Source organism: Nycticebus coucang, chromosome 2 (assembly GCF_027406575.1).
Source record: "Nycticebus coucang isolate mNycCou1 chromosome 2, mNycCou1.pri, whole genome shotgun sequence".
Classification (NCBI taxonomy): domain Eukaryota; kingdom Metazoa; phylum Chordata; class Mammalia; order Primates; family Lorisidae; genus Nycticebus; species Nycticebus coucang.
This window is the reverse complement of record NC_069781.1, coordinates 158513376-159666808: the sequence shown is the minus strand read 5'-3', so window position 1 is coordinate 159666808 and position 1153433 is coordinate 158513376. Positions and strand designations below refer to the sequence as shown.

The window sequence follows — 1153433 nt, the reverse complement described above, 5'->3', positions numbered from 1 at the left end:
ATATTTGTCAACCAAACTTAGCCATTTTTTCCCCCATGAATCGGCCATAAGGTTCTCCACTGTGGTAGAGGCATAAGCCAATTAGCAGAGCCTGTAAGCAGAGACTGATAACGCAGGGTTCTTTTACCCTCTGGCCCCATGCTAAACATATTTCTTGGATTTACTATTTTTGACATAGGAAGTATTGTTGGTGTTACCTCTGACTGTATAACTTACTGGAACCCACAGAATCCACTTGGAATCCACACTGCAGTTGGCAGCTGGATGGCCATTTGAAAATTATAATGACCTATTACCAGAGACTGTACAAGAACATAATATCATCCTAGAATCTGCTTTTCACATTCTGTAAGATTTCTGCTGCACATAACATGGCCTGGATATTAAAGTTTCACATTTCGAGTCTACTAAATGGGCTTGCCAAAAATTCCTCATAGTAGCTTTATCCAGGAAATACTTCTATAGGCACAGAAAGTTCAGACAAATCTGGGGATTCTCTGATATTTTGAGAATCAACATGGATGTTCCCATCCTACATCTCTACGTCTCAGTTATTCTCAGTCAGCATTCTGACCTTGGCATAGCATGTTGTGGTTGTGAATTCAACATTTTCTGGGAGCCACTGTCTTTGAAACTTAATTTACAATTTGATCCTCAGCTTTTCCTGAGCTCAGGTTCTCAGAGATGAGACCTTTGTATTTGCTGCCATGGAAGGATTCTGGATTTAGAATGTAGCTTTTAATTGGTAAATTCATTTGTAATTTCTTTTCTTTTTTATTATTATTATTTTTTTATTGTTGGGGATTCATTGAGTAATTTCTTACATACTTGAATTGTCTTTCTCACATACCTGAATCATCTAATGCGTTTGATGACTTACAGAAAAAATGTTATCATGAGACTCCTAGAGCCTCCCTAAAGTCTTAGATATTGCACCTGCAGAGTATTTGTTTACTCCTAATCTCATCTCAGTTCACTCTAGTTACCCCTACTGCACGCCAAATGCTGTCAGGATGCTATCAATGATGTAGTTTATTTTGCCAGCTAGATAGCATGTAATCTAGCTCCAAAATCTCATTATAAATAAAGATTCTTATAATTCAACAACTAAAAGACAGTTAAGAATGGGTTACAAATGGTAAAAGAGAGCATGAGAAATGAAAATCAGAACTACCATAATGATACCATTTCACACCCTTATCATAAGAGTCATAATAAAATACAATGCAGAAAAATGTTGATGAGGCAGTAGAGAACCTGGAACTCTCTCCTACATTGCTTAATGGGGGTAGGCACTGTAGAAGATAGTTGGAAGTTCTTCGAATAGCTAAAGATAAAATTACTAAATGAGCCAGAAGCTCCTAGCTATTTAATCCAAAAGAAATGAAAACTGTGTTCAGGAATATTCATAACAGCACTATTCATAACAATCAAAAGGGAAAAGCACCCAGAAGTGCATTGATGAATAAATGGATTTTAAAGAATGGTATATAAATACAATGGAATATTATTGAGCCTTAAAAAGGAAATGAATTACTGATACAGGCTACAAAACATTATTGTAAGTCAAAGAGGCCAAACACAAAAGTCACATATTGAATGATTCAAGGAGAAAGAGGGAAATGGGAAGTTAGCACTTCCTAAATACATGTTTCCACTTAGATGATGGAAAAATTCTACCGCTGGATAAGTGACAATGTCTGCACAACATTATCAAGTTACTTAATCTCACTGAATTGTATGCTTTAAAATAGTTAAAATGGTACATTTTATGCTAGATATCTTTTTCCACTGTAAAAATCTCATTCTAGATTTTGCTTCCTGGTATCATTCTGACACCATACTCCTCAAAAAACAGACTCCGAGGCAGAGATAAACCTTGGGGGAGTTGATTGGAGAGAGCCACTGAGAACTACTACAAGGAAATGAGAGAAGCAGGATTGGGCAGAGGGAGAAGTTACACTGCAACAAAGGTGCAAAAGAAGACTTACCTAATTTTACAAGTAACTGTGGAGCTAGGATAGCTCTTTTATATTTCAAAATTAAGGCAAGAGTTCAGATCTTCACACTCAAAGTCTTTCAGAAGCAGGCTTTGCCCGCAGAGGAAGCCAGCCTTGGGTGAATCTGCACACTATCACCAAGGACAACTTTCTGGGGAAGGACTCAGCTGTGAAAGGTCGGCATTCAACCTTCTTAGCAGTGGAGAAAATATGTGACTCAACCCTGAAGTAGAAAGTCTTATTGATGCCCTACTGTATCCATTATAACATGTAAGGCAAACATCCTTTAACATCCCTAGATCTTCTACTATTAATATATTTGATAACAAATAAGTGAGGTGAGTGGTATGTTAACCAGTTTGACATTAGCCTTCTGAATTGTATATAAAATCAGCACATTGTACTCCATAAATGCAGTACTGGATACAGTTATGATCTAACAACAACAAAAACAAACAAAAAAACGCATCCCTAGATCTTAATTCACTGGCACAAAATAGATTAGCAACTGAATTCTGACAACTATTTCTAAGATCTTTCAATAAGAGTCCAACATTCCCTAGAATTGTTAATGAAAATAACGACCTGATTTTTTTTTTGTCATTTCAATAAATCAAATCCTTTGAAAGAATGATGCCTATAGTAGACTTAGATGGTCTGCATGTCATGAATTTTCAGGACAGCTCTGGGTACAGATCATCTTTCTCAAGGTATCCATTACTTTTCAGACTTTGTTGTATGTACCACTATCCAATTAAATCTCTGACCAAATGTACATAATGTCTTTGCTATAACCAAATTGGCTTGGAGCCTCTTATTTGTTAATTTACCATATTTATACCCTTCCAAGTTCCAAGACAATTTTTTCTTCCCCCAAAGTTTGGCATTTGGTTTTTTGTTTTTTTTTTTTCAGTGTAGCAATTTGAGATTACTAGAATCAGCATGTAGTATTCAAAGTGTTTTGGAATTTTGAACAAATAATTGAAACGTGTGAGAGTAGGAAGATTCAATGCTCTTGTTCTGATTTAGGACATACCGAGGCATAACTTAGCTTGGTGATCCCCAGACTGTCTAGCACCAGGGACCAGTTTCACGGAAGACAGTTTTTCCATGGGTTGGGGGCGGGGAAGAGATGGTTTGGGGATGATTCAAGAGCATGACATCTCTGCCTCATGTCATCAGACAGTAGATTCTTATAAGAGGCACACAACCTAGATCTCTTCCATGCACCATTCACAGTAGGGTTCACACTCCTATGAGAACCTAAAGTCACCGCTGGTCTGACAAGGGAGTCAGGGGATGATTCAAGCAGAGGGGAGCAGCCAAAAACACAGATGAAGCTTCACTTGCTCACCTGCCACTCACCTCCTACTGGGTGGCCCATTTCCTTTTTTTTTGTTTTTGTTTTGTTTTGTTTTTTGAAACAGAGTCTCTCTCTGTCCCCCTGAGTAGAGTGCTACAGCATCGTCATAGCGCACAGCAATCTCAAACTCTTGGGCTCAAGAGATCTTCTTATTTCGGCTTCCTGAGTAGCTGGGACCATAGGCATTTATCAACAAGCCAGGCTAGTTTTTCTATTTTCAGTAGAGATGGGGTCTTGTTCCTGCTCAGGCTGCTCTTAAACGCCAGAGCTCAAGCAATCCACCCATCTCAGCCTCCCAGAGTGCTGGGATTACAGGCATGAGCCACCACTCTCAGCAGTTCCTAATTGGCCATGAATCTGTCCCAATTTGCAGCCCAGGGGCTGGGGACCACAGACTTAGCCTACAGACCTCCCATGGCAGATTAGGCTGAAGCCACACACTGTAGAATTGAGAGCAGAGTAAAGGAAAGAAGTAGAACAGGAAATGGGAGAGAACTGAGAAAGGGCCTGGTCTTAGGCCGTCACCCCTGGGTCTTCCTTGATGCCTCAGCTGCACGTAGATCTCATTCCAGGTTCTTCAGCGGGAGACTTACCCTAAGACACCAAATGTGAAGAATTTTACATCATAGCTATAACTAATAACCTTAACTTTTATGAATATTTTCACATGGATATATCCCTGGACAAGGGAAAACAATCTTCAATCCAATTATCAACTCTTTGCAATGTGGTTAAAAACAGTTTAATTGCTGTTCTCTGCATAACAATAAGTGCCTTTCCTGATTTCTTCACAAAAAGGAAAGTATTTGACATGGCTTATGATTGGCTACACAATAAATACACTATAGTGAAGTGTGTGTGTGGGGGGGGTCTATTTCTTGCTTGAATCAATGACTTTTATGGCTCAAAATGACAGTTGTTTTATTTCTTCAAGTGCTTTAAGTCAGGATTTTGATTGTCTGTGTCCCATACTATCCCCAAGAGCACCTGCACACCAGTGTTCTGAGGCCAAGGTGGCTGGAGACCCTGGCCAGGGCTAAGTCTGCTGCATGTGATGGGTGAACTGTTCCTTTCTTTACCTTCCAGAAACAGAGGATGAAGGTGACTGGGTTGTCAGTGTGCAGAGTCAAACATCATCAGTTTATTTTGCTGAAACCCCAAAGGGTAGAAATTCAGCTTCTGGCTGTGTAAGTAAGGAAAATAAACAGAGACAATGGCATTTTCTTTCTCCTAAGCAGTTTATCCAGATCAATATGGGAAAGATGGCCGCTTCGCTGTGGCTGATCTGAGCCTTAATTAAGGATTTTGCTCCCTAAGGTTCACACGCTAGCCACCTTCATGAGTATTATTGAGTTTCTCTTTCAAAAATGTAGAGTTAAGACAGGATCAGCATGGCAAACACAACTGAGGATGATTTTTTTTTTTCAAATCCATAAACTAATTTTTGTTTAAGTTTTTCTAAAGTAGATTTAAGATCTCAGTAATAATCTCCCTATGGTTTTCTTTTGCCTTATGAATAAAGCCCCAATATTAATAGCATAGCAAAGAAGGTGCCTTTTAATCTTATTCTTCCTTTTTTATCTTTCAAACCACACTAAAATAATAGTATATATTCTAGTATCCAGCTATGTCAAGTAGGTCCTTTTGCACAACTCAGCATGACTTTCTGTCTGTGGACGTGGTGACCTTTCATCTTCTGATACGTTTCCCTGTTTCTCTAACTCAGCCTTCAAACCAAACTCAAGCATCACTTCCTGAAGAAGTCTTCCTTCACTTTGGTCTCTTTTCATATCTATGGTGGTGGTTTTCTAATTTATTCTATAGCAAAAATAAATGCTATTATATCAAATATTTCATCTCTTAAACTGCACTTACCATTGGTTGAAGAAAGAGAAAATTTTTTCTTCTCAGGATCCCCAACACTTAGCAACATCTTTAAACAAGGTAGGGGCTAAATAAATGTGGAATTATTGAATCACTGAATGCCTTTGATTATTCAAAATATACACTATTTTGAGCAGGTACATACTTTATCATGAAAAGGAAACAAAATAGTAAGATGTGGAAAATATGTTAGTGACTTTTGCAAATGCAAAAGATGAAATGTGATTTCCCGAGTGGGTATATCAAATAACCTGTTTGAGAAAGGTATTTCCTGGAAATAGATCCCTTGGAGCCAGTCTTTTGAAAATGAACATATAGATTCATTTCCTTTCTACAGAACAGCATGTCCATGATTAAAGGAAACCAATACTGCTGGAATATTCTTGTAGGTTTTTCATAATTATCAGTACTTGAAATTTTGTCTCAGTCTTTACAAAGATTGCATTAGCATAAAATGTTGTGTTCTTTTGATTTAATATATTCTTTGAACAGGGAAAATATTCACCAGAACTAAGAGTTGGGATAGGAAATTATTACCTGCCAGGTGACAAACAGTACTTTACACTGATGAGAAATACTTTTTTCTTTATAAAATGCAAATTACTCGATTTGAGTTGACATGCAACCCCTTTAGGAAAAAAAATTGGGAAAATTCAAATTGAATATCCACTATTAAAGTAATAGAGTTATTTAAATTTTAGCAAATTACAAATTCAAATTTAAAGTGTTCTTTTTATTGAATGTTACCTGCATTATTACATTTTGTGAAATCACATCTGTACCTGATTCAGCACAATTAGGGTTCCTTAAACTAGGAAAGGATGATTGTACTTACTACTGATGATGATTCCTTTGGAATAGAGAGCTGAGGGTTGAGGTAATTAAAATGGTTTTCCTGATTATAGAGATATAATATCTGTATCTATATAATACAGTTTACTAAGATATTTTTTCCTAAACTCTATCTGTAAGAGGAATCCCTGCCCAAATTTGTACAACTTATTCATTTCACAGTTCTTCACTGAATAAACCCATTCAACGTAAGTAGAAATATTATTTATCAGGAACCTTCACTAGGGCATGGACCCCCAAATGACCAACAGAGATGCTCAACCCCTTAAGATACCTGTCCTTGTTCTGAAGAAGGCAAGCTTTTGTTTATCGCATTAATTGAATTTGTTTACAATGTTACTTCTTCTGCTCAAAATACATTGGTGGATGTTTTGGAATGGCCAGACCCCTTACTATGACCTATTAAGTATCAGTACTCTAAAATCTACCCTCTGCCTCCTGTCCTACGTTCCTTGTGGACAATCTTCATCATCACACACCTGCTCCATCCTTCCTTCCTTCCTGCAGACATGCTAAACTCCACTTCAGTGCAGGGCCTTTGCTTGCTCATTCTTGTCTATGTTTCTCTCCACACATGACTAATCTAGCTGCTTCTCAGCTTCCTTATCCCAATGCCAATGTCATCTCCTCCATGCTGTATGGGTATGTTACCCCCCAAAATCTCTTTTCCTAATTAACCCCTGACATTGTTAGAATGTAAGTTCTCCAAGTCAGAACTGTATTAAAACTTCACATTTCCTGCCCCTGACTATATAGTTGATGTTTGAATGCATGGGTATATTTTATTCCTAAATCAATCTTTTATTTATCTATAGCTGTGTTGGAAGTCACCCCAAACTTGAGGGCTTAATACAATAATAAAGATTGATTGCTCATTATGGATTGCCTGAATTAGGGATAAGAGAGCTTAGCTAGGTGATTTTTTTCTTTTTTCTTTTTTTTTTTTTGTAGTTTTTGGCCGGGGCTGGGTTTAAACCTGCCACCCCTGGCATATGGGGCCGGAGCCCTACTCCTTTGAGCCACAGGAGCTGCCCACTATGTGATTTTTGCTTGGAATTTCTTATGAGGTTACAGGCAGATGAAGACTGGGGCTACAGTCATCTGAAAGTTTCTCTGAGACTGGAGATTGCACTTTCATTATAGCTCACTCACCAGCCTGGCAAGGCTGTTCTGGCTTATGGCCAGAGCTGCAGTTTCTGTCCATATAGAGCTGCTTGGATGGCCTCACGGCAAGGTGGCTGAATTCTTCCAGAAGGAATGATTTTCAAGAGACCAGGACAGAAGCTGTGATGGCTTCCATGACCTAGCTTAGGAAATCACACATCATCATTTCCATCATGTTGTTTGTCCTGAGGCCAGCCCTGATTTGGTGTGCGAGGATACGCCCCAAGGCATGTGGCCCAGGCAACAGGAATTACTGGGTAAATTTGGGGGGCTGATTAGCCCCCCAAATAGCATCAATAGCATCAATTTATTTCTGTTTGTGAAAGCTCTCTCTGAATAATAAATTGAAACTGTAATGATTTCTAGACTCACGTTCTCATTGAAGAACAAATGTTCCACATTTTCAATCATCTTTATAATCACAAAAACTAATCATCTGGGACTTCAATACCATTTGCTTATTGTCTCTCCCCACCTCCACCTTCTTCATGAACAATCCTGATGCTTTTTCATACCTTGCTTAACCTTCTTTATTGTATCACGCTACCATCAGAACAAGAGTCCAGCAAAGTCCAAAAAATTAGGTATTACAATGAAGGCCTATGCTCCTATTCTTCTTTTTATTATTATTATCGGGGATTCATTGAGGGTACACAGAACCAGGTTACACTGATTGCTTTTGTTAGATAAGGACCCTCTTATAATTGTGTCCCGCCCCCAAAAGGAGTACCACACACCTGGTCCCCTATCCCTCTGTCACCTTCTCATCTCTTTCTCCGTCCCCTTCCCCCCACAGCCCTAACTAGACTTATTTTAAGTAAGCAATTTCGGTATAGGTTTTAAATGTAACTCCAAGTAAGGGAGAAAAAATAGTGGCCCAGGATGATAGAATTCCTTAACAACATAAAGGAAATTACTCAGGTGCACATGGTCTAATAAGGATTTATTTTGTTTAACATACTGATTTCTTTCCATAAAGCTTTCCTTGATCTCTAGCTATTATTAAATGCTCACTCATAGGCTTATTAATGGCAAACTTTCTCATTTTCCATCAATCTCCTCAAAGGGTGAGGCAGTTTATTTTAGCCAAGTTTCAAATTCATTTAAGATTCATGTATGCTGAGTTCTAGACAAAACACTAACCTTTTGGTGTTTGGCCTTAACTTTGTCAAACATAACTTCCTGCCTTAAAAAAAAAAAAAAAAAGTTTTAAATGTTAATTAAAAACACTCAAAGAGTCTTAGTCAAAAAATAGTCCTGAACTTAGACCTGTTCTCGCCTACAAAATGATGAGTTACAGTAAGAAGCATATGGATTAAATGTCTCTGCAAATGTAACGTGAATTGAAAAATTAGTCAGTGTTTGGAAAACATATCTGAATTTTGTTAAATTAACCAGTAAAAACATTTGAGTGTAATCTAATATAAACTGCAGTTAGTTTTAATTCCTCAGATAAAAATTAAAAATATGTGCCCAGATTATACTCACAACTTTGCAGATTTTTCACCAGGAGTTTAAAAGTTTAATGGGAACCAAAGGAAACTTACAGTCAGATGAGACAGTTGGTGTCAGTGACAATGGATTTAATGTCATTTTTAATCTTCACCATCTGAGTAAGCGAATACTGAATACCATCTGAAGTCTCAGATTGTTAGTTTTTGGGATTGTAGAGGTGATTGAAAATTCAGAACATTTGGTCTTCCAAGAGAACATGAATCCAGAAATCATTATAGTTTTATTAATTTGTAATTTATACTCTTGCCTTCTTCCAAAAATGGGTTTTGAATTGGCTCATAACAAAAAATCTATGCAATTGGCCTCAGCAAAGCCAATGGAATTATTATAAGAATTCTTGTTTTTCTGAGATTTGCATAGGATCTCTTCAAGCATTAAACACACACTGATTGTGGTCTTGCCATGAGTACAACACCACGTCATGGGTTAGGGGTCATGAGGAATTATATATGTACGTAACAACACTCCAAACTTTATAAAACTTATACTTCATTGGTATAAACAACTGATATCCAGATTAAGTTTGTGCTATATGTCACTACTTTATATACCAAGATGCCATAAGTTTTAAATAAGGGAGGTAATAGAGTTTTAAGTAACTCCTGGTTGAGAAAAAAGAGAAAATAAAACCAATACATTGCCTCTGAGCTCGGTATAATTTGACTCCACACTCATTTTTCATCTGAAACAAATCATTAGAGTTCTACAGTGATTGGTACCTCTTTTGTGAATAAATATCATTTTTCCAAAGGATGCTCAAGAGAAATTAGAGATCAACATGGATTCGTTTTGTCTGTAATGGAAAAGACTGGCCTTAACACAGCTACCACATGCAGGACGGAATGAAGAGATCACAGACCCTGCCTATCTATCTGTAACTCTTGCTCTTTTTGGTACATGTAAATTTCAAGTCTTCCTCATTTTTCTGAGAGGTGCACTAAGGACTTGAATTATGTACACTATTTCTAATGTAAAATGGTATGCATTTAGTAACTGAGCCAAAGCTCTGTGCAGAGAAACCTGGCTTTAAAATACTAGAGCAGTACAGGATTAGTGAATCTCAGCAGAGGTATATGAACTAATCTCACTCAAGGTATTATTACTAGCATATGTAGGAGAAGGATAAGAAGTGAATTCACAGAAGTTAATTCTTCCACGACTGTCTTAAATTTCTTCTTTGCGTAGTTATCTTCCCTTCTTACTTGCCTTCTTTTTCCTTTTAACACCTGTTGTTATTTGTTGTGTAATGGCTGTAATTAGTGTAATATAGAATAACTCCTATTAGTTATTGGACTGCATCCACAGCATTCACAGTGGCGAAGTGTGTAAGCAGACATCCCACAAAAGACTTCACTCATGACCCCACTCAAACCTCTGCTTTCAGCCTTCCCCTTCTCTGAATCCCCTAACTCCATGTTTATGATTAATTTCCATTTTCAGCCTGTCTTTTAAATTGATATAGGGGTTTTTATCATGAATTTAAGAACATCATCTCCTTTAGAAGACAACAAACATGTCCTTTCTCCTACCCATGTCCTCCTTGATCCAAGCGAAAGCCTCTCACATTCTAACACTAACACCTTATTACAACAGACAAAATCACAGAATGTCCGAGGAAAAACTCATAGTTTACAGAACTCTAAGTAGAGGGAAATTGAGGACAATATCAGCTTGTTTTATTTAGGAAAAAAAATTGCTTTGGGTGGCAATTCGAGCTGCAAATAAGAATTTTGAAAAGTTTTCCCATCAGATTTGAGTTATAGTTGCAGTTTTCATGAACTATTCTTTATTTAAAAGCCAGTCTGATTTCATCTGATATAACGCCTAGTGGAGGATAATCTTCTAGAGATTCACCTATCTCTTGTCTACTATTTTAACTCTGTTCAAGTCATTTTATCTTTCTCAACAAGTAAAATGTAATTATTAAGGGAAACTATTGTGGTTTTTATTTGTTAAAAAAAGAATAAAACCCTCCCAAATAGAAATGACATGGGATCTGCCTTTATAAGGATCATATTTTAGCACATTGTACAGATATTTAGGTACAACTTTTGGATTTTGTGTTCTTAATATTTTAGATTTATTTTCCTATCTTACTGGACATTTTTGCTTTATTACAGAAACTTCAAAAGCAACATTATCAGAGAAAATTATAATTGCCAGTCTTTTCAACATGGAAATGTGTTATTTTCATTTAAATTCTTAACATGTCCTCCTGAAATTTCTAAATATGCAGACGTGAACAACTATTAATGAACACCACTACCACCAAATCTCCTAAGGGAATATCTTTTTATTTATTTATGTTTTGAGAAAGACTGTCACTATGTCACCCCTGGTAGAGTGCTGTGGCATCAGAACTCACAGCAACCTCAAACTCTTGGCCTTAAACGATTCTCTTGCCTCAGCCTCCCAAGTAGCTGGGACTACAGGTGCCACTACAATGCCTGGCTACTTTTTTGTTGCAGTTGCAATTGTTTAGTTGATCCAGGCTGGGTTCAAACCCGCCAGCCTGGGTGTACGTGGCCGGTGCCATACCTCTGTGTTTCAGGCGCCACCCTAATAACTTTTTAAAAGGTCTTAGTGCCTCGTATGTAATTCAGGTGTTTCATTCATATCTCAGAGAAGTGTCAAACAATATCCACTTACCCTTATGTGTATAGTACTATGTTACACATAATGTGAGGGAGCTACCCCAGAAGTGTAAGTTATTTGAAGGCAGCCACCAAAACCTCCTTCCCCTGCCTGAGTGTTCTGTTATTAGGAGCAGAAACCTATCATTGTCCGTCCCATGTGCCCCCACTGGAAAAGCCTCCATCAAGTCCTATTATAGGTGCTGGACTTTATTTGGATATTAATGAAAGTTTGTAGAGACAAAGGAGCTGGCTTGATTTCCCTGTGACCACATTCATTCTAATTTTAAGATGCCAGGTCATGTCTTCCCATCACACTCTTCCCTAATACTAAGTTGTAGAAAGCCACAGGGCCAAGATAATTATTAAAGACCAATTCTAGGACGTGTTCCCAGTTCATGTTCATCTCCACTCAGTACCCAGTAGCTGCCTGCATAACCTACTCACCATCTTCTACCTTGACTTACCATTACTGCTTGGTACTTTACCTTTTGAAACCCAGTTTTTCTTATAGTCTTTCATCTCTAATTAAATCTACTATATCCCTATTCCAGACAAACTTGGTAGAGCATTTCATTCTGTGTTCCCCACTTTGGCCCCAGCTATAGTTTTTAGCTTAGAAATGTTTTGTAATCACTGGTGAGTGCAGAGATACCTGCAGCTAATCATTTACTGTGTCCCATAGGTGCATGACAGCTTACACAAAGACCCCTGGGAGATTCCTGTTTGTTTTTTAATAAAATTTAATGTATAGTATATCCAGAAAAAAAATTGCCCTGCTTTATTTATGCAATCTGGACTTTCCTAATGATATTGTTGAATGTGAAGCTGTTGGCAGACCATCTTGTCCTCCTAGTCTGAATGATGAAGAGAGTTTACGAAGAGAGTTCTAAGACCATTTCCTCACTGTAGTTTGACAGTGATACCACATACCTGTACATCTAGTCCAGGAACAAGTGGTTATAATAGTAAGTTTTTATGATAAAAATATGACACATTGAAGAAAATTTCATTGATGGAAAGCATCACAACACTATAAAGTCAGGTTTTTTTATTTAAATGGGGTGTTTCTTTCACTGTGTTAACATCAGAAACTTTATTAAAGTGATTTTCTAAGGGTTCATCTGCAAACCAAGAAAAACAGGACCTGGTTTTTAAGGTTTCTGTGAATAATAAATGACATAATGGTATAAACCATAGAAGAAAAGAATCTGTCACATGACTGTCATATGTGAACATTTATAACCATATACCATGGCAGTAACTGCAGCTAAAACTCAGAAACCTCTAGGGGTCAGACACTGTCCTTAGTATTTTAATCCATACAACAATCCTACAAACTAAATACTGTTATTCTTGCTGGAGGAACTTGGGGCATTGACAGGTTAGGCAATGTTGCCTAAATCGACAGAGGCAGGATTCAGAGCCAGGCAGTGTGGCCCCTGAGCCCTTTTCTCCTTACAATGACTCAATACTCAGATAAATCCAAAGGAAAGAGTTTGTAACAGGTTCTGAAACTTGGCAGAATGATACAGGGACACCAAGTCTTGCTGAATTATAATTTGCTTTAATGGTTTTAGCAATTGTAAGTCAGTGATGATGCTGATCACTGAAGTACTGGATTTTCTGGGGACTGTGCACTGTACTGTGTCATAGGGATTTAAATGAGATAGATTAACTCCTATCTCAGCTCAATTAAATTCAAGAACCCCTCCTCCCTCATATTAAGCACACAATATTGATTTTAGTCTTATAGATTGAATAAACTGGAGCTGACTGAAATTTATGAAAAAGAATTAGTAATAAAGTGATTTAATTGAAAGTTTATTTAATGTAACTAAAATTAATGGCAGCTATTGGTAATGATGAGGATTAATTTAATTAATAGAAATAAATTACATTTAGTTGGAATTTAATTGGATATACTGAAACTGAATAAAATTCAATGGAATTGGATAGAATAGTGTCCAAATATACAGATGTATTAAAAAAATTGTTAAAAAAATAAACCATTACCCCACAGAGATAATCCCCACGCCTTCTAGATCAGCGGTTCTCAACCTGTGGGTCGCAACCCACGAGAACTGTATTAAAGGGCCACGGCATTAGGAAGGTTGAGAACCACTGTCCTAGAACCTTTAAAACATGTTTTCTATAAATTTATGTATAAGAGGAAAAGGGTGGCTTTCAACAGGGAAAAAATTTAAACCACAGGTGGCACCTGTGGCTCAAAGGAGTAGGGCGCCGGCCCCATATGCCGGAGGTGGCAGGTTCAAACCCAGCCCCAGCCAAAAACTGCAAAAAAATAAAAAATAAAAAAAAAGTTTAAACCACATTGAATAGACTCAAAGTGTATTTTAAGAGTCAATATTCTACAGAACTTGTGAAAAGTAATTGGAATAATTCATATTTATGAATATTTCTCCTGAAAGTATTCTACCCCCTTATAAAACCAAACTCTACAAGTAGGTCATATTTTATAATATTTTCACCTACTTCTCTTTTTCTTCCCAATTTTTTTTTTGTCATCAGAGATAAACTTTAACTTACAGATTTCTAGAATTTCCCTTATCCCATAAAATCTAAATATCCACCCATAGCTTTAATTTAACTGATATTTAATAAAAACAAGGAAACGTAAAATAATAATTAAATCTCATACATTGTTTCATATCTAGTGTCTATTACAAACCAGCTGTATGGCACTGGACCATTCCCATTTTGTATGTCCTTATTTATCATCTGAAATAAAGATATTCCTTCTCTCAGGCCAATAGTGAGGATTCAGAGAAACATTGTATAAATCCTAACCCAGTGCCTTTCACATAAGGGGCTATACTTTTGAATATTCCTTCCACTTCCTCTCCTGGAGATTGGAATGGAACCAGATTTGACCGTGTGTTTTCTATGGTGTCACTTACCTATCTACTCAAGTTGCCAGGACATTAGGAATGCTTTACCATCATGTTAAGAAAAAGTCAGGGTTTTGTTCTGGCTTGTGTTGTGAGGAAGACAGTAAATCAAACAATATATAGCTCCTCCTTGAAGAAATGCAATATGCAAGTTAGTAGCAAACTAGTCACATGACGTATTTTGACTTTCAGAATATTCTCTTTTAAGTAGCTATTGTCTTAGGAGCAATTCCATTGAAAGCAAAGCCTCAGACAGACAGGAATTTGAGTTCAGATAGTTTTATATTTTATTTTAGAAATGATCACAGGAACTCAGAGTGAGGGAACAGGCCAGGAGAGAGTGAAGGTTAATAAAATGTATGATGTGAAGCTTGTAGCCACTCTGAGCAACTGCATTCATTCTTTCTGGGTACCCTCTGTAGAAGCACGGAGGAGCAATCAGAATGTTCCCTTCAAATCTTCCATCAAAGTCTGGTTGAAACTAAAGCCCGGACTCCATTGCTTGAGGGATATCCCCGGGGAATTAAATTTCCTGTACATCCAGGCTTTGTCTGCTTGAGAACAGAGTAAGCTCTCCTGGCTTCAGATAAATTTCTAAGGCAGCAAAGATGACCCCTGGCAGGTGCTCAGGTGATACAGCATCCATGGGTACACAGGACTATCCACCTCAGCTTCAGATAACCACAGAGGTTTAGGACTTCGACATATAAAATCAGGGTATCTTATTAAGTTAAATTTATAGCTTTTCTTGAAAAAAGCAAAAGGTATGACAATATTATGCTTTCATTAATGAAAAAGAGGAGAATAGCAATAATAGTTATAGTTCTCTTTCATTATTCACTTGCTATAGGCCAGGTGATGTTTTAAGCACCTGACTTGCATTTTCAATCTACTTGTTATACAAATGAATTTATTTCCCACCCTGAAAATATGAATATTCCCCCAGTCTTCTCGATCTCAATGAATAACGATTATAATATTCACATGTATGTGGATCAAAAATCTTGGCTTCACTTTCTGCCCCATGTGGGTAAATCCTGTTGGCTCTAGATTTCATCTCTGTTCTGAAACTTACCCCTCCTCATCTACTTTACCATCACCACCTTGGCACAAGTAACCATGAACTATAGCCAGGTCTCCCTGCCTTCTCAGCGGCCCCCTCTGAACCACATCAGAATTTATCATCCCCCCAAAAAACACGGCACAGTAACTCATTGAAATCTCAATGAAATTCAATCTATTTCAGATGAAAGGATTTTTGATCCTTGCTATCACTTCAAAGGCACTGAATGATCTTTTAATTTCACCTATAACTCATCTTTCTCTAGGTGAGAAGCTCTGGATTCCATGCTGTTTTCAAACACACTAATTGCAGTCCAGTTTCAGAGGCTTAGCTGCGAATGCTGTTACCTACAATGCTCTTCCAGCCAGAGCTGCTCACAGCCTGATCATCATTTCAGATGCCTCCTTCACAGAGAGAAAAGCCAAAATAAATATAGCCTGTATAAAAATGCAAGCACTTATCTATTTCTAATGTAACCATCCATTAAAATAGTTACCCCCCCCTACATTTCTCCATCCTGGTAGTCTTTTTAATAACTCATATTAGCACTTGCAAAACAATATATTACATCTTAACAGATGTATTGATTATTTAAATCTCACTTGAATGTCAGTTGAAGAGAATTGGGATTTTGTCCTGTTGGATCACTGCTGTATCTGCAAACTTGAAAACAGAGTCCCTCAAAGAGTCAGATATTTACACAGATATTTTAAATGAATAAATCACAGTCATAGGAGGTGTTATTATTCTCATAATTTACAAATGTGGATAAGGAGACACAAAATAGATAAGTACCTTGCCTTGCTTTACCAAGGCCAGATACCCAGTAAGTGCAGAGAAGAGTTGGCTTCTAACTAGTGGTCAAGTTCATAAACCATATTGCTGCCCCCTTCAGAAGGAGTGTGCACTCTTCGATTTGGTATAACCTCAACCCGCATGCTGTATTATTTTATGTTGCCTGCTTGACCCTACCTGCTTTTGAGTTTGTAATTCCAAGCTGAAATTCTGGAGAACACAAGGAAACTGTGACTGATGGAATATAGGCTTGATTGGGCTAGAAGGAGTTAGAGAGGTATGTGTGTCAGGGGTCAAACAAGTGTTTTAGAGGAAATTTAGCCTCAAGCTCTAAATTAAACTGTGTGTGTGTGTGTGTGTGTGTGTGTGTGTGTGTGTGTGTGTGTGTGTGTTGATATGATTGATCTTGTTCTCAGAATTTAGAAAAGATACAACACTTTCAAATCCATATGCCACGGACTTACACATGGAACTATTTCTTTCCCAGAGAAGGCTAATTCATTACAGAAGACACTCACTGGATTCTCACGGAGCAGGGAGTTTTACATTTCTCAAATAGATCATAAATCCTTTGCAGACTGATGTATGACATTCGAAGGACTGCTGAAATTCCTTTAAATTTTATTACTCAATTGAAACCTTCTTATGAGACATTTTAGCTTTCATTGCCCTCTGCCTGTGAGATCACTGTTGTCTCACACCTGATAGCTTGCAAAAGGGTCTGAAATTTTAGTGGGTTTTATAACTGAAATGTCTTACTTGACACTCAATGTTACAAAACTATTTTCTTTTCAATTTTTTTTTTTTTTTTTGAGACAGTGTCACCATATAGCCCTTGGTAGAGTGTCATGGTGTCACAGCTCACAACCACCTCAAACTCTTGTGCTTAAGTGATTCTCTTGCCTCAGCCTCCCATTTAGCTGGGACTACAGGTGCCCATCACAACATCCGGCTATTTTTTGTTGTAGTTGTTAGTACTGTTTAGCTGGCCCAGTCTGGGTTTAAACCTTCCACCCTTGGTGTGTGTGGCTGGCTCTGTAACCACTGTGCTACAGGCACCGAGCCTACAAAACTATTTTTAAAATTACCATGAAAACCAAGCCGCAAATAGGTTACTTTTTAATCAAAATATAGTCTCTAAGAGAACATTTTATAATATTTTGTTCCACAGCTGTAAAGTTTATTTAAATATATATACATACACATATAATTGTGTGTTTGATTCTTCATCTTTAGTTCTATAAAATTTAAGGGGTACTTGTTTAATAAACAAAATGCAGAGTAGTATTTTATTTATCCAATATACCACAGTATGATATAGCCTGTACCAGGGTTGAATATATGTCATCATAATTTTTTTCTCCCTCTCTGAAGAGTTAAGATAATTGTAGTATCCTTGAGGAAAAAATAGGTAAGATAACTTTGTTCTTGGTGTGTGCTAAATTCTCTGTCTGGGGTGGCACCTACGCCGGTCCCATAAGCCAGAGGTGGCGGGTTCAAACCCAGCCCCAGCCAAAAAAAAAAAACAAAACAAACTAACTAAATTCTCTGTCTGCTATGAGAATAGAAGGAAAAACTAATAGATGCATCTGGGACTGTGCTTCATAATCATATATATTTAGAAATGAAAAAATATATATCCTTCCTTCTCTGTGCTGGAATCTATTGCGCAACACACGGTGACTTGTTTTCTCATTTTTGTCTTTCTCACTGTTAAGGGTTAGATGTCTACTTCTGAATCATAATTTCAGTTCTATTTGTACGTTCTCTTTATAAAACACTTAGGTTGGTGCGGCATAGAAACCACACGTGGTGGTTCCAACTTGTGTATTTCCCATAATTTACTGCCATTAGACCCAACTTCATGAATTGATACATTGAAGTTGTGTGTGAAAAATTTATTTGCTTGGTTCCCATCTTGTTAGTGTGCTCCAAACCTTACCGTAGTATTTTGAATATAATTGGAGCTCAATAAATAGGTATAAAATAAATTAATGAGCCAAGAAATGAACGCTGCCAGTGAGCAACTTGGCAAATCCCTGCTCTTCACGGTAGTACAACCCTACCCAGGGCCGTAAGTACTTAAGAAGAACCTAAATTGTAAGGCTGGTTGCTGTTAGTATGTGCAATAAATTTGGAGTTGCCTTTGTAAAGAAATGAGTCCACTAATTTTACTATTAATACAAATCAATTCTTCATGATATTAAAGTAGGTTCAGCTTACAAAAATCTTTTCATATGTTAAAACTATAGGCGTTCCATCCCAATCTTCTGTAATATACTCCCAATACTTCTTTCTTATCTTTTGTGAATTCTTTAAATGCTATCTGTCTTTTCTACATTTCCATGTCTTGAAAAAACAGCTTAATTCAACTACTGGCTAGTCTAAAAGCTCAGGGTGGATTTTTATGATAATCTGTGCTAGGAATTAAGCACGTTCCCTATGCCATTATACAATATTTCAGTTATTAAAAGGAACCAAAAACCTATAATTGTAGCATAACTATTATCATTCAAATAAAAACTTAATGTAAGTAAAGCAACACATATTTTTTGGAGGAAATTCAGATGATAATACACACAAGAAAAGATCAATCTCCTAGTGTGTAACAAATTCCTCCCTTTCTTTCTCTTTCTCTCTGTCACATACCACCACCACTACCTTGCACACTGTTTTTTTCTCTTTAGTTTTTCATATGCAACTTACTGCCAAACTGTGTAACCTTTAGCTATAGTAGTCACAGCTGTATAGAGCAGAGGGTGTTAGGATAATTAAATATGCTAACCCCCATAATATGCTTAGCAGAGGGCCTGACAAATAGTAAATGCTTAACAAAATATAAATATCATTAGCATCATTCATTATTATGTAGACTTTTTATACAGACTGGATATTTTGTATCCATCAAATTTTGTACCTAAACTACTCCATAACTATTTTTCTCTTTAAATACCTCTCCAGAATATAGTTTTAATAGTTAGTATTTAATGTTAAAATTTAGTGTTACCTCATAGGGATATATAATTTTAACAAAATATTTTTTGATGGGCCTTTATATTGTTTCCAATTTTTAGCTGTTGTATTTTTGCTGTGATGAATAATCTTAGATACAAATATTCTTTTTTCTTTTCTACTGGGAAACTTTTTGATCTGGTCTATAGAACCAACTAAGAAATATCGAGCTCAAAAAAGTCTAGAATACTCCTCCCACCAGGTATTATAATATGATATTATTTTGTTTTAAAATTGTTAATAGCTGAATATTAGTATCTTGCATACATGATTTGTTGTTAAAAATTGTAGTAAGTTTTTAAAAACGTTCTGTGAATATTTGTACCTGGCTATGCATAGGAAAGAGAGAAAAGATAATGAGGGAGGACTATGATGATGAGATTTTATTGAGCGCCCCCCCTTCTGTGTGATTACAGTTTTTGTCGTAATTACAACAATAATTTTAGTGGTAGAGATATCGGTGATGTCTGTCGCTGAGGGTACGATTAATAGCAATAGAGAACATGAGGTAACATTTACGCAGAGCTGACACAGTGTATTAACATCTTCACATACATGATTGCATTTAGCACCCACACAATCCTATGTGCTAAGTACTACTTTTATGCCAATTAATAAAAAACTAAAATGATTCCAAACTACACTTATTTAAATAACGCCCTTAAGGTGACATACTAATTAGATATTACAGACAAGGTTCTAACCTAGGTAATTTGAGTAAACTTTTCACTGTAATAAAGGAGTTGGATCAATTGTAGAGTTATTATCAACCTTGCCATTTGTTTGGAAGTCACGTTTCCTAATTGTGATTCCTTTGATTGTTTTAATATACAAAATTATTTTTTATTACCAAGTTTTAGCATCATGTTGCATTAAACAGAATTTCTTTCCCTGTTGATCAGTCCTTTCAGGAATTGGTTATTTGCCTTAAGTTTTTTTTTTTTTATATATATATTACTATTATTGGGGAATCATGCCTTTAGATTTTTAACACTTCTGATTTTTTTCCTAGGGTGAGGCAAGGAATAGCTATTTTCTGTGGACAATAGAAGCCTTTATAGTGTTGACCTTATTTCTGTATGGTCTACCTCACCCAGCGCTGTCCCTGTGATTCATTCTGGAAATGTCTTTATATATCTTCATAAGCTGTTGCCCAAGAACTTATCAGTGCCCGTTTTACTTCCACTTGATTTGGGGGTTTGATCACAATTGAATTTTAATCTTTGGGCCCTTGCTTATATTTCTTTTTTGGAGCATAGCTGATATTGTGAACCACAGTCAGAGTTCACCAATACTGCACACGCTCACTCAGTGACTCTGTTTGCAAGTATCAGTGGCTTATTGTGATGGGGCTCCTCTGACCCTCAGTAACTGCTCAGTGCATGTGCTCAGCAGGTGGGCAGCATAAGGGATCAGCCTTCAATGGATGACAGATAAGAGTCACTGCATAAATAACCCAGCTCCCCAGCTCCTGGATGAGATAAAGAGTTTATCTAGAGAGCTCTGCTTGCCACCAGCAATAAGCTAAAAAGAAAAGCACCCTTCATGGATTTTCTCTGGCTTCTTTTCTCCATTCTACCACAGGTGCTTCGAGGAACACCCTCCGAACAAATTCCTTACACTCAAGTCCTTATTTCACAGTCTGCTTCTGGGATAATCTAACCCCAGACAATCCTTATTCCAGGATTGAATCAACCACAAGTAAATGATTCTTGACACCTATTATATGCCTACCACAATGTAAGGCATTGAATGGATTACAAATGTTTCATGAGTAGGGGGTTTGGGTATTATTTATTGTAGCTTGGCATCAGCCTGACTGAAGACAAAAATGCATTACTAAAGTGTATAAGCTCTCAAGAGAGCAGTTCTTATTATTATTTGAAAAGAGATTAAAATCCTTAAGGAAAACTAAGTAAATGAATAAATTACAAAATGAAACGTCCAGAGATAAATTCTGCTAATACTCTGGTATGTGATGTATCTTTCCAGTAATGTTTTACTCTATGTGCATGTAATGATATATTCCATAATTCCACATCTGCTGCGTTATTCTACTTAATATGCTTTCCGAACATCACTAAATCACCTTTGAAAACATGCTACTTAATACCTACACAGTATTCTTTCTACTAAAAATTAATTAATTTGTTAAACTAATAATATATTTTTGGACATTTAAGATGTTCCCTATTTTTCCCTTACCGCAAAATAAAAATAAATTTTACCCTACTGATAAAATATCCCTGTAAAATACATAGATTTACACAGCTGTGATTAGTTTCGCAGAAGAGTTGTTCTTTTTTTGTGAGGGTTGACTGTGATAGTAATTTTTAACCTTGAATTATAAAAGCAATATGCCATGAAAATGTTAAGAAAACAACAATCATTCTAACAGTCATTAATTTTTCATATTATCTTCTAGGTTTTATAAGGGCCTTTTTATATGGCTATGTAAAAAACTATTTCTAACTTGACATTTTTCATTTAATGTTTTACATGTATCTCTGGTTTTGCTAGAAGCACAGCTAATCAAGCTGGTAGGGACATGACTAACAACCATTCCTCTACTGTAAGATATTTAGGTTGCTTTATAACTTTTCATTATTGTAAATGACCATGAAATTTATACAAAACTTCTTGAACAATTATTTTCCAGAATTAATAATAATTAATTTCTTTTCCAGAATTAATAATAATTTCTTTTCTGTTACTGGTGTTAAGAGATCATCATGAAAAATTCAACTCGTACAAGGAGTAACAAGGAATAAGAGGGTTACTCAGTCTTAGCTGTTATACCCAGTTTTTATTGGCATTCTGCTCAAATTCCTTCTAAAGACAGGTTACAGTAGCACTCTATTCCATCAATATTTCCGAACAAGTTGATTTCACTTTATATTGAATAGTGGACTAATATTGTCCAGGAAAATCATTTTTCCTACTTACTAGGAAGGGGCACAGACCAGTGAATGCATTTAATTTTTTAGCCTTTACCATATAGTGACATATCTTTGTTCAGTTGTGTGTTCAGAACTATTTTTTAAATTCACAGGAATAGCCAACAGAACAAGTAAAGTCTTTATCATTTATGTTGATGTAAAAGGGAAATGATACTTCCAGGACAGACTTGAACTGTCACCTTGGTTGTACTGTGCATAAAACAAAGGCAAACATTTTCCACAGTGTTCATTATGTAACAAAAACGTTATGATAGCTAAAAGTTATTGATGACCTAAATTTCCTTGATACTGTCATACAATTTATATAAAATAATCATAATACCTACCCTGTAAGGTATGTGTTATAAATGTCTTTTTCTAAGATAAAATCCTGGCTCTGAGATTTAAACTCCCAGCCACAGAGCTAGTAAATGCAGAATTAGAAGTCAAATTCATTTTCATTCATTCAATAAATTTTTAGTTCTAAATGTTCTGGGAAAATGTTCAGAACACTGTAAATTATAAATCTAAATGTTCTGAACACCATAAACATCACTGTGGGGATACTATAAAGATACTATAAACAGTGTCCTGTCCTTCTTAATGATTTTATAGTGTAAATTTCTCTACCTCATTGTTGCAAGACCGAAATGTTTCTGCAGTTTCTACATGCTTTTTTTTTTTTTTTTTTGGTATGGGTTTCCTTTTATTTTTTATTTTTCATGTGTGTGGTTTTTGTTTTCCAAATTGAACCCAGCATAATGTCTGGGAAGAATTGAAACTGCCTGAAATGACAACGGGTAGTATTTACTGACTGTGACTACGTAACAGGCACTGTGTATCTGCTGTACAAAGGCTATCACATGTAACGATTGATTGAGCAGTCAACAAAGAAAATGTAAGCCTTTTTTGCCTTCCTTAATTCAACCTGAGTATGTGGGAATAGATAATCACTGAGAGAAACCCAAATGGAATATTGGGTTCTTGGAAAAATAGCGTAGGTAAGTTCTCTTTTTTATTTCACCCTCCTTACCGACACCTGCCATACCCAGAAGTTCTATCACTCAGCCAAAGTCTGTATTCCATTTTAGGATGGGTATCTTTTGTGATTTGAGAATACATTCTTCAATCGAGATTATTTTTTAACTTCTACCTCTTTTGCATTTAGTCCTTACTTTCTCATGATGGCAGAAGAGTCCCTACTTTATCAGGCATCTGTCTGATCCCAACTTTGTGTCATGGTTCAGATTACACAGGGCTGAGGGATAGCTGTTAAATACATATTAGATGGCAGAAAAAGTTGAAAATATCTTCACAGAGACATGTATATTTGGCTTACTTATTTACATTAGATTGGGGGGGCAACTCACTAAACATTGCTTTTGAGTTTGTTTAAATGAATTTTTTAAAGGAAACAAAACAAAGAACATATTGGAAGATTCTGGGAAGATAAAGTAGGAGCACCAGGAATTGGCTTCCACAACAAGATGATAATTTCTCTGATAGAATCTATCCCATGTAACTACTGTGGAACTCTGAAGTCTAATGAAAGCTTTTGATCTCCAGAGGAAGAGCTGGAGAGTCAATTTCTGTGATTTTAAATCAATTTTAGATCTTGGTGTAGTGGCAACTCCCCATCCCCCAGCCCGGGACCATGGTAAATGGCCATGCTTGTGTTCCAGGAATACTTTGCATGAAGCTGGGAGGAAGTAGGGGGAGCAAAGATGTCACTGTTTTACAAATAAAATGATTTCTTCTCTAACTGCTGATTGCTTCTTCTGAACACCAGGTACTGACAAAAGCCAGGGGACCCTTGTTGCTGCACATCCTTCCACTGTTACAAGCTCCTCCCACTTCAGCTGAAGTGACCTCCCAGGAACTTAGAGGGGCAGCACCTTTTTTTACCATTTATTTTTTCTTTTTTTCCCCTTTATGGAGCGAGACACTAAGAACTAGGAGTTGAAACACGATATAAACAAAGAAATCATACAAAAATCATCAACAAACTACTGGTAGAATTCAGCAGAATATTACAATGATTATACACCATAAATAGGGATTTATTCCAGGACTGCAAAGAGTATTCAGCATATAAAAATTAATCAGTGTAATACACCATGTTAGCAGGATTAAAAAGACGATAAACAGATTATTTCAACTGATGCAGAAGAAGCATTTGACAAAATTCCATACCCTTCATGATAAAATCACTCAACACATAAGAAATAGAAGGAAATAATCTGAACACAACAAAAGCCATCCATAGCAAACATCTTAATGTGAAAAAAGGATGGCTTTTCCTCTAAGATCAGGAACAAAACAAGAAACCAAGGTACCATTTCTATTCAACGCAGTAGAAATTCTCTCCTAAATAATTAGGCAAGAAAAATAAATAAAAGCCATCTACATAGGGACAGAAGAAGCAAAATAAGTCCGTTCAGAGATACTATGTAAGTTCTTATGTCTAGAAAATGCCACAGATTTCATGAAAAAATATTTTAAACTAACAAGTAATTCTTCAAAGTGACAGGATTCAAGGTCAACACATAAAAATCAATTGCATTTCAATGCAATAATAATGAACAATCTTAAATATTACAAAAATAATTTACACTGTATCAAAATAATAAAATACTTAGGAATTAACCAAAGAGGTGAAAGATGTGAGCAATGAAAATTATAAAACAGTGCTGAAATAAGATATAGATGACATAAATAAATGGAACATACTCCATTTTTATAGATTAGAAGACTCAATATGGTTAAGATGCCAAGAAAGTAGTCTACAGATTCAACGCAAACCCCATCAAAAACTAAATGTGATTTTTTTTTTGTAGAAATAGAAAATCTGATCCTAAAATTCATATGAATTCTCAAGGGATGCCAGATAGCAAAAAAAAAAAAAAAAAACTTGCAAAAGAAGAATACATCTGGACACACTACTCTGTTCTAAACAGTACAATATTGGCATAAAGACAGGCGTACAAACCAATGGAATAAAATAGAGATCCCAGAAATAAACTCTTGCATATATGGCCAAATGGGTTTTTACAAGAGTGGCAAGCCCATTCAATGGAGAAATGATAGTATTTTCAAGATTTAGTGCTGGTGAAGCTCAATAACCACATGCCAGTGAATGAAATTGGATGCTTAGCTAACACTATATACAAACATTAACTGAAAATGCATCCCAACGTAAATGTTAGTCTAAAACAATAAAACTTGTAACGGAAAATAATGCAAAACCTTTGTGACAATGGATTTAGCAAAGATGTCTTGGATATGACACAAAAGACACAGGCCACACATAAAAATTTGGAGTTTATGAAAATGTTAAAAATAATGTTCATTAAAGGACATCATCAATAAAGTAAAAAGGTAACCCAGAGAATGGAGAAACTATTTATAAATCATGTACCTGATAAGACAATATATCTAGAATATATACAAAACCCCTAAAATTGAACGGCAGCAACAAAAAACTTTATCAAAAATTAGCTAAGGACTTGAATGGACATTCCCCCTCAGGAGAGATACAATTATCCAAAAAGCATATGAAAAGATGTTCAACATCTCTAATCATTAGGAAAATGCAAATAAAATCTACAATGAGATCCCACTAAAGAAAGAGGAAATAAATGTTGGTGAGAACATGAAGATACCGTTACCCTTGTACACTGCTAGTAGGAATAAAAAATGGTATAGCTGATGGAGAAAAGAGTATGGCAGTTTCTCAAAAATGTTAAAAATAGGGCGGCGCCTGTGGCTCAAAGGAGTAGGGCACTGGCCCCGTATACCGGAGGTGGTGGGTTCAAACCCTGCCCCAGCCAAAAACTGCAGGAAAAAAAAAAAAAAAAGAAGAAAAAAATATATATATATAAAATAGAACTACCATATGATCCAGCAATTTCATTTCTGAATATATACCCAGAAGAATTAAAAGCCATATATCAAAGAGATATAGTTATGGATCATATTAGGATGTTTTGGTCAATGATGGACTACAGATATGACAGTGGCCCCATACAAGATCTAAAATATTTTATTGCCTACTGACAGAATAGCTGTTGTAATGTTGCAATGCAATTGCTGTATTTTTAAAATAAATGTAGCATAGCATAAATGTACAGAGTCTATCAAGTCTGTAGTAGTGCACGGTAATGTCCTAGGGCTTTGCATTTACTCACTGACTCATGGAAAGCAATTTCCCATCCCACAATCTCCATGCGTGGTACATGCCTTAAATAAGTATACCACTTTTTATCTTTTATATTGTGTTTTTATTGTGCCTGTTCTATGTTTAGAGACACAAATACTTACCCTTGTATTAGAATTGCCTACAGTATTCAGTAACATGCTGTACGGATTTGTAGCCCAGGAGCAAAATGTGAAAGAATGTGCAGTAGTCTATGGCATCTACGTTTGTGTTATACTCCACAACATTCACACAACAACAAAATTCACTTGTAATGCAGTTCTCAGAATGTATCCCTGTGATTAAGTGATACATAGCTGTATTGGGACATCCATATTCCTGGTAGTATTATTCACTAGAGCCAAAATGTAGATGAGACCCAACTGTCCATGGATTGACAAACGGATGAGCGAAACGTATTATGTTCTGCTACCCACAATGGGACATCATATCACTCAGGCTTATGGACAAGGAATTGTAACATATTGTACCACATGGATGAACCTTGAGGACATTATTATACATAATATAAGACATTCACAAAAAGTCTGTATAATTCCATTTATATCAGATAATTAGAGTAGTCAAAATTATAAAGACAAAAAACAAAATGGTGGCTGCCAGGAGCTGAGGGGAAAGGGAAATGGGAACTTTTTGTTTAGTTTCAGTCTTACAAGATGAAAAGAGTTATGAAGGTGGATGGTGGTGATAGTACCGACACTATGAATGCATTCACATCCCTAACAGCGCACTTTAAAAATGGTTATGGAGGTAAATTTTTTGGCTTGGGTATTTACTATAATAAAAAAATTGCAAAAAAAAAAAACATAGGGCAGCGCCTGTGGCTCAGAGGAGTAGGCGCTAGCCCCATATGCCGGAGGTGGCGGGTTCAAACCCAGCCCCAGCCAAAAACTACAAAAAAAAAAAACATAAAGAGCAATTACAGCCTAAGAAAGAACACAAACTGAAATAAATGAGAGTGTGCCTGGAGCAGTGACTCACACTTGTAATCCCAGCACTCTGGGATGCTGAGGCAAGAGGATCTTTTGAGCCTAAGGGTTTGAGGTTGCTGTGAGCTATGATGCCACAGCACTCTACCCAGGGAGACAGAGTGAGCCTGTGTGTCAAAAAATAAAAAATAGAAGTGTGGGTGCCCTCTTCTTTAAAGGGCCCTGGAAACCCTAGGAGTATACTTCTTTGGAAGGTAGATCAATTATTACAGTGTATACATAAAGGGGACCTTTTTTAAATTGTGCGTTGATTAAAAAAAAAGCATATAACCAACTGAGAGAGAAAGTGGATTGTGGTTCTGGATGGATTCAAAAGATGAAAATGCTTCAACTGGTCTTAGACCAAATATTACTGCCACTGGACCCTGGGGAAGCGGTTCTGCTTGCTCAGTTACATAACTGAACTCACATATTCATTGAAAGCCAATGTGTGAGATATGCACTTAGAAATGACGGTATGTGATTCCTCTCGTTTAAAGCCAGAGCAGTTTGGTCAAAGCTGTGGACCAGCAAAGAAATATGACCACAATGAGTTGGATTCCTGCCAAATCAGAGTCCAGGGAAACGATACGTTTGGGGAAAAGAACAGTGTTCCTGGAATTGATAACACTACCTGAGGTGCAGCACAAGGAATGTGTCAATTATTTTTAAAGTAGGCAATTTGAAGAGGGACAGTGTGAGTACAGTCACTGGTCATTAGCTTGGGAGGCTACACTTGCTTTCAAACGATTCTTACTTTGTTCCAAATATTTCTGGAACTTCCCTCTGAGATGATTTTCATTACTTTTTACTTCAAATTTGTAGGACTCAGCTTGATCATTCATCAGTTCTACAGACACGGCACCCCATGGCTAGTTTTTATTTCCAAAAGTCATGTCTTCCTTAGGGAACTAAAACTATTTCTCCCCCAAACACTCAGAATAATATACTGCAGCCTCTGCAGTGAATTGGTCTTCATTTTACCCCTCACATGTAAAGCAATAGATGCTGAAATACAATCTACTGCAGAGAAATGCTAACTTGTAATAATTAGAATAAGGTTCTAATCATTTTAGGTTCTAAAATCTTGGATCTTTAAAAACAAACCTCTTGAAAATGGGGGTGGGTGAGAGCAATAATACATTTTGAAATCCTATTAGGTGTCAGTAACTCTGCTGCAACACTCACTTAGATCATCTTTTTATTCGTCTAAATTTTCCTACCCCTACCTAGCACAATTATAGAAATAAGTATTATCTACAGGTAAAGCAATTTATACAAGATCACATAGGACTGAAGGTAACATGGGACTGAGTCTTTCTTCTATTTTACTTTAAATCCCATTTTCTTTTCCCCATATTGCTTTGTTCTAATGATGATTATCATTTATGTCTAACAAAATATATATATTATTTTGCAGTTTTTGGCCGGGGCAGGGTTTGAACCCACCACCTCTGGCATGTGGGGCCTGCGCCCTACTCCTTTGAGCCACAGGCACCGCCCATGACAAATATTTTTACTTGTGCCATACTTGATAATTAACACAATGCTAATAGTATGAAACAAAGATATGTTTGAAATATCCACGTTTAATCTCAGCTTTCCTGAGGCAACCTTTTGGATGAATGGCCTTTTAGGCTATTTTTATGTTAGATATATTTCAAAAACTACCCAAAGAAAACATCTGTAAGTTTTGCAAATGAATAACTCTTATGTTTCCCAGGACATTTAAAGAGGGACTTTACCTAACAAACGCAAGTGTAACCTGGTTCTTTGTACCCTCAATGAATCCCCAACAATAAAAAAAAAAAAAATCCATTTTTCGAATCCATTTTTCAAAAACTGAAAATTTATTCTTAATTCTAAGATATAACATTAAAAATATTTTAAGTTTGGGTTCACATAGCACAAGGTATTTTGCTGGAGTCATTCCACGGACTACCAGTAAGCAGGCCACTCGTGTGAAGTTCAGAGTAAATGAATCGCTTGACATGGATCACAATGCTCTGTGCGTGTGTGTGCGCACATAGACACCTAAAAGGAAATACAACACGTGCTAAGGAAAGCTGTCTTATCTCTTCGCCAAATTCCCAGGAGGGAGACTTTTTACATTTCTCTGCCAGTTTCCAGAACTTAGTTGAGCAATCTGGGACAGAAGGTAAAGAGAAGATTGGCGGAATTTGTGAAGTATGTATTTGAGTATGAAACGGAGAAAGAATGAAGAGAATATTAAGAAAAGAAATAAAAGGAGGCAAAAAAGGGAGGGATATTAGCACCTGGAAGATTATGATACTCTTTCTTTGTTCCCTATAGGCTTGTCACTAAAAGAATTTATCATTAAAATCCACACTGATCTCTAAATGCCCTCAAATTTATTTTTTTTGTTACCCTGAGCTACTGAAAGATTTTAGGAAAGAGGAAAAGTTGCTTTTTAATTCAGAGTACAGGTTACCTCTAGGGAAATTCTCATACAGGCCTATGGATAGCCTTATCAAGTATACAGATAATTTAGTCCAGCTCACATATATAACAGACAAGGGTACGGAAATTCAATTATTTGTCTATAGGCACATGATATTTGCATGTTCTGGGACACAAATCCACATTTAGCATTAACTTCTGATTCAGTTCCACTAATGATACAGTTTCTTTTCAATGTTCCGCCACAGATAATCAATTCCACAGACTTGCTTTGGTAATGACACAGATGAAATTCAGTAGAGTCATAAAATAATAATAAAGTATCTTAGTCATCTTGGTAAAAGGACCATTTTTTTTTTAAGTGAAGTCAGTCAATTGTCACTGTTACATTGATTAAACTAGCCTTTAATTCCTATAGTGTCCAAGATGAACCCAACCAGATTGTCCTCTATATAAATGTATTGATGCTTTATATTAACGTATCCTTGAAATATCAAAAAGTAAACTGATGGATATATAAAAAGGGTACTCAAATATGAACATTAGATGCTTGAATTGTAATTCAGTCTCTGTTCCTATGTTTGTTCTATCCTTGTTCATATTCAGAGAAGGACTTCCAGAGACCAGAAAATTTCAAAGATGTGAAACAATGTTCATAGAGCATTCCATGAAACTGCGAATGACTCTGAAGAAAAATCTTCCAGAAAAATAATTTTCAGAAATGCATAATTTGAGAAAAGCTCAAATTTATAGCATTACTCTGAATTTTTATTGCTATTTTTATTTCATGTAAAATACATTAAATAAATGCTAGAAAATTCAAACTGGGGTCAAAAAAATCTTTCCCATGTATTTTTCAATAGAAAGAGAAATTAGAGCCCGACATTATATACAAAGTTATATTATCTTAAATGATTGCCTTTGTCAACTATTTACTTTGCTTACTATTTGTGGGATAGTAATATTAGGCATTGATTGAGTTTTTGTTGTTGTTGTTTATTTTTTTTGGTGTCACAGCTCACAGCAACCTCAAACTATTGGGCTTAAGCAATTCCCTTGCCTCAGCCTCTCAAGTAGCTGGGACTACAGGCACTCACCACAACCCCGGCTATTTTTTGGTTGTAGTTGTCATTGTTGTTTTAACTGGCCCGGGCCAGTTTCGAGCCCACCAGCCTTGGTGTATACAGCCGGTGCTCTACCCACTGAGCTACAGGCGCTGCCCTGCTTGAGCTCTTAAGATATCAAAAAGGATAAACACATAAATAGATATGATGGTTGCAAACACTGCAAATGATTGCACCTGTTATCATGTCAAGCGTGTGTGTGTGTGTGTAGGGGAGTACAGAGGAGGGTCACTTACATTGGGTGGTCATTGGAGGGTTCATGAACAGAGGTGACACTTGAGTCTTGAAAAATTTGTAAATGTTTGTTAGATCATTCAGGAACAGTCTTTTTGGGGGAAAAAAACAACATTTGCATAGGTTCATAATGATTATGCTCAGGGAAATAGATTTTGATATTTCTAGAGGAGGATATATGTCTAGGAGGAAACAGAGACTTAATATTCAGCAAAGCTAAGTAGGATGTAGTTGAGAACCTCACATAATGCTATTTTTGGAGCTCGGTTATTATTCGGCTGAACAATAAGTAGAGAAGTCCGGGCTCACATTTGTCGTACATACATTCCTGGAAACGTCTGCCATACCTCAGCTACATCTGATCTCTCTACAGTAAATAAAAAAGTCACTTTTAGAAAATTAGTTGGGCGCAAAGTGTTCTCTATTTGGTTCTATTTGGTGTCTTAGAAAAGTACAACCTATTCATGCTAGTTGTACAGCATCACTGCCAAATTCAAGACATTTGTGGTGGACAGCTCCTTGCATTCCAGCCGCCTTTGCCCTTAGAAGGTGTCTCTGGCTTCTGCAAGTGTTTCTGCTGCTTTGCGTTCCTTGAAACCATGGAAGCCTGTGGTGGAAGGTAATGCTCACACAATGGGGAGAGGAGTCCAAGGACATGCATTGCATTTTCCTATCCTCTGGGAGGACAACATCAACATACGTTCTGTACATCTACGTTAGGGAGGCTGTGGTGCGATTCACTGGGTTCCTAAAGTCCACTTCAGTACCCAGTTCAGTAACTCTCCCTTGGTTAGCTTTCTGTCCCTGTATCACTATTCCATCTCCCTCACTTAGCATTATCATGTGGTCTTTAAATAAACTACCTACATTGTGAGATTCCACGTTTGTGTTTCAGATGCTGCTTTCCTTAGGGAAACGCAAACTTCAAAAACAGAAAAAGCCCTTTGAGCACAGGGATCACAGAATGATATAATGCTGCCAAGTTTGCTGAGAAATAAATAGCTCTGCAGTATAAAATCATAGGGATTTTATGCATGTTTGCCCATTAATTAGCTACTGATGGTAAGCTACAGGTTCAGAATTAGGGATAAGTTATACATACACTTATTTTCAAATCAGTAAGAAAATGTTTTTATAACCCCAAAGGAATGTGTGCATATATTTACATAAGGCTGTTATTGAGATTATCATTTGTAAGCCTCACCTAACAGGCACAATGTGGGGGGTACATGGCATCCCTCTTGGGTAAAGGGCTCAACAATAACTTGGACTTTACCTGACAAATGTAAACAATATAATCTAATTGTTTATATCCATCTATTAGTCTGAAATAAAAATATAGAATTTTTTTCCAGGTGGAAATGGTAATACTCTATACAGGGGTGAGGAGGTAAGAGAATAGAATTTGTGTTTCTTCTCTTGATTCAGCATGCTGGGCAAGGGTAATTATTGGGTATCTATGACATGTTCAAATTTAACTACTTCCGTGGGTAAAATGTTTTAAAATGTTCTTTGAAGTTACTAGTGATGAGGCCTCTATTAATTATGAAATTGCCCTATTTCAGTTAGCTAAATGAGTAGGTGCTCCCCAAACTTCATTGTTAAGATGATTTTTTCAATAATTGCCAAGAATATAATTAAGTGTCCAGGACTACAGTAGCCTGGTAGACATTGCAAATGATGCATTAGAGGAAAAGATATGTTATAAGCGTATCAAAATCCAATGTAAACTTTACCTAGACTTAAAATTGATTGAAAAAGATAATGGCAATATTAACTTTGGAGACGCTATTTCCCTGACTAGAGAGCTTTCAATTCTGTCTCCTTTAATTAAAACTAACAGTCACACCTACAAAGAAGGAAAAAAATATTTTTTTCTGTTTCCCTCTAATGATGGAGTAATATCCATGGGATTTGTATTAACAAATGAAAAGTAAAGCACCATCATTTCCTTTCACCTAATTAGAAGAATATAACATTTTCTTTACTTTTTTTCTGTCATATCCAAGTGGGTTATTCTCTTTCACATGAGAAAGGTGATACTATAGAAAAAGGGCTTTTTAAAAATCAAAGTATATCTCAGTTGGATGCATGAATAAAGAGGGCTGTACAAATATTTCAGCACATGATAGGATTTTTTTTTTCCTTAAAACAAAAGGTACAGGTAGAGGGTAGATGAAACCTCTAAGGCCTGAGGAGTGAAAATTTATAATAGGGAGGTCTGTAATTAATCTTTGTTGTCCTAGTAACCCAGCGTGCCGCCATAGATAGTGAAAATAAATGTAGCATCTACGTGTTTTCCCAATGGTATGTGACATGTGATAATTCTATATAGCCATATGTAGACTGCATGTATGTATGTGTATATATACGTGTGGGTGTGTGTGTATATATATAAAGCTACATGTGCATTTGTATACACCCACACACATGAATTTATCTGAATACTAAATACATCTCAGTATGTTTAATTGTAATGTTTATTTTCTCTGAAACTTTTCACAACTTCTGGGTAGAACTAATCAGGATTGCCCTGATGCTCCCAGTAATACTTCTTTTCTCTTTTTCATAAGTTTAATTTTTTTTTTAGCTGTAGTATACCACTGTAGGCTGTTTACATATTCATCTTTCATCTCAATAGTATAGGCTCTTTAATAACAGAGGCTGTTCCTTAGTATTTCAGTGGCATGACAGAAGATACCTAGAACTCAATCATCTTGCATCGCTGAAACGTTACACCCACTGAACAGAAATTTACCATTAGATTTCCATAAGCAAAGCAAGGTGCTTATACTATGAGAGGCACATGGGTGTTAGAACTGACTGTGGAAACTGTGGGTTGAAACACCCTGTTTTTTTCTTTATTCCAGGGCCCAGGTGTTCTGAGAACAAATAATAGATGTATTACATTATTAATTTTTTTGTCCTTTTTTGAAATCTATTGGTGTTTAAATACATGTACTTGATTTATGTATAATTATGTAAATAATAAACTATCACATTACTAATCACAAAAATGATTAATGCCAATCATGTCACATTACTTATTTTTTTCTCACGTAGGATACCTGTTTTAAAATTGTATTATAATTTTTTTATTGCCAAAGAGCTAGAGTGGTACTGAGAATTTGTGTTCTTAATTCCAGGGAAGAGTTACAGGGCTTCATTTCATTCATTCATTCATTCAAGTAGTTGTTGAGCCCCTTCAAAGTCTCAGCCACCATTCTAAGATCAAAACAATGAGTAAAATGAGGAAGATTCCCAACTTTTGGAAACTATGATCTGGTGAGAGAGAATGCTGATCATAAATATATGATTATCATAAATATATGATTATATGCTGAGATAATACTATGAAGGAGAAGGAAACGATAGTATGACTTCATTTTAAATTTTAGCAATCACAAATAGATCCCAAGGGGTAGAAAGGTAATTTTATAGACTGAAAAGAGCCAAAAAGAATGCTGAGAAAGGGTGTGGGGAAGGCAGGGTGAGAAACAGTGAACTACAGTGTCAGTGTCAAGAGGACAGTGGTAAGGCTTTGGCAAATAGAAAGTGGAAGCTGTTACTCACTTGTCAGTTTTTGCCTTAGCAGAATACCAGCCAAGCAGTACTGGATCTCAGCATTTCTTCAAAAAGAAATATGAAATAGTGAAATTGCTCTGTCTTTTAATGATTAAAAACCCATCTTTGTTATTAATCACAGTATGAGTCAACATTTTGTGACTCTAAGAAAACAACTTTTCCTGGTAGGCCTGGTCCAAGGTCTTTTAATCTGTGGCCTCAACAGCAGTTCCAAGAAAAGATTAAAGTGGAGCAGAGGGGAAGGGGGAAGCTGAGCATGAGGTCTTCAACGCACTGTTATGGGACTTCAGGATGGGTGTGGAAGAGCACGGGTGATGCATACACGCCTGCACAAAATGGACACTGAGCACATTGACTTTTAGGGTGCTGTTGTCCTATAACCAGCCTGGCAAAGAGAAATGGGACACTTACTGCAGTCAAGTCCCTGGACAAGAATCAAGACTGATGACTGACTCGGTTTGCAGGTACAGCATAAGAATGGTAGAAACAAACAAACAAACACAAAGTCACGGTTAATTGAATTTCTTGCCAAGGTTGGCAAAGGGACACTTACAGTGAAATTTATTTAGAGGAATAAGGAGGGATTTCATCCAAGGTCCTGGAACAATTACCACCAATTACACATATTTTAGGCTATTGACACTTAAAACAAATAGGGGTACTATATGGTCCCAATACTAAAGGTGTGAAAATCAGATTAGGAGTTTACCATCCAGCATCACAAGGCCAGTAAGTGTCAATTAGACTTGAATTTGACTCTCAGATCTGATAGTAGTCAAGCTAACTTCATAGCTTTGATTTTAAATCTTGGATAATTTTATAGATAGTGGAACAGCATTCACTTTTAACAGAATTTTTTAAGACCCAAATCCACTATTAGCTTCTTCAGACTTGGGTAATTCAGATTATAGTCTCTAGACCTTAATATTTTGAAGTCTAAAATGGTATAATTTCAAAGTGTTTTTTTTTTGTTTGTTTTTGTTTTTGTTGTTATTGTTTTGAGATAGAGTCTCACTTTGTCACCGTTGGTGGAGTGCCGTGGCTTCATAGCTCACATTAACCTCAAACTCTTGGGCTCAAGTGATCCCCTTGCCTCAGCCTCCTGAGTAGCTGCGACTATAGGCACCTGCAACAACACCTGGCTATTTTTAGAGATGGGGTCTCATTCTGGCTTAGGCTGGTCTCAGACCTGTGAGTTCAGGCAATCCACCTGCCTTGGCCTCCCAGAGTGCTAGGATTACAGGTGTGAGCCACAGCACTGGGCAACATGAAAGTTTTAAGGAGCATTTAAGAATACATTTTAAACTGAAAGCATTAGGGAAATACTAGATATTCTTTATCATTAGTGATGGTAATAATAGTCACAGAATATAAAGGCTTTAAATAAAAGCAGTAAATTTATCAACAGTGAACAAAGAATCAGAAAGCTATGTATTTTGCAGGTACATTTCAATGACCCTGGTACGGTAATCCAGATGTACTCACAATAGCTAAGGAAGCTAAGTAGCATGGATATAACTATTGCATGTATGAGGGGAAAAGTCCTCAGAAATTTTCTTTCCTACACTAATTAACCCCACAGTAATTTACATCTAGTGAGAGTCTGACCTAGAGTTTACGTAGGAGTCCAGCCGATTCTAAAGTTCACATTTCTCTCCGAAGCTGAGTGGCCTCTTGTCCTTAACTTATACAGTGGTGGTAACTCCACTGTATCCTCAGACCCCTCAGCTCTGATGCAATGTTTTTCTAGGCTGAGGGGTGGCAACAGATATACTAAGTTTCTGTTACATTAACTTCACTCTGTATTTCAAGGTGCTAGTTCTACTACTGCATCTATAACTTTAACATATTAAACCCAACATACATAAAGAACAATAGTGTAACCTAAATATTAACGAAATGCAACAGCTTGGAAACGAGAACACAGCTCCTCTGTTAATTTCCATCCTAGGTAGTGCAGTGTCAGCAGGATTTAACCCAACTGTTCTTAGAGTCAGCGTTTAATTACAGAGTTAGTACTTGAGACAGTGATGTTATTTCAGTATCCTTACAATCGAGTAATGAGGAAAATTATCTAATACCTAGGTTTTAAGGTATTATTTAAATTTCCCTGTATATCTTGGGAATGACACATACTTTGATGAAAAGAGAATAACTTATGTTTATAAATGGGATGGGGGACATATAGATCTTATAGCACTGAATATAAAATAGATGCTAATATGTACCATTAGTAACACCTACTTGGAAACCAGGTATTTTTCTTTTTTTTTTCTTTTTTTGCAGTTTTTGTCCGGGGCTGGGCTTGAACCCGCCACCTCTGGCCTATGGGGCCAGCGCCCTACTCCTTTGAGCCACAGACGCCTCCTGCTTTCTTTCTTTGTTGTTGTTGTTTTTGTTTTTGGTCAATTTGTCATCCCGCTGCAGAGTCTAGGACTCTATTCCGTGGTTTGCCTTCTCAGGATTGAAATTAAATCAGCAAATGGTTTTGCTAAGACTAAAACCAAATATAAAGGCACCTCCTTTCTTACTGCTAACTTCTTTTACATTTGACTGGAATAAAAAAAAAAAAAGATAGAATTTTACATTGTGGCAAACAGGTCACATGGGGGTGAATCTCTGCTGCGATAGTATTGCCTTTCGATTTGATCCCCCTTTCAACTCTCCTTGCTGTTTTTTATCTGCTTTCCCTCCCTGCTGTTATTTAGCTATTTGCTATTGCTGAGAACTGCAGTGCCCAACTAGGAAATCAAGCCACCTATGGGTTGGTTCACCGTGTTCAAGTTGGTAAAGTAACTATTTCATCGACATAATGTAAATATAAATTGGAAAGAAATATTAAAAGCATAAAGGTTGTCCTAAAAGCTACTCCCAGATATATTGTGATGTAATATTTCCTATTGATTAAGGAAACTTCAAAAATACGTTTCTGTATTTGTTCATTCATGTGTTCCTTAAACATCGCTAAGTGCTCCCTATTCAAGGGTCTGACGCATGTTGCCAAAAATTGTGTTGTCTCAGATTCTGTCCATGTGCAGTAAGAGAAAGGATTAGAAGGACACAAGGCTCGTATCCACTGCCAGGAGAACTAAACACAAAAACCACACATTCGATTTCAACCATCCAGGTAACTGTCCTAAAAATACATACCGTACCTCTAGCAACAACATACGAAGTAAAAGACCTATTTCATTTATATGATGTGACCTTCTCCAAGTAGCTGCTTCTAAAAAGTCACACATTTTCAAGACTTTCTGTCACTGGTAAGTTTTCAAAAGAAAAGTTTCATTTTACTATCTAATATCTAAAAAGTTATAGCACTATAAGTAACTTGGAAGACTTCTGAATATTAAAATTAATAGCATAATAAATTCTAACATGAGATGGTTACAATTCTGAAAGCATAAAGAAAAAAAAATGTTTCCAAGAATGATTTTCACTATATCTCTTGGAGTAAAAAGAGCCCAAAATTTAAGGTCAGAAAGAACCAAGTGGTAATCCTGCCATTGTCTGTCACCATTTGAGTGTGGTCATACAAATGCCAATCGAGGAACAGAGACCTTTGTTTCTTTCCTTAATTGATAATTTATATAGAACAAACCACATTCATTTTTAGTACATTCATTTCCTATGATTCAGTAATTCTATATGCCGATGACACCAAATTAAAATCAAGACACAGAATAAGTTACAAAGTTACAAATTTGTTTCCCTTAGCAATCCCTTTTTTTCCTCTTCCTGAGTAACATTCATCTGTATTTTGCCATTATATTTGGTTTGTATTTCATATAAATGAGCTTTTCCTTGCCTATCTGCCTTCACTCAGCACAAAGATTTTAAAACCTATCTATATGGTGTGTGTGTGTCTCTAGATCTATTTTTGTTTTTTTACTTTCCCCTTTGTAATTTCCCCTAGATCTATTTTTGTTTTTTTACTTTCCCCTGAGTAATTTCCCTCTATATTGAAATATACTTCGGGCAGCACCTGTGGCGCAGTCAGTAAGGCGCCGGCCCCAAATACCGAGGGTGGTGGGTTCAAACCCAGCCCCGGCCAAACTGCAACCAAAAAATAGCCGGGCGTTGTGGCGGGCGCCTGTAGTCCCAGCTACTCGGGAGGCCGAGGGAAGAGAATTGCTTAAGCCCAGGAGTTGGAGGTTGCTGTGAGCTGTGTGAGGCCACGGCACTCTACCGAGGGCCATAAAGTGAGACTCTGTCTCTACAAAAAAAAAGAAAAAAAAGAAATATACTTCATCCATTTTCCTATTGAAAATGTTTCCTCTTCCTACCCACCCAGGTTCTAGCTATTATGAGTGAAGTTACTATGGAAATGTATGTGTAAATCTTCTGTAAACATGCTTTTATTTTACTTTGATAAACAACTAAGACTGGAGTGTTTGATTGTCTGCATTAATATTTTGAAATGCCTTTCAAAATTTCAAGTATTACTGAAACTAAAAAATGGCAACAGTTTCATGTAGTATCTGAAAAAAAAAATGGCAACAGTTTCATGTAGTATCTGACATTCTGTAGACACTGGGCAAATCAGATGTAGAATTTTATCATGATTACTTATAAAATACGTTCGAAAATTTCAGACCAAATGTGGTCTTGTAGACCAAATCACTGTACTGACTGGCTTATAATGATAAATCAGATTTCTCCTTATAAAACTTTGTAATTTGGGTGACATGCTTTAAGTTTGCATCTCTACATAAAGGTCTTATTTTGAATCATGGTTCAAAGCACCTCCAAATAGTCGTGTTCTGTCTCTCCCGTAATATTATGTCCTTCCCATTATGAGTTAGAACAGCTCATTTCTCTGGGCAGCTGTGACTCATTTTGAATTCTCCATGCTAAATTCAAATATGTTGGTCTTTGAAAGCAAGAATTCAGACTAGTAATTCATATATATGTAAAAAAGTTTCTTATTGGTTATAGGTGCTACCTTGTTACTACATGCAGTGATGCCAAACTTGAAATTTCTTTTATAAGATGATGAGGTTAAAAAATTCATTAGATGGATTTGTTCAAATCAAAAGAAAAAAAATCACTTCTAGTTCTTTGTTATCTTAGTTTATTATATTTGATGAGAATAAAAATATTAATCAGGAAGAACTGCCTTTCAAGGTAATTGAGACACTGTTCAGATAAATTTTTAGATTGATGCTCAGAGCCAATTTTAATTTTTGTGAGGCAACCAAATGCATGGAAACTCTTTTAGCCACACATGACCACTTTTGGCTCATAATTAATCATACAATCCCTAATTTGTATATATCCCTCCATCAATCCCAGGTTTTAGGAATCTGAGGATATGGCAAAATGGGATATGGCAAAATGGGAGATGGCGTGTGCATGGAGATGAAGATGGAATTATTACCACAGAGTACCTGTATATACGATTTCGACCTGACCATCTGGCACACAGATACTAGACAAAAATGTCTAGATTCATAGCAAGAACTGTTCCCACCCACAGCATTCTCATGACTGAGTGTCTTCTACATTCTGAAGTCTTTTCAAAAGTCACCACCTCTTCAATAAACCTTTCTTTGTCCACTCTAAATTAACCCTATCATTAGTTTCTCTCATATGATTCAGTTTTATTTTCTTCAGACACTTTATAACTATTGGATAGATAGCTAGGGACCCGGCTCTCCTAGGGTAAGAGGACAAGTGTGGGTCCCCCAGGCCCCCTCTCAGTACTGCTCACATTAATCCTGATTGTTCACACCTGAGGAGGAGGGACACCCTACCAATCTAGCAAGCAGAATTTTATATGCCAAGTGCAGGATGCAGAAGACTGTCTAGCCCATGGGCCAGGCCACTAGGTACAAACAGGGTCTGGAAGGTGACCTAGAACTATCTTAAAGCTAATTATCATGTCATTAGCTTAAATCTACTTTGGGGTCCACACCCATCCCATCACCATGTGTTTTCAGAAAGGCTCATGGGAGGTCCACCTGTGCAGAAAGGCTCTGTGGTTCCAAGGTGACCTCTGAACCATGAGGTGGTCCCAATCCTGGCAGTATAAAACAGAACCCCTAGCCATAGCCAAAGCCTTTTCTTGTCATGTCAGTGGAGATCCATCACTGTCTATGGTTATCTATCTTCCTGTGCAAATGTGTATCTTGCTCTTACTCTTTAAATTTACTTTTCTCTACCTTAATAAACTTTGTTTCACACTAGCCTTACTTTGGTGGGCCTGGTTATTCTTTGGCCAAAAGCACACAAAGAACAGAGGACGGCCAACAGCCGGGAACCCAACATATTGTTCTAACATTATTTGTTCATTTATTTACTGTCTCTGTCTTTTAAGAGGAAAAAGAACAGACCATGTTTATAGCTGTTGTTTTTAAAAGTGTCAAAAATTTTGTTTGTTTTCATTTGGGTAAGGTGAGGCCAACACTTCAGGAGGAGACAGCCATTGAGAAGACAGTCTGTTACTTAGAGTTCCCAGAAGGAGTGGGAACACCAAGCCACGGTGTCTACACAGGGAAGTTTTAGAGCAGGAGACAGAACAAAGGGAAAAAACAAGGGGAAAGAGGAAAGAGCAAAGGGCAAGTGTGGGGGCAAGTGTGGGGGGAAACCTAGGAAGGAATGAGCCAAGCCGGGTTTGCAGATTTAATATCAGATAGTTTGAATCATTTAGTAGGCCCTGAGCAGGCTCTGGCATGCTCTTTAGTGTCTAGTATCTGCTTAGAGGTAACTTATGGCAAAAGGATAGTGTCCCAGACTACAGTAGTTTAATCAAAGGAACCAGGTGGGTGCATAGACTCTGGAATGGTTAGATTGCATATGAAAGCCTAGCTCATAAGCAAGTTGTTTGCTCTAAGTGTCAGCTAACCCAGGAGGGGCAGTCCATTTCTTGTTTCACAATTCTCTCATATGTCAAAGCATTATCCTTTAGAAAATAAAAATCATGGCTGAGTTGTTAGCATAGTGCCTGGAAAATATCAATAAATATTTATTGAATGAATTCAGAACACTGTCATAATCAATGCATTGAATATAATAATTTGTTATTTTCACAATTTATTTTAAATTTCACTAAAAGGGCATGATACTTGCCCATTTTGACAGTTTCAGCAAAGGGAAAATAATGATTAATGCCTTTACCAGCTATTGGAGTCTTGTCCAATACCTTTATTTTAAGAAATAATTATTTTCATATATTGCTTTAGAATCATAAAAAGAAAACATACCTCTGTCCAGATATGGATTTCTAACCATGTAGAATATGTTGAAATTATACGTAGAGTCTAATTAATTGAAAAAGGAAATTATGTGTGTAGGGGGTCCCCAGTCTTAGATCTTGCCCAGTCGTCCACAATGTCTTTCTTTGACATAAATGTATCAAGATTCCACTTGGGAAAAAGTAGACTACTTTCCTTCAGACCAATCCATCCACTATGAGGATCCAGACCAGCAGTTCTCAACCTGTGGGTTGCGACCCACAGGAACTGTATTCAAGGGTCACGGTATTAGGAAGGTTGAGAACCACTGATCCAGACAAATTTAAAAAAAAATAAAATAAAAAAACAGAGAGTTACTAAGCAGTGAAACTTCGGAGAGCCAAATCTCCAAAAGGGAGGGGAAGAAAAAAGATAGATGAAACACACACACACACACACATCTATACACCACGTGGATCCTTATAAAAGTTTAGAAATACACAAAAATCAAGAAATGTAAAATCCACATAGATAGAAACAAATGAAACCCTCCCGGCAACACCAGTAAGCCAAGCCTGCAGAAACTTGCATGGGGGAACCAGAAAGGACCTGGAGACTGAGTTTCTTAAAAGTGAAATAATGGACCGTAACACAGTCTGTCTCAAAACTTAAATAGTAACCCACGCGTACACACACACACACACACACCAAATATAAACATGTGAAGTTTGTGTGGTATGTGTATATATGTAGATATCTCGCTATGTTCCCTCTCCAGGTAATTTCTAAATCCAAATGCAGGAGATAAGAGACATCTATGTATGCAAAAGATGCACACAACTAGAAAGAAAAACCACAATTGGAGATTAGGCACCAAAAATGAAGAAAGGTGCTTACGTTTTTTGTTGTCCATGAACGTTTTACATATGAAGGGTGTGAAATGTGGACCAGCTATCACGGAGGCTAACCCCCTGATTCTAATCATTGAAACAATAATTTAATTAAGGTTCTAGGATGACTTGTGTAGTGAAGCCTAGCTGCCTGCCAAAAGCAAATGTAAAACTTTTCTGGAAGAAAATAATAATAATACACAGACTCAGGGCAGTGCCTGTGGCTCAGTGAGTGGGGCACAGGGCCCCTTATACCAAGAGTGGAGGGTTTGAACCTGGCCCTGGCCAAACTGCAACAAAAAATATAGCTGGGTGTTGTGGTGGGTGGCTATAGTCTTAGCTACTCAGGTGGCTGAGGCAAGAGAATCACCTAAGCCCAAGAGCTGGAGGTTGCTATGAGCTGTGATGCCACAGCACTCTACCTAGGTTGACAAAGTGAAACTCTGGCTCTTAAAAAAATATATATATATATATCCATATATAGATAGATAGATATAGATAGATACACACACTCAACTTATCTCTATATTTTAAATAAGCAGTGTTAATTTCCCAATCAACAATAACCAGGCATATTAAAATGTATCACCAAATCTTAGAGAAAAAAATAGACAATAGAAATGGAACTCCATTTGGTTGAGGTAACAAAACAGTTTTGATTAATATATTCAAGAAATTAACAAATAAAAAGTAGAACTGTAGAAATTACACAAATTATAGTGAAATATGTCTTAGAAACAAAAATTAAATAAGTAACAGAAAGACTTTGAAAACATATCAGTAAGCCTGTAAAGAAAATTAGTGACACTAACAAATGTCAGAAAAAAAGTCCAAACTCAAGCATAAAATATCTGAATAACAGAAAATACAGGAAAGAACATAAGGGATTACAGCTAAGGGTTTTCCAAAATGTATAAAAGGCCTCCTCATCTACATTCAGGTACTCCTACCAATTCTAGGTCACCTCAATAAACTAAGACAGCACAGGATCTTCTGTAAGAGCAAAGGCAACGAAAAAATCTTAAAGGCAACCTTCAAAAGAACAACAGTAAAATTGATGTTTTTCTCCTCCTCTCAACCAAAATAAAGGGAATTGGAAACAGAATATCTTCAAAGTTATAACAAATTGATATTGATTTATAAAGCACCAAACATAGATGGTTGTATGTGTACCTACATGGTGCTGGTATAGAGATTCATTCTTTAAAAGCATCCGTAGAGAGAAGAAAAGAGGTAATAATGGAAGGTCTGTAGTGATGCTATCATGTTTTTATTGTTTATTGACCTGAATGACTGTGTTACATTTCTGATAATCCTTTGAAATCTAGAATCTTCAGCTTGCAATCCTCCAGATATATTGCGATAAAATTTATTTTAAAAAAGATATTTGAGGACTATCAGCTTTTTTATCTCTTCTTTGTCCTACTCTCTCCCCACTAGTCTTGATTTGATATGCCTTTTCCTCGTTTATATCAGCCTTATGCACGAAAAACATTTTTATCCCTTAATATATGGTTTTAATATATGATATATAGAAAATGTGAATTCATGTGAAATCATATTGCATAAAAATATTATAGAGAATTTTGAGACTCTTAGAAGACTCATAGGGATAAGACGCTAGAAGAAAATTAAACACAGAGAAGCCGCAGGAGATAGAAGATGGAGAAAATGGTAAAGGAAGAATATGACAATAAGGAAAAAATGAAACAACAGGTTGTATTTCCGGAGTGTGTGTGTGTGTGTGTATATTTAATGGACAGGCTTCTGAGTTTAATCTATGGGTCAAAAGAGCCTTGACTGGGCTCTCAATTCAAAGTCACGGAGACACATTTTGTTATAGGTGTGTTCTGCAGGTGGGAAGCAGAGCTCTCCCACCAGTGTCTCCCAGGAGGCTCCTACAGGCTGAGCTCAGTACAGAAACAAGGGGCAGGACTGAAGGAAGCTCTGAAACATTTTCATTTGAGAAATCTTTCATTTTCAACTCTCCCTCTGGAATAGTTGACTCATTTCACATACCTATAAGCTCAGTGCCCTGAGTAAAGCAAAATAAAAAGGAGTTTTGCTGTTTTGGGCATTGTGCACTGAGTTAATATCAGTGTAGGAATTCATTTAAAGTACTTAATAAATAATAAAAAAAAACACATATTGAAGAAATAAATGGTGCTTGTTTGAAAATCCCACCAATTAAGACATACAGAAATTAGAGAAATTGGTTGTGAAATAGTAGTGGTGTGGCGTTTACATGCAGTCCAATTTTTCAACATCTTTTTTCATAAGCACTTGGCGCCTGCCATGACCTCGCCAGTCTTCCTCCTCCTACCCTCAGCCTCTGTCACTGGGATTGGGATCAGATAGAAGAGAGTACTCTTCTATCTTTCAGGTACTTTTGCTTCTGTGATTAGACCCAGGCTTGTTCAGAGGGTTGTTCTATAACTCTTATAATCAATTTGCCCTCCCCATCCTCAGGAGTAAAACTGTGGGTGGAAATTTACATAATCACATTTCATCCCCGTGAAAAGCCGCTCTTAGCCAATGGCTGGTGTGGGTGTACTGATACCTACCTCCCTTTCTTATTGATAGGAGAATAATTTTAATTTCAGAATGTTACGGGTGTATAAGATGCAATTTTTACTCCCCAGATCTCCAGAAAGATCAGGCTGAGGCTGCCACTTTGCCTGAAACGTGTCCCTTCTTGGCCTCATCCTTCTGTACCCATTTCCTTACTTGTTTTTCTAAGGAGCATTTTCCCAGCAAGTATTTTGCATACTAATTCTCATTCCAGTGTCGTCTTCTGGAGAACCCTACCTAAGGCCCACCAAAAGGGTATACAATAAAAATAATTGTTTCCAAGCAGCAATTTTGGAAATAATAATGTATTTTATTTATCTCTTCCCTTTCCTGCCCCTATTTTCATTTTTCAGTATTTGAGTTTGAAATGTTTCTTCCAAAAGAGTCAGAGAGATGCTGATTTATTTGGACACATGTCATCACCCTCCCCTCCCCCAAACAGATGAAAAGAAATCATATAAATCTATACAATTAAAAACACATTGTTTTATGAAAAAATATTTAATTGAAGAATAACTATAGATGCACATTGTACTTGATTCTCAAATAAATACCAAAAGTAAGACTAATGAGAGCATAGGTCCTCTGTATGACTAAGGATAAATAAGTTACATTTCTAAACCCCTGAAAACCATTAGTATTCAAAAGAAAAAAAAATCTAAGAAAAGAAGCCTATCAGTAAGTATCTCCTTTGTAGTAATGTATCAAAGATAATTCTTAATTTCAATTGATGAAAGCCTGAGCCAAACCAGTATGAACGAAAATGAAATCAATTGATACACATAAACAATTTTGAATGTACCCTGTTTCCCTGAAAATAAGACAGTGTCTTATTTTAAGGTGTGCTCCCAAAGATGCGCTAGGTCTTATTTTCAGGGGACATCTTATCTTTCCTGTAAGTAGGTCTTATTTTCGGAGGATGTCTTATTTTGAGGGAAACAGGGTAGTTAGATTCAGGGTCTTATGTTTTAAAATTCAGCCTGTCTTTCTACATTTCTCCTTTCTGAGTTGGTTTCTGAAATAAACTTACATTATTTTTGTCAGTTTATTGCCCCCTTTCTCCTTTACCTGGAGAGGGCATCATTTTGACTTTAGGAAATTACTAGTCCTTATTCATGCACTTTAGGGGAGGTTAAACTCAAACTCCAAAATCAAGAGTAGGCATGTAATCTAAATACGGCTGATCTGTGTGCTATTCCAGCCCCACAGCCGCTGTGATTGCTTGTGGAATAAGAAATGTTTTCCAAGACAGGGCTTGGGATGCAATCCTGAGACCAAGTTGAAACTGTTAGGATAGATGCTATCTTTTCAGGGATGCTGAGAAAATAGGATAAAAATGTGAAACTGATGACAGTTATTTTGCAGTAAGGAGGAAGAGAGAGTTGCTTGACGATAGATCCAACATGAAGAAAAGCAGAGGTAAGAGATGAACGGTGCAAAATTGTGTTCGTGTATCATGTTCTGATCCACGTGCGAGCGTTATCTCTGTATGTTTGAAATAGTACCAGTTCTATCAACTTGCAACCGGTATGAATTCATCCTGCAGTTACTATGTTCTACTGGCAGCTTTATCTAGTTCTCAGAGCTTGTGATTTCTGATATAAAGACCTCTTTTGCAGCATTCCTACAATAAATGTGATGGAACCCTGAGAATGGTCCAATTAGAATCATGTGCTTATCTTTGACACAATCACTGTTGTCCGGGCATGAAATATTCTAATTGGTCAATGAGTTAATGACCTCAGTGTGGAGTAAAGTGGGACAGAAATTAAAACAAGATAATGAAACAAGGGCCATTTGGACGGCGATAATATATGAGTGAAAGAACAGCAAAAGGGAATGAAGGAGAGGCTGAGGATTTTTTTTTACCAGTCCAAAGAGGCAGGGATGCTTATTAGAAATACATATATGTCCTATTGTTCCAAACTCAAAGTTTTTGTGAAATATTTGTAATAGTGATTACTCTGCCTATTCCCTATAATATTTTGGGGAGTAAAATGAAAACAGAACTTAGCAGACAGTTGCCTTTGGCAGAACTTTTTGATGGGAATATCAACTGAGAAATTGGTTTTAGATTAATTTTGTGTATTTATGTCCATAGTCATGGCATATATTTTTTATAAACTTTTCACATTTTTTATTAGACAGCTCATCAAGTCATAGTGAAAAACAGCATCTCTTCTGGGGAATCAGCAAAAAGAAACAATGGTGCTTTAGAAACCCCTGTATAGGTAAATTTGTGTCATTATTTTCTGTAGGAAATAATTGCTTATAAATTCATAAGGCTGTTTTTTTTTTATCTGAAACATTTTTTTTTCGGGCCTATAGTTGAAGGTTATTTAGGAACATAAATAATTTGGGGGTATTAATTACACGAAGATCCCTTTGAAGCATCCAGCTGTGTTTCCCTAGCTCTTAGAACACTGTAGGTATTCAATAAATATTTGTGGATGTCAAATGAATGAGTCTAGAATCACAATTACCGTGGCTTTCCGTAAAAGATATGGTCAATTTGCATAGGCCATTTTCTCCAGAGTGGGGTCTCAACTCCACTCTTTATTTCTAAGTGCAAAATCTCTCTAAAGGAGATTCAGCACCCATTTAGAAATGCATAACCACCTCCTTTGAACTCTGTCACTTGAAATTGCTTCACTCCTCTCAACACTTACAGTCCTTCTCCAATCTCATTTTAAATTCAGTGGCAAAGAAATAAAATAGGGTTTAACATTCTTGCAGAGCTAAGCTTTTGTGCTCACTATAAAGCTCAGGTTTCTTTCTTCCTTCCTTCCTTTCTCATTTTATTTTATTTGGTTGATTTGTTTTTGTTTTCAGCAACATCAGGTTTTTATCCCCTGCATGCATGCACAAGCTTTTGCTGCCTTTCAATCAAGTATACAAATTAGCCACCAGCCTTTGGATGAAGATACAAAGAAATAATGGCTCTGCAGCATAATCTCGGCGCAAAAGATGCACAGGCTGATGGGGCTCTCATGTTGCTAATCCCCATCCTCCCCACAAGTGCTTAAGTAATATTAAAGAAAGAACTGGGACTTCATTTTCTGGACTCTCAATGTGCCCTATTCATTCCTTGGTCATGGCAGTCACTGTGTTTAATATGATTGACACGGTTGCACATCTGTTTCTCCACCATCCTCCAGGTCCTCCAGGAGTCCGAGTCACCACATTGCTCAGCAAACTATAGATACTCAATAAATAGTGTTTTGAGATAAAGGACCACAGAATATTAAGTGCAATAAAAATCTTAGACGAAGCATTTGTATGCTTCACAAAACTGCTGGTGAAAAGGTTAATTTGAAATGGACTCCAAGACTTGATTCTGATGAAGACTGGGACACATCCCTAAGGATGTTTTCCCCCTTTAGTATCTCTGATTTTTAAGAGCCAGTGGTGGGGGAGGGGGCAGAATATAGATTAGTTCTTAATTTAAGGTAGGCTATTTGTTTTATTTAGTTTTTGACAATGGAATGTTTTAATAAGTAAACTGTTTTATTAATTTCTTTCTCAATGTAATAACAAGAGTGGTCTTTTAGATAAGGGCCAAGTTACATAAGCAGACACATATCTGCTCTTAAAAATAATTCCTCTCTAACCTCTCTCCTTCCCTCCCCTCTGCTTTTCCTCTCCCTGTTTCTCCTCTTCCTCCCTGCTTTCTTTCTGAATTGGTCTTAATTGTTCTGATTTTTGGTATTTGGTAAAGGGTAGCTAATTGGCTTCATAAATGGAAATACATCCTGGTAAAAAGAGCCTGAACACATTAGCTCAAGATAATTCTTGGGTAACTTTCAATGTTTTACAAGAAGTTAACCAAGATGGGGTAGGGGAGGCAGGGAGAAAGAAAGAAAGAGAAGGCTTAAATTTAAATTCTGAAATCCTAAGTCAATAACTGGAAGGAGCTTGGAAAATACCCCGGCGAATTAAAAAGCTCTGTGGAAGGAGATTTCTTCATGGTGTCTGTGATACCAGGGTATTTTATTAGGTAACGTGACTCCCCATCATTTCTCCCATTTGCTGTAATGCAAATATGGAAAAGGTGGTTTCCATATTTGCATTACAGCACACGTCAACTCTGTGCCCATTTGGTGACCTTGGAGTCATACATGTAACTAACAACTGTACCTCTACCCTTAAATGGTATAGTCCTATAATTAAAAGAAAATAATAAAAATTCTGCTTGGAGTTTAAAGAGAGCAGTAGGCATTAAAACAGTATAATTTGGGGGCGGCGCCTGTGGCTCAAGGAGTAGGGCGCCGGTCCCATATGCTGGAGGTGGCAGGTTCAAACCTAGCCCTGGCCAAAAAAAAAAAAAAAAAAAAAAAAAAACAGTATAATTTTGACTTATATTTTTTAGTGAGGGGTTTTCTTGTGAATACATTGTATAATTATACGTGTTCATTACAGAAAATATATTTTTTAAAAAAAGGAAAAGCCATCAACAAGGGAAACATTGAACATTTTGGTAAAAATATTTCCTTTCTGAATATATATTAAGACATCAATGGAAAATATTCTTGGTTATCCAGTGGGTACAGTAAATATAGAAATCAAGGTTTGGAATTTTATAGTTGGGAGAATGCAGACTGTGAAATGAGGATATGCAAGAACCAAGTTTGGGAAAACTATTTACAAATATATATATATGTGCACAATAGCTGGCGTGCTGTAGCAACTGAAGATGCTTCATCTAGCAGTGGTTCTCAACCTTCTTAAAGCCAGGTTGTATTTTCATTGTTACAAAGGGGTCACAACCCACAGGTTGAGAACTACTGATCTACAGTCTCTCTTCAAAAGACTGTAAAGCAAGAGAACTGTTGGCAAAGGTTAGGAACTGGTAGGATTGCCCCTGAGAGCTGTGCAGATTATTACCTGAAGGCCCTTGGCAAGGAGACAACAGGGGTTAGACAGGGGTTACAGGTGGCGAGGTTCCCCTGGAGGGAAGGATGCCTGTTGTAAGTTGCACAAAGCTTGGACTTCTTGTGTTGTTTACAGACAGGGTAAGGAACTTTCACTGATTCTAGTGACCTGGAGGGATGCTGAGGACTGGAAAATGTAGATCAGGTGACAAGATCAAAAGACTAATTACAGAGGAGGGCAAACGTAACAATGGACATTGACAAGGAGAGGGCTGGGAAGCTAAGAATGTAAACAGAGAAAGCAGGATGATTTGCTGTCTTCTGCCCAAGAAAGTCATAGAGTGTCATGCCAGTGCAAAGCGTAGGCAAAAAAGAAGGTTCAAGGCTGGTTAACCACTCCCATCTTCACTTGGTCTTTGCCTTTACCGACCATATTTATTCAAGAGCCAGTCAGTATTGTGAAAATGCACACCATATTTTTTGATGTATGCAATATTTTTTCAATTGAATTATCCAAATTATATTTTCTTCCAGTTTATATTCTGTCATGATTTTTTCCTGAATAATAATAATGTAGGTGATGTCATTTAAATATTGCATTTTGTGACTTTTGTAACCAACGACCCAGATAGTAGAGGATCTGACAGATAACCACATAAGAGAAAAACTCGAATTAATTCAAGGTGGGGGGTGGGGGGTGGGGGAACAAGGGAGTAGGGAGAGGGAGAAAGGGAGAGGTAAGGTGCACTCCCACCTAATGGGCACAATGTTACGGTATATGGCTCACCTCTTGAGGGTGGGCTACAAACATAAGACAAATGCAAATGCAAACATTGTAAACTAATTCCTTGTACCCTCAAATTAACTTGAAATAATAATAATAATAATAAAAGATTATTGCCTTTCTAAACCACTTTTTTCTACTACAGATTTCATTAACAAAATGCTTACTGCGACTTTCAGGGAATGGAAAGACCAGATGATAAAGTATGTATACCACTTCCTACTTGGATTTCTGAAAAGCTGTCAAGATAAAAACAGGTAGCACCACCTTACTTTCTTCTTTTCAGTCACTTTACTCTTTGGTAAAATATCTCATTACCTTTTACTAGAAACATGTGAAAATAATATTTTTAATATATTATATTTGATAAATTATTTTGTTAAAAGCGATTTCACTAGCTTATTTCATTTGTTTGAATTATAACCATTAGAAATAGGGACTTTGGGTGGCACCTGTGGCTCAAAGGAGTAGGGCGCCGGCCCCATATGCCAGAGGTGGCGGGTTCAAGCTCAGCCCCTGCCAAAAACTGCCAAAAAAAAAAAAAAAGAAAAAGAAATAGGGACTTTACCTAACATCAGCATTCAGTGTAACAATTCTTTGTACCCTCAATGAATCCCAATTAAAAAAAAGAAACACATTTACATACTTAAGGTTGTTTAATATTTCTATGGACCATTACGGTTATGGACTTCTTTTTTTATTAGAAACATTTCAAAATTAAAACCTATAAAATAAAATTTAAATTCTGTTTTATACTTAGAATCTCTTTAATATGAAAAAAATATTTTATTACAAATGTTAGTGAAGACAAAAATCAAGCTATCTTTGCAAAATTATTGAATTCTATCTGTCTCCACTTTCCCGATGGATAGAGTAGATATATTCAAGAGATCTGGGGTGATAACAAATTTTTCCATTCTTTTTCTCTGCTTCAAAGAGAATGACTCAGAAACAGTGGCTGTAAGATATCATCTTTTGCTATTTTCTAGTAAAAGAAACCTGCTCATTAACTGGGTTTTTAATTACTTTCATTAAAAGATCTCCTTGACTTCCTCTGACCTTCTTGACACTCATTACTAACTTCTTTGAAGCCTGAAACCTAAGAGCTTTAACTTTGGGGCCAAATCATCCATGAGATAGTTTATAACTCCAGGAAATTACAATAGTTAGGATAATATGCATAAAGATAAGTTTCTATGATAACTCTTAAGAATTGTATTTATATTAACTTTTATGATCAGAATCATACAAATAAATTTTCCTCATTATGCCCTCAAGCTTAAAAATCCTAATTGAAAATTTTAATTTAATCAGCATTTAATTAACAAAATATACTTTCTTATTCATAAATGGAAATATTTACAAAACAGTTCTGCACTGAGGATATGAATAAAAAAAGAAAAAAGTCCATAATTCTATCATCCAAAGACATAATAATTAATGTTTTATAATATTTTTCAATTGAAGTATACCTATCTTTATTTTTTTATTTTATTTATTTTTTTTTTTTCGGCCGGGGCTGGGTTTGAACCTGCCACCTCCAGCATATGGGACCAGTGCCCTACTCCTTGAGCCACAGGCGCCGCCCCCTATCTTTATTTTTAATGTAATATTAACTTAGGGATTTTTAATAAACTACTACCATCAGAATAAATGGGCTTAACATATTAATTTGTATGTATACCATAATAGATGTAAGTACTCTTTTATTTAAAGTCTCTCATTTTGAGAGATAGAGAATGAGATAGAAAAGTTTAAATGATTTACACAAGGTTACCCAAATGTGTACCCCAAACTAAGGTTTTCTTATCCAATATAGTCACTTAACAATGGGGATACTGTAGAGACAATGCAGTGTTAGACAATTTCATCATTGTGCAGACATCACGTGATGTGCTTACACAGACCTAAACAGTCCAGCCTGCTATACACCTAGGCTATGTGGCATAGACTATTGCTCCTAGGACATAACCTGTACAGCATGGTACTGAATATTGTAGGCAACTATAAAACAATGGTAAGTATTTGTGTACATAAACATATCTGAGCGTAGAAAAAGAAAATAAAAATATGATATGAAATATTTATTTCAGCTCTACTTACAATCACCAAGATGTGGAAACAACCTAAACGCCCATCAACTCAGGAGTGGATTTACAAACTGGGATATATGGATACCAGGGAATACTATCCATCCATAAAAAAGATGGTGCTATCACATCATTTGTATTAACCTGGATGGAACTGAAACAAATTCTTCTCAGTAAAGTATCACAAGAATGGAAAAGCAAATATCCACCGTACTCAATATAAAGCCAGTAGATGATCTAATTCATGCTCACGTTAAGAGAAAAACTCATTTCAATTCAAGTTGGGATAGGGGGACTGAGGGAAGGGGAAAAGGGGTCTTGGGTCACTCCCACTGAATGAGCCCAATGTAGGGGTGTATGGCACACCTTTTAGGTGCGGGACACAATTGTGAGGGACTCTACCTAACAAATTCAAATATTGTGACCTGGTTGTTTGTGTCCTCACATTAAACCTGATTAAAAAAAAAAAAAAAAAAAAGATATACGTAGGGCACTTACCACTATGTTCTATTCAAGTTCTACCATGAACAGAACTTACATGAAAATTGCTTTAGATTGAGTGAAAGGTGAGTAAATGCGAAGGACTAGGATGTTAGCGTACACACCTATAGACTTTATAAACACCGTATACTTAACCTGCACTAAATTTATAAACAAATATTTTTCTTTCTTTAATAAAATTTAACATTAGCTCAGTGTGGCTTTTCACTTTAGCAACTTCTTAACTTTTTAATTGTTTGAAGCTTTTGTGATACCACAGCTTAAAACACAAACACTTTGGACAATTATACAAAAATATTCTTTCTTTATATCCTTGTTCTGCAAGATTTATATTTTTTACATTTTAAAAAAATTGTTTTACTTTTTAATTTTGTTGTTGTTGTTTTTAAAAGACACAAATACATGCATTAGCCGAGGTGTACAACCAGTCCAAATCATAAATATCACTCTCTTCCACCCTCTGCCTTGTTTCACTGGAAAGTCTTCAGTGAAACTTTTGTGAATTTCACTGAAGAAAGGGAGTTGACATCTCCTACCATAACAATGCCTTCTTCTGGAATTGCCTGAAGGACCTGCCCAAGGCTGTTTAACAGTCATTCTTTTTTAATCAGTAGAAGGACTACACTCTAAAGTAACATAGGCATTTATTATAAAGTTTTATGTATGGTACGCGGTTGTCTTCGCTATACTTTTGTACGACTGGCAGCTCTGCAGTTTGCTCACACTAGCACACGCCAGACAGGTGAGGGATGCACTACCCTAGGATGGTACAATAGCTACGATATCACTAGTTGATAGGAATTTTTTAGCTCCCTTAAACCTTATTGGGCCACCATATATGTGGTCCATCTTTGACCAAAATGCCCTTGTGCAGAACCTGACTATAATTTTAAAAGAAGCCCAATGTTCCTTTCTATCTAACACAAGAGACCGCAATTACATTTGATCCTAGTCATTTAGGCCTATAACAGAAAATTCACAAAAGTAGGTGAACAACCATCTACATTAATGGACATACACAGTAATATCAATGAAATTATGAGATACCTATCTTATGACATTAAAAGCACCCAACAGCTCATTGTAATTTACCTACAATTTATGTAATTAAATTGTAATTTACCTACAATTTATGTAAATAAAATATTCATACAGTGTATGATGGGCAAAGAAGTTATTAGTTTTTTCAACTGACCCTTGGTTGTTTTGAAGGGATATTTATTGTACTGCATCTGAACAACCACTCAAAATCTTGTTTACTTTGTGTGTGTGAGAGAGAGAAAGAATGAGGGAGAGGGAGAGAGAGAAAACAAGGGAGAGGGAGGGAGAGAGAGAAAGAATGAAAGAGAATGCTTTGTGCTTTGTGGAATGGGAGGAAGAGCGGTGCTTCCTGGGTCCATATCCATGGTCTACCACATCACTTTCAGACTTCATTAAACTAAGACTCAGATGCACAGCTGGAAATGGGGGTATAATTGCAAATTGCCAAAGGGTTGTAAAGAGCAGAGAAAAAAATGTAAGGTGTCTGCATAATCTAATGCAGATGATCAGGCTAGATTTTTTGTTACTGAAGCACTATTGTTTAATTATTGGGGAAGACTTTCTAAGCACCTTTCCCCACCAATGAGATGTAATATTATCCCACCTGATAGACCTAAAGATTGAGCAAAATACTTCCTGGCATATTTTCTTATGTTTCACATCAATTCATAAACGTTGGAAAGACACCAGATGTACTTTTGATTTTCTTTCCCATTTCCAGTCCCCCCCTCATTTGCAATAAAAAACAAGTTTTATTGATTTTAAAACAATTACGAGAAAGAAACATTTGTAACTTTATCATAGAGAGATGCTAAACCTTTATTGTCTTCAGGGACAAACATAAAGTCTGCTCCTAGGATAACAGACACCCTGTTTCACTATAATTCTGATAATGTCATCATGGTTAAAAAAAAAAAAAAAAAAGAGCAAGCAAGCTTCTTTTCAGGGATTCACTTATGTTTATAGAAATGCACAAATATAATTTATGAGCATATTTAGGAACTAAAAACTGAAAAAATATTTATCTCTTATTTTGTAATAACCTAATCTGAATTTGGTACAATATTCATTTCATTTAATATGCTAAATATCACTCAAATGTACAGACAAGTTACTATTTGTCCTAATACATTCTTTTTACAGGTTCAAGATTATATATACTGAGATATATATAAAGCATCTTTTTATCTCTAAAGCTAATAATTACCATTTTTACAACACATATTTTAAGATCCAGCTACATGTTCATGGCTATAATACATGTTCTAGATAAATTTGCTTGAAGACATGTTTCCTACCAAATGGCATTTGTATTGTAGTCTTCATGAGGAGAAATAAAAGAATAGGTAATCACCACAAAGAGAAATAAGGGCTGTGAATAAAAGTCAATGGAGAACTTGTAGGAACCTATGGAAAAGGACATGTAACCCAGTCTTAAACAAATGAATGGAAACACTCAAGAAAGATCCATCTAAACCAAAAGTTGAATGAAAGAGGGTAATATACAAGTGAGTGGAGAGTAAGAATCAGTCCTTCACAGTCAAAGAAATAGCAGTGTAAGGGCCTAGGGCAGTGGTTCTCAACCTTCCTAATGCTGAGACCCTTTAATACAGTTGAGAATCGCTGGCCTAGAGGAAAGAAAGAATGGTTCTTGGGGAAAACTAGATGTTTGATAGATACATAGACAGATAGGATCATAGAATTAGAATGAGGACACGTTGAAAAATAAGGCTGAGAGGTAGAAAAAATAGATCAAAGAAAGGACTACAGACATTGAGACACTGAGAGACTATAGAGATGTTCCTCAAGTCAGCGCTAGGAGATGTCAAAGGTTTGGAAAGTTGGGAAAGGAGTGTGGGATGAAAAATATTCTTTATACCAAACTGAGTACTCCGAAGAGGACATGAAAAAGGCTGTGAAAAGAGATGATCAGAAACGTGATGTGGTGGGTACCTGTAGTCCCAGCTACTCGGGAGGCTGAGGCATGAGAATCGCCTGAGCCCAAGAGCTGGAGGTTGCTGTGAGCTGTGACTCCATAGCACTCTACCAAGGGAGACAAAGTGAGACTCTGTCTCTTAAAAAAAAAAAAAGAAAGAAAGAAAAATTAAGAAACATGATTAAGAAATTGGCTTTAAGTGAATTGCGTAAGCCCAAGAGTTAGAGGTTGCTGTGAGCCATGTGACGTCATGGCACTCTACCTGAGGGCGGTACAGTGAGACCATCTCTACAAAAAAAAAAAAAAAAAAAAATTGGCTTTAATTCCAGTGATAATTATAATGAATTAAGCCACTAGTAGAGGAAAATGAAGGATGTGGAGAAATTTTTAAAATAACAAAGGCAATAGAACCGCCCAGAATTCTTGACTGATTAAATATACCCTTTAAGTCAAGTTTGATGCTCACATTTTTGAGTTAAAATAAGTTTGGTCAATTAACTAGGTCGATAATGGTGTTACCACTAAGATAGCAGCCAACATACAGGTATAGATGGGGATGGAGGCCAAAAGCTTGAGTTCACACCTGGTTAGTGGCAAACATGATACTATGTTTTTATCAACTAGTCACTGACTAGAATATGGAAGAAATACAAGCAGCTTCCTATCCAAGAAAATCTCAGGAATCATTTGTAATATTTCAAAAGTGTGTCACAGCTACAAATGAATAGAGGTTGTTAGAAAATGCATAATGCATTCAAGTTTGGAATAATTTGGCTTTATCACCTTGAATGATCTATTTTTATAACTTTCAAAGCCAACAAAGATGCCAACAAAGCACTGTATATAATGATCATGCAGAAAATCAAAAACACAAACACACACACAAAAATAAACAGTGGATTCTGGTTTTGATGCCTGCTTTATACTACTGGATAGCAGGTGTTCAATCAAAACTGTTAATGTACTTTCAGAGGATCTCATATCCTTTAAAAGCAGGTAATTAGAATTATACACAGATACTTGGAAAACATGAATAATTCATTCCCTTCACATCAATAAAATAATTATTGAATATTTTTGTTCTTCACCCTCTATGTCAATGAAATTGCTCAAGTTATGGCACAGTCACATGACTGAACTTTCTAAATATTTCAAATCAAATATTTTTCCCAGACGATGGAAAAAAGTTCAGTGGACCAGGAAACTTCTAGAAGCACCATTTGATTTTTATAAAGGTATTCTATTTGTTTTCATAATACCATTTTAGATAAAATTTAATATAAATTTAAAATATTTTTAAAATATATGCCTATATATGTACATACACACACATCATATGTGATACATTATCAATCTTAACTAGGTATTTTCAGCCCTAACTATATTTTCTTACACAAACCATTGTAAAAGTTCACATGCATACATAATCATATATATGTACGCTTGAAGATATGTAATGAAGTATTTAAAACATAAGAATGTTAAAGAAGATGACTGCTTAGCTATATTTGAAACAACTGACATTAGATATCATCATTTTAATACGTTAAAAACAAAGATTATAAAATACAGACGTTATACATAAGAACTGTATCTCATTGGATCATGGAGGTATAGAGTTCTATAAAATAAAATATGCTAGATGGTTATTCTCTGAATTGTAAAAATACTTTTTTTGTTAAATAATCCAAGAGATTCTTTGAGGATAGAAGAATGTATTTGAGTTGGAACACATTCGTTTTAGTAAAGCATCTCAGTAAAGGAGAAGCAAGAATCCAATGTACTCAATTCCAATATGAAGGCAGTAGATGATCTAATACAAGGTGGGATGTGGGAATGAGGGAGGGAGGGGGAAGAGGGGGGAGGGGGGGAGAGGGGAAGAAGGGAAGATGGGGGGGTCACTGTGTATGGCATACTTCTTGGGGTGGGATACAATTATAAGAGGGGCTTTACCCAACAAATGCAATCAGTGTAACCTAATTTTTTGAACCCACAATGAATCTCACACAATAAAATAAAATAATCCAAGAGATTACACCAACAATGAATCTCAGTGGAGTTATATAAAAACTAAATTTAAAAATTTCATTACAAAAATACAACCAAAGTTAGGCTTTTCTAATATATCTGCAGTAAATATATGCAAGTGTCCTATTTAAAAAGTGTTTGGTATATTTTGCAAAAGTAAGTCTTCAGAAATATAGGGGCAATAAAAACAGGTTATATTCCAGAAATAAAAATCTTACATGATATTTGGCAACAGTGATACTAATATTGTAAATTATTTCTATGAATTAAAAATACAAAATTTCAACAAAATTATCTTACATTTCCAGATGCATACTCTTTCATGCTCTCTCACACAGACATGCAAATACCTACCCAAATTGTGTGTACTATATTTCTTTGTATGTATATGTGCACGTGTACAGTATGTAAATTAACACACACACACATAGTCTCTCACAATCATATTTGTGTGTGTGGGAGAGCTGTAACAACTTTGGGAAAACTAATTTTCAAATGTCAAAATATATAAATATAAATGGAAGTTTTAGCCACTGTAATTAGGGGAAAAAAGGTGATCAAGGGTATCCATCTAGGGTAAGAAGAGATCAAACTTTCACTCTTTGTAGACAACATGATTGTATATCTGGAAAACTCCAGGGATTCAACTGCAAAACTCTTAGAAGTGATTAATACAGTAGCGTCTCAGGTTGCAAAATCAACACTCATAAATTGGCAGCCTTTATATATACCAACAATAGTCGAGCTGAAAAAATAGTTAAGGACTCCATTGTGTTCACAGTGGTGCCAAATAAGATGAAATATTTGGGAGTTTATCTAACAAAAGACGTGAGAGATCTCTATAAAGAGAACTATGAAACTCTAAGAAATAGCTGAAAATGTTAAATGGAAAAACATACCATGCTCATGGCTGGGAAGAAACAACATTGTTAAAATATCCATACTACCCAAAGCAATATACAATTTTAATGCAATCCCTATTAAAGTCCCACTGTCATACTTTAAAAATCTCAAAAAAATAATATTTTGTTTTATATGGAATCAGAAAAAACCTCAAATAGCCAAGACATTACTCAGCAATAAAAACAAAGCAGGAGGAATCACGCTACAAGACCTCAGACTACACTATAAATCAACAGTGATCAAAACAGCATGGTACTGGCACAAAAACAGAGAGGTAGATATATGGAACAGAATAGAGAACCAAGGGAAGAACCCAGCTACTTACTGTTACTTGATTTTTGACAAGCCAATTAAAAACATTCAGTGGGGAAAAGATTCTCTATTTAACAAATGGTGCTGGGTTAATTGGCTGGCAACCTGTAGAAGACTGAAACTGTACCCACATCTTTCACCATTAACTAAGATAGACTCTCACTGGATTAAAGATATAACTTAAGACATGAAACTATAAAAACACTAGAGGAAAGTGCAGGGAAAACTCTTGAAGAAATTGGCCTAGACGAATATTTTATGAAGAGGACCCCCTGGGTAATTGAAGCAGCATCAAAAATACACTACTGGGACCTGATCAAACTAAAAAGCTTCTGCACAGCCAAGAACACAGTAAGTAAAGCAAGCAAACAGCCCTCAGAATGGGAGAAGATATTTGCAGGTTATGTCTCAGACAAAGGTTTAATAACCAGAATCCACAGAGAACTCAAACGTATTAGCAAGAAAAGAACAAGTGATTCCAGCTCAGGCTGGGCAAGGGACTTGAAGAGAAACTTCTGTGAAGAAGACAGGCACATGGCCTACAGACACATGAAAAAATGCTTATCATCCTTAATCATCAGAGAAATGCAAATTAAAACTACTTTGAGGTTATCATCTAACTCCAGTAAGATTAGCCCATATCACAAAATCCCAAGACCAGAGATGCTGGCATGGATGTGGAGAAAAGGGAACATTCCTACACTGCTGGTGGGAATGCAAACTAATACTTTTCTTTTAGAACGATGTTTGGAGAACACTCAGAGATCTAAAAATAGACCTGCCATTCAATCCTACAATTGCTCTACTAGGTACATACCCAGAAGACCAAAAATCACATAACAAAGATATTTGTACCAGAATGTTTATTGCAGCCCAATTCATAATTGCTAAATCATGGAAGATGCCCAAGTGACCATTGACCCATGAATGGATTAAATTGTGGTATATGTACACACGGAATATTATGCAGCCTTAAAGAAAGATGGAGACTTTACCTCTTTCATGTTTACATGGATGGAGCTGGAACATATTCTTCTTAGTAAAGTATCTCAAGAATGGAAGAAAAAGTATCCAATGTACTCAGCCCTACTATGAAAACAATTTATGGCTTTCATATGAAAGCTATAACCCAATTATAGTCTAACAATATGGGAAAAGGGAGGGGAGGGGAGGGGAGGAAGGGTAATTGGTGGGACCACACCTATGGTTCATCTTACAAGGGTACACGTGAAACTTACTAAATGTAGAATGTAAATGTCTTAACACAATAACTAAGAAAATGCCAGGAAGACTATGTTAACCAGTGTGATGAAAATATCTCAGATTGTATATACAACCATCGCATGGTACCCCATGATTGCATTAATGTACACATCTATGACTTAATAAAAAATAAAATAAAAAATAATAAATGTATCTAGTTACAGCCATAGTAAAGTTATCCCAAGCAAGGGAGGTAAGTCTAAACGAAGAACCAAGCTTTTTTTTTTTTTTTAACATGCAAATGGAGTATCACAGCTCATTTCAGATTCATGTATGTGTCCTAATTCAAGCAATGTGCAGATTCAGTATTTAGAAGTTCTTAAAAGTAAAATTGACTTTAATGAGAACATTAACAATATTGACCGTCACTGCTGAAGTGAATAGATCCTCATGTGTTTTCAGCTTCAGTGGAGAGCAAAGCCGCCAGGATTTGTGATGCAAGAGCAACATTTATACAGCTAAATATTTTCACTTCACCAAGTGTGACATTTCTCCTATTATTTATGTATCAGTTTACATTAATTCTCTAACCATATAAAATAAGTCCTATTTGGGTTATAGGGTTATATTTGTAACAGATTTTTGAAAAACTAATGATTCACATCTGACTTCTTACTGGTGCATTAATTCATGAGCCTGTGTTTTCTCGGTTCATGGTTTGAGTCCAATTTTCATTTACACCGCCATTAATATTGCACAGGGAAGATTTGCTTCTTTTTGCCAATAAGTTAACTTTCTCACAGTGGGATTCTCTGGGTGAAGGTCACGTAACTTTATCACCCTCCAATACTCTGTCCTATTGTGCCACTCTGAGCAATGAGGAACTTCATTTTTCCATTTTTTTGTGGTATTTTTCTGATTGTAAACTACTTGAAAAACTCCTTTGTTTTTGATATTTAAAAATTATTGGGAATGATTGTTCCTTTTGCTGTAATGATGTTCTTACATATGAAACTCTCTGAGGCTTCAATCCATTGGGGCGGTCGAGGGGGGAAGTGATTGAAAACCTGAAAGAGCCCTATTGATGGAGCATGGGAGCAGACTGAGCAGCATGAAGCAGGCCAGTGGACTGGTTGCTTAGTGAAAGTTAAATACTTGGAAACATGTTGGCCAACAGCAACCATAAACTCAGAATTATAGCACCTAGTGAGCCATCCCAGTAAGTGATTAAAGAGGCGGTGGTAAATTTAATTTTCCAATAATGGCTTCAAAAATATTTTTAATACCGCATTTTTTGTGTGTCCATTAACAGGTGAAATCTGTGTCTCCACCTCTAGAACTTGATTATACTTTCGTTACTGTTTCAATGAACCAGATAACATGGAAATAAATGACATTATGTGACACCTTAGGCTAGGTTATGAAAGATATCACCTCCTGCATTCCTCCCTCCCTCTGCTTCTTCCTGTCCCTCTGTCTCTCCCAAGCTCATTTTTCTAATCTCATCACGTATGAGGAATCCGAGGGTACATAGGGAGGCTACATGCAGTTGCTCTGAATGACAAGGTCAGCTAAGTTCTCTGCTAACAACCAGTATGACATGCTAGTCATGGAAGCCAGTGAGGACATGGAGAACATGGAGATGCCCTACCCAGCCTTTGGGTCTTCCAGCTGAAGTTGCAGATGCAGGGAGACAGAACCTGATAATACCTGCTGTTCCCTACTAGAATCCACGTCTGCAGAATCTGAATGCAGGAAGGTAATTGTTGGCTGATCTACGCTACTAAGTTTTGGGGTTATTTGTTGTGTAGCTGTAGAAAATCAGACAAAAGGGAAAGAGGAGAATGAAAATATTCTCAGCTTAATATGAGTGGGGAAAATTTCAAATTTTTGTGAAGTCGGGCCAGTATGTCTTGGTATGTTTCAGCACGCTATGGAGTGAAGTTATCTTGAGGAGGACAGGTGCTGTGACACTGTGTGCCAGTGAAGTATTTGGAATGTTAGTCCTGAGTACACAAAAACATTTCTCAGCTCCTTTGAGCTCTATAGATTGGGAATAATCAATCAGAATTTTCCATAGATAAATCAAATAAATATCCATGACTTTACAGCAGTATAAACAAATAATTGAATAAATGCATATTTGGAGAACAGATATATCTTCCATGCAGAAGAACATAGGTAATTTATACAGATAATCAGCCCTCAAACAGATGAGGCTTAATTCTGCAGAGCTGAGAAAGTGGTGCACGCTTTTTTTTTTTTTTTTTTTTTTTTTTTTTGAGACAGTCTCACTATGTCACCCTCAGTAGGGTGCTGTAGTGTCACAGCTCACAGCAACCTCAGCTCTCAGCAACTTTTGGGCTCAAGCGATTCTCTTGCCTCCGCCTCCTGAGTAGCTGGGACTACAAGCACACATCACAATGCCCGGTTACTTTTTCTTTTGTTATAGTTGTCATTGTTGGTTAGCTGGCCTGGGCCAGATTCAAGCTCGCCAACTTCAGTGTATGTGGCTGGCACCATAACCGCTGTGCTACTGACCTTCTCAACAGAACAGTGTGAAAAGGGGAGAAAAAAGTAACTTTACATTTGAAAAACGGCCATTGTTAACAGCACAGTGCCTTCCTGCACCCTGCCTGTAATGTGATAAGAATGCACTTTGCCTCATGGCAAAAGCAAAGAATGAGTGAAATCTGAAGGAAGAGTAAGGGTTAGCTTGACGACGTGGGATAAGGTTTGGGATGGGAGTCACTCCAGGCAAATGACAGTTTGTGCAAAGGTGCTGTGGCAAGAAATAGCACGAAAGGGCAGTACGTGTGGCTTAAAGGAGTGGGGCTCCGGCCCTATATGCCAGAGGTGGTGGGTTCAAACCCAGCCCCCAGCAAAAAAAAAAAAAAAAAAGAAGTAGGACAAAAGGGAATGTGATTGTGCAGGAAAACAGAAAATGAAGCAGGCATCTGGAGCACAGAGCATCTAGACAGGCAGTCAGATTGGGCAGGGCCAGCAGTAATTTAAGAGCCTTTAGCTTGGGAAGTAAACAATTTCCCAAACACCCAGCTGCCAAGTGGTTGATCCAAGATTTAAAACCACATTTGTTGCCAAAGTCTGAGCTTTTTCTAACATGCTGTCTTGTCTTCCTATTAATGTCATTATCTGAATAAGACTGTCATTGTTCTATTAATAAAGCATGTGAGGGCATGTAAGTGCTGATAATAAACTGAAAAGAGGGGAAAAAAGGTTTTTGAGGTAAAAGTTATTAAAATTGCATTTTACTAAAATCGAAAAAAAAAAATCAGGGCCACTTTTCTCTTTTTGCCTGTGGCCCATCTGTTGAATGAAAGAAGCCCTCTCTGGGTTTTAAAGGCTGAGAAACGACATTTGCATGAATTCAGACTTTTTCAGGCAGAGCCTGACAGCTGCCAACTGGGTCTGTGTGATTTCTAGGGAGCTCCATGCGGAGGGGCACTGATGGCAAGGAGCTGCAGAGAATAATCAGAGCAGGAGGAGGGCGAGCGAAGGGCTGAACAAGCTCTGCAGTGCTCACGTCCTTGCCTCTGAGAGCTGAAACCTCCGCAGAAGGGAGTTCCGCATATTGATTTCCTCAGTCCTCTGCCTGGTGGCCTGGATCACTAATTACCACTTGTGTCCTAGTCTCAGGCCAGATAGGCAGGACATATGCTGAAAATCCAAGCAGCAGATTTCTCCTTACGCCATTCACCACATACACACACACAGGATATTCAGATCTTAAAGCACATTTTCATTTTAAATTTCAAATTATTCAGGAGGTATAAGTGTTCTTGTTATGTAGGTGAATTATATGATACTGAGATCGGAGACCTTAGTGTGTAGGTCACCAGAACAGTGTCCATTGCACCTGGTAGGTAAGTCTTTATCCCTCACCCCACATTCTCCCCTTGGTTTCTAATGTTCTTAACAACTCTACGTGCCTCTGGGTGCCCCTTTATTAATGAGAATGTGAGTTGTTTGTTTCTCAATTCTGGAGCTACTTCACCTAGGATAATGGTCTCCAGTTCCATCTGAGTTGCTGGAAATAGCATTATTCCATTTCATGTTATAGCTAAGTGTGCGTGTACATATGTGTGTGTATGTGCGTGTATTTCTTTTGTCTCTTATGTCTTCTGTTGATTTTACAATTTCCGTGTGTTCTAAAAGTAAAATGTGAATTACTGTTCTTTAGTATGTTATTATAAAAAATGCAATCACCTACAAATCTTTCCAGATTCACTTATTCAATAAAGTACCCTTCCTCCATCTGCATGTATTTATAGTCATCTATGCCTGTTAGATAGGGAGTCTGTCCATAGTTAAAACCAGGTGATAAGACTATCTTTAATCTACTTGTCTTTCTATTTAAATCATTGACTTCATAGCTATTTAACTGTGAGTAATCCATGCAATGTCTTTCAGTCCACGTTTCCTTATTAATGGAAGGGAGATAGAAGTATCTTCCTTCCCAGAGTCTTATGAGAACTAAAGACGATTTTTAAAATGTGCCTAACGTAAGGCAAATCCACATGATGCCGGTTCCTTTACTCTCACATTCTCATCATCCTCGTTTTACTTACGAGCCATGCTCAAGACCAAGGAGAAAAATAAATAAAAGTCAGATCCCTAACCTAAATCATCCACATTTTAATATGTTAAGCAGAAGACTTGAGGTCGCTGCCAGGATCTTTTGTATTTATGATTCTCAAATTATCATCCAAGAAGGAAGGAGACAGAGCCTCTGGATATAAGCACCTGTGCAGAAGAGAAAAGAGGCAAGATGGAGTGAGGTTTTCCAGGAAACCATCCTTTAACAGAGCACCTTGTGAATGGGGAAAAACATCCCATTTTGTTAGACGGTTTCAATATCCTGCTGAAATTTGCAAGCATGTGACATAAGGCCTGGCAGTCGTTTAATACTTTATTTACCAAATATTTCTTGAGCATCTTCTTTGTGCCAGGCATTTCTCTAGATGCTGGAAACACAGAAGTAAACAAAACCATTTGTTATCATAAATATAAAAGATAGTTTTTCACCTACTAATTGTCATCAAGTACACTCCTGCAGAAGGAAATCCCCGGGGCTTTTGTTGAGACAAGCACAACAGGCCCAATGTTAAACAGTACTTTGTTCTTGCTAAATCAGATAATACGCCAGTTTAGGCAACATCAGTAAGAGCATATGGTCTGTCTAAAGGCAAACTTTAACTCCTTGCGATCTTTCCTAGCCATATCACACGCAGAAGAGTACGTTACATTCTGGGCACTATATCTAGTCACATTTGAAAACAAGCTAGGGAATTCTTAGGATGGTAAGTGTTCTGATAGGGATGTAAGAATATTTCATGGAACAAGCTCAATTTATTCTGGATGAAAGTGGACTTAGCTGTTATATGAAAGCAATTTTCGAAATCATCAAGATGTGGTAAAGGAGGGATTAGAAATAATCTATACACTTCTGAAGAGCATAATTAAAATTAACATCTGGCAGTATCCATTACCTTCAAAATAAAATGCAAAATGTTGCCTTGCCATAGTGGTTCTCAAAGTGTTGTCCCTGGGCTGTAAGCAATAGCATCACTAGGGATTTGTTAAGAATATTAATTCTTTTCTTCCATTCTTGATTTACTTTGCTAAGAAGAGTATGTTCCAGCTCCAACCAGTTTGATGAAAGTATTTCTAATAGTATATAAAACCAGCACATTGCACTCCACAAATACATTAATGTACACAGCTATGATTTAATTAAAAACTGGCCAAAAAAAGAATATGAATTCTTAATTTGTTGAATCAGAATCTCTAGGAGCAAGGTCCAGTAATCTGTATTCTAACAACACCCTCCAGTTGTGTGTTAACCTTTGGGATCCACTGTCCCATCATATAAGATCACTGTCCCTCCAGGATGATCTTCTACAGACAGCACATGTGATTGTGATTTATCCTCACTGAACTTCTCCACAAACTTTCAAAAACCCAGCCCTTTATATATGCTGTTAACTCTAGTTTTTTTTTTTTTGTTTTGTTTTTTTGAGGTAAGTCTCACTCATTAGCTCTGGGTAGAATGTGACTGTTTCATAGTTCACAGTAGACTCAAACTCTTGGGCTCAAGCAAGCCTCTTGCTTCAGCCTCCCAAGTAGCTAGGACTATAAGCACCAGCCACAATGTCTGGCTAATTTTTCTATTTCTCATACAGATGGGTCTCACTCTCTCTTCAGCTGGTGTCAAACTCCTGAGCTCAAGCAATCCAGCCTCTTCAGCCCCCCAGAGTGCTAGAATTACAGGCGTGAACCACCATGCTCACATTTTCTTTATTTTTAATCTCCATTCTTAATCTTTCCTTTCTGGTGAACTCCCACTCAATCCTTGACTTTTCTTAGTTCCTTCAGTACCTGTAGGTTGGCATTAGTCATCCTTTCTGAACTCCCAGTATGTTGCTACTTATCAGCATTAGAGATTCACCTGTTTACCTGTTTAGACAAGTAAAATATTTCACTGATAACACCTGGATTTCTTGTCATTCACATTTCTGATTCTATGATTCTCATATGTGCTTTGACTGTATTTCTAGAGACACTCATTAAATGCATGTTTCAGGTAACACGAGTCTGTGTGAATGATTTTAGGAAATGTTTCTGCTCACCAAATATGGTAGACGTTCATGAAGACAGGCAAAGTATAGTCTGTATGGCTAAATGATCAGCCATCCTTCTGAAGAGTCTAGAGCAGTGGAAAACCTTGTCATGACCCACAGGAACTGTATTAAAGCTTTGCCATGGGTGTAAACTCGCTCCTGTGATTATTAAGTCAAGAAACAGACTACACGATATGAGATGGCATGTAGCGAAGATCTTTATTTAGGGGTATGATTTTATACCTTTTTAGTCACGTACATACTTTATTATCTATTAGTTTCACCATTACCTCAATTAACCTATCTGAAATCAACTAAAAAGGAGATATCCTGTCACCACATCAACATAATCACTTTTGTAGTAAACATCTTCTTCTAGACACTGACTAATCTCTGGGCAGGTGTGTAAACAAAATCATAAAGAAGAAAGTAACCACAGGGGAACAGAGTTAATGGAAGAATATCTTCAAGCTTTCACTCAGTTTACTCAGTATGAAGTAATGACTGTGTATTTTCCTCAGGGCAGAGCACCTATAGACCTCTGACAATATGTTGTTAACATACGTCAACCCTCTAGCCCGTATCTCTGAGGAAGGACAGCAGGCCCTTTGATCTCAGGCTTCACGGGGTACACAGCTTCAGAGAAATGGCTTATGGAATGTTTAACTCCAGGGAAGCCAACTCTGTGTGTGTCCCAGGGTGCCCCAGGTCCCTTAAGCCTCAGGAAGAAAAGCAAGTCATTTTAAACTCTCACTGAGTTCACTTTGTGTGCTTGATGTAGGATATAACATCTAAATATTTCTAAATATTATCCTACACATTAGCAAGGTTGAGAACCATTGATCTAGAGCCTTCTTTTGTGGACTCCTAGGCACAGACAAAAGGAAGATATAAGAAAAAGTTCCCTGGGATAGCATGAATTTAGCAGAACTACCTGGCTTGCCTTTGAATTATATCACAAAGTCCAATAAAGAATGAAGTCCATAATAGAGAATATTAAGAAAAAGTGGAAAATCCATAACACATTATCTCTCTTTGAATTGCAAAGGAAGAAGGGAAAAAAACATCAACACCCTTTCTGAGCAACAAATTTTCTACATGGTTACAATAACATAATTGAACAGGAATCAAATGTAACCCCACAGGGAATGATATGGTTAACATTTATTTATCAATGTCTTAATTTGGGTACTCACAGAATTGGATCCTGAGATAAGTAGTCCAAGTCCAAGTAGTTTATTTGGGAAATGACCTCAGGAAACACCAGCAAGGAGGTTTAAAAGTGAGTTGAGGGAGGACAGGACACCAATATAGGGTGTGTTAATGGGACAGTGACTATAGTCGCAACTGGGGTTCAGTCCCACTGGTAACTTCACTGAGAGACCTCATAGCATCTAACCTGAAGGAATAAGTAAATGGAGTATTTAACCACTAATTCCCATCAAGTCATTAGTAGACTATTGCTCGAATCAGCCATTCTCTGGGGACAGAGAAAGACCTTAGCAAAGAGTCCTGCATATAAGCTTGTTCAGGAACAGCAAGAACCAACTGTTTTTGACTGAGGTGTAGCGTTTGCTATGGAAATGAACTATCATAAGCATGTGTACATATTTTAAAAACATTATCTCATCTGTCCTTACTAACAACCTTATAAGTTAAGCACTTCTATAATGCTATTATTATTTCTACTTCACAGGTGAAGAAATTGAAGCAAAGAGAGGGTTAATGATTGTCCAAGAATTGACTTGATGTTCTGACCTTAGAGTTCATATGTCCAAAAAGTACCTGGCAATTGGTATCTGGTTGTAATCTAAGATCAATTAAGTCTCTTAAATATTGAATCTTCCCATCCCATGTAAGCATATTTATTTCCAATAACTTACTATATTTATTACCCAATTCAAACCTAATGATAACTGTTAACCTTTCATGCTCAACAAATACTCCCTTGGGAGTTGTCACGTAAGGTGCCTTCAAATATTCACTTTTGTGAATTGTTTTCTATTTTATAGTATTTTTTAATAATAATTACATTCATCCAATTATTATTTACATTATTTTCATCTTCTTTTGTCTCAGGCACCACTCATGGTGAACTCGTTTTCCCTAGTGAGAAACCAATATTCTCTTTGTTATTCCACAGCTAAAATAGACTTTGGGTAGAAAGCCTCAAAGCAGAATATCTGAGATCATCAAGGTGTCAGACAAAGGGTAAATTAAGCATGAAATTCATGAAAAGAAAAAATTTACTTCTGCTTAAATTTTGCTGTATTTTAAAGCCAATAATGAGTATTTTCAAAGTGTTTAATATCCCAATTTTTGATCCTCTCCTTGACTATGAAATAGTCTAATAGAGAAATACAAACTATAAATGGCCCAATAGTTCACTGATATGACACCTCAATATTATCAAACAATGGGTTGATTCAGTTAGTGACCAATCAAATCAACCAGTTAGAGAGGTTTGTAATCACAGGCACAGATAGGGCAGTGATTGATCTTGTTCTCCTGAAAAGATTCACCAATATTCTGAGGGTTCGGGCCACAGGGAACCATGGTACTGCTGTGTCCAATCCATGCTCTTGGTTTTCAATTTCTCAGGTATTGGCTTCAAAGGATGCTTCCTCCATTTTACCCATATTTACAGTCCTGAGAGAAGGATATAATTCTGGAATCTAAGATACTGTACTTCTCAAAGAAACTTGCTGTCAATATACCTGCTTCAAATATTTTTATTTCAAATCCCCCACTCTTTTATATCTCACTATCTAAAGAAATCTAACCTCTGGTTAGGCTGAAATCCATAAAACTAAATGGATTTAGTTTATTTAGTTAGTTATTATTTAGTTTATTTACTAAAAATAGTAAATCCATGTATTTACTATTCCTTTTTTTGCTTTAATCTATGTGATTACTGCATATACTTTTACCACATCCCCAAACAATGCACTGAACAAATATTTTTAATTCTCCATCAAAACATTTGGTACCAATATCAGCTAGAGTTATACCTGTGAAATAGATGCTATTTATGTTCTACTTTTTTAAAAGATATGAGTCAGAATATTTATAATACTGCAATCATACTAATAACAAGCCATAAAATGCCTTCATTACTTAACTCACTTTAAAAACTATTTATATACTTATTTCAACAAATATTTATTGATTGTCTATCACCTTATAAATATTTTGATAATTACTTTAATCGTGACAAAAGAAAAAATTGTCCTGACCTCACAGAACTTAGTCAATACAGTAATCACAAATTAAGTAACCAGAGAAACAAGTTTAAAGTTTTGAATATTATTAGAATTAGAATTAAATATTGAATTACAAGAAAAATCATGTAAGCATGAAAGTGATTAGAGAAAATCAAAGTAGAGGTAGGTGGGCCAGTTAGGAGATCATTGAAATATTTTATCAAACTGATAACCATCTGAGATAACAAAAATTTTAGCAAAATCCCAGGTGCATTGCAAATGATCAAGGTTATATGTTTCTATGGTTACTATAATATAAAAAGCAATGCATAATTTTGCCTATCTTTTTTAAAACCTAATTTCCATTTTTCTTAACGTGTGAACATATATATTTACATAAATATGTATATATATTTAATTTAAAATACCTACAGGTTGAACATCCTTAATCTGAAAATCCAAAATGCTCCAAATCCAACACTCAAGGAAACATGATGCTCAAAGGAAATGCTCATTGGACCATTTTAGGTTTTAGAGTTTCTGATTTGGGGCACTCTACCAGTAAAGATAATGCAAATATTCCAGAATTCAAAATCATCACAAAGCCGAAACATCTTTGGTCCTGAGCATTTCAGGTAAGGGATATTCAATCTATGTTTGAAACTTGGAAATACAAAAAATATATATACTTTTAACAAAATTAATTGCTACATCTGCAATTTTGTTAACATCTTACCTTCCTGTTGTTTTACTGAGCTTTTTCTTTGATTTTTCATCAACATTGGAGTCATATGCTCACATCTCATGGCAACTTTTTTTTTTTTTTTTTTTTCATTTAAAAAAGGTTAGGACCACTCATTCCCTATGACATCAAATAATCCTTTTTTATATTCTTTAGCACTGTTATTTTAGCTAAAATGTATAGTGGCTTTTTGAGTTTTATTCTTGAACTCGTAGCATAGGGCAGAAATGATATAATACCCTGAAGTTCTTTCAACAAGAGAGCAACTACACCTGGGGGGAAAAAGGGGGGAATTGAACACCTGGAGATATTCCAAATGTGCATTTTCTTAATTATTAGCACATCACACATCTAGTTAGCATCTCATAAATAATCATAGAGTATGTATTTAATGAATCATTTTGCTTTACACTGTCAAAGGTTAACAGGAAAGCAAAATGGTTTGCTTATTTAAAAATGAGATGCCGTTGTTCTTCTAGCACACTATGACTAAAAAATAATGAAATGCAGAAATAAGCATCCATCATACCAGTTGTAAAAACAGATAGGAAGAGGTATATCCGTATGCATATCAGTCACATCTGTCAAAACACCCTATATTTATATATGTTAGAAAATAGCTATCTATATACATTTATGTTATGGCAAGTATATGAATATGCATGTTCAGTGGAATTGTACATTTCCTTTTAAATCCATCCTTTTCTGCAAAATCTGATCCCAAGTTTTATATATATATATATTTTTTTTTTTTTTTTTGAGACAGAGTCTCACTGTGTCACCTTGGTAGAGTGTCATGGCTTCACAGCAACCTCAAACTCCTAGGCTTAAGCGATTCTCTTGCCTCAGCCTCCCAAGTAGCTGGTACCACAGTCACCTGCCACAATGCCTGGCTATTTTTTGTTGCAATTGTCATTGTTGTTTAGCTGGCCTGGGCCGGACTCGAACCCGCCAGCCTCAGTGTACGTGGCTGGGTGCTATAACCACTGTGCTACGAGCACCGAGTCCCAAGTTATATTTTGATGATGTACCTTAATTTTCTAGTCTTTAGGAAACAGGACTTGTGAAAACAGAAATCATCAAGAGGAAAATAAAAACATTCTTTTAAATTTCCTATCTAATACAAGTTTTAAAATATTTATTTAGTTAATGAGGTTAATTTTGAAAATAATGTTCAGTTATCTATTTGCTCTGTGAGTTACAACCCAAACTTGTTTTAACCCAAACTTAGTGGGTTAAAATTCCATAATTTATGGGATTTCCTCATTCTGGAAGTCAATTGTGCTGTTCCTTTGCTGGGCTCACCTGGGCTCAATCATGCATATTCAGCCAGCTGGTGGCTCAGCTGGGGGAGGAGGGTCTGAGCTGGCCTTTCTCAGGGGTCTGGGATCTCAGCTGGGACAGACAGAATGCCTGGGATTACTGAGTCTCCCTCTCCACCTGGTCTTTCATCTCAGTTTTATTCACAGGAGGGTGGTCATGGTTTGACAAAAAGAAAAAACTACAGCTGCAAGGATCTTAAGGTCTAGCTTTAAAAGTTGAACCATATTATTTCTACCTCATTCCGCTGGTCAAAACAAGTTCTGAGTGCAATTCACAATCAAGTCCATTCTACCTCTTGACAGATAAGCTACGAAATATCATGAGTGTGTGTTTATTCTATCTACCATAATATTCCTTGGAATAATAAATCAATAATCAAAGTTACAGTTTTGCTAAACAGAGTTTGTATTATTAGCCCCCCCACACCCCTACTTGTCCTGGATCTGAGATCTATAGTCACAGAAATGCTTCACGAAAAAAAAAAATGTAACAGAATATTCACCTGCAGCAAAGAGACAAGAATCTCAATTTTCCTCTCAAATTCAGCACCATAAAGTTCTAGCTCTCTCTAGAATAACCTTATCTTTGTGTTAAAACATTTGAGAGTTTGTAGATTAAGCCCTGGTTTTTGAGACTCAAAGTGGATATAAATATTCTGGCACTTTCCTATAAAACTCCTTCAACTCCACCACTTTTTCCTCCCTAAAAACATCATGAAATATAATCCCAAAGATGAGGATTTTGTTTTCTAAGTTATTTTGTTTTGTTCTCACACATGACAGTGCTGCAGTAACACTTTGGGTGTGTCATCTTCCCACTTAACTTTAACACCATCTTCCTGCTTTTTTCTTTTAAACCATTGTGCTCTGATCTGCGCATGATAATTTCTTTATTGCCTGCTATATTCCTCTGACTTACAGTTATTTAAAAAGACATTTCATTCCCTGTGATAATTATGTTTATTCAGTTAGTTTTGTGGAATAGAGCAAAGCATTTGTTGTATCCTCACTTTATTGCTAATACCTGTGGCCTCCTGATTCCAGAGATTCCTGTCTGGGAGACATTGTCTTCAATATTTCAAGTTCTGGGTAAGTGGAGCATACTCTTCCTTGCAAAACTGTGGCTTGTAGCTATAAAGAAAAAAGAGGGGGGCTGGAGAGATTCCATTAAATATTTAAGAAGGAAAAGCATTGGAGCAGGGAGTGAGACAAATGACAGTGCTGACATATCAAAGGTAGTATTGGCAACCAGTGTCAGAAACTGACCACTCTAAGTGCCGAGGGAAATATTTTGTTTCACTTTCCTGAACACTGGGAGAAGTATTCCCATAGGATGGCTCTTAGAATTACTGAGAGAAAATACATTTTTAGACATGCTAACTATGTTTAAATAATTTCTTTAAGTAATAGGACTTCTCAGAAGGCTGAAATAATACTGAATATTCATTCACAGAGGCGAGTTTTCTCTGGTACTCAGTGCCACTCAGAGAGAACAAGGGACTCTCAGCAGGTGAGAGTCCAGTGTCACAGAGATGTCATGACTAGGATTTATTTGGTAGAGAAAGGGTTTTACAAGCACCCGAGGGCATTAACAGTGTATATTCACACACAGGAGAGTTACTATATGGCTTGTTGCTGAAAGCCACAGTAAATCTTGAAAAATGTATGATGTCACTTCTGTTGGTCCATTCATGAAAGATGTGCCAGCCACTGAGGTTGGGGGCTACCCTGAAACTAGTCACCTTCACCTCTAGGTCCGGGCTGGCTTTGATCTACATCAGAGCCACCCTGTAACTAGTGACCCTCACCTCTAGGTCCGTGGTGGCTTTGATCTGTATGTACATCACAGCCACCCTGAAACTAGCGACCCTCACCCCAGGGCTGTGCTGGCCTTGATCTGTACATCAGGGGGCATGCTGACCTGGAAGGGGGACTGAATACATAGCTTCTCCCTCCTTCAGACTCTAAGGAAATTGTGCTCAGCACTTTATGTGTCTATCTCCACAGTCTTTGTCTCATCTACTTCTCCATATCCTTATTATTTCCAACGTAAACTCAATTTACCCTCAAAGTCTTTGCTGAGGCTTGGAAGAGGAATAATCTGGTTCTTTTGTCCCTTTTGAACTAATTTTTTAAAGATTTTTTTAAGTAAATTACAACTGTGTACGTTAATGCATTTATGGGGTACAATGTGCTTATTTTATATACAATTTGGAATGCTTACATCAAACTGGTTAATAGAGCCTTCCCCTCACTTAATTGTTGTTAAGATATTTATACTCTACTTTTAACAGATTTGACATGTACCCTTGCAATAGGCACCATACATGAGGTCCCACCAATTACCCTCCCTCCAGCCAGCCTCCCCCTTCCCTCAACTCCATATCATAATGACATTTAGGGTATTCCATTTTGTTTATCAAAAGCCTAATTTGAAGAACAAGAAATTTTAATATGGCATGATTTTTTTTTCTCTTTCACTGGTGCCTAACCAGGTAAAGGGCTGCCCAGTACAAAACAAAGACAATAGAGAGAAATTTTTAATTTCAAGATGTTTTCTTTCTGTGTACCACTAAGAGTGCATTCTTATTATGCAAAAAGAGGATTTTTTTTCTCTATATTTGTTGGACCATATTTTTTTTTTAAATAGTGATTTTCTTGTAATAGTGTTTCATGACAGAATTTTGAGAAAAATCCCAGAATTAACAGAGTAAAAGACTATAGAATGTTAGATGGGAAATTCTAAAGATGACCTAACCATTTCTCTGTGCTTTATGACCCTCATCTGTAATTTGAGAAGTTTGCAGTGTCTTGCTAGACAGTAGAACAGCCAATATTTCTATGCATTTGACAGTTAATAGTAAATATTTATATCCACTTTGAGTCTCAAAAACCAGGGCTTAATCTACAAACTCTCAAATGTAAAAACTGAATTTAAGAGGCTATGAAATTTTCCTTCAATTATGAAATTATCACAGATCTAAACTGAATTGGATTTCAAGTTACCAGGAAGCCCTGGCTAAGGTCATTTTCATACTATCTACACGTTTAAACTATAGTTATGGTTGATTCATTAATCTCCCTCTGGTCTTCATTCCTCATCTTCTTTACCCCTCAAATTCTTTCCTTCATTTATTCTATGATTCCCATAATTTAATATATCATTGATTTACCAAAACTCTAATTCAGCAAAAAATTTATTAGGTACCTGCTATGACATAGACAAGGTGCCAGATATAAGAGGTGAAATATTGACCAAAAATGAGCATGACCCCTATGTTGTTGGCACTTATAGTTCAATGGGAGAGAAGCTAAAATCAAATATTGAGTCATACAGGATATTAGGTACAGCTATGTTTCTATAAAAATAACTACATGGGGCCTTGTAACTCATGTCCTGAAGAAAAATGAAGATCATCTTAATGATTATAATGAAATATGGAGGCTAAACGCCTAAAGCATGTGCCAAATACTCTGTTTTCTTTTTAATTTCAAAATACTATGTACATCAATCAAACAGCACAAATATTTTTGTTGTGTGTCTTAAATCGGGGCTATAAATGCGCCTTTACCTAAGAGGGTTCATTGTCCCTTCCCTCCTTCCTCCTCCCCTGCTTGATTTCCAGGGACTTTTATTTCCTTCTGTGCGCTGCTGTGCCCTTGAGTTGGTTCCAATTCATTAGAGAATACACATGCTGTTTCTGTTTCCATTCTTGAGATACTTTAGGATAATGGTCTCAATTCCTTCCAAACTGCTTTAAAAGACATTAATCATTCTTCTTATGCCTGAGTAGTCCTCCATGGTATAAGTATCCCACATTTAATCCACTCATGACTTTACGGGCATTTGGGTTGATTCTAGATCTTTTTAATTGTGAATGGTGCCTCAATAAACATTAGACTTCAAGTTTCTTTTTGATAAAATTTCTTCTTTTCTGTTGAGTAGATACTCAGTAGTAGGATTGCTGGATCAAGTAATAGATCTACTTTCAATTCTTTGGGGAATCTCCATACTGTTTTCCACAGGGGTTTTACTAATTTGCAGTGCTATCAAGAACTGTATAAGCCCTCCTTTCTCTCTGCATCTGTGCCAGCATCTATTGCTTTTGGACTTTTTAAGAAAAGCCATTCTAATAGGAGTCAGGTAATATTTCATTGTGGTTTTTTTAATTTTCATTTCCCTGACGATTAAAGATGTTTGGTATTTTTTTAATATGTTTGTTTGCCATTTGTCTATCTTCCTTTGAAAAACTTCTCATGTCTTTTTCCCACACTTTTGATGTTCTGTCTTTTTTTTTTTTTTTTTGAGTTCTTTGAAGGTTCTGGGTATTGGCCCCTTGTCAGCTGTATAGATTGTGAATGTGTTCCCCCATTCTGTAAGTTGTCTATTTGCTCTGTTAATTATAGCTGTGAAGAAGCTTCTTAACTTTAATCAAAGACACATTTAATTTTGTTGTTGCTATAATTGCCATTGGGTCTTAATCATAGATTCTCTGTCTAGACTAATATCTAGAAAAGTTTTTTCTCCTACATTTCTAGATATTTATAGTTTCACGCCTTACATTTAAGTCTTTTATCCATCTTGAATCAGTTTTGGTGAGTAGTGAGAGAGGAGGGTCCTCTTTCGTTCTTAAGCATGTGCCCATCCAATTTTCCCAGTACCATTTATTGAATAGAGCTACTTTTCCCTGGTGAGCATTCTTGTCTGCTTTTCCAAAGTTCAGTTGGCTATAGAGAGATGGAGTTATATCTAGCTTCTCTATTTTGCTCCCTTGGTCTATGTCTCTGGTTTTGTACCAATGCCATTTTATTTTGGTTAAAATAGCCTTGTGGTATAGTTAGGTCTAGTGATGTGATAGCTCCAAATTTGTTATTTTTGCTTAGGATTTCTTTGGCTATCCATCCTCTTTTATGTTCCCAAATAAAACACAGACTTATTTATTTTTCAAGATCTGTGAAATATGCTGATGGAATTTTTATGGGAAAAGCACTGCTTCTGTAATCACTTCAGTGGTAGTACAGGCATTTTAATAATGTTGATTCTACAGATCTATGAGGATAATATGTTTTTCCATTTGGTTTTGTCATCTGAAATTTCTTTCCTCTGTGTTTAGTAGTTCTTTTTGTAGAGATCTTCTACCTCCCTGGTTAAATATATACCTAGAAATTGTATTTCTTTTATTATTATTAATGGTATTGGGTCTTTGATTTTTATCATTTAAACTTCACTAAAACCACTTAGCACTGGAGTACATATTCACACACGTCCATGCACGTGAAAACACATTCACATACACACAACACACCCACAAGAGCAAGGCAACAGATAACTTAAAATAAAACTTGCCAAATATCATATAGCCACTGACAATTCCTTACTTCAGAAACCACATTTTTCATTGACACCACAAGTCCTTTTTGGGGAGTGGAAAGTTGAAGTAAAAGAACCAGATTTCTCAGTGTTGGTTCCATTGATGTTCTGAGTTGGATAATTACGTGTGGGATATTTAGCAACAACTTTAGCTTTTGCTAATAGGGGCCAGTAACACATTCCCCAGTTATGATGATCACAACTATCTCTAGACATCATAAAGCATCTTGTGGGGGTTGAGACCACCAACATAGAAAGCTGAAGACCACCAACATAGAAAGACATAAAATATTGTTATTAGATGGAGACTTTACATCTTTTATATTAACCTGATAGAGTTGAAACATATTCTTCTTAATAAAGTACCACAAGGATGGAGAAGAATCCAACATATTCAATTCTAATACAAAGCCAGTAGATGATCTAATACATTCTCATATAAGATAAAAACTCAAATCAATTCAAGGTGGAGAGTGAGGAAACAAGGGAGTAGGGAGTAGGGAGTAGGGAGAAGGGAGGAGGGAGGCCAATGCATAGTTATGGTATATGGCACACCTCTTGGGGGCAGGATGCAATTTTACCTAACAAATGCAAACGGTGTAACCTAATTCTTTGTACCTTCAATGAACTTGAACCAATAAAAAAAAATAAAAAATAAGAAAAATTTTGTTATCGTTTTTGTTGTTCTAAAGAACATGGCTAAACCACGTTTAATGTTAGGTAAATCAATGTACATGCTAGGTCTCCTTATGAAAAGAAATAACACTGCCACTTGTTCTGTCTTTGTCCTCTCATTTCTCTTATCCAAAGCATGGTGCGAATGTGGAATCATAGGTCAGGTTTTATGTCCTGTGAACAGTCATGTCATTATTTCCATAATTAATGACTATGTACCCTTTAGCTAAAACTTAACATTGGAAATCTGGGCATTTATGTTCAGTAATGCCTTGTTAGTCATTTTTCTTGCCACAAATCAGAACACAACCTGCAAAGGCTAAAAAAGCTGAAAAACATCAGAAGAAGCCAAAAACACAGAAATCCAATAAGTTTGCTAAGATAAATGTAATCAAATGACTTAAAATAAATCATCAGAATTGTAGAGAGTATTAAAGGTTATTTGTATTAATATTTTGAACAAATAATTATATTTCACCTATGTAACACCACTGACAATGAAGACTGATTTATAATTATGTTGCTAAGAAGTTTATGTTTCCATTGTATGTTCTGAAGTGCTGAAGAATGTAGTATACTGCTGTAAGTACTATATTCCACTTATCAGAAGAAAATCAGAAAGCTGGTACCTAGCAAACACACAAGGTTGTCATCTAGTGGTGGCAAGCAAGCTGAAGGTTTGTGATCCTAAAGTAATATTTATGTTGTGATTTATGCTCTTCTCTCTCTTCTTCATGAATCTGAAACATTTTTTTATATAACAACTTAATACTTCTTTTGAAGAAAAAAAATGTCTTGTTAGTCTCGGGGTATTGCCTCCTACAATCCTACAAAACAATACTCACATTTTTTTAAAAAAATGGAGTTGAAGAATATTAATTTCAAGATTGTTTATGTGTAATGAAAACTTGAACATTTGTCATTCGTATTTAGATAATAGAGAGTAATCGCATGCCTTCTTAAAAACAGAAGTTTCAACATAATCGCATTACATTAGTGAGAGATCATAGAAGATAAATCGTAGCATTTGTCAGTGTCGCATACCACCCAGGCATATTTCATTAGATGCTGTCAAAGGCACAGAATACTGCCAATCATATTAACAACTAACTTCTTTTAAAAACCATTCAACTGAGTTTAATTATGACTAAGTATATTTGAACTGAAGGAGCATTAAATACACAAATGCCTCTTGGCAGTCTTTTCAGAGTCTGTGGTGGGCAACAGTGCCTGCTCAATAGGAAGAAACCGTTTAATGTATACCCCCCAAAATAAAATAAATCAATATGCAAATTTGATTGCATTCAATAAAGAGAATTTTTAATTTTCTTGGCAGAAAAATAACAAAAGGAAAGACCCGTCTTTCATAGTCCAAGGCAGTAGGTTAATAACACTACCATCTGCCTCAAGACAGGAACTTCAAAGATAGCTTAGATTTTTCCATTTAATGTTTGTTCACCATTGCAAAAAACTAAACTAAAACAACAACAACAAAAAACAAATCCCATACATGTTACCTACGATCTACCTCCTTCTTTGTACCCTTGACACTAGGGGTTTTATGGTTAAGGTTATTGTTAACCTGGGGTTCTCTCATAAAATAACTAGATTTACTTTCCTCCAATTTATCTATTTTCCTTACTAAATCCATTCTCCTGATGTAAAAATGTAAATCTGGTCCCTCTGTAGGGTATGTCTGACACTGTTCCCAGAAGAAATCCGAGACTGGAGACACATCTGGGACAGGCAAAGGGGGGTTGGGTATAGTGGTGATATTGGGATGGGAAAGAAATGAAAGACTTTCAGAGAAAAGCTGTAACAGTCCCTATCCATCATCAAAAACACCCCCCACACACTATTTTATTTACCCAGGATGAATTCCATTATGCAAATGGCTCTATAGCAAACAATGGCAATCATCAACATCAGTAATCTAAAGAAACAAAGCCCATAGTTTATACTGCCTTGATTTCCTAACTGATTTCTAGGTTCTCTCTTTTTTGGTGGCATCATAATCCTTCTTAAAACAAACACTCTACAATGCTCTGCATGATGTCCATTTGAACATGACAACATTGTCTACTTAGAATTACTAGAACCCAAGTTGATGTTTCTTACATCTGTCCCTTGGAACCTACTATTCCTGTTACCAACAGATAGTAAATGTCCTTATCTTCTAAAGTTATGTACACTCAGGACTTCCATGTATACTTCAGAACTTAGCTAAAAATGGAATTGTCACTTCAGGTTGACTTTCCCTCTCCATGTCAACAAGGTGAATCACTCTTTCCATTTCCTTGATATTTTTGTTTTTAATTCCAATGTACTTGGCATATGGCTTAGCATTCATTCATTTTTTTCTTTATGATTAACATACTTTAGAGATATTATATTAAGCCTTTACCTAACTTATTGTTTGGCTAGTTTGGCTCAATTTGTAAACTGAAGAGTAAGAATTTCTTACGTTCTTTAATAATTATTGCTTCAGATTTTACTGACCAAATATTCACCTTTATTCTTGACCATCAAACAACTCTCAAGGGTAGAAAGAAAGACCAGTCCAGCAGTGTTTCAATCAATGTCCTACTCCCTGGTCCCAAATGATGGCACTGAATCAGAGCACTGCTTTGGTGCCAGAAGCTTGGGGGATGACTGTTGGATACCAGCTACTTAAAACCTGGCAGTTTTATCCAAGACTATATTGAATTTACCTTGATAACTGCTTAATGTCACCATATTCTCAAGAAGTTGAAATAACATGTTGCAATACAATTGTAATATATAGTTTAACATACTATAGCTTATGTTAGAGGGAAACAACCATTTTCTAGCTTGTCAATCACACTATATGAGTTGTCCTACAACCAGTGTTTTTTAACCTCATGGCATAGAGCAGGCGTCCTCAAACTTTTTAAACAGGGGGCCAATTCACTGTCCCTCATATTGTTGGAGGGCCGGACTATAGTTTAAAAAAAAACAAAAAAAAACTATGAACAAATTCCTATGCACACTGCACATATCTTATTTTGAAGTAAACAACAAAATGGGAACAAATACAATTCACACTGCTTTATGTGGCCTGCGGGCCGCAGTTTGAGGATGCCTGGTAGAGGGTAGGGTTTTTTCACAGTCTTCTGAAGTATTTGTTCCCCTATTCTCACTCCCTTTCCACAGTTTTGGTATCCACAATTTTGGAAGCATGTATCTCCTGGATTATGGAAATGCTTGTTTTAGATTTATGTCATACAAGGGGTCATTATTAGCAAAAAACTTTTCTTACAAAGAAATAATGTTGGAGAGAACTTGAGAGATTAGAGACCTTTCTTTGCAACTTCATCAAAAAGAAAACCAGATGGAATCAACTGACTGAAAATAAAAACACATGGCAGAGGGCACAAAAGAAGGAAAACCAAGAGCCATGTGGTAGGTGGAACAGATGACTGGGAAGAATCAAGAGAAGGAGCCCTGGCACAAGGAAGTCCATAATGTTCACGTAAGCTGGAGTCTAGATGGTCCCATTCTGGATCCAATGAGAGAGTAAAGAACTTCCCTACGTTACATTTTGAATTGTGTGTCTTTGCATTACTTTCCAATAATTCCATTCTCCTCCCAACTATAGGATTTGGCTTCTAACTATTGCATAACTAAGCAGTTTTATTTTTTTATTTTTTTTTCACTAATGAACCCTTTTATTTCAGTTACTTTCAAGATTCATGAAACATTGTCAGACAATTAATGAGGATTCACAAATTGTTATAGTTGAGTGAGATAAAGCATCGTAGAGTTTCCTGGCCCCTTCTCTTTTTATTTATTTATTTATTTATTTTTATTAAACCATAGCTGTGTACATTAGTATGATCGTGGGGCACCATACACTTGGTTCATATGTGAATCCTAGTAAATGTGGAATGTAAAGGTCTTAGCAAAATAACTAAGAAAATGCTACAAAAGCTATGTTAACTAATGTGATGAAAATGTGTCAAATGATCTATGAACTAAGCAGTTTTAGAGAGCATGTTATTGGTAAAGATAATCGTAACAGACCAAATATAAAATCTATGAATGCATCTTTCCAAAGAACATATTCAGACTTAAGTGATTATGTAATTCAATACATAGTTCATAAATTTATACAATGTCTTTACATATTTTTATTTGTAAAAATTATACAAATTTTTAGTTAAAAATATAAACTATCCAAAATAACAGGTTGGATAATTGTCCAGTGACTTACTCCATAGGGATGGGCAAACTTATTAACTCAAATTGTTTTTTTCTATTATCTTCCTTTTTAAGAAAAAGAATATAACTCTCCACTTTCTGCAAATGATGGCCTCCAGGAAATTTTATACCCAATGGCAGTGAATGTAATCTTTTTTTTCCTTGTCTTTAAAACACAGGAGGGAATTCCAGGAATCACTGATTCACTGATTAGTACAAGCAATGGACCTCCATTATACCCCAAATTAGTTCTCTGAAGGGCTTTTACTGGTGGTCATTATTTGAGGACAAATGAATTTCTTAGCTATTTGGTGGTTGTTAGCCACCATAAACTAGAACAGACATGCAGTCATGGATAAATCCACCCCCAAAGTGGAAATAAGGAAAGTTATGTGGTCTGGGAACAATGCTCTCCAATCCCCCCAGTGAGACTATTCATAAGCAGACAAATCCTTCTTATAAGCTACATACACAGACATCATTCACCTTCTCCAAAATGCACAACTCAGAGATGTCAACTTGACACTCACTAGACACAGTATTTATTTAGAAGTCAGAATTTGAATTGACATCATTACCATCTAGAGACGTACTAAAGTTTTAAATGGCATGAACGTAGTCCTGACGTAAAGGAGGCAGCCTGTCAGCTGAACATATCTTCATTTTCGTAGGTGGTCCTTTACTACTATAATGTTATGGAAATTCTATGATCTTCCCACTGGTCTATGGAAGAAAGATTCTATTATACAGCATGGACGTAAAGTTTGGGTGCAATTTAAAATAGTTTAACATAGTAAATTTCACACAAACTTTATGTCTACCCTGTATATAGTCAGAAAGTCAATTGATATTGGAAATGTCTCATATCTACAAAACTTTGAGACTTCTCACTTTGCAGGTGATGGAGAATGTCTAAGATGCTACCGTGTATGAACAATAGGTTTCAGGGATAGGTAGGAATAAGATTGGTGGGATTACACCTGCAGTACATCTTACAAGGGTATATGTAAAACTTAGTAAATGTAGAATGTAAATGTCTTAACACAATAACTAAGAAAATACCAGGAAGGCTATGTTAACCAGTGTGATGAAAATGTGTCAAATGGTCTATAAAACCAGTATATGTTGCCCCATGATCGCATTAATGTACACAGCTATGATTTAATAAAAATAAAAAATAGAAAAAAAAAAAAACAAAACACCCACTGAGCACCAAGCACGCCCCACCTGGCTCCCCTAAAGGGAGCACCTCCACAGTGAATAACAAAATAAAAATCGCAAAGATGTGTCTGTCCTAAAAAAAAAAAAAACTTCAGAAAGATTAGTTGATTAAATATTGATCAAACAATAATTTAATCAACCACATGCTTTGATCAAACAAAAAATGGTGTCTGGCTAACTATGGAAAATATCTTTAAATATAATTATATACAATACATAGTAAGTATTCAATACATGTTTATTATTTTTAGAAATTGTAGCAATTTTAGCCCTTGCTTGGGCCTTTTATGATGGATTGATTGTCCTGTCTTGAGTTCTAAATTTTGAAGAAAATGCGTGTCCTGACTTGGTAGAAATCTGCTGGATAGGTTAGTGATGGGAAAAGAATGAGAATGGTAAAAAATAGTATTGGCTGACACTCAACTATGATCTGATGAGTGTACAAACAGGCAGTTTATTCACAGAGTGTGTGATACTTTCTATGATGGACATGATGAATGTAGACGAAACACAGCCCTATCATCCTCAGACACAGTGTAATGCCATCTCTGCTGTATGGGAAATTAATACAAGTTGTCTTCAGCTATGGAACAGAAGTCTGCATATCTCTTGAAGGAGTCTAATAAAGGCTTCACACCAGAGGGAACTTTCGAATGACTTTGGGAGGCAGACACAAAGTAAAGGTCATGAATTGGAATCAGGGAACAGAATGTGGAAAATCACAAAAATCAGGAAAATAATACACATTTGGGAAGCTTTACATAGACCTGTTTTCCTGCAGCATACAAGGTAAGGAGGGTTCAGTTAGAATAAATTCTGGACAGGTAGACTGTGGCTGGATATAAAATACACCATCAACAATTCTGAAGGATTAAGATCACATTCTGCAGTTGGTACTCTACCAGTTAAATGCAGGCTTGAAAGAGCACTATAACAGTTGGCCTTTCTGCAGAATTTGTCAGACTAGTCATATTTGTGCCTCCCCTATTCCAGGCTCACATTTTCCATTGATATTCAGTTCCTATTTCCCAGGGTCTCTTTCTGATTAGGGCTTCTCATGGCCGTGTGGGACTTGGTTACCCATAACACAGGTTTAAGAGCACAGAAGATAATCTACCTCTTCACCTTAGTCCATTATTCTGGCTCTGTATACATGGACCCATCTAGTTCTCTTACCAGGCTGAGACCACCACCATTCGATGTGTTCATCCCTCCGTACTTTTTCCCCCTAGGTTTGATCTTGAGACACATTGTTATGAATTGAGTAGATCTTTACTGGAAGTGCCATCTTTGTCACGGCACATTCCGCAAAGCTTTCTATGCAAGGCAGACCGTGAAAAACAAGAGTGGACAGAACAATTAATGGAGGGAACCCACAGTCTGAACTGCCTGAATCAATTTTGTGCTTCCATTTCTTTCCCATGTGTCTTCATTTATATTTCAATATCCTGCCTCTACTTAATTTTAGAAAATTTATTTTCATGTCAAAATCCTTTGAGATGGACCTAAATAAAAGTAAATTAAAATGAAGATTGCTGTTGCCATGCAGCTTTCCATATAGATTTTAAACTTGATGGGTAAAGGCATTTCTTCCTTATTTTTAATGGAACCAAGAATTGTTACCCAGCAAAGCTTCAGTTTGTTGTATTCTGCAGTTTTCACTTAGCTCTTTTTCTTCTTGAGCTCAGAGCAGCATAAATTTAAGAGGTATCGGCCAGGCACACCTTGATTTAGCAACTCTGTGAATTTGGGTAGGTTAATTGACTTCTCTCAGACTAATTTTCCCTGCTCTGCTCTGAAACTCTAAAATATGATTAATCATAACTACCTCCTTTGAATATTGTGTGGTTTGAGTAAGAATATATGTGATAAAATGAAGACAGTGACAGTTATTGCATTTATATTCAATGGCTATGTTTTAGACATTCTAAAGACAAAATAGCCATTTAATAATCTCAGAAGATTTCTAAAATCTAGAAGAAATAGTTAAATTATTGAGACAAGCATGAGAAGAAACTAGTGGAAATGGAACTTGCTATGTCATGAACTCAGAGGTCCATGTTATGATGGGAGTAAGAGATTGTGATGTGAAAAAAGCCTACTTTAGCTCATTTTTATACAAATATCTACTCAAACATTGAGGTGCTCAATTAGTGGATGAAAAACCTTTATCAACAGAATGAGATAAAGCAAAAAACAAACAAACAAAAAAAAAACAAGAACAGTGAGGCAAGATTTGACTGGAATTTAAAATTGGCTCAGCTATTTTCTGCAACTTACTTTAGGAAACAGAATTCAGATTTCTCTCTGAACTGAGTGAGCAGCTGAGTCTACCTGTGTCTGAATTTGCCCATCTCACAATATGGTTATATTCTGAAAGCACCAAAGGACTAGATTGTATTTATTTCAGGAAAGCATTTTAGAGACGTTTTCTCTGATATCTTCAGGAGGAAATTCACATTTTTTATTTCATTTTAGCAACATATAGAACCTTCCCAGGTCAGGTGAGTCCCCTGGGGAAATGCAGTGGTAATGGAAATGCTCTTGTGCATTGGTCTTCGGAAATATTTGTTTTTATGCTTTATGATGTGTTTAGTGTTCCCAGGCTATCTGAAGTCATCCTATAATTTGAAATGTATTTCCAAAAAATAAAAATTTGTCCCTAAGTTATCATAAATTATTAGAAACTTGCTTATGTGAAAATCCAATTTTCTCTACTTCCATGTATAATTAGACATTGATTTATATTTCCCTGTTCAACGAGGATAAGGTAGAAGGAGAAAAACATGTACCATGTGCCTAGTCCGGAATTGATGTTTCACTAGACATTCCTCACACGTTAATTACTTTATATAATCCTCACAAAGAAGCGTTGAGACCAACTTCTATCACTATTTTATAAAAAAGAAAAAAGATTCAGAAAGTTAAGGCATGTAAGTTCCTAAATAGCTGTGTTTGACATTCAAAATTAGGCATGTCTAAATTGAAGAATTCTTATATAGGTCATATACAGACACAACTAGCAAAAACAAATCCTTGAGAAACAGAGGAATAAAATATGACTTATAAAGAATATGACTTCAGGCATCGCCTGTGGCTCAGTTGGTAGGGCGCCGGCCCCATATACCGAGGGTGGCGGGTTCAAACCCGGCCCCGGCTGAACTGCAACCAAAAAATAGCTGGGCGTTGTGGCGGGCGCCTGTAGTTCCAGCTGCTCGGGAGGCTGAGGCAAGAAAATCACTTAAGCCCAGGAGTTGGAGGTTGCTGTGAGCTGTGTGATGCCACGGCACTCTACCGAGGGCCATAAAGTGAGACTCTGTCTCCACAAAAAATAAATAAAAGAAATTGCATAATAAATTAAAAAATATAGTCTTCTTTATGATAGTTATTAATCTACGTATAATATAAAATGTCCTTTCTACATATATTCTAGTGACATATTTTCATTTCATTATGTTTGAAAAAGTAAAATAAAAATATGTATACATGTATTCATATACAGAGTGTAAAATATATATACATATTTTAAGAAAAAAGCTGTAATTAAAATTGTAATACTTAATATAGGCCAATAATGAAAGATGAATACAAGTCACATTTGACTTCTGTAATTACAAGAGATGCTCAAAGTATATACATAATATATGATACCTATCTCTCTCTCAAAATGTGTGTACATTTTTGTACCTTCTTTATAAACACACATATATACATGAGTATGTTCATAAAAATATAAGACTTCAGGTTTATATGAAATCAGCTAGTGAAGTCTTTCTCATGTAAGTGTTCCTTACGTGAACACTTCTACCAGCAGTCAACAAAGATGCCAGGAATGAGAAATAGCTATAGCATCATATGCCCTCTGCGATTGCAACAGATCTGTTCTTTCTGTAAAAGTGGAAGAAGAACTGGGAGTAACACCGTCCACTCTCCAGTGAGCAGCTTAGCTGACCCACTCAACCTGACACCAGGCTCATCACTGTCTTCTCATGGCCAATTTTTTCTCCTGCTCCCTTAATATCATTATTGACACTTATTTTCAACCTCATATATGCTTAGAGAAACATTGCATGCATTACAAAGAACAGAAAAATCTCCATCAAGTAACCCTTTGCCACTAAAGTTCTCTGCCAACCCAGGCACACTCACACTGCAACAGGTGTTTGCTATATTCCAGGTGATGTGCGATTATTGTAACTCCTATGTCCTATGACTAGTGATAGCAAAAAATGGTCTAAAAAAAGTGAAATCAAGGTGAATTAAAAGATAAAAAAAAAAGAAACAATGTTAAATGAACTTATTGAGTGTAAGATGTATTTTGAGGTGTGGCACCTGTGGCTCAGTGAGTAGAGCGCTGGCCCCATATAGCGAGGGTGGCGGGTTCAACCTGGCCCCAGCTGAACTGCAACAAAAAAATAGCCAGGACTTGTGGCAGGCACCTGCTACTCAGGAGGCTGAAGCAAGAGAATCGCTTAAACCCAGAAGTTGGGAGGTTGCTGTGAACAGTGATGCCACAGCACTCTACCAAGGGCAATAAAGTGAGACTCTGTTTCTACAAAAAAAAAAAAAAAAAAAAAAGAATTCTTTTCTGGACGCCATTATCCTTAAGGGAAGCAACCCAGGGACAAAAAAATCTAAATATTACATGTTTTCACTTATAAGTAGGAACTGAGCAGTGGGTATGAATAGTCATACAGAGTGACATAATGAAAATTGGAGACTCTGAGAGGGGAGATTTGGAGGAGGTTACAGGATGAAAAATTGGGTACAATGCACATTATTCAGGTGACAGGAACATGAAAAACCTAGATTTTATGCAATTCATCCATTAACAAAAAAATTTGTACCGCCTAAAACTATCAAAATAAAAATTAAATGCTAATTGCTAATATTAGAATCAAGAAAACATCGTTCAGTTCCCAAATTGACCCTGTGCTTTGCACTTTGCTTTTATGTTCCTCCTCTTAAATTACATGTATCCTCATCTGGATCTGCTTTTCCAGCTCCACCTATATTAGGAGCCCAAGGCTCCTTGTTAATAATTTTTCTTTAGCCAGAATCAAATGAAATCGTATTATTAATAATTGATTCTGTTGTAGACCTGTTATGTGTTAGACACTATGCTATGTGCAATACAGATGCCTATTTATCTTAACTTAATTTAGGTGGCAATTTATTACAAAGGATGTAGGATGCTCCCCCATGTTATAGGTAAGGAAATGGAGGCCTAGATGTGATGCTATGGGCTGAAGTGTCTCAGCTTAGAATTCAGATGTTAAAATGGTAACTCCTATTACATCAGAATGCTACTGTACTTGAAGATATGGTCTTTAATGAGCTAATTAAGTTAAAATAAGGTAACTAAGGTGGAGTCTCGTCCAATAGATTATGATTTCCTTATAAGAACAGGAAATTCAGACACAAAAATCACAAACAGAAGGCACAGGGCCAAGGTGAATGTCTACAAGCCAAGAAGAGAGAACTGACCCTGTTGACACCTTGATCTTGAACTTCAGCTTCTAAAGTGGTAGAAAAACAAATTTCTCTTGTTTTGTTATGGCAGCCATTGAAAATGAATGGAGATGGCATAACTTTTCTAATATCACACATTGGTACATTGATAATAGCCACATTTAAAAATTAAATATTCCATTTTCTGATTCCATTGTAAGGTCCTGTCTGCACACTACCTTTGAAATCTATCACCTACTTTTTCTTTACCATTTTATTGGTGGTTGCACACTATAAAATAAGATGAACTTGCATTTGATGATACAACTAAAAAAGGTTATGTTCTTATAGGGAGAAAATAATGAAGATTTTGCACCTCATTTGATCTAGCCCTGTGCCTCATACACGTATGAGAAGCAGGTAAAATAATGATTGAATGAATAATAACCCATACTCATACAGAAAATGAAGTTGAACTCTGTGTTTTTTATTGCCCTCTAATACAAGATTATATGAGCACATTTCCTTCCCCCCTCTGATATTCTGATACTTGTATACCAATAGATCTTAACCAAGAGCAACTAGTGGCTATTTAGCAGTGTTTGGAGACATTTATAATGGTCACAGCTGGTATAATGGGTATTATTGGCATCTAGTGGAGAGAGACCAGGAGTGTTGAAAACATGCTATAATTCACGGGACAGACCCTCACAATGAATAATTATCCAGTCCCAAATACCAATATCTCCAAGTATAAAAAAATAAAAATAGAAAAACTACTTTGCATTGTATGTATATATGATACATACTATTATTTTTTTTTTGAGACAGAGTCTATGTTGCTCTCAGTAGAGTGCTGTGACATCACAGCTCACAGCAACCTCAAACTCTTGGACTTAAATGATTCTCTTGCCTCAGCCTCCCAAGTAGCTGGGACTATAGGCGCCCGCCACAACACCAGGCTATTTTTTGTTGCATTTGTCATTGTTGTTCAGCTGGCCTGGGCCAGGTTTGAGCCTGCCAGCCTGGTTGTATGTGGCCAGTGCCCTACCCACTGAGCTATGGGTCTGCCCCATACATACTATATTTTGCTGTAGAGTATTTACTGAGAACAAATTATATTCAGTCACTCTGTATACCACTACACTTTTACTGGGGCGTATCCACGTTGAAGGGTTTGGATGAATGTACTGCTTCCTCTTTCTTTGGGAGTCCATTCTGTTGATAGTGCATTTTCTATATGCATATATACATCAGGGGAGAAAGGTGAGGTACAGATTCCAACGGAAAGGGACTCACACACGCTTCTCTGAACAATCAGGCCTACTTCTATAATGGTGTCCAAAATCTGTGGGAGGTAAAAATTCCCTCCCCTAGGGAAGCCATCTGTTTTCCCTTATGAGATGACTAATGATCTGAAGTTCCTGGATGTTCTGATCATATTCTCAGTTCAACTAAGCAATCTGTGAAATTCACATGGGGATTGGCTTGGTCACAGTCTTCATAGCATTACTTATACCTCCAGAAAAAAAGGGTCAATGTCATGGGCGTTTAGACACCTTGAACACAAATATATCAAGAACAACGTAACCAAGGTGGCTTGCTTTTTGATTCAGTTTCTTACAACTTTAATTAGCAGTTGTAGTGATTCTAGAGATTTCAAAGTCAGTATGTAACATTAAGACAAACTGATGACAAGAGAGATGACCTCTACTGCTAAGAATATTTTGAAAGTATTATCTCTGTTTTATTGAATAGAAAATAGAAATTACGGAGGTTAAGTAATACATAATAACACCACCAGGATTTTAGACCCAATCGCTGACTTCATACATTAGGTAAATAGCAGAATTTTCACTATAGGTGTATCAGAAATCATTCCTTAGGGAATGTGTCCCTTCCTCTTGAAAGAGACCTGAGGGTGAATAGGTTGGTGAGACCCAAATGCTCATGTGCTATATGGTCATCAGTTAATTGTTCCCCACAGCAATTTGAAGAGATGGACATTGTTATCCTTTTAGAATGAAAAGGCCATAAATGACAGGCTATGTTCTTGGTCTCCACTCTAGAAACTTAACTGGATATCTGTTAAAAGAATGAATGAGTGAAGGCTCACAGGAATTAAAGAAACTTGTCAAAGGTAAACAGACAGCAAAGGTGTGTAAGATTTCAGAACCATGTTCCTTGAAATCCTAAGCTTCGTGAGGGAAAAAATATTCAGTGGAAAATAAAGGTTGCAACAGTTAACAATTGTGACATACACAATGATACTAAAGCTTTGTGACATAACAATTTATTTAGCTTTCATTTTTGTAAATGGGCAATTTAAACTGTGCTCAGCCATGCTGTTCTTTTCACGTAAAGCTTCTACAAGCGAGTATGGTCAATGGTAGCTCTCAGGCGGGTAGCTCTGCTCATCTTGGGATAACTCACTCAAGTTTTGAGAAGAGGAGTGGAAATATGCAAGTCTATTAGGCTCAATGCTGTCAAGATATACCTTTCCTTATACTCTATTGGTCCAAACAAGTCAAGAACAAATGTAAGGAGTGAAGAAACACACTCTATTTCTTAATGAAAGATGTTTCAAATTTACATGAACAAAAATACAGGCAGGAGGCTGATTGGGCCACTTTTGCCAAGAAACTACTATAGAAGGAAACAAGAAACTCAATCCATTGTCCTTTTTCTCTCGTTAATGGTTTAGTAAATCAAGCACAGTTTTATCTGTTTGATTATTTGAAACAGAAGACTGAACACACCATATTCTGAAGGAGTATGAAGACATTTTTACAAAAAATTTCATTCTTGGATTAACCATATTCAAAAGCTTCGTGTAAATAGTCCTTGGTCAAGAGCCAAAAATGGAAACCATAATTGGAAAAGCTGCAAGAAGCAGGTCAGATTTCAGAAGCACTGACTGCAAAAGCTCAATTATTTAAATCAAAACCCAGTGCAGACGATCTGATAAGTAGTTGATGGTATTTGATCTGCAGCACAGAGAACCACCTGCTCTTCTGTAAGCTAAAGCTTTCTAATAAATGCAGGGAGCCACGTGCATATTTAAAATTTAAATGCACATCACATTATTTGGTCTTAATTCTAATGCAATTCAGACTTTAAATTTCTATAGAACACTGTGGATTATGCGTATGGGGAAAAAAAAAACCTCATAAAGAAGATTTTCATTAATTTTTTCCCCAGATATCTAAGTCTTACCTTTTCTTATAGGAAAAAAAAAAAAAAACAGTTGCCCCAAATCCAACTAAAAGGGGCAACAGTGAATCTTAGTGCTTTCTTATTACCTTTTTTTTTTTTTTTAATTGTTACCTCTTTTAAAAAGATGAGAAATATCTTCCTTGGCTGAAAGAAGAAAGATACCTCCCTCTCCCTGCCTCACTGCTTTCTCCAGTTTACTTTCTATGTTTCCCTTCCCCTAGCATCTTCCTCTGCTCGCAAATAAAGAAATCTATTTTGTTACAATATTTACTTAGTTAGAAAAGTAACAATAATTTCCTTATTTCCCCCAAAGAATTAAGGAATATACCATTATTCACTTAGAGAAGTAAAAAGAAATACTTACAGAATTTGTTCCCTTTGTACCAATCTCCACAAATATTTACATATACAGAATTAGGGTTTATTGACAAGTCTTGACAAAAGGTTTTTTGGGTTCTATGCCTTTGAAAGAAAAATACCTAGAGATGAATATATATCTAATTTCAAAAATATTTGCATGAAGTACCTTTGCTGATGGTTACATCAAAGTAGTAAAATTTTAATTTTTGAAAATTTTGGGATAAAAATATTTGAAATTAGAGGAAATAAAAGAAATTATACCAAGGGCAGTGCCTGTGACTCAGTGAGAAGGGCGCTGGCCTTATATACCAAGGGTGGCGGGTTCAAACCTGACCGCAGCCAAACTGCCACAAAAAAAAATAGCCGGGCATTGTGGCAGATGCCAGTAGTCCCAGCTACTCAGGAGGTTGAGGCAAGAGAATCGCCTAAGCCCAAGAGCTGGAGGTTGCTGTGAGCTGTAATGCCACACCTTACTGAGGGCCACAAAGTGAGACTCTGTCTCTAAAAAAAAAATAGAAAAAAAGAAATTATACCAAGATAAAATGACTTTAAAATTAAGGGTAAGAGAATTATGTAAATATTTTTAAATAAAAAGGTCCCCAGGTTTTATTTTTTGCTGGGGCTGGGTTTGAACCTGCCACCTCTGTTATGTGGGGTCAGTGCCCTACCCGTTTGAACCACAGGCACTGTCCACATATTATCTACTTTTTATAATCTGAGTTAAATGAAGTATAAAATTTTTATAGGACAATTGTTCCTATAAATCAAATTACATAATTTTTTGGTCAAAAGAAATTGACTATTCCTCTATTCCAATATTATTTTATTTATTTTATATTTTATTTTATTTTATTTTAGTTTTGAAACAGAGCCTCACTCTGTTGTCCTGGGTAGAGTGCCATGGCATCCTACCTCACAGCAACCTCAAACTCTTGGGCTCAAGCAATCCACCTGACTCAGTCTCCTGGACAGCTGGGACTACTAGCACCCACAACGTGTGGCTAACTTTACTTTTTTTTTTTTTTTTCCTGTTAGTAGAGATGGGTCCTGTTGTTGCTCAGACTAATTTCAAACTCCTAAACTCAAATAACCCACCTGCCTTGGCCTCCTAAAGTGCCAGAATTATAGGCATGAGCCACTGCACCCAGCCTCCCATATTTTAATAGGTGGTTAATGGTAAGATTATATGGGAATAAAATGTACAGATATTTCCAGACAACAGTAAGTCATGTATCTAAGTTTAATGAATGTAAGACATTCCCCATGAAACATAAATTAAGATCTCCAGGTATGGCTCTGTGGATTAATAGTAGCATTTGTGAACTAAAAATCTTAAGGCTCTACCACTCCTCAGCAACTAACTTGACTTCCTCTTCACCAAGAAGATCCCTGAAACTGAGCTGCTAGCCTTGAGAAAGGAGATCAGACTTGTCTCTTCAATCATAGAGATGTCCATTGTGACTAACAGGCCTAAGGCCATGGGAGACCTTCCTGCAGGTTCTCCATATACACAACAAACCACTTTAGTATGCCCAATAGATACCTTGTCTCTAAGTAACAGACCCTTTATCTTAAGCATTCCTTTTCACCCACTCCTGGTCTTTTAGATGGAGCCTGACTCTTTCAGCCGAACTGCCAGCTAAAGAATCTTAAAACCCATCTATAAATGGTAAGGTCAGGCTTCCCGATGTCCCACCTTTTTAGGCAAAACTAATCCATGTTTTCTGCTTATTCATTTTTGACCTCACCTGCAATCCCTGTCTCTCTAAAATGTACAATACCAAACTGTAACCCCATCCCCTCGTGTCCACTTGTTTAATACTTCTTGGGTGTGGCTCTGGTCCATGGTCCTCAAATTTGGTTCAGAATAAACCCTCTTCAATTATTTTTACAGAATATAGCTTCTTTTCCATTGACATATTGATAAGCTAGTCTAAAACTTCCCATTTCAGAGTGACTGTGACCTGCAGGGATGATATTAAGGTTCGCTTGCGGTGACTGCACTATTATAGCCTGCTGTAACAGAGAAAAGCCAATATAGGGAGACAGTCGGGTTGCAGGAGAGAAAGAATTTAATATCACAGAGCACCAATCAAGGAGATAGGAGAAATGTCTCATTTATTTTCTCAAGAATTTGGGAGAAAGGGTTTTTAAAAATTGTTTGGTGGGCAAAGTGTTAAGCAATTGGGTCTGTTATTTGGCTGGGTTCAAGGTGAAATGGTTGTGGTGTAGAAATTATCTTCTTGTGTTGAATGGGGGTCCTGATAACAGTTGGGTAAGTTCCTTGGTGTGGGCCACTGTTCTGAGTTGGTCAGCCAGTCCATTGGAATGCAGGGCCTGGAGGATATCTGAATAACTAGCCTCAGGTTTCACAAGGGTAATGCCATCTATGGGAGAATTAAGAACTTCTATGACCATCAGCTATGTGACTCCTGGGCAGCAATTATAAGAATGCAAACTAGGTACAAGGGTCGGTTATCATTATCATCATCATCATCATCATCATCTATGCCTGAGTCTTTGCAGAGTGTAGGCCCTTACCACAGTTTTCACTTTGTAGCCCTTTATTCATTTGTAAAGGGTGGTTTCACACCAAGGACATCTACTCATAAAATCTTTTTACACACAGTCATTGGTTTCACACACACAGAGCAAGTTTTATTGGCACTTTCCATTCAGATATTTTTTTAAACAACATAAAAGTCATCTGAATGGATAAAAATAACCCCAAATACAAAGGAGAGCTCGTGTTCATGTGTTTCTTTTTAAGTAACTTAAGGGAAATTCAGTAAGAGTCCAACTTCTTCAAAAATTTACTTTAATAACGTTTGCAAAAGAGTATGGTTTGAAATTATTAGAAAACTATGTTTAGAAAAAATATTAGATGTTTTTCCAATAATGCAGTGATTATCTGGAAGGTATGCACACATGAAAAGGGGCCCCTTTGCCTGCATCTCAGTTCAGATTCGATCCCTAAGGTTCTAGGAGCAACTGAGAATTTTGGTGCTCTTTTGATTATTATTCCAGATAAGAGGTTTCCTCTTTATTCCCCTGTATCTTTCCCATCAAATTTGACTGTAAAGAAAATAATAGTGACAACGGCGATGATGAGAATCGTTAACGTCAATGAACAATGTCATTCATTCATTCTCCACCTGTCCCAGATTGGTGAAAAGATTTCCTCCTGGGAAATCAGACTTAACTACACCACTGAAATTCTTACAATGACTGATTTCTTGGGAAGAATTCATTCAAGTAAACTCAAGTAAACATTGTTTTAGTCTTAGCTTAGATTACATTTCCAACCCTTTGATAGCCTGATGCTGTCGGGACCTTAATTAAATTGTAAATTGAATATTGCTTGAATCAGGTTTATTCCTGTGACAGTTTTATATCATAAATTCAGGGTTAATGGAATAAATGCCTGGGGATTGTTCAAAAGTTTTGTTTTTATGGGCACAAGTCATTGCATGACATATTTACTATTGGAACTTTTTTAATATTTATCTTAAAAATACTTAAAACATGAAAAATAACAAGATAATAATAAACGTTATGAGACATAACTCACCTTTAGCTAAAAGGAGACAGAAGCTAAACAGGAAAAATGTGGGGGGGGGGAATGAGGAGGAGGAAGAGGAAAGAATGTGACATGTACTATGCACTTTGCATGCCAATTTTATTTTGGCTTTTTATTTTTCCGACCCTAATTTTCTTCCTTTTAAATCTTCAGTTTTGCTTTTCATGCTATTTTAATTTTGGATCATCCATAAATTTATATAATCACCTTAGCTGGAGGTTATAAATCAGTAAGATATTCGGTATCTCTCAAATTGGATATAATATTGTACAATTGCTGAGTGAGATGCATATTCAGTTGTAATGTTTAAAAACTTTACTATTGGGCGGTGCCTGTGGCTCAAAGGAGTAGGGGGCTGGCCCCATATACTGGAGGTGGTGGATTCAAACCTGGCCCTGACCAAAAACTGCAAAAAACAAACAAACAAACAAACAAGAAAAAAAACTTTACGGCACTAGCATATACCGTTTCCCTGAAAATAAGACAGTGTTTTATTTTAAGGTGTGCTCCCAAAGATGCACTAGGTCTTCTTTTCAGGGGACGTCTTATCTTTCCTCTAAATAGGTCTTATTTTCAGAGGATGTCTTATTTTGGGGGAAACAGGGTACACGTTGTAGAATTAATTATGAGCAGATCTGATTTCATAGGGAGCAGCAGGTAAATGATGGAGGATGGGTATGAGAGACCCAAACTTCTATGTACTCATGTGAAGTATCAGTGAGGGACATGGCCCTGGCATTGTGAACAAACAAACCCCGACTCTCATTGTACATACAATTGTATGCACACATCTAAGTCAGTATTCCTGTTATTGCATTTGTACACATTTAGTTAGAGCCCATAAGTAGATCACAGTTTCTGGATCTAAACAAGATAGGCACAGTGCAGAAAAAATTACTGTATTTGAACACTTTCAAAGAAAAAAAAATTAGAGATAAAGCTCATATCACACACTTTTCTTCTTATGTAGGGGTTAAGCTGCAGTGGTTTACTGCATAAACCTCACACTTGAATAACTCGTTCACTCAATGCCAGACTGTTTCTTGGTCTAGCTACGGCTTTTGGAGCCAATTCCACATGGGCTTCAACAAGATTTATACAAATACAATCTGCAAACTGGTCCCATGGACCTACCATCCCATATCCTGAGGTTTGTTAATGCTGATGTGTGGGGTACAGGGAAGTGAATTTTGCTCTCACATATGGAAAAAACCCACAGAGGTTAACGTCCTGCAGTTGAACTACTGACAGATAGGAAATAGGGCAGAAAATTTCATTCTTCCCATTCCTCCTCCTTTCCTAGTAGACTAACCCATGAGATTCAGTAGTCAGCCATACTCAGGGGAACAGCTTTGTTAGATGGACTCCTGTTGGCTTTTCTTCCCATGGTTATTAGCCTTGCCTCAGTTTCCTACTATGCACTTGTGTTCATTTTGAAAATATCACAACTTAGCCTTGAAGAAATCAGAATCTGAGGCAGAAATATTTCCCTCTCTGAAGTAGGCATGTGCCTTTAATCAAATACTACATGTATTTGATCAGACTGTAACTAACATGATGTGTTGGTCCTTTAAGAAGTTTATAGGGGCGGCGCCTGTGGCTCGTCGGTAAGGTGCCAGCCCCATATACAGAGGGTGGCGGGTTCAAACCTAGCCCCGGCTGAACTGCAAACCAAAAAATAGCCGGGCATTGTGGCGGGCGCCTGTAGTCCCAGCTACTTGGGAGGCTGAGGCAAAAGAATCGCTTCAGCCCAGGAGTTGGAGGTTGCTGTGAGCTGTGTGATGCCACGGAACTCTACCGAGGGCCATAAAGTGAGACTCTGTCTCTACAAAAAAAAAAAAAAAAAAAGTTTATAACTTAGGTGCTAAAAAAGAGATGGCCCCTAGTTAAATAAAGCATGATAGTGCATGTGAAAACCATTTACCATCAGAATTTGAAAGTCGTAGGTCATATTATTTGGATTAAGATTCCAGATAATATTTTATATTTTGTATCAGTTTTTTATGATCTGTTTATTTTTTTGGTTAAGAATTCTGTTTGCAGTTAAAAACAAAACACCTATGAAATTTATGGAAGACTTGGGAAACAATGGAATTCATGACTTGGAGATGACTTTTATTAGGGATAATTGAAATGATGAAAGTCAAAAAAAGGAGAAATTACTCCACGGCAGCACCTTACATGCCAAAAATAATCCAGAATTCTAAAGATGAATAACCCATTATCATTTTTCCCTATTTCCTCCAAAAGCATAATATACATTTCATCCTAGGGCTGAAACCAAACATTGTATTTTTCATGCTAGGCAAAACTATAAATATTCATAGCCACACATCTGTCAAAAAAAAAAAATATATATATATATATATCACTGAAAGTGTTCAAGCCACAAAGGAGGAAAAATTCCTTGAGTGGTCCTTGAAGAAATCACACTACACGTTCCATCCAATTGTTCTAGCACTTAAGCTAAAATTCCTGACCTTCGATAAATAAATAGCTTCTACCTAATGAAGATTATTCAAAAGGAACAGAAATATTCATTTTTGAAAAAATAAAAATATTATTTTGCATTCTCTCTTAGAAACTGGTTCTGGCTGCACAGTCATTTTGATCTGGCTTTTCTATAATTCAGATCTTTGTTTGGTTTTCAAATCACTTTTAAATGTCAAGTTTTTTGTTGTTGGGTGCTTTCCTTCCCTTGTTTCTCTTTTTTTCACCCTACATTCAGCAAAATCTTTTTTTTTTTTTTTTTTTTTTAATTTTTTTATTAAATCATAACTGTATACAATGATATGATTATGGGGCATCATACACTCACTTCGTAAACCATTTGACACATTTTTATCCCAGTGGTTAACATAGCCTTTCCGGCGTTATCTCAGTTACTGTGCCAAAACATTTACATTCTACATTTACCAAGTTTCACAAATACCCCTGTAATATGTTTCTTGTAAAAGCTTTCCCACCTCGTCAAAGGATCCTGAAGATTTAGAGTTGTCACAGAATAAAGGTCCTGTTCTTACTCCACCCTCAGCACAAGGACACATGACCTACATTTTGAAGTTTCGCGTCTGTGGTACATCGGTATGAAGGTAGCAGAAATCGTCAAAGTAGAGTGAGAAAACATGGCCTCCCAACAAAATTGTGTTATGAGCACCTTCTTTTTAAAGAAATATTTTTAAAAATAATACTTCAAAGTTTCTCACCTAACCTTATTCTGAGACCTTTTGTTTTATGACTTATGCTTCCAGATTTATCATACATGGACAATTTTTGTGTTGTGTCACAGCTGATTTACCCCCTGGAAATTAACTGACCTAAATAAAGCATCTACGGCCTTGAGAGGTAAAGCAAACTGTACATGAGCACACAGCTAGTTAGGCAAGATTGTCTTTTGTGGCTTCATTCTTAAATATAAGAAATGCTTCCCCTGAAACATCTGGAGCATCCTTTAATGGTATTTAAATTATACGTCTGCAACCAGGAGTCTCAAATCACAATCTTGAAACCAAACATGATTTGTAAAGAGCTCATGATTACAAGATCAAAAAGACTACATTAATATGACATCAGCTCATTAATTTGTACCTTCATTCCTGCCCTCCTGCAATTTAAAAATAGCTTCCCTGATTATGGCAAGGTTTTCCTCCTTTTGGGGGGGGGAAAAAAAGGTAGCATAATTGAATTTTTCAATGTTATCTTTGAGGAACATTTAGAAGCTTAAAACCAAATCTTATCTGAGAAAATTCTAAATTCATCTATATAAAACTGGAGAACAACATGGATCCGAGGAGGCATGTGGCTTGAACGAGCTGCCACACATTTCAGAAGTTACTGTCCACGAGTTATCTCAGGGCAAGCATGAGCAGACACAGGATGCTTTACTTTTTCTTTCAACCTCTTTGTGTTTCTCAAAGGTTTCTGAGAACTCAGCATTATTCTAAACAAATAAATCTGAATATTTAAAATTCTAGGTATCTATAAGTGACTGTTTTTCACGGTATGTGGATGGAGCACTCACTCTCTCGGTAATCTGACCAGCCCATTTTACAAGTGTTGGAGGAAAATTTCCAGGAGTTATATAGATGACTTTTGTTTGCTGTTGTTTTAAGGTAAAGGGAATTGTTTTCTTTGCATTTACAGAGTATCTCAAGAGAACTGTCCTACGTGGGTCAGGGAACTCAGAAGGATTATTAATGTTTTCTCATTATCTGGTTAACGTTTGTTTTTTTCCTGACAAAAACACATTTTTTCCTATCCCAGCACCATTGCAGTTGCTTTCTCTCCCTAGGAAGTCCTTTACCCTGGCCCTTCTCGGGATCGGCTTTGACAAGCAAGGGCTTTGCTCACATGCTTCTTGTTTCTGGAGCACTCCCATGCCCAACCTAGTCACTCTCTCAAATGGAAAAGGGATGGGGATAAAAGTCTTTCCTGGTATCTTATGTATTATGATTGTCCTAGACTTTGCCTGCCTTGTTTACTGATGTACTTTTAGTGCCTAGATCTATGTCTTATACACAATTATGTTTTGAGTAAATGCAAGCATCTACTAGACCAAATGCTCCAGTAGGTTCTGCTGTGGAAGCAGGGCAGACGGATATATGCCATGCTGTCACCTGTCAGGGCATGGAAAGAAGAAGAAAGCTTTTCTTAGCTCTACTCTCAAGAATAAAAACTGACAACACTCAATAGAAAATAAAATCAAAAGCAGTAACTCATTGAGTACATACTATTGGAATATTTTAGATGTTAACTCAATCTTAAGAAAAACAGATTATGAAATCTGTATTATTATCCCTATTTTATACATGGAAATACTGATGCACAGAGTACTCAAGTAACTCAGACTGCCCTGAGCATAATACTGTTATGTGACAAAGCTCTGGAACCCATATACTTATCTGCTTTGCTACTATTTAATCTCTTTCTTTCTATATATAAATATATATGTATGCATACTTATATATAATTTTAATAGATTTAGATATATATATAATTTTAATAGATTTGGAAAGTACAAGTTGAATTTTGGTACATGTATATATTGTATGGTGATGACATCTGTGCTTTTAGGATATATCCACCCATCACCCTAATAGTGTTTATTTTACCCAATAGGTAATTCTTCAAGAAGACTTTGTAGATAACAGTCAATGGTTATACCCTGTTGCCCCGAAAATAAGACATCCTCTGAAAATAAGACCTACTTATAGGAAAGATAAGACGTCCCCTGAAAATAAGACCTAGCGCATCTTTGGGAGCACACCTTAAAATAAGACACTGTCTTATTTTCAGAGAAACAGGGTAGTACCAAGGCTCTGCTACAGTTTAAATTTTTTTTAATGAATTTTCAACTGGCATATTGTGGGCTTGAGGCAAAGAAGTCATAAAGGATAATGTTTTATTCCAAAACTTGCATTAACAGAGTTGTTACCGCCATCAGTTCCCCAGGATAAATTAGGAGAAGTTAATACACCCAGAAGAGAGTTAGAAAATTTGACTGCCTTGGCAGGAGCAGTAAATATTTTATTTATTCATTTTTGAGACAAGAGTCTCACTTTTTTATTTATTCTTAAGACAAGAACCCTCCATAGAGTGCTATGATATAACAGTTCAAAGCAACCTCTAACTCTTGGGCTTAAGTGATTCTCTTGCCTCAGCCTCCCAAATACAGGGGCAGTAAATACCGATCAAGGGACCAGCAGCATTTTGTAATCCCTGGGGAAGAAGACAGCAGGATAAATACTCTCTCTACAAATGGGTCACCAAAAGTAGGCTTTGAAACTACAATTGACTTATAAGTGATTTGTTAACAAAATACTCCCAGGTGCAGGTAATCAGAGAGGGAGAAAAAAGTCAGGCAAAGGCACAATTTCGGCCAAATTCTCAGCCTCAGCCTGCACTTTCTATGGATTCTGTCTTAGAATTTGAACTGTCTCAAGACAAAAAAAACTGGACTTTCATACTGCTGTACCAGTTATTAATTCATGGTCAATGCTTACTCATATGTTTAAGCATTCCTTACTTTTCTGCACATATAGTTATGCTAGATTTCTAAGGATGTCACAACAAGAACAAAATAGCAAAGACTGGGTAGTTTAAGCAACAGAAAACCATTTTCTCATTATTTGGAGGCTAAAAATTCCAGATAAAGGTCTGGAAAGATTTGCTTTCTTCTGAGGCCACCTACTTGCTGTGTACTCACATGGTCAGCCTCGAGGCCAGTGTTCCCTGTGCTCTTACCTCCTCTTCCCTTCAGGGCACGAGTCAGATAAAGATGACCCTAAAGACCCCATTTTAACCTGATCCCTTGTTCAAAGGTCCTATCACCGTATGTACTCACCTAAACTACAGTTTAGGACTTTAAAACATAAATTTTGGGAGGACATAATTGAGCCTATAATACTGGTGAGTTTGTTAGCTCTAAGACAGTCCTCCAAAGATAGTCATGGACATGGGCCCTTAATAGCAAAAGTCCATAAAAATTGAGGATAGACTCACAAATATGATACACACGTTTGTATATTTGGGCGGTGTTGAACGCTTATGTATCTATAACACCATGACACAATTCTAACTCTAATCAGAGTTAAGGCAGATTCTGAAGGTTAACATAGTCCCCAACAAGGCTGCCCTCACTTCAGCCCCCAGCTGCAGTTTGAGTTTCCAGGCCACTTGTTTTTTGACCAACTGCATACTAACTCATAGATCCTCAGGTTTGTTAATAAGCTAAAATGACTATGGGAACTCGAGGAAGCTCTGAGCTAATAACTGCAGTGTTTTTATATTGGGTACAACTCAGAACCAGCCAAAAGATATGTACAGTGTGGGGTCCAGGAAGGCACGAAATACAGAGCTTCCGTGTTTTGTCCCCATGAGATCAACACTCATTACCCCTCAGGAATGGTCCATGTGTTTACCATTCAGAAAGCTCACCTGAGCTTCAGGTATCCAGTTTTTATTGAGGGTTTATTATATAGGTACAACTGATTGAGTTACTGGCTATGAGATTGAACTCAATGTCCAGCTTCCCCTTTCTCCCTCCAGAAGTTGAGTGGCTCGGGTGATACTGAGAGAGAATAGAAAGGCATTGCTTTAGGGACTGCTCTGGGCATTGCTGTGGGCAGTGCTGCAGCACAACTGAGTCAGAAAGTCTCGCAATAAAGTTTCCCTGATCAAAGCAGGTTGGAGGCAGGGCAAGTCCCAAATTGTTAGAACCAAGAGAGTAGAGAAACAAAGGATATTACCCTGATTCCAGGAAAACACCACTCCTTCCATGAATATTCTTCCCCTTTTTTAGCCTATTATTAAGTTTTACAGAAAGGCAACAAGAACCAGGGGCCAATTCTCTTCTGCAGGAAGAACTTGCATCTCCTGTCTGTGGAGCAGACTTTCTATAGCTTCTGTTTAAATCTCACTCTCACCTTATACTGACAACTCACTCCTGAATTCTTTCTTGGGCAAAGCCAAGGATCCACATGGACTTGAAGTGACTCCCCATGCCTTCTATGGCAATTTCACTTGGCTCAAACACTCAACCCTGTGATTACATGCCTGGTCTTTGTAGAATGGCTATCTTCCATCTATCTAGGGGACCTCCCTGAGTCACCTTGTTAGCATGAACTCCCAGGATCTCAGGATGAATAACGAAAGTCCTAACCCTAGGAAAATTCTATGGCTTTAATAAACTTTAGAAGATCCCTCCCAGGAACTTGGGATAAAGACCAGCGTATTTTTTTTTACATCATACAACAATATCCCAATCTCATTCCTCTGCCTGCTTCTGATTTTCTGCCAAGGCAGTGCAATGGACCAAACTAGGAGGCAACCAAATGTATATAGTCTTGAGGAGACAAAAATGAGGGAGAGGAGAAGCAGTGAATTTTTATTTGAAGCTTTTTTTTTTTGAAACAGTCTCACTCTTTTGCTCTGGGTAGAGTACCATGGTGTCCTAATGCACAGAAACCTCAAACGTTTCAATTCAAGAGATTCAGCCTCCCTATTAGCTGGGACTACAGGTGTGTACCATCACACTCAGCTAGTATTTTATTTTATTTTTACTAGATACCGGGGTGTCTCTCCCTCTCATTCAGGCTGGTCTTAAACTCCTGAGTTCAAGCATCCCCCTGCCTCATCCTCCCACAGTGCAGGTATTACAGGCATGGGCCACTGAAAGTGGCCTGCGGTAAACTATTTTTTGTTTAAAGAACAAAGAGGCAGCCCGGCACACAAAGCACTTAGTAAGAATAGATAAGAGACTGGAGAAGTGAAGACAGAAGGTGAGGCCCTTAATGTCCCCATGGATCATCCAGGAGTTCTTAGATATATCATTTCGCTAATCCTTGTCCCCAGTTTTCAGGAAATGACATTCCAAGATCTATAATGCCTTTGACTTAATTTCAGGAGCATGAAGTCTATGATTTACATTCTGACACTGTTATTAATAAGCACCACTTACACATGTAAAACCCCGGGTACTGACATTATTGTGATTACTCAGCTATGCAGTTGGGACTGCAAGAGCCTGAAGGGAAAATTTAGAGTTTGTTATGGTAGTTGCAATTTAAAGGAATTATGTATGCTACCCTAACAGCTCCCAATGCAAACCTCCAAAGTCAAATCGCCTCAGAAAAAATTTCAATGTAATGCTCAGCTAATGCCATCAGCTTTTTCCTGTAAACCTCAGCAGCATTCACCTGAGCAGAATACAGGGGAAGAAAATGGCAGGCATGTCTCAATTAAGTGTCACTGAAATGGCAATTGTTACAAGTAGTTCTGAAAAACAGACACATAACTAAAGTAATTATGAAATAATTTGAATGAAATTTCTATGTCTTCAACAAGACTGTACGTTCTTAGTTGTCAGAGACCTCTTTTAGCATCATAACAAAGTGCCTGGTACTTGGTTGGTGGTAAATATGTGCTAGTTAAGTAAAAGTTTTCTTATCATGAGTCTAGACAGTGAGATTTAATTCTCTGAGCATCAGGATTTTTTCATATTAATTTGAGAATCATAATACTTTTTTAGAGGTTTGTCTCTATTAAAATTCTTTCCAAATTGTAGAGTTATAGCAAAAGGAAGATTATTAGCCTTCTACTCAAAATATATTGCTGAGAAATGACAGTTGAGATTTGAGTGCCCTTTGCTGCCTCTTATCCTCATTACCTCTTCCGCCCCCACTTTTATTATTCTGTTCTTCCATCAAATTATCCTCCTCAAGGAACCAGATGCAAGAACAGTATCCCAGTATCCCACTCAGCAGGCACACCCCCAAACTTATATTCCCTTCTACCTCTGTACATTTGCTTATTTTTATTCCAGAAAGTTTTCCCCTGGAAGGAAAACCTAAGAAAGAGCTGATCACCTTTTTTGCAATTATTTCATTGCCCAGCATATTATACTAGGTGTGGTCTTGTGGTCATTAAGACTGTGAACTCTAAAGTCAAGCCAGTTAGCTGCCAGGTGTTAGCCAAGTCATTTAGTATCTCCTGCAGGTAGTTTCCTTATTGTAAATGGAAACTATATAAATCTGGTGAAGAATAAAATGAGATGTTGCAATGAAGCATTTACACATAGAGGTAACTGGAATGTAGCACTAAAAATAGTAACAGTGGCAGTGTAGACAGCTGTGTCATTTACATTTGTATTTTATCTTTACTTGGACTATGAGCTCCTTCAGGAGGGAACAGAGAATGATGCCACCCAGAGAAAGGGGGATTGTTACTGTTTTGTTCGTTTGTGTTCTTGTTGTGTTTTGCTGTGGCAACATGTACTCTGTTGAATAAAGAAAAATGTGAATTGCAAAGTTATAATAATATATCTCAATAATACAAAATTATTGAAAATAAAGGTATATGAAGTTGTTTCATAATGTATTGCTAGGCATTTTGCTTTTTCTACACCTTTGCAATTTTCAAAGCCCCCAAAATGGACTCATTACTTTTATTATTTAAAAGAGGTTCACATATATATTGTAAAAATGATTCTTTTATAATTTACAAATAAATTAAAATGTGCTCGTGGCACATTTTATGATTTTAATCACAAACATCACCAATAAGATGTTTTGAGGCCCTGAGAAGTAGATGTTGGAGAGGGGAAAGAGCTTAATTGAAGAAACTATTCCTGCATGTTTTTCCTTATGAGTTTCTTTCATCCCAACTGTCAGCAGAAGCTATTAGAAAGGACAAAAAGCCACAATATAACTTGCACATAATCAAAAGTCCCCATACAGGATGCAAAACTTAGTTTGCTAAATTCTGGGTGTGTGTGGGCAGACTTTAGAGACTGTCTGCAGGTAGCTTTCTATGTGGCCGTCTATTTAGAAGTCCAAGTTAATGGTGCATACCATTTCAATTAGTAAATTAAAATGTATGTAAAATAAATGGCCCCTCAAATCAGAAAAACAGAATGCACATTAACAGGTATTAATGCATCTTTAGTTTTGGATGAAGACAGCCTATATATATTCTTACAGTTTCTTAGAAGTTCTCACAGCTGATATTCTTCCATCATTCATTTTAACCCCTCTATAGTGAAAATCCATCATCATGAAAGCAAGAATTTGAAAAGACTACAATAACTTCTCATGAAGCCTAGCCTGTCATCCATTTAAATGATAAAATTTGATATTGCTGATGATAGAATTTAAAAGAATTAAGGGGAAATAAATTTAAATTTGCTACATGGTTAGTTTAAAAATCTCCTATATATTGACAGTTGAATTGAAGCAAACTGAATGAAATAGTACTTTTTATCATGTGTATATATAAATTATAAATCTCAAACCAGGTCTGCAAAATCAATATAATTATCCCCATTTATAATTAAAAACATCAAGACTTAAAAGGAATGCCAGAATTGGCTAATGTCACACAGAAAAAGTGTGGTTAATCTGGTATTTCAATTTGAACCTACATATGTTGGACTCCTAATATTTATGTTTTCATTATATAACTGTAAATGAGAAAATCTTTACCAATTTCTTTCATTATAAAAATAACTTAGCTCACGATGAGCCATGCTTGATGTTAAAGATTTTACATGGATTTAATGATCATTCATTTTCTCATAGCTACCTTTATAGCAGATGACATGGCATAATGTATTCTCAAAGGATATGAGGAATTTAATGTGTCAGATTATTTTAACATCCTTAATAATCTGAAAAATGAAAGGATGAAAGAATTAATGAATAAATGATAGAGTTTAAGCCATTGAGTCTACTTAATTTAACTATATGTAGATTCAATTCAAAACTTCAATGCAACCTAAGTTGTTTTATAATGTGTATAATTATTCTTATATACTATTATATAATTGACTTTTGCAGCCCAGAATTGAGACCTACAAAAAAACTAGGCCGTATTTTAGTGGAACCTTTATGTTGACTAGTAAGATTACTTAGTAAGTGTATATTTTGCAAAATAATGCTTCTAAACTTTAGTCCTAACACTATCTTAACCTTAATCTGCTTCTTCACATTTACTGACCACTTCTTCCCTGGTCATGCAATTTCTGCACTGAATATTCATCTCTAGTGGAAGAAACCCATCAGTCTCTTTTGCCTTTCATGTTTCACAAACATTCTTCACTCTACCTGGGATATCCTTTCCCTTCCTTTACCTAACATTGCTTTCTAAGGAAACATATTCCTGTGTTTGTTCTATTTTCTTGACATGTGTTCCTCTCACATTTTTCTTACCCTAGTAGAGTCTCTATCTTATTGTATAATTGTCTTCATGTAATTGTTTATACTCCTCTCTACAGTAGGAACCAACTGATGGCAGTGATCATAGCTAATTAACCATTCCATCTTGAATCATTGCAAATAATAAGAATTAAATTATATTAAATGTCTTGTCATCTGAACAGCAAACAATCCAGTGGTAGCTATATTAAAACTCCATACATAATTTCTGCCCAATATTCCTAAGGTTATTTTGTGAGACAAAAAGAAGACATAATTTCATTGTGATATATTATCATATTCTTCCCTAGAGCCTCTAGAACAGAGGTTCTCAACCTTCCTAATGCCATGACCCTTTAATATAGTTCCTCATGTTGTGGTGAACCCCAACCATAAAATTATTTTCGTTGCTACTTCATAACTGTAATTTTGCTACTGTTATGAATCATAATGTAAATATCTGATATGAGGATGTATTTAGGTGACCCCTGTGAAAGGGCTCTTCGACCCCCAAAGAGATCACAACCCACAGGTTGAGAACTGCTGCTCTAGAAACAAATCCAACCCTGTCATGATCTTGATTTTAACCAGTGAGATCCATGCCACACTTCTGATATACCAAGGCATAAAATAGTAAACTTGTTTATATAGCCCCACAAATAATTTGTTATGGCACCAATAGAAAACTAATGCACTCCCACAATTTTTATTGTATCCAGTCTTTTTGTTTATATCACTAACAGCCTGTTAGCTCCATAAAAGCAAATGTGGGAAACCAGCCTTGCTTCTGTAGTAACTGTCAGTGAGTGTTAATGCTTGATTGTAAAGTAGAACAAAACTTCCATGTTGGGAAGAGCTGAGCCAGGACTCCCAGTTGGCACCCTCCTGGACCTCCGAAAGAGCTGCGCCGAGACCCATGATATGCACCCTCCAACCTCCAAAAGAGCGATGCCAGGACCTACCATCCGCACCCTCCAGGAACTCCAGAAGCGCTGCACTGGGACCCATGGTTGGTACACTCCCAGACCTCCAGAACAGCTGCTCTGGGACCCGCCATTGGCACCCTCTTGGACCTCCAGAACAGCTGCACAGGCCTGGACCAGTAAGAGCTGTGCTGGACCTGCTACCCCACCCGCCAGGCTTCCCCATGCCCAGACCAGGAACTCCGGGAGCCATGCAACCCCATGTCCTCCCTCCTGTAACCTCCCTGCCTCCACACCCTCCGCTTAACTGGCTAGGGAATCTGATAGCCAGGTGCCCTCTGGAGCCCTCCCTGCCTCTGCACAGAGCCCTTCTCCTGGCCAGAGACTGCTGGATCCATGAGCCCTCTGTGCCAAAGTCACTGGGCACCAGGAACTCCTAGAACCATGTGCACCACCCCCCACCCTGTTGCTGGATACAAGGGTGTCACACTCTGGAGCTGCTTCCACAACCAGAACTCCCTGGCTGGGGCAGCCCCAGAGGAACTACACAGGGTCACTCCCTACAAAGATCCAGCAACAATGGAGTGATCCCGCTTGGGTTTAATCTTGGAGAGACACCTCCCCAACTCTGAGGACAGCCAGAGGCAATGGTGAAAAACAATCATGAGGCGAAATCAAGGGAAAAACTCAGGCAATATGAATAATCAGAGTAGATCAACTCCCCCAAAGAACAATGGGGAAGACACAGCACAAGATCCCATGCACAAACAAATAGCTGAGATGTCAGAAATCAAATTTAGAATCTGGAAAGCAAATAAGATCAAATTAGAATTCTAAGCAGTAACCCAAAAGATGTCTCAAGAATTCAACAAATTCAAAGACCAAATAACCAAAGATTTTGACACATTAAGACAAGAAGTTGGAGCCCTCAAAGATCTGAGAAACACAGTAGAATCCCTTAGTAACAGAATGGACCAAGCAGAAGAAAGGATTTCTGACATTGAAGACAAAGATTTCAAACACTCCCAACTCTCAAAGAGGAAGAGAAATGGATGGCAGAAACAGATCACTCTTTCAGAGAGCTCTGGGATAATTAGAAGAAAACCAATATTCGTCTTACAGGGATCCCCAAAAGCAACGAAGTGGCTTCACAAGGCACAGAGTCTCTTCTCCATGAGATCATGAAGGAGAACTTTCCAGACATGCCCAGAGATTCTGAAATTCAGATAGCAGACAATTTCAGAACTCCAGCATGACTCAACCCAAATAAGACATCCCCCAGACACATCACAATTTCACTAAAGTTAATATGAAGGAGAAAATCCTGAAAGCAGCCAGTTGAAAGAAAACAATCACCTACAAGGGCAAGAATATTAGAATAACTGAAGATCTCTCTGCTGAAACCTTTCAAGCTAGAAGGGGATGGTCATTGACTTTTAATCTCCTAAAACAAAATAACTTGCAACCCAGGATCCTGTACCCAGCTAAACTGAGTTTCATTTATGATGGAGAAATTAAATTATTTAATGACATTCACATGTTGAAGAAATTTGCCACCAGCAAATAAACCAGCTCTCCAGGATATTCTTAGACCTATCCTCCATAAAGACCAACATAATCCTCCACCACAAAAGTAAACCTACCCAGAAAACTTTGATTAAATTCCAACTTCCACAGTCACAAAAGGATTAAAAATGTCTACCAGACTCTCCAAAGGCTTATCGATATTCTCAATTAACGTGAATGGTTTAAATTGTCCTCTAAAGAGGCACAGGTCAGCTGACTAGATACAAAAACTCAAGCCAGATATTTGCTGTATACAAGAATCTCATCTTACATTAAAAGACAAATATAGACTCAAGGTGAAGGGATGGTCATCTATATTCTGGGCAAATGGAAAAAAGAAAAAAGCAGGCTTTGCAATCCTATTTGCAGATGCAATAGGTTTCAACCAACCAAAATAAGGAAAGATAAGGATGGACACTTCATATTTGTTAAAGGTAATACTCAATATGATGAGATTTCAATTATTATTTATGCACCCAACCAGAATGCACCTCAATTTATAGGAGAAACTCTAACAGACATGAGCAACTTGATTTCTTCCAGTTCCATAATAGTTGGAAATTTTAACACCCCTTTAGCAGTACTAGATAGATCCTCCAAAAAGAAGCTAAGCAAAGAAATCTTAGATTTAAACATAACCATTCAACATCTGGAATTAAAGACATCTACAGAACATTTCATCCCAACAAAACTGAATACATAATCTTCTCATCAGCCCACGGGACATACTCCAAAATTGACCACATCCTAGGCCACAAATCTAACCTCAGAAAATTTAAGAAAATAGAAATTCTTCCTTGCATCTTCTCAGACCATCATGGAATAAAAGTTGAACTCAGTAACAACAGGAACCTGCATACCCATACAAAAACATGGAAGCTAAATAACCTTATGCTGAAGGATAGATGGGTTATAGACAAGATTAAGAAGGAAATCACCAAATTTTTGGAACAAAACAACAATGAAGACACAAATTATCAGAATCTCTGGAATACTGCAAAGGCAGTCCTAAGAGGGAAATTTATAGCACTGCAAGCCTTCCTCAAGAAAACAGAAAGAAAGGAAGTTAATAACTTAATGAGACATCTCAAGCAACTGGAGAAGGAAGAACATTCCAACCCCAAACCCAGCAGAAGAAAAGAAATAACCAAAATCAGAGCAGAATTAAATGAAATTGAAAACAAAAAAATTATACAACAGATCAATAAATCCAAAAGTTGTTTTTTTGAAAAGGGAAATAAAATAGATAAACCTTTCAACCTAACCAGGAAAAAAAGAGTAAAATCTCTAATTTCATCAATCAGAAAAGGTAAAGATTAAATAACAACAGACCACTCAGAAATTCAAAAAATCCTTAACGAATATTATAAGAAACTTTACTCTCAGAAATATGAAAATTTGAAAGAAATCGACCAATACTTGGAAGTATACCACCTACCAAGACTTAGCCAGAACAAAGTGGAAATGTTGAACAGGCCTATATCAAGTTCTGAAATAGTGTCAACTATAGAAAATCTCTCTAAAAAGAAAAGCCCAGGACCAGAGGGCTTTACGCCAGAATTTTACCAAACCTTTAAACAGGAACTAGTACCTGTATTACTAAACCTCTTCCAAAATATAGAAAAAGAAGGAATACAACCCAACACATTCTATGAAGCAAGCATCACCTTGATCCCTTGGTCATGATGTATAATTTGTTTGATGTGTTGCTGGATTCTGTTTGTTAGGATCTTGTTCAATATTTTTGCATCTATATTCATTAGTGATATCGGTCTATAATTTTCTTTTCTTGTTGTGTCTTTTCCTGGTTTGGGGATCAGGGTGATGTTTGCTTCATAGAACGTGTTGGGTAGTCTTCCTTCTTTTTCTACCTTTTGGAACAGGTTGAGTAATACAGGTACTAATTCCTCTTTAAAGGTTTGGTAGAATTCAGACATGAAACCATCTGGTCCCAGGCTTTTCTTTTTAGGGAGGTTTTGTATAGATTTAAACCTAACCATCCAACATTTGGATTTAGCAGACATCTACAGAACATTTCATCCCAACAAAACTGAATACACATACTTCTCATCAGCCCATGGAACTTACTCCAAAATTGATCACATTTTAGGTCACAAGTCTAACCTCAGTAAATTTAAAGGAATAGAAATTATTCCATGCATCTTCTTGTACCACCATGGAATAAAACTTGAGCTGAGTAACAACAGGAATCTGTATACTCATACAAAAACATGGAAGTTAAATAACCTTATGCTGAATGATAGCTGGGTCAGAGATGAGATTAAGAAAGAAATTGCCAATTTTTTAGAACAAAACAATAATGAAGACACGAACTATCAGAACCTCTGGGACACTGCAAAGGCAGTTCTAAGAGGGAAATTTATAGCACTGCAAGCCTTCCTCAAGAGAATGGAAAGAGAGGAAGTTAACAACTTAATGGGACATCTCAAGCAACTGCAAAAGGAAGAATATTCCAACCCCAAACCCAGTAGAAGAAAAGAAATAACCAAAATTAGAGCAGAATTAAATGAAATTGAAAACAAAAGAATAATACAACAGATCAATAAATCAAAAAGCTGGTTTTTCGAAAAGGTCAATAAAATAGATAAACCTTTGGCCAATCTAATCAGAAAAAAAAGAGTAAAATCTCTAATCTCATCAATCAGAAACAACAAAGACGAAATAACAACAGACTCCTCGGAAATCCAAAAAATCCTTAATGAATATTACAAATGATTTAAAATTTTAAAAGAGCTAATAAATAACAGGGTACTTGGAGGGAGAAGTAGTAGGTGATATTTTTTTCTTGTAAATTGAAGAAATTATAACTCATTTTGCATGCCATTGAGAATTATCCAGTAAATAGGAAATGAATCGATAATGGTGAGAGTTAGAAGGCAATTGCCAGAATGACACGTTTTTACGTGAATAATGAGAGGGAACGGAAACTTGCATATAAGTAAAGCAGTTATTCTTAAGACAATGAAGATATCATTCACATTTACAGAAAGAAAATAAAAACAGGGTATACTCATAAAAATACAGAAAATTACCATATATAGAAATGCCAATTTGTGGAAATTCTCTTTATAGTGCTTGAAATTTCTCAGTGAAATAAGAACCCAGGTAATATATTGAGAGTAAGGACTAAATTTTGAATTAAAAGGAGAAGATGTAAAATAGTTATCTAGGACAGTGAAAGAATGAATCATTCAGGGAAAGGACTGCTAGGTAACCCACTTGAGGGTGAAATCTGGGATTTAAAGAGCAATTAACATGTCATCTTTAATTATGAACTTTGCAGATGTGGAATGTGTGAAGTGTGGGATTTGACCACAGGTCTAAGTATGTCAAGAGACGGCGAAGAAGGGAAATGCAAGAAGGCAATTTCGGGTAGTTTGAACTGTGCCAAAACTACCTGCCAAATAGGCCACACGGATGTCAGCCACAGCCCTGTTCTTGTTTTCTTCACAATGCTGTCATCATTGTCAGCACTTTCTCAGTTGATTCATCTGTATTGTTTTACTGATTGGCATTTATAGATGCAAAGTTGAGTCATAAATCACAATCACAATTACTGATCCCCTAGGCCCAGTTTACTTCTTTAATATATTTTATTTTAAAATAGATTTTATGCATGTAATGCAAAATTAAAAATTACAATGATAGCAAAGAGAGAAAATAGCTGATCTCTTATCCAACTTGGAAATGTTTATACTATGTAATATCACACATTCTAATTTGATGGTTGCTTTTTGGTTTTATTTCCATGAAACTTTACATATATTTATGCAGAATCTGATGCTAAAATGAAATGAAAATCATTGTTCTTGCATTACTCAGTCTTCAATCCTACTTAGCTAAAGACCACCCTTTCTGAAACCGTTTCTTCCTTTTTGGCCATTTACTGCATATATGCAACAAAAAAGTTGTATGTATATTTTTATACATTTATATATATGTATATGAAATGAGCAAGGTAAAAAAGAAACTTCATTTACTAATTTTCTTTATTTGATTCACCTTATTTCAGTCAAAATGTTCCATACACTATTTTATATTTTGAGGAATACTGGTGCTTCAATATTAGTGTGTCTGGTTTTATTACCCTAAATTGAGAAATTCTTCGAGGTGGTATTCACATGTCTCTAGACAGGGAAGGCTTATTCTGAGAAAGCATTCAGTGAATCTTAACAGCAAATGTTGATCTGCATTTTATGCCACTTTTTAATGTGATGAAATTTTTATCTAAGCCATTTATTTATGAAATTGTTTGCTATCATTTGATTTTGGCTCTGTAGGCAAAACTAACATGGAATTATTTTTTTAATTCTACAATCATTCATTCTCTCTTTTTTATTGAGGGGAAACTCATAACACAAAATTAACCACTTCAAAAAGAACAATTCACTGTAATCATACTTTCTTATTTTGCACTTGCTAAAGCTAAGCTGTTTACAGGGAACTTTAAAAAGGGTATATTTGGAATGCAAAACATATGGTGCAATCAGTTACCACAGAGTACTTTATTTGGACGTATTGGCTGTTTCTATTGCCCCCTCACTCCTGATCCATCCTATTCTACAGTCCAAAAAGACTTTGTTCATTGTGTTAAGATGCCATCTTAACAGGGGATCGTGTTCATCAGTTTCTGCCCTGAAATGGACCCCGTATATGACAGTCTACTATTCATGTTTCTCTTCCTAGATCCGACAGAATTGATGTTCAGTAAAGGGTTTTTTGAATTTAAATTTGGAACTCCTACAGCGAGACCAGTGACATTAAAGAGAGAGCACTACAATATGACTTCAAAGTTTCTGAGCTCAAACGCCAGTAGGTACAATTCAAGTACCGTAGACAACAGAGGACATTGGAGCAGAGATAATCAAGTTTGGTGCAGAAATCAGTGCCTGTCCTCTGTTCATTACCAATATGAGAAGTATAAAACCTAGGGATACACATCTATAAACTTTTACACATTTTTGACACAGTAATATTATATAGGTTGAATCAAATAGTGAAAAAGGTAAAATTTATTTTATGCTTTTTAAATTCATTTATTTAATCTTCTATCTTATTATAGATCAACAAAAGATTGCATGCCAAAAAAATACTCATGTAGGTGGTTTTAGAAGCACTGTCATAGAGGGCACGTGGTGGTTGTAGAACCAATGAATACAGCGAGGAGGTGGGGAGAACATGACTATTCATGACACAGAAGGAGCTGAAGGTAAGGGGCAAAGATAGGGTGACTCCTTTCAATTGAAGGGGCTTCAATGGCAATCAACAGATTTATGTTCTGCTCTATCAGTGTGAACTATTAACAGAAAATGCTTAGAGGATGAAATGAGAAAACTCCTAGAAGTGATGAAGGAATACAGCAGCGTCTCAGGTTACAAAATCAACATTCATAAATCGGTAGCCTTTATATACACCAACAACAGTCAAATTGAAAAAGCAGTTAAGGACTCTATCCCATTCACAGTAGTGCCAAAGAAGATGAAATATTTGGGAATTTACCTAACAAAAGACGTGAAAGATCTCTATAAAGAGAACTATGAAACTCTAAGAAAAGAAATAGCTGAAAATGTTAACAAATGGAAAAACATACCATGCTCATGGCTAGGAAGAATCAACATTATCAAAATGTCCATACTACCCAAAGCAATATATAATTTCAACGCACTCCCTATTAAAGCTCCACTGTCATATTTTAAAGATCTTGAAAAAACATTACTTCGTTTTATATGGAATCAGAAAAAACCTCGAATAGCCAAGACATTACTCAGAAATAAAAACAAAACAGGAGGAATCACACTACCAGACCTCAGACTTTACTACAAATCGATAGTGATCAAAACAGCATGGTATTGGCACAAAAACAGAGAAGTAGGTATCTGGAATAGAATAGAGAACCAAGAGATGAATCCAGCTACGTACCGCTATTTGATTTTTGACAAGCCAATTAAAAACATTCAGTGGGGAAAAGATTCCCTATTTAACAAATGGTGCTGGGTGAACTGGCTGGCAACCTGCAGAAGACTGAAATTGGACCCACACCTTTCACCATTAACTAAGATAGACTCTCATTGGATTAAAGATTTAAACTTAAGACATGAAACTATAAAAATACTAGAGGAGAATGCAGGGAAAACCCTTGAAGAAATTGGCCTGGGTGAGTATTTCATGAGGAGAACCCCCCGGGCAATTGAAGCAGCTTCAAAAATACACTACTGGGACTTGATCAAACTAAAAAGCTTCTGCACAGCTAAGAACACAGTAAGCAGAGCAAGCAGACAGCCCTCAGAATGGGAGAAGATATTTGCAGGGTATAACTCTGACAAAGGTTTAATAACCAGAATCCACAGAGAACTCAAACGCATCAGCAAGAAAAAAACAAGGGATCCCATCGCAGACTGGGCAAGGGATTTGAAGAGAAACTTCTCTGAAGAAGACAGGCGCACGGCCTTCAGACATATGAAAAAATGCTCATCATCTTTAATCATCAGAGAAATGCAAATCAAAACTACTTTCAGATATCATCTAACTCCAATGAGACTAGCCTATATCACAAAATCTCAAGACCAGAGCTGTTGGCGTGGATGCGGAGAAAAGGGAACACTTCTGCACTGCTGGTGGGAATGCAAATTAATACATTCCTTTTGGAAAGATATATGGAGAACACTCAGAGATCTAAAAATAGATCTGCCATTCAATCCTGTAATTCCTCTGCTGGGCATATACCCAGAAGACCAAAAATCACAACATAACAAAGATATTTGTACCAGAATGTTTATTGCAGCCCAATTCATAACAGCTAAGTCATGGAAAAAGCCCAAGTGCCCATCGATCCACGAATGGATTAATAAATTGTGGTATATGTATACCATGGAATACTATGCAGCCTTAAAGAAAGATGGAGACTTTACCTCTTTCATGTTTACATGGATGGAGCTGGAACATATTCTTCTCAGTAAAGTATCCCCAGAATGGAAGAAAAAATACCCAATGTACACAGCCCTACTATGAAACTAATTTGGGACTCTCACATGAAAGCTATAACCCAGCTACAACTTAACAATAGGGGGAAGTGGGAAAGTGGGGGGGTGGGTAGAGGGAGGGGAATCGGTAGGATCACACCTGTGGTGCATATTACAGGGGTATTTGCGAAACTTGGTAAATGTAGAATGTAAATGTTTTGGCACAGTAACTGAGATAACGCCGGAAAGGCTATGTTAACCACTGTGATAAAAATGTGTCAAATGGTTTATGAAGTGAGTGTATGATGCCCCATAATCATATCATTGTATACAGTTATGATTTAATAAAAAAATTTAAAAAAAATAAAAAAAAATTATAATTAAAAAAATTCCCATTGATTATGAAAAAGGAATGACTAGATACAAGAAGTATATATACTGCATAGATTTTAATTTTTGTTTCTATCTAAAAACTGTACCCCTATGGTGAATATGTGATAATTTGATGCATGCATACCAACAATGTGCAATGATCAAATCACTGTAATCACGGCATCCATCACCTCTAACACTATCTCTTTATGTTGGGACATTTCAAATCTTCTTAGAAGATACCCTTTACAGTAGCTTCAAAGAAAATGAAATACAAAGCCTATGAAGGATCTTTACAGAGAGAATTATAAAACTCTAGGTGGGTGGGTGGAAGCAGAAGATGTTAACAAATTGAAGAATACACCATGCTTTTGGCTGGGAAGAATCAACATTGTTAAAATGTCCATACTACCCAAAGCGATCTAAAGATTTAATGCAATCCCCCTCAAGTACCAACATCATACTTTGAAGAACTTGAAAAAAATAGTACTTCATTTCATATGGAAGTAGGAAAAAACCCTGAATAGCCATTGCAATTGTAAGAAATAAAAACAAATGTGGAGACATCATGTGCCAGTCTCCAGGTTATACTCACAAAAATAGAGATCATATCTGTGGAATAGAAGAGAGAACCTAGAGATGAATCCAGCCACCTCTTGTCATCTTGTCTTTGATAAACCAAACAAATGCATGCACTGGGGAAACAAATCCCTATTTAATAAATTGTGCTGGGAGAACTGGTTAGCCACACGTAGAAGACTGAGATTAAAACTGGACCTGACCTCTCACCACTTACAAAAATTGACTGTGGATAAAAGATTTAAACTTAAGACACAAAACAATAAAAAATTGAGAAGAAAGTGTGAGGAAACTTTTAACAACATTGGCCTGGGTAAAGCGTTTATAGGCTATTATAAAGAAGACTCCCTTGGCAATTGCAGCAACAGCAAAAAGAAATGAACAGGATAGATCTAAACAAAAAGCTTCTGCACAGGTAATGGTACAACAACTAAACCATACAGGCAACCTTCGAGGTGGAAGAAGATATTTGCATGTTACAAATATGACTAAGGGCTGATAAGTAGAATCTACAGACTAATCAACAAAAGAACAAACAATGCCATTTGTAAGTGGGTGTGAGACATGAACAGAACCTTCTCTGAAGATGATAGATAAATGAGTAAACACATGAAAAAATACTCATTATACTTAATCAGAGAAATGGGAATCAAAACCACCCTAAGATATCACCTAACCCCAGTGAGAATAGCCCACATCACAATATCCCAAAGCTGCAGAAGCTGGTGTAGACGTGGGGAGAAGGAAACACTTTTACACTGCTCATGGGACTGCAAAATAATACAGCCTGTGTGAAAAGAAGTATGTAGAATCCTCAAAGAGCTGAAAGTAAACCTTTCTTTTGATCCTGCAATCCCATTACTAGCTACACTACACAAAAGGGAAAAAAAAAACTCATTTCACCCAAAGGACATTTGCATTAGAATGTTCACTGCAGCTAAATTTGTAACTGCCAAGACATGGAATCAAGCCAAGTGTCTACCAACTCATGAATGGATTAATAAACTGTGGTATGGGTATATTATTCAGCCATAAGAAAATGGAAATTTTACATGTTTTGTATTTACCTAAATGGAGGTGAAGAACATTCTTTGTTTTGGTGGTGTTGTTGGGGATTCATTGAGAGTACAATAAACCAGATTACACTGATTGCATTTGTTAGGCAAAGTCCCTCTTGCAATCATGTCTTACCCCCAAAAGGTGTGGCACACACCAAGGCCCCACCCCCTCCCTCCTTCCCTCTCTCTGCTCTTCCTTTCTCCACCCTGCCCTCCTTCTTTCTCTCTCTGCTCTCCCCTTCCCCCACCCCCACTGTGACCTTAATTGTCATATCATTGTCCTCATATCAAAATTGAGTACATAGGATTCAGGATTCATGCTTCTCCATTCTTGTGATGCTTTACTAAGAATAATGTCTTCCACTTCCATCCAGGTTAATACAAGGGATGTAAAGTCTCCATTTTTTTAATGGCTGAATAGTATTCCATGGTGTACATATACCATAGCTTGTTAATCCATTCCTGGGTTGGTAGGCATTTAGGCTGTTTCCACATTCTGGAGATTATAAATTGAGCTGCAATAAACAGTCTAGTGCAAGTGTCCTTAGGATAGAAGGATTTTTTTCCTTCTGGGTAGATGCTCAGTAATGGGATTGCAGGATCAAATGGGAGGTCCACCTTGAGTGCTTTGAGGGTTCTCCATACTTCCTTCCAAAAAGGTTGTATTAATTTGCAGTCCCACCAGCAGTGTAAAAGTGTTCCTTCTCTCCACATCCATGCCAGAATCTGCAGTTTTGAGATTTTGTGATGACGGTCATTCTCACTGGAGTTAGATGGTATCTCAGGGTGGTTTTGATTTGCATTTCTCTAATAGATAGGCATGATGAACATTTTTTCATATGTTAATCATTCGTCTGTCTTCTTCAGAGAATGTTCTATCCATGTCTCTTGCCCACTGATATATGGGATTGTTGGCTTTTTTCATGCATCCTTTTCTAACTAGAACACTGAAGAGTATAGGCATAGGTGGCATATTTCTGAAATTGACTGAAGCTATCTATGACAAACCCACAGCTAATATTTTACTGAATGGAGTAAAACTGAAAGCTTTTCCTCTTAGAACTGGAACCAGACAAGGTTGTCCTCTGTCACCTTTACTATTCAACATAGTGCTGGAAGTTCTAGCCAATACAATTAGGCAAGACAAGGAAATAAAGGGAATCCAAATGGGAGCAGAGGAGGTCAAACTCTCCCTCTCTGCTGATGACATGATCTTATACTTAGAGAATCCCAAAGACTCAACCACAAGATTCTGGAAGTCATCAAAAAATACAGTAATGTCTCAGGATACAAAAGCAATGTCCACAAGTCAGTAGCCTTTGTATACACCAATAACAGTCAAGATGAGAAGCTAATTAAGGACACAACTCCCTTCACCAAAGTTTCAAAGAAAATTAAATACCTAGGAATATACCTAACAAAGGAGGGGAAGAACATTCTTTTTAGTAAAATATCACAAGGATGGAAAAGTATTAAATGTATGCAATAATAATATGAAACCAATAGATAAACAAACTACATGCCCACATGAGAGAAAAATGCAATTACATTCAAGTGGGGGTGAAGGGGGAGGAGAAAAAGCAGAGACAGAAGGAAGGGAATCGGTAAACTCTCATGTTCTGAGCACAATGTAAGGGTGTACCGCACATCCCCTGGGTGAAGGGCTCAACTACAACTTGAACTTTACCTAAGAAATGCAAACAATGTAATATAGTTATTTGTACCCTCACATTAATCTGAAACTAAAAGCAAAAAAAGATGACATCTATTAGTCATTGTCATTCTCCTTTAAGAGATTAATTTTCCATCTGGATCTAGAGATCTATAATTTTTCTTCAATCCATTTCTGTACAAATCCTTCCTACTCTTTCCCACCCCAGTCCTACTCCTCTTCCAATGACTCAGTTCCTCAAATGGTACATATGAAAGAACATTCTACACCTGGCTTATGAATTTTTTTGTCTTTTTTGAATGGCCATTGAGTCATATATCTGTGAATTATAATCCTAACTCTGACTTCAACTGTGTGAACTTGGATATTTAATCTCTCAGCTTTTATTTCCTCATCTGCACATTTTTAAAATCCATTTTGATGGGTTTCATTTCTGTTGTTAGTTTTTACTTCCCAGCTTACTATCTTGGCAGGTAAACTCATATTGCTTATCAGTAAAGAGTCTAAGTGCATCCCCATTTATTCCTCTTCCAAAAGTCTAAAACATTTTGGATAATATTTACTGCAACAATTTTACATACACACACACAGCAAAGAATGTGATATTTTCCCCAAGGCAGAATGAAATCTCTACAGGGAGGAATCTTCAGTCATTCATTTTTATATTGTAAGATTTATGACACACACTAAAAGTAAAATTTGGATTTACAGAGTGAAAGAGAAATGAAAAAAAAGAAAAGGAGATCACAAAATCCTGAAACTTTAAAATTAGTTATGGAACCTGGGCTCAAATACATGTGCCTATGTAGCAAATACTTTGGGAAGATAATATTACCATGTCTTGAGGCACTCATCATTAAAAGTAGAATGTTAATGTGATCATATGCAGGTGTACGGTTGTGTACATGAATATACAGATATACAGAGGGTAGCAAAAATCATGAACTTTTTTTATTTTTTTTGTTAAATCATAGCTGTGTACATTGATATAATCATGGGACATCATTCACTAGCTTCACAGACCGTTTACCAAGTTTCACATATACCCTTGTAAGATGCACCTTCTAAGAGATGTTATCTATGTATTACTTTTCAAAGTTGAATTGAAGTTATCATTGTTACTGGTCAAGCATGCCTGGGCATGCTACATACATCCATTTTACCCGCAATTCAGACACTTTTTGAGAATGATTGATTTTACTTCCAACAATGTCTCTTAAAATGTGTGTACATTTTTGGCACCCTCTGTATATATGTCTATATGTGTAACAGAAATGGAGAGGGGGAGAGAATGCATTTTGTATTAAGTAACATCTTCAGACACTCTGAAGTGGCCCCTGGAGAGCCAAGTCATCACCAGTTAATACCCACTTTTGTAGTTCTAGTGGTTCTCAAACTTTAGCTGCATCAAAGTCATCTGAGAAGCTTGTTAAAGCACAGGTTTTCAGAACCACCCCAGATTTTCTGATTCAGAAGGTCTTAAGTGAGTTGCAAGAATTTTATTTAGGTCTGAAGTATGTTTTAAGAATTTGTATTTCTAACAAGTTCCCAGTGATGCTAATGCTGCAGTTCTGGGCTATACTTTGAAGACACCTCCTATAGATTGTCACCTTAGAGTCCATCTCCAGGTTCATCTAGGAGCATCCTTACTTCCTGTCCTCGTGGGCACATAGCTAAGGCATTTCTTCCTTGGATATTTTATTTGGAGGACCATGATCCCTCAGAAGTAAAGAAGAGGAGACCTTTGCTTCCATAATTATCTTTCTTCCTCCAGTTAAGTTTTACTTCCCTTGGCAGGTGACCCTCTGGTATAGGATGCAAACTGTAGCACCTCTTGACTAAATCCTGAGATAAATCACCTTCTTTTTGCCAGGGGGGCTTCTTAGAGTGCAAATATATTATATTACATCCTTGCTAAAAGACCATCATTGATGTTCACCTATCAGAAAGTGTTTGACTTTTTTCCATAGTAATTGCCCTGGCCTCACCGCTCTGCTACAGTTTTGCCATATCTTCCTTTGCATTGCTCCAGATGTACAATACTCTCTGTGACCTACAGAGAAATCATAAAAATATACATAGAGCAGAAGTAAAAAATCCCAGAGTAGAACTCACCATTATTAACATATTAGGGATGTGACTTTGCATAAGCCTTTTGTCCCCATTTGACTAAGAAACGGAGTCATCTGGATGTTAATGACACCAATCTTGTCACATGAGAAAATGCAAATAGACCTTCACACTCATTATCTCACTTGATCTACATATACCATATATATGGATAAGGTGATTAACTATCACATTTCTTTTCCATTTTTAATTGTCTTCTTTCTATTGGTACCGTATACATGAGCATTAGAAGATGAATATTTAAAATAATGCTGAGGACCAAAATATTGCTCTCTTCATCAAAACTTTTGCAAAAACCTGCCTTGCAGGTTAATTCTTTATTTGAATGGATTGACCTTTTTTTTCAAATTTTTTTTTTTTTTTTATTGTTGGGGATTCATTGAGGGTACAATAAGCCAGGTTACACTGATTGCAACTGTTAGGCAAAGTCCCTCTTGCAATCATGTCTTGCCCCCATAAAGTGTGACACACACCAAGGCCCCACCCCCCCTCCTTCCTCCGTCCCTCTTTCTGCTTTTCCTCCCCTCCCCATAACTTTGTCATTAATTGTCCTCATATCAAAATTGAGTACATAGGATTCATGCTTCTCCATTCTTGTGATGCTTTACTAAGAATAATGTCTTCCACTTCCATCCAGGTTAATACAAAGGATGTAAAGTCTCCATTTTTTTTAATAGCTGAATTAATTTTTACTGTGCTTTCCCATAGACTGGGGAAAGAATGTCTTCATGAAATTTCTGTGATTTTTTTTCAAAGTCTTGACATTATTGCTTCTCAGCACTCTCTGAGTGCTTGAGTCTTTGAAGGAAGGAGAGCAATGTTATGAAACAAGAAAGGAGTACCAAGCAGGTGGAAACCCTCATTATTTGTATCTTCTTTAGCAAAGAAATAAAGAGGTGTTTCTTCATCTTCACCTTGCTAAGCTCAGGTGAGAAGAGACTTTTTGCCCCGCATTCATCCCAAAGTCCCTAGGAATATGTGGACTATATGAAAATGATGTAAAAGAAAGGTCAATCCACAGGGACCTTTTACATCATTTTCATATAGTCCACATATTCCTAGGGACTTTGGAATGAAAATGATGTAAAAGAAAGGTCAATCCACAGGGACCTTTTACATCATTTTCATATAGTCCACATATTCCTAGGGACTTTGGAATGAAAATGATGTAAAAGAAAGGTCAATCCACAGGGACCTTTTACATCATTTTCATATAGTCCACATATTCCTACGGACTTTGGGGCTGAATGCGGGCAAAAAGTCTCTTCTCACCTGAGCTTAGCAAGGTGAAGATGAAGAAACACCTCTTTATTTCTTTGCTAAAGAAGATACAAATAATGAGGGTTTCCACCTGCTTGGTACTCCTTTCTTGTTTCATAACATTGCTCTCCTTCCTTCAAAGACTCAAGCACTCAGAGAGTGCTGAGAAGCAATAATGTCAAGACTTTGAAAAAAAAAATCACAGAAATTTCATGCATGAAGACATTCTTTCCCCAGTCTATGGGAAAGCACAGTAAAAATTAATTCTCATTCAAGACAGCTCAGAAATGGAATAGTTAGAAATCAAGAGATAGATGAGAGAAACAAATGGCTATGGCTTATTTATTTTCAGCATCAAAGTATAATCAAAACCGATAGAATGTTTGGACAGGGAAACAATTGTGCACTCTATGGCCTCACTTTTCATTCTTGAGACAATTTCAGAATAGACAGTAAAATGTAAAGAACAAAAATCAAATCAATGAAGGCAACCAGCTCAATGTTTTTCCTTTGTGCCATCATTAAATATCCAGCGGGCATGTAGTCAAACTGACTTCAGTTAACACACTCCCTTCTGCAACACATTTAATCACAAAACTTTACCATATTCTGTTTCCTAAGTATTATTTACATACTTTTAATCCTGTTGTGAACTCCAACTAAATTGTGCTTGATTCTCTGCATCCTGATCTGCAGCTATTGAACCTGACTCTAGACTTCTTAGAACTCTGTTCTATTTTAATTGTGAGATTCCAGAATGTTCTGTCTTTGGATTGGGTCCTTGGATTTTAAGGTTTTGTTTTACACAGCTTCTACACGATATTCTGAGTCTTATAATTGACCTTGTATTATTTAATGACTACCAGCCAGCTGACTTTGAGGGCTGATTTCTTACCCACATTTGATCTTATAAATTGGCTCTAATACCATTCATAGGTATAGACACCTTAGATTTAGTAGCCTCATAGCAAGAAATAACTCCATATATAAAAAAAAAAAAAAAATTAAACAATAGAGTAACACACAGACACAGGTGCACACATATCACATTCTTGCTTACCAAAAGGATACTTTATCCCCACCCCAGCATCAGAAGGGCTTTGACTTTCAGGTTTTCTCTAATAAAAAATGCATTGACTCATTTATTGGCGGGAGGTTGTGAAGAGAAAGATTAATGTGGGCTGAAAGCTTACCTGGATGGAGCTGGAACATATTCTTCTTAGTAATGTATCCCATGAATGGTAAAAAAAAAAGCATCCATTGTATTCAATACTACTATGAAATCAGTATATAATCACCTACACATTCATACAAATGGTAAAACATAACTATAGTCCAGAAAGTAGAAGGGAAGAGGAGAGACAGGGGAGGGGGTAGTGGGAGGGGGATGCAGAAAGAGGGAGTGTATTGGGGGGACCTTACCCAATGTGCATTATGAAGTGGTACATTTCAAAACTATTAAGAATATAATAATGTATGTGCTAATCAGTTCATTGTAAGCATTTCACATTGTATTTCAAATCACTATACTAAATCCCATAAATGCATCAAGGCATACAGTATGACTTAATAAAAACAAAAAGAAACAAGAAAGATTAATGTGTAGTTTGAGCCATATGAGCTTTCAATGAAAAAATATAAACATTTTTGTTTGGATTAAGCAACACTGAAAAGCTGCAAATTCTGCTTGTTTTCCCTGGCATTTTCTATAATGAGACTTTAGAAATTATAAATTTATTAAGGATGTAGGTACCCAGATATATAAAGCAGATAAGAAAGTTATTTCATACAGGCTAGCTGTAATCTGATGCGGAATTATTTAATTTTGATCAGAATGGTTGAGTAAGCACCATTTATATTAACATAAATGCATTTGGCAACACTTTTCAATGGAAATCCCACTTCAAATCTCTCATATTTATAGAACTTTCCCAACTGTATGTAAGTAGATACACAAAAATGACTTTTTGTAAAAAAAAAAAAAAAAAATAGGTTTCTACCTCATTAGTTTAATTATGAAATGACTTTCTTATCTGCTTTATATATCTGGGTACCTACATCCTTAATAAATTTATAATTTCTAAAGAAGTCTCAGGGAGAAATACATCTTTCAACTCTTAGATCTTCTCTAGTCTTCTGTTTTTCCTTGGGTAGTGGTCTAATTCTCTGTTTTGTTTTTTTTTTTTTTTTTTGCAAAAAGTCTACAGATGATGAAGACCAGGATATGAGAGCTGCAATTTAGAAATCCCAGCAATACAGAAAATTGTCTCCTTGCATCCACATATTGATGCCACAAAAGGATGCTCATTATTCATGCTTGGATGACGTGCCCACCTCTGGGCAGATAATTGCTGCCAGCAATACAGTATGTGATGATTACCCAGGACTCTGTCACCTGCCTGAACTTTGCCTGGTGATCAGGGCCTGATACCAAAATATAAAACTTTTCAAGAAAGCCTAACTAGACTGACTAACACAAATCACAGCATCCATTTCATATTCCTGGGAAAATTACCAAAGCATGAATGCCTTGGTGCTCTTATAAAGAAATGTTTAAAATATGTCACAATGAATATCAAAAGTCTACTATATCTGGTGGTACTTAGGGTTCACCAAATTCTGAAAGAAAACATGATTTTATTCATGTAATGTGTTTATAATTAACACCTTACACATTCTATGAACTCCTATAGCATATCATAGTTAGAATTACTCCTGATCCAAATGTCTCCCTCCTGAATACATGAATTCCAGTTATTCTAGCTCATTCTGGCTCGAATCCATGTTAACAAATTTGTTACTATCATATTTCTTGAAAATCAAACTTGTAAATGTTACTTTAAAAAACTTTAATAGTTAAAAATACTATTATTATGGAACACTAATAAGAATTAAGAGATTCAGGGGCGGAGACAAGATGGCTGACTGAAGCCAGATTTCCACAGAGGCTTCCATCCAGAAGGAGAGTTATAGGACAGAAATTAAGCATGTTAACAAATTTGTTACTATCATATTTCTTGAAAATCAAACTTGTAAATGTTACTTTAAAAAACTTTAATAGTTAAATATACTATTACTATGGAACACTAATAAGAATTAAGAGATTCAGGGGCGGAGACAAGATGGCTGACTGAAGCCAGATTTCCACGGAGGCTTCCATCCAGAAGGAGAGTTATAGGACAGAAATTAAGCAAGTAACCTGGTGGATTAGAGATGCTCCAAGAGAGAAGGTTGAAGAATGCACATCAACCCCGCTGAGGCAAGCTACGAGCACAAGGATACAAACAAAAGGTACAAAATACATCACCAAGTGGATGGGAGTCCCCTCCCCCATGAGAACAGATCAGAGTGCCCCACAAACAAATGATCAGAGTTCAAAGGTCCTCCCGGGGAGGAGACAAGATGGCTGACTGAAGCCAGCTTTCCACAGAGGCTCCCGTTCAGAAGGAGAGTTAGAGGACAAAAATTCAGCAAGTAACCTGGTGAATTTGAGCTGCACTAAGACAGAAGGTTGTAGGACGCACGTCAACCCTGCTGAGGTGAGCTGCGACCACAAGGATACAAACAAAAGGTACAAAATCCATCACCAAGCAGACGGGAGTCCCCTCCCCCATGAGAACGGCTCAGAGTGCCCCACAAACAACTGGGCAGAGTTCAAAGGTCCTCCCACTACACTCCACTGGAGAGACCCTCTAAAAACTGGACCTACCTCCCCTACTAGGGTGCCACGGCATCCTCCTGCCAGGCATAAAACTGTATAAACTGTATATAGTCTCTACCTGGAATTCTGAGCTCGCAGCGCTCCCCTTCACTCACACTGGGGTCTGGAGGCCAGTCCCGGTCGGTCAGTGGAGAGAGGACTGCACCAGAGTGGCAGTTCCCTGATTCACAGTGCAACAGCCGTCTTTTGGTGACAATGCAGCCAGGCATAAAACTGTGTAAAACTGTGTGTGTTTTCTGCCCGCAGCCCCAGGCTTCCAGCATCCCCTGTGCTCCCCTCTGCTCTCACTCCAAGGTCTGGAGGCCTGTCCCCCAGGAATCCAGACTCTTGGGCGATTGCTCAAGGGGTGTAGACAGTGCTGGGCTGCAGCCGGTTGGTGCAGACTCTGGGATACAGGAGCGGAGAGAGGACGGTTTGCTGGAGGGGAGCTACACTGGAGCAACGGTTGCCTGAGCCATCGGGCAAAAGCCCTCTTTTGCTAGCAATACGGCTCACTACAGAATATTCAGAAGCCACACCCCCTGTCTCCCTGGGCAACCAGAGACTCTGAGTTTGCCTGAGGCAACTCCAACTTGCAAACCAGGGAAACTCCCAGGGCGGAGCTGACCCAGAGGTCCACTTTACTAAACCTAAGACACACCTGGCCCTCAGGGGATCATCAGCCTATAGACAATACAAGAGCAAAGACAAGCTGATTTGGAACTCAACTCAGCTTCTCTTCTGCAGGGGAAACGCAGAGTTGTTCTGTTCTGTTCTGTCAGTAACATTAATCAGGGGCGAGACTGGACCTGAGTGAAAACCCCTCAATCTTCATCTAGCACTCGAGGTTGTCAGGCCTCACCTCCTCCTGCTGGAGAGAGGCAGAGTACAGCGGCCTGGCAGACTTCTTTGTGATTCAGGCAGGTACAAACTCCTGGAGTACCGATTCACTACAGGCAACTGGGTCAGCCAACTGCAGGGCTATCAGTGACTGGGTGTGAAGTGGTGCAAGGTTGGGAAGGAGGCAGCAACCTTCCCAGACTGATTTATAGGCTAGGTGGCTTCTCCTGACTCCACGCAGCACTGGAGCAAGCCACACCAGAGTAGTCACCAGACCCCTGTGATCCAGTTCCCAGAGACCTCTTAAACTCTCTCACCCGAGACAGGTGCAGACTGAGACAATTGATTTGGACATTTTTGAACTGAACCAATCACCTGACGACAAATCAGGTGGTGTCCTAGGTGCACAGTGGTAGAAAGGTTTGATTTTTCTTTTCCAATTATTTGCCAGTGGGGGGCGGGGTGACTTAATTGCTGATATTTCTCCACAGCTGAGACTTCAATCCAGAGTATCTGTTTCACTAGGGTGGAACAGAAACCAGCTGAAAACAAGACAGAACCACTTAGCCCCCCCACACCAGACAGGGCCCCAGTTTCTCAGGCCACAACACTGTACAGGCACTCGACAAAGCCACAGGGGAAAGTAAAACAACCATGGGGCGGAATCAGCGGAAAAACTCTGGTAACATGAATAACTAGAATAGATCAACCCCCCCAAGGAAAGATATTGCAGATGTAATTGAAGATCCCATTCATAAACAACTGCCTCAGATGTCAGAAATCTAATTCAGAATTTGGATTGCAGACCAGATTAACAAAGTGGAATTAGGAATTTGAGGAGAAATTCAAAAGCTGTCTCAAGAATTTAACGAATTTAAAGACAAAACCACCAAAGACTTAGACACACTGAAGCAAGAATTTGCAGCGCTCAAAGATATGAAAAATACAGTAGAATCCCTCAGTAACAGAATGGAGCAAGCAGAAGAAAGGATTTCTGACATCAAAGATAAAGCCTTTGAACGCTCCCAAACTCTCAAAGAGGAAGAGAAATGGAGAGCAAAAACGGATCACTCTCTCAGAGAGCTCTGGGATAATTCGAAGAAGGTGAATATTCGAATCATAGGAGTTCTAGAAACAGATGAAGTGGCCTCGCTGGGCACAGAGGCCCTTCTGCATAAAATTATGAAGAGAATTTTCCAGACATGCTTAGAGATTCTGAAATTCAGATAGCGGACAGCTTCAGAACCCCAGCACGACTCAACCCCAATAAGACATCCACAAGGCATATCATAATTAGCTTCATAAAGTTAATATGAAGGAGAAAATCCTCAAAGCTGCCAGGAGAAAGAAAACCATTACCTTCAAAGGCAAGAATATTAGAATGACTGCAGATCTCTCTGCTGAAACTTTTCAAGCCAGAAGAGGGTGGTCACCGACTTTTAATCTCCTAAAGCAAAATAACTTTCAACCCAGGATCTTGTATCCAGCTAAACTGAGTTTCATTTATGATGGAGAAATTAAATACTTTAATGACATTCATATGTTGAAGAAATTTGCCATAACCAAACCAGCTCTTCAGGATATTCTCAGACCTATCCTCCATAATGACCAACCCAATCCTATGCCACAAAAGTAAACTCACTCAGAAACTTCAGATCAAACTCCAATTTCCACACTGGCGAAAGGATTAAAAATGCCCACTGGACTTTTGAAAAACTCGATACCCAAAACTTCACCAGACTTATCAATATTCTCCATTAATGTGAACGGCTTAAACTGTCCTCTAAAGAGGCATAGGTTAGCTGACTGGATACAAAAATTCAGGCCAGATATTTGTTGCGTACAAAAGTCACATCTTAACCTCAAAGACAAATACAGACTCAGGGTGAAAGGATGGTCATCCATATTTCAGGCAAATGGTAATCAGAAAAAAGCAGGTGTTGCAATTTTATTTGCAGATACAATAGGCTTTAAACCAACAAAAGTAAGGAAGGACAAGAATGGTCACTTCATATTTGTTAAGGGTAATACTCACTATGATGAGATGTTAATTATTAATATCTATGCACCCAACCAGAATGCACATAAATTTATAAAAGAAACTCTAACAGACATGAGCAATTTGATTTCCTCCAGCTCCATAATCGTCGGAGATTTCAACACTCCTTTGGCAGTGTTGGATCCATCCTCCAACAAGAAGCTGAGCAAAGAAATCTTAGATTTAAACCTAACCATCAACATTTGGATTTAGCAGACATCTACAGAACATTTCATCCCAACAAAACTGAATACCCATACTTCTCATCAGCCCATGGAACTTACTCCAAAATCGATCACTTCTTAGGTCACAAGTCTAACCTCAGTAGATTTAAAGGAATAAAAATTATTCCATGCATCTTCTCAGACCACCATGGAATAAAACTTGAGCTGAGTAACAACACGAATCTGCATACTCATACAAAAACATGGAAGTTAAATACCTTATGCTGAATGATAGCTGGGTCAGAGATGAGATTAAGAAAGAAATCGCCAATTTTTTGGAACAAAAAAACAATGAAGACATGAACTATCAGAACCTCTGGGACACTGCAAAGGCAGTTCTAAGAGGGAAATTTATAGCACTGCAAGCCTTCCTCAAGAGAACAGAAAGAGAGGAAGTTAACAACTTAATGGGACATCTCAAGCAACTGGAAAAGGAATATTCCAACCCCAAACCCAGTAGAAGAAAAGAAATAAACAAAATTAGAGCAGAATAAAATGAAATTGAAAACAAAAGAATAATACAACAGATCAATAAATCAAAAAGCCTGGTTTTTCGAAAAGGTCAATAAAATAGATAAACCTTTGGCCAACCCAACAAGGAAAAAAAGAGTAAAATCTCTAATCTCATCAATCAAAAACAACAAAGACGAAATAACAACAGACTTCTCAGAAATCCAAAAAATCCTTAATGAATATTACAAGAAACTTTATTCTCAGAAATATGAAAATCTGAAGGAAACTGACCGATACTTGGAAGCATGTCACCTTCCAAGACTTAGCCAGAATCAAGTGGAAATGTTGAACAGGCCCATATCAAGTTCGGAAATAGCATCAACCATACAAAACCTCCCTAAAAGGAAAAGCCTGGTACCTGATGGTTTCACGTCTGAATTCTACCAAACCTTTAAAGAGGAATTAGTACCTATGTTACTCAACCTGTTCCAAAAGGTAGAAAAAGAAGGAAGACTACCCAACACGTTCTATGAAGCAAACATCACCCTGATCCCCAAACCACGGAAAGACCCAACAAGAAAAGAAAATTATAGACCAATATCACTAATGAATATAGATGCAAAAATATTCAACAAGATCCTAACAAACAGACTCCAGCTACACATCAAACCACTTATACATCATGACCAAGTCGGTTTTATCGCAGGATCTCAAGGCTGGTTCAATATACGTAAATCTATAAATGTAATCCAGCACATAAACAAATTAAAAAACAAAGACCATATGATTCTCTCAATCAATGCAGAAAAAGTTTTTGATAATATCCAGCATCCTTCATGATCAGTACACTTAAGAAAATCGGTATAGAAGGGACATTTCTAAAACCGATACAGACCATCTACAGCAATCCCACAGCCAATATCATATTGAATGTAGTTAAATTGGAATCATTTCCACTCAGATCAGGACCCAGACAAGGCTGCCCATTGTTTCCATTGGAAGTTTTAGCCACTGCAATTAGGGAAGAACAGGCGATCAAGGGTATCCATATAGGATCAGAAGAGATCAAACTTTCACTCTTCGCAGATGATATGATAGTATATCTGGAAAACACTAGGGACTCTACTACAAAACTCTTAGAAGTGATCAAGGAATACAGCAGGGTCTCAGGTTACAAAATTAACATTCATAAATCGGTAGCCTTTATATATACCAACAACAGTCAAGTTGAAAAAACAGTTAAGGACTCTATCCCATTCACAGTAGTGCCAAAGAAGATGAAATATTTGGGAATTTATCTAACAAAGGACATGAAAGATCTCTATAAAGAGAACTATGAAACTCTAAGAAAAGAAATAGCTGAAAATATTAACAAATGGAAAAACATACCATGCTCATGGCTGGAAGAATCAACATAGTTAAAATGTCTATACTACCCAAAGCAATATATAATTTCAATGCAATCCCTATTAAAGCTCCACTGTCACACTTTAATGATCTGGAAAAAACAATACTTTGTTTTATATGGAATCAGAAAAAACCTTGAATAGCCAAGACATTACTCAGAAATAAAAACAAAGCAGGAGGAATTATGCTACCAGACCTCAGACTATACTACAAATCAATAGTGATCAAAACAGCATGGTATTGGCACAAAAACAGAGAGGTAGATGTCTGGAATAGAATAGAGAATCAAGAGATGAATCCAGCTACTTACCATTATTTAATCTTTGACAAGCCAATTAAAAACATTCAGTGGGGAAAAGATTCCCTATTTAACAAATGGTGCTGGGTGAACTGGCTGGCAACCTGTAAAAGACTGAAAGTGGACCCACACCTTTCACCATTAACTAAGATAGACTCTCACTGGATCAAAGATTTAAACTTAAGACACGAAACTATAAAAATACTAGAGGAGAGTGCAGGGAAAACACTTGAAGAGATTGGGATGGGTTAGTATTTTATGAGGAGGACCCCCCGGGCAATCGAAGCAGCTTCAAACATACACTACTGGGATTTGATCAAACTAAAAAGCTTCTGCACAGCCAAGAACACAGTAAGTAAAGCAAGCAAACAGCCCTCAGAATGGGAGAAGATATTTTCAGGCTATGTCTCCGACAAAGGTTTAATAACCAGAATCCACAGAGAACTCAAACGCATTAGGAAGAATAGAACAAGGGATCCTATGACAGGCTGGGCAAGGGATTTGAAGAGAAACTTCTCTGAAGAAGACAGGAGTGCAGCCTTCAGACATATGAAAAAATGCTCATCATCTTTTATCATCAGAGAAATGCAAATCAAAACTACTTTGAGATATCACCTAACTCCAGTGAGACTAGCCTATATCACAAAATCCCAAGACCAGAGATGTTGGCCGCGGATGTGGAGAAAATGGAACACTTTCGCACTGCTGGTGGGAATGCAAATTAATACATTCCTTTTGGAAAGAGATATGGAGAACACTTAGAGATCTAAAAATAGATCTGCCATTCAATCCTGTCATTCCTCTACTGGGCATATACCCGGAAGACCAGAAATCACATCATAACAAAGATATTTGTACCAGAATGTTTATTGCAGCCCAATTCATAATTGCTAAGTCATGGAAAAAGCCCAAGTGCCCATCAATCCACGAATGGATTAATAAATTGTGGTACATGTACACCATGGAATATTATGCAGCTTTAAAGAAAGATGGAGACTTTACCTCTTTCATGTTTACATGGATGGAGCTGGAACATATTCTTCTTAGTAAAGTATCTCAAGAATGGAAGAGAAAGTACCCAATGTACTCAGCCCTACTATGAGACTAATTTAGGGTTTTCACATGAAAGCTATAACCCAGTTACAACCTAAGAATAGTGGGAAGGGGGAAAGGGAAGGGAGGGAGGTGGGAGGTGGGTAGAGGGAAGGGGATTGGTGGGATTACACCAGCGGCGCATCTTACAAGGGTATATGTGAAACTTGTTAAATGGTCTGTGAAGCTAGTGAATGATGCCCCATGATCATATCAATTACACAGCTATGATTTAATAAAAAAAAAAAGAAAAAAAAAAAGAAAATTATAATACTTACAATGAAAAAAACAAAAAAAAAAAAAAAAAAAGGTCCTCCCACAACACTCCACGGGAGAGACCCACTAAAAACTGGACCTACCTCCTGTACTAGGATGCCACAGCATTCTCATGCCAGGCATAAAACTGTATAAAACTGTAAATATTCTCTACCTGCAATTCTGAGCTCCAAGCACTACTCTCCACTCTCACTCTGAGGTCTGGAGTCCTGTCCCCCAGGAGTCCAGAATCATGGGTGATTTCTCAAGGGGTGTGGACAGGCCTTAACTGCAGCTGGTCAGTGCTGACTCTATGGCACGGGAGTGAGGAGAGGACCATGGGCTGAGAGGGAACCACACCGGACCAGCAATGCACTGAGGCGCAGAGCAGCAGCTGTCTTTTGGCAACAATAGTGCTCACTCCCGGGTATTCTGAAGCCACACCCCCATCTCCCTGGGCAACCAGAGGAGGCCGGGCATTTACTCAGGCGGCAACCACCACAGAACAGATCTGGGACGGAAACGCAGGCACTGTGAGTAAAGGGCTTGCCTAAGGCAGTACTGGCCTGGGTGGAACACAAAGCCGGGAAGTTCCCAGGGAAGTTCCCATGACCCAGAGAACAGTTTTACTGAGCCTAAGATACACCCAACCATCAGTGGATCATCAGGCTATAGACAAAGGAAAACAGGAGGCTAGAACTGACAGGTAACCGAATACAAACCTTCAAGAGCAAACACAGGGCCTGAGGTGCAGGATCTGGGAACTCAAAACAGCTTCTCTTCTGCAGGGGAATTTAGCAGAGACAGAAACAAATTCCCACAAAGTTGTTCTGTTCTGTTCTGTCAGTAACTGCAATTAGGGGCAGGCTGGAACTGAGTGAACACCCCCTTCCCCCAATCAAGCACCTGAAGTTGTCAGGCCTCACCTCCCCCTGCTAGACAGAGGCAGAGCACAGCGGCCTGGCTGAGCAGAAATAGATTTCCTTGTGATTCAGGCAGGTGAAAACACCTGGAGTATCTGTTCACTACAGGCAACTGAGTCACGGCCCTGCTGGGCTATCAGTGACTGGGTAAGACAGAGGTGAAAGGTGGGGAAGGAGGCATCAACATTCCCAGACTGATCTACTTCCTGGGTAGGTCTTCCTAACTCCGTGGAGCACCAGAGGAAGCCATATCTGAGTAGTCACCTGACCCCTTTGATCCAGTAGCCAGAGACCTTTTAAACTCTCCCACCTTAGACAGGTGCTGACTGAAACAATTGATTTGGACCTTCTGAACAGAGCCAATCACCTAAGGACTATTCAGGTGGTGCCTTGGGTGTGTGGTTGTAGTAAGGTTTGATTTTCCTATTCCAATTGTTGCCCGTGGGGGATGGGGTGACATAATTGCTGGCATTTCTCCACAGCTGACACTTCAACCCAGAGTAACTGTTTCACTAGGGTCGAACAGAGACCAGCTGAAAACAAGACAGAACCACTTAGCCCCACCACACCAAACCGGTCCTCAGTTTCTCAGGCCATATAACTTTATGAGTCCTTGACCAAGCTCCAGGGGAAAAATCAAACGGTGTAAAACAATCATGGGGCAGAATCAGCAGAAAAACTCTGGTAACATGAATAACCAGAATAGAACCACCCCCCCGCCCCAAGGAAAGATATGGCAGACATAACTGAAGCACCTATTCATAAACAGCTGGCCGAGATGTCAGAAATCGAATTCAGAATTTGGATCGCAAACAAGATTAATAGAATGGAGGAAAATTTGGAATTAGAAATTCGAGGAGCAATTCAAAAGTCGGAATTAGAAATTTGAGGAGAAATTCAAAAGTTGTCTCAAGAATTTAATGAATTTAAAGACAAAACCACCAAAGATTTTCATGCACTGAAGCAAGAATTTGTAGTCCTCAAAGATCTGAAAAATACAGTAGAATCCCTCAATAACAGAGTGGAGCAAGCAGAAGAAAGGATTTCTGACATTGAAGACAAAGCCTTTGAATGCTCCCAAACTCTCAAAGAGGAAGAAAAATGGAGAGCAAAAACAGATCATTCTCTCGGAGAGCTCTGGGATAATTTGAAGAAGGCTAATATCTGCTTCTTTGGAATCCCTGAAGGTGATGAAGTGGCCTCCCAAGGCACAGAGGCCCTTCTCCATGAAATTATGAAAGACAATTTTCCAGACATGCCTAGAGATTCTGAAATTCAGATAGCAGTTTCAGAAGCCCAGCACGACTCAATCCCAATAAGACATCCCCCATGCATATAATAATTCACTTCACTAAAGTTAATATGAAGGAGAAAGTTTGGAAAGCAGCCAGACTTAAGAAATCCATTACCTACAAAGGGAAGAATATCAGAATGACTACAGATCTCTCTGCTGAAACTTTTCAAGCCAGAAGAGGGTGGTCATCAATTTTTAATCTCCTAAAGCAAAATAACTTTCAACCCCGGATCCTGTATCCAGCTAAACTGAGTTTCATTTATGATGGAGAAATTAAATACTTTAATGACATTCATATGTTGAAGAAATTTGCCATAACCAAACTAGCTCTTCAGGATATTCTCAGACCTATACTCCATAATGAACAGACCAATCCTCTACCACAAAAGTAAACTCACTTAGAAAATTTGATCAAACTCCAACTTCCACAGTGGCGAAAGGATTAAAAATGTCCACTGAACATTCGAAAAACTCGATACCCAAAATCTTACCAGACTTATCAATATTCTCAATTAAGGTGAATGGCTTAAACTTCCTCTAAAGAGGCACAGGTTGGCTGAATGGATACAAAAACTCAGGCCAGATATTTGCTGCATACAAGAGTCACATCTTACCTGAAGAGATAAATATAGGCTCAGGGTGAAAGGATGGTCATCCATATTTCAGGCAAATGGTAACCAGAAAAAAGCAGGTGTTGCAATTCTATTTGCAGATACAATAGCCTTTAAACCAACCAAAGTAAGGAAGAATAAGAATAGTCACTTCATATTTGTTAAGGGTAATACTCAATATAGTAAGATTTCAATTATTATCTATGCACCCAACCAGAATGCACCTCAATTTATAAGAGAAAGTCTAGCAGACATGAGCAACTTGATTTCCTTCAGCTCCATTATAGTCAGAGATTTCAACATTCCTTTGGCAGTGTTGCATAGATCCTCCAATAAGAAGCTGAGCAAAGAAATTTTAGATTTAAACCTAACCATCCAACATTTGGATTTAGCAGACATCTACAGAACATTTCATCCCAACAAAAGTGAATACACATACTTCTCATCAGCCAACGGAACATATTCCAAAATTGGTCACATCTTAAGTCACAAGTCTAAACTCAGTAAATTTAAAGGAATAGAAATTATTCCTTGCATCTTCTCAGACCATCATGGAATAAAAGTTAAACTCAGTAACAACAGGAATCTGCATACTCATACAAAAACTTGGAAGTTAAATCACCTTATGCTGAATGATAGCTGGGTCAGAGATGAGATCAAGAAGGAAATTGCCAAATTTTTGAAACAAAATGACAATGAAGACACGAATTATCAGAACCTCTGGGATACTGCAAAGGCAGTCTTAAGAGGGAAATTTATAGAATTGCAAGCCTTCCTTAAGAGAACAGAAAGAGAGGAAGTTAACAACTTAATGGGACATCTCAAACAACTGGAAAAGGAAGAACATTTCAACCCCAAACCCAGTAGAATAAAAGAAATAACCAAAATTAGAGCAGAATTAAATGAAATTGAAAAAAGAGTTATACAACAGATAAATAAATCAAAATAGATAAACCTTTGGCTAACCTAACCAGGAAAAAAGAGAGTAAAATCTCTAATCTCATCAATCAGAAATGACAAAGATGAAACAACACACTCCTCAGAAATCCAAAAAATCCTTAATATTACAAGAAACTTTATTCTCAGAAATATGAAAATCTGAAGGAAATTGACTGATATTTGGAAGCACGTCACCTTCCAAGACTTAGCCAGAATCAAGTGGAAATTTTGAACAGGCCCATATCAAGTTCTTAAATAGCATCAGCCATACAAAATCTCCCTAAAAAGAAAAGCCCGGGACCAGAAGGCTTTACGTCAGAATTCTACCAAACCTTTAAAGAAGAACTAGTACCTATATTACTAAACCTCTTCCAAATACAGAAAAAGAAGGAATACTACCCAACATGTTCTATGAAGCAAACATCACCCTGATCACCAAACCAGGAAAAGACACAACAAGAAAAGAAAATTACAGACCAATATCACTAATGAATATAGATGCAAAAATATTCAACAAGATCCTAACAAACAGAATCCAGCTACACATCAAACCACTTATACATCATGACCAAGTCGGTTTTATCCCAGGGTCTCAAGGCTGGTTCAATATATGTAAATCTATAAGTATAATTTAGCACATAAACAAATTAAAAAACCAAAACCGTATGATTCTCTCAATTGATGCAGAAAAAGCTTTTGATAATATCCAGCATCCCTTCATGATCAGAACACTTAAGAAAATTGGTATAGAAGGGACATTTCTTAAACTGATAGACGCCATCTACAGCAAACCCACAGCCAATATCATATTGAATGGAGTTAAACTGAAATCATTTCCACTCAGATCAGGAACCAGACAAGGCTGCCCATTGTCTCCACTGCTCTTTAACAGTGTAATAAAAGTTTAAGCCATCACAATTAAGGAAGAAAAGGCGATCAAGGGTGTCCATATAGGGTCAGAAAAGATCAAACTTTCACTCTTCACAGATGATATGATTGCATATCTGGAAAACACCAGGGATTCTACTACAAAACTCTTAGAAGTGATCAAGGAATATAGCAGCGTCTCAGGTTACAAAATCAAAATTCATAAATCGGTAGCCTTTATATATACCAACAATAGTCAAGCTGAAAAAACAGTTAAGGACTCTATTCTATTCACAGTAGTGCCAAAGAAGATGAAATATTTGGGAGTTTACCTAACAAAGGATGTGAAAGATCTCTATAAAGAGAACTATGAAACTCTAAGAAAACAAATAGCTGAAAATGTTAACAAATGGAAAAACATACCATGCTCATGGCTGGGAAGAATCAACATCATTAAAATGTCCATACTACCCAAATCAATATACAATTTTAATGCATTCTCTATTAAAGTTCCACTGTTATACTTTAAAGATCTTGAAAAAATAATACTTTGTTTTATACGGAATCAGAAAAAATCTCGAATAGCCATTACTCAGAAATAAAAGCAAAGCAGAAGGAATCATGCTACCAGCCCCCAGACTATACTATAAATCGATAGTGATCAAAACAGCATGGCACTGGCACAAAAACAGAGAAGTAGATGTCTCAAACAGAATAGGTACCAAGAGATGAATCCAGCTACTTACCGTTATTTGATCTTTGACAAGCCAGATAAAAACATCCAATGGGGAAAAGATTCCGTATTTAACAAATGGTGCTGGGTAAACTGGCTGGCAACGTGTAGAAGACTGAAAATGGACACACACCTTTCACCATTAACTAAGATAGACTCTCATTGGATTAAAGACTTAAACTTAAGACATAAAATTATAAAAATACTAGAAGAGAGGGCAGGGAAAACCCTTGAAGAAATCAGTCTGGGCGAGTATTTTATGAGGAGGACCCCCCAGGCAATTGAAGCAGTGTCAAAAATACACTACTGGGACCTCATCAAACTAAAAAGCTCCTGCATAGCCAAGAACACAGTAAGTAAAGCAAGCAAACAGCCCTCAGAATGGGAGAAGATATTTGCAGGCTTTGTCTCCGACAAAGGTTTAATAACCAGAATCCACAGAGAATTCAAACGTATAAGCAAGAAAAGAACAAGTGATCCCATCACAGGCTGGGCAAGGGTCTTGAAGAGAAACTTCTCTGAAGAAGACAGGTGCACGGCCTACAGACATATGAAAAAATGCTCATCATCTTTAATCATCATAGAAATGCAAATCAAAACTACTTTGAGATATCATCTAACTCCAGTAAGATTAGTCCATATCACAAAATCCCAAGACCAGAGATGTTGGCATGGATGTGGAGAAAAGGGAATACTTCTACACTGCTAGTGGGAATGCAAGTTAATACATTCCTTTTGGAAAGATGTTTGGAGAACACTTAGAGATCTAAAAAAGATCTGCCATTTAATCCTATAATTCCTCTACTAGGCATATACCCAGAAGACCAAAAATCACATCACAACAAAGATATTTGTACCAGAATTTTTATTTGCAGCCCAATTCATAATAGCTAAGTCATGGAAGAAGCCCAGTGCCCATCGATCCACGAATGGATTAATAAATTGTGGTATATGTACACCATGGAATATTATGCAACCTTAAAGAAAGATGAAGACTTTACCTCTTTCATGTTTACATGGATAGAGCTGGAACATAGTCTTCTTTGTAAAGTATCTCAAGAATGGAAGAAAAAGTATCCAATGTACTCAGCCCTACTATGAAACTAATTTATAGCTTTCACATGAAAGCTATAACCCAGTCATAACCTAAGCATATGGCGAAGGGAGTGAGGGGGAGGGAGAGGGGGGAGGGAGAGGGAGAGGGGGAGGGAGAGGGAGAAGAGAGGGGGGAGGGGGAGGGGGGAGGGGGGAGGGGGAGGGGGGAGGGGGAAGGGGAAGAGGGGAGGGGAAGGGGAAGAGGGGAGGGGAGGGGGAAGGGGAAGAGGGGAGGGGAAGGGGAAGAGGGGAGGGGAGGGGGGAGGGGAAGGGGAGGGGGGAGGGGAAGGGGAAGAGGGGAGGGGAGGGGGGAGGGGAAGGGGAGGGGGGAGGGGAAGGGGAAGAGGGGAGGGGAGGGGGGAGGGGGAAGGGGAAGAGGGGAGGGGAGGGGGGAGGGGGAAGGGGAAGAGGGGAGGGGAGGGGGAAGGGGAAGAGGGGAGGGGAGGGGGAAGGGGAAGAGGGGAGGGGAGGGGGAAGGGGAAGAGGGGAGGGGAGGGGGAAGGGGAAGAGGGGAGGGGAGGGGAGGGGGAAGGGGAAGAGGGGAGGGGAGGGGGAAGGGGAAGAGGGGAGGGGAGGGAGGAGGGGGAAGAGGGGAAGAGGAGGGGGAAGAGGGGAAGAGGAGGGGGAAGAGGGGAAGAGGAGGGGGAAGGGGAAGAGGGGAGGGAGAGGGGGGAGGGAGAGGGGGGAGGGAGAGGGAGAGGGGGGAGGGAGAGGGAGGGGGAGGGAGAGGGAGAGGGGGGAGGGAGAGGGAGGGGGGAGGGAGAGGGAGGGGAGGGAGGGGAGGGGGAGGGGAGGGAGGGGAGGGAGGGGAGGGGGAGGGGAGGGAGGGGGAGGGGAGGGGAGGGGGAGGGGAGGGAGGGGGAGGGGAGGGGAGGGAGGGGGAGGGGAGGGGAGGGAGGGGGAGGGGAGGGAGGGGAGGGGGAGGGGAGGGAGGGGGAGGGGAGGGAGGGGAGGGGGAGGAGGGAGGAGGGGGAGGGGGGAGGGGGGAGAGGGAGGAGGGGGAGAGGAGAGGAAGGGAGCGGGTGATTGGTGGGATTACGCTTGCGGTGCATCTTACAAGGGTATATGTGAAACTTAGTAAATGTAGAATGTCTTAACACAACAACTAAGAAAATGCCAGGAAGGCTATGTTAACCAGTGTGATGAAAATGTGTCAAACTGTTCATAAAACCAGTGTATGGTGCCCCATGATTGCATTAGTGTACACAGCTATGATTTAATAATAATGAAAAAAGAAATAAGAGATTAAAAGTTTCGTAAGTATGGGTTTTTAATAAATCATGTATTTAATCTTGTAACATTAGAAACAAATAACATCCTTTTGATTATTACTAGTTACCAGGAACTTATTTATATTTAGTTGCCAGGAATAATTGAGAAATATTTTTATGTTGAATTTTATTAGTGTTTTTACTTCATTTACTGGTGGTTTAACAATAAAACGGCTTCAGTTTTTTTTTTTTTTCATTTTCTTTATAATTCAAGTACTTTTAATGTGAGAATGCAGATACAAGTTTCTTCAATTTAAAGTCATCCTATGTTAAATAACAAAGATTTCATTGGTATATTAAATATGTATGTTAACTGCCTAGTGAATATGAACATGTATCATCCTGGCCTCTCTGAATATGAGTATTTATGTGCATCTATTAAAGTCATTTAATAAATAATTCACTTCTATTCGAGTTACTAGTTTTTTATTTTTGATAAGGAGATAATAAAAATAATTAAAGGAAAGTATCAAGTGACTTGAGGTAAGAGATCACGTCTACATTAACATCAACATCACTTGTTTATTTTCTATTAAATTATAGTGAAGTATGTCAACTACATTATTCATTTCTTAACCTACAAGTGTGAAAAAAAATGAGATACTCATATTTATGAGATACTCATACTCAACTATTCAGAAGCCCTATATTCAAAATGCGTCTCTTTCTAACCAAGTTTCCAAACTAGTGATTTTTGGTTCTTTAAGGACTATCTGTATCTTAAACAAAACAAATACGCTGTTTAGTACTCTCCCTCAATTTTCCAATTCATGGAACTATGGTAATTTTTCAGTCTTGACTTTCTTCACACTAGTAGACTCAGTTTATATAACTTCAAGTTAGATAATAATATGAAACAGAAAGTGGATAATATGGTAATATTTTTATCATAAAAAATTACAATCTCTTTTAAAAAAGATCACTGATATTTTGCTAACCTTTAATATTGCCAAAAAGATTGCTGATTTTTCATCAGTCTTAAAATAATATTCACTACATAATTTCATGAATGCATGCAAACTAGTTTGTACCAATACACCAAAAAAATTTAACAATAGGCAAAATGTGATAGTATCATTTGGAAAGCTGGGCAGAGGGAGATGAGAGTATACCTCTATATAGTTTACAAAGTTCAGTATAAAGTATTTTGTAATTTGAAAATATCACTCTTCATATAGCATTAGTGAAGGCAAAAAAAATTCAATAAGCAATATACATTCCTGGCAAAGCATTATCAGTATTCCACCAACATGATTTAAAAACTGGTTCCAAGTCTGTACCAGGCTGTTTCAAAGCTGCAGAACTAATATCCTATTGCAAGGATTATGTTTTGTTTACTTACTGATGTGTACTGAGAGGTTGGCAATTGAATCGAACTGAGCAAATATCTTTGAACACCTCTCACGTGTCCTAGTGTATGTCAATCCATGAGCTATGAAGCTTCAGAACCATATACTGAGTGTAACAGCAAGGTTCTTGTCTTTTTGCAGCTTTGGGCTATGAGGGATATCCAGAAGACAGATATTAAATCATTAATTGCAAGTATGTACTGAAAGAGAAGATATGGAAGTCTACATAAACATGTAGAAAAGGGATTTTAATCTTATCTAGAGGTTTCAGAATGCTTCTTGACTGCTTAAACTATGCCTTAAAGACGAATTTCTGATAGCCAGATGGATTGAGGAGCAAGCACATTTCATTTAGAAGAATACTAGTGGATTCTTAAAACAAAAATATTGTGTTTAGTAAACCAAAAGACTTCCCTAGCCTGATGTGCAGGCAGTAGCCTCGGTCTTCTGAAAAAGGAGGATGGAGCCAGGTCTGGGAGAGGAATGTGAATCTTGGTAAGAATTTCAGCCTTGAGAAAAATGAAAGCAAGAAAATAATTGCCAGTAGGGGCAGTACTTATCAAATTGCACTTTTTAAAAGATAATTTAAAGCAGGAAGCATGTTCTTACTTCTCTATTTCCACTGTATGCATAATATCTGGCATATGTCAACTGTTCAATTAATTGGGTTGTACATACATCGGCTTTAATACAAAGAAGTATAAATATTGAAAACATCTCAAACAAGGTCTTGTCAGACCTAGAAAGGTTAAAACTTTGAAGATGTCAAATCTTTCAAAGAACACACGTGAAATTCTCAAGACAATTTTATCTAATTAAACATAGTTTAAATGTAGGTTCAAAATTGCTCTTTATCTTCAATTTTATTTTATATCTTGTACTTCCTGATATTCTTTTGAAACTATTATTACAGACCCAGGAGAAGCAAACTAAGATTGTAGCACAGATCTGGTCTAATTGCCATCTTAGTCCATGAACTAAGAATGGCTTTTACCTTTTTAACTAAAACAGTTCAGACGAAAATTACTTGGTGGTAAATTAAAACTGTATGAAATTTGAAATTTTTTTCCAGAAATATGGTTTTATTGGAAGACAGCCAAACACATTGCTTTGCATGTGATCTGTGGCTCCTTTCTTGCTATAAACATCAGTGTCAAATAATGAGAACAGAATCTGTTTGGCCCCTAAAGCTAAAATATTTTCTGACTCTTTAAAGGAAATGTTTGCTAACCTCTGTCATAGATGGCATTAAAATTAAGTATGTAAGGGAACACGGTTTGATTCTTTTAGCTATGTATCCCTAAAATCATTTTCAATTTCCATTTTTTATTTATTTAATCATCTTTCAATGAGGAGACATCTTATCCAGACTTTCTTCCAATGACCTTTAATGCAGAATTTTTACATTTAACTAAAGTAATACATCATTTTAAGAGTCCTATTTTTCTTCAATTTCTTCCTGAGAGCCTCCTTCAGTCTCAGGTAGAGAATATAACTGCCCATCCCAAAGACCACCAGACTGTATAAATGTTAGTCTTCATGAAATACTGAGCTGTTAAATTTAGGATATTTTTCCTCTTCTGGTTATGTCAAGACCTTAAAATCCAAGGCCGAGGTGGGTGGATCACCTGATTCAGGAGTTTGCACCAGCCTGAGCAAGGGTGAGACCCTGTCTCTAAATAAAATAAATGAACTGCTGGGTATTATGATATATACCTGTAGTCCCAGCTACAAGGGAGGCTGAGGCAAGAGGATCCCTTGAGCCCAAGAGTGAGCTATGATGCCATCACACTCTACCCAGGGCAACAGAGTAAGACTCTTGTCTTTAAAAACAACAACTAAAACAAGCTTAAAATTAGACATGTTAGAGATGTTAGTTCAGGAAAGTATGAATGAAATAGGCAGCAGAAATCCAAAAGCTCCTTGAAAGAAACACCTTAGAAGGATCATCTGTGCTAATAAAACCACCCCAGCCACTGCCATCCAAATGCAATGGCCCACCTGTGAAGAAGCTGTGCATTGAACATATTAAGACTTCAAATCAAACACTTGTAAAAGCAATCTAATGAGATGAAAGGAGAGTAGCCAAAATTCACCCTCTCCTTCACTAAGTGTTTTCAATGCATTCATTCATTATTCAACTACATTTTCCTTCTTAAAGTTACATTTGAAAAGTCAAAGATGACGAACAAACAAAATCATTGAACACTGGATAAGCCATTTGTTTCCTTACTAGAATGCAATCTCATCGTGTGCGCTGGTGAAATAGATGTTGTGAGTCCTACTAAAGTTTACTCAATGATATTTGGAATCCTGCAGCTAAGTTAAAGGAGGCTTTTCCCCATCTTCATTATCTTTAGAGAAAAGAGACCTTGTCCAGCCGTTCCAGGAACAGCCTCTACAAGGAACTTATCCGTGGTCCTACTGGACAGCAGGCCCCTTACAAAAGGCTGGGAAGAATGTGTTAGTATCAGGGACAGGGAGGAACAGACATTCCTTAGCCCACAACCCAATTGTACAGAATCACTTAAGTGATTACTCAGCCCCTAGAATCATTTTTCAATAAGAAATAAGTTTCTTTTGTTGATTTCACTGAAATGTTTTTTTTTAATCACACTGTGTATGTTAACAATGTTTATACCTCACATGACAGAACACAGATTTTGAATTTTGACAGAGAATAAATAAGGTCAGTGGTTTGTTGATACCTTATGCTACAGATACCAACACATGCATACAGAGTGTGAGAATATTAAGCACAAAATAATTTGTCTTTTCAATGAGCAGTTGTTGCTGTTTAAGCTCAGGGACACCAAGCCATTTTTTCCAATTTTTTTTTCTTTTTACTGCAAAATCAAATAACTCTGCTTATAATGGGGAGGGAGAATGCTTTAAATCCATTGAATGCAAATATATATTTATGACTTAGTTTATGTCCTTTGCCACCTAATTTTCCAAATGTAATAGAGATTACAACTTGCAGTTTTTATATCATCCAAAACAAAGTATCAAAAGCTATCATTGTATTATTACTATTAATACTATGCATTTGTTTAGACTTTATATTTACATTTGTCATACCTTGTTCAGATAATGTTTTTATGTTACCATATATAGGTACTAGAAACTTACATCAAATCTAAGTTTGTTGTTGATAAGAGCATTTCTGATTCTTTTTCACTAAACCCTGTATTGTTAGCGTACTATTACTTGTTATTTGGAAGTCCTTTTCTGATGTCCTATGATCTGAATTATGAGAATTTCAAAATTGACATTCCAGAACTACCTATAAAATGTACCTCCTGAATATAACAAAGAGAAAATAACCTGAGGTATTGCCATATTCTGATAATGTCTTCCACCATTAGAAACTTCTACCCCCATATCCTTAGGACCCCAAGACACTGTAGAAAATAAAAAGGTCATCAGATCACTGCCATCTTCAATTTTAATCTATGCATTTATTTTGGTATCTCTTATTAAATGAATGTTTTTGTAGCATTTATTATGATGTATTGACACCACCAAGCTAATGACTTGCCCCTCCATATGACTACCATGAACAAGCCAAATAAATATAATTCTGCATAAATACTATACATATACTAAAGGAAAGAAGAAAAAAAGATGAAAAGAGCACAAACTAGGGCCGTGCCTGCGGCTCAAAGGAGTAGGGCAACAGCCCCATATGCTGGAGGTGGCCGGTTCAAACCCAGCCCCAGCCAAAAACTACGAAATAAATTTAAAAAAGCACAAACTATTGCAAGATATTCTGTGCAATAAAATAGAGCACATATGATGTTACAAGTTTAATTACGGCATTGCTGAATGTGGGAGAAAGAAGCTGACTGGATCAACTTTAGGGAAGTGCTATATTAACCTTAAAAAATGTCTGATAATCGGGAGATGCCTGTGGCTCAGTCGGTAAGGCGCCGGCCCCATATACCGAGGGTGGCACGTTCAAACCCAGCCCCGGCCGAACTGCAACCAAAAAATAGCTGGGCGTTGTGGCGGGCGCCTGTAGTCCCAGCTACTCGGGAGGCTGAGGCAAGAGAATCGCTTAAGCCCAGGAGTTGGAGGTTGCTGTGAGCTGTGTGAGGCCACGGCACTCTACCGAGGGCCATAAAAGTGAGACTCTGTCTCTACAAAAAAAAAAAAAAGTATGATAATCATGTTGAAATGATATTTTATTTTGTTAAACAAAATGTTATTAAAATTAAAAAAAATGCATGATAGAATCCTTGTTGTTTTACATATATATGTGTGTGTATTTATGTATTATTATTATTTTTTTTACCCAGGGTACATTTTTACCCAAGGACCAGTCTTACTCCATAAATTGAGTATGGAAATATAAAATTTGCATCTTTTGACTATGGCCCATATGAAGTCTGCAAAGGATTTTAAACCCAAATTATACAAATTGCTTGAACCTCCACTCGGAGTTACTACAGAAACAGTTCCTAGGCACTGCTTTAAAACCACTAGTCAGTAAGTGCTCAGTATTCTCTGTTGCAGACGCCCGGTTTTCAATGGCTTCAGGAAAAATGAAAGGATGTCCTCAGGCATGTTAATGTGGCTTATTTTGTGTGATGTCAGAAATGGAATGAGACCCCACAAGGCAGATATCTCCAAGTAAGTTTAAAATATCTGGAGTTCAACAAGAAAGATTTCTGTTAGAGAAACCCATTTTATTACATTCTGACTTACCCTTTAACCTGTAGTCTGCTACCCTTCCCAATTTCTTCCCTCTGACTGAACTAAAATACACATAATGAGTAACAAACACTGGAATATCCTAGTAGTCTTCCCTATGAACGTATGCAGGTTTTTATGCCTTCCAGTTTATATGCCCACCAGGCTAAAAAATTACTTAACAGTTTAACAAGAAGTTAAATATATTTAATGAGAGACATTAATAATATTGACAGAAAAATGTCTTAACAACCTCATATAAGCAGAGAGCTCACCATCCCAAACCAACTCTCAGGAAATCTGTGCTTGCCTCACATCCATTCTGAAACTGAAATATAGAACACATAAACATGTCAACTTTTAAAATCCCTTAATATTTTCATCTTGCATGAAAACAAGATGTAATTATCTTCCTCCATGAATAAACTTAAAATGTAATTAAACCATTTGGCTAATATCATCTCTATAGGATGAGCATTGGAAAGAATTGTGGGTTTTGAATTTAGGTTTGTATTATTCTTTTGGATGTGCTTTTTAATTTGTGGTAATTTATACAGCATAGATAGTATATTTAACCTCTCAGATTCCTTCCTCTCTAAAACAAAGAAAATGTATCTTATAGAGAAGCTATGATAATTGAGACATTAACATCAATTGTTTGGCAATATAGGTGTTCACTTCGTGGTCTCTCCCTTGAACATTACAAATCACTCACTCATACACACACACCACACACATCAAGACTATGTAGTTATAAAACTTGTTGTAAAATTCAAATAGACGTCAGTGCTGAGAACACTCAAGAAGAAACTGTATATGCAAGTTCAGAATTTAGGAAATTTAGAATTTTGTCCTTTTTTAAAAAATGTGTCATTATATACATAAAGTGGGGAACTCCAGTGTATGTATTGATGGAGTTCATATCTATATACACACACGTGCGTGTACAATTTACCCTTTATAGTCAAGACTTTTGAAACCTAATTCCATTATTTCAAGAAGCTCCATTCCACTTTCTTCCACTAACTATATTACTTCTTTCCCTTGCACAGATAACTAGTATTTTGACTTACATCATCATCCAGTTAGTCTTGCCTATAAAAAAAAAAAATCATATCAATGGAATCAAAGGATAGGTGTCTATATGTGTCTGACTCTTTGCTAAGCCTAATGGCTATGGAAACTATGTTGTATATATTAATGTTTATTCTCTTTTTCTTTCATCGATGGATAGTGAAATTACTATTTTGATTTAAATACATATTTGAATATGTAGGGGAGTAACTGAAAATGTGGTTAGCTTTTCTACAAGCTAACTTTCTATACTTCCTCCTGGCACTCATGGAAATCTGTTTCTTTTTGATCCTGTTATTCTGTAAGTCAGCATGAGGCTTTATTTTATTTTGCATTGTCCCTATTACCAGAAAATACTTCTCTCTGTGCATGTTTTAGCACCTCAAGCTCCACCGGTTTCCAAATGAAAGCATATTTTTATTCTTTTGATTAGCTAACTCAATTCCTCTCCCACTCTACTTTTATTATTTATCACAACAACTTTATTGCCTGACATCACAGAGCAATTCTCAATTAAGTTTGAAGTACAGACATCGTACAAAACAAATCTGTTTTATTATGATCTATCATAAAATCACACTTATGCCAAGGCTAGGAAGAAAATGGCAGTTGATAATAGATGGGACAAAATCTGTAAACTTAACGGGGAGGTATTACAGCACAACTCACCAGTAATAAGCCTGTTCTTAAAACCCATTCCTTCACATTCAACTTGAGAATGCCAGAAGCTCCTTGCTGCTGGGTAATTTTTTTTTTACTGTTTTGGATTAACTCTCTAAATACTTATTTTAATTGGAGGATCTTACCTTTAGGAACATTTAAACCACATTGGGAAGCTTTAGTTTCTGAACATTCAGTTTGCTGCAGAAGTTGCAATTAATTCATTTCCCTCCTGGAGGCACTGCTTAACATGTCAAGGAAGCAAATCTCTTACCAAGATAAAGGGTAAACGAGAAGACACTGACCATCTGAACCCTCTACTGAACTTTTTTGTTCAATTCTTTTTATTCTTCATTCTGGACACATCTCTCAATTTAATGAGAAATATCAGGTTAATAGATTTCAATAGCTGTCTTGCTCCACCACAATGTATTAATGAGCAAGAGAAAGACTACATGCAACGAATGAACAGATTGATTTTATGTCACTAAGGAGCTGTACGAACCTAAAGTCATTATATTCTTCTCCAGTCACTGACATTAACCTGCAGATAGTGTAACAAAGGGAAATTTGCAAAACATCAAAAATATTTTCACTAGGCATTTTCTACCGTTGTTGTTCTCAAAATGTGCTCCCTGGACTAGCAGCACCCAGCATTGCTGGAGGATTTGTTTAAAAAGCAAATTCCCAACCCCACTTATGCCTTCTGCATCAGAAAATCGGGGAGTGAAGCAGGCCAATTTATGTTTTAAAAAGTCTTTCAGGGGGGCAGACACAAGATGGCTGACTGAAGCCAGCTTTCCATAAAAGCTCTTGTCCAGAAAGAGAGATAAAGGACAGAAATTTAGCAAGTAACCTGGTGGACTGGAGCTGCACCAAGAGAGAACACTGAAGAACACACATCAACCCCACTGAGGCAAGCTGCGACCCCAAGGATACAAACAAAATGTACAAAATCCATCACCAAGTGACAGGAGTCCCCTCTTCCACAAGAACGGCCCAGAGTGCTCCACAAACAAATGAGCAGAGTTCAGAGGTCCTCACACTGCACTCCACAGGAGAGACTCTCTAAAAACTGGACCTACCTCCCCTACTAGGGTGCCACGGCATTCTCCTGCCAGGCATAAAACTGTATAAAACTGTATATATTCTCTACCTGCAATTCTGAGCTCCCAGCAATCCCCTCCACTCTCACTCTGAGGTCTGGAGGCCTGTCCCCAGGAGTCCAGATTGTTGGGTGATTTCTCGAGGGGTGTGGACAGGGCCTAGACTGCAGCTAGTCAGTGCTGATTCTGTGGTATGGGAGCAAGGAGAGGACAGTTGTCTGAGAGGGAACCACACGAGAGCGGAGGTGCCCCGAGGCGCAGAGCAGCAGCCATTTTTGACAATATGGCTCACTCCTGGATATTCCAAAGCCACACCCCGTCTCCCTGGGCAACCAGAGGAGGGCGGGCATCTACTCAGGTGGCAACCAACATGGAACAGATCTGGGATGGAAATGCAAGCCCCGTGAGTAAAGGGTTTGCCTCAGGTGGTACTGGCCTGGGTGGAGCGGGGACTAGAAAATGCACGCTTAGAGCCGGGAAATTCCCAGGGCGAGGTTGACCAAAAGGACCTCTGTACTGAACCTAAGATGCACCTGGTCCTCAGGGGATTGTCAGCCTATAGACAAAGGAAGGCAGTAGGCTAGAACTGACAGCTAATCAAATATAAACCTGAAAGAGCAAAGATAGGGCCTGAGATGCAGGCTAGGGGAACTCAAAACAGCTTTTCTTCTGCAGGGGAATTTAGCAGGGACAGAAACAAATTCCTGCAAAGTTGTTCAGTTCCATTCTGTCAGTAACAGCAATCAGAGGCAGGGCTAGAACTGACTGAACACCCTCCAGCCTCCATCAAGGGCCTGAGGTTGTCAGGCCTCACCTCCCCCTGATGGATAGAGGCAGAGCACAGTGGCCTGGCTGAGCAGATACAGATTCCCTTGTGATTCAGGCAGGTGCAAACCCCTGGAGTATCTGTTCACCAGAGGCAACTGGGTCACAGCCCTGCGGGGCTATCAGTGACTGGATGGGACAGAGGTGAAAGGTGGGGAAGGAGGCATTAACCTTCCCAGACTAATCTATTTGCTGAGTGGGTCCTCCTGACTTCACTGGAGCAAGTCATATCTGAGTTGTCACCAGACCCCTGCGATCCAGTTTCCAGAGACCTTTTAAATTCTCCCAACTGAGATAGGTACTGACTGAGACAATTGATTTGGACCTTTTGAACTGAGCCAATTGCCTGAGGACTATTCAAGTAGTGCCCTGGGTGTGTGGTTGTAGAAAGGTTTGATTTTCCTTTTCCAATTGTTGCCTCTGGTGGGCGGGTGACTTAATTGCTGGTATTTCTCCACAATGGAGACATCAACCCAGAGTAACTGTTTCACTAGGGTCGTACAGAGACCAGCTGAAAATAAGACAGAACCACTTAACCACACCACACCGCACCACACCAAACATGTCCCCAGTTTCTCAGGCCATAGCACTGTACGGGTCCTTGACAAAGCTCCAAAGGAAAAATCAAACAGTGTAAAATAATCATGGGGCAGAATCAGAGGACAAACTCTGGTAACATGAATAACCAGAATAGATCAACCCCCAACCCCCAAGGAAAGATATGGCAAATGTAACTGAAGATCTCACTCATAAACAGCTGGCTGAGATATTAGAAATTGAATTCAGAATTTGGATTGCAAACAAGATTAATATAATGGAGGAAAATTTGGAATTAGAAATTTGAGGAGCAATTCAAAAGTCAGAATTAGAAATTTGAGGAGAAATTCAAAAAGTTGTCTCTAGAATTTAATGAATTTACAGACAAAACCACCAAAGATTTTGATGCACTGAAGCAAGAATTTGTAACCCTCAAAGATCTGAAAAATACAGTAGAATCCCTCAGTAATAGAATGGAGCAAACAGAAGAAAGAATTTCTGACATTGAAGACAAAGCCTTTGAATGCTCCCAAACTCTCAAAGAGGAAGAGAAATGGAGAGCAAAAACAGATTATTCTCTCAGAGAGCTCTGAGATAATTTGAAGAAGGCTAATATCCACCTCATTGGAATCCCTGAAGGTGATTATCTGGGCCTCGCAAGGCCCAGAGGCCCTTCTCCATGAAATTATGAAAGAGAAATTTCCAGACATGCCTAGAGATTCTGAAATTCAGATAGCAGACAGTTTCAGAAGCCCAGCACAAATCAATCCCAATAAGACATCCCCCAGGCATATCATAATAAAGTTAATATGAAGGAGAAAATTCTGAAAGTAGCCAGACATAAGAAATCCATTATCTACAAAGGGAAGAATATCAGAAAGTCTGCAGAACTCTCTGCTGAAACTTTTCAAGCCAGAAGAGGGTGGTCGACTTTTAATCTCCTAAAGCAAAATAACTTTCAACCCCAGATCCTGTATCCAGCTAAACGGAGTTTCATTTATGATGGAGAAATTAAATACTTTAATGACATTCATATGTTGAAGAAATTTGCCATAACCAAACCAGCTCTTCAGGATAGTCTCAGACTATCCTCCATAATGACCAGCCCAATCCTTTACCACAAAAGTAAACTCGCTCAGAAACTTTTGATCAAACTCCAACTTCCACAGTGGTGAAATGATTAAAAATGTCCACTGGACATTGGAAAAACTAGACACCCCAAATTTTACCAGACTTATCAATATTCTCCATTAATGAGAATGGCTTAAACTGTCCACTAAAGAGACACAGGTTAGCTTACTTGATACAAAAACTCAGGCCAGATATTTGTTGCATACAAGAGTCACATCTTACCTTAAAAGATAAATATAACCTCAGGGTTAAAGGATGGTCATCCATATTTCAGGCAAATGGTACTCAGAAAAAAGCAGGTGTTGCAACTGTATTTGCAGACACAATAGGCTTTAAACCAACAAAAGGAAGGAAGTATAAGGGAGAATCAAGGAATACAGCAGCATCTCAGGTTACAAAATCAACATTCATCAATCAGTAGCCTTTATATATACCAACAACAGTCAAGCTGAAAAAACAGTTAAGGACTCTATTCCATTCACAGTAGTGCCAAAGATGATGAAATATTTGGGAGTTTATCTAACATATAACGTGAAAGATATCTATAAAGAGAACTATGAAACTCCAAGAAAAGAAATAGCTGAAAATGTGAACAAATGGAAAAACATACCATGCTCATGGCTGGGAAGAATCAACATCATTAAAATGTCCATACTACCCAAAGCAATATAAAATTTTAATGCAATCCTTATTAAGGTTCCACTGTCATACTTTAAAGATCTTGTAAAAATGATACTTCATTTTATATGGAATCAGAAAAAACCTCGAATAGCCAAGACATTACTCAGAAATAAAAACAAAACAGGAGGAATCACGCTACCAGACCTCAGACTATACTACAAATCGATAGTGATCAAAACAGCATGGCACTGGCACAAAAACAGAGAAGTAGATGTCTGGAACAGAATAGAGAACCAAGAGATGAATCCACCTACTTCATGTTATTTGATCTTTGACAAGCCAATTAAAAACATTCAGTTGGGCAAAGATTCCCTATTTAACAAGTGGTGCTGGGTAGACTGGCTGGTGACCTGTAGAAGACTGAAACTACACACACCTTTCACCATTAACTAAGATAGACTCTCACTGGATTAAAGATCTAAACTTAAGACATGAAACTATAAAGATACTAGAAGAGTGTGCAAGGAAAACCCTTGAAGAAATCGGTCTGGGTGAGTATTTTATGAGGAGGACCCCCCTGGGCAATTGAAGCAGCTTCAAAAATACACTACTGGGACCTGATCTAACTAAAAAGCTTCTGCACAGCCAAGAACACTGTAAATAAAGCAAGCAAACAGCCCTCAGAATGGGAGAAGATATTTGCAGGTTATGTCTCCGACAAAGGTTTAATAACCAGAATCCACAGAGAACTCAAACGTATAAGCAAGAAAAGAACAAGTGATCCCATCACAGGCTGGGCAAGGAACTTGAAGAGAAACTTCTCTGAAGAAGACAGGTGCACAGCCTACAGACATATGAAAAAATGCTCATCATCTTTAATCATCAGAGAATTGCAAAGCAAAACTACTTTGAGATATCATCTAACTACAGTAAGATTAGCCCATATCACAAAATCCCAGGACCAGAGATGTTGTCGTGGATGTGGAGAAAAGGGAACATTTCTACACTGCTGGTGGGAATGCAAATTAATACATTCCTTTTGGAAAGAGATATGGAGAACACTTAGAAATCTAAAAATAGATCTGCCATTCAATACTATAATTCCTCTACTAGGTATATACCCATTAGACCAAAAATTACATTATAACAAAGATATTTGCACCAGAATGTTTACTGCAGCCCAATTCATAATTGCTATGTCATGGAAAAAGTCCAAGTGCCCATCGATCCATGAATGGATTAATAAATGTTATACGTACACCATGGAATAGTATGCAGCCTTAAAGAAAGATGGAGACTTTACCTCTTTCATGTTTATGTGGATGGAGCTGGAATATAGTCTTCTTAGTAAAGTATCTCCAGAATGGAAGAAAAAGTATCCAATGTACTCAGCCCTACTATGAAACTAATTTCTGGCTTTCACATGAAAGCTATAACCCAATTATAACCCAAGAATAGGGGAAAGGGGGAAAGGGGGAAAGGGAGAAGGGGGAAGGGGGAGAGGGAGGAGTGAGGAGGGGGGAGAGGGGGAGGGGAAGGGGGGAGAGGGGGAGGGGAAGGGGGGAGAGGGGGAGGGGAGGGGAAGAGGGGGAGGGGAGGGGAAGGGGGGAGGGGAGGGGAAGGGGGGAGGGGAGGGGAAGGGGGGAGGGGAGGGGAAGAGGGGAGAGGGGGAGGGGAAGAGGGGAGAGGGGGAGGGGAAGAGGGGAGAGGGGGAGGGGAGAGGGGAGAGGGGAGAGGGGGAGGGGAGAGGGGGAGGGGAGGGGAAGAGGGGGAGGGGAGGGGAAGAGGGGAGAGGGGGAGGGGAGGGGAAGAGGGGAGAGGGGGAGGGGAGAGGGGGAGGGGAGGGGAAGAGGGGGAGGGGAGGGGAAGAGGGGAGAGGGGGAGGGGAGGGGAAGAGGGGAGAGGGGGAGGGGAGAGGGGGAGGGGAGGGGAAGAGGGGAGAGTGGGAGGGGAGAGGGGAGGGGAAGAGGGGGGAGGGGAAGAGGGGGAAGGGGAGAGGGGAAGAGGGGGAAGGGAAGAGGGGGAAGGGGAGAGGGGAAGGGGAGAGGGGGAGGGGAAGAGGGGGAAGGGGAGGGGGGAAGGGGAGGGGGGAAGGGGAGGGGGGAAGGGGAGAGGGGGAAGGGGAGAGGGGGAAGGGGAGAGGGGGAAGGGGAGAGGGGAAGAGGGGAGAGGGGAAGAGGGGAGAGGGGAAGAGGGGGGAGGGGAGGGGGAGGGGAGGGGGAGGGGAGGGGGGAGGGGAGGGGGAGGGGAGGGGGGAGGGGAGGGGAAGAGGGGGGAGGAGAGGGGAAGAGGGGAGGGGAGGGGGAGGGGAAGAGAGGGGAGGGGGAGGGGAAGAGAGGGGAGGGGAGGGGAAGAGAGGGGAGGGGAAGAGGGGGAAGGGGAAGAGGGGAGGGGAGGGGAGAGAGGAGGGGAGAGGGGAGGGGAGAGGGGAGGGGAGAGGGGAGGGGAGAGGGGAGAGGGGAGGGGAGAGGGGAGAGGGGAGGGGAGAGGGGAGGGGAGAGGGGAGGGGAGAGGGGAGGGGAGGGGGAGGGAGGGGGGATGGGAGGGGGGAGGGGGAGGGAGACAGGGGAGGGAGACAGGGGAGGGAGACAGGGGAGGGAGACAGGGGAGGGAGACAGGGGAGGGGAGGGGGGAGGAGGGAGCAGTGTAGAAGTGTTCCCTTTGCTCCACATTCATGACAACATCTCTGGTCCTGGGATTTTGTGATATGGGCTAATCTTACAAGGGTACATGTGAAACTTTGTAAATGTAGAATATAAATGTCTTAACACATTAACTAAGAAAATGCCATTAAGGCTATATTAACCAGTGTGATGAACTGTGTCAAACAGTCTATAAAACCAGTGTGTGGTTCCCCATGATTACATTAATGTACACAGCTATGATTTAATAATAAAAAAATCTTTCAGGTAATGCTGATGCACTTTAAATTGTGAAAACCAATGTGCATAAAATCCTTTATGAAAATCCTGTGAGCCCAATTCTCAGGACACAAAAATCTTCCAAATAGCAAAACCTTCTTATGCAGGAAACATTCTTTTTTTATCTGAGCTGTTCTAACTCTAGAGATTTATCTGATTTCTTTAATAAAACAAGTCACCAAATCTTAAAAATATATATATATATTTTCACTAAAATGATTCTTGAGAAGGGAAATAATTTTATTACATTTCCTGAAATGTAGTTCTGGCCTATAAACATTTCACCAGATAAGTCTTCCTGAAAAAAAAAAAAAAAAAAAAAAAAAAAAAACAATAGCCTAATTAAATGATGATAGTGGCTATTTAATGAGCAATTATTATAAGCCTGGGACTATGCTCCATACTTTGTAAATATCAATATATTTAATTACTCTTAAGGGTTAGAAATAGCAAGCACCACATATAATACTGCAAGTTTATGCATGTAGTGAATGTGAGGGAAGGGACATGAACTCTTGTCCTGTTCTGTTTTCCAATGTTCTAATATCACTCAGTTTAACTGTAATTATATCTTCACTGCCTTTTTTAGGTAGGTCAGAGAGAATGAACAGTGTTTTCTAATTAAAATATCTCTGTGGATGAATTAAGATTCTAGCCAATAACGCACTGGAAATTAATGCTCTCCTTTCATATCATCAATGCACAGAAATTATAATAGTCTTAACATATCAATGAATTTTTTAAAGAGTAATTTGTTCTTGCTTCCTTAGGGCTAATGTCTACTTCACTTGATTCATGTCTCATGCAAAATTAACCACAAATTAAGGTGACAAGATATATTTATACATAGAAACAAGAAAGCAGTTTTTGAGAGATTTAGAACAAAGGTGTCAGAAATCCTGAGCACCATTAAAACATACAGGAAAGAAAATGAAAACAACAAAAGAAAAGAGAAGAAAAGAGAAAAGGAAGGAACAGAAAATGGAAGGAAAGAAAAAAAAAAAAAAGATGAAACAGGAGAATTTCCCTTTTCTCTGCCTGCCAGCTAAGCTTTCCTTTTGTTATTTTTTACCATGTTTCTTCTTTTCGGTTGTTATTTGTTTTTGGTCTATGTTTGAGAATTGTCCACTTTTCCTGTGAGCTCTCACACTTGGTTTCTCCAATTTCTAATCTCCTTTATTTTTTTCCATTGAATTTCAGTTTACAAACATTATTTTGCTAGTTCTGTGCACAGTTCTACTGTTTCCGATTTAAAGCTCTCACTGGGTTTCACCTCTACCTTGATTTCCAATCTTTAATATACCCTTTCTCTGAGACTCTGCTTTACATTTATTATAGCTATGTGGAAATTGTGACACATTTATTGTCTAACCAGTTAAATTTGAATTACAGTCTGTTTTTCCAAGTTTTTAAGATCATGAACTGTAATGGTTAATTTTTCAGATGAGAACAGTAAAGTGTTACAAAGGTTAAGACATTTAATTCTAAATTGGTCCAATGACAGGTGGCATAGCTAGGATTTGTATCTAGACCTCACTGTCCCAAAACATAAAAAGGAAAAACAGGTCCTCTAGTTCCATATACCTTAGATATTCTGCTTCCAGCCTAATCCTCAAAACTAAGTTATAAAAAAATCAGAAATAGGTCACATTCTGTTGGTTTGGAGGTATGACTAGATTCTCTTCACTAATGGAACAGGGCCATCCAATTTTATTGGCATTGTTCAAGAAGAAAACATATGCATGGTGACATCTTTCAAGTACACCTCTACTATAGCCCTGGCTACACCACACTGTACCATAATTTGTGTATTTTCAATATTTGAAATACAATGAGATCTTTCAAACACGGTCCTTGGAATCATTTCCACATCCACCATCTTTAGCACAGGTCCCAAAACATAAGCCTTCATTAAATGTTGAGTCAATTGAAGACTAAATAAACAAATGAATGTATGATGAACAGAATTAATTTTTCAAAACTCAGTATGTCATGATGTGATTGTAGACAAAAAGGGTCACATTCACACTTATTGTGATCGTCACTCTCACCCTGTAAGAATCATGCATATTTTTTCTTCCTTTAGGAATCCTGGTAGGGCCAAGTACTTTTCCAGACCTTCTGAAGACACTAAAATCCTTCTATAACCTTTTTGTCATTCTAGCCCATTATCTTCTCTGAAACTGTAATTAGTTTTCTGAAGCACACTGAGATTGAGTTACCCACTTTTAAGGGCTCACGGCACTCAGGGTAAAGTGAAGCTCTTTAACAAGGCCTTCCAGCTCCTTAGCAATCCCCATCTTGCTTTTTTCTCTAGTGTTACTTCTTGTGAGTTTTATTACTTATTTTGTTCTAATCTAAATTTTAGGTTCTAATTTACATGAACTGCTGACTACTCCTTGCACAATTTGTCCTGCCTTTGGCTGCTAGACAAGCTGCTCCATTGGTCTGAAAGGGGCTTCATGCCCCATCTTCACCTGAGCTATTCCTGCACTGCTTTTAAATCACAATGAAGTTTTTTCTTACCTTGAATGGACCTTTCTCCTACCATAAATGGACCTCAAGTTTCTCTTTGTGGCCCTTCTGCCACATATTATTCTCAGATGATTTATCTCCCACCATATTATAAACTAGTTTTTATTTATATATCCCTACTCAATCCCACATGCCCAGGCATATACCTCCAGGCAGGAAACATTTACATTTTTGTTTAGCTTTTCTATTCCCACTTTGGAAGACTGAAACTAACACATAGTGAATTGTCTTAGTCCAATTATTATGAACTAAGACAATAATGGCCCAATTATGGGCTATTATTAGAAAATACCACAGACCAGGCAGCTTGTCAATAAAGGAAATGCATTTCTCACAGTTCTGGAAGCTGGAAATTCCAAGGTCAAGGTAGCATCAGATGCTGTGTCTGGTGAGGGTCTATTCCTGCTTCACAAATCATGCCTTCTCACTGCAGCCTCATGTGGTGGAAGGAGCGGCTCAGCACTCTGAGCTCTCTTTTCTGAGATCACTAATCTGATTCACAAGGGCAGAGCTATCATGAACTGATCACCTTTTGAAGACCCCACCTTCTAATACCATCGCTCTGGTGATTAGGTTTCCACATACAAGTTTGAGGGTCAGGCATAGATATTCAGACCATAGAATAGGTATTCAAAACACACTGATGCTGTGGCACAGAACAAAACAACACGCCAAAGCTAAAAAGCCTGAACAGCTCATCAAGAGTTCAGTCTCATTCTCTTGTCTCTAATTCCTGACTCCCTCCTGAGAAAGTAACTGAAAGCTCGGTTGGAAATTTGCTCTCTGCTTTGATTCTTGAATGTCCAGTTCACTGACTGTTTCCACTCCTTCCACTACCCCTCCCTGGAGCCTTTATAAAAATGCCTGCTGTGTTCTATCCTCTCCTCAGTCACACATGGACAGAAATCCTAGGAGTGAAGCAATAGATCGCCTGCCACATAAATCAGGGCAACACTTGTTTTGCGCTCTCCGTTAGAGTCACTTATTTCCTAGAATCTCTGCCCAGGCAAGAATGAGGTTTGCAGACAATGCCTCTGCATACCTAGCTACATGTATACTGGACAGGTAAGAAGAATATCTCACGTCTTAGATTATAAAGAGATATTCAATTAGAACTTTACTGGTTACTTACTTTGATGGGTGTGTGAAAGATATACTTGCAACTCCTTTGTAAAAATACTTATCATTTATTGGGTATCTATTATGCCTCAGCCTTCAATCAAAGAGTTTTCCCCCTGGTGACTCATTGTCAGTCCACGCCTTTGAAGACGGCATTATGTAAACATTGTAAGCAAGAGTAGTACAGTTCTGAGAGGTTAAGAAACTTGCCTAATGTCCCATAACTAAAAGAGCCAGAAATGCAGTTTGAATACAGGTTGTCTGACTCCAGAACCTTACTCTGATTACTATGCACTGCTCTCATGCCGAAGAAAGTGCAAAGAGCCTGCCAGATAAACTGTTTCTCTGCTTTGACCTGTGCCTTTTTAGACTGACAAGCATTTGCTCAAAATCATTCAACTGATAGGAGCAGCTGAGAAAGCTTATAACCAGGAACACAGTGCAAGTGAAAGAAAGGCGTCATTCTTATTTTCTAGCACACGGTGATGGATTGTTAGAAACTAGTAACTATATTTAGATGCGTTAACATCAAATGTTAAGGGTAAATAGCGTTAAATGACTTAATGGTCTTCAAATTGTTTTGCAATTTTATATGTATAATTCACATGAAAAAGGGAAAACAAATGTGCTGCAGAATAGTAGTAAGATAAACAATCAAAAGGAATGTCCTTGCCACCTGGCGGATATTTCTGCACATTTCAAATAATGCAAAATGACAGATAAGGCCCACTATTATTTGAGGTAACATCAAGTACTAGACATAGCTTCTCTTCATCGGAGGTACCCTGCCCTCCATTTCCACAATAAATGCCTGCCCCTCTGAAAATATGGGGGAAAACATTCCATGGAAATTTCCCATTGCTTTAAATTTCGAGGACATCCTGTAAATAAATTTCTCTTTTATCCAATGCTATGAAAATGATTATTGCCAGAGATAAAATATTACGATGTCATTTATGATTTTAATAGAACACAGAAAAGTAGATAAAATGGGAATAAATCATTTTTCTATCAATGGATAATAGGACTTGATTCACTACTGTCTTTTTTAATTTTTGCATCAAAAGGAAAATATGTTGCGGTTCTTTTTTTTTTTTTTAGACAGAGTCTCACTTTGTTGCCCTTGGTAGAGCACTGTGGCATCATAGCTCACAGCAACCTCAAACTCCTAGGCTCAAGCAATTCTCTTGCCTCAGCCTCCAGAGTACCCTGTTTCCCTGAAAATAAGACATCCTCCAAAAATAAGACCTACTTATAGGAAAGATAAGACATGCCCTGAAAATAAGACCTAGCGCATCTTTGGGAGCACACCTTAAAATAAGACACTGTCTTATTTTTGGGAAACAGGGTAGCTGGGACTACAGGCAACCACCCAACGTCCAGCTATTTTTTTAGAGCAGAGTCTTTCTCTTGCTCAGGCTGGTCTGGAACAGGTAAATTCAGGCAATCCACCCACCTCAGCCTTCTGGAGTGCTCGGATTGCAGGCGTGAGCCACCATGCCACCATGCCTGGCCTGTGGGATACTCTTAATCATCTGTTTGCTTAGGATCCCGTTGTCTGTCATTTTGCTTAACATCACAAAGACCAAGGTAGCTTCCCTGCCTTTGCACCTACTTTTAACCCTGAGGCACTGTCTCCTGGGTAGGCAGCTACTGAAGGCAGAGACAAAAGGTTATATAATGGCCACAGGTCACACAGGTCATGATAAGCAGGAGAAGATCAAGGGGATCCATCCCCAAGTTTAGGCCCAGTCAGAAGCCACAGAGGAAGAGAAGCCCTTGCAGCCTTGTGGCAGGAGGTAGTTGCGAACACAGGCGTTAGACTAGGGAGAGGACCCTCCTCAATGTACCCCACGTATCTGCACCTTGTGAGACATACTTCTAGGGTAAGCCCCACTCCTCACACCACCCTCAGTCCCTTAGGGGTCTCTCCCCGACCTTCCAGTGGATCAGGGAAATGCAGAAAGCCCTGTGAGCTATGGCAAGGGTGGGGTGGCAGAGCCAGGAGGAGCTGTCTTCATAACAGACGTGAGCAGCAAATCAGTTCTCTCATTACACAGTCTGATGAAGGTGTGCAGTGAGCGCGTTTAACGGCTCCGTGAGGAAAGTGCAGGGACAATTGTACAAGGGAGTATCTTATAATTCAAGTGTACACTGATGTTTGAGAACAACTTTAACCAGATCAGCAGAGATGTGGCCCATGTGCAGGGCCAAGTTCACGTGGTGACTGTGAGCATTGTGTCCTATTATCTCCACCACCCTTTGCACAACTGGATGTCAGGTTGCTGGATCGACTCCCTGAAAGCTGTGATGGACACTCCACAGGTGACTGTGATATACAAACAAGAGGCCCTGAGCTTAGTAACACCTTACAGCTAACCAGGTTGTCCCTACTGAAATTAATAAAGATAATCTCCCATGATACTGAAAAACAGCAGTTCTTCCAGAAATTTGCTCTACTTCTCATCTGTGTGCAAAAGATCAAAAAAATCATTTTGTTTATTGGAAAAGCCTCTGTTACTTCTTGATACCATTAGAGTATTACAGCAACACCATGGCATCCCAGCTGCAGACATGGATATGCCTGTGTTTGAGACAGAGGATAAGAGCCCAGCAATAATTCTCTGCAGACTCTCAAGATGGGTCAGGTAACTTTGGGAGAACAAAATTGAGTATATAGGATTCATGCTTCTCCATTCTTGTGATGCTTTACTAAGAATAATGTCTCCTATTTAATGTTATTATTAAAGAGACTGAAGGCATTCAGAGGATTAGAACCTTGGGAAGAGGAGGGGAGGAGGGGGGAAGGGGGAAGGAGGAGGGGGGAGGGGAGGAGTGAGGGGGGAGGGGAGGAGTAAGGGGGGAGGGAAGGAAAGAGAGGGAAGGGGGAAGGAAGGAGAGGGGGGAAGGAAGGGGGAAGAGGGAGGAGAAGAGGGAGGAGGAGGGGGAGGGGAGGAGGGGGAGGGGAAGAGGGAAGGGGAGGGGAAGAGGGAAGGGGAGGGGGGAGGAGGGAAGGGGAGGGAGGAAGGGGGAGGAGGGAAGGGGAGGGAGGAGGGAAGGGGAGGGAGGAAGGGGGAGGAGGGAAGGGGAGGGAGGAAGAGGGGGGAGGGAGGAGGGGGGAGGGAGGAGGAGGGAAGAGGAGGAGGGAAGGGGAGGAGGGGAGGGGGGAGGAGGGGAGGGGGGAGGAGGGGAGGGAGGAGGAGGGAAGGGGAGGAGGGAGAGGAGGGGGAAGAGGAAATCGGGGATGAGGGGGGAGAAGGAAAGGGGAGGGGGAGAGGAAGAGAAAGGGGAGGGGGAGAGGAAGAGGAAGGGGAGGGGGATGAGGGGGGAGAGGAAGAGGAAGAGGAAGTGGAGGGAGATGAAGCGGAGGGAGACCAAGTAGAGGGAGAGGAAGGGGGTGAGACCAAGTGGAGGGAGAGGAAGGGGGTGAGACCAAGGGGAGGGAGAGGAAGGGGGCAAGACCAAGGGGAGGGAGAGGAAGGGGGCGGGACAAGGGGGGCGGGACAAGGGAGGCGAGACAAGGGGAGGGACAGGAAGGGGAGGGACAGGAAGGGGAGGGAGAGGAAGGGGGCAGGACAAGGGGGGCGAGACGAAGGGGAGGGAGAGGAAGGGGGCAGGACAAGGGGGGCGAGACGAAGGGGAGGGAGAGGAAGGGGGTGAGACGAAGGGGGCAGAGAGGGAGAGGAGGGAGAGGAGGAAGAGGAAGAGGAAGAGTACCCAATGAGTAGAAGACACAGACTTGTTCCCCATTACAGAAACACCAGCCTCAGTTCTACTGCAGAACAGTCTCAATTATCTCCTATGTTTGGGGGGAAAACTTATCTCCAGCTAATTCAGAGTTCTCAATAAGAGCCCCGACAGGATTTATTCTTTTTTGATGAACCTCACAGGCCATCCTAGTCCTAGAATCTACAAGGATGTGTTCCAGGAAGATTGGGTTTTTCATGAAGAAGCTCAAAACTCTATCAACTACATAAATGAAAGTCTCAGATCCTGAAAATAGAGCCTCATAAGAATTTGATCCCTATTTAAGTACTTCAAAGTCCATTTCATTTCCTGTGGTGCACCAGAGGTGGACGTGATGTCTATGGCTAGGGGAGGAGCAACACAGAGAATATTCTGGAGCCAGTAGAGTATGGTGAGGGATGACATCATGGGGACCATGATATCTGAGGCCAAAGAGACAGTCAAGTTTGAATCCACCCAAAAGTGGAGCCAGAATGTGGGGCCCAGGGTGTTCCCAATTTATATTCTTTTAACTGTAAATAAATATGGACAGATTCAAGAGTACAGTCTCAAGAAAATACTAATTTGACATTGCTGTATGCTGTTCCCCATTCCCATCCACCCCAAAATTATTTTGGTGTTAGGAATAAAACTGTAAAACTTAAACCCATCTTGCCCACTGAGTTTACAGAAGTACTCAAATTAATTGTTCATACTTGGTTAATTTCCTATTCTTCGACCTTATTTCCTTACCACTCAGCTGCAGCAGCTGAGTGGTGAATGTTAGAAGTAACATTTAGAAAGGTTAAATATCTGAAGCTGTTTCAATTAATCAGGAGTATTTTGATTTTTTGATTTCTAGGTTGATTCGAAACTATACTGAATGATTATAGTCATAAAACAGGATTACTAACAAGGGATTAAAATGAAAATTCTATTTAGGTTGCTACCGAAATAGGTTTTTTGCACTAATTAGAGTATTTTAGAAAGTGTTAATTTCTATTCTCTGTAGGTATTTCTCTGATACTGCATTTGCAAGAGGTGGATGCTTCAGTGATACAATTTCAAGACTTCACACAAAACTTCCATTTCATCAGATTCACAACAAATGAAACACTGGTACCGCACAGGAACACATTCACAGGCACACATGTGTGCACATAGACAGTCCCCAAAAGCACATGCCTCTGTTATTCAATTTCATTATATATATTTTTTCTAACAGGGAAATGTGTTATGTGGTGGGTGACAAAAGTCAGAAATTGCGAGCTTCATGATATGAAGGGAAGACAATGAACTTTGGAATCAGAGAGACCTGGGTTTGAATCCTCAATCCACTCACTGGGAAATCCTTGAGTAGGGAACACACTATAGTTCTGATTCCTTAGTTGTTGTGATAATTAAATCAGGTAATGTATCTAATGAACATTAAGTACTGCTGAGCCATACATAGAGTGGAACATCAAAAGATTAGGTTCCTCTTTTCTATTCGATTGCTTACATTCATGCGGCTGTTGTATTAGATGGGGTGATAACAAGATCATGGATTGTCTGGAAAAAAGGGGCTAAGTAACCCCAGTAGAAGCTGACAAATCAGAAACAGATTCTTCTGATCATACGTATTTTCTATATATATATATTTTTTTTTTTTTTTTTTTTTGAGGCAGAGTTTCACTTTGTCACCCTAGGTAGAGTGCTATGGCATAATAGCTCACATCAACCTCAAACTCTTGGGCTCAAGAGATCCTCTTGCCTCAGCCTCCCAAGTACCTGGGACTTCTGTAGTTGCACATGTTAAATTTAGAGTTAAGAGATTACTGAAATACTTAAACCTGAAGTATTCACTCTTCTGTTTGGGGTGAGTGAAAGACCACTTTAAAAAACTGTGGTAGAATCATGCCAACTCCATCAAGGGAATCTCAAAGCCATCCTATCCATTGCCATTACCAGGGTGTACTATTGTGATATTGCAATAGTACATATAAGAGATTATGCTAATGATCTCTCTCTGTGCCCGATTTCTCCCACTATCCCTAGCTAAAATGTTCTTTACATAATTGTTAAAATGTATTTTAAAACAATTTACTTTACCATTTCTCTTGTTTACAAAATGCCTCCTAACATTTTTTACATCAAAATACATATGGAAATGATATGGGTATGTATGGCACAGAAAACTGAAGGGTGAAATTGCTACAGGTGCTGTTAGCTGATGTGGACAATCTCAAGGGCTGAGTTTGGGCATGTGTATATGTGTGTTGGGGGGGGGGGGGGTAATGGGACTAGCCATCTTCCTGAGGACTTTTTTTAAGAATCTTGTCTTGTCCCTAACTTCTAACTTCCTTTGACAAGTAATAATTATAATGAAAAGATAAAAAGAATAGGAGCTAATTTTCACTGACTGCCTGAAAAGTGTTAGGCCATACACTGAAGGCATCATATGTGCTGATTTGTTTCATCCAACAAACATTCTCTGGAGAATGTAACATACTCATTATATAGATGAAAAAATTAGGCACGTAGGTTATTTGAAGCACCAAGATGATTATATATTCAGATATGGCACTAGATCAAAATATCTAAAATTATGATCTGGGAATTCAACTTGGGCAATATAACTGTCAGGCCCCTTCTGTATAATAATATGTAACTCCAGAAAGGCTAGTATAGTTATCAAGTGCCTTCACTTTTCTATGCCCTTCTTTTTCCAATGTTTTGCCTTATCAGGTTATCTCTTAAGAACGATTCCTATAGCCAGGCGTTGTGGCTGGTGCCTATAGTCCCAGCTACTTGGGAGGCTGAGGCAAGACAATCGCTGAAGCCCAGGAGTTGGAGGTTGCTGTGAGCTGTATGAGGCCACGGAACTCTGCTGAGGGCCATAAAGTGAGACTCTGTCTCTACAAAAAAAAAAAAAAAAAAAAAAAAAGAACGATTCCTAGAGATGAACACGATATTCTAAGTATGCAGTATTCTGCATCCCAATCAGAAGCAACTATCTAAAAAAGGCAGAGACTCTTTCCATTTCCATACTAGCCACATCAAATCACTAACATAACCACCTCTCCTTCTTCAAACGTTCACCTCATAGACAGTTTGTCCCCTACCCTGTACATTTGCCTTGACTTTACTGCACTTCTCCTGCTTTAAATAATTAAAATATAATTAATATAGGTTTGTCTCATGATTTCAAATTATAATGAAGGATTGGAATCCTATTTCCATTATTTAGCTAAAGTCATTTCTCTCATTTCCTGGTTATCTAAAAAGACATGTACAATCACCGTACAAAATGGTATTATGCATGTTATCTGCAAATAAGCTAAGTATGTCAAAACCAATAACATAGCCGCTCAGATCCAGCGGACCTCTTTCATTTCATATGATGTGTTCATGCATGCGTACGCATGTGAATATGTTTGGTAAACCACAACTGTAATCCAGTGCCTTCCCTTACCACCTGTGGAACAAACCAGTAATCTTAAATACTATGTGATTAACAGGGAAAAAGCAACATAATTAACCTACTTCTCATGCAGTGGGTTGATAGAAAATGGAAACAATTTCAAAACAGAAGGAAAGGAAGGTAAACTGAGAGACAAATCATACAATTTTTATCCTACTTATTTCTGAGCTAGGTTAGCAAAAGTTATGAAAATAGTAATTAAGGTCATTCTCCTTAATAATAAGTAATACTAATTTAAAAACAATGTCTAAAGGGTCAATCTTTGAAAAATATCGCATAACAACCTATTAATTAATATAACAAAAACTTCATTTATGGGCGGTGCCTGTGGCTCAAAGGAGTAGGGCGCCAGCCCCATATGCTGGAGGTGGTGGGTTCAAACCCAGCGCCGGCCAAACAAAAAAAATATAAAATTTATATATATATATATATATATAAAACAAAAACTTCATTTGTAATTTTAATTCTTGATCCATAGATATAATTTTTCTCATGCTTATTTTATTCACATTGTGCATTTTCAGATAGAAGTGTTTTTAAATATCTTAGTTTTCAAAAACAGTACAGCAAAGAGATAAAAGAACGTTAAAAACCATCCTTGAAAAGACTTAAAGAACATTATAATTTAAAAAGAGAAGGAATTAAGAATGTGTATGAATGAAAATTGGGGATTTTAAAAAAAAAATTATGAAAAGAAGGCTCATTTTCTTTTCTTTTTTTCCTCCTCCAGATTATGTGGCTCTACTTTTCTACAGAAGAACTCAGTTAGTGGTTACAGTGAGAGACACTGCCCAGGGTGTCCAACCTGCAGCCCTTGGGCAGCAGGTGGATTACGTGAGAACTTTGTGCTCATCTGTAGTGGCAGATATGGCACAAATTATTCACAGACTTGTTTTTTTAATCATCAGTTTTCATTACTGTTTGTGTATTTAATGTGTAGGCCAAGACAATTCCTCTTCTTTCAATGTGGCAGAGAAGCCAAAAGGTTGGACACCACCGAAAACAGTCCAAAGGAAAAGGGCATTTTAATCATATGGACTTTCTCATGAATCCTGTTTCAGGCAGTGAGTTTCCACTCACTGTAGGCACTTCTGAGTTTTAATTTTTCTCATCCTTAAAATGGGTGAGAATATTATATGCAGCACAGTGTTCTTGTGATATTTAAAAATATGTATCTCTCCATATTCAACCCTCTAATAGTTCCACATAGTTGACCACAAACCCTTGGCATGGCTTAATAATCAGTCGCATACCAATGATTGGTGCAGGGGGTCAGAGATAGTTTGTTTTCAAATATCCCTGAACCCCTTCCTCCCATTTATTTGTGACTACTGAGAAACAACATACCTGTCCCCCAAGTTAATCTCTCTTATCTTTCCCTGACTTTATCCTGGTTTAGCCACACTATCCTTTGAAGTGTCTTTCACACTGAGTTTGCTTCTCTCTAGCACCTTTGTTTCCCACTGCTCGGGACCCTCTTTCTGGAAATCTCCGCATGTCTGGCCTCTTTGTATGATTCATTTCAGATCACCTCTTGAGATACAACTTCTGATCTACAATGTTGAGTTAGTGATCTCTGCATCATTTTCCTAGCTTAATGCCCTAATTTTTTTTCAAAATGATTACCAAAATATTTAGATTAAAAACTTCGAGAGAAGGGGCCTTTCTGTATCATTCACTGTCCTTAGTGTTGGCATATAATAAAGGTGTAAGATATTTTGGTCAAATGAGTCATATGAAAAGCTAGCACACGGATTAGAACGCCGTAGGCATAGAACAAATACTGGAACCCTCCCTTCCATGAGCATTTTCTAACTGCATAATAGTGGCTCTGTATTTATGCTATTGAAATGTGGATATTTACAATGAGGAATAACAAAATCAAAAACAGGTAGACACCCCTACCTAACAGAGCTGGGAGTAGAGGCCAAGGTTCTAATCCTCTGAGTGCCTTCAGTCTCTTTAATAATAACATTAAATAGGAGACATTATTCTTAGTAAAGCATCACAAGAATGGAGAAGCATGAATCCTATGTACTCAATTTTGATATGAGGACAATTAATGACAATTAAGGTCGTGGGGGGGGAGGAAAAGCAGAGAGAGGGAAGGAGGGATGGGGTGGGGGCTTGGTGCATGCCACACCTTCTGGGGTCAAGACATGATTGCAAGAGGGACTTCACCTAACATGTGTAATCAGTGTAACCTGGTTTATTGTACCCTCAATGAATCCCCAACAATAAAAAAAAAAAAAAGAAATTGGAAAGACAATTATACAAAAAAAGTTAAAACAAAAATTAGTAACCCTTAAATACATACACCAAAAAAATAACATTAAATATTTGAACGAAATGATCTAATATATTTATATAATTTTCTTTAGTAAAACCTATTCTACCTTTGCACAAGGAGATTAAGAAAAATAAGGCAATTTAAATATAGGTCAAGATCATCAATAGCTCTTTCCTATATTCTGCAGATTCTGTAGTTAGAAGAGACAGCCCTCTTGATTTTTTTCTGGTATCTTCTGTAAGTTCTTCATTTTTCCTAGTTTTCCATAAAAGTTGGTGAATCTTGGGTTATTTCGTTGGCATGGGAGCATTTTGTTGTTGTTGTTGTTTTATATCTGACTATAATTTCTTCCTTCTGAGAATTTTTCCTTTTCACTCCAGGTAAGTTTAGGGGCTATCTGAGATGAGATTCTATTTCCTTGCTCATGATACAGTAGCATAAAGGGCCTCATGACCCTAGATAAAACACGAATGGTCTGGCACTGGGCACATGACTGAAACCAGAAGACAGTCCTGGATCAAGGTCCATTCATTACATGAACCATTACACTTTAAATAATTTACTAAAATTTTCTATGAAATGATTATTCTCCATTTTCAGAGGAATCATTACATTATCTAACCGAGTTAATTTCCCCAAACAGACTGCACTATTATTTCCAAAGACAAGAGAGATTCATTTTCCTACTGCTACCCAAGCCATATACTCACATCTGGAGATGACTACACAAGAGAGCATCCTGCCTTTTCTTTGATAAAATGAACTCTAAGGGTGGTAGCCTGGCGCTACCGTATAAAGAGAACTGGCTGAGCATAAAATCAGCCCACAGGAAAGGAGGACTGAACGGCAGAAGGAAGAGTTTCCTGGATAAATTATTTGAGCACATGGGTTCTTCCACTGTAAAGACAAACACAAATCTGTATTTTTAAATTCCATAATCCAGTAAATTCACACCTACCCCAATTTCTTTCAAGTCAATCTATTTTGAGTTGGTTTTCTATAGCCCACCTTGCTTTCATGCTACAGAATTACTCTGGCCTCATTCACCAGAGTGAATTATAATAGTGGATCTTGAGATATCGGGTAACTTGAATAACTTTTATACAGGGTGTTTTGGGTAATGAATAACAGAGAAAATGTTATTTTTTATTAATTTTTTGAGACAGAGTCTCACTTTGTCACCCTTGGTAGAGTGCCATGGCATCATAGCAATCTCAATCTCTTGGGCTAAAGCAATCCTCTTGCCTCAGCCTCCCCACTGGTTGGGACTACATGTGCCTGTCACAGTCCTGGATGTTTTTTAGAGACAAGATTTTGCTCCTGCTAAGGCTGGTCTCAAACTCCTGAGCTCAGGAGATGCACCTGCCTCAGCCTCCCGGAGCGCTAGGATTACAGGTGTGAGCCACCACACCTGGCCTACAGAGAAAATTTTACGTATCTCCAATCATAGGCCCTGACTTTTTTACCTAAATGTCTTTAAAACCTTAAAACAAAACAAAAATAACAAAACACAACAACAACAAATTGACCTGGTTTGGAACACTGATTATCTTTCTTCTGCAAATTCTCAGATTTTTTTATTAATAAAGCCTCTGATGTAAAAGAAATTTCTATCTTGTAAGTATTTTACTTTTCTATAAAATTTTTATTAATCAAACTATATTTTATATTTATTCATCCATTCATCTTGTTAAAAGTATTTTTTGAATATCAGCTATGAACCAGGCAAGATGTTCACGTTAGGTGGAAAATTTCTGAAAAATATGATAATGCATATTTTTAAAAAGCTAGTTATTCAGGTTACTATAGATGATTCAGGAATGGAGTTCAATTTCCTAATTCCTCTCATAATACTCCTTTTACAATAAAAACGTGTTTTCATTTTGTGACACTTTTCTTCCATAGGTTAAATGGGAAGAATCTGTATTTTTTGCCTAGGAGAAGCAAAATTGCTTAATCATCAGCCTACTCTGAGAAAGGGCAGGGGATCCCTTCCCATGGGTAGACTATCTCAAGAATATACAAAAATATCACACTCATTTACTACAACTCAGTTATGGAAACACATTTACTTCATCAAAGAAAGCATTTAAAAATTAAGCTTCTTTTAAAAAATATCCATTTTACTAATTGAGAAGAGAATTGCCAACAACATTTGACAGTAACAACATTGCAGTCTTTAATCAAATTTTAAGGAAAGTGCTAAGATGGTTTCATTTTTATTGGTGATACTTAGATATAAAATTGAGAAAGAAACAGGCCAAAAATAAAGAGACCTTGATCCTTGCCTCAGTTCTTCACCTAATGTATTATGTGACTTTTGGGAAATCTTTAACTTCTGGGCCTCAAGATTCAGCTAGTCTAAAATGTCATTTTTATATACGTGAGGGATAATACTTCACATTTTGCTAAATGGAGAAGTGTGCTCACTTGGATCCCAGTATCACATTGTCTAGTAGGGAGTTGTACACAAAGCTATAATCACCATCCATGTAATTCATTAATTCCTTCATTCATTCATTGTTTTTCAGTCTGTTCACATGTTCCATTCAAACTGGATTAAAAAAATACAAGCTTTTGCTATAAAGGATAGTCAATATTTTAGCCTTTTCAGGGAACATGGTCCTCCAAAATGATCTCAATTCCATCATTGTAACAAGAAATATACCATTGGCGATACACAAATAAATGGTGTGGCTGTGTTGGAATAACATTATTTATAAAAGCAGGTGGGGAGATAGCTATTCCCGTGGACTATAATGCTTCCCCCTGCTTTAAACCAGGAAATACATTATAGATGAAATTTAAATTGAAAAACAAGTACCATGATAATAGTTTTACATGATTATTCTGTTTAGCACACACATGAACACACACGCACATAGAAATCTATTCATCTAACACATAGCAGAAAACAAATAACAAGTTTCATATTCTCACAGATTTCAAATTTTTGTGTGAGAAGAAATTTGGCAAACTGTCTGAAAATAAATAAGTGAAATAAAGAAAAAATAAAGCGAAGGTATAGAAAGTGACAGGTGCTTTTAAAAATAGGTTAGTCCTGAAGTTCTCTCTGATACGGTGACATTTGAACAGAGCCCTGAATGAAGTGAGGGCATGCCCCTTACAGATAACTGGAGAGAAATGTTCCAGGAAGAAGAAAGAGAAAGCTTAAAAGCTCTGAGATGGCAGTGTGCATGGCATGTTAACAGAAAGATCAGGAAGGTAATTTGACGCAGGCCACGAGGCAAGCGTATATGGTGATGGAGCTGAGGTCGCAAGGGCAGCACTTCCCCAAGACAGATAGGGCCCTACAGGTCATGGGAAGGAGTCTGTGTTCTATTGTGAGTGAGCTGGGAGGCCAACAGAAGGATGAGCAGAGGGATTTCATGATCTCACTTATGTACATATTTACAACATCACTCTGGCAGCTGTAATGGGTATCAGAAGGAGGCAGGATGACAACTTAAATGTTGATTTATGCAGAGTTCAGGCAAGAGATTAGAGTAACAGGAACTAGAATGATAGTGGGGAAAAGGATGACAAAAATCTGGATAAATGTTCAAGCTAGATAATATGAACAGAGACCAAAAATGAATTCAGTGGTGTTAAGAATCTTAGTTAAAACCAGCGAGGAAGTATCAGGATCCATAACAGCTTTAGCCCCAAAATGTCATTGACAAGAATGTTTTCAATCAAATGTAGGTAAGTGGTAAGAAGGGGTAGGGAAATGCATTGTTCTCAAATCAACCTGTCCCCCAAACTTACTCCCCCTAGCCATGAATCAATTTATCTGTTTTCTGAAAGATTTTTTCCTACTACTTTTTGGAGAACACGGTATTTTAGAAAATGGGAGATTTGTTGTACAGAGGAGAGTACAAAGATTTTAAGTAAGCTATCTCTCTCTCTCTCACACACACACACACACACACACACACACTCCACCTATTGGTCCAATATACTCCCCTTGAGGTCATAATCCAGTCTGAGAATACTCTCGTGGAATACCAGGGATATTAGAGGTCTATCTACTACCACCCTTCCTAACATAGCCAGTTCACCTAGAGTCCCCCAGAACGTTGTTTTAGGAAGAATTAGGGTGGAATATAACTAATTATACAGCCGGTAGTTGGAAACAGTTGAAACAAAAATACAGACCAGAGCCCTGAAGCCAGAACTAATCCCAGCACCAAGCTCAGTAAAACAGAGCATCAGCTGGCTGAGAGGAGTAACAGATCTTAATTCTGGTTAACTTATTAATTTGGTCAACGTTTAAGCATTCCTCAAACAAATCAAAACACTTAAGTATCTCTAAGTGATCTTTCAGAGTCTTCTACATTTCTGATTTCTAAAATCTCAGCGCTAGAAAAGAAAAAGAGCTCTAAAACAATGTACTTACTTCAGTTACTCAAAAGAACCTTCTAAACCATTAATTCATGGTTAACATCCAGTCATCAGTAAGGGAGTATGCATTCATGTCTTCACTATTTTTGCAAGTCTCTTTCAAAGAATACTACACATAATCAAACAAGGTTTGTTTTTATGTATTTCATGTATTTTCCATGAAAAAATAAACATTATCTATGTGAATAGTCCTGCCTATTGGCCAGGCACAGTGGCTCATGTCTGTAATCCCAGCATTCTGGGAAGCTGGGGTGGGTGGATTGTGAGCTCAGGAGTTCGAGACCAGATTGAGCAAGAGCAAGACCCTGTCTCTACTAAAAATAGAAAAATTAGCCAGACATAGGGGCACATGACTATAGTCCCAGCTACTTGGGAGGCTGAGGCAAGAAGATTGCTCAAGCCCAAGAGTTTGAGGTTGCTGTGAGCTATGACTCCAGGGCACTCTACCCAGCATGACAGAGTGACACTCTGTCTCATAAAAAAAATAAAAATAATCCCATTTCCAAGGTTAGTTAAGTTTTTAACTATCTAAGGGTTTTTAAAAAGCTACAAAAATATTTATTTCTTAATTTCTATGAAACCTTCATTCAAATTCAGAACTAAATGGCAAACTCATGTTGATACTGAATAATATTCCCCCAAGGAACATAAGTATAATTAAATTGGACACATATGCCTTTTTGTGTTTTTTTTTTTTTTTTTTTTTTTTTTTACTATATATTGAAACATTATGTCTTACATATCACCATGTGATGGATTGTGTTGACAAAACTATGCATAATTTAGGTGCCATAAAAAAAAATAAGCCCCCAAATTTATCATCTGAATTACAGTTTCTTCTACAGTGCAACAATTCTTTTTGAATCTAAATGATGAGCAAAATATATTAGGCATAATATATTTAAATGAAAATGTATTATTCTCAACCAAAGTTTCCAAAGACACTAATTCAAGGTTCTATAAAGAAGAGAAAAGTGTTGCAATAGAGATGCATGTTTATTATGGTAAATTACACTTGAAATTTCAGCACTGGACTTTAGAAGTATTTTGATTTTAATTTTTTAAGTTAAAACAATATATTTGATCTGTTCTTTTTCATGGGATATTTCAATTCCAGTGCTACTTCCAGTAGACATGTGAAACTTTTAAGATATAACAAAAACCCCAAAGAAAAAGGCTTATCATGTTGTAAGCACAACTTTTAAAGACATTAAAAAATTTTTGGAATCATTCAAAAGTTCAAATTTTTGTATTTGACTTTAACTGTCACGTGCAATTATCTTTGGTTATAAGATATCATATGTGTCCCTTAAGCAAGAAGTCATATAGAATAAGTATGGACATGGAAAGGTTAAATATTTTAAGGAGGCGAGCTGGTCCTTTTTCTAAATGTACCATACAGAGATTTTTAAATGATATTCAAATTTCCATCATCATTAGAGTCCGTTCACATTTTTCTTAATATTCCATTTTAAGGAAAGGAGCCATCACTTTATACATTTTCATGACATTGACCATGTAACTATTTACCTACTACGTACTAGATTTGTCAGGAAAATAATGGAAACAGCAAATATTTTCAGCTTGGGAACTGAATAAATCGTTCAGACTTTCTTTTCTTTCTTCCCCCTTTCTCACCTTTAGTCAGACTTTGGTCTGTGTTGAAAGAGGGGAAGCAGGTGAGGGTATTTCCCAGTACTGTTATCTTCCTGAAACCTCCCTGTGTGGGGATGTACTGCATACTAAAATACTCTGAGGACACTTCCCAGGGGAAAATGACATTTAATCCCCCGCTAGTTTTATGAGCAAAGGCTGTCACGGCAGCATTCACAGGAATACGAGTCTATTTCTTCTCAAAAGATCCTCCGCTAATACATACCAAGCACATCTTGACACTCTCTCTTTGAGAAATACTCTTTTGCTAAAATACTCAGAAGGTGGCCCAGTGGGTGATCTTTTCTGAGTTGCACTGATGGTTAAGAAAATAATCAGAAAATCACCCCTAGAGTTTCTGCTGCTTGGGAGTCCATTCATGTGAGTACAGAGGGTCTCAGCTGTGTGTTACATTATAATACTAACAGAAATTTGATAAATTGAAAGGACATTGTTTCAGTTTTTTTTTCCCTGTCTCTCCTCTATTTGTTCAAATACTTCTCAAAATAGTTCAGCATGCTTTCTGAAAACTAATGGATTAACCTAATTTACCTTTGATTTTAAAAACCACTGAATAGTTTAGGTTGTGCTTATGGCTGCCCAGATTTTAGAAAGGTGATAGCTTATTTCATACCTAGGTGTATCTTACTGCTACCATAACCTGGGTTTGTTATCCTGTCTGGTTTTTTATTTTGTTGTACTTTTGTTTGGGGTCTTTGTTTGACAAGGTCTCACTCTTGTGAAGTTGCTCACTGCCATCTCCTGGGCTTAGGTGACCTCCTGCCTCAGTCTCCCAAAGTGCTAGTGCTGGAATTACAGGTCTGAGCCACCCTACTCCAACAACTTTGGGTTTTCAAAAGTAGCTCCTGCATCTATCTGAAGCATCTATTTCTGTCCTTGCCCTTACGGAAACAAAAATCACAGTCTTTTATTTCCTCTTAAGAATTTTTTTATTAAATCATAACTGTGTACATTAATGAATTTATAGGGTACAATGTGCTGATTTTATATACATTTTGGAATGCTTACATCAAACTGGTTAACATACCTTCGCCTCATTTACTTAATTATTGTGTTAAGACATTTATACTCTGCTCTTAATCGATTTGACACGTACCCTTGCAATATGCACCATAGGTGAGGTCCCACATGATTACCTGCCCTCCACCTGGCCTCTCCCCCCTCCCCTCCCACCTCCTCTTCCCTCTTTCATCCTGGGCTATAATTGTGATCTTCTGTATTGAAAGTGTGGGCAATTATATATTGGTTTCATAACAGTACTGAGTATATTGGATACTTTTTCTTCCATTCTTGATATACTTTACTAAGAAGAATATGTTATCTTTAATCATCAGAGAAAAGTAAATAAAAACCACTTTGAGATATCCTCTAATTCCAGTAAGAGTAACCCACATCATAAAATCTCCAAACTAGAGATTTTGGTGCGGGTGCGGATGCGGAGAAAAGGGAGCACCTGTGCACTGCTGGTGGGAATGCAAGTTAATATGTTCCTTTTGGAGAACACTTAGGGAACTAAAAATCAGTCTTTGACAGGGATGTGGGTCCTGTAAATATAAAGTCTTTCACTGACTAGGCTAATGTTTATTATTATGTTTTAATTTTTCCTCATAGGGTTAATACATTAAGTTACCGATAACTCTGGGGTAAAGCAAGAAGGGAAAACTGTTTTTCTCTCTGAAAATTTTGATCCACTGGTAAGAGGACCTGATCTATGAAAAGCACGCTAAATCTGTGACAGGATTTTTTTTTTAAATCTATTTCTAAAAAATGATACAAGTGGTATGTTGGGGATGGCTTGTATAGACTTCCAAGAGACAATTGTTATATAATTAGGAATCAGGCTACTGTTGTTAAACACAGACATCATATAAAAATTAAATTGTGTGAAATGTAATCATATTTCATAATGCAATTAAATTATATATCAAAGTAACAAAATGATATATAGTAACATTTAATTAAAGTATATTAAAAATAGAGGCTAAAAAGGATCAAATTGATCACATTATGATTTTTCCTTACATTTTACTCATAGCTATGCTCTTGGGGTTATCACTGTGCCATTCTTTCCAACACCACATGTAGTGATGTTGCCCTGGAGCCTGCAGTTGGCTATGGCAGGAATATGTACACAAGGGAGATCAGCAAATACTGCAAATCAAAGACCCTCCCCATCCTGCTTTCCCAGCCCGAGTGTTAAACATTTATTAGCAAACCATTGTGAAATGGTTATTGTGTGACAGACTTATATTTTTGCCATATCAAACCCTTTAATTGAATCCTTATAACTAGCCTCTGGATTAGATGCTGTTATTATTACTCCATTTTACAGATGAGGAACCTAAGGGAAGTTGTTTGGCGTCTCAATGCCTATGAAGCCCCACCTTTGTAAGGGGCAGACCCAGCACCCGCATCTGGGCAAAGATTGCTTCATAGAGCGCTCCGAAACAACTCACTGCGTCCTCTACAGTGTGGCTGGTGACTATCTGCCTGGAGAGGAGCTGTGACGAGCAGCCAGAGGCACGTTACTGCACGTCTTAGCCCGCGTGAGTGACTTTCCCAGGACTGGGCAGAACATAGTCTGACATGATGCCCACGCTGATCTGTGCTTCTGTTTCCTCACTTGAAAGCATAGACAGTAATAATCTCTACTTCAGTCTAAGTGACACTATACTGAGATATGCAAGTAAGGCATTTAGCACAGTATCTGAAACATAGTAAATCCCCAAATCACTGTTATTTTCTTATTACTTTGTTATATGTACTATTATATTGTCATTTTATACACATTTAATATAGCAATTTTAGAGATGCAATAATTTTCTTGTAAATTAAGGTAACAAGACTGAGTGAAAAGAAAAATGCTACAGGACAAGAAATAAAGAAAGGTTAGAGAAAAGAGATGAGAAAAGAATGACTGTTGGGAACAGAAGGGAGAAAATAAATGACAGTGAGGAAACAGAGGATGCAAAATTGAACAAAGTGAAAAATGAAGGAGCAATGGGCGGCACCTGTGGCTCAAAGGAGTAGGGTGCCAGTCCCATATGCCGAAGGTGGCAGGTTCAAACCCAGCCCCGGCCAAAAAAAAAAAAAAAAGAAGGACCATAGGGCAATTTATAAAATATCTGAAAAATCTTAATACTGATAGCATTATTAACACATTGCAAGACTATCTATAACCAGGGTGAATAATTCAGTCTTCCTAATGCACACTAGTGTTACGTTTCCAGATGCTTTTGTAATGTAATTACATGTTTGTCAAAATAGTTTGTGAAATCTTTGAAACCAAGAACCTATTTCTCCTCACATTTTTATCACTTAGTAGTTTCTGTGACAGAAACAGAACTCAATGAAAATTGAAATTAAATGTTGAAGTTTAAAACATTGAGATAAAGCTAATACGTGACTTGTAAATTTTCCATAAAATGGATTTTGTTAAAGAAATATATTCTTCAAATCCACTCTATGATGATTTAGACATTGATGGCTGTTCTACAAAATAGGAAAAAATAATCTTCATTTTATAGTACATGACTGAAAATTAATTTTTGGTAAGTCTTTGCCCTAAGTGATGATCTTCCAGAACTGAGAAGGATGGATAGCAGAAATGCTTGCTATGCTTCCAAGTTAGCAGTTGCCTGCAGATCAATTCTACACAAATCAATTTAAGCCCTTTGGCACATTTTTTATTAAACATCACATTATTTAAAATTTAAAATATGTTGATTCAGCCATAGAAAGGAAAGTATTTTGGGCGGTGCCTGTGGCTAAGTCGGTAAGGCGCCGGCCCCATATACTGAGGGTGGCGGGTTCAAACCCGGCCCCAGCTGAACTGCAACCAAAAAATAGCTCGGCGTTGTGGCAGGCGCCTGTAGTCCCAGCTACTCGGGAGGCTGAGGCAAGAGAATCCCTTAAACCCGGGAGTTGGAGGTTGCTGTGAGCTGTGTGAGGCCACTGCACTCTACCAAGGGCCATAAAATGAGACTCTGTCTCTACAAAAAAAAAAAAAATGAAAGGAAAGTATTTTGGTGTGAGCTTCACTTATTTTATTGATGCAAAATTAAAAAATACATGATAAATGAAAAAAATAAATATAAGCATTGCATGGAATTTTCAGCAGAAAAATGAGATTATTTTATAAGTCTGGAGTAGGCTGGGTGCAGTGGCTCATGCTTGTAATGCTAGCACTCTCGGATGCCAAGGTGGGTGGATCTCTTGAGCAAGAGTGAGACTCTCGTCTCTACTAAAAATAGAAAAACTAGATAGGCATTATTGTGGGCACCTGTAGTCCTAACTACTTAGAAGTTTGAGGCAAGAGGATCTCTTGAGCCCAAAAGTTTAAGGTGAGCTATGATGTCATGGCACTCTACTCAGCATGACAGAGTAAGACTCTGCTCCCCACCCCCCCAAAAAATACATATATACAAGTCAAGGGTAGAATTTTGTAATTATTAATTCGTGAGATACATGACACAGTGATAGTTCAAATGGAAGGAAACCATTAGCTTGTGCTTCAGAAGGCCCTACGCTCCCGGTCATGGTTCTCCCATGGACCAAGGTTCTGCTTGAAACTTCCATCTGACACAAAGGGTGAAGAAGCATGTGTTGAAAGGAAGAAAACTGGGTCAGAATTGGAATTTTTTGGATAAGTCCTGTCATATTACTTCCTACCATGCCTTTACAATTTGTGTTCTTAGTTAAGAACTTATTTTCACTATACCTAAAATTCCAGGGCCTAGTTATTCATACTTTAAGATGTATAAGACCTTATGTCAAAATGGATTAAAAGGTACATTTAGTTACTTATCCATTCAACCGCAAAAGAATAAAGAATATATATATTTTAAAAAGTGCATAGTTCCTAGCACAGTTGCAGGTTGTGGGAATCTACCAGTCATAGGACACAGCCCCCTTCCTTTTAAAATTTACCTAGAAGATGATGCTTCCACTTGTAGAAGGCAGTGATTCAGAGAAAAGGATACAGCCTATGCAATGAGACGGATCTATCTTTCCCCACTCAATCCTTCTACCTACTTCATTTGTGATATCAATCTGTTAAACTTACCAGAAATATTTCTTCCTCTTTAAAATTGATATAATACCCAACTCAAAGGATGGATGTGAGAATCAAACAAGACCCTAGCACAATGTCTTGTACATAACCATGTTATTACTGATCATAGTCTTATCATAGTGCAGTAGCCTTCATACCAGTGTTGTTATAAATATATTTGTAGAGAAGTATAAAAATGCTGCTTATGGCTTCCCATATTAGGCATCATTTAATCTCTGAAAAGCTTTTCTTTTAAATATTAAAATCATGTTTGCCATCCACCTTTAGCTACATGTAAGAGTCTCTTAAACTTAAGATTCAGGAAAATATAGGAATATATGATTGATATTACATTTCTGAATGGAAAAATGTCATTTTAATATTCTGACATTCTATAATTAAATGACAAGAAGTATAGATGATTAACCCATTTAGTAACTATAAACAGATACCGTTGCTGGGGAAAGAAGAGTATTAACTATTAAGAAGAAAAAGGTATTGTAATTTGAAGATGCCATAAATAAACTGAACCTAGTCTACGGACCTATATTGACTTATTTTTAGACATTAAATTGGATAAGGAAGGGATAGAAAAGATTATTGAAAACATTTTATGTGTTAGGCATGATGTAAACACTGATAAATTAGATACAAGATACATTGTCAAATCAGGCTAGGAGAAATAGAAGGTAAATTTTTCTCTTATTTTCCTTGATAAAGAAGAAAAAGATGAAGAAGGTAGGTAACTAAGAGTGAGTAATTAGAGACGCACATGACATTTGACCCAAGCCACATGGTTAGAAACTAGTGGAACCACATTTTAAACCCAAGTCTGTAAGTCTAGAACCTTTTCTTTGAGAAGATTGCAGTTTTAGAGCCAGGTGCCTGGTTTTGGGTAGAACAAGCTAACAACAAAGTTAATGTTGCTATGAAACGAATGTATATTCCACGGCTGCCTCAAATATAATCTGAAGTTTTAATAATCATAGATGCATCTTCCACTCCAAAGATGAAAAAATGAATTAAATTCTAAACTTTATATCTGGAAAGTGATTTTCTTACTTGGCAGTGTACTGAATCACTACCTTTTTCCCCATGTAATTCAATTTGTGAAATTTTGTTTTCATTTGTTTTTAGAAATCAATTACAGATAAACTAATGTCTATTTACCTTCTGAGATTTCCCTTTTCTCTGTGGTTTCTAGCACTCATATCAAATTTTATACTCAGGCTGATTTGAGTCATTGTTTTAATGAGGTAGAGTGACTTAAAAGGGGCACAACCTTAACTGGAGAGGTGAGGAGCTTTGGATGCTCTGCTTGGTATTGTTCAATATTTCTGAATGACTGAAAAAGCTGGGAAAGCTTATCTGTTCGCAGTCTTCAGAAAGCTGGTCTTAGACTCAATCCCTCTCCCTCCAATTCTAATTGTTAATTCATGTGTAAATACTAATCCACCTCAAGAAATGGCAATGAATGTTATCCGATATAATGTGCGTGATGTGTGGTGAACTAAAGCTCTGTAATATGTTCAGAGATCAACTACAGCTTGCTCTGAATTAGTGCATTTTCCTCCTCTATTGAAAGAAAAACAGCTAAAGCTGGGTGTACGGTACATTGGCTTCTTATAATTAGTGCTGATATTTGTCAGCATTATTTCCTTAGGTTTATAATTTGTGGCAAACACTTTAGTAAACACTATTAGCTAGAATCTAGAAACTATAATCGCATTATCTTTGACCAGAGAAATAGCCATGCAAGACATCATTTACTATTAACAGGATCTGAGAGTTTTGCTGAAGAGAAAACCTCGGGTATACCTGCTGAGGGAAGGTGTACCAAGAGGGTCAAAAATCGATTTCCAAGAGGCAGTGTTATCTGTTCATAACTACGCAAAGTTTCTTTGTAGGAAACCAATTTGATTTTCAGTATTTGGAAAACAGTGGTGTCCCAGCCTAATAAACAAAAGCTCGGATTCGTAGTTGGTGGTTGGAGAAAGTGGTAAGGATCATGTAGTAAGGCCAAGGTCAAGTGTGGATATGTGTGCTCTGGAGTATCACAGAGTCAGCCAGCTCTTTATAACTGACTTCCAAGATGTAAAATGATCCAAGACTTTCTTCATATTCATGCTCCAAAGAACAAATGTTCCATTTATCAGATACATTTTTTAAAAGAAACTTTTTCCCTCAACTTCAAAATGTATTACTAAGAATTCAGGATCTCCTAAACATTACATGCTTTCAAATGGAATCTCTTCAAAAATCTATTGCTCTGTAAGTTTTTAAACAGAAACTAGACCATGGGGAAGACATTTTGATTTATGTTCTAGCAAATAGCATTTTCATTAAATAGTTGAGTGTAAATTTCTTATAGATGTGGGGCTAAATTAAGATCAAACAACACAAAAGGCACAATTGGGGTTTTGAGTTAAGTGGTAAACCATTAATAGTTTTAGATCTGATATTTAATTACATGCTTTCAGTTTGAAAGTTGGTGTCTTATTATGTAATGTTTTATTAAGTGTAATTTTTTTCAACGCCTGATAATGCTCGTTGTTTATATAGAATGAAGGCCCTTTTGAATTGAGCCCAATTATTAGCCTTTCAGGCTTCAGGGATAAAATTAAAGCTTTCTAACAACTTCATATTTTCCTCAAACTAAAGGCCTGAAGGTTTTTCACATTCAAAATAGAAAACTCATTTTATTCTAATTTGATGAGGATATGTTCATTCTAACATTACTGTTGAGATAATAATTCAAAAAGATTATACTTCTTAGACTGAGAGAAATTACTTGGTAAATCAATTAACAGGAATTTGAATGGAAGTTTGATACAAGAGGAAAGATTGACCTTTGTTAATCCTTTATGTTGACAATTATTGGCAAGGGGAGAGGTAAAAAAACGTGTATTATCTTAATATCTCTTTTTGTCATCAGGTTGTCTAGATAATACTCAAAATAGCACACTAATTCTGAAAAATCTCCTAATCTGCTTCACCTGAGTTGCCAAAATCTCAGGCATAGCAAACAATAAGCAGTTTCTATCTAACATTTATTGAGTTTAGGACTAAAGAAAAAAATGTGTATATTACTTTGTGATGAGAAAGCTTGCCAAATATCCCAACTTCCATTTCATTTCTTAGCTCTGAGCAACACAGACACAATCAGCCAATAGATATAAAATCTCAGATAATTACACTTAATTGTTTCTTAAAGTTTGTGTCCAAATAATTTAGGTTGCTAAGAGTATCACAGGCCCAAGCTAAACCCAAACTCTCAATGTCTCAATAGTTGAAAGATCTTCATTTCATAAGCCTCCTTAGGTGATGTATACAGTCTAATAGGTTTGAGTGCCACTGGAATAGACAACTGAAATTTGGACTTCGCTAAAACTAATTTCTTCTCTTCTTGGAAGCCCTTCCCACTTTTTCTGATCATTCTCAAAAAGAGAGTTATACATTATCAATGCTCCAGCCAGCTGCATGTGGTAGTGGGCATTTGTTTCTACTCTTTCTTGTTTTTTGACAATTGTTTTCATAAATTCAACATTTTTTTTTTTTTGCAAAAACTACTTCACCGCCTTACATAGATTTCGAGGTGGAGTGCTTTCATTGTTATTAGATTTGAAGTAATGTGCAATGCTTCTGAAGGCTTCTAGATATGTACTATGTCATTCAAAGAGCTGTTTCTAAGAAAAACTATTTTCAAATAGCAGTTAGAAATAACCGAAATAATGCTATTGCTGTAGTACCGCAAGTATATTGAAGTTTAAATAAGGTTTCAGCTGCTGTCTGCATTCCAAAACACTAATCCACTCATGATTTTTATGGAACAATGAAATAAAATTTGAAAAAAAAAAAAAAGAAGTATTTTGAAAATGAAGTCTTAGAATACACAAACATTTTAAAGTTGATGTCTGCCTGTATTGGTAATAACTATCTTTATTGGGAAAAACCATATTGTCTTACAGTTTCAAGAAGACATAAGTTGGTAATTTGAGTCCTGTCTGTATTTTCCTTATATAGCTATTGTACCACATGATATGTTCAAAAGTCCCTTGTGCCAAACTCTCAAAGCATAATACCATTTCTCGTTTCCATGCTCTTGACTTGCTAAACCAACATAATAATTCACAAAATAAAAAGGAACGTAATTGTCATTCTGTGGAATTAACCCATTTGGTACGTTTTTAAGTTTGAGGCAGACTTGTAAGTGGTAGGAGAAAATATTTTTGAGCTAACACCCTGCTCTCTCAATACTGGAAATATCCCAGTATTTGAGATTCTTTTTTTTTTTTTTTTTTTTTTTGAGACAGAGTCTTACTGTGTCAACCTTGGTAGAGTGCCATGGCATCACAGCTCACAACCACCTCAAACTCCTGGGCTTAAGTATTCTCTTGCCTCAGCCTCCCAAGTAGCTGGGACTACAGGTGCCCGCCACAATGCCTGGCTATTTTTTGGTTGCAGTTGTCGTTGTTTAGCAGGCCTGGGCCAGGTTCCAACTCACCAGCCTCGGTGCATGTATCACCCATGAAATGTATGATAGGTTGAGGTAGGAGACACAACCAATCTGTGTATAAACCTTAGTCCTTCATATTAAGTATTTTATGTTTACCCAGGCACATGGTTACATCGTGAACATGTGCATGGTTTCTGGGAAGAACAATAATGACCTATAAATGACTGGAAGAGAAACTTAAAACTTCCGTTGGAGAGAGTGTCTGTTTTTCATAATCATTCATAGGCTACTACTATGATGCTTACATGCATCACAATCAGGTAGGTCATAGTATGGCTATTAGTATTTGCACATACATGTATAATCCTACATGACTAGTTATACAAAAATAAATTCAGGAATACAAGACAAAGAATATCCAGAGTCTTTTAGAAACTTAGAATAATGCTTTTAGAATCACACAGAAGAACTTGAAAATCTGAATCTGATTTTACAGGAAAATAATAGAACGCATTAGCAAACTATAGCTGGTAGTTTTGTATCTTCATTTCTTATGGATAAATACTTAATTCTATAATATATCTAAATCTATTAATACTACATTCCTCAGTAGTAGCAATGAGATTGCTGAGGCATATGTTTAATTTTTAAGACACCACCAAGCTTTTGTCCAAAGCAGCTGTATCATATTGTATTGCAACCAGACTATATAAGGGCCACATTTGCTCCCCATTCTCACCAGCACTTGGTATGATATGTCAGTATATATATTTTTAGTTTTAGGTTTAGCCATTTAAATTGGTTGGTAGTATTATCCCATTGAGGTTTAAATCTGCATTTCTTTAATGACTGATGAGGTAGAACATCTTTCTGCTCGTATACCATCTGTATGCCTTCCTTGGTGAAATATAGATTTAAAATTTTTGCCTATCTTTCAAATAATGTTTTCATACTAAGTTTTAAAAATTCATTATGTATATTGAAATACAGAACTTTATGTATTTATTTCCAAATATTTTATCCAAGTCTTTAGCTTTTTATTTCTTAGTGAAATCTTTCACACAGTGTTTTAATTTTGATGAAATATAGTAGATCAGAATTTTTAAGAATTATACTTTTGGTGGTCATATTTAAGAATACTTTGCCTAATTTAATTGTGTAATGATTTTTGTATATAATTTTTATAATTTTAGATTTTATCTTAAGTCACTGATACATTTTGGGTTAGTTTTTTGGGGAAAGATGCAAGGAACAAGTCTATGCGGTTATTTTTTTTTTCTCTTTTAAATTGTGTATGAATATCTAGTTGCCCCAGCAAGATTTGGTTAAAAGACATCAATTTATCTATTGAATTGCTCTAGCACATTTATGAAATTATCAACTAATCACATATGAATCTGTTTTTGTTCATTATTCTATTCATTATTTCGTATTGCCAGAAGTGTGCCATAGTTATTGTAGTTTTACAGGAAGTATTATAATCAGATAGTACAAATCCTGGAACTTTATTTTTTTTCAAATCATTTTAACTCTTCTATTTATTTTGCATTTCTATAAACATCTTGAATCAGCTTGTCAATGGTTACAAAAATAATCTGCCAATTTTTTTACTGGGATTGCATTGACTATCAATTGAAGAGATTTGACAATTTCTCATTATGGGCTTTTCTAATTCATGGACATGGTTTACTTCTTTAGTATACCTTGATTGCATTTTCATTATTGCTTTCTTTTTCATTTACAGTATAGATTGTGCACAAATTTTGTTAGATTCAGACCTAAGTATATCATATTTCCTTGGTTCTATTTTAAGTGTTATCTCCAATTGTTCTTTGCCAAGTCATAAAAATTAAACTCATTGTGTCTATTGACTTGCACCTTGGAAGCTTATTAATCTTACTATGTGTAAGAAATTTTTATAAATTCCTTGAGACTTTTTAACAAAAATACGATGTTATTCAAGTTCAGAGTTTTACTTTCCTTTTTTTATTTTTGTTTATGGAATCTCACTTGTCACCCTCAGTAGAGTGCTGTAGAGTCGTAGTTCACAGCAACCACAAACTCCTGGGCTCAAGAAATTCTCTTGCCTCAGTCTCCCAAGCAGCTGGGATTACATGTGCCTGCCACATGCTCAGCTATTTTTAGAGATGGAGGTCTTGCTCTTGCTTAGGTTGGTCTCGAACTCCTGAGCTCAGGCAATCCACCTGCCTTGGCCTCCCAAGTGCTAAGATTACAGGCCTGAGTCACTGCACCCAGCTATTTTCCAATCTTTATGACTTCTACTTTAATGCATTGGCTATGATTTTTCATACTATGTACTCCTGTTGTATTTGTAATTTGACAAAAAGGGCTCATATTCACATCAATTCTATGAACAGAAAAAAGAGATAAAAAGATTTTTAAAAAGAGAGAGAGAAGAAAAGGAGAATTCTTTGAATCAGGGAGCCCATTTTCCTGGTCCTCTGCCCAGAAAGATGGAAATTTCTTCCAGAAATGTTGATGCCATGTTGTCTAACAGCACTATGCTTGCTTCTCAAACTCTGGTCAGGGCTTTAGGAGAAATGTGTAAAAAAAAATAACTTGGATATGCTCTCTATATGTGCTCCTCCTCCCAATTTTTACTTTGTCCAAAATCTGCCCATTTCAGAATCCTTAACTAGTTGCCATTTGTCTTTTGTCCAGAAAGTTCAATTTTTATTAGTAGAAGGAATAGGCAATAATGAGCATACTCCATTTTGCCAGAAGAGTCAGAGATTTTATAGAAGAATTTATACAAGTATTTTAGGAAAAATATGCAAATCATATACAGATTCTTCAAGGGAACATAAAGAAAACATTATTCAATTTATTGTATGGATCAAATATACCTTTGAATAAAAAAATCAGAAATAAAAGAAAAATTTCAGTTTAAACCAATTCATGGACTGAAGAGTGGACAGATCAGTGCAGATATTAAAATAAATATGATAATACAGACTAAATTATAAAAACTTTTAAAGGAATACAGTACAAAGTTTTAAAACATAGTATTTCAATTAATCTAGTATGTGTATCTATATTTAAAATATGATAGGATTGATCAAAAAAGAAAATATTAAGAATTAGAGCTGGGTGGAGAAATTTTGGTTCATTTTTTCTCTTGTCAGTAATTTTTAAAATTTCTCTTAATGTACCCAGATTTATGGTATAAAATAAATATAACTAAATGTAACATATTTGTAACAAAATATGTTCTGAAATATTTTATGGCATATTAACAGTTTTCTAAAATAGAGAAGGAACAGAATGTTCTTCCATGTTTTTGAATTTTAAATACAGCACTATTTATACTAAGGACTTTATTCCAAAATACTAGATTTTGAATTAATAATAAAACAAATATTTTGTTTTAGGATTCATTTTTCTCTTTGTAGAAAAGCAAATGCTTAAATAATAATAAAGGGAAAATAATAGTGTCAGTTGGGGTCTTGAGGGGGGAAAAATAAAAAAATAAAACAAAAAAATTTTAGAATAATTATGTATCTTTTGAATATTTTTTAGTTAAGGCCTTCCTTCATTTCATATCTTGTAAATTAAGCTAAAATTGTTAAAAATGACCATACCACTCAAAATAATCAACAGCTTCAATGTAATCCCTATCAAAATTCCAATGGCATTGGTTTTATAGAAATAAAAAATTCTATAATTCATATGGAAACCCCAAAGGTTCTCAAAGCAATATTGAGCAAAAGGAAGAAAACTGTAGGGCTCACATTTCCTGATTTTAAACTATATTATCCAGCTATAGTAATCAAAACAGTATGGTACTGAATTTTTAAAACATGCCTAGAACAATGGAACAGAATGCAGTTCCAGAAATGAACAAATTCTGATAAGTGTGTCAAGAATATACAAAGAGAAAAAGAGAGACTTTTCAATAAATATCCACACAAAAAAATAATGAAATTGGATTCCTATGTTATACTATATATAAGATTAACTCAAAATGGCTTAGAGGTTTAAATGTAAGATCAGAAACCATAAAAATACTAGAAATGAACATAGAAAGACAACTCTAGGACACTGATGAACAAGAACAAAAATAGGCGAATGAAATTATATCACTAAACAGGTCTTACACAGCAAAGGAAGCAATTCACAGTGTGAAGAGACAACCCAAGATTGAGAGGAAATATTTATGCCATCCATCCAATAAAGAAGTCAATATCCAAAATACATAAGGAGCTCAAACAACTCAATTGCAAAAAACAAGTCTCAATTATAAAAAGGACAACGGATCCGAATAGACATCTCAAAATAAAACATTTAAATGGCCAACAGATATAAGAAAAAAATACTCAACACTGTTAATGAGAAAATGCAGATTTAAACCATAATGAAATATTATCTCACACCTGTCAGATAGCTATTAGCCAAAAGATGAAAGATAAGTTTTCACAAGGACATGAAAAAAAATGTCCTGCACATTACTTTGTGAGTGCAAATTAGTGCAGCTGTTATGGAAAACTATATGGGGGATATTAAAAAACAAGAATTGCCATCTGATCCAGCAATGCCATTACTGGATATTTGCCAAAAAGAGCTGATATCAGTTTGTCAAAGAGATGTCTGCACTCCTGTGTTCATTGCAGCCATAGTCACAGTAGCTACGTCATGGAATTCACTTAAGTACCTGTCACCAGATGAATAGATAAAGTGTGATACATTTTATCACACATTCTGTTGAACACAACAGAATACTATTCATCTTTAAGAAAAAGGGAAGTTCTGTCATTTGCAGCATCATGGATAGAATTGAAGAACTTCATGCTAAGTGAAATAAGCCAGTCTCTGAAAGATAAATACCACATGTTCTCACTTATAGAATTTCAAAAAGTCTGAATTCACAGTAACAGAAAGTGGTATGGTGGTCACCAAAGCTGGGAGACAGAATGGTGAGATGATGATCAAATAGTACAAAAGCTTAAACAAGAGTAATATGGACTTTCCAAATTCTATTGTGTGGCATGGTGTATACAGCTATAAATAGAGTGTTACACATTTCAAAATTGCTAGGAGTAAGTTTCAAATGTTCTCACTATAAAAAATGTTAAGTATTTGGGGTGATGGAAATGTTAAATTGCTTGAATTATTCTATATTATATTCCTAAATCATAACATCATTTGTACCCCATAGATTTATTCAATGTTAAATTGTCAGTCTACATACAATAAAAGTAGTAATTCCCGCTATATGCATTTTTTTTTAAATAATGAATTAGACAGAGGGCCAGTGGTGATAGCAGTGCACAAATTTAGAGAGACTTGAATTTAAATAGTGGTTCTGTTACTTCTTTATGTGATCTAGGCTCACTTCAAATTGTCTTCTTGATTATTGCTATAAATCCTCATCCAAATAGTTACTCTTATTCCATTTAATAACCACATACCAGTGTTTGAGGAACTGGTGTTTGAGTTAGGTGTGAGATGGGAATTTACTTTTCCTTGCATACCCTTAAATCTTTGGAAAAAAAATTTTTTTTTGAGACAGTCTCACTATGTCGCCTTTGGTAGAATGCCATGGTGTCACAGCTCACAGCAATCTCAAACTCTTGAGCTTATGCGATTCTCTTGCTTCAGCCTCCCAAGTAGCTGGGACTATAGGCACCTGCCACAATGCCTGGCTATTTTTTGGTTGTAGCTGTCATTGTTGTTTGGCAGGCCTCGGCTGTGTTCAAACTTGCCAGCTCCGGTGCATGTGGCTGGTGCCCTAGGCACTTGAGCTACAGGCACCAAGCCTTTTGAATCTTATGTAGTGTATTTTTCTATTTATTAATAAAATTAAATTTATGCTAACAAAAAAAAAACACTAATGGACATTGAGAATGAGTTCAATATTGGGAAAGGGAGAGAAAGGAGAAGGGAGAGAAAGGAGAAGGGAGAGAAAGGAGAAGGGAGAGAACACTTTGTAGCAAGCATGATTCCTTTAGCTTCTAGTCAAGAACAGCAGCAATGTACAGGTTCATTATTATGTAACAAATGAACATCAGCAAAGAAGTACAACTTATTCGATTTTTCTTCAAAATATGCTATTGTGATTTGAATTATGCATCTCAATGGCTCGTTTTCTGATGCTGTGTCCCATGGGCATCATTTAAAGTGACAAGCCTAAAAGTTATGGCTCTCCTTCTGTCTATCCCAATAATAGCCAAAGAATCCTACATCTGTTTCCCAGTTTTGTTTGATTAATAAAGATGTGCAAAATAGGAATTATCTTCTCCTCAATTGGAAAAGAAAAACAGGACTCAGAAATACTAAACAAATAATTGATGAAAGAATATTTTCTACCAGCTCAGTGTCAAGGGGAATGAGACCATTGTTATCACATGGATAGCCTCCAATTTTGATGGTGTATCATTTTGTGTGCATCTCTTCATTTATGGAGTTGAAAATATTTTCTTAAAGTAACACTAATAGAAATGGGTCTTAGACCTGTGTTTGCCAGAAATCTGCAATAAAGTGATTGCGTTTTAAATTGCAATTATTTGCTACACAAAAAGCACTCATTTTCTTCTTCTATTGTGTGTGTGTATATATATATATTAATGATTCTGAACTTAAGTAGCACTTAGTATGGTGCAGAGAAAGAAACAAGGATAATTCAAATGGAAACTTTTTTCTATTAATTCAAATTATAACTCAAATTATTGAGTTCAAATGGAGTATTAATTCAAAGTAACTCAAAGTATTGAGTACTTCTGTGTGCCGGATATTGCATCAATTAATACAGAATTACATGAAGAAAGAAGCAATGCAAGTATTATTTGACTGATTTTGTATAATATTAGATTTTAGGGATGTCTCAGAATTTATTTAAATAATACCATGTATCTAGGCCATTTGGCTATGGCTATTTTAAATATTTTTATTTTCCTGATTACAGAATGGTTGTATATATTTGTAAATACATAATAGTTGTACATGTGATATTTTGATACAAATCTATAATATGCAATAATAAAGTCAAGGTAATTGAGATATCTATTATCTTACACATTTATTATTTGCTGTGGCATATTTTGGCTGGAGGTCATAACTATAAGAGGGACTCTACCTAACAAATGGTAGAGTCCCTACTCTACTACTCAATACTGTGACCTGGTTATGTGTATTCTCACATTAACTCAAAATTAAAACAAAATAGATAGTAAAAAAATTAGAAATGTTTACCCTCTGCCCCCAAAGAAACATCCCAATCCCACTCTTCTAGTTATTTTGAAATAGTCATTAAATTGTTAACTATAGTCAACTTATTGTGCTACCAACACTAGATATTTTCCCTTTTAAGTATGTTTTTGTCACCATTAACCCTTTTTTATCCTCCCTTCCACACTATATTCCTAAGCCCCTGGTAAATATTACTCTACTTCCTATCTCAATGATAGCAAAAGACAGACAGAGGTGTTTGTCTTCCTGTGCCAGGCTTATTTCACATACCATATTCTCCAGTCTTATCCATACAGTTGTTGCACATATTTCATTCTTTTTTATGGCTGAATAATATTCCACTTTGTACATATACCACATTTTCTTTATCTACTATTCTTTTAATGGAAATGCAAGCTGATTCCATATGTTTTATATTAATAGTGCTAAAATAAATATAAGTTACACATATCTCTTCAATATACTGATTTCCTTTGGGGGGGATATAGACACAGAAGTGGGCAAGCCAAATCATACAGTAGTTCTATTTCTAGCTTTTCAAGCTTTTCTCCGTGTTTCTCATAATGCCTGCACTAAATAATATTCCCACTTATAGTGTATAAGCACTTCCCTTTCTCCACATCCTTATCAGCATTCATTATTGTACATTTAATAAACTCCACTTTAATTGTGGTGAGATAGTATCTAATTTTTGACTTGCATTTCTCTGATGAGTGATGTTGACGCATATTTCATAAACTTTCATCTATTTGTACATTTTGAGAAATTTCCATTCTTTTCGTCTATTTTTATGTTGCATTATTTTTTTCTTTGCCATTGAGTTGTTTTGAGTCTTAATATACTGGGGTTCTTAATCTCTTGACTGCTGAATATTTTGTGAATATTTTCTTTGTATGTTGTATGTCATTTCTTCACTTTTTTCTTCTAACTTTTTTTGAGACAGAGTCTCACTCGGTTGCCCTGGGTAGAGTGGTGTTACATCAGCCTCACTCAAAGCAATCTCAAATTCCTGGGTTCAAGTGATCCTCCTGCCTCAGCCTCCCATGTAGCTGAGATTACAGGTGCCTGCCTCAACACCCAGCTCATTTTTCTATTTTTAGTAGAGACAGGGTCTCCCTCTTGATCAGGCTAGTCTCGAACTCCTGAGCTCAAGCAATCCACCTGCTTTGGCCTCCCAGAGTCCTAGGATTACAGGCATGAGCTGCCACAACTGTCCTTCACTTTGTTTTAGTTGTGCAGAAGTATTTTTGATTTGATATGATTCCATTATTTCTATTTTTGCTTTTGTTTCCTGAGCTTTTGAGGTTTTACTCAAGAACTCTTTGCACAGATCAGTAGCATTTTCCCCGATGTTGTCTCTTAGGTATTTCACAGTTTCAGATATTTAAGTGTTCAACTCAAATATACTTGATTTTTGTGTATGGTGAGAGGTAGGGTCTAGTTTCATTATTCCACATCTGTATATTCAGTTTCCCCAGTAACAATTATTAAAGATACTGTTCTTTTCCAGCATAGGCTGTTGATGCCTTTGTAAAAAATGAATTGACTGTCAATGTGTGGATTTATTTCTGGGTTTTCTTTTCAGTTGAATTGATCTATTTTTATGCCAAGACTATTCTCTTTCAGATACCATAGCTTTGTAATACAATTTGAAGTCAAGTAATATGATGTCCATAGCTTTGTTTTATTTATTTTTTTTAAATCATAGCTGTGTACATTAGTATGATCATGGGGCACCATACACTTGGTTCATAGATCGTTTGACACATTTTCATCACAATAGTTAACATAGCTTTCGTAGCATTTTCTTAGTTATTTTGCTAAGACCTTTACATTCCACATTTACTAGGATTCACATATACCCTTGTAAGATGCACCGCAGATGTAGTCCCATTAATCCCCAAGACCAGAGATGTTGGCGTGGATGTGGAGAAAAGGGAACCCTTTGCTCTTTTTGCTCAGAACTTTTTTGGCTGTTCTGAGTCTTACGTGTTTCCAGATAATTTTGGGACATTTTCCTATTTCTATAAAGAATGTCATTGGAATTTAAATAGGGATTGCACTGAAACCATACATTGCTTTAGATAGTATGAATATTTTGACATTCTTTTAATCCATGGAAATGTGAAAGTATTTTTTGTGTCTTCTTGAATTTTTTATTGATGTTTTATAGTTTTCGTTGTAGAGATCTTTTACTTTGGTTAAGAGTATTATGAGTTATGCTATTTATAATATAAATGGAATTATTTTTTTTTGGTTTATTTTTTAGATTTACTCACTCTTGGAATATAAAAATGCCACTGATTGTTGTATATTGATTCTGTATCCTGCAACTTTACTGGATTCATTTTAAGCTCCAATAGACTTTTTTTGGTAGAGTCTAGTTTTTTCCAAACATAAGATCACACTGTCTGCAAATAAAGACAACTTGACTTCCTCCTTTTCAGTTTGGTTATTTTCATTTCTTTATCCTACCTACATTCTTTTTACATTCTTTGGCTAGGACTTCCAGTATTATGTTGAATGAAAGTGGTGAAAATGGGCATCCTTGTCTTCTTTCAGATCTTAGAGGAAAGGCTTTCAGATTTTTCTCATAGTACTACCTATGAAATTATCATATATGACCTTTATTGGTTGAGGTATGTTACAGCTATACCAATTTGATGAGAGTTTTATTATGAAGTGACATTGAATTTTATCAAATGCTTTTTGAGCATCTTAAAATTACATGGTTTATTGTTTTTTGTTGATATGATGAATTATGTTTATTGCTTTGCATATGTGAATCATTCTTACGTCCCTAGAGTGAAGCCTACTTGATCATGATGAATGATCTTTCTAATGTGTGGTTTAATTTTGTTTACAAGTATTTGATTGATGATTTTAACATTCATGTTCATTAGAGATAGTGGCCTGTAGTTTGTTAATAGTTGTGGCTTTGTATGGTTTTAGTGTTATGGTGGTATTAGCCCTGTAGAATAAATTTGGAAGTACTCCCTTCTGTTTTGGAGGAGGACTCTCTGAGTAGGACTCATCATTAGTTCTTTCTTAAATGTTAGAATTCAGCGACGAAGCTGTGGGCTTTGATTTCATTGATTACCTTTTTTTTACTGCTTGTCTCTTGTTATTTGGTCTATTGAGGTTTTGGATATCTTCACAGTTTAATTTTAATTTCTTCACAATTTTAGTAGGTTGTATGTGTCTAAGAATTGATCATTTATTCTATGTTTTTCAATTTGATATATACTTGTTCATAATTTTCTCTAATTATTCTTTGGTTTTCTAAGTTATCAGTTGTAATGACTTCTTTTTATCTGGTTCTTTTTAAAAGATGATCTGGCTTAAAGTTTATCAATTTTATTTACTTTTCAAAATACCAACTTTCAAAAAAATACATTTAGCATTGTTTTAATGGTATCGTTTTTATATATTTATGCTCTGATCTTTATTTTATTCTATTGATTTGGGGGTTGATTTGCTCTTATTTTTCTAGAGCAAATTTATTGCTATATACATTCTTAGTACTGCTTTTTCTGTATCCCAAGGGTTTTGGTATTTTGTGTTTCCATTTTCACTTGTTTCAAAATATATTTCTATTTCCTTCTTAATTCCTTTATTGACCCAAAGTCATTCAAGAGTGTATTATTTACTTTTCCTGTATTTATATAGTAAATCTTATTAAACATGATTTCCAGTTTTAATCTGTTTTCTGAAAGAAACTTGATATAGTTTCATCTGGGGTGAATTTATTCCATTTATATTAAATATTATTATAAAGAGTTAAGGATTACTATTTGCATTTTGTTGTTTGTTTTCTCTTTTAATTTTTGTTGCTTATATTCATTTTTTTCTTTCTTCCTATCTTCCTTTATAATTTTTTTCTGGTAAATTGTTTTAATTTCTTTTTTTTTATATTTAGTATAGATTTTTGCTTTTTGGATATCATCAGGCTTGTAAACAACATCTGATAACCAAATACTTTAAACTGATGACAACTTGGCTCTGATTACAAACAATCCAAAAGAAAAAAAAAAAAAAACTACACTTTAACTTCATCCCTCTGCTTTGTGATTTTTTTATTATCTCTGTATTTTTTAATATTTTCTTTCTCTTTACAAATTGTAGCTATAATTTTAATATGTAATATTTCTACTGAGAAGTCTTATATAAGATATATTGATACTCCTTTATATGTTATGTGTTTTTCTTCTCTTGCTCCTTTTTGGATTCTTTGTCCTTGACCTTTAGGAATTATTAAATGCCTTGAGATAGTCTTATTTGTGTTTAATCTATCTTCTGTACCTGGATAATTTTCTCTGGGTTTAGAAAGTGTTCCGGTATTATTTCCTTGAATAAACTATCTACCTGAGACTCTTCTTTTACATCCTATTTAAGTACATAACACTTATTGGGTAACTGTGAGAAGCATAGCAGACCAAGTAAACACTAATAGAGAAACAGGAAAGTAAAAATTTTGACACTCTACTCATGGCTCTTGCATCACAACAATGCACCAACTCTCATGGCACTGTCTGTGAAAAAGTTTTTAGCCCATAAACAAATAACTATATTGGGAAAACCTCCTGTGAAAAAGTTTTTAGCCCATAAACAAATAACTATACTGGGAAAACCTCCCTACTCACCTGATCTGGCTACATATTTTTTGTCTCTACCCAAACATAAAAGAAAGATTGAAAGGAAGATATTTTGATGACATTCAAAGATAATATGACAACAGTTTTAATGGTTATTCCAGAAAAAGAGTTTTGATGTTGCTTTGAAGTGTAGACTAGGCACTGGTGTCAGTGCCCAACTTCCCAAAAGGAGTACTTTGAAGGTAACCAAAGTGGAATTCTACAATGAGGTATGTAGCACTTTTATGATGGGTTCTCAAACTTAGTTGTCAGACTTTGTATTGTTTAAATATACTTTCATTTCTGATATACTGTATTTTTGTTTTATTTTTATTATTGTATTGCTATTTTTATCTGTTTGATGGTCAATGAAAGCCCACCAAAATCCCAGCATATTATTTTGTGGATATTGAAAAACTGGTTCTAAATTTTATATAAATAGGCAAAATGACCCAACACAATACAAAGGACTGATAGTACCCAACTTTTAGACTTACCATAAAATACAGTAATCAAGACAGGATGATACTGTTAAAGGCACAGATAGGGATCATTGGAACAAAAACAAAAGTGTAAAATAAACCTACATAAATATCGGAATCTGATCTTTGACAACGAGAAGCAAAAATGAAATAGAGAAAAGATAATCTTTTTAACAAATTGTGCCAGCATTTGTTAAATTCCACTCTCAAAAATATGAATCTATCTACAAGATCTTTAAAATGGGTCATAGGCCTAAATGTAAAATTTGTAATTATAAAACTTTTGGATGATAACAAAAGAAAAATCAAGATGTTCTTGGGTTCTTTGATCACTTAAGTATAACACCAAGATGTGATTGGTAAATGATAATCTGGATGTCACTAAAATTTAAAACTTCTGGTCTACAATAGATATTGTGGAGATAATAAGACAAGTCACAAACTGAGACAGAATATTTGCAAAATTCATGTTTGATAATGGACTGTTTTCCAGACTCTTAAAAGTCACCAAAAAGGAAATGAACTGGATTTTTAAAATGGGCAAAAGACTGGAATATTCACTTTACTAAACAATATATACAGATGGCCAGCAAGTATATGAAAAGACGTTCCACACAGTATGTCATTAGAGAAGTGCTGATTAAAACAACAAGATACCAGTCCACTCTAGAGTATCCAAAATCCAAAACACTGACACTAAATCCTGATGATAAGGAGCAACAGAAACTTTCATTATTACTGGTGGGGATAAAAATAAATGTTACTCTAGAAACAATTTGGTAGTTTCTAACAAAACTAAATATACTCATACCGTATGATCCAACACATGTATTCCCTGGGGTTCACTTTAATGAGTTAAAAACATAGGTTTACACAAAAACTGCAAATAGATGTTTATAATTGCTTTATTTATAAATGCCAAAATATCAGGGCTGGGCTTTTCTGTGGCTCACATTTGTAATCCTAGCATTCTGGGAAGCCAACGTAGAAGGATTATGAATCCTAGTAAATGTGGAATGTAAAGGTCTTAGAAAAATAACTAAGAAAATGCTACAAAAGCTATGTTAACTAATGTGATTAAAATGTGTCAAACGATCTATGAACCAAGTGTATGGTGCCCCACGATCATACTAATGTACACAGCTATGGTTTAATAAAAATAAATAAATAAATAAAGAAGTTTGAGAACAGACTGAGGAAGAGTGAGACACTAACTCTACTAAAAATAGAAGAATTTGCCAAGCATAGTGGTGCAGACTTGTAGTCCCAGCTACTTGGTAGTCTGAGGCAGGAGGATTACTTGGGGTCAGGAGTTTATATAATACTATAATGGTTTATATATGTCATTATACAATTGCTATGAGCAGGCCTGTGGCCATGGCACTCTAGCTGGGGCAACAGAGAAAGACTGTCTTGGGGAAAGAAAAAAAATAGAGAAAAGTGAAGTAAATTATGTCCTTCAGTAAATGAATAAATAAGCAATCTGTGGTATATCCAGAGAATGTGATATCCTGTTTCCCCGAAAATAAGACAGTGTCTTATTTTAAGGTGTGCTCCCAAAGATGTGCTAGGTCTTATTTTCAGGGGACATCTTATCGTTCCTGTAAGTAGGTCTTATTTTCAGAGGATGTCTTATTTTCAGGGAAACAGGGTATTATTCAGCAATAAAAAAGACATGAGATATTCAAGTTGGGAAAAGACATGAAGCAACATGCCTATTACCCATGATAGAAGCCAATCTGGAAATGTACATTCTACATGGTCCCAACCCTATGCAATTCTGCAAAAGGAAAAAGAATGGAGAGAGTAAAAAAAGATGAGTGGCTGCAAAAAGTTGGAGGAAAGGTGGGATGAATAGGAAAAACAGAAACATATTAGGGCAGTGAAACTATTTTGTACAATACTTATAATGCTGTATAATTGTTTAAGTTGCAGAATACATAATGCCAAAAGTGAACCCAATAATGACTGCGCACTTTAGGCGACGGTGATGTGTCCATGTAGTTTTATCAGTTGTAACCAATTTATTAGTGTAGTGAGATGTTGTTAGTAGAGGAAATTAGGCATGTATTGGGGCAGGGGTTATATGGGAACTCTGTTTTTCACTCACTTTTGCTGTGAACTTAAAACTTCTCTTAAAAATAATAAGTAAATGAGGCGAAAGCTATGTTGATTGGTTTGATGTAAGCAGGTCAGATTGTATAAAAAAACAACACATTGTACCCCACATATGCATAAATGTATTCATGATCTATGTGTATATGACTTAAAAATAAATACATACATTTTAGCATTAAAAAAATAAAGTCTGTTAAAAGGGGTAAAAAAATGTAAAATGGAAAACTAAGACAAAAAACATGTTTTAAACTCATACCCATGTATTATAAAAACTCACAGAAAAGTAAAATTAGAAGCATCCCTAATCTAATCCTTTAAGATTTTAGCTAATCTATATCATTTAACAAATGTTTTATGTAAGAAAAAAATTGACTTAAAGAATTATAGTACAAAGAATCCATATATAAGAGGTTCTGAAACTTATTAGTTTCATAACACCCTCAGAGAATATTTTTCTACCTCACCTAAGACTGAAATGCATAAATACCTAACATTTTATAAAGTATTTAAGTTCAACTGGTCTCATAAGCACTTATATTCTAAAACATAGTACTTTGAAAAAAATTTCACATAAATTGAAAGGAAAAGTTTTTATTTCAATCTTAAAGACCACAGTTACTGATGATATGCATGTTTAATGAGACTCAATTTTTCAAATCTGGTAACAAGATTAGACACCACAAATCTCATTTGCTGTTCCACACAAATTTTTGACATTTTGTGGGTGGTGGTAATAGTGGCAACTACAGAAAATCTGAGTCATGTTGATAATGAAGGCATCAAAAAAAACAAAACAAAACTAATTTCACATCAAAGCAGAGAAGAATCTCACACTAGTAGAGTATACAATATCCAAAAGATCTAATGTTTTGCTGTTTCCTTTGAAAAATTAAAATAAAAAAAGAAAAATTAAAATATGTGGTACTTGAAGTTCTTTAGTACATCATTTTGGATTGATTAGCATCTAATTTTGAAGATTCCTTAGTTTTAAATTTCATTACATTTACCTTATTCTCCCACAAAGACATGTGAGTACATGAAATCTATCAAGTAGATGGTTAGGAAGATATAGTTTTCAAAATATTTTTAAATACTATATTATTATCCACTAAACTAAAATTGCATCTTTTAGAGTTTGCAATGGCATCAAGTTTTTCTTTATTTTAATAAGTCGTACACACATTTTTACTTTGACATCACCTCATTCTGACATTGAAAATCGACTGAAGTTAACAAAGCAATACAAACAAAAAGTCATCTTGATCCCAAAGACATAAATCAAAAAAGCATAAAAGAATTAAAATTTGTGCTGCTATTTTTAATGCAAAATCACATATGCTACCTCTGTAATGAAAAGAAAAAGGTGAAATTTTCTTTAGCAACACGCAAACAGGTTAAATAAGAGGGTTTGAAAATGTTCTGTAAGTTCTTTTTGAAATTCAAAAATTATCCTTGTATAAAAATTAAGAGTTGGTTTGCTAAATGACTCAGAAAAATCCCCCAGGCATGATCTTAAGGCAAAAGAGGTCTACATGGGGCTTAGCTGCCCCTGGTCAACGGGTACCTTTATTATTAGTTAATATTCTTGCTATTCATGTAGGGCACAGAAAAAGCCAAGCTTGATTACCTCTGCTATGTTTGGAGTCTGATTCTAAGTGACCACTTTTCATGTGAGTTTATGAAATCTTTAAGAGAAGCTGTGAAAGAATGTGATAAATTTGAGAAATAAAGCTGTCTCAAGCACCCCATAGATCCCAGTGGATATAATTTCACAGAACTGAGTTACTGCTCAGGACAGCAAAGATATTCTTAATGTTTCTATGTATAGCCCAAGATTCTCTGATTTACAGTTCTAGAGGGAATAAAGTCTTCTGCTTAACACAATGAGGAGGAGACAAAAGCTACATATAAAATCTGCTATTTAATTTAGTACTGTCTCACTTTCTGAATATCTCAGAAATTTATATCACCAGATATGGGTATCTTATTCCAATGATTCAAATAGAAACAATGTCAGGCAAAACCAAATCAAAGCAAAATATCTTAAAAACACTGCAAACAACAAAAGTTCTGTTGTTTCTCCTAGATAGTTTGGCAGTCTGAATGCATAAACGTAACTGAAAATGTGTATTTAAAAAGCTGCAATTCACTTACAACTTCATTAGAAATCATAATATTTCTACCATGTTGTAGAGTGAATATCAAAACCATAAGCTATTAGCTGCTGAAAAAAATATATACGACAAAATGTTTACTTCTGAAGGACTAGTAATTACATTTTCAAATTAAACCTGCAAGCACATGTATTTTCCATTATCTTGTGGGATGCCAATATGCTACCAGTAATTGGTTTTGACCATAAATCCAAAGATGTATTCATCTTTATTTTTTGGAACTTAATTGGTACTTCTTTATACTTTTCTTTGTCCATCAGCGACATGTTCAGTATTCAGGGATGAGCACAGCCCATTCTCTCTCTGTAGGTGTCTTTCCTGACCTGGCATAGTGTGTGTAATGATGGTGAACTCTGGACTGCAAAGATAACTGCTTCTTATAATCTTGTATTATTTACCAATTCTGTCCAGAATCTCTTGCCCCAATATTTATGCACTTTGCTACATTACCTACTTATCATTTATCTTCTGTAGACACCTACACTCTAATCCCTTCTATCTAGCCTGTTACCCTGGACTATTGACTTCTCATGACCTCTAAACACTGGGTATTCATTCTAAAGGCAGAGCCACCAGTTTTTCTGACTGTCTAACTTGGACTTCAGGAAATAAAATTTACTTTAAACTCTGGCTATAGGTCCCTGAGGAGTTTGTCTAAGTCCTAGAGTAGACCCTAAATGACTATTCTTGGTGGATTAAATGTTTACTGATGAGTTCATTTCATACTTTCAATTTCTCATCGGAAACATAAGTATTTCTCCTGTTCGAGTCTCCAAGGAATAAAAGACCCAGTTATAATTTTATTTAAATGATAATAGGACATCTTATCCTATCACACCATTTTATCATTTTAACAGTACTAGAAGTGTATTATCAGCAACACATCCATATTTTTTTTGCACGTGCACATGGGAAACATACTGGCCAAAATATCTTAATGTTCTGTGAGAAATTCAAACTTCCAAGTTTTCAGACATTCCTGGAGACTCCTTAATTAACAACACTGCTTGCTCTGAGTCCCTCTGTTTAATCCATAGTGCTTTCTATGCACACGTTCTGTTTTCATTCTGCATCATGAAACTCAACACTAACAAAACTCCAGTACTCTCCAAGAGTACACAAAACAAATTTCATCTGAGTGTGTATGACTATGGTAACTTTAGGAAACGTAATAGGATTCTCTTTCAACTCACCAAAGGGAACAATTCAAAATTAAATCTTAGCTTCTCTGCTATTAAAAAACCTCAAGTCAAGACACCATTGCAATAATCTCATTGGCCATCCTTCTCCATGGGTAAGCTCCAGTCTTATTTAATCATTCTAAAATAATATTAAATATCAACTCTATGCAAGATGCCCCATGAGAGCTTGAGATATTTTGTTGAACAAAATATTGTGGTCTTGTCTTTAATGCAAGTTATATTCTAGTGAGGAAAAATAAATTGACAACTATATAACAATATTTTATGTGATAATAAATGCAGTGACAAATGAGTAAAAGATAGTGAAACATAACTGACAAGAAGTTTTCCTTCTGTAAATTTTAACACCTTAGTTCTATGTTTTTCTTTCTTGCTAACTGACACATTTGAGAAAATGTTATAACCATTTGGATGTGTGTTAGGATTTACCTCTACGCAGTCAGTAGCTTCAAAATTTCAAATCCACAAAGCCAACGATCAGGTTTTGTGTTTAAACAGAAGTAGCTGTGTCTCCTAGAAATTCTATCGACACCCTTCCAATTATATTTTGATTTCTTCACACTAACATTTTGGAAGAAATTTTAAGATACACACTTGAAGTTAGTACCTGTTTTTGGGAATAATTATTAATTTGGCTCAAACTAATTTATTTTCTCACAGTTCTGGAAGCCATAAGTTTAAGGTCAAAATTCCATAACAGTTGGTTTTTGGTGAGACCGCTTTTTTCTTGGCTAGTAGATGGCTTGGGCAATATTTTTCTAACTATAAATGAGTACACTAAATTTATTTATTTAACAACCATGGGCTTGCATTTTCTATTTACCATGCATTGTGTTAAGTGCTTTTCAAATAATACAACTCACGCAGTCTTTGTAAGAATCAGATAAGAACTTCATATCCAGATCTTATAGATAAGGAATGAAATACAAGGAAATGAAAGAGTTGCTCAAAGTTATGAAATACAAGGAAATGAAAAGTTGCATGAAGTTATATATGGCAGGGATACATTTTGAATACAAGCAGTCTGTACCCTTACCTTCTATCCTATGTTACCTTTCCAAACCTGTTTGCGTTAGATAAAAGGAATAGCAATGAGCAGCTATTCTTTACTGTACCTGATATAGGGATATGAAATATTGACCTCCTTATAACTGTTTCCCCTAAATGAAATTCCAGGAGGGGATGTTGTTCATTCCCTGTAGGAGACCGTGCACCAAGCTTGTGGAAGTGGTCACGGCTCTTGAGGGAGGCTCTGGGAGCAGGACAATCTCCTAGCCTGCATGGAGATGTTTAGCTGCACAGAGACAAGCCCTCAAGCAGCTGCATGTGTTAATGAGTTAAGATCAGTCGCTCATTAGCAAGCAGGTGTAATACACTGGACATTCCTGGTGCAGCAGGGTGGGAGTTGGAGGGGAGAGCGTAGTGATCATTAATCACGTAGCTCTTGTGCGTGGGCCCCCACACCTGTGTATAATGCTTCAATAAAAGGCCACAGCAGGGGTTGCTCAGGGCTCTCCCTGGAATATGGGAAGCACCCCTCTTGCAGGCATTTGTACCTTCAATCCGTGGTCCCAGCTGCTTTTATTTGAGCAGCAATGGGGTGCCCACAGGGGGCACCTTCATAATGGTGGCAAGGATGGGATACCGGACACGCACCGACAATTCCCATTTAAAACTTAAAGTGAGAAAAATCTTTACTTAAAGAGCTAGTTTGAAACCATATATCTGCTAATGAGAATTACCCAATCATTTCTTTTCTTTTACTCTGGTTCCTAGAAAGCCAAAAGAAAATTTAGCAACTATCTGTAATTTATAAATATATGACTTAGATAACCTGATTGTCTCAAATGATTTAAATTTCAATTCTGTGATGGCATCAAATATAAGATGTAATTTATTTAGCATAATATTTTAGGGAAATATAAATTAAATGTACATTTATTGCACAGTTCACCCACAATTCAGATATTAGAAAATGGTACATCTTCAATTTTGATATGAGGATAATTAATAACAATTAAGGTTATGGGGGGGAAGCAGAAAGAGGGATGGAGGTCAGGCCTTGGTGTATGTCACACTTTATGGGGGCAAGACATGATTGCAAGAGGGACTTTACCTAACAATTGCAATCAGTGTAACCTGGCTTATTGTACCCTCAATGAATCCCCAACAATAAAAAAAAAAGAAAAGAAAAGAAAATGGTACATCTTAAATTATTCAGTATTTTCCATTGATACATTACTTTTTTTGTATATTTCTAAATTATATCATCTTTTTCCCTGTGAAATGGTTATAGATAAAAGGGATAGGGAAAATTTTTTTTTAAAAAGCTACATTTTCTTATTCTAAATCTGGCTCTTTCAACAAATCTAATAGAGAATATTAAAAAAAAAGTTTAGTTAATCAAAGATTTTTTTTTTTTTTTGCTCTTTGGTTCTTGCAGAAGGGAAAGGGAAGTCCCTCTCTTTACACAAAGAAAGCTTGGACAACTTTAAAATTCATAATGCTAAGGAAACACAGAGGTAAAAACTATTAATTAGGATTCAGATACAACATGAATATAATGTTGAGGTTTTAATAGTGCCTATATGACTAAAATTATTAATAATCTTAAATTTTTTCAAATTAGATTTCAAAAATTAAAGTTTATTATAATAATTTCTGTTAACAAGCTCTAAATAAAATGTCACTAACTTTAAATTTTAATTCCCTTTTTGTCTTAACATTGCTTGATATTTTGGTTCAAACTCATTCCATGAATAATTTCAATAAAAAGTACTGATCCCTATTTGCAAGTGGAACAGCTTAAATAGTTTAATAAATTTAAAATACCATTTAAAAAATGAATTAGAAACTGAGGATATTAAACATAATTTAAAATGCTTGACAGGTAATATGACTATTTCCATATCATGTTATAGATAATAAAGTAAAAATATTTCTAAGTTAATACAAGTATTTAAAGTTTTCTTTGTCATTTAATTACCTAAAGTCACTGGAATGCTGCTCAATTTTACATTAGTATAAAATTATTCCAGCTCCCTTTTCAAGGTATAGAGTAAGTGCCATATTCTATCTCACCACAAATTCAGCAGAATGATGTAATGTGCATAAAAGTATAAATTCAAATCATTTAAAGTAATGAAAAGAGGGAACCTTTTGAGGGACTGAAAACTATTAAGGAGCAGCTTAGAGATGGAAAAAAGAAGCAGCCACAAAATTATTTCAAAGAATAATGCTATAAACACTGGAAATGACACCAAAATGATCGTTCATGGCTAGAGATAGATCTTTAAACAAATAAAAAATCCAAACCACAAATCAAAACATCACAATATTTAGATTGGGCAATGATTGCAAGTGGCTTCAACAGAGCTTTGTGACCCACCTGTGGGCCTGGTGTTAGAGGTACGACGATTTGCTCTTGGAAATAACACTGAGCACGAGGCCCAGGTTGGTCAAACTGAGAGCTCTTAATACTTCAACTCAGATGATTTTCCTTGCTCCGTACTTACTGAAGACAAAGACAAGACTTGCTCATGTGCTTTATCCTACACTTTTCCCTAAAGCACCTGCACAAGTAGGTACAGTAGAGTATCAGAGGAAATACTGGCAAATTTGATTTTATCACAAAAGCACGAGAAACTATCAAAGCCAAGAAATCTCACACACACACGTAAGAGACAGCATGAGAGTGAGCAAGATTTTAATAGTTACTAAACTCTCTGAAGTCCATAATAAAAATTTTGAGTAACTAAACTGATATATACTACTTGATAAAAGACCTCAATATAATACTTCTTCCAACTTTATCTATATTGATCAATAAATGTACTACAATCTTTTTCCTGATACTTATTTTTTTATTAAATCATAGCTGTGTACATTGATATGATCATGGGGCATCATTCACTAGCTTCACAGAGCGTTTAACACACTTTCATCACACTGGTTAACATAGCCTTCCTGGCCTTCTCTCAGTTACTGTGCCAAGACACTTACATTCCACATTTACCAAGTTTCACATATCTCAATAAAAATTTTGCAAATATTTCTATGTGGTTTCATAATTAAAAAAACGATATTCAGACTCAGTGTTAGGGCTCTGTCCACATGTACCAGGACTGGTGGATTTGAATCCATTCTAGGCCTGCCAAAACAACAATGACAACTACATCCAAAAAATAGCTGGGAGTTGTGGCAGGTGCCGGTAGTCCCAGCTACTTGGGAGGCTGAAGCAAGAGAATCGCTTAAGCCCAAGGGACTGAGGTGGCTGTGAGCCATGACACCACGGCACTCTACCAAGGGTGACAAAGTGATATTTTGAAAAATATTATCAAAAATGTAAAATAGTGTATTAGAAACCTACAAAAAGGCATACATATCTTATCATACTTGAAAAGATTTTATAGCTGTAGTAATAGTAATACTGTGACATTGTAATAGCAGGCATATCAATGCAATAAAAAAATTAGAACATAAATTGTATGCTTGAAACAGAATAATGTAGCATTTCAAATGAGTGGGAGAAAACTGTATGAAAATAAATGGTATTGAAATAATTAACTATACATGTACAAAATAATAACGTTTGATTTTTATCTCCCATAATTCAAAAACTGTAAAAATGAGATACAAAAATCACAGTTTTACATAATTATATATTGTATTTTATGTATACACATATATGCAATATGTATACACATATATATGCATATATAGTTAACAAGATCTCATTAAAGACCTAAAAAACATCAAAAGAATATTAAGACAGAATGTGTACAGATAAACAGAGACACATACATTTTTAAACTAGATAGCAAAAAGCATGAAACTAAAACTATTAAGACAATCCCCCATAAATGCTTAAGAAAAGGATAATGCATTAGAAAAAATGCAAATAAGCTAAAAAATACACATTTTAATACAAATAAAAATTTTCAATGAAAACTAAGAAACTCACTCATCAGACTAGCAGACATCACAATCAGTAATAACATAAAGGGTTGGGAGAAAATGGACCATTTCCTACTCTTAGTAGGAATATCTTAGTAGGAATTGGTGTACTTTGAGCACCATTGGGGAATAGTAACAAATATGTACACATTTTATTTTGAAATTCTTATAGGCAGGTATCTCATGGATAGATTTCCATCAATGAATTAAAAAATGCGTTTAAGACAGTAAGAAAGTATTCATATAAAAAAATTAGAAGTAGCTTAAATGTCTTTAATGGGAACAATACTTTTAAATTTAATCATATTTTGTATTACTTTTAATCTGGCATTCATATATAGTATAAAATGTAAGATGAATTAATATTTGTTGATGTGAAATGGTGGCTAGCAAAAAGTAAAGTGAACAAGGTCCAACTGCAAAACAGGTGGTACCTGTGGCTCAAAGGAGTGGGGCACCAGCCCCACATGCTGGAGGTGGCGGGTTCAAAGCCAGCCCTGGCCAAAAACTGCAAACAAACAAACAAAAACTGCAAAGCAATATATTCTTGATCACACATTTAGGTAAAAAAATATTACAACATATTTCTTAATATATGTCTATTTACGTCTTATACCAAATTGATAATGATTAAAAAGGTATTAGGATAAAAGTGGTATTGGGGAGTGTAGTTAAAAGGGTAAAGGGAAAATTTTACTTTAAAATAAGTATTTTTACTTGAATGACATTTTAATAAAATAAAATTTAAATAATTAGATGAGTATTTTTTAATGGAATTTCTAAATAAAATGCATTTTTTCTCTTTGAGACAGTCTTACTATGTCACCCTCGGTAGAGTGCTGTTGCATCACAGCTCACAGCAACCTCAAACTCTTGGGCTTATGCAATTCTCTTGCCTAAGTCTCCCAAGTAGCTGGGACTGCAGGCACCCACCACAACACCCGGCTATTATTTTGTTGAAGAGGTCATTGTTATTTAGCTGGCCCTGGGCCAGGTTCGAACGTGCCAGCCTCACTGTATGTGACTGGCACAGTAACCACTGTGCTACAGGTGCCGAGCCATAAAATTAATTTTTTGATATGTTACTTATAAAAACATAATTTTATCTCTGTAGCTATGATTCTCAGTCATTTCAACTCTTCCATCTTCCCTATTTACATGTGACTTTTCCTCTTACTACAAAAGTGGAAAGAAAGCACCATTTCTGGTAGGTAAGGAGAATGATGTCCTCTAAGAACACTCATGCTCTAACATATTTAATTGTGAATATGATGAGCTATGACAATTGTGAATATGACGAGCTATGACAATGGTTACTACGACACTGCAGGTGAAATTAAGGTTTCTAATCATTGACTTTAAATTGAAGGGATAATCCTCAATTGTCTGGTTAGGCTAAATATAGTAAGAGACTTAACAAGCAGAGACAGAAGTCAGGGAGATGTGGGAGAAGAGGTGGTGGGGGCGACTCAGGTATCAAGTGGATGTGGCGTGCCTGTGAAGACGTGAAGATGGATGGACCTACCTGTGAAGGTATGTGTGTGACCAAAGTAGAGCCTGGACCCTAGTTTGCAGCCTGCATAAAAACAGGAACCTGATGGCAGCACCTGTGGCTCAAAGGAGTAGGGCGCCAGCCCCATATACCGGAGGTGGTGGGTTTGAAACTGGCCCCAGCCAAAAACCACATACACAAAAGAAAAAAACAAAAAACAAAAAAACAACCAGGAACCTGAAACCTACAACCACAGGCAACTGGATTCTGTCAACAGCTTGAATGTGTTTGGAAACAGATTATTGTTCTGGGCTTACTGGTAGGAGCACAGCCTGGTGGACACTTTGGTTTCTGTCCTATGAGAAAATTACTTCTCCATCAGAAGGAACAATTTCCACCTCACCCCCACTGTCCAACTACATACATTCCTTTGAAACTTTATTAACGACAGAGGTACCATTATTTTTGCCTAAATCTATGCTTTGAATTTTATCACCTATCACCTCTCAGAAACCCTGCTCACTCTCTTATTTCCAAGTGTTATTACTCACCCTGTTTGACTCATCTACCCATGTGCTACTAGAGGCTTTTGAATCTTAACTATTTCCCACTTAACTTCATACTTCTCCCTACCATCATCCTCTCTCATCAGTCATTTATAGCCCATTCTTCATCCCAACTCCTAGGTTACAGACATATGTATCAAGCCCTCTATTGTTTACCTGTTTGGATGTCCCTGAGACAACTCTAACTTAGTAGATCCAAAATAAAGCAGAAAGACGGACGGATTTGGTGTCACACTTCATGGGGGCAAGACATGATTGCAAGAGGGACTTTGCCTAACAATTGCAATCAATATAACCTGGCTTATTGTACCCTCAATGAATCCCTAACAATAAAAATAAAAAAATAAAACACATCAGTGGGCAAGGTGGCTCACACCTATACTCTCAGCACTCTGGGAGGCTAAGATGGGAGAATCACTTGACCTCAGGAGTTCAGGACAAGCCTGAGCAAAGTGAGATCTGTCTCTACCAAAAAAACAGAAAAACTAGCTGGGTGTTGGGCATGCACTTGTAGTCCCAGCTGCTCAGGAAGGTGAGGCAGGAGAATCACTTCAGCCCAAGAATTCAAGGTTGCTATGAGCTAGGCAGTATATTACATTATCTCCTATATCTAAAAGCTTATATCTTCTGTGGATCATACACTCTGGAAATATTCTGTTCCCATTTTACTCCATCTCTTCTGCTGATATTCTCATGCACCACATCATCATCACCCAGAGTTTCCAAACTCATCTTCCTGCCAAAGTCTTGTCCTCTTGTAATACTTCCACCATATTGAAACTAAAGTCAATTTATTAATGATATTTGATCATAGGTTCAAGTATGATTTAACCTTCAAAAATAGTCTAAGAGTTTGATGGGTTTTAATTTCTCTAATGGTTACTATAGCCTTCTTCATATATGAGGAAACTGAAACATGAAGAGGTCAACTTGCCCAGAAAGTTGTTGAACTTCAGTACTCTGGAGTTAACCAGAGTCAACCAATGTTCATCATATGCACAAATAGAGGAATAGTTCCTTGAGTACAAGGTCCACGCCTCATAATTATTTAGCAGCTTCAAATATATTTGACCAGTAATGATCTAAGAACAGACATTCCAAAAATACTTCCACCAATGGTTAACTATTATTGTGATGACACTGCTTCTCTATTCTCCTGACATAGTGCTTTACGGTCTACTGCTAACCTTTCAAAATTTTCATCTAACATGTTAAAAAAACAAAAAGGCAATAAAGGTTATCTGTCTTCCCAAAACTAGTTTCTAAGTGAGTAGTGACTGCAGCAGCTCAAATTAGCATTCATTATCTCATTTGAACTTAAAAACAAACTCAGTGAATTCAGTGGGAGGGGAAAAAAAGTACCAAAGTAAAATGTTCCATTACTAAACAGTATAACTAAAAGAACCCAGTTTCCCACACTCAAAGCAACACCGTTTTAATTACTTCACAAATACATAGTGAGCTTCTATCATGAGCAAAATGCTATGACAGAGCTCTTGAAAAAAGCACCATGAATTAGACATGTTTCTTTTACTTGTAATGCTTGGTTTTGATGTGACTAGATTTTGAACCAATAAGTAAATACTTCATGACTTTATTATATTTAAACTCTACAAAGGAAAGAGACTACCTGATAAAAGAATAAGGTGACATGAACTGGTCTGAGATAGTTTCCTAGAGAAAATGAAATTTGAAATAAACTCTAAAACGGGTGGGATAATTCTGACCACAGCTCTGGAATGATTTGTTTCATTTAAATGCTGTCAGTGTCTGCACTGGCTGAACACCAGTATGACTGCTGATCAGAGTCAATGTCTACATAATCTCAAGTTAGAGACATAAAATGTCAGTCAATTCAGGGCGATGAGTACAGCATCTTAATAACTGAATTCAACTGGATCGGGGGAAGTATTTTTGGACCGTCTGCTCTCAAATCGTTACTGTTCAAAGAAATCTGGAGCTGCTGAATAATTATGAGGTGTGGACCTCATCCTCAAGGAACTTTTCCACTATTTTTGGAGATATGATGAACACTGGTTAAACACTTTAGGATTAATATGTTTTACTGCAAGTACCCAGGATTTAAGCAACGTAGTACTAGAAAGCCTTCCTTCAAATACACCATTTTTTCTTGACTGAATATTTTCAGACACAAACTAGTTGATTACTGGTTTTTATTAACTGTATTTTCTTTTGTCCAGTCATTCTACTTTCTCCTGTGTGACTGACTCATGGTCTGCAGTCCTCTCCAGCTCATTTGCTGTCAGTGGCTCCCAGCGACCTAGGGGGAAAATTTAGGCTGGTTGAAGCCTGTCATCTGGAAGATTTCTTTTCAGTTTTATGTAATCTCTAAAGAACACAAGCCTTTGTATAACTACTGTAGTAAAAGCTGTTTGTTTACAAGGTCGTGTATTCAATCACTGGGCAACTCAAATCTAACTTTTTGGTTTTAACTCTCTTCTTTGAGCCTCACCTACCACTAGATCTTACAGTAGCAGATCAATTTCATAAGGTTATTTTCTGTTCAGTTTCATTTTAAAATAGAAATTTGACCAAAAAATTATGTACAATTTCCACCCCTCGTTTTATGTTTGACGACAGTTCATAAAACATGAATTTATTAACTAAAATATACATTGAATCTTTGTGCCTAGGGCAGTGGTTCTCAACCTTCCTAATGCTGCAGCCCTTTAATACAGTTCCTATGGGTAGTGACCCACAGGTTAAGAACCACCAGCCCTTTAAGGGTATTTTTCACTTAAAAATAAAAAAGAAACAATCACTATGTCCAGAGTAGCTTTTAAATGAAAAGTTTTACACTCTGCATCATGTTAATGCATCCTCTTTTTATAGACTGGAGGATTTCCAGAGCTTTTTCTTTCCCAGCAATATTTATAAAATTAACCTACAAATGAGTATAAACAGCATATCAAACCCTGACTTAAATGTCACATCACTGGTGATGGCTTTTCTGAGCCCTGTAGACTTGATCGTGTTCTCCTGAATGTCCTCTTACAGTCCTCTGTTCTTTCCCATCTCAGTCTTAATCATTCATTTTTACAACATCTCATTAAAGGTTTGTCCTCCATGCCAAACCACATAGTACAGTTATCGCATTCGCCTTTAATTTCTCTCTGTCCGGGCCTAGAAGAGTGTAGTACATAGGAAGTAATAGGGAATCAATGTATCCTTGGCAAGGGAATAAAACCTAAGAACTGGAAGTTATAGTGGTTTACATGGGAGGACCTGCTAGGCTTGAAAGTCAGTTTCTATTTGGGAAGCAAAAGTCAAAAATAAAGCCAAACAGATGAACAAATGATCTTGGTAATATGATTTTCCAATCCAGACTTCAAATTTCATAATGTTTAAAATAAAGAGATTGGAGAAAAGTGCAACAACTTTCCAGCTCTGGCAACCACAGCCTATTCCTTTATCGTTTTGCATAGGGCTTGTTGTATCTTATCTATAGAAGAATTGAAAAATGAAAATAAAACTGTTGTTTGTTTTTATTTCTACTATATCCCACAACTAAAACAAATACCTTCTTTTACTCATGGAAAATTTTCAGAACAACCTGGGGTAACATAGCTTTCCTAAAATTTTCCAGCTGAACTTCATGCTCTATGTGTGTGTGTGTACACACAGAAAGAAAAAAAGCAAATACATTCTACATTTTAATATGATTGAACTTAACATGGATTGAAATTTTAAGTGCAGCAGTGTATAATGTCAAATTAAAATAATTTTATAATTCTCCACATATAACCCTAAAATAGTTTGATTTCCTCTCTAAATTTTAAAAATTAAAATAATTAGAACATTTGTTTTAATAATATGATTTTTATTAATATAAAATTGTTCCCTTTAGAGTAGTTAATATGCTATGTTGTACAATTTTATAGTTGCTATGGGAATCACCCAAATGTCACTTTTTATTTATCTTAATGTTCTAAGTTAACATGCATATCCCACATATTGACACATCCACACCTTCTAAGAGGAAAAATGACTAATTCAAATAAGAGATATAGAAAATGGACATTTTCCCTTAGAAAATCAAAAGCCAAGAATGAATGCATTTACTAATATCAATATCTAATTAAATACAATAACCTTTTAAAAGAAATAGGTTTTGTATATCTTCTCAAGGGAAAGTGAAATGATTATGTTTTTGAGCCCAAAACAATAGTATTAAATGATGGACAGATGAGAAAGTCTTGGGCCAGAGGTCATTTACTGTGACCTTTTTCAAGATTGGCTGCAAATCCATCAAACTCTACAGTGGTGGAGCTGCTAATGAGTTCCTAATTAGGAATTAGTCAGCCATATTAATAATGTGTAATATGCCCCAAGCCTGTCAACAGCGAGAACAAAACATTCACCATCCTGTCCTGAATGTTAGGTTTATTGATGTCTGTCCAAACAGATGACCTTTGCTACGAGCCCTACAGTTTCCTTTTGGACATGTAGATCCTAACATTATAGGATGTGATGACTGTGAATATCTTGAAAGAAATAAGTCCTAAAATATACGCAGATATTTCCCACCAGTGAAATATTTCCTTCCCTAATTTATACTCATTTAATGAATCAGTCGCATTATCCCAAATTGTTTCAAAAGATAATCAGCATTTCCATGTGTAAATGTGTATGTATATATAGAACTATATATAATTAGAAAAGGGCACAAAAGGTCAGATTATTTTGTTTTATGAAACCCATTTCATTAACTTTCAAATCAGAGGCATTTAATAGGTATAAATTTCCCCACTGGCATTAGTTTAGGATGCATAAACTCGTCAAAATGAAACCAACAATGAATAGCAGTGTTAAAACATTAATGCTAAATTCAGTATTCAAGAAATTGGGAAAAAGATTTGTATTTTTCCTTAGGATAACCACATGACAGAAGTTGAAAACTGTGATTCATATTCACCATTCTCACATTCCACAGCAGTGGAATATTTCGCACATCTTTTCTGAACAACACTTAATCATTAAAATAAAAGTTAGACCAATACGTCTATAGCCAAAAATGGTTGAAGACACAAGCCATAGAAGTATTCACTCAATGACTACACTTCTTAACATGCTAAGGTATCCCGTGACAGAACATCAAAGAAGTTTGGAAGGAAGGAAAGGGAAAAAGTTTTCAGATGAGCCAATGAAGACAGATCAAGTATTTATCTTAGGTCTCTTCAGTTACCAGCTCAAAAAATAAATTTAGAGATTTAAGTAACAAGAGGTATGCATCTTGAAATGACAAGTAATTTTATACTGTTAAAGTGAATGGTACTCAATTAAATTCTGGAGTATTAGATTCTTTGATATATTTTGACAGCCATCATTAGTGAAAGAATTAACTTTTGCTATCTTTTCCCGAAGTCCTTTTATATGTATGTATGTATATAATTTTTTTTTTTTTCACTTTGTTTCCCTGGGTGGAGTGTCGTGGTATCGTAGTTCACAGCAACCTCAAGCTCTTGGGCTCAGGAGATCCTCTTGCCTCAGTCTCCTAAGTAGCTGGGACTACAGATATACAGCAGCACAATATCTTTTTTTTAAGTAGAGATAGTGTCTTGCTCTGCCTCACACTGTCTCAAACTCCTGATCTCAAGCTATCTACCTGCTTTGGCCTCCCAAAGTGTTAGGATTACAGGTATGAGCCACCATGCCATCCTCTTGCAACATTTTTTGATGAAAAATAAATCACATAACACACACACTAACCTCAGGAGTGGTGGCTGTCATTTTTTTTTTTAATTTTCCTTATGACCACCCAGAAATGAAAAATGTTAGGCTTTGTAGAGTAAGTTCATAGAAATACAATGTGAAGAACTGAATCTAACTACAGAACTGTACTCATGCTTTTCTCACAGTAGCTAGTTCACAATAAGCCTACAAATATCAGATGCTAAGTATTTGCTCAATCAAAATGAGCTTGTTATGGAAAAAGTAGCAACCTAGAACTCAAGAGTAAAAGCTTTCACAAGAAAGAGGGAGAACTTTTAGTCTAATCATAAATTTGATGATTAAATATTCCCCCCCCGTTCAATCCTCAAATGAAAAGAATCTTTAAGAGTACTATTAAATGCTCTAGGAATTTAAGATTCTCCAATTTCTTCTGATGGAAGCACTCAGAAGTTGCTTATGTTGCAACCATGGTGGCCATTTTCTTAGTTGAACAGAATTCCCCATTTTACCTTATGATTTCAACAGCCTATTAAAAAGATTGACCACATATTTCAGTCTTCACACACAGAAATTCTATCTGTATTACAGTTTTTTTCATCTAAGAAGAATGAATAGCATGAATTTGATGTAATGACACTAGAGAACATTGGAAACATTCTGCTTGACTAGAGAAATTGAGAATTTTCATTATTGCACTTTCCTCAAATGCAAAATGTAAATAAAAACAGTCATGCTCAATGTGGCTTGCAAACAGAACTCAATGTAGGTACAAAATATAAAATTAATATCATTCTTCTTTCAAACCTACCCATTCTCTCAGCATACCCATTACTGACTCTTACAATCAAGAACCACATTGAGCTTTCTTCTTCAACAAATTTAAAGTCTTCTTAATTCCTGACCCTTTAATAATGCTGGAAATTTTCTTCGTTATACTTTTCTCCTTATCCACTTTCTCTTCTGGCTAGTCCACTCTGATTCTTCACATCTTTGGTATTAGAAAAAAAAAAATCACAATGCTTTGAGAAAAGTTATTCCACATAAGACATTTACTTCTAATATCTACAGGTACATGTACACGCACACACAGTCACATACAGAACACTTTGCTAAATGTAGATGATGAATACAGCTTGGTTTCCTATCTGATATATATAAAACTAGGTCAGAGGTTTGACTCTTAGGCCAATTTGAAGAAAACTCACAAATTCTGGGCATAATTTTATGATTTACTTGGTCAGTTACTTGGCAACCAATCCTACATATCACTTATATTGGATTCTTCATATTGGTGAAACGGTAGAAAGGGTGAGAATTATAATGAATCATAACTATATTAAACTAGGAAAGTATTTACTCTTTAATAAATATAGAACCCAGGTTGATACTATTCTAGGTTCAAATCCTGAAGCAGTTATATCAGACTCCAGCTTCTAGTGGCTCTTATACAAGCTAAGTGGTAAATAGACATGGTTATACCGAGTGGTATAATGGACTTAGGAGACTCAGCGGGGGAAGGTATGGAGCGAGGTGAGGAATCAAAAATTACCTGTTGTGTACAATGTACACTATTCAGGTGATATGCTAAAAGACCTAACTTCACCTCTATACAATCCATCCATGTGAAAAACAAACAAAAATGTATTCCCTAAAGCTATTCAAATGAAAAAAAAATTAAGTGATATTTTTGTTTCAATTAAGAAATTACCGATATGAAACTAATAATTCTAATGCCAGACTTGTGGCTAACATTAAGCAATATCAACGTGTTTGTAGTTAATGTAAATGAATGAGCAACAGCTTGTTTAAAACCTGTCATATGAACCCCAAACATATGCTCTAGTTAGAGACTGTGGGATGTGATTAGATTTTCCCCAATATTTATTCTATTTGTTTTTATGCATCAGACTGAGGAATGAACCCAAGTGCCCAAGGAAAAATAAAATAGATTATTTTATAATATAGGGAATATCTTCTTCACATAATAGAAATAATGTTTATTACAAACAAGCAACATCACTCTAACAAGGAAAGAGTGTATGATGTTCTATTCCCTTTCCCAAGAGTGGTTGCCCAGGGCTACCGACCACCATCATGGAATACGATTATGGGATGATACAGTGAATGAACCTGGGAAGCTTGCTGTTACAGTACTTGGTAATACAAGTGTGGATCTTCTTTTCCCCAGTGCTTCTAGACGTTATAATCGACAGGCCGGGTAAATATGATTGTAAAAGTCTACAGTTTTAGAAGTAGCTTATATAGGTCACTTTTCAGGAGACGCAAGAATGTCAGGGGAGTAAGAAAGAGTGGAAAGAGAGAAAGATGGACAAAATAGCAAACACTGCTGTGATTACTTCTGCTTTGACAAAACTGTTTATATAAATAATCTTAGAAATGCACTAAGACCCCCAAGAGCCACTTTGTTGAGAAGGTATTCTTAAATATACACACAAAATAACAATCAACCATGACTGACACAAATATTTTCCCACTGTGTGTGTTCAGTAATGTTAAGTCGATAGCAACAGTTTATTGAGCACTTGTCCTGGAGAGGGCAGTGAATAAATGCTATTATTATACTGATTCTACATCTGAGAGAACTAAAATGGACAAAGTGATTCTTGCTGAAGTTACATTGCTGCTATCGGCAGGGCTGATATAAAATAGGGAAATTGTGTTCTGGGCACAATATCATATTGCTTTTATATATGAGTCAATGAATGAACGAAGAAAGACAATCAAATGTGGTCTTCATCAGTAAAGATTTGTTAAATAAGAACAGTTTATATTCATTGATTTCTTTGGGTGAATAATAAGGGTGATTTGAAGTTGTAAATATCGCAAAACAAAGATAATGTGTTTATTTTTGGATAAATGTGGGTAGAAATTGCTTATTGATGTAGCAACCACTGAACACCATTGCTGTTTCACTATACATTGGTTGCAAACCATTTCCTAATTTTTCTGTATGTAGAAACTGAGGAACAGAGATATGGAAAAACTGGCCTCAGACCACACAGCTTGATGGAGACAGACTTCTAGCCCAGCTTCCGTTGATTCTGTAGCCTTTGAGCATTTCCTTCTGAGATACATCAGATCTAACACCCTGAGAACACCCTACCCGGGCAGAGGCACAGGAGCTGAGAGGAATCAATGCCTATGTCTCCTTGGGAAATGATCAAAGTACTCAGGAATGGGCCAGGACTTGAACTTCTAAGGTGATCACACCATGTAATAACTTACCTGTTCAAGTCTCAGTATTATAGCATCAAAACTAAAAATCATTCATTTTTAAAGTTACCGAGAGGCTCCCAAAATGTAGTGCAAAAGCTGTCTTTGGCCTCAGGGTCAGCAACTCACAGAGCAGGGCTGTCTTTGTCACTCCTGTTCTTTTTTTCTCTGCTCACTTTTCTCTTAGGGAAAGAAAAAATGTGATTGTTTGGGGGAGATTTAAAAATATTTATGCATTCTCTGTACCAAAATCTCCATAATTCTTACTAGTGTTTAGAAATCTTTAGTCCTCAAATACAGAGTCTAACAAAGGTGTAATTTTCCTTTTATAGTAAAAGAATAAAAAAAGAATGGATATTTGCAACAAATTGAAGAGTTAAACTTTCTTAATAAAAGATTGATTAATGTTTGATAATTTTTGCAATATTGTATTTAAGGTCCATGTTGTCTTTGTAGAATACCGATTCCTTTTTTACCATGGGTGAGATTCAGAGAAGACCATTGCAAGGATTGTCTCTACCAACAGCAAGCTTGACCTAAGCCTTCCTATACCAGTTATAAAGGTCTTGTTTTTGTGTTTGTCTCCATTCTCCATCAGCACATAAGTAGCCTTTTTGTTTGTGGGTTCTATGACTCTCAAGGCACAAAAAGCAAGAATGTTATCAGAGTGTAGGTTCTCCCAAGAGAAACAGAAAAATCCCACCCTTTAAAAATTGTCAATGTTGACCAGGTGCAGAGGCTCACACTTTTTTTTTTTTTTTTTTTTTTACAGTTTTTGGCCGGAGCTGGGTTTGAACCCGCCACCTCTGGCATATGGGGCCAGCACCCTACTCCTTTGAGCCACAGGCGCTGCCCAGAGGCTTACACTTTTAATCCTAGCACTTGGAGAGGCCAAGGCAGGTGGATTGCTTGAGCTCACACGTTTAAGACCAGCCTGGGCAAGAGTGAGACCCCTGCCTCTCAAAAAAAAAAAAAAAAAAACAGCCAGGTATTGTGGTACATGCCTATAGTCCCGGCTATTCTGGAGGCTGAGGCAAGAGGATTGCATAAGCCTGAGAGTTTGGGGTTGCTGTGAGCTATGATCCCATGATACTCTATGCAAGGTAGAGTCTAAAACAAACAAAAAAGTCAATGTTACTTAAATATGATAATGCCAAACATGTATATGACTCTCAGATGGGACACATCAGCTAGCACTAAACAGTAATCACAGTGGTAGTAGTAGCAGTAATAATAGGTGTAGTGACAGTTAACATTTAAGTGTTTACACTGTGATTTTACATGCACTTATGTAATGCTTTGCCTATGCAGAGAATAGTTCATTTGTGGCCAAGAAAATGTATCTCAAAGAGTTGCAGCTGCTATGCTTTGAAATCTATCACCACACAGGGCCACACCCCCTATTAGCTGATCTCTGGCAATGCCCCACTGCAACAGGAATACTAAGACCTTTTCCTGGGGATACCAGATCACCCTGATGGCCAACTTCAGCTTGAGGACTCACTCTTGATTTCCTGAACTTTCTAAAATGCTTGCACAATCTTTTTTGCCTTCTTTCATGTTTCCATCACATCTGATGATCTCTCAATCTTTTCTGTCATTTTCACTATTTTTTCCCAATATGCATTTTCTATAATAAAATCCTTATTTAATCCTGTCTTGGTTTGTTTCTTCGAAGACCCGAACTAACACATTATTATTTTATAATGCTTGCCAAAGGCCACATATCCATTGAGCTACAAGAATGGTATTTACTCAGATTTTTTATTTCAGAACCCATGTTAGTAACCACTAGACAACCTGGAGAGGTTAGAGTAGAAAGGGAAGAAGACTGAAAAACATTCAAATCCTGTGTCAGCTGCTCATTAAGCTGTATGAGAGCTAGAGGGGAACTCTGCTTGATAAGAAAAAAATAAAGTGGTGTGTGGCTTTCATCCCGCAATGGCTGCTGCCAAACTGGTAGTTACTGGACATCCATGTCTCTGCAGGCAGACCCTTGAATGTTATATTTGCCTATTTTTGCTACAAATCCTGCATCTATTCATACTCCTTGGAAAGTATACACTGAAGATTACTGAAGCACAGTATATGTTTTATTATAGAAATGACAAAAAGTTACCTAATATAGCAAATGACCAAATTAATGTTTGGTCAATAGAATAAACTACCTTTGCCTCACTGCACCAAATGATTTCTATTGTGTATGGTGGATCTAGTTGAGAGAGGCTCTATAGGTGAGGAATCAGTTAAAAGTAGAAGCCTCTGAGCCAGTCATTTGCCATGACCTTTGTAGTATTTTGTATCTAATTCCTCTAAGTTCCTCATCTTAACTTTATAATGCCCTGATCCCCACCCCCCAGGCTGTGAACTATTACCAGTCAGGTCTGTGGCCTGTAATGAACTGGGCCACACAGCAAGAGATGAGAGGCACAGAGCAAGTGAATCTTCATCAGTATTTACAGCCACTCCTCATCTCCTACATCACTGCCTAAGCCCCCCCTACTGTCAGATCAGAGGCAGCATTAGATTCTCAGAGGAGTGAACCCTACTGTGAACTGCTTATGTGAGGGATCTAAGTTGTGTGCTCCTAATGAAAATCTAATGCTTGATGGTCTTAAGTGGAGCTGGTGATGCTAGCACTGGGGAGCAGCTGAAAATACAGATTCTCATTAGCAGGGAGGTTTGACTATGCAGAGACTATAATCAATCAATTGCTTGCAGACTTATATTAAAACCCCATCAGTGCACCTTACAAGGGTACATGTGAAACTTAGTAAATGTAGACTATAAATGTTAACACAATAACTAAGAAAATGCCAGGAAGGCTATGTTAACCAGTGTGATGAAAATGTCAAATGATATATAAAACCAGTGTATGGTGCCCCATGATCACATTAATGTACACAGCTATGATATATATATATATATAAAAAAAACTATCAGTGAGAGGCAAGTGACAATGAAGCTACATCAGCTAACAGCTTTATAGCAGCAACTCACTGTCTCCCATCACCTCCAGATGGTATCAAAAACAAGATGGTATAGTATATTTATATGAATACTTATTCAATTATATATTACCATGTAATAGAAATAAAGTGTACAATAAATGTAATGTTATGCTAAATCATCCTCCACCCCCACCCCAGTCCATGGAAAAAGTTTTCATGAAACCCATCCATGGTGTCCCCCAGGTTGGGGACTGCCGTTATAGAGAATGAATCAAATAAATGCCCCCACTTTGCTTAGTCCTTAATTATTCTAAGATAATTACATTTTCAGCAGTTTTACTAGGATTGGATCTATCTTCCTTTCTCCCTCCCTCCCCATTTTTATACTTTTCTTAGTTTTACTTGTGGGTTCTTCCCTTTTTATTTCTCAAACTCGGTCTTTTAAGATCTTTTAATTCAAGGGTTGATTTCAGTTCTCTCAACATTGACAATCTTTTCATCACATTCACGCTCATATGCTTCAAATTTATCCATAACATCCATGCATACTACAACTTTGTACACAGCAAATTAGGATTTTTAACATGCAATACATTTTTGATAGTATTTTTAATCTATCAAGGTTTTAAACTCTAAATACATTTTTTCCCTTCATAATCCAGTTTCTGACAATAAGGCAAAAAAAAATGGATTTGGATCGTTGGGCATGATACTGAATTTATTGTTTTTAAACTATCCTTCTAATATTTTCTTTCTGTGGAAAACACCAGAGGGGATACAGTTTGGCCCAATGACAAGACGGCTATGATAAAACCATTCCTATGTTGAAAGTTGCCCCAAATCCTGAAACACTATTCACTTCACTATGAGAACTAAAGACTAAAGAGATGAAAAAAGTATTTAATTTTCCAAGGTCAAGATGTGTATCATTTCCAAGTTTGCCCTTTCTCTTCAAGGATTAAGAGGTTAGGTGATTTGGTCACACTTTAGCTCCCTAATTAAGTCCAGGTGTCCTAAACTTCTCCTGATACTACCTCCCATTTTTCACCTTTCTTTGGAGCTGACTCTGATATTTATCCAAATCTCTTTGTAAAATTCTGTCTCACTTGGTGCCATCAAATTATGTTCAAATGACTGTTCATTGCACTCAGCCTACTGAGGGGATGCCATCACAGAGCAAGCAAGAGCTCTTGATCTATTTGGAGTCATCTGTGCATTTCACCTTCCTGGTGACCCTACCTCACCCACTCTTTTTTGGTTGACAAAATCTTTACTATCATTTATTTAGAAAGAATAAATATGTTCACTGACCTCTTTGAAACGTCAGATATTGCTTCTAACACTTGTAAAGATCTATGTTAGTATATTGATGGGAGAAAAAAAAAAATACAGCATGGGGCTTGCTAGATACTTTCGAAGAAGATTAAAAGATTCCCAGAAAAAAAAAAAAAAAATAAAAACCAGTTCTACTCCCCTGCAGTTTTCTTCTTGCACATTCTATAACTGTTAATGAAAAGAAAGATGCAATATTATTTGCCATTGATGATGTTTCACATGAAGAAATGCCCCAAATCTGAGTATTTGTCACGTAGCTGTAACTACTCATTAAACTATTTACCATATAAATGTAGTCTCTTACAGGAGAGGATCTGCTGGACTCATTCAGGGAGTCACTGTTCCATTGTTAAATATTCCCAAAGATAAATTGCAAAGAGCACATTTAGTCAATCCCTTTAGGGCCAAAACTAAAAGACAACTTTTTTGGTTTTGCTTTGGAACAGTTTTTTGGAAATCTTTTTGAATTTCTTTGGAAATTTTTTGGGAAATAGTCTCTGCTCTGATTTTTATTATACAATTTGCATTTTTAAAGTGTTGTGCTAAGTAGCCTTACTACAAACACATACAATTTGGATTATAAAAGTGAATAATTTCTGTATGAAAAGTGTGTTAGTCAAAAATGTTTACTGGAAATAGCCTGAGTGGTTTTAGCTTTTTGTAGCTGAAGTGATGGAGGCAGTTATTTCTCTCCAACATACAAAGTTAAGGTGGTTAGAGCTCTGCAGATGGAGGTTGAGAACTAATTGCCCTAAAAGCAGCCTGATTATCTCGGAGGAATTGCACACTCTCCCCTCTCTCACTGATGCCTCTAATTCTTCTTCCTTTTGGTCTTGCTTTCATTTTCCTGGGCTTCTTCTTTCAGACAGACCAACATGAACTCCACTGCCCACTCTGAACTGACTCTTGTAATTAGCCAGCCTCCTGGTTAGAGGTTGGCAGTTGCATGATATGCATATTTTACCCTCAATCTCCCTCCTTTACCATGAGCTAAGATTCCATTGAATTAACACCAAAGGAAAATAGAGGGGTACTGCGAAGCAAAACAAGTTTTCTAAAAGTCATTTCACAGGGGAACATGTAAATTTTAATATCTTCTTTTATTAAATATTTTGATTTAAAATATAAAATATGCTAAATTCTCTGCATATCCATATGCTGTCAGAAATGGAGGATTCACTTTCTTTTCTACTTTCAAACTTAAAATCATCTCCTGATTATTTTCCTTTCCACTTATTCCTCATCCTCAATTAGTCTTCCTTGCAACTATCCATCAATAGAAAAATAATCAGCTATCATATGACTGTTGAGTTTGCTTTTCATAGAAACTCTATGAAGTAGAACTTCTATATTTATGGATGAGTAGCTATTTCAAACCATGTCTCGGTAGTTTTAAAACTAGGAACATGTGAAAAAATAAACATTTTGTGACTGTGCAATTGGTTTGACCTAATTGAGCTGCATTTTTAAAATAAGGGCAAATAATGACCAGTGATCTACTGAGAATTTTGATAGAATCACAAAAAGTGCAATTTATGCAGTAACTTCTTCCAAGAATTTTAAAAACCATGAGTCAAGATGGAATTAAAAAAAAAAAAAAAAGCCAGCTCCTTGCATGCCAATGGTCTTCAAAAAAGTTTTGAGAGGCCTAAAATTCTCTATATCATGTTTCCTCAGTAAAATGAATAGATAACCAGAAAATCAGAGGATGAACGAGACAGCCAAGATCCAAGACATTTAAAGCAAACTACATCTGAATGGAGAAAGAACAAGTAAAAACACGAGCTAAGTTATCACTTCTCAATTCATAAAACTGCCACCTTACATAGTCCTAATCCTATTTTCAAAACTCCGAATAAAATACACATGTTTTACAAATGAGGAAATAACCTGAAATTTAAGTTCACACAGCTAATAACGTAGTTGAGTTCTGTCTCCTTGAAGTTGGAGAATGAACGTAGTCACACATTTTTGTTACTTTTATGTACAGCCTGGCAGTTAACACAGGTTCAGGAGGTACTCCCCAATTCCAAGGACAAATTTTCCTGTATGACAGAAATTGTAATGTGAGTTTTACATGCACTGTCTCATACACCCATCTCAGCTAGTTTTAATCATCCTTCTCCTTTCATATAAACAGAAGCCTAGTTTAGAAAGGTTAAACGTACTTTCCAAGTCCATACAGTTAGCTAGTATCAGAGGTAGAATTTGAATTCAATTTGATGTAAAAGTTCATGGCATTAACCATTGCACTTTATTATCCCTCGCAAAGCCTCAAGGTCAATGCTTTGAGGATTTTCCCCCCTGCTACTGCATGGCCAGTAAGCTTGCCTGTCCAATGATTGCAAGAGGGACTTTACCTAACAATTGCAATCAGTGTAACTGGCTTATTGTACCCTCAATGAATCCCCAACAATAAAAAAAAAAAAAAAAAAAAAGAAGTAAAATGTGAGTCACATGTGCAATTTTAAATGTTCTAGAGTCCACATTAAAAAGGTAACCATTATGATAAAAGGATTTTTTTCCTTCTGGGTAGATGCCCAGTAATGGGATTGCAGGATCGAATGGGAGGTCTAGGTTGAGTGCTTTGAGGTTTCTCCATACTTCCTTCCAGAAAGGTTGTACTAGTTTGCAGTCCCACCAGCAGTGTAACAAGACATGATTGCAAGAGGGACTTTACCTAACAATTGCAATCAGTGTAACTGGCTTATTGTACCCTCAATGAATCCCCAACAATAAAAAAAAAATAAAAAAAAATAAAAAAAAAAGGTAACCAGAAAATTTTAAAAAGGGAAACAGAAAAAGCTAAAATTAACAGCTTATGTAACTTAATATAAATGAAATAACATTTCTACATGTAATCAGTATAAATACCAAGCTGTTCCACATTTCTCTTTTTTATACTAATTCTTTGTGATTCACGTGTATTTTACACTTACTTATATTCCATCTTAATTTGTACTAGGTACTTTGAAGTGATTGATAGTCACATATGATCAGTGGCTATAGGATTAAATCCTATAGGATAGGATTAAAATATTTGTTCTAAGAATGTGTGTATACACACATAGTGTAACATGTATACACGTAACACCTATAACTGATATTTACATACATCCTGTATAAATACTGCACACACACAAGGTGTGACAATTAAGTTTGTGAACTCATCCTGGAATTGTTGAAGATCAAATTACTCTCTTTGAGAAAGTACAAACCAATGCCAGTGCCTAGTCCACCCGTCAAAGCAATTTCGGAACTCTTTCTGGAATGGCCCAAGCTGTTGTCATATTACCCTTTTGATGACCATCACATTGTCTTCAATACTTCTTTTATCTTTGGGTAAAGAAAACAGTCACTGGTGGCCAGTTCAGGTGAGTAGGCAGGGTGTTCCAATATAGTTATCCGTTTACTGGCTAAAAACTCCTTCGGTCAGTGCCATGTGAGTTGGTGCATGGTTGTGATGCAAACGCCAGAAGTTGTTGGCCAAGATTTTCCTGTCTCTCCATCAATGTTGACAGGGTTGTCTATGCTTCTCACAGTGAACCAACAATTTTGATGCCCATTCAGTGATTTTTGCAATGTTTTTGTCAGGTCTGCTCATTACTCTTTGCTCAAAACTCTCTTCATCAGAGACACTCTCTCTCCTCAGAAAAACGTTTTAATCCCTTTACACACTGCTGTTTTCTTTATGGCAATATCCCTATAAACTTAGAGTAACATATTCCTGAGTTCACTTCCACTCTTACCAAGTTTAACAAGAAATTTATGAATTTTTTCGTGGCTCAAATTCAGGCTCCAACATTTTCTAGAAGGCACACAAAAAACACACCATAATAAACATCACTCAGCAAGACACCACTACGTGTAACAAAACAGAACAGTGAGCCATTGTTATGCCAAGGTTATGAAACCTCACTAAGTTGTTTGTACAGTGCTGCAATGTAAGCAGGGTGGCAAGTTCACTAACTTTATTGTCAGACCTTGTATAATGTGTGTGTGTGTTTTAGGAGTAAGCCAGCTCTCCCCAAAGTATTTACTTTGAAATCTAGGCAACAGAGTTACCACGGTCATGGTAGAGACAGATTCTATTCTCCTGAAATGCAGAATAAAGACAGAAAAACATTTCTTAATTGTTAAGCAAATTATGATATAAAATTATTATACAAATAATCACAAAGTGAGAATGGCATTCTGAATGGAAAACAATGTATTTTAAGAAGATCTTATAACAATGAAATCCAGCCAAGAGAAAAGAACCCTTAAAAATTCCCCCGAAGAGTTGACATTTGAGCAGACATGAATAATAAATAAGTAGGCCTTAATTAAGGGATGGAGGAAAGAATGATAGAGATAAGAGAAAAACTATTGTAAGCAGAAGCAAAAGGCTTGGGTAAGGAGTCCTGAGTTGAAATTTAAAAATCCATGAAAAGAGTAATGTGAGTGGGAGGGAGGAAAGTATAAAATGGAGTGATGTGAAGAACAGAAAGCAAAGGGAATTTCAGACCACACATAGAAGATCTCACAAAACAGTATTTTCAACCTTATTGTAACACTAACACCAATATTAACATTTTTCCTTTTCGTTCCTGTTTTCTTCTTGTTTAAATCTGAATGCCTATAAATTTGACTTTCTCCTAGAAAAAAAGAGGTTTAATTAAAAATTAAAATTAATCAAGAGTATTTTGAGTAAATGCATGTCCTTGAAACCTTGAGGCAAAGGTTTTTTTCATTCATTTGCACATCTTGTGTAGCACATAGTAGAATGCAAGATTCGATTCTGGGAGCTGGGGATACAATTCTGAAGACTGTTTCTGGGACTGACTGAATGGGTCTTTAAAAAGGTGTCCTCTGCTCCCTTTGACTCCTGTGTGATTTGAAGAGTGGGAGCATATTATGTTATCGTAATAGAGAGGTCTCAAGCATCATTAATAGATAGTTAGCATTCTCTTTCCCCCCTGAATGAGGACAAAGCTCCTTTATTATTCACTAAATGTAGATTTCCCCTCTAAGTTACCCCTCTTTAAAAATCCTAAAACTTACCACATTCATGTGCCTTTTGCGTGTGTGAAGTACTATGTTACATGCTTTACATACCTTATTTCATATTAACCAGTTGGAACATTGGCTGTCACATAAAGCAAAGAATAGGTTCTAATGTTTGACCCAATTTTCACCTCACAAAAAAAAAAAAAATTTGACCAATTTGAAGTCACAGCAATGTTTCTATGTCAGCTTAAATATTACTAAATCGGGTGTTTTGTTTTTGCTACTGTCCTAGATTGAACTACAATTTACAACTAGGAATTGCAAGCACGGGGTTGTGAAAGTTGACAGCATGCAATGGTTTAAATGCAGAAGTGTACCTGTGAGATTTTAATTTAGACTTCTATGTGATAATATGGAAATTTTAAGTTTTGCCCACCCAAACAGATGATTAAGGAGTACCCATTTGTCATACACAGGTGCATGTATTCAAAGGCAAATCAGATAGTTTCCTGTGTTCCATGAAGAAAAGAGAAAGAAGAAAACGTTCATGAGCAAATTAAGAAAAGTGTCAGGGAAGTGAAAACCCTTCAGTCAATTCCTGAAGGATGAACATGCATTTGGAATGAGTCCAGGGACGGAGACTGGGAAAAGAGAAAAAGAGAAAAAGATATTTCACCCAGGACAAAAGGCACAAGGGGAGGAAAGATACCTAGAAAGGGAGAGCCTGTCATTTATGCTTTCTGCAAAAAGGAAAATTACATGTTACCCTTCAATTAAATAAAATGTTTACTGTTTCAGAAACATATTTTCTATGGAATATGTAAGGAGACAGTATGCTTGGAGAAGTTTTAGAGAGAGAAAAAAAAATCAATGCAAAAGTTTGTAAATGGAGGCTATTCCTGCTGAAACCAAGGAAATATTTTCTACTGGAGCTGTCAGACAAGAGAAGACAGGTGCTAGAGATTTCAGACACAGAAGATATTGAATAAGTTGGGTCAATCACCTATTAGAGAAAATTAGTACCTAGGAAGAGCAACTAGGTAACTAAAGACTCCATCCAAGTCTGAGAACCTATTGGTTAAGGCAGTTTTTCAGCCTGCGAGGGAAAGAGACGGATTTTTAAAATATTGTTAGTTTTAAATATGAATGCTTTTTTCCCTATTGCTTAAATTTTTCAATAATCTGAACAGCCCAAAGTATGTGGGAGGCCAGCTGAAGTAGAGAAGTTCTAGAAATAGACATTTGATGCTGTAACCCACTGTGAAGAACTTTGCAAATGGTCCATTTAGAGCTTTAGAAGCTGCTGTATTCCATCATTAAAAGAAGAGCAGAGAACTGGCAATGGAGAGAGAAATTATTTTCTGAAGTTAGCAATGCACGGCAGGATCTAATTTGATTTATCTGAGCTCAAACTGCTCAAAAATAGGGTGGAACCAATGGTGAGAAATATTTTTTTCATAAGATCTAGTAATGACTGGTAATTATACACAAATGATTGAAACATTTTATAATTTACAGTTAAAACTTAATCAATAAAAATAATTTGAAGATGCTAACTCCTGGATAGGGAAACAACATTGCTATAGTTTTGGTGTTTGTCTCCCTCAACTGCATGTTAAAATCTGATCCCAGGGTTAGAGGTGACGGCCTAACGAGAAGTGTTAGGGGTCATGGGAAAACAACCCTTATGAATAGATCGATGTCCTCCCTGGGAGATGAATGAGTTCTTAGTGTATTAGTTACAGTAGGAGCTGGGTGCTGAAAACAGCCTGGTATTTCTTCCTTGTCCTCCCTCATCGCCCTTCTTCCCCACTCCTCTTCCACCACGTGGTCTCAGGTGCGGTAAGTAGAAGCAGCCTGCAGCCATCCCCAGAAGGTGCTGTTGCCTTGCTTCTAAGACAGCCTGTAGAACTGGGAGCCACATAAAATCATTTTCCTTATAAATACCCAACCTCAATGTTCCTTTATAGCAGCGTTAAATGAATTAAGACATCCATTTTTTAAGAAAATCCATGCCCTTCTTTTTCTTCCTAAACATTAAAGTAAAATTTTAAAAAGCCATAAGACTCAATGGGAACCCATTCTATAGCTCGTTTCACTTAAGTACTGTTGGGCCAACTGAAGACCAGAAGCAAATGTGACTTTAAGGCTACATGAGGATGTGGCATCATAATAGAGCCAGAATGGAAGTATCAAAATTCTTAGCCTACACTGGTATCACACCCCTGACAGCAATTACGAGATGGAGAGCCCCAGCTCACACCCAACCTACGGCAGTAAAGTCACTCCATATTGGTTATCTCTCAATTGACATAAAATATCATTTAAAAAGGATTGTAAAGAAGGTAATATGTGAACAATGAGGTGCCTTGGGGGCATAATCAACTTTATAATCTCTTCTTCGTCCACCTTTACATTATTTTTCAAAAATTTCCAAAAGAATCTAAAATGACTATTCAATATAGAGAAAATGTGCTTTGAGTTTATGCACACGTATGTACACAAATATCTATGTACACACACAGATACCACCTTGTTCCTTACTGAGAAATAGTTTTTAATGCACCAGGTTTAATGCATAAAGAGCTGGGAATGATTCCATCAAGTATCTTCCTATAGTTAACGTTTTTGTTGCATGTCAGTCAGCTTGAAGTATTTGTTCTCCAAAACATTCTTAAAATTCTCCAAGCAAGCCAAAGCAACTTAAAACGAAGCACTGAATCTTCAAAATGTGTTTCTCAAATTCTTCCCACCCTTATGAGTTTTGTTACTCTCGGTTCCAAAATTTAACCACAAAGAACATTTAACTAAAATAATTTTCAAGAGCAATCTTTTCTGAAAAGAATGATTCTGATAAATTTGTTGCCTGGCCCTCCTTAAGCCAAATCTCTTTGTAGTTCTGTAAATACCGAGTGTGTGGAAATTAGAAGGTCTTGAACAAAACAGTGTTTTTAACAGAGTGAAATTTATTTTCTTCATCTCAATTTGAGATAGTATAAAGTTTTAAAGTTTGTAAAAAAAAAAAAAAAGTGCATGAGATAAGGTGTAACAAATGTCTAAGGTAGTTCCTTAGCACATAGTGAGTATAACCTTATAATAATGGCCTATACAATATTAAAACAATTAGTTGAAAATGCCTTTCCATTTCCTATTTTTAACAGGCCAAATATTAATGTATGATTTGGGGAAGGGATGTGTGTCAAAAATACTTTCTGTTTAAGTTTGGGAAAGTGATAGAAATAGCAATGAACTTATGTGTGGCTGATGGATAAAATTAGTTACGTCTGTGTAATTAGGTTGAGAAAGCTGGTATCTATCAAAATATTTCCTCCCATCTCAGCTGAGCATACTGCTACTTTTTTGCAAACATACACAATATATCTTCTATGCTAATTAGCATATTTTGAGTATCTAAAAGAAATAAGGCCACTTAGAAAGTTAGGGAGGTAATCAGGCATCAGCCTTATAAAACAAACAATTTTCAAAACGCTTGCCCTCTTTGCTTTATTTTTGCTAAGCTTTCATCACAATTTGAATGTGTGACTTAAATAAGTGAACTGATTATAGTCACATGTTTGTGCATGGCAGAAAGCACTTCTATTTGAGGGAAATTAGCAAAGAGGATAAGTAGTAGGAAGAAAGCGAAATAAAGAGATAGGGAAGGGAGGGAGAGAATGGGAATGAATGAATCCAGGCTAAAGGCAAAGGTTAAAATGAACCGTGATCTGAGTTGAATACAAGAGGTAACCTGGTCACAGAACCATCTGCTAAATCACAAAACTGATGGCCAGAAGGAGGTGCAGGTGATCCAAGCTTGTATGGTAAGTTCCAAGATCAGAGATTTGATGGTAAAAATGAAGTGTTTGTTCAGTACTCTGGGTAGCATTTGATTTATTCAAGAGAAACCACACTTTTTTTTTTGAGACAGAGTCTATGTCACCTTCAGGACAGTGTCATGGCATCACTGCTCACAGCAACCTCCAACTCTGAGGCTTAAGCCATTCTCTTGCCTCAGCTTCCCAAGTAGCTGGGACCACAGGTGCCCACCACAGCACCCAGCTATTTTGTTGTTGTTGCAATTGTCATTGTTGTTGAGCTGGCCCGGGTTGGGTTTGAACCCACCACCCTCGGTGCATGTGGCTGGTGCCATAACCACTGAGCTATGGGTGCGGAGCTTCTGTTTTCATTTTTAATTACACATTCTCTTCTTAATGTCACCATGGTGGTTTTGATCTCTTTCCTTGCTCTAAGTCTTAACTGTATGGCATATAATAATCTGCTCAATTTTCATTACCCATCTCCCTAGTACCACCAAAAAGAAGCTCCATTTAAAACAAAACAAAAAAAAAACTTGTTTATTTTTTCTTTTTTATTTCTGCATTCTCACAGCCTAGATCAATGTATGGCATATCTTAAGAGCCCAATAACTATTTGTTGAATGAATAAACGGCAAAGAAGAAAAACCAAGAGGAACTGCAGGGTATAAATGTCAGTTATCATGTTTTAACAGCCAATAACATTAGTGAGTTACCGATTTGTCTGAAACTTAGTTGTCTTTGGTGTAAAATAAGACAGGTGCTGTGTGCTGCAAAGGGTGTTATCAAGAAGGGATTCTCATTTACCTGACAGATTGCACAAATCAAGTGGAAAAAAAAAAAAAATCAAAGGGTATTGCTGCCAAACCAGCATTTTAACCAATATTTCCTTTGTGGTTGTGAATGTTAAATAATGGTTATGAATGGTCTTAACAGAATAGAAAACAAATTAATACCAGAGGAGAAAAGGAGCTGACCCGGCTTCTCCTAACCATTTCTTATGAAATCAAAATGTTGCATGGTGATTTACATACATACATATGCACATTTTTGTGTGTGTAGAGAGACACGTACACACATACACACAAAATGGCAATAGTCTTTTTATACCTGCTGTAAAGATATTTTGTGGAAGTATGAGGTCTACACAATTAAAGTAATAGAAGTACACTGGGAGAGCAAAAAATAAATGGAAAAATAAAAGAAATAGGGAGTAACTGGTTATTATCACTAAGGAATTTCTCTGGGTCCATCAATTTAGGGAAATATACTTCATTATGTATGTGGCTATGCCAATAACACTGTACTTTTTCCACATTGTTCTCACTCAGAGACAGAATGCAACTATTTTGTGAACATCTAGAAGTAAGTGAAAATCCTAATTAACTAAGAAGGCAACCCCTGGTGAAGTCTGAGTGTGGGTGCACATGCATGTGAATTGCTATCATTTGTTATAAGGTAATGTTTCCCTGGCTAGAGATTCCCTTTGTCTGCACATCTGTATTTGGTCTTTATAAACTACCTCCCTCTACAAACAATTTTAGTCACAGACACACTGGGGGTTTAAGTTCCATGAAAGTAGTAATCATATTTCCCATCTTCTAATTTATAATATTAATAATAGAAACAGGATGTATACTTAATGATTTAATAAATGAAATTATAAAGTCTAGGTTCTGAAAAGGAAAAGAAAGCAAGAACGTTACCATCCAGAGACAACTTACTGGGACTGAGAATTAAGTTTAGCTTTCAAGATCATTGTGTCTAGGCAAAAAAGAGAACTTATGGATTGCATGATTATAAGTTTCTAATAGAAAAGAATATTTATCCTATATTCTGTTATCTTCTATAACCAGGCCTCACATACTGAACACACAATAAGTATTCCACAAATTTCACGAGAATTCTGTGTATCATTTGTGAATCACCTACAAATGATCCACATACTATGTGGATAGTATACTTGACAGGTCTCAGCGTACTTCTCAAATACACAACCAAGCCCTGCGGTGGGGACATAGTTCCATAAAAGTACCACTGCTGTCTTATTTTCTTCCCATTTTCATATGCCAATTGTCTATTAAAATATGACTTTTTGGTTGCATTGGTTGTGTATCAAGACTTAACATGAAAGTTAGTTCTGCTGTACTGCACAAAGTGTTCTGTGATAATTTGTAACAGAGCTGGCATTATAAACAAGGACTATTAGCTGTCTGATATTGCTGTGGGATACTACTATTTTTGATGTTCATAATGTTCTCTTTTTGTCCCTCTTACGCACAAAAAATTTTCACTGTAAGCAGCCAAAAATCTCTGCCATATTTGTTGCTAAACTCATTAAAGTTCTCTCTCATTTGATCTTTATTAAACAAACAAGCCCCCACTCCACCCCCATCCCCCCAAAACAAGATGCATATATTGCCCCATTTGTCAGTTGAAAAAACGGCAGATGAGAGTAGTCAGGAAAACTAAAACTTGCTCACCTCAAGCAATCAATAAGGCACAGAGTAGAAATCTGACTTCATGGATTCCTGACTCAGAGGCTATGTTTTTAAACAACTCTTCCATACTGGGAACATTTTCTTGTCAAGTAAAATCAAGGGCAAAAGCAAAGACACAGCGGCGGGACAGACCTGGGTCAGAAATTGTCATCATGGCTCTGATGGGAATCTGCCTGCACTCCAGGACCACGTGTAACGTGATGTGACAGAAGGCACCAGAGCATGCTGATGTTTCCAGGCTGACCTTCTCTCCTGGCTTCCATTCTTCACTCTCACCTGGCTGCTGGTCCATTCTTGTCTTAATTATTTCTTATATGCTGTCGTTACTATCCTTGTTTAAACTTTAGGTTTTATCATTATGTCAGAAAAACTTTCAGGACCTGTGAAAAATTTAATTCTAACCTTATTAATTCTGCTGAAATGCTATGTGTGTATCAGGTGTGTTTGGGGGCAGGAATGGGGAAACTCTTTTAATGGTGAATACAAACAAACAACAGATCCAGAGAAACTAAGACTATAAGTGTGTGTTTTATTTTATTTTTTTTAAATTCAAGGCCAGATATTCCTTGTACTTTGATATTAATATATGTAGGAAAAATCTTTAGCTATATGCAACTATAACAGACAGGGTCAGAGAAGTTTCAGGATGTATCATTAAAGGAAATTCACTCTGGTTAGATGCTTGCCATGTCCTAGCCATTGGGGAGACAGAATAAAATAAGATTTTGTCCTTGATCTGAAGCATGGGCAGATAAGTAAAGATCTGTTCACCTAACAGTACCAGGAAACATAATGGCTAATGGGACATAACAAAATATTCGTGTTTCACCCCACTCCATGCCTGCCTATGACTCTACTTTGTTTGAGTTTGAATGAAGCATTAGAATTCATCTAATCGGGGTGTTAGGAAGACACCACCAATCTGAATTAGTATAGAAAGTAAAGTCTATACAGAATCAGAGCTGTAGGAATACAACTAAACTAGCAATCATTATATGTTGAATCACCTAGGTTTTGTAGATTCTCCTGTACTGCTGTTTCCTTGACTCTCTATCTGGAGCCTCACCAATATAGTGCCCTCCAGCCCCTTTCCACCTTCAATACCTCCCCATCTTTTTGCTGGAAGACAGTCCAAATCATAGCAGGTCAAGGTGCAAACATGCAGCTAGGTTAGCATTTCTTCATGACAAACAGTAACAGAAGTGAGTTGGTGTGTAAATATTTCACGTCCCTAATCTCACAGTTAAGGCACCTCTGACTTGTGTATGTAACACTGTTTCCCAGAATTCCCTACAGGACCAAGTTCCAGCAACTCACAAGGTCAGCTACTGGGTAGTGAACCCTCTGTCAGTTGCCTCACTTTCCTGCCACCTTCTAAGTGTTTTAGTGTGTTAAGTCTAAGAATTATGTCCCAAATATACTATTTAGACATGAGTGTATCTGAGTTTGCCTCTGGGGGAATCCAAAGTAAAGCTCACTTTTCATTACCATCTCCCCTGTGCACGTGGGCGTGGGCATGCGCGCACACAGACACACAATCAAGGCCAGAGTGTTCTACCTCAGAGTTAACTCTTTAAAATTCCACATGCCCTCCACATCCTCTATTCATCCCTCATCATTTTCATGGGTTAACCTGAGAAAAACAGAGCTTTCAATGTCCCTCCTCTGCTCAGAATTCCTCTTAATTTTTTATTGCCTATACAATGAATCCTAATTACGGTTAGTGTGAAACATTCATCACTTACAATCTCAATCTGTATTTGGACTTTCAGCTTCACCTTCTGTGAGCATTTCTCCTGTCACATGGACAGATTGACTATGCTTTGCACCTGCCAGGAGCTTTCAGGATTTATTGCCATCACCTCTCTCCACAGAAAATTCTGTCCCTTCTTTCTTCCTTTCCTAGAAATAGCAAGAATTCTTTCAAAACGTATCTCTAACTTCTTCACTCGGGTGTAGATAGGCAGCTAGTGTTCTGTGTTCCCATAGCATTCTGTTCCTACCCCCATAATTGAATTTTTTTGCATTTTGGGGTCATTTAAAATCTTCTGAGCTTATCTGGTAGACTAGATTGTCAGCTCTTGTTATTCAGTGACCAGTTTCTACTGACTCTGAATTCCCTGCACTTGTACCACCTCCTCACTAAGGCAATCATCAAAGAATGTCAAATATGCAACACAAATGCAGCTTCTCTAACCTTTTTATATCCAAACATTTTTCAAGAACCCTTGAAAGCATTATATTAATAAAAAGTATAATAGAATGTATCTGACTTTGCTGGTCATTTCCCTTACATTTCATATAGACAGTAAGGAAAGAGCCTTATTTATAGGAGAAAAAAAAATCATCCCCAGTTTGAAAAAGCCATCCTCCTACATATTCCCTTAGAGAAAGCTGGATGAAGCTAAAAGCAGCTTAACCTACTTCAGAATTTTGCCTCAGGGCAGCCCTGACTAGGAGGTACTACCAAATGGGAAAGAATTTTACTTAAATCAATATGAAATCAGCATATAAATCTGTAGTCTCCATGTTTAACTACAAGTTCATTGGTTCATGTATTAGCAAACAATTTTGAGCCATTAAAAAAAAAAAGCTGACTTTATGAAAAAATTAAGAGCTTTGGTCTAGAAAAGAGTTAAAGCACCAAATGCTATAAGATCACAGAACCTACTGACATCAAAATAACTGACTAGATAAAAGTAGATTTGTTAGAAAAGATGATCGTTATCTAGTTCCTAACTTGCAAGGCCTATTAAGGGAATTTGTACATGTCAGACTGGTAAAATATACTATTTAAAGTTCAAAAAAATGTAACTTTTTGGTGTAACATATTTTGTAGTTCTGAGATTTGAAATTATGGAGGAAAAGGCCCTCCAGAAAGTTTCAATTTGGCTCAAATTAAACCTGGTCAAATCATTGAAAGTTCAAAGGCGAGAGACAAGCGTAGAGCTAAGTATTTAATTAATGCAGTGGACATCTGTGGATTAAAACTACTGCTACCTAATTAAAATGAACCTCTATTTATTTATTTTTTTCCCTAGGCAGCTGAGATTTAAATTATAGAAGTTCATTCTAAAGACTTCCTGACCTTTGACAAAATATCTATTCACTTTTTAACCCTGAACTTCCAGATTAGCTAAAATGATTATGGGACTTTGGGCTCATCTACAAAAATGACTAGTTTCTCAGTAGATCATGTTTCATACACTTTTACTTTTTAAGGGACTTCTTTGTAGGTGGCAGTATCACTGCATCCCATATGTACTTTATCTTACCACTTAGCATGTGGGAGGACCTGGAAAGCAGGGACAACTCTACAATCACTACAATCAATAGACTTTTTGAAAAATAACACTAAGAACAGAATTATCCAATTCTTAATGTTTATGGCCTACTTGTACATACATATCTCCTTAAATTAGCAATATCATAGTCAAGTAAAGTTACTCTGTCTTATGTAGTTTTTAGTTTATCTTTTATAGAGCAGATATTTAATAATAGCGTTCTATACTCCAAATCCTAGAGGCATGAATAATCACACATCCTGATATCAAGGGGTTTATTACAGGAAAAGAGATGGCATTAAGTGTGCTAAATGCTAAGATAAAGTATATATGGGTTTTGGATGAGGTGGCTGACTAGAGAGACACCATCTGCCAACTTGTCTCAGAAAGGAGGAAAACTTTTAGACAAAAAAGAAAAGAAACAATCATAGGTGAGGTGTCCTTCTGAGGGAAAAGTGCCAGGACATACCAGAACTTCCATAGGAAGAAGTTGTGGAGCAGAACAAGGAAAAGACAGGAGGGGAGAGCAGCCGGGAGGCTGGACCCAGTGAGAGCAAGGAGAAGACATCAGCAGAGCTCAGCCAACAGGAGGCTGGGAGCCCAGGAAAGGGCAGGTTCCGTGGCCTGCTTCTCCCTCTCTCACATTGTGGGCAGGGGGCAGGCTTTTGGGCTGCTGGAGACCTTTCTACCCTCATCAGCCTAAAGAGGCTGTCCCCAGTAAAGTGGGAGATTCTTGAGAACAAAGCACCAGCCTGCAGGCCACCTTGTGATGCCTCTCATCACCACAGACCTGAGATGAGAGGGCAGATGCCACATTGCTTTTCCATTTCGTGTGCTCCCTTGTCCTCCCCTGCAGACTTTGGATCCCTCTATTGCTGGTCCTTCCTCATGCTGCTTGCCGGCCTACTTCCTCATAGCAGGGCACACCCCAAAGTGGAGGGACATGAAAACTGAGTATCATGTAAGGTAACTCAGGACCAGCATGCTTATCCCTGGCATAGTCAGGGATTAATCTTTGGAGACCTCAGGACAGGCCTACAAGCCAGATCCCATACTCCCAGGACTCGTTTGGCTCAGGGGCATAAAGGAGAGATTTGTGAACTAATCTTAGGGGGTGAAGGAGCCCACACAGACAGAACTGAAAAGAGCCCACAGTGGGTCCAGCTGCAACACACCCACGGAGCCCCACTCCAAGGAAGGTTGTGCTTTCAGCCCAGTTCAAGTTCCCAGACAGGGAAGCTCCCACCCCATAGCACCATCATGAGGGAGTTAACCTATTTTGAGCTCCTGCTTACTGGCAGATACTAGCGGGGGACTGCTGAGCAGGTGTGGGAGGAAAAGAGTGAAACCTACTCACAAAAGCCAGTTTGTGAATTTCAAATGAGCCCGCTTCCATAAGCAAACTTTCTGCCTGGGTAGGATCACATCAGCCCCTCCCTGGAAGCTTTCACCAGCAGCAGAGAATGGACATTTGACTCCTTCAAAAACAGTTGCCCTACAAGCTTTTGTAGAATTTGAGGACAGTTCACAGAACCCAGCCCTTCCCAGCCTAACTCCCCCACCTGCCACTGCTATAGCAGAGAATAAGGACTCATCTAGATATTCCAGGGCCCCACCCACCACCTGAAGCATTCAAGTGTTTCTCCTGAGGGGTGGAGCTTGTCACAGGCACCAAAAACAACACTGCATCTTGCTCTTTCTGACAAGTGCCAGCTACTGAAAGGAAGGTGAATTTGCAGTCTGTTACAACATTTCCTAACTCAGTCATGTAGGGTGTTGATTCTTACTTACAAGCACTACATACTGTCTCAGAAATTAATCTGGGCATGTCAATACCATTCACACTGTTAGGAAGACCACAGGGATAGAGGGAAAAAAGGATTTCAAAGACCTCCACATCCCCCTCAAAGACAAATAGGTAATCTGCCCGCACACGTAGCAGCTTACCACTGCCAGAGGCTAGAAACAAGTAACAACTGAGAAAACCATTGCAGGAAGGATACTGATAACCAAGGCATCCATCCAGAACCTAAATTGCTATCACAACAACCATAGCAGAGCCAAAGATTCTTACCCAAAATATTATACAGACGCTCCTTTACAAGTGAGGGAAGAGAAGCCCCGGCTAAAAAAAAAAAAAAGAAAGAAAGAAAACAAAAAATCTAAAAATAAGAACTCATAGCTGCTCCAGAAGAGAAGGAATCAGTGAAAAAACTTTCTAAGTATGACGAATTATTACAACAGGACACCACTAAAAGGAAACACCAACTCTCTCTAGCAATGGATACCAACCAAAACAAAAATATTGAAATGACAGATAAAAAAAATTTCAAATACTGATTTCAGGAAGCTCAATGAAATCAAGAGAAAAATGTAGAAACTCAAAGAGGACAAAAAGAGACAGAGAGAGAAGGAGGAGGAGGAGGAAAAGGAACTAAAATGATCCGGAAAATGAATGAAAAAAATCACTAAAGACATAGAAATATTAAAAATATAGAACCTTTGGAAATTAAAAATCCATTTTGGAAATACAAAACAAGGTGAAGAGTTTAAAAAAAAAATAGACTAGACCAGGCAGAAGAAAGAATTTCAGGGCTTGGAGACAACACTTCAAAATTAAATCAGTCAAAAATAAAGAATAAATAATTAAGAGGAATAAACAAAGCCTACAATATAGAACATGTAAAATGGCCAAATATCCCTGAGAGTGAAGAATAAAATGGACTAGAGCTAGAAAACATATTCAAGGGAATAATTGAGGAAAACCAAGAAGCTCAATGAACACCTGGTAGACTCACTGTAAAGAGCCCATCATCAAGACACACAATCATCAGATTGGAAGAAGTCAACACAAAGGAGAAACTCCCAAAAGCTGTTATGCAAAAATATCAAGTAACATACAATGGAAAACCATCAAGCTATGTGCAGACTTCCCAGTTGAGGCCTTCCAAGCCAGAAGTTCTTGGGACCCCATTTTCAGTCTTCTTAAACCAAACTTGCAGCCTAGAATTTTATATACTATAAAACTAAATTTCATAAGTGAAGAAGAAAAACTTTTTTAAGACTAGAAAACACTGAGGGAATTTGTCAAGACGAGCCCAGCCCCGCAGGAAATATTCAGAACCGTGTTCAATGTGGATAAGCCCAGTGGACACTGAGCAGCATAAAACCACCCAAAGGCAGAGCTCAAAGCTCATATGAAGGAACATCATAAGAGGTAAACAAAGTAATAAAGCACTCCCAAACAGGATGGAAAGAACAGCATCCTGCATATCAATTCTATCAATCAACATAAATAGTTTGAATGCCCTACTCAGGAGAATTAGGTTGGTGGAATAGATGAAACAATTACAACCCAGATAACTTCTTTCTTGTGGAAACGCATCTAATCCATATGACTCATACAGACTCAAGGCATAGGGAAAGAAAAAAAAATTCCTTACAAATGGAAACCAAAAGAAATCATGTACAGTCTTTCTTATGTAAAATCAACTTTAAAACAATAGTTAAGGAAAAATATGGTCATTATACAATAGTAAATGGAGCAATTCCAGAAGACTACAAAACAATCATAAATGTACACCTAACACCCAGATTCAGGAATGCCCAGAATCATAAGGCAAACCCTACTAGATCTAAGCAAAGTGATAAACAGCAGCTTAGTAATTGGTAGGGGTTTCAATGCCCCACTGACAGAACTGGACAGATCATCTAAGAATAAAAAATAAACTGGACTTAAATGAAACTCCAGAGGAAATAAGCCTAACAGATACTTACAGAATATTTTAATCCCCAAACTACTGAATATACATTCTTTTCATCCAAGACTTATCTTAGTCCACAAGACATGTCTCAACAAATTCAATCAAACAGAAATCATACGATGTATCTTCTCAGACCACAATGGAATAAAACTAGAAATCAACTTCCAGAGACACAGCCAATTCCACACAAAATCAGGAAAATTAACCTGCTGTGGAAGGATTATTGGGTCAAGAATGAAATTATAATATGATATAAATTAAAATACTCTTCAAACTGGAAAACAAATGGGACTCAGCAAAAGGACTCCAAGAGGAAAATCATAGCCTTAAATACCTACATCAAAAAGATGGAAGATCACAAATTCACAATCTAATCCCATATCTCAAAGAACTAGAAAAGGGAGCACATGCTTTTTGATGACCCAAAGTCATCAAAAAAAGGGATAACATGCCTTTTGGTGACCCAAAGTCATCAAAATAAAATAATTAAGGTCACAGAAGAACTAAACAAAATAGAAAATAAGAACTACAAATGATTGATGAAACAAAAAGATTTTTTTCAAAGATAAACAAAATCGACAGACTTCTTGATAGATTAACTAGGAATAGAAGAGAACAGACCCAAATAAGTTCAACCAGAAATATAAAAGGAGATATTGCAACTGATATCACAGATATACAAAATATCATCTATGAATACCATAAAAATCCCTATACACATAAACTCAAAAATATAAAGGGAATGAAAAAATTCCTGGAAATACACACCCTTCCAAGACTCCATCAGGAAGAAAGAGAACTACTGAACAAACCAGTAATGAACAATAATATTGAAGCAGCAATAAAAATTCTTTCAACAAAAAAGCCCCAAAACAGATGGGTTCCCATCCAAATTTTATCAGACCTACAATGAAGTGCTAGTATACATACTGTAGAAATTATTCCACTTCATAGAGAAGTAGGGAATCAACCCTCACCAACTCCTTCTATGAAGCCAGTAACTTCACATTAAAGCCAAGAAATGACAACAAAAACAGGAAACTACAGACCAATATTCCTTATGAATATAGATGGCAAGGGTTGTCAATAAAATACTAGCAAATAGAATTCAACAGCATTATCCAAAAAATAATCCACCATGATCAAATGGGCTTCATCCCAGGGATGTAAGGATAGAGCAATATATGTAAATCTATAAATGTAACTCACAACACCATCAGAAACTAAAACATAAGTCATATGATTATCTCAATAGATGCAGAAAAAGCATGATAAAAACCATCAAAAATTGGCCATAGAATGAACACTTCTCAATTTTATAGAAGCCTTTTATCAATCACAAACCCACAGCCAACATTATACTGATTAGGGAAAAGTTAAAATCGTTCCCACTGAAAACAGAAATAAGATAAGGATACCCACTGTCATGACTTATATTCAACATGGTGCTGGAAGTCCTAAGACAGATCAGGGGAGGGAGGGAGGGGGAGAGAGAGAGAGGGAGGGAGAAAGAGAGGGAGAGGGAGGGAGGGAGAGAGAGAGGGAGAGGGAGGGAGGGAGAGGGAGGGAGAGAGGTAGGGAGAGAGACAGAGAGAAGTAGGGAGAGAGAGGGAGAGAGAGGGAAGGAGGGAGAGAGAGGGAGAGAGAGAGGGAAGGAGGGAGAGAGAGGGAAGGAGGGGGAGAGAGAGGGAAGGAGGGAGAGAGAGGGAAGGAGGGGGAGAGAGGGAAGGAGGGGGAGAGAGGGAGAGAGAGAGAGAGGGAAGGAGGGGGAGAGAGAGAGAGAGAAGGAGGGGGAGAGAGAGAGAGGGAAGGAGGGGGGGAGAGAGAGAGGGAAGGAGGGGGGGAGAGAGAGGGAAGGAGGGGGAGGGGGAAGAGGGGGAAGAGGGGAGGGGGAAGAGGGGGAAGAGGGGAGGGGGAAGAGGGGGAAGAGGGGGAAGAGGGGGAAGAGGGGAGGGGGAAGAGGGGAGGGGGAAGAGGGGGAAGAGGGGGAAGAGGGGAGGGAGGGGGAAGGGGGAGAGAGGGGAGAGAGGGGAGGGAGGGGGAAGGGGGAGAGAGGGGAGGGGGAGGGAAGGGGAAGGGGGAGAGAGGGGAGGGGGAGGGAAGGGGAAGGGGGAGAGAGGGGAGGGGGAGGGAAGGGGGAGGGGAGGGAAGGGGAGGGGAGGGAGAGGGAAGGGGAAGGGAAGGTGAAGGGGAGGGAAGGGGGAGAGAAGGGAGAGGGAAGGGGGAGGGAAGGGGAAGGGGGAGGGGAAAGGAGGGGGAGGGGAAAGGAGGGGAGAGGTAAGGATGGGGGAGAGGGAGGAAGGAGAGGAAAGGGAGAGGAAGGAAGGAGAAGGGAAGGAGAAGAAGGGAAGGAAGGGAAGGAGAAAGGGAGGGAAAGGGAGAAAGGAAAGAAAGAAAAAGGCCAAACTATTGCATAATTTTACTGATGATATAGTTGCATATCTAGAAAACACCAAGGACTCCAACAAGGGACTCCTGAAATTATTTCAGCAAAGTCTCAGCCTAAAAAAATTCAATGCACACAAGGAGAGGGGGTGAGGGGGAGGGAAGAGGGGGAGGGGAGAGGGAGAGAGGGGAGGGGAGAGGGAGAGAGAGGAGGGGAGAGGGAGAGAGGGGAGGGGAGAGGGAGAGGGGGAGGGGAGAGGGAGAGGGAGAGGGGAGGGGAGGGAGAGGGAGAGGGGAGGGGAGGGAGAGGGGAGGGGAGGGAGAGGGGAGGGGAGGGAGAGGGGAGAGGGGAGGGAGAGGGGAGGGAGGGGAGAGGGGAGGGAGAGGGGAGGGAGGGGAGAGGGGAAGGGGAGGGGAGGGGGGGAGGGGAGGGGGAGGGGAGGGGGAGGGGAGGGGAAGGGGAGGGGAAGGGGAGGGGAGGGAGGGGGAGGGGAGGGGGAGGGGAGGGGGAGGGGAGGGGGAGGGAGAGGGGAGGGGAGGGGAGGGAGAGGGGAGGGGAGAGGGGGAGAGGGGAGGGGAGAGGGGGAGAGGGGAGGGGAGAGGGGGAGGGGGAGAGGAGAGGGGGAGGGGAGAGGGGGGGAGGGGAGAGGGGGAGGGGGAGAGGGGAGGGGGAGAGGGGAGGGGGAGAGGGGAGGGGAGAGGGGGAGAGGGAGGGGAGGGGAGAGGGGGAGAGGGAGGAGAGGGGGAGAGGGAGGAGAGGGGGAGAGGGAAGGGGAGAGGGGAGGGGAGGGGAGGGGGGGGAGAGGGGAGAGGGGAGGGGAGAGGGGAGGGCAGAGGGGAGGGCAGAGGGGAGGGCAGAGGGGGAGGGCAGAGGGGGAGGAAAGAGGGGGAGGAAAGAGGGGGAGGAAAGAGGGGGAGGAAAGAGGGGGAGGGGGTAGGATGGGGAGAGGGAGGAAGGAGAGGAAAGGAAGGAGAGGAAAGGAAGGAGACGAAAGGGAGAGGAAGGAAGGAGAAGGGAAGGAAGGGAAGGAAAAGGGAAGGAAGGGAAGGAAAAGAAGGGAAGGAAGGGAAGGAGAAAGGGAGGGAAAGGGAGAAAGGGAGGGAAAGGGAGAAAGGAAAGAAAGAAAAAGGCCAAACTATTGCATAATTTTACTGATGATATAGTTGCATATCTAGAAAACACCAAAGACTCCAATAAGGGACTCCTGAAATTATTTCAGCAAAGTCTCAGCCTAAAAAAATTCAAGGCACACAAATCAGTAGCACCCTGTTCATCACACCTTGAATTTATTTCAACGTATGAAGGGGATACAAATGTTTTATGTGGACACATCATGTAATGTCAGGGATTTCAGTGTGCTCATCAGCAGAGGACTGGTCAATGTATCTGATAGGTACATTTCTATCTCTGCTCCTCCCCCTTTCTTGGTTTCCAATATTCTATACCACCTTTTGTGACTGTGTGTACACAACATTTAGCTCCCACTTATTAGTGAAATACGTATTTTTAAAAGTGAAATTATGGTTATCATAAGACAGAACATAAACATGTGCTAAATATTTAATGAAGTCACTGCTCAATAAAACTTGCCAGATGTTACAACAGGTCAAAGGAAATATCAATGAAACAAAAATGTACATGAAATAAAAGAATGTTAACATGACTTTAAATATAGCTATAAAACCAGCTTTTATAGCTTTTTTCCCATGGAATCGGGGAAATAAATTTAATATTGCTAAAAGAATACACAAGCATATCTCTACGCAGGAATTATTTTGTATTGCTATAAGGTTTCTCCAAATTATAGCATTGTAAAATAGCTCAAAAATGCGTATTTAAACAATGAATAGCTTTCTTTTGGAGAAAATCAGTGGTATTTTAGCTTATTCCAAATTTCCTTGCATTTTAAATTTGAGTTTCTTCTAAGTTCTAGTCCCCTGAAGACTTGCATTCTTGCTTTCAACCTTGATGGTATATTTTTTCAAAACAGATTTATTATGACTGGATTTAAAGCAGTAGAGAGATGACTGTAGTCAGCTTAGTTTCCCATAGTGACTGGATTTGATCCTTCCTCGTCTTTAAATTCTCCGTCTCCTTTTGTGAGAAAAGTTTCTCTGTTCTCCTCTAACATTTGTACTTGTTCTTCTGTGTCTATCTTCACTGAATTACCCCCCTCACACACCCAGGGATAACCTTTGGCTCTGTTTTCTAGGTTTTCTAAATTTGTAGTTGTCCAAGGCACATCCCCGCCTGCACTCCTAACTGCTTTCTCTATGCTAATGACCTGGAAATTGACACTTCATCTCTCTCAGGCTTCAGGCACTTACTTCCAACAGTGCAGTGAATACCATCAAATACATATCCCACTGGCAGCTCAAATTTGACAAGACTCAGAGTGAATTCATTAAACACCCTCTACCCAACCCTCCAAGACACTTTCCAAAGTTGTCCCTTCCACATTTTCTCTCTACCATCTTTTGATACTGCAATTCATTAAGTCTTTCACGACAGAATGCTAGAAATCATCATCAACATCTCTCCTCTACTTCCAAATCAATCATTGCCTCCTAAAATTTCTTAAAGTTGTATTTTATTTCTCTCCCCAGTGTCACTTTTTTATTTGATGCTTTATATTTCTCCATTTTTTTCTTGGAATTGTATTAACCTAACTACCCATATTATTTCTAACCTATGACGACTCACTGTCCACTTACTTAACAAAGACTGCTCTCAAAAATTGAAATTTCAGCATGTAATTACCCTACTTTAAAAAATACCATTTGTTTTACAAGGTACAGGATAAAGCTTAAGCTTTCTGGCTGTACTTCCCAGACTCATCTGACACTTCCACACCAGAAATTAAAATGCCAAGCATATTGAAATGCATGCCATTTCTTCAACTAAATATGCCATTTCTATTTATTTTAAATGACCTTCCCAAATTAGGTATCATCTGGATAAGATATTTGGTCAGCCTTACCTTTTCTGAGAAAAAAAAAAAAGAAATCTGATTCCCTTGGAAAAGTCAACTGATTTCTTCTCCAATTTTTTTTTTTTGGTAATAAATAGTAACCATTCTTTAATATCCTTCCTCCTCCTTTTAGTCAATGAGAAAAACCCACTCAAATGAGAACTAGCAAATCCTATGTACTCAGAGCTTGCTTATAGCAAGGAGTAAGCCAACATCACCATAGCAAGAAAAGACACTCACAGCTGTGAGAAATATATATAATATATAGTGGGATAATTTTTTTAACAAAGGAATGGTTTAGGTATGCCTGATAGGAACCCGTGGGCATGTAGGAGCTCTAAGTAGGCTAGCAGAAGTTAGAAAACCTATGTATTTGACTCAGAGTGCATTGATGACTTTATCCAGTTGATCTGAAATCCAGTTGTAAGCCCAGAAATAGTTTCTCACAGAAATTTCAACATAAGTGGATATAAAATAGTCTTTTCAACAAATGCTGTTGGAATAATTGAATATATAATAATATATATACATAAAATACATATTGTATAGGTGGTGCCTGTGACTCAAAGGAGTAGGGCACCAGCCCCATATGTCAGAGGGGTGGCAGGTTCAAACCCAGCCCTGGCCAAAAACCACACACACAAAAAATGTGTGTGTGTGCGTGTGTGTGTGTGTGTGTATGCCCACATACACAAGAGGCACCAAACATGTATATGGATTTTGAGAAGGGATAAGGCTGTATTAAAATCATAATACTCAGTATTTATCAATAACATTTTATATATTATTGTGTTATCTTATATTTCCTGTGATTACAAGTTAAACACGACTTGAGTTTTATAATTTTAATACATTTTTTTCCTTTCCTAAAATGCATACTTGTTTTTTGGCCCCCTCTGTAAATATAAACCTTGACCCTTTCCTCAAGTAACATGTATACAAAAATTAAATCAAAAAGAGACATACATCTACAAGTCAAAACCCAAATTACACGATCTTTAAAATGAAAGAAAAAAATGATCTTCAATTAAGCTAGTGTTTCTTTGAATAGGAAAAATACAAATCTCAAAAGAAAAAGTATTTTAGGTTTTATCAAAATTAAAACTTTGCTAATGGAAAGACACAACTAAATAAAGGAAATACTATATAAAAATAAGCCACAGATTAAGAGAAAATCTGACAGAGGACTTGAATTTACAATACATAAGAACTCTTGCAACTCCATAATAAAACAACCCAATCTGAGCAATAAAAAGGTAAAATATTTTAACAAGTACTTTTCAATTGAATAAAGGCAACTATCATATGAAAAAATTATTCCATATAATTGGATATGAAGGAAATAAAAATTCATTTAAAAAGATGGTATTAAAATAAAACTGCCAGAATAAATAAAATCTAAAAGCCTGATGATACCAAGTCCTGGTAAAGATAGAGAACTTATGCTTTTCTTATGCTTTGGGGCATTTAAAATGATACAGCCATTTATAAACTCAAAAGTTTGGCACTGAGTCTTAAAAATTCCCACCATAAAGACCAATCATGCCATGCCCAAGTATCTACTAAAAGAAAATAAAATCATACAAACATCTCCACATTTAGACTTCTAACCAAACGTCTATAGCAACATTATACACAGCTGCCCCAAAAGGTAAACAAACCAATGCTCACCAACTAGAGAATGGTTTGTGCATAAAATAGAAATTATGTAACGAAAAAGTACAAACTCCTAATAAGTATAAAAGTAGGTAAATATAAAATATGTAATAGGTAAAATAAATCAGATGCAAAAGCCTGAAAAGTTTGATTCTATTTACATGAAAATTCTACAAAGACAAAAATAAAGGCCAGAAAACACGTTTGTCTTGAACCAAGGATCAATTAAAAAGTGGCATGATGGGAGTGTTCTAAATCTTAATTTTCTTGATGGTTGCAGGGATACACTTACTGTCCAGAAGTGATCAAACACTATACTTACAACGGGGGAATTTTGACATTTAAAACGTGCTTTCCAGCTCCATTCATGTAAACATGAAAGAGGTAAAGTCTCCATCTTTCTTTAAGGCTGCATAATATTCATTGGTGTACATATACCACAATTTATTAATCCATTCATGGGTCGATGGGCACTTGGGCTTTTTCCATGACTTAGCAATTATGAATAGGGTTGCAATAAACATTCTGGCACAAGTATCCTTGTTATGTGATTTTTGGTCTTCTGGGTATATGCCTAGTAGAGGAATTATAGGATTGAATGGTGGATCTATTTTTAGATCTCTAAGTGTTCTCCAAACATCTTTCCAAAAGGAATGTATTAATTTGCATTCCCACCAGCAGTGTAGAAGTGTTCCCTTTTCTCCACATCCATGCCAACATCTGTGGTCTTGGGATTTTGTGATATAGTCTAATCTTACTAGAGTTAGATGATATCTCAAAGTAGTTTTGATTTGCATTTCTCTGACGATTGCTGGAACATATTCTTCTTAGTAAAGTATCTCAAGAATGGAAGAAAAAGTATCCAATGATACTCAGCCCTACTATGAAACTAATTTATGGCTTTCACATGAAAGCTATAACCCAGTTACAACCTAAGAATAGGAGGAAGGGGGAAAGGGAGGGGAGGGTGGGGGGAGGTGGGCAGAGGGAGGGAGATTGGTGGGATTACACCTCCAGCGCATCTTACAAGGATATATGTGAAACTTAGTAAATGTGGAATGTAAATGTCTTAGCACAATAACTAAGAAAATCCCAGGAAGGCTATGTTAACCAGTGTGATGAAAATGTGTTGAACGGTCTATGAAACCAGTGTATGGTGCCCCATGATCACATTAACGTACACAGATATGATTTAAAAATAAAATATAGAAGAGTTGAAACATCAAAAAAAATATTTGCTTTCATAAAACTGTAAAAAAATTTACATATGGCTTGCCTCTAAGATGTATGGCACTAAAATTCTATTCATGAACTTAATCCTGAAACTCTAAGACTCACCATTTCCTGAGCTCCTCTATCATGTGGCATTGGAATAATGGGTTACTAAAGTCTTGGAGTCACATATGGCCTTACGGATCTTTGAGTGTGGCCTGTTGACTAAATCTAATTTTACAGAACAAATACTTTTAATAAAGAGAGTTGTTAAAAAAAATTCACCTTTTCAAATTGTTCTTGTTTTATATGTGTATAAGAAATGCTCAACCAGTTAATTTGCAATGATAGTTACAAGTATCTAATAAAGACTAGAGTGTTAGAACTATTTTTGAAAGAAATTTCTAATGGCAAAATCATCCCATGTATAAAACACAATTCTTTGCGGGGAAAGTTTTCTTATTCTTTGACAACCATATCATTCATTAAAAAATTTTACAAAGAGGTGGCCAACAAGAATGTTGCATAAATAGTTTTAAAGTTTTGTAATGAATATTTTGTAAATAAAGGTATATTTAGCTACAATTTCCCATTTTCCCTATGTATGTTGACTTTCAGAATGACTTCTGGGACAGGCTGTATTACTAATTAGCCATATCCAGGCTGTTACGCTGAGGACTGTACCTTGCAAAAGGAACACATGCATCACAGTGTATCAAATCACTATGTTAGATTTTAGGGCCTTCTGTGATCCACCCTCAACAGCTTTTTCTATATATATACCTTTGTGGTTATGGCTACCATTTCTGTTCCACAGGTAGCCCACCTTCCTTTTTTTTTTTTTTTTTTTTTTTGTAGAGACAGAGTCTCACTGTACCGCCCTCGGGTAGAGTGCTGTGGCGTCACACGGCTCACAGCAACCTCTAGCTCTTGGGCTTCCACGATTCTCTTGCCTCAGCCTCCCGAGCAGCTGGGACTACAGGCGCCCGCCACAACGCCCGGCTATTTTTTTGTTGCAGTTTGGCAGGGGCTGGGTTTGAACCCGCCACCCTCGGCATATGGGGCCGGCGCCCTACTCACTGAGCCACAGGCACCTAACCCTAAGTTCTATAAAGCCTTCACAGCCCAAATTGGATATACAACCATTGTGTGTACTACGTATAAGGCCTTCACTATTATCCCAACAGAATGTAATCATTCTTCCTCCTGAACTGCTAGCAATTTGTCTATGCCACTCATAGTGCTTAACTTTTTCTAATTCATTGCGTTATTAGTGTACATGCTGTTTAGAAGCATTATTTTAGCCATTTATCAATATCCTAGCATGTGGAAGGTATTTTACGATAGACCTCTGACTCTCACCTCGAGTACCCTCAGAGGGCAAAGACAGTGGATTTCTGATAATTTGATAATTTTTACTCCTCATAACACTTAGAAACATGACTGTGCATTTAGTAAATAGTAGCTGAGTAAATCAATCAACCATGTAACTTGAATGTTGTATTAATAGATACCTTTGATTTTGTTTTTCATGGAATCTTCAGATTTTCTCATCTTCAGGATGTGGCCATTGATTTAACATTGAATGACCCAATGTGTGCGTACAACATAGTGGGTGCTTGAAAGATATCCAAACACAGAACAGAATTATCTTTCTCATCTGTTATAAAGACAGACGCAAATATTGACTACAATAAATATTACAGATAGTCTGTTAGAAAGTAATGCTGTGCTATAAAAAACCAAAGCCACTTAGGAGAATTAAAAGTACTTTTGAAGACAGGAGGCAAATTAAGAAGAGCAATCAGGATAAATCACATTTAAAAAGTATTGTTTGAGCCATGACTTGAAAATGGCAAAGTTTTAGACGTGTAGATCCGTAAGAAAAGACTGAGAAGCAGAATGTGTGTATCACATACCACAAATGTCTTCTATAATGTGAAAATATCTCTGGATGTGTTCTTTTTTTTTTTTTGTAGAGACAGAGTCTCACCTTATCGCCCTCAGTAGAGTGCCGTGGCGTCACACAGCTCACAGCTACCTCCAAATCCTTGGGCTTAGGCGATTCTCTTGACTCAGCCTCCCGAGTAGCTGGGACTACAGGCGCCCGCCACAACGCCCGGCTATTTTTTTGTTGCAGTTTGGCCGGGACTGGGTTTGAACCCGCCACCCTCGGCATATGGGGCCGGCACCCTACCCGCTGAGCCACAGGCGCCGCCCTCTGGATGTGTTCTTAAGAATGTGATAAATGTCTTGGGAATAGAGAGTGGAAGAATTTTATCCTATACCCTTTTGAATTTTATATCATTTGAGTGCATTGTCTATTCAAAAATTAAAGAAATAAAGACAATTCCTCTAGAAGGAATGTGAAGATTTGCTTAACTTCTCAAAATGTTAAAATATTATTACATTTTTACAAGTATTACATAAAACTTAGATGCTTAAATGGTTCAAATTAATTTTTATCAGCATGGGTTGCAAAACTTAGTAACTGACAACAGCACCTTTTCTTTAGCTCATGATTTGGCGTTTAACAATTTTGGCTGAGGCTAGGTGCTGTGGCTTACAACAATAATCCTAGCAGTCTGGAAGGCCAAGATGGGAGGATCCCTTGAGGTCAGGAGGTTCAAGAGAAGCCTCAGCTACCCATCTCCACAAAAAACAGAAAAATTAATTGGCCATTGTGGTGGGGAGCTGAGGCAGGAGGATCGCTTGAGCCCAGCAGTCAGAGATTGCTGTGAGCTATGATGATCTCACTGTACTCTAGACTGGGCAACACAGAATGAGACTCTGTCTTAAAAACACAATAAAAAATAAACAAAACAATTTGGGCTGAGATCAGCTGGATAATTCTGTAGATGTGGCTTTGGTGATACTAGCTAGTCTTGCCTCTATGGTCACCCAATGGACTTTCTGGTGGTGTATAGTCTACAATGTATCTGAAATGAAAGAGTTGATGGCGGTTATCACTAGGTTCTCTCCCCATATGGTTTCTTACCTTCCTTGGCTTGTTTATGTGGCAATGAAACCAGTGTAAGAGCAAGAATGGAAACTTCGTGTTCTCTTGAGGCATGGACGAGCCTCACATGATCAGTATATTACAAGGCCAGTCCCAATTTAAGGTGTGATAAAAAGTTTCCATCTGTTGCTAGAAAGAAGTAAATATTGTGACCATTCATTTTTCAATTTTCTATATTCATAAAGTGAAAATTCACAATACTAATGTGTAATTACTCTCAGGTTGGAGGTGAAAACCATATCACTATTTGCTAACTATGTCTCAAATTTTCAATAAGGGAATTCAGTTACAATAAAAATCAACTTGATTGTGATTTAAAATTGGGTCTGTGCTTCTAAGACTATCAGGGACAAATCCTTGTCCATTTAAAATAATCTTCTATTATGAAATTTAAACAGTTTCCCTTCTAGAGTTTTCCCTCAATAATCTCATTAATATGATACAGCCTCTATCACATCATTACGGTTTTAAATATTCACCTTTTATTTTTATATGAATTATGTAAATGAGAAAAAGAACAAACTTTTAATGAGTATGCTTAATATCAACTACAGTCAAAATATTGTTTTCCCACCTTTGTAATTTTCACATCACTATATTTATAGATTTAAGATTAGCTTTAAGTACCTGCAAATTTTATGTTGCACATGTCATTTTTGCTTTTTTCTACACATTGTTTGATTCACTCTTTAAGTGCCCATCTTAACCACATTGCACTCCATACATTGTTCAAGGCACATAGTTTACGTATCTTTCAATCTTGGAATGAGCCACCTCATTTCTACCATTTATTAGCTATTTTAAATTACACTTGATTTCCATAAACTGATTTATTTTTCTATTAAAAAAATAAATTTTTATGTTCTACATGTGATTTTTTGTGAAGGTAACTAAGAGAAACTAAGTGAACATTCTTAACCGAGTGCCTCACTCCTACAGCACATCCTGTTTATTGGCCAGTTTCTTCTTTTACTTCTTTTATTTCTATCTTTCAACCTTTCATGAGCTCTTTTAACTCAGGTCAAGTATGTTTCCTATAAAAGATTAAAGATTCTGTTGCTGCTCAGGGATAACCATGGAGAATGGACCATTCCCATTCATGGCTGATTCCAGGTGTCACATCAAAGGCCTTCTAGTCATTTCCTTGCTGTAAGATTCATGTGGGGTTCTTTAATCTTAAGAAGCAGCACAGTAAGGTAAAGTGGGAATAATAACGCCAATGACAGCAATGATGATAATAGCATCGTAATAGTTATCATGTTTAAGTTTGCAACCACCATATCAAGCAAGCACTACTCTTATTCCCATTTTCAAGATTGAACACTGAGCCTCAGAGAAGCTGACTTGCCTGGAGTTACAATAGCTGTTAAGAGATGAAAGAAAAACTTCAATCTAGGTCTATTGCATTTCAAATTCCTTGCTCTTTAACCATAATGTGTTGTAAAGAAACGTCGTAATGAAATTTTCCCTGATTTACACTGGCATGAGAGCAGTCACTAATCATATTCATGACTTTATAAAACAAGCTCAAAATAATTTTCTACAGTTGAATGATATTCAGACAACAGAAAACATGACTCTAAGAGTAATTACTGCAGCCATCATTGGATCAGATATAAATTATTCCTAATTACTGGAGTCTAGTAAGATTGGGATGTGAACCTGCAGTGACGGTGATAATGGAATCTGGTAGACATACCTGCTGGTCTCTGGAGAATGGGGTGATAGGTTGCAATTATCATTAGTGACTCTTTAATAAAGATGTTGGAGACTTCTCAGTCATTAAGCCAAACAGTGCAGTGGTCATTCGAAGTGGCTCTTAAAAAGGCACCGAAATACCATCAGAAAAGGAGTAATGCTTATTACTATAGCAACCTATTATTTCCATAATGGCAGTGTGATTAAGAAATCAACATTAGACAATATCTCCCATCTGCAGTGGCTTTTAAAAGCTGGTGGCAGTGGTCACAAATCAAACTTGGAACTGCTTCCATACCTTTAGTAGAACTCAGACCTGGCACATACCATTTTCTTTTCTAACTGTGACTTTAATTTGAATATTCTTAGGGGCACATCAAAACAGGTCTGCTACAAATCACCGCAAAAGTTTGGTCAGAGTAGGAGGCAGGCACATAGCATTCGTTGGGAAAAGATGACTACAGTACAACAGTTGTGGTTACAGATCTCTCAGGAACAAGGACACAGATGCAGTTGTCACTTTTTCCCCCCTTATGCACTGGTTGTAAATACAAGTGGTGGGGCTTTGTTGAAAACTAACGCATCACATCATGAAGAAAACACCAGATTCAATGGTAGGGAAAGGAACTGTACACTGAAAATGTCAAGTTGTAACAACTAGAGGACATTATTTTTAAGGAAACAAATTCTCATTATTTTGAATAAGACTTTGAATTCCTAAAGTCTGACCTAAATGACAATTATAATTGGATATTTACAATGAAAAATATGTAGAAAACCTACAAGCAGTAAGTCAGTGATTATGCACTTGCTAAAAACATGTGCTTGGCATTTTTTTTTTAATTCCCTAATTAAATCTAATTAGGATGTGCAGTAGAGTGTTAATTTTTGCTAGCTATACCTCCAGGGCATTTTTTTACACCTTCAGGAGCCTATGCTTATTCAGATATGTAAGAGATAATTATCAATAAAAAGAACCGCCACATTGCTGGCTTGGAGAGTTGCTTATGTGTGGTTTCTTTCCGCTCTGCCTATGCAGCTCTGGGGAATTCTGTGTTACTGTGAACCGTAATGCATTCTTTTGCTGCAATAGTGTTCACTTCAGCTGCCTTATAGGTAAAGCATGACTTCGCCTGTGTGGCTACAGCCAGAGCTCTTCTTCCACAGAAAAGCAAAGCCTGCGCACATGCCCAAGGCATCTGCAAACAAAGTTCCACACAACTTGGAGCCCGCCAACATGAAACCACTTGCTTCAGTCTCTCAGTCCATGAATTCTGCTTTAAGTTGATACATTCAAATCAAATGATGGGTTTGGTGATGAGAATTGGGAGTTTATCCTTCTTAATTGCTTTCCCAAGATTTTTTTTGGAAAGAAGCCTAAATGAGTTTCTATCTGAACTTAAGCTTTCTGACATTCTTTGTAACCTTATTGCTAATATAGATTTTTTTTTTTGATTTGCATTTCTCTTATAGGGATGATGAACATTTTTTCATGTTTGTTAGCCATTCGTCTGTCTTTAGAGAAGGTTCTATTCATGTCTCTTGCCCATTGATATATGGGATTGTTGGCTTTTTTCATGTGATTTTGAGTTCTCTATAGACCCTAGTTATCAAGCTTTTGTCGGATTCAAAATATGCAAATATTCTTTCCCATTGTGTAGGTTGTCTATTTGCTTTGGTTGTTCATGGCAGTCTTCTTCATGAAGTCTTTCCCCAGGCCAATATCTTCCAGTGTTTTTCCTATGCTTTCTTTGAGGATTTTTATTGTTTCATGCCTTAAATTTAAGTCCTTTATCCATCTTGAATCAATTTTTGTGAGTGGGGAAAGGTGTGGGTCCAGTTTCAGTCTTTTACATGTGGATATCCAGTTCTCCCAACACCATTTATTGCATAGAGTCTTTCCCCCAAGGCATGTTCTTGTTTGGTTTAGAAGGTTAGGTGGTTGTAAGATGTTAGTTTCATTTCTTGGTTTTCAATTCGATTCCAAGTGTCCATCTCTCTATTTTTGTGCCAGTACCATGCTGTCTTGACCACTATGGCTTTGTAGTACAGACTAAAATCTGGTATACTGATGCCCCCAGCTTTATTTTTATTACTAAGAACTGCCTTAGCTATACAGGGATTTTTCTGGTTCCATACAAAATGCAGAATCATTTTTTCCAAATCTTGAAAGTACGATGTTGGTATTTTGATAGGAATGGCATTGAATAGGTAGACTGCTTCATCTAACCCCAGGGAGAATGACCCGCATCACAAAATCTCAAAACTGGAGATGCTGCCATGGATGTGGAGAGAAGGGAACACTTCTACACTGCTGGTGGTACTGCAAACTAGTACAACCTTTCTGGGAGGAAGTATGGAGAAACCTCAAAGCACTCAAGCAAGACCTCCTATTTGATCCTGCAATTCCATTACTGGGCATCTACCCAGAAAGAAAAAAATCCTTTCATCATAAGGACACTTGTACTAGACTGTTTATAGTAGCTCAATTTACAATCGCCAAAATGTGGAAACAGCCTAAATGACCACCAACCCAGTAATGGATTAATAAGCTGTGGTATATGTATACCATGGAATACTATTCAGGTATTTTTAAAAAAATGGAGACTTTACATCCTTCGTATTAACCTGGATGGAAGTGGAAGACATTATTCTTAGTAAAGCATCACAAGAATGGAGAAGCATGAATCCTATGTACTCAATTTTGATATGAGGACAATTAAGGTCATGGGGGGAAGGAAAAGAAGAGAGGAAAGGAGGGAGAGGGGTGGGGCCCTGGTGTGTGCCACACCTTCTGGGGGCAAGACATGATTGCAAGAGGGACTTTACCTAACAAATGCAATCAGTGTAACCTGGCTTATTGTACTGTCAATCCTCAATAAAAATAAATAAATACATAAATAATATATATATTTAGACTTTTTACAAAAACAAATCTGTCATACCAATTGCCAAAAAGTGTGATTACCTTATACATTAAGACTCTAAATTAGGTACTAAGGACACAACAACAAAAATAAACAAATGGGGAGGTGGAGCAAGATGGCGGCTGAGTAACAGCTTCCTTGCAACTGGGCACGGTGAGTCTGGGGAGATAAGACTCCAGGCATCTCTGGCTGGTGGTATCTGCCTATAATCATCCCTTTGAGGATACAGGGAGTCAGCAAGGGACTTCTGGACCCCAAGAGGAGGACAAAAACAGTGGAAAACTGGCAAGTGGTTGTGTGTGTTACATCGACCTAATCCCACCGGCAGCTGTAAATACAAGCAGCAGTGAGACTGCAAACTAGAAAGGCCTTACCTGCGAAGTGCTTCAGTGTTTTTGGACTTGGCACTCAGTTGAACTGCCTTGGGGAGAGCTTGAGCAGGAGTATGGAGAACTTTGGGATTGTCTAGGGCCCCAGACTGAGCCACTGAGCTGGACAGAGCTAATAGTGTTTGGCTGTAGGCCACAGGGAGCCATTGTGAGAACTGCCCCGGCAAGCTCTGCCCTCAGGGTCACAGAGCAAGGATCGGGTGGGAGCTAGTAACCTAGTGACTGAGCAGCCTAAAGGCAGGGACTGAGCTGTCTTACAGCCTTAACCCTCAGGGGCAGAGTGAGACTGGTTTTGACAAACTGGAGCATCAGGCTGTTGCCCTGGGTAGAGTGCAGTGGCATCACAGCTCATAGCAACCTCAAACTCCTGGATTGGCACTGCCCAGACCTCCATAAGAGCTGCACCATGACCCGCAACCCCCGACCCACAACCCGCAACCACCGGGCCTCCGCATGCCCTGACCAGAAACTGCGGGAGCCGCAGAACCCTGAGTCCACCCTCCTGTACCCTCCCTGCCTCCACACCAGCCTGCTCATGTAGGCCAGGGACTCTGGTAGCTGTGTGCCCTCTAGAGCCCTCCCTGCTTCTGCGCAGAGCACTTCCCCTGGCCAGAGACTGCTGGAGCTTTGGGCTCTCTGTGCCGAAGTCACTGGGCGCCAGGCACTCCCAGAACCATGTGCACCTCCTCCTGCCCTGTTGCTTGATCCGGGTGTGTCACACTCTGGAGCTGCTTCCACAACCAGAACTCCCGGGCTGGGGCAGCCCCAGAGGAGCTACACAGGGTCACTCCCTACAAAGATCCAACAACAATAGAGTGATCCCACTGGGGTTTAATCTTGGAGAGACACCTCCCCAAATCTGAGGATGGCCAGAGGCAGCGGTGAAAAACCATCATGAGGTGAAATCAACAGAAAAACTCTGGCAATATGAATAATCAGAGTAAATCGACTACCCCAAGGATCAATGGGGCAGACGCAGCACAGGATCACATGCACAAATAGCTGAGATGTCAGAAATCAAATTCAGAAACCGGATAGCAAATAAGATCGAATTAGAATTCCAAGCAGTAACCCAAAAGAAATCTCAAGAATTCAACGAATTCAAAGACCAAATGACCAAAGATTTTGACACATTGAGACAAGAAGTTGCAGCAAAGTTCTGAGAAACACAGTAGAATCCCTCGGTAACAGAATGGACCAAGCAGAAGAAAGGATTTCTGACATTGAAGACAGAGCTTTCAACACTCCCAAACTCTGTAAGAGGAAGGGAAATGGAGGGCAAAAACAGATTACTCTCTCAGAGAGCTCTGGAATAATTCGAAGAAAACCAATACTCGTCTTAAAGGGATCCCCGAAAGCAACGAAGTGGCTTCACAGCGTCTCTTCTCCATGAGATTATGAAGGAGAACTTTCAAGACATGCCAAGACATGCTAAAATTCAGATAGCACAGTTTCAGAACTCCAGCATGACTCAACCCAAATAAGGCATCCCCCAGAAACATCATAATCAGTTTCACTAAAGTTAATATGAAGGAGAAAATTCTGAAAGCAGCCAGTCAAAAGAAAACCATCACCTACAAGGGCAAGAATATTAGAATAACTGCAGATCTCTCTGCTAAAACCTTTCAAGCTAGAAGAGGATGGTCATCGACTTTTAATCTCCTAAAACAAAATAACGTGCAACCCAGGATCCTGTACCCAGCTAAACTGAGTTTCATTTATGATGGAAAAATAAAATACTTACATGACATTCACATGTTAAAGAAATTTGCCATAACTAAACTAGTTCTCCAGGATATTCTCAGACCTATCCTCCATAAAGACCAGCATAATCCTCCACCACAAAACTAAACCCACCCAGAAAATTTTGATCAAATTCCAACTTCCACAGTTGCAAAAGGATTAAAAATGTCCACCGGAGTCTCGAAAGACTTATCAATATTCCCAATTAATGTGAATGGTTTAAATTGTCCTCTAAAGAGACACAGGTTGGCTGACTGGATACAAAAACTCAAGCCAGATATCTGCCACATACAAGAATCTCATCTTACATTAAAAGACAAATATCGACCCAAGGTGAAGGGATGGTCATCTGTACTCCAGGCAAATGGAAAGCAGAAAAAAGCAGGTGTTGCAATCCTATTTGCAGATGCAATAGGCTTTAAACCAACTAAAATAAGGAAGGATAAGAGTGGACACTTCATATTTGTTAAAGGTAATACTCAATATGAGATTTCAATTATTAATATTTATGCACCTAACCAGAATGCACCTCAATTTATAAGAGAAACTCTAACAGACATGAGCAACTTGATTTCCTCCAGTTCCATAGTAGTTGGAGATCTTAACACCCCTTTAGCAGTGCTGGATAGATCCTCCAAAAAGGAGGTGAGCAAAGAAATTTTAGATTTAAACACAACCATTCAACACCTGGACTTAACAGACATCTACAGAATATTTCTTCCCAAAAAAATTGAATACACATTCTTCTCATCAGCCCACGGAACATACTCCAAAATCGACCACATCCTATAACACAAATCTAACCTCAGAAAATTTAAAAAAATAGAAATTATTCCTTGCATCTTCTCAGACCATCATGGAATAAAAGTTGAACTCAATAACAGGAACCTGCATACCCATACAAAAACATGCAAGCTAAACAACCTTATGCTGAAGGATAGATGGGTTTAGATGAGATTAAGAAGGAAATCACCAAATTTTTGGAACAAAACAACAATGAAGACACAAATTACCAGAACCTCTGGGATACTGCAAAGGCTGTCCGAAGAGGGAAATTTATAGCACTGCAAGCCTTCCCCAAGAAAACAGAAAGAGAGGAAGTTAATAACTTACTGGGACATCTTAAGCAACTGGAGAAGGAAGAATATTCCATCGCCAAACCCAGCAGAAGAAAAGAAATAACCAAAATCATAGCAGAATTAAATGAAATTGAAACAAAAGAATTACATAACAGATCAATAAATCCAAAAGTTGGTTTTTTTAAAAGATCAATAAAATAGATAAACCTTTGGCCGACCTAACCAGAAAAAGAGTAAAATTTCTAATTTCATCAATTAGAAATGGTAATGATGAAATAACAGACCACTCAGAAATTCAAAAAATCCTTAACAAGTATTATAGAAACTTTATCTCAGAAATATGAAAATCTGAAAAAAAAAAATCAACCAATACCTAGAAGGACGCCACTTAGCCAGAATTAAGTGGAAATGTTGAACAGGCCTATATCAAGTTCTGAAAAAGCATCAACTATACAAAATCTCCCTAAAAAGAAAAGCCCAGGACCACATGGCTGTACGTCAGAATTCTACCAAACCTTTAAAGAAGAACTAGTACCTATATTACTAAACCTCTTCCAAAATATAGAAAAAGAAGGAATAGTACCCAACACATTCTACAAAGCAAACATCACCTTGATCCCTAAACCAGGGAAAGACCCAACAAGAAAAGAAAATTATAGACCAATATCACTAATGAATATGGATGCTGAAATACTCAATAAGATCCTAACAAACAGAATCCAACAACACATAAAAAAATTATACACCACGACCAAGTGGGATTTATTCCAGGGTCTCAAGGCTGGTTCAATGTACGTAAATCTATAAATGTAATTCAGCACATAAACAAACTAAAAAATAAGGACCATATGATTCTTTCAATACAGAAAAAGCTTTTGATAATATCCAGCACCCCTTCATGATCAGAGCACTTGAGAAAATTGGTATAGAAGGGACATTTCTTAAACTGATAGAGGCCCTCTACAGCAAACCCACAGCCAATATTGTATTGAATGGAGTTAAATTGATTTATCATTTCCACTTAGATCAGGAACCAGGCAATGTTGCCCATTGTCTCCACTGCTCTTTAACATTGTAATGGAAGTTTTAGCCACTGCGATTAGGGAAGAAAAGGTGATAAAGGGTATCCACATAGGGTCAGAAGAGATCCAACTTTCACTCTTCACAGTAGATATGATTGTATATCTGGAAAACACTAGGGACTCTACTACAAAACTTTTAGAAGTGATCAAGGAATACATCAATGTCTCAGGCTATAAAATCAACACCCATAAATCTGTAGCCTTTATATATACCAACAATAATCAAGCCGAAAAAACAGTCAAGGACTCTATTCCTTTCACTGTAGTGCCAAAGAAGATGAAATATTTGGGAGTATACCTCACAAAGGACGTGAAAGATCTCTAGAAAGAGTACTATGAAACTTTAAGAAAAGAAATAGCTGAAGATGTTAACAAATGGAAAAACATACCATGCTCATGGCTGGGAAGAATCAACATTGTTAAAATGTCTATACTACCCAAAGCAATATATAATTTTAACACAATTCCTATTAAAGATCCATGTCATATTTTAAAGATCTTTAAAAAATAGTATTTCATTTTATATGGAATCAGAAAAAACTAATAGCCATAACATTCCTCAGAAATAAAAACACAGCAGGAGGAATCATGCTACCAGACTTGAGACTGTACTATAAATTGATAGTGATCAAAACAGCATGGTATTGGCACAAAAACAGAGAAGTAGATGCCTGGAACAGAATAGAGAACCAAGAGATAAATCCAGCTACCTACCATTATTTGACCTTTGAGAAGCCTATTAAAAACATTCAGTGGGGAAAAGATTCCCTATTTAACAAATGGTGCTGGGTAAACTGGCTGGCAACCTGTAGAAGATTGAAACTGGACCCACACCTTTCACCATTAACTAAAATAGACTCTCACTGGATAAAAGATTTAAACTTAAGACATGAAACTATAAAAATACTTGAAGAAAGTGCAGGGAATACTCTTGAAGGAATCGGCCTGGGTGAATATTTTATAAGGAGGACTCCCCAGGCAATTGAAGAGTATCAAAAATACACTACTGGGACTTGATCAAACTAAAAAGCTTCTGCACAGCCAAGAACATAGTAAGTAAAGCAAGCAGACAGCCCTCAGAATGGGAGAAAATATTTGCAGGTTATACCTCCGATAAAGGTCTAATAACCAGAATCCACAGAGAACTCAAATGTATTAGCAAGAAAAGAACACGTGATCCCATCTCAGGTTGGGCAAGGGACTTGAAGAGAAACTTCTCTAAAGAAGACAGGTGCACTATCTACAGATACATGAAAAAAAGCTCATCATCCTTAATCATCAGAGAAATGCAAAGGGAAACTACTTTAAGATATCACCTAACCCCAGTAAGAGTAGCCCACATAACAAAATCCCAAAACCAGAGATGTTGGCGTGGATGTGGAGAAAAAGGCACACTTCTACACTGCTGGTGGGAATGCACACTAATATGTTCCTTCTGGAAGGATGTTTGGAGAATACTTAGAGACCTAAAAATAGACCTGCCATTTGATCCTATAATTCCTTTACTAGGTTTATACCCAGAAGAGCAAAAATCACAATGTAACAAAGACATGAGTACCAGAATGTTTATTGCAGCCCAATTCATAATTGCTAAGTCATGGAAGAAGCGCAAGTGCCCAGTGACCCACGAATGGACTAGCAAATAGTGGTACATCTATACCATGAAATATTATGCAGCCTTAAAGATGGAGACTTTACCTCTTTCATGTTTACATGGATGGATCTGGAACATATTCTTCTTAGCAAAGTATCTCAGGAATGGAAGAAAAAGTATCCAATGTACTCAGCCCTACTATGAAGCTAATTTATAGCTTTCACATGAAGGCAATAACCCAACTATAGCACAAGACTATGAGGAAAGGGCCGAGGAAGGGGAAGGGAGGGAGGAAGTTAAGGTGGAGGGAGGGTAATAGGTGGGGCCACACCTACAGTGCATCTTAGAATGGGTACAGGTAAAACTTATTAAAGGCAGAATCCAAACGTCTATATACAGTAACTAAGAAAATGCCTAATGATTGCAAGAGGGACTTTACCTAACAAATGCAATCAGTGTAGCCTGGCTTATTGCACCCTCAATGAATCCCCAACAATAAAGTTAAAAAAATAAATAAAAAATAAATAAAACGCCATGAAGGCTACGTTGAACAGTTTGATGAGAATATTTCAGATTGTATATGAATCCAGCACATTGTACCCCGATTGCACTAACGTACACAGCTATGAGTGAACAATAAGGAAAAAAATAAAAATAAATAATTCATTAAACAAATGGGACTTCATTAAACTGAAAAGCTTCTGGACAGCTAAGAAGACAACAACCAAAGCAAAGAGATAACCTACACAATGGGAAAGGATATTTGCATATTTTCAATCAGACAAAAGCTTGATAACTAGGGTCTATAGAGAACTCAAATTAATCCATATGTAAAAAGCCAACAATCCCATATATCAATGGGCAAGAGACAGGAATAGAACATTCTCTAAAGAAGACAGACGAATGGCTAACAAACACATGAAAAAAATGTTCATCATCCCTACATATTAGAGAAATGCAAATCAAAACCACCCTGAGATACCATCTAATCCCAGCGAGAATGGCCCACATCACAAAATGTCAAAACTGCAGATGCTGGCATAGATGTGGAGAGAAGGGAACACTTTTACACTGCTGGTGGGACTGCAAACTAGTACAACCTTTCTGGAAGGAAGTATGGAGAAACCTCAAAGCACTCAAGCTAAACCTCCCATTTGATCCTGCAATCCCATTACTGGGCATCAACCCAGAAGGAAAAAAATCCTTTTATCATAAGGACACTTGTACTAGACTGTTTATCGCAGCTCAATTTATAATCGCCAAAATGTGGAAACAGCCTAAAGGCCCACCAACCCAGGAATGGATTAACAAGCTGTGGTATATGTACACCATGGAATACTATTCAGCCATTAAAAAATTGGAGACTTTATATCCTTCGTATTAACCTGGATGGAAGTGGAAGACATTATTCTTAGTAAAGCATCACAAGAATGAAGAAGCATGAATCTTATGTACTCAATTTTGTCCTCAAATATGAGGACAATTAATGACAATTAAGGTCACAGTGGGGGTAGGGGAAGGGGAGAGCAGAGAAAGAAGGAGGGTGGGGTGGGGGAAGGGGAGAGCAGAGAAAGAAGGAGGGTGGGGTGAGGGAAAGGAAGAGCAGAGAGAGGGAAGGGGAGGGGGGTGGGGCCTGTGGTGTGTGCCAAGACACGATTGCAAGAGGGACTTTACCTAACAAATGCAATCAGTATAACCTGGCTTATTGTACCCTCAATGAATCCCCAATAAAAAAAAGGAAAATAAAAAACAAAAAAACTAAACTGAAAACAAACAGCGCTCCAACCTCAAGCAGCTTTTAGCCTAGGAAGGAAAAAAGTAACAGTAATTGAAATAAAAATGGTATACTATTAATAGCATCAGCTATAACAGTAATAACCAGAAAATACCACATACTTCATGTGTTCTAGATGCTGTGGGTCGCAAACACCTTTGGGGGTTCTCCTGCATATCAGATATTTACATTATAATTCATAACAGTCACAAAATTACAGTTATGTAGCCATGAAAATAATTTTATGGTTGTGGGTCACCACAACATGAGGAACTGTATTAAAGGGTCATGGCATTAGGAAGGTTGAGAACCACTGTTCTATCGTTTCTTCTTATTCAAGCTTTCGTATCATCCCCTATAGCAACTTTCAGATCCAAGGTAGGCATTTTCTATACTGTTTATTCACATGCAACTGAGCACCAGAAAAGTGAAGGACATTGTGTCTAGAAGTAGCACAGTGGGAAAACCTCAGGTCTGTCTTTTTTCTGAAAAGACAGGTGCAAGAACAATACAAGGAGCCACCCTGATTGGTGGTTAAGGGAATTTGAGGGAAGAATTCTGAGTGAGAGAGGATTATGGGTATGGTGGTGGTGATGGGGAAGGCCAAAAGGAACGTATCTGAAATCCTGTCATATGAAAGGACAAAGGCAGATTACCCAAAACGAAGTACTTGTGTCCCTTGAAGGCAGTTTCTATCTAAAGAATTTGTAAGAATTGTTCATTAACAGAGATGGGATTTCTTTATTCTAAAATTTAGAAAAAAAAAATCTTCCTCAAAAATGTCTGAGACTGGCCAATTATTTGGAGAGATCAGAAGACAATTTCTTCTTCTGTAGTTTGCATTCGTTTTTAACTATCACCATCCTGCATATACAATTTCTAACACTAATTTCTTACCACTTTTTGTCTTTGCCTTGCCTTTCCCTTTTTTCTTGCCTTTGCCTTTGGAAATTATGTAATGTCTATAACGACCGATTCCTTTAGATGTTAGATCTCTAACAAGTCCAACTCCGCACTTTGCCCTACTCTAAACCACGAACCTAGGCAATTTCAATCCGTTTATGCTGGCTTTTGCTTTTTTTGTGAGAATATATGCTCTATGGGTGGTATTCAGTACAATCCTGTGAGTTAGAGAATGAATAGGTAATTCTTCCACCTCAGCTCCATAATCAATGTCATTTTATCTACAGACTTCAGGGTCTTGGGTTAGGCAAACAAGCATCTAGTGTGTATCTTGCCTTAGAAACTTGCACTGTTGGCCACTGAGTGACAGGTGCTCAAGGCCTCTCAGATTAGGCAGGTCCTCTCTCTAGTCTGAGCCTCCTGATGATATGGTTCAGGACATAAATAGTGCTGGAGATCCTGGAAACAGCCACCTTTATTGAATTGGCTTGGAGCTAACTTAGCTTTGGGGGAATGTTTGTGAGAATGACTTTTTTGTCAAGTGGCGATTATAATTATAAAGAATATGAAGAGGGAGTAGCAGAGATGAAGAAAGGAAGCATTCTGACACCGGTTTCCCAAAAACTCTGGAGCATAAAAAACACAAGGAAAGAAGCTCAAATTCCTATTAAGTTAAAGTGTTTTTATAGAGCTCTGTGAGTTATATCTGTTTTATAGATGAAAATGCTTAGGCTCCTAATGTTGAGGAAGTTACTAGTTCCCACAAAGTAAGTGAAGGAGGATTTAAATTTAGTTGTGAATCCAATCATGCTCTTGAATATTCTAAGTATACTTTTACCAAACCACTTGTTCAATGTAAAACAGGCAAGTGAGTCCTTCCCAGGTGACAATTCTGTAGTTTTATGCATTTCACACCTACCCATCATTTTAATAAATCCTTCAGTACACTCATTTTAAAAATCATACTGTCCTCTCATTTTGCTCTCTATAATAACAGCAGAGAGCAACTGTCAACAGATGTGAAAGTTTACAGATCATTAAATTCTCCTCGACAATGCATCCTCAGAAATGCCCTAGTGTCAAAGGACCTCCTCTTTCCCATCTGAAAAGATTAGTTTTAGAATAGTTTTGTCCCAAACTAGTAACTTAGTCAATTTTCTCCAATGTGCAATTAACCTGAACAATTCAGGAAACAGAGGCCACTGGGAGATCAATTACAGGTGGGCTCCTCTCTGCATCTGTATCCTATCTTCTCACCTGCTGGGTTATTTCCCTTTCCTTAAAGACCTTCACTGGGTCATCTGAAAGTTCTGAGACAGATGGTTCTTCAGCAAACTTTATAAGACTGCAAATATTTGACAAATCAAGGGGAAAAATTCTTACAATACTCAACATCTGTCTGCCTCTCATTGTCTGCTTTGCCAAACAGATAATAAACACACACCCCTTAGAGCATGGTATTCTATATGAGATCTTACATTTAAGTTCATGAACTCATCCTAGAAAAAGTACAACATATTTTATTGCTGAATATCACTATGGTCATCAGATGGCCAAGGGGTGTACTTTGAAGATGACCACAATCATATGCAGCAATGAGGTAAGTAGCACTTTTTCTGTGGTGAGTTTGCAAACTTAATTGTCAGACCTCATTCAATGACATCTCTGATGGCCATTCCAAAAAAAAAAAAAACAGTTTCAAAATTACTTTGAAGGGTGGACTAGGCACAGTGCTGGCGCATAGCTTCCCAAAAGGAGTTCTTCGAAGTTATATTCAGCAAGGAGGTAGGAAGCACGTTTTCTAGGATGAATTCACAACCATGCATAGGAAATGTCTTTTACTTGATTATTTCCAAATCAAGAAAAGAAAAATAAGTCATCCTTAAAATCCAAGCTTAGTTACTATACTCTCAAGAAATTATATCCTGAATACAACAAAATTAAACATTCTACTTGAATTCATCTGTACTTTAAGCATTCCACAAGAACTGTAGGTTAGGATTTTTATTGTTCATTTTTAATTTTTCTACCTCTGTATCACTTGCTTTACTAGCTTCTCTAGAAAGCAGGGACTGTGTCACTATCAGTGGAGTATCCCCAGCATGCAAAACAGTGCCTGACATTTTTTCATCAATTTATGCTGATTATTCATATAACTATTCAAAATTACATTTAGAATTTACTATGTGTATAATAGGAAATGTCCTAAGATGACTGACTCTCAATGGTCCCTGTCACTTGGCATTCATGTCTTTGTGTTATTCCCTATCCTTGAGTGTGAGCTGCGCCTAAATATTAATAGAATATAGCAAAAGTGATGGGATGTCTTTTCCTTTATTGGGTTACAAAAGACTGACTCCCATCTTGTTGAAAGCCTCTATTTCTGGCATTTGAAGTAAGCTTCCATGTTGGAGAGACCCACATGACAAGAACTGTTAGCCATATGGCCAACAACCCTGCAAGAAACCGAATCCTGCCAACCACCATGTGAGTGACCTTGGATTTGGAGGTTTCAGACAAAACCATAACACTCCCTATTGATTGCAGCCTTGTGAGACTTTGAAACAAAGGACCCAGACAAGTTATGCCAAAATTCCTAAACCAAAACAACTGTGAGGTAATACCTAGTTTCAGGATAGTTTATTACACAGTAATGTATAACACGATGCTGACATTACAGCAAGTGCTGGCAACAGAATGGCAAGCAAGACATGATTCCTTCGCTTTTTTTTTTTTTTTGCACTATCTGACCCATTTATTGATACCAAACATTTCTGAAAGTTTGGGTTAAAAGTTTCAATATCATTGCAAGAACCAAAGCAACAATCAGTGCTCACATTCTAATAGCCAGTTATGAATTGTTGCATTATGTAATTCTAGAAATGGCTCAATGGTCTATTTATGTGAAGATCTTTCCCATAGTATATCAGTTTTATATTGGCCTGTGACAAACTACCCTAACTTAGTGTCACAAAACAATGAGTGATTTTTTCTTAATGATATTCTTGGTGGCTCCTAGGGTTGCTCATTTAGTTGCCTTCACATGGATGAATAGTTCAATATGACCTTAGTCACATATTTAACAATCAGTTTTGGCTACCAGCTACAATGCCTTGGGTTTTTTTTGTTGTTGTTGTTTTGAGACAGTGTCTCACTTTGTTACCCTCAGTAGAGTGTTATGGCATCACAGCTCACAGCAACCTCAGTCTCTTGGGCTCAAGGGATCCTCTTGCCTCAGCATACGGAGTAGATGGGACTACAGGCACCCTCAACAACAGCTGGTTATTTTTAGAGACAGGGTCTCACTCTTGATCAGATTGGTCTTGAAATCCTGAGCTCAGACAATCCACCTGCTTTAGCCTGTCATAGTGATAGGATTATAGGCGTGAGCCACTGCACTGAGCCATATTGTCTTGATTCCCTTCCATGTGAGTCCCCAGTGTGTAGACAGGATTTCTTATGTGGTAGTTCCAGGTCAGAGATCAAGGCACAAGGACCTTTCAAATCTCTGCTTACATGTCCATTGATGTCCCATTGGCCAAAAGTAATAACATGGCCAAGTCAAGAGTGAATGAGAGAGGGAAATATACAAGCTTATGGGTATCTGAAGTCATAAGTTATTGAGGGCCATTATTCAAAGAATCTACAACAAATGGTATTGACATTTAGATTAACAGAGGTGGCCATGAAATGCTATAGCTTAAGGGAGACATTTAGTTCAGTCCTGTCATCTTACAAATGAGGAAACACACCTAATAGGATCGGACCAAAACAACTACCTCAATAAGAACAGGGTTGATATTAAAATTTAGGTTCCTTTAAATCCATGTTCTCTTTCGCCTACTGTGCATATTACTTACTTGTCAACATCAACCCATTCAAAGCAAGAAAGTGAGACCTTCCCACTCTGAGTTGCTGGTTGTAAGTCAAAATACCTGATCCCTCTTTGTTTTCCTTGTGCTATTTCAGAACAGAGATACGTTAACATTCTAGTAATCAGCAACCCTTTCTGTCTCAAACCATGCTGTAAGGTGCCGTTGTTTGAGAGGTCACTACTATTAAACCACCAAATAATGAGTTATTTCCCACTAGCAATTAGAATCTAAACTATTGTTTTTATAATGGTACACTTTTAGTGTGAACAACAAAACATTAGGGAGCACATTCAAGTAAATGCTCAATTGTCAGTTTTCACAGGGAATATTTGTACTGGTTGAAACTATTATTGCTTTATACATTCTATTTTAAAATAAACCTAGCCAGAGCTGTGGGCCCAGATCAGCACAAAGGCATTTGCTATGCAGGTAAACGCTTCTTATTTTTCAAGCTTGGATTACCGTAATTTTTATTTTCTGGAGCTTTTGCTCATGATGATTTCTCAGATACAGCTCTTGCAGAATGCAGAAGTTGAATCTTCATGAAAATGCACCTGCCTTGGTAAATTATTCCTATTTTGATATCCATGCATGTGATCCTATCTCGTCCCTGCTGATAGGATTCATATTTAAGAACTGGAGGGGCAGCAGCTTTCTGCTTTTAGTTAATGCTATGCTTACAATTTTTCTTCTGGTTTGAATCATATCCTAGTTGCAAGCTTGCATTTCAAATTTTATTTTTCTAACTGAAAAAATCATGATAATCATTGAAGAAATTTACCTGACATCTGTTTGACATTATTTTAAAGAAGCTTGCTAATCAACTGCTATACACACACACACACACACACGTACATGTGAATATATATATTTTTAACTATGAATTTCATTTTAGGACAAGCAATTGCTCTTTAAAGCTTGTCCTTTCTTTTCTACACTATAACATTTTATAAATTGAAAGTTTTCTTTTAAAATTAGAATGATTTTATAAATCTTCATTGAAGCAGCAAGGGCTCTTTCCGGAAGGGCTTAGTCAGAAAAATTTTAATATATAGGTGCTATCATTTATTTGGTGTTTAGTTTGAGGAAATATTTTAATTCTTTGATCCTATGCTTATTTATGTATAAAATAGAAAATTTGTCCAAAGGAAAACCTGTACAAGTGATAATTGATTAAAATATTTCTATTAGCATTTATAGTTATTTTGACAGTGTTGATAATCTTCTAAGATCAGCTATGACACACACTCTCATAAGGACTATATCTTATTTGCCTTCATATATCTGATATAAGGCATAATATCAAATTTTTTCCAAATACTATAATTTCATGTACCTTAAAAAATGCAATACCTACAGAAAATACTTATGTCAGCAAGCATTATGATTTTCATTTATCAAATTAAGAAACTGAATATCAGAAAAGATTGTAAATTGAACAAATCGTAGAAAGAGGAGTTGAGTCTTACCCATCACTTTGAAGGCTACTTTCTCCCACAGGACTTCTCAATATTTATTCCCATGGAAGTCCGTGTACCAGGGAGAAGTGACACTCACGTCCCTAGAAGTTATGGAAGGTGAAGTCTGAAATTCCCTACTCAGGTAAAAAAAAAAAAAAAAGAAAAAAAAGAAAAAAAAGCATAGATTCTCCTTTAAATATGTAAAACTCCTGCATCCAAAAGTTAATTGAGAGCACACATTTAACTTAAGCAAAACTTTAACAAAGTAATGATAAAAAGTCTTTTCATGCTTACTACATAAGAACAAGGTGAAGGGATCTAAAGGCTTACTGGATGATTCCTTGACCCCTTAACTTAATGAAATATCCTTCTATTATGCTGTTTCCTCATGCACCAACATGAGAAGTCCTCCAGGGCTTTCCAGATATTCAAAGGATTGCCAGAAATATACATCTTAAAAAGTCAAAATTTATAAGCAAATGCATACCCTCAAAATGTTTTTCTTCCTGTCTTGGTCCCTACAGTGTCTCTCAGAGCCTCTGATATAATGCACCCATAAAACAAAAATGCAGTTCTATGAAAAGTAACAACACAAGAACAGCATCATGACTATTATAGGAAATTGCTAAAAGTTAAATAAATGCAACTGAATTGGAGTTGCAAGTCAAAGACAATACCATTTTCTGTTTTCTTCATGAAGACAAAAATTTTGAGGACAGAACACAGAGAAAAATATCAAAATACTCAATACCTTATTAATAGTCATCCAAAAAAAGAACATAAAAAAACAGATTTAGTAAAGAAGATTTTTCCCCCCAGAGGTAAAGAGTATCAGTAATCAAAATTAAGATAAGCCTAGTCATTAAAATTGTTACTGCTTAGACATCACTTCGTAATTTCAGAATCAGTCAATAAAGTGACAATTCTAAGTAATTCTGAGGTGGAGGCCAAGGATGGAGCAGTAATAAGCCACTTGCAAATAAACTTGAATGTTATATCAGAGTATTGAAGGGACTTACATATTTTAAGGATAAATGATGTTCATCTTAGAACTGTACACCTATTCAAACTGTCACACATACAGGTTAAAAGAATATATTTTAGTATATATGAAGATTTACATACTAATATGTCTCTACTAATACACCATCACTTAAGAAATTTGAAAATATACTCTAATTAAATAAAGAAGAGAGAATATGTAGGATCCAGAAAATAGTTCCAAAAATTACAAAACAAGAGTCAATTAGAAGGGATATTTTCTAACATCAAAAGTCCAGAAAAGTGTGTAAGTAGGTAAATGCATGCTATTAGAATGAATGGTTGAGAAATCTCATAATAAAGTCACTGCACACAATTTGCTTGTCTTTAATGCACAAAGCATCTAAGAGGAAGGGGGTTGGGTGAGAGTCTAGCAAGAGATAAAAGACTCTTTTGAATTCTAATGTAACACTGAACGACGCTGAAGGAAGGTTAGGTGAGAGTGAGGTCATATTTTGGAGGGATTATGGGAGATGAGACAAGTTTTCCCTAGGTAAATTCATAGAAACAGAGAGCAGGTTGGTGGTATTAGGTGTTGGGGATGGGGGCAATGGAGAGCAACTGCTATTGGGGCTCAGAAATTGGTACCCCAAATATGGGACTTCAATATGGTAAACTGAAGAAGTCTCAAGGTCTTGACTTCTCTCTTCTCTTCCTGTCTGTCAATCCTCAGTCTCTCCCAAAGCACAGGATGAATCTATCCAAAGTCTAGACCTGCTAAAGAAGAAAACAATTACCTCTGGTCCCTTCCCTGATTTTTCATTAACTGAATTCATATTGCAGATGAAAAAACCGAAGTCTATTGACACACCTGGACAGACTTTTGTCAAAACTATTATCTGCCTCTGCAGGCCCAACAGACTTTGTCCCAGGCCATTGGATGTTTTTCAAGCCCATTGAATTCCCCTACAAATAATTTACTACCTCCTCTACAACCATCCCCACTTACCCATCTCCCTTTCTCCTAAGAAAAGGATACGTAGCTATTTGTAGCCTACTGTAGGATGGAGTGTCATTCTGTGATTCTTTTCTGTGCACATTAATAAATTTGTATGCTTTTTCTCTTAAAAATATTTTAAAAAAAGAACTCTCAAAACAAGGGCTTTAGGGCAGACACAAAGACTTATTAAGCTAGAGTAAAATAGAAGATGGTAGAGTCAAGAACAATCTATATTTACTATGCAAAATAAGATTTCATAAATTTGATAAATTATTAATTATTCCCTTATAGATTCAACCTACAAACAAACAGATTAGGGCTTAATTATGTTACAAAAGAGTACATAAATATAACATGTAATGTTACACATAAAAAGGCAAATTAAATTATAGAAGTAGACAAAAGATAAGAAATGGAATGTGGAAAGAAATGAAGAGGAGAGAGGGTAGGAAGGTCCTAATGCCTTTAACTTATAAAGAGATATATCAAGACATGATATTTATAGAGCAAAAAAAGGGATACTGATTATTTAAAAGATACAAGGTTAAACAACTCAGGAACAAAAATTATAATGAATATTTGGGAAGCAAGAAAACAACTGGAGGCTTTGGTATGAGTTCAATCCTTTGGGAGCAGAGAAATCAATAATGAAAAATATTAGACATCAAGACATTTAGCATAAGTACTGTAAATTGTGGTGAACATCATTGCCTACATCCCTTTGGACTAAACTATTTCTCTGTGTTCCAAATAACAGACATCTGCATCTTCTGGCCTCAGGACTTCGTGCAGCAGCCACTCTTTCTACGGGTGGGGTGGGTCAGAAGTGAGAGATTAATGACCACTATTAACTGACCTCAACCTTGGCCCAATGGAAGACATAAATATCACAGCTCTTTCCACCAGAAAGTAGCAAATTTCTGAGGTGCCCATTTTATGCCTTTCCTGCAGGATTAACCTCTACCCATTAAGGTGACTGAGTTATCAATACCCCCATATTAACTGCCTCTTCTTTCTTTGGGTCCCTTCTTCATATACTCTTGTCTTTAAAATAACCTACTTGAAATTTCCCTTTTTTCTCAAAGAGGTACCCAAATTAAGACACATTTGTAATATGAGTTTAAACGGATACTTAAAATGATTTATCCAGAGGATGAAAAATCACGTAAGTAACCTTTACTTTATGTTGTGTGATTGTTAATAAATGCTCCTGTTTTGACAGTCAGGTATTGATAGAGCAAAGGTAAGTATACAGATAGCATGCAGGTCTCTTGTCATAGTTCTTCGTTAATTTAGTCAATTTATAAATTTGACAAAGAGAATCAAGCACAAAATAGACCAGTCTAAAGGTTTCTCCAAATACCAATGCCAGCCTGGCAGGGTGCATAACATACTGGAAGTCAAAGGAAGAAATAGCACTTGTGAAATTTCTGTGGTCACAACCTAATTTACCCTGTTAGATGTTCTTCCCCAAAGTCTTTCTTATTCACTCTTAGTACTAGATCCTGCTGTAGTCTAGCCCAGTTCCTTGATCTTTCACGTGGTACAAAGAAATTCAAAACTTCCTCTGTTATGGTTATAGTTTCAAATTTCTTGCTCACTGCGATGTGCACAGCTTGCCGAGTGAGTCATGCTCACCTAATTCTACTGATATAGTATATTTCACTTGCACCAATATAACACCATATATTTATTTTCAAACACACAGAACTAGATGATTACATATTTTCCTCTGGAAATCCTTTAACCAAATATGTTTTATACTTCCCACTTAACCTAATAAATTTCTGTACTTCACAACAACAAATTTCCCTTCTAATCAATATAAAAATATATTCTTCTCATGTAATAGGCTGAAATTGATAGAAAGAAAGCAAGCCCCAATCTTCCGGGTCCCTTGTGGCCTTACACTCCTGCTAGGAAGCAATATATTTCTATTGGGACACTGCAACACAGTTCAAAATTAGATCACCCATCTTCATGCAAATATACCCCTTACACGTTTGAGCAAAGTTTGAAATATTATAAATTTCTTGCCTGGATTTTGGATTGCTGCTGGCTTTGCCTGGCTGTCACATATACATAGAGATTTTCCAGAGACTGATAAAAGCAATAGGGATTTTGACAGCCTTGAATGAATGTTCTGCTACCCATGATGTTACAGATAGACTGACTTTTTCACTGAGGACTGTCATCACAGCCAAGCAATACTTTTAATTTTTTAATCAACTTTTTTTGAGTCACACAGTAATGAGCCTGCTGCATTAGTGGCCTAATTTGAAATTGAAAAAAATGATATATTCCTAACTTATTCATGGGCTCATTTGATGACAAATTCTAGAAAGGTGAGTGTTTTCTCTTTAGTGAGTAGCTGTTCCTATGGCCAAGCTTCCAAATGTGTGTTGAAATCTTGCTAAGATGATGACATCAGGTGATGAGACACAGACTCCACCTGGGAGAGCTTATGTAACTATGAACACTGACAATAGCAAGTAAATAAGACCCCAGGGAGGTAAAATGAAGAATGTATGGCATGCGACAACTGGTCCAGGAGGTCAGAGAGTGCTTCCCTGGGCTAGAAGGTCCTGAGATCTCAGGGAAGAGTGAATAGGAATTCCATACATGAAGAGGATGACGCTGCTAATAGCAGAAATGTCTGTGTGAGAAGAGCAACATGGGGAGGCCTGAAACAGAAACAAGATGCCACCAAAAAAGGGGTGACAGACCGGAGAATGAAAACCACACCTGTGTACATTGCAAGTACAAGTTGCATCTATCAGGTGTAGATCACAAATGTCTTATTGCTGTAATTGGGTAAAGAGGTGAAAGCTATGTTGATTAGTAGGCTGTAAGCACTCCAATTTGTACAAATAATCAGCACATCGAATCCCATAATGGCATGAATGTATTTATGATCTATGTATAAATGACTTAATAAAAAAAAGGGAAAAAAGAAAACCACATTCAGCAGACACACATGATTTTACAGTTTTTTGTTGCTTTTCTTTTTCTTATTTGCTGTTATCCAATATTTACATGCTAAAATATAATGCAAAGAAGGCTATATATCTGCCTTCAATTGGAAAATAAGATGAAGCAGCAATATGGCAGCTACCCCTCTGTAGGGCACAAGCTAGCTGACCAGTACCTGTCTCCTCTAGACGGGTTATTCTCCTTCCCTATTGCCATATTGTACACACCCCATTGTGCATCATTTTACTTATTTTCTGTCTGGGCAATCACGTTGGTAATTACTGTCCTGGTATGTAAGCACCATGATCACTCGACATTTTAATCATTTCATCACTGTGTCCCCTGCAGAAAACACAAACTACACATAGGAGCTCCAAAACTCCAAGTAGAAGCAAAGCATTTGAGGGCTACTTTGGCTAGATACAGGAGGGATGGAAACACTACAAGAAACAAGATTGAGAATAAATCAGACATGAGACCATATGAAAGTATTTTTACTCTATCTTACGGCAAGGGAAAGCCATTGCAATATGTTAAGCTAGTGAAGTGAAGTGAAAGTGAAGACTGTATTTGCAAAAGAAGGACTCCACCCTACTGAGGGGAGGGAAATATTACCGAGTATACATGATAGTTTATAAAATGGTCCATGCATTTTTTTAGTTTTTACTATAAATTGTGAGGTATAAATAAAAATATAATCTGTCTCCAGAGAAGAAACTGAGACTCATAGCAGAGTGGATTACTCTAAGCCAAAGGACTAGTAGATATCCAGAGTCAAAAATTATACCCCTTGCCTACATTATGATGCTCTCCTCATATTCACAGAAAGTGAGTACAGAGATAAGCTCTTTCTGTGATTGCTGTACGTAAGATAGGATCTAGACTTAGGCACCTGCTTAAGGATGGCTAAGAAGACCTAACAGGATCCCAACAAATATTTACTTAGGGTTGATCAGGAAGATAAAACTTTGAAGTCTGCTTCCTTTTGTTAAATGTGTGCTGAACAAACCCCTTTTGAGAAAAACATGACATTCTCTGCCATTGTCACCTTAAAATTCTAATTTAAAAAATTAAGTCCATAGCCCTACCCATAAATCCCTGCACCTTTATGTGTCAAATTCTGCAGAAATGGTCAAATGAGTGTTCTGCCATGGAAGTACTTATTTTAAAGAAAAATGTGGAAAGACAAACTCAAAAACTAAGGAGTTACTACTAAGTATTTAAATTGTTACTTTTGTCTTTTCTATAATAACAAAAACTAAAAAGATTTTTAAATGTAATTCTTAAAATATACTGAGGTTCTATTTGATCTTGGGATCAAATAATTTCTACTGATCTGGTGACATCATGGACTTAGGCTAGCTTTTATCATAACATTTTCAAAATATAACCTTATTTCAAAATAAATCATAATAAAAGTTGCATGATGCCTCCAATTATTAACTATGAAGGGTAAAGGAAATAGATTCTATATATAAATCATAAATACTTCCAAATTCATTTTTAATTTTAATTCATATTTTAACTGAGAATACCTACATATTATATATTTGACTTAAATTAACTTGCTATGAAGTATTTTAATAGTAACAGAACACTACATGTGACCTACTATTTCTATTTTGTCTATGTTAAATCACTTTCTGTGCATCTAGAGTGATGTTTTCAAATTCAATATGAGAATTTGTAGTTCCCTTGGTAAATTTTTTTTTCAATGAACACCTATTGCTCATAGGTCTGAACAACCCACCCTGGTCACAATAATCTGGTTCCAGCCCATGATTACACCCTCTTCCTCAACACTGCCACCCAATTCCCCCCTCCGAACAAGCTGTGCTCCAATCACACTGGATGCTTTTCCGCTTCTCACATGCATTTAACCTTTTTCTGCTACCAGGCATTTGCATTTGCTGTTTCTTCAACCTGAAATGCACTTTGAAAGGCCCTCACAAGTCTACTTGGTTGTTATCTTTAATATCTCAGCTCAAATGTCACGTCTAAGTTTCAGGAATGCAACTCAAACTGAATGAAAATGTAAATCCCTGGGTCACTGTGCCAATCTTTGACCACGTTTGCCATGAAAAGCACACTGTGCCTTTTTGTTGCCCTGCTCGCGCCATGGGGAAGTAGAGTTTTGATGGCTGAGTTTTCCCAATTCTCAGGTCAGCTGGCTTTGGGATGGGTTGGGGCAATGGAAAACACTGACCAGATTGGAAGGCAAAGGAAAGGGAGGCCACACACAGTGTTTCTGGGTGGACAGACACACCTGCTTGTAGCACCGGCCTACAGAATTTCAGCTTCTGCCTGGGGTAACAAAGCCCCTTTTCTCTGGCCTCCCATAAACGAATTATTAAACCGTTAAAGCTGTCCAATATTTAATTTGTTGTTTGCTTTTAATTCTCCAGCTTTGAAGGTGGTAACCTACTGCCCTGAGAATCTTTTTTCCTTGTATTTCCAAGTATTGATCACTGCTCTCCTGCTAAGACAGAGTAGTTAATATATTGCTTTTTCCACTGGAAGCCTTTTAGTATATCTGAAGGCTACAACTATGTAACCACAGAGTATTTGCTTCGTCCAGTCAGACAAGCTCATTTCCTAAAAAGTGGTTCTTTACAGGTTTAAAGGTGTCTAAGATCTCTTCAGGTACCAAGAATCGTAGGGGTAAAGCATTTTGGATTTTGTTCAAAATTATCATTAAGAACTACCAAAATAAGGCCTGAATCCTGTGGTTATCCTCAGGAAATGAAAACTTCCTCAGGAGTAAATTAGGCACATGAAAAAAATTAAAAAATAAATAAAAATCCTTATTCTCCTAATGACCTTTTTGGGATATGGCCAAATCTGGAGCATTGCTCAGTCTTGCTATATAAAGATTTGGATGTCAATGTCAGATTTTTGGTAATTTGTTTTGCTTGTTTACTCCACGTTCTGATCCTAATTGTCCACTGAGACATCCATAATGCAATTAAGATTTACAAATATTTCCTTACCTTCCATATTCTTGGCATCTCTGTGATACTAAATGCTAATATATTGACAGCCACTGCTGAATAAAACACAGGCTTGATTAAGGAATTTAGGAATGTTTTATTTGGAACAGTTAACAGGAAGAGGATAGTGGACTTTGTAGCTCTGATACAGGGATATCTTAAATATACAGAATATATAAAGGAACAAAAGGTGTTCACTTTTGAATTTAGTTCAGAGACTGACAATTGAGATAAACAGCTCAATGTGAGAGTAAGGTAGAGACCGCCTCCCTTTTCTCTTTGCTTCCGCCTTTTTATTTTCTTTACTGAAATCATATTTATTCTGGTTCTACCGGATAATTATTATTTTTTTTTTTAAAGAGAGTCCCTGAGTGTCTTAAAATAGGTCCCAGCAGTTCTGGAACATGTTTACCTTTGTCAACTGTCTTAAACACTACTGATATTCTCAGGGAGTAGGTATTTTAATATATTGCAAAGCAATTTCCATTTCCTCCAAACAAACTTCCAAGCCAGTTTCCTCTTGCTTGTCATTTCAGTATCTGAAAATATCATTCCTAAGCACCTGCTCCCTCTCCCTCCATCACCCATTTTCTGGACACACTCTCCATTCCTTCCATACTTCTTGGTGCCATATTTTCATTCTGGTACTTCTACAATGTGTAGGCTCAAAATTAAGCTAATGTAGAAATTGTGGGTTTGCTGTTCTTAAAACTGCATTTTGATACTAATTTATGTATACCAACATAAAAGGATTTACAAACACACACACGCTCTTCAGAAAACTGTGGCTCTCTCAGTAAAGGGTCTCTTAAATTCCCTTACTTATTTTCCCAAGATAGGGATAAACAATTAAAATTTTGCCAAACGATTAGCTGGATAAAAGAAATGCTGGCCTAGTAATAAAAGTCTGCAAGAACAATTGTTAATTCTACCTTCTCTTTCCCTTCCATAAACTCAGTCACACTTCCTTTCTGTTTTTTCTGCTTGGTTAAAGGTATCTAAAGATTTTCAGTCAAAATTTAGGTAGATGGCAAATGTTTGTTGAGTTTATTCTAAAAAAGAGATAAACAGTTTAGTCTAACTTTGCTTCCTCAACCCGTCCATGATAGTTTGAACCCATCACCATTTTCCAAAGGATTCAAAATGGGAGAAGGCACAAACACAGCATTTTATGTATGTGTGTACAGATTTATCAGTCTGCACTGATCATTTAGTCAGAAAAATAAGTGAGATATAAGAAATCATTACCATGATGAGACATTGGATTCAAAAGGCCATAATTAACCCTTGGATATACTATAAAAAATAGATTTGCACAAATCTTGGGGGCTCTCAAATATTCATTAATGGTACAGATCTCTTAAGATAGTTTTCTGGAGTGAAATACAGAGAAGTGATGCATCTTAGTCCAATCAAGCTATTTTAACAAAATACCTCAGGTGGGGAAATTTATAAACAATGGAAATTTAATGCTCATGGTTCTGGAGGCAGGGAAGTCCAAGATCAATCTGCCAGCAGATCCAGTGCTTAGTTTCTACCTATTCCTCATAGACAGAACATCTATGCATCATAACATGGCAGAAGGGTTGAACAAACACCCTCAAGCATCTTTATAAGAGGGCTCCACCCTGAACACCAAATCACCTCCCAAAGGACCTACATTTTGATGTTATTGCACCGGTGATAAGGTTTTAACATATTTTTAGGAGGATACATTCAGAACATAGTCTGTTCCAACTCTGGGAAGAAAGCTCCATCCTAAGTGGAAAGATTGGGGGTCCTAATTAATGGTCCTAACGCATCTTGGCACCTTTTAGTGTCTTTGGTCTTTTTCCCTTTTAGCATAGCAAGTGTTTGCCTTTCTTTCTTGACTTTTTCTAAACAAACTTTGGGGGATTAAAGGAAGAAGTCCATGAAGCTGATTATTTTTATCATGGCCAAAAATCCTGGAACCTTCTCATTTAATTATATATTAAATAATATGCCCTGTCAGAAACAATATATTTTGGAGATAATCCCAGTCCATCTGTCTCACTTTGCATGTTAGGTAAGTAGTGCTAATAAGCATTGCTGAGAGGGCCCAGAACCCAACTTCTGATTTTTGGATTGTTTATTTCTATGCTATATTAATACATTCACTGACAAAGGTCAAAATAAGGAAAAAAAAAACCTGAAGTTGGTTTTGCCATCTCATAGACAAAAGTCTAGGTATAAAAGCATCATTTTTAGTTTTCCATAAGAACCAGTTTCAAAATGAACCATTTTGGTTATATGGTTTTTAATAACACAATTTGGGGATTTTCTCCTAAACTAGTGCATGATATAATAAAGCAGTCTTCTTTCACAGCAAAGCACAACAAATATGTGAATGCGGAATAAAAACATTAAAATCAAACATATCCCCGGAAAAAATGACAACACAACAACAAGGCAATTTACGGGAGTATTTCATAAACATTTTCCTCCTGATATCCTTAAATTACTTTTCTCCACTAAGCCTTTTTTTCTAATTTAAAGGAAAAATGTAGCGATTAGTTGTGCTGCTTTGGAGAGCTAGATAAATATTTATGAAGAAATCATCTCTATGTACATCTGTGTATCTATAATGTACAGGGAGAGCAATAGGTATTGAGAAGAGGGATTTAATTTCTATAGGGCTCATAAATTGCATCAGGAACCTGCTGTAGTGCTTTTATAATGGGGGCACGTGAGCTCCATTAACATTTGACTCTGATTTGAAACTTCTGTACTTCAGGAACTTCAGAAAATCCACCTGATTGCTATTGTGAGCAAGAATACCTGTAACATCATTAGCTCACAGTATGTAGTTGGCCCACAGTCAGAGGTGAATACCCCAGTGTTGATTCCAAGAAAGAACTGTCAACTTTCTTGTCATGTTCCTATGAGAGGCCTTATCTATACTTCTGTCTTTTTGCTTCTTCACAACACCAGTCACATTAGGTATCCCATTGGGTATTTATTGTTATTGCCAACTTGTCTCTTGATATTTTGCCTTTACCTCCCACTCCTGGCCTAGAACCTGCCTCATCTACCAGGAGCTAAGAATATAATTATATTCTCCAGTTTGACCTACTTCACTTTGAGAAATATTTTAGTAACTGTTTTAGTTATCCTTCTACTTGAACTCTTTAAAACAACTTCCTAATCTGCTCCAGCATAGTCTCCAAGACACCATCCATGTGCAAATCTGGGTCCCTACTAGGACAATCCACAGACTCTTCCAGAAAGAAGTCATATGGTAGAATATACCCGAGTTATGCCAAGCTTCTAGCAAAACCAGGTTGTAGAAGTGAAAGGAAATCTTTAGATATCAGTGGGGGAGGCTTAGCAACTACTCCCTCCAACATGAAGAACTTCTCAGAACACACCAAGATTTCTTGGGTAACTCCTCTATTGAGGGATGGGAACTTATTTTTCCCTGTTTGTATTTAGTAGAACTTTGTAACTGCCTCTGGTGATGAATATCTCAGAAGTAATGACAAGTGACTTCTAAGGCTCGTTCCTAAAAGGTGATGGTTTCTTATAGTTCCTAAGCTGATAGGTAAACAGGGTGGCTCCCCAGAAACCACCTTGCTTGTGAAACCATGTGTGAAGACCACACAGAGATAGGTAGAGAGGACATGAGGAGTCCATATTGTAAGAGCCTGAATTCAGCTGTGTTTTCCCTGCCCAGGCACTGAAAATAAATCTAGCACCTAGTTTCCTGGTTACCCCCACTGAACCTGAATAGAATAGCAAGAAGCTGACCCCACTGATTCCTACCCAAACTACTCTTTCATGAGCAAAATAAACCTTATTGTTGAAAACTACTAAATTTAAGGTCAGTCTGTTATGAAGTCATGGTAACTAGGATAGATATGTAATTTGGCACTGTCAATGTTTTCAGATATTGAATTAGCAGCCAAATTCAAATTTGCATTTTACTTAAAAAATCCCAGAATCCAATTTTCAAAATGTCAGAGGATCTGCCAGCCTTGAGCCAACATTCTTACATAACAATGTTCAGTTGGAGATGGTTATGCTTTACCACCTTCAGGGCGGATTACTCTGTTGAATTTTCCACCCTCCACCACCCCCAGCCCACTTTCTATTTGTGTGTCCTGCCTGGTCACTTTCAGCATTGAGTTTGGACCCTGTCAACAATCTAGGCAATTATCCTAGGCTGCAGATACAGATATTGAACAATGCCATAATTAAGTGCTTAGCCTAGAAAGGATGCTTAGCTAGCACCAATATTTACATTTCAAGAATGTTTTTCATCTATGTCAATTCATTTTCAAAGCCACAAAAATCTAGTAATAGGTAGGGAGTTAATAAACACCTTAATGAACACTGTTTAGGAAGTAGAGACTTATAGAACTTCCAGGAATAATGAGACTTCTCAATCTTATTCTATAGAAGTAGTATTCTATTTCTAATCTTGGAGCTTTTTATTACAACAAGTTAACTTTCAAGAGGATTCCCAAGATGCCATCAAATATAAAGACATTAGAACCCATCAAAAAGTCACTCTTGTCTATATTTGAGTTTTTCAGGGAGAAGGATAAAAGTAACCCATCGACTTGTTTTTCCCTTTTTCAAGTTATTTTCCTTATTTACTGCTGGATAATCAAATGATAAAAGTGCTCAAAGCACTTTTTAGTTGGTTATGAAGAGAAATCAATACTGCTTTGTGTTTCAAAAAGGAAAAGGCATGCAAGGACACCGAGGTATTAAACACGAGTGGATGGAATAGTTATTTGTGAGGGGTTGCTAACAACTGAATTACTATTTTAATGTCATAACATGGCAGCAGTCAAGATTACCTTTCACATCTAATCATACCATTTACATGGAAGTGGGAAAATGCTTCTGAAGTGGCCAAATGCTATTCACTGAATGGATTACAATAACACTAGAAATTGTGCTGCAGGAAAAATAATCAGATTCCCTGCCAGGCTCTGAAGAAAGGTTAATATCCATTCATTTGGGAAAAAAAGTCCATAAAGCACATACTTTTTAAACATGGCAGCTTATGCAAAACCAAATAAACAAAATACCATAAACATAGAGATCAGCTTTTGACTCTAATCTTGACTTTAACACTTAAGAGTTATGTGTCATTGGTTTCGTCACTGGTAATACTGAAATCATTGGCAATTAAGAACACTAGGCCTCAGGTTTTACATAAGTTATTTGGCCATGAATTTCATAAAACCTTTGTTAGATACATTATAATCGTACCCACTTTACAGATGAGAGTGTTGAAGCCAAAGAGTATAAAATGAGCCTCTAGCTGTGAAGTGGCAGATCAAGGGTTCAAAGTAAGTTTGTCTAACTCTGTAGAGAGGCAACGTGATGCTGGCACTAATAGCCCTTCCTGTGCACCTCAGAGAAACATCATGAGAGATGATGTACATTTATGGTGAGGCCTAGGTCTCTTCACTCAGGCCCCAGGCTCCTTCTGTCATTCATATTCCCCACACCCAAGCCCATTTCCCATTCCTCTAATCACATCAAATGTACACTCACCCAAAATACTGGAATTTTCATGTTTTTCCTTTCATTTTTTTTTTCTTAGATTGCTTTTCTGTTTTACTTTTCTGGCACACTTAGCTCATCTGTTACAACCTGCAGGAGCACTTTCCAAATACCCTCACAGAGCTTTCTCTTTCTCTTACATGTGCAAGACCTGTTGAGTCTCTCAGGGGATAAATGTCATGATGCGATTATCTATCTTCCTTTTCTGCTCAAATGGAAACCATCAGAAAGCCACCTCTGTTTTTCTACTTGCCTGCTGTCTAAATATAAAATGTTTGCGTATTTGTAAATATGTTTTAATGTTTATATATCAGAAAATATGTAAAATTAAAATATGCTAAGTTATTAGAATATTTTTATTTTATTGTTAAATCATAGCTGTGTACATTAGTGCAATCAAGGGGTACAATGTGCGGGTTTCATATACAATCTGAAATATTCTCATCAAACTGTTCAACGTAGCCTTCATGGCATTTTCTTAGTTATTGTATGTAGGCATTTGTATTCTGTGTTTAGTAAGTTTCGCCTGTACCCATTAATTAAAATATTCTAAGATGCACAAATTTACTAATCACAGTGAATGTTTATTGAACACTTGCTACATTCCAGGTACTCTGGTGCTCACTTTGTGTATATTAACTAATGTATTCTTTGTATAGTTGCATGGTTTTGGAACCAGTAACTAGTCCATTTTCTAGATGAGGAGGTTAAGGCACAGAAAGGTTAAATATCTTGTCCAAGTTAACACAGCTCTTAAATGGGGAATATGAGCTGTAAATTTAAAGGTCTGGCTCTAAATCCCACATTATTCATCATTAAGACTTACTGAATAACCAAGAGCTACCTATGATAGATTAAAAGAAAGCTTCTTGGTGGCTGTATGAGTAACTTCTTAGGGACATCAGATAGTATTACACAACCCCTGTACATGTAAAAAAAGTAAATAAATCCCTCGTCTTTTCATTAAAGACTATCTACTTGGAGTTGGATTGAGTGGTAGCCCTCTAGTGTTGACAGTTACAAAAACAAGCACCTATCCTTTTACAGAGCCTATTTTCAGATGTTGATACTTGAATCAAGTGCTTTAAAAAATGCAGTTTTAATAAGCACTCATTGAATGAGTGGCCTAGAGTACCTGCCAGGCATGGTTCAGAATGCGATGGTGAGCTATGTTTCTAAAGACAGGAAACCCTCAACTTCTCCTGAAATGGCCACTGCTGGGGGAAGATGGATCTGTCCTTTCACTGAGGTTATCATTCACCTTATGCAGATGAAGGGACCAGCAAACCTAACACTTCGCCTGTTGTGAGGAGGCAGCTCCTCAATTTATGACCTAATCGTGTGTCCGTCTGATCCTGATTCCAGATCAGTAACAAGTGGGGATTAAACCAGCTGACTTTCCCTCAAGACCCCATCTGCGCTAGCATTTGGAGCAGTGGTTCTCAACCTTCCTAACGCAGAGGCCCTTTAATTCAGTTCCTGTGGGTCACGACCCACAAGTTGAGAACTGCTGATTTGGAGGCAACCCAAGGTCATTGTTATTAACACAGGGCTTATTTGGACTAACGCAGACTTTGGTTTAAATTGTGCTTATTTATAAGAGATGTGTGACTGGGAAACTTGCAAAAGCACTTTGAGCCTCAGCTTTCATATCTTTAAAATGGAGAAAATGGCGATGGCCACATCAGATGGTTGATGATTAAATGATAAGAATGAATGCCAAGTACTTAACCCAACTCCAAGCACTGACATTCCTTACCTATTTCTCTCTTCAAATCCATAGCAGGGCTACTATGATCGTCACTTTATAGATACAGAGAATGAGACGAATGATAGAGGGAGAGATGCTATTTTACTTAGCTGAATTATCCTACCTCTGTTCTATCCCTTGTGCTTGAAACTTCCAGCACAATGAAACTTTGGACGATATTGTCTGGTTATCAACCAGTCATAGAACGTAGTCCCAGCAGACCTTGGAAAAGACAAGTGCCTGGAAGCCAGCCAGCCATTAGTTTGCCAGAGTAATAATTACAGTTATATTTACTAGGCACTTACTGTATACGCTAGCAATGTGCCAGGCATCAATCCAACAGTTTATGTAGATTAACTCCTTTAAGTCTCATAAGTATCACCTTATTTTACAGATATATATATACACACATATAAAAACACTGGCAGGGTAAAGATGAACAGCTTGCTCAGTAGCACAGCTAGTAAGTGCTTAACGTCCGGATTACAACCCAGTCCCTCAAATTTAACCATGAGCTTAATTCACCTCCCCTCCAACCCACACTGTCTATGCCCCTAAATAAAGCAGCCAATTATAACCACATTTTCCAATGTCAATCACTTTCTGAATTATTTTACATATAAAAATTTAAGGATGGATATTTTTCATCAACTAGTTAATTTTTCCTGATGTTGTTTTGTGTGGGAGGGGATAGAAAGTTGTAAAGAGAGTAATACTGAGTTAAATTGACCCCATGGGCCCCCAACCCACCAAAGGTGTGTGTTCCAGAGAGGCTTCTTGTCCACCAAATGTACACAAGAGTTTTTGAGTTAAATACTGTGGTATGACTTTTTGCCCTTTTCCATCCAATCTTTCCAGGTTTGGTGTATACTTTAGATTGGGAGTTGAGAATACTTTAGACCGAGAAGAGATGTTTTTACTAGAAAACATTAAGCAAAAAAAGAAAAGAACTTAAAAGCATACGTGGTTACTATACCCAGGGAGGAAGGAGAGGGGTCGGAAGAACCAGGGAGTTGCTTTTTAATTACCTCATCTTCCCTCCGGCTTGTCCACAGGCCTTTCAGTCTTCAGTGCAGTTTTTGGCCACCTCTGACTATGAGACCGAATGGAGCTCTAATATTCCTGGCTATTAATTTTATAGCTTTATGGCTATACAGTGGCATAGTCCATGGTCCTCTTTAGACACTATCTCAATCCTTAGACTGAAGAAAGACGCTTTCCCACTGTATGAAAATATCCAATTTTCCCTCTAAGCAAGTGGTGCTTCTTTTCTACTCTTTTTGTTTGTTTTTAAGATATCTCCTCTTCTAAGCATTTGCCCTCTGCAAATCTGAAACTCTTATACCACTAGCTACCTTTTAAACCCATTGCTTCTAGAGGCCTTTCCAGTCGCCTTAGCATAAGACTGTCTACTGACCTGCAACAAACACTAGGACTTGCTTTAATACCCTATCCTCATTAGCTCCACCCACCCTATTCTGGATCTCAGCAGATCAGCTGAGCACACTTGACTGATCTACAGCACAGCCAATGGGTGCAAATGGCTAACACCTGATTGCTTCAGGTGTTACTAGTTTAGCCCATTGCCTCAGGTTCCTTTGATGAACCATTGGGCCAGATGTAAAACATAACTTTACTTTATTAAATATTTATTGATCACTGATGATGTGTTAAGTCTCAGGGGCTGTGGAGAAAGCAGAGACAAATAAAACACACTATTTGTCCCAGGGAAAGTAAATACTCAGTAAAAGGGCAATAACACCACCAACAAAAAACCATAAATATCAAAATCAGTTTTCTAAACACCCAGGTGATGTGATATAGAAATAATAGTAGTTGAAATATCGTGTTGTTATTTATTTAGTGTGTTTGGTTGGAGACAAGGTGTAGGGGGAAGGTATGCTTTAAAAACTCCTTAAAATAATTTACTAGCTTTTATCTCATGGTGTTTGCGATAGAATTTTTCAAACTTTGGTCTCTTGATAAAGTCCTTATGACTTTATAAGCTTGTTATAAATGAGCTATCCACCCTACTCAAATCATCAGAATTTCCGAAGACAACGCGTAAAGCAACTTAAGTCTAATACCTCCACCCTATGTTTTAGGTCTATAGTATCCTGTCCCTGTGTCCCTAAGAAGTCACAAGTGTTAAGGCTCAGATAAGTTAGGACCCCAATGAAAGAATACGCAGTCCATGATACTTCAGGGACAACGGAGTCTATCACTGGAGTACAGCTAGCACCACATTCCTACCAGAGCATTTTCCCAGCTTCTTCATGCCCTGAATGGTAAACTCTTAATCTCTCAGAAGTCAAATTGTCACTTTCCTATGCCTTTAAAGACTTTCTTGATTTTTTTAAGGCCTAACTTGAATATGGCCAAGCATTTCAACTCAACTCTCCTCTCCTAGACTGTGACCATCACAATTTTAGGGAAAATGTCTTTGGTACGACCACATCCCTTAAAACTGGTACAGCCTGATATATAGCAGGCATTTTAAATATGCTTAAATGACTAAATAATTGCATGAACATTCCTCTGTTAATCAACCAAAATCCTGAGGTTTAGGACCAACAGCATTTCTGAATGGTCAGTAAGCGCATTATTCTGATTGTTCACTGTTTTGATTAGAACCCTTGCCTCTGTCTTATAAAATGTGTATGTTTGTTATTAGTTTCTTTACCTTTCATGGGCTAAGCCTGCAGTATCTGGAATTGCTATTAATGTAATTATGACTATGTCATTATGCTGGTACTTTGATCACACCAGACAGTGTCATATGTACTGCCTTGAATACTTATTTCTCTAATAGTGTCACTGAAAATTTTTGAAAGATTTCTTTTATACCCTTGTGATTTGCATTATCTAATATCATTTACTATTATATTTTATCACTTTAAAATAAGGCAAGCTTTCTCTAAATTCTGCTCAAGTAACAAGGCTGCCGATTCTCTGAATCACTTTTGAAAGCTTATTTATGTTTCTCCACAGATTTGGATTAAAAAGCAAACATTGAGAGCATTTTGTCAAAGGTTTAAAAAAGAAGACGACAGGAAAGAAGCTAAGAAAATATGAAATGCAGATACCTAGCCTGGAGGTGAGCTGAGTCACCTTCATGGATCAGAGGTAATTTTCTGTTATAGAGTTATATGCTGAGCAATAGTAAATGGTTAATTTTGCTCATCACCTATGTTTACTCCGTGTGTAAATGCTCCTGACCCCCCAATGGTATAAAGTGGTAGGGCCTTCACCTTACTTCAGCTTAAGGGCTTTAATAAACTTGATTCAGGCAAAGTGGCAGCAGCCTGGGTTTTCTCTATTAAACGATAACTCACAGGAGACTGCACTGAATAAAAGCAGGGGCTGATTTTGCCAAAGGTGATTTTCCTGGAAGTCAGCTTCATAAGATGAGTGAGAAGAGTAGCATTATGTAGTAGAAAGAAACAGGAATTTCAGCATCAGACAATTGAATTCGACACCCAGCTTCATCATGTACAAGCTGTGTGACCTGTGATGAATTACTTGACCTTGCTGAGCTGAGTCTCAGCATCTTTACTTATAAATAGAGATATTACCTACTTGAAGCTTATTTTGAAGATTAGTGCAATGAAAGACAGCAAATGGTTGTAACATGATAGATGCTCACTATGTAGTCATCCTCTTATATAAGTTATACAAAGTGATTCATCTTAAAGAAGAGGGTTGATTCAGGGTACTTACACCTCAAATGAAGTACATACCACAACAATAAAGGGAAACATTCATTCCAGAGAGCTATGTAGATGCTGCTGAACCATCTAATGCAGGAATACTGGTTGAGTTTAGGAGGAGAGTGGGAGAAACTGAAATGTTCCTCAGATATGGCTATTATTTTATGGCCTTCATAATGTGAGGTCTTGCCATATATCAAGTACTTAGATATGCTTTTCATGCATGGGATCATTGAGACCTTGCCACAACACCAGAATGTAGACTCAAATATATTAATTTTGGATGCAGGGAGGCTGAAATTAAGAAAGGTTCATAAATTTGCCTATGGCCAGACAACTACTAAGTGGGAAAAATATTTATTTGATTTTAAAATAGAGTTGCTGAAATTAAGCAGTTGAAAGACTGGATTCCCTTTGTTAATTACAAAGTTATTTGACTTAGTCTAAATATACACTGTTTACATTTATCAACAGGGAAATAAAATAAATGGAAGACTGTAAAAGTTATACGAAAAAAGATGCATGTGTATGTGTGTGATGTGTATATGTATGTATTATTAGGCCTGACAATTAAGTTAGCAAACTCGTCCCAGAAAAAGTACTACATACCTCATTGCTGATTATCAGTATGATTACCTTCAAGTACTCCAAAGCTATGCACCAACACCAGAATCTCCTCTACCCTTCAAAGCAATTTTAGAACTCTTTTTTAGGAATGGCCATCAAAGCTATCATCTTATTACAGTTGAGGTCCTGAATGTCATCAAAATGTCTTTCTTTAAATATTTCCCTTATCTTGGAGTAAAGAAAAAAGTCAGTGTAGCCAGATGAGGTGAGTAGGGAGGGTGTTCCAGTATTGCTGTTAGTTTACTGACTAAAAACTCCCCTTCCTCACAGTCTGTGCTATGTGAGTTGGTGCACTGTCTTTATACAAGAACCATGAGTTGTTGGCCAAGATTTTCAGTTAAGATTTACAAACTATTTCTCTATTAATGTTTATTTGGTCTGCTATGCTTCTCACAGTCAGCTGCAGATTTTGATTGGCAATTCGACACATTTTTGCAATATTTTTGTCAGTTTTGCTCATTTCTGGCCACTTTGATCTTTCTTCATTAATGATGCTTTCTCCCATTCTTGAGATACTTTACTAAGAAGAATATGTTCCAGGTCCAACCATGTAAACATGAAAGAGGTAAAGTCTCCATCTTTCTTTAAGGCTGCATAATATTCCTCAGCCCTACTATGAAACTAACTGATGGCTTTCACATGAAAGCTATAACCCAGTTATAACCCAAGAACAGGGGGAAGGGGAAAGGGAAGGGAGGGAGGGGAGAGGTGGGCGGAGGGAGGGTGATTGGTGAGATTACACCTGCGGTGCATCTTACAAGGGTATATGTGAAACTTAGTAAATGTAGAATGTAAATATCTTAACACAATAACTAAGAAAATGCCAGGAAGGCTATGTTAATCAGTGTGATGAAAATGTGTCAACGGTCTATAAAACCAGTGTATGGTGCCCCATGATTGCATTAATGTACACAGCTATGATTTAATAATAATAAAAAAAAAGATGCTTTCTCTCCCCTCAGAAAAACATTTCATCCATTTCTACACTGCTGTTTCTTTCATGGCATTATCACCAGAAATTTGGGCTAATATTCCCTGAATTCACTTCCCCTCTTGCCAAATTTAACAAGAAATTTATGAATGTTTGTTTGTTGCTCTAATTAAAGTTCTAACATTCTTGTAACAGCACACAAACCCAAGCAACAACGAGAATGAATGTCACTCAGCAAGACACCACCACATATCAATACAAACACAACTGTGAGACACTGGTATACCCAAGTTATGAAAGTTGTTTGCACTGCTGCCAACATGAGTGCAGGCTGGCGGGTTCACAAACTCAGTGGTAAGACCTCAAACTATAACATAATTAACACAGTAAACATTTATTAACCACCTAGCATGTGTGAGACATATGGGAACCAAGTGAGGAAGACCAAGATAGCTCTGCTTTTACAAAGCAATTATCACAAGTACCTAGTTCACACTACATAAGAGGCACGGTATTGGGCAAGTGTACCTGAGGTAGAAAGAGAGAGCTTTAAGATGGTAAAGAATGGGGTTGAGACCTGAAGAACTGAGAAAAGATGGATAGGCAAAGTCCAAGGAAACTAGATAAAACCTTCAGAATCAAGTGCGTGAGCTTCTGTTGCAAGAATGTCAGAGCTTGAATTAGAGCAACAAGTTTATGGTGTCTCACAGTTGTGTTTGTGTCGATGTGTGACAGAGTCTTGCAGAGTGATGTTCATTATCGTTGTTGCTTGGTTTTGTGCACTGTTGCAAAAATGTCATCCTTTAATGACATTTAAGGGTCACTGGATTCAATTTAAAACATTCAGCTTTAGAGATTTCTTAAAACTAGGTTTTTGAAGTATAATTAACATCTGCTAAACAGCACACTAAAGTACAGAACAGGATACATTTTGACATAGACGCATCCATGAAAACATTAGTACAGTGGAGATAGGGAGTATCCTCACCATCCCCCAAAGTGTCCTTCTGTCCCATTTTACCTTCTTCCTCCCAGCCATCTCACCCCCACCACCAGCACTACTGTCACTATGGATGAGTGTTTCTTTTTACAGAGATTTCTATAAGTAGAAGCATTTAGTATGTGCTGTATGCTATTTTTTTTTTTTTTTTTTTTTTTGTAGAGACAGAGTCTCACTTTATGGCCCTCAGTAGAGTGCCCTGGCCTCACACAGCTCACAGCAACCTCCAACTCCTGGGCTTAAGCAATTCTCTTGCCTCAGTCTCCCAAGTAGCTGGGACTATTTTTAAACAGCTCCTTTATTTCAGCATAATTATAGAGAAACGCTCATACCATGTGTATCAATAATCTATTCTTTTTATTGATAAGTAATATTCCATTCTGTAGGTATATCTCACAATGTGTTTATGCATTCCTCTGCTGATAAATATTTTAATGATTTCCAATTTCTAGCTGTTACAAAGGATCTATAAGCATTCATATGTAAGATTTTTCTGTGAACCAATGCTTTCTCTTTCTTGGATAAATACCTAGAAATAAATAGTTATAGGGTACGATTATTTTTAACTTTCTAAGAAACTTTCAAACTCTTTTCCAAAGTGGTTGTACCATTTCACTTTTCTACCAGCAATATATGAGAGTCCCAGTCCCTCCATATCCCTACTAACCCTCAGCATGGTCTATCCATGTATTTAAAAAATGTTATTATTTTCTTCTTCTTAAATTTTTTTTAACTTATAAATTTATGGGGTACAAGTGCCATTTTGTTACATGTATGGATTGTGTAGCGGTTAAACCAGGGCTTTTAGGCTAGCCATGACCTGAATAACATATGTACATTATATTCATTAATTAGTTTCTCACCATCCTCACCCCTCACAATACTTTACTCTTCTGAGTCTCCACTGTCTATCATTCTACACCCTATATCCATGTGTATACATTATTTACCTCTCAATTACAAATGAAAACATGTGGTATTTGTCATTCGCTGAGTTGTCTCTTTTAAGATAATGGCCTCCAGTTCCATCAATATTGCTACAAAAGACATGATTTTATTCTTTTTTTGGCTGTATTCCATTGTGCATATATACCATATTTTCATTACACAATCAGTCATTAATGGACACTTAGGTTGATTCCACATCTTTGCTATTGTGGATACTGCCATAATAAACATTAGAAGTGCAGGTATCTTTTTGATAAAATTATTTCTTTTCCTTTATGAAGATACCCAGCAGTGAGATTACTAGATTGCCTGGTGGTTCTATTTTTACTTCTTTGAGAAATCTCCATACTGTTTTCCACAAAGGTTGTACTAATTTACATTCCCACCAACAGTGTATAAGTGTTCCTTTTTCTTAGCATCCTTGCCAACATCTGTTATTGTTTCCTTTAAATAATAGCCATTGTGACTGGTGTAAGATGATTTCTCATTGTGGTTTTAATTTTCATTTCTCTGATGATTAGTGATGTTGAGCATTTTTTCATATGCCTGTTATCCACTTGTATGTCTTCTTTTGAAAAATGTCTTTCATGTCCTTTGGCTACTTTTTAATGAGATTTTTGCAGATTTTTTGTTGACTTGTTTGAGTTCCTTTTAAATTTTAGATATTAGTCCCCTGTCAGATGCATACTTTGAAAATATTTTCTCCCATTCTGCAAGTTGTCTGTTCACTCTGTTTATTATTTCCTTCGCTGTGCAGAAGCTGTTTAATTTTATTTAGTCCCATTTGTCTATTTTTGGTTTTTGTTGCCTGTGCTTTTGAGGTCTTAGTCATAAATCCTTTGCCTAGACAAAATACTGATGAAAGAAATTCTACAGGACACAAACAAATGGAAAAACACCCTATACTCACAGATCAGACAAATTAATATCATTAAAATGGCCACATTGCCACAAGCAATCTATAGATAGAATGCAATTCTTACCAAAATATCAATGCCATTTTTCACAGAATTAGAAAAAAATTCCTAAGATTGATAAGGCCTATCTTTTCAACTTCAGTCATACTGATAGATGTGTCATTATGCTTTTAATTTTTGTTTCCACAAAGACTAAAGATGTTCAGCATTTTCTTATTGTCTGATTTGTTTTCCATATAATCTGTCTGACGTCCCTGTTCAAAAACTTTGTGCTACACGTCACACTTTATGGGGGCAAGACATGATTGCAAGAGGGACTTTACCTAACAATTGCAATCAGTGTAACCTGGCTTATTGTACCCTCAATGAATCCCCAACAATAAAAAAAAATAATAATAAAACAAAACAAAAAAACTTTGTGCATTTTTTCATTAATTTGTTATATTTTTCCATTATTTGAGTTTTAAGAGTTATTTTAATATTCCAGATTTAATTCTTTTATCAGATGTATACATAGTGTAAATTCTTTCTACCACTCTCTAGCTTGCATTCTTTTAACAGTGTCTTTAAAAAAACGGAGGTTTTACATTTTGACATAATCCCATTTATATTGTGGGTTTTTTTTTTTCTTTTTCTAATTAAATGTGACAGGTTTTATTCTATGTTTTCTTCTCAGATTTTTTTTAAATAGAAACACAGACAAAGAGATCAATGGAATAGAATAGAGTCCAGAAGTGGACCCACAAATAGTTGGCCAATTGATTTTGACTAAGTTGCAAAGGCAAATCAGTAGAAAAAGAATAATGTTTTCAACAAACTGCAAAAACATTTGTACGCCCATATACATAAAAGTTAATGAGTAGCTCACACAATAGACAAATATACCTAAATTCAGCCAAAATGAGTCATAAACTTAAAGAATGTTCATTTTCATCTAATGCTCACACTAGGAAATTGTGTCACTTTAGCAATATCTGGTCTGATATTATCTCATACATAGTAGGCACTTCAATTGTGTGTGTGTGTGTGTGTGTGTGTGTTATAGGCAATTAGAGGCTATTGAGATAAAAAATCTGGGTTAAGTACAAATGGGATATTTAAAATACACTTGGTCTTTAGGAGGAGAGGAAATGAATAAGAAAATAGAAACACCTGAACCCCATAAATGCATGAATGTACAAAGTTATGATTTAATAATAAATAATTAATAAAAAAAATTAAAATTAAAAAAAAAGAAAATAGAAACAGAAATCAGTTTTTAACACGTTTGCCTCTTTGCTGAGATGATTTACACCCCTAATGGATGCTTCTGTAGTAATCCATATTTCAGTAAATGGCAATAGCATCTCTACCCGGTTGTTTAGCAAACAGCACCAACAGAACAAAAAGAACAAAACAAAACTACATAGAATTGGGATTCACTAATGGATTCGAATTAAGGATTTAGGCAAAGTGAAAAATAATGAGCTTTCAACTCTACCTTGAAAACACAAGCTTACTCAGATTACCATATTGTGTCAATATTTTTAAAAACAGAAAGCTAATGGGGGCATAAATATTGTACTTATTTTTTGTGCTATTAAAGTACTTTAATCTGGGGTTTATCTCTTTTCTTATATAAATAAAAGATTAACTTTGAATGGTAGGATGTGTGTTACCCTGAGATTGTGTCATTTAATTTTTCTAAAAACTAATAATTAAAGAATAAGGATACTTCAAAAAAATCTGAAATAAGTCAAGCAAGAAATAAGTCATACATTTAATTAGATCCAATTAAAAAAATAGCTGTCTTTTTTTTATTAAATCATAGATGTGTACATGAATGCATTTATGGGGGTACGATGTGCTGGTTCTATATAGAATTTGAAATACTTTCATCAAACTGGTAAACCTAGCCTTCACTGTACTTTCTTATTTATTGTGTTCAGGCATTTATACTCCACACTTAGTAGATTTGACATGTACCCTTGTAAAATGCACCATAGGTGTGGTGCCACCAATTACCCTCTCTCCACCCATCCTCCCCCATCCCTACCCCATCCTCTCTTCTTCCCCCTTCATCTTGGGCTGTAGTTGGGTTATAGCTTTCATATGAAAGTGCGTTTGTTTATATATCGGTTTCATAGTAGAGCTGAGTACATTGGATACTTTTTCTTCCATTCTTGAGATACTTTACTGAGAAGAATATGTTCCATGTCCATCAATGTAAACATAAAAGAGATAAAGTCTCCATCTTTTTAAGGCTGCATAATATTCCATGGTGTACATATACCACAATTTATTAATCCATTCATGGGTTGATGGGCACTTAGGCTTCTTCCATGACTTAGCAATTATGAATTGGGCTACGAGGAATTGGAGGATCAAATGGCAGGTCTATTTTTAGATCCCTAAGTGATCTCCAAACTTCTTTCCAAAAGGAACACATTAGCTTGCAAACCCACCAGCAGTGCAGAAGTGTTCCCTTTTCTCCACATCTACACCAACATCTATAGTTTTGGGATTTTGTAATGTGGGCTAATCTTACTGGAGTTAGATGATATCTCAAAGTGGTTTTGATTTGCATTTCTCTGATGATTAAGGATGATGAGTATTTTTTTGTGTGTCTGTAGGCCATGTCCCTGTCTTCTTCAGAGAAGTTTCTATTCAAATCTCTTGCCCACAATGAGATGGGATCATTTGTTCTTTTTGGGTTCTCTGTGGATTCTGGTTATCAAACCTCTATCAGAGACATACCCTGCAAATATCTTCTCCCATTCTGAGGGCTGTCTGCTTGCTTTACGTACTGTGTTCTTGGCTGTGCAGAAGCGTTTTAGTTTGATAAGATCCCAGCAATGTATTTTTGGTGTTGCTTCAATTGCCTGGGGGGGTCCTCCTCATAAAATATTCTCCAAGGCTGATTTCTTCAAGTGTTTTCCCTGCACTTTCTTCTAGTATTTTTACAGTTTCATGTCTTAAGTTTAAATCTTTAATCCAGTGAGAGTCTATCTAAGTTAATGGTGAAAGGTGTTGGTCCACTTTCAGTCTTCTACAAGTCACCAGCCAGTTCACCCAGCACCATTTGTTAAATAGGATGTCTTTCCCCCATTGAACCTTTTCAAAAACATAGAAAAAGAGGCATACTTTCCAACACATTCTATGAAGCAAATATAACACTGATCCCCAAACCAGGAAAAGACCTAATAAGAAAAGAAAATTACAGACCAATATCTCTAATGAATATTGATACAAAAATATTCAATAAGATCCTAGCAAACAGAATTCAGCAACACACCAAACAAATTATACACCATGACCAAGTGGGTTTTATCCCAGAGTCTCAAGGATGGTTCAATATATATAAATCTATAAATATAACACATCACATTAACAAATTAAAAAACAAAGACCATATGATTCTCTCAATTGATGCAGAAAAAGCTTTTGAAAATATCCAGCATTCTTTCATGATCAGAACACTTAAGAAAATAAGTATAGAAGAGACATTTCTTAAACTGATAGAGGCCATCTACAGCAAACCCACAGCCAATATCATATTGAATGGAGTAAAATTGAAAACATTTCCACTAAGATCAGGAACAGGCAAGGTTTCCCACTGTCTCCACTGCTTTTTAACATTGCGATGGAAGTCTTAGCCATTGTGATCAGGCAAGAGAAGGCGATCAAGGATAGCCATATGGGGTCAGAAAAAAAATCAAACTTTCACTCTTCTTAGATGATATGATTGTATACCTGGAAAATCCCAGGGATTCTACTACAAAGCTCTTACCCTGTTTCCCTGAAAATAAGACAGTGTCTTACTTTAAAGTGTGCTCCCAAAGATGCGCTAAGTCTTATTTTCAGGGGACATCTTATCTTTCCTGTAAGTGGGTCTTATTTTCGGAGGATGTCTTATTTTCAGGAAAACGGGGTAGAAGTGATCAAGGAATACAGCAGCATCTCAGGATACAAAATCAGTACTCACAAATCAGTAGCATTTATATATATACCAACAATAATCAAGCTGAAAAAACAGTCAAGGACTATTCCTTTTACAGTAGTGCCAAAGAAGATGAAATATTTGGAAGTTTATCTAACAAAGGACGTGAAAGATCTCTATAAAGAGAACTATGAAACGTTAAGAAATTGCTGAAGATGTTAACAAATGGAAAAACATACCATGCTCATGGCTGGGAAGAATCAACATTGTTAAAATGTCCATACTACCCAAAGCAATATACAATTTTAATGCAATCCCTATTAAAGCACCACTGCCATACTTTAAGACCTTGAAAAAATATGGAATCATAAAAAACCTTGAATAGCCAAGACATTACTCAGAAATAAAAACAAATCAGGAGGAATCACCCTACCAGACTTCAGACTATGCTATAAATCTCTAGTGATCAAAACAGCATGGTACTGGCACAAAAACAGAGTAGATGTATGGAACAGAATAGAGAACCAAGAGATGAACCCAGCTACTTATCGTCATTTGATCTTTGATAAGCCTATCAAAAATAGCAGTCTTGAAGTTTTGGGGGGAATAAGAGAAGTTAAAAGCCCTGGATCTGTTTGGATGAGAATTCACTCCTATGTCTCTTTCTCCCTGGAATTTATACATGAAGATAAACTTCTGAGGCTCAGAAAGGGGAAGATTTAAATCTAGAAGGTACATTTCAGCACTAAATTTTATTTTATTTGATACTGGGAGTGTCTCTCATAGGTTAATCTGTTAGTTTCATGCATATTTTCTTTTGATTGTTAGCAGACATGACTTCTGTGGTGGGTTAGGATAGACACAGAAGTTCATGAAAATGAAGAAAAGCTAAAAGTTTGGACTTGTTTAACCATCTTGGAGAGCAAACTACAAATGCAACATTCTAATAATCTTGTGGGATGGTCAATGAGCTGTTAGCAGGGATAAAAGCAAACAAACACACACAAACAAAATGAAACAAAAGAAGTTACTTTTTGTGTGCTAATTTTCCCTGACCTTTTAAGATAAATCATTTCTATTTGCTGACAGGTTCTTGTTTGCACCGTTTAGTTGCCTGAAAATGTCCACCTCATGTTTCCCTGAATGTTTGACTCCAGTATTTTAACGTTTGTTCACTACAGTTCACAAAGCCTCTTTTCTAAGGATAACTAGCCAGTCTCATTTGTTATTTTCTTTCTACCTGGATTAAGAAAGACAAAGATGTTGACTGAAAGACAGCTACCAATTTTTTTTTTTTAATTGGGCATCTGCTATAACCAACTTCATGCTGCTTAATTTACATTTGCATCATATTTGTGCTTATTATCTAACTACACAAAGTAAGCATCACGCCCTCACTTTCTCTATCTGCAAATGTCTTCATTGAGTAGCTAGCCTGTGATATCCTTAAGATCTTGGAAGACAGCTTATCCTTGGAGGCTTTGCACTTAATAGATTCTCAAAAGTTATTTTAATATATTTAAATTATCTTTAATACGGAATTAACTTACTCCTGGAGATATCTTCATCATTTTAAGGATATTCCCAGATGCTCTAATATCACTTGTCATTTGTCCAACTACATGGAAAATATATCCATCCTCAGTAAGGTGGAAAGTGAGGCAGGCCTTTACCCTGTGACTCTTGCAGACCCCTGGTGATACCACCTTGGTGAGCTTGAATAAGAGAAAAGAAAATCCCAAGGATTATCACTGTCTGTGCTGGGCTGCTGGAGTTTTGGGAGGAGTGACGTGGCACTCCCTTATGGCCACCAGCACCAGATCATACCTGAAGCCAGCTCAGTAGCATCCAAAGCCTATAGGGACCGTTGCCTGGCTACCTTGGATGTTTACTCAAAAACCAGGGGCTCCTTATTGGCAGGTGGTGAATCCTGCCAGGACAGGGTCCTTCCCTCCAGGGCAGCACATTTTCTCCTGACCCAGGGTGGGTCCAGAAATGCCATCCAGGAACTAAGACCAAGACTCAGGGACCTGAGGAGTCTGCTCAGTACTTTGTTTGGCTTAGCTGTTACCCAAGTTGCAAAGCAAAGTTCTCTGAGCCCTTCTCTTTCCTTTTCCCAAGTGGAAGAAGACTCTTCCTGAACCAGGCTACCTGGAGTTGGAGGAAGCATGACAAAGGCATTGGCTTGGCTGTAGCTTCTGGTGTCTCACTGGGTCACATGTACCCCAAGTCCACTGGCTCCGAGCCAGCCCAGCTGCAGGAATTGCCCAAGGCAGCCTCTGTGACCCAACTGCCTTAAAAATTTAGTCCAGGCACCAGCCTGCTGTTTTTATGCTGGTGGAGCTAGTGGGAACTCAGGTTTGGGGGCACAGGATTTCCCTCTGGTTGGGCTCGTCAAAATGCCCCCTTTGTAGCCCCCAGCAAAATTCTGCCCTGTGCTGTGTCCCCCTATGCCAGGGCAGCCCTGGGTTTTAACACAAAGCCCCACAATCACTTCACTCTCCCTGTCCTGGGCACACAGATTCCCTGTCCATTTGGTGCTGGTTGGCACTGGCAGGGCATGAGGGAGGGGTTGTGTAGGCAGTGAAAGGCTGTCTTTTCTACTCTCTTCAGAGCCTCTGTCCTGGGTAAAACAGAACCTAATTTTTGGTTCTTCTGAAGGTGCCTGTTTGCATGGATACTTGTTGAATTAGGTATTCCTGTGAAGGGACTAATGATGGCAACTTCCTTTCGGCCATCTTACTCCATCCCTCGCCCCCCACTATGGTGAAAAGTGCTGCAATAAATTTGGGGGTTCAGGCATCACTTTCATGTACTGATTCCTTCTTGCCAAAACAACCACAAAACAAGAAAAAACTTGCTTCTATATACATATACACATTTTCATATTTATCTCTAGCTATTTAGGAAGTTTATATTAGCAACAGAGAATTATATTTCCTGGAATATGCCTGTGGGGTCATGCTTCTTAAATGTTGTTACCTGCATAATATATTTATGAAGAATTTAGGAAACATTATATTTAGGTTAAGTAGTCTAGGGTAGAACCACTGACTCTTTATCTTTACCAACATGCCAGGAATTCTAAGGCTGATCATCTGGTGAAATTTCTACACAGTGACTACCTCTCCCTTCTCAATGTTTACCTAAAAATAGAGGACTGTATGAATCAGAGAAAAATATGATGCAAGTTTGGACTCACAATAAGATATAATTTATTTACGAAGTAAGTGATGGTAGAAATCCCACTTTTTCAGAATTGTGAAGTCTCATGTTTATTTTAATAGTCTACCTTCAAGCAGAAAAAGCACTGTCAGGTTTCTAAAAAAGGCTGCATCATAAAGCAACCCCAAAGAAATGATCCACCAGAGGTAAAAGAAATTTTCAGAAACTCAGTACTCTTTGCAGATACTTAACTTCACAGTATAGAGAACTAAGTAAAGGGGCCATGTCTCTTCTTCAACCTTTTACCAATTAAGAATTCAATGTACTCTCAAGTAGTCTTTGAATCAACCACTGACTCAGGGACTATTTTTTTTTTCATTTTTATGCGTCTCTTATGTGCAAATCACTTTGGGGGCATGAAGGAGGCTTTCGATATAACCCCTTTTATGGTGACACAGAAAAACCCTTGGGCTTAAGTAAGTTGTGTTTGAAAGTGATATCTCAATTAGCTGTGTGGTTGTAAATCATCTCTCACATTTTTTTTTCTAGCATATAATGTATAGACACCAATACTTTCTTTAAAAATGTTTTGATCTGGGCAGTGCCTGTGGCTTGGTGGGTAGGGCACTGGGCCCATATACCGAGGGTGGTAGGTTGGAAACTGGTTCCAGCCAAACTGCAACAACAACAACAATGAAAAAAAAAATAGCTGGGCATTGTGGTGGACGCCTATAGTCCCAGCTACTCGGGAGGCTAAAGCAAGAAGATCACCTAAGCCCAAGAGTTGGAGGTTTCTGTAAGCTGTGACGCCACAGCACTCTACCCAGGGCAACAAAGTGATCCACATAACTGTGCTTAAGTGATTTTGAGAAAGAAACTAAACATTTTGATGGAGGAAGGGGAGCCTTTCCAAAAGTGATCCTGGGGCAATTGGACATTCACAGTCAATGAAAATGTTTGGAAAATACTTAGAGACCTAAAAATAGACCTGCCATTCGATCCTATAATTCCTTTACTAGGTTTATACCCCAAAGACCAAAAGTCACAATATAACAAAGACATCTGTACCAGAATGTTTATTGCAGTCCAATTTATAATCGCTAAGTCATGGAAGAAGCCCAAGTGTCCATCGACCCACGAATGGACTAACAAATTGTGGTACATGTATACCATGGAATATTATACAGCCTTAAAGAAAGATGGAGACTTTACCTCTTTCATGTTTACATGGATGGAGCTGGAACATATTCTTCTTAGCAAAGTATCTCAGGAATAGAAGAAAAAGTTTCCTATGTACTCAGCTCTGCTATGAAGCTAAATTATAGCTTTCACATGAAGGCTATAACCCAACTATAGCACAAGACTATGGGGAAAGGGCCAAGGAAGGGGAAGGGAGGCGGGAGGTTTTGGTTGAGGGAGGGTAATGGGTGGGGTCACATCTATGGTGCATCTTAGTATGGGTACAGGCAAAACTTACTAAATGCAGAATACAAATGCCTACATACAGTAACTAAGAAAATGCCATGAAGGCTACGTTGAACAGTTTGATGAGAATATTTCAGATTGTATATGAAACCCGCACATTGTACCCCTTGATTGCACTAATGTACACAGCTATGATTTAACATTAAAGAAATAAAATAAAAAATAAAAATGTGAAAAAAAAAGAAAATGAACTTCAACCTAGTTTCACACTTTATATACAAATTAACTCAAAAGGGATCATAGACTTAAATGCAAAATTATACATGTAAAATTCCAATTCTAATGAAAAATAAAAACTTTGGAGAAAAAATTCAGGATCTAGGGCTAGGCAAAGTTTCCTAGACTTGAAACTAAAACCATAATCCATAAAAGGGAAAAACAACAAACTGAACATCTAACAGGGCTAAAAAGTTTGCTTTGCAAATGAGTTTGTTAAATGGATGAAGAAACAAGCTATACATTGAGAGGGGATATTTAAAAACTCCATATTCAAGAGAGGATTAGTTCTAGAGTATATAAATAACTTTTAAAACTCAATAATTGGCCACCCCCCAAAACAATTCAATTATAAAAGGGAAAAACATGTAGATAAATATTTTAACCATCAGTCAAGAAATAAATACACAAACATCATGTCCAACATCATTATCAACCAAAGAAATGCAAATTAAACCCATAATGAGATACCACTACACAAATAAGATTAGATAAATAAAAAATAATGGCAAAACCAAAGGCTTATGAGGATACAGAGAATATAAGGCACTTTATATGTTAATGGCAGAAATATTTCGACAATTTCTTTTATAGTTGACCCTTAAACAGAGTGGGACAAGGGGCACCAAAGCACCACCTCATGCAGTCAAATATCCACATGTACATTTTAATTCTCCCAAAACTTGACTACTAGTGTACTACTGTTGACTGGAAGCCTTACACACAAATAGGCTATTATCTATGTATATTTTATCCATTCATCACAAACCAAATTCTCCCTAATTTTCTTTATTTATATTTCTGTGCTATATGGCTCATCTGAAAAATTTTCAAATTGTCTCAAATCTCCGAAAAACTTTACAATATATATTTATTGAAAAACTCCACATACTTTAAATGGACCCATGCAACTCAAATCTGTGTTGTTCAAGGGTCAATTGTGTAACCAAACATGGAAATACTATGCCAACCAGAACTTGCACTCCTGCATATCTATATCAGAGAAATAAGAACTTACATTTGAATGAAAAACCCAGATGTTCATAGCAGCAATATTTTTAATAACCACAAACTGAAAACAATGAAAATGTCCTAATAAGGGTGAATGGTTACACAAACTATGGTGCTCATATTTCATACCATGAAATATTGAATAGAGATTTTTTTTTAAATACAAATTATTGGTAAATCCAAAATCTTTTATAAATCTGAAAGGAGGTATGCTGAGAGAAAAGGCCAATTCAAAAGTTTGTATAAATAATGATGATGTGATTTCATTTATAAAATATTCTTGAAATGACAAAATCATAGAAATAGAGATCAGACTAGTAGTTGCCATGCTTTAACAACGGTGAGCACAAGAGTGGCTACAAAGTGCCGAGAGATGGGATGTTTATGGTGATGGAGCAGCGCTGTCTCTTGAATCTATGTATCAGTGTCAACTTCCCGGTGGTGATTCTGTACGATGGTGATACCAGATGTTACCATTCGGGGAAAGTTGGTAAAGGTGCACAGAAGTTTTATCACAATAAGTTTAATTTTAGGAAAAATAGTGATGGTAAGTTTTATAGAGAGCAACAGAGAATGAGATGATTTTTGAAATCAGAATGTTGTCCATAGCCAATTTTATTCACATTTGCAGGCAGGCATTCTATTTGCAATTTTTGAAAATTTACATTCTAATCATAATTTTTGAAAATACCATTTCATCAGCACTTCTGAAAAAAGAACATAAATAAATCTTCAAAAGAGTAGCTGAACACTGGAAATACAAGAAAAAGAGACTTAAAACTGAAAACAGCCCTCATTATAAATCAGCCAGTACAGTAGAACCTCCATAGTTGACCACCTCCTCAGGTTGACATAATTTTCACAGACCAGACATGCACTGCATGTACTCAATGTACCGCAGGCCTACTTCCTTATGTTGACCACCTCTGTATGCTGACCAGTTTGTTGCAGTCCCTTGGGTGATCAACTTACAGAGATTCTGCTGCATTTAAATGTAATTATCAAATGATTATAATGAATAAACTGATTTATTTTGTGAAGTATGCACATGGTCGTTTTGAAGAAGGTGGAAACTACCATGGAAGTATAGGGGAAAAGTGGTTTGCAATGGCAGTCACCGAAGTGTGCTGCTTGGATCTCATTCAAGAAAGAACTTTCCATTCAGAGGCAGGGAGCACAGTTAGCTGATAGCCTCCAACTGTTAATGCTTTCAGGATCTGCCTTGGTTTTTCTGCCAAGATCATAGTCCACCTGAGCAAACCTTACCATGGTTGAGACCAATGGAAGCAGCAGAATTGAGGTATTTCTCTCTGATGTGGAGCTCATCTCATGGGCATCTTTGCCTTGGCTCCCCCACTTCCTGACCCAAGAAACTTTCCAATCTGCGTTGCAGTCTGAGGGGACTAATCTAATCCAGCAGGAAAGGAACAAACCCCAGGTTAGAGGATTCCCTGCTCAACCTCACTTCCTCTGTCTTTTACCTTTTGAGAGCTTTAAGCCCCAATAAACCTTTGCATTCCACCTTCCATGTCAGCATCTACTTTCTAGGAGACATAATTAACTTTGTTTCTCTGGGGTCAGCTATCCACTCAAGTTCCTGAGTATCCCTGCATTTGAACTCTCCAATGGTATGTGTGCATGCATGTACGCACGGCCTATGTACATATACATTTATGTATTCTGGATGAGTATGTGTGTACCTATTTCTTTATATTTCCTTTTTTATTTCATGTTTTTACTCCCATGTATACCTAATCCAAAGTCATTCTCCCCCCACAAAAAGTCAGTCATTCTGATATATTTAGTACATATCCTTGTCATGGGCTGTGTTTAAGAGAAAGGTAAATGCATTTTAGTAAGACACTCTCATAAAACATATCTTGAAGAGAAAATGATGCTCTCACTAACTTAATAAACAACGGCTGTCTCAAAGGTAGCTAGGAATAAAAAAGTCAGTTTCCAACATGAAAAGTTAGCTTTGTTTCTAAGCCAGGCTTCTCCTTCCATAGTTGAATGTGTGTGGTTTTACATCTCCATCTTTGTCCTTGCTGTCTCACTTGAGAAATCTTCCTAAGAAAATACTGAACATTTTGTGCTTTTGTCAGTAGTACATTCAGTACTTTGACCTACTGCAAACTTACTTTATTTTCTGTTTCATTTCAAGACTTCTATTAATTGAATCAGATCTTGAGTTTCACTTTGAATGAAGAAGACGTTGCTGTGAGTTCTGCATCGTCTTTGATAAGAAGAGAGACTGCTGATTTTCAGCTTTTATTATAACCTATTTTGTTCTGTCAAAATGTCCTTTAATACAGACTATTTTTAATCTCTTTAAATTAATGAATCTCGTTAAATGGCTCTTAAAGAAATCATTTTGATAATGGTTGACAGATTTTTTTTTTTTTGTCCCAGATGGATAGTTATAATTTCTCTCTTTTAAAAAATAGGGGTGAAAAAAACCTTTCCCAAACTGCATTATTTTTTATTTCCCTGATGAATACTTCCCAGTGTTAGTTTTCTGGTCTGTGACCAAAGAGTGACTTAGTCATAGAGGAAAAAATGACTTAGATAGGCATCAAAGAACAAGACCTCAGGACAGAGATTTTTAAGAAATTACAGTGTTTGGGGTTTGTAACACTCTTTGTCAACTTTGTTTCTACCCTTGTGCCTTTTATTACTGTCTTTTATACAGTGACCAGTAGCTTTTTATTAAACTACAATTTAATTCAAAGATGATCTTCAAAAAATATACTCCCAGCATGATTTTGAACCTGACCCATGATTTCATTTAGTACTGGAGATATTACATTTTCATATCACTTATTTTTGATTTGTGCATTTTAATCCATTTGGAGTAATTTTTTTTAAAGTCCAAGAACAGGTTATGTCATCATTACTACTAAGGGTTCAGGAGGGCAAGTAGATGGAAGAATGAACAAGGGATTTGTGTTATTTTAACAATAGTAATTTAAACACCTGTGTTTTGAATAGAATTTCATGTTTTTGGATGGAATTGTCATCCACTTTTTCTTCCATATATCTTCATTCCTCTAAAAATGTATGTGTATTTCAAACAGTATAGCCAGAACAGATGAAAACAATACTCATGTTTAACAAAAATCAAATCTCACACATATATGATATGTAGGTACATGGAGGCCGACTTAGAACAGGATATATCACAAGGGGAAAAGATGGAGAGAAGTGTCCTAAAAGAAGTGAGGGGGGTAAAGATAGCTAGCAGCAGTGAATGAAGGATATAGGAAGAAAATAATCTCCACATTCTGTTTAGGTCAGGTTTTGTATCTCTCTTTCACTGTGGCCGTTCTTAAGACATAGAAGCCCATATAGATCTCAACGGTTTGAATAAAATAAGAGAGTCATATAACAAGTTAAAAAGGACTAAAATGTTGCAGAGACCAAGGCAGGATGAAATTCCTACTAGAGGGTGTGTGTGTGTGAGAGAGAGAGGTTCTAGACCAGCAGTTCTCAACCTGTGGGTCATGACCCCTTTGTAACAATGAAAATGCATCTGGCATATCAGATATTTACATTAAGATTCATAACATTACATTAAGATTTACATTTAGATTCATAACAGTTTTGAAGTGGCAACGAAAATAATTTTATGGTTGGGGTCCCCACAACGTGAGGAACTGTATGAAAGGGTCACGGCATTAGGAAGGTTGAGACCTACTGTACTAGACTGTTCTGTACTACACTTCAGGCTAAGCAGTGAAACTCACAATACATGAAGTAGACAGGTATTTTATGTGTTTTGTAAGAGGTTAGTGACTCATATACTAGTTATTCCCCATCTTCCACTGTAGAATGCACAGAGATTCCCTACCCAGTAGATAGTTATAAGGCTATTACAGAAGAAACAAACAAACAAAAAATCATTCTTTATCATATTAGTAATATTTTTTGGGCCTGGGATTCTAGGTCTCCTGCTCAACAATTATTGAACTTATTGTATATATCCTTAGACACAGTAGATAAACTAAGGCTCATTGAAAGAATGAGCAAGATCAGGTTCTCCTGGCTGGCAACTTCATCACTGTCATGTCACTTGCTCAATAGGGAGGATTGCTCAAGTGGTTCTGATCCCTGTTTCACAGCACAGGATGGAAGATGTGGCCTTGTGGACTGAAAGAAGGGATCTCAGCAGCTATTTCAAGGGACAGTTCTAACACGGCGTGAGGGATGGTTGGGTTTAGGAGACTGATGATTATTTTGCAAGAGAAATGTCAGAGTGGAATGAGGATTAGGAAATCCATAAAGATGAAAACAGAAATGTATGAATAAAATGATGTTAAAAGTTAGGATTTGTTTCATTTTCAGTTTTTATCTCCAGAATCGAAAGTTGCATTTTCATGTAGGAAAGTCACACTGAATCAGCAGAAAGAACTTGACGGTTGACCATGGAGTTTCTTTTCTTTTCTTCTTTCTTTTTTTAGGGCAAGCATGGAACAAAATTTATTGAGGAAGAGAAAGGTAGTTTTATAGGTTGACAGAGTAAGAGCAAGATACATTCACCGTGGGCAGTGAACGGGTCTCCATTGCCAGGGCGAGTGGGCAAAGAGGCCTGATGGTGGGATTTTGAGACATACACAATACACACGCATATTTTACCATCATCCTACTCCATTAATTCTGCATCTGAAAAAAAAAAAGCCAGAATAATTAACTGAAGTTCCAGGGTTTTTTTATTCATAAGACTTTCAAATCACATCCATTTTCCCAAAAGATATTCAAAATCAAAATTGCTGTATCCTAAGTACAGAAATTCTATTTGTAGAAAGGGAAAAATAGAAGGCAAATCTTTTATCTGCCCTTGGAGTTTTCACAGCATAAACTCTCATGTGTTTTTTTTTTTTTTTTTTTCTTTTCCCTCAGGTGATAGATTATCAGGAGGCTGTTAAAAATCCCAGGACTTTTAAATAATGTATTCATGAAACTTCTAATAAAAAATCTTGAAAGTGAAGGAGGAAACTGCATGTGGAAAAGACACAGAGGGGAGGAATGTGGGGAGTGGGCACCCTGCCTTTAGTTAAAGGGAGAGGGTGAGCACTGTGAGGGTCTCGGGAGGTGCAGGTGTCAGGGTGACCGCTGGTGTCTTCTCAAGAAGAGAAGTTACAGAAGAGGTGAGCTAGATCCTTCGATACTTTTCCTCTTTATCCTGTTGAATACGCTTGCAAACTTAATACAAGTGCTTTCACTTTTAAATGGAGACGATACTGAGCATTGGAGAGGTTAAATAACCTCTCAAGGTCACGCAGTGTTTAAGGGCAGAGTTAAGACACTTAGATCTGTGTACGCCATGGAATATTATGCAGCCTTTAAGAAAGACGGAGACTTTACCTTGTTCATGTTTACATGGATGAAGATGGAACATATTCTTCTTAGTAAAGTATCTCGAGAATGGAAGAAAAAGTATCCAATGTACTCAGCCTTACTATGAAACTAATTTTTGGCTTTCATATGAAAGCTATAACCCAGTTACAACCTAAGAATATGGGGAAGGGGGAGAAGGAAGGGAGGGAGGGGGGAGGATGGGTGGAAGGAGGGTGATTGGTGGGATTACACCTGCGGTGCATCTTACAAGGGTACATGTGAAACTTAGTAAATGTAGAATATAAATGTCTTAACACAATAACTAAGAAAATGCCAGGAAGGCTATATTAACCAGTGTGATGAAAATGTGTCAAACTGTTTATAAAACCAATGTGTGGTGCCCCATGATCGCATTAATGTACACAGCTATGATTTAATATTAATTAAAAAAAAAGACACTTAGATCTGGCTACTTCCAAGTCTTACATTATTCAGGTTGTAACGCTTTTAAAAAAAATATTTAGAAAGCAGTATATGTTCATTGTAGAAAATTTAAGGAATGCAGATAAAAAGTAAAGTCAGAATGATTTTTAATCTACCACTTAGAGATAGCATTCTGGGTCTGTCTCTTTCAGGTTATTTTCAGAACACCACCCACCCTCACTTCCCTACTGAGATTCTCCTTTCCCCCTCTGTAAAACTAAAGCAAAGCAGTAGCATTTCTTTGGTTTCTCATAGCTTTAAAATCCTATGGTTTTTATACCTTAAGTAATTTTACTTTTATGTTTTAGTTCCCTTAATGGAAAAAAAAAAGGAGGGGGAGGATCTACTTGGAATGATCGTCAGATTTCCATGAACACTTCAATGCCTCCTGCATGGGGAGCACGTTAAGCCAGGAGAAGTGTTTCTACGTGTATACATACATAAGGTTACTGACACCTTATCCATTCTTATTTCCTGGAGGGACCTCATGAGAGTGCCTGGCAAACATGTATCTCCCTCACCTGCCGCTGGCTACATTTAGAATGATTAGAGCAGGCAATAAGGGAAAGAATGCTCATGCCAGTTTGGTGAATGAATATAAAATGTTGGGTCAGGTCGAGACCTTTTAGAGTTACTGGTGCAGACGCAGCAGTGAATAGATTGGTAGTGAAGTGGAAGCAGTGGTTAATCAGTCACCTCCTCTTTAGAAGTCCCACCCTTCTGTTTGGCAGATATTTTTTTTTTTTTCCTTTCTGCCTCCGACTACTTGCACTGACAGAAAGATTAGAAAGTTACATAATTGCATTAGGATAACAAGGCAGTTCAGTGAAAGGCTGATACCCTAGCGGTATTTTTAGAATAATTTGGAGGAGCTGCCATTACCATCTTGTTGAGAGCTGTCTTCATTTGTCAGAAGGGACACAGAGAAGCGAGTCTATCGTCTATTTCAGATTACTGGGTACTTGAAAGATGAGTAAAAGGCAGCGACATGAAGATCATGTGGTTTGAAAAATAAGGACATCACTGACACCTTTTACAATGACTTACAAGTTTGTGTTTTGCTTTTTCTTTTTAAGTCGAGCACAGGATTTACATTATTTCACATTCAGCCTTTAGTTTTTCTGCTCTAAATTTCTTCTCATTCCTTGCCCTCCTCTTTATTGTTTTTCTTTTTCATCTTTCTGTCACACACACACACAAGGTGACACAGATATCAGTCACATAGAAACACAGGCACTCAGAGAGAAACACACACCCACAGACACCCCTGACGTCAGGAAGATTTTTTGTTGTTGTTGAATAAATTCTGCACATATCGTATATTTCTAATCAATACACTAGAACCACATCTTTCTAAATGATTTATAATTTTCCATTCCCCTGAGCCTCCATTTCACCAACTATAAAATGAGTATGAAAATTTCATCCTCCCAAGAGGGTGACATAATGTGTAAATGATTAAAATCCTTGAATTAAAAGTGGCCAAAATTCATATTGTTCTCTCTTCCACAAAAATAGGGACACTTTTGTAGCAAAAAAGACGAGGTCCGCAGTATGGATGAACAGAAATGGTTTTGTGTGACGAGGGCTCAGATACACTCAGGATTCTGTCTTCAAGTTCTCTCTCTGCACACGCAGTTCACATGTCTGATTATATGTAGTGATGAAGGCTATTCCCAGAAAATAATATGCAGGTCATATTATCCAATAAGAGTTACTATAAAGTTCGATAAAAAATAAGCACTGAACACTGCTTCTTTCCAGTGCCTGCTCCAAACCCCAAGGTACCCCTCATTAGGAAGCTATTCATGACCTCTCTTACTTTTCTGACACATTGAACTATCAATATAATACAAGGTAGAAAGAAATAAGAAAGCAGGGAACTTTATTCTTTAGAAATAATATGTGAATTCTTACAGCGAAAGCAATGAGTGAGAGGCTCATGGAGTGTCCTAAGTCATCTCTCTGGAAACACAGGAAACACAGGGGAACTGAAGTTTAAAAGTATCTGATGATCCTACAGCAACTTGAGATGGAGGATGAGCATAAAAGAAATTTTCTAGGGTCTACAACCAGATGGAGGTTCTACCAGTGGCATGAAAAGAGCATGTAAAAAAATGGTGAGTAGATGACTAAAGAAGGGAATGTAAAGATTACACATATTACTGTAATCATATAACGTTTGAGTTTCTGCATTTGGCTTATTTTTTGTTGCATAATGTCCTTCAGGTTCATTCAGGTTGTTGCAAATATCAGATTTCCTTCTTTTGATGGCTGAATAATATTCTATTTTTAGTATATGTATAAGGATTTCTTTATCCATTCATCCATTGATGGACACATGTTTTGTTCCTGCATCTTGGCTTTTGTGAATAATGCTGCAATCAACATGGAGGTGCAGAAAATACACATACTGTAAGATCTCACTTATATGTGGAATCTAAAAAGATTTGAACTTGTAGAAGCAGAGAGTAAAACAGTGGTTGCCAGGAGCTGGGGGGAGTGTGGGAAATGAGAAGATGTTAGTGAAAGGGTACCAACTTTCAGTTATAAAATGAATACATTTGGGAGAGATAATGTACAACAGAATAGTTACATTTAATTGATTACTTAAAATTTGATGAGCAAGCTCTTCAGCGTCCTCATTACACCCTCCTACACACACATACAAAGGTAACTATGTAGCAATGAATGTGTTGGTTAATCTTGATGCAGGACAAGGCAGCACCACGACCTTGACGCTCCTGCGGAAGGAGGAACCAGCTTCCCGGAAGGGCCGGACAACTGCAGGGGAGATGCTGGCACCTTGCTGTCTCTTCCACGTGGACTTCTGAGCGGTTGGCCTTGCTGTTTCCTCCAGGGCACTTCTGACTGGTAAATTTCCTGTCAGTTTCCAAGGCCTGAGTGTTCACTAGACAGCTGGCTGTAACTGACAAGACTCATGCCCTAGCAGAAGAACACCCTGCCATTATATACACCCCTGAGCAGAGAGCCCAAAGACTGACCTCGGGAAGGAGCAGGAGAACTTGTTCCCCTCCTTGGTTCTCTCTACCAGGAGGTTTTTTGTAATTTTTGGTTTCTGTACATAAATCCTGACTTACCACTGATCCTGTGGTCTGTCGATTTATTCTTCAAATCACTGAAACCAAGAACCTAAAATTCTGGTATCAATCTGATGTGGTAATCATTATACAAGGTATATACCCTGTTTCCTCGAAAATAAGACAGTGTTTTATTTTAAGATGTGCTCCCAAAGATGTGCTAGGTCTTATTTTCAGGGGACGTCTTACCTTTCTGTAAGTAGGTCTTATTTTCAGAGGATGTCTTATTTTCAGGGAAACAGGGTATCTATGAAAACATCATGTTGTATACCTTGAAAATACATATATAGATATGCTTATATATACAAACATATATAATTGTATTGGTCAAATATACCTCCATAAAGCTATCAAAAAAAATGTATTAACCTGGACAGAGTTGGAACACACTCTTCGTAGTAAAGTATCAGAAGAATAGAGAAGCAAGAATCCAAGGTACTCAATTCTAATATGACACCAGTGGATCCTCTAATACATACCCACATAAGTGAAAAACTCAAATCAATTCAAGGTGGGGGTGAGGGAATGAGGAAGCAGGGAGAGGGGAGGAGGGAGGGGAATTGAGGGTCACTTTGTATGGTACACCTCTTGGGACCAAGATGCACTAAAGTCCCTTACAAGAGGGACTTTACCTAACAAATGCAAACAGTATAACCTAATTCATTGTACCCTTAATGAACCTGGAACAATAATAATAGTAAAAAGGAGCATAACAGATTGAAAGAAGAGAGAAAGAGACTTATCAAAAAATTGCAAGCAAAGATTTTTCTGGATTTTGAGCATAGACTTCCTCCTATCCAAGTGTACGAGGGTTTTTTGAGAAAAATCAGGAAAATCTTTGCACCAATTCTAATAACATTTTGGATACTGAGATTGCACATTAATATTTGCAAAAAGTTGTACTTTTTAAATACCGAGATACGTTTCCTTGTGTATATAGTCCACAGAGACTGCGCCATGAAGGACCATAATGACAGCTGGGCGGCACACATGTACATAGAGATATGTCTCCCTTGCCCCAGATCATGGCCTTTCTTTAGAGGAAAGTCATTGGATAATTCCCTATTGCCTATCTATTTCACATGAATAACACAAGGGTGGAAATAACAGGTTCTCGGTGCTCACTTAAGAAATTAAACATGAATGGAAGAGAAGAGACAAGATTAGCAGAATGAGATGAAAAGGTAAAAAGGAATAGGGCAGGTGAAAAAGAACAATGGCACAGAAGTCGACCTTTTCTTATTTCTTCCTAGAGCAAAATAAGGGTTTGTGCTGTTGTCGATGGTATCGGTGTCTGTCCTTGCACTAGGTGTAATATACACATTTTCCAAAAAAGACAAGAGAAACATCAAGCCTGTTCCATATTTCATTTTCAATTTCTTTTCAACTAGGCTAACTATCCCATTAATTCTATTTTTTTTTTTTTTTTTTTTACTTGAAAGTTTGGCTCCCAAATCACACAGCTGTTTCTCACCAACCCAAGTGATTTTATTCACACATCCTCAAAATCTCTCATGCTGGGGTCATATTCCTACCATGAGGCTCTTTTGGCAACTGGGGAGTAGAGCCACTTTCCAAGTGAAATGTTTTCAGGCCAAATTTTCAGATGAGTACATATAATCCTGGCTATTACCATCTTTAAAAATAGCTAGATTTTTCTTCTTCATTTTTTTTTTTTTTTGTTAATCTTGACTTTCAAAGCTAAACCCAGGAATGCTAAGAGCTTTGATGTCCTATGGGACACGAGGTTGAATTTGTTGGTTGACATAAAGTGAGAGGGCAGGTTTGGTATTTACTGGTTTTAGTCCTAGCTGGTCATTTGATTTCAGCATGTCTAAAACGGATGCTCCCTCTCTTGACTTTCTATCATCTTTGTATTTTCAGGGTCTAACACAGTACGTGTTACAAAACAAGTACTCAGAAAGTAATTGCTGGAATAATAAAAATATGCATGAATGAAACATTCTTTCCTACTTGACAGTAGCTTTGAGATGGTAAACATAAAATAGGATTCTGATTATATTTGAAGACTCAAAAGAATTTTAAAAGGGGGAAAGGGTGAAACTCTAACGCAAAAGGCAAGTTACTTATCACAACATGTTATCTCTAAGTTGGAAGGAAGTAATTACACATATATTGTGTAGGCAATTTATCTATTCTATATTATAGAAAGTTAGAGCAGGAAGAGGATTAGAAGATATTTATTTCAACCCTCTTTCCCAAATGGGAAGACTGAGATCCAGTAATGTGAAATGGTCCACTTGAAGGCATGCAATGGGTTAGTAACAGAACTGGTTAGCTTGAGTTATTGAGAGATTTTGTAAAACATTCATTCCTATTTTTTTTTTTTTAATTTTTGTCCTTCCTTCCTTAATGGAAAAGAAGCAAGGCCATTCCTTATATGGATAATTTTTTTTCTTTAAACCACAGATTCAAGGGAGAATATCAAGTATATGACTCCTCTTGGGATGGGAGAAAACTTGCAGATGGTTGAGCTCTGGAAGTCACCGAGTCCCTCTGTGGGTTTACTTGGCCTTGTTGGGGCCTTCCTCACAGAGCAGTAGAGCTGGCAACATTGCCTTATTATGATCTGTGATTAAATTTCACTCTTCCCCAGATGAAGTCCAAGGAGGAAATGTTTGCTGAGGGACTGAGCAGAACAGGAGAACTGCTGTGCTGCCAATACAGTGTAGGAAGCTATAGAGAGAGCTGAGTAAGGCACATGCAGCTTTCATAAAGAACGCTGTCTCACGGGGCAGACAGACAAGTAGACAGCAAAGACAACTGCAATACCGCGTGACAAGTGGTTTGGCAAAAGCCCACGGGTGATGCTTTGGAGGCATGGTAGAGGTGATTCCTCCCTTCATGAACGTTGAGGTTTTCATAATAGAGAAAGGCAATTATGAACAAGATGACAGAGTCAAGACACAACAAGACCCAAAGGAATAAAAGAACATGTCTAAGTGTACATCATTTCTAATAAAATCCTCTGCTACAGCTTCTGACCTCCAGAAGGTCTATTCTCCCGACTAAATCTCTTACACAATTTATGATACCTTTTCATGGTTTTGAAGGGCCTATGGTGTTCGATAGCTTCTTTAAAAGTTGGTGTTCAGGCTTGGCACCCATAGCACAGCGGTTATGGTGCTGGCCACATGCACCAAGCCTGGCGGGTTCGAACCCGGCCCAGGCCAACAAAGCTACAATGACAACTGCAACAACAAATAAAGGCAGGTGTTGAGGCGGGTGCCTGTAGTCCCACCTACTTGGGAGGCTAAGGGAAGAGAATTGCTCAAGCCCAAGAGTTAGAGGTTGCTGGGAGCTGTAACACCATGGCACTCTACCCAGAGCAACAAAGTGAGACTCTGTCTCAAAAAAATAATAATAATAATAAAAAATAAAAAATGAATAAATAAAAGTTGGTATTCAACAGAGATCAGAGAGAGGAAGACATGTAAGACAAATGATCAACAGAAGATTCATCCCAATACATGTGATGGTTGGGGTGGGAATCCTCTGACACCACCCCATTTAGAAAACAAGACAAGATAAAACAACATTCTCAGGATCCAATCTCATAGACATCGTAGTCCATGATGTGATACCAACTTTCAGAAACATATGCGAGATCGTCTCATAAGCCAGAGATGTAAAATATAATGGGAGCAGGTTTTAATGGATAGAATTAAGTATGTGTGTTTTATTTATGTTTCACAGATTTCATTTGATGCCTATGTTTGATTTTCATCCTCCCCATTTCTTTGGGGGTTTTTTTGGTTTGTTTTTGTTTTTTCAGTTTTTCTGTCTGCAGGTTTACTTAACACAAAATAATCCCCTCCAATTTTACTGAGGTGTCTGACAATGTCAAAAACCAAATCTGTCTTGAAACTGGAATTCTGTTGCTGACCTAGCCCCAACCTGGGGTTTCTTGTGGGCACCGGGGGCTACAGCACTCTGTCTGTCGGTGTCCGTCAGCTTCCCCTGCCTTCCCGTGTGAGTCTTGCAGGTCGCTGGCTTTCCAGACCTTTCAGCCGAGGTCTGCCTGTCTCTGGACGGCTGTGGTGCAGGGTAGCCAGCAGGATCTTAGGGGGCAAGTGGAGGTAATCACGGAGATACCAGATACCCTCATTGGTAAGATACCAGTAGAAATGTCTGCAAGCAAACTGTTCCTTCATGTAGCCCTGTGATTGGAGAGACTGCATGGGCTTCATGACGTGAAGGTTGGGCACCTTCTTGTCTGCCGACTCTGGGTGCTTTAGACATATGGACATCCTTCTTGGCCACCATCACTCCCTCCTTAAGTAGGAGTTCATAAATGGCAATCCAGTTATTCTTGGGCATCAATATCGTGCTGGCTGCAGTGTCTGGAGCCTTCCTCATTTATTTCTTAAGGCAAATTGACTCAAGTGTATCTGCTATGGGTTAGGAAAGTTGATAGTCTCTGATGCTTCCATTAGAGGGGGATGAATCAGATGATTTAGCCAAAAATTATTACCCAGAAGTCTAATAAGAGAAGGCCATATGATGACTAAGAACTGTATATGGTACTCATCAGGCAGAAGAGGACTAGAATCACAAGGATAATATTGCAAGCAAAGATTTGGGGATAAGAAATAACTTGCATATTTTGGAAACCATATAGGTAGCATGTCACAAAAAAGTTAAGTGGAAAAAGGGGTATGATGTTGGCAAAATAGTTGGAAATATTGCTTTGTGTGTTGAGAAGAGGAGTTTTCCTTAATTTAATAATCAATGAGAAAAAAATAGATGATGTAAATATGCCAAACCTTCTAAGGGTTTATTTTGTTTTTTACTGAATGATAGGATATATTTTAAAAATTTTCTTCTTGAATCTACATTTTTAATATTTTATGAATTTTAATGAAATAATTTTTATTTGATCTATCAGATAGAAAATAAATTACATAAATGATGAGTGAGGAGCCAGTGAGGGTTTCAAAAGGACAGGTATGTGGCCAAGTATGTGGATTTTAAAATTAGTTTTTTAAAATCCTTGAACTTCTTCAAGTGAACCAGTTAATATTGTTACAAAATTATGGATCATTCACTGACAGAAATGCATATATATATTCTTTCTGAGAATACAGAGCTCATCAAAACTACTCTCAGCTGATATGCTCATTTTTGTTACCCAATTCAGAAGATGGGAGTCATTCAGCAAATCCACACAGGAGCCTTATCTAAATGACAAACATCTGATTCTAAAGCTTAAGTGCAGTTATTATGCAAAAATGACCTTTCTACTCGCAAATATGGTAATTCTATAAAAATGACACTCCTATGCAGATTTAGTTACAAGTAAATATTTTCTAATGTAAACCCAAGACTAAAATCAAACCAAGATATCCTATCTATATTAAGTTGCTCCATTGTTTTTTAAAGTAATTCTGCATATTTAAAAGATTTCTCTTCTTCCCTTAAGTTTGAACAGAAGGAATGCCTTATTTAAAACGAATTCAACTCATCTGACAAAATTGTCAAGTCAGTTGCTGGCTGCCTTCTTGATTTAAGTGTTTCAGAGGAGAAGTCTGAGGCCAGCTGTAGTTTTCTTACTTATTTTTCCTAAATATATGTTGTATAATGCCTTTTTGCTTGTAATAAATTTTGAAAAAGAATTGATATACGCATTGTATTAAATTTATTGGTCAATTTGTTTGAGTCTTTTGAATCTTCTTTTTTTTTTTTTTTGGTCTAGCTTTGAAAAAAATACTTTGAATTATTTGTATGAGCTTCAAGGTTTTTTTCCTCAACAATTCAAAGATTTATGTGATGATTAAATAAGATTTTAAGTGCAGGTTGTTCTGAATGCCCTTTATCAAATTGAGAAGTTGCTCTTCTAGTCCGACCAAGTTGCTGAAAGCTGTTACCATGAATGAATATTGAACTTCATTGAATGATTTTTCCATATCTATTGAGATGATCATTTTTTTCCTGCTTTAATCTGTTGATGTTGTGACTTCCATTATTTGATTTTTTTCTAATATGAAACAAGCCTTGCATTCCTACGGGAAGTCCACTTTGAATATATTGCTAGATTTGTTTGTCAATATTTTGTTGGGAAATATTGCATCTCTGTTCCTGGCAGATATTAGTCTGAAATTTTTGTTTTCTCATAGTGACCTTTTCAAATATTACTATCTGGATAATGCTGCTTCTCTTATCAATCAACATGGGAAGAAACCCCTACTGGGGTTGGACAAGAAAGCTATTGGACAAGAAAGCTATTATTTTTTCCTTGACTGTATGCTAGAATTCATCTATAAAGCTATTTAGGCTTTTATTATTTTTTTTCCTGGGGATATCTTTGCTGAAAAACATAATTTTAATAGATGCTAAGCTGTTCAGATTTCTTATTTTTTCTTGTGCTAGTTTTGGTCTTTATATATTTTTTAAAGGATTTAGGTTAAGAAAATATATTCTCTATTTTCAAGCATCTTATACTAAACTTAAAAATTACTGAAAAAGTCTGTATAAAAAATAAACATCCAAGTTATAAAAAGAGTAGCATTATGTACAGAAGAACAATTTCCTTTTTGGATGATTCTAAAGTGAAACGCTGTACATTTAGGTCCTGTCACTGTAAATTCAGTGTCCAGTACACAGGCAATAATGGTCTTGCTTTATTGAGAACTCTTCATGTCTCTCTTGAAATGCTGTATTTACCTCTGGGTACCCGATGTTAGACCAACAGCTCATAAATTTAGATCACTCAAATTCAAATCTCGTTAGGAGAGCAAGGCAAAAAGTGTCAGTCAACAACATGATCAGAATCCTAGATGAAATAGAAGGTGTCACATAATGTGTATGTATCCAATTTTAAAGAATAGTCTAGATAATTTTTGCCAATTTTTCAGAAGAAACAATAAATTGAATTATCATAGAAATGTTGGCATCCGATGTGTGTGTGCGTGGCGGGGAGGAAGCTATAATGCAAAATCTATCTTTGAGTGGCCAATTTAAGCAATGCGAATACTATACAAAAATATATTTTAGATTAGAACAATGAAAAATAACAAAATAAAGCTTATGTTTCAGAAGGGATGATCTGGGGAGGAAAACATCTTGATTCAAATATTTGCATGACCATTATGTTGAGGGAAGATATTTTAGGCATCAGCAAGATAAGTAGAACGTTAAAAATGATAATAGACACTTACATAGCATTACAATGTACTAGATGATTCAGAGCATTTAATTCTCAAAATGCAATATAGTTGCTATTTTATATTGCTTTATGTTTGAGAAAAGTGAAATGCAAAAATGCTTAAGTAAATTACCCCAGGAAGCATAGGTTTCAGGCAGTAGAGTTGAGGTTTAACCAGTGTATGCTAGAGCTGCCTCCCAGTGGCTCCCAAGAATGGATCGTGTTCTCACCTCTTCTCAACTCTGTATTCAACCATGTTGTGTTGCTAGTCTGAAATTACCCAGAGGAGAGGTATTCCCATCCCCTAAATTGACAAATTCTATAATCCAGCCCTTCCTAAGAATCTGTTAATCATTTACTAGCCCACCATTGATTTAACTGACACATCTTTCAAAGACTATACTGTTAACCACTATCTTACATGGGAATTACAGAGGTCCAAAAGGGAAAAAGTATTTTTCTTTAACAGTTCAAACTAGAGGTTGTTTTAGCTTCTCCTGACACTGGGTATATTCAACTAAAGAGTAGATAACTACAATTTAGGACTAAAGCAGAAAATATACAAACATTGGATACAGTGGTTGAAATTGTTCATTCTAGAACCAAATGCCTTTCTTTCTATCTTCATTATATATTAAGAATCTACACAATGTCTTTTCCTCTCCCATTATTAGGTTCATGGCCAAGGCCCCTATAATAAAATACAAATTAACAAAAGGAAAGCACCCAAATGTATTTAACATAATTTTTACACAATATGGAAGATTTCATAAGATTTCATAAGAAAATGGAGACCCCCCCCAAACTATAAAGCCTATGGTTTTTTTTTTTTTGTTTGTTTGTTTTCAGTTTTTGGCTAGGGCCGGGTTTGAACCTACCACGTTCAATATATGGGACTAGTACCATATATTGATCTCAATGAGCCACAGGCATCACCCTAGTCTATGTATTTTTTTTTTTTTTATGAAGTAGTGGATAGATGTGAAATAGAACTATTGGCTAGAAAATTATGGTTTAATCACAATAAACTAGAATTTATTAAACTAGGAACTTAGAATGACTTTTGTGTTCAGAGTCCTTTCCATGACCCTGTGTCTTCAGAGAAAAGGATGTTCGTTTCTTCTGGGTATAGGAAGGACATCTTTTGAAGGAAAGTTTTATGACCTGCTTCCAGAGAAGCTCAGAAAATCCCTCCTAGGTGCTAGGACCTGCTTCAAGGGAGAAGAATGCGGAGAACATGAACGTGACCTTCCTGTTTCTGCTGTTTTCTTAAATGTCAAGGCCATAGTTAGGGGTAACATATCCTAACCTCCATCAGCATAAATGATAACATTAATTCCTATTAGAATTCTCAGTAAGAAAACAAGTAGTTGCTTAAGCTTGGGGAAATATTAAGTTTGGCTTAATATACATCATCGTTAAAAATATGGCATTTTTAAGAATTAAAAAAAACAAGTCTAAAAAACTTTGAAGTTTCATTTCAAATCGGAAGGCTGACTCATAAACCAAATTAAACGTTTCCTAAAAATGCCAACCAAAGTCTGGAAGGGTCATTTTATTTTGGGGGTGCATATTTCAAAGCAGCATGACATTTTCTTAGAGTCTTGCTTTATGTTGTAGAATCCTGCACTAAAATGGAAGTTATAGTTAACAGACTTTAAAGCCTATTCTTTTAAGAAGAAATAAATTCCAATTTTGGCATTTTATGCAAAATGAAAGCCCATAGCATACAGATATAATGTTGTTTAATAAAGGTTAATTTAAATTCATCATATGCTGACTGCCCTCACAGGAGGGGCTTGGGGGTAGAGGAAAATTTGACAGAAAGTTTCTCTAAACAACTTAATGGATAATTAATATCCTTTTGAAAATGAGGGAGGACTAGGGAGAAATACAAACTGTTCTTTGATTACTATTGTTTCATACTAGTGAGACTCTGGTTTTGGACAGTGGGTGTGTGCAGGTCAGCTGCTGAGAACGGTCCCTTTTGATGGGCACCACCATGGTGTTAAGTGCACTGCAACTCTGATCTTTCATACTCGAAGTCTCTCCAGGTCGGTACTTTGGAAGTCATTTCACTTCTGACCTTGGCCATTATGATCCGCAGGCGAGTGACTGCAGTCATTAGCAGCCTCCTTACAAATCTGCTTCCTCCCTGTGTTTTCTAAGGATAAGTGAGTCTCTATTCCTTGAGTCATTTGTTATTTATTTTCCTGTACTGAAGGTATAGTAAGAACTGTATCTGAGATTTTAAATGAACTCTGCCATTTAAAAATAGGCTTGTTAATACCTGCAAATTTTCCAGAAGATCTTTGTTTAGATTGTCTCTTTAAATGATTAAATGTTATAAACAAGTTGATACTTAAAATTGCAATGCATTTTTTTCTCTTTCCCCATACAACTACAAGGAAGAAAAGTAGGAGGGGCATAAAATAAAGGAAAGAAAAAAAAAAGAAAAAAGGGAGGGACGCTATAAAATATAAGATTTCTATTATATATTTGCTAAGTGATAAATGGTTTAATATATATTTCTCAGCATTTAAAATTTGGCTATTGAAAGTGAGACTCTGTCTCTAAAAAATAAATATAAATAAATAAAACCAAAGTTGTATTGGCAAAAAAAAAATAAAATAAATAAATAAATAAAATAAAATTTGGCTATTGTTATACACATTTTAGGGTCAGTGTAGTGAGGCTCAGCAGAGTTAAGAGACTTGCCCCGTGGTATGCAAATAATAAACCCTACACAGTCGAAAAGTAATTATTTAACAACAACTAAAAATTGCAGGCACTGAAAATAAAACTTCAATTTTTAATTTTTAAAAAACGTATGAACTTTCAGAATTGATTTGCAAAAAAAAGACATGTGAAAGTTAAATTTCTAAAGGGCATTAATGATATTATCTTCCACCCATTGTTGCTCATCAAAACAGACAAAAACAACTAAATATATTTTAGAGCGAATGCGACTGATGCCAATTTTATTTTGATGTTTGAAATATCAGGTGGCCTACTGTATGCATTTTCTACATGCAAAGTCTGGAGATGTGCTAGTGTTGTGCTCCACGGTATTAGGACAGGGAACATGAAGAAACCTACAAGTAAGTCAGAAATTAGGACATGATCAGTAAAACTGCTGGAAAATATTTGAAGCCTTCTAAATATAGGAGAAAATGCCTGTTTTCAAGGCTCAGATTAGGTATTTCTCTCTTACTTCCTTGTGTTAGACCTTATCAAAATTTTCTTTTCCATTTTTATTTCTGATGGCTTTATCTCAAACTTTCATTACCCCAAATTTGTGTGGAGTAGGCGAAATGGCCTTCTGCTGTCTTGATATACCTATGAATAACCCACCTGACCTGTATTGGCCTAGGTTTTTAATATAACTCAATACAGAGATACAAACAGAAACCAAAAACCAATATAGAAATGGCAGGCTTAACAATTATTCAGGTGCTGGGCAGCGCCTGTGGCTCAGTGAGTAGGGCGCCGCCCCATATGCCAAGGGTGTCGGGTTCAAACCCAGCCCCGGCCAAACTGCAACAAAAAAAATAGCCGGGCGTTGTGGCGGGCACCTATAGTCCCAGCTGCTCAGGAGGCTGAGGCAAGAGAATCACGTAAGCCCAAGAGTTAGAGGTTGCTGTGAGCCGTGTGACGCCACGGCATTCTACCCGAGGGCAGTACAGTGAGACTCTGTCTCTACAAAAAAAAAAAAAAAAATTATTCAGGTGTTTTTTAATTATTTCCAGTATGACTTGTATGCATACCACATTCTGTTTATTGTGTCGACAGCCTTGACATGCCCTCGTGCATTGTATTTGATAAAGTACATTGTTTTGCAAGCATTTGCATTAGAACTTTCTGAGAGCAACAGGTGGAAGATCATTGCAGTTTGCCACTTGAGGGTGCTGCCTGCCATCTGCCAGTTCAATGTAGCCTCCACTATTTTTACCAGCTCACCAGAATTTCATTGTGCAGTTAATGAATAGTTTAATACAGTATAACCTTATTACTTTATAAAATCGAGTGAGAAATAGGATCAATTATGGCACTAGTCATAAAGAACTGTTAGTTCTCAGAAACATCAAAGCAGTTCATGTAAAAGCAATAAAAACTTAAAGATGGTGAATCATCATTCCCAATCATATGTTCATTTAAACTAAATACAAACTGAGTGCTGAAATGAAAAGACATAATTAGGATTTTTATAATTGTTTTAGTTCTTTGGGAGGGTATAGCATGTTTATCGCCCAACTTTTGCAATTTTAGTGTTTATGCAAATTTTTAATGACACGATTTTTAAAAATATACTGTCAGTAAAACAGATATTTTAAAAAACTGGTTTCAAATTCCGTTTGTCTCCTTATATGACACTTGAAACCTCATTTACATATGTAGTCTGTTCTTATTCCCTTGGGTGAAATTCACCTCTTATCACCAAAGCTATTAACTACCTCAGCCTATTGATATGGGAATAATAATATTGATAGTAAAAATGGCAAAATGCAATGATAATAATTATAGCAATAAATACTAATATCTATAAAAGATAAATTGGTTATCTAATTTAATCCTCACACTAATACTATTAAGAAACATTCATAATGCAATTTTACAAATAAGGAAATAGTTGACATTATATAGCATTTCTAGAACTTAACATCACATAACTGGGAAGTGGTAGAAGTTGTACCTAAATCCATATCTACCTTAGAGCAGAGTTTCAAACTCTTATCTACCATGTGTACATTACTTCTTATATACGAGCCAGTCATTATATAAAATACAGTCATATAGGGCAGAGAGTTTTCTCTATCACCGCCATCATCAATACCACCACCACCATCATTCCCATTGTCTCTCTTATTCTTTTAGCATATTGAGATAGATAGATAGATAGATAGACAAAAAATGTACACACGGCCTTGGGGAACTTTCACACAGTAGGAATGAACAACCAGGTGGTCATCACCTATATTATAAAATAACCCACCTGGCAGCTCTCATGCCCCTCCCCCATCAAAAATCTCTTCCTTCTCAAAGTTAGTCACTGATCTGACTTCTATCAACACAGCTTAATTTTGTCTGTTTTTGAAATTCATATGAATAGAACCACGTTATGTAGTCTTCATTGCAAATCTAGTTTTTCTCAATATTTTATCTGTGACACTTGTAAAAGTTGTGGTATATTTCAGTAATTTCTTCATTTTCACTGTTGCATACTATTCCATCATACCAATTTATTTACCCATTTCGTGTTTTTTAATCCACGGTATTTGAATCAACGTTGTTTTGTGGTTTGGGCTCTTAAAATCAGCACTACTGTAAGCATTTTCTGCACATATTTTTTGGTGGACATCAGTATGGTTGTATTGGGTTTATGTCTTCGTAATTGAATGGTTGGTATAGTGTATGCATAAGTACCACCTTACTCAATATTAGCAAACAGATGTAAGTGGTTATACCAATTTATTCTCACAGCTCCACTGTATTAGAGTTCTAGTGGATTCTCATTCTCTGTAGCTCTTGGCATTTTCAGTCATTTTAATTTTAGCCTTCAAAGAGTGTACATGTATGTGTGTGTGTTTCGTTTTCATTTAATTATCTTTCAATATTTCCCTTAACTTGGTTATATACATTTCATAGAGAGAAGGAGGATTACTAGTACTGAAAATGCTAAGGGGAAGTTGTATTAAAAGAATAAGGAATGTGTTGATAGAAGAATAGTGGTCAAGTTCTCAAAACAAGTAAAGGAAATTCGTACTTGTGCACGTTGGTGTGCAGTTATGAGCACTGTGAATTTGGGAAAGGATGGAAGATGGCAAAAGACAAAATGCCCCAGCAGGGTTTAGAAAAATTTGAAGCATAGAAGAAAAAGAGTGAATGACATATACCTAAGGGTAGGTATGAACATGTAACCTGAAAAGAATTGTTTTTGTTTTGATTTTTGTTTTTGGGGGGTGGGTTTAGACACAGAGTCTCTCTGTTGCACAGGTTAGAGTGCTGTGATGTCAGCCTAGCACACATCAACCTCAAACTCCTGGATTTGAGCAATCCTCCTGCCTCAGCCTCCCAAGTAACTGGGACTATAGGTACCTGCCACAATGCCCAGCTTATTTTTTTAATTTTCTACAGAGGTGGGGAAGGGGGTTGTCTTGTTTTCCCTCTTATTCTGGCTGGTATGGAATTCCAACTCCTGAGTTCCAGAGATCCTCCCAGAGTACTAGGATTACAAGGTGTGAGCCACCTGTCTGGGCTGAATAAAGTTTTCCTAAGAATGTCCACATCTCCAGTGACAAATCATGGGATTAGGTGGGAAGCTTCTCACCTAGTTCCCACTCCACATGAAAGACATTAAAACTCAAGGTCAACTGTAGTATCCATTTAAAGTTAATTACCTAAAATCTCAACTGATAAATTAAAACATGTTTTCACTAGTCTGTAGTACTCTTAATAGTCATAGTAAAATGTTCATATTTCTATTTTAAGACTGATGGAAATTTATCAGAAGACTCTGGAAAAATTACATTTTTCTTCTTTGTTTTCGTGAAGAACAGCTTAGTAAAAACATCAAGTGTCTGACTTACAAACTGACAGGTAACTAACACCCGTGTGCTCTCTCCTTCTACACTTTGCCCTGTTGGGGATTTTACACGTGTTCATTCTTTGTAGCCTCAATTATATTTGATGATTTAGAGCAGGCGTCCTCAAACTGCGGCCCGCGGGCCACATGAAGCTGTGTGAATTGTATTTGTTCCCGTTTTGTTTTTTACTTCAAAATAAGACATGTGCAGTGTGCATCGGAATTTGTTCATAGTTTTGTGTTTTAAACTATAGTCCAGCCCTCCAACTGTCTGAGGGACAGTGCATTGGCTCCCTGTTTAAAAAGCTTGAGGACGCCTGATTTAGAGTTAGTCTCTTTTACTAACTTCTGTGGTTGTTTTTCATTTTTATTTATCACCACAATGTAAAATTCTACTATTGAATTTCTCTCTATTTTTATCATGCATCACAGATTTTTATAGCTATTTTTTTTTTATGGTACCCACTGCTTGGCCTTTAATTTCCTTGCTGGAATTGTGCCATTTTATAGATTTCTACCCCTGGGTGAATTCACGATTCAAGAAGCCTTTTATCTCTTATTCACGTTCCACAGTATTCTCTAACATTTATTCTCAAATTGCTTTTCTGTGTCAGTAAACAAAACATGAAGATGACAATTTGAGGGACAGTTTAAAAAGACAAGCAGCAATCCATTTTTAGTTTCTGGAGATATTTTGTGCCGAAGTCACGGGCTTTCATTATTCAAGACAAATTAAGATTTATGAAATTGCATTCCATCTGAACGTATAGACAGAGCATTGGCAACTATGGATTTATGAAATAAAAGATGAAGATACATTTTCCTTTGGCTGTTAGAAAGGCCGTTCAAATGGTAATAAGCTGAAATTATCATTTAAAAAGATCTCTTATTTTCCTGTAAAATTACAGCAGCCACTTTTAAAATAAATTTTTCTATCTCTCAAAAATGATCCATCATTATGGTTATTGAGAGTTTTTCTACATAAACTAATGAAGGTAACCCTTCTTTTATGTTATAAAATAATGGACTCATTTTTAAAACATCTATCCACAAGTATTTTTTACATCAAGGTATATTACATGGATTCATAATTTTGAAAATTATACAGACCATGTCTCTTAAAAACATGAAGCACACATAGAGTTTAATAGGATTTCTGAAGTTTAATTTTGACTTTTGTAGTTGGTCTGAAAATTAAACTTCAACCCTGAGCAACTTTTTTGTTTTTAATTAGTTCCTTTTTTTAGCTTTTAGATCTATACCATGTGATCAAATGGTCTCATTTTATGCAAAATTATGAAATTATATTTTATGCGCAAAAGGGTAACTGAACTTGGTCCACAGCTTCTTTTTCAACCTTTAAGCTAGCATGAAAATAACTATTCCTTCATAACTATCCTGTTGCCCACATAAACTCTCATTCTTTTTCTCTTATTTTAGAACCCTGCCTTTTAGGAAAGGTGACACTAGGACTAACGTTGTAGTTTTTGAAACAGAAAATCCATGTTTCTGAAATTTGAATTAGTCACGGTTAGGATCTTTTGATCTTTCAGTAGTTACCATTCCTTTGTATTCTTAATGACAGATGCAGTGGTTGGCCCTCCCATTACCTTTTTTTTTTTTAATGGAACCTCCTTGTCTATTATCATTGTTTGTCCCAGAATCTAGAATTTGACATTTGTTCTTTCCTGGCTAGACCTTAAAACTCTTTGCATCTTGAATCTTCCTGTGTAGTCCACCCACTGCATTAGCCCTAGAGTTTTATGTTCTGTGTGATATTTAGCAGTATGGGTTTTGGAATCAGTCAGTCACAGGTGTGAATCCAGCTCTACCTTATATTAGCTGTCAGCCTGAAACACCTCATATCACCTCTTTGGGAATCAGTTTCCAATTTTGGGAAATGGGGCTAAAAATGATACATATCATAGGGTTGAAAAAATTAGCAAGATCAGATAAATTTTGTTTTTGTCATATATTATGCCTGTCAAATAATATATGCTGCAAACCAGGAGAAGTTTTATATTTACCTTTCTGCACAACTCTCTTTGCCAAGAGACCGTAGATTTCTTGAGAACAGGGAACATATTTCTGTTTGTGTTTTGCTGTTTTTAGCCTTGCTTAACAGCATGGAGCTAATACAGAATAAAATCTCAATAAGTGATTTTATTGCAGTTGTATGCAATTCAACTAAATAAGAAGATCCACTTCACTGTTCTGTATTTCTGCCTTTTATTCTACTGACATTCTGCATCTTCATGGCATTTGGTAACTGCCACCTTCCTGAGGTTCTTTCTGCCTGGTGACTACTTCTATTTTATTGATGTTATTGTACCCAGGTCAAGTTTAAGCCTGCATAGGAGAGGCAATGATACTGTTTAGGCTTTTCTGTATTCTAGCCAGTAATCACCTCACACCAGCCACTTACGTGGCTGAACCTGTTGCTGAATTCCACCAACTTTTCAGTTTTTTGTTTCTTTATTTTTAACAACTCATAGTTTATATGTTTGAGTCCTTGGACTTTGCCAATCTGCTTCTCTTCTAGCAATTTATTTTAACATGGTAACTAATGGCATGAGTTAGAAAGGAAAGAAGAGAGAGAGGGAGGGAGGGAGGGAGGGAGGGAGGAAGGAAGGAAGGAAGGAAGGAAGGAAGGAAGGAAGGAAGGAAGGAAGGAAGGAAGGAAGGAAGGAAGGGGCTGCTCTTTTTATAAACTCAAGTGATGAACAATTCATTGCCTTGCCAGATATCCTTTTCCTTATTACTACTTAGAAAGTTTTCCTTTGTTAATCAGATTTCTACCTTTAAGAAGCTTTCTTCCTGCGGTTTTAATCCTATCATTTGGGTCCAAAAAAGGTAAGCCTGACTCATTCCTAATAGAAACTTTCAGCTATTTAAAAGTAGCATTTCCTTACTCTCTAAACACTAGATTGTACCAAAAAATTACTTCTTTCACCTGTGATTTATGACGCTTATCCATGGATTCTCTCAATGATAACCTGTGGGCAAATTTCATCTGCGTCCTTGTTAATGATCCATACCCATTCCTGACACTAGTGTGGCCTGTCCAGCATGGAAGACTTGTGCCAAATGTTCTTTGGATACAAAAGTTCTAGATCAATTTTAGACCAATTCTATAGTCCATTAGTAATGATTTTTGCTGAAATTGCCATCATCTGGGACCTTAACAATTTTATCTGCTTCTGATATTCATTCATCCCTTACCCACCTTGAAAATACCAGATTGTTTTAGCAGATGTATGTTTTGCCCTATTAAATTTTACTGCTAATTTCTGATTCACTCTTTTAGCACACTGCCAAATATATTTAGATCATGATCTTATCAGTTTCCGAAATATAATTATTTTCCTTTCCTGTCTTCCAACTACTTAACCATCCACCTCTGGAATTACTTTTTCCAACTACTTGATAGTCAAGTTCATTAACATTTATGGCATTTATAAAACCACAACACCTTTTTAAAATAGCTGTCTCTTTCAACCAAAAATGCACTCTAATTTCTAAATCTCCAGATATTAAGGTAAATATCTGATTTTAAAATATGTTTGCATATATTCTGAAATTTTAATGTGTTTTAAAATCATTTATATATCAAGTTTTTTTTTCATTTTTACCCTTAAATATGTCAGAAGGATGATATGTATTTTATAGGAACAAACTTTCTCCTTTCTCAAATTAAGTTTGAAATAATCAAATAAACAAATTTAATAGTTTAAATTATCAACTGAGTGCATTTTTTGTAATTACTATATTAGCCATAGTTTATATGAGCTTATATTTCAATCAGTACAAATTCCTGAGATAGTTGGTTTTAAACTACATAGGGGTTTTGTTTGCTTGTTTATTTACTTGTTTTGTTTGCTTGTTTATTTGTTTTGCTAGTGGTATTTAAATCCAAATAGTAGGGGAGGAAAAAAAAGTAGGAATTCTCTGTTGGCTCTGCAGGTGTATTTGCTTATTTCAGAATCAATTTATTTTAGACTCTGCCTCTTCCTTCTACTTTCTCTACAATTTGCCGTGTCTTCCTTATTTCTTCAACATAACTGGATCTAAAACTCTTATCACAGATCTTGCACACAGAGCCAATGGCCTCCGAAACAGTGTCTTTTTAGGAAAAGACAGCCTCAACATGGGAAATTGGAGAGAATTTTATAAATTAAAGTTTTATTTTTGTGTCTCTACTCTATGACTCCCCAAGGCCAATAAACGTTGAATGATTTAGCTCTGAAGTGAAATCTCTGTGACCTTGATAACCCATATGCCCCAACATGTCTTCCCCTATGCTGTGTCTTTGAGCTGCTTATGGTTCTAACAACATGGGAGGCTGTTTTACATCCACCAGCTCCTTGTCCCTAGCTTAGTGACAAACGCTGTCATTTTCCCAACTTATGCCCCTTCCTTGTTTACCTTTTGGACACACAATCATTATTTTAAATTAATGGACTTTTTTTTTTTTTTTTTTTTTGAGACAGAGTCTCAAGATGTTACCCCGGGAAGAGTGCTATGGCATCACAGCTCACAGCATTCTCAAACTCTCAAACTCTTGGGCTTAAGTGATTCTCTTGCCTCAGCCTCCCAAGTAGCTGGGACTACAGGTACCTGCCACAATGTCCAGCTAGATTTTGGTTGCAGTTGTCATTGTTATTTGGCAGGTCTGGGCTTGAACCTGCCAGCTCCGGTGTATGTGGCTGGCGCTCTAGCCGCTGAGCTACATGCACCAAGCCAATGGACTTCATATTTTAGGGGCATTTTTATATTATTAGCTAAAGTCCATAGTATATGAGGTCAGACAATTAAGTCCATGAACTCATCCTAGAAAAGTGCTACATACCTCATTGCTGAATATCCCTATAATGACCTTTAAGGCATTTCCCCTGGAAAGCTATGCACTGATGCCAGTGCTTATTACACCCCTCAACGCAATTTTGGAAATCGTTTTCTGGAATGTTCCTCATAGCTGTCATCATATGTATATATGAGGGTTCACTCTCTCTGTTTGGGCAGCTATATGGGTTTTGACCAATGGATAATGTCATGCGTCTACCATTACATTATAAGACAGAAACGTTTCAGTGCTCTAAAAATACCTGGTTGTCTACCTGTTCATCAAAACCCTGGCAAGTACTGATCTTTTTACTGTTACTATCGTTGAATATTTTCCAGAGTGTCATATGGTTGGAATCATACAGTAAGATAGCCTTTTAGGATGGGCTTTTTTCTCTCAGCAATCTGCATGTAGTTTTCCTTTGTGTTTTTTCATGGTTTTAAAGTTCATTTCTCTTTAGTGTTAAATAACATTTCCGTGTCTGAATATACCACAGTTTATCCCCTCACCTACGGAAGGATCCTTCAAAGTTGTGGCAATTAGGCTACTGCTGTGAGCATTCATGTAAGCATTGTGTGGACATAAATTTCAACTCATTTGGTGCAACTATGTAGAAGACCAGTAGCTAGATCGTATGGTAAATTTATGGTTAGCTGTGTAAAACATGCCATCATTCCTTATAAAATGGCTTACTATTTTTTATTCTCAATCTCAATGAAAGGAAAACTGGGTTTTCCACATCCTCACCAGTATTTGTATTGTCAGTGATGTAGATTTTTGCCATTATTATATGTATGTAGTGGTAGCTTACTGTTGGTTCAATTTGCAGTTTCCTAATGACACCCCATATTAAGCGTCCTTTCATATGCTTAATTGCTATAAGCATATCATCTTTGGTGAAATGTCTGTTCAGAAGGTTGGACCCTTTTATTTTTTTTCTTATTGTTGAGTTACAAAAATTATTTTTAAGAAAAAAAAATTAAGGCAAAATCCTTTTAAAACTTCCCTCATTTTCATCATTCATAAAGGTTGGTCCTTCCTTGGAATGTGCTTTCATTTATATACATAAATCTATAAAAACACCTGTAAACATTGAATGAAATAATTTGCTCATGCATTTACTTCCCTTGTAGATGATTGCAAAGTCTTCCAAAACAGAAGCATATCTCTGTCCCCAGCCATGTGTGTTTCCAGACACAGAAGAAGCATTCAATAAATGATTTTGAATGAATATCCGGACTCAGTTCAGCTAACATAGCCTCCATAGTTAGTTTTCTAAGACATTGTCTCAAACACATGGTAAAATTCCTGTTTCAAAACCATAACAATTACAATTGAAGATCTTTCAGAAAGAAGAAAATATTTGAAGGAGTTGACCCAACTATCAAACATTTTAAAAGATTTTTGATTCTTTATTCCTACTGCTTCCCCTTGTTTCTCAGTAGTCTAACTGCCTGGGAGTTAACTAGCTATATCATTCACAAAACAAAAACAAAAACAAAAACAAAAATCCATTCTGTTTAACCTGACTCTTTACCAAGGATCACAATACAGGAAGGTTTAAGCTCTTATTGATCAGTTCCAGCCAGTCAGCAATTCTAATGGGGAGACAGAAAGACAGAGGTAGGATCTTTTTGACTTCCTAAACAGACCCAATTCATTGAACATCTTAAAGAAAAAATTGACATCGTTAGTTTGATTTATATGTATATTTGGGGGAATGGAAAGAGGAAGATGACTTTTGCAATATGCTGAGAGTATATATGCTTTTATCTGACCCAGAATTCACTTCTAGGTATTCACAATTGTAAATCTCTTACACATGCCCACAAGCAACCATGTATATGTTATCATTTTTAATTGTAAAACACAGAAAATAACCTAAATGACCATCAATATAGTCATAAGATATAATGCTATACATCAGATAACATAAATAGAGGCTAACTTAGTCAACACAAATAGGTCTCAAAAACAATGTTAGGCAAATTATAGAATGATATAGACAAAAAGGTAGAATTTTTATAAAACTAAGAATGAACATATTTTGTCTATTTATGAGCCTATATGTTCTTAAAACATATATTTAAAAATGGGCTGGTAGTAGAGGATTCTGGGAAGATGGTGAGGTAGAAAGCCCCAGGAATCTGTCACCCCACCTAGGCACAACTGAACCTGCAGAATCTGTCTAATGTAAGTATTTTGAAACTCTGGAGTATATTGAAGTCTGGTAAAATTCAGGGGAATTTTGATCAATATCAGCTCATGAGGGCAGGGTAAATTTTGTGGAAAAGTTTGTGTAAAAAAAGCAACATACACAAAGAGGTAGGGCGCTGGCCCCCTATGCCGGAGGCGGCAGGTTCAAACCCAGCCCTAGCCAAAAACTTAAAAAGTATGGTGTGAAAAGCAACATACAGAGCTAATTAGAATGAAGAAGCAAAGATTGGACCATGTAATAACAGGGCTCATAGCCTTTAAAATTAGCCTACCCTATGCTACTCCAGGCGGTAATAAGAAGGGGTAAGGTCATTTTCCTTTAAGCTATCTAAACTACAACGTGGGATTTTTCAGAGCCTTTAGCAGTCCAAGTACTGATTCCAAATTCCTCTAGTCTTCCAAATCCCTGTCCCTTTTCCCTAGGGCATATTGCCCATTCTTTTCAGCCAAGCGGTCCTTCAGCATTCAGGGCCGCATGAGTGCAGCTCAAATGTAATGCCAAACAAATCAACAGAATAGCTGTCAGGCCTTCACCGGAAACAATATTAGCCTTGTCTGCTCATACTGAGAGCAGAATGGAAGTGACACAAATAAAATGTAATGGGATAAAATACATTGCTCAACGTACAGTAACAAGGAACTCTTGGTTGACAATTTTTTTCTTCTCCTCACTACATTTCCATATAGTATCTTCATGATTCCTACCTAGTTTTAGTTAAGTGCCTGTATCAGAGTCAGACATATAATGAAAGCACAATAAATGTACCTTTAATTGAGTAATAAATGAATAGAATTAAATCAGATTCAATGAGAATTGGTCGTAGAATTTTTACTTAGAAATGTAGAATCTCAAAGTTGGAAAAGGAATCTTGGCTTAAAAAGCCGTGTGATACACTATTTTCCCAGGAGATACATTTTTTTTTTCTGCTAGATTCCTCATGTGTAGTTATTTTGATACTAATTGAACAGAAAATCTTTCACCACACATATCACTTAACTCTAATGATAGACAGTGCTAAATGTACAAGTTTCTTATATTAAAGAATAACAATGGTTTTTGTGGCCTGTAACCCCTGAACCCAAACAAGATGAGCTGTAGGAACTATGGAATCAGTATATAATTGCCTACACATTCATAGGAATGGTAAAACATAATTATAGTCCCAAAAGAAGGAGGGAAGAGGAAAGCGAGGGGAGGGGAGGGAAGAGACTGGGAAGAGGGAGGGGTTTTGGGGAATTCAACCTAATGTGCATAGTGCAATGATACATTTCTACACTATTAAGAATAGAGTATGAATGTTTTTGCCACAACAAATGAGTCAGCAAGGAGACGGTTATGATTAATCAGTTAGATGTAAGCATTCCACATTCTATATCACATCACCACATTGTACCCCATAAATGCATTAATGTACACAGTTATTATTTAATAAAGAATTTTTTTAAACTTTTGCCTTTAGATCTATGCCATGCCTACATGTCCAAAGGATTAATAACATATGATATAATTTGAAATAGCAGAATATGATGCCTTTAAATCTATAATTTATTTTGCATAATGCCATTCTCTTCTGTCTCAATAAATTTCATTTTCATAATTGAAAAAAACAGATGAAAGTAAAGGGAATTGATAAGCATTTTGGATGTCTAATATGTCCATAGAACTGTTTTGCATTCTACGTACAAAATTTCTTTTTATCTTTGCAACAAAGTAGTTATTGCTGTTAATTCCACTCTCATAGGAAACAGGTGTAGGAAATTTAAAAAACATGCCCAGGATCACACAGCAAGTAAGTTGCAGAGCTGACACTTGAACCTGTGTCTATCTGGCTAGAAAGTCCATGCTTATTTCTGCATTCACCACTGTCCAGCTATGTTTATCACTTCTTTCCTAAAGTGTGCAGAAAAAAAAAAAAAAAAAAAACCAGAGATATTCTTGGCAAAGGATTTGCTTGATAAAACACACACACCATTGGTTCTTCCCTAACATTTAATATTTGTGAAACTGTTTGCCAAAAGAAGAGAAATGCTGAGACTCAAGACCAAATGTTTACTGAGCAGATTATTCTTGATGGCCTTCTGTTTAAAAGTTTAAAATTAAAAATAGAGCACTATTCACTGTTTGTGCCCTGCCAAACTGTGTGGGAGCAGCAACACAGATTGCAGGGTGAGGTTTCGGAAGCTTGGTAATACATCTTCCTTTGCCCCTAGTGCTAATATCCTCTCTCCTTTTCTTTAAGAACAGAAAGTAGTAACTAATAGCTTTAATAGCTGCCACTTTCATCACCTTAACTGCAAGTAAACTCAGTTTTTCTTTCACCTTTCAGAACCTACAGACCACAGATGGCCACCTACGGCTCTGTGGAGTCCTAGAACTGTTGCTTTGAGGGAATTACCACCATGCTTCCCAAATATGTCTCTCCACAAAAATGATAAATGGCAGTAAGAAGCATAGACAGGATCTTAGGAGACTGTAAATATGTCCCTCAGTTCTCCACATGTACTTTGAGTTCCTCACCCTGAGGGAATGTGGTTGCAGTTATTAATATATTATGTGGTAAGAGTAAATGGGAGTGTTCTTTTCTTCTCTGAAAGAGTTTGTAGAGCAAAGGGATTTTGCCTGGGGACGAGGTGGAATGAAATGAAATATTTCCTTTTCTCTGGATCTGTTTAGCTGAGTAGAAATGTGTGTATTGGGAGAAGGCATCGTAGTCCATTCTCCAGCCAAATGTATTGGCATGCGAGTAGGACGTATTGCAACGAAACCATGGGATTGTGGGAAGACAGGCCTGGGTTTCATTTCCACCTCTGCCACTTGCTAAAGTAGTGTTTTTTCAACTTTTATTTTACAGCACCCTTGAACCTAGAGTTAAACTTCTGTGGCACACTTAAATTATGTTGCTCAAAAAATAATAAAAAAAGTATATACTTACTGTGCTTTGAACTTCTTTCAAAAATAATTTACTTAATGATCTTTAAAAATGTTCGCAGCACACCTAAGCTCCTCTCCTGGCACACCAGTGTGCAACCCTATCAAAAATCACTGTGCTAGAGACTTGTATTAAGACATGTAATGTAAGTTCTCTGTAAGTTCCCGGTTGTCATATCATGTGACATTTGTCTACCTTGCAGAGTTGACACGAGAATAGAGTGTCAGATTTGGCAAATAAAAATGGAAGACACTTAGTTGATTAAGAATTTCAGATGAATTTCAACAAGAATAAAAAGTTTAGGCTGGGAACAGTGGCTCACGCCTTTAATCCCAGCACTCTGGAAGGCCAAGGCAAGTGAACCACCTGAGCTCAGGAGTTCAAGAACAGCCTGGGCAAAGCAAGACCCTGTCTCTACTAAAAAGTGAAAAAATTGCTGGGCACCTATAGTCCTAGCTACTCAAGTGGCTGAGACAAGAGGATTGCCGGAGATCAAGAGTTTGAGGTTGATGATGCCACGGCACTCAATCCCAGGGCATCAGAGTGAGACTCTGTCTCAAAATAATAATAATACTAATAATATAAATATGTCTCAAATATTGCATGAGACATACTTATATTAAATAAAATTATTATTTCTTATTTATCTGAAATTCAAATTGCACTTGAGTTCTTGCCTTTTATCCGGCAGCCTTACTAGATCAGTAAAGTCTCTACCAGCACAATGCTTGACACAGATGTTTTTACGCAGCAGAATTTCCCTATCTCCTACATTTTACTTCCATTCTCCCCCAAACAGACTCAACGTCAAAATGAGTCAAAATTTAATATTGTTTCTCTGAAGCCACATATTAGTAAAATATCAAATGTTTACTTTTTTGATGACTAGCTAAGGAATTTCTCTTTCTGCCATCATAGTTTCCAGGAAAGCTCAGAGTATCAAGGCTGAATCTCTTTAAATAACTTAGGAAGTAGATTAGGTCATCAATTATAAAATGCAAATAAGTAACACTTGAGTGTATGTGGCACCATTTTCAGTTTAAACACAGATATTTAATTTCGTGATATTTTATTTGACTACACAACAAGGAAAAAAGTGGCAAAAGATAAGACCCCCTTCTATAGTTGGAAGGACTGTTGCACTGATTGATTTAATAAATGATTTACTCACACTCAGGCAATCAGAAGACAGGAAAAAAATAATAAAACTAAAGGTCAATTCCCTGATTTCTCAGCAAATTTTATTTTTCTAGTATACTTCATAGGATGAAGAGAGAAAGAAATAAGGCAGAATATGTGGAAGGATTTGGAAACCTTCATAAAAATTGGTATTACAACAAAACATTGTTATTTTGTAGAAGCTAAATGTATTTGTCACAATTAACTCTATTTTCTCTCATTCCAATATTAAATGAAGAGCAAGTGAGCTATACTTAAACAGCATTTAAATTAGATTAAGGTGCACAAAGGTTGGTAGTATGAAATGTAACTCTAATTTCATTTTACAGTTGGATTAAGTCCAGCCTTCTATCAATGTGTTATTAAATTCAATTTAAAAGCATTCCCTTTCTGCTGCTGCTGTTGCTAAAAATAACCATTTTGAAAAGCATAATTATTAGAAAAGTACATTTATTTTTAATGTTTACCTATTAAATGTCATAAACACTGCAACGTGTATGCATTTGATTTATCTATTACCCACTGACAAATGAATATCCACTGTTTTTTCTTTTTTAATGGACTTATGTTGTAGAAAATAATATTTCAAATTCTTGGTGGCCTTTTGACATCAGGATACTGGTGATTTATGCATGATATGCAGGTTGGTACTTGTCCCAGTTTATATTTCATATCATGTCTTTCCATTTTCCAAGTCTAAAATAAAGACCCTTTTATTCTTTCAGGAACTACACTTGCAACGAATGAATGAATAAGATGAGCCACATGAAAAATATTACCTCTTAATTTGCTTAGAATTAGTCTCTAGTTATGTTCAAGTTAATATAACTAAACATAAACATATTTTAGTAAAATTTATTTTAAATTGAAACTGGCATCATTAACTGAGCTACCAAAATTTTGGCCATGCTCTTGGGCCAGATATCTCCAATTATTCTTCTTGGCATTTTTGGAATTCTGTCATCCAGATTTTTTTTTTTTTTAAGGAAATGGGATAATCAGCAGTATTCTATTAATGCCAAATAATTATGTTCAGAATTACTTTTTTAAAAATTCTAAAGTATTTCACCTTTTTGTTTTTCTAAAGGCAGTGTGAGGTCCACAGGAGGATGTCTATAGCTTTCATCTTGATTTATAGAGATGATGATAAAAGTTTAGTCTCACAGCTTGTTGCTCACTCCTCTGCTAGAATGCAGCCTACAGCATATGTTCAAAGGCAGGTTATCCATAGCTGGATGTAGTTTGGTTTTAGTAAACACAGCCTACAGTGGGAACATATTGAATTTAAGTTCAATTGCACAGGAAAGTAAGAATATTCCAATATGCAATATGTTTTCCAGTTAATTTTATGTACATGATCTTTGTTTTGTTTGGGTTTCCTGGTCTCAATCCCTAAAAAGTTTAATTCACAATACACATGGTCAATATATACTATAAACATACTGATGGACTATTTAGCCTAAATATAAATGTTATGACATTAATTCATTCAGAAAACAATTTTCTCAAAAGCTTTATAGATGGCAGACACATGGTAGGGATGAAGGCTACACTGCCTCAACCCTTATCACCAGTTTTATACCATTATGGAAATTAAATAAACACGCAAATTACAAATAATGAAGCATGTTACAGTGGGAAGGCACAGGATGCTATGAAATAACAGGATGTTAGCAAAGACTCCTCTGAGGAAGAGATACTTAAGCTGAGACTCTAAACAATGGAGAGTTAACCAAACAGAAAGTAAAAGGAAGAAGCTATTTCGCAAAGGGGTATGATACTGATCAACAATGAAGTGAGATCTCGCCAAATGTTTGGAGAGGCAATAGTATGGAAATGACACACTGGTTCACATGTTCTCTTTCTGCTGGAGAACACACTGAAACTGGCAAAGAAAGAAGCAAAAGAACCAATATAGAAGCTCATAGGAACTGTCTGGTGTAATGGGAGGTAGGGACAATTGAATTGTTTGTGGTCATTATGCTTAATGGATAAATGAAAACAAAATGAAACAAAGATCTTAGGCATAAAATTAATAGGAAAATATACTGCATATTGGAATCATCTTACTTGCAGTAATATCCTCGGAATAACCCCAGGGAAGCCTGACAACCAAAATATTAAAGAACCTCTCTGAAATGAATGATGACAAGTCAGAGATGAAAATTAATGTTACATCCTCTGCAAAGGCCTCATCCCCTACAGGCAGAGTGAGCTCTCCTTTCGTCTCAGCACATAACTTCTGAGGCTAACTGTAACCACAGCATAGAGAAATTATGTGCTTTCTTGTTTGTCCCCCTTGCAAGGGCCCCTCATTCATGCTTGCCCTTCTCCTGCCTTTCTACTAAGCTCCCTTATGTAGTATTTTTCATACAGCAGATGTTCAACATGTGTGTGAACAGGTGGAATAAATGAATGACAGCTTCTATGTCAAATAACTGGAATGAATGTGATTTAACATAGTTGTTACCAAACAGTTCCACTAAGTCATATGGAATAAGAATTTACTTATCTCTGCAATCAACTTAAATTAGGATAAATAAATGTCATTCCACAGAAGAATCCCAAGCACAACGACAAAATAGATGTGGCTGGGGTGGTGACTACGTGCAAACCTGAGTGAAAATGACTCTGAGATGTTGGTAATGTTCAAAATGGAGCATCTTGGGGTTAAAAACAACAACAACAAAACCCCCAGCAAAGTGCTGTTTATATTTTTGAGGGTAAAACACAAAAAGATGATGGAAAAGTTGAAAGTTCTACAGTTAAATGTGATATTCTATAGAAATACAATATTTTAATTCTTAACAATTTGGTAAAATATTCTTTGTCATTTGTTTGGGATTGCTATCAACTCCCCTAATTTATAAAGATGATTAAGAGTCAGAAAATATTCAAGTTATAAAGAGATCATAGGAGTGAACTTCAGATGAAACTGTCACTGAAACTTGTTTCTAAGAAAGCAATCTATACAATCTCTTATTTCATAACACCATGTTATTCTAGATCCATGGTAAAAGTGACATATTTTAAGAGGACTGCCATTCCCATGGAGCTACAATGTGATTTTAAATTCACTAATTATAGCTTGCGTCTTAACTATCATTTCTAAAAATGTTATTTGAGGCATATTGGACTTGTTCTTTAATTGTGTTCATTTGGCTTTATAGAATAAACACAAAATTGAATGGTGTAGTTGGAAGAGACCTCTCTTTTTAGTACAAAATAGTTTTCTGTTACAAGCATTTTAAAATTTAACCTTTTTCATTTGTATTATTAAGTTAAAAAAATGCTGTAGATTTTTAGGTAATTTTACAACCAGTTATTTTCAGACAAAAATGGAAACATGGGTGAATTTAAGCTGAATCAGCCGACATGCAAATATCTATCGTTCCCTTAGGAACGTTGTTTGGTGTTGTCAATGGAAAAGAGAAAGCAGTTTGAAATGACAATTTAATTGCACGTTGAGAATGTTTAAGTTTTGCAGGGGCTTAGCACAAATGTTGGAAGTATCCCTATGTTTTCTGCTTGAGCCACTAAGTGTCATCTCTTTAGAGCACCATTGCTTATCCAGTTAAACCCTCTGGCTTAACAAATGGCACTAGTGGCTTGAGAGCTTTGGGAAAGTAAATTATTTGACTTAGTAACACGAATAAGCTGAAATTTAAAACATATCTGCAACAAAAGAAAAAATATATATATGTATTTACTCCAAGATAGACCCCCTCTCTAGAACACCATGCAGTGGATATCTCTACCCTTGAAAAGAAACAGACTAGGCAGGCAAGGTCCACTGGATGTCATGTATCAGCATTTCTGAAGAACATCAGGTAAACGTTATGTTGTGGTCAGAACTAATGATCTTCTGGAGGAATACAAGCGTTGTATGACAATGTGTAGAAATAAAACTTGGACTGGAGCATTACTGGGGGTGAGGATGGAACACATCAAAACTATAGACCTACAAGTTATTTCTTTTAATAATAAATTTATATAAATATGAATAGATAATTCATATTTATTCAATAATAAATATGAATGCCATGCTTCAATAAAATGTTTCAGGGATAGACTGGCCATCACCAAAGGGCTTTTGACTCAAGCCAGATTGTGTTTATTCCGTACTGGCCTTGGCACTGAGCCACCAATCCACAGAGCTGCTGTCTCACTTTCTCCCAGCCACTGAACCAAGCTACTAAAATAACTTAATTGGCTTTTCTCTCCCTCCTGATCTCTTAGTTTCTAAGAAAAGATGTTTAGATTTTTGTGATAAGAAAGAACTTAGGAAACCGTATTTATCTACTTAAGACAACATAGCTGAAGGGAAAATCTGTCCTTGCCCAAATAAACTTCTCCAAAATTTTCCCTGAAATAGAATTAGACTTTTCTTTTTCATTTTATTTTATTTATTTATTTTGGAGACAGAATCTCATTCTGTCTCCCTGAGTAGAAAGCTGTGCCTCAGCCTTCAAGTAGCTGGGACTACGGGCACTCACCACAATGCCCAGCTAGTTTTTCTATTTTTAGTAGTGATGGGGGTATCACTGTTCCTCAGACTACTCTTGAACTCCTGAGCTCAAGCAATCCACTGGCCTCAGACTCTCAAAGTGCTAGGATTGCAGGAGTGAGCCACTGTGCCCAGCTAGAATTAGTCTTTTTTTTTTTTAATCCCAAATAATTGCATGTGATACTGTTAAGAACCAGAATAAACATTAAAATCATTCTCTATTCTTTCTTTTGCTGAGGTCCTGGCCATTAGCAGTAGCTCATCCCTTAAACAAGTAAAGCTGAGAATTTACAACAATGCTTCTTACTTTCACTTAATTCAAATGTGGTTTCTTCTCCCAGGGCGGATGGTCTGTGTCCTTCAACCACCATTGTTGTACCAGAATGTTTATTGCAGCCCAATTCATAATTGCTAAGTCATGGAAAAAGCCCAAGTGCCCATCGATCCACGAATGGATTAATAAATTGTGATATATGTACACACGGAATATTATGCAGCCTTAAAGAAAGATGGAGACTTTACCTCTTTCATGTTTACATGGATGGAGCTGGAACATATACTTCTTAGTAAAGTATCTCAAGAATGGAAGAAAAAGTACCCAATGTACTCAGCCCTACTATGAGACTAATTTAGGGTTTTCACATGAAAGCTATAACCCAGTTACAACCTAACAATAGGGGGAAGTGGGAAAGGGAGGGGAGGGAGGAGGGAGGTGGGTAGAGGGAGAGGGATCATACCTGTGGTGCATCTTACAGAGGTATTTGCGAAACTTGGTAAATGTAGCATGTAAATGTTTTGGCACAGTAACTGAGATAATGCCAGGAAGGCTATATTAACCATTGTGATGAAAATGTGTCAAATGGTCTATGAAGCAAGTGTATGATGCCCCATGATCATATCAATGTATACAGTTATGATTTAATAAAAAATGAAAAAGAAAAAGGTGCTTCCTTCAGATTTATTCCCATCATCCACTTGCTACTTTTTTTGTAATTGCCATTTCCTTATTTTTACTATTTTGTAACAAAATTAATATTCTTAGAACTTTTCCTCTGGTACCTTAATCAACATGACTGATATAAATTAGGAACTGTTCTCAAAAGAAAATTCAGATGTTCAACAAGGAGAAGCAGTGGAACTTGGCTGGAATCAGTGGTACTAGGCTACCCAAGCAGGTACTGAGTAGTGAGCAAGTTCTCAGAGTGGGAATAAAAAAAGAAAGAAAAGTGTGAAGGATTTGTTGAAACACAGTTGTTAACAACATGCGGTAACTGTGAATGTCTGAGAAATCACAGTAGTTAAATAGACCTGCTGGGCACATCTAAGGAGAGGACTGGGTTTTTGTTTTTAGTTTTTTTTCCTTCAACAAAGTAGTTGTGTATGCCTATGAGTGCTGCAGGGTCTGGGAGCTGGGACTGAAAATCAAAACAACCCTTAAGACCGGCTCAAGCTGGGAAAATCAAGTGATCTTTTACTGTTATTTTCAGCCACAAGAAATCATCACAGGAATAATAACAACAATAAGAAAAATAATTGCCATTAGTCATTTTTCTTTATGAAAAAACACCTTACTGTGCGTCAATAAAACGCATTTATCCATGCCTTCTTTATGTATTAGTATTAGAGAAAACACTCTAGTTTAAAAGGATGACATTCCTAGTGCCTTGGGCTAAAAGGAGAATGTGTTTTCTCAAGTAATTGAAAAGGTTTCAGGTGTTACTGATTATAGGCCCTTGAGTCACAACTCAAGATTCTATGCATACCCTCTCTTCTCTTCCATACAGGCTCTGTCCTTAGACAGACTTTCCCCTCATACCAGCCAAAGCTACAAGATGCTGTAGATATCAAACTTTTCTTTTTCCTGAGCCTCAAACAGAGTGTCTCTCCCCAATTCTTTTCATTTTAAGTGCAGCAATTGAGTTTCAGTAGCTTTTATGGCCCTTCCTTAAGTCACTTTCCTACTTGATATTAAAACCAATCATTACCTTGCTAGGGCTGGGCCAGCATCAACCCTATTTGGCTCTGGAATAAAGAGGAAGGGGTTCAATATGAAAACCTGGATGCTGTTTTAAGAGTTGTGTGAATGATTTCTGTTAGATACAGATACCTCGGATGCTTTTTATTGGAAAGAAATAGAAAAAGAGAAATTCGGAAATCAGAACAGAGGGATGCTAAATCCAGACCAGAAATCGAGATTTTGCAACACCTACACGCACAAGGAATGCCATAGCCTATCTGATAAAGTACAGAGCAAAAATGAGAGTGAAGATGGCTTAAAGAGTTAAATAAAAATGTCTTGAAGGTACTATTTGTTTTCATGGGGTTATCAGTGACTGAGCTATACCTACATGTAACTCGTGATATCAGAGAGGAAGGGAATTCTGAGTGGAAAAGAAACAAATGGGTATTGAGCCTTTTTCTCTTTCAGTTCTCACAACAGTCTTTCCAGATAGACTTTTGTAATCATCATTTCAGAGGTGAGAAAACTGAAGACCAGGGGAAAAAGTATGGTCTCCCAAGTTACCTAGATAGTAACTAGAGACCTAGAATTTGAAGCTGAGGTGGGTTAATTCTAAAGTGATTAAGAGAAAAACTAACATCTAACACCTATGCTCATTTTAAACTAAGTAAAGAAATCATTTTGAGCTGAGGAATTTGTATTAAAGCACCTTTATTGTATTTTCAAATCTGTAAGAATATTGTCAGGTGGGAGTCATCACTAGACTGAAATGCAGAACATTTTGATAAATTCGTCCTGCTTGGGAAGATATTTATAGCTAAGGCAGAAAAGTTAACAATCTATATTCTAAGGTGAGGAAGATCAATCATTGGCATTTAGTGATATGTTTATGTTTGTGGAAATCCACATTGGCTTTAAAATGTAGAAAAAGTTAAGTAGTTTTTAAACAGACTTCATATTTAAAAGGAATAGAATCATAGTTTGCCTCAAAATGTCATAAATTGAGCGGCTGGAATGTTGAAAAGCTAAACTTCTTGGGAAATGCCAGAAATATAATTATTTAAAATGCAACTGTTGGTGTCTTGTATTGCAAAGTATTCAACCTCCTCTCCCCATCTTGGTGGCTAATATGAGGGAATATTTGACATGTGAAAAATAACCTTTTTTTTCCCTTTCCCTGATGGTGTCACCATATGGCTTTTGCATTTGGTTCTTTCCTTTTCACCCTCCTACAATCTATTTATTTTAATCACTACTTGTGATTAGTATAAAGAAGGGCTCTGAGAGTCTATTCCTAGCTGTATTCTCACTCACAGTTTGGCCCCAGATCATTCAATTTCCCTTAGTTGTGGAGTCTGCCATCTTTAAATGAGCAGAATGTTCCTCGCCAGTTGAATGAAATCCTTAAAAATATAGTTCCTTATGTTTTAAGAGAGTTTCCATTATCTGCGGATTTCTTCCTCCCTTAGTTCCAAAACCATCTGTGCCTTCTCATTTATGACCAAGACTTTTTTTGAGTTTCAAATTTGCTTAGAGCTGACAAAACACAACATCTGGATTTCAATTCAAGAAGGAAGGCTCATTTGAAAGCTTTTTAATGCCCTGGACCACAATGAGATCAAATTGAAGAACTTTTTTTCTGAGTTGAGTGCAAATGAATTAGAAACATGTGGATTAAATTTCTCTTAAACCTCAAAGGGAATTTAAATATTAAGGAAAAGTGCTTTGCAAACTGCTTCTTGGCTCCTGCTAAAGTCAGAACACTTTAAAAAAGAGTTGGTGATATCTACTGAATTCAAAATGTACCCAGCATTTTCTTCTTCAGTATATAAAGAACATTTTGATCTTTGAATAAAAAGGGAATAGAAATAAAGATTTGCATGTTTCATATCCAATAATACTTAGTCTGCAGTCTGAAATAAGCATATTCTTAGACTTCATATAGGTCTTTCCTAATTCTTTCATTATTGTTTGTTCTGTTTTAAGAATAGCCCAGAATATTAGTGAATGGTATAATTATATCAGTGTCACACAAAATTTCTCAGACACTCATATGCTTTACTTTGGAGGTGAGAGAAATCGATAAATATTTGTTTCAAATCTGTGACTTAGAAATGTTTTTCTTCATTTTAAGTCAATTCTATTTTATTGGGTTTTTAAGAAACTTTTCTGATTCATGAAAAATACCTCCCCTAATACAAAAATAGTTATTTGAACACTCACCTCATAGTAATATTGTCAAAATAACCTGCATGCTTTGGGGTGTGGATGTGTAAAGGTATACAAAAACAAAGTGTCACTAAGACTTTAGCTCACTACTTCTGACCCCGAGGCCCCTGTACACACAGGTGAAATCATTCTTTAATTATTTGCAGGGGAAACTGCCATAACTTGAGCCTCAGTGTAGTCCCCACAGCCCTGAAGAGGGCAAGCTAAGGGGAGCAATCATCAATGGAGGAGCCACAGTTTTCCCAATTTCCTGAGTTGGAAGCAACTTAAAATGATCCTTTGCTGGTAGCCACAAAATGTAGCAATGATGAGGAGTAATTCTCCCTTTCTGCCCTTTCTCCTGAAAGCCTTGATCTACTCTTATCCTCAGGGTAACCAATGTCATGACATGTCTACAGCCTTCCTTATCACCGCTGCTAATAACAGATTCCCGCCTGGAGACAGCACCGGGAGTGCAATTTTTAATAGTCTCTTCTGGCAAAAAATGATTTTGTAAAGCAAACTCCACAGTTGAGGCAAATACTCACAAATGTGCCAGAGATAACTCCAGAAGTCACTTGACAACATTAAGATAAAACCTTATTACTGACAACTCTCTCTCTCTCTTTTTTTCTCCACTACATCTTACATTCTAATATGACTTTCACAGCCTCAGAAGGTAGACATCCTTCTATTACCCCCTCTCATCCAAGTGGGAGAAGAAGCCTCACAGACACCTGATCTCTGAACACTGAGAGCCAGCTGTGTAGGGACGGAACGGGGTGAGCCAAACACTCCCAAATTAAGAAAAAAGCATGATTGCCCAGAACATAAAGATGTATTTTGTTAAAATGAAGCTGAAACCCAATGTGTTTCAGTAGAAGATACGAACAGGTTTGCTTGCTCACCCCCTGTTGTATCTGAGGTAAATCTTTAAAGAAGATAAAAATCTTCAAATTCACAGCTTCCTACTTAACTATAGTGGACATAATCAGAAAAAAAAAAAATGCTTAGGAGACTAGCCCCCTTCCAATGATAAACCTAACAAGGAAAAGTCCTCTACTGCAGTGAGGGATGAGGGATAAGCATGGAGCTCCAGGGCAGAGAAGGGCAGACGCACTACTCCCATGCGTGTCAGTGAAACTCACCAATCCTCATCACACATTCGCTGAGAATGTACGCTGGGTTATAACAGAAGAAGAACTCAAGTGGTAAGGAACAGCTTGGACCAATTTCAAGGCAGCAATGGACTTAACACGTAAGATATCTGAAAATGATACATCTTCTTTCTCACAAGGCCCATTATATCCATTCAAGGAAATGTTAGATGTATTTTTTATTAAATCATAAACATATAGATCATGTATACATTAATGCATTTATGGGGTACAGTGTGCTGATTTCATATAGAATTAGGAACGCTTACATCACACTGGTTAATATATACCTCATCTCGTTTACTTAATTATTGTGTTAAGACATTTATACTCTATACTAATAGATCTGACATGTACCTTTGCATTAGGCACCATTGGTGTGATCCCACCATTCACCCTCCCTCGATCTGACCTCCCCTCATCCTTCACATCCTCCCGTTCTCCCTCCTTCATCTTGGGCCATAGTTGTGATCTAGCCTTCATATGAAAGTGTGAGTGATTGTAAATTGGTTTCATAATAGTACTGAATACACTGGATATTCATTTACATTTTATAAGATTTCTCTGAAGCTCAGCTCTTCACAGTATGTGCTTAGTTATACTTAATAAGAAAACCATGTTTTACTCCATCTTAAATGCCAGATTCTAGCAATTTCTGTTTCCTAAATCCACACTGAAAAAAAATAGTGTCCCTTTTGATAAAGGAGAAAAATTCTTTGATGTCAGAACAACAGAACAAATGAAGGGTGATTCTCAATAAATATTCCTGTGCAAAAGTGATTTTTTTATGATTTACTTGTCTTCCATCTTTTAATGATAAAAGACATTTCACCGATTTCACATTTATGCTGAAATAGGTAAACATTTGTCTGCAAATGAATACTAACCAATGACAAAATGAATATATAAGCAATGGACAAATATAATAGGAAAACTTAAAAAATATCTTAAATTTAATCTGCATGCCCCACTTTGTCCCCAACATGGAGCACTATACATGTTTGATACTATGATTTTTCTACTAATGGCATCACTTGTTCAAATTATGAAATAAAATATATTAATATTTCAATGCTGGAATCAGAATGAGAGAAAAAAATGAATTATCTGATGGATTTCAAAACCCATATAAAGATAAGGTGCTTATTTACTCACCCTTTCACTGAGAAATCGTTTATAGCAGAACATAGTGCAGGAAGAAAAGTCTAGATTGACAGAATAATAGGACAAGAGGTATTTACATTTTAATTTAATTAGGAGCTACTCATTATGGCAGCCACTAGCCAAATACTTTATATGCTGTCTTATTGAATGGTCACAACAATGCTCTAAAGTGGGTACTGTTATCACCCCATTTTACAGCTGAGAAAGCTGAGTCACATAGAGGTTAGATAGCTGACTGATGGTCACACACGTAGGGAAAGTCAGAGACGGGATTGGAATAAAAACTCTCTCCAGAACTCACTCTCTCACTCACCCTGCCTTAGTGCCTTTGTGACAGAGCTCTAACACATGCTGCTCCCTCTTAATAAACTGAGCTGAACCACTGAAAACAGAGATGGCCAAATGTCTTAGTGCAGCTGCCTCCACTTTGCAACTAGAGAGTCTCTTTCAGGCATCTAATTTAAAATGTATAATTTCTTGCTCAATGTGTCATGTTGGTAGCATGGGTTGTGCATAGTGATCTGAGGGGTCTTGGCAGGACAAGGCTGTGTGGGTTTTCCAGGACTCACACATAATTCCAGTGATGGAAGCTCAAATGTCTCTTCAGTCTGTCTGTGGCTTTCCTTCTCCAGATAGGCGGGTAATCAGTTTACCAGCTGTAGTGATTATTTAACATACTTTTTTTTTTTTAATGCACAAAAGAATTGTATTTTTTTGTGATACTCCTGTCATCTGGATTTGCTAAATAAGGGTCTTTTTAATATGGCATCTGCTCTAATTTGAGAACTCAAATATAATTATAGACTAATTATTGTTTCTAGTTCCCATGTGAACACTTGGAAGAGAAAAGATTTTTGTGTGGAGGAAGTAAGATCCGGATGCACAATTGACTTTTACTTTCCAGACTTTTTTTTTTTTTCACCCAATCTGCAGAGAGAGAGGCAGATGAAGACAGGAACTACTTTTGCAATGTATTTATCAAGTTCCCTAGAGTAAAGCATACACTGATCAAAGGTTCCATTTCATGCACATCCACAGATGTGCTCCTACAGTCAGATATCTGTCACCTCTTCCATGAAGACCCCCTGAAAAGTCCCTACCCATCCAGCAATGGTGATTGTCATCTCATATTTATTTCCTCTGTTCTGTGATGTTTGGCGGCCGTCTTTTCCATCTGACTGTCAGACACTTAGAAGCAGTCCATGTGTCTCATTTATCTTTACATTCTTTGTTTTCGGCTCAAGAGTCTGGCAAGTTACGGCAGCTCAAAAAATGATTGTTTTGAGGAAAGAGAGAAATCAGCATCCTGTGGACACAGTCTTAACTAATATCTCAAAATGTTTTCTGTAAAACATTCTCTTGAAATTTCACACGTGTGGTGTGATGGAGGTTCAAAAGAAGAGCAGAAGTAGGAAGAATGAAAGAAAAATAATAGAGTGGCCATAAAGTTGGTGAGCAATCTAAATTAGATTTAGAACTTTATGGCCACCCTCATATTTGTTGATCCTGATATACCTGCCAGATAGTCTGCAAAGTCTTGTCTTTTCAAATCTGTCTCCATTTATCTTCCCAACAACCTCACGTGATGAGAACTTTTATTACAAACACCTTCGAGGCAGGAAAGTGATATGCGAAGTAGTTCAATGACTTGCTGGAGAACGGCCAGTCAGCTCAGAAGATGTGAAACAAAACAGTCGTATTTAGAAGCCCACACCACATACGCTCCTTCTCTGGGAATTGCTGGCCTTTCCGGCATCTAAACCAAACAAGCACAGGAGCTTGAAGCGAAGCCAGGTCAGGTTTTACTAAATAAGAATGTAAAAGGCAATGAAGACGTGAAAAAGAACTGCGAGGGAACAAACGCACCCCAGAAACCAGACCTGCACGTTCACGGTCCAGTTCATCACGCGCCTCTTTCTCACTGGCAGCTGCGAACACTCGCTATGCATCTGGGTGCCAGGGTTTGCACCAGCCCTTGACCCAAAGCCCTGGAGGGGCTCCCAGTTCAGCAGATCTTCATTTTGAAGTTTCACTGCCTGATACACTAAGTAATTTAAATTGTAAATAAAATTAAAATGACATAAAATTAAAAATTGAGTTCCTTTATCTCTCTCAGCACATTTTAAGTACTTAATAGTCACAGGTAGCTAGTGGTGACTTTATTGAAGAGCTCAGATAAAGAATTTGGTTTTTCTCATACCAAAAATTCTATTGGGCAATGTTGCTCTAATGAACTACATTTAAGAGCAAGAGCCCTTAAATCAAAGAGGCAACAGTTCAAACCCTGGGCACACCTTTTTGAACAGGATACTTAACCTATTTATTCCTCTGTTTCGATCTCTTTATCAAGAAAATGAATATAATTATTATACTCCACTGCCAGTATTATTTTAGCGAGCCCACAGTAATATCTGGAGTGCTTGTTTAATCTATACGCACTCAACAATTATTAGATTTTAAAAATATTAAGTGGCACTGATGTTATCACTAACGATAACTGCTTTATGCCTTACAACATACATGATTTGGTTATGACATAAATACTGAAAGACAAGCATCCCTTTTCTAATTTTTATGAGAGAACGCTTAATTCTCTAAGAAATAACCCACATAAATCAGATTCACATGAATGGAACGGTAAAAGCACAAATTCTTGCCTAACACGTTTGTGCCTACCATATGCATGACCACTCTGGGCACAGATCTTTTGTCCTCATATTTCTTTGCTATATAAATAAAATGAAATGTATGTGATAAATAATAAGAAGATTTAAAAAGACAACTAGAAACAGATACTGTTCAAGTAATTTGTAGACATGAGGGTTCTTTCAAATTAGCTTGGGTGTAGCAGTGAGCTTTGAGAGAGTTAAGTACTTTTTTTTTTTTTTGTAGAGACAGAGTCTCACTTTATGGCCCTCGGTAGAGTGCCGTGGCCTCACACAGCTCACAGCAATCTCCAACTCCTGGGCTTAAGCGATTCTCTTGCCTCAGCCTCCCGAGCAGCTGGGACTACAGGCGCCCGCCACAACGCCCGGCTATTTTTTGGTTGCAGTTTGGCCGGGGCTGGGCTTGAACCCGCCACCCTCGGTATATGGGGCCGGCGCCTTACCGACTGAGCCACAGGCGCCGCCCTGAGAGTTAAGTACTTTACATTCATATCTTACATCTTTCCAACTCTATTTGCCAGTTAAAGAGCTCATTTCACCCAGTGCATGAACCTTGAGGTTACACTTATATGCCCGGGGTAAATCCTCCTCATTGGCAGGCCCTGGAAAGACAGTAAAGTGCTGTCAGAGGGTCTCTCGCAGAACACTGGAGGACATACCTTGGGTGAATGAGCGATCCTCCCTGGATTCGATTTTCATTGATCTTAGAGCAATTCACTGAGTAATGTGTTGGGTATCCTCCTGTATCATCCACAGATTGACCAATTGAAATTCACATATGGATGTTATATTTTGTTTGTTTAAGGCATGGAGTAACATTTATCCCATAGTAACCTTCAACTTCTGAGCTCAAAAGATCCTACTCCGGTCTCAGTCTCCCAAATAGCTGGGATTGCAGGCATGTGCTACCACAGCTGGTTTTACAATTTCTTTTACAGAGATGGGTCCTCCCTATGTTGCCCAAGTTGGTCTCAAATTCCTGAGCTTAACTGATCCTCCTACCTTGGCCTCCCAAAATGCTGTGATTGCAGGTACTAGCCACCCAGCCTGGTCTGAATGTAAATTTGTAAATGTTGCTTAACCTATCTAAAATATTGCATTTGTTAGTACGTTGTTACAAGAAATGCATATATTATTCATTCCAATGATAATTATGTTTGATCTCCATTGAAATTATTTAGATGTTGATTTAATGATGATGTTCAACGGTCACACATATGTAATAATGAATATAGCGATTAATTATTGTGTGCCTATTCTATTCCTGGCACTTTAGAATCATATTAACATGAGTACACTTAGAAACAAAACAAGAAAAGAAAAGAAGGAAAGCAAAGGCAAAGCAAAAGCAATAATCACGTGAGCACATTTTTTACTACTGCTCAATATTTTTATTGGGATAATTCCACATACCTCAAGAATATTAAATAAAATGATAGATATGTAGCACTTGATACATTGCACATACCTTGCCCCTAAAAAATTAAAAACTAAAATTATTAGCACTAGTGTTTTAATATGTGAACCTCACAAAAATCTTACAAGGTAGGTTTTATCTCTTATTGTCAACCAGGAATCTAGGTTGCTCAAGGTAAAATACTACATTCAAACTAAAAGATATCAAAATGATACTTAGTAAAATCAACCATTTATACCTATATCTACCTAGATGCCTTCCACTGCTCTTAAAATAAGAGGTATGAGACTATATTAAAAACATTTTAGTCTAAGGCTGAAAAAATGACATATAAATACTGCAAGTCTATAGACGAAGGGTAAAAAGATATGAGAAACATGTTCTGTATGCTGATTACCTTGAATTCTATCTCCAGCCTGGATGACCACTCTAAACTCTAGACTTGTATCCAAAAGTTTTCCTAACTCCTGGGCTTAGCTGTCCAATAATCGTCTCTAAATTAATGTGCCTGAAACCAAACTCCTGATCTTACCTTCATCCCCGCCTCCATCTGCATTTTTTTTTTTAATAACTCTGCCTGGAAATTTTCGCCTACTGAATGTTCAGGCCAAAACCTTTAAGTCTTTTTTGACTTCTCTTATACTCAATATTCAATTACTTACAAATTTTGTCAATGCTACCATCAAAACATATCTTGAAGCCAAGCACTCCTCATTTCCTAATTTATCTGCCTACTTCTCTCTTTTCTTTAATCTGGCATTAGCATAGAAGCCAGAGTCATTCGCTCATCTCTTTGAAAAAGAAATAAAAAAGCAAAAAGCCCTTATAATAATCCACATGGCCTTCTGTCATTCTAACCATCTCCTCTTATTAACTGGCCTCAAATTATAGAAACAACCTCTTGCTTACTCTCCTCCAAACACACTGGCCTTCTCAGTATTCCATCAGCAGTCCAGGTACATTCCTTCCTTGGGGATGATGTTTTGGTTATTTCCTCTGCCTCTAATGCCCTATCTTCAGTTTTCTAGTAGGGTCTAAATCACACCTTCTCCAAGTCTTTGTTCACACTTTATTACTGAGTTTTTCCCTTGTAACCTTATTTAAAATTGTAATTCCTTGTACCCACACATAGATTTCTTCCTTTTCTCTGTCTTAATTTTCTTCGTAGTATATTTATCACTCTCTGTTGCATAAGGCAGAGTAACATAGGGTAGGACACAAAAGGATATGATATTTAACATTCCACTTCTCTTACTAGAATTGAACCTCTATGCAATTTGTACCAATTTTATTAACTTCTTTATCCCTAGTACCTAGAATAATGAATAGAATGTTATTTATGCTTAGTGAGTATTTATTGAATGAATGAATGCAGAGATACATGAAGGGGAAAGTGCGAAAATGGTAGAATTACATTTTATTTTATTTTCCTGCTCTTTTATATGAACACTAATTGTTTATACTTTAAATGCTATATTTTCCTATGTGATAGATTTTCTTGTTGAGTTTCCATCACCATGCCTATAATATTTCATTTCTTTCTACTTTCTTATTTTGATTTTAGGAGGTCTGTTTTCGGCAAGCATTGGAAAAGTCTAAAAATGTTCATTGCTTGGACATTCTGTGATAAATGTGTACTAGATAATGGTAACAAGAGCAGAACAATCAGTCATTGAGAAACTTTTATAAGTTAGGGAGCATAAGTTGATCCTTTGTGTTGGTTTACTTGACTCTCAGAAAATCTCTATGAAGTATCCACAGGTAGAGGGGAAAACTGAGTTCAGAACCATTAATTAAACAGTTAGGATGCTAATGCAAATAAGTCCTTACCCATACACTTTAAAGTATCTTTGTCTAAGAATATTAAATTACAATATTTTGAAAACGACTTTATTTTCTCAATATATACCTGTTAACACGATTGACTATCGTATGAATTGAACATAATCCGAAGGATTATGATTTTCTTATGTAGTTACTATAGTAAAGTTTTAAAAATAATTCATAGTTCTCAAGTTAATCTCTCGATCTTTGAGCTAACAATACCTGAAATTTTGTCTGAAAGCATTTTTTTCTTTTTCTTTAAAGGTCTTGTATTATAAGAAAGTGACTCTTTACACAGCCTGACTTTCTTTTGGAATAATGGTCTTGCTGCCTTGAAAGGGACTCATAATCACACCATTACCTTCCGTTAGATAACATTTGCCAGACTCCTTGGAGAGGCTTTGAAATCATGACACTTCACATTAAGTGCAGTGTGTTTGCCAAAAAAATATTCTTTGTTGAGAGGGCTGAGGACTTTTTTTTAAGTTTACTTATAGACACAGCATGGTTTATAGCTTCCCAGAGTGAGGAAATGAAAAAGGAAAATGGCAAAAACAAAATCAAACCAGCTAGCTAGTAAAATAACTTATATTTGTAGAAAAGGAGATAGAGAAACTTTGAGAAAGGAAACTGCTTAAAAATTAATCAAAGTGGCCTAACAGGAAATGACATATATTGAGTGCCTATTATGCACTAAACCTTCAGTAAATTGTATAGGTAAGTTTTATACCATGTGTCTTTGTAATAAACCACTGATGTAGAAGTTATCCTCAATTTCTTTTTAAGATACAAATTGATGGGGCGGCGCCTGTGGCTCGGCGGGTAGGGCGCCGGTCCCATATGCCGGAGGTGGTGGGTTCAAACCCAGCCCCGGCCAAATTAAAAAAAAAAAAAAAAAAAAAAAAAAGATACAAATTGATGTTTAAAGAAGTTAAATAACCTATTCAAAATCAACTGTCTGAATGCCTTTTCATTTGGAAAACTGTGAACCTCCAGAGCCAAGTGAAGGGGAAAAAATTTATAAGAATTCTGACTTTTTCAATACTCACTAGGTTTTTCATTGTTTTTATACCCTCATCCAAGATGTCAGGCTATTTTTAGGATTCTAGAGAAATAGGAAGTTTTTAAAAAGTAATCCTGGTAAAAATTCTCCTCTGGATGGTCAAATACTCATTATTTGGATAGTAATGATAAACTTCCCATTAGAACCCAAGTTATTGTGAGTATTCTGCCAAGATTCTCTAAAATGTAAGCAAAGGCTAGGATGGAGTGTCAGAGGCCAAATTTATCATTTTACCAGAAACTTCAACAAACAGATCAAAACTATTAAAGAAATTCTGATCTTGTGCTTTTGACAGCACAGGACAGTGATGCCTGATAGAGGCAGACTTTTAGTTGCCCCCAACTCATGGCATATTGAGGGTTTCCAGAATGCAGCATTGAAAGGAGAATCCAGTCAGACATCCAGTCAAACATCTCCCTGAGTTGAGAAGATGAAGCTGCAAGTTTGAAGAGGATGGTGATAGATCTAAAATTCTGATCCAATATTATATGCTGCCTTCGTATCTGGTAAATTCAGGAGAGTCTCAAAAGGACTAACCACTGATAAGATCCCCTAGGCAACGGGACCAGACACAATTCCTGCTTATCCCTGAATAGTAGGTTTCAGTTCCCTAACAGTCCATTGAATTATCCAAACAAGTCAATCCTATCCTTCTGCAGGAACTAATGGTCATCACACCTTCTTAGAACTACAAAGCCTGCCTCCTACAGCCTAATATTGTTCTATTTCCAAGTGCAACTCCCATGTGGCCTTGTGTTAAATGTGGTGTTCTCCTCCCTAGTCTGTGGGTTTATGTGACTAACAAACTGCTATCCAGCTCATCTGTCTTGTGTTCAGTTCCATGTGTTGGGTTAGCTCTAAAACTATTGGGGAGAAACCCCTTTCTCACCAATGAGGTGAAGAGGAGATGTTTAAAACAGGGAAGAAAAGATGGGAAGAGGCTTTCATGTCAGTGTAGTGGAGAGAAGAGATTTACAGAGAGAAATCTCTGGAGATCAGTAGAGCATTCCATCAAGTCTCTGTTCCATCTCATTACTGACAAACACATGTATGAGAGAAACTACTTGAAGGCAGGGAAGGAACCATGCAATGAGAAAGCGGAAAGAACTCATCATTCACATGTAATCAGAGTATTTAGAAAACTAATGCCTTGTTGTGGAGCAAAGTTAGAAGTAGATTATTTTACTCTAATGCTGTCTGGTATAGTCTAATGGCAACCTGAAAAGGATCTATCTAAGTAACTTATCTCTGTTTCAGAGCAAAGCTCAAGAAAAATATGGAAATATGATCATTTGCAGCATCAAAAGGTTGAAATTCATAATGCACAGAATCTTATCAAAAATTCTAAGGCAAGCAAAGAAGCAGAAAAATATGACCTGTAAGGTGGAGAAAAACCAATCAATAGAAACAGACCAAGATACCAGGAACAACAGCACATCACTACTGTTACTATTACATTTCTGTATGTTCAAGAAGGAAGGGGAGATATTAAACATATTAATTAGAGACATAGATATTATAAAAAGTTTCAAATTGAATTTCTAAATGTAAAAACTATAATGCCTGAGATGAAAAAAATATACTAGTAACAGGAAAACAGATGTTACAGAAGAAAAGATTGGCAAACCTGAAGACGTGGAGACAGAATTTATCCAATGTAGCATCCAGAGAACAAAAAGACTGGGAGAAAATAATGGACAAATCATCAGTGAGCTGTGAGTCCCCTTCATCGGACCAGCAGATGTATAATTAGAGTCCCAAAGGACAAAAACTAGGGGCATGAGGTAACAGAAAAATACATTTGAGGAACTAATAGGCGAAAATGTTTCCCAGTTGGATGAAAATTATTAAACCCAAGAGAGCCAAAAAGCTCACCAAATCCTAAGCACAGGAAATACGAAGCAAACAATCCCAAAGCACATCATAAACAAAATACTCAAAACCAAGGACAAAGAGATGGCCTTCAAAGTAGCAGGACAAAATGACATGGTTTCAATAAAAGAATAAGGATAAGAATGATAGATTTCTCATCAAAAACAATTCACGCCATCAGACAGTGGATCAATAACTTCACTGAAAGAAAATACTGTCAACCTGGAATTCAATACATAGGAAAGTGAGCCTTCAAAAATGATGATGAGATAAAGACTTGCTTAGATATGTAAAGCTAAAAGAATTCATCACCAGCAGACCTGTACTACAAGGGAAGATGTTAAAAGTCCATCTGGAAAGAAAATAACACCGATGAAAACTATATATCTATACAAAGCCATTAAGCACATCAAAAATTATAAATACATATTTATAAAATATCTTTCTTCTTTTCAAACTCTTTAAAAGCTAATTGAGGGGCGGCGCCTGTGGCTCAGTGAGCAGGGTGCCGGCCCCATATACCGAGGGTGGTGGGTTCAAACCCGGCCCCGGCCAAACCGCAACCAAAAAAAATAGCCAGGCGTTGTGGCGGGCGCCTGTAGTCCCAGCTACTCGGGAGGCTGAGGCAGGAGAATCGCCTAGGCCCAGGAGTTGGAGGTTGCTGTGAGCTGTGTGACACCATGGCACTCTACCGAGGGCAATAAAGTGAAACTCTGTTTCTACAAAAAAAAAAAAAAAAGCTAATTGAGTACAGTAAAAAAATAATAACAATGTATAATGAGGTGAATAATATATTTAGAGGTTAAGGTGCAAAGGCCAGAAGGGAACCAATGGAAGTATAGTATAGTGAGATATTATTATGCTATATATGACAGTATAAAATTACTTAAGTAATAACAAGGATATGCAATAAAATATAATGGGATTTTTCAGAAGGACACAAAAGCTAATTGACGGAGCTCCCATTCTGGAACATCTTGAGTATCAAAATAAATAATGATTATATAAGAGATGGACACAAAAAATAAATAATTAAGAAAGAAAAGCCAGGTGTGGTGGCTCACACTTGTAATCCTAAGAGTCTGGGCAGCTGAGGTGGTTGGATCACCTGAGCTCAGGACTTTCAGACCAGCCTGAGCAAGAGGGAGATCCCATCTCTGAAAGAATTTAGGTGTTGTGGTGGATGCCTGTAGTCCCAGCTACTCAGGAGGCAGAGGCAAGAGGATATCTTGAGTCCAAGAGTCTGAGGTTGCTGTGCACTATGATGCCAGGAACTCGATAGTGAGGGTAACAAAATGAGACTGTCTCAAAAAAGGTGGGGAGAGAAAAGAAAGTTATTCTTATCTGTCCCAATTTTACACTATCCTGATGTATAACTTAGCTTCTTTTGTCAGTAAAACACATGGATGGAGTTCCGTAGACCCCATGTTTACTTTTTGTGATAAATTTTTCTGATAAAAGGTTCTCATTATAGTCTGTGTAGACTATATAATTTATTAAAAGCATGTAATAAAATTCCCTATCTATACCTTGAATTTTTCTTATTATTGGTCCTATTGATTTAGAAATATAATTTAAATTTCAATTATTTTTAGCTTTCTCATCTTCTTTTTGAAATCTTTATAAGAAAATTATGTTTTCATAATATACCTAATCCAGTTTCAAAATTTGAGGAAAAAAACGGCATAAGATTTGGATAAACAGACATTGCTGTTGACACTCCACATTTTTAAAATGTAACTATGTGGTCATTTTCGGTACTGAAGTTAATTGACAGTAGAACCTCCATAGTTGACCACCTCCCTACATTGACCACCTCCTTAAGTTGACCTAATTTTCATCAACCAGACATGCACCACATGTACTCAATGGAAGTTCCTTATGTTGACCATCACTGTATGTTGACTGGTTTGCTACAGTTCCTGGAGTGGTCAACTTAAAGAGACTCTATTTTTTTTTAATTCAGAGATAACTGTTCATGTGTGAAATTATCTGATGTACTCTATATCTTTCTTATCATTGACAAAGATTATATTTATTGTTCCTTATCAAAAATAAAATCAAATTAACTGCTACTTTCTTATGACTAGCAACAGAAATTAGATAGAAAAGCCTTTTTTAGTCTCTCCTTTTCTAAAGGAGATAATGTTAATCTGATATCACATATATTGCAAGAATAGCTATTCCAGTAAAATATAGAAAAAAATTGGATGCTAGATCCTTATCATACAGAAACATAGAATAAGCTTCAGGTTTGCATATTTTGGAAGAAAGCAAAAAACTAACTCAGGCAGAAAATGACAGTAAAAAGAATTCTGTCTTTCTTTCCCTCTGTTATTTTATGGAGTGTCAATTACTCAATGTCTGTTCTTGTTAACAAATACAAACTCCATATAATCAAGCATCATATGTTAGATACCATTATCCCTCCTAAAAAAAATAAAAAAGGCTACCATTTGATCTTTGAACTAATTTGGAATTCTTTACCTTAAAATAAATCTTATTCCCATAGGAAAAGAACTTAACTATTTATTTTTTCTTTCAAGATATATTTTAAGACAGAAATCGTAGGGGATTAAGACATATTTTATCTGAACTAAGAGGCTAGACATTTTAAGGAATTTAAAATTTATTCTAAGTGGCTACCACAAAAGACTCTGCAACAACATGATACACAAAGAAAAACAAAAGAATTTATAGTTTCTTCTTCATTTTGGTTTTGGCTATGAATCATTAATTTCCATAACACACATACATTCGTATATATCTACACTCACATTGTTTACAGTTGCTTAAAACATGAAGGAAAACAGCAACAATAACAATAACAAAAAAATTCCGATTGAATGAACAAGACAGTTTATTTAGTGACAATTGCCAATATAATCACAGAATAAAAACCATCAGTGTTTCCCAGATGAAACCATAATTGACCTTCAGGGAAAAAATAAATAAATAAATAAACTCATCTTGCTCCTAAAAATACAAGTAAGGCAAAAATTGATTTGATTTATTTGGCTGTGTAGTAAACATGTTGACAAAATATTAACACTGTAATTAAAAATATCAACAGCCGAGAAACAACTAATTTCTTTAAGGCTGCATAATATTCCATGGTATACATGTTTACATGGATGGAGCTGGAACATATTCTTCTTAGCGAAGTATCTCAGGAATGGAAGAAAAAGTATCCAATGTACTCAGCCCTACTATGAAGCTAAATTATAGCTTTCACAGGAAGGCTATAACCCAACTATAGCACAAGACTATGAGGAAAGGGCCAAGGAAGAGGAGGGGAGGGGGGAGGTTAGGGTGGAGGGAGGGTGGGGCCACACCTAGGGTGCATCTTAGAATGGGTACAGGCGAAACTTACTAAAGGCAGAATACAAATGTCTACATACAATAACTAAGAAAATGCCATGAAGGCTACGTTGAACAGTTTGATGAGAATATTTCGGATTGTATATGAAACCAGCACATTGTACCCCTTGATTGCACTAATGTACACAGTTATGATTTAACAATAAAAAAAAAATACCCACACGCATTGTGGCAGGTGCCTGTAGTCCCAGCTACTAGTGAGGCTAAGGCAAGAGAATCACCTAAGCCCAAGAGCTGGAGGTAGCTGTGAGCTGTGACTCCACAGCACTCTACCAAGGGTGACAAAGTGAGACTCTGTCTTTTCTTTAAAAAAAAAAAAAAAAAAAAACTAATTCAAAAGCCTCATGTTGAATGATTTCAAAATAGATTAAAGTTAAAAATAAGCAAGCAAATAAGTAAAAAGAAGACTATTTAAATATTGAACTAAATGAAGATATTTTAAAAAGGTGACAATTCAAAATGTAAAAAGATTCTTGCCCCTTTTTTAATAACACAGAACATTATCCAAGTTGTAAATATTATACTAGAAAATCTTTTTATCTACCTGTTTATTTATATAATAATAGCATTAATTTCTAAATGTATGGCACATTTAGAAACCTATGTCAATAAGAAGGCTATTATGGTTATGACATACACTGACCTATCCAGAGAATAATGTTCCACTCTAACCTCCCCAGGTAGCAAACAACAACAGGGGAAAAAGAGGAAGCAAGTGGCCCCAGGGTGGCCCAGATAGATTGGAAGGTAAAAGTACTTTAAACACAGAATAGTATAAAGGGAATATTTGCCTAAAAACCCTTACACTATGGTTTGAATATTGAGGATAGAATTATTCAGATCAACTGAATTAGAGTATCAAACTAGTGTCCATGAGCACTGTTTGTTTCTATGGAATAAATATTTTACTCTAAGTATATATGTATGTATGTATTTAGCTATTCAGCCTTGGGTGAGAAGTTAGGCAGGACACCTAAACGTGGGAGGTTCACTACTAAAGAAAATCAAAAGTTCTCAGGCACAGCACAGGACCTGTTTATCAGATCAAAATATTTTGGGGGGCAATTCCTATTAAAGCTCCATTGTCATATTTTAAAGATCTTGAAAAAATAATACTTTGTTTTATATGGAATCAGAAAAAACCTTGAATAGCCAAAACATTACTCAGCAATAAAAACACAGCAGGAGGAATCACGCTACCAGACCTGAGACTGTACTATAAATCGATAGTGATCAAAACATCATGGTATTGGCACAAAAACAGAGAAGTAGATGTCTGGAACAGAATAGAGAACCAAGAGATGAATCCAGCTACTTACCATTATTTGATCTTTGACAAGCCAATTAAAAACGTTTAGTGGGGAAAACATTCCCTATTTAACAAATGGTGCTGGGTGAACTGGTTGGCAAACTGTAAAAGAATGAAACTGTACCCACACCTTTCACCATTAACTAAGATAGACTCTCACTGGATAAAAGATTTAAACTTAGGACATGAAACTATAAAAATACTTGAAGAAAGTGCAGGGAAAACTCTTGAAGGAATTGGCCTGGATGAATACTTTATGAGGAGGACTCCCCAGGCAATTGAAGCAGTATCAACATACACTACTGGGACCTGATCAAAATAAAAAGCTTCTGCACAGCCAAGAACATAGTAAGTAAAGCAAGCAGACAGCCCTCAGAATGGGAGAAAATATTTGCAGGTTATACCTCTGATAAAGGTTTAATAACCAGAATCCACAGAGAACTCAAACATATTAGCAAGAAAAGAATACGTGATCCCATCTCAGCGTGGGCAAGGTACTTGAAGAGAAACTTCTCTAAAGAAGACAGACTCACGATCTACAGACACATGAAAAAAAGCTCATCATCCTTAATCATCAGAGAAATGCAAATCAAAACTACTCTGAGATATCACCTAACCCCAGTAAGAGTAGCCCATCTAACAAAATCCCAAAACCAGAGATGTTGGCATGGATGTGGAGAAAAGGGCACACTTCTCCACTGCTGATGGGAATGCACACTAATACGTTCCTTCTGGAAGGATGTTTGGAGAATACTTAGAGACCTGAAAATAGACCTGCCATTCGATCCTATAATTCCTTTACTAGGTTTATACCCAGAAGACCAAAAATCACAATATAACAAAGACATCTGTACCAGAATGTTTATTGCAGCCCAATTCATAATTGCTAAGTCATGGAAGAAGCCCAAGTGCCCATCGACCCACGAATGGACTAGGAAATAGTGGTACATGTATACCATGGAATATTATGCAGCCTTAAAGAAAGATGGAGACTTTACCTCTTTCATGTTTACATGGATGGAGCTGGAACATATTCTTCTTAGCAAAGTATCTCAGGAATGGAAGAAAAAGTATCCTATGTACTCAGCCTTACTATGAAGCTAAATTATAGCTTTCACATGAAGGCTATAACCCAACTTTAGCACAAGACTATGGGGAAAGGGCCAAGGAAGGGGAAGGGAGCAGGGAGGTTAGGGTGGAGGGAGGGTAATGGGTGGGGCCACACCTAAGGTACATCTTAGAATGGGTACAGGCGAAACTTACTAAAGGCAGAATACAAATGTCTACGTACAATAACTAAGAAAATGCCATGAAGGCTACGATGAACAGTTTGATGAGAATATTTCAAATTGTATATGAAACCAGCACATTGTACTCCTTGATTGCACTAATGTACACAGCTATGATTTAACAATAAAAAAAATATATTTTGGGGGGATAAGCACGTATTTGGCCACTAAACGAACTTATCAGGTAAATCACTTTGACCTCACTGATGTTAACAACTCATTTCTCCCCAGAGCTATTATACAGAGAGTACCCCCCAAAAGTATACACATGTGAGGAAAGGAAAAAAACTGTATTACAGTTCTAATACTCAATATATACTGATAATAAAAGATGAAAGATGCTGATGGTATAGTGGGTTTTCTACATGACATCACATTCTGTAAGGGCCCCCATATGTAGAAATCAAGGGGTGCTAAGTCAGGAGAATGTGGGGGGAAGAACCACACCTCTTTGGTCCCACCCATTCTCCTGGCAATTCTCATCTAGGTAAGTGTTCACATCTCAGTGCATGTAATAATCTTGGGATGAAAGCCTTCCATTTTGCTGTTTTATGAATGTGTCGTATCCTGGTTCTGCCACCTCCTGCTTCATGTGCATGGTGTTTGGTAGGCTTCTGTGGTGAGCAGGTAAACTGTTCCAACACCATGCAGAAACAGCAGGACTTGTGGCCGTGCTAGCTCCCCGGGACCTTCCCTTGTACACATCACGCACAGTATCATGGGCCTCAAACTTACCACGAATGCATGCAGCTGTTAGGTGTGTCTGAGGTTTTGTTGCATGCTCACACCTCCACCATTGTCACACTTCCACAATGTTCTTGGATGTAGGGAAAATTGTTCCCTGACCTTGAACATACGTTCTCTTTCTGCTTGAGAGACCCAAAGAGCCACCAGAATGGCATGTGAGTTGGGTACATGAAGGAGGGCAGAAAACTGATCTCCAAGAGAGAGTATACATGTGAGTTGTGGCAATGAAGATTCTCTGGATTCAAAGGTCTCTTGATGCTGGAGGCAAAGGTTGTGCTCAAGGTCTGTGGTTTTACAAAAACAAAGGCGGAGGCATGCTGTCCCATCTTCTCCGTGTCCTCCCTAATCAGTGCTCATGTTGGATAAGTGGCTTTTATCTCCTCCTTCCTGTTTCATGGTAATAGAAACCGGAGGTTTGCTGGGATGAGCTCTTCCCTGAGTTCCTCAGTTCCGGCACAGAGTCTGTGTCCTGCCTCTTCATTTCTTCTGCCAAAACCCCTTCATCTGGTGACCCCGCACCCCTTCACTTGGATTTCAAATATCACCTGAAAATGGTCTTCTGCTCCTTGAAAAACAACCATATTTCCACCATTTTCTTTGGCTATCCTGCCTATCTCATGGTGACACTAGCATACAATCGATTAATGCCATGTCTTGAGCAAACATCGTACTACATGTTGGTACCAAAATTTAATTAAACTTTTGAAAAGCAATACATAGATAATATCTGGTAAAATCTGTGTACATTTTTGGCACTGCCAGTATTTCCTCTTTTCTCTCTCCTTTTTTTTTTTTTTTTTTGCAGTTTTTGACCAGGGCTGGGTTTGAACCTGCCACCTCCGGTATGGGCGGCCAGTGCCCTACCCCTTTGAACCACAGGCACTGCCTGATTTCCTCTTCTCTTTGAAACAGCCTTTATCTCAGATTTTTCTTGGAGTCGTTTGGACCTCATCTCACATCGGTTTCCTTCACCACACTGTCAGGGCCCCCAGGATCACTCCACTCCATTCATTCTCCTGCATGGAGCTGTTTTGTGTAGTTTCTACTATTCATCACCGTGTAGAAATACCTCCAGAAACCACCTCTTTCTATTCCTTTTAATGGATCTGCCCTCACCTAGAAAATAACTCTCTTGAGAGCAGAGACTTCTGCTGTCATGAATAGATGCTCTATTAGGTGATCAATAAATGTGTACTGAATACTATCACCAGAAAAGTCGGACAGATTTTATTACAAAGTAGCCTATCCCAAATCTAACTGATGAAAACATTTGTCAAGATTAAATGTCCCAAAGTGTGTAATGAGAAAAATGAATATTTTACTCCATGTTAACATAACCGTGAATATATATAACAGACTATGGGGGGAGGGGTGTGTAGAACATTCTGAGTTGATAGTCTGTTTTTTTCTCATTAAGAAATTGAGAAGAATCATTAGCCAGTGTTATTGAGAAAGTTAGTGCTCAGATCCTGAATGAACCAATTGTCTCTATTCTGGTCTGTCGTTTTTTTTCTTCTTTTCAATGTGTTCCAAAGCATTTTGCTCCCCTTTTGTGCTTTACTATTGGTTTCTTTCATGATTTAGAACCCTTTTTATCATTACTTACGCCTGAGCTTACAATTGATCAAAATAGTCCATTAAAGAAAAAAATTATTCAGTGATACTTGTTAAAGCACAGTTAAGGAAAACTTTACTCAGAATCATTGCAATAGGTATAGAGACACTGCAATGGGGTCTTGCACTGGAGGAGAGGGCTTAGGCTGAACTCCCAATACAGCATGTGCAAGTGGGCATTTATAGGTGTGGAGCAGGGTGGGGGATCAGCAGAAGGAAAATGCCTAAGAGGAAATGTCAAGGGTAAGGGGCGTTTTGACTAAACCAACCTAACAGGATCCTTGCTGAAGATGGCCCAAGGTGATCAGACACCACTGTGGGAATAGTGGAGGGTGAAGAATCCAATCAGACATCAGATATAACTAGATATCCAGGATGGAAGGTTCTGACCAAATTGACTTAGCAGGGTTTTTTTTGATAAAACTGCATTGCACAAGGAATTGCATACAGGCCTGGGCAGAGGTTCGGAATCCTGACTGAAGTTTGGTAGCACAAACACCCTGGTCAGTTTTTTCTGAAGTTTCAAATGTTTATCAATCAATCGCTTCCCGTTTGCTCTACCAGTATACTCTTGCCACCCACTACTATGGACTCTTTTGTTCTAATCTAGCAATTTTTTTTTTTTTTAAATCCAGCTTGAGCATTCGGATCAGCTGGGGAGTTTTTAAAAATAATTTTACCTGAGTCCCATCTCAGACCATTATACCTGTGTCTATGAGGGTGGGGTTTCACTGTGTCTTTTTAAAAGCTCCCTAGTCGATTATAATATGCAGCCAAGGTTTAGATCTCAGGCTCTCCCTTCTCTCCCTGTCACGCTGCAGTAACCATAATGTTTATGTCCTACTGCTCTGGTGCCAACTGCCATATCCCGAGGTAACTCCCCAGCTTCTAAAGAGTACTCCACCGTGAAGAAACATGGAAACAGTGACACATTGCTGTGTGTATATATGTGAGTGTACATCGTTAAATCAAGGTGCTTTATTTCCTAACAACTTACTAATACATCTATTACTTCCATACATTCATCAATAATGCTATGCTTGCAGTAACAGCTGTCTTATCTCCTGGCAAGTGAGACACGAAAACAAACAAACAAACAAAACCCTCTTCTAAAAATGCTTCCAGGAAACTTGCTGTAGATAAAATACTGAGGGAGGCGTAAGCAGGGATGCTTCATCATAACTGGAGTGAACTCTGCTTAATGCATGCTTTGATGAGTAGATAATTGTTCACTGCAATCAGAAGCCTTTCTATACTTCTTCTATTGAGACCATGTCTCACTCTGTTACCCCAGCTAGAGTACTGCGGCCTCATCGGAACTCACTGCAACCTTGAACTTCTGGGCTGAGGGGATCCTTCTGCCTCAGCCTCCCTGCTAGCTGGGGCTACAGGCACATGTCACCACACCTGGTTAATTTTTGTTGCTATTGTTTGTTTGTAGAAACAGGGTCCCATTCTTCCTTAGCCTGGTCTCAAACTCCACGCCTCAAATGATCCTCCCACTTCAGCCTTGCACAGTGCTAGGATAAGAACACTTCATGTTTTATCTGTAACTATTAGGCCATATACAGGCTATATATATATATCCTTTATATATGCATATATAAAAATATTATATTATTGCCAATTAAAAAAATAAATGACTACTAATAGTTAAAGAACAAAACCAACTTAAAAGAATGTTTTTATTTAATGACACTAACAAAAACATATGTAGTATAATAATAAAGGTTATTTAACTGCCTCCCAATCTGTGTGCCCTTCCCTGGGGTTACCTAGAGTAGGACAGGAAATGTTCTTCCAGAAAATGTTTCCATGCATTTATGAATGCGCACACACAAATATATAGTTACTCTGATTGTTTTGAACATAGTTTTTGCTTTCGTTTCTTAACTTGGTCCCATGTGTTATCTGCAATTTCTGTCACTCAAATGCTATGATGTTGAGATGTTCTCTACCTTTAAACCCTTACAGAGCTCATTGTCAAAGTGTAATATAAAACATGCCAAGAGCCTGTAACAGAAGCGTAACTTGAGAGAAGATATTAAAGAGAAACAGTAAAATATGTCACCACTTTGCTTCTTTAGGAGATGAGCGAATGTTAATAATAAAACATGGGTTGTTCTGAAGCTAGGAGGAGGTACTGAATGGGATTAAATGGAAAAATAATTTCCACGAAGGGTCTTTGGGAACTAGGATTAAAGCAAAACCCTGATAGTTCCATTTCATTGTTTTCCTAAGATTGTCTGCGCAGGATCACACCTTGCCTTCTCTATATTCCTCTAGAGGGAGGGGATAAAAGAGTGATATTCCTTATGGCAATAACACAAATAAGTGGCATTTTCTCAGTGTGTGGTCCATGAATCATTGATTTATAAATGACATTTGGTGCTTATTTAGAATGAATATTTCTGGGCTCTCATCCAGGAACACTGAGTCAGAATATCTGGGACAAGCTTAGAAATCTTCATTTAAAAAGGGCTTGAGATGATTTTAAAGCATAGGAAAGCTAAAAACAATTAAGGTGTTTCTCAGACACCGCTTGCTTCATTAGTGGCTCCACACCACCCTGGATTGGTACACACTGGATCGGTTCTTCAAGAAAGACCTTAATAAAGTGAGAGTGAGGCCCAGGAAGAAAATACCAAAAAGCAAATTAACTGACATCGCTGTGACCTGCTCATTCTATGGGAGCTACTTGACAACGATCAACCAAATGAGTATCTACTAAGTACACAGTCCAGGAGAGGCAATTTTGGAAACTCAGAATTAAGTGCAGAATACCTGACCATAAGGGGTTTACAGTCTGATAGGAGGCAAAAAACTATACACAAAAGTTACGTAAGGAAAAATAAATTCATCGCCATAATTATTTGGGTAATGGTTTGGACTCTTCAACTTTAGCTGCAGAGATAGACATTCTGAATTGAGTCTTTTAACTTTTATATAAGATTTTCCATTAAATATCCTGAGTGTGGGATCATAATATATTCTATATTTTTTAGTCTCTAGTCTAAAAATTCCCACCGAGGCACCTAATGTGCCAACATACTATATTGTGGACTTGCAATATATATCTAGTTTCAAATATCTGATATGATTTTTTCTCAAAGTATTAAAAGATTTCAGAAATTCTATGAGTTTGAAATTTTCTACTGTTTTTGTATTCAAAAGTAATACGAACCACATGTTAATTTTCTCATTCTTAGTCACAAATTGAGAGTCATCTATAATAGGATATTAAAGTTGGTTTAAAGTTGGTCCCCGTTCTCATGGACTATAGCCCAAGAAATAAGGAAGATATAAAAATAAATCATGTGCCCTAATTTGGGGTTTGGAAAAGGCATATGATTGCTGTATAGAATATATATTGTCCCCTTTGCTTGGCAAATAGTGATGATTTCAGAATTCATGAAACAGATGAAATTTCTGCACAGCAAGTAGTTATATATAAGATGAGTGGAGAGGAACATTTATTTAAAAGCAGCCTAGTTACGAGTAGGCAATAGATAAGGCAAAGAACCTTATTTTAGCAGTATAGAGGTAGAAGACCTTGTAATTATTGGCTCAGTGAAAAGAATGTGCTCCTTAAATAGTCACTATCTGACACGCTTTCTCCATTGGATAACTAGATTAACTGTGACACAATAGGATTTAGGGCAAGGATGAGGGAAGGAAGAAGAACTCTCAATACAAGACGGAAATAGAGTCCACCATGGGCTTGCCCCACCAACTAGATACGTCATTTGTGAAGGAAAGCTCCCATCAAAACATGTTCAGTGTAGAATCCCGGGATGCCTTCATTTGTCACCGGTTCCTTCTCCCAGCTGTGGCAGGAGTCTCAGATGCTAATTGCTACCACAGATTCCTAGAGTTACATGCTACACCCTATGACATAATCCTAAGGGAATCCGATGCGATTGGGGAAGACACATCTCTTCAGCCCCGCTGTGAGAGATAGATAAGCAAACCGAAAGCGAACCTGACAACTTTCCCTTTAATTGATTTAAATTAGGAATTCCTCCAACTTCCAAACTGTTTTCTGATTAAGTTCGATATGAATGATGGCCCATATTGTACATGGTTGAGAGGTAAGTTTTCTAAAATAATAATGAAGCAGAAATGTGATCTAGTTTTGTGGAGGAACCATCCATGCTATTCAGATGACATCCTCCAAGGTTTATGGAGGTGGTGGTGATTAGTTTATTTTAGGTTTTAAAATCAAGATAAATCCTCCTCAATAAGCCTTCCAAAACTAAGGCTCATCTTAAAATTAATATTAATGAGATTTTATTTTTGTCAACTTTAAAAATTAATATGTGCTCATGAGAAAATATTTGGAATATATAAAATAGAGTATCCATAGTATCAGTCATAGTCACTGATAAAATTAACATTTTGATAAAATTAACATTTTGGAATGATTATTTCTATCCTACTTCGTGTTTTAATCTGTCCACAGTTTTGAGATAAAATTAAAGTAGGCCAGTACAGTTAACCCTTAAACAACAGGGGTGTGAACTGCCTGGGTCCACTTATATGTAGATTATTTTTTTTTATAAAAGTTACAAGTGTGTCTGCTTCTCTTGCCTGTCCTCCTTCCTCCTTTACCTGATCTGCCTCTGGTATCCTTGAGACAGAAGACCAACCTCTCCTCTTCCTCTTCCTCCTCAGCCTTCTCAATATGAAGACTCTAAGCAGAGATGAAGACCTTTTGAAGATCCACTTCCACTTAATAAACAATAAATATATTTTCTCTTCTCTATGATTTTCTTAACAGCTTATGTTATTGTGAGAATACAGTATATAATTTATATACCATACAAAACATGTGTTAATCAACAATGTGTGTTATTAGTAAGGATTCTGGTCAAAAAGTAAGATATTAGTTAAGTTTTTGGAAAGGCGGTTGGTGCTGCTAATCCTTGCATTGTTCAGGGTCAACTGAATGTATCTTTTTACATGACATAAAATATATATGTTTCCATGACATTATAATAGTATGCAAAGCTATATTTAATTCTTGGATGTATTTTTTTGTTTAAAGCATACCATAAGTTACAATATTCTTCCATTTCCTTCCTTTCAATCATAGGTACTATTTCCAAGTGTTTGTAGTTTGTTTGTTTATTTGTTTTTCAGACAGTCTCAAGCCATCACCTTGGGTAGAGTGCCATGGTGTCATAGCTCACAGCAACCTCCAACTCGGGCTCAAGCAATCCTCTTGCCTAAGTTTTTCTATTTTTAGTAGAGATGGCGGTCTTACTTTTTGCTCAGAATGGTCCTGAACTCATGAGCTCAAGCAACCCACTGCCTCAGTTTCATATAGCATTCAAGAAGAATGGACCCTTGGCCCCTTTCTACGTCTATGTAAGTTGATTGTAAAGCTTTCAATAGAATGGAAATATCTTGGGGCCCTTCACCCTCATTCTCTTCCATGCATCTCTAAACACACACTAAGGGCAAAGGAACAACTTAATGGCACCATCCAAAGACTTGAATCTCATGTTAAAGTGTGCTCAGATTAGAGACATTGGTTTGAAATTCTGGCAGAACAAAGAAAATATTTAAGATATGATAGATATAGGTCACATATGAAATCTCTGGTTAAGGAAATATTTGTGTTTCAAAGTTCAGCTGAGATTAATAAGTAAATAAATAAACAAAATGCTTTTTATTTTCTTTATAAGGTAGAATATTGAAAATACAGTGAAACCAGTTTTGCACACCCTTCTGTCTCTCCACCAACTCTTTATTGTGGTCATTTTTTTTTTTTAACAGAGATTTCAAAAATGTTAACTTTTTATTGTTTTCAGGACGTGATGAGGAAGGGTGAGTGCCCATCAATAAAAATAACTAAAATAATAATAAAGATCAATGTGCACTTTCATACTTAGATAATACAAAAGGAAGCATATGCGTGGCCAGTCCTATACAAAGTGTATTTTTCCATTAAAAATATATGAATTTTTTTAGCCAATGTCTGTGTGAAATTTGAAATGTACTTCTGGACAAAAATTGAAATAACTCAATAAGAAATTACACCCAGAAGTTCTACTTTTTTCAGCTCATATTAAAATAAGATGAAATGAAACTATACTAAGATTCAAAATAAATTTGAACCATGAATATAATATGAACTATTAGCAATACTATTCTTCCCCACTAAGAGTGAATAAATGGAATGTATTTCTCTCTCAAGATCTTCTCTTACCTGTATTGTTTCGACAAAGGATTTTTATTTTAATTTATTTTCAATATTCTGACCTTAGTTACCTTGATATTGCAAGGTAACTAAGGCTAATAATTCCTCTACTTTGCATTGTGGTAAGGATTACAAGAGATATATGTAAATTAAATACCATAATGCCTATCATTTGGTAGGACCTCATTAACATGTATTTCTATCAGGTTGTATGTCTTAAGTACCATAAATAATATATGGCATAATCCACAATTTTTCACTCTTGGAATTGGAGCAGTGGGAACTACCTGCTGTTCAATCATTTGAGAGGAAATGACAAAACTTAAGAAAGACCATGTCCATTTTGAAAGCTTAAATGCATCACTTGATTTATTTTCCTCAACAATGACCCTTTTTTAAAAATAGAGGATCAATACAGCGAGACGCAGAAGAGAATTCTCTCTTCTGATCACTGATGAAGGAAAATGTTAGCTGTGCTTTTTAAAACATGTGGCTAGCAGAGAGAATACGGAATGGTATTTTAGGATCTATAGAAAAGGAACAAAGTGGAATGTTTGAGGAAAATGCAGAGGGATCTATTAAGGGTGCCTCACAAATCAAGCCTTTGTTAGGTGTCTGTGTGACTGTTCCCCTGTCAGCATTTGTTTAGCTAACGACTCTAACTTGTTAAAATTTTAACTACAGCTTCTCCTGCTTCATTTCAAAAGATTCATAATGCTCCCTGTATTATTTGTTTTCTGTACTTGAAAAGACGATTTCACATGAGTATTTCCTATTATTTAACAGCACTGGGCGGTTATTCAACTGTCTGTCTGCACTGCCCTCCAGTTTAGCTGACTGTTCTTCTAGCAGACAACCTGTGCCTTTTTTTTTTTTTTTTAAACTTGACATTCTAAGTTTCATCCAGGATAAGGGCAGCAAACAAGTAGGGAGAAAGTAGACTGGAGTTGGGGGAGAGAATACCATTTGAGGGGAATATAGTGAAGTTGTTGACCTAGTTGATAATTTCCACATTTTGCTAAGAAATTCAGCTACATTTTCTTACTCAAGAGCTATTCTCATCGTTGGAGAGAGAAATTATTTACATGTCTATTTTGCTAAACTGAGTCTAAACATGTTAAAGTAATTTAATGTTTACAACTGGTGTGCTTCCAATAAACTCTGGCTTCTCTATGGAAATAAGACAACTTTGTAAAGTTTCATGAAATAATCTGTAAGGTTGCTGTGTTTCCATTTTACAGAGCAGTGTTCCAAAACTCAAGGAAGTTAATTGCTTGTGCAAGTTCATGTAAATGATATGAATGAATTTTTCACAAAATTTGATCTAAAATACATTTCATAGTTCTCGACTTTATTATGTATCTTCTTTGATACTTCCCTGTTCATGGATGTTGCAGGTATTTTCCTCAAAATGCTGACAGCCTATCATCAGAGAGAAATTTGATATTACAAAAATGTCTGGGGTAAAATGTAGGTAGTGATTGATAATGGTCACCAGATAAGAACAGCAGATAACTATGGACTGAAGTGAGAGGAGAGGGATATGAGAAAATTGGATGGGAAATGAATAGGCCTCCAGCCACTCTCTAAAATAGTGGGATTCAGTAAAAAAAATCTGTATTACCAACTATGAAATAAATGTCAGGGAATTGACCCTACAGCCATTCTAGAAGAATGATGCTCTTAATTTGGCCCATACTGATACAATATGTTAATACTGTGATCTCCATCTATGCAGAGAATTGGATAATGTTGATTGTAATTGTACTAGAATTTACCCAAGCTTAGTATGAAAAAAAATAAAAGGTTTCCTAAGAAATTTTGAAATAAATTGAGTTTGTTCTTAATATACTTTATATTTTTAACTACTTGGAAAAAACCTTTAAAATAATTTGCATATTATATTCCTTTCAAGATAGAAACTACATTTGAAAAAAAATGTTAATGACATGAAACTCAAAGAAGTAAGCTTTTAATGATCCTCTAGTTGTTAATAGGACTTTTTATTTCTAATTGTGCTAACCTGTTATTGATTGTTGAAAAAATATAATTTGGCTAGTTTTTCAACTCTATGTTTAATCTGCATTTCTTATAACTTTCATGCTTTATTTGTCTGTAAAGTTTCTGAAACTTTTTTTTTCTTTTGGGATTCATTTTCATTTTTAACATCTAGATCCCAATGTTATGCATTATGATAATGCCAACTGAAATTTATGCAATTTCTCCTCAATGTCAGCTGTGAACTATACGATACACCAGATATATACTAAACAAAATACACATCAGCTACGCTTTGTAAATAATGAAAGTCATCATTGTAATTAAAGACTGGCTCAGTCATGAAGACACTGAATTTAAGTTTAAAGAGTAAATGAGGAACTCTGTCAATATTTAACTTTAATTTCCTGGCAAGCAGAATTATTGGAAGTAGCTTTTAAAACTTTGTTGGAGAAGAGCAAATTTGGACCCTCCTTATCTTGGGGAAAGAGAGATAAAACACTTAAAAAAAAGATAAAAACAATTGCATAGGGGAAGGAAAGATAGAGGATGAAAAAGAAGATCCCATATCAAAAATATTTGAAACGTAGAAAGTCATAAATGATGGATGTAGCGATGGATTAAGGAGAGAGAAAATGATTACCTGGTATTCTTTAGTCTTGGGAGAAATAATGCTGTTTGTGTTATTTGATATAAGATGCCTTGTAAGAAAATCAAGTAATATTTCAAACATAATGTGAATGTGTCTTCCAAGTTTTAGTGTAAGTATCCAAACGTACAAAAGAAAGACAAGAAGAAGTGTGAGAAGAATAGTGTTTAGGATGCACCTACCTATTCCAGCACTTTACACCTACGCTCACTGCATGAGGTAGATACAGCTGAGAGAACTGAGTTGCAGAGATCTTTGACAAATTACTCCAGGTCACAGAGCTAACACACCAGGGGTAAAGAACAGCATCTAGTAAATCAAGTCATAAAACTATGGTTTTCTATTACACTACTTTGCCTTAATGTCTGATTTTTTCATTAGTTTACCATCTTCCCTACTCTCATCTAAAGACTGAAATGCTTACATCACAGAGGTCAGACATTTATAAAACACTGGAAAACACAATACACTCATGTCTGTCTCCAATATCCAATCAACAAATGTACCAAACAGGGTACTTCGGAGGCTTGAAAAAAAAAAGAAAGTGCTGAGGCCCAACCTAAGAGATAAATCTCCATTTGGGGCAGAGAAAATCATAAAACCACCCTGATCGTGTTGCATATTTGGCTCATTTAACAAACCCCTTTAAGCCAAGTTCTGAGAATTTGGTTTTCAACAAACTTGATTACATTGTTTTGGGGCAAATGTGGAAAGTCATTTCTCTTGATACTTAGAATCACTTGCTTTACACTTTTCATTTGCACATAGGCCTTTTTTAGCCCTTGTACTAGAAGCAGCATTCCCAAGAAAGACCCATATGTTCATCATAGACAAAATAAAAATGAAGTTTCTTGGCCTTTAGTGTGGACGGCCCTGAGACTTACCTACTATGGTAAAGGTTAATGTCCTTCTGTAAAACTTTGTCCATTGCACTTTCACAGATGAAAAATCTATCAGATATTTTTTTTCAATTCAGAAAGATTTTTAAAAGTTCTAACATGATAAATTAGTGGCTATATCATCAAAACAATAGTACAGCCAATAACATTATGTTATTTAACTGGTTATATTTAGATATCTTTCACTTTCTAATCCAATGCATTATGTTCAGTTTTGGGGTTTTTTAATTCAAATTTTGCTTCTCCACCAAGGTCTAGCTCAGTGGTTCTCAACCTTCCTAATGCCACAATGTATTTTCATTGTTACAAAGGGGTCGCGACCCACAGGTCGAGAACCACGGAGTAGCTGCACAATGTGTCCTCTCAGAAGTGGGATTGGCAAAGTAGAAGGCAGAGAAATTGTTTTTCATATACAATATCATACTTAAAGCTGATCTTTCACTTTAAAAAGAGAAACACAGTTTGGAAACCACTGCTTTATTACAGTATCCTGTTTAGATATCAAAGAGATACAAAAATATTGATCATATTATATAATGTGATTTTATTATATTAAATTTTGTCTAGTTGATCTTTAGGCACAAAACCACACTATACTCTTTTTTCTCTTTTCTAGTAATATTTTTCTTATAAAATCTGAGGCTTTATATGCCCAGTTTTGACTTACAGTTTTTGTGAGAACATGCTTTTTCACAGTTACGCTTTTGCTATTGAACTGCTTTGTGAGATTATTATGCCAAAAATTTTGCATTGACATATATTATTTAAAAAAAAACGATTATTTTGCACAAACTAGGTGTCTCTCCCCAGGGCAGGTATGCAGGAATGGGTGTACCATGATCCATAAATGATTTTGAACAATTTCAATTACTGTTGTTTTGTCAATAATTGGAAATGGCTGATGTTGCAGCTGCCACTAAATGCCTGGTTGCAAAGGAATATTTTTTGGGATGGTATTAACTTAATGACAAACTTTACAGCTATCTATAGTATGTAAATATGTACGCACACCATCGGTATCACCACTATGACATTTGGGCTTATTTTTCATGGAATGGAAACTGTTTTAGATTAATTTTAACAGGAATTAATGGATCCTGAAATAAATTGTTGTTGACAAGCAACACTTTCTGAATCAAATATTCTCAGGTTGCTATTTGTTCCTGGGAGCAATGTCTGCATATTTTTATACCAATAGCTCATTAACTGATTCATATTTTATTTAAAGAGTCAGCTTTATGTTAAGTTGAGGATATTTTTTAAAATCTGTTGAGTGCTTATAGGCAAGACCCTGTACTAGGCACTTGACACCTTTTCTATCAAATCCTTCAGCATCACTGTAGAACAGAAACTATTGTGTGTATTTTGTATAAAAGAAACTGAAGAATATCAAAGGCTACAGAGCCATGGCAAGACGGGTAGAGATGGTGAGTGGCGCAAAGGACATAAACAGGGAACTATTACTTATTACTTATCTGCTATATGCCAGGCACTGCAGAAGGGGCCTATCATTTAATCTCTCTAACCCTGCATGAACAGATACGCTTTTAATTAAAGTTAATTTACTTCCATCCTTTTTTATACCTAGACAATTCAACAGATAATTACCATCACATGCTATTTTGTTGTGTTATTATAATCTAACAACATGGCAAAGATGTGGGAGGGAAAGAGTGTCACACAGTTCTTTCAGAGATATCTTTTGAATTATTAACAATTGTGACTTTTATAGCTGATCACCTCAGCATTTGAAAACTTCTTATTACTTAGAATAGTACAGCATAAACAGACATTTTGGAAGGTCCCTTTAGGCCCACAAGAGTGTTTCCAGTGAATTGAAAAATATATATATTTGCATGTATCCTGAATCTCTTTAATTTAGGTGACAGAAAAATTGTTGAGGCAGATGTAAAGTCAGCCACTCACTGATTGATGATAAATGACCTCTGTCAGAAATATGCTCCTAATCAGATACTAAATCCATGGGAATCTTAAATTTTTGTTGTTTTATTTTACAAAATTTCAGAGTTTAGGCCCTCAGCTAAGAACAGAATCATTCCCTGTTTTCTACAGGAAGTCAATTCAGTATTCTCCATTAGTACCTTGGATATGGCCTCAACCAGACTTCCAGTTGTGGCACTCAGTTACCACATTGAACTTGAATAGTAGTCGCAGGGGTGAGAGGTCAGATCTTCATCAATATCAGGCAATCTTCTTGTCATATTTATTCAGTTTTATTAAGCACAGTGAAAGCTGTATGTTTTGCCTTCCTTGTTTCCTTTCCTTATTATAAACCATACCCTTTACCATACAGACTTAAAATGCATATAACTATAAACACCAGTCTGCAAACAGACTCCATTTAAACTAAATGTTTTTATGCATGAAAGTGTTTTTTGGTTAATCTCCAGTGCTGTGACAGCCAGAGAATATTCTTAGTCTCTTCTAAATGGAAGAATGAGATTATTACTTCAGCAAGAGCAAAGTTTGCTGGAGGAATGTGTTGAGCCTCAAACGAACATGTTAGTATCATGATGTTTCCTTTTTAAATTCTTATATAACCTTTAGAAATTATTTCTGAGGTTAGTATCAATGTGCCTTCTTTATTAAAAAAAGACACAATTTTTGTAGAGTTTACAAGATTAAATACACCTTAAGTAATAGGGGAGCTGGAATTTGAATACCTTTTAGGTAGTTCCAGAAACAAGTCTTCCTAGTTTATATAGTAAACTGGGAAGATGGTAAACTTCATTACATATTCTTTTATTTACATTCAAGTCATCTTTCAGTCCAGCCATGCCTAAACCACTCAGTGAAATAGTCAATTACCATCAAATACATTCTTTGAATTTATAGCCTACACAGTACCTCTTTCCATTTTTCTGCTTCTCTATCTCTTTCCCCTTTTGCATCTGTAGTATGAATTTCAGATCATGAATATCTCCCAAAGTCATACTCAAAGGTAGACTTCACTTTAAATAGGTAAAGGAAGGAGAAAGGTGACTAGGAAAAAAAACACTTTTTTTTCTTTTCTCTTTCTGGTGCAAAGCATGCTGCTGTGTCAGGAGAGGGTACATGTCTTTCTGTGCAACATCAGGTTCAAGGGGTCTGTACTATGGTGAAGCTCATTCCTGGGTATACTCAACACTCACAAGGACTTGGCCTCACGTTTAAAACCAATGGGCAGAGTCGAAAATTCATAACAAAAATAAAAATAAACAGTAGAAAATAAACATCTATATTCACTAGTGACACTGTAAGCAAGGGCTATCAACCACAGTATTTAATAAATGTATCTCCCTGTATTCCATACATATATGTATAGATGTGCATTTATTTGTGTATATAATTTTGACTTTGTCCTATCTATTATTTTATTTGCTCAAAAATTAGATTTTAAAAATTGTTTTAGATTATTCCATTACAAGGCTTATAACATTTCTTGGACAATTTTTCTCAGATATTTATGTTACTTTAATTTTATGCACTATTTATGTTATGAAAATCAAATATAATTGTTCATATATAATCACGTATCTAGTAGATTACTAGATAAAAATGTACAAGGTCAAATACTGAAATACTAGAAATATTAGAAATATCTCCTGTTACATTGTCAAAAAAATTTTTAGAGAAATTCAATCAATTCACACTTTCAGCAGCAAGATGTGCAGGAGGCCATTCCTCCATAAAACTCTAAGCAATTTATCAGGTGCTAGTTAAATAAGAAAGAAATGGCATATGTTTTCATTTACATTGTTATGGAAGTTTATTACGGATTTCAAAAGTTTATTGAACATTTGTATTATCCATTTAGAAACTCTTCCATTAAAATTCTTGCCTATTGTACTATTAGAAAATTAGTACTGAATTATCTAATACTTCAATTTAGAGCATTATTTCTGTTATTATTTTTGTGTGTGATTTCCTATTAATGTTACATTTTAAGAATTTTTTCCTCTACCTAAATATGATCTTTCTTAATAATCATCACTATTATCATTGATTATTGTTTCCAAATGCGTGGCTTGTCTGTATTTATAAGTTTTCACAGTTCCATCCTTTTTACATTTACATTTTTAATCAGGTAAAGGATCATGAATACAAAATGTAACTTGATCCAATAAGTTTCCTCTAAGTTGTAGCAATCTTTAATATTTGTTGGATCATCCATCAGCATTCCCACTGATTGTGATAGCTCTGCCCCCCATTTTAAAATAATATTTTTGTATATGTTCAAAATAAGCATAACACTTATTTTTTTGTTTCACTGACTAAGTTTCATGTATTATATTCAAATTTTAAAAATCATGTTCACCTTACAGTGTATTCTTACAAGAAACTTTAGAGCCCTTATTTAGAATACCTTCAATATTTTTGTTTAAAATATTCTATTTACTACAATACTTTGCCAATTTCCAAAGAAAGCATTGAAATTTTGAAGTCTCCATAAATTAATGCATAAATATTAAAATATTATGGATGTCACACTCTTTTTCAGAAAGATTCATGCTCTCTCCATTTGAACATATGTTCTGCATTCTTTGCTTAGACCTGAAAAACTTCACATATGTCTGTTGCTCAGATTTTGCCAGAATTACTCTTAAATAATTTACATAATTCATTGATAGTCTGAGTATGTTTCATCATATTGGAAAAATAGAAAACATTTTTTATGAAGATGAATTTATCTCTGATTAACTTACTGAGCCACTACTTATTTGACAACAAGATTTCTTTGAAAATTATTACCTGTAAGTATATTTTGGAGTGTATGTCAATTGCTTTCCCATTACATAAACTAATACATTTACAAAACCAAAAAGCAAAATTATTGACTAGACAACAGGTAAATGATCAAGTTGATTAATAAATCCTACTTTTACAGAAATGATCAGAATTTCCAAAATATTTATATTATAGTCAATAGTTCTCTTTATTTATTTTGAAATAATTCTGCAGTGCAGGAGTTCTTCAAATATTGCATTTAACTTCTGGGGTTTGTAGGCCCCCCAAAACACCCTGGTTTGTATATTTTGTGTGTATATACCTGATCCCATTCCATAGAAGAGTGGCTTCTTAAAAATAAAATTATCAAAGGAAATTGTTTATCCTCAATTACTGAAATGCCAGAAGAATTTTTTTTACCCTAAAAACTAAGTTTGTTCATTAGTTTGCAATTAACTTTATTTATTCTTTTATAAATTATTCATGAGGAAAGGCAATTGTCCTTATAGATTACATGTTATTATTCAATAATGTAATTTCATTGTTCCAATGTATTATTGGATTGTTATTAGATTAATAAATTAACTGATAATAAAATAGTATTGTATTCTGAGGTTTATTTTCCTTAAGCATGGTACTTTTTGACTTTATTATTTAAATAAATTTTCTGATATTTAATTTGGAATTTTTAAAATTCTGTAATTAAAATTGTTCTAAGGAGTTCTCATTTTTATTCTCATGCTATTTATATTCATATCGTGAAATACATGATATATAAACAGAGAGAAATTTATATAACATGGTGATGATAACTACAGTGTTTGAAACTTTTACAGGCAAAGCATTCTAAGCCTAGAACCTTACTTTGGGAATTGTTCCACAATTGATACATTAAAATTAAGAGGCTTAATTTTATGTATTTTTCTTATTTTTTGCATTAATGGTTATTTTTTCTCCTACATATTATTCTTCTTGGATATAATTTCCATCTAGTAGCTTCCATTTGGATTCTCTTTAATGATAAAAGTCTAATCTAGTGCAATATGCTATCATATTAACATATTAGAAGAGAGGATAATCGTTAATTTCAGTTAGGGTTAGGTAAAAGAATTATACTTTATGATGTATAATTAAATATAAACCAATAATTTACCTAGACACCTCATAAGTCAAAAGTAACAAAAGAACACCTACTGGTTTTACTTATGTAATAAATTATAGGAAGATGTAGTGATGGCATTGTGACTGACCATAATAAAGACTATTTGATTTTCTTCTAAAAGGAGGCTAGAAAAACTTACTCTGAGTCTATTGTGAATCTGACTGACCTGTGTCATCTATTTTACTTCTCATCTTCTCCATAGTAAGTCACTCTAGTGATTCAAAATAGGTAATGGTTGTCTAGAAAAGGGCATTCAAATCACAACAGCTCGACTTTTTTTATATTGACAACTGTTATTCATAACTTAGAAAAGGTAATATTTCATTTCTTTTACTCATCATTTATTTGTCAAGACTTTCAATCACATTGTCATTTAGGCCCCAATCTTCTAGACTCAGTATAATACCTGTTAGTGTTCTAAACTTAGTCAAAACTAAAGATGCTTTTTCCTTCTTTTTGGTCCTGTATTTTGTCTCTTTGGAATTGTCCCAAATTCCTGCCTCACACAATCAAGAATAACTTAATGAATATTTCTCATATATTGAAACTAAAGTGCCACCTAAAACAGTTTTGAGTCTATCGTTATAATAGAGTTCGTATCCTCGTGGGAAGAGAAGGCCAATCAAGTTTCTCAAACTTCATTTGTTCCTCATCAAGTGGTATGACAATTTTCAGAATTTTCCATACTTCTGCTTAAAGATAAAAATGTTACATTTACCTAAATTATTTTGAGTCCCAGAGTTTGCATTGCTGAGGGGTGACAGGGTTGTTGGTGTAGCCTTTAGATAAGTTCCTGGAATGACTACACAAGATAAATATTGTTTTGAACTGTTTATTAATTTCCCAGAGGGAACAATGTAGGCCCATATGCTCTGCAATGTCAAATTCATTTTACTTTCCTTGAGATAAAAAGAGACACATACAATCTTGAAACAGAAAAACAATAATCTTAAAAACAATACAAAGTTTGACCCCTCAGAAATTAAAAAAATCCTTAATGAATATTACAAGACACTTTACTCTTAGAAATATGAAAATCTGAAAGAAATCGACCAATATTTGGGAGTACGCCACCTACCAAGACATAGCCAGAATGAAGTGGAAATGTTGAACAGACCTATATCAAGTTCTGAAATAGCATTAACTATACAAAATCTCCCTGAAAAGAAAAGCCCAGGACCAGATGGCTTTACGTCAGAATTCTACCAAACCTTTAAAGAAGAACTAGTACCTATATTACTAAACCTCTTCCAAAATATAGAAAAAGAAGGAATACTACCCAACACATTCTACAAAGCAAACATCACCTTGATACCTAAACCAGGGAAAGACCCAACAAGAAAAGAAAATTATACACCAATATCACTAATGAATATTGATGCAAAAATACTCAATAAGATCCTAACAAACAGAATCCAACAACACATAAAAAAAATTACACACCATGACCAAGTGGGATTTATCCCAGGCTCTCAAGGCTGGTTCAATATATGTAAATCTATAAATGTAATTCAGCACATAAACAAACTCAAAAATAAAGACCATATGATTCTCTCAATTGATGCAGAAAAAGCTTTGGACAATATCCAGCATCCCTTCATGATCAGAAACTTAAGAAAATTGGTGTAGAAGGGACATTTCTTAAACTAATAGAGGCCATCTACAGCAAACCCACAGCCAATATGGTATTGAATGGAGTTAAATTGAAATCATTTCCACTTAGATCAGGAACCCGGCAAGGTTGCCCATTGTCTCCATTGCTCTTTAACATTGTAATTGAAGTTTTAGCCATTGCAATTAGGGAAGAAAAGGCAATGAAGGGTATCCACATAGGGTCAGAAGAGATCAAACTTACACTTTTCGCAGATGATATGATCATATATCTGGAAAACACTAGGGATTCTACTACAAAACTTTTAGAAGTGATGAAGGAATACAGAAATGTCTCAGGCTACAAAATCAACACCCATAAATCTGTAGCCTTTATATATACCCTCAATAGCCAACCCGAAAAAACAATCAAGGACTCTATTCCTTTCACAGTAGTGCCAAAGAAAATGAAATATTTGGGAGTTTAATCTAACAAAGGACATGAAAGATCTCTATAAAGAGAACTATGAAATTTTAAGAAAAGAAATAGCTAAAGATGTTAAGAAATGGAAAAACATACCAAGCTCATGGCTGGAAAGAATCAACATTGTTAAAATGTCTATAATACTCAAAGCAATATATAATTTTAATGCAATTCCTGTTAAAGCTCCATTGTCATATTTTAAAGATCTTGAAAAATAATACTTCATTTTATATGGAATCAGAAAAAACCTCGAATAGCCAAAACATTACTCAGCCATAAAAACACAGCAGGAGGAATCACGCTACCAGACTTTAGACTGTACTATAAATTGACAGTGATCAAAACAGCATGGTATTGGCACAAAAACAGAGAAGTAGATGTCTGGAACAGAATAGAGAACCAAGAGATGAATTCAGCTACTTACCGTTATTTGATCTTTGACAAGCCAATTAAAAACATTCAGTGGGGAAAAGATCCCCTAATTAACAAATGGTGCTGGGTGAACTGGCTGGACATCTGTAAAAGACTGAAACTGGACCCACACACCTTTCACCATTAGCTAAGATAGACTCTCACTGGATAAAAGATTTAAACTTAAGACATGAAACTATAAAAATACTTGAAGAAAGTGCAGGGAATACTCTTGAAGGAATCGGCCTGGGTGAATACTTTATGAGGAGTACTCCCCAGGCAATTGAAGCAGTATCAAAAATACACTACTGGGACCTGATCAAACTAAAAAGCTTCTGCACAGCCAAGAACATAGTAAGTAAAGCAAGCAGACAGCCCTCAGAATGGGAGAAAATATTTGCAGGTTATACCTCCGATAAAGGTTTAATAACCAGAATCCACAGAGAACTCAAACGTATTAGCAAGAAAAAAACAAGTGATCCCATCTCAGGCTGGGCAAGGGACTTGAAGAGAAACTTCTCTAAAGAAGACAGACTCACGATCTACAGACACATGAAAAAAAGCTCATCATCCTTAATCATCAGAGAAATGCAAATCAAAACTACTCTGAGATATCACCTAACCCCAGTAAGAGTAGCCCATCTAACAAAATCCCAAAACCAGAGATGTTGGCATGGATGTGGAGAAAAGGGCACACTTCTCCACTGCTGATGGGAATGCACACTAATACGTTCCTTCTGGAAGGATGTTTGGAGAATACTTAGAGATCTAAAAATATTCCTGCCATTTGATCCTATAATTTCTTTACTAGATATATACCCAGAAGACCAAAAATCACAATATAACAAAGATATGAGTACCAGAATGTTTATTGCAGCCCAATTCATAATTGCTAAGTCATGGAAGAAGCCCAAGTGCCCATTGACCCACGAATGGACTAGGAAATAGTGGTACATGTATACCATGGAATATTATGCAGCCTTAAAGAAAGATGGAGACTTTACCTCTTTCATGTTTACATGGATGGAGCTGGAACATATTCTTCTCAGCAAAGTACCTCAAGAATGGAAGAAAAAGTATCCAATGTACTCAGCCCTACTATGAAGCTAATTTATAGCTTTCATATGAAGGCTATAACCCAATATAGCACAAGAATATGGAGAAAGGGCCAACGGAGGGGAAGAAAGGGGAGAGGTTAGGGTGGACGGGGGATAGTGGATGGGGCCACACCTACAGTGCATCTTAGAATCGGTACAGGTGAAACCTACTAAATGCAGAATACAAATGTCTATATACAATAACTAAGAAAATGCCACAAAGGCTACGTTGAACAGTTTGATGAGAATATTTCAGATTGTATATGAGCAGCACATTGTACCCCTTGATTGCACTAATGTACACAGCTGTGATTTAACAATAAAAAAATAAAAGGATACAAAGTTGGTGGACTCACACTAAGTTCTAATTTCAAAACAAGACAAGGTGGTGCTGGAATAAAGATGGGCTTATAGAAAAATGAAATAAAATTGAGATTCCATAAATTAACATATATATCTCTGTTCAATTGATTTTCAACAAAGGTGCCATGTCTGTTCAAGGAGGAATGATATTCTTTTCAATAAGTGATAAACGGTGCTGGGGCAACATGCAACAGAGTAAATTTGGACACAATATACAAAACTGACCCCAATATACCAAAGATCTAAATGTTTGAGCTATAAAACTCTTAGAAGGAAAGGTTGGTGTAAACCTTTACAATATCATATTTTGCAATGAACTCTTAGATAATGATAACAAGAACACAAGCAATAAATTATAATAGAAAGACAAATTGGACTCTGTCAAAATTGACAATGTTCACACATCAAAACATACTATTAGGAAAATTAAAAAACAACCCACAAAATCAAAATAAAATACAGTAGAACCTCCACAATTGACCACTTCCTTAAATTGACCTAACTTTCACAGACTGAATATACACCACTATGTATCAGTACAGTAGGCCTATTTCCTTATGTTGACCATTTCCAAATGGTGACCAGTTTGCTATAGTCCCTTGGGTGGTTCCTCTGTATTTATAAATCACATATTTGATAAGGAGCTTATATCCAGTGTACACAAAGAACATTTACTATTAAATAAAAGAAGAGAAACGACTCAATTAAAAATTGTGTTAAGGATCTTAAGATATTTCTCTAAAGAAGATATACAAATGGGAAGGAATCATATAAAAAAAGATGCTCAATATTATGGGCTGTCAGGGATATGCAAATCAAAAACCACTAAGAAACTAGGATGACTAAAATAAAAAAGGTACATAACAAACAAGTATTAGAATGTGGAGAAACCAGAATCTTAAAAACTGCTATTGCAAATCTAAAATGGTGTAGCTTCTGAAAAACAGTTTGGCAGGTCTTCAAATAATGAAACATATAATTACTATGTGACCTAATAATATTATTCCTGTGTATACGCCCAGAATAAATGAAAATGTAGCCACACAAAAATTTGAATATGTTTAATGCCACATTTTTCAAAATATGCAAAAGGGTAGAAACAACTCAAATGTCTTAAAAGATGAATGAATAAACAAAACAGATATATACACACAATGGTGTAGAACTTAAAAAAGGAATGAAGTACTATTGTGCTTTGAATATTTCTCTTCTACAGAAGTTATGTTGAAATGTAATCCCCAATGTGATAATACTGAAAAATGAGGCCTTTAAGAAGTGATTGGGTCTTGAGGGCTCTTCGTGAACGGATTCATGCGTTACCATGAGATTGGAAATGGTGGCTTTATAAAAAGAGGAAGACAGAACTGTGCTAGCAGGTTAGCATACCCAGCCTCCTCACCATAGGATACCCTGTGCTGCCTCTGGACCCTTGCATAGAATCTGCACCAAAAAGAAGGCTGTCTCCAGACTCAGCCCCTTGACTTTGGACTTTTCAATCAGCCCCCATAACTCTAAGAAATAAATTCCTTTTCTTCATAAATTACCTAGTTTCAGGTATTCTGTTATAAGCAACAGGAAATGAATTGAGATAACTATTGACACATACTATAATGTGAAGGAACCTTAAAAACATTATGCCAAATGGAAGAATCCATTCATGTGGAATGTCCAGAAGAGGAAAAAATCTGTAAGACAGAAAGTAGATTAGTGGTTTCTTAGGGAATGAGCAGATAGGGAAAAAAGGGTGACAGTTAAGGGACATGGAGTTTTCAAGGTGATGCCAGCAACATAGCATGGTAGGAGTCACCAGCTTTTGTTCTATAAAAATCAACAATTAGACAGATATCCATAAACGAAAATAGCCTTAGAAGGGCTCAAGAGTCCATTTAAGAACCTACAGTAACACAGCGGAGCATAAAAGGGAAAACAATTACCTACAAGATTGCTGAGGAAATTAGTGGAGACATCTGGAGACAGCTAGGATGATAGAAAAAGGCAGTTGTTATCTGTGGTAACCATATGGGGGTGCCATCACAATTGTCAGAAACCTACTCTATGGATGATCCTGGTAACCACTGCTGCTGAGGACTTCAGCAGCACCATGGCAGCCATGAACTTCCCACAGCTTTCACAGTGGAGGATCCCATATGTTTGTTAGCGCCAACTCTAGAGGTCTGTTCCACAGAGGACACCGGCTCCTTTTATCAATAATATAAGGAACAGCCATAGCAGCCGTGGACCCCTAAGAGGGAAACACTGCTGTATCCCACCTCTGAAAGAGTTACAGCTATGCTTCTCTAGAACTAGACCTGCCACCCCCATCCCAGAGCTGAGGTTGCTCTGTGACCACCTCCACTTTAGACCTTAGCTCTATAGTTGGTCTATTCATGCCCATGCTGCAGACCAAACTCCACAACTTCTCTGTGGGCACCCTGTCTGGGACAGTACAGCCACCATCACAATGGGCTGACCAGCGCTCCTGGCCTCAAAGCCACTGTCACTCCAGCTACAGTCAAGTTCTTGGCTCCATGGTGCTCCACAGTACATGATGCTCATCAGTCCTCATAAGGACAACTCCAAGAGAACTTAACCTAGACACATTATAATAAAACTGTCAAAAATCAAAGAGAGAAAGTTTTTAAAGTAGAAAGAGAAAAGAAACATCTCATACCAGGGAACCTCCATAGGCACTTAGAAAACTTCTCACAATAGTTACAGGCCAGGAGATAGGGGGATGATACAGTCAGTGTGCTAAAAGAAAAAGAAGAGGGAAAGAAAAGAAAAAAACAAACAAACAAAACTTCCAACTAAGAAAACTTAACCTGAAAAGTTGTCCTTTAGAAATAAAGGAGAGATAAAGATTATCCCAAACAAAAGCTGAAGGAGCTCATCACCACTAGACCTGCCTAACAAGAAATGCTAACCAGAGTGCTTCAACCTGAAGCAAAAGGATACTTATTAGTAACATGAAGTCATATGAAAATATAAAAACCACTGATAAGGGTTTTTTCATATGTATCCTCTCAGCCATCTAAGAGAGAAATAAAATATTTTCTTCAGCAGGGGAAAAACAAAACAAGCGAGGTTTCCAACTGATCCTAATTTAGTACAGAGTAAGTGCAGCACTGCACGCTCACTTGGGAGAAAAACTGGATTAGATTCATGTAAGGTGGGGAGAGGGGAGGGGTGGGGTAAAGTCCTACCCAACGGGGACGTGGCACGACTATAGTGCACACTTCCGGGGTGAAGGTCACAACTATCACCTGCACTTTAGTCTTACAAAAGCAATAAAATCGTATGTGCCCCAATATGAATCTAAAATTTAAACAACAACAACAACCGTGTAGAAGGCCGAGACTGCGTCCAGGATGAAGCTAGGATGCTGTGCTACAGTGGGGGGTGCAGTCAAAGGTGTTGAGGGGCGGGTGGCGGTCTGAAGAGCCCATATACCCACCTTCTGGGACCCAAATTTCTTGGGGAAATGATAATAAGAAGTAGGCTTACTGATAATAAATGCCAGTGCACAAGAAGGCGAACCCAGGAACGCGGCAAAGGGAAAGTTTGAGATGGCGGCCATGCCTGGCAGGGATGGAAAGAGACAGTTTACTGGAGAATTTTGCCCCCGCTGCTCAGGGCCCCCAAACCTTCTGGAAGTGAAACACTGGGAGCCTCAGCCTCCCGTCTCACCGCCACCACCTCCTCCCTGGAAGCCGAAATGGAATCCCAGCATGCCGGTTCTTTACTACCCTCCAAATACCACGGTAATTATCGCTGCAGCCATAGTGTTGAAACAAAAGAAGAAGAATAAGCACCAGCCACCTCCTCTGCAACATCCTCAGTTGCCTGAGCAGGAAGAGAACAGTGATGAAGAGGATAAGAGTCCACCCAGCCTTCTGCACCCGACCCCCACGACCAGTGGGCAGCCTTTGATCCCAAGTCAGGATACCACAGAGTAAGAGAAAATGTTTGGAACAAATATATCACCCATAAAGAGCTCATATCTAGAATGAATAAAGAACTTTTCCAGACAAGCAATTGGAAAAATTGACAAAAGACCAGAACAGACAGCTTATAGAAATGGAGATCTAAATGAAAAAGAAACATGTCAACAAGTATACCATGTCGTCAGTCGTCAAATAAATGCGAGATAAAAACACACCACTTAGAATGTGGAACTCTTGTGCACTGCTGATAGGCTTGTAAAATGGTGTAAGCACTATGGAAAAGGGTATGGTGGTTCCTCAAAAAGTTAAAAATAGAACTATAATATGACACTTCCACTTTTACCCCCCAAATTAGAAGCAGGATCTTGAAGAGATATTTGCACGACCATGTTCACAGCAGCATTGTTCACAATAACCAAGAGTTGAAAACAAACCAAATGCTCACTGACAGAAGAATGGATAAACTACATGGTGGTCTATACATTCCATGGCATATTATTCAGCCTTATAAAAGAAGAATATGCTGTTGCCCACTACAACACGGATGAACCTTGAGCACATTATGCTAAGTGAAATAAAAGACAAGTAGGGTGGACCAGGGATAGTGGCTCATGCCTGTAATCCTAAAATTTTGGGAAGCTGAGTCAGGAAGGACAAGAATTGAAGACCAGCTAAGGCAACATAGAGAGATCCCACAAGCCTATAAAAAATTAAAAAGTAAAAAATAGCCAATCAGGGTGGTGGCTGTGGCTCAAAGGAGTAGAGCGTCAGCCCCATATGCCAGAGGTGGTGGGTTCAAACCTGGCCCCAGCCAAAAACTGCAAAAAATACATAAATAAATAATAATAATAAATAAATAGCAATCACAGTACCTACTTAGAAGGCTGAGAACGGGAGGATTACTTGAGTCCTGCAGTTTGAGGCTTCAGTGAGCTGTGATCATAAAATTGCACTCTAGTCTAAGTGATAGAATGAGACCTTGTCTCTAAAAAAAAAACTTTTTAAAGGCAAATAAAAATAAATAAAATTAAAAAAAATTACTCCTGGGTATATGCCCAGTAGAGGGATTACAGGATTGAATGGCAGATCTATTTTTAGATCTCTAAGTGTTCTCCATATCTCTTTCCAAAAGGGATGTATTAATTTGCATTCCCACCAGCAGTGCAAAAGTGTTCCCTTTTCTCCACATCCGCGCCAACATCTCTGGTCTTGGGATTTTGTAAATATAGGCTAGTCTCACTGGAGTTAGATGGTATCTCAAAGTAGTTTTGATTTGCATTTCTCTGATGATTAAAGATGATGAGCATTTTTTCATATGTCTGAAGGCCACGCGCCTGTCTTCTTCAGAGAAGTTTCTCTTCAAATCCCTTGCCCAGCCTGCGATGGGATCCCTTGTTCTATTCCTGCTAATGCGTTTGAGTTCTCTGTGGCTTCTGGTTATTAAACCTTTGTCAGAGACATAACCTGCAAATATCTTCTCCCATTCTGAGGGCTGTTTGCTTGCTTTCTTTACTGTGTTCTTGGCTGTGCAGAAGCTTTTTAGTTTGATCAAGTCCCAGTAGTGTATTTTTGAAGCTGCTTCAATTGCCCAGGGGGGTCCTCCTCATAAAATACTCGCCCAGCCCGATTTCTTCAAGGGTTTTCCCTGCACTCTCCTCTAGTATTTTTATAGTTTCATGTCTTAAGTTTAAATCTTTTATCCAGTGAGAGTCTATCTTAGTTAATGGTGAAAGGTGTGGGTCCAGTTTCAGTCTTCTACAGGTTGCCAGCCAGTTCACCCAGCACCATTTGTTAAATAGGGAATCTTTTCCCCACTGAATGTTTTTAATTGGCTTATCAAAGATCAAATAACAGTAAGTAGCTGGATTCATCTCTTGGTTCTCTATTCTGTTCCAGACATCTACTTCTCTGATTTTGTGCCAATACCATGCTGTTTTGATCACTATTGATTTGTAGTATAGTCTGAGGTCTGGTAGCGTAATTCCTCCTGCTTTGTTTTTATTTCTGAGTAATGTCTTGGCTATTTGAGGTTTTTTCTGATTCCATATAAAACAAAGTATTGTTTTTTCAAGATCTTTAAAGTATGACAGTGGAGCTTTAATAAGACCAAAAAGCACATCATAACAAAGATATTTGTACCAGAATGTTTATTGCAGCTCAATTCATAATTGTTAAGTCATGGAAGAAGCCCAGGTGCCCATCGATCCATGAATGGATTAATAAATTGTGGTATATGTACACCATGGAATATTATGCAGCCTTAAAGAAAGATGCAGACTTTACCTCTTTCATGTTTACATGGATGGAGCTGGAACATATTCTTCTTAGTAAAGTATCTCTAGAATGGAAGAAAAAGTACCCAATGTACTCAGCCCTACTATGAAACTAATTTAGGGTTTTCACATGAAAGCTATAACCCAGTTACAACCTAAGAATAGGGGGAAGGGGGAAAGGGAGGGGAGGGAGGGAGGATGTGGGTAGAGGGAACGGGATTGGTGGGATTACACCAGTGGTGCATCTTACAGGGGTATATGTGAAACTTGGTAAACGGTCTGTAAAGCTAGTGAATGATGCCCCATGATCATATCAATGTACACAGCTATGATTTAATAAAAATAAATAAATAAATAAAAATTACTCCTCTGCAAAAAATGATTTCCTATTGAAATGACAATGATCTAAAATTGATTATGATGATGGCAATGCATATCATTGAATATGCTAAAAATATTGAATTATGCACTTTAAATGGATGAACTTATGGACTTAAGGTATGTGAATTATATGTCAATAAAGCTATTCTTAAATAAAGAGACATTTCTTCCTTGTTCTACATCTTGTGAGATACATTCCACAGAGCAAGCAGATACATTTAAAACAAAAAATTAGAATTAAATAAGAATTATTCAGTTATTAATATGCTGTTGCCCACTACAACACGGATGAACCTTGAGCACATTATGCTAAGTGAAATAAAAGACAAGTAGGGTGTCTGACCTCTTCCAGACATTTATTCTGACTACTGAATTTATAGGTATCACTCACTATTTTCATAAGGTTCTGTGAGGAGGAATAATTGTTACCTAGTGGTGTCTGAGTCAACCTCCATTTGGGAACTTCTCTGGAAATACTGATATTAATAAATCTCTGTTTCTATGAAATGATAAAGAGAAATTATTAATAGATAACATATATGAATGAAATGACCAGTTTATCTATCTGTATTATATTTTAGAAAGATATGTGTACCCAGATAGGGAACTATAGACAAAATAATTTCACAAGTGAAGGGCATTTGGTTCTCAAAGTGTTACTGGACTGTCTGTCATGATGGACAGGTCTACTCTCTCTATGCTATAAACATTCTTTTGGCCAGTCTAAAGTCTTTCCCAGTCTCCATTAAGATTATTTTTCTTGGACGCCATATTTGTTCTTATTCAGCCTCATAAGCAAAACTAGGTCCCATTTGCTACCATTTGCACAGATTTCCAAGAGAAAATACACGACTAAAATGAGGAACAAAACTGAAAACCAGGAAAGGAATTCTCAAAAGAACAATCACTTCCTTATGAACAAAGAGTTTTAAAATCTCTCCTTCTTTTTCCAAAATCTCCAAATCATCCTCTCTTCCCCATCCTCCAGATACACTATGCCCCTACCGGTCTTTAATACATATCAGGGGAAGGAGTCCGTGGATAACTTAAGTTCCCCCTACAGGATTAATTGTACATCTACCCTTAAAGAGAACTATTACCTGATAATTTTTTTTCTTTTTTCTTTTTTCTTTTTTTTTGTGCTGAAGGCTGTACAAATGTTTTTGTTACATAGACACCACATGTCATATTTAAATTAAGGCTTCTAGTGTGCCCCTCATCGTAATAGTTTTCATTGTACCTAGTAGTTTTTGCCCCTATTCCCTTCCAACCCCTCCTTCTTGGTTTTCATTGTCCTTTATATTTCTTTATGCCCATATGTTCCCATGATTTAGCTCCCAATTATTAGCGAGTACAGGTGGTGTTTATTTTTCCATTCCTGAGATGATTCACTTAGGAGAATGGTCCCCAAGTCCATCCAGGTTGCTACAAAAGACATTATTTCATTCCTTTTTATGACTGACTAGTACTCCAGGGTATCAATTCAGGGGTGATTAATGTGACCTGGTAATTCTAAAGGAAAAATGAAAAGTAAAAATCAATAATTTCAGGTACCTCCTAATCCATTGATTTTATCTCATTCTCTTAGAAGCTGGGATAAGGGCCAAAAAGTGGGTAGGAAGCCTAATAAGTGCAGTCTGGGTCCTTCCCTTATATTTATACAGTTGGGAAAAATGTTTTATTTTTTTCTCTGAGATTATTAAACCTGGAGGATGAGACTTTAGAGCTAACAACAGCCGTCTTCCCCAGCACAAGGAGCAAGCTTGTCTGCAGAATGAAGCTACGAACGGACAATGATGAGAGATTGATGGAAACAAAGATCTTTGAAGTATTTGATTCATTTCAGCTCCTGAGGCTCCAATTTCTTCAGGTCATCCTTTGATCTTGTGAATTTCCCCAGTTACTTCTCAGATATAGTAGTCTATAAATTTTATTGTAATTTCGACTTCATCCAGTTGTGTTTTAGTCCCTGCAATCAGTTTCCTTTTGTTGTTGTTGTCATTGTCATTGTTATTTTTGCCATTTATCCTCCAAATGCCTAGGGAGGATATTGAGACTAATTATATAAAAGTTATGTAAAGTCATAGTGATCTCACTAGTTTATTCTTCATGAAATGGACCTTTCTCTCATTTTAAATACTGATATAGTCATCCTAAGTTTATTGTATCCTATCCATTCTGTATGGCTACTTACAGACTTGCAAGAGCTTTTTCTAGATGTCTAATCAAACTCTTTTTCCCTTTTCCCAAGGCAAACTGATAATAATGGAATTTGGCAAAGAGACATTACAAAATTTTAATAATAAATAAGCCAGCAATTAAAATTTCTCCAAAACCTGTAATGCAGTATCTACTGTGCACTTCCTGGCTAGATCCCTCTCTCTCTTCTGACATATACATTATTTCTATGGTTCTTTGAACCTGCACCAAGTTCTGGAATATGATCCCTTTTGCATTTTTCTTTTCTTTTTTTTTTTTTATTGGAGTAAAATGTTTGACAACCCTGAAATTGTCATATTTAGTCAAAGCCAATAATTAGTACATGTCATAGGTAAGTCATAATATTCTTACTGATGTTTCTTACATGTTCACAATCAATATGTTTGTTATCATAGTGAGATACTGTAATTTCTTCTTAGACTTTTTTAAATGGAAAAAGAAACTTCATATTTGTTATCACAGTGAGATATTTTGATTTGTTCTTAGACTTTATTTTAAATGGAAAAAAAGAAACTTCATACTGTAGACTTGCCACTTTAACTTCTGCACGTCTCAACCTTTGCTTTGTACTGGGCTAGAGAAACCATAAGAAATAGTCCTCTTTCTTTATGAATGATAGTCTTTGGTAGAGGTAGTCTGCTTGCCTGAAAGACAGGCAATTAAAATTGTCTGTCTTTCTTAGGGAGGCTAGAAGAGCCTAATTTATCATTAAGTCTTAATTTTGAGATCATTTTTCACTAGAAATCTTCCATGGTGCCATGGTCTAGTTAAAACTGAAGTTTATAGAACTGAATAGCATGTTCTGAATAGCCTTACCTACAATTACTTATTTAATGTCTATCTTTCATATCATAGATGAGCTCCATGAGGATAGGGACCATGTCTTATCCTCCATGAGGATAGGGACTCATGTCTTTGTAAAAAGGAATCCGTTGATGGATTCAAAGTACATGAGTTTTATTTTCTTATAAATGAAAACCAAGGCTAGATGTTTTGTAGTCACAAAGAGAAAGCACAAAAATGTAAAGGTAGACAAGAAAAACCCATTTTATTAAAAATAAAAGCAAATAAATAAAAAACAAAATGAATATTTGTATCACACTGACTATATACTGAAAAACCATGACTTCTTGCAAATTTTTATTGTATCACCTCAATGCTAAGCAAATATCTGGGTCTATAAGTGAAGCATATACAGTATTAATTTTTTTCCAATTAATTTTACACGAATACACTTTAATGGGAGCATTAGGGAATGAGTTGTCTCTCATTTTCTCTGCAAATGTTAAAAGGAAATCTACAATGCAAATACTCTTTCAGAACTATGAACTAAATCTAAATGTTTTCTTTGAGGGTGGGATAGAATAGATTTACAGACAGAGTGTAAATACCAAGCAGTGAAAAGAATGATTTTTGGCACATGGTTATAGAGGCTCAAATGAATGGACAATAAGAAAGGAGAAGAGATTTGGGAGTGAATTCACAGTGGGCAGATCATTTCTTATGTGTTCCAATTCATTCATGTGTGAAATGGCATCATATCGTAAGATGAACCATTAGGAAACCAAAGAATAGAGCATATGGGGAGTAAATTCCTGAACCACATCAAAAAACAAGTGTGTGTGTGTGCGTGCGTGTGTATGTGCATTCAGATCATGTGCAGAGTCTAGAAACTTATCTGTTCTTGATGCTTACATATTATAAGGTAAGCAGTTTTAGAACCATAGAAAGTTCTGAAGAAGGTATTCCTAGTACTCTAAGGATAACATCATCCAGAGAACTTGTTACAACATCACAAGGTAAAATACCCATCCCTTAACCCCACATTTAGCAAACATGTCGGAGCGGTAAAATCTGATGAATTAATATATTTGCCTGTCTTTGCTTTTACAAACTCTTTAGCATTACAAAGACAGTAAACTGTCAATCTTGGTAAACATAAACTATTTAGTAATTGAGTGTCACAGTCACTAGGCAATATTTCAAGACCCTAACCTTATGCCGACCTACTGACTCACTGCAAGAAGCTTTGTACAATATAGCCAGTTGTATAAAAGGATTATCCTAGATGCTCTAGCTTCACCATGTCTTGGGACTGTTCCTGTATTTCCCCATTTCCAGTATTATTGGTTGCCTTCTATGTACATATTTCTATCACAGCTCACCTCTACACATTTTTTTTAACATTTATCTTTTATCTTTTTTCATCTTCAGCACTTTTTTTTTTTTTGCAGTTTATGGGGATTCTATGAGGCTCTACTCCATTGAGCCACAGGCACTACCCCTCAGCACATTTTTTTTTGACAGTATTTGAACCACAGCACCATTATTTACTGGTTATGTGAACTTATATCTATTCAGCCTTCTAAAATTCAACGTTTTCCATCTGTCAGATTGTGATTATTGTGCAAATTACCCCAAATCCAATGTAAACATTTAGGAAATTTCAGGTGGTGAATGAATGATAACTTACATTGCTTCTCTTAGGACTTCGTGGAGTATTACGACAATACTTCAGTCTCAAATCCTTGTTTTCTCCAATGACTATCCCAGGTTCTCCCATGTCCCATACGGGGTGAGGTGGGGCTGGGGGAAGGGGTAACAGAAAGAGCCGACATGTAATGTGGGCTCAAAATTCTACCAGAAAAATAACCACAGAGGGAATCTAGAGAATGGAGAAAGGAAGAAAATTTTAAAGGTAGATATAAAACTAACAATACAGACAACCAATTAAAACTGTTTCCATTTTGTTGAAAGACTATAAAAATAGAAAAGCTTCTGATGAATTTATTTAAAGACAAATAAGAGCAAGAGCTGAATTTAACATTAGGAATAGTAAAGGGACCCTAAATATATGGAAGAATTTTGTTAAACATTGGAGATTTCTAAAGCAATCTTTTTCTGACAGTTTTTTAAATGTATATTTTTTCTACAAAAGTTTTACTAATTTTCTCTCATGAATACTGGCTCAAAATTAAAAACAAAGACTGAATAGATGCATAACTATTAAGAGAAACAATAGAAATAATTATCTCTCAAAAATATAATTACAAAGTCTGAATTATTTAATAAGCAAAAAAATACTGGCAAAATGGCCTAAAATCTTCACTACCCTATTTTGGACAGATTTCTATTATCAGCTACACCTGAATACCCAGATATAGAAATGTAGGCATTAGTCACAGGGAATTATTCTGGGAATTGATTTGCATATACAAAAAAAGTTCAGCTTAATTCATTTACATTAAGTGGTTGACATTGTATCTTGTCATGAGAGCCAGGCTTATTCATCCAAAAACAACAGAATCACTACTTCCTGTATTTCCCAAGAAGTTGTATGGAAAGTTTTACCACCACTGTCATGGAATTAAATTTAAATAAATACATTAACTTAAGAAGAGAGAAAGGAAGGGGACAGAGCAATCTCCAAAAGAAGAGAATAAGTATTAGTGTAAAATATATACACACTAATGTAGGAAAATAAAGAATGTGAAAGGCACTGAATGGAATGGATTTAAAAGAAATTTCTAGATGGTTTAGTTTGACTCCAAAGATAAATAAGAATCAATAAGTTGAGAAAAAAATTGGAGGGAAAGTATTTTGTTCAAGAACTGGCACATACTGAAGATAAGAGGCATGTGAGAATATGGTATGTGAGGAGTGAAACATTATTACCGTAAATATTGCTTCAGATAGCTCCTTAATAATCACAAATGTAGCAGAATTGAGTGAAAGAGGTAAAGTGAGGAGACATGGGAAAATTCATTCAAATGACCTCTAATTCAGGTAGGTAAGAAAGGAAGAGATCTCTGCCTACTAGATAGAGATGGGAAATGCTTGCAGAGTCACACAGCATGTTAAATCTGGAAGGATTCTTAGTGATCTCATTTCCACTGCTTCATTTCACACAGGAGAAAACTGATCCACCTATGTTCACAGTTATACCTAAAATTCATGATAGAGCAATGGCAAGAACAGTGATTTTCTTTGTAGATGAAGGAACATGCTCCTCTGGAGAGAAGACGACATTGTGATATCGTCTTTGCTGAGAATAAATCTAGTTTCCTCTATATTCATGTGAAGTTTTATCCTTATTCACTCTTCTTGATACAGCCTGATGCCTTCACTGAAGCTGTTGATTAATTACCAAGAACCGTCAAACTCTGCAGTGACATCCCCCAGGCAAAGGCTGTCTTCCTGCCTGAAATGCCAATCTGGGTGAAGGTCTGGGACACTCCATATTTTCTGACATTCTTGGCTGTGTGGCCTCTCTGCCTGGGGCTGCTTCAGTGGGTAGAGGGTTGACTTTAACAAACAAGATGCTGCTTCCCCACCAGCAGGCCTGCTGTTGCTGTTGTTTCTAATGTTCCCAAGGCGGGACACTCCATATGCTCTCCTACCATGGCCCTGGCAAGGTACTGAGTGACTGCACAATGAATGGGAGGAGTCATGACCAGTGGAATTTCAGAAGAGGGCTGGCATTAAGCCTAGTCAGGCAATAGGAAAAGGCACATACTGTATCATGTGGGAATGAGACTTCTGGGCCCAAATGCTAAGAGCTGAGTTTCTGGTCCTGCTATGCCCCAGGCAGTTAAAAGAACAATTAACATCAACACTGCTGTGCAATCAAATCTAAATATAACTTTATGATTCTTAAATTCCTAGAAGTTAAAGTTAATAATAACAACATCACCATCCAGTGATAACATATGTTTTACAGCTTAGGAATGTTGTTCAATTGGGAACAACATGATGAGCCTTAACTATATTCATATCCTTCATGTAACAATTATTATATAAAATAACAATTTCAATTATGGTTTGGGACACCCAATAACAAAAAGAGAGCAAACAGAGATCTATGTATAATAGAAGTCATGAAAATATGTTTTGTCCATCTCCTGCTGCAGATATGAAGACACTAGCTGCTACCCTTCTGGATTCTCCAGCAAGTTTGCACCAAGGCTGAGCTGCATATGGGTGGCAAGGACATAGCAGAGTGGGGTTACTGGGAGGTTAGCTGGTAAGATGAAAAACTCCTTCAACAGGTGATTTTAGCCTGACAACCCCACAAGGGACCTGGCTTAAATTTGCTTGGAACTATGCTACAGTCTAAGAACACAATTACTCTGCCTTCTGCCTCTTCTTTAATAGGAGGCACACCAACATTTCATTCTGAACCCTCTTCCTACGTTTTCTCTTCCCCAAATCTCTCTCTTCAATGTCTACTATCTGTTGTATGTCTCAAATATCTAATACTCTTCTTGTCTGGTTCTTGAGAACTCAAGCATGTAAGAATATTTAACCTATTAGTCATTATGAAAATTGTAAACAATTAAATACCCAATTTTATGATGAGATTTTTAACGGTTATAATAGTAAAACATACTGATGTCATACTTTTAAAAAGTAAAAATTATATTTTGGCTAATGTGAAAATCTAAGAGAGTTATACCTTTGTTAAGATTGCAGTCTCAGTAAATTAATCTACAAATCAAACAATGGGCAAAGATGGTAAGATTTTACACTGCACAAGATTGAGGATGATAGGAAAAATCTGACTGTTCTATAGTCCCTTAAACAAGAAACTTTTACTGCTAAAATTAGTTTAATTTCCATATTAAAAGATCACATTGTATCATGTATTTCCTTTTTGGAGTTTAGGCATTGATTCTGCTTTCTCTCCTAAACTCAAAACTCCATCAAGGGAAAGACTATACTTGCCTTATTTATGGCTATTATTTCTACTGCCTAAAATAATTCTGGGTACATAGTAGTGTGTCTTTAGGATAAATTCTAAGGAATTACCACGGCTTACAGATTCTCTTTCTATTTTTCCCAAATCTTTACATTATGCCCCTAAAGTTATATGAGACAACTGTGAACAACTGTAATTGTAAATTGAAGAGAAAGAAAAATTTAAAAGAATGAAGGAATGAATTAAATAGAGAACCTAAATCCATGGAATACAAATAATGAAATAATCCCATCTGCTTAACAACATGCTTTTCTTGAAAAACATTTTGGTAGGTACCAGGCTAGAAACATGAATTAATTAAACATACATTTATTTACTGCATAAAGTATCAGTTACAGGGCTATCCATTGCGTAAAGAGAGGCAAATGACAGTTGTTTGCAGGCTTAAACATATTACAATTTATCAAGGAGAGTAAAGAAGTAAAAACTAAAGTACAGTAACCTATAAGAATTACTGAGAGAGAAATATATTTTAAGAACTCTACTTCATTTAATATTTAAAGCCATCCTAAGTGGTTAAAACTGGAAAGGATAGACTAAATTCTTGTTAATTGTTATATTTGAAAGAATACCGAGCATTGTGTGATGCACACTGTAGCATTCCCAAGAACTGTGTTACTCTGTCCAACTATTCACATAGGTTTTCACATAACCCGATGCTAAAGTGTCTGGAGTTCCTCATATAGTAGTAAGGGTGGATGACTACTGAGCCACAGTGATGTGAGAATCTTCTGTTGGCATTGCTGGTCCTGCACAATAATCTCATGAAAGTTGCATGATTTAAGTATGTACGTCAGAAAATCCTAAAGGAAACTATGAAATAGTTGCCTCATGAGTTAGAATTGTAAATAGCAACCTATGAAAAACAAGAATCTGCCAAGTGCTATTAACCAAATCACTATTCTATGAATGCTGCTTCTAAAGCCTATTCATTGTAATTTCTATTCTGTATACATCTATCATTTACAGTTATTTATACAACTGAACTCAGACCCACTCTAATAAGCACAAATTAACCTTATCACTTGTACCTAAATCTCTGAAACTTTCACCCACGTAAAACTTTAATATCTAAAAATAAATTTAACACAATCGAGCATGCTCTTTTAAAAGACTTAGTTGTTTCAGCAATATGGTATTTATCTTAGTAACTATTCAGAGATAATAGATACTTCTTTTGCTAATATAGCATGAATTTACTGAATGCATGACATTTAGAAAAGAATTAACATCATTTCCACAGTCAATATCTTTTCCCATATCACTGGGGACCATGCCTCTTAATCTGCCCTCATGATGGGTGACATTATTTGGTAAGAGATATTTCATTGCTTTACAACTATCTTCTGTTATCTCACTTTTACAGCGCAAATGATGCACACCACAAATGCAGAAGCATGATACACAGCTGTAGAAACAGCTATTCATGACAGCCTACGTGAAGGTTGTAAGGCAGTTCCACTACATTTTTACTTAAGACCAAGCCATGCTTTTTATGTCCAGGAATCAGATTAATATATCTTTATGATTGATATTTCTTTTAAAACAAATAGTCCCACTATTTAACAAAAACCATGTCTTTTCCCAATTTCATATCTAATTTCACATTGCTGTCTTCTTTTGCATAATTTACAAAAATTCTATTATCCTCTAATGTAACAGAACCTATAATTTTCCATGTTTGATAAAAACCATTGGATATTAACTATTTTTTGACCAAGGATATTTTCAATTGCCTTTTATCTTATTAATAATTTATATTTTAATTAAATTGTTGGCCCTAGCTAAAAGAGAAGCTGAACATTGCACTGCTCTCCACACTCTCATCATATGTAAACAGTTGGGGCAAAGGTCTACCTCTGGAAGCTCTATTCTAATGGCTAGATTTGTTTCTGTATTATACACATGCCTGAAGTTGTATTTCTTAATTCATTTACTTTCTTCATTGACCACTACCTGTGACTACTAAAATGAAATTGGCATTAGGTGCTTGGTACTCTGTGATGAACAAAGCACTTTACCTCCCTGCTCTCCTGGGGCTGATATTTGGAAGACATGATCACAGCTTCAAATATATTCTATTCTAAAAAATTCTATTATCCTCTAATGTAACAGAACCTATAATTTTCCATGTTTGATAAAAACCATTGGATATTAACTATTTTTTGACCAAGGATATTTTCAATTGCCTTTTATCTTATTAATAATTTATATTTTAATTAAATTGTTGGCCCTAGCTAAAAGAGAAGCTGAACATTGCACTGCTCTCCACACTCTCATCATATGTAAACAGTTGGGGCAAAGGTCTACCTCTGGAAGCTCTATTCTAATGGCTAGATTTGTTTCTGTATTATACACATGCCTGAAGTTGTATTTCTTAATTCATTTACTTTCTTCATTGACCACTACCTGTGACTACTAAAATGAAATTGGCATTAGGTGCTTGGTACTCTGTGATGAACAAAGCACTTTACCTCCCTGCTCTCCTGGGGCTGATATTTGGAAGACATGATCACAGCTTCAAATATATTCTGTGAAAAAGAAATTGAAACACCAAACAAAACAAAACAAAATGAGAGGGGTCTGTTTTAAATTATAGTGGAGACAAGTCCTCTATCCACTGAAGAGGACAGAATTAATTAATAAGTTGAAGAGTAAAGAGGGGTCAGAACAAGAAGAACTTGTTTATATCCATAGTTTGCTTAGATAAAACATCAAAGAATTTCCTCTGGAGCCTTATTTGTTGATAAGCATGTTCAGTTGCCATCCGCCAGTAATCCTGGGTTACATAGCTTGATGCTATGCTCTTTGTTTTGACCAATGTCAGAACATTGTTACAGCTTAAACAGTGCTCTTGACAATTATAAAGCAAACCGTTTCATAACATTTACTTTGAAGAAAAGTGTTTATTATTGTAATGTTAGCATTTAAGAGTTCTGAACTATAATATCTATATATGCATGAATATATACATCTATAAAACTATTGTGTGGGAAAGTCACAGTTTTATTTTATTTCCTCTTCATCTGCAGAAGAATGGATTTTATCAAATGGCTACAAAGTCTCATGAGTAAAAATGTGTTATAAATATCAGATTTCTACAACAGCCTTGTAAAACAGCAATCTTTCCCTTTCACATAACCTCTTGACAATCATCTAAAGCAATGGTTCTCAACCTTGGCTGCCGGTGAGAATCGCCCAGAGAGCTCCTAAAAACCTATGACCAGGCTTCTCCTGAGATTAATCGTATTATAATCTCAGGGGCAGGGACTGTGGCATGTGTGCATTTAAAGTTCCCCAGGTGGCTCTAATGGGAAGCCAAGGTTAAGAACCACTGTTATAGGGTAGCATGTATAGTGATGCCAAGATTATCTTCAAAAACAATCCATGCACTTACCTTTTCAAAAAATATATTTCCCTTTTGAAATTCTACTCCATTTTCAAGTCCTAAAAGAATTTTCAGTTCTGTTATGAACTCTTTCTGTTTGAAATAGCCTTTGCTCTTTAATATACTTTGTGCATATTTCTATTATAGCACTTACAAAAACAGTTATCTATAACAGAAAGGAAAATGAAATGTTGAACACTGCTTTTAGAAGGTAAGTTCCTTTAAGGCAGGGATAATTTCTGGAACCTTTACAGCATTTAGGATAATGACTTTTCATACTGTATAATTTGATTAATTTTTATCAAAATTAGAATATAATTATAATTTAAAATGTATGCTTAACCATGTATCTACAGATCTGTCTGTCTATGCCTAAGCCTACACCTACCTATCTTTATCTCCACATCTCTATTTATATTGATCTATATATAGATACAATCCATGTGTCAATGTAGATATAAAGATATAAATAAAAGTATACATATATAATCAGTGCTAACCAATGTATAGTTTGATAGTGCTTTGAAATTTAAATGTATTTTAATAAAATACATGTTTTATATAAATTCAAATTTCCTAAAAGTAACATTGAAAGAACTTTGTCTCTGAAACAAATATTTAGTGATAATTTTTTCATGACATTCGTCTACCTTGAAAAATATTTCTTTGAATATTACTATAAACCCTCATTTTTTTCAGAAGAATTGTTATATCAGGGAAAGAGGAAAAAGCAGTGACTTTATCATAGGATACATTTTTCTTAAAGGGATTAATGGAAGTAGGAGATAGAATTTGAAAAGAAGGCAATGTTAATAGAATTGTAAAATATAGATTCTAGTTTGAAATCTGACTGGTACTTGCTGGTTGATCTTACTTTTTGTGTCTTGGTTTTCTTCTTTGTATATATGCTTTTATAAAGTATGTAGTTGAAGTTAAGTAAGCAACATTCACCATTTTCTTGAATAAGAAAAAGAAATCATTATTATTGATTGATTTCTACGTAACTGTAGTTGGATAGTGACAGACTTAAGTCAACAGCCAAACTTCTCCACCATAGATATTTTACCCTTGATGGTTCAGAAAAAAAGGCTGAGAAGCCCAGACACGGCAATGGCAACTTTGCTTGAAATGTATACCAGGTAGGAAAAAAAACAAAGGAGGTAACATAAGGGTCTATAAAAAAATTTGTCTTAAAAAAAAACAATTGCCTTAAGAACGCCAACCACACAGCCACCAGTGTGAAGACATTTAGATTGTGAAGATTATATACATTATAAACATTGCTTAGATGTGAATATTGATAAGATTATTAAAAAATAACACAAACTTATATTTGTGGACCTCTGATTTTTTTTTTTTTTTTTTTTTTTTTAGTAAATATTTGCATGGTGATTGAGCACTTGAAATTTGACTAGTGCAACTGAGGGACTACATTTTTTATTTCATTTAATTTTAATTAATTTAAATCTCAGGGTGGCACCTGTGGCTCAAAGGAGTAGGGCACCAGCCCCATATGCTGGAGGTGGTGGGTTCAAACCCAGCCCCGGTTAAAAAAAAATGTAAATCTCAACAGTCACATGAGGCTAGTGTTGCCACATGGGAGAGGGCAAGTTTCCACAGGTTCAGTTTGAACTCCTTTGAGGACAGAAAGTTCACCACATAGGAAAGACCTATGTCACTGTTGGGCACCTATAGTTGATCTCCCTATTTTTGAAAGCTAAAATTCATCTTCTTATCCTTTTTTCAAACCAGTTTTAGTTCAATCCTCTGAAACCACACAGAGAAATCTAAATCTTTCTTTGGCGTGATAGCCATCTAAACACTTCCTCAATCCCATCCAAGGAGTCTCCTTTGCATCAAACGTTTCTCTAGTTTTATGCTAGGTTCTAAGATAGTAGTATTATGGACTGACTCGAACCTCTCCCCATCAAAAAGACAATTATCAGTTAAAGCCCTCACTCTCAGTGAGACTGTATTTGGAAAGAGGATCTTGAGAGAAGCAGTTAAGGTTAAATGAGTTCATCAGATGGGGCTCCAGGCCAACAGGAGTGTTGTCCTTGAGGGAGGAGGAAGTGACGCTAGGCTTCACTGGGCTTCACCAGCCTTCACATGCACAGAAAAAGATCCCATGAGCCCACAGTGAGAAGGGGGCCACCTCAAAACCAAGGAGTGGGGCTTAGGAGAAACCAAATCTGCTAAGACCTTGATCTTGGACTTCCAGCCTCCAGAGCTGTGAGAAATAAATTTCTGTTGTCTAAACCACCTGTCTGAGGTAATTTCTCATGGCAGCAGAGCAAACAGACTCTAGCATTTTTGAATCAGCCAGGTGTGGAATGACCCTATTTTTTCTTCTGTAAAGCAGGCATATGCATAATAACTATTTCACGTTTTGTTTATAAGGAACAATAAATATACACAGCAGGTATATATTTGGTATATATCAGGTAGTGAAGCTAACTTCTCATCCACTTATAATTGCTTCTAATTTGGTTTTATTGAAATATACCCTCTTAAAGTTTGAGATAGAGGTCAAGACCCAGTGTTTCCATGTTTACTTTTTATACGAATTTGACCATAGGCACAAAGAAGAACTCTCTACATATTTGACTTGATGATACATTGGTATTATTTTAGGAAAAGTATCTAACCATTCCCTCCCTTTAGTGAAAGACAGAAAGAGAATTGTTTTGATAACAAATTTGATGTTCCTAAACTTTCACTGAGAATAGGCATTGCAGGATTTATTGAAGTCATCTTGTCTCCACGTTCCTGAGATACTTGCTGTTCCTGACTGCAATAATTTGTTATCCACAGGACTCCCACTCTTACTGTGGGGGATAAAAGCAGTTTTATATCAATACGCCACAGACAACTGATTCCCTTGCCCCCCCAAAATTGTTCATTACTTTTAAGAGGACAGAATGGCTGAAAACATGTAGGTTTCCACAGATGGTCTTTTTTAAAACTACAAACTGCTCCACCTGGACACAAAACTACCCATCAAAAAGAAAACAATAAAATTCTTTTCAAGTATAGGACAAGCTCATATTTCCAGTTACATTTGTGAATGCACTGCTAAGTTTAAAAATGTTACATAAATATTGTATATACACAGATACCTTTAATACAATTTTGGAGGGTTCAGATAAATTGAAAGCTAATGAACAAACATTTTGAAAAATAAATTACTTTGAAATAGTACCGATTTTAACTTTACCTTCATCATGATACAAGTAATTGGTAAGTTATACATTCAGTTTATAGGTATGTATACATGCTGGAAATTTGTTATCTTTTGAAATTAATTTAATTTTCATAAAATATAATGAGGGATGACATCAGTGACCTGAAAATATTTTAACATACAGTAGTTCTTTCACAAAATACTTCCTCTCATGGGACGACACATCTATGATAAAGCATTGTTTAACCAAATAATTTTTATCTATACTAATAATTTATTTACTTTCTGTGTTTTCTTTAAAGGGGCACCCCGATTTTAGCTTTTATTAATAGGAGAAAGCTAGTCTAACCACTTTTAATCAATGCATGCATTTCTTTTCATCTTTTATTTACTCAGCAAATACCCCTGAGTACAACGGAATGTGGACACAGCAGTGGGGGAGATGTGCATAGAACTCTCTCCCATGAATTGCACAATCTACTGAAAAAAATAAAAGATCGTTAAACAATTAATTACAAATAAATAAGGTAAGTATGAGAAAGCTTAACAGGCACGAGGAGCCTTAGGGAGGGATGAGGATTAAATATATTGTGGTATCCTGAATGCCATCTTGAAACAGAAAAAGGACAGTAAGTACATATAAAGGAAATTAAGTATGGCTGCTCCTTGTGACAAACGTACTGTACTAAAGTAAGATTTTAATGGTAAGGGAAATTGAGTGTGGGGTAACTCTTTTTATTATGTTGAAAATTTTTCTGAAGATCACAAGTTCTTATAAAAGTTCTTTTTTTTAAAAAAAAAATAATAATTCCAAGAAATAGAGGGTGTAAGATGGCACCAATAGCATTGATTTTAATATTTTCAAATCTAACAATTTAGTAGATTGTGCAGCAATTTGAAGAAGCTCCTCCACAAGTAAAACAAAATTAACTAAATGAAAGTGAACTAAAAAAAAAAAAAAGAAGAAGAAAAAAACTGCAGGGAGAAAGTATTCTTGTAAAATGTCAATAAGGACAGGTAAGGCCAAAACAACAGAGTAACAAGAGGTATGTAGGTAAGACCTCCATGCAGGAGCAAGCTGAGGGATTACAAAGGAAACTTCTGATCATCCCAAAAGCAGTGGAACAGAAAAATGGCTAACAAGCACTCATTATCTAAAGAAGGGATCCCTACTGAGAGTGGAGGCCACAACTGGGTCTCTGAGTACTGCAGTAAATTTTGAAAGTAGGCTTTGGATGGGTAAGTTCAAAGGTCTCTAGGGCTCTCTCTCATATCGTTACATAAGGTGTGAGTATTGTGTGGGAAGGTCTGATTTTCTGGAATGGCTTCAATTCTCTGAGATAAATAAAATAACCAGTGTAAGTCAGAAGCTCATAATGAGAAGAAACTACCGGAAATAGAACAAAGGTATGGACTTCAGGGGGAAAGGAGAAAGATGGTTCAAATAACAGGGGGATGAGGACCCGAGGAGGCAGATGCGTTAGAGAGATCTAGATAGACAGGCATTATTTTTAAATCCTTTTGTGTAGTTTTATAAGGGAGCCCTATAACCATAAGGCTAATAAACTTATTCTGGCCCATTCTCACCATCCTAGGAAGGAGCCATCTCCTAAAAGAGGTAAATGACTTTAAACAGCTTTATTTAAGCATAATTGACATGCAACGAATTGCATATATATTTAGCTCTGTACATATGTACAATAAAACCATTACTACAGAGAAAATCATGAATGCCCCCAATATCATCCAAGCTCCTCGTGGCCCTTTATAATTCCTCCTTCCTACCCAATAAGCCCAAGCAATGAGAAATCTGCTAATTTGCAGATTGTTATTTTGTATTTTCTAGAAGTATATATGTGAATGAAATCATGAAGAATGCCCTCCTTCCTGTCTTGCTCTTCTCTCTCAGCCTTATTATAATAAGATTTACCGACGTTGATGCCTCAAAGGCTCAAATAAAGAGTTACCCCACACTCAATTTCCCTTACCATTAAAATCTTACTTTAATACCGTACATTTGTCACAAGGAGCATCCATACTTAATTTCCTTAATTTCTACTTGCTGCCCTTTTTTTGTTTCAGGATGGTATTCAGGATACCACAATATTTTTAATTCTCATCCCTCCCTTAGGCTCTTCATGCCTAGGGAAGGATACAGCTTTCTCATACATACCTTATTTATTTATAATTAATTGTTTCACTATCTATCTTTCTTAGTAGATTGTGCAGATTGTGTAGATTGAAAAGCTCATTCCTTTTCATTGCTATTGATGCAGATATATTTAGGGTGTTTTTGTTTGTTTGTTTATTCTTGATTTTTCAGTTTTGGGGTCTTACAATAAAGCTGAATAAAACATTGAAGTGCATGTTTTGGACCTACGTTTTTACATCTCTTAGATAAATACTTAGGAGTGCAAACTTCTCTCCAAGATGTGTTTCATTTGATACTTCCCCCAGCAGTGGATGACAGTGCTAATTCTACCAAATCCTCCGCAACTCTTGCTTCAAAATTTTAATTTTAGCCAATTTAGAGGTATGCTGTAGTATCTCTTTGAAATGAAGTGTTCACGTCACTAATGATTACTGATATTGAACCTCTTTCTGTATGTGTATATATATAATCCATGTATCCTCTTTAATAAGGGTATGTTCACTTTTTTTTTTTTGAGATAGAGTCTCACTTTGTCACACTCAGTAGGGTGTCGTGGCATCATAGCTCATCACAACCTCAAATTCTTTGGCTTAAGCAATTCTCTTGCCTCAGCCTCCCAAGTAGCTGGGCCTACAGGCACCCTCCACAATGTCCAGCTACTTTTAAAGATGAGGCCTCACTCTGGCTCAAGCTGGTCTCGAACATGTGAACTCAGGCAATCCACCCACCTCAGCCTCCCACAGTGCTAGGATTACAGTCATGAGCCACTGCACTCAGGCATACATGTCCAAATTCTTGTACATTTTTAATTGGGTTGTTAGGTTTTGAATATTTTATGTATTCTTAATATGATTTCTTTATGGCATTTGCAAATATTTTGTTTCACTTTGTGCCCAATCTGCTAATTCTTGTAATAGTATTTTTCAAAAAGCAGACATGTTGAAGAAGTTCAATTTGTGACTTCTTTCCTTTATAAATTGTGCTGTTGTGTCATATTTTTAAATAGCTTTGCCAAACTAGCAGTTACATGAAATTCTTTTATGGTTTCTTCTAAAATTTTTACACTTTTGGCCTTTATACTTAGGTCTGTAATTGATTCCGAGTTAATTTTTATGTGATCTGAAGTATGAATGTAAATTTTTTTTCTGAGTGTTTCAGCACCATTTGTTGAAATGATGTTTTGTTTTTTTTTTCTGCACTAATTTGCCTTTACATCTTTGTTAAAAATGAATATGCCAAATATGTGTGGTCTGTATATGGATTCGAGTATGTGCCATTGATGTCTCTACCTTAATATGAATGCTACATTTTCTTAATTACTGTAACTTGTGACATGTCTTAAATTGAGGGATGGAAAATTCAACTAATTTGTTGTTTTTATTCAAAGTCCTATTAGATATTCTTGTTTCTTTGCATTTATATATAGAGTTTAGAATCAGCTTGTCATTTTTTAAATTTATTTATTTTTATTGTTAAATCATAGCTGTGTACATTAAGATGCACCATAGATGTGGCCCCACCCATTACTCTCCCTCCACCAAAACCTCCCCCCTCCCTTTCCCTTCCTTGGCCCTTTCCCCATAGTCTTGTGCTATAGTTGGGTTATAGCCTTCGTGTGAAAGCTATAATTTAGCTTCATAGTAGAGCTGAGTACATTTTCCATTCCTGAGATACTTTACTAAGAAGAATATGTTCCAGCTCCATCCATGTAAACATGAAAGAGGTAAAGTCTCCATCTTTCTTTAAGACTGCATAGTATTCCATGGTATACATGTACCATAATTTGCTAGTCCATTCGTGGGTCGATGGGCACTTGGGCTTCTTCCATGACTTAGCAATTATGAATTGGGCTGCAATAAACATTCTAGTACAGATGTCTTTGTTATATTGTGATTTTTGGTCTTCTGGGTATAAACCTAGTAAAGGAATTATAGGATCAAATGGCACACTTCTATACTGCTGGTGGGAATGTGCACTAATATTTCCTTCTGGAAGGATGTTTGGAAGGTACTTAGAGACCTAAAAATAGCTTTTCATTTTTTTTTTTAAACACTCTGAAGATTTTGATTAAGATTGTGTTCCTTCTATAAACAATTTGGGGAGAACTGATAAATTGTCAATATTGAGTTTTCTGCTCCAGAGAAATGTTATACATCTCACTTAATTTTAGTTGCTATTTTGGTGTTTGCTCTCAAAAATATTGTGTAGGATTCAGTGTGCTGGAATCACATAAGGTTTGTCAGATTTATCCCTGAATATTTAATATATTAATATAAATATTGTTTTTTCCATTTTTAATTTCTGGTATTTATCAATATATAAAAATAATTGATTTTTTTTATTAAATCATAACTGTATACAATGATATGATTATGGGGCATCATACACTCACTTCATAAACCATTTGACACATTTTTATCACAGTGATTTTTTTATATTTTATATTACATGCTACAATGTTGCTCAATTTATTTAATAGTCCTAAAATTTTTGTTTTTTGTAGATTCCTTTAGATTTTCTTCTCAGAAAGTTATGTTCACTACAAATAAAACATTAAATTCTTTACTTTAAAGTATTACAGCTTTTATTTCTTTTTCATACCAATTACATCTACCAGAATCTGGGTACAATGTTCAATCAAAGTGGTAAAAGAGTTTAATTTTGCTTTGAAGCAAAGCATTCAGTCTATGACTATTAAAGTAAGATGTTATCTGTGGGTGTTTTAAAGGATGTGTTTTATCTGGTTAAGAAGCTTCCTTATAATTCCAGTTTCTTTAGACATTTTGACAGGAATTGATACTAGCTTTTGTCAAATGCTTTTTCTGCATCAATTGAGAGAATATGAATTCTTGTTTTATCCTCTCTTAGCTTATTGCCTAAATACACACATGCATATATTTATCAAAATCTACATTTTAGTAAAATTATACCACTTCACACATAGCATAAGAACCTGATGGGTGAGTGTATCCATTTCTTTCCCCTCCCCAAGTTTTCTATTATTTACATGTCATTACATATTATAAACACCATAATATTTTATTAATAATTTTGCTTTGAGTCAATTATTTTTTAAAGAATCAGCTAATAAGAAAAAGCCCTTACACTTTCCATTGTAGTTACCATTTTTAATGCTCTTCATTTATTTGTGTATGTCCATATTTCCATCTAAAACACCTCTCTACCTGAATCTTTTCCTATAGTGCAAGGCTATTGGTGACAATTCTTTTAATTCAATGGGTCTGGAATGTCTTATTTTATCTTCTTTTTGAAAAATATTTTCTCTCATAATACAATTTTAGGTTGTCAAGGGTATGTTTCTTTTCTTTCTTCAGCACTTTAAGTATTTTGCTACAAAACTTGTATTGTTTTCCGACAAGAGATATGCTGTTACTTTCTTTATCAATATTTATTTTTTTTCCTTTGTGTCTTTGTATTGCTTTTCCTCTGGTTGTTTTCAAGGTTCTCTGTTTACAGTGTTTCTTCAGCAATGTGTTTATAATTAGTACTGGTATAGCATTCTTTGTGCCTCCTGCTCCATTAATATATTTTAATCTGTAGCGTATTGCTTGTCTCATCTTCAATGATTTTAACAGCACAGGTAGTAAGGCATTTGAGATTGTACTGTACCTTCCTGATGCCCTGTTCATTTTTTGCCATTAGTTTTTTTGTGCGTTTAGATAATTTCTATTGGTATGTCTTCAATTTCATTAATCTTGTTTTTCTGCTATGCCTAATCTGCTATCAAGCCCACTCACTGTACTTTTAAGTTAAATATTTTATCTTTCATCTTTAGCGGTTTTGTTTTAGCCTTTTTATATCTTTTATGTCCCCAAATACCACACTTAACAGTGTCCTTTTAACCATATAAGATTATAATTAGGTTAACTTACTTAATATTTTTGCCTATTAAATCTATAATGTGATACAAATCAGTAGCACCTTCTCTCCTTTATGATTTTTACCACTTCAGACATTTACTTCAAGAACTTGGATCATTATTTGAATTGCTCAAAGTTTGGAAACGTCTTGATTGGATGAGAAAAATAAATGCAAACCAGGAACTTTGACCCAGAGTCTTCAAAATTATTAACAACATAGAATAAATTCATAAGATAAATAAATTCTATCTGCATAATAAGGGATTTCCCATAATCATCATTGCTACGTCTTTGTGAGTGGCCTATGAAACAAAGAATATTAGTATCCATACTATCCCGCTGTACTTACTATCAGAAAATGCTTATTGAAGAAAATACTTCCAAAATTAAATGAAATGATCTGTGTAATTGTCAAGATCATGCAAAAATTCTGCAAAGGAGACATGATTATCCCTATTTTACAAGGGAAGATGCAGGCACTCAGATAAATTTGCCAGTGAACTTTATCACAACTAGTGAGTGGTGACTGTCAGGCCTCGAGACTTTTACTTGAGATCTGCAATCACATTATGCAAGAGTTTTCTTTTCTATTTTTCTCTTCTTATTTTTCCTGTAAAGCCTTTAGAAATTGTTGTGGGCATATGGGAAGGACAGAATATGATAGGGTTTTAGTTCCTCAGAGACAAGGTAAATTAAAATGATAAGAATATAGTCTCTCATAATTCTGGAGACTAGAAGTCTAACCTCAAGGTGTCAGCAGGGCAGGTTTCTTCTGAGGATTGTGAGGGAAAATCTGTTCTATGCCTCTTTGCTACCTTCTGGTGGTGGCCAGCAATCCTTGGCATTTCTTGTCTCATAAATGCATCCCTGTTATCGCTACCTCCGTCTTCACACGCATCTCTGCATCTTCACATAGGCTGAACTAGAAGGGCAGCAGTCCTGTTGGAATTAAGGCCTACTCCATCCACTATGACCTCACCTTAACTAATTATATCTGCACACTTTATTTACAAAATAGATCATATTATGAGGTAGCAGGATTTAGGACTCCAATGTATGTTTTGGGGGAGATACAATTCAACCCCAAACAGACATATTCCTGTCTGAATGTAAGAAGCATTCCTCCAAAGCTTCACAGGGTCAAAGCAAAGGACAACACTTAAAAGGTGATTAATCTTCACAAAACACAAAGTGAAAATAAATAAGTCCTTGGCTTGAAGAAGAAAAGGTTATTTTTGAACAGCAGTTCTCTAATGTGGTGCTTATATTTTATTAATAATTAATAAATGATTAATGCAGATTGCTTTCTTCCAAATAAATTATCAGAATGCGTTATAACAGATGTGAATAAATCATGGGCTCTAGTTCATGAGCTGTCTGCACAAATGTCAAGAGTATAATATATTATATTTAAATATTAGTTATGTGTCTGAAATATGGGCAAAGACTCAATCGTAATATATTAACCACTATTTCTATCAATTAATTATTGAAATTCAGCATGCTCTAAAATAACTTTCTGTATGTTTTATTGCTGAAAGCATGTATTGATACTAATTTAATTTCTCTTTTCCTTTTAGTGGCACATAATTGGATAGAGAAAAAAGCAATCTATAATAATTAGAGATAGTCTAAAACATCAGAATACAGTAAAAAAAAAAGTTATACTATATTTTTCTTTCCTGTCAAGAAATGAAATTGTTTATTCTCTTAATAGAAATAAGGTTTCCCTGATGAGAATAAATTAATGGAATAATCATCATCTAATCATCATTGCCACCATCATCATGATCATTGATACTATTTATTGAGTGCTGACTTTGCACCAGGCAATGAAAATAGTGCTCTAAAAACTTTCATTCCAACTTCATAACAACTTCAAAAATAGCTATTATTGTACTTCCCATTTTAAGGGAACTCATGGGAAAACTGAGTTTTGACCATGTTAAAAAAAAAATGCTGATTCAAACTCAAGAAGTCTAACTCCAGAGATAGTACTGTTAATCTGTTAAATCCCACGGTTTCGGGACAGTGACACTTGGAAGGGTTATGTTATTTCAGAGTGGTGATTCATTTAACTCTTGGAATCTGATGTCCCTCATCTATAATTTGAAAGTATTAAGAAGGATGATGAATATGTACAGTGTACACAATAATCCATATTTTAGCCCCTTATATAATACATATATTATTAACTTATTGAATCCTCACTAGTAAAGTGTTCGTATTCTATTAGAGCTGACAAAACTCCTACAATGATATTAAGTAACTTTTGCAGAGTTATCCATTAATAGTTGTACTAAAGTGTGAAGCGGGGGCAGGAGTAGTGGTCTACTCCTGTAATCCTAGCACTCTGGGAGGCCAAGGCAGGAGGATTGCTTGAGCTTGGGAGTCTGAGTTCAGCCTGAGCAAGAGCAAGACTCTATCTCTTCTTAAAAAACAAACAAACAAACAAAAAACCATAGGTCTCTCTACATCTACTTCTCTGCTTCGTAAGGAGAGGGGCCCAATTCCAACTCTGTTTTTAAGTGCTATAAACTTTCTCTTTTTTCTTCCTTAATAAAATATCTTTTTGTTACAGTGAAACTTGTGCAGGTTACTTTTGCTCTCTATTCATGTTGCCTGTGCTGTCCCAGTTTTATTTTCCAGTTTCCATTCATTTTTACTTTCAATTACCAATAGATAAGGGTAATGATGCCCAGAGACACAGAGAAGCCAATGAAAGACTTGCAACCTATTTTATTTATTTTTTATTTTTTTTTATTAAATCATAGCTGTGTACATTAGTATGATCATGGGGTACCATACACTTGGTTCATAGACCGTTTGACACATTTTCATCACACTAGTTAACATAGCTTTTATTTTCTTAGTTATTTTGCTAAGACCTTTACATTCCACACTGCAACCTGTTTTAAACTGAGAGAGTATTTATACCCGCCTTTGAGCCTCTTTTCCTCTGCTCTTTCTTCATAAGAGGGACCCACTTTCAGCTCTCTTTGCAAGTGCTCTAAACTTTCCCACTGTTCTTTTTAAATAAAATTTTTCCTTGTTACACTGAAAAAAATAAATAAATAGAAAAATTAGCTGGGCATTGCAGTGCGCACCTGTGGTTCCAGCTACTCATGAGGCCGAGGCAAGAGGATCACTTGAACCTAGAAGTTTGAGGTTGCTGTGAGCCAGGCTGATGCCAAGGCATTCTAGCCCGGGCAACAGAGTGAGATTTTGTCTCAAACAAACAAACAAAAACAAAATATCAAACTGAATTTTGCATTTTTGAGATACTTCACTAAGAAGAATGTGTTTCAACTACATCCAATGTATTCAGTATTAATATGAAACCAACATATAAAAAACTGCACTCCCATATGAAAGAAAAAGCACAAATATAGTCTAGCAAGGGGGAAGGGAGGGGTAGAAGAGGGGAGGAAGGAAGAGGGGGATTGGGGAGATCTCACCTGAGGTGCACAAGGTGAGGGTATCCAACACGCCCCCAGGTGAAGGGTTCAACTGCAACTTCAATTTTACTGTAGAACTGAGAACAATATAACTTAAACATTTGTACCCTCATATTAACCTGAAATTAAAAAAGAAGAAAAAAAACACCTAAATTTTGGCTGCAAAGCCTCTGCTCCATTCTATGCATGCATGCATGTATGTATGTATATATGCATGCATTTAAATAGAAGATTACCAATGTCCTCCAGCTCTGAGCGTCTATGAATCTGTTTTATCTCTCTCTCACTTTCTCTCTCTGTTTCTTTTTGATATCTGATCTTTTCTTCATGTCCCAAGAACATTTTAAAGTGATTTGTACTCCAAAGTCTTATTAAAAGAAACAATTTTGTCAATTGGAAAGAACTAACCAGGAATTGGGAAAAAATAATAATTCAAGATGTTTTGTGTGTATGATGGTGAGCAAAGCAAGGATGCAGAAGTATAGGTCATCCAAAGTCTCCATGGTGATACCCAACATATTTCTTCACCCTTATCTCCTAGCACACTGTGTGACTCCTAGGCCCCAATCTTATCCAACTTTTTGAATGCTAAGTGCATGTTTCTTGTCTTATCCTTGCATCTTGAATACCTAGACCTCGAAACACCAAACTACCAAATTCTATTATCAGAGTCAGTAGACCAGGGAGATGGAAATTCAAGATGAATCGAGTGATTACATAAAATAGGTGCTGTTGATCAATTACCTTCTGTTATATGTTTTGGTCTGAAAATGGCATTTAAAGTGTATTTTTCAAACTGCCTTTATTTCATCATAGCTTTAATTTAAAACTGTGACATGACTGAGAGTATTCCTGTGTAACAAATGCATCCCAGCTTTTTCCTGGACCTACGGCTTACCTGCATTCTCCAGCTACTCTCATCATCGTGTGACTAATGGCTGTCACATGTTAGCAGAATTGATGCTCACTACAACCAGGAAGGACTCACAGAATCTTCTATGAATACTTGATCCTCTTTGGTCCTTTCCTGTGTAACATATAACAGAATGGAAAGTGGCAGAGCCACACGAAAGAAGGGACCTGGGTCCCTTGATTTACCATGTGGGGCTGAGTTGCCTGCTGAATAATATTTCAGGAGAGTAAAAATAAAGTGCTCTCATGTTTGAACAGGTATACCTTCTTGAGGCATTTGTTACAGTAGTCAGTGTTATCTTAAATAATGCATAAATCAAAATAAACAAATAAGTAGTCAACAGTTGCCATTATTGAAAAAAATGCACTCAGGGGAAGCAAGCTGTCTCCTTAACTTTCCACATTGCTAAACTGCCTGTACTGTTTTCTGCTGTCCTCTCCAGCTTCAGCTCATTTCAGTGTTTCCTCAGGCTCACTTACTCCAACAGAATTCTAAAAATATACATCTAAGTTTTTCCTCTATGTTTTCTGTTTTGTAGGCCCAAAATATTGTGTCCTGGCATCTTGCTATGGCTAGCTCCATTTTCAGCAGTTTTCAGGTGTCATTTATACTATGGAGACTGCACTACCCAGGACCACAGGACTGTCTACCAAAAGTTGATTGTATAATATTGTAGTTACCTGCTCCAGCTCTAAAGCTGGGCTATGCAATCTGGAAGTGACAAGCTACATGTTTCTCAGTTTATAGCAGCCACATTCATGGCTGTGTGGGTCTTGTGACTACCGTACTGGATTGTACAGATTATAACGATTTCCATCATAACAGAGAGTTCTATTAAACGATGCTTCTCTTAAGACAGATTTGGGACTAAAAACCTTTGACTCTGACTCTCAATGCCTCTGTTTCCCAAAATATATCAAATAGATATTTTGGGAAGTAAATGAGACATTATGTATAAAATACATAAAACACGGCACAGTAAATAGTCCTCAAAAATGCGGGTTCTTCCAATGATCTCTACACATGTTGCCTGTCTCTGTAAGGTTCTTTCAACAGGCTTAGTCTTAAGGGACTTGTACTGGCCTGTACTGCCTCACATACCTTGATCCCTGTCTTCCTGACCTCACCTTACCATTTTGTCCTTTTCCTTAAATCTTTTATTTGATACTATCTTTACTTTCACTCGTTAAAATGCTTTGAAACCACTCTGGTTTAACTGTCTCAATATTTTCGGTAAATATCTTTTTTTGGTTGTTGTTGTTGTTGCTAAATTCTTAATTTCCAGTTCCAAAGGCAAAACTTTTAGCAAATTCTGGTTCTCTAAACAGAGAAAAGACTCAAGAAAGAAGAGTCTTTTTTTTAATAACTGAAATATTATTTCAAATTAATATGAGGGATGAATTTTTAGGTTACATTGTTTTCAGTTCCAAGGTAAAGTTCGGGTTGTAGTAAAGCCCTTCACCCAGAGGGTGTGCTGAATATCCTCACACAGAGCATATTTGATGGGATCCTGCCAACTGCTCTCCCTCCTGCCAGTCGCCCTCCCTCCTAACCCGTCCCGTCTGCCTCCTCTCCCCTACATCTTTTATGTTTACCTGGATGGAGCTGAAACACATCCTTCTTAGTAAATTATCTCAAGAGCGAAAAAAGAATTCAATGTCTTCAATACTAATCTGAAACCAATATATAGACAACTACAAGCCCACACGTATGATGAAACACAAATATAGTTGAGAAGAAAGAGTCTTAGTAATAAGAAAAGGAAAAGCATATTTGAATGTTGCTTCCCACCACCCCTAGTAGGCAGTGTAAATAAATCCTGTGGATTACCCTGGTTGGAGGTGAGAATTACAGGATTCACCACTGCAGGCAGGGTGTAGAGAGAAGAGAGGAAGATGCTGTCCCACCACTTCAGAATCCCGTGAAGCACTGGGCCTTTTTACTTATTAAAGTCACTGTGCACAGATATCCCAACTCCACACAGAATTCTACTGAAGAATTAAAATGATGTGACCCAGAATTTATTTCTAGTTAGGCTATGCTAGAGAGATACCACTGAGGCAGTCCCCAAGTTGCAAATGACCTATTTGCAGTAGGTTTGCTCTTAAGTTGAATTTGTATGCAAGTTTGAGCGGGTACATTTACCTAGTACCTGTAATAGCCACCATTTATAAGTGTGAGTTGTGCATAAGTTGGATGTTTGTAACTCTGGGCCTGCCTATGTCTTGTGGTCAACCTGGATGTGGTCATGGTTGTTATAGTGTTGCAGGAAGACGAGGCCCAACGGAGAGAAAGAGCACCCAAACACCACGTTTATAAGAGGAAGGGCTTTATTCACCAGCCGGGAGCTTACAGCATAGAAGAATTCCAAATGGCCGTGCTCCCCGACTGCCTTGGTCTTTCCCTTTTTATTGACAGTCAAAAAGTTCCACCCCACAGGTACCCTTCTCATTGGCCAGTTTGAATGAAGTGGGAGATGCTATTCCCGCCCCTACAGAACTACAGGATTTCACAGAACTTGGAAATTTCCAAGTTTAAGGAAGTTTACAAATTCCTAAGAGCTGAGTCACCGTGGAGAGGACCCTGCATGTGTATCCTTGTGGTCTCCTTGAGAAGACCCCTTCTTCTAGACCTCACCCTTCTAGGCTATCCTCTCTCAATAGAATCAGTATGGGGCTGAACCGTCTGCCCCATTCACAGGCAGCCAAACAATTCCTTAAATCATATCACTAAAAGAAAGATCCTTTCTTACACTTTAATACATTTCCATCTGATTCCATTTATCCCTATCAGTGTTGCATTGTCTTGCTTAGAACTTCAAGTTCCAAAGGAAGACTGTCTAATGAGGTAAGGATGAGAGTCTTATTCTCAATGTGGATTGTTTGGGCCCCTCTACAAATACTATCACACCCTGCCTAACCATCAGTCCCTTAAACACACCATACAAGCTATTCCTACTACTAATAAGAGAAATGTATGATAACCTCTTCCATTCGTTGAGTGGCCTCCGTGTTAAGTAAGTTCTCAACATTTAATAAGGAGAAGTACTAAGGTCATTTAAGTTGAAAGAATAAAAATTAATGCATTTAAAAAGAATGGAAATAAGGCAAGGAAGTTAAAAAAAATCACAGAAAGGCTGTATCCCTTATAAGAATCACAACTGATTTTTAGGTCCAACACTGTCAACCCCAAGACTGTGCCTTAGAGAAGTGGCTTAAGACCAAAACTTTCCCCATGAATACAAAAGGAAAATTATCAGGTACCTCAGAGCAAATCCCCTGGGATAGGGCATAGGTTTTCAAACCTAAAATGCTTAATGATTGCCTGAGAGCTCCTTAAAGACTTCCTAATTCTAAATCTTTTGCGGTGGCATCCTGGAATGTGCACTTTAACCAAGCTAGCTAGGTAATTAGGCTGTATTTTCTTTGAGAGATATGCCCTAGGGAGAGAACTATTGTTTCCTTCCTTTGAGCCTAATGTGCTTAGCGAAAGTCAAATTCCAGATGGTGAGCTGGCCTAGTAAAAGTGGTCAAGGTTAAAAATCTTAGAACAAGAAAAAGAGAGAGGGGGCGGCGCCTGTGGCTCAGTCAGTAAGGCGCCGGCCCCATATGCCGAGGGTGGCGGGTTCTAAACCCAGCCCCGGCCAAACTGCAACCAAAAAATAGCCGGGCGTTGTGGCGGGCGCCTGTAGTCCCAGCTACTCGGGAGGCTGAGGCAAGAGAATCGCTTAAGCCCAGGAGTTGGAGGTTGCTGTGAGCTGTGTGAGGCCACGGCACTCTACCGAGGGCCATAAAGTAAGACTCTGTCTCTACAAAAAAAAAAAAAAAAAAAAAAAAAAAAAAAGAAAAAGAGAGAGGGAAGCAGAGGTGTTAGCTTATTAAACTGAGGGAGAGATGGGCATTCACAAAGGAAACATTTATTCATTTACTCCACAACTGCTCATGCTAGCTAGAAACTGCACTACATCTTTGAATTATGATAAAAAATTCATGGAAATTACAATCTAAGGAATAAAACAAATGAGTTAATATTTACAAACTGAGGAGAGAGCTCTAATGAGGTGATGGAAAGGATCCTGGCATCTGAGGGATGCAGGGAAATGGCCAACAGATGCCAAGCCATCACCTTTCATGTATCTACTGTGGGATTCCCACCAGCTGTGGTGCACCATCTAGTGAAGACAGATCTTCCAACAACATTTATTGATGCTTTATTTAGAATAAGGATGCTGTTACCAGCTATTAAATACTCTTTGAGCAGCATAGTGTATAAGCAGGCTTCAAGAATCGTCAGATCTCGTTTTGTAATTCTACATGTGCACACGTGTGTGTGCCTGTGTGAGCTTGGTGCTTTTATGTGTGTGTGGGGTGGGCCACTGTGCCTTGGGAGTTCCCTAACATGGAAACTAAGCAGTGAGGTGAGGAAAGCCACTTACTTCCAGCCTCTTCTTAGGCAATGATAGCTAGATTTTCTTTTCTTTCTCCAACACCCTAAGTTAAATACCAATGGGTCTTTATAGAGTATTTGGAACACACATATCTTCTTAAAAGCCCTTCATGTGTTTCTGTTTCCTCTATTTTTTTCTTTCTTTTTTTTTTTTTTCTCCTTGAATGTTTATTTGTAGTACAATTCAGTCTCAAAGATGTGGAATGAATTCAAGTGCCCATCAATTCATGAGTGGATTATGAAATGTGGTATATGTATTTCATGGGATACTACTCAGCCATAAAAAGGATGAAGTAATTCCTCTTGCAGCAGTTTGGAAAAGATTGGAGACCATTATCCTAAGCAAACTATCTCAAGAATGGAAAAACAAATACCACATCTACTCTCTAATAAATTGGAACTAACCAGTGGGCACACAAATGCACAGAGGGAAGTAAAAGTCATTGGACGTCAAGTAGGGGCTACAGGGATGCAGGAGAAGGTCAAAACCCACCTCATGGATACAGTGACATATATCCCAATAAACTACGAGACTAGTAAAGGCAGAGGTAATCTCTTATTTGTTGTATTCAAGTGAAACTTTTGGCCATGCTACCACCTCATTGTGTGACTCCTCCAACTCATTAACTGAAAAGAAATCCTGTGTGCCTTAGTTTCCACATTTGTAACACAAAGTGTGTAGGTGAAAATGCCTCATAGGATTATTCTGAGGATTAACTGAGAAATCCAGTAAGATACTCACTATGTGCTAGGATAGGCATTATGTATTCTCTAATATTATTAACAATTATTATTATTTATTCTCAAACTTATCATGGAACTCTGCATACCATGGATGCTCAATAACTGCTGAGATCAAAGAAAAATTGCACTAGACAGAGTTAAATAGGCAAACAAGATTTTATTCAATATACTAAAAATTTGTCAAGAGTGTAAATTTTGGTGTTTTTATCACAAAAAAGACCTTAACTCAGGAAGGTGAGAAAGGTGATGGATAGGATGACTTGTTTGACTGCAATAATTTCACTATGCATATGTATATCAAAACATTATGTGGTACACATTAAATATGTACAGTCATTGAAAATAAAAAGAGTATTAGGATATGGAGAGATACTTAACTCAGTTCTCCTGAAACAACAAGCTAGAGGTGATGGGCTGGAATAGTCCTGGAGAACTTTATGAAGGGAGACTGAGGTAGGAGGATGACTTCAGCCAATTTTGAGGTTGCAATGAGCTATGATGCTGTCACTGCACTCTAGCGGGGGGACAGAGTGAGACCCTGTCTCAAAAAAGAATAGTTAGGGTTCTACACTTCCACTGACACTGCAAGACAGGAGTACTATCTTCCTTGATGGTCACATTTCAAAATGTGGCTCCCAGATTCTTAAGGAAGATATTTCTGGGTTATAAAACTGGCAAGCAGGTGGAATAGGATTTAGTCTAAGGAGACCTTTAAGGCCATCTTGATCAGTGAATCAATACAAGTTCTGATTTCATGTCTTAAGTAAAGCAATATAGTCATAAAGCAAATAATCACTAAAGTATCCTGGTAATATGTGCAAATGCTGTTAGTGGCAGATGTTAGTGATGATCACCAAATAGGTATAGCTCTCTGCCTGGGGACACATGGCAGATGTCACTTCCTGTTTCCCATAGGAATAGATAGAACTAGGTAAGCTGTTTTGTTCAATACAGATTAGAAAGAAATGACATAAGTCACCGATGGCCTAGAGGTTTTAATTGTTTGGGTGTCAGTCCCTACTAAGGCAATCTGCGATGTTTGAAGGAGGATTGCTAAATCAGCCCAATATCCAGAGTGGGGAGATGTAACATTGAGTCTAATCCAGTCCATTGTGCACTGTAGAATGAGAAAAAATAACTTTTTGGCTAGAAGGTAATAATACCATGGTGCTGTATGTTGTTTCAGTATGTCCATCTCCTCTACAAGCAGAGTAATAAAACAAAATGGAAAAATAAATTTTTCCACTTTCCCAAATCATCTACCAAAACCAAGCAATATCATGGAAATCATGAATAAAAGTGTAGTGGGTAGAAGATGTGTGCTTAAAAAATACTGGTCTCACCTCAATTATTAAAAGGCATTTATTTTTTCCTTGTTCATTTTTGATAGAAATATGAGTCATCAATTTTTTTTATTTCCAGATCCTATAGATTTTCAACAAATCCATAGCAATGAAAACATTTATATTTCATTATTACAAATTCCACAGGGGACTCTTTCTCTCTCTTTTATACTCCTTCTCAATTTCATTACATAATTAAAATGGGAAAGTCGCCTTGGGGAAAAAATAAAATAAGCTAGAATATACCTGTCTTAGGTAAATATGTAGAAGGTATATTTTCACTGAATATATTAGATTGCTTTAAGCTTCTTTTTAGAAATATACCTAATGACCTGACATAGACAATTACCTATACTTGTGCTTTAATACACTTTGAATGCCAATTATATTTTAATTAAAATGCCAAAGTGATTGAAAGGTAAAGAATAAGTTATTTACTGTGTGGAGTCTAAACACTAAAATAAATGGGGAAAGAACTCAAGTCTTTACAATGTTTTCTTTTCCTAGTAATACTGAAAAAGTGATATTGAGAGCAATTATTATTTTTTTCCAAAATACAGTAATACATAAATAGAAGCAAATTAAATCTACCACTCAGCAAATTTCATTTGCCATGGGGAGATTAATATGAAAAGGGCTTCTGAATTTTTATCAGAGCAGTAAACTTAATAGGATATTTCAAAAATTCAGCTCCGGCTGGCTTGAGAATAGATAATGGAATTTTGCAGCTTAAATCTTGAGGTCACTATTTCGAAAATGCCCCAAGTTGGCAGTAACTAAAAGGCATTACTCTCTGATGGCACTGGAGTGCCTATGTGAAATGAATTATTGGTTTCACTCTAATGGTTACCAGATAGGGATCTAATACCTTCCGAACAAGTGGAGCTAATTGGCCCAACTGCTGGTATTTCAAGGAGGCATTCAACAACTGAAAACTGGAATTACATTCTCACTCTGTATTTGGTGGCTTTCCCATGATGGGTATGACAGGTGTGAAGTTTATCCGGACCTATCTTGGGGTTTGATATGAATAAATCAAAGATTGGTTCTGGCAGTTCATGCTTTTGCCCCACAGGGTCCTGGACATCCGGATTATTAAGCTAGGGCCAATGCATCTTGTCCCCTGTATGCCCAGAAAGAAGCTTGTGCAAATGAAATGGCAATCTTAGAGGGCTCTAAGCTGCAGGCAGAATAGGGACAGAAGACTCCATTGTTGGCAAGGGAAAACACCCCCACAAAAAAGGGGAAAATAAAAAAATAAGCTGTGTGAGGCAGAACAAAGAAGAGTCAGCTAGTTTAACTTTAAACCAGTTGCTGCTAAATTTTTTATCTGAGCAAGTTTCCTACTTTTCCTAGAGCTCTGGCCTACAGATTAGTAAGCCGAGCCGTATCTCTGCTAGGTCTGTAAACACTCTGGAGAATATAATGGCCACAGAAGATGCTATGGCAAGCCCTGGAAAGATACATTAATTAGACTGTTTCCTACCCAATAAACAGAGAAAGAAATTTGTTTGTTTGTTTGTTTTTTGTAGAGACAGAGTTTCACTTTATTGCCCTCGGTAGAGTGCCGTGGCATCACACAGCTCACAGCAACCTCCAACTCCTGGGCTTAGGCGATTCTCCTGCCTCAGCCTCCCGAGTAGCTGGGACTACAGGCACCCGCACAACACCCGGCTATTTTTTGGTTGCAGTTTGGCCGGGGCCGGGTTTAACCCGCCACCCTCGGTATATGGGGCCGGCACCCTGCTCACTGAGCCACAGGCACCGCCCCGAGAAAGAAATTTGTATTTGGCTGGGGCAGAGATCAAGGGAACAATTGGAGCCCTGAAATATGGGTAGGAGGGCTTATATCCCTTATTGCAAAGGAAGACCCTCAGTGGTAATGATAAGAGGAAAATTCCTCTCTCCCAGCGATTCTTCAGACAAGATTGATGGCAGTGGCATTTTACTCCATAGTGAACTGGAGTTTAACACCTCCCTAGGAATCTGTGTGTGTGACCTCACAAAGGAGGCTGCCCCCAAACAAGGCTCTAGTTCCAAATTTCTCAAGACTACTCAAACCTGGCCGGGGATGGTGGCTCATGCCTGTAATCCCAGCACTCTGGGAGGCCGAGGCAGGTGGGTTACCCTGAGCTCAGAGGTTCGAGACCAGCCTGAACCTGAGTGAGACCCTCTCTACCAAAGAAAAAGCCAGGCATTGTGGCAGGTGCCTGTAGTCCCAGCAACTTGGGAGGCTGAGACAAGAAGATAATCACTTAAGCCCAAGAGTTGGAGGTTGCTGTGAGCTATGACACCACAGCACTCTACCAAGGGCCACAAAGTAAGACTCTGTTTCAATAAAAAAAATAAAGAAGGAAGGAAAGGAAAGGAAAAGAAAAAGGAAAAAGGAAAGGAATAAAGGAAAGAAGAGGAAGGAAGGAAGGAAGGAAGGAAGGAAGGAAGGAAGGAAGGAAGGAAGGAAGGAAGGAAGGAAGGAAGGAAGGAAGGAAGGAAGGAAGGAAGGAAGGAAGGGACTCAAACCCTTAAGTTAATGATCATACAAACAACAGGAGCTGATATGCTGGCTCAGAGAAACTGCTGGAGTCTTTGTCCTCTTCCTCAGCCTACTCTCTGGGCTAATAAGCAAATAGCCTTCAATAAAAGCTGAGTGGAACTGACACTCAAGGCCACTGCCAGAATCCCACAAGAGGGCAGTTGTCTTGAGTTCCCACCTTTGAAAATTGTATTCTGTGTGTCTTGTCTATTTCTTTCTCATCATTTCTAACTTTGTATTTCTTCAATGAGTCGGCGCAGCCAGATCCACAGGTCTTAATGGATCCTGCTCCTGGGGCAGGACCCTGGCACTAAGCTCCATGGGTAAAGAACTTGTTCTAGACTTGAAGAATTCAGGGACGGCTGATGTGGCTGCCTACTCTCCCTTTGCTCAGTTTGCACAACACTGACTCTTAGCACCTAAGATGGGTACAGTGGGAAGGGAAATTGGAGTTAGGGGCAATGCTGACCATTATACTGTGCTCAAGGCAAGACAGTGGATGTGTAAAAGCATTGGCTCAAAGACAGACAACCTGGGTTCAAATAATAATTCTACCAGGAAATTATGCTTTGTTGGGCATATAGCCTATCCTCCCAAAACTTCAATTCTTTAGTCCCCTTCTGCTACTATTGTGAAATTAAAAGAGATAATAAGCATATGAAGGAGTATGCTATAAAGTAAACATATAATAAACACTTAATATTTCTATTGTAAAATATTAGTAAAAGAATAGTAGTTATATAATAATCAACACCTGTCTTACAAAAACTTCCTTCTAGGCTTAGATGATGATCAACGGATATAAAATGATATGGACTCATGAAATGCCACGCAGATTCAAGGTGTTAATAATTATATTAATACCAGTTTAATTTTTGTGTATTATCATGTGCTATTTCTCAAATACACCTTACTCTTGAGATTCCAGACAATAGTATCAGGGACCGATTCGCACTCTGAGCATAAAGTGAAACTGAATCAAATAGCAAGAGGAATAAAAAGGGGTGTGTGGAAAATCTCTGGGAAATATGAGACCTATTACTGCCTGAAGCAGGTTCCTTCATGCTCTGGGTTTGCAGGACATCCGAGTCACCAAGCATTCTTTGTACATGCTGTTTATTGGAGCCAGTAGGTATTAAATTATTTCATCAAGCAGTCCTGCAACTTTGCAGCTCCCTGGTGAGTCTTCTAATCTCAGATTATGTTCACCCATTGAGCTATGATTGCTGGAAGGGTTATTACTATTTCTCATTATACTATCTCCTGAGCCCTCTTTTATCCCTTTCTTAAAATTGTTCCACTGAGAATTTTTTTTTAATTCAAATTGAATTTCCTTTCTGACTCCCCACTTTGATGTCATAGGGGTACAGCTTCCTAAAGATCTCTTAAAAATTCTAATGGAAAACAAAATATGTGGATTCCTCATGATTTCTTTTCTTGGGCTAATAATTTTATTTTTTCTATCCATTCCATGTGTATTAATCAAAGTCCTGGAGCAGGTTCTGCAGATGGGGTGTGCGGGGGGAGGATAGAGAATAAGGATCCAACTAAATGAATTATGTTGACTTAAATTCATGTTATTTAAATAAAACTCCATTAAAATTAACAGGCTTTCTCCCCTACGTGTTTGTACACTAGCCTTTGTCTCATTGGTCTCCACCTCTGCTCTCAAACCAGGTCCTGCTTTTATTTTTTCTTTTATTGATTGGTCTCCTTAATATATGACCATTTACTATACAGTGTGGAAGGAAACAATATATCAGTGGTACATGGTGCAGTAAGAGACTGATTGATGCACTGGATCCTCCTTGGGCACCTGTAAGAGTTGAGCTCCCTGCCTGGTGTTTTATGTCTGAAAATGCTCTCACAGTATCATTCATCAGGCATTCTTTTAGCCTTCTGAGTATTTCTAACTCTTGCCAACTAGAAGCAAGAATTGATCAGTAAACAACACCCAACACTCCCATTCCCCCCTCTCTAAGACTTACTCATTTTATAGACTTTGCAACTTGCCAATCCCAACAAAGCCCTCATTTTACAAATCCCATTTTAAGGAGACTAACAGTTTCCTAGTTCCACATGTAAAAAGGATAAAAGGATATTGCAATTTCTAGAACATTCTTATGAGTGATATAATCAATGATTAAAGATAGGAAATCAAGGCCTTTCCCACAAAATTTTGGATTTGTGTTTTCTATAAAAAGTTGACCTAGAATGTGTAGTTTTTATATCAGGCCCTGTACTAAGAACAAATAAAATCAAGACATAGTCCATGAAATGTTAATAGTTTATTCTAATTGTCATGAGGGCTGGACTATTTCTGTTTTCCATCACAGTATACATAGTGCCTAGCACAGTTTCTGGCACTGAATATGAACTCAATAAATATTTCCTGAAGAGAGGAGAAGGGAGAGGCTATAGTTGCAGAGACAACCATACTCACTGAAGCCTGTGAGGCAGAGAACAGTAAAAACAAAAGATTTCTGAGGACACAGAAAGCAAAGCTCCAGACTCCTGCTACCTTGATCCATAATATCTATTGTATACAACTTCACATAGAAAATTTGCAGGGGATTTTCTTTCCATAAATCCCTAGATAACTTAGTCTAAACAGAAGATTCTGTCAGTTCTCACTACTCCCTCCTGATAATTATTTTTAGGAGGAGAGATAACACATTTAATATTCTAACTACACAAAAGGCATCATTTTATCAGAAAAAATATCACATATTTCTATGGAAACTTATTCCCAACCTCTTTCATGGAGTGAGTATTCATCACACAGTTCCCTTGTGCCAGGCATGACTCTAAAAATCTTTTCCTCTTAAATTATAATATACCAATTATTAACAGTTTCTCACCTGAAAAACGTGAATTTCAGGAAAGATTAATTGAACATCTACTATGAGCCAGTCATTATTGTTAGAAATTACCAAAGCAAACATGAAAGATACATGATACCTTACTTCAGGGCATTCCTGGTTTACTGGGTAGGCAAATGTATACAAATATATAAGATAAAATAAGGTAAGTGCTGTACTTGCACGACCAGGGTGTAATTCGCTATGACAGACAGTTTGGGTTTCAGGTTACTCTGATGTTAAACTTAGCACCATAATTATGTCGCTATATGATCATGGGAAAATATTGAACTGTTCTGTTTCATTTCCTTATTATGATTAATGAAGGTAATATTTGTTTTTGTCTCTGAGGGCTGTTATGAAGAATAAATGGAAATAACGTACGCAAATAGCTAACACATATTGATTTCTCTTAACAATTAAATGATAATAATCATTTTACTAAAAAGTTTGATATTATTATTTCCATGGAAGTAATAAATTGTCTAGTGGTGAGTTACAGCAAATGTCATAAGGAAGATGCATTTGAGATGGTCATTTCAGGGTGACTACTGTCCCAGCATGGTAGCAAAAGATATGCAATCCTGACAGTGGAAACAGCAGGTACAATGATTACCAGGATTAAATTGCACTTTCTATAAAATGTTGACCTCCAAATTAGGAAGAAACATGGATGCTTCCTCTTCCTGTTGACCTGTATTGCTCAGTAAAAGATGAATTATACAGTTTGGATCATTGATCATACAGAGATTCGTTGTCAGCTTGACTTTTAAGATTTGCCAGGTATTAGAAGAGCTTATTTATAGAAAGCAGATGGCTTTTTGTCATTTAATTCACTGAAATTTACTTAGTATGAGGAAGGAAGAAATCAAGCTGGCTCCATGATAAAAGCTCTCTAAATACATTAGCTCCTTGAGTGGACTGCAGAGGGACAAATAGAATAGTGCTTTTAAAATGAATTAGCCTTCTTTTATGTTTTAGGAGAGATAAGACCAAAGTCCTCAGCAGTGAATGATAACATTAGTAGAAGTAGTTTCAGAATTTGCTTTATCAAACGCTGACTCCTCGCTCATCCCATTGACCATGGGGGCTGCTTTCCTTGTAAGATGTCCTTATTGCTTTCCTAGAACATATCAAGTTCAAACAACAGTTCCTTATTTCAAACCCCAGACTCACTCCATTCCTATTCTCACCTCTCTGTCTTGTTTATCTATGTTTTATTTTTTTGGTTTTGACCAAAACCTTAATTGGCTACCTGGCATTACCAGGTACTTTTTGATGCTTTTTTCAGTAACACATTGTTTCTGCACCCTTTCAAAGGCTGCTCAGATGACTTAACCTAACTGCTGTGTTTCCATCCACAATTTTGTTAAAACATATATAAACTAGATAAGAAGATTCTATTTTGTTGGCCTTGGCCTTCTCTCCCTTTCTCTCTTCATCCCAACCACCCCGTATCAATTAGGCACTGTTTGAGAGTGACAGGAAGTGAAAACATTGGAACTAAGGGTTTTCTAGTCTGATTTATTTTTATTTACAAGTTGCAAATTTTGAAAAGGGTATTTTTCCTCTGTACTTGTTTTATCATAAAATAATTATAACTCCTTCAGGGGATTATTGTGGGGAATAAACAAGATAAAGTGCTAGGGAGAAAAGAAATAGTGCCTGGAAATACAGACTTATTACTACTATTACAGTAGTTGTCATTCAATGTACATTATTAAAACGTAATGAGCTTTTACAACTGATAGGTATCATGGACATAAAGAATGAAAACCTGGTATCTTCCCTGAAGGAGTTAATTTCCTTGGTTTGGAAGATCTTAGACTAATATTATTTTATGATAAGACAAAGAATGAAGAATGAAAAACATTTTTTAATTTTTTCTTCTTGAGACAGGCTCTCACTCTATCACTCTGGTTAGAGCATTGTGGCATCATAAATCACAGCAAACTCGAACTCTTGGGCTCAAAAACAATCCTCTTCCCTCAGGCTGGGTAGCTGGTACTACACTTATGTGCCATGATGTCTGGCTACTTTTTCTATTTTTTTATGTAGATGGAATCTTACTCTTGCTCAGGCTGGTCTTGAACTCCTGAGCTCAAGTGACCCACCCATCTCAGCCTCCCAGAGTGTTAGGATTATAGGCGTGAGCCACCACATTCAGCTTAATTTTCTTTCTTTTCTTTTTTTTTTTTTTTAGAGACAGAGCCTTACTTTGTCGCCCTCGGTAGAGTGCCATGGCATCACAGCTCACAGCAAGCCCCAGTTCTTGGCCTTAAGTGATTCTCTTGCCTCAGCCTCCCAAATATCTGGGACTATAGGTGCTTGCCACAACACTTGGCCATTTTTTGTTGTTGTTGCAGTTTGGCTGGGGCTAAGTTCCAACCTGCCCCCATTGGTATATGAGGCTGGTACCTACACGCTGAGCCACCGGCACCGCCCCTAATTTTCTTAATAAATAATTTTTGAGCACTTCCACTTGTAAGGGAAGTCAATTGGGTCTTAATCTGCATGCATGTGATTTGGGCTGGAGTTGCTTATCTGGACACCTAGACCATGCTGGGAGGCAGCTTAAAAGGATGATTTTAGTATTCCCAGCAGGGACACGGGGTGAAGAAATAGAAGAATTTCCACAATTGCTAAGTCATGGAAAAAGCCCAAGTGCCCATCGATCCACAAATGGATTAATAAATTGTGATATATGTACACCATGCAATATTATCCAGCATTAAAGAAAGATGAAGACTTTACCTCTTTCATGTTTATATGAATGGAGCTGGAACATATTCTTCTTAGTAAAGTATCTTAAGAATGGAAGAAAAAGTATCCAATGTACTCATCCCTACTATGAAACTAATTTATGGCTTTCATATGAAAGCTATAACCCAGTTATAACCTAAGAATATGGGGAAGGGGAAGAGGGAGGGGAGGGAAGGAGAGGATGGGCAGAGGGAGGGTGATTGGTGGGATTATACCTGCGGTGCATCTCACAAGGGTACATGTGAAACTTAGTAAATGTAGAATATAATTGTCTTAACACAATAACTAAGAAAATGCCAGGAAGGCTATGTTAACCAGTGTGATGAAAATGTTTCAAACTATTTATAAAACCAGTGTATGGTGCCCCATGATCGCATTAATGCACACAGCTATGATTTAATATTAATAAAAAAAAATAGAAGAATTTCCTCATGGATTTGCCCGTGATTAATACTATTAGGAAAGTTAAGATGTCTAGTAAACAGATACTCATCTCCAAAACCTCAGTAAGAAGAAGAAATAAGTTTCTTATAGAATAAGACAAGGCTTTCTAGAATAATATCTTATAAATGCCCAGTCATTTTGCCCCCACCCCAGAAAAGATTGACTATGATGGGTCATACTGATTACCTGCTTCAGAGCTTCCCAGGAGAGTTGGCTCAAACTTTGTCAAGCCTGACTTACATTTTGATTTCTTGCTTTGTCCAATCCTGCTTTCTTCTACTTCCTTTTGTGGGTTTTGATTCCTGGTGTGCATCTTCCTTACAGCCCTCCATCTCAGCCTCTGTGACAGTGAAATTCAAATATAGAATGATAAAGACATTTGCTTTACACAGAGCAAACTTTCAAAGGGAATTTCTACATATCTTGCAAAAATATTTCCTATTTATATCATATTTATAAGCAAGCTTATGGTAGCCCTCATGCCTAAAAGAATGGAAGAACAGACATGCATGTTTCAGCTCATTTTGTTCAACCCAGAAGAGGCCGGTGATCATCCAAAAGTAACAGCCCTTGTATGTTAATTGTTATTTCACTGTTGGGGGTGGTGATTTCAAAAGCCTGTCTTCTGCAGCCCTACTTCAAAAGGCCCTTTGAAAATGATAGTGGACAGACACGCAGCACTGGGAATATACTAAATGTAACTTCGCTGTACAGTTTAAATGTGGTTAAAATAGTAAATTATACATTACATGAATTTTACCAGACTTAAAAAAATGTTAGTAAAAATGGAAGAGCTCAAGCCTTATGTTTGGAGGAAAAAAAAGAACTTAATCATTTGGAAGTTGGTTAAAAATAGGAATTTGTCATCACCTTGTTGACTGGGGAAGCTGGGCCTGAGACTGGGAAAGAGGAAAGAAGAAGTGTAATAACAGGGTAGTGCATTTTTCACTGTAGGAATTCTCAAACTTTGGCTGAGCACAGGAATCACTGGAGGACATTGCTAAAAAGCCTGTTCTCCAGGGTATAACCCCAAAGCAATTTAATGAGAATCTCAAATGCATCAGGTTTTTCAGGGTCCCAAATTATCCCTAGTGCAGTCAAATTTGAGAAATTCTGTTTTACTTTTGTACCTTTTACTAGTGAATGTGCTTCATCCTTATGGATCCTGTTATATACAGAAATTCCCAATTGATAGATATGGTGAAAATGATATAAAATCTCGCTTCTCCTGTTTTTCCTTAGTCTCAAGAGGGAGGATGAAAGGAAGATGCTTGTGTGCAGGAAAATCACCCTGTCAGAGAAATAAAAATATTATCAATGCTCAGGTTTGCCAACAGCAACTTGCAGTGAGAACCTGCAAGTACGCTTCTGTTCCTCCCACCACGGCCAAAATAGCAAGTGCAGACCAGGCTCACCTCCTGTTTTACTAGCAATGTTGCAGTAGGCCTCAAGCTGATTTCCTTGCTTTTAGGTTTTTGTTTTGTTTCGTTTCATTTTGGTTCCCTAGCTTCTTCCACTGCTTTATCTAAACAGCAGTAAGAATCATCATTCAAAAAAGCAATTCTGGTTATGTCATTCTTCTGCTCAAAACTCTTCAATGGCATTTTGGGCCTTTATAATAAGTGGATGATCCCCACCTCCCCACCTCTACAGATTCATCTTTTCATCATTAAGATCCTCCGTAGGATTCTTTCTCATGTAGTTTAAAGCATTTCTCATTTCTTCTAACATCTCTTTCTCTCTCTCCCCCCGCTCCACCCCATCTATCTGTATCTCTAACTCTGTCTCACACATCTCAAGACTGTGACCCATGCAATTGCCTATGACTAGAATGCCCTCTTTCCCCTTGCCTGGTGATTCCCACTCACCCTTCAGGTCTCATATTAAATATCCTTCCTTAGGAAACTCTTCCTGACATGCTCCACCACCTATTGTGAAAAATACAAGTTAAAATTTAAAAATAGGGCAGCAGGCATGATTAAGATACAGTAAAGCATACATATTACATCTCCTCCAAGCCCGGCCCTCAGATTCTAAGAGAGTATAAGTAATGTCTCTTTCGTTCACCACTTTATCACTAGGGCTTAATATTATGTCTGGTACTTTGGTAAATGCATTTTCCCCTTAATGATGAAATAACCAACTAGTCTTATTTCCTGCAGGAGAAAGCCCTAAGGAATGAAGGTTTCATAGTCCTCTAGGTTGTTGTGTCTTTTCCTTCCAGAACAATGTCTCTTCATTCTCAAATTAGATGGAAAATTTCTTGAGAATCCCTGAAGTCTGGGATTAGTCACAAGAGGATTAGACCTTTAACTAGAATGATGCTGGTGTGAAGAGTGGATGATTATAGCCTAGCATGTCATTAGACGAATCTAGAGGCTGAACATAGAATTTGCATTTGAAGATTTGTTGAAGCAAAGTGAATACCCCCCTGTCAATCTTGATAAAGGTCAGATTATAAGAAATAAAAGTAAGTACCATTTAACTCAGTAGGTAGCATATCTATACCTCCATTTTCTCTAGAGCCTGAGAATATAAATAGTTGAAAGAGGATTCTAACAAATTAACTGATCCAGATACAGTAATATATTATTATCTGCTACCAGGATACTATCATACCATGAGCCTTCCCCCTACCTTTTTGTTTTCCACTCCTTCAATTATGAAGAACTGAAGATTCATTTCTTCCAGCCTCTTAGATCTGCCTTTTTCGTAGCTAGTTCTTTTAACTACTGCCTACGAAGCCAAAAGGCTGAGTTGTATAAAGAAACACACCAGCCATTTTAATAAAGTGATGCAGTCCTCCAAAGTGTTTGGATAAAGAGCAATCCTAATGGTACCAGAGAAAGTGAATATTATTGTCTCAAGGTCCATTGCTAAAACACATCTTATCTTTATTGATTTCCCCGAAACTTAAGTGTGTACCTCACTAACCTCAAGGTTATGTCATGAGTCCATTTTCAGATATCTCAGACACCTGGCCAAAAATATATGAAGTGATAGATCCCAAATTCAATTACTTTAATTATAGGGGAGGGTGAGATCTCTCAAAGCTGCAGTTACATTCAGGGGTCAACAAGTCACAGCAATCCATAGGCCAAATCTGCAGCCATCCAATTTTGTGAATAAAATTTTATTGTAACATAGCCATGACCAGTTATTTATGTGTGGTCCAAGACTAGTTTCACCACAAAGGCATAGTATCATGTTTGAGACAAGGGCTGCTAAAACAAACTAGCCCTTTACAGAAAATGTTGGCTGGCCTCTGCAGGTTAAGAAAGTTCTGTTACATTTTGCCACTTTAGCTGTGGGGTATTAGGGGAAGGACATTTACTTTCTGAGGCCAAACAGGTAAGAAATAGGTAGTAGCAGGTAGTCAGTAAGAAATCCCAAAATAGGGTTCACACCTGTAGCTCAAGTGGCTAGGGCGCCAGCCACATACACCACAGCTGGCAGGTTCGAATCCAGCCCAGGCCTGCAAACAATGACAACTACAACAAAAAAATAGCCTGGTGTTCTGGCGGGTGCCTGTAGTCCCAGATACTTGGGAGGCTGAGGCAAGAGAATCACTTAAGCGCTTAAGCCAAAGAGTTAGAGGTTGCCGTGAGCTGTGACGTCACAGCACTCTACCCAGGGCAACAGATTGAGATACTCTGTCTCAAAAAAAAAAAAAAGAAAGAAATTCCAAAATAAAACTGAATTGTGAGGTGGAATATTGGCAATTTGGGGCATCCTTTGCAAAGTTAGCAGCAGAAAAAAAAATCTCAATTTGAGGAAGGGGATTCCAGTTGTATTGATCAGATATAATTAATCCAGTCAATAGATTATAGACATCAATGGAAAGAGAAGAAGAGGAGGCTTTAAGATGTTCATCAAAAGCAGGAATCACATCTTATGTCTATCAGTTATTCTAGGACTTAAACCAAGAATAGTTTCTCTGAGAAACTATTTCTTTTTTTATTTTTGCTTCTAATAAAAATCTTTTTGAAAAATTATACACTCATCTAAAATGAAAGCATATTAGCATCCCTTAATAGCCACTTAAACCTTACAAGATAACCTCTTAGTCACTCAGTTTCCTTATAATACTAAAATCATAATGGTTAATTACTTCATAAGTTATATGTAAATGTCATGAAATAGTTTTTGACTTAGAGTAAGTACTTCACAAGAACACAAAAATAAATCTGTGGTTCTTATTAGAAGATGCATTCAGACCCATTAAAATGTACATCTTGTTCCAGCTCCATCCATGTAAACATGAAAGAGGTAAAGTCTCCATCTTTCTTTAAGGCTGCATAGTATTCCATGGTATACATGTACCACTATTTGCTAGTCCATTCGTGGGTCGATGGGCACTTGGGCTTCTTCCATGACTTAGCAATTATGAATTGGGCTGCAATAAACATTCTGGTACAGATGTCTTTGTTATATTGTGACTTTTGGTCTTCTGGGTATAAACCTAGTAAAGGAATTATAGGATCAAATGGCAGGTCTATTTTTAGGTCTCTAAGTATTCTCCAAACATCCTTCCAGAAGGGACGTATTACTGGGCATTCCCACCAGCAGTGTAGAAGTGTGCCCTTTCCTCCACATCCACGCCAACATTTCTGGGTTTGGGATTTTGTTATGTGGGCTACTCTTACTGGGGTTAGGTGATATCTCAGAGTAGTTTTGATTTGCATTTCTCTGATGATTAAGGATGATGAGCTTTTTTTCATGTCTTTGTAGACTGTGCATCAGTCTTCTTTACAGAAGTTTCTCTTCAAGTCCCTTGCCCACCCTGAGATGGGGTCACGTGTTCTTTTCTTGTTAATATGTTTGAGTTCTCTGTGGATTCTGGTTATTAGACCTTTATCGGAGGTATAACCTGCAAATATCTTCTCCCATTCTGAGGGCTGTCTGCTTGCTTTACTTACTATGTTCTTGGCTGTGCAGAAGCTTTTTAGTTTGATCAGGTCCCAGTAGTGTATTTTTGATACTGCTTCAATTGCCTGGGGAGTCCTCCTCATAGAATATTCACCCAGGCCGATGCCTTCAAGAGTTTTCCCTGCACTTTCTTCAAGTATTTTTATAGTTTCATGTCTTAAGTTTAAATCTTTTATCCAGTGAGAGTCTATCTTAGTTAATGGTGAAAGGTGTGGGTCCAGTTTCAATCTTCTACAGGTTGCCAGCCAGTTTACCCAGCACCATTTGTTAAATAGGGAATCTTTTCCCCACTGAATGTTTTTAATTGGCTTGTCAAAGATCAAATAATGGTAAGTAGCTGGATCCATCTCTTGGTTCTCTATTCTGTTCCAGACATCTACTTCTCTGCTTTTGTGCCAGTACCATGCTGTTTTGATCACTATGGATTTATAGTACAGTCTCAGGTCTGGAAGCGTGATTCCTCCTGCTTTGTTTTTATTGCTCAGTAATGTTGTGGCTATTCGAGGTTTTTTTCTGATTCCATATAAAACGAAGTATTATTTTTTCAAGATCTTTAAAATATGACAATGGAGCTTTAATAGGAATTGCATTAAAATTATATATTGCTTTGGGCAGTATGGACATTTTAACAATGTTGATTATTCCCAGCCATGAGCATGGTATGTTTTTCCATCTGTTAACATCTTCAGCTATTTCTTTTCTTAGAGTTTCATAGTTCTCTTTGTAGAGATCTTTCACGTCCTTTGTTAGGTATGCTTCCAAATATTTCATCTTCTTTGGCACTACTGTGAAAGGAATAGAGTCCTTGACTGTTTGTTCGGCTTGCTTATAGTTGGTATATATAAAGGCTACAGATTTATGGGTGTTCAAAGTATCTCAGGAATGGAAGAAAAAGTATCCAATGTACTCAGCCCTACTATGAAGCTAAATTATAGCTTTCACATGAAGACTATAACCCAACTACAGCACAAGACTATGGGGAAAGGGCCAAGGAAGGGGAAGGGAGGGGGAAGGTTTTGGTGGAGGGAGGGTAATAGGTGGGGCCACATCTATGGTGCATCTTAGAATGGGTATAGGTGATTGCACTAATGTACACAGCTATGATTTAACAATAAGAAAAAATAAAAAAAATAAAATGTATGTCTTTACCATAATCTCACTAATGGCCACATTCCAGTTCTTCAAACTTGTCTCAAAGATGCAATCAATAGTTGCAAAAATGAGTAGGGCATTATTCTCAATCAGTGGGGCCATTTCATCTTTGTCTACATTCTGTTTGTCTTACAAAAAGAGTGAAGATGGCTTTACCTGGCTTCTGCTTTTCATTAATTTCTTCCTTGTTGATGGCCTATTTTTAGAGAACATTGGGTTTTCTAAAGATGAATTTCTTCTCTTCTTCTTTACCTATTATTTCTTATTTTCTACAATACCAAAGTTGAGATTACATACCTCCAATGTGGGCCTAGATGGTATGACCACACTTCAGAAACTATAGAGCAGGGGCCAGATGTTAATTTTTACTTCTTTCGATCAATGGGAAAGTTCCTTGTCTTCTTCCCATCTATTTCACACCAATCCCAGAGAGATATTTGTGGTCTTAAGATACTCAAGTATTTACAAGATAACTCAACTAGCAATCATACTTTATGTTATCTTTCCAATCCAAGAATTTGCTTCATACCTGAATGAATTATAATGTAATTATAGGGCATCAAAATATGTATATCATCACAAAAACCCATGAGGGATTCAAGTAGAGGACTATCTCTTGCATATACAAGAAAAATAAACTTTGCAAAAGAGTAAAAAACACACAGAACTAGAATTCACTTATTGTAATTCATCATTCAGAACTCTTTCTAGTATTATTAGTGTTTACAAAAACAAAAATAATGAAGGATGGCTTCTCAATGACATCCTCATGGTGTCATTTTCAATGACAAGATGCTAAAATAAATTGTTATTGTAACTTATCCTGACATAATCAGGTACTCTATATTCAACTGAGAAACTCATGCTGCATTGATTAATATGGTAGCCATTTGCCATATGTTGACTACTTAAATTAAAATTAATTAAAATTAAGTAAAATTAAATATGTAGTTCCTCTCTCATATTAGCCACAAGTCAAGAACTCAGTTACCACATGGGGTTAGTGGCTGTCATATCAGACAGAAAAAAATATACAGCATTTCCGTCCTTGGAGAAAGTTCTACAAGCTAATGGGTAACTCCGTTCATATATATATATGTGATTTATTGGTCTGACAGAATAAAATATTTTGCCATTGTTTCCTAACATGTGGCATATATGCACCTCTATAATATTAATATGCATCCACATTTGAGTTTAGGCTTTCTGTGGAAACTACATACCACTTTTGTTTACTGATAAAAGGAAATTTCTTTGTTTCTTATAAAATATCAGGAAATTTACATAAAAATGAAAAACTAAATTATTTCTAGCTCCAAGTTGGAAAGAAATGACAGATTAATCCAAAACTATTTTTTCTTCTTTTACCTTCTTTGAATCTGTAAACAGTTCTTACAAGCAGCATTTACTAAGAACTTTCTATATGCCAAGATGATATTACATTTTAGGGATTAAAGGAAACCAAAAATATTTTGCCCCCAAATATATTTCTTTGACATATTTTGAGGTGTCAGAGTACCTGCAGACAGAAATAGCTCTGCAAAGTCGTTTTTGTAGAGAAGACTGGCATCTGTAGAGAAAATCTGCATTTGTGAAATAAACAGCCAAGCTTTCTCTATCCCCCTACACCTACCCTTTGCTCAGTTCTAGTCAGGTTTGGCTCCTGAGAGGGAGAAACTGAGAGTCTGGCATCTTTAGTAGGCTGATAGAAACATATTCTTTCTGAGAGCTGAAACCTGAGAAGTTTCACTGGCATAATGAGACCATCTTTGTTAGCTGTGCCTTTCCTCTTCTCTGTCTGCAATAACTGGTCTCAGCATGCTCCAAGCCCCAGACTCTTTTATACATTACTGGGGCCTGATCAAACTGAAAAGCTTCTGCACAGCTAAGAACATAGTGAGTAAAGCAAGCAGACAGCCCTCAGAATGGAAGAAGATATTTGCAGGTTATGTCTCTGACTAGGGTTTGATAACCAGAATCCACAGAGAACTCAAATGTATTAGCAAGAAAAGAACAAGTGATCCCATCTCATTGTGGGCAAGAGATTTGAATAGAAACTTCTCTGAAGAAGGAAGGCCCACGGCCTATAGACACATGAAAAAATGCTCATCATCCTTAATCATCAGAGAAATGCAAATCAAAACCACTTTGAGATATCTAACTCCAGTAAGATCAGTCCACATCATAAAATCCCCAAACTATAGATGTTGGCATGGATATGGAGAAAAGGGAACACTTCTGCACTGCTGGTGGGAATGCAAACTAATACGTTCCTTTTGGAAAGAAGTTTGGAGGACACTTAGGGATCTAAAAATAGACCTGCCCTTAGATCCTGCAATTCCTCTACTAGGTATATATCCAGAAGACCAAAAATCACTTTATAACAAAGACATTTGCACAAGAATGTTTATTGCAAGCCCAAGTGCCCATTGACCCATGTATATATTAATAAATTGTGGTATACGTATACCATGGAATATTAAAAAAGATGGAGATGGGCGGCACCTGTGGCTCAGTGAGTAGGGCGCCGGCCCCATATGCCGAGGGTGGCGGGTTCAAACCCAGCCCCGGCCAAACTGCAACAAAAAAATAGCCAGGCGTTGTGGCGGGCGCCTGTGGTCCCAGCTGCTCGGGAGGCTGAGGCAAGAGAATCGCGTAAGCCCAAGAGTTAGAGGTTGCTGTGAGCCGTGTGACGCCACGGCACTCTACCCGAGGGCGGTACAGTGAGACTCTGTCTCTACAAAAAAAAAAAAAAAAAAAAAAAAAAAAAAGATGGAGACTATAACTCTTTTATGTTTACATGGCTGGAGCTGGAACATATTCTTCTTAGTAAAGTATCTCAAGAATGGAAGAAAAAGTATCCAGTGTACTCAGCTCTACTATGAAGCCAATATATAATCACCCACACTTCCTTATGAAAGCTATAACCCAACTATAGCCCAAGATGAAAGGGAAAGAGGAGGGGGAGATGAAGGGGCTGATGGGGGGAGGGAGGGTAATTGGTGGGACCACACCTATGGTGAATTTTACAAGGGTACATGTCAAATCTACTAAGTGTAGAGTATAAATGTCTTAACACAATAATTAAGAAAGTGCAGCAAAGGCTATGTTAACCAGTTTGTTGTAAGCATTTCAAATTGTATATAAAACCAGCACATTGTATCCTATAAATGCATTAATGTACACAGCTATGATTTAACTTTTAAAAAAAGTTGGTATAACACTTCAACCATCTTTAACTTTCTTTGAGTTTTTCATGTTTTGTATGAATTGCCATGTACGTATGTGCACGTTAATAAACTTTCTTTGTCTTTTCTCCTGTTAATCTGTCTTTTGTCATTTGACTTTCAGTGAACCATCAGAGGGCAAAAGGGAGGATTTCCCTTGACCTATACATCTTTGGTGCTGTGAGCAAGATAATACATCACTTTGTTCTAGAGCCTACAGATGGGGTTCTAGGACAAATGACCAAAAGCTGGCAACGCAAGGTAAAATTATTTTACCAAGTTAGTTCTCCCAGATTCCATATAGCCCATTCAAAGGATGGTGGTAAGAGTCCATGTCTTTAACAGGAAAAACAGGAAAAAATTGAACATGAACTAGTTCACTTATGGAATAAATTGATTATAGTTAATAGAAAACTTATAGAAGGCTATCATCTGAAATATATATCTTTTTTGTACCTTTTGAAAAAAAAGAAAAGCTCCCTTGGCAAGAATAAAAAACAAAACAACTCAACAAAGATCATTTAAAGCCAAGTTAAAAATCCTTTGGATGCTCAAACTGCCCAGTTTGAAGAGGATTAAAAAAAAAAAAGGAGAAGAAGGCGGCACTCTGAAAGGCACTACAGTCCTCCAGTGCATTGGCCTGGACTCGATGCTTTAACTGCCCAGGTTTGATTCCTGGTGAGGGAACCAGTCCGTAGGATATTAAATTCCTTTAACTCAGGGGAAAAAGAAAAATTTACAAAAATTTATCTGAATTATTTAATTTACATTGGCATGACTCAACCTTTTGGGGTACTCATTTGTAATCCTTTCTACCCTCATGGACATCTTTTCATTTCCTGCTTTACCAACTGTCTTTTTTTTTTTCTGCATTTATGGGGTTAAAATGTGCTGATTTTATGTCCTGTTTGGAATGTTTACATCAAACTGATTAAAAACCACCTGGTTGTTAGATGTTTGCCTGAAGTTATCCCAGAAGCTGAGACCCTGAAAAATATGGCTGGAGAGAAATGTGTTTTATATCCCACCTGTGACATGCAAAACTCATTTTCTTGAGCTGTTACTGAGAGCAGTCTTGATTTGGGGAAAGTTGCAAGTTTTGCTCCTTCTACAGAGGCCTTGCTTAAAGGCCTGAAAGACTTCTTGTGTTTCATATGTACTTTTTTGTTTTGGTTGTGGGTCATTTGCTTAGATATTCCTTTGATTTAAAATTTTGGTGTATATTTAGAGTGAAGTAGCAGCTATTTTTATTTTTCCCTTTTATCTTGCTTCCTCTACACAGTTATCCATGCCCACCCTTTTTGGCACCAGGAACCACTTTCACTAGAACAATTACTCTATAGGTGGGGGTTGGAGGTGCGAATGGGCCAGGAGGTGGAGCTCAGGCCATGACACTGTATTCCTAGATCTTAAGAAGTCGTCACCTGGGGTTTGGGCACCACAGCTCTAGTGGACCAGAGAGCCACACCTCCCTCAGTGCTGGGAATCAATGTATATAAAAAGTTGAGAGAACAAAGAAAATAGAAAAAATTATAAGAAGTTTTAAACAGTTTATGGACATCTTATCTTGTGTATTCAAAGCTGATTGAGATTGGATGGATCTTTTTGTAAGATTTCATTAAAATTATCTTTCATATTTATAATACACTAATATAATTGCAGAATTCGGTGTTGTCTTTTAAAAAAGATTTATGTGTTAGTATTAATAGTATTAACAAATAATAAAAGGTTTTATTCACCTTTTGAGTATCATCAGTACAAAAAAAAAGGGGATTCTAGATAGATGCTGTGTGCCTTGTGCTGTCCTTATTTGGTGTATTTGTAGGGATATGTTATTAATATGTATTCCAACACCGTATGAGTTTCTTAAAATTCTGATATGTCTTTGTATATCAGTTATGATTATTACTATTATGCAAAATTGTTGTAGTCTACAGAAAATAGCAAGATTTCTTCATCAATAATGTCTTTATCCATGACCATTTTAAGTCTTGTGACCTATAGTATATTGGTCTACTCAGATTTTTTTTCCTAAAAGGCCTTTATAAAGCCTAAAGCGTTTTGTATTCAAGGAGCCTCATGGAGAGGGCAATAGCAAGCAGCTTAAATACAGTTTTCTGACAACTCTGAGTATAGTTCGCCTTGTGAAGACTGGGTAAGAGGTCACTTGCTTAAGAATTTAAATAATTTCAAAGGAGGGAGGAAACTGAACCCATAAAACTGCTAACCTAACATTAAGCAGAATGAGAATTAATTACATAGGACTGAAGTGATGAAGAACTAAAATAATTTTTTTTTATTGTTAAATCATAGCTATGTACATTAGTGCAATCCAGGGGTACAATGTGCTGGTTTCATATACAATCTGAAATAATCTCATCAAACTGTTCAGCGTAGCCTTCATGGCATTTTCTTAGTTATTGTATGTACACATTTGTGTTCTGCATTTAGTAAGTTTCGCCTGTACCCATTCTAAGATGCACCATAGGTGTGGCCCTACCCATTACCCTCCCTCCACCGTAACCTCCCCCCTCCCTTGCCCTCCCTTGGCCCTTTCCCCATATTCTTGTGGTATAATTGGGTTATAGCCTTCATGTGAAAGCTATAAATTAGCTTCATAGTAGGGCTGAGTACAGGACCAGATGGCTTTATGTCAGAATTCTACCAAACCTTTAAAGAAGAACTAGTACCTATATTACTAAACCTCTTCCAAAATATAGACAAAGAAGGAATACTACCCAACACATTCTACAAAGCAAACATCACCTTAATCCCTAAACCAGGGAAAGACCCAACAAGAAAAGAAAATTATAGACCAATATCACTAACGAATATTGATGCAAAAATACTCAATAAGATCCTAACAAACAGAATCCAACAACACATCAAAAAAATCATACACCATGACCAAGTGGGATTTATTCCAGGCTCTCAAGGCTGGTTCAATATATGTAAATCTATAAATGTAATTCAGCATATAAACAAACTCAAAAATAAATACCATATGATTCTCTAAATTGACGCAGAAAAAGCTTTTGACAATATCAGCATCCCTTCAGGATCAGAACACTTAAGAAAATTGGTATAGAAGAGACATTTCTACAGCAAACTCACAGCCAATATCGTATTGAATGGAGTTAAATTGAAATCATTTCCACTTAGATCAGGAACCAGGAAAGGTTGCCCATAGTTGCTATTGCTCTTTAACATTGCAATGGAAGTTTTAGCCATTGCAATTAGGGAAGAAAAGGCAATCAAGGGTATCCACATAGGGTCAGAGGAGATCAAACTTTCATTCTTTGCAGATGATATGATCGCATATCTGGAAAACACTAGGGATTCTACTACAAAACTTTTAGAAGTGATCAAGGAATACAGCAATGTCTCAGGCTACAAAATCAACACCCATAAATCTGTAGCCTTTATATATACCAACAACAGTCAAGCTGAAAAAACAATCAAGGACTCTATTCCTTTCACAGTAGTACCAAAGAAGATGAAGTATTTGGGAGTATAACTAACAAAGGATGTGAAAGATCTCTACAAAGAGAACTATGAAACTCTAAGAAAAGAAATAGCTGAAGATGTTAACAAATGGAAAAACATACCATGCTCATGGCTGGGAGGAATCAACACTGTTAAAATGTCCATACTACCCAAAGCAATATATAATTTTAATGCAATTCCTATTAAAGCTCCATTGTCATACTTTAAAGATGGAATCAGAAAAAACCTCCAATAGCCAAAACATTACTCAGCAATAAAAACAAAACAGGAGGAATCACACTACCAGACCAGAGACTGTACTATAAATCGATAGTAATCAAAACAGCAAGGTACTTGGTTTTTACTGGTATACAAAAACAGAGAAATAGATGTCTGGAACAGAATAGAGAACCAAGAGATGGATCCAGCTACTTACCGTTATTTCATCTTTGACAAGCCAATTAAAAACATTCAGTGGGGAAAAGATTCCCTATTTAACAAATGGTGCTGGGTGAACTGGCTGGCGATCTGTAAAAGACTGAAACTGGACCCACACCTTTCACCATTAACTAAGATAGACTCTCACTGGATAAAATAATTTTTAATAAATTATTTTGTTTGAAATATTGCTGGTACTTCTCATACTTTGTTTTCCTGAATCAAGAGAACATTTTTTAAGTTATTTATAGCTTACAAGATTTGGTTAAAATACACATTTGTGGGCACAGTTGAAACATTTATTTTATTTCTACTTGATTCCTCCAAAATTCAACAGTACTTGTGTATATTCCTATTTTATGGCAATACAGCTATTTGCATAAATGTAAAAAGAATTTATAACAGGACACAATGGAGTCATTGCTTATTTTATCAAGGCTTTGATTAAAATACTAGGTTTTCCAATGTAACCAAACTGCATTGAGAGATTGAAGTTGAGGCCACGGCACTCTACCGAGGGCCATAAAGTGAGACTCTGTCTCTACAAAAAAAAAAAAAAAAAAAGAGGAAAAAAAAAAAAAAATGAATAGACTTGAGAAACTGGCTTGATACGTTGTCTACATGGTCCCCTTACAGGGTGCCTGACCTTGTGATAGGAAGGGAAGGTCACTTTACGACAGGTCCAGAAAACTCAAGATGTTCGGGGAAACTTGAAAAGGGAGGAATTCATTTAATATGTACAAATATAGCATTCATTGGATATGTTCACATATAGTCTTTGGCTTTTCTCCTAAGCCTTGAAAGTTTTTTAAGTCTAATCCAAACTATGTTATAAAAAACATCTAGCAAAGCAAACTTACAAAGAGCCTATGTGGCCAATCACAATTCTTGCTGCACTTCATGCAAATAATTAAGTCAAATACATTATGTATGTTATATATGTATATATATACACACACACACACATATATATACACACACACTCACACACATACTACTTTGGAGAAATCAAGTAGAAATAAAGGTAAATGTTTCAATTGTGCCTACAAAAGTATATTTTAACCAAATTTGGTAAGCTATAAATAACTTAAAAAAAGTTTTCTTGATTCTGGAAAACAAAGCATGAGAATATATATATTATATATAATATACATTTATATTCTATATATGAAATATAAAAACCTTAGAACTTATTTTGAATAAATTGTCCTTGTTATCATTTATTCTTGGTAGAAATGGGGGACTAGAGAGAAGAAAATTATGTTTCAGGAAAAATAAAACAAACTACATTAGACCCATTTTTAGATTTTTGCTCTCTCTCTCTCTGATTTTATTATTTACCTGCAATCTGGACTAAACTCTAAATTTTTACTTTCTTCCAATATCTGGCTATGACTCTCCAGACCAGTATTTTCAATTTTTCTTCTTCACTTCTGATATGGAATCGTTTGAGAAATAAAAATAACATTCTAAGGCCCCAACCAACTGAACAGACTCCCCTCCCAGCCAGGAGGGGGATTCAGAGAAATCTTAAAACGGAGTTTCTAGCCGTGGTGGGATGGAAGGTAAGACGTACTTTGCAGCAATCCTGCTTCATTTAACTGCTACTAGGCTTTCTTTTCTAAGGATTAAACAGAAGCAGACTTACGAGAAGATTTCCTTCATCCCTTATTTAAATCAACTGGCTACTGTAGCTTGTCCCTTTTTGTGGTTTCGGCTCTCAAGTCACCAGCATTCCCTGGAAAAATGGCCACTGACCATGGAGGGACTCTGGTCAGTCTACAGAGGACATACAGGGAAGAGTTTTGCGTCCCCTGCTTCACCTTTTGAGGACATCAAAAGGCCAAACTCTCCCCTCAGGTCCTGGGAGCGCTTCCCCTTCCTGAGCATGCGCCCCACAGAGCAGCAGGAAGCTGAGCTGCACCTGCAGGTGTTTCTCTTTCATAATCACTCGTGACTGCCACCTCGCTCAGCATGAATTCCTGCTTCCATGCCCTTCCCTCAAAGTTCATGCTCAGGCTATGTTTCCCAGCCTGTTAGAATGGCCACCCTGCAGGCTGCAACCTTTTATGAAAAATAAAATTCTCCTTTTCAAATTTATGAGCTTAATCATTCCTCAGATAACAACTAGAAATTAAAACTTCTTTTCCTAAATTGAAGTTAGGCAACTTGATATAAACATTGGGAAAAACCACTACAACTCTTTGCAATATGAACTACTCAGAATGTTCACTGAAACATCTGATTCGAGGTAAAATCCAGAAACGTCTCTCAGATTGCCACTGCCTCCTACCCACTCCAACTACAGATGTTTCAGAGACGCTAGAAAAATGGTTTATTGAGTACCTCAGGCGTTAACCTTTGTTTCTCTTCTGTTTCCATAAATACGCTTCTTATTAAAGACTTGTTTGCTTACCTCATATACACACGCATAACTCCGAAACCCCATTAATAATGTCACCTCTGGGAATGGGACACAACTGTTTAACCAAACTGACATACTCTCCAGACTAAGAGACAGATTCGAGAATATATAAAAAACTATACTCAGTTTTCTTTGTCTGCTTCTCCTGAGGTTTTTGGCCCTATTTACCTATTTCTTATTGTAAACTTCTAAGCCCAAACTCTCAATACCTACAAATCCCACTTCAGTGTGTGAAGATAAATTTTCTGAAAATGAATTTCCAAATAAGGGACTAAAGGAAACTAAAAATATTTCACCCCCAAAATATACATCTTTGGCATAATTTGAGATGGCTATTCAGAGGGCCTGCAGACAGAAATAGCCCTGCAAAGCTGCCTTTTTGGAGGAGAATTGCATCTGTACAGAAAATATGCATTGGTGAAATAAACAGGCAGCATTTCTCTCCACACCCCTGCTCCTTGTATTCTTCTCTAGAGCTTTCAGAAAGTAAGAGGAAACACAGTCATATTGACATCTTGACTTTAGCCAATAAGACTGATGTTGAATCTGTGACCTATGGAACTGTAAGATATTAAGTTTGTCTTAAGCCACCAAGTGTGCGGTAATTTGTTAAAGCAATAATAGAAAACCAATATAGCCCACCAACAGTTAAACTTTTAATATCTTTTTTTTTTTTTTAATTTTTTTATTAAATCATAAGTGTATACAATGATATGATTATGGGGCATCATACACTCACTTCATAAACCATTTGACACATTTTTATCCCAGTGGTTAACATAGCCTTTCCGGCGTTATCTCAGTTACTGTGCCAAAACATTTATATTCTACATTTACCAAGTTTCGCAAATACGAAACTTTTAATATCTTATATGCAGACATGAGTATCCCGTTCATTTTGTGACAACACTCTACTCACATCACTAATGGAAACAATCAGATGGAGGTGGGTCCTTCAAAGCAGGTGCATGAACACTGAAATCATTAACCACCCTTTTTAAAAATTATTCCCCACGGCCCCACACATTGATGTAGCCTTCAGCTCTGCTGTGGAATTTGATTCTAAATCCCCTGCTTTAGCCATTGGTCTAAGGGTGTGGATGGGGTAAATGATTCATTTGTAACCCTGAGAAAGCATGTTTGGAAGAACAGAATGATAAGGAAGGAACATTTGGAATGGTTTCAGAGGGTACACAAGGCCATTTTGTATTGTTTGCCACAATATTTATTTTTTGTGATTGCTACAAACCAAATTTATGCTTACTTTCAAACACCAATCTCCTCTGCACTGGCCTCACTGGGAGAGTTCCATCATTTATTGATCTCATTGTTCCATTTCCTACTTTATTGTTTTGGAATGTGTTCGTTCCTCAGCAACAGGTGTTTCTTTTCTTCCATTCCTGGCAGATTTCTTGGTCTTGATTCAAGACCAAGACAACTATTCAATGCTATAGATAAATTCTCCAGGAAGCAGCAGCATGTCACCCCAAATTTACATCTTCAGTTCTTCCTCTTTCTTCACTTATTAGTGAGTAAAACCCTCAAGTAATAAGATCAAATAAAATACATGTGTTATTATAACTTGTATACTTGTAATTATTTTATTACATTTACTTATGCATTCTTTTATTTGTTTATTCATAAATATTTATCAAGCACCTTATATATACCAGACATCATAAAAGGCACTAGCGACATAGTTCTGCATAAATAAATATAGATCATTCTATCCTAGAGTTTAAAGCAGAATTCCCCAATGTAGTAACTCTCATCTTCCATTTTTACAATCACAGTGCTTGAGATTTGAAGCTCTTATAAATATTCCAAGGAAGAACAGAAGAATGAACTGAGAAAAAGAGTTGAGGTATGAGAAAGAGAGATAAAGGAAAAAGTAGGAGAAATAGGAAAAGACAGAGGAGTAAAAGGGAATGAGTTCCCTGCATCCCAAGTTCTCCCAACTAAAATCAGGGCTAGATTTGGTCCTGAGGAAAGAGAAATACATAAGTTTCTTCAGACTATGCAAGGCTGCCATCTTGACAAATATTCATGTGTATTTAATGTAAAATATCAAAGACTCAGTGAGGCAGTGTTTCACAAACTTTCCCACTGAATTATTCTAATAGCAAAGGCGAGTGCATGAGAACCTCCAGAGGCTCTCAACCAACTTGAAGAGTAAAATTTCTTTTAAGTCTCTGTATTTATTTGAAAAATTCATGCAAATTTTGTATTCTACTTATAATATAGCCATTTGGTTTAAACATAAAAAAAACATTAGTTTTCTCTCAAAACTGTTAGTAAAATTTGTGCCCTAGGAAATCACATCTATAGTTGCTCTACGGCTGCTCAACTCTCCTGGTGCACACTATCACCTGCTCTGCAGTGATAGACACCCGCCAGCTTGCCAGTGGGTGATGTGCTCTCTGAACACAACACCCATGAAGATTGTGACTGGAGACAGTGAAGGGGGCTCCTTGCCACTAAGCTCATACTAGAAACAAATGTCCACACTAGGAGTTGCCTGCTCTTGCTTTGTATTCCTGAAGTCCTTCAAGCATTTTAAAACAGCAATTACTATTTAAGAAGTTCCATTTTAGCTGTTTCTAAATCAGTTAATAATATGTATTTTCTTTTTAATATCCTTCTGAGTAGACTAAAGTGCCTCTCGTATAATTTTATTAATCTGCACAACATTTCCTTTTCAAAGATGGGCTTTTCCATCACTTAAAGTACCTTATTTTATGCCAAGTTAAAATCTAATATCAAGCTTTTCTCTAGATTAAGTAACGGCAATGTTTATAATTGAATGGCAGTTAGAGTTTGGGCTTTAAATTTTGATATTTTGCTCTTAAGTTAATACAATATAATGATGGGACCTATAAAATTTTAACTCATGGATATATATACAGTTGCCTCTGTGTATCTGTGGAGGATTGGTTCTAGGATAATCAAGTCCAACATAAAATGATATAGTATTTGTATATAACCTATATATATCTTTCCATATACTTTAAATCATCTCTACATCACTTATAACACCTAATACAATGCAAAAACTATACAAATAGTTGCTACACTGTATTGTTTAGGGGCTAATAACAAGAAAAAACTTTGTCCCTGTTCAGTACAAATGTAATTTCTTTTCAAATATTTTTGTTGAGAGATTAACTGAATTTATAGATGCAGAGGCCATAGATACAGACTACTGGACTGTAGGCATGTTTGTGTATCTACGCATGTGTGTGTGTGTGTGCATGTGTGTATTTATATAAATGCATATGTATGTTATATCTGTGTGTATATAAGGAGGGTGCCAAAAAATGCATACACATTTTAAGAAAGGAAAAATCTGTATTAAATTCGCAATACTTAAGTCATGTTTGACTTCCGCAATTACAAGAGGTGCTCAGAGTTACTTGTATTCTTTTGTTATCAGTATATGCTGAGTATTACAATTTTAACATGGTTTTCTCCTTTCTTAAAATTTCTTTTTTCCTTTAAAAAAGTCTATATGTATATATGTGTGTGTGTGTGTGTGTGTGTTTGTCTTTTTAAAACATGTAGAAATATTTATAATGGAAGAATTCTCATTTATTAGGAATGACCGTTCTTATACAGTAGCTTTTATAGATATTTCTAAGTATGGAAGTATGGAAGCATGTGTAAATATAAATAAGGACATTTCAATTGATTGTAATGTGTGCAGAGGTAATGTTGATATTTTGATGAATTGAATTTCGTATATACCTGAAAACCAGATACAAACCCTTCCTTTATATGTGTTTACTGGAAATCTTCCTAAAATATTAGAGAACATTTTTCCAAATGACATCTGGAATCATTTTTTTCCATTAGTCAAATAATTCTTAGCCTGGAAATCCTTTTTTATGGGGGGATCTAAAGCCACCACACAGAGAGAAGGTATAACCAGGATGTGTTTTCCAGCATACAAAATAGAAGAGAGAACATCCCTGACATGATAACATCGTTGGATCATGTTGAAAATCAATTAAAATGCTATATATTTATAAAAAGGAAACTATTATGATTTTAATAGGTATAGAAGGTTATCATCATCTCTGTCTGAAATTAATATGATAGTTATCAGCTTTCACATTAACAAGTGCTCAGCATAACTGAACTGATTCACACAGAAAATATGTATTAAACTCCTACATCGTTTTCAGGTGTGATGTTACAGCACTAATCAAGACAATAACAAAAACTATACTTCCTTATGGAGATTATAGTCCAGTTAGCAGAATATAATTCAGAAGGCTTTATGTAGTGATAACTGTTTATTGCCAAAGGGCTATGAAGGAAAATGCCTAAACCTGCTCCTTGAAGTACATCCAAGGAGTTGTTTCCAGTTTGGCACTATGAAGAATAAGCCTGCTGACATTCATGTTTAGGATTTTATATGAACATAACCATTGTCAAGTCAGAATGGAGTCTTCAAGATGGTGCTTTGGCCAGTTGAACAACTCTCTATTAGGACTGACAGAACTCCATGAAGCTGACCAGGCTGAAGGTCAAATGCATGCTGCATTGCTCAAGGACTCCACCATAGATCACCATCCTTAGCCCAAGGCCCCACATCAGGAAGACACTCCTATCAGGAATAGGCAGGATTTTCCAAGGGCTTACAGACTTCCAGAAGACAAGCAAGGCCAGACTCATCTTTGGAATGCACAGATTTTCCACATCCTAGACCTGCTAGGTCAAACCTCTACTGCATAACAAGTGTCCATGTCTCTGAGATAAATGCCAAGGCATGTGGAGTTCCTGAATTGTAGGGCACTTGCATGCAGATTTTTGTTTGTTGTTCAAGTCATGTTACCATTCACATTGTAGCATTAAACGCATAAACTGTCTTGAAGAAAAAAAATGAAAGTGTAACGTAGTGGTGGCAACCCTGGGCTATGGAGTCAGAAAGCCTGGGGTTGCTAATTCATAGGTACATAACTTGAAAATTTTACTTTATTACTCTCTTTCTGAAGTTCTCTATCTTGAAAAAGACATCACAACAATTTCCTCATCACATGGTTTTACTTAGCTATTGTTTGAATTTTAGTAAAAAGAAATGATTATATACTGAAGCATTAAACACAGTGTCCAGCACATTATTAATAGCATTATTTACTGCTTATTATTAGGGTTAGAGAAATTGGACTTCAGAGACTAGAATGAAGGGTGACCAGGTGAAAAGAAGTATTTGACATGTCTTGTTTTATGAAGCCATCTGTATTTGTGGTATTTGTACTTTGTGAGAAGAACTCCTCTATTATCCTTCCCCAAATAGCTTACAATAAGTATCCTATTTTTCCCAGGTGGCTCCTGTGGCTCAGTGGGTAGGGTGTCAGCCCCATTTACCAAGGGTGGCAGGTTCAAACCCAGCAAAAAACTGCAAAAAAAAAAAAAAAAAAAAAAATAGCTGGGCGTTGTGGTAAGTGCCTGTAGTCCCAGCTACTCTGGAGGCTGAGGCAAGGGAATCACCTAAGCCCAGGAGTTAGAAGTTACTGTGAGCTCTGTGATGCCATGGCACTCTACTGAGGGCAATAAAGTGAGACTGTCTCTACAAAAAATAAAAAAATAACAAAAAGTATCCTATTTTTCCCAAAACGCTTTTATGTGAGTATATATTCCTTCCAATTAAAGTATCTCTAATTAAATTGGAAAATGGCTTGTCTTTGCAATAATCTAATAGGACATAGGTGTTTTAGGTCTTTAGAGTCAGATGACTAAATATATAAGCTAGAAGAATATTAGGTTGAATAAAGAGAAGAATAGAATGAAGATCAGAGAATGCTAACCATACTTTATGTTCCTCTTCTCCTGATTATCCTAGATCTGATCAATCAAAGTGATTGCATACTTATCCAATATCATTGACTGGTCTAATATGTACATATCTGCAATGAGAAAAAAATAAATAAAAGATGGTCGGGGGCAGAGAAATATGGGTGTAGTGAGATATGTGAAGAGTGGGCTGTGAGACTGTCAGGGCCCTCACAGCCAGGGGAACATTCAGAGAATGAACCCCCAACTGCTTCTCCTCCATTCCTGAAACACGATCCTTTCTTCATGCTCCCTCTGCCAGAAGTCACATAGCTCTTTTTTTGTCCAATTAACTATGCAGAGACCCTTGTGACCTTCGCCTTCCTACTTCTTGTAACATGTTAATGAAGTTGAGTAGAAACTGCTAAGTCACATAGTTCTTCCTTTGTTTTGTCAACTATGCTGAGATCCTTTTGATCTTGCCCTTCTTATTTCTTGTCATATGTTAATGAAGTTGAATAGAAACCATTAACATGATGATTTGTCTTTATTAAAGTCATTTATATTTTCTAATTGTACTGTAAGACCAAAATTATGTCTTTTGTTTATGCTATTTCCCCATATTATCTATGCTACTTCCCTCTGGATGACCCTGTACAGATACTACAAAATAAAGCTGATTTTGTGCTTTGGTGCTGGTTGCAGCCATCAGCTCAGTCAGCCCTCCTGATCCCACCCTTTGTTTCCGTGTCTTCTCTTATGCTGAGTTTTCCCATTCCCCACCCATTCCACTCTAGTTCACTCCCCTTCGCTGCACTGGTTCGTAACAGAGATTGAGTAGAGAATACTCCAGGCACCTCTGCCTTGTGGACTTTGCCAGAAACATCCCTTCCAGTGCACAGGGAAGCAGCAGGAGACTTGGTGTGCCTGATAAGTGGGCAGCCACTTCTGGAGAGATCTGAGTGACACACACTTTCCTGGAAAAGCCACTGTGTAGCCAAGGAACACGGTTTGGAAAGATTGAGGTGTGTCTATTAAGTGCACTGAGGAGGGGTTTAGGATCCCAACCCTACAGGGTTTGAGGGCAAAGAAATCAATAGAGGCTTCCATTCTCCATCTTATACAGCTGTATAAGCATTGGGATTAGCATCTCATACTCCAAAAGATAACCTGTTGCCCAGGCAATTTTTTTTTTCCTTTTTAAAATTTTTTTCAACTTTTTTCTCCCTAGATTTTTCTTTTTTTTTTTTCCCTTTATTCTTCTTGTGTAAACATACTTTTTCATTGTTGCCTTCTTTAACAATAAGGGCTTCATTTTTGCTAGTTTTTCTGCCCATTATTTTTTTTCCTCAAATTTATCCCTTAATGTTTTGTTTGTTTGTTTTGGTTTGATTTATAGTATCTATGTTTTTCTTATCTATTTGGTGGAGGTAGTGTCTTGTGTCTGCTCAGGCTGGCAAAGAACTGCAGATGTCAAAGGACCCACCCAAGCCAGCCCTCCCAGAAGTTGGGATTTATGGGTGTTGGTCAAAGTACCCTACTGTACACCACTATTACCCCGTCACTCTCTTTCTGTTCCTGTTTTCTTATTGTCAATCTTCCCTTTTACTCTGCCCCCCTTTCCTTTCTCTTTTCTCATCTTTTACCCCTTCTTGCTCTCCACTCTTCTCTTTCTTTTAGTCCTTTACCAAAAGGACAGTTTAATACTTTAGGTTAGAGGCATGGTAACTTAAACAGCAGGAGGAAGTGAAAGCAAAAATTATGGCAAGGAAATAGATAAAAAGAAAAACACTCATGAGGAAGAAACAGCAGACAAATCCTGGCAACCTGAAAAACCAGAAGAGAGCAATCCCCCCGAGGGATCATGAGGTAGCTACTGCAGAGGATTTCACCTAAAAGGAAATGTTAGAAATGACATAAAGGTAATTTAAAATATGGATGGTAAAAACAATGAAGAAAATTGCTGAGAAACTGGAAAACAAACAAAAGGAAATCCAAAAACAGAATCAAATAATGATATGAAGATGAATGATATGAAGAATAAAGAAAGGATATAGTGGAACTTAAAGAATTGAGACAGTCAATCAGGGAGCTTAAAGATGCAGTAGAAAGTATCAACGCAAAAGATACTCGACCATGCAAAAGAAAGAATCTCAAAGGTAGAGGATAAAGCTTTTGAGCTAACTCAGGCAGTTACAGAGACAGAAAAAAAAAAAGGGAGAGAAAGCAGAACATTCACTGACAGAATTATGGGACTTCATGGAGTGCTCAAACATACAAGTTAGAGGTATCCCATAAGAGGCACAAGAATGCCTCAGAGGAATGGAAGTCCTACTAGAAGATACCATAAATAAAAATTTCTAAAATATCAACAAAGATTCTGACACACTCTTTTCAGGGGGATATTGGACCCCAGGTCATCTCAACTCAAATAGAAGTTCTCTTAGACACATTGTCATGAACCTGTCCAAAGTCAAGATGAAAGAGAAGATTCTGCAAGCTGCCAAGAGTAAGCACTAATTGATCTACTGGGGAAAATCCACCAGGGTGACCATGGACTTCTCAAACAAAATTTTTCAAGCCGGAAGTGAATGGTTATCTACCTTTAATTTCCTTAAGCAAAACAATTTTCAGCCTAGAATTCTATGCCCTGATAAGAAAAGTTTTAAAATTGATGGAGAAATCAAATAATTTATTGATATGCAAACATTGAGGAAGTTTGCCAAAACAAGACCAGCTCTACAAAAAAATACTTAGACCTATTCTACAACCTGACCATCACAATGGATCACCAGCAAACTAAACACGCAGTGACCAAAAGACAAAATGTAACTTCTACAATGATGCAAAAGATAAAACTAAGCAATGAACTTTCACAAAATAAGATGAATAGAACTCCACCACACTCACCAATTCTCTCAATAAATGTTAATGGCTTGAATTCCTTACTGAATAGGCATAGGCTGGCGGATTGGATAAAAAGCACAAACCATCCATTTGCTGCCTGTAGAAAACACACCTAGCCTTTAAAGGACAAATTAAAGGGTTAAGGGATGAAAGATGATTTTTCAAGCAAATGGAAGTCAGAAGAAAAGAGGGATTGCAATCTTATTCTCAGATTCAAGTGGATTTAAAGCAACTAAAGTTGAAAAGGACATGGACATATCATATTGGTCAAGGGAACAATACAACAAAAAGACATTTCAATTCTAAATATTACACACCCAACTGAAATGCTCCCAGTTTCTTGAAACAGACCTTAATTAGTCTGAACAATATGATATACAATAATATCATAATAAAAGGGGAATTTAACACTACTCTTATAGAGCTGGGAAGGTCCTTTAAACAGAAACTAAACAAAGATACAACGGACTTAAATGTGACACTAGAACAACTGTGCTTGATAGACATATACAGACCACTCCATCCCAAAGCTAAAGAATATGCATTCTTCTCATCTGCCAATGGAGTATTCTCCAAAATAGATAATATCCTAGACCACAAATCTAACCTCAACAAAATCTAAAGAATTGAAATTTTACCTTATATGTTATCAGACCACAAGGCAATAAAGGTGGAACTCAACTCAATTTATAATCACCAAAATGTATAAATAACCTAAATGCCCACAAACCCAGAAATGGATTAATTAGCAAGGTCTGGCATATACCATGGAATACTATGCAATCATTAAAAAAAATGGATACTTTACATCTTTTATATTAATCTGGATGGAGTTAGAAAACATTCTGCTTAGTAAAGCATCACAAGAATGGGAAGCAAGAATCCAATGTACTCAATTCTAATATGAAGGCAGTAGATGATCTAATACAAGGTGGGGGTAGGGTAACAAGGGATAGGGAGATGGGAGGAGGGAGGTGGATGGGGGGGTCATGATGTATAGCACACCTCTTGGGGGTGGGACACAATTACAAGAGGGACTTTACCTAACAACCACAATCAGCGTAACCTAATTCTTTGTACCCTCAATGAATTCCAAACAATAAAAAAAAAGGAAAAAAAGAAAAAAAAGATGGCCAGGTTTAGTGGCTCATGCCTGTAATCCTGGCAATCTGAGAAGCTGAGGCAGTAGGATCCCTTGTGCTCAGGAGTTTGAGACCAGCTTGAGAAAGAGCAACCATCTCTACTAACAGGAGAAAATATCTAGCCAGGCATTATGGCACAGGCCTGTAGTTCCAAGTGCTTGGGAGGCTGAGGAAAGAGGATCACTTGAGCCCAAGAGTTGAGTTTTCTGTGAGCTATAGTTCCACAGCCCTCTAACCAGGGTGATAGACTGCATCATAAAATAAAATAAAATAAAATAAATAATGTAGTTCCAACTCTGAAGGAGCTCAGAGTTGAATAATTATAGTAGGATCCAGAAAGTACAGATATGAGTGATCTCATTGTATGATGTATGGTGAACTAAAGATAGAGGAAACAGAGGGTAAATATCCAATTTGACGTTTGCCTTTTCTTCTTCCAATGTGTAGTAACCTCTGATTAAGATGTTTTAAAGAACATTGTGACATGAGGATTGGTACCACACTTTGAAAGGTCGTTTGCTTCATGTTGGTTCTTAAATGATCAAAATTTATAGAGGCAAGCAAACATTATAATTAACATATTAACAATGATCACACTGAGTATTAATGTGCCATGTAAATTATTTAATTTCATCACATTAACAGAAACTCTGCAAGGTGAGTTCTATTGTTAATCTCTCCTTTATAATGAAACAGTGGGGTGCACAGAGGTAAGTCATTTTTCCAGGGTCACAGAGCCACAAAGGCAGAGCCAAGACTATTACCCAGTCAGTTCAAACTCAGTGCCCACACTTTTAACCACTGCTTTGGGCTGCCTGGTGAGGATGTAGAAACCATGACTCATGAGGGATCAGTAGAATAACTCATGCCCACCCATGTCCAGGTTAGACATCCTGAGAGCTTCTGTGCCAGGGAGGGTCACAATTAGAATATTTGGCATAGAAAGAAAAATATTTTTCTCATGCCATGGATATTTATGTGATCCAAAATTATAAACTTAGGAATAAAATATCAAATTTATAACAGGTTGAATTGTATTAATAATAAAAGGAATATATTTGGTTAAAAAATATTGCCTCCATCATTATGTAGCAAGCAAAAACTAGATTATCAAAATTATTCAATTATGTGCCATTGACCACAATAATGTGACTGACCCCAATTAATATATTTTAGTGTAAAAGTGTTTAAAAAATACAAATGAAATAAAATAACATTATATTTCAACTGACCTTTTAAAAAGCTTCACCTAAAGTGGAAACTAACCTGAGTATTTATGGTTACACCATGGCCCAGAGCCAATAGTAGAAGGGCACATCTCCATAGAGCATGGTCTTGAGTGTTCTCTCAGGGTAAAAAAAAAAAATGTTGGAAATAATATGATATGGATTTTAATAAATTTAGTTGTTATTCTGCTTACAAATTGCATAAAGTCTCTGAACCTCTGTTTCCTTACCAGAAATACAGTATAACAATAGTTTTTTCGTAAAAATACCATCCAGATTTGAGTTAAATCATTCATATGCTAACATTGGCCTTCTCAGTATCTGGTACAGAATGCATACTAAATATTTTCATGTTATTTGTGTAAATAAACAACATATATTCAATGATAATAATTGATAGCTTTTTAGTTGAACAACAAAAGAAAGCTACATATCGGCACAGAGCAGCATTAATTTCGTTAGCTTGCTTTTAATGAACTTTTTTTTTTTAGGTAATATGTACAGAACAAATGTTTCAAACATAGAAATATGAAAAAAGGCTTATCACACAAAAGCAACAACTATTACTATGACAGTGTATATTTATTCAATTTCATAATGCATTGATCTTTTTCCCAATGCAAAGAGTCACAGTTATTCCTGGTTTGCTAAGTGCTATAAGTGTGGCCTTGCTGTGATGATTCAGATGGCTTAATCTTTTCAAACCAGAAATGATTTATGCTGGAAATGGCTTGGGTTTTCTGAAATTAAAAATTACAAGCATATTCTTCAACTCTGCCCAGGTAAATACAACTTGAACTTTACCTAACAAATATAAACAATGTAACCTAATCATTTCTATCCTCATATTAATCTGAAATAAATTAAGTAAATAAAAATCTTATAAATGCACATGCTTACTCAAAAAAATTATAGGCATGAATTTGATTTGATTTTACAAATACAAGAAATCTAAGGACCATGCATAAATAACCTGTTGCTATGGTATGAATGTTTTCATCCCCTCCTAATTTCAAATTGAAACTTAACCACCAATACAACAGCATAGTGTAGTGCGGCCTTTTGAGAGGTGCTTCGATTATGAGGGCTCTTCCCTCATGAATGAATTAATACTGCTATTAAAAGAGCTTGCAGGAGTGGGTAATCCCTATTCTCTTCTGTCTTGCAAGGACACAGCATTTGCTCTATCTTGCCCTTCTGCCAGCACCTTGATCTTGGAATTCCCAGAGTCCAGATCTGTGAGAGAACAGATTTCTACTCTTCATAAATTACTCAGTTTCAGATATTCCGTTAAAGCAGCACATAGTGAATTAAGACATCTGTGGAGAATTTATGGCATAGTAAAATTTCTCTGTTTTACATACAAGGCTGAGAAACACTGGTGAACTGGGAAAAAAGAAAAGCCACCAAGTACAAAATTTCTTTTTGGAACTGTTTGTCTTCAGGCAGGAGAGATTAGGTAACGACCATTAACTAACGTGAGAATTTTCTCCATTAAACTTACACAAATCTTTCTATTTTCTTTCCATCTGGATTCCTATTTCTGAATAGGTTCTTCGAAATTAGAATCACACACATTAGCTATTTGCATTCACATTGAATGTTTCAAGGGCGAATAGGAGACTTTGCCCATGCTACTTCACATCGCATACTCCTGAGGTGCTAATTCCTCCATCATCATAAAAGATCATAATTATCTCCGGATTTCTTCCCTGCTATGTGACTCACAGATACATACCCAGACACTGGTGTCATGTATATTTTATTAAAACCTTGCCAAGCATCAGCAAAGATAACTATTCTGTATTTCCAGAATTTTTTATTCATGTTTATCCACAATGGGTGAAAGCAGCATGCAAAATAAATGAAGAATGATACCACAAATGTCTTTAGAGAGATATTAGAAGAGAATCAGCAGAGAGGGTTATGAAAGTTGTATGAGCCATATATTATCTATGCATATGCTACAACGGTCAGAACATTAGTGTGTCATGCTCCATACCAGTCCCAAATAATATATTTGACACATAATGAAGTTCTAGCTTAGGATGGGGAAGTAAACTCTGCTTTCATTGTTATTTAAAAAAATGAGTTTGTCCTTAAACGTGCTGTTCCCATGTAAAGTCTCAGCACATTTTCATGATCATTTGAAAACAGCCTTTGGTCTGAAAACATCAAACAACTTTGCTCTATTGCAATGTGTAAGCATTAGCATCATTTTCTTACCTTGAGTACAGCTCAATTTCCTAATGTCATTCATATTCCTTTTTGTCACAGTATTACTAATGAATATTGAAGCTGAAGATAGAAAATAAAGTGCCCAAGACAAGGTCAATAGGTTAAAATAGTAGCTTATTAAAAATGCCCATAAAAATATTTCTTTGAGCCCAGGAGTCATACGGTGAAGTGGAAGACGAAGAGGCCCCCTTACTTAGAAAGGCATTTTTCTTCTAATTAGCATGTGTCAGCCAGGGCTGAGGGGAAAATAATGCGTGATGATATTTCAAGCAATGTAACGGAGATGCTATTCAGGGAATGCAAGGTTAGCAAATCTGTATGGGTATTTACACACATTTATTTTATTATTTTTTTTATGTCTTTGTCCCTTTGTGAATGTAAAGGATATGGTTTTGTAGAAACGAGGTCAGAGCTAGAAATAAATTAGACACAATTTAGTCTCATCTTTTCATTTATAAAGATGAGGGCACTGTGGTCCAAAAAGTTCAAGGGAATTGCTTAACTTCACACAACTAGAAAGAGTAGTATTGAGGAACAATATCTCCTGTCTCCTAATGTCAGTCTTTCCATTTTGTTCTGTGCTGTGACCTAAATGACCCACAAGCCAAGCAAATATTCAAAGAAAACTTCAAGTATGATACCTTGAAATTTCACTGGCCCCAGGACTGATGACAAATGGTTTAAATACTTAAAACATTTTTAGATTAAATTCTAATATTGTTCTATGTGGGCTGATTAGCAAAGTAGCAGCAATATGATGACATTTAATATTTGACCACTTCACTAGAATGAGAAGTCCCTAATTTCAAATCTGAGATCCATAATTTCTGTTTATGTGATCTTCAACAAGCTAATTGATTTCTCTGTGCTTGAGCTGTCTTACTGAGAAAATTTGAGTAATAATATTCAAATTCATACAGTTGTGATGGTTAAGTGAACACATGTAAAATATTTAGCAAACTATCTAGCCCAAAGTTAGTCTTCAATGTATGTTACCAACTATTACTATTATTCTTAATGAAAATGAGAAGACTTCATTGCCGTGTGTCTGGATGCCGTCAATTAGACTGATGAATTCATCTACCTTCTAGGGGAGTGCAGTTTATGTGTTCAGACCCTGAAGAGGCATAAGAAGAAATGTTTACCCAAACCAAAAGATTCACTGTCTTCTTGGCTTCAGAACAGAAGGTCTTTTGACATCTTGGATTGCAAATCCTTCTGTAGTTTTATAAAGTTCTTTCAAATGAAAAGGTCATTGTAGGTTATGGTTCAGAGAGTCGGGTATTTAGCCATAGCTGAAATGCATATATTAGTTCAAACCCAATAACCCTGGGAAGGCCAGCAACCACTGGAGCAGAGGATTTTCCTTTTCACAAAATTTTTATTTTTATTTATTTATTTATTTATTTTGTAGAGACAGAGTTTCACTTTATGGCCCTCGGTAGAGTGCCATGGCCTCACACAGCTCACAGCAACCTCCAACTCCTGCGCTTAAGCGATTCTCTTGCCTCAGCCTCCCGAGTAGCTGGGACTACAGGCGCCTGCCACAACACCCGGCTATTTTTGTTGTTGTTGCAGTTCGGCCGGGGCTGGGTTTGAACCCACCACCCTTGGTATATGGGGCCGGCGCCCTACCGACTGAGCCCCAGGTGCCGCCCTTCACAAAATTATTAAATAACCGATTCTGGCTCGTGCTGCGTAGTACAATATATGGTTGATACTACGGGCCTCTGGCTTATAGAAGCTTTCCTTACCCAACCCAAGTAAAGAGGTTAACTCCAGGGGGCGCCCATTATTTTACCAAAGTTCTGTATGACCAAACTGCTAAATTGCAATCTGGGAAGAACCACTTACTTCACATATAGAGGAAACGAAAATGAACTCCAAGAAAATCTTGGAAAAAATATTCTTTAGGACAATAGTTCGAATGCTTCATTGCTAAATGTAAAGTATTTCCATATGTTAGTTTCATTTTCTAATTAGGCACCACATATAATTTAGAATGGTTTTTTAAATCAGGTTCCCACTAAGTAACTCATGGCAGTAGTGAAATAATGTTTTAACAGGAACGATCTGTCTAAAGGTGCCATAGAAATATCAACTTTATTCCTCTTCCTAAAGTTCAAATCAATGGCAATACACTATTCACAATAGCCAGGGAACCTAATTACCAATAAAACATTGTAGTCCAAAGCAGATTTTCCACTAAGAAATAAACATGTAATTGATTTACAAATGACTTCCAATTTAAACCTTAATTTGTAAGTAATTCAAGGACTAAAACACCCCAAGAAGACTATTGACTAGTAAAATCATAAAATAATCATAATAGTAACAATTCATAATGAAGATAGGATAATAGTAGTTAGATTAGTTTTCTTTCTCAATGGAAGATTCTACTGTAGTGAGACTTAATGATATTCTCTTTGATTAATGTTTGCATTATGTACAATTTATCGGTCACTTGCTCAGCAGAATCTTTTCAGGGAAAGATTACACACAGTGATGCTTCACGAGTTATATCTCTATAAAACACCATCCAAATTACAAATTGGGCAATAGAAGACTGATTAACACCGATCAGCAGATGTGTATGCTGAGGTGGTACTCTGAGACAAACAAATTAACAACTCAGTTTCTGGAAAAGAATTCATTTGTGACTCTTCACAGAATACCTGGATGGGCATTTAAAATCTATCCCCAAGGCCCTCTTTCCACATTACAACATCAACACATCAGTCTTCAGAGTTAGATGAAAAGAATCTGATGAAGACCGCGTTAACATTTATGTTGAGCTTAAATAAAACATGAAACTAACATCTTGAAAGAGTCTATGAGTTGAGCAAGGCAGCATTCACACCATGCTATTCAAGAATTATTCATGAAGATTCAGAGCTTCTCGAGATTTTAGTTGCTTATATATGATTTTACTTAAAGTTCTTCCTTGCAATTGATTGTTTTCAGATATTTCTACTGAGATAGGAAGCTTGTAATAACAGGAAGAAACAATTTGAGCACCTCATGATACCTAAACGCCTTAATTGCCTGATTATCTTCCTTCCTGGTTGTTAAATATTTCTGTTTGTTGGGGAGAGGAGGAAAATGAAAGGTTTGCATTTAGAGAAAGTAGATTAAACAGAAGGATCCTACTTGGAGAAAAACCAATACCATTCATTCTCTGACACAAAATTCAGTAAAGTGAGTTACTTTCTAATGATTTTGTCACAACATATCTTGGCTTTAGTATTAAGCAAATATCCAGAGAAATGACACCATTGACTCAGGTTTATTAGTATGTATTGCCCAAACTTCTAAATCTCTTTTCCTATATTTACAAAAGAAAGCCATTTTTTCTTGGGTTTTCTTCCTGTGTACCTAAAACTTGCTCAGTTTTGAGGGACTCATCCTGACACCCTTTGGTCTCTAAAATGGCTCAGTCCCACCTGGTCTCTGAAAATTCTTTGTAAAAGAAGAGTTTGTTTTCCAATAAACAACATTTTTCTTTCTCCAGGAATTACTCAGGGTCTGAATTTGCTATGTCAGACCAAGGCCCCTTCAGTGACTATAAGGGGTTCTATCTATTTCTTTAGTGGTTTATAGTTTTCAAAGCACTTTCACATATATTTTCTCATTTAATAACGAAGAGCATTTAGTTCCATTGAAAGCATAGGCTAGACGGGGTAAGGGGCTGTGGCAGATGTGACATCTATGGGATTTCACACAGGGCAGAAATTAGCATGAAGAAGCCAAGGCTGTTCAAGTGTGTAAGACTCAGAGTCCATAATCAGGAACAAGTTGTCATTTGTTTTTACAGGCAAGCAGAACTGAAAACGCCAGTCATTAAATATTCAGCAACATCATTCCTTTCTCTCTTTCCCTCTCTCTTTTTTAATGTCAGCATGCATTTTTAACTCTGCTGATAAATCCAGAATAATGTGTGCAAATTTAAAGGAGAGAAATTATTTTGACCCAAACTATGCATTAGTTAATAAAACAAAAGAAGAGGAAAAAACAAGCATATACATGAAAGAATAAATCTTTCACTCGGAGTCTTTTAATCAGTTTGAAATTGAAGTATTTAATGTAGAGATGGTAGACTGAAGTACTTTTTGTGATTCAGTGTGTATTTTGACATTTATATTTTGCAATGACATGTAGCTTTTTCCCTGTGAAACTAAATTATCTTTATCATTTTTCTTATTTAATTTCTATATCATAGTGCCAACACTTTTTATACAGAAAATAGGCATTATGTGTGTGTGTGTTTTCAGATCCACAGAAACTACCAATAAAAAAATTTTATTTTTCAGGAACAAAGGGAAATATATGTCTCTTTATGTCTTAAATTTATATGCCTTTTATAGTGTTTTATATAACAATATTATTTTATCAAAAGACAGAATAAAAAATAATGTGCAATAAAAATGCTCAGGGCTTTTTTTTTTTTTTAGAAAGTCTGATTTACATTATTGTTTAGATCATTTATTTTTAAATACACATTTGGGTGAAATTGAACACATATCCAGAAACTGTGCACAATAAATAGATCAAGTCTTAAAAAATGAATGCACTTATCTAATCACAATGTAGATCAAATTTAGACATTATTAGTACCCCAAAACCTTCCTTTATGCTGTCTCCCACTATTGTGAATGACCTGATGTAACTACATTTTTCACACATTTGATTATATTTTTGTTGGATATAACCTAAAGGTAGAAACTCTTGGTTGCATGCTTTGCACACGTATGTGTTCCAAATTGAATGTACAGTCATGCACTGCAAAAAAATGTTTAGGTTACATACCTTGGTAGTCTTAGAAGATTCTAGTACCTTTTTTACTCTACCTTTCCTATGTTTAGAAATGTTTAAATACAAAAATACTTACCACTATGTTACAATGCCTACACTATTTAGAAAGCAACATGCTGTTCAGGTGTGTAGCCTAGGACCAATAAGCTACTTATAACAGATAGCTCAGTTGTGTAGTAAACTATAGCAAGTAGGTTTGTGAAAGTACCTATGATGTACCGACAATGATGAAATTGTCTAAGGATACATCTCAGAATACATCTCTATGGTTAAGTGACAGATGACGGTGTTATTAACTACAGTACAAGAGCAGTTCCTCCCAATCTTTTACAGCAATTCACATGTACATTTTGTTTATTTGTTTATCTGTTTCAATTTTGTTCATCTCATAGATGTATAATGCACCTCTGTATGATTTTAGTTTGCATTTCTTTACTGACTAAATGATGTTAGATATGCTCTTGGGTAAGGGTCCTGATGAAGTGTTTTGCCTTTTGTATTGGGTTACTTAATGTTTTCTACTTAAATTAATAAAAAAAGTATAAACAAAAGAAGAAATTTGTAATTCACAAAAGAAGAAATAAAAATGGCCAATTAGCTTATGTAACAATCAAGTTTTCTAGTAACAAGGATAAAAAAGTATAAGTTAAAGCACACACAAAAAGATATGGATTGAGAGAAGAATATATACATTGATTGCTAGGTAAGTAGGTAGATAAATAGGTAAACAAAATAAGCCTTATTTATTTGGGGTATATATCTAAAATATATTTTATCTGATGCTAATATAAACACTTTAGATTTCTTTTAATGACTCTTTCTTTTATAGTATCTCATTTTCCATCCTTTTACTTTTTTAAAATTTTTATTAAATCATAGCTGTGTACATTAGTGCAATCATGGAGTACCATGCGCTGGTTTTATATACAATTTGAAATATTTTCATCACACTGGTTAACATAGCCTTCCTGGCGTTTTCTTAGTTATTGTGTTAAGACATTTATATTTTACATTTAGTAAGTTTCACATGTACCCTTGTAAGTTGCACCATAGGTGTGGTCCCACCAATTACCCTCCCTCTACCCATCCTCCCCTACTTTTCTCCTTCCTTTATCCATATTCTTAGGCTATAATTGGGTTATAGCTTTCATAAGCTATAAATTAGTTTCGTAGTAGGGCTGAGTACATTGGATACTTTTTCTTCCATTCTTGAGATACTTTGCTAAGAAGAATATGTTCCAGCTTCATCCATGTAAACATGAAAAAAGTAAAGTCTCCATCTTTCTTTAAGGCTGCATACTATTCCATGGTGTACATATACCAAATTTATTAATCCATTCATGGATCGATGTCTAATGTGCTATTAATCCCATTCCGCACATTTTCCCTTTGAAATATTATAGTTAATTGCTAAAATTTGGGTTCAGTATATTTTTTATACATTTATTTAACAATTAAATCTTTCCTCTAGGTTTTTTGAATGCATGAAATGCAGTTTAATAATTATTTCAGGGTATCAGTTAACTAATTCATCTGTGTCATATGTTGGACGATTTTAATCAATTTTACTCGTCATCGTGTGTTACATTTTCTTACTTCCTTACATATGTGGGCATTTTATTGGATTCTAGACATCATAATTTTTACCTTATTTAGTACTAGATATTTTCATATTCCTTTATTTATTTATTTATTTATTTATTGTGGTTTTTGACCGGGGCTGGGTTTGAACCCACCACCTCCAGCATATGAGGCCAGTGCCCTACTCCTTTGCGCCACAAGCACCACCCCTATTTTTCTATTCCTTTATATATTCTTGGATGTGTTTAAATTAACTTAGGAAGAGTTTAATCCTCTGGATTTTGCTTTCCAGACTTTTAATTTTTTACAATGAGACTATACAGTTTTTATTCTAAAGATAGTTGTCATCTACTATTGGGGTATGACCCTTGCTGTACTCCACCTGACCATCTGATGTTCTGTGTATTATGAGGTTTTCCACTGGTTGGCGATGACAGGCTTCACTCCTGGTTTCATTGGTTTCTTGGCATTGCTCTTTCTGAATCTTTTGCATGGTTCTGTCATAGCTATCTTCAGTTTCCTCACGTTGGTACACTTATCATCACTTACACAAATAAAAAATGGACCCTCCAGGCCAGGTGCCGTGGCTCACGCCTGTAATCCCAGAACATGGAAGGCTGAGGTGGGTGGATTGCCAGAGCTCACCAACCTGAGCCAGAGCAAGACCCTGAATCTAAAAAAAAAATAGCCAGACATTGTGGCCTCCCTGTAGTCCCAGCTACTTGGGAGGCTAAGGCAAGAGAATCACTTAAGCCCAGGAGTTTGAGGTTGCTGTGAGCTATGATGCCATAGCACTGTACTGAGAGTGACAAGGTGAGACTCTGTCTCAAAAAATATGGACCTGGAGTTCTGTCTCTGTGCAGCGCTCTCCTCTTTGATACTTTGCCCTGCACACTTTAGTCACCTTTGCCCCTCCAGATTCCCAACTCTGTCTTCTCAACTCTGAGATCCTTCCAGGCTCTTCCTGAATTCCTCCTTCCTTCACTGCAGCCTATAAACCTTCTACAGACAGTAACCCTGGGCAATTGTAGGGATCATCTTGTTTTTCATATCTTGGGGATAACCAGCCTCCATTGTCTGACTTTGGCTAAAGTTAAACATCCCTTGTCTTGTAGTTTTTGATGAATACTGGATATTTTGGATAAAAGAACAGTTCAGTTTGTAGAAATAACACTTACATCCAGAAAAGTTCTTGCCCTTTCTGTCAGACTGGTAAATTTGTAGATCTGCATTTGTGTTTTACATCATATAGGGTCAGTTTACTATAATTTTCAAATGATTTGAGGGCAGGATCATGAGTCTTCTTTTGTCGAGGCTTGAATTCTGAGTGTCTGTGTGCTTTTTCTCAGCCATTGCTATCACCTCAGTGTCTGCTGATGAAGAATAGTAGTACAAGAAGGATAAAAGAAATCCTAGGCCTTACACCATCAAGGAGGTGGATAGTTAGTGGACAAATAAAGTGTCATAAGAGCTAAAAGGCATATCTAGTAAACATGGGTGTTAGGATAGAATTATAGTGGCAGGAAAGAAACCCTCTATGTCCCCTAGTACCTTTCTCACTTCTGTTTTTTTCAGGAAAGTACTTGGTAAAAAGAGTTGGCAGGTAGGTGTAGATTCTCTTTTCTGTCTGTGTCTCCTAGGGACTCTAAATTGCTGTACTGGCTCACCCTTGAACTTTGAAAATTCATTAAAGTTAAGCTTTTTTTTTTTCCCTTAGTCACATCATAGTAGTTTTCACCATTCCCACTGTACAACTGGCAATGACAGCAGCCATAAGTTTGTTCTTTCCTACGATGGGCTCAACATTCTCTCAGTTTTAGTTCATTAGATTTCTTCACATTTTCAGCTCTCTACTGAGATTTTCAAACGTGATTTTGTAGGTTATCCATCTATTTTCATCACTAAGTCACATTCTCCTGTGATTTGCTACATCCTAAGCAGAAGCATGAGTCTGCCTGGTAGTTTTTGGTTAAATGGATATGAAAAAAAGAGCAAAGAGTATATAAATGACATACTATCTTCTTCCAGAGATTATTTAAGCTTTTTGCCCAGTGGACAATTTGAGCGTGGACTGATTACCTAATCTGATTAATATTTGAGTTAATTTGAGGCTGAGTTTTAATCTGATCCACTTTCTGTTCACCCTACTCCAAAAGCTGAGCCCTTCTAGGATTTGAACAAAAAGCTTTATATACTGCCTGGTCCAACTTTGTAAAGTGGCCGAAGCCATGCTAGGCTTAAGTTGAAGCATCAAGTTTTTATACAATTTTGAACCTTCTATCCCTTGAAATTTATACATTGGCATGTGCCTTCTGATTAAACTATACACCATGACAGGTGACTTTCCTGTGGTTCTTTTATTTTTCAGGAATTATTACTCCTCATGGCCAAAAAGCCTTGAAACTCCCAAGGTTTTTGGTGTGTTTTTCCAGTCCCTAGAAGGATGTTACAGGTCCTGAGCCACAACTTTCTATGTCTCACTCTGATAATCAGGGAAGGTCTTAAGATAGAATATATAAAAGTAGTAGAAAATGTTTTTTTCTCAATGTCTTTTCTTTTTTTCTTACCTTGTGTTGCTTTTGAACTACTTCATGTTCATTCTGAGCATTCTGAATGAGAGATTTGGTATGATACTACATTTCCCGTCAGAGCCTGAGGATGAATTTTAAGGCATAATTCATAAATGGAGTAAATATTTTGTAGCTGATAATTTAAACTGTCCACAATATTAACAGTAGTGTAAGAGGCAAAGTAATCCATACATATTTCAGTTTATTTTAAGTAACTTCATGATACTTACCTCACAGTGAAAAGTTATTATATAAGTGCCTCTTTGGTAAAGGTCTACCAGCCGTGCACTTATGCTTGCATGCTGTGAGTAGAAATATCTAAGTTTACTGTTGAACGATTCCTGTGATTTGCTCAAGTTCATACCAGCTACTGAGCTGCTAAATCAAAACTCTCAATATCTACTCAATTCAAACTTAAATTTAGACTGGAATTTATTTTGCTTTTCTTGCTGTTAATAAAGAGAATGTCTAGCCAATAACTAAACCAAGCTGTAATTATTGTCATTTTATCCCTTTCCTTTACCTACTACATCAATTCAAGTTTCAGGAGTGGAACCAGATTGTATAGGAAGTTTATAAGTCTAACTTGTGTCTCTGAGTGACTAACTCCAAACCCTTAATTCTGGGTAGTAGACAGAGTAAACTACTCACAAGTCATGTGATATTTATATGCATAATTATATTTTTTCCTGAAAGGCTTTTTAGGTAAAATTCCTTTGGAATTTTTTTTTTTTTCCAGACATCCTCTGGAAATTGTTCTTTAGTGATTAGAATTATACATTCTACCCTCTGTTCTTCCTTGATCATTTACACATAGACCTGCCACAGTACTTAAGCCTGTTTTTTTCATGGGTTTTTATTATTCCCCAGAGATGTCTTCTGATCATTTTCTCTAGTCTGTCTCTCATTTGTTGATTGTATCTGTGTTCATGACGCTATCTTCCATGAATACACCACGTCATCTTAATAATCTCTCTGAATTTATCCTTCAGGCTTCAGAATTATATTGCCGATTGCCTTCTTCAATTCCCCTGCTTTATTTACTATACATACAAGATTGAACCCAATGTCTATAGCTCCTGTGTTAGTCTCCATTTCACATTACCTAATCATATTGCTGGACACTCAGTCTCTTTATCCAGGAAGACTTCCTCTGATTTCTCAATTCATCTTTTTTTCTGCTTCCTGCATCCAATTACCAAAATTTCTGAATGTGCATCAAAATTGTTACTCAATTCTGTCAGCTTCTTTTCATCTTCACCAGTGCTGATCTAGTTTGAATATTATCTTCTCAAGGGTCATCTATCATTCCAGCAATGTCCCAGATGATATCAATTAAAGATTGATTTAATATATAGTATGACTTCTGCTTAAAACCTTGAACATTTGCCTAAGATAAAAATTTATTTCTTCAATTTGATGATAGGACATTATGAAGCAAGTGAATAGCTAAGGAAGAGTGAGTTAGGTAACTGTAAGGTAGTAGTAAGAAGAAAGCTGTTACAAAGAGCCTAAGTCAGAAGTACGTGTGCCATGTTTCAGGAATAGCAAATAATTGAATTAGATTGAGCAGGATGAAAAAGTAGGAGATGGGATTCATAAACTTGTATGAAGAAAAATTTTATTTGGAGCCTTGTGGGATACTATGAGGACAGTGGCTTTAACCCTGAGTCAACTTGTGAGCTATTACAGAGTTCTGAAGAATAAAATGGTCTATTCCACATGATCAAAGGATAAGATCATCTGTTCCTAAAGAAATTTGTACATATCTTTATTTTAGTACCTAGACTTCATTTGATTATCATGTTGATTCATATTTATCCCTGCCCCTGTCCTTATTCTGAGGGTCTCAAGAATTAGAGCAATGTTTTATTCATCTTCGTATTCATAGGTATAAGTCAGGACACTGCCTGTGCCAGATAAATTCAGATGTCTACTTAATTGCCAGTCCAGGATATGTCAGGCACATAAATAGATGCTGTTGCTTATTAATTCAATTCACAAAAGAAGTCAGAGGTAATTTAATGCACACACTGATGAAAGTACTATTCAATGTACATTGTTATTTCTTTCATCATTAGGTAACTTTAAGTAATTATTTCTTGATGCAAATTCCTAACTTGGTCAAAGACTATATCTTTTCTTTTTTTTTTTTTTGCAGTTTTTTTGGCCAGGGCTGGGTTTGAACCCAGCACTTCTAGTATATGGAGCTGGCGCCCTACTCCTTTGAGCCACAGGCGCCACACAAGACTATATCTTTTCATACATCACCCAAAATCCCCATATGATTTGAATAACATTGAAAATTAAAAAAAAAAAAACAGCAAAATATTTGAAGCCCTAATAAGACCTTTCCTCATTGTGAGATTTTATACTTTAATGCTTTTATTTTCTGTGTTACTATTTTCATCTTCATAACAGAAATTATAACAATTACCCTGTTTCCCCGAAAATAAGACAGTGTCTTATTTTAAGGTGTGCTCCCAAAGATGCGCTAGGTCTTATTTTCAGGGGACGTCTTGTCTTTCCTGTAAGTAGGTCTTATTTTCGGAGGATGTCTTATTTTGGGGGAAACAGGGTATTAAGAATGAGGATTTGAACCCAAAGCTATCAGTGTCAGAGTCAGAATATCAATGTGTTTGTGGTGTCATTACATTTAGCAAAAGTTCTCTAAATTATAAGAAATGTATTCATCTCTATTACAGAGATATGTATCTTGATATATAGTCACAGGCCTAAGTACACTTATACAGTATTTATATAAAAAAAGTAATTACTACCGCATTTAGAAAAACTGACTTGTATTTAAAAAGAATGCTAGTGGCAAAGCATGAGATTTTGGCATATCCAAAGAACTGAAGATAGATTTAGTAGCTTATTTTCCTCAATCTAGAAAGTCTGACTACTTTAGTAAAGATCCCATATCAATTTCTCACTTTGGCTTAATGTGCCTCTTAGAATGTTTTGAAAGATACATGGAGCTTTAAATTGCAACCTTGGTTCTTTTTACCTTCTCTTAGTAGAAATAAACCTTAGCAATTTTTCTTTCTCCCTGTATCCTCCTATTATCCACATCCTTTCCTTGTCCGGGGACACTCCATTCTCACCTGAAAGATGGATACTATCACTTTACCAGATTGCTCTGGGGAAGGACAATTCTGAAAGATACATAACAACAATGCCCACCAACAGTATGTGTACAGGTGTATAAATACATACATGCATGCCTATGCACTTATATATCCACATATATAGATACACAGGATAGGCTGTTTGTGTGTAGAGTGGCAAGTGCGTGAGCATTTTCACACAGCTATTAAAAATCCTAAACCCCCAAATCGTATAAACTGAGATTAGAATCTCCACTTTGCAATCATTTTAGCAGTCTGACCCTCAGAAAGTAGTAAGCACCTTAAACATTAGTTTTCATATCTGTAGGATATGGATAATATTACCATTTGTAGAAGTTATTACAAGGATATAATGACACAATAAAATGAAAATAAAGGCAAATGGTGGAGGCATATATTATTCATTTAATAACAGTAGTTTATAATTAGTTAATGACTAGCTAGGATCTATGTATTAGTATATAGTATTTCCAACATGAAAATTTCATTTACTTCCATTCTTGGGACAACTTAACAATAGGGGGAAGTGGGAAAGGGGGGGGTGGGTAGAGGGAGGGGAATCGGTGGGATCACACCTGTGGTGCATATTACAGGGGTATTTGCGAAACTTGGTAAATGTAGAATATAAATGTTTTGGCACAGTAACTGAGATAACGCCGGAAAGGCTATGTTAACCACTGGGATAAAAATGTGTCAAATGGTTTATGAAGTGAGTGTATGATGCCCCATAATCATATCATTGTATACACTTATGATTTAATAAAAAAATTAAAAAAAAAAAAAAAAAAAAGAAAATTTCATTTACTAAGTTTGCATACGTGGTAATAGGTCAAGCCAAATTAATTTCATAATGGAGCTTTGTAACATGATCATCTATGCAATTGGGATGTTAATTTTCTTTGTTTATGAAATCTTTGCTGTAAACTGAAATTTTTACAGTGGCATTGTATGGACATTTTAAAGGAACTCCCTTCTCAAACCTTCCTCCTGGCAGGTGACTATTCTTTCCAATTTCCTGTGATTTACACATCTGTTCACCACGATGGGAAGCCAGGCTGATAGGGAGGCAGAGGTGGGCCATGGATTGATCTCTGTGACACACCATCTTCTTTCACTTAATACAATCTGACGAGTCTTGACCGGTTCAATTTTCCCACTGAAGACACTGTGTTTAATAGAATTAGAATTCCCTCCGCTCTTATGTGTTATACTTCGACAGATTCGATGTTGTTTGTTTTTACTTCGACAGATTCGCTGTTGTTTGTTTTTAACTCTCTTTATTTTAGGTCATTTTAGCTCATTCTTAATACTTTTTAAATTCCTATAATAAGTGAAAAGTAAAACATTTATACTAGCCTGTGTAAAATTTGTCAGCAATTCTTAGGGAAAGTAGAAGTTCAACAAAACCATTTTGTAGAATTGCTCAAAACCTTAGCAACTTGAAACTTTTGTTCTTGTTAGTTTCAAAACAGGATTATGAATCCATATTTTAAAATATATAATCCTAGTTGTGTCAGTGGAAAATAATTTCTCTTTATTTTGGGATTTCTTTATTCTAAGTCAGAATATGGTTTGGATAAGAAAGTTGTACTGACTCAAGATTAAATTTCTTCAACAAATAATTCTACAACTCTTTGCTTCCAATTTTTGTTTTTGTTTTCTTCTCTTTTTTTTTTTTTTCTTACTAAGAGGAAGCTTCAGGAATAAAATTAAACACCTATTTGAAAACAGACACCATTTACCTAATTATCAGCTCTATCATTGTTCAGGACTTCGGAGTGGGTAGTTTTTGAGAAATAGGACAGTAAATTATATCAAAAATACATAATATTGATAACTAAATAGGATTAGCATACAGTTAATCAATGTTAACTCTATTTTTCTTCCTTTCTCTCTTTTTTCCCCCCTAAGTGATAGGAGTTTATTATTTCTTTTAAGGCCTACAACAAATATCTGAGGTAGCATTTGTTAGTTTCATTTTACATGTGAGGAAAAGAAGGCAAAAACAACAAAAAATTATCAAGGTTATATGGCTATAAAATATTTTGACTTTTGCCTTTTCCCTTCCCATATCACCCCAGTATATTGAAGGTAACTGTTTGATTTTGATTTACTTTACTCTGACATTTTTTATTAGTACTGCCTGAAAAGCTACATTTGCAAAACAAAAGAGAGAATGATAATCACAACAACACAAAAGCAAGGACCATTGGGAAGGACTTGTAATAAGAGCAAAAAAGGCAGAACACAGTGGCTCAGGACTGTAATCCTAACACTCTGGGAGGCCAGGGCAGGTGGATAGCTTGAGTTTATGAGTCCAAGACCAGCCTGAGCAAGAATTTAGCCCCACCTCTACTAAAATGAAAAACTGACGCAAAGAGGATCACTTGAGCTCACTTGTTTGAGGTTACTGTGAGGTATGATGCTACAGCACTCTACCAAGGATGACAAAGTGAAGCTCTGTCTCAAAAAAAAAAAAAAGGTGCAAGAAAGGTCAATAACTAAACTCTCACATAAACTTTTTATGTAGGTTAGCTAATGATTTGCATGTTTCTCTGTGTGTGTGAGCTTGTGCATGTACATGTGTAGGGGGGTATTACTGGGAGATAAGGGGTTTGTATTGAGTCTTTGATTGGCTTTCCATTGATTAAATTGAAATTTACAACATTTTAGCACCAGACAGACTTTACTCCACAAATCTGCCTTAATCTCTATCATCATTCACATTATACTGTGTGGGATTTATTAAACACCTCTTCTTTTGGTAGCAGAGTCCACAATTCTTTCCCACCCTTATGACAGCCTTTTCCTCTGTTCTGCCTGTGGAAACTCTTCCTGAATGCCACATTCTCTTTTTTTCTCAGATGGTGTACTAGTTTCCTATTGCTACTGTAAAGAGTTATCACAGATGCTGGCTTAGAATACCACAAAGGTATTATCTCAGAGTTCTGTAGGTCAGAAGTCTCACTGGGCTAAAATCCTGGTATTGGCAGCGTTACATTCCTTCTGGAAACCCAAAGAGAAAATTCATTCCTTTACCTTTCCATCTTCTAGAGCCCTCCTACCTCCATTGGCTCGGGATCCTCTTGTCTCTTATCAAAGGCTGCAGTGTAATATCTTTAATTATCTTTCCGATTCTGATCCTTTTAGAGAGACCTTTGTATTTGCATCAGGACTATTCAAATAATCATGGATAACCTTCCCATCTCAAGATTCTCAATTGAATCATATCCACAAACTATATATATGATTTATCTACAAACTGTATATATCCACAAATGGAAACCCTAGTCTCTTCTATATTTCCATAAGTGTTTAGATGACCTTACGTTTTAAGTTTGATTAAAATTTAGGGATGTTGTTTTTGTCATAGTTTTATTTTATTTCCTCCCCTAGATGTTAGAATCTCTGAGAATGTTTAAATCTAACCTCTTCAACTTTATTTTGAGGTACTGATCACATTTGATCACATTTTGATCAAATGTGATCACATTTTGATTCCTACAACACATTTTGATCACATTTTGATTCCTACAACATTAGCATGGGTTCAGTTTTTTACATTAAATTTAAAAATTTTGAGAGAGACTGTGAAACTATGAGTGGTAGAGAGAAATAGAAACAATGGATAATGAAGTTACTTTGCTAAATGACTTAAGTTTTTTGCTAGATATGAAAGACCGGCAGTAACATGAACACTTTCTGTGGGCTCTTACCAAGATACGTTATAGAAAGTTAGCTTGTCGTACTCCCTAATATTCTGAATTTTTTTTTTTAATGTAAAAACAAAAACAAAACAAGCCTGTTGAGGCTGGAATAGTTTCTAGAATGGGAGGACATGTTAAATTTTAAGAGACAAATACCTATGATAGTCATGAGAGGAGAAAAAAATTAAAAGGAGTTATCCATTGCAGCTCAATTAATAATAGCCAAGACATGGAAGAAGCCCAAGTGCCCATCGACCCATGAATGGATTAACAAATTGTGGTATATGTATACCATGGAATACTATACAGTCTTAAAAAAAGATGGAGCCTTCACCTCTTTTACGTTTACATGGAGGGATCTAGAACATATTCTCCTGAGTAAAATGTCTCAAGAATGGAGGAAAAAGTATCCAATGTACTCAGTAATTGTATGAAACCTACCTATATTTACTCACACTTTCTTATGAAAAATAGAATACAACTATAATCCGGGATGAAGGAGAGAAACGGAGTGGGAAGGGAGGGGAGGGGGGAGGTTTGACAGAGGGAGGGTGAAAGGCAGGACCACACTTATAGAGCATATGACAAGGGTACAAATCAAATCTGTCAAGTATAGAACATAGATATTTTGGCACAATAATCAAGTAAATGAGGTGAAAGCTATATTGATTGGTTTGATCTAACCACGTCAGACTGTATAAAAAAAAAAAAAAATCAGCACATTGTACCCCACATATGCATGAATGTATTCATGATCTATGTGTATTTGACTCAATTAAAAAAAAAAAAGGGCGGCACCTGTGGCTCAAAGGAGTAGGGCGCCGGCCCCATATGCTGGGGTTCAAACCCAGCCCTGGCCAAAAACTGAAAAAAAAAAAAAAAAAGAGTTATTTGTGTCTCTTATCTTTATTCACGATTGCCTTCCAATATGACTCTGGAGATCAAAGAGTTAGTGTTGTGCTTCTTCCTCACATAAAATAATTTAAACTATCTTTATACTGTAGTCCAAGCCACTGACAAAAATAAACTTGTTTGATTTATTATTTTTTATTATTTTAATTCTTTAGAATTAAAGGAGGGATAAATCATTAAGATAATAATGTCTGTATCCTCAATTTCTAGAGGGATAGAGAGTTGTATTCATTCAGGGACTATGGTTTTGGAATATAATAAAGAATATCTTCAAGTTCAGAAAATAATAAAGTAAAATTTCTCCATTTTTCATGATTGTCATGATGCCTATAACCTATGAGCAATTTCATGTACTTACAGAAATATTTTGGATCTGAAAGAAAAAGTCATAAATCAAAAAGAAAAAGAAGTTGCCGTAAAATGAAATATAACCTGTTTTGAGAAAAAAAAGGGACAATAGTTTAGGTTCAAAGATTTGTATTATATGTATCAAAGACTAGCCCCCATGACCTCCCTGAGAGATATTCATTAATATCATCAATTTTCAGATGAAGAAATTAGCCAAAATAATTTAAATTAATATGAAAATATAAAAAAATTAATAAATATTTATGTTTAAAAACAGAGCATTAAAAAACTCATTGATTTTTAAATTAATGGAATGAATTAATTATTAAATTAATCGTTAAAACAGGTCCATCATATTGAAATCATGTTTCAGGTTAAGTTTTCTGACTTTGCAGTAATTTTTCAGTGGTCACTATATTATCCAAGAAAGTATATGTATACTCAATTTTAAATTAAATAAAATTAGTTATGGCCAACTAATATGAAAATCAAATTATAAAGAGCCTTCTGAGTTATTATAAAAACTGATATTTTAAAGTATTTTAGCACAGAGGATTAAAAAATGTATACACATTTTAAGAAAGAAAAAATGTATTAAAATTGTATTGTACTAGTCAAGTCACGTTTGACATCTGAAAATCACAAGAGGTACTCAACGTGACTTATATTCATCTTTTGTCATCAGGAGATCTTGAGATTACAAATGTATTTCAGTTTACTCCTTTCTTATACATTTTTGGTACCCTCCATATATATAATATGATCTAAATTTGACCCTCTGAAAATCAATGTGTCTGCCTACTACTTATAAAGATTAAAAAGAAAGCCCACCCCTTCCTATTAAGTGTATAATATAATCATGTATTTTTAAAAATATAACTGACGCAATTATTTTATACACTGATGTTCACTAGTTAACAAAACTTAGTAAGTTTGACCTGCAGCTATCAAACAGCAGGTTTCTGGTTTCCAATATTTACCATGGAGATATAATGACAGAAAGGTTTGATGTTTAATTTTATGTGTCAACTTGGCTGGGCTGCTGTGTCCAGATATGGGGTCCTGAGGTGTTATAATTGTTTCTGTGAGGGTATTTTGAATGATACTAACAGATGAGTGGACTCTGAGGAAAGCCGATTGCCCTCCATAATGTGGGTGGGTCTCATTGTATCAGGTGAAGGTCTGAATATAAGACAAGTCTTATTTCCCGGAGCTGCAGGAAATTCTGCCAATAAATGGCCTTAAGACTTATTTTGGACTTGGTATCTCAAGAATCACATGAGCCAATTCCTTAAAATAAATCTCTCCTTGCCTCCATTGCTCTCTTTTTCTCTGCATCCCATTTGTTCTGTTTCTCTGAAGAACACTGACCAATAAAAAGAGAGATGGGTGCTATTTTTGTTCCAGAAATAAATGAAATAAAAGCAACAAATCATAAAAAATATATACCATCAAGAGTAGTACCTGTAATGAAGTTAAAAAGTGACCTGTGTGGGTGAGGTAAGGAAACCAATGTCTCTCAGCTGCCAAAGACCGACTGCACTACTTGCTTCCAAATTCAATCCTCATACCCTCCCTAAGGATATTCATTATCATCCTTAATTTTCAGATAACAACAATAAGGTCAGAAACATTAAGTAATATACAATCTCAAGCAACTACAATATTGTTGATAAATGCATAAATTAAGCTTACTTCAGTTTTTTTTTTTTTTTTTCAGTCTCCCTACCACCCCCGGCTTAATTTGATCACCTGCCCTTTCCTTCCAAATGCACCCTGCATGGCATCGCCAGTAGTCAGTTAAGAAGATATTTGGGTATCAATCTCATCTCATCTATCACAAATAAGCTGTTCCATGAACCTCAACGTGCATTACTAATACGTTTCACAATGGATGGCTCCTAAAGGGTTATGCATCACCACATTTTCATGAGATATAATTCACAGGAAAGTATCATAAATATAAGTGCCATACATGACATTCAGTTACAGTTTATAAGTAGTTCTAAATCATTCCATATATAGCTTGGGCAATTACTGGAAATTAACATTCTGGAAGCATTTCATACCTACAGCCATCATGTGGACTTTTGCAATGGAGAAAAACCTTCTCCAATGGCCCCTCTGTGATGGAGGTTTATTACCTCGATGATTTTGTTGCTTGTTGTAACCCAATATGTATGTTAGTATACCTTAAGGAATAGGTTGTCATCCGATTTATTAGTTGGAGTATCTTACATCTTTCAATGGTAGGGAAAATTTTATATTGACATATCCAGAGTTTTTATTGAAGTTATATTAGTCCTATCTATCAGAGATATGCTAGAAAATCTATAACTCCTTCCAAAATGTTGCCCATGTGAGCAATTCACTTTATGAAGTGCAATCTTCTAAGGCTGGCTTAGGGCCTCGTGATTCATTTTTCAGCCTATGTGATGTTTAATGATTTTGTCAAAATAAAAACTAATACACAGTTCTGTGTCCATCATCAAATTATGCCATTCAATTTATAGTTTAAGCTATGAAAAAAGATACCCAGATATGGAGGGCTCAGGAGTGGAAAATAGCTTCAGTCTATGCAATTCTCTTTTCTCTTTTGACACTGATATTTGTAGTGGGTAAGAAGTTATTTGGCTTATTATTACACTGGGAATTTGTTAGAACAGAGCAATGACATTGTTTCATTATGTCAAACATGTAGATATCTGTCTAGGGCATGCTGTTGGGCAAAAAAAAAAAAATGATTATTAAACAAAGAAACTATATAAAACAAGAGGGAAAGGGTTGAAAGGTCTTTATCACCTTGTTTAAACCAATCTTAAATCCCATTTTCTAAACTACTGCACAGTAATTCCCAAGCACATTCATTTTTCTTAACTATCATAGTCAGAATATCAAGAAGCATTCTCAAAAAAAAAACAAAAAAGAAGAAGAAGCATTCTCAGGTGTGTGCATGGGTAGGTGTGTGTGGTGTGAGTGCATACACACACAGAGATCTGAAAAGGTTTAACACAAGACATTCTGTTTGTACTGGATTTTTACATATTGTTTTTTGAGAATTAGATGTAATTAAATATGATCAAGAAAGGTAAGAGCTCAGCAGTAAAAAAAAAAAAAGAAGAAGGAAAATAATATGGCTCTCTGAAGGACATGATTCCTGAAAATGAAGTTTGTATCATTTGTCTAGATAGCAGTATTTACAAAAAACAGCTGTTATATTAAGTAACATTTAGAGTACATGAAAAGCACCCTCATCTTTTACATGTATGTATGGGCAATTTTATAAGATTCTTTTATTTTCTCTTCCAACAGTATAAAACATCCAATAATCCTCCCAAGATTATTTTATGTTTGTCACCTTGAGACAAGCAAGGGTTTAGACCTGCCCACGTGACCCTTACACCCTTACATGTATAAACCCTGGTACTTGTAGAGCACTGGAACATACCTTGAGATGCCTCCTGACCAAGCATGAATACATTTTGCTTTGATATTTTGAGAAAGCAGATAAAGCTCTGACTAATTCAAAGATCAGCCCAGAATTTTACTGTTAATTGGTAGAGAGTTTGGAGTCATGTTTAGGCTTGTCTGATTCATGGCTCTATGTTATGTAATATCACACAGCCCCTAGAAGTTGCAGACTGCCAACTGTAATGGAATAAATTCACAGACACATGTCAGATTTAGAATTTATCACCAGGAGATTCAGCATAAAGAATCGATCCCCTATTGCATGTGAGACCCTGCTATTAATCACTTTGCTCTTTGCTTTTTTCCCTCATGTCTAGCACGTGACTTGAAAAGTCAGGTTCACATGGGACTGAAATTTACATTTTAAATCATGGCTCTGTTCCTAGACTGTACAAAAAAGATTCACCTCTAATGCAATCCTAACAATGTCTTTTTATTATACACAACTAGTCAGAATTTATCTAGACAAAGCTGACATGTATTAAAAGTAGAATTTCAGGATTTTGTCATAGGTAATGTGACGTAACTGGAACGAAATGTTGGGGATTCTGGGAGATAAAAGCTGTCACACAGATAAATGTATGGATTAGGGGGTCTTGTAACTGAAGAGATAAAGGAGAAAAGAGTCATCAGTCCAAGTCAAACACTACCATAAAGGGCATGGAACAGGTACATGCCCTAAACAAGCAAAGGACAATGCCAGAGGGGGCTGATGTGAGAGCAGAAGGCTACAGAAGAAGTCAAAGCAAAAATTGTTTTCTGAGCTAGATACCTATCTAAAGATTTCAGTTCAATGGGTATCAAAATCATACTGCCCTAAGACCTAGAAGATTTCAGTGGGAAATGTAATACTAAAAATGGTTTTTGGAAGGTCAGAATATACTGGAAATAAACAGTAAGATAGACCCATGAATCAGAAACCCATTGGATTTCTAAGAAAAATAATTCCTTTTTCCTTCTTTTTGATGTATTCCAATTACATTAATTAAAAAGTCTCAGTTTAAAATTAACATCTTCCACTTTATTAACACTTGTTAATTTCTCCTGTGTAGTGATATAATGTTTCCCTTTAAGACGCATGTATTTACATTAAAAAAGAGTTAAGTGAAAGGAAAATGGAGACTTAGGCAGATATAGTGGAAATCGTGATAGTGTAACCTAACTATTCAACTACACATAGAAAGAGGTGGAAGATGAAATGGTAAAGCGTCTGAGCCCATTGGGTGAATTTTAGAACTAGTCTCTCTCTCAAGTTGTCTTTGAGATGTGAGGGAGGAACTAAGGCTGAAGCATGAAACACAAGATCCAGTTGAGGTATGAAATAACAAGTTTGCATTTATACAATTTCTGATCATTTATTGCATAGTAAGTCCTGGATACACTGATGAATGAGGTACACATTTCCTGACCATTCTTCTCCCCAGAATCACCACTACATTTGCTTTTCTTTGTCTATTTAGTCTCTGAAATTTTCTGTAGTAAGAAACTTCCTTGGGAGATGCCCACAGATTTCTTTCCCCCACAGATGATCTTTGCATACTAGGAGGTCGCATACAGGATTTCTAAATTCCTCTTCTCATAAAATATTCCAGATACTCATCTCTCTCTGGAATGACTCCTCTCCATTTGAAATATCCCCAGTTACTTCCATCATTCCTCAATCTTGCCTTCATCATCCCAATTCTTCACCAGTGAAACAAACCCAGTTTACCCATCATTCTACCCATTATAGCCAGAACGGAATTTACTGTTTTAGGTCTAGCAATATGATTTTAGAGGTCAGAAAGCAGATGTTATCAATTGATCACTCACGTAGAATAGATTTTCTATCTTTATTTCAGTCCACGATCATAGTGGTTTTGTGTGTTCCATTGATAACTCTAAATGAGATTATTGTTACTTTGTCCTTAAAGGTATTAAACATATCTTAAGTAATCATTCTTTTTAAGCTTATAAATTATATAATTTGAAAACTAATAAAAAGATCACCCCTTCCAACATCCAATGTTTTCTAAATAAGGATATGAGACAAAGGGGCCATATACATAGAAAAGTAGATATATTTGTTACGTGGGTTTCTATTTTTTTTTTTTTTTGAGATAGAGTCTCACTTTGTTGCCCTCAGTAGAGTGACATGGCGTCCTAGCTTACAGAATCCTCAAACTCTTGGGTTGAAGTGATTCTCTTGAAACTGGGACTACAGGCACCTGCCTCGATGCCTAGCTATTTTTAAGAGACCAGGTCTTGCTCTTTCTCTGGCTCATCCTGCACTTAGGCAATCCACCCACCTGGGCCTCCCAGAGTGCTAGGATTACAGATGTGAGCCCCACAGCACCCAGACGCTCACTTGGGTTTCTCTTTTTATGATAATGTTTGAAAGCCTTCAGATTATCCCCAAAACGTATGAAAAAGCAGCTAGTAACAAAGGATTTTTCTTTGGTGGTATGAAAGATTTATCACAACCCTCCGCAAAGGTGGATAGGAAGGCCAGGATTTTATCTTTTGAATAATGAGCATAAACCCAATGTCTGAGACAGGGCTTGATGTTTGAGCAACAAACTTGAAAATAAAATCCTTTGAGCATGTATTACAATAACATGTTAGTAACAGATGAATAAATCCAGACTTACATATTGTTACATTCCCTCATCCATAGGAACACCAGAGCCAAAATTGGTGTAGAAAAAATAATCTTGTGATGGCAAAGAAACTTAAGAAACTGTAGGACGGAGGCACCTCATCAGAGCAACTTAGTCATTTCAGTGATTTTAGTGGACTCATATTACAGCAATGAAAATTGGTTTTGTTTTGGCCATATATGATTGTTTTATAATAAAATTTTAGTTAATTGTTGGCTTGGCGCCTGTGGCTCAAGCGGCTAAGGTGCCAGCCATATACACCTGAGCTGGCAGGTTTGAATCCAGCCCTGGCCTGCCAAAACAACAATGAAGGCTGCAACCAAAAAATAGCCAGGCGTTGTAGTGGGCGCCTGTAGTCCCAGCCACTTGGGAGGCGGAGGCAGGAGAATCGCTTGAGCCCAGGAGTTGGAGGTTGCTATGAGCTGTGATGCCACAGCACTCTACCCAGGGCGACAGCTTGAGGCTCTGCCTCAAAAAAAAAAAAAAAAAAAATAAAATAAAATAAAATAAAATTTTAGTTAATTGTCAAAAAAGATATCTCATTCAGCCTGAGAGGCAGATTTTATAGAAGTTTTAAGAGTTTCCATATCATTAAAAATAAACAAACAAAAAACACTTTCTATTTTTTTTTTTTTTTTGAGACCGAGTCTCACTTTGTTACCCTTGGTATAGTGCCGTGGAGTCCCACATCCCAGCAACCGCAAACTCCTGGGCTTAAGCAATTCTCTTGGTGCCCACCACAACACCTGGCTATTTTTTAGAGATGGGGTCTCGCTTTTGCTCAGGCTGGTCTTAAACTCCTGAGCTTAAGCAATCAAACTGCCTCAGCTTCCCAAATGCAGAGATTACAGGTGTGAGACATTGCACCCCACCCAAAAAACACTTTCTAAATTCCTTTCTAGCAACATCTTTTTCTCCCAACATCCATAATCATTTACACGTATGTGATGATGCCATTTTGTTACTAGTGAGGCAAGGGAGAGGGAATAAAACCTAGACCTCCCATTCGATCCTGCAATCCCATTACTGGGCATCTACCCAGAAGGAAAAAAATCCTTTTATCATAAGGACACTTGTACTAGACTGTTTATGGCAGCTCAATTTACCATTGCCAAAATGTGGAAACAGCCTAAATGCCCACCAACCCAGGAATGGATTAACAAGCTGTGGTATATGTATACCATGGAATACTATTCAGCCATTAAAAAAAATGGAGACTTTACATCCTTCGTATTAACCTGGATGGAAGTGGAAGACATTATTCTTAGTAAAGCATCACAAAAATGGAGAAGCATGAATCCTATGTACTCAATCTTGATATGAGGACAATTAATGACAATTAAGTTTATGGGGGGGGAAGCAGAAAGAGGGAAGGAGGGAGGAGGGTGGGGCCTTGGTGTGTGTCACACTTTATGGGGGCAAGACATGATTGCAAGAGGGACTTTACCTAACAATTGCAATCAGTGTAACTGGCTTATTGTACCCTCAATGAATCCCCAACGATAAAAAAAAAAAAAAAGAAGAAAAAAAAAAAAAAGAAAGCACTGAACACAGTGCCTGACATACAAAAAAAAAAAAAAAACTGAAGCCGAGAAAACACTTGATGGTGCATTTACCCTTTGTCATAATATATTTCTCTAACATTATTATGACAAAAAACTGCAGATTAGTTCCTAGGGTAAACAATAAAAGATACCGAACTCTAATTTTCTACCAAGCACAGGAAGATGATTCAGTGCCTTTAACTGAGGGAGAGGCTGCTGCGTTAGCAGAGAGTGTAAGGAACAAAGGAATCCACTAGGTAGATGATGAGATATTCACAGTCCTTCTGCCTCAATGAACTCTCTGACCAAGATGAAGCCAATGCTCCTCTAACATGATTTGTATACAGATCATCTGGAAAATCTTGTTAAAATGCTGCTGTTGATTCCCTGCCTCTGAGGTGAGGCCTGAGCATTTGCTTTTCTAACCAGTTTCTTGAGGAGACCTGCTCCTGATCCATAAGACCAAATTTGATTATGAAGGGATTAACAGAAAACTAGCAGATTAGACATTTCCTAAAACTGTTTTCAATTCCATTTTAATATTAAACCATAGTATATTTCACTTAATAAATATTTATGGAGCATCTGCAATTTTTAGGTACTGCTTTAGTTGTTGGGCATTCAGAAGTGGTATTTTTTTCTCAAGGCATTTTAGATGTGGGTTCAATAAAGTGAGTCTCCACTTCCACATATTTCTGAAGTAGGACAAGCATTCTAAGACAGCTTTGATATTAAATTGAAAGCAAAACTTGGAACATTAGCAGACTTGGTTTTAAAATCTGGCCCTACCATTTAATAGTGAGGACTTGGATAATTAGAATGACTTAGTTATAAAACATATCTCTGCTGTTTAATAGCCTTGGCCTCTTGGGTAGAGTAACTAAACTCTGAGCTTCAGTTTTCTTACCTAGGAGGAATTAGAAGACGTTTGTAAAGCATCTGTACAGGGCCTGCCATGAGTAACATTTTTAAAAGTTTAAATTGTTATTATTCTTGCCCCGATTGTAAAACTTGCTGAACCATGGGGTGCTTGGACATACTTAAGGTAATCCATCGGCGTAGAGGGAGACCAACTAATGACAGTTTGGGGGCATCCTAAATACCTGGGAGGCATTTACACCCTCATTCCGTAAATCCTTATATGCATCCCAAGTTTGATTTTTCCATAAGAATAAAAATATATGAATTTGTAATGCAGCCACATTTATAGGTAAGTCTCCATTATGTACAAGCTGGAAGTGGCCAAGAAGGACAGCAGGTTGTTCAACCAGGTTTCACCAAAGTATGTGGCTCTAGGGATTCAGGCACTTTCTATCCTTCAGGGAAAGTAAACTTCAGAGGGATGGCTCCAGCCTCTGGGGTGATACTAGAAAGATCAGTGCAGAGAAGGGGAAGGGTACTGTTATAAGAACAAAGGTAAAAGGGGACTTGCACACCACATCCTAATGATGTTCCAATTGCTGACCCACCAAGTAATGAGCTTGAGAATCCTAAAAGTTTTTCTGATTTGGACCTAGGGTCTGAGAAAAAAATTGTCTAAAGGGAGGAAGGTGGGAGTCATTTTTGGATGGAATGAATGGTGAGAGAAAGCCAGCCCACACTGCAGTGCTCAGTCCTATACATTAGCCATTTGAAGAAGGAAGCACTTTGCTCTGTGCTATGCTGTATGCTTGCATTCACTTTAAGGGTTATCAAAATGCGCATCATAGTGGTGTTTTGTTTTGTTTTGTTTTGTTTTGTTTTGGAGACAGAGTCTCACTCTGTTCTGTTGGCCAGGCTAGAGGGCTGTGGTGTCAGCCTAGCTCACAGAAACATCTTCTGGGTTCAAGCAATCCTCCTGTCTCAGCCTCCTGAGTAGCTAGGACTGCAGGAGCCCACCACAATGCCCAGCTAATTTTTGTTTTATTTTCTTCTCTTCTCTTTTCTTTTTCTTTCTTTCTTTTCTTTTTTTTTTAAAGCAGAGTCAGGATCTGTTTTGCTCTTTTAAAGCCAGTCTCAAACTCCTGAACTCAAGGGATTCTCCTGCGCTGCCTCCCAGAGTGCTAGGATTTCAGGCATAAGCCACCACACCTGGCCCACATCATAGTGTTTTCAAGGTAGAAGAGAGAAATATGTGGTCAGACCAAAGCACAGTAAAAAATAAAAATAAAAATTAGGAATGTGAGTCAAATGTATGTCCATTTATGTTTAAAGGGCAAGTAGAAATAGTCTAAGGCCACATACTGTGATAACTTCATATAACTCTGAAATACTTGTCACTTCTTCACATTATTATTTTGTCTTATTATTCTACTTTTCCATATTAAGTAGGCTCTTAATCCTTAAAAAAAAAAAAAAAGAAAAGAAAAGAAACAAAAAGACACATATGCTTATCTGTCTCTGTAACCCTGGGAAGAGTTAGAAGACTACTATCTGCCCTGATGCTAACCTTGAACATCAGGGAAAGACGATACAAGAGTGAATGCTATTAGGAGAAACAAACAAACAAAAAGCTCTATCAGGTTAAGCATTTGAGGAAAGTAGGGAGAAAACCAGATGCCACATTAGATTTAAGAAATGTGCTAAAGTTACATTGGAGAGCCTTCATTGTTTTGGAAACTTCTGCTTTCACAGAGCTGAAAATCTCTACTGATGAGCTTGACAGACTAAAAATCAAGCAAGAAGGCCAAGAATTAGCGGCATCAGCAATTAGAGATTCACAAGTTATACTAGGAATAACTTGAATTCCTAAGGAGAATAAACTTCTGCTCTTATACTCATTTACCTTTCTGATCTCACTGTGGAGTTCAGCATCAGAAGGAATTAAAGAGATGGCGGCCACATGGTAAAATGTCAGAGCACTTGGCAACTGTTTGCCTACTTGAAGGGTATTTCACCCCCCAGCTCATTAATTGTACCAGAACTATATTTTGTGTACACTGGCATTTGGGAAACTTCCCTATTACTCATTTCTCGAAATCACCCAAAGTGAATTACTGTTCTTTAGTGCATCCTTACCCTTATAACCAGCCATGAAATACCAAAATTAAGTGGGTGAAAAAATGGAAAGGCGACTTTGCAATATTTTGGACTCTTCCAAAAATGTCATATCCTAAGATGCAAATATTCAAGAGAGCATTTTGGTGCTCCTTCTACATAATAAACCATGTTCATCTTTCTTTGTATCTGCCTTCTCTCATGGTTTTATTTGGTCTTAGTTGAAATTAAAGTAGAGGGAAAGACACTTCTTTCATAGTAACTTGAGGTCCTGGGAAGACTTGTAAATTGAATAAATGAAGTGCAGTAAAGACATGTAAATTAATTTATGCATTGCATTTGAATGTACTGTGTAAGAATTGCCTCTCTCTTTTTTCTCTCTGTTTTTGAAGCAGCACCAAACAATATGTTGCCCTCATTATAAAAAAGAAAGGATGGGTGGTGCCTGTTGCTCAGTGGGTAGGGCGTTCGCCCAATATACCAAGGGTGGTGGGTTCGAACTTGGCCCTGGACAAATTGCAACAAAAAAATAAAGCCACTCATTGTGGTGGGTGCCTATAGTCCCAGCTACTCGGGAGGCTGAGGCAAGAGAATTGCCTGAGCCCAGGAGTTGAAGGTTGCTGTGAACTGTGACGCCATGGTGACCATGGTGATAAAGTGAGATTCCGTCTCTGAAAAAAAAAAGAAAGAAAGAAAGAAAGAAATATGTCTGAAATACAGCTGTATTAATGGATAAACTACTATTTTGATTTCTGAACTTTAGGCAGAGTCTATCTTTATGAGGAAGAAGAATTAAAGTAAACGTGACCTAGTAGTTCACTTAGGCTCTATGGTTACCATGCATGGGGACAAAATTTCAAAATCAAAAACAACTTATCACACCAGGAATATAGTTTTTGTTGATCTGAAAAGCTCAAAACTCATTTTCCTATCTCCTCCCTGTAGTCAATGATGAACACGAGCCCAAGTCTTACCTAATTTTTCAAAAACCTTATGCCCATATACTTAATAGTCCTAATGTTCTATCAATTTAAAATGTAATAATAATAATGCTTTCTAAAAAAGATAGTGGAAAATATTATAATATATAGAGTAACATAAATTTTGCCTTATGCTTAAGAATTGACATGCCACTTTTACCATTGTTTTCTGCTTTATCCTCTCTTCAATGGAAACAAGTTATGTAACCCCATTATGTAAGTAAGGGAGGTGGAGCTACCTAAGGACAAACAGCTACTATGTGAAGAAACTAAAGTTCGGGAACATAACTTGTCCAATGGACTAATAGGTGTCTTCTGAATTATCTTAGGAGTTCTTCAAAAAAGTGTTATAAACCAGGTACTTGAAAGTAGTTCTTCAACAGATGAGAAGCAAAATTTTAAATATCAACTAATGAGTAATTATTGTATTCAACTAATAATATTCAAGGGGAGATTTAAATTTAGCTTGGTTTCATTCCAAAATGTAGGTCCTTGTCTCTAACATCATAGTAAAAAATAAGTATATTCCTCTCCAATGTATCAAAAATAAAACCTAGAAGCAGTGAAATATAGTGGGTAAGAGTGCCAACCCTAGCATCAAATATCCATAGACAAAATGCCAGTTCTGCTAGCTTGTTCTTGGGGTAGTTTATTTGCTTTGTCTGTATTTCAGTATTTTTGTCTGTACAGTGGATGTTATAAACAACTGATGAAATACAGTAAGCAAGTGCTTGACGTAGTGTCTGCTGCATAGTATTCAGTCAATAAAAGCTTGTGCTGAGTGCTATAAGAATTATTCTTATTTGCCCTTCAGCACTCTATGACCTACTCTAGTTAAGATCTAGGCCAGTATCTTGATGTCAGACCATTCCAGTGGAGGACAACATGTCAACCATATCATACACCCAGAGTGTCCCTCATGATGTATTTATTACTTCACTGACATAGAGAAGGCTGGCATAACTACATGTTTGCTGAGAAGAGTCTGTTTGGGAAGGAGAGATCTGCTTGTCGAAATGGAAATAAATCTTACCTGCATGGGTTCAGCACTATGATCAGATGGTCAGTTTTTTTTATAAAACGTACCAATAAGACATTTGTACCTCAATTGCTCAAGACCATTTCTTCTTTCCTACCCAAATCTTCCTATGTCTCACTCTCTGCTTGGGTTGGAGTCAAGGTGCTTCATGGATATTTTTAGGATCTGGCTGTAGGAAAACTGAGTAAGGACTGCATAGATTTAGCAGAATGTATGTACATGGTTCAGTTGCTGTGTGTAAGGTTGTTATTTCTAGCTGTCCCAAGGCAGGAACGACTTCTTGGCTAGCTTCCCATAGCAACACACAGATAGGTGGTATTACAAAATCTCGTACGTCTCCCAGCATAGAATTATGTGACAGAAGAGAAAGATTTGAAATTTAAAACTTTTCTGGGGAATAATCTTCTAATCAATATATAAGTAACTTAAAAAAAAACTTTTCTCCCCATAATCATATCATTGTATACAGTTATGATTTAATAAAAAAATTAAAAAAAAAATAAAAATAAAAAGAATGAAAAAAAAAAAAAAAAAACTTTTCTTCCTCCCCAAGGGCTAATCAAACCACAGTTTTTAGCCCATCAGAAATACAGTTGGCAATTCATGAAAAATAAATTAAAAAGAGTCAACCTTGCAAGAAGAAAGGATGAAATAATTCTTCTATTCACTCCAAGACATGATAATCCAAAACTGTCATAAGATAATGCAGCCAAATAATTTAGGGAACACAAAGTATTATAAAAATGTTTCAAAAGTAATTAATTAAAAAATATGCTAGTCTTTTGGATTGTGTGGTATTTAATCTTCTTTTCAATTTATAATCTGTTGTGATTTCTTTACTCATTTGAAATAAATGCTTTTAGTCATGCAAATCTGCATTCATGATTTTGTATTCTTTACCTTAAAAAGAAGGATTCACTCCTACTGTAAAAGATTCAAGACCTGAAAAACGTGAATGCACCTCTCCTAGGATACTTCCTAATTATACATACATTAGAAACCTTCAAGTTTGTGAGAGCAAATGTTAGCTCAACCTGCTTACCATGAACTAGAAATGCCGAGATGGTAAACATGTTCAGTTGGCTTGTTACTCTCTTTTTGGGCTTTTTAAGTAATTTTAGCCGAGTCTTTATTGCAGCACTTTGCAAGTCCAGAGGATGAATATCCTTCCAAGGCTTGTTCATAGTTACTAGAAAGGAACTGCATGAAGAACAATAACAACAACAACTAAAGTAGGTATACATGTAGACCTGAACAGGCATCACGATAATCAAACAACGGAGTTTAAAGAGACGCAACACAAGGACTCTATTAGGGGATTAAGGGACTGGAGCTGTTTTCACTGCTTAGAATAATGCTCCTTTCCATTGGTTCCCCATGATCTTCATTTGCTATAATATCCATTTTTATCAAACTTTAATCACAAATTCAGGCAGCAAATATGTGCCACAAGGAAACCCAAAATCTAAGATATATGTTGGGGTATCACATTGAGACCCTTTTGGTAAGACAGATGACCAAAACATGCACAAATCACACAAACATAACTCACAATTCTGCTGTGTACTGCAAAGGGTGGTGCAATGAAAGGATATACATGCCAGAGACAGCCAGGAAGATCTTCTTGAGTACGTAATATATTAGCTAATTTCTGGTATATGAGTATTTGGTGAGCGATGCCAAAAATGTAGCAAACATCAGTGGCGCTTGTGGCTCAAGAAGTAGGGTGCTGACCCCATATACTGGAGGTGGTGGGTTCAAACCCAGCCCAGGCCAAAAAAAAATTGCAAAAAAAAAAAAAATAATAAAATAAAATAATAAAAATCTTAAAAAAAAAAAAAAAGACTGTAGCAAACATAAATTAACTAGGAGATAAGCATTAGGAATGGGTCAATAAGCTGGGCACAGTGGCTCGGAGCTGTAATCCCAACACTCTGGGAGGTCAAGATGGTTGGATTGCCTGAGCTCAGGGGTTCAAGACCAGCCTGAGTAAGAGCCAGTCTCTGTCTCTAAAAAAATAGCTGGGCATTGTGGCAGATGTAACAGGTTGTCCAAGTTACTCAGGAGGCCTAGGCATGAGGATCATTTGAGCACAGGAATTTGAGGTTGCCGTGAGCTATGATGCCATGGCACTCTACCCAAGGTGATAAAGTGAAATTCTATCTCAAAAATAAGTAAATAAATAAAATAAAAATACGAATGATCTATGGTAAAATAGAAGGATGAAGAATATTCCAATCAGAAGAGAGGTATACGGTGAAAGGACACAAAACATAAGAGAGAATAAGAGAACAAACCAAGTCAAAAAATATGATTAAACTAGTATTTCAGAAAAATTCATATTGTAAAAAATACAGTGTATGGGGTCAAATAACACCAGTATCATCATCGTCACCTTCACCACTCTCACTGCTACCATGTCCATCACTAACAGCTGCAGCCCCACTATGTGCCAGGCATTAGGCTAAATTTGTTTTTTTGTTTTTTTTTTGAGACAGAGCTTCAAGCTATCGCCCTGGGTAGAGTGCTATGCTGTCGTAGCTCACAGCAACCTCCAACTCCTGGGCTTCAGCGATTCTCTTGCCTCAGCCTCCCAAGTAGCTGGGACTACAGGCACCTGCCATAACGTACAGCTGTTTTTTGGTTGTAGGCCTGGACTGGATTCGAACCTGCCAGCTCTGGTGTATGTGGCTGGCGCCTCAGCTACTTGAGCTACAGGTGCCGAGCAGCATTAGGCTAATTTTTTAATATACATTTTTGTCCTTTAATACTCATTTGTTTGATCATCCATTCATTCATTTATTAAATGCTTAATCTATGGCAGACACTCATGGTTATGCTATATTTGGTATTTGAAAACGGATGTGGACTCTATCCTAATTGAACATTAATCTGTAATTGAATATTAACAGTATGTGTTGCTTACTATTTTATATACCTCATTTGACTGTTAGTTCTGAAATTACACAATTCTTATTTTGTGGCTTCTACCTGGAGAGTGTCTCAAGCTGGTTAGAAGAGACAAATCCAAATCAGATTCAGGAAGTTTGGAAGAAGGAAGAGAAAATCTCCCTGGGATGTAGCTGGATAAGAGACAGTCCTGGGCACAAAGAGATACTCATGAGTGAGTTCAGACCCTCAAATGGGCCCACGAGCCCTGTCACATGAAATGAATCATATATGTACTTGGTGGAGACCAGTGACTACCTGGTTCCCCATCCACTAGCTGATGAACTGACATGCTGTTCCATGGTGGGGGTGAAGTCTTGGGAAATGGGGTCAGGTGTGTCTCCTTCCTTCAGGATTGCCACTGAAGGTCACAGTAGATGGCCAACACTCAAAGATCTTTATATATACACACCAGGACACACTTTGTAAATTGATCAAGGATAAGTAAGAGTCTTTTGCCTGCTCTTGAGATGTAACCTCTGGTTAATCATCTGCCACGCATACCACTGTGCTGCTGCCTGGAGTAGGGACAAATGCTACCATCCCCCACCCTAAGATGTTATGAGGCAGGTGTATCCAACTCCCTAAACTCCTGTCCATGCACCTGCCAATGTGGACTCTGGAAGTATCATGAGTAGAAGAAAGGAGTGGGAGGCTGAGTTAGCCCAGGAAAGGAAGGGGCAGAAGAACAGGTAGCTAAGAACCCATCCCCAGGAGTTAGTGTGTGGTCATACTGTGCCTAAGACAACTTTCCAGTACCTGGGAACATACTCCATTGTTTCTTTAGACTTACAAAATATAAATTCAAAGATAAAATGATTAAATGGAATTTCAAGAAAGCAAGTATAGAACATTGAACTCAAAACACTGGTCCATCTGAATGGGGCAGAAGCTCTGTATAACTGCACTGGTCACATGCCCATGAAGCCAGCACTGGGTGAGGAAGAGAGAAAAATGTTGTACAGTGGTCAGAAGGCTTCTCTGAAAAGGGAGACCTGAGGGAGGCCAAGGGTCTAGGCACAGAGGAGGAAGAGGTCATTGCTATCATTATAATCCTCTCCTTTTCACTATAACTACAACATCTTTGTTTTTACCCATTTTGCTCTATCCGCTTCTGATTGAAAAGGTTATGTTTGCTTTGTTAGGCATAAGATAGAAAGAGGCCAAAGATGGTTTTCTGTAAGAAGCTATACATAAATTTAACAGAAAATGTCTAAAGCTGTAATTTAATTCTTAGCTCATTAAAAACAAACAACAAATTGTAATACCAATAAAGCTACATAACCACATTGTCCTTTTGCTTAGATTTTGTCCTTGACTTCCAACCAACACAACAATGATTTATGTGACTAGTCATAGCTTAAAGACACTGTGTGTTCAGGTTTCTGATTTTTGTTTTAGCCTGTGTCTTCCCACTTCTCTTCTCATCCTGACACCCTAAGGTTGTATGATCAAGAATGTTTGTTTCCGGTTGCCTCTGGTACGTGATTTTTTTATCCATGAAATGCCTTTCTTTGCCTTTATTACTTCCATTTGTCCATACTCATCCTTTCCACTAAATTAAATTTTTTTCTGTGCATGAATTGCATAATTGACTTTGACTCAAACTCTGCTGATAGGATATATTTTAGCAGCAATAGTCATCTGACTGAAAGAGCAGAGGGGTTGTACTGTTTTTAAATTTTTTTTTCTGAAAAAATGCTATACAAATACATCAAATAGGCCTTATTCTTGACAATTGAACAAAGAAACAAATAAGGCTCTGCCTCTGACGGCAAGCCATTTTGACACTGGAATTTTCTTGCAACCAATGTTCCCAATTAATGTTTGAGGAAAGCCATTTGTTTTGGGCAATCGTGTCAACAATATTTTTTTATTCAACAAAAAAATAGCATTTGACTCTAGGGAGATAGACAGATATAAGACAATAAATTTTTTTTTTAAGTAACTTTTGTTTTTCTCTCCAGTTTTGAATATGAAATATACATCAAGGGTAGTGTTTGAGGTCTATTGGTGTTCCTATATAGACATCATGGCTATTAGACACCTATCAAAATACATAAGATGAACAATAAAATATTGTAGAGCAAAGGACGAGGCAAAGAATGTAGCAAACATAAATTGTCAAAAAGTTTGACAAAGTTTGTCAAAATATTTAAAGTTACATACATGTATGACAAATAAGCTATTATTAATATATTTGTAATAAATATGAAAATAAAAATATAAATGTATATATGTGTACATCCATTTTAACAGTCACTTGGCTAATTATTTTATGTACAAAGCTCAGGTATGTTTCACTACAATCTTTTCTTGTTTGTTTTAAAACCACTTTATGGAGGTGTGGCTGATATAAAAACTGTATACATTAAATTTATACAACTTGATGAGTTTGAAGATTCATCTATGAAACCATCACCACAATCTATGTTAATAAATATATTTATCATCTACAAAATTTCCTCCCACCTCTTTATTATTATCTGTGCGTTTGTGTGCATGTGAGTTAAGAACATTTAATATACGATCTATATTCTCAGGAAAATTCTAAGTATACAATACAATGTTGTCAAGTCTAGCTACTATGCTATACAGCAGATATCAGAGACTTAAACATCATGTATAACTGAAACTTTGTATATCCAACTCCTTTCCTCAGGCCCAGATTATCTCCATTCGACTCTGCTTGCATAAGTTTGGCTATTTTATACTCCACATGTGAGTTGTATCATGCACCATTTGTCCCATGTATGGCTTATTTTACCTAGGCATAATGTCCTATAGGTTTAGTGTGTTCTCCCAAATGACAGGATTTTCTTCTTCTTCAAGGCTGAATAATATTCCATTAGGTGTCTGTATATACGTATGTGTGTGTATACATTGCTTTTTAAAATCTATTTGCCCTTTGGTGGGCAATTAGGTTGCTTTCTGGTCTTTGCTAACTTCCACAGGAGTGCAGCTATCTTGTTAAGGTCCTAATTACAATTCCTGTAGCTATACACCCCAAAGAATGATTGATCATGTGATAATTTTATTTTTAATTTTTTGAGGAACTGGTACTGGTGTTTTTCAGAGTGTCTTGCAATACAGTATAGATGTTGCCTATTTCCCACATTCTTAAGATTTATTTATTTTTAACACCGTATAGGTGTTCTCTATTTTCCATCTTCTTGACAACATTTACTTTTTATGTTTTATAGTCATCTTAACAGATATGAGATACCTCATTTTGGTTTGGATTTTCATTCCTCTGATGATTTGTGATGTTCAGCACCTTTCCATGTACCTATTGGTTATCTGTATATTTTCTTCAGAAGTTCTTCTGCCCATTTTTTTAATCAGGTGGTTGTTACAGAATTGCAGGAGTTTCTTATATATTTTGGAGATAAATCCTTTTATCTCACTCAATAGATTGCCTTTTATTTTCATATTTCCTTTGCTTTTCAGAGCAGTTTGGTTTTATCTGGGCCCTCAATGGACTGGGTGATACTCATTGGTGAGGATAAAGATTCTTTGCTTAATCTGATTTAAATGCCACACATAATGTTGTTACCAGCTATCTGAGCACCCTTTAATCTAGTGATATTGACATATTTACCCATCAAAATACTTTGCATAATGTGTTGAGATCACATACTATCATTTTATAGATGCTAAAATTCTAGCTCAGAAAAGGATTAAAAGATTTACAACTGATTTTCTCAATTTCAAAACCTATTTTATTGGTCTACTTGATACTACCAACAAGAATGATAATGCCAAAAACAACCAAAAAGAACAAAAGCAATCAGAGCTATAACTTTATAAAAGCTTCTGACACTTATAGAACTCTTACCCTACACCGATTATTAGTGCTATAGATATATGATGCCATTTAATTCTCACCTCTAAACTATAAACTTGTTATTCTTTTTTTTTTTTCCTTTGGCAGTTTTTGGCCAGGGCTGGATTTGAACCCAGCACCTCTGGCATATGAGGCCAGCGCCCTACTCCTTCGAGCCACAGGCGCCACCCATAAACTTGTTATTCTTATTTGTCAGAGGCTCAAAGAACACAGAAACAATACAAAAGAATTAAATGGCTTTTCAATGAGTAAAGTGCTCTAGCCCCAAATATTTGTTTCAGAACCATTTGTATCTATTATAATATGTAAGTAATATCTATAGTCATATACGTATGCCCAGGTAAATACCCTGTTTTCCTGAAAATAAGACATCCTCTGAAAATAAGACCTACTTACAGGAAAGATAAGTCGTCCTCTGAAAATAAGACCTAGCGCATCTTTGGGAGCACACCTTAAAATAAGACACTGTCTTATTTTCGGGAAAACAGGGTATCAACAAACAGTTGAACTGAAACTTTTTTTATTTCAGTTTAATGTGAAGGTACAACCAAGTCATAGTATTTGAATTTCTTAGGTAGAATCCCTCTTGTAGTTATGTCTTGCACCCCAAAGCTGTGCCATACACCCCTACACTGTATGTGACATTCAATGGGAACATCCCAAATCTTCCATCTCCCTCCCTTCTTCCTCCTCCCCCCACTTGAATTTAAATGAGCATGAATTAGATCGTCTACTGGCTTCATGTTAATACTGAATACATTGGATATTTGCTTTTCCAATATTATGATAGTTATACTGAGAAGAAGGTGTTTCAACTCTATTCAGGTTAATACAAAAAAAAAATGTGAAGTCATCATCTTTTTATGGCTGACTAGTATTCCATCACACTGTGTACCACAGCGTGTTCATCCATTCCTGAGTTGACGGGCATTTAGGTTGTTTCCACATCTTGGTGACTGTAAATCGAACTGCTATAAACAATCTAGTGTATATTTCCTGATGATAAAATAATTTTATTTTTCTTCTGGATAGGTGCCTCATAGTGGGATTGCAGAGTCAAATGGGAGGTCTAATTTGAATTCTTTGAGGATTCTCCATACTTCTTTCCAAAGTAGCTGTGTTAGTTTGCAGTCCCACCAACAGTATAGAAGCCTTTTCCTCTCTCCACATCCATGCCCGCCTCTGCAACCTTGGGACTTTATGATGTAGGCTGATCTTACTGGGGTTAGGTGATATTGCAGGGTGGTTTTGATTTGCATTTCTCTGATGATTAGGGATGATGAGCATTTTTTCATGTTTGTTAGCCTTTTGTCTGTATTCCTCAGAGAACGTTCTGTTTGTATCTCTTGCCCAGTGACAGATGGGATTATTAGCTCTTTTTTTTGTTTATTGATTTGAGTTTCAGATAGATCCTACTTATCAAGCCTTTGTCATATTTGTAACATGCAAATATCTTTTCCTATTCTGAAGGTTATCTATTTGTTTTCTCATAATTGTTGTATCCTTAGCTGTGCAGAAACTTTTAAGTTTAATTAAGTCTCATTTCATTTTATAGACAATGGGCTAACTCAATTTTATTACCATAACAAAAAGCTGGAGTGGACATAAGTCATGTTAAGTTTCGTTACATCTCTCCAACAATCCTGTGGGTTACATGGATCCCCCATCTTTTAAGATAAGATCTTCTTTCTTGGCATGAAGTGTATGAATGGGGGTGTTATAGGTGAATGCAAACTGGATTCACTAGTTTGCATTTTACATTTATTTACATTATTTATTATATTTATTATAGCCTTATGTCTTGGATATTTTATCTGTGAGTTTAGAATTAGTATTCTCATTTTAAAAGATGAGAAGCCTGAATCGCTGTCAGATTAATTAACTTCACCAGGATCAGTCAGTTATTGAGTGCTAGATTTTTCTTTTAAATCTCAGAAATATATAATTCTAATATTTTTCTCATAACTACTAACTTATTCCATTCAACTTCCTTCCTTCCTGTGTCTGATGTATGGAGATCACGCTGTTCTCGTGAATACATATGAACGCAATAGGTCTATAACACAGACAACGTTGGGCAGGTAGAAGAGATGGTTTATCATATTCATCTCTCCTTTCCAAGGGTGAATTTTGTTTGTACCTTAGATAAGAGAAAGTAACAAGGACAATTTCCTGGTGTTGATTTTACCACCAGAATCAAAACTGCACATTTTAGGATTATTAAAAACATTCTATGTTTATTTCTGTACCTGTTTGTTAAAATGTGATTATAATTTTCATGCTAAGGTAAATGATGTTTCTCTCAAAAAGAAAATAGCCCCAACATGGCACTTGATACACTAAATTGGATATGATCTTTTCATTGAAACTATACTGTCTTCTTGCTAATTATCGACCATCTCCTGTAGTGAGGTTTCTATGATGGGAAAAAAAAAAGATGTTGCTAACTGTAACTGAGGGATGAAATCAGCACTGTGGCAGTCAACAAAAGATATCTGTTCAGGAGAGATTTGAGTTTTGTATGTAATAGGAAACTTCTCACATCACCCTCTATAGGACAGTCTTACTTTCTCCTATGTTTAAAAGAAACATTAGGTGTAGTTATATATTTATTTGTTTTCTCTTTCTTGCTTAAAAGTAGTTAATAAAAAACAATTATTTCTCTCTCTCTCTCTGTATACACACACACACACACATATATGTACACAGCTAGACCCATTGTTAAAATGTAATTTTTACAAAAAAAATCCAACTGTTTCCTGCACATGGTTTATTTATCTGTCACAAGTTCCGATATACCTAGATGGAAGGAGGGACGACCACTGAATCATGTAAGGAAATTTAATCTTTTAACCAAATGGCTCCAGGCTTTAGCTGAACATTCCTATTGATTTCAATTTGGTTGTTTTGGTTCTGATGTTAGGGTTTGTTTTATTTTGTTTGTTTTTTTCTGTTTTGTCATTTTCCTTCCCATTAGCCATGCTTCCTCACCATATAAACTATGACATAGTTTCCACTTCTGTACTCTCTAATACACTCTAGGCTTGGGAATCAGAAAATCAAACGTATCCTGTAATCAAAGGATATTTATTGTATAATTGCCATACAATGTTGAGCTAAAGCAAATGAAGTGGTCCCTATCCCTACAGCATGTCAGGCCAGGCCTGTGAAGCAATTATTTAAAAAAGAGGTACAAAAAGGAATGAAAACTATCATGAGGGAAAAGGATAATGACACCGTGAATATATACAGTAGGGGAAACTGACCTAGCTATGGGATTGTGTCTGAAAAAATGGTTATTATTATGGGCAGTGCCTGTGGCTCAAGGAGTAGGGCATCAGCCCCATATACCGGAGGTGGTGGGTTCAAACCCAGCCCTGGCAAAAAAAAAAAAAAAAAAATGGTTATTATATCATGACTATGGTCATTATTATTATTAAAGTGAGGACTTATACATTTGGTCATATATATTCATCATAATTTTGAAGGCCTATTTTCTAATAGCTGGCCCAGGAAAGTGAGAAGCAAAGAAGAGATTGCCTCCTTTATGCCACCCTTTTTCTTCCCATGGAGCTGCACAATGACAGTGGCTCACCTTCTCCATATTTATTCCTACCCTTTGTGCCACTTCACATTGGCAAACTTATATTCTGTAAATAACAGTTTCTATTTAGTTGGTTAGAACTAGTTGTTTTTTCTTTTCTTCTTCTTCCTGCTCTTATTGTTCTGTATGTGGATCTTGGCCTTATGTGTAACTACTAGATAAATGAAAGGAAGACACACAAGAGTCCATTTTTCTTCTATTTTCTCTGGCTTACCCAATGAAAAACAATATCAGCCATTAAAATAACAGGTTTTAGGGGCAGTGTGCTCCAAAGGATAGAATTTGTGTTAACATGTGCACTTAAATTTTCTGAGCATGAGTTCCCCCCTCTACAAAGATGAGAGACAATTGTAACCGCCTCATTCAAGTGTTGTTGAGTTAAAATAAAAAGGCTCCTGGCATGTAGTACTATTCTATACCTACAGCCCTCAGCACTTATTGGATTCCAGAATGCTAGCTGGATCATCTAGGCTTGTGTTGTGCACCCCGTGTGCTTGGCTAGCCTACCCCAATTGTTCATCATAAGTTCTTGTTGATTGTCTTTATGCTGAGATTAATCACCAGCTTTTTGACAGTAGATACAGCATCTTATTTACTTTTTAGTTGACAAGTAACAATTGTATATATTCATGGAGTACAGTGATGTTTCAAAACATTTAACACATGGTGATCAGATCAGGATAATTAGCATATCTATCATGTCAAATATTTATCACTTATTTGCATTGGGAATAATCAACACCTTCCTTCTAGCTACTTGAAACTGAATTAGGACCAAATACATCTCCCAGAAACCAAAGTCTTTATGACAAACATGTTTACTTTTGTTAGTTTTCCTTTGTTTTGTAAGTCAGCTTGTGTGCTCTGGTGGTCAAGGGATGTAGTGCATGTATTACAGAAACCGTGAAAAGCTTGAATAGTAAGTATATGAAGTAGTCTTCAGGGACTAGAAATCAAGCCAGTGTAGAGTACTCTCCTTCCACAAATGACATGCCTTCAATACAACACAGATGCAGAATGATTTAGAACCACAGGTAAAATTCACTCTTCTGGTACAAAAGGCTGCACAGGACAAGATTTTGTTGGGAAGCGTGTTTACCTGGGAGATTTGAGCACATGCTTTTGTTTCAGATTTTCTCATTTTGCAATCTGCATTGTTTGTGCTGACAATTCCTTCTGAGAGGGGCTATAAGCAACTTCCAGCTGCAAGCGAGAGGAGAAAACAAACAGCTTGCAAGCAAATACATGAAGAAATCTACACTGCTTCTAAAATGACATGTGCATGCTTGTGACTATTAAAGTCTTAATGTCTCTACATGAAAATCACTCCTACTATAAATTTAAAAAGTATATCTTAAAAGTATCATAAAGATCTAGGTTCTGTTTATGAAAATCCATGTGTTTTTTTTTGTCTATTATAAATTCTCAGGGATAAAGTGACAATAGTGTGAAGTCTAACATCTTTTTAGATACTTGCATATTTTCTGTATAATAAAGTAGGCCAATTGAGAAAATTGACTTTGAATGGGCTGATCATTATAAAAATAAAGGACCAGACTAGGAAGGGAAAAACAGACTGGGTGTCACCAGATAAGCAGTAACATGTGGCTTGTGTCTCAGGAGGAGGAGAGGAGACCCAAAGGAGATGGAAATGGTGATCCAGCCTTGCTGAGTGCCTGCTGTGTTGGAAGTACCATGGCAGGTGGATAGTCATTATATCCTCCAATATTCACAACAGTGCTGGGACGCAAGTACTTAATAACATTATCATTTAATATGCAGGAATATTGAAGCATAGAGACATTTAGTAACCTGCCCAATCGGTATAGACCTGAAATTAAAAGCCAGGTCCTTCTCCATAATCACCACACTCTATCTCCTCACATTCGCCTGAATTGCAGCATTCTGAATGTTAGTGTACACCCTGCACAAAAAGACTCCAGAATCCACAGGGATAACATTTAAGGATAAAATTTACCATATGACACAAATTTCCTGAAGGAGTGATAGGAGCAATAACAATATTCTACCACTTAAATTTTGTCTTAAGTAACTTAGTTATTGGTATCCCTAGAGAAAATACTTTGCCTGCAATTGTAACCAGTATGCATTATTTATCAAGGTAAAAGATTTGTCCTCAAAAGTTCCCTAAGTTTTATAAAGTGTTGTGTTTGAATCAAGGTATGGCTTGTGTATAGAAGCTTCTTCAAATATTAAATCTCATCTAAAAACAGATGAAACTTTTCCAAACAAATAAAATTGCATTATAAATAGTACATTTTGCCTGATCCTCCCATCTATTCAACACCTAGCAAAGATGCAAAAGACAACTTTATCTTTGATAAACTTATAGTTTCTCATGAGTAATGGTTGAATAATTAGAAGATGCTTTTTAAGAGGATAAGAGAGTATATACTTGGTAATAATTTAAAAAATAATTTTTATCAAATTTAACCAATTTCTTAGTATCTCTCAAGGCCCAGTGCACTACAATTGCTTTGCAACTATTACCATATGTAAGTCTCAGTAACATTATACTGGCATTTGGCATGCTGGGATCCTCAGGAAGGAAATGCCTTTGTGAAAGGCTAAGATGTGTAAGTGTTCACAGAAGGCTTCCAAAAGAAATTTTCCTAGAGCTGAGTGGTAAATGGAGAGTAGAATTAAACAGAAAAAAGCAGAAATGGTCCTCCAAGAAAAACAACAATAACAATAAATAAAAAAATGCAAAGAGACTTGGAGGTTGAGAAGAATATGGGACAATTTGTGAATAGAAATCATGGTTGTAGCTTAAATGTCTTATATGCCATGCTTGGATGTTATACTAAAAGTAGCAAGGAGGCTGGGATTCTTTAAAAGGGGAAATGATTTGGTGATCTTTGTATTTTGGAAAGCTCTCCATGGAAGATAAGATCTACCTTTTGCTTAAACAATTGAATTTGTAGGAACCAAGGAATGCAACTCCTAAGTGGAGAATTATTATCATATTTTTCTACGACATTCCTACTTTTATAGGTTATGCTTCTTTTGCATATCAAGAAAAGCACAAAATGAGGGACGTTTCTTTTTTATATCACAAAAACATCAGAAAATGAGGGCATTAAACTCAGAGGTCCCCCAGGAACAGTTTAAAAATACTTTACATGTCTATGTGCCTTCTAAGGAACAGATGCTGGTTTACTTATTTACTCAGTATTTACTTAATTTAATTAAGGTCTACTTTACATACAGTAAAATGTTCAAATATAAAGTATATAGTTTATTTCTCTATGCATGCATAGAAGGTGATGCCAGGAGAATTATATAATGCTTTGTTCTTGGAAGACGTGATGAATAGATGAATTAATTAAATTATATTTAACTGATCTAGTTACCACATCCCATGTATGAGTTCAAGGACTGAGTTCTACAGGATATAGTCCAGGAGCTCTGAAGATGAAAATGGCCTAGCCTCTTCACTGTGAGTAACCATGAGTAACCGTGTCCCTTTCACTGCATGTGTTCATGACACCTAACACTTTTCAGCTTTAACTGAGTCCAATGATTTAAGTGAAAGAACAAGCTTGTCTATAAGGCATCTGAAGCTAAGTCTTATAAACAGATGCAATGGGCTCAGCACCTGTAGCTCAAGCAGCTAAAGCTCCAGCCACATACACCAGAGCTGGCAGGTTCGAATCCAGCCCAGGCCTGCCAAACAACAATAACTACAGCAAAAAAATAGCCGGGTATTGTGGTGGGTGCCTGTAGTCCCAGCTACTTGGGAGGCTGAGGCAAGAGAATCGCTTAAGCCCAGGAGTTGGAAGTTGCTGTGAGCTGTGATGCCATGGCACTCTACCCAGGGTGACAGCTTGAAGCGCTGTCTCAAAAAAAAAAAAAAAAAAAAGGCAGAAACGAAAACAAAGAAACAGATGCAATGATAGGTGGGTGGTTGTCAGAACTGCTTTGGGGAGCAATGGCTATTTGAATTGTACCTTTAGGAATTAGCTAAACTTAAATAACAAGAACACCAGGGATAGACCATAATTTTAGGCATAGAAAACAATGATCTGTTTTAGTTCTCTGTGCCTCAGAGAATCAAGATCTTGACGTCAAAGCAAGATCTTCCTCCAGGGTTCTGAATATTAACCTAAGACTCCCTAATATACAGAATGGTACCTTGTGAGAAGAGCCTGCAAAAAGATTCAGGCAAATATATATATTTGTGTGTGTGTGCACACATACATGTATCTCCACAAATCTTTAAAGATACCAGAGATTTCTAAATAATTTAGAACTGAGGTTATTATTATTAAACAGATGTATCTTGATAAGCATTAACTATTCATGGTGTTTGTATTGAAAATTCCAACCACAAACATTGTTTGCAAGCAAATCGTCTGTCAAGTCTGACCACCTTTTGTCAGTAATAATAATAATAATGACGATGATCTCTGAGTCACATTGTCATATCCCTTCCATATCCTACCTTAAGCTTTGGAAAGGGAGCTTTGAAAACATTCTTATTTTAGTCTGTGATTGTACATTCTTGGCATTTTTTGGCTCTTATATCTGGCAGTTTAGAATTCCAACCCCTCTTAACAGTCTGCCTTTGTTAATACAGCTAGTAAATCTGATATGGAGTACTCTGTTAGTAAAAAAAAGTGTTAATTTGTGAGAAAACACACATATGTTTAAATTGATATTTATTTCTGATGCTTTCAAAGGAGATAGAAATATCATCAAATATTTTCAGCTTTTACTTTTTTATAGAGTGGATAAATTTTACAACAAAACAAGTTTTAATAAGTTCTAGGTTCTAGAAATATTGTAGGAGTTATTTTACAAACTATTCTAGTATAAGACATTCTGATCAATAACTCTGAAATTTAGCAAGCATATCTCCATTTGCTATCACCAATATATTGTTCAATTATTCCTGGAAATGTCATTAGAGAGTATTGGCTCCTATTTTCTTATATCTTCCTCACTAGATCTCTGATCATCTCTATCTGTTGATCTAGAATCCTCAGCTCCAGAGCTCAAGCATATTATATCAGAGGAGATACATTATATGTAGCTTGATCAGGAAAATAAAATCTCATTTTAGTCTTGTTCCTTCAGTTCTGGTACTTGATGGTACCACATCATTCGCACTTATGACTCAATTTTTCTTCTACATCCGGTATCTTACATAGCACTATAATCCTTGAACTTGGACCATAGTATTTATGGTGTTAATCTTGAAATCATAGAGTGACCCTGTAGCATCCCATTCCTTAAGGATTATTTGCTTTTCTATATTTCCCACATGTAGAAGAATTGGTTACCTATGTCTCTTTCAATGGCCATTAATCAGTTTCACTTCTTCCCTGTGGCTATCACTTTCTTAGCTGGAATCACTTTTACCTCCCTTTGCCCCTAGTTGATGCCACATGACTTTGCCCTCCCTTTCAGTAGAGGGCTCAGCCATATATAATGTTTTAAATGAAACACAAATCCTTTAAAACCCTTCCATGAACAGCTGAAGGCTAATGTTTTTCTCCTGGAATCTCAGCTGGCTTAGCCATTAGTTTGGAGCTAAGAAAAGTAACATGAGTGCAGGCGGAGGACCGCCGCGCTCCCACCCCGGCCGGGAGCTAGGAACCAGCACCAGCCCGGCACAGCCCAGCGCAGCCTGCCGGAGCCCGGCCCGCGCACGTGCCCGACAGACCTGCAAACTTGTGCTTCCGGCTCTGCCCATGCCCGGGGAGCCTGAGCGGCTGCAGCCCGCACCCCTCCCGCCCGTCTCCAGCCATGGTCCACAGGCACGAGAATTTAAAGAGCAAGAGGAAGTGAAAGGAAAATTTGGGCAAGGAAAAAGATAAAAGAAATCACTCATGAGGAAGAATCAGCAGAAAACTCCAGGCAACATGAAGAACCAGTCGAGAACAACCCCGCCAAGGGACCATGAGGTAGCTACTGCAGAGGATTCCACCTATACAGAAATGTTAGGAATGATAGAAAGGGAATTTAGAATACACATGATGAAAACAATGAAAGAAATGATGGAAACAATGAAGGAAACTGCTAATAAAGTGGAAAATAACCAAAAGGAAATTCAAAAACAGAATCAAATAAGAGATGAACGATATGAAGAATATAAAAAGGATATAGCAGACTGAAGGAACTGAAACAGTCAATTAGGGAACTTAAAGATGCAATTGAAAGTATCAGCAACAGGTTAGACCATGCAGAAGAAAGAATTTCAGAGGTAGAAGACAAAGTTCTTGAGATAACTCACATAGTAAAAGAGGCAGAAAAGAAGAGAGAGAAAGCAGAACGTTCACCGTCAGAATTATGGGACTTTATGAATCGTTCCAACATACGAGTTATAGGAATTCCAGAAGGGGAAGAAGAATGCCCCAGAGGAATGGAAGCCATACTAGAGAATATTATAAAAGAAAATTTCCCAAATATCACCAAAGATACTGACACACTGCTTTCAGAGGGCTATTGGACCCCAGTCACCTCAACTCTAACCGAGCATCTCCAAGACACATTGTGATGAACCTGTCCAAAATCAAGACAAAAGAAAAGATTCTGCAAGCTGCCAGGAGTAAGTGCCAGTTGACCTACAGGGGCAAATCCATCAGAGTGACCGCAGACTTCTCTAATGAAAATTTCCAAGCAAGAAGACAATGGTCATCTACCTTTAATCTACTTAAACAGAACAATTTCCAGCCCAGAATTCTGTACCCTGCTAAGCTAAGCTTCAAAATTGATGGAGAAATCAAATCATTTACGATATACAAACATTGAGGAAATTCTACAGGAAATACTTCAACCTGTTCTGCACACTGACCACCACAATGGATCAGCAGCAAAGTAAGAACTCAGAAATTAAAGGACAGAACCTAACCTCCACACTGATGTAAAAGATAAAACTAAGCAATGGACTCTCACCAAATAAGACGAATAGAATACTACCACACTTATCAATTATCTCAATAAAGGTTAATGGCTTGAATTCCCCACTGAAGAGACATAGATTGGTTGACTGGATTAAAAAACACAAGCCATCCATTTGCTGTCTGCAAGAAACACACCTGGCTTCAAAAGACAAATTAAAGCTCCGAGTCAAGGGTTGGAAGACAATTTTTCAGGCAAATGGCATTCAGAAGAAAAGAGGAGTTGCATTCTTATTTTCAGATACATGTGGATTTAAAGCAACTAAAGTCAAAAAAGACAAAGATGATCACTTTATATTGGTCAAGGGAAAAATACAACAAGAAGACATTTCAATTCTAAATATTTAGCACCCAATTTAAATGCTCCCAGATTCTTGAAACAGACCTCACTCAGTCTGAGCAATATGGTATCTGATAATACCATAATAACAGGGGACCTTAACACTCCTCTTACAGAGCTGGACAGATCCTCTAAACAGAAATGAAACAAGGATATAAGAGATTTAAATGAGACCCTAGAAAAACTGTGCTTGATAGATGCATATAGAACACTCCATCCCAAAGAAAAAGAATATACATTCTTCTCATCACCCCATGGAACATTCTCCAAAATTGATCATGTCCTGGGACACAAAACAAATATCAACAGAATCAAAAGAATTGAAATTTTACCTTGTATCTTCTCAGACCATAAGGCACTAAAGGTGGAACTCAACTCTAACAAAAATGCTCGACCCCACCCAAAGGCATGGAAATTAAACAATCTTCTGTTGAATAACAGATGGGTGCAGGAAGAAATAAAACAGGAAATCATTAACTTCCTTGAGCATAACAACAATGAAGACACAAGCTACCAAAACCTGTGGGATACTGCAAAAGCAGTTTTGAGAGGAAAATTCATCGCTTTAGATGCCTACATTCGAAAAACAGAAAGAGAGCACATCAACAACCTCACAAGAGATCTTATGGAATTGGAAAAAGAAGAACAATCTAAGCCTAAACTCAGTAGAAGAAAAGAAATATCCAAAATCAAATCAGAGATCAATGAAATTGAAAACAAAAGAATCATTCAGAAACTTAATGAAACAAGGAGTTGGTTTTTTGAAAAAATAAATAAAATAGATAAACCATTGGCCAGACTAACAAGGAATAGAAAAGTAAAATCTCTAGTAACCTCAATCAGAAATGATAAAGGGGAAATAACAACTGATCCCACAGAGATACAAGAGATCATCTCTGAATACTACCAGAAACTCTATGCCCAGAAATTTGACAATGTGAAAGAAATGGATCAATATTTGGAATCACGCCCTCTCCCTAGACTCAGCCAGGAAGAAATAGAGCTCCTGAACAGACCAATTTCAAGCACTGAGATCAAAGAAACAATGAAAAATCTTCCAACCAAAAAATGCCCTGGTCCAGATGGCTTCACTCCAGAATTCTATCAAACCTTCAAGGAAGAGCTTATTCCTGTACTGCAGAAATTATTCCAAAAAACTGAGGAAGAAGGAATCTTCCCCAACACATTCTATGAAGCAAACATCACCCTGATACCAAAACCAGGAAAAGACCCAAACAAAAAGGAGAATTTCAGACCAATCTCACTCATGAATATAGATGCAAAAATTCTCATCAAAATCTTAGCCAATAGATTACAGCTTATCATCACAAAAGTCATTCATCATGATCAAGTAGGCTTCATCCCAGGGATGCAAGGCTGGTTTAACATACGCCAAGTCTATAAACGTTATCCACCATATTAACAGAGGCAAAAATAAAGATCACATGATCCTCTCAATAGATGCAGAAAAAGCATTTGATGAAATCCAGCATCCTTTTCTAATTAGAACACTGAAGAGTATAGGCATAGGTGGCACATTTCTAAAACTGATTGAAGCTATCTATGACAAACCCACAGCCAATATTTTACTGAATGGAGTAAAACAGAAAGCTTTTCCTCTTAGAACTGGAACCAGACAAGGTTGTCCTCTGTCACCTTTACTGTTCAACATAGTGCTGGAAGTTCTAGCCAATACAATTAGGCAAGACAAGGAAATAAAGGGAATCCAAATGGGAGCAGAGGAGGTCAAACTCTCCCTCTTTGCTGACGACATGATCTGATACTTAGAGAACCCCAAAGACTCAACCACAAGACTCCTAGAAGTCATCAAAAAATACAGTAATGTTTCAGGATATAAAATCAATGTCCACAAGTCAGTAGCCTTTGTGTACACCAAGATGAGAAGCTAATTAAGGACACAACTCCCTTCGCCACAGTTTCAAAGAAAATGAAATACCTAGGAATATATCTAACGAAGGAGGTGAAGGACCTCTATAAAGAAAACTATGAAATCCTCAGAAAGGAAATAGCAGAGGATATTAACAAATGGAAGAACATACCATGCTCATGGATGGGAAGAATCAACATTGTTAAAATGTCTATACTTCCCAAAGCAATCTACCTATTCAATGCCATTCCTATCAAAATACCAACATTGTACTTTCAAGATTTGGAAAAAATGATTCTGCGTTTTGTATGGAACCGGAAAAACCCCGTATAGCTAAGGCAGTTCTCTGTAACAAAAATAAAGCTGGGGGCATCAGCATATCAGATTTTAGTCTGTACTACAAAGCCATAGTGCTCAAGACAGCATGGTACTGGCACAAAAACAGAGACATAGACACATGGAATCGAATTGAAAACCAAGAAATGAAACTAACATTTTACAACCACCTAATCTTTGATAAACCAAACAAGAACATACCTTGGGGGAAAGACTCCCTATTCAATAAATGGTGTTGGGAGAACTGGATGTCTACATGTAAAAAACTGAAACTGGACCCACACCTTTCCCCACTCACAAAAATTGATTCAAGATGGATAAAGGACTTAAATTTAAGGCATGAAAAAATAAAAATCCTCCAAGAAAGCATAGGAAAAACACTGGAAGATATTGGCCTGGGGGAAGACTTCATGAAGAAGACTGCCATGGCAATTGCAACAACAACAAAAATAAACAAATGGGACTTCATTAAACTGAAAAGCTTCTGTACAGCTAAGGAGACAATAACCAAAGCAAAGAGACAACCTACACAATGGGAAAGGATATTTGCATATTTTCAATCAGACAAAAGCTTGATAACTAGGGTCTATAGAGAACTCAAATTAATCCACATGAAGAAAGCCAACAATCCCTTATATCAATGGGCAAGAGACATGAATAGAACTTTCTCTAAAGACGACAGACGAATGGCTAACAAACACATGAAAAAATGTTCATCATCTCTATATATTAGAGAAATGCAAATCAAAACAACCCTGAGATATCATCTAACCCCAGTGAGAATGGCCCACATCACAAAATCTCAAAACTGCAGATGCTGGCGTGGATGTGGAGAGAAGGGAACACTTTTACACTGCTGGTGGGACTGCAAACTAGTACAACCTTTCTGGAAGGAAGTATGGAGTAACCTCAAAGCACTCAAGCTAGACCTCCCATTTGATCCTGCAATCCCATTACTGGGCATCTACCCAGAAGGGAAAAAATCCTTTTATCATAAGGACACTTGTACTAGACTGTTTATTGCAGCTCAATTTACAATCGCCAAAATGTGGAAGCAGCCTAAATGCCCACCAACCCAGGAATGGATTAACAAGCTGTTATATATGTATGCCATGGAATACTATTCAGCCATTAAAAAAAAATGGAGACTTTACATCCTTCGTATTAACCTGGATGGACGTGGAAGACATTATTCTTAGTAAAGCATCACAGGAATGGAGAAGCATGAATCCTATGTACTCAATTTTGATATGAGGACAATTAATGACAATTATGGTTATGGGGGAGAAAACAGAAAGAGGGAAGGAGGGAGGGGGTGGGGCCTTGGTGTGTGTCACACTTTATGGGGGCAAGACATGATTGCAAGAGGGACTTTACCTAATAATTGCAATCAGTGTAACCTGGCTTATTGTACCCTCAATGAATCCCCAACAATAAAAAAATAAAAAAAAAAAAAGAAAAGAAAAAAAAAGTGGAAGGTCAGACAGATTCAGAGAAGTTGAGTTCATATGTTCTCACTGAACTCCTAAATTAGACAACGGGGAACTACGCTGTTTCTGGAACTTCTTGTTGTGTAAAATAATAAATATTGTTTCAGTTAAAAAAAAAAAGAAAAGAAAAGTAACATGAGACATGGTAGTTAGCTTCAGCGGCTAGGTCAGTAAAAGTCACGTGGCCCCTCCCTGGTTTTCTGAAGTACTTGTTTGAAGAGCCTCAAATCACCACAAGGTGACCTCACAAAGAGTTCACCTACCCTGAGACTGAAAATGTCACATTCAGGCTCTTTCTTCAGCAGTGCCAGCTGAATCTGTCCCATGACCATCCCAACATAGACCAGACATATGAATAAATAGGTTATCTTGGAAGGGGATCCTTCTTTCCATCTGTTTATGTCATTTGAGTGATCTTAGGTAAGGACTAGACATCATAGAGAACAGATATCTATATCTTTCCAAATACTTCGCCAACAGTATCTCAGAGGACAATAAAATACCTGTTTCACATCACTAAATTTTAGAATTTATTGCTATATATATATATATATATAGAGAGAGAGAGAGAGAGAGAGAGAGAGAGCGCAATAGGTAACTAGAAAACCATATGACTGCTTTGGTTGATGGGATATAAGTGGGAGTGATTGTGTGCCATCACATCAAAACCTCAAGATGACTCATATCATCTCTTTGTTTCTTGTGCTGATGCCTTTTCTGGCATAGGCACATGCTCTGTCTAGCCTGACATTCCATATAAGACCTAAAACATCCAACCATCAAGCAGTGAGAGCCAGGCCCAGCTGACGCACAGCTTGAAGCACAGATGCCCAATCAAGTCCAGATTAGATCAGCAAACCAAAATCCAACCCACAGACTCAAGAGTGAGGAGAGATAATTATTTTTCTGAGCTACCCAGTTTGAGACTAGTTGATTACATAGCAAAAACAGACCCAAAAGCTAACAAATTGTGGATGCCACTAAACAACAGTTCTTGGATTGGCTGTCATCATATGGTTGTGTTGGCCAGGAACAACGTGAGTTTGCCACGTCCCTTTGCATTTTGCACTTTGAATTTTTGGAGATTTCTGTCTCAGGGACTAGTTTTTGGGATATCTGACATGTTGTCTGTGCTTTGTCCTAGAAAGTCCTTCCTAGACTTAACTTGTGAGATAGCACCAAAGTCTATAGAGTATTGATTGGGGTCACTCAAATAACAAAAGGAAGGAATATTCTTCATATATTCCACTGTGATACTTCTAGTCCCCTTCACACTCTGAACCTTAAGGAAGATTTTTTCAATGATTTCAGAGTCTTCAAGCACACTTTTATATAATGCATCACTATCTTCAAAAGGCAAGAGGTATTTTTCTCTCAATGAAATGTTTTTGCATTTTGGTTCCCTCTCCCTTTCCTTTTTCTTTTTTCCCTTTTTTCTTTCTTTCTCTCCCTCGTGGTGGGGACATTTCAGAATTATTTTCTTTGCCATCTGTTTCTCTGAAAATGATGGAGACTACAAAGTTCAGACTTGTATAGTCATGTGCGCTGATGGCATCAGTATTTCTTGCTCACATACAGCCCCCCAAAGCTCAAAATCACATTTGCCACTAAATTCCAATTGCAAAAGCCAGATGGAGAACTGAAACGCAATGGAGCAAGATGTTTAATTCCATTTCAAATGTTTAATGACTTGCCATTGGTAGATAAAAGATTAGGAAATTAAGGTAAGGTACAGCAGTCAGGAAATGTAGGAACATCAGGACAGAATTTGCAGAATAAAATTTTATAAATGCCTAGAGTGTCTGAAAGAAATATCATCAACATTATAAAATGGAAGTCTGGAAAAGATTTTTGACAATATCTATTGAATTTTATTGGTAAGGAAATAGATTCCAGGTAAAAATGTTGCTTAACCCCATTCAGTTCAATTAGGTGGCAGGGCCAGTACTTGGTCTGAAGTGGATGTCATGTAATTTTTTCTAAATCTTATTAACACATGAAGGAAAGGAAGAGAGAAAGGAGAAGGAACAGTCATGGCAGGAGAGAAAAGATCAATAAAGAAATAGAAACAAAAGTTGTTAAGCAAAGGAGGAAAGAAAATGGATGAAGAAACCCCTTCTGCTCCCAGAGAAGAAGGGTAGGATATTTAGAACTGGACTTTTTGTCTGCATATCTCATTTTATTCTCCAAGAAATACATAAATATTCAGGGTGATTAATTTAATTCATGAGTAGGAAAGGCTGAAAGACATGAATTATTTTTCTTGAATATTAATTTGAAATTAGACCACTCTCATGCCAACACTCACAGTATTCTTTTTCCTTTTCCTTACAACTCCAGAAAAGAGAGAAAAGATATAGGGAAAGAAGGGCCTGGTAGAAGAGGTTAGAATAGAATATATGATAAAAGCATAAGCTTGCTGGTCAACAAAGTAGAATTCAATACACCTTCTAACTGCTGTTTCACCTTGAGCAACTTCTTTTATCACTCTGAGCATCAATTTTCCCATCTTGCAAATGAAGATTATTATGAAGATCACATGGAGTAATTTTGTTAAAGCAGCTGGCATGTCTTAAATACTTTCGTAGATGAATGGATATTTGGATAATTTTAAATCTTATATGGAAGTGGTATACAAAGGGAGCAAACTTTGCTCAAAAACAGACAAAAGCAACCAACCAACCAATCTTAAAAACATTTATAATATAGTAGCACTAGCATTTCCTAAAGCCCTACCTGTGGTGCTAAAGCTGGCAGTTATATAAAGCTTTGATTGTTCTATAATTTTATAATTGTTCTATAAATTCCAAAGCTTGTTATGCTACAACTAGGAAACTTTGGGCACAATAGTTAATGGAGGCATTACGCATGCCTGCGTGATACCAGGCTACTGCCGTCTGAGAGAATAACATTTAAAAGAAAATGAGCTTCACGCAATAGAACTTGTCATACAGCGAGGTTCTTATTTATGCAAAATGCAACTGTGTTTAGAAAGGTCTCAGTCACTTGAGAGTATGGTCAACTGGGATGCCATTACTTGGCATTTCATTATAATATTTACATCCATAATGGAAGATTTGAAACTTCTTCTTCATGTCTAGTAAAGAATCAGACACATAACAGGCTGCAAATAAATATTTTTTGAATGATTCCCTTGCTAGTATATCTCTTTATAATTTAGTGCCTTATAGCACGGGATGTTACAGGCAAGAGAATGATACTAGATGTGCGTATTCAGTTTGGACTCTCCTCCTAGCCAGTTAGCCACAGAAATATAAATTTCCTTCTCTTCTGAGGCTGATCCCTCCTGGGCCTAGGTAGTAAGCGGACACATTCTAATTGCTCACTGAGGTAATCTAAACACATTAACCTGATTGCTTATTGTTGGAAGCAGTTTACTTAGTTTCCAACATCAACTCTGTCACTTATTGGTTATGTGGTCTTCAGAAAATTATCTCATCTCTTCCAGGCTGGTTCCTCATTTATACCACGTGTCAGGGTAGACAGAAAGGGTGCTCGTGGTTACATCACAGAATTGTTTTGAGGCTTAATGAAGTAACTTCTGGAACAGCATCAAGCACAAAATTAAATGTCCAATATATGTTTGGTGTTAAAATCTATTGGACATATTCTAAGAAAAATAGGAAGACATTTAAGAGTTTTAGGTTGAAGAAGAGTGAGGAAGATGTGACATGATTTACAGTTACTAAAGTGAGACCTAGAGAGATGTGTGCTTATGATGCAATGTGTGAATTGCCCAAGAACATGATTATAAAATGGAGCAAGTAACAGCACAAATGGACTTCCTCTAGATGTACCACTAATGTCATCATGTGAGGGGGGACCCAGCATTGGGGTCCTACAAGAGTATAAGTGTGAGAAACCAAAGAACCCATCATTTCCAACACTTTCCAGATCCAAAACTACTGGCTGAGAGGTCTTTAGTTTGACTCTGTTTCACATTAAATAGGAACAGAAACTTCCTGAAGATGGAAAGAGACGGTGTAAGAATACAGCAGGCCTGGATGGAAGGACTGTGTACTTCTGACAGCGAGGGAGAGGTTAGCGGCTCTGACCAGAGAAACTATGATTATACTCATTTTCTAGACCTGTACTCTCTCACAAGGAAGTCACCAGCCATGTGTGACTAGTGAGCACTTGAAATGAGCCTCAAAAGATGAGATAGTATCATTTTTTCAATAATTCTTATTCTTAAAAAGTGTTCTGAAATCCCAGTAATGATGTCTTATGAGAGTCAGGTCTTCTCTCCAAGCTTGATGAGGAGTAAGTTTTCTTCTCTTCCCTTCAAGCTTCTTTCCTGAAACTTTCTGGTCTGCATACTCTTAGAAGAAAAATAATAATAATGAGCTTCTATTTTATTTAAGCCTTTATTATTCTTTACATCACATCTTTATATATGCAGAATAATATGTTCCACTCCCAGCTGATTTGAATTAACTATGAGTTCCAAGCTCAATACTACAATACTGTGTAGTATTGGGATCCAGGTGATTTCTCTTCCTGTAATAGATGAGGGTCTCTTTATTTCCACACTGGTAATAACAACTAGATTTTATTGAGTATTTACTCTATGCCATCCTCAAAAGCAACCAGCCCTATGGAGTAGCTGTTATAATGCCTCCCATTTGACAATGGAAAATCTTAGTCACTGAGAATTCAATATCATTCCCAAGGTCAAAGGATTACTAAATGTTGAGACTGGCTTAAACCACTTAAATTCATGAGCCAGCATTTTATATTCTAGAGCAGATCAAATGGTTAAGATGTGACTAGTATGGAACTTCTTATCCGGGGCAGTGGACCTAGCAAAAATGCAGAGAGGCATTTAGCCCAGCTGTGTAAAAACCAAATCTGTTAGTTTTGGGGGTGGTGGCTTTCAAACCAAGTTTCTACTTCTTACACATCTAAGAATTCATTTTTCATGTATTTCCACCCTTAACATTTATCGTATTTGTATATTCATAATCACTTCATTTCTCTTATTAGAAAAATGCTATTGAGACTCCCACCAACTACCTACCTGGGTTTTGTTTGCATTGTCACTGTCAGCATTATGCGCCTATGTATTAAGCATTTTCTATACATCAGGCCTTAACTCCACAATCTAAAAACATTATATCACTTATTATTGCAACAACGTAAATTGATAGGACTTATTATTATCCACAGTTTACAAATGAGGAGACTGAGGCTCAGAGTGTTATGTACCTTTCTTAAATTGTCCTAGTTAGCAAGTAATTGAGCCAAGAACTTCCCTTGGGTCTGCCTTTTTTATTTTTAATTTTTTTTTATTTTTTTAGAGACAGAGTCTCACTTTGTTGCCCTGGGTAGAGTACCGTGGTGTCACAGCTCACAGCAACCTCTGGTTCTTCGGTTTAGGCGATTCTCTTGCCTCAGCCTCCTGAGTACCTGGGACTATAGGTGCCCACCACAATGCTCGGCTATTTTTTGTTGCAGTTTGGCTGGAGTCGGGTTCGAACCTGCCACCCTTGGTATATGGAGCCGGCACCCTACTCACTGAGGCACAGGCAATGTCCCCTGGGTCTGCCTCTTATACTAATCCTACTGATGAACCACACACTTATAGCCTTGGTTCTGATTTTGCCTGTGGACAAAGCTGATCATTGTCCAACTGTGGTTGTCAACCTGCAAACATGCAATTTCCTATTTAAGTTGTAATAAATATGCTAGTTGTTAAGAACACATAACTTTCTCTCCCTGCATCAAAATGCATTTATTGCATTTTCCTCCAGGCAGGTAAGAAACACACATTTAAATCTCCCTCAGACAGATGATTCATGGAGCAACACCGGTTCCTTGTTTTACTTGTGCCCCTCACATAAAGTGCAGCAGTTAAAGTGGTGAACGAGGGAGGTGGCAGCAGTATGCGGACTGGCACTGCATAAAGAGGAAAAATGAGCAGGAGAAATAGTATTTGCTAGTGATGGAAATTGCAAAGGCTAAACAAGAATTTAAACTCCCTTTTACCTCCCAGAGAACACATGCACAACTTTTAACATTCTTTCTTTACATCTTAAATCTTGGAAGCTTGGTATCATTAAGTGACTCTGTGCAATAGTCCTTCAAGAGAAATTATACCCCATCTAAGAAATAGTGACAAATACCAGATATAGTACTCTCAGTCTACTTAAACCACTGCCTTGGAAAGCAATAACATTGCCTGCTTTGATTCACGCTGTGTTTCTCTGCATCACACACTGCTAGACTGTTTATCTTATTCAATGGCAGTTCAATATAAGGCTGAGAGCTATAAAGAATTTATTCTATACTCCATCCCCAAATTCTTTTCTGGTCAAAATGTTAGAGCTTTGTTTTATTTAAGTTCAGGTCTCTTTTCCTGTCTTACTGCTCATTCCTCTTGTCTGGTGATTATTTTATTTTCTCCATACTCGAAGCAAGGGAAGAACTTCCTCGTTGATACTCATTGGGTAGAAAGTCTTCTATACTAATTTCCAAGATAGAAATGTCTTTCCAACCATTCTCTAAATTCTTACGAAGTTCTAATCTACCCATACCAAGACTATATCCTCTTCTGGTAGAAATTGTTTGCCTAAGTGTATGTATGTGTGTGGGGGTGTATTTTTAATCTTCTTTCTTTTCTAGCGGAGATTGATTACCATCATAGAGACTGAAAGTGTTGGATCCTCTGTTTGAAAGCCTTTTCTGCAGCTAAGAGCCATCAGGCAACACATTATGGTAAATGAGACATGCAAAAAGTCTATTTAGTACATATGTGAAAAATTCCATCCCCGCTAAAGTGATGGCTCCAAGACATATCCCACCCTCATCCATGTGGCATGTGTGAATCTGTGACAACCATCATGTCAGCAAGTTTACAAGATGTGGAATTTAAAATCAACATGCAATGCATAACAGCACTAAAATCGGAAAAATCTGGAAGCTTGTTAGATTATTGACCCATTGAACTGATGCTACAAACTATCTCTCTCTAGATTATTTAACTTATGAAAATTCATCTTTACTATATTATTAACTAAGTCATTTTCTAGGTTGGTTTTTCTTTTTGTTTGTTTGTTTTTTAAGGTTTTAAGGCATTATTTTATTTCCTTCCAGCCAAAAGCATTATAACTGCTGTACCTGTTATGCCAGATGCTGCAATTATAGCAGGAAATTAATAGAAACAACCTCTAGATGCATAAAGCTTCAGATATATAATCCTTCTCAGAAAATGGACTAGTAAAGAAGTCTTAGTTATGACTAAGCTTTGATCATGATCATTTTGTCTTTTATCACAAAAGAGCAAACACATGAAGAAAAGAAAATGCAATGATTAGTTCTTTGGCCTTAACTATTTTGGTTATCAATTTTATCACATAAAAAATGAAAGTGTAGAACCTCAAAGGTCCCCACAGTTTCTAAAATTCCACCTTCTCCAGAGGTGGCTCTGGACATAAAGTAGAACATCCATAAGAAGGGTTAGATATAAAGATGACCGATGACAATAGAATCATTAATCAGCACACATTTAAAAGTAACATAAAAAGAAAGGGAGAAGCTCTCCTTCCTAAACACTATTTTATTTCTAAACTATTGAGACAAAGCTGCAATAAGATTGGGAATGAGTTGAATTGAAGTGTAGGGAGATACTTTATAAGCAATGACAGAATGACAGAAAGAGACCTCTGGGAATTGTCACCAAGATGGATCAAAGGGTGAATGGACACCTTAAAATACAGAGCCCTCGCCTCACTTCCCGGTCTAATGCACATACATTTCAGAGGTAAAACTTCACAATATGTATTTTAATGAGTGTTTACCAGCAATTGTTCATTAAGCCCACTTAATTTTGAAAACCATGGCTGAAGACATGCTCAGAGGATAGCTGTGAGTCACGTGTGGCTGTTTAAGTTTAAATGTAAACTAATTAAATAAAAAATTTAAAAGTTCATTTCCTTTGTTGAACTATATTTTTCTCAAGCATTCCACAGCCACATGTTGGCAGCAGCTGCCATGCTGGACAGCACAGACATAAAACACCTGTGTCCTCAGACAAAGTTCCAGCACACACAGCAGTGGGGGTTGTGTACATTATCAGTCTATCCGTGCCCCTTCTTTTAGTCAAATCCACTTCCCTATACTCTGTCCCCTTTTCCTAGAAAATCACTCCACCCTATTCTTATCTGTACTAGAGCCTTGCCTGTAACTATTTATTTTATTGGGGGGGAGGAATCCGCAAAAATATTATCTGTTATTATTGAATACCAAATGATACTATAAAGTATATCCATCACCTTATATTTAGTAGATGTTCCAATTTTCACAATGAATTTGTGAAATTCATTTTAGCAACTGCATTTTGCTGATAACTAAATTATGAACTGGAGACATTCTTTCATTTATTAATTCTATCAACATATCGACTGTGTACCTACTGTCGGTAGGTACTGTTCTAAAGCTGAGTAGAGGGAGGGTGCAGTGTTATGTATACATAACAAAACTTGCTGCCATCATAGTTTTTATTTTGTGGGCATAGATAGGCAATAAATAAGTAAATAAGTAATGTACTTAAATAACATATATCAGATGGTACTACTAAACAAAGTTCTTTAGAATGTACTTCAGTAAGAAACAAAATAAGAACACTCAGCTAGTAACTGATAAAATTAAGATTCATATTTAAGTATATTTGACCCTATGCTAGACTACTTTCTTTCCTAAACTATCAACTTTTGGGAGACTTGAAAAAAAAATCAAAAGCCCTCACCAAAATTACCTTCTTTTATTTAAATCATTTAAAAATGGTGGGCAGAGCCATTTCTGGAATAAAGATGAAAGAAGGCACGGATACTTTGAACCATATGGGAACATGATTCTAACGACTGAGAAGAAAGATAACATGTAACTTAATTGAAAAGAAAATACGTTCACAAAAATCTAAGTGGGATGTGGCATAAAATTAAATATGTATCTTTCTCAATTCTTTCCAATCTACTCTGCCAGAAGAAGAGTAAAGTATTATTTTAATCTGATTTTATTTTGTCTAATAGTTGTATCTATCTTTGAAATTCAGATATGCAGCTATGAATTTTCTTTCTTATCCTTATTAAATTCCACTTTTTCTTTTTTTTTTTTTCTTTTTTTAAGACAGAGTCTTCCTTGGTAGAATGCCATGGCATCATAGCTCGCAACAACCTCAAACTCTGGAGCTCAAGCGATTCTCTTGCCTCAGCCTCCCAAGTAGCTGGGACTACAGGTGCCACTCCACAATACCCAGCTATTTTTAGAGACAGTGTCTCACTCTGGCTCAGGCTGGTCTTGAATCTGTGAGCTCAGGCAATTCACCCTCCTCGGCCTCTCAGAGTGCTGGCTTACAAGTGTAAGCCAATGTGCCTACTCTTTTTATCATATAGTCTATTTGTAAATGAAAAGTCAAGTATGCAAAAAAAAAAAAGTCACATTTCCTTATTTCATTGAAAGTGGTCTCATTCTAATTCTGAGGTCCCTTCTCTCCAACACACTCAAGAAATATAAAAAGATGCCTTGGTTTTACCCAGTGCCCAAGTGTGAGACAACTCCTGAGTGCTTCATCTTCTCAACGTAGTCACCATTGACATAGTCACTGTTCTGGACTTGAAGTCAGAAGCTGAGATGACGGGACACATGTCTTAAAACACATGAATCTGCTGAGGTTCAGTGCTTAGAACCTGGCTTCCTTAAGCACCTGAGCCATCTATGTGTGAAAGTCTTGCTGCTCTCCTGGGAGCAGTTCTGTACATCTCCGCTCCCATCCTAAGTTTCCTGAGTATTGATAATACCTGCTCTCTCCTTATGTCATTCTTCCCCCTTCCTTAAAGGCTTGACTATTTTTTCCTCTCCTTCACTACTCCCCTCCAAAATCTGTCAAAACCTCTTTAACTAGTTTAGATTTCTGCAAAAATGAAAAGAGCTATTATCTTTATGGATATCCTGGCTCTCTCTTCCATTTTTAATGACACTTATGATTACATTGGGCCTACCTGGATTATCTAGGCTGACCTCCTTATTTTAAGGGCAGCTAATTAACAAACTTAATTCCATCTGCAATCTAGTCCCCTTTGACGTGTAACCTAACATCCTCACAGGTTCTGGGGATTAGGACCATTATTCTGCCTGTCACAGATTTTATGCCAAAATAACAATTAAATAAATTTACATGGATGGAGCTGGAACATATTCTTCCTAGTAAAGTATCTCAAGAATGGAAGAAAAAGTATCCAATGTACTCAGCCCTACTATGAAACTAATTTATGGTTTTCATATGAAAGCTATAACACATTTATAACCTAAGAATATGGGGAATGGGGAGAGGGAGGAGAGGGAGGAGGGAGGATGGACGTAGGAAGGGTGATAGGTGGGATTACACCTGCGGTGCATCTTACAAGCGTATATGTGAAACTTAGTAAATGTACAATATAATTGTCTTAACACAATAACTAAGAAAATGCCAGGAAGGCTATGTTAACCAGTGTGATGAAAAAAGGTCAAACTGTTTATAAAACCAATGTATGGTGCCCCATGATCGCATTAATGTACACAGCTATGATTTAATATTAATCATAAAATAAAATAAATTCTAAATTGTCCTGTCAGTCTCTCTTTCAACTGTTTTACTGAGAACTTTATAACTTTGATTTGCAAGTAGCTGTGTTACAACTTAGAACAGAGAATGCTAGTCCTTGTTGTGCCTTCACTTCTCCAAAGAATAAGATAGAAATATTCAAAAGTCAATATGAGAGAGACATACATGAAAGGAGTCCAAGACAAGGAACTTCTCCAAATAATTATCTCTGGGACCCAGACAGATAGGTAGGTTATTAATTTTTTTTTTTTTTTTAAGACAGGGTTTCATTCAATAACCCTGGGGTTGAGTGCCATGGCATTATAGCTCACAACAACTTCCAACTCTTGGACTCAAGCAATCTTCTTGCCTCAGCTTCTGGAGTAGCTGAGACTACAGGCTCAGGCCATGATGTCTGGCTATTTTAGAGACAGGGTCTTGCACTTGCTCAGGTTGGTCTTGAACTCCTGAGCTGAAGCAAGCCACCCACCTCGGCCTCCCAGAGCGCTAGGATTACAGGCGTGAGACAATGGGCCTGGCCATTTTTTAATTCTTTCTTTCCAGTTCATTCCTATTTCAGCTCTTGGTTCATTCCTATCCTATGACTCAGCTCACTATCTCAAATTTCAGCTATTGTTATGCTTACACTAGAAAGAGTATTGATGAGAGCATTAACAGATGAGAGTTTCCATCCAATATATCCCGCTGGGTAACTATGATTCTCTGGTCACTTTACTTTAGGTCTTTGAGATTCAGTGTCGACATATGTGAAGAACAACGAATTAGATTAGATTTTAATATCACTAATTACTTATCAAATAGGAACCAGAAAGGCAGATGCTGGGCTTGAAACACAGATTCAATAAAATTCAATCTTCAATAGTTTTGTAAGCGTTATCTCTATTTTAGACATAAAGAAAATTGAAGCTCAGAGAAGGCAAGCAGCACTACCTAAAATAACTCAGCTTCTACACCATAACATACCTAATATCATCTTGCATAATGTAAAATACTCTCAGATACTACAGAGAGTATAAAAATCTTTCCTTGAATACTCTTAGTGTCATTCTGTCACTCAATTGAAAATAAGTGCAGATGTTTATAAAACTAAACTAACACAATTATATAATCCATGTACCCACAATAAATTCATGTAAATTGCACAAATTCCAAACTATGTATTCAAAAGTGAGGGTAGCAGAAGGCTCAATTTCCCAAGCTGCTGAGTCTTTGCTGCAGGCAGATTCTAGCTCTGATTAAATTAATGCCTGCCCAAACATAGGAACAGAGCCAACCTGGGAATCGATGTCAGTTCAAGCTTTCTGCTCTTTGGATATCACTCTCGCTTTTCAATATGGAATACAGTTGAATTCTTTTTATCACTGGAGGAAGTTAATAGAAGCACTTGGATCAAACACATCTATGTTATGAACTAAAGTGTTTAGAAAATGAAACTATAGAATAAAAAAAAAATCTGAAGGAAACCCTGTCTGTACATCAATGTCACGAGTAGCTGGCTAAAATGAAAGTACTAAAAGCTCAATAGGATGTTATTAACTCCTGCAGAATCCCTTTTCATACTTGCCTAATTCCACCATACCCACTATCAGTACACCTGCTTTGGAGGCCATTTACCCGTTACATAAATAATAATCAGAGCTAATAATTATAGAGCCGTCTAGGTATCAGACAGTATATTAAGTGAGTTTATAAAAGTTACCCATTCTTCTCAACAATGTTACAAAGTGGATACTATCACTCACCAAATTTTGCGTTTGAATTGAGTCTTAGAGGGGGTAAGTAACTTATCCATGGTTGCACAGCTATTAAGCTCATTATTGTAAGCTTTTTGAGAAAACAATAGTTTTCTTCATTATTTTCTCCCAGCTGCATCCTCCATTGACCAAAACAGAATCTTTCTCATAAAGGGGGATCAAGAAATTATCTTAAAGTTAATAAATATTCTACTATAAACTGGCCCATTTTGTAAACTAAGGATTTGTGACCTCTATCAGTCTATATTGTACACACATAAGACCCAGTGGATTAATTGTCCAAAAAAAAGTCATTCTAGATAAAAATGAAAACTCCACCCAGAGACTTACTTCTTTGTGTTTGTCATCACCATCATCATCATCACCATTTGGCACCCCCACCTGCCAAAATAACAACCATAACAGTACATGGTATATTCTTAAAATGCATTAGTTCATGATCTAAAGTAGTAAGTAGAGCAATTACATTTGAAACTCCAGCCATTTTTTCTTAGCTAAATACATCAATTTTAAAATAATCTGTCAGTTAACATTTATTAACTATTTAACTTCCTATGTGTGTCCTAAATACATTAGTCATAGAAAAGACTTCTCTCTCTCAATCTGCTTTCCATTTATCAGTTTTCTAAAACTCTTCAGTCTTTTGAGGAACTATCTCTTTATTGCCAGACTAGAATTATGAAAATATGGGACCCAGGGACCCTAAGATGTAACTTTTACTTGAAGGATATACTTGGGGAACATTGTTGTAAACAGCTAAAAAATGCTTAGAGGAACTATTTAAATACTACTAATTTAAGCTAAGTTCTTTCAAATGAATATGGCATCTAAATCAAAATACTTTGAACTCATGATAAATAGGTAATTTAAATCTTCTCAGGAGAAGATTGGCCTGGAGAAATAAATCTTGATATATAAGAACTGAGAGATCAAGAATGTCCTTGACGGCTATGGAAATGAAGTGGAAAGTCTCTAAACCTCAATGAAAATTAAAATTGGGGGTTTCTGTGAGTTTCCCTATTTTCTATACCTCCCTCCAGAGTTAACGATGTTAATCGGCTATAGTTTTGAATTTTATCTCTTTGTTAGTCAGGTGGCAAAAGAAGATTGGGGATATGTGAAAGACATCTATTAATATTAGCTTAACTTGTTTGGACTAAAAATCAGTAGCAAGAGGAAGGAAGCATGCAGAACTCTAAAAGAACTAAAAATTGACCTTCCTGCAAGGTATCGACCTTCCTTGCTAGGTATCTATGCAGTAGGGAAAAAAGTCCTTTTACAAGTACATTTGCACTAGATTGTTTATTGCAGCTCAATTCACAATGGGATAGATGTGGAAGCAATCTAAGTGCCCATCAAACCATAAATGGATCAACAAACAGTGGTACATGTATACCATGAAGCACTACTCAGTCATAAAAAGATGGAGATTTTACATCTTTTGTATTTACCTGGATGGAGTTGGAACACATTTTTCTAGGTAAAGTATCACAAGAATGGGGAAAAAAGTCTCCAATACACTCAATACTAACATGAAACTAATATATAAACAACTACACCCCCACAGGAAAGAAAAACACAAGGATATTCTAGAGAGGAGGAGGGGAGAGGAGAGAAAGGACAAAGGGGAAAAGGAAGAGTGATTGGCAAGTTCTCATCTAATGTGCACAATTCAAGGGTGTTCAGCACACCCTCCCTGGATGAAAGGTTCAACTACAACTTGAACTTTACCTTAGAAATGAAAACAAGAAGGAAGGAGTGAGGAGAGGGGAAGAGGGAGGGAAATGGGGGTTATAGTGTATGGCATACCTCCTGGGGGCAGGACACAATTCTAAGAGGAACTTTACCTAACAAATGCAAACGATGTAACCTAATTCTTTGTACCCTCAAGTAAAAAGAAAGAAAGGAACGAAGGAAGGAAAAGAAGGAAAGGAAAGAAAGGAAAGAAAAAACAAAGAAAGGGAGAAAAAAAGGAAGAAAGAAAGAATAGACAACACAACCTAAACATTTGTATCCTCATAATAACCTGAAATAAAAAAAGAAAAGAAATAGCAAGAGTAAAAATTACGAATTCCTAGATCATCACAAAATATTAATCTGATTATTATTGTTACCCTTATTAGTACCTAATGTGTTAAGAACTTTGCATGCTTTCATTCAGTTTCATTACTTCCCTTTTTGGAAAGTTGTCATGAAAGTTTTCATTTGACACTTGGAGACATTGAATTGATTTATTTATTTACATTATATACATTCATATTGTTCCATGAATTTTTTTTATTGTTAAATTATAGCTGTGTACATTAGTGCAATCAAGGGGTACAATGTGCTGGTTTCATATACAATCTGAAATATTCTCATAAAACTGTTCAACGTAGCCTTCATGGCATTTTCTTAGTTATTGTATATAGACATTTGTATTCTGCCTTTAGTAAGTTTCACCTGTACCCATTCTAAGATGCACTGTAGGGGGGGCCCCGGCCCCACCCCAATACAATCCCTCCACACTAACCTCCCCACCCCCTTCCCTTTCCTTGGCCCTTTCCCCATAGTCTTGTGCTATAGTTGGGTTATAGCCTTCATGTGAAAGCTATAATTTAGCTTCATAGTAGGGCTGAGTACATTGGATACTTTTTCTTCCATTCCTGAGATACTTTGCTAAGAAGAATATGTTCCAGCTCCATCCATGTAAACATGAAAGAGATAAAGTCTCCTTCTTTCTTTAAGGCTGCAAAATATTCCATGGTATACATGTACCACAATTTGCTAGTCCATTCGTGGGTCGATGGGTACTTGGGCTTCTTCCATGACTTAGCAATTATGAATTGGGCTGCAATAAACATTCTGCTACAGAAGTCTTTGTTATGTTGTGATTTTTGGTCTTTTGGGTATAAACCTACTAAAGGAATTATAGGATCCAATTGCAGGTCTATTTTTTGGTCTCCAAGTATACTCCAAACATCTTTCCAGAAGGAAGGTATTAGTGTGCATTCCCACAAGCAGTCTAGAAGTGTGCCCTTTTCTCCACATCCATGCCAACATCTCTGGTTTTGGGATTTTGTTATGTGGGCTACTTTTACTGGGGTTAGGTGATATCTCAAAGTAGTTTTGATTTGCTTTTCTCTGATGATTACAGATAATGAGATTTTTTTCATGTGTTTGTAGATCGTGAGTCTGTCTTCTTTAGAGAAGTTTCTCTTCAAGTCTCTGCGCACCCTGAGATGGGATCATGAGTTCTTGCCTTGCTAATACGTTTGAGTTTTCTGTGTATTCTGGTTATTAGACATTTATTGGAGGTATAACCTGCAAATATTTTCTCCCATTCTGAAGGCTGTCTGCTTGCTTTACTTACTATGTTCTTGGCTGTGCAGAAGCTTTTTATTTTGATCAGGTCTCAGTAGTGTATGTTGATACTGCTTCAATTGCCTGGGGAGTCCTCCTCATAAAGTATTCATCCAGGCCAATTCCTTCAAGAGTTTTCCCTGCACTTTCTTCAAGTATTTTTATAGTTTCATGTCTTAAGTTTAAATCTTTTATCCAGTGAGAGTCTATCTTAGTTAATGGTGAAAGGTGTAGGTCCAGTTTCAATCTTCTACAGGTTGCCAGCCAGTTCACCCAGCACCATTTGTTACATAGGGAATCTTTTCCCCACTGAAAGTTTTTAATTGGCTTGTCAAAGATCAAATAACGGTAAGTAGCTGGATTCATCTCTTGGTTCTCTATTCTGTTCCAGACATCTACTTCTCTGTTTTTGTGCCAGTACCATGCTGTTTTGATCACTATCGATTTATAGTACAGTCTCTGGTCTGGTAGCGTGATTCCTCCTGCTTTGTTTTTATTGCTGAGTAATGCTTTGGCTATTTGAGTTTTTTTTCCTAATTCCATATAAACAAAGTATTATTTTTTCAAGACCTTTAAAATATGACAACGGAGCTTTAATAGGAATTGCATTAAAATTATATATTGATTTGGGTTGTATAGACATTTTAACAATGTTGATTCTTCCCAGCCATGAGCATGGTATGTTTTTCCATTTGTTAACATCTTAAGCTAATTCTTTTCTTAAAGTTTCACAGTTCTCTTTGTAGAGATGTTTCACATCCTTTGTTAGGTATACTCCCAAATATTTCATCTTCTTTAGCACTACTGTGAATGGTTAATGGAATAGAGTCCTTGACTGTTTTTTCAGCTTGACTGTTGTTGGTATATATAAAGGCTACAGATTTATGGGTGTTGATTTTGTAGCCTGAGACATTGCTGTATTCCTTCATCACTTCTAAAAGTTTTGTAGTAGAATCCCTAGTGTTTTCCAGACATACGATCATATCATCTGGGAAGAGTGAAAGTTTGATCTCTTCTGACCCTATGTGGATACCCTTGATTGCCTTTTCTTCTCTAATTGCAATGGCTAAAACTTCCATTACAATGGTAAAGAGCAATGGAGACAATGGGCAACCTTACCTGGTTCCTGATCTAAGTGGAAATGATTTCAATTTAACTCCATTCAGTAGGATATTGGCTGTGGGTTTGCTGTAGATGGCCTCTATTAGTTTAAGAAATGTCCCTTCTATACCAATTTTCTTAAGTGTTCTGATCATGAAGGGATGCTGGATATTATCAAAAGATTTTTCTGCATCAATTGAAAGAATCATATGGTCCTTATTTTTTAGTTTTTTATGTGCTGAATTACATTTATAGATTTACATATATTGAACCAGCCTTGAGACCCTGGGATATATGCCACTTGGTCATGGGATTTTTTTGATGTCTTGCTGGATTCTGTTTGTTAGGATCTTATTGAGCATTTTTGCATCAATAGATATAGGTCTATAATTTTCTTTTCTTGTTGGGTCTTTCCCTAGTTTGGGGATCAAGGTGATGTTTGCTTTGTAGAATGTGTTGGGTAATATTCTTTCTTATTCTATATTTTGTAAGATGTTTAGTAATATAGGTACTTCTTTAAAGGTTTGGTAGAATTCTGATGTAAAGCCATCTGGTCCTGGGCTTTTCTTTTTAGGGAGATTTTGTATAGTTGATGCTATATCAGAACTTGATATAGGCCTGTTCAAAATTTCCACTTCATTCTGGCTAAGTATTGGTAGGTGGCGTACTTCCAGGTATTGGTCAATTTCTTTCAGATTTTCACATTTCTGAGAGTAGAGGTTCTTGTAGTATTCGTTAAGGATTTTTTGCATTTTTGAGGGGTTTGTTGTTATTTCATTGTTACCATTTCTGATTGATGAAATTAGAGATATTATACTTTTTTTTCCTGGTTAGGTTGGACAAAGGTTTATCTATTTTATTGATCTTTTCAAAAACCAACTTTTGGATTTATTGATGTGTTGTATGATTCTTTTGTTTTCAATTTCATTTAATTCTGCTCTGATTTTGGTTATTTCTTTTCTTCTGCTGGGTTTGGGGTTTGAGTGTTCTTCTTTCTCCAGTTGCTTGAGATGTCCCATTAAGTTATTAACTTCCTCTCTTTCCGTTTTCTTGAGGAAGGCTTGCAGTGCTATAAATTTCCCTCTTAGGACTGCCTTTGCAGTATCCCAGAGTTTCTGGTAATTCGTGTCTTGATTGTTGTTTTGTTCCAAAAATTTGGTGATTTCCTTTTTAATCTCATCTATAACCCATCTATCTTTCAGCATAACGTTATTTAGCTTCCATGTTTTTGTATGGATGTGCAGGTTCCTGTTGTTATTGAGTTCAACTTTTATTCCATGATGGTCTGAGAAGATGAAAGGAATAATTTCTATTTTTTTAAATTTGCTCCAGTTAGATTTGTGCCCTACGATGTGGTTGATTTTGGAGTATGTTCCATGGGCTGATGAGAAGAATGTGTATTCAGTTTTTTGGGATGAAATGTTCTGTAGATGTCTGTTAAGTCCAGATGTTGAATGGTTAAGTTTAAATCTAAAATTTCTTTGCTTAGCTTCTTTTTGGAGGCTCTATCCAGCACTGCTAAAGGGGTGTTAAAATCTCCAACTACTATGTAGCTAGAGGAAATGAAGTTGCTCATGTCTGTTAGAGTTTCTCTTATAAATTGAGGTGCATTCTGGTTGGGTGCATAAATATTAATAATTGAAATCTCATCATATTGAGTATTACCTTTAACAAATATGAATTGTCCATTCTTATCCTTCCTTATTTTGGTTCGTTTAAAGCCTATTGCATCTACAAATAGGATTGTAATGCCTGCTCTTTTCTGCTTTCCATTTGCCTGGAGGATAGATGACCATCCCTCCACCTTGAGTCTATATTTGTCTTTAACTGTAAGATGTGATTCTTGTATGCAACAGATATCTGGCTTGAGTTTTTGTATCCAGTCAGCCAACCTGTGCCTCTTTAGAGGACAGTTTAAACCATTCACATTAATTGAGACTATTGATAAGCCTTTCGAGAGTCCGGGGAACATTTTTAATCCTTTTGTGACTGTGGAAGTTGGAATTTGATCAAAATTTTCTGGGTGGGTTTACTTTTGTGGTGGAGGATTACTCTGGTCATTATGGAGGATAGGTCTGAGAATATCCTGAAGAGCTGGTTTAGTTATGGCAAATTTATTAAACATGTGAATGTCATTGAAGTATTTAATTTCTCCATCATAAACAAAACTCAGTTTAGCTGGGTACAGGATCCTGGATTGAAAGTTATTTTGTTTTAGGAGATTAAAAGTCGATGACCATCATCTTCTAGCTTAATAGATTTCAGCAGAGAGATCTGCAGTTATTCTAATATTCTTGCCCCTGTAGGTGATGGTTTTCTGTCATCTGGCTGCTTTCAGAATTTTCTCCTTCATATTAACTTTAGTGAAATTGATTATGATGTGTCTGGGGGATGTTTTATTTGGGTTGAGTCATGCTGGAGTTCTGAAACTGTCTGCTATCTGAATTTCAGAATCCCTTGGCACGTCTGGAAAGTTCTCCTTCATGATCTCATGGACAAGAGACTCTGTGCCTTGTGAAGCCACTTCATCGCTTTCAGGGATCCCTATAAGATGAATATTGGTTTTCTTTGAATTAACCAGGAGCTCTCTGAGAGAGTGATCTGTTTTTTTGCTGTATATTTCTGTTCCTCTTTGAGAAGCTTTGTCTTCAATGTCAGAAATCCTTTCTTCTGCTTGCTCCATTCTGTTACTGCGGGATTCTACTGTGTTTCTTAGATCTTTGAGGGCTGCAACTTCTTATCTCAATGTGTCAAAATCTTTGGTTATTTGGTCTTTGAATTCATTGAATTCTTTAGATATATTTTGGGTTACTGCTTGGCATTCTAATTTGATCTTATTTGCTATCCAGATTCTGAATTTGATTTCTGATATCTCAGGTATTTGTTTGTGCGTGGGATCTTGTGCCGTGTCTGCCCCATTGATCCTTGGGAGGAGTTGATCTACTCTGATTATTCATATTGCCTGAGTTTTTCTGTTGATCTCACCTCATGCTTGTTTTTCACCATTGCCTCTGGCTGTCCTCAGAACTGGGAAGGTGTCTCTCCAAGATTAGACCCCAGCGGGATCACTGTATTGTTGCTGGGGCTAATCTTTGTAGGGAGTGACCATGCATAGTTCCTCTGGGGCTGCCCCAGCCAGGGAGGTTCAGGTTGTGGAAGCAGCTCCAGAGTGTGACACACCCAGATCCAGCAACCAGGTAGGAGGTGGTGCGCACTGTTCTGGGAGTGCCTGGCACCTAGTGACTTTGGCACAGAAAGCCCAAGTCTCTAGCAGTCTCTGGCCAGGAGAAGGGCTCTTCACAGAGGCAGGGAGGGCTCTGGAGGGCATGCGGCTACCAGAGTCCCTGGCCAGATGAGTGGGCTATTGTGTAGGCAGGGAGGGTACAGGAGGGAGGATGCAGAGTTGTGAGGCTCCCTCAGTTCCTGGTCAGGGCATGTGGAGGCCTGGCGGACGTGAGTCACAGGTAGGGGGTCGTGGCGCAGCTCTTACGGAGGTTCAGGCAGCACCAATCCCAGGAGTTTGAGATTGATATGAGCTGTTACGCCATGGCACTCTACCCAGGACAACAGCCTGAGACTCCAATGTGCCAAAACCGGTCTCATTCTGCCCCTGAGGGTTAAGGCTGTAAGGCAGCTCAGTCCCCGCCTTTAGGCTGCTCAGTCACTAGGTTACTACCTCCCACCCGATCCTTGCTCTGCAACCCTGAGGGTGGAGCTTGCTGGGGCAGTTCTCTCACAATGGCTCCCTGTGGCCCACAGCTGAACACCATTAGCTCTGTCTGGGTCTGGCTCAGTCTAGGGCCATAGACAATGCCCAGAGTTCTCTGCACTCCTGCTCAAGCTCTCCCCAAGGCAGTTCAACTGAGTGCCAAGTCCAAAAACACCAAACATTTCACAGGTAAGGCCTTTCTGGTTTGCCATCTCACTTCTGTTTGTACTTACGGCTGCTGGCGGGATTAGGTCGATCGAACACATGCAACCACTTGCCAGTTTTCCACTGTTTTTGTCCTCCTCTTGGTGTCCAGAAGTCCCTTGCTGACTCCCTGTATCCTCATAGGGATGATTACAGGCAGATCTCACCAGCCAGAGATGCCTGGAGTCTTATCTCCCCAGACTTACCAGGCCCTGTTGCAGGGAAGCTGTTACTCAGCCACCATCTTGGATTGTTAGTGAGACATTGAATTTAAAGAAGTAAAATGAGGCACAGGTAATTTACACACTTTTCTGTCCACATCCTCGATTGTTGTTTCTTTCCCAACTAACTGCATGTGGCCTTGATAATTTTGGCTAGAGAGAAATGGCTGGCTGAGCTTAGATCCTGAATCTGTTGGTTTCTGTCAATTTGGACAAGTAGCCTACTTGTTCAGAACCTCCTTTTATTACTTAAAATTGATGATAATTACACTAGATTTACTATGTTTGTATGAATTTAATATTAGGATGTATGTAGCAATAATCAATAATCAAAAAGTCCCAAGCATAGCAAATGCTAAATAAGCAATGGTTCACTACTATTTCTTCACTTACATGCTCAGTAAAAATTCCTTCATTTGCTCATTCATTCATCTGGCCAAACATCAGATGTGTATTAAAAACCTGATCTATGCCACGCACTGAGCATATGCTGATAACTAAAACAGAAAATGTTACTGCCCTGGAGAAAACTTTGATTCCATTAGTAGATTAATATTACATACAGCAAATTCTAAGAAAATAAACAGACTCAAAGGCAAGAGTTAAAGAAATTAGCTCTTATACTGTAAAAAGAAAGGATAGCAAGGAAGAATAATAAAACAGAATTTTGGAATTGGCTTCAGGGCTCCCTGCCTCTCTGTGAGCTTATCCATACAGATTTTATTCAGATGATATCAAATAATTTTGTTGCAGGAGGCAATTTAATTTAAAAATCTCTCACATTTTTTATGTAGCATTGTGCTGACCCAACCTGTTGCAAATTAATCTTTGCATGTATCTCCATGATATGCTACCCCACAAAACAAAACAAAGCAAAGAAAAAAAAAAAAACAGTGTCTGCCATCGTCAATGTGCTTTGTACTTCAAAAACAAAATGTCTATTATTAAATTTTATACTCCAAATTGTTTTTTTTTTTTTTTGCAGTAAAGTCAATGTCATAGGCATTTGTCCTTTCCAAATTAACCATTAGCCATGTCTTTACTGTGATTACCCTGGCTTTGCTTATCGTCATTGAAATGCAGATTCCACTTGACTGATTATAGATTGTTTGCCCCCTACCTGTTATTTAAAAGCACGTATTTCGATATAGTGAATTTTCTAAGCTACAGTTGATTTCAATCAATTATACTTAGCTCATTTTACATTCTCTTCATGCCTTGTCTTTTTAAAAAATCCAATACAATGTTTTCTGCTGTGTCATTTGAAAACTTGAAAACTGACAACACTCTCATTACAGCCATGTGCAATGTCTTTACTTTCCGCCAAGTTTAGGGGATCAAGGGGAGCAACCTTAGTTGGGAATTCAAATGGAGTGACAGCAAGATAGAAAAAGGATCAGCAGTCTCCAGTAGGTATGGGAAGGTAGGGTTGAATCAGAGATAGAGATTTTTTTTTTAGGGCAGTGAAATGACCCTGTATGATATTATATTGGTGAATACATCTCATTGAACATTTATCCAAACCCTTAGAATATACAAAACCAATAGTAAACCCTATAGTAAGCTACAGACTTTGAGTGATTATTATGTGCTAATGGTAGATTCATCAATAGTAACAAATTAATTACTCTGGTAGGGGATGTTGATGAGGGTGAGGCTGTGTGTTTGTGAGGAGGAGGTAGAAGTCATATGGGAAATCCATACCTTTTGCTTGATTTTTCCTGGGAAACATAAGTCCCTAAAACATAAAATTTATTAAGAAAATACCTCACAAATTTTCTATTTGCATTATTGTAATATATGAAAAAGATGTGGGTAAATGTTGGACACATTTTAAAGTACCAGATAAATGTTTAGAACATAAAAAATAACTTTGACCTCTAGATCACACTGTACACAAAGACAAATTTAAGGAAGATCGCTGAAATGAATGCTCCAGTTTAAGCACTAAAACTTGTATAAGACAACATAAGAGAAAATATGTCATGACCTTGGAGGAGACAAAGATTCATAAACTAGGTTAAAAAAGTACTACCATTTTTCAAAAGGGAAAGATAAGTTTGAATTTAACATACAAACATGCCCAGGCACACACACAAACCTTTGCACACCCCAAAACACTGTTAATGAAATTAAAAGACTGGGATAGAACATTGGCGTACATGCAAGGTCAGATGATTAAGTTTGCAAATTCACTCTAGAAAGAATGCTATCCTGTTTCCCCAAAAATAAGACATCCTCCAAAAATAAGATGTACTTACAGGAAAGATAAGACAACCCCTGAAAATAAGAACTAGCGCATCTTTGGGAGCACACCTTAAAATAAGACACTGTCTTATTTTCGGGGAAACAGGGTATGTACCTCATTGCTGAGTATAGCTATAGTCACCTTGGAAGTACTTCCCTTGGGAAGTTTGCACCAAAACCAGTGCCTAGTTCACCCTTCAAAATAATTTTGGAACTCTTTCTCTGGAATGTCCATCAGAGTTGTTGTTGTATGTGGTCTGACAATTAAGTTCGAGAATTCATCTTTAAAAAAGTGCTCTGGGACTTGAACCAAGAAGGGAGAGGCAAGATGGCTAACTGAAGCTAGCTTTCCTCAGAGGCTCCCTTCCAGAAGGAGAGTTAAAGGACAGAAATTTAGCAAGTAACCTGGTGGATTAGAGCTGGACAAAGAGAGAAGGTTGAAGAATGAACATCAACTCAGCTGAGGCAAGCTGCAAACCCAAGGATACAAACAAAAGGTACAAAATCCATCACCAAGCAGACGGGAGTCCCCTCCCCCATGAGAACAACTCAGAGTACTCCATACAAACGAACAGAGTTCAAAAGTCCTCTCAGAATATCCCATGGGAGAGACCCTCTAAAAACAGGACCTACTTCCCCTACTAGGGTGCCATGGTGCTCTCCTGCCAGGCATAAAACTGTATAAAACTGTATATATTCTCTACCTGCAATTCTGAACTCCCAGCACTCCCCTCCACTCTCACTCTGAGGTTTGGAAGCCTATCCCCCAGGAATCCAGATTCTTGGGTATTTTCTTGAGAGGTGTGGACAGGGCATGGACTGCTGCTGGTCAGTGCTGATTCTGCAGCACATGAGTAAGGAGAGGACGGTTGGCTGAGAGGGAACCATACAGGAGTGGCAGTGCCCAGAGACACAGAGGAGCCACCAAATGCAACAATAGGGTTCACCCCTGGATATTTCGGAGTCACACCCCCTGTCTCTCTAGGCGACCATTGGAGGACAGGCATCTTCTCTGGTGACAACCACTGGCAAAAGATCTGGGACAGAAACTCAGGCCCCGTGAGTAAAGGGTTTGCCTGAGGTGGTACCGGCCTGGGCAGAACGTGGGGACTAGAATATGCACACACAGAGCCAGCAGATTCCCATGCCAGGGCTGACCCAGAGGACTGCTTTACTGAGTCTGGGATGCACCCGGCCATCAGGGGATCATTAGCAGAGAGAAAGGAGGGCAGGCAGAGGCTGAAACTGACAGCTACTGTGCAGCTGGAATACAAATGGCAGCCAAGACCAGGCTGTGGCACAGACAGGGCCTGAGGCTCAGGTGCTATGAACTCTAACAGCTTCTCTTCTGCAGGGGAAGATAGCCAAGCCAAAAACAAATTCTCCAAAGTTGTTCTGTTCTGTCAGTAACATCAATCAGGGGCGGGGCTGGAACTGAGTGATTAGCCCCAGACTCCATTAAGCACCCGAGGTTGTCAGGCCTCATGTCCCCCTGCCGGATAGTGGCAGAGAACAGCAGCCTGGCTGAGGAGACATAGATCTCCCTGTGATTCAAGCAAGTGCAACCCCCTAGAGTATCTGCTCATTGGAGGCAACTGGGTAAGAGCCCTGCAGGGTTATCAGTGACTGGGTGTGACTGAGGTGCCAGGTGAGGAAGGAGGCATCAACCTTCCCAGACTAATCTATTTGCTGGGTGGGGTGCTCCTGACCTCACGGAGCACCAGAGCAAGTCATATTTGAGTTATCAGCAAACCCCTGTGATCTAGTTGCCAGAGACCTTTTAAACTCTCCCACCTGATACAGGTGCTGATTGAGGCAATTGATTTGGACCTCTTGAACTGGACCAACCGTGCCCAAGGACTATCAAGTGGTACCCTGGGTGTGTGGTGGTGGGAAGGTGTGATTTTCCTTTTCCAATTGTTGCCTGTGGGGAGTGGGGTGACTTAATTGCTAGCATTTCTCCACAGCTGAGACTTCAACCCAGAGTAACTGATTCACTAGGGTAGCAACAGAGACCAGCTGAAAACAAGACAGAGCCACTTATCCCCACCATACCAAGCAGGTCCCCAGTTTCTCAGGCTGTAGCACTGTATGTGTCCTTGGCAAAGCTCCAGGGGAAAAGGTACAGACACCAGCCCCAGCTTTTTGGTAAAGGGCTGGTAATCACTACTCCTGGAGCCCCCAAACCAACTTCTCTTTATCTGCTCATCTAGTCAAATGGTATAAAATAATCAGGAGGGGGAATCAGCAGAAAAACTCCAGTAACATAAATAACCAGAGTAGATCACCCCCCCCCACCCAAGGAAAGACATGGCAGATGCAATTGAAGATCCCATTCATAAACAGATGGCTGAGATGTCAGAAATCGAATTCAGAATTTGGATTACTAATAAGATTAATAAAATGAAGGAAAAGTTGGAATTAGAAATTCCAGGAGCAACTCAAAAGTTGTGTCAAGAATTCAACAAATTTAAAGACAAAATCACCAAAGACTTTGACACATTGAGGCAAGAATTTGCAGCCCTCAATAATCTGAAAAATACAGTAGAATGCCTCAGTAACAGAGTGGAAAAAGCAGAAGAAAGGATTTCTGACATGGAAAAAAAAGCTTTTGAACACTCCCAAACTCTCAAAGAGAAAGAAAAATGGAGAGCAAAAACAGATAACTCCCTCAGAGAGCTCTGGGATAATTCAAAGAAAATCAATATTTGTCTTATAAAGATCCCCGAAAGCTATGAAGTGGCTTCACAAGGCACAGAGTCTCTTCTCCATGAGATTATGAAGGAGAAATTTCCAGACATTTCAAGAGATTTTGAAATTCAGATAGCAGACAGTTTCAGAACTCCAGTATGACTCAACCTGAATAAGACATCCCCCAGATACATCATAATCAATTTCACTAAATTTAATATGAAGAAGAAAATTTGGAAGCAGCCAGACAAAAGAAAACCATTACATACAAGGGGAAGAATATTAGAATAACTGCAGATCTCTCTGCTGAAACCTTTCAAGCTAGAAGAGGACGGTCATCAACTTTTAATCTCCTAAAACAAAATAATTTTCAACCCCGATCCTGTATCCAGCTAAACTGAGTTTCATTTATGATGAAGAAATTAAATACTTTAATGACATTCACAAGTTTAATAAATTTGCCATAACTAAACCAGCTTTTCAGGATATTCTCAGACCTATCCTCCATAATGACCAGCACAATCCTCTACCACAAAACTAAACTCATTCAGAAACTTTTGATCAAACTCTAACTTCCACAGTGGTGAAAGGATTAAAAATTTTTGAAATTTTGAAAAGCTCGATACCTTGCCCAGCCTGCGATGGGATCACTTGTTCTTTTCTTGCTCAGCCCTACTAGGAAACTAATTTATGGCTTTCACATGAAAGCTATAACCCAGTTATAACCTAAGAATAGGGGGAAGAGGGAAAGGGAGGGGAGGGAGTGGGGAGGTGGGCAGAGGGAGTGTGATTGGTGGGATTACACCTGTGGCGCATCTTACAAGGGTATATGTGGAACTTAGAAAATGTAGAATGTAAATGTCTTAACACAATAACTAAGAAAATGCCAGGAATGCTAAGTTTACCAGTCTGATGAAAATGGGTCAAATGGTCTATAAAACCAGTGTATGGTGCCCCACAATCGTATTAATGAACACAGCTATGATTTAATAATAAAAGAAAAAGAAAAAAATAAAAGCTTGATTCCCCAAATTTTACAAGATTTATCAATATTCTCCATTAATGTGAACGCCTTAAACTGTCCTCTAAAGAGGCACAGGTTGGCTGACTGGATACAAAAACTGAGGCCAGATATCTGCTGCATACTAGAATCTCATTTTACCTTAAAAGATAAATATAGACTCAGGGTGAAGGGCTGGTCATCTGTATTGAAGGCAAATGAAAATCAGAAAAAAGCAGGTGTTGCAATTCTATTTACAGATACAGTAGGCTTAAAACCAACAAAAGTAAGGAAGGATAAGAATGTATACTTGATATTTCTTAAGGGTAATACTCAAAATGATGAGATTTATATTATTAATATTTATGCACCCAACCAGAATGCACTTCAATTTATAAGAGAAACTTTAACAGACATGAGCAACTTGATTTCCTCCAGTTCCAGTCCAGTTCCATAATAGTCAGAGATTTTAACACTCCTTTGGCAGTGTTGGATAGATCCTCCAATAAGAAGCTGAGCAAAGAAATTTTAGATTAAAACCTAACCATCCAACATTTGGTTTAACAGATATCTACAGAACATTTCATCCCAACAAAACTAAATATACATTCTTCTCATTGGCCCATAGAACATACTCGAAAATTGATCACATCTTACAAGTCTAACCTCAGTAAATTTAAAGGAATAGAAATTATTCCTTGCATCTTCTCAGACCACCATGGAATAAATGTTGAACTGAGTAACAACAGGAATCTGCATACTCATACAAAAATATGGAAGTTAAATAACCTTATGCTGAATGATAGCTGGGTTATAGATGAAATTAAGAAGGAAACTGCCAAATTTTTGGAACAAAACAACAATGAAGGCACAAATTATCAGATCCTCTGGGATACTGTGAAGGCAGTTCTAAGAGGAAAATTTCTAGAATTGCAAGCCTTCCTCAAGAGAATGAAAAGAGAGGAAGTTAACAACTTAACGGACATCTCAAGCAACTGGAAAAGGAAGAACATTCCAACCCCAAACCCAGTAGAAGAAAAGAAATAACCAAAATTAGAGCAGAATTAAATAAAATTGAAAACAAAAGAATTATATAACATATGAATAAATCAAAAAGTTGGTCTTTTGAAAAGATTCATAAAATAGATAAACCTTTAGCTAACCTAACCAGGGAAAAAAGAGTAAAATCTCTAATTTCATCAATCAGAAATGACAAAGACTATAACAACAGACTCTTCAGAAATTCAAAAAATCCTTAATGAATATTACAAGAAACTTTATTCTCAGAAATGTGAAAATCTGAAGGAAATTGACCAATACTTGGAGGCACATTACCTTCCAAGACTTAGCCAGAATCAAGTGGAAATGTTGAATAGGCCTATATCAAGTTCTGAAATAGCATCAACTATACAAAATCTCCCTAAAAAGAAAAGCCCGGGACCAGATGGCTTCAAGTCAGAATTCTACGCCACCTTTAAAGAGGAACTAGTATCTATTTACTCAACCATTTCCAAAATATAGAAAAAGAAGGAATATTACCCAACACATTCTATGAAGCAAATATCATCCTGATCCCCAAATCAGGAAAAGACCCAACAAGGAAAGAAAATTATAGATCAATATCACTAATGAATATTGATGCAAAAATATTCAACAAGATCCTAACAAACAGAATCCACCAACACATCAAACAAATTACACACCATGACCAAGTGGGATTTATCCCAGGGTCTCAAGGCTGGTTCAAAATACGTAAATCTATAAATATAATTTAGCACATAAACAAATTAAAAAACAAAGACCAGATGATTCTCTCAACTGATGCAGAAAAAGCTTTTGATAATATCTAGCATCCCTTCATGATCAGAACACTTAAGGAAATTGGTATAGAAGGGACATTTCTTAAACTGATAGAGGCCATCTACAATAAACCCACAGCCAATATCGTATTGAATGGAGTGAAATTGAAATCATTTCAATACTCAGATCAGGAACCAGACAAAGTTGCCCATTGTCTCCATTGCTCTTTAACATTGTAATGGAAGTTTTAGCCATCACAATTACGGAAGAAAAGGTGATCAAGGGTATCCATATAGGGTTAGAAGAGATCAAACTTTCACTCTTGACAGATGATATGATTGTGTATCTGGAAAACACCAGTGATTCTACTACAAAACTCTTAGAAGTGATCAAGGAATACAGCAGCATCTCAGGGTACAAAATCAACATTCATAAATTGAAAGCCTTTATATATACCAACAATATTCAAGCTGAAAAAAGAGTCAAGGACTCTATTTAGTTCACAGTAATGCCAAAGAAGATGAAATATTTGGGAGTTTATCTAACAAAGGATGTGAAAGATCTCTATAAAGAGAACTATGAGACTCTAAGAAAAGAAATAGCTGAAAATGTTAACAAATGGAAAAACATACCATGTTCACAGGTGGAAAGAATCAAGATTGTTAAAATGTCCATACTACCCAAAGCAATATACAATTTTAATGCAATCCCTATTAAAGCTCCACTGTCATAATTGAAAAATCTCAAAAAATTAATACTTTGTTTTATATGGAATCATAAGAAACCTCGAATAGCAAATACATTACTCAGAAATAAAAACAAAGCAGGAGGAATCACAGTACCAGACCCCAGACTACACTATAAATTGATAGTGATCAAAACAGCATGGTACTGGCACAAAAACAGAGAGGTAGATGTATGAACAGAATAGAGAACCAAGAGATGAACCCAGCTACTTATCATTATTTGATCTTTGACAAGCCAATTATAAACATTCAGTGGGGAAAAGATTCCCTATTTAACAAATGGTGCTGTGTGAACTGGCTGGCGACCTGTAGAATACTGAAACTGGACCCACCTCTTTCACCATTAACTAAGATAGACCCTCACTGGATTAAAGATTTAAACTTAAGACATGAAACCTAAAAATACTAGAAGAAAGTGCAGGGAAAACTCTTGAAGAAATCAGCCTTGGCAAATATTTTATGAGGAGGACCCCCTGGGGAATTAAAGCCGCTTCAAAAATATATCTGTGCTATATTGTTCAAGCCTCAAATCTAGGAAAGAGGTGGGAATTAAATGGAAGGTGACAAGTGGGAACTTCAGGAGAACTGAGATTCTGCAGAACACAATTGAGGTTACATAATTTCAATCATTTGTAACAATAAGTTATTGTCTCTTTTGAATGAAGTGAGTTTTAAGTAAAACTTTAAAGGAGATTATATATATAAACTATTTTACTAGAAAAACAGAACTTGTTTCAATAATAAATAAAATATAATTCATTAGTATAATTTAAAACACTATAAAATAGAGTTCATAATGAAAAGAGGCAAAAGCTCTCTGTGTCATGATGTTGCATTGAAATTGCCAATCTAGCAATCTGAACATCATTAGATCAGTGCTTCTCAAATTTTAATTTGACTAATATAGTCTGGAAAGCTTGATTATCTGCAGGTTGAGAGACCCAAGCTGCACAGAAATAGATCCCTTAGGGTGGAGTTAGAGCCCAGGAATAGAGGTTTTAACAATCACCCCACACCAGTCACCAAATAATCATCTTGAGAAAATTTCTCTGGTTAACTTTTATCCACTTCCATGGATGCTCAATAAATATCTTTAGAATAAATAAGTGATTGACTGTCAGACTATTCAGCACCATCTTTGTGGCTTTTACTTTCCAATTTTGCTATGGTCTTAACATACCTGCTCTGACGAAGGTCCCCTTAACTGTCCTGGGTAACTGTCTAGCACTTCCTATGCTGTCTTCTAGGAAAAGCCCTAATAAATCTGTCTGGTGTCAACAATATTGTCTTAGATGTTATAAGTAAAAAAGCAAAGCTGTGTCTGTCATGATGAAAAATGACAGTTCAAATGATGATACAGCTGCATTTAATTCTACTTGCTGGAGTGACTATGCCTATATCACTGTTGCAAAGTGTGGCCTTGGTTTTGTCTTCTGTGAAACTCCAGCTAGCTGCTTGGACTTATTTTTATCTCACTATTGGTTAACTCACTAATATTTTGTCCTAACATGGACTAATAGACATATACCCTCTAAGTTTTCTTCTAACCCTCCATCACATGATTTTTTTTTTCAAATCTTAGTCCACAATATTACATATTCAAAATTTGCACTATTAGGAATCAAAAAAAAGTACCAGATTCTTAGAATTAAGAAGAGTTAGGCCAACTTCTAGCGACAAAAATAGTATAGGATGAGCCTCATGAGCATCTTCCTTATTTTACTTACTAAATGTTATTAAGAAACGATAGGTGTGTTTAATTCTGTGAGCACACCTTAATTGTCTCTTAAGGCATAACAATGTATGGTTTGCCCCTCACTTCACCCCATGGTAAGTGCTGCTTTTGTAACTTGTCACAGGTTCTTTCTGCAAAATCAAATATTCCTGTCTTTTTAAGGTTCTTTTGAAATTATCTCATCCTCACTGTAGCAATTGCTACATCCAGATGCCTAGCTGTTGCAGTTTCCTAGCTAAAGCATCTGGACCAGCAATGATCAGACAGTTGTGTCTGAGTCAGTTATGTGGTTAAATGGATAATGGACTGTCTGGGCTGCCTGGGTCTTCTGAATGTCAATTTCTTCTGACTCAAATTTTCAGGTAATTTATGCGTCTTTTGCTACTATTGATAGCATTTCTGCTGCAATCCCCTCACATGACTCCAGTCTATTTAACATGATGGGGGGAGGAGGGGAGCTTTCTATTCTGATTTGCTTCAATAAAAGAGTCTGAATGTAAAAGGTGTCCCTGTGTGCAACTCACTTTTTAAAATATCAATAAGACACGTATTTCATTTTTTTCTATCTTTCCTTTTCTGCCTCACAAAGGTTTGCTGTAATTACAATATTTAACGTATTTTTTATGAGCTGGCAAGGAGTTCAGTTGTTACTTAAATTTTTCTAATATGCCAGAAAGCCACACCCCATTTTGGAAGCATTAACAAATCTGAAAAGGTACCTTAATGGAAATCAAAGCTCGAGCAGTTAATAGCCCATGTGCATCTCCCAGTCAGAGGTGCATTTTGTTTCAATGGCGGTCACAAATGCGGACAGAAATCACTCTGATTTATTGTGAGTAAGATAGAAATTTCTGATTACTATCCTGTCTCTGCATGAAACCAATCTCCTTAGAAAGACCATTTGAATCTGGGAAATAGAGGGCAAATGTAAATATGAGTGGAGGTTAAAACTGTTGCTGTGAGTATGAAGTCATAAATTATGCAGCCTGAAAATTCATTATGTTGTTTTTGTCACCAATCTCCTGAGCTGCATTATAAAAATATTAGACAAAATAAAAGAAAATGAAATTTAAAACAGTGAAAATTCCCCTGAAAGAAAATTGGGCTTATTGTAGCATTTTCTAAAGAGATGCCTCATGGTAAAATATGCTTCTTGCACAATACCTTTTAGATGCTGCTAGATTAAAATTTTTTTTTTTGTATTTTTATGTTTTAGCTATAACTTTTTTGACTTTATTTTTTCCTCAATTACTAGAAATTATGCTGGTAGCTTAAGGGGAATAACCTACTGTAGAAAAAACAAGTGTGCAAAGACTTGGATTCTTCTAGGGGTGTTTTTAAGTTCCTCAACTAATATTGCTACTCAAAGTGTATTTTAAAATATTCTAGTTTATATCGGAACACACTTTAAGCCAAAAAAAGAGTGCATTAATAGCCGGGCGTTGTGGCAGGCGCCTGTAGTCCCAGCTACTCGGGAGGCTGAGGCAGGAGAATCGCCTAAGCCCAGGAGTTGGAGGTTGCTGTGAGCTGTGTGACGCCATGGCACTCTACTGAGGGCAATAAAGTGAAACTCTGTTTCTACAAAAAAAAAAAAAAAAAAATAGTGCATTGATTTGTTTATTCATTCACTAATTCAAAAGGATTCAGTTGGCCCCACATAATCTGTACTAAGTTACTGTAGCTTTCAGAATTTCAGTTTTCTCCCATAAAATCTAGGATTGATGATTACTGGGTTTCTAAACTTTATAGTTTTGTGAGAGTCAATTGTGACTATAAGTTTTGACTAACTTTTTAACTTTTAAGGCCCAGTCATAGCAATGATGGTGATGACGAGAAAGAAAGGAAGAAGATTAAACTGTCAGGCTGATGAAAACTTACCAGATTTGATTTGCCTTCTATTTTCTAGACATGAATACCATTTTAGACTCTTTATTTTTAGTTAGGATATTAGAAATTTGTTATGCTTACAGAACTCAAGTTGTTGTAAATGATAAACAGGGGAAAGAGGTTTCAATAGTGCTATAACCCAGCTTTATTTTCCATTTATATTGTACAGAAACGAGAACATCCCCTACACAGGAAAATCCCAACTATGTTTGCTAATACCATTAGAGAGCACAAGAGGTGATCCTAAGTTTCAGTGTCTACATTTAGGATGAGAATCTTAGATAAAAAATTTCTATGGGCATCATCCAGGCAAAAAATTCTATGCTTCTTTATTTTATTCAAGTTGGAAAATATCTAGTAAGTGGTGGCTTCTGGGTTGAGAAGATAAAAGACGGTTCTAAATAGGACACTTGGGATAAGTCCAATGGGTATGTGTGTCCAAAGGGAGATTAAATGAAATAGTATATTACAGCTTGTGTGTAGCTTACTTGCTAACCATACTCCAGACTGGTGCTTTTCAAACTACATGTGCATACAGACCATCTAGACATCTTGTTCAATGTTTCTTTTTGATTCCTTCATGGGGCTTCTATTTCTGTTTACATTGCCTTTTAATTCTTTGATGTTGTCTACTTTTTCTTTTTTTTTTATTAAATCATAGCTGTGTACATTGAGATGATCATGGGGCATCATACACTCAATTCGTAGACCATTTGACATGAAATTTGGTAAATGTAGAATGTAAATGTCTTGGCAGAGTAACTGAGATAATGCCAGGAAGGCTATGTTAACCATTGTGATGAAAATGTGTCTACTTTTTCTATTATGTTTCTTAGAGTATTAATCATAAGTAGTTATTTCAAAGTTCCTGTCCAATAATTACAAAATCTGTACCACTGGCAGATTTTTACTAGGTTTCTAGATCTTATACAGTTTTAATGCTGGTCTTGTTTCTTGAGAATGTAGGTTTTTCTTTTTTCTTTCCTCTTGATCTGCCTTGTACTTTTTTGTTAATTGCTGGACATGATGCATTGGTGAATAAGAACCAAGCAGATAAGCCTTTATTGTGGGGTTTCATGTTGAGATTGCTAAGTGTCAATGCTGTGTTTAATATTTGCTTGCAACTGCAGAAGCCAGAGGCTTCAAATTCCTCTAGTATTCTTATCTTCTCCGTTGTTGACTTTGGGCTTCCTTATAAGCTTCTCCTTAGATGTAGTATCTTGCAGATCTTTTAGCTATAAGCCACTATTGTCAAAATGGAGCCTGCTGGAATGGTCATAAGGTACTGTTGAAGACAAGTGTTGTACATGTAGAATCTTATGATTAAATCTCAGTCTTTTTAATGGTCTCAGATTTCTGGGCTGTGACTCTTATAAATGTTCCTTAGCATATTTTTCAGGTGAGTCAAAAAAGCTAGAAGAATCTGAACTTGAGAAAATGCCCTTATCCTCCAAGGGATAAGACTCTAGTAAATTATTTGACCCCAAAGAGTATGCTGTTGTTATGGCAAATGCTTTGGGAACATTTCCTAAGAACAAGAGTGTTACTCTTTCCCTCTCCTCAACAGAGCCACAAGAGTGAATCCTTGGCTTTCATCAAGAAACCTAGTGAACTTCTTGGAGGCATAATCTACAGAAGTGTGGAGATAGCTTGTTAAACCAGCAAATTTCGATTCAATAAATTTGAAGTGAGACTAAAAGATCACATTTGTAATAAATCCCTACGTGATGTTGATGCTGCTGGTCTGAAGACTAGCATTGCCAGATTTACCAGACACAGTGTAGAACTCCTAGTTAAATTTCAATTTCAAATAAATATTTTGGTATAAGTATTCCCTGAATATTGGAAGGGACAGACTTACACTAAAATATAAGCCACTAGTTGTCCAAAAATTTAACTGAGCATCCTATATTTTATCTGGAGACCTTATGAGAAACACACTATTAATAGCAAAGTCCCAAACTATTACTTTTACTAGAAGCACCTATAGATTTTTTTCAATAGAATCATTTAGGGCTCTGGCTAATAATGCAAACTCTAGGTCTAACAATAAGTCTACTGACATTATACAACAGCATTTAGGTTTCCTTTAAAGGACAGGAATAGTTTTGTCTTATTTTGCGTTGTTTTCCTTCCTGACCAAGGATTGAGGCAATGAAATTTTTATCAGCTTTCATGTGGATTCCAGATCAATTGTTGTATATTCATTGTAAACTTGCAAGAAAAAAGACATGTAGACAAAACACAAAAACTTGATATGTTCTTTCTTATAGCCACAATTGTTAAACCTGGCAACTAAAAGAAGTCATTACAAACAACTCCATTTAGGAGGTAAAAGAAGAACTGAGGTAAAGAATAGAGATGCTACTGTTTTCATCAATAAGTCTGGCAAAAAAAGGCAGGCCCTCAAGAGTTAATAAGACAAGAAAAATGTGTGACAAAGGCTTTGAAAGTTTGAACAATATTAATAGATTGATTGAAGTTAGTAATACACTGCATTGGTAGAATAGGGAAATTTGTATGAACAGTATTAAAGTTAAATATTACCTAGCATAACCAACAGACAATACCTAAATTATATCTAAAATAATGGCAGTAGAAACATCTCGTTTATGAATTCAAAGACTACAAACAATACTTGGAAAAACGTTCTGAATAAAGATTAATAGTAGATATAAGATGGAATAGACAAGAAGACTTTTGCTTTTCATTATAAGACTTCATTTACTATTGCATTAATTTTTGCATATATTGCAACATGTTTTATACAAATGTTTAACACAATTTATAGGCTTTACTTACCAGTTCAATAAAAAGTTTTACAGAAAAACAGAAAAAAGAGAGAAAGTCTGCACATGTATTGCTACCTAATATACCTTTGTAGAATTGATTAAATTAAAATGAGATAGAAAGTACTGGATGTTTAGAGAACAATGATTGTTTTCAATAAACACTTAAAGTAATAATTTAGGTATCATTCCCACATACACTGAAGGTATATTTAATATTTTAAATGAATTATCTGGTAATAATATATAAATTGTCATATATAATTAACACTATGAGTAATTTGCAATATATGCACATACATGATACAAATATAAATGTATATTAATATGTACATATATGAACAATTTTTCCACTTATTAAACAACTCAAACAAACTCATTAATAAGACTTCTATATGTTTTCCTGGATTTTGTATGTCAAATAATTTTGGATTATATCCTGGACATTTTGAATATTGCAGTGTGAAACTCTATCCTGTTAAATCTTCACTTTTCAAAGTCTTTGTTATTTTATTTTCAATTTTGAAACTTGGGATTTATATCACAAAAATACTTCATTAACATAAAAAAGTATTTATTTTATACTTACAGGCATCATCATTAAATTTAGGGTACTAGACTTCAATGTTTAAAATCCAGATCAAAATTTAGATGGGCATGAAACCACTAATATTCAACTTTATTTTGAAGATAATCCATAGATATATTTTTCAAAGACATATTAACTAGTCTTTAGCAACTAAATCTACAAATTTTTATATTAAATCACATAAATTATTCTCCCTGTTTTTGATACACCTATAACTATATGCAGATATAGATGTATTTTATTAGGAATGCAGGCAGTATCAGAATGCCAGGAAGCTCAGAGACCATGGATTCTCCTATATTTCATTTTCTTATAGAAAAATCATGATTCCAAGAAAATGTATTTATTTAAACATTCAAATATCATCTAATATGGAAATAAAAATGGTAATATATAAATGTTTGAGAAATTAATCATTTATTATATTATTTAATATATAAATAATTTACAAATATTAAAATGAACACTGCATATGAATATTTAAAGTAAGAAAACGGAAGTGCCACTTGACTGGCAAACTCTACATGAAAATGTTTTAGCAGAAAACACAAACACTATATTGCCTTTGTTATTTTTAATCCAGTTTCACACATGTGCAGCTGGGAGGTGAGCCCATGGCCTTATATGTAAATTACAAAAATTTCTTCCTTCACCTCCATTCTGTTTATAATCTTCCATACACATGTGGTCTCCTGGACTTTTATTTCGCCTGGTACTGTTGCTAGAAAGTGAGAGGTCAGCTTCGTGCACTGTTGCACATTCCTGGGACTGGGTGTGTGCTGGGCAAAGTGGTAGAGAAAAGAACCTAGGTCAGCTTACCCCTCTCCACCCAACTGCCACAACCACTGTCCACCCAGGGTGAAGTTTCTGGAATACAAAATGATCAAAACCAAAAATATAGATAGAGTTCTTTCATTCTTCCCTTCCTTGGATATTAACTTCAGACTTCCTAGTTCCTAATTTCTCAAAATCAACAAGAAAATAAACAACCATCACCTCCTTCATCTCTGTATTCATATTATATCATGCTGTGACTTCTCTCATCTTTTGTATATTTTATAAAATATACAGTTTAACATTTCAAATGTTTGCCAAATTCGGTGGTTTAAAACCAAGTCCCTTTTCTCCAGGTACAGGGACTCTTTTTAACAACAAATAAAGTCAATTTGAAATGACCAATAAATAATTTGATAGTTATTCAGAATTTGTGTGTTATATTTATGTAATGGTTTAGTTCAAATTCCATTGTGCAGTTGTTTTAATGTTTGTGGTACCAAATATTTTAATTTTGTCTTTTTGAGCCCCTAAAGAATGTAACATATCAATTTAACATGATACTATTCTAATTTGCATGCCACAAAACAAATAATTCCCAACCTCCTGTGATAGAGATTTTGTTTAATCTGTTCCCTTGTTTGAAAAAAAAAAAAAAAAAAAATTACTGTGATGTCTAAAGCCCTCAAGAATTTTTCTTCCATGAGAAATTATAATGGAATGAAAGAGTATTACTGACAAAAGTAGCTTCATTTCAATTTATAAGTAATAATAAATCAATCATTAAAATGGAAACTATGCATGAATAAAATCAAGACAAAAACGATGATAGCATTTTAAGTAAACTTCAGAACAGTCCTCAAAAGCCCAACACTCATTGTTTATGCAATTGGTGTTTTTATACAACCTGGTATTGAGCCTCCTTAATTATACCATAGTTGAATTACAATTAATGTGTAAATAGAAACATAAAATCAGTTTTATCCCATGTAGCGATCTGTATCAGCAAGCGTCCTCCACAATCCTCTGACTGGAAAATCTCTTGGGTTGCTCAGGCATTCCATTTTTTTTTTCCTTTAGCTCTCTAGCCATCTGGTTGGCAAAGCTAATTCAGAGAAGGATGTGCTGCTCCTGTAACCTCTCTATAGATCTTTAACATCTGGAATAATGGAGCTTCTCTGTCGGGGTTTCCTGTCCTCCTGACTCAATGACAATAGGTGTATTTATCACCATCTCAGGCAGGAGTGATTTTTACAGCTATTTTGTTGTTGTTGTTTGCCTGCCTTTATTTCCAAAAATTACAACGATTAAATTGGTTAATTTGGCAGGCCATAAAAAACATGCTTTGTCCTAAAAGCCCAAGGTTTTAAATACAGCCTGTGCATTTTGCATGAATCAGATGATGAATACAAAATCTGTTTAAGTGTTGCGCTCCATTTTCTGCTCCTTCTGACTATTCTCTTATTTTGGGAATATTAGACCTACAAGGCTTTTGATTTTACCATCATGCCAGATATTTGGAACCACCTGGTATTGTTTTTTGTTTGTTTGTTTTTTGAGTTGAGTCAAGCAAATGAACCATATTATAAACCAATAAGAAAATAATACACTTTTTTTTAATAAAGTGATTAAATGATCCCATTCTGTCCCTGCTGCCCAGACTGGAGTGCCCTGATTGGTCCTAACTCATCGTAACCTCTAATTTCTGAGCTCAAGTGATCCCCCCTGCATCAGCTTCCTGAATAGCTGGGACTATAGGAATAGCTGTATAAATAGCTGAATAGCTGTATAAAACTTTTTTAAAGTTTTGTATTGTCTAGAGCCGTCTAGACTCCTGTTCACAACTGCTTCTCCTGACTCAGCATCCCAAAACGTTCAGATTAGAAGTGCAAGCCACAACACCCAGCCTCTAAATCTCTTTTGGCAATGCATCCTAATCCTCTGATCACAATGTGTGTCAAATTTTCTTAGCCCGAATCAATCACAGCGACCTATGTTCTGATTATAGTACTTGGACCAAGGATGAAGATGTGACTTAAGCTTGGCCAGTTGTAATCTTTTTCTAAGATTTAGGTGATGGATGGATTCTGTGTTGGAGCTCTTATATTCTTGGTCAGAGAGATGAAGTAAGATTCAAGAATAGTCTGACTATCTTATAGCATGATCAGTCAAGAGGAGGAAGTCTGTTGCCACAGAAAAGAGCTGGCCCAACACTCAAAGAGAAGCAGAGACAAGATAAGAATACAGAGATGCACACTACTCTTTAAATTTTCTGTAACTATCTTTAATTCTTCCTGCAGTTATTTGAGCTATATCATCATCCTGCCAATAGATCCCTCTATTTAAATTTCTATCACTTGAAGTGGAAAACAAAATCTGGCTTGGAAAAAAAAATATTGACAGATATTTCCCTTAGGGAGAAAAACTGAAATAGAACTTAAATATGTTTCCTGTATCTTTTTCATGATGTAATACAGAAGTGAAATATCCACCTTTTCCTGGTGAGTTGAGTAATAACAAAGCAATGAGATAAAGTCCAGAACTACCACAGCTTTACCTGAATAGGTAGAATTCCATTTTTGCATGTTTAAGGCAATGTATTTTCCAGAATATAAAAGCATGTAATAGTTAACTGATATGGGATAAGGGCCTGAGTTATGGTGGCAGAAGTTACTAGTTTCCTAGAAAATATTTATTTTCCTTTTATTAAAAATGACTGTATTGATGTAATTCTAAAAACTGTATTTCCAAGCCTCTGTTGCAAATAGGGTTCACTGATAGCGTTTAGGAAGAAATTGAAGGGAAATTATAAAGAAGATCTTTAATGAAAGTTAAATCAGCTACCAGTAATAGAGTTATCTTTTTGCTCCTCTTTTCTTTTTCTTTCTTTCTTTTTTTCCTTTTTTAACCTTCATGTCTGGAACTAAAGTATGATGACTGGAGTGCCAACAGTCATTTTCAGACTCTAAGGAAAAGACTAACAGAACCACAAATATCTCTTTCTTAACAGGCTTAAACTGCTGAACTATTGTTATCACATGTAAAACATACCCATTTACCTGTGTAATTAATCTTAGCTGACTCTTTATTTAAAGATAAACACAACTCCAGAGAAATATGAGTATAATTCAGAAAAAAATGATCTTTGTGTCCTTTTGGGTTCATGAGAGGACTGTGTGTGTGTATATATATATATATATATATATATATATATATATATATATATGTATATATACCTGCAGGATTTTCTAAACAAAACAAAACCTGATAGATATCATCAGGAAGAGAACAAACAAATCCTCCAAAGCCCCCTTCTTCCAGTATAATAGTGAGTCACCCTACTTACAAAAGAATTGGGAAAGCTATTCACATATCCACTAATAACACTCTATGAATGTGGAGGGAGCTGGAACAGGAAGAGATACAGAGGATGACTGGTGGCAGACAAGATGAAAATGCAACCCTAAGTGACTGGAGATAGAAGGACACTGCTATTATTCTGAAGAATCAATAACCAAAAAGACAGAGAGATTGAGCTTCAGATTCAGTAGTGAACCTGAGCTTTAACTGAATCATATTTTCTTAGAACTAACTTGCTGCCACATGTGGATGGGGTGCATACATGTGGGATAAATAAAAAGTCAGATTCCTGAATATAACAACTGCAAAATAGAATATATTTTATTCAAAGACAAGGCATGATTTTGAAAAACTAAAAAAAAAAAAAAAAAACTTTTAAAAATTGTTTGAAAATAAAGGTAGAAATAATCAAAAGGGAACAAAAATACACCTGTCCCTCCTTTTTAAATATATCAACATGCTCTGTACTACAAACGTCAAAAAATATCCATGCTGGATCAGCACCTGTAGCATAGTGGTTACGGTGCCAGCCACATACACCGAGGCTGGCAGATTCAAACCTGGCCCAGGCCAGCTAAACAACAATGACAACTGCAACAAAAAATAGCCAGGTGTTATGGTGGGCACCTGTAGTCCGAGCTATTGGGAGGCTGAGGCAAGAAAATAGCATAAGCCCAAGAGTTTGAGGTTGCTTTGAGCTGTGACACCATGGCACTCTACCCAGAGTGACATAGTGAGACTCTGTCTCAAAAAAAAAAAAAAATCCATGCCTTATGACATACTGATTTCACAAATTGATGTTAATAAAATAGACTTTATATGCACACATATCATTATATGTAAGGAATTTTATAGTACTAATTATAGAATGAGTTTAAATGTAGAGATTAATATACAAATTTTATATAAATTGTTACTTCAGGTTTTTTAACATTGACCATCCCTGATAATAATGGTTTTAAGAAAATATTCAATGTCATGGAAACTTGTTTATTATAGTTTATTAAATGAAAAAAAAAATAATACAAATGTTTAAATGTAAATAATCTCATAGTAATATGAATATAACAAATAAATACACATCCTATTTATATTTATACTAATTATCTAAGAAAACTTTTTGAATTGTAGCAATAGTAGGTTCTGCTAAGCAGTAAGAATATTGGTGATTTTTTTTTCTTGTTATTATAAATATTTTTCAAAAACTCTAATATTCCTCTCATTACTCCCATTATTTCCATCACTAGATATCTGAAAATGTCCATACTCTTCTACATGAATAAAGGTTATAAGGATTCTTTGAATAATATAGTCCCCAAACTGCTGCTTAGATCAGAATTCCAAAGGTTTATATATAGTAGTGTAAATTACAGTTACATGTGTGACACAATTGTGCATAATCTCTGTCTCACCCACACAACACACATCAGAATTCATAAGTTACATTATCTTAGGATGACCTTGAATCTTCCTTTCATTTTTAATATAAATTGTTTAAAAACTTCACATGCTGGGGTGGCGCCTGTGGCTCAGTGAGAAGGGCGCCGGCCCCATATGCTGAGGGTGGCGGGTTCAAGCCCAGCCCTGGCCAAACTGCAACAAAAAAATAGCCGGGCGTTGTGGCGGGCGCCTGTAGTCTCAGCTGCTCGGGAGGCTGAGGCAAGAGAATCATGTAAGCCCAAGAGCTGGAGGTTGCTGTGAGCCATGTGATGCCACGGCACTCTACCAAGGGCAGTACTCTGTCTCTACAAAAAAAAAAAAAAAAAAAAAAAACTTCACGTTTATTGCCATAAAGGTAATAGATTGCTATTGCTATAGGTAATAGATTATTTGTGTTTGTAGAAGGTGTGAGTTGAGTGACATCATATAATAAAACCTTCCATCAAAGCTGTATAACATGTGAGCTAGCAATTTCATGTCTAGAAAGTGATCATAGACAAATTGCAGACATATGGACTTTTTAAAATATTAAATAAAACTATTGATGTGAAGTAGTTATTAAAACATGGCTCACAGGAAGTGTTAAAAACATATTTCTATTATTACTATTAATTTTAGCAGTAGAAATATAATTCATGAATATTAGAGGTCAAATTGGTCTCTAATAAAAAAAAAAAAACCTTAACGTTTCCCATAACTTTTAAGCTTTGCCTATCAAAGGCAGAGATATAGGCTGTTCAAAAATAAATATGACAAATATGATGCCATTTCACCAAAACTATAAAGGCACAAATGTTAAGAAACTAGCATTTGCATCTTTGTGGAATTGCTGAGCCAAGAGCAAAATAGGAATCTACGAAGAGTTTCAATAGGGTAAGGTATGATACGAATAGGAAAAATTTTTTAAAATATTAGCCAAATAACCAAACTAAACATGGCATATCTATAGATTAATTCCAAGGCACATTCAAGGGAATTCATATTATCTATGATTATATTAAAATACAACAATTTCTAATTTTTTTTTCTATCTCATGATTCTTCTTGGTTTCTAATAAAATAAAGGAAGAAAAGCTTCTGTCAACTGGGGTGTCTCAGTCTAAATTATAGTTTCATGTGATTGGTTAGCAAGAAAAACTGTAGCATTCGCAAAAGTTGGGAATGGCATTTGGAAATTAAGATTTCATGCATACAGTCCAAAAGCTGTTATTTACTGGAAAATTCTCAGTTACTCTAATTAATATTTATGAATTGTTATAAATATTGAAAATCTTTTTTTAGTCCCATAGCTTTTGAAAATACCCATTAATGCATCTTGGATGTTCTTTTTTTTTTTTATTAAATCATAGCTGTGTACAGTTTCTCATTCATGGCATAAACTATGGGGGATGTCAGGCATACCAACCAAGCAAAGCCAGTGAAATCCTGCCTTGATTCTTAATTCTGTATTTATCATTCTGTAATAGAAAATTGAAGAATATTAATTATAAAGAGAAAAAAACTATATATATATTCATTTAATAAGGGTATATAAACATAAACATGAGACAATTATGTCCATCCTATGGTTATAAAAAAGCAATTGGGCGGCGCCTGTGGCTCAAGGAGTAGGGCGCTGGTCGCATATGCCGGAGGTGGTGGGTTCAAACCCAGCCCCGGCCAAAAACCACAAAAAAAAAAAAAAAAAAAGAAGCAATTTTACTAAATAATCATTCTTTGGAGTCAAAGTTACCTTGATGAGGTGACCACATTAAACAGTCTAACCAGATTTTTACCAAATATTCATATAGTCTTATGATATCAGCTCTATATCTTTTTTTTTTTTTTTTGAGACAGCATCTTACTATGTCGCCCTTGGTAGAGTGCCATGGTGTCACAGCTCACAGCAACCTCAAACTCTTGGGCTTAAGTGATTCTCTTGCCTCAGCCTCCCAAGTACCTGACTACAGATACCCACCACAACACCTGGCTATTTTTTTGTTGTAGTTGTCATTGTTGTTTTTAGCAGGCCCCGGCTGGATTTGAAACCACCAGCCCTGGTATATGCAGCTGGCACTCTAACCACTGAGCTTGAGCTACAGGCGCTGAGCCCACATCTTAAAAGAAGAAAATTTCAGAAAGCAAAAACTACAGAGAAATAGTTTTTACCATATTTTTCTTGACAAGCTATAGTGCAATCAATATAGAAAATGTTATTTTCCTTTTAAGAAATGTAGAGCAGATGAAAAATTAAAAAATTTGAAACAGAAAACTGTTGAATTTTACATGTTTAATAAAATTCAATGGAATAGCACTCTAAAGCAATTCAATTTAAATATTTAAGACACAAATAAAATAAAACGTATTGTTAAACAGTCTAATGCTTTTAGACAATTTCCTACCACATTATTCATGAATGTGGGCTTCAGTAAATAGACTCTCTGTAATTGTTTATTTGTTTGGGCAATAAAAGCTATGTCTCTTGCACAGTTGGCTTAAGCTTCCAGGCAATTAATATGTCTTACTGTAAAAATACAATATGCAATACATTATCTTAGGAAAATTCATCCTATAATATGTAATAATTTATATATAATGTTAGAAACATGAACACCTCTTAGATCTCTTGAATTATTTTTTATATTTTGTCTCTAAGCGGCTTTGCATTTTGTCTGTGAAATCAGCAGGCTCTGTTGTTGTCTCTTTGATGAAATATATTCAACAAAGGATGTAGGTCTATAAGACTTCTGATTTGGTCTGCAGAATTAAAGGGTGGAAATAGAGAAATAAAATGGAAAGCAGAAAAAATGTGTTTTAAGAAAATAGCTTAGTTTTCTTTCACTTTTGTAAATGTCAGAATTGCATGTAGCTTCTGTAGCAAGTGAACGAGTTTGGCAATCCTTATGTGTATACGGCGAAGATGCTTTTAGTTCTAGACTGACAATAAATTGGGCCATGTTTCCTGAGGCACATAAATCCTCGGTGTGTGCTTTAAAATAAAACTTGATCAATCTCATTATAAGAAGAATTTTCTTGTTATTTATCTGTGTAACGTCATTGTAGGATTTAAGCAAAAAAGACTAATCATTGTCTTTTTAGAAACATGCACTTCAACACTTACTATTCCTCAAAATACAGAGAAACAACTAGATCAGCTCTATTACTTGCAAAGGCAATACTGCATCAAAATACCTTTCTCGAATTGAAGCAAATTATATATGTTTTCCAGCCTTGAAGAGATTATATCAGTCTCAAATTGTAATTATGGAAATTATGGAATATATGATATATGCTCAATTTATACACATGTATGTCAAAAAATACGGTAATACATTCTCAAGTTAAAAAAGGGAGACTTAACTATTATTTATTCTGCTTCTTTCTTGATTCATTTAAGAATTTTATATTACTCCTTATTAGCTTAAACATTTCAAGTTTTTAACTAAGTTGTCATTTTCTATGACAAGCTGCTCCACCTAGTACCTGGCTGTGTTCTCCTAGGGAGGGCATAGTTTCTTCCTTAAAAAGACATTTATATAAGTCAAACAGAAACATCAAAACACTTCACTTCTCTTTCATTTAGTAGTCAGAGATAAGTGAAATGTGTCTCATCTCTTTTTCAATGCCTTCGTTTTTATATAGCCATCTCTTAGTGATTTAGTCGTATGCCTTTTTTAAGAACAATATTCCAAAAACAATGATTTTAAAGTCCAAGTATAATTAAAAGAGAAGCATTCAAGAATTATTAACTTAAAGATTTATGACATATTTAATTTAAGAAAAACGTTTTAGGTAAAACTGAAAAGTCCCATGCCCATAAAGAATCACTATTGTTTCTAGCTTTAAGTGATACTTTAATAATAACCAGATTAGTAGCACTCATTATGTCACTGAATCATGACATTATAAGTCTCTTTCCTCCCCTATGGCTCTTTTTAGGACCCTTTTCTGTTTCCTTGCAAACGTTCACATTTAACAACTCTTCTTCTTAGCATATGCTATAGACATATTTTCTGTAATAAGACATATATAACACATTCATGCTTTAATGTCTTGGTTAATGTCTGTTCTTCTCAAACCTGTCCTATAAATATTTCTCTAAAGGCATATGACTATGACACTGACAGAATCATCCAGAGAAGCGTGGAGTACAGCCATATCTTTTCTTGGCCAATTACCTTGTCAATATAAACACTTGATGTTAATGTCTCTTACTTCATTTTCTTAAAGCACAGAAAGTCTCCTGTCTCCTCTTTAAAATGCCCCATTGTTCTAATTCAAAAAAAGTATTTTAGATTATGATATTAGCATGGTAAAATAATTAAATTTTACGTGTGTGTATGCGTGGGTATGACACACACAGTACAATAATAAGGTCTACTCATACATGTGTATGTAAGTAGACATATGCACACACATATTACTTGACCATAAACCACTTGTCCAGGGATCATAGATGATATCATTGTATTATTCAAGTCACTGAAAAAAATGCTGCTAACGAAGAAATACATATTGAATGAATGAAAGTAATGCAAAAAAATTTGTTTAATGATCTTAAAATCCATATTAAAGATAAATGTTTCCTTTCATCACCTTTAAGATAAGTACATTAATACAGATCTTAAGCATCAGCATATTTTCCTTCTCAATTTAATCCCATCACCTTTTAAATATGGGGTAAAAACACTAATTTGGTGTCTCAGCAATTCTGTAGATAATCTTTTTGTTTGCAGGAGGATTAAAAAAGGGGAGGACTAAAAACTTTTCACCTTATGGGATTGCTACACAATTAGAATGTCAATAATATTTTAGATGTATTGTTTCAATAATAAATAACATTGTTTTCAGCATAGCATTAGGATTTTTAAAAACATTGAGCAGGATGGCACCTGTGGCTTAAAGAGTAGGGTGGTGGGTTCAAACCCAGCCCATATACCGGAGGTGGTGGGTTCAAACCCAGCCCCAGCCAAAAACTGCAAAAAAAAAAAAAATTTTGAGCAGATAACATGAAAGAGTTCTGCATCATCACTGCATCTCCACCCTGTGCTCTCACAGTTTCCCCTTCTATTAGCTTCTTGCATTAGTATGCTCATTATAATTAAAGAACCAATATTTATACAGTCTTGTTTTATTATACTCCCTGGTTTATAAGATTACGTTTCATGTTGTACACTTTTAGGGGTTTTAACAAATACACCATGATATATATTCACCATTACAATTTCATTCAAAGTAATTTCATTGCCCTAAAAATCCACTGTGTTCCACTTATTGATTCCTCCCACATTCCCTTGAACCTCTAGCAACCACAATCTCTTTATTGTTTCTATGGTTTAACCTTTTCCAGAATACTATATAGTTGGAAAAATGCCATATATAGCCTTCTCAAATTAGCTTTTTTCACTAAGAACTATGTATTTAAGGTTCTATCATCCCTTCTTCTGATTTTGTAGCACATTTCTTTCTCTCTCTTTCTTTCTTTCTTTTTTTTTTTTTTGAGTGCCATGGCGTCATAGCGCATAGCAACTTCAAACTCCCAGGCTCAAGTGATTCTCTTGCTTCAGCCTTCCAAGTAGCTGGTACTACAGGAGCCCACCACAACGCCTGGCTATTTTTAGAGACTAGGTCTCACTCTGGCTCAGACTGGTCTCGAACCTGTAAACTCGGGCAATCTACCTGCCTCGGCCTCCCAAGTGCTGGGATTACAGGCGTGAGCCACCATGCCCTATTAGCACTTTCTGTGAGCCCTAAATAATATTCCATTGTATCCATATACATTGTATCCATTGATTTATTTTTTTAAATCAATTCACCTGGTGGGGCATTTGGGTTGCTTCCAGGTCTGGTATTTATAAACAAAGCTGCTATAAACATTCATATGCAGGTTTTGTGTGGACATAAATTTGCACTTATGGGTGAAATCAAGGAGCACAATTGCTAAAATCAGATCATATGGTAATAGTATGTATAGTTTTTTGTGAGAAACTGTGAAACTAATATAATGGCTATACCATTTTGCACTCCAACCAGCAGTGACTGAATTCATCTCTTTACTTTAATCTGCCTTCATCTTCATTTATAAAGTGGGTATCTTTGTTAACAATATATGGTGGGGCATTGGGTTTTATTTTCTGCACTCTGATAGTCACTGCCCTTTACTTGGTAAATTTAGCCGATTCACATTTAAAGCTATCTTTGGTATAGTTGGATTAATATCTATCATGTCTGTAAACGTTTTCTATTTGCTGTACTTGTTCTTGGTTTCTTTCTTATAAATCTTTCTCTCTTACAAGGGTATATGTGAAACTTAGTAAATGTGGAATGTAAATATCTTAGCACAATAACTAAGAAAATGTCAGGAAGGCTATGTTAACCAGTGTGATGAAAATGTGTCAAATGGTCTATGAAAGTAGTGTATGGTGCCCCATGATCACATTAATGTACATAGCTGTGATTTAATAAAATAAAAAAAGCTATTTTATTAAATGAAAAAAAAATCTTTCTCCCTTTTTTTCCTTCTCTGGTTTTAAATTAGCATTTTATATGATTCCATTTTAAAAAAATCTTCTCTTAGAATATGAATTTTACCTCCTTTAAAAAAATCTACTGTTTGCCCTAGAGTTTTCAATATACAACTAACTAATCCAAGTCCAATCTCAAATAGCACTACAACCCTGCCCAGGTCGTGTAAGTAACTTGTAATGGAGCATTCCCAATTCCTCCCTCTAGTCCCTTGTAACATTGCCACCATTTATTTTACTTATTTCTTTGCTATACTCACACAATATGTTATTATTATTATTACTCTGAATAAACACTTGCTTATTAGCTCAGATAAGAAACATAAAGATTCTATTTTACTTTCACTTATTCATCTCTGACACTGTCCATTTTCTTCTGTTGAGCCAAATTTCTGACCTGTAATAATTCCCTACCCTAAAGAACAGCTTTGAATATTTGTTGCAAAGGAATTCTACTGGTGGAAAATTCCCTCATTTTGTGTTTGTGAAAGTCACATTGGAAGAATAATTTTACTGGATATAAAACTCTGAGTTTTTAAAAATATTTTGAATATTTTATTCTACTCTGTTCTGGTTTGCATGGCTAATAAGAAAATTTTTATTGTTCCTCTATAGTTAAGGTACTGTATTCTATCTGTTTTATTTCAAGATTTTATCTTTGCCTTGGTTTTCTGAAATTTGAATGTAATATAAATAGGTATAGATTTTGTTGGTATTTATCCTTACTGGGGTTCTGTAAACTTTATAGATTTATGTTTTGGTTTATTTCAATAATTTTAAAAAATTTTCAATCATTAGTACTTCAAACATTCCTTTGTATTCATTATGATATTCCCATTATGCCTACCTTAGACTTGTCCCACAGATCTTGACTAATCTGTCCTTTTTCCTTTTTTCTTGTCCTTTTCTTTTTAGTTTCGGAATTTTTATTGTGTCTAACATTTCCTATTGATATATTCTTAGCATTTTGATGTCTTTGCTTATATTAACATTTTTCATTTTTTTCTTGCTATATCTTCAGATATCAACAGTTGAAATTTCCTCCATTGTTCTCAGTTTTGTCTCCCTTGTTTCCTATGGTCTTCCCTAAAACCTTCTCCTTAAATATCCTCGCATTTATTTCATCTACAACCGACTTTTATACAGGATTCCTATCTATGTGGTTGTAAGGTATAGAGGAAGAGGAGGATTCCATAATCCTACATTTAAGCTTCAATCTTTTAGTGTTCCTCGTTTACGAGTGCTTCATAAGCACTTCTCAGCTTCCCTTCCCATAACCCTTTAAGGAGAACTGGAGTTCATTAATTTTGCTTTCCCGAAGTACCCAAGGCTCTGGTCAAGTCCTGTCTTTCTGGGCATGCCTTTATGCTGGAGAAAGCTATGGACATATGTCAGAATGATTGCCTTCACACTTATTGTGGCCAAAGGATTTTTCTCCAGTCTTTACCATGAGAATGTAGGGCTCCTGGAGGTCAAACACATAAAAGTGTGATGGCCTCCCTTAGGTCAACCCCCTCTGGAGTTTTTAATTTTCAAACTAGTTCACGTTAAGCTTCCAGTAATACATTTTAGCCTTCCTATGAGTTCATAGGTCTAGTAAATTCTACTTCAGGTAAGTTAATATGTATTCTCTGTGTTAGCCTGGCTCTCTAGTCTTGAAGGTGGTGATTTGTTGTATGACTTCAATTCCCTGACAGATCTTAGAAAAGTCACTTATTTTCAGTATTTCAGCACTTTTTATTGTCCTGACAGTAGAAGTAATGACTTTGAAGTTCTTTATATGTCGAAACAGAAATATTAAATCCAGATTACACACACACACATATGTGTGTGTGTACATGTATGTGTGTGTGTATATATCCAAATTTCTTACCTAAACCACTTCATTTATTTATTCATTCATCATTCACTTGTTAATTCATCAATCAAGCAAGCAAACAAAAATTTATGAGTTCTTATCATGAGCCAAAATTTTTGCTAGGTAAAAGCTATAGAAATGAAAGATAAACAATTGAAATACAGTGCATTCGTCTTCTTAATAGGCTAACTTTTTGACTGTAAGCACAATACAAACTCCATGAGAAAGATATATGTCTAGCACCTTAAAAGCAATCGCTATGCAGCCTAACTTAGCTGCAAGTGGTAAGAAACATTTTTGGGAATCCAATATTAGCTTGAGGATGCATGGACTTACTCTAGCCAAAGAAGGACAGGAATGAGTGCTGATCATGAAGATGGAAAGAGATGCAGGTGATACTAGTAGAAAAGATACCCTTTGGGGGGCAAGACACAATTATAAGAGGGATTTTACCTAACAAATGCAATCAGTGTAACCTGGTATCTTGTACCCTCGAGGAATAAAAAAAGAAAGAAAGAAAAGATTGGAAGATAATGTAACCTGATTGCTGTGTGTCCAATAGCATCACCCACAATTATTATTCCATAAGTATGAAACAAATATCTTTACTACACATGTAGAAAGAAAATAAAATCTTATCAGTCATCCATTCAAATGAGAAAGGTCTTTCAGTACAAAACTTCCCCCCACATAATTAAAAGCATCTACCTTGCCACCAGCAATTTACTTCAAAATAGGCCTCCAAAAAAAAGTCATGTCCACATTAGCTAACAGGAGATTATTAACAATCTGACAGACCCATGACTTTACTTTTTGAACAGCAGCGCACAGAACCCTTTTGCAAAAAGAATAAAAAATCAGCCAACAAACAAAGGACATAGTACATCTCAAAAATCTGCATCATCTTTTACATTATAACTTTAGGTTTGCTCTCCAAAGTGTGTATTACCACAACATTGTGGAATTTTATAATGCAAATCCACAACAGCTCTACAAGGTCCTTCCCGTGTAAATGTCTTCAGATGCATAATCAAGCACAGAAAATCAAAAATATGCCTGGTTTGTTACACAGAGCAGGGAAGAAATGTTTGCTTAGATAGATTCTGGGTACCATCTGGGAGACAAGTGCCTGGTTTCACAACAGATTGAATAATTTTCCTGTCGAATCTGGAGAAAAGCTCTAACTGCTTTAATAGAGAGTTGATTTTGTATGCCTTTAATCTTCATTTTGGTTTGTCTTAAAGGCAATCCATATGGTTGAATGGCAGAAGTAGTCATTAGCTTAACACAGTGTTCACGCTTCCATCTTTCTGTGGGAAATATGCAATATTTCACCTTATAGAGAGTTGGTTTTCATTGCACATGGTAATTAATCTTTTTACTAGTGAAGTAGCTATTGCATATATATGCCCTCTGATTGATAAGATTAGAAATGTAATGTTACAGTTCATACATTAGTAATATTTCAATATAACACATACCAAGGACTCCACTATCAATAATGTGAGTGGATCACAGGCAGCACAAATCAGCACCTGAAGCAAGAAGGATGACCTTGGCAGAAAGGTGCCTGTCTCTACACACCTTTCTTGGCAGATGCCGGAAAGGAAAGTACTTTAATATTATATTGTAGAAAGCAAAACAAAACAAAACAAAACAAAACAAAACAAAAAAACTACCTTAAAAATCAAAGCAGGTTAGCAGAATTGGATATTTAAATAGAGAGAATGGCTCATAACTGTATCCTGGTGATCGTTTCTAAAGTGGAAGAAAAGTAGAACACTTTTTTCCCATTGAGCTACATTTTTTTCAGGCCTGAGGCTTGTACACCTGCTAAAAAAAGTAGCTTATGTGTTTCGGTCTACCCAGAAATGGAAAATTGAAAAAAAAAAAAAAAAAGCCAGATGCTGGCCCTCAAATCTCAATTGGTCATCAAATATGATCTAGTAAATAGTATTCCAAACTCAGGTGACATTGGGTTGCACTTTCAAAGAAATTGGGAATAGAAATATTAAAGAATATCACTAAAGCCATAAAATGTTAAGTAGAAGCTACAGAATTAAAAACAAAAAAACAAATAACAGAATTCCTCTATCCAGACATCTTAATGTGGTCACCTTCATTATCCTATAGGGAAGCAAATATCATTCTCCCCACAAATCATGTATTTAAGTAGCTTCAAAGAGTACAATGTTCACATATGGGTATTTAAATGAAAGGAAACAGAATAATAACAATCAAAGAGAGAGCAGAAAATAAATTGTAAGATTCTGACTGAGAAATGAAAACAAGATGAGTTGAGGTCATTGTAGAAACAAATTTATTATAATGCAGGCTTTGTGAAAATAAAGTACACTGTAAATTACAGTAATGGCCCCAATTCTTCAGCACGCTCTGGTTCTGTCCCCTTTGGCATCTACTCTGTCGTACCCTCCCTCTCTGACTCTGAATTCAACCACATGGTTTGCTTTGGGACACATGAATCTTAGCAGGCATCACACAAATCGCAAAGGTTGTTGGGCATGTTCAATCCTTCTCTATTATTATGAGAAGGAAAATCCCAGGCTAAGCCAGTGCTTCCTAGAAGGATAAGGGACACACACATCAGAGGTGAGTCACTCAGTCATTCCAATCAAGGCAACCCTAATCAGGTAAAAGTTAGCCAAGTCCCAGATACCTAAGCAAATCAAGTGAAAATTAGGAAAACAGCCCAGCTGACGATCTCTGATGCTTTAGCAAAAAAATGCATATTATGCTACTGAGGTTTTACATTAGTTTGTATGAACAGATATATGTTACAAAGTAAAGGAGAAATGCTAGCATTTATTAATAATAATTGCTAACATGGTATTTTCTTTTGTTTTCTGTATTTCTGTTTCTCTCTCCTTGTTTATCTCCAGGAAATTTCTGCTTCATGAAAGCATGTGCTACAACATTTGATACTAAGATACCCATAGTCCTGACATCATCCTGTGAACTGTGGCCTTCAAGTTCAGCCTAAGCTTATTACTTTGGACAGAGGGATGGTCATTGTGATTATACAGTTCTTCTGGGAAGAAAGAAAAGAGGAATGGATATAAGGAAATGATTAATAATTACCAATAAGGGGACATCAGAGTCTAGCAAATACTGGAATTAATAAAATACTGAATATTTTAAAGCTCAGATAATATTAATTTTATCTTTTAAACACACTTGAGTATGATATGATGAATATTAGTGATAATTAAAGGGTAGCAGATTAAATTAGTTTTTATACAAAATGCAATGATATGTTGTACAATTAGCTTCATATTTTATGGAAATTTTATTTTATATTCTTTAAGAGTAGACATTATAGCTCAGTGAGTCTAGAAAATGGTGTTTCCCCTGCCTGAATGGCAATGTGCATTAATTTGGATATTTCATGTAGAAGTCAGTCTGGTGAGGAAAGCTTTTGCAGTCTATTTAAACTTGTTTTAATTTGAATCCCAAGTCATTTTTTGTGTCTATAATGTGGAACTACTTAATAATCTGTAGCAAGAAAGCAAAGATTTGGGGACAGATTGGTTTCTAAAATTCTCTTGAATGGATACCACAGACTACCCAGTGGTTACAATGCAGTTCGTGTGAGTAAATGAAAGGGAATGATGGATGCAAATCAATTAACATGTATCATTCAAATTATCAGCCTAATAGCAGACAAAGCTTCAATAAATGACATATGAAAATAGTAAAATCGAATTGTAACTAGTCAAACCTAATTAATCAATTCCGTGCCTAAATATTAGTTTGTCAGTACTGTTAATAGCCAAACAAAGGAATCTATCAAAATACAATATTACACTGACATAATTAAATGAATTTCTGCTAAGTGATAAATCACTGTCTAAGATTATCTATGTAGAGTTGAGATTATCTAAATCTTGAGTTGATCTGAATGCTGTCTTCAAATTCTGTAATAACTATTAATGTATGGGGATGGCAAGGAGAGAGAACACAGTGTGAGAGGCAAGGAGAGAAAACAGCATCCTTCACATTTGAAATGCTGTCCTCTTCTTGTCACAGAGAACACTCTGCTCCAAGCTGCTTGGAATGTGGGAACCAAGAAATCCCAAGAGATTAAATTAAAAACTGACAACGTGGCCCAATTACCAAGAGCCTAAAATATCACAAAGTTAAACCCACAGAAGCTGTTAGCAGAGACCAGCCAGGGCCCAAGATTTGGAGTTGCAATTGTAGACAATGATAATAAAGCTCTTTAAAGTGAGGATGTGCTACCATCACACAAGATGTTCAGTGGCTAAAGGAACAATAAATCAAACACATGCCATCAACATAATGTAAAAAGATTTTCTTACACACCTTTTACACAGAAGCCACATGGACCTTATAACGGCTTGAGGTTTCTAGCAGCCTTGAAAGTAATAATAATGAAGCAACAAAAAATGGGTTTGCTTATGTTTACTGACCTTACAGGCACTATATGCCAGGCTAGCTTTCCAGATTATAATTTGTGTATTAACTTATTTAGTTTTAATGACCAGTTTAGGAATTCAGTAGTATTGCTACCCTATTTTACACATAGAAATCCTTGACACAGAGAGATTAAGTAGCATGTCCAAGGTCAATATACAGCTAGTAAATCAAGCAACTGGGATTAAATTCTAGGCAATTTAGCATCAGAGTCCACTTTCTTAGAGTAGAAGTTTATCCTTATGCCTCACAATTCAATATTCCAAAGATGCACTTTGAATATTTAAACTCCCCTGTGTCAATCTGGATGCCAAACTGGCTTACGTTTAGAAAGGATTTTACCTTCCACAATGCATTTACATTTGATTTTTCAACAGCCCAGTGGGAAAGGTAAGGACACGAACGAGGATATGGGTTAACATGAAATTTCCAAGGCAAGATAGTTTAGGGATTTTTGTTTGTTTCTTTGTTGCTATTTTTTTGTGATGGTTTACTCATCATGACTCACCTTGACCAGACATATTTAAAGTTTCACAGACAGCCAGAAGTGTCATAGGCAAGACTCAGTCCTGTTGGAGCCCAGTATTCATGTGAAATGTCCAGCAAAAACTAGCTTTATTTCTTATCAGAAACTGAAAATATCTGTCCTCATCTCCAAAGTAGCTTATATGATTATAAGTCATAAGCTGTAAACAAGTACACTGTTTTCATTTAGTCTTTTTCTGAATTTGGGTTCCATTGGTGTAAACTGAAAGGGCATAACAAGATGATGCTTAAAATACTTTAAATTCCAATATTCTAAGTGCTTGTAAATGCATTTCCTTATTTGAAAATAAAAACAGTGATAAATATTCACTAAGTAGTAGAAAAGTAAAAGAAGTAAACATGCTTCTTAAATATGCTGTATTCATATGTTCCCAATGTTTCAAATAGCTTGACAAAGGAAACTTGTGTTAGTATCACAAGTTAAAAAATAACAATATGTCAATTCTGCCTCTGTTGCCCAATGGATTTCAAATCCATCACATCCTTTTGCTTGATCATTCTCCTTAAATATATATTCCCTTAATTTGTCTCTAATATGAACATGAAATTGATCTTTTGCCTAAAAATGTAAATAAATAAATCAAACACCGTTGTTTGGGCAAAATCAGAAAATATATACTGAAGATGAAATCAATAACAAAAATGGAGATCAATAAAAGACGTGTGTTCGGGCGTGGTGTCTCAGGCCTATAATCCTAGCATTCTAGGCCAAGGCAGGTGAATCACCTGAGCTCAGGTAGTGGAAACCAGCCTATGCTACAGTGAGACCCTGTCTCTACTAAAAATAGAAAAATCAGCCAGGCATTGTGGCGGGAGCCTGTAGTCCCAGCTACTTGGGAGGGTGAGGATCACTTGAGCCCAAGAGTTTGAGGTTGCTGTGAGCTATGACACCAGGGTAACAGAGTGAGATTCTGTCTCTAAAAATACATAAAATAGGGAAGCGCCTGTAGCTCAGTGGGTAGGGCGCTGGCCCCATATACTGAGGGTGGTGGGTTCAAACCTGGCCCTGGCCAAATTGCAACAAAAAAATAGCTGGGTGTTGTGGCAGGCGCCTGTAGTCCCAGCTACTCAGGAGGCAGAGGGAAGAGAATCGTCTAAGCCCAAGAGCTAGAGGTTGCTGTGAGCTGTGACGCCATGGCACTCTACCAAGGGTGACAAAGTGAGATTCTGTCTCTAAAAGTAAATAAAAATACATAAAATAAAATAAGTGTATACAGTTAAATTCAATTAGTTCAAAAATTCAGACAATATATAGTCATACAGATACATGTGTGTTATGTGTGTTTGTGTATTTTATAAAGGTTACTTAAGAGTGTTTTCTAGTGGAGATGTAATTTGGGACTAGATTACTCCAAGTTTTATCAACATAATGCCAAAATGAGTAGTTCCAACTAGAAAATAGAAAGTAAACAAAATCCACTAAACATTTTAGTTATTACATAATGCATATTAAGGCACGAATTCAAGCTTTAGCAAGCTGAAACCAAAGGGTGCAGGATTAAGTTGCAATTTCATTTTAAAGGTCTGGAAAGAGCACTGTGATCTATTGTGGAAAAGACACTAATCACTGAGGACCATAATTGCTGTTTGATAATTTTAATATGTAAGGGCATCTGATTAAAATTTAAGGGCATCTTGAGTATTTTCAAAGATAAATTAACATTTATTGAGTATTTCTAGGTGCCAGACTCTGAACTGATTACTTTGCATATGATATCCCATTTAATCCTTATGACAACTTTGGGAGCTAGGTTTTCATTAGCCTGGAAAAGGTTATGATCTTAGTGAAAAGAATGTGAAGTTTGGAATCAGGTGGCCATGGCTCAAGGTTTCCATTAGCATTTTTTTGTTGTTGTTGAGTGATTTTGGCATTATTTTTCTTAATTGGATGGGCTATATGAATTCAACAGATGCTTTCTAGATTAAACTTTGATATAGTATTTTTAGTATGTCTTATTCAAAATATATATTCTGCTACTCTGAATATTTTAAAGTCTTCACACTTAGCAGAGAGGAAGCTAACAGAGTGTTGGAAAAGCTGTAGATGAAATGTTGAGTAAAAAAGAGGGAGGGTGTTTACATATTAATTTTCAATCTGTAAAAAGATTTTTTTTTAAACTAAAATTTAGGGAATTTTGAATCCTTTATTGCCTAACACCAAAAAATCATATTGGGATTGTTCTGTTGTGAAGGATAAATATCATTCAGGGTAGGCTAAGTTCTAACAATCAACCCCAAATTTTGGTAATGTAACACAGCAAGCCTTTATTTCCTGCACACAGAGAGTCTAGTGTACACTGGAAGGGTTTCCAGAGCAGCTGTCCTCTAAGTGATGGCTTAGCATTACACTTCCAAATAAGCTTGTCATGCCTCCATTTATAAGGAACATGAATCAAGAGAGGCAAGGTGTCAAAAAACAACAATAACAACAACAACAACAACAAAAAAAAAAAAACAGCGATTAAATGCATCCACCAAATAGTCTCACACATAACAATGTTCACCTTTTATTGGGCCAAGAAGTTCAGGCGAGGGTGCCTAGCTTCGAAGCGGCAGGGAAATATAAGTCTTCTCCTCTCTGAGAGAGGTCTGCAGGGATAGGAAACCTAATATTGTTGAGAAGTTGTAGGCCTGACATTTCCATTCTTTCTTAACCATTTTTAATTTATCTAAGAAAAAAATAGAGGTGTACTAACGTATAAAGCTTCCATCCTTTCAGTAAGGTATGGAGCAAGTATTTGAAAGAAAAATATCAACTTTCAAAGAAAAATATACAGAGGTTGCTCTCTGACTCATTAAGGAAATAATATATTTTTAAAATTATGGCTGTCATTGCCTAAATTCTTAAGCCATGCATTTCTTATGCCTATGAAACTCTTCAGGAAGTCATAAGATGAGCTAATAGTGAGCTGATACCTGAGAAAGAAACCTCACTGAGACCACAGCTGCCTGAATGTAGAATTTATTGCATGGGATAAATGTGACATTTAAATTGCTTTGCTCTTCCCCTATGCATTTCTGTCAGAATACGTTCAGCTAGAAAATGGAATGATTTAAAAACACTTTAAAATATACAATATTTGGCTATAACATTAGAATATGAAGGAGCTTCAATAAAATATTAGGTGGAACAGGTTGCTTGATTATTATGATGAATGTCAAAAGTATATAGGTACTTAATACAATTCAGTGAGTGATGAGTTGGTAATATCCTTTTCCCTCAGAGAAATGAAATGGGACACCAGGAAATTCAAAGAAAGGCTGATCATTTCTAATAATATCATACTCAAGGACAAAACAGAACAAAAGATTAAAATCTATATGTATTTTGCCTGTAACACAAATCTCTCTCAGAAAATAAATGAAATGAAAAGTTCAGAAGATATTAACTGAAGAAAGAAAATGTAACAGAATTCTCAAATTCAAAATAGAAAATAATTTACTATATTTCCAAATATATATAAACTTCTGATATGTTTTAACAGGGCTAAAATTGTAATTAATTATCAGCACATGTAAGTCAATTTAACTTTTCAATGTCTTCATCTTAAAAATAGTCATAGCAATGCAACCTCACAAAGGTTTTATGAGGGTTGAAAGACAATTAATTAATGTGTCTAGCACACTCTCTGTGTAATAGTGCATGCTATTATACACCTCGGTCTGAATCTTAGACAAGCCTCAAAATAAAAATCTACAAATTTCAACTTAGAATTTGATTAGTATGTAAGTACATATTTTTAAATGCTTAACAAGTAGTTCAATAGACATGTGAGATTCAAAAGTGGATTAGACCATGAGGATTTTTGAAGACAAGTTATTCTATTATACATTTCTAGAAATCAGTGTTTGTGCGTGTCTGTGTTTGTGTATGTGCTCACGCATACATAATTTCAGAGGCTTCACAGAGCCCTTCTTGTTTTCCCCTATAGGCATAGTGAAACAAACCATTCAATTGACTTAAGTGTTTTTCCTCCATAAGAGTCTTGAAAAAATAATGCACAAACTTGATATAGAATAAGTCACGTTCTATTTAGCAAAGTGAATATGTATGTGACTATTTCAATCAGCAACATTTTTATTACAGCACCTCAAAATGTTTTAAATATAGTTCAGGTACTATCAATTAAAGTGTCTTAAAATTAATTAGAACAAGGAACAGAGTCATTCAACTAATCACAGGTAGATCTAAGTACATTAGTTCTTAATCATAGCTTTGAAGGGAGAAAAAGAAGGCAACGTCAAGAAAGTCAAATTGCATCCCTGCAGCCAAAAAAAAAACAAAACAAAAAGAAAAAAAACATAAAACAAGAATTTAACTTCAATTTTGTTGATAAGACTGTCAGCAAGGTTTAGTATATATTTTCCCCCCAAATCTTGGTTTCAATGTCATTGTTCATTATTAGATAAAAGGACACATCTGCCACAGCCAGATGAGAGGGGCTGGGAAATAATGAAGGAACACACGCTTTCCAGCGTCGTCTCAAACTCATTGAGTCCCAGGCTGCGCTGGGCTTCGGGAGGAGGGGGCTCCCCTGCTATATCTTCCTATATGAAGCCTCTCCTCCCTGTATTGTTTCTTTGCAGAGAAAGATGGAAAAAGCCATCCCAGTATCTTTTCCTATTTAAGAGATCAAAGATTAAAGCCTTAGGGCAAAAACAGAGGAACTGATACTGACTTTTCAGGAATTTTTTCCTCCTAGTTTCCACAAATGTAAGCTTACTTATGCTTTTTAAAGGGAAAAAAAAGAAAAAACTGAAGTCAACCACCCTGGTTTTGAATCCTGGCCTTTCCCCTCACTAACTATTCAACTTGTCAAATTATTTAATTTTTTTGAATTTTGAGTAAAATGTTCAATAAGTGATATTTAAAAAAACTACTGTCTGTTGCTCATAAGGTTATGGAGAGGATTAAATGATATCATCCTCCCGGTATCTCAGTAACAGTCAATGTTATATAGTATCCACAGTTTTATACTTACTGGCATTTCAATATTTAATCATGGAAACATTCATTTTTATTTATTTTATTTTATTTTTGTGCAGTTTTTGGCTGGGGCCGGGTTTGAACCTGCCACCTCCGGTATATGGGGCCAGTGCCCTATTCCTTTGAGCCACAGGTGCCGCTGGGAAACATTTATTTTTGCTTTTAGTTATGTTAAGCATCTTTATACTCAAGCAATTGCTAAGGTAGAACAAAATGTTAAAATTTGAATTTGAACATGAACATACTCCTTTGGTTTATGGTTCTGATACACCACTTTTATTTTTTTTAATATACCAGGCATATCCCAGGAATAACTTTGAGAATAGGACAACATAAAGAGATACAAGATTGAATATTATCTACACACATGATTAAAACCATTACTCTGAGATTGTGCTCTATATTCCAGAGCATATCATTGTATCTGTGCATTTTAAGCAAATCTGAAGAGGTTCTATGTCAAGGTACTTTCCATACAACAGCCAGAAGGATCAATCTGAGCTCAAACTTTGATCATGGCTCCCTGGCCTAAAACCCCAACTCCCAATACCTTAACAAAGCTTATAAGGTTCCTCACGGTCAGGCCCTAGCTTATCCCCGTGTCCTCATTTCACATTTCTCTATCTCTGTCGCTGAGTATACATCGTAAAATATGGGTCATTCTTCCCCTGTAGTCCATTCTTTGCCTGGCTCTTTTGGATTCTTCAACATAGGTGATGCTTGTGATTCTCTGGATTGCAAACCTTGTATGCTAATAGGACATCCTACACATGACCAGACAGAAGTAGGTCTGATCATATATATAGCTCTGAAACTATTCCTACCCTTAATAGTCCATGTTTGACTGTAAGGGCAGGAACATTGTGCCAATCACTGCATCCCCAATATGTGTCTGGCACATGGGAATTGTTTTTAAATGTTATGTGAATGAACCACACAGCATTGCAATTTTATGATTATCGTCTGTATTTGCTCCCTATTTTGCACTTTTAAAAACCATGAATTGTTTTGATGACTAAATGTAAAATATCTACATTGAATTTGGAATACTGTGGTAATTTCCTTAAAGGCAGGAGGAATCTGTCTGACTTTGTGTTCGTTGCTGTATCATTTTATATCCAACATAGAACCTCATATATGGTAAGCCTAAGATTAACATTTCTTGAACCACAAATGAATGGAGATGCCTTTGACACTTAGGAACCAGAGAACTGTGCAAATGCCAGATCAATATATTGACCCGCAGGGTGTTCATAAAGTTCATGTACAATTTAAAATAGTAAATTAGTTCATATTCGTTCAATATTAGTTCATAGACACTTATTCAAAGTCAAAATGAATTAAGGACTAATAATGTTTTTAAATAATCTCTCAGTTCCCTTAATTTTGAATTAATTATCTTAGTTGCCATCTCATCATTATTTTGTACTCTTAAGACACAGAAATATTCATAGCTCTCCCTTATTTTATTAGCTTATTTCTGTTTTTTAAAGGAAAAGTAAAACACATTGTATCTTCACAAATTACAGGGTAAGGAATAGAGGCACATTTTCTGAGATATTATTTATATATGTGTTTGGGTATGTGAGTATGTATGTGTTTGTAGTATAGTTCTATTCTACGTGTAGACTCATTTGAAAATACCAAAATGGGTTGCTTGGCATTGTCTAAGAAATTATACTCGAAGTGAATTTTTAAATGATTCATGTTTTGTAATCTCAAGAAATAAACAGCACTTATACCCCCCTCCCCCGTATTTGTACCCTGCATTAATCTCCATCATGGCCAGTTAATTGTATATGATTTTGGTTCCTGAACACTAAATATTTTAGGAAGATAAGTAGCTTCTCATTCTGGAAATTACTATATGTGGATATTTTTAAAAATGTTGGTAGTTTTCATTGAATGCCTGTCATCATAGAAAATCGTTACTTTAGGATAAAACCAAATTAATGTCTTGCTCAGAAGGAAGAAGTAGAAAAGCAGGTGAAGAAGAGGACATCAAGTGTCTTTCCACTGCCTATTTAACAAATGGTGCTGGGTGAACTGGCTGGTGACCCGTAGAAGACTGAAAGTGGACCCACACCTTTCACCATTAACATAAATTGAATCTCACTGGATAAAACATTTAAACTTAAGACATGAAACTATAAAAATATTAGAAGAGAGTGCAGAGAAAACACTTGAAGAAATCGGCCTGGGAGAACATTTTATGAGGTGGACCCCATGCCCACTCAAGCAATTGAAGCAACACCAAAAATACATTACTGGGATCTGATCAAACTAAAAAGCTTCTGCACAGCCAAGAACACAGTACGTAAAGCAAGCAGACAGCCCTCAGAATAGGGCTATGTCTCTGACAAAAGTTTAATAACCAAAATCCACAGAGAACTCAAATGTATTAGCAAGAAAAGAACAAGTCATCCCATCTCATTGTGGCAAGAGATTTGAACAGAAAATTTTCTGAAGAAGATAGGCACACGGCCTACAGACACGTAAAAAAATGCTCATCATCCTTAATCATCAGAGAAATGCAAATCAAAAACACTCTGAGATATCATCTAACTCCAGTAAGATTAGCCCACATCACAAAATCCCAAACTATAGATATTGGCATGGATATGGAGAAAAGGGAACACTTCTGCACTGCTGGTGGGAATGCAAACTAATACGTTCCTTTTGGAAAGAAGTTTGGGGACCAATTCTGGTAGGTTTTACCATAAATGGATATACTGCTCCTGCCTACAAATGCCACAGATGTTGATACTGTTGATAATGATATTACATATTTATTAAACATTTATCAGCCAAAAATATGCTGAATATTCTTTTCATCCTTTTCAAATTAGAAAGCTTAGGAGAGATGAGATTCTAATGATTCACAAAATTCAAATCTGAATTCATTTTATTCCAAAGTTGATTTTTTCCCTTTATTACTCAGGCTTTTCTGCTCAATTTCCTATCTATTATGTCCAGAACGATTCCCACATTTAGCAGAAAGCTCAAGTGATAGTTTCCATTTTTAAGGTTACTCTTGTCTTCTTCCTCCTCCCACTTCTCCCTGTTCTTTTTCTTCTCTTTCTTCTTAACCGATTTTTCATTCTGTCAAACAGGATTCTTATACACAGTGCTAAAGTAATTTCCAGTATGTTTCTCTAACTATTCAGAGTCACTGCTGGGCTGAAACTTCAGAAGGAGTTATGTAAAGATCCATGTGGAATCAGATGACTTCTTCCTAATCCATGAACTGTGGATAATAGGGGAAGAACTTGATAACAAGAGGCAACAAGGGCCATTGTTTTTTTTTTTTTTTTATTAAACCATAGCTGTGTACATTAGTATGATCATGGGGCACAATACACTTGGTTCATATATCGTTTGACACATTTTCATCACATTAGTTAACATAGCTTTTATAGCATTTTCTTAGTTATTTTGCTAAGACCTTTACATTCCACATTCTCAAAACAAAACAATGGCCCTTGGGCAGCGCCTGTGGCTCAAGGGCCATTGTTTTGTTTTGAGAATAATTGTTAAAGGGTTGGAACTGTGGAGGCTAAATGAGACAGAAAATTCTCCCTTCTGATAATAACAACACCATCCACTCATCTGCTACAAATTTTCCTCGGAAAAGTACTCATTTGACTTTGTCATTTTTAGGGTACTTGAAATTAATACAAATCTTGGTTCCAAAGAGGTTAATGGAATTAAAATACCAAGCTGTTTCTTGTACCATACATATAACTTTAGAGGAAGTACCTCTCAAAAACAATCTTTCAGAATATGAAAAAGATCTTTCTAAATTTGAGCTGCAGTGTGTATTAGGGTTTAAACATCTCAATCTCCTTTGTCTTAGATGAGACTAACTTGACAGTGACATCAGAACAAAAGCGCTGTCCATGGTAGGACTCATGTACAGAGTTTTTGATGACAAGAAGACTTGGAATGAAATTATAAATTGATGCTGAGTGACAGAATGGCCCCACTATCTCTACCACTTGCAGACAACTATCATAAGCTCGATTTGATTAATGGGAACATGACATGTGCCATCCCACAAAAAGGCAGGTGCCTTCAAATGAGCAGTGGCCAATATTGCTTTTGAGAAATAAGAAATCTTGCCGGCATTCACCGAGCCAATTATTCAGCCAACTATACACTGGGGAAATTAATTCTTGAAGTAAAAGATTTCATTATATTCATAACTACAAATATTGTTCTTGGATATAAACTGCCTGGCTCACTTGACTCAGTGACCTTTTACTTCGATGTATCTAATAGATTTATAATACGTTCTGGGAAGAACCATTTTTTTTTTTTCTCTTAAATTGCTCTTTCAAGTTCTTGACTATCAGATGAATTTTAAGTCCTTCCAGAAGACTGCAGAAGTCAAAGAACACTACGTATTTTGTAGGCCTGGTTTCCAACTTGCTTCACCCAGAACAACATAGAATTTCAGTATTGGAAGGAATCATAGGAATGATGCAGTCTAACCTGATAAAGTAGTTTTCTTCCCTAGTGGACCATGAGTGTCACAAACACAATAATAATGTCCAATTAACCTACACTGTTCAATATCTAGCAAAGGGTTTTATACATAGGAAGTCTTAATTATATAATGGCTAAGTGAAGAAAAATGACTAGCTTATCTATTTCCATATTCTCCCAAAAGTGGTATATTTACCAGCAATGACACAAGATCATTTTATGTGGTATTTGAATACGTGTTGGTATGGTATTCCCTTTATTTAAAATGCATATCCAATATTTATCATTTTGTTCTTGAACTACGAAGAAATAACCAGTTGTAAATTAAAATTAAAATAAAATTATTTTAGTAAAGGAAAATTAAAATAAGCAGTAAATTTAAAGAAAGGATAATAAATAAAGGTACAGATGATATCACTGATGGGATAACTTTCGAAGACTAGAATATTAATAATGATGACCAGTCTGAACAACAGTGATACCCCATTTCTATAAAAGATAGAAAAATTAGTCAGGTGTCACGGCACACACCTGTAGTCTCAGCTACTTGGGAGTGTGAGGCAAGTGGAGACCTTGAACCCAGGAATTTGAGATTGCTGTGAGCTATGATGAAATCTATGCATGTAATGAAACTGAACTCGCACCCCATAAATTTCTATCCCCAAATGTAGAATTCTGGGAAGGTTGAATTTTTTTATTAATACTTACATTAAAATAGGAAACAGATTATTTATTTATTACTTTCTAAGAAGTATTTAAACAGATGCTCATAACTTTATCCTTCATTTTATACAAAGGTCCTGCCTGTGGTACGTTGAAATAAATAATATGAGAAATTATTAGAAATGCAGTTTTCCTCTCACTGAAATTGCACTTGCATGCTGTGAAGCCCTTTGCCATCATTATATCTGACATTCATTTTCATTTTCATTTTGGGATATTATTAAAATAGTGCTCATTCTGCTGTCAGATTTTCTGGACAGAGAAGTAGTATGAATGCATTAAATTCCTTAACTGAGCAGGAATTGTGCACTTGGCTCCCATTTGAAGGAAGTAGCAGAAGAAGAACTTGACATTGTGTTTTCCCAGAACAGATGATTGAATAAGGCATATTTTATTGCTCCTATTATTTTTCAAAATGAATGTGAACAAGGCACATACTAGTGGATTTGTGCAATTTGCTACTGTTAGACAGCTACACATCATCAGTTGTTTGTTCTTTCTAGACTTCTCTGGGGGGGCTCCCCTGTTTGAAGGGACATGGAGGTTATTTTAGGGACATTGAGTGCTGAGACCTGTCTCTTACTACATTTAGATATTCAAAAAATTATCTCCCATAGTCTAGATTCATGATACTTGTGATGCAAAATAAGGTTTTAATTGATTTAATGTGCTTCTACAGTACAACAAATAGTTAAACAGTGTGAATTCAATGCATATTTTTTCTTCGGTCTTACCATGATTTAACACTTTCCAGTTTTACTCCCATGCATTGCTAAGAGAGAAAGATTGCTAACGTTGATTAAACTGCAAATGAAAGTGTTTCTGAAGATCTTTTAAAAAGGACTTCTGTGTGACACACCTTTTGGGAGTGGGACACAATTATAAGAGAGACTTTACCTAACAAATGCAATCTATGTAACCTGGCTCTTCGTATCTTCAATGAATCCCCAATAATAACAAAATAAAAAATAAAAAATAAAAATCTCTAAGCCTCTGGGGGTGGGGGGAAAAAGAACTTCCCACAAATTATTTGCCTCCACTTTTTAACTGCGTAGGGGACTTTTTGAGCTACAGATTTAAATAACTATGTCCAGCCACTTACTTAAAAATGTCTCTCTTGGTTTACTCACAGGCTACTTTCTTATACTTAAGAAATTTTATTATATATTGTTCACAAAGTAATTCAATGATTAAGAAGGTTAAATTCTGATTGGGTTTCTGTAACATAATTTTCTATTATAATGACTTTACATTAAAGCTAGGGATTTAACCATTTTTAGTTATTTTGAAATCAGCCAAAGAACCTCAACTAAAATGAGTATGATGAAATTTGGGGGGATGGTGAATAGACCAGCTCTACATTTTGGTCAGGGTTAGTCACATGACTGTCTATATTTGTTAATATTTATACAACTCCATACCAAAAAAAAAGGTGAATTTTCTAGTACTTAAATATTAAATTACTAAAAAGATAATACTTTACAATATCACTGCAGACATCTGTATGTTATGTCTCCACTTTTTCTCCTTGCATTTTCTCTTTAGCTTGTCGATTATGCTGTACTCTCCATGACTCCACTGAAGACAACAAGATTGCTTTCAGAGACAGCCTTTTGCAAAATCATTGATCATTGATTAGTTCACATCATTTTTCATCTTGTCATCATTTAACCAGGGTTGCAAGAAAAAGATACTCAAATTTCCTTACTTTATTTCTAGAATATTGAACATTTTTTCCTCAATCAACCTTCCACCTTACTGACTGCATCTTTCATAAAAGTTCCTCTTCTTCCCAGTGTTGTGACATGATAAACATAAACACAGGGTGTCCATAAAGTTTGTGTTTTCAATTAACATAGCTGGCTATTTTAGTTAAAAAATGCACACAAACTTTATGGATACCCTGTATATGCTGTTAATTCTCCCCCATCCCTGGTGTGTATGTGTGTGTCTTTAGCTTTCACTTTTCCCTGAGTTCAAGAATCACAATTCCCAGCTAATTTCTTGGACATTTCCTTTGTATACGCCTGTGGCTCAGTCAGTAGGGCCCCAGCCCCATATACCGAGGGTGGCGGGTTCAAGCCCCGCCCCGGCCAAACTGCAACCAAAAAAAAAAAAAAAAAAAAAAAATAGCTGGGCATTGTAGTGGGTGCCTGTAGTCCCAGCTACTAGGGAGGCTGAGGCAAGAGAATCGCTTAAGCCCAGGAGTTGGAGGTTGCTGTGAGCTGTATGATGCCACGGCACTCTACCGAGGGCCATAAAGTGAGACTCTGTCTCTACAAAAAAAAAAATAAATAAATAAAAAAATAAAGTAGACATTCATATGTAATATATACCAAGAGAACTTGACTTTCTTTCCACACATTTCTTGAACACAATAAATAACTCTAACATTCACTGGCTGCTTCTGCTCAAAATCCAGAAATCAATTACTTTTAAATCTTTACATATAACCAATAAGCATATCCTATCAACATTATTTTCAAAATATTTCTTCACTCTGGTGAAATTTTTGCATTTTCCAGCTATAAATCTGGCTTCTATCATTGAAGCCTTGTAATGAATTTCTTTCCTTCCATTCTTCCACACTCTATATTATAATTTTATTTTCATTGTAAATTAACACATTACAGTTGTATATTTATGGAGTACAAAATGATATGATTTAGAAATACTACAAGGAATAATTAAATCAAGCTAATTGACGTAGTCATCACATCCGATGTTTATCATTTTTGTGATAACATTTGAAATTTACTTTTAGTGATTATGAAATGTATAAAACGTTGTAATTTCTATATTCACCATACTATGCAATAGATTTTTTTTTTTTTTTTTTGTAGAGACAGAGTCTAACTTTATGGCCTTCGGTAGAGTGCTGTGGCCTCACACAGCTCACAGCAACCTCCAACTCCTGGGCTTAAGCGATTCTCTTGCCTCAGCCTCCCGAGTAGCTGGGACTACAGGCGCCCGCCACAACGCCCGGCTATTTTTTGGTTGCAGTTTGGCCGGGACCGGGTTTGAACCCGCCACCCTCGGTATATGGGGCTGGCACCTTACCGACTGAGCCACAGGCGCCACCCTATGCAACAGATTTTTAAGGAAAAAAACAAACATATTAATCCTAATAGAAGTTTTATACCTTTTGACCATCATCTTCCCAATTTTCCTACTCCTTCAAGCCTCTGATAACCACCATTCTACTCTTTGCTTCTTTGAGTGCAATTGCTTTAGATTCCACAAATTAGGTAAATAAGAACATAATGGTATTTGTCTTTGTGTACCTGGCTTACCTTATTTTACATATATTCTTCAATTCTACCTGTGCTGTTACAAATGGCAAAGCTTTTTATACCTTTTATAAGGCTGAATAATATTCCATTTTGTGTATATATATATATATATATATATATATATATTACCTTTTCTTCACCTAGTTGATGGGCACTTAGATTGATTCCGTAACTTGGCTATTATGAATAGTGCTGTACTGAATATCAGAGTGCATGTATCTCATTTGAATTTTGATTTCAAATCTTTTAAGTGGGATTGCTGGATCATGTCATAATTCTATTTTTAGTTTTTTGAGGGACCTCCATACACTTTTCTATAATGATTGTGCTAATTTACATTCCTACCAACAGTAAACAAAGGGTTCCCTTCTCTCCATATTCTTGCCAATACTTGTTATCTTTTGTCTTTTTGCTAATACCTGTTCTGACAAGTATGAGGCGATGGCTCAATATGTTTTTAATTTGCATTTCCCTAGTGATGTTGAACATTTTTTCATATATCTGTTAGCCTTTTTAATGTCTTCTTTTGAGAAATGTCTATTCAGTTTCCTTGCCCGTTTTTTATTGTATTATTTGTTTTATTTTTACAAAGTTGTTTGAGTTCATTGATTTTATTAGATGTATGGATTACACATATTTTGTTTGCTAATTGTGTTCTTTACTATGTAGAAACTTTTAATGTTTATGCAATACCATTTGTCTACTTTTACTTTTGTTGCCTGTACTTCTAGAATAAAATCTAAAAAATCATTATGTAGACCAATGCTATGTTAATTTTTTCCTGATGCTTTCTTTAAGTAGTTTTGTAGTTTCAGGTCTAATGTTTAAGTCTTTAATCTATTTTGAGTTGATGTATTTCATCCTTCTGCAGGTAGATATCCAGTTTTTCCAACACCATTTATTGAAGAGCCTGTTCATTTCCTATTCTTAGCAAATTTATAAAAAAAAATTGATTGATTTTTAATTATGGCACTGGTGCTTTTGGCTTTGGAGGACTATTAATTATTGCTTCAATTTTTAATATAGCTCTATTCAGATTTATTTTTTCTTGTGTGAGTTTTAGAAAATTATGAATTTCATGTAATTGGTTAATTTCATCTAATTAAAGTTGGTGACTTGGGGTTGTTCTTAGTATTTGTTTGTTATTCTTTGAACAGTCATGAAATTTTTGGTGATATCCCGCCTTTCATTTTTTGACTTTAGTAATTTGTCTCCTCTGTCTTTTTTCTTAGTTGGTCCAAGTAAAGACTCATTAATTTTATTGATGGTTTTTAAGAACCAGACTTGGTTTTGTTAATTTTCTCTACTGATTTCCCATTTTTAATTTTATAAATTTATGTTTAGATCTTTGTTATTTATTTTCTTTGGCTTACTCTAGGTTTAATTTTCTCCTTTTTCTACTTTCCTCATATGGAAGCTTAGATGAATGATTTTAGATCTTTCTTTCTTTTAATGGTTTATAAACATTAAGCACTATAAATATTTATATAAGTACTGTAATCTTTGTACAGGGTTTGACAATGAAATTCACTCATGCTAGGAAAAGTGCTACTTATCTCATTGATGAATACACAGTCAAAGTACTCCCCTTGGGAAGCTATGCACCAAAGCCTGTGGCTAGTCCACTCCTCAAAGCACTTCTGTAACTCTCTTACTAGAATGAAAATCAGAGCTATTGTACGTCACACAAAAAAGATACAACAGCAGTAATGAATACCACTCAGCAAGACACTGCCACACATTCACACAAACACAGTTGTCACTGATATACCAAGGTTATGAAACCTCACTGAGTTTTTTGAACAGTGCTGCCAACTTAAGCTCACACTGGCACATTCACGAACTTAATTGTCAGACCTCCTCATACACGTACAATGACAGCTCTGATGGTTATTCCATATAAAGAGTTTCACAGTTGTTTTAAAGGGTGGACTAGATGCCAGCATTGGTGTAGAACTTCTCAAAAGGAGCACTTCAAAGGTGACCCTAGTGATATTCAGCAATAACACTCACAGCACTATTTCTAGGATAAGTTCATGAACTCAATTGTCCTACTTTTCGTATTCCATTAACTTTGCTAAGTTATGTTTTCATGTTCACTTGGTTCAAAATTTTCCTTTAGATTTCTTTGATTAGTGTTTTATTTAAAAGTGTTAATATTCAAATATTTTGTGATTTTATAACTATCTTTCTGTTACTCATTTCTAGTTTAATCCCACTTGAGATTGTATGATTTCTATTCTTTTAAATGTGTTAAGATGCAGTCACTGCCAAAAATGGCCTAACTCTTGGTGGATGTTCTGTGTGAACTTGAGAAGAATGTATACTCTGCTGTTATATGGTAAAGTGATCCACAGATATAAAATATATTAGGTAACTGATGGTGTTGTTGAGTGCACCTGTGTTCTTTACTGATTGTCATATCTATCGATTTCTGATAGAGGCATATTGAATTTCGCCTCTATAACAGTGGACTCAACTATTTCCCCTTACAGTTGCACTTGAATTTTTCCTCACATATTTTAACATTATGTTGGTATATAAATGTTAATCTCTCTGGAGAATTCATTGTCATTTATAATGTCTTTCTTTAATCCTATTAACATTCAAATCAATTATTTACATAGTTTGATAAATGCCTGACATATTTATTACTGTTTTTTTTTCTTGTTGTCCTTATACTTTATTTCTAGTCTGTCTTCCACTTTTTTATCTTTTATAGTTTTAAGTAATATGCAATTCTAATTTTTATCCTTTTTTAACACATCAATTGTATTTCTTTCTTTTTCACTTTAGTGGTTTTCCTAGGATTTATAACACACATTTACAAATAACCCAAGGTTTCTTTCAAATAACATTATACTTTTTATGGGTAATGTGAGTAACTTCTAGTAACAAAATAATCCTAATTTCTCCTTCCAGGCCTTTGTATATGACGTCGCTGCTGTTGCAGTTAATTTCACCTTAGACATTTAAGAATGAGAAAATAAAAGTTTTCATTTTACCTTTACTCATTCCTTCTCTAGTTCTCTTCCTTCTTTTTGTAGATCCAAGTTTCTGACCTGTTTCTTTTCTTTTCTCTCTAATCAACTTCTTTTAACATTTCTCACAAGGCAGGCCGACTGGTAATAAATTCCTTCAATGTTTGTCTCCTTCTTTTTTGAAGGATAATTTCACAGGGCAGAGAATTTTTTAGGTTTATGCTTTTCTTCTTTGTCTCAACAGTTTGTTTCATTCCTCTCTCTTCTTGCTTAAACCATTTCTGAGTATAAATCGAACGCAATTATTTACTTTGCTGTTCTGTAAGGAGGTGCCAAGGTTGTCTCACTCCAGCTTCTATCAAGATTTTTTCTTTAGTTTAATTTTCTTTAGTTTTAATATGATATGCCTGGGTGCCGTTTTTATATTTATCATGCTTGAAGTACTCTGAGCTTCCTGAATCTGTCTACTTCATTCATTGTTGTCTATAGCATATCAATCTTAGTTGTTTAAATTCCTCGTCTGATCATTCCAAAGTCCTGCCAGATCTGAGTCTGATGAGTATGCTTTCTCTGTCTTTTGAAACTGTGCATTTTGCTTATTAGATGTTTTATAATTTTTTTTAAAGCTGGATGTGATGCACAGAGAAAAATAACTCCTTTACATAAGACTTTACAAAGATGATGATAAAGTATGGGGGTAGGGAAAGCCTTCCGCAGGCTATGATTGAGTCTCAGTCATTTAGCAAGCCTATGTCTCTTCACAAATGCTTTTCAGATTTTCTTCTATATCCCCTAAGCTTAGGTAGCACAAGATCGCTAGAGTAGACTGGAGCTGGAGATTTCCTTCTCACTCATGGAATGCTAAAAGGAGAATTGTCTGGATCCCTTCCTTCACATGGCAGAAGGCTAAAGCAGCCTGGAATTGGGTTTTTCCTTTCCCTCATGTTGCTTATGTTTTCATAAAACCAAAGCAGGTTAGGCTGTAGTCAATTAGTCTCTCCTGAAGACAGATCTTTCTAAGGAAAAGACTTTCTGGCATATTTCAATATACTGTGGTTCATTTTCTCATTCCTCTGTGGGAAACATGAGGGAAGTTTTCTTTGCTATTCACTACAAAAACTTGGTAGAGATCCAAAAGGTAAAACTCATAAAAGTATGGGTGCCTTGCAATGACTGGGTCTCCTCGGAGTTTGTATCTCTCAGTCTTGTCTTACTGAGCCTCCAGCAATTCATCAGTCATAGTTTTGTTTTTTTTCTATTCCAGAATAATCACTGGCACTGACACTGGTTCCCAGGGAAGCTGATGCTCCAATAAGTTGTGATTTTTATTTTAATTAATTAATTAATTAATTTATTTATTTATTTTGCAGTTTTTGGCCAGGGCAGTTTGAACCTGCCACCTCCGATATATGGTGCCGCTGCCCTACTCTTTTGAGCCACAGGTGCCGCCCAAGTTGTGATTTTTATATGCCTGTCTCCCCAGTAGAGGGTGTTAGCAGTTTTTCCCTATGACCTCACTCAACTTACATATCTAAAGTAAGTCAATGACTTATTGCTATTTTGTGGTGGGGGGGAGTGGTATGTGTATGTTTTGTTTTGTTAGCTTTTAAGTTGTTTTGAGAATGGAATGGTGATTTTTAAGTTCTTTATATGTTGAATCAGAACATGGAGGTCTGACTGGACTTTTAAAAATTTATGTATGTGTATATCCTATTGTGTAAGATACATACCTAAAGCATAAATCCTTTAAACATGCAAATTAAATGATAGGGGAAGATATATTTAGCAATTATTAAAAAAAAAAAGCTAGTGTAACTACATTATGTTACAAAAATATCTTTTTTTTTTTTTGTAGAGACAGAGTCTCACTGTATCACCCTCGGGTGGAGTGCCATGCCGTCACATGGCTCACAGCAACCTCTAACTCTTGGGCTTACGCGATTCTCTTGCCTCAGCCTCCCGAGCAGCAGGGACTACAGGCGCCCGCCACAACACCCGGCTATTTTTTTGTTGCAGTTTGGCCAGAGCTGGGTTTGAACCCGCCACCCTAGGCACATGGGGCCGGCGCCCTACTCACTGAGCCACAGGCGCCACCCATACAAAAACATCTTTTAAGACAAAGATTCTTATAAGGATAGAGAAGTTGAATATTAGCCACACTATGATATGGTAATTTTAAATGTTTACACATAGTTCATATATAAACTTGATAGATTTATAGAAATTGATCAATTCATTAGCACTGAAGAAAACTTCAACACATCCCTCTTGATCACATATATTAAGAAGTCAAAATGTTAGAAAGAATGCAGGGATCTGAATTTCAGGAGAAAGGACAAACTAACTCAATTATAAAGTTCTGCATACAAAAAGTACATGATATACTTCATCTCCTATGAGGTAGGAATGTACTATTTACAGAAGTTGATCATGTACTACAGAATTAAGAAAGCCTCCATAAATTTTAAAGAATTCATATTGAATCAACTGTGTTACCTAACTTGATTCAATTACATTATGTATTTGTAACAAAATATTTAATATTCCAAGATATTTGGGAATTAAAGATAAATTTCTCAATAATTTATATAGCGTCTAAATATCAACAGCCTTAAAATTAATGAATTAGAAGGTAGAAAATGACTGACAAAATAATTCCAAAGAAAGTTAAATGGACGAGATAAAACAATGTAGGATTTAGAAAACACAATGATCAGCTCTTTAAAAATAAAAAGTTTAACAAAATAGACAAAGTTCTGGCAGAGTCAGTCAAGAAATAATTAGAGAAAACAGGGATTACAGTAAGTGCACTATCACAAAGTACAATTAATGCAATTCTGTACAGTAATGTTCAGCTTTGTGTGTGTGCGTGTGTGTTAATACATGGAGAGAAAAACTAAGGTCAGTATTAAATAGAAAAGGATTTCCTTAGAATAAATATCAATATATTTAGTATTTGTATATTTATGGTGGTTCTCAAATATATGCAAGTGTCTACCCCTTGACTGTTTGACAGACTTTGTGCCTTGACTATAATGAATGAAATACAGCAGCAGTAATAGTGTGTGATTTCCAAAAAAACATTAGTCATAAGAGCTTCCCACTTTCTCTTTAGATCACTTGGTGTGGGAAAATACACCTTCCATGGTGTAAAACTGCCATATTCATCAAATAAAAATATAATTAATGCTTAACTATGAATTTCAGATAATGCATGATTTCTTAGTATAAGTAAGTTCCTTGCAATATTGAAGTTATACTAACAATTTATTTCTCTTTGTTTATTTTAAATTCATATTTAATCTGACATCCTGTATTTCATCTTAGGATATTTATAATGATCGTATAGAGAGGGCTACATAGCATGGAACTAAGTGTGCCATCTTGAAGTTGGTCCTCCAACTCCAGTCAAGCTTTCAGATAACTGTAATTATGGTTGATGTCTTGACTTCAATCTCCTGAGACAACTGAACCAAATTACTCTGCTTAAAACACTCATAAAACACCACACAGCAATTTTGAAATAATAAATGCGTGCTGCTTTATACTGATAAGTTTTAAGGTAATTTGTTTTATAGTAACAGATAAATAATAAAGCAAATATCTCATCAATCTTTTTTTTAATCAGAATACACAGAAGAGAAAATTGACAAATTATCTTTTTCCAAAGTATCATGCAAAATATAATATATAATATAATATTTTTCTTTGCTTGTTTTGTTTGTGTACATTTTGATAGGAAATAAAAAGCTATCATTTTATTAAATAAATAGCACTCCTAATTTTGAAAGAAGAAAGATAATTTCCTTTCTCTGCTCTGTTATAGGGAGAAAGGATTAATCTGTTTTCATTGCTTCATCACAGGCAAGTTCTGTGACCATTTTTCTCTTTGTTGATTAGTTAGCAGTTTTTATTTCTGCATGAATCTTCCATAATATATCTTTAAATCCTGCATAGCTACTTGTCTCTAGAGATTCACTTTTTTCTCATTTCCGTGTTTAACATCTGTGTAAATATCTGCTTCATTGAAAGTCCAACAGTGTTATTTTCTGCTGAGTACTGTTTATTCCCCCCACCCCCACCTATGATAGTACCAAAAAGAAATGCATTCATGATGTGGCTCAAATGGGAGATTGGAAGCAAGATGTGATGTGTCCTCATGTTTAGGAGTCCCTGATTACAATTTGAAAATATCCTTTCCTCCCCTTTAAGCAGTTTACAAGTTTAAACTGTCTCAAAAGATTTCTATGCCATAATAATTCTTCATTAATAAGACGGTAGCATAATGGAAGACTACGACATGCAGGGCTACTTAGAGGAAAATTAGAACAGCAAATGTGATGTCTTATGTTCACCATGCAGAATTCAAAGAGAAACACATGGGCTGAAAAATGCTTGCATTCACTTTCCTCCTAAAGAGTACAGAGCTCTTAATTAACTGCAGGACATTTCCTCATTACTTATTCTAATTTCTCGTGTTGTAGAAAGTGTATTGCTGTACCAAGCAGGAGACCTTGCATCATCTCCAGGTTCATCATTTCTGCCATATTTATCTATCCAGTTGTTGAGAATCAATTCAAATATTATTTCAATTTTGGCAAATAAATTGATCTCTATGATCAATTTTTGCTCCTCTTTTCGTGATCCAAATTCTTATTTTTCATTTTCTATACTCTTGACTTCTTCTTTATAGCTCAATATTCCACAATTTAATGGATGTCTTCTTATTTTAGGCTAACGCAAATCCTTTATGAAGCAAATATTGAAAATATTAACATAATGGAAGTGCTTGCTATGTTTACACTTTGAGAATAAAACATGTAGTAGGAACTAGACTTTAACGTAAATGACAGTATAAAATTTTAATTTTCACTATAACTATTTAAAGTAGACCTCTTGTAGCTATTTTGCAGATGTGAAAACAGACAAAACAGTGGCTTTCCCAGGCTGAAAACCCTAGTGGATCATTCCCGTTCAGGTTTACCTAAAGGCAGAGTCCGTGTTTTTCTAGTATTTGATGAAGCTAATAAAATGCCTAAATATTGTTAATATCATTAATCTTTCTGGAGTGGTATTCTGGAGTGGTAGATTATAAACTTTCTAATTGTTCTCCTCTTTAATTTCGCTAATTATGAAGGCAAGTGCCCTTGGTTTAATGTTGTATTCCCACTGATTCACAACTTTCTGCTGATGCAATATTTGTTATCAATATCACCAAACATTTATAACTTTTCTTTTTTCTTTGCCATGCAATGTGAATAGATGAATTATACCCCAAATGAATACTGGTGAGTCAATTTCCTCTTGTTTGCTCATACAGTGGCTCAAAGGTCTTTCTTTTCCTGTACTGTTTGTATCCCATTAGTCAAGCATCACATCTACTTTCCCATGCTTCCTCCAGTGCTGTTGATTTATCACATCCAAGGCTATGACTGCAGGCTCCTAACAGGCACCCCTACCTTTAGTCTCCTTTCTCCTTTTACCTTCTGGTATGATTCTCTTAACATGCTATGCCTGATTCTTGGTCACTGTAATTACTTTTAGATAAAATATTTCAGTGACTCTTCGCTGCCCGCAGTGAAAGAAAACAAAACCAACCAATTCATATCCTGCCCATCATCTGATGTCTCTTGATTCTGCAACCTCATCACCCATAACTTCCCTTGCATAGGTTCATTGCTGGATTGTTTACTATAACTCAGTGCCCAGAATTCTCCCACCCATTTGCTTCATCAACTCCTATTTACTCCTCAGGATGCAAATCAAGCATCAATTTTCTTGAAAGTCTTCCTTATTCCCCTCATGCCTCCTAATGCAAGTTGCAATAGCTATTAGTTTATGCCACTTCTATGAAGGTTTTAATTTTGAATAACATACATCGTGGGGAATAGTTCTAGAGTGTTTTTTTTTTTTTTTTCCTAAAGACTGTGAGCTTCATGAAAGTAAATGTGCCAATTGCATTAATGCTTTTTAAACTGACTTAGAACTTTTTATGTGCTAGGGAGTGTTTTTAATCACTTTCAAGTATTAACTTGATTACTTCTCATTATACTCTTATGAAGTCAGTACTGTTATTATCAATGTAATACACATAAACAAAATGAGGGGAAAAGGAGTAGCTGGTTTTCCTATTTCTCAGTTAATATGTGGCAATCCTGGACAGCCTGACTTCTGACTCTGTTCTTTCAACATACCTTTATGCCGCTCTCTCTCTATTCTCAGTGCACAATTCTGCACTTGGCAAAATCTAAGTGTTCAATGAGTATTTATTTACCAAACAATTTCTGTTTAGTCAAAAATGTGCCATTAGACACTAAAGTGTACAATCAAAATGGTAACAAAATTCACTCTTTTAGTGTGGCTTTACTTGGAATGTATTTCAAATTCTGGAAAATAACATTATATCATTAGAAAAGAAAAGAAGAGAAGAGAAAAGGAAAGCAAGGCAAAGCAATGAACAGAAAAGAAAAAATATCTTAAAACATAATAAACATTTTACAGTCTTGGAGAAACATACAATGATCGAAACAACAAATGTTACAAAACATGTTTCAAGCTCTTTAGGGTGCTAAGATAGTAGACAGATTTCCCCAGTATTTTGGCTTCCTGTTTTGTGAAAAGGATTTACCGATTCTGGTGGTTGCAACTATACCTCTTTGCTTTTTCTCTATAGAAACATCACATCTTGGGTAAGGTGGCTCAGGTGGAGAAACACAGCAGATACCACGAATCGAAGAGATCAGCTCAATACTGCTCTTACCTCAAGCAGCGTGAGTGTTCAAGGTAAGAAAAACTAACTGGGACACTTTCAAACATCACACTGATCAAAATACGCACCAGTAGAGCAGCACTCGTGGCCTAATATAAAAAGGGTTTGAGATTTCAACCCGAAAGCTACTCTACAATAACTTGGACAGAAAAAAATAATAATAACTAGAAAAGAATAGAAGCAAAGATGAAATTTAACAAAACACTATTTTTGTAAAGGTTATTATCCTATTAGCATGTAGAAAGAAAGAGCTTAATTTAGTGAGGAACAATTAGAAATTGTAGCTTAAAAGAATAAAAAAAATGTTTAACATTTTTTTGTACCAGAATGGAAAGATTAACTGGGGTCACTTCAATGGGTATAATAAATTGGACCAGATTTCCTTGATAACAATAGCTATTATTTATCTTGAAATTATTGAACAGACATTTAATTTTAACCACTATTTTGTATGACAGTCATCATTATTATACACCTATACTGTACAGAAGGAAGCAGCATCTCTTGGTAGAATCAGGATATGAATGCAGTCCTGTGCAATTATAAAACATATATGAAATGACTGCCTTTCTTTCTTTGAGGAGTATACTTGTCACGTGTGTGTATGTACTTTTCCTGTGTTGGGAAAAAATGGATATATACTGAATTTGCTCCCAAAATGTATACATTTTTAAAAAGAAACAAACTATTAAAATTATAATAATATATACTTATAAAAAGGATGAATACAAGTGAAATATAACCTGAATATTACAGAAGCCAAATATAACTTGAATATTACAATTTTAATACTGTATTTTCCTTTCTTAAAATGTGTATACATATTTTGGTACCCACTGCGTATACAGAAGCCCTACTGTGTTCACTTGAGGAATCACATTTCTCCTCTTCCGAAGAAGAAATAAGGAAAAAAATCTTTCAGGAGTCTATGTGAAGCCAAGAGGATCCTTGGTTTCTTAAGCAAATAATCATTTTGGGGTCAGAAAAAAAAGGAATAAAGTTATTATAGAAAATATGCCATCTGTCACTTTCCACATAAGACTGGTACTGAAGGAATGGAGAGGTGGAGCTGCTGCGGTGGCTGCAATAGGTATAATAGCCTGAGTAACCATGCTGGTCTTCCTCAAGGCCAATTATATGCCAATTATCATAGCAAGCACTTGACATTGCTCATCTCCTTTACACATCCCAGCAACCAAACCAGCAAAGGCCCATTATCACCCCTGATTTACAGAGGAGGAATTTACTGCTTGAAGTCGTTTGAAAAGCATGTGGCAGGTAGAATTCTAAGATGTCCCCCAAGATTTCTGCCCCCCTCCTCTGTGAGTATACCTGCTGAATATGACGGGAATGTCACTCCAGTGATAGATTAGATTAGTTGGCACAGCTAAAGGAAGATTATCTGAGTGGGTGTGACTTAATGAGGTAAATCCACAAAAAGTACCAGGCTCTGCCTAAAGAAAGCATTTAACGAGTGAGAAGGACTCGGCATGAGGGAGATCTCCATTCCTGGCTTTAAAGACAGGACACCACACAAAAAAAGAGTGCAGGCAGTGTCTAGGAGCTAGAGGAAGCTGCTGGCTTACAGGCAGCAGGGAAGCGGAGACTTCAGCAGTACAGCAGCAAAGAAGTGAATCCTGCCATCACCATGTGAGCTTGGAAGTCTCCTTTGACCTCAAGTTCAGAATCCTGAATACAACTTTGCAAAACACTAGACCGAGAGTCCTTCACATGGTGCCCAGACTTCTGACTGACAGAAGGACGAGCTAATATAAATGGGTGTCGTTTTAAGCCACTACATTTGTGCTTACTTTTTGAATGCAACATTAAAAGCCATACATCAAAAGTCTCAGAGCAATTAAGTTGCAGAAAGGGAGAATAAATCATAATATGACTCTGGAGTCCAGCTCTTATCCATCCGGCAACATGTGCCCAAAAAAGAGTTTAAAAGAAGGGATTCTGTAATGTGTCTATCAGACATTCCAAATGTAAAGAGGCGTTTCAAATGTAATGAGCTTTGGGCTCATGGTACCATGAAAAATTTCAGGTGAGAGTAGAAGAGTCCAAAGGAAAGAGGGGATCCAGGAAAGTAACTATTCCAGAGACCATCTTATTGGTGGGCAGGTTTTGGCCATGCTTGCCAGGGCTTAAGCAGATAATCAGATGCCTCTGACAAGAATACTGGCCACCACTACAGGGGACAGCTGTAGTGCTTAGGAGCAGAGAATTGTCATTAGGTTATGCAGGTGTTTGAGCCTCCAGCCTTGGATAATAACCCTTTTTGAAGCAGCCAATTGGATTCTCACCATAGGTGCCAGTTGTCTCCAATCCTTCTTTCAGTTTCTGGAATATGCCAGGTGATTCCTTGACGGAAACCTTGAGATGTACCTCTCCTTTTGCTGAAAATGTTTTGCCACTAGTCTTCTTAGGTCATTTTCACTCTCATTTTTCACATACAAACTTAACTGTCTCCCACTCAAGAGGCTTTCTTTGATCACTTTATTGAATCTTGTGTCTCTACTTTGCCTCAAACATTATAGTTTTGCCCATCACACCCTATATATATACTTGTTTACTTATATTGCTTTACTTTTTATGTTATCTCTCTCATTATCAATATTGCTATTAATAAAAATAACTAACATGTTTTGTGTACTAATCAGGTAACAATAATGATCCCACATTAAGCCTCACAATGAATCTGGAGAGTTGGGGATCATGCTACCTGTGTATTTAGAGATGTGGAAGCCAGGTTGAGTGAGGTTAGAGTCCACCTAGAATTACAAATCATTAGCAGTGGTTTTTCCAGGATCAAAACACAGGCAGCCTAAATGCCTGTTACTAAGCAGTGCCACCTCTAGGCTCAACAGTAAACAATGTTCACTTAGCAGGGAGCACAGCGCCTGATGCCCAGACGTCACTCAACAGAGACTTGTGGGAAGAATAAATGAATGAATGCATCGCAACAGAGGAAGAGCTGGGGTGACTTCAGTTAGCTTTTCAGACAGCACATAATGCAATAATTGAATATGGTAATGGATATCAGAAAGACAAAATGAGGAAGAGAAAATAGTAGGGGAGAGACAATTGTGGTGGCCATGCAGCAGCTGAGAACAGACCCTAAGCTGACAGTAAATTGGAATTAGCAGATGGTGCTTTACTCCAGAACCTTCAGAATCAGCTTGCTTATGGGGTTGGGAGGAGTGGAAGACATGAAAAGTGTGTTTTCATAAAGTCAGCAGGTGATTCTGAAGATGTGCCATCTTCAGTCTAGTGTGTGAGCATCATGGAGGTAACTCTGGAGACTGCTCAAAATAGAGCAAAATCCCAGTGCTTTCCTAGTAGGAGACTCTCCTAAAAAACAAAGAAACAAATATAAAACACTACTTCTTTCTAAAATTTTAATTTTTTCCTATTCACTTATTATCAGCCTAAAGAAATAATAATTTAAAGAGAATTATGTTAATTCAGTTTTCTTTCTTTATTGCGTACACTAACAAACATCCCCAAATGCCTGTTAGGGTAACACATCTTCATATACACAACTATCTTTCAGATGCTATAGTATTGCCCTTTTATACATAAAGGAATTGATGTACACAGAGAGAGAGAGACATTATGCAATTTCTCCATGATCAGACAGCTGATCAGGGACAGAGCTTAGATTAAATTTAGGATGTTTGATGCTTGACTCAAACTCTTGTCTACCTAATGTAAACTTACTCATCTTTTTAAAATGATGTGTCATGGATCTTGAGTAGTGAGAAAAATACGCTAGGCCGAGAAGCACATGTGTGCACACACACACAGAGATTAAGGAGACATATTTGGAGAACTGTAATGGGTACAATATGCTTGGACTGTCTAGTGTGAAGTTGTAAATGCATAGTGAGAAATAAGAATGAAAAATCAGAAAATAGACACCATAGGAATTCTAACTTACAAACTATGAAATTTTTCTTTGTGATAGAAAGCTAACAGAGTGTCTTTAGCATCCATTTTAGTGCCAACATCATGGCATTTATGCTAATTGCATCTTTTCATGCTCAACTCTCAAAATAGCTTTGAATAAGTTATATGAAAATTTAAGACAAGGGAAATATTTTTGCATTCTCATATAAAATAAAGGTTCTCTAGTACATAGGTGACATATTTGGTCATTCTATTATTTTTTACTGAATGGTTAAAATAGCTGCAGGGTTGAACTTTTGACACAGAAAAAAAAAAAAACACATAAATTCAAACAAATGTAATTCCATTAAGGAAGAAAGTAGGTGAGTGCAGAGATCTTTTTTGCTTCAAATTTAACTTAGATTCACCAAGGGTGACACTTATCTAATATACTTTAGGTAAAACTATCTCTGTTCCTGCCAGTGCCAAGATAAACACACTGTACTAAACCTTTTTTAAAGTATATTTGAATATTCCCCTAATGGCATAATTTTATCAATAGAAGTACCGGATGCTTTTCATCTTAAATCTGTTTCACACATCAACATTTTTCAAATGTTCCTCCTTTAAATCAATATGTATGATGAAATTATGGAAGCTTACGCAAACATATACTATAGGTGGAATTTCAGACGAGTGTTTATGTAACTGAACCTGAAATCAACTCTTCCATTACAATGACCACTATCATGTAAGGCTTTCTTGTTGCCCTTAGAAATTATACTTAACAGAAAGAAACAGGGAAAGTATAAACACATACATTATTAATGTCAAATGTGAAGTTATGTAGCATGAAACAAAGTGAACTAAATAGAACAATATTTATATATGGAACATTTTGATATCTTATGATACTATGTCCATACTTTTTCAAATGCAAAATGATCCTCAGTATAATTTAATTAAGGGATTACAGGCAGTGACTCACCCCTGTTATTTCAGCAGTTTGAGAGGCCAAGGTGGAAGGATCACTGGAGGCTAAGAGTTAGAGATCAGCCTAACAAACATAGCCAGACTATCTCCAAAACCTAATTTATTTTTAAATTACCTGGGAGTGACAGTGTGTGCCTATAGGCCTAATTAGTCAGGAAGCTGAACCAGGGTGCTTGCTTGAGCCTGGGAGTCAGAGATTGCAGTCAGCTATGACCAAGATACTATACTCCAGTCTGAGTGACAAAGTGAGACCGTGTCTCCACACACACGCACACAGAGAGAGAGAGAGAGAGAAAGAGAGAGAGAGAGAGAGAAGAGACTATAATAAAATACCTAAAAGAAGAGCAGATAAAGGTAAGAGTACTGATGGATGAAGGGTACAACTGAGATTGCAAGAGGAAAGGGTTGGAATTGACCAAGAAGTTGCGTATTATGAAGTTAAAAAAAATTGAAAATAAATCATGACCCCTTTGTTGCCAATGTCAGATTCATTATTGTAATGAAGTTTATTTGCTTTGTAGTTATAATTACTATTGAATTTCTGGTGTGAAATCTGGTGGAGAACCCTCCTTTCTTAGTAAGAGAGGGAGTGCCCCTTTTCAAGGTTATTTCTTTAAAACACTTCCTGAGAACCTAAGATTTGAGGCTAAAATGCTGAGGCATAGAAATCGAGGTTAAAAACAAACTTACTCTTTAGCTGGGCGTTGTGGCAGGCACCTGTAGTCCCAGCTGCTCGGGAGGCTGAGGCAAGAGAATCGCGTAAGCCCAAGAGTTAGAGGTTGCTGTGAGCCGTGTGACGCCACGGCACTCTACCCGAGGGTGGTACAGTGAGACTCTGTCTCTACAAAAAAAAAAAAAAACAAACAAACTTACTCTTAACAGAATATGCAATATAATAGAAACTCCCATGTAAAAAATGCACTACAATGAGATAGGTAATTATAAAAGTACAAACAAAAAGCAAAATAAATGGTAAAGAAGAGAGAATGAGTAATTTGGTCTGGAACCTCAATAGAGGCATGACAGGAAAAGAGCCACCTGTAAAGGTCTGGGGCATGAATCAGAGATAGAAAAGCAAACAGGCACCAAGGAAAGAAAATCTTTATTTTCTTCATTAAGTAACGAAGAGGAAGAGGTTGTTTTAGAGTTTACCTTGGGCAACCTGAACCCAGAGCTAAAAGATAGTCACTCTAGTCTATACTTTTTTGTTTTGTTTTTGCATGTTGGTTAGTTTTATTTGCTGTTTTTGCTTTTTACTAGAGGAAACTGACTTTCCACACATAAAGGACAAGTTAGGTTTTAAGATGCCAGGTTTCCTTGTCCAAGGAGGACATATCTTCTCCAGCATAATTAGTGGCATAACCTTTCATTCTCAAAAGTACTGTGGTTTGAAATAAAAATTTAATAACCACTCTAACAAAAGGTAAAATCTTGTAAATATATATTAGAACTTGTGTGTGTGAATATGGAACTATTTAGCCAAATTGAGTTCAAGTTCTGTAATTGGAAAGTATGAATATATATGAGGTAAATTTAATCATTTTAGTGATAAAATTTGAACATTTTTACTGAGGAGTATCTCAACCATCAGAAATAGCCAAAGAACCTTTCCAAAAGATACGCCACTTCCTTTAGTATTTTGTGTTATGATTAGATCATTCTGGAAATTTGTGATGTCAAATTAGTCATGTTAAGGGGCTACATTTTAAAGCTATTAACAGTTTGATGTTTAGGATATCTCATTTACCAAATAACATATTTTGGACTGTATACCTTCTCCAAAACTTCCTTTATAAAGTAACAGGATGGTGAATGTTCATGCATGGTGAAATATAAATGTAGATAAGCTTTTTTCTTTTACCATCGTAAGTGTTAAGTAAGAAAAAAGGGAGCTTATAAATAAATGAATGTAACTGACAAGTTAATAAGCTTTCAGATCATATTTTTAATCCATGAATCATGCAGAAAGTTCTGTTTAGAGCTTGGCTAATCAATAAACTATTTTGTAAAACAAGAAACATAGATTTGGGGTCACGGGAATAATTTTTACAATTAACACATCAGTAAAGAAAATGTAATGACTTTAGGATTTTTAGTAGAAACTCTTTAGAAGAGTATGTAGTGATTACAAAAGGTGTACAGCTTTAGCAAGCTTACTATGGTATGCTTCCCTTCATCCAAATTTAACTTCTGTCCTATTGACGTTAAAATTTTCTTCCACTTTTACTCATCAAGAACGAGTTTGGTGATCCTCAAAGAGCCTTAGCTGGCAATAAACGAAATCAGATAAGATAGTTTTTGATCATTCTGAGGTTCAGTTCCCTGTCATAAAGTAAGGACATCCCCTTACTGGTCTCAAGGCAGTCTTAAACATTTTTTGTTTAATGAAAACATAAGACTCTAGTAAAAATGCAGCAGTACATCGCATAGCATTGAATCCCTAAATGCAATTGATCCCATTTAACGTTTTGCAATTTAGAAGAACTCAAACTCATATAATCTCATTATGTAATTAATATACCTAACTTTTAAATATAAAGAGCAAATAATTCTTCAACATATGATGTGGCCCTCATGATGTGTGAGATAAACACTATTTATAGAATCATAAAATGTCAGAGTTAGATGGAAGTTTAGATATTGCCATTGACCAGATAAACCTCCATTAAGACTGGTGTAAGCACTCACATCTGAAAAGCAGTCTGATCTATTTATTCATGAATCCATTCATGTGTCTGTCCTTCTAATCTATAAATTCACCCACCCATCTACCCAATTAGCCATACCTTAACTCATTATTTGCAAGACATTTTGTAGCATATAAAAATACAAATAGGAAATGGAGATTTACCAAGACCTATAATGCACTAGAGGTCTTACTGTATCTCCTTAAGAGGACATGAAAGTAAATAATGGTTTATTAGTAACGAGCTTTATTGTGTTATCAGACCATAAATAATCTTTTGTGTAGCTTATATAATGTTATATCTCATTTGGGGGGACTAAAGAAAAAATATCAAATAAATACACTGGGATCTAGAACATAAGACAGTCAACTATACTCTCTCCATTTCTCTGTAATATTTCACAAAGAGCATTTTAAACACCACATAGCATAGGCATTGACAGACTTTCGCTGCATTCCTAAGGCTTAATGATCTGAAAGTTGAGAGAGATAAATGTATACTGGGAGAGAAGTGTTCTATCATCTAAAATAATAGCTCCTATAGAAGTGGATAGAAAAAGAAAGGTATTGACTTGATCAAAATATCCTTTCACCAAGTTCCATTCATGGCAGTTCACCTGGTAGTACAATCAGTACAATCTATGCTCTATCATGGGGATTTAGGGACACTTTTCTGTATTTAACAAATGAGAATAGCTCAAGGTTTCTAAGGCATTCCAGTGTTCCTTGGAAATTGAGTTTCTCCTACGCTTATATTCAGTCTCCTTTTCTAAATTTTGCCAAGTCACAGCACATGTTGTAGAGGAAGGGGAAACATGTTAAAAATCTAAAGTTGGATATTTGCTAACAGTGACATTAAATTTCTGTGGGTGTAACATTCTTTTATATAATCTGAAGGTGCTATTTAAATTAGCAATTTATTATGGAACTTGTGTCCTGCTGGTTGGATTCTAAAATTTAATGTTTTGTTGGTCAGAATTGTGTTTTATCATGCATGTTATAAATTTAGCACAAAGTTCTGCAATTTGAGTGTGTGCACTCTCTAGTACAGGTTCTATTATTACATCGTGCCTAACATCTGTCTGTTTGGAGGTTGTGATATGTCATCTGGCCTCCTAACCTAACCTCATCTGACCACCCAATGCCCAACCACACACCTGCAGCCCGACAAGGCTCCATTGTTTCATGACCACTCCAAACAAGTTCTTGCCTTGGAGTCTTCTCAGGGACTGCCATTTCTGCCTCTAACACGCTTCTTCCATGTACTGCAAACTACCACACCTCCTTCAATTCTCTGCCTAAAAGCCATTTTCCCCAAAACACTATCTAATCATCCTACTCAATATCAAAACTCCCAAACTTCTAGATCCCTCTTTACTCTCTTCTATTTTTATTTATTTATTTTTTATTTCTCTATGCTTCATTAAAACCTTCTATTCCTGACATGTAATTCTCTCTTGGATCTTTACTTTGTTCTTGCCTTTACTTAAAAGCCAGACATTTTCTTCTCATATGCTATACTTTACACTCAGCTCAGCCTAATAACAGAGATATTATCTTATAATAGGTTTAAGATAAGAAAAAAAAAGTCAAGTCAAATTCTACCTCTACATTTCACAAATTTGATTCAATGCCAACTCTGAGCCTCAAATTTCTATCTCAGAAAAAGAGAATGATGATCAAATTATATCATGCGAAATTTTGAGTATCTCTCACAGTCATAGTACAATTAAAAATACTACTAATTATTATTATGAAACATTTTTGTTTTGTTAGACACATAAAAAGGGCAATAGGTGTATATCTGTGCTGTAAAAATTCTCAGCATTTTTTTTTAAAGCTCCTGATCTATTCTAAGTTTATCCTATTTAAGATATTCACTGTTCCTCTAAATCTTTGAATAGATTACCTCAGAACCTGGTACTCCACTGGATCTGGAGAAGTGAAAAGCAAGGACATCAGAAATTTTCTTTCAAGTTTAAATTAGGCATTTGAAACTAGTAGTGTATCAAGGCAATAAAAGAAAAGGAAACAAACCCTTCTGCCAAAGTGATTTTACTTTAAAATCACTCCCATGATTGTTGTAGGCAGGGACTGAAAGTCAGGTAGAGGACACAGCTATTGAAGAGACCACCAGGGATTTTTCCAAGTTTGGAAAGTTAATAATCATAAGCTTAAACATGCATTTGAATGAAATCTCACATTGCCTTCAAAATAGTCACAGACAACATCAGAATTTCATATTCAAATGAAGGGTGGCAAACAAGTTTATTTAAGGCTGAAATATTGATTTTCTTACTGGTGTTGCTATTATTGTGTTAGCAGTTTTGTTGTTGTCATTGTCCTTCCTATTTTTATATTAAAAAGTAACTGTGAAAAAGTCCAGAAAAAAAAGAAATGGTGTGTGAGAAATTTACCAGTGAACAGAACAATTCTTATAAATGAAACATTCAGCTAGGATTAGAAATGTCCAAAATATGTGAGAAAAAAAATCTTCATCTTTCTCCAAGGAATTCTAGCTGGAAATATCCATAGAGGTAGCCTAGAAATTTTCACAAATTAGTGGGTAGCATTATCTTCTTGTTTCACCTTGTTTCAACCCAGAAATCATTGAAACTCAATAGAAACAGTAAAAAGAGTAAAATTAGAACAGTAAATCCACTGAAGAGGAAAATTGCCAAAATTAGTTGGAATGTTTAAAACTTAACCTCATATATAGTTGACTTAGAATATAATTAACGCTTTTGCATGATAAACACCGTTACAAAAAAACAGAATTCATACGTTTTAACCTAATCTATACTTTATCCTTCTCAGTGCTCTCCCAGAACTACCTGACCTCTAGCGCTTCATTCTTTAACCTAATTATAGAAAAGGTGGTAAAACAAGAAACTCAAACCCTCATGAGCTCCTCAAAATACAAATAAAAATATTTCTCAGAGATGGTGTGATTTACTTAACTTTCTACTAAAAAATGTGGAATGTTAGCCATTCGTCTGTTTTCATCAGAGAATGTTCTGTGCATATCTCTTGAACAGAGATAGATGGGATTGTTTACTTTTTCTGTTGATTAATTTGAGTTCTCTATAGATTCTAGTTATCAACCCTTTATCAGACTGATACCCTGCAAATATCTTCTCCTATTCTGAAGACTGTCTTTTTGTTTTATTTGTTGCATTCTTAGCTGTGCAGAAGCTATTCAGCTCAATTAAGTCCAATTTGTTTATTTTATTTCATTTTATTTATTTATTTATTTATTTATTTTTTGAGAAAGAGCCTCAAGCTGTGGCCCTGGGTAGAATGCTGTGGCATCACATCTCACAGCAACCTCCAACTCCTGGGCTCAAGCGATTCTCCTGCCTCCGCCTCCCAAGCAGCTGGGACTACAGGTGCATGCCATAACGCCCAGCTATTTTTTGGTTGCAGCCATCATTGTTGTTTGGCGGCCCGGGCTGGATATGAACCCGCCAACTCAAGTGTATGTGGCTGGCCCTTATCTGCTTGAGCCACAAGCACAAAGCCATAGCCACAAGAGCTGAGCCCAATTTGTTAATTTTTGTTGTTGTTGCAATGGCTGCTGAAGTTTTTGTCATAAAATCTTTCCTCAGTCCAACATGGGGAAAGATTTCCCCATACTCAAGAGTTTTCCCCACACTTCTAAGATTTTTACTGTATTGTTTCTTAGATTTAAGTCTCTTATCCATCTTGGAGTCAATTTTTGTAAGGGCTGAAAGGTATGGGTCAAATTTCAGTCTTTTATATGTGGTTATCCAGTTCTTCCAGTACCATTTGTTGACTAGGGATTCTTTTCCACTCTGTATGCTTTTGTTTGGTTTATCAAAGATCAGATGGCAAATAGAGACTGGTTTCATCTTTTCGTTTTCTATTCTGTTCCATATATCTATGTCTCTATTTTTGTGCCAATACCATGCTGTTTTGATAACTGTCAACTTGTAATATAGCCTGAAGTCTGGTAGGGTGATGTCTCTGACTTTGTTTTTATTACTAGGAATAGCCTTAGCTTTAAGGGTTTTTTTCTCATTCCATACAAAATAAAGTACTATTTTTTCCAGTTCTTCAAATTACGATGTTGGTATTTCAATGGGGATTGCATTGAATCTGTAGATTGCTTTGGGTTGAATGAACATTTTTAAAGTATAGATTCTTCCCAGTCAAGAGCATGGCATGTTCTTCCATTTGTTAGTGTCTTCTGCAATTACTTTTCTCAGGGTTTCATAATTCTCTCCAAAAAGATCTTTCACTTCTTTTGTTATGTATATTCCTAAGTATTTCATTTTCTTTGAAGCTACTATGAAGAGAATTGTGTCCTTGATTTGTTTCTTATCATGGCTGTTATTGGTGTAAACAAAGGATACTGATTTGTGGACATTGATTTTATACCCTGAAACATTATTGTATTTTTTGATCACTTCCAGGAATCTTGTGGTTGAATCTCTGGGGTTTTCTAAGTATAAGATCATATCATTAGCAAAGAGGGAGTTTGACCTCCTCTGCCCCCATTTGGATGCCCTTTATATCCTTCTCTTGCATTGACTAAAACTTCCAGAACTATGATGAATAATAGTGGTGAGAGTAGACAGCAATGTCTGGTTCCAATTCTAAGTGGAAAAGTTTTCAGTTTTATACCATTCAGTATGCTGCTAACTGTGGGTTTGTCATAAATGGCTTCAATTTGAAAAAATGCTCCTTGTCCCTGATCATCACAGAAATGCAAATCAAAAGCACCCTGTGATAGTACCTAAGCCCAGTGAGAATAGCCCACATCACAAAGTCTCAAAGCTTCAGATGCTGGTATGGATGTGGAGAAAAGGGAACACTTTTACACTGCTGGTGGTACTGCAAACTAATACAACCTGTTTGGAAAGGAAAGGAATTATGGAGAATCCTCAAAGAACTCAAATCAGACATCCCATTTGATCCTGCAATCCCATTAGTAGACATCTACCCAGAAGATAAAATTCCTTTTATCATAAGGACTTTTGCACTAGACTGTTTATTACAGTTCAATTTACAATGGCCAAAACGTGGAAACAACCTAAATGTCCACCACCCAGGAATGGATTAACAAGCTGTGGTATATGTATACTATAGAATACTATTCAGCTATTAAAAAAAGATAGAGATTTTACATCTTTTGTATTAACCTGGATGGAGGTAGAACACATCTGCTTAGTAAAGCATCATAAGAATGGAGAAGCAAAAATCCAATGTACTCAATTCTAATATGAAGGCAGTAGATGATCTAATCCAAGGGATGGGGTAGAGGAATGAAGGATCAGGGAGAGGGGAGGAGGGCGTAGTGTGGGGGGTCATGGTGTATGGCACACCTCTTGGGGGAGAGATACAATTATGAGAGGGACTATACCTAACAACTGCAATCAGTGTAACCTAATTCTTTTTAGCTTCAATGAATCCCAATAAAAAAAATAATAAAAAATAAAATGTGGAATGTTTTTTTTTTCTTTTTTTTTTTTTTTTTGTAGAGACAGAGTCTCACTTTATGGCCCTCGGTAGAGTGCCATGGCCTCACACAGCTCACAGCAACCTCCAACTCCTGGGCCTAAGCGATTCTCTTGCCTCAGCCTCCCAAGTAGCTGGGACTACAGGCGCCCGCCACAACGCCCGGCTATTTTTTGGTTGCAGTTTGGCCGGGGCCGGGTTTGAACCTGCCACCCTCGGTATATGGGGCCGGCGCCTTACTGACTGAGCCACAGGCGCCGCCCAATGTGGAATGTTTTTAACAGAGGGTCACCCCAAAATAAGTAAAGTGAAAAGGAAATATATGAAAATTTGCAACCACACTTAAAACAAAATATGGATAAAAAAGATAGGACCATACAAATAAAAGTCAAAGAACACGATATAAAATAAAACGTAATCACAATTCCTTATAATGGCTTCATGTTGTCAGGTTTGGCAATCTCATTCTCAGTTCTTGGTGTTCTCTTGGCAAGCAGGAGGCAAAATTTGCTGATGGGGGAGCACAATAGCCTTTTAGAGCCAGAGCAAAGTAAAAGTTTACAGATCAAAACAAGATACATACACCACAGATAATGACTGGACCTCTTGTCGTAAAAGAAGACAGAAAGGACTTGGTTATAGTCTGGGTCTTGTTTTTATAGTGTCTGGAATGGGCCATCTTTACATTGTGGCAGATGCCTGTAGTCCTAGCTACTCACTACTCGGGAGGCTGGGGCAGGAAGATTTCTTAAACCCAGGAGTTTGATGTTGCTGTGAGCTAAGCTCACACTATGGCACTCTAGCCTGGGTAACAGAGTGAGACTCTGTCTCAAAAAACAAACAAACAAACACGTACATATGTATATAAAATAATCATAAATTTAATGTTCCTTCCACAATCTTTTTCATTTTAATTGGCACAGGTCTTTTAGTAAATACTATCATTTGTGGTAAAAAAATAATTTCTTCATCTTTTCAGATTTTATTTTTTTAATTGTGTAATTATCAAATAATATTCCATTTAATAATTTTAATAAATCCATCATTTTAATATGACTTTATTTTTGTAAAAGTACAGGTGAATCTTGGAGATATTAGGGGCTCAGTTCCAGACCACCACACTAAGCAAATAGTGCAATAAAATGGGTCATACCAATGTTTTGGTTTCCTAGTACACCTAAATGTTATGTTTATGGGATAATATAATCTACAAAGTGTGGCATAGCATTAGGTCTTAAAAACTCAATGAACATACTTTAATTCAAAAGTACTTTATTGTTAAAACTGCTAACGATCATTTGAGCCTCCAGCAAGTCATATTTTTTTATGATGGAGGACCTTCCCTCAATGGTGATGGCTGCTGACTGAACAAAGTGGTAGGTCGAAGGTTCGGATGGGTGTGGCAATGTCACAAAATAAAGGAACACTGAAGTCTGTCACATAAATTGACTCTTCTTGTCATGAAATATTTATCTATAGAATGCAATGCTCTTTGACAGGATTTTATTCATAGTAGACCATCTTTCAAAATTAGAGTCAATCCTCTGATACCCTGCTCTTGCTTTATCAACTTAGCATATATAATATTCTAAATCTATTGTTATCATTTCAAAGAGTAATCATAGCATCTTCTGCAGGAGTAGATTCCATGTGAAGAAGCCACTTTCTTTGCTCACCAATAAATAAGAAGCAACTTCTCATCCATTCAGATTTTATCTTGAGGTTGCAGAAATTTAGTCCAGGTTTTATGCTTCACTTCTAATTTTAGCTCTCTTACTTTTGCCACCACATCTCCAACTCCTACCACTGAAGTCTTGAGCTCTCCAAAGTCATCAATAAGGGCTGGAATCAACTTCTTCCAAACATGTATTAGCAGTATTTTTACCTCCTCCAATGAATCACAAATGTTCATAATGACATCTAGAATGGTGAATTTTTTCCAGAAGATTTTTAATTTACTTTGCCCAATTCATCAGAGGAATCCCTATCTGTGGAAGCTATATACTTAAAAAATTGCATTTGTAAAATCATAAGATGTGAAAGTTTAAATCACTCCTCATCTGTAGGCTGTAGAATGGACGCTGTGCTAATAGACATGACAACAACACTCATTTCCTTGGACACCTCCATCAGAGCTCTTGAGTGATTAGGTACATTGCCGAAGAGCAGTAATATTTTAAAAGGAATTTTTTTTGAGCAATAGTTCTCAATAGGGGGCTTAAAATATTTAGTAGATCATGCTATAAAGAGATATGCTGTTGTCCAGGCTTTGTTGTTTATTTATACAGCACAGGTAGAATTAGCATCATTCTTAATGGCCTTAGGATTTTCAAATGTCAAATAAGCATTGGCCTCAATTTAAAGTTACAAGCTGCATTTGCTACAAGAGTCAGCCTGTCTTCTGAAGCTTTTTTTTACTCCAGCAGAGGAATTACAGGATTGAATGGCAGATCTATTTTTAGATCTCTGAGTGTTCTCCATATATCTTTCCAAAAGGAATGTATTAATTTGCATTCCCACCATCATACCTGTGGTGTATCTTACAGGGGTATTTGCGAAACTTGGTAAATGTAGAATGTAAATGTTTTGGCACAGTAACTGAGATAACGCCGGAAAGGCTATGTTAACCATTGTGATAAAAATTTGTCAAATGGTCTATGAAGCGAGTGTATGATGCCCCATGATCATATCAATGTATACAGTTATGATTCAATAAAAAAAGTCTTTCATAAATATGAAAAAATAAAAAATGAAGCTTTGACTCCAGTCATTAACTTCTCCTCTTTAGTTATGAAAGTCCTACATGGCAACTTCTTCCAAAAGAATGCTGTTTCATCTACATTGAAAATCTGTATTTTAATATAGCCGCCTTCTTCAATGATCTTAGCTAGATAATTTGCTATAGCTTCTCTATCAGTCTTGCTGCCCTGTTTCCCCCACAACTTTATGTTATGTAGACAGCTTCCTTGCTTAAACCTCAGGAACCAACCACTGCTAGTCTCATAATTTTCTTCAACAGTTGCCTTACTTCCCTTAGCCTTCACAGAATTGAAGAGATAAATGGCCCTCCTTTGGATTAGGCTAGGGTTTAAGAGAAAGTTATGGTTAGTTTGATCTTCTATATAGATCATCCAAATTTTCTCCATATTTTCCACAATGCTGTTTCACATTTTTATCATACATATGTTCACTGGAATAACACTTTTAATTTTCTTCTACAACTTTTTCTTCACATTCACAATTTACCTATGTGTCTGGTTGCAAGAGGCCAAGCTTTCAACCTGTCTTGGTTTTCAATATGCCTTTCTCACTAAGCTTGGTCATTTCTAGCTTTTAACTTAAAGTTAAAAGACATGCGATTTGAACACTTAGAGCTTATCGAAGGGTTATTAATTAGCCTAACTTCAATATTGATGGGCCTTAGGGAGTAGAGGAACCCATGGATAGGGAGGGAAACAGGGGACTGATCAGTCAGTGGAGCAGTCAGAACACATATAACAGGATCAATTAAATGTGCCAATCCAAACTTAGGTGGGCATGGTTCATGATGCCCCCAAACAACTACAACAGTAACATCAAAAATTACTGAGCACAGATCACCACAAAAGATATAATAATGAAAAAATCTGAAATTTTGAGAGAATCATAAAAATGTGACACAGAGACTCAAAGTATAAAAATGAAGCTGATATATTTGCTTTATGCAGGGTTGCCACAAACCTTCAATTTGTAAAAATCACACCTGCAAAGCATAATGAAGAGATAAAAGCACAATAAAATGAAGTAGACCTATATTTATATCTGCAGTTAGTTCTCTTTCTCTGTTCCCTCCTATTTTTCTTCCCTTTTCTTTTCCTCTTTCTTCTCCCCTCCCATCATATATATGCAACAAAATATGTTGAGAATTTGGAGCACATAATATTTATGTCAGTGTTTGTTGTGATAGTTTGAATTTTCTTTTTGGCTGTTTTCTGCAAATTTCTTGAATTTTTATAATTTTTTTATTTTATGGAAATAAAAATATATTTTCCTTAAAATATCAATTTTTAATTAAAAATAGAGAGAACATATATGCAAATATGTTAACAGTTGCTAATTCTGAGTGATGGGAGCATAGTTGCTGATGTCTTTTTTTCTGGAATGGTTTTACATTTAATCACAGAAGAGTTAGTATAAAAAAAAATCAGCATTTTAAGTTTTAATGAACTCTTCAACCAAATAAATTACTAAGTAGCTTTAGAGTCAGGTAAAGGTAGGCTTAGATTTAAATTCTACTTTAATGCTTAGCATATGAGTGACCTTGAGCAAATTACTTAAGCTCTCACAAGTTCATTTGCTGGATGTACAACATAGAGGTTATCACAGGGCTCTGATGATTTTAATATGAGGACAAACAATATATAAGATGATTATTCCAGTCTCTGGCACATGGTTAGCCCTTATTAAGTGATGTTTTTCTTCTCTTATCTTCCATTTTCCTTTTGTAGTAATTTTATGGAACCAAAATCGTATAATTATTGCTCACAGTATTGCACACATGTAGTCACTAAACACATGCATAGTGAAAATGACTCATCTTACTTAAGGCTTGGAAAAAAATTGATGGCATTTTCCCCAAAATCAGTTAGCAGCAGGAAAATAGTTATACAACTTTACTAAACTCTGGAAGGAGCACAAAGGTAGATGTTTAATGGGATAAAAATCTATGGCATTTTTAGTATTAAGAATCAATATCTCCCTTTCTCCCCTTCTTTCACCATACAGCCCCACTACAAAGATCATCTATTTTAACATAGGTAAAGTTTTCAAGGTGAAATTAAGAAATACTACCTAAAAGTAGATATTCAAAGATAAATAACCCATACTATGTATGCCTTTCTTGATAACTGATGGAACATGAGAGAAATTCTATATAGGTGGGAGAAATGAGGGAATACTACACATCAAATTTTTATGTGCGCAGACCTATGCAGTCACAGACACATTCTTAAGAAAAGGATCCCTCATGGGCAGTGTTGCCAGATTCAACAACAACAAAAATAATAAGAAGAAATTCAATAAATTTCTGATAAACAATGAGTAATTCTTTTATTATAAATACTATGTATATCCAAAACCTGCATTTATTTTATTTGAACACTCTACTCTTTGAGGATATGCCTAATACAGTATAACCTCCATTGTTGACCACCTCCTTAAATTGACCTAATTTTATCCAACATGCAGTACATAGATCAGCACAGTAGGCCTAATTCCTTTTGATGAGCATTTCTGTATATTGACCTGTTTGTTATAGTCGCTTGCGTGATTAGAATAGATATTCCAAGAATGAGTAGGAAGAGCTGACTGCCTGGTGAGGAGAAAAGAGAGTGGCCAGATAGAAACAGAAGGACCAAAGCAGAGGTACCTTATGCACTTAATAAGGTACATCATGTTTCTAGGATCTCTATCAGTTGAATACTTGAAAAAACTGTATAGGGAAAGGTGAAGAAGATGAACACAAAAAATATTTGGACAAAAAAATTAAAGCTATTCTAGGAAGCTGGGAGCTTCATTGATAAAAAATAGGAAATTGAGCCAACTTGGGTTTTAAGAAGGCCAAGGATAGAATTAGTGCCACTCTTTAGAAAATAATTGACTGTCAGCATCTCCCATAGGACTCAATATATGCCGATAACAAAAGATGAACACAAAAGTCACATTTAAGAACCTCTTGTAATTGCAGAATTCAAATATGACTTGAGCATTAAAATTTTAATAGTTTCCTTTCTTAAAATGTGTATACATTTTTTGGCACCCTATGTATATAAAGTTGTTAGCCACATTGGTAGGCACTAGTGAAAACTATTATTACTTTGGTGCTATACAAACAAAGACCTTTGATTTGGAAACCAGATGACTTATATTCTTGTTATAGTCTGCAAGTTAGCTGGTTGTTGTCAATTTATTTAAACTTTCAGAGCTTCGGTTTCTTATTTCTCAAGAGCATTATTTCTAGATATTACTAGCTTCTTGTGAAGATAAGGTTAATGTCTTGATTCTTGTACATTATATTAATTTACATAGATAAAATGCCTACTATTCTGTTGTACCCCTAACAGGTACTTTATTATATAACATAATTGATTCATTTGCTCAACAGATATGTATTTAGTACCTACTATCTATAAGGTAGAGTGAACAAAAGCATAAACACTTTCTGTCTGAGCAAGCGGGATTCAGACTTTCATTAGTGTAATTACTTGATTATATTATTGACAAACACTGATAATTACCTTGAAAGAGAGAAGGCATACTTAGAATGGGAGGGCAATGCAAGATTCCCCTAAGGAATGTCAACAACCCCTCTTCTCTCTTTTAACCAGTTTTTCATCTAGAAATCAAGTAATTATAAATGTCATTGGCAGATTTTGAAACAGAACTCAGGTTTCCTGAATCCTAGCCTTCAACCCTTTCAAAATCCACCTAAGTAATTCTGGTAGGACCAGGGAAGATGATCTCTATAGCAAGCTAGAGTCTATGAATCTTTGAATTTATCACTGTTACAAAGTGAAGTTTGTAAGGAAATCCCATGAGAGGAATTTACTTATTTTATCCCAAAGCATTTTTGTTCTGAACCACACACATGCCACCATATGGGATACATTTAGAACATTCATTAGAAGAAGAATAATTAGTCTCCCATCGTACAGGAAAAAGAATAGACCCAAAGGATAAATACTTTAGAACTGAAATAAAAGACTTTTAAAATAAATCTGCCAAAGACAAATCGAGGAGAAATAAACTGGAACTCATCTGAAGAAAATCAAATGAAACGAACAATTAATTCACCTGTAAAGCTGCATGGGCCCTTGTGTATTGGAGGAAGAGATTGCATTTAATCTCATATGGGTGGGAGGGGAGAATACAGTCATACATATTAATGTAAGTACCCAAGGAGGATTTCTTGTTTATTGCATCAAGTAAAAGCATTGAAGATTTAAAGACAGACCCCTGAAAATAGTGATTTATCGAAACTGATTCTCAACTTTGATGATTTTAATTTTGTCATTAAGCACCAGATGCACATGAAAAGTTACAGAGAACCTGTATATATTTGGCTAGAGCTCTAGAGGCATACAGAATCATGAGAGAAAGGGAGAATGGATAGAAATGCACAGAAAAGGGAAAGATGTCAAACCTCTAGAGCAATGGTTCTCAACCTTCCCAATGCCTCCTAATGCTGCAACCCTTTAATACAGTTCCTCATGTTGTGGTGACCCCCAACCATAAAATTATTTTTTTGGCTACTTCATAACTGTAATTTCACAACTGTTATGAATTGTAATGTAAATATCTGATATGCATGAGGTATCTTCATTGTTACAACCCACAGGTTAAGAATTGCTGCTCTAGAGGGTAGAATCCTCATTCAGTAATTCAGCAAATTCCATTGGTTCTACCTTCTAAATAGATCACCCTGTCAACAATCCTTCCTTCCTTCCTTCCTCCCTTCCTCCCTCCCTCTCTCCTCCCTCCCTCTCTTTCTTTCTTTCTTTTTTCTTGTTAAGAGATAGGGTCTCGGGCGGTGCCTGTGGCTCAAGGAGTAAGGACGCCAGTCCCATATGCCGGAGGTGGTGGGTTCAAACCCAGTCCTGGCCAAAACCACAAAAAAAAAAAAAAAGAGAGAGAGAGATAGGGTCTCACTATGTTGCCTGGGCTGGTCTTGAACTTCTAGGCTCAAGTGATTCTCCTGTCCATGCCTTTCCAGTATGTAGGACTATAGACATCCACCACCGTAGGCAGCTTTGAACACTTTTCAATCGTTTTACAAAACCTCTAGTAAAAGCCACAATTATTTCTTCTCTAGCCCACTGTTTGTCTCCACTTTAGTTTGTTTCTACTCCTTCATTCTACCTAATAGAGTTTCTAGTACCTTCATTCTACCTAATAGAGTATATTTTCTACATAGATACCTTTTAAAATAAAAAAACATCAAGTTTCCTTATTTGTAACTCATTATTAGTTTCCAACCACACTTACAAAGGAAAATCCCAAATCTTTTCCATGCTATAAAACTATCTAAAATATGGTGTCCTGATTCCTCTTCCTCTTTTATCTTCACTCTCTGTTCATTCTGGCCAACATCCCTTAGTATTTAAATGTTAAATCTACTTCTATTACAGTAGTTTTTCATTTCTTTGTTCCTTTTCCTGAAATACATCTTCTCTCAAATTCCCAGTTAAATGCTATCTTACAAGTTAATTATATCAACATACCTACTCTATCCTCCTTCTCTTTCCCATCCAGTACTCCAGTTTGTTTTTCTCCATAGTATGTCATCACTACTTGAAATTGTTTCCATATTTTTCTCTCTGACCCACTAGAACATAAGCCCCATGAAGACGAGGGTCTTGCCTTCCTGGTTCACAGTAAATTCCTAGTACCTAGAACATTGCATGAGACAGATTAGGAATTTGATTAATATTCAATCAATTCTCCAATAAATTATTTCTATTTAACAAATACAGAAAAATTGTTGTGTGCCACAATCTATAGAAGGTTCTGGGATATTCTGATATTATCAAAGAGATTGGCCCTCGTGGGGAGTTTAGTATAGTGTCTGAGATAGACTGTAATTAAGTTGTTGGGAGGACAGGGAAGAAAAAGCCTTAAAACTAGGCTGAAAGTCTAGGAATTCTCCCTTAATGAAGTGATGCCTAAGCAGAGAACTAAAGGAAACACAGGAATTGATTGACAAAGTTAATTTGAAGATATAGCATCATAACAGGGAAAATGGTGTGTGAATGCAAGACAAAACAGGGGAGTCATGAGGATCTAGAAGGCAGCCAGCATGACGGGAACACAGAGCACAGTGAGAAGGGATAAGTAGTCTGATAAGTGCTCTAGCTTAGCTATGTCTGAGTAACAAATCATCACAGAGCTCAATGACTTGAAATGACAATAGCATTCATTTTGCTGATGAATCCGCAATTTTGGTCAGGGCTCAGTAGAGACAGCTCATTTCTGTTCCATGTTAGCTGCAGCAGGGGTGGCTTGGGTATGTGAATCACCAGCTGGAGAACAGAAGCATCACACTCATATTCATCAGGTATACTGGCTGTCAACTGAAAGCACTGTTGGGTTGTCAGTTGGAACCCATTTATGTGGCTTTTCCCCATGGCTATTTAACTTATACCCAGCATGATGCTGCGTTTTGAGAGTCAATACTCAAGAGAGCAAAGTGGACATGCTTGGCATCTTTATGACCTTGCATTACTTTGACATTACTGTATCAATCAGGTTGGTCACAAAGGTGACACAGTTTCAAGGAAAGGGTGCACACGTTGCATACTCAATATGAATGTGAACATCACTGTAAGAGCATCATGCAGAACAAGGCATGTTATGGAAGTCATCTTTGGAAAAATGTAATTTGCCATAATGAGGTTGCATATGGAGGTAGAATTGAATTAGAGAGAGCCTGGGAGTCTATTTAAATTTTCTCTTTATCCAAAAAGGTGTTGGCTGTCAGAAATGTGTTTGAAATGACTACTTTGGGTGCTGGGTGAAAATGGAAAAAAGTAGATGGTTTCATGAGACAGTTATTTGAATGATGAAATCATCCAGGCTTAGTGACATATTGATTATGAGGGTGGAGGTGAGAATGGAATGAAAATGCATTACCTGTCACTCTTCTAGCCACAAAATTTAAGCATGATTAGCCTAAATTATATAGAGCCCTTGTATATTTCAAGCATCTTGCTGCAAAAGGCTGATCTTTCTCTTCAACCATTCATTTGTCCACTCGTTTGTTTAAGAATTTTATTAAGAGTTCCAAGCATGAGAAAGGTATGTATTAGGAACTAGAGATTACACTTTCAGGGTAGCTGACCTCAAAGAATTTAAAAGCAAGCGGCTAGGGATGGTCTTCTGTGCTCCCTGGAACACCCCGTGCATACTTTACCAAAGTACCTAAGTTAATCAAGATTGCCATATAGGAGAGATACATTTGTTCTGGGAACTGTGATTAATGTAAATATGTCAGAGGTGATTACATTGGAGCTAAATTCTTAAGGATGAGAATATGCTAGATAAAGTAGTAGAGATAAGAGACAAGTGTGGATGATTGTTTAAGCAAAGAGGACAATACATAAAAATGCACAGAAACATTAACGCCATATTAAGAAAGGCTGTTAACGTTGCTCCACATTTTTTATACCGCACACAGGCACAGATGCACATGGAGATTTTGACATGGCCCCAGTCATTAATAACCTTACATACTCTCTGAAGAGTTCAAAGATTCTGATTCACTCTAGCATTGACCCTCAAGATTTTCAAAAAAGGTGATGATATCATCAGATATATTTTCTTTCTTTTTTTAATTAATTTTAAATCATAGCTATGTACATTAATGCGATCATGGGGCACCATACATTGATTTTATAAACAGTCTGACACATTTTCATCACACTGGTTAATATAGCCTTCCTGGCATTTTCTTAGTTATTGTGTTAAGACAGTTATATTCTGCATTTACTAAGTTTCACATGTACCCTTGTAAGATGCACCACAAGTGTAATCCCACCTATCACCTTCCCTCTGCCCATCCCCCCTCTCTCCTCTCCCTTTCCCCATTCCCCAAATTCTTAGGTTATAACTGGGTTATATCTTTCATATGAAAGCCAAAAATTAGTTTCATTGTAGGGCTGAGTACATTGGATACTTTTTCTTACATTCTTGAGATACTTTACTAAGAAGAATATGTTCCAGCTCCATCCATGTAAACATGAATGAGGTAAAGTCTCCATCTTTCTTTAAGGCTGCATAATATTCCATGGTGTACATATACCACAATTTATTAATCCATTCATGGATCGATGGGCACTTGGGCTTTTTCCATGACTTAGCAATTGTGAATTGGGCTGCAATAAACATTCTGGTGCAAATATCTTTGTTGTAATGTGATTTTTGGTCTTCTGGGTATATACCTATTGGTGGAATTATAGGATTGAATGGCCGATCTATTTTTAGATCTCTAAGTGTTCTCCAAACATCTTTCCAAAAGGAATGTATTAATTTGCGTTCCCACCAGCAGTGCAGAAGTGTTCCCTTTTCTCCACATCCACAGCAACATCTCTGGTCTTGGGATTTTGTGATATGGGCTAATCTTACTGCAGTTAGATGGCATCTCAAGGTAGTTTTGATTTGCATTTCTCTGATGATTAAAGATGATGAGCATTTTTTCATATGTCTGTAGGCCGTGCGCCTGTCTTCTTCAGAGAAGTTTCTTTTCAAGTCCCTTGCCCAGCCTGCGATGGGATCACTTGTTCTTTTCTTGCTTATACGTTTGAGTTCTCTGTGGATTCTGGTTATTAAATATAGTAACCTGCAAATATCTTCTCCCATTCTGAGGGCTGTCTGCTTGCTTTACTTACTGTGTTCTTGGCTGTGCAGAAGCTTTTTAGTTTGATCAGGTCCCAGTAGTGTATTTTTGAAGCTGCTTCAATTGCCTGGGGGGTCCTCTTCATAAAATACTCGCCCAGACCGATTTCTTCAAGGGTTTTCCCTGCACTCTCTTCTAGTATTTTTATAGTCTCATGTCTTAAGTTTAAATCTTTAATCCAGTGAGAGTCTATCTTAGTTAATGGTGAAAGGTGTGGGTCCAGTTTCAGTCTTCTACAGGTTGCCAGCCAGTGCACCCAGCACCATTTGTTAATTAGGGAATCTTTTCCCCACTGAATGTTTTTAATTGGCTTGTCAAAGATCAGATATATTTTCAAATAGGTACCCTAATCCCCAATTTCCTACAGTGCTGTGATTTTAGAGAAAGGAGAACCACATAGAATATTTTGAACCAATTCAGGCGTGAAGCAACTATGATGTGAACCTAGTCTATGATACTGAAGAGGGTGAGAAATGGCTTAAAAAAGAAGGAATTAAAAAGGCTCATCCTACACAGTGTATTCCAGACAAAGATGATCATCAAAATGGTTTGAAGAAATGTTTGATCTTGAAATAATGATTTTTGGCCTCATTCGGCCTTGCCCTTTTGGGCAAGATACTGATACAGTAAATGAATTACATATGAACAGCTACTTCTATTTTTTAATGTCTTTTGATCAGCAAGATTTCAAATATATTAATAATAGTAAATGACTTAGTAGCAGTTAAAATTAACTAGAGTTATTCTAAATGTTTAAAATACATAATTTCTTTAAAATTCACAACACCTGTTTTAGCTAGGTTGTTATTATAATCCTCAATTTAGCACACGTGAATAAAGTGATGCACAAGCAGGTTAAGTAACTTGCTGAGGGAAATGTGGCCAACAAGTGGTGGCTCTAGGATTTAAGCCTGGTTAGACAGGCATTATGATGTGGTGTCTGTTTTGCCCCTTCAGGGGAGAGAGAATAGAGCAAAGCAGTGAGGCACTTTCCAGAAGTGCAAAATTTTGAAGGATGCCAAAAAACTCAGTAATCAAGATAAAAATTTAGTGCAATATTTTTAACAAATCAAAATTAATGCAAAACATCTAGGAAGAGCAAAATAACAAAATTTTAAGTTCACTGAGGATCACTATGTCACACTGATTCTTCCTTTTTTCATCATAGGAAAGGCTGAGATGATTCAGACAAAGAACATGTTTTGGACCTAAGTTCAAAATACGTGGGAAGGTTAATTTTGAGATTAACCTTTGGAAATATGGAAAGGTTGGAAATATGCAGCATCTCTAGACCATGGAACTGGATGAAGACAGCAGGGGAGTTCTTATAGAATGAATAACAGAGGCCAGCCCAAAGCCAAGAAAAATATTTAAGCATTGAGACAGTATCCCAGCTAGAGAAATACATGATAATCAGAAATATTGCCAAAAAGTACCAAGATTGGTTTTAAGGTATAGGAGGCCGGGGTATTTAGAGCACAAAATAGATGTTTTCTCCTGTAACATTTTACCACCTACAATACTACATATAAATTCAGAAACTCAAGTATCTATTTGGAGGAATTAACAAGGATAATAATAGAAGTAATTCATAATTTAAAATAACACATACTATTGCATTATATTCAAAGAGTATGGATGAAATGCTGATTTAAAAATTACTTTGCTAATGAAATAATATTCTTGGATTATCTGTACGGGTATTGGAATCAAATACATGTGAGTTATAATGCATAGATTTATAGTTTAATAGCTGTGTTAGCTTCAGGAAATAATTTAATGATTTTCAGACACTGCTTTCTCATCTGTATACTAAGACATCTTATGATAATTACAGAATAATGTGTGAGAAATGATAATCTCAGGACTCAACGCTGAGTACTATATGGCCTTTCTATTTTCCCATTAAAGATAAAGGGAACTTGGCCCTTATTATAATGCCAAAAGAATAAAATTATCAGAAAATAAGGATAAAGCAAACAAAAGCCAGAAGTAAACCTGCAAGCTTTACCTTTTTTGAGGAAGAAATGCTCTTGGTTTATCAACTTTAATTTCAGTATCATAGTCTAGTACCTGGCCCATTTTTTTTATTACTATGACTTTAAAAGGTTCTTCATTTGCTATAGAGAAATACCGGTTCTCCGTCAGCTGCACCAGCATCATATGTCATCACATAGAACGCTTACCAAGAGAATTTACATTGAAATATAAATATCCAAGGTATCTTTTACAAAAAATAAGTGACTATGAACATTGCATCCATGTATAAATATAATTAAATGTATTTACTGCTACAATCTTGGGGTCTATTGATTTTACCAGTGAGGATTATAAAATATAAAAAAGGCAGGATGCAAGAGTCCCACATACTTAAATGAACGACAGTTAAACATCCCTTAAAATGTGGCTGATAGTTTCCATATCACAACCTTGCGAAATTGCTCAGAGCATGACCTGAAAAGGATTACTGGATTTTGCAAGGAATATAAAGAAATAAATGGTATTACCCAGAGCTTAGTTCCTACTGTTTCCATCAATCTTTTCCCCCTAAGTAATTGAGATTTAATTTCTTAAACAATCAGATCCCATGAACAATGCTGATTGCAAATGTATGTTTGAGCTCTGGTCACAGAACATCACATTTGAAAGAAAAACAAAAAGCATGGGCTTCTGGTAGCAGAGCTAAAGAATTAATCTAGTAATCAAAAAAAACATTTATTACAAGTAACTTTTATTTGGTGCCTATAATATACAAATTATATATATCTACTACATATTCTCTATGAATATTCTCTATGTAGTATGATCTCTCTGTGTATATAGATCACTATATAGTATACATCTATGCATCTATCTACACACACACATGCATATATAAAATCACTCTAGACTATAATATGCTTTCTAGAGAGATGAAGAAGAATGACAACAGCAAAGAAAAAAATTGGGGGCAAGATAAGAATTATGACCTACGAGTTTACAGTGTATTTGGAAAAACAAAAATTGGAAAAAGAAAATAATAAAATAACAATAAATCCAAATTTTGGCTGTAATAGCTGTTAGCTCTATTTATTATTAATGTCATTTAGTAAGGAATGGCAGATTACAGCCTGGGGGAAAATATAGCCTACCATTTATTTCTGTATAGCTCAGGAGCTAAGAATGATTTAAATTTGTAAGTGTTATATAAGTATCTACATGGTATTGTCAATTATGCCTCTTGGTGCTGAAAACCTAATATATCTACTATACTCCATTTTGCCTCTTGCAAAAACCCTAAAATATTTACTATTTGGCTTTTTACATAAAAAGTTTTGTGACCTCTCTCCTAGAGGATAATACTTACTTGTTTTTATTCAGAAGATTATATGCATCCAGATGGAAATAAGTTCTTTCTATCTATGTACGAGGCTATACCAAGTATTTACCATACACTATTCTATAAAGTGTCTGTAATAACATTTTATGGTAGGAAACTACTCTTTTGACCTCTGTTTTCTGGGAAAATAAATTGGAGCTCAGAGATAAAGAGTTTCTTACCTTGGGCCACAGGGTCCCACAGGGCAGTGAGTGTGATGGAAACCCTGGTCTATGACTGCAGAGCACCCACTTCCAACCTTTCAACTGCCTTTACCTCAGCTTAGTTAGAAAAGTGGTTCCTGTCAAAATGCACAAAGTCACAAAAATTGGTATTTAGAAAACCACAATTGAGAAAGCATATTAAACATTGATATAAACAAGGCATTATTTCAGAAAAAAATGAATGATAGAGTTGTAGACTGTTTTCAGCTGGCAACATGTATTGAAGATAAGTTACATTTCTTTGTACAATTAAAAATTATCCCAGAGCCTACATTCTGAGAGCTATGACCTCTAAGCATTGGATTGCAAGAGGCTCTGAGGAAGCCATCCCACCAGTACTCCATTGCTGGTGTGGATCACAGACCAGAACTTCTGAGATTGGGAATCATATGTTGGAGGAAAGGTTAGAAAGGGTGGCATAATAGAGTGGGAGTGGTGTCTCCTAAAATCTAAAAGAGAATGACAATTCTGGCATCAGACAGTTAATCCAGGAAATTTCAGTAATAAGATGAAATGTTCAAAAGCATTTGGGGGGGGGCGGCACCTGTGGCTCAGTCGGTAGGGCGCCAGCCCCATATACCGAGGGTGGCGGGTTCAAACCCGGCCCCGGCTGAACTGCAAACCAAAAAATAGCTGGGCGCTGTGGCGGGCGCCTGTAGTCCCAGCTACTCGGGAGGCTGAGGCAAGAGAATCGCTTCAGCCCAGGAGTTGGAGGTTGCTGTGAGCTGTGTGATGCCACGGCACTCTACCGAGGGCCATAAAGTGAGACTCTGTCTCTACAAAAAAAAAAAAAAAAAAGCAGTTAGGGGGCATGAGTATTATGTTTGAGAAAGATATGTATGTTAGCCCAGACACTTACTGTGGTACAATTTATGTAACCTCTCTGTTTCCTTACCTGAATTAGTATAATAAAAATCTCTTGGGGTTGCTGTACCAAATAAGTTGAAACTGAAAATTTATATCTGTATCTACAGCTATCTATCTATCTATGTGTCTATCTATCTATCTATCTAGATCAACTGATCACAGGCAAAAGTGATCGGAGTTTTGTAACAGGTTGAGTGTGTTGTATAAAGGAGCAATTTTCAAAGATGGTTTGTTTAAGATGAAGCTATCTACACAAGGTTACCATCATATTTGTGTTCAATTCGCAGAATAGAATGTAAAGGGGGAAGCTTACAAGGAAAACAGAAACAGAATTATTGACATTTTTTGTTTTAAAAGTAAAACTGAACACTGATGTTTTAGGTATCATGAAAGAATTTTATTTAAAAGAAAGAAATTTAATTAAATTTTGGGGCTCCTGTGACTCATTGTTGATGAATATATATGTTGCTTTGATAAAACTTTACATCAATATAGTTCCTACAGTAATATTTTAGTCCCAAAGTTGGTGACTTTTTTCTGTAAAGGGACAGAGAGTAAATTATTTAGGCTATGATCCTTATGGTCTCTGTCACAACTATTCAACTTTGCCATTATAGTATGAAAGTAGCCAGAGATAATATGTAAACAACTGGGCATGACTGTGTCCCAACAATAGTTTATTTATAAAAACAGGTGCTAGCTGAATTTGTTCCATAAGTTTTCCTACTCTTGTAGTCAATAACCAAATCCATCTGCCCAGTATTTTTACCCATAATAGTGCCATGATATATTCCTATTTATGTACCTAAGAACAAAAAGGTCAGTCAGAATACCAGTAAACAAATACCAGTCATGTAAAGCAACATAGAATAAAACACATGTTATTTTGAAGTTTATCAAAATTGGTCCGAATTTTGACTATTTTGAATATAGTACATGAATATTTCTAGGCCTCAAACTACCAGTGTTTAAAAATGGAGATGAGGATTATGACATAAGTAAAATACTCAACACAGTGCCATATTAGGTTAAGATTTTTTAATTGACTAAGAATATTCTATTCTTATAACAATAACAGGAATTTCAAGTACCCTGAACAGATAAGACCACAAATTTGTGTATGTGTATGAATTTTCCCTCTCTCTATAGGTAGATATTTATAGATGTTAATATATAAAATATAACTCAAGAAATTGGCCTAAAAAATGGGAACAGAGTATCTTAAAAGGAAAACAACATATCAAGAAATTCTTCAGGCTGGGCATGGTGGCTCACAACTGTAACCTTAATTGTAACAACTGTAACTGCAAAGCTGAGACAGGAGGATTGCTTGAGGCCAGGTGTTTGACATGAGCCTGAGCAAGACTGAGACCCACCTCTACAAAAACTACCAAAATTAGCCATGCCTGGTGGTAAATACCTATAGTCCCAGCTACTCAGGAGGCTAAGGCAGGAGGATCACTTGAGCCCAGGAGTTGGAAGCTGCAAGGAGCGATGAAGATACCACTGTTGTCTTGCCTTAGGAAACAGAGTAAGACCCTGTCAAACAAAAAAAAAAAAAAAGAAAGAAAGAAAAAGAAAATATTATGTTCAATGCCTTTTAATGAATCTATAGATTGCATGACATAAACTCTGATCCATTCACTGTCCTTAGGATTCTTTCTAATAATTCTGTTTAGATACATGTTTTTCTTATATGGGAAGTAGCCAGTTAGAAGGAATAAATAGTAGGCTAGTTGATTAGGTTAGGAAGTAGAAATATATGAAAGATAAATCCAAAAATTAAAGGGCTAAATTATAATTGCACAAGCAATGTTCAAATAGTTTAACTCTCTTGCATTTAAAAATATGGCTGTCTTAAAACATAAAAGAAACTGTTCATTGGCACCATGGTCAAAAAGATAAAGTTTTTATGTTGGATCTTTTTGCTGATACAGACAGGAAAAGGTGCTTTATACAGCTGTAGTTAGAACTGCTGAAGAGGTTTATGACTCCCTTAAACATGCAGAAGTTGTTATTCTACAATTGTATTTCCAGGATGATGGCTACTTAAAATGGGGTGACTCACCTTTAGAATATACCAGATAATTACCTGGCTCTCCCTACTATAGTAAGATATTAATTATAGAAGCTAATTAGTGACCTGTTTGAAGAAGATCTGGTCATATGGGTTTTCATTTATTGGTGCTTGCATTCTCTATACGCACAGTGGAGAAAAAGCTTCTGGCAACTGTGATTATTACCATTATTTCATTTTTATTGCTTTTTCCAGTCTAAGGGAGACTACAGAAAGTCAACAATGTAGTTAATTTGCTTTAGCAAACTGGAAAATGCAAGATAATATCATTTCCTTATGAGTTAGAAACTGCTAAAGAATACAACTACAGGTTCTAAAAGTTTAGTGTGGCATCTAAATAGAAATCCCTGCTTTGCATATCTCAACTTGCCTATTTCCTGGGAAAGCACATACCCTATTAAACTGAGAATACAATCAAAAGTTAAGGCAGACCGTGTAAAATTCTCTCAAATAAGACCCTTGTAAATTTGGTCTAACATCTCTGCGGCTCAATTTGGCATTTGAGTTGATGGGCAGCACATTTTCCCCTATTTGTCCCTGAATAAAAACACTCTAGTTTGAAAAGGAAAATGACACATTCTTTTCTACACTTTTTTCTCCAGAGCCAGAGGCCCTAGGCTTGTTCCATTCCAAATTTTTTCTAAAAGTCTCTTTTTGACATAGTTATTGGTCTTGATAAGACTACTAGCTGCTATTTCTTCCTGAACTAACTCTATTGCTACCTATTTTTTCTCTATCAAAATATAAACTACTAATTACCAAAAAACAACAGGTCATGAAAGAAAGGGAGAAGAATGGTAGCACATCATATTGGGAAGCAGAAAATCAACAGATAAAACAGAGGCTTTGCTGAGAAATAAGACTAGAAATTTTACATTTTGATATGCTTTTGGCTAAACATTTTAGAGAACCAGGAAATAACTTCAGGATGATGCTACACTTTAGTGCATAGAATTGTCCTGCTTAGTGGCTTAATAAACTAGGAAGAAAAAACTCAAGAGTTATCAGGTGGGGGGAGGGGAGAGCAGAAAGAGAAAGAAGGAGGGAGGGGTGGGGAAAGGAAGAGCAGAGAGAGGGATGGAGGGAGGGAGGTGGGGCCAAGACAGGATTGCAGGAGGGACTTTACCTAACAAATGCAATCAGTGTAATCTGGCTTATTGTACCCTCAATTGATCCCCAACAATAAAAAAAAAAAAAGAGTTAGGTTAATAATCCAACAATTCTCACAGATCTGAAAAATGAAGGAGGGGGTCTGCCAATAATCTAGTTAACAAAAATCCATGTTGTAACCTGGTTCATTTCAAAATCAGAGCTTAAATTTGTTTGGGAATACCAGGAGACAGGAACAAGGGGCTGTGGAGAATGAAACAGGAAAAGAAAAGAAGGTAATACAGCTGTGTTTATTAAGTTAGTTGCCAGGTAGGCAACTGGAGCCAGATTTCACCTGAGCCTTGGAAGAGCACAGAGAAACTTTCCCACAATTAATCTTTTGGATGATGTTTTCTACTGTTTTTGAAAGTTATCTCAAAGAATGTTAGCATCCTCACAATTCTGAGTTGTGCCAAAACATTGGCCTATAAGAAACCCAAGGAAAGACAGCAAGACTCTTGAGTGTGGTAAGAAACTACCACAGCAAAGTAAGCCATGGCCCATACAGAACTTTACCTTTAGCTGAAATTAGAAGCATGAGCAGGACAAAAGAGGCATCTGATGGAATCAAGATCAAGTTTGGTTCACATACCTAACTCAATTGAGTCAGGAAGGTCATTCCTCAGCCCTCAAAGAGCAAATAGATGGAAAAACACCATAGGGCGACTATAGTTAAACACAGTTTCAACAATTTTTTGTGTATTTTCAAATATCTAGAAAAGAGAATTTGGAATGCTTACAACATTAAGAAATGGTAACTATTTGAGGTGATGATATGCTAATTAATCTGATGTGATCATTACGTATGGTATACACATGTGTATTGAAAATCATACTGTACCTCATAATATGTATAATTATTATATGTCAAAGAAAATAATAGTACTTGATAATAATAAATCAGCCTTGTAAGCTTGAGAAGAATAATAACATATCCTGAAAACTCAGATAACCCTGTCACTCAACAAAAATTGTAATTAAAACTAGAAGAAAATGTAGAGAAATGCTTGGCATTTTGCAAAGAATCCAAAATGCCTTAGTCTCTATAAAAGAGTTTAAGAGTTTTTATCTCTTCAGCATTTTGTTTCTAGGATAACAATGTGCCATTATGAGGGGGAAAGACAGCTGTTTAATAGTGGAAAAAACTGTATAGGACCTGGAAATACGACTGCAGAATTTATATACTCAAGCAGACACGAAAAGAAAAAAGAAAATAACTGACATAGCATCAGACCAGATTAATAGCAGAGAAGACAAATTAAGGAGCTCTCCCAGGAAATAAGCAAAAATGTGAAAGTGATGTAAAAGACTGAAGGTGGGTGGAAGTGCTGTATACAACACCCTCCCCACTGCTTCAGACCAACTCAAGAGCCTTGTAGCCCAGCAGCAGCATAACTACAAGATGAAATAGCCTGGATTTCTGAGTCACCCTTTGAAAGTGAAACACCCAGAAGAATTGCTCGAATCAAAGTGTATCACAACAACAATAAAAGACCTTTGTTGTGTTAAGCCACTGAGGTTCCTTTTCTTCCTTCCTTCCTTAGCTTCCTTCCTTTCTTTTTACTTATTACAGCAAAATAGACTACCCTATTCTGATTAATACGGAAATAGAAAACCAATAATTATACCAATTCCCAAATCCCTTTGTTAGCTCAATCTTTTACTCCCTAAGATTATATTTGTTATAGAACACTTACTAAAGATGAAGAGAAACGTGATTATACGTATATATCAGAGTTTTTATTTTTTCTTAGAAATCTATATTAATTATGATGTAGATGAAAATAATTTCTAAAAATCCCAATTGTAATAAGCATTTTCAGATTATATAACCTTTCATTTCAAATACGTGCTGCCCAAATGAATGTAGTTGCAAAATGTTAAAATGATTGGCAAATAATTCTGCGATAGTATTATTCAGACTGAATGAAATCAAAGCTAAAGAGCATTAAGTTAGGAGGTAAAACATACTTACATATTGATAAAAGTCACAATTCATAATGGAGTTAAGAGTCAGAAATAGGGTACAGAACTGATAATATGGCCAGGACCACATAGCTGGGGAAAGGTCAGTTCTGCAAAGAAATCACACTGCAAAGACAGATCACATATTCCCATTTCAACTAACCTAATTGACTTCCTAATAAATGAACACTTGACAACTAATGCCCACGTATCTGCTGAAAAATATTTGAAGTTAAAGAAAACACTGTATCTAGAAGTTGCCTGTTTTGTGTTTATTTTGCTGGTGGTATTCCTTGACTACTTCTTCTCCATGAGATGTCTTCCAGGAATATATTTTAACAGACTAATGAAGTTAACATAGGTTCTAAGACTAGTTCACATTGTCTACTCCAGTTTTAAGATGTGATGCAGCTGTCGCCCTTTGTCAACTGGCAGTATTCACACCTTATGTCCTTAACCTTCCTAGCTGATAATTAATTTCACAGTTACAGCACAGCTATATCAGCTTCCAACAAAAAAAAAATTTGGATAAATCTAACACAAAGCGGGCATGAGGTAAAGCAACAGTAATCATTATTTCACAGGTGTTTATATTTTTCCTATTTTCCTGCGTCTTGTGAATTTATATACATGACAATTTGAAAATGATGTTTGGGCCATAATAGCTCCTAGACTGCTAAATACAGGAGTTGGCTGGGGACTTGCAGAGCTGGTAATGGGAAACCCGACTGAGCTAACATTTTGACACGGGCTCCTTCTCAGGAGAAACAAACAAGAGAAGAGGAATTGAAAGGAAGCTGTCACTAGGAAACCAGAAGGCAAAAAGAAAAAATAAATAAACCTGCAGGGTATAAAAAAGAGAGAGACCAAAAAATAAAGGAGTTCATTAACAAAAAGGTGACATCAAAACACTTGCAAACACAATTAGGAAGAGCTACATCAAGGAGTAGGAAAGATTCAATAAGCAGGAGAGCTTAGAAATGACTTTCTAATATTGCCCAAAATAAGAGAATCTCATAAGCAGCAATGAGAACTGCTAAGGTAGGAATTTGTTAGAAATCACTATTCAACAAACCTCTTGTAGCTGTAAAATACATATTAGTTTCCACAGACTTTTTCCTTAACCTAGACTTCATTTTGGTGAGGCCCAATTCTTTCTCCCTACCTTGTGTTTTGTATTAAAATTTCACCTTGCACAACGATCTACCTTAAAAAAAAAATAGCAATATTACAGACTTTCAGCTCCATTTGTCTTAGCCTACTCCTATTCTGCTGAAGTTTCTCATCAGAAAGATATCATTCCTGGGTGTTCTATGAATGTCTTTTGCATTGAATGGTTATGAATAGTGTTCCAAGTTTGACAGGCTTATCTTCCTCCCAGAGAAAGAGGAGAATCAGAGGCTTTTAGAGGTTAATTAGCTTGTACTTTGCCCTGTAGATTGCAAGTGAAGGGATAGAAACTAAGAAAAGGAAATTTTCTTTTTTTCAAGACAATTAAAAATGTCTAATAAAGTGACATCCTGCTTTGTGCTATGGTGATACTTTCCTCACTGAGAAAGTGCTGGCTGACAAAGTATTGTCAGAGATACTTCTGAGTAAATTTCTGTGTTTGTCAGGTTGTTGCAATAGCTGATCTGTGAGGCTCTTCCAAAGAGAAATGTTTTCCTTTTTTTTTTATTTAATTCTGTAAAACCCAGCACTTAATTATTACACTTTTAATACCCATTTCTAAGACTGGTATTTATTTAATAAGAAAGAAAAAACATACGTTTTTCTCTTCTTAATCTACTATTAAAATCAAGAAACAGTTTTGACAACTAAAAACTAATCATGTCTCCCATTCTAAGCAGAAGGCAGAACAGAGTTATAAAAAATAATAATAATGATAATTATAATAATAATGTAAAATATTTGAAGTATGTTGGTATTTTATGCACTTCCCAAAGTTAGAATAATTGGCCTGTGCTATAATTATCAATAACAAACACCCTACTATGTGGCAAGAACTTTGTGAGTGCATTATCTATATAAATTATACTACATAACCTTGTTATGTCAATCCTATTACTATTCCTATCCTCCCCTGAAAAAAAGAATAGAGGCAGAGTTGTTTAATATCTTTCCACAGCCACATGGCCAATGTGTAGGTAAGGGGGAAAGTTCTCTTTTTCTCCAAAAGTTAGCTGAAAGATCAACTCAAAATTAAGGCAGATTGATAAGAGAGAGAGGAGAATCCACAGTAATTGACCAATATGCAAATAGACTCCATTATTTTTTATACTCTACTGTTAGGGGGTGAGGGAGATGAGGAATATATGTATTCTGTTTAGGGATAATAAATGGTTGCTAGGGAGCATCAGATGGATGGAGAAACAGACTAACTTGTAAATGAGTCTCCCTGAAAATTAAGTCAACCTGAGAGACAGGTACTATCTTGACTTGGTTTGGGCCCCTCTCTGGTTACCTTCTTGATCTTCTTTACAGCAACATTTTGAGATAATAGGGAGGAAAAGAAAAGTCAATTGTTCTTTTGATGGGTCCTTTTCTGGTTATGCAGAGAGAGAAAAACCCCTTCCTAGGGCCTGTTGATCTCTAAAGGCCTTTAATTCAAAATATTTTTTCATACCAATGAGTCATATTTTGGGGTGAAATTTCATGAGCTCCTTCATTCATAAAGTGTCTTCATTAGTTCCGGCTGTTATAACAAAGTGCTATAGCATTGAAGGCTTGTGAACAACAATGATTTATTTCTCACAATTCTGGAGGCTGAATGTCTGAGATCAGAGTGGCAGCGTGGTCGGATTTCTGGTGAGGACTTTCTTCCAGGATGCAGAGAGTCACCTTGAATATTCACATGATAGAAAACAGAGGACTAACTAGCTATTTGGAGTCACTTTTGAAAGAGCACTAATTCCATTAATGCAGGCTCCTACATCATGACTGAATCACTTTCCAAAAGTCTTACCTCTTAATATTATCACTTTGGGGATTAAGCTTCGACTTGTGAATTTTTGGAGCACACAAACATTCAGTCCACAGATGCCAGTTTATGTGAAGAATCTGTACTACTAACCACAATACCAGTTTTGCTAAAACTCCAGAAGGCATCAGAATCCCCAGGATAGCATTTATAAAATTTAGAATTCTGGGCCTTAACCCTAGAGTTTCAGATTTAGTGGGTTTGGAATAGGAATCAAAATTGCATACTTCTAACAAGGTCCCAAGTGGTGTTGCTGCTACCAGAGGCCGCACTTGCAGATCCACAGACTACAGAATACTGCCACTTTTATTAATTTCTTCCATTTTCCCCTTGAAGGGTAACAAAGAGCTGCTAGTTATAGAAGGACTGTGACTAGAGATACAAAGGTCTGTGAGAGGGGAGATGGCTGAATACCAAATTGAGCTTTGAGGGGAAGTTCTTAAATTATTTCTCTTAAGAAAATTAAGAGCGGTCTTTATAAATATAATGGATTTTTACTTGTGCATACATTGTTGTTTTGGAGCATTCTACCCTGAAAAATGTGATGGATTGACTGGGTAGTCTTTTGGAATCTCCTCACATTGCAAGAAGCTGGCATAAGATCATAGCCTAAGGCTGGGAAAAACAATATTTTCTACAAAGCATGTTGACTGGGAACAAACTGAGTCCATAGAGGTACAGTTAAGGGTTAAAAGGTGGCAGCAAGGTTCAGCCATTCATTTTAAGGGCAAGAGCCACAGTTGAAAAAGTGCAATAAATCTGTATGTTCAAAAACAGGTCAGTTCAAACTATTAATACAACAGAAAGAGTGGATGCTAAGCAAAGGTGAGAGGTAATTCCTATGAAAATGTTTGAAGAGGGTGCATTATTGATCTTGGCTACCTATACCATGGTGCCTGCTTGGGTGCCTGGTTCATACTTCTTGTCATAGTATTTCCTGTAGTGTCACAACACATAGGTCAGCAACCTGGAACAGGGAAGACCAGAACAAACCTGTCCGAAAAAAATGTTGCTTTATATAAATCCAACTAAAAAATAATTTAAAAAATAAATTCTAAACTAAGCTACTGAAATTTATCATATTTAAGGCATAGTTAAGCTGTTTTAGTCTTTTCTGATGTCTATACAATTTATTATATCCATTCAATTGTGAACTAAAATAAAACCTTAAGGCTTCCCCCTACTCCCAGTGGCTAACTGAATAGAAACCCCTTTTTTTGGCCAACAGGATACCCTAAAACGGTTGCTGGCTATGAGAAAGGACACCAGACTTCCTTATCATGTTCCCCAAAGTTTTTAGAGATGTCCTTTATGACCCTTTAACAGGCCTAAGGCTATACAAGACACACTTGCAGGCCCTCAATATACACAACAAACCACTTGAGTCTGGGCATATGTCCTGTAGTTTGTCTCTGATCAGCAGATGCTTATCTCAGCTCAAATATTACTTTTCTCTGATTCCTACACTAGTAGACAAAGCCAAATTCTTCCAAGAATCTTTAAACCCATCTACAGCCTATAAGCCACTACTTTGAGATGTCCCACCTTTTCAGGCCAAACCAAAGTACGCTTTCCACATATTGATTTATGACTTTACCTGTAATTCTGGTCTCCCTGAAATGTATAAAACCAAAGTATAACCCACCAGAAAGAGTTCACTTGCTCAGGCTTCTTGGGTGTGGCTCTGGGTCCTGGTCCTCAAATTTGGGCTCAGACTAAACGTCTTTAAAGTGTTTTACAGAGTATGGCTTCTTTTCTCTTGATACTATCATCCCTAGATGATTCTTAGATTGCAAGCTTATCAAAGCACTTCAGGGTTAAAGTGATAGGTGCCTTAGGCTCACGTACAGAGGCAGATGCATTAGAAACACCCATCTTTTCAAAGAACCATGAATTTAACAAAATGTAAATGCATCATGGTGTCATGAACAGCACTAGGGAGAGATCAGTTAAATTACAGTGAACCAAACTACCCCTCTAATCTCTATGTTGTTTTTGACAGTTAAGTTGAATAGTCTCAACATACATAATTATAACAACATATAAACATGAATATATATCAATGTACATGAAAGACACCCAGGATTGTCAAAATTAGTGCAATCTATTGAGCAAATATATTTTACTGACAGAATAATAGAAAGAGCTAAGTAATGTAAAATAAATTATATTTTAGAGGAATTACTCTATTGTCCAAAAAGGTTTGAGGTTTTCTTTTCTAAAGACACTTCAAGAAAAACTACGAATTTTGCTTATCGAAATTGCATTTATTAAGCATCTACTCTATTCCTGCTAGCCATGCAAGCTGAGAACAAAGACAATTCAAAGACTAAATTCTTAAGTGGGAGAGAGAAAAAACATAACTACAAATTGCAGTGTGATATGTTTGTAAAAGATATCTTCAGGGGATATTTAAAGGTCCCAGAGGGACACTTAGGCCAGAGTGATCAAGGAAGATTTTTAGAGGATGCTACACTTGACAGATTTTTCAGGGTAAGGAAGAGTTAGTTAAGACCAGGAAGTAAAGGCAGGAAAGTCACTTCAGACAGACAGACCTGACTTAATGTATTGAGCGCAATAGAGCTTGGCTGATTTTCATATTGTGCAAGAAGCTATGGACCTTGGAACATTAACTTGCGCCTAGTGAACTTAGCATCCCATAGTCAAGTTAAGAAAAACAAAGTTGGGCGGTGCCTGTGGCTCAGTGAGTAGGGTGCCGGCCCCATATGCCGAGGGTAGCAGGTTCAAACCCAGCCCCGGCCAAACTGCAACAAAAAATAGCCGGGCGTTGTGGCGGGCGCCTATAGTCCCAGCTGCTCGGGAGGCTGAGGCAAGAGAATTGCCTAAGCCCAAGAGTTAGAGGTTGCTGTGAGCCCTGTGATGCCACGGCACTCTACCCGAGGGTGGTACAGTGAGACTCTGTCTCTACCAAAAAAAAAAAAAAAAAAAAAAGACGAAGTTGAGTGTATGTACAGTCCACTAAGCTTTTAATTTCAATGAATTTACATACCTTTCATATGCAAATATGGAGGAAATATACTGGTGAGGAGGTAGAATGTGTAATGCTTCTAAGCCTTATTTAATCATTGCAAAAAAGTTTTTTTTTTTCTTTCTTTCTTTTTTGTGCATCTCTCAGTTCTAGAAGTTACCAGGAATGCTACCCTGGGGAGAACCTGTATTAGATAATCTCTTAGATTACAGTGGTTCTCAACCTGTGGGTTGCGCCCTTTTGGGTCTCCTGTATATCAGATATTTACATTGCAATTCATAACAGTAGCAAAATTACAGTTATGAAGTAGCAACGAAAATAATTTTATGGTTAGGGGTCACCACAACATGAGGAACTGTAATTAAAGGGTAGCGGCAGTAGGAAGGTTGAGAACCACTGCCTTAGAAGGATGGGTTCTCTTCTTAAACTGAGATATCTAAGGCCCTGGACGGAGCACGGGGCTGGGACTTAGAATACCAGAATTGTCATCTGCAGATAAACTGCCAGTATAAAATCTGAGGCTTTAGACTTCCTTTCCCTGAACTGTTTTATCATTATAAAGTAGACCATTTCTAAAGTATTTTCTAATGACTGTAGCCCTAGAGAAGCCTCTATTTTGCTGCACAATCATTTCCAGGAGTTTTAACAATCTTCTCTGTCAGAAAGTCCTCCTTACCATATAATCGACAAGGTTTATATTAATATCAAATTTGCTAGTGAATTTAAAGCATACTTTTATTGTGGTCTGATTTAAATAGGCCTTTTTGGAATGTGTCACTCTAATTTACAATTTTTTTAAATACATTAATCAATTTTAAATAAAATGCTTAAATTTGGTTGGTTTTTAGCTTTTGAGCCAAATTATGATGGCAGGTACAATATTATCATCTGCTGTTCTCAAGGACAATTTTAAATGAGATGTCACATTGAAGTAACGTTATGCCTCTGAGAAGAGGAACCTATTTTAATAACGAAATAGAATTAGAAGTCATTCACAGGGAGAAGAATGCAGACTTATTCTAATATCCTCGACACTTTTTATTTCCAATGCTTTACTTACAGCATGCACAGGGGAAATAACCTGGCTCCTGCATCCCCTGCACGTGTAGCTATAAATCAGCCCAGTACATGACCAATAGCAGACACAGTATCACGCCAAACAAGAATGCTGAGTGGCCAGTGTGCCTTTACATTTAAAGCAGGGCTTCTCACCCCATTCACTACTGACATTGGGGTGGGGGGGGCAAGATAATGCTTTTCTGGGGAGTTCAGAGGGAGGCACCTCCATTGCCTCTTTCTGCTAGTAGCAGCTCTCCAGATGTGAAAAACTAAAATGATTCCAGACATTGTCCTTTGATTCCTAAGGGAGAAAACTTTCCCCACTTGACAACCACTGGTTTAAAGCATATACATTACGTCTGTCCCTTTCTCTCCTCTCTTTCTTTCTCTTTCTCTCTCCTCTCCTGTACACAGGTTTATTAAAACCTGCAGCCCATTTTATTACAGATTCTTATAATGTGTTTTATTAGTTAAAACCTTCCATCTGAGGACATATTTCCACGTTGTAGACATACGATATTATGTTCACATGATCAACATGAACAAAGATTTTATTGATCATCTCTTCTCACCTGAACACAATGATTACAGAAGTTAAAATGAAGCTTCCTTTCCCAGGTGTTCTTCCCAACTTGCACGGAGCTTTCAGTGACCAGGGGAGTTGCTACCTGAAGAGGTGGTGAGAGCTCTGTCTTCTACTGAGCTAAGGTATAGCCATATATCCCTTCAAATGATGACCTCCAGAGATCTATTGTCACCTGCTGCTACCACTCTTTAGCCACATTCACTTTTATGTTTTGTTTCCAAAGAAGGCCTGTGAGAGTAGCCCATACCTTTATTAAAAAGCAAGCAACCAGGCCAGGCACCGTGGTTCATGCCTATAATCCTAGCACTCTGGGAGGCTGAGGCAGGGAACTGTTTGAGCGCAGTTCAAGACCTGCCTGATCAAGAGTGAGACCCTTGTCCCTACTAAATATAGAAAAAAAATAGCCAGGCATGGTGGCAGGCACTGAAAATAAATAAATAAATATATATATATATATATATATATATAGAGAGAGAGAGAGAGAGAGAGAGAGAGAGAGAGAGCGAGCGAGCAAGCAACCAAAATAAACACTTCCCTCTTGCTTAGTACAATGTTTTTTAACTAGTTTAACTGATTTCATTCTTTTCACCTCATGTTTTCATCTACATACATGTCCAATTTATTTTTTTCCCTAATGACATCATTTTCATTCTTGCTGAAATCCTCCCTACTCCTCAGAGAGAAGCCCAAACATTAACCGAAGGGTAATCTGTGACCGGTTTCTCTGGGTCCCCAGGGTCCCAATATAGTGTTTTCTAACTCTGGCCCATTTCATAAGTCTTGTGTCCTTTTTTTCTCACTTTCCTTTTGTCTTAACCCTTGTTCTCCTTCCTTTGTCTTTTCCATTTTGAGCCTTCCATTCTGATGCTGTGTCTATTCTTACAAACCGTGCTGGCAAGAAATCTAAGCCCAGACAGCTCATATTTTCAGCACTGCAGTCCATTACACCTACCCTCCTTTCTCATTTTTCCCTATTCTCCATTTTAACTTTATGCCTTCATTTTCCTCATGCAGAACTCTTGTCCCTAGCAGCCATGCCACTGCTCTACACACAGCTGGCACACAATAGCTGTATAAGCAACACTGCCTGATTTAAATCACTACACCATTTAAATGTCTGGACCTGATAGAGTCACAGAGAAAAACAGCATTTGTTTTTCTCAGAAATCAGAAGTGGAAAATTACAACTTGAAGACAGTTGTTAAAACAAGGCCCCTTTGAGAAAGTGTCACAATGAATTCTAGCTGTTCATTCATGTGTACAAACTTAATATAGCTTTTGCTTTATCAACATAAGCATATGTTGAAACATAGGTTGCATTGTTTATTTATATGAACAGTCGTTTGTTTTGAGGCTTTGGGAAAAAAATCACAATATATGGTTCAACCATTAGCTTTCTGTAGTATGACCTTGTATAAGTCCTTTAAACTATGTAGACTTTAATTTCTTTGTTTGGGGATGTGGGGATGGTAATTATAAGATTCACTGAACTAATTTAATATAGGCAGTTGTACTTGTTACTGTTTAAAGCAGTGACTATGGTCTATTCTCTCTTCTTCCTGGAAAACACAATTTCAAGTTTGTTTAAGTACATCCCCCTTACCTCTGACTTAGGGGCCATGGCCCAGCCCCAGGTGTGTAAATCATACTGACTGTTCTGAGTGATCACAGGGCTTGGATTGTCTTTATCGATCTATCTATGGGCATATGGCCATGGAAGGATGTCTCCTAAGGAGCTTCTGCTAAGTTTAAAGCATGCCTGAAATAAAATATAACCAAAAAAAATTGTCTTTTTTGCTCTTAAATATCCCTTATCTAGACAGTACCTATGTTATCAAAAATTTGATACTTATTCTTGAGGCCACATCAGAAAAACACCAGAACAAGTGGTTTTTGAGAAGGTGGAAAGTGAAATCTATTTCTTTTCCACAATAGAGGAAAAGAATGGCAGACTATTTATCTCAAAAGACTGATTTTTCCTGAACATAAGCAGAAACAGAGTTTTTAAAGTGAGGAACTAAGCTGGGTACGGAGGCTCAACAGCTGTAATCCCAGAACTCTGGGAGACCAAGGGGGTAGATTGCTTGAGCTCAGGACTTTGAGTCCAGCCTCAGCAACAGCGAGACTCTGCCTCTACTAAAAATAAAGAAAAAAAAATCCTAGCTGGGCCTTGTGGCGGGCATCTCTATTCCTAACCACTAGGCAGACCGAGGCAAGAGGATTGCCTGAGCCCAACAGGTTGAGGTTGCTCTGAGCTATGATGATGCCACAGCACTCTACCCAGGGTGACACAATGAGACTCTGTCTCAAATTAGGAAGAAAGAGAGAAAGAAAAAGGGAGATAAGGGAGGGAGGGGATCTACAGTTAATGACTTATCCTCCAATCTCTGTCCCATCTCTGCCAAGTCAAAACCTTGACCTCTTCTCACCTAAGAGGTCTCTATACCTCACTACCCTCCAGACCCATCTTGTATAATGCAAAGAACAAAAGACATTTCTCTGCCCCTCCTGACCACTGCCAGAGGTAGGGATATCAGCTCTCAGTTTCCAAAAAAGAGTTTTACAGAAACAGAAAACATATTTGCCATTTTTGTTTGTTTGTTTGTTGTTTATGCAGGCCCTTTCCTCAGTTAATATTTCTCACTCTCAATTTTACACTTCCATATCTTTGGAAGGAGGAGTGGCTACTCTGTTACACTCGGACCATCAGTATCATTATTGAGACAGTGAGAAGAACATGCACAAGGAAGAAAGAAAAACACACACACATCGTTGATGACATAAATGAGCTGCTGAATCAATACCCCATGAGACCTGTCCGTGGCTGGTGCTATGAATTTCTTCCTCTCCATTAATATCATTTGTCTTCTCTTCCTTTTAGTAATAAATTTCATTTCCATTTTATTTGGTCAACCATCTTAACAGGTAAATGTGTCCTTGAGAATGAGTCTTTGGAAACAGAATGTGAATAGCCTGTTCTAGTTTCATGTTACCTCTTTGAAAGGAAATTGCTTGTTTTGCACCTATTGGCTAGAACCCATGTATTTGGCTAGGGAGCCAGGAATGAACAGAAGAATGGGGATAATGTCACAGGATCCTGGAATAACAAAAAAGGACAAATTTAGGGGAGAGATGACTTCATAAAAGAGGACAACTTACCTGCTCTGAGTATTCTATGGAGAAATAGATCTCTTACTATGATTAACCACAATATTTTAAAGTATTATTTTTATGAAAATGTTATCATCCCATGTAATATAACATGCTTCCACAAGACTCCTTGATATTTGAGATATTAACTTTACTTTTTATTTGAGTCCATTTGAATAATGAACTTCTGTTACAAGTTGCCAAAATCTTTCTAATTGGCATAGTCAGATTTCATATCTGTGGACTGTGTGTGAATATACCAAAAGAAAAAGAAAAGCTCTTGCAAGAAACAAATACTAAAAATTAACATCCAAAAGGCATTCCACGGAAGATCTAATCAATACTTAAGAATTAAAAATTTAAAAAAAAGTCACTAGGCTCACGTTTTGAGATTTTCCAACTGTTTGCATACTTTCATGAATAATGGAAATAGAAATGAATGTGTATAAATGTAGTAGAAAACCTAGGAAGAAATTAGAAAAACTTAAACAATTCTTCAAAGGGGTAAGTGCTGTGGGAAAGTTATTATGATTCAGAATTGAAGATCCAGGGAGATTATAGGGGCTTTTGAATCCCTGATGAGACAGCCCAATGAGACACGTGAAATAACTAAACTGAAGTTAGCAAGATAGGGCCCAACTGGCATTTCTCAATGACGGGAGGTGACTAGCTATGTACAGTTACCTGGTGAACTCAGAAGCTACTTTTCATCATCTGAAAAACTAGATGGCTTCTAAAATGGGAGAGGTTTCTTTCCTCATCTTGTTCTGTTCCTTAAGCAAACTGAAAAACTTCAAGGTTGACTGTATCACAGAGTAGTTGCTGTGATACAGTCACAGCAAAACTCTCTAAAGAGTTTTTAGAACTGATCAATCTATCCATATGGCATGAACTGAGGTATGTACAGATGAGCCACATACAGAGAAAAAGAATTTATTTAATAGCAGAGATATAAATGTATAGTGATGCAGTTATTACGTATTACTAAGATGTCATGTACAACATTAAAAAAAAGAACACTTCTGATTATCAGCTGAACCAACAGTGAGAAACTGTGAAACACAGATAAAATCAGGTTGTAGTAGGAAAATATCCCTGTACCCCATACACACAAAAATAATTTTGCTCCACATATTCACAATTTTACATCTTAATCTGATGACTCATAACATTCCAGAAAGGGAAGAACGTTAACTCTTTTTTGCTATTTATTTTCCACTCAAACCTTTGGGAAACGATAATGCATATAATTCCCAAATCCAAAACTCTCTTCATAATCACATCCCATTTATTCAAAATTTTGAATATTAAAAGTATCAAACATCAGAATGCCAATTATGTTCTACATACATGCCAAAGTGTTTTACATGTATTATCTAATGCTCTGTTAATAACCATTTTTAATATATGAAGAAATTGACTTCTAAGCAATTGGGGGAAACTGCCCATAGCTATATAGGATGGTGATCTGGGAGTCAAATCCAGATAAACTATCTTTAAGACATTAGCTCTTAACTTGAGCCTATCAGGTCATATAACATTTCACACTCATTAACAAATGCTAGCAATAAACCTGTTGAGATAATACCAAGGCATGAGCATTTACCAATGTTAACTAAAAAGAGAAAGAAAAATCATGTTATGCTTATCAGTGCTGTAATAAACAGCCAATTAAACTAAAATGAAAAGAACCCAAAATGTTAACAGCAGTTGTGCTAAAATATTATAGATATTTCCTATCTGGTGCTCTGATTTTCTACAGTAGGCATATACCAATTTTTGTATTCCGAACAAGTATAAATGTTACAAACTATTAATTGTTACTACCATTATGAGACACATAACTATGCCTCACTTCATGGAGAAAAAATACAGTGAAAGAAGATTATTATTAAACTACAAGAATTAATGTTATTCAACTGTTAAAAGAAGAAAGGAAATAATTATAAAATTAAGATAAAATGAAAAGAAAAATATTCAACAGTGCTCATTATTTTGGTTTTGGTTTGTTTTGTAAAATACCTATGAACTTTAAGAGGAAAAGTTACAAAATTTCATAATATCTGAAACATAATTAAAGAAATGATGGTCAGCAAGGGAAGAGCAAGCTATCACTGAAAAATACAAGATAATAAGTAAGGTAATCATGATCATCTCTCTTTTGGAAACACTGTATTAGAGTTTATAAAATCTTCATCGTAAATAAGATGAAATACTAAAGCACATAGCTACTTGGTGACTTTTTTTTTGTTATTGTTTGAGATTCACTGAGAGTACAAAGAATTAGGTTATACTGATTACATTTTGTAGATAAAGTCCCTCTCATTATTGTGTCCTACCCCTAAGAGGTGTGCCATCCACTGTGAGCCTCTATCCTCCTCCCTCTTCTGCTCTTCCCACTCCCTCATTCCCCTATCCCACCCCTGTATTAGATCGTCTACTGCTTTCATATTAGAATTGAGTACATTGGATTCAAGCTTCTCCATTATTGAGATGCTTTACTAAGAAGAATGTGTTCCACAGCAATCCAGGTTAATATAAAAGATGTAAAGTCTCCATCTTTTCAATGGATGAATAGTAGTCCATGATATACACATACCATAGCTTGTTAATCCATTCCTGGGTTGGTGATTATTTAGGTTGTTTCCACATCTTGGCAATGGTAAATTGAGCCATAATAAACAGTCTAGTGCAAATGTCCTTACGATAAAATGATTTTCTTTTCTTCTGGGTAGATGAAGAAAAGATACTTCCTTCCAAAATGGCTGTATTAGTTCGCAGTCCCACCAGCAGCATAAAAGTGTTCCCTTCTCTCCACATCCACACCAGCATCTGAAGCTTTCAGACTTTGCAATGTGGGCTATTCAAATAGGGGTCAGGTGATATCTCAGGGTAATTTTGATTTGTATTTCTCCAATGATTAGGGATGGTGAGCATTTTATTATATGTTTGTTAGTTATTCATCTGTCTTCCTTAGAGAAGGTTCTATTCATATCTCTTGCCCAGTTATGTATGGAATTGTTGGGTATTTTTCTGTTGTTGATTAATTTGAGTTCTCTGTAGATCCCAGTTATCAAGACTTTGTCCAATTTGTAATTTCTAAATATATTTTCCCATTCTGAAGGTTGTCTGTTTGCTTTGGGTGTTGTCTCCTTAGCTGCACAGAAGCTTTTCAGTTTAATTAAGCCCCATTTATTTATTTTTGTTGTTGTTGCAATTGCCACAGAAATCTTATTCATAAACTCTTTCCCCAGGCCAATATCTTTAAGATTTAACTAAGAAAAAAACAGATCTCTTTGGGAATTCTGGGAAGATGGCTGACTGGTAGCAACCCTCGTCAGAGGCTCCTGAGCAGAGGAAGAAAAACTGGATGGAACCAGACTCTACAAAGCCAAAGATGGGGAGCTGAGCCAAGAAAGAAGTTCGTCAAGCTGTAACTCTGAGCAAGAGCATTCAAGAAAACAAATTACAAATACAAAGCCTATGGACTAGAGGCCGGGAAACCACCTCCCCCAAGAAGGAGCCCTGAAGCAGGCTATCTGTGAAGGAGCAGGGAACAAAAGACCTCTCATTTTACCTCACTGGAGAGAGCCGCTAAACTCCAGGTCTCTTTCTCCTGGGAAGTCCCACTTATGAACCTAGACATCACCCCACTAAGCATATAATTGAACAGATATTTTTCCCCACAAGTCCAAACTCCTAGTCCACCCTTTCCCCCTCACATGGTGGTCTGAAGTTCTACCCCCTGTAGAGCACAGAGTGTTTGGTCTTGTCCTGAGAGACTTGGGCATAGTGTGGACTGGCAACCATCAGGACAGAATCTGTGACTAATGGGGAAGAAAGAGGGTGTGGGAAGAGAGAACACTAGGCAGGAGGAGGAGCAGTGCCCTGGTTATGACTATGCCCAGCCAGTGGTAGCGGGGCAGAGTGCAGAACCCTAGGCTCAGATGGCATCCACAGTAGGAGAGTGGTTGCCCCATGTGGACTGAGTTTGGCAGACATGGCTGGTCCCTGCTGGGCCTGCGAGCAGAGGCTTCATAGACATGGACTGCGACCTGAGAGCAAGGGCGTGGTCTCCTAATTCCAACAGAACCCTGGAGCAGTGGCTTACTGGGTGTGAACCAAGCCCTGAGGGCTAGGGCATGCTTCATTGCCTCCAGTGGGGCTGGTAAGCAGAGGTTTACCAGGTGAGGACTGAGACCTGGAGGCAGAGTGTGGTGCCCGGACTCTAACAGAATCTACAAACAGAGGCTTGCCAGAAAGTGGACTGAGACTGGAAGGTGGGGTGTGGTCCCCTGACTCCAACTGGTCTGGCAAGCAGAGGCTAGCTGTGTGTGGACTGAGACCAGAGGGTAGGTCTGGTGCCCTGACTCCAACAGAGCCTGCAAACAGAGGCTTGCCTGACAGTGGATTGAGACTGCCAAGGGGGACATGGTCCCCTGACTCCAACTGGTCTGGCAAGCACTACTCCAGACCCTACTCCAGAGGCTAGCTGTGTGTGGACTGAGACCGGTGGGCAGGTTTGTTGCCCCTGGCTCCAGCTGGGCCTGTGAGCAGAGAAGCAGACAATGGTGTGGACTGAGTCTGGAGGGTGGGTGAGTGGACCCCTGGCTCCAATTGTGCTTTGAATCCCTTTCCTTTGAAATGTCCTTGAATCCCTCTCTGTTGGGCAGGGTTTGTACTGCCAGAGAGAATTTGGTTGGAACCCATGTTTGGGGCTTTCCACTCTGGGTCATTCTGAGGTTGACCTTTAAAATTCTGTAGTGGAAAAGAACTAAAGGGTGGGGGATGGGCACTGCAGCTGTTTGTATCTCTTCACAGTCGAGATTTAAATCTAAGAGTGTGGTCTCTTACGATAGGGTAGAGGTTGGCTGATATCAAAACAGAGCTAGGCTGCACTATCTCACCAAGTAGGTCCTCAGAGTCTCAGGCAAAAACTCTGAAAGGGGTCTTTGTAAGGTTATAGGAGATAAGCCAATTACAAAGCATAGAGCTTTGGCAAGGGGCTATCTCTACTACCTGGGAACCCCAATTCAATCTTTCCCTACCAGATCTAATAACCAAACAGTTGAAATAAACATGGTGCGGATCCAACAGAACTCTGGCAACATGAATAACCAGAGTAGATCAACCCCCCAAGAAATGACAAAGGAGACACAACTGAAGATGCCATGCATAGACAAATGGCAGCAATGTCAGAAACTGAATTCAGAGTCTGGATTGCAAATAAGATAAATGGAATGCAATAAAAGATGGAAACTGAATTCCAAAGAGTAGTTCTAAAGTTGTCTCAAGAAATTAATGATTTCAAAGCCCAAGTCACTAAAGATATGGAGATAATAAAAAAAGAGATAGCAGAGCTCAAGGAAATGAAAAAGTTAGTTGAGGAACTCCAAAATACAGTAGAATCCCTCCGTTACAGAGTTGACCAGGCAAAAGAAAGGATTTCTGAAACTGAGGACAAAGCTTTTGAACATTCCCAAACACTCAAACAGGCAGACAAATGGAGAGCAAAAACTGGTCATTCCCTGAGAGAGCTGTGGGATCACTCCCAAAGATCAAACATTCATCTTATAGGAATTCCTGAAGGAGAAGAGGATGGTCCTAAAGGTACAGATGCTCTACTCCAAGAGATTTTGGAGGAGAATTTCCCAAATATTGCAAGAGATACAGAACTTCAGATAGCAGACAGTTTCAGAACCTGAAGGAGAAGAGCATCATCCTAAAGGTACAGATGTTCTACTCCAAGAGATTTTGGAGGAGAATTTCTCAAATATTGCAAGAGATACAGAACTGCAGATAGCAGACAGTTTCAGAACCCCGCAAGACTCGATCCAAATAAATCATCTCCTAGACACATTGTGATTAACTTTGCCAAAGTTAAGACGAAGGAGAAAATTCAGCAAGCAGCCAGACATAAGAAAAGCATCACCTACAAAGGGAGAAATATCAGAATAACTGCAGATCTCTCAGCCGAAATGTTTTAAGCCAGAAGAAGATGGTCATTAACCTTCAATCTCTTAAAACAAAACAACTTCCAGCCCAGGATCCTCTATCCAGCTAAACTGAGTTTCATTTGCGATGGAGAAATCAAATACTTCAATTACATAGACATGTTGAAGAAATTTGCCATAACTAAACCAGCTCTCCTGGATATTTTCAGACCCATTCTCCACAATGACAAGTGCAATGCTTTATCTCTAAAGTAAACTCACCCAGAAATTTTTTGAACAAAACTGAACTTCCAAAGTGGTGAAAGGCTTATGACACCCAAAACCCAACCAGGTTTATCAATTTTCTCAATTAATGTGAATGGTTTAAATTTTCCTCTAAAGAGGCACAGGCTGGCTGACTGGATACATAAACTCAGACTGGACATCTGCTGTATACAAGAATCTCACCTTACATTAAAGGATAAAAATGGACTCAGGGTGAAGGGATGGACTTGTATAATACAGGCAAATGGAAACCAGAAAAAAGCAGAAGTTGAATTTTGTAGCAGATACAATTTGCTTTAAACCAACAAAGATAAGGAAAAGAAAAGGAAGGTCACTACACATTTTTCAAGTGAAACACTCAACAAGAAGACATTTTGGATAGGGGCGGAGCAAGATGGCAGCCAAGTAACAGCTTCCTTGCATCTGGGCACCATGAGTCTGGGGAGATATGACTCCAGGCATCTCTGGCTGGTGGGATCTGCCTATCATCACCCCTGAGAGGATACAGGGAGTCAGCAAGAGACTTCTGGACCCCAAGAGGAGGACTAAAACAGTGGAAAACCGGCAAGTGGTCGCGTGTGTTCAATCCGTCTAAACCCGCCCGCAACTGTAAGTTCAGTAGCTGCGAGACTGCAAACCAGAAAGGCCTTACCTGTGAACTGTTTTGGTGTCTTTGGACTTGGCACTCAGCTGAACTGCCTTGGGGAGAGCCTGAGCGGGAGTGCGGAGAACTTTGGCCTTTGTCTAGGGCCCCAGTCTGAGCCGCTGAGCCAGACGGAGCTAATAGTGTTTGGCTCTGGGTCACAGGCAGCCATTGTGAGCGATTTGCCCCGGCAAGCTCCACCCTCAGGGTCCCAGAGCTAGAATTGGGTGGGAGATGGTAACCCAGCGACCAAGTAGCCTAAGGGCGGGGTCTGAGCCACCTTGCACCCCTAACCCTCGGGGGCAGAGGGAGACCAGTTTTGGCACACAGGGTAAGAGGATAGCCACTTCAGCAGTGATTCCAGCGACAAGCACTTCCCTGGGAAAGCTTCTGCACAGCAAGTGAACAAGTTCAAAGTGCCTTTTAAGTGGGCTGAAGAGAGATTTAGGGTGTCTACCTGCTGGGGTTTGAGAAACTAGCAGCCTCCAGTCGTATCAGAACTGTGATTAACATCTCATACCCCAGAAGACCACATGTTGCCCAGACAATATTCAATAACATATACATACTGCTTTGTTTTTGGTTGTGTTGTTTTGTTTTTTTTTTTTTTGGTTTGGTTGGTTTTTTTTTTGTTTATTTTGATGTTGTTGATTGTTGTTTTGTTTTTTAAGTTCAACCTTTTCCATACAGATCCTTTTTCTTTCTCAATTTTTCTAGTTTAATTATAATCTCCCATTGCTGCCTATTTCAATAATTAGAACTTCATTTTTGTTAGTGTTTCTACCGCTATTATTTGGTTTTTCCAGCCAATTTTATCCCGTAAAGTTTTCTGTTTACTTGTTTTTGTTTGATATACAGCATTTTTGTCTTTCCTCTCTACTTGGTGGAGGTGGGGTACAGTGTCTGATCAGGTTAGCAAAGAGCTGCTGACCTCAAGGGAACCACCAAACTGGGCACCCCCAGAAGGCGTTTTGTTTTTTTTTAAGGTTGTATCAAAGTACCCTACTGTGCACCTATATTGCTCTGTCTCCCTCTTTCTGTGCCTCTCTTCTTTTTGTCAATATTCCTTTTACCCACCCCCTCTCCTTTCTCTATTTTTCTTTTTTTTTTTCTTATCACTTGGTCCTCCTTTCTTTCATCCCTTTTTTGCTCTTCAACCTTCTCACCCTTCTGGCCCTGTAACCCTTACTCCACAGGCACAAGAACTTAAAGAGAAAGAGGAAGTGAAAGGAAACTTAGGGCAAGGAAACAGATAAAAGAAATCACTCATGAGGAAGAATCAGCAGAAAACTCCAGCCAACATGAAGAACCAGTCGAGAACAACCCCGCCAAGGGACCATGAGGTAGCTACTGCAGAGGATTCCACCTATACAGAAATGTTAGGAATGACAGAAAGGGAATTTAGAATACACATGTTGAAAACAATGAAAGAAATGATGGAAACAATGAAGGAAACTGCTAATAAAGTGGAAATTAACCAAAAGGAAATTCAAAAACAGAATCAAATAAGAGATGAACGATATGAAGAATATAAAAAGGATACGGCAGAGCTGAAGGAAATGAAACAGTCAATCAGGGAACTTAAAGATGCAATGGAAAGTATAGCAACAGGTTAGACCATGCAGAAGAAAGAATTTCAGAGGTAGAAGACAAAGTTTTTGAGATAACTCACATAGTAAAAGAGGCAGAAAAGAAGAGAGAGAAAGCAGAACGTTCACTGTCAGAATTATGGGACTTTATGAAGCGTTCCAACATGCGAGTTATAGGAATTCCAGAAGGGGAAGAAGAATGCCCCAGAGGAATGGAAGCCATACTAGAGAATATTATAAAAGAAAATTTCCCAAATATCACCAAAGATTCTGACACACTGCTTTCAGAGGGCTATTGGACCCCAGATCGCCTCAACTCTAACCGAGCTTCTCCAAGACACATTGTGATGACCCTGTCCATAGTCAAGACAAAAGAAAAGATTCTGCAAGCTGCCAGGAGTAAGCGCCAGTTGATCTACAGGGGCAAATCCATCAGAGTGACCGCAGACTTCTCTAATGAAACTTTCCAAGCAAGAAGACAATGGTCATCTACCTTTAATCTACTTAAACAGAACAATTTCCAGCCCAGAATTCTGTACCCTGATAAGCTAAGCTTCAAAATTGACGGAGAAATCAAATCATTTACGGATATACAAACATTGAGGAAATTCGCCACAACAAGACCAGCTCTACAGGAAATACTTCAACCTGTTCTGCACACTGACCACCACAATGGATCAGCAGCAAAGTAAGAACTCAGAAATTAAAGGACAGAACCTAACCTCCACACTGATGCAAAAGATAAAAGTAAGCAATGGACTCTCACAAAATAAGACGAATAGAATACTACCACACTTATCAATTATCTCAATAAATGTTAATTGCTTGAATTCCCCACTGAAGAGACATAGATTGGTTGACTGGATTAAAAAACACAAGCCATCCATTTGCTGTCTGCAAGAAACACACCTGGCTTCAAAAGACAAATTAAAGCTCCGAGTCAAAGGTTGGAAGACAACTTTTCAGGCAAATGGAATTCAGAAGAAAAGAGGAGTTGCAATCTTATTTTCAGATACATGTGGATTTAAAGCAACTAAAGTCAAAAAAGACAAAGATGGTCACTTTATATTGGTCAAGGGAAAAATACAAGAAGACATTTCAATTCTAAATATCTATGCACCCAATTTAAATGCTCCCAGATTCTTGAAACAGACCTTACTCAGTCTGAACAATATGATATCTGATAATACCATAATAACAGGGGACCTTAACACTCCTCTTACAGAGCTGGACAGATCCTCTAAACAGAAATGAAACAAGGATATAAGAGATTTAAATGAGACCCTAGAAAAACTGTGCTTGATAGACGCATATAGAACACTCCATCCCAAAGATAAAGAATATACATTCTTCTCATCACCCCATGGAACATTCTCCAAAATTGATCATGTCCTGGGACACAAAACAAATATCAACAGAATCAAAAGAATTGAAATTTTACCTTGTATCTTCTCAGACCATAAGGCACTAAAGGTGGAACTCAACTCTAACAAAAGTGCTCGACCCCACCCAAAGGCATGGAAATTAAACAATCTTCTGTTGAATAACAGATGGGTGAAGGAAGAAATAAAACAGGAAATCATTAACTTCCTTGAGCATAACAACAATGAAGACACAAGCTACCAAAACCTGTGGGATACTGCAAAACAGTTTTGAGAGGAAAATTCATCGCTTTAGATGCCTACATTTGAAAAACAGAAAGAGAGCACATCAACAACCTCACAAGAGATCTTATGGAATTGGAAAAAGAAGAACAATCTAAGCCTAAACTCAGTAGAAGAAAAGAAATATCCAAAATCAAATCAGAGATCAATGAAATTGAAAACAAAAGAATCATTCAGAAAATTAATGAAACAAGGAGTTGGTTTTTTGAAAAAATAAATAAAATAGATAAACCATTGGCCAGACTAACGAGGACTAGAAAAGAAAATCTCTAGTAACCTCAATCAGAAATGATAAAGGGGAAATAACAACTGATCCCACAGAGATACAAGAGATCATCTCTGAATACTACCAGAAACTCTATGCCCAGAAATTTGACAATGTGAAGGAAATGGATCAATATTTGGAGTCACACCCTCTCCCTAGACTCAGCCAGGAAGAAATAGAGCTCCTGAACAGACCAATTTCAAGCACAGAGATCAAAGAAACAATAAAAAAGCTTCCAACCAAAAAATGCCCTGGTCCAGATGGCTTCACTCCAGAATTCTATAAAACCTTCAAGGAAGAGCTTACTCCTGTACTGCAGAAATTATTCCAAAAAATTGAGGAAGAAGGAATCTTCCCCAATACATTCTATGAAGCAAACATCACCCTGATACCAAAACCAGGAAAAGACCCAAACAAAAAGGAGAATTTTAGACCAATCTCACTCATGAATATAGATGCAAAAACTCTCAACAAAATCCTAGCCAATAGATTACAGCTTATCATCAAAAAAGTCATTCATCATGATCAAGTAGGCTTCATCCCAGGAATGCAAGGCTGGTTTAACATACGCAAGTCTATAAATGCTATCCACCATATTAACAGAGGCAAAAATAAAGATCACATTATCCTCTCAATAGATGCAGAAAAAGCATTTGATAAAATCCAGCATCCTTTCCTAATTAGAACACTGAAGAGTATAGCCTTAGGTGGCACATTTCTAAAACTGATTGAAGCTATCTATGACAAACCCACAGCCAATATTTTACTGAATGGAGTAAAACTCAAAGCTTTTCCTCTTAGAACTGGAACCAGACAAGGTTGTCCTCTGTCACCTTTACTATTCAACGTAGTGCTGGAAGTTCTAGCCAATAGAATTAGGCAAGACAAGGAAATAAAGGGAATCCAAATGGGAGCAGAGGAGGTCAAACTCTCCCTCTTTTCTGACGACATGATCTTATACTTAGAGAACCCCAAAGACTCAACCACAAGACTCCTAGAAGTCATCAAAAAATACAGTAATTTTTCAGGATATAAAATCAATGTCCACAAGTCAGTAGCCTTTGTGTACACCAATAACAGTCAAGATGAGAAGCTAATTAAGGACACAACTCCCTTCACCATAGTTTCAAAGAAAATGAAATACCTAGGAATATACCTAACGAAGGAGGTGAAGGACCTCTATAAAGAAAACTATGAAATCCTCAGAAAGGAAATAGCAGAGGATATTAACAAATGGAAGAACATACCATGCTCATGGCTTAGAAGAATGAACATTGTTAAAATGTCTATACTTCCCAAAGCAATCTACCTATTCAATGCCATTCCTATCAAAATACCAACATTGTACTTTCAAGATTTGGAAAAAATGATTTTGCATTTTGTATGGAACCGGAAAAAAACCCGTATAGGTAAGGCAGTTCTCTGTAACAAAAATAAAGCTGGGGGCATCAGCATACCAGATTTTAGTCTGTACTACAAAGCCATAGTGATCAAGACAGCATGGTACTGGCACAAAAACAGAGACATAGACACTTGGAATAGAATTGAAAACCAAGAAATGAAACTAACATCTTACAACCACCTAATCTTCGATAAACCAAACAAGAACATACCTTGGGGGAAAGACTCCCTATTCAATAAATGGTGTTGGGAGAACTGGATGTCTACACGTAAAAGACTGAAACTGGACCCACACCTTTCCCCACTCACAAAAATTGATTCAAGATGGATAAAGGACTTAAATTTAAGGCATGAAACAATAAAAATCCTCAAAGAAAGCATAGGAAAAACACTGGAAGATAATGGCCTGGGGAAAGACTTCATGAAGAAGACTGCCATGGCAATTGCAACAACAACAAAAATAAACAAATGGGACTTCATTAAACTGAAAAGCTTCTGTACAGCTAAGGAGACAATAACCAAAGCAAAGAGACAACCTACACAATGGGAAAGGATATTTGCATATTTTCAATCAGACAAAAGCTTGAGAACTAGGTTCTATAGAGAACTCAAATTAATCCACATGAAAAAAGCCAACAATCCCTTATATCAATGGGCAAGAGACATGAATAGAACTTTCTCTAAAGAGGACAGACGAATGGCTAACAAACACATGAAAAAATGTTCATCATCTCTATATATTGGAGAAATGCAAATCAAAACAACCCTGAGATATCATCTAACCCCAGTGAGAATGGCCCACATCACAAAATCTCAAAACTGCAGATGCTGGCGTGGATGTGGAGAGAAGGGAACACTTTTACACTGCTGGTGGGACTGCTAACTACTACAACCTTTCTGGAAGGAAGTATGGAGAAACCTCAAAGCACTCAAGCTAGACCTCCCATTTGATCCTGCAATCCCATTACTGGGCATCTACCCAGAAGGAAAGAAATCCTTTTATCATAAGGACACTTGTACTAGACTGTTTATTGCAGCTCAATTTACAATCGCCAAAATGTGGAAACAGCCTAAATGCCCACCGACCCAGGAATGGATTAACAAGCTGTGGTATATGTATGCCATGGAATACTATTCAGCCATTAAAAAAAATGGAGACTTTACATCCTTCGTATTAACCTGGATGGACGTGGAAGACATTATTCTTAGTAAAGCATCACAAGAATGGAGAAGCATGAATCCTATGTACTCAATTTTGATATGAGGACAATTAATGACAATTATAGTTATGGGGGGAACCAGAAAGAGGGAAGGAGGGAGGGGGGCGGGGCCTTGGTGTGTGTCACACTTTATGGGGGCAAGACATGATTGCAAGAGGGACTTTACCTAACAATTGCAATCAGTGTAACCTGGCTTATTGTACCCTCAATGAATCCCCAACAATAAAAAAGAAAAAGAACAGATTTTGATAATTAACATTTATGCACCCTACCAGAATGCTCCTCAATCCATAAAGCAGACCCTAATGGATACAAACAACTTTATATCTTCCTGCACTAAATAGTTGGAGATTTTAACACCTCTTTGACAGTTTTGGATAGATTCTCCAAGAAGAAACTAAGCAAAGAAATATTAGACTTAAACCTGACCCTAGAACAAATGGATTTTACAGACCTCTACAGAATATTTCACCCTAATAAAACTGAACATACATTCTTCTCATCAGCCCACGGGTCATCCTCCAAAATAGATCATATCCTAGGACACCAGTCTAACCTCAGAAAATTTAAAAGTATAGAAATTATTCCTTGTATCTTCTCAGACCACCATGGAATAAAAATTGAACTCAACAGCAAAGGGAAACTCCATACTCAAACAAAGTCATGGAAGCTAAATAATTTTAGGCTGACAGATAACTGGATCAAAGATGAGATTAAGAAGGAAATCACCAAATTTTTGGAACTAAATGACAACAAAGACACAAATTATCAAAACTTGTGGGATACTGCAAAGGCAGTCCTATGAGATAAATGTATAGCCTTGGAAGCCTTCATCAAGAAAACAGAAAGAGAGGAAGCCAACAACTTAATGAAGCATCTCAAGCAACTGGAAAAGGAAGAACATTCCATCCCCAAAGCCAGCAGCAGAAAAGAAATAACCAAAATTAGGGCAGAATTAAATGAAATTGAAAACAAAGGGATCATTCAGAAGATCAATGAAACAAAAAGTTGTTTTTTTGAAATAATTAAAAAATTGATAAACCTCTGGCCAACCTAACCAGAAATAGAAAAATAAAATCTCTAATATTGTCTATTAGAAATGATAAAGGAGAAATAACAACAGAAACTTCAGAAATTCAAAAAATTCTCAATAATTGCTATAAAAATCTCTATTCCCAGAAATATGAAAATCTGAAGGAAGCACACCACCTTCCTGGACTCACCAGAAAGAATTAGAAATTTTGAATAGACCTATATCAACCACTGAAATAGCATCATCAATACAAAATCTGCCTAAAAAGAAAAGTCCAGGACCAGATGGCTTCCCATCCAAATTCTATCAAACCTTTCAAGAGGAACTAGTACCTATATTATACAATGTTTTCCAAAGCATAGAAAAAGAAGGAATACTTCCCAACACATTCTATGAAGCAAATATCACCTTGATACCCAAACCGGGAAAGGATCCAACAAAGAAAGAAAATTATAGACCAATATCATTAATGAATATCGAGCAAAAATATTCATTAAGATCTTAGCAAACAGGATTCAACAACACATCAAAAAAATTATACACCATTATCAAGTTGGTTTTATTCCAGGGTTGGTTCAACATACGCATCTATAAATATAATACATCACATCAATAAAATACAAAACAAAGACCATATGATTCTCTCAATTGATGCAGAAAAAGCCTTTGATAATATCCAGTATCCTTTCATGATCAGAATTCTTAAGAAAATAGGCATAGAAAGGACATTTCTTAAACTGATAGAGACCATTTACAGCAAACCCACAGCCAATATCATATTGAATGGTGTAAAATTGAAAACATTTCCACTCATATCAGGAATGAGGAAAGGATGCCCATTGATTGATATTTAACATAGTAATGGAAGTCTTAGCTTCCGCAATTTGGCAAGAGAAGGCGATCAAGGGCATCAAAATAGGATCAAAGGATATCAAACTCTCATTCTTCACTTATGACATGATTCTATACCTGGAAAATCCCAGGGACTCAACTTCAAAACTCTTAGAAGTGATCAAGGAATACAGCACCGTCTCAGGATACAAAATAAATACTTACAAGTCAGTAGCTTTCATATATGCCAACAACAGTCAAGCTGAAAAAACAATCAAGGACTCTATTTCTTTTTCAATTGTGCCAAAGAAGACGAAATATCTGGGAATTTACCTATCAAAGGACGTGAAAGATCTCTATAATGAGAACTATGAAACTCTGTAAAGAGAAATAGCTTAAGAAGTTAACAAATGGAAAAACATACCATGTTCATGGCTGGGTAGAATCAACATTATTAAAATGTCCATACTACCCAAAGCAATCTACAGATTCAATGCAATCTCTATTAACCCACCATTGTTACAGTTTAAAGAACTTGAAAAAATAGTACCTCGTTTTATATGGAATCAGAAAAAACCTCAAATAGCAAATACATTACTCAGAAATAAGAACAAATCAGGAGGTATCTACTTACCAGACTTTGGGCTATACTATAAATCTATAGTGATCAAAACAGCATGGTACTGGCACAAAAATAGAGTGATAGATTTATGGAACAGAATGGAGAATCAAGAGATGAACCCAGCTGCTTATTGTCATCTGATCTTTGACAAGCCCATCAAAAATATTCAGTGGGGAAAAGACTCCCTATTTAACAAATGGTGCTGGGTGAACTGGCTGGCGACCTGTAGACTGAAACTGGACCCACACCTTTCACCATTAAGAAAAATTGATTCTCACTGGATAAAAGATTTAAACTTAAGACATGAAACTATAAAAATACTAGAAGAAAGTACAGGGAAAACACTTGAAGAAATTGGCCTGGGAGAATATTTTATGAAGAGGACCCCCTGGGCAATTGAAGCAACACCAAAAATCCATTACTGGGATCTGATCAAACTAAAAAACTTTTGCAAAGCCAATAGCACAGTAAGTAAAGCAAACAGACAACCTTCAGAATGGGAGAAGATTTTTGCAGGTTATGCTTCTGACAAAGGTCTGATAACTATAATCTACAGAGAACTCAAACTAATCAACAAGAAAAGAATAAATAATCCCATTTCTATGTGGGCAAGAAACTTGAACAGAAACTTCTCTGATGAAGACAGGTGCATGGCCTACAAACACATGAAAAAAATGCTCATCATCCTTAATCATCAGAGAAATGCAAATCAAAACCACTTTGAGATATTATCTAACTCCAGTAAGATTAGCTCACATCACAAAATCCCCAAACTACAGATGTTGGCATGGGTGCAAAGAGAAAGAGAATGCTTCTACACGGCTGCTGGGAGTGCAAGCTAATATGATCTTTTTGTAAAGAAGTTTGGAGAACACTCAAGGAACTAAAAGTAGACCTACCATTCTATCCTGCAATTTCTCTACTAGGTACATACCCAGAAGATCGAAAATTATTTCACAACAAAGACATTTGTACCAGAATGTTTATTGCAGCCCAATTCATAATAGCCAAGACATGGAAACAGCCCAGGTGCCCATCTACCCATGAATCGATTAACAAATTGTGGTATATGTACACCACGGAATACTATGCAGCCATAAAAAAGATGGAGACTTCACATCTTTTATGTTTAGCTGGATGGAACTGGAACATATTCTTCTTAGTAAAGTATCTCAAGAATGGAAAAAAAAAGTATCCAATGTATTCAATACTACTATGAAATCAATATATAACCACCTACACACTCATACGAACAGCAAAACATAACTATAGTCTAGAAAGTAGAAGGGAAGATGAGAGAGAGGGGAGGGGAGGAGAGATAAGGAAAGAGGGAAGGTATTTGGGGGATCTCACCTAATGTGCATGATGCAATGGCACATTTCAAAACCATTAAGAAATAAGTGTAATTGTGATGAATGTGTTACTAAGTTCAATGTAAGCATTTCACATTGTATATTGAAGCAGTACCCTGAACCCCATAAGTGCATCATTGTACAATGTTATGATTTAATAAAAATAATTAATTAAAACAAAGAAAAAAAATAGATCTCTTGAACAGACCAATTTCAAGCATTGAGAAGGAATAAGCAATAAAAAAAAATCTCCCAACAAAAAAAAAATGCTCTTGTCCTAATGGCTTCACACCAGAATCCCATCCCAAAAGCAGGAAAAGATCCAACTAAAAGGAGAGCTTCAGACCAATTTTACTAATGAATAGATGCAAAAATTATCAATAAAATCCTGGCCAATAGATTATAGCTACACATTAAATAAATTATACATCACAATTGAGTAGGTTTCATAATGTATGCAAGTCCATAAACGTAATTCACCATATCAAAAGAAGCAAAAACAAAGCCTATATGATCTTCTCGATAGATGCAGAAAAAGCATGTGTTAAAATCCAGAGGAATATAGGCATAGGTGGCATATTTCTTAAACTGGTTGAAGCCATTTATGACAAGACTACATCTACTATTATACTGAATGAAATAAAACTGAAAGTTTTTCCACTTAGAACTGGAACAAGACAAGGTTGTCCTCTGTTGCCACCAGTATTCAACATAGTGCTGGAAATTTTTGCCAATACAATCAGGCAAGAGAAGGAAATAAAGGGCATCCAAGTGGGGGCAGAAGAGGTCACACACTCACTCTTTGCTGATGATATAATCTTATACTTAGAGAACCCCAAAGACTCAACAATAAGAATCCTGGAAGTGATAAGAAAAAATACAGTAATGTATCAGGATATAATCAATGTGTACAAATCAGTAGCTTTTGTATATGACAATAACAGCCAAGATGAGAAGCTAATCAAGACACAATCCCCTATATAGTAGCTTCAATAAAATGAAATATCTCGGAATATACCTAACAAAAGAGGTGAAGGACCTTTATAAAGAAAATTACGATACTCTTAGAAAAGAAATAGCAGAATATATTAATATAAAAAGAACATACCATGCTCATGACTGGGAAGAATCAACATTATTAAAATGTCTGTACTTCCCAAAGCAGTCTACAGGTTCAATGCAATCCCCATTAAAATACCAACATCATATTTTCAAGATTTGGAAAAAATAATTCTTCATTTTGTATGGAACCAGAAAAAAGCCCATATAGCCAAGGCAATTTTTAGTAATAAAAGCAAAGCAGGGGGCATCACCATACTAGACATTAGGCTATACTACAAAGCCAAAGTGATAAAAATAGCATGTTATGGGCGGCGCCTGTGGCTCAGTGAGTAGGGCGCCGGTCCCATATGCCGAGGGTGGCGGGTTCAAACTCAGCCCCGGCCAAACTGCAACCAAAAAATAGCTGGGCGTTGTGGCGGGCGCCTGTAGTCCCAGCTACTCGGGAGGCTGAGGCAAGAGAATCGCGTAAGCCCAAGAGTTGGAGGTTGCTGTGAGCCGTGTGACGCCACGGCACTCTACCCAAGGACGGTACAGTGAGACTCTGTCTCTACAAAAAAAAAAAAAAATAGCATGTTATTGGCACAAAATAGAGACTTTGACATTTGGAACTTAATAGAAAACCATGAGATGAAGCTAACATCTTACAGCCACCTGATCTTTGATAAACCAAATAAGAACATATACCGGTAAAAAGAATCCCTATGCAATAAATGGTGCTGGGAGAACTGAAAAACCACTTGGTGACATCTACAAATATCATTCTCCCAGACTTTGATAAGTCATCCTTGCAGGCTTAGAATTACCAAATTTAAGGCTAGTGTCATCAAAGATACAAGGCTTTTACTTCCTCATATTAACTGGAATTTCAGGAATGGGAAAAACATAAATATGCCTTTTTGTTCTGCCTAAAAACAAAACAAAACAAACAAACAAAAAAAATATGAAACACTAGAAAAGAACAACATGTGTCTGAGAAGTTTCAGCCACAGTTTGGCACAGTTTATATATTATCTGGATAGGGCAGAGAAATTGAAAAAAAAAAATCAAAACCAAAAACAAATATGAGGCAGAAAAAGACAACATTGCATTTTAAATATGAAAAATAGCAATTTTAAATATGGAAAATACCAACATTTTAAAACAAAAACTACTAACTATATTTAAACAAGTAAACAGTAAGTTTGGAAATATGAGTAGGGGGGAAGAAAATATGAGGTGACACAGCAAATACAAATTCTAGAAATAAAAAGATAAATTTAATAACTCAGTGAACATGCCTAATGGTATAGCAGAAAAAGCAGAAACGACACTTAGTGAACTGAATATAAAATAAGCCAGAAGTATCTAGAATTCATCACAGAAAAACAAGATGCAATAAACTCAAACAGAAGTTAAGAGATGTCAAGTGAAAAAAGCTGGATAGTCATAAAAAGAAAAGAGAAAAATTAAAGTGAGAATATATATTGACAAGATTATAGCTGATAGATTTTTCAGAATAAAAAGAAACATTAATCTTCAGTTTCAAGAACCTCGACATTTTTCAAAAAGGAAAATTCAGAATAAATCCACAATCTGATGCACCATAATAAACCATAATGAAGAACGGGAAAAAAGCAAGTTGTAAAGGAAACTAGAGAAAAAGTAAATACTGCTTTAAAAGAAAGAAAAGTTTGACTGATGTGTAACCTATGACAGGAATAATGGTAGCCTGAAAAAGCAAACTGCTATCTTCAGTGTGAAAAATCACAGAAAGTAAAAACCCAAGTGCCTACTTAGAATTTAATTGTAAACAAAAATTATTCTCCAGGAGTAAAGGTGAAATAAAGACTTTTCAAACATACACAAATAAAAAAGAACTCTCCATCATCGGAACTATGTGAAAAATGATTCTGAAGGATGTGTTTCAGTCAGACAGAAAATGATTCCACATAAAAAAGTTTCAAAATGGAATGAAGATCGGATAATCAACATGTCTAACAATTGGACCACATACAGTAAAAATAGTATCTTGTGGAATATAAATTATTTAGAATTAAAACAAAAAAAGGATTACTGATCCTGAAATTTCTTCTTCAGTAGGTCTTCGGTCTTAAGAGATTTGATGAATGAATCAAATCCATGGATCACAGGTCAGTGATAAGACAGGATTTATTTTACAGAAAAGAATACAGAGAAAATACCCGAGCTTCTGATAGAGGGAAAAACTCAAGTCACAAAAAAATGCTCCTCCCTGGGTACTTTGTCTAGGGTTATATAAAGCACAACAAATGAATGGATACAATCCCTTTCTCAGGCCTAGGAAATTTACATGAAATTGACAAGGCCTGGAAAATGGGGGTTCCCTGTTCAGCCCAAGTGCAAGGGGAGGGAGATACTAAGGCCTTGGTGTCTCCCCAGCAGATGTCTGGCCTCTCTGGCTAGTGGAGTCTCCTACCGTCCCACCCCTCCCCGCCTACCCTCCAACCCATTGGTTCTTCTGCCACTGCACCACCACCACCAGGGCGAGGTGGCAGGTCCTCCCCTGAGCTCAGCCAAAGTGGCTGGGGCACCACCCTGTATCATTACCATGTAATTTAGGATAAGTGTAAATATTCATATTATGCAAAGTTTCTTTGCTATTTAGGAGGAAAATAATGGCCTTTCTTGATTGACCTTAGAATCTGTTAAGGTTACATATTTAATTCCCAGAATAGTCATTCAGTTTCAGAATTTGAGAGCTTATCAGCTTATCGACCACAGTAGTAAAGAGGAAAACTGGTTAAAACCATTCTCAATCTATCAAAATAGGATATGAGAGAAATAGAGAGAGAGGCTGAAGAGGAAGAGAGAGAAATTTAGAATAGATAGGACAATTAGCACAAAATAGCCAAATAGCTTAATACTTACATTAGCTATAAATAAAGCTGCCAAACAAGCTCCCCTGATTAAGGGTCAAATAGAGAATGATGATAGAAAAAAGACATAAAGATAAAAAATATTTATGGAAGTAATTAGCAAAAGTGGAAATGAATGATAAACACAAACTGAAGTTTGATAAGCATAGGTCATGGAAGAATGTTTTTTTTTGACTTCCTTAGAAGGAATTCCCTGCATGAACCACTCTTTGCTACAGTCACCAGAACAGAGTTTTAGGAGTTTCAAATATTAATTGGGTTATTACTTCACTTAAAAATATATATAACTAGTACACTCAGCACTACAAGATAATGATTCAAGATGATTCTCTTAAGAACAGTTTCTTTTAAATTAAACCACTTAATACAGTAAGTATTTCATTTATAACATGCTGCTTCTTAGACATGATATATTAAAATATATCTTGTGCCTCTTCCAAATTAGTCAGCCTATGCTGAGTTATCAGGGAAACCTAACCTGTTGAGATATAGAGAGATTTTGAATGAATCAATGGTGAAAACAAAGTGTTTATTTTATTCTTCTTTCTTATCCTATTTTCTGCCTGCCATGTATGCCTATAGAGAGGATTGCCTGAGAAGCAGGAAAATAACCGCTATCAAAATACCTCTCCTGATCAATATTTTTAATTTTCCAAAACAATATGAAGAATAATAAAATGATAAATATTAATGATAATGGTGATTACTTTTAATGAAAACTATTATTATCATGATTGTTATTATTTTAAAATTAAAATCTTACTAGATTCTAATTATTTATTTAATCTTCTTATCATCTTTCTCCAAATTACTTTTTAAAATTTTTTGTCATCAATTCTGCCTTATCTACAGTAAATGATGAAAAATATATGTCTTGTAAGAATACTTTCGAAATTCATTCTTTAAACATGTATAGTAACAACTAGGGGATCTGAGTCTATATTGGGGCTCAGAAGCAAAGAAATTTGAAATGTCTCCAGTGATCAAAAACCAAAATAATCTCAGTGATCAATAAATATTAATAGATTTTTTTCTAGAACAAAACACCACAAAAAATCTCCACATATACTTATATTACACAAACCATGAAATGCTTAAAGGAAACAAATGCATCCTGAAATTTTCAAAGTTAAATGTTGTACCTTGACTTAATTTTTCAAATTCCCAGGTTCTAGTAATTAATTTTCTTCTTCAAATTTCAGGCTATCATCTCCCCCCTGGTGCTCCTGATGGTATACCATGACATTGCTGACTATTTTATTGGTACCTGGGAAACATCTAGGTGCTAATTATGACATTAACTATTTCTAGAAGTTTACTAGAAAAAGCAATGCCAAAGTCAAATCTTAAGATTTATTTTCTGTCTCCTAAGTAATGAACCTACACAATACTAACACCAATAGTTGTAATAATCATTGCAACTATTGTCTGTTAAGCATTGACTACATGCCAAATAATGTCATAAAGTCTTCACAAAGATTTTCTAATTTATGTTTTTATCTTTCCTTTTTTTCCCTTTTTTCTTCCTTCTTTCTACAACCATGAGTCAAAAATCAGGATACAAATGTCTACATACAATAACTAAGAAAACACCATGAAGGCTACGTTGAACAGTTTGATGAGAATATTTCAGATTGTATATGAAACCAGCACATTGTACCCTTTGATTGCACTAATGTACACAGCTATGATTTAACAATAAAAAAAAAAAAATCGGGGATAAAGTCATCAGTAAGATTGCCTGCTCTCATGAAACCTATGTTCCTTTGTAAAGAGCTGGACATAACAACAAACAATAATCAGTAAATAAATTAATAAGGTATTTTTGATAGTGTAAAGGGCTTTGAAGATAATGCAACTTGGAAATGTGACCGCAGGTACCTATGTGTGACAGTGTGTATAAAGTGGAGTTGCCAAGCAGTGTTTTTCTGAGACCATAGCATTTGAAGTTCATCATGTAACTGGCAAAAGTCCAAGGTATCTGAAGGAAGAAATCTCCAGAAAGAAGGAAGAGCAAATGGAAATCTTTGTGGTAAACATGAGCCTGACACGTACTGGCAAAGCCAATGTGACAAGAGGCAATAGTCAGGACCCGTATGTAGAATTTTAAAGACCATAGTAAAGCATTCCCATTTTACTTTCAAACGAATACTCAAATCAATGATCTTTTGAATCAAAGTTACCATGGTTACTTCTGCATTCGTGTTATTATTTTTTGTTTTAATATCCCTAATGATATTTTTAAATTTGTAAAATTCATTTATAAATGTTCATTGTCTTCACAGCAAAACAGTAAACAATCTCTAATCTGAATCTAGGAAAACTTTACTAGCCTAAGGTGTTAGAGTTACTAAAGTTTAAACCAAGGACAAGAACCCAGGGTTTTGAACTATATATGTTATATCTATCCACTACACAAAGCTAGTCTTTTCTTTTGACTTCCAGCTCAAAGTAAAAAGATGAAAATAGGTGTTTGGAATTGATCTAAAACTCTGGGGAATAGGATATAGTGTTTTATCAGTTTCACAAACATGAATAAGCTTATAACATTGATTCAAAACCAGATGATGGATACCTAGAAAATTCTTATCTCCATAGATTGTGTAACCAATATAAATTATGGGCAAAAAACTACCATTAAGATAAAATATTGTAGGAGTCTTGCTTTTGCACATATTCTAATTCAAAAAAGATGCCAGATTGCTTGGAACTTCAAGTATTGATGTTTTAATGAGTAAACTATTTTCTCTAGTGGAACACATCCAATTAAATTTAGCATTCAGTCATTCGCTAAAGGGACAGTCTGCAGCTTCTAATTGATTCCACTTCTCTTTTGCTTTCTCCTCCATTCCCAGATGCCAGTTTGATGACTTGTTTGTTTTTCTAAGAAACTGAATATCTCACTGGGATACCTATTCATGGAAGAGAAGTCGTGGATCTACCATATTTAGTATTCTTCCCAGTTTTTCTCAGATCTTCCTAGCCCTTCTGTTTCATTTACCTTTGTCAGGTTAAGAAACTGCAGTGAAGGCTATGTTAACCAGTTAGTTGTAACTATTTCAAATTGTATATAAAACCAGCACATTGTATCCCATAAATGTGTTAATGTATACAGCTATGATTTAATAAAGAAGATTAAAAAAGTAGAATTACTTAGAATTTAGCCTTAACTTTTTCTTTCATTCATTTCTTTGGTCATTAATTCATCACATATTTATTGAGTACCTATCAGGAGCTAATGAGAGCTATCTACCTGGGAGCTAATGAACACAGGTAACTTTGCAATTATTGTGAGAACTTATAAATCCCGGAACTTTGCAATTTATTGTGAGAACTAGGAACAAAAAGCAAATGAATAAATGTCAAATAAAATATGCATATTGAGGTAATTGCTATGAGGGAAAAAAAAGAACAAGGGATGAGGTAAAAAGAAGGGAACAATGATTGTTGATAGGGAGGTTATTAAAGCATTTGAGAGGAAGTAAGATTTGCACAGAGCCTTGAATGAAAGGGAAGCAAAGACATCTAAAGATGTTGAATAATAATATATTCTAAACAGAGATAATAGAAAACATCAGCTTCTATAAGACAAACAAGTTGAGTATGTTCCAGCAATGGCAAGAAAGCAAGTGTTTCTGAAGAAGAATAAGCAAAGGGAAAAAGGGGTGAGGTTATGATCAGGGTGATGGTGGAGGCGGGCAGGCTCTGGAAGGTCTGGAATTTATGATGACTATGAAGACACACCACTGGCCATTGGCACCCCATGATGCACAGAAGGCTGGTATGTTCTAACTTTCAATTTTAAAAGGTCACTGTGACTTTCAGATAGAGGATTTACTATAGATATAGGAGAGAAAAAGTGATACACACAGCAAAGTAAGTTATTTTGATATTCCAGGAGAGAGATCATTATTGTTAGGACTAGAGCATTTCTCCCAAAGCTGAGAAACTTGCTCAATTTGAGACTGATTTTCAAATTAGAGCCCAGGTAACTTGATCTTTATTTGGAAGAAATATGTGTGAGAGTGAAGAAAGAGGAGTTGTTTGGTTTCGACTGGAGAAGGGGTGATGTCATTTATCGAAATGAGATGAACTTGAGGAGAAATGGGATTCTGGCATTGTGGAGGCAGCAACAGAACTTTGTGTAGAAATCAAGACCTTTTTATTCTTTGTGAACTGGGGAAATTCTAGGTGCATATTTGATATCTACATGGACATATGAGATAGGCATTTGGATATACAAATTTGGTGCTTAAAGAAGAGAACTAGAAGCTTTACCCTAGTGAATTCCACCCCATCTCACCTTGTCCAACTTTTGTTTCTTTTGAGTAAAACAACTGGCTTGAGTCTTTTTGTTCAGATGTTCTAAGAGACTACTTTTATACTTAAAAGCTATTTGGAAGGACAAATCATTTATGCCACCCTTCTAAACTGAGGAAACAGGATAGGAAGGGAAATTTTTGTAGTTTTGAATTCTTAAAGTTATAATCCAATAAGCATACATAGATGACCCATAAATAAAGTTCAATCAAATGACTGAAGAGAAGGTTTTTTTTTTTTAAATTTTTCTCCCAAATTGACCTTTGTAAGTTCCTTAGAAATCATAGACTACTCTACAGCGGAATTAATCTGAGTCCACTCTAAACCTTTCACACCTCTGTAATCCAAACATTCACAGTAATGCTTCTACACTTTAGAAAATTTATTAAAAAATGTTAGAGGTTAGTATTTAAAAAATCATTCAATAAGACTAAATAAACTAGTTATTTATTCCTTTTCTGTCTCTTATTCAATTTTGATTTTTCTTTTTTACCAGCATGTATAAGCTTGGGAGTGGGAAGGTCTTTAAGTATGTTTATCTCAGCCACATTATGCCCTTTAAGCCTAAAAATGAAGTGATGCCCTGTGGGTCCTGAAGGGAGAAAATGAAGGTCCTGAAGGAGAAAATGAAGGGAGAAATGATATGTGTTGGAAGTTGGGGTGAGCTAAGTGAGGCAGCCTTTCTCAGTAACTCTAAATGGGACCAACAAAACCAAACCAAACCAGATTTTGTGGACCACAGAACTTCTGGAGTCTGATATGTATTGAAAGCTTTCCACAAAGCAGTTAATACAACCCGCCAGTGGTATAATTACAGCAGAATCTGCAGCACAATAAACTAAACCTATAAATCTTAATCCATTTCCATACAAATGCCCTTACTAATGAAATCAGGAATGATGAATAAGAACTATGTACAACGGAAGGCTCTGCTCACAAAGGCTTCAGTTCTACACAAGTTCTCCATAGGTCTTTCAAATATTATGCCATTTAGGCAATTACAATCAGCAACTATTCTTAGGGGTTAAAGGTGTCTGCAAAATAAGTGGAGATACTGCTTCAGTAAAGACAGCTCAATCAATCTGAAAATGTTTCTGCTTGTTCACAAGGATGACCTACTCTAATCTGTATAGCAGACAATGGCATTTCATTAAAAATCATGATTTTGCAACTCTTTGTGTGATTGTCACATGAATGCATCCGGCCCTAATCTTGATGGGTTGAGCTTTGTATTTCTCCTAGATATCAGGCAATATATTCCACTAGAAAAGGGAAGCAGAACCAACCTTTTATGGTACTTCTGAGAGGAGTGATTGGGAATATTGTGAAGAATTCAAGTCTTTTCAGTAAAATGGTACCCTTTCAGGAAGTAACAACATCTAAAGGCAGGACCCACAGGTGAGTGGATGCATAGAATAAGGAGAAAAAAAAACATAAATAACGAGGGCCCAGGACCTGATTACAAGTAATATCATTATAAATACCTTTATGAATCAGCATAGGCTCCCTGGAACTGAGGATTCTAATCTCCACCTTAAATCAAGGCAAAAAACCCCACTTACACTAGCTTGTAAGTGGAAATGTTTCCATTGATTTGGAAGTCAATAGACAATAGTTAAAAAAATAAAATAAAATCTGTGTTCTCTAACATCAAGTGGCTCCAAATAAAAGGCATTTTGGTTCCTAGATAGTTAAATTTTTGGTAACTACTCAATTCTTGCTTAGCAGGACTAGATTAGATACACTGAGGAAAAATTCTTCATAAAGTTGTTATAAGAAAATCCAGATACTTTGGAAATGCAGCCAAGGTTACCTATAAGTAGAAAATAGTATTAAATAAGTCTGAATCTTGGAACAAAAATTAAAAGGAAGGACAAACAGTGTTTTGTAAGAATGGGCAAAGACAATCCGGAACACATTACAAAATAAATAAATAAAACACCACCACCAACAAAATGCAAACACAGCATTCAGACTTAAGGCAGAATTTCGCTATACATACTACTTAGAATGAGACAGAGACAGCTGCTGTAGAATGTGTCCACAACTGGAAAATATGCTTTTTTTTTTCTTTTGAGACAGTATCTCATTTTCTTCTCCCAGGCTAAAGTGCCAAGGAGTCACAGCTCACAGCAACCTCAAACTCCTGGGCTCAAGGGATCCTCTTGAATTCAGCCTTCCCAGTAGCTGGGATTATAGGTGTCTGCTACAATGTCCGGCTAGTTTTCTTTGTTTGCTTTTTTGGTTTGTTTTTTCTATTTTTAGTAGAGATGTGATTCACTCTTGCTCAGGCTGGTCTCAACTCCTGAGCTCAAGCAATCCATCTGCCTTGGCCTCCCAGAGTGTTAGGATTATATGTGTGAGCCACTGCACCCAGCCTGGAAATACTTTAAAGCATAGGACAACACTCCTTGTAAGAGCAGCTCAGTATTCTTTTTACACATTCTGATGTTCTGCTCTGTTGGAAGCTTTTTGACCTCCAAGATTCTCATCAGAGTAGCTCCTTCCTTGAATTGTGAGGGACCTTGTCAGCAAGGATATCACCATGCATGGAATATTTAGGGAGTTACAATAATCCACTCATTCCTCAAGACCGTTCACCGCCCCTTTCAGAAAAACTCTCTTATCAAATACACAGATCTATAATAAGTACAACGTGAGAGGAGCACCCTGACATTGGTAGGCCTGGTGGGCAGTTTAGAAGGTCTTATGCTCAAAGTCATGCACTTGCAACCAGCATGGAAAATGCAAACTTGGCAAGATGAAAATGACGGTTCCAAACCTGGACATTCAGAATGGGTAGCCCAAGCCCTGAAACTATGTTTGTAGACTAGACTCTGTCACATGTAGATCATTATATTAATTTTGATAACCTCTCTTTATCTTTAATGATTATTTAGATACCTGAAGGACTATTTTACTGTGCTATACTAATGATTTCAAGGACACTCTCTCCCATTTTGCTTATCCACATGGAACTCCACCTGCCCTTTACAAAATTATCAGCGCTTCCCCCCCTTGACTTCCATAGGTGATGGGAAGCAGGCTTATAGCTTAGTTTATCCTTACAATGTATATATATCTCAGATACTTTTATATGTTAGAGACTTCATTAAATGAGTATCTTGTTAATGTGGTTTCTGGTTTCCTTATCTTTGCTCAGCAATTAGTGTTGTCGCTGAGATGCCAGAGGACTCTTAGGATATTTGTTAAAAGTATTTTGAACTGCATAAGATGATGCACACACCCATCAGTTTTTATATCTTTTTCCTAAAATTCTCAATAATGAAAAGACCAAATGCTTTTCTTGATAGTTAAGAAGGTTGTGAATTGTTCAGTGACTTTTTAACCAATACCAACCACTCCGTCGGAAAGCATGCTACTACTTGTGATTCTATCTGTTGTCTAATTCATGCTCACTGGGTGATTCCCTTGTAAGTCCCTCCTTAATCTTCTCTCTCTTCCTTTTCTTCTGCAAAAATCTCAGCAACTAAGGATGTTAAGAATGCCATGAAAAATAAGAGAATCACACTATATTCTCAGGGAATTTTTACTAGGACATAATAAAATCATTCTCTCTCCTTCATGAAAGGTTGTCTTCTTTTAATAATATTTCAGCTATTAACTTTTTATTTTAAAATGTACTGTGCCAAGTGAAGCCAATAAAGACATTATATTAATATGACAATAGCAATAGTAATACTGATATTAGTACACATTTAAGTTCATGGCATGATTTAGATCAAATGCAAAACAAAACCAGAAGTTGTGGGACTAGTGAGATAACTATTCAATTTGTCTGGGGCCAGAGCTAAAGATTTTCCTAGGAGCAAGTTTTGCTTTTGAGTTATTGTGTTAATTAGTCTGAGTATCCATAGAGAGGCTATGTGGCTAGATTTCTATACAGAACCCATCGTTCAAATTGTAAAATCATGTGTCCTGATGTCATTGAAGGATGACTAGAAGAATTAAGGAAACTCCTATAATCATCCTGAAATTAAAGAGGCCAGCTAGATATTGTCTACTGTTCTCTAACATTAAAACTTTTACAGTTCAAAACTATGACACATAATGTGCTTAACTGAGATAGTAAACAGTATATTATAATCAGAATCACTAGAAAGTTTTAATTACCATAATAATGCCAACCAGAATATTTCTTATCTCTATCATTAGCTAAATCACATTTTTAAAATTCTTACATGAAGGTCTGTGTACTTTCCTATAAATTCTGTATTTTCCTTTCTGGAAGGATGAATAATATTGCATATAATGTCCAGTGACCACAGAAGGCAACTATTAAAGGCGTTTATAAAAATTACCCTGCACAGGGTGGCGCCTATGGCTCAGTGAGGAGGGCGCCAGCCCCATACACTTGAGGGTGGCAGGTTCGAACACAGCCCTGGCCAAACTGCAACAAAAACATAGCCGGGCATTGTGGTGGGTGCCTGTAGTCCCAGCTTCTTGGGAGGCTGAGGCAAGAAAATCACCTAAGCCCAAGAGCTGGAGGTTGCTGTGAGCTGTGACATCACGGCACTCTACCGAGAGTGACAAAGTGAGACTCTGTCTCAGGAATTAAAAAAAAAAAAAAAAAATTACCCTGCACTTAGATTTCCCTCACACAAACTGTATTTATGGTTTCTGCCTAACATGGTAATAATAAGCAACTGAGAACAATCGGTGTCCCAGCGTCTCTACCAGCACACCCTTGCTGAGGAGCAGAGCCATCAGCAAGTTACGATCCTCTATTGCTGCAAAGGATATTAAGTACACTTTCCAGCTCTACTCCTCAATATCCTCCTCTAAGTACATGGATATATAATTGAATAACTCACCATTTATTGTTGATTCTTTAGGTAAAAATGTTGTTTATTCTAAGTGTGAGAATTATTTGAGTTGATAATAATACAAAGCATTTTCCCAAGACACATGTAAAAGAGTATATAATATATTCTCACTATAAAGATTTGACATGATGACATATACAGTCACTCACACATTTAAAAGGCACAGATGGGTCACTGATTATAAGTCTGGCACAGTAATAACCTTTGCAGATATATCAGAAATCAGAATTCTATATTTTTAGTCAAAGAATATACAAGGGGTAAGGCTAACTTAATTGATATTGTTAATTAAAGATAAATTGTGCATGTGTGCACTCACATGCATGTGTACATATGTGTTTTCTAAGGGTACATTACTACTGCGTGAGGACATAGAGGAGGGCTTTGCAATCATATGGCCTAAGTTTGATCAATAATGCCACCTTTAACTAAATGTCCTTTGCTTAAGTAATCAACATTTAAAGCCTAATATTACAAATGAAATATAAAGACGGCTAAAAGATGTCTATATGTGTAAAAATTTCTTTACATAACACTCGCCACTGTTTATCCTTATGATGTAAACAAACAATCTTTAACATCACCAATGTACATACCATGTTTTCTCTGTGGAACTTCATCCATAATATTTAGAAAGCTCACATTTCAGCACTAGTGCGTGGTTTATCCACAATTTTGTTTGCTTTGGCAGAAATGACATTCTTGTTATTGATCAGTTAGGGTCACTGAAAACAGTTCCTTATCCCATATCAAACTATCTATTGCTTATGAATCTAGGAAGCTTTATATCAGTTGCCTAAAAATTGGAAAAAATATATCTATAAATAATGACAGCTAGAATGCCAGCTGCCCATTTCTCACTACATAATAGACAAAATGCAGAATATCTAGGAATTTAACTAGGACAACAAAAGGGCTAAAACTTACAGGGCTCCGCAGTTTACAGTCTTTTTAAGATGATGACTAATGCCTTTACCCAAGAGCAGACAACTTTTGATAAGGGGAACCTATGATCTGCTTAAAATCAATAATGTCTGTTACTTTACTCCTTGAATATGAAGTTTATAAATGTAGAACAATTGCTGAAAGTTATCTCAATTACATAAGAATATAGAGGAGATGCATTGACTCTAATCCCCCTCCATCCCTGAAATAACTCACTTGAGCATGAAAGTCAATTTACATTTTTTTCAATTCTAGAAATAGAATTTTCATTTTGTGTCATATTCATAAAAAAACTCATCTATAACTCAGCAGGGTACTCACATGTGCTTAGAAACAATATTAGGTATGGGAATTACCTTTCGTACCATAAAGACCAAATTACTCACTGAGAAATAAGATTTTAAAGGATCTTCAGGAAGCAAACGAGAAAGAAAAAAAAAAAAAAACATAAAGAATTTCATCCGAGACTGGAATTGTTGTATTGTTCATCTGCAGGCTCCTCATCCCTCCTATATCAATTTTACATCTCTACTTAGATTCTCTTCTCTCTGAGGAGCATACAAAGCTGTTAGATTTTAATGAAGACATGTTGCGGCGGGAGCCATGGGGTTACAAATATGAGTTCGAATCCCGCTAACTGTTCCACAGGAACAAAGGCAGGGAAGACTTAGCGTAAAGGGATTATAGATGCAGGTGCACTTAAAGCGAAGCAAATTTGCTTAATAAGACACCATAAGCATTTCTTACGTTATTATAAAATTTTCAAAATTATAATTCTAATGATTACATAATATTTAGTCATGTAGAGGCACCATAGGCCACTTAGCAAATTCCCAGTGGGGACATTTATGTTTTCTTTCCTGTTTTACTGTAGTGAAACCTGATCCAATAAACTTCTTTGCACTAAGTGCTTCCCCATTCCCCATGCCCTTTCTGTATTCAGAAGACTTTTCTTATTTATATTCACAGAAGTATATTTATTAGGTAAAAATTTGTAAATATTTTAAACTCTTGCTTATATTGCCAAGCTGCTTGCCAAATGAGTTATAAAAATGTACCTTTGTAAAAGAGTGGTTATTTCACTATATTTTTTCAACAACTGGTTATAATGTATTTTATTTTTGAGAGAATCTCCTTTTTAATTTAAAAATAATTGGGAGGATACAAGTGTTTTTTGTTCTATGGATAAATTGCTAAATTCAGGGCTTTCAATGTACACATCTGAGGCAGGTAAATTGCTTGAGTTCAGGAGTTCGAGACCAGCCCGAGTAAGAGTGAGAACCTGTTTCTACTAAAAATAAAGGAACTAGCTGGGTGTTGCAGCAGGCACCTATAGTCCCAGCTACTCAAGAGGCTGAGGCAAGGGGATTGCCCAAGAGTTTGAGGATGCTGTCAATTATGACATCATAACACTCTACCCAGGGCGACAGAGAAAGATTCTATCTCAAAAAAAGAAAAAAAAAAATTGTAGGTAAATTTTTGTCCCTCACCCTCTTCCCATCTTCCCTGTCTTCTTTATTTCCAATGTCCATCATTGTTCTTTGTGACCATACATATTTTTCATTTAGCTATTTCTCATGAGTAAGAAATATAGTACCTATTTTTCCATTCCTGAGATATTTTGGATAGTGGTCTCCAGCAGCATTCCAGTTGCTGCAAAAGACATTATTTCATTCATTTTGATAGCTGAGTAGTACTCCATGGTTTATCTTTCCTCAGCAATTAAATGAGCAATTTGGTTGGTTCCCAAATCTTTGCAATTATTAATTATGCTGGGATCAACATTTAGGTTTAAACTGTAAACAACACAACTGGTATTTACAGGGAGTTAATATTGTAGAAATAGACTTAAGATTTAAATTTTTCAGTGTCTTGTTCTACCAAAATGCTAGTGAAATGTGGTCAAAGTAGAAACAAATCTGTATGAGCTTTAAGAAAACTTTTAGGACTTAGTTTTTCCATTACAAATTGAAAGATTTAATATAAAGGTAGATGATGAAGCCAAATGTCTATAAAGACCATTTGATTGGGGCAGCACCTGTGGCTCAAAGGGGTAGGGCGCTGGCCCCATATGCTGGAAGTGGTGGGTTCAAACCCAGCCCCGGCCAAAAACTGAACAAAAAAAAAAAGACCATTTTATTATTGAGACTACCTTTGCCTTTTAAACATGTTTTCTATCCAAGTTAGTATTTTCATAAGGCATGTAAGAAACCAAATACAATGCAAGAAATACATCTGAATGTGTCAGGGCTGGTTTTAAAATATGTACACACACTTCCAAAGAAACTTGAAATATCAGTTTTATATAAAATTGTCACATAGGCTAATATAGTATTGTATTTCACATGCTCCCTAAAGATTTGTCAGATATAGCCATGTTATTAGGGAGAGAACGTATTAATTCATGACAGTAAAATACCTGTTTATGCTTCTTCTACATATGGCTTTCTAGCATTGAGAAAATTCTTTAAATGCTCTAAAACTATGTGTAAACAGGTCTAGCACATAATAGTCTCATAATAAATGAAACTAACCATGAAGAGTAACCTAAAAATCCAACTAATCTGCCTTAGGGTTTTTGGATGACTATTTACCATCAGATCAAAGAGGAATGACTAGGATAGTAACAGTTTTGAAGCTTAGATTTAACCAAGTACTAATGACATACATATATCCGAACATAAACTGTCCCAAATGTAGGCAGGCACAAATGTTAACAACCCTGGAATTAATATGTAATTGAAGATAACTAAAAAATAAAGAATACAGTAAGCAACTCTTCCAAATAGGGTTCCATAGCTGCTCTGGCACATATTTCTGGGGACTTTAGCTACTAACAATGAGATCAATGCAACATCCGTCAGAGTAACTGACAGATGTGTCTGACACATATAATTATACTGAGAAAGTAAGGTTTTAATTCTCAAGGAACATAATTCAGAGAGGTGGATGTTAGGAGAAGAGAAACTGGTTCAGCTGAAAACTGAATTTGCAGCAAAGATGTCATTGAATTATATAGCTTGTAATTCCCAAATTCTAGAAACCAGCTTGGATTTATGGGGCCCAGAAATATCTTGAGTCATGGTATGTGAGTTTCCATGTATTTCATACAAACTTCCACCTTGCTGTAAAAAAAGCAGCAACCATGAGTAGAAAAGAGTCATTTCTTATAGGATGGAGAGGGGAGATAAAAAAAATACAGATAGAAAAGGAAGGAGACTTTATCTGTTAATCTAAAAGCACCTAAAACTACCTAAATCTGAAAAATTTAATAAGTAGAAATTGAAAACGAGTCATCAAATATATTCATCTGACGACTCCAGTCAAAGGTTAGGGGGTCATTTACTCATGCATTTTGTTCAGCATCCTGTTAAGAGTTATGATGTGCCAGGTACTGTAAGATGTAGCAATTTAGCAACGATGTGACCGTCAGGAAAGAAATTTATGATCTGGTAAAGGCCATTAAGTTGGTAAAGACCAACAAGTAAAAAAGAATCTCAAAACAGTGAAATGCATGCTGTAAAGAACAGTTTTATAAAATATCAATGTAAGGAGTTCAGTAACCCTCACTGGACTTCCATTTTAGGGGAAAATAAGAAAAATATAATTAACATTTACTGAGCTCCTATTACATTTTAGAAGGGTAGAATCTTTTTTACTACAAATAGTAACAGTTCCCACACTTAACCATGCTGCATCCAAAAGAAATGCAAACAAATTCAATATATTAATTATTTAATTTTTTCATATTCTATCACACAGGTTTGTGTAAACTATATATTTAAAAAACAGAATGCCTCACACTTTTCTCTATTGGTGATTGCGTGGAGTCATGCTGTGATTCTCGTCTCTCTCTGCTGAGCTTGACTCCATTTGCCAATAATGTTCAAATGCTGTGTCCAGATCTGAACATTATAGTCTACGGGAGACCCAAAATATCCTAGATGCAAAGAAGATGTAATAGAGGAGGAAGGCAACGAGGCCAGGTTGAAAACAGTCCAGCACCAGTCAATCCATACTTGACCACTGTGTTTTTATTTTTGTTTTTTCCTTCTGGATACTCTGGGTATAAGTGAAGAAAAAGCGATGACCTTCCTCTAAGACTCAAATGTCCTTAGAAAACATTTTTAAAATGCAAGTATTCTAAACACAAGGGCATGTCTCTTGTTGTCTTTCTCTCTCTTATAGGAATTAAACTCAGAGTATGAAACATTACCTGTCTATTTCTTCCTCTCCTCAAAACCTCATTAAACTACACAGGCTCAGTAGAACACGTCCCCTTGGTGCTGCCCCACTAACCTCGCCTCACCTGTCTAATGCTTTGCCTGTCCCTGATTTTTTCATCACTCAAATGTCATCCTCAGTGGCAATATTTCTAAGAGTCAGTCTCAAATATCTAGCATAAAAAGTACTGCTGATATCATGACGCATTTGCAAGGATTTTTTTCTCACCCTAAATAAAACATTATGATACTCTTATCCACGGTACTCATGGGCCCCTGCAGATGATACTATCCTGATACTCTACTCAGAAAGTTTTGCTGCCTGCAGTGAAGCTTCATTTCCTCGGCTGCTCTCTCTGCTTTGCTACGGGTGAGCTGATCCCCACAGTGTACATTCTACGTGGTCCCTTTGCTCCTTTGATTTTGCTGTAGTCAGTAGGATTAGACAAAGTACAGGTCTCAAAAGCTGGTTTAAACAAGAAGAATTCCATTTTATTCCTAGGGATAATGTGGAAATTCTTGATCACAATAGCATTGTCATCTGATTTCCTATATAGCAGTGGTGGCCCCCAAACTTTTTGGCACCAAGGACCAGTTTCATAGAAAACAATTTTCCATGAACTGGGGGCAGGGAATGGTTACAAGGCACATTACATCTCCACCTCAGATCATCAGACATTAGATTCTTATAAGGAGCATACATCTTACATTCCTCCCATGCACAGCTTACGGTAAGGTTTATGCTCCTATGAGAAGCTGATGCTGCTGATGATCCAACAGGAGGCAGAGCTCAGGTGGTGATGCCAGTGAGAAGTGAAGCTTCACTTGCCCTCCTGATGCTCACCTCTTGCGGGGTGGACCATTTCCTAACAGCACTGGCGTATGGCCTGGGGCTTGGGGGCCACAGTTGGCAGAATGGCAATGGTGTAGGCAAATCCATAAACTGGCTTCTGGGTGGCTATTTGAATAACAAAACCAATGGGGTTATATGAGGACATGGCAAAATTGTCTCCAGATCAAATAACTGCATAAAAAGCTAATATTATCTTTTATGGCCGAACCTTCAGTTTTACAGTGCATAGAATATAGCCAAGAGGCCTATTCTACTCTTAAGCAGAGTACCTCTCACATACACTGGCTTACTGTTTTCATGTACAGCAGAGAAAGATTAAGATCAAGAAATGTCTTCATGTGATTTTATATGAGGATAAGTTGAAAGAATTGAAAATGTATAATTTGTAAAAGGTTGAGAGAAGGTACAATGTTTGTCTTCAAACATTGAAAGGGCTGAGATTGCAAGAAGAATAGAAATTATTTGGTGTTCTCAAAGGAAGATTAGAAAATCTTATTTTCATCACCAAACAAAAAATGTTTTTTTTAACAAGTAGAAATATGTGACTCAAGAGGCCCTAAGTTCCTCGTTATTGAAGATGTGGAAGTGGGCATATTGTGGAATTTCAAATTTCAAGACTAATAGTTGTGGTGGCCAGTAGATGATCTTGATACACTTGGCCTTGGAATTCTATCGCCCTATACTTTTAATCAATCTGATGGCATAAAAATTCCAATTTGAGCTACATTCAAATGCCTTAAAGAGATATTTCTTCCAAGACCCATATCTGGGCTACCAAAAATATTCTACAAAACTCCAATAGAAATCCTCGAGAAGTAGATCTTAAAACTAAGATTTTAGGGCAAGTAGTTTATTTTGCAGGTGCAGGGAACATTGACAGGCTGTGGAGAAGTGAGAAGAAGGAATATATTGGGCAATTGGAGCATAATCTCAAAAGGAATGTCTGAGAAACTGCAAAACTCAGGCTTCACACATCTCACAGGAGTAAGAAAACTGAGGTATTTCATGTGACACCAACTGCTGGCAGTCACAGGTTGAGGGTTTCTCTGAAATACCATAATTCCCTGGAATTTCTGACCTGTTAAGGACTGGAAGCAAGAGATTCGAGCACTGATAGGCAGATTCTAGCAAATGGAAAATATATAGTGATCAGTGAAGTTTTATATGGGCCTTCAATTACTGCTGTTCTGCACCTTCCCTGTGAAAGTCTGACTCTACACACAGAATGAACCTGTTACCCAAGAAGGAGTTAATATTAATCTAACAGTCACTAGAATCATGGTTTTTCTGAAGGTAGTCATTCTGTATTCTGCATTTATCAAGCCACACCTAGAATATTGACAAAACAAGTTCCAGGAATTTGTACACTAAGGAATGATACCCAAGAAAGGATTCAAACAATCACCTCCCTTAGAGAGTATCTTGCCATTAATTCTATAGTTCCTAAAACACTCAGTGTTGGGAGGCGCCGTGGCTCAATGAGTAGGGCTCCAGCCCTATATACGTGAGGGTGGGGGGTTCAAACCCGGCCCCGGCCAAACTGCAACAACAACAACAAAAATACCTGGACAACAACAACAAAAATAGCTGGGCATTTTGGTGAGCGCCTGTAGTCCCAGCTACCTGGGAGGCTAAGGCAAGAGAATTGCCTAAGCCCGGGAGTTGGAGGTCTTTATTTTAACTTTTGTGATCTGAAAAGTTAAAGAATGTAGAAATATTTTGGTCTCTCTCACTCTTTCTCTCCTCTCTTTCCAAACGCACATACACATGTGCACGCACACATGAAATTTATCTGAGAAAAAGGTGATTTGAAATTAATTCAATTAAATCAAGTCTAGGTGTATATAACATATATCTAAGTGCAAGAAAGGCACGTAAACTATAAGGATCAAAATTTTTCTATTGACATCAGAATATGACCATGGAGTTTTATTCAGAATTGTGATTTGAAGAAAACAGATGGTTAATTTCTTTCTTTTTTTTGGCTGGGGCTGGGTTTGAACCCACCACCTCCAGCATATGGGACCGGCGCCCTACCCGCTGAGCCACAGGCACCGCCCAGGTTAATTTCTTATGTTACAAAAAAATGAGTAGTTTTAAATACCTGATACATATGTTAACATACAGCAATTGCCAAGATCACCCTTAGGAGAAAAATTCCAAGTGAAAAATAGCATGTATGTAGACCCATTCATTAGAAAATATGAAAAGGGACATACAACTACTTTACAAATACAACTACTTTCATGTAGAGGTGTTATTAATACTTCTAGAAAATCACTAGAATATTTTTTCTTACATTTCATTTTGAAACTCAGAAAAGTTGTAAAACAGTAGAATGAGTTTCTCATGAATCATTTTGAGAATCGATTTTCCCAACTTTTGAATAATTATTTTCTAACAATGAAGACATTTTCCTACCTAATATGACAGAACCATAAAAATCAGGACATTAACTTTACTATTTGATTATCATTCAAACTTCAGACACTTGAAGTTTCACCAGTGTTATATTCAGGTTTTACCAATTGTCTCAAGTCTTTTGTAGCAAATATTTTCAATCCAGGTCTCACATTTCATTTAGTTGCCATCCCCTCATTTGTCTGATCTAGAACAATTTTTCTGGACAATAATGATCACGATTCTTTTGAAGATTATAAATTAGTGACATTTTAGATGGTTCCTCAATTTAGCTTTGTCTAATAATTCCTCATTATCAGATTCAGGCGATACATCCTTGGCAGCAGTATTATAATACTAATGCTGTGTTCTCATTTTATCCTCTCAGGTGGCACTGAATGTCAATGAATACTAGAACCGGTGTTGCTATCAGTAAGTTGGTTAAAAGGAGTTTCCAGGTTTCTCCACAGTAAAGTTATTTTCCCATTTGAAATAATAAGCACTTTTTGTGGCGAGATATTATGAGATTATGTAAATATCCCATTCCTCATTAAATGTTCGATTAACTTATTTATGTTTGTCACAGTACTCTTACAAATGATTTTTATTCCTTGGGTTTCAATTTGTTACTTTCATTCTTTAATGTGATGCTGAAATTCATCAGATTTGGCCAGTAGATGTCCTTTAAGGTGACATTTGTGCTATGCCATCACCATTTTTATTTTCTGGCATGCTTTCTGTTACATTGTTCCCTGCTTCATCCTTGGAACCAGCCATTTTTCCAAAGAGCCGTGATCCCATTTAGTGGAAATAGCATTTAGAAACTATGGTCTGGGCACTAGCTGTGCCCTTTGCTATTGTGTCTTATAGTTTATAGTCTTTTAATGGACCAGGCTAGAAATACATTTATTTACACAGACACACACATACAAATCTCATACTAATATACAATCAATGTATTTCTTATTGATCCCCACTCTACATATACCCGATCTTTCTTCGTGTCTCCCCCTCACTCACGTACGTGGTGGATACCTTCCTCATCACAGCCTGACGCTCACTCTGTCACCACCTTCTCCTCCCGCCCATATGTACCCTACTGCTTCCTCTCCTGGCGTCTTATACTCACATCAAATATCCTCCCTACCTCTTACACAAATCTCTTCTTCATTTTATTCTAGGTATGACAAGGGCACTGGACCTTTGAAGAACTTCCTAACTCATTAAAATTCCTCCCTTGCTTGGCCCACCAGGCAATTTTAAATAATCACTCAGGAAACACAGAGAAAGAAAAAGCAAGGAGAAAAGAACTTCTAATTACAGTTGACTCTGGGGAGGCCAGTTGAGTATTCAAACATGAAAGAGTGCTTTTATTTGTCAATACATGCCCCCTCTTTTTTTTTTTTTTTTTTTTTGCAACAGAGTCTCACTCTGTTGTCCCAGGCAAGAGTGCCCTGACATCAGCCTAGCTCATAGCAACCGCAAGCTCCTGAGACCAAGCAATCCTCCTCCCTCAGCCTCCCTGAGTAGCTAGGAATACAGGTGCCTGCCACAATGTTAATCTGACATTTCTATTTTTACTAGAGATAGGATTTCACTCTTGCTCAGCCTGGTCTCCTGAGTTCCTGAGCTCAGGCAAGCCACTTTACCTGGCCTTTTCTTATAATTTAATATGTTGACTATGAATGACATCTCAGATTACATTTCCAGTTTGAAAGATATATTAAAAATTTGATGGCTGAATAAATGTAAACTAGACATTTTAAATGATAGACAATCATTTTTTTTGAATGCACAGCTATAGAATTATGTTCTCACATTCTTATATTCTTGTCACAATACAAGTTTCAGTTCATTCTCAAAGCAAACAAAACAAAACTGCAACGGTACCTCTAAGAACTCAGAGTAGTGAAATACTAAGTCTTACACTTGAGATTAGTGCAAGCCCACTATTAATCTTATAGGGCTGTGCCAATCCAGTGTACTATTTTTATTTTTCAATAGGGGACACCAAAGTCATCTAGCTCACATGACCCTCAAGATAATGGTACAAAGTAGGTAGAGTAAATGATTCAATTTTCAGGTTTTCAAGTCAATTGGACTTCAAAATCCAAATACAGTTTCTTTTTTGTTTTATTTTTATTTTTTTAATTTTTAAAATTGTTTTTATTAAATTATAACTTTGTACATTGATGCATTTATGGAGTTCAGGGTACTGCTTCGATATAAAATGTGAAATGCTTACATTGAACTAAGTAACACATCCATCACAATTATACTCGTTTCTTAATAGCTCTGAAATGTACCATTGCATCATGCACATTAGGTGAGGTCCCCCCAAATACCTTCCCTTCTCCTACATCCCCCCTCCCCTCCCTTCTCTCTCCTCTTTCTTTCTACTTTCTGGACTGTAGCTATGTTTTGTCATTCCAAATACATTTTCTTAACAACGACACCTTGCACAGTTCTTTGGAAACTAAACAGTCTAACATTATAGTCAGTGTTTTAAACCTCTGCAGGTTACCCAGACCTTCCTATATCCTCCTTATAAAACTTCTTAATAAATGTGAAACTGACAAGAACAAAAAATAAAGTGTCTAAGAGATCTCTTCCATGGAAGAAAAAAATTTATAAATATTCATATTTTATAGAGCAATCAAGATGTTGATGTTAATATTAGAGCAATAACTTTAATTGTATTTCAGCAAACGGATGCCAATTAGGAAACAAATTATCTCATAGAAGCAAGTCTTGCACACAGTTTTTGCCCTGAAGGTAAGCTGAGGGCTATGCCAGCTTCCTGAATTTTAATGTACAAATGAACACCTTCAAAATTATTAAAATTAAAAATAAGCATGTAAAGAGTTTTAAATTATGCCCCAAAATAAATGACAGCTGCATGCTTACTGGTAAAGGCAGAATATTTTCTCCCCTAGACGGAAAAAGAAAACCACTAACCACAGCAAGGTTGCTTCTCAAAAAAAAATAAAGAAGGACCATTTAGATTACTCCTGTTGTGACGGATTTGTGAACCTCACACATTTCTGATAAAGTGCTCAGAATAGTAAATTGCCATGAAAACCTCCTTTGAACTTTCTAAACTGTTTAAAACTCTACAATCTCAAAAATGACACTTTTACCTCATATTTCTCAGAGCCTACCTAGAAAACTTCCAATATGAAGATCCAACAGGATAAGAGATCGGCATCAAAAGACGACTATTCAAAAGAGATCCCGGAAAGACTAGGAAGCTGCTGAATCTTTTATAGTCCCCAGTCACCCTCACGTACCTGTGTCTGGCATAATATCTCCTAAAGTTATGGTTCACATGACAGAGCAGGCTTTATCCCCTGAATTCATGCTGCAAAATTGGCCTATGTCAAAGACCCTCTGAACACCCCCAGGAACTAGTCTCAGGTTTGAGATTTCTGTTTATTGCCATGGCAAGTTGTGCACATTCCTGACATTGACTGAATCACATTTGTTTTGTTAGTATTTGACCAGAACACTTTCCTACCTAAAACGGAGTGCCTTATGTTCACAAACATTTCTGTATCCTTAGTGGAACAGAATTAGTCCTCAGCAGGGTGGAACTCAGATGTTAGCTGGAAACATGTCAGCTCCTTGATTTTCATGTAAGATTATCTGGAACACCCTTGTCTGTGAATCAGAAATGCAAAAGGCCTCCCATACATTTACGTAAGTACCCAGGGACTTATTTTTCCATGGACACTTCTGTCTCTGAGTCCTTTCTCCTGAATATTGTATGTAGCACCAGATAAAAAACCCACCTTTCTCTAGTTTCAACACACAATTTAGTTATACATTTTTCCATGAATAGAGTAGATATCATGGAGGTAACACTGTCCTCTGCATACCCAAACTAAATTAAAATGTCATTATAGACACTACTGTTTATAACAACCTTGCCAAAATCCCCCCCATAAATGATTACACTTACTTAGTCCTCTGCTAACCTCCCCTTTTCTTCTCTTTCACTTTGTTCTCTTCACTTTCAATATCTTTACTCTAGAAAAAATTTATCTTTTTATTTATTTTGCATTTTTCATCTTCAAATTTTCTGTATGTTTACCCTGCCTGTAAACCCTAAACATACTTGTCAAGCTATTTTATTTTACCAATGTCTGTTACTCCTCAGCTTATAAAAATGATATTAGTTTTACCTCATCTCATGTATGAAGAAAAATTGAAGCCAGTCTGTAACAAGGTGGTGATGAGGGTCCAATGTACTAGAAGAATAAATAGCAGACATAAGATATTAAGTATATCACTTCCATATCTGGATAAATTTTAGGATCTGTTTATCCAGCTCAAATTTAAAGAATATTTCAATCGTGGCTTGTATGGTGGAAATACCAATCCATACTGGACATTAGAAGTCACATACTTGCACCTAGCCTAGAATTAGTTCACCTTCCAGTTAGGATTTCCACATCATAGCTAGACAGTGAAAGTCACTAGACAGTGAAAGTCACTGCTGAAACCATCAAGCAAGGACTAAGCTGGACATAGCGGTTGGAAATTAGGAGTTGCTCAGACTGAAACAATGAAACAGGCTGGGAAATTCTCCCATTTACATCTCTCTTCCTTTTTTCCCCCCTCTGGCTATCCAAATCTTTTTATTTCTGGTACTTGTATGGGAAACTTTTGTTTTGTTTTGTTGCTAATCTAGAGATAAAAGGACTTTTGATTTGCTTTTGAAAAAACATTCTAGTTCTTGCTAGGCAACTTTACAAAACTCTGAGATTTAATTTCTCCTTTAAGGGGTGGATCAACCAGCTTTGGCACATCTGTCCAATATACGAGCTAATTTGGAAATTCAAACCCAGGCTATGACAGTCTTCTATCCCTAAGGTATTTCCAACCTGATTTCCAGAGTGGGATTTAACTTGGTTCTAAGTCAATTTTTAAGACACCTGCTTTGTAGGAGTGTCTGCATTTCAAATTCACTGTTACAACTAACTCCTAAAGGAGGACTTTCAAATTACTCAAGAAGGGCAATCAAATCTCCAGTGGGATTCAAATACACTCCCCCTGTCCCAGTCCACCAAGACGGCACAAACACTGGTCAGGACAGTTATTCCATGAGATGCTCAAGCATAAACAAACGGAGAGATCTGATAGATATGAGCTCAGGCCTCCACTGACATTTTTGTTAAACTGTGGCCTGTCTGCAACTCATCTGGATTTTTATATTCTTGAAAGTGTAGCTAAAATTGTTACCAGGTTTATGGACTGTGCCAACTAGAAAATATTTGGAAGCTTTAAAATTAGACCTACAATTCCAAGTCTGAGAAGTTGTTTTCCTGAAGATAGCCAACTGCCAACTACCCTCTCACACGGGCTCCCTTTGAGGCATAAAATTGAAAGTACCAAGATGCTTGGTGCTTATATTTAGCTAATTGTGGGTGCAATCAGCCAATTGAGGATACAATTAGACACTGCAATTAGCTGCTGTGGTCCAAATTATTAGAAAGATGCGTAAACAGGAGGCTCAGGCAAAGCCTCTTTAAAGATGCAGGTCTGTGGATGAAATTATTGATGAAAGTCATTCAAATGAATATATCCATGAAGACAAAGAGAAATTGAGAAAATAGCACAAGGAAAAAATTAAAACTTACTTGTAGAACAGTAGAGGATCATAACAGTATTAACCCACATGCATATGTGTGTACATTTTTTAGGGTTTATGAATCATCTGTCCAAGCTGCTTCATCAAAGGCTTATTTTTATCTAAAAGATGTCCACTTAAACTGCAGAATAGAAATTGCAGTGAACAGTTCTGAAGCAAAGATAGAAAAAAGTCTCTCCCACTAGCATATACCATCTAGCAAAGGTCAAATGTTCCCTTTTCTGTGACAATTCCACAACCTTATAAGGTAAAAAAGGGAAAATAAATAGATATTCACTGAACGTCTTCATGTGCCACGTCTTGCAATGGACAGTTGACAAGCGATATAATCCTCATCAGAATTCCATGTGAGAGATGTTTCTCCATTTACAGATGAAGAAGCTGAGACTTTGTTAACAGTTTGACAAAGTTCAGCAGCACTGATAAAGGGTCAGCTGAAGTCTCTCTGGCCTTATAAACTCTTTCCTCAAAATTATGGTCTTCCAAATGGCTGGCTTACTTTCAGTAAGATCTGCAGAACACCAAATCTAATGCTAGAAAACTCAGTATTAATCTGGGTCTAAACACCAGACAAATGTCAATCACCTAATAAACATTCATTGGAGACATTTAGATAAAGGTTCTTTACTTGATGGGAGAAGACACTGATAGTGAATAATGCTTTAGTAGCTGTGATTTTATTACATACATTCTAATAATTGTATACATATATACAATTTCTAAATGTATATATATGTATTTCTAAAAATGTAGAAATATTTGTTTAAAATATTGAAAAGAAACCTTCTTTGATGATTTTCCAGTGAGATCTTCTATAGAATTTTAATTTTTAGTTACGTCTTTGTTTCAGCATTTAATTAAATTCCATTTTAGAAATTCACCAACATGCTTAAAAGAGGGGAAAAGATAAATGGTCATATGGAATTCAGTGCTTTTTAATTACAGAAATCCATTCACTTTGTAATATCAGTGTAACAATTCCTTAATGAAATTGAATTATTTCTTTTAAAATTGACTTAATTAATGATTCAATTTATATTAGATTGATTTTATAATCCAATTTCCACCATAATAGTAAAGTTTAGGGTTTCTTAAAAAAGAGACTTTTAAGGACTATTAAAATCTGAACTTCTTTGAAATGGAAGTTTATATGGGGAAAAAAAGATGGCTTTAGTTAAGACACTCAAAATTTTACTGCTTTATTTAGTTTAAGGAAAAATGCAATAATTTTATATTATAATTGATTTTAGGGTTTTTAAAATCCAATTATTTCCTGAATAAGCTATTAAGCGTATTTCCTTATGTAAAAGGCACACTGAAAGGCTTAGAGAAGAATGGTTCTGTGGTGTTTAACGGGCTTTTAGTCTGTGAATGAATCCTCAACATTTGCTCCGTGTTATGGTCACAGAACTGCTCACAGCAAACCTGCCTCTATTCTGCCTGAGTCTCGGCCTAGGCCATATGTGTGATACTTTGTGTTTAAGAGCCTTTTTATAATATTAGTTCACTAACTGTTATGTAGAAAATTAAATGGGTCAATTCTCTTCTCCAATTGCTCCTTGATTCTTCTTAGAAAGCATATATTGACTATCCATTGCCTATTGGTTTTCAAGAAACTTCAAAGATTAGAATACATCTGAAAATCTAGAAATTCTCAGTAGAAAGTAGAACAGTGGTAAAAAGGTTCATCCGTGTTCTTGTTTTTTTATTTTAATGCATTCATTATTAGGAAGGTTGCCTGTGTACAAAATGGAGGTGTATACTTAGTTATCACAAAAACATAGGTATGTAGAAATCAGAACGATTGCATAACATTGATTAATTCACCAATTAGTCATTAATTGTCTCTGTATGGGTTTCCCATTTGCTCTGTAGCAAATTGCCACAACCATAAGTGGCTTAAAACAGCATACATTCACTATCTTATTATCTTATAGTTCTGCAGTTTAGTCGGTCATCCAAAATGGGTTGGCAGGGCTATCAGGATCTTAGGAAAAGTAGGTTTCTTTGTCTTTGCTAAAGAGGCTGCCCACATTGCTCTGAAGGGCCATACCCCACACCACACCAACCTTGGCTTCAATCTGCCATTTTCTTCTCTGCCTCTGACCCTTCTGCCACTTTCTTATAGGGCCTTTATAAGATTTCACTGGGACCACCCAGACAATCCAGGATAATCTCTCAAGATTCTTAATTTATTCACATCTGTGAAATCTATATTGAGAGCTTTCATTGATCAGGATGTAAACATCTTTTGGAGGCTGTTATTCATCTCATCACTATCTCTTATAGAACTGATTTCAGATAACTGACTTTTCTTTCATGAAAAAAAAAAAGGTGAGGTGGCGCCTGTGGCTCAAAGAAGTAGGGCGCCAGCCCCACATACCAGTGGTGGTGGGTTCAAACCCGGCCCCTGCCAAAACCTGCAAAAAGAAAAAAGAAGGTGAAAAGGCCATTTTCTCAGTCCTTTTCTATTCTGTTTCTTGCTTCCCCTTGTCCTCACATGCCTGAACCTGAGTGTGCTTTTGCTTGTACACGCACACGAACATACACACTCACAAACCTACATACCTATTCACTCACATAGCTATACACTCACTCACACAAAGTTCCCATGTTCCATCCTGGAAAAGTGATAAGTTTATTTTAAGGATGAGCCTTCTCCTGATCGCTAAGGCAAATGCAGATACATCTGGGGGAAAATGACATAGATAGCATTTTAATACATCAAAATGTATTAAATTATACAAATTATTAAAAGATCCAGAAGAAGAAGGAGAAGAAAGGAAAGGAGACAATTCTGACAAATATAAAAGCAAGACTCCTCACGTCCATACTTGGTTATCTGAAGCAATTCTCTATTAGCTTATTGGATTAGAGTTTTGAAACCCTGATTTACTGTACTTTGCATATTTGAGCCCTCCTTTCCTTTCTCCTACTAATTCTATGTCTTTTGTGGGAAAAAAAAAAATGAGAGTCAACTTGTCAACTTGTTTCTTCTATCTCTTGTCTTTCTAACCAGGAATGTCTTCAAGGGCCATTTAGTGCAGATGGTTCTGTCTGCCTTGAAAATCAGCTACATTCAGTAGTAAAATCTCCCTACTTCACCAGCTGCTTTTCAGTTCAACGTATGTATTGTGGTTCACGACCCCTATCCCACCCAACAAAATCCTCTTTTCCCCCCTCAAGTGTGAAATCATTTGAGAAACTAATAGAGAGCTAGAAGTCAAAACCTACACATTGTTTCTAAAAAAGCATATTAGAAAATGTGTTTTTTTAATTTGTGAGCAAATGGGCATGCTACTATTTTACTCCAGAATTGCAACTTAAAACTATACCATAGCAATATGATTTGTTTCCCCACTTTACCCCCAAATGTGAGCAGAGAAGAAGGGAAATGTCTGATTTGGACATGCTTGGTTCCCTTTCCCAAAGACATCACTCAGGTGAATTGTTCACTTCCCCAGGTGAATAGTGAGTAATAAATTATAATAAGTTGGAATTGCTTTCAGCTTCCTGGGAAAGCAGGTGGAAATAGCTTATTTGGAGAAAAAAATGCAGGTCGGAAATTAACTGTTCCAACATAAGAGGGAAGGTTTCTTTCCAAAGGGGATGACACGAAAGCTGAATACTCCGGAGCGGTGCATACCATCAGCAAAAATTTCTTTCAAATCCAACTATAACAAAACAGAAAATTTTTTATTGCAAGGTGAGAAAAAGATAATGTAAGAAAGCAACAAAAAAAATTGATAATGTAGAATATGGAAATATTTAGAAAATTAATTTCTTTGGCAAAGTGAGGATGATGATTTAGTTAGTGAATAAAACTAAAAGAAAAGAAAATAGATCCTAGCTGGGCTACACATTTCTTAAAGATACTAAGGCTTATTCTACTTGTACTTCTGACGCTCAGCACAGGACCTGAGACATAGCAGGCACTTTATACTTCCTAATTAGTTGACAGTCCTTAAGTACTTTGAGAGACATTAGGTCCCTGTTTTGTGTAGTGTGTGTGTTTTCAAAAGCCATATCACCTCTAAAAAATTTATTAAATGAACCTTCCCCTTTTCCTTCCTAACCAGATTCTGCAACAAATTATTTTGCCATCTTCTGGATAGTTTTCTGACACTTTTTTTTTTTAATGGCTTTAACCTCACTAATAAACTCCCACTGAATCCTTTAATATGCTACTTTAATGCGCAAATTCCCTGTGAGTTCAAGGATAAAAATATGATTCCAAAGGAAACCCCAGGCTGCATTTCAGGTATTCTTAATCCTGTCTACATGAGAAGCAATAGTTAGATGATTTCAAAAGCATACGCCTTTAGGATTCAAGCTGTTAATGTTTGCAAACCAGACAACCACCATTAATACCACTGCTGGTTTATTGACACAAACTCTTCACTTCCCACAGCTTGTAATTGAATCCCCCCACTGCTTAATTGGAAAGAGAATGACTCCACAACCAGATTTGAAACATCTTCTGAAGCTGGTAGCAACATCAGCATTCCCTTTTAAAAATAAAAATTATATCATTAACTGTGTTAAGTGAAGATTGGTGTTCTGGTGAATATCAGGAAATGAATGCACCCCAGGACTGTCTGAACACAGGGCAATTAGGGATGTCTTCTGTTTTACAGAGCATGTACACATGGCCTCCCTTCTTACAGAGGCATACAGGCTAAAGTTGGATTAGTTTCTATCTTGCAAAAATTCCTAGTGTTTGCACTATGCTGATCCCTTCAAAGACAAAAACATTGTCCCTTAAACTTACTCATATCCTTTGAATAGGAATTGCATTCAAACTCTCACTCAACAAATAATTATTTAGTTCTTATTGCAAACCAGGAACTGATCTAGGCATGGGTGGTAAATAAGAAAGAGAGAAAATAAGAAAAAAAAAAGTGGGTATTGATGGTACATGTAAATATCTACATATATTTCAAATATATATATAAATAGATATATTTCTATCAAACTAGAAAAAATTAATAACACTCTTATATTTCTAATGATTTATATGACAATAGCCAAATGAATGAATATACTGCAACACTGGTTGTAGTAATAATAAATTAAAAATGAAATGATTACAAAAGGGATGGGTAAGAGAAATTATGGTATCAATGGTGAAGTATTAGGCAGACAATAATATATTTTCAAATAATAATGTCATAGAAGTATGTAAATAAAGGATTTTGATAAACTTAAGTATTTTATATACATGTTAATGTGTCACAGAAAGATGTCAAGTCATACCACATCAAAATATTCATAGAGTTTATCTACAATTCGGATTTAATAAAAATTCCCCTTTAATAATTTGTTTTAAATGAGGATCATTTTATTTTTAAGGAAATATTTTATGATAAAATTAATTAACACGAAAGGTCTTGACAAGAATGGTTAGGCTTACTATTTCTTGACTCATTATGAAAGCTGTATATGTTCAACAGAAACCATACTTCAAGTGTACATGTGACCATACTGCTTGTATTCAATAAATAAGAAGAGATATTCAACACTTTATTATAAAACAGGCTGTGTGCTAGAAAGTTTTTCCCAGCTGTAGGTTAATGTAAGTGTTCTGAACACATCTAAGGTAGGTGAAACTGAGCCATGATGTGTGGCAGGTGAGGTGTTTTCAATGCATTTTCAACTAAACAATCTTTTTAATTTACTGTGGGTTTATCTGGACATGACCTCATCATAAACCAAGAAGCATCGACATTATGTTTTAAAATGTGCTTGCTCATAAAAGACATGCTGTAGGTATCCACTAGCCAGTGCCAGCGTTCCGTCTGTCCTACCACCCCCTCCATTCCTCTTTGAAAGTTGGTTGTATGGTGTTGATGATAAGCCTGGAGGTTCTGGACTCAGAACACTTGGTTACCTATCCTGCCTCGGGCTCTTCCTAATTATGTTGGCTATTTAATATGTGCAACCTAACTACTCTAGGAGAGAGAAAATATTATTAGTCCCATTATACGTATAAGAAAAATAGTTCTGGTACTTACTATTTTAAAAGAGGTTTGCAGATTGCTTGCCTTTTAATAGTAAGAGCTAGCATTTATTGAGAATGTTTTATTTCCTTGTTCATTTTTTCTTATTTTATAGCTGTCCTCACCACATAGTCCTCTCACTCACCTGGTGTCCTTACTTGGACACGGGTTGGGTGCCCTCTCCCATCCTGTAAACATGTCAGTGTCAAGTCCCAGATGTTCCATAGTTACTAAGTCTGCAGATGTGGTGAGGGTGGAGGCAGCCACCTGCCACTCACCACCCCTCCCCTGGGAACAGAGGATTTGTATATTCCAGGTTCCATGTGGCCTCCATCAGCCTCTACCCTTGCTCTTCTCTCTGTGCCTGGATTCCAGCTGCCATTCTTTCACCTGCAAAATCATCCCTGCCCCTCAGCCTTTACTACCACCGTCCCTTCTGCTTGAGGTGCCCTTACCTCTGACACCCGAATAGCTTCTTTCTTCTATCTTTCAGATGTGATGTTCAATACTACCTCCTTGGAAATGCCTTCCTGGAACTCACTATCTCAAATTTGTGAGGAGTTTGCCTCATTGCCTTATTTTACTCTTATTATAGTTCTAATTACTAACTTAAATGATACTATTTGGGGAGGCAGGTTCAATCAATGTCTGTTAATTAATTAATCAATTAATTGGAGATGACACCCCACATGCTTAATATGGATTTGCAATAAACCCCCAAAGAAATAATGCATTGTACCCCAGGAATTTGCTCCAACTTTATTCAGTCACACAGTGAAAGGAGAATTTCTCTGAAGGTCTTTTTCTCTAACCACACATTTGATAAATCCAATCAAAGCCCCCAGAAGAAACGACTACCTTTTCCAATACAGCCTATTTTACATTGTAAGACTCTGCCCTCAAATAAAGAAAATCTGCTTGCTAATGAGCACTTGAGAATGAGCAACTGTGCCTAATAAAGTGGCAAGTGTGGCAAGATGCTCGAGATGCTAAGGACAGACAAATGATATCCACTATGGGAAATGCATGTCAATTTGCCACCATGATGAGAGCCCTGGATGTGGTGGCACATATTGTTGTAGGAGCACAAAATCACCCTGTTACAGAGATCTGGCAAGACTTCCCCGAAAAAGAGACAATTGAACGAAAACATGAAGAGTGTGAAAGAGAAAACTGGATACTAGAAAGGGTGGAAGGAGCCTCCAACTTTACAAAGAAAAAAATAGCACATGCATATATCTTGGAGCAGGAGGAATCGGGATGTTAAGGGTATGAATAGGGAAAACAAACAGTTTTTCCTTCTGTACATACACCACCCTCAATTCTTCACTTCGGACATTATATGTACAGATTTTTACTATCCAAGAAATTCTCACATTTTCTATGGGCACCAAATGCCTGGCCTAGGCATTTAACCCAGATCTTTTTGTAGATAGTGTCAGATCCCACAGGTTAAGGCAATGATTTTCAGCTGGTGTGCCATGGCACAATGGAGTGCTGTGAGAGGATCTTAGGTTTGCTCAGAAAATTTTTTTATTCCTTTTTTTTTTTTTTTTTTGCAGTTTTTGGCCAAGGCTGGGTTTGAACCTGCCACCTCCAGCATATGGGGCCAGCGCCCTACCCCTTTGAGCCACAGGTGCCGCCCCACTGAGAAAATTTTAAAAGTTCATTATTACATTTTTAGAGATTTTAGTTTCTAGACCATTAATTAAATTATTTTAAAAAGTAAGTACATTCTTTTTTTAACTTTTTTTTTTTTAATCAACGTAATTTAAGTGTGTGGGGAAGTTCAACAATAGGTTGAAATGTGCTGTTTAAAGATTTTAAAAAGTTGAAAAACACTGGGTTAAGGGCTCAGTCCCACAAAACTGCCCCACCTTCAGATGCTGATCGTAAGTTGGTTTGTCACTTACCAGTGCTTCCCTCTATAAATGGAAAGATCCCACCACAACTTCCACTCAGGGGCAATTATTTGCTAGAATAGGTCATACAAGTCATAAAAGTGGTTTACTTGCTAGATTACAGTTTATTATAAAAAGGTACAGATACAAACAGGAGCAGCCAGATGGAAGAGAGAGGGAGCAGGGTGGGTCAGGTGTGAGGGAAGTGGTGCAGCTCTGCCCTTTCTAGGCTCCTATCCTCCCAGCACCTCTATGTGGTCACCAAACAAGAAGCTCTCTGAACCCCATCCTTTTGGATTTTTATGAAGGCTTCATTACATAGGCAGGATCGATTAAATCACTGACCATTTGTGATCAACTCACAAATGAACCCCTATACCCTGCCTGGAGGTTAAGGGTAGGATTGAAGCTCTAAACCACTAATTAATCTGGCTGATTTCCCTGGCAACCAGCCTTCTTCTTAATACTATCAAGGAGCCACCAGTCACAATTTATCTCATTAGTATACAAAAAGACACGATTTTTGTGTCTTTGGGAGATTCCACTTGGGAGATCACTTGGGAGATTCCAATAGTTTTTAGAGCAATGTGCAAGGGGCACAGACCAAATATGTATATCTTATCCTTTCATGGGGTGGTACTGACCACGAGGGTGACCCACATGTCCCAGGTTGGTTAGGACTCTTCTGGGTTTAGCACTGAAATTCCTACCCAGGGAATCTTGCAATCCTGAGATATCCAAGAACTTAGGTCACACTACCTGAAGTTTAGAGGGATCCCACGGTGGCCTTCCTCTAGCTACATCTCTCCTAATAGAATAAAGTATCTCCAGAGCCACGGGGACAAGCCCATCTGAAAGTCCCCATGGCCTAGACCTGGCTTCAGGTAAAAGAACCTGCATAGTGCTTTTCCCTTATGTTCTGTGCTTGCTTTCAGATCCCCAGCATGCCCTTTATCCAAATCTGCCATTCTGAGGATGGACTGTATCATCAGTCATCACTTACTCGGGGACAGCAAAGTGGCAACTGCTTGTGGGAGTCATGGGCAGTGCTTGGAAATGTAGGCTGGGGTTCTATACACATTCATGTGAGCTCCTTGTGGTACAGGTTGAGCAGAAGTGGGATGGAAAGGGGGCAGGTAATGGCCCGGAGCCTAGGGATTGGCTATTTCCACCCCACTAGGTGTCAATACAGATATCCCAAGGGTTCGGTAAGTCCTAAATTCCTACCAAGCCTCCCAGGTAATTAGAAAACTATATCTTTCCCAATGTATAGCACAAATACGTTTAGTAGCTTGCTTTATACCTTTTATATACTTAGACTTATGACACTTGGCCCTCTATTGGGACTGTTACCCAGGATTCCACAAATGATAGTTCTTTGTATATGAAACTAAAAAGTAGAGGAAAATTATTCAAGATGAACAACAACAAACCAAACAAAAAGAGAAAACTACAGAAGCCATACTAATACATGAAAATTATTAAGTATTTTAGTAACGCTCTACTGTGCCTTCCAGATCTGCTTGCATGACTGAAGAATTTACTGTTCAGCTATTGGAGTAGCCTCCCTAGTAACTGATTTCTGCTCAAGAGCGCTACCTCCACCAAGGAAACACCTTCATCCGAAGTCAGGACAATTCAGTAGGGCCTTTGAGCTCCAGAGCTCTGTGCCGCTTGGGCTGAGACCTTGTAGTGACCGCTTCTCACTTCAACTTTTCACTCTTTTCAATCCTGTTTTCTTGCTTTTACCCACAAGTGCAGATCCCAAGATTACTTCCTAATAATCTTTTGTGTTGCTCTCCGTCTCCAAGGCATGTAACCATCCTCAATGCTTATAATTACTATTCTACTATTAGTCAGGCCTGTGCAGGCATTATTCATAAATTATCTGAATTCTCATAGCAATCTGATGAAGTAGGTGTACTTATTAATACCCATTTCAAAGATGAAGAAAACAAAAAGTTACTCAAACCATATGGCTGAGTAAGTAAAAATCAGTTAATAGGGAAACAGGAATTTTCAGTTAATAACTAGCTTTTGTACTTTCTGAAGCTATAATAGACCCTCATTAGAATTTGAAATCGTGTATTTATCCATTATTCACTTATTCATCTCTTATTTTTTATTCCAATTAATTTTGGGAAATGATTAATCTGGATACACTCAAGAATGTAAATCTGGATACATTCAAGCCTCTGTAGCTTATCATATCCCTATTTACAACAGAAAAGAAAGGTCAGAATGTTGATGATATCCAGAAGTAAGAAGAAATGATAAGACATGGTCAGAACACAGGTATACGCATTAGGTTAGACCTTGTACTAAATCCTGTAATGCAAGAGAGTCCTTGACACCCAAAAGCTGGCAGTTGGCAGAAAGTTGGCAATAAGAACATACTGGCCTGATATGATGCCCTCAGCTGCAGCCCCATTCTCATGGTGACATCATTCCTAAAATGAGCTGTCTGGTGGATTTTAGGTTCCTAATGATCTGTTTACAATAACTATTACCTCACCTCCCCCCCCTCCGCTTTTTTCAGGAGAGAGGAATGGAGACAATGTTAGCAATGTCGAGGTGGTGAGCATTTATGGAGGCTTCCAATAGGAGGTACTATTTGAAGTATGTTTCTATCAGTTAGTAGAGGTGAATGAACTTTTTGTAACAGCTCCTATGCACATCCTGGCCTTTTATTCTTGCCTCTGGGCCACAGCTTGAAATATTTCCTCTGTTGGGAAGCTTTTTAAATTCCATGACGATAATTCCAACTCTCCCTAAAAAGGAGTTAAGCTAATTCTTAAAAGCTACCTTTTTTGGCAACTCTCTCTATGGTCACCCTGTTAGAAAATCATCTTGACTGTATAAATTGCACTGCTTCTTTTATACAAGTTATTGGAAGAAAAGTGCTCAATGCTATGTTTTCCTTATTTTTCTCTCAAATTGTTGGACTTTTCTGAGCCTCAGTTCCCTTATCTATAAAATGGAAATATACATACTCTTTATATGAAAAGGTAACTGTAATTACTTTATTTTCTGTAAATTTCTGGTCACAGTAGATTCTTGTTAAATTTCAACTCCTTTCCTTCTTTATACAATTCAAAACCCTTACTAATGGAAATGTACAGGGATGTGCTGGAAAGGATTCATTCTTTACATCATCTCTTCTCCAGTATCATCTTGGGAATGGCAAATAACTGACTCAGTTTTGCCAAATGCCTCAATCAAATCCCTGAAGGATGCCTGTTAACAGTAGGCTTTTGCTGGGTGTGAATAAATACAGGCATAAACCTAATGCTCTTTCCAATAAGGAAGTCTTTCAGATAAGGTCTTTGCATTATCAGTTTTTACTGCCATTAGGACCTGGAAATAGAAAAAAAAAAAAAAAGAAAAGAAAAAGAGAGATTAAAATACCGTCAACAATAACATATTAATCCTATATGTTCCCAAATAATGAAGAGAAATTTCAAATGTCTCATCATAAAAAAGTGAGAGGTAGGCAAAGTGTTGGATATGCAAATTAGCTTGATTTAATCATGCCACATTGTATGCATATATTGAAACATCTCATTGTACCCCATAAATAAATACAATTATGATTTGTCAATCAAAACTAGTATTAATTTTTTTAATGAAGAATACAGATTCACAGCTCAGTCTTTCTTATCCAAGAAGAAAGCATAAGCAGCCTGCTCCAACCACTGAGCTCTTTCCTGGCTGGTGAATCCTCCTCACAGGTTCAAGATATGCTACTGTAGTTGGTGCCTGTGGCTCAAAGTACTAGGGCACCGGCCCCATATGCCAGAAGTGGTGGTTTCAAACCCAGCCCTGGCCAAAAACTGCCAACAACAAAAAAAAAAAAAAAGATATGCTACTGAGTATTCACTAGAGTTTAACACTGTGTCTTTAACTAGGTGGCCTTGCAGAAAGGATGTACTGTGCAGTTTGATGCAGTTGTGGGTGCATTGGAAAACAATAGCTTTAGACACTAGGGAAAATGATATTCTATTCAACGAAAGTCCTCTGTCATCTGCTTTGTGATTGGAAATAAGATGGGGAACAGTTTCTCAAATACTGTATATTACTGAGCAGATGTATAAGAATCAAAGGGAAAATGGTTGCCAGGGAGACAGGACACTCATGCCAATTCTGTCGCAGACTAATCATAAAATGTCTCCAGGGGTCATTGTATAGCCACAAGCATAGACAGGAACAGAGCCAAGCCAGGGATCCAGATGTTGCCCTTGGAACTGTGCGCCCATTTCAGGAGCTGGCATCTGCCTTCTGCCAAACAGAATGTGTGTGGCCGCATCTGCTCACTGCAGCAAGTTAACACACGCTAAAAGCAGAGGAAAGGTTGCCATAGACTAATGATTTGGCACCAAGCTTGGTAAAGATGTTAAATATTAAATATCTCCACTGTTAACCCTGAGTACATTACCGCATTGCTCTTTCCTAACTCACAACTCAATGATATCCTATCTCTCAGCAATTTTCATCCTATTCATCTGAGAACAATCTTGCTTGCAAATAACTCCTGAATTATTTACAAGGTACCTAAGTACATATGACAGCAAAAGAGAAAGTTGAAATGGACTAGCTTCTTCAATTAGTCCAATAATACAGCTTTTACTTTATCATTCTTAAAAACCAACATGATATACATTTGTATCTAGTACTCTGCTATTAAATAGCTATGTCTGATAAGACTGGAGGACAACAAGACATTTTCAAAGTGTTTATTTTGACTTTCACCTATTGTCAGTTGCAGTGATGAGATTTTTGAACAATAGTGAAGGGATTTTAACATCTCAAGAACTTTTTCTATGACCAGAGAACAGTTCAATGAAGCATAATGTGCATTATATCTGAATTTGTATATATGTCTAGCATTTTACAGTTTACAGGACTTTTTCTCTTGTTTTTTATTATGTCATTCATAACCTATCTCTAGCAGTTTGTCAGAAAAGATGATGTTCTTCTTTCTTTTTTTTTTAAGCTGAGGACACCGAGGCCCAGAGACATTTAAAGATCTCTTCAGAGTCAAAGAAGAAAGAAGAGAAAGTCCAGAGAATGAGATGAGACTGCTGTGTCTACTGTTAATCACAACTTCTTTGTTGTTTGTGCTAAAAATGATTCTATCTTTAGCCATTGAGAAACAGTGATAAAAACTTTTTTATTACACATGAATGGCAAAATTTTAGTAGATTCTACTGAATCTTCTCAGAATTAGATTTCTGCTGCTGCATAACAAATTACCACAAATTTAGTAATTTAAAACAACACCAGGAGTCTGGGCACAGAGTGGCTTAGCTGTGTTTTTCACTTAAAGCCTGTCAAGGCAGAAATCAAGGTGTCCTCAAGGCTGCATTCTCTTGTGGAGGGATGAGCTCCCTTCCAAGTACTCAACTTTTTGGCAGAATCCAGTTCCTCACAGGTGTAGGTTCATTGGGAAATCCCACTTCCTTGCTGGCTGTTTTCTGGGGCCACCCTCATCTCTGTGAGGCTGACACATTGCCTCTCACATGTGCCCCCCATGTTCAAAGCAATAACAGTGTGTCAAACTCCTCTTACATTTTGAATTTCTTTGACTCTTCTTCTCCTTCCTATCCTGCCTTTTAAAGTGATTAGAGCAAGCCCACCTGCACAATCTCCCTATCTGAAGGTCAATTGAAACTGACTAGGTCAATTGAAACTGACTGCAAACTTCCTTCCCAGCAATGCCTAGATTGATCTTTGATTAAATAAGCAGGGCCCAAGAATCTTAGAGGAAAAGGGGCAAAGTTAGAATTCTGCCTTGCACACCACTCAACATGTGGTCACTGGGCCAGCAGAGCAGCATCACCTGGGAGTTTGTTAGAAATGCAGAATTTCAGGCCTCACCCCAGATCTATCAAAACAGCAATTTATCAAGATCACCAGAAGAGCCATCTGCATATTGATAAGAAGCACTTGCTTAGAACACAGTTATCTTTTTTCTCTTTTTCTTTTCTTTCTTTCTTTCTTTTTTTTTTTTTTAATTTGAAGCAGATTTTGGCTTAGCAAAAACAAGAACCAAACCATTCGGTTCTTTTATTCTATTTTGTGTTTCTTGTCTCCTTTCTGACATGGAGAAAGGGGGTCAGATGAGGCCAAAGGCAACTTTCTGGATCATGACCTGAGAGCGTAAGCAGAGCTGCACCCTGCTGAGCTGTGGAAGGAAGGAGATTTTTCAGAGCATTTGCCATAGAGCTTTTGATGGTTTATTACTTCTTAGCCTTTGGCGTTCTTAGTGGCACTTCTTTGCTGCTGAGAGTGGACAATCTTGAGAATATTATGAAATCCTTTAGTGTTTGTTTATGGTGCATGGCTGAAAAGTTTGAAACTTTAAATGAAAATAGATCCCTCTGCAGAACAGGGATAATAGAGGACAAAAATCAATTTTGTTTTAGTTGGAGGGAATTATGTACCATCCAATTGTTACAATATGCTGCATTATTTAGAATGTATCTCACAGGGGCCAGCTTTCCATGAGTGCATATTGATTTCATGTCCACTTAGCTATAGACCACGATGGGACCATAAGGAAATCCAAGTGCTGTTGGTCAAGGGTTGTAAACATATGCTCAGCTGCCCAGGGCTAATCAACCTTACCAGGAGAGGGTTGAAAGAACTGACTTGGTACCAGCCTGGCCACAGTGTGGCAACTCCTCAATCCTAAATATAATGTAGGATAATGTAAAATGGATACAGTGAAACAGCTATGAGATCAAAATTCCAGCTAATTCCATGAATAGCTGCTGAGAACAAAAGGGAGGGGCTAGATCAGGAGGTATTTAAATTTAGGATATGGCTGAAAGTATATAGATGGCAGATATGTGGGCGAGGGTGAGAGGCGAAGCATTGAATATAGGAAGGAGCCACAGGAACTTTTTATCAGTTTAGAATTATCTAGCATCCATTTTGAAAAAGTGATATTACTCACATAGTGTATGCTATGAAAGGTTATATACTGCATTATATTGAGACTTCATCTTTTTTTAGTATATAGTAGATATATCAGGCTTTCTAAAAAATGTTTCATATGAAGCATAATGGAAATTCTTTCTTTGATTTCTAATATTCTCTAATAGTAATGTGTCTAAAACTGAAATGGGAGAGTACCTCTAATATCAATAATATTAACATCAATAGGATGATGCTATTGCATTTCACAAGAATTACTGAATGCCATCTCTTTTCCAGAAGTCATGCTAGGTGCTATGGATACAAAAAATGAATCAGCCTTTGTTTCTAAAAGCTTGATGCCTGAAGAAACAGATAGGCATGCACGCAATTGTAATTTGATATGAGTATGAAAAAGGACATGAACACGGCTCTGGGACCACAGAAGAGTGAATGTTCGAATTTGGGAGACTAGGTGGCAGGATGAGGAAGGCCTCACGGGAGAACATTTCTATGTGTCCTGAAGGATAACAAAAGCTCATCCAACAGAGTAGATGAGTAACTTATGGCTAAATAAAATGAGTACCTTTTCTTTTCTAAGAGATACAAAAAAACAAGTGTGAGTATTGGTGTGGAGAGAGTATAGCAACTTTAAAGATTAATAAACAGATGGGAATAGCTGGGTTTTATAAGAAGGAACATCAGGGTAAAAAGAACAAAAATTAGAGGGTGAATTACTAGATATGAAAATTATGTTATAAATTCTAATAGTATGCAAATGTTCAGTTCATTGTCTCCAAAGCAGTATTGTGTACATTTTACAGATGCAAAAATAGGGGCCCTTAGAGATGAAATGACCTGCTCAGCTTTAGAGCAAGTAAATGTTAGAAACTCTAAGACTGCTATTTGTAATACCTATGTAATCTTTGACCTCCTGTAAAATAAAATGTTTTATTCTATCTTTCCTGGCTATTGCTTTTTGGTTAATTCTGTTTCAAAGTTGGATACATGAATTAATAAATGTGCACCATAGAGCACAGTGCTTGCTCCTTGAAATCAATTAATCAATGTAAGGTCTTTTTTCTTCTTCCTTTTAAGAAGCTACATTGTCACCATCATCATGTAAACTCCCTGCATGTGAAGCTGTAGAATCAACACATATCCTTTTGCATCTCTTAGCCCTTTGACCAACTCCTTCCAGCTTAGACCTCTAAATCAATCATTCTTAGAAATGGCTTCCCCAGCCCTTTGTTCTAAACTCTATAATGGTTTATTAATAATAACTAACATTTTTGAGAATGTAATGTGTAGCAACCTCTGGGCTCACTGTTTTGCATATATTATTTTGTTTAATATGCAAAACAATCCCTGTGAGGTAGGTATTCTTATCATCCATCCTTTTAGGAGATGGAATAATAGTCCAAAGAGCAACAAGGTCAAGTTTCTTTACACAATTATGAAGAGGCAGAGTCTCAGTTCAAAACTACTTTGTTTGCAGAACACACGCTCTTAAGTCCTAAGCTTACGCTGCCTCCTACAGCAAGCTGATGGCCAACACCAGTAGAAATAAAAACTATTTATTGCAGATCCAGAGTCAAGATGACACATGTGAAGAGCTATGAGCTTTGTCTTTCCTGATTTGGGAACTAGGCCAGAGAAGACAGAAGTACATCCACTGAAAATTACTATTATTATTTTGCATTTTGGGAAAACAGGAGGGTATTTCCTGGATTAAAGCTTTCTTTTATTTTAAAAAAATATATTTTTTGGAAGCTCAGAATCAAATGCTTTCCTTCTGTGACTGGAGTCATTTTAGGCAGCAGGCAAAATCATCACCATCAGCAGCAGTGAATATGATCATTAGGCTTTAAATTGCCCTTACATTCTTGGTCGTTTCCTAGTGCAGTAGGATTTAAACTTGGTTATGACATTACAGAATGCAATGAATGTATTAGATTTTCTCCAGTTCAGCTCTGGAGTTTACTTCAGAGTGCTGTGATTATACAGTATTTGAACTGTAGCTAAAATTGACATTTTCTTAGAATATATAAAGATTAGATTAAACTACTCTTCAAAATAAACAGAGACTAAGAAAATCCCAATCAGCTTAAAGTTCTAAAAATAAACCTTTGCTGTCTGTCTCTCTCTCTCTCTCACACACACACACACACACACACACACACCACTACTACTACTCCATGTGCAGCAGTTCCAATGTCCATGCCATAGTCCCAGCTGTGATAAAATTTGGTTCCCAGTTCAATCAACCTGAAGTTCTTAGAAATGCTCACAGCCAATAGATACTCAAGAATATGAACTTGAGAGTTTTTCAAACTGGACGGAAGGAGGTACCTTCTTGCAGTGCTATCATTACGTCCTGTTTTGCCATTTCTTACCATTTCATTTCAGAATTGACTTTATATCGAAGTTTAAAATTTTATCAAGCACTACTCTAGAGTAGTGGTTCTCAAATGCTAGTTGTTCAGACTTTTTGGTCCCATGGTCAGAGATTCCGAAGTTTTAAAGTTAGGGACAAGAAGAGATGCCTCAAGAATTATACCCCCTAAATATGTACGAATGTATTCCTAGCCAGGAATTGATGACCACAAGGAAGTCTTCTACAGCTGATCTATGGACTGCATTTTGAAAAATAGAGAAAAGGACAATGCCTTTGCATTGTGACTGGGTTTGAATCTTGGGTTCTGCTAATTAAGCACTCCAAACTTTAAGACGAAGTCTCTTAATCCCCAGAGGCCTCAATTTTCTCATACACAAAATAGGAGTAAGAATATTTCAAAGCCAGAGTTGTTTTAAGAATAAAAGTTAGGGCAGCACCTGTGGCTGGTTTGCATATGCAGGAGGTGGCAGGTTCAAACCCACCCCAGCCAAAAACTGCAAAAAAAAAAAAAACAAAAACAAAAAAAAGAATGAAAGTTACGCTCAGCTCCTATAGCTCAGCAGCTAGGGTGCCAGCCACACACACACTGGAGCTGGCAGGTTCGAATCCAGCCTGGGCCTGCCAAACAATGATAACTACAACCAAAAAATAGCTGGGCATTGTGGTGGGCACCTATAGTCCCAGCTACTTGGGAGGCTAAGGCAAGAGAATTGCTTAAGCCCAAAAGTTTGAGGTTGCTGTGAGCTGTGATGCCACAACACTCTACCAAGGGTGACATAGTAAGACTCTGTCTCAAAAAAAAAAAAAAAGTGAAAGTTAATATATGTTCATCACTCAGGGGTCCTCAAACTATGGCCCGCAGGCCACATGCAGCGGCGTGATTGTATTTGTTCCCGTTTTGTTTTTTTACTTCAAAATAAGACATGTGCAGTGTGCATAGGAATTTGTTCATAGTTTTTTTTAAACTATAGTTCAGCCCTCCCACAGTCTGAGGGACAGTGAACTGGGCCCTGTTTAAAAAGTTTGAGGACCTCTGATTTATATGTTGCAAGTACTCAATAAAATACTAAGTTTATTAAAAATATTGTTATATCTTGAAGGAAGATGAAAATTATGGTGATGACAAAACAGCCAAATTCTGCAGTCCACCGTCACTAACTCTTATAATCAAGATAGAAGAATGCATTTTCCCCATTCCTTTCTACTGAGTATTCCCACCTCTGCCAAAATACACACCTACACATGCACAAACACACATATAAACTGTTTTGATTTCTAACACTCCATGGATTCCTCACCATTTTGGAAGTAACTCTTTCTAACAAATCCAAATTCCATGAACATTCACATAATATTAAAACTTAGTATTCAGTGATTGAAAGTATTACTATGCTATGGATAGTATTTGGATTGATTTTATAATTCTACACTCACTGTTACATGATCTATCCCCATTCTTTCTATCCTCAATAAAGGCTCCATAACCCAGGGGTTGTGAGGCTGTAACCCAAACCACACTTTAAGAAAACATATTTTGAACACAATTTAGAAGAAATAACTTAAGGACTATTTTCACATTATGATTTTACAGTCATAGTTAATTACTGTGACATTCGTTTCATTGATTTCAAGTCAATAAAACAAATATTAAGAGCTGTTTGTAACCTCAAATCAATGTTGATGGTGTAGTGTACCAGGGAGAGTAAGAAAATCATGATCGGGCGGGGCCTGTGGCTCAGCCAGTGGGGCGCAGGCCCCATATACCGAGGGTGGTGGGTTCAAGCCCGGTCCCGGCCAAACTGCAACCAAAAAATAGCCGGGCATTGTGGTGGGCGCCTGTATTCCCAGCTGCTTGGGAGGCTGAGGCAAGAGAATCGCTTGGGCCCAGGAGTTGGAGGTTGCTGTGAGCTGTGTGAGGCCATGGCACTCTACCGAGGGCCATAGGGTGAGACTCTATCTCTACAAAAAAAAAAAAAAAAGAAAAGAAAATCATGGTCTCTCTTCTCCTTGAGCAATCAGGCCAGAAGGAAATATTGTATTAAGTACATTTTAATGTGCATACATAATTGAATATACTCACAATCACAGTGAAAAATTAGTAGGGGACATCAAGAATATATAAAATAGGAGGAACACATGTATTTGGGGAACTTCAGAAAGGAGAACTCCTTTACAAAGATAAAGAAGAATTAGGGACGCCTTAATAGTTCTGTTGTTTGGAAAGCAGATTTTTTTAGTAACCACCGAAAGTCTCTTTGGTCATAATCAATCAGAAATAACATGAAATGTAAATATTTCTGGCTTTGTTTTTAATATCCACTGAACATTTATAACTCTAGCTTTATGAACAAAGTGGAGTCAAAACGAAAAAGCATGTTTATTTTTCTTTGTTTGGACATTGAAGTTCTACATATTCTCTTTCTGAAAAATCAAAGACAAAATGAGAATTTTAAAAAACAATTTCTCTACATCATAAACATATTTTGTCTAGAGTGTTATACAAACACATACCTATGGTGCTAGTGGCCTGAATACCCATCACCAAATTCAATTTAACTATAGTTATCTAATACCATAAATGGCATATGCTAATGAAAGGAAATCAGATATATCCTGAGTCTAATTTTATACACATGCTGTTCTTCTGATTTTTAATTTAACTTTAAACCTTTAAATGCTTGATTTTATTGCATATCAATGAAGAATTTCTGACATCTTGAGACTGAAAGTATAATGTATCCTGTTATCTTTTGCAGCCTGGCACTGGAGATCTCACTTTTGAGTTTGAGTATACCTAAGTCTTAATTCATTTCAAGTACCTATAGAACCCACGCTCCTTCTGGAGGGACACAACTTCTGCAACAATGAAACCCACCCAGCTCCGAGCTGCCTATTCCTTCTTCCTGCATATTTTCCCCTGTGTGCACATGGAAGCACGGGGACATGGATGACATGCTACCAAACCATCATTTGCAGCTTCACAAATATGCCCTGAGCTTCTGCATTTCTGAGACTTTGAGCATAGCCTTTCTTGTACCTGGAATGCCATCCCCCTTTTTTTATTGGCTCAAAGAATTCAGATTCCAATCTGAAACCTAGTTCAGGTTGTCGCTCTTCCAAGAGCCATCCCTTCAATCCACCAGACTTACAAGGTTAACCACACCCTTCTCTATGTCAACTATATCCTCAACACAGGCATTCCTCAGAATTATTGTAGGTTTGGTTCTAGAGTACCCAAACAAAGCAAATACCACAGTTAAGCAAGTCACACAAATTTTTGGTTTCCCAGCGCAAATAAAAATTATGTTTATACTGTACTGTATGTCTACATTATACCTATGGGCACAGTATCTTTATGTCTAAAGATACAATGTACATACCTTAGTTGAAAATTCTTTATTAATATAAAGAGACTGACAATTATCTGAGCCTTCAGTTAGTCATAATATTTTTGTTGGTAGAGAGTATATGGCTGATGACCGAACAGGTAGTTGTTACAAAAGTTTGGGATGGCTATGGGAATTTTTTACAATAAGACAATAATTAAGTCTGTCACATTGATTGACTGCCTTTCACAAAATATTTGTCTATAGCATAGGATGACTTTTGACAGCATTTTATCCATGGTAGAATGTCCTTCAACATTTGAGTCAATTCACTCAAACCCTGAAACTGCTCTATCACCTCGGTTTGTGTGATATTCTAAATCAGTGGTTCTCAACCTTCCTAATGCCGCGACCCTTTAATACAGTTCCTGTGGGTCGCGACCCACAGGTTGAGAACCACTGTTCTAAATCCTTTGTTGTCTCTCAACAATGTTCACAGCATCTTCACCAGGAATAGATTCCATCTCAAGAAACCACCTTCTCCACTCATTATTAAGAAACAGCTCCTCCTCATTCCAAGTTTTATTGGGAAATTGCAGCAATCCACTCACATTTTCACACTACACTTCCAATTCTAGCTCTCTGGCTATTTCCACTCCATCTGCAGGTCCTTCTTCCACTAAGTCTTGAACCCCTCAAAGCCATCCATGAAGGTTGGAATCAACTTCTTCCAAACTGTTGTTAATGATATTTTGACCTCTTCCCATAAATCACAAATGCTCTCAATGATATCCAGAATGGTGCATTGTTTCCAGAAGGTTTTCAATTTACTTTGCCCAGATCCACTAGGAATTACTATCTATGGCAGACTCGGACTTAAGAAATGCATTTCTTAAATAATAAGACTTCCAACTCAAAATTACTCCTTCACCCATAGGCTGACGAATGGATACTGTACTAGCAGGTATGGAAACCACTCTCGTCTCCTTGGACACCTCCATCAGAGATCTTGAGTGACCAGGTACACTATCAAACAGCATTACTATTTTGAAATATATCTATTTTTCTGAGCAAAAAATCTCAACAGGGAGCTTAAAACATTTAATAGACTATGCTATAAACAGGTGTGCTATTACCAAGGTTTTGTTTTGTTATTCCATTTTGTAGAACACAGGTAGAGTTAGTACTTTTTTTTTTTTTTTTTTTTCCAGTTTTTTGGCCAGGGCTGGGTTTGAACCTGCCACCTCCGGCATATGGGGCCAGCGCCCTACTCCTTTGAGCCACAGGCGCCTCCCGAGTTAGTACAATTCTTAAGGGTCATAGGAGTTTAGAATGGTCTAGGAACATTGCTCTCAAATGAAAGTCACCAGCTGCATTTATCCCTAAAAAGAGGGCCAGCTTATTCTTTGAAGCATTGAAGTCAGCCATTGACTTCTCCTCTCTAGCTGTGAACGTTCTAGATGGCATTTTCTTCTAATAAAAGATTACTTATTTACATTGACAATCTGTTGTTTACTATAACCATTTTCATCAACTATCTTAGCTAGATCTTCTGGATTACTGGCTGCAAGCCTGTCCATCAGCACTCGTTGCTTCACCTTACACTTTTATCTTGCACAACCAACCTCTGCTAGCTTCCAATTTTTCTCCTGCAGCTTTTTTCCTTCTCTCAGCCTTTCATAGAATTGAGGAGAGTGAGGGTCTTGCTGAGGATTATGCTTTGGCTTAAGGGAGTGTTGTGGCTGCTTTGATCTTCTACTCAGATGACTAAAACTTTCTCCATGTCAGCAATAAGGCTGTTTTGTTTGCTTATCATTTACAAGTTCACTTTTAATTTTCTTCAAGAACTTTACTGGAATATTCACAGCCTGGCTAACTGGTGTGGCCTAGGATTTGCCTTTTCTGAGCTTTCAATATGCCCTCCTCACTAAGCTAAATCATTTCTAGCTTTTGATTTAAAGTGATAGACATGAAACTCTTGATTTCAACTGAACAAATAGAGATCATTGTAAATTTATTAATTGGCCTATTTTAATATTGTTGTGTCTCAGGGAATAGGGAGATCTGAGGAGAAGAAGAGAGATGGGGAACAACTGGTTGGTGGAGCAGTCCAAACACACACAATATTTATCAATTAAGTGTGCAATCTTATATGAGCACAATTCCTGATGCCCCAGAAAAATTACAATAGTAACATCGAACATTACTGATCGCAGATCACCATATCAGAAAAATTGCTAATACAAGTTTGAAATAATGCAAGAAAGCTGAAGTAGGGACAGGAGCAGAAGAGGGGGCTCTAGAAGCCGTGATAGAGATTGTGGCAAAAGCAGGGAATACCACAGATACAGAGAACAGGAGTAGAGAAGAAGAGGATGGTCATGAAGCCGAGAGAGAAGAGCAACACCAGGGAGATTAAGAGCTAAAGATAGGAAGAAAAGGAAGAGAGATTTACAGAGCTCAGAGAGAGATGAAAGTTGAAGCAGAAACAAAGAAAAATACAGAAACCAAGAAAGTAAGAGTTCTGACAGAAATTTCTTAGGGTGAGAAAAGAATATGCTCTAAAAATTGTGATCATAATAGCTCAAGTAATAGCAGGGGGGAAAGGCTGAGAGAGATCAAAGTCCATTCTCAAAAATAAAACAAAACAGGACAATGAATTAAAGTTCTCTGCATTGAAAAATAAGGAGGGTGCCTGTAATCTGAGCACTCTTGGTGGCCCAGGCAGGTGGATTGAGCTCAGGAGTTTGAGCTCAATCTGAGCAAGAGTCAGCTCCCACCTCTACTAAACATAAAAAACTGAAGCAAGAGGATTGCTTCAGCTCAGGAGTTTGAGGTTGCTGTGAGCTATGATGCTACAGCACTCTACCAAGGGGGACAAAGTGAAACTCTGTCTCAAAAAGAAAGGAAAAGAAAAAGAAAAAGAAGAAGGATGAGAAGACCAGATCCTCAGTGGAAAAAAATAAATAAAAATCAAAGGGTCAAGAAAATGACCATATACACAATAAAAATAAAAAAATTAATCATGAATCAAGCCCTGAAACAGATGAAGACAAAAGTACATGAGTGAATTGGATAAACATATTTTCATTCTGTCTAAAACTTTAAGTTTTACTGACTTGCTGATGAATATCCTTTATGTTATTTTCCCTTTCATTGTTTTGGGGTTATGTTTGTCCTTTTTTTTTTTAATGTGGATTTCATTGAATTGACCTTTTGGTAATCTGCAATCTGAATAATTTATACTGCTAAACTTTTAATAAACTCAAAATTTCAAGAAAAACAATAAGAAAGAATGCAAGAATTACCAAAACATGAAACATAAGCACATGTTATTGAAAAAATGCACCAATAGACTCATTCAACACAAGGTTGCACAAATCTTCGATTATAAGAAACACAATATCTGTGACGTGTAATAAAGTGAAGCTCAATGAAACAAAACACGCCTGTACACTTTTCTGCTGTTTCGATAAACTATGTATCTGTCTCTCCTACTCAAAGCTGGCTTCATGGTGTGTGACCACTTATCCCTCGCCCCACTCCAGAAGAGTTTCTTCTACTTGAAGAACAATGCTCTGCAGTTGCCATCTTTAAATATTTAATAACTTTATCTGGGAATTTGTGCTTTGGGTCAATGGAGCATGTGTCTGGGGGTTGGAGCGTTGGTTCATGGTTCGACTTTCCACAGCCTCCAGAAAACAGACCTCAGCTGTTCACTCTGTCACTCCTGGTGTGCCTGCTCAGTCTAGCCACCCCTTTCTCATCTTCACTCTCCCATTGCTGCCATCAAGTGTCCAGAAGGTTCCTACACTGCCCCATGGCCTCTTGGGAAAGGGCATGATGGCCGTATGATGAGCCAGAGGGAGGTGATGAGCCAGAGGGAGGCTGCCTGTTGGCAGGTGTGAGCCTCTCCAACATCCATCCATGGGCCCAGCACTTCATGACACACAGTTTAAAGAACGTTGCAGGGTTACTGATCTGCCATGGGTTGAAGTGGCAGGCTCATAAGAAAGAAGGACACCTAGCTCAGGTCCCATGAATGGCTGGGGCACTGAATGGTTCTGGGAGTTGGCAGGAGGGACAAACCTGGGTACCTGTGACCGTCTATTCTTGTCCCATGAGCATCTCTCTACTCTAGGACATTCCCTTTGCTGACTTCCATCTAGGGTGAAGATCTTTTTCTCCTTGTAACCTTTCTGAGTCCAGTTTGAGTTTGCCTCTTCAACCAGCTCAAGGCACCCTCCAAGAGTGAGACATATGGAATGTGGGATTTTAGTGATTCTTTGCTAAATGCACTGATGTTTGTGCTTAAAACTGTCTTTGTACAATCAATAATCAAATTAATGCTAAGATGTACATAATTTAAGATTTTAATTATTTTTACTTAAAATAGCATTTGCTATCAAATCCTTTAAAATATCATGACAAATAGAGGGAAAAACATGAAAAAAGGGACAACTTTTTACCTTTAACAATACTTTTTTTTCTGCTTTTTGAATAAAAGACCCCACTTTTTTCATTTTCCATGAGGGCCTGCAAATTATGTAGCCAGTCCTGCTCCTACTTAAAACTGAGTTTCTTAAAGTTGGGGCATATGCCTTCTTGTCTTGATATTCTTTACCTTGCATAATGTCTGGCATTTATCAAGTATTCAATAAATACTTTTTGAGATGATTTATATCAATTTAATTTGATTTATGTTATATGTATTTATAAAATGTATGTGTATGTGTATTTGTGTCTGATAACCTGTACAACACCTGAATATCTACATATTTCTGGTAATATATTTATGCAGTATAAATTAGCATAATATATACTGTAAATATGTGATATTCACAGAACATACGATATTCATGATATATATAATGATATATGAAAGAGATAAAAAGACGTAAAATATTTAGATGACTGATTTTCAAATGTTTTAGTCTTTAAGTTATCATTCTGCATTGAGACTATTTTTTTAGTCCTTTGAATTTAAAAGATCATTAATCCAAATGCTAATTTAATTACTACTATGTTAATAGAATTATAAAAAAATGTTAGGTAAGCAGATTCATGGCACTATAAATTTCAGAATATGCCTAGTTTCAGCACATTTCTAAAAGAAATGTGTCTTGTTTACACCAGTTATTAAAATCTTGGACTGACTTTTTCTCATTGTTTATACTTTGATTCATTGTGAAAGCTAAGATGAATATGAACACTATTGCAATTTTGAGTTTGTCTACTTTCCAAGTGCTTATCATTTTTTTAACACCTGTGGCTAAATGTAGACAAAATAGAATTTTGTATAAGCAGATGTCTTTTAATATAAATTTTTCCAGAACATTGGGTTCTAAGTAGCTTATTTTTTCGGCAAGCAACACTTTCATTTATTTAAAAGGTAGGAAATATATTTAATGGACATGCATAGAGATACACAAACATATATTCACCTACTCACACAGACACACACATAAAAATGTATGCATACAGGCACGGTTACATAAGACACACATGAACACAATGACACAGATGTCTATACAGGCACACATACACAGGAATATAAACACACATAGACTAACAGACAGAAACATGCACTTGTATATGTACAGATGTACACACACATGCACACACTGATGTAAACACATAAAGGCAAACACACCAGAGCTCTGTATGTACAGACACAAACTCACATATACAGATCCAATTGTGCACGGTTACATATTCAGGTGTACATGCGCAGCCCATGCATACACAAATGCAACAAGAACGTATATTCACAGATACACACAAATATATATACAGACACAAACTCATGCACACAGAAGCAGAAACAAATATATGCACAAATACTCATACTCTGTCTGCCACTTGCCTTTGGAGTTGAATAGTATTGTTTGAAATAAAAGGACAAAAGCTAGACAAGATGCTTCAGTAAAAAAGAAAAATACAAAAGTAACAGAAAGAAAAGAAAAAATACAAAATCATTGCTTATTCCCTATTCAAAAAAGCCATATCCTTTCCTTCATGATAATTAACTAACTTTAGTTAAGTATTCAGTAAATATTTCCCAAGTATCTACTATGCATCAGGTCTTACCTAAATGCTACCATTGATATAAAGCGTACATCATGTTGACATGGAAGAGTAGACAAGCCTTTCTTTAATTTTCTTAACACACTATTAATGTACTCCAGCACTGTAGTGGCACCGTGATGTTATGAGTTCAGCGGAGGTAGTAGTGACTTTAAGGAAAGCAGGCTATGCCCCGTAAGCACTTCTTTCTCCACTCTCCTCCTATGTGTTGTTTTTTTCTTCTCATCAAATCAAAAGAAAAACAACTCTTGAGAAACTATAAAATACCTCTCTCCCATCCCATCTGTCTGTCCTCTTCCTGTGTTGCCTCCCACCTTTGTCATTTAAATTGGATCTTGTTTTTTGTGTGTGTCTGTGTGTTTCTTTCCATGTTGGTGCATTTTGTTTTCTAGACAGATGCAATGTTCAAGTGGAGAGCAATGAGATGTTTTAGTAGATAATATGGAAAAGTTACAATATAATGTTAACCAAGTCTGTGTAGATCACTAATAGGCCTAATGAGGAATGTGGATTAAAAGAATAGCAAAGATGTAATTGTCGTCTTCACTCCTTCTTCTCCCTCAGCTTTGTGGAGCATGAGATCTGACTTTAAAAAAGACAGAATGACATTTGGGTTTGGGGGAAGGCTGTTACTTAATTATGTAATATAGTTTTTGTCACTTAGTATTAGAAACTGTCCAATTCTCTAACTACCAATTATACACCCACACACACATGTGCACGTGTGCTCACACACACACAATTCCTCACTTATAACTTGGGGACAATAACTCTTTAATGAAATTCTTATGACATCTAGAAGTACAAGCAATCAAATAGAATCTTTAAGGCATTTACTAAAACTTTCTGGTATTTGAAGCTCTAAACAAAGTTTTAAAATCTCTTAAAATTATAAAATAATGTATTTTCTTAGTCATAAAAATGTTGTCCAGAGTACTCTCAGTTATCCATCCTTAACTTTATGTAGAAAAGTTAAGAGTAAAGGTATGCCTTTCCTTATTTTTCCCTTACAGGAAGTTTGCTAACTTTTATTTACACACAGCACTCCACACACACACACACACACACACACACACACACATATACACACACACACACAAATAAACAACCTTCTCCACACTTCCATACAAACAGGGTTCCCATTCAGTCAATATTAATAAGCACTAACAATCTGCCAGACACTTTCTATACCTTCTGAGGTTGACCATTAAATGAGAAAACATATGCATTTTTATGTTGATTCAGCAGGTACAATACTGAATGGCCAAGAAATAACATGTGTGGTCCCTTCTTTCTACCTAGCCAGGCTAATCTCCTCTCCTCATAATTTAACCACAATGCCATCTCCTAAACTGTCTCAAATACTCACACACTGTGTCTACCAGTCATTTGAACCTACTGATAGGAAATGGCAAATGCCTCTTTGCTGTGTCTTTACTTTCTTGCCACCTAGATATCTACTAATTTTTCAAGGCTCAGCTGAAATGCTTCCACTTCAGTGAGGAGCTCTGATTCATACAGGCAAGTTTTGGTTCTTTACCACCCAGTGATATTTCTCCTTAATATAATTTCTCCCATCATTGATGCTTCTGTTCATACGGAAATTGCTTGGAACCATTATTGTCCTCCCCAGTAGAATGTAAGCTTCTTGAAGTAAAAAGCATATTGTGTTATATTCTTACTATGTATTATAAATGAACCAATGGTATATTCAAGGTCACATAAGTGTAGCTCAAGCTTGAATATTTTTATAGTGTGTTGCTTGTTTTGTCTATATCCAGACAGCTTTAACATTGCAATCTTACATTGGTTCCTTCCTTTTCAAATAATGCTTTCTCTTTACTAAAAGGGACCTGCTAAAGAAAGAATCCTTGGTCTTGTAATAATTCTCCACATGCTGGAAGAGCTTGTGATGAGATCTTAAATCACATGTAATACAGACGACTTTTACAGAGTTGATTCCGAACATCCGTAGGAATTGTCTATAGAATTAGAACAACTCCAAGTAGTCTACCATTCACTTAGTGCCAACATATACTTCGAGGAGTTAACATCAGTATTATTTGTCATTTTCTCTCTTCCCTTCCTAAATAATGAGTTCTTATTCATGTTAGTGCACAAATGAATAAGGTTACTTAAATGCATCTCTTTCTGTTCATAAATTCTGAATTATGTCTTCATATTCAATCTATTGTTTTGATGTTGTTAGGAGACACAAATTGGGGTCATCCATAAGCTCACAATTAATCCTCCTCCAGTGTTGATATTTTGATAATCATATATTCAGACGGATTAGGTTACCCCTTAGCAGGGTAGATTTATGACCCAAGATGGGCCAATAACTCTCCCTCTTCCTATAGAAATTGGTTTAAACTATTGGCATCAGACTCTATCCAGGCCATTAACACCCCATTCCCTTTGGGTAGAAAATGGCCAACAAGTATGTATAAAAATCCTTCTCTGTCTATATTTGCTTTGGAGAGAAGTTAGCAGTAAAAACTGAGAAAGAATGAGAGTAGAGATACAAGAGAATAACAAAGTTGTAATTTGGGTATGTCTGATGTAGCATCTCTCTGCTTTCCTAGTTAATGTTAGAAGAAAAAAAATAAAACTCCCCTTTTTGGTCACAGGGGCAGAAAGTAAACTGCATCTAGGACTTTGCTATACTGACAGTACTTGGGAGGCATCTTTGATCTCCACTCCAAACCTCCTGAACCAGAACCTGAATTTTAAAAAAAAGTCCCTATGTGTTTCATATATACATAAAGATGGAGAAGCATTGATATAGCTGTATTCTTTCCCTGCTCTCTGTGTTTAATTCACACTGGTCCTTTTTCAAACATCCACAGCCTTTCTCACCACATGGTGATGAAACTTTGCAAATGCTACTTTCCCTGATTTGGGAAATGAAATGTCTAATTCTATAGACAATTCTTGAGGATGTTCGGAATCAAGTCTGTAAACTTGGAAACTCCCATCTCCCCTTCTCTATCTAGTTTTCTCTTTAGATGTTAGATCTCAGTGGAAGTGTAATTTTTTTTTCACTAGCACCTCTTTGACTAGGTTAAAGTACCTGTTATACACATTTATAACATGTGAACCTTTCAAGTAAATGTCATGCATATTAAGTTTCATGACTGATTTTCTTAGCATTGAATTCCTAGTACCTAGATTGGCACCTACAATACCTCAATATATACTTATTTAAGGAATGAATGATTCAGTTATTGAGTGAATGATACAAATATTTTTACAGATAAATGAAATGAAGCCCAGAGAGGTTGAGTGAACACTATAGATCCGAGGTTATTATCCATGTTACTGCTTTGATGTCTGAGAATAAGTATATCTGAATTCTCTCCTTTTACTTTTTAATTTGTTCACCTAAGCTGAAGAAAGTAGAAACAAAACAAAACATATTGCCTAATGGGAAAATCCAACCTTGAAAATACATGGAAATGAGAGGAACTTTTTCTAAAACATCTTATTTTCTACTGTCAGAGAGACCAACAGATAATCTTGCTCTGAGTGGGTGGCTTGGATGGCATAAGCATATTTATTACCTGGTGATGAAACTTTTGTTTGAACACCAAATTCTTTAGCTATAGAAGAAATAAAATATAATTGATTAGAATGACTTTACAGAAGCTGATCAGCCTCTAACCAGAGTGGGAAGTCTCTAACACATGTGAACACAGGTAATCATCTGATATTATTCTATCCATGGTATATCTCCCAGAGATGGGACAAGTTGAATTTATGGAATCATTTCAAAATTCACATATGAGTTATGGAATATATAAGCTATATACAATATATATCAAATAAACTTCATAGCATTTCTATTTTGGGGGTGCAGTGCAGGCCTTATGATTAGAAGGCTTTTGTCAGCCGAATAAAACAGGAAAGAGCTCATGGAAATTTAAAGCCATTGTGATTCTGGCATGTCTTAGCATAAAAGAAGATGCCAAAAGATGAAGGTTATATTTCTTTTTTGCAGCTCATCTGAACAGCTCCTACACTTTTGAACTTACCAACTGGCTCTGCATCTCAAAATTCACCACTTCTTCTGAATTATTCTTCAGAATTTTTACATTATTTATAGACAATGTCCCAGACAATTTCTTCTTGCCCAGTTTAGACCCCTATTCCCTGAACTGTTTACTCTTGTCCTAACTTCCCATTGCTATTTTTGCTTCATAAAAGCAGCCCTATGCCTGTGTTTCTTTTGAACTTAGATGTGGGTGACATTAAGATTATTCTCACAGACTTTCTTTGGGCATGACTAAATTTCAGGGTTTTTTTTTTCATTAATTTATTCAAATATTTACTTTAGGCACACACAGGACCCTATGCACTGTTAAATGCTGAAAGATGTAAACACATTATGTGTGAATGTATTGTTCATGTACATGTAGTTAAGCTATATTTAATATATATTATTGTATAATAATAATAATAATGAATTGTTTCTATGGGGACATGGATCACCTCTTCATACATTTTTTTTTTTTTTTTTTGAGACAGAGTCTCACTATGTTGCCCTCAGTAGAGTGCTGTAGCTTCATAGCTCAAAGCAACCTCAAACTCCTGGGCTTGAGCTATTCTCTGGTCTTGGCCTCCTGAGTAGCTGGGACTACAGGTGCCCATCACAACGCCCAGCTCTTTTTAGAGATAGGGTCTCACTCTTGCTCAGGCCAGTTTAGAACTCCTGAGCTCAAGCAATCTGCTCATCTTGGCCTCCCAAAGTGCTAGGATTACAGGTGTCAGCCACTGCTCCTGGCCTCTGAATATTTTAAAGGAAAGTCTCAAAAGACCCATCCCTGACACAGGATCTTGCCTTAGCATGAGTTTATCCCCTCTGGTTTTATCGTAACTCCGTCCCAGGCTATTGTTCTTTAACTTTGGGGAAGCCCATTAGACCCACACTTTGCTTACCTCTGCTCTTATATTGACAAAAACTGAAGATTATGATGTTCTGCTCTGTTTGTAACTACCAACAAATATTAAATATCTTGATGAAAATGATTAGTCTGTCTTCATCTTTATAACCCTATTAATCCAACACTGTGCCTTCCATTCAGAGGTACTCAGTGAATGTTGAACTCATTGGCTCATTTGATAAATGCAAAACAAGCTTAAAGTGTCATTTTCTTAAAATGGAACTCAAAATAGGATTAACTTTGTCATCCTTCACAAATGAAGCCATTTCTAATATGCCTTCAGTGAAGGAGAAGAATGGGAAAAAACATTTCACAAATTACAATAACTTGACAGCTGCTCACTAAACGATACCACATTAATTTTCAACATTCTGCACATGGCTGAGTGGAAGATCCCTTAATCCCAGGGCCCATTTTATTTTTGCCTCATTGTCTCTGTCCCCCCATTGTATCACTTGCAGAAATCACCAGTGACTGTGTACTCTCTTAAACCTTATTATTGCTAAAGAAGTCATAGACTAGGTTAATGCAGATTTGCTTCCCAGAGGTATGTTAAAATGGATTTAAGTTCTTTATTTTGAGTGATTGACTTTGAGAAATCCCCTCCTTTATCAGTTACTACCAGAGAAATAGAACCTTCCAAAAAGTGACAGTAAACTAACCACGCATTCTTGAGTTCCACAGGCATAATAACTTTTCAAGGATTGAGATTACTTTGGCCGTTTATGAGCAGACATAATCAGATGACCCTGTGTGCTGAGGCCAGTGAGACAGTATGGCAGAGGTTTAAATTGCTAGCTCTCATAGATCTGCATTTGGGGAACTTTTCTGAACAAATTATTTAAGTTTTAGTCATGCTACTGTGATTCTTTTGTTCCTGGTTTACTATTTCCAATAAATGATTACTTTCAAAGGAAAAAGATGGGAGATTCCTTCTTGTAGAGGCTCTTTGCTTTTCAAAAACTCAAACTGTGTTATCTTATTTTCGAAAGCCTAATAACCTGCTTAGGGAAACTAAAGATATCTTTCAAACACAGAATATGAGTGGCACAAAATATGGCCTAGGTAGAGAAGAGGAAAGGTAATTGTACTTGAGCCAGCATTTTGGAGAGTAGAGTGCTATTTGATATGCTGCTTCTCATCCCATAAATAAAGGGATTGAGACAATGCACATCTTTTGCTATACAGAGCTATTTTTATTTATTTATTTGTGAAAGCTCTTTGACAAAATGCACATATTCATCAGCATTTGAGAATTTACGTGCAGAGCACAGCAGGAGTGTTGTTTCTAGGAAATGGTGAGCCAAGAACACTGAAGTAAGTATGCTCCCCACAGAAGTCAAGTGTGCTCCCCTCCCTCGGGTCCTCAGGAAGGTGTTCTCCTAAGGGCTGATTATGATCAGAACACAACTGACCTCCACCAGCCTGGCATCATCTAGAAGTGAAAACAGTGAAAGCTGAACCCTGCTCCTTGTCAGGCTGTTCAGTGAAGTGTTCTGATTTTCCTAATCCTATTAGGGTCACTCCTCATCAGGGTAAAAATAGTAAGGAAGGGTATAAGAAATATTTTTTTATCATTCATTCAATTTTATGTGCTGTGCAAATATAAATGAGTATCAGTCCAGATGAACCCAATGTAAATATTATTATGAGAGAAAACAATTTTTTTTAATATGGAGAAAGAAATTAGCAACACACTCTTTTTGCTTGCATACACTAATGGATGAAATAATAGCTTGTACTTTGTGCTTTAAATTTACATTCATATATGCATATATGCATATGTATGTACAATATGTAGCTCCCCCTTATCCACGGGGGATATGTTTCAAGACCCTAGTGGATCCCTCAAACTGCAGTTAGTACCAAACCATGCAAATACTATGTTATTTTCCATACATACAGACCTATGAAAAAGTGCAACTTATAAATAAGGCACAGTAAGAGTTTAATAATGATAACTAATAATAAAGTAGAATTATTTCAATAATACACTGCAATAAAAGTTATGTGGGCAGGGTACAGTGGCTCATGTCTGAATCCTAGCACTCTGGGAGACAGGAGGTGGGAAGATTGTTTGAGCACAGCCTGAGCAATAGCAAGACCTTGCCTCTAAAAAAATTAATAGGAAGTACATAAATAAATAAATTAATAAACAAATAGAAAAATACATGTGAATGTGGTTGCTCTCTCTCTCTTTCAAAATATCTTATTGAACTGTGCTCAACTATTTTTGGACCCACACCTTCACATAACTGAAACCATGGTTAAGGGGAGACTGCTGTATATTGTGTGTGTGTTTATTTACATACATATAAATATATATATATATTATATCGGTATATATTAAATTTTCATATATATATTTGGAAATTATTTTTAAATATATAGTACATAAAATTTATATTTATATACAAGGTTGAACAACTGAGTTTGTGAACTCATCCCCCCAAAAGTGCTAAATAATTCATTGCTGAATATCACTATGGTCATCTTCAAAGTACTCCCTTTGGCCAGCTGATGATCACAGTGATATTCTGCAGTGAAGTATGCAACACTTCTTCTAGGATGAATTCACACACATAGCTGTCAGACCTTGTATGATAATATCTCTAATGGCCATTCCAGCAAAAGAGTTCCACAATTGCTTTGAAGAATGGACTAGGTGCTGGTGTTGGTGCCCAGCTCCCCAAGGGGTGTACCTTGAAGTTGACTGTAATGATATTCAGTAATGCATATATGTATATGTATGCATATGTGTGTATGTGTATAATTTGAAGCAGCTTCAAAAAGACAGCAAATAAGAAATGAGATGTGTTTTTGTGCATTCTACCTCATGGTTCAGAGCCCAGTCTAATATGGAATTCCCAGCATCACCTATAACTTTCTAACATGAAACTTTGTATTTGAGCCTTTGACTCATATGAAACCATTAGAGCCATAAAGGACCATATAGGACCATGTGCAAATATAAATGAATATCAGTCACAGGTGTCCTCAAACTTATTAAACAGGAGGCCAATTCACTGTCCCTCAGACCATTGGAGGGCCAGAGTATAGTTTAAAAAAAAACAACTATGAACAAATTCCTATGCACACTGCATATCTTATTTTGAAGTAAAAAAACAAAACAGGAATAAATACAATCACACCACCTCAGGTGGCTTGTGGGCCACAATTTGAGGACCCCTGGGAGGAACCGCAATGTAAATATTATTACGAGGCATTTGAGAATTGTCTTGTGCTTTTTTTGATTGTCTTATGGTTTTTGTCTCAGAATATGCCTCCTTTTGGCAAATTTCTACTCATTTTCTATTTATCTTTCACAAACAAAATAACATGCCACTTATTTTAGAGAACTGTCATGGACTTCTTCATCCCATTAAGGGCTATATTCTCCATCAGCTTCTAGCATCTCTTTCACATTGATCACATTTTTGCAACTCTTTATGTGTGTCCCAGAATCATCACCTCTACACACTAGGAGACACCAGAAGGCAGGGAACATATATTATCGATTTTTGTTCCCAAATACATAGAAATACATTCTGAATACTACACTGTAGTAGGATAGCATTTTAGTAAGTAGACATATTCTTTGAGTATTTACCATAATACATTCCGAATACTACACTGGAGTAGTATAGCATTTAGTATGTAGTCATAACCTACATAGGAATCCATTCATACAACAAATACTCAAAGAATACTCATAGAATCATATATATATATGATTTCCCTTTTGGAATTTCCTTAACCACACTTCTATTGTAAGATCCATTTCTTTATATATCTGATTCCAAGCATAAACTTTTGCGAAGAAATGAAATACGATGTTGTATTGGTGATATGTATGAGCCTCTGAATTCTGTCCCACACAATCGCTCAGACTTTTCCTTCAGAGATGTTGCATAGATTCTCCACCTTTGACAATATGGTAGAATCCAGAAATAGAATATAAAAAATTTATGTTTCCTCTAGAGAAGACCATAAGTTTGATCATACTTAGAAATGCTCATCAAATCTTTCATTTCATATTATTTCTATCTTATGTTGAATAGATAGTGTTCACTATCTGCAACATCAACATAGAAAGGAGACTTGTCAAACTCTTGATAAAATTCCAAGCAAGTAAGTAAGTTTGGAATTTATCAAGGAATGTCATTATAATGGACTTGTTAAAATATTTTTATTTATTTCTTCTGACCACATGAACTGTTATTCTCATGTCTGTAAGGATATTTGTGAGAGAGAAAATAAAACACTTTTGGAAGGGAAAAAAGTGTTGAAAGTAAATATAGAACATAAAAAAATGTACAATTATGGATATAGATCACTATTTAACTTGAGTCTACCCCTAATTTTTGTAAACAGTAGTATTTGGCGTTTTACTGAATTAAGAAAATAAGGCGGCGCTTGTGGCTCAAGGAGTAGGGCGCCAGTCCCATATGCCGGAGGTGGCGGGCTCAAACCCAGCCCCGACCAAAAAACAAAAAAAAACAAAAAAAAAAAGAAAATAGAATGCCCAAGTGAGAGTCTTCTGGTATCATTGATGAATCATCTAATATAGCAAAATCCCGTCTGGTGGAAGGAATATATTCAACAATAAAGATGTTGAATTCATTGACTAGGTTCTTGCTAGAAAGATTTCTTCATATTTAGTTGAAATACTATATTTTGGCTAAAATCACTTAATATTTCCTCTTTTTATTAACTTTTTGTATTCCCTAAATTACTTTAATATTAAGCAAATTCTGTGCTTCAGCCTATAGTGCCAACTGGGGTAATTGGGGTTCCTTTGGCTTCACGCTACAATGACAGGTAATAGGGTTTGGAGCTACATAATTTGAGGATACTCTAAATGTATTTTACTGAAAAAAAGAAAAATACAATTTTGATTCAGATGAGAAATTTGGATGAATAATGGTTTTTGTTTTTTTTTATTTATTTATTTTTATTAAATCATAGCTGTGTACATCAATATGATCATGGGGCACAATACACTTGTTTCATAGAATATTTGACACATTTTCATCTCATTCGTTGACATAGCCCTCCTGGCATTTTCCTAGTTACTTTGTCAAGACATTTACATTCTACATTTGCCAAGGCTCACATGTACCTTTGTAAGATGCACCACATGTGTGATCCTTTCAATCCCCCTCCCTCTACCCACCTCCCCCCTCCCTCCCCACGCTTTCCCCCTTCCCCCTGTTCTTAGGTTGTAACTTGGTTATAGCGAGCGGCCTTCAGACATATGAAAAAATGCTCATCATCTTTAATCATCAGAGAAATGCAAATCAAAACTACTTTGAGAAATCATCTAACTCCAGTGGGACTAGCCTATATCACAAAATCTCAAGACCAGAGATGTTGGCATGGATGTGGAGAAAAGGAAACACTTTTGCACTGCTGGTGGGAATGCAAACTAATACATTCCTTTTGGAAAGATATATGGAGAACATTTAGAGATCTAAAAATAGATCTGCCATTCAATCCTGTAATTCCTCTGCTGGGCATATACCCAGAAGACCAAAAACCACATCATAACAAAGATATTTGTACCAGAATCTTTATTGCAGCCCTATTCATAATTGCTAAGTCATGGAAGAAACCCAAGTGCCCATCGATCCACAAATGGATTAACAAATTGTGGTATATGTACACCATGGAATACTATGCAGCCTTGAAGAAAGATGGAGACCTCACCTCCTTCATGTTTACATGGATGGAGCTGGAACATATTCTTCTCAGTAAAGTGTCTCAAGAATGGAAGAAAAAATATCCAATGTATTCACCCCTACTATGAAACTAACTTAGGACCTTCACATGGTTTTTGTTTTGTTTTGTTTTTATTGATGGTGTTTTGGGCAAGGGCAGTAATTTATGTGGAGTGTAATGAGAAAGAACAATGTGTTCAACATTATTTCAGCTAGTATCACTTTCAGCACATTTCCGAAATGAAAGCAATTGATTTCAGGGTTCTTTCTCTAAGTCTTTTATTTTAAATCACAAGTTATCTTTTGGCTTGATTTCCTTCTTTCCTTTCTCCATTTCTCCCTTTCTTCTTCCCTTCTTTATTTTCTTCCTATATAATTCTGTCCAACAGCCATTATGTGGGACTGAGTAAAAGTGACATCTGTCTAGGAGGATCAGAGCCTAAGCAGGATGTGAGGGGCACCCGTGGGCAAAAGAGGTGTACACAAGCATCTGGGAAAAGGAGGTAGAGTGGAAGTGGTGGCCTGGCATGGGGAGTCAAAGCTAAAAAAGGTAGAAGAGAGTATTTGTGCAAGGATGGAGTAGATAGCAGCAGAAACCCACTGCAAGATGTTGGAGCTCAGATATTGTAAAGAAGCTTCAAAGATATCACTTTAATCAAGTAATCAACATTATTATATTCACAACTGGGGCAAACTGAAATTGTATATCACCTGCTAAGAAGTAATGATGATAGTACTACAACATTTCTGTCATATTCTGCCCAAAATAATATATAACATGAATCTAATCATGTGGAAGTATCAGATAAACCCAAATTGAGGTAAAATCTATGAAACAACTGACCTATAATCTTCAAAAGTGACAAGGTCATGAAACACAAGCAAAGAATAGAAAACTCTCCAGATTGAAAGAAACAAAATAAAGAAGACAATCAAATGCAATGCATGATACTGAACTGGCTTCATTTACTGTAAGGATATTAGCCTTGGGTAAGACAAAATGGTATCAATTTTAATTTCTTGATTTTGATGGTTGTTTTGTGGTAATATAAGAGAAAGTCTTGGTTGTAGGTATTACACATTAAAATTTTCAGGGCTGGTAAGTGCATCACATGAACAACTTACTCTCAAACAGGTTAAGAGAAGAAATTCCATTGTTCTTGCAAATTTTTGTTAAGTTTTAAATTGCTTCTTAATTAAAAAAAAAAAACATTTAATCTGTCATTAAGAGGAGGATTAACTACCCAATCTCAAGTGTCATGTAACTATGGGTTTAAATTCAAGTTGGAATTTGAACTTGAATTCAAATTCGATTCTATCCCTGGGAATCTATATGATATAGACAAATTACTTAACTTTCATACATTCATACAATGGGGGTAGTATTCAGTTTCATGCAAAGATTAAAATGTCTCATGGGTTTTATATGAGAATTAAGTTCTTTAGTGCATGAAAAGTGATTAGAAAAGAGCTTGCCACATAGAAGCACTAAATCAGTGCAGCTATTTATTATTGTATTATTTTATCAACATTATTTTATTGAGTGTTTTGATTCTATGAATTTATAATAAATAAATTGATATTTGCAGACACAAAAACCTGGGCTCAAATTATCAATGTAATTACTTACGAGGCATAGAGAAAGGTCCTGAACTCTGTGAAATTTCATTGTTTTCCATCAACTGCTATGATCTCATATGACCTATAGTTCATCTTTGTTTACTAGTCCAATCTATAATGGCTTTTATTCAGTTTCTCAGATACATCAAGTTGTTTACAGATCCAAATAATTACACATTCTCTTCCCTAATCCTGAACCACATTTTTGCCCTTACGGAAGGTAATGACTTTACAACTTAACAGCACTTCTGAGAAGTTAAATTCCCATGGTCTCTGATCATTAATTATTCTCTTTCATAAGTTTCTATTTTTTATATGACTTATTTAAGGTTATAATTTTTTTATTGTCTTCATCTTACCCAAAACAAAAACTTTCTTGACCTCACTTTTTGGGTCTGTGGCTTCCTATTATATTTACCACTGTGTACCTAAGATGCAGTACAAAGTCCAACTATAGATGATTACAGAATGCGTTAACCCATGAATGAGTAAAACACAGCAACGGCACTTGAATTTCACCATATACTCTTTAAAACAATTCTACAATGCTGAGAGCAAACTAGTTGCTAATATCAGTTACTGGAAACAAAATCTTGCTCCTTACCCCAGTAAAAAATAAAAGTGTCAATAGATCTTGACACTTCGCAAAGAAAAAACTAATTATTTTCAGGTATTAAACATCAAGGTAGGAGAGTAAAGGGGACTCACCCTAATTATGTAAAGAGACAACGCTGGATGCAAATTTTCAGTTCCCACTAAAAATGAATGATTACTTGGGAAGAAAAGAATTGTTCTGGCACTAAATGTAGCTGTTATTTATGTCACATTATAAGACTGATGTGCATAATATTCCTCCAGTCCTACCATCAATTAAAATAATCCAGAACCATATAATCTACAGACTTTCCAAGAAGATGGGTTTATAGTTGTTATATTGTTGATTCTAATAAAAATAGGGACCGTTTTCAGAGATAAACACATTTTATTAAGAAAAAGTAAACAAATATCCTCATTATTGTCATACTGAAGTGATGACAAGCCCATTGTCAAATTATATGACATAAACATGTCCCAACAATTTTAAGTCACTTAAATTTAGTCATATGATTTTGGATGAAAGGAGTATACAAAGAATTATAAATTCTTTGTATTTTTATTATAAAACATTGTATTTAATTATAAAACATTGCATCCAGAAAGCATGATTCAAACTCTAGCATGCTACGTATTTGCTGTAAATGTTGGGGCACATTATTTGCCAAGATAAGCCTCAGATTCTGCATCTATCAAGTGGAGATAATAATAACATTTACCTTCTGCTACAGCCTGAATGTTTGCATACCCTGCCCAAAATTAATATGCTGAAACCTAATCCCCAATGTAATTGTATTAGAAAGTGGAACCTTTGGGAGGTAATTAGGTCATGAGGGCTCTACTGAACTCTCTGTTTGGCTCTGCCCTCATGTGTGGAATTTGTACCCTTATGAAAGATACTCCAGAGAGCTAGCTAGTCCCTTCTACCTTGTGAGGATGCAGCTAGAAGGAACCACAGATGAACCAGAGGGCTGGTGAGCCCACATCTGCCAGCCGTGGCTTTGGACTTTCCATCCTTGAAAGTATAAGCAATAAATTTCTGTTATTTACAAGCTATTCAGTATGTGGTATTTTGTTATGGCAGTCTGAAAGGACTAAAGCAGTAATGTTCTTTTAGGGATTAAATGAGATAATATACGCAGTATTGTTAATGATGGTCACATAGAAAATGTGTGACAAATAATGATGCAACAATGAAACTTTGTTTGTAACTCTTTATTAATGTGTTTAAAGGAATAGTTGTTAATAATAGCTTAATAACTAGGTCAAAATGATCAGCCTATTTTATTTTGTATTAAGGAAAGAGGAGAGAATCTGATGGTACAGGTGACCACAGTACAACACATAGTGAAAACAGAAGCCAGACAAGCAATATGATAACATCAAGAACACTGCCTCTGTTTCAGCTGGTCAGAAATGGGATTTTTCCAGAAAATCTCAAAAGCTTAAACACCTCATCTGCCAAGGCTCATGTGATGTGAGTTAAATGACACACAGTATCCCTGTACATCAGATTCCATTCTTAGTACCAGTTTACTGAAAAGGGAATTGATACTTATACCAGTTTAGTAGATTACCTAAAAAGTTAGAGACATTTAAGATGAACCTAAGCCAGGGACATGAGTAAAACATTCAATGAACTTCCTTCTCTGATAAAGCCAACAGGGAAAACTTGAATCCTATCCCTTTTCTTGGAGAAGCCAGTGATGCTGGCAGAAAATATCAGCTTTTAAGTGAGCTTAACGGCATGTTTGCATGAAACAAAGTGCCTCTGAGTGGAAATATCTTTTCTGGGTGCCCTATAATGCAGATAGCCAAAATAACCCTGAAGAAGAAGTGTCTGTGTTCATGCCTCATCAGTAGCATTGGCCTCACTTAACCAGCAGATCCCAGACCCAGGCCTATCTGCTGTCTCTGCTTCATTGCCACTTTCGCCTCCAGCCCCTTGAAATGTGCACTGACTCTGTTTTACTTCTAAAGGAGCTCATTCTCTTTTTTTATGAGGGAAATCTCTTGAAGTAATGACTATAATAACAACAGTTATTGTTGCCACTGCTGCTACTGAGTATTGAGTGTCTCAGTGTCAGGCACTATGCTTGCTACTTCAGATACATTATCTCTCACCCTTAAAACAACCCTGGAAATGGAAATTATTATTCACATTGCATAGGCATAAAGTACCCTGTCCAATGTCATGGACCCATGGGAATAAAACAATGGTATTAACTCAGGTTTGTCTGACTCTAAACCCGTGCTTGGCTAACTATACCATAATGCAGACAGGTTGATAATTATCCTAGGACTTTCTGTAATATCTATGATTAGGACAGTTAAAAGCTAATAAACACTTTGGTGATTCAAAGTTAATCATTATTCTGTTAATCTAATGGCATCTTAAATTTACACTATATTACTTACACATGCTTTTTATGTGGCTGACTTCCTTCGTCCTCAGAACAATCTTATATTTCTCTCATTCTCTCCTGTAGCTTCTTCTCTTGCCCCCCCCCTTAAAGAACATCTACACATATGCAAACATTGAAAACTGAACTTGTTCGTGTTTATATTTCTTTATTCTTTTTTTCATATCATGGCTCAGGCTGATAGGAACAATATCCTATTCAAACTAGGCCTGAAATAAAGAATAGATGCCTTACATATTTTGGCTATCAGATATAATGTTTACCAATATTTCCTTCCATTCCATAGGCTGTCTCTTCACTTTGTTAATGATTTTCTTTGCTGTGGAGAAACTTTTTATAATGTTTGATGCCATCCCATTTGTATATTTTTTGTTTTTGTTGGCTGTCCTTACAGGATCATATCCTTGCCTAGACCAATGTCATGAAGTTTTCCACCAAGTTTTCTTCAGCAGTTTTACAGTTTCAAGTCTTACCTTTAAGTCTTTATGCACATTGAGTTGTTTTTTTATATGATGTGAGACAAGGGTTGAATTCCATTTTTTAAATGTGGATATGCAGCTTTTGCAACACCATTTAATGAAGAGAGCATTCTTTCTCCATTGTGTGTTCTTGTTACCTTTGTCGAAATCAGTTGACTATTACTTCATAGATTTATTTCCGGGATTTTTAAAAATTCTGTTCCATTTGTTGATGTGTCTGTTTTAATGTCAGCACCATCCTGTTTTGATTACAGTCACTTTACAGTATGTTTGAAATCAGAGAGTATGATGCCTCTAGTTTTGTTCTTTCTGCTCCCAAATTACCTCGGTCATTTGAGGTCTTTTATGATTTCACACAAATTTAATTTTTTCCCATTTCTGTGACAAATGACATTTGAATTTGATAAAGATGGCATTGAATCTGTATATAGTTGAATAGAATGGATGTTTTCACAATATTAATATTCTAATCCATAAACACAGGACATTTTTCTATGTATTTATTTGTGCTTTCTGCAGTTTATTTCACCAGTGTTTTATAGTTCATAGGTCTTTTACCTCCTTGGTTCAATTTGCATCATAGCATTTAGCTTTGTTTTTATTCTATGTTTCTATGTAAATGGGATTGTTTCCTTAATTTCCTTTTTTGAATAGTTCATTATTGGTATACAAAAATCCTATTAGTTTTTGTATGTTGGTTTTGTATACTGTACCTTTACTGAATTTATTTTTCTCTTTTAACAATATTTTGGTGGAGTCGCAAGGTTTTTGTTCTTTTTATTGTTTGTTTGTTTTTGTTTTTGATTTTGATAGGGCCTTGATCTTTCACCCTGAGTAGAGTACAGTGGAGTTATCACAGTTCACTGCGACCTCAAACTCCTAGGCTCAAGCCTCAGCCTCCCCAGGAGCTAGGACTACAGGTACACACAACCATCTCCAACTAATTTTTTTTGGTTTTAGTAGAGATATGTCTATCTCTTGCTCAGGTTGCTGTGGAAATCCTGACCTCAAAGGATCTTCTTGCCTGGGCCTACTAAAGTTCTAAGATTACAACTGGGAGCCACCACACCTGACTTAAGATTTTCTATATATAGAAACCATGTTGGTTGGTAGCAAATAGCAACAATTTCACATCTTCTTTTTATATAAAATGCCTATTATTTCTTTCTCTTCCCTTATTGCTCTAACACTCAGAGTACCATGTTAAAAAGATATATTAAGAATGGACATTCCTGTTTTGTCCCTTGTTATAAAAGAAAAGCTTTCAACTTTTCACCATTGAGTATGATGTTAGAATCAGATCTGTCAGATACCGCCTTTACTGTGGTCAGGTACACTCCCTCTATACCTAATATTTTGAGAGTTTTTTATTATGAAGGGTATTGAACTTTGTCAAATGATTTTTATGAATCTATTGAGATAATCCTATAATAATTTTTATCCTTTATTTTGTCAATGTGGTGTATATATAAGCAACTCATATATTCTATAGCTCTAGAACAAATAATCCTGATGAAAAAATGGGGAAAGAACCTGGGAAAACACTTCTCAAAAGAAGATATACAAATGGCCAACTGGAGCATAGAAAAATGCTCAGCTTCATAAATAGAGACATGCAAATTAGAAACACAATGAGGTTATCAGCTCATGCCTATTATAATGACTTCTATTAAAAAATGAAAGATAGCAAGTGTTGGAGAGGATGCGGAGAAAAGGGACCTTTTACATAGTGTTGATGGGGATGTGAATTAGTACACACATTATGAAAAATGCTACAGATGTTTCTTAAAAACTAAAAATAAGGCCAAATGTAGTGGTTCAGGCCTGTAATCCTAGCACTCTGGAAGGCAGAAGTGGGAGGATTGTTTGAATTCAGGAATTGGAGAACAGCATGAGCAAGAGTGATACCCCATCACTACTAAAAATAGAAAATGAGCTGAGTGTAGTGGTACATGCTTGTAGTCCCAGCTCCTCAGGAGGCTAAGGCAGGAGGATGCTTGAGCCCAGGAGTTTGAGGTTGCTGTGAACTAGGCTGAAGCCAGGGTACTCTAGCTTAGGCAACATAAAATACAAAAAATAAAAACAGAACTTCCATATGACCCAGAAATACTACTTCTGGGTATTTATTCAGAGGAACTGAAAACAGTATGTTGAAGGCATATCTGCACATCCATGTTCACTGCAGTTTCTCCTAAAAGCCAAGTTAAGAAAACTACTAAGTATTGGTCAGCAGATGAATAAAGAAAATGTGATATATATAAACAATGGGATACTATTCAGCCTTAAGAAATGATGAAATCTTAAAAAATGATGGAATCCTGTCATTTGCTACAACGTGAATGAATCCGCAGGACATCATGTTCAGTGAAATAAGACAGACACAGAAAGAAGAATACTGTGTGATCGTACTTAAAGTTAAATCTAATAAAGCTGAACTCAGAAAGTAGAATGATGCAGAGGCAGGGGGACTGGGAAGGAGGGAATGAGGAGCTGTTGATCAAAAAACAGCGTTTCGGATAGACAGGAGAAATAGGATTTGAGATCTATTACAGAACAGGGTGACGATAGTCAACGATAATATATTGTATACATATTTCAAAACAACTAAGACAGTAAATTTCAAGTGTCTCATCATGAAAAATGCCAGGCAAGTGAGGTGATAAATATGTTAATTAGCTTGCTACAATCATGCCCCATCGTATGCATATATCAAAACTTCACATTGTACCCCATAAATGTGTACAATTACGTTTCGTAAATCAAAAAATAATATTAATATTATTTTGAAAACATAAATTTACCCTATCAAAAAAATAAAAAGAAAACCCAATTACATATTAGTTTTCTTTTTTAAATTCATCCTTTACCATAGCTGAATATTAATGAAGATCCCTTTATACTTTAATGGAAACCTCTGAGCTACCATGGCAGCTTCCCTCACCCAAGAGAGGATTACGTGCCAGTTTGGGGGAATTGGCTTGCCCAACTTCAACTAATTGATGTTAAGTTAAAGCTTTTTAGTAGCTGATCCAACTTACTCATTCTCTCTCTAAGGCAAACAGCAATAGCAGCAGCAGCAAAATTTTACTTTTTCCGCTAACCAGCTAATGAACCAAACCACTTTTTGACCATCACATTTCATGTTCAGTCTTGATACTGAGTTCTGCCATGAGGGAGACATCATCTTCCACAAATTTGAGAGCCAAAATAGAATGTGAGGAAGGGGTACACTGACAAGCCAGGAGGAGAGGTGGCTCAGAAAGGGAGAAAGTGACTCCAAAGGCTATGGAGGGATTCACTTAAATTACATGGAGACCTTCACATTAAAAATAAATATGCAGTATCTAACATATAGCGTCTATGCTTATATGGTTCACATGCTCTGCTTTTACCTTTTGCCATTCTTTTTTTTTTTTTTGTAGAGACAGAGTCTCACTTTATGGCCCTCAGTAGAGTGCCGTGGCCTCACACAGCTCACAGCAACCTCCAACTCCTGGGCTTAAGCGATTCTCTTGCCTCAGCCTCCCAAGTAGCTGGGACTACAGGCACCTGCCACAACGCCCGGCTAACCTTTTGCCATTCTTAATTTTTTTTTAATTTCAGAATATTACAGGAGCCCACACATTTTGGTTATGCAGTTTGTTTTGTAAATTTCAGTTCAATGTTGTATGTGTGCCTTTCACCCAGAATGTGTACATTATACCCATTAGGTGTGAATTAACCTCAGCCTCCCCCCGTCCTACTTGAATCCTCTATGTGCATGTAAGTGTTGATCGACTAGTCCCAATTTATTCTTAATTTTTGAATGATGGATTAATAAAATGAATGAAAACTTTGGAACTGCTTAATAGTAAGAATAAAACTGGCACTCACTATCTGGATTTTTCAATGGCATCAAGATGCTAATGAGCAGTCAGTGTTCACAAAAGCCTCACCTTAATAGAATGAGAGATTAGTAAACTAGATTGCATTGCCCCTTGAAATCATGCATTTAAATTATCTCTCCCTACAATGCGGCTCTCTCCAAATGACACATTCTATAGCAGGCCAATAACTCATTTCTCCCTCCCCAAAGGTTTCTCTTCCTATCTCCGAACCCAAAACGCATTACTCATAAATATTAACACTTTGTTAGTGCGGGATCTTAGGCCAATTTGAATGGTTGAGATTGGGATGTGATTTGACTTGAAAAGAGTAATGAAGTTATTTTGAGTCCAAGGATAGAAATGAGTTCTGCAGAAGAAAACGTCTGAAACAGTATGTAAAATAAGTGACAACCTTTGGTTTCCTTAATTACAGTCTGAATAAGGAAAATCACAATGGAGATATTAAGCTCATTTTTACAGCCTTAAAATTGGATACTGACCCTTCATGCTCATTTTTTTCCGGTCCTCCAAAACCTCCAGAATAGGCTTTAAAAATAAAAGAATGTCTAGCACATATTAGCTATTGTTATTAACATCTCAACATGCATCACATTATAAAATCTTCACATAAACCTAGCTGGATAATTATCATTATTATTCTCCCCAGGACTGTCATCCTGTTATTTAAATTTCCACAATTACAGAGGTGAGATTTGAATCCAGAGCAGTTGAAATTCAGAGATGGTGATCTTAACCTAGGTGCACTGCTTGAAGTTAAGACCAGAAGAGAACAGGGTAGGATAGAAATCGCTTAGTCCCTTGCATTGTAAAGTTCTTCCTTGCTGTTTAGAAAATCATTTTGAGTTCACATTTCCCCCAGCTTAATGATGGCACACATCATTAGGTTCAAATAGGTAGACTTAAACTATTTTTTACATGCTTTTTTGGCAAAATAAGATTCTGTATTAGATACCTTCAAGGCAGTATTTGTGAGCAGCAACATTTGATATCTCTAAATGTATCTGTATTGATGAGCTCTTTGACTATTTAATGTTTTAAGGTAATTAAACCACAAAAACTCATTGGAATAATGTTTAGGACTGACTTAAACCCTTAAAAGCCATTAGCTATTAACTGCCAAGTTGCTCTGAGTCTCTTGTCTGCATGAAACTGACAAAAAAGAAACTGAATCGTATTTGAAAGGTTGTGTAGGCTAGTGGCAAGAATCATAAAACTCCGACAGCTTTACAACTTTTATCACAAACCAGGAAATGGGAGAGAGGATGAAGAACTGAATTTAGAAGGAAAAACTGCACTTGATTGTTTGCCCAGTATTTTTCCAGAATCTTTAGCTAATTAACTCCATTTTGCCTTCCTAGGATGAAATCACAAATATTTGTTTATCATTTCTTTAATTCATTCAAGCCAAAGAGTATTTTTGCTGCACCTATAAGTATCAGGACATGGGATGAAGGGATGAATAAGGCACTGAACCTGCCCTCAAGTAGATTTAGAGACAAAAGAAACACTCAAATAAACAACAGTTAGTATGGAGTGGTAAGCAGACCAACAGAGGACGGCACAAAGCAGAGAGGATTAAGGGGGCAAGCAAGACTTCTTGGAAAAAGTTATGATTGAGTTGAGTTTGGAAAGTTAATAGTTGCCAGGTAGCAGAAGTGGCAAAGTATTTCAACCTGGAAAAATACATACAGGAAATCAAAAACATACAGGAAAAAGACAATGGTATTTTTCACTCGAATTAAGATTTCAAAAAGAATCCTTCCTCTGTATGTACACATGCACATGAGTGTTTCTGACTTTTGAACACCTGACATGATTCTAACAAGTATTATGCGACCAGCTACCAATCCTGCTAAAAAGTTAATCTACCACTGGTTGAAAAGGACTTTTATTAGTGAAGAACATGATATTCTCATAACCCTATTCCTTCAGCCCTTTCTCATGCCCAACACCAGGACTGCTGATGCAAACCTCTCTACCCTGTCATTCCTCTTCATGTCAGGAAGTGACCCCCAATCTGGACACTCCTGCATCATCCTCTTCTCATACTGTGCACAAGATGAGGGTCTGGACTTCAGATGGACCAGGAGAGCCTCAGACTTTTGAGTTACCTATTCAGATAGATATGGTGAAGTCAGTTTAGATTTAAAAGGTATTCTAGGCTGGACATGGTGGCTCACACCTGTCATCCCCCAAATTTGGGAAGCAAAGGCAGAAAGATAGCTGAAGGCCAGGAGCTTGAGATTAGCCTGAGCAACAGAGTCAGACCCGATCCTTAAAAACATTTTTTTGATCAGCCAAACATGGTGGAATGCACTTGAAGTCCCTGCTACTTGGGAAGCTGAAGTGAGAACTTTGAGAACTCAAAGTTCTCAAAGTTTGAAGTTGCCATGACCTATGATCATGCCACTGCACTCTAGCACAGGCAACAGAGTGAAACCCTGTCTCAAAAAGGAGGTGGCAGGATTTTGCACTACTTCAACTACAAATAAAATAGATTAATATGCAACATTGACAAAGAAGACAACCATAATTGAAGGTTTGATGTAAAGCTATATTAATTTTAATCAGTATATGGAAAAGACCTGATGTCTTGATGTATTTAAGGACCTAAGTACAGTGTGGTAGGTAGCATCAAACCAAAAAGTTAGATCAAGCTCCTCATGTTTTGTTCTACTACTATTTTTCATCCTTCTACCAACAATCCCTGGTAGAAGTCTATCTTGTTTTACTAAGATCCCCACATCCTGAATCCTAAAGGAAACAAATGAAATGTAATAATTCAGTTTTTTTTGAGATTTCTATTAATTTATTCTTTTTTATTTTTTATTAAATCATAAACACATAGATCATGTATACATTAATGCATTTATGATTATGATTATGATTATGATTTCTGATTTCATATATATTAGGAACACTTACATCACACTGGTTAATATATACCTCATCTCGTTTACTTAGTTACTGTGTTAAGACATTTATACTCTATACTCAAAACTACAGATGTTGGCGTGGTTATGGAGAAAAGGGAACACTTCTGCACTGCTGTGGGGGTGCAAGCTAATACATTCCTTTTGGAAAGAAGTATGGAGAATACTCAGGGATCTAAAAGTAGACCTGCCATTTGATCCTGCAATTCCTCTACTAGGTGTATATTCAAAAGACCAAAAATCACTTTATAACAAAGATATTTGCACCAGATGGTTCATTGCACTCAATTCATAATTGCCAAGTCATGGAAGAAGCCCAAGTGCCCATCCACCCATGAATGGATTAATAAATTGTGGTATATTTATACCATAGAATATTATGCAGCCTTAAAAAAGATGGAGACTTTACCTCTTTTGCATTAAATGGATGGATGTGGAACATATTCTACTTATTAAAGTATCTCAATAATGGATGAAAAAAATATCCCATGTACTCAGTACTATTATGAAACCAATTTACAATCACTCACACATTCATATGAAGAGTAGCTCACAACTATGGCCCAAGATGAAGGAGGGCGGAGGGGGGATGGCAGGGGAGGGGGGAATGTCCGATCAAGGGAGGGTGAATGGTGGGCTCACACCTATGGTGCATAATGCAAGGGTACTTGTCATATCTATTAGTATAGAGTATATATGATTTTTTTTTATGTGTTCAAGGAATATCTCTGGGGCCCTCAAGGTTAAACATGGTAACCTTGGTTCTCCAACTGCAGAGCAAGCACTGACATTTTAAAATTTATGAGTATGGGGCCCATATGAAATACAGCTCCACTAAACCAGCTATCTAAAGTTAGTAGCAAACCATTCTTTACCTTGCATTGTATCACCTCCTTTATTATCTTCAGCATCCTCACCAAAATATACAATCATCAGATTTATGCATTACTTTATTTTCCATTTCTTTCACATCCTAGAATACAAATTTCTTGAAACCTAAGTTAAAATTGTCAAATATTTGAATTATCACTATGTTTCAGTCACCATGATTGGGATAATATAGAAATAAATAATTTGGAAAATAACACTAAACATAATTATACATTTAAAATGATTTTTAAACTCCAAGATTCTGGGAAATATCAGCTCTTCGTTGGTAATACCTCAATTGCACAATAGTTCTTATGTATCACATATAGCATTATGCATACCATCACTATTCCTCAGTTACCAGGTGTTGAATACTCACCTGCTTAATATTTTACAGACATGACCTCATCAATCCTCATAAAGAGTCTATAACAGTATTATTATTTCCTCTCTTCCTTCCATTTTACAGATAGGAAGTTTGGAGTCCATACAACCTAAATGATTTCAAAGGGAAAGTGCTGGGAAGTGGGTCTGAAGATAAGAAGTGGTCAAACAAAAAAAGGCATTCCATGTGTGTATATTTTCTCTAGGTAAGACTTCTGATTCTTTCTGTAGATAACAGAACAACATTGAAGATACACTGAAATTTTCATGGGATTTCAAAATTACATGAAATAAAAATATCAAACACATACACATATTTATATTGTGCTTGTATGTGTAGAAGACAGTAGAAAGATATGTGCAAAACCAATACTATCTGACTCTGAGGGCTCTAAAATGAAAGGAATTTGCTATTAAATAGTTTTTGTTACTTTTTCATTTTTCTTAGATGTATACATTAATTTTTAAGGAATGAAATCAAGAAACTGAACCAGATCAGCAGCAGTGAAATGGAGCAGTCAGTGGTGATTGATTCAAAACATCCACTGGAAAACATGGCTCAAGTAAGCCTTGACATATCCAGAGTTATTAAGTTTAAAATAAAGGTTGCATGTTCCAATATGATTGGAAATAAAACAGGTAAATAAAGGTGTAGTCCTCTCAATAGCACAATTTTTCAGACAATTGAAATTTGTGATTTTGTACTTTTTATTCTCTAAACATATTGATCAAAGGATCCTTCTTTTCATGGCACATTTCATGGACATGACATCCTATACAAAACCCTTTGGCATATGTTCATCTAGCGTAGGACTCAGCAGACTACATCTTGTGATCGAATTCTGCTCAATGCCTGATTTTGTAAATAATGTCTTAATGGAACACAGTTACTTCCAATGGTTCACATATGGTCTATGGCTGTTTGGGGGCTACAACAGCAGAGGTAAGATGCTACAGCAGAGAACTTATCATCTGCAAAGCTCTGAACATTTATTATCAGGCCTTTTAAAGAAAAATGTTGTTAACTTCTGTTTCAGAGGGTAAAATTGCTAAAATTTGCTGATAAAGTAGATGTACTTAATATACAGAGATTGAAACAGACTTCAAAAATACAAATACTTACTAGGGTTAGGCAGAAAGTATGAATGAGTGACATTGAGGAGGTAAAAAATAATAAATAGTAGATATAGGAACAAAAAAGAGAGTGAACCCTTAAGAGAGCACTGGCCCCATATACCAAGGGTGGCAGGTTAGAATCCAGCCCCGGCCAAACTGCAAAAATATAGCTGGACATTGTGGTGGGCACCTGTAGTCACAGCTACTCGGGAAGCTGAGACAAGGGATACACATCTGCTGTTTATTCTCCAAATATGTAAGTACTACTACGAATAATAGCTCAAACTATGATTTAAGAGTAGTTTTCTGCTTTCTTGAGGAGTGGATAGGGAATGGGAATAGATAATCAAATTTAAAATATACTGATATTCTATAGTAATCAGTAGAATAGACTGTTTCTAGCAATAAATAAGAAACATCTTAGTTGGGCTGGAGGTCAGAGAAAATTTAGATTTTTTTAGCAAAATTGGTTGCCTAGAAAAAAGGCAGGTAGGGTAAGAAGATGACTTTGGTCAGAAAAATTGACAGTAAAGAAAGAATGTCAGAAGATAATCAAGTAAAAGAGAAAATGTGGTGAGCATAAGATGGAGAATGGAGAAAGGTTTAGAATTACAAGAGTTGTGAGGCTCTAGGTTTGGGTGGACATGATAAATTTGAAACCATCATGATAACCAAAGCTAAGGACTGTCAGAGCTATTGCTAGATTTTCTTTAGATAGAAAATAACATTTTTCAATGAATAAATGACAACCTAAACTTAAAAATATCCACCTGGAAATGCAAACATATGAATACAGGAGTCTGTCCTTTCTCATCTATGAATACCTTCATGATAAAATAGTTTGATGTGATCACAGAATTAGAATGCAAATGGTATCAAGAAAGAAAGACAATTTCTTTCTTTCTTTTTTTTTTTTTTAGAGACGGAGTCTTACTTTATCGCCCTCGGTAGAGTGCCATGGCGTTACAGCTAACAGCAACCTCCGGCTCTTGGGCTTAGGCCATTCCCTCATCTCAACCTCCTGAGTAGCTGCGACTACAGGTGCCCACCACAACGTCCAGCTACTTTTTTGTAGTTTGGCCGGGGCCGGATTCAAACCTGCCACCCTTGGTATATGGGGCCAGTGCCCTACTCACTGAGCCACAGGCACCACCCAGAAAGACAATTTCTTATACAGAATCTGCTTAATAATGGGCTAAAATAGTTGAACATAATTAAACCTCTTTGGATTTTTTCATTTTATTTTATTTTATTTTTTATTTTTTGAGACAAGAGTCTCAGTAGTCACCCTCGGTAGAGTGCCATGGCATCACAGCTCACAACAACCCCAAACTCTAGGACTTAAGTGATTCTCTTGCCTCAGCCTTCCAAAGAGCTGGGACTACAGGCACCCACCACAACGCCTGGCTATTTTTTTGTTGCAGTTGTCATAGTTGTTTGGCAAGCCTGGGCTAGGTTCAAACCCACCAACCTCTGTACATGTGGCCAGCACCATAATCACTATGCTACAGCTGACGAGCCACTCTTTGGACATTTTTAAAAGACGCCCGTACACACATATGCAATATATATAAAGAGAGGGAAAGAGCAAGAGAGAGAAAAGCAAGGAAAATACTATCCCTGTGGTGTGCAGAAGATATCACAGGCATAGAAGAACGTTCTGGTTGAAATGAAAATCTTCTCCATATGACACTTAATTGAGTCCAACTCTACCCATTGAGAAGGAGAAGATTTAGTGTACCTTATAAACGGATTTAAAAATGAAAATGACAGAATCTTGGCCAACCACATTTTGTTTTATCGAATTTTAAAATGTTGGCAGTATTTGCTAAATTTAAGTGCATCCTGCCAAATGGAGACCAAGTTGGTGTAGCAGTACTAAATATTTCAGCCTTCACACTGGAATTAAGGAAGAGTATAAATTCTTTGAAATAATGTTGTTGGCACTGTATGTGTGCATTCATATTTTGTCTTTCATATGGAAAGACAGCTAATATTTTTACAGTTGTTTTTTTTTTTTCCTAACTGAAGTGAGAGCTAATCTAATCGCAAATAGAGCCCAAGTAGGTAACACCCACTAGACAGCAGGCATGGTTTTACTTCTGGACCTGATTTCCATGGATGTTAATGATACATCTGTTTCCCCCCCCCACCCCACCCATCCCACCCCCCCACCCCACCCCCACTCACTTCATCTGAATAGAACTCAAATTTGTACAAATCTGCAAACGTGAAGGAAATGTTTAAAATGTAAATTAATAAAATTTGAATTTGCAAAGTCACAGGTAGGGCGGATTTAAATAAACATGTTACTGGCAAACTTTTTCTAAGCAAAATTTCACTATATTTCAACTTGGGACACTTCAAAACCTGGAATAACCATCTCTTCAATTCTTGTATATCAAGGTTGAACATGCCATTGGAGCAAGACTATTACCTTGAAAATTGTGTTTCAAAGCCTTTTGAAAACAAAGGTCTTAAATATATGTTGTAAAATTGTATTAAGTAACAAGTTTCAAAATTCTTTTCCATTAATGCATTTTCCCCCAGTGTGGTATCTTTCGAGTAAGAAAATCCTATCATCACCACTAAATCCTTCTTTAAGTTCTCATTGATCATTGCCTTAGCACAAGATTATCAAAAGTAGTCCTACATTGAGATAATGTGTAAGAGATTTTGTAAAATCTTAACACTCCATTTTAGATTAAATCTAGTGGTTTCTTGGGTTCATGTTCCTTTCCATTGATGAAGATGTATTATCAGTGTGTGCCGCTTAATTAAGGACAAACAATAACTGTTGCTTCTTATAGTTGTAGAGCAAATACCATAACCTTTCTCTGCTGTATTAAAAATCCTATATTTGATCTACTTCTCATTTAGGTAAATAATAGAGCTATTGTACCTTCAAAGAATTGAGTATTGACTTAGGAAGAAGCAATCTACCTAGAAGCAAGATTGCGTTTTCTACTATGATTGGATTTAAAACTTAGATTGCCACTAGTTTAAAACTAATAGAAAATAACAGTTGAATTTTAAGTCAGCTTTTGATGGTGGTAATGAATATGTGATTTTGCTTAATTAAAGAACTTTTAATGTGAGAGAAAAAAGTCAATTAGATAGGAATTGCATGCTTTATGCTAAAATGATAGTAGTAGTTCTGGAACAGAAGTGTTAATGATGGAAAATCATCAAAGTTATGGGTTTTATTATTGTTATGTTACAACGTGTTGGTGTTATGGGTTTTATTATTGTTATGTTATAACGTGTTGGTATCCATAAAGCAAAAAAAAAAATCAAAGCAATCTTTAATTTTTGATAAAAAACAGTATTTGTTATTAGATCAAAGAAAAATTTACACATGGAATAGCCATTTAGCACCACTATGATCTAACACTGAAATATAAGAAACAATGTGTTAATCCATATTATGGATAGCATTTGATAGCTCTCAAATCAAAAAGCAAAAGCAATTAAAGGGGTCATCTACTACAACCCTGCCTTTGCACAGTTTGGTTAAAAAATAGAGACTCGAGAATAAGTGAATTGTTCAAAGATACTGTTAACTGGTGATGGAGATTCAGACCTTAGGGAATTTCTAAGTAATACATTTGCCTTTGTTAGAAGTAGATGCCAGGGGCGGGTTAGATATGCAATAGATTAATTAGGAAAAAGAGCCCTGTGAGAGAAAAATAGAGAGGGGGAGACCAGATACAGTATCAGTTCTCAGCATAGGTTTAATCCTTATGGAATAAAAAGGCAAGAATGGATAGCAAAGTCTTAGGTAGACTGGGTGTTGCTTTAAGATAGTTTTGTCAAATCCAAGGATTAGTCCCAGAGCCAAGGCTGCCTGTCAAAGGAATCCTGTGTCTCCCAGCAGGGAGTCTGACTCCGTATCTCTGCTAGGCTCAATCACTGTCTTGGAAAAGCCTGTGGGAAGAGCCAACTCTGTATGTCAAAACTAAATGGATCTTAGAACACAGCAACTGGAGGCATTAATCAAGTAATCTTGCAGTTGGAGATCCAAGAGGGATATTTTTATTTCCTAACCTGTTTAACAAACAATACTCTTTTTCCCTATAGGTTTAAATATTATCCTTTAGTACCCGTCACCTGAAGTAGCCATGTTTCCTATCTTCTGAAGAGATTTATTCAGCCATGGATGATGAGTTACTTTTTGGCAAAAAAAACAAGGGCCACATTATTAAAAGGCCATGGTATGATGTAGAAAAAAGCAATAGTTTGTGGTGATGGTGATGAAAATAATAGATAATAAGAATTGTCATTGTTAGTAGATACCTTCTGCTGGCTAATTACTCTAAAGACATTTCACATGAGATAATTCTATGCTTACATTAAATAATAACTCTACAAGGAGTTATTTTTTTTCCATTTTTAGGAAGAAAACACAAACCCAGGCTTTGAACAAGATAATTCACTCAGCTGATATCGTATCATTTAACTTTGCTAAACTTCATTTCCTGTTCTGCAAAGGAAGATAATAAACAATTGCTGTCAGGAAGATGCCATGAGGATTCAATGGTACAATAACTTGAACTAAACCTCTAGAACAGTGGTTCTCAACCTTCCTAATATCATGACCCTTTAATACAGTTCCTCATGTAGCAACAAAAATAATTTTATGGTTGGGGGTCACCACAACATGAGGAACTGTATTAAGGTGGCGGCATTAGGAAGGTTGAGAACCACTGCTCTAGAATACTTAAAGCAACTTTTACATGCATCTAGCTTCTCTATTTCTATTCTGAGTATTTACCTTGCAGAAGGTCCTGTGAGTATTTACCTTGCAGTAGGTCCTGTGAGCATTTTCAACTACATGTATCTTTAGTTATCTTTGACTAGAGAAAATTACTGTAGCATAGTATTAAAAAAATAAATTTTAGAGCCATGGATTCAAAAAGCCAACTCAAGCAACCTCTTTGTGACCTCAAATTAACCTCTCTTTAATTGACACAACCTAGTTATGAGATTTTTGCTTAGTTTTTCTAATTCTCAGTTTTCTTAGTTCATATAATGAGGGCCAATAATCCTTATCTTGTAAGGTTCTTTAAGAAGTAAATGAAGTAAATGTATGCAAAATACCTGAAAGGCAGGAAAGGGAAACTGTAACTATAATTATTATTACATATTTTTTAAAGAGTAGTACTAAGTGGCAATGCTCTAGTTTAAGGTATAAAACTAAATCTTGAATTCTATCCCTTTCTTCATTTTTCTCCCTGATGATAGCACAAGTGAATATGCTTGTCAAGGGACTGGCTACATAGCACTCACAGGCTAATTCACCAAAACAATCAGAAATCATTAAAACGTGTCTTACTCACGACAGGGATAATGCAATGTCTTCTAATTTTACAAGCTTAGAATTCTAATCTGGAACAATTAAAATATGTCCTAGAAATAAATTTTAACAAAAATTTTTAAGAAATATTTAGAAAAAAATAAAAATAACACAAGTGTAAACACTCCAGATTCATATGTTAAATGAAAGCATGTTTGAGGGAGAATGAAAGTACAAACATTTGGAGATTCTTATCTGGGGGTGAAAAATCAAATAAATTTGCATTTAAAAGGTTGTTGAGAACCTACTTGCTTTGACATAAAGGCATTGACTTTTGAATAGCTAAATAGGATATATAAGGGAACCAGGTCCAAGTAAAAAATTCACAAGCATGAACCCATTTGCTTTCCTTCCTATACCCAATTTTAATGACATATAAATTTAGGAACAATATTTGACATCCCATAACAAATTCCTTCAGCTTTTTGGTGGGTCTTCCACCACTTCAATTACTAAAGTTACATGATTTAAGAAATAATTTCTCTAACAAAAATGATTTCCACACACCAAATCCCCTTACATCCTCTCTCAGTCTCTCTCTTTCAATCTCGGCTTCTCACCCCTTCTTAAATATTATATTTTCATCATGTCACTAATTATAAATTCTGCTCATTTTATTTTTAATTGAATTTTTTAATGTTCTCTATTAAAATATAAGCTCCAGGATATCAGAAGCCAATCTTTTCTTTTTTAACTCTTATAGCTATAAATGCTAACTAGTGTCTCTGACACAGACACTCAGATACTTTCTGAAAAAGTAAGGGAGGAAGGAAAATAAGGAATACAGGGAAGGAAAGAGAAAAGAAAGAAAAAAAACATAAATGACAAAGAGGGTGAAACAAAGAGAGGGCAACGGATTAAAAAAAAAGAATGGCAGGAGAGAAAAGAGTAATAACTCAAGCTCTGTCCACACACTGGGAGGCTTAGTAGTCTTGTGCGTCACCTACTATATTTATTTACAACAATCACAACTTACTTTCTTAGTCCTACCACCCTACCTCAATTATCTGTCAAGTTACACTGTGAAAATCTTTTATTTTTTCCCTCCAGGTGCTATTAGTTCAATGTTACTATTGTAGCAGAATTTACTAAAGGTTTGCTGTGAATATAACATTTCATAGTTCCTACAAATCAATGGGTATTTCCAACTCAGAAAATCTATCCATGGTAACCGCAATTTTTTTCTGCCTTTCCCATTCCCTCAATCTCTTTTCTCTCCTCATGCACAGAAAATGCCACCTCTTCTTCAAACTAGTTTGTCATGCAGAATAATTCAGACCTCCTTCCACCTAGTCCCTCTCCTATATTCATTTTTCTTCTTGCTGTAAATGTACCACTTACTCATTATTTATTTATACCTTGCCTTATTCTACAATGGATTGGTTGTATTATAGGATCTACTGCAATAAAAAGAAAGGAAGAAAAGAAAATGTAAGTATAATATGGACATAGAATTATGATTAATTCAGTTCTGTTCAGCTGGAGTAAAAAATAGGAACAGAGCAAGTGAGTTAAAATAAGATATTAGAGCCAGGGAAGGTACTGAGGGAGCGAAGGAATTTCACCTGAAAATATAATTCTCTGGTATAAAGAATATTTTGAATTGAAGGCCATTCAAGGTCAAGAAACACAAGAGGAACCCTTTCCTCTGCCTGAGTAAACAGGACTATAGCATGGTCAAAAGATTAAAGGGGACATCTGACTCCCCCTTCTGTTTCCTGTTATCTCAAAATATTTCAGGAATGACAGTCTGGAATGTAGGTGGACCAGGCCCAAATCATTTGGGTCATAAATACCTGTCACCCAAGTCAATGTACAAGTCAATCTATTTCTCCCCCATGCATTCATCCTCCCTAGCAATCTCCCTAGCAACAACGTAACACCTTATGCCCCCCATTTTCTCCCCTCCCCTTTAAAAGGCCTGTATAAAGAAATCTGAACTGCATTGGAAAATTGGGTTCTCACTCTGATTTCTTCCCATGCACAGGGTAAGTAATTCTTTCTCTTATTAATTTGTCTTAATTGTGAACACCTTTCAGCAAACGTTAGGGGGAAAGGGCAAGTATTACCTCACTACTGCAGTATAAATATTAGAATGTGAACTCTTGACTTGGAATGACAGATAAATACATCACCAGAAAAGAACCTTTCCACTCTTGATTCTGCGGAACTTAATCTGAGCTTCAGGCAGCCACAATTAAAAAGGAAACATGGCTGTTTTATCATTCTTAACAATCCACATGCAGTAAACATACCCACTCCTTGAAGAGAAACAAAGCTTTTCCTAGGACTTAACTCTAAAGTAGCATTTCATGGGCACAGATATTAAGAAATGACACACCGGAGGCTTGAAAGTCAGCAAGATTCCCAGACCCACAAACTAATAAATTGGTGAATAACGGTGACTGGAGAGCTAATGGAAAATACAAAAGGCTGCTTGATACTAGCATGGAAGAATGAGCAGAAAAGCAGCAGGCCCCAAGGTACTTGGAGAAGAGAAGACTGAATGATGAGAAGTCAGTGTTTTCCTTCAGCCTCTTTGGGATTGCTGTAAGCCTGGATCTTTCTCATGCTCCAGCGTTACTACTAGAGTCCCTTGTATTTATATCCTGGAGAGAGGGTGACTATAGCTTCTTCACTGAGCCACAATCACAAATGCTGGAAGCAGGTGCAGACAGAGCTCTGGGCTCGAACTTTAACATGCTACTCACTGAAATAGCTATTTCCCATAATGGTCTTTATCCAAAGAACAGCCCAGTGAAGGTGACATTGGCTATTAACCTATTCTGAGCATGGGAGGCCCACACAAATGATGCCTGAATTGTTCCTCAAGAACAATTTGGGTGTGAATAGAAACTGCAAAATAGGCTTTGTCACCCACAAATAAAAAAATCCTTAATATACATGCAGAAGTTATTCTCCAAGTTTCTCTAGCTTATAACAATGGTTAGATGTATATTGGGATGATTTTTCAAACCAGTAAAACAAAAGTAACGGGCTTTACCACTGATTGTGTTTATTAAATTGCTCAGCATGACGTTGTTAATAGTCTTACAAAAACAATTTGGGTGTGCACAGTGACCCAGAATAGAACCTATTATGATGCCTAAACTATTTTAAATATTCACTTTTTTTTTTTAATGAGTTGTCCTTCAAGGAAGGAGATTTTAAAGGCAGAGGAGGTAGCTTACTCCTGCCTCCATTACAAAGCAATCGCAGGCTCATCCCTGAGACATGCATGGTTTTCCAGTTGATGTAGGTCTATAAGACACATTTCAGTCTTGTCACAGGTCTGTATCCCTAAGGAGAAAAATACGGGTGTGTATTTTATTTACAAGTATATATACACACATACACATGTGTGATGTTTGTGTTTATAATATGTGTGTGTATTATGGTATATAAGCACATATGGGTATAAACACACATTTCTGTACTTACATATTTGTGTGAACAGGTTATTTGTACCAAAATCACCTTTACCTGATTCAGCAATGATTATTAACTCAGAAAAGGAATAAAAAATGATAGCAGCATTTGAAAAAACCTTTTGTTAGGGAATATTCCTAATGAATCAAATTCAATACATTCACACAAATCACCATAGGAGCTGATATTACCCATCTTAACAGTAACATGTCAGAATGTAGGAAATTCATAGAAAAAGAGCAGTGGGAGATGACAGAAGAAAGATGACAATGTGTAAAAGAAGGTAGGAAACTCCTAGAGCAAAAGTTGCTTTAAAGTGTAATGCCCTCTGTGAACTCATTGACGCCCCCAACACTGGGAAGCCAAAAGAGAGAAACGTTTTAGGAAGACAATCTTAGAAGCAATGGTCAAGAAGGGGCGAGCATTTAATATGTTAACTAAGACATAGCCAAATGTTTGCTAGGCCTTTAAAATGTGCTATCTCCTATAATACATATAATATAATTCCATTCTAAAATCCTAATTCTCTTCATGCTACATTTTTATAACTTGTTAATGAAAAATGACCTGACTTAAACTCATCTTGTGGTATTACTGACATGAAAGGATGTTAAGTCAATTGTAATATTTTTAAAATTTGTCTTAATACTAAAAATTATTGAATTATTAATATATCAGTGCTATATGTAGCTTCATGTGGAATGTTTCCTCAATATTACTTTTCTAAAATCTGAAAAAAAATTCTGAATTCAGAAACATTTGACCTCCAGGGTTTTAGACTAGAGATTGTGGTTATGTTTTAGCAGTGATAAGACCTCAATATGTGATATTTATTTTTGTGTGCCTGCCATTGCACAGCTAACCCCTTTTTGATTCTTTATACGTTTAGTCCTCATTATACCCCTTTGAAGTAGACACGATGATCCTTAACAATGGATAAAGATATATAAGGCTTATTGAGGATTATTTGCTTGCTCAAGGTTACACAGTTCATAAATATCAAAACTGCCTTTCTGACTTTAAACGCTATTCTAAAAGCTGTTGATTCTTTTCAGTAAAGTGTCTGAGCATAAATACAGGAGAAATACTAAAGTAGGGTGAAAAAGAAGTCTATTTGTATGATATTGATGCTCAAGGATGATGATCCAATCAGTTTTATTTTCTTAAAAGATCCAAGATAAAAATAATTAACAATTTTAGAAAATAAAATACCTTCCAAGAAGATTTGGTTCATATTTAGGGCTCCTAAATCAGGTTTGCAAAGACAGCTCCCGTCTTATACATTTTTAAATCATCACATTTTTCTGATGCCCCAAGCTTTGAACACCCCCTTCTACCCAGGCATCAAGATGTACGAGGGGATACAGCTAGTCTCTGCCATAAGTGGTCCTTCTTGCCTTACCCTGTGACCTAGTGACATTCAAATGCACAAATAAAATACCTTCCTGCCTTTTGCTATGTAGTCTTCTTACCCCAGTAAAAGCCCCTGCCCATCGGTTCTCACTGTCTGTTCCCCTCCTAAAGGGTTCTGCCTGCTCCCCAGGAGCTCCTCCCATATGGCCCCTTCTGTGGCCACCCAGCTCTAGGATCTGCGAGTGTAATAAATCCTTTAATTTCAAATGCCTCTCCAAGTATGATCAATAAAGACACCCCAAGGGAGACTTTTCCCCACGTTTACTTTCCTTTGCTCTTTGATCTAGAAGCCTGAACCCTCAGTTATTAATCAATGATGAGTGAAGTTCAGATATTCTTATTTTCACACGAATTTTGACAAATACAAAATTATGAGCATCCTGGCTACACTCCTCCTTCACACAGAAGGTACTCAATATATACCTAATGAATATATTATTTTTGTTATGAATAAAACTTTTTGTCTTGGCTATATAATATTTTTAAAGTGTATCAGTAAGCCTCAAAGCTTTATGAGTAGTAATAATTTATAGAATTTTTTCTTAAAAAGTGGTTGAAAAATACCACTGCTGTTTATTATTTGCAGTCATGTTTCCCTTCAAAAACTATGTCTTCTTGCTCAGATAGCAGCCCCAGAATAGCGTCTGATCAACAGATTCTTGGGGTATAGAGAAACCCTCCATGAATGAGCTATAATACACACAGGTAGAAAGAAGTAGAAACATTCTATTTCTATTTTTAAATAGAAAAAAAATGGGGCCTGTTTTTTCATGAGTTAAGTCAAATGCTTAACAATTTAGTCAAGTGTAGCAGACACAAAGCTGTCGGCAGTCATCAATTGTGCTAAATACATGGCATTAAGTTAATTGCAAGTTATGGGGCATCTTCATAGGATATATCTTCGAATGGTAGATGTAGGGACTTTCTCTTCTATGTTCTAATGATGTGGTTGGCCATATAATCCAATTAAACACAGAGCATTCAACCTTCTCTGCCTGGAAAAGTACCCACATCTGGCAATCTGAAATCAAATGGTAGTGGTGATCACTCTGCCACATACAGTGAGATGTGACAATTTAGAAAGACAATGAGTATGTTAATCTATTCAATGGAGTTTCAAAGCTAGTAGCTTTCAAAAGAATAAATAAAAGCATAAGCTTTACAGCTGTTTAGACAGATGAGCCAGCAAGGGAACCAGAACTTTCATTTATTCCTTATTATCAGAGAACAATTCCTTTGCCAACAGATTGGGTCCTCTTTCTTTGTCTTGTTTATGTTGACTTTCAGTCCTGTCATTATTTTCTCAGTGTACACTACAAATCATATATTAAGGGACAACTCTAATAAGTTATATACTGTTTGGATCTGTCACTCTGCCAAGGACAATTTGAACAAGACTTAAAACATCTAGTTAAGGTGACTTTAATTCCAGAATTTTTGGAGCAGAAGCTTTATCTACTGCTTGAAAGCATGCCCATATGCTGTTATACTATTTCTTTTGCTTTGATATTAGGAATGTACTTTAAATTGTGATTCATAAGCCACTGCCAGTTTTCAAAAAGAAATTTACCCTTAAGACCTGCTCTGGTAGTTTTGTTTTTCCATGTCCACAAACAAGGTATTACTAATGCAAAGCTAAGACTGATTAAAAGAATAAAATAATTTAGTATAATCACATTCAAGAATGAAAATAATTTTATTGTTTTAAATCATTTTAAATCTCAACTCCATCAATGGATCTATTCATTTTCTTATTCCTTAAATTGTTTACCTATTTTTATAACTTGAAATATCCAGATTTATCCATTTTTTTTAAAGAATCACCTATTAGACATTTGTTATCAATGGCATTCATTAATATATTTCAAAGTATTTGTACCTGCTTTTGTATTTTCCATTTTTATTTTCCTGCATATAATCTTTGTTCTTTACTGTTTGCTAAATATTTGATTATTTTATTTAATTATTTCTTTTATCAAAGAAAATAACAGAGGGCCTTGTCCTTTTTAAGAATACTTTTTCTAAATAGTCTATCACTGAATATTTGCATAAAATAAGACAAATTTATTATCTTACAGTTCTGGTGGTCAGAAGTTTAGAATGGGTATCACTGGGATGAAATCAAGGTGTCTGTAATGAGAAGGTTCCTTCTAGAGGTTCTGGGTAGAATCCACTTCTTCCTTTTTTCCAGCTTGTAAGAGCTCTTGTGTTATTAATTTCAAGGCCTCCCTTTAAAGCCAGCAATGTCCAGTCAAATTTTCCTCACATTACGTCACTCTGCACTGACTCTGCTGCCTCCCTCATCCACTTATAAAGACCCTTGGTGTAATGCTGAGCCATCTGGCTCATCCAGAATAATCTCTTCATCTCGAAGTTGGCTAATTAGCAATCTCAATTATATGAATAAATTTAATTCTCCTTTGTCATGTTCAATTGATTGAATATTTGTGCCCCTCCAAGATTCATATGTTGAAATACTATCCTTTCTTCCCTTTAATATGATGATATTAGGAGGTGTGGCCTTTGGTAGATAATTAGGTCATGAGGTTGGATACCTCAAGAAAGGGACTGGTACCTTTATAAAAGGATCCCAGAAAGCCCTCTCTTTCCGAAATATGAGCATACACAGTAGAACCTCCCTACCTTGACTATCCCCTAATGATGACCAAATTTTTGTAGACCAGACATGGCCACATGTACTCAATGGAAGTTCCTCGCTTTGACCACCTCTACATGTTAACCATTTGTTACAGTCTCTTGGGTGGTCAACGTACAAAGGATCTACTGTAGTGAGAAGTCACCAGTCTGTAACCCAGAGGGGCCTTTACCAGAATTTGACCACTCTGACATGCCGATCTCAATCTTTCAGAATTCAGAAACGTGAGGTATAAATTTTTATTGTTTCTAAACCACCCAGTCTATGGTAATTTGTTGTAGCTGCTGTAATGAAAACACCATGCTTCTTAATGTGGTCATAGATACCTGGGATTACAATGTTGACATCTTTGGGTCATTTTTCTGCCATCACTGAAGTTTTTGTTCTAAAATGTGGGATTAAAAGCTATTTTTATTTCTTACCATGATCTAAAATTATCATACAGTCTATGAAAATAACAAGTAAGATAAATTTAAAATATAGAAATGAAAATAATATGGACAGTGAATTGGCAATGAGAAAGCATGAACTGTCGGCAATTTCAAAGTAGATATGTTAAGTTCTCCCAGAGACTGAATGACAAGAAGTTAGTTAAGCAGATTTCTAGGGAAAGAACACTACAGGCAAAAGGAATAAAAGGTAACAAAGCTAGAAATATGAATGGGTCTGGAATATTACTAAAACAGAAAGAAGATATTGGGGTGATATTAAGACAAGGAAAGAGAATGGTATGAAAGTAATTTCCAAATTCCTTAACATGGATGACATGATTTTGTACAAGCTGATCCCTGCCTATTTCTCCATCTTTTCTTTTCTATGATTGTAAGCCACTGGATAAGTCTAAGCAATGTTGTAATAACAATTTTATATTTTGGAACGTTCACTTTGGCTATTTTATGGAGAATGAGCTATCGCGGACTAGAAAGGAGTTAGTGAAACCAATGTGAAGAGGACTGAAATGGCTCAGGGTAGTGGCAATGGAGACGGAAAACAGTGGACGTATTTGGGATAATGTTTGTAGGTAAATTCTACAGTGGGGGTTTTCCTCTTTGAGACTACTGGCATTTTTAGGCAGACCATCTTTATTGTGTGAGACTGTACTGTGCATTTTTTGAGGACCACTCATGTACAGGATGTGATGAAGGCTTGAATGGAGAGTGTGAGGAAAGGGGTAGACTCCTGGATGGCTCTTGAGGGTCAACCTTCCATAAGTGGGATTGCATGATCTCTTTCCTTTTGTTCTCAGTACACTCAGAGGTGATTTTGGTATAAATTAGAAGACTGGTGACATTGAAGCCTTTAAGAGAATCTAGAAGAAGTGTTTGTAATGAAAGCTAAAAACACTTTCTCAGAAAACACTTCCCCTAATAATAAAATGACACACTTGACTCTATAGCGGTGAAATTTTATGGGCCTCATTCCTTAGATACAAAATAACCAGTTCAGGTTCTATTTAGTTGTTTCCACTTTTAAAGACCTTACTTTGATTGCTTGATTGATAGAAGTGGGGAAAAAATCTGGAAAGGAAACAGTCTGTGAGACATATAGAGAGGGTGGCAAAAAAATGTATACATATTTTAAGGAAAGAAAAAACTGTATTAAAATGGTAATAATATATACTGATAATGTTTATTACCCTGATATTGTATCTTGCATCTCTTGTAATTATAGAAGTCAAACGGGACTTGAGTATTAGAATTTTAATACAGTTATTTTTTTTTCTTTCTTAAAATGTGTATACATTTTTGGCACCCTTTGTGTGTGTGCATGTATGTGTACCATGTATATATTATATATGCATATATATATAATAAAATTTGCTAAAATTTCCTATGCACAAAATAGGAAAAAACAGTGAGTTTTCTTACCTAAAGCATAAGACTCTATTAATAAGCACTTGTTTTTACATTTAACTTTTCTTGATGATTAATTAAAATTATATGACTTTTCACTAAAACTTGATTGCAAATTTCTCTATGGCATAAACTACATGTTATTCTCCACACTTCCTGGCAGAGTGGCAGTCATAGTGAATTGATATTGATCTTTGTGTGCAGAATAGCTCATACCCACCCCCACCCATCTCCAATTTCTGTGAAATTCCCTTTCAATTCATAGGAGTCTGCAGAAATCTTCCAAACCATCTAAAGCTTTCTAGATCCAAGAATAAAACCATTCTAATCTCCTGATCAGCATGATTGGCTCAACACAGAGCACTTGTTTATCCTGGGACCTATCAGCACCAGACTTTTCTTAATGTTTCTTCTTAAAATTATTATTTTTTAATTTGAACTTTGAATAGTTTAAGTAGAAAGGATAAGACACAGAGCTTAAAACACTTACATGCAGGACTCCTATATTGTGAGAATGCTGTTCTGAAGAAGAACCTGATGTTCAGAGAAAAGAGAAAATAAGACTCACAGGGTTGTACTTTTCTGGAATCTAAGACTAGCTCCTTTCTGGGTCAAGTAAGTCAATAAATCCCTTATGGTTAAGTTTTTTGAATCAGGCTATTCTTGCAAAAAAAAAAAAAGTTGTGGGTATATGTTTTCTTCTCTTTATAAATTCAGAGAAAAAGTAATAAAATTATTTAAGAGGAATATTTCATGCAACATCTCATTTTCACAAAAAAAAAATAAAAAGGATTATTTTAGGTGATATGACTGAAGAGATAAAAAGTATAGGGGATTAAGCGAGGGTAGGTGGGCTCTCTAAGATTTACTTGAAATCCATTCATTCATCAGAATATTGATAAATGGCTCCCTATGGAGAAAAAAGCTGTCAAATAGGTTTTTTAGTTTCTGATTCATTTTTTCTCTTTTTTAAAAACTTATTATATTATATTATTATATTAGGGAGTATACATTTTTGTTTACATATTTTGTTTTCGTACAGACTAAGTCCAAGTTATAAAGTTAAATGTGCCCTTCACCAGATAGTGAGCACTATACCCAACAGCTATGAATTTACCCATCCCCTCCTCCTCTTTCTCCCCAGTTTGATGTACTGTATGCATATACCACATGTTATTATTCCATTCACGTAATGGTGGGCACTTGGGTTGTTGCCACATCGTTGAGATTATGAATTGTGCTGCTATAAACATTCAAGTGCAGATGTCCTTTTTATAAAATGACCTTTTTTCATTTGGGTATATACCCAGCAGTGGGATTGCTGGATCGAATGGTAGGTCTACTTTTTCAGCTTTTTGAAGTATCGTTGCACAAGTTTTCATAAGGGTTGCGTAAGTTTGGAGTCCTATCAACAGTGCCTAAAGTTCCTTTCTTTCCCTTCACATTTACAGCAGCATCTATTTTGGGGGGACTTTTTAATACAAGCCATCCTTATTAGAGTTAGGTGATATGTCATTGTGGTTTTGATTTGCATTTCCCTGATGGTTAGAGACATTGAATAGACACAGAAAAATAATTCACAAAATTTAGGACTGCTTTATAAGAGTTCTTAATAAAATATGCATGGGTGGAACTTACCTCAAGATTATAAAGGCCATAAAAGACAAACCCACAAACAACATATTGAATGGGAAAAAATTGAAAGCATTTCTCCTAAGACTTAGAGCCTGACAAGTCTGGCCACTATCTCCACTTCTGTTCAACATAGTGCTAGAAGTCCTAACCAGTGAAATCAGGCAAGAAAAGAGAATCTGAGTATCCAAATGGGGGAAAGAACAGGTCAAATCTTTGGGATTTTCTAGATATTAGATTATATCATAGCTCTTTCCTGATGACATGATCTTATACCTAGAAAACCCCCAAAATTCAATCAAAAGACTCCTGGAATTTTGCAGTTAAGTCTCAGGCCACAAAATAAATGTACACAAATCAGTAGCTTTCCCAACATTCAAGCAGAGACTCAAATAAAAGACATAATACCTTGCTCAGTAACAACAAAGAAAATAAAATACCTAGGAATATACTTAACAAAGGAGGCGAAAGACCTCTAAACTGTGAAACACTGAGGAAAGAAATCGCAGAGGATGTAAACAGATGGAAAGATATGCCATGCTCAGGGATTGGCAGAATAGACATTGTTAAAATGGCTATATCACCCAAAGTGATTATAGATTCAGTGCAATTCATTAAAATACCAATGCCACTTTTTTTGCAGATCTAGAAAAAATAGTTTTATATTTTGTAAGGAACCAGAAATGACCCCAGATAGCTAACACCTTCTTATGTAATAAGAACAAAGCAGGAGGCATCACTTTATCAGACTTCAAGTTATAATACAATGCTATGGAAAACAGTTTGAAAGACAAAATCTAAAAAGAGAACAGTCCCCTTATTATATAGAGCTCAGAGTGTAATTGTTTAATAACTAAATAGTTCACTCATTATTTCATTTAAATATTCATCTAACTGCATGTTTAGTCCATACAATGCACCAAAAATAGTGACATATGGTGGATAAAATATGTTCTTTTCTTCAAAAGGTCAAGGTCTCAAAGAGAAATCCGACAGAGACAAGCAAGTAATTCAAACAGAGATGCCAGCCATTACAGAATTATTGGGGTCTCCCCTGGGGGTGAGGCCCATTAAGACCTGTGGAAACTGGTGGTGATGGATTGAAGAAATATAGAGTTAGAAACACAGGTAAAGAAAGAGACATGAGACATAGAGTAGAATTAAAAGTGGGAGCTCAGGGGTCCACTGCTTGTTGGTGGGATTCTAGCAATGGCACTGACAGTTTGCTCCACTCTGCTTTTATTGAAGCCTATTTGCCCAGAGGGTAAGGTGAGGGAAGGAACAAAGATGCCAGCAGTTTCTGAATGAGCATATTAGCTCCTATAGTTATTATTATTAATGTTAAGGGTAGTCTTGAGAAATCTGAAGTCTGAACCTTGTATTGGGAGACCCTCTCGCTTGAGATCACACACACAGATTTCTAGGGAGTTGTTAAACTCTGCTAGTTCCTTGTGGAGTAAAATGCCACCTGCACTAAACTCCTCTGAGGAATCGGCGGGAGGGAGGAATTTTCCTCCCATCACTATCACAGAGGATGTTCCTCTGTGATAAGGGACATAAGCTCTTCTGCCCATATCTCAGTGCTCAAGCTACTCCCTTGATCTCTGCCCCAGGAAATGCAAATCTCCACAATGGGTATCTGCTTTGCCTGTTCACTAGGCAGGAGATGACCCAGTATCTTTCTAGGTCTTTGCCATAGCCTCTTCTATGACAATTTTCCTCAGAGTACTCACAGAGTACTTTGTAAACTATATCCCTAACAGGCTAGAATTTCAGAAAAGGCAAGAAGCTTGTTAGCAATGGCTTGCTAGCAATGGCTAGCTTAAATGTAAACTAGCTGACTTTTCTTTGTTTAGACTCGCTCAGCTTAACTTTTTAATTTTCCTCTTTTTCTGGGGGTGCTTTCCTTTGCCAAGAATGGGGTCGCCAGTCCCCATTCTCCCTGCAAGGATAATAAAAACTTGTGGTGGATTAGGAAAATTTGTGAGCCCAACCAAGCTCTTAAAATATTCGATATTAGGTGTTTTGTTTGGGTGTTAGTTTTTTTTTTTTTTTTGGGGGGGGGTGGGTTATTTGTTTTACAAAAAGTATGTCTGGGGGCTAGATATAGGCTGTATAACTTTTGGACTTTCTAGTGTCCAGCCTTTTGGACTTAATACATGTATACAAGTAAATCAGTTAGTATCATTTAAAAGGTTCTCCAGGGAAGGAGTCTGAACTCACTTATGAATGGCATCCTGACTGATAAAGAATGAGTACACATCACCAGGTAAATGGAGAAGAGTATCCCAGAATGAAGGAACAAGATATTCTTAGGCCTGAAAGTTGGAGCTGGTCTTGGAACTTCTGGGAATATGCAAGCTCTTTCATATGTCTCAAGAATAGTGTCTCAGAAGACAATGAAAAACAAAGCTGTAGAATTTAACCTGTTAGCAACGTTATATCCAAGCCCATGATCTTAGTGGTAGAACAGAATAATCTCAAATCCTACATATTTAAAGATAGACCAACAAAATAATAATAATAATAAAAGAAAGAAAGAAAGAAAACCAAAGAACACCTAATAATGCTGAGTTAAGACTTGTAACACACTGCTGGTCTCAAGAGATTTTCTTCTGCTGGCTAAGCCTCTTATGTTTGACAGAAAATAACATTGTCAAATATAAGCTTGATTCCAGCAGGAAAAATTAAAATATTCTAGTTTCAGTTATTTACTACAACTGTGCCAAATTGAGATACCTGCTTACCTGACAATAAATACAAGAGTGCTCTTAGGTTTTTTGTTTGTTTGTTTAAAATAAAACTCATTTGGGGGACTAAATACATTAATAAAACTAATAAGTGTCAGCTCAAAAAGGTCTAAAAAATAAAAAGAGAAATAAAAATATACTATTTTCTTGATTATAATTTAGATTTCCTCCTTTTACTTTATGTTTATAAATCCCAATTTGCACCCAATAGATTGGATGTCATTTAAGGGAGGAAACAATTTCTCATTCTTTTTTCTGCCCTCAACATATTGAACATGACTCAATGCCCATTCTTAAATGTGTTCAAATAATATTTATTCAACTGAATTGAACATTGCATTAGTTATCTACTGCTACATAAAAAATTATCCCCCAAAATCAATAACTTAAAGCAGAAAACATTCATTATTGTACATATACTGTGGGCTAAGGATCTGAGAGTGACTTGGCTGGAAGATCCAAACCAGGATCACCCACAAAGCATCAAAGTGCTTGCTGCAGCTAATGTTCATTTCAAAGCTCATGTTGGGAGGACTCACACTAAGCTCACTCATGTGGTGTTGGCTGGCAGGCCTGGAAAGATCCCTCTTCTCAATTTCACTGACATAGTCATCTCCACAGAGCTGCCTGACAATCTGGTAGCTGGCTTCACCAGACCAAGCAATTCAAGAGAGAATATGAGAGAACTCCCAGCATGGAAGCCATAGTCTTTTAATTGCCTAATCTCTGAAGTGACGGATCTTCATTTATAAGGGAGCCAGTAATCTCAGCTTACACTTGAGGGCAGTCAATTACACAAGGGTGTGAATGCCAGGAAATGGGACTTATTATAAGCCACACTGGAAATTGCCTTCCATGAGCATGTTTAAAGGGGATCTGGGAAATGGGATACATTGCTTCTTTGAAGGAAATCAGAATACTCTTATTGAAGAATTAGCCAATAATGAGTACTAGGAAAGAAATCTACAGATAAACAAGTTTTCATAAGATCATGTGAATTCACCTAGTACTCCTAAAATCATCAATGAAATAAACTTCAAGTATATAAGGTGATCTTAATGGATTATTTTTGGTGAACGTAAATGATTAAACAATTGACTTTTATGTTTAGTTATTTTTTTTAATATAGCATGAAAGCAAATCAGATAAGAGAACATAGAAGCACAAAGGGGTAGGAAAAAATGAGGTAGCATATCCCAGAAACTAACAGAAATTTTGGAAAAATACAGAGAATCATACAACTCTTGAATTAGAATTGAGGTTTGTTGTAAACAGACATAAGGAACACAAATTTCCAATGACTTCTCATGCACATATCTTTGTAACTTGCATTTCAATGTCAATTTCTCCGGCTAGCCAGAAAGAAATTCCATGATGAAATGGGCTGTATTTTCTTAGCTATGCCAATGGAATCAATAATCAATTGATGGAATTAAGAATTAGATTTTTTGAAGAAGAAAAAAAATAAATGGCTTTTCTAACTGTTAAAACAATGCTTGGTACAGTACCAAATGCTTTTATTTATTTATTTTTTTTTTGTTTAGTGGACTGAAAGAAAGGAATGAGAGAATATGTTTGCACAGCTTGTCTCTGCAATAAGATATGTATCATTTTACAACTGCTTTTCCTTCTGGAAAAAAGTGGCTGCAGGCTATTGCATCACTTCTTATTGCCACAACACACATTACCTCCTGACAAACTGCACAGAGCACTATAAGGGACTTGGCATAATAACCTTTCTCAGAAGGATGATTTGCAGCTCAATCATCCTTTCATAATAATAGTTATATGGAGAAGTAATTAGTTGAAGTCAGCAAAGTACAGAAGCAAAAGAGAGAATGACGTAAGTGCCTTAATGAAGAAACACTAGAGTAGGTTCTGGTTGGAGATCAGATCACTAAACCCATAATTTCGTGTAAATCATTATAAGAGAGACTTTGATTTTTGGACAGAGATTCCAATTCACAGTGAGAATTGACAGTGACTATCAAGACTTAGAGCAGTTTTCTTCCCCCCTTGCTTCTTTTCTTTTAACTGTTTTGACTCTGTTACCATTAAATTCCCCCTATCTGAGCTAAAACAGTGTGTCTCTGACACCTGGCATTTTGTGTATAAATAAATATTATTAAAGTCCTATATTCCTGAAAAGCAAAGGTCATGTAATACTTTTTGCAAGAGTTTTCTCAACCCTCATTAGATGACAAACGGCATGAGGGCAGGAATTATATTTTTCTAATAAAGTAATATATCCTGCATAGCAAAGTTCCCAGAGTATAGTAGGTTCTGAATAAATATTCTCAAGTGACTGTTCAATGAATTGGCATCATTTTCAAAGCCTCATTATAAACAGGATATGAATTTTCATTCTCTCTTGCCCTGATTTAATAGGCTCAAATTCCTTTAATAAATCATGCATTGCATAAAACTCCTGTCATTAAAGGCAAAGACACATCATATTCTGTTTGCTATTTCTTTCGTTCCTTCTAGCCATTGATGACTGAGTTTCAACAAGTATGACATCCAGAGTGGACCCTTCACTCAAAATTGCAATGGAATTGGGAATCAGATTTTTGGAGAAGAAAAACAAATGTGAATTCATCAAGGAGATTCTTAGTTTTTCAGTTTTATATAAGAGCACTAAAGGGCTTTTGCAACTTGCTTGCCCTTTCTAGATAACTTATTTTTATAAGTAAATGTGTTAAATGCCTCTTCTGCACCATCTCACATTCTCTCCACATGCCTTCTGATCCAACTATTGCTACAGGAAACCACCTTCTCACAGGTGTAACTTGGTGAAACGTTGACTGAACTGAATAATGTAATTGTCCATTTCTGCACTCTCTATTTTTTTTAACAAGACATCTGCATGAAATTGCCAAAGATGCATACAAGAAGAAACTTGATACTATACATTGGGATTTTCCAGAGAAACAAAGCCAATAGGATCTATCTACCAATTGACTGATTCTTAAAAAGTATGTTCATGAAATTATGCTGATTGGCAAGTCCAAAATCTGCAGAGCTGAGGTCCCAGTTCAAGTGAAAAGTTTACAGGCTGATAAGAAACCAGGAAGAGTTGAGGCCCTTTCCTTGATAGAATGCCAGTAGGCAAGAGAATTCTTTCCTTCTTAGAGGAGGGTTACCATTTTTTTCTATTTGGGCCTTTGACAGGCTTACTAAGGCTTACCTGCATTAAGGAGAGCAATCTGTTATACTGATTCTAATCATTTAAATATTAATCTCACCCCAAAACACCCTCATAGAAATACAGAATAAAGTTTGACCAAATATGTGAGGACCCTGTGGCCCAGTGAAGTTGACACATAAAATTAACCATCTCAGACCCCATGGAGAAAATCTTGAAACTAAGGAAATGAAAGAATGTATGAATGTTTCCCCTCTTCCATCCTTCAGGTGATCAATTGTGAGGCATATTCTACATGACTCTTCAGCAAGAAGAAGCCCTGGTGACCAATTCATGAACTCACACTGGTGTTGGCTTCCTCCCATCAGGGCCTGTTTCATTCTTTACCATATTTCTCTCTCCTACACATGTCCTCCATCACTTTCTAAAATAATTTATCTGTTCATATTTCAGGTTCTACTTTTCCTGGAGGAGGAGAAGCTTCTAATACAATAAGATAATCAGAACATTCTTTCATTGTCCTGTTGACAATGCAAAGTTAACTTTGCTATACGATACATTTTGGTATCCAAAACACTCCCTACTTAGGTAGTATCCTTAGGCCTCATTTTCAAACATCCACAATGGAAGATGTACCTATAAAGGCAATAACTCTCTGTGCTAGTTTGCACAAACAGACCCTTAAGAAGTAGATCTATACTTCTTCAATAGACCATAAGCTTCTCCAAGGCAGAGTACACATCTGTAATGTTCAAGGCTAATGCCAAAATAGGAAGTAGTTGAGCGAAAGTCTGTAATACTAGCAAAGTGGGCAGGAGTGCTGGACCTTAGAATTTTCTGACCTTAAAGTCCAAGACAATCCCCTGACCTTTTTCTTTTGTAGTGTTCTTCAGGAAAACATTCTTTTGCTTGTTTTGGTTCCGATATTAGTGCTAGCCCCTTAGACTAGGTCACAAAAGTAAAATAATTGTGTTATAGAATACATATATCTGTCCTGTTAAAGTTAATCAGACACATGAAACTGACCCTCAGCGATAAAATGAAAAACAAAATAGCACTCCACATGCTAAAATAGTTTGAGCATTCATAGTGACATCCTGTGTTGGTTGACACTCTCAACCGTTTGCTAATAATCAATAATACAAAGTTATAGACTCTTAAGTGCTATCCTCTATTTTAATTGTATCATACTGGTTGTAATTCTAGTGGTAGTATCTTGCTTATTAGTACATAAATTGACCACATTCAAATACTGCCAAGAAATTACATTGATTTTAACAAAAGCCAATCAGGGCCTGTTAGGATGATGTCCCTTATACCAAATTAATGTAAACTTAACTTAAATCAAAGAAACTTAAGGCTTCAGACAATTGTCTGAATATGGTTAGATATTTTTAACTTATAAAAAAAGGCCTAATAGTCTTATGAATGCTTGAAGTCTTAGGGGGTTATGTTTGGAAAAGCTGACTATAAAGATTGTAGTTTATATGCTGATACAGTAAATATATTCCTTTTCATACACGGAACATATTGAAAGAAGATAATTCTGAGTTTACAATTCCATACAAACATTGATTCATTGTATCCATTTCCTTCTGTCCCTCTTCAAAGTGGCTATATTGTTCATTTGCGTACAATAAGAATTTCAGAGTTTGGCTCTGTAGTTTGGGGTATAGTTTACTTTCTTTTTACCTGTGTGTTTGTAACCAAGATATGTAGCCTTTCTGTACCTGTGAGAGGATGAAGGTCTGTGTCCCTAACCCCCCATGTGATGGTATTTGGAGAGTGAATCTCTGGGAGGTAATTAGGGTTAGATGAGGTTGAAGGTGAGTCCCTTGTGATGAGATCATGCCCTTATCAGATGAGACACTGAGATCACTATCTCTCTTTTAGTACTCACACAAAGAAAAGGCCTGTGAGCTCTCAATAAGATGGCAGCCATATGCAACTGAAAGGGAAAACCCTCCCCAGGACCGGACCATGCTGATGCCTTCATTTCAGTCTTCTAGCCTCCAGAATTATAGGAAAATAAGTATCAATTGTTTATGCCACACAGTCTATAGTATTTGTTATGTACCTAAGCAAAGTAAGATGGTATTTCAGATTCCTCACCTGTAAAATACAATGTTTTCAACTTATGGTATTATTGCAAGAATTAAATCATATAAATAAAAACAGTATTTAATAAGAAGTAAGAAATAGAATTTAAGTTGTTTTTATTCCTTTGCTTAGTAATAGGTTTGAATTTAATCTGTCTTTGAAATTAATATCAGTTTAAAAATGAAGATAGTTGTACAGAAGTTTTTCAGTTTAATGAAGTCCCATTTATTTATTTTTGTTGTTGTTGCAATTGCCATGGCAGTCTTCTTCATGAAGTCTTTCCCCAGGCCAATATCTTCCAGTGTTTTTCCTATGCTTTCTTTGAGGATTTTTATTGTTTCATGCCTTAAATTTATCCATCTTGAATCAATTTTTGTGAGTGGGGAAAGGTGTGGGTCCAGTTTCAGTCTTTTACATGTAGACATCTAGTTCTCTCAACACCATTTATTGAATAGGGAGTCTTTTCCCCAAGGTATGTTCTTGTTTGGTTTATCGAAGATTAGGTGGTTGTAAGATGTTAGTTTCATTTCTTGGTTTTCAATTCGATTCCAAGTGTCTATGTCTCTGTTTTAAGACAACCTACACAATGGGAAAGGATATTTGCATATTTTCAATTAGACAAAAGCTTGATAACTAGGATCTATAGAGAATTCAAATCAATCCACATGAAAAAAGCCAACAATCCCATATATCAATGGGCAAGAGACATGAATAGAACCTTCTCTAAAGATGACAGACGAATGGCTAACAAACACATGAAAAAATGTTCATCATCTCTATATATTAGAGAAATGCAAATCAAAACAACCCTGAGATATCATCTAACCCCAGTGAGAATGGCCCACATCACTGAATCTCAAAACTGCAGATGCTGGCGTGGTTGTGGAGAGAAGGGAACACTTTTACACTGCTAATGGGACTGCTAACTAGTACAACCTTTCTGGAAGGAAGTATGGAGAAACCTCAAAGCACTCAAGCTAGACCTCCCATTTGATCCTGCAATCCCATTACTGGGCATCTACCCAGAAGGAAAAAAATCCTTTTATCATAAGGACACTTGTACTAGACTGTTTATTGCAGCTCAATTTACAATCGCCAAAATGTGGAAACAGCCTAAATGCCCACCAACCCAGGAATGGATTAACAAGCTGTGGTATATGTATACCATGGAATACTATTCAGCTATTAAAAAAAATGAAGACTTTACATCCTTCGTATTAACCTGGATGGAAGTGAAAGACATTATTCTTAGTAAAGCATCACAAGAATGGAGAAGCATAAATCCTATGTACTCAATTTTGATATGAGGACAATTAATGACAATTAAGGTTATGAAGGGGGGAAAGCAGAAAGAGGGACAGAGGGAGGGGGGCGGGGCCTTGGTGTGTGTCACACTTTATGGGGGCAAGACATGATTGCAAGATGGACTTTACCTAACAATTGCAATCAGTGTAACCTGGCTTATTGTACCCTCAATGAATCCCCAACAATAAAAAAAAAAAAATGAAGATAGTCTCAGAATTAGGGTATTTCAAAGGTTCTTATTTTCCCTTGAAGAAGAGTCATGATCATTGTCTTCATGTTTTTCAAATTATAAAAGATTTGAGAATGTCATGGTCTATAAATAAAATCCCTTGAGTTAAGCCTGCATATGTGACTTCTAACTGGATTTTCCTATTCACTGTGTTTTAGCAGGTCAAACATCTAATGTCACACACAAAAAAAATTCCAATGACAGTGAAGAAATGCAGTTAAATGGAGCAAACTGAAGATGATTTTTCTTGGCAATGTGTAGATTTTCAGATGAGAAATTAGAGATGTACTATGCTTACCCTGACTGAGAAAACACACAGGGAGCTTACATGGAAGGAACCAACTTATTCTGGAACATCAAATTTGAAACCCTTGACAAAATGGCATCAAGCGTTAAGTCATATTCTGGAGAGAGGATGACACTGAATATACCTTGACAGTCCTTCTGGCAAATGTGAATGTCATTTAGTGATCTCTTTTCCAATGAGTGGCATGCTAACATCTCAATAAAATAAGCATGCAGTCTGGGTGTCAATCATCCCATGCCTTTTCAGATTCCAAGGGACTTGTCTCATCTGTAATAGCAGGGAAAAAATTGTTCTCCTTCTTTAATAGAGGGAAATATCAGAGCATCATGTAACACAACCCTGAATGCCATCAATAAATAAATTCTGCTTGGAAAGTAGAACTTCGAAAATGTTGAATAACTAATTTCTTAACAAATTAATATAATCATAACCTTTTTATGTTTATCTTCTTTAGTATATCTATTGTATAAGAGAAATAGTCCAATAGCTTTCATAAATTTCCTTGTGCCTTGCTAGTCTTTTATAATAGAAGATAGAAAATGCCATTTATTTATTTTCATGACATCTCTTACAACTGCAAATACTCATGGGCCAGTATGGGACAATGAAATGTAAGGAGGAGTTTCAGGGTCAGAGAGATAAAAGAAAAGACCTACTCCAGGGAGGAGCTTTATTTTTTTCTGATAGCTCCTTCAACTCACATGTCTTCCTGCCTTTAAAAGTAAACATGAGTGAGGCACGGTGGCTATGCCTATAATCCTAGCACTCTGGGAGGCCAAGACAGGTGCATTGCCTGAGCTCATGGTTCAAAACCAGCCTGCACAAGAGCAAGACCCTGTCTCTAAAAATAGCTGGGCATTGTGGTGAGCACCTATAGCCCCAGCTACTTGGGAGGCTGAGGCAATAGTATTGCTTGAGCCCAACAGTTTGAAGTTGCTGTGAGCTATGACACCACAACACTCTACCAAGAACAACAAAGTAAGACTCGGTCTCAATAAAAATAATAATAAGAAAGTAAACATGTTGCCTAATTACGTTAACCTCTTGTGACCACGAGGCAACTTGTCCAGTTTCCGTCTGATGATGCCAAAAGCTGGACTTTTATCAGTAAAGTTAGGAAGATCAACAGTTCATGGAGACTCCATAGATTAGGTACCCATGAAATTTACTCATTGCCATTATGCCTATGAATATGTTACTTTACATGGCAAAGAGGACTTTGCAGGTAGAATAAGTTACAGTCTTCAAAATAGACAGATTTTCTAGGGAGGCCCAATCTAATCACTTGAACCTTTGCGAACAGCCAACATTTCTCTGATTGGAGTCATTTGGAAAAATTCAGTAGTAGAAGACAGAATAGAGATAAGGTGGGCAGATTTGAAGGTGAGAAGAATTTGACCCATCATGTTAATCTTGAGCTAGGGAATGAATGCAGGCAGCCTCTAGAAGCTGAGAACAATCCCTAGCCACCTAGGAACAGGAACCTCAGTCCTACATGTGCAGCCAAATTCTGCCAACAACCTGTATGAGCACTGATTCTTCCTGAGATCCTCCACTGAAGAATGTACGCTGGCCAATACCTTGATTTTAGTCTGATAAGGTCTTGAGCAGAGATATTAGCCAAGCCCACCAGACCTTGCTTAGACCTAGACACAACTATAAGATGCTATATTAGTATTTTTTCAAGCCATTAATTTTGTGGTGGTTTATTGTAGCAGCAATAGAAGACTAATACATTTCTCCAAAATACATTTATTCACTAATGTGTTATAGAAAATAGGCCATTCTGGGGACTGAAATAGTAAAACCAATGACAATAACAACTAAAGTAGAACCTCCATAGTTGACCACTTTCCTATATTGACCACCTCCTTAAGTTGACCTAATTTTCAGAGTTCAGACATGCACAACATGTACAAATAACATGTACAGTCGTTCCTTATATTGATTATCTCCATATGTTGACCCATATGTTACAGTCCCTTGGAAGGTCAAATTTCAGAGGTTCTACTGTAATAGTGACTGAGTATTTCTTATTATTATGTGTCAGATGCTGTTCTAGGACAAACTGTAGCACACTGTTGCCTTGGAGTTTTTGTCCTAATAAAAAAAATGGATAATAAATAAATGCACAAGAAGAAATATTTGTAAAGCATTATATAGATCTTTAAAACAGGGCACTTGAAAAGCAGATTACCTGTCAAATAATTTAGATTGCATAGTCAGGAAAAGCCTCTTTGTGGAGGTAATATCTAAGTGAAACCTGAATGACGAGAAGAAATTGGCTAAAAAAAACTTGTGAGGAGGGACATACAGACAGCTGTAAAGATCCTCTGATAGAAAGAAACTTGGCAGACCTGCTATCAAGGGGGTAGACCCATATTTGATGAGGAAAACATGGTGGGAGGAAAGGGATGAGACTGAGACTGGGGTAGGGAAAAAATTAGATAGGGTCTCAGAGGCCATGAACAGATTGTATTTTATTTTTAGGGTAATGGGAAGTCAGTGGAGGGAAATGATCTGAATTACAGTATTTTTTTTTTTTTTTTTGTAGAGACAGAGTTTCACTTTATCCCCCTTGGTAAAGTGCCGTGGCGTCACACAGCTCACAGTAACCTCCAACTCCTGGGCTTAGGCGATTCTCCTGCCTCAGCCTCCTGAGTACAAGTGCCTACTACAACACCCGGCTATTTTTTTGTTGCAGTTTGGCCGGGGCCGGGTTTGACGGGGCCGGCGCCCTGCTCACTGAGCCACAGGCGCTGCCCGTGAATTACAGTATTTTAAAAAGTTCACTGATGTTATATAAAACATGCATGATAAAGGCTAATGGGTAACAATCAAAACAGAGTCAGGTTACTCCAGATGGTTAGGATTTACACTGGGGTGCTGGAGCTGAGTGGATGTCAGATTGTTTTGGAGGGACATTAAATAGGGCTTTCTGGAACATCTGTTATGGAGATGAGGGTAAGAGTAGACTCAAGAGTAACTTTTAGATTATATTTTTACTTTGAGCATCTGCATGGATGTAGATGGTAATTCAGAAGACTAAGGAGTAAAAGAACTGAGAAAGCTTGGCCAGTAGGTTGAATAAGGTGAGAAATCAATTCTGCTTTGGCTATTTTAATTTTGAGATACCTATTGACTATTCTAAAGCATAATTTGAGTATCTGTTGAGCAATTTTTTACAAAATTCTTACACATTATTTATGGTTATTTTTGTTGTTATTTCTTTAAACTACTTGCACTATTCCTTATTTATCTCTTTTTGTCTAAACAAAACCCATTTTCACTTATAAAAATGTGTTTTCAAAGGAAATGTTAAGGCAAATAGACACAATATTCACTTCATTTTTGCAATAATGGTATGAAAGAAAGGTAACAATAAAAATATATACTTTGTTTAAAAAATGTGTTATTTTGACTTTTAATTTCTGTTGTATGCCTAAGGCTCTCAACATATAGTCAGATCACTTGGTTGAGATATGTGTGTACATGTATCTTCATCTATATATAATATATTATATATATAATATATTTGTATATATATTTATGTGTGTACACACACACACAAGTTATATAAGGAGACAGAGATTAGCAAGTATTAATTTGATGCGGAAGTCACAATAGCTAAAAAATAAGTCATATCTTTTTAATCTCTTTAATTCCTATTGATTATTTGTAGAACAATTTTCCCCTTCTAGGTGATTCAAAGTACATAATGCCATATCTATGTCTCACCTACATTCTCATTTAGTGCCAAAATCATTGGTGGTACATGATCTGTACTTTGGGGATACTGCTCTAGGCTTAGGAGATATTAAATCAATACATGATGAGGGTGAGGCATAATTATAACTCAGCACACTCTTATTTTTCAAATTTCCTTCAAATTTCAATTTGAAGGAAATAGCACATAATCTCTTAACAAATGTTGCTTTAAAATTTTTATTATGTGCCAGGCACTGAAATGATACTTGTATGTTATTGTCACTTTTAAGCCAAGAACAATTTATATCAAGCTGAACAATTACCCTTTTCCATTAACTATATTAACTATGTTAGCCCTGAATTCCTGGCATATAAATTGGATAATGTTTTCCTTTAACTCTTCAGGCTAAGCAAAAAATACTTTCTCTACACAAACCACTTTCATGGCACTTCAGTGCTTAAATTGCACGTATTCCTTGTTTATAGTCTCATTCTCTAATTACATAGACAGGCTTGGGGTGAATTTGTTTTCCTATGATCTATCAAAATATTCTCCTTTCACCAATTTGACCACTGCCTTGCTAAGTCTCATTGAAACAACTCCTGACATGGTGTCTTCTCCAGGAGTGATTTTACAGAAAAATAGAATAGTAGGCAATCTTAATTTTGTTGATGATGAAAATGTTGAATAGACCCTGTTTAGAAGAGATAGTTAAATTATTATAAACCACCTAACTGCACTTTGCTTTCATGACATGTCTGTGGGCTTATGTGTAGGTAGGGACTGGAGTGGGAGACTTTATACTGATAATTTCTGTTACTCAAATATTTCTTCCAAGGTCAAAGAAAACAAGACAATTTGGTCCAATATTTTGGTTCTGCACTATGACTGGTCTCAGTCCATCATTTAGGTCTGAGGAATTGCTAATTAGATTGTTTAATTATCACTTATTGAAATGGCTAGTGAGAGGAATTACTACATTATAAAAAGGAAGGTGACAGTCTTGCTCATTCTTCCTGTTCTTGAACACTTGCAAAGCAAAAGCTTTTTAGGCTCTGACAATGAATTGGTGAACTAACATAGCTGGTCCTGTCTTAAAAAGCCCAGCCATCATCCACAAGTTTCCAGTCCCTGCACAATGATTAGATTAATAAATCAAACATGGTCTGTGCAGCCATCTGCAAATTGAAGGAACAGGAATTGGAATTTCTATTGCCTTTTCAGACCAAAGTCTTGTTCTCTAATTTCAGCTCATAAGAGACAATCTCTTCCTGAAGAAGAAGGCCATAGAGGACAATGGTGAAGATGTAAGCAGCATTGTCCCAACCATTAATAAGAAATAACTTGGGCTAGGCACATTGGCTCATGCCTACAATCCTAGCACTGTGGAAGGCCAAAGCAGGAGGATCATTTAAGCTCAGGAGTTTTAGACCATCCTGTTATCTACTAAAAGACCTACTAAAACAGAAATATTAGCCAGGCATTTTTGTGGGTGCCTATAACCCTCAGCTACTTGGGAGGATGAGGCAGGAGGATCACTCGAACTTAGGAGTTTGAGGTTACAGTGAACTATGATGATGCCTTAGCAGTCTAGCCTAGGCAACAGAGTGAGACCTTGTCAGAAAGAGAGAGAGAGAGGGAAAGGAAAGAAAAACAACTTAATTACTATTTGGGATGAGTATTTGGCTCATGAAACTTATCATTTAAACTGTTCTAGTGTTTTCTGCCTACAGACATTTACACTTAAACACAAAAGCCAAAATCCCTAACACCATTTGAGGTTGTTATTTGCAACATACCCAAATAATTTGTTTTTCCTTTCACAATTGGTCCCTAGAGTCCATCACCTGCAGTCCAGTGTGCATCCAGTGTATACTGTATGAGGCTTCTAATTATTTCCACTTTTAACTCACATATATTTATTTTTCCATAGATCTATACTTACTATTCTGTTTTCTCATTCAGAGCCAAATTCAATGACATATATGCATGCTTGTATGAATTGTACTTTATATAAAAATATACTTTTATAGCAATCATGATAGGTAACAAAACTGAAAATTAACTGCCTCACACCACCATCATGAGCTAACTCAAAATATTTATTCATCAGAAAATAAATTTGGTGTTCAAAAGGTATTAGCACAATATCAAAGTATGAAAAATGAACACTTGTTTTGTTTTTAAAGCAATTGGAAGAAAACCACAGACCTGTGGCACAGGAACCCCCTTCTTCCTCTAGAAACCTTAGTGTTTTTGCAGTGGGTTCACGAATCATGGGTACATACATATTTTCTCCATCAACAAATGCTAACATTATAATGGCTAGTCTTAAATGGTTTGGTTTCTAGCATTTGGTTATGTTTATAGAGTTCTCAAAGTGCTCAGTATGGAACAGCCACAGCAGCAGTGTCTTAGAAATGTGGATTTTCAGATACACTATACCAGAAACTCTGTGGATGTAGCCTAGAAATGTTTGTTGTTGTAGAGCCACCATTGATTCTGAGGCACACTAAAGTTTGTGAACCATAAATTTATCAAAGGTGTAAATGAGGCATTATTTTTGCATCAATGCTTATTACTGAAATTTATTATAACAAGCTAGTTGTGTATAATGGAAATGTCTGAAGATTTATCCAATAGGATGTTCATTGTTCATCACAAAATTGCTCAATCATCAATTATAATAAAGCAATGTCCAGTATAAAGAATAATGGTGTGGGGAACATTAATTATTTGTAATCAATGCAAAGCAGTTTTTAAATAGTAAGCTTATAATTATCCTAATTTTCTCAAAAGTATACAAATGACTGTATACAAAGGTCAAAGCTATTCAGGAAAATAATCAAAATATCCAAAAAGCTTACCTAAACTTGGGGCAGAAATGTACATAATGTTTTTATTTATATAAGGGTTTTTTCCAAGAGTTCTGTGACTATGCTATAAATATTTGTGTGTACACAAATGTACACATATGTATGTAGGAAAGTGTATACATACATAAGTATACATTTTATCATTTGTTTTCAATTGCCAAGGTTTGAAAAATGCCCATTTAAATAATTCTCCACAGCTTTGCCCATCTAACCAGATACATTCTATGGCCTTCCTCCTAGTTCTATAATTATGAAAAATATTTTCATTTAATCTAATGTACATAAAATTAAACACAGGGGGGTGGAGACAAGATGGCTGACTGAAGCCAGCTGTCTACAGAGGTTCCCATCCAAAAGGAGAGTTGAAGGACAGAAATTTAGCAAGTAACCTGGCGAATTAGAGCTGCACCAAGAGAGAAGGTTGAAGAACGCACATCAACCCCACTGAGGTGAGCTGTGACTCCAAGGATATAAACAAAAGGTACAAAATCCATCACAAAACAGATGGGAGTCCCCTCTCCCATGAGAATGGCTCAGAGTATTCCATAAACAAACCAGAAGAGTTCAAAAGTCCTCCCATTATACTCCACCAGAGAGACCCTCTAAAAACTGGACCTACTTCCCCTACTAGAGTGCCATGGCGTTCTCCTGCCAGGCATAAAACTGGATAAAACTGTATATATTCTCTACCTGCAATTCTGAGCTCCTAGCACTCCCCTCCACTCTCACTCTGCGGTCTGGAGGCCTGTCCACCAGGAGTCCAGATTCTTGGGTGATTTCTCGAGGGGTGTGGACAGGGCCTGGACTGCAGCTGGTCAGTGCTGATTCTGCGGCACGGGAGTGAGGAGAGGTCAGTCGGCTGAGAGGGAACCACGCTGGAGTGGCAGTGCCCCAAGGCGCAGAGCAACAACAGTTTTTGGCAACAATAGGGCTCACCCCCGGATATTCTGGAGTCACACCCTCTGTCTCTCTGGGCAACCAGAGGAGGCCGGGCATCTTCTCAGGTGGCAACCACCAGCAGAAGAGCACAGGGACTAGAAAATGCACGCGCAGAGCCAGTAGATTCCCAGAGTGGGGCTGACCCAGAGGAACGTTTTACTGAGCCTAAGATGCACCCAACCCCCAGGGGATCATCAGCCTAAACAAAGGAGGGCAGGCAGAAGATGGAACTGACAGGTAACCGTGCAGCGAATACAAACTACAGCAGCACAGACAGAGTCTGAGGCACAGGTTCTTGGAACTCAAAACAGCTTCTCTTCTGCAGGGGAATTTAGCAGGGACAGAAACAAATTCCTACAAAGTTATTCTATTTTGTCAGTAACATCAATCAGGGGTGGGGCTGGAACTGAGTGAACACATTGTCAGGCCTCACCTCTCCCTGCAGGATAGTGGCAGAGAGCAGTGGCCTGGCTGAGCAGACATAGATCTCCTTGTGATACAGGCAGGTGCAAACCCCTGGAGTATCTACTCATTGGAGGCAACTGGGTCACAGCCCTGCAGGGTTATCAGTGACTGGATGTGACAGAGGTGCAATGTGGGAAAGGAGGCATCAACCTTCCTACACTAATCTATTTGCTGGGTGGGTCCTCTTGACTTCATGAATCACCGGAGCAAGTCATATTTGAGTTGTCAGAAGATGCCTGTGATCTAGTTGCCAGAGACCTTTTAAACTCTCCCACCTGAGACAGGTGCTGACTAAGACAATTGATTTGGACCTTTTGAACTGAGCCAATCACCAGAGGACTATCCAAGTGGTGCCCTGGGTGTGTGGTTGTAGGAAGGTTTGATTTTTCTTTTCTGATTTGTTACCTGTGGGGGGCAGGGTGACTTAATCGTTGGTATTTCTCCACAGCTGAGACTTCAACCCAGAGTAACTGTTTCACTAGGGTCGGACAGAGACCAGCTGAAAACAAGACAGAGCCACTTAGCCCCACCACATCAAACAGGTCACCAGTTTCTCAGGCTGTAGCACTGTACAGGTCCTCAGCAAAGCTCCAGGGGAAAAGTCAAATGGTGTAAAATAATCATGGGGTGGAATCAGTGGAAAAACTCTGGTAACATGAATAACCAGAGTATATCACCCCCCCCCCAAGGAAAGATATGGCAGATGTAACTGAAGATCCCACTCATAAACAGCTGGCCAAGACGTCATAAATTGAATTCAGAACTTGGATTGCAAACAAGATTACTAGAATAGAGGAAAATTTGGAATTAAAAATTGGAGGAGCAATTCAAAAGTTGGAATTAGAAATTCGAGAAGAAATTCAAAAGTTTCCTCAAGAATTCAAAGAATTTAAAGACAAAAACACCAAAGATTTTGGCGAACTGAAGCAAGAATTTGTAGTCCTCAAAGATCTGAAAAATACAGTAGAAGCCTTCAGTAACAGAGTGGAGCAGGCAGAAGAAAGGATTTCTGATTTTGAAGACAAAGCTTTTGAACACTCCCAAACTCTCAAAGAGGAAGAAAAATGGAGAGCAAAAACAGATCATTCTCTCAGAGAACTCTGGGATAATTCGAAAAAGGGTAATATCCACCTCATTGGAATCCCTGAAAGCGATGAAGTGGCTTCACAAGGCACAGAGGCCCTTTTCCATGAAATTATGAAAGAATTTTCCAGACATGCCAAGAGATTCTGACATTCAGATAGCAGACAATTTCAGAACCCCAGCATGACTCAACCCAAATAAGACAGCCCCCAGGCACATCATAATTAACTTCACTAACGTTAATATGAAGGAGAAGATTCTGAAAGCAGCCAGACATAAGAAATCCATTACTGCAAAGGGAAGAATATTAGAATGACTGCAGATCTCTCTGCTGAAACTTTTCAAGCCAGAAGAGGGTAGTCATCAACTTTTAATCTCCTAAACAAAATAACTTTCAACCCAGGATCCTGTATCCAGCTAAATTTCTCCAGCTAAATTTATGATGGAGAAATTAAATACTTTAATGACATTCATATGTTGAAGAAATTTTCCATTACTAAACCAGTTCTTCAGGATATTCTCAGACCTATCCTCCATAATGACCAGCCCAATCCTCTACCACAAAAGTAAACTCACTCAGAAACTTTTGATCAAACTCCAACTTCCACAGTAGCGAAAGGATTAAAAATGTACTCTGGACTTTCGAAAAACTCGATACTCAAAATTTTACCAGACTTATCAATATTCTCCATTAATGTGAACGGCTTAAACTGTCCTCTAAAGAGGCACAGGTTGACTGACTGAATACAAAAACTCAGGCCAGATATTTGATGCTGCATACAAGAATCACATCTTACCTTAAAAGATAAATATAGATTCAGGGTGAAAGGATGCTCATCATCCATGTATTAATATCGCATGGACCAGTGTTTTAAATTTGACATTATGTTTAATAAAGAATAATGTTGATATCATATTTTGATTGAGAACATGTAGAGCATAAGAATTTTGTAAGAATTACCTCTTTTTTTTTTTTTTTTTTTTTGAGACATAGCCTCAAGCTGTCACCCTGGGTAGGGTGCTGTAGCATCACAGCTCACAACAACCTCCAACTCCTGGGATCAAGTGATTCTCCTGCCTCTGCCTCCCAAGTAGCTGGGACCACAGGCACCCACCACAACGCCTGGCTATTTTTTGGTTGCAGCCGTCATTGTTGTTTGGTGGCCTGGGATGGATTCGAACCCACCAGCTCAGGTGTATGTGGCTGGCGCCTTAGCCACTTGAGCCACAGGTGCCGAGCCATGAATTACTTCTTATGGGAACTAAAATTGTGCTTTATAAATGAGATGTGTTCCTGAGAAAGTGGATGCTATACAGAATAAATGCTTGAGATTGGTGACTTATTTTTCTCAAAAAGCCTAGGTTTTTGCAAAATTAATGCTAATTTGACTTAACTAATATTCCTGAAATTCTCTCCCTGTAAGTTCTTTTGGTTTTTCTTTTATTTATGCACTCTATGGGAGAAAATGTCTTGGCAGAGTCCAAGATATGGTAAATGAGGTTTTGAGATGTTCTCTTTACATTCACTAAAGTAATTTAATCAGTATTAGTTTGTTTGTTTGTTTGTTTTTTAGATTATTTTTAAGTATCAGTTCTGGTTTTTCTGTTTTCCTATTCTTGAAAGTATCTTAAGACTGGAAAAGAGTGGCCAGTGGATATAACTTCAAATGAATGAATGTTTAAGGTTCTTCACAAGTAACCAATTTTGTGCCTAGGTTCCAGACATGCAGCTATGTGTTTCTTCTGCAAGAAATAAAAGTAAGCTACTGCTTCAGAGACATTAAATAAAAATGGTTTTTCTAGAATAAATAACAAACTGCTTGCAAAACAAAGAACATAGTCAAAATTCAGAGGGATTATTTGAAGTTTTTCATCTCTACCCGTAACTACCAGACATTCATGTTCTCTAGTCTTTTTATTTGTTCTTTGTACTGATCCCACTAATAAGAACCAGTCCAAATGGTCTTAAGGTCTAATCTACTTGATGAATGTCATATGTAATGGTAGAAAAAGCAATCACTTCTTTTTTCCTGATAGTTTAGTTTAATTTGTGAGACCCATGTTTTCTTGTTTTTCAAATTGAAATGACTGCTGAAAATGAATAATTTGAAATACAAAAGATACAATTTATCATAATTTTTTCATTCATTACAGATTTTGTAAGAAGGCTAAAACTATTAATGTGAAATAATTTTTAGCAAATTACTGTATGTGCATAAATACTGTAATAGTGTATAATATTATTATTTAATAACTAATACTTTTTATAATACATTAAATTTTGATGTGGAAGTGGATATAGGATACCAGAAAATACTCAAAGCGATCAGCCATTCTAGTTTTCTTAGGTGTAAGGGACTTTCCTGCACACAGATCTTTCAGCACTAACATGCAGATAGTCTTAGGAAGATCAGGACTGTTGGTCACCCTACTGCTGATGAAGTGTGGCTTAGGGTTGGGATTAATCCATAAGTTACTGTCCTCAAGAATATGGCTATCTCAAACATAAAAAAAGAGTAAGGAAGTATATTTTATGAGCACTGATAAGAAATACCAAGAAAAATATGTAAAATTAGCAATTCCAATGTCCTTTATTAAAGAGTTTTTTAAGAGTTAAGGTAAAGTTGAGTGTCCTGAGCCTCCTTCCCTTCATGTTCTTACTGGTGAGTGGCAGGTCTTCCCAGAGGGCTACAGGTGACAATGTTTTATTTTTTTAATTATAACAAAGAATATGAGTCTTTTTCTCCATTTTTAAACTTTGATGTCTAAAATTTCCCTTCTGTAATAATTCTGCAAGTGGAACTTATTTTAAGAAGAAAAAATATTCCCCTATTCCAATTATTATGATATTTAAGGGACTATTTTAACCTGTTTTCAAAGGTTTATCTATTGCAAATATGAGACTGATTTTAATTCCCCTCTTTATTATAGTCTAGTGTTCATACACTAATCCTTATTATATTGCTATGAAATTACAAAAAGAATATCATAACAATTTTGTGTTTATTCTAAATATGCTAGATAAGCCGTTAGCATTAATGCAGCTGAGGTTTTATTATTTTTCTTCCCAGAAAGAATAGAAATGAGTTTACTTAATATGAGAGTATGGTTTCATATAACTGTAAGGATTAGGTAATGTTGAAAATAAAAAATCTTAATAGAAAAATTTGCTAAATTTTTATTTAGCAGTATTTCAGTAATAAGGATGGAACAGCTGGTCAGATTTAGTCTTTCATGAGAATTAATTGATAGAATGCTACATTTGGTAATCATCCTCTCCAGACCCCACTAGAGTGTATGACACGCATAGTCTCTGACTTCTCCTTCTGGAATCTCATGCAGAGCTTTTTTATAATTAAACTTGGTTAGCCTTTTCATTAGAAAATCCCAAAATGTATTTTGAGTGATCTGTAAATGTTCTCTTAGACAGAGAAGCCAAAACTCAGAACATGCTCACAAATCACTAAAAGTAATTTTTGTTTATTCCTTGAAAAACGTAAAAACAATCCCTTGCTTTGAAATGATTCATGGACTTTGAAATTAGAAACATGTAGGTTTGAATCCTGGCTTCTTTTAACTATGGGACCTTAGATAGTTCTGATTATTCATCTGAAAAATAAGGATAGGTGTGGTCTCCTGACTTTTACTTGGCCGACAAGCAGAGGTTTGCCAGGTGTGGATGGAGACCTGCGGGTGGGGTTGTGGTCCCGGCTCCAGCTGGGCTGTAAGCAGAGAAGCAGTCACCAGTGTGGACTAACTCTGGCAGGTAGAGGTGTGGACTTCTGGATCCAATTGAGCTGTTTGAAGACCCTTGGATCCCTCTCTGTTGAGCACGGTTTGCACTGCCTGAGAAATTTTGATTGGAACTTGTGTCTGGGACTGTCCACCCAGGGACACTCTGAGATTGACCTTTGAAGTTCTCTAGCAGAAAGGTGGGAGCAGGGTGCCACAGTTGTCTGTAATGCTCCATAGCTGAGATTTAAACCTAATACCCTGACTTCTTAGGATAGGGTAGAGGTTGGCTGATTTCAAAACAGAGCCAGCTCGCATTATCTCACCAAGTAGGTGCTCAGAGTTTCCAGCCACAACTCTGAAAAGGGTCTTTATAAGTTTGGAGGGGATAAGCCACAATTACAAAGCCTAGCACTTTGGCAAGGGGCTGATTAACTCTACTACCTGGAAACCCCAGTTCAGTCTCACCCTACCAGTTCTAACAACCAAATGGTGGAAAATAAACATAGGGCAGAACCAACAGAAGAACTCTGGCAACATGAATAACCAGAGTGTATCACCCCCAAAGGAATGACAAAGGCGATACAACTGAAGATGGCATGCATAGACAAATGGCTGAAATGTCAGAAACTAAATTCAGAATATGGATGGCAAATAAGATGAATAAAATGGAAGAAAAGTTAGAAATCAAAATCCAAAGAGTAGTTCTAAAGTTGTCTCAAGAAATCAATGAATTCAAAGACAAAGTCATCAAGATATGGAAATAATTTCTTGTATATTCTCAGACCACCATAGAATAAAGTTGAACTCAACAGCAACAGGAATCTTCATACTCAAACAAAGTCATGGAAACTAAATAATCTTAAACCGAATAATAACTGAGTCAAAGACGAGATTAAGAAGGAAGCCACCAAATTTTTGGAACAAAATATTAATGAAAACACAAATTATCAAAACCTGTGGGATACTGCAAAGGCAGTCTTAAGAGGAAAATTTATAGCATTGGAAGCCTTCATCAAGAAAACAGAAAGAGAGGAAGCCAAAAACTTAATGGATCACCTCAAGCAACTGGAAAAGGAAGAACATTCAAAACCCAAACCCAGCAGAAGAAAACAAATAACCAAAATTAGGGCAGAATTAAATGAAATTGAAAACAAAAGAATCATTCAGAAGATCAATGAAACAAAAAGTTGGTTTTGGAAAGGATTAATAAAATTGATAAACCTTTGTCCAATCTCTAATATAGTCTATCTGAGACAATAAAGTCAAAATAACAACAGACACCTCAGAAAGTAGAAGGGAAGAAGAGAGAGAGGGGAGGAGAAGGGGGAAGTTGGAGGATGCAGGGTATTCGGGGGAATACCCTAATGTGCATGATGCAATGGTATATTTCAAAACTATTAAGAAAAGAGTATAATTGTCTTACCACAACAAATAAGTAAGCAAGATGATGGATGTCTTAATCAGTTCAATGTAAGCATTTCACATTATATATCAGATCAGTACACTGAACCTCATAAGTGCATCAGTGTACACAGTTATGATTTAATTAAAAAAAATAAAATAAAATAAGAATAGCAATACCTCTCTTATTGTGTGGCTGGACATCTGGCAAAATATTTCCAATTCAGAAGCTAACTACTTCAAATTAAAATATGTGCAGATGTATAATAGCATTTTCCAAAATGACAATAAAACTGTCTTGAAGTTCCATCCTTTCTAGTCCTGCTGAGGTATGGGATACCTGCCTCTGAGCCTTTGTGAGACTGGTGATAGGAGGGGATAGAGAAGGAGAAAGTGAAGTTATTAAACAACTTCATTTTATTTTTTTTTCTTTTTTATATTTTTGAGACAAAGTCTCACTCTGTCACTGTTGGTAGAGTGCCTTGGAGTCATAGCTCACAGCAACCCCAAACTCTTTGGCTCAAGCAATTCTCTTGCATCAGCCTCCCGAGTAGCCAGGACTATAGGCACCTGCCACAATGCCTGGTTATTTTTAGAGACAGGGTCTTGCTCTTGCTTAGGCTGGTTTTGAACCTGTGAGCTCAGGGCAATCCATCCACCTCAACCTTCCAGAGTGCTAGGATTACAGGTGTGAGCCACCATGTCTTGCCAACAACTTACTTTTCAATGTTAAAATTGGAGGTGGGATATGTACACCATGGAATATTATGCAGTCTTAAAGAAAGATGGAGACTTTACCTCTTTCATGTTTACATGGATGGTGCTGGAACATATTATTCTTAGTAAAGTATCTCATAAATGGAAGAAAAAGTATCCAATGTACTCAGCCCTACTATGAAACTAATTTATGGTTTTCATATGAAAGCTATAACCCAATTATAATCTAAGAATATGGGGAAGGGGGAGAGGGAAGAGAGGGGAGAGAGGAGGATGGGCAGAGGAAGGGTGATTAGTGGGATCACGCCTATGGTGCATCTTATAAGGATACATGTGAAACTTACTAAATGTAGAATATAAATGTCTTAACACAATAACTAAGAAAATGACAGGAAGGCTATGTTAACCAGTATGATGAAAATATGTCAAATGGTCTATAAAACCAGTGTATGATGCCCCATGATTGCACGTACACAGCTATGATTTAATAATAAATTAAAAAAAATAAAATTGGAGGTGGGCTATAATATAGTAAGTGTTAATGTAAATAAAGCCCTTGAGGAAAATATTCAATAAGTCAAATTCCTCCCATTTTTAAAAATAATTCCAAGTCATTGTTTCCCTGATCCTCTACAGAATTCTCCTTAATCCTCTCAAATATAGGTCTTATTTATAGGACCAACTTCTTTTAATTTTTCTTATACAAAATTATATAGGTCAAGATACTATTGATTAATCATAACTAATGACAAAGATGAAACAAAAGAAAAGCAATGATCAAAGCTGTTCAGAAGATGAACTGTAATGTGAGTTTGAATGTGATACTGCCCTTTATGTTGATATTCACAGGATCACTGTGGCTGGTAAAATCATCTAGCCTGGACGCAATGAATATGAACCATGTTAACCCAGCACAGGAGAATACTCTCAAATTTTCCATTAGAGACAAATTTGTGGATCAGATGGGCTCTCTCATCACAAAATATTGTACATGGTTGCACAATTCACAAAAAAATATTGCCCAGTTTTTAAAAATCTCTTCTGTTCCCCTTTTAATACTAATGTTCTTTACTTAAACATGGCTGATATAAAGAACTACAAGGCCTAGGGGATTCCAGAGGCACACAGTGAAAATCTCTGAGATCCCAGAAACATCATCATCTTCACAGAAGAGCAGGCTGATTAGGTAGACTGTCACTGGACAATGACATGAAAAACAAACACAGTTTTATTGTGTCAAGTTGTGGGAGGCAGGCAGACTGAATTCCTCATGGACCTTCCAACTCAGGGTGAAGTATCCAGTCAGGGGAATGTCTATGCGACTACATCTATGCATAGGGATTCAACAGTGCAGGTAGGCTAAGACTTTTAGATTCTTCATCAATAGTTTAAATTAATGAAGTTAAGATAGCTCACAGGGACGAAAGCTTGTTTCCCCCTTGTCTTCCCCCTGCATACTTTATCTGGCTATTTCAGATGTTCCATTACCCTATGTTCCTGTCTACCCAACTACTGCACTTTACCCAACCTTCCTGGGGTCCTGGAACTCTTCTTTCTTTCTTTTTCTTTTTTTTTTTTAATGATCATGAATGGCCTTTTATTTATTTATTTATTTATTAAATCATAGCTGTGTACATTTGTATGATCATGGGGCACCATACACTTGGTTCATAGACTGTTTGACACATTTTCATCACACTAGTTAACATAGCCTTCCTGGCGTTTTCTTAGTTATTTTGCTGAGACCTTTACATTCCACATTTACTAAGATTCACATGTACCCTTGTAAGATGCACCACAGATCTCTTCTTTCTTTTATCTTTAACTTTTGTGCATTCTTGCACATTTAGTCTATTGTTGTACCAAACAAACAAAAAACCTGAGAAACAGGACCAGGGTTGGGTTGTTTCAAGTTGCCACCTGGCACATGAAACAGTGTATGCCCTCTTAGGCTTCCAGGCTTTATGTTATAGTTTTGTGGAAAGTCTCTTGATTTTTCCAGCACTGTCTCCCTTGTCAGCCACCATCCCAGGCTAGATTCCCCAGGCATCCCAACATCAAGTCTTAATATTTTGGTTTATTTCAACAATGGTTTCTTCTCTTATACTTTAGGACCTATTTAGTTAAAACCCTTGGAGGTTCCCTAAAGTCTTACAGGGTTTCATATCTTTATACAGTTCATTACCTGGAATTGTTTTTTATGCTTTAATCAACCTTGGGTCTCCTAGTCATTCTATCTTTCATGATACAGATCAGTAGTGCTCAATCTTTTTAGGACCAGAGACCAGTTTCATGGAAGACAATTTTCTCACAGACCAGGGGCAGAGGGATGGTTTCAAGATGATTTAAGGACATTACATTTATTGTGTACTTTATTTCCATTATGTCTATATTGTAATGTATAATGAAATAATTATATATTTTATTTTTTTAATTTATTTATTTTTATTGTTAAGTCATAGCTGTGTACATTAGTGCAATCAAGGGGTACAATGTGCGGGTTTCATATACAATCTGAAATATTCTCATCATACTGTTCAACGTAGCCTTCATGGCATTTTCTTAGTTACTGTATGTAGACATTTGTATTCTGCCTTTAGTAAGTTTAGCCTGTACCCATTCTAAGAAACTCCATCACCATAATGCAGAATTAGTGGGATCCCTGAGCTTGTTTTCCTGCACTTAGATGGTCCTGTCTGGGGACGAAGGAGAGAGTAACACCCAAAGTGTGTTGCTTATGTCCAGTCTGCTTGGTAATGTCCTTTTGGTTACTCTCACTGCAGAAAACCCCGCTTTAAAAAGACAGGAGGATGAAGCAGGAAGCAGGCTTTTCAGAGCTTCTGTGGCGATCTCAGGATATTCTGCCTTGGTTTTAATCCAAAATACATGGAGATTTGAAGTTGGCTCAAATACATTTTTTTTTTTTTTTTTTTTTGTGTAGAGACAGAGTCTCACTTTATGGCCCTCGGTAGAGTGCTGTGGCCATACACAACTCACAGCAACCTCCAACTCCTGGGCTTAAGTGATTCTCTTGCCTCAGCCTCTCGAGTAGCTAGGACTACAGGCGCCCACCACAACGCCCAGCTATTTTTTTTTGCAGTTTGGCTGGGGCCGGGTTCGAATCTGCCACCCTCGGTATATGGGGCCGGTGCCTTACGGACTGAGCCACAGGCGCCGCCCGGCTCAAATACATTTTTAAGGCCACCGTCATTTACAATCTCAAGCAGCTGACCCTCTTCTAGGATGGACAAAGCCCATTCATACAGCTTATTCACAAATGGGTCACAGATCCATTTCTTCCCAGCCCTGTTTGGGAGTCTTTTGTGATTGGGAAATGATGCTTAAACTCTTTAGAAAACTGAAGTAGGTGATCATGTTCCCAGGCTGGGAGAGAGAAGGCCTGGCTCAGTCTCTTTTAAAATCTCTGCTAATGTTTTAGACATGTCAAAAATCCCAGGTTCACTTGTCACCCCATTATTCCAGTTTGGCTTTGAATGCAGCCACTTAATCTGCTGACTTGAACACAGTTGTCATTCTCCCCTGAAGTGACAGATTGAGTTCATTGAGCAGGTTGAATATGTCATACAAGTAAGCAAGTTTTGTGACCCATTCTGTGTCTCTAAAATGTGTTGCCAGTGGTGACTGTTTTTCTATAAGAAATCTCTGGAGCTGCTCTTGTAACTCAAAAACTCTGGCCAGTGATCTGCCTTTAGAATGCCATCTCACTTCTGTGTATGAGAGAAGTCACGTGTGTTCTGCCTCCATCACCTCACAAAGCTGCACGAACAGATGTGAGTTAAGGGCATGCAATTTTATAGTGGTTAATAATTTTAATCACACCCTGCAAAACATTGTTTGGTTCAGGTGACATTTTTTGTCTAGCCAGCATTTCTCTATGGGTGACACAGTGTGTACACTCAGAAATGACTTCCTTGACCAGAGTAGTGAAACCAGAAAGTCATCCAGTCATGGCAACAGCTTGATTGGTGCCTATCCTGACATAAAATGACCAATTCAGTTTTCCTGATATATAATCCTTCAAAGACTTGAATAGTTCTGCATCTGCGGTACTGGGTGGTAACAAAAATGCATATAATGTATCCTCCTGCACATCCTCATGAAAAACATATTGTACAAAACAAGCACTGTTACCTTATTGTCAGCATCAGTAAAGTCATCAGCCTGGATTGAGTACCACACTGACTCACTAATCCTCTCTAACAATTAGACCTCAGTATCCTTTGCTATTTCACCAATTTCTCTAATTATAATGCTAGCTGAACAAGGAACATGCCACCTTTAGAACAGCAGTCTCTCCTAAAAGTTCACGGCAAATCTCCTTAACAGCATGTAAGTTGAACTCTTCACCAACAGTAAAGAGCTTCTTAGCATTAGCAGTGCAGTTAGCCACTAAGTAGGATGTTCTCAGCATAGACATATTTGATGAAGTGGTGGTCTTCAATAGTTGTTTCTGTTCTTTTTATTCACATTTTCTTCTTTAAAAAAAAACTTAGCTTATCTTTTAATGTAGGGTGCTTAGTCTCCATATGGCAAAGGACTTTTGAAGATTTCACGGTTTCATAAGGTAGCTGGTCACCACAAGTTGTACAAAGTGGGCGTGGAGAATGTGAATCCCCTGTTGCAATGAACCCATAACTTAATTAGGACCCTTGATATTTTCTTTTAAATCAGTGGTTCTCAACCTGTGGGTCGTGACCCACAGGAACTGTATTAAAGGGCTGCGGCATTAAGAAGGTTGAGAATGACTGTTTTAAATGCAGCTTTCATTTTGTTGGCAGTCTTTACAATCTTCCGCTACCTCATCATCAGGGGTTTCCCCTGTTCTGAAGAAGCCCTGTGGCATCTATATTTTATTCATTTTTGCTAGGGTTAGATTGTGGGCTTACCAAAACTGTAACTAAGACAAGCATGGTGCAGGAAAGAGGCACAGATGGAAGTGGTAAATAAAATAATGAGTAGGCCAGGCATAGACTAAAATAAGTGTCAGACTCTAACTTAAAGCCCACCACCAGATGCAGCTGTGCATTTGATGTACTTCAACTCACTTACAAAGCCTGCCATCAGATGCAGCTTAATTGTCACTCACCACTCACTGATCTGATTTTGAGATGAATCTGCAAGCAATTCATTTGTTATGTTCTTTGCACAATCAAAACTCTCTGGTAGATAATCTGTATTTACAGCCATTCCCCAGCACTAGGATCACCACCTCAGCTCCACTTTAAATCATCAGGCATTAAGATTCTCTTAAGGATTATGCAACTGAAATTCTTTGCATGCACAGTTTACAGTAGAGTTCTTGTGTTCTTATGAGAATCTAAGGCTATTGTGTACCTGACAGGAGGCAGAGCTCAAGTAGGGTGATGCCAGCAGTGTGGAGCGACTGTAAATACAAATGAAGCTTTACTCACCAACCCACCAGTCACCTCCTGCCGTGCAGCCTGGCTCCTAATAGGTCATGGACTAGTATGGGTCCACAGCCCAGGGCGGGTGGTGCCATAGATATAGATGAAGCATTTCTTCCTGTTTAAAGACATTTCTCATTACCAGCAAAGACAACCCCTGACTTTACTTCCCTGCCAAAAACTACAGGTGGCTGTTTTCTCAATGGTTGAACATTGAGTCTTACAAACAGGAGTTAAAATTATGGCTGCCGACTTTCTAGTTGGTGGGACTATGGCACATTTCCTATGGATTATGAACCTGTTTCTTCATCTGTTGAATGGAACGACAGTAGAACCTACTTAGAACAGAAACACATTCATAGTTACTAAATTGAGTATGTTACTACCTCAACCACCATCACTTACCACCCCCCAATATTGTATATATCTTTTAGTTCCAACCTATTATAATTGTGCACTCATATAATTATCACTTTATCTCTGAGAAGTTCTCAGTGTGAAAGAACTGGTGTATAATTGATGCCATGAGCCATGAGATCTGTTAAATTTGTGCAGTCATGCATTAAATGTGTGACTTTGTAAAGCTGATCTTCCAGAACCTTCATTTTTAAAATCATATTTAAAAGTTTTTCTTTAGGAGTATATGCATAGGTGATATTATCAGTTTTGTATTGCTGTACAAGTTGACCAACTGCTGTAATAAATTGACCAACATTTACTGGCTTATTCTAGTTATTATTTTACATTTTGGTGGGTCAGAAGTCTTAATGTGTGTTACTGGGCTTAAATCAAGGTATTGGCAGGACTGAGTCCCTTCTGGAACCTCTAGGAAAAAATTCATTCCTTGCTTTATCCAGGTTGCATGCATACCTTGGCTCATGACCCTTTTCCAACTTTAAATTGAAAACTCATATCATTTCAACCTTCACTTCTGTTGACACACTGTTAGGGCTGGCTGGATTTTCCCTGGTCCCCCAGTTCCCAGTGTCAAGAATGAGTACTGGTATCAAGCTGAGCCAACGACAGAGATCACAAATGCAAAGCAATTTCCTACAAAAGATTTACCACACATAAAAGAAATAATCAAAGTGAAGAAGGAAGCAATACAAAATTAAAACACATTCCAGAGAGAGAAACTTGTCAGTCTCCATCAGTGGATAAAGACACAGAGTCTGAGCATACCCTGCCTTTTATAAGTTCACTAGTTTGTCCCACCTTTCTTCTGGCAGGATTGGTTGTAATTTCCTGCCTTTGGGCTGATTGACATGTTAGGATTATAATAACAGATTCATAACAGGTTACATAACAAGGTAGTTATGTAACAGTTTCCCTTTCCAGGCATGTGTCTTCCCCAAAATTCTTCACCAAGCTCACCCACCCTATGTGAATTAGATGGAAATGCGCTCTACGTTAGTTAGAGGTCAATAAGAACTCCTTGCTATATATATTCCCATGAAGAAACTATTCCTAGCTGCAGTTTAGTTCCTAAGTATAATTCACTTCCCTCTCTCTTCCTTGCCACCTGTTTACACTCCATCAGACCTAACAACATCTCCTCCTCAGAATAACCCACTTGCCTTCCTCTTTTACTTACAAGGAATTTATAACTACATTGGATTCACCCAGATAATCCAGAATTAATAAAATTCCCATCTAGAATCCTTTGTTTCATTACATTTCTAAAGTCCCTTTTTCCATGTAAGATAACATATTCACAGGTTCTGGGTATAAATAAGGAAATAGACATGCTTGCAGGATCGTTAGCCTGCCTACCACAGGAGGACAGGAATAAGATAACAAATATAGTGTCCTGCTTGATCAAGATAACTCCAGTAATAATAACAATAAATGTTATTATATGTATATTGTTAATAGCATTGCTGCTTAAGGGTAGAAACACATATTTCTTAACTTTGCATCATCACTGCCTGACATAATACCTGATACCTATTAACCACATTATAAATATTTTCTGTATGAATGGGTAAATGTCTGATTTGAAAATATGAATTTATTTCCTATTCCTTGGATATATCCCTTCTCATATTAAATGGCAATATGCTATTAGGGCCCAGCCTAGCCTTTAAAGATAATTCAAAAATAACAAAACAAATCTACATGAAGTTTAGTTATCCACTGACTTGAAAATGCTATATGAAAATTCTGGATATTCGATAACATTTCTGGCAGCACTCTTGGTATGTTCATGGGGCACATTTCCAAATTACAAGTGGTCTTTTACTATCATTTTAACATCAAATTAGAAGTTAACGTATTTAGAATCATTAAATATGTCTAATTTTGAAGGTTTATCCTTTTGAAAATCAACTATAAATCAAAGTCAATAATAGTTCTAAAATTAAGAAAAAAATTATTTAATATCCACCTGAAAACCTTTAAAAACTTTGAAAAAATAAGTTTACATTAAAAAATGTAAACCTCTTCTTTTGACCAATCTATGTGGCTTAACTGAAATAGAAGAGATTCCTGAAGAAAACATAAAGATGCAATATGGCATTTTAATGACTAATTGTGGGAAAGCATTAAATTTGTCTTATTCTGATAATACGTTGTGTAATGAAAATAGTGAAAATGTTAACAAATTTGATTGTGGTAATCGTTACAGAATGTACATCAAATCATGTTACATACCTTGAATATATATAACTTTTGTTGATTATTTCCCCATAAAGCTGGGGGGGGAAGAGAATCAACCAAAAGTAAATTGCTGTCTATAAAAAAAATAATAAAATAGTAAAAGGGCAAAATAACATTCCGTAATATTTCTAGTATTACTCACAAGAAGGAAAGATTTTGCTAAAGAAGATTTGCACAGGAAGACATTCTTTCAAAAGATGACTAAGATGGTCTCTAAATCCATTGTTTCCCACCTTCCTCCCTCCCCCACCCCCCCAAGCACTTAGAATTTACACTAAACATGGTGCAATTATACCCTGTTTCCCCAAAAATAAGACACTGTCTTATTTTAAGGTGTGCTCCCAAAGATGCACTAGGTCTTATTTTCAGGGGACGTCTTATTTTTCCTGTAAGTAGGTCTTATTTTCAGAGGATGTCTTATTTTCGGGGAAACGGGGTAGTATGAGAAAGAAAGAAAGAAAGATTAAGCAAAAGAATGAGCATCAGCCTTAGGCTATTTACAATATAACAGCAGCAAGTGACCTAGTTACCTGTCCAGAGACCAATATGAAATGCATGTATTGTAATGGAGAGGGGAGGGGAGAGGCAGTATTATAGGTGAAATAGACATTATACCATGTACATGCATCTACAGATGTATAAATAGATGTGCAAATAGTGAGATGCATGCATATATAAAGAACAACACTTAAATCAACAAACATGGACTCATTTCCTATTTTCCAGGAATCTTTCTGGTCACAGGAGGAAAACAATAGAAAGATGCAATCCTTGCCTTAAAATTCAATTTTTAACTATTCCTTAATGAAGTAAAATCTATAAATAGCTACATACAGAATTGATGGGCCTGATTAATGAGTATACATATAGAACTGATATTCTGTTAATTTACGAAGCTTTTCCATTACCCTGAAGCATTTCCTTTGGCCCACTTGCAGTTGACCTCTACCTCCATAGGCAATCCCTCTTATGACCTTAAACACCATAGATTAGTGTTTGTGCCTGTTCTGTAAATTCATAGATTTAAAAATAGTGTAGTATATATCTTTTGTGTTGTCCTTCTCAAAATAATGCTCTAAAGTTTCATTCATGTTTCCTGTACTGATAGTTCATTCTTTTTATATTCTGAGTAGTATTCTATCTAATACATTAAAGCTCTTTGCTTACCCGTTTACCAACTGATGGATAGCTATGCCTGCCCTCCTCTGTCCACTTTTGCCTATTACATACTTTCTTACACAAGTATTTTGCTGGACATACATTTTAAATCAATAATTTTTATTTATTTGGAATTAAAATCTAGTAAAAGTGCTAAGTCATAGCATAGACTGATGTTTAAATTTATAAGAAACTACCAACCAACATAAAGAAGAGAGTGAGAACATTTACCAGTACTTACTAAATAACAGACACTAGGCTACTTGCTGTACTTTGATGATTCCATCAGACCATTTAACACTGTGGACCAGGTGTTTTATTTTTCTCTGATTTGCAGAAGTGTAAATCAAAGTTTTGAGAGGTTAGGAAGTGTGCCTCAGATCACATTGTTAGTACGTGTTATGGTAGGTGTTTGAAACCAGGTCATTTTACATAGGAGTTAATGGACTAGGGAGGGAAAACAGACCCACTTTTTACCTCAGAAGTGCTCATGATTCTCAAAAGTTTTAATTAGGAACAGTTGTTCTTAGTAAAAGAACTTAATGGGTCAGAAGAAAGTTTATTTTTATATCTTGAGAAATGTTTCCATTTCTTCCAAGTTACCCTTGACTAGTGGCATTTAAAGCCAGAGGAAGTGGATGCTGCAGCATTATTTTCTTCTGCAGCCAGTGGAGGCAGCTTGCCAGTCTCCCCTCTGCTATTTTGCACAGGCCAGCACGCATCACCACTACCCTACAATTAACCTATCTGAATTAGGCTTCCAATTACCATCTAAGGAAGCTGACAATACCCTTTGGGTATCCTCCATCAGGGGCTGAGTTAAGCATACATTTACATGTAAATGGCCTCCTTTTCTCCTTCTCAGCCTGCTAATGAAATATTCCGTACTGTCTGGCATGCTGTGTTATATACACATTTAGAATAGGAAAATGCTGTGATGAAGATGAAAAATTAAAGCAAAACTACCCATAAGAAATAGCCCTGGGAGATAGCCATTTATCTCCTTCTGTCCATTTATAACATTATTCAATAAGTATTTGTGTGCCTACCAAGTGTTGGAAGCTGGGCTAGGCACTGGGAAGAAATACTAGTGGTGATGAAGAACATGAGACCTGGGGGGGGGGGAGAGAGACAAGATGGCGGACTGAAGCCAGCTTTCCACAGAGGCTCCCGTCCAGAAGGAGAGTTAAGGGACAAAAGTTTAGTAAGTTTCCTGGTGGATTTGAGCTGCACCAAGAGAGAAGGTTGAAGAATGCACACCAACACCACTGAGGCAAGCTGTGATCACAAGGACTCAAACAAAAGGTACAAAATCCATCACCAAGCGGACGGGAGTCCCCCTTCCCCATGAGACCGGCTCAAGAGCCCCACAATTAAACAAACGGGCATAAATTAAAGGCCCTCCCACTACACTCCACGGGAGAGACCTTCTAAAAACTGGACCTACCTCCCCTACTAGGGTGCCATGGCGTTCTCCTGCCAGGCATAAAACTTTAAATATCCTTTGCCGGCAACCCTGAAACCCCAACACTTTCCTTCCACTCACACTGAGGTCTGGAGGCCTGTCCTCCAGGAGTTCGGATTCTTGGGTGATTTCTCAAGGGGAGTGGATAGTCCCCGAGCTGCAACTGGTCAGCACTGACTCTGAGGCACACGAGTGAGGAGAGGGCACCCGGCTAAGGGGGAGTCACGCCTCTGCGGCACTTCCCTGCGGTGCGGTGCAGCAGCCCTCCCAGGGCAACAATACGGCCAGGCATAAATCTGAATGAAACTCTAGTTTCGTGGCTGAGCTCTCAGCACTCCCCCCAACTCTCACTCGGGGTCTGGGGACCTGTCCCCCAGGAGTTTGGATCCTTGGGTGATTTCTCGAGGGGAGTGCACAGTGCCCAAGCTGCGACTGGTCAGCGCTGACTCTGAGACACGCGAGTGAGGAGAGGGCACTCTGCTGAGGGGGAGTCAAGCCTTGGCAGCACTTCCCTGCAGTGCGGTGCAGCAGCCCTCCCCGGGCAATAATACGGCCAGGCATAAAACTGAATAAAACTCTAGCTTCCCCGCTGAGCTCCCAGCACTCCCCCCCCACTCTCACGCGGGGTCTGGGGGCCTTTCCCCCAAGAGTTCGGATCCTTGGGAGATCTCTAGAGGGGTGTGGACAGAGCATAAACTGCGGCCAGTCAGTGCTGATTCTGGGGTGCGAGACAGAGGAGAAAAGGGTCGGCTGGGTGCAAATCAACAGCCATTTTTTCTTTAACGGCAAAACGGCTCACTTCTGGATATTCTGAAGCCACACCCCTGTCTCCCTGGGCAACCAGAGGAGGCCACCAGTGAGCAAAGGATTTGCCTGATGCTGCTCACAAACCCGGGAAGCTTCCAGGGCAGGGCCAACTCAGAGAGGTAATCGGACACAAACCTCCAGCAGCAAAGTCGTTTGAACTCAGAACAGCCTGTCTTCTGCAGGCAATTTTAGCAGAAACAGAGACAGAATCCCGCAAAGTTGTCTGTTCTGTTCTGTTAGCAACATCAATCAGGAAAGGGACTAAGCCTGAGTGAACACCTCCCCCCCACCACCTGCATCAAGCACTCAAAGATGTCAGGCTCCACCTCCTCCTGCTAGATAGCAGCAAACTGCAGGGGCTTGGAAGATTTCCTTGCAATTCAGGCAGGTGCAAACCCCTGGAGTATCTGTTCACTATAGGCAACTGGGTTAGCCATCTGCAGAGATACCAGTGACTGGGTCCAACAGAGGGGCAAAGTGGGGAAGGAGACATCAACCTTCCCAGACTGATCTATTTGCTAGGTGGCTCCTCCTAACTCCACACAGCACTAGAGTAAGCCATATCAGAGTAGTCACCAGACTCCTGTGATCCAGTTCCCAGAGACCTCTTGAAGTCTCCCACCCAAGACAGGTGCCGATTGAGACAATCAATTTGAACCTTTTGAACTGAACTAATAGACTGAGGACTTTTCAGGCAGTGCCCTGGGTATGCGGTGGTAGGAAGGTTTGATTTTCCTTTCCCAATTGGTGCCAGAGGTGGGCAGGCGGGGTGACTTAATTGCTGGTTTTTCCACACAGCTGAGACTTCAAGCCAGAGTAAATGTTACAATAGGATCGAACAGAAACCAGCTGAAAACAAGACAGAATCACTTCGTCCCACCACACAAGACAGGGCCCCAGTTTCTCAGGCCACAACACTGTACTACGGGCCCTCAATAAAGCACCAGGGGAAAAAAAAAAAGGGAGTAAAATAACCATGGGGCAGAATCAGCGGAAAAACTCTGGTAACAGAGTTTAACCAGAATAGATCAACCCCCCCCCCAAGAAAAGATACGGCAGATGTAATTGAAGATCCCATTCATAAACAATTGGCTGAGATGTCAGAAATCGAATTCAGAATTTGGATTGCAGACAAAATTAATAAAATGGAATTAGAAATTCGAGGAGAAATTCAAAAGTTGTCTCAAGAATTTGACGAATTTAAAGACAAAACAACCAAAGACTTAGACACACTGAAGCAAGTATTTACAGCTCTCAAAGATATGAAAAATATAGTAGAATCCCTTAGTAACAGAATGGAGCAAGCAGAAGAGAGGATTTCTGACATTGAAGATAAAGTCTTCAAAGGCTCCCAATCTCTCAAAGAGGAAGAGAAATGGAGAGCAAAAACGGATTATTCACTCAGAGAACTCTCAGATAATTCGAAGAAAAGCAATATATGAATAATTGGGATTTCTGAGAATGATGAAGTGGCCTCGATGAGCACAGAGTCGCTTCTGCATGAAATTATGAAAGAAAATTTTCCAGACATGCCTAGAGAATCTGAAATTCAGATAGCAGACAGCTTCAGAACCCCAGCACGATTCAACCCCAATAGTCATCCCCCAGGCATACCATAATTAGCTTCACTAAAGTTAATATGAAAGAGAAGATTCTCAAAGCAGCCCGGCTAAAGAAAATCATTACGTACAAAGGAAAGAATGTTAGAATAACTGCAGATCTCTCTGCTGAAACTTTTCAAGCCAGAAGAGGGTGGTCATTGACTTTTAACCTCCTAAAGCAAAATAACTTTCAACCCCGGATCTTGTATCCAGCTAAACTGAGTTTCATTTATGATGGAGAAATTAAATACTTCAATGACATTCATATGTTGAAAAAATTTGCCATAAGTAAACCAGCTCTTCAGGATATTCTCAGACCTATCCTCCACAATGACCAACCCAATCCTATACCACAAAAGTAAACTCACTCAGAAACTTCGGATCAAACTCCAACTTCCACACTGGCGAAAGGATTAAAAATGTCCACTGGACCTTTGAAAAACTCGATTCCCAAAATTCCACCAGACTTATCAATACTCTCCATTAATGTGAACGGCTTAAACTGCCCTCTAAAGAGGCATAGGTTAGCTGACTGGATACAAAAACTCAAGCCAGATATTTAAGTTAAGAGTCACATCTTAACTTAAAAGAAAAATACAGACTCAGGGTGAAAGGATGGTCATGCATATTTCAGGCAAATGGTAATCAGAGAAAAGCAGGTGTTGCAGTTTTATTTGCAGATACAGTAGTCTTTAAACCAACAAAAGTAAGGAAGGACAAGAATGGTCACTTCATATTTAAGGGTAATACTCAATATGATGAGATCTCAATTATTAATATCTATGCACCCAACCAGAATGCACCTCAATTTATAAGAGAAACTCTAACAGACATGAGTAATTTGATTTCCTGCAGCTCCATAATCGTCAGAGATTTCAACACTCTTTTAGCAGTGTGGGATTGATCCTCCAGCAAGAAGATGAGCAAAGAAATCTTAGATTTAAACCTAACCATCCAATATTTAGATTTAGCAGACATCTACAGAACATTTCATCCCAACAAAACTGAATACACATACTTCTCATCAGCCCACGGAACTTACTCCAAAATTGACCACATTTTAGGTCACAAGTCTAACCTCAGTAAATTTAAAGGAATAGAAATTATTACTTGTATCTTCTCAGACCATCATGGAATAAAACTTGAGCTGAGTAACAACAGGAATCTGCATACTCATACAAAAACATGGAAGTTAAATAACCTTATGCTGAATGATAGCTGGGTCAGAGATGAGATTGAGAAAGAAATCGCCAATTTTTTTGAACAAAACGACAATGAAGACACAAACTATCAGAACCTCTGGGACACCGCAAAGTCAGTTCTAAGAGGGAAATTTATAGCACTGCAAGCCTTCCTCAAGAGAACGGAAAGAGAGGAAGTTGACAACTTAATGGGACATCTCAAGCAACTGGAAAAGGAAGAACATTCCAACCCCAAACCCAGTAGAAGAAAAGAAATAACCAAAATTAGAGGAGAATTAAATGAAATTGAAAACAAAAGAATAATACAACAGATCAATAAATCAAAAGGCTGTTTTTTTGAAAAGGTCAATAAAATAGATAAACCTCTGGCCAACCTAATAAGAAAAAAAAAGAGTAAAATCTCTAATATGATCAATCAGAAACAACAAAGACAAAATAACAACAGACTCGTCAGAAATCCAAAAAAATCCTTAATGAATATTACAAGAAACTTTATTCTCAAAAATATGAAAATCTGAAGGAAATTGACCGATACTTGGAAGCACGTCACCTTCTAAGACTTAGCCAGAATCAAGTGGAAATACTGAACAGGCCCATATCAAGTTCAGAAATAGCATCAACTATACAAAACCTCCCTAAAAAGAAAAGCCCGGGACCAGATGGTTTCACGTAAGAATTCTACCAAACCTTTAAAGAGGAATTAGTACCTATATTACTCAACCTGTTCCAAAAGGTAGAAAAAGAAGGAAGACTACCCAACACGTTCTATGAAGCAAACATCACCCTGATTCCCAAAGCAGGAAAAGACCCAACAAGAAAAGAAAATTATAGACCAATATCACTAATGAATATAGATGCAAAAATATTCAACAAGATCCTAACAAACAGAATCCAGCAACACATCAAACCAATTATACACCATGACCAAGTTGGTTTTATCCCAGGGTCTCAAGGCTGGTTCAATATCCATAAATCTATAAATGTAATTCAGCACGAATTTAATTTAAACGAATTAAAAAACAAAGACCATATGATTCTCTCAATCGATGCAGAAAAAGCTTTTGATAATATGCAGCATCCCTTCATGATCAGAACACTCAAGAAAATTGGTCTAGAAGGGACTTTTCTTAAACTGATAGAGGCCATCCACAGCAAACCCACAGCCAATATCATATTGAATGGAGTTAAATTGGAATCATTTCCACTCAGATCAGGAACCAGACAAGGCTGCCCATTGTCTCCATTGCTTTTCAACATTGTAATGGAAGTTTTAGCCACCGCAATTAGGGAAGAAAAGGTGATCAAGGGTATCCATATAGGGTCAGAAGAGATCAAACTTTCACTCTTCGTAGATGATATGATTGTGTATCTGGAAAACACTAGGGACTCTACTACAAAACTCCTAGAAGTGATCAAGGAATACAGCAGCGTCTCAGGTTACAAAATCAACATCCATAAATCGGTAGCCTTTATATACACCAACAATAGTCAAGTTGAAAAAGCAGTTAAGGACTCTATCCCATTCACAGTAGTGCCAAAGAAGATGAAATATTTGGGAATTTACCTAACAAAAGACGTGAAAGATCTCTATAAAGAGAACTATGAAACTCTAAGAAAAGAAATAGCTGAAAATGTTAACAAATGGAAAAACATACCATGCTCATGGCTGGGAAGAATCAACATTATTCAAATGTCCATACTACCCAAAGCAATATATAATTTCAATGCACTCCCTATTAAAGCTCCACTGTCATACTTTACAGATCTTGAAAAAAACAATACTTCGTTTTATATGGAATCAGAAAAAACCTCGAATAGCCAAGACATTACTCAGAAATAAAAACAAAACAGGAGGAATCACACTACCAGACCTCAGACTTTACTACAAATCGATAGTGATCAAAACAGCATGGTCTTGGCACAAAAACAGAGAAGTAGATATCTGGAACAGAATGGAGAACCAAGAGATGAATCCAGCTACTTATCATTATTTGATCTTTGACAAGCCGATTAAAAACATTCAGTGGGGAAAAGATTCCCTATTTTACAAATGGTGCTGGGTGAACTGGCTGGCAACCTGCAGAAGACTGGGATTGGACCCACACCTTTCACCATTAACTAAGATAGACTCTCATTGGATTAAAGATTTAAACTTAAGAAATGAAACTATAAAAATACTAGAGGAGAGTGCAGGGAAAGCACTTGAAGAAATCGGTCTGGGCGAGTATTTATGAGGAGGACCCCCCCGGGCAATTGAAGCAACTTCAAAAATACACTACTGGGACTTGATCAAAGTAAAAAGCTTCTGCACAGCCAAGAACACAGTAAGTAAAGCAAGCAAACAGCCCTCAGAATGGGAGAAGATATTTGCAGGTTATATCTCTGACAAAGGTTTAATAACCAGAATCCACAGAGAACTCAAATGCATCAGCAAGAAAAAAACAAGGGATCCCATCGCAGGCTGGGCAAGGGATTTCAAGAGAAACTTCTCTGAAGAAGACAGGCGCGTGGCCTTCAGACATATGAAAAAATGCTCATCATCTTTAATCATCAGTGAAATGCAAATGAAAACTACTTTGAGATATCATCTAACTCCAGTGAGACTAGCCTACATCACAAAATCTCAAGACCAGAGATGTTGGCGTGGATGTGGAGAAAAGGGAACACTTCTGCACTGCTGGTGGGAATGCAAATTAATACATTCCTTTTGGAAAGATATATGGAGAACACTCAGAGATCTAAAAATAAATCTGCCATTCAATCCTGTAATTCCTCTGCTGGGCATATACCCAGAAGACCAAAAATCACAACATAACAAAGATATTTGTACCAGAATGTTTATTGCAGCCCAATTCATAATTGCTAAGTCATGGAAAAAGCCCAAGTGCCCATCGATCCATGAATGGATTAATAAATTGTGGTATATGTACACCATGGAATATTATGCAGCCTTAAAGAAAGATGGAGACTTTACCTCTTTCATGTTTACATGGATGGAGCTGGAACATATTCTTCTTAGTAAAGTATCTCAAGAATGGAAGAAAAAGTACCCAATGTACTCAGCCCTACTATGAAACTAATTTGGGGCTCTCACATGAAAGCTATAACCCAGTTACAACCTAACAATAGGGGGAAGTGGGAAAGGGAGGGGAGGGTATTGGTGGGATTATACCTGTGGTGCATCTTACAGGGGTATTTGTGAAACTTGGTAAATGTAGAATATAAATGTCTTGGCACAGTAACTGAGATAATGCCAGGAAGGCTATGTTAACCACTGTGATGAAAATGTGTCAAATGGTCTGTGAATCGAGTGTATGATGCCCCATGATCATATCAATGTACACAGCTATGACTTAATTAAAAAAAAAAAAAAGAAGAACATGAGACCTGCCCTGGGGAGGACTGCACGCTGAGGAACCCAATCTCTACGTTCATGTTTACATACATATTGTCTTTTTAAATTTTTTTTAATTGTGAATTGTGGTGAATTCAGGGAACAATAACCACGGTAGGTAGCCATAAGAACATTTAAGGGGGAAATCTAACATAGTCTGAAGCAAAGAGACTGCTCTGAGGAAGAAGCTGCATGGTAGGTAACTATACCTAAGGTGTCAAAATAGTAATACTCAATGTGTGAGTGCTCCCTATGTGTCAGACACAGCTTTAAACATCTTATGTGTACTAACTTCACACCTTTATAATATTGGTACTATTATTATCCCCATTCTACAGATAAGGATATGGAACCAGGACTCACACCCAGGCTGTCTCTGGAGTGTGTATCCTTGGACACTAGAAAACCACACAACTTTGATTGCTATTCCCTTTGCTTTTCAAAAATTACTTCTTATTGTAAAGTATACTTTCCATTTTTATAGTTGGCCTAATTAATCCTTGACCATAATACTTAATTTTTTCCTTGTCCCAAACCTGTTTATTATGTTTACAAATTATTGCTTTATTAACAAAGATGAGACTTTTTTTGGTTTGTTTTCTTTTTTTATTGATACATAATATACGTACATATCTGGAGGGGGTGTTCACGTGATAGATCAACGATTCCAAATTTTTGGCACCAGGGACAAGGTTTCATGGAAGATAATTTTTCCACAGAGTGGGGGTGGGAGAAAGGAGTTTCAGCATGATTCAAGCGCATTACATTCATTGTGTACTTTAGTTCTATTTATTATTACAATGTAATATATGACAAAATAATTATAGAACTCACTGTAATGCAGAATCTGAGGGAGCGCTGAACTTATTTTCTTGCAACTAGATAGTCCCATCTGAGGGTGATCTGAGACAGTGACATCCAGAGTGTGTAGCTGCTATAAATTCTGCCACAGATACAGCTTAATTGTCACAAACTCACTGATGGGGTTTTGATATGAGTTAATAAACAATTGATTTATTATATTCTCTGCACAATCAAACCTCTCTGCTAATGATAATCTGTATTTGTAGCTGCTCCACAGTGCTAGCATCACTGCCTTAGCTCTGATCACAGGCATTAGATTTTCATGAAGAATGAGCAAGCTGGATCCCTTGCATGTACGGTTTACAGTAGGGTTCATGACCTATGAAAATCTAATGCTGAGCTTATCTGACAGGAGGCAGAACTCAGGTGGTGATGTAAGGGATGAGGCCAGCTGTAAATACAGATAAAGCTTCATTTGTCCATGGCCTGGGGGTTGGGAACCATAGTGATAGATAATTTAATACATTCATATAACTTGTAATAATCAAATAAGCTCTGGAAATTGTTTATTTTCTTCTAGTAATTCTTTGAACTTCTTTTAGCATCTCTGTCACATAGATGAGAAATTGAGGTGAAGTAAACTGTAGCGGCTTGCCTACCCTTACACAGATGGAAAGACTGTGGGATCTGGGAGTGGAAGTCAGATTTGCTATGTCACTACAACCACTGGGATGCCTCTTGGATGTTACGATGAGTGTATTACAGGTTTCAAAATAAGGCTGCACATATATTGGAATTTAGTGGTTTTTTTTCACTTCTTGGATGTCCTCAACAATTCTTAGCCTGGTCTCATGTTCATATTAAAGCATAAATAAATTCTGGTTAAATGAATGAAATGATCTAAAAAAAAAATCTTCCTATTTCATTGCCTTGGTCATGCATTCACCAACCAATATTCTGATGATAATTTTTTCTGTTATTTTGTTATTGGGAGTGAGTTCTCCTGGGTATCTGAATGATGTACTTACTTGGCTTGGTAACATGCTTTGCATTGTTAGTTTATATAAATATGGCCAGGCCTGGTGGCTCACACTTGTAATCCCAGCACTCTGGGAGGCCAATGCAGGTGGATCTCCTGAGCTCAGGAATTTGAGACCAGCCTGATGAAGAGTGAGACCCATTCTCTATTAAAAACAGAAAAACTGGGCGGCGCCTGTGGCTCAGTGAGTAGGGCGCCGGCCCCTTATACCGAGGGTGGTGGGTTCAAACCCAGCCCCGGCCAAACTGCAACAAAAAAATAGCCAGGTGTTGTGGCGGGTGCCTGTAGTCCCAGCTGCTTGGGAGGCTGAGGCAAGAGAATCGTGTAAGCCCAAGAGCTGGAGGTTTCTGTGAGCCATGTGACATCATGGCACTCACCGAGGGCCGTAAAATGAGACTCTGTCTCTACCAAAAAAACAAAACAAACAAACAACAACAACAACAAAAAAAAAAAAAAACAGAAAAACTAGCCAGATGTGGTGGCTCATGCTTATAGTCCTGGCTACTTAGAAGGCTGAGGCAAAAGGATTGCTTGAGCCCAGGAGTTTGAGGTTGCTGTCACCTAGGACGCATGGCACTCTACCCAGGACAACTGAGTAAGACTCTATTGCAAAGACAAGACAAAACAAAATTTATATAAATATTCTTTATTCAGTTCAGTTTCCTGAGTATTTGGAAGGTGTGAGAATTCCAGAGAGCCTGTAAGAAAGTTGCTGTGCTCCTTCAACTTTTTTTTCTTGACTTATTCCAAAACCACTCTTTATTTTTCTACTGTACTTGCATTTCTCTCTCTCCACACCTTACTCAAATTGTTCTACTCATTCCTTTCTGAGATTACATTTGTATCTCTAGGACTTGTGGGGTAACATTGTTACATGGTGATTCCCTTTTCAAATACTCAGAGCCATTGTCCATAAAAAACTCGCACACGTCCTGATCTTGGAGGCAGAAGACAGGTCTACAGCAGCTCATGCTGACTTATCTTTAGAAGCAGTTGGCTCTCACAGCCAGTTACCAGGGAGGTCTAAAAAAATACAGATAACGCTGCTGGTGCTTTGGTATTGTGCCTTTAGTTCCTCACACGTCCTGCCTCTTCTTTTACAAAATGTAATTTCAACTCCATAGCCTTCTCTTAAGTGTTCTCTCTTGCTTGGCCTCACATCAGATCAGCATCTAATCTAGCCCAGAGACTTTTCATTAGGTTTCATTATAGGACGTTACAGCTTTTCATTGCATGACTGTGCTCTCTATAGAGACTTTTCAATGACACTATTTTGAGAAATTAAGTGATTCGAAGTGCAGCAGTAACAACATACATTATAATGGCAAATAGAACTGAAGAAGTCATGTTTGGAAATTTGAGCATTCTGAAAGGTCCAAAGACACTTTATTAAAATAATTACAATGATGATAATAATAGTGATATTAAACAAAAGCGAAAAGCACATGTTTTGACACCTTCTGCGGGCAAGACATGATTGCAAGAGGGACTTTACCTGACAAATGCAACCAGTGTAACCTGGCTTATTGTACCCTCAATGAATCCCCAAAAATAAAATAGAAAAAAATATTCAACAAATATTTTATTATGGACCTTCCATGTCCTAGGCTCTGTACAAGATACTGGTAAAAAAAAAAGGTAATAATTTTTTTACTTTTTGAAAATTGGGCACACCATGTGAAGGGACATTTTTTATGGCATTTGGCTGAATCATATATCAGAAGTTTATATATTCTTCTCCATAAAGAAAGGCAAGTGTTCATCTCTGAAGTGGCACATAAATAATTTAAATAGAATTTGAGTAATTTGGCTATTCAGTGTTTCTTGGTTAGGACAAGTCTCAGAATATTGTCATGTCTAAACCCGCAGATCCTATTCCAAAAGTAGTGCTGATTAATGTAAATTATTAATAAAATTTTAGCCATGTGCGATGGTTCTCACCTCTAATCCTAGCATACTGGGAGGCTGAGGCAGGTGGATTTGTTGAGTTCAGGAGTTCAAGACCATCCTATGCCAGAGTGAGATCCCATCTCTATTAAAAATAAAAAAACTAGCTGGGCACTGTGGCGGGCACCTATAGTCCCAGCTAGTCAGGAGGCTGAGGCAGAAGAATTGCTTAAGCCCAAGAGTTTGAGGGGTTGCTGTGAGTCACGATTCCACAGCACTCTACTGAGGGTGACAAGTAACCAAAAAAAACAAAAAAAAAGAAACAAAAAGAACAATATTAGTAAAGTTTCCCCAAGTAGAGAAATGTCACATGCAGCTGAGGTACCTAAATATGCTGTTTATCATCTGTCTTTGCTTCATTTCCTCTATCTAGCTGCCTAGGCTGAGGACCCCTGCTGCTCATAGTTTTACTGTCTCTGTCTCCTCGCTTCCTCTTACTTTCTGTCTCCACCTCTAAACACCCTTCAGGCTCCGTTCTCCCACCTTCTCCCTCCTTGCTGGGCTAGGTTAAGGGACTCCCTCATTGTGAGCCTCTATTTAGCATCCATGATCCCATGGTCTCCCTATTCAGCACAGAAAACATCTCTTTATACCCCAACATCCTTCAAAGTCAGAGAGGGAAATATCCTGATAGTGGATAATGTTCATTTTTCTTAAACTTTTTTTGTTTCTTTGTTCACTTATTCTCCTTATCAGAGTTCCCTTTATCACTTCTATTTTTTAAAAAATGAAATTGTTATTAAATCTATAAAATCTTACGAGTAATCAATTTTTTTAAATGGCAGCATACTTTTTAAAAAATAGTAGTAAAATGGAATAGTAAACTGGAAAACTATGGTGCCCATTTGCTCAGCTTTAGCTACTATTCATAAGTCAGGCTATCATTTTGGTAATCTAATAGGGTAACTACCAAACTTCTTAGATTGGAATTATTTAGTGGCTCAAATAAAAAATGCAAGGATATTTTTGTTAATCAACTACAAACTGAGGAAGTATTGATTTACTTTAATGTAAGAAAATATCTGTTCCCCATTAATGTCAAAAGTAACAATACAGATTTTCTGTTTACTCTAAAGCAGTGGTTCTCAACCTGTGGGTCGACCCACAGGAACTGAATTAAAGGGTCGTGGCATTAGGAAGGTTGAGAACCACTGCTCTAAAGTAATCTTCACAAGTTTTGAAATGCTGCAAAACTATAGAACATTTTGATTGCTAACACACCAAATTGAACAATGTAATCTAATACAATACAGATATTTTTCTTTCCCTAAAGAGACATGCCTTTCTCATTTCCTAAGACATATTTTTGGATTTAGCAAACTTCTGGTGTGGATAGAAACAAGATGGTTTCATTGTACTTTAAAGCATTAAAAGAAAGAAAAATAATAACCTGTAAATAACTCTAAACCAAGCTGTGTGGTATTTTTTTTTTCCACAGCTGGAATACTAGTTTTTATTACAGCTCAACTGGCATTGCAAATTAAAATTCGTCTGTTTTTTAAACTGCTACTTAAAATGGCTTCCACCAACTGTTACAGTTGAATATTATGTTGTCATTTATGCGTTTAGTGGGAATGGTTCAATAGCATGAATATTTAAAAACAAGTACCAAGAAAAGTACTTCCCCCCACTGGTTTTCAATAGATAACTAGCTGAATTATGTTTCAAGTTTTTGATTAAACTTTGCTTAATTTTACTAGGGATAAGGCAGCTTTGGATTAAATTAATTAAATGGCCTTTATAGATACATTATAACTGTAGTTCTTGCTTATATACAAAAAACTCTACCTTGTTATTAACTCTGTTACATCACCCTGCAGATTTGCCATTTATAGAAGCTAAGGGTTTGTGCAGTGATGATTAAACTTCCCCGTGCCATAAGTGACACATTATTAACAACACACAAAAAGATTATTTCCTTCTTATTTGTGTGGTTTAACAATAATTGTATTGAACACAAAAGGCCTGCAAACTATTTCGAATGAATTACATATTGGCATTTGAATATTCTTAAAATCATAGTAAAATGGAAACCAAGGCTAAGGTTATATGTATGTGGGACCACCTTATTTTATGTAATAATGAAATAAGATGAAGAAAAGCACTCTTAATGTCATAACATATTGGAATACAAAAGGAGAATACGAGTCTTTCCTTTAATACCAATAGTCTTAATTACCTCCTCTGGGAAACCTTTAATGAAATTCCAGATAGAGTAAATCACATCTTCATCTGAGTTACTCTGTACCTCCTAAATCATTCTGTTGTTATTCTTACTATAATAGTTTTTAACTTTTTTAACTTTTTAATATGTGTCTCACAGAAGGGAAATATAAAATGTATCCTATTTTGCACTGCACCCTGAATCCTCAGCACAGTTTTTCTTACTCAATAGGCTACCCATCATCATTGAAATGATACAGTAGGATTTTTATGAATTATCTCAACAATAGGAAACAGTAAAAATGAAACTAAATGCTTATCGCTAAAAATCCCTTAAAAATTAAATTTTAAAAACTTCCTATCTGAAACAAGCTTGAAGTCATGTTTTAAATTTGTTTATCATATTTTCCATTTCCTCTCTTTTCCTAAGGTAACAGAACTTCCTAGACAATCATGTATTTAAAAGTAAAGGTAACTTCGTGTTCTCTTTTTTCTTGCAATCTTCATGTATTAACTTCAAGTTAAAAGAAAATTGTATCATCTTACAAGTCCTAAGTGAGAAAAAGTTTCAGGACGTAGGTTTAAGCCCAGGGTCACAATTTTGCATCAGAAAATAAAAACGTGGTTACAATTAACCATTATTTTTGCAGGGTCATCAAAATTGCAATTCATCTACTATCTTATACAGTGGTTCTCATTCTGTGGGTCGCAACCCCTTTTAACAATGAAAATACATCACAGCATTAGGAAGGTTGAGAACCACTATTATAGAATAAAAAAATTCAACCTCATTAAGTAGACTGTTTCTTGGAGGATCAGATTCTTCATAAGCACTTAACACTGAGAAGGGTACAATACCTGCCTAATTTATAACCCATTCATTTTCAAGTGTTGTATCCTACAGTCCACCTACAGACAAGAGGAGAAATATTTGTGATAGCTTTATAGCTACCAGCAAGAAAAATGTTAACCTTTTCTTCTTTGAATATCCCACAAGAACAACATTTTTACCCAGCATTTGTCCCCTTAGCTATGTTAAACATATTGTACATTGTGAATTCCCAGAAAAAAATGTGTATTTTAAATCTTCAGTAAGATGCCATCTGTCTGACAGTTTGCTGTTTCCTGACATCTTAGACTTGAATAATTTGATGTATTCCACTTGTAGCACTGTTTAATGTTAGGGAAACTGAGGAAAAAACAGGCATTTATACAAAAATAACTGAAATATAGCACTTTTGATGACTCTAGAACAGTGAGAATTTGACAGATCCAAGAAGTGAGCTTTCAGGTAATTGCTAAAGAATGCTTATGTTAATGGAACTATTAAGTAGAAAAGGACAATTAACAGAGATTATATTTCATTTTTAAAGGATATTTTCCTTAAGCTTTGCACAGATGAATTTTCCAGCATTAATATGTTTCTACCAGTAAGTAAATACTTTCATATCCATCATATTTCATCAAACAAAAAATAAACAGTGGAATTTTTACTGCTAACCAAATGGAAAATACTGTGTTCAACATGGATGGTGCTATTCTTATTCTTTTGAAACTGAAATAAAGTCTTCTGAGGAGTTGGTTATAACTTTGTAACTTCATAAAGGTAGATAATCTTGTCACATCTGAAAGTTAAAAATAAAGAACATTGTATAGTTGGGACAAAAGGAAAATTATTCCCCTATTAAGGAATATGATAAGTGTACTTTGAATCCTAGGTGGATTTTTAAATAATTATCTTTATAGTATATTAGATAATTATCTTCAAGTATATCCTTTGGAGTATATTCTCTAATCTTGGTATGACTTCCTAACTAGATCTTCACATCATTTTTTGTTTAAAAAAAGTTTTTTATTAATTTTTAATTAAAACCATAACTGTATACATTTATGGGTACAATGTGATGATTTTATATACAATGTGGAATGCTTATATCAAACTGGTTAACATAACCATCACCTCGCTTACTTATTTGTTGCGGTAGGACATTTATACTTTACTCTTAATAGTTCTGAAATGTACCATTGCATTGTGCATATTAGGTGAGGTCCCACCAAATACCATCCCTCCTTCTTTCCTCCCCACTCCTCTCCTTCCTCCCTCCTCTTCCCTCCGTCTTTCTGTACTATAGTTGTGTTTTATTACTCCTATGAGTGTGTAGGTGATTATATATTGGTTTCATAATAGTATTGAGTACATTGAATAATTTTTCTTCCATTCTTGAGATACGTAACTAAGAAGAATATGTTCCAGCTCCATCCAGGTAAACATAAAAGATGTACAGTATCCATATTTTTATGGCTGCATAGTATTCCATGGCATATATATACCTCAGGTTGTTAATCCATTTATGGGTCGACAGGCACTTGGGCTGTTTCCATGTCTTAGCAATTATGAATTGGGCTGCAATGAACATTCTGGTGAAAATGTCTTTGCTGTAAAATGATTTTTGATCATCTGGGTGTATACCTAGTAGAGGAATTGCAGGATGGAATGGTAGGTCTACTTTTAGTTCCTTAAATATTCTCCAAACTTTTTTCCAAAAAAGTTGTATTAGCTTGCATTCCCACCAGCAGTGTAAAAGTGTTCCTTCTCTCTGCATCCACGCCAACATCTGTAGTTTTGGGATTTTGTGATGTGGGCTAATCTTACTGGAGTCAGATGATATTTTGAAGTGGTTTTGATTTGCATTTTTTCTGATGATTATGAGCATTTTCCATCTTTTTGTAAACCATGCACCTGTCTTCTTCAGAGAAGTTTCTCTTCAAACGTCTTGCCCACAAAGAAATGGTGATCATTCCCTGAGAGGGTTGTGAGATCACTCCAAAAGATCCAATATTTGTCTTATAGGAATTCCTGAAGGAGAAGAGGACAGTCCTAAAGGCACAGATGCTCTACTCCAAGGTATTATGTAGGAGAATTTCCCAAACATAGAGAGAGATACAGAAATTCAGATAGTCAACGTTTTCAGAACCCCAGTAAGGCTCAATCCAAATAAAGTATCTCCTAGACAGATTGTAATTAACTTTGCCAAAGTTAATATAAAGGAGAAATCTCTGCAAGCAGCCAGATGTAAAAAAGTATTACCTACAATTGGAGGAATATTAGAATGACTGCAGATCTCTCAGTTGAAACTTTGCAAGACAGAAGAGGATGGTCATCTACCTTCAATCTCCTAAAACAAAACAACTTTCAGCTGAGGATCCTCTATCCAGCTAAACTGAGTTTCATCTGTGATAGAGAAATCAAATACTTTACTGACTCACACATGATGAAGAAATTTGCCATAACCAAACCAGCTCTCAAGGATATTCTCAGACTGTGTTAGATTTAAATCCTGGTAAGCATATGGAGTACAGCATGTGAGGAGAGGAGGAAAATAGAGAGGCAGGTGGTGATGAAGACTAGAGCTAGAAAATGAAAGCCCTTGAAACTGACACATAAGGGTTCGTTGTTTATCCTGAAAATATTCCATAATGGTTTTGCTAGCCTAGTAACATTACTTTTAGCAAACTCTTCATCATCCATTCCATGGAATATTGAAAAATATTCAACATATTAAACTAACATCATCAATCACAGAGTCATGAGCCTTTTAGACATCTAGAACTTACTGGGGTAGGCCTCTAATAACTTTGATTCATGGACTTGATTTAAATATTTGGCTACTATCAAGCTATTTAGTAACTAGGAAGTATAACATTAGATCTGCAAACAAATAATATGCAAATGGAAATAACAGAATACAACTTGGCAATGTTATAAGAGATATAAAGAAAGGCCTTTTCAGAGCAGCATAGGGTGCAGAAAATAGTTTTACTTGACGGAGGTTTACAGCTTTTTAAGGAGGGGCCACGTAGCTGGTTCTTGAAGGGATTCTATCTATCTATCTATCTTCTATTTTTTTTTAAGTAGAAAGAGTAAGGCATTCCAAAAAAAGTATCACACATAAAAGCATCTAGTCTTAAAAGAGATTGTAATTTAGGGATATAATCTTACAGGAAATGGGAGCCCAAAGAAATGTTTGTACAAAGAGAATAATATATGTAAATTTGTGTTTCACAAAGGTAGCTCCTGTGGAAGTGTGGAACTTGAGAACAGTAAAGAGAAACTCCTGATAAGGAATGCATTTTTGAGGGTAAAAGTGAAGTATAATGAGGGAGTAATTTACTTGTTCTTTAAACTTTGTGTTTTCTGTGTTTCATAAAAGTAGCTCAAGCTAATATTTAACAACACAGATATGTAGACTTCACTCAAAAATTCTATTAAGTTTAATACCACAGATTAATTCTCAGCACATTAAAACAGTGGGAGATTTAATGATGAAAGAGGCAAATTAATGGTTTGTTTTATTATTTTTCAGAAACTGTCTCTGTCTGTTGCCCAGATCACAGCTCATTGCAGCCTTGAATTCTTGGGCTTTAGTAATCCACCTGCTTCAGCCTCTCAATTGGCTGGGACTACAGGTGCACTTGACCATGGCTGGCTTATATATGTGTGCACATACATACACTCATACAGTATTTGTGTGTGTGTGTGTGTGTGCGCGCGTGTGTGTTTAGAAACAGGGTCAGGTTGTATTGCCAGGCTGATCTTGAACTCTTGGCAGAGGCAGGGAGAATTACAGTTATGAGCCACCAGGCTTGGCTATGATATTTTTCAAGTTTAATGAATTGAGGATCTATTTTTTTAATATCAAGCACTTTCCTAAAATCTAGGGATAGGTATTTAATAAGTCATGACTACTTTCCCCAATAATCCTATGCTATAAATATCATTTTTTTCATAATATGGTCCATAAACAACTTATATCAGAATCACCTGAGTAACTTCATAAAATTACACATTCTTGAGCTCTAACTCAGACAAAATGAATCAAAATTTTGGCAGAGGGAGAGAAGATTGGAATTTCAAATAGGGCTTATAAATGCTAAGTTTGAGAACAATTAGCCTGCTGTAATGACAGAATTTAGAGGCGAAAATAAGATTTTATCAAAGTTGTTAAAAGTAATACTCAGAAAAAATAGGTGTATGGTGATTCTATTAACTCAAATTGAGATTATAGAAGGCAGCTTCATCACTGGGAGCAGATAATATATTCTGAAGTATTCTCAAGCAGATAAATCAAGAAGATTCTTGGAAATAGACATCTGTCACATGGGGAATTCAAAATAAATATTTGGGACCTAGCAGCACAGAGGTTATCACTGAAACCATGGAGAGTGGTAATATTAACTAGGAAGAATGTTTCTGAGTGCAGTGAGACTCTTTTTTTTTTTTAATTTTCAATGATTTTTTTAAAGAAACTAAGAAAAGCACATGCTACAAAGCAAGCAGAAACCATAAAGTAATCAAAAGCAAGTAAAAAAAGTAAATAAAGCATTTTATAATATACATAACTTAACAATTGATCTGTCTTCAGGCCTGGTCAGATTACGAAGTTCCAATCATGGCACCAGGAAAGGATTCTCCATCACAGAGTCTCTCCTCTTTGTCAGTATGGTTACTGACAATGTTCTCTTTTGCAGTCTCATAAGGCCTCCACTACTACTAGATCTCATGTTCCTCATGTCCTTGAGCTGCAGCAGAGAGAACAGTCACTCTCTCCCAATGAATAAAACAATTTCTGACCCTGTCTCTCCCTGGTCAACCATGTCATAGACCCAAACATCCACAAGTGAAGTGAAATATGCTGATTGGCTTACATCACTCAGAGCTCACCACAGGAATAGAGGATAGGGTTAACCCTCATCATGGCCACCACTGTGGCCATCACACCACATGACTTGAGATTCAGAAAGAGGATAGATGTCAAAGAAAATTTGTAATAGCCTTAGGAATTAGGAACAGAAATTAAGCAGCCAAATATAACCAAAATGTCAACTTCATTGGGTATTAAAGTCATGCACACAGCTCATTATTAAAGGAATATAGCTTCCTCGCCTTTTTGAAAATCAGGATATCACTTTGCTGTATTCAGTCTCCCCATTGCTCTCCTACTTACTCCCTATTATTCTTCAAAGATCACCAGTTTGGCAATATAATTTCCTACTTATTTCTGTACCCTGGGAAGTCATAAATCTTGACTGGGGCCCTTGAACTCATTCAAGTCCTCTATTTTGGTGTCATTATAATGTATACACATCTGACTGCGAGATGCATTAAATATAACTACTCATTTCCATAATCATTCAAAGTATTGCATTGTGCTAAATAAGACTCAGTGGACTTTTTCTTTTTTACTTCTCTCTATGCTTTGTCCATAGAAGAATGGTGCTGAAAGGGCAGCCTTAGATAATTCACATAGCTAAAGGTCATGAAGTCAGAAAAGGAAGAATGATAGAGCTGCTCATAAAAGTAGGCAAGTGATATTAAGTTGAGGCTATTTCAGTTTAAAGAAATTGAATAATGAATAGGAAGAGACAGAAAGTTTGATTGAAAAATATATATACCTTAAATGTTGGGATATTATAGAGTTGTTAAAAAGTAAAAACATAATAAAAAGTATATATATACATATATAAAAGTTATAGTCGTGGAAAAATATCAGATAACAATATGCTAAAATTTTAATAGGAATATATGGCATATTAATTTTATTCTCTACAATTTTCTTTTACTTTCCAAACTTTCTATGCTAAGGACATATAACCTCAAGCTTAGATCAAAAGAAGATAAATAACAATTTGGTGGTTACTCTTATCCACACCTCCTACCAAAAAAAATTAAATTTTATTGCTTATTCCAAGATTTATTTTTTCCAAATAAAAATGCACAAGAGCTAGAAGCCATGTCTCAAGGCTTCCTGTAGATAAAATGTGCGACAGTCACTTCTTTGTTTTCCAATGAACCAGGAAATTTAGCTATGCAGAAAATGTCTGGGAAACTTGAGGAAAATTACAACACAAAACATAGTTAAAATATGAGGAATGCTGTTATACACTGAAGCAGTACATTTCAAAATGGTATTGACTTTGAGAAGATCATCATATAAATATAAATTGTTATTTTTCCCTATAATAAATGTTATGAGTTATTTTCAGTGACCAACAAAGACAAAAAGGTAACTGAAAAATCACACACAAGCCAACTCTAAACACAAAGAAGCAGGGTTTTGTCTAATTATATAATATGCCTGATCTGAATGGCAATCAAGGTAACCACCTCATGGAAATCCTTGCCTCTCTTTGCCCAATCTTTCCTTTTATGCAGTTTAGCATATTTACCATTTTTCTGCTACAACAATGTTCTCCACTGGGGTCCTACCAGGGGAATGGGGGGCAGGGTCCTTTAAGACTTGTGAACCAGCAGTGATCAACTGGGGAAAAATACAGTTAAAAGCAGGGAGAGATAAAGAAACAGAACACACAGAATAGAACTTTCAAAGGTGGATACAGGGGTCCACCTCTAGCTTGTGGGGCTTTAGTGAGTGGTCCTGAGTGTTTATTCCACCCAGCTTTTATTGAAGGCTATTTTTGTATTAACCGAGGCAAGTAAGCTATAGAAGGGAGTAAAAATGTCAGCAGTATCTAGAGTAAGTATGTTAGTTCTTATTCTATCTATAATCATTAACTTTAAGGGTCTGGGCAGCCTTGAGAAAGCCGGGACCTGAGCCTTGTGTGGGGGCAGCCACCTGTTTGTAGTCATGCACACAGATTCCTTGGGTGAGAGGTTACACCATTCTAGTTTCTCTGTGGAGCAGACATGACTTCAGCGTCAGTTCTCCTCTGAAGAATAGGTGGGAAAGAATTTTCCCATTATCTCCATCTGGAGGCATTTCCCTCCATGGTTAGGGTACAAGCCCTCCTGCTCAAATCTCAGTTGTTCCCTTATTCTCTGTCCTAGCCATTATACAAATCCCCACAATGGGTATTTGCTTTGACTGGTGAATGGGCAGGGGTCAGCCTGGTTAATGTACTTTCCCAGGCCTTGCGCGCAGCTTCTGCTATGGCCATTGTTCTTCAGAGTGCTTACAGATCCAGCAGAGGTGTTTGTAAGCTATATCCCTTACAGGCCAGGCTTCCAGTAAAAGCCGAAATTGCCCAGACATGTAATTTAACTGTTAGTTTAAAAGTGAGGTAGCTAAACTGTATTGATTCTGCCTTGCTTAGATTATTTCTCTATTTGTCCCCTTTCCTGGGAGTGTTTTTCCTTACCAAGAATGGGGTCTTCAGTTCCCGTTTTCCATATAATTCCTCAGCTGTTTTTTTCTTTATCAACCTCCTAAGAACACCTGTTTGACATTTTTTCCCTAAGTGTGTTCCATGAAATTTTAATGCTTCAGGTATACTATGTATCTATTTATTTACTGTTTGTATATGTGGTTTATACAGGGTAAGGGTAAAAATTTTCCTTTCCCAAGAATCAGTTATCACACCCTTGAAGGTAACATCACCTACATTGAGAACATACATACTTAGATTGTTTATCAAGGGAAGGCATAAAATTCTTCATTGTGCAAGACTGTCCATATATTTTAAGCCACTTAGCTTCCTTGAATCCTGCCAAATAAATATCAGTTGTATCTCTAGTCATTGTGTTGAAAAAACAAATGCTTTATGAGAAAAGAGACAATGTTTTCTGACAGAAGAATTCCAAATAATATATGTAGATACTTCTTATTGAGGAGGAGGAGCTTTAATCCTCCCTTCCCAACAGTGGGGTGAATTTATGATGGACTTTTAATGAATAGAGAAAGTCAGGAAAGGAAAAAAATAGTAACTGTACAGTGGAAGGACTTTGCAATCACCATCTTAAACATGTTAGCACCTCAGTGATGTCACGGAGCCCCTGATAGCATGTGAACAGGAAAGTCAGGAAAGTCACTGTATCTCTGTGATATTCTGATATTCTTTTTAAAAGTCATAATCCTGTTCTCACATTGAGGGATATTATACAAAATATCTGATCAGCACTCCCTATACCGTCAAGATCACAAATAACAAAAATAAATAAATAAAATAAAATAAACTGAGTAAACTCACAGACCAGAGAACACTAAAGAGACATGACCATTTTGTGCAACTGGTATCCTAATTTGGAACCTGGAATAAAAAGATGACATTAATGGGAAAGCTGGTGAGTTAATAATGTTAGTTTTGACAAATGTCCTATGGTAATGTAATATGTTAACATTAGGGGAAATTAGTGAGGCATATAGAGAACTCTCTGAACTCTGTATACTAACATTACAAGGGTTTTTAATTTTTTTGTAAATATGAAATTATTCTAAAATAAAAAAGTTTATTTAAAAAATGCTCTGCAAATACACACACACACACACACACACACACACACACACGCGCGCTTCCAGAAAAATCCCTCTGAGCAATAGAGTCCCAGGCTCGGAGACTATTCCACTAAGCTTTTTTTAATGCATATCCTATCATGTCACTTCCCTGCCAACATTCTTTAATGTCTATGTCCTTAGAACATAGATCACGTGAGACCTTCATTACGTGACTTTTGACAACCTTTTCAAATTCATTTTCCTCCACTGCACCCCAGGCACCCTTCACTACCTCCGGCTCTTTGCACTTCCCCCACATGCGTCTGTTTGTTTCGTGCTTCCATGTCCTCACACTACCGAATACCATGATAGTAGGCATCATTCAGAAACAGATTACAATGGAGATTTATCTGAGTTTAAGAAAGATTAAATGGGCCAAGAAGAATGGTTGTTTGTGTTCATTTTAGTTATTCCCTGCTACCTACAATAGTCATCCTGTCTGACAGAATCTTTTGATCAAAGATCTAGTCACGTAGATTATTGCTTGCTTGAAAAATGACCTATGGTGCCCTAGGAATAAACTAGAGATGAGGCAGTCCATGGTATGTGCAGTATCAGACCTCCCAATTCTGTCTCTCAACTATGTTCGTAGGCAGAACTTTGATAGATGGCTCTCATAAGTAATACATTTATTTCAAACCCTTGATTATTGTGATAATGATGGGATAAATTATGACGACATGTGCTTAATCTTTGAGTAGATTGTTGAACTTGTTGAAACTTGTTCAAATAACTTGTTGAAAAATAATGAAAGTGCTTTTTTGTTTGTTTTAAGTACATTATTTCATAAGATATATAGTTTTATTATCTTTGTATCCTTTCTGATCCATAAAAATTTAAATGTTTACAGATTCAATGAAAGATTTACATTGAAAGTGTATGAAAACAGGATTTATCACCCAGCCATCATTTTTTGAAGCAGAATTTAAGTAGAGGTCTCGTGACTTTAATAAATATGTTTATACACTCTCACCTTATGATGTCCCCAGATAATACATTTAAATAAATACATAGTTAAATAAAAGTTAATCTTCACAGGTCAGGGCAATATTTGTTTCTTTGCAAACAATATAGTATACTTCTATGAAATATTAAAACTTAATTTTTGAAATAATTCAGAGCCATGAGAGTTCAACCAACACAAAGATTGTTTATCACTATTCTTCCTGGGTAATGATTCATGTCACAAGCCTAAAAGAGCACTGGAGCAAGATTTGGATTTCTAGGGAAGCAGTAAAATTCATATCTCCCCTGTCAGTAGCCTCATTTCTCCCACTATAGGTAGGAATCCACTTATCCCAGCTAGTGTCACCAAAAATCAAGAAGCCCATTAGAGACCAATAAACTAGAAAAGCCTTTATATAATATACTGCACCTGCTATTTCTCTATGTATCCTCTTGGTATCTGTTAAGATTTTATTCATATATTCGTTGAAAAATAAATACCACATATACTCTCTGATAATTGGGAGCTACTTGATGGGCACGTACAGGCACAAAGAAATGTAAAGGCCATAAGAAATCAAGAAGGGGGAGGAGAGGAGGAAAGAAGAGGTAAAAAGATACCCTATTGGGTATGATGAACACCATTCAGGTGATGGTACACTAAAAGCCCCAACTTAAACACTATAAAAGTATTTATGTAACAAAAACATTTATATCCCCTAAATATACTGAATTAAAAAAATTTATATTCTTAATTAGTCAGTAATTTGTAGTTCTGCCAACCTGTAGCCATAATACCATTGCATCAGGAAAAAAAAATATATATATATATATAAAATATATATATATAAAATATATATATATAAAAAGAGAGAGAGAAAAAAAACAAGGGGAAATTCACAGCAAATCATTCATTAGAAATTGCTTTAATGAGAAAAATGAAAATTAAATTGCAGTAGAGAGAGTTCCTCTTTTAGTAATAACAGAGTATCATGTATTAGACAAATTAGCTGATATATAATATAAAATCTGGAAACCCCTACCCTGCAAAAATGTCCCCAGCCTTATATGAATGCACTGGAAAAAGACAAAATGATCTGAAGTGGTAGGAAGAATGGACTCAACTCAGTAAATTTTGTGTTTCTGCAGCCTGAGCGTAATTCCTGTCTACCTAGGACTGTGTTGACTAGAACTCAGAAATCTACCCAGTATTCCCATCTTAAGTAGTGAAAGAATAAAGTTTGTGGCCCCCAGAGTGTCTATTGTGAGAAGGAAACCCCAGGATGGAAGGAACCACAGAATCTTCAACAACTATTTATAAACTTCAGCCAAATCCCTGGCAACTCAGCACAAAGTTTCTATGTTTTCCAATAAAAGCAGTACCAGGAAGATGGAGGCAAAGCTGGGGGTGAGACCTCAGATATTTCATGCGCTGCCCCTGTCAGAGGAGAGAGGGTTTGGAGTTTGCATCCAGCTGTGTTATATGTGTACAATTGGTAGGATTGCTAGAGTCAATATTGTTTAGAAAAAGAGAACAAAATCTAAACCATCTCTAGAATACTGTACCAAAAATTCCAGTAAACTATTAAAAAAATACTACATGTGGCTCATTGCCCATAGCTCAGTGGTTAGGGCACCGGCCACAGGCACTGGGGCACTGGCCTAGGCCTCCTAACCAACAATGACAATAACAACAACAAAATATCTAGGTATTGTGGCAGGCGCCTGTAGTCCCAGAAACTTGGGAGGCTAAGGCAAGAGAATCGCTTCAGTCCAAGAGTTTGATGTTGCTGTGAGATGTGATGCCACAGCACTCTACCCAGGGCGATATACTGAGACTTTGTCTTAAAAAAAAAAAAAAATACTACATGTAGACTTGCACAACAACAGAAAAGTATAACAGATAGTCAAGAGAAGAAAATATAGGCAAAAACTAAGAACTAGAAGATGTAGATATTGATATTTGAAGATAAGAACTTTAAAGCAACTACTATCAATAGGTACAACAACTCAAAGAAAAGTTGCTCAAAATGGATAAAGAGATGAAGATTAACAGGAAAAATAAATAAATATAACTTTCAGAAACACTAAATGAAAATTCTCAAGCTATAAAATATAATATCTGATTTTTAAAAATCCTTCTGGAGCTTAAGATCTGATTTGAGATAGTAGAAAAAAGGTTAGTAAACCTTAAGATACATCACTATCTAAGTAAATTATCCAATCTAAAGAACAGAAACAAAAATCCAGTAAAAAGAAAGAAAATAACTCATTAACTTTACCAGGAATCGTAAATATGTATATAAATATAAAAAATAAGTGGTGATTTCTTCTCCTAATTACTATAGAATTATCTGCCTGCTAATTACTATAATAAATATAAACCCTACAATATCATAAATATAAATTATTAGAATACTGCATATGGCAATCACAGCACAAAGACAGAGAGACAAATAGAACTAGGCTATTAAATGCCTTTTGCATTTCATATGATATAGCACAATATTAACTCTGAGTGGACTATGATGAGTTAAGGATAAATATTTCCAGCAAACATTTAAAGAACCATGTGACTCTAAGCATCTTTGAAGCTATCTAACAATGGCCGCAAATAAAAATAAAATCTACTATTCCAGGACTTCTTATATAGTTGGTATTAATTATTTTTTCTCATCAAAATATTTGGAGATAGAAATGAGGGTCCCTCTTTTATAGATAAGGAAACCAGGAATCAAAAGTTCAGCAATTTTCCCAAAGACACACAAATGTAAGTAAGGGAGTGGGAGGGGAATCCTAGTTTGTTGGAATAATGTTCTGATTCCTATTCTGGTATAACTAACCCACTAATCCACAAGAAATGCCATAATTTTCATCCATTTTTCAGAATTATTGAATCATGTAGATGGTAAATATTTAAATCTTTATAGCATCATAATTAGCAACAAGGTCAGCTAATCAAAGCTAATAATAACTTCATTGGTACAATGTTCTATATTGCTTACAAAAGCACTTTCTGGTAATTGTATAGTTTGATCCTTAAAATTATCATATATAGCAGAGATTTTCCTCCTTACTTTGCAGGTAAAGAAATGGTGGAGGCTTAAAGAAATTGATTGACCTGTCCCCAAATTATTAAAGGAAATAATGAAAAGGAAAAATGTGAGAATGAATGACTTCTTGCTCAATATCACATGTTCTCCAAATTATATATGTAGGTATGCGCCACTTTCCAACAGGACAAGATGATCAAGAGCAGAATTCTCACAAGTTCTTCCCTGCTTCATAAACGATGTGCAGTACTTTCCTTCATGGGTAATTACCCTTTTTCTATAAGCTTAGATCCTAGTTATGATTCTGGTCTCTTCTCCATGAAAAACATTTTAAAGGCCATTGCATTGCCCCAAGAATACAGATTTGGGTCTGACATCTTTCATGCCACATGCATCCTGGGAACACTTTTGTGATCTTAAAGAAATCACTAGAAACATTTTCTGCCTTTTACTCCCATCCATAATTCCTATAGTATGCCATAAAAAACTTCTTTAAAATTTTTTAAATAAAAGGTCATGCATTTCAGCTTATTGAAAAATTGTACCCTATATACATTTCTCTGTACTTTGTAGCAGACTTTTTAGGCTCATTAATACAGTACACGTAAACATGTAAAAACTGTTTTACCTCTGAGTTTAATTTCCAAGACTTGTTTCAAATAACTGATGTAATAATTAGAATAATGGTCATGAAATATTAGAGGAATCTATGAGAGAACCAAATCAAAAAACAAAGGAAATTTGTGAAACACAAAGTTTGCTATCTACTTCCTGTTCTCTTTATCTTCCAAAATAAAATTTTCAATAGATGAATTTGGATTCTTGTTGTTGCTGTTGTTGTTTTTTAGCTGCAAGAAATTCATTATCTCATACAACAGGGAATTGCAAAGTAGGCTGGCTCCAGCAAAGGCTAATTTACCAGCTGAATGACATCACCAAGACCCCAGTTCTTTCCACTTCTTTGCTCTACCATCCTCAGTGCTATCACCATCTTTAGGCCAGTAGCAGGATGCCTATCCAATTGATGAATTTTAATTTTAGTAACAGATAATTCCTAGTTGAGGAAAATAAGAATTATCAGCCTCACTTCTAAAGTGTACACACATCACTTTTCAGCCTTTTGGCAAAGATCAAGTGTCTAAAACACTCACATACACACACAGGCACAATAAAACTGTAATTTAAATTCTGAAATTGTATTTTAGTTTTATTTAGAATATAAAAGTCCAGTTGTATTTTTGTAATTGAAGGTCTATTCACAGAAAGAGATGGCCTAGCACTTTGTTCTCTCAGAGAATATCCTATGTCAGAACAGTGGTTGAAATAGGCTGGGCTCAGATGTGGGTTATGCTCTGCTCCATCTAACAGACTGAGAGGATTTGAACTAAGCTTTATAGCTTTTCTTATTCCTCAGTTGCTTATCTAAATTAAATGTAGAAAATCTCATTTACTTTGTAACAGAGCTGTGAAGTAACAAAGAATACTGTTATTTGTTAGACTTTATATTTACTCTGTACATTCTCTTATTATGAAAAGTGGTTAAAGTGTTAACTATCTTTTTTTTAAAACATGTATATCAACAGATTAGTACTAAAATATATAAAGAATTTGTAAAGATGTGTAGAAAGACAACTGATTATTTTTATTTTTTTGTCATTGGGGATTCATTGAGGGTACAAACAACCAGCTTATATTGATTGCATTTGTTAGGTAAAGTCCCTCGTATAGTTGTGTCCCACCCCCAAAAGGTGGGTCACACACTGTGACCCCCCCACCCCTCCCTCTTTCCCTCTCTCTACTCTCCCGTTCTCCCCATCCCCCATCGTGTACTAGGTCATTAATAGTCCTCATATCAGAATTGTGTACATAGGATTTTTGTTTCTCCATTTTGTGATGCTTTACTAAGAATAATGTGTTCCACACCCATCCAGGTTAATATAAAAGATGTAAAGTCTCCATCTTTTTGATGGCTGAATACTATTCCATGGTATACATATACCACAGCTTATTAATCCATTCCTGGGTTGGTGGGCATTTAGGCTGTTTCCACATTTTGGAGATTGTAAATTGAGCTGTGATAAACAGTCTATTGCAAGGGTCCTTGTGGTAAAAGTTTGTTTGTTTTTTTTTCTTCTGGGTAGATGCCCAATAATTGGATTGCAGGATCAAATGGGAGGTCTAGTTTGAGATCTTTGAGGATTCTCCAAACTTCCTTCCAAAAAGGTTATATTAGAATGCAGTCCCACCAGCAATGTAAAAGTATTCTCTCCACATCCATGCCAGCAGCTGCAGCTTTCAGACATTTCGATTTGGGCCATTCTCACTGGGGTTAGGTGATATCTCAGAATAGTTTTGATTTACTTTACTCTGATGAGCCTTAGGGATGATGAGCATTTTTTCATGTGTGTTAGCCATTCTTCTGTTTTCCTTAAAGAAGGATCTAGTCACGTCTCTTGCCCAGTGATTTATGGTTTGTTGAGTCTTTTTTGTTGAGGGATTTGAGTTCTCTACACATCCTATTTATCAAGCTTTTGTCTGATTCATAATATGCAAATATCTTTTCCTATTCTGAAGGTTGTCTTTTTGCTTTGGTTGTTGCTTCCTTACCTGTAAAGAAGCTTTTTAGTTTAATTAAGTCCCATTTATTTTTGTTGTTGCAATTTCCACATTATTCTTCTTCATAAAATCATTCCTCAGGCCAATATCTTCAAGTGTTTTCTCCACACTTTCTTTGAGGATTTTTTTTTTTTTTGCTTGTTTCATGCCTTATATTTAAAACTTCTGTCCATCTTGAATCAATTTTTGGAAGAGGTAAGAGACGTTAAGTCCAGTTTCAGTCTTTTATATGTGGTTATTTAGTTCTCCCAACACCATTTATTGAATAGAGATTCTTTTCCCAGTGTATGTTCTTGTCTGGTTTATCAAAGATCAAGTGGCTGTACAGTGTTAGTTTCATCTCATGGTTTTCTATTCAGTTCCAAATGTCAATGTCTCTATTTTTGTGCCAATATCATGCTGTTTTGATCACTATGGACTTGTAGTATAGTCAAAAGTCTGGTTGGGTGATACCCCTGGCTTTGCTTTAATTACTAAGAATTGTCTTGGCTATGTGGGTTTTCTTCTGGTTCCATAGAAAACAAAGAATTGTTTTTTCCAAATCTTGAAAGCATGACAATGATATTTTATTTTATTTATTTATTTATTTATTTATTTTGTAGAGACAGAGTCTGACTTTATGGCCCTTGGTAGAGTGCCGTGGCCTCACACAGCTCACAGCAACCTCCAACTCCTGGGCCTAAATGATTCTCTTGCCTCAGCCTCGCAAGTAGCTGGGACTACAGGCGCCCGCCACAACGCCCGGCTAGACAATGATATTTTAATGAGGATTGCAATGAATCTGTAGATTGCTTTAGGTAGTATAGATATTTAAATAATGTTCATTCTTCCCAGGCATGAGTATGGTATTTCTTCCACTTATTCATATCTCTGCTATTTCTTTATTAGGGTTTTATAATTTTCTTTGTAGATGTTCTTCACCTCTTTTGTTATGTATATTCCTAGATATTTCTTTCTTCCTTCTTTCCTTCCTTTCTTTCTTCCTTTCTTTTTTTTTTTTAAGCATCTGAGAAGGGAATTGTGTCCTCAATTAGTTTTAGTTTCTCATCTGGGCTATTACTGACATATACAAAGGCTACTGATTTGTGGACATTGATTTTATATCCTGAGACACTGCCATATTTTTTGATCACTTCCCGAAATCCTGTGGTTGAGTCATTGGGGTTCTCTAAGTATAAGATAACATCATTGGCAAAGAGCAAGAGTTTGACCTCCTCTGCACCCACTTGGATGCCCTTTATTTCCTTCTCTTGCCTGATTGCATTGGCTAGAACTTCCAGCACTGTGTTGTCTAGTTTCTAAGTGGAAAAGCTTTCAGTTTTACTACATTCAGTATAATATTAGCTGTGGGTTTGTCGTAGTTGGCATTGATCAGATTAAGAAATATGCCACCTATGCCTATATTCTTAAGTGTTCTAATTAGAAAAGGATGCTAAATTTTATCAACTACTTTTTCTATATCCATTAAGAGGATCATATGGTCTTTGTTTTTGCCTTTGTTGATATGGTGAATTATATTTATGGAACTGTGTATGTTAAACCAGTCTTGCATTCCTGAGATGAAACGTACTTGATCATGATGAATGATTTTTTTTTTTTTTTTTTTGCTGTTTTTGGCCGGGGCTGGATTTGAACCTGCCAAATCTGGCATATGGGGCCGGCGCCCTACTCCTTTGAGCCACAGGCACTGCCCATGATGAATGATTTTTGTAATGTATAGCTACCATCTATTGGCTAGGATTTTATTTAGAATTTCTGCATCTATATTCACTAGTGAAATTGGTCTGAAATTCTCCTGTTAAATTGAATCTTTTCCTGGCTTTGGTATTAACATGTTTGCTTCATAGAATGTGTTGAGAAATATTCCTTCCTTCTCAATTTTTTGGAATAATTTTTGCATTATGGGTATAAGCTCTTCTTTGAAGGTGTGATAGAATTCTGGTGCGAAGCCATCTGGACCAGGGCATTTTTTTGTTGGGAGATTTTTTATTGTTTCTCAATCTCAGTTCTTCAAATTGATCTGTTCAAGAGATCTCTCTCTTAATTAATAGTTAAGTCTAGGGACAGGGTGCAATTCTTGATATTGATCCATTTTCTCCACATTGTCAAATTTCTGGGCATAGAGTTTCTTATAGTACTCAGAGATGATCTCTTGTATCTCTGTGGCATCTGTTGTTATTTCCCCTTTATCATTTATTGTTGAGGTTATTAGAGATTTTACTTTTCTGTTTCTAGTTAATCTGGCCAATGGTTCATCAATGTTATTTATTTTTTTGAAAAACATACTTTTTGTTTTGTTGGTTTTCTGAATAATTCCTTTTTTTTTTCAATTTCATTCATCTCTGATTTAATTTTGGTTATTTCTTTTCTTCTGCTGGGTTTGGGGTTAGATTATTCTTTTTCCAATTCCATAAGATGGTTTGTAAGTTTTTTCATCAGTTTCTTTCTGTTTTTCAGATATAGGCATCTAAAGCAATACATTTTCCTCTTAGGACTGCTTTTGCTGTATCCCACAGGTTTTGGCATCATTGTCTTCATTGTTGTTATGTTTGAGGAATTTAACAATTTCTCCTTTTTTGTCTTCCTGAAAACAACTATTGTTCAACGTTTAATTTCAACGTCTTTGTGTTGGAATTGAGTTCCATTTTTATTCCCTTGTGGTCTGAGAATATATAAGTACAATTTCTATTTTTTTAAATTTGGCTGAAGTTTTATTTGTATCCTGGGATCTCTTCAATTTTGGAGTATGTAACTTGGGCTGACAAGAAAATTTTACATTATTTAGCTTTGGGATGGTGTGTTCTGTATATGTCTATTAATCCCATTTGTTCTAGGGTCGCATTGAAGTCCTTGAATCTTTTTTTAGCTTCTGTTTAGAGAATCTGTCCAGTTCTGTCAGAGGAGTGTTCAAGTTCCTGACCATTATAGTGTTATGAGATATCATATTGCTCAGACCCATCAAGGTCTGTTTCATATATCTGGGATCATTTAAATTGGGTGCATAAATATTTAAAATTGAAATGTCTTCTTGTTGTATTGTTCCTTTGACCAGCATAAAGTGTCCATCTTTGTCTTTCTTAATTTTAGTTGCTTTATATGAAAATAACATTGCACCCCCTCCTTTATTCTGATTTCCATTTGCTTGAAAAACTGTTTTCCATCCCTTAACTCTGAGTCTTAATTTGTCCTTCAAGGCTAAGAGTGTTTCCTGGAGACACATATGGATAGCTTGTGCTTTCTTTTACCAAACAGCCAGCCTGTGCCTCTTCAGTGGTGAATTCAGCCCATTGAAATTTATTGAGAGATGTGATAACTGTGGTGGAGTTCTATTCAATAGAACTTCTTGAATAGAGTTCTTTTTTTTTTTTTTTTTTGTAGAGACAGAGTCTCACTCTACTGCCCTTGGGTAGAGTGCCGTGGCGTCACACAGCTCACAGCAACCTCTAACTCTCGGGCTTACGCAATTCTCTTGCCTCAGCCTCCTGAGTAGCTGGGACTACAGGCGCCCGCCACAATGCCCGGCTATTTTTTTTGTTGTTGCAGTTTGGCCGGGGCCGGGTTTGAACCCGCCACCCTCGGCATATGGGGCCGGCGCCCTACTCACTGAGCCACAGGCGCCGCCCCTTGAATAGAGTTCTTATTTTGTGAAAGTTTGTTTTGTAGTTTTATCCTTTGTGCCCTTGTGGAAGCTAAGTTTTTACCTTTTGCTTCTGGGTGTTTACTTTGCTGGTGATTCATTGTGATGGTTAGCATTGAGAATAGATCTAAGTATTTCCTGTAGAGCTTGTCTTGTAGTGAATTTTTTCCATGCTTGTATAACTGCAAAAGATTTGATTTCTCCATCAATTTTGAAGCTTAGTTTAGCAGGATAAGAATTTGGGGCTGAAAATGGTTTTGTTTAAGAATGTTGAAGGTGGATGACTATGCTTTTCTGGCTTGAAAGGTTTCAATTGAAATGGCTGCTGTCATCCTAATGGCTCTGCCTCTGTAGGTCAATTGGTCCTTACTCCTGGCTGCTTGCAGAATTTTCTCTTTCATCTTAACTTTGGACAGGTTCATTACAATCTGTCTTGGAGAGGCTCTGTTTGATTTGAGATGACCTAAGGTTCGATACCCATCTGAAAGGAGTGTGTCAGGGTCTTCAGTAAAATTTGGGAAGTCTTCATTTATGATAATATCCAGTAGGGCTTCCATCCCTTTGGGACAATGTTCTTCTCCTTCCGGAATCCCTATTATCCATGTGATTGAATGCTTCTTGTAGTTCTCATAGTTCTCTAAGTGCCTGTTCCGTTTTCTCTATCTTCTTTTCTGCCTCTTCAACTACCTGTGTTAACTCGAAAACTTTATCCTCTAGCTCTGAAGCTCTTTCTTTTCCATGGTCTAACCTATTTATGATACTTTCTACTGCATATTTACATTCCCTGATTGTCTCCTTCATTGCCTTAATATCCACCATATCCTTTCTATATTCTACATATCTTTCATCCAACTTTTGGTTCTGTCTTTTCATTTTCCCATCCATTCCTTTTACAGTTTTTATCAACCATATTTTAAATTCCCTTTCTGTCAAGCCCATTAATTCTTTATAGGTGGAGTCTTCTGCAGTAGCTTCCTCCTGGTCCCTTGGGGGAGATCCTCTGTTTTGCTTTTTGTGTTGCCTAAATTTTTCTGTTGGCTCCTCCTCATGTGTTCTTTCTTCTTGTTCATCTTTTTGTCTTCCTTTTTTCCTTCTCACTGCCTCCTTTACTTCAAATTACCTCGTTTCAGAGCTTACATCTTGAAGTGGCCTCAGCCTGAGCAAAGTCAAACTCTTCCTTGTGGCCAAATAAACAGAAGTCCTTGCTCCTGATGACAATACGTTGCAATATACGTTGCCCAGATGGTAGGTGGTGCTATGGTTTTTTAGGAGGTAGAGAGTATAGCCAGCAACCTTATGGTCCCTATTCAAAACTTTGTTGCCTTCGGTGATCACCTGATTGTTTCCTTAGCATTCAGATCTGCTGGGTTGGGAAAATAAAGCTCACAAGAATCATTCAGGGGCAGGTTACACAGTGTCCCATGGGGTTCAGGAGTCCCTCAGCCTGTCCCAAGAGTGGAGTTCTGATCCCTGCAGGAAGAATTAAGATAGCTGAGCTTTAGGTCCCAGCTAAGACCTTCTCATGACTTTCCACAAGGACAGCACCCTGGCTGCCCAGACCTCAGTATGGCTGCCTCGCAAGCCACCACCAAACCTATGGCAAATCCACTCCAACTGGCATTCATATATGGTTGCTATATACTGTTCAAGTCTGCCAACTCGTCTAAGCTTTCCACTCAACATGCAGGTTCCTCCAACACCTGAAAACTACTTATAGGCTTCCTATTGTCCTGAACCTCCGTGGGTGGCTATCCCATCCCAGCCAGTCAGAATTACTTACCTAATTCATCTGATTTCCCTGCTCCAGATCATACACTGTATCCAGTTCACCAACTCCTTGCTGTGCTCAAGCTATGACTCTGAGTAAGATCCCATCCAGGTATGGGATGGGATCTCTTTTTCTCCAGTCATTCTAGGAGAGCTCAGCTGAGCTATCCTTCTGGTCTGCCATCTTGCTCTGCACCCTCCCCGCCCCCAATATATGCACTTCTTATTCCATGGTGGTAGTTCCACCATTCTCATCAAATTTTTTCTAGTGTTTTTATCACTTTGTTAATTAAAAATATAATTATTTTTTAATTAAAATTAAATTTTGTAAATATCCTTTGTTAATTAAATAACCTCTCTAGCTATCTATGTCTATTGATCAGCTTAGACATATATATGTTTATCTCATTTATACAGTGAGAAATATACATTTACATATACATATGATAAATCTCAAGAAATAGAAATATTGGTCTTCCCTGATCCCTTCTTACTGTGGAAATTAAGTTTTTCTTCTTTGGAAGGGTAAAGAGGCAAGCAGCTTCCCTTACAGCATTCTGATCCTGTAAGTTTTTATTCTAATTCTAAATATTAATATTTGATGGTCACTTTAAAGGGTTTTTTCCCTTGGTATTATTCTATCCTAACCAATATTTGCTAAATGGCCCTTAATTCTGTATATGCATTTTAGAATGCTTAAGACATTCTATGTATGATGTGGACACTTAATAATCGATTGTATGGAGGGGAAAAAGATATCAAAAAAAAGAGAGAAAAAGGTACTAAATTACTGAAAAGAGTTCCAAGAGCGAAGATTGGTCTACCACGCCAGATTGAAATACGTCTTGCAAACATTAGCTTCTACTAAAAATTGCCAGGGATAATGTGCCTGCATTTGCAATTGTTCAAATTTACACTAATTACATATTGAGAAATCAGAATGATCTGTGGTTCCAGTCATTTGGTTCCTGGTGGGTGCTGTGTCTTCTTTTTCATCATTCAGCAGCCAGATATTATAGCTGGTCGCAAAGGTATAAACCACAAAACTGAATGAAAAGTCATTTAAGCTATAATTCAATTCACATTTAGTGGTTCCTGAAGCAATTAGGACTGATGACAACCACTTTATCAAATGATAACATTTAGTTTCGTTCTTTCTCATCCCAGGAACTCTAGACAAAGTTATATTTGGCTTAGGAAAAAGATCACTAAAGTTTCCCTGTAAGTATTAGATGTTAAGATTGTGTGTCTGTGTGTGTGTGTGTGTTTTGTTTTGTTTTTGTTTTTTAAGAGAAGCCTTTGAGGTACCAAGTTCCTTTGCTGAAGAGAACTCTCTATATTCTTCCAGATAGCATTAACCTCTCAGTAAAGATGTTTTGGCTTCTGTAGAAATGATAATATAGTGATAGCAAACATTTATTGAACACTTAAGCAAAGAACAGTGTGGAAAGCTGTACCTTGATTAATACATCTCATGCTCACAACCTCACACAAAAAGTATTAAATTCTTTCTTATACAGATAAGACAAGGGAGGCCTAGAGAGAAAAAAATAAATGATTTGCTCAATTCCACAAAGCCAGTGTGACAGAGTGCACTAGGAGTTCATCAAAATCCATTTTCTTTTCTACTGCATACTAAGATACATTTTCCAACTTTCCCTGCAGTTAGGCATAGCAAAACAATTAACTTCTGGCCAATAGAATGTGAGCAGGAATGATGTGAGGCATTCCAGACAAATATGTTTAAGAAGTTGGTATTCTTCCACATGGGCCCTTTCCTGCTAAATGGAGAACACAGCAAAGCCTGTGTTTTATGATGGAACCATAAAAGATAAAGATGTTTCTCCTTTAGCAAAGGACTTTAAAAAGCACCTGTCTCCCACTAACTTCCTCAGGTACCCACTGGACTTATTAAAATAAGAAATAAGTTTAAAATACTTACATGGCAGGGGAGCTACTGTGATCCTGAAGGTGGCTTTCTGAGTACAAGGCTCATCCATTGCACTATGAATGTGCTAACCCCTGAGATTTCCCCAAATGTGGAAAACTTGATGGCATTAATTTGTGGTAGTGGGAGACAATGGTCATGCTTCTCCCCCACCCTCCGCCCCGTAGAAAAATAAAATGTCAGTGGCCTAACACAATAAGATGCATTGGTTACTGGCTACAACATTTATGTAAATGCTAGTTGCTCTCAGTGGCTTAAACAAGTAAGGAACTCAGATTGAGTGATCAATATACAAAATCACCAGGTAAAGTGTGAAAATTGGAGGGAATCCAATTCTAGCAATTACTATCTAAATTCTTAGAAAAAGCCAACTCCTTAGCCTTGAACATTCCTCCCTTCTATTCATAAGACTTCCAAAGACCAAAAACTACTTCCTCTGAGAACAGCTGCTCTTTTCAAGCCTGCCCACTCTCTTGAGAGCGTTATGTTTCCCTTCAAAAAATAAAATAAAGCTGCCCCTTGCTTGGCTTATGTGGTGTGTCCTGAAATTTTTTCCTCTGGATCACCAAGAACCAGAAAAAACCTACACTTGGAAGCAGCTAACAGTTCAAAGTCAGACAGACCTGAGCTTACTTCTTTATTCTACTACACACTGTTTGCATGAGCTTTAGGGAATTATTAAACTTTGTGAACTCCAACTCTGTAACCTGTAAAATGGGAATATGATACATGCTTGTTAATTATGCATGCCTGTCTCAATTTCATGCCTAGTGCATCTGTTTCCTTCTGCTCTTCGCTATGACATCCCTCTTTACTCTAGATACAGACACAAAGGGCTTTGGCATTCCCAGGAGCAGGGTATCACTTTCTGCAGATTCTGCAGATAATTGATTAGTTAGAACTCAGTAGTATGTATATCCTGGGTTAAATTATCAATGGCAAGCTGTTATTGAAAAATAGAAATATGCCTTTATTTCTACATCTGAAATTTTAATATGAAAAACAAAACCTGAGATTATCTGGGTAAAATTAAGACAGTCTGCACCTAGTAATGAGAGAAATAAATATAATCATCAAAGTAAAATTAAAAGCCATACACATTTACTAAAGTAAATGTCTTTGTTTACTTTAGTCCTAACTAACCTAGTCCTAACTAACAAAAATATTCTTAATCCTTCATATACCCTCAATGCTCTGGGTCTTTCTTCTGAAAGAATACTATCCCTCACTTTCTTTCCTAATGTGTATCAGATTCTCTTTTACAAATGTATATCCCACTTCTGCTCATTGTTACACCTCTTCTCAAAAGATTGACTTGGATCATTTTTCAAATGGATAGTATGAGTTGTCCATTGGTGAGTACAAGGACCTTCTCAGTTCCAAATTAATTCTAAAAATATAGAGAAGAAGGATTTGAGGTTGTGTTTGCATTTAAAAGAGAACTTACAAAACTAATTTGTTAAGTATAGTCTAGTGAGAGGGAAGAGGAGGGAGATGGGTAGAGGGAGGAGGGAAGGTGATTGGAGGAATGTTGTCTAATGTGCATAATGTGAGGGTATTCAGCACGCTGCCTGCATGAAGGGCTCCACTACAATTTGAACTTTACCTTAGAAATGGAAACAATGAAGGAGGTGCCTGTGGCTTAAAGGAGTAGGGCACAGGCCCCATATGCCAGAGGTGGTGGGTTCAAACCCAGCCACGGCCAAAAACCGTAAAAAAAAAAAAAGAAAAAGAAAAAGAAATGGAAACAATGTAACCTAAACATTTGTGTGTGTGTGTGTGTGTGTGTATATATATATATATATATATATATATATATATTTTAGACAGAGTCTCACTATGTTGGCCTCTGTAGTGCATGGTGTAATAGCTCACAGCAACCTCCAACTCCTGGGCTCAAGCAATCCTCTTGCCTCAGCCTCCTGAGTAGCTGGGACTACAGGTACTCAAAACAACGCCCGGCTAGTTTTTAGAGATGGGGGGTCTCACTCTTGCTCAGGCTGGTGTCGAACTCCTGACCTCCAGCAATCCACCCATCTCAGCCTCCCAGAATGCTAGGATTAAGATGTAAGCCACCGTGCCCAGACATAAAAAGAAAAAGTTGGTATAATTAAAAAAATTATGTATTTAAATAAAAAAAGAATGTGTTAAGAACTGTCCAGTGGTAAATCACTTTCATTTCTTCCTATTTGCAGCATTTGTAGTAAATGGTACAAGTCATATTAAACATGTCTTATCTCCACAACTGTGGCCTATAGTAATAATCCACACAATTAACATTCTTACCAGGATCTACAAATTGGACAGTCTCGTACTTTTCAACCTGATCATAGACCTCTCTTCATAACTCATTGAGCATTTCAAACAATGGCATTTTTTCACTTCCTAGAGTTGCTACCCTCTTTTCTACATTGGCATCTTTGCCACTTCTTTCTGCTTTTTTGCCTGGAATGCTCTTCTCCCAACTATTAGCATTCATGGATTTTCTCATCTTTAAGACATCAGAAGTACTTCTTTCTCAAAATAGCTTTTTTTTTCTGCCCTATCAATAGGACATTCCACCCTCAACCATTTTCTTTGCATCCACAGTATCCAGGCTGTGAAACATAATTGCACATCCCTTCAGGACAATTATTCATTTGGTGATTATTTGACTTACTGTTCCTTCCCTCCAATACACTATCTCCAAGAAGGCAGTCAGTATCGTCTCCCTCACTCCCTGTTGTGTTCCTCACAGCAGCCCACCTCCTAAAACAGAGGAGATACACAGTATTTGTTTAATGGCCAGAAAGTGGTAGCTATTCCCCAATCCAGTGATTTGGGGAAATCTCTAATGATTATAGACAGGGAAAGTTCTCTATTGCTTAATGGATTCAGTGTACCTCACACAGCTGTATTTTTAAAAATCTGACTAATGAATCGAGCATGGTGGGTCTCGGCTAATAATAAACACTGCCTCAGTCTGAGGGGAACAGACCACACAAACATTCTAAATTGCTTTTTCTCTCTCCTCAGGAGCAGCTGAACTGGGGACTTGTAGAAGGGCAGATGGCATCACTCTGCCACACTCTAGAGGTGCCTGTCTTAATTCCACACTGAGAACATCTGCTTCTTTCCCTTCTTTGCCACAGCAATCCCTCCCCAGTGAAGAGATGGACACAAAGGGCTCCGGCCTCCACTGGAGCAAAAAGGCACTTTCTGCTAATTCAGAAAGATGTCAAGAGATGCAGGCAGACAATTGATTAGTTAGAACCCAGTGGTACACACATCCTGGGGCAAAGTACCAATGGCAAACTGTTGCTAGAACAGAAATATGCTTTCATTTCAAATCTGATTTTCTTTTTTTAAGGCAGAGAAACAGTTTTTCTCTTTGTCTCACTGTCTTAATTAACGTCTATACAAGAGATACCAAGTAGGAAGAGCAAAATCTTTGAGTTAGGAAGACCAGGCTTTGACTCCAAACTTCCCATTTATGTTTACTATTATCTAAGATTCTCTAGCATTTTATGTCTCAGAGCAACTTTCCTTGTTTATGAAATGGGAAAAATGACTATTATTGCTATACTTATTTTATTATTATAAGTCTGCTTCACAGGCTGCAATGAAGATTTATCTTTTTCTTTTGACTTATTTTATTTTTCCTCCAGAGATATATGCTTATTCTTTGTGTATACCATTTGTTTCAATATGTCCTTAGACAACATGCATTAGAATCACCCATTTCCCAGGTAATTTGAACATATACTAAAGGTTGTTCTAAACTATTTGATTAAATAAAAAATTCAGATTGTATTTGTATGGCCATTGCTAAAACATTTTCTTCCTAATCTGAAATTTATGTTTCCTAAAACCTCATGTGGAACAATTTCTGATAAAGAAATTCAAGACTTTACATATTTTTTAAAACTTGAGAAATTATAAGTATACTGTAAATAAACCCACACATGTACACACATACACAAAAAGACATTATAGATTTTTGATATAAGCATAAAATTGTTTCATGTGGACAGTGCACATTAATATAAAATTAATAGCAACATAGCACACATCTGAGACCCGATGGTGTAGTATTGATGATAGTATCCTTAATGTTTATTTATCTTTAGTTATTTTATATGTACTTAGAGATATGCCTTTCATATATTTGTCTAAAAAAAATGGGTATGTCTATCTGGCTTTGTAGCAAATCATCAGGGTGTGATGTGATGCTTCTTAGCCATGTTCAATATAATTATTTTAAATTAAGATTACAGACTGGAGAATTTAATCAAAGTTAACTAAAAATTACATTTTACTAGTTTCAAAAAGGAAAGCATATAGAATTTATAGCTTCCCTCTAATGAATACCCAGGGAGCTTGCAGCTGGGAAAGATCACCAGCCTAGCATCGTGCCAAATCCAGGATCTATGTATACAGGATTAGTTGACAAGCAGTATGTCCATAAGCAATAGATTTATGGCAGGTCAGCAGGTTTGGAAAACTGCAGTCTAGGGATTGAAGCTAGGTCTGCAAAAAGGTACCGTGCTGGAGAAGGGGGAGGGGAATGTGGGCAAAGGAAAAGCATCAGGGACTATCATTACAGATTTATGGGCACCATAACAATACTACCTCAAGCTTAGGGAAGAGGTACATTAGCAACTCTTTTTTTTTTTTTTTGTGGTACAGAAGAAGAACCTTGGTCTTAAGTTATATCACATACTAGCCAGGTTATAAAGAACAATAATTAAAATCTGTTTGTTTGTTTGTTTCTTCAAGTTCCTGGCAAACCCAACATACTATAAGGAGGAAAACCATTTCAACTTTATTAGAGGTGGGAGGAAGCATCTCTTCAAAGACTAAGGTATATACAAAATATTTAAACAAAGTGAAATTGTTTGGACTCAACAGTTAAACAAAACTTTAAAGATTTACCTAAGGAGAAAAAATGGCTGACTATATGTGGAATTTAAAGAATCCATTCAGAAAGTTGCCCAATAACAAAAAATGAGAATTTTTAGGGAACATTGCTGCTCTGAGGTGGAAAAAGACCCCTTTGTAGTTTTGAAATAATGATTGTTAGAAGTTGAACAAATATAAGAGAAAAAACAATAAAGAGAATTGATTTACAAGCATGATATTTGCCATATTTCATCAATTTGAACTGAACATTTATTTTGCATTTTAGTATCTAAGAAATCAGGATGAGTCATATGGCTCATATGGCTTCACATAATCACTCTCAACAGGCAAAAATGGATTTTATATTTAAGAAATTTTTTCCCCTACTATATCTATACTTGCCATGAGCTTTCCTGATTATTATTCCCGATGGTATACCTGCATAATAGCAACTCTTATATTGTTCAGTCAGCAAACCAAAAATAACAAAATATTTGAGAAAGAAATATGAATCTTAGTTGCCTGACAAAACTCCACTGACACTTTCCAACAAGATCAAAAAAGTGCCAGCAAAGAAAAATAAATAGATGGATATGATGTTGGAGAAAATGTTGGAGGAGGAACTTTTAAGAATAAGTCCCTTACTGCAATGGTACATTTAAAAACTATACAGCAGTGTCTCAGGTTACAAAATCAACATTCATAAATCGGTAGCCTTTATATATATCAACAATAGTCAAGCTGAAAAAACAGTTACGGACTCTATTCCATTCACAGTAGTGCCAAAGAAGATGAAATTTTTGGGAGTTCATCTAACAAAGGATGTGAAAGATCTCTATAAAGAGAACTATTAAACTCTAGGAAAAGAAATAGCTGAAAACTATTAACAAATGGAAAAACATACCATGCTCGTGGCTGGGAAGAATCAACATTGTTAAAATGTCCATACGACCCAAAGCAATATACAATTTTAATGCAATCCCTATTAAAGCTCCACTGTCATACTTTAAAGATTTTGAAAAAAAATACTTCATTTTATATGGAATCAGAAAAAAACCTCAAATAGCCAAGACATTACTCAGAAATAAAAACAAAGCAGGAGGAATAATGCTACCGGACGTCAGACTATACTATAAATTGATAGTGATCAAAACAGCATGGTACTGGCACAAAAACAGAGAAGTAGATGTCTGGAACAGAATAGAGAACCAAAAAATGAACCCAGCTACTTACTGTTATTTGATCTTTGACAAGCCAATTAAAAACATCCGGTGGGGAAAAGATTCCCTATTTAACAAATGGTGCTGGGTGAACTGGCTGGCAACCTGTAGAAGACTGAAACTGGACCCACACCTTTCACCATTAACTAAGATAGACTCTCACTGGATCAAAGATTTAAACTTAAGACATGAAACTATAAAGATACTAGAGGAGAGTGCAGGGAAAACCCTTGAAGAAATCGGTCTGGGCTGAGTATTTTATGAGGAGGACCCCCCAGGCAATTGAAGCAGCTTCAAAAATACACTACTGGGACTTGAACAAACTAAAAAGCTTCTGCACAGCCAAGAACACAGTAAGTAAAGCAAGCAAACAGCCCTCAGAATGGGAGAAGATATTTGCAGGTTATGTCTCCAACAAAGGTTTAATAACCAGAATCCACAGAGAACTCAAATGCATTAGCAAGAATAGAACAAGGGATCCCCTCGCAGGCTGGGCAAGGGACTTGAAGAGAAACTTCTCTGAAGAAGACAGGCACACGGCCTACAGACATGAAAAAATGCTCATCATCTTTAATCATCAGAGAAATGCAAATTAAAACTACCTTGAGATACCATCTAACTCCAGTTAGATTAGCCCATATCACAAAATCCTAAGACCAGAGATGTTGGCGTGGATGTGGAGAAAAGGGAACACTTCTACACTGCTGGTGGGAATGCAAATTAATACATTCCTTTTGGAAAGATGTTTGGCGAACACTCAGAGATCTAAAAATAGATCTGCCATTCAATTCTATATTCCTCTACTAGGTATATACCCAGAAGACCAAAAATCACATCATAACAAAGATATTTGTATCAGAATGTTTATTGCAGCCCAATTCACAATTGCTAAGTCATAGAAAAAGCCCAAGTGCCCATCGATCCACGAATGGATTAATAAATTGTGGTATATGTACACCATGGAATATTATGCAGCCTTAGATGGAGACTTTACCTCTTTCATGTTTACATGGATGGAGCTGGAACATATTCTTCTCAGTTAAGTATCTCAAGAATGGAAGAAAAAGTATCCAATGTACTCAGCCCTACTATGAAACTAATTTATGGCTTTCATATGAAAGCTGTAACTCAGTTATAACCTAAGAATATGAGCAAGGGGGAGAGAGAGGGGAGGGAGGGGGGAGGATGGGCAGAGGGAGGGTGATAGGTGGGATTACACCTGTGGTGCATCTTACAAGGGTACATGTGAAACTTAGTAAATGTAGGATGTAATTGTCTTAATACAATAACTAAGAAAATGCCAGGAAGGCTATGTTAACCAGTGTGATGAAAATGTGTCAAACTGTTTATAAAATCAGTGTATGGTGCCCCATAATTGCATTAATGTACACAGCTATGATTTAATATTAATAAAAAAAGAATATAATTGTCTTACCACAACAAATAAGTAAGCAAGGTGATGGCTGTGTTAATCAGTTCGATATAAGCATTTCACATTGTATATCAAACCACTACGCTGTACCCCATAAATGCATCAATGTATACAGTTATAATTTAATAAATAAAAAATAAACTTGGTTGATAAGAGACATTGTGGAAAAAAAGAAAAAGGATAAGTCCCTTCACCAGAGCAAGCATTAAGCTAGAAAATACTGATGGAATCAACTTGTGGATACCTGTGGAATCTAAATAAAAATAATAAAAATCTAAATAAAAACACCCAAGGGAAAGCAGTAAGAAAGTGGTGCAGTGATTTTTCTTACATGGCTATCATCCCCTATTCCCCAACTTGATAGTGGCCATGGAAATGGGGGCTTGCATTCCTGATGCAGTCTGCTGGTACAAGAATGTGCAATGTGGACCCTGAAATCAAAATATTACAGCTATGCTTTCTGACCTGAGGACCAGCACAGAAGTAAATATTTGTTTTGTCCTCCTCCTAGGGCTAGAGCAGCTTCCTGGGCTGATGTCTATCAGAGCATATAAAGACATACTACTTGTAACATTCTGGAGCAAGGGAGAGTAGATGGGGATTAAGGGGTGGTCAAGAAGCAGATAAAATGAAAAGACTTGTGAAGGAGAAGCTGAGGAGGAAAATACTTGAGAAATAAGTGTTTTAAAGAGTTTCCGAGTATATCAAGGAATCCAGAATGTAAACTCAGAGCTGGATATGGACTCAGAAAAGACCTGAGAGAACCTTTGGCTTGACCTCTAGCCAAGCTCTGAGCTCTGTGAAAGCAGGAGGTAAATGTTATTAAGTCATTAGCAAAGTGCCCTGGCTAAGATCTCACAAGTATCCCAGGTCAGAGCTAATCTTTAAAGATAGACAGAATATTTTTGTTTCCCTTTTGGCTCTTTCTAAGGAAATCAAGTCACTATCAGGTCACTGCTTACTGAGATAACAGAAAAGATATTTTGGTTACTACACAAATATAACTTTTGCAAAAAAATGTTTTGGACAAGTCACTAAACAAATGACTGCAGCCTGCAACAACCAACAACCAGAACATCTGGAAAGGAGAGAGGGAAAATCTAATTTCTAGACTCACCACATAGTAATATTCAAGTTTTTCAGTTATCAACACAGAATAACAGGGCATGCAAAGAAACAGAAAAGTATTGCCCATTCACAAGATAAAAATAATTGACATAAACCCACTCTGAGAAAGCTCAGACACTGGATCTACATGACAAAGACTAAATCAACCGTCTTAAATATGCTCAAAGAGTTAAATGAAAATAACCAAAGGAAACTGGAGAACAGTTTATTAAGGAGCAGACACTACCAATAAAAAGATCAAAGGTATAAAAAGGAACAAAATAGATATCCTGAAGATAAAAAGCCAATAGCTAAAAGGAAAAATTCTATAGAGCACTTCAGCAGCAGATTTGAGAAGTAGGGATAACAAAATGTAGAAAAATGAACAAAAGTTAGGGACATGTTGGACACTATCAACTAATGATATATGCATTGTGGAAGTCTCAAAAGTGGAGAAGAGAGAGGAAGGAGTGAAAAAAAATTTGAAGATGTAATGGCTAAAATCTTCCTAAGTTTGATGAAACACATGAACTTACCCATACTAGAAGCTTAATGAACTCCAAACAGCATAAACTAAAAGATATGCACACCAGACACATTAAAATTGAACTGCGAGAACCAAAGTCAACGAGAAAAACCTTGAAAGCAATGAGAAACAAGGACAAACATAAACAGAACCCTCAATAAAATTAAAAACCACTCATTCACTGAAAACATGAGAAGGCAGAAGGCAAAATAGGAAGACATATTTAAAGTGCTGGTAAAGCAAAACAAAACAGTCAATCAAGAAGTCTCTAACTGGCTCGACGCCCATAGCATAATAGTTACTGTGCCATCCACATGCACCGAGGGTGGCGGGTTCAAACCCAGCCTGGGCCAGCTAAACAACAATGACTACTGCAACAAAAAAATACTCGGGCATTGTGGTGGGTGCCTGTAGTCCTACCCTGTTTCCCCGAAAATAAGACAGTGTCTTATTTTAAGGTGTGCTCCCAAAGATGCACTAGGTCTTATTTTCAGGGGATGTCTTATCCTTCCTGTAAGTAGGTCTTATTTTCGGAGGATGTCTTATTTTTGGGGAAACAGGGTAGCTACTTGGGAGGCTGAGGCAAGAGAATCACTTAAACCCAAGAGTTTGAGTTTCCTATGAGCTGTGATGCTCTACCGAAGGTGACACAATGAGACTCTGTCTCAAAAAAAAAAAAAAAAAACTCTCTAACTGGAAAAATTACTTCAAAAATAAAGTAGAAATAAAGGCATTTCTAGATTAAAAAAAGAAAAACCTGTGTATACCTACCCTATAAGAAAGATGAGAATCTTCAGGATAAAATGAAAAGACAACAGCTAGTAGCTAGAAACCACACTATGAAACAAAGAACTATTATTACATAGGAAAATAGAAAGGTCATTTTTATTGGGTTTTTGTTTATAATTCCTTTTTTATCCCCATCGATTTAAAAAGCAATTGCTTAAAGCAAGAATTATAAATCTATGTTAATGGACACACAGTATATACAAATGTTACCTATAACAATAACAATGTAAAGAGAGCACAGCTGGAAAAGAGAAAATATTGTGCATGAATTGGAATCTAACTTGGTATCAATTAAAATCAGATTGTCATTCATTTAGAATAACTGTAATTGCCATGGTAACTGCAAAGACTAAGAGACATATAGAAAAAAACATGAGGAGTGACTCAAAATGGTAGGCTAGAAAATCCCCAATCAAACAAAAGAAGAAAGCATATTGGAGGAGCTGATAGGGGAAAGGATGACATAAAAGACAAAAAAAATAATTACCAAAATGACAGAAGTAATTCCTTCCTTGTCAGTAACCACCATAAATGTAAATGGACGAGATTGCTATATTGTGAAAAACATGGTGCAATTATATGCTGTCTATAAGAGACTCACTTTAGATCCAAAGACTCGAGTAGGCTGAAAGTGAAAGGATGAAATAAAATATGCTATGCACATAACCAAAAGAGAACTCAGGTGACTACACTAACAATGAACACAATGAAGGTATAATCAAAAGTAATTGCATGAGACAAAGAAAACCATTATTTTATAATAAAAGAGTCAATTCATCAAGAAGATGAAACAATTATTAACATATTTAAACCAAACAGAGCCCCCAAAATATATAAAGGAAATATTCACAAAATTAAAGGGAGAAAAAGAGATGGTAAAAATTGGACACTTTAATACTCTACTTTTCATAATGATAATTTCTACACAGATTAGTAAAATAGGGAACTGTGCACACTATACATCACCTATATACAACATGTATATATACAACATATATACAATATTCAACCCCAAAATTACAGAATATTTATCCATCTGAAGAGATCAGGTGCACTTGGAACAAACTGTGGGATAGACCACACGTCAAGCTACAAAGTAACCCTGGACAAATTTTGAAAATGTAAAATCATGAAAAGTATCTTCCCTGACCAAAACAGAATGAAGCTGCAGAAAGAAATTTATAGCTGCAAATACCTACATCCTTATTTTTCCTCAAAAATTTGGGCACAAGAGTGCACATTATACACTGCAAATTGTGTTTGCCAGGGATTGGAGCAGTAGTTCTCGACCTGTGGGTCACGACCTATAGGAACTGTATTAAAGGGCTGCGGCATTAGGAAGGTTGAGAACCACTGGATTAGAGGGAGTGAGCAATGGGGAGTGATTGTTTAATGGGTATGAGGGTATTTTTGATGATGAAAATGTTTTGAAATTAGATAAAAGTCATGAGATGGGGCTGCATTGTGAAAATAATAAATGCTATTGATTGTACACTTAAAAATGGTTAATTTTATGCTATGCAAACTTTAACTCAATGTTTTAAAATCAAAATTGCCATTTGAAGCTTGTGAGAAAATCTCAGTTACTAGTGAACCTCTCTTTTAGAAAATGAAATATTTGAGCCGAATGAAAGGAGAGAAGGTTAGAAAACGCAACATTATCAGCGCTTTCGATGGCAGAAAGGATGCTATTGAATGGTAATAAATGAGCATCAACAACTCTAAATAAATTTTCAATTTTAAAGTGTCTGCCTTTGATCATTAAGAGACTTTAAAATACCTAAATTATAGGACATTTTATAACAGAGAGAAAGAGGATGAAAATAAAATTTGCCTACAAAGTCTACAGGAGATTTCCACAATAAGTTATTAAAATTAATCCAAGTGTAAAGAAGGGGTGGTTTTAGAGTATAATTGACATTTTTAACATTGTTCATAAAATCATTATGTATTTTACAACTAATATCATCTTGAGGTTAGTGAAAATTAGTAGATAAAATGGAAATATTACTACACTTTCAACAGATGTTTTACATTACAATGGTGACCTATTCATTCACTTAACTTCATTAATCAAGGATTTTCAATGTGTTGTGTTGAATTCAGGATATAAATGATTAAAAATTTCACTACGGTAAGTTTTAAGAATATTTTATTAAAAAGAGGATTTAGAGTAAACTTCAAGAAATATTAACCACCTTTCAAAAGTTCGTTATTAAGTTGGAGACTCAGAAAACTAGAAGCCTTATTATATATCGAGGGTTACTGCCTACGCAGTTAAAAGGAACAATTTGGTGATAAAGCAGTGACTGTCCTTTCCTAGAGATTTATAGGAAGCTTTGTGTAAATAATAGTGTTTGAATATAGGTGGAAGTTCTGACATTCTCAAACAGAAAAAAAAAAAAATAATGTTTCAGCAGCATTTTATAGGATAGATAGGCATTTTGAGCTTATCTCATTAGAATAAGGCCAGAGTCCATTCCAGGAAGAGGAAATTACAATTAAAAGAGGTATGAAGCAATTTGTGGAATGAGTGCAAAAGGAAAGGGGATAGGTAAGAGAAGGAGCAGGAGAAAAAAAACTGAAACCAAATAAAAAATGGCTTAAAACCTTGGATCTTTGGGTATCACATTAATAACATTTTCTTTTTCTTTTTTTTTTTTTTTTTTTTTTTTGCAGTTTCTGGCCGGGGCTGGGTTTGAACCCACCACCTCTGGCATATGGGGCCAGCACCCTGCTCCTTTGAGCCACAGGCGCCACCCAACATTTTCTTAACTTATCCTCTTAACAAAGTTAAATGCATTAGGTCATTCCATTAATCTCTACTGATCTCTTTGGTAAACTAAGGACCAAAACAGGTTTAGAGCTTGGCCTATATTTATGGCACATTATCTTGCAATTTCTAACTTGTCTACTTAAAAAATCAAAACACTAATTCTATACAATGATTTCCAATTAAAGGAGGCTCTATATTTTTTCCAGAAATCATGTCCAGTACACACACAGACCCAGAAGGCACTTTTAGGTACTATGTTCACATGCCCACTTAAAAGAAAAAGAAATGTACTTTTATAGAGGTTTGATAAAATTTGCATTACTACAAAGCCGCAAAGCTACTTAAGACAACACCTAGGATTTCAACCTTCATTTATTCACTGAAATACGTATTGAGCAAATAAATGCTCTGCACTATCCATTTTGATAAATTATTTAAAGAATCTTTTATGTATCAGGAATAATATATATAGTTTTTAATTTCTATGGGCCAACAACTGATTAAAACAGATGTGCTACGACCCCTATGACCTCAATCCTGAATTCCCTTGGTTAATTTTGCATGTGTGATATGTACGTGTGCATTCTGCATAAATGATTAATCTAGAGAAGAGGGGGTTGAAACATCTATTATTTGTGTTACAATCTATCTTTAGTAAAGACACAAAATATATTCCTGGGAATGTTGACTCATATCAGAAATATAATACAAACAATGCCATCTTTGACATAACATGTGATATGTCTTGTTGAGAGTTCAGAAAACAATAGATAAATACACCTACAACTTCTTTGGAAATAAATTATTGATGCTTGAAAATCAGGTATCAATTACTGGATTGATGGAAAGCAGGGATTCATTTAGACCTGTGCTTAAATTACAAAATAAAAAGAAATTATCCATGACATATGCATTCATGTTCTTGATATTGATAATAAGTTTTGTTCAAGCATATTTAATTTATTTTAGAATCAATGCTGTTATTTCTTTTATAATTTGTTCTGCAAATTTGGTATACTGCATATTTCATTTTAATTCCCCACTCATATCCCTTCCCTTTGCATTATAAGTTGCTTGAAGGCAAGAATCCTCCTCCTCCTCCTCCTCCTCCTCCTCCTTCTTCTTCTTCTTCTCCTTCTCCTTCTTCTTTTCTTTGCCCAGCCCAGACTATAATGACCTTATCATAGCTTACTACATCCTCAAACTCCTGGATATAACAGATTCTCTTGCTAAGGCTGGTCTCAAACAATATCCTCACCCTAGTCTCCCAAATTACTATGATTATACGTATGAGCCAATGCAGCTGACTCAAGAACCATTTTTGATGAATTTTTTGAAATTCAGATTCTAGCATTCTTCCTAGAAGGGGGCAACTTCTTGACTTCTTGATTTTTTTATTTATTTTTTTTTTACATTGGTGAAAAGGGAATGACAGCTTGAGTGCTGGAGTGAGTGAACAAGTCAGTTAGCAAATAATTGAGTAGGCAGCTATCCTTGGAGAACTTACCTAACTTACCTGAAGATCAGTAAGTTAGCATTATTACCTCCATTTCACAATGAAGAGCTGGAACATCAGAGAATTTGGGTGATAAAATATTGCATGTCATTATTATTATTATCAGAAATTGTTATGGATGAGGAATTCTACTAAATAATTTGTATGTGATACTTTCAAGGAGTCCTTCCTGAATGCTTTGACATCTACGTAAGATGGGCTTGAATTTGGGTGCCTGTGTACTTTACAAACTGCAACAAATATGAAACCGGAAAATGTTAGAAGGAAAACATTAGACAAATTAAATCTAAGTTTATTTGAACAAAGAACAATTCATGAGTTAGGTTGTACTGAAAAGCAGAAGTGATTCAGAAAGCTCAGCTCGTTTGAGCAGAGAGATTTTAGAAGCTGAACATGAAAGCAAAGTAGAGAAATCACCTGATTGTCCACAACCAGGTCTCTGCCTTATTTGGGCATAGTTAATCAGGCACCTGTGACTGACTGAAACTCAGCTACTTGTGGGTTGCCTGAAACCTGGCTATCTTGTTACAAAATATATATATACACTTTCATTTTGGTCTTAGTTTGTTTACATCGTAAGTTAAGTTGCAGTTTGTTATGTAAAATCTCAAAGAACAGAGATTTATATTATTTAACAAAGGAGACGCTCTTAATATTTTTCTGCGTCTATTTAGTTTAACAAAAGAGGCACTCAATATTTTTCTAGAACTACAGAAGCAAACTGACACTATCCCAGGAAAACTGGGATTTAATTATTACACTAGTTGAAATTATTTTCTTTTCCCCACACATAGAATTTTATTTTATTTTTTTTAATTTCAGAGTATTGAGGGGTTATATGGATTGCTTTTGTGCTGTTTAAGTCAAAGTCATAAGTGTGACTATCACCCAGTTAGTGTACATCGTACCCATTAGGCATAATTTCACCCATACTCTCCACTCCTCTCCTCTCCCATCTACTTGATTTCCATTGAGTTTTACTCCATTTCTGCACAGTGCTGACCAGTTAGTTCCAATTCAATAGTGAGTATATGTGGTGTTTGTTTTCCATTCTTACAATGCTTCCTTTAAGAGAATAGTCTCCAGTTTCATCCAGATTGTTGCAAAAGGTATTAATTTGTTTCTTTTATGGCTAAGTAGTACTTCATGGTGTACTATATATGCCACATTTTGTAAGTCCGTTAATTAATCGATGGACACCATAGTTGATTCCTCATCTTTGTGATGAATTGTCCTGCATTAAATATTTGAGGGCAATCATCTTTTTGATAAAATAACTTTTTTCCTTTGGGTAAATACGCAGTAGTGGAATTTCTGGATCAAATAGTAGGTCTATCTACTTTTACCTCGTTAAGGAATGTCTACACTGTCTCCCATATAGGTTGTACTAATTTGCAGTACTACCATCAATTTATAAGTGTTCCTTTCTCTCTGCATCCATGTCAGCATCTGTTGTGTCTGGATTTCTTAATAAAAGCCATTCTGGTTTTAATTGTATTTGCATTTCTCTGATAATCAGTGATGTTAAGCATCTTACTGTCTATTAGTCTATCTTCTTTTGTGAGGCTTCTGTTCATGTCTATTGCCCACTTTTTAATGGGGTTTAAGTTTTTTGTTTGTTTTGCTGATTTTCATGAGTTCTTTGTAGATTCTGGTTATTAGCCCTTTATCAGATAGACGACATGCAAATATTTTCTCCCATTTTTTAGGTTGCTTCTGTTGATTGTTTCCTTGACTGTGCAGAAGCTTTTTAATTTAATCAGGTCCCATTTATTTATTTTTGTTGTTGCTGTGATTTCCATTGGGTTCTTGTTCATAAATTCTTTGGCTAGGCAGTATCTAAAAGAGTCTTTCAACATTTTCTTCTAGAATTCTTATGGTTTCATGCCTTATATTTAATGCTGCTACACATCTTGAATTAATTTTTGTGAGTAGTTACAGATCTGAATCCTGTTTCAATATTCTACACATGGCTATCCAATTTTCCCAGCACCATTTATTGAACAGGCATTCTTTCCTCCAGTGTATATTATAGTCTGATTTGTCAAAGACAGGACTGCAATACATACATGGTTTTATATCTGGGTTCTCTGTTCTGTTACATTGGTCTCTATTTTTGTGCCAGTGTCATGCTGTTTTGGTTATGATAGCCTTGTAGTATAGCTTAAATTCTGGTAGAGTGGTGCCTCTGGATTTGTTCCTTTGCTCAAGCTTGCTTTGGCTATTCAGACTCTTTTCTGGTTCCAAATTAAGTGTAGAATTTTTTTTCTAGATAGTGAAAAATGGTGTTAGTATTTGGTGAGAACTGCATTGGATCTGTAAATCAGTCTGGGTAGTATGGTCATTTTAACAGTTTATTGTGCTGGTCCATGATCATGGTATGTTTTTCCAGTTGTTAACATCATCTGCAATTTCCTTCCTCAGCAATTTGTAATTCTTTTTGTAGAGATCTTTCATCTGCTTGGTTAAATATATTCCTAGGTATTTATATGTTTAAATTTCTTTTTAGTTATTATGAAAAGCATTGGTCTTTAATTTCATTCATAGCTTGACTGTTATTGATGTATAGGAATGCTACTGATTTGTGTACATTGATTTCGTAATCTGAGACTTTGCTAAATGGATTTATCAATTCAATGAATCTCCTAGTAAAACTTTTGGGGATTTCTAGATACATGAGCATTTCATCAGCAAAAAAGTGATAGTTTGATACCACTTGGATACCCTTTTTTTACATATTAGAAATATCATGGGGGCATGGATATTTTAGTTACACAGATTGCTTCTGTAGAGTTTGAGTCAGAGTTATAAGTGTGCCCATCACCAAGATACCGTGCATTATACCCATTGGGTGTGAATTTACCCATCCCCTCTTCCCTAGATTCCCTTAATTACCTTCTCTTGTCTGATTTCTCTAACACTGCCAGAACTGTGTTTAATAGAAGTAGTGATAGTGGGCATTCTTCTCTTATTACACTTATGAGTGGAAATTCTTTCAACTTTTCCAATTCAGTACAGTGTTGGCTGTAGGTTTATTATATACATTTTTATAATTTTGAGAGACGTTCTATCTATGCCTATTTTGTGAAGAGTTTTTAATCATAAAAAGGTACTAAATTCCATTGAATGCCATTTCTTCATCTATTGAGATGATCATATGTATTTTTTGTTTGTTTTTTGCTTCTGTTTATATGGTGAATCACATGTATAGATTTATGTATGTTGAACCATCCTTGCATCCCTGGGATTAAATCCTCTTGTCTGAGGTAGAAATTTTTTTTATATGTTGCTCAATTCAGTTTACTGGAATTTTATTGAGGACTTTTGCATCTATATTCATAAGGAATATTGGTCTGAGGGGAAAGCAGCCATTCATGCACTTCTTGGCTAAATCTGCTCTTGTAGTGGGTGGGGAAGGACCACAGCTTCCAGTCAGTCCAAGCTCAAACTGCTCTCTTGGGTGCAGTGGATAGGAGAAATGTAGGGCATGAAGTACCTGGATGGAGGAAAGCTGGCATTCTGGCCTTCTCATGGGACTGTCCTGAGTGAAGCCCCTCACAAAACTCTAGGGACATGCTAGTTCACCCCACTATTTCTTATTTGCTGCCCTGCCTGGGCTTATGGAATTTGGAAAAGCTTTCAATAAACTTACTAGCCTGCTGTTCACCAAAGGCAAGTAGGAGAGCGAGGAAATACCCTCCTTACCCTTTCAATGGGCTCTGAGCCCCTCTAAATTTGGTCCTTGGCAATAACTTCTCCTCTTTGTCATTTTTCTTCCCAGCTTTGCAATTTTTCACCGTGGGATCCTCAGCCATCTTTGTCATCTCTCTCTGTGATCCACACCACAGCTGTGACTCTTCTCTGCTCTCCACTATCCAAAATCCTACCTTCCTGCCATAAGAGTCCAATAAGTGATGTCTCTAATTGGTGATCTGGGCTCCTTCCCCCCTAGTTTAAATATTTCATTCATGGATAGAAATTTTAAAACAAAACCAAACAAAAATCTCTTTATATTATCCATGTTAATGTCTGGTTCTGTGTTCTGGACTATTTCTACGTGAGAGATAATCTAACTGAATATAAATTTGGGGCAAATGTAACAAGAAACAACATATTCATATAGTGTTTATTAGCAGAGCAGACTGGGTGAACATTAGGGTTAAAATTGAAAGAGAAATTTTAGTAAAGCACAAGCAAGAAACTTAAGTTGAACATCAAGCATTGAGAACTTAAATTACCCCACAAGTTAATTTCTACTGTCTACTTTCTTTTTATTTATTTATTTATTTATTTTTATTAAATCATAGCTGTGTACATTAGTATGATCATGGGGCACCATACACTTGGTTCATAGACCGTTTGACACATTTTCATCGCAGGCTGGGCAAGGGACTTGAAGAGAAACTTCTCTGAAGAAGACAGGCGCACGGCCTTCAGACATATGAAAAATGTCTACTGTCTGCTTTCTAATATAGACCTGGCATCAAAGAACCTACCTTACTCTTAATTCTTCTCACTTCCACTCTCCCCAATTTCGCTTTTATAGGAGTAAAAGCACACACATACCCCATTTTTTTCTTATACATGCAGTTTTACCATTACCTTAGTTATCTGTATTTGATAAAAGCCCTTCATAATCTTACTTTCAATTTCAAAGCAATATCAAAGTATTTTTGTCTGTTAAATCAATAATTTCTCTCTTCTAGAAATAATCCAGAGTGAATATTACTTTATATGTTACAGTGCAGGCAGTATTAAAAATATTTGTGACAATAACTTGTACATACCTGCCACATCTAACTTACTACATAGAGAATCAAGTTACCTGACTAAACCCTTTGCCTAAGATCCTAATAGAGTACTTGGGAGTCCATTTACTTTTGGTTTCCTATCTTCAAGGTAGGCTTTTTATCTCTAGTAAGTTTTCTAAAGGAACCTGCTCTCCCAGCTCTCTGCCCTTACTCTACTTTTACAATGAAATTCTGAAATTGTACTTCAGATCATCTCTCAAAACTTGCCTGGGACTGGTCTGAGTTTGCCAACTTCTTTTTGGATGTGCACCCTAATCATTGGTCTCCTTCTCTGAATTATTCTTATGCTGATTGCAAATAACTGAAAATCAACTACATTAATCAAAGAAATAAAACAAACAAAAAATAAATATACTGGCCAATGGCCAATATTAACTGAGGTTCAAAAGCTCAGGGTTAAAAGCAGATTCACTGCCTTAGATAACGGTATTAGCTGATGTATATGCAACCTATTTTCATTTCATAGACCACACTCTTAGACTGTAAATTGTGGCAAGATTACTACAGCGGCATTATCTTTAAATCTTTCTAGGCAGAAGTACCTCTGAGAAAGGAGATCCTCTTTCTATTAGTCTCTCCAAAAGCCATAAGTTTCTCTAATTTTATCAGCTTAGGTTACATGTGTTCTGAAGACTGAACCAATTTCTGTTGCCAGCAGTATTTGAGTTTCTGATATAACTGGCATGGGTCATATGCCTCAGGTCTGAAAGTTTATCCATCTATGGGATGAACTTAATAAAATGTGGTCTATACCCCAAAAAAAAGAAACAGAGAAAGGCACACAGCAAATATCTTCTGTACTCTCATTTTGAGAAGATTATTTTATTCTTTCTCAGTTTTCCATATTCTTGCTAATGTCCCTTCCCTATGGATGACTTTTTTCTCTTCTTTTCTTCTATGAAGCTATAGGGCCACAGTTCTGGAGTCATTAATAAGGACCTCTGTGGAAAAGACTGTGAATAGAACACAACAAAATAAATGTCTCAGTTCAAAGTCTTCCCACCATTCCTTTCTAAAACATATACAAATAATGCAATAGAGCAGGAAGAATTTTATAAAATGTTCACAAGGCAATATGTTACGAAGTAGGCACTCAATAAATATTTGTTGATAGATTTTTAAGTCCCACAAAACCACTTTCTCAGAGCCCCTTTGGCCCAATTAATATCTTTGCAAGAATAGACAAATACACAGAGCAATGCTGTAAAAAAAAAAGATTGATTTTGTGTATAGCTTAGTCTATAATCTTTAAGATATATATTGCTTAGAGAGGTACTAGAGGCGGTTTGTCATTCCTATCTTATTTCTTTAGCCTCAATAAAGATATGATGGCAAAATGAACAGAATTTTCCACTAAATATTGTAGCAACAAACACTAAGATTTACTATAATAACTAAGAATATAAATTATTTTCCTGTTGTTTAGACCCTTAGTCAAAGCAAGCTGGCTTTATAAAGAATGAGGTGTTTTTATCCTTTTTTTCTTTTTGATGAAGGGAGGCAAACATAAAAATAAAATTTGGCAATCAGAAGGGGGATGCTTCAAAATGTTGTTGCACTTTAGTTTAGATGGGAGCATGTCTATAATTCAGGTTCACTCCTTACTGTCAGTGCAGCTTTAAAAAATTAACTTTGCCTCAAATTTATCATTATAAAAGTGGGATGCCATCATAGCTATTTTGACATAATTATTAAAAAGCTCATATGCAAGATATTACTTCTTTTTTAATAATAGGGTAATATGTAGTTTAAAACACAGACTCAAGCATTCAGTGTTCCTGGTTGTAGGTGTCAGTTCCACCTCTACTGTAAGTGTGACTCTTGGAAATCACTTAAGAAATAGGAATGTGTTTCCATTATGCAAAAATGAGTTTTCACACACATATGTATTTACATACTTATAATATTACTTTACTGCTAAGATCTATCATTGTACTTAGGAGGCCATGATCACTAACTGCTGTTACACCTAGGTACAGTAACCACATCTTCTCCCGTGCTATCTTGATCTTCCCTGCAAGTTTCTCAATGAAGTGTAAGTTGAGCTTTTCTTAATGAGTATCTGCTGTCAGCCTTCTCTATGAAGTCTGGGTAATGTTTCTATCTCAGGCTGGAATTTTCTGCTCCATCAGCATTTGGAGCTATCTAGCACTCAACAACTGGTTGATACAGAAGTAGTAAGAGAGTCCATTTAGAAGAGCTCTTTTTAGAAGTGTTCCTGCAGGAAAGCAATTTTTCTTTGGCCACCAATACTGTCAAAACCTTCCAAAAACTCATGTGGCAGGAACTCTGTAAAGCACTCATCAGTTGAGTGGATGTTACTGTGACACGCTGTGGAACATAGACTTTTTTTCCCTCCAGGACAGTGTTCTCTGGCCTTTCTGTTCCTTTTCTTTCATGTTCTAGCAAAAGAGTTAGGAAGAAGAGTGGTAAAACAGTATCATCTTTAGTCACCTCTTGTTAAACACCACTTCTTTTTTCCAAATGTCAGAATGACCTAAGGCACAGGTGGTTATCAAAAGAGCAAAGCAAATGTTCCTCTGTTTTTAAAACATTGTGAGCACAAGAGTAGTTATTATCATCACTCCCCTTAGTGAAAACCTGCCCTAGAATCAAATAATTTTGGAAAGGCCTGTAGAACAAACATAAACAATACTACTTTAAGAAGGAAAAAAAATGGCAATGTGAAAAAAAACATTTCTTGATGACAGACATTATTGCTCACAGTAAAGCTTTCAATATAGAATTTGAATTGGACTTCAAGCTCATTCTTATGACCTTGTTATGATTAATAACCATTGTTTTGTTACCAGTAAAAAATCAGTGAGTTTATTAAATCAATGAGTTTCTTCCCCAGAAAGGGGCTTAATTCTCCAGATTAATACCTCTTTGTGTGTATTCCACATCAAATTTTTGTTTGGTAGAAAGTACTTACAGGCTTGGGAATCAGAAAACTGTTTCATACTTCATATTGATCATGAGTCACAGCAATGCAAGTGATCTCCCTGAGTCTTTGAGCAGTCTTCATACCCTGATAAATGTTCTACAAATTATTCTTTTTTTTTTTTGTGGTTTTTGACCAGGGCTGGGTTTGAACCCGCCACCTCCGGCATATGGGACCGACGCCCTACTCCTTGAGCCACAGGCGCCGCCCATGTTCCACAAATTATTAAATGAAAGGAGGAAGAGATTTGGACAGGATTTTGAAGCAATTCAGATCAGATTCACACTTTTTTCTAGTATCTTCCAGAGAAACCCTTGGAAGGTCTCTAAGGAAAGCAATATGAAAAACAATGACCTCCTTAAATTAAATCCCTTTTATAATAGGCTGAAAAATACTCCCTCCCCCAAAGTATCCCCATCTTAAACCCGGAAAACTGTAAATGTTATCTGATTTGGGGAAAAAAGGGTCTTTAGAGGTCTGATTAAGCTAAACATCTTGAGATGAAACAATTAACATAGTGAAATCATACACACGTTTTATATAAAACTAGCCTGTCAGAACTGTATGTGGTTCTTCCCTGAAAATACTTTCAACTTCTTCTACCTTCACTGAGCATTTGAACAACAACATGAATTATAGTAGTCATATTATTTACTGTACCAGAAAACAGTGAACAGAATCTACTCCATAAATTAGAAAGTGATTTATTACATTAAAGAAAGAAAAAGAAATTCTAGCTTAAGAATTGTTGGAAAGCCAGAAGATGTGCCTTCCTATCTGAGCTTCCAGAAAGGACTCCCAAAGCAACAATGTAGAATGAGAAGGAACCAGTGTCCCCGAAAATCATCCGGAAACTGCAGAATCAGAAAGTTACCTGCTTAACTGCTGACATGGCTACAAGCTCCAGAAACACGTCTTCTGCACCATAAAACATAGCAGAAAAGAATAAACATCTCCTGCGCTACCTCTTTACATAACTTTTTCCAAACCCAAATTTAATTCAGGCTTGTCTGATTGGCAAGAACCTAAACAACAGAGTTGCCTCTGTCTCAGAATCTAGGAAATGTAGTTTTTAACTTTCTCATCTTTGCTTGCTTGAAGAGGGATAAAAGGTTAATTTAAACAAGGTGATTCTCAGTGTCCACCTTACTATCTGAAGGAAAAATATATGTATTTTGAGAGAGGGGGAAAGTCTCACACTGTTGCCCAGGCTAGAGTGCCATGCCATTAGTCTAACCTCAAACTCCTGTGTTCAGGTGATCCTCTTGCCTTAGCCTCCCAAGTAGCTAGGACTACAGGACCCTGCTATAAAACCAGACTAATTTTTCTATTGTTAGTAAAGATGGGTTCTCACTCTTGCTCAGGATGGTCTCCAACTTCTGAGTTCAAATGATACTCCCACCCCAGCATCTCAGAGTGTTAGGGTTACAGTTGTAAGCCACTGTGCTAGGCCTGAAGGAAAAGATGTTAAAAGTGCTTGTTTTTTATAGCTCCTTCTGTAACTGAATCTGGAAGGAAGCCTAAGAAATTTTAATTACATTTGGAGTGTTAAAGTTTCATCATAGAAACCTGTTGGTATAAACAGAAAAAAGGCTTTAACCAGACTGCAAAATACAATGAAAAAAGCAGAGAACAAATGAGTATTGAGTCCCTGTAATTATGCAGTCTTTATACATGTCACCTAATTTAATATTTGTAACATCCATATGAGATGGGAATGACTATTCTCAACACAGAGATGAGAAAACTGAGTCTTGAACAAGTGTTACAACTTTTCAACATTCAAACACTTAATTTCAAACTCCACTTATTCCATTTTTCAGCATCTCAGAGCTCCTAATACTCTGGGACCTTAGCTCAACTATTTTGGTGAAATTATGAAAGCCGTGTGTGATATCCTGACATTTATTTCACTTATGCTAGACTCCGCACTCAATGGCATGTGGTAAAATTGTACGACGTGATATATAATCTGCCCTTTTGCAAAATCACAGAACAAAACAAATGACTATAGGAATGTACACGTACTACCTAATTCCCACAAGATAATCTTGAGAAAGGTAAATTTCCCATAAAATCATTTTACTTATTCTGAAAATATTATAGTAGTTGAAAAGAAAAGCTGAAAACAACAAGAACTGAAGCGGAGTCACTTGAAAGCTTATGGAAGAAAAGGAAATTTGGCCAACAGGCTTGGAAAGTAGAAAATATATTAGAGGAAAAGATATGAAAATGTGTCAAGAAGTATCCATCACCTGAGTAACAACTGTATGCATGCATTTGTGTGTCCCTGGAGTGTAGGTTAGGGGGGCAAGGATAGGCTATACTCAGTAAAGGCCATTTTAAGATCCGACTATCATCACGGTGGACCGATCTTTAGGAATAAAGAAGAATATGACCTCCAACACTAGAGTTGTGAGATGTTCTTTTAAAAGGATCCCACAGAGCCAGGCTCAGTGGCTCACACCTGTAATCCTAGCACTTTGGGAAGCTGAAGCAGGTGGATTGCATGAGCTCAGGAATTCAAGACCAGCCTGAGAAACAGGGAGACCCCATCTGTACTAAAAATAGGAAAACTAGCCAGGCATTATGGTGGGTGTCTTTAGTCCCAGCTACTTGGGAGGCTGAGGCAAGAGGATCACTTGAGCCTGAGAGTTTGAGGTTGCTGTGAGCTATGATGATGACACTGCACTCTACCTGTCTCAAAAAAGAAAAAAAAAAGGATCCCATGGTAAAATGAGTTAAAGAAATGCTACTTAATCCTCCATGTTTTTTGACAAGTTGCTTTTCACATTCCCACAGGAATTCTTAGACTCTAAGAACCATCTAGCCATGTTTTCCTCAAATCTATGAACCAGAGAACATGTGTATGTGTGTATTATGTTTGTGCGTGTGTGTTTCTTATGTATCTGAATCAACACCTGTATTTAAAGAATACTTTTTCACATTCCACAAATATTATGAAGGACCTACAATTGAAAAAAAAAAAAAAGAAAGAAAACATACCTGACCTGACCCAACCTCTAACCCCACTAATTAACAGATGAAATTAGATTTGGTAGTTGGAAATGTTTTACAAAGGAAATACTACAGAAACCACACATAGGCAAATATGTCAGCCCCTGCTAACACCAGATAAAAAGCAATCATATACATACCTAGCTGGAAAACATGATTTTTAGTATTCTTTGAACACAAAAATTCCTCTATTCAAGACTTAGATTCTCAATAAAACACTTACTGAGACTCAGATATACTGAAATTTCAAAATGCACGATGACAGTTAGCAAGTGATAAAATGTAAGTTTTAAATTTACCTGGCAAGGTAAATTGATGAAAAATTAATACTAAAACCAAAAGAATACTATCTATAGGAATTTGTGAATCCATAATACAATATTTTTAAATTTAATGACATAGAAATTTATATATTTGTTAGACTTCATTTAATTGTGGTAAATATGTGTGTAAATAATAATTTTATTAGATAAATGCAGCACACTAGGAAAGGCAAATGATATTGGTGTCTTACATACATTTCAAATTCACTTTATTTTACTACTAAAAAGCACTAAACACAGAGAATAACTATCAGAGAATGAAATTATCCAAGCTTGTCTTTTCAAAAGTTAATTTAGGATTGTTTTTTCTTTTTTTCTTTCTCATATGTAAATCCTGATATATGTATTAAATCTGGATTTATATATATATATATATATAATATATTTTTAATGATTGTTGGTGCTTCCTTTTACTTCCAGGTCCTCTTTGAGTATTTTTCCCTCCCATTGCACAAAATAGCTCCTATCTATGTCCTCAGTTCATCTCAGTGTTCTGGGAGATAAGATTAGAGGCCTTGATCCCCCTGCTGCTAGAACAAGACCTCAATCTCTCACTGTCTCTATTTAATCAGGTCCCTATTTTAGCTGCCACAAAGCTGTCAACAAAAGAAAATAAGCTATCCTCCATCAAGGGGTTAAATTGGATTTCACAGTGTGCAAAGGCTCTTCTGAGCAAAATTCCACCTGCACCCTCTGTCAGGCAAATTACTTCTGACTTTTAATTTATTTCTCTAGGAAATGGAAAGGTATGGCATAACCAAAGTCAACAGGGAATAAAGTACAAGGTGTAATCAGGTGCTCACAATTGCAGGCCCCCTTCCCTGTCAGCTTTAATAGGTTCTCAGAACACACGATTTATAGAATGCATGACATGTCCTCTCTGTTCTGTGTTTTATTTTGGACTTGTCTAGTTAATGGCCCCAACAATTGATGTTTCCAGGATGCAATGGCGTCTGGAAGATATGTCCATAGTACACTGAAGTTCAGTCTATAATTGAACTGGACTCTTGGTTAGTAATGTATAATATCTAAAGTAGAGACGAAATCTGATTCAGGTGATAGCAATATTCATTTTGCAGTTGAAAACTAAGCAAAAATATATGTTTAGATGAGGTTTCTTTTTGTGTCCAAACCAGTTTAACAGCAAATCATTAAAAACTCAAATAATACAGTTTAATACACATGCTCTTCTAAAATTGAATTGAATATGAAAGCATTTCTATGATTCAATTTCACAAAATCAATTTTATTGGATGGAAGCAATGTGTAAGAATTAATAAATGCTAGTACATATTGCTTTGGGGAAAGTGTCTGAAAGTTTTGTGCAAGAAATTAATAGTCAAAATTTTTTACATATTTATTAAAAAATTGTTTTTTACAAAGGTACAAATTTTATAAGGGGGAAAGGAATGCCTCTTCAATAGGAAAAAAGAACTAATGATGGAAAAGTTTATTTTCATTACAAATTAAGAGTAAGTGATTTGTCAGTTTAGTTTTGTTTTATTTTCTGATATTATTTAATATTTAATCCAAGCTAACTTTGAAATAAATTTTCTATATCCCAAAATAATTCAGGTCTTTTACCACTGTAAAATATTGCTGATTAGTTTCATATTTCCCTTAAGTAAATGTTAAATGGTAAACAGGAAGATATTTATGAGGTGGAATATTAGGGGAAGGTTATTGGGCTGCACTAATTTTTTTCAGCTGTATATAAACAAAACACATAGGGAAGACCTATTTTGATTGACCTAGAAATGTTTTTGATACTTATAATGGTTTCATTGGTCATTTAAATCAACTTTGTCAAACCAGCTGTAAATTACAATTTCAGGAAGACTTGAGCTTTGTTAGAATCTGGCAATATAATTAGAAAAGTAATATTCATGTTTTAAATAGAAATTTCTTCATGGTATTATTATAAACCTGAAATTTAGTTCTGGGACTTTTCATGGGAAGGTTTATTGGTTTGAGTTGTTCATGGAATAAATGTATTTAAAAGAAAACTTTTCAGAACTCTCAAACATCTATCTTATTGGTACCTATAAAAAGATAAAGCAGAATTATAACCATAAAAATTCCCCTGGCAAGAATTTTTTAAAGATATAAAACAAAGTTAAAACAAACAAACAAACAAAAAAAAACAAAGAAAGATGAAAGACAGAAGGGAAGGAGTGGAGACAGGAAGGAAGGAGGGAGGGAAGGGAAGAAGGGAGGAAGGAAAAACTGTATTCCAACCTAAAGTCCAGTGGCTAGATTATATATTTTCACCACTAAAACCTGCTTTTGATTCCTGATCAATTGCATCTTTAACTATGGCAAGTTTAAGTCTTATTGACCACAGTTAATTGATTTATTCTGATGCTTCTTTTCAAAGATTTTGCAAACAACTGTAATCCTAAAGTGTTTTATCTTCAAGGAAGATCATTAAATGGGTAAGAAGATTCTGACAGGTACTTTTAAATATAAACATCTGCTGATGACTTCAAGTTTATTCTATTGGGTGGGTAATAATTTCAAAATTAAAAAAAAAAACTAGATTAATAAAACTGGTAACCTAAAATCAAACAGAACAAGGAAGTAATTACATTGTATTGAAACAATGAAGGATTATGATTTTTATGGCTTTGCTTTTTTTGTTTGAAATGTTGCTGATTCTTTTTATGTCTTGTTTTCCAGAGTTGAGAAAACTCTGGAAAGCATACTTTCTGAGCAAAACCGAAACATTTGCCTCTTTCTCTGTTTGATTTCTCTAGAATTCAGAAACTATGTGTGAGTATTCTTGTGTCAATATCATTTGCATAAGTTCAAGATTCTGTTTTCTTTTGTAACAGAACACAATTGGAGACAATGATAGATTTTCAAAGATAGTCACTGGAATATCATATCTTCAGACAGTTTTAAAGAACTGAATTTGACATTATGAAGCCATCCCACCTCCTTGGAAAAATCAGACTGTTTACATGATTCTCTTATGGGACTCCTAGCTTTGTCCTAAGTAAATAATGTCATTTTCTGACAGTTCCAGGAACCTTGAGAAGAGAGAAATTCACTCAATTTGTACAGATTATTACCATACAGTCTGAAGGTCAGTCAAATCCTTGGATTGACTTCCTAGTCTCAAGAAGTTTCTAAAAGTCTAATCTCTAAGATTCCTTATGAGAAGTTTCAGCTAAGCCAATTTACAAAGAGCTTATGTAGTAAAACACTATTTTTACAACATTTTCTGCAAATAATCAGGCCTAGTTAATGAAACCAAACTCATTTTAGAAACAAATTATTCTTTCCATAAATATGTTTGGTTGAAGTAAGAACCTGAAAGAAGAAAAAAACATGTTTTGGGAAAACAAATATAGTGTGTCTGCTATTAAGATTCTATCCCTATCTGTGTCTTTTGAGCTTTTTATTATCTGGACTGAATCCTGAATGTTTAGTTTCTTTCAATATCTGGCTGTGACTCTGCAGACTAAAATTTCCCATTTTTTCCCTACCTTTCTGACTTAGAAGCACTAGAAATTAAAACTGCCTTTTTCCTGAAGCTCTACAAACTCAATTTAGACAACTTGACAAAGACTCCACAGAAACTACCACAATGCCTTGTGGGTATACAACCTTTATGCCAGGAATATCTGTCAGATTGCCACTGCCTGTCCTCCTCTACCTGAAAATGCTTCAGCTCAGATCCAGAAATCTTTGAAAGTGACTGCCCTCTAGACTATAGAAAAACTAATAATTTGGGCAGCGTCTGTGGCTCAAGGAGTAGGGCGCCGGTCCCATATGCCAGAGGTGGCAGGTTCAAACCTAGCCCTGGCCAAAAAAACAAAAAAAGAAAAAATAATAATTTATAAACTACTATAGACATTAAACTTTGTTTTGGTTTTGTTTCCATAATAATACCTCTTATTAAAGATATTCTTACCTGCATCATATAGAAAGGCCTAGCTTTGAGAATCTATCTGCAGCACTATTTTATGGAATGAGATAAAACTGCATTTTTCCAGAAACTAGAGACTGGTTTATTTGAGCATGAAGAACAGTGTCTATATTTGTTCTTTTCTATAATACATTCACTCTCTTCCTAATATATATTCTTTTCTCCCTTTTCAAGTTCCTTGCCACATGATACTAACCAATTTCTCTTTCCATAACTCCTAATCCTACTTTAATATATGAAACATTCTGAAAATAAAGTTTCAAGTGAGGGATTGGGAAAAAAAAACAGAATAGAATAGTTCACCCTGAAATAGTGTTGGGATCAAAATCGAGGCCGAGAGACCACCCTATGCACATGTAAAAGCAAGGGAGTATCTTTATTCAAGCATTTGCCTGGGTCACTCCACTCTACAGCGTAGCTGCGGAGGCGCGGTGACCTCAAAATGGTGCGGGGGAAGGTTTTTAAAGGCGCATAGGGAATTCCAGCAGACGTTTGTCAGGAGGCGTTGTCATTGGCTGAGTTGTTGTCTAGGGGTGCTTGGCGCCACCTGATACATTGGAGGTGCCATAGGGTGAGTTTGCGTCAGAATCTGGGAGGGATGCTTGTCCACTTCTGATAGGCTGGCCCCACCAGGGCTGGGCTTAAAGGTCCTGCCCAGAATGGGTGTCACTGTGGCCTTTTTCCTATAACGGGGCTGGTTTCTAGAATGGAGTCTTACTTACAAAGTGGAGTCACATTTGGCCTCTTCAATAGGAATGAACTAAAGAGGCAGTCTCACGGTCTCTCCAACCTTCTCTCACTCCTGTCTCTTAACTCTGTGTCTCCTTCTCAAAGCACAGGATAAAGTTCCTTTTAAACTAGATCCCAGAAGACAAACACAATATCCTTCCATACCTTCCCTAAAACCCTGTTATCCATTACAGAAAAGTGGACTTTGGGGGATCATTCAAATTCCAAAGAGAATCACTTACTAATTAGCTTGTGCCTTCCAGGTTTATTAATTCTGCATAATAATCATTTATTGACAATCAAAAGTATTGTCTACATTCTCCATCTCCCCCACCCCCTGTATAGAAAGGTATATAAGTTTCTACATCCCATTAGATTACTGAGTAATCATGTTCCTGTGATTTCCCTATGCTATGCATGTTTAAAAAAGTTATCTAGGCTTTTTCTGACTTTTGTCAGATAATTTTCAGTGAAACTTTATGGGACAAATGACATGTTTTCCCTGAGCTCCTACAATACAAAGTATATATATATATATATATATATATATATATATATATATATATATATGAAGTCCACTGGCATATACTTCTCCGGAAGTACACTTTTTTCTATCATGCAGCAAAAAGAAATTATTATATTTTTAAGTGATAAATATATGAGGTACTCTCAGCCAGAAAAGAAAAAAAAAAAAAAAAAGAATCCTGGCGCTTTGTCATATACAGCTGAAGAATGAATGAACCACTGTTTTGTAACATCTCCAATCTCTCTATTGTGCCATGGATTATGCTTTCACCATGGTTACAAGTTCAGTTATGGAAAACACACTCTTTGACAAGTTTTTTCAGGCTTTAATACAAGTAAGGGCTAAGACCGACTCTTATTATGGCCTGTAATGCAAGTCCATAGAACAACAAAGAGCCATTCAGTAAATGCAATTCTACCAGATAACATTCTAGGCACTTGTTACTGTTATCTACCTAGATCCAGAGAGAAAATTTACCTTATCTGGAGAAAGAGATGGAGTTCTTATTCTTGAGGCTTGTTATTTCTTTCTAGTTGATAAAGACTTGACTAATTAGGAAATGAAATAGACTAATAGATTCACCCTGATGAAAATTGAGGCTCACATGCAAGTCTGGGGAAAGTGAATTTTCCAGACAAAATCTGCTTGGATAATGTAAATCAGGCCTGGAAGGCACCATTTGAATACAAACAGACTTGAGTTAAGGACTTAGTGCAATTGCTTTCTGTCATCTGGATCACAAACAAGATGAAACTATTTAAAGTGAAAAAGTTTTGCTATAAACCTGGTGGAGAATGGAGTTAGATCATTGTATAAAGAACTGAAGGAACTTAAAGAGGAAAGCAAACATCTACCTAATATCTCTAAAAGATAAAAGACTTTTATTTTCCTAGGAGGCTTGTTCAGATACTTGGTATTGTTTCCATTCTATCATTAATGTTTAATTGTATTTCTATAAACTACTAATTTTTTAAACATCCATAGTTGTTTGATCATTTATTTTCATATGTAACAGGAGAGAAAGGCAGTAGGAAACCTGTAGGCATATACTCCAATGTTTTGGGGGGCATTGTGGTTTATTATTTTGTGGTTTAATCATTTGTTAATGTAATACAGGAAATATCTACTCATTGGGTTGGTTATAAATTTTATGGCCAAAATTTACTTTTCTATTACATGTTACTTACAAGGTTTCTTAACTTATATCATACTGCCTAGATTTAAAAGACTAGAGATGTGGCCAGGCACAATGGCTCACACCTAGAATGCTAGCACTCTGGGAGGCCAAGGCAGATGGATTGGTTGAGCTCAGGAGTTTGAGACCAGCCTGAGCAAGAGCAAGAACAAGACCCCATCTCTACTAAAAATAGAAAAACTAGTGCGGCATGGTGGCAGGCACTGTAGTCCCAGCTACTGGGTAGGCTGAGGCAAGGGGATTGCTCAAGCCTAAGAGTTTGAGATTGCTGTGAGCTTGACACCATAGCACTCTACTTAGGGCAACAAAATGAGACTCTGTCTCAAAAACATCATAACATAACATAACGTAACGTAACATAACGTAACGTAACGTAACGTAACGTAACGTAACATAACATAACATAAATAAAATAAATTAAAATAAAATGCTAAAGATGTGTCATAAGTCGAGGTAGCCCTCCAATGTCATATTCAACATGTACCTCAAGATTAAATCTATTCTGTCTAGAGAAGGAAAGTGAAAAGAAACTGATCCACAAGGTAGAGCATTTTGGTGAGAAATCTAGGAATTGGTGACAATTTCTGTGACCAGGACATATAGGCAAAGAAAAAAATGATAAACGATAGTGAACATATCTTTATTCTTCCTATGAGAATCACAATTAAATTGGGTGTTGTTTGTTTGCAAGTAAGATAAAAGTCACATCCATAAGTGACTAACCCATATGGAGATTTGATAGCTGTTGTGACTAACAAAGCCAGGAATTATGGGCTTCCAGCATGACTGGATGGGGAGCTCAAATGCTTTTCCTCTTATCTTTGCCTTTTTTTGTCATTTAAATCCAAGCCACCATATAGAACCAAGATACTCTACTGGTAACCCTACCATGTTTCAAGTAAATGGCCTGTGAAGGATAGAAAAGCTCAAGCAAAAACCCAAGATTTGCTCTGATTTTGTCCGGTGGTCTTAGTTTGGATCCCGAGCTCATATCTGAACCGATCTCTAGGGAGAAAAGGATTGAAGGCACTAAATGTTCATGAAGTCTTGGTTGGTGTGGTAGAGAGCTATCACGACATTATGGAATGAGTGTGGTAGAGATGTTACCTGAAGATTGTCACCAAATATAGCGTCACTTGATTCTGTCAACCTAATAAGAGCAACAACAAAAACCCAGCACCAAACAAAAAACAGAAGAACAGAAATAACAACTAACATTTATTGAGAGCATAGTACTTATCATCAAGCCTTGTAATAAGTCTTTTATATGTGTAAACTCATTTAATCGTCACAAAAATAGGGCACCCTCACATGGCAGAAAACACAGAAAGAGGAAGCAAGCTCTCTTATATCTTTCCATATAAGGGCACTAAACCCATTGTGAGGAATCCACCCTTATGACCTAATAACCTCTTAAGAGTCCAACCTTGAAACACTGTTACATTGAGATTAGCTTTCAACATTAATTTGGGGGGAACTGAAACATTCAGTCCATATTATTAGTCCATAGCAATTTGCTTCACCCAAGGCGAATGTCAGACATGTTTTCAAAATTAGGCTTACTGTGCTTCCTGAGATGATCCCATATTTGGTCCATTCATTAATATTTGTTTACTCAATTTTGGCATTTAATTTGTGGGAGATCCTGTTGTTTAATTTAGTACAATATATTTTTTAGAATTTTATAAAATTCTAAAAATAAGAATTTTATAAGTTGTTAAAGTTATAAAGTTTATAAAATAACAATTTTATAAGTTGTTATTTCCTGTTTCCTTTCTAGGTTTTGCAAACTGCCCAAAAGGATATACCTTAAATCTTATCTTTTCAACAATATCACATTCTAAAGTGGACCATAAAGAAATATTTTCTTCCCCTTCTGCTTTTTTGTGAAGTTATATCTTTCTGATTTTCTCTTTCTTTTTGACTGTTACTTTTTTGTTCCATTTTTTATCTAGTCCCTGTTTCCAAACTTCTAAGTGTTAGTATCTTGGAAATACAACTATTTATTACTTTTTTACTGTACTCAAGCTGTCACTCTCATTCTCGTGGCTTAAAAACTGTACTACAACTCCCAAATTCTTTAAACCTTACTTATCTTTGATCACAGTCTGGGTCATAGGGAGTTGTCTTACTCTGATTTGTGCTGCTATAGCAGAATACCTCACACTGAGGAATTTATAAGGAATAGAAATTTATTTAGCTCATAGTTTTGAAGGCTGGAAAGTCCAAGAGCAGGGGGCTAGCATCTGGCAAGTGCCTTCATGCTGTGTCACCCCCATGGTGGAAGACGGAGACAAGAACAAGAGAATAAGAGATTAAACTTGCTTTATAACAGATCCACCCTCACGATAACTAAACCAATTCCTAAGAAATGACATAAATCTTAAAGATGGTGCTTTATACATGTGCACAGAAGATGCAACACCAATGATTAAAAAAAAAATAGTACCAGAGATAGGCTAAGAAAGCAAAAAGTATCTCGTTGCCACAGACAGTTATGGACAGTGTTTTTACATAAAGCATCTTTAGTATCTAACAAGTTTGTAGTGGATTTCCAATCACAGACCCATTAATCCACGACATTAGGCCTCTTGAGATTGAACTTTCCCAAGACTAACCAGGCTATAGGAATTGAAACAAGAAATACTCCTTATACATGGAACTTCCAATTAAGGCAAACTATCTTAACAGTTTGGCACATTAGGAACAAAGTGTATGCTGCTTAATCTTGTACATGTCTGAGAGTTCCTAGTTCTTTCATACGGGCCACTGAAAGTAACCCCAAAATAATCACCCCTATCAAAGATAACCCCTGACCATGTTCAAGCCCTGTTTGCTTATTTGCTGTGGCAACGGAGGCCTATTCATTATCTATGGTGAACATATCCTGCTTTGTAAATATTCTTACTCTGTAAACTTATCTTTCTCTTCCTCAATAAACTTTGTTTCATACTTGAATTACTTTGGAGGATCTGGTCATTTTTTGACCAAGAGTACTTCAAGAACTAAGGACCCAGGGTGATGCCTGTGGCTCAAAAGGGGTAGGGCACTGGCCCTATATGCCAGAGGTGGTGGGTTCAAACCCAGCCCCGGCTTAAAAAAAAAAAAAAAAAGAACTAAGAACCCTGGAAGCTGCCTGGAACCCTGACATTTTAGGATGCAGGGCAGCCACCTTGAAACAGATTCACTGTGCACTGGTTACCAACTTTTCTTAGTCTGGTGAAAAGGAGCGCTTTCAAAAACAACATAACATGAAGAAAGTTTATTACTTACAGATATGCATCAAAGAACAGCAGAAGCCTAGGATGCAGGGTGAGTGGTCCTCCAGGACTTATGATACTGTATGACACTATGTGAACAAAACCATTTGCACCACAGCTAAGCAACCCCAGAAAGCAGGCCAGCATGGTTTTTACGGCCTGAGTGAAACATGACACAGTAGGTTCAAGCCTTGAAGGCAAACCTGTTTCTAGAGGGGATTTAGCAGAGACCAGACTGTTTTGGCCACTCTTATCTTAGGATGCTGCATTCTAGCACACTGTATAATTATTCTTGAAAACCACAGTGAGAAAGGAGAAAAAACTGGGACTATCCAAGGGCATCCAGAGAACTGTCCTACAATATCTAATATTCCTTTCTCAAATTACAAGTTGCCTGCCTCCTAATATTTGTAAAGCCTCAGTAGTTGGTTTGCTGAAATTTATATTTATTCTCTATACCTACTGTATGTATAATATATTCACAGTAAAATAATTATTTGAGTAAAAAAAAAAAATAACAGCAGCTGAGTAGCAAAATCAGAACCAAAGCAGAGACAGTGCAACTTCCGCTATTGGGATTTATTTCTAATAGTCTTTAAACACTTGACAAGTCAGTAGATGCCAGTTATGAAAGCAATTGATCACTTCTGTCTGGAGGACATTATTGGGCCTTTTGTCCAACATGGTGTAGGCCACTGATCACAGAACAGCTGTTCAAAATATTCATAAGTAAACATCCAAAATCTAATCCTAAATGATTACATGTGTTCTAAAGAAAGTATGAAAAGTGGGCGGTGCCTGTGGCTCAAAGGAGTAGGGTGCCGCCCCATATACTGGAGGTGGTGGGTTCAAACCCAGTCCCAGCCAAAAACCAGAAAATAAATAAATAAATAAATGAATAAATAAAATAAAATTGTTTAAAAAAAATGTATGAAAAGTTTATTTGGAAGCAGAAGTTCTCATGTGAATAGGGCATATTGGTAGTGGCAAGGCAGAAGGGTAAACTTTTTACCATTTAATGTATGCGATGATTGGGGCTCATTTTAATTTTATGAAAAACTGTGAGACAAATAGATTGTTAGCTATTCTGTGTAGATATAAGAAACCAGTCTTTGAATAATCTATCACCTTTAAAAAAGAGTAGAGAAGCAGATCAATGTCTAGGCATGGATTTAAAGTTTGTGAATAATTGTGAGAACAGAAAAAAGAATTGTGAGAACAGATGCTGAAATGCAAGTTACCAGCCCTATGTTAGGGATTCAGCTTTAAGTGATCTGCTATATGGACTTAGCATCTCTATTTTTTGACTACTTTTCCAGATTCCTGTGCAAGTGCTAAGGTATACCAAGGGAAGCATTTTTTTTTCTTTTATGCAAGTAGGGCCCAAGAAGCATGATTAAATTGATGGATGCTCAAGAGACTCTTGAGCCATGCCAATAAAAAAAAAAAAGGCAGATTTCCAAAGAGTATTTTCCCTTTACTATCTTGACAAAGAACTGCCAAGCTTATTCTCTGCATCATTAATGAAGGTAGTGCTTTATATTAAAAGCCCCCTGTTGTGGTGAAGCTATCAATGTCAGGCCCAGCCTCAGCTTTCAAGTGTTAATGATCATCAACCCCTCTTTTCCCAGAGGAGTGAGACAAGCTCTCCTGTCCTCTTCAGGGGCTCTCATACCAGGGCCAGGTGTGGGCCTGACATTTTGGGAACTGTCAAACAGCAGAGGACTTCCTCTGAGGTACACATTTGTTATTTTCCCAAACTGCTCTGTTACCTTTCATGTTTGCTACTAATAATCCAGAACTTAGTGTTTCTTTCTGTCCACAGAAATGTCTTTATGAGAATATGTGAGGTATACATCTGAGGTGTGAAAGACTGACAGAAACGCTTGAAGTCTGCTGGACTTGGATTCAGAAGGGGTTACTAGGGCGGTGCCTGTGGCTCAGTCGGTAAGGCGCCGGCCCCATATACCGAGGGTGGTGGGTTCAAACCCGGCCCCGGCTGAACTGCAACCAAAAAAAAAAAAAATAGCCGGGCGTTGTGGCGGGAGCCTGTAGTCCCAGCTACTCGGGAGGCTGAGGCAAGAGAATCGCTTAAGCCCAGGAGTTGGAGGTTGCTGTGAGCTGTATGATGCCATGGCACTCTACCAAGGGCCATAAAGTGAAACTCTGTCTCTACAAAAAAAAAAAAAAAAAAAGAAGAAGGGGTTACTATGTGTCCTCTGAATTTTGGAGGAAGACAAGCAGTGCAGCTGTAAACATCCAGAAGCCCACACAATTGTTTTGTGTTTATACCACTGTAAGCTCCTAGACCATGAAGTTCCTGTAGTTATTATTTGAAACAGAAAACAATGTAAATAAAGTGGATAGAAGAGCAGGATAACTAGACAATTAAGTGTACATTTACCAATATTGATAGCAGATAAAAAGATTATGAAAATGAAATATTTAATATTTTGATGAGTCTAAAGGTATCAGAAGGCAACAAAACCAGAACTTTCATGGGAGTAAGCACAGAATTAAACCAAACCACCTGCATTTGAATAGAAACAAAAATCAAATGTGTTTAAAAATTAGTAAGGCCATCTCCACCATAAATTAAGTATAATGTTATTTAGCATTTTAAATAGAACAGCATGACACCATGAAGGTACTCTTTAAATAATTATCTACACCAATTCTCTTGTTTAGTTCATGTTTCTGGATTTAGTAAGCCAGTCTTAATGTATCATCATAAGTCAGAAAGATGATTCTAATAACTATATTAAAGGAATGCATGATGAAATGCAACTTAGAATATAGCACAAAGGAAAATAATGCCTGAGATCTGAGTGAGATGAAAAGGACAGTTGCTCTCTGACTGGAAGTCCTGGCTCTACCATATATATGCCTAGGTCCTTGTTCAACTGGAAATTTACTGGCCTCAGCTTTTAGCTGCCCTTCCCCAACTATAAAATTATGAATAATACTCACTTTCATGAGAAAATAAAAATGAAATACTTTTGATATACTATAATGATGTTTATTGCCACATTTAATGAACCTAAATCACTTTTTAAAACAATTCATCTAAAGGAGCTATTTGAAAAGCCAAGTAAAATATAAACATCATCAATAAATTTAGGAGATAGAATCTTATATTCCTCCTTCAAATAATCTACTTTTAAAAAAAAATAAATGATTTGCTCATTAGTGTAGTGTTATTGTTTAGGCTCCCCCCCCTTCCCACCGCCGCCTTCCTTTTCTTTTCCCTTCCATTTGCCAAAATCTGAGATGTGTTTCTTTGTGGTAGCCAGCAGGTGGCTCTCTGGTGTACTGCTGCTAAAAAAAAACAAAAAAAAAAAAACTCATATACAGTTTAAAATTTTTTAATAATCCCCCGAAAGGGACACCTTGAAAGCTTATATACAATCATTATTAACACCATATCACTGCCCTCCCTTAGTTCACTAACTTCAACACTGAAAAACATTAGTTTAATTTCTCTCCAAAATTACAAATCAACAAGCCAGAATGATTTCTCACCATCCTGACAGCTTCATGTAGAGAAGTAATTTGTTTTTTTTCCCTCCTTTCCATAGCAAGCAAGCAGTATCCATTTGAACCAGCAAATGACAACAAGCAAATCTGACCTAGACAACAAATGTGAATACCTTTAAAGTGGCCTAAAATGGAAGTTTGTCTTTCTATAAAACTAGCATTAACATAGTAAAAAACATGTAAGTTTAGTAATGATTTATTTCAACTCATTATTATAACACTCATTTCCTAAATCTCAACAAAACTTTGAGCCAAATTCTACTAAAGTCATTTTATTATGTAACAATATACATGAAGTCAAACTTGTAGTTTGCTATAATGAATCCGTATGTAGCTTCTGATAAGTAATTACTATGGTCAGGTTTCATAGGTATGTCATTACATGTTTACTACTCAGGTGAAAATATTACATGCAGAATCAAGTTTGTAGTTTATAAGATATTAATCCAGGAAAATAGATTATGATACTATATTATACCTTAGATCTCTAGATATGAAGCATAAACTGTGTAAAAATTGTTAAGAAGACCTTTATGTATTTAACTTTTTAAATATGACTAGATAAAATAGGTTATCTCCAGCCACACATTTGTTTTTTGCCAAAAGAACTCTTAAGTTTACTGTAAGTGTGGTTTATTAGGAATGAAATGTTATAATTTAGAGTGTTACTCAAGGCTGGTGACTTGAATGAATTAATTACTTATCATGTCTTTAAAGTTAATTCTTACTTGAGGCTCTATAATCATACATATTTTAACATCAAAAGCTAGATGGTAAAAATGAAAAATAATTTTATAAACTCCTCACAATAATCCAGATTTGAAATGGAGCAAATTGTTTGTGTATTACTCTGTGAAGGAACAAAATTAACTGTCCTGGATATTAAAATAGAGTCCCTTGGGAATTAAAGAAAAGGAACAGGAAATACTCAAAGACTTTGGCTTCCCATACATTTGTGAAAGCTGCAGTGTTATACTTACAATAACCTGGTTTTTCAAGATCCATAACTGTGCTATTGAATCAGGATGTCAGATTTCCTCTCCACTTACTGGCTCCTTTGGTCAAGATTATTAAACAATCTTTGAACACCAAACTGCTACCCCTTATTTTCCTCCATATCAAGGCAGCTAAGAGTTATATTTATGGAAATGCGTGCTGTAAACTCAGCCTTAATCACAAGCCAAAGATCTACTCCCTCTTCTATTGTCCGGGGTGGAGGGGAATAGAAAAAAAAAAAAAAGAAAGAAAAAGAGAAAGTCAGAACAAATTTGAGAGCAAATTAAGTCTTCAATACCTCAGTTAAAATAGTAAAAGCTGTTGATTCAGGTGAAGTTGGATTGAGGCAGCCTATGTGTATCGAATTTGTGTGAACTAAGGAACAAAAGATTGACATTTGTAACCAGATTTCTCCCTGCCACACAGACATACATGCATTCACACACAAACCACTTTTCTCAACTTTTAATTTTTTTTCTCACTTGTCTTGAGGGATTTCTGCTACTCAACTCAATCGCAGTTATTGTGTGCCAATATTTCCTAAATTTAGGATGCAAATGACATCCAAATTGTGAAAAAAGGAAAGGTGATGGGCACCTGGCAGTACACACAGGGTTCCTTGCTCTATTCCACTCTTCCCCTTTATGCACCATTCTTCACAGAGTGGCAGAGGCTATAAAAGCCAAAGTCTCTGTCAGTCTGTCCTTTACCTCCTGCTGCTGCTTTCCCACTGTGCTAAATCATTCAGTTCCTCTCCAAGCACCACCTCTCATTGATCACTCCAGTGGGGCTGCTTCTGAAAATGTTGATTCAACTCTGTGGGGATCACTGGGCTAGTGCAGCCAGGGAATGAGAAGTGAGGACTAGCAGAGACTCTTGAAAACAACACACCTCCTAGTTTTCATTGGCACAAAAAGCATTCACACCCTCTACCCCACTTCTCCCCACCCTGGACCTGTGCCTTTTAAGTGAACTGCCAAGCTGGCAAGTGATTCCAACTGGAGTAAAGAAGGGCAAGTAGAAAACCAGTTGAATGGCAGGGCATGAAACACATGTTTATTCCTGCCTTTGCGCAATTTGCATACTCCCAAGAGAATCTAAAACCCAGCTCCCTTCGAAGTTCTCCTGCTTTGCCTGGATTCTAAACCTGGAGAATTGAGATTAATGAAAAGTACTTTTACCACTAAAAATACCTTTCCCAAAGCAGTCATTTCCTAACCCACAACTGCTTAGAATGGCATCATTTAACAATGTTTATAAGTCGTAAAACACGCATTGGGTTGATGTATGAGTTTGTATCTTTGGAGGAACTAGAATTGCAAACAAACAAAAAAAAAATACAGGAAGAGAGAAAGAAAAACGTTCTAACAGATGTGTTCACTACTAACTAGAACACACAACATGTGCTGCAAAATAAAAGAACCATTTGGCAACATAAAATATCTTGGCATCTGTGTTAGATTTGTAACCACAGTAAAATATTGATATGGATCATAAAATTCAAGTTCTATATTCCTGTGCTTCTGGGTGACTCTGCTTTGAAAGACATTTTGCACTGTGAAATTGTTCTTGTTTTCATCAGAGACATTTTATGGCAAACTTGCTTTATGATATTGCATGATTGACTCATTTTCAAAAAGCTGATGCAAAAAATTGAAACATCCATTAATCCCAAAGCAAGGTATAAATGTGACATCTTAAATAAACAAAGAAGAAACAACACAGCTTGGACGTATTGATAGGAATGGGTACTTTGGAAAATGTGTCCAGATAAAAGACCATTTTATTCCAATGCTGAGTTTTAATATTAACCCTTATATTTTGGGAATATACTATTCAATTAGCTATTTTCAGAAGAACTGACCTGACAAAAGATAATGTCTACAAAGGTGTATGTGATATAGTATTTAATTAGTATGTATAATACCGGTGTATAATTATCTAAATGGCACAGTATATCTTTTCATAAAATGTTATTAATTATAATTTATATCCACATTAACAGTTTATGTAACTGTGATGTTGTGATATAATAAGAAATATAATTTTGATTTCTGCCCCTGGTTTCTGACATGATTCCTAAAGCCCTTGGAATCTCTGGAGTGATGACTATCTTTTATATGCTGATAAGATGGCTAGTGGCTCGGGTCCCATGGATAGCTTCAGGGTGGAGGCTGGTTACCAGAAAGACCAACGCAGGATTATAGCAAACTTGGGACTTTAGCCTCACAGAGAGGAAAAGGGCTGAAAGTTGATTATCAATGGCCAATGATACAATCAATCATGTCTATATAATGAAGCCATCCTAAAATCCAGAAGAACAGAGTTTGAAGAGGTTCTGGATTCTTGAACACATGGAAGTGACTGGAGAACAGCAGGCGGAAAAGACCGGGAGGTTGCAAGCCTATTTTCCCATACTTTGCTCTGTGCATCTCTTCCATCTAGCTGTTTATCTGTATTCTTTGTAATACCTCTTACAGCAAGTATCATATTTGGTCATGTAGAATACGCTCCCATGGAGAATGCATACTGACATTTTTGGCCCAAACTTTCAGGAAAAAAAAAAATCTTCTGTTTAACTTTCTCATTCAAATTTTTATTTGTTTATGTTTAGGTACTTGCTTTTTGTACTGAAAGGGAATTTTAGCATTTATTGTTTAACATATTGTGGTATGTTAAAAAAAAGAAATTTTACATAACAAATTACAAAGCATAAGAACAGATACAACTATAATAATTGTATCTACTGGTAGCAGATTTACAGTATTTATACATCATAGAAGGCCAAGAGCTCTTCATCATTGCCAATATTGAAGTATTGTCTTCTTCAACTTCTGCATTACCAGTGTCTTCTGAAGTCACTTTCCTCATCCTGGTAAATTTCATCATCTTCAGTTCCATCCATAGCATTGCTGATGGCACATTTTTTAAATGATTTCACAACCATTTCTTATTGACACCATTCCAGAATCTTAGGATCCAATCACAACCTGAGCAATGGATGCTTTTTTTTTAGGTTAATCATTACTAGTGGACTGCATCCACCACATGTACGTTCTTTTCTCCTTAGAGGATTAAAGGGCTTGTTTACTGATACACCAAGAGCTTGCAATTGACTGGTGAGCCTGCCAGCTATTACAGCAAATTGGGTTTTCAAGTCTGCTGAGGCTACTGTATTCCTGGGTATTACTTTGCATATGGATATTGTTACTGCTTTATAGAGTTACACATTTGATGCATAAACATAAATAAAGGAATTAAAAACATTTACATAGATATGGAATTAATAGTACTCATGTAAAATGTGCATCCTTATTTTTGGCTCAAAATTTGGGCAAATAAGTGTGTGTTATGCACAACAAAATACGGTGTATCCTTGAGTTCTGTGAGCCATCCCAGAAAATTAATTGAACCCAAGGAGGGGGTCAGAGGAACCCTGATTTTACCTGGTCAGTCATGGGTTACAACCTAGGGCTTATGATTGGAAATCTGAATCAGAGGACAGTGTTTTGGGACTGAGTTGTCAACCTATGGGATCTGACACTATGCGTAGGTAGCTAGTGCCAGAACTGAATTAAATTATAGGATACCCAGTTGATGTTCACTGGAGGACTACTTGATGTGTGACAAAAATCCTGCACACATCTTATGTCACAGTGTATTGAGTGGCATATGAGAGCGGGGAGAAAAAAATAAAAAAAAATTGTTTTTCCCTTTTAGGGGTGATAGGACATAAACTAGCAACAGATTAACAAGAGAAAAAACAAATTTATTAACATGCATATATACATATATTGTATTGAAAGAAAGAGAAAACAGTTTATGAAAATACAATAGTATACCAATAGTTTTTAGATAACACCTCCATTCATGAATGCAACTATGACTTAAAATTCCTTTAACTTTTTCTTCTGATAGCTATCTCTATGTTTAAAAATGTTATTGATGCTACCTTACATATTATCAATTTTAGACACTATTAACTTTCTAATATGAAAAAGGAATATTTCATGTTCTTACATGAACTCCACATTATAATTACATTACAATTACCAGTTAAATAGTCAAAAGCAGTATTTATATAATAGTAGTGAAATAATCACAGTATGTTGGTTTGGTCAGAATGAACAGATAATGACTTCCTTCTAAAATCTGTGATTTGATTTGCAACTTTTAGTAGTTTATCCCAAACTCCAGCAGGTAAATAAATGTACACAGGAGAATTTATCAAATGCTAACCTCCCCATTCCCATCTGGCCTGCTAGCACTGACCCAGTCTTCTTAAAGGCATCAGTTTGAAACCCTGCACATCTAAAAATGTCTGGAATTCTCCTTTCTGCTGGATTAAGACTTTGACTAGGCATCGAAGTCTAGTTTTAAAATCAATATCCCCACCTTCAGCATTTTGAAAATATTGCTCAATGACTATCTAGCTTTCTGATTTTCTCTGAAAAATTCAATGTCCTTAAGAGTCACAGAACATTCTAAGTTTTTAAAGATTGTCTACATCTCATATGTTTAAAATTTTATCATGGTACATCTGGTTGCAGAACTATTTTATCATTCATCATGCTGGTCAATGGTAAGTCCTTCTAACATGGAAAATAAAGTACCCTAACTTCACGGACATTTTCTTACATTCAGTTCTTTTATAAGAATTCTAGAGAGAGAAAAAATAAATATTCTTTGGATTTTATCTTTTGGATATTAATCTTCCTAGGCTAGTTCTAATTTGCCCATTAAAAAATTTTTTTTTATCTCTTATGCTTTACTTCCTGGGATATTACCTCAATTCTCATCTTTCAACACTTTTCTTAATTAATATTTCTTCATTTTATTTTTAATTTCCAAGAACTCTTTTTTTAAACTGTTTTCTTAGTCTTCCTTTTAGAGAAAATTTTCCTTTTAGGTCATGTCTTTAATAACTTCTCTTATCTCTCTTAAGATATTCATTGCCACATTTTTCTTCTGCTCCTGTTTCACCTGAATCCTTTTGTTGTTGTTGTTATTTATCTGATTTCTATTTCTCATTAGGAGAATTTCTTCATACATGTGGTGAGCAGAGGCTGTTTGTTTTAAGAGGCAGACTCTAGGGGCTTAGGCAAAGCTTGTACACTGGAGGGCTTAACTACCAGGAAAAAATGAATTATTTTGTTCTCCCATAGGCACTTACTTTTTGTATGTATTTTTATTTGAAAATCTATATTTAACCAAAGTAATTTTGGCTTTGTTTTTCTTTTAGTTCTAAGAAAACAGAAGTTTGAATGTAAAAGAATATTACATTTAGACATTTAAAAATCAACAATAGAAAAAAATTGAAAATGTTTTTCCATAGGGAAAATTGCTTAACTCAATGCTTACAATGTATCCTCTAATTTATCACGTCCTTTAAATTTTCTCTAAAAATATCAAAGGTCTCTAGGAGCAAAAAAATAACAACAACAAACCATTTTCTTAGGATAAATATGCTGGATTTTCCATGTATAGTGCACACTTGTATTCCCAAATTTGAGAGAAAAATACAGATGCACATTATACATGAGTAGTACTAATTCCCAAAAATAGAAATGTTTTTAATTCCTTTTTTGTGTGTTTATGTGTTAAAAGTGTAACCCCAGAAAGTAATAATGATATCCATATGCAGAATGATACCCTGGAATATGGTATTCGTGCCCCCTCCCACTCCCCCTTTCCCAGTTCTCCCCTCACTAGGTCCCACCACAGTAGCAGGAGCCTCCAGCCACCAGCTGTTCATGCCAGACACCACCACTGCCATCTCCAAAGCTGGCATTCCACAGACCGCGATGCCACAGTTAGCATCAGGACTTCAGTGAAATGAGAGCTAAAGTGGCCATGCAATGGCACTTCCTTCTCTCACAAGAGGCATGAGATGTGGAGCCAGCTGCTGTAGAGAAAAACAGGAGCAAACTCAGGGAGCAGGTGAGAGATTCTGAATGACCTGAGCACCCAATCTTACCCAACTGTCCCTTCCCAGTCCACCCTTGTCCCCACATCCTGTCATTTCCTATTCCCACCAATGTCTGTGAGTAGGAACACAGCCATGGCAACTTCACTGAGGTTTTATTTCCCAGGAAGCTGGTGTGAGGGGCCAGGGCTGGCCTTGCTTGACCTGGACTCCTGACAGTAGATCTCTGCCCTTTCTGTGCTGCCTTGTCTCTCACGCAGCTGGCCCCATTCTGAGTCTCCCAGGACACTGAGGAGGAAGATCCCTGAGCTGGGGTCCAGAAGACCTGGGTTCTGAGACCCAGTTCTATTAATAGCCCACTATTATGACTTTGGGCCTCAGTCCCCATGAATTTTGTCTGGAAGGTTACTTGGCAGTGAAACACAAAAGCTTGGGGTAGGGCAACTGAGGCCACAGATTATTATTTTGAGCCTATAACTTGTTGGGACCACCAAGGTACTAAGCTGGTATAATTTCCCAAACTTGCCAATAGAAAGAACCATCTAGAATGCTTGCTAACAGAATGGATACTCATGTCATTCTCCTGGAGAGGGGATTCAGTGTATTTGGGTATTGTTCAGAAGTCTCATTTTAACCAGTCCCTCAGGGTGATTTAGGGAAAGGCTGGTGTTGTTCATCCTGACATTCCTGAGTGCCCAAGGTCTGGATGCTTCAGGAGGTCACAGTTTAGTCACTAAGCAGAAATGTAAACAGAGTACTTCACATCCTTAGAGTCTTGGCTTAGTAAACCTCAGTTGAGTGTAACAAATACGACAAGTGTATATACACACCACCTGGAGAGGCCACATTGCCAAAGACAAATCACTGTGTCACTGTCATCAACTGTGTGGATGAATAGAAGGAATTGTATTTTGAGAATTAAGCAAGTAAAATGTATACAAAATGGATGCAATAAGCCATTAGTTGGAATGATCTACAATCTACCTATAAAAGTAAGGCTAAATAGTTTTAAAATATCCATGGTTTCACTCAAGGTGACCTATGTATAATCTAAAGGAGGCAGAACAAAAGAGTAACTGAAACTCGTAGAGAAAGAAAATATGAACAATCTGAAATCAAAGGATTTGTCTCCTCTAGACTACCAAACTGGTGAGTTGATAAAATATATTTATTGGATACGTAAGGAACTTTGCCATCAAGCTTAAGATTGTGTCCAGACAATAACATTTTACAATATTAAAGTATACCAGAATATCATTTCTTGAAGTTCACCTCCTGTTTCAGGATGTTTCTGTAACAATTATGCTTTGACTCTGATGGCCCGATGGAGATGCGGCCATGTTTGATCATTTGTCCGGATGTCTCCAGCAGCCTTTTTGCTGATTTTTGTTGCACAGCTGTACCAAGACCAAACATTAACTAAGACCTTAATAAATATTCCAATAAATGAAAAATGACTGTTAGTGGAATAAGCAAAAGATATTCAACTGGATTTTTCTCTTTATGAAGTTCAATAGACATAGGCTTCACTTGCTGTATCTTACAATGTTATTTATGTCTCTACTGCAGCAAAGCAGAAATCAAGTTTTGAAGGGTCATGTAAAAAATAGAAAGTTCATTTGTGTTCAGGCTTAGTGAGGAGCTCCTCTCAACTGCTCAGCTTTCTCCCTTGTGCTCAAGTATTTGCCTTTCCCCAAGTGACAAGAAGTGGGAATAGATATCCTTTTCAGGAGATTATTCTGGTTTATTCACAAGGGTGTCCTTTGTCTGTTGGTCTCAAAAGAGACTTACCAGAAGACCATGTAAAAATCCAAACCAAAAAAATGCACATATATCATGGCACAGATTTTTTTTTTTTTAAGGAAATGAGCAATACAATTTATATATTTAAAGGTATCTGTACTGCCCCTCATGTTCTGAGTGATCATAATAAGTAACCTTTGAATGAAAGGCACATATGTTACATTTTCCTTGCATAAGAAGACAGTTTGCTTTTCCACGTGCATTTTATCATGGGGGGGCAATGTCAAAAATGCCATCGAAGGTAAAAAGCCAACAAGATAATTTAATTTTACTTGAATATTTACAAGTTATCTTTATTTTTTGGATTGTGCTGCAATCCTTTATTAAGTTGTTTAACTTAAAGTTAGCCTCCTGAATCTTGTCAATTTGGGGACAAAATTAGATTACTCTTGCTGCCAAACTGATGACTAAATCTTGGGTCACAGTGACAAAAATAAGATAATATTGCCCTAGAAATTTTGAAAATACAGTCTCCCTACACTAGTGTTAGTGGTAAACAGTTAATTGCATCCATCACATTCTATCCAAAGGAGAGATGATATAGAGAAAAATGACCATTAGACAATGTGTAAGATAATACCCATGACACTTTAGAACAAATCAGGAGCTAAGTTAGCTTCAGGCAATTAAAGACAAAAATGTACAATATCGGGGGATTTAACAGGGAAATTGACACCAGAAATGTGCATTTATTGTGAGTATTAAAGAAGGAAAAATGTTCCAAAATGGCTATTTCTGTGTTTGCTATACAACAGGTTTGGTTCAATAGTTCTAAAGTCCATTTACTAGCGTAACAGGTGGCAGGCAGGAAGAAACAACATCTCCATTCCTGCCCAAAGCCTGGGGAAGCCACCCAGTAGTTACCCCGAGGCCTATGAACATTCAGCAAGGCTGACAAAACCATGTATTTAAATTGTTAAATCAAGACTGTCCCTAAGGGTGTTTTAGCCTTTGTAGCTCATTCTCCCTCAGGGATCCATGGAATTTGACAGCAGGGTGACAATTAAAAAAAAAAATCTGTGATATTGGGACACCTGTCCATTAGTACTTGGACTAAAACCAATCATTCACTTTACCTAGGCTACAGAATGGGCAGTTAACTACATAAATTAATGGCTTTCGGCCACTATTGCTGAAGGCCAGTTTTAGATTAGTGGTGAGGAACTATTACAAAAAAGGCCTTAAGAATGCTAAAGGATTCTAGCAAAATGTTCCCTTTTAAGTGTATGATACAATGTGCCTATACCAGGCTTTCAGCTTAGATGTATGTTGTTCTTATTGATGTTCTTAAAAATTATAGACATTAATCTGAGACATATTTGGAGTTTTTCCCTCATGAAGAACAACCACTTCATAGTACGCATGACTTCTTTCAGCTTTTCTAAAAAATCATTTGCTCCATATGTTTAATTGGTGCTCTTCCTTGTTACTGTCCATTTTGTTTAACTTATAAATGTACATGCAGTTCTTTGAGTTTGAACACTTGCTTAGATTAACATAAGCACCACCATAATCAGTATACAGAACAATTGCAATATCCAAAGAATTGCATTATGCTGAACCTTTGTGTTCAAATGCTCTTCTGGCAACATTTACTTGTTATTGTTCCCATGGCTTTGCCTCTTTCTGGAATGTTACATAAATGAATTCCTATAGTTCAAACACTTTAAGGTCTGACTTCTTTCACTTAGCATAATGTATTTGAGATCCATCTATGTTGTATATTAACAATTCATTACTCTTTCTTGCTGAGTAGTATCCTACTGCAAGGAGGAACCATAGATTGTTAAATTCATACACTGAAAGACATTTTAGTTGATTGAAGTTTTAGGCAATTGTGAATAATGATGCTGTAAACATTTATATATAAAAGTAAACCAAAAATAGAATCCTAAGCCCACCACTAACTGAATGAATCCTGTCTCAGCCAAGGGAACTCTAGAAAAATCCTTAAAATTGAGTTCCCAACCATGATGGGATAGAACATGCAAAGAACAATTGCACACGTGTGCTTTCTCTTCATAAATACCCATGACTCCTCTGATAGCTTGTTAAATATGTAAACATAGCCACCCTGCATAATATAGAATCCCACTCCCTTTTGTATCTCCCTGAAAAACATGATTCGAGTAGTGTTTCCCAGCCTATCCACATGGCCACTGCATGTTGAGAAGCCTTCATGAGAAATAAAGTAATTTTTTAAAAAATATAAACCTCACTTTTTTTTAAGTTAACCTGTAATTATACATTGTTTCTTGTATAAAGACGCAATGGTAAGATTTTTGAGCCATGTAACTTCTTGATGTTAAATTTTTGCCTTTATTTGTAGGTGAGCAGTTGATAGTGTCTATTTATAGACTGTGTCTATAAATAATCAATATATCCACATTTTATTATTAAGTACATATGAAGTTCCAATGTTGCTAAGTACTGAAGTTCCAGAGATGAATACTCTGCATAGCATATGAAAAGAATGTGTGAGCATAACTGATCCAGGCAGTGTATTAGTTTCTTAGGGCTGCTGTAGGAAAGTACCACAAACTGGGTGGCTTAGAATAACAAACAGTTATTTTCTTACAATTCTGGAAGAATTAGAAGAGCTAAAATTAAGCCCTGAGGGATTCCATCATTAAAAGATCAGGCAAAGAGGAAGTGTTGGGAAAAGAAACTAAAAGCAGCTGACTTTTTTGTCTGATAGATACAACTTCAGTTAAAAATGTTGGGGCGGGGGCTGACAGCAGATGCTGGATACAGGAGGAACAACAACAAACAAGGGCAAGCATGCAGGAAGTTAAATTCAGAATACACTGGCAAATTGTTTTGTTTCATTGAAGAACAGGAGGTAAGAATTGATGTAATGGGAGGGAAGCCTTTAAAGTTAGGTACGGATCATATCAAGGAAAGCCTTGGCTCAAATATTTGATTTTTAATCTAATCAGCATTTAAAGAAAATCACTTTAGACCAGTGTTAAATGAACTGCCATACAATCTATCCTTGGGACAAGGTAGTTAATTCAGACTTCATTTTAATAATGTACTTTATTTCAATAGTACGAAACTGTGTCCCATTGTATAGCTTCTTTATCAGAACAGATACCCTATGCTTTCTTCTTATACAAAGGGTTGGTTTCTGTTTATTCCCAATGAAGTAGATTTATACCTGATGGTATAAATATTTCTGTATCCTAATTGTAACAACTTTTTCTTGAAAGGCAGTCTCGGGTAAAAACCCCAGTTAAATAATCTTTTTAAGAAGCAAATGTTGCAATCACCTGGCAGTTTAATTTCTGGCAGTCTCACACACTTTCTAATTCCCTAAAGTGTGGTTTCCCTATTCCACTGAGATAGTGTAGGCCATCATGGAAATCAGTCAAGAGCTGGAACTGAGTCAGAACCCATCACAGTGACCACAGACATTAGCTACAGTGGCAACCTAATTGTAATGTAATTCCAGTAATATATGCAGTTAGCACTGAGCACAATTTAAGGTTCCCTGCCTAGAGTTTCAGGAAAGCCATGCTGTTATTGTAATGAACCCACTGCTTTGTTGCTCCAGTTTTAGTCCTTAGTTTTATTACTCAGGGAGAGTTTCCTGGTTGTTTCAAAAACTTCTCTAAAATAAAAGAATAATAACTATGCATACCACTGTCATATTACTAGGAAGACTTCATAAATGTTAGCTATTACCAGCTATTTTACACCTCATTAGTATGACTTTTGAATGGATTATATAATTTAATCTGCTAAACAACCCTTGTATAGGCATGACTATTAACTCCAAGTTTAGATAATTTAGTCAAAATCACACAACTAGTAAGCAGAGGTGGCAGGGTTCAGACCTTCATCTGGCTGACTCTGGCCTCTATTTTACTGCTAATATCCTCTAGTCTTATATTCACCAATAGTTTAAAGGTTAATTTTGCCTTCTCAATTAGGGCATATGTTTAAGAGTTTTGCTTTTTGTCAGGTACTTTGCAGACTTATGAAATAATCAATTGTTTGTGTAGAAAAGGAAAAAAAAAATAAGAAAGAAGGTCTATAATCTGGAAAGGCCTATAATCTAATTCTCAGAGGGCAAGACAGGAGGATCCCTTGAGCTCAGGAGTTTGAGAAAAGCCTAAGCAAGAGCAAGACCTCATCACTACTAAAAAATAGAAAAATCAACCAGGAATCATGGTGAGTAACTATAGTCCTAGCTACTTGGGAGGTTGAGGCAGGAGAATCTCTTGAACTAAGGAGTTTGAAGTTGTTGTGAGCTATGCTGCCATGACAGCCAGGGCAGCAGAGTAAGACTCTGTTGAAGAGAAAAGGGAAGAGAAGAGGAGGAGAGGGGAGAGAGGAGGAGAGGGGAGCGGAGGGGAGGGGAGGGGAAAACAGAGAAGAGAAGAGGAGAGGAGAGATTAAGAAAGAAAGAAATGAGAATGGGGAAACAGGAAGTGAGAGGAAGATAGGGAGAGAGAAGGGAGAAAGGAAGGGAAAGAAAAACTTAGGGAAAGGAGGAAGAAAGAAAGGGAGGGAGGGAGGAAGAACAAGAGAGAGGAAAGAGAAAAAAAAGAAAGACACAGAAAGAAAGAAAAAAAGAAAAAAGAAATAAAGGAAGGGAGGGAGGGGAAGAAAGAGAAAGGCAATTATAACAAAAATGAAAATTGTTGAGCTTAAGGTAAGAAATTTCTTTTTTTTTTTTAGAAATGGAGTTTCTGTTACCAAGGCTGGTCTTAAACTTCTGGCCTCAAGGGATCCTCCTGTCTCAGACTCCCATGTAGCTGTGACTATTAGCAGTGAACTATCACACCAGGTTGGTGCTGGTTTTTAGTAGGTGGCTTCAGATTCTTCCCACCTGGGTCTTTCCACAGGCTGCTTGAGTGTCCTTATGAAGGTGATGATATGCACCTTCTGTGCAATTATCTTTTGCACAGACAACCATCCTTAGAGAGAGAAGGGTAGAAACCACAATTACTATTTCAATCTAGTCTCAGCAATCATACCCCATTACTTCTCTGGGCCTTGCAGGCCAGATGTCTTTCAGCATAGGAGGTGACCATGCAAGGAGATGAGGCTTATCTGGCAGGCATTAGGAGGTTGGCCACCATGGTTAAGGATTAGATCAGGACAAAATAGGAGGCCGAATGCAGGGAATTCATTCTTTAGATAATGGGAAAGATAAGCCAACATTAAAAAATGAGAACCCACTGCCATCTACCCTAGGCTAGAGATACAAAGGAAGAAGTGGTGTTGTCAAAACCTGAGGCTTGGGACCATTGGCGATGACTGGAATCACCAACGGTCAGCTTAGGGCCATCTGGGGACATAAAGGAGTTCAGCTGCTGTGGGAGTTGCTGCCCGAGGCAAGCATTTCATTTCTCCCTTCCTCCACCCCTGTAGCCTCTCTGTCTCTCTGTTTTATTTGACGCAGGATCCTTATAGCATTCAAGGTTAAGCTCATGTTCTGCATAGAACAGAAAAGGGGAACGTTTGGGAATAGAAAAGGGGTAAAATAGGATCAGGACTTATCCTGACTAATACTAGAGAAAAAAAATATATATATATAGTCTTTTGAAAAGAAAAATAAAAATAAACCATTCATATGCCATTTTGTCTAACACAGCACTCATTGCAAGGCTAATCTTATAAGAGCCCTGACAGTGAGACTATTTGTTGCATAAGATTCTGAGGCTTCAGCCTGGATTAGTGGAAAAGAAGGTATGAATATCTGTCATAAGCCTGGGCAAGACAAGGGGCAGCTGAGGTATCTTAAATATAACCTCTCCCTACCACTTGTATCTTTCTCTCTTCTTACCCTCTTTTATATTCATAGCACTTATCATTTCCTGAAAACAAATATGTGTCTATTTATTGCTTGATTCTCTCTGGCTTAAGGAAGTCTGTTCTTTTCACAACTTTACCTCTCTTCTAGGATCCAAAAAAGTATCTGCAGCATAGACAATGCCCAATAAATATTTTTTAATACAGCCATTCGACAAATAGTTGCCACCTCTGAAACAGAAATGTGTAGGCAGAAAAGGTACTCTTAACTAAAGACTGATGGAAATAGAAATATGAAAATATCAGCTTCCTTACCTCAGGACAACTCTGAAGTTTAATTTATGTCTGTAGGAGGGAGCTATTCTTTTCAGGACTTCGCCTAAAATCATACCCCTATACTTAGCTCCCTCCCTTCTCTTTCCTGTTTCATCTAGTCTCTTACTGATTTCTTCTGGGATTAATTCCTTTAATAAATCATTTACACGTAAATCTTTATCTTTGTATTCTTCCATATACTCTGTGATGAGTTACAAATAAGAAAATCAAGACAAAGCCAAGTAAACTGTCCTTAAATTCCCATCTCATAGGATGGCCAGGTCAATAAAAAGAGATCAACTAAGATAACCCTTTCATACCAAAAAGAAGATTCCAAACTGGTAAATATTTTTACTAGCAGCCCATCAGCATTCCACATTTAACAGAATGCTTCTACTAATGGGTTCTCATTTGACTATCCTAAAACTCCCATGAAATCAACAAGGGATTTTTCATCTTCATGCCCATTTATACATAAAACTAATAAAGTTCAGAGAAAGAAAAGCAATTTCTATCCAGTATCAATTCTATTAGTGATTGTACAAATTTTGACCAAGGTCCTCAATCTCTAAAGCCATGTGTGTTCATGTTCTGGTAGATTTTTTGCTTTTTCATTTGATGAAATCATTCTCTGTTTTTTTAAAAAAAGAAGTGTATGTAGGATTATAAACTTAAACTTTGCAAGTTCTCTGGTGCTAATCACGGATTCACTCAACTCCTTCTCCAGGATGGACTCCAGAGGGCCCTGTCAAGTTCCTAAGGCACTCCTGAACCCAGTTTGAAACCACTTCACTTCATCATGTTCAAGAAACAGCTCTGGCAGGAGCCCTGTCATCTCACAACACAATCTAAATAAAGGAGCTCGGCAGCTCAGGATGAAAAACTCAATCACTTCCATCCATCACTAGTGAAAGGTAGGAAAACAATTGGATGGGTGTCGTGAACAACTTGGTCTCTGCCAACTCACTATATTAGATGTTATTATTAATGGAAGAAGGAAAGAGTAAATGCCCTACTGTGTATAATACCAACTGCATGAGTCTTGATAGATAAATGTAACTTCTGCGAAGTTTATGGATTAGCCATCAGGGAAAGCCTCCACTGTATTAGCAGGCAGGTTTTCAATGCCACCCTGGATAGCTGGGCACTAAGATAAGTAAAGCAAACACATATGCTCAAGGGAAGAGCTACTGTTGATCTTTAATGCTCTGGTCAGAGGAGCCCTTCAGTTCAAAGGATGAAGAATGAGGTTCTATATCATTTATGGTTTCCCTTTACCAGGTACTTTCTATCTGTTATTGCAGGCAAGGCCTTCATTGATCTTTTCTCTCAACTGTTATTTATTCTCTCCTTTTAGCCTCAGCAAAGGAGGAAGATGAAGAGTCCAGGTACTTTGTCATTCTCCAATACTTTCTAAACAAGAAAACCAATAGTTATTTTCTTCATTGCTGCCCACTACATTTTGCTATGCCGTTAGAATGCAAGGCTACCTCTAGGAAAGAGAGATTGGGAAGGGGAGGAACTGGAAGTACACTAGAATTGTTTTCTCTTCTTTTACTTCCTTTTGTGTGTGTGTGTGTTTTTTGGCCAGGGCTGGGTTTGAACCTGCCACCTCCAGCATATGGGACCGGCGCCCTACTCCTTGAGCCACAGGTGCCGCCCACTTCTTCTTTTACTTCCTATGTGATCTGTGCTCTCCAGCAACACTAAACTATTCACAGTTCCACCAAATACAACATGCTCCTTCACCTCCAAGACTATCCTCTCACTTGTATATGTGTATATATTTAATGTATGTGTGTATGTTTGTGTCCTCTTTCTCTGCTCAATTTCTTTAATTATAAGGAGAGACAACTTTGCAGTAAGTCAGTAAAGAATAATAATCATTAAATGTTATTTAAATGTAATTAATATAATAGTAATAAGAACTCAAAGCTTATTTCTCTCTTTCTAGGATGGCTTCCTTGATCCAGCAATAATCTTATTTATTAATTTACTTATTTATTGAAATTGGTATTTATTTAGATTTATTTACTCTGTTGCCCTGGGTAGAGTGCTGGGTAGAGTGCTGTGGCATCACTGTAGCTCACAGCAACCTCAAACTCTTTCATTCAAGTGGCCTCAGCCTCCCAAGTAGCAGGAACTACAGTATACTTTTTCTATTTTTAGCAGAGACAGAGTCTTACTCTGCTCAGGCTGGTCTCAAACTCCTGAGCTCAGGCAATCCACCTACCTCTGCTTCCCAGAGTGCTAGGAAATTACAAGCATGAGCCACCATGGCTGGCATTAATCTAATTTAGATGTCTTTCTCTGGGCCCTGGTGGTAGCTTCTACTTACCTATGCTAAAAAATTATGGTCAATTTTTACATCTCTCTTCCACTAGATTTTAAGTATCTCCAGGCAAGACTTATATTAGGCTATTTTGTGTACTCAACACATAACATGGTACCTGCAACAGGGAAAAATAAAAATGAGTAGTGACATTGTTTCTCTTGGTTTCTTCTAACACATTAACTACTTCAATAAGGGTTTAATATCTTGACTATTCTCCAAGTGCAGAGGTGTTGGAGATATAGGCATGAATTAAGACAGGTAGAGTGAGAGAGATTTATAAACCAATAGCTTCAATTAAATATAGTGCATTCTATAAAAGAATTGTAGGAATATAAAAGGAACTCTGATACACATGAGAGTGAAGAGGTAGAAAGAAAAGAATCATGAAGGCCACCCAATGGAGGTGATGCTCAAATGAAATCTTGGAAGGGGAGCAACTGTTTAAGCAAATAGAGACTAGGGAAAAAGCTGATTCTTACAGGCAGAGAAAAAGACCTCTGCAAAGGGAAAAGACATACAAAATGGCATAAAGAATTTAAGGCATGTCATACTGTGTAATATTCTCCATCATAAATAACAAGGCTGCAGTAGCAGATGAGCTTTGAGAGGTGAGCAGAAGCAACATCACAGAGGACTTTGAGTATGATGATGGTAAAATGCCAAAAGCCTGGGAAGTACAAGGAAATACAATTTTCTTTTTAAACAACTTACCCACAGTCTTGACCAGGTATTTAATGTAAGAGGATGACCTGTATGTTAAAATCTTTCTCTGAAAGTGGCATGGATAGTACTCAGCCAGGAGAACAATTGAAGCATTGGTATTCAAAGTGCAGTTCCCATCATGATACACCTTATGGGTCGGAGCCACAAAGCAGAGGAAGTAACAAAGTGCATGGATAGCAAATTGCCTCAGTAGACAGAGAAAATGGAGCATGAAGTTGGAATTGCTGCTAACCTGTCACGAAGTACATGACTGGGAAGAAAACTTACCTACAGTGAGGTTACGGAAGAATGTCAGCACATAGTAATGAAAATGAAACCAGCATGGTCAAACCTAGCATACCATTGCATCCATAATTAAGGAAGTGTGAACTCCACAGTCTCTTTGTTTAATGTGTGGCTTTCATTTATAATTAGAGACATGAACTGAATCCTCAGATCTAATTGTTATGATGGCGATACTTACAATAAGATTTTCTTGCACATTACCTCTTGTAAAACATCTATTAAGAGTCTCTTGATATGGATTAAAATGGACATTTTGAAATGTATTGTTTCTCTACTTGAAAACTGCATACTTAGTTTTAAAATTCTGTCCTGTAATATCAATAAATATTTATTCACCTTCAATATTTTTTCTAAGCAATACCAAAAGATCTTGGAAAGAGTACAGGCAAAATTAGAATTATACTGTATACCTGATTTACCAACTGTTTTCATGATTTTAATGTTGAATCAACATAGGGTAAGTGACTTTGAGAAACCAGATACCAGATACTATACTGTAAACAGTTTTATTTAATCTTGATTTAGGATTCCAGTAAAGTCATGACTTAAGAGTTTAATATTGCCAAAAATTCTGAGGTCCAGAGAAGTTAAGTAACTAGCCTCTGCCACAAAGCTAGTTAGAGGTGGAGGTGTCATTTGAATTTAGGTTTTTCTGGTTCCAGAAGCCATGCTTTCCTAATATATAGCATTTGATGTTACTACGAAAGATCTAGGAGGCAATGTTGGGACAGGATGAGACTTATAAGAAATCTCTTTCCAAGGAAAGCTGTGACAAGAAAACATCTCCCACCAAAGTGACTTTGAGATAATTCAGTTATTGAGACCCTCTGAATATAGCCAGAGTCCATGGTTGAGAACAACAGTCCACCAAAGCCATGGTTATCTCTCACCTCGCCTATAAATAAGTTCCTGCTGTTCACTCTTTACTCTCCTATCTCAACACATTCTCTATGTAAGTCACAATGAATCCCTATAAATATAAAACTAATTATGCCAAACACTCCCCATGTCTTTACCAAAAGTCTACCATTTACCTGAGGGTTCACTCTTAGTGTTGTATGTGCTGTGTGTCTTGACAAGTGTATGATGACTGGTATCCACCACTATAATATTACACAGAGTAATTTCTAGGCTGTAAGAATCTTTTGTGTTCTTCCTATTCATCTCTTCAACCCCTAACAACTCTGATGTGTTAATTTTCTTTTTTTTGTTTGTTTGTTTTGTTTTGTTTTTGAGACAGCGCTCACTTTGTCACCCTGAGTCTAGAGTACCATAGCATCATAGCCCACAGCAACCTCAAACTCTTGAGTTCAAGCAATCCTCTCACCTTAGCCTCCTGAGTAGCTGAGACTATAAGTGCCCACCACAATGCCTGGCTAGTTTTTTTTTTTAATTTAATGTTAGTAGAAATGGGATCTCACTCTTGCTCTGGTTAGTCTCAAACTTCTGAGCTAAAGGGATGGATCTCCTGCCCCAGCCTCACAGAGTGCAAGGATTACAGATTTGAGCCACCATGCCTGGCCCTGTTACTATCTTTATAATTTAGTTTTGCCTATTGCAGAATGACATAATGTCAGAATCATTCGGCATGTATTCTTCATCTTTGTTTTTAAAGAGTCACTGCTTCATAGCTCTCAGTCTAACAATCAAAATCCTTAATCAAGAGAGCTCCTGGCAGTCATCTCCCCTTTCATAACTGTGTGGCCACCCCAATGGTTTTCTTTCAGTGTCTTGGATGAACTTTGTTTCTTCCTACGAGAATGCCCTCGCACACGCTATTCCCTCTGTCTTGCTGGAATATTAAATCATACTCTGTATTCAGATCCAACTTGTCTCACTTTCCAGGAATCTAATCCTCACTTCTTAGTCTGGGTAATTTCCTTTGCTATTTGCTTTCATTGACTCTGGCCTCTCTCTCGGTCTCACTGCACTCATTTCAGTTTGTACCATTGTCTAAACAGCACATAATGTGATTGATGTAGCTCTCCATTGAGACTAAAAGTCCACACACAGAGCAGGGACCTGTGTGTATACCATTACATCCAAGGCCTATTAGAGAATCTGGCACATATTTGTGAATAAATGAAGGAATGAATGAATTTTAAAAATCAGAAATCTAAGAAAAGGAGTTATGGTAAAAGACCAAGTTTCTGGAATCAGATCTCAGTTGAATTATCTCTGGCACTAATTAGCTATGAGCCCTTGAATGCAGGATTTATAGATTTATTTTAATTCAAATTTTATTCTTAATTTTTTTTATTAAATCATAGCTGTGTACATTAATGTAATTTAAATTCTGGTTAAACTTTTCTTAGGTACTGGGCCAAACTCAGAAAGTTAGTTTGCTCATCTCTGCAATGAGCAAGAGCCATGCAGTCCCTGATGTGGGGTGTTTACATGGAGAGGACTGCAGAGTTTTGCTTTTGTTTTACTTTTCTTTTCTTTCTTCTTCTTCTTCTTCTTGTTTTTTTTTTTTTTTTTCTGAGACAGAGTCTCACTTTGTCACCCTTGATAGAGTGACGTGGTATCTTAACTCAGAGCAACCTCAAACTCCTGGGCTTAAGCAATGATTCTCGGAAATTCCCTCAGCCTCCCAAGTAGCTGCTATTACAGCTGATCCACAACACCCAGCTATTTTTAGAGACAGAGTGTTGCTCTTGCTCAGGCTGGTCTCAAACCCGTGAGCTCAGGCAATCCAACTTTTGTATACATTTTTCCCAGTTATCCCCAACAGTAAAACTTTGTAAAACTATATTGTAATATCACAACCAAAATATTGAGATTGATACCAGGTGTAGTTTTTAAATAAATAAGTGAAAGTGCACTGAGCAATAAGAAAGGAAAATTCCTAATTTCAAAGAATTCCACAACAGCAAAAGCAAAGAGACTAAAGTGAAAAGAGACAAATGAGTCTGGAAATCAGACTTAAGCTATTTCATGAAGAAACCTGTAAACCAACTGAAGGACCTGTAAACCAACTGAAGGATTTGTGGCTATATACAGTAGCAATGGACAGCCCTGTGGGTTTTAAATGTAGGAGAAAGACTTAAGTGAAGAAGGATGAACACTGTGGGACTTCAAAAGCAACATACTAGAACTCCGCACTTCTAATTCCATAGGATAAAGATCTACCTCTCTCCACCCTTTTCTTTTCTTCCAATAGTCTTTAACTTTTTTAAAAAGTTAACTTATCTGCACAGAAAACTATACTAGGACTAATCTTTCAGATCCTAAATTATGGAAATGCAAAAGTAAAACATAAACATTGCCAGATTTCTTTCTAATTAAAATCACAAAGGGGAACTTCCTTTGTCCTTCCACTGTATCTAACACTGAAGGGTTTTTCAGGAAATAGCACACCATAACACTCTGGGGCTTGAGTATCAACCCTGTAAGTAAGTGTATTAGGACTTTCAAGGATAAACATGTGCTTTTACTAACTTTCCTGCTATTAGTCAAAATAGGAATTCAATTGTCTACTTTGAATAGAATAGCCCTTAAAATTTTAAACATTTCTAGGAATTTTTGCACACGCAAATGATGATGTAGTAAAAATGTGAGAACTGAAATACGTCAGCCTCACATCTTGAGATATTGTTTCTTAAAAAGAACAAAAACTCTGTTCCGTGACTTCCTTGTTTTACCAACATCTTGCAGGCAAGTCACATTTTCCCCCAAGAAATTAAAAATTGTACACATTGACACAAGGCAATAAAATTACCAAGTGCTAAGGGAAAGTTGAATTAAGGGTGGCAACATTTGATCAAGGAATCCTACGGGAAGAAATAAATGTTCTAATCAGTTCAGATAAAATGCTTGCTCCCGCGACACAAAAAGAAAACTCAACACGGAAGGTCAAACACATGCCCAAGCCTGAGAGCTGTGACCCAAAGAGGGCATTAGTCCCCGGTGAGGGAGGTGGGGGTGTCTGAGAAGTCACCTAAAGAACCTGTGGGGACCCCACACACTCCATCCTCTCCCTTGGCAGCAAAGAAATGCTCCCTCGCAGGCTTCAGTTCTCAAGTGAGCAAACTCCCTGAATTCCCCTCACAATTGTGACACACATGGATTCTCAGACTCCCGAACCCTACAGGCCAAGTAGGGACAATCCGTGGGAAGCGAGGCTGTAGGCGAAGGGGGACGGGCTGAGGTCCCCCCGTGCAGGTAGGACAAGACCAAGACGCCCGAGGTCCCAGCGACTGTTGCAGCCCCTAGTGAGGAGACGGAAGACCCCGGAGCCGAACCAGCGGTGGACTGGGGTCCACAGACTCCCGAGCTGACGGGAGACGGCCCAGTCCGGAGGCCATAGCGGTTTATAATTACCTTTCTCTAGGAACACCTGGCCCGTCACATTCACCATTTCCCAGCTCGGGGGTGTCTCGGAGCCCTCCCCACGAGTATGTGGGTCTGTCACAAGGCGGGAAATACGCACCAGAGCCGCCCTCAGGGCTGAGGAGCCGGTCAGAAGGTGTCACGCCGGTGGCACGCCGCAGCCTCCGCACTGCGCATGTGCGGCGGCCCCGCGGCTGCAGGTCTGGCTGCCTGTGAGAGAAGCAGAACGTAGCAGCCGCTGACCGTCTGGCTTCGACCTATACCCAACCATTTTAGCAGCGTAGTACTGGGTAAATTCTCAGGGATTTCCTATTGTCTGCTAATTCTTGAGTCCAATCCTTCTATATGTATAAAGGAAATTCCACAACTACCAACTCCCCAGGATGGAATATGAGAAAGCCACTCATTCATATTCTCTCTCTCTATTTTGCTTTGCTTGTTTGGAGACAGGTACTCAGTCTGTCAGTGCGCTGGACTGTAGCAACCTCATCACAACTCACAGCAACCTCAAACTCCTCACTAAAGCCATCCCTGAGGCCTCAGCCTCCTCAGTAACTGGGACTGTACAGGTGCCTCCTACCACACTTGGCTAATTTTGCTATTTTTTTTTTTTAGATACTGGCGTCGTGCTCTTGCTCAGGCTGGCCTGGAACTCCCAACCTCAAGCTATCTTCCCCTCTCCAGATACTGTTTGGGAAGCACATAAGTAATGTGAGTCAAACTTGTCCCTGCGCCCCTCCCCCACCTCTGATTTTGGTGGAAAAAAATTAAAAAAAACAATAATCCAGAAATGAAACTGTTTGGAAGGAGCTATTCCTGTTACACATTTCCAATATTATAATTTAGAATAAATCAATTGGGAATACTCATCAGCATTAAAAAGGAATGAATTACCAGTACTGATGCTGCAATGGAGTGAACCTTGAAAACATTGTGTTATGTGAAAGAAGTCAGATGCAAAAGAACATGTGTTATATAAATCCATTTATATGAAATGTCCAGAAAAGGAATCTATAAAGACTGAAAGTAAATTAGTGGTTATTTAGAGACTGGGGCTGAGGAATGAGGACTAACTATATAAACCAGCACAAAGAATATTGTTGGGATGATTAAAATCTAAAACTGGATTGTGTTGATGATTAGCAACTCAGTAAAAATGACAAAATGTTTAAAGTTAGACATTTAAAATTAGTGAACTTTATGATAAACTATACCTCATTATATTTGTTAACTGAAAATTCGTTTAATGTAAAAAGGATATAGGAAAGTAAGAGGCAATAGGGAAAAAGAGAATAGGAAAGTATAGTTTCTTGATGAACTATAAAGCATCATTTGCTTTACCTTCCTTACATTGAAAGGTGGAAAGATTGTTTCTGCTTGTCTTAAGAAATATCTAACTACAACTACATTTTTCTTCTTCTTGCATGAAACAATTTCTTTATTTCCATTATTCTAAAGGACATGGCTACCTTCTTTGAACTACTTTTCCTGGAGCACTCTCTGAAACATAGATTTTCTGTTGTTTGTCCATTGACTTTTTAATTCCTAAGTTCTTGACAATAGGGACTCGATATGTGCTAAAAGTGTAAAAATACCAGACAAGAGGAACAGAAAATCTTTGCTTGCTGAGTTTGAGTGAAATCTAATAGAAGTGGGTGTGCGGTTAACATTTTTGTCACAAGATAGAACTAAAGGATTTTCATTGGACTTTCAAAAGCAGTTTAGGAAGATGCTGCACAGCCCTTGCTTCCATTTCTCAAGCACAGATGAAAAAATGAGTGCAGGACAACATAATACCTTTATGTGCCCTAAATAACCACTACTGCAACTCTAAACTTTAGATAATAAGCCCTTTCCAGAGAAGATTAAGAATAAAGAGGAATGATAGCATCCTATAAATGAGAGGTTCTCTAAGTGAGATCTCCAGAGACGTAGTGGCAACATCATCGGGGAACATATTAAAGATGCACATTCTTTAGCTGCACTCAAGACTTAACCAAATCAGAAACTCTGGGGATAAGAACTAGAACATGGCATATTTAAAAAGTTTTCTGGATGATTCTGCTTCATGCTAAAGTTTGAGAACCATTGCTGTGAATATAAGAATACAAATGTGAGTGTCAGGAGACCAGAGTATAATCCATGGAACTGGACTAACATTGCAAGCCAGATTTGTGTGTAACATATTTAATTTCTCCTAGTCTCACTTTTTCTGTAGGTTACGTGGCAATCGTAGAATCTGTGTCAGTTTCCTACTGCTATCATAACATTATCACAAATTATTTAATTTAGACAGCACAGATTTATTACTTCACAATTTCCATAGGTCAAAAATCCAAGCACAGTATGGGTTAGCTGGTTTCTCTGTTTCAAATCTAACAGGGCCAAAATTAAAGTGTCTGCCAAAGAGGTACTTGTTTGGAGGCTCTTAGGGAAGGATTTAATTTCAAGCTTATTTGGGTTATTGACAGATTTCAATTCCCTGAGTTTGTTGGACTCGGATTCCTGGGCCCCCACCAATCTCCAAATCCTTCTCATTTTTTGACTTAATAGAGCATCACAGTTTCCTCACTCTTTGAATCTCTCTGGCTTCTCCTTCTGCCTTCCTGTTCTCTGTTTTTGTGAGATTATGTGATTATTGGAGTCACCCAGATACTCAAGAATAATTTCCCTACAGTTAGTAACCTTAGTGACATAGGCAAATTATCTTTTGTACAGTAGCATATTTTTCAGGCATGATATCTCCTCAGATTCTCAGTGTGGAATTCTCCTAAGGACCATAACACTGTTTACCAGAGAATTCATCTTTTAGGTTACAAAGCACCACAAAGGTACATAGATATATTGGAAGGGATGGATTATTGGAAAGCACCAACTTAAATAATGTCTTAGAAAAAGTGGCAATAGACCAAGATTTGTCTATTCTTGGAAGTATCACAAGTAAAACCTCTTTAGATAACGATGACTATTATCGTTCACTAGTTCTTGGAGATCTGGAACCATTTCTCTTCCACTGCGGGTTAATGTGGATACTGCTGAAGCCTACTGGGCTGGATGAAACATAGCACTACATCAAAGAATAAAATTTATTATTTTATAAAATAAATAAATGAAGATAAATGAAGATAAATATTACAAGATAACATCATAGGTGAATCTAAAAGGCCCAGAATTGGCTCTCTCAGGTTTTAGGGTTAGATTCTCAATGATCACTAATGAGAAACAATTTGTACTATTCAAACTGACAGAAAACTTTAGTTTACATGAAGAATTCATTGACAGTTGAATTAATTTATTCTGTAGTCTTCTTTTGAGCATTTGACAAACATTTGATCAATGCAATATACATGCATTGTATAAAAAGTATTAAAAAGAGATCAGATGAAGGACATTATAAACCATAGAATTTTCTGCCTCTTCCCAGTCTGTCATCCAGATATAAGCATTTAATTTTAAAAACTCTTTCTCTGGTTGTTATTTGGAAGTTTAATTTTAACCCTGCATGTCAGACGTAGGTTAAAATTTTAACCTTCACCTTCATCAGGTGAAGGTTAATTTTTTTTCTGGCATAATGATAGAGATATATGTCCCCAAACCTTTCAAATTCCCTGGCAAACCATCTTCCTTTAGTTTTTGTCATAATCCTCCAAGTGCTTTTAAAGGTATTTATAAAACTTGTTATCTATGAAATTAATGGGTCTTTTAAATTTTCTTCCAAATAAAAACTACAGAATTATAAATTGCCTCCACATTCCACTATAGAATATATTCCTTTTGAAAAGGTTCACAGAAGTTATAATATTTTAATAATTGTGCAAGTTGTATAAAACATATATAAAATATATAAATAATATATCCAGAAAAAAATGCATTTAACTTTGAGGCAAATGTTAAAAAAAATTACTTATCCTTTGGGTTATTTTATTTTCCAAACATACTGCTTCAATATGCTGTTATGCTGATCTGAACATTTGCATTTATATTTTGACTTGTATTGTGAAGTTTGTATACTTTTAACAAATATTTGAGTACTTACTATATGCTATAGACTTTTCTATGGCATAAAAATACAACCATGAAAGGAATAGACAAAATTCCTGCCTTCATAGGATTTGCATTCAGGCATCTAAAGATATCATGGTTTAGAGGAAAACACACAAATAAAAATCTTCTGTTTCCCAACATGTCATCCCAACTCAACACCTGACAGACATCACTGAATTCCCATGTGCAAAGTAATTAGACTATCTGGGCTTTTAATCCTCTTACTGGAAGGATCCTGGGACTATTTACTTTATTAGAAGCACCCACAAATAGGAAATAGAATAGTATTAAAAGTAAGTCCTAGAGTCTTTTAGAAAGAATGAGAATGTAATTTAAGTAAAAGAGAATTATGGGAAAAAATTCAGTTTATACATATATATTATCACATATATGATCTTCATGGATATATGTTGATTCTTTTTTTTGTAGAGACAGAGTTTCACTTTATGGCCCTAGGTAGAGTGCCATGGCATCGCATAGCTCACAGCAACCTCCAACTCTTGGGCTTAAGCGATTCTCTTGCCTCAGCCTCCCAAGTAGCGGGGATTACAGGTGCCCGCCACAACACCCGGCTATTTTTTTTGTTGTTGCAGTTCAGCCAGGGCCGGGTTTGAACCCACCACCCTTGGTACATGGGGCCGGCACCCTACCGACTGAGCCACAGGCACCGCCCTATGTTGATTTTTAATACAGCCTGATGTTAGGTAACCTTAAGGATATTAAGTTGCCAGTGAAGAAGGCCTGTTAGGTACTAAGTAGCTTAAAGGCTATCTCCTATACCGATATGGCATAGTTTGTGGAAGGTGATACGCCTTCAAGTCTAGTTTTGGCATGGATCTTTGTAGTATTATGAGACTACTCAAGGCAAGTTGCCTTTGACAAAAAGGACTTTCTTCTCTCTGTTGTAAGAAAGAACATTTTGAGGAGATTGTACATTGCAAATCCAAGCCAATATACAGAGGGCACCAAAAAATGTATGAATATTTTAAGAAAGGAAAAAACTGTGTTAAAATTGCAATACTCAAATCGTGTTTGGTTTCTACAATTACAAGAGATATAAGATACAATATACAATATAATAAACAATATAGATATATACTGAGTCTTATAGTTTTAATCCAGTTTTTTTTTTTTCTTAAAATATTTATGCATTTTTTTGGCACCTTCTGTATCTGCCAACTTCTTGGCTACTATTGCTGGGTCCATGACAATTATTACAGTTAATGAATTGTTTGTTGTCCTCAAAATGTCCTCACATTGCTGTGCCTTTTCACTTAGTGGGTATCTAATATGGAAGAAACCATGGACGAAAAAGCTCTTCTTATCTTGGAGCCTTGGATAGGTAAGCCTGGGATCAGAGTAGTCCACCCAGGCTGTGTTCTACCTTACTGAATGATGCCACACTTTACAGAGGTCCAGAAAGGGAAAGTGACATTTCCAAAGCCCACAAGGAAGACAGAAATCTATGATCCAAAGCTGAGCAGCCATACCTTTCTTCATGCATCTTATGAGATGCCACTGAAAGAGGAATAGAGAAAGATCCACTTGCCAGTCATCAACTTTTACTAAAGATGAGCCTTATTTCTCATATACATTAAAGCTTTTGTAATTGCATTTGTGTGATGGTTAAGTTTTGGCATCAACTTGTCTAGATTAAGGGACACCTAAAGAATTGGTAAAGCATTATTTCTGGGTGTGTCTGTGAGGGTGTTTCCGGAGGTGATTGGTGTGTGAGTCAGTGTGGTTGGGCACTATCCAAATGGCTATGGGGCCTGACCAAAAAAAAAAAAAAAAAAAAAACGAAGTCAGAGGAAAGTTGATCTCTTCTGAAGCTGGAACAGTTTTCTTCTGCCTTTTGACATTAGAATGCCAACCTGGAGCCTTTGGACTCCAGACTTAATGCAGCAGTATTCCCTGGGTTCTCAAGTCTGGGGCCACAAACTGAGAGAATTGTACCATTGGTTTCCTTTTTTTCTGAGGCTTTCAGACTTGGACTAAGCCATGCTACAGGCATCCCAGGGTCTCTAGCTTGCAGATAACCTTTTTTTTTTTTTTTTTTTTTTGACAGAGTCTCACTTTATTGCCCTTGTTAGGGTGCTGTGGCATCACAGCTCACAGCAACCTCCAACTCCTGGGCTTAGACGATTCCCTTGCCTCAGCCTCCCAAGTAGCTGGGGCTATAGGCGCCCGCCACAATGCCCAGCTATTTTTTATTTCAATTTGGCTGGGGCCGGGTTTGCACCCTCCACCCTCAGTACATGGGGCCGGCACCCTACTCACTGAGCCACAGGTGCCCCCCGCAGATAGTCTTTTTTGGAGCTTCCACAATCATGTGAGCCAAATTCTCGAATACATCCATGGACTATCTCATTATCTATCTATAGCCATATATCTATACACCTGTATCTATATCTGTATATATCCTGTTGATCTATCTTTTTGAAGAACTCTGACTAAGATACATTGCTCACTAGCAATGCTTATTTAGTTTTCTCACACTGATGTATTCTAGAATACCTAGATATGCCAAGATAGCAATTTGGGGAACTGATCCTGTGAAATGAAAATGTACTATTAATTTGTCAACAATTGGGAAGTACAAATCCTGCATTTACTCTCTGTCCTCTTTTCAGCTTGCATTTAATATCAGAGAAGCATCCCATCAGAGCTTGAGATCCATATTGGTGATTGCAGAGTTACATTGCGTGCTTTGCTGTTTCTTGATTATAATTGAGTCACTTACCCACATCTGAGTAAAGGCAGGAAATCAAACATTTGTGATGAATAATTCCTGCAAATTGGATGCAAGACTACATTTTATAAATGCAGAGTAGGTAATAGTTCAGATTCTTGAGAAGAAGTACCCTACAGGTAGATGTATTAAATGATTTCACTCAATAACACATCCATTACACACAGAGTGACTGCATATCTCCCTTGGTCTGGGACAGTCTCAGTTTACACCTGGTGTCTTGCTGTTCTATTTAGAATTTATCTTAAACAAAAGTATCTCAGTTGGGAAGAAAAAAATCATACAATCATCCAGTACAAAGTATATACGGGGTGGCCATAAAGTTCATGTGTAATTTAAAATAGTTACTAAATTGTACATAAGCTTTATGGCCATCCTGAGTAACATGCATAGCTCTCAAAAGACAACCCAGCCTTTTAGAAATTGTATAGATTTTAGAGTCAGGTGGTACTTAGTTTAAATCTGATCTCTGCCTTTCGTAAGTTATGTAATCTTGATAAAGTTTTTAAATCTTTCTAGGATTCTGCTTTTTCATAAGAAAAACGTAAAAAAATGCTAGTTCTGACTTCCACATACATTAGGATGATTATGAAGATTAATTAATTAAATCCTGTATGCATAATGCCTGAAATATAAGCTGGTATGTATGGTTTTTAATAAAAGATATTCACACACACATGCATACACACACACATATAAAGTGTGACAAAATTATTAGATGTATGTGTATACATATACATCTCACAATATCTCCTATTGTATATTTGCTTTTCATAAGAAATTCCACTTATATTTCAAATAAACCACAAACCACATCTTGTACCCCACCTCAAAAGTGAAATTCGTAGTATTAGCTACTTTTATCAGTAAAAAAGGATAGATGTGTAAAATCCAATAATGGATAATGGGTAGGGCAACTTTGGCCAACCAAAATAAAGGGATTTATTTTCTTTCGATCTTTTCCTGCTAACTGTCCCTTCATAAGCTCAACTCTGCTATGCCTTTCTCTTTCTGTCTCTCTCTCTCTCTCTCCTCTCTCCACTCTCCATATTCTACGATCTCTAAAGGAGACAAAGCATGACTGCTTCTCCGCACCCCTGTGCCAGACATTGGTGTGTACATGAGCTGTCACAATTAAAGATGTTCTCTACCCTCTGTGACAGCTTGAGTCAGCTCCCCAGAGAGCAGGATATATATTCTCATGTTGTTGGTTTTTCTCCTTTAATGATAAAGAAAACTCGGCTTCATTAAATGGAAACTTGTAGATTTATTGGACTTCAGATCCAAAGGCCATTAGCCCTCCTCAGCAACTCCTTTCCCCTTTACTTCCAAGAATTCAATAGCTTATTACTGTTTTTCATATGAATTCAACCTTTCAATTACTATCTAAAATACCAATATTCTTATTCAGGCTTATTTCCAATCTGAAGATAACTGATGCAGATAAACATAACATACCTGTGCTTCTTTTCCTTTTAATTTTATCAAAGAACACCAACTTTATAGTTACTTCAATGATAGGTATTTTATAATCTCTCATAAATACTTTATCTACACAAAGTGCATGTATTTCTAGAGTATAAACCTATTGCAATTTTTTAGGTACATGTGTCAAAGGGTCTTTGTAAATAACTCCAGCTATTTAAAACCTTACTTTAGATAATTCATAGCAGTTATTGTAGTTTTCTGGGTTAAACTATTTGAAGTAAAAATATTTAGATAAGATTCTTATGTTCTCTTTTACATAAAATCAAGCATCCTACTAATGTTATGAATAAATCCCCTTTGGAAAAAAGTGTGATAAAATTATATACAATATGCTATATTCATATATACTTGTATGTATATAAATACATACATACACAGAGAGAATATTCACAGAATGAACCATTAGTCCTTTCCAGCCCACAAATCATTCTGTAATACAACTTTCTCTCTTTCTGCATGCTGTAAAGAAAGGTACCTAGACCCAAGTAATAAAATTCTGAGAAGGAAATTAAGAGGAAGAAGACCAAAGTCTTGAAGCCTGGGGACAAAAGGTCCAGCACTGAATATAAAAAGCTGCATAGTGTTCAGGAGACAGATTAGAGTAATTTGGTCGCACAAGGGTTCACAAGAAAATAATTGACACTGTCCTGGACTACTCTATTTTCACACAAGTTCATAGTCAAACCTCTTCAAATCTTATCACTTACATGGGCAAAATGTATGTGAAGACCTTGGTTGAAGTCATCATCATTCCATGTTTCCTAATTTGCTTTCAAATTTCTATTCTTAACCCCCTATAGACTGCTTGCAACAGTGATCCTTTTAACATGATGTTCAAAATGCTTTCTTTCTTTCTTTCTTTTTTTGGTAGAGACAAAGTCTCACTTTATCATCCTCAGTAGGGTGCCGTGGCCTCACACAGCTCACAGCAACCTCCAACTCCTGGGCTTAGGCGATTCTCTTGCCTCAGCCTCCTGAGCAGCTGGGACTACAAGCGCCCACCACAATGCCCGGCTATTTTTTTGTTGCCAGGGCCTGGTTTGAACCCGCTACCCTTGGTATATGGGGCCGGCAACCTACTCACTGAGCCACAGGCTTTCTTAACTCCCAATTTTTCTCACAGTGGTGCTGAATACCCTTTCTGTTAGAAGGTTTCCAAGGGCAATTGTCAGATTTAGCAAATGAAAACATAGAATATACAATTTAAAATACAGAACACTTGCACTGAACTTAGCAAAACTTTGCTATTCGTTGTTATTTATATTACTCATTGAGTTTCCATTGACTGTTGTGGAGGAGGTTGTTGGGTGAATGGGTTTGGGCTGAGGGAAATGCTAAAATATACAGGGGCCTTTCCTGATTACTATAGCACTCGATAACCCACCAATGGATAATTATAAAAAACTTGGCATGTCTCCCTCTGTTAAAATGTGTAGGAAGCTCCCACAAAGCAGAGAACATGCTTTCTTATTGCTTTGTCATTAATCCCCATTGCTTGCCACAGACTAGGTGTCCAACGACTCTTTAATGAACAAATACTTTTCAAGAGACTCAAGTAAGAACAATGGAAGTATTAAAAGTTTTGTTGCATTGTTCAAGACTTGCACTGGGAAAAGGCAAAACTATGATCTGAAGCCATTAAATTCAGTCTCTTAACCCCATCTTATCTTTGTCATTGCATTTTCAGTGAGAAAAATGTCTTTACTTTTCTGTCTAGATTTTGTTCTTTGTTCATTATTCATGATTAAACATTATTTTAGGGGGATAAATAAAAAACTCTTGAACTGAATTTTCTATTCTTACTCTTTGTACATGATGCTATTTATATATAGTCCTTAATTTTCTCATAAATCAAATGGATTTCAAAACAAGGGAAGCAATGGTAATGAATATTGTGTTTAGAATAACATGGACAGCTTTCTACAATTCAATTATAATGATTTACACTGTCTAACCTGTTGCAAACTATATTATTACCCCTCCACCCCCATTAACAACACTACCTGCTTGCTGGAAACTCATCAGAATGGGAATAAAGGGAAAGGAGGAAAGAATTAATATAATGCCATAATCATAATTCCAGGAAGTATACTGTTAAAACAACTCCTGAAGTAAATATTTCAAAGTATTCTAATAAAATAGTAAGTAGACACTATATACTCCCTTAGCCAAATTGAGAAATTTAACTCATTTTGTTATGTCTGTGCCTTATCTATAAAATAGAACATTATTTATGATCAGTTAACTATTTCTTTATACATAAACCCCATAAAGGAGCTTAACTGATATTAAGGTAGACTTTCCCACCTAAACATATCTCTCACTCCTTGAGAAAGTTTTGAGTTACCTTTGACCATATGAATGTGAGTAACATATTATATTATTTTTTTAATGCTACAAAAGTCAATTTTATTTAATAAAGTTTTATGTTACAGTGGTTATGTAATAAATATGATTATTTATATAGAGAAAACCATAATGAAAGAAATATAAGAAAAATTATCCAAAGGAACCCCAATAATTAGTGAGGTACTATAAATCCGCACTCTATGGCTACTCAATTTGAAAATTAAATTGTTTAATATTAAATAAAATTCAAATTCAGTTACTCTCGTGTCCTAGCCACATTTCAAGTACTAAATAACTACATATGACTATTAATCATTTTTTTAAATAACACTGATGCAAGAAAAAAGAATTGTGTTTTTTATTTTATTGAAAAAGTTACTGAAAAATAGAGGATTTTAATAATCTCTGAAGGACCATGCCAGATAAGGATTTTAGTCTATTCTCTATTCATAGCTATATTCTTTGGAGAATGATAATTCAAGCAAGCTCCCATACAAAGAATCCTCCCAATGAACTAAAAACAAACATATTAAAAATTCAAACTAATAACATCTCAAAGAAGAAAAATATATATTTTTACAAACATCCACAATTGTATCTATCTAATTTATCTACCTATTTTATCTATCTATCTACTTATTTATTCTGTAAGGAGTTTTGGTGCCTGGGTGAAATAAACCTAATGGGAGAATCAAGTGTTTATATAGTTGAAGCAAGTGGCTATCCCTTACAACAATGGTCTTTCATAGAAGCTATTCGTAATGCTCTAGGATTACTTTGACTGGGAAAGTATATGTACTATAAAAGCTAACATACATGACAAATTTTGCACAATTCTTGACATATATCTCATACACAGTAATTAACATAGTTAAATCTCTGCAATAGAATCTCTGCTTTTTAGTTTATTTATTTGTTTTTTGCAGTTTTTGGCCAGAGCTGGGTTTGAACCTGCCACCTCCGGCATATGGGGCCGGCCCCCTACTCCTTTGAGCCACAGGTGCCACCCCAGAATCTTTGTTTCTTGTGAAGTTTCAAGGTCGTCTCATGTAAGTCTTTTCTGGGCTCTAACTCCTACTATGGCCATGGACTCTGGCCTCAATCATTATGGTTTGCAGAAAAGCCAAGTTTTATTATGTATGGTAACATGCATGGGACCCAGTGTTTCTTAGCAGGACTTATTCCACCTCTACTTTACCAGCAGATAACTGCAAGTTTTGTCATTAAATACTTCTTATTTAGTGAATTCAGTCTTTAAGAGGCTGATTAATTAAATTCTTGAGGTCAAACAGTGGGAAATACCACACTAACACCAACCTTTCAATTTATCATGATAAAACTATGTAAGATTTTAATCTAATCCGGTAGGTCTCCAACTTAGCAAAAGATCTCAAACAAGAGAAATCTCATTGTAAGAAGAGACCCACTCCCAAAAGATAAGAGAAAAAAAATAAAACTGTGACTGTAAAGGTGAAATTAAATAGGAGAATATATAATATATGCGAGGATCCTTGCCAAGCCGGCTAGCTCTGACAGAACATTTGGTTTTATACCTTTTTCTTAAAATCAAAGTGTGTGCTAAGTGTATTCAAGATGAAAAAGCTGTTAGACATTGTATTAAAATAGCATTACTCTTGGTCATAATTCTAATATTAAGAATGTTTATAATATTAAAAAAAAACAATTTTGCAGAACATGAGTTGAGGTGTTTGAAGTCAGGGACACCACCATTCGTCTTTTCATCTTTAGTGGCTAGCCTTCATGTGCTCTATCTCTTCCAATTCCACTGCTGACCCATTTTCCTCTTTATACCCTTGAATTCTCTGAATGGATCTGGGCAGTGGATCTTCATAAACCACACCAGCACATTTCTTTGCTCTCTGCTTCCTATTAAATTTGGCTAATGAGGACCTTCTTCAGGGACCCGAGAATGTCATGGAGGAGAATAATGTCAGGGTCATTTATTTTCCAGTTTTTACCCTGGGCTGGCTGTGTTCCTTGACTTGGAGTTACTAATTTCAAAGGAGTGTCTTGTCCATCAGTATTTGTCAAACATTAATGTGTATTCAAATCACCTTGGGAGTGTGTGAAAATATAGTTGTAATTCTATAGGTCTTGGGTTAGGCCTGAGTCAACAATGCTATTTTGTGGACCACATTTTGACTAGAAAGACTTCCATCTTCTTTATTTAAGGCTGCATAATATTCCATGGTGTACATATACCACAATTTATTAATCCATTCGTGGATTGATGGGCACTTGGGCTTTTTCCATGACTTAGCAATTATGAATTGGGCTGCAATAAACATTCTGGTACAAGTATCTTTGTTATGATGTGATGGAGTTTACCTCTTTCATGTTTATGTGGATGGAGCTGGAACATATTCTTCTTAGTAAAGTATCTCAATAATAGAAGAAAAAGTATCCAATGTACTCAGCCCTAGTATGAAACTAATTTACGGCTTTCACATGAAAGCTATAACCCAGTTATAACCTAAGCATATGGGGAAGTGGGAGAGGGAGGGGAGGAAGGGGCGAGGTGGGCGGAGGGAGGGTGATTGGTGGGATTACACCTGTGGTGCATCTTATATACATATGTGCATCACATATACAAGGGTATATGTGAAACTTAGTAAATGTAGAATGTAAATGTCTTAACACAATAACTAAGAAAATGCCAGGAAGGCTATGTTAACCAGTGTGATGAAAATGTGTCAAACGGTCTATAAAACCAGTGTATTGTGCCCCATGATCGCATTAATGTATACAGCTATGATTTAATAACAATAATAAAAAAGAATTCCATCTTGTAAGTTCTAATTTCCTCTTTTTCTTATCCCTTCTGGCCCAGTTACAACGTTACAGTTGCAATTACCTTGTGGGTTCTTCCGTACCCCTTGTAGCCACCTATACCATACCTAGGCCTTGTAAAGTATTTTCTCTGAAACACATCCTTCCTCAATTATTTGTTGGTACTTTCTGAAACACCTGTGCTGTCATGTAGAAACAATTCAATAAATGTTCATGACACCAATCTCTCCATAATACAAATATATTCAGGGTTAGAGCTATTAAAAGTATTAACATATTAGAGCTATTAACAGTATAACATATTATTCTGTTATATAATATGTATGTCAAATATTCCATAGCATATAATTTAAAGACATGAAAGAATCACTTTATTTTTAATAGTTAAAAGATTAGTGTAGCCTTTAAAACTAGCTTTTCTTATTTGCTGATGATGTTCAATGTAATGACAGGTAAAGGAGGCAGTCACATAATTGAAATTGATTACTTTTATGAGAATTTAACATTTTCTCTGAGCATGTGAAACAAATACTAGTAAGTCAAACTAGTTGGCATCAGATCAATGATTTAGGAAAAAACATGACATTCCAGAAAGTAGTCATTACAAAACTTATATGGAATATTCAAAAATAGCTGAACTGTAACATATGCTATCTAAAGAAATTCTTTTTCCTTCAAAATATGTTTTTAATTAACATTAACATTTATGAAATTTGGAAATGCCAAACTCTTTAATAAGCATATGTATTATTAAGTAAGCTTAGGTATCCAGATTAGTTTCTTCTGAAATGCTATCAAACGTTTGCCAGTGACTTGGGTGTAATAAGTCAAAATGGAAAGACAGTTGAATTTATTCAGCAAATTCATTAAAGTTTTATTATATACCTATTATTTGCTATGCTCTGTCATGGATTCTGTATTTGTTTTGAATTTACATTGTTGCTCATCAGTTCGAATCTCATTTGCATCATGCAGGGGTCCTCAAACTGCGGCCCGCGGGCCACATGAGGTGGTGTGATTGTATTTGTTCCCGTTTTGTTTTTTTACTTCAAAATAAGATATGTGCAGTGTGCATAGGAATTTGTTCATAGTTTTTTTTTTAAACTATAGTCCGGCCCTCCAACGGCCTGAGGGACAGTGAACTGGGCCCCTGTTTAAAAAGTTTGAGGACCCCTGATAAGGACTAAGTCACACTCAAAAATCACAATTGATTTGTTGAAAGTATTTTCAAAAGCTAGTACATGTTAAAACATTTTTAACCATAAAGTGTGAGCTAAAATGAGACTTTTATAAATCTGTAATATACATTAGATGTTTTACGAATATATCAAAGAGGATTATAATTAAAATAGCAGCTTAAAGATTTATTCAAGTATGTACTACATATATCTTGATTTGTATTGATTCCTTTTGGTGATTCCTGCTTCCTGCATTCTTTCACAGAGAAGAGGAGGACAAAGAACAGTAGTTGAGGAATGTATGCCTTTTGAATGCCACTTTCAGTATCTGTTTCACCCATTTTTGGAAGTAGAGTTTATTTTTAATTTCAGATTATTATGGGAGCACATACGTTTTGGTTACACAGTTTGCTTTTGTAAAGTTAAAGTCAGAGTTATGGGTATGTCCTTACCCAGAAACTTTGCCATATATCCATGCAATGTACCCCTTAGTCAGGAATTAATTCAGCCCTTTCTCCCCCACCTCCCTGCTTTAATCTCATGGAGTTTTGCTTCCATATGAGCATAGATATGTTGATCAACTAGTTCCAGTTTAGTATTGAACACATGTAGTATTTAGGAAAATGGTCTCCAATTCTATCCAGGTTTTTACAAAAGATACTAGATTCCATCATTTCTATGGTGAATAATATTCCTTGTTATATGTATACCACTATTTATCCATTCATGTATTGAAGACACATTGTAATTTTTTTTTTTTTTAATTTCCTTCCTCAGGAATTTCTACTCTCTTTAGGTGGCTAAACCTGCAACAGCTAAGCTTTGGAGCCATGGGGCAGAAGTCTGAGAAGCAGGGAAATCCCCCTGTTGGAAAAAAAAATGAAGTAGAAGTGCTGTGTATATTAGTCAGAAAAACAGAAACTATAACCCCTATTTTAACAGAATTAGTTAAAATATAATGGAGGCTCGTAGAGGCAAAAAGGGAATGCTGATATTTTACAGATGTACTAACTTCCTGGAGCAGCTAACATCCTCAGGGCTAGGTAATTAACCTGGCCAAAGTAGACTTTATTTTCTAGGAGCAGTTTTAGGTTCATAGCAAAATAGAGCATAAAGTTCATAATTCTCACTTTCATGTGGCGTGATAGCTCATTTCTTTTTAGCAGCAAATAATATTCCATTATCTGGATAGTTTATCATTTACTTACTAAAGGACACTTTGCTTGCTTCTAAGTTTTGGCAATTATAACTGAAATGTTATAAACATTCCTATGCAGGTTTTTCATGTTTTCAATAGAACATGAGTTTTCAACTCATTTGGGTAAACACCAGGGAGTGGGGCTGCTGGATCATATCTAAGAGTTTTAGTTTTCTCAGACATCATCAAACTGTACTCCAAAGTGACTGTACCAAATTGCATTCCCACCAGCAATGAATGTCAATGAACATCATCACAACTTGGTGTTGTCAAGGTTTTTAATTTTGATTGTTCTAATACATGTAGATATGTGGTAGTATCTCATCGCTATTTTATTTGCAATTTCCTATTGGCATATAATCTCGAACAACTTTTCATACGCTTATTTGCCATCTGTATATCTTCTTTGGTGAAGTGTCTATTCAGGTCTTTTGTCTAGTTTTTAATTGGATTGTTCACTGTCTTATTGCTGAGTTCTTTGGATATTCTTTTAGTCTGCGACTTACCTTCTCATTCTCTTAACAGTTTATTTTATGAGACGTTCTTAGTTTTAATGAATCCAGCTTAATACTTATTTCTTTTACAGATCATGTCTTTGGTGTTGTATCTAAAAAGACATTGTCATAACCAAGGTAATTTATGTTATCTCTTATGTTGTCCTGTAGAAGTTTTATGGTCTTTAAATTTACATTTAGATCTATGATCCATTTTAAGTTCATTTTTACAAAGGTTGAAAAGTTTTGTTTAAATGCACCTTTTATATGTAGCTGTCTAGTTGTGTTAGCACCATTTATTATGTTTCACCCAATTTTAGTTCTATTCACAGGAGTGTCCAACTGTTTTTCTTTCCTCTGCCATACCTTGGAAGAAGAATTGTTTGGGACCATACATTAAATAAACAAATACTAACAAGCTGATAAGCAAAAAAAAAAAAAAAAGTCCATACATATTTTTTGTGATCCAAGACACCACAGATAAGCAAAATGATCCTCATAAAATCATCAGGTAGCCTGCTGGCCATAGGTTGGACTCGCACAGATTTTTTTCTAGTGTAACATGAAAACAGTCCCATTCCATCCCCAAAGATAATAACATAATATTTAGAAGACTAACTTTTAATTCAACCTGTTGAAGAAAAATTGAATACAAATGGTAAAGAGCCAAGAACAGGAAATGATTAAGAGGAAAGAGTCCCCAGAATGATTCTTATGAGCCATGAGACATGGCTGTATCCATCCCACTGTGCCTGTAGTTGCTGTGCTTATAATAAAACTTCTGTGAATTTATGTATTTTAATGATAAGGCATCTTCAATAAGTTTCCCTAGAAGCAGAATCTGAGAAGAGAATTTTTGTGAAAATTGTTAATTGAAGGTGTATTCTCAAGATAAACCCACAAGAAAATGAGGTGAGAAGGATAGAGCAGAAGAAACTGAAGAAATATGCAGCATTAGCATGAGTCTAGTCTCAGCCCAATTCCCTTACAAGCTCTGAAGCCTAAATGATCCTATGGTTTTGAATACTCAGAGGTAAGGAAACAGAATTGTCATACAGTGTCCCTCAGTCACTGGCTGCAAGCTACTTTAGGAAAAGACATTTACTCTTAGGTACTTCCTAGTGAGGTGGCTTCCAAAGGCAATTCTCTAAAGAAGGAACGGTTAGGAGATGTCTGTAGTGTACACACATAGCAGCTGAAGCAGGGGTACACTCACCCATTCAAAGCGATTCTAGCTGGTCATCAACAGCATCTAGGAGAGTCATCTTGCACCACTAGGGCAAGTTGCTTCTCCCATACAGGCATAGCCTCTCCATGATTCTGGCTTTTCAAAATTCTGGGGGAAATTTTTAAGAGGAAGGTTGTTGGGACAAACTGTTCTAACTTGCAATGGTCCTAAAATAACATTATCTTTTTTTTATACAACTTTCCCAATGTCTCTTTCTCCTTGGGTTGTAATTCCACTGCCCTAGATGTCTTTCCAGGTACGATACCAGACCTCCCATCCATGAGGGACATAAAGTTCCAGTCATCAGGCCCTCATGATGCTATAGTGTGGCACTTGCCCATTTAGAGGTAGAACTGGGCTTAGGAATATCAAGAAATGCCTCAGGGGATCACCTGAGTGCAAAACATCTCTCTCCTTGATAGCATTTCATGATAGCATAGTTACTTAAGGTTATTTTAGCTCCTTTCTTTGTCTTGTGCCCTCCTAGCTAAAATTTCCCAGGTGGTGGACATGGTATGGAATAAAGTAGGACTCCTACTATGTGTTTTGGTAGGAAAAGTCCCCTGGTGAGAACCTGGACCTCTTCACCCATGGAGCCCACATTTGGGGAAGTTGCAAGAAGCTCTTACACCTGACGTGATCAGTGGAAGTGATGGTTACTTGTACTCTCCAATCTTGTTTCTCATACCCATCTGTCTACCTATTATGTTCCTACCATATTTAAGGCATATACTGCATCTCAAAAGATGCCATACTTTGAATGAGTATCATTGCCAAGGCAAGTGTATTCCTCCCTTACCTATTTTAAAGACATTTTTCCTACTCTTTCGGGGCAGCAATTTTTTCATGGTGTCATTTGCAGTGGTAATGGTGAATCTCGAAGTCATGCACCCAGGGATATTCCTCCATTGCCTTAAAGTGGGTTTCTTGATCCAAAGCAAAGTTATGCAAAATTCCATGTCAATAGTTCAGGCACTCTACTGTTATCAAATGGTGTTTAGGCCCTGGAGGCAAGAAAGAGAAGTATATATAAGAGAAACATATATGGAGAATGTGTCAGTATCTGTTTGGATGAGCTATTATTCTTAGGGAGAAAGGATTTTAATGTAATCATCTTTCCATCAAGCAGCTGGCTAGTCTCCTAGAAGAGTGGTACTTTATCAGAGGCCGTCTGTAGATGTCATTTACTGACATGTGGGGCATGCTGCAGCAGCAGGAACTAGATAAGACGTAATGAGAGGGAACCCTGATGAGGCCTATCTCAGGACTCATTAATCAAGGCAGTTCTTTGCCACTGCAGCTACACCATTCAGACATCCATTGTGTACCCACTGAGGTGGGCAAGGACAGAAATTTGCTAACATCTGAGTCATCCTCTTCTCCTCATAGATGGTCTCTTTTATAGCAGGTGTTCTCTTTTGATTTTACATTTAGCTCTATGATGCATTTTGAGTCCCTTTTTGTGGGGGGTAAATAGTCTATGCCTGTACATATTTTTTTTGTATGTAGCTACCCAGTTGTTTCAGCACTATTTGTTGTATTTTACCCAATTTTAGAGCTACTTAAAGATATTTGGGGATAAAAACTAGGCAGCAAGTTGGAATCAAACACATTTTTCTGGTGAAACATGAAAATAACCCCAGTTAACCTCCAAAGAAAATAACATGACATGTATTGATATGTGTGTAACTGATCTATAGTATGAGATTTCTCACACTTTTGCCAACTGCTTTAGGCCTATTTCTGTGCCTCTTTCTACAATCTCCTTATCTCAATCTTCTAATTCTGATCTATGATGGCATTTAATAGGTTTTGAGACATATAGCAAATAGAGTAACCTCCATGGAGTGAAGAAGGTTTTCCGGTGATTAGTTGAACGCTCTATTAGAAATAGGAAAGGCAGAGATGATCAAATCAGCCCATGAAATTCTGGACATCGATATTTTACTTTTAACTGTTTAAAACAGAAATAGATGCAGCGTTTAAACCTTCTGAGGGAATAGCATAGAAGTAACTTAGTGAAAGATCATTCTGCAGCTGGTATTGGATTAGAAGACAGGAAGGCCAGTTGGAAGGCAGGAGATGATGGTGGTAGCAAATGCCCCACTTTTCACATGCGGTAGAAGTTGGTGAAAATGAGAATGGGTGATGAATTTGATAAATATTAAGGAGGTTCAATGTAGAATTTGGTGATTGATTGGATGTAAAGTTTGTGTATTTGTTTATTTTTCCTTTTTTATACTAGAGAGAGAGAGAGAGAAAGAGAGAGAGAGGAGAGATGTAACGTTTAGTGGAGACTTATTTTTTAAAAGTTCAGGGAGTTTGGGTATTATCTGGTCTGTCAGGACGATAGGATAATTTTCTATTCAGCATGTTAAGAGCACCTAACAGAAAAATACAGATGGCACTCACACCTGGTATTTAAAAAATCTTTCTTTCTATAATTATCTTGCTATTTATATTCCCTAACAGTATTCTTGATAATTGGTACAGTATTGTTGCACCAGTTTTTGAAATGTGTTTTTTAGCTTCAAATACACTGAGCCACAGCTTTAGCTGTTTTTATTTTTTTCTTCTCTTGTGGAAGTTAATAATGCTCCTGAAAAAGCAATTAAACTAAAAAATAAAGCTTCATTTTGAAGAATAAGCAGCTTGCAACCTGGTTTAATGCTGAGACGGCACTAATAACACAGCACTTATGATCTAAGGGAGAAAATGAAAAGTCTTTATTATTTCTCCAAATGATGGAACAACCAGGGCCTAAAGACACACTATCACCATTTATTGCATTAGATAACTTGCATTTTTGTAAATGAAATGCTTACTTCTGAGCATTATCCCCTCCACTTTAGTGATTTGGCTAACTAGTTAATTTGATCTCCAAACATAAAAAGCTCTAATGTCATTTCAAGACTGAGAAGCCAAGTGGAAAGGTGAGAGGAAAACAGAGCTAAGTGGAGCCAGTGAGGCAGCCTCTACTGGGAGGTCCGTGAGGGGGCATCAATATGCATTTTATTTAACCCAGGGAAAATAATTTTTGCATTTTAAGCTTCAGCTAGTGAAAGAAAACCTTCTTTCTAATCCGAGAACTGCTTAACCACAAGGCTGAGAATAAGACAGGAAGGTTATTTTTTTGTGTGTTTATTGAATCATAACTATGTACATTAATGCAGTCAAGGGGTACAATATGCTGGTTTCATAAGCAATCTGAAATATTTTCATCAAACTGTTTAACATAGCCTTCATGGCTTTTTCTTAGTTATTGTATGAAGACATTTGCATTCTGCATTTAGTAACTTTCGTCTGTACCCATTCTAAGATGCACCGTAGGTGTGGCCCCACCAATTACCCTCCCTCCATCCCAACCTCCCCCGTCCCATAGCCCTTTCCCCATATTTTTGTGCTATAGTTGACTTATAGCCTTCATATGAAAGCTATAAATTAGCTTCATAGTAGGGCTGAGTACATTGGATACTTTTTCTTCCATTCTTGAGATACTTTGCTAAGAAGAATATGTTCCAGCTCCATCCATGTAAACATGAAAGAGGTAAAGTCTCCATCTTTCTTTAAGGCTGCATCATATTCCATGGTATACAGGTACCACAATTTATTAATTCATTCGTGAATCGAAGTGGAGCTTGGCTTTTTATTGGGGGATTTAAACCTTGCTTCTCTGTCAGCCTCTAGGAATTGGACAGACTCATGTCATTAGCATTCCGGGTGTTGCAGCACAGAGGATAGCCTTTCACAGACCATGCTTATGCCCCAGAAATGACACATCTTTTTTGAATTTGATCCTTGATTTGGAAGCTATACTAAAGGGAAAGCTGCATATCTAAAGTAAAAACTACATTAAAAAGTGATTTATAGTCAATAAATGCCTGGCATTTCAAAGCTTTCAATGGCACCAAGATGGTAGCAAGATATGGTCACTCTGCTCACCTCTTCTCTGATGATCAGTAGGTTCTTGGGAGAGAATCGTGTCCCTCAAAAGAAAGCAGCATATCCTGACTTATCATAGAGACATTCACACCATGTTGCTCTACACTGACTTTGAATCCAGAGAAAAGTATGTAACATGAATTTTATTTTCATCAAAAGATTCAAGCTTGATGTTAACAGAAAAGAAGAGATCCAAGCCTATTCTGTTGTCATCCCCAATTTTTCTCCTGGGCTGCTAGGAAGCTCAGCTCTCTTTGCAGCCCTTACCTTACTTCAGGTGCTTACTAAATACCATCTCTTCTCTCCTTAAATAATTTTATCTATATTTTTATCCAAAGAATGTTGATTTCCCTAAAAAACAATGTCTCAGTTATTACTTTTCTTTGAGTGACGGTCTGTTTTCAGCTTTTGTGTATACAGTCAATCCTGAAAACACAGAGGTTAGGGGTGCCAACCCTACCCCTGTTGAAAGAACTCATATAATTTTGACTTCCCTAAAATTTAATTACTAACAGCCTTCTGTTGACTGAAAGACTTACCAATAACATTAACTATCAATACAAAAATAGACTAGTTTCTACATATGTTTTATGCATTCATTACGTATCTTTCTTTTTTCTTTTTTTTAATGGTAACTTTTTTAAGGAAGTAAAAATACCTATAAAATTTGTCATCTTTACCACTTTCAAGTGAACATCTCTCTCTTCCTCCTATCCTTCCTGTCTTCTGGTAATCACCAACCTACTTTCTATCTTCCTTATATCCATTTCTTTAACTCTCTGGTCTGAGGAAGAAAATGGGATATTTGTCTAGCTGTGTTTGACTTATTTCACTTAAAATAATGGCTTCCAGATCCATCAAAATGGCTATAAAAATCAGAGTTTCATTCTTTTTTATGCTGGATAATATTCCCTTTTGTATATAAACCACATTTTCTTTATTTTCATTCATCTATTGATGGGCCCTTAGATTGATTCCCTATTTTGGCTGTTGTGAATACTGCACCTATAAACATGAGGTGCATTTATCTTTGATATATTTATTTTCTTTCTTTTGAATATATAGCTAGGAGTGGGATTGCTATCATATAGACATACTTAACTTTTCCTTAATTTTTTGGATACTTCTAGGTTACAAAGTCTGCAAGTTTTTTCCAAATTGTCACAAATACCCCCACATTTTCCAATATATTTATTGAAAAAAAATTTTGTATACCCCACAGTTCAATCCTTTGTTATTCAAGAGTCAACTATACTTACTTTACCTACATTTTTTAAAGTAGAAGCAAGCTTCTTACAAAGCTTTCAGAAGGGGTGAAAGAACAAAAGTGAGAAAGTGAGAATATCTGCCGGAATAACAATTGCAATCAGTGTAACCTGGCTTATTGTACCCTCAATGAATCCCCAACAATAAAAAAAAAAAAAAGAAAGAAAAGTGGAAATGGGTCTGTTAATGCAAATATCAAGAAGTTGCTACTAGCCTGGACAGAAGTCTGAAACTTCTAGCTGTGCTTTCTTGAGTTCTATCTGTTGCCTTCTGTTTTGTAGTGAAGCTAATATAAGAGACTTTTAATCTCATCAATACAGAGGGGAACCAATTAAAGAGCAAACGTAAGCCTGAGAGAAAGCACTTGTCTGTCTGAGGTGGGAAATCATTTGGAGAGTGATATGGGAATGACTTAAAAAAAAAGTTTTCATTTTTTAAGTGCATGTATTTATATCCAATAATTAATTTTTCAAATGTAAAAGGGATTTTTCCTGTACATGCTCAGCTTTAAGGACACGGATAAGCACAACAGAATTGTTTTAATATTTTACTATTACTGAAAGGGGGAAAAGCTCCACATTGTCTCACAGCAGACTCAGGATTCAATAAATTCTGGAATATATGTCCGTATTATGGACTTTTATACACAGTATATTAGCTAATTGAAAACTGAATATAAAGATCCTCAAAACATATATTGAATGAGAAACTACAGAGAAAATAACTATGTTACTCTATGACGTATGGAAGAAATCTCTTCAAATAATTTAAATTATGCCAATGTACATTTATTTTTAAATTACAGGCAAAAGGAAAATAAAAGAAATGAGCAAAAGCTTTTTTGAAGAAGGCAGGATAAATATTTTGTGGTGATAAAATCCCAGTTGGTCATGATTTCAAGCATTCTTTATTAGATTAGATTCCAAGGCACATAAATGTCCTTCAATTTTCGTTAACTTCATTTACAATGACTCTTGTGCTCAGGAAAGGCACAGTTCTTTCTCTCTTTTCTTCTTTATTCTTTTTTTTTTTTGCTTTTCAACCTATCTGCCTGAATGTTCAATTTAAAGATAATAGCCATTATAATGTTGCAGTTGCAGTTATTATCATTACTATGCAGAATTTATTGAATACTTACCTGTGTCCTGGCAATATGCGATATAGTAAATTATGTGGGATGACATTGTGAATTCTCACATCGACCCTTTCATGTTGGTAAACTATAATGTCCATTATTTAAAAGAAGAAAGAAGTAATGTATCTTACTTTGGAATAAAGACCCAGATCACTTAACTCCAGGGCCCAGGATTTAGCTGCTGTCAAAAAACTATACAGAATCAAAGTTTATTTAGACACGGCCTAGCACTGGACACTACCACCTGAAACATTATTCAGAACTTTTACCTTAGTGATTTCTTTGCCAGGCAGGCATTCTCATTGTTTACTCCTCAGGTGGCTGCTTTAGGCCATTTTGTCACTAATGAGAAGTTAGTGATTATCCTTTTAAAGCAATGTCTTTTATAAGATATTACCCAAAGTGCCTGACTTGAGCCTTTCTTAATTAAATGAATGCTAACCCTAAGATTTCCAATCAAATTTGAATTAAATTTATGTAAAGGCCTCTGTGAGCTGGGGGATTGTGTGTGAGTGTCCTCATTTCACACCTTTTACTCTTTCCAGTAGATAAGCCTGGGTAACAACAGACCATGACCTGGGCTCTTAATCATTAGATTGTAAACAAATGGTTACCCCAATAAATTCGTTGAAGGTTCCAAAACCAAAATATGCCAAGTGTCAAGTTACACATGTTAATACACTTAGGATAAAAGTAAATAGCAAGTGAGACATGCCAAATCTAAAACAACAAGTTTATCCAGAATTGTTAAAGTATGAATATGTGGCTTCTTAGAGCGTCTCAGCCCCCAGTCATGAACACACTGTTACTAAAATAACTCTCCTATAGCTGGGGGCACCTAGTGGATATCACTTAAAGTGGAGGAGTAGGTAATTAGACTCAGCCCTTCTCAAAAAGGAGATGGAATAGGGAAGGAAGGTGATTCATTCATTGTTAGAAGGTATTTTTTCTCTCGTTCTGATGTTGGGCTGCTTTTCTGATAGAGTAGAACTCTGATCTGTGGCCAGGAGTCTGTGAGTACTGTCATTGCTATTGCTTTCAAACTGCCTCTCTGATAGGATTTCCACTTCAAACTCCAAAATAATCTGTTTTTGCAAATATGTATATTTAGTGGTCTACAAGAAACAGGAGATTGATTGAGGATATTTAAGAGGTGGCAGGTAAGAAAACAATCCACTCATGGCTTAACCCAAAACCCCAATTATGTATAATGTGCCTTAATGAGGAAAGATGGAACAGTTGAAAAGAAACTATAAGAACACCTTTTAACAAGATTAGTGACCTTTTTAGCATATTTTCGAAATTATTATTCTTATTGTTTTAGCAAATCAAATTGAACACACTCTTTTTAATTGAGGCCTGTGTGTTTAATCCCATCATTGGAGTGATTATTACCTATTTGAAAATATGTGCATGAACATTACAAAATCACCTTATTTTTTCTTCATTTCCTTATTTAGCTTATAAATACAATTGGTTCAACATCTTCAGAAAATAAATATGACTACAAGAGTTTTAAGCCTGTGGTTTATTAGAATATAACACTTATGAGTTTATAGAGGGCAAATTTAAAATGCTAAGGTTCTTGTTCAATGATTTTTCTATTGACAAATAATCAGCTTTTCTGATGAAGTATGTCACAATGCTACTTAAATGTGTAATTCTACAGTCCTTAGACACAGAGATTTATTTATCTCTGAAGATTTTTTTTCAAAAGCAAAATCAAATAATTAGAACTCATATTCTTACACATTGTATTTAGTATTAGGTTGCTGCCAAAAATGAAAAAGGCAAAATACGTATTTTCAGGAGGTCTGTATGAGCAGACATTTTATAGACCACATAAGGCATTTCTTTTTCATATTTGGATAGATAATCTAAGCATAATTTAGGGTTCCCAGTGTATAATGGCTTGAGAAGGCATTTGAATAAATGATTTGCCTTCACAGAAAATAGAAAATGCCACACAATAAGGAGATTCTAGAGTCGTTAACATGTGACTAGGTCTAGGCAATTGACAACCAGTCAATTTGATATTTTTGGAACAATTTGATATTAAGAAGAAAAAAGAGAAACATTGTAAATTGACTTACATTACGGATTATGCCTGTCTATATTTGCCAACTATACAGCACAATTTAAATCAACATATGTCTTCTTTCATCTGCGAAAGGACTTATAACCTTGTCCTCTCTAGGTTCACTTTTTGAATTTTATTTATGGATAGTGAGGAGAAGTTATGGGAGAGGCTTGTAAGTACAAAATGCAATTATTTTGAGACCTATATCTATTACCAAGTGGAAACTGGGACATAGGATTGGTAAAGTTCCTGATCCTTTCCAATGACTTTAGAACAAAACTGAGATGTGTCTCATTAATCATCATAGTGTTATTTACTCTGTCAGGCAGTATTTTAAAAGCAGCTATAGAAAGTCTATTCTGTATAGAAAGGATGTGTTAATTTTATCTAAAATGGGAAATGGCTGATATAGAAAATATTTTTCCTGTTTGCACAATGAATCAGACAATTTAAGCATAACTTAGGAATCACGGAAGCTAAAAATGAAGGAACAGCTTCACTAACTCCAAGTTTCCCCAAGCCTCGGTGGAATATTTTTTTTTTTTTCAAAAAGGAAAATTATATGCATTTATACAATTTAGAATCTGTTTCCGTTTGTTTGTTGTTAGCTTCATTAGTAACGATGTCTGGAAAAGATCTGCGTTTGGTAATTATGTACAAAAATCCTGAAATATGGGAGACTTTGCAATGTGTAATACTTTCTTAATGATTTTTATTCAGCTTGCAGAAACAGAGAAGAGAGAACAAAAATATGTCATGTTCCTACAACCCATTTTGATGTTATGAAACTCCCTAGTAGGCCCAATTTCAAATATGACAGCATTTTTTCATAATCTAGTCCAACCATCTAAGTATTTAAGACAGTTATTGGTAACTCAATAGTTTCTATTTTGATATATTGAAAAATTTATATTCTATAACTTATCAAAATTCTTGCTTATCTCAAGATTTGCATGTAAAAGAGACATGGAAATATTAGACAAGATTTTGGTTTTATGTTAAGACCAATGGAGAAAACAATATTCCTATAATTCTACATGTCTCTTTGTCAAGACTTCAACAGTTCATGGGGTAATTTAATTCTGAGTCAGTTTCACAGCAATGCAGGCCATTTTTTCCCATTTGGGTGGTTGACATCTAATATAGATAACTACTTTCGAGCCCTCAAGCATTCAGCAAAATGAAATATTGTGAAGGAATCTGATCATAAATTATTATTTTTCTGTGATGAATTCTGAAAAGCAAGTGTATTTTAGAATTTAATATATTAGTGTCTTCATAAATCAATGTAAAAAACAGCCCCAATTGACTTTAAATTATTATTAGAAGGAAAGAAAAACAGAAAAATATGTCACTATGACATAAATGCAAATATAGTACCAATTAGTTCGAATATAGTACTTGACATTTGAAAATGATTTATCCTAATTCAACCACATCATATTCAGTTATCTTCTTTTAAAGTTGGCTCAAATCAGAAAACTAATATTTATTGAGTCACATAGTACAAAAAAAGAAATCTATAGTAGTAGTAATTATAAAGTATATTGAAATATATACAGTAGTAGTAGTAAAGTATTAGTAGTTAATAATTCCTGAGAAATGTCAGGGTCAGGATGAAGTGAAAAAAAGAGGTGAGACCAAAAAAGTTTACTATAAATTTTATACCCTTTGTAATATATTAAATACATAAATATAAACATGCATACTTTAAAAAATAGGCTTATATAAGTATTACTTGAGATATTTGAATATATCATTGCCAAACTGTTATGAAAATATATTTTTCCTTCAAGACAGAAAGATTGAACAAATTTTAAATGAATAATTGTGTTTTGTCAAATATAAAGTGAAAATAGTTGTATATCTATATGTAACTTTATCCACAGAATAGTTTTTTTCTGCCCACTCTTTTTGTAATTTCTCCAATTTTCAAGCTTCATTTAAGTTTTTTCAGTAAAAAAATTATATATATATGTATGTATGTATGTATTTCATTGTCAATCACCATAGAACTATCTCCAAACTCTAACGTAAGGTCTTCAATTCTAGTTGATGACTAAGGACTTTAAAAAATAAGAAAGATTTCTCATTCATGTAGTAATTTGGTGCACATCACGAAATAGTCTTTCATTTTTGTGTATGAATGTTATTTTTTCAAAAGTAGAAGCAAGCAGTGTAGTGGTTCAGCCTCTTTTTCAAAGCTGGGCATACTCTAGGTGTTTATTGAATAAATATATATTTAATAATTGTGATGTCAGGACGTTTTTCATTCAGCTGCACCTGTTTTATAGAGATTATCTTTTGAATTGAACTGATTCTTTATGTGGTGTTCCAGCAGAATGACCTTGTTCTGGTTGCTTTTTTTTAATTTTTTTAATTTTTTTGCAGTATTTGGCTGGGGCTAAGTTTGAACCTGCCACCTCCAGCATATGGGGCCTGCGCCCTACCCCTTTACAGGTATTACCCTGTTCTGGTTGCTTTTATATACTTTTAAGTAGCCATTAGTTATTGAAGCAGCAAGGAGTTAGTTTTCCCCCTTTAAGATTGAAATTGAAGGACACAGGGAAACCAATTTTTTGCTATAGTAAGAGGAACATATGTGCAGTAGACCAGGTTGAAATCAAATGTTTTCTCTCACATGTACTAACTCTCTAACCTGGTACTGATTTCTCTTCACTCCTCTGTGCATAGCTTCTCATCTATAAAACAGGAATTTTTTGGCATGCATTTTTAAAAAATAAACTTAATTTTTAGAACACTTTTAGATTTATTAAAAAATTGTGAGGATAGCACAGAGTTGCAAAACACATTGTACCTCGTTTCCCTGTTATTAATCATCTTATATTAGTATAGTACATTTGTAACAATTAATAAACCAATGTTGATAATAATGTTATTAACTAAAGTCCATATTTTACATAGATTTTCTTTGTTTCTTTTCTTAATGTCCATGTTCGGTTTTAGGATCCTGCCAAAGAGATCATACTACATGTAGTTGTCATATCTTCCTAGGATCCTTTTGGCTCTGCTGACTGTGTCTCAGACATTTTTGTTTTTGTTTTGATGACCTTGAGAGTTTTATGGATTACTAGTCAGATGTTTTGTAGAATATCCTTCTATTGGGTTTTGTCTAATGTTTCTCTCATGATTAGACTGATGTTATGAGTTTTTACAAGAAAGACCACAGAGGTAAAGTCCCAATTTTATTAATCACATCATTTTGTGTGTACATGCCATTAACATGATTTTCCATTGTTGATATTGATTTTAATCACCTGGCTGAAGTACAGGTTGATGCACTGTAAAAGTAACTTTTGACTATTTAGAGAGAAGTCTCTGTGTAATCAACACTTGAAGAGAGTTAGGCTCCACCTCCTTAAGTATGCCATGGGAGGACTGACAATTAAGTTCAAGAATTTGCCACTACAATGTACAAACAACTTGGTAATATTTCATAACTTTGGCACATCAGTGTCTCACAGCTGTGTTCCTGTTGATGTGTGGCAGTGTCCTGCTGAATGGTGTTCCTTACTGTTGTTGAGTGGTTTTGTGTACACTCGCCTAATGTTGCAGCTTAAATTAGAGCACTGAACAAATATTTGTAGAATAACATTTCTTATTAAACTTGGCAAGAGTGGAAGTGAAATCAGGGACATGAAAGTCCAATTTTATGGGGAAAATGAGATGAAGAAAACAGCAGTGTAGAAGTGGATTAAACATTTTTTTCTGAGGGGAAAGAAAGTGTCACTGATGAAGAGAGGTCAGGGCAGCCAGTAACAAGCACACTTGATGAAAACATTGCAAAATTTGTTGACTTATACTTTAAAATCATGAGCTGACTGTGCGATGCATAGCAGAGCAAGTAAATAACAGTAAAGAAGCAGGAAATCTTCACTGAAAATCTTGGCCAACAACTTACAGCTCTTGTATGTATCATGACAATGTGCCAGCTCATATGGCACTGACTGTGAGGAAGTTTTTAGCCATAAACAAATAACTGTATTGGACCACCTTTCCTACTCACCTGATCTGGCTGCTAATGGCTTTTCATTACCCAAAGATAAAGAAAGGAAATATTGAAAGGAAGAGGTTTTGATGACATTAATGATAGCAAGGGAAATATGATAACAATTCTGATGTCCAGTCCAGAAAAACATTTCCAAAATTGCTTTGAAAGGTGTACTGGGCACTGGCAAGGGGAGTACATCAAAGGTGACCATATGATATTCAGCAATCAGGTTCAGCAATCAGGCATGTAGCATGTTTTCTAGGATGGAGTTTGTGAATATATACATACATACACATATATATTACTTAAAATTATTTTTCTTGACAGGGGAGGATGGGTGGAGGAACGTAAATTGGTGGGACCACACCTATGATGCATCTTACAAGGGTACATGTGAAACTTACTAAATGTAGAATATAAATGTCTTAACACAATAACTAAGAAAATGCCAGGAAGGCTATGTTAACCAGGGTGATGAAAATATTTCAAATTGTATATAAAACCAGTATATGGTGTCCCATGATTGCAGTAATGTACACAGCTATGATTTAATTTAAAAAAGAAAGAAAAAATTATTTTTCTTGGTTTATGTAATAAACTATTTATTATATGGATATTTCATGTTTGAGTCATACTACAGTACTACTTTATTGCTCAAATTGCTCTCGCTTTGGTCATTGGACTTCTTTCAATTCATTTCTGTTTCCCTTCAACATACCCTCATCATTTTGTGTGTATATGTGTGTCTGCATAAGTGTGCTAAAGTTTGAGCTTTAAAACTGAAATTAAAACAAACCCTGGTATATATCTTCTCAGTTACAAAACATAAAAATAAAAAAAAGAAATAAAACAAGGGAAAAATGAAAACATTTTTCAGTCATTTTACTTTGCTTTATTTCCTCCCAAAACTTTGAACACTAATTTCATGAACACCAGTGTCTCCCTGTGGTCAAATCCAGGGGATCTTTCGCTTATTCTCTGTTCTTAACATCTTGAGAGATTTGACAAAGTGCACTTCTCCTTCACACGTAAAAGTCGTTATTTTTCCTTCATTAGAAACTCAATATCAAGTCTCCTGTCATATTGTCCACTTCTGTTAACCTTCAACTATTCCAGTCCCACAGAGATTGGATTAGCTAACACTTTCTTCTTCCCATAGTGAAAATAGCATTTATCAACTTTTCAACTAACTGTAAATCTTTGGTTCAAACTTTTGCCCTAAGGTCCATACTCATATATCCAACTGTCTTCTTAGTACCTCAACTTTAGAGCCTTAAAGGCATTCCAGATTATTATTCTTGAAAAAGGCTTCACTACTATCCTAGTTAATGGTTCCACTGTACACATAGTATATTCATTACTTATAAAAATTATTTCATTTAGAACACATTCTCATTCCTTATTCTGGCTCCCTAATTCTTTGATATTCTCTCTTTCAATCACTCAATTGGATTCCTTTCTGATTGGCCATATTGCCCTATTCTTTTAATGTGTGTTTTGCTCTGCCTGTAACTCTGTTCCTCAGAACTTAGTAGGTGACTGATTTTTTTCTTAATTTAAAGTCTTGTACTGCTGGTGTACTAACCCCCATGCTTTAGGCTAGTACTGGCCTGTGGCCTATTATGAATCAAGATGCACAGCAGGAGGTGATCAAGTTAAGCTTCATCCGTGTTTATTTTTATTTTTTTAATTAGGTTTTTATTAAATCATAACTGTATACATTTATGGGGTACAATGTGATGATTTGATATACAATGTGGAATGCTTAAATCAAACTGATTAACATAACCATCACTTCACTTATTTTTTGTGGTAAGATATTTATAATTTACTCTTAGTTACTTTGAAGTGTACACTTGCACTGTGCACATTAGACAAAATCTCACCAAATGTCCTCCCTGCTCCCATCACTTGGATGGGAGCTCCGCCTCTTGTCAATCCTCCCACATACTCCCTGTTCCATGGAAAAATTGTCTCCCATGAAACCAGTCCCTGATGCCAAAAAGGTTGGGGATTGCTATTGTATTAAGTTTTCCTCAAGGAGAAATTCTATAAATACCTTTCCTCTATCACATAATCTTAGATAGTTCCTATTTAACATACAAATTAACATTTGATAATTTTTATATTTATTTTTCATTTGTCTATTTGTATATTTCTCTATTGTACTAGCATATGAAGTCTCCGCAGTCAGAAACTTTGACATTATTTATTAATCTTCAATACCTAGCATAGTGTTCAAAGCATATTTTATGCCAAAAAATATTACTCAATGGATAAATAAACTAATAAATGTATATTGAAGTGAGCATTATTGGTTACTTTATCTACCAAAATTAATTAAACACCTATTGTGCTAATTGCTAGAAATGAATTTGACACAAACCCAGGAGACAGGTTGCTGTGAGCTATATTGCCACAGTACTCTACCCAGGAAGACAGAGTGAAACTCTGTCTCAAAAAAAATAACAATACAAATAAAAATATATTACCTAAGTACTTTAAGACAGGGTCATTTAAAAATAATTATTATCTGCTGGTGGAGTAGAGGCCATTAGTTAGTTACCCAGGATGTGAGAATACCAAATATAAAGGCATTTTCATCAGAAACATGTTCATGGCATATGTTCACACAATGACTACAGGACTTTAGCTTGTATAACTATTTTCCCCAGGAAGGTGGACTTTCTCATCTTAAAAAAAAAACAGACAACCAGAGAGGCATCTTGCTATAAGTTTAACAAAAGCACTGTCAGGTCCACATACGGGACCCTTGGATTCAAATTCAAGTTATTTTAACTATAATCTGAAAAGTGAATGCCTTGGTATCCTAAATGAATGCCTAGTATCCAATGTACTTTAGGTAAAAATAGCAAATAAAATCAGCTGAATTTTCGGCTTTATCTTTCTGTTATTTAAATATTGTTTCCATGGGTTGGAAAGATAGATAAAATTTATTCTCTTTAAATGTTGTCATTCTTTTATTGTAAAATACACTGGCCTTTACCTATTTAATGACATAAACACAGAGCTCCAGAAACTTTGCCTAAATAAGTAAATCTGATTTCATCTTGCTAGTGGCAACAATTCCCTTTGATTTGCAAGTTAATCTGAGCCACTGCTGTAAGAATAACCTCTTGTTATTAGGTGTGCCTGCTGGGCCAGTTCTGCTGGCAAACCTTGTCTACCACAGAAAATGAAGAAGAATGAATAAGTAGAGACAGAAGATTTCAGTTTATCACCCAAGCCACATCGCATTCCTTCAAATCTCTTTTAAAGCTACAGGTTATACTTCTTCTTCTTAGATTTAAGAATTCAAAGAGATTTCAATGAGTATAGGATCATCATTTTGTAGAAGAAATACCTGGTATTCATTTAATTAAACCCTTTGGAATGTATTTTCTGCTTTGGTAATATTGTTGAAGTTTTTCATGCTAATCTCACACCTTTTCATTGTTTGATTCAGCTATTTTCCACACTCCTCATTTTATGTAGAAAAAATTTTTTTCCCGAATTTTACAATTTGTCTATAAATCCTGAAACTTCTAAATTATGCTCAGAGAGTTCCTTATGTGTTAATAACAATGCACATTGGCTAGACCTCTGAAAACATTTATATCTGTAACTTCTCCATCATATTGTGAAACTCAATTCAAAAATCAACTGATCAGAAATCTGGAAGAATTTCTTTGGTATAACAGTATGACTGAGAATAGGTTTTGGAATTGGAGAGACTTTTGTTTAAAAAAAAAAAAAACCTGACTTCATCGGCTTATTATCAGAATGACATAAGCAAAGTACTTAAACATCTGAAGTCATATCTTAACAATTTTTTAAATAAAGGTCCTCATATCTACCTTGGATGTTGTATAGGTGATTAAATAAACTAATAAATAAGAAATTAGACTATGTCTTAAGTGTACAAATTCTTTTTAAAAATGTTTATTCTCCTCTCTCTTTTCTCCTGTGTGTTTTTAATATTGTATTTGTTGTTTACATACAAATATCTACCTTCCAGAAGTTTGAGGTTCAATCTAAGAGGAAACAGAAACAAATGCATATAAATATAAATAAGCAAACAAATCAAATTGTATTAGAAGTTTAGGAGTGATTTGGAGATAACGCTAAAGGTGAAGTCATCTGGTTAGAATTAAATTTATAAGAACTACTAACAAAGCTTAGGGAGGTTGTATTTTAAGGTGAAGGAATACAGAAGACATCAAGAGTAAAATGTACTTAGTGAGCTCAAGGAAAACAGTGTTATTAGATGGTCCCATTGATTATTCTGGGAGAGAAGTGGATGACAGAGAGGAATACAGAAATGATTAAGAAAATATATATGTCATAGACAAAAGAAAATGATCATTTAAAAATTTTAAATCTGATTGAGAAGATGAAGATAACATTGGAAAATATGTGAAGAAGGGAAAAGGGGTTAGTTTTAGGATTCTAGGTTATCTTTACCTCATAGATATCTAATCAAAATGTGTAATGTAGTGTTTCAGATCAGAATCACGTAGTCCAAATTTTGTATCAGGGTTCTGTTCTACCAGTAGCTGTGTATAATTGGGTACTTTTTTTAAGTTTTGTTTTGTTTTCACATTCAAGGTGGAGATATAATTCACTGTGATAATTATTTGTGAGAATCAGAATTAATTAAAATGAAGTGTTTATCATAGTTTGGGCCCTTACTAATGTAGATACTAATGGTAGAAATATAATTCTGAATGATATACAAATATACCTATGCATCCAACACATATGAAAAATAAAACAATAACTGCCAATGAATTGGCTTTATTAGCAGAATAACCTTGTAGAAAGTTAAGTGATGGTAGTTTTATATCATCATTAGATGCTGCAGAGAGAAAATTTATTTTTATCTCAGTCATTTCCGGCATTTCCATTTTCTTTAAATATGGAATGCTTCATGAATGTGCATGTCATCCTTGCACAGGGGCCACGCTAATCTTCTCTGTATCGTTCCAATTTTAGTATATGTGCTGCCAAAGCAAGCACCAGCATTTCCATTCTTTCATCCAGTTCATGCACTTAAAAAAGCTTTTAGAAGTTGATTCTTTCAAAAGTGAAACATCTGTATGTGAGTGCTGTTATAACCTCCATTTTAAAACTTCCATCATTGAGAGGAAATTAATTGTGGATACAGTGAAGATATCAATATAAAATTGGTAGAATATAATATTATAGTAAAACAAATCTTTTATTAAATTAAGAAATTGATAGAGCAGAACTATACTTTTAATTGGTATGGTGCACACATAATACATAAATGTACCAAACATACTGTGATAATCTACTAATAAAAATATAAGCAGTAAACACCCACTTCTGACCAAGGTGGAGTAATGGGAACTGGGTTAACCTTTTCCACTGTAAACCAGTGACCTCAGCTTTCATTTTACTAAACAAGAAAATGAAAAGCATATTAAAGTAAGCAGATGAAAGGAAATAATAAAGATCAGAGTTGAAATTAGTGAAACAGAAGAGAGAAAAACAATGGAGAAAATCAATGAAACAAAGCTATTTTTCTGAGAAGATCAATAACATTTGATAAACATCTAGCTAGATGGATCAGGACACTTTCCAACTCATTCTATAAAGACCAACATTACTCTGACATCAAAACCATACAAAGACATTATAAAACAAGAAAACTAAAGACTTCTATCATCCACTATTAACATAAATGTAAAAATACTGAACAAAATTCTAGCAAACTGAATACAACAATACATTAAAAGGACAATACATCATTGCTACATGGGATTTAGCCCAGGAATTGGAATTTATGGTTGGTTTCACATTAAAAAATCAATGTAACTCATCATATTAGTAAACCAATAAGGAAAAACCATACAATCATGTGACAAGATAGATGCAAAATACATTTGACAAAATCCAACATCTGTTAGGGATTATGAAGTGTGATAACCTTGCTAGTTAACATGTCGACTTAACATTTTCATAGACGTTAGTGGACAACTATTTTTTTTTTTTTAATAGACTCTCGCTCTGTCACCCTGGGTAGAATTCTGTGGCATCATAGCTCACAACAACCTCAAACTCTTGGGCTCAAGAGATCCTCTTACCTTAGCCTCTCAAGTAGCTGGGACTATAGGCACCCAACACAATGCCTGGCTAGGTTTTTTGTTGCTGTTTTTTGGTTTTGTTTTCTATTTTTAGTAGATATGGGGTCTTACTCTTGCTCAGGCTGATCTCAAACTCCTGAACTCAAGCCATCTGCCCATCTTTGCCTCCCAGAGTGCTAGGATTTCAGGCCAGGCAGAAGCCACCATGCCCAGCCCTCTAGTAAATAACTTTCGGTTTAGAGATTAAGGATTTTATTACTCATGGTATGGTAAATAGCAGGAAATCACATTTTCATATTGATTCCCTTGTCCTCTAAGTTCATGGGTTAGAGGTAGAACCAAGTGGATACTGCGCATACAAGTCTGTATAATAACCAAAGAAATCAGCTAAAGGAATTCCTAATCTTACAAAAAAGACTGCTAGCAAAGCTGCTCACCCTTTGCCTCTAGAGAGATGTTATCTTTATTATCTTGGACAGCAAATAAGTTTTCCCTCTCTCCTAGAGAGAGATGCTATATCTCTCTTCCAACTAAGTCTCTTTACTATATGAATATCCTTGAAAAGACAGTCAAACCTGGTAATTTCTCTCAGAAGACACGTAGAAACAGAAGCCCATTAAGAATTGTCTTCCAACAATATTCTCCCTTCCTTCCCCCACCAAAGATGCTATTCTCTCAGCCATTTGGATTAATTTGACCTGACTGACAGAGCTGGTACAAAATTTCTTTAATTTATTTCTTGTAATGTTTACATTAGAAAGCCAGATGGCTCTTTAATGTTTTTGTATTGACCTTTCCTCTTGGCTCAAGGTGTTATTTCAGGTACAGCAGGTGTATTAGTGATGTTACAGACTTCACCGTGTCACTCACAGAGCAAGTCTAGAATAACTCCATCATCTGTAACAACTCTGACTCGTAAATCCAGGTAGATTTGAATGATTTTGGGGGTCAAGTGGTGTTTACTTAACATGAAGATCTATTATGATGGCTTCTGAGGTGCACTACACCTTATTTTGTAGGGCGAGGCAAGTTAATGCCTAGCTTTCACACAAGAATTAGAAGTATAGTCTTGGAGATGCATTGGTGCATCTGGAAGCAAGTGTTGCTTATAATTATTGGAGCCCCCCAAATGAGACCAACTTAGTGTAGGGGTATAAGTTAATAGTGGCTGGAGGTTAGGACTCCCCCCAAAAAAACAAGCAAGCAAACAAAAAAGAAATATCATTCTGAGCCTTTCAAAAGCACCTATTCTTTTAGAGATAGGATAATCCTAGCACTCTGGGAGGCTGAGGTGGGTGGATTGCCTTAGCTCAGGAGTTCAAGACTAGCCTGAGCAAAAGCAAAAGCTTATCTCTACTAAGAATAGAAAAAACTAGCTGGGCATTGTGGTGGGCATCTGTAGACTGAGCTATATGGGAGGCTGAAGCAAGAGGATCACTTGAGCCCCAGAGTTTCTGTGAGCTATGACACTTTACCTAGGGCAGCACTCTACCCAGGGTGACAGAGTGAGACTCTGTCTCCAAAAAAAAAAAAATTAAAATAGGATTTAAATAGCATTTGAAAGTACTAATAGGTTTCAGTTTGTATCACCTAACTTCTACTATTTAAATGTCTGTGCACAGTGAAGTAATTTTTCAGTTAAGCTCTTGACAAAAAACCCTCATAGTTACAGGCAAGGAGAGTCAACCATCCTCCTATAAGGCTGCAAGGATCTTTTCACCCTTCAAAAGTGTAAAGTCTGGTTTCAGTTTCTCAGAGGATTCCAGAAATGGTTTTATCCAGCCAAAATACATGCTAAACCATCTTTTCTATTCTGGAAGTTTCTTATGAGGGGAAAAAAAAGTCCCTCAAATTGTTAAACAAGATAATTAGAATCAGCTAGAACTGGACTGATAATAGGCATAGGAATTTTTCAAGGGCATCTGTGTCAAAAACTTTAATACAGGTCCAAAGTTTATTAAAAAAAAAAAACTGTACAAGGGGAAATGTTGCCACTTTGGATCCCTGAGGAGTTCAGTCCTTGTCCAACATGAATGAACTGCATTGTGCACTATCCCTCGCTCCGTTTCTAAGCAAAACATTGAAGTGCTTAGTGTCAGTCACTTTCTTATATCTTCACAGTTAGCAACTTAAAAAAGAAAAAGAAAAATAAACGAATTCCAAGCCTTTTAACGTTATACATTCAGAACTACAGCATGGGGATTTTCTTACCTAAAAGAAAGAAAAATTGGATAGTTAAAATATTATGTAAATTATCACTTCTCAAGGGGAACAAGGAAACATTCTACAGTGGGAGCATGTTATATCAGAATGCTTTTTCTTTTTTATTTGAAGGAATGTGTTTATTATAAATTGATACTAATTAGAATCTTTCAAAATTATTAAATGAATGAAATGAAAAGCTTTTAAGTAAAAAAACTATTGTTTTTTTGTTTTTGTTTTGTTTTTTGCCAGCGGATCCATTGATAATAAAAGAATGAGTCATATTCACAAACATCTTGGCAGATACATGTTGTGATAGGAATGTTTAACACCTGCAAAATGTCCCCTATAAACAGACTGTTGGGCAACAGATAGTCTGGGGAAACTTCAATAGTTTTTTTCTCTTTCTTCTTTGGGGATCAGAGAGTTAAATGATGTGACATATTTTTTAACCATCTCTGAGAGAAAAGATGCAATGTTTGAAATAATATACATTTAAATTAAATTCTTAGAGGACACTGCCATGCTTCACCAACTTTTTCCCAAGGTAGTTTCTATTAGTCTTCAGCCTTAAATATAGTCCTGAGGATAAAGGCTCTGAAAGTGATTTTTGAAACTCCAAGGTTTTCATCCTAAATCTGTCTTCCCCACTAAATGTGTCCTATGAATCCGAAATATCATTTAGCAATTTAGAAGTCTCAATTTACCAAGTTTAAAGATTTGTTTTACTTTTAAGCCATGCATGTATTCAAAAAACCACTGTCATTGATTTTTATTAAGAAAATGTGTCCATGTTAGCCAAATAATTTACTTCTTCTTCTATAAACAAAGGGAGACTCTTCAAAAGAAGGCTATTACTTTAGGGATGCTGAATAGGTTCAACAAAACTTAATGGGAAAGAAATATAATTTAAATGGATTTCTAGTTCTGGTGAAGACACAATTATGGATACCCTACACACACTACAACCATAAAACAACTATCCTAACGGATAAATTTCAAGAAGCAGCTGTTTTACAGGCAATGGACAACACAAAGAATGAAAATACTGCACATGATATGAACTCCACATCTGCCCTTGGCTCTGTCTGTCTGAAGGCATGTTCCAAACTTTTCCATAGAGGAGCAATGGTCAGACAAAGTGATACTGTCATTGGCCAGAAAATGAGAGAGAGAGAGAGAGACGAGAATGAATGAACAGAGTTTGGGGGTTTTAACAGGTAGAAATCTGTGCAGAGAAAAACCACATATCTGAGTCTGCATAGTGATTTCCTTAAATCTTTGGCTGAATACTAACTTATATATGCAGACTAAGATTGTATGAGGACTGGCAGAAATGAGCTTTCTGTACAGAGGTCAAATAGAATTGGGAAGTACTGGAGCTTTAATCAGCAATATAAAAAAATCACTGAATACTCAATAATTCCATTAAACTCCCGGAAAAGCCTTTCCTTACACATAGATCTGATGTAGCCTTAGAATAAAAGTAACGATGGCTCCTAATAAGACCTAAAACTAGCTTGAGAGTAATTAAACTGATCAAATGGTATATTAAATGCTTTAAAGAACAAAAGGGAAAGCTCTTGAAAAGGAAATTCAGATTCTCAAGGACACAATATTCATATGTGCAATTTTAAAAATTGTAACACATAACCAGGATAAAACAGTCTATAGAAACAGACTTAGTTATCCCACTACTATAAGAACTAGCAGAGCAGTGATTTAAAGCAACTATGTTACTATGTTCAAAGATTTAATAGAAAAGATATAATGTATGAAAAGATATGCATAATTAAAGTTCAAAGTGAAAGCAATTAAAAATTTGGAAAAAAAATCTCCATATTTGATAGAAATATTAAACTACAGGTTTGAGAAACAATTGGAGAGCTGAGAGGTGTTGAAACCAGCAGAATGGAAATAAAGATGTTAAAGCCATTTTTTTCAGGCTAAAGGATATGTGCTTCCCACATAAATGAATGAAGAGAAAGTAATTGGTAAATATGTATACTAATGTAGAGAGCCTCTCTTTTCTTATTTAAAAAGTACTTAAAGGATAATTGAACATTTAAAAGCAAAATAATAGCAATGTATTTGAAATTTATAATAAATGTGATAGAATAGAAAACCACTGAAACAGAAAGGAAGATGATTGGAAATTGAAGCTTATTATTTAAAATTCTCACATTTTATATGAGGTAGTAAGTTCACCTTGAGGTAGACTAGAATGCTTAGATGTACCACTGAAAGTAAAAAAAAAAAAAAAAACTAAAACAGTGAATAAAGAATAATACAGTAATAAAAAAGTATTCTACTAACCAAAGATGAATCATAAAAAGGACAAAATAAGAACAGATGAGACAAAAATTATTCAAAAATTGTTTTACAGTAGATACAAGCCAGAACACATTGATAATTATATGAAAATTTAATGAAAAATCCAATTTAAAGACAGATTATGAGATTAGATCAAAAGTGAGACCCAATTACATTCTGTTTATGAATGGTGCTCTGTATTGGTAAATAGTTTAAAAGAAAGCAATGAAAACAGTAAGCAAAAGCAGGTATGCTTATGTGAATATTAAACAAAATAGACCTCAGGAGGAAAGACTATTAGAGACAAACAGGGCATTTTGTGCAGACAATGGGGAATTTGCCAAGAAGACAAACAATTCACACTCAATAATTGATGGGAAAAGTACACAAAACTCAGTAAGGATTTAGAGATTTAAATAAAATTAAAACGAAATATTGTGGTAAACTAAATTTGTGGTACATATATAATACTAGGTACCACGAATACTGAATATCCATTTCACAAGAGCACATAGGACATTAAAAGTGTTAGATCATATTTTGAACCGTAATGCTAAACTCACTGAAAGGTTCAACATCATAGTATAAGTATTCTAAGATAGAATTAAATTAGAAATCAAAGGAGCGAGGTTTAAAATATCCAACAACATATACAAATGATTTATAGTTTTAAAAAAGCTCACAAAATTAGAAAATACTTAGAACTGAATATTAAAACATAGCATATAAGAATATGTAGGCTATCACAACAGTAGTGTTAAGAGCGAAAATTATAACTTCCATTGCTTATATTAGAAAAGAAGGCATATAATCAATTATGCAAATGTATACCATAAAAAGCCAGTAAAAACAACCTAATTAATGCAAAACAAAAGTAAATAAAGATTAGAGGGGAAATAAACAGATAAACATGAAGAAAAATCAGTGATGCTAATTATTATACAGGCATGGAAATATTAACCCCCTTTCAAAAAATGAAATAGAATAAAATAAAATAACCTTAATAAAACTAGAACTATACTGACTAAGGATTTAAGAAAAAGTGAAAAACACAGTATCAGAAAAGAAAAAGGTAGCATCAATGCAGATACTTTAGTTGTGAACAGCTTGAGGCTTATCAATTTGCCTATTCATAAAAAGATGCATTCTTTCAAAAATACTAATTAACACATTGGCAAAAGAAGAAATAGATAATTATAATAACTGTATTTGCTAAATTTATTGAATTTTTATAATTAATCTTCCCACAAAGAAATTTTCAGGTCCAGATGGCTTCCTGCTTGAATTTTGGAGAACATTAATGGAAGAAATAGTATCAAGCTTTAAAAAAAGTCTTTCAGAAAGTAGTAGAGGGAGGAACACATTTTAATTTATTGTATGAGGGCTGCCTACCCTTGATAAGAAAAAAAGGCAAGAACATAATAAAAATAAATGAAATTCCCAATCAGTATCTCAGATACAAATATCAAAATATTTGCAAGTTGAATCCAGCAATATACAAAAGGGAAAAAGGAAAATAAAAAGACAGCTTTAACATTTGAAAATCCAATCAGTCAGTGAAATTCACCATGTTAACAGAATAAAGGAGAAAATGATTATGTCAATGAATAGAAGAAAAAGCATTGACATAATTTAATCCACATTCATGATAAAAATCTCACAGCAAAAGAGGTAATTCCTCATCCAGATAGGAAAATCTGTGAAATTTCTAGTACTAATAACATACTTAATATTGAAAGACTAATGATTTATTTTTAATATCAGGAGTAAAGAAAAATGTTGCTACTCCCCTGACGAGTGCTATTTAACATCATGCTTGATGTCTTATCACGTGCAATAAATAGAAGGAAAATAAACAATGAGCATACATATCATGAGATATTAAAAGAAAGATGTAAAAGTTTCTTTTATGCATATACATATATAACTCCTAAAGAAACTCTGAAGTAACTGCTAGAACAACTGAATTAATGAGAGTAACACAGGCTACAATGTCAATATAAAGCAGAAATTTCATTTATATAAACTAACAATGAACATTTGGCAAATCAAATAAAAAGTACCATTTACAATAGCATCAGAAATCATAAACCAGGTGGTATTACTTTTAATAATAAAAAAATGCAGGTGGGCATGGAGGCTCATGCCTATAATCCTAGTACTCTAGGAGGCTGAGGCGGGTGGATTGCCTGAGCTCATAAGTTTGAGACCAGCCTGAGCAAAAGTGAGACCCCGTCACTACTAAAAATAGAAAACACTGAGGCAAGAGGATTGCTTGATTCCGGGTTGGAGGTTGCTATGAGCTATGACACTATGGTATTCTATCCAGGGTGACAGCTTAAGACTGTCTCAAAAAAAACAAAATAAATAATAATAATAATAATTGAAGTCTGATATCCAAGAAACTATGAAAGACTTGAAAAATTTTATAAAGCCTTAAAATATTGGAGAGATATTTCATGTTAATGGATTGGAAGACATAACATTATTAATATTATTAATAATATTATTAACAGTTCCTAACAGCCCAAGAGAAATGTCTGCCAAAATTAAAAATCAATCCATCCTTCCTTTCTTCTTCCCACTTTTAGTATATGCTTCCTCTAATATAAGGGTCTTATAGTAAAAGAATTGGTTGTGGATAAATAGGTATTTTTGATTCATTATTTGTCAGGTAACTTCAAAACACCAACGATATATCCATAAATATGGGGAATAAAATCTAAATTTTCACATGTATATTCTTGCTTTACCCTAACAACAACTCTGTGAGATAAGCATTACGTTTTTCCTCCATGTTGCTGATTAATAAAATTAAGTCTTGGGCAAGCTGTTTCTTGCCCAAAGTCACATAACATAGAAGTAGAGAAGTCACAATTCAAACTCACTTCTGTTCAAAGCCAAAGTGTGGACAGGAGATATTTCAAAAACACTGCCAGAAGGGCAAGTGACTCTTAGGTTTGTCACAAACTCATCCATGGAATTATTATTAGTAAGTCAACATTTCTTTTTTCATCAAGTCCAAGGAAATTCGGTTATAATAGAGGCATTTACCACAGTTACATTTTCATCATAACTAATACAACCTTATATTCTGTATAAAATTAGTACCATGAATTAACTTTATGTCTGCAGGAAATGGGATTGTATGTAATTACTGATTTCCATTCACAATAAAATAAGCAAATTATCTTCCCCAACATAAATGCACCATAAATTGTTTTGAGGAATAATGAAGAAATGAATTTCTAAAAGAAATATGGAGCAAATCTGCCAAATTATTGTAAATGATAGCCCCTTTAAAATTAGAGCATGTAATTGCAATTGGAAAATGTTATCCTCTTAATGGTTACATTATTATTTCAGTCGACCAATAATCCGCTTTGCTGATGTTCCATTTCTGGGCTATAGACAGATTTTACACATTTTAATATCAAAATGCCATCAAATTTATATATAGAATGATTTAGTGTTTTCAGTGTTAGATTTGTCATAATGAAGTGTCATCCATAAGTGTAACAGAAAGACATTTTAATTGAGAGTAGATGTTTTGGCAAATAAAAAGGAAAGCTATTTTTCTTTAGATATTTCTGAGTTTGTTGACAATGTTTCTGAGTTTGTTGACAATTTTTGCTGAGTATACTTTCAATTCAAAAGACTGTTTTAACATATGGCCACATGCATTTAATCTTAATGAGTGAAAATAACCTTTACTACCTGACATTTTAAATCAAATAGAATAATCAGCTTAATTTCAGCACAGTATTTTATAACAATTATCTCTTACATTTTGCATAAGAATGCAACATCTGCATCACAAAAATGTCACAGATAATAAAGGTTTGATCATTTTATTGTAAAACTCTCACATTATCTATTAGAGAGAATCTTCTGTGTTATAGAGCTAGTTCTAGCTAACCAACTAAAACGTTTTCAAATCAAACTTTCAGTGAACTCTGAACATCTGAGTATCTCAGTGACTTGAATGATTCAGTGAATTTACTAATAGTGACCCCTTTCCACAGCAAATGCTCTTTTAAATATGTTACTTTAATAGTTCTCTAGCATTTACTTCTCTCACTACAACTTTTCTAAATATATATGTATATATCTTCGTATGTATATATACACAGAATAATATGGCAGGAACTGTGTTAAACTCTGTAGAACACCCATTTAAGACACCAGAAAAAACCCCGTATAGCTAAGGCAGTTCTTAGTAATAAAAGTAAAGCTGGGGGCATCAGCATACCAGATTTTAGTCTGTACTACAAAGCCATAGTGATCAAGACAGCATGGTACTGGCACAAAAACAGAGACATAGACACTTGGAATTGAATTGAAAACCAAGAAATGAAACTAACATCTTACAACCACCTAATCTTCGATAAACCAAACAAGAACATACCTTGGGGGAAAGACTCCCTATTCAATAAATGGTGTTGGGAGAACTGGATGTCTACATGTAAAAGACTGAAACTGGACCCACACCTTTCCCCACTCACAAAAATTGATTCAAGATGGATAAAGGACTTAAATTTAAGGCATGAAACAATAAAAATCCTCAAAGAAAGCATAGGAAAAACACTGGAAGATATTGGCCTGGGGAAAGACTTCACGAAGAAGACTGCCATGGCAATTGCAACAACAACAAAAATAAACAAATGGGACTTCATTAAACTGAAAAGCTTCTGTACAGCTAAGGAGACAATAACCAAAGCAAAGAGACAACCTACACAATGGGAAAGGATATTTGCATATTTTCAATCAGACAAAAGCTTGATAACGAGGATCTATAGAGAACTCAAATTAATCCACATGAAAAAAGCCAACAATCCCATATATCAATGGGCAAGAGACATGAATAGAACTTTCTCTAAAGATGACAGACAAATGGCTAACAAACACATGAAAAAATGTTCATCATCTCTATATATTAGAGAAATGCAAATCAAAACCACCCTGAGATATCATCTAACCCCAGTGAGAATGGCCCACATCACGAAATCTCAAAACTGCAGATGCTGGCGTGGATGTGGAGAGAAGGGAACACTTTTACACTGCTGGTGGGACTGCAAACTAGTACAACCTTTCTGGAAGGAAGTATGGAGAAACCTCAAAGCACTCAAGCTAGACCTCCCATTTGATTCTGCAATCCCATTACTGGGCATCTACCCAGAAGGAAAGAAATCCTTTTATCATAAGGACACCTGTACTAGACTGTTTATTGCAGCTCAATTTACAATCGCCAAAATGTGGAAACAGCCTAAATGCCCACCAACCCAGGAATGGATTGATAAGCTGTGGTATATGTATACCATGGAATACTATTCAGCCATTAAAAAAAATGGAGACTTTACATCCTTCGTATTAACCTGGATGGAAGTGGAAGACATTATTCTTAGTAAAGCATCACAAGAATGGAGAAGCATGAATCCTATGTACTCAATTTTGATATGAGGACAATTAATGACAACTATGGTTATGGGGGGGAAGCAGAAAGAGGGACGGAGGGAGGGGGTGGGGCCTTGGTGTGTGTCACACTTTATGGGGGCAAGACATGTTTGCAAGAGGGACTTTACCTAACAATTGCAATCAGTGTAACCTGGCTTATTGTACCCTCAATGAATCCCCAACAATAAAAAAAAAAAAAGAAAGAAAGAAAAAAAAAAAAAGACATGCTTCTGTTTTTTTTTTAGTTATGCATATCTGAATATTTTGAAATGTCATACATTTAAATTTCTGTAAATACAAATTTATGTAAATGTAAATTCATAAATGTGATCATTCTGATTAAAATAAAAAACATCATTCTAAGTGATTGCCCCTAAATTAAATAATGAGAAAATAGTGCAAAAGCATTCTGTCAAAATAGTAAAAATGCAGATCATTAGAAAAATGTTTTTTAATGATGTTAAAATGAATAGATTTATAGAAACCAGGTAATGGGTGGGGCCACACCTACGGTGCATCTTAGAATGGGTACAGGTGATACTTAGTAAATGCAGAATACAAATGTCTACATGCAGTAACTAAGAAAATGCCATGAAGGCTACATTGAACAGTTTGATGAGAATATTTCAGATTGTATATGAAACCAGCACATTGTACCCCTTGATTGCACTAATGTACACAGCTATGATTTAACAATAAAAATAAATTAATTAAAAAAAAGAAAGAAACCAATTTCATTTTATAAAAAAGAGATACTAGGAAAATTATTTATGTATTTGCTTTTTTTAAGTTGGAGTATCTAGGTAATGATGCCAATATGAAATTTTTTTATGAATTATAGTAATAAATACTGTAAATAAATACAATTTACATCTCAATTGCCATAATTAACTTTATTATTTTTTTTTTTTGCAGTTTTTGACCATGGTTGGGTTTGAATCCGCCACCTCCAGTATATGGGGCCGGCGCCCTATTCCCTGGTGGCCACAGGCGCCACTACTATGGTTAACTTTTTCTTTAGGGATGGGAGACTGAATCTACTAATGAACTAAATTTTATTTTCTAAATCTTCATTTTATGTAGAAATCTCTTTCCCAATGATTCTTTTGATATTTCCAAGATTAGGAAAACTTGATTCAAGGATAATTTATTTTTAGTCACTTTTTTTATCTTCGGCCTTCAAAGCCTCTCAAAACTTTTGCCAAGTCTAGAGGTAAGACAAAATCATGGGAAATAACACTTAGCACTATAAGAATTTAGTGAAACCAATTTTTGAACTGCATTTTACTTATCTGTGTAACCTGTTGGGCTCAGAAAACAGAGCCCCAAATTGAAGGCCGCAGAAGCAAAAGTTTTACTCTGACCTTCTTCTGTCTTCCTTTCTTCATGTCCCATTCTTTCTGAGGCTAGCCATAGAAACTAGAATCCCTTTTCCCCAAAATGGATCATAAAAGCCACAATCTCTTTTCCAAAAGTCAGCCATAAAATCTAAATTTATTCTGTGTAAAAACTGGCCATAAAGAAATGCTCTTGCCAAACTTGTTTGACTATAGGTCATAAGATCCCCATTCCAGAAAAGGTTCTACTCCTTACCCAGCCATCTTCCTCACTGAGAATTTCACCCAGCCTTCCATCACACAAAAGAAAGTAGATGTCCTGATTCTAAACCCTGGGCACCTGTGGGACCTTGTTTGATAATTAAGCCCTCTACGTTTCTATTTAGAAAATCAAGGATTAGAATATCTAATCTATGGGGGGAGGGGGAGAGGCGGAGCAAGATGGCAGCCGAGTAACAGCTTCCTTGCATCTGGGCACCGTGAGTCTGGGGAGATAGGACTCCAGGCGTCTCTGGCTGGTGGGAACTGCCTATCATCACTCCTATGAGGATACAGGGAGTCAGCGAGAGACTTCTGGACCCCAAGAGGAGGACTAAATCCGTGGAAAACCGGCAAGTGGTCGCGTGTGTTCAATCCGTCTAAACCCGCCCACAACTTCCACAGGCACAAGAACTTAAAGAGCAAGAGGAAGTGAAAGGAAAATTAGGGCAAGCAAACAGATAAAAGAAATCACTCATGAGGAAGAATCAGCAGAAAACTCCAGGCAACATGAAGAACCAGTCTAGAACAACCCCACCAAGGGACCATGAGGTAGCTACTGCAGATGATTCCACCAGTATACAAATGTTAGGAATGACAGAAAGGGAATTTAGAATACACATGTTGAAAACAATGAAAGAAATGATGGAAACAATGAAGGAAATTGCTAATAAAGTGGAAAATAACCAAAAGGAAATCCAAAAACAGAATCAAATAAGAGATGAACGATATGAAGAATATAAAAAGGATATAGCAGACCTGAAGGAACTGAAACAGTCAATTAGGGAACTTAAAGATGCAATGGAAAGTATCAGCAACAGGTTAGACCATGCAGAAGAAAGAATTTCAGAGGTAGAAGACAAAGTTCTTGAGATAACTCAGACAGTAAAAGAGGCAGAAAAGAAGAGAGAGAAAGCAGAACGTTCACTGTCAGAATTATGGGACTTTATGAAGCGTTCCAACATACGAGTTATAGGAATTCCAGAAGGGGAAGAAGAATGCCCCAGAGGAATGGAAGCCATACTAGAGAATATTATAAAAGAAAATTTCCCAAACATCACCAAAGATTCTGACACACTGCTTTCAGAGGGATATCGGACCCCGGGTCGCCTCAACTCTAACCGAGCTTCTCCAAGACACATTGTGATGAACCTGTCCAAAGTCAAGACAAAAGAAAAGATTCTGCAAGCTGCCAGGAGTAAGCGCCAGTTGACCTACAGGGGCAAATCCATCAGAGTTACCACAGACTTCTCTAATGAAACTTTCCAAGCAAGAAGACAATGGTCATCTACCTTTAATCTACTTAAACAGAACAATTTTCAGCCCAGAATTCTGTACCCTGCTAAGCTAAGCTTCAAAATTGACGGAGAAATCAAATCATTTACGGATATACAAACATTGAGGAAATTCGCCACAACAAGACCAGCTCTACAGGAAATACTTCAACCTGTTCTGCACACTGACCACCACAATGGATCAGCAGCAAAGTAAGAACTCAGAAATCAAAGGACAGAACCTAACCTCCACACTGATGCAAAAGATAAAACTAAGCAATGGACTCTCACCAAATAAGACGAATAGAATACTACCACACTTATCCATTATCTCAATAAATGTTAATGGCTTGAATTCCCCACTGAAGAGACATAGATTGGTTGACTGGATTAAAAAACACAAGCCATCCATTTGCTGTCTGCAAGAAACACACCTGGCTTCAAAAGACAAATTAAAGCTCCGAGTCAAGGGTTGGAAGACAATTTTTCAGGCAAATGGAATTCAAAAGAAAAGAGGAGTTGCAATCTTATTTTCAGATACATGTGGATTTAAAGCAACTAAAGTCAAAAAAGACAAAGATGGTCACTTTATATTGGTCAAGGGAAAAATACAACAAGAAGACATTTCAATTCTAAATATTTATGCACCCAATTTAAATGCTCCCAGATTCTTGAAGCAGACCTTACTCAGTCTGAGCAATATGATATCTGATAATACCATCATAACAGGGGACTTTAACACACCTCTTACAGAGCTGGACAGATCCTCTAAACAGAAATTAAACAAAGATGTAAGAGATTTAAATGAGACCCTAGACCAACTATGCTTGATAGACGTATATAGAACACTCCACCCCAAAGATAAAGAATATACATTCTTCTCATCACCCCATGGAACATTCTCCAAAATTGATCATATCCTGGGACACAAAACAAATATCAACAGAATCAAAAGAATTGAAATTTTACCTTGTATCTTTTCAGACCATAAGGCACTAAAGATGGAACTCAACTCTAACAAAAATGCTCAACCCCACCCAAAGGCATGGAAATTAAACAATCTTCTGTTGAATAACAGATGGGTGAAGGAAGAAATAAAACAGGAAATCATTAACTTCCTTGAGCATAACAACAATGAAGACACAAGCTACCAAAACCTGTGGGATACTGCAAAAGCAGTTTTGAGAGGAAAATTCATCGCTTTAGATGCCTACATTCGAAAAACAGAAAGAGAGCACATCAACAATCTCACAAGAGATCTTATGGAATTGGAAAAAGAAGAACAATCTAAGCCTAAACCCAGTAGAAGAAAAGAAATATCCAAAATCAAATCAGAGATCAATGAAATTGAAAACAAAAGAATCATTCAGAAAATTAATGAAACAAGGAGTTGGTTTTTTGAAAAAATAAATAAAATAGATAAACCATTGGCCAGACTAACTAGAAATAGAAAAGTAAAATCTCTAATAACCTCAATCAGAAACGATAAAGGGGAAATAACAACTGATCCCACAGAGATACAAGAGATCATCTCTGAATACTACCAGAAACTCTATGCCCAGAAATTTGACAATGTGAAGGAAATGGATCAATATTTGGAATCACACCCTCTCCCTAGACTTAGCCAGGAAGAAATAGACCTCCTGAACAGACCAATTTCAAGCACTGAGATCAAAGAAACAATAAAAAAGCTTCCAACTAAAAAATGCCCTGGTCCAGATGGCTTCACTCCAGAATTCTATCAAACCTTCAAGGAAGAGCTTATTCCTGTACTGCAGAAATTATTCCAAAAAATTGAGGAAGAAGGAATCTTCCCCAACACATTCTATGAAGCAAACATCACCCTGATACCAAAACCAGGAAAAGACCCAAGCAAAAAGGAGAATTTCAGACCAATCTCACTCATGAATATAGATGGAAAAATTCTCAACAAAATCCTAGCCAATAGATTACAGCTTATCATCAAAAAAGTCATTCATCATGATCAAGTAGGCTTCATCCCAGGGATGCAAGGCTGGTTTAACATACGCAAGTCCATAAACGTTATCCACCATATTAACAGAGGCAAAAATAAAGATCACATGATCCTCTCAATAGATGCAGAAAAAGCATTTGATAAAATCCAGCATCCTTTTCTAATTAGAACACTGAAGAGTATAGGCATAGGTGGCACATTTCTAAAACTGATTGAAGCTATCTATGACAAACCCACAGCCAATATTTTACTGAATGGAGTCAAACTGAAAGCTTTTCCTCTTAGAACTGGAACCAGACAAGGTTGTCCTCTGTCACCTTTACTATTCAACATAGTGCTGGAAGTTCTAGCCAATACAATTAGGCAAGACAAGGAAATAAAGGGAATCCAAATGGGAGCAGAGGAGGTCAAACTCTCCCTTTTTGCTGACGACATGATCTTATACTTAGAGAACCCCAAAGAGTCAACCACAAGACTCCTAGAAGTCATCAGAAAATACAGTAATGTTTCAGGATATAAAATCAATGTCCACAAGTCAGTAGCCTTTGTATACACCAATAACAGTCAAGACGAGAAGCTAATTAAGGACACAACTCCCTTCACCATAGTTTCAAAGAAAATGAAATACCTAGGAATATACCTAACGAAGGAGGTGAAGGACCTCTATAAAGAAAACTATGAAATCCTCAGAAAGGAAATAGCAGAGGATATTAACAAATGGAAGAACATACCATGCTCATGGATGGGAAGAATCAACATTGTTAAAATGTCTATACTTCCCAAAGCAATCTACCTATACAATGCCATTCCTATCAAAGTACCTACATCGTACTTTCAAGATTTGGAAAAAATGATTCTGCGTTTTGTATGGAACCGGAAAAAACCCCGTATAGCTAAGGCAGTTCTTAGTAACAAAAATAAAGCTGGGGGCATCAGCATACCAGATTTTAGTCTGTACTACAAAGCCATAGTGCTCAAGACAGCATGGTACTGGCACAAAAACAGAGACATAGACACTTGGAATCGAATTGAACACCAAGAAATGAAACTAACATCTTACAACCACCTAATCTTTGATAAACCAAACAAGAACTTACCTTGGGGGAAAGACTCCCTATTCAATAAATGGTGTTGGGAGAACTGGATGTCTACATGTAAAAGACTGAAACTGGACCCACACCTTTCCCCACTCACAAAAATTGATTCAAGATGGATAAAGGACTTAAATTTAAGGCATGAAACAATAAAAATCCTCAAAGAAAGCATAGGAAAAACACTGGAAGATATTGGCCTGGGGGAAGACTTCATGAAGAAGACTGCCATGACAATGGCAACAACAACAAAAATAAACAAATGGGACTTCATTAAACTGAAAAGCTTCTGTACAGCTAAGGAGACAATAACCAAAGCAAAGAGACAACCTACACAATGGGAAAGGATATTTGCATATTTTCAATCAGACAAAAGCTTGATAACCAGGATCTATAGAGAACTCAAATTAATCCACATGAAAAAAGCCAACAATCCCTTATATCAATGGGCAAGAGACATGAATAGAACTTTCTCTAAAGACGACAGACGAATGGCTAACAAACACATGAAAAAATGTTCATCATCTCTATATATTAGAGAAATGCAAATCAAAACAACCCTGAGATATCATCTAACCCCAGTGAGAATGGCCCACATCACAAAATCTCAAAACTGCAGATGCTGGCGTGGATGTGGAGAGAAGGGAACACTTTTACACTGCTGGTGGGACTGCAAACTAGTACAACCTTTCTGGAAGGAAGTATGGAGAAACCTCAAAGCACTCAACCTAGACCTCCCATTCGATCCTGCAATCCCATTACTGGGCATCTACCCAGAAGGAAAAAAATCCTTTTATCATAAGGACACTTGTACTAGACTGTTTATTGCAGCTCAATTTACCATTGCCAAAATGTGGAAACAGCCTAAATGCCCACCAACCCAGGAATGGATTAACAAGCTGTGGTATATGTACACCATGGAATACTATTCAGCCATTAAAAAAAATGGAGACTTTACATCCTTCGTATTAACCTGGATGGAAGTGGAAGACATTATTCTTAGTAAAGCATCACAAGAATGGAGAAGCATGAATCCTATGTACTCAATCTTGATATGAGGACAATTAATGACAATTAAGTTTATGGGGGGGGAAGCAGAAAGAGGGATGGAGGGAGGGGGGTGGGGCCTTAGTGTGTGTCACATTTTATGGGGGCAAGACATGATTGCAAGAGGGACTTTACCTAACAATTGCAATCAGTGTAACTGGCTTATTGTACCCTCAATGAATCCCCAACAATAAAAAAAAAAAAAAAAAAAAAAAAAAAAAAAAAAAAAGAATATCTAATCTATGAATCTTTTCTCATAGCTGAAGAAGATAATGACCTTATTCTGTTAGTATACATGTATACATGTAATGGGTATCTCCCATGAGCTAAAAGGAACCTGATTATCATACTTTCCACATAAGTAGAAACAGAACCAACGAGAAAATGAGTAAGATTTTCCAGGATCCTACTGCTGGTAATGCCATGATGAGAACACAAATGTGGCCATCTAAACCTACATTCAATTAGAAATACATGAAATCTTTGTTCCTTCTGAAGAAGATAAGTATACAGCTATCTTTTTTATGCCTCTGCAAACTGACAGTTCTTCAAATACTTATTTTTTTGTGGCTTCTTTTACATACCATAATTATACTTTCAGAGGCAACAATCTTGGCCCACTCTAAAGATTTTTGCTTATTTGTGTAACAATTAGAGTGTCCAATAAGGTTTTAGATTTTCTATTGATGGAGAAGTTTCCCCATTATTGAAAATTTTCAAGAAACAGATTTCTACAACTTATTATACAACAAAAGGCTATTTCCTTGGAAAAACTTACCAGTGGAGTTTTTTTTTTTTTTTTACTGCCCCCCCCTTTATTGTTGGGGATTCATTGAGGGTACAAGAAACCAGGTGACACTGATTGCATTTGTTAGGTAAAGTCCCTCTTACAATCATGTCTTGCCCCAAAAAGGTGTGGCACACACCAAGACCCCACCCTTCCCTCCTTCCTTCTTTCTGCTTTACCTTTCCCCACCCCTCCCTCCTTCTTTCTCTCTCTGCTCTCCCCTTCCCTCACCCCCACCATGTCATTAATTGTCATAAATTGTCCTCATATCAAAATTGAGTACATAGGATTCATGCTTCTCCATTCTTGTGATGCTTTACTAAGAATAATATGTTCCACTTCCATCCACGTTAATACAAAGGATGTAAAGTCTCCATTTTTTTAATGGCTGAATAGTATTCCCTGGTGTACATATACCACAGCTTGTTAATTCATGCCTGGGTTATTGGGCATTTAGGCTATTTCCACATTTTGGCGATTGTAAATTGAGCTGCAATAAACAGTCTAGTGCAAGTGTCCTTATGATAAAAGGATTTTTTTCCTTCTGGGTAGATGCCCAGTAAGGGAATTGCAGGATCAAATGGGAGGTCTAGCTTGAGTTCTTTGAGGGTTCTCCATACTTCCTTCAAAAAGGTTGTATTCATTTGCAGTCCCACCAGCAGTGTAAAAGTGTTCCCTTCTCTCCATATTCACGCCAGCATCTACAATTTTGAGATTTTGTGATGTGGGCCATTCTCGCTGGGGTTAGATGGTATCTCAGGGTGGTTTTGATTTGCATTTCTCTAATAATTAAGGATGATGAGCATTTTTTCTTTTTTCTTTTTTCTTTTTTTTTTTTTTTGTAGAGACAGAGTCTCACTGTACCGCCCTCCTGTAGAGTGCCTTGACATGAGTCACACGGCTCACAGCAACCTCTAACTCTTGGGCTTACGCGATTCTCATGCCTCAGACTCCCAAACAGCTGGGACTACAGGCACACGCCACAATGCTCGGCTATTTTTTTGTTGCAGTTTTTGGCCGGGGCTGGGCCTGAACCCACCACCCTCGGCATATGGGGCCGGAGCCCTACTCACTGAGCCACAGGCGCCGCCTGATGAGCATTTTTTCATATGTTTGTTAGCCATTCGTCTGTCTTCTTTAGAGAAGGTTCTATTCATGTCTCTTGCCATTGATATATGGGATTTTTGGCTTTTTTCATGTGGATTAATTTGAGTTCTCTATAGATCCTAGTTATCAAGTTTTTGTCTGATTAAAAATATGTAAATATCATTTCCCATTGTATAGGTTGTCGATTTGCTTTGGTTGTTGTCTCCTTAGCTCTACAGAAGCTTTTCAGTTTAATTAGTTCTCATTTGTTTATTTTTGTTGTCGTTGCAATTGCCACGGCAGTCTTTTTCATGAAGTCTTTCCCCAGGCCAATATCTTCCAGTGTTTTTCCTATGCTTTCTTTGAGGATTTTTATTGTTTCGTGCCTTAAATTTAAGTCCATTTTCCATCTTGAATCAGTTTTTGTGAGTCTTTTACATGTGGATATCCAGTTTTCCCAGCACCATTTATTGAGTAGAGAGTCTTTCCCCCAAGGTACGTTCTTGTTTGGTTTATTGAAGATTGGGTGGTTGTAAGATGTTACTTTCATTTCCTGGTTTTCTATTTGATTCCAAAAGTCTATGTCTCTATTTTTTGTGCCAGTACCACACTGTCTTGACCACTATGGCTTTGTAGTACAGCCTAAAATCTGGTAGGGTGATGCCCCCAGCTTTGTTTTTATTACTAAGAACGGCTTTATCTATACAGGGTTTTTTCTGGTTCCATACAAAATGCAGAATCATTTTTTCCAAATCTTGAAAGTACGATGTTGGTATCTTAATAGGGATGGTATTGAATAGGTCGATTGCTTCGGGAGGCATAGCTCGTACCAGTGGATTTTTGATGGATTACATTGAAGACTTGCCAGGAATTTTATCTGTCATTTCTTTCTTGTGAATTGAAATTTCACTGTTTTATTTGTTCCCTCCACAGCCTTATGTCAGGAATCTCCGAAAACAGAGTGAATGGAGGCAAGATATTTCTCTCTCTCTTTCTCTCTCTCTCTCTCACACACACACACACAAACGGAATAAATGGAATTTGGGAAATGATAAGCCTCATGGCAGGAACTAGCACAGGGATAATTAATTCAGCTCTTGCAGTGTTGTGGTAGAAAAACCAGCAGGAATTATGCCACTTTCGGAGAGGAGAAGTGCAGAATAGAACAAATATTTGAATACCCACTATGTGCCAGAGACAGTGTGATAGGCATTTTACTTTCTTTTTCTAGTTTAATTCTTCAAATGCTTTCGCAATAGGTAGTACTATCTTTCTACAAATAAAGAAACTGAGACTGGAGAATTTAAGTAATGTACTTAAGTCAAAGCTAACAGTGAATTGAGCCGAAATTCAAACCTAAGTTCAATACCTCTGACTTCAAAGCTCAAGCTTGTTCTCTGATACCAGGCCTTATCTCACCACTTGGTTCAACACCAGAGACCTCAGATTTGCAATTTGTTAGCGTCCTGCTCCTTTACTATTTCATTTCAATTCTGCTCTCTAACCTCAAATTTGATTGGGAGATCTCTTTGGAATTGGAATCAAGTCTGAACTTGCCAAAGCTTATTTTGTCTGCACCCTTCTTACCTATTCATCCAAATTTGGAAAGTGACTGATATGTGGGTGGTTTAAATTCTTATTATTTAATTTTGTTGCAAACGATTTTGTTATACTTAGCATTACCTAAGTTATCAGGAAAGTGCAATCCTTTGCCACTGCTTTGGAAAACAAGTATAATTCTGCACACTCTATGGGGATCCTGATGACTACAAAATTATTTTGTAATGAGAAAATAGGCATTCACCATCATCAACATGAACAATATGCTATTTGCCCCCAAGCAAGAGAAAAAGCCGCTGGCATGTAATGTTGAGACAAATAGTCAGAAGGATGCCAAGGAAAGATAAATAAAACATCTACACAAAACTCTCAGAACACTGGATGCTCAACACTGCATCAGAATCTGAAAAGATTAACTATTTCTTTCCTCTTTAAAAAAAAATACAGTGAGATTTTGTGGAAAATTTAATGTCTTTTATAATGTTTGTGGTGATTATAAAACAAACATTGTCTACTTTAAGGTCAGACTTACATTCTTATAACTCTTATCAGTTAAAAATATGCATGTCACAATTGCAGTTGCATTCCTGAATGGAGAAGTGTTGTCCCTGAAGAAAGGAGGATATTTCTGAAATCTACCCATAATTTAATAGCAAAAGGGAAAATACCTGTATTTTTATTATTTATTTGTTATAGAAATATAATACACATACTAAGAAAAAACATGCAACAATTACACACAGGCATAAAATGAAAGGTTTCCCATTTTATTTAAAATTAGAAATTTTATGTTTTGTTAAGGACAATTTTAAAAACGTATCTCCCCTCAGTTTTTATGTGAGTTTTAAGTTGTCAGTACATCTCATTTTGATACGCGGCATAATTTCACTAAAATATCTTGCCAAGCACTTTTGTTGACATTCTAATATGGTGAATAAAAGCTGCAATACAAAAATGAGGATAATTTAGCCGCCCTAAAATGTAAGATGCTGAATTCTTCCTTAAACTTTCATCATCATAAAACATCACTTGTAGAACTGAAGTTAAGTAGACTCCAAATATGAAGAAACAAATGTTTTTTTTTCCTCAACTGGACTGTTGTATGCGATTAAGGGAAACACGTCATCCTCCAAAAATATAGCAGTACTGTCCTAATCTGTTTGCAAAATTCTCTTACTCATAATAATTAGAAAATACCAATCTGGTCATAATGGGTCTTGTCATCTGTTCTTCATTTTCAAGGACACTTATTATTCCCTATTTGTGGGTCATAGACCATGCCAGAGTTTAAGTGACCAGCAGAAAGGGGAAAAACAGCCTCCTATTTCATATACTAGAGATAAGAAGCAGAGATTGTTGGCAAAAACTACCCACTAAAGCCAATCTATCTCAGAAAGGGGATATTGACAAATGGTCAGTGCTTAATAATAACAAAAGTCCAAGACAGATTCGTATACCTCAACTCCGTTAACAAAACTATTTTTATTTTTTCATGATAGATACTTCAAGCAAAGACATTTCTGTCTCTTCCTGTGACCCCATCTGGCTACATGTAAAACTGAAGTTACTTCCAGCTTCACCAAAGGGAAATCCTTACAAATAGGAATGACTGACTGCCTAAGCCAGAGACAGCAAAAAAAAAAAAAAATTGTTCTGGGAAAGAACATCAGAAGAGGGATGGGTAGGAAGGTGAACAGAGTAAGGGTTCATTTGGAGACTTACGAATAAGAAACTTATTGGTCTCTGTAGGGGATAAGGGTGAGAGCTTATATACATCATTCTTAAAGGATTTCACAGTTAAGTGAGGGGCTCTCAAATTCACTGTTGCAAAAGTTTGTGATGTCTTACAAAGTGGTAGTTTCAGCTTTTATGATTACATAATTTATATTTTATAAGTGTTAATTTTTAAATTAACAGCCAATCTATGCAATAGATGTTTCTCTTATACACCCAGTTTACATGTGTAAGAGAAACAGATAAGGAAAATAAGGTTCAGGGTAGATAAGTTGCATATGGGGTGTTGTATCTCTAGTAAGGGGCTGAACTGGATTCACAGCAAGATCCAGCTGAATTTAAATACATACCTCTACACCAGCAAGCTGAATAAAGAATTTTACAAGAGATGATGATATGATGATGATGAGCTCTAGAACAACGTTCTTTATATGCTATGAGAAGAAACAATAGGCAAAGCCTAATAAGGCAGAAATGGCAGAAAGTCATCAGGGGATGTGAGTTGCTCTCCACACAGGTAAGAGCAAATATCTCTGCATTGAGGCAGATGATACAAAAAAAAAATTGCTATAGTTTCCTTTATTCTACACAGGTGAAAGAAAATGCATCTCTACACTTGGGGCAGGGGTTCTGCAAAGCTCTTCCCGTCTCAAGCATCTAAAATACACAGTTCTTCAAGAACAAATAGGGAAATAATATTAGGTACCTTTTGCCATTTTGCAGAAGAGAAAACAAACCCAGGATACTTAAGTGAGGCTCCCAGCCACACACTGGAGCCATTTCACGTTAGGAAGAGAGAATTTCATGAACACATAGCAATAATGAAAATCTTCCTCTCCCACAGTGTCGGTGTCGCTCAGCCGCCGACCAGCAGGGACGAACACACCAACACAGACAGCTTTCAGCAAGTTTATTATCGGGGGCAAGCAGCTTGTCCGGGGAGAGCAGGATGGAAAAGCCCTAACCTTGTCCGGGGAGAGCAGGATGGAAAAGCTCTCTCTCTTTGTCCGGGGAGAGCAGGATGGAAAAGCCCCCTCTAACCTTGTTTACAGCACTCTGTATATATACTCTAGGACACATCCTGTTGTCAGTTTCTTGACTTAGATATCTCTCCAATGAGCGCAAAGGGCACGGGCAGCAAGGTTGTTGCCAGGGCGCAGCCTGCAAGCAGGTTTCCTAAAGTACGCCTCCGCCATCCTGTTTTTGTGCCTGATCGATACATTGTATAAGGGCCCTCCACATCTCCCCCTTTTTATTTATTTATTGCGAGTTGTGACCATGCCTGTCTTAGGTTGTCCCCCTGTCCGAGTATAGTCTTACCCGTCATTGAGGGTACAGGCAGCGGTGGCCTGTCCTCTGTCTTAGGTTGATCTACATCGGGGGGGATCTTACCCGTCATTGGCTACTGGTCCAGCATGCTAATTCAGATTTGGGGGGAACCTCCTGCTTGGAGGGCGAGGAGGGCCTGCTGGACGATGATGCGGTCTGGTTGTTGTTTTTGGCGGAGGGTAAGGAGAAGTTTGATGCAAAAGACTATGGCAACTAGAAGTATAATACTTAAAGCCGTGCTGCCGGCCCAATTGCGGGCATGGGAGAGCAAACTAGTTACTTTTCCTAGAATATCACGAGCGGTAATTACTTGCACTCCAGTGCTATTGATACTAACAATATGATTCAACATTTTGCGGGTGAGGTTTTCAAATTATGCATCCCAGCTCCCCAGAAGGTAACGGGATAGTTGCAAGGAAGCATTAGGCAGGGTACCATTAGGTTCAAAAATTGTGGGGGTAACACACAAGGAACTAAACAACCAAAGGAGAGGCATCTCTCCACATCATCCACCCGCTGCTGCAAAATGTCCACTCCCTAATCGACCAACAACAGTCCAGCGCGAAGGCGTCTGGCTGCGGCAGCCAGGGTGCACAGGGCCTCCGCAACTGAGGCGGACAATTGGTTGACAGCAGTAGCGGTGGGGACCGCAGTGGCAAGGGCTGCAGTCGCGGTGGCGGCGGCTGCGAGGGCTGTGGCGATGGCCGTGACAAGGGCCGCGGTGACTCCGAAGTCGCGCTTCGATGTGGCTCCATGGGCGCGGCTTCATCGTCTAAGGGGTTCACTGGACGGGTGAGTCTTTCCGGGACCCACACCTGGGAGCTCTGGTCCTGTGGAGAAACACAAACTGCACCTCGGTTCCAGATGAGAACCGGGTCTGGGCCACGCCATTGGCTGGTAAGGACATCCTTCCAGCGCACTTGCACTGGGGAGCTGGTTTGGCGACCAAGGCAGTGGCGGTCTGCTGCTGTTTGCCCTTTGGCATCCAAAGTTAAAAAATTAAAAATGAAGAAGATTGTGTTGAACGAGGACAGGCAACGAACTGCTGTTCTTACTCAGACTCAAGACAGATCATGAACACCAGACAGTACACACACTTAACAAAAGACTAACACCCGCCACTATGGTCGTGGCCAATGACCCGTGTACACAATCCCCAGCTCTGATCGCGGGCCCTCGCTTTTGTCGCGAGCTGGATCCCTTTTCCTCCCCCGCTCTGATCGCGGGCCCTCGCTTTTGTCGCGAGCTGGATCCCTTTTCCTGGATCCCTTTTCCTCCCCCGCTTTGAACGCGGGCCCTCGCTTTTGTCGCGAGCCGGATCCCTTCTCCTCCCTTGCAAGCTCTGCGGTTACCGCAGAAGTCTCCCCCACCACTTATCTACCTGGTGGGGCTACCCGGACAACCACCTGCACGGGGGCGGCTTACCTGTCAGCTGAAAGCAGTCTCGAGAAGGGATCATGAAGTTCCCGGGTTTCGGCACCAGTTGTCGGTGTCGCTCGGCCGCCGACCAGCAGGGACGAACACACCAACACAGACAGCTTTCAGCAAGTTTATTATCGGGGGCAAGCAGCTTGTCCGGGGAGAGCAGGATGGAAAAGCCCTAACCTTGTCCGGGGAGAGCAGGATGGAAAAGCTCTCTCTCTTTGTCCGGGGAGAGCAGGATGGAAAAGCCCCCTCTAACCTTGTTTACAGCACTCTGTATATATACTCTAGGACACATCCTGTTGTCAGTTTCTTGACTTAGATATCTCTCCAATGAGCGCAAAGGGCACGGGCAGCAAGGTTGTTGCCAGGGCGCAGCCTGCAAGCAGGTTTCCTAAAGTACGCCTCCGCCATCCTGTTTTTGTGCCTGATCGATACATTGTATAAGGGCCCTCCACACCACAGTAGGTGAACTAGTGAGAACACAAGAATTCAAACACAGATATGTCATATCACAGAGATAATGCTCTTAGCTCTGCCCTTTTACACGTGGCTAGAGAAAAGAGCATGAGCTAAGTTGCAAATGAATTGCAGCAAATATAAGCAACTGTTACAGAATATATTTTTTTAAATCTGTCTCCTGCTGTGAAAATTATTCTTTCCTGAAGTAAGCATTTTAACACACATATAATTAATAGAGAAAAAAGTCTAGCTCTTAGCATAATTTCTGTCAGAGCTTCCTGGCTGATAGCTTTCCCTTCAAGGTTGACCAGAACAAAAGCTGATGAAAAAAAATAGTTAACCAAGAATTTTACCATTGAATGAATGAGCCTAAGAAATAAGAAGCTCAAAAACAATTTTTTTTAATACTCTACCCTTTTAAGAGGGAGTAATATTGAAGTCTTTGAGGGATTTCCTTCTTTTTTCTACAAGTGTAATGTGTATTAGGAGACTTGTGAACATGAAATAAAAATATATTTTTCAGAAGCAGCTATTAAAATCTTCAGAACTACTACTGACATTTGCAACATTTATCTTCAGGTTTGTAAAGTACTTTAATCTTCTGAAATTGTGATTCTGAGATATTGAGTAAGTTTATCATCATATTAACACGAATGACTATTCTTCAATCTCTCATCAAACATTAGGATGGTGTCCACTCTTTCTATGTTGATTTTTGTTTCCTCAACAATAAATGTTTTAGCAGAAAATAGGGAATATATTTTTCCCTGCTTAAAAAGAAAAAAAAAAAAGCTAGGGCTGCAAAAGAGGTGGTTTATGAGTGACAGATTGTAGGATAAAACACCGTAATCAGTGAAAATGTATTATTTAGGGAAAGTAAATTCCTCCAGTTTCTGGTGGCTGCTCTAATCGTCAGAATAAAATAACAGTATGCAAATGCTTGCTCTAGAGTTTGACAAGGCTGTCACTTTCCCTTATCGGACACAGTGCGTTATCACAATGCAGTCAAAAGAAAGGAGGAAATGAGGTGGAAAATATTATTATAGGATTTTTAGGATACTTTGATAGAAACTAGAGACAGCTGTTAAAACTACAGTATTTAAGAGCAAATGTGAGTAATGAACCATAAAGTGAAATATGTAAGGCAGGGAAATATTTCTGGCAATACATATGCTCCAGCATAAATTTTACTTATGTATAATGATGCTGCAGAGCAGGCTGAGGCTACCTGGAGACTTCGGTCAGGCAGTCAGCACCTTCACCTTGTTTGCACATCAGTGCTTCTATGGCACCTTTGAAGAGATGCAGAATTATCTTGTGTCATGTACGAGTAACTATGTAATTTATCTGCTTTCTGCTTCCCTCTTTCCCTTTTCTTTCTCCTTCCCGCCTCTTGCTCACTCTCTCTCTTACCCTCTTTATGTTGGCTGCCATGAAGTACCTTGGCTGCCATTGTGACATACAGAGCAAACCAACTCCGTCTTCTTTGCAGCAATCACTCTCTTAAAATGACACCTGTCTCTTCGTTTGTCTCTGTATCCATGCATACCATTAACAGCATTGCAAAAGTGATTTTATTAAGACCAATTTCAAGTACCTTTTAGAGAAGCAGATTGGTCATTAGAAACAAATGTGAAACAGATGCAAAAGTTTCTAATTAATTTCAAAGTAACAAAGTTACAGTTGTAGAGCTACATGATTCTTTTCCTTTTGCTTATTTTTCTTTTCTCTCTTTGCTGACTTTAACATGGAAGGAGGGTGGTGCCAACAATGAGAACATGTTACATTATGTTTGAAATCACTGCTAACAGTGTTTGGGGGCAAATACCTGTGTAGCAACATGAGTTGTATTGATTATCATTGCTCAGCCTTCTCTGCTAAGCTTTGTTATTATTTTTCTGGCATTGTCAGGGGAAAATAGAATTTTTTTAAATTTATTACAAAAACATGCCTATCATTTGGCGAGGCATTTTTCTCCCTAGACAACATTTTGAGTTTGGTGTAGAATAAATATTTAATACCTGAAAGAAAGACCCACTGAATTGGAAAGATTTATTTTGGTTCATAAAATATTCTCTTTTGATGTGTTTTACTATAGATGGCTGATACTGGATTTTTTTTTTCTATTTAATTGTTGTTTTGCTTCTGAGTCATTTTTTGTTTGAAGTATTTGTTGGCAAGGGGCAGGAAAAGAAAGAATATTACTAAAGGGTTTTCTAAAGCTAAAAAAGATATAAGATAGGAAGAAAAAATAAAGGCAACAATACTCATGCTTAAGCAAGTAAAAGTTTTTCTTTTTCTTTTTTTTTAAAGCAGGAGAGATTACCTATGAAAAAGGTAGGTAACCTCAGTGAGAGGTTACCTGAGAAAAGGAGGTTAGAAATAAAGCCTCACCTGATACTATCTAAGACTGAGCTGCTTGGCCAAGCAGTTAGCAAATCTTTCTCACCTGAGTGAATGCTGAGGACAGGAAAACAACATCTCTGGCTGGAACTATGAATAAAAATTGACCCAACACTCTTTAAACTCTCAGTGGTCAAGTGGAGGAGAATCTGGAAAGAAATGTCATTTCCAAATCAGAAGCATGCATCTGTCTTGCAAAAGTCAGAAGCTTGAATTCCCCTCTGAGATGGGCTGTCACTTGTTCCTGGAAAACAATTTTAGGTGCACAGATGTGAAGGCAGTCAGCCCTCGTGAGGGAAGCCCTTCATCTCTATCAATCTTAACTGTACATATGGTTGCTACCAACAAGATTTCTGCATGTGCATGGTATATATATATACACACACACACACAAAGGATTCTTTTTTTATATGCATACATTTCTTTGTTAGCTTATTATTGGGGCCATGATGTAATCATCCAAATTCAGATATATTTCAGGGTAAAATAAGACACTATTAATAATTGCACTGAGGCAGCACTCACACGCTGAGATTTTCCAGAATATTTAATCACTCTAACTTTGGTTCCTTGAGTCTATGTTTTTCATTCATGATGAAATCATTATCATCATTTTGAGCAGAAGTTTTAAATGAAACAAATGCCAATGTTTCATAAACAGTATTTTGTTACCCTTTTAACTCACAGAACAAAAGGTATACCAGGATATTGGGTTGGTCAGTATTTAGCCCATGTCATCACCCCTGAAGTCTTGCTAGAGTTTTATGATTTGTTTTTATAAGGTTGAAAGGTTTCTCTAAACCAACGCTTTTTAAAATTAATATGCATAGGAATGACCTAGGGATCTCATTAAAGTACAAATTCTGAATCAGTAATATCGTACTAGGGCCTGAGAGTTTGCATTATGAACAAGCTCCCAAGTTGTATCAATGCTTCCAGTCTGCAGACTCCAAATTGAATAAGTCAGTCCACAAATCTTGATTATCTCCATTGTCACTATTGAGAGTTGATTTCATTACACTAGTTTATAAGATGCCACTAGATTTTCCATTAAAAATTTGTATTAGCTTTCGTGGCATTTTCTAGTGTGATGAAAATGTGTCAAACGGTCTATGAACCAAGTGTATGGTGCCCCATGATCATATTAATGTACACAGCTATGATTTAATAAAAAAATAAAAATAAATAAAAATAAATTTGTATTAGATATTTAGTATACTAGTTAACAAAGCTTTAACTATGGTGATAAACAGGAACTTCGGGAAGGCTTGTGATGCCACCTCCGGATAAAATAATAATAATAAAAATACTGAAATAATAATTTTGATAAATTTATTTTTAATTGACAAATAGTAATTATGTATATTTATGGAGTGGAAGTGACATTTTGATCTATGCATATATTGTGGAAAAATTCAAACAAGCTAATTAACATAACCATCACCTCACCAACTTACCATACTTGGTTACCACAGTTAATGTGTAGGATATTTCAAAATTGCTAAAAATTAGAACAATTCTTAACGCATATCTTATCTATAGGCTATTTTAAATCCTTTGTACTTGATCTTGTCGCTCTTATCTCTCATAATTGTCTTATTCTTTGTATCAGAATTTCTCTTCCTGTGTTTGGAGCAGGTAAGTTTCACACACTATCTTTGATCTCACTTCTGAGGTTTTAGGACCAATTGCGTCCTCCCTACTGGAAAAATGCCATATAGTATAGGCACGTCCTTTTATGACATGAATTTAGACAGTGCACTGTTTCGGTCAACACTAGCGGATGATTACTTTTGTCTTACATGGAAAGAAGAGAGAATCATAAGAAACAAGAGGGGTAAGTGTTGGTAGGAGAAGAAATCATTTAACTATATGGGGTGAAGGAGCTGCCAAATAGATGTCTCCTTGTTAAGGAACACACTATCTGCCGACAATATTTATATCTTACAGAATCATCTAACCGTATGTGATATTTTTGAAGACTAATCATAACGTAGGCCACAAAATAAGCCTCAAAAATATCAGAAAAATTGAAATTATACCATGAGTCCTCTCAGACCATTGTGGAATAAACTAGAAACTGACTTCAAAAAAAAACTTTCAACTCTACACCAAAGTTGATATTAAACTGCCTACTGCCAAACAATCCTTGGGTCAATGAAGTAATTAATATGGAGGTCAAAATATTCTTAGAACTGAATGACAAAAAGGATGCAAGCTTTCAAAATCTATGAGATACATTAAAAGCAATGCTAAGGGAAAAATTCATAGCTTTAAATGCTTACTTAAAAAAGAAAGATCATAACTTAACAAACAAATGTCACATTATCAAGGAACAACAAAATGGAGAACAAACCAAACACAAAGTCAGGAGAAGAAAGTAAATAACAAAGCTCAAAGTAGAACTATACAAAGTAATTCAAAGGATTGATGAAAAAATATTGATTCTTTGAAAAGATTTTTAAAAAATTGATAGACCACAACCCAGAATTAGAAGGGACTCAAGTGAAATAACCAGAAACATAAAAGTGATATCACAGAAATACAAAACTTAATTCATGAATATTACAAAACCTTTATGCTCACAAACTAGAATACTTAAAGAAAATGGATAAATTCCTGAAAACACACAACCTCCCATGCCTAAATTATGAAGAAACAGAAATCCAGAAAAGAATAAAAATGAGCATCAAGATTGAAGTACTAATAAAAAAAAATCCACCAATAATAAGAAGCTCTGGGCTAGATGGACTCATGGCCAAATTATGCCAGGTTTACAAAGAGAAACTGGCTTCTCTCCTACGGAAATTATTGCATAACATGAAAAATTAACTCATTCTACAAAGAGAGTATCCAAAGCCGGGGAGGTACAAAACAACAACAAAAAATTACAAAATATTAGCAAACTCAATTCAATAGCACATTAAAAAGATTATGCACCATGATCAAGTAGTCTTCATACCAGCAATTCAAGGATGGCTCAATGTAAGAAAATCAATAAATATGATACATCACATAAACAGAAAGAAAAATGAAGATCATCTGATCGTCTCAATAGATGCAGAAAAAGCACTTAATAAAATACAGAAATTTTCAAGATAAAAGCCCTCAACAAAGTATTCATAAAAGAAAAATACTTCAAAATTATAAAAGCCATATATGACAAAACATCATACTGAATGGGAGAAGTTGATATCATTCCACTCTAAGTACTGGATCATGACAAGGATTCCTACTGTCATCACTTTTGTTCCACATATCATTGTAAATCTCAGCCAGAGAAATCAGGCAAGAGAAAGAAATAAAGGGTATCCAATCAGGAAGAGGAGGTCAGACTATCCACATTTTCTGACAGTATGACCTGGTATCTAGAAAATCCTAAAAACACCAACAAAGCACTCCTGGAATTGATAAGTAAACTTAGCAAAAGTCAATTTAAAAAATCATTGTACACAAATCAGTAGCATTTCTGTATACTAATAACATTTGAGCTGAAGGTTGAATCAAGGATCAATATGTTTACAATAGCTACAAAAAAATAAAAATAAAAATGAAAGCCCTAGGAATATATTCAATGAAGGAGGTGAAAGACCTTTACAAGAGCTATAAGATACCAATGAAAGAAATTGAAGGTGACATAAACAATTAGAAAATATTATGAGTTCATACTCATGGATTGGTAGTATCAACAATTTTAAAAGGTCCATACTGCCCAGATTTACAAATTCAACCACATACCAACATCCTATTTCACAGATCTAGAAAAAATAATTCTAAGGTTCATTTGGTACCACAAGAGAGCCTGAATAGCCAAAGTAATCTTAAGCATAAAGAAAAAATATGGCGCCATTATATTGCCTGACTTAAAATTATACTACAAGGCCACAGTAACCAAAACAGCATGTACTGGTATAAAAGTAGAGACATAGACCAATGGACCATAGACCAACCCTGAAATAAAACTACACAGCTGTGACCAATGGATCCTGAACAAATCAGACAATAACATACACTGAGATGAGGAAGGCCTATTCAAAAAAGGGTGCTGAGAAAATTGGATAGCCACATGCAGAAGGATGAAATAGGACCCATATTTTTTACTGGGTACAAAAGTTAATTATAAGGAGAAAGGAATTAATAGCAAGCATGAATTCATAAAAAAAATCTAGAAAAAATTTTAGGAAAAATTCTTCTAGACATCTACCTAGGAAAAGAATTTATGACTAAGACCCCAAAGGCAAATAACACTAAGTTAATGAAACTTTGTTAAATGAAAAAGCTTCTGCACAGAGTAAATAAATTATCTACAGAATGGGAGAAAACATTTACAAACTATACATCTGACAAAATGCTAATATTCAGAATCTATAAAGAACTCAAGCAAATAAGCAAGAAACACCCAAACAGCCCAAGCAAAGTGTGGACAAAAGACATGAACAGAAGTTGTTCAAAAGATAGACTAATAGATAAGAAACCTATGGAAAAATGCCTAACATCACTGATCACCAGAGAAATGCAAGTTAAAATAACAATGAGACACCAATTTACCCCTGTCAGAAGAGCCATTACCTAAGAGTCAAGAAATAGTAGATGCTGGCAAGGATGAAGAGGAAAAACATTATTATACACTGTGGATTGGACTTCCAAGTAGTATAACCTTTATGGAAAACAGCATGGAGATTCCGCAAAGAAATTTAAATAGACCTGCCTTTTGATCCCGCAGTCTCACCTTGAATATCTACCCAAAGGAAAAAAGACACCTGCACTTGAATGTTTATAATAGCACAATTAAGAAAAATGTAGAATCAATCCACATACCCATTCATTCAGGAGCAGATAAATAAAATGTGGTATATGTATACTATGGAGTACTACTCAGCCATAAAAAGGAATGAAATGTCTCTTGCAGCAATTTTGATGGAACTGAAGACCATTTCCCTAAGTGAAGTATCTCAGGAAAGGAAAAAAAAAAAACACACTGCATGTTCTCACTAATAAATGGGTGCTAAATGCTGGGTACACACAAACACAAAGCGATGTAGAGGTCATCAGAAACGAAGGAGGAGAAAGTATGCAAGGGGACTGAGACTTAAAAACTTACGGTGAACATTATTCTGCTGACAGCCACACATATTAAAAGTCTTGACTTCAGCATTATATGGTGTGTACGAGTAGCAAAAACGTTTGTACCTTTTTTGCTAGTTTTAAATAAAAAAATACATTAAGAAAATAATGAAAGAATTGTAATAAAGTTTTGGCCTGCCCTTCCATCAAGAATCTTCATCCATTTATAATCAGAATGATTGAGGTTCACTCAAACATACCTTGTTCTACACACATTAAACAACGTACTCATGTTTTTCTGAAGAACATTAATACAACATTGTGTCAACTGAAAATGGTATTTTTCATTCACTGTGTTATCTAGTCATTCCCGATCATCTATGAAATCCATGACTAGGAGCATGAATACACTCCTATTATATATATATTTTGGTTTTGTTTAAGCACATTTTGGTATACCTTGCATAAATTAGTCTAGTAAAAATGAAGAAAGACCATATTAATATCCCTACTGGTCCAACATGCTATGGTGAAACACTACCACTTAAAAGCAAGATTAAATTAATAAAATTCAATCATTTAATTTATAAGAATTAATAAATGCATAGCTGCTTTCTTTTTCTTATAAAACTTTTTTTCCTGTATTTCCTACTCATTCGTGGAATAAGTAAAAAGGAGACAAAAGATCTAACAATCATTATATGCCTTACTGAGTGCACGGTATATAGTGAAATACCCTCTATGTAATATTTCTATTATGGTGATTAATTTTTTCTGATTAGAGATTAGAAGATGTTTTCCAATAATAGCTTCCATTTGTTAAACACTTCTCATGTGCCACAAGTAAGGGACTTTACATAAATCCTATGAAGTACTGTACTGGGTTTTATTATTCCCATATAATGGATGGTGGACCTAAAGATCAGAGAGGTTAAGTTGCTTCTCCATATCTAACAGCTTGTAGTGTCAGACTCTGGACTCAGACAGATTTTCATTTGAATTATAGTTTTATGGTCTGTCCACAACATTTACATTTTCTTGGGAACTGCATACTCTGAATGAACCTGCTTTTTTATGGTTTTCATGTGTATGCATATGTTGATGATTTTTAAATTATACAATTAAGGGGAAAATCTACTTTCCAGAAATATTTGTCATAATTTAGACAAAGATCTATTCCTATTTTGCAAAAAAAAAAAATGCCCTTTAGCAATCATTTTTTTTGAGAAATTTGTTTCATAATCACAATTACACCATTTTGAATTAGCAATTCTATCACCTCCATTTCTGCCTTCTATACTGTAGTAACTGAATGCCACTCTTCTTCTTCTTTTTTTTTTTTTTTAAGACAGAGTCTCACTTTATCACCCTTGGTAGAGTGCTATCGTGTAACAGCTCACAGTAACCTCTAACTCCTGGGTTTAGGTGATTCTCTTGCCTCAGCTTCCCTATAGTAGCTGGGACAACAGGCACCTGCCAGAACGCATGGCGATTTTTTTTTTTTTTTTTTGGTTACAGTTTGGCCGGGGCCAGGTTCGAACCTGCCACCCTCGTTATATGGGGCCAGCACCCTACCCACTGAGCCACAGGCGCCACCCTGAATGCCACTCTTATTATTACTTTCTACATTCTCACCATTCTTATATTTCTGAGGAATACTGTACTTGTATTTCACATTAAAAACTATGAAAATTAGCAGAAACACAACACTTGATAGATCACAAAACAATGACACCAGAGGCTTTGATGACCTTTCACGAGATCCCATAACAACTCTGGGGTAAGACCAAGCTGACTTGGTTTTGCTTTGGAGAGTAATTTGATTGAAGTCTATAAAGTTCATATGCTGAAAGTCCATTGACAGAGTTGTTTTCAGACACATGGCAGTTGTTACTAATTTATGAGCATGTATTTTTATGTGATGTGCATGTGTGTTTCTTTCTTTTCCATCTTCACTTGTCTCTTCTTTCTTCTTTTTTTATTTCTGAAAGCAAAAGTTCAGGTTTAATGTACTGGATATAATCAACAGTGCCTAAATCAGTGACATCTAAACCTTTTTTTTTTTTTTTTTTGTAGAGACAGAGTCTCACTTTATGGCCCTCGGTAGAATGCCATGGCCTCACACAGCTCACAGCAACCTCCAACTCCTGGGCTTAAGCGATTCTCTTGCCTCAGCCTCCCGAGTAGCTGGGACTACAGGCGCCCGCCACAACGCCTGGCTATGACATCTAAACCTTTTTGATTGGGTACTTGCCAGTAAAATATGTAAGCATGTATCACAAATATTTATATATAATATACAGACTTCTGCACTAATACTATACAATATACGGAAAATGCAAACATTTTAAAAGGTGATAAAATATATAAACCTAAATTCTAATATTTGCTTTTCCAGTCTCTATAAATTATATTTCTTGCTTCATTTTGACTCAGAAGATAATATTTAATCTCTGAATCTTAGCTTTCTAGACCAAATGGGAAGTATGTGATATCAAAATGTTACTCTAACCTACCTCCTATTCATCCTTTGTCATTTCAGACAGACACGTTTTCCTCTGCACAGGCTTTGACCTAGGTCAGATGGTAAGGGGCCACTCTCTGTGTGATCTGGAGCATCAATCACCCTTGAATAATGGGCCATTTGGCAAAGATCTCATATAATATTTTCAACTATAAAAATGCTTTCCATGGTTTGATCAAACAGCCAGGACCTAAAAGGATATGTATTGTAAATAAAGGACACATTTGTGTTTTCTCTTTTCTGCAAACAATCCAGAGCAATTCTTACACCCACTGACACCTACACAATTTGATAAAAGACTCTTTGGAAGCAGGAAATGACCTCATTGAGCAGTCTCTGAAAAAGCAATTTCCTTATACTTTTGTACCAGATGAAAAATGTGATTAATGGAACATCAGAATACTTCAAATGAATATCTTATTTGACATTATTTAAAATTTTAAAAGGCAATAATTCATGTGAATTAGCTTTCTATAGATGTTACAAAAATTAGGTAAAATGTTACCCATACACTTCTAAGTGTAACGCATATGTCTGAAAATAGAATAAACTTTAAGAACAAGGTATTTCAAAAAAGATCTTCCTTTGTGGTAAGTGCCAACAAAGACCACATTTTACATTAATTGGTTGTCTCAGTCCAGACCATCTGTCTCTCCAAATGTAATGAATGCTGGCATCTTATTGGTATGCACTCAATAGCTCAAATTTTCTGAAATAAACACTGCTCACAGTCTTGTTATAGTACCAGCTTGTGAGTTATGGAACAAATGTTAGGTTTCCTCTTATCAGGATCCCTCCCAGTGAAAAATTCAAGTTCCACTCCATATACTAGAATATAGGCTTCACGTAGATGCATTTTGAATTTGCATAATTGTATTATACATTGTTCTTGTGCTACATTACTCATGTATATGTATGTGATATTACATAAAGTGACTGTCCTTTATATTATCTGCAAACTTAAAATTCACATATGCCTTTTTATGGAAGCTTTCACTGGTTTCTGGCAACCTTGTCAGACTTACAGGCAAATTATCATTAGCTCCATTTTATAGAAGAGAAAATTAAGTATTAGAGTCACTGTGTGGTTCAGTCCATGACTACTTCTCTTGTGATACTCTTCCCTTTCATCCTGTTGGCATGAACTATTCTTGTCATCTTATTACAGGCCAAACTCCTTTCCACCCAGGCTCTCTATGATTTAGGTAAGGTACAGGAGACAGAGAAAAAATATCATCCAAGCTCCCTGTAGATGTGTGAGCCACATCATAGATGTCCCATCACCATGAAATTTTTCCTTCTGTCTCAGACTGGGTTAGGTCCCTCTTTGTGCTCTTATAGATACGTAATTTAAAAAAAATCACAAGGATAATTAAAATGATAAATACACAAGTATACTCTTCCCAGTAGAAAGAATACTCCAAGAAAACGGACTTTGCCTATATTCTTTGCCAAATTCAGCAACGATATTCACTTCCTAATATTTACTGGGAAGCTAATTATTAAGTGCCATGCAAGTACCACGCACAGTCACAATCTCATAATCATGATTTGAGAAATATGAGGCTTTCTTTCTCTTACTAGTTCTTTCTGTACTATGGGAAAAATAGAAAAGGTAAAAATAACTAACTTCAACAAATGTTGCAAACTATCTCAAATCTAGTGAGGAGATGTGGAAGTTAGATAGGCCTGGGATTAATTAGTAGTTTATTTACACTCTAGGGGGTAACAATAAACCATTAATTCCATAGTAACTCTGTAGCTATTAATATCATCTCATTAGAAACATCTATTTGGATACTCTAAGAATTTTTCAGCTCTTTGGAAATGGTTAGAAATATTATGTCTTAATTATATAACCATTTGATAGATAATAATTTCTCTTCTATAACAAGACAGCTCATGTGGCAGAAAGTAAATACCCTGGGTTGTGGATAGAAATCATTGATATGGCTAGAATTCCAAAGTGAGGAAACTTCAAAAAAATAAGTTTTTATATTTTTATTTATAATTTATATTATTATTATATTATTATAATTTATATTATTATATTATTTTATTATATAATTATTTATATATTTATTATATAATAATGTATATTATATAATTATATAATAATTTAAATATTTATTATATAATAATTATTTATATACTTAATTATTATATTATGATTATAATATTTATAAGATATTTTATATTATTTTTATATTCATAAAAATTTACAGTTAATATTAAAAAATAAATAAAAAAATTACAGTGAAAAGCACATTGGGGCCACTTGGTCACAGTACCGAAAGAAGAAGAAAAATTCTACCTGCTGTTCAGAACTCTAAAGCTGAAACCATCTGTGTAGAGCAATCTATGGTTTGATAAAAAATTCCTATTCTACCCAGGAGTTATTTGGGCATTTTAGAATCTTTACTACCTATATCACTGATAACATCCTGTCAATAAAAATTAGAACTAGTGAAGGGAATTATGTCTTTTGGCAGTGACATCTTTTGTTGTTGTTGTTGTTGTTGTTGTTAGAAACTGAGTCTCACTCTGTTGCCCTGGGTAGAGTGCCACGGCATCATCATAGTTCACAGCAACATCAAACTCCTGGGTTCGAAGGATTCTCATGCTTCAGCCTCCTAAGCGGCTGAGATTACAGGCATGTGCCACCATGTCCAGCTAGTTTTCTCTATTTTTAGTGGAGATGGGCTCTCACTCCTTTTTTTTTTTTTGTAGAGACAGAGTCTCACTTTACCGCCTTCAGTAGAGTGCCATGATGTCACAGGACTCTAGTTCTTGGGCTTCAGAGATTCTCCTGCCTCAGCCTCCCAAGCAGCTGGGACTACAGGTGCCCACCACAATGCCCAGCTATTTTTTGGTTGCAGTTCAGCCGGGGCTGGGTTTGATCCCGCCACCCTTAGGTATATGGGGACAGCACCCTACTCACTGAGCCACAGGCGCCACCCGGCTCTCACTCTTGATTAGGCTGGTCTTGAACGCCTGAGCTCAAACAATCTACCTGCCCTGTCTCCCACAGTGCTAGGATTACAGTTGTGAGCCATTGTGCCCAGTTTGGGAGGGCAGTGACTTTAGAGGAAGAGGCTGCTGCTCCATGGTTTGCCAAATGCTTAATTCCATTCTGTGATACAATGGGAAACAAAACTGACAGACCTAGGTCCTCTCATCAGCGTTATAATTTAAGAATTAAGTGAAATAAATTGCATGTGATTGTCTAGTCAATGGCTATGAGAAATACCCTGTTTCCCTGAAAATAAGACATCCGAAAATAAGAACTACTTACAGGAAAGATAAGACATCCCCTGAAAATAAGACCTAGCACATCTTTGGGAGCACACCTTAAAATAAGACAGTGTATTATCAAGGGTATTATCAAGGAGGTTCTGAGTGTGCACAATAGGAGACCCAGAGTTGGTCTGAAAGCCTAGGTTATTCAGTATCAATATGGGTTTTCTAGGTGAAAAGTGGAGAGGGATGGAGGTGTTCTAGATTGAGAAAATAGTAAATGCAAAGGTTTCAAGATTAGAGGCAGGGAGCATAGCATGTAAAGCAGGGAGAAACATGTAAAGCCTCATTCATTTTTCATATATTGCCCCTTTTAGGTATTGACTTATTTAATCTACACATTTTACATATGTTGCCTTAGTTAATCTTCAAATTTACCATATGATATAGGTATTGCTCTTTTTCCCGGGGGCAGAGAGGGAGACAGAGGCCAAGTGAGAAAGATTTACTTGCCCAAGGTCACATGGCTACAGAACCCATATTTGAACTCAGATCTCATATTTCTGATTGAAATTAGACTCAATCTCAATGAAAATACTAAGGTTGTTTATAGTTAAACAATCATGGGAGCTTCCACAGGCAGTTTGGCTTACAAAGTTGTCTGATAAATTGGTAAACTTGAAGCATCTGGATGAATCAATTTATTCTTTATCTGGAAAATCCAAATTAATGGCTAAGGATCTTTTTTTCATTATTCATTTATATAATGAAAATTAAGTGACAGTATTAGAATCCAGCCAACATCCTACACTTTCTTTGCAAGCAAAGACTAGCTTTGAAATTATTTAAGAAGGCTGACAGATGCTTCAAGATTATTCGACCTGTTTTAAGTAGAGAAAAACAGACACCATATTCTATTTTGTTTTCACTTCTACATTTAAAACTCATTCTAAAATTGACTACAAAATATCTACCTTTGAATGTAGAGCTATTTATTCTCAAATGCAATGCTGGCACATATGGTTTATATCAAGTAGCTTTTTCTTCTACACAAAAAGAACAGAGATGAAGTGAACTAGGTTCATAGTGACAATTTTCATGATCTTCATTTGAGTTCTGATTGTTGACAACTTCTCAGAAAGGCTCATCGTGGCTGTATGAGTTGTCTATGGGCTTCAAAAACATGAAAATAGGGGGAGAAAAAAGGAATATTTACCTTTCAAAACATAGAATGGGAATTTTTCCAGGTGTCCAGAAGAGATAATCCACAGTGAGCTGTTGTGTGACTCTTCAAAGCCTCAAGAATGTTTCCAAGTCTTCAGGAACAAGAAAATAAATATGACATAGATCATTTTCTGTGCTGTTATCAATAAACATTTCATGCTTTGTGCTCCTTTAAAGTCATGGCCAATCAGCTTTCAGACAAGCTTTGGGGAAACCTATACCAAAGCTTGTGTCTATTACCAGATGCTGTGTGTAGGAAGAGGCCAGTTGTAGGACACTATGCCTTGAATTGTTACGTAATGCTTTCAGCCTGCTGGCTCTTATGGATATGCAGTTACAAATATATGTTATAAAACATCTGGGTAGACTTTTGCAAAGTCATGCTTATCACTTTCTAAAGGCTCTGGAGACAGGATGTTAGCCTTGATGATTAAAATTCCATTTAAAGCATAAATCCTCATTGAATTTTTAAAATACTTTTAATGCATAGTGTTTTACATGCTGAGGAAATTTTTAAAACTCTTTCAACATATGGGTACTACAGGTTTACCTTCCCTGCCACATGAAATGCTCTAACTCCTTGCTCTTTCTGAAGATTTTTGTACATGTGCAACATAAACACAATTTGAGTAGTTTAATCTTTTCAGGCGATTGAATGTGAGGACTCTGGGTAATTCACAGGATCAAATATAAATGAATGTCTGCATATCTGGGCAGAGGTAACTCATCACATACAGAATTATACCTATAGCAGGTGCTTATGCACGATCTCTTCATTATCATTTGCTGTGTGTCACTATGTTAATAATTTAATTTCAAGGTTTTTATTTTAATGTGGGTGATGAGCTCACCATGGGTGGGAGGTGGGGGAAAGGAGTGAGTTGTTATAAGAGTCTTATCAGCACAATATTGAATGGGGAAGTTAAAAATCTCTAAAGGACAAATGAGGTGCTACAACCAAAAAGAGGACAAAGAAAGCAAATGCTCACCAACTTGGTTTGGGTTCTGTTTGTTTGGTTTGATATGGTTTTGTTTGCTGTTGTGTTGTTAAATCCATGATTTTTTTTTTATAATTTTTAAATTGCCCCAGGAAACTATTTAAAAAGCAATCCATAATAAAATGAATACCATTAGTTATATTAACACAATGGACCATTATATAAGAAGAATATGCCTTTTATACCTATACAAAAATTTGAATGAATCTCACAAACATAATATTGAACAAAAGAATCCAAACAAGAGAACATATTGTATGATATTAACTATATAAATTAACCCTCATAGATGAAACTAGTGGTGTTAAAAGACATGATTTTTGTACTGGACGAACTTGTTAGCCGCATGTGAAAGACTGAAACCGAACCCATTCCTGTCACCACTTACAAAAATGAACTCACAATGGATAAAAGATGTAAATCTAGGACATGAAATCTAAGACATGAAAAAATCTAGAAAACAGCACAGGAAAGGGTGGTGCCTGTGTCTCAGTGGGTAGGGTGCCGGTAGGGTACCTACTGAGATGGCGGGTTCGAACCCGGCCCCAGGCAAACCGCAATAAAAAATAGCTGGTCATTGTGGCGGGTGCCTGTGGTCCCAGCTACTTGGGAGGCTGAGGCAGGAGAATCGCCTAATCTCAGGAGTTGGAGGTTGCTGTGAGCTGTAACACCACAGCACTCTACTGAGGGCGATAAAGTGAGACTCTGTCTCTCTAAAAAAAAAAAAAAAAAAAAGCATTGGAAAAACTCTGAATTTTTTTGGTCTGGGGAGAAAATTTATAAAGAAGACCCCACTGGTAATCACAACAACTATAAAAATAAATAAATGGGACCTGATCAAGTTAAAAAGTTTCTGCACAGGTAAGGACACAATCGCCATGCAAAGAGATAGTCTTCAGAATGGGAGAAGATATTTGCATACTATGAATTTGACAAAGAGATTAATAACTATAATCTACAAAGAACTCAAGCAAATCAGCAAGAAAAAAGTAAACAACCTGATTAAAAATTGGGCAAGAGACATGATCTAACACTTTTCTCATGAGGACAGAGAAATGGCCAACACACATATGAAAAGTTGCTCATCATCCCGAGTTATCAGCCTAATTACCAAGAAATGCAAATCAAAACCACTTTGAGATATTACATAACCCTAGTGAGAATGGAACACATCACGAGGTCCCAAAGCAACAGATGCTGGCATAGGTGTAGAGAAAAGGGAACACTTGTGCACTGCTGGTGGGACTGCGAATTAGTACAGCCTTTAAGAAAAGAAGTATGGAGATTTCTCAAAGAAATAAAAGTACAGCTACCATTTTGATCCTGCATTTCCCATTACTAGGTATCTACCCAAAAGAAAAAACAACATTATTCCATAAGAACATTTGCACTTGAATGTTTATAGCAGCTCAATTCACAATCACAAAATGTGGAAACAACCCAAGTGCCCATCAATGCATGAATGAATTAATAAATTGTGGTATATGTATAGCATGAAATCCTATTCAGTCACAAAAAGGTGGATTTTTTTGTATCTTTTGTAACAACCTGGAAGGATTTGGAGAACATTCTCCTAAGCAAAGTACCACAAGAATGGAAAAATTAGTATCATATGAACTTAGCATTAAATTGAAATTAGTTAATAAACAGCTATAGTCTCACACGTGAAAAGAACTCAATTACATTTAAGAGAGAGGGAAACCAATGGGTACAATGCACGGGCATATGGCATACTCCCTGGGTGAAGGACACAACTACAACTCACACTTTAACCTTACAAATGCAAACAAATTAACCTAAACATACGTACCTTCATATTTATCTAAAAAATAAAAGAAAAGAAAAACAGGATTTTAGTAACACTTGAGGAAAGGGAACTACTGGCTGGAGGTAACCATCTAGAAGATATGGCCATGCTCTGTTTCTTGATCTGAGTTTCTTAATCTTGCTTGTTTCAAGATTGTGTTTCCTTGGTGAAAATTCATTGGGCTCTAAATTTATGTACATTATTTGGTGTATACATTGCTTAAAGCAAAGGAAGAATTTATTAATAATAGATTGTCTTTAAAAGCAATTTTACATTGTATTAATCATGACTATTTTGTCATTACTTTTAACTTTTTAAAAAAATATTGCACTAATTTTTTAAAAAAAAATATTTAATAGAAAGTGCCAAGGTAGTACAAATGTTTTTGTTGCCTGGATACACTGCATAATGCTGAAGTCAGGACTTTTAGCATGTGTGCCTGTCACCAAAATAGTGTTCATTGTACATGATAGAGAATTTTTTAACCCTTAGTCCCCTTGGACCCTCCCCTCTTCTTGGTTTCTGATGTCCTCTACATCTCTTTGTGTCCATGTGTACCCATCATTTAGCACCTTCTTATTAGTGAGAACATACGGTATTTATTCATCTTTCCTGAGATACTTCACTTAGAATCATGGCCTCCAGCTCCATCAAAGTTGCTGCAAGAGACTTTATGGAATGCAATAATCCTCTTTATGGAATGCAATAATGTAGTATTCCATGGTATACAAATATCTTTGTCCACTCATGAATTGGACACTTAGGTTGTCACATTTTGGCTTAATTGTGCTGTGATAAACAGTCAAGTGTAGGTGTATTTTGATAAAATGATTTCTTTTCCTTTGGGTAGATACCTAGTAGTGGGATCGCAGGAACAAAAGGTAGGTCTTAAAATAGACCTACCACAAGGTAGGTCTTAATTTCTTTGAGGATTCTCCATGTTTTCCATAAAGGTTATACTTATTGGGAATCCACCCAATAGTGTACAAGGGTTCCTTTTTTCCTGCATCCAAAACAGCATCTATTATTTTTTGATCCCTTAGTAATGGTCATTTTGACAAGGATAAGATGGTATTTCATTGTGGTTTTAATTTGCACTTCCCTGGTGATTAGTGATGTTGATCATTTTTTCATTTGTGTGTTGGCCATTTATCTATCTTCTTTGGAAAAGCTTTTGTTTATGTCTTTTGCCCTCTTTTTGACAGTGTTGTTTGTTTTTATCTTGTTGATTTGTTTGAGGTCCTTGTAGTTTCTGCATATGATCCCTTTGTCGGAAGTATAGTTCATAAATATTTTCTCTCATTCTGTAAGTTTTTATTTACTTTGCTGTGCAGAAGCTTTTCCAGCAGAATAAAAAATAAAAAAGCTCAGAACAAAATTTCAGAAAATGGAAACAACAAAAAAGATAAAACCAAAAGATCAATGAAATGAAAAGTTCATTCTTTGAAAAGGTAGAGTAAATGGATAGACCACTAGCCAGATTAGCCAGAAATAGAACAGAAATGGCTCCAATAATCTCAATCAGAAATGAATAAAAGAGAAGTTACAACTGATACCACAGAAATACAAAACATCAGCCCATAATACTACAAAAATCACTAGGTGCAAAAACTAGAAAACCTAGAGAAAATGGATACAGTTTGTGAAAGCACAACCTTCTAAGCCTGAATCAGGAAGAAAGAGAAATCCCAAGCAGAGGAAGCATCACAGACCTGCAAAGAACACCACCAGTTCTGCAGAAATTATTCCATAATATTCAGAAGGAGAGAATTTTCTTTAACTCATTCTACAAAGGATGTATCACCTTGATACCAAAACTAGAAAAAGACATGACAAAAAAAGAAAACTAAAGATCAATATCCCTTATGAATATTAATGCAAAAATCCTCAAAAAAATACTGGCAAACCAAATTCAACAGAACATCAAAAAGATAGTTCACCATGACCAATTAGGTTTCATCCTAGAGAAGCAAGTATAGTTCACCAGATGTAAGTCAATAAATGTGATCACCACATAGATAAACAGAGGCAAAAAAAAGACTATATGATCATCTATATAGAAGTAGAAAAAGCATTCAGTAAAATGCTTTCATGATGAAAACCTTCAACAAAGTAGGCATAGAAGGAACATACCTCAAATTTATAAAAGCTATATGTAACAAAGCCACAGCCAACATCATACTGTTGGAAGAAGTTGAAACATTCCTCCTAAGAATTTTAAGAAGGCAAGGGTGTCTGCTCTTAACACTTCTATTCAAAATAGTACTGGGGTTTGAATACAGAGCAATCAGGCAAGAGAAAGAAGTAAAGCATACCCGAATTGAGATAAAGGAGGTTAAACTATTCCTTTTTACTGACCATTTGATCTTGTATCTACAGCCCTATAAAGATTCCATTAAAAGACCCCTAGAATTGATAAATTTAACAAAGTCTCTGACTACAAAATCGATGTACATAATGTATATACTAACAACAGTCAAGCTGAGAGTCCAGTCAAGGCCTCAGTATCACTTATGATTGCTACAAAGAAAATAAAATACCTAGGAATATACTAAACCAAGTAAGTGAAAGATTTCTACAAGGAGAAATCTTAAGCAAAAAGGCCAAATCTATAAGCATCATATTCTATGACTTCAAATTATACTACAAGTAACTAAAACAGATGATTCTATTATAAAAGTAGAGACATAGACCAATGGAAGAAAATAAAGAATCCAGAAATAAAACCATATAGCTCCAACTAACTGATCTTTGCCAAAGCAAACAACGACATATGCCTGGAAAAGTAAGCCCTATTCAACGAAGAGTCCTGGAGAAATTGGTTAGCTGCATGGGAGGAGTGAAACAGGATGCCTATCTCTTGCTATATATAAAAATTAATTCAAGATGGATTAAAAACTTAAATGTAAGGCATGAATCTATATATATTCTAGAAGACAACCTAAACCTAGGAAAACCTCTTCTGGATACTAGCGTAGGCAAAGAATTTATAACTCAGCCACCAAAGGCAAATGTAGCAATAATAAAAATTTTAAAAAGGGGACTTAAAATGTCATTGAACACTGGATATTTGAGGCCCTTTAAATTCTGTGCCTAAGGCAAAAAACAAAAAAAAATTTACTTGCTTTATCCTAGCCAAGGCGCTATGCTTCATAATGTAGGCAATGAAAGCCAAAGGATGTTAACTGAGTCAAAGTCACAGGAGATAATTACTTCTTTTTTGAAAGTAATGTTTTCTCATCAGTTACAGGTCTTTCTATGTCTGCCAGTCTTCTTATATGGTTGTGTGCCATAAAAAAGCCTTCCACATTTTACATTATCCAGCCACATCATATCATGCATTTCCAAAAGAAAAATATTAAAATCCCACAAAAAATGCACAAAGGACTCAAACATCTTCTACCTTATGACTCACTTGAGTCAAAATGAAAAGTTCTTTTTTTCTCTAAATGTCAACAAATCAAGGAAATTCAGTCAGATTAAAGTCCAAAGTCAGAATAGATTTTTTTTTTTTTTGAGACAGAGTCTCACTTTATCACCCTCAGTAGAATGCTGTGGCATCACAGCTCACATCACAGCAACCTCAAACTCTTGGGCTTAAGCAATTCTCTTGCCTCAGCCTCCCAGGTGGGACTACAGGCGCCCACCATAAAGAATGGCAATTTTTATGTTGTACTGGTCATTGTTGTTTGGCAGGCCCGGGTTTGAACCCACCAGCCCCGGCATATGTGGCTGGCACCCTAGCTGCTGGGCTACAGGTGCCAAGCCCAGAATAGATTTTCAAAAAAATAAAAAACTATGAAATTTTGTATTCAGTTTTCTCACTGAATCTAAATTTTAAATTTTAAATTTTAAATCTATCAACAATTTCTCAAGATTAGTTATATTCCTCAAGGGACATTAATAATACAAGTCAATTATGGCCAGAATTTACAAAGGAAAGAATTTATGATTTTTTAAATTACCACTATATGTCATTTTTCTCTTTTTCTTTTAACAATGAATTGTATGTAATGTAATTTGTTTCCTTTTCTTTGACAATTTAAAGATGTATCAAGCACTTTTGTCACTCCTTTTCCCTTAGCTTTTGCTTCTGGATTGCCTATTTCTGACTAACAGATGCCTGCAAGTCTCTTGTTTGGAAGTCAATCAGAACGCAGCTGTTTAATAATGGTACACTGAGCAGTTGACACTTTGCCGGGCTAACATCTTTTCGACAAAATGATTACATCTACTGCACATCAATCACTTGACATAACCAAAATAAAACCAGCTTAATAGAACAATATCTCATGATAAATACCTTCCCTTGAAACTTCCCATCTTTGCCTCCACACTTATATATTGATAAATGATGTTCCTTCACCTTGATGTTCTTTATACTCTGAGCAGGAGGCACATTGTCCTGTGACAGCATCCTATTGAATTCACTGCAACACCTAGATGTTTAAGGCAGTTTTCAAACACCATCTTCTCTGTCTCAGTATATTATCAGTAAAATCAATAAACACTAAGAGCCCAAGTTTAGAAAGGGCAGCTGACTGCCCTCATTTAATGGAACTAGGTAGCAAGACACTTGCCCCTTACTTCCTGTCATCGTTATACCCATGAGCAAAATCATAGGCTAACATCAAGACCCCCACCTTTCTTTGCAAATTTCATAGGTCTCAGGTGAGCATGAACTCAGTCTAAGTTTCTACCTTGAGTGGTTTTCTTCCCTTAGTGGAATGAGAAGAATGAAGTTTATACTCAATTTTCATAAGACAGCCAACGGTAACCATTGGAAATGAGTAATAAGAGAAGCTTATAAGTTTTTTTGTTACTGCATTACTTCTTTGTAAGTCAGTTTTTTCTATTCTCTAAATGAACTAAAATCTTTTCTTATATTAATTCTGTATTAATCATCCCTTGTTATAAAAAGAAAAAAAAGCTACCTCCCAAATCTGTAGCTTTAGAGAATAAATACTCATTTCTGATCTTGTGTCCATAGGTCATCAGGATTGGTTTGGCTAGGCTCATCATGTTTCAACATTCACTGGATTGGCTGATACAGCATGGCTTCACTTACATGCCTGGCACTTGAATGGCAATTGGCCAGGGCAATGGGGCATCTAGGCTACTTACTGCTCACCATCTTACAGACAGGAAAATGCCAGCTTCCTAGGCAGTCAAAGAAAGCGCAGACCACAGCATTGCATATGACACATACTATTGGTCATTATAACTCACAAAACCAATATAAATATGAAGGTTAGGGAAATGTATACCACCTTTTTATGGGAGGAGGATCACATCTATATTTGGTGGGGTATAAATATAAGTAAAGAAAAAAATTATAGCCAATTTTGTAATCATTCTAAAGTAAATTCAAGAACTCTGAAATAGTAAAATGGTAAGAAGTATATTTGCATAAGATGTTAAAAGTATTACACCTTTAAAATTTAAACTTAATTTTGGAGAAACCAGTCCAATGAAATTATTTTATATATCCAATGTTTATTTTTTAACTTTTTAATTATTGTGAACAACTAATAGTTGTACATATTTATGGTTGTACATTTTCATATACGTGTGATGTTTAACATAGTCATACAACGTATAATGATCAAGTAACAGTAATTAGGGTATCCATCACCTCAAGCATTTATCGTTTCTTTGTGTTAGAAACATTTCAATTCTACTCTTTTACTTATTTTAAAATACACTATGAATTATTGTTAACTATAGTCACCCTATTGTCCTAATGAATACTAGCTCATATTCATTGTATCTAACTGGCCATTAGTCATTCCCTCTTTATCTCCCACTCCTCAGTACCTTCTCAACATCTAGTAACTGTTATTCTAGTCTCTTCTATCTCAAAGAGGTTTTTTTTTTTAATTTTAGCTCTCATACTTGAATGAGAATATGTGAAATTTGTCTTTCTGTGCCTAATTTAACTTCACATAATATTGTCTAGTTCTATCCATGTTTTGGCAAGTGATAAAAGTTCACTCTTTTTATGGCTGAATAATATTCCATTGTGTGTGCGTATACATATATATACACTACATATTTCATTTATTAATTCATTGATGGACACTATGGTGACTCCATATCTTAGCTATTGTGAATAGTGATAAAACAAACATGGGAGTGCAGATATATCTTTAAATACTGATCCTCTTTCTTTTGGAGATATATTTAGCTGTAAGATTACTGGCTCATATTGCAGCTCTGTTTTTAGTTTTTTAAAGAACCTCCATATTGTTCTCCACAGTGGATGTTCTAATTTACTTCCTGAAACAGTGTACAATGGTTCCCCTTTCTCCACATCCTCACCAACATTCATTATTACCTGTCTTTGGGATAAAACTCATTTTACCTAGGATGAGATATCTCATTGTAGCTTGGATTTGCATTTCTGTGATGTTTGGAGATGTTGAACTTTTTTTGTTTTTTTGTATAGTTGTTGGCCATTTGTATGTCTTCTTTTGGGAAATATCTATTTAAATCCTTAAGCATTTTAAAATCAGATTATTTGATTCCTTCCACAGGGGTAGTTTGCAAATATTTTCGCCTATTCTGTGGGTTATGTATTCACTCTGTTAATCTAGCAGTTTTATAGTTTCAGGTCTTAGTTTGTTTTTTTTTTTGAGACAGTCTCAAACTGTTAACCTGGGTAGAGTGACGTGGCATCATAGCTCACAGCAGCCACAAACTCAGTCTCAAGCGATCCTCTTGCCTCAGTTTTTCTATTTTTAGTAGAGATGAGGGTCTTGCTTTTGCTCAGGCTGGTCTAGAACTTGTGAGCTTAAGCAATTCACCTGCCTCAGCCCCTCAGAGTGCTAGGATTATAGGTGTGATCCACCGCACCCAGCCTAGATTTAAATTTTTAATCTACTTGATTTGATTTTTAAGTGATTAGAGATGAATTTCTAGTTTTCTTCTTTTCCAAATGGATATCCATTTTCTTGAACTTCACTAGAGAGTTTGTTTTAATTATTGGATATTTGTTAGGTGGAAAGCAATGTTATAGATTTGAATGTTAATGTGAATTTCTACTTTCCTGGCACCACTTGAGATTTATATTTTTAGAATTTACATTCTTAGAATCAAAGAATTTTTAATTGTATCATCATTAGAATTTAGGATCTTACGCTGTATTTGAGAAAAATGCCAATATAAACTATTTCCAGTGTCATCTTTCTTGGTATAAAGTGTGAAATGTACATAATGCCAAATGACTTATTCTATCTTCTCACTTTGGTTACCATCCAAGGTGCTGATTGCCTTTAGTAAAGCCAACAGAGCATATTCAACTCAAAAATTTATAGCAATACCATAAAATAACAATTTCAAAGAATACAATTACCGTCAAGGAATTTAGCAAGGAGCCAAGGAATGCTTAAACAATTTTGTTTATAAAAGAATTAGGGCGGCACCTGTGGCTCAGTGGGAGGGCAATGGCCCCATATACCAAGGGTGGCGCATCGGAACCAGGCCCCAGCCAAACTACAACAAAAAAAACAGCCGGTCGTTGTGGCAGGCACCTGTAGTCCCAGCTACTTGGGAGGCTGAGGCAAGAGAATGACCTAAACCCAGGAATTGGAGGTTGCTGTGAGCTGTGAGGCACTCTACCAAGGGCAATAAAGTGAGACTATGTTTTTTTTTTTTTTAAAAAAAAGAATTAAACAGAACATTATAGGTAAAGAACTGTTAGAGAATCTGATATTCATCACTTAATAAATGGTAGCACTTTTAATTTAAAGCTTAGCAAAATATTCATTGTTATTTAAAAGCTAACATATATTTTCAAGTGAATTCTGTGAACAACATATGTATAGCACTGTGGTGTGCTTGTGATATTTATATTTAACAAGTAAATATTCTCATACTCTACTGGATATAACAACTTGGCATTTTGTAATTTAACAGCTGTTATTCTTATTCATGAGGGTTCCTTATTTTCAGTCAACTTGTCCTTCAGAGGAAAGTTGTTTCTAAGTAGAAACTATACCACAATAGTGGTAAGGCAACAGCCACATACACCTGAGCTGGCGGGTTTGAATCCAGCCTGGCCCGCCAAACAACAATGACAACTGCAACCAAAAAAATAGCTGGGCGTTGTGGCGGGCACCTGTAATCCCAGCTACTTGGGAGGCAGAGGCAGGAGAATCACTTAAGCCCAGGAGTTAGAGGTTGCTGTGAGCTGTGATGGCACAGCACTCTACCCAGGGTGATAGCTTGAAGCTCTGTCTCAAAAGAAAAAAAAAAGAAAGAAAGAAAATGACTGAATACTATTATTTCAATTATTTATTGAGTACTGAATGAACTTAACTAAAAGATGAGAAAAAATACTAACCCCAAGGAAATATACGAGACATTAATTTATTTTAAGAAAAAGCAGAATGCAACAATTATTTAAACGAATGTTTAAAAATTCATTACTTTCTGTATATCGGTCTTTTTTTTTTTACTTTGGGCTTGTAAAAACTTCAAATATTGCTATTTGAAGAAACCATGTAAATTGAATTTAGGATTGACAATAAATCCTATTGAATTCTCATGGTTTAATACCATGAAAAATAATTCTATAAAATGTATGACAAATTTTTGTTATTTCATTCTCTCCATTGAGATCAAGTCATCAGCAAACAACACAACAAACTTTTGACAGGGTCATATAAATTGTCTGCAGATAGAAAAGGCAAATCCAAGGTGTCACCATATGCATCACCATCACAAACTCTCTTTGCCTAATTGAGGGTTTATAATGAAGAAAAAAATACATTTCAAAAACAAAGGCTACGTGGGCTTTTGTTTTCAAGCTGGGGTAAAGACATGGAACTATATTGTAGAATTATTGTCAGGTAACATAAAATTATTCTTACAAAGTGCTTAAGAGAATCCATACCCCAAATGTGCACTGAAAACGCGTTACCACTGTCATTGTTACCATCATTATTGTCACTGTCTTTAAATATTCTGTATTGTTAAGACATATATGAAGTTCAGTTTCTCAAATGCATTTTAACTGATATTTCTTATCCATAACTCTCTTTTTACTCCTATTCACACACATTTTAACTGAAGTTGACATAAGGGAAGAGTTTCATAAGTGTAGGATCACAAATAATTATAATTACAAACTAGGCAGTGAAGAAACAAAGTAGTGTCAAATCTTTAGCTAACGTTCTCTGTGGTCTCAGACATTTCCAAAGCAGTATGTAAACCTGAGAATTCCACACAGGTCTAACTTTTGTCTTTTTTCCCAAAGAAAACCACACTACATTCTTTAATTCTTTACAGAAATATTTACTTTTGCAGTCTGTTCCCTTTTCAGAGTTGCATATAGACTCAAAGCCAGGAAAGCTATGAAGGCCCTTTATCATCCTCTCTCTTCATGTTCATAAACACCCTTCCTCTGGGATGAAAAATGGAACTTTCATGTGCTTCCCCAGATGCCTTAAGAATTGACTGTGTGTACAGAGTAACAGAGCTCAGAAAGACACTTAATCAATATCCACTAAGTATGATAATTTGAGAGGCAGAAAAAAAAAACTCTGCGTGGATTTCTTTGGAAAAGCCTAAACCATCAGAAACAAGATATCAATTTAGAGCTTACTCTGTTGTAACAAATTTATAGGAAAATATTTTTTGAAGCAATTCATTACCATGTCACGATTTGTTTTTGAGTACCACGGGGAGTCAGGCACTGGGTTTGTTGCTTGAAATATAAATGTTAGTAAGGTACCTATTCTGCTCTGGAGGAATTCTGGGAGCAGTCTATAATGACATTTTCTGAGATATTTTAACATATTCAAGAAGAATAAGTGGAAATGATTTAAACTTTAATATATTAATGAAAGCTTAAACCCAAACAGCATGTAAATCAAGTCAAAGCAATTATGATGATCCACTCGTCTGCCATGAAAGATACATGAAACGATTAGAAAACGTATGTTTTTTCCAACTTATGACAAAAAGAATACCTTTGAAATCAAGGACAAAGTGAAAATACAAATAAGATATTTATTAGTAAGCATTTCAAGAAATTAGCAAAAATATGCATTATGTATATTCAGAACAATAATCTATTAACTAATGTGCATAAGACTTCAATAGATTAGGCCCAAGCCCTTTAAATTTTGTCAGTCTTCCCCCTTTGGGCTCTGGGACTATCATACACAAGCAACCTGATCTGTATATCTCAATACAAAAGTCCTTGCAGAATATAACTGCACAAAGATCACACTGATTTTTTTTATCTTTTTAGGCAAAAAAAAAGTTTTGAACTTCTCTTGACAACATCTTGGTAATGTTGTAGGTACAGAGCAGTGGTTCTCAACGTGTAGGTCACGACCCACAGGAACCGTATTAAAGGTTCGTGGCATTAGGAAGGTTGAGAACCACTGGCATAGAGTAACCTGAATATTCTCAAAGATAAGGTTCATGGTCCATGTGCTATTATACTCTTTGTTATGTAAGATTTACTTTTCTTCCTCATTAAGTTGGCTGATTATTTACTCTTGAAAAAAACTGAAGACAGAACATGACTGTCTCATCTCTTTCTCTTTCCCACACTGTCTATAAAATTGAATTCATAATTTTCACATGGATTATTTCAATAAACATTTATAACATAAATTCAGATGAAGTTTTAGTTTTCAGGTGCATACAATTGAATTTTCAAAATAACATTAGCTGAAACAAAATGAAAGTCTATTTTCACACATGCAACATAAATTTGAACATAACCAGTCCAGGGCTGGTTTGTTGGATTTCTAATGACACCAGGAACTTAAGCAGGACCATCTTTATGCTCTGACATCTTAATGCATCATTTATTTTCAAAATCATTACATGGCTCAACATGTATGCTGGATTCCAGCCATAAATACCAATTCCCTTCTTCACAAAACAGGAGAAAAGGCACAGGGTCAATGAGGGCTCCTTCTACATGAGCTGGACAGAAATCTCGTTCAATATTTCTGCTTACATCATGTTAGCCAGAACTTAATCTCTTCACTATACTATGAAAACTGGCACATTTTGCCCTTGAATAAAAACATGATTATATTCCTAAGGAAAATGAAGAGAATAACCATAAAGAACTTGGAGCCAGACAACTAGCTGACTCTGCCTCAACCCAGGATCTTATCTGTGTATCTAAAAAGAGAAAACTGAGATTATACTTTTTAATTCACTGAAGCTTTTCTTTGCTTACTCATTATTTCAGGTAACAAGTAATAACATTGATTTTTTTGCCCTTTGTGAGCTATACACCACCTGAAGTTAAAGAATGATATCTAGTGCAATACTAGTAGACATGATCCTTGCTTTAACATTGCTTTCAATGCAGTAAAGGAGTTTGATCCAGGAAAAGGAAATATAAAATACTGTGATAAGGTCTATAGAAAGGGGTTGGGGTATGACAGCAAGCAGGTAAGAGTTATTTAGTTTAGATCTCATTTACTCTGTGAAAATTCCAATTGATCAAGAGTAAGGATGATTGTGAGTTGGGCAAGTGAGATCTGCAAATGAAATTGAGTATAGAGACAAAACTGATGTGGTCACTCAAGATCATGGAGGTTACGGCATTTGAGAGACTTTATTGTGATAGTTGCCATAAGGAATATAACATTAGGCATAACAAAAGAAAAGGCAGGGATACAAAATAGGATTTAGTGAACCAGTTAGATAACTCTATCTTTCTTTTTCAGAGAATAGCTAGCCATTTGTGCAAACAGAAAAAATGTAACTTTGCTCTAAAATATTTAGGATTCTAGAACCAGTGAACGTCAGAACCTGTCCTCTAACAAAACACCTCATATGAGTTTCCATGTTCTCATCTCTAAGTAGGATGATCATATTTTCTGAATTCAAATTTATAAAACAGTATGAAAAACAGTTGAAATTTGGTCTGTCTTGGAAAATCCAATTTCATATTTCTGTATTTATGGAACAGCTTTGCTTTACATGAAATGTGTACTATTTGAAATCATACATAGGATTTATTGTCAATCCTAAATTCAATTTACGTGGTTTCTAAAATAATTTCCATATCTTTAATGAGTTTTGTAAATCACCTCTGAGAACACACAGACTAATATCCTTTGTGAAGCTACTGGAAGAATGATACTCATAAAAAGAAGCTATGGTAATGAATGAATTGTATTGGAATATTCTTTTCACTCTATGTTTTCCATTATTCTAATCAAGTAAGTGACGAAGACGATATCCACACTTATTGTGTGACAACAACACCTGCAAAAAAATGAAGACTGTGACAGTTAACAAATATAAAGCATCAAGTATGTTAAAATGAGCAATATTTTGTCAAGACTGAAAATAATTCCTCAACACTGCAAGAGGAAGGGTTTATATTGTCATTCACAATAGTTAAGCATATAGTTACAACAGATCCTGAAATCCAGTCAACATAATCATTGTAACTTAGTTGTCTGGGATTAAAAGAATAACAATAAAAACTGATTATATTAGAAAAATTTTTTGTTGAGAGAGAATTATCAATAGGGAAAAATGTGCTCAATTAAAAAAAAATAAAAAATGTTCTTACCAAAGTGGAATCATTTTTCTATTAATTATGCCCATTGAGACTTCTTTAGTGACACTAAAATGTGCATACTTATATGTCAGATAATTATAATGTCCCCAAGAATGAGATATCATGAGCCTTATTTGATGTAAGTTCTAGTATCAAGGCATCAGAATTATTTTGAAAAGGGTCCTTACTTTATTTTTAAGAAATGGTAAAAGAGACACACATTAAAGATGAACTAATGATCTTAATAAAATAACTTCCAAAGTGTGAATGGTTCTTAATAATTTTGACATAAGAAAGGTACTAATGTTCAAATTTCTTTGTAGCGTTCGCTATATGATGCCCTTAACCAAGCTGGCTATCACAGAATTCTTTAGTCCCTCTCAGCCACCCTTTGCTCTCTTGAGAGAATATACAGAGTATATCCATGTTGCCTTTATGCATTTAGTAATTTTACTTTCATACCATCTTCAAATAGTTAAATTAGGTTGGGAATCTGCAAGTTTCTTAGGTGTATTTAGTATTGAAGTACTATCAGATAGATGTCTTCAGCATTAAACTAGGGTTCCATAACTTCAAAAACAAAATTGAAATTTTGATACAAAAGGAGTGTTTTGAGGGAGTTGTTTTAAAGCATGAAAACCTATGAATATGCATGCTTTTTAATAGTGATTCTCTAGCAGGTCCACCAATTGGATTGATATTCCATATGTGCATGAACAGAACTGTGGATGAATCAAGTATCAAAGCAGTAAGCACAGCTAAATAAATATATTTCTTTTTTGATTAATCCTCATTATCAATATTTCTTTATCACTTTGAAGTGTATATTTTAGTTGTAGGTGTTGGGCACATTATATCAGCTAATGCTGAAAGGTATAATGTAGCACATGAAGAAGAAAATAGAATTTGTATAGACAAAAATGTTCTGGGGAATCATAGGAGAAAAACAATTCTCTGAAGTAGTATACTTAGGAGAAGCTCCCAAGAATCTATTACCCACCCTCTTCCCCCACTTACGCATCTACCAACTTATCTTTTAAAACAAACGTTGATTGATATGATGATTTTAAGTCCTCTCCTAATGTTAAGTATGTAGGAAAAAGACATAAGGAAATCTCTGACAGCAGAGACATTTTAGAGCAAATTAAATTCACTATTATCTTCCTCTGTAGAAGACAACTAGACACTTTCTCAAACACCTTCTAATATCTTAGATGCTAGACCACAGTGGAGAAATAATAGTAGATACGAAGCAAAAGAATAGTGAAAATATTAGGTTTGTCACTTGAAGTCTAGTGAAATGGGTTCAACACCTACTAGTGAACAGGGTATTCTGTATAAACATATTCAGGGTATGGAATGTTAAAGTTTCAGTGTAGTTGGTTTGCTATTTAATTGTTTTTGAGTGTTCTTAGTAGCTATTCGGTATACACAAAATTAGATAAACTTGCTGGGCACATGCCACCCTTTCAGTCCCTTAGCATGTTAACCTTAAAGAAATGTAGAGGTTTCACCTGGAATCTATTAAACATCAAATTAATTTAAATAAACCTTCACCATCTTACTTTTTTCTATGTCATTTCTTATCACTGGGAACTTGTTGTAGTAGGCAGCTTCCAAGTTAGTCTCCAATTACAGCTGCCTCTTGGTATTGAAGAAAGGTGTAGTTTTCTTTCACATCATACCAAGTTGGTTTGTATGACCAAAAGCACAGGGCACAGATGAAGCTCCACCAATTCCAAGACAGCAGCTTCTGCTGTGAGCATTCTCCCCTTCACTCTGTCTCCCTCATTCTTGCTTAACTTGCTGTGTTGTGCAGATCTCTGTGTTGAGGAACAGAGGCCACCAGCCAAGAGTCAGCAAGGAACCAAATCCTGCCAATAACCATTTGAGTGAGCTTGGAAACTAATTCTCCAGCCCCAGTGGGGCCAACAACTTAACTGCAAACTCATGAAAGACCCTGAGACAGAGCCATACAGCAAAACTGTTCAGATTCCTGATGGACAGAAAGTGTGAGAGAATAAATGTTGCCACTTTGAAGCTATTGAGTCATTTGGGATAATTTGTGATGCAGCAATTGCAAACTAATACAAATCTGGGTAGATGGAAGTAGAGTACTGTTGTAGCAAAAATCTAAATTGTGGAAATGGCTTTGAAATTTGGAGGTGGAATTTAAGAAGAAGGATAGCAAAAGCCTTATATCTTAGAGAAGATATTAGTAGAGGCCTGATAGTTTCTGGTAAAGCTGCAGTTGAGGGCTTGGGAAAGTGAGATAAAGGCTACTAGAAACTGAAGAAAAGGGGATCCTTATTAAGTAGTTGCAGAAATGTCAACAACCTTGTTGTCTGTGAATGTGTGGAATATGGTAAACGTACCTAAGAAATAAGATGTCTAAAGAGATCTTAATCTCCAAAGAGAATGCTGACCTTGTCATCTAGTTTGTTCTTGTTGCTTAGAGTAAAATGTGAGACATGATAGACAAATTACAAGGATAGTAAAACAAAAACAGATCCAGAAGTTAATGGTTTTGAAAATTCCCAGTCTCTTCGGGTAATAAAATATGATCCAAAAATAAAGCTGAAATGATGATTGTTAAATCTTATTTTAAGACTTTAGAAAGCTCAAAGATGGTATCTCAGAGTGCTATTAGGTCAGAGAGAAAGATTTCTAAAGGAAGTGAAAGTGCACACATATCTTTCTAATGAAACAATAGAACTTCAAGGAAGTTTAAGGTCATTGTTCCCAGCAATCTCAGCAGAAGGTAAAGGATGACCTCAGAGATATATGTGGGTGTGGATGTCTGCTAATGGAATGAATTCGAAAAGGTTTCAAAGGAGATCCAAAAAGATTTTTAAAAAGACTAAAAATGCAGAACAGTCAGTTTGGACTAAAATAGAATGCAAGATGAAAAGAAACCTTTAGACACTCTAAATTCTAATGAGAAGCTGTAGGGTGAGAAAATTATTCAGCAGCAAACAAGTGGTAAGAAGGAGGATTACTGAGAGGAGGTGAGAACCAAAGCTTAGAGAAAGTGTTGCGTGAAGAGACGAAGAATTATCTGAGGTCCCGAGACCTAATCAAGGAAATTCCAAAATTTAAATGTCCTGTATCTGTCGTCTATACCTGTGTCTTCAGTATATATTGGGTATAGGGATGCTGATAACTTGTGTATTTCTAAAAGTCAGAAAGAATATCACTTGAGTGGCTGTGTTTAATGAATTATAGCTGAGAAGACCTATCCTTACATGGACCTGATTGAGAGGATGAAATTCTAGAATTTGAGTTGATGTTTGCTAGAATGATATTTTGAGGGACCTTTTGAAAGGACATATACATAGTAAATACTGCATGTGCAAGGTAGAGGAATTCACTGGAGGTTAAAGGGTAGACTGTGCTTGTCTCCCTATGAGGTGGACCCCCACCCAGTTGCCTTTTCTTTCTAGCATTCACAGCCTTGTGTTGTGCCCCTAAAATTTTGCACTGTTCTATCTGGCCAAATGCATATGAAAATATCTCATTTTTGATATGTAGGTTGTAAAAGACTTCAGCTTCTTGTTCTCAGAGTTTCTCTACCTTGCTTCCTCACTCTCAGGAAGCCAAATGCTGTGCCAGGTAGCACCATGACCACCTCATGATAGGCAAAAACCAGCAAGGGGCTAAGGCCTTCCAAGAACAATGTGAGTGATCTTGGAAGCAGATTCTCTAGCCCAGATTGAGCTACCTGATGAATAAAACCTTAACCAACAGTTTCTTAGCTCAAAAGTCGTGAGAAATCCTAACCTATAACCACCCAGCTAAGACAGTCCTAATTTCCTGATTCATGGAAACTATCAGATAACAAATACTTAGCATTTTAAGCTGCCACATTTGGAAGATTTTTGTTTTTTTGTTTTTTGAGGCGCTCTGTTGCCCTGGGTAGAGTGCTGTGGCATCATAGCTCACAGCAACCTCAAACTCCTGGGCTCAACCTCTCATGTGGCTAGAACTACAGGCACCTGTCATAATGCCCAGCTAATTTTTTTATATTTTAAGTAGAGATGGGGGTCTCCCTCTTGCTCAGGCTGGTCTTGAACTCCTGAACTCAGACAATCCACCCGCTTCGGCCTCCCAGAGTGCTGGATTACAGGCATGAGCCACTGGGCCTGGCCTTGGAGGATATTTGTTATGCAGCAATGAATACACTCTCCAAACCTGTTTGAAATACCTTCTCTTTTTAATCAATCCTAACATGTAAAGCTAGATGCTATGGTTCCAAGTAGGAGCAAGGAATGTTCAGGGGAAAGCAAAATGGAGGAGCAGATAGGATAAGAGGGCCCAACTGGACATCTCCCCAAGGCAGTTTATCCTCTCCAACCAGCTCTCTTTCAAATGCTTCAGGCTCTGTCTTTAAAAGTGCAGGTACATCTGACTACCTTTTTAAGTAGACCTACTCATTAACTGAGAGTTGCTTCTGTTATATCCCGTATCCCTATATATTTCTGATGAATATGAAATGCTGTCCTGGGAATGTATTGGAGTTTTCCTGAGAGCCTTAATTCCTGTTTGGAACTGACAGAAATCACCTGTCCTGCACCTGAATGAAACTGGAGTCCTAGCAGAAGAACTGTCATCCTAGAACTTGAAAACTCACATTAGGAAAATAAACGTTGAATTACAAGTCAAGTTCTTGTGATAGCTCGATGTTGGTTCTTACATCCTGAAATTAAATATCAGATACCTCTTAAAAATTAACTAATATCTGAATTCTGATATTTATTTAAAATGAATGCGAGTATATACATGAAATAATAAAAGAAGAATTTCTTTCTGGCTTTCTTTACACAGCAGAGGAAGGGAGGCAGCTGAGTGTTCACACAGTTCATGTGTTGAGATTTAAAAATAAACCTTTGCTTATAAATGCTTTTAAAGCTAAAGTATATGCTGTACTGGTCTATGCAAGGGCTAAAATAATTATTTTTAAAAGAATAAAAGTTCATTCTAAAGGCCAAAGTAATTAAGATAAGAAAAGTGATATAAAAGCCAGTGTTGGGGAGGTGGGTAGTAGCAAGAGGAACTGAGGTAGGTGGGGGGACAGCTGGAAATATCAGCAGAACTTTAGGATGGGGTGGGGCTGTGAGTGGGAATGTGAAAATAAAACTCAGAAGTGAGTCTCAGTGTACACTGGCAATATTGGTTCAGGTAGTGAGTCTAGTGAGTGTAAGTGTACGCTGATAATGTTGGTGGAGCCTGGGGTACTGCTAATTTTATACTGTAAGGAAAGCTGGAGAACTGAGATTGGCAGTCATTACGGGAATGGCTCTACATTAAAAGACTGACAAAGAAGTTATTTTGATCTGATAGTTTGGTCTAGCCACTATTCTTATATATTTTTTCCTAACACAAAACAAATGATGGTTGATTTTTATATCTGTGAAAAATAAATTAACTTAGTGTACCCACTGATGTGCACACTAGCTATAACTCCATCATTTTTCTCGGCTATTCGGGATATAACTATGAGAACATATGTATGTGAGCATGACGTTAGAGGTCTTGCTTGCTTTTCACTAATTTATTACAAAAATGTGAATCCTTTAACATTGTTACTGCTACTACAGTCATATTTCTCAAGATCTACATCATTAATAAAGTGATACCAAGATGGCAAACTTTCAAAATACAAGCAAGGCAATTCTGTTGAAAGGGCTACTAAAGAAGGGGTCAGTTAAAAAGGAACAGAGGAGAATTCTAGAAACTGACTATGGTGATGGCAAAATCAGAAGGGCTTCATTAAGCAATTTAACATCTTGCAAAGAATTAAGACATGTCCCAAGTTATGAATGTTTCATCTTTGTTACACTGGTTGGATCAGGTCAATGTCTAGAAATGCTGTAATATTATTTTCCAGATATTTTTAGTAGAAAGGTACCTACCTAGAAATATTAAATTAGAGGTACCTACCTATAAATATTAAAGATTTGAGAGGGAGAGCATTCAGCAGTTATCTGTAAGCATGGATTATTTAATAAGTACTTTGGAGTGAAACTAATGACAAAGCCTAATGATTGGCAGAGGGTCTGGAGCAAAGAAGGAACTAAGGAATACATGTGAATTTTAAAACTAGGTAAGACCAAACAGAATTCCTACATCAGACAATTCATTTGAAAAATGGTGAAACAAAGCTTTAAAAAATGTTTTTACCAAGAGATTTTGAAAGGTAATTACAACATAGTTCAAAACTTTGACTGTGGAATGGCTGAGTCCCTTGTTTATGGGTTTGAGCAAAATTTTTTTTTTGTTGTTATTAAATCATAGCTGTGTGCATCAATGCAATCATGGGGTACAATGTGCCGGTTTTATATACTATGAACCTCTCTCTATCCTGAGCAGAATAATTGCTGCTCCAAGTTCTAACATTGTAAAGTGCTTATTAACATAATGCCTGACACATAGGGAGCATTAATAAATGGAGGAGGGGAGTTAGTACACAAAGTCACTACCACACCGGCAAGTAGGGTTTATGTTACCTGCCTCCAACATTATTTTAACATCTATTTTCAAATACTAATTGAACTATTAGTTACTGACCTTTCATGCGTGGTACATAGTACATGTTAATTTCGTATGTTATTCTTAATATTACATCATGCAGCCTGAATGTTAGTTTTCCCTATCATCTCTTTCTGTGAATTGGCAAATAAAACTAAATGGCACTACAACAACCTCATATTTTCTCCCAATGATGTTCCTCCTATTACAATTTCTGATTGTAACATTCAAATTCATCAATGTTAAAGATAATTTCCTCCCCTCGTAAAAGATTAACATTCTTTTTTTGTGTGACTAAGAATTGTCTTCAAGCAACTTCTTCCCGTCATTAATTAAAATAATGAGTAGTATAATATTAAATGTGTAATTCTCTGACAAGCCTTCAAGTGTTTGCCAAGAAGTCCCTTTTTACCAAAAACATCTGGAAAATAATATGGCAAATTAAAAAGCTGATACTTTAATATACTACAGGGTAATCCCCCAGTCTAGGTAGGCAACAAGCCAAATTGCAAAGCTCTTGCTCCTGGCATGGTGCCACGGCATCCTCATTTTTCTTTTCCTGACATGCTGGAGGAGGATTTTGCTCAGCCCCTCTCTATTTCCACTGCATTACTTATCATACAAGGAAATGACAACAAACACATTCCAACACAGGTTAGCTTTTCGGCTTGCAACAGACAGTGTCTCTCACAGACACAGCTATCATAAATATTTTAGGTACTCTGATAGACTTGAGAACAGTCGTAGTTAGTAAAAATAATTGCATGACTCCTGCCCGAGCAGTAAAAGTAAATTGTTCCTTCTCATTGGTTTTATGTCCTGTGAGTGATACATTTTAATGGGAATTCGAGTCCCCTTCTAAGAGGCTGGTGTCCTTTCTCTACTTCCCCCTTAACTTTATGTTTTCAGGGTATTGAATAGTATAATAAGACCTTAAAGCTTATTGTAAAATTCAGTTATCCAACACTCAGTAAGATGAGTTGCTTGATTTGTCCAGGACTTACTGTTCTCATTACAACCCCTAGCAACCATACAATGTTTGACAGTTTTTAAAAGGCTGTTATACTGCTAATAACTTTGATCCTTGATATACACAAAGAAGGACTAATTTGCCCATTTTTCTATTGAGAAAACTGAAGCTCTGCATTCTAGGTGATTCCTCCCAAAATCAAGGGACAGAAAATACACTGACAAGTTTATTGAAATGTAAAATTTGCAGTAAGATGATCATTCTACATATGACATACACACAAGTAAAAAAAAACCCAAACCTACAATATTAAGACATTTTGACCCTGTATTCACAGATCTTTCCATGGCAGCACCTTGTATGACAAAATCCAGATAGGAAAAAGGGAAATAGTATAAAAATAGTACAAGGCATATGGAAAGACTTTTAGATCATATTCAAGTATGTCTCAATCATTAAATCCCAGGAAAATGTCATTGAAGACTTGTCTCTTTCAAATAAAGATAATTTCATCTTCCTCAAAATTCCCATGGAATTTCTCTTTCTTATGATGTGGACCATTTTCTACTTTGTAATTTCATTATTTATATGCATTTATTTTACCCATTCTAGACCAGAAACTCCTTGAGAATATTTGATTAATTTGTCTTGGGAGCTTCCAAAGTACCTTGCACTGTGCCTTGAATACAAAAGGTGTTCATTAAGTATTTGGCAATGAATGTATTAATTTATTCTTATATTCCCCAGCTGTGATCAAGGCAGGAGGAGGAATGTGAGACATCAGAGTTGACTCCCTGATGTAATTACCCGTGTTCTTAACGGCTACATTTAGTGGCAGGGAAGGAGGAAGGTGGAAGCTCTATGGTGAGAATCTGTCTGTGAAAGTAGTAACTATGACTGCATTGTTGGGGTATTTCCAGAACATACAAAGGCTAAGGCACATCAAAGTGGTTAAGTAAATTTTTGGTATATTTCATTTATTATTTTTATTCATAATGAGAAGAAATATTTATGTGATATCCTTTATGAAATTACTGATGTCATTTATGAAACTTCATTTAGCACATGGATGAAGCATACTTTTCTGTATTTATGTGTGTATTTCACCCAAAACTACAAATCAATTGCACCGTTATCATGGCTGGGCACCTCCCTTTACCCCTGCTACTTCAATTTAAATTACCTTTCACTTTCCCCCTTCAATGACTTATTACCAGAATATAATATAATGATTATATAGATCATGCATAATATATTCACTTATTTTCTCTGTCATTGGATGAAGTGCATCATATGCATAATTCCAGTTCAATTTTAACGTCATTAGGTCTTTATGAAGTCTGTATTATTTCGTATCCCATTTTCCAACACAGAACATTCTCCTGAGGCAGAAAAGCTAGTAAGCAGGATTGCCAGGATTTACCCCCGAGCAATCTGACTTCAAAGCCTTTTTCACTGCACCCTAGTATACAGAAAGTTCAAACAGAATACATTAGCATAATCCACTAGCTTCTTCCACAAATCCCTTCCTCCCTTCAGGAATATACATCAGGGTTAACACTAATCACTTTCTTGTCGACCCATCATTTATACCCAACTCATTCTTGGCCCCAAATCATCCAGGGTTCATTCTTCTTCATCCTCCACATCTAGCTGCCAGGACTCTTTCTTTAATTTATCTCAGAAACTCTGAATCTGTCCTTTCCATTCTTGCCCAGTTCTCTTCAGTATGGAGACCTGCAAAATGTTCTACTCTGAATTTACTGTGATTCTCTTGCTCCCAAGAAAATAGATTAACCCTCTTTCTATGAATTTACTCTTCAATTTCACAGTCCCAAAATCAAGATATAATGCATTGAGATGGTATGAAGTGCAAAGGAAAATAATTTCTTTCAGCAAGATTGCAACACCTTCCTGATGAAAGCCTACCTCTTTGTACCTGTAAAACCATTCTCATTCCCATGATTGGAAAATACACCATGTGGTCATTCTTTCTGTTGCAAGTGTCTTAAAGTAGCTTTGTCTTTGTAATTTGAGTCTGAGATGATATTTGGATATTTGACAGCAGCAACTGTGACCTCATTTTCTTCCAGATACTGCTATAACATCTTGCAAAAGTATTTTTTTCTGAAAAAAAAAAAAGAGAGAGAGAGAGACAGAATTTAATATAAAAATTCCAGTGATAGAAGAGGAAACAGAGCTAGAATAAATCACTATCTGTGTTCCTTCCCATAGCTATTTGATTGATCTTTCTTTTTCTGTCATGTGCTACCAAAAAAACCTTACAGCTCTCCCAGTATCCAGAAGATTACCTCTGAATTCCTCAGCAAGGCTCTGTTCTTCTCTTTTAGCCACATTTTTAGTCCTTCCCTCCTACCCTACCAAAACCACGCTCAACCATTGCCTCTTGCCTCTACTTGTTACTTTGAATGGAGATTCATTCCTTTTCCCTACATTTTAGGTAAAGTTCTCCAGGAGACAGATTATTAAATGTTTGCATGATTAGATTATATTTGGACTGCAGGAGGTTTATTGGAGTGTGCTGTGTGGAACAAAATCTAACATGACTAAGAGAAGTAGACTTAGATACCAGGAGAAGTTAAACTGAAAAAGTGTGAAACCATTAAAATAGTGAATTTTCTTGAATGAAGGCAAAGGAGTCAGAAATCTGTAGCCCAAATTGACCTGATGTTGAATGTAGTCTGACTCTGAGGGGAGTGGGACATGGTCTTGGGCAAAGCATCTTTTGTTGGCTGAAAATACAGCACAGAAACAGACTCAGCTGTTAAGTTATCAACAGCCAACTCCAAGCAGATCAAGCAATGAATGTCTTGGTCCAAACAGTGAGTCAGGGTGAAACACTTATAGTGTTCACCTTAACCTATAAATCCATTCCAGACGTTTTTCTTTTTTCCCAAGACAAATCCTGTTTATCCCTCAGGATGCAGGGCAAACTGCATTGCCTTCGTGAATCCGTCTGCAGTCACTCACCTAGAGTTATTCTCACTAGCACTGTTCCATCACTTCATATTTTATGTCTCTAAAACACTATTTGTCATAAGCTTCATGGAGCTGGGAGCTCTGTAAAGATAGGCTCTGTTTCTGTTCAGTACTCAGCATAGCATAAGGATATAGTTATTAATAAATATGGAATAAAAGACCCACTGAGTCAGCTGCATGTAGATCCTCTACATACTTCCTTTCTCCCTCCGTGATGTAGTAGAAATTAAGTCATTTCCATGGATACCCAGAGAAGACTTGCTGATGTTCTGCCTTGAGGTTCTTTCATAAAATATTTTGTTGGGAACAAATTTGTAATATTTATACCCAGAGGAGAAAGTGAAATAAGGTAAGACAGACAGTTGCACTAGGAATTGCTCACAACTCAAAATTAGGAGAGCTGAGCTCTAGCCCAGACACAGCCATATACTAGTTGGGAGATCTTAGGAGGTACGAGCTGTACTATGACTACCTAGAAATGAGTGTGTGTGATTTCATCATAGGATGAGCCACAAATAAACTTTTAGAACTCTTAGCCCTTATTTTCTTTCACTAGAATAGAATGAGAAGGATTGATGGTCTGGAGGTGTGTCTTTATTTCAGGCAAAAGAAAATGAGCAAAAAAAAATAATAGCAAAGGAAAAATGAGATGCAGAAACATTTGGTACATTTTCTATGTCGGTTCTCATGTACAGGGGCACTTTTTTAAATGAAATACTAAATATTTCTAAACTTATTATTAAACATATCCTTTAAAAAGTGCTATCTCCAGGCGGCACCTGTGGCTCAAGGAGTAGGACGCCGGTCCCATATGCCAGAGGTGGTGGGTTCAAACCTAGCCCTGGCCAAAAACCAAAAAAATAAAAAATAAAAAAAAGTGCTATCTCCTAGAAACTTCATCAATCTCTCATTATTCCACTTATCTTTAATGACTATGGGCAAATCTATGGAAGGCTGTACCAACCCACATGGTTACTGGATAGATTGCCTGCAATAGGTTTTTCTGTCAACCAAAAAATATTATGTAGACCAATTAGAACATTACATGTATAAATACCAATGATAGTTCTTTAATTTTGTTCTTCTTAAAGAGGTATATATCTATGACTTCAGCATTATAGCAGAGGAATCTCTGAAATGTTTTATCTCCCTTTTGATTTCTTTTGTGATATATTTTTTTCTGTTTTCACCTAAATCACATTCTGTTTTTTTTTTCTTTATTTATTTTTATTAAACCGTAGCTGTGTACATTAGTATGATCATGGGGCACCATACACTTGGTTCATAGATCGTTTGACACATTTTCATCACATTAGTTAACATAGCTTTTGTAGCATTTTCTTAGTTATTTTGCTAAGACCTTTACATTCCACATTTACTAGGATTCACATATACCCTTGTAAGATGCACCGCAGGTGTAATGCCATTAATCCCCCTCCTTCCCCCTCCCTCCCCCCTCCCCTCCCTTTCCCCTTTCTCCCTATTCTTAGGTTATAACTGGGATATAGTTGTTTTTTAAAGGTCAAGGAGGATTTCCTGTGTGGGAAAATGCTGACTTTAGCTGAAAAAGTATAGAGGTTTATTCTAGTTTGCTGTTTCAAGTCAAGATTGAAAGTGAGATGTGGAATATAGTAATCTAGTAATCTCATACATGAGGAAGCTATGAATCAAAATATGAAGATGAACACGCTGCAGATTATTTATTGATTTCTCAACTATGCACACACAGGGAAAGCTTTCAAGCAAAAGCAACAGCCAGAATTGGAGAACTGAACAATTTCAGTTGTTGCTACCACAAAATTTACGGGCGGAGTCTAGCCAATTTAACTTGCTAATTAACCAATTAAATACTCTTCAGGGAAAAATAGCAGAGTCAGCTCCTCCAAAATGTATTATTCATAATCAGAAGAAAAAGAAGTAGACACAAAGAATAAAGACTGTATGAACAATAATCAAGAGAGAAAGCAGTGACGAGAAGCTACCTCCAAATGACACAGACATTGTAAATTGCAAATAAGTGTTTTAAAGCTGCTATTATATCAACAGACTTTTAACAAAGATGATCATGAGGAGTGAACATATGGAGAATTTTAACAGAAACATGGACACAATAATAATAGCAAAATGGAAAAGAACAATATCTGAAATGAATAGTTCATTTGAAAGGACTTCATAGCAAAGCAGTGTAGAGACAGTAAAGAAAAGGTCAGAGAACTTGAAAAGCCATCAAAGGATATTTATCAATTTAATAAAGACAAAAAGAAAAGACTGAAAAGAAACGAATAACTCCTCAGAGACCTGTGGGATAATATGAAATTATACAGCTGGAGTGGAGAGACAAAGTGAGGGAGAGAGGAAAGAAAGGAGAGAACATACACACACACATTTTCTCCAGTTTTTTTCCACTAAAAGTGATTAAAAATAATGACATACCTTTAGCTAAGAGCATGCGTGCAATTCAAATTTTTTGTTTGTTTGTTTGTTGGAGACAGAGTCCGTGACTCTGTTGCAATCTCAAAATCCCGGGGTCAAGCAATCCTCCTGCCTCGGCCTCCCAAGTACCTGAGACTACAGGCATTTGCCACAACTAGTTTGTGTATTTTTATATATATATATTTTTTTAGATCATGTGCTCTTTTTTTATTTTTTTTATTTTTTATTAAATCATAGCTGTGTACATTGATATGATCATGGGGCATCATTCACTAGCTTCACAGATTGTTTGACACACTTACATCACACTGGTTAACATAGCCTTCCTGGCATTCTCTCAGTTACTGTGCCAAGACACTTTTAGTAGAGACAGGGTATCACTCTTGCTCAGGCTGGTCACAACCTCGCTAAGCTCAAGCAATCTATCCACCACAACCTCCCACAGTGCTAAGATTACAGCAAAAACCATTGTACCCAGCCTCAAATTCTATTTTTAATACATCATTTTTCTTTAAAGTAAGGTAGGGTGGCTTAGGAGAAAAGTTAAAAATCCAGGGCTGAATTGGAGAAAGTTAACAGTAAACTTGATATTCTTAATGTGCCTTAAAGTAAGGAATTATACAAGGAAATATAAGTACATGTCCAAGTGACACAAAAGCCAGCTTGAAGGGAACTTCTTTGACCAAAATTGAGACAATTTGGGCATCACAATAAAAAAATTAGAATAATTGCCTACCTATTCATTCAGAAATAAAAGAATCCATGAGTTCAAAATAATTACAGATAAGTAAATTAATAAACAAAAGGAAGAGAATCCTTAAGTTGAAGGTCAACTAATAGAGAGGAAATGGTATAGATTAGGAAAAGTCAATAGAGCTAAAACCATTAAGTTACAGTTTAATAAGAAAGAATATTTGATAAGTTTTTAAACTTCTACACATGAATCACATATTCATTACAAAAGGAAGATAGTACCTTTATAGTGAAGTTAACTGAAATACAGCCCAAGTGTCTTAGTCTGTTCCTGCTGCTATAACAAAGTATCTTAGACTAGATAATTTATATATAGCAGGAATTTATTTCCTGGGGAGTTCAAGATCAAGGTACCTGAAAATTCAGCATCTGGTATGGACTCATTTTCTGCTCCATAGATGGTGCCCTGTTGCTGTGTCCTCACATGGTAGAAGGTGCCAAGGCTAAGACAGCTTTCTGAAGCCTCTTTCATAGGGCATTAATCCCATTTAAGAGGGTGAATCCCTCATGACCAGTCTCATCTAAAATTGCCTGCCTCTTAATACTATTGCACTGGGACTTAAATTTCAATATATGAGTTTGGTGAGGTGGACACATGCATTTAGACTATAGCGTCAAGTTCTCAAAGTTAACATCACCAATATTGTGACAAATGGGCATCACATGCCTCACGGTATAATATACTGAGAAGGATATGATATTATGCCTGTGGTATTCCTTCCATAAATGCATGTATGAATCTAATCATTAAGATAAATCAGACAAACTCAAATTTAAGACATTCTTCAGAATAACTATTCAGTACTCTTCAAAATTCTCAAGTTCAATAAACACAAAGATTGAAAGGATGTACCAGATTAGAGACTAAAGAGACATGAAGGCTAAGTACAATGTGTAATCCTGATTAGATCCTGGGCTAAGAATGAAATAGTATACAGACATTACTGGGATAATTCACAAAATTTAAATGCGGGCTGAGGAGTATATAATATATTGTATCTATGCAAATTTTTCCCAATTCTGTCCACCATACTATGCATATGAAAGAGAATATCTTTATTTTTTGATTTCACAGTAAATTATTTAGAAGAAAAAGAATATGATAGCTACAACTTCTGAAATATGTGTAACATGAACTTTAAAAACACATTCATGTGCATGCAGAGCAATAACAGCATTTGGTGAATCTGGGTACAAGATTTATAGTTTTCCTGTGGACTTAGATATTAAATAAATATATTATTTATTTAATAATTTATTAATAATATATAAATATATTATTTAATATAATAATATATTATTATATTAAAATTAAAAAGTACAAACAAAATGTTTGACAACATATAAAAATGATTATGCATTTAAAATATGTTATATGATGCTTGGCCCTAACCCTGTTATGTACAAGCATGCTATGAGTTAATATGCTTTTATTTCTAGAAAAATACATCAGTTACTTTCGAAATTATAGACAATAGAACAGTGAGGAATGCAATCTTTTGCTTCTAGATTTTGTTATTCAAAGGGAAATTAGATAAACAACTTAAAAACATATATTCTATTGTCAATCCACATGTCAAATATTAGTAAAGCTTTAATTCAACAAAAATGACTCCACTGATACATCACATGCTCTGTAAATTGCTTCTGTTCACTTCAGAATTAAAGATGTGCTTATTATTCAATTCATTACTAAGTGTAGCCATGACATACTGATTACTTTTCCATCTTTACCATCTAACAGGGAAATAACACAGGTCAGGTAATATAAGAGTAATTTTAAGATGGTCAAACTAGACAAAACTAGAAACAAATATACAAGCTAAAATTACTGATAACCTATATAACATATTATAGGAGTTTGGTTTTTTCTTTTTTTTTTTTAATTCAGCTCAAAGTAGCTTCAAAGAGTTATCCTCTGTTCGTTTTCATTTCTTAGGCCCTATCATCCAGCTTAGGTTTCTAGAATGTCTTGGACATTGTATTTATCCAGTTTTAGCTGCCCTGGATAAACCATGTTGTCTTTCAATGTTGGAGTCAACTTTTTTCAAGGTATTTCATGAGATTCTACAAATTAACATTAATTATTCTTTTCCCGGGTGGTACCGGTGGCTCAAAGGAGTAGGGCGCCGGCCCCATAGGCTGGAGGTGGGGGGTTCAAACCCAGCCCCAGCCAAAAACTGCAAAACAAACAAACAAACAAAAAAACCACTATTCTTTTCCCTTAGTGTTTACAAAATCTCCATACAACTGAGCCCCCACAATACCTAATGAAGTGTGTCCACATAGTAAACTTCAGTGGATGTATTTGTTTGCATATACTTTATTATGTTGTGAGCTTGAGGGCAAAGAAAGGACATATTTTTCATTGTTTGTTTATTATGTTCTCTAAGATACATGCCAGAGAAGCTAATGCCATTTTAAGAAATGTCTTAGCAAAGTAACTAAGAAAATGCCAGGAGGGCTATGTCAACTAATGTGATGAAAATGTGTCAAATGGTCTATGAACCAAGTGTATGGTGCCCCATGATCATATTGATGTACACAGTTATGATTTAATAAAAAAAAAAAAAAAAGAAAGAAAGAAAAAAAAAAAAGAAGTATACTAGCATGTCTTTTGTAAATGAGCTAGTCGGGAAACACCCACAATGTTCTGCTCAGTCTGGTAGCACAGCACAGTGGTTAAGAGCATGTGTTGGCAATCATAAGTACTTGAAATTGAATCCTAGTTCTGCTGCCTACTAGTTAGGGGACCCAGAGCAAGTTATTTAATCTTTTTGTGTATCTGTTTCCTCATTTATAAAATTGGAATAATGAAAATTATGCTCTTTTTAGAGTTTCATGGGAAATCTATCAGTAGATAAATATATTAATATTAGAAAAATATCTAGCATATAAGGATATGATTTTCAGTAACAAGTTTTCTTAAGTATTACCAACTGTGAAATGGGAGAATAACTTAATATACAAGTAAAAGTTCAAAGCAAAACAACACAAGATATTTCCTTTAGATGCTGATGCTTACAAAGCTTGATGGACAGAATAATTATTAGGAATTTTCTAGTTGCTTGTATGCACTCCTAATACAGATAACCTGTTTGATATCTAGTTTTTGGTTGTGCCCTGTAAAACCTAGGGAGATTGATAATTATTAAGGCAGTAAAAGCAATGTTCAAAGCTGTAAGAGCAGCACCAAGAAGGAATCAAAAATTCAATTAGAATGACTTGATTGGGGCTGATTAGTCTGGGCTTTGTTGAAATTTATTTCTATAAAGAGATATAATCAGGAAAACAAAAGCATAGGACAAAAAAGGATGATTTTAGCAATCGGGCTAAAGAGTTTAGAATTCTGGTTTGTAGGACACAGGGAGGTTTAGAATACCTTGGAGAAAAAAAGTATAAATCATTTTTTGAGGATAATAACCATGGCAGTATGATGTTAAGAAATGATGATGTATGTAATGTCACGTCAAATATGCCATTAATGTTATCATGTATATGGCCTATACTACTTGGATAACTGTATTCATAATATCTACATCTATTTAGATGTAATACTGATAAAGCCTGTAGAGAAAGCACTAAATGATATTTACTAAAATTCATGTGCTCAGGCCAAATTTAAAAGAAGACAAGTATTCAAATATTGATTGAAGCACCTGAGGTCTTATAGATATTTATCTTTTAATTAAATTAAGTTCATACCTGTGTCTAGGGTACATATACAGGGTGTTTCCATTGTATCAACATTTTTTTTAATACTATCATGACTTGTTTTGAGATCAATATTCCAAAAAGTAAAATGGCATGTTGCAATGGTATCTTGAAAATTTTCGTGACATATATATTGATTTGGAAACTTATTTATTTAACTTTTGATTTCTGCAAGTCTTCTATGTTATTGTAGGGATGAGTGTAGAGATTGTGATTTAAATGGCTGAATTTATTTTGAGGTCCTTGGATGTGTTTGTTTGTTTCACCCTGATTAGAATGCACCTTGTATTAACCTTGGTGAATGCATCTTTCTTCTAATTTAATTGCAATTGCCTAGAGCTTCTATCTGTATCTACTGCTGTGTCTGCTTATAAAATAACAACAAAGCAAACCAAAACCGAAGTCTGCAAAGGAGGTGGAGGGAAAGTGAGAAGTGGGTGTTTCCATTGTGATGATGTTGTGTATTTTGTTAACACAAATATTTCCATTTCCAGAAGCTTTCTGTATCCTGTTTCCCCCAAGCATTTTAGTTTTTAGCTATAGAACAACATAAGGATATACTTTTGAATAACAAGTTTCTTAAGTGTTACCTACTGAGAAATGGGAGAATAACAATTTATACGTAAAAACTTAAAGCAAAACAACAAAAGACGTTTCCTTTTGGTTCTGATGCTTAAAATAATTAACAAAATAATTATTTGGAATTTTCCAGTTGCTTGTATGCACTCCTGATTCAGTTAACCTCTTTGATATCCAGACTTCACATGTGCCCATGTAGAAACCCACTTTTGAGTATGACACATGTTAGACAGACAAGTGGGGAGGATGGTCATAACACAGAGATTTTTACATGAGGGTGGTGAAATACCTCAGTCAGGATGAGGATAAAGCAGAAATATTGTGGAAAGAAGTCAAAGTGGAAAATTTTTTTTTTTTATTAAATCATAGCTGTGTACATTGATATGATCATGGGGCATCATTCACTAGCTTCACAGACCATTTACCAAGTTTCACATATACCCTTGTAAGATGCACCGCTGGTGTAATCCCACCAATCCCCTTCCCTCTACCCACCTCCCCTCCCCTCCCTTTCCCCCTTCCCCCTATTCCTAGGTTGTAACTGGGTTATAGCTTTCATGTGAAAACCCTAAATTAGTCTCATAGTAGGGCTGAGTGCATTGGGTACTTTCTCTTCCATTCTTGAAATACTTTACTAAGAAGAATATGTTCCAGCTCCATCCATGTAAACATGAAAGAGGTAAAGTCTCCATCTTTCTTTAAGGCTGCATAATATTCCAGGGTGTACATATACCACAATTTATTAATCCATTCGTGGATCGATGGGCACCTGGGCTTCTTCCATGACTTAGCAATTATGAATTGGGCTGCAATGAACATTCTGGTACAAATATCTTTGTTATGATGTGATTTTTGGTCTTCTGGGTATATGCCCAGTAGAGGAATTACAGGATTGAATGGCAGATCTATTTTTAGATCTCTAAGTGTTCTCCATATCTCTTTCCAAAAGGAATGTATTAATTTGCATTCCCACCAGCAGTGCAAAAGTGTTCCCTTTTCTCCACATCCGCGCCAACATCTCTGGTCTTGGGATTTTGTGATATAGGCTAGTCTCAATGGAGTTAGATGGTATCTCAAAGTAGTTTTGATTTGTATTTCTCTGATGATTAAAGATGATGAGCATTTTTACATATGTCTGAAGTCTGCACGCCTGTCTTCTTCAGAGAAGTTTCTTTTCAAATCCCTTGCCCAGCCTGTGATGGGATCCCTCGTTCTATTCTTGCTAATGCGTTTGAGTTCTCTGTGGATTCTGGTTATTAAACCTTTGTCAGAGACATAACCGGTAAATATCTTCTCCCATTCTGAGGGCTGTTTGCTTGCTTTACTTACTGTGTTCTTGGCTGTGCAGAAGCTTTTTAGTTTGATCACGTCCCAGTAGTGTATTTTTGAAGCTGCTTCAATTGCCCGGGGGGTTCTCCTCATAAAATACTCGCCCATCCTGATTTCTTCAAGGGTTTTCCCTGCACTCTCCTCTAGTATTTGTATAGTTTCATGTCTTAAGTTTAAATCTTTGAACCAGTGAGAGTCTATCTTAGTTAATGGTGAAAGGTGTGGGTCCACTTTCAGTCTTTTATAGGTTGCCAGCCAGTTCACCCAGCACCATTTGTTAAATAGGGAATCTTTTCCCCATTGAATGTTTTTAATTGGCTTGTCAAAGATTAAATAACGGTAAGTAGCTGGATTCATCTCTTGATTCTCTATTCTATTCCAGACATCTACCTCTCTGTTTTTGTGCCAATACCATGCTGTTTTGATCACTATTGATTTGTAGTATAGACTGAGGTCTGGTAGCGTAATTCCTCCTGCTTTGTTTTTATTTCTGAGTAATGTCTGGGCTATTCGAGGTTTTTTCTGATTCCATATAAAACAAAGTATTGATTTTTCCAGATCTTTAAAGTATGACAGTGGAGCTTTAATAGGGATTGCATTGAAATTATATATTGCTTTGGGTAGTATAGACATTTTAACTATGTTGATTCTTCCCAGCCATGAGCATGGTATGTTTTTCCATTTGTTAATATTTTCAGCTATTTCTTTTCTTAGAGTTTCATAGTTCTCTTTATAGAGATCTTTCACGTCCTTTGTTAGATAAATTCCCAAATATTTCATCTTCTTTGGCACTACTGTGAATGGGATAGAGTCCTTAACTGTTTTTTCAACTTGACTGTTGTTGGTATATATAAAGGCTACCAATTTATGAATGTTGATTTTGTAACCTGAGACGCTGCTGTGTTCCTTGATCACTTCTAAGAGTTTTGTAGTAGAGTCCCTAGTGTTTTCCAGATATACTATCATATTATCCTTGAAGAGTGAAAGTTTGATCTCTTCTGACCCTATATGGATACCCTTGATCACCTTTTCTTCCCTAATTGCAGTGGCTAAAACTTCCATTACAATGTTAAAAAGCAATGGAGACAATGGGCAGCTTTGTCTGGTTCCTGATCTGAGTGGAAATGATTCCAATTTAACTCCATTCAATATGATATTGGCTGTGGGTTTGCTGTAGATGGTCTCTATCAGTTTAAGAAATGTCCCTTCTATACCGATTTTCTTAAGTGTTCTGATCATGAAGGGATGCTGGATATTATCAAAAGCTTTTTCTGCATCAATTGAGAGAATCATATGGTCTTTGTTTTTTAATTTGTTTATGTGCTGAATTACCTTTATAGATTTACATATATTGAACCAGCCTTGAGATCCTGGGATAAAACCGACTTGGTCATGATGTATAATTTGTTTGATGTGTTGCTGGATTCTGTTTGTTAGGATCTTGTTGAATATTTTTGCATCTATATTCATTAGTGATATCGGTCTATAATTTTCTTTTCTTGTTGGGTCTTTTCCTGGTTTGGGGATCAGGGTGATAGGGTTTGCTTCACAGAACATGTTGGGTAGTCTTCCTTCTTTTTCTACCTTTTGGAACAGGTTGAGTAATATAGGTACTAATTCCTCTTTAAAGGTTTGGTAGAATTCAGACGTGAAACCATCTGGTCCTGGGCTTTTCTTTTTAGGGAGGTTTTGTGTGGTTGATTCTATTTCCGAACTTGATACGGGCCTGTTCAACATTTCCACTTGATTCTGGCTACGTCTTGGAAGGTGACATGCTTCCAAGTATTGGTCAATTTCCTTCAGATTTTCATATTTCTGAGAATAAAGTTTCTTGTAATATTCATTAAGGATTTTTTTGATTTCTGAGGAGTCTGTTGTTATTTCGTCTTTGTTGTTTCTGATTGATGAGATTAGAGATTTTACTCTTTTTTTCCTGGTTAGGTTGGCCAAAGGTTTATCTATTTTATTGACCTTTTCGAAAAACCAGCTTTTTGATTTATTGATCTGTTGTATTATTCTTTTGTTTTCAATTTCATTTAATTCTGCTCTAATTTTGGTTCTTTCTTTTTTTCTACTGGGTTTGGGGTTGGAATATTCTTCCTTTTCCAGTTGCTTGAGATGTCCCATTAAGTTGTTAACTTCCTCTCTTTCTGTTCTCTTGAGGAAGGCTTTGATAGTTCGTGTCTTCATTGTTGTTTTGTTCCAAAAAATTGGCGATTTCTTTCTTAATCTCATCTCTGACCCAGCTATCATTCAGCATAAGGTTATTTAACTTCCATGTTTTTGTATGAGTATGCAGATTCCTGTTGTTACTCAGCTCAAGTTTTAGTCCATGGTGGTCCGAGAAGATGCATGGAATAATTTCTATTCCTTTAAATTTATTGAGGTTAGACTTGTGACCTAAGATGTTATCAATTTTGGAGTAAGTTCCATGGGCTGATGAGAAGTATGTGTATTCAGTTTTGTTGGGATGAAATGTTCTGTAGATGTCTGCTAAATCCAAATGTTGGATGGTTAGGTTTAAATCTAAGATTTCTTTGCTCAGCTTCTTGTTGGAGGATCGATCCAACACTGCCAAAGGAGTGTTGAAATCTCCGACGATTATGGAGCTGGAGGAAATCAAGTTGCTCATGTCTGTTAGAGTTTCTCTTATAAATTGAGGTGCATTCTGGTTGGGTGCATAGATATTAATAATTGAGATCTCATCATAGTGAGTATAACCCTTAACAAATATGAAGTGACCGTTCTTGTCCTTCTTTACTTTTGTTGGTTTAAAGCCTATTGTATCTGCAAATAAAATTGCAACACCTGCTTTTTTCTGATTACCATTTGCCTGAAATATGGATGACCATCCTTTCACCCTGAGTCTGTATTTGTCTTTTAGGTTAAGATGTGACTCTTGTATGCAACAGATATCTGGCCTGAGTTTTGGTATCCAGTCAGCTAACCTATGCCTCTTTGGAGGACAGTTTAAGCCGTTCACATTAATGGAGAATATTGATAAGTCTGGTGAAGTTTTGGGTATCGAGTTTTTCAAAAGTCCAGTGGCCATTTTTAATCCTTTCGCCAGTGTGGAAATTGGAGTTTGATCCGAAGTTTCTGAGTGAGTTTACTTTTGTGGTATAGGATTGGGTTGGTCATTATGGAGGATAGGTCTGAGAATATCCTGAAGAGCTGGTTTGGTTATGGCAAATTTCTTCAACATATGAATGTCATTAAAGTATTTAATTTCTCCATCATAAATGAAACTCAGTTTAGCTGGATACAAAATCCGGGGTTGAAAGTTATTTTGCTTTAGGAGATTAAAAGTCGGTGACCACCCTCTTCTGGCTTGAAAAGTTTCAGCAGAGAGATCTGCAGTCATTCTAATATTCTTGCCTTTGAAGGTAATGGTTTTCTTTCTCCTGGCAGCTTTGAGGATTTTCTCCTTCATATTAACTTTAGTGAAGTTAATTATGATATGCCTTGGGGATGTCTTATTGGGGTTGAGTCATGCTGGGGTTCTGAAGCTGTCCGCTATCTGAATTTCAGAATCTCTAGGCATGTCTGGAAAATTCTCTTTCATAATTTCATGCAGAAGGGCCTCTGTGCCCAGCAAGGCCACTTCATCTGTTTCTGGAACCCCTATGATTCAGATATTCGGCTTCTTCGAATTATCCCAGAGCTCTCTGAGTGAGTGATCCGTTTTTGCTCTCCATTTCTCTTCCTCTTTGAGAGTTTGGGAGCGTTCAAAGGCTTTATCTTCGATGTCAGAAATCCTTTCTTCTGCTTGCTCCATTCTGTTACTGAGGGATTCTACTGTATTTTTCATATATTTGAGGGCTGCAAATTCTTGCTTCAGTGTGTCTAAGTCTTTGGTGGTTTTGTCTTTAAATTCGTTAAATTCTTGAGACAACTTTTGAATTCCTCCTCGAATTCTTAATTCCACTTTGTTAATCTTGTCTGCAATCCAAATTCTGAATTCGATTTCTGACATCTCAGCCAGTTGTTTATGAATGGGACCTTCAATTGCATCTGCCATATCTTTCCTTGGGGGGGGGGTTGATCTATTCTGGTTATTCATGTTACCAGAGTTTTTCCGCTGATTCCACCCCATGGTTGTTTTACTCCCTCTGATTTTTTTCCCCTAGGGCTTTGTCGATGGCCTGTACAGTGTTGTGGCCTGAAAAACTGGGGCCCTGTCTGGTGTGGTAGGGCTAAGTGGTTCTGCCTTGTTTTCAGCTGGTTTCTGTTCCACCCTAGTGAAACAGATACTTTGGATTGAAGTCTCAGCTGTGGAGAAATATCAGCAATTAAGTCACCCCGCCCCCCACCGGCAAACAGTTGGAAAAGAAAAATCAAACCTTCCTACCACCATGCACCTAGGGCACCACCTGATTTGTCCTCAGGTGATTGGTTCAGTTCAAAAATTTCCAAATCAATTGTCTCAGTCTGCATCTGTCTCGGGTGAGAGAGTTCAAGAGGTCTCTGGGAACTGGATCACAGGGGTCTGGTGACTACTCTGGTGTGGCTTGCTCCAGTGCTGCGTGGAGTCAGGGGAAGCGACCCAGCCTATAAATCAGTCTGGGAAGGTTGCTGCCTCCTTCCCCACCTTGCACCACTTCACACCCAGTCACTAATAGCCCTGCAGTTGGCTGACCTAGTTGCCTGTAGTGAATCGGTACTCCAGGAGTTTGTACCTGCCTGAATCACAAAGAAGTCTGCCAGGCTGCTGCACTCTGCCTCTCTTCAGCAGGAGGAGGTGAGGCCTGACAACCTTGGGCGCTAGATGAAGGTTGAGGGGTTTTCACTCAGGTCCAGTCTCGCCCCTGATTAATGTTACTGACAGAACAGAACAGAACAACTCTGCATTTCCCCTGCAGAAGAGAAGCTGAATTGAGTTCCAAATCAGCTTGTCTTTGCTCTTGTATTGTCTATAGGCTGACGATCCCCTGAGGGCCAGGTGCGTCTTAGGTTTAGTAAAGCGGACCTCTGGGTCAGCCCCGCCCTGGGAGTTTCCCTGGTTTGCAAGTTTATGTTGCCTCAGGCAAACTCAGAGTCTCTGGTTGCCCAGGGAGACAGGGGGTGTGGCTACAGAATATTCTGTAGTGAGCCGTATTGCTAGCAAAAGAGGACTGCTGCCTTATGGCTCAGGCAACCATTGCTCCAGTGTAGCTCCCCTCCGGCCAATCGTACTCTCTCCGCTCCGTACCCCAGAGTCTGCACCGACAGGCTGCAGCGCAGCACTGTCTACACCCCTCGAGCAATCGCCCAAGAGTCTGGACCCCTGGGGGACAGGCCTCCAGACCTTGGAGCGAGAGCAGAGGGGAGCGCGGGGAGCACTGGAAGCCTGGGGTTGCGGGCAGAGAACACACACAGCTTTACACAGTTTTATGCCTGGCTGTATTATCACCAAAAGACGGCTTTCGCACTGTTCCTCAGGGAACTGCCACTCTGGTGCAGTCCCCTCTCCGCCGACCGACCGGTACTGGCCTCCAGACCCCAGTGTGAGCGAAGGAGAGTGCTGGGAGCTCAGAATTCCAGGTAAAGACCATATACAGTTTATACAGTTTTATGCCTGGCAGGAGGACGCCGTGGCACCCCAGTAGGGGAGGTAGGTCCAGTTTTTAGAGGGTCTCTCCCGTGGAGTGTAGTGGGATGACCTTTGAACTCTGCCCGGTTTTTTGTGGGGCACTCTGAGCCGTTCTTATGGGGGAGGGGACTCCCATCCGCTTGGTGATGGATTTTGTACCTTTTGTTTGTATCCTTGTGGTCACAGCTCGCCTCAGCGGGGTTGACGTGCGTTCTACAACCTTCTCTCTTAGTGCAGCTCAAATCCACCAGGTTACTTGCTGAATTTTTGTCCTTTAACTCTCCTTCTGACTAGGAGCCTCTGTGGAAAGCTGGCTTCCATCAGCCATCTTGTCTCCTCCCTCTCAAAGTGGAAATTTTGACAGAGGCCTCTAGTGGCAATTACAAAAAAAATGAAAAAGTATAGCTGGGTGTTGTGGCAGGCGCCTGTAGTCCCAGCTACTTGGGAGGCTGAGTCAAGAGAATCGCCTAAGCCCAAGGATTTGGAGGTTGCTGTGAGCTGTGTGAGGCCATGGCACTCTACCGAGGGCGATAAAGTGAGACTCTGTCTCTACAAAAAAAAAAATGAAAAAGTACAGAAGGAGTACACAATACACAATGAGCTTAAATACTGGATGATCTGGGTGCCACACAAACAGATTCAATGACTGGTTCTCAGAGAGTGGTCAAGAGGGTGTAAACTTCAAGGGAGCCCAGAATTTCCCACAAAATTGCCCACAAACACTGCTGTTTTTCTAGCGCATTAGAATTCACCCTACAGAAGAATCACTGAAAGCAAAATTTTTGTTGTTTCAAAAAATAATTTGGTAGTCCTAGCCACTATCCCTCCAACAATCTTTTTTGAAATCCTCTTAATTCTTTGGCTTCTGTGATGTTGCTATTGACTGTATTTTTTTCTCCACTCTTCTGCTGGCTAACTTTCCCCCTCAAACCTTGCATGTTTAGGATTCTAAGAACAGTATAACCAACTGCCTACTGAATGGTGCTTTCTGGATGTATCAAAATCAACATGCCAATAGCTAATCATCATCTTTGTCCCCAAACCAACTTTTCTTCATATCCAAATCCTTTAAAAAACATATTTAAACAGGTAGGACAGTATTCTCTTCATGGCTTTTCATCTCACAGCTTGGCCCTCCTCTATCACTGTGGTTGGATTTCAGGAGCAGTTACCATAAACAGAACATAGTTAAAAATAAGAATTACATCTGCCTGTAATCCTAGCACTCTGGGAGGCTGAGGCAAATGGATTGCTTGAGCTTAGGAGTTTGAGACCAGCCTGAGCCAGAGTGAGACCCCATGTCTAAAAACAGCTGGGTGCTGTGGCAGGCGCCTATAGTCCCAGCTATTTGGGAGATTGGGGAAACAGGACAACTTGAGCCCAAGAGTTTGAGGTTGCTATGACCTATGATGCCACAGCACTCTAACTAGGGTGACAAAGTGAGACTTTATCTGAAAAAAGAAGAAGAATCATACTTCAAAAAAAGAAAAGACCACATATTTCATTTTTTTGCCTTAGACCCAAATTTCTTATGTCTAGAGAATATCTGTGTGTTTTGAATTCTTTTGTCTAGAAATATTCATTTAATTTAGTTAATTGCATGACAGATGATCTCACAGATTTTCTTCTGAGAGTATTTTGATGTGTTTGTTTTGTTTGTATATGTGTATATGTGTTTGTATATGTATATGTATTACCTCTCTTGAAATTTTGGGATTCAGATCCTCCCCAAAGTCAATAAAAAACTATTTCATAAGCAATTTTGAAAGAAAATGAAGCTCTAAGATGTGAAATTGCTGATAGATTTCCTGATGTACGTTAGGTACTAGGTAAGTGCTTGGGTGGTCTGTCACCAGTGCTGTCACTATTAAGGTCAATATGCTTTAAGCAAATGCAATGCTCATTATAAAGTGGATGAACTGGGGAAATGACACCAGATGTAAGAATATTCATACCAGTAAGTAAAACCACCAAGCAGCAGTTGGACTTGCGCTATAGAAGATAATTTTTTATTATAAAACAAAGTCATGAGCTCATACAACAAGGACATATGTGACCACTCAGCACAAGCAATTCCATCCCATGGTAGGCTAAAAAGGAGAGTTTTATTTCTTGCTTTTGCCTCGTTAATACTCCCTGACAGGACTCATTTCATCATGGCCTAATTATTGATACAATAAGATCTGGGTCATTTAGAAAATAAATGTAAATTTATCTTAACTTGGTTTAAGAAGATAATGAAGCATGCATGCCATTTAGAAAGGCTTCTGTTTAAAACTGTTAATATCTTAAGGATAAAAAGATAGATTTGAGTGAAAGAATTTAGAAAACAGAAAAAAAATCTCCATGTAAACATGAATACCCTTAGAGAATAGCATATCCGGCATAAAAGGAAAAGAAATCTTTTTATCACAAGTTGGCAGCCTATATTTATACCTGTTTTGCATGACTGTTTGATATGCAGGTACCAGGTCACAGGTGGAAGATGTTGAGGACCATTATCCAACGAAAATGTTTATAATATATCATAATTACCAACACATCTGTGGTAAATAACTTTGTGAGGTTCTGCAGCAAAGACACTGAAAATGCTCAATATAGAAAGCAAGAAATAAAACTTTCCCTGCTTTCTAACCTCTCAATGGGATGAGATCCAATTAATGTTTTGAAAGTTGGAACAGCCACTTGCAAGGCTATGAAGCAGAAGTTTGTCTTTAATGTATTTTATCCTCCCCCAACCCTACCAACCATCTCCCCAGCTCCTGATTTTAGGCTACCAGGATACTTAGGGACTGTATCTTCTTTCCTCTTCTTGTCTACTTTTCCAAGAAATACCTTGTGTTTAGCTTTTGTTTTAAAAAATAAATTAATTAGGTATAGGTGTTTATAAGTCAAGAAACTACAATTAACAAGTCAAAAATTATGATTAATTACTGTAAAAACTAAGCAATCTTAGGGTGGCTCCTGTGGCTCAAAGGAGTGGGGCGCTGGCCCCATATGCCAGAGGTGGTGGGTTCAAACCCAGCTCTGGCCAGAAACTGAAAAAAAAAGAAACTAAGCAATTTTGGTAAAGGTTCTCAGTAATAAACTGGCATATTTATTATCAATCATTTTATCACAAATTATTCATTTGCTTCCTTAGCTGCATGTTTTATATCCAGTTTATCTTACCTAGTATTCCAAAAAGAAACTCCGTCCAACGTGGAATGTTCTAACAAACCTAGGGTTGGCTCCAACCATGCACTTACCATGATTCTCTGGAGAACTGTATCATTTGAGGCTTAGAATTTCTGCTTTATGACCTATTTTTGGATTACGTAAGGTGAATAGAAAACTACATATTTGAACAGCCTTATTGTATTCTTCCTTCCAGCATCCAACCTCATAAAATTTCTGGTTTTAAAATGTTTCAACCTTATACTAATGGGTAAAATTGAGGAAGATTCTTGGAAGTGGCATTTATACTACAAGAATATTTTTCAAAGAACTGTTTTCATTACAACCTATAATATTCCCCTGGGTACCAGTGGATATTGGGGAAATTGAAGCATAGATGGTGTGCTTCTGAATACATGTGTCTGTTTTTTGTTTATTTTTCCATTTCTTCTCTTGATGGGCAGTGGAAATGCTTTATAGTCCCTGGGCTGATGAAAAGAAAGTTTGGACCCAGTTTATGGCTCCTCTCTTAAAAGGGTACAGGTTTTCAGGACAACCATTGTGAGACTTTGTGTCATTTTCATTTCATTTTATTTATCATCTCATTCTAAGTCTCGTTTTTCTATTTGTTCTGATTTCTTTACCCACTTATTTTAAATTTTATCTTTCTTGTTATGTGTAAATATGTATCAAGAGATATAAAATTGTATCAATATTTTTAATTTTTTAAAAAAGTTACCCATGTCTTTGCTTTGGCATCTCTTCCCATCACACATGCTGAATAATAAAAGAAATCCCGAAATTATTGTGCTTTTCATCCTTTGGAGAAATGAGATCAAATGACGTAACAAAGAAACCATGTATAAGCTATGGAAAGTCTCAGAAATAGATGCTGTGAATACCTAAGCAAGATCTGATCATAGGTAGTTATGTTCCCCCCAGCTTTTTAGTTAACGTTTGAAACTGAACTTTCTTTCAGGTCAGAAATGATTCATCAAATGCTGCACAGCCCAGCAAAGCTGGATGTTGATAATAGTTTTAAGAGAGAAAGGAAAATCTTTACCCCATGAATTTAGTAAGGAAGAATCACAGCCCGAGGCTATATCAACAGGGAATTAATGAGCCACAGGACATAAAGTCTAATAGAGAGCAAAGCATATTAATGAGCTCAGGCTCATGTTCACTCTCAACCAATTAATCTAAGAAGATCTACCTCGTGTCCCTCTCTCTGATTCCTCTTCAATACATCATTCATGCTGCTGCCAGAGGGTCACAGCATCCCGTGTTTCAGTTCATCGTCACCTAGTGAATGAAGTCCAGAATGTTTTGTCTAGCATTCAAGGCCATCCATAATTAGATCTAAAGTCACCTTCCTATTCATCAGATACCTCATACTGCTCTCTGGACATACATTTTGCCACCTTGTTGTCTGAATGCCTCATTCAATTACAGTTTTTGTTTTTTTTTTCTGTACAGGACAGTCTTTTATAGCAAAATATTTTTTTCATCATGCTCTGTCAGTTCAAGGCCAACTCATTCTTCAAAATATATACCTGAAACGCAAAATCCATTTTGAAGACTACTGATATGTTTTTGGTGACATCTTCATAGATGTAACTTGCATTCTGTCTGTGGAAAATAATAACTAAATGTTGAGTCCCCAGTACTTGGATAAATAATGACACCAGGCTGAAAAATTAATGTGGGGATCAAATTAGTATTTAGTTCAAAAGCTTGCTTGGAAAATTTAATAAGACAATATATGTTTTGTCATTAGTACTTCATAAATATTAATTACTAGAAAATTTATGAAGTTTAAAGCTGAGCCCTCTCACCCCAAGAGTTGTCTTTTCCTGGTGAGCATCTTTGTGCTGAGGTGTTGTGCTACTCCAGTACTGCAAATTCTGTGTTTTCAGCTTGGTCTATTTGCTCTCTCAGTCTCCTAGAAACTCACTGTTAACAAATGAACATACTGGAGTTCTTTTTTACTGTGTTCCAGAGACAATTGTGAGGGTATCCAACTCTGAAGATGCAAATACAGATGGTCATGGAACAAGGAAGAATTAAGTAGTGTGAAATCTCACAGTGCTTTACCAAACCACAGGGAATGGCTAGCACAAGATGGAATTTATCAGATTTGTTTGGAGTTTTGACTTTACCATATGGGTTCAGACAAAACTGAAATGAAATGCAAAACAGAATTCTAAATCATTCAAAGCTGTAAATGGAAATTGCCAAGTTTTACAGTCACGACTATGCAGTGGTGAGACCATGAGAGGGAAGAAAGGTGTCCTACAGGGAGAAATCATCTTATTCTCTTTAACTCATACTTAATGAACACCTTCTGTGTATGATATATGTACAAAAGATAACAGGAGCAAAAAAAAAAAAAAAAGATAAAGAAAACACAGAAGAAAGCTCTTTTATTTTTAGCCATACTAGGAATTAAAATGTGGTAGAATACTCTGTTTTTAGAATGGGGACAGAATCCTATTATGATATCTTAGCCAAGTCAAGTTTTGTTGGATAAATACTACTTGAACATTGAGTGGGGTGTTTTTATATATTTAGTGATCCTAAGACTAAATTTCATAATTTTATCTGAGTTTTGAGAGGTACTAGACTTGATCATGATGAACCTTGCATTCCATGATTTAAAGCACAGCAATATATAAATACGTATTGTCAAATACACTTCTCTTTGTACAATAGAAATATCACATGATGTCAAGTTCTACACATCAGCACACACATATTTTTCATTACCAATACCTTTGCCTTTTTTGTTTAAAATAGAGTAAATCCCGTACATATAGGTTGTTATTCTTCATTTTGTCACACACATAACATACATAGGTAATTTCCTGTGTACAGATATAACCTGATTTATTTCACAGGTTTTTAATTTTTTTTTGTTTGTTTTTTGCAGTTTTTTTTTGGCCGGGGCTGGGTTTGAACCCGCCACCTCTGGCATATGGGGCCAGCACCCTACCCCTTTGAGCCACAGGTGCTGCCCTTTAATTTTTTTTTATTATAATAAACAGTGATGAAATTATCATTTTATTTTTAAATGGCACAACAACTCTTGATATTTTCTAACTTATGCCTTTAGTTAAATATTTAATAAGGTTTTTACTTTACAAAATTTTGTATAGAGAAGACTTGCTAGAGTATTAGAAAGTTTCCATACACCCTACCCATGGTCTCCCATATTGCTAGCATCTCACATCAATTTGCACATACTTTAAAACTAATCAACCAATATTAATAAATATTTATTTACTGAAGTCAATATTTTCTTCTAAGCTCCTTAGTATTTTAATTTTTAAAAAAGGTTTATTTTGAGGAATTATAGACTCACGTACAATTGTAACAAACTTATGTAACCAGTTTAACCCAGTGGTGGTATCTTGCAAATCTATAGAACAACATCACAACTGGGATATTGACATTGGTGCAATCAGGACACAGAACAGTCCATCTACACAAGGATCCATCACCCTTTTTTGTCTGTTTGTTTTTTTGTTTTTGTTGTTGTTGCTGTTTGGCCGGGGCTGCCACCCTTGGTATATGGGGCTGGTGCCCTACCCACTGAGCCACAGACACCACCCAGATCCATCATCTTTTTATAGCCCCAATCACTTCTGTCCCACTCTCACCCACTCTTATTATTGAGCACCCCTAATTTGTTCTCCATTTCTATAATTTTCTCATTTCAAGAATAGGCTTTTTTTTCTTCACCCGGAATAATTCTTGGGAGATTGATTTGGGATGTTTGCATCTATAGTTTATTCCATGTTATTACTGAGCAGTTTTTGTGGTGGAGATGCACCAAAATTTATTCATACATCGATGAATTTCTGAGTTGGTTTCAGATTTGTGGTTACTATAACTAAATCTTCTAAACATTAATGCATAGGCTTTTTGTAAACACACGTTTTCATAACATGAATTTTGTGATTTTTAAAAATTTCATTTATTTTTATTTATTTCAGAGTATTACAAGGGCCAATCAACTCTCAAGTACATATATGGAAGCAAAATACAAGAAAATTAAGTAGATGAGAGTGGGGAAGAGCAGTAGGGTAAATTCACACCTAACTGGTGCAATGAACATATTCTGGGTTGGAGGGCATCCTTATACCCTTGACTTAAAAAGTTTTATGATTAGTTCTTAAGAAACTGCCCAATTTTTCAGATTCTCTATGTCATTTTGTATTCTCACCAGTAGCATATTGGTGATCCAGTTTGTACATCCTCCCAAACATTTAATGTTATACATATGCTTTATTTCAGCCATTCTGATAGGAATATAGAGGTATCTTATTGTAATATTAACTTGCATTGCCTTAATTAGCCATTATGTTTGAACATTTTCCATTTGCTTATTTGTCATGTGTATATCCTGTCTGGTGAACTGTCTCTTCATAGTTTTGCCCATTTTCTAGTTGAGTTGTTTTTATACTTCTGAATTTTCTGTTTTCTAGATTTTACTCTGTTGGAGAATAAGTGGTTTACAAAAATTTCCTCTCATGCTGGGCTTTTTCTTTTCAACTGTTTAACAGGGTCTTTGGCAGAGCAAAAGTTTGAAGTTTTGAAGAGTCCTATTTCCCAGTTTTCCCTTTTATAGATGTGCTTTTGGTATCCAGTCTTAGAACCAGCTTAGCATTATGTCCTAAAGATTTTCTCTTATTTTTTAAAGGTTTTCACTTTAAATTATTATAGGTACATCATAGCTATATATATTTATAGAGTACATGTAATGATTTACTACACGTATATGATATGCAATAATAAAATCTGAGTAATTGGGGTGCACTTGCTTCATGCATTTATCATTTCTTTGTGCCTGGAACATTCAAGTCTACTCTTTTAGTTACTGAAAAATATATAATCACTTATTGCTGACTATAGTCATCCTGTTGTGCTATCAATTCTTAGATCTTGTTCATTTTATCTTAGTACAATTTCTACCTATTAACCAGCTCCTCTTTTATGCCCTCCTCCCAAGTCCCCATCCAAAAATTTGGTAACTATCATTGTATTCTCTATCTCAAAGAGTTCAAAAAAAATTTTTAACTCCCACATATGAGCAAGAACATACAATATGCATCTTTCTATGCCTGGCTTATTTCACTTCTTATGATGTCTTCCAATCCAATCCAAGTTGTTGCAAATGACAGGATTTAATTATTCTTAATAGCTAAATAATATTCCATTGTGTATACATGTATATGGAACATTTATTTATCCTGTCATCCACTGATAGACATTAGATTGATTCCAAATTTTGGCTATTGTGAATAGTGCACTAATAAACATGGGGATCATATAACTTTTCAATATGCTTATTTTCCTTTTTGGCAATATATGCCTAGCAGTAGGGCTGCTGAGTCATATGGCTAGAGAGGGGATACTTTTATTATAGTTTGTTTTTGTCTGTGCCTTTGGCATTTCTGGGTTGCGGGCTTCTTCAGCTCCAATCTAGGGTACAAGAGACAAAAAGAAAACCTAGGGTACTGACCATTAGGCTATTCCTTGGGTTCTGAGTTGCTAGTAAGTATGACTTCTTCTCTCCAACATTCAGAGTCTTATGTTTGTTTTATGTATAATGTCTGAAATTTTTTATTTGTATTTACCAGCAGAAATAGGGAAAAATATGCCCTCTCTATTTTTCTGAAAGTAAAATCTCCCTCTTTTTATTTTAAATATTTCAACTCTGAATTGCATTTCTAATGTTTCCAGTTATACTAGACTGTAGAAAAATTCAGAAATAACAATTTACTTTTATACCAGATAGTCCTGGGTTTAGATTATAATTACGGTTTCTTGGTTTTGCCACCTATAGCATCTACCTGGCAGGATTCTAGTGAAAATTAAGTAAAATTATGAATGAAACATTTGTCAGAATGTCTCACACATAGACATTCAAAAAGCATAGTTTTTATTCTTTTTATTGCTAATAGCACAAACTTAGATTTTTAAATTAATAGCCATGGGATCTTAAACTTTGTATTTTTCAAAATACAGCATAAATATGCCATTTAAGCCAAAAAAATGCCCATAGTTTAGGATGGAAATTCATAGAACTTATGCTGGTAACCTTAAGTCATAACTGGTAAGAGGAGCTACCATCAGAATATTAGAGACACAACTCAACACTAATTATACGTTTTGGCATCCACAAAAAGTTCAGTCTGAGGATCTGAGTGAAGCAAGACAACTCCTACATTTAGTCTCGTGATAAATGACTTCATTCTGGGATGGTTCCACTTCTACATTTAAGAACAAAATGTGACATATCATATGTCTTGATCTGCCATTCTTTTTATTGAATCTCTGAATAGTGACTATACTTGTGCTCCTGTAAATATTTCTTTCAAAGAGTAAGAAAAGGTTCTAAAGACATAATATTGACTATTTCTGAAATTTCAGGGTTCATTCTTTTATTATGAAAAGTCCTGTCCCCTTATCCTGTTTAATCTACCAGGTCTAGAAGCCAGTTCTGAAAAATGCAGATGTTAGAAAGGACCTTGGGACAGGTTATAGAACACCTGCCAAACATGAGGTGCTGTAGCCCAACACCAACCAGCTCAGCAGGAAGACTAAAGGTTGGGCTACCTTCCCACCTTCAGGGGAAAAAAAAGAAAGATAGAAAAAAATTCAAAATTATGAATCACCATTTTGCATAAATTACATTATAAAATTTTCATTAACTTGAGTCGTGGTGAACATTGTTCAGTAGTTTTGGTCAAGGGAGAGTGAAGAGAAAATGTGTTTACTGTAGCAAACTTTTGTCTGAGTGTGTAGTGGAATTTGAAGTGACAGAATTCAACTGAAATTCAAATTCAGAATATCTCTGAGGAATGAAAAACAGTAAAACCGAAATTTTTACCATACAAGACACTACAAACATGGAGAACTTTCCAAAATCATTTTCTTCCAGGACATTTTTATGCAACTCCTTTGTGGTTTCATATCTATCACCATTTTCTTGTTGTTTTTTTTTGTGTGTGTGAGATTTTTTTTTTTTTTATTGTTGGGGATTCATTGAGGGTACAATAAGCCAGGTTACACTGATTGCAATTGTTAGGTAAAGTCCCTCTTGCAATCATGTCTTGCCCCCATAAAGTGTGACACACACCAAGGCCCCACCCCCCTCCTTCCATCCCTCTTTCTGCTTTTCCTCCCCCCATAACCTTAATTGTCATTAATTGTCCTCATATCAAAATTGAGTACATAGGATTCATGCTTCTCCATTCTTGTGATGCTTTACTAAGAATAATGTCTTCCACTTCCATCCAGGTTAATACGAAGGATATGAAGTCTCCATTTTTTTTAATAGCTGAATAGTATTCCATGGTGTACATATACCACCATTTTCAAATTCACAATTTGATTGTCACCTCCCTTTTACAGATGGGACTTGTTGAAGTTTTGAGACTCTAGCAGGGGTCCTCAAACTACGGCCCGCAGGCCACATGTGGCGGTATGAATTGTATTTGTTCCCATTTCATTTTTTACTTCAAAATAAGATATCTGCAGTGTGCATAGGTATTTGTTCATAGTTTTTATTTTTAAACTATAGTCCGGCCCTCCAACGGTCTGAGGGACAGTGAATTGGCCCCCTGTTTAAAAAGTTTAAGGACGCCTGCTCTAGAGCTTTGATTTTCATTTCAGTCTTCCCATCTTTAAGTTCTTGCTATAACTATACCATTTCCTTGATTTCTTCTTCCTCAGTTTAAGTTCCGTGTCAGATGTCCATCAGCTAAATTGATAGTGCTTTCAAAGAGATTTTGAAAGTAGCACAGTGCATCCCTGCGGCCAGCAGAGTCAGCAGCATGAATCTAAATTTGAGATTTCTAGGGAAAAGGAAATTTTATCAGCGTATAACAGCAGCCTCAAGAACACTTGAAATATGTTGTCCCTAAATTAAGATCCTGGAAAGTAATAATTAAGGTGGTTTTCCTTATAAAAGGGTTGATTTTTAACTCTTTTGTTTAGTTTGGGCATGTGTGTGTGTGTGCATTCTGTCGTTTTAAATTATAAACAAGCGTATCGGACATGACAAAACAGTACAAAACCTTTACTGAAAGGTGAAAAATCTCAGGCAATCTACACAATGGTCATATGAAATCAGAGCTATTAATTACCACCACTTCCCATTCTGTGGTTGAGAAAATCAAATTTCAGAGATGTCATTCAAAATGACTGGTAAAGTAGGGAGCCAGGAATTAGCCCAGGACTGACCATCAGATATCAAACCCGAATCATTAACTGTTCTCTACACTTCTTTCACTGACTTGATGTTCTCATTCTTCTTAATGGGAAAAATGAGGACAACACAGTTATTTGAAATTCTAAGAAAATTAATCAAGGATTTGCTCACATGTTTTACATAACTCAGCAGTCATGAAACTTTTTGGCACCAGGTACCCATTTCATGAAAAACAATTTTTCTGCAGATGGAGGGGGAGGAGTGGGGAGAGGGTAGGCAGAGCTCGGGTGGTGATGCTGGTGATGGGGAGCGGCTGGCAGCTGTAAATACAGGTGAAGCTGCTTTGCTCCATCTCCTGCTGCTCGCCTCCTGCTATGTAGCCTGGGTGCTACATGGAAGACAATTTTTCCAGGAAGAGGGATGCAGTGGGCAGGGGAGGAGGTGGAGCTCTGGATCCTGGATCCTAACAGGCCAGTATAGGTCCATTGCCTGGGGGTTGGGGACTGCAGACTGATTATTGAGGTATTTATTTAGCCTCAATTCTTAGATCAGTTAGCTAAACCTATAACAAATATATACCCTCTAACACCTTTTAATTTATCATCAATGAGTTTTTTGAACTCATCTTTTTCTTGTTTCATTTTAACCTGTTCATAGCAGTTCCATACTAGACTTTCAGAAGATTTGTCTTAAATGGAATTCACTAACTTCCTAGTAATAGAGTATTTTGTGTCATTTTTCCTTTCGATGTTTTCTATTGAATAGTTTACCTGTTTGCCAGAACAGGTAAAATTCCTTTCTCTTTTGAAGAAGAAAACTGAAACATAAAAGGACCATACTACGTGTAACAGCTGTGATCACTCCAACTCACGCTGCATTTAAGGAAGAGTGTAGGAGGGGCTAAATCTGTATCTTCTCCACTCTCAGCCTGGTCTTCAGACCAGCGGTATCAATATTATCTGAGACCTTGGAAATTCAGGATCTCAACTCCAACCTGAGACTTACTGAATTGGGATCTTCATTATTTTAACAATCCCTCAGGTGATCTGTCTTATAGTAGTGTTTGGGAAAAGGATAGTTTTAGGAATCTCTAGCTGCCTTATGTGATTTTCAACACTTAATCTACCTCAAAAACATAAATTAATCCACAAAATATAGTCCAGTAAGAACTCAAGAATTTTAAGACACCAAATACTATTTTCCCCCTTGAAGAACAAAGAAAGGGAAGGCTGTTAAGGTACTACACTGATTACTATTACATGGACTTACTCCAGCATTAGTTATGACAATGATTTTCCTAGCAATTATGAAGTGTAGCTAGTTACCACATTGTTTATACTAGTTGAAAAAGTTGGTAATAGAAGAATGTCATCACTAAATAACATTTTATTTTGAAGATACCCTCTAAGTATACACCAGGTCCCCCCGCCCCCCCGCCACACACACACACACACACACAAAATAACCAAAGTTCTTTCCTTTAAGAATAGGATAAAAAAGGATATGGTGCAAATGTTACAAAGTTGAGGAGGAAATAATGGTTTAAAGAGCAAAAATCTGTGCTGTTTTACTATGGTTCAGATAAAATTGAAGTCAGTCAATTAAACTGGCATACCAAAATTCAGAAGAATCATAGACATAGAAATATTCAAGGTGGAAGGATGCTAAGACTATATTTGCTTTACAACCTTCACATGAACAAAATAACTCAGAGTGATCAAGTGCCTTGCCTGAAGATACACAGCACATAGGTAGTAAATTTGGCTCAACATTTTAGGTTACCAGCTTTGTTGTTATGGCAACTGTTTTAGCTGCTAATTTTATCTCAATATAAAGTGCTAGAAAACTGTATTACAAATAAATAGATGAACCAATTCAGCCAGACACAAACTGTTGCTATGCATTTTCTTCATTGACTTATTTTTGCCTGGTTTGTTATTGTCTATGTTGATTTTTCATCTTATGCCTTGATTTTCTTTGTTTCTCCTTGCTGTTGTCCTCAAGGATATCTCTTCCATTTATTTCAAACTTCTAAATCAGCTTGTGTAGGAGTTTTAGGTGAAATAACTATCTTAGTCAAGAAAACATCTATAGCAATTCCTTTGAATAATCAATAGTATTAACAAATTTAGTTGATTCTTTCCCATTAAGTGCAGACTACAGATGAATACAGATGAAGTATTCATCAATGTATTTCCCTACTCAATCCCCCAAACTCATTCTTAGAGATGAGGAAATTCAAGTTCAGAGAATTATTTAATTGGTGGATTCAGAATTCAAACTCAGGTCTTAATGCACCAATGTCTATATTCTGTGGTGACGCAAAGAGCACTTTATAATTTCCCATTCAAAAAGTACGCTTTAGGGTGGCGCCTGTGGCTCAAGGAGTAGGGCGCCGGTCCCATATGCGGAGGTGGTAGGTTCAAATCCAGCCCTGGCCAAAAAAAAAAGAAAAAGTACGCTTTAGCAAGCTACTTCTTTCCTTGGCCTTTGCAAGTTATAGGATTATAAAGGGATAAGGAAAACTATGGTGGCAAATGAGACTATCTCCACTCTCTTTGACCGTTTCTATCCTATTAAAAATTTAAACATATTAATTACTAATTAGATTCATCTAGATGATAATAACAGTGATTTAATTTACCCAGTATCAATTATTGGAGGGAGAGATTTGTCACTTGGAAATTATAATTAACTCATCAGAAATGTTCTGGGATAGAAAAAAAAAGTAAGTGCTCAGGAGTTATGCTAAAGAAATCAGCTGAAATTCTCATGGTTACTAAATACACTGATGAAAGGCAAAACAGCCTTATGGTAGGTATCCTATTTTCAGCTCTAAAGCAGGAATTCTTGGTAAAGACCACAACACTGAAAAGATCTTTGGATATTTAGAACATTAATGTCAGTTTAAAGGTCTGTGAGTGTTATGTTTTCTAATACATAATCAGAATTACAAATTGACTTTCAAAGCTCTCTTTTCATTGTTGCTGTTCTTATTTTTGTTGCCTTTTATAGAAGAGATAGACTACTTCTATAGCAAGGCTTCTTTGTAGTTTCGTTTTTCTTTTATCTAATTTCACTGTCTCTATAACATATAAATACCACAGGTAATGACCAAGTAAAAAATTTCATTACAAATGTTACAGAGCAAAGAGATGGTGCTCTTTTAGTTATCATTCATGGAGAACTTATGTGTCAAGAATTTATATACAAATATTAACAAGAGTCCTGTGTGCATCAAGACATATTTATCATTGGTTTTCATTGGCCTTGATAAGATCACATAGGGAATTTTAAACTTTTCCTCTGAAAGTCTAATAACTGATTAATCCTGATGACATAAATTGACAATAGACAGATTAACAGGAGAAAAGACATACAGATTTAATAACGTGCATACCCACAGGAACCACAGAAAAATCTGAGACTCAGAAAAGAGCCAGATGATTGAAGATTTTGTATCACAAAGAAATAAATAGAGGCTTGGAGCATGGTGACATGTTAGGGAAGTTTGAAGAGAGGAAAGACATGGTGAACAAAGGCTGTCTGGCTATGCAGATTAACTCTGTTAAGTAGCAGCCCTCAGAAAGAATATGGAGGGTAGCCTATGATAAAAGTCCCTCTGTCAGAACTTAAAAAGTGTCACACTTTTATTCTTCTTTTCCCTTGAGTTAATTTTTCATTAGATCTGTATTAGACAGATAGATGGCCTCAGAGAAAGTCTATTTGCATTTGCGGTTTACTTCACCAATGTAGATTTTCTCTGTAGATTAAATATCCCCCACAATGAACAACTTTTCAGAGCTATTCCAGTGTCTATAGCACCTCTGAATAGCTATCTTAAACATGTTGAAGAAGTATATTTGGGGGTGTCACATCTTTTCTCAATTACCTCTGTAGTTCTAAGCAAACTGTGTCCCTTGTTAATGGATCTAAGTCTGGCTGAATGATGTATAAAAAACTCAAATATTTTATGAATTCGACTTTCTTGATTTCTCATAAAATTTTCCACCAGAACCAACATTTTTAATTAAAAAGATCTCAAAATTGTCTTTAATAATAAATTTTTTAAATAGAAAAATAAATAAGAAATATGTGTCTGTGTTCAGTGTCTAGGTATAGGTGGTACAAGAGATGATGCTGTCTTATCTGAGAGGTTTCTACTGCAAATTTAACCTTAGTATAATCCATACCTTTTGACACTACAGACCTCCTCTCCAAAAATATTGCAGTTTCTTGGTAGTGATATTCAATGATACCCTTTAGATAGTGCCTTTTTCATTATAAATTTTTCATATAAACACTTTGCATCTTCTGATTTAATGGGGCCATTCAGTGCTTTCTTAATACCACTGAAACTTTCTCCCCCAGGACTCATTTGATTGCTCTGAAATATCTTTGATTCATTTGCATTTACTAATTCAAGAAACCAGGAGGATATTTTCTGAGCCTTTACTAAATTTCTGTTACTAAGCCCTGGGGATATAGCAATAAACAAGAAAAATGAGGTCCTTGCCTTCACTGAGCTTGTAATCCACTGTATAAATCAGATTTTGAAAAAGCAATTTCAAGAACAATGAATTTATAAAAGAGGTTCAAGGCACAGTGCAAATATTATTTTATACAATGTAAAATGATATACGTAAATTTTCATATAATATGTTAATTATTAAGGGAACTAGAAATATACGGAAATTATTCAAATGAAAATTTAATTGACAGAAATTTATACCATCTTCCAAAAAATTTATTTCATGACTATTGTCAGCTGAAGAATGACGAGGTTCATAAATTTGGAAAGGAGAGCTTTGTTTTTCATAAAGGGTTGCAGCCTGCAGAAACCAAGAGGAAGCACTTCCAGGAAAGGGCAAAGGCAATAGGAATTTTTACTGAGCAGGATGAATATACATATTTAACAAGCTACAGGAGTTAGGAATATTTATGAAAGGAGAACCATACACATTTGAGTTTCTACCCTTTTATGGGAACATGTACAAAATATAGTGGCATTAGCATGATATGAAGGTGGAATTTTCAGCCTCCTGATGTCAAAAAAGTGAGCAGAGGCCATGAAAATTCTTAGTCCTCATCTTCCATAGATTGACCAATATCTCTCTGTTGTCAGTGGGGTTTTATCAGAAAGGAATTTTAATCAATTGTGGGGTCAAAACCACAAAAAGGGAGGAGTGGCATTAGGAAGTTGGTTGAAATCAGGGGCTTGGTGTGTGTCACACTTTATGGGGGCAAGACATGATTGCAAGAGGGACTTTACCTAACAATTGCAATCAGTGTAACCTGGCTTATTGTACCCTCAATGGATCCCCAACAATAAAAAAAAAAAAAATAGAAATCATCAGTGAAGCAAGTCTTTCCAGAGAGCTGTTTAACTCTTAGGGAAGAAAGTGTAATGGTATTTAGTGACAGAGGGGGTATAACAAGGCCTCTCTGACCTCCCATACCATATGGTCAAAAACTCAGTCTTAAGGATTCTCTGGGGTCTCCTTGGCCAAGAGGGGTTCCATTCAGGTGGCCTGGAGGCTTGGCATTTTATTTTTATTTCTCACTTTAAACAGTTATAATTTGTGTTGCTCTGAGCAAAAAGTATTTACTATCATTTTTCATCAACCTAATTTCTATCTCTGCATAGTTGTAAAGTAGCTTATTCAATCAAAAACAATTAATGACACCCCTGTGGAATTAGATAATTCCAGAGGGTGCACCAAACATTGTCTACCATTGAATCAGATAAACACACAGTGATTTTCTTTGCCCATTTCCAAGTCTTTGACAGTTTGCCTTTGTATGATAGCTTACAAGGGACAACCTAAAGAGAAGGGTGGTAATACGAGGATGAGAGACAATAATGATGACCTAATGAAACTTAAGTGAAAATTCTTATTCTAAGAAACGAAGGGAATGATAGAATCTCAAACCAAAGAAGATAGTGCTCATGCATAGATTAAAACTCTATAATTTATAGAATATGGATCATCTTTCTTTATTTCCAGGAAAAGTATTGATGAAATTTCCTGATTTCTTGTTATTCAGCATACCAACACGTAACTTTATGTCAATAACCCCTGGTTAACATGGAGCAACTCACTTTTCAAATGCATTGTCTCTGCATTGTCTCAATGGTTTTCCATGTTGCTAACTTTTGCTTTATTTCACTTTCTCATTTGTGCAGATGCTGTAATTTCTTTTCTGTGGTTATGATGGTGCTAACGTAAAGAGTTTGGTATTTATAACAGAATATTAACCGGATAACGACTTAGTTTGGTTGCTTAAAAATATTAGAGACTTTCCTTCCTACACAATCATTTACATCTTTATTGTGTGTACCTTAGCCATTCTTTGTAGCTGTGGTTGTTTTTCATCATTTTGACAGTAAATCTGAATTTTATAATGAATTTACCTCTACATAAGCCAGATAGGTGGCAGTCTCTCTGGGCAGGTGGGACCACTCCCCATTTGTCCCTTGAGCCAGGTATGGGCATGCTTGGGGGCAGTGGGCTGACTGGGTATGCAAGTGCACATGTGCATAGGAGGCCAGGATTCTGTTTAGAGTTTCCTTGATTTGCAGGTCTGCCCATTCTCCAGGAAGGTGAAGTTCTGAGTAGGTTGAGATGTCTGGCTCTCAGTCATTCTGTTGGGCCTAGGCTCTTGAAAGCCAGAGTAATAATACTGCTGGTGCTACTCCTGTGAACATGCTGAAATGATGGTGGGGGCTCAGGGATGGAGAGAATTAGTGACTACCAGCCTCCAGGACAGGATGCACTCTGTTAGTGGGTCCAGTTTCAGGATGGTAGCATGCCATAGCATCTTAGGTTGTAGGGATAAGGGATTCTCAATTTGGGCTCATACTCTGAATAAATGCATCTGTGCAAACTCTAAGCAATTCTCCAGACTGGAAGTGGGGTCTGGGAAGACTGGGGAACTCCGCTGTAGCAAGGACAGCTAACGTCTATAGTGGGAATGGGAATTTTTGATGATCACTAGCTTAATTTTCATCATAAGAGGAAGTCCCTCCTGACTCCAAGCCAATCCTGATGGGGGAGAGAGTATGGCAGAGGCAAAGTGCCTTGCTCTGATTTCTGTGATGTTATCCTGGGCTTATGTGCTCCACAAGGATTTTGCCACTCCTCTGGTGCTTTCCATTGCACTTCCTCAGTCTCTCCAGTTAAAATATAATTGTGTATTCATTTTTTTCTGTCTGTTTTTGTGAGAGAATGTAGCACCAGGCAACTCTAGCTGGCTGTCTTATGGAGATCACCATCCATATGTGTCTTATTTTCTAACAGAAGGCAGTATTATATTTGGTATGTCTGTATTTTTGTTGACACTGAAGTCTGGAAGAATTTACTGGGCAGCATTTATGTAAGAAACATTAGACAGCGAATCATAAAGCTACTATATATATGTATGTATGTATTTGTGTATGTCTCTCTCTCTCTCTCTCGCTCTACATATATATATAGAGAGAGGGAGAGAGAAATCAGGATCTCTGAGGGATGGGGAGGGTGAAACTTTTTCCAAGCTGGCTGTTAGAAAACTAAATACTGTATAATGTATATAATTAATTTTATATTATAGCAACCCCTGAAATCTTGATTCGCACTATTTTATCCCATTTTTACACCATTTAGTGTTCACAAAAGGAAAAGGAAATTCATTTCGTGTTCTAAATTATAGCAGAAATGAGCATAAAATATCCCCATTTATAGTTTTTAAAATAATCTTTTCTTACTACATTATTCTTTGGGAAATTTCAAGATACTTTCAAATTCCGAGGCTCACTTGAACAGGGTAATGAAGGCACCTTGAAGTGAGATGTAAAAGAAAGAGAGAAAAACTGTAATTCAAAGTTAGCATTAGAGGTCATATGAAGGTTTTTAAGTTTCATATCTCACATTTTTGTTTCTTATCTCATTTGGTAACGAAAGAGTAAACTGAGGAAACAAGGTACGCAAGGTAAATAATGAATATGTAATAAACATGTAGAAAATAAAAAAAATCGTTATTACTTCAGCTACACTGTCTTGGATTTGTTCAACTTTAGGTTTAGGTTATGGCTTCATCTCTCCTCTGTACTACTCATACTCTAGATTCTGATGCAGGGATCCACCTTTCTTCCACTTTCCCGAATATGCCCAGTCCTCTTGGGGCATTTGAGTTGAGACCTTCAACACACATCTCCATGAAGACTCAGGCAAGTGTTATTAGCAAAAAGATATTTTTCAGATATCCCACTTGATGTCAGCACACTTACCTATTATGATACCCAAGATAGTTAAGATACCTAGACATACTGAAATCTCTACCTTTAGTTAACCAAAAGTTATTATACTCTTCATTTTAAATAAAAGGTATTCCTTGCATTTCTGAATGTGTACACATCATCTCTGTATTTGTCCTTTAGCAAATTTAACAATTTTATCTGTGCCATCATGGTAAGTATTGAGAAAATACAACCTAGAAACACATAGAAATTGCAGAAAAATATTAGAAATAAGAAATTGTTGTATGGTTCTATGAGAGCCTACATTTACCCATTTTAAAATGTTGTGATTATTTGCCTATTTCCAATGCATCAGGGATTTGAAGTCATAAAAACATAGGGTTTCTTTCTGGCTTTGTCATTTTCTAGTTGAAATACTATGGAAATGGCATCAAACGTCAGTAAGCCTCAAAGTCAACATTTGTAAAATGAAGATGATGAAACAGAATTTATAGAAAGTATGAGGATTACATGATGCAGTATGTTTATACAAGGATGATAGAGCATGGTGAAGAGTGAAAAAAAGTTGAGTTCCTAAATAATTTCCTTTCAATGTTATAGGAAAAGTAGTGATTTAGTCCCTATTCTGTGATATTTTGGGACTCTTAGAGTCAGAGCACAAAGCAAATATATAAATTGTATTGAATTAAATTGAGTTGTAATGAATTAAGGGACATCAAGATTACTTTAATCGGGTGCTAACAACTCTGCATAAAACAGATACCTGAGTTGGGTCTTCAGAAAATGCACATAGACATCTTTTCATATTCACACTGAGATGACCTTGCTTGCAGTTTTAGGTATAGGAAAAAAGAATCGGAAATGGCTAATCAAAGTTCCAAGTCATGACTGATGGTGTTAAGTTGAACAAGGAGAATACTGTCTTTTTCTTTGTTTGCTTAGCTTTAAAACAGAATATGACTATTTCTTTTCTTGAAGCAAGCATTAGGTTTCAAATCATTCAAGTATTTTATCACCCTCCCTCGTTTCCTCCCATTCTCCTTTCTTTTTTTCTGTCTTCTTTATTTCCTTCCCTTGATTGCTTTTTCTTCTTTACAATTTTCTTTTTTGGCAGAAATTTTCATTTTGAATTAATGTTACTTGGGTATAACTTGAACATACAGCAAAGTATTCTCATTTAAGTGAGATTCGTGAATTTTGATACCTCAGTCAAGGCACATAACATTTCTATCTTCCCAGAAGTCCTGTATATTCCTTGTGATCCAACCATGTGTATACTTTCTGTAACTATAGAAGAGAGTTTTTCCCATTATGGATTTTATATAAAATGAGATTATATAGCACATATGTTTTGAAATTTGTTCATGTTGTTGTATATTTCTGCTGATTGTATCTTTGTATTTCTCAGTGTATGGATAAAACACAGTTTTTTTATCCATTCTCTTGTCAGTGGAGATTTGTTTTATTTGTAGTTTGCAGCTACGATGAACAAAGCTGCTAAAAATACTCATGTACTTCTAAATACAGAAATGCTGGATCAAATGATAAGTGTTTTTAGCATCTTGAGAAATTTCCAAACTGTTTTCTAGAGTGTTTACACCATTCTACATGTGTATGTGAGTTCTAGTTGCTCCACATCTTCACCAACACTTGGTATTGTCAGTTTCTTTAATCTTAGCCTTTCAAAAGGTTACATAGCAAAAAAAGAAAACATTGTTATTTTAACCTGCATTTTACTTGATGGCCTGTAATGCTGATATTTTCATATGCTTATTGGTCACATCTGTTCAAGTACACTATTTTATTTTACTTTCCATTTGAAAATTATTTCTTAAGTTATTAAATTAACAGTAGGACAAATAACTACTTTCCCCATTTATGCTTTACCTAGATTCAGCATTTCACCATATTTTCTGTGTTATTTGTTTCTCCCTGTCTTTCTCATTCTCATCATATATATACACACGTCTATTTGTGAGTATGTGTATGAATGTCTGTGAACTACATTTTCCATGAGCCATTTGAGAGTAAGTTGCATACGTCTCACCCCTTAAACCTAAAATACTACTAGGTGGGTTTCCTTATAATAAAGGTAACTTCATATAATAACTATAGTACAGTTGTTGATTTTGGTAAATACAGAGTTGATATAATACTTTTGCTTAATTTACCATTTATTTTCTGTTTTTTTTTTTTTTCAATTGGTGTATTAACATTAAACTCTCAATACCAAAACTTGATATATCTCTCCATTCATGATTTCTTTAATTCCCAGCACAGTTTGCACATCTTGATCATCTTCTACAAATTTATTCCTATGTATTTCAGATTTATTTTAAATATTTTATATTTTAAATATGAGATTAGCCATAAATGTTTTATCGATGTTCTTTATCAAGTTGAGAATATTCCTTCCATCCTGATTTTGGTGAGAATTTTATCTCGACTGCATGCTGAATTTTATTAAATGATTTTTTTTCTGTATCTGTTGAGTTAATCGTATGATACTTCTTATTTATTTTGTTAATATGGTTAAGTACCTTAATTAATTTCTAAATGTAAAGTCAAGTTTACATTTTATTAGTAAACCATCCTTGTTCATAATGAATTGCCCATTTTAAATCAATCTGAATTCAAGTTGCTAATATTATATAAAATTTTTACATCTGTGTTCATGCTAGTTATTGGTCTTTTTTTGGTAACATATTTACTTTTGATATCATGGTTACGGTAGCCTCATAAAGAGTTTGGAAAGCACACTCTCCTCATTTGTTTTCTGGATAAAATGAAATATAATATTCTTCTTCAAATGTTTGGTAGCACTCACCTGCAAAGCTATCTACAACTCATTTTTTTATGAAAAGTTTTTTTTTTTTTTTTTTTATTGTTGGGGATTCATTGAGGGTACAATAAGCCAGTTACACTGATTGCAATTGTTAGGTAAAGTCCCTCTTGCAATCATGTCTTGCCCCCATAAAGTGTGACACACACTAAGGCCCCACCCTTCTCCCTCCATCCCTCTTTCTGCTTCCCCCCCCATAACCTTAATTGTCATTAATTGTCCTCATATCAAGATTGAGTACATAGGATTCATGCTTCTCCATTCTTGTGATGCTTTACTAAGAATAATGTCTTCCACTTCCATCCAGGTTAATACGAAGGATGTAAAATCTCCATTTTTTTTAATGGCTGAATAGTATTCCATGGTATACATATACCACAGCTTGTTAATCCATTCCTGGGTTGGTGGGCATTTAGGCTGTTTCCACATTTTGGCAATGGTAAATTGAGCTGCAATAAACAGTCTAGTACAAGTGTCCTTATGATAAAAGGATTTTTTTCCTTCTGGGTAGATGCCCAGTAATGGGATTGCAGGATCGAATGGGAGGTCTAGGTTGAGTGCTTTGAGGTTTCTCCATACTTCCTTCCAGAAAGGTTGTACTAGTTTGCAGTCCCACCAGCAGTGTAAAAGTGTTCCCTTCTCTCCACATCCACGCCAGCATCTGCAGTTTTGAGATTTTGTGATGTAGGCCATTCTCACTGGGGTTAGATGATATCTCAGGGTTGTTTTGATTTGCATTTCTCTAATATATAGAGATGATGAACATTTTTTCATGTGTTTGTTAGCCATTCGTCTGTCGTCTTTAGAGAAAGTTCTATTCATGTCTCTTGCCCATTGATATAAAGGATTGTTGGCTTTTTTCATGTAGATTAATTTGAGTTCTCTATAGATCCTAGTTATCAAGCTTTTGTCTGATTGAAAATATGCAAATATCCTTTCCCATTGTGTAGGTTGTCTCTTTGCTTTGGTTATTGTGTCCTTAGCTCTACAGAAGCTTTTCAGTATAATGAAGTCCCATTTGTTTATTTTTGTTGTTGTTGCAATTGCCATGGCAGTCTTCTTCATGAAGTCTTCCCCCAGGCCAATATCTTCCAGTGTTTTTCCTATGCTTTCTTGGAGGATTTTTATTGTTTCATGCCTTAAATTTAAGTCCTTTATCCATCTTGAATCAATTTTTGTGAGTGGGGAAAGGTGTGGGTCCAGTTTCAGTCTTTTACATGTAGACATCCAGTTCTCCCAACACCATTTATTGAATAGGGAGTCTTTCCCCCAAGGTAAGTTCTTGTTTGGTTTATTGAAGATTAGGTGGTTGTAAGATGTTAGTTTCATTTCTTGGTGTTCAATTCGATTCCAAGTGTCTATGTCTCTGTTTTTGTGCCAGTACCATGCTGTCTTGAGCACTATGGCTTTGTAGTACAGACTAAAATCTGGTATGCTGATGCCCCCAGCTTTATTTTTGTTACTAAGAACTGCCTTAGCTATACGGGGTTTTTTCCGGTTCCATACAAAACGCAGAATCATTTTTTCCAAATCTTGAAAGTACAATGTAGGTACTTTGATAGGAACGGCATTGAATAGGTAGATTGCTTTGGGAAGTATAGACATTTTAACAATGTTGATTCTTCCCATCTATGAGCATGGTATGTTCTTCCATTTGTTAATATCCTCTGCTATTTCCTTTCTGAGGATTTCATAGTTTTCTTTATAGAGGTCCTTCACCTCCTTCATTAGGTATATTCCTAGGTATTTCATTTTCTTTGAAACTATGGTGAAGGGAGTTGTGTCCTTAATTAGCTTCTCATCTTGACTGTTATTGGTGTATACAAAGGCTACTGACTTGTGGACATTGATTTTATATCCTGAAACATTACTGTATTTTTTGATGACTTCTAGGAGTCTTGTGGTTGAGTCTTTGGGGTTCTCTAAGTACAAGATCATGTCGTCAGCAAAGAGGGAGAGTTTGACCTCCTCTGCTCCCATTTGGATTCCCTTTATTTCCTTGTCTTGCCTAATTGTATTGGCTAGAACTTCCAGCACCATGTTGAATAGTAAAGGTGACAGAGGACAACCTTGTCTGGTTCCAGTTCTAAGAGGGAAAGCTTTCAGTTTTACTCCATTCAGTAAAATATTGGCTGTGGGTTTGTCATAGATAGCTTCAATCAGTTTTAGAAATGCGCCACCTATGCCTATATTCTTCAGTGTTCTAATTAGAAAAGGATGCTGGATTTTATCAAATGCTTTTTCTGCATCTTTTGAGAGGATCATGTGATCTTTATTTTTGCCTCTGTTAATATGGTGGATAACGTTTATGGACTTGCGTATGTTAAACCAGCCTTGCATCCCTGGGATGAAGCCTACTTGATCATGATGAATGACTTTTTTGATGATAAGCTTTAATCTATTGGCTAGGATTTTGTTGAGAATTTTTCCATCTATATTCATGAGTGAGATTGGTCTGAAATTCTCCTTTTTGTTTGGGTCTTTTCCTGGTTTTGGTATCAGGGTGATGTTTGCTTCATAGAATGTGTTGGGGAAGATTCCTTCTTCCTCAGTTTCTTGGAATAATTTCTGCAGTACAGGAATAAGCTCTTCCTTGAAGGTTTGATAGAATTCTGGAGTGAAGCCATCTGGACCAGGGCATTTTTTAGTTGGAAGTTTTTTATTGTTACTTTGATCTCAGTGCTTGAAATTGGTCTGTTCAGGAGGTCTATTTCTTCCTGGCTAAGTCTAGGGAGAGGGTGTGATTCCAAATATTGATCCATTTCCTTCACATTGTCAAATTTCTGGGCATAGAGTTTCTGGTAGTATTCAGAGTTGATCTCTTGTATCTCTGTGGGATCAGTTGTTATTTCCCCTTTATCATTTCTGATTGAGGGTACTAGAGATTTTACTTTTCTATTTCTAGTTAGTCTGGCCAATGGTTTATCTATTTTATTTATTTTTTCAAAAAACCAACTCCTTGTTTCATTAATTTTCTGAATGATTCTTTTGTTTTCAATTTCATTGATCTCTGATTTGATTTTGGATATTTCTTTTCTTCTACTGAGTTTAGGCTTAGATTGTTCTTCTTTTTCCAATTCCATAAGATCTCTTGTGAGATTGTTAATGTGCTCTCTTTCTGTTTTTCGAATGTAGGCATCTAAAGCGATGAATTTTCCTCTCAAAACTGCTTTTGCAGTATCCCACAGGTTTTGGTAGCTTGTGTCTTCATTTTTGTTATGCTCAAGGAAGTTAATGATTTCCTGTTTTATTTCTTCCGGCACCCATCTGTTATTCAACAGAAGATTGTTTAATTTCCATACCTTTAGGTGGGGTCGAGCATGTTTGTTAGAGTTGAGTTCCACCTTTAGTGCCTAATGGTCTGAGAAGATACAAGGTAAAATTTCAATTCTTTTGATTCTGTTGATATTTGTTTTGTGTCCCAGGATATGATCAATTTTGGAGAATGTTCTATGGGGTGATAAGAAGAATGTATATTCTTTATCTTTGGGATGGAGTGTTCTATATGCGTCTATCAAGCATATAGGGTTGTGTTCTAGGGTCTCATTTAAATCTCTTATATCTTTGTTTAATTTCTGTTTAGAGGATCTGTCCAGCTCTGTAAGAGGTGTGTTAAAGTCCCCTGTTATGATGGTATTATCAGATATCATATTGCTCAGACTGAGTAAGGTCTGCTTCAAGAATCTGGGAGCATTTAAATTGGGTGCATAAATATTTAGAATTGAAATGTCTTCTTGTTGTAGTTTTCCCTTGACCAATATAAAGTGACCATCTTTGTCTTTTTTGACTTTAGTTGCTTTAAATCCACATGTATCTGAAAATAAGATTGCAACTCCTCTTTTCTTCTGAATTCCATTTGTCTGAAAAATTGTCTTCCAACCCTTGACTCGGAGCTTTAATTTGTCTTTTGAAGCCAGGTGTGTTTCTTGCAGACAGCAAATGAATGGCTTGTGTTTTTCCATCCAGTCAGCCAATCTATGTCCCTTCAGTGGGGAATTCAAACCATTAACATTTATTGAGATAATTGATAAGTGTGGTAGTATTCTATTCGTCTTATTTGGTGATAGTCCATTGCTTAGTTTTATCTTTTGCATCAGTGTGGAGGTTAGGTTTTGTCATTTGATTTCTGAGTTCTTACTTTGCTGCTGATCCATTGTAGTGGTCAGTGTGCAGAACAGGTTGAAGTATTTCCTGTAGAGCTGGTCTTGTTGTGGCGAATTTCCTGAATGTTTGTATATCCGTAAATGATTTGATTTCTCCGTCAATTTTGAAGCTTAGCTTATCAGGGTACAGAATTCTGGGCTGAAAATTGTTCTGTTTAAGTAGATTAAAGGTAGATGACCATTGTCTTCTTGCTTGGAAAGTTTCATTAGAGAAGTCTGCGGTCACTCTGATGGATTTGCCCCTGTAGGTCAACTGGCGCTTACTCCTGGCAGCTTGCAGAATCTTTTCTTTTGTCTTGACTTTGGACAGGTTCATCACAATGTGTCTTGGAGAAGCTCGGTTAGAGTTGAGGCGACCCGGGGTCCGATATCCCTCTGAAAGCAGTGTGTCAGAATCTTTGGTGATGTTTGGGAAATTTTCTTTTATAATATTCTCTAGTATGGCTTCCATTCCTCTGGGGCATTTTTCTTCCCCTTCTGGAATTCCTATAACTCGTATGTTGGAATGCTTCATAAAGTCCCATAATTCTAACAGTGAATGTTCTGCTTTCTCTCTCTTCTTTTCTGCCTCTTTTACTGTCTGAATTATCTCAAGAACTTTGTCTTCAACCTCTGAAATTCTTTCTTCTGCATGGTCTAACCTGTTGCTGATACTTTCCATTGCATCTTTGAGTTCTCTAATTGACTGTTTCAGTTCCTTCAGGTCTGCTATATCCTTTTTATATTCTTCATATCGTTCATCTCTTATTTGATTCTGTTTTTGGATTTCCTTTTGGTTATTTTCCACTTTATTAGCAATTTCCTTCATTGTTTCCATCATTTCTTTCATTGTTTTCAACATGTGTATTCTAAATTCCCTTTCTGTCATTCCTAACATTTCTATACTCGTGGAATCATCTGCAACAGCTACCTCATGGTCCCTTGGTGGGGTTGTTCTAGACTGGTTCTTCATGTTGCCTGGAGTTTTCTGCTGATTCTTCCTCATGAGTGATTTCTTTTATCTGTTTCCTTGCCCTAATTTTCCTTTCACTGCCTCTTGCTCTTTAAGTTCTTGTGCCTGTGGACTAAGGGTTACAGGACCAGAAGGGTGAGAAGGTTGAAGAGCAAAAAAAGGGGATGAAAGAAAGGAGGACCGAGTGATAAGAAAAAAAGAAAGATAGAGAAAGGAGAGGGGGTGGGTATAAGGAATATTGACAAAAAGAAGAGAGGCACAGAAAGAGGGAGACAGGGCAATATAGGTGTACAGTAGGGTACTTTGACACAACCTTAAAAAACCCCACCTTCTGGGGGTGCCCAGTTGCGTGGTTCCCTTGAGGTCAGCAGCTCTTTGCTAACCTGATCAGACACAGTACCCCACCTCCACCAAGTAGAGAGGAAAGACAAAAATGCTATAAATCAAACCAAAACAAGCAAACAGAAAACTTTACGGGGATAAAATTGAGTGAAAAACCAAATGATATCGGTAGAAACACTAGCAAAAATGAAGTTGTAGTTATTAAAAAAGGCAGCAATGGGAAATTATAATTAAACTAGGAAAATTGAGAAAGAAAAAGGGATCTGTATGGAAAAGATTGAAATTAAAAAAACAAAAGAATATCAGCAGCGTGAAAATAAACAAACAAAAAAAACAACGAAACAAAAAAAAAGAAAAAATACACAACCAAAAACAAAGCAGTTTGTATATGTTATTGAATATTGTCTGGGCAATGCGTGGTCTTCTGCGGTATAAGATGTTAGTCACAGTTCTGATACGACTGGAGGCTGCTGATTTCTCAAACCCCAGCAGGTAGACACCCTAAATCTCTCTTCAGCCTACTTAAAAGGCACTTTGAACTTGTAAACTTGCTGAGCAGAAGCTTTCCCAGCTTTCTCGCTGGAATCACTGCTGAGGTGGCTATCCACTTACCCAGTGTGCCAAAACCGGTCTCACTCTGCCCCTGAGGGTTAGGGCTGCAAGGCGGCTCAGACCCCACCCTTAGGCTACTTGTTTGCTGGGTTACCAGCTCCCACCCGTTTCTAGCTCTGCGACCCTGAGGGCGGAGCTTGCCGGGGCAGATCACTGACAGTGGATCCGTGTGACCCACCACCAAATACTATTAGCTCCGTCTGGCTCAGCGGCTCAGACTGGGGCCCTAGACAACGGCCAAAGTTCTCCGCACTCCCGCTCAGGCCTTCCCCAAGGCAGTTCTACTCAGTGCCAAGTCCAAGGACATCAAAACAGTTCACAGGTAAGGCCTTTCTTGTTTGCAGTCTCGCTGCTACTGAACTTACAGTTGTGGGCGGGTTTAGACTGATTGAACACACGCCACCACTTGCCGGTTTTCCACTGTTTTAGTCCTCCTCTTGGGGTCCAGAAGTCTCTCGCTGACTCCCTGTATCCTCATAGGAGTGATGATAGGCAGTTCCCACCAGCCAGAGATGCCTGGAGACCTATCTCCCCAGACTCACGGTGCCCAGATGCAAGGAAGCTGTTACTCGGCTGCCATCTTGCTCCGCCTCCTCTTATGAAAAGTTTTTATTTACAATTTAAATAGTGTAGTAAACATAAAATAGTTCAAATTTTATATTCATAAATAAATTTTAGAAAATAATACCTTTCAAAGAGCTTATTTCCTCTAGAGTTTATATATTATTTATTATATTCACTAATTTTTTTTTTATCTGTAAGATGTCTAGTGAACTCTCTCCTTCCACTTTTAGTATTAATAGTTTCTGTCCCAAGTGATGCCTGTGGCTCAGTGAGTAGGGTGCCAGCCTCATATACCAAGGGTGGCAGATTCAAACCTGGTCCTGGCCAAAGGGCAAAAAAAAAAAAAAAAAAAAAAAAGCACAGCCCACAAAGTGTCTGCTATGGCTGGGCTCAAAAAAAAAAAAAAAAAAAAATAGTCTCTGTCCTCTTTTTTTTCTTTATCAGACAATGTAAAAGTTTATTAACTTTATGAATTTTTCTTTTTTTAATTTTTTTAATAGCACTCAAAGTACTTTTATTGTTGGGGATTCATTGAGGGTACAATAAACAGGTTACACTGATTGCAATTGTTAGGCAAAGTCCCTCTTGCAATCATGTCTTGCCCCCATAAAGTGTGACACACACCAAGGCCCCACCCACTCACTCCATCCCTCTTTCTGCTTTCAAAGAATAAAATTTTGTTTTAATTGGTTATGTCTATTGTCTGCTCACTTTCTTTATGACTACCAATCTTATGTTTCGTATTTGCTTTTATCTAATTGTTTTCATTTTAATTTCCACTTTTTTCTAGCTATGTAAGATGAACTTTCATGTCATTGATTTTATGCATATCTTCTTCTTATATTTTAGCATTTAAGCCTCCACATTCCTAGGTACTGCTCAGCTGTATGCCATAAATTTTGACATATTGTATTTATATTTTCATTTAATTTAAAAAATATTTTGTAATTTTTCTTCCGATTTCTTTTTTGACCCATGGGTTATTTAGAAGTCCAACATTTAGTTTCCAAGTACATAAAGGTTTTCCAGATATCTTCCTGTCAAGGATGTCTATTTTAATTATGTCCTCATAAAAGAATATGATCTGGGCTGCACCTGTAGCTCTGTGCGTTGGGCACCAACCACAAACACCAAGGCTGGTGGGTGCAAACCTGGCCTGGGACAGCTAAAAATCAATGACAACTGCAACAATAAATTAGCCGGGCATTGTGGCAGGTGCCTGTAGTCCTAGCTACTTGGTAGGCTGAGGCAAGAGAATTGCTTAAGCCCAAGTGTTTGAGGTTGCTGTGAGCTGTGACACCACAGTGCTCTACCAAAGGTGATATAGTGAGTGTGAGACTCTGTCTCCAAAAAAAAAAAAAATAATAATAATAATCTGTATGATTTAAATCATTTTAACTTTGTTGAGACTTATTTTATGACCCCAAATATTCCCTATTTTGATAAGCTTGTGGAAGCAGTTGAAAAATAAGTGAATTTTGCTTTTACTAGGTTGCATTTCTAATGTTGACACTTCAAGTTAGTTAATGGTACTCATAGGTCTCCTGTATCCTATAAACGTGAATTATTTTACACTGGTTAAGAGAGTTCACATTTTCTATGTCTCTACTGCTTCTATACCAGTTTCTTTGAGATGAATATGAAATATCCCACTACAAAATGCAGAGTTGTCTATTTTCCTTCATGATCCATGCATTTTGCAGCTCTATGATTCTGTGTATACACATTTAAGTTTTATAAGTCTTTGTGAGGACTTTATCATTATGAAATTGCTAACCTTTTATTCCTTTGGTGTCTGCTTTTATATTAGCAGAGGCACTCTAGGGTTCTTCTTGATTAGTGTTTACACTGTCTGCTGTTTTAAGAACTTTACATTTAACAGTGTTGGTTCTTCCCATCCACGAGCATGGAATGTTCTTCCATTTGTTAATATCCTCTGCTATTTCCTTTCTGAGGATTTCGTAATTTTCTTTATAGAGGTCCTTCACCTCCTTCGTTAGGTATATTCCTATTTCATCTTCTTTGAAACTATGGTGAAAGGAGTTGTGTCCTTAATTAGCTTCTCATCTTGACTGTTATTGGCGTATACAAAGGCTGCTGACTTGTGGACATTGATTTTACATACTAAAATGTTACTGTATTTTTTGATGACTTCTAGGAGTCTTGTGGTTGAGTCTTTGGGATTCTCTAAGTATAAGATCATGTTATCAGCAAAGAGGGAGAGTTTGACCTCCTCTGCTTCCATTTGGATTCCCTTTATTTCCTTATCTTGCCTAATTGTATTGGCTAGAACTTCCAGCACTATGTTGAATAGTAAAGGTGACAGAGGACAACCTTGTCTGGCTCCAGTTCTAAGAGGAAAAGCTTTCAGTTTTACTCCATTCAGTAAAATATTGGCTGTGGGTTTGTCATAGATAGCTTCAATCAGTTTTAGAAATGTGCCACCTATGCCTATACTCTTCAGAGTTCTAATTAGAAAAGGATGCTGGATTTTATCAAATGTTTTTTCTGCATCTATTGAAAGGATCATATGATCTTTATTTTTGCTTCTGTTAATATGGTAACCAGCCTTGCATCCCTGGGATGAAACCTACTTGATCATGGTTTTTGACTTTTTTGATGATAAGCTGTAATCTATTGGCTAGGATTTTGTTGAGAATTTTTGCATCTATATTCATAAGTGAAATTGGTCTGAAATTCTCCTTTTTGTTTGGGTCTTTTCCTGGTTTTGGTATCAGGGTGATGTTTGCTTCATAGAATGTGTTGGGGAAGAGTCCTTCCTCCTCAATTTTTTGGAATAATTTCTGCAGTACAGGAATAAGCTCTTCCTTGACGGTTTGATAGAATTCTGGTGTGAAGCCATCTGGACCAGGGCATTTTTTGGTTGGAAGATTTTTTATTGTTTCTTTGATCTCGGTGCTTGAAATTGGTCTGTTTAGGAGCTCTATTTTTCCTGGCTAAGTCTAGGGATAGGGTGTGATTCCAAATATTGATCCATTTCCTTCACATTGTCAAATTTCTGGGCATAAGAGTTTCTGGTAGTATTCAGAGATGATCTCTTGTATCTCTGTGGGATCAGTTATTTCCCCTTTATCATTTCTGATTGAGGTTACTAGAGATTTTACTTGTCTGTTTCTCATTAGTCTGGCCAATGGTTTATCTATTTTATTTTATTTTATTTTTTCAAAAAACCAACTCCTTGTTTCATTAATCTTCTGAATGATACTTTTGTTTTCAATTTTGTTGATCTCTGATTTGATTTTGGATATTTCTTTTCTTCTACTGGGTTTAGGCTTAGATTGTTCTTCTTTTTCCAATTCTATAAGATGGCTTGTGAGTTTGTTGATGCACTCTCTTTCTGTTTTTCGAATGTAGGCATCTAAAGCGATAAATTTTCCTCTCAGAACTGCTTTTGCAGTATCCCACAGGTTTTGTTAGCTTGTGTCTTCCTTGTTGTTATGCTCAAGGAAGTTAAGCATAACTGTTTTATTTTTTCCTGCACCCATCTGTTATTCAACAGAACGTTGTTTAATTTCCATGCCTTTTTATGGGGACAAATATTTTTGTTAGAGTTGAGTTCCACCTTTAGTGCCTTATTTTCTGAGAAGATACAAGGTAAAATTTCAATTCTTTTGATTCTGTTGATATTTGTTTTGTGTCCCAGGATATGATCAATTTTGCAGAATGTTCCATGAGATGATGAGAAGAATGTATATTCTTTATCTTTGGGATGGAGTGTTCTATATGGGTCTATCAAGCACAGTTGTTCTAGGGTCTCTTTTAAATCTCTTATATCTTTGTTTAATTTCTGTTTAAAGGATCTGTCCAGCTCTGTAAGAGGAGTATTAAAGTCTCCTATTATTATGGTATTATCGGATATCATATTGCTCAGACCGAGTAAGGTCTGTTTCAAGAATCTGGGAGCATTTAAATTGGGTGCATAAATATTTAGAATTGAATCGTCTTGTTGTTGTATTTTTCCCTTGACCCGTATAATGTGACCATCTTTGTCTTTTTTGACTTTAGTTGCTTTAAATCCACATGTATCTGAAAATAAGATTGCAACTCCTCTTTTCTTCTGAATTCCATTTGCCTCAAAAATTGTCTTTCAACCCTTGTTCAGAGTTTTAATTTGTCTTTTGAAGCCAGGTGTGTTTCTTGCAGACAGCAAATGGATGGCTTGCATTTTTTAATCCAGTTAGCCAATCTATGTCTCTTCAGTGGGGAATTCAAGCCATTAACATTTATTGAGATAATTGATAAGTGTGGTAGTATTCTATTCATCTTATTTTGTGAGATTCCATTGCTTAGTTTTATCTTTTGCATGAGTGCGGAAGTTAGGTTCTGTCCTTTAATTTCTGAGTTCTTACTTGTTGCCGATCCATTGTGTTGGTCAGTGTGTAGAACAGGTTGAAGTATTTCCTGTAGAGCTGGTCTTGTTGTGGCGAATTTCCTGAATGTTTGTATATCCATAAATGATTTGATTTCTCTGTCAATTTTAAAGCTTACCTTAGCAGGGCATAGAATTCTGGGGTGGAAATTGTTCTGTTTAAGTAGATTAAAGGTAGGTGACCATTGTCTTCTTGCTTGGAAAGTTTCATTAGAGAAGTCTGCGGTCACTCTGATGGATTTTCCCCTGTAGGTCAACTGGCACTTACTCCTGGCAGCTTGCAGAATCTTTTCTTTTGTCTTGACTTTGGACAGGTTCATCACCATGTGTCTTGGAGAAGCTTGGTTAGAGTTGAGGGGACCTGGGGTCCAATATCGCTTTGAAAGCAGTGTGTCAGAATCTTTGATGAGATTTGGGAAATTTTCATTTATAATATTCTCTAGTATTGCTTCCATTCCTCTGGGGCATTCTTCTTCCCCTTCTGGGATTCCTATAACTCATATGTTGGAACGCTTCATAAAGTCCCATAATTCTGGCAGTGAATGTTCTGCTTTCTCTCTCTTCTTTTCTGCCTCTTTAATTATCTGAGTTATCTCAAGAACTTTGTCCTCTATCTCCAAAATTCTTTCTTCTGCATGGTCTAACGTGTTGCTGATACTTTCCATTGCATCTTTAAGTTCCCTAATTGACTGCTTCAGTTCATTCAGCTCTGATATATCCTTTCCATATTCTTCATATTGTTCATCTCTTATTTGATTCTGTTTTTGGATTTCCTTTTGTTTATTTTCCACTTTATTAGCCATTTTCTTCACTGTTTCCATCATTTCCTTCATTGTTTTCATCATGTGTATTCTAAATTCCCTTTCTGTCATCCCTAACATTTCTTTATAGGTGGAATCCTCTGCAGTAGCTACCTCATGGTCCCTTGGAGGGGTTGCTCTGGACTGTTTCTTCATGTTGCCAGGAGTTTTCTGCTGATTCTTCCTCATGAGTGATTTCTTTTATCTGTTTCCTTGCCCTAATTTTCCTTTCACTTCCTCTTGCTCTTTAAGTTCCCATGCCTGTGGACTAAGGTTTACTTCCCAAGGCAATCTACCTACTCAATGCCATTCCTATTAAAATTCCAACATCATACTTTCAAGATTTGGAAAAAATGATTCTGCATTTTGTACGGAACCAGGAAAAAAAAAACGTATAGCTAAGGCAGTCCTTAGTAATAAAAATAAAGCTGGGGGCATCACCATACCAGATTTTAGTCTGTACTAGAAAGCCATAGTGGTCAAGACAGCATGGTACTGGAACAAAAATAGAGACATAGACACTTGGAATCAAATAGAAAACCAGGAAATGAAACCAACATCTTACAACCACCTAATCTTCGATAAACAAAACAAGAACATACCTTGGGGGAAAGACTACCTGTTCAATAAATGGTGTTGGGAGAACTGGATATCCACATGTAAAAGACTGAAACTGGACCCACACCTTTCCCCACTCACAAAAATTGATTCAAGATGGATAAAGGACTTAAATTTAAGGCATGAAACAATAAAAATCCTCCAAGAAAGCATAGGAAAAACACTGGAAGATATTGGCCTGGGGAAAGACTTCATGAAGAAGACTGCCATGGCAATTGCAACAACAACAAAAATGAACAAATGGGATGTCATTAAACTGAAAAGCTTCTGTACAGCTAAGGAGACAATAACCAAAGCAAAGAGGCAACCTACACAATAGGAAAGGATATTTGCATATTTTCAATCAGACAAAAGCTTGATAACTAGGATCTATAGAGAACTCAAATTAATCCACATGAAAAAAGCCAACAATCCCATATATCAATGGGCAAGAGACATGAATAGAACCTTCTCTAAAGAAGACAGACAAATGGCTAACAAACATGAAAAACTGTTCATCATCCCTATCTATTAGAGAAATGCAAATCAAAACCACCCTGAGATACCATCTAACCCCAGCGAGAATGGCCCACATCACAAAATCTCAAAACCATAGATGCTGGCGTGGATGTGGAGAGAAGGGAACACTTTTACACTGCTGGTGGAACTGCAAACTGGTACAACCTTTCTGGAAGGAAGTATGGAGAAACCTCAGAGCACTCAAGCTAGACCTCCCATTTGATCCTGCAATCCCATTACTGGGCATCTACCCAGAAGGGAAAAAATCCTTTTATCATAAGGACACTTGTACTAGACTGTTTATTGCAGCTCAATTTACAATCGCCAAAATGTGGAAACAGCCTAAATGATCACCAACTCAGGAATGGATTAACAAGCTGTAGTATATATACATTATGGAATACTATTCAGCCATTAAAAAAAATGGAGACTTTACATCCTTCATATTAACCTGGATGGAAGTGGAAGACATTATTCTTAGTAAAGCATCACAAGAATGGAGAAGCATGAATCCTATGTACTCAATTTTGATATGAGAAAAATTAATGACAATTAACATCGCAGTGGGGGTGGGGGAAGGGGAGAGCAGCTAGAGAAAGAAGGAGGGAGGGGTGGGGAAAGGAAAAGCAGAGAGAGGGAAGGAGGGAAGGGGGGTGGGGACTTGGTGTGTGCCACACCTTTTGGGGGCAAGACAAGATTGCAAGAGGGACTTTACCTAACAAATGAAATCAGTGTAACCTGGCTTATTGTACCCTCAATAAATCCCCAACAATAAAAATTAAAAAAAGAAAAATCTTTACATTTAAGCTGTCTGTGCCTTTCTACTCAGGTGAGCTCTTATAGAAAGCATATAGTAGATTCTTGCTTTGTATTCTTGCCATTTCTGTTTTTCAGTGGATTGTTTAAACAAATTGTTATGTTTATTTATTATTATTTGCACCATCAATTCTATTTTTTTATTTCTTTTTTTCAGAATTAAATATACATATGCATGGACAACATACACCCCAGCCTCACACACATACACAGTTTCTTATATAGCCCTGACGGATGCATTTGCTATTTCTCATAGTTTTACTCTTTAGTGGTTGTTCTAATGTTTATAGTATATTTTATTAATTTGCCAGAGCCTATCTTCAAATATTGTACTACTTAAATATTAGCACAGTGTATTTCCATTTTTCTGCCTTTACTCCTGTACTACTGTAAGTTTTACTTTTATATGTTATCAACATGTAGTATATTGTTATTATTTTTGCTTGACAGAGTTCAATGAGCTTTCAAATGAAGGAAACTTTCATATAATTAGCCATGTAATCCACATCTGTAGCATTTTTCATTCATTTGTGTCTATACAAATTCCTAGCTTTTATTAATTTACTTCTAGTTTAAAAATATTTCTTTAATATTCCTTATAATGCAATTCTGCTAGCAACACTGTTATTAGTTTTTGTTTGTATGAAAAAGTCTGTAGTTTACCTTCATTTTTAATGAACATCTTTCTGGACATACACTTCTTTTTAAGTTTTGTAGGCAAAATGTCATTTTGTATTTTTATTCTGATGAGAAATTTGAGGCCATTCTTATTTTTTTCCTCTATTATATAATGTGTGTTTTTAACTCTAGCTGGTTTAAGGTATTTTATTTATTATTGGTTTTCTGCAACTTCCTTATAATGTGCTTAGATGAAATTTTCTTCTTATGTTGCTGGTTTTCCTTGAGTTTGCTCTATCTATGAATTTGTTATTTTTAATAAGTAATTTTCAAGTACAGTAAACTCCTTGTTAACCAGAACTCAAACAACCAACAGGCATCCTGCCCCACCCCCCAAAAAAAATCAGAGTTTAAACTTAGTGTATCATGCCATCAGATGCTTTGTGCATCATTCCCCAGGGAATGCTGTGACGGTTTTAAGTGTTCATATGTGTTACTTGAAGAAAAAGAAATATGGTAGTGAAATTGAAAAACCTATCAAATGCCAGTCAACTTAAATTGTATACTGAATTTACAAAGATGTTTTATAAAACCATAAAATGTTAGGTAAATGAAGTTTGTCTTTGTCTCATTTTGCTTTTAATTTGCTACATTTTGATATTAATATCAAGTTGATACAGGGTATATGGTATTGTGTGGTAGAGTATGGGATATAGAATTATAGGTCTATTTTTAATAGTAGATCTCAAGCAACCGGAAACTACATTTATTTGGAATCTGTCCATCTCCATGGCTGCTGGATAATGGGGAGATTACTGTAATTAACTTCTGATAACTATAATCAAACAGGGCAATGCTTCACCAGGTGCTCTATTTGCGAGCATTGCCTTGTTGTAGTTCAGAGAGACACTCTTCTTCATGCACTACAATCTAGCTGTTTCACAGAGGTATCAGGACAATTGTATTTAACTGTTCTTGTTTTGAATGATTAAAGGGAATTTGAAGAGTTGTGTCCTTGAATCTCCAAAGGGCATTATTTTAAAGGTCACTACTCACCATCACTTCCCTGCCTCCTCTCCACCCCCAAATCATATCTTCTGAACAAGGCTGATTAGTCTTTCTTCTGATTGACACTTTTATCATTTTTACTCTCTCTTTCAAGTTATTTTCATAGAGGCTACAGTCCAGCCTTATCGATCAGGAGTTATCTGTCTTTTCAGGTGACTGCACCGGTTATTACATGTTCAGAGAGAAAGTGTTCTGTGTTCTATTTCACAGAATGATTGAATAGCACAAGAGTAAACTGTTGTATGACTTCATACAACAGAGCCATTCTTGTGCAATTTGAAGTGTTCACTTGATTCAAAAGTGTGAGGCAGTTATAACTCCTGATTACCATGGAAATGATGTGAGTAATCCCAATAATGATTTATTTTAAGGAGAAAAATAATATTGCATTGATTGTTACAAGTTTAAAGTAAAGCCAGGGCATTTTTGCACAGAAAAATATCTTCACAACTTAAAAAGATTGGTTTCTATACTGAAATTCAGCACCAGAGCTTTTATCCATCCACTCACCACACAACTACAACACGTTGGAGGCTGACAGTTGAGGAGAAACTAATGTTCAAACAGTGGGCCATACTCCGTGGTCACACAGATTTTTCTGTCCCTCAGGCAATACTCAATGCTGCTTGTCAGGCAAAAGCAAGTAGAAAATGTATTTATTATTCTGCAATATATAGAGATTAAATTCTCAAATTGTGATCAAAATGTCATTATACATGCCTTTCATCAATGTCATTTTCAAGCAACATAAAAGGTTTCTCTTTTCTCCATGGGCTTATTTGGTTGACTTGAATAAATTAGTTAAAATATTTGAAAGCCTGTTAATTCATAGCATGATGATACTTTACAATTGGCTTATACCTTTGACAGCAAAAATTGTTGTTCTCTAAAAAAATTCCAAAAGCACTTATTAAATATTATTTAATGCTTTCCATTCCATCATCCTTATAAAGAACCTTTTAAGCATTTTTATAAGAGCTATAATAATTTATGCTAAGAAAACAGTTTTAAATACTGTCACCACAAAATAACTATGTGAGGTAATGTGTATGTTCATTAGCTAGAGTTCTTCATTTCACAATGCATATTTACTCCAACATATTATGCTGTACATGACAAATATACACACTTGTATCTATCATTTTATAAATACATATATGCACGTACATATAATAATTTACCTATTTTTGCTCATCATGGTAACCTTGATCTTAACATAGTTCCTAGAACATAGAAGTCACTCATTAAATATTTGCCGAGTGAATAAATAATTTTTGAAAAATATAAAATGTATTCTTTCTATTAACCCCTTTCACCCCCAAGCTACAGCTTTCTTTTCCCCAATACTGTTAATAGATTAAGGAGAAGTGAAGGAGAGTTAAAGGAGCGAAAGAAAAAAAGAAAATTATCATATTACACTCAATGTACGCTATTGAGAAAATAATATATATTCTTTACATTTTATTTTTTACTTTTTCCAAAGAAAACATCTTTAATTTTTATTTATTTTTTATTAAGTCATATATACATAGATCTTGAATGCATGTATGTCTTTGTGGGATTAAATGTGTTGAGTTTTTGTACAAATTGGAGTGCTTACATCCTACTAATTAACATTTTAATGTGGGAAAATTACATTGGTTAATCCTAGTATCAGTCAAATTGTATCGCAAAAGTGGGATAAATTTAAATAGATAAATTGATATAATCAGACAAATGTCAATGATAATTTGAAACAAAGAAGGAGAATCCGCATGTTTAATCAGTCTAACCATTCGGGGGAAAGCAATGCTTTTATTAAGTAGAATACAACTTGAAGAAAACACGCACAGACTCACACATGTGCATTCATGCACATTAGGTTGAGGTTATTTGATGAATTTGGATGTTTTTGTCTGATGATACATTTAGATAAAAATGAATCTGTTCATTTTACTTGAAACCATAAAAAAAAACCTTGTGAATTTAGACAAAAACTAAAAATTCTGTGAATAAATTTTTTTTTGGTGAAGGTGGAAAGGAGACACAGTGATATAATGCAAATAACTTAAGCGCCTAGAATCAGACAGCCTGAGTTCAAATCCTGTCTTCATCATCATTCAGCCATTGAAGGATTGTTCTGAAAATTGATATTAATATACAATAACACTGAACTCGGTTTTGTCCATGTGTAATGACTTCGTGACTGGAAACTTTTCTTTCTTTCTTCCTTAATTTTTTTTTATTAATTCATATATACATACATCATGAATACATTTATGCCTTTGTAGGATTCAATGTGTTGATTATTTGTACAAATTGGAGCGCTTACATCCTACTAATTAACATAGCTTTCATCTCATTTACCCAATTACAGTGTTAAGACATTTGTGTTCAATACTTGATAGATTTGACTTGTACCCTTGCAATATGCTCCATTCTTCCAAGAAATGTAATTCTATTTTCAATTTCTGTGTGTAGTGAGAGAAGGGAAGACTCATGCTGTGGTTTGTTGTTTATCTCCTCAACATTTTCAAAAACATTTAGATCATAATTGTATCACCTTTCCTAGCTGACATTTAATCAAATGTGCTTTTCTTCTTAAAAAAAAAAAAAAAAAGTTGTTATGGCATAAGTATCTGGTGAGTTTACTTGATATTTTGGTGAGGTAAGATGGGGTGCAAGGGAAGAAAAATAAAGGTAAAGAAAACTTCCATCAACTGGATGCCTTGATGGTGAGTCCAGGTTCTAAGCATACAGATTAAGAGCCTGCTGACAAATGTTAAGTTCTGCAATATTTATTTTGAAGTTAAACATTGCATTACATAAAAATTCTGAAAAATTCATTTTTTTGAAAACAAGCATTTAAAATAAACATGTCTCTTGCTTCGGTGACGACTCAATAGCCTAAACGTTATAATTGCTTTTAAGTGCCAAGGAAGTTGAAGAAATAAAAGATAAAATTACAGTGACTGCTCCGCTCATGAAAAATCATTCTTTTAGTAATTCAGTAAACAAAGGGACTTATATAATACTATTCAACTATGAAACATACTTTATGACAGAGATGTTTCTGTGGTAAGAATTAATTAAGACCGACCATCTGGTTTGAAGAATTTTTCTCTAAAAGATAAAGAAAAGAGTATTTGTGAAGTGTATAAAAAAGCAAACTTTATTAAAAATAGAAAAGTAAATAATATCATTTTGATTAGTTTAGGCAGAAATGTATGTGTGTAATGTTAGGAAAGAAGAAAGTTACCTGGCTTGGATGAAAATTCAATAAATATTTCTATCCATATCTTTGTATGTCTATGTCTACCTATCTATAAATCACATGTGGCTTATGGCATCACTGCTTTAACTCTGAATTCAGACTTTTAAATAGACTATTTGAAGCTTTGAAAACTTTTGTGTTTAGCATTAAACTTGTATACTCTCCTTCCACAATCCTATACAAAAGTAAGCTTATAGAACTTTCCCTATATTCTATCATTATCATTGTTCTTGCAATTTCTTGAATTCTACTGGAAATTTTATAGAATAATCATTTAACAACCTCCAGTGTTCTAAAATTCTTTTGTCTCATTATTTTGAAACCTGCATAACACAGCTACATTATTCTACTCATATCATTCATGAGAAATGCCTCTTTCAAAATAAAGGTGATGTTGGCCTGATGCAGCTTCATGTTATATTTGAAAGGATTTTTGTATTTATTGATCTGATCAGGTAAGAGTGGGGCAGTTGGGCCACAGCTCATATTCTTCTCAACGCACCAACAGACCTGAATTTAAATCTGTGTCATTTCCCAGCCATGTGACCTGGGACAGTTTCATGAGACCATTTAAAAATGAATTCCATAATATTTCTCATAATATCATGCTAGATGTTCATAAAATGTGGGGAAGGTACTCAAACAGTGGTAGTCCTACAACAGCAGCAGGTTTCCAGAAAAGGTTTGTGAAGGAAATTTACAGTCACGTTTCTGGATCTCGATAATAAAGATTTTATGAAATAGGCTCATTGTGAGCAAGATATGATTATATGGAGGGTCATTCACACATTTGTGCAAACATTATACTCTCTAATTTCAGTGTAAGATGTCTAGAACTTTATTAATACTATTCTTCTAATTATATTACATGTAAGGTCTTAATGCTTATGATGCTATTAAGAAAAAGCAAATTCAATGTCTGCAATGGTCAATTTTATACTTCAGTTTGACTGGCTGCAAGTGTGTGGATTAAACGTTATTTCAGTTATAACATTAAGGTGTTCCAGGATGAGACTACAATTTCAATACATGGACTCACTAAAGTTGACTGCCCTCCCTAGTATGGGTAGAAATGAATACAACAAAAGGCTGAGGAAGGAGGACAAATTTGTCCCTTTCTGCTTTCTGCTTGCCAGCTTAACCTGGGACATTTCATTTTATTGTCCCCAGTGCTCAGACTAGGATTTATACCATCAGCTTTTCTGGTTCTCAGGCCTACACACACACACCGAGTCATGCCCTGCAGCTGTGTAATGATATTTCGGTCAACAACAGACAGCATAAAGCGCAGTGGTCTCATAAGAGTAGAATAGAAAGGAAAAGCTCTAATCGCCTGGGCACATCCCAGCCATCATAACATCGTTGTGACATATTACTCACATGTTTGTGGTGATGCCACTGTAGATAAACCTACCATGCTGCCAGCTGTATAAAAGTGTAGCACATATAATTATTTACAGTACATACTTGATAATAATAAATAACCATGTTGCTTGTTTAGGAATTTACTATGTTATACTTTTTAATTGTTATTTTTAGAATGTACTCCTTCTACTTGTGAAAAAAAACATTAAGTGTAAAACAGCCTAAGGCAGGTCCTTCAGGGGATATTCCAGAAGAAGGGATTGTTATTGATGATGACAATTCCATGTTTCCCTGAAGAACTTCCACTGGGACAATATGTGGAGATGAAAGACAGTGATATTGATGATCCCAACCCTAGGTAGGCCTAGGCTAATGTATTTGTATCTTTATTTTCAATGAAATGTTTAAAAGTTAAAAAAAAAAATTAGGCTTGGCACCTGTAGCACAGTGGTTATGGTGCAGGCCACATGCACCAAGGCTGGTGGGTTCGAACCCAGCCCGGGTCAGCTAAACAACAACGACAACTGCAACAACAAATAGCCGGGTGTTGCAGCAGGTGCCTGTATTCCCAGCTACTTGGGAGGCGGAAGCAAGAGAATCACTTAAGCCCAAGAGTTTGAGGTTGCTGTGAGTGTGACGCCACGGCATTCTACTGAGGGTGACAGAGTAAGACTCGGTCTCAAAAAAAAAAAAAAAGAATTAAATTAAAAACGTGTTTATAGAGTAAGGGATAAAAAGAAAATACTTTTGTACATCTGTACAATGTGTTGTATGCTAAGTTTTACTAAAAAAGAGTTAAAAAGTTAAAAAATTCAAAAGTTCCAAAAGCAAAATAGTATAATAAGATGCAGTTGAAGAAAAAAATGAATAAATTTAGTGTAAACAGAGCATACAGTTTTTATAAAGTGTACGTAGAATGTCCTAGGCTTTCACACTCAACTCATCATTCACTCATAGACTCACCCAGATCAACTTTTACTCCATGAGCTCTATTTGCTATAAGTGCCCTAAACGGGTGTACCATTTGTAAATCTTTTATACTGTATTTTTACTGTACCTTTTCTATATTTAGGTAAGTTTAGATACACTAGTAATTACACTATGTTACAATTGCCTATCCTATTCTGTACAATACCATGCTGTATAGGATTGTGGCCTAAAAGGAGTAAGCTGTACCACACAGTGTAGGCGTGCAGTGGGTAAACCCCCTCAGTTTGTGTAACTACACTCTGTGATGTTTATAAAAACATGCACTAGCCTAAGAATGCATTTCTCAGAACATATTTCCATCTTTAAGTGACACATAACTATAAGAACCCTAACTCATCAAATACCTATTTCCACAAAGTCTAACTGTGAGAGTTAATGCTGTCATTTTCATGTATATTATAAATAACTAGAAGTCTGACCCTCGTCTAACTAATCATAATAATTCACTCCCATTGCTCCAGTTGATGGAAAAATCAGCGCTCTTTTGTTGTTATTATTAATATTTGAATTTGGAATAGGAAAAAAATATTGAGCTTCAATTCTTTTCAGTTAGGAAGGAGGTTTGAAGAAGGATGCATCCCACAGCAGCATTTCCATCCACCAGAAGCCAACCGAAGAGTGCATTCACCCCAGTGTGGACAGGGCTAGAAAAGAGGGAGCAACTCCGTGGCTTACGCCCCTGCTCCCAAGGCCCCTGACACTTTCCTTCCCACACTCCCTAAGATTTAGTTACTTTACCAAATATATGTCACCTTCTGCAAAATTTAGTCTGACTTTGGCTTCTCTCTTGGAAGCCTGAGTCCTTACTGTTCCAGGATATCTTCCCTGATTTAAAAACCTGGCAACCTCTGTGATGAGGCCTATTAGATGTATCTTTGCCTTTTTTTTTTTTTTGGCCAGGGCTGGGTTTGAACCCACCACCTCTGGCATATGGGACCAGCACCCTACTCCTTGAGCCACAGGCGTCGCCCATATCTTTACCTTTTAACCCTATCCCTAATGGTGTAGGGAGACACAACAAGAATAACCTTGATTTTGTTCTGATTTATAGTCAAAGAAAATTATTCACAAATTTTAATATTTTAACTAAAATTTGGGGGAGTTACTTAAGATAAAACTCTTAGTATATTAATATCATGCTTAAGAATCACATTCAAAGTATCAATGCATTTTTCTTTTTTTACTTTATTTTCTCTCCACTGGAAAGCGCTAAGTTTTTTCTTTCCCTTCATCTACACTCTGAAATTCTGAATTGACTTTTGAAGTACATGTGGAAAGAACATAAACATGCAAATGCCACATCCTGCAAGCTGTCTTCATGCAATTCTTCTTCTCAAGGCTGAAATTTATCAGTCTTCTAACCCTTTCATAATATTTCATCTTATAAAGTGAGAAAAACCTCTAGGTTTAGGTATACAGTTATCCACATAACTTTTCCTTCCCATGAGACTACAAGCTTTGAGGGGGTGGATAAGAGTAAGTAGTACGATATAAGCCTTCCAAATTCTATATGAAATCAGCACATTGTGCCCCATTAATGCATTAATGCATACATGATCTATGTGTTTATGATTTAATAAAAAAAAATTTTCAAAAGAGTCTCTGTCACTGCTGACCTCCATAATTACAATAATGATGGTTGGGGGGTGACATATCCATGCTGAATAGCTTTTTACCTTGTAAATTATCTATGTCTAATGTGCCTCACATTTTTTTCTAAATATATATAGACTTTGTTTTGGTTGTTTTTTTTTTTTTTTGCAGTTTTTGGCTGGGGCTGGGCTTGAACCCACCACCTCTGACATATGGGGTCAGTGCCCTATTCCATTGAGCCACAGGCACCGCCCTTTTTTGGTTGGGTTTTTTGGGGGGTGGGGTTGTTGTTCTCCATGAATCTGGATCCCATAAAACTATTTGTGTAATTTGAAAGTAGAAACTGTTGCTCCTGTTTTTAAGGATGAATCTGCTATTCTATTCCTCTTCATTCCTTTCCTCTGTTAATACCCTTGCCTATCTTAGCTGTCCCCAGATTCCCCCTGCTGTCTATAGACTGTTTATTATCTGTTTCCAGGTTGTTCAAAAGGCAATTGACAGCCTTTGAATAATTGGCAGAGGATGCTTTTTTGCTTCTGGACATATTAAACAGTTTTATTGTCAAGGTTGTTATTTTGTTATTAACTGATTAAATAACAGCATCCCAGAAATTATATGTAGTGTAATTAATAAGTGTACATTGTTTTTAACAACTATGCAAAACATCATGAGGAATAGGTGTTAAACTTTCTTTTTTTTTTTGCATTTTATTATTATTTTTATTATTTTTATTATTCTGAACATGTACAGCTGTGTACATGTTCAGAAGCTCTTAGCATTCACGGATTGAGCAATGTGGTTTTGACTATTCATGTTTGTCCCTGAAGGAGATGATCCATAACATGTGGAGATTTGTCATTTTTCTGGTGCTCAAATTTGAAACATGTACGTTGTGATACTAAAGTTCAGAGAGAGCTCCTCAGCTCGTGATGAGCCTGCCTGAGCACTTACGCGGACTCCACCTCTCCATTCATTTTTGCCATGGCAGTATTTAAAGCATAAGTTCAATTTTGCTGAAAAAAATTTATTATTCAGGAAATCGTTGCCTTAAAATAATGATTTGCCTATTCCATCTCTCTCTGAAAAGAGCAGTTACTGGAATTTAGAAGACAAACCTCTTGTACTTTGAAGGAAACAAACTTTAAAGTCAAAAAGAACTGAGTTTGCATTTTAGTTCTTGTATCCTCTCGTCTCACAGTGGGAAATATTAAGAGAGAGTATTTATACTCTCTTAATTTGTGTCTCAAGAAAAAAGGAGGTTGACAGAGAGGAATAAATGAGATAATCAATCAATAAATACATATTAATACTTTGACTCAAGATAGGCCCTTCACAACTGATGAGAATTATTATTAAATTTTGTTTTAACTTTCCCAACCACTACATTTTTCCTTTTTCCTTTTTATATTTTTAGATCCTGTGGTCTTTGATTCTTAATGCTTCGCTTGTTTATTAATTACCTTTCCAATATAGCAACTTACTGTCAATCATTATGAATGATGTCTAACTTAGAGATTTCTCTTTCCTGAAATGGCTACACTGTCTTCTGTGAGGCTTCAGTGAAAGTTCAGTTGGTGAGAACCCTTTTTGAATTCTATCACTTCTTACATGTATAAGACGTGGGTATAGAATAAAAAACTCAGTTTGAAAATTAAAAGTGAATTTCTCACTATTTAAGGTCACTAACTTTGTAAAGACCAAGGAACTTGTTCTTCAAAAGCAAAGCAGGCCCTCTAGTTGTCTAAACAGATTTTGATGCACAGAGATAGTTTTTCATTCCATCCTTTTGTTCCCTAATAAATAATCTATTCTGTGACACCGAATCTTGCAGTGTGTGTGTAACCACTCTTTTGGGGAAGAGGAATCAAAGCCTAAGAAGAGGAAATATTCTTTGCAGGCTTGTTTGTGTTCCAGATTTAAAACAGGAGTTCATATATTGGTGTGTCCTTTTATTAGGTAACCTTTCCAAAAATATTGGACCACTAACTCTTCCTTTGGGCAGTTCAATTACTGAGGATTGTTAGGCCATTTTAAAGTAAAATACAAAAGAACTCAAGTAAGATATTGATTATGAAGTAATCAAAAATCTTAACATTTGCATGTGGAGTGACAGGCAAGACCTTCAGAATGGAATATTAGTATGGGTCCCATCATATTTTCTATTTTCTTCTAGTGTATAAAATTGCCTGCTGGCAAATCTCCTTGTCTCTAGCTTTTCCATCGCCTATAGCACTTCTAGCATGTATGCTCTAAAAAACTATCCCACTCTTCCATTTTTTTTTTCATTGTTTTCTCTAATATTCTCCAGAGCCTTGTGATGTCCAGCGTGAGACAGGCTGTTCTTTCACATGCCCTATTATGTTTCTTCACTCTCTAGTTCCTACTTACACAGTCCACTTTCTGGTTTCATCCCCTGCCAATTCATCATTACTTTAAAGATGTAAACGTCAGAGCTCCAGAATCCTCTTCTTGCTCACTCTGCCTGGACATGCTGTCCGGAGCAGATGTCATGTTCCTTTTCGTCTTTTTGTATTTTAACTTCTGTTGTTACATTATTAATCATCTCAGGCCTCACTCCTTCCAAATAGCCTTCTCTGAGTTCCTCAAGATGGATTGTGCCTTCTATTATCCATGTACAGTACTTCATGAGGTACTATGTATTTTTTGGGTTTTATTTCCCTCTGGGTTACATACTATGTGCTTCTTGGAGATAGGGATTGTTTTACATTTAAATTTGTTTCCCTGCAAGCATAATGTATATCCCCTAATGGTCACTTGGTAAACGTTTGGTTAAAGTTTGTGTACGGTAGGAAAATGATGGAGATTGAACAATCTTTTTTCAAGTCCTATTCATTATGCCTGATAAAGGGACTAGGGCAGTATTCTCCAAACTGGATCACTGATACAGTCATCTAATGCCCCGCCCCCAACCCGGTGTCCTTTTACTTTCATAGAAGTTGTACTAGTTTGCAGTCTCACGCTGTAAGTGGATTAGTGTTTCTTTCTTCTCCATATCCATGGGACTTTTTGATTAGAGCCATTGTGACTGGAGTTAGGTGATACCTCACTGTGGCTTTGATTTTCATTTCCCTCATGATTAGCAATGTTGAGCGTTTTTTCATGTGTTTCTGGAGGGAGGGGGGCGGGGCCTTAGTGTGTGTCACACTTTATGGGGGCAAAACATGATTGCAAGAGGGACTTTACCTAACAATTGCAATCAGTGTAACTGGCTTATTGTACCCTCAATGAATCCCCAACAATAAAAAAAAAAAAAAGTTTGAGGAAAAAAAAAAAAGACTATCTTCATTTGAAAAGTTGTTGTCTTTTGCCCACTTTTTAATTGGATTATTTGATTTTTTTTCTTGCTGATTTGTTTGATTCTTTGTAGATTTTTGTTATCAGCTCTTTACCTGATGTAGAACATGACATATTTTCTCCCATTCTATAGGTTGTCTGTTTACTTTAATGATTGTTTTCTTGGCTATGCAGAGCTTTTAAAAATTTCATCAAGTCCCATTTATTTATTTTTGTTGTTGCTGTGATTGCTTTTGTTCTCTTCATGAATTCTTTGCTTGTGCCAATATTTGTAGGAGTTTTTCCAACATTTTCTTCTAGAATTCTTGTAGTTTCCTGTCTTAACGTTTAACTCTTTTATTCATCATGAACTAATTTTTGCGTGTGGTTAGAGGTGTGGATCTCATTTTAGTCTTTTATATGTGGCCATCCAGTTTCCCCAGCACTATTTATTGAACAGAGGTTCTTTCCCCCAGGGTATATTTTTATCTTCTTTTTCAAAAATCAGGTGGGAATATGAGGCATTTTAACATAACTAATAATGCACTCATATGTTTCAATTCTCCTATTCCAGATTGGCAAATAGGGAAACTATCTACAAGTATGGAGTAATATTAAGAACGTATACTTCAGATTCAGAGTTAAATAGTAAAAGTGACTCTAAATTGCATTCTGTTTAATTTCCATTATATTTTGTTACTTTTCGTTATTTCAAAATCTTAAGGGGGTACAGATGTTCTTGTTACATGAATACATTGCATAATGTGTAAGTTGGGGATTCTAGTGTGTACATCACCGGAGTAGTACACCAGAGTTTATGTTACATGATAGGTAAGTTTTACACCTCAGCCCACTTGTCCCCCTTCCTGGATTCCAATGACCTTTACATCTCTTTGTGTCCAGGTGTGTCCATTGTTTATCTCCCAGCTAGAGAGTCTATGTGGTGTTTGTTCTCTATTCCTGAGATACTTTATTTAGGATAATAGTCTCTAGTTCCATCCATATTGCTACAAAAGACATTATTCTCATTCTTTTTTATAGCTGAGTTGTACTCCGTGTTGGTGGTGGTGTGTGTGTGTGTGTGTGTGTTTGTGTATACTTATCTTACTTATCCGCCTCTTGAATCGATGGACACATAGTTTGATTCCACATTTTTGCTGTTGTGAATTGTGCTGCTATAAACATTAAACTGTAGGTGTCTTTTTGATAAAATCACTTCTTTTCCTTTTGGTAGATGCCCAGTAACGGGATTGCTGGATCAAATGATAAGTCTACACTTACTTCTTTCAGGACTCTCCATATTATTTTCTGTAGAAGATGTGTTAATTTGAAATCCCACCAAATCTGTATAGGCATTCCTTTTCCTCTGCATCCATGCCAGCATCTTATTGTGTTATGATTTTTAAAGAAAGCCTGTTCAGACAAGGGTAAGGTAGTATCTCACTGTGGTTTTAACTTTCCTTTCCCTGATGATAATGGTATTGTGCATGCTTCATATGTTTATTGGCTATTCGTCTATTTTCTTTTAAAAAAAACTTCTGTTCCTGTCTTTTACCCACTTTGGTTGAGGTTATTTGTTTTTTCCTCACTGGTTTTTTTGAGTTTTTTAGAAGGTCTGGGATAGTAATTCCTTATCAGATGTATAGTTTGAGAAGACTTTCTCCAATTCTGTAGGTTTTCTGCTTGTTTTATTATTTCCTTTGCTGTGCAGAAACTTTTTAATTTGGCTATGTCCCATTTATTTATTTTTGTTGTTATATTTGCCTTCGGGGTTTAGTCATAGTTCTTTGCTTATTTCTTTGACATTTAGAAGAGAATTTCTCGTGTTTACTTCTAATTTTTTATGGTTTCATGACTTATAATTAAGTCTTTATCCACCTTTGATTAATTTTTGTATGTAGTAAGAGATAGCCACATTTTTCTGCATGTGGCTATCCAATTTTCCCAGCACTATTTATTGAATAGGTCATCCTTCTTTTGTGTATACTTTTGTCTGTTTGGTCAAAGAACAAGTCATCTTCGATATGTGGTTTTATTTGTAAGTTATCCCATTTCATTTGTCTATATCTCTCCGTTCTAGATCTATCTTTCAGAACCATCTATCTTAGTTACTATAGCTTTATGGTATAACTTGAAGTTCAGTAAAATAATATTTCTCCAGATTTGTTCTTTTTGCTTAGAATTGCTTTAACTAAACTTTTCTGGCTATTTTTGGTCCCAAATGAAACATAAAATTATATGCCTGGATCTGTGAAATATAATGTTGATATTTTGATGGGGATTACATTGAATCAGTAAATCTCTTTGAGCAGTATGGATATTTTAACAATGTTTATTGAATCAATCCATGAGCGTGCAAATATTATTACATTTGTGTTATCTATGATTTGTTGCATCGCTGTTTGCAATTAATAGTTCTCCTTGTAGAGATCTTTCACCTTGGTTAGGTATTTTATTTTCTTTGAAGCTATTGTAAATCATACTGAGTCCTTGATTTGACGCTCAGCTTGAATGTTATTAGTATATAAAAATGTTATTGATTTGTTGTAATCTGAGACTTTGCTGAATTTATTTATTAAACTAGTAGTCTTTTTGTGGAATCTGTAGGGTTTTCTAGATAGAAGATCCCCGTCATTGACCAGGGATAGTTTGACCTCCCCTTTCCTGACTTGGATACCCTTTATTTCTGTTTCTTCCCTGATTGCTCTGGCTGGGACTTCCTGTTCTATGTTGAACAGACGTGATAGCAGTAGGCACCCTTGACTTGTTCCAGTTCTTAAGGGGTATTCTTTTTTCTCATTCAGTATGCAGTTGGCTGGGGTATTGTCAAATATGGCTGTCATAATTTTGAGCTATTTTCCTTCTTTTCAAATTCCTTTCATTTTATACTTTTTATTGATATATCAGAGTTGTAAAAATTCGGGGGAGATGTGATTTTTTTATATGTGTATTTATATACACTTACTTTTTTTTTTTTATTGTTAGGGATTCATTGAGGGTACAAAGAACCAGGTTACACTGATGGCATTTGTTAGGTAAAGTCCCTCTTATAATTGTGTCCCATCCCCAAGAGGTATATCACACCCCATGACCCCCAACCCTCCTCCCTCCTTCCCTTTCTCTGCAACCCCCTGTCCCCACCGTGTACTAGGTCATCAATTGTCCTCATATCAGAATTGAGTATATAGGATTTTTGTTTCGCCATTCTTGTGATGCTTTACTAAGAATGTGTTCCACTTCCATTCAAGATGGATGCAAAGCTCCATATTTTTAATGGCTGAATAGTATTCCATGGTATACATAAACCACAGCTTGTTAATCCATTCCTGGGTTGGTGGGCATTTAGGCTGTTTCCACATTTTGGCAATTATAAATTGAGCTGTGATGAATCATCTAGTGCAAATGGCCTTATGATAAAATAATTTTTTTATTTTTTTCTGGGTAGATGCAATGGGATTGCAGGATCAAATGGGAGGTCTAGTTTGAGTTCTTTGAGGGTTCTCCGTACTTCCTTCCAAAAAGGTTGTATTAGTTTGCAGTCCCACAAGCAGTGTAAAAGTGTTCCCTTCTCTCCACATTCACACCATAAGCTATTTTCCTTCTATGCCTACTTTAGTAAGGTTTTTTTTTTTTTTTTTTAATGAAAGAGTCCCAGATTTTGTTTGTTTGTCTTTGTTTTTGCAGTTTTTTGGCCAGGGCTGGGTTTGAACCCTCCACCTCTGGCATATGGGGCAAGCACCCTACTCCTTTGAGCTATAGGCACTGCCCAAGAGTCCCAGATTTGAACATCAATGCAAAATTCCCAATAGATACTAGCAAATGGAATTCAACAACATATCAAACAAACAAAACTGTGGATGAAAGATGGTTTAACATATAATCAATAAATGTGATTCATCACACAAACAAAAGCAAAAACAAAGACCATGTGATCATTTTAATATGTATAGAAAAGGCATTTCCATTTATTGATTATATATGGTAAACCATCTTTCATCCACAGTTTTGTTAGTTTGATATGCTGTTGAATTCCATTTGCTAGTATCTGGTTGGGAATTTTGCATTGATGTTCAGAAGGGATATTTGTCTGTAGTTTTCTTTTTTGTTTTGTCTTTTCCTGGCTTTTGTATAAATATGATATTACAGTTCATAACATGTGTTAGGAAGGATTCTTTCCCTCCCACTGTTGTGCTTACAATCTGTATTACTTAACTACAGCATAACAAACAACCACCTAAGCTCACAGCACAAGTCAACAGGCATTTATTTAGCATGCAAATCTGGAGAAAGGCTGGAAGCTGACTGATCAAAATGAGTGGCACTCAGCTGAGCGGCTCTGCTGATCTCGGATGGAATCTGCCACACATTTCAAATGACCGGTTTTCAAGTTTGCCATTTCTTTCTTCTATCTGCTCCTATGGAAGCCTTACTGAAACTTTTTATTAAGTTGTAATGGGACTGCAGGATCAAATGGAACTTTCTGTTACACTTCCCTAGTAAATTTGTCACTTCAGTTATTGTACTTGTTAACTTCATAATTTTTCTATAGCTCCTCTTCACAGGTATTATCTATTTTAGTGGTTCCCAATCTTCCTAATGCTGCAACCCTTTAATATAGTTCCTCATGTTGTGGTGACCCTCAACCATAAAGTTATTTTTGTTGCTACTTCATAACTGTAATTTTGCTACTATTATGAATCATAATGTAAATATCTGATATGCAGGATGTCTTTTCATTGTTACAAAGGGGTCGCAACCCACAGGTTGAAAACTGCTTATTTATTTGATGTAACATTGTTCTCACACTTCCCTTTAGTTCATTAATTATGATTTCCTTTAATGTTTTCAATATATCTGAAATAGCTGATCCAAACTTTTTCCCCAGTAAGTTCAATATCTGGGCTTCCGCAAGGCCAGTTTCTTTAGACTGCTACTTTTCCTGTGTAAGAGTTGTACTTTCTTAATTTTTGTATGTCTTAAATTTTGGGGTGAAAATTAGATACTTTGGATTATATAATGCAGGCATCCTCAAACTGCAGCCTGCAGACTACATGAAGCGGTGTGAATTGTTATTTGTTCCCGTTTTGTTTTTTACTTCAAAATAAGATTATGTGCAGTGTGCATAGGAATTTGTTTGTAGTTTTTTGTTTTAAACTATAGTCCGGCCCTCCAACGGTCTGAGGGACAGTGAATTGGCCCCCTGTTTAAAAAGTTTGAGGATGCCTGATATAATGTGACAATTATGGAAATCATGTTCTAACCCATCCTGGACTTTGCTGTTTTTGTTGCTTGTTATTTATTTGTGCTATGAATTTTTTGAAGCCATATATGTGTGTGTGTGTGTGATTTAGGTTTATGGTCAGCTAATGATTAAACAGAGATTTCCTTAAATGCTTGTGATCAATAAGTTTCGCATCATTTTTCTGAGGAAATTGTGTGTGTGTATGTGTGTGTGTGTGTGTATGTTAGGACCTGCCTTCATCATTCAGTTAGGAATTCAGAACTCCACTTTAACTTTAATTTCCTGTTCATGTAGTTTCAAGATGAGCCACAGTTGAGAGGTCAGTGGAAATGAGCACAGTATTACACACACACACACACACACACACACACACACACACACACACAGTCACAGTCTTCTCAATTCCTGGACCATGTCAGAGCTTCTGAAAGCTCCCTATAGACATTTCATTCCACAATTTTGCTTTTCAATTTTTTGGCCAGCCTGTCATTTTCTCCAATGGACATATCCCACCATGCACCAATCATATTAAAAAAAATTGTCTCTGATTGTTTTCAACTAATGTTCCCAGGGAAAAAATGTCATTTGTAGTCAGGTTAAATAAAGGCAGAATTATGAATGGGGTCATCTAAGGAACCATCATAAGGGTTACATAATGACAGTTCTCTGGGAATGGGACCTTGAAGGAGTTGCACCCCCTTCTACCCTCTAGTGGCTCCCAGTTTGCTGGTTTCCTGTGACTGTAGGCTATCGGTTTTTAAGGGACAAGGAGATGGAAATAAGATAAGTTAACCATAAAGATCACAGTTCTCACCAAGGTTAGGGCATTTTTCCTGAATATATATTCCCACAAACACTGCAAACCTTTGATTAATTTCAGAGCGCTGAACGTGTTGGTACAGACAATTTCTTACCATGTTTACATTGCTTTTATGGAATAAAGCAGAGGAATTTTGGAGGTCCTAACTCTACCATTTTTGCTGACATCCTTTCTCACAAAACTAGACAGCTGGAGGTCAGCTGGCTTAGGCTTGACTCTACTTGTCCTTTTTCTATTCTCCTGTGACTAGGGGAATTAGTCTGATGTATTTGTCTCCTTGTGATGGCAGAGGAGAGCAGAAACATGAAAGCCTTTTTACAGCCTAGGCTCAGTTAGAACTGACACGATGTTAGCCACCAAAACTTCACATTATAAGGAGAATAAATACAGACAAGTGTGATGATTGGGGTTCCTACTGCTGCAAAATTTCATGAGCCACACAAACACTAAATGAGTAGCTCACATGAGATGAATGTTAGGAAATGGAGAGAGAATGGCATGCTGGGGGTTAGCTGGACAGATGATCACTCGTACAAGGTTATGGAGTGAGTAGAGAATAGAACAGGAAATAGATATGATGATTTGGACCCAAGCTATATTGGGAAGAAAGCATTGTATTACATTGATTTGGGGGTGGGCATGAGCACTATCATTTTAAGTTCAGATAACCTCTGTGATTCTCTAAATGTTCTATCAACATGCGTCTACTGATCCTCTGCTACACAGAAAGAATACTATGATAACAAAAGCATTGAACACGAGGGATCAAGCCCCAAATCAAACATTTTACTGCTGCCTCATCTTGGACAAGCTTCTTTTACTCTCTGGTGAACTTTATTCCTCAGCTATAAAGTACAACTAATTCTACAGGGTTGCTGTAAAGTTCAAATAACTTACTGTACATGCAAGAGCTTTATAAATTGTTGGAGCATTATGCAAATACAAAAGAGTCTCACTATGCTATAAAAGCAAGTGCAATATTGTCCCACTGGCTTTATTGGCCAATAAATGCTGTGTCTTGACTGTGCGTGAAGAGAAATAGGGAAAGATTTTACTAACAGCTTTTACACTGTCATCACCAAATCCAGAATCATAGTGTGGACAAACTGCTTCAGTCTCATAAAGAGCTGCAGGACTGCAGGATTGGTTCTTTCTGACGCACTTCTCAAGGGGGACGTTGATGATGCTTACAGTACAAAAAGATATAGTCATTAACTTATGGATTATTGCATAACCTTGGCAGGGTACTTTTGAATCATTTTCAAAATTATTACATTATCATTTTTTATATCTTTAAAAAACTATGTGATGAATATAAATATTAAAACACTGATCATAATTACTATTTAGAATATTTACACATAAGGTGTATAAACGTTATTTATTATATCTACCCTTTATCATTTATACTATTAAAATTATTATAATACAATAATTACTTTGCATTTATTTTTGTAATTACTGTAGTAATAATGACAATGAATTATTTTTATCATTTATTAAAGACAATATGTCCCAGATCCTTTACTAAAGAATCCTTTAGAAGATAATTATTATAATGACCTAATTAGGTATAATTATCCACCATTTAGACATTTTAAAATATGTAGACTTAAGAAATGGAAGAAGCGGAGCCGAGATTAAAGATGGCGGCCGAGTAACAGCTTCCCTGCAACTGGGAACAGCAAGTCTGGGGAGACAAGACTCCAGGCATCTCTGGCCAGTGGGATCTGCCTATAATCATCCCTTTGAGGATACAGGGAGCCAGCAAGGGACTTCTGGACCCCAAGAGGAGGACAAAAACAGTGGAAAACTGGCAAGTGGTTGCGTGTGTTCGATCAACCTAATCACGCCCGCAACTGTAAGTACAAGCAGCAGTGAGACTGCAAACCGGAAAGGCCTTACCTGTGAACTGTTTTGGTGTTCTTGGACTTGGCACTCAGTTGAACTGCCTTGGGGAGAGCTTGAGCAGGAGTGTGGAGAACTTTGGGCATTGTCTGGGGCCCCAGACTGAGCCACTGAGCTGGGTGCAGGAAGCCATTGTGAAAGAACTGCCCTGGCAAGCTCCGCTCTTAGGGTCTCAGAGCAAGGATTGGGCGGGTCAAAGTAACCTACTGACTGAGCAGCCTAAAGGCGGGGACTGAGCTGCCTTACAGCCTTAGTCCTTAGGAGCAGAATGAGACAGTTTTGGCACACTGGAGCCTTGGGCTGTTGCCCTGGGTAGAGTGCCATGATGTCACAGCTCATAGCAACCTCAAACTCCTGGGTTTGGCGCCGCCCAGACCTCCATAAGAGCTGTGCAGCAACCCCCAACCAGTGACCCACACTCACTGGGCCTCCACATTCCCTGACCAGGATCTGTGGGAGCCACGCAACCCTGCGTCCTCCCTCCTGTGTCCTTCCAGCTTCCACACTAGCCCGTTCATCTGGACAGGGACTCTAGTAGCTGCATGCCCTTTGGAGCCCTCCCTGACTCTGCGCAGAGCTCTTCTCCCGGCCAGTAGAGACTACTGGAGCCTTGGGCTCTCTGTGCCAAAGTCACTGGGCGCCTGGCACTCCCAGAACCGTGCACACCACCCCAAGCCCTGTTGCTGGATCCGGGTGTGTCACAAACCGGAGCTGCTTCCACAACCAGAACTCCCTAGCTAGAGCAGCCCCAGAGGAACTACACAGGGTCACTCCCTACAAAGATCCAGCAGCAATAGAGTGATCTCGCTGGGGTCTAATCTTGGAGAGACACCTCCCCAACTCTGAGGACAGCCAGAGGCAACAGTGAAAAAAAATTATGAGGCGAAATCAACAGAAAAACTCTGGCAATATGAATAATCAGAGTAGATCAACTCCCCCAAGGATCAATGGGGCAGAAACAGCCCAAGACCCCATGCACAAACAAATAGCTGAGATGTCAGAAATTGAATTCAGGATCTGGATAGCAAATAAGATCGAATTAGAATTCCAAAAGTTATCTCAAGAATTCAACGGATTCAAAGACCAAATGACCAAAGATTTCAACACATTGAGACAAGACGTTCCATCCCTCAAAGATCTGAGAAACACAGTAGAATCCCTCAGTAACAGAATGGAGCAAGCAGAAGAAAGGATTTCTGACATTGAAGACAAAGCTTTCGAACGCTCCCAAACCCTCAAAGAAGAAGAGAAATGGAGAGCAAAAACTGACCACTCTCTCAGAGAGCTCTCGGATAATTTGAAGAAAACCAATATTCATCTTATAGGGATCCCCGAAAGTGACGAAGTGGCTTCACAAGGCACAGAGTCTCTTCTCCATGAGATTATGAAGGAGAACTTTCCAGACATGCCAAGAGATTCCAAAATCCAGATAGCAGACAGTTTCAGAACTCCAGCACAAATCAACCCAAATAAGACATCCCCCAGACACATCATAATCAATTTCACTAAAGTTAATATGAAGGAGAAAATTCTGAAAGCTGCCAGACAAAAGAAAACCATTACGTACAAGGGGAAGAATATCAGAATAATTGCAGATCTCTCTGCTGAAACCTTTCAAGCTAGAAGAGGATGGTCATCAACTTTTAATCTCCTAAAACAAAATAATTTTCAACCCAGGATCCTGTACCCAGCTAAACTGAGCTTCATTTATGACGGAGAAATTAAATACTTCAATGACATTCACATGTTGAAGAAATTTGCCACAACTAACCAGATCTCCAGGACATTCTTAGACCTATCCTCCATAAAGACCAGTGTAATTCTCCACCACAAAAGTAAACCCACCCAAAAAATTTTTGATCAAATTCCAACTTCCACAGTCGCAAAAGGATTAAAAATGTCCACCAGTCTCTCGAAAGGCTTATCAATATTCTCAATTAACGGGAATGGTTTAAATTGTCCTCTAAAGAGGCATAGGTTGGCGGACTGGATACAAAAACTCAAGCCAGATATCTGCTGCATCCAAGAATCACATCTTACATTAAAAGACAGATATAGACTCAAGGTGAAGGGATGGTCATCTATATTCCAGGCAAATGGAAAGCAGAAAAAAGCAGGCGTTGCAATCCTCTTTGCAGATGCAATAGGCTTTAAACCAACCAAAATAATTAAGAATAAGGACAGACACTTCATATTTGTTAAAGGTAATACTCAATATGATGAGATCTCAATTATTAATATTTATGCACCCAACCACAACGCACCTCAATTTATAAGAGAAACTCTAAAAGACATGAGCAACTCGATTTCCTCCACTTCCATAGTAGTTGGAGATTTTAATACCCCTTTAGCAGTCCTGGATAGATCCTCCAAAAAGAAGCTCAGCAAAGAAATTTTAGATTTAAACTCAACCATTCAACATCTGGACTTAACAGACATCTACAGAACATTTCATCCCAACAAAACTGAATACACATTCTTCTCATCAGCCCACGGAACATACTCCAAAATCGACCACATCCTAGGCCACAAATATAACCCCAGCAAATTAAAAAAAATAGAAATTATTCCTTGCATCTTCTCAGATCATCATGGAATAAAAGTTGAACTAAATAACAACAGGAACCTGCATACCCATACAAAAACATGGAAGCTAAACAACCTTATGCTGAAGGATAGATGGGTTATAGATGAGATTAAGAAGGAAATCACCATATTTTTGGAACAAAACAACAATCAAGACACGAATTACCAGAACCTCTGGGATACTGCAAAGGCAGTCGTAAGAGAGAAATTTATAGTACTGCAAGCCTTCCTCAAGAAAATGGAAAGAGAGGAAGTCAATAACTTAATGGAACATCTCAAGCAACTAAGAAAGAAGAACACTTCAACCCCAAACACAGCAGAAGAAAAGAAATGACCAAAATCAGAGCAGAATTAAATGAAATTGAAAACGAAAGAACTATACAACAGATCAATAAATCCAAAAGCTGTTTTTTTAAAAGATCAATAAAATAGATAAACCACTGGCCAACCTAACCAGGAAAAAAAGAGTAAAATCTCTAAATTCATCAATCAGAAATGGTAATGATGAAATAACAACAGACCCCTCAGAAATTCAAAAAATCCTTAATGAATACTACAAGAAACTCTACTCTCAGAAATATGAAAATCTGAAAGAAATCGACCAATACCTGGAAGCACGCCACCTACCAAGACTTAGCCAGAACGAAGTGGAAATGTTGAACAGGCCTGTATCAAGTTCTGAAATAGCATCAACTATACAAAATCTCCCTAAAAAGAAAAGCCCAGGACCAGATGGCTTTATGTCAGAATTCTACCAAACATTTAAAGAAGGACTAGTACCTATACTACTAAACCTCTTCCAAAATACAGAAAAAGAAGGAATATTACCCAGCACATTCAATGAAGCAAACATCACCTTGATCCCCAAACCAGGGAAAGGCCCAATAAGAAAAGAAAATTATAGACCAATATCACTAATGAATATAGATGCTAAAATACTCAATAAGATCCTAACAGACAGAATCCAACAACACATCAAAAAAATTATACACCATGACCAAGTTGGATTTATCCCAGGGTCTCAAGGCTGGTTCAATATACGTAAATCTATAAATGTAATTCAACACATAAACAAACTTAAAAATAAAGACCATATGATTCTTTCAATTGATGCAGAAAAAGCTTTTGATAATATCCAACATCCCTTCATGATCAGAGCACTTAAGAAAATTGGTATACAAGGGACATTTCTTAAACTAATAGAGGCCATCTACAGCAAACCCACAGCCAATATCATATTGAATGGAGTTAAACTGAAATCATTTCCACTTAGATCAGGAACCAGGCATGGTTGCCCATTGTCTCCACTGCTCCTTAACATTGTAATGGAAGTTTTAGCCATTGCAATTAGGGAAGAAAAGGTGATCAAGGGTATCCACATAGGGTCAGAAGAGATCAAACTTTCACTCTTCGCAGATGATATGATCGTATACCTGGAAAATACTAAGGATTCTACTACAAAACTTTTAGAAGTGATCAAGGAATATAGCAATGTCTCAGGCTACAAAATCAACACCCATAAATCTGTAGCCTTTATATATACCAACAATAACCAAGCCGAACAAACAGTCAAGGACTCTATTCCTTTCACAGTAGTGCCAAAGAAGATGAAATGTTTGGGAGTATACCTAACAAAGGACGTGAAAGATCTCTACAAAGAGAACTATGAAACTCTAAGAAAAGAAATAGCAGAAGATGTTAACAGATGGAAAAACATACCATGCTCATGGCTGGGAAGAATCAACATTGTTAAAATGTCCATACTGCCCAAAGCAATATATAACTTTAATGCAATTCCTATTAAACCTCCATTGTCATACTTTAAAGATCTTGAAAAAACAATACTTCATTTTATATGGAATCAGAAAAAACCTTGAATAGTCAAAACATTACTGAGCAATCAAAACAAAGCAGGAGGAATCACGCTACCAGACCTGAGAATGTACTATAAATCCATAGTGATCAAAACAGCATGGTACTGGCACAAAAGCAGAGAAGTAGATGTCTGGAACAGAATAGAGAACCAAGAGATGGATCCAGCTACTTACCGTTATTTGATCTTTGACAAGCCAATTAAAAGCATTCAGTGGGGAAAAAATTCCCTATTTAACAAATGGTGCTGGGTAAACTGGCTGGCAACCTGTAGAAGATTGAAACTGGACCCACACCTTTCACCATTAACTAAGATAGACTCTCACTGGATAAAAGATTTAAACTTAAGACATGAAACTATAAAAATACTTGAAGAAAGTGCAAGGAAAACTCTTGAAGGAATCGGCCTGGGTGAATATTTTATGAGGAGGACTCCCCAGGCAATTGAAGCAGTATCAAAAATACACTACTGGGACCTGATCAAACTAAAAAGCTTCTGCACAGCCAAGAACATAGTGAGTAAAGCAAGCAGAGAGCCCTCAGAATGGGAGGAAATATTTGCAGGTTATACCTCCGATAAAGGTCTAATAACCAGAATCCACAGAGAACTCAAACGTATTAACAAGGAAAGAACACGTGACCCCATCTCAGGGTGGGCAAGGGACTTGAAGAGAAACTTCTCTAAAGAAGACCAACGCAAGATCTACAAACACATGAAAAAAAGCTCATCATCCTTAATCATCAGAGAAATGCAAATCAAAACTACTCTGAGGTATCACCTAACCCCAGTAAGTGTAGCCCACATAACAAAATCCCAAAACCAGAAGTGTTGGCGTGGATGTGGAGGAAAGGGCACACTTCTACACTGCTGGTGGGAATGCCCACTAGTATGTTCCTTCTCAAGTATGTTTGGAGAATACTTAGAGACCTAAAAATAGACCCGCCATTCAATCCTATAATTCCTTTACTAGGTTTATACCCAGAAGACCAAAAGTCACAATATAACAAAGACATCTGTACCAGAATGTTTATTGCAGCCCAATTCATAATTGCTAAGTCATTGCGAAGCCCAAGTGCCCATCGACCCACGAATGGACTAGCAAATAGTGGTACATGTATACCATGGAATACTATGCAGCCTTAAAGAAAGATGGATACTTTACCTCTTTCATGTTTACATGGATGGAGCTGGAACATATTCTTCTTAGCAAAGTATCTCAGGAATGGAAGAAAAAGTATCCAATGTACTCATCCCTACTATGAAGCTAAATTATAGCTTTCACATGAAGACTATAACCCAACTATAGCACAAGACTATGGGAAAAGGGCCAAGGAAGGGGAAGGGAGGGGGGAGGCTTTGGTGGAGGGAGGGTAATGGGTGGGGCCACATCTATGGTGCATCTTAGAATGGGTACAGGCGATTGCACTAATGTACACAGCTATGATTTAACAATAAAAAAAAAGAAAACAAAAAGAAATGGAAGGAGCATGTTAGTGATAAAGATAAAACTGTAACAATGTAGTCTAAATACTGATTCCATGCCCTTGAAACACCAGCACCTGTTTTTTTTCTCTCTCTCAGCAATATTCTCAATATTTAACATTTGAAGTTTATCCTTATAATTAAAAGGGACATTCTGCCATACACCTGTGGAGAAATACTGACATAGTAAAATAAAATCAATGGGAAGATATTAGACTATTCTTAATGTTTCTTCTACTAAAGCTCTCTGTTAGTTGGTAAAGAATTTCTCCAGGGATCTCTGCCCCTGCTCAGTGTTCTATAGAAGGCATGAGAAAGAGAGTGCCTACCTTACCACAGACATGTAGTCCAATTATTTAGCCCCATTTCTCTGTAGGTTTTGGACAGATCTTTAATAATATTTTAATATTGTCACATGCATTTAGAGAGAGTCATATTTAACAATTTGTCAAAGTATACCTGAGCGAGGAGACTGAGGGAAACGTAAGCAAAAGTAACAATGAAAGTCATATACTGAAATGTTGATTTCAAATGGATCAGTTTAGGCACATAGTGTATTTTCTCACTTTCTTTTCACTGCACATACACATACACACACTATCCTAGCCCCATAACATATTCGGAACATACCAAATTTTGATAGCTCTTTTGGACTTGAACTCTTCCTTGACTTGTGTCTGTGTCTGTGTATGTGTGGCAAAAAAACACATTATATGGCTTGATGCCTGTATTTCAGTGGTTAAGGAGCCAGCCATGTGCACCAGGGCTAGTGGGTTCAAACCCGTCCTGGGTGTGGTAAACAACAATGGCAACAACAACCAAAAAAAATAGCCAGGTGTTATGACAGGTGCCTGTAGTCATAGCTACTTGGGATACTGAGGCAAGAGAATCGCTTAAGCCCAAGAGTTTTAGGTTACTGTGAGCTGTGACACCACAGCACTCTACTGAAGGTGACATAGTAAGACTCTGTCTCAAAAACTAAAAAAATTACTGTTCAGCAGTTTTAAGTACATTTACATTGTTGCCAGAAGTTTCAGTTTTCCAAAACTGAAACTCTATACCCATTATACAAGCACTTCCCTGTGGATGTTAATCTCTCAACAAATATATGATTTACAAATATTTTTTTCCCATTCCATAGACTGCCTTTTCACTCTATTGAATTTATCCTTTAATTTACAGAGTATTTTTTTTTTTTGGCTTTACGTAATTCCATTTATCTAGTTTTCCTTTGTTGTCTGTGCTTTCAACGTTGTCCCAGTAAATCATCATCATTTTCTTTTTTTTTTTTTTTTTATTGTTGGGGATTCATTGAGGGTCCAATAAGCCAGGTTACACTGATTGCAATTGTTAGGTAAACTCCCTCTTGCAATCATGTCTTGCCCCCATAAACTGTGACACACACCAAGGCCCCACCCACCTCCCTCCTTCCCTCTTTCTGTTTCCCCCCCCATAACCATAATTGTCATTAATTGTACTCATATCAAATTTGAGTACATAGGATTCATGCTTCTCCATTCTTGTGATGCTTTACTAAGAATAATGTCTTCCACGTCCATCCAGGTTAATACAAAGGATGTAAAGTCTCCATTTTTTTTAATAGCTGAATAGTATTCCATGGTATACATATACCACAGCTTGTTAATCCATTTCTGGGTTGGTGGGCATTTAGGCTGTTTCCACATTTTGGCGATTGTAAATTGAGCTGCAATAAACAGTCTAGTACAAGTGTCCTTATGATAAAAGGATTTCTTTCCTTCTGGGTAGATGCCCAGTAATGGGATTGCAGGATCAAATGGGAGGTCTAGCTTGAGTGCTTTGAGGTTTCTCCATACTTCCTTCCAGAAAGGTTGTACTAGTTTGCAGTCCCACCAGCAGTGTAAAAGTGTTCCCTTCTCTCCACATCCACGCCAGCATCTGCAGTTTTGAGATTTTGTGATGTGGGCCATTCTCACTGGGGTTGGATGATATCTCAGGGTTGTTTTGATTTGCATTTCTCTAATATATAGAGATGATGAACATTTTTTCATGTGTTTGTTAGCCATTCGTCTGTCGTCTTTAGAGAAAGTTCTATTCATGTCTCTTGCCCATTGATATAAGGGATTGTTGGCTTTTTTCATGTGGATTAATTTGAGTTCTCTATAGATCCTAGTTATCAAGCTTTTGTCTGATTGAAAATATGCAAATATCCTTTCCCATTGTGTAGGTTGTTTCTTTGCTTTGGTTATTGTCTCCTTAGCTCTACAGAAGCTTTTCGGTTTAATGAAGTCCCATTTGTTTATTTTTGTTGTTGTTGCAATTGCCATGGCAGTCTTCTTCATGAAGTCTTTCCCCAGGCCAATATCTTCCAGTGTTTTTCCTATGCTTTCTTGGAGGATTTTTATTGTTTCATGCCTTAAATTTAAGTCCTTTATCCATCTTGAATCAATTTTTGTGAGTGGGGAAAGGTGTGGGTCCAGTTTCAGTCTTTTACATGTAGACATCCAGTACTCCCAACACCATTTATTGAATAGGGAGTCTTTCCCCCAAGGTATGTTCTTGTTTGGTTTATCAAAGATTAGGTGATTGTAAAATGTTAGTTTCATTTCTTGGTTTTAAATTCGATTCCAAGTGTCTATGTCTCTGTTTTTGTGCCAGTACCATGCTGTCTTGAGCACTATGGCTTTGTAGTATAGACTAAAATCTGGTATGCTGATGCCCCCAGCTTTATTTTTGTTGCAGAGAACTGCCTTAGCTATACGGAGTTTTTTCCGGTTCCATACAAAACGCAGAATCATTTTTTCCAAATCTTGAAAGTACGATGTTGGTATTTTGATAGGAATGGCATTGAATAGGTAGATTGCTTTGGGAAGTATAGACATTTTAACAATGTTGATTCTTCCCATCCATGAGCATGGTATGTTCTTCCATTTGTTAATATCCTCTGCTATTTCCTTTCTGAGGATTTCATAGTTTTCTTTATAGAGGTCCTTCACCTCCTACGTTAGGTATATTCCTAGGTATTTCATTTTCTTTGAGACTATGGTGAAGGGAGTTGTGTCCTTATTAGCATCTCATCTTGACTGTTATTGGTGTACACAAAGGCTACTGACTTGTGGACATTGATTTTATATCCTGAAACATTACTGTATTTTTTGATGACTTCTAGGAGTCTTGTGGTTGAGTCTTTGGGGTTCTGTAAGTATAAGATCATGTCGTCAGCAAAGAGGGAGAGTTTGACCTCCTCTGCTCCCATTTGGATTCCCTTTATTTCCTTGTCTTGCCTAATTGTATTGGCTAGAACTTCCAGCACTACATTGAAGAGTAAAGGTGACAGAGGACAACCTTGTCTGGTTCCAGTTCTAAGAGGAAAAGCTTTGAGTTTTACTCCATTCAGTAAAATATTGGCTGTGGGTTTGTCATAGATAGCTTCAATCAGTTTTAGAAATGTGCCACCTATGCCTATACTCTTCAGTGTTCTAATTAGAAAAGGATGCTGGATTTTATCAAATGCTTTTTCTGCATCTATTGAGAGGATCATGTGATCTTTATTTTTGCCTCTGTTAATATGGTGGATAACGTTTATAGACTTGCGTATGTTAAACCAGCCTTGCATCCCTGGGATGAAGTTTACTTGATCATGATGAATGACTTTCTTGATGATAAGCTGTAATCTATTGGCTAGGATTGTGTTGAGAATTTTTGCGTCTATGTTCATGAGTGAGATTGGTCTGAAATTCTCCTTTTTGTTTGGGTCTTTTCCTGGTTTTGGTATCAGGGTGATGTTTGCTTCATAGAATGTGTTGGGGAAGATTCCTTCTTCCTCATTTTTTTGGAATAATTTCTGCAGTACAAGAATAAGCTCTTCCTTGAAGGTTTGATAGAATTCTGGAGTGAAGCCATCTGGACCAGGGCATTTTTGGGTTGGAAGCTTTTTTATTGTTTCTTTGATCTCAGTGCTTGAAATTGGTCTGTTCAGGAGCTCTATTTCTTCCTGGCTGAGTCTAGGGAGAGGGTGTGACTCCAAATATTGATCCATTTCTTTCACATTGTCAAATGTCTGGGCATAGAGTTTCTGGTAGTATTCAGAGATGATCTCTTGTATCTCTGTGGGATCAGTTGTTATTTCCCCTTTATCATTTCTGATTGAGGTTACTAGAGATTTTACTTTTCTATTCCTCGTTAGTCTGGCCAATGGTTTATCTATTTTATTTATTTTTTCAAAAAACCAACTCCTTGTTTCATTAATTTTCTGAATGATTCTTTTGTTTTCAATTTCATTGATCTCTGATTTGATTTTGGATATTTCTTTTCTTCTGCTGAGTTTAGGCTTAGATTGTTCTTCTTTTTCCAATTCCATAAGATCTCTTGTGAGATTGTTGATGTGCTCTCTTTCTGTTTTTCGAATGTAGGCATCTAAAGCGATGAATTTTCCTCTCAAAACTGCTTTTGCAGTATCCCACAGGTTTTGGTAGCTTTTGTCTTCATTGTTGTTATGCTCAAGAAAGTTAATGATTTCCTGTTTTGTTTCTTCCTTCACCCATCTGTTATTCAACAGAAGATTGTTTAGTTTCCATTCCTTTGGGTGGGGTTGAGCATGTTTGTTTGAGTTGAGTTCCACCTTTAGTGCCTTATGGTCTGAGAAGATACAAGGTAAAATTTCAATTCTTTTGATTCTGTTGATATTTGTTTTGTGTCCCAGGATATGATCAATTTTGGAGAATGTTCCATGGGGTGATGAGAAGAATGTATATTCTTTATCTTTGGTGTGGAGTGTTCTATATGCGTCTATCAAGCACAGTTGTTCTAGGGTCTCATTTGAGTCTCTTATATCCTTGTTTAATTTCTGTTTAGAGGATCTGTCCAGCTCTGTAAGAGGAGTGTTAAGGTCCCCTGTTATTATGGTATTGTCAGATATCATATTGCTCAGACTGAGTAAGGTCTGTTTCAAGAATCTGGGAGCATTTAAATTGGGTGCATAGATATTTAGAATTGAAATGTCTTCTTGTTGTATTTTTCCCTTGACCAATATAAAGTGACCATCTTTGTCTTTTTTGACTTTAGTTGCTTTAAATCCACATGTATCTGAAAATAAGATTGCAACTCCTCTTTTCTTCTGAATTCCATTTGCCTGAAAAATTGTCTTCCAACCCTTGACTCGGAGCTTTTATTTGTCTTTTGAAGCCAGGTGTGTTTCTTGCAGACAGCAAATGGATGGCTTGTGTTTTTTTAATCCAGTCAACCAATCTATGTCTCTTCAGTGGGGAATTCAAGCCATTAACATTTATTGAGATAATTGATAAGTGTGGTAGTATTCTATTCGTCTTATTTGGTGAGAGTCCATTGCTTAGTTTTATCTTTTGCATCAGTGTGGAGGTTTGGTTCTGTCCTTTAATTTCTGTGTTCTTACTTTGCTGCTGATCCATTGTGGTGGTCAGTGTGCAGAACAGGTTGAAGTATTTCCTGTAGAGCTGGTCTTGTTGTGGCGAATTTCCTCAATGTTTGTATATCTGTAAATGATTTGATTTCTCCATCAATTTTGAAGCTTAGCTTAGCAGGGTACAGAATTCTGGGGTGGAAATTGTTCTGTTTAAGTAGATTAATGGTAGATGACTATTGTCTTCTTGCTGGAAAAGTTTCATTAGAGATGTCTGCGGTAACTCTGATGGATTTGCCCCTGTAGGTCAACTGGCGCTTACTCCTGGCAGCTTGCAGAATCTTTTCTTTTGTCTTGACTTTGGACAGGTTCATCACAATGTGTCTTGGAGAAGCTCGGTTAGAGTTGAGGCGACCTGGAGTCCGATATCCCTCTGAAAGCAGTGTGTCAGAATCTTTGGTGATATTTGGGAAATTTTCTTTTATAATATTCTCTAGTATGGCTTCCATTCCTCTGGGGCATTCTTCTTCCCCTTCTGTAGTTCCTATAACTCGTATGTTGGAACGCTTCATAAAGTCCCATAATTCTGACAGTGAATGTTCTGCTTTCTCTCTCTTCTTTTCTGCCTCTTTTACTATCTGAGTTATCTCAAAAACTTTGTCTTCTACCTCTGAAATTCTTTCTTCTGCATGGTCTAACCTGTTGCTGATACTTTCCATTGCATCTTTAAGTTCCATGATTTACTGTTTCATTTCCTTCAGCTCTGCTATATCTTTTTTATATTCTTCATATCGTTCATCTCTGATTTGATTCTGTTTTTGGATTTACTTTTGGTTATTTTCCACTTTATTAGCAGTTTCCTTCATTGTTTCCATGATTTCTTTCATTGTTTTCAACATACATGTGTATTCTAAATTCCCTTTCTGTCATTCCTAACATTTCTGTATAGGTGGTATCCTCTGCAGTAGCTACCTCCTGGTCCCTTGGTGGGGTTGTTCTGGACTGGTTCTTCATGTTGCCTGGAGTTTTCTGCTGATTCTTCCTCATGGGTGATTTCTTTTATCTGTTTCCTTGCCCTAATTTTCCTTTCACTTCCTCTTTCTCTTTAAGTTCTCGTGCCTGTGGACTATGGGTTACAGGACCAGAAGAGTGAGAAGGTAGAAGAGCAAAAAAGGGATGAAAGAAAAGAGGACCAAGTGATAAGGAAAAAAAAAAGAAAAATAGAGAAAGTAGAGGGGGTGGGTAAAAGGAATATTGACAAAAAGAAGAGAGGCACAGAAAGAGGGAGACAGAGCAATATAGGTGTACAGTAGGGTACTTTGATACAACCTTAAAAAAAAAACCACCTTCTGGGGGTGCCCATTGGGTGGTTCCCTTGAGGTCAGCAGCTCTTTGCTAACCTGATCAGACACAGTACCCCACATCCACCAAGTAGAGAGGAAAGACAAAAATGCTATAAATCAAACCAAAACATGCAAACAGAAAACTTTACGGGATAAAATTGGCTGGAAAAAACAAATTATAGCGGTAGAAGCATTAACAAAAATGAAGTTCTGATTATTGAAATAGGCAGCAATGGGAAATTATAATTAAAATAGAAAAATTGAGAAAGAAAAAGGATCTGTATGGAAAAGGTTGAACTTAAAAAACAAAACAACATTCCACAACATCAAAATAAACAAAAAAAACAACCAAACCAAAAAAAAAAAAAAAATACAACCAAAAACAAAGCATTATGTATATGTTATTGAATATTGTCTGGGCAACACGTGGTCTTCTGGGGTATGAGATGTTAATCACCACCTCCAGACAATACGACTGGAGGCTGCTAGTTTCTCAAACCCCAGCATGTAGCCACCCTAAATGTCTCTTCAGCCCACTTAAAAGGCACTTTGAACTTGTTCACTTACTGAGCAGAAGCTTTCTCAGGGAAGTGCTTGTCGCTGGAATCACTGCTGAAGTGGCTATCCACTTACCCTATGTGCCAAAACCTGTCTCACTCTGCCCCTGAGGGTTAGGGCTGCAAGGCGGCTCAGACCCCGCCCTTAGGCTACTTGGTCGCTGGGTTACCAGCTCCCACCCAATTCCAGCTCTGCAACCCTGAGGGCGGAGCTTGCCGGGGCAGATCGCTCACAATGTCTGCATGTGACCCAGAGCCAAACACTATTAGCTCCGTCTGGCTCAGCGGCTCAGACTGGGGCCCTAGACAAAGGCCAAAGTTCTCTGCATTCCCGCTCAGGCTCTCCCCAAGGCAGTTCAGCTGAGTGCCAAGTCCAAAGACACCAAAACAGTTCACAGGTAAGGCCTTTCTGTTTTGCAGTCTCGCTGCTACTGAACTTACAGTTGCGGGCGGGTTTAGAGGGATTGAACACACGTGACCACTTGCTGGTTTTCCACTGTTTTAGTCCTCCTCTTGGGGTCCAGAAGTCTCTCGCTGACTCCCTGTATCCTCTCAGGGGTGATGATAGGCAGATCCCACCAGCCAGAGATGCCTGGAGTCCTATATCCCCAGACTCACAGTGCCCAGATGCAAGGAAGCTGTTACTCGGCTGCCATCTTACTCCGCCTCCCATCATCATCATTTTCAATGTCATAAAGTTTTTCCCTTATATTTTGTTCTAGCAGTTTTATAGTTTAAGTTTTCACATTTCAAGTCATTAATATATTTTGAATTGACTTTTGTGTATGCTGTTAGTAACTCAATGGTTTAATAAAGGATCTAAATTTATTGTTTTGCATGCACATATTTCAGTTTTCCCAACACTGCTTGTAGAGGAAGGAACACTTGTTGAAGGTAATGTCACTATATAATCCAGAGTTTATTTCTGGGCTCTTTATTCTATTCCATTTGTCCTTATCTCTGTTTTTATGCCAGTTGTGATTACCATCTTGATTCTTGTAGCTTTGTCATATGTTTTGAAATTAGGAAGTTTAAGGCCTCCAATTTCATTCATTTTTTTTCAAGAGTGTTTTGGGTATTTGGGATACCTGAAGATTTCATGAGAATTTTTCTATTTCTGAAAAATATACCATTGGGATTTTGGTGGTAATTATACTGAATCAGTAGGTCACTGACATCTTAACAATACAGTCTTCCAATCCATGACAACAGGAGCTGACTTTTTAAATTTTAAGTATTCTTTTAAAATTACACATCCCATGGTAATTTGTTTCATTCATAATCTCATTGTCAAGTCTTTGGGGAAACATTATAGCACAGCCAACATGTAAAATGTCATCCAAGTTTAAATTTCCCTGCTCCTTTTTATGTTATTTCTCTTTCAGTAGCTGGTAACACACTAATTAATGCAAGCAGTGACCTGAGAGTGATTCTAAATGGCTCTACTTTATTATTCCCTACAAGTCATTGTTTAAGAGCTCTGTGGATAATGATTTATAACTGTCTCTCAATTTTCTTTCATATTCTAACCACAGCCAATGACTTTAGTTTAATATCTCATCTTCCATTTATACAGTCATGGTCACAGCCAATACTAAGAACATTTGAGACCAATTTCTCCATCCTCTAGTGTTGAGTCTGTTTTTTAGAAATATTTCCTGGTGACCCATCCAATATAAGATAAATTTAAAACTATTTACCTATAAGACCCTTTATGATCTGGCCCTTTTTTATTTCTTCAGTCACTCCTTTTACTCTTCTGCTACCCTTGACTTTTGCCACATTGATTTATTCACAATTTCTTGGTATTTCACATTTTTTCTTTTTTTCATTGATGAGAATGATAATGGTTTAATTGGTCAAATAGTTATTCATTAACCAGTTATTTATAAGTCATGTCAATAGTCTGGTTTATCTCTTTCCTTGCATTTTCATTCTTGTCCTATATTCTTCTGACAATCTTTCGATTATTGTGCCTTTTGTTTAATGCCTGTCTAAAGGAAAGCCTGATGCTTCTATGGTATCTTTTCTCATATTCTAGCCTAGAAGTTGACACAAGATGCAGTGATTTTTTTTCATGAGATATATTCCTAACCACTGAACTCATTAAGATGAGGGGAAAAAACAAGAACACTTTTATAGCTCCATTGTCTATGAGAGCGTGGGAGGGAGCTTCTCCAAGGGAGAAGACACACAAACGCAATTTTAAATCCTGCTGTGCCCTACCTGGGCTTTACTCTGGTAAGAATAAGTATTCTGATTTGAAAAAAAGAGTTGATAATTGACCCCAAGCCAAATTGACATCTCCCTTTTAAGCTAACTAAAATTCTCAGTCAATGCTGCCTGATATTTTACCAATTTGAAATTATCCAGGTTGCTGTGGATTTCCACTGCCAAGACTATAACCAGTTACAATTTTATACATAGCAAAAAGCTGTCTTGTTATTATGCCCAGGTCCTTTAATAATGCAAAATATGTTTCATGCACAATGTACACACATAATTTTTTATTACTGAGGAGGAATATTCATGAAGAAAGTTAACAAGAATTCATGTCCATAAACGTCAATGTTCTTTGAGTTCAGTTTTTCAATAAACTTGCTCATGTCCATTGAACTCTCAATGGTCTGATCAAACCATTCCCAATTTGAACATGGGAAGTAGAACAGAGAGTGAATCTTGGGACACCAATCAACATTGGTTCTTTTCTGGGTTGGGCCTACGTATGTGATAAGTTGACATCAGTTCTGAGCCATGGAGTTCAATTCTTGCCTTTCCATATCAAAGTTGGGGTATGTTTCATCCAGATGGCTGTAACACAAATCTTAACTTCATCAGTTTAAACTCCCACAATTAATTCCCCTATTGTCTTTACTGGATAAAATAGTAGAATAAACAAAATATTTTTATATATGTGTGTGTACACATATATATTGCATATATAGACATGTCATGTAGTACCAGCATACATGTCATATATATGTATAAATATATAAAATACATGTTACATATTATGCAGCACTATTCTTTTTTTAACTTTCAAGATCTCCTCAGCAAATAAAAGTTTAACGAGTTGAAGCTGAGTCAATGGGTACTATCATGGCCCCATCATTGACCAAAGGTCAGACCATCTTGGACAAGTGGTTTCCAGGACTGTTCTCTGATTCCTTTCCATTCTCCCATTTTATTTTGTGCTCTATGTTATATGGTTTACCTGCAATATTTAACAATACATGCTTTGTAGGGATATTTCAGTCTCTTCAACTACAGTCATTCAGTGTTTACAAATTTAAATAGAAAGCTTTCAGTTGTGCTTTTATCACTCTTAGTCCGCTGAAAACTGGTTACCACAAATAACCATGCTGAGCTGACTTCCCGATGTCTGGCCTAGAAAATGCCTGCTTCAATTTACCCTCCAACTTGTGCTTGAGTCCACACTGTTCTGAGAACGCTCTGGTGTTGAAGTGGCTGCTGTAGATTCTGACTGGAACAAGAATGACTTCCAAGTCTTATGTGACCTAAAAAAGGGCTCCCCACTGAACTGAGGATATTGGCTTTTATGTTTCCTCTTGTACTGCAATATCAAACATACTGTTTGTCCGTAGCACCCTGGGTCTTTGTCATACAGCCATTTCATGCTCTCTTCTTTGTAGCATACCAATCTAGAGTGCATTTGAACGATTTTTTGGTTAATAAATGTGCAGACAAATGAATGGGTGGATGAATTATTCCAGATGTGTGCTGATAACATTTACAAATACATTCCTTTGCATTTTTGTTGTGCTTAACCATGATGGATTTAATACTCTTTCAGATTTAAACTAAGTCCCTTCTTTTTTTCAATTACATATGATGGGAAAGTATTTAATCATCTTCAAATAAGATATGCTCATCACCAGACAATAATTCTAAGCATAAATTCGTACACAATGATAAATATCTGTGTGTGATAAATACAAAGAAGAATCCCAGAAAAACAGAGCATCAAGGATATTAAAGACTAATCTACTGACATTTGGTAAAGAAATAGCTGAAGAATAATGTCGTTATTGACTAAACTATGTAATGTCCGTAGCAAAAAAGCTTGTCAGGACTAATATAATCAAATACAAAATTGATACAGGGAATCATGACACTACATCTCAAATACCACTCTGGGCCTCTCCCACCCAGAGGAAGGTAATTAATTAATTTCAGCTAGAGAATGTCTGCCACTCTGTAATTAACAACATATGCACCTACCACATTCTAATCCTCTACTGTGGTGTGGATGTACAAGGTGATTAGTGAAGGCAAATTGCAAACATGCTTCTTGGTTGTTCCTTTCCCTGTCTCAAATTCTCTCACCCCCCCCATCCTAATTCCTTTGTCAAGGCTTAAATAGAATTGTTTTTATCAATAAAAACATAAAATATTTATTTTACTCATTTTCTTAAAAAGATTTTTCTATTCTAGATTCATATTTTAAGTTGTAAAGTAAATTTTACAATGGACTCCATTTTGGTTTATAAATAAAATGAGTATTTAAAATGCTCATACAAGGCATCTCCCATATACTGTATCTTTCATTTTTTAAATTTGTTTTAACTTATAAAGTGTTAGAGAAGTGATATTTATAAATACATAGGAAAGATGCAATATGTTTGCCTATTTAAGAATTTGGCCTAATATTTTTGCAATGTAGCCAGCTCAATAATATAATCAAGTAAGTGGGGAAAAGAGCAGAGTGCGGCATATCTAAAACAACAGTAGCTTGGTATTACACTGGAACTTTTAACATTGGCTTTGCAACCTCACAGTCTGCCTTTGGTTATATACTTAAATTATTTGAAATTTCCTGACCTTATCCATGAAAAGGAGGCATGGGGTGCTAATAATACTGTGAGCACATAATAATAGATATATCCAGATGTCTATTAAATATAGACACAATAGTTGCCCATTATCCATAGTTTTAATTTCTCTAGTTTCAGTTACACGGGATCAGTAGTAGATGAAATATTAAATACAAAATCACAGAAATAAACACATTGTATGTTTTAAATTGTGCATTCTTAGTAGAATGATGTAATCTTGTGTCAACCCACTTGCCTTAGATGTAAATCATCCCTTTGTCCAGAATATCCATGTTTTATGCACTCCCCACCCATCAGTCACTTAGCAACCGTCTCAGTTATCATCAACTTCATCATAAAAGGAAAGAGTACAGTACAATAAGGTATTTTGAGAGAGAAAAAGAGAGCCAACATTCACATACCTTTGTTATGGTGTATTCCTACAGTTATTCTATTTTATTGTTAGTTATTGTGGTTAATCTCTTATGGTGCCTAACTTATAAATTAAATGGGTATATATCTAAAGGAAGAGCACATGTAGGGTTTGGTACTTTCTGCAGTTTCAGAAATTCACTGGGGATCTTAGAATGCATCCCCTGAGGTTAAGGGGGGACTACTATATTTATAAATGGACATTTAACTAGAGTTCACACATATGTAAATAAGCACACAAAAATATGTTCAATATCCTAATGAGCCATTAGGAAGATGCAAATTAAAAGCATGATGACGTACCACTACATACTTACTACAACAGTTGAAATATAGTGAAATGCTATAATAGAAAAGATACAGAGAAACTGGATCTCACATATCTTATTGATGAAAATTTAGGATAGTACAGAAATTCCAAAAATAGCTTGGCATTAAAAACCAAAAAAATTAAACAGACACTTACTATGTGACCAAAGAATTCTGTTCCTGGGCATTATACAGGGGAAGAAAAACTCTTGTCAACAGGAAAACCTGTACATGTATGTATTTCTGTAATAGCCTCAAAATAGAAATGACCTGTATATCCTTCAATGGGTCAATGACTAAACAACCTGTGTTATCTCTTTACTATTCAATGATGCACACCAATGAAACAGAATAATCTATTAATGCACACAACATGAATGGATCATAAGGGAGTTAGCTGGGTGAAGATAGCTGATATCAAAAGATTTCATGTTCTATGATTCCATACAATAGTTTTTGAAATTACAATATCAGAAAAATGGAGAACAGATTAGTGATTTTGCACAGTGAGAGAATCCTTCTACTGATGGAACAGTATCTTGATATGTGTACACATGCTAAAATTGCATAGAAAAGAACACACACACCTATACGCAAATGAGTACAAGTAAAATCGATGAAACCAGAATAAGCTCTGTGGATTGTACTGATGTCAAATTCCTGCTTTTGGTATTGCGCTGTAGTATTGTAAAATGTTACCATGTAGAGAAATTGGGTGAAGAATCAATAGAACCTACAAGTACTATTTGCAACATCTTTTGAGTATATACTCTTGAAAGTTAAAAAGTACACATTTACAGCACATAGCCTACAGCATGGACACGGAAATAACTAAATAATTGTTAGTATTTATGTTACTATAAGACATGAGCTCAAGTCCCATATACACAATCCATAAAAATTTTCACTTCCTTTTTATCATGTGTGTAATCATGATGACAGTATTTTCTCTGCCTACGTCAGTGAGTTCTTGTAAAGATCAACTTAGGTATACTTTTATATATTTTTTTTCTGTTAAACTGATTTAGTAAACCATGAAATATTAGTGATTAGTGCTTCTGTGGTCTACCTCAATAAAACATACTGGTGGATACTATTTCACTTTTCAGTTTTCTTAATGCATTAGTATTTTAAACTAATATTAGTAAAAGAATTACCCATTCTTTCTCTTTCCCTCCTTCCCTAATTCTCCTTCTCTCCTTCTTTCTTATAGAGTTTTCTTTTGTTTGTTTGTTTGTTTATTTTTGTTTTTGTTTTTTTTTTAGAGACAGAGTTTCACTTTGTCGCCTTCGGTAGAGTGCTCTGGTGTCACAGCTCACAGCAACCTTCAGCTCTTGGGCTTATGTGATTCTCTTGCCTCAGCCTCCCAAGTAGCTGGGACTACAGGCACCTGCCACAACACCCGGCTATTTTTTTTGTTGCAGTTTGGCCCGGGCCAGGTTCAAACCTGCTGCCCTCCGTATATGGGGCTGGTGCCCTACTCACTGAGCCACAGGTGCCACCCACTTACAGAGTTTTATAAAATTTTGTAAAACTTAATTATTTCATTTTCAGAAAACATACAGTAATTCGTTATTCCAAATGTGATTGCAAAGTACAATACAAAATGCCCTAAATATGAGATCGTAAGTAAAGAACAGGGTGAATTTTGTTCTTATGTAAACTGCCCACTCCAGACTCACTCCATTATCTTTAACACACACCCAAGTATTTATTGAATGCACATATAATGGTATTAAAAATAAGGCTCTCATCAGTTATTGTGGAATGATTGAGTAAAAAGTCATATTCTTTCAATAATTTATTAAGAACTCATATTTATTGTGCACCATGGAATATTATGTAACCTTAAAGAACGATGGAGACTTTACCTCTTTCATGTTTACATGGATAGAGCTGTAACATATTCTTCTTAGCAAGGTATCTCAAGAATGGAAGAAAAAGTGTCCAATGTACTCATCCCTACTGTGAAACTAATTTATAGCTTTCATATGGAAGCTATAACCCAATTATAGCCCAAGAATATGGGGAAAAGGGAAAGGGAGGGGCAGGGAAGGGGGAGAATGGGTGGAAGGAGGGTGATTGGCAGGACCACACCTAGGGTGCATCTTACAAAGGTACATGCAAAACTTACTAAATGTAGACTATAAATATAAATGTAGAATATAGTTTTAACACAATAACTAAGAAAATACCATGAAGGCTATGTTAACCAGCTTGATGAAAATATTTCGAATTGTATATAAAACCAGCACACTGTACCCCATGACTGCACTAATGTGCATAGCTATGATTTAATAATAAAAAAAGAACTCATATTTAACAGAATTTTCTTCTTCCTCATTTTTCACTAAATGTGATTCAATCTTTTATCAATTTGCTAATTCATTAATTGATGTTCATTTAAACATAATTTCTGATCATCTACTATATTCTAGGAATGTGATTTGAGCTGTATATTCTATACAATCTTTATCAACATAGAATATACAGTTGTTTTAGAAATAACCTTAGGCTGGGCTCAGTGGCTCACACCCAGAGTGTAATCCTAGCATTCTGGGAGGCCAAGGTGGGTGGATTGTTTGAGCTCAGGAGTTGGAGACCAGCCTGAACCAGAGTAAGATCCTGTCTCTAAAAAACATAGCTGAGAGTTGTGGGGGCTCCTGTAGTCCCAGCTACTCCAGAGGCTAAAGCAAGAGAATCACTTGAGCCCAAGAGTTTGAGGTTGCCATGAGCTATGATGTCACAGCACTCTACCTTGGGCGACAAAGTAAGACTCTATCTCAAAAAAAAAAAAAAAGAAGAAAGGAAAAGAAGAAGAAATAACCTTCTTTACAGCTTAATAGAGAACAGGTGATATATATTACTATAGGATTATGAACAAGTACCACCAGAACATGAGGAAGGAGCATTTGGCCCTGACCTTATGGTTCACAAAAAGGTTTGTACAAGTGGCATATAAGCTAAGAATTAGAATAAGCAGTAGGGGAATATAAATAGAGGCATGAAAAAGAATTCAAGGCTATTAATCATTCTTACAGTGGCAGCCGAGTGCCTTATCCAAGTGATGTGCTGTATAGAGTGAGGATAATAAAAAATAAAAATGAAGAATCTCATTTTACCTTGCTTTTCCATCTGCATTTCATCTAGAAAAAGAAAGGTGGGCATTTAAGAACTGAAATATTGACTTAAAGACAAGAAATTCCTGTAACCAGCTACAGAGAGGGTCCAATTAAGGAGAACAGACTAAAGAAAGCATCTTTGGTGAATTCTGGAGATGGGACTGGGAAGTTTGCAGGAAGAGCTGTGAATCTTATGTGTGAATTAATGGTGCTCATGACCGTGGAAATAATGCCTTCTCTTAAAGAGCCTGGGCTGGACTAGGAAATCACTTTTATTTGATTACAAGTAGTATTGGTGCTGTTATTTAGGGATGTTCACAATTCAAAAGGAAAAGAATATTTACATATTTGTGGTCGTAACATTCTCACTACCAAGTTTTCTTGAAGACAGAAATGTTCTGAGTCCTGTGGATACTATCACCATAATGTCAAAATCTCTAGAGTGATTAAGCTACTTAGTGTTGACATAGTTTTCATTACGGAAGAATTTATGGGAACTATTGTGTGAAGCAAAATCCTTAGCTTTGTAAATGAGCATGATTATCCATAAAGTGGTATATATTGTGCTAAGTTGTTAGCTCGTGATCATTTATTTGGTTGCAGATGTGCACAAGAAAAGTTGAAGTTGTCAGCGGAAGACTACATGTGGAGAAAAAGATAAAGGAAAACCATTATTTTGTCATATTAAATTATGAAACTTTAGATAGTGGGAACTAATTTTATTGTTCTTCATTATTCTAACTATAATATAAATGCAGAGGACAACGAACTTAACAACCAAATATTCATACATACATTATCAGGGAAAGTAGCTGTGTTAGGAGAACTTGCTTCCACTTTAGGATACCAGGGGTATATTCAGGGCATGGGGTCTGTAAAAAGGAGAGGAAGCCAGTCCAGCATTTGAGAAAGCTTTATTAGAAAAGGGTAGAAAAAGAGCAAAGTGGAGATGAACACAGCTGAGTCAACTCAGCTTTCATAGTTTTATTTTTTAATTTAATTAATTAATTTATTTTTTACTGATTAACATAGCCTTCCTGGCATTTTCTTAGTTATTGTGTTAAGGCATTTTTAGTCTACATTTAGTAAGTTTCACATGTACCCTTGTAAGATGCACCATAGGTGTGGTCCCACCAATCACCCTCCCTCCGCCCATTTTCCCCCACTCCCTTTCCCCTTTCCCCATATTCTTAGGTTATAATTGGCTTTCATAGTTTTAAAGGGCTTTTATTACCCTGTATCAGAGGGTTGACTGTGGGAATCGTGGTTTCCACAGGGAGTCATCCCTTCTGCAAAGGAACTAATTTTTGCACTCAGAGCAACTCCCTTAATTGGCCCTCAGCTGGGGCCAGAATAAAGTTACTTTCTGTTGTTTCCCAGGAACATGGGTCTTGAAGCATTCTAAGGATTGGGCAGTGGGGTTGCTGTAATCATACAGTCTGGTTTCTGGCTTGCTTTTTCCCACCAGCTGCCTCCCCAAATGGCTATAATCTTGTCAGGGCCACAAGGATGTCTTTCCCCCAATGCTCATCATTATTCAATTAAATAGAACTTGTTCAAAATAGCTATATTCTGAATTCAGTTGCCCAGACCAATGCAAGACTTAGTTTTTCCTAAATCCAGAGGTCTTCGCATTTTTATGCGCTCTACTATGAGGTGAACAATAACAAAAAGTCTATTATTTTAGTATCTTATTATTTTCTTTTTTCTTTTCTTTCTTCTTTCCTTTGTTAGAGAATAAAGCTAAAACTTTCACTCAGTGAGATGGTGGACAGAGGAAAAATACACTTCAACATAAGTGTGTTGAAATATTGGATAAAACACTTGAAAAATATTTAAAATAAATAGCTAAGATTTATAAAATAGGAGAGAAGAAGTTGATAGACCCAAAGAAGTAACTGAAAACCAGAGCTGAAATGCTTGATTATCTGGAGTGTGTATGGTGGGGGTGGCTGTGACTCCAGGTTGTGTATGGTGGGGGTGGCTGTGACTCCAGGTTGTGTATGGTGGGGGTGGCTGTGACTCCAGGTAGGAACAACCATGGGAGGCAGGTGTAGTTGGCCTTGGTACTCCAGTGGCTTGTAGTTTAAACTCACATTAGCCTTATATCATGCCCTGAATAAGAAAGAAAATAAGAAGGCATTATGAAAGAAACCAGTTAAAATTGAAAAAGAAATAGAACTCTGGGAAGGAATGTCTCTATCTCTCTGGTATATCATTTGAAAAACTAATTACATAACTTAATCAACATAGTTGACATAGTTGAAGAAAGAATTACTGGACTGTAAGATTATTAGGAAGACTTTATCCACAATTCAGTAGAGATAGAGAATATCTGAAAGAGGTTAAAAGGCACTGAGGATCAGATACCAAATTTCAACACATGTCCATATAATGAGAATTTCAGAAGGAGAAAGAGGGAATAAGCCATATTAAAAGTAATTGTGGCAGGATTACAGATGGCCGTTAATTCTTTGAAACTCCTTCTGTCATAGGGTGGATCCCCCTTCTCCCGTTTACTCTGAATTACAGAACTCAGATCAGGCTATGATTGCTATGACCAATCAATAGAGTGTAGTGAAATCAGTTTTGGAACTAGCCTTTAAGATGACTTGCTACTTCTCATTACTGGCTTGGAGCCCTGAGCTTCCCTAGTGTCTAGTACCATGTAAAGAGACCATAGAATATCAAGAGTTCTACCTTGAGATTATGTGGGGAGAGCAAGTGGTTTAGCTGAGTTTATCCTTCAAATTATCTCTACTATGGCACTAGCCTGCTTGGACTCTCCAGACTGATCAGTCACCACCTAAATACCTCTGTGTCACAAGGAGCAGAAACATCACCCAGCTAAACCCTGCATGAATTATGAAGCACAAAATCAGGAGATATAATTAAGTGCTTATGGTTTAAAGACATTAAATTTTGAGGAAGTTGATTAAACAGCCAAAGATATCTGAGAATTTTACAAAATGAACAAACCATGAATCCTTAGATTAAAGATGCACGTTAAGACCCAAGCAAGAAAAAACTTACCCTTACCTGGACACACTGTTACAACTGCAGAAAACAAGAGCAAAATGAGATCTTGAACAAAACAAAAGGGAAAAGATAGATTGTATACAAACAAACAATTCTAAGACTGAAAGCAGATTCCTTTCACAGCAACAAAAGAGACTAAAATGTAATAGAATAATATCTTCCAAGTGATGGGGAAAACTGCCAACCTAAAGCCTGCTAAATCATCATTTAAGAGCAACTTTCATTCTAAAATACTGAGAAAATTACCACTAACAAAGCATCTCTGAATGAACTGCTAGAGGATATACTTCAGTATGAAGGAAATTAACTCAGAAGGAATCAGGGAATACATGAAATACTTAGCGAAAACATACAGCAGTTACCATCTGTGAGAAAGAACTGTCCATGAAGAAAAAAAAAAAAAAAGACAAGTTAGGGCAGTGCCTGTGGCTCAAGGAGTAGGGTGCTGGCCCCAGACAAAAATTGCAAAAAATAAAAAAGACAAGTTAAAGTAAGTCTCTTTTTATATGTGCGTATAAGTTTCCAGAGGTCATTGTTAGCAGTTGAATATTTATTCATGATAATTATTAGTATTATTTCCTGTCACTTTCTGTATGACTGAAATGATACCTATCTCATTTAAATCTCTCAGCAACTGATAAAGTATGTAGAAGAAGAAGAAATCAAGAATTAGAGAATTTATCAGAATTTGAACAGCTGGGGAGTTGTAGAATTCACAAAGTGATTGCAAACACAGGGACCAAGTTCTCTAAACTATTGTATTATATAGCCATGTGTATATTCTTTCAGAATTTTTTTTTTTGCTTGTATGTGTATCTTTTAAGTAACTCGCATACCTTAGCATAGAAATTTATACTGAAAATTATAAAGAACCTTGAAAGGTAATTCCATATTTCCTATGGCAGCTGTGAAAAAATTATCACAAATTTAGTGGCTTAACAACCGAAATTTACTTACACTTCCAGAAGTGTAAGACAGTCTAGTCTCTTACATTTTAAGTCCAAGTGTCACCTTGGCAGGTTCCTCCTACAGCCTAGAGGAAGAGTCAGAGTTAAAAAGTGGTAGATGCTAAGTTCCTATTGAAAAAAGGCTTATTCCATATCTGTTTTAATGTTTAATGTTAAACCCAAGCCTACTGCTTCCCATTTCTTTCATGGGAACAAATGCCAAAAACAGGGATGAATACCAAAAACATTTATGAGGTGACTTTTGACAGAATCTAGAAACTCTGAGTAATGTTAAGGAATTATCTCCCTTTTTTTGAATGTGAATCACCTTTACCAGAAATAGGAAATGTGGAAAAGAAGAGAGTGAGAAAGAAAATTCAGTGTTCAATCAAAGATCCTTGTAGACCTTAGAGTAACTTTGTGCAAATTAGGAAAAAACAGTTCCTCTGGATAGATGCAGTCCCATAGGCACACGGCTTGGTCTCCCAGCCACTTCTTTATGTACAGGAAGAGATGCCCCTTCCTTCCCACTGAAGCAGCTCTTAGACAAGGCACAGTAGGAGCTTGCCACAAAGCACAGCCTTAGCAGACAGGGGTCTTGAGCCCAGTTAGTACTGATTAATATGCAGTGTCCTTGAAAACTCCGGTGGAGCTGTCTGAAGGGCACTTAATAAAATAATAAAAATGTGGATTCCAGTTTTGGAACTATCGACAGAAAAATAATATGTGAAGGTCTAGAATGGTTGCAATCATACAGGAACAGAGTTACATCACTTCAAGAAGCAATCAGGTTTAAACATAGAATATCCAAAATCTCAGCATCATCGCTAGCCTCAGAATGAGACAATCTCTTGTTGCAGATTGTCAAGATGTACGTTCAGTGAATACTCAGGGAGAAGTTATACCTTTAGCATTGGGGTAATTGCATTTTTATAAATGTTTTGATATATCCAACCTTAAAATCACTTTTGGAGCAAGAATAAAAAACAAAGTAAATCTATATTATTTGCTATCAGCAAAAAGGAAGATTAGTATAACGATGTCTGTATAGTATCAACCTTGGTGAAAATAGATAGAAAATCCCTTGATGCACACACACTTAAATCAAAGTCTCTCACAAACCACTGGGAAGGGAAATAAAGACTGAGAATTAGAATGGGGGAAGGGAATGAACAATTTAAAACACTATCTTTGATTTTTCAACCAATGTATTTTTACACTGAATTAATTCCATTTAAGTGATGCTTGATCCTAATTATCTGAACCTATGTGAAGTGTTTTGACAGGAGAGACTGAATTTCTTTAGATTCCAATTGTAGAATTTAGTTATCTATTCAATATATGTATTTCATTTAACTTCAGCTGATTTGAGATACCCATCCTTCCACTGGGAGGCACTTGGCTTTTCTCATAAATGTGTAATTTTCAGCTCGAAGAAACACTTGCACCTTCAGGGAGCTATATATTCTCTTTTCCCAGTAGTTCCTTATTTTATTTACCCTGTCAAGTAGCCAACAAGAACATTTTCTCATACTGTACCAGAAATAAGGGAAGTTCAAGTATTCAGTTTACTCAACTTTTCCATAAGAAAATTAGAAAATGCTCTCTAGCAAAGTAACTAATAGTAGTTATTATTGAGCCATAAGTCACCTGTTTGGAATTAGAGTTAACTCCTAGAATAAAGACCAATTCCTTTTTCAAAATACAATGCATTTTGAAAGTGTTTGCCCTTTGCATTTGGCATCTCTGCAAAATGCCAGAGGAATGTGAATCTTGCATTATATATTTGTTAATTGCTTCATTTTGGAATAACCTAAGCATAAAATAATAGAATTGCTTTCTCTCTTATTGGTCTTTTAGCAGGCTACATAAAATTGAATCTGGCAAGTTCTGATTCCTTGGATTGTTGTTTGGTAAAAATGTGCAGAAATGAAGCTATCAGAAATGTTCCTTTTAAATGAATATTAAATAGAAGCTATGGCTTCTTTCCAATAAAGTAATTTTTTCTTTAGTTAGAATGGCCTTACTTAAAGGGGAAATCCTATTTCAGTGTCAGTCTTTCCTCCCCTCATTTATGCCTGAAGCATATTGTATGTAGAGATATCATGTCATGGACCCTATAATACTTCTGCTGTAGACAGTTTCCACCTGACTGCATTTCTATTACTGTGGATAACCTTCAACTCAGAAACAGCATTCACAATTTATAAAGAATATAGAAAAAAGAGGTCTTCCAAATAAATCTGGAATTCTAACCATGTGAAGAATAGGTGAATTGCATAACTTTGAAAGTGAATGTGAAATCCTTTGCATGTGATCCTTATGACAAGAATTACTAGATTGTTGCTCACAGAGACATTTTCTTAGATTTGCTATTATTTTGCAAGTGTCATGTATTTGCAAGCCCACTTCCTTCACACCTCCCGCAATGCATGGAGAATCAGACTTATTTTGACTAAACAAGGCTAAAGATTAAAAATCTAGTTTAGCAAGAAACTCTGGCAAAGACTAAAGGCTAGTTAATTTCATTAATCTGGATCAGGCAGATCAGAGATTGATTCATGGATCTTGGCTCAATGAGGAGGCATTAAAGAGATTTACTACATTTAAGCAGACACCGTAAGGTATCCAGGAGCAGATATGGCTGGTGTTGGCTCTGTTAATAATGTATTATGTAGCCTTTAGCAAGTAAGCTAACATCTCTGTGCATTTTTTCTTATCTTTAAAAAAGTGATTTGAATGCCAAATTCACAAATTTCCTCTTAACTCCAAGCTTTTCAATTTGAAATAGGTGCCAAATTATTGAGCACATAGGAGAAAGAATTTATTTGAATAATATTCTCTGACATCTGTTCGTCCATGCATGAATAGGGAAACACACATCTGCGTCCAGCCAGAGGAAAAGAAGGAAAGCAGTCATTAGGTCCTTTAAAATCCATATTTTAGAAAGTGAAGGTCTCTATAAAATGTCAGGGCATGACAGAATTATACTGTTGTCTACAACCACATTGGGCTAAGTTAGGCTGTAAATTCCTTCCATCCATCCATCCATCCATCCATCCATCTATCTTTTATTAACATATCCATTCAACTAATATTTACTCTGAATAATATGTTCAGGCTCTGTGTAAGCACTACAAATACACTGGGAAGAAGACAGATCTGTTTCTGCTTCACGGACTTGTATAAATCAGGGACATGTATTAAGTACACACACAATTAATAAATTACCCCTGTGAAATCTACTACTTCAGATAGTACAAAGTAATAACAATATATAATATCAGATTTTTCTTGGAGGAAAGACTTGGTTCTTGCTGTATAAACTGGCATCTTTATTCAAAGGAAGCTGGAGATGCAAGTTGATTACAAAGACAAGAATGACATTCACTTTTCAGTGTTCTACCATTTGCAAGACTGTGTTATCACACCATTAACACTACTGGCTTCTGAATAATAAATCATTAAACTTAGAAAGCTCCCTATGTCTGTTAAAACTTCCAAAGAGGTCTTTGGAAGGATTTTGCCCTTGTGAAGACAAACAGAGCTACAGTAACCTTTAATATCAAATCAGTATTCCAAGTACACAAAGGCAATAAAGAAGAACAATAACAACCAAGTCCTGAAGGAACTAACAGATTCAGTCTTTATTTGGCAGAGAATGGCACAGAATGGCATGCAATTATAAAGCTATTGAGACTCTAAACCCATAAATTTAATTAAGAATAAAGATGGGTGCATGTTGAAATACTAATGAGGAAACGTTCTCCTTCTAATGAGATTATGCAGTTGTGACCCAAATATCCCATCCTGGATGTAGCTTGACCAATTGTCTGTCCTGGTTTGTCTGAGACCGAGGATATGTCTAGATTCAAAATTTTAGTGCTAAAACCAGGAAAGTCTTAGATAAACTGGGATATCTTCTATAAATGATACTATAATATTTTATAAACAATAATGTAAGACTCCTATCACAGAAAGTTCTAACCTACTTCAATTTGTGCTCTCTGGGCAAGACTTGCACTGTGGCCGTCCACCGTTAGCATCTATTAAGAGGTAATAAAGTTATGTTCTAAACAAGGGCTTTTTTGCCCAAAGTAGTGCTAGAAGCAAACAAGCATACATCCCCAGATAGTCATTGCAGCTCGGTATGAGGTCTGACAATTTAGCCCATGAACCCATCCTAAAAATGTGCTGCCCACCTCATTGCTGAACATCACTACAGTCACCTTCATAGTACTCTTCCTTAGGAAGCTATGCATCAACCCCAGCACCTAGTCCACCCTTCAAAGCAATTTTGGAACTTTTTCTGGAATGACCATCAGAACTTTCATTATACAACACACAAAAACCCACAACAATAATGAACTCCACTCAGCAAGACACTGCCACATGTTGACACAAACACAACTGTGGACCCTGATATACCAAGGTTATGAAACCTTACCAAGATGTTTGTACAGTGTGGCCTATGTAAGTGCACAGTGGCAAGTGTGTGAATTTTAATTGTCAGACCTCATATGCTGACAGCTCTGATGGTCAATCCAGAAAAAGAGAATTGATGAAAATTGCTTTGAAGGTGGACTAGGCCCTAGACTAGGTGGGCAGCTTCCCAAAGGGAGTACTTCAAAGGTGACCATAGTGATATTCAGCAAAAAGGTATGTAGCACATTTTCTAGGATGAGTTCATGAATTTAATTGTCAGACCCATATTTCTACCATCCTTGACACTTTAACAACAAGATGCACTATCCCTTACGTGCTTCCACTTGCACTGCAATCAGGTACCATTTGATCCTAGCTCCTTTTCTTGGTCTACTCTATTCAAAGTTAATAGGCTAGAAAATGTTAACCTTAAACTCTCTCAGCTTCAGATTTCTCATCTTTAAAATATACTCCACATTTGATTGTTACAAGTGAAAAAAGTCCTCTTGTGCCTAGAATTATGTTTTGTGGATAAAGATAATACTATAAAGTAAGGGATCAGCTAAGTCTTTTATATGCATCACATTATGTATGGAATGTTTCATTTAATATTTCACAAAGCTTTATTAGGTGTATAATTTTATCATATTTTGCATACATATACATATGCACACAGGTGCACAACAGATACACATAAATATACATACTTAATTGCTTAGATGAATAATTCGCTAATTTATTCATGATCACTCATCTTTATAAATTAATGTATAACTATACTTTTCAAAGTGTACTGAAGAATAAATAATATTTTTAAGAAAGAATTACATATAGTTATTGTTTATGGTCATCATATAGCAAATACCAAAATCAGCATTGCCTTAGTCATAGCCACTATGTTTTTGAATATTCCTATTTTGTTCCTGATTTCAGAATTTAAAATTTCTGACTTTCCTCTGAGCCTCTAAGAGTAGTTTTGGAGATAGGACTATATTTTTTTGATCTATAATAGGATAATATTTTCAGTTTTGCTTAGTCTGAGCCAGACAGTCGTCTGTAGGCAACAAGTGAAAAACCATGTAGTAAAAGATGCATTCAATTAAAGCTTACAGGAAAGGCAGGTGCTGGCAGAAGGAATAGTGTTGACTCTCAATGTCTTAGACTCTCAGTGTTTTAGCCTCCTCAACAGAATCAAGACAACTTTTCATGGAAGAAAGTGGTTCACCATGGCAGTTATCTTTAAGTAAGGAAAAATACCAGAATCTTTTTCAAGGGGACAGGAAATTTCTGTTAAGCTCTGTTCAACTATTCATTCTCAGCACACACACACACACACACACACACAATTCCTGGAAATTTTCCTAGATAAACAGCTTCTAAGTCAAAATTTCCAGACTTTACTCGTCCTTGACAAATTATGTGGAATAGTAGACACAGGGTCTTCCAAATTTTTCTAGACCTGGTTCTTTAAATATTTTGAGTGACAACACTGTAGGAACTACATGACGCATATCTCAAATCAACCCACCAAAAGGAATTAAAGTTTTTCAAATAAGAGGAATTATCAATAGCCCAATTTTACTTTGTATTAGTAAGAACCCACATGACATGATACACATCATCTAAAAACCATATATTAGAAAGGATATTGAACACTCTAACAATTTTCAAGGGAATGACAAGAATGATAAAATAACAAGTGCTTAAAGGTTTGATGGATTAAAATCGTGAAAACACAGGCCTTAATCCTAATGGAAACAATCCTCTCAGGTCTTGTTTCTCCTATACTTTCCTAGGCTGATGCAGGTTTTTGACACTAAGCATTTCCACTTGGCCTTCCTATCATTGCTTAAAAGAATTTCTGAACTTTAAGACACACACAAAAATGAGTGGATATGATTTTAATCTAAATCTGTATAATTTATGGGTCTTTTATTAAATGATGTTTATGAAATGATGCTTTGCATTGAGATACTCTGAGTTAATTATTCATTTGTATTTTAGGAGTAGTACTGTGTCTCTCTTATTCAGCTTTGTATTCATTGAATAATGCTTTCTGTGCCAGGTCCTAAAATAGGCAGGTGTTGGGCATTTAGGAGGCACAAAATAAGAGTCCCTTTTTTTGATGAGCCTAAGTCTGGGCAGTTGCTTGTTATTTACATTAATGGCGCCACAAGAATGTACCTTGTGTTTCCCTCTTCCTCCCTCTCTCCAAATCACTGAACCCTGTTCTTGTTCCTCAAGCTCTATAGAAAACCCATGAAAATGATAACTCTGTCTAATTTTACCAACTAGTTCTTTTTTAGCCCTACTCCCAATGCCTGTCACATAAGAGTCACTTGAAAAATATTTTAAATATTTTAATAAATCTATTAAAAATTACATTTTATGGAGCCATATATTTCTATTTCTCTGAATTCTGCTTTATAAAGATAAGTAAAGATAATTGTTAATAACAATTAACAATGGGCCCACTTTGTATGTTCTTCCTAGGAGAAAAATTAACATATACACGATCATTTTATTTTTTCTCAGTTATCAATCTGGTCAACACATTTTATTCTTTTTATATGAATCTCACACTCAAAAGAAAAAATTAAGATTATGAATGAATAAATGGGTGTGAAAAAACTTCTAAATATCTTTAATAAGAAATGGAAAGGGGAAGATTTATTAGTGAGATTGGGACAAGATGGCTCACCAGAGGCACCAGCTGCCAGACCATCTCAGAAAGAAAGAAAAATTTTAGATGAAAAAGAAAAAAAATCAAACAATCACAGAATAGGTATAATCCCAAGGGAAAAGTGCTAGAACCTCCAAGAGATTCTATGGGAAGAAGTTGCAGAGCAGCGCAGGGAGTGAGATATTGGTAGAGTACAACCCTGAAGAGACTTGTAGCTCAGCCAGAAGGTGGGTAGGTGGAGTGGTTCACTTCTCCCTGCCCTGTATCTCTGACAATGGTAGGACTTCCAAGCTGCTAGAGAGACTTTCTGCCCACAGGAGCCCAGAGGCTGCTGTCATCAGTGAGCTGGGGACTGCTTGTGGACAGGGCATAGGCTCTCAGACCCCTGGGGCACTTCCAACCTCCACAGACTCAGGCCAGGACATCAGGTGCCATTTTGCTTCTCCACTCACCTTGTGCCTTTGTCCTCCCAGAGGTTTCAATTCCTTAGGTTTCACCTTCCCCATTTCCACACAAATATTTCCTAACTCTATCCCAGACTGCAGGATCCACAAGGGTGCTGTGGGTCCCAAGGTACTTTCTGTGACTCCAGAACTTAAACTTTCAGGGCAGAAGGAAACTTTTCCTTCTGACCGGACTGCTAGCATTCCTCCAGACTCTTTTTTACCCCTCTCTTCTCCCCTATAGCTACTGAGAAAGACAATTGACCACAACACCGAGGTTTCCAGAGTATGGGACTCGGGCTTTCCTCTTAGGCTCCTGCAGTGGACTGATGTGCTCAGACTGTGAACTCCCTGCTGGCTGTCTTGCCCTGGTGCTGATGTCAGTGGCTTCATCAGAGCCAGGCATGTCTGAAACAGCTGGATGTCAAAACTGCTCAGCCCCCCTATGGGTGACTTGTGATGGGCATGCTTCTCCCTGGCCTGGTCTGGGATTGAACTCCTTGGTCTAGGGAGGTAAGGAAGCCCTCGTGGGCAGATCAGGGGGGAGAATACAGTAGAGGTCCTAGCTGTCACCTGCTGGCAGAGGACTTTTCCCCCAACAGGAGGGCTAAACTCTCAAGCCAGGATGGGACCCTGGGCAGGGAATATCCCAGCCCACAGCACAGTTGCAGGGGAGCTCAGGGGCCTTGGCTCCAGCCTGCCAGTGGTTGCTGGGGGAAGAGGGTGGGAAGAGGAGCAAGGCCCACTGAAGGCTACCCATTTGGACCTGCCTGCATAAACAGACTATTTGGCTGGGTGAAGCCACTTCAGCCTCTCCCTGGTGAGACTTTATCCAGAAACTGGAAACAGACCTTTAACTCCACCAGCCCCAACAACTAACTAGACTACTTCTGTGGAGCCTGAGAACAAGATCATTCAACCCAGCCTCACTCAGCTGTACTGCCCCACTGTGTCAGCCGCAGCAGAGATTAAGGACCGATCTGGAACCTCCACACCCCCACCTATCAACTGGGACAAGTGAGTGCTTTTCCTAACAGACTGGAGCCCAGCCAGGGCCGAGAAACAGCCGTGCCACTTGTTTCTTCTGGCAGGCCCACCTACAGACAGAGAGGTCAGTTTCCACTTTGCATGCCATTTACATCACCTACTGACTCAATTTCACAGGTTGTGTGGGGGTCCAAGGAGTGGCCATTTGGAGGAAAGACTAACCCTCTCCACAGAAAAGCTTTGTACTACTTGATAAGGGCAGAAAGAACTTAGTGCAGTGCCTTACCAGACAAACATTTCTCCCCTCCCTGAGAACAGCTTTGCAGGTATAGAGAGATAGTCCTGACACTCCTACCAGCAGCTCCTCCTAATGGTTAGAAGACCAACATCTGAGCCCTGCTGAAGGCTTGCAAATCCTTTCAGGCTCTGGCAACCAAGCCTTGGACTGCATTGCTCCTCCCCACATTTTGGTGACGGCAGTGGAGATCAAGAAACCCCCTGGCAGCCACAGAGCTTCCCCTAAAGCTTGGAGCACTCAAGTGTTCCACCTGGGGGACCAGAATTTACCAAAGACGCAAAAGAACATCTTGGAAGTTGGCTCACTCACACATCCATCAACCAATATTTGGAAGAACAATGATATAGCCCATCAAAGAATCTTCCAACTCAAGGAAACGGAGTGTTACTGATTTGCACTCACAAAAGTAAGCTGGGGGACCTAAGTCCCTACATTCTGTTGGGAAAGTTGAAGACAGCAGTTCAGAGGTAACCCAAGAGGTTTATTAAACCTGCTATAAAAATCCATGGGCAACCCAGGACCAGTGTTATTCTCCCAGACACAGTCAGATATAAATCCTTGGGGTCTCAAAGACAAGCCCATAAGCCAGCAAAAACAGTCATAAGAGGAAAATTCAAAGCTTAAAATGTTCACCTTTAAAGAACAGAAATGTCACAAACCAACAATCTAATTAATCATTTCAAGGAACTGGAAAAGGAAGACCAAACCCAGCAGAAGAAAAGAAATAACCAAGATCAGAGCAAAACTAAATGAAATCGAAAACAAAAGAATTATAGAAGATTAATGAAGCAAAAAGTTGGTCCTCCGGAAAGATAAACAAAATTGACAAGCTGCTAGCTCGGTTAATCAGTAACAAAAGAGAAAGGATACTTGTAAGCTCAATTAAAAATTAAAAACGGGAAATTACAACTGATATCACAGATATACATAATATCATCTTGGACTACTATAATAATATCTCTGCTCACAAACTTGAAAACATGGATGAAATGGACAAATTTCTGGAAACAGCCTCCAAAGACTCAGTTGGGAATATATAGAACTCATTAACAGACCAATAAAAATAAGTAAGATTGAAGCAATACTGAAAATATTTCAACAGTAAAAGCTCCAGACCAGATAGCTTCACTGCCAAATTTTATTTGATTTACAGTAAGATCTGGTACCCATACTACAGAAATTATTCCATATGACTAGGAAAGAGAGAATCTTCCACAACTCATTTTATGAAGCCAAATATCACCTTGGCACTATATCCAGATAAGGATAAAAGAGCAACAATAAAAAGAAAACTGCTTGCCAATGTCTCTTATGAATATAGGTGCAAAAGTCCCCAATAAAATACTAGCAAACTGAATTCAACAACACATTAAACACACACACACACACACCCCTAAGTGGGCTTCATCCCAGGGATGCAAAGATGGTTCAACATATACAAATCAATAAATATGATTCACCACATAAACAGAAACAAAAACAAAGACTACATGATATTGTCAATAGACACAGAAAAAGCATTTGATAAATTCCATCACCTTTTTATAATAGAAACCCTCAGAAAACTGTGCATAGAAGGAACATACGCCTAAATTATATGAGCCATCTAGGACAGTTCCACAGCCAAGATCATATTGAATGGGGAGAAGCTGGAAGCATTCCTCCTAAGCACTGGAACAAAATTAGGGTGTCTTATTCCACATAGTGCTGGAAGAATTAGCCAGAGTAGTGAGACAATAAGAAAAGGGGCAGCCAAATTAGGAAAGAGAAGATCAAACTACCACTTTTTGATGACAATCTGATCTTATATCTAGGAAATCTCAAAGACCCTATCAAGGTTCCTGGAATGGATGAATTAGTTCAACATAGTCTCAGGTTACTAAATCAATGTACACAAATTTGTAGCATTCCTATACACAAGTAATAGTCAAATTGAGAGTTGAATAAGACTCAATGCCATTCACAATAACTAAAAGGAAAGAAAATGCTACGAATATACTAAACCAATAAAGTGAAAGATCCCTCAAAGGAGAGCTGTGAAATACTGAAAAATTAAATTGCATATAGTACAGCAAATGGAAAAACACATCATGCTCATAGATTACCAGAATCAACACTGTTAAAATGTCCATACTACACAAAAGTGATTTACAGAATGAATGCAATCCCCATCAAAATACCAACATCATATTTCACATATATAAAAATAATAATAATCCTATGCTTCATTTGGAATCAGAAAATAGCCCAGATAGCCAAAGCAAAATATTAAGCAAAAGATCAAGTCTAGAGGCATCACATTCCCAGATTTCAAATTATTCTACAATGCTATATAATAACCAAAAAGCATGTATTGGCACAGACACACAAATAAACATAAACCAATGGAACAAAACAGAAAACCGTCCACGTGCAGCCAACTAATGAACAATATGGGAAACAAGCCCCATTCAATAAATGATGCTGGGGAAATTGTATAGTCACATGCAGAAGAATGAAACATCTCTTACCACTCACAAAAATTAGTTCAAGATGGATAAATGACTAAAAATTACTATGGCTTAAAATCATAGTAATTCTAGAAGAAAGCGTAGAAGAAACATTTCTAGATATGAGCCTAAGTAAAGAATTTATGAGAAAGATCCTGATCACAATCATATCAGCAACAAAAATAAATGGGACATTATTAAATTAAAAGCTTCTCCACAGCTAAGGAAATAATCAACAGGGCAAATAGACAACATGCAGAATGGTAGAAGTTTACAAGCTATATATCTGATAAAGGGCTAATAACCAGAATTTACAAAGAACTCAAGTAAATCACCAAGAAAAAAAATCCTTATTACAATGTGGGCAAAAGACATGAACAGAAGCTTTTCAAAAGAAGATAGACCAGTGGCCAATAAATATGAAAAAGAGCTCAATGTTACTAATTATCAGGGAAATGCAAATTAAAACTATAATGAGATATCACCTTACCCAAGTTTGAATGGCTTTTATTATAAAGTTCAAAAACAATAAATGGTGTAGATGCAGAGAGAAAGGATTGCTTATTACTCTTGCTGGAACTGCAAATTAGTACAAACTCTATGAAAAATAGTAAGGACATTATTCAACTAACTCAAAATAGACCTACCATTCTAGCGAGCAAACCTACTACTGGGTATTTACCCAAAGGAAAAGAAATAATTTTATGTAAAGTCACCTGTGCTTACATGTTTATTGAGGCACAATACACAAAGATGTGGAATCAACCTAAGTGCCCATCAGTTTATGAATGTATTACCCAAATGTGATATATGATACCCAGGAGTACTACTCAGTCATAAAAGAGGATAAATTCATGCCTTATGCAACAATCTGGATGGAATTGGAGACCATAATCCTAAGGAAAGTATCTAAACAATGGAAAAACAAACACCTATGTACTTGCTATTAAATTGCAAGTAACTGATGAGCACACACATGTACAGAGGGAAGTAAAACTCAGTGGAAATCAAGAATGGAAGAAGGGGAAGGATAGGATGGATAAAAGCCTACCCCACAGGTACAATTAACATTATCTAGGTGATGGGCACACTTATAGCCCTTTTTCAAACATTACAAACATGATCTATGTAATCAAAAACATTGGTTCCCCCATAATATTTTGGATTCTTTTCATTAGAGAATCTTCCTTAAAGCTGAGAGAGTTGGCCAGATGACAACACCTTTGGTTTCAACAGGATATCATCCAAATGTTATAGTTTACATATTATTTCAAAAAGCAAATTAGAACTATCAAGACTTTAGGAACTGCTAGTAGAATGCAAAAATCTGTAGCTTTGAGGATTATATTTAAATATTTCCAGTAAGAATCTTTAAAATGTAAGCTTATGTCCACTTGGAAGCTGCAAGTCTTGCTTTTCTGCCAGAAATATTAATAAACTGAAACCATTGGCATGGCCCACAAACAATAAACAAGATTAGCGGAAGTTACACATCCTACTCAATATTGCTTTGCGGAAGAGTCACTCAATTGAGAGAACAATATTATAGGAGTTATTTACACTGATGTGAATCATTTGGCCATAAAATAATAAGTAATGACCTGTTAGTCCAGGAGATTAAAAGCTAAGCAGATGTTTCACAAGAATAAAATTAGGCTGGGGGAGGAAACAGAAAACAAATTTACATTCAGCATTGGCTTGCAAAGCTCAATGAATGAGATAACTCGTGTTTGTTGATAGAGACAGGAGCACTTTTGCCATTTTGCTCAAGATCATTTATTAATATAAAGGAGTTTCAAAGGTCTTTCAAAAAACTATTTTTTAAGCAAGAGGTAGCTACTGAGGAAATGGATCCTTGAGCAGTTTACTCCTAACTCCCACCTTTGCCTGCCTGTCATCTTCTGAGGATTGATATTTTTCACCTGAGGGGCTTATTTCATGTGATCCACACAAATCATTGATCCATGAACCACTACAATAGGCAAGGGTATCTTCTGTAACCCTTCTTAATCTACCTTTCAGTAAAGTAGAGAGAAATCATTGCCAGGATTTTGGAGTAAGATTAACAACAAGAAAGAGAAGTTCAGAGAGGTAAAGAGAATTTCCCAGTATAATAGATTAAGGAAGTTAGTCTGATATAATGTGTTTGAGTACACGAGCCATAAAAGCCCTAAAGTTTGTGATTGTGTGCTTCAAATATTATGGATTGATTACCTACAAGGAGCATTGATCTAAACTAAGTATCGGTCATGTGGAAACTCACTTCCTGCCACCAAGAAGCTTACTGTCTTGTTAAAAGGACTTTGCAACTCTGGGAGGCTCAGCCTGGTGGATGGCTTGAGATCATGTGTTTGAGATCAGCCTGAGCAATAGTGAAATCTCATCTCTACTAAAACTGAAAAACTGAGGCAAGAGGATCACTTGAGCCCAAGAGCTTGAAGTTGCTATGAGCTATGATGCCACAACATTCTACCAAGGGTGATAAAGTGAGATTCTGTCTAAAAGTCATTTACTTTAAGAATATTACTGATGCCATGATGAGATGGGGACACAGATTTGCTTTGATAAAACTAGCTGATGTTTAATCTTGGAATCTTGCTTTTTTTTTTTTTTTTTTTTGTGGAGACAGAATCTCACTGTACCGCCCTCAGGTAGAGTGCCGTGGCGTCACACGGCCCACAGCAACCTCTCAACTCCTGGGCCTACGCGATTCTCCTGCCCCAGCCTCCCGAGCAACTGGGACCACAGGCACCCGCCACAATGCCTGGCCATTCCCTGGTTGCAGTTTGGCCGGGGCTGGGCCCGAACCCGCCACCCTCGGCACATGGGGCCGGCGCCCCACTCACTGCATGCTTATATTTGTTTGCAGAAATAAAACTACCCTTTTATTGAAAAATACTATGTCTTGAGGGCATTTTTTTACTCAATTTTTATGATCACATTAGTTAAAAATTATAATCATGGTATTTCAGATAAGGGATCTAAGATGGAAAGTTTAACAAAATTGCTGAAGCTATAATGAATGTAAGTGAAAGGGTCAGGATTAAAATTTGAGTCTAATCTAATGTTTTTCCCCATAAATCCAATGTTAAACATTGTGGAGAAGGTGGTCACAAGTGATTTGTGAATGAATGTGGAGCTTTTAAAACCACACATATCTAAACTCCACCCCTGTTATGTCCTCATATTATTATTACAAATATTCTCTACTTTAAAGAGGAGTAGGTATTTTAAAAAATTTTACTCTTCATTAAAGATATGTTGGCTTAGTGTTCAGCCTGTTTCAGGTTGCTCAACCTAAGCAAACTATTTAAAAATCAACTAACTATGCATATTAGAACATTCATTGCAATGTCCCAATTAAGAATTCCCTGCTTATCTGAATGTAATTTAACTATGCCTTTTAGTAAAGCTTTAAAGCTGCATGAATATTAGAAAATTTTAAATGCATTTTCTAATATGCTGATTACATAATCAATGATACTGATCATGTAGTAGGATAAATTGCCATTGACTTTGAACTGCCTTCAAATTCCCCAAACATAAATTACCATAAATTTTTAATTTGAACTAACTTTGTTTCTAGAAAAAGCATCAGAGACTATCATTTTGTCTATGTAGTTATTTGGAATTCATTGACAATTAGTGTTCTTAATATATCAGATGAAGACTTCAGCTGAACGTTTTCCTGTAAAGAATATCTAGGGCAAACTTCTTATCTCCTCACCACACAACATGTGTTTGCTTATTTCTTGCCTGATACATACCCCTATTCCTCACGTCTTCTGTCCTAAAAGTTCTCTTCTGCTTGTATTATCTAATTCAAGTATCACATCCTAAAAAATTTATTTTCTGCAAGTGCAGATCATGAAGCACAATCTGTGAGTAATATATTCTCATAGACAGAAAGAAGGAAAAAAAGACAATATAGTCTGAATCTACCACTGTCAATAGTAATAATAGCAGCCAATATTTAGAACTTTGCATATAGTCACACTGCCAATGATCCAGCCAAAACAACCAGGAACACAACAACTGTGGTTCAACAAGTCTAGTTTTTTACTCCTAGAAAAGAAGAATTCACATCATGGAGAATCATGGGATATCTCAATGGAAGACCATTATTAATAGAAATAATTTATTATATTTATTATTATCATTTGTTCTCTGGTTAGGTTGGGCCAGACTCAAGGTAGGGGGGTCTTGTTGTGGATTACATGTCAGAAATCAGGGATAGTTTGGTGATTGGGTATCTCAAAAATATTGTCTATAGGGAAGGCCAAATAGGATAGAAGGAGGCTAAATGTGTAATAAGTGGGGGAAAAAAGTACCATTCATATTAGCTGGGATCTCCAGCTAATTGAGTTGTTTCGTACTTTGAGACTTGGACAATATTCACGTTTTGTCAGGATTTAGACTTGATTAACAGAGTAGTCTTGTTTTTTTATTGATCCATTGTGACCACGGGGTGGCCTTGTCTGGCATTGATATTTTATGAAATTGTTTATCCTCATAGAACAAGGCCTAGTAATAACTATCAGGATAGTTTTAGCAACACCAAGGCCTGGATGATAATACCTGGCTAACCTGTGGATGTCAGCAGCTGCCTTTCTCTTTCTCAGTGCTTATATTATATCATTTCTTTAGCCAACAATCCAATCAGTTTTACAGTACTGCTATCTTTATTCTACTCATGATATCAGTGAAAGTCCGATGGGTTATGTAATCTGCTTATGATACAGTGATAATAATTAGACCCAGTACTTAAATATTAGGCTATCCGCATTCCTGATTCCAGAGGCCAGACTAAACCATAAATATACATATGATAGTATTAATAATTTTATTTTTCCTATTCTGATTCAAGTTATTACTCTAAGAACTACAAACATGAAAATGTGTACTCTTCTAAATCCACTAGTATTATTCAACATTTCAAATTAAGCTCTTCTCATTCTTCTTATCCCTTCACAATATTTTGGTTTATTAAATTGTCAGTTTAGTTGGTAGTGTTGTTAGGTATACTGAAAAAAGTATGTTATTCTCATGCCTTAAACCTAAAATACAGAAACTATACGAATGTTTCTATGCTGAGCCACTAATCCCATGAAGAGGTAAAGCTTCTTCTTCTTCTTCTTTTTTTTTTTTTTTAACCCAAGGAGATGAGCAGAGCATGGTTTAATCATTCTTTCTGAAAAGTGAGTCAATTTTAGTCTGTTATTCTCATGACAAATGTAAGTGAAGAAAGTACTCTCAATGCTGGCTACACCAGTCAGCACACCTGGGCATTTTTCCATAGCAAGTGACTGTATCATCAGGTGCCTGACATCTTCTTTTGGAGTCTCTGCAATTTCTTTGTCATCCTCACTTGCTTCTTCCACTTCATCAGCTGTGTTGTGCATTTTTACACTGGTCTGCACTTCAGTCAATATCACCTGTAAAATCGCTTCTGGGTCAGGTTCATTACGGGGTGTCACCTCATCTTCATTGCAACAAAATTTTCAAAATCTTCTCCTTTGAAGTCTACATGGGAGGTGGACTGTCTGATGGCATCAAAACATTGTGCTCTTGGATTGTGACAAATCCAACTTTCTTGCAACACTTCTATACAGTTTCTGGGTATACTTTATTACACATAAACACAAGCATACACATGTATACACACATTCACACTACACTGAAACACACACAAACACACATATACATGCCTACTACAAGCTTGGTGTGGTAGTGCATTTTAAATGTTTTGACGATACCTTGGTCAAGAGGTTGGATTTTTGAGGTCGTGTTTGGAGGCAGAAATTTCAGAGTCATATTTATGAAATTATTCACTTACGGGTGGCCAGATCAGTTGTGTACTGTCAGTAAAATGGATCATTTCTTCTTCATGTCTTGGCTGGTACCCCATACTCATTCCTCAGATAGGATTCCAGTCATCCATGTGCATTTACTTGATTTCCAGCTGACAGTGAGTTCTTCAGGCTTCGGGTTCTTGCCAATTTGTCAACCACCAAGGGCTTTAGTTTCTCTCCAGTGGAGGTAGGACAAAGCAGAATGTGAAACATTTTTTATAAAGTTTTCCACTCTTATACTTAATACTCTAAATGACAAGGCTCCTGCCAGGTATCACCTTGCAAAAAAGCTGGCACTCATCAGTGTTAAAGATGTCATCATTTTTTGAAGCCTCTGGAGAAGTCCAGGAAATTTTTGATGAACTTTTACAAGGCTTCTACTGGAACTTCATTGGATTCACCACATAAAATTTTCTGGGAGATCTCATGTCACAGTTAAATTTCTTGAGCTAACCACTTGATGCTTGGAAATCTGCCATCCCAATTTCCTGTGCAAATTGTTAAGCAACTTCCTGGACTTATGTCCTAGAGATTCGGGCATTGGCTGCCCTCGTTTGTTTGAACCAACTTCATGTGACTTCGTGGACTTCATTGAGGGAAGTTTTCCTCCTTTCCTATTATAGTTCTCTACTTTCCTTATGATATCTCCCAATACTCACGTTTACATTCTTGGATGTTAGTAACTGTAGTCTTAATAGACCAAAATGTTCCTCCATCTTTCTTTGGCTGCTGCTTTCCAGAAAATGTAGATCAACCTTTTCCTTGAATTCTTCCCTTTGAGTCATAATGTCTCAATTAACTATAAATGTCTTCAGTAATTGTAGGATGTACCTACAATTTAGACCAGTCCTTCACATTGAAAAAAAACTTCTGCAGCACATGGTAAATGATAAGATATTAGGCCTAACTAATGTGGTAATAATAAAACATGAAGAAAAGAACTTATACTAAAGAAAAAGTAATACAACTAAAGGGCGGGCACCTGTGGCTCAAAGGAGTAGGGCGCTGGCCCCATATGCCAGAGATGGTGAGTTCGAACCCAGCCCCGGCCAAAAACTGCAAAAGGAAAAAAAAAAAATTAAAAAAAAATAATACAACTAAGGGTCAAAGCCCATACTTTCTATCTTTTGCTGTACAGTGGACTCAACTGGTCAAGTTATAGAAGATAAATTCATATTGTGTGCCACAGTTCAAGTGGTCAAAGTACTGAGGACAGTCTTATATTGAGTACATAAGGTTAATGTCTTGTCTATGAAAAACAGGTCAACTTAAGGAGGTGGTCAAAGTAGGGAGGTGGTCAACTATGGAGGTTCTGTTATATTTATTTTTATATTTACCTTTGATTCGTGTGTGTGTGTCAAATGACACTAATTCTTCCATCATAGTTATGGAGAAATAGGCTTTCCAGAATGCAGAAAAGCTACATATGAAGATTTAATGAGGAACATAATGGTCGCTACCTAATCTTTCTTTCCCTGAATAGAGCTATGTTCTCACAGGGTCTGAATTTTGATTCTACATTAATTCATCATTAATTCAGCAAAGTTTGTTGTCTATATCTTCAAAATGTATATAGTTTCCGATCCTCACTATTTCAACTCAACTGTCAGAGCCAACATCTCTCATCTCAATTATGGCCACAGCTTCTAACTGATTCACCAGTTTCTATTTCTTCCCTGACACTCCATTCTCAAAACAGTAACCTAAGTATCCCATTGAAAAGACAGCCAGATCCTGTAGCTTCTCTGATCAGTCCTCTAACAACTCCCCATTTTACTCAGAAGGAAACATCATCTGTGTGTGATGTCCTATTAGGGTCAGGCTGCTGGTCTATTCCAAATCTCTTCTTTTCCCCAGCCCTGATTTCTGTGGTGATAATCCTTGAAGATCCTAGGCACCAACCCTTCTCAGAGTCATTGCATTTGTTGTTCCTTTTGCATGGGTCATGTTCCCCTCTAAAGACCTGAGTAGCATATTCCATAATCTCCTTGCTTAAACTCATCTTTTCAGTGAGTCCTGCTCTAATTGTTATTTTTTTACATTGTAATACCACACCCCATATGAACCCACCACCTTGGCACTCTTGGTCCCTATACTCTACTTGGTTTTCCTCCCTAGTATTGACCTCCCCTGTAGATTAACATGTAATATGTAATTTGCTTTTTTAGTTTGTTGTCTGTCTCCCAATGAAAGAGAAAGAAGTTTTCTTTCTCTTACTGATGAATCCAAACTGTCTTAATTAGTTCTGGGTACAACAAATATAAATGTTTTTTAAATTAATGAACCTGAAGAATGAATAAATGAATACCTAAAACATTCCCTGAAATGTAAGTGAATATATTTTTAGTGTAAGTTCTTCTGGAACGGAGATGTAAGAATCATGTATAAAATGGTCACGAAATATTAAGGATTCAGCTCTACCAGATATGATGAAAATATATCCTCCCAAAGACAATTTCAATACCATCTGACATTGTCCCTGGAATTCCAGAATAAGAATTCCAGGATAAAGAGGTGCCATTCTACATTTATACCTGGCATTTGGAGACATCTCCTTTCTGAAGAGTTTTTGTATTCTTAACTATATAAATAGCTACTGGTAATTTAACCTTCCCCAGGTGAGCACGTGTGTGCTTGGCAACTAGAGTGCTATTACCATCAAGATGCTTCATGGTAGTGAAATGATTAATTTAAATCTATTCATTTTGAAAGAACTACTTATAAATAACTCATGATTCATATAGGTTAAAATATGTGGAGATTTGTGGAAAAGACCCAAATAAAGGAAATTCTCTCCAAGTGAATGAACTAGGAAGCAGGCTGAAGATAGAAAAAGCAAAGCAAAAAACAAAGTCTTGTTTGGTAAAGTATGGCTTACTTGGGATGCCCAGAACTTACTACACTAACAGTGTTTTGCAAGTTAATCTTTTCTTCAAAAGATGATTAAAATGACTAAAAACAAAATGGAAAGATAAACCTAACTCTGAGCATTATCTTTGCCTTAGTCTCCTTATAACTCCAGTGTTCCTAACAAAATTTCTCTCCCAACAAAGAGAGAAGGTTGTGTTCTGATTGTAAGAAGGTTGAATACTAATATAAATATTTTTGATAAAAATATATTCTGTTAATTTTTACTAAATGTTCCCTTATTATTTTTAATTATTAAAATATCTAATGTATTTCAGCACTTAGGATGATGAATTCCTTATCTTTATAAAATTCAATCTTCAAAAATATTAGTTTTATATGTTTAATTTCCTGCCAGTTCTTAAAGCCCAGGCTTTGTCATTCCTCACAGAAAGCTAAAATCCTGTGGTTCAGTACTGGATTTGCACAGTGCAAATGACAGGATGCTGAAGCAAGCAGGAGAGACAAGCTGATCTCTCACACATGCCATCATCACCATGCTCCCAAAGCTCTCTCTGTTTTTTATTTCCCATCATGTATCAGTACAAATGTGGCAATGACAAGGTAATAGAAAGATGATTAGCTTTAATGTACTCCCTTTCATGTTTGTAGTTAGAGAAAATATGAACTAATTTATACCCTTAGCTATTTTTCTTTTCTGTGTATACTGTAACAAATGTGAAAATTGCTGGTGTAAGTGCAATCGATCAATTGAGATAAATGCAAGTCGAGTTCGATGAATCTTTAACAAATTTTCATAAGGCAATCTTTCTTGGTAAAAATTGTTAGTAATTTCTATGTCAGCCTAAAGAATGTAGAATCCCAGGAACTCTAGGTTCTGGTAGGCAACATGGATTTTTGATTAAGCAAGTGAATCAAACAGAAACAAAACAAAAAAGCAAACAATTGAGTGGTGCAAAACAAAGAAATCATGGAGCCTGCATTTGATCCTAAACATGCATTTTATGTTATCAACAGTACAGCTAATCAATACTTTTAGCCGATTTGGATAACTGTAAGATCATGCAAGTAGTCAGTTCTGAATAACTCTAAATGAAATGGATCCACAAATTAGTCACTATTTTTATTTGTTGTTCTATTTCGGGATATCCTTTAAATTGTATGAAATACAATCAGAATAGTTAATTGAATATTTATGAAATTTAATAATATACTTAATACCATATCAATAGTAAATGCCTTGGGTCAATTTTCATGACATATAAATTGGCTCAAAGCCTCCAGTAGTAGAAATTATATAATATACATGTATATTCTCCCCCCCCCAACCAAATCCCATTTAAGGCTAATATGTTGATTTAGGGCTTTGTTGAAAAAACACATTTTATTCGGGTAACAAACATTAAGCAACATTTTATGAGGCCTCTAATATTAATCTTGAATGTTACAATGATGAAGAAAAGAATAAATTATCAGTAAAGTAAAATTAAGTTTTGAAAAGTCTGATATATTTTACATACTATTTCACTTTATAATAAGATATATAAGAAGGGAAGGAAGTTTATGGCTTAATCACTTCCTGGGGGCTACACCTCTTTTTACCATCAACTTGAGGGTCAAGTTACAACATGTGAGTTTTGGTGGGATACATAGCAGTGGTAGTAATAATGCATTGGATGATTATGCCATGTAGATAAGTGAAATGAATGATAATAGTGTCACAAGGGATGAGAGGAAAGAATTGAAAATACTTTTTGTGATATAAAATTTTGTCTTGATCCTAGGTTTCTGGCAAAGAGTTCCAAAATCCTTAGAATTTCCTCAATGATAAAAATACCTTTTGTTATTCACCAAAAGCCTCTCAATATTGTTGACGTGTAAATCAGTCCCTTCTTGATCTATACATTTAATGCAACCTCCATCAAAATCTTACCATACTATTTAAGAAAAGTGACAAATTAATTCTAAAGGTTACATGGAAAGCAAAAATCTTAGACTAGCCACACAATACTAAGGAATAATGAGACAGGGAATTCACATAACTCAATTTCAAAACGTACTATGGAGCTACAGTAATCAAGCCAGGATGGTATTGGCAAAAGAATGGATAAATAGATTAATGGAAAAGAATAGAAAACCTATAAACAGTTCTTTGTAAACATGGTCAATTGATTTTTCTCAGAACAGAAGACAACCCAATGGAGAAAGGATGGACTTTTTAAGAAGTTGTACTAGAATAACTGAATAGTCAACTGCAAAAAATGTAACCTATACACAGGCCTTACACCAAATATAAAAATTGGCTAAAAAAGGTCATTAATTTATAATGAGAACTATATAATTTTTAGAAGAAAAATATGAGAGACTCTATATAATCTGGAGTTTAGCACTGAAATTTTTAGATAAAACAAAGCACAAAAATGCAAAAATAATTAATAATTTGGGCTTTATTATAATACAAAATTTCTTTTCTTTGTATACTTATGAAAATAAAAAGATAGATCACAGACTGGGAGAAAATGCTGCTGAAATGCATAACTGACAAAGAACTATGTCATATCCAGAATGTACAAAAACTATTAAACTCAACAATAAGAAGACCACTCAATTTAAAAATAAGCAAAAGATCTGAACAGATACCTCATTAAAGAAAATATACAGATGGCAAGCAAACATATGACAAAATGCTTTACATCTTTTTTTATTAAAGAAATGAAAATTATAATGACTATGATATGCTACTACCTGCCCATCAAAATGGCATACATAAAATAAACATGACAGTATCAATTTCTGGTGAGTATACAGAACAACAGAAATTCTCTTTCATTGCTGGCAAGAAATTAAGTGGTACAACCACTTTGGAAGACAAAGTTTGACATTTTCAAAGGAATGCAACTATTATCTAGTCTCATGATGCAATCCTGGAATCATGCTTCTACATATTTACCCAACTGATTTCAAAATTTATATCCAAACAAAAAGAAGTATGCAAATATTTATAGGTGCTTTATTGATAATTATCAAAAACAGAAAACAATCAAGATGTCCTTCCATATGTGAATGGGTCAGCAATCTGTGGTGAATGCATACAACAGAATATTATCCAGTAATAAGAGAAATCAAGTCATACGAAGATAAGGATGAATTTAAAGGGCATGTTACTAAGTGAAAGAAGTTAGTCTGAAGATGCTATGCAATGTATAATCCTATTTGTATGATATTTCAGCAAGAGAAAAACTAAAGAGATGGCAAACAGACCAGTTGATTGCTTGAGTTTGGAAGTAAAGAGAGAATGGTAAAAGCATAGAATTATGTGGTGAAACAAAAAATGATGAAACTCTTCTGCATAATAATGTAATATTAAATACAAAATATGTATTATGCATTTCCCCAAACCCATAGAATGAGTACACTAAGTGAATCTTAAGGATGAAAATTAAAAAAAAAAAATTAGGAGATTGTATATCCCGAAGTGAAAGGCATAATGTGACCAAAAAAGAATCTTATTATTTTATAAACATATAAATCAGTCTTATTTAAGGAGGTGGGAGAATAAAGAGCTGACAACTTTGAAAATCAATATCATTTGTAAGATTAAAGGCAAAAGAAACCTTTGTAATAGCATGGTATTACAGGAGTATGGGTTAACAATTCTGAAACCATTATACAAGTATAAGGAAATTGAACTTTTAAGTAAATTATGACCAATAGTAGGAGATGATTTTTCTCACTTTTGGAGTACAGGTCACAAATAAGCAATAGGAAAAGGTTAGAATGAGCATGTGATAATGAATTAGTATAGACACAGATTATTACAATTTGAAATATATATGGACATATGCAATGTATGGGTGAGTATAAACATCCATGTATATGCATATATACGTAACCCAGGTATTTTCTTACTCTATCTGCTAAAAAATCCTGAAGAACACTGTACTAACAAGCTCATAAAATACCCAGACCTTGGTTACTAATACCTTTCTCCAATAAAAAGAATGTGTGCTTATGGGAGAAATGTCTGATTCTAGGACTTGGGTGGAAAATGCGTATGATGGAGTATCGTATAGGACCAGAAAACAAAACAAAACAAACCCCTAAAAACAAAACATAACACAATAATATGGCTACATTAAAGAGATATAGTGGTCAACTGAAAGACCTCCCAATGGCCACCAATAAAAATAAAGAAGTAATGGATATAACCCAAAGTATAATATAAATATCCATGGGTCTTTAATGACATAAATAGATAGTTTAAAAATAAATAAATGAAGAAGAGAAATTTCCTATGTGGAAAAGTTTCAAAAACTTTATGAAGATAATTCACCCTAAAGGAAAGCAATGTAACTTTCTACTCCTAAGTGTGAACATCTTCCTTCCAAGAAGAAGAATGTGGAATGAGCGTAGAAAAAAATAACTTTACAGTGAAGAAAAATGACAAATATTACCTCAGCCAAGTTGATAAAGCTCAACATCTTCTATTGTAAGTCACATTAATATATATCTGATTTGATAATATGATTTTATTTCATCTATCAAAAGTACTATGATTTGATAATAATGCCACATTACCTCTGTGGTGTTCCTCCTCAAATCATGAGAAAAACATCAATCAAATCTCATTTGAGGGTCATTCTACAAAATACATAACTAATACTCCTCAAAACTATCAAGACCATCAAAAGCAAGAAATGTTTGAGAAACTTTCACAATTCTCGAGTATGCTATCGAGACATGGTAAGTAAATGGAATATAGTGTCCATGGTGAGATCTTGAAACAAGAAAATGACCTGAGGAAAAAAAACTAAGGAAATACTATCTGTTAAGTAAATATGAACTTAATTAATAATAGTGTAGTAATATTATTTCACTGACTGTGCCAAATATGCTATATCAATGAAAGTTAGGAGATACTGAGTCTGGGCCAACTGAGAATTCCCTGTGCTATCTTTGAAATTTTTCTGAACATCTAAAAACTATTCTAAATAACACGTATTTGAAAAGAAAAAATCACTGTATTTGAGTTTTAATTGTAATACTAAATAACAATGATGTCTACCGTTAAACAAAAAAAAAAAGACAAGTGTTGGTGAACATGTGGAGAAACTGAAACTCCTGTGCACTGCTGATGAGAAAAAAATAGCAAAGATGCTTTTTAAATTGCATCTCATGAATGCAATTGAGGCATTCCTCAATAAATTAAAAGCACAATAGCCATATGATCCAGCCATCCTACTTCTTAGTATTTATCTAAAAGAATTGAAATCAGAATCCCAAACAGACATGTGAGAGGTAAAGTCTCTATCTTTCTTTAAGGCTACATAATATTCCATGGTGTACATATACCACAGTATATTGATAAATTCATGGGTCTATGGGAACTTGGGCTTCTTCCATGACTTAGCAATTATGAATTGGGCTGCAATAAACATTCTGGTACATGTATCTTTGTTGTAATGTGAATTTTGCTCTTCTGGATATATACCTAGTAGAGGAATTGTAGGATCGATTAGAACAATAATTTTTTTATTTTAGAAATATGTATTTAAACCAGGGGTCCTCAAACTACGTCCCACGGGCCACATGAAGTGGTGTGATTGTATTTGTTTCTGTTTTGTTTTTTTACTTCAAAATAAGATCTGTGCAGTGTGCATAGGAATTTGTTCATAGTTTTTTTTTGTTTGTTTTAACTATAGTCCAGCCCTCCAACGGTCTGAGGGACAGTGAACTGGCCTCCTGTTTAAAAAGTTTGAGGACCCCTGAATTTTAAACCATATTTTAAAGTGGGAATTTTAACACCTAAACACATTTTTCGGGTATTTAAAATGACAGAGTGCTTTTTATTGTAACTGTGAAATAAATTTTATTCTTAAGTATGGGAGTCTTTACTATGTTTCCCCTTTCAATCAAATAGTAGGATTGAATTTCACTATCTCTTGATGTTATAGTGGCCATATGACTAGCATTGGCCAAAGAAATTTGAATATAAATGATGTGTACAACTTCTAGGTGGAAAAGTATGAAGCTCTCCATATTTAATGTTCCTGCCTTTGCAATCATGAGAGCATAGCCCGACATTGATCTACTTCCTATTTGGTCTCTGAATGTGGGTGATGTGCAGGTAACTCCATGAGCTACCTTATGAAGTTCATGTACTGGGAGGAAGAAATAACTTTTGTCATTGAAATCTGTTGAGATTTTTAGGGCTGTTTGTTATGGCAGCAAAATCTAACCTTTCTGACTAATACATTTGTTATTATCTTTACTTCTTTGTAAGAAAAGAAAAAATACATGTATACAGCTTATATTTTCCAGGGAATTGTGTTAGTGAATAAAATATCGAATATTGAATGCACATAATTTGACATGAAATGATGTGATATGCACTCTAACTTCTAAAAAGTCATTTAACTAGATTGGAGGGCATGTAACAGTCATCTGTCAACAAGTTGTCACTTTGATCCAGTTAAAAGCAAGTTACTTTATGAAATCCTTTAATTTAAAATGTTTAATTATTGATTTTACCCAGAATTCCATCTGCCATGTTCAGTTATGACACAAATCAAAAATTGAAAAAATTACACTGATCAAATTAGAGACTATAATAACTTGACAGCCAAAGGCACTTACCTTTTAAGACTGATGAAAGTTCAAAAAGTTGAAAAGTATATTTGAAAAAGGCACAATTTCTTCCATACATATCACATTCCTGGAAGAGAATTCACATTTCTGTTTGGATTTAGATATATCAATATAAAATACTTTTAAATGAAATAAGACAATATTATTTGGAGCTATCTGTTCCCAGTCCCTTCACTTTCAGGTGGGTCCATATAGCAAGCTCTGGCCAATAAAATGTAAGTGAAATTGATGTATATTATTTTGATGTTGTATATTATTTTGAGACTCTATAAAGTCTATGCTTGATTTCTTAGACTCCTTCCCTAGCTCTGCCATCAAAGAAGGCTGATGTTTGAGGTAGGGCAGGTGAAAAATGGCAGCATCTCTATCCATACTGCACTATCTTTTATGATTCCCTTACACTCCACCAACACTTCAGTGAATTACCTCTTTATGAAACATTTCTTATACTAATTTAAATACACCATCTGTTTCTTACTGGGCCCCTGACTGATAGAATCAGACCAGATCCCAGAGTGTTATATATAATAAAAAGAACCCCCACATCTACTCATCTATAATAAAGACATAATCTCAAGAAGAAATATACCTGATATATTAAGCCACTGAAAGTGGAGGGTTATTTGTTAAGACTCTGTAACCCTAATCTACTCTGAAAAATACTTACATCATGCTACATAATCTTTCATATGTACTTCATTTTTTAAGAAGTCCCCTCAGGAGAAATTGATAAGGGAGTGGACACTGAACGATAAAAGAAGGTTAAAATTTTAGGATAGCATTAGTCTGATCTTTAAGTAGGGTCCCTGGAATGTAAATGACATCTCAGGTTTTATATTAAACTGAGGTAAGAGAGCTTGAGTTTCGCACCGAACACTTACTGATAATTAGTAAAGGTATTGTATACCACTATATGTGGGGAAAGGCCCTATTTTGTTTGTTTTTTTTTTTTGCTGTCATGGCAGACTACCACAGGCTGGTAAATCATAATGAACAGAAATTTACTTGGTGCATGGCTCTGTAGGCTGGAAAGTCCAAGAGCATGGAGGTCGCATGTGGTGAGAGCCATCCCATGATGGGGAGCATCACTTGGAGAGGGAGCACATACATGAGAGAGGAAATCAGACCAAACACATCCTTTTTGTTAGCATCCACTCTCATGCAACTAATCCATCCCTGCATAATGACATTAATTCATTAATGAGGACTAAATCATCATGGCACAATTATGTCTTAAAGGCCCTGCCTCAGCACTTTTGCACTGAGGATTAAGTTTCCAACACATAAACTTGTGCGGAGATTTTAACCAATAGCAGGCTCCAAAGGGAGTTTTCAGAAAAAGTGCTCAAAATCAAGTCAAGGTAAAGGAAGCTAAGGGAGTTTGATAGCATATGACCAATACTGGCTAGAATACCTTTAAAAATAGAACACCTTATGAATCAACAGTAGTTATAGTCCATCCTATATAATTAAAAGGAAGAATATCAATATTTATAGTTAAAATACACAAAGAAATTAAAGATATATGGACTCAACATAAAAATATGTTTTATAAAGTTTTCCATTTTAAATTATGTATGCTGGGAAGAATTTCTGGTTAATTCACTTCTTATACTTTTAGTCATTCAGAATGCTAATGGTGTAACAGTTACCAGGTGCTATATATAAAATAAATGATATTTTTTAAAGGAAATATTTGTAGTGGGGAATACAACAAGAAATGGAACCAATTGTAGTTCCTAAAATAGCATCCATTCCAGTGGTAAAGACAAAAAAATACAGCGTTATGTTATCAAGTTATAAAAAGTGTTATAAAGAAAATACTATAAGAATAAGAGAATAGCCAATGAAAAGATAGTGGGTCTTTTTAATTTCATATTTATATGAGGGTACAAATGATTAGGTTGCATTATTTTCATTTGTTAGGTTAAGTCCAAGTGATAGTGGGTTATTTTAGACAGTGAAGTCATTGTAGATTACTGTGATCAAATAACTTCACCTAAGGGACCTCAATGAATTAAGGGAATAAGCCTTAAAATTTTGTAGAAGAGAAGTATTTCAGGTAGAGGATGCACCACGTTAAAGGATTAGAGGAATTAATATTGTTAAATTTCTATAATATCCAAGGCAATCTACAGATTTAATTAAATCCCTACCAAAACCCCAGTGAAAATTTTACAGAAATATAAAACACATTATAAGCTATATGGAACCACAAAAGGCTTTGAGTAACCAAAGCAATCTTGAGTAAGAAGAATAAATCTGGAGGCTCAATCTTCCTGATTATAAATTATGTTGCAAGGACATAATATTCAGTACCGGTGTAAGGCAAGGTGCACATACTAAGAAAACAGAGATCCCAGAAATAAACCCAAATATATATGGATGATGGTAAGGGGAAAGAGGAGATGTTGATCAAAATATGAAAACTTTGCTATAAGATAAAAATAGCAATGGGGATCTAATATGGAGCACTATCTAAGGCACTATCTGTATTTCAGGTTTTTAAGTGATTTAATCCACTCATCTGTTAATACACATTTGGATTGCTTTCAGTTTGGAGGCTATTACAAATAAAGCCACCATGGACATTCCTGTGCATGTTTTAAATAGCGATAAATGGAAAGATTATATGATAAGATAGATGCATGTTCAAATTTCTAAGACAGTGACACATTTTGTACTATTTCACATTCCCTTTAGCATATGTGAGCGTGCTAGTTCCTCCACATACTAAGGTATGGTCAATATTTTTAATTTTGATACTTCTAATAGGTGTGTACTGAGATCTCACTGTGGTTTTACTTTGCATTTCCTCAGTGTCTTATGATGTGGAGCATCTTTTTAGATGTACTATTCACATATCTTCTGTACAGAAATGTCTGATAAACATTTTCATCATTTATTATTTGTTTTGTTGATTTAGTTTGTTTCCTATATTATTGGGTTTTGAGGTATCTTTACATCTAGACAGAGTTCAAATAATCAAGTATATTTTCAAATATTTTAAGATGGGAGCAATTGTCTGTTTTATCCCATTTCTTTTCCATCACTCTGAGATTCTTCTTTGCTTTCTGATATCCAGTATCTGGAAAACCACCTCACATATTCCATCCTGTTTTTTAGTTTTTCTGGTGGGAAGATGTATAGTATCCTTGATACTCTTGGACAGGGTACAGTTCTTTCATGTACTCCTTTCCACACGTCTCTCATCTTCTCTCTCTTTCTCAGCTCTATGGTTGGTTAGGGTGCATTATTATTACTAGCCATGGCATTCTGAAACCATTCTTTTCACTTAACTCTTCTAACTGCCAAATTTGAATTCATCTATTCCCCGCTTGACTTTGCATTACAAGAAGAACTGGATTCTGGCAATTAAGAGAAAAGTTTTTGGTTTTTTTTGTTTGTTTTTTTTTTTATTTTTATTTTTTCACAAACAAAACAAAATTACAACCAACCACTACAACCATAATAAAACCAAGGATTGTTTTTGCTATTGTCATAGGAAAAAATGTATATAACTTCAGGGTTAAGGTAAGGATAAATTGGTAGTCCTTTTCTGATGCCTTAATATTTTTCAGCAAAATAAAAGCAAGTTTATTAAGTGTGATAAAGAGACTTCGAAGGTTTGAAAAATATGCCAATGTGTAATATAACCAGAAGAAAAAATGCTAAAATAGTTTGACTTTTTTCAAGAATTTTAAATTATTTTTGTGATTTGTGAATTTCCAAAACAAGAGATTTTGGAGGAATTTAAATCATAGCTGCAAAGACTGAGAAAAACAATATTTGATGGTCAGTCATATCATGACCAAATTATTTGTTTTCTTTAGGTGTTAAAATTGAAAAAATCCTGAAGCCATCTAAGATTCTGAATGTGTTCACTTTGACTGTCTTCTTACACTTTGCTTCACTCACTGTTTTCCAGGTATATGGACTTCCTGTTTCCTAAGCAGGCCACATGTAATTTTATCACAGGTTTTGCTCATGTTGTTCCCACTGCATGCAATGTTCTTTTACAGGAACATTAATGACTTTTTGTATTCAGAGCTCGCTCAGATACCACCACTTCTTATGAATAACTGTCATGTTGGCAAATAGGAGATGGAAATGGGTAGAGTAATATTATATTGGGAGATTTTCTTACGGCCAACTCACACTGCAATTTTATTTACTTTTAAGAGCATATCACTGTATTAAATTACTGTTAATTTGTTTTCAGCCTCCTCTAAAAAGTATGATAGGCAATACCTCTGTCCGTCTTGCCCATGACTCTATCTGCTGCCCATAAATGAGTGCCCAGGATGCACTGAGTACTAAACAAATATGTAAATATGTCAAAGGAAAAGATAAAGAAGAAAAACACTTTTAAAATGGAGTTTCAAAAAAATGCCTTAAACTTTCTCTCATTTATTGGCCCTGGGTCATTTGTAGCCTGTTTTGAATCTATATAAATTAGTTTCCTTATTGAGAATTAAAATGTTATCTGGACTGCTCTTTGGGAAATAATAATGTGAGATGAAATTGAGATGGCATTTGGGCAGAAGTCCCTCTCTTCTGGAGATGTATACACAAGGATGAAGCAAAGCAGAGTAAAACTTTATTACTGGCTGACATTTTGTCCCTGCTGCTCTATAAAGGACACTATTGATACAGGCGAGAACAATTGGAGAAATAATTTTTTTAATCTGCTTTGATGGCCTATGTAAAACAGAATAAAGAAGGTTAAAGGTTGGTTCTTGCCAGTTTTCACCCCACAGAACCAATACAATTATCAAGTCTTTGCATTGCAGAAAGAGAGAAACGACTGGCTAAGATTACAACTAGTTGAAAAGAAATTAACACAGGAAAAAATGTGTTTTATTTGCTAGCGTCATCACAGACCTTTATTCCTATCCCTTTGCTTAGCTGTTACTTTTAAAAGAAGAAACAGTTTTTTAAGAGAGGTTAACTGCACCTTCACAAACAAAAAGATGTTTAGGTTTTCTTCATGCTGAAGCAAGCTTTCAAACTTTAAATAGGGGGGAGATAATAGATTGGTGGAGATGATCAAAGTTAATAATCTCTTTCTTATATGATAGGGAAAGCGAGGAAAAGGTCAATGAATGGCTGGAATGTCTCTCAGAGAACAGCTTTGTTCAATGTTTCTTTTAATTATATGATCGCAAATAGACATAAAGACAGAAAGTAAGAGTTGATTACTATAATAGTAATTCTCATAGAAAGAGGCTGTCTCTAGTTTATTAAATGAGAGATTGAATAGACAAACAAGCAATGTCCAGACAATAAAACTCTGACTCACAAGCTCTGCAGCACAATTTTAGGAAGCCAAATGGTAACCTCTTTTCATTCAACCCAGAATGTTCAGTAATTAGTTCTAAACTCCAACTTCCCTATTTCTCCCTCTGTTTTCATAATAGGACCAATCAGAGAAAACTAAATATGCTCCCTAAATCATTTACAGAAGATGCTTCACTTCTAATGAGTCCACCTCCAGCCTCCCTATTTCAACTTCCAGTTAAAGAATACCCCACACTTTCCCTGTTTGTCACTATGAAGCTCTCTCACATTCCTGCCTGTCTTCCAGGTTCTGCCAAATTCAAGTGATGGCAGCTGACTCACTGGCTATCTAGTAAGCTCTGAAAAAACAGCCTATGTGTGTCTTTATTTGGGTAGTCTCCATTTATTTCTAGAAAAGAGAGACAAAAATCAGAATGACTTGGCCTTAACCACCAAGCATGATGAAAAGAAATAAATTGCTGTAATAGTGTCCTCTTTCTAAAATATACCCTGTTTCCTTGAAAATAAGACATCCTCCAAAAATAAGACATACTTACAGGAAAGATAAGACGTCCCCTGAAAATAAGACCTAGCACATCTTTGGGAGCACACCTTAAAATAAGACACTGTCTTATTTTCAGGGAAACAGGGTAGTATTTCTTATCTCAGTGGTAAGAATTGATACCTTGAAAATTCCTTAGCTCCTCATTAACCTTGAATCATACTATGTAACCTTTAACTCTTAAATCATGGTAAGCTTAAAATTAAACAAAAACTTAAAAATAATTGTAATAAATGACAAGAGGAGAGAACTCTATTGCTTTGCTTGATGGGTTTTCAAGTTAGTTTTTGGTGTGTAGGGTTTTACCACCTCAAGATGAGACAAGAGGAAGTTATTTAGAGGCTGATATTGGGATTCTCCCACACCTTATCAGTCTCACCATCATTAGCTTCTCAATGTGCAAGGATCTATGAAAGGTTCAGGAAAGAATAAATAAAAATACCCATTCCTTGGAAACTTCTACCTCCTATCTCCTACGTCAATAGTTCCATGATTGCTAAGCCCTTCCAAATGTTCACCTTTATGTCTCTTTGGAAATGAATGTATAGTCATTCAGTTATACTGTAAATTTTAAAGGGATAGAGTGCAGCTTTAGGCCCTGTGAGTGAAGCAATTTTAACACAAATTTTCCACGTGGACAAAATGGGCCTCTTCTTAGCCTAGAGCTAGAAACTACGCTAAATACTTTATTCACATCATCTAATTTAATTCACAATAATCAAGCTAAAAAGTGATGTTCTTTTCATTCAAATGTGGATAATAGTGAGAACAGGGAAGGGTTAGTGAAATTTTTCTATTAATATAAGACCATGAAGGAGTAGAAGAGCTAGTATTTGAAGCTATCTCCTTCACTCCAAATATTGTATTATTAACCAACATGTAATAAATACTAAATGCATTAAAATATTCTTGAAAAATTGCATGTTTCAGGGATGTCAGCACCATAGTTTGGAGAATGATCTTAGCTTGTTATTCTTTACGTTTTTCTTCCTGGGTATTGGGAGCATTGTTGAGGGGATAGGAATCTGGTAATTGAGCTTTAATTTTGCCTTAACATATTCAATTTTATTCTGATTCAATGGGATATTAAATAAATCTGATCTTCTCGCTAAACTATAATGTAACATTGATTGGGAAAAATATATTACTTCAAATGTTTTGAAAAGTCAAGACCAGCTATTTAGCACAGATTTCCTAGAAAAACAGAGCCTGAGGCAAAGCTTCGGGTAAAATAGAGCTTGGATTATATCCTCAGGGCAGCAAGAGTGAAGGTGAACATCAGTCATTTGGGAAAGGAGTGAAAGCAGACCCAAAGGAGCACATCACTGAACTTACCACATCAGGAAAGCTTCAGAAACCGGATCACTATCACTCAGAAATGTCTATTGAAAGAAGTGAAGAGAGGAATTCATCCTCCTGATCTTTCTCAGCTTCTGTAACTCATTAGTGCAAATTTTCCCCTTAGAGAATTTAAAACCCCAAACTTCCAGGATCCCACAAACTGACCCCTCCAGAATGTAGAGTAATGAGCAGAGGGAAGTAAGAGAACACGAAAAAATGCATGACCTGAGTCTATGCAGAAGATATTTCATGAAGTCTGCATTCCATGTTCTGCCAATATTCCTGCCAATTCTCTACTTCTTAATGAGTAATGTATGTAAGTGAGATTTGTCATTTATAGGACAATACACAAGTGGCAAAATATATTTTAACAAACTATATCTCAGAGTAATCCATCCCGTATGTTTTAGCCTTCTATTAATATCAATTTGTTTAGTAAATCCCATCCCTTCACTCAGTGCCACTTATTGTCAGGCTCTACTCTAGGATCTAGGATTACAGCAAAATAGATGAATGCTCCTGTTAGGGTAGAACTCAAACCATTAAGATAACGATTAAATCTTGTCAGCCAATGATACAGCTTATGATGGAAATAAGACAATGCAACGTGAAGAAAATGGAGGGACAGAGTTAATTTAAATGAGTTTTAATCGGGTCCTTAATAAGAAAGAGAGAGCTAAACTAATTTGAGGGGGTGGGTGGAAATGAATAGATTTGAGGGGGAGCAAATCATAAGTGTGAAGATTCAATAGTGGCAATATATCCGGTGTATTTGAAGAAAAAAAACATAATAGAAAGTTCATTTTAAGATTCTCTATTTCCCATCTTCTTACCTAGTTGAAGTGTGGAGTGGAGTTAAAGTTTATATGGAAAATGACACCTGCAGATACATTGCTAACGATGTAGGGATGAAGGGAGTAAGTGGTGAACTGCAGAGTATTCCTTTATTTCCTATAAAAGGTTAGCTGTGATATAAATTCAGGAGAAATCTCAGAAATATATCCATGGCTCCTGGAAGATAAATTATACAAGGGTAAACCTTGATCAGCCATGAGGTGTGGCTAATTTTTACCTCAGGAATTTTGGTGCATGAAAAATGATACTTTCATGAAAAAAGAAGAAAATTTTGTCCTTGGTCCCATGAATAGATTTTTGACACAAAATTGTCCTTGTACCTAAGGGTAAAACTTTGAAGCATAAGTCTTGTTCAATATTTAAGCCAAAGGCCAATCTGACTGCATTTCTTTAAACATGAATTTTAAATTCAAAAGATACATGCAAATCAAATACACCCACAGATGAATACATTTGCGTTATTTTTATTTCCCCCTAGAGAATTTTGTTTCTTGTTTTGCAAGGTGTTATTGATTCTCATATGACATCTAGAAGGAAAGGTGGAGGTAGACAAAGAGAAGGAGAAAGGCAGCTGAGTTGCGGCACCTCTCAGTCACACTGCAGATACTTGCATGATTTAATGATTGACAAGTATATCCTGTATACCAAACTGACACCTTGCTACAGTGATAGTACTAAGAACTGACAAAGATGAGGTATATTTGTCACTACCATTCACTGATGCAATAAGCATTATCTGTCTCAGAATCAATATATATATAGAGATTTTAAAAACTGGTATTTAATTTAGTAATACCACAGTTAATACCCCTAACTTTTAGGAAAACTTAAATTCATAGAAACATTTTTTCTGGGCAGTGCCTGTGGCTCAGTGGGTAGGGCGCCAGCCCCATATACCAAGGGTGGTGGGTTCAAACCCAGCCCCTGCCAAACTGCAACAAAAAGTAGCTGGGCCTTGGCTCAGTGCCTGTAGCTCAAGCAGCTAAGGCACCAGCCACATACACCAGAACTGGCAGGTTTGAATCCAGCCCGGGCCTGCAAAACAATAATGACAACTACAGTAAAAAAGTAGCTGGGTGTTGTGACCCGGCCTGAGGGTCAGTCGACAGGGATACCTGGAGGAGGAGGTGAGAATGGGAAGGGGCAAGAGGCGCGAAGAATGGAGACAAGACAGGAGTCTGATCAAGTCTCGTTTATTGCAAAGTTCTTCCAGAGTATATAAGGGTAGGTGAAGGAGGAAGTTTGCATCACCAGGTATCCAAGCAACCTGGCCTTGGTGGAGATAAGTTCCAAATGGCAAGCTTCCAAGTTTCGCTCACGTGATTTACAAGAAGAGGCCTGGCGTTTGCAGGGAAATAGAAACTTAGGCCTGGCATTTGCAGGGAAATAGAAAATTAAGTCTGTTAGTACCAGAAATAGCACTTGGCCTACAAAATAGATGCTGTGGTGTCAGCCTTCCACAGGTCCCCCTTTTTTATAATATTTTTAAATGTACATTTTACTTTTAAAGTTTTGCCAGCTCTCGACCGAGAGGGCGGGGTGACTGTGTCTGTCTTAGGTTGGGACCGCCTTACCATCTCAGCTGATCCTCCTTACCTGTCATGGGATACATGGTAGCTATCTGACCGGGCTCCTGTCTTAGGTTGGTAGGATAAGCAAAGTCTGAGATGAGGGTCCTCGTTACCCATCCTTGACTAGCCAGTCCCCTAAGTAGTTATGGTTATGCGTTCATCTTCCATAGCAAGTCTGTGATAATGAACCTGGAGGGGCTGCATTTTAATAGCATCAATTTGTTGTTTTATAAAGGCCATGACTTTGTTAAAAAGAAAAGGTCCTAGCGACAGCAATATTAGTAAGCCAAGGAGGGGCCCTAAAAATGGAAAGAGATAAGGCAGAAAGCCATCTAGCCCGCTCCAAAACGGGTTGTCCATAATTTTTCTTTTTCTTTCCTCTAGATTACCTTGTAATTTCTTTATATTGTCTTGAACAATTCCTGATTTATTTGCATAAAGCAGCATTTTTCCTGTAATGCTAAGCAGATGCCTCCTTGGTTAGCCGTTAGAAGATCTAAACCTCTTCTATTCTGTAGTACTACTTCAGCTAAGGAATCTAATTGATCTTGAAGATCTTTAACTGTGCCTGATAGGGCTTGTAGATCTTCTGCCATAAGTTGAGATAGTTCAGTATATTTATGCACAGCAATGCCCATACTGGCGGTACCAGTGGCCATGCCAGCAGTGATTCCCAGAGTGGCCAAGAGAGGGAGAAATTGGACAGCCCTTCTAGAATGGCCAGATATATAATCAAAGGATGGTATAGGTAAAGATTCATTTCTATTGACTATATCTATATCGGGTAGTAAAAGGGTGATAGTACATAATCCTGTTCAATTAGTGGGCAGAATGGTATATGCCAAGTTATTGCCACAAACAAATACCGTATCATTGGGAGCACATGGGGAATAAGTAATATTGATGATGTCAGTGCAATTGGTCAAAGAGAGTATGCCAATATCAATAGCATAACTGTCATCTCTATAAGGGGAGACAATACAGGGTGCTTCAGAAAAGATAGGTTGTACTGGTGAAGGCATGATGGGCATGCAGTTATTAGATGATAATTCAATGGAATTAATATTGATAGCAATAGGCATAGATAGTCCTAAATGAAGGCATAACCAGCAATTTTGAGCCAAAGAAGGGTTGGATTGATTAAGTAACCTATGTGTGATGTCTAGCATTTTCAGGGTTTGGAGGTCTAGATTTGCATCCCTATTTTGGGGTAAAGCTATTGGATGGTAGTTAAATTTAGGAGACATGTGGTTTACAATGTTTTCCAGTTGCTTTTGGACTATATTCTGTCTTACCTGATCTTGGGGTCCACCTCCATCAGAGACGTGCACAGGTGGAGTCTTATTCCAGCAAACTGTTTTTCCTACTGTATCGGGACAGCCAGATTGGGCATATTTATTTGAGGTCCCCTGGACCTGAGGGACTGTGTCCCACTCACCTCCAAATGTCCCCAAAAAATGTCTAGTCAAGATTGCTGTAAAATAGGTATTATTATCTGTACCAGTACATAGTTGAACCTGCTCATAACAGGTATTATGTACAGATGGATGGAATTCTATAAAAGGGCATTGTCCAGGCTTGTTATTAAAGGTGGGGATAATTTTAGTCTTTTTGCTACAGACCCATGCCTGTGCTCCATGAATATTTTGTCTCATTACTAAGTATGCTGTTTTATCACCACAATCTACATTTAGGAGAGGGGTTGTCTCACCGTTCCAGGTGCCACCACGGCACTCGCAAGGAGTACCAGTTAATTTTTGTAACAGTGCCCGAGCCTCATGGGGATTACCGAAACCACCTTCATTTTTTCGTATCAGGAGAGAGATTCCCAGCAGTAGCCATGTCCAGGTGCTCATAGTTACCTGCAAAGGAAAGAAAGCCTTCTCAGGGGGTCTCTTGCTCCCTGGATTTAGAGGTGATGATGTTATCTACTTGTTTGACCAATCGTTCAGGTAACCATCGTGCTGCTTCCATCTTCTGTGAATATATGCATATGGCACCTCTACCCCAAATTAGAACTGGATCGGGGCCGTGCCATTTATTATCTAATGGATCTTTCCATAGGGCAGTGGCAAAATCCCGTTTAGTGTCTGGGTGCCAGAAGCCGTCTGCTGCAGACCAGCCATCTTGGTCCAGTGTAAAAAAATTTAAAATGAGTAATGATTTTTTCCAAGAACATCAGTGTTTTATGCAGGGAAGAAGGGCTGCTTTGTAGATGCTCTGCCACTAACGTAGTGGAGGCGGAGCAAGATGGCAGCTGAATAACAGCTTTCTTGCATCTGGGCACCGTGAGTCTGGGGAGATAGAACTCCAGGCATCTCTGGCTGGTGGGATCGGACTATCATCACCACTGCGCGGATACAGGGAGTCAGCGAGAGACTTCTGGACGCCACAAGAGGAGGACTAAAACAGTGGAAAACCGGCAAGTGGTCGCGTGTGTTCAATCGGTCTAAACCCGCCTGCAACTTCCACAGGCACGAGAACTTAAAGAGCAAGAGGAAGAAGTGAAAGGAAAATTAGGGCAAGGAAACAGATAAAAGAAATCAATCATGAGTAAGAATCAGCAGAAAACTCCAGGCAACATGAAGAACCAGTCCAGAACAACCGGGCCAAGGGACCATGAGGGAGCTACTGCAGAGGATTCCACCTGTAAAGAAATGTTAGGAATGACAGAAAGGGAATTTAGAATACACACGATGAAAACAATGAAAGAAAAAATGGAAACAATGAAGGAAACTGCTAATAAAGTGGGAAATAACCAAAAGGAAAGCCAAAAACAGAATCAAATAAGAGATGAATGATATGAAGAATATAAAAAGGATATAGCAGAGCTGAAGGAACTGAAACAGTCAATTAGGGAACTTAAAGATGCAATGGAAAGTATCAGCAACAGGTTAGACCATGCAGAAGAAAGAATTTCAGAGGTAGAAGACAAAGTTTATGAGATAACTCAGATAGTAAAAGAGGCAGAAAAGAAGAGAGAGAAAGCAGAACATTCACTATCAGAATTATGGGACTTTATGAAGCATTCCAACATACGAGTTATAGGAATTCCAGAAGGGGAAGAAGAATGCCCCAGAGGAATGGAAGCCATTCTAGAGAATATTATAAAAGAAAATTTCCAAAATATCACCAAAGATTCTGACACATTGCTTTCAGAGGGCTATCAGACCCCAGGTCACCTCAACTCTAACCGAGCTTCTCCAAGACACATTGTGATGAACCTGTCCAAAGTCAAGACAAAAGAAAAGATTCTGCAAGCTGCCAGGAGTAAGCGCCAGTTGACCTACAGGGGCAGATCCATCAGAGTGACCGCAGACTTCTATAATGAAAATTTCCAAGCAAGAAGACAATGGTCATCTACCTTTAGTCTACTTAAACAGAACAATTTCCAGCCCAGAATTCTGTACCCTGCTAAGCTAAGCTTCAAAATTGACGGAGAAATCAAATCATTTACGGATATACAAACATTGAGGAAATTCGCCACAACAAGACCAGCTCTACAGGAAATACTTCAACCTGTTCTGCACACTGACCACCACAATGGATCAGCAGCAAAGTAAGAACTCAGAAATTAAAGGACAGAACCTAACCTCCACACTGATGCAAAGGATAAAACTAAGCAATGTACTCTCACAAAATAAGACGAATAGAATACTACCACACTTATCAATTATCTCAATAATTGTTAATGGCTTGAATTCCCCACTGAAGAGACATAGATTGGCTGACTGGATTAAAAAACACAAGCCAGGGCGGCGCCTGTGGCTCAGTCGGTAAGGCACCGGCCCCATATACCGAGGGTGGTGGGTTCAAACCCGGCCCGGCTGAACTACAACCAAAAAATAGCTGGGCGTTGTGGCGGGCGCCTGTAGTCCCAGCTACTTGGGAGGCTGAGGCAAGAGAATCGCTTAAGCCCAGGAGTTGGAGGTTACTGTGAGCTGTGTGAGGCCACGGCACTCTACCCAGGGCCATAAAGTGAGACTCTGTCTCTACAAAAAAAAAAAAAAAAAAAAAACACAAGCCATCTATTTGCTGTCTGCAAGAAACACACCTGGCTTCAAAAGACAAATTAAAGCTCCGAGTCAAGGGCTGGAAGACAATTTTTCAGGCAAATGGAATTCAGAAGAAAAGAGGAGTTGCAATCTTATTTTCAGATACATGTGGATTTAAAGCAACTAAAGTCAAAAAAGACAAAGACGGTCACTTTATATTGGTCAAGGGAAAAATACAACAAGAAGACATTTCAATTCTAAATATCTATGCACCCAATTTAAATGCTCCAAGATTCTTGAAACAGACCTTACTCAGTCTGAGCAATATGATATCTGATAATACCATCATAACAGGGACTTTAACACACCTCTTACAGAGCTGGACAGATCCTCTAAACAGAAATTAAACAAAGATATAAGAGATTTAAATGAGACCCTAGAACAACTGTGCTTGACAGACTCATATAGAACACTCCACCCCAAAGATAAAGAATATACATTCTTCTCATCACCCCATGGAACATTCTCCAAAATTGATCATATCCTGGGACACAAAACAAATATCAACAGAATCAAAAGAATTGAAATTTTACCTTGTATCTTCTCAGACCATAAGGCACTAAAGGTGGAACTCAACTCTAACAAAAGTGCTCGACCCCACCCAAAGGAATGGAAATTAAACAATCTTCTGTTGAATAACAGATGGGTGAAGGAAGAAATAAAACAGGAAATCATTAACTTCCATGAACATAACAACAACGAAGACACAAGCTACCAAAACCTGTGGGATACTGCAAAAGCAGTTTTGAGAGGAAAATTCATCGCTTTAGATGCCTACATTCGAAAAACAGAAAGAGAGCACATCAACAATCTCACAAGGGATCTTATGGAATTCGAAAAGAATTCGAAAAGATTGTTCAATCTAAGCCTAAACTCAGTAGAAGAAAAGAAATATCCAAAATCAAATCAGAGATCAATGAAATTGAAAACAAAAGAATCATTCAGAAAATTAATGAAACAAGGAGTTGGTTTTTTGAAAAAATAAATAAAATAGATAAACCATTGGCCAGAGTAACGAGGAATAGAAAATAAAATCTCTAGTAACCTCAATCAGAAATGATAAAGGGGAAATAACAACTGATCCCACAGAGATACAAGAGATCATCTCTGAATACTACCAGAAACTCTATGCCCAGAAATTTGACAATGTGAAGGAAATGGATCAATATTTGGAATCACACCCTCTCCCTAGACTTAGCCAGGAAGAAATAGAGCTCCTGAACAGACCAATTTCAAGCACCGAGATCAAAGAAACAATAAAAAAGCTTCCAACCAAAAAATGCCCTGGTCCAGAAGGCTTCACTCCAGAATTCTATCAAACCTTCAAGGAAGAGCTTATTCCTGTACTGCAGAAATTATTCCAAAAAATTGAGGAAGAAGGAATTTTCCCCAACACATTCTATGAAGCAAACATCACCCTGATACCAAAACCAGGAAAAGACCCAAACAAAAAGGAGAATTTCAGACCAATCTCACTCATGAATATACATGCAAAAATCCTCAACAACATCCTAGCCAATAGATTACAGCTTATCATCAAAAAAGTCATTCATCATGATCAAGTAGGCTTCATCCCAGGGATACAAGGCTGGTTTAACCTACGCAAGTCCATAAACGTTATCCACCATATTAACAGAGGCAAAAATAAAGATCACATGATCCTCTCAATAGATGCAGAAAAAGCATTTGATAAAATCCAGCATCCTTTTCTAATTAGAACACTGAAGAGTATAGGCATAGGTGGCACATTTCTAAAACTGATTGAAGCTATCTATGACAAACCCACAGCTAATATTTTACTGACTGGAGTAAAACTGAAAATTTTCCTCTTAGAACTGGAACCAGACAAGGTTGTCCTCTGTCACCTTTACTATTCAACGTAGTGCTGGAAGTTCTAGCCAATACAATTAGGCAAGTCAAGGAAATAAAGGGAATCCAAACGGGAGCAGAGGAGGTCAAACTCTCCCTCTTTGCTGGTGACATGATCTTATACATAGAGAACCCCAAAGACTCAACCACAAGACTCCTAGAAGTCATCAAAAAATACAGTAATGTTTCAGGATATAAAATCAATGTCCACAAGTCAGTAGCCTTTGTGTACACCAATAACAGTCAAGATGAGAAACTAATTAAGGACACAACTCCCTTCACCATAGTTTCAAAGAAAATGAAATACCTAGGAATATACCTAACGAAGGAGGTGAAGGACCTCTATAAAGAAAAGTGTGAAATCCTCCGAAAGGAAATAGCAGAGGATATTAACAAATGGAAGAACATACCATGCTCATGGATGGGAAGAATCAACATTGTTAAATGTCTATACTTCCCAAAGCAATCTACCTATTCAATGCCATTCCTATCAAAGTACCTACATCGTACTTTCAAGATTTGGAAAAAATGATTCTGCGTTTTGTATGGAACCGGAAAAAACCCCGTATAGCTAAGGCAGTTCTTAGTAACAAAAATAAAGCTGGGGGCATCAGCATACCAGATTTTAGTCTGTACTACCAAGCCATAGTGCTCAAGGCAGCATGGTACTGGCACAAAAACAGAGACATAGACACTTGGAATTGAATTGAAAACCAAGAAATGAAACTAACATCTTACAACCACCTAATGTTTGATGAACCAAACAAGAACATACCTTGGGGGAAAGACTCCCTATTCAATAAATGGTGTGGGAGAACTGGATGTCTACATGTAAAAGACTGAAACTGGACCCACACCTTTCCCCACTCACAAAAATTGATTCAAGATGGATAAAGGACTTAAATTTAAGGCATGAAACAATAAAAATCCTCCAAGAAAGCGTAGGAAAAACCCTGGAAGATATTGGCCTGGGAAAAGACTTCATGAAGAAGACTGCCATGGCAATTGCAACAACAACAAAAATAAACAAATGGGACTTCATTAAACTGAAAAGCGTCTGTACAGCTAAGGAGACAACAACCAAAGCAAAGAGACAACCTACACAATGGGAAAGGATATTTGCATATTTTCAATCAGACAAAAGCTTTATAACTAGGATCTATAGAGAACTCAAATTAATCCACATGAAAAAAGCCAGCAATCCCATATATCAATGGACAAGAGACATGAATAGAACCTTCTCTAAAGATGACAGACGAATGGCTAACAAACACATGAAAAAATGTTCATCATCTCTATATATTAGAGAAATGCAAATCAAAACCACCCTGAGATATCATCTAACCCCAGTGAGAATGGCCCACATCACAAAATCTCAAAACTGCAGATGCTGGCGTGGATGTGGAGAGAAGGGAACACTTTTACACTGCTGGTGGGACTGCAAACTAGTACAACCTTTCTGGAAGGAAGTATGGAGAAACCTCAAAGCACTCAAGCTAGACCTCCCGTTTGATCCTGCAATCCCATTACTGGGCATCTACCCAGAAGGAAAAAAATCCTTTTATCATAAGGACACTTGTACTAGACTTTTATTGCAGCTCAATTTACAATTGCCAAAATGTGGAAACAGCCTAAATGCCCACCAACCCAGGAATGAATTAACAAGCTGTGGTATATGTATACCATGGAATACTATTCAGTCATTAAAAAAAATGGAGACTTTACATCCTTTGTATTAACCTGGATGGAAGTGGAAGACATTATTCTTAGTAAAGCATCACAAGAATGGAGAAGCATGAATCCTATGTACTCAATTTTGATATGAGGACAATTAATGACAATTAAGGTTATGGGGGGAAAAGCAGAAAAAGGGACGGAGGGAGGGGGGTGGGGCCTTGGTGTGTGTCACACTTTATGGGGGCAAGACATGATTGGAAGAGGGACTTTACCTAACAATTGCAATCAGTGTAACCTGGCTTATTGTACCCTCAATGAATCCCCAACAATTAAAAAAAAAAAAAATAGAAAAAAAAAATTTTAAATGAGTAATGAATGGGATAAGAGATTTCTTGGGGACCCCTTAACAGGGTTCCATTCCCCCTTCTTTATTTTTTCTAGAGTGTTTTTAAGAGATAGGTGGGCACGTTCTACTATGCCCTGCCCTTGTGGGTTAAATGGTATAGCAGTGCCATGTTTGATACTGAGGTTTTTACAGAAGGCGTTAAATGCATGTCCTGTGTATCCTGGACCATTATCAGTCTTAATTTGTTTAGGGGTGCCTAGTACAGTCATGGTGGCTAGTACATGGGCAATGACATGTTTGCCCACCTCCCCTGCATGGCCAGTGGCATAAATAAATCCACTGAAGGTATCTATGGTTACATGAACATACTTGAGTTTTCCAAATTCAGGTAGGTGAGTAACATCCATTTGCCAGATGGCATTGGGTATGAGACTTTGAGGATTTACTCCTAGATGGGGAGTAGGGAGTAGAATTACACAAGAAGGGCATTGCTTTATGATGTGGCAGGCTTGTTCCCGGGTAATTTGAAACATGAGTCTAAGGGTGTGAGCGTTTAGATGATGTAATTGGTGAGCAGTGGAGGCTAATGTGATCCGATCAGGCTCTGTGGTGGTTTGGGCAGTATAGACTAAGTGAGTGGCTCTGTCAGCTCTGTAGTTACCATCAGTTAGGGGGCCAGGTAAATTGGAATGAGCTCTAAGGTGTCCAATGAAAAAGGGGAGGGTCCTTTGGTGTATAAGATTTCGAAGTTGCAAGAAAAAGGTAGCAGTTTCTGATACATGTTTGATTTGTGCTGCTGTCTCTAATAAGGGAATTGAATGAGCTAAATAGGCACTATCAGTATAAATATTCAAAGCTCGATTGGGAAATGCGGAGAAAACTGCGATAACTGCTTGAAGTTCTACAATTTGTGCAGAATTTGATTTTACCTGAAATTGCACAATCTCTGTATTAATGGTGTAAGCTGCATGATCAGAAGAGGAGCCATCTGTGAAAACTAATAAGGCATTGGGCAATGAGGAATTGGAGGTTCTTGTGGGAAATACAAAGTTGGGAAGAATCAACATTGTGTTGATTTATGTGTACTAATCAATTTATGTGTACTAATAAATTTTAATAATTTATTGGGTGGATAATGATTGTCAAGTTTACCTGAATAAGAAGCACAAGCAATAGGCCAATGTTCTGTAGTTTGAAATAACCAATTAATTTGTGCCTGAGAATAAGGCTGTATAATGATAATCTGGTTCTTTACCAAAGTATTTTTTACTATTTTCCCTTCCCATAATGATGATATCCGCAACAGCCTGACAATAGGGATAAATAACTTTCGTGGGAGAAGCAGGTAAGTGGATCCACATTATGGGGGCAGTTTGCCAAAATACTGCTGTCGGTGTAAGAGAAGTTTTATGTAACTTAGGGGCTGAGTGTAATCTATGGTTGTAACAAATTGTGACTGAATAGCTTGTTGTACTAATGCTAAAGCCTGACGGCCTTCTTCTGTTAATGTTCTAGGAGAATTGGGGTTGCTATCGCCTTGTAAAATAGCAAATAAAGGTTTTAAATCCCCTGTGGTTAGTTTTAAGTAAGGTCTAAGCCAGTTTATATCCCCTAAGAGCTTTTAAAAATCATTTAGTATTTTTAATTTGTCCAATCTGAGGGTAGCTTGAGTATTAGTAATTCTGGGTCCAGTTAGGTGGAAACCAAGATAAAGGTAGGGATCTTTTGGCTGAACTTTTTCCGGGGCTATTTGAAGTCCCTGGTTTGTGAGGGAGGATGATAAATCACTGTAACATAGTAAAACCTGCTGAGCATTCTGTCCAGCAATAAGAATATCATCCATATAATGAATGATGTACATGGAGTTCCAGTGAAGCCTAGTTTCCTGAATAGCTGCGGCAACAAATTTTTGGCATAAGGTGGGGCTGTTGGCCATGCCCTGTGGTAAAACTTTCCATTGGAATCTTTTCATAGGTTCTTTGAAGTTGATAGAGGGGAGACTGAATGCAAATCTTTTTTGATCTAATGGATGGAGTGGTATAGTGAAAAAACAGTCTTTAAGATCAATGATAATTTTATAGTAACCAAGAGGGATGGCCACAGGAGTGGGTAATCCTGGTTGCAATGCCCCCATGAGGACCATACTGGAGTTTACAGCTCTTAAATCTTGTAATAGTCTCCACCGCCCTCATTTCTTTTTTACGACAAAGATTGGAGTGTTCTATGGGGAGTTGCTTTCCTCTATATGCCCACCTTTTAGTTGTTCCTGCACTAACTGCTGAGCGGCTTCTAATTTTTCTTTTGAGAGGGGCCATTGATCAACCCATACAGGCTCGTCACTTTTCCAAGTGATCCTATCTGCATGGTGTGCAGGAATGTCAATAGCCCTTAAGATAAATTTCCTAGCCCTTTTTTGTCTGTTTTTCCAGTAATTTATAGAGGGCTGGGAATGCCTGATTCCTCTTTGTTTGATTCCTCATCACTCTCTAGTGAGATAAGATCTTCTTGCTCATTGAGCTGACAGCTAGGAGGAGTGCCTCCAGCAGCCCCGAAATCCTGGGATGGATTTTGGGATTTAATATCCCTTTCTTTGTGGTGATGTAACAGTTCTTCTCCTTTTTTATGACATCCACAACCGTGGGACAAACACTACAATAGCTAATAATATCATTAATGAGATTCCAGTACGAGAAAGCAGTGACTGGTATTTTTTCAGGTTCAAATATCTGATAAAAATCATTTAAAGCATCACCTACTCTTTTCCATCTTTTCTCGTCTATGGTTCCTTCTTGAGGAAACCAAGGACAGACTTCTTTTAAGAAGTCAAAAAATTGAAATAGCTGTTTAATTTTGACCTTTACTCCTTGCGTCTTGAGTGCATCTCTTAACTGTTCCACAAATAACTCATGCTGACTGACTTCTTGCCCCATGATCGCTACTATTCACTGAGATCCTTGTTCCAGCGCAGCAGGCTACTGCGTGGCCAGGTCCCGATGTTTCTCTGAGCCGGCCAGCTGCCTCCGGTAGCTTCTTCACCATTTTCCCTCATATCCATGTGACCCGGCCTGCGGGTCAGTCAACAGGGATGGAGGAGGGGGTGAGAATGGGAAGGGGCAAGGGGTGCAAAGAATGGAGACAAGACAGGAGTCTGATCAAGTCTCGTTTATTGCAAAGTTCTTCCAGGGTATATAAGGGTAGGTGAAGGAGGAAGTTTGCATCACCAGGTATCCAAGCAACCTGGCCTTGGTGGAGATAAGTTCCAAATGGCAAGCTTCCAAGTTTCGCTCACGTGATTTACGAGAAGAGGCCTGGCGTTTGCAGGGAAATAGAAACTTAGGCCTGGTGTTTGCAGGGAAATAGAAACTTAAGTCTGTTAGTACCGGAAATAGCACTTGGCCTTCAAAATAGATGCTGTGGTGTCAGCCTTCCACAGTGTTGGGGTGAGCACCTGTAGTTCCAGCTACTCAGGAGGCTGAGGCAAGAGATTCAACTAAGCCTAGGAGTTGGAGGTTGCTATGAGCTATGTGACGCCACAGCACTCTACCGAGGGTGATAAAGTAAAATGCTGTCTCTACAAAAAAAAAAAAAGAAAGAAAGAAACATTTTTTTCTCAAGATGGTAATGATAGAATATAGAAAAATGTTAAGAAAACATAAAGGAAATATTGGGGGCAAGACGTGATTGCAAGAGGGACTTTACCTAACAATTGCAATCAGTGTAACCTGGCTTATTGTACCCTCAATGAATCCCCAACAATAAAAAAAAAAAAAGAAATGTGCAAAGAGTGGGATATTTACATAAATTATGATATAGGCAAGGGTGGACAATTAGAAAGGATTAATACATTTTGAAAACAAAATTTCGGGTCATTTCCAAAGGAGGGCTACCTTATGTGGCTAGATTTTCAATACAATTTTTTGTCTACCAGAAATAGTTCTTTTTTAGTGTCATAGAAAAGATTTTGGTCACGAAATGGCTCTAAAAGTTTATGTAATCTGGTAAACAATATCTTTATTAAGATAGACAACTTTTAGAAATCACTATCCAATCTATGTCCTTTACCACATAAATATAATAGTGTATATACAACAGTAATATAACATAATAGCATCACTGAGCCTTCAGCAAGTTCTTTAGCCAAAACTGTAGTCAACTTTTGCTTTTATTTTGTTTGAAATATCTCAGAGTACTTAAAACTGATTTGTGTCTGAAACTAACATAAAGAATAACAATTACTTGCTTTCCAAAAAAGCACTGGAATGCAACTTGAAACAACTACCCTATTTTGACATGTAAGATATGCTCCTGTGCATAATGTGAGCCCACATTTTTTGGCCAAGCTTTCATGAAAATGTCCTTCCAGAAAGTGGCTGGATAATGCTCCCCTAGTAACACAATGGATCCCACCACCCTTCCAGAGCCGCCAGCTCTGTGAAAGCTGCACCTTTTCTGTGTCCCTGCAGCCCTTCCCTACCTGTCACATTCGGGCCGTGGCCAGCAGGGCAGGAGGTTCTGAGCCAGCTGTCAGCCTGGTCCTGCACAGCTATGGCCTAACTTACCAGCCCCACCATTGCCCCTTCCCCTCTCCTTATCACAGCTCTCAGTAAAAGCCTCTCCAGCCCCATTCCCACTGGAAACCAGATTCTCCTAGACTGGAACCCAAGGACCGGGCAAACCCAGGAGGTCTGTCTGCTGGGCTCCCCCACTCCCTAGCCACATTACCTATGTATAATGTGTACCCTTATTTTTCCTGCAAACATTTGGCTCCCAAAATGTGCATTATACATAGCAAAGTATGGTAATCAAAAAATCTAAAGTATCAGGTATTATTTCATTTTATACACTACAGAGAAAATGATAATAACATATTGGGTTACTATTATTTTTTTGTAAAATTTTCTCTAAAACATTACCCATTCTTACATTAAAATACTTTTCTACAGCAACAATGAACAAAAGCAGATTGTGGTATTTACAAATATTTATCTCTCTCTCTTTTCATTGCTTTTGCACAAGGTTCACTGAAATATATTCAGAGTTGTGCTAATTATGCAGCTTGAGTGAAGTAAAATTAATATTTGGAGTCTCATTTAGAAAACTTAAAAACTTACTTAAAATATTTTAACGATGTTTAACCGTGTGTAGATTCTTTCCATCCTCCCTCCTGCAGTTCTCCTATTAACTCTCCACACTGATGACTACTGACTGCCTTATTACTAAACCCAGTGAAAATTTTCAAGGATTCTCCTGAACCATCAGCAGAATGTGATACAGTTCCTTTTACTTCTTTGGTGAATTTTCATTACTTGGCTCCCAGAATGCCAAATACTTTTAGGGTTCTTCTCACCTCATCGCTGCTTGTTCTGTTCCTTTTCCGAGTCATTTCATGTTTTAAAAATTTCAAATATTATGGGGGCACAAATATTTTTGGTTGCATGGATCACTTTTACAATGCTCGAGTCATGGTTATAAAGCATGTCTCTTACCCAGTTGAATTGTTTATTGCAGTACAATTTGCAATTGCAAATACATTCTCTGTCTTTGATGGTTCCTATTTCGTTTTTTTTTACTTTTAAATTTTACTTCAAAATATTATGGGAGTACAAACATTATAATTATACAAATGGTTTTTGGATCATTTGAGTTAATGTTATAATATTGTGCACATTAAGTGTGAATTTAGCTATCCCCTTCTCCTCCCTCCCATCTACTTTATTTTCCATGAGCATTATTTCCATACGTACAAGCATGTTGATTGATGAGTTACAGTGAGGACATGTGTTGTTGGTTTCCGTTCTTGTGATACTAACTTAGGAGAATGGTCTCCAGCTCCATTCAGGTTGTTCACTATTTGCTTTTTATGGCTGAGGAGTATTCCATAGTATACATTTATTGCATTTTATTAAACTAATCATGTATTTATGGGCATTTGGCTTCTTTCCCCATCTTTGCAATTGTGAATGTTGCTATGATGAACATTCAAAGGCCGGTGTCTATTTTCATAAAATGTTTTTTTTTTTTCTTCGTGAATACCCAGTAATGGGAATCCTGAATTGAAAGATATACTTTTAGTTCTTTGAGGAAATCTCCATGCTCCAAGCAACTGTCTCTCCCACTTTGAGCTAGTGTCAACCTTGTTATTCATCTTTGTAGCCAAGGATAATTCTTTCAAGGCAGTTATGTAATCTTCCTTGTTTTTTCCTTAAAAAACCTCTGTCTGAATATGCAGAGTTTTAGTATGGCCTGTGTATTTCCACTAAAGTGCTTTATTTCTAGTATCTTTTCTTTCAGAGAGCCTCTCTCTGTTATTTAGGATGAAAAGTTCAAAATACTGAAATTATTTTTGACTCATCTCTTTTTCTCATACCCTACGCCCAGTACAGCAAATCATGTTGACTTTATCTTCAAATTCTACCCAGAGTTTGACCACTTCTCTGCACACTTGCATTTTAATACAAATTACAAAGTAAATTGTTCTCATTTAGTAGAGATATTGTGCAATAGGCATGCATACTTTCAGGAAATTTCTGACTGGTCATACAAAGTCATTAATGAAAATTGTAAAATGTCTGAATCTCACTGCTACTTAGCTATGCCATTTTAACAAAGCTGGCTAGTAGCACTAAGCCTTATGAGAATTTTTGCAAGATTGGAATCCTATTTCTATCATTTTATCTCTAACAATTATAGCTCCACAATATCAAAGAAGAGGGCAGGGAGAGGCTGAAAAATAAATGCTCAATGTGATCTTTTCTAGTACAACTCACTCAAGGTTAGCTTCTGTGCTGCTTGCAGAGTCTGCGCCATATGGTCATCTGTGTTACACTGTTAGCTCTGTACTTCTCAACCAAAGTCAACCGTAAAGAGAGAGATAAATTCCACGTTTCAAGGCTGGGTTTTAAACAGAAAAACAAAAGAAGAACTGGGTGAGAGAAAAGATGATAACTTTATGTGGAATATTGTCTATGAAAGACTCCTAGAAAATGCCAAATGGGCTTGCTCAAATAGTTACAAATATGGCTGACAGCTCAGAATAAAGCAGGGGACTATAATATGTAGCTGTCACCATAGCAGAGGATGACCTCATTTAGGAAGGAGAAAAGAAATAAGAAGACCCAAAAGACAAGGGGTGGAGCCAAAAATCTTTTCCTAAACTTTGGCCTCAGCTTTTGTAACTCTCTGGTTTCAACCAGCATGAGAATATTACTCTTTCAAGTTTATACTCAGGTCCAAGGAAACATGTTATGTTTTAAAAGCTTTTTTTGGCAAGTAAAAGAAGGTCTTCTGATGATTACTTTAATGTACCTAAAAAGAAAGAAAGAAAAACAACCTGTGATTCACTGAAATATTGTTCATAGTATTCAGGCCATCAAACGGCCTTCTATAGGAAGCACTTCTTAATAAAATCACTAAATAATTCAGTGGCCTTGCTTACCTGGATACATTCCAACACAGACTTAGCTTATCCAAAATTCCACTCTGCAACAAGCAGAGGACAAGCAGAGTGCTCTAAGGAATCTGCTTGAAGGCCATGTGCAGCCTGATATCACAAAGAACACAGAAGCTGTGAATTCAGAGATCTGGATTTGAATTCCACCACATCCACAGGTTTTGGCCTTGATAAGCTGTTTTTCCTTCTGTGAAATGCACAACTTCCTTGCATTAATTGTGTGAGTACTAAATGAGATCAAGTGCCAGCACAGTAAAGCTTCTGGCACAGTTGTAGATGGATGTCAGTTACCAAGCACCATTTGCATCCTGTGTCAGCATTTACACTACGGAGCGTAAGACAGATCATTGCATTCTGTAAACACAGGCATGAAACCATGATAAAGTTATTTTTAAGAATATATAGAATGCCCTGCCTGGACAGCAAAAAAATGATTTTTAGCACTAATTGACTTTTTTAAAGAAACTTGTCTCAAATGTTTCCTCTTCTTCTTGTATAAACACAGAGATAACCTAGAAAGACAGCTTGAATGTAGTCCATAAAAATGTGAGGCATGTTTTCAAGAATGTAAAACTATTCTTATTATGCTCTCTGAAGATCTAATATTTTTGTTTGATGATCTTGAAATGAAAGTGAACCTATTATTGGTTGATAGCATTACTTTGCCCATAACATGTTCTTAGGAATATAAAACTAGATTGAACTGACAATCTTATTTTAAAGGTACTTTAATTTAAATATGTAAATGTCTGAACTTTTATTATGCACACTCTTTCCACAGGAACATTTGTTCTTTTCTTTTTTTTTATGAACTTGCTTTTGTATTAAATGTGAGTGTAAATGAAAAGAGATACTCAAATACAATGTTACTGTAAAAACCATATGATTACAAAAATATTGTAACTTTTGAAAGGTTCCTAACTTCAATAAAGAGACACAATATGACCAACATGGAAACACTTGTTAAAAAAGGTAAAATCTATTAGGCAGCAGCGCTCTGATTCTAACAATTCAAACTTAATGAAACATTTAGAATATGCTATTACTGATACTGTTCATTTAAATATGCTATTACTGATATTGTTTCATTAGGTATACAATTTCTTGCTCAGTGTTTTCATGCCTAAGTGACCTCTAAATTGGTCTGCTGCAAATCATTGCTAATAGATTCACAACAATCTACACCACTCAACCGTTCACAGAGACTGCACAAAACAGAGGAGAGGGTAAGATTTCTCATGAGATAAGTCCTCAAAATCAAAATATACCTTTTTCTGCTCTGATATTCCTCTTTCTGTCTCTCTCTCTCTCTTTTTCACCTGTTGTTTTCCTCTTTTTTTTCCCCCTTTCACCTCCCTACCGCTCCTTCCTGCCCTCTATTTTTTTCTCTCCTTCCAGTATCCCCTGACAGTTTTCTCATATGCTTTCTAGAATAACAGACCTTGATGCTCAAAGCTGTGATTTATAGAAGTATGAGAAGTAGAATTCCTCAGATTGCTCTATCCTGGCATGACAATCATATCTGTAAACCTAAAGCCAATGGCACCATTTTCAATATAGTAAAAGAGGGCCTGGGATCCAAAGTTAGACAGCATCCATTCAGATCTTGGATCTCACTGTCTGTGGGCCTGGAGTAAGTTATGTATATTTTCAGTGTATTGTAGTCCATGTAGTTATGTATATTTCCAGTGTATATTTTCAGTGTATTGTAGTGGCTCCCCTCCTTTGCCACTGCCATATTTGTTTGGATCATCCCCAGCAAAGTCAAAAGTCCTCATGTACTAAACACTTTCTCTGTAATACTGAACAAAATTAGAGAATCATAAGGTTAGTCTAAGGATGAAATAAGATTAAGTACAAAAGGGATCTAGCCCAGGGGAAAGTTGTCAACAATGAAAGGATGTATTTGGGGAAAAGTAAGCAACCCAGTATGTCTGGAATACTGTGAGTCCAGTGCATTTTATTCTGGTGGCATAACAATATCACAAACTAAGTGATTTATAAACAGCAAATATTTATTTCTCACAGTTCTACAATCTGGCAAGTCCAAATTCAAGGCATTTGCACATTCAGGGTCTGGTAAGGGCACTCTTTCTGGTTTATTGAAGTATTCTTCTCTGTGTCTTCACATGATGGAAGTGACTCAGCCAACTCTTTACAGATTATTTTATAAGAACATTAATCAAGGCTATGGGAAGCCCTCATCATCTAATCACTTCTGAAGGACACCCCTATCCCGTATCATCACCTTCAAGTTTAGGATGTCAACATTTGAGTTTGAGGGAGAAGGTAAGCATTCTGACTACAGAACGGTGCTTTTGTTTTCCATACAGATTAACCTATTCATTTATTCAATAAATATTTTTTGGCTATTCTGACTAGACATTACTTAGAGCAATACAACCTTGAACAAAACAGACAATACGCTCTCTTGACCCAATAGAGCGTATAGTCTGTTTTGAAGAGGCAGATCACAAATGAATAAATATAGAAAAATGTGAAGCCATGAAAAATGCAATGATGATAATTCATGTGAAGTGCTGAGCAGCATGATTAGTATTCACTCATTCAGGGTAATTTCTAGATAAGTTTACCTGGTGGGAAAGTAGTACCCATCCCAAGAAATGAAAATAGATCTTACTGATCTTAATTCTGAGCTGAAAGCACTGAGCCAATGACTGCCTTGCAGTAAGGGAGGATCGGCTGCTGCCTGGAATACAGCGCCTTTCTAATCTCCTCTCTGTATCTGTGTGCCCTCCGGCCCCTGAAAGGTGAAAATAAAGGCCATTTTGTTCTGCCCATAAAATAGTATGTTCAATGCCAGAGAAGAAAGTTGTTATTTTATCCTGACAAGGTCACTAATAAAAATAATATATAAGGATCTATTGATTTTTTGCAGTCAGGTTTTTTTCGTTTTCCTTGAAGTTTTATGTTTACCATGCCCAACTAAAAGGGGTTTTATTCTGGATTCCAACAAGATCCATCAAAGAGTCATTTCGGAGTTTCCTTTGAAAATAAGTGCATGGTAACAAGATGACCTGTGTGATCCCATAATTGCAAACTAGCTCAGGAAAGGGGAGCAAAGCCCAGTGAGGCCGGGGAATGTCTCTTATAAATAGACAGCAAAAGAGCAGCTTAGGCACATGAGAGAGAACAGCGGGGGAGAGGAAACAGGAAAACACCCAATTAAAAGTCAGAGGCGCGTGTTCTCTAGACCACTTGGCATTTATGCATATGTAATTAAGCAACAAAGCAATGTGAGACTTGTTATTTGGGAGGTTACCCTGACTGTCCTTTCACAGACCACCTCCAGCAACTTCAGAGAAATGACACCATTAAGAGGGGAGCACTGCGTCTCCTCCCCGATGTGCACTTACACTTAATTTGTCATGGGGCCACCATCCCCAAGAACAGTGGCATTTGGGCTGTTTCATGCTGAATTGGCAATGCCACTAAGTTACTGCATGAGGGAAGTCTAATTCATTTCTCTAATTTATGCCTTTTAAAGCTCTCTGCTTACCGGAATCAATCTAATGGACCATTTATGACACAATAATACCCATTCGTTTGGGCTGTCTCTGACAGATTTATCAAATCATTTGGAGGGTTTAGTATGGTGCAGTTTTAGTCCTCCAGAGTAAAGCATGGCACGCCGCTAATGACTGCAGGTTACTTTGGGGATGAGGAGTACATACATTATTTTACAAATAACATATAGGTATGTCTGTGTATGTGGTTAAGCACTCATCACATATTGCCTTTGGGTAGGAACAGAAAAATAGTTGCAGTGATTTGCTACTGGCTAATATTTGTAAACCATATTATAAATTTAATATGTGCTGGAGGAGTCAAAGCTTATTTGTGCTGAAGGCTAAAAGAGACCTAAGGGCATCACTCCTTAAGAGTTATAGCATTGCAGATAACCGTGGCTGGCTCCAATTTTGTTTTACAAAGTCTATAGGCAAAGCTCCCCTCCTTTGCCACTGCCATATTTGTTTGGATCGTCTCCAGCAAAGTCAAAAGTCTTCATGTACTAAATACTTTCTCTGTAATACTGAACAAAATTAGAGAATCATAAGGTTAGTCTAAGGATGAAATAAGATTAAGTATAAAAGGGATCTAGCCCAGGGGAAAGTGGTCAACAATGAAAGGATGTATTTGGGGAAAAGTAAGCAACCCAGTATGTCTGGAATACTGTGAGTCCAGGAGAGTGTGAAGCAGACTCACAGCGCCATTCTCTACGCAGTTGGTGGCACAGAAACTGAGTGTAATTGTTACTGATTGGATTCTCTGTGGGAGGAATGAAGGAAGAAGGGAAGGAGGAAGAAAGGAAGTGCCTCTGGTGATCACCGTCATGATTTCAGGTTGGAACCAGGATATTTCACCTCCAGGAATGTACTATTTTGTTTTATTCACTGTCCATACTCGTAACAGGCTTGAGGAAAGAAAGGGTTTGGTTTTCTTTGTTACCTTGCGTATTTTTGCTTCTAAGGTAAGATGCCAAGTTTGAATTGGCACAGCCTTGTCCTTACACAGACCAGGGTCCCAGTTCTATTTCTGACACTTTCTAGTTAAGTGTCTTTAGAAGGGTTACTACCTGAGTTTTGGTTTCCTTTTCTAGAATTAGAAAAATAATGCCTGAACCTTAGATCACTGTGGGAATTCCATGAGAATCCTGGGTATTGTGAATGTGTGCACTGTCAAACGGGCAGACACCAGCGGTGTGGAGTTCTCTGGCACAGACACGCACACACACCCCACTGAGTCTTCCTTCCAACCGCTCACCATTCCTTGTGCAGGGGCTCCACGTCCCTGCATTACTCACAAGTGGGAGGCCGTTGTGAGCACTTTTCCTTAGATTTCTTTCCTCTAGACATTCTTTGGAATCCCAGTTGTGCTTCAATTTTCACAGGGCACTGATCTCTGGATTTGGCTGGGTTTCTATATCTACTGGGATTACACAAAATAAACTCAATAATGCTTTTTGTCTTGTATTTTATATGGGTATTGAAATCTGAACAGATGTCTCTCTCTGAATGAATCAAGCCAGTCCATTCCTGGAGACTGTTAGGGAAAGACTTCTACTCTGAATTAGGATCCTGACAAGGAACAGAAAATAATCAAGTGACATCCCCCCAAAGGACCATGGACACATTTTTTTCAAAACTTGTCATGTCCCTGCAGAAGTCCTTCAGTACATTTTCCCTCCAAACAGCATGTCTTTCTGAAATTTTCTGCTATACAAATAATATTTCTCTCTCTCTCTCTCTCTTTTTTTTTTTTGGCCAGGGCTTGGTTTGAATCTGCCACCTCCAGCATGTGGGGCGGGCACCCTGCCCCTTTGAGCCACAGGCACCACCCTTCTCTCTCTTTTTATCCTGCTTCTTGGTCACAAAACCATAACTAGTGTACCTAGTACTCATTTTAAGTATCCTGGTAATGTGGAGGAGGCAACTTGGGGATATCTGGTTATTTAAGATGAACACATAAATGCCCTAAAGGGCATGAGAAAAGAAAAGGTTTGGTTTTCTCTGTTTTCTTGCATATATTGTCTTCCAAGATAAGGTGGCACGGAATTACTTGTAGTAGTTGTTTGAAAGTTAGTGTCATGAGCTCTGTTACTCATATACTGGTTCAGAATCCAAAATTTGGGGGTCCAGAGCACAGTAGTTCAGGAAGTTTTCCATGTGACTCCTATGTGAATTTTAGTTTGAATTCTACTTGTATGTAATCCATCCGAAAAACTCAGGACACATTTGGATAACACACAGTTGGCCTGCTTTTCTGAGTCAAACTGTTGTCAGTGCAGTAGAAAGAACAACAGTGTATTTATTGAGTTCTCACTGTATACCCAGGTTTCTATCAAGCACTTCCCATGTTTCATCTCATTTACTCTTCACAGCAAAGCTATGGGAAAAAGATCCACTATTTCCATTTTCTAGTTGAGTCAGTTGAGTCTCAGAGAGATTAAGCCAGTAAGAGGTCATCACGTAGCTGGGGTAAGTGGTAGAAGGTGACTCTGTCTACCTCAAAGCTAAAACTGTGACTCCTGAGTGACTTAAGTCTCTTTTCTCTTAAAAATCCTCACACAATGTCCTTTAAAAGCATTCATAAACTGAATGGTTTTTATTATAAACTTTTATGACTTACGTTTCTGATTATTACTAACAATATGCTTTTCCTACAGCAACTTGATAGTTGAATCCATATATTACTATAAATATGGCCTTTTAATAAAAGGAGCATATTTGCATAACAAGTTTCATGTACAGTTGTTTATTTCCTGGCCCATCTGTAGATTAATTACAATGCCCATGTTTATGTTCTTATTGGTGCTGTACTAAAATACTTTTTAAGTCAGTTATTAAAAACGCTTGATAAAAAAATAAATAAATAAAAATAAATAAATAAATGCTTGATGACATCAAAATGATTGTTCTTTTTCTGTTTTATAAATGATGTCCTGGTTTAAAATGCCTAATTTATAAATCAAGGACAGAAATTAATATTTTGGTATGAAGTTGAGGGTAAGATATGGAGCTTACAGTGTCAGCTTAAGCTGACAGTGACAAAGTATGTTTTTTTTTCCTAGAATACATATGTTATTATTTCAGGAAGTCAACAAATAAAATTTTAAAACAAAATGTTTTGAAACAACAAACAACATTTTAAAACACCACCACACAACTCCTAGAATAAATAGGCTGCTGTATTTAGAAAACCACAGTAGCCCTTCCTTACTTGGGTTCTGTTTCAGGACCCCTGGGATTGCCTGAAGCCACAGACAGTACCATGCTTTCTATCTATATGTGTACTCTGTTTTTCCCTATGCAAACATTAGCTATGATAAAGTTTAATTTATAAATATGGTGCAGTAATATTTTAGCAGCAATAACCAGTAATAAAATGAAATAATTATAGCAATAACACTGGCATCACCACTCTCACACTTTGGGGCCATTATTAAGTAAGATAGGGGTTCCATGAACACAAGCACTGGTATATGGAAACAGCTTCAAGGTGACTAGTGGACAGGGGATGTCTACAGTGTGAAAATGCTGGACAAAGGGATGATTCAGGTTCTAGGCAGAATGAAGAGGTATCATGTGAGGTTTCATCACACTTCTCAGAACAGCATGTGCTTTAAAACTTATGAATAAGTTGTTGATATCTGGAACTTTCTATTTAATATTTTTGTCATTGGTAAATGAAGCCAAAGAAACTACAGATAAGGGATTCTGTTGTACTGGAGGTTAGTATTTCAAGCATGATCTGTTTGAATTCAACCCATTCAAATTGTGGTTTAACCCTTGTCCATGTGTGATGTAAAGCCTAAAATTAAGGTCCAATTTTCTATTCTTTCTTCCTTTTTTTTTTTTTTTAAGACAGAGTCTTGCTTTGTCGCTCTTGTTAAGGTGCAGTGCAGTGCTGTCAGCCTAGCTCACAGCAATCTCAATCTTCTGGGTTCAAGCCATCTTCCTGTCTCAGCCTCCTAAATAGCTGGGGCTATAGGTGTGCACCACCTTACCTGTCTAATTTTTCTATTCTTAGTAGAGACAGTCTTGCTCTGTGATGCCTTGACATTTAGTGAAATCATAAGGGATTCCAATGGCCTAACCACAAGTTTTCTTCTCCATTCTACTCCTACGGATAAGGTCCCCTAGCCAGATAATCCTGTTTCCAAAGGATCAAGTTCAGTCCCAAAGTAGTAAGTTTTTCTTTGCGAGACTATGGAATTTTTCATTTTTTACCATTTTTCACATTCTTTTTATTTATTTATTTATTTGTTTATTGTTATGGTTGTTGTGGTAAGACATTTATACTCTACCCTTAATAACAAATTGTGGTATACGTATACCATGGAATAGTATGCAGCCATAAAAAAGATTGAGACTTCACATCTATGGAATTTTTCAAACAAGCCAATTGCAAACTTTTCTATAAGAACTATAGGGCACCTCATCCTTTTGATACTACAAAGCCTGTCTCTCCCACATGGCCCTGTTTGTTCACTCTGTTCCCTGTGAAACTTTCACCTGGCCCTGCATGGAGTGCAGTGTCCTCACCCTGCAGCTGTGAGTACATATAACTAACAAACCAATAATCTCATCTGTCCAGTGTTGTGTGCCATGTGTCCCTAGGGAGGGATAGAAAGACAGAAATCACAGTGGTATTTTGATCAGGAAATAAATTAATATAAAGTAGTATTAATTGGTGAAAGTAGTTAACTACTGAAAAAAGTAGAAAAACATTCTAGGAAATGAAGACGCAGCACAGTAGGAGAAGCTGCTGCTTCCAGGGCAAAGGCAGAGATACTTGGAGGTGGAATTATCCTGGCCTCCACTTATGGATTCTGATCTTGGATACAGCTTTCTGGAAGGTGGAAAGCAGTTTTTTTTTTTTTTTTTGGGGGGGTGGTGGTGGTGGTATGACTTAAAGCTTATTCTTACTCCTAGGAATTCACCAATTGAGGTGTCAGTGAACTGGAGCTAGTCCAAAAAACGTGGCCTAAAAAATGTATTGAGCAGGACTGGGTGTCCTGTACATCACTGGCAGCCACAAGAGGAAGAAAAATGTACACAGGAGCCCTGGAGAAAAGCCTGTAGTTCTGCTGTGCTTTCCCGCATTCCTCCAGCACCCTCTGTTGACAAAGCCCAAACTTTTGCTAACTGAGTAAAGAGAAATATTTACTTATTTTAGCTGAGATAATAACTCAAAGCAAAGAAGAGTGGATTTGAAGTTGAGAGGCACTATAATAGCTTGTACATGTGTTTTCACTTACCACCTAAAATCGTCTTATGTAGTCTTAGTAGGGCCTGCTCTGTATGGGGAAACACCGATATGGAACATTGGGTTTAAGTACCCAGATCCACCTCTGTTACCACATATTATCCTCACATCCTCAGTGCAGGGGAGCAGTGCTGATGGTCTAGGCTTAACTCTATTTTGTAAATTAGGGAAACAAAGTAGAACATAACTCATTACCTGTGATCATTCATTTATACCAGATAAAACTCTACTCTCCTGATGTCCAATTTGGCTTCTTGAGAAATGTTTTACATTCTGAAGTAGTAAATTATAGCGAGCGTGCTTCTTAATTCTTTCAAAGAATCACTGCTTCCAAAGTATTCAGCTAACTTACTAATTTCATTTTATTTTAAATTAGAGAATGGCAACCTTGGATAGAATTGGGATGTACTGTAATACTTAGATTCGAATAGATCATGAAAAGAATCTAATTTGCTTGGGAATGAACATATGCTAGGATTTTTAGTTTTCAATTTTAAACATGTATTTTCCAGTTTTGCCAGGTGACCTAAAAACATCCACCTTTCTATGGGTCTCAGTTTCTTCATCTGTTAAGAACAAGAGTATTTTTTTTTAATTTTTTTTTTTTTATTGTTGGGGATTCATTGAGGGTACAATTTTATCCTCACACTTTCTTATAACCTTATTATTTTGAAGGTTTTGTGCTCTGTCTCAGCACATTTCAGGATTCTCCTAGCACCAAGCACTTCTTTGCAGGCACATGGGCGTTATCCATTTGAATGACTTCCTTATGAGCAGGAAGGTAATATTATAATGTTATCTCTGTACCATGTGGTATTAAAAATGAACTGAACAGCACTAAGTTTTTACTATGTAGTTGCTCATAACTTTTCTGCTGCATATTGCTTTAAGGGAGCTTTTTTGAACATTATTTGTATCCATATCCCCGGAAAGGTCTGTGTTAATGTTTGACCAAGGGTTACCCAATCTAGATGTCTGATTGCTTTTGAAGTGAATTTCAGTATCCTTGCCCAAAATCTCTGCCTTTGTGGATGTAGGTGTTAATAGCACCATACTCGTAATATCAAAGTGACATTTCTGATCTGGAAATGCTTCACTTCAGCCACAAATGAATATTGGCAAAGGGGATTAACGGTGTCACCTTAATAGTTGTGGTCACTCTCCATGGCCCCCTCCTGCCCACCTAGAAGAAAGGCTGCTTTATAAAGGAATGACAAGGTAAAAAGGCAATCCGGGAAAGGAAAGAGGAAAGCAGACCATTAGCCTTTTGAACGTGCAGGGAATGGTTTTTAAGTTGAGTTGAGGTTCAGCAGTTTGGCATTTCTGATATTGCTTAACTACCTAGAAATTGAATTAGACGCAAGTGTTTCTTCTTCAGTAACCCAGGAATTTTTCAAGTGAGAGAAAGGGGAAAAAAATGGAGAAGCAAATACAAAAGGCTGCTTTCAAATCTTTCCACAATGAATATAATCCAAAATGGTTATTCCATGCATTATTTGTATTAATTAAATAGACTGATCTTTATAAAGCTTAAGGTACAAGTGATATAATCAGTTAGAATATATGTTTTTCTAGCCACAATCCCTCCACCCATAGCTCAAAATCCAGTCATGTTCAACCCTTAATAATCACAGTTTAATGATTTTATATTATTCATTCCTTTACTATAATGTAAGTATAAAACTGAAATTTTAATTCAGAATTTAAGAGGATGTCTTAGGTGATAAAACGACCACAAAAGATTGGTTGTATATGTCTTTTTTTTTTTAAATGTAGAAGTACAATCTGAATTTCTGTAATGAAAATTACATTGCTTGAGTATCATTACTCAAGGCTTGAATTAAGAGTTAATACTCAGCTCAATGGATATGCCACAGGTGGCAGGTTCAAACCAAGCCCTGGCCAAAAACAGCAAAAAAAAAGAGTTAATAGCCACAAGTTCCTCTAAGCAATGTCACAGTGTGGTGGAAATCACACACATATGAAGATTTGGTGATTGTTCCTTATTTCTTCATCTTTGTGAAACATCTATTCAAATGAAGGTGAGAGAATGCCAGGCCAAAGTCATAAGGTCCTTTCTGATTTTAATTCCTCATTTCGGCGGTGAATAAACTAAGTTGTGAAAAAATGAATTGAACTGTCTAATGTCAAAGGAGCCAACTTAGGACTAAAACTGAGACCTCAAAGTCCCAGGTAAATACACCTTTTCCCTACCTTTTCTCTTTTGCATAAACCTCAGTCCTTTCTATTAATATGAGATGATACAGGCCAGACACAGTGGCTCACGCCTGTAATCCTAGCACTCTGGGAGGCCAAGGCAGGTGGATCGCTTGAGCTTAGGAGTTTAAGACCAGCCTGAGCAAGAGTGAGATCCTGGCTCTACTAAAAATAGAAGAAAAAGAAAAAAAGCTAGCCAGACATTGCAGCAGGTGCCTATAGTCCCAACTACTTGGGAGACTGAGGCAAGAGGATCACTTGTGCCCAACGGTTAGAGGTTGCTGTGAGCTGTTACACCACAGCACTCTACCCAGGGTACACAGTGAGACTGTCTCCAAAAAATAGGTAAATAAATAAATAAATAAATAAAACAAAAGATTATATACAAACTTATGAATTTAATTTTCAAATTGAGGCAGATTCATAGATGTATACATTAATATAAACTAAATATAAACATTGTAGTAAAGATAAAATAAAATTGAATACAGCAGTGTCATAGTGCAACAGCCTTATCATAAAGTCAGATTCTGTTGCTCAGTATGGTTTTAAGCCTTAATTGGGGGGGGAAATGGTTTCACTAAAAGCATTCTGTTATTTATAAATAGAGGAGATGGTTCTGGAATTAAAAAAAAAATGGACCTTGTAGTAATTGCTAAATTGTTGGAGGCCCAGTGTGGACAAGTGTGAAAGTTAAGAAGCCTGGGGGGCCCAGTCTCACAGGAGCTGCTCTGAGTCTTCGGGGCTGTGAGTTTCACCTCACTGCTCTACCCAGTTCACACTGTGAGAATCTGCAGAGTGCAGTGCAAGTCGCCATGTTTAATAACTTCCAGAGTGTCGACAAGGCCCGTTCTCAGGAGACTCGGTTTTATTTTAACCTAATTGACTAAAATTTTTCCAGAGCCTGACCAACCTGGAAGAAGGGAAATATCCACCTCCAGGAACCTCTAGCCTTCCTGTCACATCTCAGGGGATGAAAAACATGAGAAGCCCTTGTAAGGGTCACAGCCTAGGGATGCATGTTTCACTAAAATACTGACACAGGATCATAGCACTACAGAATTCCTCTCTCCCACACACCCATGGACATGGCATCGCTAAGACTCCTGTATAAAAGCAGAGACAACGTGAAGAAGATCAGAGAAAACTTGCTTGGGACACCGTATCTGCAGCAAACAATAAGCACAGTCTGACTCGTAGGCAGATGAACAGAACACTTCACACAAAAGAACTATTAACTCACTTCCTTTTGCCTAGTATATCATGTACTGCTTTCAACAAAAACGTTCAAGGTTAATGAAAGACAAAAAAGTAAAAAGAAAATAAAGCGACAGAGCAAGAACCAGCACCTGACTCAGATATTCCATATTCCCACGTGCCATTGGGGATGGGTGACTGTTGCCAGCTTAATGGTGGTTAATGCGACACCAAAATCCTTTATCAGAGCTTGATTCTTCTTAATGCCACTTGTGGTAGGTCAGGTGACACAGAAGACAAATTTAAAAAGATTTGCATGTATAAAGTGTGTTAGAAAGCAACAGAACTATCATCAGACAGGGGCTGAAGCAATTGATTTGCAATGTATTCAAACAAAGCTGTCAGCTGATTCCACAGGAATCTCTGAAGTTGGGGTAAACTTTCATGCCTTGAGGTAAAGACAGAACGCATTTTTACCCCGTATTGACCAATTAATTGGTGGATGGGGACTGTCCTAAAAGAAAAATGGGGTTCTTTTTTTCACAGGACAAATTCCCAGAGAAAAATTCAGCTGCCAACTGACGACATTCTGAGTAATTGGGAGAACGTGTCCTTTCATCCTGAAGTGAGAGCTGTATATGCACCAGAGCAACTGTTAGACTCTCCTGTAAGATTCTTCATTCATTCTTACTCTAACCAATATTTAGTATTGTATAGATAACACTAAACATCAGAATCCACTTGCAATAGCAATATTTATACTCTTGGACAAATCACCTTACATTCCAGGTATCAGCCTTTCCTCATGCAATGTACACATGTTAAAATCTTCTCTAACTTATTGCTCAGGGTCTTGATGAAAGGAAAATAAAATCGTGAATGGAGGATCAAAGATTTAAAAAGTATCATGTAAGACTATTTAAAGATGACTCATGTAGGGTCCTATTTTGCCTAAGCCTGAATTCGTGGCTGTTTCTCGCACACTATGGAGTGTCGAAAGCTGCTCCCAAGTGAAATTGGATGTACAACATTTTGCTTGAAAAGAAAGAACATAAATGTGAGATGAGAAGTCACGTTTTCTTATGTTGGTGAATATCAGCAAATATTTTACTTCTGATACACCACCAGGGATGAAGCAAGTAGGAGATGCACCACATGGATGGACATAAACAAAAGATTTATGCTGGGAAGTGAGTAACAAATGACAGCTTCTGTCTTACCCTCAGGAGACACCTAAAACCACCCTTCCAGCCAAGCGCTATGAACAGTGCACATAAAGAAAGAACTCTTCTTTTTCCCTTGGCTTAGAGGCAGAACAAAATAAAATAAATGACCTCCTCCTATCCACGTCAGGTCACAAAAAAAAAAAAAAAAGGAAGGAAGGAAAGAAAATGGTTCCATTTCATGCCAAGTTATACAACTGTTAGATAGAGATGACTCAGAACTCAGAACCACCCACGCTGCCGGGTAGAATGCCAGCCACGCAGATGGAGCAGCTTGTAAAATATCTTCAGATGGTCCCAACCATTTATTGCATCTGTTTTTATGATGTGAATAAATGAAAAAATAATTGTCCTTGGCTTCTTAGATTTTGGCTGGTTTCAGAAATCAGGTTATGTCATTTTAAAATCTGCCTGCTGAAGGAATTTTACTTAATTAAATCATCTCAATAATGACTGAATTTAAGCTTTCAGTGTTGACTGGATTGTACTGATGTTGTTTACAACCATCTCTGAGTAATTTGCTTTCAAATTCAGCTGTTCCTTTAGATGAAGCAAGCTTTTACTTGTATCTCTGCTAGCCATCTTTGGAACATTAGGGGGACTAGTTCGGGGATAATAGTCACAACTAGAGCATAGCAGTGCAGAAAGATGGGCAGAAAAATTCCTTGTGACAGCCACCATCTAATTAACTGGGCTTAGCATGCACTTATATCAGTACTTCTTGTTATGAAATATGATCATATTTTCTCATTTTTGTTTAATTAATTTTGTTTTTGGTCCACTTTTACATCTGAACAAATAAACAAAGGTAAAGGAATGAATTTAAAGGGAGTTCTTTGTGATGGTTATTTAGGCAGAAATGACACTAAACATCATATGCCAAAAACCTGGGCTAGAGTCTGTACTATACTAGTGTGGCTTTACATCAATTAAAATCTTTCCCACTGATTAAATGGAAATAATAACTGCCTTATCATTCCTGTAGAAATTTTGGGGAGGAAAAATATGGTAAATGCTGTGGCCTGAGTGATTATGTACCCCTCAAAATTTTTTATGTTCAGAACCTGATCACCCATGTGATGGCACTAGAAGGCGAAGTCTTAGGGAGGTGATTAGATCATGAGAGTAGATCATGAATGAGATTAGTGTCTTTATAAAACAGCCTTTCCCTTTGGACCAGGTGAGGAATGCAGCAAGAAGACACTGTCCATAAACCAGGAAATACACCCTCAGCAGATAAGGGATATCCACTTGTGCCTTGATCATGGAGTTTGTAGCCTCTAAATTGTTAGAAGTAAATTTCTATTGGGTATAACCCATCCAATTTATAGTATTTTGTTATAGTTATCGAAAGAGAAAATAGCAAATGTATTTGGGGGAAAAACCTTGAAGAATTACTAAAGTTGCTACAAAGTATGCTTTTCACAATGTAATATTCCAAGAGTTTAGACTAAAATTTTAACAGAGTTGTGCCAACATGACTATCATGTGAAATATGTTTTGTGACATGACGGTTTTACATAACTAGATGAACTAAAGCTTTTATGTCATATCAACAGCTATAGCCTCTTTTTACATACAAATATAATCAGAGGTGGGATAATTTTGATAGGAAAAATTAAACACAACAGGAAAGTAAACGAAGATTTCTAGAACAATGTAGTCATTTTAAAATCACCTTTAGGACACTGGAGAATTAAAAACCCTCCTATAAAATTATGCTTTCTTGGTAATTTTGATGAGTTCTATTTTGATTTTTGATTAAGAAAAATGACAACAATTGCTTAGCTCTTTCAATGGGATAGTGTGAATACAACAAATTTGCCTCAATGGAATGTTTGTCAAATTTTTAAAGATAAATTACAAAGCTTATCTGAAGAATTACATTTGTCAGAAATGATAAAATCATAACAATAAGTAATTAATACCAGGCGTCCATTAACTCTGCTCATATTATTCACTTACAACTCAAAAGTTGACTTTGGTGTACATAATAATAATAGAGATGTCATAATATATACTTTTAGTATATATATATATATACACACATTTTTTTCTTTTTATTAATTAACTTTTAGCTTGCCAGAGCTAAAAAAGTCAGAATAAAATTTAATCACTCACACTACACCATATTTGAACCAATTCAAATCAATTTATCTTAGAAAATATAAAATCCAACATTTATTGAGACTTATTATATGGAAAGAAGTTAACACTCATGATTGTATTTAATCCTTCCAACTCCTGTGATACTGGAGCCATCCCTAGTTTTAGGGATGAAGACAATCCAGTTAAATAACTAATTCAAGATTGCACAGCCAGTAAACAGGAAGGAAGAGACTCAAGCTCACATCTACATGACTTTGAAGTTCATGGTCATATCTATTACTGTAGACAGGCTTGGAAGTCAATAGACCTCTTTTTTCAAGTGTAGTAAAAATATGCAGGTGTTTGAATCAGAGAAGTGTGAGCTTAGATGCTGTCTGTGCTGCTTGGTGGGATTAATAGGGGATACTGGAGATAATGTTGAATCTTAGTAACTGATGTTTAAGCTGCAAAGCCTACAACTTTATCAGAAGGACCCAAATGTTGTATTCACACTTCATTTTTAGTGAGAAATTGTTCTGGCACCTATTGGTAAAGCTCATGGTAAAACCATATTATGCATGAAATATTTTATGCAGAAGCTTATTTGAATAAGTTATATTTTATATTGAATGTCAGGCTCAATAACATATATTTTTGTTATATTTATGTCACAATTTTAGATTAAATCTTAGCAGGTACTGGAAATAATAATAAAGCAAGATCTGACCCACCCTGCTAACTCTCTGATCTCACTTAGGTCCAGTTCTGGTTGAAGACTTACTGTCCCCCAAAATTGAAACCAAAAACATAAAGATAAACATAATATACATTGAAATCTTTCTCTCTTTAATTGCTTTAATAGAAATAAGAACAACACTTCTATAAATAATAATAGACAGTATTTATTGGGACGCCGGGCACTGTGCCTCACCAGCATTTTACTACATGAGCTTACTGCAATGTCATGGAATAGGAGCAATTATTATCCCACTATACAAATTCAGGAATGAAGGTTACAGAGTTTGTGCGACTTGTGCTAATCTAATGAGCTGATGGAGCCAGAGTTCATTATCTACACCAAGCCTTTTCTGTCTCAGCACCTGAATTCAACCATGGCATAATTTTTTAAGAATTATAAACATTACTCTAAATATTATCCAGATTCTGTTCTTGTTAAAAATACCTCTTTCCTGTTTTTATATTTTTGGGTCCTCACCACAACCCTGTCAAGTAGGTATGTTCATCCCCATACAGTGGGTGAGGATGCTGAGGGTCATAGGACTGAATGCTACTCACATGATACACAAATTGGCACCTTGTTTCCAATGAAAAGATATTGGGAAATGAAAATCTCTCTTTTTCAAACAAAACTCCATTTCTTTTCACATCTTCCCTCCTAAAAAAGAAAATGCACACACTGCACACACACACAGACAGAGAACATTATTTTGGATAAATTTTTAAAAAGCTATACATTGTAATTATGTAAATGAGATTATCATCAACTTTAATCACGCTAAAAATGCTCATCTTTTTTAATAAGAAAAAAAGGAATAAATACTCATTAGCACTGAAGGCCTCAAGAACTTAAATTAAATTTTACTTTGAGATGGAAAATTGGTACGAAAAGAAGCCCAAATTAGTTGTCCCCAACCACTCTTCCCACCCTCTTGTATTAAAAAATAATTTATAGGGGGCAGAGCAAGATGGCAAACTAGAGACAGCTTCTTTGCAACCAGACACAGTGAGATTGGGGAGAGAAGACTCCAGGAGCCTCTGGCCTGTGAGCTCTACCCAGAAACATCCCTTCAGGGGCACAGAGAGGCAGCAGGAGACTTCAGGACCTCAAGAGGAGGACTAAAGCCGTGGAGAAGTGGCAAGTGTTTAGGATTGGTCAGAGGCCAGCCAGCTGTGGTGGCAGCAGCGGCAACAGCTATAGCAGCAGCAAGAGTTTGCAGACAGGGAAGGTCTTCCCTATGGGGTACTTTTTCTTTTTAATTATTATTATTATTATTATTTTGGACTCGGGCACTTGGTTGAGTTATACTGAAAGACCTTGGGCAAGTGAGCAACTAACGTTGAACAGCACCAAGGCCAGGACTGAGCCTCCCAGGTGGAGCAGGGCTTTCATTGTTCTGCTGCAGACCAGGTGCAGCCATTGTGGGACAGCTGCCTTACAGGCTCTGCCCTGAAGATCCTAGAGCAAGGCTGGTTCTGTTGCACCTGATAAGTGGGCAACCACTCCTGGAGAGATCTGAGTGACATGCTTTCCTGGGAAAGCCACTGCTTAGCCAAGGTACACAGTTTGGAAAGGTTGAGGCATGTCTATTAAGCGGGCTGAGGAGAGATTCAGGCTCCCAACACTGCAGACTTTGAAGGCAAAGAAGTTGGCAGAGGTTTCCAGTCTCCATCTTCCATAGCTATATCAGCATTGTGATTGGCATCTCATACCCCAGAAGATCACCTGTTGCCCAGGCAATATTCAGCAAGATATATAGAGAGAGGAATGGAAGCCCTACTAGAGGATATCATAAATGAAAATTTCCCAAATATCACCAAAGATATTTATTTTGAAAAGTTATATAGATAGATAGATAGATACAGATATAGATATATACAACTATATGTATATCTATAAATATATATTTATATATGGCTTTTATATATAATATATTTAGATTTTTTCTTTAAAAATTTTTTTAACATTTTTCTCCTTAGATTTTTCTTTTTCTTTTTTTACTTCATTTTTCTCATATAAATATAATTTTTCATTGTTGCCTTCTGTAATAATAAGGGCTTAATTTTTGTTATTTGCCACCACCACCCCCCACTTTTATCCCTTAAGGTTTTTTGTTTGTTTGCTTTGGTTTGATTTATAGTATTTTTGTCTTTCCTCTCTATTTGGTGGAGGTGGAGTCCTGTGTCTGCTCAGACTGACCAAAAGCTATGGACATCAAGGGAATCATCCAACCTATTCCTCCCCCCTCCCCCACTGAGGTTGGGATTTGTAAGTGTAGGTCAAAGTACCCTCCTGTACACCACTATTAGTCCTGTCTCCTCTCTCTTTCTGTTCCTCTCTTCCTTTTCTCAATTGTCCCTTTTACTTACCCCCTTTCCTTTCTCTTTTTTCTCTCTCTTTTTTAAAAATCTTTTATCCCTTCTGGCTCTTCACTCTTCTCATCCTTTAGTCCTTTACCAAAAGGACACTTCAACACCTTAGATCAGAGGCATAGTAACTTAAAGAGCAAGACCCAGTAAAAGGAAAAAGTAAGACAAGGAAACTGGCAAAAAGAAAACTCTCAAGAGGAAGAAATAGCAGAAAAATCCTGGCAACATAAAAAAACCAAAGCAGAGCAACCCCCCCACACACACACACCCTGAAAGAATCATGAAGTAGCTACTGCAGAGGATTCCACCTATAAAGAAATGTTAGAAATGGGGTAGTGCCTGTGGCTCAAAGGAGTAGGGTGCCAGCCCCATATGCCAGAGGTGGTGGGTCCAAACCTAGCCCCAGCCAAAAACTGCAAAAAAAAAAAAAAGAAAGAAAGAAAAAGAAAAAGAAAAAGAAATGTTAGAAATGACAGAAGAGTGATTTAAAATATGGATAGTAAAAACATTGAAGGAAATTGCTGAGAAAGTGGAAAATAACCAAAAGGAAATTCAAAACTAGAATCAAACAAGAGGCAAACAATATGAAGACTGTAGAAAGGATATAGTGGAGCTTAAGGAATTGAAGCAGTCAGTCAGGGAACTTAAAGCTGCAGGAGAAAGTATCAGCAACAGATTAGACCATGCAGAAGACAGAATCTCAGTGCCAAGTAGTTGTAGTAAGTGCCAGTAAGTAGTAAGTAGTAAGCTTTCATGTTGGTCAAGGGAACAATACACCACAAGGCCATTTCAATTCTAAATACTTATGCACCCAACATAAGTGCTTGAAGCAGACCTTGAAAAAGATTCTTGAAACGGACCAAATAATGGATGGATTTGCTCCTGGAAGCTTACTACTTACTACTTATTCCAAAATATTAAAAAGGAAGGAACCTTCTATGTTCTATGAATCAACATAGAAACACGTTCTATGAATCAAACATCACCTTGATTCCAAACCAGGAAAGGGCCTAACAAAAAGGAGAAGTACAGACCAATTCCACTAATGAATATCGATGCAAAAATACTCAACAAAATCTTAGCTAATAGATTGCTGATACTCATTAAAAAAATTATACATCATGAGCAAGTAGGCTTCATCCAAGGGATGAAAGTTTGGTTTAACATATGCAAATCCATAAATGTAATATACCATATCAATGGAAGCAAAAACAAAGACCATATGATCCTCTCAAAAGACACAGAAAAAGCATTTGATAAAGTTTAGCATCCTATTCTAATTAGAACAGTTAGGAGTATAGGCACGGGTGGCATATTTCTTAAACTGATCGAAGCCATGTATGACAAACTCACAGCTAACATCATACTGAATGGTGTAAAACGGAAAGCTTTTCCACTTAGAATTGGAACCAGACAAGGCTGTCCACTATCACCACTATTATTCCACATTGTTCTGGAAGTCCTAGCCAATGCAATCATGCAAGAGAAAGATATAAAGGGAATCCAAATGGGGGCAGGGGAAGTCAAACTCTCCCTCTTTGCTGATGATATGATCTTATACTTAGAAACCCCTCAACCACAAAACTCCTTAAAGTGATCAGGAAATACATTAATGTCTTAGGATATAAAATTGATGTCCACAAATCAGTAGCCTTTGTAAATGCCAATAACAGCCAAGTTGAGAAGCAAATCAAGGACACAATTTCCTTCATAGTAGCTTCAAAGAAAATAGAACACTTGGGAATATATCTAACAAAAGAGAAGGGTGCCATTGTTTCCTACTAGGACCTGACTGATGAATCTGCTTCACTGTCTTTTCACAGTCTGAGCACAGTTCTTTCCTTCTAAGGTACTTGACCAGCGTTAGCAATTGTAGACTACAGCAGAGAAACATATTTACTTACTAGTTGGTTTGTTTAACATTTGGTCTGTGTTAGTGCACTGACTGTGTCCTTTTTGCTGTGTTTTGTAACCTTGATGCCTAGAAGAATGCCTGGTGCTCAGATAGTACCCTAAAAGATTCAATGAATGAATGAATGCCTCAAGGTGATGGTTTGGTGGCCTAT

At 36.6% G+C, this 1153433-nt stretch overlaps 2 non-coding genes and 1 pseudogene across 2 annotated transcripts; 1 reads left to right on the top strand and 2 right to left on the bottom strand.

Moving 5' to 3' along the window:
• Positions 1 to 319011: 319011 nt before the first annotated feature.
• Positions 319012 to 319527, bottom strand: LOC128560733 (40S ribosomal protein S10-like; annotated as a pseudogene).
• Positions 319528 to 821684: 502157 nt separating this feature from the next.
• On the top strand, positions 821685 to 821848 carry LOC128580326 (U1 spliceosomal RNA). Its single transcript, XR_008378622.1, has one exon. It is a non-coding gene; the product is annotated as a U1 spliceosomal RNA (small nuclear RNA).
• Positions 821849 to 917589: 95741 nt separating this feature from the next.
• On the bottom strand, positions 917590 to 917696 carry LOC128580020 (U6 spliceosomal RNA). The gene has a single exon (XR_008378383.1). It is a non-coding gene; the product is annotated as a U6 spliceosomal RNA (small nuclear RNA).
• Positions 917697 to 1153433: the final 235737 nt, after the last annotated feature.